This window comes from Phacochoerus africanus, chromosome 7, assembly GCF_016906955.1.
Source record: "Phacochoerus africanus isolate WHEZ1 chromosome 7, ROS_Pafr_v1, whole genome shotgun sequence".
NCBI lineage: Eukaryota > Metazoa > Chordata > Mammalia > Artiodactyla > Suidae > Phacochoerus > Phacochoerus africanus.
The window spans coordinates 73,228,283-74,153,549 of record NC_062550.1 but is presented as its reverse complement, the minus strand read 5'-3'; the positions used below and the strand labels follow the sequence as shown (position 1 = coordinate 74,153,549).

The window sequence follows — 925,267 nt, the reverse complement described above, 5'->3', positions numbered from 1 at the left end:
ACCCCATTCTTTATCTAAGAAACTTTTTGTAACAAATATAGCTTTTTTTTTTCTCTACCTTTCTTCTTTTGTGCCTTCTCAGTCACAGTATTTATGATACAGAGCTGTCATTGTGGAGGTAGCAGCTGCTCTCATCTAAAAAAACATAAGCTTTGAGAGAAAATACCAAGTATTATTTGTCTTTAAGCCCCAGATCCTAGCAGTGTTTGTTCATATTGAGTGTTCAGTAAGTGTTTGTCAAATAAATGAACTAATGAGTAAGGGATATTTGTTGTCCTTGGGTCAGTTAATTGAGCTAATATAGTTTATCAGCCATTTCATGGCATGAAAATCTTGATAGTCCTTCTAAAGTCTTAGAAAATAATTCTAATGGAATTTAGAAATTCCATTAATGACAGTAATTCTAATTTAGAATCCTAATTCTTGAATTCTAAAATTTTAATCCTAAATCTGCATTTTCCATATGCCTTGTAGTCATTCACACTCCAAAAAAAAAAAAAATAGCTCAAATATCCTTCCTCTTACCTCTCCTTCTTTCTTATCAGGTTATAGAAAACTGTCTTAGTTTTAAATCCAACTTTCAAGTTGTAAAATCATTGAGTGAACTAGAATTTGTTCATTAATCATGTGTTAAGCCAATAATTCATTTCATTACTTATTGAAATACTAAGACCAACTGAGCTATTACAAAACATCAGTATCAACAAATTCAAGTCAGTTTTATCTGTTTCAATACTGCTTAATATAAATTTCTTTTAAGAGATCCCCAGAGATATCCAGTTTGAAATATATAGTTCAGTAAGAAACTATTCACAAAAATAATCTCTTCAGGACTTCCCATCATGGCGCAGCAGAAACGAATCCAACTAGGAACCATGATGTTGCAGGTTCAATCTCTGGCCTCACTCAGTGGGTTAAGGATCCAGTGTGGCTGTGAGCTGTGGAGTGGGCCAGCCACTGTAGCTCTGATTTGATCCCTAGCTTAGGAACCTCCATATGCCACAAGTGTGGCCCTAAAAAGAAAAAAAAAAAAAAACTCTCATCAAAATTTGCCCTGTTTTCATTGATTTTTCATTGCCTCAGTCAGCTCTACTTTTTCATACACCTCATACCTCAGGTGTTGAGGTATGTGCAGATTACTTATTTGCCATACTCTGGAATCTGACTACTATCCGTGGCAATGAGGTTTCCATCCCTGGCCTTGGTCAGTGGGCAGGGGATCTAGCATTGCCCTGAGCTGTGGTGTAGGTCCCAGACGTTGCTTGGATCCCGCCTTGCTATGGCTGTGGTGTAGGCCCAAAGCTAGAGCTCCAATTTGACGCCTAGCCGGGGAACTTCCATATGCCACAAATATGGCCCTAAAAAAAGACGAAAAAATATTTTTTAAAGGCTACATTCCAAGGGAGCGGGCTTCTTCCATTCTTCTGGGAACCTATCATCAACAAGAGCCTCTATTAATATTTGGCATCACCCATTTTAAAAACTCTACTTAAATGTTTTTTGCTTGAAATTCAATTTGCTAAGAGATTTTTCATGTATATCACGCAATCTCTGCTTTGGAAGGGTTCCAAACATAATGATCTACCTAAATAATACTCTAGTCTCAGAGGTCAACACTGTATATAGTTCTGGGATGAATTCAGAAGGTCTTGCAACATCTCAATATGAAATTAATTAAAAATAATAAAAATAGAAGTTCCCATCGTGGCTCAGTAGTTAACGAATCCTACTAGGAACCACGAGGTTGTGGGTTCGATCCCTGGCCTTGCTCAGTGGGTTAAGGATCTGGCGTTGCCATGAGCTGTGGTGTAGGTCGCAGACATGGCTCGGATCCCACATTGCTGTGGCTGTGGTCTAGGCCGGTGGCTACAGCTCCGATTAGACCCCTAGCCTAGGAATCTCCATATACTGCAGGAGCAGCCCTAGAAAAAGGCAAAAAGACAAAAAATAAATAAAAATAAATAAAAAGCTAAATTAAATAAAAAGAATGGACATTTTCAACTTAAGGAAAGAAAAGTGATACAACAAATGTGAGTAAAAATTTCCCTTAAAGGGACTGAGAGAAGATATTTTGCAATGTTCATCCCTCTACTACCCAGGGCTCTGTCTCATGCATGGGAGTTATTTAGCAAAGACTTAACTAAACTGAAGGCCCTAATACATTCAAAAATAAATACGTTTTCCCAGGAATCATTGTTATAAAATATTCCTTGATCCTGGTTGTTCTTTAAATGTATTTTTCCCAGAAAATTCTGCTCAAAACTCCTAAAAACATCTTTTAAAAATTTTTTATTTTTACTTTTTTCATTATAGCTGGTTTACAGTGTTCTGTCAATTTTCTATACAGCAAGGTGAGCCAGTTACACATACACGTATACATTCTTTTTTCTCTCATTATCATGCTCCATTACAAGTGACTAGACATGGTTCTCAGTGCTACACAGCAGGATCTCATTGCCAATACATTCTAAAGGCAATGGTCTGCATGGACTTTGCGTGTGGCTCACAGCATAACTACTCAGTGTTGCTCCTAGAAACATATTAATGAAATTTTACTCCTTTAATTTTCCCTGTTTTGGACTGATAATATATTCTGAAAAGAGACATAAATAATCTAATAGATGCAGACAGTTGCCTTTGGAATGGATAAGTTGGCATGTGGAAGTTCCCAGGCCAGGGGTCAAATCTGAGCCACAGCTGCAACCTACCCACAGCTGCGGCAACACCAGATCCTTAACCCACTGTGCCAGGCTAGGGATTGAACCTGCGCCACTGCAGAAACAATGCCAGATCTTTAACCAGCTGCACCACAGTGGAAACTCCTGGATTGTTCTCCTCACTTCTACATATTTTTATCCCAAAGGATGCCATTTATTCACTTAGTAAATATTTAATGAAGATCCACTATTTATATGAAGCTAAAAAGGTAAAAGAGCTTCAGCAATGAACAGGAAAAAAATGAAAGCATTTTTCTCCTGCTCTCATGGAACTTACTTCTTAATGGGAAATTCAGAGAACAATAAGTTCATAAAATGGGCCCCTGGCTTAGTCTATTTCAAAATATCAGTTACACATAGTTCTTATAGTTTGGATAATTAGATTATCAAAAATAAAGGAATAAACTAGATAATTTGGATGGAGGAGGAGATCAAGTTTCAACTAACTTACCCAGACATGTTCTTAACACACATCTTTTATTTGGGAGTTACAGAGTCTTAACATAAAAGAGACTTAAAATTTTTTGGCCATTTTTATAGAATATTATACCTGTAATGGTATTTTTTTAAAAATACTGCATAGTTTATTTTTCCATTAAGTTAATAATATCCATCAACATGTTTATAGCTCACCCATTTTCCTGAGTATGAGAAGATTTATGTACATAAAGAGAAATAGTTCTTTTCAAACAAGTACCAATATCACATAAAATCTGTGATGGAATGCTCTGTGGTAAGACATTTTTTATCCTTCATATAGGCCACTCTCGGTCAGTAAAGCAAGATTTAAGTAATTGATATAAAAGCACTATCTTACTAAGCCTTTTGGTGAATAAAATAGGACACATTTAACTCAGGTGAATGAGAAAAAATTTTAAACTTCTAGATTTTGGTATTTTTATGTGTGGGAGGGATAAACATTGACAGGGAACAAGGAGACTCTCAACAGTATTTTTTGTTGAACAAATGCTATTTTCCTTCATTGTTGCAATAGGATATAATGTCGTTTACTCACAAGAGAAAATTCAACAGCCCCTTAGGTATCCATGTGGATACTTAGAATCACCCTATTCCACATGCTATTAAGTCTATATTATAATGGATTTAGAATTGCACCCTTCTTCTGGGATGTCCATCTGGTAAAATCTCAAAATGTGCAGGTGGTGTATTAGAAGAGATGAGAAGTTTTCCCAACAGAACTCAGTTTTCATAATTCATTTATTCATGCATATATTCATTCAACATGTCTTTCTTGAGTGTTCATGTAAGGAAACAAGTGTTGATATAAGCAAACCTCCTAACTTCCTTAAAATAATCGAAGTCCAGATCTTCCTTAAAGTGAAGGGGTGCTCATGTTTCTCTTTCCTTTGCATATTTCTCCCTAACTCTTCCTGCCATCACCACACTTAGGATGTCTTTACAGCCTGAATGCCAGGCACTGTGAGGGTAGTAGAAAGTACAAAGATAAATAAGGTATGGCCCCTACCCTCAAGGAGCTTATATTCCAGTGGGAGATGGAAAGGAGAGAGCTTATAATTATAGAAAAGTGTGATATGTGTTATAAATGTGTATTCCCAAGATGTTCATAACACACAGGATATCTTTTAATATAAGTGGGTCAGTAGAGATGGAGGGACACTAAGGCTACTTTTAAAAATGTGTAGGAAGAAGTTAAGCAAATGAGAAGGAAGTGAGGATGATGAAAAGGAATAAGGAAAGATTGTGGTCAAGGAAGAAAGTTGGAAAAGTTTTTCAATAATCCGGATGACAGTTTGAATCAGACACTCACAATTGGAAAAGAGGAAAAATTCCAGGAACTGATAATAGTAATAATAGGTGTAAAGATCTTGCAGTTACTGAATATTTTTCACTTGACACTTTTTGAGCCTTTACATATATTATTTTATTTAAGGCTCAGAACCACCCTATGAAATAGGTATTTTATTATTTTTTCCCATCTTATATTTGAGGAAACTGAGGTACCAAGAGACAAAATGACACCAAGTTTATATAGCTAGTAAGTTATGGCACAAAGATTCTCAATAACCCACTGTGATTCTAGAATTCTTGTTCTTGACCCATGCTGCCTAAGAATCCTTGCCAAAAAGAATGGACATACCTGGGTTTTTCTGAAGACATAGGGCTTGGGCAGTTGTTATGAGTCATCACCTGAAAATTAAAATTTCATCTAAACCATTCATTAAGTGCCAGTAAAGACAAAGAAAGAAGAGGCAAAACAGTTATCCCTACATCTTTGAAAATTACTGAATTTCTAATACCGTTGTATTCAGTGTCAATAGCACTTGATTAGGAGTTAGGAAACATATTTCCTTCTGCCCTCACCTATCCAAGTGACCAGGCTATGGCTGAGTCTTTTTGGACTTCTAGTACACAAGACAAAAGGACTGGACTAAATTATTTTCAAGGTCTTTTCCAGGTCTAACATTTTGTAATTCTGAATGTCAGCCAACAGGGTTTTTACAAACAGTTATTGGTTTGGCTAAGGGGACAGCACTCCTTGAATAAGACTATCATCCATCGTCCATGCACAGCCTTGGCAGTGGTAATATGCTTGGCAAATTGCAGCTTGTACTGAGCAGTAGGGGTGAATGCACCTGTTCTTGCCATCAATCAATTGCCTCACTCTCCGGTCGCTCTTGGTCCACTGGATTAGTTAGCCTGGGCTGCAACTACTACTAAAGAAATGAAATTGGGGGAGTTCCCGTCGTGGCGCAGTGGTTAACGAATCCGACTAGGAACCATGAGGTTGCGGGTTCGGTCCCTGCCCTTGCTCAGTGGGTTAACCATCCTGCGTTGCCGTGAGCTGTGGTGTAGGTTGCAGACGCGGCTCGGATCCCGTGTTGCTGTGGCTCTGGCGTAGGCCGGTGGCTACAGCTCCGATTTAACCCCTAGCCTGGGAACCTCCATATGCCACGGGAGCGGCCCAAGAAATAGCAACAACAACAACAAAAAGACAAACAACAAGACAAAAGACAAAAAAAAAAAAAAAAGAAATGAAATTGGAAAATTAGAGTCAGTCTCTACAAAAACATGCTACATTGATGCAACTTACACAAGCAGTTCCAAGGCCAAAAAGAAGGATCAACCAGGGATGAGGATCTAAGTGAAACACCTGGACTGAAGCAATGAGCAACAGCAGGACTCAGAATGTTCTTTGAATACAATTCTATCTTTGGAATTTTTCAATTCCAGTTTTTTTTTTTAAATTTGCATAAAATAGTCCAAATAGGTTTAAAGTGAACATCTCTGCCTCCTATTACCAATTCCTCAAGTGTCGCTCCTCAGGGATGACCACTATTTGCAGTTTATTTCATATAAGATCATAAAATCTTTTGCTCTACAAGAATCTTGGATGTTTGTTCCCTTTATAGGCAGTCATTCAATTATATTACACTTATTTTTTTCTGAAACTTGCCTTCATTAATGAATATATTGGACATCTTACCTACACATAGAGATAAAATTTTAGTTATTACTTATTTATTTATCTATATCTATATCTATTTATGGTTCCTGGTGAACCATAACGTATTTGCCTGTACCATATTTTCTTGGCTGTGTGTCTATACCATAGTATAATAAATAATCTCCAATTGATCAACATTTAGATTTATTTCAGATTTTTATTACTACAGAGGATGCTTCAGTGAAGTTAATTTGTACTTCCATGTTTGCCTATCTAGGATAAATTCCTGGATGTGAAATTGTGGAGATACTCTTAATTTGAAGAGTATTCAAATTAAGATATTCTTAATTTGAATTTTTCTCCACATGGAGAAAAATTTTGCTTTGTCTACATATACTGCAGATAATTTTTCTAGATTCAAAATATTTTCTTTATGGTATTTGGCTATTTATTTTCATTAAAAATTGTCATTCCTTTACTTTACAGGTGAAGTTTTTTTCTTTCACATGGAAGGGATTTTATCCATTCAAAGATTATTGCCTTTTGCTACACTTTATTTAACATTGATGTATTTGATTCATGTAAAATTTATTTTGATATTATAGATGACAGCCAGGTTTATTTACTAGCAGGCTATTTGTCCCAACATTTCTTGAACACTGCATCTTTTCCTATTGATGTTTAAAAGTGTTTTAATCTAATCTCTCTGTTTTCTTTACATCAGTATCAATCTTTATTAATTGAAGTGGCATTTTAATATGCTCAAATATCTTATAGGATTACACTCTCCCCTTATTCCGTTTTCTCTTTCTCTTTTTAAAATTCCACTTCTTCCCACCAAAAAAATTAGGTTAAAGATTGTAGAGTTTGATAATATCTCTTATGAAAGACAAATTATATTTTTAAAGTTTAAGACTCCTAAATGGCAGGTTGGATCTACAAACAAATTTTTAAAAATTGTGTTTATATTTGCCTGATTTGCGAACTGAGAGCTTAGGTCAGAGCTTCTGTCTCCTACCTTTTTGAATGATCTCTGCCAGTAGAATACAGAAAGAGTCATATCTTCTTTGGCCAGACCGCTTGCTGATGCAAGCCTCAGGTCATGTAATGTCAACACATATCTGTATGTGGAATCTGCTTTCAAGGGCATAGCATGTGTAAAAGTTCAAATTACTCAAAGCAAATCTATGAACTTTATAATTCCTAGTATTCAGCATTATTACTTTGATTAATTAGCAAGAGCTTTGTTATTTAAATTATGTGACGTATTTACTATATCTAGTAGAAGTTTTGCATTTGAAATGTGATGTTCTTGTGTTTGGTAGGTCCTACAAGAGTTCTATTTTCTGTTTGCTTTAATAACCTGGATCTCCGGAAGCAAGTGAGGGGGAAGCAGCAAATCTGAGCATCTTAATCTTTTTTAAAAATGCCATCAAAAATTCTCTTTTGATGATTAATGTAGCTGTCAGTGATAGGAGTTTTCCTTATGTTACAAATTTTTGGCATGTATGCAAAGAGAGCTACTAAGTTGCCAATACCAAAGAGTTAAACCATTTCCTCACACGGTAAATGAATCTGAACCTAACATAAACTCTGCTCTCCCTCTACAATGGGACAGTGTACTTTGAACTAAAAATGTAATCAACATAATTATATGGAGGAGTGATTTCAGAGTTGATGTGGAGAATATTGGGAAAGAATAAATATTAACCTGAATCTACAAAAAAGTAATTTTGAGAGCATGTTACTTGAAATAAGTACTTAACTAAATTTGAAATATTTCTGGAAAATGGCAGGTGTTGTCATAGCATCATTTTGAGCTTAAACCAGAGACAATCTAATAAAAGAAATACTTCTGATTGATAACCAGGGAACTAGAAGGCTGTATTTATAATGCTGCTCTACCAACATTGGCATTCTCCCAATCAGCTCTATATGCAAAGGAATACTTAATTGAGAAACAGAATTTGGAGCTGATCATTGAAAAACTATGGTGATTGGTAGTCCAGATAAAAGTGAAAATATGTCTAAAGGATAACAGGTACCATAAACTTGAAGTAATAAAGAATTTTTAAAAATCTATACGTGAAGCGAATTAGATGAAAAGAGTTGGAATGACTCATGTTGATTCATGGAACTTTACATATTGGATGATTTCTGTTTTTCTTAAAGCTTATTGGGGAGGCATTCTATTTCCTAGATGCATGGGAATAGTGAGTGGCAGTTGTAGTTTCATAGTAGGTTGGTACAGAGGTTTATAATATTTTGCTGAGGTTGACTACATATACATATGTATGTATATAGGAAAATATGAGGAATTGAGGCAGATTCCAGGAAAAGTCAAGTAGAAGTCCATGCAAAGGCTCTAAAAAGAGGGAGAATATGTATATCAATTATCAGAGTAAAGCAAGAAATCTCAATGAGATCAAAGATGAAAGTGGAGTATTGGTGACAGAATAGGCATAATATCCTGTAATTTCCCATGACCAACATGGCTTCTTATTTTTGACATGGTTTTTTATAAGGAGATATTAAAGACCCAGACACCTTCTTGGTGCTAATCTGAAATACCTAATTTCTGCTTTGCCATTCTGCTATCTGCCATCCCAAACTCTATGCATTGTTTATGGGTTGGGCTAAGTTATACTTCCTCTGTAGTGACAAAAGTCAGAGATTTTCAGTGATGGCTGCACAGTAGAATCTAAGATGAGTTTTTTGATGTTTGTTTCATTTTTCATTCCAAAGTCCATACATGATCCAAACAAATTATATCAGACTCTCAGGAGATGGGTTTTTGGGTTTTTATAATACTGTATTACGTACCTACAGCCAATTAATCTATGACAAAGGAGGCAAGAATATACAATGGAGAAGGCACAGCTTGTTCAAGAAGCGGTGCTGGGAAAACTGGACAGCAACATGGAAAAGAATGAAATTAGAACACTCCCTAACACCACACACAAAAAGAAACTCCAAATGGATTAAAGACCTAGATAGAAGACCAGACACTATCAAACTCCTAGAGGAAAACATAGGCCAAACACTCTCTGACATAAACCACAGCAACATCTTCTCAGATCCACCTATCAGAGTATTAAAAACAAAAATAAACAAATGGGACCTAATCAAACTTCAAAGTTTCTGCACAGCAATGGAAACTCTAAACAACACAAAAAGACGACCCACAGAATGGGAGAAAATCTTTGCAAGTGAATCAACTGACAAGGGATTCATCTCCAAAATTTATAAACAACTTTTGCAGCTCCATACCAAAAAAACAAACAACCCCATCAAAAAATGGGCAGAAGATCTAAACAGACAGTTCTCCAAAGGAGACATACAGATGGCCAAGAAACACATGAAAAGATGTTCAACATCACTTATTATTAGAGAAATGCAAATCAAAACCACTCTGAGGTACCACCTTACACCAGCCAGAATGGCCATCATCAAAAAGTCTACGAACAATAAGTGCTGGAGAGGGTGTGGTGAAAAAGGAACCCTAGTACACTGTTGGTGGGATTATAAATTGGTGCAACCACTGTGGAAAGCAGCATGGAGATTCCTCAGAAAACTAAACATAGAACTACCACTTGATCCAGCAATCCCACTCCTGGGCATCTACCCAGAGAAAACCAGGACTCGCAAAGACACATGTACTCCAGTGTTCATTGCAGCACTATTTTCAATAGCCAAAACATGGAAACAACCTAAATGTCCATCGACAGAGGAGTGGATCCAGAAGATGTGGTACATATACACAATGGAATATTACTCAGCCATTAAAAAGAAACGAAATACCAGCATTCTTAGCAACATGGATGGACCTAGAAATTATCATGCTAAGTGAAGTCAGCCATACAATGAGACACCAATATCCAATGCTTTCACTGACATGCAGAATCTGAAAAAAGGACAGACAGAACTTCTTTGCAGAACAGATGCTGACTCACAGACATTGAAAAACTTATGGTCTCCAGAGGAGACAATTTGGGGGGTGGGAGATGTGTTTGGGCTATGGGATGGAAATCCTGTGAAATCAGATTGTTATGATCATTATACAACCACAGATTTGATAAATTCATTTGAGTAATAAAAAAATTAAAATACTGTATTATACTATATACTAGAATACCAGAATAAGGGTATTTTTAGAATTTTACTAAGTGCAGCCACAGGTAAAATTAGACATCTCTGATCTCATATAACTTCTTCAGATTCCTACCACTAAGAATATATACTATAGAATCTGATCTTAAAATACAGTTTTAAAAGTATCCTTTAATAATTATGTAGCTCTATTATACTGTTTACCATATTGTAAGTTCATTTGTTCTGAGTCAGTGTTTGTTTTTATTTTCTTTTAAATATTATAATAAGTTTGAGTGTGATGAATAAATACTAATTAATTGGCTGAGGGAGTGAAGGCCAAGTAAGAAACAACTATTAACATATGTTTGAAGATCTTAATAGAGCAATCTTTTCAAAAGAAAAATACAGTGTATTTTAAAATCATATATCCTTAAACTTTAAGTGGTCTTAGAATGTGGTAGAGAAAGGTGGCTAATTGAATCCTAATATTTATTTTCTCTCTTTGCTAGGATAGTAAAATCCCTGATGTTTAGCTGAAAAGATGGCTTCCCCTTACTGCTAAAAATTACATTTTCTGGAGTTCCCTTCGTGGCTCAGTGGTTAACGAATCCGACTAGGAACCATGAGGTTGCGGGTTCAATCCCTGGCCTCGCTCAGGGGGTTAGGAATCCGGCATTGCCGTGAGCTGTGGTGTAGGTCGCAGACTTGGCTCAGGTCCCACGTTGCTGTGGCTCTGGCATAGGCCAGCAGCTACAGCTCCAGTTCGACCCCTAGCCTGGGACCTCCATATGCCGCAGGTGCAGCCCTAGAAAATTTTTTAAAAATTACATTTTCCAGGGAGTTCTTATTGTGGTTCAGCAGTTTAAGAACCAGACTAATATATGCAAGGATGCTGGTCCCTGGCCTTACTTAGTGGCTTAAGAATCTGGTATTGCTGTGAGCTGTGGCATAGGTCACAAGCATGGTTCAGATCCTATGTTGCTGAGGCTGTGGTATAGGCTGGCAGCTGCAGCTCCAATTCAACCCCTAGCCTGGGAACTTCCATATGCTGCAGGCACAGCCCTAAAAAGAAAAAAGAAAAAAAATTTCCAGCATTCCTTGATCATGCAATCAAGATCTGGCAAAACCTATGAGGGCAGAAATGTCTTGAGTTGTGTCCTTAAAGAACTGTAGCATGTCCTCTTTGCCTCTTCTTTTTGGAATCATCCTATATTTTGATGCCTGGAATATAGATACATGAGAATAAAGCTATGCATGTCAAGTGCAACTTGGTAGTAAGATGTCCATGACATCTAGGAGCCATACTAGCTGTAATCACCTTCTAGATATTTTATGTAGGAGAGAAAGACTCCTTTCTTATTTTAATTCCATGTTATTTTGGTTTTTATTTGTCACAGATAGTCTTAATTCTAAATAGAATAATTCTTTACATTTATTTTTATTGAGGTAACATTAGTTTATAACTCTAGATTCATGTGCACAACATTATATTTCTAATTCTGCATTCCACAGTGTGCTCACCAACAAAAGTTTACTTCCGTGTTGATACAACTGATCCCCTTCACCCATTTTGCCTTATTGGCCATAGTTATTAGCAAATATTTTCTCTCATCCAGCAGGTTGTCTTTTCATTTTGTTAATGGTTTCTATTGTTATGCAAAAGCTTCTAAGTTTAATTAAATCCCACAGCCTTCTGTCTCTCCCAAAAGTAGGCCCTCTAACCTTCAAAGCAGAATGTCCTGGCTGCTTGTTTTTCTGGTGCAAGAGCCCTTGTCTGGGAGCCCTACACAGAGCTCAGACCCATTACTTCTTATAGGGAACATCTACAATTTTAATTATCCTCCCATCTGTGGGTCACTAACTTGGGGTTATGGGTGTTGATTATACACCCCACCCTCTCCTACCTGTCTCTTTGATGTTTCTTCTTTATATATTTAGCTGTAGAAGATTATTTCTGCTAGATTTCTGTCTTTCTCATCAATAGTTGCTTAGTAAATTGTAATTTGGCATAGCTTTGGGAGAAGGTGAGTTCAACATCTTCCTATTCCATCATCTTGGCCAAGCTCCTATCCTAAATAGAACAAATTTTGGAGTTCTTCTGTGGTGCAGACATTAAAGATCTGGTGTTGTCATTGCAGCTGCTCAGGTCCCTGCTGTGGAGCAAGTTCGATCCCTAGCCTGAGAACTTCAGCATGCCACAGGTGCAGCCAAAAAAAAAGAAAAAAAATTTTTTTGAAATACAAGGTGGGACAATGCACACAAAAGAACCTAAAATGTTTGGCATTGATTTTTGTCAGATAATAAGTAGGAAAATACAGACTTTACAGCAGACTGTAATGGTAGCGACACTTATTATGCCATGGCAAAAAAAAAAAAAATACTTAAACTGTTGTCATTAATGTTTTGAAAGGCAGTCCTCATATACACTAAGAGATAATAGGAAAATTCAATATATTATCTAGGTTGAATGCTTCTTTCTGTTTTCAACAAAGCAGTTATGGAAGAAAATAAAACTCTGTTAAAATAGGGACTTTCTACCTATAACCTGAATTTAAGTTGATAAAGAGTCTGTAATTTGGGTCTTTGTTATGATTAAAAAAGCCAACTACCTTGTACTCCAAGTTGAAAAAGTTCTAAATGATGGCTGAAAATGCCTCATAGATGATAAAGACTAAAGTGGCTTTTTAAAGTAGCTTCCTTTAAGGATTCTTTGCCAAAAATGAAGAAAGAAAAAAAGCAGGGTAAAGATTTTTCTGTCCTCTTCAAGTCTATGGTTTTAGATAGCCTCAAGATATGCCCAATTCAAATAAGAAAGAAGGGAATGTGAGGGTCTAAGAGATTAACAAATAGGAGACAGAGTTTCCAAGCTAAAAAAAAATGATGTCCAATGAGATCCTTGGATTTGGTTACTCACCCATGGGACTAACCAGAAGCAAAGAGACTAGTTCCTTTATTACATCTTTGAGGGAACTGGTTTTGCTTAATGTTGGGGAGGTGGCTCAGATCGTCAGTGTCGGAAAATGAGACACATGAACACTGGAGGGTCTCGACAAGGCTCTTTACTTCTGCAGAGGGGCATGGGTACTCAAAAAGCACGCATGAAGAGAAAAGACCCTCCCTATTTCTCCCTAACACAGGTGGTGTACCTGTCCCCTTCCCATTGGTCAGGTCAGGGGGCACATGCTTCCTGGTTGGCTAATTTGAAACAAATTGTTACTAGGAGAAGAGGGAAGGGAGTGGGTTGCAGGAAGGTGTTTCAGTGGAGACTAGAGCAAAATGGAGTAACCAAGATTTCCTTTGGTAGAAAAGACATGTTACTTTCCACATTAAGAAACCCACTTTGGCCTGAAATAGCCTGTTTAATTCCTTAAACACTCTCTTTATCTTCAATCATTAATATCACTGGGTTTCAAAAGTGTACAATTCCCAAGAAATATATCCATAGTATGAACTGGAGTTTGGCACTTACCATCTGCCTCCACATGGATTAAGTCATGCACCACCGCAGCTGCCAACCCTCAAAACCCCCTGAAAGGAGCTCAGGGTGGAGATCAAGAGTGAAGCACTCTGTGCTCTGGGGAAACTGGCAGAACAGGTCTTCAGATAGTTAGATATTTTTAGAAGATTTTATGAGCCCAATTCTTGCATCTCCTCATATCTAGAAAAGCACTAGATATGGTGCTTCTGCTCCTCGTGACTAGTAGCAGCCTTCACAAGACTTCTGTAAAATCTGTGCATGCCTGCTGTTGAGGCCCAAGGGAACTCAGTAAGGATGCAAAGAGTACCTGGCAGCTAGCAGCCATTAGACTGCAGCCACTCCTAACAGCAAGCCGAGAGGAAATTTAGGCTGTGAAAACACAAAATACTGGCTCCAGCTAGCTGAGGTGCATATCAAAAGAATGATTTCCTTAAACCCAGACCTTTGCTTCTTCCTACAGAAAAGTGCTAAATTCCTTAAGATAACTGGTTTTCCGTTATTAGCAGTAATCCTTTGTTCCTACTACCTGCCCTTTGTTGCAAAACTCCTATACATCCTAACTCCGCCCTCACATCTTCAGAGCAGTTTTCTCAGGGTTACTTGAGATGCTGCCTCCTGGCCCTAAGTCCTCACTTTGCCCCAAATAAAACATTACTCTCAACTTTTAGGTTGCGCTTTTTTTTTTTTTTTTTTTGGTCTTTTTAGGGCCAAACCCATGGCATGTGGAGGTTCCCAGGCTAGGAGTCTAATCAGAACTGTTTTGCCGGCCTACGCCAGGGCCACAGAAATGCCAGATCCGAGCCGCATCTGCAACCTACACCACAGCTCACAGCAACGTCAGATCCCCAACCCACTGAGCAAGGCCAGGGATCAAACCTGAAACTTCATGGTTCCTAGTTGGATTCATTTCCACTGCACCATGACAGGAACTCCAGGTCTTGCATTTTTTTTTTTTAAGTTGACAGTAGAAACTTCTAGGGTGAGATCCAGGGACTATGGAGGTGAAAAGAAAAGGAATTTCATCCCAGAGCATTTTCCAGAAGCTACAAGATAGGCTCTCCAAAGAAATTATTTGTCACAGAAGGATATCTTTGTGATGCCTGCCCATAGAAATTTGACAATGTTAATTCAGGGTCAGTGACTGCATGCTTTTCCCATTCTCTGTTTTTTTTTACATGCAAAGTTTATTGCCCTTTTTGTTGTTTTGACTCTGCCATATTACGTTAAATAAAATGAGGGAAAAGGCTGCCTTTTAATTTATGGAATAGATCAGGAAGCAATACTATTGAATTAAATGGAGCAGAACATGCTTTACCCCTAAATTCTGTGTTTGAGGCTGCTGCGTGAAGATGGGACATCAGAAAGTCATACTTGACAAAGGGGTTATTTTGTTACATAAGGAGGAGTGGGAGTTCCCATAAGGGCACAGTGGAAATGAATCCAACTAGGAACCATGAGGTTGAGGGTTCAATCCCTGGCCTCGATCAGTGGGTTGGGGATCCAGTGTTGTCGTGAGCTGTGGTGAAGGCTGCAGACATGGCTCAGATCTGGCATTGCTGTGGCCCTGGCGGAGGCCGGCAAAACAGTTCTGATTAGACTCCTAGCCTGGGAACCTCCATATGCCACTGGTGCGGCCCTAAAAGGACAAAAGACAAAATAAAAAAATAAAAATTTATTTCTTCCTGATTCAGTCCTGGGAGAGTGTACATTTCTAGGTATTTGTCAATTTCTTCTGGATTGTTCATGTTAGCAGTGTATAATTATTTGCAGTAATTTCTTATGATCCTGTGTATTTCCATGGTGTGTATTGTAACATCTTTTTCCTTTCCGATTTTCTTTATTTCTCTCTTTTTTGATGGGTCTGTATCAGTTTTGTTTATATTTTCAAAAAAGGAGCTGAGTTTCAAGGATCTTTTCCATTGTCTTTCTAGTTCTTATTTTTTTGTTTATTTCTGATCTAATCTTTGTTATTTATTTCTACTAACTTTAGGTTTTGTTTGTTCATTATTTAATTCCTTTAGGTGTAAAGTTAGGTTGTTTATTTGAATTTTTCTTGTTTCCTGAAGCAGGCTTGTACTGCTACAAACTCCCTTCTTAGAACTACTTTTGCTCCATCTCTTAGATTTTGGATCATTGTATTTTTGTTTTCACAAATGAATCTCTTGTAGGGAGCATACAGATGGGTCTTGTTTTTATATCCTTTCACCTACTCTATGTCATTTTGTTTTGTTTTTTGTTTTGTTTTGTTTTAGGGCTATACCCACAGCATATGGAAGTTCCCAGGCTAGGGGTCTGATCAGAGCTGCAGCTGTTAGCCTACACCACAGCCACCCACAACAATGGTGGACCCAAGCCACACCTGTGACATACACCACAGCTTGCAGCAATGCTGGATCCTTAACCTACTTACTGAAGCCAGGGATCGAACCGGCATCCTTATGGATATTAGATTTGTTTCTGCTGCACCACAATGGGAACTCCCTCTGTATCTTTTGATTGAAATATTTAGTTCATTTAACATTTAAAGTAATTATTGATTGTCTGTTATTGCCATTTTGTTAATTGTTTGGGGGTTGTTTTGTAATTCTTTTTTTCTTTCTTTCGTTAGCTTCCATTGTGATCTGATGACTATATTTAGTATAATTTTTGATTCCTTTCACATTTGTGTGTGTGAGTCTATTATAGATTTTTAGTTTGTGGTTACCATGAGGTTATATCTCACAATCTATGTATATGTGATTATTTTCAGTTGCTGATCATTTAAGTTTCAGTTCATTTTAATAACGCTACCTTTTTACGCAACTGAACCATGATCATTATTTTTGGCATCATGTTATATTTTTGGTTTTCTGTTTCCTGTAACTACTGATTGTGGATATAATTTTATTATCTTTGTCTTATAACCTTCCTACTAGCTTTATAAGTGGCCCATCTACCATTCTTATTTTTTGACCTAGAGAAGTATTTTTAAAATTTCTTGTAAATCTAGTTTGGTGGTACAGAACACTTTTAGTTTCTGCCTGTCTATAAGATTTTGACTTGCACTTCAACTCTGAATGATAACCTTGCAGGGTGGAGTGCTTTTGGTTGTAGATTTTTCTGTTTTATCACTTTAAATATGTCATGCCAACTTGTTCAGGCTTCCAGTTTCTGCTGAAATGTTGGCTGATAGCTTTATGGGAGTTAACTTGTATGAATCTTGCTGCTTTTCCCTTGCTGCTTTTAATATTCTGTCTTTAATTTTTGCCATTTTAATTGCAATATGTCTTGACGTGGTCCTCTTTGAGTTGATTCTCTTTGGGATTCTGTGCTTCCTGGGCCTGGATGTCTGTTTCTTCTTCAAGTTTAGGAAAACAGTCAACTATTGTGCTTTCTCTGTCCCTTTCACTCTCTCTTCTCTTTTGGGGACTCCTATAATGCAAAAGGTAATATCCTTGATGTTGTCTCCAAGGTCTCTTAAAATGTTGTCAATTTTTAAGTTCTTTTTTTTCTTTCTTCCTTTTTTTCCCGTTCAACTTAAGTGACTTACACTACTCTCTCTTCCAGTTTGCTGATCTATTTATCCATATCATCTAATATACTGTTGATTCCCTGTAGTGTATTTTTCTCCACTTACTATATTTTTCAGCTGTTTGTTACTTCTTTACATTTTCTAATTCTTTGTTAAAATTCTCACTGTGTTCATCCATTCTTCTGAATTCTTTGAGCATCTTTATGATCAGTACTTTGAAGACTTTCTTGAGAAGACTGCTTATCTTCACTGCACTTTTTTGGGGTATATCTTGTTCCATTATTTGAAACATATTCTTGTCTTGCCTCATTTTGCTTATCTCACTGTTTTTGTTTCTAAATATTTCGTAGGTTGATTATGTTTCCTGGTCTTAGAGAATTGGCCATATGTAGAAAACATCTTATGGGGTCCAGTAGCACACTTTCTTCTGGCCACCAGAACTATATGTTCTAGGGTTGCTCTCTCTATGGCTTTCATGAGTCCTTCTGTTATGGCAGCCTGACTTCAGTTGTCTCCTTGTCCTGTTGTTGCCAGGGCCTGCCTTGTGTGGATGCTGCCAGCCACTGGTTTTGGGGTAGATCCCAACATAGCTGGCTGCATGGCCTAGGGTGTGGTGTCTTGGTGCCAGTCTGCTGATGGGAAGAGCTGGGTCACTATGTGGCTATGGAGACTTGGAGTATCTTGAGGCTAGTGCTGTCGCATTGGTGCTTTGGAGTTGGGTTCCTGGGTAGCTGGCTGTAGACAAGGGCATCCCAAAGCTAGTGTCATCCCAAAGCTAGTTCCTCAGTCTTGCTGTAGGGCCCTAGGGTTCTGAGGCTAATGTTGGCCCACTGTTGCTTGGGGCTGGGTCCTGAGCCCTCTGGTGGGTAGGACTGGGTTCAGAGGCAGTTGAGGACTCAGGAGGCAGGGACCCAGGCCTGCTCATGGATAGGTCTGTATCTCCACCCAGAGAGCTGTTTGGTTTTGGACATCCCAGGACTGATGCCAACTAGCTGGTAGGCAAGGCTGAGTAATGGCACTAAAAATCTTGAGGGAGAATTCCAAAATGGTGCTTGCCAGCACTAGTGTCCTCACAGTAGGACAAGCACCCCAAAGTGGCTGCTGCAAAGGTCTGTCTACAGGTTGAGTCCAAATTGCTTCTTGCCTATCCAGGAGGCTCTCCAAGATGAACAAGCGGACTTGACCTAGGCTCCTTACAAATGACTGCTTCTATCCTGGGTCATGAAGCATGTGAGGTTTTTGTATGTGTCTTTTAAGAGATTGTCTCTATTTCCCACAGGCCACTGTATCTCCCTAAAGTAAGCCCCTCTGGCCTATAAAATCCAAAGTTCTGGGAGCTTGTCTTTGTGGTGCAAGACCCTTGGGCTGGGGGTCCTGATATTGGTCCTAGACTCCTAACTCCTTGAGAAACTTTGCAAGTATAATTATCTTCCCATTCGTGGGTGACAATACAATAGTATGGGGCTTTACTATGTTGTATCCCCACTCCTGCTCATCTCATTGTATTTCCTTATTAATTAATTAATTTTTTTACAACCATACCTGCGGCATATGAAAATTCCTGGGCCAGGGGTTGAATTGGAGCTGCAGCTGAAAACTACACCACAGCCACAGCAACATGGGATCTGAGCCACATCTGCAACCTACATCCAGATTGTGGCAATGCTGGATCCTTAACTCACTGAGTGAGACCAGGAATTGAACCCACATACTCACAGAGACAATGTGAGGGCCTTAACCTGCTGAGCCACAGTGGAAATTCCTGTGTTTCTTTCTTTATGTCTTTAGTTGTAGAAGATCTTTTCTGCTTGTCTTCAGGTCATTCTCATTAATAGTTGCTCTATAGTAGTTGTTAATTTGATGTGTTCATGGGGAGAAGTGAGCTCAGAGTCTTTCTACTCTTCCATGTTGGCCACTTATCCATGATAGTGTATCCTTGAAAGCAAACATAGTTGTTAATTTTATATGTGAAATTGTGATAAAGTCTTTAGTTAAGGAAGTACCATAAAATGGAGCCATAGATTTTAATATATATTTATTCTTGACATTTATTCCATCTAATTGCTTCATTCCAAGGTCAGAAATATTTTGAAATGTACGTGTAAATGGATGATCTATGAAAATCTCATAGAATAAAATTCTTAACCTTAAGCTTCTGATACATAAGTTGTCTTTATAGGTGGTATATGTATACAAATGTAATAAATATGCCCACAGGTATATTTTGCTAGTGGAAAGCTTGCTTGACTCTCATCAGCTTCTCAAAGTGATCTGTTATGCAGACAGATGTATGAATAAGAAAGAAATCTAAATAATGTAGACTCTATGTGCTGTCATTGGTCAATGCATTTTTATGAGAGTAGTGATGGAAAGATGCATTTAAATTACTCTTGGTCCCCAAAATTGCTGCAATGATAAGATGTTATCAGCTTTCTCATTTCTTGTTATTCACAATGTAGATGGCAATTTAAGTAGTTAATGATAAACCTTAAAAGTTTAACATAATACTCTTATCTTCTGTGATAAAGGAAAAAATGACTATCCAATGATATCCATGTTCTCACACTATAACCTATGAATATGTTATTAAATTGGGAATAGGACTTTACATACATGATTAATTTAAGAATCTTGAGATGGGAATATTATTCTGGATTTAATAAGTGGTCTCAATATAATCACAGTATTTATGAGGTTGGGAATTTGGAGTTTGAGAGAGAGAAGGAGATGTGACAGTAGAATCAGAGGTCAGAGAGAAAGGTGGCCTTTAAGATGTTATGTCACTGCTTTTAAAGATTGAAGAAGGGAATAAAAATCAAAGACTGTGAATAGAATTGAGAAGTTGAGAAGAAAATGGATTATCCTCTAGAACTTCCAAAAAGAACGCAGAACTGACACTGTAATTTTAATCCTGTAAGACTCACTTCTGATTTGTGTCTTCCAGAACTGTAACATAATAAATTTAGACTGCTTTAAATTACTACATTGGTTGTAATTTACCACAGTGTCAACAGGAAACACAGTTCCAGTAATACTTAAAACATTTTACCACACTTTCCCCAAATATCTAATTGATTGGTTCTATATAGTACCCAAGGTATTATTATGAATAAATGATGCTACTGCATTTGAATTTTTGTTAGATTCTAAAATAAGTTATTCAATGATAAGGATTTCAGGGACCCTCTATGCCATATTTTGTAACAATTGGGGTGAGTGAAGTCATATCAACAGATCATATCAAACGTACCCTACCAGGTCTCATCAGCAATGTGTTTCAACCAAAGAGCTGAACCCCCGATTTTTACTGATCCTTCAAAAAGTTAGAATTGTTAGTTTAAATATGTTTTTAAGAATTTAAGAATTAGTAGTTTTCAGGGGGAGCAAGAATAGAGGAAGAAAATACACTGAAATGAGGATTCTCAACATATTTACAAGTAAATTCTTCTTCTTTTTTTTTTTTTTTGGTTTTTTAAAGACCGCAGCAGAAGCATATGGAGGTTCCCAGGCTAGGGTCTAATAGGAGCTACAGCTGCTAGCCACAGCAACGCGGGATCCGAGCCACATCTGCGAACTATACCACAGCTCATGCTGGATCCTTAACCCATTGAGTGAGGCCAGGGATCAAACCTGCAACCTCATGGTTCCTAGTTGGATTCGTTTCTGCTGTGCCACGATGGGAGCTCCAAAAGTAAATTCTTGAAATCCGTAGTGGTTTATTTATCAAGATGACATCAATTAGTAAACAAAGCAAGATCTAGACCTAGTCAGTTTGGAGTTCCCATCATCGCTCAGTGGTTAACCAATCTGACTAGCGTCCATGAGGATGCAGGTTCAATCCCTGGCCTTGCTCAGTGGGTTAAGGATCTGGTGTTACCATGAGCTGCGGTTTAGGTCGAAGATACAGCTCTGATACTGCTTTGCTGTGGCTGTAGTGCAGGCCAGCAATTACTACAGCTCAGATTTGACCCCTAGCCTGGGAATCTCCATATGCCTCAGGTGTAGCTCTAAAAAACAAAAAAAAAAAAAAAAAAAAGAAAGAAAGAAAGAAAGAAAGAAAGAAAAAAGAGCTAGTCACTGTTCACCTCACCTCAAACATTCCTCTGCTCTTTAGTTCTGTCTTGTTGGGATATCCCCAAAATAGACTACTCAGAGCCAGAGTAAGCACAATAAAAAGTCAAACATTTTTTATTTTAAGCCTGAGGCATTTATTTTTAGTAATTATTTCCACCTGGCAACACACAAACCTCTGTGAAAGGAATAAAGCCTGCTGCTGCTGCCACCAGTTAGCTATGACACTTGCCAAAGGTCACAGCAGCATGCAGAGAGATTTCTTTATTTCTTACTTAATAACAGTGAAATGTGAATCTCAAAGTCCTCAAAAGACATTATTTTAAAGATTAAGAAACTTCATTTTTCAGGAGTTCCCGTCGTGGTGCAGTGGTTAACGAATCCGACTAGGAACCATGAGATTGCGGGTTCAATCTCTGGCCTTGCTCAGTGGGTTAACGATCCGGCGTTGCCGTGAGCTGTGGTGTAGGTCGCAGACGCGGCTCAGATCCTGCGTTGCTGTGCCTCTGGCGTAGGCTGGCAGCTGCAGCTCCAATTCAACCCCTACCCTGGGAACCTCCATATGCTGCGAGAGCGGCCCAAGAAATGGCAGAAAGACAAAAAAAAAAAAAAGAAAAGTTGTTAAAAAAAAAGAAAAGAAACTTCATTTTTCAACTTCAGATTTTAATATAGTACAGGAGAATATATTTAGAAACTTTGCTTGTGGATCTAACACACACACACACACATACACAAAGCATATATTCAATGACATTTACCTCTAATGTGACAAATCTCTGTTGTATAAATTACCAGAGGGAAAGTTTCCAGATCTATGAATAGCATAATAGCCTTTCGACTCCCTTTTCTCTCAAAAAGAACCTTCTTGTGAGCAAAGGAGAGGTGAATGGTAATCCTTGTGAAAATAAGAAACCCTATAATGTCTTCAACCTGATTTACAATTGGAAGGATTGCATGATAGGTAGGGAGACAAGAAATCATTACAAAAACCCAAAAGAAAACATCTTAATATATCCCAGAGAACCACAGAGCTGTCTAATTATAATTTGTGGCAATGAGTATAATACAAAAAACATAGTCATCCATAGTATTATTCTGTATCTAAGAAGGTAAAAGAGCAATTATAAAGTGTGCATGCCCTTTATATTCAAACAAAAATGCATTATTAATGAGTGTTAGGGAAAATCCAATTATTTGTTGAGTACTAATTGACCTCAGCACTTTGTACACACTCTCCGTAATCCTCACAGACCTTTGCAATGTATCATAATTAGCATTTTATAGTGAGGAAATTGAGGTTTCCTCAAAGTCATATAGCTAATGTCACGGTGTATCAAGCAATGTTATAGGCAGGAAATAGAAGTGTTAGGCATTTCAAGAAATGGATTCAGTAGAAAGAATAAATGTGCTTACAGAACATTGGAGGGGGCAAAACCGCACAGCTGTTTGGTGCGACGACCTCATTTTGCCGGGTCACTCGTGGGGTAATTTGCTCTAGGGAACTAGCACCATGGCAGCCAGATGCAAGATTGGTTCGTCCATCCTCAACAGCAATGTGACCAATTTAGGGGCTGAGTGCCTCCAGATGCTGGACTCTGGGGCTGATTATCTGCACCTGGATATAATAGATGGGCGTTTTGTTCCCAGCAGCACCTTTGGTCACCCCATAGTAGAAAGCCTCCAAAAGCAGCTAAGCCAGGACTCCTACTTTGCACGCTGTGGTGTTCAGGCGGGAACAGTGGGTAAAGCCAATGGCTGTGGTGGGAACCAATCAATATACATTTCATCTTAAAGCTACTGAGAACCCTGGGAGCTTTGATTAAAGACACTCAGGAGAATGATGAAGGCTGGCCTTGCTATCAAACTAGGAACTATAGTTGAATATTTGGCACCATGGACTAATCAGATAGATATGGTCTTGGTTCTGACAGTGGAACATGGGTTTGGAGGGCAGAAATTCATGGAAGATATGATGCCAAAGATTCAGTGGTTGAGGACCCAGTTCCCTTCTTTGGACATAGAGGTTGATGGTGGAGTAGGTCCTGACAAAATCCATAAATGTGCAGAGGCAGGAGCTAACATGATTGTGGCTGGCAGTGCCATTGTGAGTAATGAGATTCCAGATCTGTGATCAACCTGTTAAGAAATGTTTGCTCAGAAGCTGCTCAGAAACATTCTCTTGATCAATGAAACCTTAAGGAGTCCAGTGTCTGCTCATGAGATCTCCTTTTTCCTGGAAAACAAGAATATTGACAACCAAATCATACCACAATGGAGGCATTACTGCTTTTCTGAGCAATTATTCATTCAAGTGGATGAAATCCATTATGCAGAATGTTCAAAGAGGTTAGAAGTTGGTGTGTATAACTACATTTTTAGTGATGGAATTTAAAGATTAGTGTGGTAAAATACCATTTTAACTGTGAGACTCAATTTTTATAAAGAACAAAAGTATGGCTGTATTAAGGAAAGTTATCAACAGAAATGTGAATTAATGCCTAAGGAAGAGTTCCCATCGTGGCTCAGTGGTTAACGAATCTGACTAGGAACCATGAGGTTGCGGGTTTGATCCCTGCCCTTGCTCAGTGGGTCGGGGATCCAGTGTTGCCGTGAGCTGTGGTGTAGGTCGAAGACACGGCTCAGATCCTGTGTTGTTGTGGCTGTGGCGTAGGCCAGTGACTCTGGCTCCAATCCGACCACTAGCCTGGGAACCTCCATATGCCACGGGAGCAGCCCAAGAAATGGCAAAAAGGCCAAAAAAAAAAAAAAAAAGCCTAAGGAAGTCATATTAATTACTACGAAAAAAAATGTTTTTCCTGAATTTCTAAAAAGAATTTTCTGTTGTTTCTTGGCTGTTTTCAAAACAAAACAAACAAGAACATTGGAGGATAGGAGAGATGCAAAACTGGGAGATTCCAAGGACAATTGGTTTCTAGGACACACCACTGTGGTAATCTAGAAGGGATCTATGATTGGTGCTTCTACCACTACAGGTGACATCATAACTCCCCCATATTTTATCACATATTTATCACTGTCAGAACATTATTGTTAACTGGCACAGCCATGATAAGATGGTTTTTCCTTTCCAAGCCTTATGTGAGTATGTTTCATGCATGAAACCAAAGCACATTCAGAATTCTATCTGTAAGGGAAAAATAGTTTATCCTATTCATCCATGTAACACAGAAGAGAACATATAAAATTGAAATAGGGAGTTACCATTGTGGCACAGTGGTTTACGAATCTGACTAGGAACCATGAGGTTGCAGGTTTGATCCCTGGACTTGCTCAGTGGGTTAAGGATCCGGCATTGCCATGAGCTGTGGTGTAGGTCGCAGATGTGGCTTGGATCCTGCATTGCTGTGGCTCTGGTGTAGGCTGGTGGCTACAGCTCCGATTAGACCCGTAGGCTGGGAACCTCCATATGCCACGGGAGTGGCCCTAGAAAAGGCAAAAAGACCGAAAAAAAAAAAAGAAGTGAAATGGATGCTCTTCTGATTTCTGATACAGTCAACCTCCTTGTCTGCTCAACATTCATACATATGCTTCTATGAATGAAGTTCTTAATATGAAAAAAATCACAAAAATAAAAATAACTGAAACTTCTCATCAACATAATACAACTCTCCATGCAACTTACACTACTCCCAATAGGAAGAGAAAAATTCTGTCTATAACAGTGTTTTTCATAGAGTGATGTTTATTTTTATTCTATTACCATTATACCTTGATATTTTATTCTCTTATGATTATATAAAAAATTTTTACCATTACTGGCTTGTATTAGAGGCCAATAGCTTTGATGAATATAGATGCAAAAATCTCAACAAAATATTGGAAAACTGAATCCAACAATACATAAAAGGGATTATACACCATGATAAACTTGGATTTATTCTAATGTCATCAAGGATGGTTCAACAATTACAGATCAATAAATGTAATAAACCACATTAATAAAAGGAAAGACAAAAACCACATGACTATCTCAACAATCATGGAAAACGCATTTGACAAAATTCAACATCTAGTCATGATAAAAACTCTCATGAAAGTGGGTACAGAGGAAACATATCTCAACATAATAATAACCATTTACATCAGAAAACCCTCATAGCCAGTGTAATACCCAATGGTGAAAAGCCAAAAGATTTCCCAATAAATTCAGGAATAAGACAGGTATGCCAATTGTTACCACTTCTATTTAACATAGTATTGGAAGTCCAAGCCACAGCAATTAGACAAGAAAAAGAAATAAGAGATAGCAACATTGGAAGGGAAGAGGTAAGACTCTATTTGCAGATGACATGATACTCTATAAAGAGAACCCTAAAGTCTCCACCCCCAAAAAATTAGAACTAATAAACAAATTCAGCAAATTAGCAGGATACAAGATTAATGTACAGAAATCAGTTTGTGTTTTTATACACTAATAATGAAATATCAGAGAAAATTAAAAAAAGCCCTTTTTAAAATTTTGTAGAAAAAAACTCATCAAGGAATAAATGTAACCAAGGAAGGGAGATAACTATATGCTAAGAACTATAAAACACTGATAAAGGAAACTGAGTTGATTCAAAAATCTCATGCTCTTGGATTGGAAGAATAAATGTTACTGAAATGGCCATACCACCCAAAGTAATTCACAGATGTAATGCAAATCTCTATCAAAATACCCAGGACATTTTTCATAGAAATAGAACATATAACCTTAAAATTTATGTGAAAACTTCAAAAGATCCTGACTTGCCAAAGCAATCCTGAAGGTGGGGGGTGGGGCTGGAAGTGTAAACTTTCTAGAATTCAGACTATACTACAAAGCTACAGTAATCAAAACAGTGGGGTAATATCATAATAATAGACACATAGATCTATGGAACAGAATAAAGAGCCCATAAATAAACCCCATACACCTTTGGTTACTTAATCTATGACAAAGGATGCAAGAATACACAATTGAGAAAAACAGCCTCTTCAACAATTGGTGCTAGGAAAGCTTGTCAGCTACAGTAAAACAATGAAATTTCCTCATAAACAAATCCCTTACAAAAATAACCAAAAAGTGTTTTAAAGACTTAAGACATGCCATCATCAGACTCCTAGAAGACAATATAAGAGAAACACTCTTTGAAATATATCATAGCAATATTTCTTAGATTAGTCTCCCAAGGCAAAAGATATAAAAGCAAAAATAAATAAATAAAATGGTACCAAATAAAATTAAGAGCATTTGCACAGCAAATGAAATCATCAACAAAGTGAAAATACAACCTATGAAATGGTAGAAAATATTTGCTAATGATGTAACTGACAAGGGGTTAATATTCAAAATATGCAAACAGCTCATACAATCCAATATCGAAAAAGAAAATGCGGAGTTCCCATCGTGGCACAGTGGTTAACGAATCCGACTAGGAACCATGAGGTTGCGGGTTCGATCCCTGCCCTTGATCAGTGGGTTAACGATCCGGCGTTGCTGTGAGCTGTAGTGTAGGTTGCAGACTCGGCTCGGATCCTGCGTTGCTGTGGCTCTGGTGTAGGCCGGTGGCTACAGCTCCGATTCGACCCCTGGCCTGGGAACATCCATATGCCTCGGGAGCGGCCCAAGAAATAGCAACAACAACAACAACAACAACAACAAAGACAAAAAAAAAAAAAGAAAAAGAAAATGCAATCAAAAATTGAAAGACTTGAATAGATTTTTTTTCAAAGAATACATACAGATGACTATCAGGCACAAAAAACAGTGGTATTAGAAATGCAAATCAAAATCACAATAAGGTAGCACCTTACACCTATCAGAATGACTATCATCAAAGTGTCATTAAATAAATGTTGAAAATGATGAGGAGATAGGGAAACCTAATACACTGTTGGTGGGAATATAAATTGGTGCTGTCAGTATGGAAAATTATATGGAGGTTCCTTTAAAAAACAAAAATAGAATTACCATATGATCCAAATTCTACTCCTAGTTACATATCTGGATAAAAAAACAAGACAAACAAAAAAAAAATCTAATACAGTGGAATATTATTCAGCCATAAAAAAGAATGAAGTATTGCCATTTGCAGCACCTTGGACAGACCTAGAAAATATTATGTTTAGTGAAATAAGTCAGACAGAAATAGAAAAATACTATATGATATTACATATAGGAAATCTAAAAAAAAATTCAAATGAATATATGTACAAAACAGAAATAGACTCATGACATAAAAAACTTAAGGTTACCAAAAAGGGAGATGGAGGTAGGGAAGGACAGATTTGGGATATGGTATTAACAGATACAAACTACTATACACAAAATAGATAAGCAACAAGGATTTACTGTAAAGCACAGGGAATTATGCCCATTACCTTATAACAACCTATAATGGGATATAATCTACAAAACACTGAATCACCATGTTGTACATCTGAAACCAGCACAATATTGTAAATAAACTATACTTCAGTAAAAGAAAACCACCTAATTTTAAAAAGTCAAAAAAATTTTCACCATTACTGCCTTGCTTCTATATAAATTAATGAGGAAAAATGAGTGAGAGGAAATAGGTTTATGATTATATACATAAAATAAATAAATAATGTGTAGCTCTTATAATTCTTGATTTTGCAACTGAGCACTAAACGATATCAAACTACAAAAAATAGTACCTAATCTGAAGATATGGAGTCACATCAGGTTTATTAGCAATGGCAATTCTATACCTTGAGGACACTATGAGTAGATGTCTTATACCCATGTAGACCAGACAGTAGGGAGAGAAGGAAAATAGATTCCACAAGATCTATTTCCAAAAGATATTCCTGGATCTTAATCTCAATGTACTTACATGTAGCATCAGAAATCGAGTCAGGAGTTCCCGTTGTGGCGCAGTGGTTAATGAATCCAACTAGGAACCATGAGGTTGCGGGTTCGATCCCTGCTCTTGCTCAGTGGGTTAAGGATCCGGCGTTGCCGTGAGCTGTGGTGTAGGTTGCAGACTCGGCTCGGATTCCGAGTTGCTGTGGCTCTGGCGTAGGCCGGCGGCTACAGCTCCGATTCAACCCCTAGCCTGGGAACCTCCATATGCCGCAGGAGCGGCCCAAGAAATGGCAAAAAAAAAAAAAAAGAAAGAAAGAAATCGAGTCAAACAGGGAGTTCCTGTTGTAGCACAGCAGAAATGAATCTGACTAGTATCCATGAGGATGTGGGTTCAATCCCTGGCCTCGCTCAGTGGGTCGGGCATCTGGTGTTGCTGTGAGCTGTGGTGTAGGTCACAGACATGGCTTGGATCCAGCATTGCTGTTGCTGTGGCATAGGCTGGCAGCTACAGCTCCAGTCTGACCCCTAGCCTGGGAACTTCCATACACCATAGGCGCGGCCTTAAGAAGCAAGCAAGCAAGGAAGGAAAGAAAGAAAAAGAAAGAAATTGAATCAAACATATCTTCTATGCATGCCGGCAGGAGAAAAAGAATAATGGGCAGAATTCTGTATGTTCAGTTCTTCTCTCTTCTTTTAGGGAGGAGTGAATTGAAGGATGGTAGATACTCTTTCCATTTAGTTCAAAATGTGGAGGTTCCTACTTTAGGATAAAAAATGAGGAATTAGACCACATGAGGAGAAAACAATTCTTACACATCAACTAGAAAAGCAACATTTCACATGCAAATTTTCAAGGCAGATTATCTGGTATTTTCAGTAGTGTCATTAATAATTAATTGATGGGGAGTTCCTATTGTGGCTCAGTGGGTTGTGAACCTGACTAGTATCCATAAGGATGTGGGTTCGATCCCTGGCCTCGCTCAGTGGATTAAGGATCTGGTGTTGCTGTGAGTGTGGTGAGGGTTGGCAGCTTCCCCTGGGAACTTCCATAAGCAGTGGGGGCAGCCCTAAAAAAGCAAAAAAAAAAAAAAATCAGATGATAAGAGATAATGGAGACTCTATGAATTGATAACTCTCCTGTACAATAAAGGAGATGCACGTAGTTACTTAGTTGATGCTAACACCTCAGAATGAATGTTGTATTGTTAATTAATTATAAAAGCAAGATTGGTAATTGTATTCCATAGGAAATAATATTAAAGTTTTAGAATCTAGATTTCTATAAGATTATTTTTCTAATAACATTTGCAAAATATTTTATGGTTATTTGAAAAGTGATAGAAATAGTTTTCCTTTTCTTAATATTTCTTTGGGGTTTAGATTCTTTGTATCTCTGTACTAATGTTTTAAAACTCATTCTCAGTTCATAAAATGTCTTCTATTTATCATAACTATTTCTAAACAAATATACTAGTTGAAATCCTGTCTTTGGCAACACCTGGGTAAATAGACCCTTATCTTGAAAAAGCTTTTCTCCCACCCCCTTCCTCATGAGTGTAGACTGGAACACTCTTATTACTTTCCAATCTGTCTTCATTATCCTTGACATATATTCAAGGAACCATTGCAACTTCTTGCCATAAGCTTTAGTACCTTTAACACTTATATTGATAATATCTGTCACACCAATACCTCGGAATAAGATTAGTCATTTTCATTCTTTAGCACTCAAAGAGATGCTTTAATATCTGGTATTATGGCATCTGGGTATTATAGGGTACTTATTATTTATTTTAAATGAACTAGATATAAGTAGAAGAGTGATGGAGAAAAGGCTTTCAGATCTTGCTTGCTAATTTCAAGAAAAACAGTCATACTCTGAAACCATGATCTCTACCTCCAATTATTCACATTTTTTTGAAATAAAAAGATTTGAAATTTACAGATAATAATAGGGATCGATCTTTTTTTTTTAACAGCTCAAAATAGAACATATTTAAAATTTACGCCTCTCATCAAGGAAGTGTTCTGTTACTGATGAGATATTCTGTATTTCCCCATCAGATTCACATGCATTACTTTGGCTTTATAAAAAGCATTTATCCAACTAGTACCATGCACACTGTGCAGCAAAAGAGAGACTATGGCTGTCACTGCACAATTTCAAAGCTTTGTTGATTGGTCCCATGTGTCAAGCACCTATAATATCCCTCATACAATTTCAGTGTTTCTACTGAAAAGTGTTTCAGTGTTTCCCTTCATTCTGAGCAACACTCCTAGTTGTTGACAACAACAACAAAAACAAATCTTAGCAGTAAAATGTCCAGAGAAAAGCAGGAAGCAGTGGTGTAGTTTTTAAAGAAATAGATAGTTGGCGAACTTGATAACTAAATAGATGTATAGGTAAGTACATAAATTTGGTAGATAAATAGACATTTATGATAGGTAGTAGGTAGATAGGTAGATAGATGTAGAATAGACATACAGACATACACAGTTTAGATATACTGGAGAAAATTTCATTCGCCAACATACAGTGGAAAAATACCATGAAATTTTGTCTTTAAGGAAAAATTTAATAAACTACATTGGGTAGATAGTGGCCTAGAGAGTGAAATAATTTTCCTCACATATTCATTTTCCTTTCCTTTTTAATTATAGAACCTTCCGATTTTAATTGGACTCATTGTTGCCCCAAATAATTTTCCACATTTCCTGGAAACTACTGTGTGACCAGATGAGAAACTACTGCAAATAAAATGAAGCAGAAGTGCTATGTTCAGTTTCTTGGAAAGATTCTTAGAGAGATGGGAGAGGTCATTCATTTTCCGTTGTGCTGATCTGGATATTTGGAGATGTTTGGAGTTTGAGCAGCCATCTTGGAATGTAGAATGGAAGTCACGTGCTGAGGATGGCAATAAGGTTTGGAAAATTTAGTTACTGACACCATGGCATACCATACCATCATGGGACTAAAATAAGACATTTCTCTCGTGGGAGAAGGAAATAAACTTGGAACTTGTTTAAGATCTTACTGTTTTGGGTTCTGTGTTACAGGAAGCATAATGAAAGCCTAATATGATGAGTTACTAAAAACATTCAAATAGCAATGTGTAATTAGTAAAGTATCTTCTAGGAGTAAGGATGCTAATACTTGGAATATCCTTTTCAAAAGTGCACAGTGATGGGTATGGGCAGGTAAGCTTTGAATTTTCCCCGAGGCTTCTGCCCCCAGTGTCCTTGCCCTCACAGTGAGCCACAGCTGACCCCTGCCTCCCCAGGAGATCCTACAAGACCCACAGGTGGGTCCAACCTGGGCTTCTTTGCGGTCACTGATTTTCCCAGGGTTTCAGTGTACATGAAATCATGTGTGTGCCCTCCAATACTGGAGTCTCTGTTTCCCTCTGTCCTGTGTATCTAATGCACACAAGCCCCACTGGCCTTCAAAGACAAATGCTGTGGTGAACCCTCTTCCCAATGCCAGATGTTCAGGCTGGGGACCCTGCCATGGGGCTCAGAACTCTGACTTCTGAGGGAGAACCTCTGTGATATAATTTATCCAGTTTGTGGCTTGCTTCCCTAGTGGGTATGGATTGATTATATCACATAAGCACCGCCTCCTACCATCTTGTTGTGTCTTTGTCTTTTTACATAGAATATCTTTTTGGGGCAGGTTCCATTCTTTCTTGTCAGTGGTTGTTCAGTAGCTAGTTGTGATTTTGGTGTTTTCATGAGAGGACATGAGCTCAAGTTTTACTCAGCCATCTTTTCTCCTCCACTAGATATTGTTCCAGGTGTTGGGGAATTAACAGAAGAGACCAGGATATGCAGGCCTTTGAGGGAAGACTTTCAACATGGTTTACATTTCAGCCTCAATATTTATGAATAGAATGAAATTCAGAGAAAAGGAACCCAAGAAAATAAGCCTCTATTTTGTAAAGATTTTTAAAAACTAAGATGGTGTTCTCCAAGAAGAACAGAACTCACAGGGGTTTTAAAAATCTGCAGAGGGAGTTCCGTTGTGACTGTGGTAACAAACCTGACTAGTATCCATGAGGACGCAGGTTTGATCCCTGTCCTCATTCAGTGCGTTAAGAATCTGGCATGAGCTGCAGTGTAGTTTGCAGATGTGGCTCGGATCTGGCATTGCTGTGGCTGTGGCGTAGGCTGTTGGCGCCAATTAAACCCCTAGCCTGGGAACTTCCATATGCCATGAGTGTGGCCCTAAAAAAAAAAAAAAAAGAAAGACAGAAAGAAAATTCACAGATTAAAATTTAAGTTGACATTCAAGCTTTTTGAGTAATTTACCACTGCTTGTTAATCTTGTAGTAGGTACTATACAATGTTTTGTGGTTTTCCATATAGTATATCATTTAAACCTCACTGTAACTGAATCAACTTATTTTTTGTCCAATTTTAGATTAATACACCCACACAAGATAAATATTTTCTTATAAGACTTGAACTCATGCTTTTGTGTGATTTCAAATCCTTTGTGTCTTATTTTGTTTAGTTTTATAAATATTATCTTTACTAACATATATTAATGTGAAAAGTAAATATTACTGTCATCAAGGTTAAAAGTAATAAGAACTCTCTTATAGTTAGTCAGAAATTATTGGTTCACAACTTCAGGAGGTTCCCTGGTGAAATCTGAAACTGGACCCCATAGAGAGAAGGCAACAAGAGACTGGCTAAAGAGGCAAACACTCCAGATTGCTAGGTAGCAAGTTTAATAAGCAAGGGAACTTACATACCAGACTTGTCTTGGGTGGCTGCAGGATGAGGAGATCTCTACACTCACATATCAGGATAAGAAAAGTTTATATAGAGGTCTTGATTGGGTTCAATAACATATACCATTCAAATGGCCTGAAAATCACATAACCTTTTTTTTTTTTTTATAATTTTTTTATTTTCCCACTGTACAGCAGGGGGGTCAGGTTATCCTTACATGTATACATTACAATTACATTTTTCCCCCAGCCTTTCTTCTGTTGCAACATGAGTATCTAGACAAAGTTCTCAATGCTATTCAGCAGGATCTCCTTGTAAATCTATTCTAAGTTGTGTCTGATAAGCCCAAGCTCCCGATCCCTCCCACTCCCTCCCCCACCCCCTCCCATCAGGCAGCCACAAGTCTCTTCTCCAAGTCCATGATTTTCTTTTCTGAGGAGATGTTCATTTGTGCTGGATATTAGATTCCAGTTATGAGTGATATCATATGGTATTTGTCTTTGTCTTTCTGGCTCATTTCACTCAGTATGAGATTCTCTAGCTCCATCCATGTTGCTGCAAATGGCATTATGTCATTCTTTTTTATGGCTGAGTAGTATTCCATTGTGTATATATACCACCTCTTCCGAATCCAATCCTCTGTCGATGGACATTTGGGTTGTTTCCATGTTCTGGCTATGGTGAATAGTGCTGCAATGAACATGAGGGTGCATGTGTCTCTCTTAAGTAGAGTTTTGTCTGGATAGATGCCCAAGAGTGGGACTGCGGGGTCATATGGAAGTTCTATGTATAGATTTCTAAGGTATCTCCAAACGGTTCTCCGTAGTGGCTGTACCAGTTGACATTCCCACCAGCAGTGCAGGAGGGTTCCCTTTTCTCCACAGCCCCTCCAGCACTTGTTATTTGTGGATTTATTAATGATGGCCATTCTGACTGGTGTGAGGTGGTATCTCATGGTAGTTTTGATTTGCACTTCTCTTATAACCAGCGATGTTGAGCATTTTTTCATGTGTTTGCTGGCCATCTGTATATCTTCTTTGGAGAAATGTCTATTCAGGTCTTTTGCCCATTTTTCCATTGAATGATTGTTTTTTTTGCTGTTGGGTTGTATAAGTTGTTTATATATTCTAGAGATGAAGCCCTTGTCGGTTGCATCATTGGAAACTATTTTCTCCCATTCTGTAAGTTGTCTTTTTGTTTTCTTTTGGGTTTCCTTTGCTGTGCAAAAGCTTTTCAGTTTGATGAGGTCCCATGGGTTTATTTTTGCTCTAATTTCTATTGCTTTGGGAGACTGACCTGAGAAAACATTCATGATGTTGATGTCAGAGAGTGTTTTGCCTATGTTTTCTTCTAGGAGTTCGATGGTGTCCTGTCATATATTTAAGTCTTTCAGCCATTTGGAGTTTATTTTTGTGCATGGTGTGAGGGTGTGTTCTAGTTTCATTGCTTTGCATGCAGCTGTCCAGGTTTCCCAGCAATGCTTGCCGAATAGACTTTCTTTTTCCCATTTTATGTTCTTGCCTCCCTTGTCAAAGATTAATTGACCATAGGTGTCAGGGTTTATTTCCAGATTCTCTATTCTGTTCCATTGGTCTGTCTGTCTGTTTTGATACCAGTACCACACTGTTTTGATGACTGTGGCTTTGTAGTATTTCTTGAAGTCTGGGAGAGTTATGCCTCCTGCTTGGTTTTTGTTTCTCAGGATTGCTTTGGCGATTCTGGGTCTTTTGTGGTTCCATATAAATGTTTGGATTGTTTGTTCTAGTTATGTGAAAATCACATAACCTTTTAAGGCTTGTCCTTGAGGCAGCTTCTACTGTAGGAAGGCAAGTGGAATGCACAGTCCAAGGACAGTGGAGGGGATGTAAAGCCTCCAATTGCCCAGGTCCAGCTGTGGGTCAACAGGCACTAGTGTCCTCTCGATGACATCATCCAGCAGGCAGAAGAATGGGCCACTTGAGAAAAGCAACATTATTGTTACAATGATGACCAAGTGCTTGCATTGCATACAAATTTGGGACAATATACTTTCCATCATTTTGTAGCATTATTTCTACATGACTTTCTCTAAATTTGGAATCTAGGTTTTTTAAAGATATTGATGAACAAATTGTTAATGACTTCTTTAGAGGGTGACGCAAATGACTCTGAGAAAGCAGACACTGTCATACTCGCTGAGCCATCAAGTGCTAATGAGGAGCCTACCATATGTTCAGAACTATTTGCCTCATGTAGTAAATATTAACATTAAAATATGAATATTCCACAGCTAATGGAGTAGAAATTATTATGATTTGATTTGGGGGTAGAATAAAATTTATGCTAAGAAGAGAGGATATATGATGAAAATAAAGAGATGTGAAGCTGAAGGGACCGAGATTAGATTATGGAGCATTTTAAAAACCATAAATTATTGATCAAGGCAAATGACAGAATGATTCTGTTAGAAGCATTTAGGATAATCTGTAGCAAAGAAAGACTTGAATCAAAAACTACAGCCAGGAGACTCTTATAATCTCTAAATCTTAATCCTCTCTGCTCTGGACAATCCCAATACACATAAAGTTCTAAATCTTTCATCTTAGAAATTCCTATTATTTACTTATTTGTCATTCTTAAAATATGGATTAAAATACCCAATTTAATCCCTTTAAAAAAATAAGCTGACCTGTGTATTTTCCCTACATCTGGGGAAATTATAAAACTCACATAAATTTACCTTTTAAATAGTAATTTGGCAGTTTACAATGTATTTCACATCCGTTTTCTAGCTTGAGGTAGACAGAGAGGTGGACCTCTTGCCTACGTTAAACCTAAGGTAATTCAGATTCCAGGATGTTAAGGGGTGAATTCAGGGTAAGTAGCCAGTATTCTGTTTTTCATCACCTAGTAGTATCTTCATGAAAACAATACTTTACAAGCAAAAATAAATCAGTCACACCTCCTCTTGGCTGTAACAGGAGCTCTCCACTTTCTATAAACTATCTGGCATTGTACTTGAAATCTAAAATGCATTTTTATCAAGGTTAATGATGAATTTTGGTTGATACTAAAAAGTCTCCTTGCCCTTGTGCTATTTGCATTGCGGCATTGGTGGGGTTTCTAATTTTTTTTTTTTTTTTAATTAGAGTTTGGAGTTCCTGTCGTGGTACAATAGAAAGGAATCCAACTAGGAACCATGAGGTTACAGGTTCTATCCCTGGCCTCACTCAGTGGGTTAAGGATCCGGCGTTGCCGTGATCTGTGGCGTAGGTCGCAGTCTTGGCTTGGATCCCGCATTGCTGTGGCTATGGTGTAGGCTGACAGCTGCAGCTCCGATTAGACCCCTAGCCTGGGAACCTCCATATGCTGAGGCGCAGCCCTAAAAAGCTCCCCACCCTCCCAAAATTAGTTTATCTGTTGTTCACAAGGCATCCTAAGGAAATCTGAGTTTCTGCTATTTTCCTCATATGAATTGAAGACACAAAACAAAAACCAGCCTGTCTGTGAACTAACACATAGGAGGTTTCCTTGGTAACACATAAGTGAAAGATGGGAAAAATCTTCCTAGTCTCCATTCCTCCTTTCAAACCACTGTTCATACTCTCAATGTAGGTGTGCCTGTGGGGCAGCAAGCCATTTTGTGTGAGAGTAAGTGCTTGTAAGAGATAGAGTGAGAATGAAGCAAAACAATGTTTAACTGAAAGCAAGTATACAAGAGAAATCAACTCTCACTATTGAGTATGAAGGGGGAAAATATGAAGCCAAGGGATCCAATTTGATTTCTATCATAATGAAACTACAATAAATTCAATGACTATCAATAAAATTAAGTGACTATTAATACAATTCTTAATTAAATTTTTTAATTAAAATTAAATACATTAAATGACTATGATAATACATAAAATTATGTTGTTTTTAAAAAGATCACAACTTGGAGTTCCTGTCGTGGCGCAGTGGTTAACGAATCCGACTAGGAACGATGAGATTGCGGGTTCGATCCCTGGCCTCACTCAGTGGGTTAAGGATCTGGCGTTGCTGTGGCTGTGGTGTAGGCCGGTGGCTACAGCTCCAATTGGACCCCTAGCCTGGGAACCTCCATATGCCATGGGTACGGCCCTAGAAATGGCAAAAAGACAAAAAAAAAAAAAGAAGAAGAAGATCACAACTCAAACCTGTGTATTAATGCTCTACTCTTTGTCACATTAAAAAGGGACTGTGTTCTGGGGCTTACCCAGGAGTGACATTACTCTTCAGAAGTTCATGAAAATTTATCCACCAACCATGCATTCCAAAGCTCATACAATGCCGATTGTAGTTAATTTTTCTGCATCCTCAGTATGTCAAGTATTGCACAGGATTTTATTATATTACTTAATATCAGAGTAGATAACGCAGTAATCTCAAAAGGGTGATGACCCATTTTTCAGACAGAACAACTGAGGTTTAGAGAGGGTAAGAAATTAGTCCACAATTACCCAGCCAGGATATGGTGGGGCCAGAACTTTTACCCAGGTGTCTGACTCCACAGCCACACTCTTAATCAGGAGGTAACATTACTGTCCCTAAGCTGTGACTATGGTGATACCAACCAAAGAGCAATATGGTGTCTTTGAGGTCTGTCTGTAAGAACTTTATCAGGTTCATTTCTTTCCTGACTGTTCTCTAAGATCCTACTAAATATTTGAACAAATAAAACAAAACTCATTTTGTTATTATGGTGGAGTCATAGTACCATAAGAAAGCCTGCTCTGCATAAGCTAGAGAAGGTGGCAGAACGAACATAATTTATCAGGATGAGAATGAAGTAAATTATTGAGACATGTGAAAGGACCAAAGGACAAGATAGAATAGAATTCACATTATTTATAACAAAAGATTCAGAGTCAGTTGGAACACAAGCTGGAATGACTCGAGGTATCAGTAAGAGAGATGCTACTTTGTTTTGATTTTGAGGACAGGAGTAGAGATGGCCACCAGCTTAATTAGTTCCCCTTCTCTAATTGCATATATAGGAATTTTCCAAATAACCTAATATGTTTCTTTAAAAAGTTAGCACACACATAGTCTAGAAAATCAAATATTAAAAATAACAGAACTAGGAGTTCCCGTTGTGGAGCAGTGGTTAACGAATCCGACTAGGAACCATGAGGTTGCGGGTTTGGTCCCTGCCCTTGCTCAGTGGGTTAATGATCCGGCGTTGCCGTGAGCTGTGGTGTAGGTTGCAGACGCGGCTCAGATCCCGTGTTGCTGTGGCTCTGGCGTAGGCTGGTGGCTACAGCTCCGATTCAACCCCTAGCCTGGGAACCTCCATATGCCGCGGGAGTGGCCCAAGAAATAGCAACAACAACAACAACAACAACAACAAAAGACAAAAAGACAAAAAAATAAAAAAATAAAAAAATAACAGAACTAGGGAAAAAATAAGATTGGGTTAGACCACTGAAAACTTATGCAGTTGTAACCAGTGAGCCAACCAAAACAACTCTCAATGAAAATACTAGAAGTTAAAAAGACACATTAATGAGGACACTTTCAAATTCCTTGTACATGCAAAAATACTAAGTAAATAAATATAACACTTCACTTGAAAAGTAAAATAAGTGAAAAATTAAGCTAGCTTGCTTGATGAAAGGTTGTATAAGACATAGGATTGTTGAGTTGTATAAATACACTATATATATATATATATATATAATTTGCCTCATGATCACTGAGGACTACCTTTTACAGCACTTTCCTCCCAGAATCCTACACCTAAATCTAGGAGAAAGCACCCTGTCTTGGGCATCTCCCTGACATATTGAACATGCCTCCACCTCTCCAAATCTAAATTTTCAGAGACAGTCTAATCCAGGTTTCCCTGTCTTTCATCTCTCTTTCCTATCATGGCATCACAAATCACTTGGCCAGAAGTATTGGGCTTTTTCTCTTTCTTCTTCTTTGGTCAGTATTTCTCTCTACACTATCACCTTGAGGTGGTAGCCATCCTCTCTCCCTTTTCTTAAACTATGATGGAATAGCGGATCAAAGCCAGCTCACAGATGAGAAAAATATTATTTGAAATATATACATGCATGTGTGTATACATGCACATATATGTGTGTATGTATTATATATATATATAATATATACACACACATAGCTGTTTATACACAGATAGATATATATATATAGCTGTTTCACATTTTTCTTCCATCTAAACCTCTGTTTTAAGAAAAAGTTGGGTTTGTAGTTTAAAAATTTGATATAGAGAAAAGTAAATAGAATTAAGGAGTTTTGAGGAAGAGTGAATGATTAGAGAACTGAAAGGATGATTTTTAGCAACATAAATTAAGCAGCATAGGCTTATAAAGATAAAAAAATGAATGATTCAGTAGAGTACTAGAGTAGTCTGAAGCTACCATTTAGATTGTAGAGAGAAATACAAGAGCGGTTAATACTGAAGCAGAAGGTAGATGGATCCCAGGCTATAATCTGTTTCCTGTGCACAGTTAACTTCAAGATGAAGGTTATAGCAGGAGCAAGGAGGAGCTGCATCCTGCTTGGATACAAGATAACAACCACCTATTTCTCATTCTTGAGGTCGAGATCTCCTGAACTACACGCTCACAGAAATGTTCTGCAGGGATCAGAGAAGGCACCAGACCATAGTACATCCTGTCAACTTCCCAGAAACCCTAGCAGCAGACTCTATCCTGGCTAAAAGATGTGCATACCAAATGTGGGCTCAGGGCCAGATGAGACAAGATAATTGGCCAGAGGAAGCCCAGAAGGACTGCCCCCATGCAAGTGATTTAAACCACCTCCAAAACACACATAGCTCTCTTCCTCTCTTGCTCTTTCTTTCTGTTTCTGTCTCTGTCTCTCTCTGTCTCCCCCATCCCTCCCCCCTACTTCTACCCACCCCAAGCCTGCTTGTGCTTTGTCCTCACCTGTCTTCTCTCTCTTCTCTCTTCATCAACACTTAACTTGCCTCACTACTCTCAGTCTCTTTGCTGAACTTTTTCTCCAAAAGGATAAGTACTGGTGACCTATAGCAAGTGGTTAGGCTTCTGCATTCTTACCCCACAGCCACCTGAGAACATTTTTGGTACCAAAAACTGGGAATTCAAGGTAAACCATGGGCCTCATCCAGCTGCTACCTGAGGCCCCTGACTTTCACTCTTCTCTCTCTCTCTCTAGCTCTCTGCTTCACATTCTTTTCAAGACCTGCAGGGCATAATCTCAATTTGCCCATTGTGTTACAGTTTCCAAGGAAGGCTGTGGTAACCCCCTAGCCATGCAGATTCAAGTAATTCTTGGGTGACAGCTGACACTGTCCTTTGGGACCTGGTGGAAACTGACTGTGAGGGAGTCCAAGGAGTCTCTTTCCCATCTATCATTCTCACTGTCCCATTTGTAACCTTCTATGATTTTCTTTTCCACCTTATTTACAGCAAGGTCCCTTTTCACTTTATATTTCTTTGGCCTTTCAAGAAAGAATTTTCTAGATTTCATTCCCAAATTGCCCTCCCTCCACTGCCAAACTCACTGTTGCCTGTAGTCGTCAGACATTTCTCAGTTTGATCTTAGCCCCTGTGAACTGAAGTTTAGCACTTGCCATCAGCCTCCACATGGAGTAAAACATGAGCCATTGGGGCTCCAACCCACAGCACCCCCTAAGCAAAGCTCAGGGTGGAGACCAGGAGTGAGGTACTCTGTGCTCTGGGAAAACTGAGAACAGGTCTTCAGATAGATATTTTTTAGGAGAAGATCTTAAGAGCCCAATTCTTCCATCTCCTCATATCTAGAAAAACACTAAAATCCTTCAATGATGACTGATGTTTGTGACTAGTAGCAACCTTCACGAGACCAGCAGCAAACTTCTGTAAAATGCATGCACGGCTGCATGCACCTCCCCCTTTGAGGCAGAATAATAACTCAGGTAGTCAGCGTAGGAGCTTGGGCTTCAATGCATTCTTTGATATGGCTATTGGTTAACATTTGTGGCTTAAGGGCTCCAGGGAGTAACATTCCCATGGGCCTTGTTTACTATAGGGAGTGTACCTACACCCAGATAGACATTAATCTCTAACCCCCTGTGACTCAGTCTATGAAAAGAGAAGGGAAAAAAACCATGAGGATTACAGGACATTTCCACCCCTAAGAGCCCTATTGGACAAGGATGGATATAAGTAACTGGGCAAGGCCAATGAGAGAAAACCAACGTTCCTGGACCCCATGTTGGTAATCCCCATCTTTAAGGAAAAGAACCCCTATAGGACAATGGGGGGTGGGGACTCTTCTTCCCCCTCCCAGCTGTCCTGAGAGCTATTTGCTTTCCTGTGATAAAGACTTTGCTTGCTTGCTGCCTGTGTGTTTGTGAAGTTCATTCTTCAGCTCTGTGAATAAGAATCCAGATTCCAGTAATATCTTTTCAGCATCACCTTCACCTTTATGACTTTTTTGTGTGTGTGTGTGCTTTTTAGGGCCACACCCATGGCATATGGAGGTTCCCGGGCTAGGGGTCAAATCAGGGCTACAGCTGCCAGCCTATAATGCAGCCACAGGAATGCTGGATCCAAGCAGTGTCTGTGACCTACACCACAGCTCAGTGCATCACCGGATCCTTAACCCATTGAGCAAGGCCATGGATGGAACCCATATCCTCATGGATAATAGTCAGATTCATTTCCACTGAGCCATGAAGGGAACTCCAAACTATTGTGTGAACCGATCCCATTTACTTAGTTTATAAGAACTATATTGTGTAGTATTGTTAAGTATTATATTGTGGGTGTTTTTTTTTTTTTTTTCTTTTTTTAGGGCTGCACCTGTGGCACATGGAGGTTCATAGGCTAGGGGTGGAATCAGAGCCACAGCTGTTGTTTACGCCACAGCCACAGCAATGTGGGATCCGAGCTGCATCTGCAACCCACACCACAGCTCAGGGTAATGCTGGATCCCTGACCCACTGAGTGAGGCCCAGGATCGAAGCTGTGTCCTCATGGACACCAGTCAGATCCATTACCTCTGAGCCACCAGGGGAACTCCTATTATATTGTGTTTTAAAAGCATATTTTCTGAAATAACTTTTAAAAATCATTCAGTTCATTGTATAGATGAGAAAAGAGGCTTTCACTTGATCACAATCACGTATCAATTTGAAGACGGAGCTCTGGCCATATGCTGACAAAATGTTTCAAATATATGTGAATGTGTTCCCACAACACTGTGCTATTACTTTCATCTTTCTAAAGGTCAAAGGTCAAAATTCTTATTTGCAAGAACTATAATGGAGTCAAAATAATAAATAATTCATTCAAAAGTGATGAATAATTAATCTCCTATTAATTCAAATTAATTCAATATATATTAGGTCAGCACCAATTTTGTGACCTAAATATTACTCTCAGCACTATGGGGAATACATGGTGTTATTTTTCTTCCCCCTTTGACTTTAGATTTCTTGACATTTCTAGTTAGAGAGATGGAATTTACATACAAGTAAATTTTATAACACTTGTTAAAGAAATCAATCTTAATTACTGTAAAAGATTTTAAAAATTATTTTCTTGTGCAGAAAACATACATGTAGAGGGCCTTTATTTTTGTTGGGTTTTTTTTTTTTTTCAGTCCAAACATTATTTTTCTGAGAACTTCCTTCTCCTTGCTCATCTGTGCTGCATCTACATAGCTTCATAGGGCAGCTATCTTTAAAAGTGGTGTTTTCTCTGGCAAAATTGACTCATCTAGCAATTTCCATCTATTCATGCTCACCAACCAGATTTTTTTTCCTGGAAATGTTGATATTAGCAATACAAGGGTTGAATTAGGCCCATCTCCCTCATGTTGGATGAAGCTGGAATTTGGAAACCCAGAGCTGAGTCAGGCTGTATTTTTCACAATGTAGAAGGAACAAAAAAGAGAAAAATGAAAAATAAACACAGAGAGAAGCAAAGACAACAGATGGAGAAAAGCCCTGAGAGCTCAGGTCCCAGGTTCCAATTGTTCTAGAGGTTGCATTGCTATAAGTTCCTCCCGACTCCACCCCTCAGTTTGGTTGTTCAGTCAGTCCTTGGATTCTGTTGTCCTCTCTCCCATATTCTGCTAATAAATTCTCATTATTGCTGAAACTAATTCAAATGGGATTTCTGAAATTCACAACAGGATAAGTTCTAACTAATATAAAATATGTATGAAAATGCAAAGCTCATCCAATATACATCATGTCATATATACAAATAGAAAATTTCTATTGTAATGAAAAGATTGCTGACTGGAAGTGAATGGTCTGCCTTGCGGCCCCAGCTCTGCACTGCCTAGGTAAGCCTTGAGCCATCATAAGCCTCCTCCAGTTGTCTTATCTATAAAGTGAGGGGACTGGGTGAACTTTTTAAAATTTTAGTGGAAAGTTCTTTTTAACTGAAATCATAAGGATGAACCAATATATTAAACAGACGGAATAGAGGGGAATGAGGTGAGGGTAGGGGGTTCCCCTCCATTGCTCCAAAGAGCCCCGTGGGCAATTAAAACAAAGTTCTAGACAATGTCTAAATCTTAATTCATCTGTAATATTCTATAATTTGAAGAATAAAGCATATAAAGAAGTTTCAGTTAGAAAAATTAAAAACTATTTGTTAAATTCAAAGTAGGAAAAGCAGGAGAAAAATTCTAGGGTTTAACTAGTAGCTAATTATACTCAAATGCAGCTTTTGAGAAGTGAGAGCTCCCAGGCAGATTCTCATGAAACTTCCACAGGGGAGTGATTCCCATTTATGGCCTTGTAGTCTTCCCTTTACAGATCAGCTAAAGAATATTGCCATCCAGTCTTGGTGAAGAAAAAATTTCTGACAATATAACATGGGATCATCTCCTTGAAAACCAAATGATTTTTTTAATGTCCATTCTTAGATCAAAACTGATAAGGAATTCTGAGGATGAAAAGCAGTTAAAGGGATAAAGAATACAATCAAATCTGAAAATCAACCTTTGGGTTACAAAAGAAAGACCAATAGATATTCTCCTGCTGATATTTGCTAATTGAATTTTTCTGACGATAAGTGTACATTGATTTTCTCTCACTGATACGTAGATAACCATATGCGTTATTTTGAAAATTTTATGCTGAAGAATGGTTTTACTTCTCAGTTTGTAAAAGCAAACATCCTTCAGAGTAAATAGGTCTACAGGGCACCCCATCCTCTTGTATTAATTTCCCTACATGAGAGATGCTGTATCTAGTATTATTCTGTGTGAAAGCTAATCTAATCCTTACATTTCGGTCAATTCTCCAAATGCCTGAAAACATTTGTTTCTATTCAGGTAGCCTGGAAACTTCAATTGAATAGTCTCTTTCATGAATTTTCAAGTCATTTGTATCTTGTTGAGTGGAATAGTAATACCTTGTGTTTTCTATTTTTCCAACATCTTTTTCAACTAATATGACCAGTTCGTAGGCTTCTTTCAGATGCCCTGGAGGTAGGGGAAAGTTTTAATGACATTTTCTAGGCAATACCTTTAAGGGCATCAGCAGTTCTTTCATAGCCTAGGGAAAAAACTGCTGTAAAAGAAGATTAGATACAATGCCTAAGATTAAACAGCAAAATCTGGGCGGGGTTTATGTTTTTAATTTTTGCTTTTAAATTTCCACCTGGTCATATATTTGCATTTCAGTTAATTTTAAGAAAAATGAAACTCTGTTAGAATTTTGATGCTCAAGACCTACTTTTTTTTCATATTCTATGTACTGACTGATGTGGTAAGAGTCTTATCAGTTAAGTCACTAAGTCCATTAACGTTTATGATACTGTTGAGAATCTCTGAGCTTGTTGCTCAGAAACATAAAAATGAACTTAATAGCATGTAAATGTAATGCCCTCATATCACTTGTATGTAATATAAGTAATTGTATTTCTTTGATTCTAAGATATACGATATTTTTAGGTTTTAAGCATTTCCAAAATTTGGATACATGGCAGGCTGATGATGTCAAAAAGTTGCTGTTAGCCAGACAGTATTTATGTTGGATCAGTGATTTGAATTTATCTGTAGTTTCCATTTTTTTCATAATAAATGCTTTAGGAAAATCTAATTATTAAATGTAATTAAATAAATCTTTTTAATTAAAATATTTTTAGTACATAGAACAATGTTTTAAAAAACATGGACATCAATAGCTTTCAGTCTAAAAGTGTTTCATAAAACCTGGAAAATGTACAGATTGTTATTTTATTTTATTTTATTTTTGTCTTTTTTTAAGGCCACACCCATGGCATATGGAAGTTCCTAGGCTAGGGGTTGAATTGGAGCTATAGCCACTGGCCTACACCACAGCCACAGTGCAGCCCAGGTCCAAGCCACTTCTGCAAACTACACCACAGCTCACAGCAATGCTGGATCCTTAACCCACTGAGTGAGGCCAAGGATTGTACCTACATCTTCATGAATATATAGCAAAAGCTACAAGCTAAAAACTAACAATTTTATAGACAGAAAAATCATTGTGTTGTTTTAGATATGACACAAATAGCATCATCTACAGAAAAAAACTGATAAATGAAACTTCATTAAAAGTTTTTTTTCTGTTGGAGGATACTGCTTAAAAAATTTTAAAAAGCACGCACTAAAATAAAATATTTGTAAATGATATATCTGATAAAGATTTTGTATCCAAAATGCAAAAGGAACTCTTAAAAATTCAATAATAAGAAAACAAATATAATAAAAATGAACAAAATATTTGAACAGATATCAAAGAAGACATACAAATGATAAGCACATTAAAAGATTAGTCTTTAGGGAAATATAAATTAATCATAAGATATCCTTATATTAGAATGTCTAAAATTCATGGCAACAACCTAAATGTCCATCAACAGATTAATGGATTAAGTTATGGTACATATGTACAATGGAATATATATACTGAAATATACTCAGCCATAAAAAAGGACAAAATAATGCCATTGTAGCAACATGGATGGAACTAGAGATTCTCATACTAGGTGAAGTAAGTCAGAAAGAGAAAGACATATACCACATGATATAACCTATGTGTGGAATCTAAAATATGGCATAGGGTGTTCCCATCATGGCTTAGTGGTAATGAACCAGACTAGTATCCATGAGGATGTGGGTTCAATCCCTGGCTTCACTCAGTGGGTAAGGATCTGGCATTGCCACATTCCTGTGGTTGTGGTGTTGGCTGGCAGCTGCAGCTTTGATTCCACCCCTAACCTGCGAACTTCCATATGCAGTGGGTGCAGCCCTGAAAGCGAAATGAAAGGAAATGAAATAAAATAATAAAGTAAATAAAATAAAATACGGCACAGATGATCCTTTCTACAAAACAGAAGCAGATCACGGACATAGAGAGCAGACTTGTGGTTGCCAGGGGGAGGTGGGAAGGAATGGAATGGACAGGGAATTTGGAGTTGATGGAAGCAAACTATAACATTTGGAATAGATGGGCAATGAGGTCCTATTGTACAGCACAGGGAACTGTGTGTGATTGGGTCACTTTGCTGTACAACAGACATTGAAGAAACATTGTTAATAAACTAGACTTAAATAATAATTTTAAAAAAAAACACTAGTCATCACAGAAATGCAAATCAAAACTTTACACCCAGTAAAACGGTGATCATCAAAAAGAAAGATAATGTTGGTGAAGCTGTGAAGAAATTGGAATTCTCATATATGGCTGATAGGAATGTAAACTAGTGCAACCACTTTGTAAAATAATCTGGTGGTCCCTCAAAAGGTTAAACAAAGATTCCATATGACCCAGAAATTCCACTCCTAAGTATATACCCAAGAGAGATGAAAACACATGTCCACACACAAGGGATTTTGCATGACTGGTCAGAGCAGCATTGTTCCTAACAACCAAAAAGTGGAAACAACCCAAATGTCCATTAGCTAATGAAGGGGTAAACACAGTAGGATATACCTATACAATGGTATATTATCCAGCAATATAGAAAGAAAGGAAGTCCTGATACTGGCTACAACATGGATGAACCTTGGAAACATCAGGCTAAGGGAAAAATGCAGACACAAAAAGACCACCTATTACATGATTCCATTGAGGTGAAATGTATACAACAGAATACTCAATGGAGGCAGAAAATAGATTAGAGATTGCCTAGGGCTAGATAGACTGGGGAGTGACAGTTAAACGGTTATGGAAATGTCCCAAAATTGGTTGTGCTAATGATAAAACAACTCTGTAAATATACTAAATCCACTGAATTGGATGCTTTAATAAGTATATTGTACACTGTATCAATTATATCACAATAAAGCCATTACCAAAAAAAAAAAGTCTAAAATGGAAGGGACTGGTCATGATAAGTTTTGGCAAGAATGTAAAGTTGCTGGGACCCTCAAACATTTCTGGTGCTAATGTAAAGGATACAGTCACTTTGGAAAACAGTTTGCCAGTTCGTTAAAATTAAACATAGACCTACCATGTGATCATTCCACTCCTACATATTTACACAAAATATATGAAAGCATATAACCATAAAAAGACTTGTACATTAATGATTATAGCAGCTTTACTTGAATAGCGCCAAACTATAAACAACCCAAACGTCCATTGACAAGTGAGTATATAAATAATCGTGCTTGTAAAATGGAATAGAATGTATTCAGTATATACAATGGAATGCTATTTTCCAATAAAAATGATTACCCTATTTTTACGGGCAAATACATGGGTAGATTTCAAAGTTATTACGTGAAATGAAAAAGGCAGACCAAAGGAGAAAATATTATGTGTCTCTATACAAAATTCTAGCGAATGCAAATTGATATACAGTGGTAGAAAGAAGTTCATAGTTTGCCTAGAAGATAGGTGGGAAAAATAGGAAAAGGCATGAGGATAAGAAGCTATAACCACTGAAAGTCCAAATTGAAAGCCAACAGAGACCTCTGTGTAACAGCCTTATTGAAATCTAATTTTACTCCACCCAAAAAAAGCCAAAACAGAAGTTTTTTTTTTAAATAAATAAATCAAAAATAACTAGAGAACGGGAAAAGAGGAGGCAGCATAAAAAAATTGGAAGGTGGAAAACAGATGGGCAAATGGTAATTGACTAGCACATCTGAAAAGTCTGACTCCTTAATAGGAAATACTAAATCCAAACTTCAACCTGGTTTATGCTAAGAATCACCTAAAGACTGAAAAAAATCCAGTTCTAGTGAAAGAGGATATAATTGGAGGGGTTAAATAAAGTGTGTTAGTTAAAATTTTAAGAAAGAGTTGAAAGGTCTTATCTATTTTCTATCCCCACTCTCCCCCACACCCACTCCCCACACAACCAGGAGATTTCCCACAAACCAGAACACTGAACAGTTTCTTTCTGTTGAGGGTAAGCGTTTTTTTACTTTTTTTTTTTTTTTTTGGTCACACCAAGCACAACTGAGGTCTTATTCTGAAACTATAAATTGAAGGATTAGGAGAAAGTGCAGACTAGATTCTGACATCTGCCAGAAAAATGGTAGCCACTCTTTCACCTGCCATACAGAACATTGGAAAAGTCATTTTTTGGGAATAAGACCATTCCTTTTAAAAAGACTGACATCTGGAGTTCCCGTCGTGGAGCAGTGGTTAACGAATCCGACTAGGAACCATGAGGTTACGGGTTCGATCCCTGCCCTTGCTCAGTGGGTTAACGATCTGGCATTGCCATGAGCTGTGGTGTAGGTCGCAGACGCGGCTTGGATCCTGCATTGCTGTGGCTTTGGCGTAGGCCAGCAGCTACAGCTCCAATTCGACCCCTAGCCTGGGAACCTCTATATGCTGCAGGAGCGGCCCAAGAAATGGCAAAAAGACAAAAAAATAAAATAAAATAAAATAAAAATAAAAAAATAAAAAAGACTGACATCTAAATTTCATAAACAGGCCAGTCTAATCTTCCCATAATGAAACATATAGTTGGTAAGCTCAATTATGTATTACTCAGAGCACTCAAAGAGTTTCTCGGTCCCACATTCTTGAATATGGAATTTTGTTGACCAGGGATTGAATCCTAGGCACAGCTGTGACCTACCCTGAAGCTGTGGCAACACTGGATCCTTTAACCCACATCACTGGGCTGGGTATGGAACCCAAGTCGCTGCACTTAACCCATGTGTCACAATAGGAACTCTTTGGAACTCTTAATAGTAATAGTGGAACCTAATAGAAAAATGAATCATTGCTTTCAGCATTTAAAAAAAAACAAACAAACATGAAGTTTATATCCAGAAGTGAAATCTAGACAAATCACCCATTGAGTGCAATTGTAGAAAAAAAAAAGCTATTTTCATACATACAATATTAAAAAAAAATTACTTCTCAAACTTTTTTTAGGAAGCACTATCAATGTGTTCCTATACTATGAAGGAATAAACTAAGAAGGAAAAAAATATGGCAAACAAGAGATCCATCACAAAAAATGTGGTGAAAATGTATAATCAAGAAAATGGTGAAATCCAAGGTTCAAAACTATACATCAGACTCAAAGAACAACCAAAATTAATCAATCGAGATTATAGCAACACTGTAGTAGTATTCAAGAGAAATGTTCCCAAGGAAAAGTAAAACTAAGTTTACTTCAAATCTTCTATTTTAATGTTATGAGTTGGGAGCTGAAGATTCCTAGACATTTGAGAAAAGCACAGAACTATAAACATGAAAAATAAAAAAGGGAGTTCCCGTCGTGGCGCAGTGGTTAACGAATCCGACTAGGAACCATGAGGTTTCGGGTTCGGTCCCTACCCTTGCTCAGTGGGTTAATGATCCGGCGTTGCCGTGAGCTGTGGTGTAGGTTGCAGACGCGGCTCGGATCCCGCGTTGCTGTGGCTCTGGCGTAGGTCAGTGGCTACAGCTCCGATTCAACCCCTAGCCTGGGAACCTCCATATGCCGCGGGAGCGGCCCAAGAAATAGCAACAACAACAACAACAACAACAACAAAGACAAAAAAAAAAAAAGAAAGAAAAAAGAAAATAAAATATATGAGAGTGCGTTCATGAAAACAGCCACAATTGTACTAGAAAAATAGTTAAGAGGAAAGACAAGGGTAAAGACAAAGTTCTTAGAAATTAAATAATGTACATTATAAGTATAGTTAACACTATCATATGGTGTATCTAAAAGTTAGAGTACATCCCAGAGTTCTTAAATAAAGCAAAAATTCTTTATTAATTTATTTTTGTATCTATATGAGATGATGGATGTTAACTAAATTATGGTGGTAATCGTTTCATAAACCAAGTAATCATGCTGTACACCTTAAACTTATAGAGTTCCGTATGTCAATTATACCTCAAAAATACTGGGAGGAAAATAAAGACAGGAAAGAAAGTAATTAAAAAGAGGGGGAGGCTTAAATCTTTTAAAAAACCAAAAGAAACATTTGATAAAACTTCTGAAGCGTTTTCATATACAATAGACCCCAAAGACCAAGATATTTATATAGGATACATAATATCTATGTACATACAATATTGTTTTAAGTTGCTGGTCTCTTAATTGCAAATGCATCTCCAGTATCATGCAGTTGTACCCACCTTTTCTCACGATTGCTGCTTTTGATATCATATTTGTGTGTGAGTGATTCCTACCTTTACCATGCGTTTGCCTTTACTGGTGAGCCTTCTCATTTGTAATTTTCTTGCTTCTGGTTGTGGCCTTTTTTTCTATCTAGAGAAGTTCCCTTAATATTTGCTGTAAATTGGTTTAACGGTGCTGAATTCTCCTAGCTTTTGCTTCTCTGTAATGCTTTTGATTTCTCCCTCAAATCTGAATGAAAGCCTCATTGGGAGAGTATTTTTGGTTGGAGGTATTTTCCTTTTATCACTTTAAATATATTGTGCCACTCCCTTCTGGCCTGCAGTGTTTCTGCTGAAAAATCAGCTGACAAATTTATTTGGGTTCCTTTGCATGTTATTTGTTGCTTTTGCCTAGATGCTTTTGATATTTTCTCTTTGTCTTTAATTTTAGTCAGTTTGATTAATATGTGTCTTGGGGTGTCCCTCATGGTGTGGTATTCTTTGTGCTTCCTGGATTTGAGTGAGTGATTCCCTCCCCATGTTAGGGAAGTTTTGGGTTATTATCCCTCCAAATATTTTCTCTGGCCCTTTCCCTCTATCTTCTCCTTCTGGCATCCCTCTGATGAGAATTTTGGTACATTTAATACTGTCTCAGAGTTCTCTTAGATTCTCCTCATTTCTTTTCATTCTTTTTCTTTATTCTTTCCTGCATCAGTGATTTCCACCAATCTGTCTTCCACTTCACTTATTTGCTCTTCTCCCTCCTGTAACCTGTTATTTTTTTCCTTAAAATAATTTTTTATTTTTGGTTATTGAATTTTGGATCTCTGCTTTTTTAATCTTTAAATCTTCAATTTCTTCATTCAAAATTTCTTCTAATTTGTCAATCTTTGCCTCTAGTTTTTTTCCAAAATCTTGGATCATCTTTACTATCATTATTCTGAAGTCTTTTTCATGGAGGCCGATAATCTCCTTTTCATTTACATGTTTGGGGGGGTGGGGAGGGTTGTCCAGTTCCCTCATCTGGTTTATATTCCTCTGCCTTTTCATTTTGTATAGCTTTTCTTCTGGTCTCCTTTTTGCAGGTTAGAGAGTTTGTAGCCTTTTTTGCTTCTGGTGTCTGCCCCCTTGTGGGGGAAGTTGATACAGGGGCTTGTTATAGGCTTCCTGGTGGTAGGGACTGGTTCCTGCCCACTGGTAGGTGGAGCTGAGTCTTGTCCCTCTGGTGGATGGGGGCTTTGTCTCTGGGTGTGATTAGATTCAGCTGTGTGCCTAGGAGGATTTTAAGTTATTCGCTGATGGGTGGGGCCAGGTTTTTCCAAAGTGGCAACCTCCAGGGGAGTGCACACTGATGAATATTTCCAGGACCTCTGCCTCCAATGTCCTGCCCCCACGATGAGCCACAGCTCTGCTTTCCCTGGATGCTCTCCAAGACCTGCAGGTAGGTCTAACCCAGACTCTTATGGAGTCCTTGATTTAGCCTGGGGCCCAGTGCACATGGAATCTGTGTGTACCCTCCAGGAGTCTCTGTTTCTCCCAGTCCTGTGGAGCTCTTGCATACTTGCCCCGCTAGCCAACACCCAACGCTCTGGGGCTCCTCCTTCAATTGCCAGACCCCTGGGCTGGGGAACCTGACGTGGGGTTCAGAACTCTCACTCCTGTGGGGGAGCCTCTGTGATATAGTTATTTTCAAGTCTTCAGGTCCCTACTCAGTGCGTCTGGGATTGCTTATATCTCAAAAGTGTACCTCCTACAATTTTGATGTGGCTGCTTTTTTGTATTTCGGTGTAGGATATCTTTTTTGGCAGTTATCCATCTATTTTTATGATAATTTATTACCATAAATTTTATTGTTATTTTGGAGTTTTTGAGAGAGGGTGAGCTTAAGTCTTTCTACTCTGCCATCTTGTCCCAATCTCCAAGACCAAGATATTTATTATTTAAAAAAAAATTGTTAGGGAGTAATTCCAAGTAATCCAAAATATGAATCAAAAAGGTAAGAAAAGTTATCAAAGAATAATATAAGAAAAAATTATGTAACTAAAGGACATGAGTTTCTATATCATAGAGTAGGCAACATAATAAATAAAATATGCATATACACTTTTTTACTCTGAATTCTGGTGGGTAGAGAGAAGTTCCTGAAAAGGTTCCAGAGAGAATAACAAAACAAAATGACTAGAAATAAATAAAAGTATATTTAACAGGAATTGGAATGACCTGACTTTTCAATAGAGAGTATTGCAAACCAACTTGGTCAACTGTGATAATACAAATACACACACACACACACACACACATACACTCATATACATTAATATATAATAGTTAACTATATTAGAGATAAGTATTATATGGTCATATACCATATGGTTGGTCATAATGTGCCAACCATTTGGATCATCCATTTAAATTATTCACATGACATAGTGATTTGTACAACGGTTACTGAAATAATTAAAAGCTGTAAAATAACATTTGGAAGATGGTGAAAGGAAAGAAAGAATGGATAGGATGGAACAGTGCTGAATTCTTCTCTTAAGACTGTCTTAGATTATGTCTAAAAAAAAATTTTTTTTTAAAGGAATGGTTTATTTTGGATAGCAAATGAAACTATCAGGAGCAAAAACTAAGAGTTAAAAATGGTTTCCTCTGGAGTTCCCATTGTGGCACAACAGAAATGAATCCAATTAGTATCCATGAGGATGAGAGTTCAATCCTTGGCCTCACTCGGTGGGCTGGAGATCCAGTGTTGCCATCAGCTGTCATGTAGGTTGCAGACACAGCTCAGATCCCGAGTTGCTGTGGCTGTGGTGTAAGCCGGCAGCTGTATCTCTGATTTGACCCCTAGCCTGGGAACTTCCATATGACATTTGTGTGGCCCTTAAAAAAGAAAAGTTTTCTTCTGAAGAGTGAGACTCAAAAAGAGTAAAATAGAAGCTTCATAGTAATAGTAATAAAACAAATTAAATTTATTTGAAAAGAAGTATAATAAACATTATTCATAATAACCCAAAAGTGTACACAACACTTCTGTGCATTGACTGATGAATAACAAAACGTGATATATCCATGGATATCATTAATGGGCATTATTCAGTCAGAACCTTGAAAATATTATGCTAAATGAAAGAATCTAGACACAAAAGGCCATACATTGTATGATTTCATGTATATGAAATGTTTACAGTAGGAAAATTCATAGAGCTGGAAATAGATTAGTGGTTGCCAGGAGTTGAGTGGAGGGGAAAATGGAGAGTGACTGCTAATGGATATGGAGTTTCTTTTCAGAAAGTTAAAAATGTTCTTGAATGAAATAGTGGTGATGGTTGCACAAGCTAATGAATATACCCTAGTGTCGCTGAAGTGTACATACTAAAATGGTGTATTTTATGGTATATGAATTATATCTCAAAAAAAGAAGTGAGATACAAAAAGAAGAGATAAAGAGCAATGACAGCCCAAGTTAAGAAAATGAATAGTGTGTCAGGAAAGTAAAAGGAAAGTTTCGTAGGACATTGGAAGGAAGAAGAGCATTGCATATAGAAATAACATGTACAAAGGCATGGAATCATGGAAAAATATGAATTTCAGGACTAGTGAGAAGTGCAACAAGTGCTGTTTGGTATTTATAGATAACGGAAAGAAAAGGTGAGCAGATGAAGTTAGAGTTTCAGACTAAAGATCTGAAAAATATTTAGGATTTGATTGAGAAATCGTTTGGAGTTTAATTTGTCAAAAAGCACAATAGGAAGTACAGGATGATGAGACTGGCTCAGGGCAGGAAGATGGGATGGAACCACTTTAAAAGTTCAATAATGAAATAACTGATGACTGTGGAGGGAAAAGCATGACAGAGGACATGGTAAAGAGAAGTATGCGCCTATTATAGTCTATTCATGAAGTAGAAGTAGTATAGTTGAACTTGGAAAGTGAAGAGATAGAAATAAAAGATTACTGAGGTTTCTAACATAGAACATTGGAAAAACATTTAAGAAATTATAGTAGGAAGAAAACCTTAAACAGGCATGCAAATAAGTTTGTTCTATAGGATGTTAATTTTGAGGTGCTGTAGATTTTCCAGTGATTGCTTTCTCATATATTCAGTATATTTTTATTAACGTTTCAGCTAAAATGAAGGAGGCTTTGGAGTTCACATCGTGGCTCAGTGGCTAATGAACCTGACTAGTATCCACGAGGATGTGGGTTCGATCCCTGATCTCGCTCAGTGGGTTGGGGAGCCAGTGTTGTTGTGACCTGTGGTGTAGGCTGGCAGCTACAGCTCCAATTCAGCTCCTAGCCTAGGAACCTCCATATGCTGCTGGTGCAGCCCTAAAAGAACAAAAGATAATAAATAAATAAAATAAAGGAGGCTTTTATTCAGCATAAGAACGGGAGTAGAGAAATTGATTTTCATTCCTGCAGAGTCTCAAGCACTTTATCACTTAAGGTAGAATTCTCTACATCTGTATTATAGTGATGCACTGAGGATTACAAGATGTCACCTTGCAGTTTTGAAAATGTGAAGTTTCATTTAAAATTAAATCACCACTTTAAAATGATCTTATATCTCATCCAGTACTTTGTCACTGTAGGCATTACCTGTGCAAAGAAGCTAAGGTCCTGAAAATTCAAAAAGACTTTCTCAAGGTTTTCCATTTACTCAGGGAGAGACCATGCCTTGGTACAAGGGTAGGTGTGTGTGGGTGTGTTAATCTCCTAGACAAGATTTTTAAAAATCTTCTATACTATTGATTTTTCTACTCTACTACTCTTCCTCCCTCAAATGCAAAATAAAGAGCCATGTATGAGATGATATAAAAAGTGCACTAATGACCAGCTCTGGTCATGTATGGCTATTTGCCTCAAACACTCTGAGCATCAGCTTTCTTCAAATGAGATGAGAATGTTTACTCTATCAATGTTGACTAAGAGTTTCCATGGCAGTACAGTGGAAACAAATCCACTAGTATCCATGAGGATGTGGGTTCCATCCCTGGCCTCACTCAGTGGGTCAGGGATCCTGCATTGCTGTGGCTGTGGCGTAGGCCAACAGCTGCAGCTCCAGTTTGACCCCTAGCCTGAGAACTTCCATATGCCATGGGTATGGCCCTAAAATACAAAATATATCTATGTATATTGACTAGAACTTTGAGATTCTTCCTAATAAGATTCCTGATTAGAGATCCCTCTTTTTTCCTAATGGATGACTAGCAAAGCAATAGCAAAAAAAAAAAAAAAAGAAAAGAAAAAAAAAGTAATTATCAACTCACATCAAACACATTTGCCAGGTTTTTTTTTTTCTGACAGATGACAATTTTTATACAAAAGTATGTAAGTATGTATATGTTAAAAACAGTCAAATCTCATCCATCCCTCTACTTTTCCACCATCTTTATTATTTGAATCCCTTTTTTTCCATTTATCATAAAGATTTTCATCATGCTGATATGCTTTTCTTTAAGACAAATTTCTATAAGCAAGAATTGGAGCATTTGAGCATATTTCTCACTTTTATTGGTCCATATTAAAATTCTTCTAAATATTGAAGGCCTTTTATATTTAAAAATACTTTCATATGCCTTGTTAAATAGTCAAGAAGATATTCTGAAGTCATATAATGGATCCGTTTGTCTACTGTGGAATGATATCTAAGCACTTTGGTGCTTTCTTTAAAAGCAATATTAATAGTACCTGGAAGGTGGATCCTCTTCTTCAATAATTATAACACTATGACAACGCACGAAGCAGAACTATATTACGGCATCATATTTCTCAGTTATAAGATTTAGTATTTTCTTAGAGCACAAGGAAAGTAAAACATGAAATGAAAGGAGAACTACATGCAGGTTGAAATGGGGAAATTGCCTCAAACCAAAGCAGAAGCAGATGGGAAGGCCCCAGAGGAGGTTTATCCTAAAGGAAAAGGTACAACCTGCCATTTCCACTTAGTATTGAAAAATTGAACACTAATTAAGATAGGTTTTTTTTTTTTTTTTGCAAAAGCTTTGAAACAAAATTACCTGTTTTTTGAAATTATGTCTTTTGGGAATATTTTATTTTTAAAATATTACTAAATTCTGGAATTCCCGGCCTGGCGCAGTGGTTAACGAATCCGACTAGGAACCATGAGGTTGCGGGTTCAATCCCTGACCTCGCTCAGTGGGTTAAGGATCCGGCGTTGCCGTGAGCTGTGGTGTAGGTCGCAGACACGGCTCGGATCCTGCGTTGCTGTGGCTCTGGCATAGGCTGGCAGCTACAGCTCCGATTCGACCCCTAGCCTGGGAACCTCCATATGCCACGGGAGCGGCCCAAGAAATGGCAAAAAGACAAAAAAAAAAAAAATTACTAAATTCACTTGTGATCAAGTAAAAGCATTCAGTGCCTCCACTTATGTGGAAAAAGAACATTGATTCACCATCTTTGACATCTCTTGGGGTCAAGACTTCATAATTTATCTGCTATAGCTTCTGATCTGGTGTCCTTATCATGTTTACACCCTCCTCCTCCCAAATATCTTTCCTTTTCACTAGAGCGATCTTTTAAAAACAAAAACCTTGTCACAGGCTTTTTCATGTCTTACTATTACAAATCACTAAAAATCATTCAATCAACTAGTATTCACAAAATGTGTCCAACCATTAGATTCAGCTAGATAATGTAGAAGATACAAAGATTAGTAGAATACAGTATTTTCTTTCAAAAGATAAAATCCAGTAATGAAGCTAAAACAATTACCAATGTCAACATAAACTTTTACATTGTGTAGTACTTCACATTAATAATGTCTCCTTTATATAATTAAATTTGATTGTTATAATCTCTGCAGTATTCAGGGCAAAGAGATGCGTTCATTCACTTATTTCCTCCATTGAGCTTTCAGTGTGCCAGGAACATTGTACGTTCTTGGATAGAAAAAACATAGCATCTGCATTCTGGAGTAGTTCAGAGATCAGCTGAGAGAAAGAAAAGGAAAGAGATAATAATGGTGCACAGTGACAAGGGCTCCATGTGGTGTGTAACAACTTGCACAAACATGGAGATGAGGAGTTCCCTTCGTGGCGCAGTGGTTAACGAGTCTGACTAGGAACCATGAGGTTTCAGGTTCGATCCCTGGCCTTGCTCAGTGGGTTAAGGATCCGGCGTTGCCGTGAGCTGTGGTGTAGGTCACAGATGTGGCTCGGATCCCATGTGGCTGTAGTTCGGGCATAGGCCAGTGGCTACAGCTCTGATTAGACCCCTGGCCTGGGAACCTCCATATGCCACAGGAGTGGCTCAAGAAAAGGCAAAAAAAAAACAAAAAAAACATGGAGATGAACAACTATTCCAGGATCACTTGGGATTGAACCCAGGCTCTAATCCCCAGGAATTGTGCGAATTTGACCAGGATATTTAACTTCCTCAAGCCCCAGTGCCTCATCTGTAAAAAAAAAAAAAAAAAAAAAAAAAAAAAAAAACCTGTTTCATATAGTTACTATGAGGACTAAATGATGCATGAATCAGTAGCTAGATCATCACATCTCCAGGAATACGCCAATCTACTTGAATTATTTCTCTTGCCCTAGTTCCATCTCTCTTTAAGTGTTTTGTCTCAGCTCTCAAAATGTCAGACATTTTGCAAGATGAACAGCTGTATGAAATGGGCTGGAGAAAGAGAAAAAGCAGAAAACGGAGTCGAAAGAGCCTTGGGAACCATCCATCACAAAGCCATCCTGCCTAAAAGTGAAAAGTGCAAGCCTGTAAGATTCTGGCAACTCCCATGACTGAACATCCTGCTAATCTTAGCAAAGCAATAACGTGAATAAGCTTTGTTTATTCAACTGACTAGGGGCCGATTGAGAAGGAACAGAGAAGAAATAAAAACCAGGAGCACTTCCCTTTCATTTGAAACCATTATTAATAAACATTTATGAAGTCCCATTTGCTCTCAAAAGATCAGAACTGGTATGATTCAGAGTTGGCAGCTTGCTCAATAAATTCTTCTTTAAGCTTGCAAAACCAGCAATCACTGAAAGCAAGAGAGCTGAAGGAGGCAGAGATGATGAGTGAAAGGATTTGTTCAGGTTGGTAGGGGGTAAAAACCTGATGCTGCTAGAATTCCAAATGAAATAAAAATTGCCACCATGGAAGAATAAAATAATATTAAAGCAAAGCAGTATTTTAGATTTTACTGCCTTCTCAGCTTCTTAGAGAAAAAAAAATTGATTTTAAAAAATTAGAAATGAGTAGTAGAGAAAGGAAAAAAGGTCTTTTTTTCTTTTGTTTTTTTTTCTTTTTTTTTTTAAGGGCCACACCCGTGACATGTGGAAATTCCCAGGGTAGACTGCAGCTGCCAGCCACAGCCACAGTCACAGCAATGAGGGATCCAAGCCATGTCTATGACCTACACCTCAGCTCACGGCAACGCCAGATCTTTAACCCACTGAGCAGAGCTAGGGATTGAACCCACATCCTTATCGATACTAGTTGGGTTAGTTACCACTGAGCTATGACAGGAACTCCCAATTTTTTTATTTAAAAAAATTTTTTTCTGTCTTTTAAGGCCACACTGGTTGCCTATGAAAGTTCCCAGGCTAGGGGTTAAATCGGAGCTGCAGCTGCCAGCCTATGCCACAGTCACACAGCAACACCGGATCTGAGCTGCATCTGCAAACTACACCACATGTCACAGAAATGCTGGATCCCTAACCCACTGATCATGGGGAGGGATTGAACTCACATCCGTAGGGATACTAGTCAGGTTTGTAACCACTGAGCCACAAAGGGAACTCCAAAGATCTCTTTTTAAAATGATTATATCTTGTTTTTTTTCCAACTGAGTTATAAATTTCTGGAGGAGAGTGATCACAAATTTCCTTCTCTTGTCTTCAGCTGGTCCAGTATTAGGCCTGACAGAGTAGGGGTTCAACAATAAATTTTTCTTGGCTGATAGCCATGAATAGAAGATAAGCAAATCCCAGGACACCGAATAGTATTCTAATGTGAATTTACATTGACATTTCTTTTTCCATAGAAAAGGAATAAGGACGAGAAGCAGAATAGGAGCCATCTTGTTCCTGCATTTCACTTAGTCCAGAGATTGGCCCCCAGTGAATGTTTAACAGATGTTTGCTGAGAGAGTTAAAAAGAAAACAACAGCACAGAAGCAATTGGACAATCGACAGGGCATTTTTGTTGTCTTGATAAAAAGAAACGTTCTCCTCTCAATTCATCAGGTGTCCTGGCAGCTGCAGTAGCAGAAGAGGTACATGTAGCTGTGTTTTCTTAAAATAGGTCCATGGATCTACAGGTTACAAACTGACTTCCTGAAGGATATGAGTCACCTGTTCTATCTCAGTGGCTAGCACCCAGCTAGGCCCATGACAATACCCGCGGAGTTGATTGGGTCATTCATTGTGATTTTCCTTTTCTTGTCTCTTTCTTTCTTTTTTTCCTTTTTCTTTTTTTTTTTTTTTGTCTTTTTGCCTTTTCTGGTGCCGTGTCCCATGGCATATGAAGGGTCCCAGACTAGGGGTCTAATCTGAGCTATAGCCACCGGCCTACGCCAGAGCCACAGCAACGCAGGGTCTGAGCCGTGTCTGTGACCTACACCACAACTCACAGCAACACCGGATCCTTAACCCACTGAGTGAGGCCAGGGATCAAACCCACAACCTCATGGTCCCTAGTTGGGTTTGTTAACCACTGCGCCACGACAGGAACTCCCTGCGTCTTTCTTATTTTTCTAGGTTTTCCATGTTTGCCTGAAAGCTTTTCCATTTATCCCATTGAAAGCAATCAAACAAAAATTCCTACTTTATTTGAGATTATGTCTTTGTAGTTTTTGCCTGCCTCTCCTGGGTTTAACATGGTCTTTTGGAAAGGAAGTCCCCTGTGAAAATATGGAACCTGGATCTACCATCTACCATAAAAACGCACTTAGCAAAGGTTTTGAATTTATTGTGTATTGACCCTGAATTTCAGGAAGGTCTGGGACAATAAAGAGGATTGATGGAGAAATGTTACAAGCAAGGATCTACAGGAGGAAGCAAGTCTTTCTGGTCATAGAGTTCAATCATGTGACAAATATTTATTGACTACTAACTGTGTGGGAATATGCCAAGATCGTGTTAGGCACAGAGAGACATAGTACCTGTCTCCAGAGAAGAAAGACAATGAGCAAGTGAAGTAAGCATTTCAAAGATTTCCAGAATACTGTGGAAGCATTGCAGAGTGACCAACTTAGTTTAGAGAGGTAGGTCAGAGAACACGTCTCTAGGGACATTTTATTTATGCTGAAACCTGAAGTGTGAGTTGAATTGCATCAGTATGAATCAAAAAAAGAATAATAGGCTATAATTAAGAGTGGTTGGGGAGTTCCCATCGTGGCTCAGCCAGAAACGAATCTGACTAGCATCCATGAAGATGCAGGTTCAATCCCTGGCCTCCCTTGGTGGGTTAAGGATCCAGTATGGCCATGAGCTGTGGTATGGGTCGTAGATGTGGCTCAGATCCTATGTTGCTGTGGCATAGGACAGCAGCTACCACTCCAATTCGACCCCCACCTGGGAATCTTCATATGCCACGAGTGTGGCCCTAAAAAGACAAAAAGACAAAAAAAATAAAAATAAAAGTTTTTTAAAATAAAAATTAAAAAATTAAAAGACAAAAAAAAGAGTGGATAGGGGTGGTTGTAAGAACAACATGATGTCTGTCACATGGGTCATCTCCTGAATTAGTTTGATTGACATCTGAGACTTAAAGTGCAGTGTCATTAAAAAGAGGGGATAGGGATCTGAGAGCTGCAGCTAAAATCTAGAAAATCTAGAGCCTCCAGAAAAGCCGATGTTTATGGCTTTGATGTTGAAAAGAAATCACTGCAGTGGCTTTTGTAGTTTAGGAACACAGTGCTGTTTCTTTAGTAGCCATTGACTCTACATAGTTAATAGTGGACAGAAGAGCTCATCTTTGGTAAGCAGATTCAGGTATATAATTACCACACCCATGAGTCAAACAAGTACAGGCAAGCAGACAGAAAGGTACTGTGATGACCACAAGTGGAATGTCCATGGGAACATCCAGAAAAAGCTGGGAGAAATTTGAGATGATCTAAAACTCCTATGTGGAAGATAGCAGCACGTGGTATAGGCAAAATCATGATTCTTTTTTTTTGTCTTTGCACCCGCGGCGTATGGAAGTTCCCAGGCTAGAGGTCAAATCAGAGCTGTAGCTCCTGGCCTACACCACAGCCACAGCGACACAGGATCTGAGCCACGTCTGCCACCTACACCACAGCTCGCAGCAATGCCGGATCCTTAACCCACTGAGTGAGGCCAGGGATCGAACCCTCATGACTACTAATTGGATTCGTTACCACTGAGCTAAGGTGGGAACTCCTTTTATGATTCTTATAGTAACTTTGTGGGCATAACATAGGAATATGTTTCCCTTATTACCTTGGACTTTAGGTTTCAGTTTGTCTTCGTGTTCTCACTTAAAACTCCCCTCCTGGAACTTGTACATGGGCTAAATAAACTCACAGAGAATTATTCTCTACTTGCTAGTGTGTGGTTCTATTTTTTAGAATATTTAGTCCATAAACATTGGGGAGTAATGCTTTTCTACTTCTCTCCTTACTACACCCCAGTCTGTGGCTGGCTCTTTGCTATACCTTGTGGGTTTTGCTATCCTCACGAATGTGGCCCTGTGTGATAAGCAAAACAACTTCAACAAGACTCCTAGCTGCTTCAGATGTTTTAGTAAGTAGAGAGTGTCCATGAAACAATGCATTAAGTCTGTTATGCTCTGTTTGGGCTCTTATTATTTCAGACATTATCATAAGTAGCATACTAATGAATATTTCAGACTTGGAAAGCCATAGAGAAAAAGGGATTTAGGAGAAAAATAACAGTCATTGGGACAAGCAGATTGCTTATCCAAGCACTGTGGGCCTCGCCTGAAATTTTTTATTAGCCCTGCCACATAAAATAGGCTAGACCTCAGTTTATAGAGAAGACCTAGACTGCAGGTGAAAATTCCATTTTAATGAATACAATGAACAGCTCTATTTGTCTAGATAATTATATTTTTCTGGCAGCCTATAATAAATATGTCTAATTGATGTGGACTCAATGGCCACTTTTGAAGTGAAAATTTTCTTTAACACAGGTACTCACATTCTGAATATTTTTAAATCTTCTCTAACAATATAATATTTGTATTTTACAGCTGTATCAGAATACTTACACTATGTTAAATGTTCTTGCTGAACATGGCAATTTTTTAAGGTCACTTTTGTCTTTCAGGCATGGTAATGAGAAAGGGTAAATTTTTTTTTAATTATATTTTCTTTCTTCATAAAGAGGCTTTTGGTATTCTCTCTGGTGGAATTTATTAAATCAGAAAGCTCCAGATTTGGACCCAGACCATGAAGTGACTGATCTGGGTGAAGCAATCACCTAGAAATTGCTTCCTCTTCAATGGTGAATTTCTTGCACCTAGCACAGAAAAGTGGTTAATGTTAACCAAATGATTTAAACAAAAATATGTAAGTCCATATCCTCTTTTTTTCTTTTTCTCTTTTTTAAAATTAAAGTATAATTGATATACAATGTTGTGCCCATTTCTGCTATACAGAAAATTGACCCACTCTCACACACACACACATATACACACACACACACATATTATTTTTCTCATATTCCATCATGTTATTTCCCAAGAGATTGAACATAGTTCCCTGCACTGTACAGTAGAACCTCATTGCTTATCCATTCTTTTTATTATTATTATTATTATTATTATTGCTTTTTTAGGACCACACCCACAGCATATGGAAATTCCCAGGCTAGAGGTCAAATCAGAGCTACAGCTGCCAGCCTACACCACAGCCACGGCAACACTGGATCTGAGCTGTGTCTGCATCATCTGCAACCTACACCACAGCTCATGGCAATGCCAGATCCTGAGTGGAGCCAGGGATTGAACCCGCATCCTCATGGATGCTAGTCGGGCTAATTACCAGTGAGCCACAACGGAAATTTCCATTATCCATTCTAAATATAGTAGTTTTCATCTACTAACCCCAAACTCCCAGTCCATCCCACTCCCTCCATATCTTCTTGTGAATAGTAAATTTTTTGACAGCAGAAACTTGAAAATAATCGTTCACTTTCTGAACTACTATGTTGCAAGCTTGGCTTAGTTTAGACATGGACTTAATAAAACAATTCTATTTTGTCTTCACACAAAAATGATGGTTACTACCCATTGTAGTTCCCATTGTGGCTCAGTGGTAATGAACCTGACTGGTATCCTTAAAGACAGGGTTCGATCCCTGGTCCCACTCAGTTGGGGAGCATCTGACATAGTCATGAGCTGTGGTGTAGACTGCAGACACATTTCAGATCCTCCATGGCTGTGGCTGTGGTATAGGGCAGCAGCTGCAGCTCCAGTACAGCCCCTAGCCTGGGAACCTCCATATGCCATGGCTGCAGCCCTTAAAAAAAAAAAAAAAAAAAAAAAAAAAAAAAAAGATGGTAGCTTGTTGTATTATTTATTTAATCAATAAAAGAGCAGATATTCTTTGCCAATATGAATCAAATGATATATGAATTCCTGGAATACCACCAGCACATTTGGAAGTAGATATTATTAACACCAGGGCTGGATAACCCCTTGCATAAGAAACCACTACTACTGTTTGAAAATGAACTGCACACCTAATTCTTGCAATTACTTTCTTTTATAAACTACAGATATAGACACATTTTTATCAATGAATATAACTGTAACAACTTTTAAATTTCCTTTCAAATAATCTAAAATTTTGGTTAAATTTATTATTTCCTAAATAACTGTTTCATGCAACCATTATTTCCACCTGGATTACCAGAACTCTTGACTTCAAAATGACCCTTCTTATATATATGCTCCATATTGTAGCCACTGACTTTTACTTATTTATTTATTTATTTATTTATTTATTTATGTCTTTTTAGCAACACACCCGCAGCATATGGAGGTTCCCAGGCTAGGGGTCTAACCGGAGCTACAGCTGTTGGCCTACACCACAGCCACAGCAACACAGGATCTGAGCTGCATCTGCAACCTACACCACAGCTCACAGCAACACCGGATCCTTAACCCACTGAGTGAGGCCAGGGATCGAACCAGCAACCTCATGGTTCCTAGTCAGATTCATTTCCACTGTGCCATGACAGGAACTCCTAGCCACTGAATTTTTAAAAGCACAGGTTTGATAATGCTGTGATCTACCTGCTTAACACATCTTATTAACCCACCTTTCCTTTTGCTCACCTTTCCACCAACACATACCACACACTTACATATACCCCATACTCCATTCATCCCACATCTTCTTGATCCATTCATCTGTGGATGGACATTTAGGTTGCTTCCCTGTCTTGGCTATTGTGAATAGTGCTGCAGTGAACCCACATATCTTTTCAAATTATTGTTTTGTCAAGATATATGCCCAGGAGTGGGATTGCAAGATCATGGTAGTTCTATATTTAGTTTTCTGAAGACCCTCCATACTGTTTTCCATAGTTGAGCCAATTGACATTCCTACCAACAGTATAAGAGGGTTCCATTTTCTCCACACCTTCTCCAGCATTTGTTATTAATGATGGCTATTCTGACTGGTGTGAGATGTTACCTCGCTGTGGTTTTGATTTGCATTTCTGTGATGTTGAGCATCTTTTCATGTGCCTATTGGCTATCCATATATATTCTTTGGAGAAATGTCTATTTAGGTTTTCTGCCGATTTTTCAACTGGGTTTTGTTGTTGTTGTTGTTGAGTTGTTTGTATATTTTGAAGATTAGGCCCTTGTCAGTTGCATCATTTGCAAAGATTTTCTCCAATTCTGTGGGTTCTCTTTTTTTTTTTTATGGTTTCCTTTGCTGTGCAAAAGCTTTTAAGTTTAATTAGATCCCATTGGTTTATTTTTATTTTTGTCATTTTTCCTCCACAACCCAACTTTAGATTTAATATGATGGAACATAATGGAGGATAATGTGAGAAAAAGAATGTATATATATGTGTGACTGGGTCACTTTGCTGAACAGTAGAAAATTAACAGAACACTGTGAACCAACTACAATGGAAAAAATAAAAATCAGAAAGGTTTCCTTCCTCTTTGCAGACATTTTAAGATCAAAGAGATCTTGCTTAGCTATAGCCTGGAACACATTCTTTTCCCATAGAACATTATTCCAAAAATGGGTTATTAAAAACATTATATTTGATATTTTTCATTTTCATGGGATCTGTGTTCTTCTCTTTGAAGTTTTATAAAAATGCAATATACATTACAGCCTAATAATGCAACATATATCTTCATATTAATAAGTCAAAGTATATTCTCTTTTCCTTCTTAATATTAAGAATTCATATATGGAATATTAACACAGTCCTAATAATTTTTAATTTGTTACATTTTAGATATTTCTTTAAACTAATTTAGATAGTTTTACAATGGAGTTGGAAATAATTAATGCACTATTGGACATAATATACTATATAATTAAACTTTAAACAATATAATTAAACTATAAATAGGCTATGATATAATTCCTAATCTAGTTTTTTCTTGAATATTAGAGAGATTATATGATATTGAAAATCAATATAGCTACTCTTACATGAATCTGAAAAAGAAAAATTATAAAAAAACACTTTTGTTTATATAGTTCTGTAAATTTTGGTTATGATTTCTCTGTCCTACTTAATTTCACCTACTTTTTCCTTCCAATATTTTCTTCTCCTTCTTCCTCTGGGAGGATTTTTGGCAGTTCAATTGCTAACTCTTCCCCTAACCAATTTGCCTATTTTATTTCTCACTCCTACATGGGTTTGATAGGTGCCAGCCATCTCTTTCTAATATGAAATTAATGTTCCTTAATGTGTTTCACCTCAAAGGGATATTTGCATTTTAATGAAAAAATCCTAGAGATGGTATGTCAATTTAAAATAGCTCATCCTATTTGGTTGTGATGGTTGTTGTACACCTATAAATGTAATAAAATACATTGAGTAATTAAAAAAACACAAAAGAACAAAAAATAAATTAATTAAATAAAATAGCTCATCCTATAAAAGAGGTCTCAGGTTCTATGGTAAATCAGCTGGAATATTATTCAGTAGACATCTTTTCTCAGCACTCCTCAATCTAACAGGTCACTTGTACTCAGTCTTTAAAGATATTTGCTGTTTCTTTTCTCAGCTAAGTATGGATATAAATGTCAAACATGTTTTGATTAGAATACAATCTAAGCCATATTAGCATGATCAAGTACTTGCTATGTGTAAGGCATATTGCTAAGTGTGGTTTACTCACGACTAATAGATGGCAGACCCAAGATTTGGACCTAGAAAGCCTATTTATGAAATTTCTGCCTATAATGCTTCTCAACATGGAAAAATGCTATAGCTAGTTTCTTTCCATTTATACTTTAAAAATACTTGTGCAGATATTTTTCTACCAAAAGCTTTCTAATCGACTCTCAAGGAGTCAATATTCAGTCTATTCCTAGTCAACAATTCAAACTGGTAATTTGAAAAGTTATAAATAAATAAAATTTCTGAAAATGCACGTGTATGTCTACCTATCAGCAATTATTTCATTTACTACATTTTTCACAATACACCTTTTAGAACATATTTATTTTAATTTGTGATGTTCTTATAGATTTAAGAAACTGAAACCAAAGAGTTTTTTGAGTGTGGGGGTGAGGAGGTTTCTTTCTATTTACATTATAGGAGTACAGAGTGTTTCTATTCTGATTTTTTTTTCTTTCTTTTTTTTTTTTTTTGCCATGCCTGCAACATGCAGAAGTTCTGGGCCCAGGGATCAAACCTGTGCCACAGCAGCAACCCAAGCCACAGCAGTGACAGGGTCAAATCTTTAACTTGCTGAACCACCAGGGAACTTCCCTATACTGATTACTTTTAAAGAATGGAATGCACCATTTTCCAAGGCTTTGATAGGTTATAAGCCCTTATAATTTTGAGCAAGTCAAGGAATAAATCAATATTGTATAAATGGCATAGTTGAAGCCATTGTGCATGGTACCAGGAAACTAAGGGAACAAAGAACACAATTTGGGACAGTGATGATTTTAAAGGACACACCAACCCCGGAGCATTTCACAACAGTGAATTCTACCTAACAGAGTGAGTACTCTGCTGCAAGAAGTACAAGTGAAATTATTCCTTCGTTCATTCATAATTTAAAAAGACTACTAATGATGTGTTTGTTCAAATTGATTGAACTCAATATAGCTAAGATATTTTTAAGCTTTAGAACTAGGTTCATTCTAAAAATTTCTATGCAAGTAATTTTTTTCTATTTCCTTAATGAGTAAGAGCAAGGGAGATTAGACTGGAGATATTTAGAAAAACAAGTTGATATCAAACAGAGAGACACCACTTCCTTTTCAGCACTTAGACTACAAGTTTCTGGGAAATTAACTACAGTAATTTATGGAGGCCATAAGCACAGTAGGATTTTTCACAAAAGCAACCATAAACAGGTACCTTAAGGAAGAATAGAGTTAATAGGGCAGACTATTGAACACCTAAATTTGTGCTAAAGATTTCCCTTTCTCAATAAAAATGTGTCGATTAACTAACTGTCGGTATTGGTCAAGAAGGTATTAGAACTGAATGAGAAAAAAAAAAAAGAACTGAATGAGAGAATCAAGCATGGAGATAATAGCTCAGAACAAATTCATCAAAAAGTCACCCAAAGCATATAAATTGATAGTCCCACATACCAAGCACATGAGTTCAAATTGATATTATTTTCATATTTATTAACATCACTAATTCAACAGTTTAAAATATATTTTAAACTGTATTTCAACAGTTTAAAATACATTTTAAATCAACAGTTGCTAATATCTGCAGTTACCTGAAATAAGGGTTTTTTTTTTTCATTTGAAAGGGAAATGTTTAATATAAAAGTGAGTAAAACATATGAAATATAAAATAAAAATTACAGGAGTTCCTATTGTGGCTCAGTGAGTGGTAATGAACCCAACTAGTATCCATGAGGGCGCAGGTTTGATCCCTGGCCTCTCTCAGTGGGTTAAGGATCTAGCATTGCCATGAACTGTGGACGTTGCAGACGCTGCTTGGATCCCTCGTTGCCATGGCATAGGCCGGTGGCTGCAGCTCTGTTGACTCCTAGCCCAGGAGCTTCCATATGCCGCAAGTGTGGCCCTAAAAAGACCAAATAAATAAATAAATAAATAATAAAAATTACAGCTCACTATTTAGTAAATATCATAGAAATGCATTATTGGAAGTTGTTACCATTACTGTGGTGTACACTTGTTGAATACAGATATAAACTATTTGAAAGAAATGAAGATGTAAGAAATTGAAACAAAAAGAAGGTAGAAAATAGATCCTTGAATTGAGTATTTGCAGATTGCTAAAGTCTTGGGTTTATTCCAGCTGCTCAAATATGTATATCACCTAAATATTTTGCTGCAAAGATAGAAGACTTTGTGCACTCTAAAGACTCTTGCTTATAGAAATGCATATAACAAAACAAAGCTGGAAATCAAATTGTGATATTAATAATAATTGTAGATACTAATGTTTATAACTATTATAAACATTATATGCTTATAGAAATGCATATAACAAAACAAAGCTGGAAATAAAATTATAATATTAATAATTGTAGATACTAATGTTTATAACTATTATAAACATTAGTATCTAAAATATTAATTAATGGATTGACAAACACAGATATAGATTTTGGCTCGTTGTTAATTTCAGGCTTTATAGTTGTAAATCTCATCACAGCCAATATTTTGAATAAATAAATTTTATTCTGAAAAGAGAATTACTTTTTCAGTTTAGCAATAAGGGGACAAAGGAAGTTATATGTTCTATCCTTTCTTACTCAACAATTAATAGCCCACTACTAATCCAGAGAAAAATTTTCTCAGCTCCCCACTACTAAGCTAAAAGTTTAGGTATAATCAAAGACGGTCATGTTTTAAAATGTTTCCCAGCTTTTAGTCATTTGAGTTTGACTAACTGTTCCCACTCTTAACATCCCTGCAGTAACCAGTTCCCCAATATTTGCCCCTGACATTATTAAGACAAATGGAGAAAGTTAGAATGGGACACAGAGGCAACTGCTCTGCCAAGTCCACAGTACATAAAAGATTGGGATTACAGAATGAGAATATAGAGTCAAAAAGAGTTCCCACTGGAGTTCCTGTCATGGCTCAGCTGTTAACCAATCTGACTAGCTTCCATGAGGGTGCACGTTCCATCCCTGACCTTGCTCAGTGGGTTAAGGATCCTGCATTGCTGTGGCTGTGGCTGTGGCCAGCAGCTACAGCTCTGACTCGACCCCTAGCCTGGAACCTCCATATGCCCTGGGTGCGGCCCTAAAAAAGCAAAAAGAAAGGTTTACACCAGTAACATTTTGAGTATATAGCCAGAGGGCTTTGTAGCATGTAGATGAGCTTTCAAAGCCAAGGTATTAAGTTTTTATGCACTATCAACCCTTGAAATCTGCATCTCTCATTTTAGATAATTTTTATAATTCAAAAGAAACTAAAGCTGATCTTTAACTTAGAATATTTTAAACCTGTCCTTTAATTGTCTGACTCAAAAAAAAATCTGTATGTATTGTATTATTTTGGCACACTCATATTGTTGATTTCTAATACATACGAGAGTATAAAAGGGATTTTTAAGTTCCATTATCTGGGCCTGGATTTGTCAACATCTCCACATGATCAGACAAATTATCACATAAACAGGTTGTTGGGTTTTGTCAAAATAAAGTGGGAAGCTAGTTCTAGAGATAAAAATCTTCCTTGGGGAAATACTAGCCCTCTGACGGTATAGTGCGGAATCCAGATTTGGATGTGATAGCAGAGCGTTTGGCTGGCTTCAATTTGTAAGGTGCTGTTATTGAGGCATCAATGTGATTTAACCAGTTAACTAGTCCTGACCACAAGTACATGGAGAACTTAATGATGAAATTATGTATCTTATAATACATTAAAATTAAAGGAATTTCAAAATGAGAAAAAATCATCTTTGATGTAAATGCTCTCATGGCTAGGGTAAGAAAATGATATGCAATCATGCTTTTCTGTAGCTTAGAAGTCAAGAGTGACTCCAAGCCTTTAGTCACACTATGACATTCACCTTGGCAACACAAGCTTTCTCGTCTTCCTTTCATGCTGTGAAATTATTTACTTTTGTTACACAGCTCCAACTTATTGTCAAATAGCAGAATAAAACATGTCATTTCCCAAAAGCTTCTGGACAGAAAACTGGAGCTCAAGTAAGCAAAGAAAACTACAAACTATCCTTAGTTTTCAGTTCCAAACAGAAGTTCCGTTGTTGACTTAAATTTAAAAAGACACACCCTAAAGAACACAATGGCATTAAAACTAAATGTTAGCATTAGGTTATAGGATGACTAAGAGTTAGTATCAGAGAGTTGAAAATCAAATGTAATTTAATCTTACAAAATATTATCAAGGTAGAAAATGAAATCACTCTTATTTTAAAAGTCATGATGGGAATAGACACTTATTACAAGTCATAAAAGACTGAAATATCTAATTCCAATTTTGACAGTAAGATCCATTTAGATACAGCACTTCTTAATAGTCTCATCAGTTAAATATGAAGAATTACTGCTTACTCTGTACCTCAAGCAATGTTAGATTCAAACAAGCATGGTGGTTTGATAATGGCAAGATATATTACAAGAATAAGTCATTCTCCAGTCACCACTGTGGCTGGTGACTCTGAAGAAACAGTTTGGGATTTTTTGGGGGTGGGGGGATGCAAAAGTTCCTGGGCGAAGGATCAAACCTGTGCCATGGGAGTTCCCACTGTGGCTCAGTGGGTTGGGAACCCAACTGGTCTCCATGAGGACATGGGTTCAATCCCTGGCCTTGCTCAGTGGGTTGAAGATCTGGCATTGCCACAAGTTACTGCATAGATCACAGATGCAGCTCAGATCTTGCATTGCTGTGGCTGTGGCTGTGGTTTAGGCCAGCAGCTGCAGCTACAGCTCCAATTTGACCCTTAGCCTGGGAATTTCCATGTACCACAGGTGTCGCCCTACCAAAAAAAAAAAAAAAGCCAAGGAAAAAACCCACCAAAAAAGCCCAAAAACCTGTGTCATGACAGTGACAGCTCCCAATCCTTATCTGGTAGGCCACCAGGGAATTCCTGAAGAACCAGTTTTTAATAAATTATAAGAGAAGAGAGGGCGTTCCCATCGTGGCTCAGTTGTTCAGTTGTTAACAAATCTGACTAGGAACCATGAGGTTGTGGGTTCCATCCCTGGCCTTGCTCAGTGGGTTAAGGATCCGGTGTTGCCATGAGCTGTGGTGTAGGTCGCAGACATGGCTCGGGTCCCATGTTGCTGTGGCTCTGGCATAGTCTGGGCCATTACAGCTCCGATTCGACCCCTAGCCTGGGAACCTCCATATGCTGCGGGAGCGGCCCAAGAAATGGCAAAAAAAGACCAAAAAAAAAAAAGAGAGAGAGAGAAGAGAAAGTTGAAAACTTTCCTATTGGTCATCATTGGTCATTGGGGTTTCCTGGCTTCTTATTCTTAAAATATTATCAACATTGATTCACTTCCAATTTCTGAACAAATAGTTCTGTTTGGGCTATTTATTAACCTTGTGTTCTCCTGCACAGCCAAAGGGTACAGAAAACAGGTGATGTATACAGTTTTTAAATGGAGAAAGTACATGTGGAAAGTAGGAGATTGCTCTTAGAAGAAGAAAAAAGTTTGCTTTTCACCTAAAATTCACCTAATATTTTATTTTCTCCCAAACACATAGGTTTATCCAAAATTATAATGATATTCATTTATGTATTATCTTTTCTGCTCACTTGAATATTTGATCTTTGAATTCTGTGGACTTTTAATTTTTTCATTATTTTTTCTTCAGTCAATAATACCCAGAGTAGAATTTCAAAAATGTATTAAATAAATAAATAAATAATAATATTTATTTAATGTTTAGGTCACAACTACAGCTTAGATTTCATCCCTGGCCTGGGAATTCCATATGCTACAGGGGAGCCAAAAAAGAAAAAAAAATTATAAATAAGCATTATTGCAAAAATAAATTAAAATAAATATTTAATGTTTTCAAGAGAAAAATTATTTCATAAATGAGGCCAATTATAAATTATCCCAGTACCAAATTTTAAAAAAATGACATTTTAAGAACCTGGCTTCCAAAGTTTTCCTTTAAACTCATACACTGGCTTATGACTTCGTGACCAACTGGAAACCAAATTTCCATTCAAATATAGTTAACTAGATTTTTCAATATCATCTGAGTAAATGTTATGATATTTTTGCAACATTAAGACAAAGATTTGGCTAAATGAAAGTATGTACATGCTATATTGTCAAATAAATTAACCATAGTGAAAAATTTTTGCTTATCCTATAAAATTATAAGAATAGAAAGGAAGATTAGATTTAAATGGCTATCTTTGCTAAGATGATAGTGCCCAGAACAGCTTTCTGCTTTTATCTTTTAATTTATTTTTGCAATAATGCTTATTTATAATTTTTTTTTTCTTTTTTGGCTGCCCTGTAGCATATGGAGTTCCCAGGCCAGGGATGAAATCTAAGCTGTAGTTGTGACCTAAACTGCAACTGCAGCAACACTGGATCCCTAATCCATAGCACTGGGCCAGGGATCAAACCTGAGTCTCAGTGCTCCCTAGACACCCCTAATCCCATTGCACCACAGTGGGAACTCCTATTTATAAAAATTTTTTTAAAATACATAGCATGTATGCATATATGTATCCACTTTCTCAAGCTGATTTAGCATTGAATTTACTTGGGATTCTCTGAAATTGACTATTTTCTTTTGTATTTCTCAAAGCAAGATATCTGTTGCCTTCCATTTTTGGTTGACCAACAACAGATGTTTATTTGCTGCTCTCAATTTGTTTACCACACAGTGATTAATTCTATCTCTACCTCTTTCTACTAATATTCCCTCCCCACTCTCTTTCTCTGTCTTTTTTTTCTTCCCCCCTCTTTTTTAAGGCTGACCTTCAGCTATGGAAGTTCCCAGGCTAGGGGTGGAATTGGAGCTTCAGCTATCAGTCATACCACAGCCACAGCAATGCCAGATCCAAGCCCCATCTGTGACCTATGCCACAGCTGTGGCAACGCTGGATCCTTAACCCACTGAGTGAGGCCAGGGATGGAACCCGCATCCTCATGGATACTAATCAGGTCCTTAATCCACAGAGCCACAATGGGAACTCCCCTCCCCATTCTTTCTTGTATTTATTCCAAGAGCAGCTATTGTGCATGCTTCTTAGAACTAGCATGGCAATTATGTGTGAGTTTGTGTATGAATATTGAACAAGGGAAAATGTGAAGATATACCTGCTCACAGAAATAGAGCAACCCATATCATTCTTTCTCCAAGAGCTGTGATCAATTTCAAAAAATACTGTTCTTTTGAAAATCAAAAATTTAAAAAAAGATGAGATTTTTCTAGTAATAATAAAAGTATACATACTGTACATTTGGCACTATCTTATTGAAAACAGATATTTTTCACACATTATCTTCTTTCACACAATAGCACCAGGAGAGAAGTAAACAAGTATTAATTAGGTTTAAAAAATGATTTTACTGGAGTTCCTGTTGTGACTCAGTGGTTAACGAACCCAACTAGTATCTATGAGGGCATGGGTTTGATCCCTGGCCTTGTTGAAGGGTTAAGGATCTGGTGTGGCTGTGAGCTGTGGTATAGGTCGCAGAGGCAGCTCAGATCCCGTGATGTTGTGGCTGTGGCATAGGCCGGCGACTTCAGCTCCAATTTGACCCCTAGCCTGGGAACCTCCATATGCTGCGGGTGAAGCCTTAAAAAAAAAAAAAAGTGATTTTACTAAATATATTCACAGGTTCTATAATGTTTCTGTTTCCTCTATCCTTTACCACAGAGCATTTTCCTTGTAGATATTGTACAAATGTATTCCTCTACTACTGATGTCTTATTTGATCTTTAAAAGATCAATTAAAGCATGCTGCATTTCCATGCAATTTTGCATGGAACAGTCTTTGAAATAAGTGAACCTGAATGATTTTATGCAGCATTAGATTTGCATTCTCTAGAAAGCTTACTAGAATTATTATCACTATGGATAATTTATCTTCAGAATGGTTTGGTTGAAATATTAAAGTTGCTGGCTGAAAAATCAAAGATTAATGGTTTAAATCAGTTATTTATGTGAGATGACTGAGAGAACTCTTCAACCTTTGGTGTATTTCTGTGAAAGAAACCTTGAAATCATGATGAGATGAGTTTGAGCTCACAGGGCTCCCCACTAGTTTAAATAATGTTTATTGTTTCCTGGAGGTAAATAGTTGATATTCATAATTGTCAAAAGAAAAACTGAAGCACGAAAGAATAAGCTTTAAGAGAAGGTTTCTGGATTCTGAGATTCTGTCCTTTAGACCGTCAACTTCCTAAAGGCAATAACTGTGCTGACCTACTAAATTTAGAGCACCTAAATGTAGGGCTATGCATATCCTACATTCCCATTGACTTCCACTCATGGGCAGGGTTTTACTTTCTTCATTGAATTATGCTGGCTGATTAGTTCTGTCATGTTGTCCTTGAATTTCCTCAGCCCCTTTCCTTTCCTCTACACTTCTGGCAAGTAGCATTAAATATCCTCAGTCTTTGTACCATGTAGTAGGTTGAATGATGGCCCTTCAAAAAACATGTCCACATCCTAATACCCAGACGATGTGACTGTTACTTTATTTGAAAAAAGATCATTGCAGATGTAAGTTAACAATCTTCAGAAGACACAATTCTGGATTACTTGGTTTGGCTCTAATCCTATGGCAAATGTTAAAAGAGATGGAAGAGGAAAAGTCGCAGATATAGAGAAGGCTATGTGAAGACGGAGGTAGATATCTGTTATGCAGTCATAAATGTAGGAATGTCTGGAGTCAACAGAAAGTAGAAGCAACAGGGAAGGACATTTCTCTAGAGCCTCTGGAGGGAGCATGACTCTACTGACACATTGGTTTCAGGCTTCTGACTCCAGAACTGTGAGAGAATAAACTTCCTGCCCTTGTAAACCACCCAGTTTGTGGTAAACTGCTGCAACAGCCCTAGGAAACTAATCAAGCCACAATGACAAGTGGTGCATAAAAGACTGAGTAGCTACAAATGAAATATTCTAAGCTATGTGAATTTAATTTAAGAAATATTCCAAGAACAAGTGAGCATATGAAACAATGCGGAGAGACCTTCATTTTTATAAATCTATCTGTAAACAGGAGTAAATGTTCAGACCACTTATTCAATTGTTTAGTTTGTCTCTTCAACAGCTACTAAAATATTAAAAGTATACTTAGTATATTCAAATAATGTTTTCTCCTTCCTCACATTTCTCTGATTCTCTGTGTACAAGGGAGAGAGATGACCATGGGAAACAGAAGTTCACTTTTTGAACTGTAGGGAATTCTGCGTTCTGTGGCTGGTCTAAGAATTAAATTGACATAAGAGAGATTAGGAGGAGGAAAAAAATTCATTAGGTACATATGCATGGGAGCCCCACAAAGATATGAGACTCAAAGGCAGCCACAAAATTTAGACTTATATGCCATCCGGAGGTAAGGAAAGGAAAAGGACAGGAGTTTGGGGCTTCTGGGGGCAGGGAGGAGGAGGCAGAGGGGAGAGACAATTCATGGGAAGATGAAAAGAGGAAATGGCGTTAAACAAAGGTTGTCCTGCCGTGCAAGTAAGGCTGTCAGTTGGAAAAGTTATCTCTGGTACAGACTTCCTTTCTAATGTAATGCCCTTGATAAATGTAGATTTCCCCCACAAATGGGGAAATTTATATTCCTTTTAGGCAGTAAAGAGCTTTTCCTTAGTCAGCTGGGTCTTGCTGGCCATCTAATCAAAGCGATATTCATGCCAAAGTGGCAGAATTGGGGGTGGCATGTTCTGAACCATTTCACTATTAAAGAAATAAACATATTCAAATTTGCTTTGCCATAAGAAGTTTTAGGATTAGTCTTGGGTAGAAAAGTTGGAGGCCAAGGAGTAGATTCTTTACCATATAAATCGTGTATACTCTAAGGTTGTCATCATTTGATGTTATGTCTAAAAGAAGGCACATAGATATCTATATATTTTGTAATATAAAACAAAAAATAATATTTCTGAAAATAAAGTGATTTATCATTATAGGAGCCTTTCTTGTCTATAGGAAGTATTTTTTTCTTTTTACTCTGATGATGATCTTTTGTCACAAAATATTAAACCTTTAACTAGTCACTCTAATGGAGGGTATTAGTATAGAGACAATTTCTTTTTTTTTTCCTTTCAATTAAATGAGAATTTTTTTAATGATTTTTATTTTTTCCATCATAGCTGGTTTACGGTGTTCTGTCAATTTTCTAATGTACAGCAAGGTGAGCCAGTCACACATACATATATACATTATTTTTCTCACATTATCAGGCTCCATCATAAGTGACTAGATATAGTTCCCAGTGCTATATAGCAGGATCTATTGCTTATCCATTCCACAGGCAATAGTGTACATCTATGAACCCCAGACTCCCAGTCCATCCCACTCCTCCTCCTCCCCCTTGGCAACCACAAATCTGTTCTCCAAGTCCATGATTTTCTTTTCTGCAGAAAGATTCATTTGTGCCATATTTTAGATTCCAGATATGTGATACCATATGGTATTTGTCTTTCTCTTTGACTTACTTCACTTAGTATGAGAGTCTCTAGTTCCATCCATGTTGCTGCAAATGTCATTCTTTTCTTTTTTATGGCTGAGTAGTATTCCATTGTGTACATATACCATATCTTCTTAATCCAATCATCTGTCAATGGACATTTAGGTTGTTTCCATGTCTTGGCTATTGTGAATAGTGCTGCGATGAACAGACAGGTCCATGTGTCTTCTTCAAGGAAAGTTTTGTCCGGATATATGCCCAAGAGAGGGATTGCTGGGTCATATGGTAGTTCTATGCATAGTTTTCTTTTTTTTGTTTAAATTACTCAATGAATTTATTACAGTTATAGTTGTACAATGATCATCACAGTCCAATTTTATAGGATTTCCATCCCACACCCCCAGCACATGCCCCCACCCTACCCCCAAACTGTCTCCTTTGGAAACTGTAAGTTTTTCAAAGTCTGTGAGTCAGCATCTGTTCTGCAAAGAAGTTCAGTCTGTCCTTTTTTCAGATTCCACATATCAGTGAAAGCATTTGATGCTGGTGTCTCATTGTATGACTGACTTCACTTAGCATGGTAATTTCTAGGTCCATCCATGTTGCTAAAAATACCAGTATTTCCTTCCTTTTAATGGCTGAGTAGTATTCCATTGTGTATGGGTACCACATCTTCTGGATCTACTCCTCTGTCGATGGACATTTAGGTTGTTTCCATGTCTTGGCTATTGAAAATAGTGCTGCTATGAACATTGGAGTACATGTGTCTTTTCAAGTCATGGTTTTCTCTGGGTAGATGCCCAGGAGTGGGATTGCTGGATCAAGTGGTAGTTCTATGTTTTGTTTTCTGAGGAATCTCCATACTGCTTTCCACAGTGGTTGCACCAATTTACAATCCCAGCAACAGTGTATTAGGGTTCCTTTTTCTCCACACCCTCTCCAGCACTTATTGTTTTTAGACTTTTTATGCATAGTTTTCTAAGGTGCCTCCATACTGTTTTCCATAGTGGTTGTACCAATTTACATTCCCACCAATAGTGTGGAAGACTTCCCTTTTCTCCACACCCTCTCCTGCATTTTTATTTGAGGACTTATTAATGATGGCCATTCTGACTGATATGAGGTGGTACCTCATAGTAGTTTTGATTTGCATTTCTCTAATAATCAATGATATTGAGCATTTTTTCTTGTGCTTGTTGGCCAACTGTATATCTTCTTTGGAGAAATGTCTATTCAGGTCTCTTGCCAATTTTTCCATTGGGTTGTAGGCTTTTTTGCTGTTGAGTTGTATAAATTGCTTGTATATTTTAGAGATTAAGCCCTTGACAGTTGCATCATTTGAAACTATTTTCTCCCATTCTAAAGTTGTCTTTTTGGTTTTTTTGTTTTTTTTGTTTTGTTTTGTTTGTTTTTACGGTTTCCTTTGCTGTGCAAAAGCTTGTTAGATTGATTAGGTCCCATTGGTTTATTTTTGCTTTTATTTCTGTTGCCTTGGGAGACTGACCTGAGAAAATATTTGTAATGTTGATGTCAGAGAATGTTTTGCCTATGTTCTCTTCCAGAAGTTTGATGGCTTCTTGTCTTACATTTAAGTCTTTAAGCCATTTTGAGTTTATTTTTGTGCATGGTGTGAGGGTGTGTTCCAGTTTCACTGGTTTGTATGCAGCTGTCCAGTTTTCCTAGCACTACTTGCTGAAAAGACTGTCCTTTTCCCGTTTTCTATTCTTGCCTCCTTTGCTGAAGATTAATTGGCTGAAGATTAATTGACCATAGGTGTCTGGGTGTATTTCTGGGTTCTCTATTCTGTTGCATGGGTCTGTATGTCTATTTTGGTACCAGTACCACACTGTCTTGATGACTGTGGCTTTGTAATATTGCCTGAAGTCTGGGAGAGTTATGCCTCCTGCTTGGTTTTTGTTCCTCAGAATTGTTTGGCAATTTTGGGTGTTTTGTTGTTCCATATAAATTTTTGGATTGTTTGTTCCAGTTCTGTGAAAAATGTCATGGGTAATTTGATAGGGATTGCACTGAATCTGTAGATTACTTTGGGTAGTATGGCCATTCTTAAGATATTAATTTTTCTAACCTAGGAGCGTGAATATCTTTCCATTTCTTTACATCTTCTTTAATTTCCTTGATTAATATTTTATAGTTCTCAGCATATGTCCTTTACCTCCTTGTTCAGATGTATTCCCAGGTATTTGATTTTTTTGGGGTGCAATTTTAAAAGTATTTTATTTCTGTATTCCTTTTCTAATATTTCATTGTTAGTAAACAGAAATGTGACTGATTTCTGAATATTAATCTTATCTCCTGCTACTTTGCTGAATTTGTTGATCATTTCAAGTAGTTTTTGGTTTGAGTCCTTAGGGTTTTCTATATATAGTATCATGTCATCTGCATACAGTGACAGTTTTACCTCTTCTCTTCCTATTTGGATGCCTTTTATTTCCTTTGTTTGTCTGACTGCTGTGGCTAGGACTTCCAATACTGTGTTGAATAACAGTGGTGTTATATCCTTGTCTTGTTCCAGATTTTAGTGGGAAGGCTTTCAGCTTTTCTCCATTGAGTATTATATTTGTTGTGGGTTTGTCATAAATGGCTTTGAATATGTTAAGGAATGTTCCCTCTATACCCACTTCAGTAAGAGTTTTTATCATGAAGGGATGTTGGGCTTTGTCAAATGCTTTTTCTGCATCTATTGAGATGATCATGTGGTTTTTGAATTTTCTTTTCTTAATGTGGTGTATGACGTTGATTGATTTGCCTATGTTGAAGCATCCTTGTGAACCTGGGATGAATCCCACTTGGTCATGGTATATGATCTTTTTTATATGTTGGTGGATTCAGTTGGCTAAAATTTTGTTGAGAATTTTTGCACCTATATTCATCAAAGATATTGGCCTATAATTTTCTTTTTTGGTAGTATCTTTGTCTGATGGGTGATGGTGGCATCATAGAATATCTTTGGGAGTGTTCCTTCTTCTTCAAACTTTTGGAAAAGTTTAAGGAGGATGGGTGTAAGTTCCTCTTTGTATGTTTGGTGGAATTTGCCTGTGAAGCCATCTGGTCCTGGACTTTTAATTTTAGAGAGTTTTTTAATTACATATTCAATTTCATTTCTAGTGATTGGTCTGTTCAGTTGATCTATTTCTTCTTGGTTCAGTTTTGGCAGGCTATAAGTCTCTAGAAAGTTGTCCATTTCTTCTAGGTTGTCAAATTTGTTGGCATATAAATATTCATAGTATTGTCTTACAGTTTTTTGTATTTCTGCAGTATCCATTGTGATTTCTCCTCATTTCTTATTTTGTTTATTTGAGTTTTTTCTCTCCTCTTCTTGCTGAGTCTAGCCAAAGGTTCATCAATTTTGTTTACCTTTTCAAAGAAGCAGCTCTTTGTTTTATTGATTTTTTTCTACTGTTTTTTGAATCTCTGTTTTATTGATTTCCTCTCTGATCTTTATAATTTCCATCCTCCTGCTGACTTTAGGGTTTTTTTATTCTTCTTTTTCTAATTCATCTAGGTGGCGAGTTAAGTCATTGATTTGAGATTTTTCTTCTTTTTTGAGGAAGGCCTGTATTGCTATGAATTTCCCTCTGAGCACTGCTTTTGCAGCATCCCATAGATTTTGAATGGTTGTGTCTTATTTGTCTCAAGGTATTTTTTAATTTCCCTCTTGATTTACTCATTGACCCCTTGGTTTTTTTAGTAGCATGTTGTTTACTCTCCATGTAGTCAGTTTTTCATCATTTTTCCTGTAGTTGATTTCTAGTTTCATGCCATTGTGGTCAGAGAAGATACTTGAAATAATTTCTATACTCTTAAATTTGTTGAGGTTCGTTTGTTTTTGTTTTTGTTTTTTGTTTGTTTGTTTGTTTGTTTTTGCTATTTCTTTGGGCCACTTTACTGTTCACAGGATATTTATTTATTTTGTCTTTTTGCCATTTCTTTGGGCCGCTTCCACGGCATACGGAGATTCCCAGGCTAGGGGTCTAATCGGAGCTGTAGCCACTGGCCTACGCCAGAGCCACAGCATCGCGGGATCCGAGGCACGTCTGCAACCTACACCACAGCTCACGGCAATGCCGGACCGTTAACCCACTGAGCAAGGGCAGGGACCGAACCCGCAACCTCATGGTTCCTAGTCGGATTCGTTAACAACTGCGCCACGACGGGAACTCCTGTTGAGGTTAGTTTTGTGCCCCAAAATGTGGTCGATCCCTGAGAATGTTCCATGTGCACTTGAAAAGAATATATATTCCTGTTTTTTTGGATGTAAAGTCCTGAAAATGTCAATTAATTCTAACTTTTCTATTGTGTCATTTAGGAACTCTGTTGCCTTATTGATTTTCTGTCTAGAGGAGCTGTCCATTGATGTGAGTGGGGTATTAAAGTCTCCTACTATTATTGTATTCCCATCATTTTCTCCTTTTATGTCTGTTAGTATATGTTATATGTATCTGGGTGCTCCCATATTAGGGGCATATATATTGATGATTATGATATCCTCTTCTTGTATGGCTCCTTTTGCAATTAAATAGTCTCCTTCTTTGTCTTTCTTTATGGCCTTAAAGTCTATTTTGTCTGATATGAGTATTGCAACTCCTGCTTTCCTGTCTTGTCCATTGGCATGAAATATCTTTTCCCATCCCCTCACTTTCAATCTATATGTGTCCTTTGCCCTAAGGTAAGTCTCTTGTAGACAGCAGATTATAGGTTTTTGCTTTTTTATCCAATCTGTCACTCTGTGTCTTTTTATTGGAGCATTCACGCCATTGACATTTAAGGTAATTACTGATAAATATGTATTTATTGCCATTTTAGATCTTGTTTTTCAGCTAATTCTATGTTTCTCTTTTGTTCCTTTCTTTTTTTGTTTGGATAATTTCCACTTATTTCATGCTTGTGTACTTTTCTTTTAGGTTTTTGTGAATGTAATGTTTGGTTTTGATTTGTGGTTGCCCTGTTTTTTAGTATGTTAACCCCCTCCTATATCTGCTTGCTTTAGTGTGATAGTCATACAGACTCAAACACATTATTTTTTTTTTAAAAAAAGAGTCTAATGTGTACTCCAGTGTTCATTGCAGCACTATCTTCAATAGCCAAGACATGGAAACAACCTAAATGTCCATCAACAGAGGAGTGGATAAAGATGTGGTACATATACACAATGGAATATTACTTAGCCATTAAAAAGAAACAACAGCATTTGCAGCAACATGATGGACCTAGAAATTATGCTAAGTTAAGTCAGTCAGATGATGAGACACCAACATCAAATGCTATCACTTACATGTGGAATCTAAAAAAAGGACACAGTGAGCCTCTTTGCAGAACAGATACTGACTCACAGGCTTTGAAAAACTTACGGTTTCCAAATGAGACAGGTTTGGGGGTGGGTGGATGAAAATGCTATAAAATTTGGTTGTGATGCCCATTGTACAACTATAAATGTAATAAAATTCATTGAGTAATTAAAAATAAAATTTTAAAATAGTCTAGATTTTCTTACTTTCCTTCCCCATATTATATGATTTTGAAGTCCTTTTTTAACATCTCATGTTTGTCCTTTTGCTGTTCTTTGGGTTTATTATCACTTTTACAGTAATCCCCCCCCCCCAGCCTTTTGTTCTCTATGCTGGCTTATTTAAGTGTTTGCTTTACAGTTGTGATTTCCTCCATCCTATTTCTTCTTACTTCTGTTTTTATTTAGAGAAGCCCTTTCAGTATTTCTTTTAGAATGGGTTTAGTATTGCTGTACTCTTTTACTTTTGTTTGTTAGAGAAATTTTTTATTTCCCCTTTTATTTTAAATGATATTCTTGCTGAGTAGAGTATTCTAGGCTGCAAATTTTTTCCTTTTAGAACTTTTAATATATCTTGCCACTCTCTTCTGGCCTGTAATGTTTCTTTAGAGAAATCAGTTGATAGCCTTATGGAGATTTCCTTATAATTAATGCTTTGTTTTTCTCTTGCTGCCTTTAGAATCCTCTCTTTAAACTTTTGCCATTTTTATTATAATATGTCTGGGTGGGGGGCTATTTGGGTTCAACTGAGCCTCGTCGGTGACTTACACCACAGCTCATGACAACACCAGATCCTTAACCCACTGAGCAAGGCCAAGGATTGAACCTACATCCTCATGGATGCTAGTCAGGTTCATTAACTGCTGAGCCATGACAGTAACTCCAGTTTTCTAATTATTATATGTTCCTCTTTATATTTCCTAGTTCCTTTCTAAAGTAATCTGCATTACTGTTTATATCTGCTCTTAATTCCTCAATATTCAGTCTTAATTCCTTCAGTATTTTCACTGCCTCCCTTTTGAACTCAGTGTTTATCAGGCTGCAGAGGTCTATTTCATTGTTTGCTGCTTCAGGTGAATTCTCCTGTTCTTTTACCTGGGAATTGTTCCCGAGCTGCTTCATTTTGCTTATGTTTGTCTTTTTCTGTGAGTTTAGGGAAGCCAAACTGTAGTTTTGGAGGGCTACTTCTATGTAAGAGCACCCCTTTATATTTTGTGGGGGGGTTACTATTTATTTTTGGTGTGGGATTTTGGATTTTTGATGTCTCTTTCTTCAGTGTGAGCAGGCTATTATCCCCAGGGTGCTGAGTATGTATCTAGGGAAAAGGAGGAAATGGGTAGGGTTAGTAGTCAGTGCCTGGTTGCTGGCTCTTAATGGCAGCAAGGACCTACAGGAAGGTGGTGCAGGCTACTCCTAGTTACAGGGCACTGGGAAGTGATAACAAGCCTTAGGTAGATTTACAAGGTGCCCAGGGCATTTGGAAGTGGCAGCAGCAGGGTGTTTGAGTTCCCAGGGGAATGAGAGCAGTGTCCTCCTCTTGGTGACTTATGAAGTGATTGGGGCCGCAGGTAGTACCTATTTATGGACCCCTAGTGGTAGCAGGCCACACCCACCTCTGGAGTCAGTGATAACTGCGGTGGTTTCCCCCACCACCACTGGTAGACCATGCAAGAAGCACCCTATCCAAGAGTTCCAGTCCTGGCTCAGCGGAAATGATTCTGACTGGCATCTGTGAGGATGCAGGTTTGCTCCCCGGCCTTGTTTAGTGGGTTAAGGATCCGGTGTTGCCATGAGCTGTGGTGTAGGTCACAGATGCAGCTCAGATCCTGCATTGCTGTGGCTGTGGTTTAGGCCAGCGGCTACAGCTCCAATTCGACTCCTGGCCTGGGAACCTCCATGTGCCTTTGGTGTGGCCCTGAAAAGACAAAAAAAAAAAAAAAAGAAGAAGAAGAAGCACCCCATCCAGCTTAGCCTACATAGGAGGGCTGCCATGTTGTTCCTAGTTGCAGGGTCTTGGGAAGGGACAGTAGTCAAGCATGTGGGCACTGCCCAGAGCATTTGGCAGTGGCAGCATCAGGGCAGGTATGTGCCTAGGAATGTGAGAGCAACAACAGGTGGTATTCACTCACAATGCCCTGCTCTGTGGTGCCCTTTGAGGTGATTGGGGCTGCAAGTGGTGCCTGTTCACTGACCCCTAGTGGTGGCGGGTCACACCCACCTCTGGGGTCAGAGATAACCGCAGTAGTTTGCCGGCCACCTGTAGACCACGTGAGAAGCACCCCATCCTGCTTAGCCCCAACAGAAGGTGCTGCAAAGCCTGCTCCTAGTTGTAGGGTCCTGGGAAGGGACAGTGATCAAGCATCTGGGCACTGCCCGGAGCGTTTGGCAGTGATAGCAGCAGACCAAGTGTGTTCTCAGGGGAGTGAGAGCAACAATAGATGGTGTTCAGTCACAGTGCCCTCCTGTGTGTTGGCCTCTGAGGTGACTGGAGCCACAACTAGTGCCTGTTCAGGGACCCCTAATGGCAGTGGGCCATGCCCACTTCTGGAGTCAGAGATAACTGGCAGTGATTTGCCCCCACCACCTGTAGACCATGCAAGAAGCACCCCTTGCTTAGTCCGCATCAGAGGTGCTGCACAAGCTACTCTTAGTTGCAGGGTCCTGGGAAATGACAGTGATCAAGCGAGTGGGCACTGCCCAGAGTGTTTGGCAGTGGCAATAGCGGAGCAGGTTTGTTCCCAGGGGTGTGAGAGCAAAAACAGGTGGTGTTCAGTTGCAATGCTCTCCTCCGTGGGGGCCTCTGAGGTTGTTGGGGCCACTCGTGGTACCTGTTTACTGCCCCCTAGTGGTGGCGGGTCATGCCCACCTCTGGAGTCAGTGCTAATTGCAGTGGTTTGCCTCAGCCACCTGTAGACCATGCAAGAAGCACCCAGCCCAATTAGCCCACATCAGAGGTGCTGCACCAGCTGCTCCTAGTTGCAGGGTCCTGGGAAATGACAGTGATTAAGCGTCTGGGCTCTGCCTGGAGCGTTTGGCAGTGGTAGCCAAAGGGTATGTTCCCAGGGGAGTGAGAGCAATGACGGCTGGCACTCAGTTGCAGTGCCCTCTTTTTTGCTAAACTCGGAGGTGACTGGGTTGGCAGGTGAAGCTTGTTCACAGACCCCTCCTGATGGCAGGCCACACCTCCCCCCAGTTTCTGAGATGACTGCTTTGGTTTGTCCCTGCTGCCTATGGATCACGCAAGAAGCACCACATTGCACTTAGCCTCCTGATGCCCTTAGCCCACACTAGAAGTGCCCAGCCACCCTTAGCCCGCACAAGGAGCGTCTGGTCTCAGGTAGCCCAGACAAAAGCCTTGTAGACCCCAGAGACTGTGCCAGAAGCGCCCCGCCCCATGAGAGCCTGCGCATGCGCTGGGAGGTTCCTATGGTGCCCAACCCCTCCTCCTCTCGCCCTTCCCAATAATAGCGCCTTCCTTCTCCTCTGGGCCCTGACCTCTTCCTGGGTTCCCTGCCTGTGGCACTCCACTCCTGAGCCCCTCAGGCTGTCTCCACACAGCCAACCCTAGTCCTCTCCCGGGAACTGACCTAACTGACCTCCGGAGTCTGAGCCTCAGAGCCCGGAGCCCACCCTCCGCCGGGGCGTCTCACTCTGTGGCGGGTCTGGGGCGGTGCTGCAGATGATCTGCGTGGCTCTCACTCTACTTTGCCCTCCTCAGTCCAGCTGCTGCGCTTTTCTCAGGGACTTTGAGGTCCCTCCATCTCGGCTGATCTCCCGGTAGGTTAGGTGGCTTCCCAGGGTGTGGGTTCCTTTTCTCTTTTTCACAGCTCCCTCTCAGGAATGCTATCCTGTCCTGATTCCTTTTTTCTCTCTTTTTTTTCTTTTGTTTTATCCAGTTATGTTGAAAGTTTCTTGCCCTTTTTGGATGTTTAAGTTCTTCTGCCAGGGTTCTATAGATGTTCCGTGCGAATCGTTTTACATGTTGATGTGTTTGTGGGAGAGGATGAGCAATGTCTTACTCCTTCACTATCTTGATCCTTCTCCCAGACCATTTCTTTTGGTAAGAATAATTGGCCTAAATGGTTGTATTGCAGAGACAGGAGAGACCAGCTGCATCTGTTTAAGCTTGATTAAAATCTCTCGGCCACACATTAACTGTTCAAGTGGAGTCCAGAGGCATTTCCCCAAAGGGTTCTTTGGCTATGTTTTTCTTGCTCTGGTCATTTGATCATGAAACACAGTTTACAATATTTGGGGTCTCCCCTGCTGCAAACCCCAGTGCTGAGAGTACAGCTGCAGAGGACACCTACCGGTCATTTGTTGTTTATCTGCTGCTCACCAATTACCTCCATGTCACGGGGTACTTTGCCATTGGACTTTGAGTTTATTTTTGCTTCTTATTTTACTGGGTTTTCGTAGCTTGCTTTTGAAAATAATTAAGATACGGTCTCTTTTTCTCTTCACTTTAAAATGGCAAAGAATAAACTAACAAAGATGTATGCCAAGACAGCCTATTCCTTAAGCCCTGGAGGTTGCATACATTTTTCCCTAAACTGGACTGGCCTTCCCAGGACCCTATGTTAAAGTTCCTTATTCTATTCCTAGGGAAGCCCTTACTACATAAACCAGCCCTTAAGAAAAAGCTGACATTACTTTAAAAAAGCAAATGAACTAGATAATGCAGAAGAGCCAGAGGCCAATTTTCCCCTCAGGATAACACGTTCTGCTGCAGAAAGAGTCCACCTGAACTACTGGAAGTTTGTTACTTCCTTATGGCTCAAATGATTTTATGTCTTAAAAAGGAAATGAGTACTTTCAAATTTACACAATTTTTCAGACCCTACCAGTACCATAGAGATTCCTCAGTGACTAACGTATAACCTAATTATAAATGTTTCAATACCTTCAGTGTCTCCAAGGTGGAAATTCTGCTTGGACTGCACTCATGGTCTTTCCACAAAGAATCAGAAGGCTTACCTTGAGGTCTAGGTTGTCTTAATGTTTTTTCTTAAAAGAGCAAAAGGGAAGATTGTGGGAGTGGGATTTATAGGTTTTATAGGTTTTAAAGAAAATAAGCAGAAGTAATCCTGTATTGATTATTTAATTCAACAAAGAAGAACCACATTAGCCAACCAAGACTTGATTAAATCTCTGTACCTTTCCAATAAGAGAGTAACTTCCTCTTTTTCTGATAATAAACCGGTCTTCCAAAAAGAAATAATCTGATCACATAAATACAATCTTAGGAAGAGTTTTTACCTACATTTTCTCATCTCAAAGGTAATTAGAAGACGTCTATGAACAAGCTGAGTACTTGTCAAGTGTACTAAGCCAACCGAAAGAATTTGGCTACTATTGGGTTGTGCCATATAAAATTACCTTATTTGGGTCAAAAAATAGTAAAATATTTGCAATTTCACATGGTTATTTATTATTAAAATAAATACATTCCTCCTTCTTTAATGTGAGGACCTAAAATAGTGCGTTCTCTGCTCATTTATGAATTCTGGATAGGTCACAATTCTTTTAATGGTTATGCTTCAAATCTCTCCTCTATAAAGAACCATCAGTTTCACAGCTTCCAACCACAATATATAGCAAAGCTCCAAACTTATATGCTACATATAATCTGATAGCTATGTAGTTGACTAAGTCCCAGCACAGCTGACCAGGTGGTCTTCATGGTCCTGGCACTTGTCCCTGTGCAGCTGGCTGTGTGACTCAGGGTGCCTCAGGATTAATGCTAGTCCACAGCTAGGTGGGTAAACCTCTAGCATTAATCGGCTAAAGAAAGGACTCTAAAATTGTGCTTGCCAGAGCCACTGTCCTTGTACTAGGACAAGATCCAAGAAATGACTACCTCCAATGTAATATCCCCAGGGGTAGTCCCAGTTGCCTCCTGCTCTTCTGGCAGACTCTCCAGGCTCAGCCAGTGGGTATAATTAGGACTTGTTTTAAATTATTGTCTCTTACATGGGACCTGGAGTATGTGAGATTTTGTGGGTGCCCTTTAAGAGCAGAGACTCTGTTTGGTACAGCCATTCGGCTCTCCCATTTGCAAATCCCACTCCTTTAAAGACCAGAGTTCCTGGATCTTGTCTTCTTGGTGTATCCCCTCTAGTCCAGAGAGTATAATGTTGGACTCAGATGATTCATTCTTTGGGAATAACCTCTGTAATATTGATTATTTTACCATTTGTGTGTCACCAACCCAACAGTGTGGGTCTTGACTATGCTGTGTCTTCACCCCTTTGCCCATCACACTCTAGTTCCTTCTTTATATCTTCAGTTGAGGAAACTATTTTTTGTTAGCCTTTAAGTTATTTTCATAAATTATTGCTGTTTAAATAGTTAAAATTCTGTTGTGTTTGAACAGATGTGCTCAGGGTCTTCCTAATTCATCATCCTGGCCCTTTGTCCATTTTCATGACTGTCCCCCAAGACTGATTTCTAACACACAAGGCTTTTGTTTTTCTTTCTTTCCTTTTTTTTGCCTATTTCTGAACTTATACAAATGTAATCCTACAATATTGTGTAGTCCTACTTTTGTGTTTGTCTTATCTCAACTGTTTGTAAGATTCATACATGCTATGGAAGTGTAATTCATTTGTTGTGATCACCGTACATAATATTCCCTATTTTCCATTCTACCAATGGACTATTGAGTCTTTTCTAGTTTGGGGCTCATATAACAATAATGCTGTTGATACTTTTGTACATATCTTTTGGTGCACCTATGCAGGCGTGAAATTACTAATTCCCAAAGTATGCATGTTCAGCTTTAATAAACGATAGTCTTCCAAAGTATTTATGCCAATTTACATTCTCATGAATAAAGTATGTTCTTATTGCTTCTCATCTTCATTAACATTAGGTGTTTTCTATATTTTTCATTTTAGCCTTTCTAGTTTAATTTTTACACCTTTGATGACTAATAATGAGCATTTTTCCATATTTTTCTGTCTACTTGGCTATCATTTTTTATAAAGTTCAGGTATTTGGTCCATTTTTCTATAATTTATTTGCCTTTTTCAGATTGATTTGTAAGAGTTAATTTTCCTCTGGATAGGAACCCTTTGTCAAGTATTGCAAGCAAATATCTCCACTGTGTCTTTTTGCTATCTTAACTTTTTTTGGATGAGCAAAAATTCTTAAATTAACTACAGCATAATCTTTTTGTTTTTGGTTATTGTTATTCTCTAATTTACAAAGTATTTTGCCTCTAATGCCATGAAATTGAGATTTTTTTATTAATTGAAACATTTACTGAGGAAATGATAGATTTATATGCAAGTGATGTCTTGTACATTTTTCTTATTTCTTCCCTAATAGTAACAAATTGTATATATCAAAAAATAATATGATGTTACCTTGTTGTGCAGTGGGTTAAGGCTCTGGTGTTGCCAAAGCTGCGGCACAGGTTACACTTGAGGTATGGGTTCAGTTCCTGGCCTGGGAAGTTCCACAGGCTGAAGGTGTAGCCTATGGAGAGAGAGATAGAGAGATAGAGAGAGAGATAGATAGATATATAGATAGAGAGAGAGAGAGAGAGAGAGATAGAAATAGATATAGATAGATTTAGATATAGATATAAATAGATACCTCTTGATAGATGATAGATATCACAAGTAGTATTCACTGTTTTTGTTCATATGTCCCCAGTTTTATTTGTACTCATTGGTGTGTGCATATGGGTTTGTTTAAAATTGTATACAATTTTAGCACCTGAATAGGTTCATGTATTCACCACCAAAGTCAAGGTACTGAATAATCCCATAACCATAAAAATCTCTTGTGTTGCATTATAATCATGCTTATCTACCTCTTATTCCTTCCACTATAAGATTAATTATAGTTACTTCACATGAGTGAGTCTGCATCTATTGTTTGTTTTACTTTGGGGATTGACCATGTTATGTTACCTGTTCTTGTGTCTTTGTTATGTACCAGCCATTGTATTTAAAACAAGTGTAGAGGCTTCAAGTGATATTTTCCATCTGAGAGGGTGCCTCCTTTCTTTGTTAGGCAGAAATGGCTGATCACATTATTCCAATCAAGGGTTGAAGCTGAGTTGAAACTTTGGTAAGACTGCCAAAATTACCCCTTTTCCTAGGTCATGAAATTCAGAAGTTTATTTAGGAGTCTAGCAGATATCCAGCTCTGTTTTTCAGATATTTTCAGCTTAGCTCTGTAGTTTCATTCCCCAAGCAGCTTCAATATTTGGCAAATGTATTGGGAGAAATAATAGCCATGCTTTTGAGATCCCATGAGTTTCCAATATAAATAACCAAATCTTTTCTGATTTTTATGTTCCATATCAAACACCTTCTGCTATGTACTAAGCCTGGATTTTTAGCCTCCAGCAGTGCTGATAATTGCTAAGCACCACAGGTGAATTATGGTTGTTTATCTAGCATCAGTTCATCATTCCTTTTAGGTCAGTGGTTCTCAAAGTATGATTCCCATGCCAGCAGCAGCATCACCTGGGAACTTGCTATTAATGCAAATTCTCAGGCCACATATCATATTTACCAAGTCAGAAAATCTGGGCTTGGAAGTCAGTAACTTGTTTTCTAAAAAATCTCCAGGTGACACTTGTATAGAGTTTCTCAAAATTTCTGATTCAGTAAGTCTGGGTGGGGGGGCACCAAAATTCAAATATCTAGCAAGTAATGAGATGATATTGATACTGTTGGCTTATTACCACATTTTGAGAATCATTGCCATAGGGTTTCATAGATTGTCTGATTTATTTTCCAGCTCCCTCACCAAATTGGTCTTTGTTAGTTAAGTCGCATGAGTTTTTATTCTGTCTTTTAGATTTTGGTCTAGTTATTTATGCTTTTGTATTGTATGCATCTGAATTCAGCAGTATTATTGGAGAGGACTCAGCATGTTTTGAAACTCTTATTTTCCAACTTTCTCATTTCTGTTAAGTCCAATTGTTAAAAGTTTTGTTTTTTTCTCTTTTCCTCAAAAGATTCCTTTTCAGGGTCACATCTAAGCCCATTACCATAATTAGCAAAAAAAAAAAAATATAGTAGAAGTCCTCAGAGAATAAAAGAGCTGCTCTGAGTCTTCAGCTTAAAGTTCCCTTCAGGGTTTTGATCTATTGTCTTTCTTCCTGCCACAGTTCTCTGGTACTTTTAACAAATGTGATTTTTATAACATACTCCATTTTTCAAACTGTTTTCATCAGGAGTATTGATCTGTGATGACATGCTATCCAGACAAAGAAGTCACTTGTTTACATGTCAAACTTAGTAGAATAAAGTGTTAAATACACATGATATATATTTTTTAAATTATATAAGGCTATACATTGGCAATGAAATCATTCAAAACCCATAAGCCAGTTCTTTTTCCATGAAACAAATCTGCTATTGATTTCTTATTGCAGTCTTCTAGAGATACCTTAATGATATACAGCATGCATGCATGCACACATGTATATGCATGTGTGCGTACTCTTTTTTTCCTGTATCTTTCATAGCATATTCAGTATTTTGCTTTCTTTATTGAACAACATATCTTGCAGAATTTTCCATTCTGATGTCTTGGTCTCTAGTATTAGAATTCTTTTTTTAATCACCTCCAAAATTCCTTTGAGCCCATGTGGAGTCTATTTCCACTCCTATTGCCATAGCCTTAGGCAACTTCTGATCTGCTTTAGCTCTCTAGCCCTTTCTGGGTATTTTACATAAATAGTATTATATACTATTGAAGTATAAAATAAGTACAAAAAGTCTGAACTCTTTCACTTAGCAAACTGTTTTGAGGTTCATCCATGTTGCAGCAGGTATCAGTTATTTGATACTTTTTTATAATGATTTTTATTTTTTCCATTATAGCTGGTTTACAGCATTCTGTCAATTTTCTACTGTACAGCATGGTGACCCAATTATACATACATGTATACATTATTTTTTCTCACATTATCAGGCTCCATCACAAGTAACTACATATAGTTCCCAGTGCTATACAGCAGGATCTCATTGTTTATCCATTCCAAAGGCAATAGTTTGCATCTGTTAACCCCAAGTTCCCATTCCATTCCTCCTCCTCCCCCTTGGCAACTACAAGTCTGTTCTCCATATCCATGATTTTCTTTTCTGCAGAAAGATTCATTTGTGCCGTATTTTAAATTCCAGGTATGTGATACCATGTGGTATTTGTCTTTCTCTTTCTGACTTACTTCAATCAGTTTGAGAGTCTCTAGTTCCATCCATGTTGCTGCAGATGACAGTATTGTGTTCTTTTTTATGGCTGAATAGTATTCCATTGTGTATATATACACCACATCTTCTTAATCCATTCATCTGTTGATGGGCATTTAGGTTGTTTCCATGTCTTGGCTATTGTGAATAGTGCTGCAGTGAACATACAGGTGTATTCGTCTTTTTCAAGGAAAATTTTGTCCGGATATATGCCCAAGAGTGGGATTCCTGAGTCATATGGTAGTTCTATATTTAGTTTTCTAAAGTGCCTCCATGCTGTTTTCCATAGTGGTTGTACCAATTTACATTCCCACCAATAGTGTAGAAGACTTCCCTTTTCTCCACACCCTCCCCAACATTTTATTTGTTGGCCAACTTATCAATGTTGGACATTCTGACTGGTATGAGGTGGTACGTCATAGTTTTGATTTGCATTTCTCTAATAATCAGTGATATTGAGCATTTTTTCATATGCTTGTTGGCCATCTGTATATCTTTGGAGAAATTCCTATTCAGGTCTTTTGCCGATTTTTCCTTTGGGTTGTTGGATCTTTGCTGTTGAGTTGTACAAGGTGTTTGTATATTTTAGAGATTAAGCCCTTGACAGTTGCATCATTTGAAACTATTTTCTCCCATTCTAAAGTTGTCTTTTTGGGGGGTTTTTTTGTTTGTTTGTTTGTTTATGGTTTCCTTTGCTGTGCAAAAGCTTGTTAGATTGATTAGGTCCCATTGGTTTATTTTTGCTTTTATTTCTGTTGCCTTGGGAGACTGACCTGAGAAAACATTTGTAAGGCTGATGTCAGAGAATGTTTTGCCTATGTTCTCTTCCAGGAGTTTGATAGTGTCTTGTCTTACATTTAAGTCTTTAAGCCATTTTGAGTTTATTTTTGTGCATGGTGTGAGGGTGTGTTCCAGTTTCACTGATTTACATGCAGCTGTCCAGTTTTGATACTTTTTAATTTCTAAATCATACTCCAGTTTATGGTTATATTACATTTTGTTTGTTTCCTAATTGGTGGGTGTTCGGGTTGTTATTATGAATATTATCATACAAGTCTCTGTGTGGGCATAAGTTTTCCTTTCTTAGGTGATCTGTCTTCTGTTTTTGAAGTTGCTTTCACCAAGCTCTCTCTCAAGGACTGTTATAATTTTGGTTCAGATTTACTGCCCATGAGGACTAGATAGATCCACGACCTTGAAATGGGCAGTTTGCATGGACTCAGGATTATCATGAAGATTAAATTGAATATCTATCAGTATGGTAAACTCAAGTTTTTATAGATGTTGTCAAAGAAGAATTTTTATGTGAGGAATAAGAAAGGATTGGCGGTGGCAATTATTCTTACTGTTTACACTTTAGTATAAGATTTTACAGCAAGCTCATGATAATGGTTAATTACCACTTTTGAAAACTGTAAAACTGGAGTTCCTGTCGTGGCTCAGTGGTTAATGAATCCAACTAAAAACCATGAGGTTGTGGGTTCAATCCCAGGTCTTGCTCAGTGGGTTAAGGATCTGGCGTTGCCATGAGCTGTGGTGTAGGTCGAAGACGTGGCTTGGATCCTTCGTTGCTGTGACTCTGGCGTAGGCCAGCGGCTACAGCTCCGATTCAACCCCTAGCCTGGGAACCTCCATATGCTGCGGGAGCAGCCCTAGACAAGGCAAAAAGACCAAAAAAAAAAAAAAAAAACTGTAAAACTATGGATCTTAGTTACTAATAATTTTCTAAAGATCCCAGAGCTAATACATGAGAAAGTCAGGATCTAATGCTGGTTCTGTAACATGCCAAATTTCCCAAGTCTTTTTAAGATTTTAATTCATTTATGAAAGTATCAGATTTATAAATTACAGTATACCTTTAGTTGTAAAATCTCTGGTGTTCAAATTTTAATTGTTATTTTTGTGAGTGGCTAACTTTTTGTGCCATCGTTCAGGTAATTAGGACCCTAAGTCAAAATTACCACACAGAATTTGCATTATGTGATGTATTAACTTAAGTATTATACATTAATAACTACAGAATTTTAGAGGGCTGTGATTCTCTCACTTTATAAATGAGAAAACAGGCTTCCTTGAATGATAAGATTGAGTACAGGATTATATATAACCTATAGCTGAGCTGATATTAGAACCTAGAGTTCTAGAAACCCAGTCAAGTTTTCTGCAATCTCCTGACTCAAATGACAAATTCTTTTTTATGAGTATCTTCATGGGCTCCAATCATATTTGAAAGATAAATTGGGGCGTTCCCGTCGTGGCGCAGTGGTTAACGAATCCGACTAGGAACCATGAGGTTGCGGGTTCGGTCCCTGCCCTTGCTCAGTGGGTTAACGATCCGGCGTTGCCATGAGCTGTGGTGTAGGTCGCAGACGCGGCTCGGATCCCGCGTTGCTGTGGGTCTGGCGTAGGCCGGTGGCTACGGCTCCGATTGGACCCCTAGCCTGGGAACCTCCATATGCCGCAGGAGCGGCCCAAAGAAATAGCAACAAGAACAACAACAACAAAAAATCTTCTCCCTACCACTATAAAAAAGGAAGAAAAAAATGAAAAAAAAAAAGAAAGATAAATTGACATAAGAAAATTCTAGTTTAACAAAATCTTGTAGATGTTTTAGTATTTAACATATTTCCCCAGAAATCCTATATATTTTATATGCTTTACTTCTTAATTTTTTTATAAATCAAATCAAACTATTTCCTTTAAATTAGAGTGAACAAGTTATGCTTTAACAAAAGCTATTACACAAAATTACCTTGGCCTTATTAAGAAAATCCTGTGTGTATATGTTTAACTGAATCCCTTTGTTGTACAGCATAAATTATTATGACACTAAATCAACTATACTTCAATAAAACTAAAAAATGAAGAAAAAAAAGTTCTTGAAAGAGTTAAGAAAAGCCTCAGATGTATGCTGAGTACATAATGCAGAGCATTAAGTTATCTCATTACAGTGTTTGAACCACTCAGAAAGGTGAGTCTTCAGTAGTCCTTAAGCACTGATCATGTCTTGTTTTGTTTTATAGTAACCAGGAGTGTCAATAGATTCATTTGTGAAAGCCCTGAAACTAATCTGAAACTGAAAACATTCCTTTTTTTTTTTTTTTTTTTGCTTTTGCTTTTTAGGGCCACAACCGCAGCATATGGAAGCTCCCGGGCTAGGGGTTGAATAGAAGCTTCATATGACGGCTTTTGCTACAGCCACAGCAATGGCAGATCCAAGTCACATTGCAACCTACACCACAGCTCATGGCAATGCTGGATTCTCAACCCACTGAGCAAGGCGGGGGATCAAATCCACATCCTCATGGATACTAGTCAAATTTTTAACCTGCTGCACCCCAATAGGAACTCCTAACATACTCTTATACTGGATTTTGATAATCAAAATATTATTCCTTATGGATAACACAGTTTTCCTTCAAGAGATTTAATTTTGTTACTTTTTGTTAAAATGAAGACTTTTTGTAAGAAACAGTATTTATTTCTCTAATTAGGACTAAACTATTTTTTAGTTAGTCTTAAAGTTCAACTTCAAGCACTAGAAACTTAACTCTGACTTAAACAATGAGGAAATTCATTATTCACAAAAAAGGCCATAAAAATGAAGACAGACTTCAAGTTTGTTGATTCAGCGGGTAAATATTCCATCAAAGATTCAAGTTTGGTTTTTTTTTTTAGGAGGCTATTTTTTGTTAATCATTTGGAGTTTTTGTTGTGTTTTATTTACTTTGCTCTCTCTGTTGCTAGCCACAGCCCAGAATTAATCCTATATCAAGACCTCCTGGTAATCAAAATTAAAGCCACAAACTACAGTGGATACAGTGCCTTTATGATGCTCAACCACATCTTTGCTTCCCTGACCTCATTTTGCTCTATCCTCCTCCCCCACTCTCTGTTCCCCATACACAGATCTTTATGCCATGTCTTTGCCTTGGGGCTTTAGCAGTTTCTTCTGCCTGGAATACTTTCTTCACACCACTCATCCACTTGGCTAATTCCATCATATCCTTAAAGTCTTTGCACAGATCTCAAAGGATCTTCTGATACCTTTATTTAACTAGGCAACCTACCCCTGGTCACACTCAATCCTTGCTCTTTTTAAATTGTATATGGTATGCATCACCCTCTAACTTCTTTTATAGTTTACCTATTTATTATGTCACCTGATTATTGTCTGTCTCCTTTGAGAGAATATAAATTCCACAAGGGCAAGAGTGTTGGGTTTATTTATTAGTACATCGCAAGCAACTAAAACAGTCCTTAGGAAATAACAGGTACTCAAGTATTAGTTGAAATTTTTTTTTTTTTAATCACTGCACTGACAGCATATGGACGTTGCTGGGCTAGTGATTGAATCTGAATAGCAGCTGCATTCTGAAACACAGCCACAGCAACACCAGATACTTTAACCCACTGTGCCAGGCCAGGGGTTGAACCCACACCTCCACAGTGAACCGAGCCACTGTGCCTGGATTCTTAACCCACTGCACCATCGGGGAACTCCATAAATATTGAATATTGTTGAATGAATGTTTATAAAATGGCTGCCTGTGGTAATGAGACCCATAAGCATATTTATTTATTTACAGGAGGAATTGACAAGATAATCTGGCTTTTCTTGTTCTGAAGAGAACAAGGAAGTTTTTAGAACAAAGTTCATTAGAACAAGAAAACTTCTATCTCAGAAAGGGCAAACAAGACTGCTAAATCTCATTAGTTAAAAATAAGTTTATGTGCCCTTTCCTGAATCATTCCCAGGATTGATGAAAATAAGGTCAGAGATTTACTTAAATTAACCAGAAACTACTTCTCCAGTTTGGAGGGTGGATTGAACTCTTCTGGACTAAGTCACATGGGCTTTAGAGGAAGAGACAAATAACTGTACAAAATCAAAAGTTTCTAGGAAGAAGAAGAAAATTGATATTAGTGAGGTAGCCAACTGAGCCCATGATTTGGTTGCTTAATAGTTCTTCCTTCCGTTTCTTATTTCTATTATAGTCTCTCATACAATAAACCTCAGAATTATTTGTTGTTCCAGTGCTTCTCAACCTTAGCTACATGTTACAATTATCTACAGAATTTTCAAAACTCCCAGTGCGCACACTGAACCTCAAATCAATTAAATATCTGGAGTAGTGACACCTGGATGGCAGACATTTTTAAAGCTCTTTGGATGACTCTGTAAAAGAAAAAATGAGCGGGGCTAATTAAACAGACAAGGATTCAAGACTTTTGAATGAAGGGAGAGAGCCTAAACTCAACTCTGCTAAAGCAAAAAGCTGGAGTTTCTGACTACTAGAGTGAACTAATAGAAAACTACTGAAGGACTATTGGCACAGCAACTGGTCAGTTAGATTAGGTCATTTCTGTTTGGTGAATGTTACCTATTGAAATTAGGTTGCTACTCCCTAACAGAACCTGAGAAGTAGGGGTGCTATCTTTCTAGACGGTGATATTTCAAAGGGATGGATCCCAGGTCCTTGAAAAAGATATTTATAGATTGTAAAAGATTTACATCTCAAAAAGACAAAGAATTTACAAGTTTTCTAAAGTAAATACTCTAATAATAAGTGGTCAGGGCCCTGTCTTCAGGAAGAAAACCGTCTAAAGCTTAGTCAAGCAGAGGGGACAATTAAGGTCATCTTGTCAATTCCAATGTGCAGCTATTTGAGAAGCACAGCTCTATTTCTTTCTCTTCCTCAATAACTACATGCATTCAGATGTTCTATCCTCTATACTTTATAGCAAGAGATCCTGCAAGAGATTTGAAACTAAACTTCTAGCTTGGTTATTTTCCATCTTCAGTAAAACTACAACTTACTGCAAGAATTATTTTACTAAAATACAAATCTCTCTATATAGTTTTCCTAGTTAAAATTTTTCAATCCTCCCCATTATCCTAAGGATATATCAGAACCTCCCAACATAGTTTCTGGGAACTTATGAATCAAACTATGCCATCCATTTTATGTTCCTTTCCAAATTATTGAAGAGTCAATATTCCCTTTAGGTTTAAATCCACTTCCAGCTTCTTCAGGAAGTCTGTCTAGCTCCTTTCCAGATTCCCATAACATGTGTTGTTATAACAATCATAATAATCCCGTAACAATCATCATTATCTGTTTTGTATTTGTTTTCTGTTATTGTTTAACTTTTGTCTAGATTGATATTTTTCTACCCACCCATTTTTTCCCCTTAATCTCCACAATTCCTTGTTTGCTAAAAATGAATAAAAGGTAATTTTAATATTATACTATATCCCATACAAGTTATGCATACTAGTAAGTGATGTGAACCCAAGAAGACTGCCTTCATAAAATGTATTTGTAACCAAAATCTGTATAGTTCAGGAGTAAAGAAACATAGCAAAAATCTCCGATTAACATATGTGATTGAGTAATCAATCTTTGGTGTTGGGTCTACTTGTTTACTGAAGCAAAACTTAGCTTAAACTCATTGATAGAATTTCCTTTAATTTTTAGTTTTTATTTTTTTTTTAAGTTTCAAGGAGCTTTTGGCTTTTGAATAAGTAAATTCTTAGTGCACTGTTAACTTACAATTTAATTTCATTAATGTATTTATTTCATAAAGAATAAATAGGATGATTTTATAGATAAATTTTTAATTTCTTTATTTAGAATTAAAAGTAAAAGGAAGCAGGAGTTACCATAGTGGTTCAGTGGGTTAGGAAACCAACTAGTATCCATGAGGGTGCAGGTTCAGCCTCTGGCCTTACTCAGTGGGTTGAGGATCTGGTGTTGCTGAAAGCTGCAGTGTAGGTTGCAGACGCAGCTCAGATCTGGTGTTGCTATGGCTGTGGCATAGTCCCGCAGCTGTGGCTCTGGTTCAACCCCTAGCCTATACTGTAGGTATGGCCCTAAACAGCCAAAAAAAAAAGTTAAAAAAAGAGCAAATTATGGTATAGTTCTGACAATCTTTGTTTGGTTAAAAGGGTATTTTCACTCAAAATTTTTCCAGGGCCTCCTGCTTAACAAGTGTCAGATTCCAGTACTTTATAACCAGACACTGGACTTAAAACTATAAATGGTTCACTGGAGGAAAAGCAGTATTATGTAAGTAAGTGTTTTAAAGTTATGCCAGAAAAGGTTACATCTTTACTCTTGGACTGGCATTGAACTTGAAATTTTGCCTTCTCCAAACTCAAAGTCTGACCTGAGTCACAAGGGTAATTGCCACAGAATGTGCTAAAAGAGAATAGCCTCTTCAGCTTCACTAATGTTCTATTCTGCTACTTGTTTTCAAGAAGAAATCCCCATATTCTTCTGCCAACCCAGGCAAAACTGATACATTTCTTCACTCAGACTCACAATAGCCTTTGTAAATAAAAAAATGTATTGCTCTCTCTTTGAAATGAATCTGAAATAGAAATACATGGTTTTTATTTAGATGCTTTATAATTCTATAGAAGAAACAGTTTCAAGTAACTGCACTGTAGCTAGTCTGTAGCAAAAGTCCTTTTAGCATCTGTGGAATATAAGAGTGCCTGTGGGTTGTGTTGACTTTGTTGACTTTGTTCTCTCCATTTGACAATGAACATTTACTTGGCTTAATTATCCCTTTTGTGAAAGGCTGGTACTCTCTACTTCTTTCTAAATGCTCGTTATTTCTAACAGACAGGTGCTTTGAACTCAAAATCTTTAATCAGTGACATGCTCCAGAAAAGTTTTTGAAAGACTATTTTGCTATGTTTTAACCTATGTTGACTATCTCTGCTCTGCTCCAATTCAGCAGATAGGAGGGTAAAATATTAGTTGAGTGCTCAATTCTCGTAAAAGTTTTCACTGTGACATTTTACTCTTTGACTTTTTTGGACTTAAAATTATATATTCTTATTCAAGATTAAAAACATATGAAGTAAGATAAAAATTAATACTTGGAGTGGCCATCATGTGTTAACCATATGTCAGCTCCCCTATTTGTACAAGTAATCAAGAAGTGATTACGGAGTCCCCATTGTGGGTCAGCGGTAACAAACCTAATCCATGAGGATGCGGGTTTGATCCCTGGCCCTGCTCAGTGGGTTAAAGATACAGCATTGCTGTGAGCAGTGGTGGAGGTCACAGATGTGGCTTAGATCACAGTGTGGAGGTCACAGATGTGGCTCAGATCACAGTGTGGAGGTCACAGATGTGGCTGTGTCTGTGGCGGAGGCCGGCAGCACAGCTCCACTTTGACCCCTAGCTTGGGAACTTCCATTTACTGCAGGGGCAGTCCTAAAAGCAAAAATAATAATAATAATAATAGTAAGTGACTATATGAAATATTTCCCCCAAAATTCCAAATATCAGTTAATAAATAGGAAGTTGTGGAAAATAGCTGCTCTATAAGGATTAGCATAGATATAAGGGGATTGGCCACAATTTTGTAGCTAAAAATAAGATGTTGCCATAGAAAATCTTCTGTGCAGGGGATGTTTGCTTTTTGTTGTTGTTGTTGTCACAAAGAATACTTGGATTATTGAACAGATCTTTAAAAGTTACAGAATCAGGTCAAGTTCTCCACTACCCAGCCCAGTTATTTAATCTCAGGATACAAATCTTGCAAACATTATGTCAAAGCCCTGCCTAAAACTCCCAGACCATGTTAGAAGCACTTTTCCTATGCTTCCATACCCCCTTTTGCTTAGAACTTTATTAATCATATCTTAATTGTCTACTCATCAGGCTCCCTTAAATTCCATGCTCCTTCAGGGACTTACCTTGTAAACTCTTTTTATGCCCAATACATTGCTTAGTAGCTAGGGTCGACAAACATGTATGAATCAGTTTAATAGAAAAATAATTTTAGCTAGAGCCTTGGAACTGCTTGAAAACCTCATTCTCAGTCATTCCCCTCATCAATTATATCATATTATTCTACATCCTATTATATCTTATTATATTACATTATAGTAATATAATTGTTACCTTTTCTATTGCCTTAATTCCTTGATCCTTCTCATTTTCAGATTATTTTCCCTTTAATTTTGTTTTCCCTTCTCATTCTATATATTTTCTCAAAATTTCTCTTTGCTTTCTATTTCCTCATAATTACCTGGTCTTATTTTCTAAAACTACTTCTCCCTTAGAATTCTTTTTTTTCTTTTGTCTTTTTTTTTTTTTTTTTTTGTCTTTTTGCCATTTCTTGGGCTGCTCCAGCAGCATATGGAGGTTCCCAGGCCAGGGGTCGAATTGGAGTCATAGCCGCCGGCCTACACCATAGCCACAGCAACACGGGATCTGAGCTGCATCTGCGACCTACACCATAGCTCACGGCAATGCCGGATCCCCAACCCACTGAGCAAGGCCAGGGATTGAACCCGCAACCTCATGGTTCCTACTCGGATTCGTTAACCACTGCGCCACGACGGGAACTCCCTCCCTTAAAATTCTTGATCCATGCCCATTTATAATTTATGTGATCAAACTTCATCAGTTGTCCTTACTTTTTCTCCCATTCCCATTTATTCTCCATGACTTAATTTGCCTTCTGTGAATACAATGAGACTGTTCTTTTAAAAATCATCTGCAACCTCACAATTACCAGTGCAGCAGCTGCTGTTCAGCATTCTTCATATTCAAACTCTCAGTAACATTCCATGTATGGTCTCTTTCCCCTTCTGAAGGAGTATTTTCATGTGATCAGTTACTGAATTCTGGCTTCTTGTAAAGTCGTTGTATTCTATTTTAAATTCACCTTGTTTCTTTCGCCAGCTTCTGGAGTCATAGCTCCACTCCACCCTGCCAATAAGAATTAATTAGCCTGATCATTCCTCGTGTTAGTGAGAAATAGGTTCAGATATTCTGTTTCAAATACTATATCCTCATGTATACACTATACTGAGACTAGATCCCAAGTCATGAAAAATATTGCTCCATAATATTTTTGCCTATGATGTGACTGATAAGAAACATGATGATAATCTGATTCTTGTCTATTATGTCCCCCAGCCCACAACTTTGTTATCTTTATATATTTTCTTTTACCACTGAGATTTTGAAGTACTACAATGTATCTAAATTGAGATTTGTTTTTATGTTGTTTTTGGTTGTTGGCTTGCTTTTAATTTATGCCTTTAACACGCAATAAATCCTTTGAATCTAAGTATTCTTGTCTTCCTCACTGTATGGAAATTCTTTGCCATCTTCTTGAAATTCCCTTTTACTGTCTCTATTTTCTCCATCATGTACATCTACTAAATGAACTCTATAATTTCTATATCTGTTCTCCATGTACCTTATCATTTTTACATATTTCTTTTATTTCAGCTCAATAATATGCTATTTAGCTATGTCGATTTTGCTATTCAACTGTGAAAATTTATAGGTTTATGTCCCAATCTCTAATGAGTTTGTGTGTAAAAGCCTTTATGTCATGAATGGCATAGTCTTCCTGTTTGTTCTAAAAATTATACTGGGTATAAATCCTCTACTTATTATTTAATTAATTCTCTACCCTCAGGTATAAGTTCTTATTTCAATTAAGTTTGAAGTCCTTTTATTCATTCATAGTAAAACATACTATATGAGGACTACATTACTCATCATGTAGTTGGTGACATGTTTGCTATTTGTATAATTTTAGTTGGTATCATGTGTTAAGTTTTCTATTGCTATGTTTATGCAGCTTGCTTTTTTTTTTTTTTTTTTTTTTTAAGGGCCGCACCCAGGGCATATGGAAGTTCCTAGGCTCAGGGTCTAATTGGAGCTGTAGCCACTGGCCTACACCACAGCTCAGGGCAATGCCGGATCCTTAACCCACTGAGTGAGACCAGGGATTGAATCGGCATCCTCATGAATGCTAATCAGATTTGTTTCTGCTGAGCCACTACAGGAACTCCTATGCAGCTTGCTTTGTAAAGAGGCAGGAGCACCAGCCTGGTTTATACGCTATACTATCTCAAGTGTAGTGACTAACTGACGTGAAATGCTGCTCGTGGTTTAACTTCAAGGATTCATATTTTGATTTTTGGTTCCTCATATTCTTCCCAGGCATTATCAACACTGGATTCCCTGCCCTGTCATTCATTCCTAGACTTCCACATTTACTACTCATGTGTATAGACAGCTAACCCTACTTGGAGTTGGGGGTGGAGACATGTCAAAGAGAAATGCACAGGAGTTCCTGTGGCTCAGTGGGTTAATGATCCAGCATTGTCACAGCTGTGGTATAGGTCACAGCTGCGTCTCAGATTCCCTGTACCAGGAATTTCCATATGCTGGTGTGTGGCTGAAAAAGAGAGAGAGAGAGATGCATTTAAAAGCCTTGTGTATTTTCATGGCAGTATACCAGTAAACCAGCTCTGATTTCCCCATGGCGTTCTCTTATACCTTGCACCCACCACTTCTGTGGCCATATATTTTTTTTCCTGTGCATTCTGGCTTTTTTTTTTTAATCTAATAATGTGTGCTTTCAGTATTTAAGGAACTCTTCTGGTTCAAGTTCTAACAAATCCCCCTCTCTCTTATTTTTGAGCTGCTTTTACCCTTTACGTAGAAAGGGGGAGATTACATCATGTGTTCATTTTGCCATCCTATTTATTTTCAGATAAACACCAAATCAAAAAAAAAAAAAAAAGAATTCTCATATACAACTTTCTGAGGGAAAGTCCTCAGATCTACATTTTTTTAAATACTGCCTTTCACCATGTGTTTATTTTGGTACTGCTTTGACAGATATCTCAAAGCAACCTAGAAAATACTCTTCTTGCTCTGGAGAAATTGTCCTTGACTGCATATACACTCTTGAATCAAAGAAGGTGTGAAAATCATGAATCAGGCCAATTTACACAGGTGGTATGGAGGTCAAGGGAAAAAAAATACTACATTCCCTCAAGTTGACAGTAGTAGGCAGTGTAAAACATCAGTTATAATACCTTCTAATAACCAGTTCTGTATCATTTAGTGTATTCAATAGCTCTCCTGCAATATTGTCTTTTAGAAATCTAGTAACTAGAAATGATGCATTACACAATACTGGGATTTCTTGGAGGTTTTTTTTTTTTTTTTGATTTTGTTTTGTTTTGTCTTTCTGTCTTTTTAGGGCCACACCAACAGCATATGGAGCTTCCCAGGCTAGGGGTCGAATCGGAGCTGTAGCCGCCAGCCTATGCCAGAGCCACAGCAACATGGGATCCGAGCCGAGTCTGAGACCTACACCACAAGCTCACAGCAACGCCATTTCCCTAACCCACTGAATAAGGCCAGGGATCAAACCCGCATCTTCACAAATGCCAGTCAGGTTCATTAACCACTGAGCCATGAAAGGAACTCCAATATGGGATTTCTTATACGGTCACATGAAACACCACCTAAGGATAGTTGTCTAAAGAGACTATTAAGAAGGGTCAAAATAATAGACCTAGTTCAGTGAGTTCTCTGAAGGCATGTGGTACATTTTTTCATTACCGAACATCACTGGATTAATTATTAAGCTGAGATTCATTAGGCAGCTGACAAATTGATATATTGATATGTTGCCAATACAAAAATGGTACACTCATGATTAATTGTCCCTACAGAAATCCCTTTAAAAATCAACAGATGTCCTTAGATTTATATAAAGCCTATCAATATTTTCAATTGATAATAAGCTACAAGAACTGGGCAAAACACATTTTGCTAGAAACATATCTCAAAAATTACATAGTGCAAAAATTACTACAATTTTAAAAAATTAATACTCCTTTTAGAAATTCCATCAGATGGGAGTTCCTGTTGTGGCTCAGTGGGTTACAAACTTGACTAGTATCCATGAGGATGCAGGTTTGATCCCTGGCCCTTCTCAGTGAGTTAAGGATCTGGCATTGCTGTGAGCCATGGTGTAGGTCACAGATGTGGCTCAGATCTGGCATTGCTGTGGCTGTGGCGTAGGCTGGCAGTTGAAGCTCTGATTTGAACCCTAGCCTGGGAACTTGCATATGCCACAGGTTTGGCCCTAAAAAGCAAGGAAGAAAGGCAGGAAGGAAAGAAGACAGACAGAAAGAAAGAGAAAGAAATAAATTCCATCAGATCTTCCTGGAATCTTCCACAATTTCTTACTTATATTAGCTCTTCCTATTTTGTTTTATGCACTTTTGGTTCACATGCTCTGAGTAGTACTAATGTTGAGTTCAGGCTCAACTATACATGGATGCAATGAAGCATCACAAAATTTCTCCAGTTTCAGAGACATGTTATGCTCTAAAACCCACTTTTGGAAACCATCTATGTGTATTCTTATTAGAATAAGCATTTATACTTCATAAATTATTCATCATGGGAGACAGAGGGAAATATATGTCATCAAATCTAAGTGGAACACAATCCCACCCTTGGGCACATATCCGGACAAAACTTTCCTTGGAAAAGATGCATACACCCATATGTTCATTGCAGCACTATTCACAATAACCAAGACATGGAAGCAACCTAAATGTCCATCGACAGATGAATGGATTAAGAAGATGTGGTATATATGCACAATGGAATACTACTCAGCCATAAAAAGGAACAAAATAATGCCATTTGAAGCAACATGGATAGAACTAGAGACTCTCATACTAAGTGAAGTAAGTTCCTCCTTGGATTTATTTTGTATGGTATTCATTGTGCTTTCTGGATTTGAATGAGTGATTTCTTTTCCATGTTAGTGAAGTTTTTGGCTATCACCTCTTCATATATTTTCTCTGGCCCTTTCTCTCTCTCTTTCCCTTCTACCACCCCTATTATATGGATGTTGGTGTGTTTAAAGTTGTCCCAAAATTCTCTTAGACTGTCTTCATTTCTTTTCAGTCTTTTTTCTATTTTCTATTCCGTGTAAATGATTTCCACCTTGCTTATTCATTCTTGTGCCTCCTGTATTCTGCTATTGGTTCCTTCTAGTGAATTTTTTTTGAGTTATTTCATTTTGCATCTCTGCCTGCTTAATCTTTAAATCTTGTATTTCTTTGCTCAGTATTTCTTGCAATTTATCAGTCTTTGCCTCCAGTTTATTTCCAAGATCTTGAATCATCTTTACTATCATCAGTCTTTTTCATGGAGGTTGGTAATCTCCAGATCATGTAGCTGTTTTTCTGGTGGGTTTTTTTTTTCCTCTTGTTTGTTTATCTGAATCATAATTCCCTGCCCTTTTCATTTTGTATCAATTTTTGGTGTGGTCTCTCTTTTTTTTTTTTTTTTTTTTTTTGCTTTTTAGGGCTACAAGTGCAGCATATGGAGGTTCCCAGGCTAGAGGTTGCATCAGAGCTGCATCTGCCAGCCACAGCAGTGCAGGATCTGAGCTGTATCTACAGCCTACACTGCATCTCACCATATCCTTAACCCACTGAGCAAGGCTGGGGATTGAACCCACATCCTCATTGATACTAGTCAGGTTCATTACCACTGAGCCAAAGTGGGAACTCCTCACTTTTAGTTTTTAATTGCCGCATCTGTTTCCCCCCCCCCCATTTGGTCATGGCATTAACACACTAGGACATGATTTAGTGACCAGCAAACAATATGAATTATTTTCAGCTCAAAAAAATGTTGCAAAAGGACTCTAATACATGGAGTAAACATTCATAGAGCTTTTAGACCATAACCGAAGCTTGTTCATCCATATTACTGTTAACAGTAAATTACTTGACATGTCTCTAATTGAAACTACCATGGCAGGGTTTCTAATCAGAAGCAACTGCACTGTCATCAGTGTGAACACACTTTTGCCAAATTTCTGATTATTATATGGCAATATAAGTCCAGCTGATGTAGAGTCCTTTACATCTGATCCTCTGATACTGAAAATGCCACACATTTCCTTTGAAATCAAAATGTGCCTGACTAGCTATCCATTACAGGAATGTATGCAATTCTCTGACACTTTTTAGATTGCATATCTTGAATGACCTACTAAAAATTATTTCTTCTAAGCTAGACAATTCCTTTTTTTTTTTTTTTTGCCTTTTTAGCTATTTCTTGGGCCGCTCCCACAGCATATGGAGGTTCCCAGGCTAGGGGTGGAATCGGAGCTGTAGCCACAGGCCTACGCCAGAGCCACAGCAACGCGGGATCTGAGCCGCATCTGCGACCTACACCACAGCTCACGGCAACGCCGGATCGTTAACCCACTGAGCAAGGGCAGGGACCGAACCCGCAACCTCATGGTTCCTAGTCAGATTCGTTAACCACTGCGCCATGATGGGAACTCCGACAACTCCTTTTGATAATGAATGATTGCATACTTTCTAAAGTCCATTTATCCACAAATCTCATTCTGTTGTGTATGTCTCCTGCTGTTTGCTAGTAAAATATTATTTTTAATTGAATAGATAATCCCATTAATGTGGTTAAATATGCCAACAATTTAACACAAATTGCAACCAATATACAATAAATTATTCATTGCACATTTCTTGACTTCTTGGTGGAGAAGGACATTATTTCTTTATGGTGTTCACCATTTATGGCCATTCATTAGGCATAATCTAAACTCCTCCCTAATTATATCAATGTCCTCCTCAGCAAGCCCTTGTTTTGTGAGTATTCTCCACTTCTCTTTCTCTTCAGATATTTCTCCATTTTCCATCAGCCATATTAGGCTATTTCATCCATAAATTTACTTACATGATGTTTTAGTACACATGTGCAATTAAAACCCAGTAATACGGTGATTCAGTTTAACTCCTCCTAAGTGCTTGTGAGGACTTAGACAGATAGGAATCTCACTGAGCATTCATTCTCTCTTCATGAAATTTGGATTTAATGTTAACTTACTTCACGAGGTTTTGAGATTTAAATGAAATTAATTACATACATTTTGTATGTGCAATTGATATTTCTTTTCTTTATCAACTATATTTCTCAGATTATGCTTGAAAATCATCTATTAATCACTACCCAGAATCTCATCATATTTTAAGTTCAAATGTATAGATGTTTGAGTCACAGCAATGCCAGTTTTGGCTCACTGACTGTCCTTAAGAAGTATTACAAAATTGTACTATATTTGCAAAAATCATACCAGGCCAGGGTCTGATCTACGTACTTCCAACCTCAAAATTTGGTCTTGTGTGCCTTATAGACAAGATCAAAATTGGGGATGTTTGTTCACTATAAAGAAAAAGATTACAGTGGATTAATGGATATTACTAAAGTGCTGATTTCATTTACAATGAGAAAAATGATTGCCAAGGGGAATAGATACTCATTTTACCGTCATATTCTTTCTCCATAGGAAACTGCATGGGAAGTCAAATTATAATCAGAAGATTTCTCAGTGATCAGAGCAGAGGTTGCTTGTGCTGATTGCAGTGCTTAAGGGACTTCAGTTTTGATAGGTGGATGTTCTCATTTCTACAAATGTACCTGACTCCGAAACAGGACAAGTCTGTTCTTGTATCAAACAGTGACAGAGCTTCCATGCAGCACAATTTTAGTAAGTGCTAGTCATATTACAGTCTATGTAAATGATGCCTCCTGGAGTTTTTCAAGAGTGGTCATGATAAACTCTTTTTCCTGAGGTATTTTGATTTATAATGTCAATATCTTTTTCCTTGACACTTTTTTAATGCTTCCACTGATGGTCAACTTTTAATGATAGGCCCTTCATTTTTCAGGTTTTGCATTGTATTTCCTTTGTTTATTTATTCATTCAATTTATCATGTTGCTGTCAGAAAAGTAAACTTCTAAAGTGCTTTAAAATTATTTTTACAGCAGCACATTTTATTTAATATATTTGATATTTTAAAAGTTTGATAAGATTGAATGGGGCCTCCAAAAGAAACAATGCCAAGTCTACAAAAGTCTTAAAACAGCCATGCACTCCAGGATCTAAACCTTACTTAGTCAAATCCACTTAAACTGCTTGCCAAGAAAAGGCCAGAAAATGCTGTTTGTTATAAGGGGAGTGGAAGGCTAGTTGCTAGGTACTACTCTATATATTTTCACTTATTGTGCTACTGATTCTGTAGTTAACTAAAAATGAACAGCCTGTATTCTCTTCCCTGACACTTTATAGACTGGTGATAAATGTTAATAGCTTTCAAAAATAACCTGGAGTAAATAAACCTGCTTGGTTTTGTTCACTATAGAGTTTCCCAAACTTTTATAAATATGCTTTTTTATAAAATCTATTAATATCCTTTATCACAGACTTGAAAACTGGACTAATTTTCCACTCTTCTTTACAATGTAATTGACATCAAGGAAGATAAATTAATTGTTCTGAGAGATTAATAATTTTATCTGTTGTTAACATATATTATAATGTCTTTAGAAGAGAAGGAGACCCCATCCTACCCCAGACTTTGTGCTGCACTTGACCCTTACAGTTCCATAGGCTCTGCTTAATCTCAGCTGAAATGAGTATACTATGAAGCCACTGACAGAGCTGCAGATACTGGATGCTTAATGCTTAAGTTTTAATCTCATCATTTGAAATGAAAAATCAATCCAGTGGAAATTAACTTTGCCTGATTGTGGGCTTTTATTGTAGAACTCCTGGAGTTCCCATTGTGGCTTAGTGGAAACAAATCGGATCAGTACCCATGAGGACACAGGTTTGATCCCTGGCCTCACTCAGTGGTTTAAGGATTTGGCGTTGCTGCGAGATGTGGGATAAGTTGCTGATGCAGCTCAGATCCCCCATTGCTGTGGCTGTGGTGTAGGCTGGCAGCTACAGCTCCAATTTGACCCTTAGCCTGGGAACTTCCATATGCCACAGGTACAGCTCTAAAAAGACAAATAGATATATATGGAACTCCTGTGGCTGGCACTCAAAAACTAAGAACTGATCAATTTATTCTCTTCCAGGTGCACCCTCTCCACTAACACATACACACACACACACATATATACAAATACACAAATGAAAAGGTCAGGTTTTTAAATTTTGAATTGAGAATTATAATTACAAGAAAATTTTAGAATATTCTTGTTATATAAGTTCACAAATTTTTCTGTTATTGACGTGTCATCACCTTAACAATTTTATATGACTTTAAATAAAAATATCCCCAGAATATTTTGATAGGGTTTAAAAAAAATCTTATTGGAGTATAGTTGACTTAAAATATTGTGTTAGTTTCAGATGTACAGCAAAGTGAATCAGTTGTACATATACATAATTCATTTTCAGATTCTTTTCACATGTAGGTTATTACAGAATATTGAGTATATTTCCCTGTGCTATGCAGTAGGCCCTTTTTAGTTATGTATTTTATATATAGTAGTGTGTATATGTTAATCTTAAAATCCCAATTTATCCCTCTCCCTCACATTTCCCCTTTGGTAACCATAAATTTGATTCCAAAATCTGAGTCTCTTTCTGTATTATAGATAAGTTCTTTTGTATCATTTTTATTATATTCCATATGTAAGTGATATGATATTTGTCTTTGTCTTCACTTAGTATGATAATCTTTAGGTCCATCCATGTTGTTATAAATGGCATTATTTCATTCTTTTTATGGCTAATATTCCATTGTTTGCATGTATCACATCTTTATCCACTCCTCTGTTGATGGACATTTAGATTGCTTCACATCTTGGCTACTATAAATAGTGCTGCAGTTAACATTGGGGTGCAGGTACCTTTTCAAATTATGGTTTTCTCTGGATATATGCCCAGGAGTAGAATTGCTGGATCATATGGTAATTCTATTTTTAGTTGTTTTTTTTTTTTAGGGAATTGGAATTAGAGTATTCTTGGTTATAGGTTTTTTTCCTTTCATCACTTTAAGTGTGTCATGCCACTCCCTTCTGGCCTGCAGTTTCTGCTGAAGAATCAGCTGATAACCTTATCGGCATTTCCCTGTATGTCATTTGTTGCTTTTCCCTAGCTGCTGTCAGTATTTTCTCTTTGTCTTTAATTTTGGTCAGTTTGGTTAATATGTATCTCACAATATTCCTCCTTGGGTTTATTCTGTATGGTACTCATGCTTCCTGGACTTGAGTGAGTGATTCCTTTCCCATGTTAAAGAAGTTTTCAGCTATTATTTCTTCAAATATTTTCTCCAGCTTTCTCTCTCTTCTTCTTCTGGTACCCCCATAATGTGAATGTTGGTGTGTTTAATGTTGTCCCAGAGTTCTCTTACATTATCCTCATTTCTTTTCCTTCATTTTTCCTTATTCTATTCTGCATCAGTGGTATCTACTAGTCTGTCTTCCATCTTACTTATTCGTTTTTCTGCCTCCTGTATTCTGATATTGATTCCTTCTAGTGTATTATTCATTTAAGGTATTCTATTTTTCATATCTCTTTGTTCTTTAGATCTTCTATTTCTTAAATGTTTCTTATAAGTCTCAAACTTTATCTCCAGTATTTTTCTGACATCTTGGATCATCCTTACTATTATTACTTTAAGGCCTTTTGTCATGTAAATTGTCTGTCTCCACTTTACTTAGTTGTTCTGGGGGTTTGTCTTGTTCCTTCATCTGGAGGATATATCCATTGTTGAATTTTGTCTAGTTTTCCGTGTTTGTGGTCTCCTTTCCATAGGCTGTTGTGTTATATCCTCTCTTGCTTCTGGTGTCTGCCCATGGTGGATGAAGTTGATACAGGGGCTTTGGCAGTCTGCCTGATGGGAGGGACTGGTACCTGCCCACTGGTGAGTGGAGCTGAGTCTTGTCTCTGGTAGGTGGGGCCATGTTGCTGGATGTGACTAGAGGTGGCTGTGTGCCTGGGAGGACTTTAAGTAAATTGTCTGCTGGTGGATGGGGCTGTGTGTTTCCTCCCAGTTTGTTGTTTGGCCTGAGGCTTCTCAGCACTAGTATAGCATACTGTTGAGTGGAGCCAAATTTTTCCAAAATGGTAGCCCCTAGGGAAGGATGAATATTCTCTGGGACCTCCACCTCCAGTCCTGCCCCACAGTGAGACACAGCTGACATCTGCCTCCCCAGAAGACCCTCCAAGACCCACAGGTAAGGCTGACCCAGATTTTTATGGAGTTCCTGCTTTACCCTGGGACCCAGTGCACATAAGACTTTGTGTGCATCCTGCAAGGTCTCTCTTTCCCTGCGTCCTGTGGAACTCCTGCTCTCAAGCCCCACTGGCCTTCAACACCAAATGCTCTGGGGCTCCTCTTCCCAATGCACCAAATCACTGATTCGATTTCAGTACTGGTAAGTGGTCCGTTTATATTTTCTATTTCTTCCTGGTTCAGTCTTGAGAGATTGTACCTTTCTAAGAATTGTCCATTTTCTTAAAGGTTTTCATTTTGTTAGTATATAGTTGTGGAGTATTCTCTTGTGATCTATTTATTTCTGTTGGTTGTAACTTCTCTTTAATTTTTGATTGTATTGATTTGGGCCCTTTCTCTTTTTTGCCTAGAGAAGTTCCTTTAAGATTTGTTGTAAAGGTGGTTTGGTCGAATTCTTTAGCTTTAGCTGGTCTTTCAATCTTTTCATTTCAGCTTTGAGCCTCACTGGGTAGAGTATTCTTGGTTGTAGCTTTGAGCCTTCAGCTTTGAGCCTCACTGGGTAGAGTATTCTTGGTTGTAGACTTTTCCCTTTCACCATTTAAAACATACCAGGTCACTCTTTTTGGCCTGAGGAATTTCTGCTGAAAAATCAGCTGATAGCCTTATGGAGTTCCCTTACATGTTATTGTTGCTTTTCTCTTGCTACTTTTAGTATTCTCTCTATATCCTAATTTTTGTCATTGTGATTACAACTGTCTTATTATTCTTCTTTGAGTTAATCCTGCATGCGACTCTGTACTTCATGTACTTGAACCAATGTTTCCTTTCCAAGTTAATGAAGTTTTCAGCTATTATCTCTTCCAGTACCTTCTCAGGCACTTTTTTTCTCTCTTCTCCTTCTGGGACTCCTATAAATCCAATGTTGGTGTGTTTGACATTGTCCCAGATGTCTCCTAAACTCATTTTTTTTCATTCTTTTTTCTGTTCAGTGACAGTGATTTCCACCACTCTGTCTTCCAGCTCACTGATCCATTCTTCTGTAACGTTAAGTTTATCATTGGCACCCTCTAGTGTATTTTTTCATATTACTTATTGTATTCTTCATCTTTGGCTATTCTTTATATTTTCCTCCTTTAAAAAACCTTTAACTTCTGTGTATCCATTCTCTTTCCAACATATTTGATCATCTTTATAATCATTATTCTGAACTCTTACCTTGGGTAGATCGCCTATCTCCTTTTCACTTATTTCTTCTCCTGGGGTTTTATCTTGTTCCTTTGTCTGAAACATATATCTCTGCTACCTCATTTTGTCTTTGTTGCTCTTTGTATTTTTGTGTACGTGGTAGGTTAGTTATGTTACTTCTCTTTAGAGAGAGAAGTGGCTCTCTTTAGGAGACGTATTAGACATCTCAGCAATGCACTCAATTTCTTCTCACCCAAGCTATATTCTTTAGACCTTCACCCTATGATGGTTGTGAGAGTCCTTGTGTTGTGGCAGGCTGACTATGTGAGTGATCTCATAGGCTTGTTTGGCCCCTAGTTTGATTGGTTGCCAGAACCTGCCTCGTGTGGATGGTATTGGCTGCTATTGATCATGAGGTGGCTGGTTATGCAACCCTAGGGGGCCTAGAACAAGTTCTGGCTCACTGGTAGGTGGAGTCAAGGTGCCAAACACTTTGGGACTGTTGCCCACTCATTGGCAGGTGAAGCTAAGTCCTAGGGTTAGTTCTGGACTACTGGCAGGCAATGCTGGTTCCTGGAGTCTGCCTTCAGGGCCCATGGATCACAGAGCTTGTTTTATATTGTTGTTGGGGGTGGGGGACCATTCCTAATATAGTTGGACATGGTATTCTGAAGGTTGCATTGACCTGCTAGTGGGTAGGGCCAGGGCCCAGCTGGTCCCAGGGCAAGTTTTGGCCTGCATTGGCTGACTTGTTCCATAGGCTTCAGGATTATAGTTTTTTGGTTATCATGTCTGCCCACCTGGTAGTTGAGGCTAGTCTAGAGGCTTCTGCAGGCTTCCTGTTGGGAGGTGCTTGTGCCTGCTCACTGGAGCTGGATGGAGCTTGGTCTTAGCCCTCTAGGGGGTGTCTAAGAGGGTACTGTGGGTTCTTTATTCTTTAGGCCTCACGTCTGCTGATGAGTGAGGTTGTGTTTCTGCCCAGTTGTTTGGCCTAAGGCATTCTAGCATTGGCATCTAAAGGCTACTAGATGGAGTCAGGTCTTGGTGCTGATGAGCCAAGATGGCAACCACTAGGAGTGTTCATTCGGTTGAATGTTCCCAAATATGTCTGCCACAAGTATCTATGTCCTGAGGACGAGCTGCAGCCACCCCCAGCCTCCCCAGGAGACTCCATAAAACCAGGAGATAGGCCAGGCCCAGGTTCCTGTCAAATTACCATTTTTTGCTTTGGTCCTGATATGCATGAGATTTTGTGTACACCATTTAAGAGTGAAGTCTCTATTTCCCCCAGTCTTGATGGCCTCCTGAAATTAAGCCCTGTTTGCCTTCAAAACCAACTTCTTTGGCAGTTTGCCTTCCCAGGTTTAGACCTCCAGACTGGGGGCTCAGAGCTCTCACTTTTTCGGGAGAACCTCTGGAATATTCTCCAGTTTATGAATATGAGGATATATGAGATTTGATTACATTGTGAGTCTGCCCCTCCCTCCTGTATTGTCATATTTATTTCTTTCATTGCAGAAGATTCTTTTTTGGTAGATTCTGGTTTTTTTCATTAATAGTTGTGATTTTGGGGTGCTCTGGAGAGGAGATGAGATCAGATTCCTTTTCTACCATCTTGGCCACTCTCCTTTTTACCTTACTTTTTGGTATGTTTAGAAAGTTGGGATATTTTCACTGATTTGTAGAAAACTGTATTTTATAAGGCTATGATTTACATATATATGATTTATAAGACATTGAATCATTTCATTACAGTGACTCTGAGAAATTCCAAAGATAAGACTCAAACATCAATTCAATTCAGTCTAAATTTACTACTTCCTATTAATTTTTTCTTCCACAGTTTCTGGCTTACTCTTTTATTAGCTAATGTCTAGATAGGACAATGAATGTTATAGAAAAAATAATGGAAGTATGTGTTCCTACCCATTTTCCTTAAATATTTGAATGATCTTGTGAAAGGAAATCTATGGTTATTTCTGTGGTTAAGTCAAAGCCTGTACTTAGTGTTTAATCATAATTCTTATACTTGGAGTTTAAGAAGGAGCAGCAATAATCTGTACACACTACATTGTTAATATTTCTCAGTGGAAATAGAAATGGTGCCACATACAACTCTAATTTTTTGTAGTCCTTGCTCTTTAAGATTATATTTTATTTTTATGTGGTTTCACTAACAAGTAAAGGAGCTACATCATGTAGGCCTTGCAGTTTTGTAAGGACTTTGGCTTTTACTCAAAAGGGATTAGGAAGTATTAGAGGGTTTTGAGCATGAGTTCCTGATCCAAGAAGTCTGGCTACTGTTTTAAATATAAGCTGAAGGGTAGATGAAGCAAGGAGATGAGACAGTAGGCATAGCAATCTTCATGAGTGATAATTGGGAGATAAAATATGCCAAAGACTAAAATGTAGACATTGAGCTGGCATAATCTTGGTTTTTGCATATCTCTAGGACCTGGAATCATTTCTTGAACATAGCAGGAACTCAATAATTCTTGTAGAATAAATGGATAGGTGGATAGATAGAAAAACATTCATTTTATAGCTTCTATGTTTTTCCCCAACTTCTTACTACTTAATACTAAAACCTATTTTCCATTGTCTCTCATTTAAAAAAAAAATGAGAAACAAAACAAAGTAGTCATTTCTTATTAAAATTTAATTCAACAAGTTTTTAAAGTACTTTTAAAGTACTTTTAGTTGTAACTCCTTTGGAATATTAAGGATATCAAATGCCAACAATGTTCCAAGACATTCTGAGACATCTGAGATGTCTGAGATGTCTCATATCATTCTCAGATGAGATTATTGCTTAGGGTTAGGGCTGTGCCAAAGCACTAGAATTTACTTTAAAATTAAAATTGCTACATAGGATTTAGTTTCCTCTTCAGAAGGGAAATAACCATTATTGAATCAGACTTGGCTTTTTCTGCTTACTATAAATAAGACAATGTGACTGTAATATTACAAAGTGCCTGAGTGGCAGACCATATTAGAAGTGTTTGGGGATAAGTGTCACAGAATGTATTGTGTATTTAGTATGCAACTTTTTGTATAAGAAAGCCAAGAAATAAAGATGCACATGTTCATAGGTTTGGATATATATATAAAGAAATACTGAATAGATACAGAAGTAACAAATGCCTGGTTGTCTATAGGGGGCAGAAGATACACTGGATAAACAGAACGAACTATTTAATATATTTTTTTTGTCATTTTTATAATTGACATGTGGATTATTCCCTATTTTCATAAGTAATTTAATGAAAATAAGTAAATAAAAAGCATATTTTTAAAAGATGTTGAGAAGAAAAAAAGCTTAGGGAAACTTAAAGTCCCTTTCCCAGCCTTCATACTGCATTTGAGCTCAGAATTCAAAGATGATAAAAGTGTATGAAAACATTAGAAATTATAACTGATGTTATGCTCAACTTTTTTCCCTAAATAATGCAAAAGTGCTAGTCTATAAGTCTGCTTATTCTTAATAAGACCAGAAAGCCCAGTTGAAAGCCAACCTATGAGAAGACTGAGTTCTTTTGTCCTTTCAGAGGCTGAGAAAAGTAAAATGCTACAGTGGAAACTTTCTGCTCTCAAGAAAGGGTTGTAGAGGGTTTGCACCATCTCTGTCCTTGCCCTGTGTGCACTGCTGAATATGCTCCTAGGCCTTCAAGTCATAGCTAGTTCAGTTCTTTGCAGTGGTTGAGTGTGAAGTTCTTCAAATCCACAGGGCTCAGCCTGAAGCAGTGTGTATACATGCTACAGCTGCATAAAGACTCTCCGAATTTGTCAGTAACAGCTGTGAAAACTGCCCCCGATCTCCTTTTTAGATAAGAAATTTCATCAAAATAACTCCTGGTCTTTGCTTAGGCTTATTATTTCCAAATGTGCCCACCAGTGTTATTTCATCTTATGGATTCATAGAAGCCAAAAGGTAGAAGAGATCACAGATGCTATGATTCCCATGTAACACACACACACACACACACACACACACACACATAAAATGAATCCAAAAGAAGTGACCGCTTTGCCTAAGATCAAATGGCTATTTAGCAGCAAAGCTGAAGTGAACATGAAGTGATTACAGTGACTGTCTCTTAAATGGCAACCTCAGTTTTTTTCCCTCTCTTCTGTCTTACTGTTCTTATTTTATTCTTCCTGATCCATCTACTTTTATTGTATTTTCTTTTATGCATTAAAAGTTACCTGCTTATATCAAATTTTAATAATTTCAGAGCTCCCATTGTGGCTCAGTGGAAACAAATCTGACTAGTGTCCATGAGAACGCATGTTCCATCCCTGGCCTCACTCAGTGGGTTAAGGATCCGTGTTGCCCTGAGCTATGGTATGCGTTGCAGATGCAGCCCAGATCTGGCGTGGCTGTGGCTCTGGCATAGACCAACGGCTACAGCTTCAATTTGACCCCTAGCCTGAGAACCTCCATATGCTGTGAGTGTGGCCCTAAAAAGGCCAAAAAAGAAAATTTTAAAGTCAGCTAATGCCAAACTCTACATCAGGTTTTCTATTCCCTGGTGGGGGAAAAAAAAAAAAGTATTTGTCTAAATTCAACTTTAGTAATAGGGAAAGAATTATATCCAGGTCAAGTTCCAGTCTGCAGAGGTTTGAATCAATTGAGATATTTATTCTTCAGAATTTAGTCTTGGCGTGCTTAACACTTAGATACATGCTAAGTAGTTAAAAGAGTTGGAATGATAATCACTTTGCAAAAAGATTCACTGTCTCGAAGAATATTGATTCGATTCTGATTGATCTCCTCATTTACCTTTGTATGCTTCACAGTTACTGTAACTGAGCAGGGCCCTGTGGGGCTCCTGGGCACAAAAGCCTTTCTGTGTCCCCCATTTCTTGTTTTTGGCAAATGGGCTTCATTCAGCCTCCATAGCCTTTCCTGGTTCCTAGGGACAGGTTCAGACAGTTGCTGATCAAGGAAGGGAGGGGATGCAAAGACCAGGGAGGAACAGACAGGTAACAATAGCCCAGCCTTGAGGCAGGATCCTGGTTCCCTCTCAAGGGATACACCTAAGAGAAAAGTAGTATTCCTTATGGTTCTTTTAGAAATGAATACTTTAACACTGAACGGCTTAGAGTCCTTCCTTGTCCTTCTCCCTGGCTTAATTGCACCCTAAACACAATCACCCATAAGCTAAAGATTAGGCACGCTCAGCACAATTGCCTGTGGGTTAAAGATTAGCACATGATATTTTTTAGGAACTTTCCCAGTTTGTTCTGATCTCTGATCAGTATGCCTTTACACAAGTAACTGTTATTTTCCTTTCTATAAAGATTTTAATTTTTTCCATTATAGCTGATTTACAGCGTTCTGTCAATTTTCTGCTGCATAGCAAGGTGACCCAGTCACACATATATGTGTACATTCTTTTTTCTCACATTATCATGCAGTGTCGGTAACTGTTATTCTAGGCAATAACCCAGAAGACCACCATCATGATCATGTCAAAATCTTCTGACTCTTCAATGATTGAGATCCCCTCAAAGAAAGAAGAATTCATGTTTGTTCCAATCCTGACTCCTATCTGAAAACCTCTTTTTCTCCTTTTTACTATAAATCCCCTCACAATTCATTCCAATGGGGGGCACACTCTTTAGGGCTTTAGCCTACTGTGACCCTCCTTTGCCTGGCAAAGCAATAAAGCTGTTTTTCTCCTTCACCCAAAACTCTGTCTCCACCTTTCTATTCGGCACCAGCAGACAGAGACCAAGTTGTGGCAACATTACCAAAAACCAGCTTTGATACTACAGCACCAAAATGCATATGCTCTGGTTACTGAAAGGAAATTGCTGAAAAGTATTATTTGAGAACCTTCAGAGACATCTTTGATTGATAGTCACACTATTTTCTTCCCTTGCCCATAATCCTACTCCATTTTGCCAATATTATGGTAATTTCCAGCATGATTTCTTATTTGAAAATGCTATTTGGGAGTTAGAAATCTGACATTTTTTCTCTTTCACCCATCAGTGTACCCCCAATACCTCTCTTTTTCCTAAAATGGCAGAAAAAAAATCACTGCTCCAACCACCAATTATTTATTCAGTGAAACATTTTTCTAATTAAAAATTTATGTAAGTTAACTGACATGGGAAATGCTTTAAAAAAATAATAAAATCCTAAGTAAATCTAAAAACATCTAATTTGGAGTTCCCATCATGGCACAGCGGAAATGAATCCGACTAGGAACCATGAGGTTGAGGGTTCGACCCCTGGCCTGACTCAGTGGGTTAAGGCTCCAGCGTTGCCATGAGCTGTGGTGTAGGTCACAGACTCAGCTCAGATTCTGCATTGCTGTGACTGTGGTGTAGGCCGGCAGCTATAGTTTCTGATTCGACCCCTAGCCTGGGAACCTCCGTATGCTGTGGCTGAGGCCCTTAAAAAAAAAAAATAAGTAAATTAAAAAGATCTAACTTACCATTAACAATACTGATTGTAAAATAATTATGATCAATAAATTCTTTTATTACAGTTTAATTAATTATGCTGGCCATAATTATGTTACTTGGTTCAAGGAAATAGTCTTCCAAATAAGATCTGACAATACCAACTACTGACAACACAAACTCTCATTCATTACTGACACGAATACAAAACAGTAGAGCCACTTTCTTTTTTTTTTTTTTTTTTCAGGGCCACCCCTACTACGGAAGTTCCCTGGATAGGGGTCATATCAGAGCTACAGCTGCAGGCATATACCAAAGCAACACCAGATTGAGCCACATCTGTGACCCTACACTGCAGCTTATGGCAATGCCAGATCCTTAACCCACTGAGCAAAAGCTCAGAGATAATGTTGGGTCCTAATGAGCCACAACTGGAATTCTGAGCCACTTTATTACGGAGCTAAATATAATTTTGCCATACAATTTAGCAGTTGTACTTTTGGATATTTTTTAAATTTATATCCATACAAAAACCTGCACATGAATGTTTGTAGCAGCTTTATTCATAACTGCCCCAGACTGGAAATAACCAAGATGCCCTTCCATAGGTAAATAGAAAAACAAACTTAAATACGTCTACATAATGTAATACTATTTGGCAATTAAAATAGAAATGATCAAATCATAAAAAGACATTAATGCATCGTAAGGCTTATTAGCAAATCAAAAAAGCCAGCCTGAAAAGGCTATATGCAATATGATTCCAATTAGATGACACTCTGGAAAAGACAAAATTATAGACATGGAAAAAAATTAGTGGTTTTCAGGGGTTCAGAAGAAGGAAGAAGCTTGAATAGATGAAGCACAGAAGATATTTTAGAGTGAGAAAACTATTGCATCTGATGTTGTAATGGTAGACACATGACGCTATATATTTGTCAAGATCCCTAGAAGTGTACAGAGCAAAGTGAGAATTTATGCAAATTTTAATAGGTCATTTAAGAGAACAGGGAATCTCAAGATGGGATGCACAATGCGACAAAAGAATCTAACTGTATTAGAAATGTATAAAACAACCTCACAGAAGGAAGTGAGGGGAATGATTCTGAATTTGGAAAAGAGTAATGTTTGTTAAGATTCAAGGCAAAATATTAGCATTATATTCAAGTTGAATAAAATCATTTCCTATAGGATTACAGGGTAAAATTCTGAGAACACTAAGCATGTACACTGGAAAAATTAAGTTAATAGATGGTGGATGGTTGGAGCACAGTTTTTATGGGAGGGTACAAAAAGGATGGAGGCTAGAATGGTCCATGTCATAATGACTTAGAGTTAGAGGTACCATGTTGGAGATAACTATAAATTCATGTTTAATTTAATATAAATACAGATGGCTACATATAAAATGTAACCTGTATACACACATATATTTCCTTGCTCTGTCAGCTAAGAAAGCCTAAAGCAATGAGACTCCAGTAGCAATAAGCAGGCCTAGTGCACGGATACTGGTTTCTAATACCATTTGCCAATAAAAAGAACCAAGACTCCTTAGAGAAATGGATGATCTTAGGACTGGAATAAGAAATAGTCAAGATGTCCCTAGAACATCTTGCAGAATCTGCAAGTTAAAATGTTAAAGGGGAGAAAAGCTTATAATGACGGACATTGACTCTCTCTGTCAAAGGGTTATAGGAACCAACTAAAAGAGTTCCCAACATCTAAGTTAGAATAATTCAGGCAACAAAAAAGTAAGATTATAACCAAAATGTAAAGTAAATGTCCATGAGTCTGTGCTGATAGAAGTGACTGAAAAAATATAAATGGAGGCAAACAGATAAATCTCCTGTGCAGAGGAATTCCAAATAATGTAGATACTCCACCCTCAAGAAAGTGAACCATAATTCCCCAGTCCTTAAGTGTGGGTTGACAATAGTGGATCCCTTTGGAAGATTACAGTGCAGAAAGGAAAAGAGTGAATTTACAGTAGAGAAACCTGACAAACACTAGCTCAGCCGAGTAATCAAGTGATCAACAGTCATCAGTCATGTTGATGGTATGTACTCTTAATAAGCTATAGAGAAAATGACACTTTACCTCTTCACATTTCCTTCCAAATATCTATAGCCCTAATCTAATTATGGGGAAAATATCAGACACATCCAAATTGAGGGGCGTTTTACAAGATATCTGACCAGCACTCCTCAAAATTAACAAGGTCGTTGTTAGGTATTCTTGGTTCTAGTTTCCTCCCTTTCATCACCTTAAATATATCTTGCAACTCCCTTATGGCTTGTAGAGTTTCAGTTGAAAAAATCAGCTGATATCCTTATGGGGGTTCCCTTGCATTTTATTTGTTGCTTCTCTCACGGCTTTTAGTTTTTTTCAATGTATTTTTTTGTCTGTTTGATTACTATGTGTCTTGGTGTGTTCCTTCTTGAATATATCCTGTATGGGATTCTCTGTGCTTCCTCAACTTGACTGAGGGTTTGCTTTTCCATACTGGGGAAGTTTGGGGCTACAATCTCTTCAAATATTTTTTCTGGAACTTTCTATCTCTCTTCCCCTTCTGGAACCCCTATCATAGAAAATGTTGCTGTATTTAATGCTATCCCTGAGGTCTCTTAGATTATCCTCAGTTTTTTTTTTTTCCTGCCTTTTTTTGCCATTTCTTGGGCCACTCCTGTGGAATATGGAGGTTCCCAGGCTAGGGGTCGAATCGGAGCTGTGGCCAGAGCCACAGCAACGCAGGATCCGAGCCACGTCTGCGACCTGCACTACAGCTCATGGCAACGCCAGATCCCTAACCCACTGAGCAAGGCCAGGGATCGAACCCACAACCTCATGGTTCCTAGTCGGATTCGTTAACCACTGAGCCACAATAGGAACTCCTGTCCTCAGTTCTTTTCATTCGTTTTTTCTTTATTCTTTTCTGTGGCAGTGATTTCTACCACTCTGTCTTACACCTTACTTATTTTCCTGCCTCAAATATCCTGCTCTTGATTCCATCTTGCATATTTTTCATTTCAGATAATGAGACAAAAACACTTATTCATAAAACAGAAACAAACTCACAGATCTCAAAATCAATCTTATGGTTACCATAGATAAAATCATTGGGAGAAGGGAAGAATCAGGAGGCTGGGGATAACATATATACACTACTATATAAAATAAATAACTAATGAGAACATATTGCATAGCACAGAAAAAATATACTCAACAGTTTGTAATAACATATGGGGAAATGGACCTATTTACACGTAAGTCTGATTCACTCTGCTGTACACCTGAAACCAATACAACAGTATAAGTCAACTACACTCCAATAAAATTAAATTTTTTAAAAAATGATCAAAGTCATCAAAAACAGTATCTGCCAAGCTGTCACAGACAAGAAGAGTCTAAGAAGACATGAAAACTACATGTAATATAGTATCTTATTTGGGATACTGGAAAAGAAGAAACATTAAAAATGAGGAAATGTGGAAGTTCCCATCATCAGCAAGTTAAGAATCTAACTAGTATCCATGAGGATACAAGTTCAATCCCTGGCTTGGCTCAGTGGGTTAAGGATCTGGCATTGCTGTGAGCTGTGGTGTACATCACAGATGTGTTTTGGATCTGGCGTTGCTGTGGCTATGGTGTAAGCTGACAGCTGCAGGTCCAATTCAACCCCTAGCCAAGGAACTTTCATATGCCTCAGGCTTGGCCCTAAAAAAAAAAAAAAACAAGGAAAAGTGAATAAAGTATGGAATTTACATAATAATAATAATTGTATTAATATTGGTTCATTAATTGTTACAAATGTTCTATACCAATGCATAAAAAAGGGGGAGATGAAAAGAATCAGAATTCTTTACACTATTTTCACAATTTTTCAATAAATCTAAAACTTTTTAAATAAAATTTTATGTAAAAATTATGTTATGAATTTGTCAGATTAATACAATAAGAGGAATACTGGATGATGAGCTGTGATTCAACAACTGACCACAAAAGGAATTGAAATAGAGAAGTTTATTTTTTATAGATCCTGGAATAAGTACCTGGCACACTTCAAGGGGGCCAAAGCATTTGATGGAAACTCTATGGGTATCTGTTGAGAGCTTAGCTAAACCACTTCATAATATCACTTTCTCAGCATCCATTTTGTGTGGCCCAAAGGCCCGCAAGAGCCTTGAGCTAACACTAGACTCTCCCTGGAGCAAATGCTCTAGCTAACAGAATGCAAGGTCACAAGTGAACGTAAATTTCTGAAATGACTCCTTCAACAATCCTTGTGATAAGCATTCTCCTCCATCCCCCAGACCGTTCCCTTGTATACACCGTAGGTAAAACTCCCATGAGTCTTACGAAACCCCTCTCTGTTTGGTTTGACAAATGTGCCCTTTTCTTGAGAACCTTAAAGTACTTCACCCACAGATCCTACTAAATGCAGATGGCTCAGGTCCTGCCTCTTATCTGCATCCTGCCTTAACCGTTCTGTGTGGCCCCTCAAGGTGTTCCAGATACTTTTTTCAAGGACCTGTAAGTAATAAACATCAGTATTTCTGACGTCTGTGGTTGATCTACCGTCCAACATATGTGGCACTCTAACAAATGTTAATTTAACAAAGTCACAACATCTGCTATCTAAGATACATGCTTGCATGAAGAGGCTAAGTATCAGTTTAAGTCATTTCAAGTCACTTTGCCAACTGAAAGGGATGCCAAGGCAGAAATACAATGGAGTAGCTTAGCTAAATTCTCAAAATATGTACCCCCAACACACCAAATGGGCATTAATGACAATGCAGCTATGTTTGTCTATCAAAAGTATTTTAGGGGAGGAATAAAAGATATGTACACTAAACTAACAAATTTTAAAGGCAATTATAAATTCCAGCTCTGAAAAAATAGTCATTATATATAAAGAGGAAACATCGATATTAACAAAATTCATGACATAAAAATATTGAAAGGGGCTCCAGGAATTTGGCCTGAAAGGCTGCGTGCATGGCTTCTCCACAGGGTTGCCCATGAGCCAGTGAAATTAGACTCAGCACAGAGGACAAAAAAAAAGGAGAGGAAGAACAATTTATTGGTCAATAATTCAGAACAAGCACAGAGTATGGCAAAAGACCATTCCAACTTGATAATGCATGGACAGAACCACTAGGGAACATGGAAAACTGAACATAATTAACAGAGACAAGATTGTGTGGAGTAGAGGGACTCAAGATCACCTCCTTTGATGAAAACACCAAAATTACAACTAACCTGTTGAACAGCCTCAACAAAATAGATTGGAAGCCACCCAAAAAGATATTCCAACACCCAAAGACAAAGAAGTCACATTAATAGTAGGAGGGGTATTTTCATGATATAAGCAATCCCAAACCCACCAGGTGGGCAACCTACAGACTGGCAAGTATATTGCAGAGGCATTCCCACAGGAGAGTTTGGGTCCCCATGTCAGGTTTCCACACCTGGGGGATCTGGAATTGAGAAGGGGAGCCCCTGGGGCATTTGGTATTGAAGGCCATTAAGGTTTGAGCACAGGAACTCCATAGGACTGGAGGAAACAGAGATTCTACTCTTGGAGAGTGCACAGGGTTTCATGTGCACTGGATCCCAGGGCAAAGCAGGAACTCCGTAAGAATCTGGATTAGGCCCACCAGCAGATCTTGGAGAGTTTCCTGGGAGAGCAGGAGTGGCTGTGGCTTGCTGTGAGGGCAAGACACTGGAGGCAGAGGTCCTCAGGATAATCATCGGTGTGATCTCCCCTGGAGGCTGCTGTGGTGCCATTTGGGAAAAGTCTGGCCCCATCCATTAGGACTGAGGAGCTCCAGGCCAAACAACAAACAGGGTGGGAATACAGATCCACTCATCAGAAAACAGACTGCCTACAGCCCTCCTAGGCACATAGCTGCCTCTCATCACACCCAGAGACAAAGCCCCATAAACCAGAGGGACAAGACTCAGCTCCGCCTACCAGGGGCAGGCAGCAATTCCTCCCATCAGGAAGTCAGCACAAGCCCCTGTATCAAATTCCCCCAAGGGGGCAGACACCAGAAGCAAGAGAGGCTACAACCCTCTAGCCTGCAAAAAGGACACCACACAAAAAGCTATACAAAATGATAAGTCAGAGAAACATGAGCCAGATGGAGGAACAAGAAAAAAACCCCAGAATAACAGCTAAGTGAAGTGGATATAAGCAACCTATCTGAAAAAGACTTTAGAGTAATGCTAGTAAAGATGACTCAAGATCTCGGGGGGTGGGGGGGAAACTAGAGGCAAAGATGGATAAATTAGAAGAAATGTTGAACAAAGGAATAGAAGATTTAAAGATTCAACAAGCAGAGATGATCAACACAATAACCAAAACAGAAAATTCACTAAAAGGAACCATTAGCATAATACAACTGGCAGAACAAAAAAGAGAGGTGGGAGACAGACTGGTGGAAATCACTGACTTGGAACAGAATAAAGAAAAAAGAATGAAAAGAATTGAGAATAGTCTAAGAGAACTCTGGGACAACTTTAAACACACCAACATTCATTTTATAGGGGTGCCAGAAGGAGAAGAGAAAAAGGGCTGGAGAAAATATTTGAAGAGGTAATAGCCAAAAACTTGCCTAACATGGGAAAGGAATCACTCACTCAAATCCAAGAAGCACAACAAATACCATATAGAATATAACCCAAGGAGGAACACCCTGAGACACATATTACTCAAACTGACCAACATTAAAGACAAAGAGAAAATATTGAAAACAGCTAGGGAAAAGCTACAAACATACAAGGGAACTCTAATAAAATTATCAGCTGATGTTTCAGTGAAACCCTGCAGGCCAGAAGGGAGTGGCACATTATACATATATTTAAAGTGATGGTACTATATATAAAGTAGCACTATTTGTATTTAAATATATATACATTTGTATTTTCATATTTATTATATGAAATATATTTAAAGTGGCAAAAGGGAAAAAACCTCCAACCAAAAATACTCTACCAAGAAAGGCTTTCATTCAGATTTGATGTGGAAATCAAAATTTTATAAATGAGCAAAAGCTGAGAGAATTCAGCACCACCAAATCAGCTTTACAACAAATACTAACAGAATTTCTCTAAGCAGAAAATAAAAGGCCACAACTAGAAACATACTAAGTGAAGTTAGACAATGAAAAACAAATGTCACATGATATCACTTATATGTGGAATCTTAAAACAAAAGATACAAATGAACTTATCACAGAATGGAAACAGACTCACAGATTTTGTGAACAAATTTATGGTTACCAAAGGAGACAGGTGCAGGGGATGAAATGGGGATTTTGGAGTGGCATATGCACACTGTAGTATGTAGAACAACTGGCCAATGGGGACCTGCAGTATACCACAGGGAACTCTACCCAGTATTCTGTGGTAATCTATATAGGAATCTGAAAAAGTATGAATGTGTGTATATGTATAACTGAATCACTTTGTTGTACAGCAGAAATTATCACAACTTGTAAGTCAACTATATTTCAATAAAAAAATTTTTTAATGGAAAAAATATTGAAAGAATAGAAGCTTAAGGAAAGTGTGTATGGTGTAGAGGAAAATTCTATAAACAATGTATCTGAATTGAAAAATCAAGAAAAGCATTAAGGAGTTCCCATTGTGGCTCAGCTGGTTAAGAACCCAACATAATGTCCATGAGGATGTGTGTTCTATCCCTGGCCTTGATCAGTGGGTTAAAGATCTGGCAGTGCAGCAAGCTGTGGCATAGGTCACAGATGCAGCTCAGATCTGGTGTTACTATGGCTGTGGCACAAGCAGGCAGCTGCAGCTCTGATTCAACCCCAAGCCCAGGAACGTCCATATGCTGCAGGTGTGGCCATAAAAAGAAAAAAAGAGAGAGAAGGGAAGGAGGGAGGAAAGAAAGTGGTACATTTATATAGAGCTAGAGATAGAGACAGCAGAAGAACTTAAAAGTACATACTTCAGAATATCAAGGCTCAGCACTCAGGCAGCTCTCAACTGTAAGAAGACTAAGGCTTGGAAGAATTTTTTGAAATTTTTAACTATATATTTCTGGAAAAGATATTAAATAATAATATAAAACATCAATAATGTTTTTTAATGAAAGAAGCTTTACAATGAAATTTAGGAACCCCAAGTTCTGACACTAACAAACTGTACAACTTGAAGCATAGCACTATTCTAGGTATTGATATTTTCATTTATGAATCGAGATACTAGACGAGATGATCTCTAAAAAATCTTTTACTCTAAGATTCCAAGGCAGTAGAAAAATATTTGAAAGGTATAATGTCACGTTTTAAAGATTAGTTTAAAATTTTAGTAGGTACTAGAATGCTTGAAGATTAAATGGAAAGGGAAAATAAAGTAATAAAAGGAATTTGTAAGGAATAATGTCACGTTTTAAAGATTAGTTTAAAATTTTAGTAGGTGCTAGAATGCTTGAAGATTAAATGGAAAGGGAAAATGAAGTAATAAAAAGTAGCTTTCAAATACTGTGCGTCCAAATTTGCAATGTAATTCAAATGAAGGAATAATTATTAGGAGACCAGACCCACAAACATTTAAGTTATTATAATCATAAACATTGTGGCTTTACCAAGAAAAAGTACTGCCAAGTACATTCTGACAAATTTCATCAATTAGAAAGTTAACAACTAAAGTAAATATTTCAAAATATTCTTTAAAAACTTAGAATTGAAGTTATCTTGTGATATATTTACCACTAAATAGAATGAAGTCAGTTGGGAAAATTTTCTATACAAAAAGTGTTGAATGTATTCAACTTAGAAAGGTAGTTAGGCTGGTACAAGGCCTTCATAATCTTCATTAATGTTTAAAAAAAAAAAAAAAAGTTCCTATTGTGGCTCGGTGATTAACAAAACCGACTAGGAACCATGAGGTTGCAGGTTCGATCCCTGGCCTCAGTGGGTTAAGGATCCAGCATTGCCGTGAGCTGTGGTGTAGATCACAGAGGTGACTCAGATCCTCCGTTGCTGTGGCTCTGGTGTAGGCTGGCAGCTACAACTCCAATTGGACCCCCTGCTTGGGAACCGCCATATGCCGTGGGTGCAGCCCTAGAAAAGACAAAAAGACCAAAAAAAAAAAAAGTGAAGATTATACCACTGGATAGTTGCATGTATTTACAATTATCACTACAGAATAAACATTTATGGAAGGGACTTAGAATTTATACTTTTGCAGGTGGGGGAAAAAAGGAATTGCCCATGAAACAAATACTTATTCTCTAGGAAAAATATGATTTGATCAAGGCCACACAGTTTATAAGGGTGAAAAAGATGTGATTCAACTAAGCAAAATTTAAGAAAGGAACAGGTTCCTTTCAGAAGAGTAGTGGGCAATTGAACATAGCCAATAAGAATAACCTTTCTAGGACTATAGTTGGTTAGTGCTTATACCCCACTGAGTCCTCTATCAAATTTAAAAGTTTAAAAAGAAAGAGAAAAAGGAAAAGAACAGAAATTAAAAAAAAGTTTTTTAAAGAATCCTCTGCATTTCTATTTGCACAAGAATTACAGAGCCTATCGTCCATTAAAGAACTCTGAAATAGGAAATGGACACATGATTTTAAATTTCACTCCACCAGTTTCTACCTGCATATTTTCATGAACTTGAAGAATGTATTTTGCCTTTTTATGTTTTCTAATTTGTAAAATGAAGATGATATCTATCCTAAATATTTTACTGATTTTTTTTTTTTTTTGGTCTTTTTAGGGCTGTAGGTTTGGCATATGGAAGTTCCCAGGCTAGGGATCAAATCAGAGCTGCACCTGCTAGCCTACACCACAGCAACGAGGGATTTGAGCCGCATCTGTGACCTATACCACAGCTCATGACAACACCAGATCTTCTAACCCACTGAGCGAGGCCAGGGATAGAACCCATATCCTCATGAATACTAGTCGGGTTCATTACCCACTGAGCCATAATGGGAACTCCCCTGAATTATTTTTAAAATGTTATGACATTATGAATGCACACTGTTGTTGTAACCTAGAAGAATCAATTCATGTATACATTATTATAATTATATATTTTAAGACTGTTTAAGAAGGTATTTTTAGGTCATGAAACTTAAAATGGAATGCATTTAAATTTCATAAATTAGCAAAAAGGCTAGGAATTGTGCTTCTGAATGTTAACAATTGCTACACTAATCAAGCAACTGCTTTAGAACATGATCATCACTGTGAAACTCAAAATGATGCCAGACCCATTTGATACCCAAGTTTGTCCTGGTGTCACATTCAAAGAAATATCAATTCAGTATTTAAAAACTAATTGAAAGCAATATCATATTTGTATAGCTTTCTCTTAAATTATACCACACAACTAAACTTGATTTTCTCTCTCTCACCACCCCTTTTATTTTCTATTTCCAGTATCTCATAGGCATTTCATCAAAAGATAAAAATTCTTTCCTTTTCTACTTCAAGTTACCGAAAATTGTCTCTATCTCAGTCCACACATGTTTTTTATCTTCAGCAACCTATCCGAGGTTTCCTTTCGCCATATCAGTTTTTCTTTCATTGGTGAGTAGTTGTGGACCTCTTGCTAGATGAATGCAAAGAGCCTCTATAGGCTCGTCACTTCTCTCTCTTTTGATGTACATAATTAAAACTTAATAGCCAACACAAGATCCTTCTTATTTAATGTGGAGTAGGAAAAGGCTATGGATACTAATAGATTAATATCTTTCTCCTCAATGCAACTACTAAGACAAAAGCACTGCCTAGATGTTGTGGGAGATTTAATGACAACTAAAGACAACAACAATCAGTTGTAAGACTTGGCCACATTCTTAAGGAATACTTCCTAAGCCAGCTATAAAACCACTCTGGAGATATTGCCCATTAGAGCAGCTCATGGCAGAATGTGGTTCTGCTCTGTATTTCTCATTATTTATGTATGCTTTCTATTATAATTTCATTTCACCAAAAGATTTAGAGGATAAAAAAATGCTATATATAATTGTTGCACAATATTGACATGAAAAATCAGGACAGAAAGAGATTAGATATGTATTGCATTTACCACGAATAAGACGTACAGTAGGGTGACTATGGTCAGAATGAGAAGGACGACAATAACAGGGGAGAAGTTATAAGTAAATATAAATGTGTGAAACTATTTGATAATTGGATGTCATGGACAACTTGGGAAGAAAGAATCAAAAACTGATTCTAGGAGGCATCACTGAAAAAATAAAGTTGTGGGAGGACAAATCTTGGAGGCAAAAATGATGATAGGTTTGTTGTTAGACAAAATGCATCTCCATTGTCGTGTATAGGAGTTCTGGAAAGGCAGGAAGACCAGCAAGGAATATTTGGAAGACACTCACTTAGCAATGACAGCAGAAAGAGAAGAAATTTTTCTAAAAAAATGAAGTTATGGGAATTTCCTATAGATCTTTTTAGATTGAGATTATGAAATGCTTTCACAGTGAAGTTCTTTTTATAAACATTCATTGGAACTAAAATTAGAGTCTTCATTTCTTTAAAACCTTAACTCTTCATACAATATATATTTTGCCTTGAATTATTTTAGTCAATACTGAAATATTTCAAATAAGCTTTTTAAGTTTTTTTTAAAATGTGTTGCTTTTGCTGTTTTGTTTAGATCTTTTAAAATAATTTAACTTCCCCTGAGCTGATGGAACCCTAACCATAGCAGGTGATATGATTTGATATTGATGCTAAAAATATCCTTTAGATATTATGTGGAGAATAAATAAGAATGGCTATAAGATGATGGACTAGAAATGTATTGCAGTAACACGAGTGAGAGATGATGGTACTTTAATCTGAGATGACATCAGTGGAGATGGAGTGAAATGAAGATGTTATGGGCTAAATTGTGTCCAGTTAAAATTCATTTTGTTGAAATCCTGCCCTCCAATACTTCAGAATGTATCTATATTTGGAAGAAGGACCTTTAAAAGAGGTAATTAAGTTAAAATGAGGCAATATGGGTAGGCCCTAATTCAATTTGATTTGATGTTCTTATACGAAGAAATCAAGATACAGAGCATGGAAGAAAGATCATGTGAAGATACAGCGAGAAGTTATCCATCTGCAAGCCAAGGAGAGAGACCTCAGAATAAAACAAATCCTGCTGACACCTTAATCTGAGAGTTCCGGGCTCCAGAACTATGAGAAAATAAACATCTCTTGTTTAAGTCACCCAGTCTGTGATACTTGGTTATGGCAGATCTAGCAAATTAATGCAGGATAAATTCAAGATGCATTTTGAATATAGAATTGCTAGGGCTGGGGTGTATTGTATGTTGAAGAGGCTGCATTTGAGAGAGAGATGTTGTTTCCTACTTTGAGCAGTTGCTTAAATGGTATTACAATTATTATACCTCTAAACTGAGGTATAACTTGTCCAATTCCCTCAGCTAGGAATCAGTGGAACTGAATCTGATTCCAAAGCTACAATCTTAACTTCTATGTTGCTATATTCCTCACATTTAAAAAATACTATATTTAGTGCTGTAAAAATTTTAAAGCAAAAGTGAGCCACGGGCATCATTTAACTTCTCTTCATTCTATAGCTGGAAAACTGAGACTAGAGAGAAGTGATATACTTTTTCATTTTAAAAGAATAATTTGTTAATCTATGTATGATAAGAGGAACTGCAATAAGCATACTACATACTATCTATAAGAACAGAACATACTGGCCCAAAAGCAGAAATATAGATCAGTGGAACAGTTTAAAAAGTCCAGAATTAAACACAGGCACCTACAATCAACTAATCTAGGACAGAGGAGGCAAAAATATACAATGGAGAAAAGACAGTCCCTTCAATAAGTGGTTCTGGGAAACCTGGACAGCTACATGCAAAATAATGAAATTGGAACACTCCTTAACATCATTCACAAAAAATAAACTAAAAATGGACTAAAGACCTAAATATAAGACCGAATACTCTAAAACCCTTAGAGGAAAACATAGGCTGAACAGTCTGCAACATAAACCACAACAATGCTTCTCGGATACACCGCCTAGAGTAATGACAATAAAAACAAAGTTTAAAAATGGGACCTAATTAAACTTAAAAGGTTTTGCACCACAAAGGGAACCCTAAACAAAATGAAAACAACCCACAGAATGGGAGAAAATATTTGGAAATAAATCAACTGACAAGGGATTAATCTCCAAAATATAAAAACACCTCCTGCAGCTCAATACCAAAAAAGCAAACAACACCATCAAAAAAATGGACAGGAATTCCTGTCGTGGCACAGTGGAAATGAATCTGACCAGGAACCATGAGGTTGCAGGTTCAATCCCTGGCCTTGCTCAGTGGGTTAAGGATCCAGCATTGCCATGAGCTGTGGTGTAGGTTGCTGATGTGGCTTGGTTATGGCGTTGCTATGGCCACGGTGTAGGCCAGCAGCTGCAGCTCCAATTTGACCCCTAGCCTGGGAACTTCTATATGCCATGAGTGTGGCCCCAAAAAGCCAAAAAAAAAAAAATGGACAGAAGATCTAAACGGACAGTTCTCCAAAGAAGACATACAGGTGGACAAAAAACACATGAAAAGATGTTCATCACTAATTATTCGAGAAATGTAAATCAGAACTACTATGAGGGACCAACTTACACCAGCCAGAATGGCCATCAACAAGAAGTCTACAATCAATAAATGCTGGAGAGGGTGTGGAGAAAAGGGAACTCTCTTACACTGTTGGTGGGAATATAAATTGGTGCAACAAATATGGAAAATATGGAGATTCCTCAAAAAACTAAAAACAGAATCACCATTCGAACCAGCAATCACATTCCTGAACATCTATCCAGAGAAAACCATGACTCAAAAAGATACATGTACCCCAATGTTCATTGCAGCACTATATGCAATAGCAACCTAAGACACGGAAGCAACCTAAATATCCACTGACAGAGGAGTGGATAAAGAAGATGTGGTACATATGTGCAATGGAATATTAGCCATAAAAAGGAATGAATTAATGGCATTTGCAGCAACGTGGATGGACCTAGAAATTATCACACTAAGTGAAGTTAAGATAGTGAGACACAAACATCATATGCTATCATTTATATGTGGAATTTAAAAAAAAAAAAGATACAAATGAATTTATTTACGAAACAGAAACTGACTCACAGACTTTGAAAAACTTATGGTTACCAAAGGAGACAGTTTGAGGGGGGAGGAATAAACTGGGGGTTTGGGATGGAAATGTTGTAAAATTAGGTTGTGATGATAGTTGTACAACTATCAATGTAATAAAACTCATTGAGTTTAAAAATACAAATGAGGAGTTCCCGTCGTGGCGCAGTGGTTAACGAATCTGACTCGGAACCATGAGGTTGCGGGTTCGGTCCCTGCCCTTGCTCAGTGGGTTAACGATCCGGCGTTGCCGTGAGCTGTGGTGTAGGTTGCAGATGTGGCTCGGATCCCGCGTTGCCGTGGCTCTGGTGTAGGCCGGCGGCTACAGCTCCGATTCGACCCCTAGCCTGGGAACCTCCATGTGCCGCAGGAGCGGCCCAAGAAATAGCAAAAAGACCCAGAAAAAAAAAAATGACAAAAATATATATATAAGAACAGAATCAATTTTCTCTGATTAAGGTTGCTCTTTTGAATAGTGAAAATCAAATAGCATTTCAAATAATATATTTAACTAAACTTCTCTTCATCTGATTTCTTTTAGTGAAACACTAGCTTCATTGCATAAAACTATACATGATTGGTGTTAATTTTAAACCTTGACTTATTTCACTGTAGAATACCGTAACTTAGAAGAGTCAATAAATTCTCATGCTTTTTTCTCCCTTATATAATCTTGCTCCCTTTCCAACTTCTAATGGCCATAAAAGGAGGTACTGACAGTAATACAATAACAGTTTAGTATTGACACCCCAGTAACATAAACAGATAATACAGAGAAAAAAACAATAAACGAACTTAAATGACACCCTAGATAGACTTAACTGATATTTATAGAATATTCCATTCCAAAGCAGCAGAATATACATTCTCCTCAAGTGCACATGTAACATTCTCCAAGATAGATAACATCTTGGGCCACAGATCAAGTCTTGGTAAATTTGTAGAAATTGAAAAATATACCAAGCATTTTCTCCAACCACACTGCTATGAGACAAGAAATTGACTATAAGAAAAAAAAATAGCAAAAAACAAAAATCCCTGGAAGCTAAACAATATGCTACTACACAACCAATGGATTACTGAAGAAATCAGAGAGGAAACCAAAGATACTAAGAGACAAACAAAAATGAAGATAAAACAATCCAAAACCTATGAGACACAGCAAAAGCAATTCTGAGAGGGAAGTTTAGCAAATACAATCTTATCTCAGGAAACAAACAAAAAATCTCAAAACAAAAACAACCTAACCTTATACATAAAGAAACTAGAGAAGGAAGAACAAGAAAAACCCAAAGTTAGAAAAATTATACATATTAGAGCAGAAGTAAATAAAAACAATAGAGATCAGTGAAACCAAAATTGGTTCTTTTGAAATGATCAATAAAATTGATAAATTCTTAGCCAGACTCATCAAGAAAAAAGGGATAAGGCTTGAATCAATATCAGAAATGGTTCAGAAGTTACAACTGACACCACAGAAATACAAAGGATTGTAAGAGACTACAAAAGCAACTATATTCCAATAGAATTAAAAACCTAGAAGAAATGGACAGATTCTTACAAAAGTATAACCTTCTAAGACTGAACCAAGAAGAATTAGAAAATAGGAACAGACCAATCACAAGTACTGAAATTGAAAATGTGATTTTAAAACTCCTAAAAGGAGTTCCCATCATGGCTCAGCAGTAATGAACCCAACTAGTATCCATGAGTACATAGGTTCAATCCATGGCCCTGCTCGGTGGGTTAAGGATCAGGTGTTGCCATGAGCTGTGATGTAGATCACAGACATGGCTCAGATCCCACATTGTTGTGGCTGTGGTGTAGGCCAGGAGCTGCAGCTCCAATTTGACCCCTAGCCTAGGAACTTCCATATGCCACCATAAAAAGCAAAAAAAAACAAAAACAAAAAACTGAAGTCCAGGGCCTGACGGCTTTACAAGAAAATTCTATCGAACATTCAGAGAAGAGTTAACACCTATTCTTCTGAAAGTCTTCCAAAAATTGCAGAGGAAGAAACATCCCTAAGCTCATCCTAAGGCCACCATCACCCCGATACCAAAACCAAAGATACAACAAAAAGAAATGGCAGACCAATATCACTGATGAACATAAATGCAAAAGTCCTCAACAAAACATTAGCAAACCAATCCAACTATATGTTAAAAGGATAATAATACACCATGATCAACTGGGATTTATTGCAGGGATACAAGGATTCCTCAACATCTGCAAATAAATCAGTCTGATACACCACATCAACCAACAGAAAAATAAAAACCATATGATCCTCTCAATAGTGGCAGAAAAAGCTATTGACAAAATTCAAACACCCATTTCTGATAAAAACTCTCCAGAAAGTGGGCATAGAGGGAACCAACTTCGACATAAAGCCATACGTGACAAACCCACAGCTAACTTCATTCTCATCAGTGAAAAAGCTGAAAGCTTTCCTGCTAACAGGAACAGGACAAAGATGTCCAATTTCATCACTGTTATTCAACACATTTTGGAAGTCATGGCCTTGGGAATCAGAGAAGAAAAGGAAATGAAAGAAATCCAAATTAGAGAAGAAGAATTAAAATAATCACTATTTACAAATGGCATGATACTATAACTAGAAAATCCTAAAGATGCTACCAAAAAAAATTGTTAGAGCTTATCAATGAATTTGGTAAAATTGCAAAATACAAATATTAAATACACAGAAATTGGTTGCAGTTCCATATACTAAAAATGAAAGATCAGAAAGAGAAATTAGGAAAACAATCCCTAATAAAAATAAATACCTGGAGATAAACCTACTTACAGGGACAAAAGAGCTATACCCTGAAAACTATAAGATGCTGATGAAAGAAATCAAAGATGATGCAGATGGAAAGATATACCATGCTCTCGGATTGAAATAATAAATATTGTCAAAATGACTATACTACCCAAGACAATCTACAGATTTAGCACAATCCCTATCAAATTACCAATGACATTTTTTCACAGAACTAGAACAAAATATTTTAAAATTAGTATGGAAACACAAAAGACCCCAAATACAGCAATCCAGAGAAAGAAAAATTGAGCTGGAGGAATCAGGCTCCCTGACTTCAGACTATACTCCAAAGCTATAGTCATCAAAACAATATGGCACTGGAACAAAAACAGACATACAGATCAATGGAAAAGGATAGAAAACCCAGAAATAAACACAAGCACCTATGGTCAACTAATCTATGACAAAGGAGCCAAGAATGCACAATGGAGAAACGACGGTCTCTTTAGTAATTAGTGCTGATAAAACTGGAAAGCTACATGTTAAAAAAAAATCATATTAGACATTCTTTAACACTACACACAAACGCAAAATGTTTTAAAGACCTAAATATACAGCCGGATACTATAAAACTCTAAAGAGGAAATCATGGGCAAAACACTCTCTGACATAAACCACAGTAATCTTTTCAAATATACCTCCAAGAGTAATGAAAATGAAAACAAATACAAACAAGTGTGACCTAATTAAACTTCAAAGCTTTTGCACAGCAAAGGAAACCATACACAAATTGAAAAGAAAATCTACAGAATGGGAGAAAATTTTTGCAAATGAAAAAAAAATAACAAGGGATTAATCTCCAAAATATAAAAATACCACATACAGCTATCAAAAAAAAACCCACCCAATCAAAAAAGGGGCATAAGATTGAAATATACGATACTCAAAATAAGACACCTGCTGGGCTCGGCCAGTGCTCTGGCGCCCTCTGGTGGCCATTCTAATACCAACTCAAAGCCCTCCCACCTGCCTCCTGACTAAACCCATGGATGGACTGCACTGGCTGTGTGCACCTAACAGTGGTGTCCAACCATACTATCACTTGAAGAACCACCATGTCCCTCCTTAGAGAGGGTGGTATTTCTCTCTCAAAGTCTCCCAGGGCACTCCCTCCTCCCTCTCCAACACCACTACTCTATATTCATTAGCCAATCCACTTCAAGTCAGGTTACCAGCTTGAAATTCATTTGCCCACCTTAATACACATGACCTCTTTTTAGTTAATGGTCTTTCCATGGGGAGTGGAGGGGGGCACAGACAGGAAGACCTGGCTCAGGTAGAAAAAAAATAAAAAGGAACCCTGGTGGGAAATATCAGAGATAAATCCTAGTAATGAACATATCCTGGAATGCAGAGTCAGAGGCGACCTGGAACCTACCCCTCCTCATGGGACACCCCCTGAGGGATCTACCACCCCCATCTGGAAAACCATCCCTGAGGTTGGAAGTGACAAACTAAGGCATCCTATGCTTGGCCTGCACGTTGGCGCCCTCTGGTGGCCATTGCCTCTAATAACAACTCAGAGCCCTTCCTTGGGCCTCCTGAACAAACCCAGGGACTGACTGCACTAGGCTTTTTCACCCCGTAGCTGATTTAATTCCACCTCTCCCCCTAAAAACAACCGAGCGCCTTCTGGGGTGAGTGGGAGGGGGTCATTTCTCTCATAAAGTCAGCAATGGCACTCACTCCTCCCCATCCTTCACTACTCCTCTTAGTCAATGAGCCAAACCTATTCCAAATCCCTAACTGGGTTTAAATTAATCAGCCCCTCTCTTAATTAATGTGTGACTTAGCTTGAAGTAGGATGCTCACCCTCAGGGGTGAATGAAAGGAAGGAGAGGTTCAGATGAAAGAAAAAGGAATTTTTCAGGGAACCCTCAAGAGGAAAGTCTCCAGGATGCACACCTGCCCTCCAAGGTACCCCTGCTTTGACACTCTCCATTCAGGATCACCTGCCCAGCTTGCCAGGGGCCAAAGAGCATGCAAGCCTGATCCTGGAACACTGCATGCCCAATATTCATCCCATCTACTTCGGGGTTCCAATTTCTGCCTCTGCAGACTCCAAAGGCAGTCAGAACTCTGAAAGCCTGTCCAAGTGTTTGGACTGTGGGCTACTCGAGCCTGTCTGAAAGTGACCCACAGTTGTGAAGACAGGACAATGTCCTTTCCAAAAGGTGAGGTCACTCATATTGTTGAGTCAGAGGCGACCTGGAGCCTACCTCTCCTCACCAGGCATGTCCTGGGGCATCTGCCACCCCCATCTCTGAGCTGGGATATGCCAATACCAAGCAGCTGCTCGGTTCTTGTGGTGCTCTGGCGCCCTCTGGTGGCCATTCTCTCTAATACCAACTCAGAGCCCTTCCACCTGCCTCCTGACCAAACCCATGGATGGATTGCACTGGCATTTGACAATGGTCTCCAACCATACTATCGCTCCAAGAACCACCATGTCCCTCCTTAGAGAGGGTGGTATTTATCCCAGGGCACTCCCCTTCTCCCTCTCCAGCACACTCTATATCCATCGGCCGATCCCACTTCAAGTCAAGTTACCAGCTTGAAATTCATTTGCCTGCCTTAATCCACATAACCTCACTTTAGCTAATGGTCTTTCCTCGGGGTGAGGGGGGAAAGACAGGAAGCACTTGCTCAGGTGGAAAAAATAAAAAGGAATCCTGGCTGGAAATGAGAGAGTAAGTTACAAATTTGGCAAAAATTGCTTTCCTGGAAAATCCAGCACTAAACCTGGTATGCTTTCAATGACAGGCATATATATTGAAAGTATCAGAGTTCCCATTGTGGCTCAGCAGAAATGAATCTGACTAGCATCCATGAGGATGCAAGTTCAATCCCTGGCCTTGCTCAGTGGGTTAAGGATCTGGTGTTGCAGTGAGCCATGGTGTAGGTTGCAGACTCTGCCTCAGATCCCGCCTTGCTGTGGCCAAGGCATAGGCTGGCAGTTACAGCTCCAATTCAACCCCTAGCCTGGGAATTTCCATATGCTGCAGGTGTGGCCTTAAAAAGAAAAAGAAAAAAAAAGGGAAAAAAAGTGGTGACTTGAGAGGAGAGGCCTTGGCTATGCCCTGGGTTTCTACCGCAGTGAATGGATCTACTGTTTCATACCAAATCAGACTTTTCTTACATGGTAAACAAGGTTGAACTTTCCTTCAAACCACTTGAGACCACTGCCTGAACGTAGCACATAGCATTTGGCAGTTTAAGACAGTCAGAAACCACAATTAGACATAAGAGGGCAAATCAGAAACATAACAAGCTTTGCTTTCCATGGGAAACCAGTACTAAGCCTGGGGTTCTCTCAGTCACCAGCGTATACATTGAAAGTAGGAAGAAAGAAGGCTCTTGGAGTTCCCGTTGTGGCGCAATGGTTAACGAATCCGACTAGGAACCATGAGGTTGCGGGTTCGATCCCTGCCCTTGCTCAGTGGGTTAACGATCCGGCATTGCCGTGAGCTGTGGTGTAGGTTGCAGACGCGGCTCGGATCCCGCGTTGCTGTGGCTCTGGCGTAGGCCGGTGGCTACAGCTCCAATTCGACCCCTGGCCTGGGAACCTCCATATGCCTCGGGTGCGGCCCAAGAAATAGCAACAACAACGACAAAAAAAAAAAAAAAAAAGAAGGCTCTTGTTGTGACATTTGTAAAAGGGCTTGCTTGAAAGGAAAGACCTGGGTAGCAACCCTGGGGCCCACTGTTTGAATGTGCATGGTATTTCATACCAGGCTGCCCTCCCAGCCTGTCACCCCTGGAAGCTGGGGCAGTGTCTCCTGTTACCAAGGGGAAGTGGTGGCGGTGGTGAGGGTCTTGGCCAGCCTGCATCCTAGGACAGAGGTTATGGTGCCCACGTGGTCACCCCACCTTCACCTGGAAACAGGGAGGATAAACAAGGTGGACAGAGCCTGGGCCCCAACACCCACCTGCGCTGGACACCCCCACAAAGGGGACAGAGACATCTTAAGCTTCAGCCCATTTGGGGCCAGGGGCACTTTGTCCCAGTAACAAACCTTTTCCCTAAAAGCCAAAGTGCTTTACAAAATCCTCCCCACCTGTACCAGAAAGTAAGTCTTCATCACACTTTTCTCAAACCACAGCCTGTGCTGAGACCACCACTCAGGCAATGGTGCTTCAGGGGAGCCTCTTTAGGAGCTTAGTTAAGCTCCTAATCTCTGCCTTCAGCTTAAAGAAGTTTCCTTGACAACCTTGGCAAACCTGCTTGGTTTCCTTGACAACCAAGCTTCACACTCTCCCAAACTCTTCTCCTTCAAACCTTCCTAGTCTAGTCTTGCTGAGCCTAAAGGGACGGTGCCATCGTGAGGTGCCAGAAAGCAATTCCTCCAAGCCTGTGGTTATGGTTGCCTGATGCTATTGATGACGAACTGCCCAAGGAGCTAGCTTTGCAGGGTAACCACTTCTGGACTTGGTCCCTCTCCGCGGTCAGGATGGAGGGGCTGTTTTCACAGCCCCTGGTGGAAGAGCTCACCTTCTGATGAAGCCAGGCCTTGATCCTTTCCAGGTGCTTTCCATGGCTGATGCCTGTGCCTTTCTATATGGGACCTTGGTCATCTCCTAGAATGAGGCTTATTTTATACACAGAAAACGGGCTGAATGGTGGCTCCAAAAGCTGGGTCCCCCAGAACATGTGAACAGGACTGTACCTGGGAAAGGGCCTTTGCCGATGTAGTTGAGGATCTGGAGACTAGGTCAGGTTATCTGGGTTAGGGTGGCCCTAAATCCAATAACAGAGTCCTGATAAGAGACTAAAGAGGAGACAGCGACACAGAGGAGAAGCCATGTGGAGGTGAGTTAGAGATAAGGAGAGAGGCAACCCTCAGGGCTGGAAAAGGCAGGACGGACCCTCTCCTGAACCCTCTGGAGGAACTTCAGCCCTGAGACACCTTGATCTCAGCTGTCTGGTCTCCAGGACTAGGGGAGGATGGATTCCTGTTGTCTTAAACCACCCAGCTTGTGGTCGTTTGTTAGAGAAGCCACAGAACCGCCTCACAGACCCTGCTCTGCAGGATCCCGGGAGTGTGGGACTCACTAAAGGCAGAGAGAGGCTGGATTATGAAGCGCCCAGAGTCAGCCCTGGGCCCCCAGAAAACCCAAAGCAGTGGCTGCATACCAGGATGCGGAGGAGTCAAGGCTGAAGCCCAACCCCACGGGTGCCGGCTGCACGCCGCCCCCAGGTTCTGACACCTGTACACGCAGGGTAAGTATCAACCCTGATTGAGGACCCTGAATGTTACCTTTCACACGGCTAACCAGGAACCCGCCAGTTACACAGATGGAAACCCGGGGAGGACACTCTACACTGATGAGCAATTCTGAAGTTGGTCAGAGGTAGGGCATTTTCTCCCGTGCAGCCAGCAGCCCCCACAAGGAGTGTCCTCAGTGGGAAGCCGACGGACCGCGTGGAGGGCGCTCTGAGTAAATGTTAGCAGAGCCCCAGGCCGGCTGCTCCTGGACCTTATCCGCTCTTCCCAGGTAAACCACCTCCATATGTGCAAAGGCTTTAAAGGCTGGAGGAGAGGACTTGGAGCCACGCCAGTGACAGTGCAATCGCCAAGTTGGTCTGCAGGCCATGCAGGATAGTCCTGGCCTGGACGCGCCTACCTGAGGGGTACTCCTCTCCTGGCCCCCACAGCCTTTTTTCTTGCTTCCTCACCTCTGCCCAGAGAGAGCTTCCAAGGGAAAATATGGGGGACACGTCTTCCTTCTTAGCAGGTCGTGACCTGGCAAATGTCCAGCAGAGACTCACTCAGACCTGGCCATCTACAAGGCCGCAGCCGCTCACGCCCTCCAACAAGTCCCATGGCTACTAACGAGGCAGGAAGTGTAGCATCAGGTACAGCTGCTGGGGCTCTTGCTACCCGGAGGGGCTATTTATACAGCCCTCAACCCGGCACACCTGGGAAGGGCTGGCCTCCTGGGTCAAGCTGCCCAGGTCAGGCAGTCCTCACCCATCTTGGGCTCATGGTTGCACAGGCTAGTTCCAGGGAACAGGTGTCGTGTCCTAAGGGTCAGGATAGACATGGGACTGCAGCTTTTCCTTGTTTTCTAATTATTTAGCTGGCCCACAAATGAGAGACAATTTCAAGACCCCCTCTTCATGTCAGGATCCAGGAGTCCGGGAGAGGAGGGAAGGTGGGTGCAGACAGGGACTGGGTCCCCTGGATACAGTGGAAGACCCAGTGGAGGGAGGCTGCACGGAGTGAAGCCCAGGGGCACAGACCTGTTCAGGAGCTGCTCTTTGTTAGTTCAGATCCTGCTCGGAGGTGCTCAGGGACAGCTCTGACCCACAGATGGGCTGTGGGTGGTCTTCAGCCAAGGCTCTGTGCATGGTTCCTATGTGCCGAGCCCTGTCCAGGTACCTGCCCAGATGGATCCCCCTGCCTGGGAAGGGGCTGCCCACATGAGCCCCAGGGGCTGCTGGGTGATTGCCCAGCTGAGCTCCATATCCTGGGAAGGGTCTGCCCACATGAGCCCCAGGGGCTGCTGGGTGATTGCCCAGCTGAGCTCCATATCCTGGGAGGGGCCTGCCCACATGAGCCCCAGGGGCTGCTGGGTGATTGCCCAGCTGAGCTCCATATCCTGGGAGGGGCCTGCCCACCTGAGCTCAGTGCCATGGGAGGGGCATGTGAACAAGCTTCCTCTCTCTACAGCCAGCACAGAGATGCTTAACTTGAATCCCCATGGGCAGCACTGGGATGAGATGAGAACGAGGATATGCTGCAGGTCCTTGAATCCCCACCCAGGCTCATCCAAAGTGACAAGGTCAGTAGGTGGGTGCTGGCAGCTATGCTGCATGAGTACCTCTTGCTTCTTCTTCCTGACTCCATGGAGGCTTCCCCAGGACAGAGCAAACAGCCTGCCCCAAGCTGGTGGGAGCTCCTGGTGACCCTGCAGGGGTCATGGGAGGGAGAGACCAGAGTGGAGAGAGTGGGCGACCAGGCAGAACCATGAGGGCAGGGACCAAGGAGGCCCTTCTGGGTCTCTGCTGGGAATGGATGAGCAGATGGTGAGTTTGACCCAGGAAAACTGCCCTGGTGACCTGAGGCTGAACCCACTTTGGGGTGGGGGAAACCTCCCAGTGACGGCAAAACAGGATTGTAAGACAAATCCCATCAAAGGAAGGTGTTGTAACAGGAGCCCTACTGAAGGGAAGGTTTGCAAATTGAATCTTCCTAAGAGGAGGCTCTGTGAGCCAGTCCCCTCAGAAAGGGACGTGGAACCTGCCGGGAGTGGGCAGTCCAGCCTGGGTGGGGCGCGGGTATAGACCCCACTCTGTGGCCCCACACCTGTGCTTCTGGCTGGGTTGCATGGATTGACTAGAAATTCGCTTATAGGGTAGAAAGTGTTCTTGTGGGAATCTCGCAGAACGCCGCCCTTAGGGGAATCACAGGTCCTGTTTCCGGCAGAATTTACTTTGGGGTCAGGAGAGCTCATCTGAGCAGATTCACAGCAGAGCCCGGGGATGGGCTCATTCTGGGGGTCATCCTGTTTCTTTGGAGAGGGAGGCTCCAGTGGGCAGGGCAGGTTCATCCCACACCTGGAAGCATCCAGACCTCAAGACCCCGCAGCCCCCAAGCCCTGTGTCGGGGCCCCCAGGAGACAGGTGGGACAGACCCCCTTCCTGCCTTGAACATGAGAAGTCCAGGCCATTGTCAGGGAGAAGCAGGGATGGGGGCATCCTGTGTGGGAAGAGGCCGCCCGGCAGCCTGTGTATGCAGATGTCCACATCTGAGTGTGGGTCAGTGGGACGTGGACACGGGGTGGTGCAGACTGTGGGCCTGAGTCAGCAGGACTGGCGGGGGGTCGGGGTTCGGGGGGTGAGGGGAGTCGAGCTTTGCCTGCACCAGGCTTCATACTCCCCTGGCCTTCCATCTCCTGGTCACTGGGGAGGAGGAGATGAGCAGCAGGGGTGGAGTGACCGCTTCTCATCCCCAGGCTCTGGGTCGGGGAAACCGTAGAGTGTGGGTCCAGCCATGCCCACCAGGGAGGCCTGGAGGGGTCGGGCAGGGAGCATGAGCATGGTCAGCTGCTGGACAGAAGTTTCCGAGCCAGTGTCCAGTGGGAGCTCTGGTCCTGCACGTGGGTTTCAAGTCCACTGCTAATGCCAGCAGCCAGTGTCATCGCGACATGACTGCCAGGCAGTGTGGGGCTTAGGAGGAGGGACGAGAGCACACGGTGCAGTCCCCCGAGGGCTGTGCAATCCACGGAGCTGGTGCTGGGGCTCTAAGTGCTCCGTCCACTCACCCCACGGGCAGAGACCACCGTCTCCTTACAGACGGCTACCGAATTCAGTCGTATGGACCCTGCTCCACCGCAGCCTGGCTGAAGCTCTCTGCCTTGGAGGGAAGGTTTCCTTTTCCCATTCGGGACCCCTGCTCCGGCCACGGACACCCCCATCCCATTAGCCCCCAGGAGGCCTGATGGGAGGGGGAGGAACTGGACTGTGAAGAAGATGGGGCAGCCCCTAACTGCAGCAGGTGCAGGCAGGTACTGGGGTGCTCAGGTATTGGTCCCCCAAAGGCCCAGGATGTGGGTGTCAGAGCACTGACTTGAGGGGTCTGCCTCCACCTGGGCTCCCCTGGGGGCGCTGCAGGGAGGGTGTGTCCTTGGGTTACTTTCCAATTCTCCCCACCCTCAGCCCTACCCAGTCACCCACTTGCCCTCTTAATAGGATTTATTTGGTGTTTCTCACCAACAAGCCTGCCCTGGGAAAGGGTTTTAATGTTGGGTTGGGGGGAGTCCAATGACCAGCGCCCCTTGTGTCCTGTGTATCTTGGGAGGGGAAGGAGCCTGGCTCCCATGTTCCTGCCCCAGCACACGGGGCTAAGGCAGACCCAGGCTTTGTTCTGGCAGAAGCTCCCTTTCTGTGAACAAGCCTTCCCCCACTACCCTCCCTGGAGGCTCAGGCGGCCACAGCCTCAGGGCACCTCCAGCACCAGATCCCATCCTAGGCAATTTCATACAAGCCAGGGACCAGGCCTGGGGGCTGAGGCGGGGAGGGAGCCAGCTTCACTGTGATCCAGGAGAGCTAGGATGCCCCCCACCCAGGAGGGCCCTGGACTCAGCTTAACTACTACTGGGGTCTCCCACACCTCCCCTGGTAGAGGGGCCCTTCAGATTTCAGGGCTCCGAGATCCCCCACCTCTGAACCTCCAGCAGAGTCAGGGGCCCAAAGATACCACACACACACACCCCGTCCTCGCCTTGCTGCTTTTTCTTTGGAAGCTCCCAGGACTCCCAGCTGTTATACTCAGGGTTTGCAATGGTGAAGGATGCAAATTAAAATCAGTTGAGGACAGAGATGGGGAGCAGGGGGCCTTCAGCTGTGGGCACCCAGGGAAGCCCACCTGACTCCTGATGGAACAATTTTTATATATCTGTTGGGTTTGGGGCTCCATTTAGTAGGCACTTCTTGTTCCCTCCATTCTCCAGCACCGCACCTACTGCTGTGGGTTCAACAGTGTCCATCTGGACCCCAGTATGAGGCCTTATTTTGGAAATAGGGTCTTTGCAAATGGGATTAAGAGGAGGTCATGCTGGATTAGGGTGATTCCTGAGTGACAGTGTAGGGGCTGTGGGGTATAAGCGAGGACATGAAAAACCCCACACCGGGATGGTCCAGAGGCAGACCCAGGGCTCAGCTGGCATGTAGATGTATCCCCAACAGTGCAGGACAGAATCCGCTGTGAGGGTTGGCCAGCGTTATCATTGCACTGTGAACAGCCCCAGGCAATGGCTGGCTCACCGCAGCCCTGTGTACTGAGAGCTGTGGCTCTGTTCCTTTCACCCCGAGGCTGGGACCTGTCAGGTGATACAGAGGCGCTGCAGTCTGTCCACTGCAACTGCTGGACTGGAGCACCTCCAGCTACTTGAAAACCCACATGGTAGAAATATGATTTTCGCGTAACGTACAAGAGCCCTGAGAGGTTGTTTTTGTTTGACTGTGGCTGCAGCATATGGAAATTCCCAGGCCAGGGATCAAACTCATGCCACAGCAGTGACAAGGCCAGATCCTTAACCCGCTGCATCACAGAACTCCTGGAAGGTTGTTTTTAAAAAAATAACATAGTATACCCCACCTCCTAACCCCCAAGGAGATGGGGCCTTGAGGTGATGAGGTCATGAGGGTGGAGCCCCCATGAATGGACTTGGGGTCCTTATTAAGGAGACCCCAGAGAGCTCTGTGGCCCCTTCCTGCTTGTGAAGACACCCTCTGTAACCAAGACGTCACCAGGACCTGACCATCCTGACCCTGCGATCTCAGACGTCTGGCCTCCCGAACGGTAGGAAACATGTGTCATTCGTTTGCGCCCCCAGCCTGGGGTTTGGTCTTGGCAGCTCAGGCAGACAAAGACAGTGTCCTCCTGGGTCTGGCCTCCCGTGAAGCATCGTGTTGTCACGGTTCATCCACATTGTAGCAGGTGTCAGAGCTTCATTCCTTCTCGAGGCTGAGGAATGTTCTATTGTGTGGATGGACCACAGTATGTGTAGCTGTTCTGTGTTCACCTGTTGATGGTCATTCGGGGGGTTTCCACCTTTTGGCCATCGTGAATCTTGCTACTTGTACAAGCGTTTGTGTGGGCATGTGTTTTCTCGGGTCTATACATGGGAGGGGGATTGCTGGGTCACATGGTGACTCCATGTGTGACATTTTGAGAAACTGCCAGACTGTTTTCCAGAACAGCAATACCATTTCACATTCCCACCAGCCCTGTTTGAAGGTTCCAATCTCTCCCTTTGTTATTGTCTGTCTTTTTGATTCTAGCACCTTCGTAGGAATGAAGTGCTGTGTCATGGGGGTTCTGTCAGCCCATCAGGCCCTCACCCCTTTCACATCAAGTATTTTGTAACACTCTCCTCACTTTCTGAAATCAGATGCAGAGATAACATAATTTCTCTACAGATATAATGAAGGTATAATTATGTGGAGTTCCCACTGTGGTGCAGAGGTTTAATGACCCAACTTGTCCCCGTGGCATTGCCAGTTCAATCCCCAGCCCTGCAGAGAGGGTTAAGGATCTGGAGCCACAGTGACTCAGATTTGATCCCTGGCCTGGGAAATTCCAGATGCTGTGGTTGCAGCCAAAAAAAAAAGGGTGGGGGGATAGTGTGTGTTATTTATGCAGTTACAGTTATAATAGGAGAATTAAAGGTAATACATTCTAATGAAATAATATATAATTTAAAAGGTGAATGCTTGGCTTCAACTACACAAAATAATCCAATATTTGCTTAAATTTGTCTTCAATTTAGATTTAAGAAAAGACAGGAGTTCCTGTCGTGGCTTAGCAGAAATGAATCTGACTAGCAACCATGAGGACTCAGGTTCAATCCCTGGCCTCACTCAGTGGGTTAAGGATCCTGCTGTCGCAGACGTGGCTTGGATCCCGAGTTGCTGGGGCTGTGGCGTAGGCCAGTCGCTACAGCTGCAATTCAACCCCTAGCCTGGGAACCTCCAAATGCTGTTGGGTGCGGCCCTAAAAAGACCAAAAAAAAAAATTTAAGACAGATAACATTCAATTTGATTGAGCATTTATGTTTCCTCTTTTTAAATGAGGACAAAGAGGCATCTCCGTATATAATTTGTAATTTCTCTTCCTTGTGGTAACAGAAATCCTGGTGCATTTACTCATAATGCAGAAGCTCTTAAGCCAGGAGATTCAGCTTTTCAAAATGTCAGAGAATTCTTGGTAAAGTTGTGAAAAACTATGAGAACAAGCTTTCCTGGAATCACAGTTATTATATACCTACAATTATATACCTACAAAATTTAGCATACCTTAAAGACAGAGAAATAACTTGTGCGTGAAGTAGGAGAGTCAGATTCTCAGCTCAGAAAATCATGGGCAGGTTCTTCCCAGGTGGACGAGCAGGCACAGAGCAGCGCTTCCTGTGGGGGCCTGGGATCCTAAGAACCCCAGGCTTTGTGTCAACCACAAATGTATGTTTCTGTGTGTGTGTTCCGTCTATGTAACCACTGAGCTTGCTCATGTTATCTTTTATGTTTACCTCAATATGACCAGAGTTCTTGACACGCACGTGGCAGGTTTTATTAATAACGGCACAGACTCCCCCTTGCTCAGCCAGGAGATAGTCAGTGGCCAGCCTACTGTCAAGAACAATATTTTCCCCTGAGTCCAGGGAAGTATGGGGTTCTTCTACAGCTTCCCTCATGTTCTTAGACAAGCACTCAAGGACCCATGTGAGATTTTGTACAGTGATTTCATGCAGAACCTGCCCAGGGAGCTGCCAGTCCCAGAGCAATCCCTACTCCTGCCAGAATGAATCTTTTTTTCAATTTCTTTTAATTAATCAATGAATTTTATTACATTTATAGTGTACAACAATCATCACAACCAAATTTTATAGCATTTCCATCTCAAACCCTCAGTGTATCCTCCCACCCCCCAACCTGTCTCATTTGGAAACCGTAGGTTTTTCAAAGTCTGTGAGTCAGTACAGAATGGGTCTTATTCCCTTTTTATCTCAGGGCTGGTGATGTTATGAATGATTATACCTAGGTTCCTAGAACTCAGCCAGCCTAGCATGCATTGCACACAAATTGGGCATCATCTAAGCAAGGGTAGGCTAGACCCCATCCCAGGGAAGAAGAGCTGGGGTTGTTCCGATGGGGCAGTCGCTGCTCTTCCCCTCGAGGGTGGGGTGCATAAGACCCCACCCTGGAGCCTGACTGGTCACATGCCCAGCCCTGAGCCAATCACAGTGGCCAGGGATGATGGAACATGATGATCAGCCAGGTTGAGGTCATGTGACCATCCCCACAAACCTTGCAAGCTGTTGACCCTGTTTCCCCCGTGGGAGACTGTGATGCTGAGGGACCAGCCTCTGCGCCCTCTATGCTCAACTTCTGGGATGTGCCTGCTCACATCCTCTTCCTGCCCCCTGCCATCCTCTGTTTACAAAAGAATTCATGACACACCTCTTCCCTTCCCAAGCCCCTTTCCACCCACCCACACCAAAAAGGAGCAAGACCTCCTATTGAGGACACAATGGGAGATTCACTTCCAGCCTCAAGACTTGCTTTTTGTGTCCCTTACAATCATTTATTCAGTCAACAAACATCCACTGAGCATCTACTCTGTGCTGCCCTGGGTTTCTGTTGGTTGTTCCAAGCATTACCCAGGAGGCTCCCCATGGGAACAAGTTTTGTCTGAGGAAGCAGCTGGAGGGGACCTTCCAGTCCCACTCTGCCAACTGTGTGGCCCTGAGAAGTTCCTCCTCCTCTCTGGGCTTCTGCTTTCTCATCTGCAAAATGAGGCACTGGGGAAAAGAAGGTCCTGGAGCACTTTCAAGTCGGACACTTATTCTGAAAATTGTTGCTCTTGACGCTATTATCATCATGCTAGTTATGAGATGGGCTCGAGGGAGTCCCTGAACGGGAGGGCGGACACCTACAGAAACGGGACCCCAACTCAGCACACAAGTTCTCCAGGAGAAAGCCGACCTCTGTGTCCTGGACATCAAGAGGAGGGAAGTGAACTCCTGCGGGGGAGGAAAGAGCTGGGGCAGCACAAGCCAGGAGCATCTTGTGAGCTGTGGCCACGCAGGGAGGGCCACGGGGGCTCCAGGCAGGGGAAGTAGGTCAACAAAAGCCCAGGGCATGAGGAGGCAAAGGTGGTGAAAGAAATCCAGTCCTTCTGTCTGGTGAGGCTGGACAAGATGCAACGGGACCCCTTCCTGCAGTGGACTAGAGGGTGATGATGAGCCAGCCCCCTGAGCTTGCTGGAGCTGTTTTCAAGTCCAGCAAAGATCTCTGCCCAATTCTTTCAAGTCATCCCATAACAGTAGCAATTTCACTTTCCTCTGAATTCCTGTAGCACAAATCCTCAGTATTGTATTTTAATTCCCATTAAACTGAAAACTCCTTTTGAGAGAAAGAATTTTATTCCTCATTGTGGCCGGCACACTATCTCCTGGAGAGTCGGTGACCAATACATATGTGTCAAATAAATGAATAACAATTACAAAGCACTTGAGTTTTATGTAATTGATACAGCTTCTAAAAATTTTTCAATAAAAATTTTTCAAATTACAAACAGAAGTGAAATACAGCCAGGACATACCAGTACAGTCACATGGGCTTGGCCCCTGCCACCCAACCAGCTCCCCCTACCACTGCGGGCTTGGCCTCTCCTCCCCTGGGAGCACCTGGATGCTACAATCTCCTAACCAAAAGTCCACTGCCTTGACAGCAGAAGGGCTCAGGACCTGCTAACCATGCAGCCAGGGTCCACTGGTGGAAGTATCCATTCTGGCTGATCCAGACCTGCACAAGGTCACTGTTAAATAGTCTTATAATCACCACTGATTATAAATAAAGTTTAATCAAACAACCTGAAAATGGTGACTCTCTTCACCACAGAATCGAAGAGTCTGCAGACCCAGGAGGAGAAAAGGAAAATGATACTCCGTAAGTCTCTGAAGGTGTAGATGCATCAGTCAGGACTCAGCCATCATGTAAACCAGAAGATATGCAGTTTCCCGCCTAGAAAGAAGAAAAATAAAACAGCATCACAGCCATGAAATATTCACAGTTAATGAATACATTATTGATTCATGATAGGACACCCATCATAAAACTTTCTAGGTTATGGGATCAAGTCTCCATCACCCCCTCCGGGACAAACCTGATGACCTGGGAAAATAACTACCATTAAGCTCTCAGTTACTATTTCAATTAGGGGTTGACAAACGATGAGCCCACAGACCAAATCCAATCCCCCCTTTGCAAATGAATGGATCATCTGTGGCTGCTTGGGCTGCAAAGGCAGAGCGGAGGAGCTGTGACAGAGGCTGGGTGTCCCAGAGACTGAAATATTCACTCTCTGGCCTTCACCCTGATCTAAATAATGGGGGGGGGGGTGTCTCTGACAACCGTGTGACAAAGGGTGGCCATGGAGGGAGAGGCTTAGAAGAAAGGAAGATGAAGAGTTCAAGGCAGAGGGAGGGTATCAAGCCAATTCCCAATTCATTTGTTTCCAAGTGAGGGCCTATTTCTGCAGCGGAGGTCACCCCCCATCATGCTAGGCGTACCATGTCCCCCCAACCCAGAAGCTCAGGTGGAGAAACTTACAAAGTCTCTAACTTCACCCAGCTTCTCCTCTCCAGCTCCCCTTCTGCAGGTTCGGATTTTTAACAGCATATGTATTGTTATTTAGCACATGCAAAATTTAGCACATGTACCAATGAAGCAAAGAATGATCCTTGCCTCCAAAAAGTTCATGGTTAATGTGAAAGGGCTGAAAGGGCGCCATGTAAGCAAACAATCAGAAAGCAGTGTGACCCTTGCTGCAAAGGAGATTTGCACCACAGGCAGGGAAAGCATCCGAGAAGCATCTACAAACCTGCCTGGATGGCTCAGGAAAGAGTTTACAGAGCAGGCAGGCATGAGCAGAAGTACTGAAGCAGGAGTGAGAGTCGGCCTTGGTGAGGAACAGGCAGGAACAGCACATTCAAAGCCACAGATACTTCAGCACTGCTGGCCTCTAAACTGTGCGGAAAAGCAGTGTGTGGGGGGTGGGCACTGAGAGATGAGGCTGAGCAGATACCAGTGGCTGCTGAGTCTGTATGGGTTTCACAGACCAACAGGCACCCCATGTGAGCGCTCGCTGGGACCCCACCACCCCAGCACTTCTCTCACCAGCGGAAGCTGTGATTTCCATAAGTACACTGGATGTCTTCCCAGGACACCTGGAAGGACACAGACAAGGTCAAGTGGCCAAAGAGTAACGGCGCTACAAGCTGCCTTCCCCCACTGGTCCAGACAAGCCACTCCCGTACCGCCCACGACCCAGATCATCCAGTCAGCGGCGCCACGGGTCTCTCGTACCTTGTCCCTCTGCTGAAACATGGATACGCCTTGCCTGGAGGTCTCACTTATTTCTAACTCACCTTGCTTTCCATAAGTTTCCCCCAGAGCACACGGCTGCAGGGCACTGAGCCTAGAACCCCAACAACCTAGATACTGAGCTTCATGGAGGGTGGCAGGGCTGCAAACCAGATGGGGACTCCAGGCGGAAAAGGGCCTCCAAACCCACAGCAGCCCCTCTCCCCCCAGAGAACAGACCACAGTGCGTCTTGGCCTAGATGGCCCCTCTAGTCCCAGGCTCAAAGCTTGTAAGAGATGGCGAATCCAGGGCAAGAGGCAATTCTGGATGATGTTTCTCACCCAACAGACATTGGAGTCATTGAAGCAGAACCATTTTCCATCCGCAGCGCTCCGGACGTAGGCGCAGTAGTGACCGAAGTCGGCCAGCCCCATGTGGGCGATCACAGCGAAGAGCTCATACCGTCCCCCAGGCTGAAGCACACAAGGCACAAAGGGACCCCCGTCATCCCTCCTCTTCTGACCGGCGTCGAGAGGAAAGAAGCATTATTTCATCGAGTGTTTGCTTATTCGGTGCCTTGCTCTGCCAGACACCTGCGCCTCCCGGGCCCTAGGAAATCGTCTTTGACCTCAAGACTCACAGCTAGTTATGCCACAGATGGGATGCCATGGTTTTTACCAGATGTCTTCACAGGTACATTTGGGAAGAATGAGTTTTTGCCCCCAAAAGGAAAAGGAACAACCAGCTGAGGAAATGCTGAGGAGCTCACAAAACCTCCCCGGAGAAGACAAGTCTGAACTGATCCTGCAGGTAAAACGAGACTGGTGGACACGTGATGGGGTTTGGACCCAGGAACTGTGCAGGCACACAGTAGGCACACCCGGGACAGGGAGTTGGGAGCGGGGGAGTTCCTGCTGTGGCGCAGCAGAAACGAATCTGACTAGGAACCATGAGGTTTCAGGTTCGATCCCTGGCCTCGCTCTATGAGTTAAGGATCCAGTGTTGCCATGAGCTGTGGTGTAGGTCGCAGACATGGCTCGGATCTGCCGTTGCTGTGGCTGTGGTGTAGGTTGGCAACTATAGCTCCAATTAGACCCCTAGTCTGGGAACCTCCATATGCCATGGGTGCAGCCCTAAAAGAACAACAACAACAAAAATTTCCCAATTACTTTTTAGCTCAGGACAACTGAATCCAAATTTACTTTGAATAAATTTGGCTTGATAGATTGGCTACTTTCTTATTATCTTCCAGGTAAGCATAATTTGCTTGTTGCTTGTTTGTTTGTTTTGGCTGTAGCACGTGGAAGTTCCTGGGCCAGGGATCAAGCCCGCACCATAGCTGTAACAGAGCCACAGCAGTGACAATGCCAGGTCCTTAACCTACTGAGGCACCAGGGAACTCCAGAACAAGCTGTTTTAAGAAGTATTAGTTTAGTGCTATATTTTGGACCCCGGATGTGTGTGTGGAGGCATTACATACTTTACTGAGAAGGAAGATTCTGGTGTATGGGTTCCGCCTCTCAGTGCCGTGAGGTGTACAAGAACAAATCCAATCACTAGATAGAAAGTTTTCTGAATCTCGGAAGAAAAGAAATGCAACTGCCAACAGCAAACATTGGGGGGGTGGTGTCAGGCTCACAGGCCCATGGTTCGTTCGTTCAAGGAGGCTTGGGTTTCCACCACTAAAACCCTTGTTTGAAAAATAAATGTTTCTCAAATGTGTGACTATGTTACTAGGAATCACGTCAAGCCACTGGTGAGTTTTCCTCCCTCTGTGTCCCACGCTCGGCCACACACATCCCCGCTTGGATGTGACGTCCAAGAGGAGAGAAGGACGCCCAGAAGTCGCCTCTGGTGAGTGGGACGGTGGGCAGCTCAGGGGAGGGGGCAACTCGAAGGTTGTGCCGTCCCGTGGGGTGGGGTGGGGAGGGAAGCGAGGCGCTCACCTGCCCCTCAGCAGTACAGGGCTCTTCCTCCGTCTCAAGGAGCGGGTTCAGATCCAAGCTCTGGGGGAAATACAGTGAGTGGCAGACTTTTTCTGTCCGCAGATTTTTGATGGAGAACCGCATGAGGTGCAGGGTCAAGGTCTGGGGCAGGCGGCTCAGCTTCAGGACCTGGAAAAGCAAGATCACAGGGGTGGTGAAGTCTCAAGGCACTGATTCCGAAAGACACCGAGGCCGATGGTATGTTCTTCCCAGAGAGAAGGGAGCGGAATGGAACCGCACAGAGTTAAGAGTCCCCCTGGTGACACTGGGTCTCCCACAGAAGGCGCCAGCAGCTGAGTCCAGCCCTGAGGAGAAAACTGCCTCCCCCTCCGTGATGAACCAGGTCTGAGGAGGGCTCCTCAGCTCTGGACGCCAGAGGCCGCAGGATCTCAGATACCAGCCAGATGGGAGTCCCTCCCTCAGCCTCCGACAGCAACCCCCCCCCCCCCACCCGACAGTCCAGGGAAGCATCTGGTTTCAGGGAGCAAGTACCTGCTTCCAACAGGTCTTCCTGCCACAGTTCTCACAGAAGCACTTGTCTCTGCCGGACAACTCCCTGGGCTGGAAGAAGCAGTGCAGGGCATCCTCCTGTCCCAGGACACAGGGAAGGCAGGGTTATTTGCATCTCGTGTGCAAGCCCTCACCCTGCAGATGGGCACGTAGGCCTTCCTTCCAGTCTTCTGCACGTCCCTTTAACACCCGGTCCCAGCATGGTGCGTGTGCCAGGATCTCAAGAAATACCCGCTTCCTGCGGGAACAACACGGGGCCCTTGCAAAGTGAGCAATGTGAGGATAAGGGCCAGTAGGAAGAGCAACTTTTTTTCCTGGAAAATCAAAGAACTTAGCCAGAGCCACGCAAAGGAAATGGACATGGTTTTTTTTCTAACAGCCAAGACTGGATTTTAGAAGCAGGGTCCCTGGCAACACTGGGTTGCGTGGGGACAGCAAACCCCCCAGGGGACCCCTCACCAGCGTTTTCAGGGGCTTTGAGTCCATGTCAAACAGCGAAAGGGGGAGGGTCAGCATGCTGCTGTTCCTGACATGCTCCGTGGTACATTCAAGGCAGACAAAGGACTCCTTCACGCGGATGGTATAGAGGGCCTGCAGCCTCGCCACCTGCAAGGGGGAGGGCGAGGGGTGAGCAGGCCCGTTTGCAGCCGCCGGAGCCACCACGCGCAGCTCCAGAAACAGCAGCGGCGCGGCTCTGCTGCCCAAGGCCCGAGTGACCACGGCAACCAGGCGAAGGCGCCGGGATGAGCCCGCCAGGCGCCCTGCCCCCTCACCCCTCCGTGCAGGCCAGGGGACAGGAGCGCCGGCAGGGGCGCGCTGCTGTCCTAGGACTTACCAAGTCCACATCCGTGATCTGGTCCTTGATCAGGTTCCAGATGGTGAGGTAGAGCTGGGCAGCATCGTGCTGGACAAACACTGGCCAAAGAGAAAAACAGCCCCAGGGTGAGGTCCGGGGACACTTCTCACACCCTCCTGCCCCAGCCACCCAGACCCACGACGGCCCTTGTCACACTGTCTCCCCCACTTCCAGCGGCTTCCCCTGCGTGTTAGGTGAGAAAATGAAAAATGAGCCTGGTACTGATTTTGAGAGCTCCTCTTAAAATATGAAGTCCAGTCCCACCGCATCACTCACAATTTCCATCCTCTGAATTGCCACCCACCCCTGCCGGCCTCCCCTGGGGACCCCAGCTAGACAAAACCAATGGTCAGTGGTGGATGCTCTCCCACCCTTGCCAAGTCTCCAACTGGACTCCTATAGCCACTCATTTTCCTATGCCTCTATTTTCTTTACTCACTCCCCTAAAAACTGCCATACTAACATCTAACCCAGGTCCTTCCCAAAGGCAGTCAGGAGAACAAGAAGGGAAAGGACTTTCTCAGTGTGAGAAGGTGCTGGCTGAGAGGAGGCAGGAACTAACCCTTGAATTCTGCACACATGATGTCCATAAATGTAAGGCTAAAATCCACGTTACCAAGATGCAAAGACATTGCAAGAAAAGGTTACTAAAAATGTACTATATATTCATCTCTGCTCTCTCAACACCATTTCCTTCATGATACTTACCACAATTTGTATTTAATGTTTGGGGGTTTTATTTTGTTTCAGCCTGTCTCTCCTCTAAACTGTCAACTCCATAGAGGAAAAGACGCTGTCAGTCGAATTCCCTTACCAGCTCAATAACTGCTACATAATAGGTGAACATTACATTATTAGTTGAATGGTTAATTAATCCAAATTCCAAGATAATAATCCCAAAACTTAGATAAACAGGCTAGGAGCAGGCTGAACTGATGCTGTCTCCTGGGAGTTACCTTCAGAAGGCTGCCTGCCACAGAGCCAACAAAGGACTTAAAGGAAGTCGAGTCACCTTGTCACACAGAGACATCTTGCCTCACCTGACCGTCCCAGAACTAGGAGTCCCAGTTCATCTAAGAAATACAGGGATATTTGCTTAACCCATAATTTCCTTCACACCTGCTACCAGAGAAAGTTCCCATCCCCAAGAAACCTATATTCTAGTGGAAGGCAAGTACCCATATAATCACAGTTCAAAGGAGAATAAGAAAAATTCCCCACTATGGAAAGCCAAAAAAAAGGTAAGGTACGACTGGAACAGTAGAATGAGGATCTCTGTAAACTCACTCCTCCATAAAATGCTTGCAAGACAATGTCAAAATCAGGGTTTTTTTTAACACTTTGCAAATTAGCCAAGAGTTTACAAAAATCTAAGGACTGTTTACTCAGGAAAAACAGCAAAGCCTGTGAAAGGAGCAGATTTTGAGGCTTTTTCAATTTGATCCACTTCCCTCTTCACTGCTCTGCAGTAGCCTTGAAAACCGGAAGCCTTGCAACCACCAGAGGGGAGAGGCTGGGGGGGACCGGAGCACCTGGGAAAGCCCCATCCCAAGAGCAGTTTCATTATGAGACCTATCTTAAAGCTCCATGGAAAAGCCTCCACTTAAGGAGGTTGTCATTATTTGACCTGACTCAGAGTTCAAGGCCCAATTCCCAGGGCATTTGTGGAAAACAACCAGTGACAATAAATACCACAGTTACCTAAGGCAGCAGTGCCAGGAGAGGCAAAAAGAGCCAGACCAAAAACTTTACAGAAAGACCTGGGGAGTGAGATGCTCACTGGGCACTTTTAAAAGCTCTGACACATTCCTGGTGATCCAGAGAGTCATTTTCATACCCAGGTAAGACCTGAAAGGACCCCAGTCTCTTACATCTGGCTGATCCGGAGGCCCTGCACAAGCATGAAATGAAGGCCCAAAGTGTCATAAACTGCCTGAACTTTGAAGGTGCACCCCAATCAACACACAGGGGCCTCAGCAAAGACTGGAAGATTTGTTGGTGCACAGCATTTAAAGAAACCTCTGACCAGTCATTAGCTGACACTAAGCCAACCACACAAAAACCTCCGTAGCCACACACAACAGGGAATAGAAACTTTACAGAATCAGTCTGGAAGAATCACTAAATGAACAGCAACAACTAACCCCACTGTGGGGGTCTTCTGATTTTCAATGCAGTCACATTACATTACCTATGATGTTGAGTTTAGGAGTTCTCTTGTGGCACAGTGGGTCAATGATCCAGCATTGCGACTGCTGTGATGCAGGTTTGATCTCTGGCCCAGAAACTTCCATATGCTGTGGGCATGGCCAAGCACATAAATAAAAGGTTCAGTTTATAACAAAAAAATTACACGACATACAATGAAACAGAAAAATACAGCACATACACAAGGAAAAAAGCAATCAGTAGAAACTCACTGAGATGCCCTAGATGTTATCCTTACTAGACAAAGACTTTAGACTAGTAATTATAATATGTTCAAAGAACTAAAGAAAACTGAAAACCACGTCAAAATAACGTAAGTATGAAAACAATGTCTCACCAAATAAAGGATATCAGTAACAAGAAAAAGTTATCTTAAAGGACCAAAAATTTCTTGAGTTAAAGAATACTAGGACTTATATGTATATATATACATATCATGTATGTATGAATGACTGGGTCACTTTGCTGTACAGCAGAAATTGACATAATAAATCAACTATAACAGAAAAAATTAAAATCTTATGAAAAAATAAAATGGAAAAAAGTCTCTTGAGCAAGTGGTGCTGGGAAAACTGGAAAAAAAAATACTAGGACAAAACTGGAGAGTTCACTTGCTAGCAGATATGAGCTGGCAAAAAAAATCATCAAACTTGAAAGTATGTCAAGTGAGGTTATACAGTCTGGGGAATGAAAGGAAAAATGAATTAGGAAAAATGAACAGAGCATCCAGTGGGTTCACTGATGAAGTCCACCAAGCATTTACAAAAGAAATTCTTCCAATTTCCAAAATTCTCTTCATAAGACAGAAGCAGAGGGAATGCTTCCTAATTCATTCTATGAGGCCACCATCACTCTAACACCCAAACCAAAGACATTATAAGAAAGCTATAGATCAAGGTCTCTCATGAACATAGATGCAAAATCCACAAGAAAATATTAGCAAGTAGAATCCAACAAAATGAAACAAGAATTATACACTAAAACCAACTTATCCCAGGCATGCAAGACTAGTTCAACATTTGGAAATCAATTAATGTAATCCATCACAGCAACAAGCTAAACAGAAAATTCACATGAATATATTAACAGATGCAGAAAAATTATTTGACAAACCTATTTATAATAAAAACTCTTAGCCAACCAGGAACTGAGAGGACCTTCCTAAGTTTGATAAGGAACATCTTCAAAAAAATCTACAGACTCAATATTATTAAGATATCAGTTCTTCCCAGCTTGATCTACAGACTCAAGGCAATTTCAATCAAGATTCCAGCAAGTGGGAAAGTGATTCTAAAGTTTAACCTGCAGAGGCAAAAGATCTAGAATAAATAACACATTATATGGAGAAAAAAAAAGTCAGAGGACTAATATAAAGCCTCATTAATCAAGACAATGTGGTATTGCAAAAGAATTTTTAAAAAATCAATGAAATAGAATAGAGAACCTAGAAATGCACTGAAAAAAATAATGTCAACTGCTTTTTGACATGGAAACAAGATAGTGTTTTTACCAATTGGTGCTGAAATACCTGAACATCCACATGCCAAAAAAAAAAAAAAAAAACTCATCTAGATACGTTTTAAGATTAGGTATTAATTACATCCTAAAAAAATAATAATTCAAAATGGGTAAAAGACCTAAATGTAAGATGCAAAACTGTAAGACTTCTAAAGATAATATAAGATAAAATCTAGATAACCTTGAGTTTGGTGATTACTTTTTAAAAATAATACCAAGGTGTAATCAATAAAAGAATTAATAAGCTGAACTTCATTAAAATTTAAAATTTCTGCCTTGTCAAGAGCATGAAAAAAAAAGCAACAAACTGAGAGAAAATATTTACAAAAGATATATCTTATAAAGGACAATTATCCAAAATTTACAAAAAAAAAAAAAAACCTTCTTCAAACTCAACAATGAGGAAACAAACAATCTAAAAAATGGGTAAGAAACCTGAGCAGTAGGCCAATATAGCCTAAGTACTAAAAGAAAAATGTCACCCAAGAATCCTATACCCAGCAAAACTATCCTTCAAAAGTAAGTGAGGGAGTTCCCGTCATGGCGCAGTGGTTAACGAATCTGACAAGGAACCATGAGGTTGCGGGTTCGGTCCCTGCCCTTGCTCAGTGGGTTAAGGATCCGGCGTTGCCGTGAGCTGTGGTGTAGGTTGCAGACTCGGCTCGGATCCCGCGTTGCTGTAGCTCTGGCGAAGGCCGGTGGCTACAGCTCTGATTCGACCCCTAGCCTGGGAACCTCCATATGCCGTGGGAGCGGCCCAAAGAAATAGCAAAAAGACAAAAATAAATAAATAAATAAATAAATAAAAACCTTTAAAAAAAAAAGTAAGTGAGAAAGTTAAACATTTTCAGATAAACAAATGCTGAGGGAACTCATGACCACTAGACCTGCCTATAAGAAATGCTCAAAAGAAATGCTGGAAAGTGAAATAAAATGACACTTGACAATACCTAAAGCTGTATGGAGAAATAAAGATCTCAATATTAGTAAATACATGAGCAATTATAAAAAGTGTATTATTATAACAATGGTTTGTAACTATACTTTGTTTTCTATATGATTTGAGATACTTACAGAAAAAAAAAGAATTTTTAGTGTAAAAGCTAGTATCACTATAACTCTAGTGCATAACTCCAAATCTTATATTCTACATAAATCAGGAGCCCAATGTATTTAAAAAAATGTATTAATTACTTTATGTTTAATTAGTTTATGTTTGGAGCACACATGTGTAAAGATGTAATTCTGTGACAGCAATACCAAAAGGGATAAGAACAAAGCTGTAAAGGACAAGAGTTCTTTTATCTTTTTCTTTTTTTTAAAGCCATACCTGTGTCATATGGAAATTCTTGGGCTAGGACTGAATCAGAGATGAAGCTGCAATCCTCTGCCATAGTCACAGCAACACTGGATCCAAGCTGCATCTGTGACCCACACCACAGCTTATGGCAACACCAGATCCTTAACCCACTGAGAGGGACCAGGGATCAAACATGCATCATCAGTATACTAGGTTGGGTTCTTAACCAGCTGAGCCAAAACAGGAACTCTGAGAAGAGCTTTTATACGTTATTGAAATTAAACTGGTATAAATTAGAGTGTTAAAACATAAGAATAGTAAATGTGGAGTTCCCATCATGGCTCAGTGGAAACAATCTGACTAGTATCCATGAGGGCACAGGTTTGATCCCCAACCTTGCTCAGTGGGTTAAGGATCTATTGCCGTGAGCTGTGGTATAGGTCGCAGACACGCTCGGATCCCGTGTTGCTGTGGTTGTGGTGTAGGCCGGTGGCTACAGCTCCAATTAGACCCCTAGCCTGGGAACCTCCACGTGCCGTGGGTGCAGCCCTTAAAAGGCAAAAAGACAAAAAATAAAATAAAAAGAAAAGAACTATGGCATATACACAAGAGGAAATGTTTAAATTCATTTCACTACAAAAAAACCAAACACAAAAGAAGACAGGAATGTAGGAAACGAGACAAAAAAGATATAGAGCATATAAAAAACAAACAGGATATGACAAAATAGGTCCCTCTTAATCAGTAATTACTTTAAATGTAAATGGATTAGATACTCGTATCAAAAGACAGAGATTGGCAGAATGAATAAAATTAGATGACTCTAGGAGTTCCCATCATGGCTCAGTGGTTAACAAAACCAACTAGAAACCATCAGGTTGTGGGTTCGATCCCTGGCCTTGCTCAGAGGGTTAAGGATCCAGTGTTGCCGTGAGCTGTGGTGTAGGTTGCAGATGCGGCTTGGATCCCGAGTTGCTGTGGCTGTGGTGTAGGCCCTCGGTTACAGCTCCAATTAGACCCCCTAGCCCGAACCCCCATGTGCCACGGGTGCAGCCCTAAAAAAAAAAAAAAAAAAAAAAAAAGATGATTGTCTCATGCTATCGGCAAAAGACTAACTTGAGATCCAACAACGAAAACAAGTTGAAAGTGAAAGGATGAAAAGAGATATTCAAAACAATTAGTAAACAAAAGAAAGGAGGAATGATTACATCAGACAAAATAGTCTTTAAATCATAAAAGGCTATAAGAGAAAAAAGACAATATAAATTTAAAAGTTTTGATACAACAAAAAGATATAAAAATTATAAACTTTTCCATACTTAATGATATGCCATCAAAATACATGTAGCAAAAACTGACATAACTGAAGGGAAAAAAAGACATTTCTACGGTAAAAACTGAACACTTCAAAACCCCTCTCACAGTAATGGACAGAACAACCAGACAGAAAATAAGTGAAAAAATAGAGGACTTAAACAACACAATAAACCAACCAGATATAATAGACATATATAGAACACTGCACCCGACAACAGCATACATATTCTTCTCAAGTGCATGTGGGACACCAGGATACACCATACTTTAGGCCACACAGTAAATCTCAATAGATCTTAAAAATTATCACACAAATACATACAAATAATCTTCTCTGACCAAAACAGAATGAAGTTAAATATCAATAACAAAAGCACAACTGAAAAATCACAAATTTGTAGAAATTAAACAATACACTTAACAACCAGTAAATCAAAGCAGAAATCACAAGGTTAATTAGAAAATATTTAGGAAGGGGGAGTTCCCATTGTGGCTCAGTGGTTAACCAATCTGACTAGGAACCATGAGGTTGCCAGGTTCGATCCCTGGCCTTGCTCAGTGGGTTAAAGATCCGGCGTTGCAGTGAGCTATGGTGTAGTTTGCAGCAGCAGCTCAGATTTGGCATTGCTGTGGCTGTGGCATAGGCCAGCAGCTGCAGCTCTGATTAGACCCCTAGCCTGGGAACCTCCATATGCCGCAGGAGCGGCCCTAGAAATGGCAAAAAGACAAAAAATATATATATATATATATATACATATATATATACACACACATATATATATACACACATATATATACACACACATATATATATACACATATATATATACACACACATATATATATACACATATATATATATATACACATATATATATATATATATTTAGGAGGTAAGGAGAGGAGAGAAATAGGTGAGGAAGATTAAGAGGTACAACCTTCCAGTTGCAAAATAAATGTCAGAGTTATGAAATATGTGGGGAGTAGATTCAATAATTATGTAGTATCTTTGTATGGTAAGCAATGGTAATTAGACTTATGGTTATCATTTTGAAATGTATAGAAATATCAAGTCACTCATGTATAACAGGAAAAAAAGAAAATACTTTAGAGGTCAATAAAAATAAAAACACAACACACCAAAATTTATGAGATGCAGTGAAAGCAAAGCCGAGGGGAAATTTTATACTATAAATGCTTACATTGAAAAATAAGAAATATCGCAAATCAACTTACAACTCAAGGAAATTAAAAAAAAGAAGAAAGAAATAACTAGCCGAAAGCTAGCAGTAAAAATAATAATAAAAATATTAGAGCAGAGATAAACTAAATAGAGACTAGAAAAACAATAGAGAAAAATCAATGAAACTAAAACTGGTTCTTTGAGAAGATCAACAAAATTGACAAATCTTTAGCTAGATGGACTAAGAAAAAAAGAAAAGAAGTCTCAAAATTACTAAATAAGACATGTAAGTGAAGACATGGCTATCCATTTTACAGAAAGAAAAAGGATTATGAAATTTCTATGAACAGTTGTATGCCAAAAATAGGATAACCTAGATGAAATGGACAAATTCTTAGAAAAACAAAACCTACCAAGACTAAACCATGAAGAAATAGAAAATGTTATAGACCTACAGCTAGTAAGAAACTGAAACAGTAATCCAAAATATCCCAACAAAGAAAAGTCAGAGTGCTAACAACGGTTTCACTGGTCAATTCTACCAAACATTTACAAGAGCCAATATCAATCCTGTTCAAACTCTTCCCAAAAATTCAAGAGGGAAGAACTTCCTAACTCATTTTTTTTTTCTTTTTAGGGCCATACCTGAAGCATATGGAAATTCCCAGGCTAGGGGTCAAATCAGAGCTGCAGCTGCCAGCCTACAGTGCAGCCACAGCAATGCCAGATGCAAGCCGCATCTGTGACCTATGCCACAGCTCGTGGCAACGCAGGATCTTTAGGCCACCGAGGAAGGCCAGAGATCAAGCCCTCATCCTCATAAATACTATTCAGGTTCTTAACCTGCTGAGCCACAAGAGGAAATCCCCTGACTCATTTAATAAGGCTAGCATAACCCTGATACCAAAGCTAATGACACTACAAGAAAAGATAACTACAGACAAATATCCCTTATGAACATTTACTTTTAAAAAACCATCATCCAAATATTAGGAAACAGAATTCAGCAGCATATTAAAATGATTATGCACCACCATAACCAAATGTGATACAAGGACAGGTCAACATATGAAAGTCAATCGATGGTAATATACCACATCAACAAAATAAAGGAGAAAAAACACTTGGTTGTCTCAATTGATGCAAAAAAAGGCATCTGATAAAATTTAACACACATTCGTGATTAAAAAAAAACACCAAACACAGGAGTTCCCGTTGTGGCTCAGCGGTAATGAACCAATTAGGATCCAGGAAGACACAGGTTCTATCCCCGGCCCAGATCAGTGGGTTAAACAAAGGATCCAGTGCTACCATGGGCTGCTGCGTAGGTTGCAGACGAGGCTCAAATCCTGAATTGCTATTGCTGTGGCTGTGCTATGGCTGTGGCCGGTCGCTGCAGCTCCAGTTCGACCCTTAGCCTGGGAACATTCATATGACATGGGTGCAGCCCTAAAAAATTTAAAAAAAAGAAAAAAAAAATCCAACAGAAAGAATAGAAAGAAACTGTGACAACAAAGAAAAGCTACATAGGAGTTCCCGTCGTGGCGCAGTGGTTAACGAATCCGACTAGGAACCATGAGGTTGCGGGTTTGGTCCCTGCCCTTGCTCAGTGGGTTAACGATCTGGCGTTGCCGTGAGCTGTGGTGTAGGTTGCAGACGCGGCTCGGATCCCGCGTTGCTGTGGCTCTGGCGTAGGCCGGTGGCTACAGCTCCGATTTGACCCCTAGCCCAGGAACCTCCATATGCCACGGGTGCGGCCCAAGAAATAGCAACAACAACAACAAAAAAGACAAAAGACAAAAAAAAAAGAAAAGCTACATACAACAAACCCACAATCAATATCACACTGAATTGTGAAAAACAGTTTTTTCTCTAAGATCAGGAATAAGGCAGAATGCCCACTCTCATCACTTCTATTCAACACACTACTGGAAGTTCTAGCCAGAGCAATTAGATAAGAAAGGAAATAAAAGGCATCCAAATTGGAAAGGAAGAAGTAAAATTATCTGTTTCCAGATGATATGATCTCTTTGTTTAAAAAAAAAACAAAAACACACAACCCTAAAGACTCCACAAAAAAAGCTTTTACATCAAATAAATGAAATTTAAAATGGGATACAAACTCAACATACAAAAATCAATTGTATTTCTATATATACATGAACAATAAACAAACTGAAAAGGAAGTCACACAAACAAATCCACTTATAATGGCTTCAAAAACAATACTTAGGAATTAACTTAACCAATGTGGTGAAAGACTTGTATTATGAAAACTACAAAGCACTGCGAAAAGATATTTAAAAAGTCAGTACTTCCCAAAGCCATCTACACATTCAATGCAATGCCTAATAAAATCCCAATAAGATTTTTGCTAAATTCTAAAACTCATATGGAATCTCAAGGAACTCCAAACTGCCAAAACAATTCTAAAAAAGAACAACAAACTGGAGGACTCACACCTCCTCATTCCAAAACCACTGTTTCGGTTACTGCAAAGCTATAGTAACCAAAACAGTGTAATACTGGCAAAAGAACAGACATATAGATTGATGGAATAGAGAGCCCAGAAATAAACTTCCTCATACATGATCAGAGAGTCTTTGACAAGGGAACCAAGAATACTCAATGGTGAAAGGATAGTCTCTTCAACAAATGATGCTATGAAAACTGGATATCCACATGCAAAGGAATGAATTTGGACCCTATAACTCCATATATAAAAATTAACTCAAAATGGATCAAGAACCTAAATGTAAGACCTAAACAATAAAATGCTTAAAAAATCATAGGACAAAAGCACATGATGGTGGATTTGGCAATGACTCCTTGATTATGACACCAAAAGTACATGTAACAAAAGAAAATATAGAAAAATTAGACTTCATGAACATTTTTAAATGTTATGCATCAAAAGACACTATCCACAGAGTAAAAAGGCATCCCACAGAATAAGAGAATATATTTGCAAATCATATATCCTAATAGGCAAAGAAGGGAGTTCCCACTGTGGCTCAGTGGTAAAGAACCTGACTAACATCCATGAGGACACAGGTTCAATGCCTGGCCTCACTCAGTGGGTTACAGATCCAGTATTTCCATGAGCTCTGGCATAAGTTGCAGACTCAGTTCAGATCACACATTGCTGTGGCTGTGGTGCAGGCCGGCAGTTACAGCTCTAATTCAACCTCTAGCCTGGGAACTTCCATAAGCTGTGTGTGCAGCCCTAAAAAGAGAAAAAAAAAATAAGCAAAGAACTAGAATAGATATTTTTCCAGAAATGGCAAATAGGCACATGAAAAGATGCTCATCATCACTAATCATCAGGAAATGCAAATCAAAACTACAATGATATACTACTTCACAGCCCTTGCAGCTACTTCAGACACCCAGAGCTCTAAGAATCATACAGTTACCAAGGTGTGAGCAGCCTGAGCCAATGAGATATTATACCCCCGAGACCCAGAGCCACCACAAGCCCCCATACTTGGTGCCCCACAACACTAGATCTGGATCACAGCACGGTCCAGCTGCAGATGAAGATCCTTCCTTAGAAAAGTCAGTGCACAAAGTCTGGAAGAAGTGACTGCTTCTGGGAGTTCCCGTCGTGGCGCAGTGGTTAACGAATCCGACTAGGAACCATGAGGTTGCGGGTTCGGTCCCTGCCCTTGCTCAGTGGGTTGACGATCCGGCGTTGCCGTGGGCTGTGGTGTAGGTTGCAGACGTGGCTCGGATCCCGCGTTGCTGTGGCTCTGGCGTAGGCCTGTGGCTACAGCTCCGATTCGACCCCTAGCCTGGGAACCTCCATATGCCGCGGGAGCTGCCCAAGAAATAGCAAAAAGACAAAAAAAAAAAAAAAAGAAGTGACTGCTTCTTCAAATGTGCAGACACCCACACAAGTCCACAGGGATCATAAACAATCAGGGGAATGTGATACCATCAAAGGAAAACAGTAAACTTACAGTAACTGATCCCAAAGAAATGGAGACACACAAACTGCCTGGAAAAATCATTCTAATTAATTGTTCTAAAGATTCACCAGAGAACACAGCTTAATATTTAAATAAATCAGGAAAGCAATACAAGAAAAAAACAGGAGTTCCCATCGTGGCACAGTGGTTAATGAACCCAACTAGGAACAATGAAGTTGCAGGTTCGATCCCTGCCCTTGCTCAGTGGGTTAACGATCTGGCGTTGCCGTAAGCTGTGGTGTAGGTTGCAGACGTGGCTCGGATCCCACGTTGCTGTGGCTCTGGCGTAGGCTGGTGGCTACAGCTCCGATTAGACCCCTAGCCTGGGAACCTCCACATGCCGCAAGAGCGGCCCAAGAAAATGGCAAAAAGACAAACAAACAAACAAACAAACAAAAAACAGGAGTTCAACAAAGAGATAGAAAACATAAAAAGGAATCAACCAGTAATTTTGGAGATAAAGGATACTGAATGGAAGAATTCAACAGAGCTTCAAGAGCAGACTGGACCAAGCTGAAGAAGGGATCAGTGAACCAAAAGGTAGATAATTTAAAATTATCCAGTCAGAGGGGAAAAAAAAGACTAAAGAAAGTCTATGGAACACCATTAAAAGAAACAATCTATACATTAATGGAATCCCAGAAGAAGAGAGGGAAAAAGGGGAAGAAAACTTATTTCAAGAAATAGGGCTGGGACTTCCTAAATGTTGGGAGAGATTGAGACATCAAAGTTCATGAAGCTGATAGCTTCCCCAAACATATTCCATTCAATATTCCAAGACACTGTCAAAAATCAAAAACAAAGAGAGATCTTAAACATGGTAAGAGAAAGGATGCTCATCACCCATAAGAACCCCCACGAGGCTATTACAGGCCCTGAGAAAGTGGGATGATATTCAAAGTGATGAAAGAAAACATGCTGATAAAGAAAACTTCATCTGCCAATGTTGACCTTCGGAAATGAAGGAGAGACAGAGGCCTTCCCAGACAAAGAAACACCGAGAGAGTTCACTAGACCTGCCTTGCCAAGGTGGCTGAGAGGAGTTTGTTGAGCTGAAACGAAAGGATGCTAATTGTAATAAGGAAAGAGACTGAGTTGGTAATTTTAAAACTTCCCACAGAGAAAAGCCCACATCCTGATGGCATAATTCTTGATAAAGTCCATCTTTGAAAAAAAAAAATGTTGATGTCACACTTATTATTTATGAAACACTCTCTTCTTTAAGATCAGGAACAAAACAAAGATGTTCGTTCCTTCAACTGAACATCATACTGGAGGTTCTCAGCAGGGCAATGAGATGAGAAGAAAAGGCACCCACAGTGGAAAGGAAGTAAAACTACCTCTACTGCAAACGACGTGAGCTTGTATACAGAAAGTCCTAATGAAGCTACTAAAGAAACTATTAAGACTAGTTAATTAGTTCTGGAAGGCTACAGATAGAAGATCAACATATAAAAACTAAGTGTATGTTATACATTAGTAGTGAATGATCCAAAAACAAAGTGAAGAATTCCATTTACAATAGCAACAAAAAATACTTTGGAATAAATTTAGCAAAAGGACAAGACTTGTACACTGAAACTACAAATCATTTTAGAAAGAAATTTAAAAAGACCCCAATAAATTAAAAGGCATTCCATATTTACAGTTCTGAAGACTTATCACTGTAATGATAGCAGGACTCCCCAAATTAATCTACAGATTCAACGCAATCTCTATCAAATTCCCAGCTGGCTTTTTGGCAGAAATTGGTAAGGTGATCCTAAATTTGTATGGAAATGCAAGGGACCCTAAACAGCCAAATCAATACAGACATTGCAGGTTCAGTTCCAGACCACCACAACAAAGCAAATATTGTTTGAATCACAGGAATTTTTCAATTTCCTAGTGTATATAAAGGTTATGTTTACACTATACACTATGAAGTATATATACTTAGTCTATTAAGTGTGCAATAGCAATATGTCTAAAAAAATGTACATACCTTAATTTTTAAAGACTTTATCACTAAAATTCTAACCATTATCTGATAACAGAGAATTTGTTTAGATATTTCAATTTTAGAAATTGAAAGGATGCCATAAACCTTCAATTTCTAAAAACACAACATCTGTGAAGTGCAGTAAAATGAAACACATAAATAAGGCCTGCCTGTGTGGAAAAAGAACAAAACTGGGAGTTCCCGTTGTGGCGCAGTGGTTAACAAATCCGACTAGGAACCATGAGGTTGCGGGTTCGGTCCCTGCCCTTGCTCAGTGGGTTAACGATCTGGTGTTGCCGTGAGCTGTGGTGTAGGTTGCAGACACGGCTTGGATCCTGTGTTGTTGTGGCTCTGGCATAGGCCGGCAGCTACAGCTCCAATTAGACCCCTAGCCTGGGAACCTCCATATGCCGCAGGAGCGGCCCAAGAAATAGCAAAAAGACAAAAAAAAAAAAAAGAAAAAAGAAAAAGAACAAAACTGTAGGATTCACACTTTCCACTACCAAGGCTTACGGCAAAGCTACAGTAATGAAGACAGTGTAGTATTGGTAAGGAATACACTTAAAGATCAGTGAAATAGAATCAGAATCCAGAAAAAGACACCTACTTTTATGGTCAATTGATTTTCAACAAGAGTACCAAAACAATTTCATGGGAAAGAACAATATTTTCGACAAATGTAACAACTGGATGCCCATGTGCAAAAGAACGAAGTTGGACCCCTATCTCACACCATTCACAGAAGTTAACTCTAAATGAAACAAGGATGGAAATGTAAGAGCTGAAAGTATAAAACCTAGAAGGGAGTTCTTGCTGTGTTGCAGTGAGTTAGGAATCTGACTGAAGCAGCTCAGGTTGCTGGGGGGGCGAGGGTTTGACCCCCGCCCCCGGGGAACTTCATCTGCGGTGGGTGCAGCCATTAAATTTAAAAAACAAACAAACAAAAACTAGAAGAAAACAAAGGAGGATGGTGAGCGACTGCTAACAATGAGGACGGGGTTTCTTTGGTGGGGTGATGAAAATGTGCTAAAACTAGATTGTGATGATTGCACAGTTCTGTGGATAGACCAAAAGCCTCTGAATTCTACATGTTTAAATGATGTGATTTTATAGTAAGTGACCTGAATCTCATTAAAGGTTTTGTTTTTTTTTTTTTAACTAACCTATTTAAGATTTCTTTTGTGGAACAAAAAAGAGTCTTTACCTGCAGCTGAATCAGCTTTGAGGAGAATCTTAGGCTTACTTATTCTACCGAGAGACAAAAAGAGAGTGAGCACCAAAGTAACATGGGCATAAATAATACTAACGCCGCCCTTGAAAGATGGGGGTTCTTTAAGATGTTTGAGATCCACACATATGCCTCTGGTACAAGGGTTTCCCTCCTGTTGGCTCACTACCTTCAGTCTCCCTCCTCTCCTTCCCTCCCTCCCCTTTAGAGCTCCCGGCTGGGAGTTGGAACATACTGTAACATACACACTGCCTTACATGGTATATTGTACTTCTGGAGACAGTAGGCAAGTTCCATGGGTTGCACCGCCTTCTGCCGGCTGTCCTGCATCTTCTCCAGCAGCAAGAGCAGCTGGAAGGGGACATTTCTCCTCTGCTCCTCAGCTCCCCTTGGTACTGTCATCCTGCCAAGTGAGAACAGGCATGAACCTCCCTGTCCCCAGGGTTCTCGATGCCAGGTGCACACCAGAATCCCTTGGGAGAACCTGCAAAGTTCTCCCTGCCCAGGCCACTCTGCAGACTAACTAAATCAGTATTTCTGGGGGTGGGGCCCAGTTATCAGAATTTATACATTTACAAGCATACTGACAAGGTTGAGAACAATGTGTTCACAAATCAGCTACAGAGATTAGCGGGCCTCACCCCGTCCCCACCCCTCCCGACAGTCACACCCAAACAAAGGTCCTGTGTCCACAGCCAGATGGCCAACCCGAAGCGCTCCAAAGGGAAAAGGCAAATACTGATCTAGGTTCCTTCCTGGGATCTGGGACAACAGAAAGAATATCAGTGTGTCTTGCAATGATTTGTTTAATTACGGGCCTCTCTCAACTGCCCATGCCCACGGAAGGGAAAACGGAGAAAGCTCAGGGCAGAAAGGAATGCATGATGAGGTTTATACACGTGAATATATACCCATGGCTGGTGCCTGGGCTCCCAAGGACATTTGCCAGTCAGCCCTGGCTGAGCCTCATCGTCCTCAGCAGAGCCTGTTGAGAAGAAAGGTTCTCATGATATGTGTAGAGTGTGTGTGTGTGCGTGCTTGTGTGTGTGTGTGTGCACATGCATGCGCATGTGCATGCACAAGTGTGTTTTGTTTGAGAAAACTCAACAGACTCAGACCTGTCCATTGATTTGGCGATGGTCTTGTCCCAACTTCCTCTAAACCAAATCAGTGGCTGTTAATCTGGCTACATTTTGGTATCGCCTGGAGAGTCTTGAAAAGTATCAATGCTTGGGCCCTGCCCCCGCCACACACCCACCTAGCCCCCAGCCAAAACCAAGGACCTGGGGGTGGGGTCAGCGGTTATGTTTTTTAAAAACTTCTGAGGTGATTATAATACACAGTCCGGATTGTGCAAAACAAGATCTTTTCTCTGGCATCTTTTGAAAGAAGACGTTGAAAAGTCCAAACCACTGTGAATAACTGAATAACGAAAATGTAAAATAATTACCCACATTCATCTGCCTGAACATAGTCTTACCTCTTCAGTATCTTGGTTAATCCCACATTCATAATCAGCACCTGAATCAGGGAGTTAAGGCAGCAGGTCTGTCCAATGTTGTGCAAACCGACCGGGCCTACAAGGAGCAGAGGGAAGGTACTAAGGGTGAGACCTACCAAGGAACTCAACAAACACCAAACGTTTTTCTAGAACCTTCTAAGGACGTGAAAGCCTATAAAGTACTCCCAGGGGCACAAAGAATTCCCTAAGGAGCTTGCAAACAAATTGGAAAGGGGAGATAAATGTGAGCCTCTGCAAAGTGAAACAGCACAAGGTTTAACAGTCCATGAGGAAAAGAGCCGTCACAAGGTTGTCAAGCAGTAACACAAGCGACTGTAAGAGCGAAGGAAAAGAAAGAGGTGTGACAGGAAGCACATCTGGGAGATGAGAAGCCCTGCACACCTGCCCATTCAAGCTGCCCCCACAGAGCTGAGTCAGAATGAATATCCATGGGTCACAGCCAATAGTAACTTCTCAGGCCGTCTATTCTGGCCTCCAGGAAAGGCTGCTGCCCAGGCTCTACCCTGTGGCTGGAGGAAGTCACCAGAAAGCTCTGGGGGTGATCCAGCCTCTAAACTCACCCTCAGAGGCTGGAAGCCATAAGGAACTTTGGAGGACACGAGAAAACCAAAAGGAAGCATTTCTCTGACCCACTACCTACCAGCCTCCCTTCCCACCCAACCCTGGGCTCAGCAGACCCCACTAGGTGAGTAATTTCAGAGGGAGGATGGCCCACTGATCTCACAATTCCTGGGGAAATGGCTCTGGGGCCTGAGATAGAGTGATAAGCACGCTCAGGTCCAGGGCCAGAGGAACCACAGGTTTCCACACCCCAGTCAGCTGGGCACCTTGCCACTAGACACACCAGCATCCAGGCCAGGGGTGCCAAGGGCCACCACATGCCCAGCACTGGCTTAAAGCAGTTTCCTCAATCTTCTTCCCACAACCCCATGTGCCCCCATTTCACAGATGCAGACATGGAGGCACAAGAGGTCAGGAATCATCAACCACAAAGCTCTGTTTCAGGGCACAGCGAACCAGCAAGGTGTTTCTACGTGGTCAAAAGAGAAGCCCGGGGGTCTCAACACTGCTGGCAGCCAGGGTGGGGTCTGGGCGCTCTCTCCCTCTTCACAGTGCGGCTCCTTTCCTTCTTCTCAACAGGTTCTGCCAGGAAATGCCAAGACAGCCAAGACAGACTGGCAAATGTCCTCGAGACCCCAGGCACCATACCCATTAGTGATCACGCCAAGGTCCTCAGGACGCCAGCTGCCAATGTCTTCAGGGCCACACAACCTGCCTTCCAGGAAGAGCTCTCATGGACCAACCTCGGCAGGACCTCTGTGAACACACAGGCAGGAGGTGAACACCTGGGATGCAGAAGCAAGTCATGTGATCAGTTCTGATTCCCCAGAGCCGATTCTGGGGGGAGATGTCTGGGGAGGCTGGCCCCCCAAGCTCTAAGGCTAGAAACAACTCGCGAGACACTGTCCCCTTTGTCCTCATCAGGATGCATGGCCACAGCCTCCCCCCTGGGTTCTCTATCCTCACAAATGGCTTGATGTTCATCGAGGGATCCAGACTGACGCCTAGACCTCCCTGCTCCTCATGCCGAGGCCCAAACCATCATCTCTGGGGGCTGTCACTCCACTGCCTGAAGGCTGCTCATGCACCCTCCTTGCTGTAAACACGCTTGACCCAAGGAAGCCTGTCCTGGCTCCTGGGGTGGCCCAGGGTGCTATCTACTTCCCCACCCATTGTGCACAGGGCTATGCAGAAAGCCAGTTCATTCTGCTCTAGTGCAAGGAACGGCTATGTCTCTACCTATAGCAGATGGTGCTGAGCACGCAGGCTCCAGCAGGACAGACACTCCTCCCCAGGCTAACAGGTGGTGGTGGCTGACAGTCCCAGCTGAGTTCCCCCTCCAGGAATTCACCCCCATGAAGAAAGCTGGCCCCGTCCCTATCCAGAGTCTGGACAGTGAGGGGGTGTAAAGGCCTTACCACCCACCAGGAGGTGCAACAGCTCTAAGGGTCACCAGGCCCTGAAATTCCCTTAAGACCAGCTGAGGCCTCTGTCACAAAGCTGGGCAGTTCAAGCCCTACCTCTGCTCACCTTGCTGTGCTCCCCGCCCCAGGGTGTGGTTCCCAAGGGTGTTCCCAGCAAACCTTCCCCGTGTGTCTCTCGGCAGGGCTACACCAACATCAGAGGAGCAAGTCAAAGGCAGGCCCTTGAGTCGACCGAGTTTTCTCAAATAAAACATACACACAGTATGTGTGCGCACACACACATGCTGAGAAACGCTGAGGCTCAGCCAGGGCTGACCGGCCAACGTCCTTGGGAGCCCAGCACCAGCCATGGGTATATATTCATGTGTATAAACCTCATCACGCATTCCTTTCTGCCCTGAGCTTTCTCCGTTTTCCCTTCCGTGGGCACGGGCAGTTGAGAGAGGCCTGTAATTAAATATTCCACAACATTTTGTTGTTACAGCAGGCATCTAAATAAAAAATTAAAGCGCACAGAATGACCTGGGAAAATTCCTCTTATAAAGTGAAATGGAAAAAGCAGTCTATCAACCATTTCGCCATGATGCCTGGTACAGCAACAAAACATTGTAAAACCTACAGTGAGCATTCTTCCCACCTATTTGATTCTTCCTCAGGCAAACCAAAGGTCATGGACACAACAACCCAGCTGTAAATGAGATCATGTCACCCACCACCCAGATTCCCTGTCCTCTACTTCCTCCTGACAACACAGACTTGAGCCCCCTGGCAAACGTCCTTGGGAGCCCAGATCTTAAATCCTCCCCAGGTCTGTGCTGGGATCTCAGGATGCTCTGGTGTTTCAGAACAAGGTCACAACCATTATATCCTGTCCCTACCTGCCCCAGAGTGGCCCCTAGGTGTCTTCAGGGCACTGCCAGACACAGCAGTCCACACACGAAGGTGCCTCCCTATCTCCAAGAGAGGCCTGATGTGAAGAGGGTCCATGGCCAGTCCTCCCACTGCCTCGCGTCTTTGATGTCACCGAGCTCTTCAGCTGAAAGGGCTTCAGCTTTGCTGGCGGCCATCTCTCCCCAGGCTCGGTCCTGCCCCAAGGTCTAAGCTGGAGAGCATAACCCATACTCTGTCTGCAATTATTCCCCTGTCTCCTTGCAAATAAATCTGTAGCCTTGCTTTTTTTTTTTTTTTTTTTTTTGGTCCATTTTTAGGGCCGCACACATGATATATGAAGTTCCCAGGCTAGGGACTGAATCAGAGCTGCAGCTGCAGATCTACACCATAGCCACAGCAACACTGGATCCTTAACCCACTGAGTGAGGCCAGGGATCGAACCCACAACCTCATGGATACTAGTCGGGTTCGTTACCTCTGAGCCACGACAGAAACTGCTAAATCTGTGGCCTTCAGACTTATCTGACCATCAGACACAACCAGACACTAAATCAGTATTTAGGAGAGATTCTTAGAGATGTAATCTCAAGGTCATAGTGTACAAAATGTAAGGTTCTTTCTTTCTTTTTTTTTTGTTTTTTTTTTCTAGGGCCACACCTGTGGCACATGGAGGTTCCCAGGCTACGCCAGAGCCACATAAACACGGGATCCGAGCCACGTCTGCAACCTACACCACAGCTCATGCCAACGCCAGATCCTTAACCCACTGAGCAAAGCCAGGGATCAAACCCACAACCTCATGGTTCCTAGTCGGATTCATTTCTGTTGCACCATGACAGGAACTCCAGGTTCTTTTTTTTTTTTAAGACACAGTACAAATAGCTTTTATTTTTATTGATTGGTTGATTGATTGGTTTTTGCTTTTTAGGGCTGCACCCATGGCACATGGATGTTCCTAGGCTAGGGTGTGGAAGCAGAGCTACAGGTGTCAGCTGGCAACGCCAGATCCACAGCCCACTAGTCAGACTCATTTCCGCTGCAACACAACCAGAACTCCAGTGCTCTTTTTTTCAGTGACATCACTGAATCCTTAACTCACTGAACCACAAGGGAACTCCTTAAGGTTCTTAATATATGGAGCTAAGTGCCTTGCACCTGTTTGTACTCCAGCCAGTGGCTGAGAGGCTGTCAAGACATGGTGGTCAAGCGAAGTAACCTAAGTTCACTGATGTACACAAGGGCAGGTTTTGTGGAAAAAGTGAGTCTGGATTTGATTCTCTTAAAGAGGAAAGGGCATGGTTTACAATAAGAGGCATCTTGTAAATCAACTATGCTTTAATAAAAAATAAATTAAAATCCACCCCCCCAAAAAAAAGAAAAATGAATACATACACACACACACTAAGAAAAAAAAAAAAAAAAACAAGGGGTATCTTGAGGCAAGGCAGGTGATGTGCAAGAAAGCCCAGTGGTGTGGGAAGAGGATGTGGAGAGGAGTATGCAAAAGATCATGAGCGGATCTGCAAAGGTAAATACAAGTCAGGACTGAATAAAATGTAGAAGCTCCAGAATTTTAATTTTTATAAAACGCTAAGTGGTCACTAGTAGTCAGGGAAGTGCAAATCTTGACTGTAACGAAATACCACTTTACACCACTCAACTAGCAACAGTTAAGAATCCCGACTGAAGCAAGTGTTGGATAAATAAGATCGTTTATATATTACCAGGGAAGGGTGTAAAAGGGAACAATCACTTGGGAAAACAACTGGCATCATCGTGTAAAGTTAAGCATTCACTTAACTTCCACCCAAACATTCAACAGAGAAACTCTTACATGTGTCCTTGGAGACATATACAAGAATGCTCACAGCAGCCTGTCTGTAAGGCAAAAACATGGGAACAATCCAGGGGCTAGACCCAAATGTCAAAAGAATATGTGCGTAAATGGTAACAAATTTGCACAATGAAATCAGACTCCTCCCTTGCACTGAGTGAACATGTCACAACAGGGTGAATCTTAGAAACACACGGTTGAGTCAAAAGGCAAGTCTTTTCATATTTCTTTTTGTAGATTCAAACTCAAGGAAAATGAGACAGTAGGATGTTTAGGCATCAGTGTGTATGTGCGTGATAGAGCCTTTTAAATGGATAACGAAGATCAAAAAGACCAGGGAGTCAGTCACCTCTGATGGGGAGGCAGAGGGATAAGACAAGTAGGGCGTATGTAACTGCCAGGAATGTTCTAGTCTGGGTGGAAGGGGTCCATAAGTGTTTATTATGAGTTAATTAATTAATTGGAACTTGGAGTCAAGGCTGGTGGTGCAAGGCAGACAGACTCGGATGTGGGCATGAAGGAATCATTCTGTCTGCAAAGAGCACATGCTCTGCTCAGCAGGGAAGGCAGAGCTAACGCCACTGCTGACAAATCTGAATTACAAATCACTTCAGGGATTTTCCCCAAGAACTCTCAGTTTTAACTGACCGGAATAGCAGTCCTTAACCTTAGGTTAAGAAGTCCTTAAACTTAACTTCAGGTGAGAAAAGCAGAAGCCAAACCAAGCATGGGTGGGATGGCACTGCCCCCTAGCCGGACACATGAGGAATGTCCAGGTGACGAAAGCTGAGGACAGACTGCCAAGCTGAGAACCAAGTAAGGAGATGCAAGCACACATTAAACAGCGGATGATTAAAGGCAGAATGCAGAGCCCCTGAATCACATGGAGAGATCAGTCATTCCCATCCGCGGCCAGAGCACTTAATGAAAGTGACACTATAACCAATCCATTCTAAACATTGTGAGAAGCTTAGACTTTTCAGATGAAGTAGGAAAGTCCCAAAGTGTGGCTTCAAAATTATTACTTAGCTAAGATGTGGTCCTTGGTCCCAGCCTTTGAAAGGCCAAACAGCCAAATGCCCGCCTCAGTGCCCCTACTGGTGCCCCTGCACTGGTGCATGATCAAGTGGTCACTATGGTTACCAACCCATGTAACCAGTGTAACAAAAAGGGGGGTAAGATACACGCACCCCGATGTTCACAGCAGCACTATCACAACAGCCAAGACATGGAAGCAACCTAAATGTCCTTCGGCAGAAGAATTCATAAAGATGTGGGACATATATACAATGGACTGTTAACCATAAAAAAAGAAGGAAATAATGCCATTTGCAGCAACATGGATGGACCCAGAGATTATTATACAAGTCAAAGAATAAGACAAACATCAAATGATATCACTTACATGTGGAATCTAATAAAAAGTGATACAAAGGAATTCATTCACAAAATAGAAACTACCCCACAGATTTTAAAATCAAACTTATGTTGGGAGTTCCTGCTGTGGTACAGCAAGTTAAGAATCCAGTGTTAGCTCTACAGTGGCACAGGTTCTATCCCTAGCCCGGCACAGTGGGTTAAGGATCCGCTTAGATTCCTGGCCTGGGAACTTGTAAATGCCACAGGTGCAGCCAAGACAAAACAAAACAAAACAAACTCATGGTTACCACAGGGGAAAACACGGTGTGGAAGGATGAATTGGGAGGAAGGGAATAACATATAAACACTACTGTATGGAATAGATAATTAACAAGAACCTACTGTATAGCACAGGGAAATTTACTCAATAGTTTGTGATGACCTGCATGGGAAAAAATAATGGAGGAGTTCCCGTCGTGGCGCAGTGGTTGATGAATCTGACTAGGAACCATGAGGTTGCGGGTTCGGTCCCTGCCCTTGCTTAGTGGGTTAACGATCCAGCGTTGCCGTGAGCTGTGGTGTAGGTTTTAGACGCAGCTTGGATCCTGCGTTGTTGTGGCTCTGGCGTAGGCCGGTGGCCACAGCTCCGATTCGACCCCTAGCCTGGGAACCTCCATATGCCACGGAGCGGCCCAAGAAATAGCAAAAAGACAAAAAAAAAAAAAAAAAAGAAAGAAAAAGAAAAAATAATGGATATACATATATATATACCCACACACATAACTGATTCACTTTGGTGTATACCTAAAACTAATACAACACTGTAAGTCAACTATACTCCAATTATTTAAAAACAATTTTAAAAAGAAAGAAATATACATTGGGTGAAATAACAAATAGATTTCAGATTTCAAGAACAAAAACAAAAACACAAAAAGGGAGATCTCTTGGATTAACTATTAATATCTGAACATCCAGAGTTCCTATTGTGGCTCAGTGGTAAGAAACCTAACTAGTATCCATAAGGATGCGGGTTCAACCCCTGGCTCCACTCAGTGGGTTAAGGATCTGGCGCCGCCATGAGCTGTGGTGTAGGTCACAGATATAGCTTGGTTCCTGTGTTGCCATGGCGTAGGCAGGCAGCTGCAGCTCTGAGTCAACCCCCAACCTGGGAACTTCCATATGTCACGGGTGTGGCCCTAAAAAGTAAAAAAAAAAAAAAATCTGAATATCCATTTGCAAATGTTCTACACAACTTAGGGTAGAAAATTTCATATGCTTTATATGTTGAGATATAAAAGCATAATTTTCACTGCAAAAGAAAGATGCTACAACAACAAATAGTTTGGGCCATAATTTTATGCATAAAATTATTATTTTAAAATCTTAAGGAAGTTCCCGTCGTGGCACAGCGGAAACGAATGCAACTAGAAACCATGAGGTTTCAGGTTCAATCCCTGGCCTTGCTCAGTGGGTTAAGAATCCAGCATTGCCGTGAGCTGTAGTGCAGTTCGAAGACACGGCTCGGATCTGGCATTGCTGTGGCTGTGGTGTAGGCTGGCAGCAACAGCTCTGATTAGATCCCTAGCCTGGGAGCCTCCACATACCACAGGTGCAGCCCTAAAAAGACAAAAGCCAAAAATAAATAAATAAATAAAATCTTTAAAAAATTGAAAATTAATACACATAGTAAAGAGAGAATAAGTTTGCCAAACAGTTTATAGAGAATATTTTATCTTTTTTGACTTACAACTTTTTTAAATTTTAAAAGTAATTTAGAATAACAAAGTTAAGACTGTATCAGTTCTATGCTTTGCAAAACTGTCTGGTTTGCCAGCCTTCTCATAATATTAAACAAAATAATCTTTAAGAATTGTATTTAAATATTAATTATTTAATCACAACTAAGCCGTGAGTCTTTCAGGAAAAAACCCTATTTGCAAATTCTTTACATCCTGTGAAAATGAATTAAAACCAGAATGTCAACTTTGCCACTTATCATGAGAAGGAGAAAGTCCAAATATATCCACAAAAAATTGTTAATAAATCATTACCAATACAGGTGTAATAAAGAATATTAAAAAATTGGAAAGGGGGTTCCCGTCATGGCTCAGCAGAACCTAGTATCCATGAGGATGTGGGTTCGATCCCAGGCTTTGCTCAGTGGGTTAAGGATCCGGCATTGCCCTGAGCTGTGGTGTAGGTCACAGATGTGGCTCAGATCCCAAGTTGCTGTGGCTGTGAGGTAGGCCAGCAGCTACAGCTCCAATTCAACCCCTATCCTAGGAACTTCCATATGGTGCGGGTGCAGCCCTAAAAAGCAAAAAAAAAAAAAAAAAAAAAAAAAAACCTGAAAAAAACAAAGCACCCAAAAAAGACGAAGGCTATGAATGGTTTAGGAATCAAAGACATAGCCAGGGCTGGCTTGGTGAGTGCACAACCTGTGTCGCTGCACAGATCTGCACTCGAAAGAGCAGGCTTGGTTTAATGCTCTCTTGATGCAGTCTGGAAATTCTTCACAATTGTTTAACAAGGAGCCCCTTGTTTTTACTTTACTAGGTGACCCACAAATTACATAGCCTGTCTTGCATACCGTGCTTTGTGCATATCCTTCAGTATGTGCGCAGGAGGTAATTACAGCACAGAGAATATAACAGAAATCCTGATCAAAGGAGAAGACGGGGACAGGTTCATCATCCTTCATCAGCAGCTGTGGAATAGTTTTAGCACATACTCACGTGAAATGTTCAACTAAGGAACAGCAGACACCATGTGCTTAAAAGACTACTCAAAGAGTAATGACCACAACAAAAAAGCCCTACTGCTGTAGTGTGCAAAACTTAGCACCTGTGGTTTGTATACTGGATACTACCGAAGACACAACCAAACTAAAAGTCTTCTTGAGAATCCAAATATTGCTCATGTGATACCTGCTGTAAATCCTCCTGTTCTTCAGTCCCAGTGAAGTGCCGAAATTGGTATGCATTTAAGCAAAGGTATGAGGCAGATGGCTTCAACTGTAACCAAATATTGCCCTTTAGCGTACTGCCAAAAGGTGTCATCATGCAGGCAGATGCTGTCATGGCTATAAAAACACAAGCTTGTGTAAAAGCTCTTATGAATGCATAGTAATTTTCAGTGTGTTTTCTCAATGAATTACCCTAAGGAGGGTTGGGTCCTCGATTTCTTTCTTTGGCTTTGTTAAAATATGGGAAACCACGAGTCTAATATCTCATTACTAGAAAGGCAGGTCTCTGGACTAGCAGCATCAGCATCACCGGGAAGTTTGGTTAAAGGGCAGAAATGGAATCTTCATCTTGACAAGACTCCTAGGTAACCTACAGGCACATTAAGGTTGAGAAGCTGTTCTAAACAAGTACTAACTAAGGGCTGACCACTGGCATATATGTTTCACTGCAGAGCAAGTACCGTCAGGTCACTTCACCAAAATCATTTTCAGCTGTTTCAGTTTTCCTAAAAGCGCAGTTTCCTGACTGCTTTATTTCCACTTAAGGAGTGGCCAGTGAAGACCTCATGGGGTTTCTTGTGCAGATATGGAAGAGAAAGATCTTTCAGTCCAGGTCCACGGTAGCCGCCAGCTTTTCATCTACACACTGCCACTGGAGTGGCACGGCTATAGGCAGCTTGAATGCCAACTTGGAAACAGGTACCACAACCTTAAAAATGACCCCAGTGGATAGCTGTCATTTCTGCCCGCCTGGTGTCCCAGCTTTTGGTAGCAGACTTATCTGCTCCAAAACTATCTCCACTTTCAGATTCTGAGGATTGGGTGGAGCCCACACCCACTGTCTGGCTCAAAGGATGACTGTATGACCCAGGCCTGCCCACACAGTGCCCTCGGTGGCTGTTTTAGCAATGGTCATATGACCCACTCAGGGTTGACTGTAATCACCCTCTAGACTTCTTTGGCCTAAAGAAGACAGGCCAGCCAAGAAAACACAGCAGACAAGGAAAAGAGCCAATGGTAGGAAAGAGAGCCAAGAGATGGAGAGAGAGACAGAATCCCAAGGCCACCAGCTGAAGCCTCAGATCCAACCACGCCTTAAGCTGCCTGCCATCAAACCTCCACTCAGAGTCACCTCTGCTACCTGTACTGTTTTTGGTGGGGTTTTTTTTGTTTTGTTTTGTTTGGCTGCACCCATGGCATGTGGAAGTCCTAGGGCCAGGGATCAAACCCACACTACAGCTGAGACCTGAGCCACAGCAGTGACAGTGCCAGAACCTGAACCCACTGTGCCACCAAGGGAACTCCCCCTCTGTTTTTAAAATTAGCTTGAAATGGGTTCCTGTCACTTGTAGCTGAAAGACTACTGAGTAACCACGATTCTACTCTGGGACTCTTATCATCAGGAAACAGAGACACATACAAAGATCTGTATAAAAGTCTGTTAATCAGAATTCATTTCTATAGCCTACTTTATGAGTTTACAAATACAGTAAAATATTGATAAGAAAAATCACAAGTAGGAGAGTATGATGAAATCATTCCATTAACATTTTGGCCATTCCTTTAGAGATTTTTTTTTTTATTCTTCTTAATTAAAACAAGATGACTTTTCAAAGGTGGATTTTTGTTGTTGTCAATTGCCAAAAAATAAAAATATCCTTTCAAATCCAAGATCTGCAGCACCATTTATAATGGCAAAAAAAAGGAAATATAACAATAAGAATTAAGTAAATTATGGCTCACTCATAAAATGGAATACTATGGTGACATTAAAATCATTTTACACTGTTTAATAAAGATGGGAAATGACTGAATAAAAAAATTTTCACTGAATAAAAAAACTACAAAGAAGTCATACGAGATGAATATAATTTTATAAAACATAACTACATACACACACAGAAAAAAGACTGGGAGCAAACATACCAAAAATGTCATTAATGGGTAATGCTAATTGTTGGGATTACAAAATTACATTTGTCTTTTTCTGAATTATTTCTCTTAATTTCCAAGTTCCCCATAACTAATTAATATTTAATTTTAAATAGCCAATAATTCACTCAAGGCTTAGATTTAATATATTTTAAGGGAGGCTTTGTTGGCAATAGTGTTCCTATTCCAAAATCCAAAATATTAATGAATTAGGGATGATAAGTCTTAGAATTTTTTTTTCTCAAATCTTTTATAAAATGTAAAGGAAGGAAAATATCTTATATTGGGAAATATAAGTTGCATGTATTAATAAATTCATTAATTAATAATGAATATGTGGCATATATTAATAAATTCTTTAAATGATTCCATAATCTTTTTTTAGTAAATATTTATTTTCAGTAGTCATAAAGAGGTGTTCCTGGAGTTCCTGTCATGGCTCAGTGGTTAACAAACCCCACTAGTATCCATGAGGACTCAGGTTCGATCCCTGGCCTTGCTCAGTGGGTTAAGTATCCTGCATTGCCATGAGCTGTGGTGTAGGTAGCAGATGCAGCTTGGATCCCACGTTGCTGTGGCTCTGGTGTAGGCCAGCAGCTACAGTTTCAAAGCGACTCATAGCCTGGGAACCTCCATATGCTGCAGGTGTGGCCCTAAAAAGACAAAAAAAAAAAGAGTTGTTCCTCTTAAGAGGCTCAGTCTAGGAGAGGTAAGCTGAAAGAGAAATGATGGCAGTTGACAATTCCATGAGCAAAAAAATAGGACTACTGAGACCACATGGAGGGATAGCTAGTGAAACAGAGTAGAAAGGGCCCCACCCGTGTTTTCTAGAGAAAGTGTTCTGCATTCTGCCACAACCTGGAAAATATGATGGTAAAACTCGGTGGAGGTTTCATTTGGGCAGCTGGGAGGAAAAGGCAACAGAAAAAAGCTGCAAAACCTTCAGAGCAGATCACAAAGGAGAAACAGGTAAGTGGAGCCAAAAAGGAAGGAAAGTGAAACTTAGAGAGAGATCTGAGAAGGATGAGGAAAGGCAGAGAGCTAAGCAGGTGGTGACCAAGAAAAGAGAACGGATATACCCCAAGGAAATGCAATTGTCAGACTCAACTGGTGACTCACAAATGGGCTCCAACACAGGATTCCTAGGGCAGTGAACTATTCTGTCTGATACTACAGTGGTGGATACATGTTACTATACAATTGTCAACTCTCAGGGAATGCACAAAAGAGTGACAGAACATAAAGTGAAGACTTTGGATGATAATGATATTGGTTCATCAACTGCAACAAACTGTAACTGCTGAGAGTGAAGGAGGCTGTGGGGCAGGGGAAGGGGGATACAGGAACTCTTTGTACTCAATTTTGCTGTGAACCCAAAATTGCTCGGAAAAATAAAGTCTACCATTTTTGTTTTTTTAATTATTAGTTCCAAAGAACTAAACTAACTTAGCTCCCACCCTGCCCCAAAATTTTACCCTTAAAGTAAGTGGGAAATGTGACTGATAGAAAACAGCTGGCTTAGACCTGCCATAATCAAGGCCACAGAAACACCGGGGCCTTGGAAGAAACAGCTCAAAATATGATGCAGGAAACCTGGGCTGGCCCCAATCTCCCACTGGGCTCTTTCCTCACCACTAAATGCTCTGCAAGGAAAACTCACTCTGTGCTTAAAGACCCCAAGAGGAACAAAGTTAACTCCCCTGGAATGTGATACAAGCCTCAGTCTTCCAAACCCAACCCACCAAGACAACAATAGATTCAGACCTCATTCTTCATGTCGCATGTCTCCTGGGTAATGGCAGTGTGCTGGGCACACAGACTATTCCACACCAGTTGAAACCCAAAGAAGAGGGGATCTCGAGCTATTCTTTCCAGAAGAAAGAGTACACTTGTAAGACATTAGAGCCGACCTTCTCCCAGGCTGTGTCCATGTCCAACTTTTTCCCCTTTGCAAGCCCATCATTGTGTAACAGCGCCCAAACTGTGCAACACATTTTTAAAAGTGAAAAAACAAACAAAAAACCTTTTTTTCGGTTCTTTGATAGTGACCCAAAAATCAAGATGGAGTTTTACCCCTGCTAGTCTACGAGCCATCTGGTTCCCAGACCACCTGGTTCCCAGACCACCTAGGCATTGAACCTTCTGCCTCTCTCTCACAATGTAACACCAAAAAGAAATGTTTTAAATATTTGCCCAGGAGTTCCTGTCGTGGCGCAGTGGTTAACGAATCCGACTAGGAACCATGAGGTTGCAGGTTCAGTCCCTGGCCTTGCTCAGTGGGTTAAGGAACCGGCATTGGCATGAGCTGTGGTGTAGGTTGCAGACGCGGCTCGGATCCCACATTGCTGTGGCTCTGGTGTAGGCCGGTGGCTGCAGCTCTGATTCGACCCCTAGCCTGGGAACCTCCATATGCTGTGGGAGCGGCCCAAGAAATAGCAAAAAGACAAAAAAAATTTGCCCAAAACAATTTTAAAGTTTAACTACGTCAACACTGTCAAGTATGACGTTAAAGGCTCTGCTTTAGTCTTCAAAACACTTGGAACCCAGATTTTCAGGGGTCATAGAATGGAGTTTTAGGGAGTTCCCATCGTGGCTCAGTGGTTAACGAACCCGACTAGGAATCATGAGGATGAAGGTTCGATCCCTGGCCTCACTCAGTGGGTTAAGGATCTGGCGTTGCCGTGAGCTGTGGTTGTAGGTCACAGAGGTGGCTCAGATCCCGAGTGGCTGTGGCTGTGGCTGTGGCTGTGGCTGTGGTGTAGACCGGCAGCTACAGCTCCTATTGAACCCCTAGCCTGGGAACCTCCATATGCCGCGGGTACAGAAAAGCCAAAAAAAAAAAAAAAAGGAATGGAGTTTTAGGTTTAAAGGACTAAATTTAGCTTTCTTCCAGGAAAAATAAGGGGAGGTGGTAGGAAGGGGATTAAGCCTAAAGTACTCTGACTTCCACGATTTAACAAAATCTTTTCAAATTTCTCAATTTGTATGCCCACCAATCCAGCCATTCCACTTCTAAGAATTTTCCACAAATACACTTGTATATCAACACAATTGTGACTATAAATGATATTCACTGTTGCATCATCCATACCAGTAAACACTGGAAAAAACCTAAATGTCCATGAATTGTTTAAATGATGTGGTTCTCACATCATGTGCCAATTTTTTAAAATGACGTTGACATATCTATGTATCTATATACCTTGTGAGAAGTGGTTGTCACATCATGTCTATTTTTTTAAATGACGTTGACATACTAAACATCTTGAAAATATCACGGTATTTTATGGCCATCTACCGTTAGGTGGAGAAAAATGCAAATTACAAAATGATTTTAAAAACTTATGCCTATGAAAATTTCTGGTAAGGTACATACAAAAACGACACTGAGTTGGCGATTAAAAGAAACTTTTTTCTACCTCACATATTTGCATTTTTTGGATTTTTTCCTTAAAAAAGCTTCCAACACGTTTGCAACTTCTTTTTAAATTAAAAGCAACGTCGTGCAAAACGCCCAAATAAATACATCAGCATAGGAAAAATTCACTGATCCAATATAGGCATGTAATGAATACAGACCATTATTAAAATCTGCAGAGCCCAAACAAATTGCTTAATTAATTATCCAGGTGGCATCTGAGCAGAGCTCCGTTCTATCTTCCCTGGAAAGAAAACTTCCAAAATTAGCACCAAACTTGCCTCAAGCGCTTCAAAGCCTTAGACCGGGGCTGCTAAGGTGGGTTCGGGGGAAACTTAGCAACCGCGGTGTTGGGTTCTCAAAGCGGTGGCGGCGCAGGCGAAGCGCGCGCAGCGGGAGGGGAGCGCGGAATGCGGAGCCGCTTCTAAACCCAAGTCTCTGTCCCCGCGCCTGTGTCCCCACCTCGACCCAGCGCCTCTGTCCTCACCTCGGCCCCCACGCCTATTCTCCTGCGCGCCGTATGCCTCCGTCCTCGCCTTGGTCCCCGCGCCTCTTGCCCGGCCCGCAGAGCGCCTCGCGCCAGCACCGCTGCCCCCGCCTACGCCCCGCTTCTGTCCCCGCCTACGCCCCGCCTCTGTCCCCGCCCCTGCCCCGCCTCGCCCTCCCCTACCGCCCAGCTTTCGTTTCCCGCCAAACCGAAAGCGAAACTCAGCGGAGGAGGCGCAGCAGGTGCTTCGATTCCCGCCCTAAGCGCGCGGAGCCCGTGCGGCCGCTGCCGGTTTCGCTTTTAAACGCGTGCGCTGCTTCCAGCACTAGCAGTTTGCTGGCGGTCCCTAGAATACGCGCTGCTTTTGACATTTTAAGATCCCCGTAGATATTAGGAGGCGCCTTACAACTGGTGTTTTGTATTACACGTGGCAGCATTTTTGTTTGTTTTTTTGACTCTGTAGTATTTCTTTAATTGGGTGTCAAAATCTATGGCTTGTAGATTCGATGACGTAAGGCCCATGGGTACATATCCGTTATCCTATCGTTCTGCTCGGACGGGAGGACTCGCGCGTGAAGCAGTACAGATGGGGAAAAGAAAGTGAAGTAGCTCTTCCTGGTTAGAACAACATACACTGGATTCCTGATATAGGCCTGGCTCGCTACTAAGCTCTAAACCTAATTCAATCTATATGACAGCCCTTGACATAGGCTTTATTTTTATCTCACTTATATTACATTTCAAAGAGGTTAAGTGACCTGGAAGTGTTGGAGCCAGGATTCCAGAGGAGTGGTTTTTGTTTTTGTTTTGTCTTTTGTCTTTTTGCCTTTTCTAGAGCCGCTCCTGCGGCATATGGAGGTTCCCAGACTAGGGGTCCAATTGGAGCTGCAGCCGCCAGCCTACACCAGAGCCACAGCAACGCGGGATCCGAGCCTTGTCTGCGACCTACACTACAGCTCACGGCAATGTGGGATCCTTAACCCACTGAGCAAGGCCAGGGATCCAACCCGCAACCTCATGGTTCCTAGTCGGATTGGTTAACCACTGAGCCACGACGGAAACTTCCTCCAGAGGAGTCTTAATCTTTGATCTGAACTCCCACTGCCACCAGTGTGACTTTAATTTCACCCCTTCAAGCAGATCGTGAAACTAGGGGCTCACCAGGTGGGGGTGTAGATAAGGTTAAAGGACAGATGGACACTTGCACGCATGAAAAGCTCGTTACCTCTTTAGAATGCACTTGACACGTGTAGCCTCATGTGGGAGGGGCGTCTCATATATGTAGACCCATGCGGGTGGGGGCAGAAAGTTCCCTGCTGAACAGTGGTAGAATTATAGGGGAACAGAATGGAATTGCCTCAAGTGCTCAGCCTTTTGGAAAGCCATTGGCTGGCCACATGTGAGGGTGAAAGGCTCCAAGCAACCCCAAAGCTGCCAGGGCCTCTCTGAGGCTGCAGTGGGTCTGCAATGAGGTGGTCTGTTCACCCTGGCCTGGCGTGAAGATACATGCGTCATAACACGAATGGGTGTGTGTTAGGGACGTGAACACAAACACGAGTATCCGTGCGGCATATACCCGTCAGTGTTCAGGAAGGTTGATATTTACTCTTCACGCAAGCTAAGTCTTCCCTTCCCTTCTTTCCTGCATAGAAAGCAAGAGAGTGCACTGCCCACACTTCCTCTCTGGCCTGGGCTTGAGTGTATGGAACACAGTGCTTTCTCAGATACACAGTGGAGAGCAGAGCAATCGGTATAACCGACATCACAGGTCGGTAAACAGAACCTCCGCCCCTGGTGAGGGCGTGAGGAGAGGGTGTTGTAAATTCAGTATAATTTGCTAAACACTTCAAGTCAGTAGAATTCCAGGAAACAGCTGTATTTGCCTTCAGTGATTCTTAACCGATGCTACTTGTAGTCAATTAGTTCATTCTATTTGAACCTTGGTAAGGCAGTTGAGCAAAGGAATTGGCATTGCTGCCCAGGGTAGACTGGACCAGGGTCAGGCTGGAGGCTGGGCTACATAATTCAAGGATCCGTAAAAATTGTTATGAGGCCTGGGCAAGAGCGTTTGCCCTTTAGTAGGGGCACCCTGTGGCATATGGAGCTACCAGCCCAGGGATCAGATCTGAACCATAATTGCGACCTACCCCTCCACAGCTGCTGCAACACCAGATCCTTAACCCACTGTGCCATGTGGGGATCAAAACTGTGTCCTGGCACTCCAGAGACACTACTGATCCCATTGTGCCAACCTAAGAACTCCTCAAAATTTTTTAATGTAAAAAAATTATATGGGTGAGTAGTTTTCTTCTGAAGACCATCAACAAGAGTGTGCTCTTGGAAAGCATTGGCTGAAAGAGTTCTCAAAACCATGCAAGAGAAAGTTTAAATTGAAACTACATAATACCTGTCTCAAAACAGTTTGGGCCCTGAGAAGCATTTTCTGAAACTTGCACAGTATTCCTGCCTATTTGGGATATTTTTAGTTTAGTTTCACTGAAACCCTCATCAACTGGATTTCTTTCTCTTTTTCCTTTTTTTTTTAATTTAATTGCAAGAAGCCATACCTAACCTCCTCACTTGAAAATGCCCGGAGTTGCTGTCATGGTTCAGCAGAAATGAATCTGACTAGTATCCATGAGGATGTAGGTTCAATCGCTGGCCCCACTCAGTGGGTTAAGGATCTGGCATTGCCGTGAGCTGTGGTGTAGGTCGCAGACGTGGCTCGGATCCCACGTTGCTGTGGCTCTGGCGTAGGCCGGTGGCTACAGCTCCAATTAGACCCCTGGCCTGGGAACCTCCATATGCCACGGGAGCGGCCCTAGAAAAGGCAAAAAGACAAAAAAAAAATTTAAATATATATGTTAGCAAAGAATTCTACACCTTGACCAAGTAAGATTTTATTCCAAGAACACAAACCTGGTTCAATATTCAAAAATCAATAAAATCCACCATATTAGAAGTTAAAGAGGAAAATCATGTGATCATATCAACTAATGGAGAAGCATTTCACACAACCCAGCTCCTACTCATGATTTAAAACTCTTGGGAAACTAGGAGCAGAGGGGAACCTACACACTATATGAGTCTATTTACGTTATACTTTCAAAGTGACAAAATTATAGAGATGAACAAGAGATTAGTGGTTGCCAGTGGTTAAGGGTGCTTAGGAGAGGAGGAGAGGGATATTTTCCATGATGAAACAGTTTCTTGTCTTGATTAGTGTGTGATTACACAAATCTGCACATTATGAAATGGCATGGAGATACACACACATGGTGCCAACATCATGTTCCTGGTTGTGATGGTACATAAACTGCTGTCAGTAGAGGAAACTGGGTTAGGGGTACACTCAGTCTCTCCGAACTAATTTTGCAACTCCTTAGAAGCTATAATGATTTCACAATAAAGGATTTGGTTTTAATGCGCATTTTTATTGGGTTGCCTTACATTTAGCAGTTAGGGAGAGTGAGACGTCCGTTTTGTTGAGAAATATGACCCAATACTAAGGAATGAGTTTGCCTTTTCTCAAGTCTGCTTTTGCGTCTTTGAGTTTTACGTTTTTCTCAGAAAACCTTCTAAATATTGTTTGTTGTCATTTCTAAGAATTTCTCTTTTTGTTGCTATTGTAAATAGAGGTTTCCTCCTCCACTCTATCCTAACTGGCTATTGCATTAGTAAAATGCAAGCTGTTAATTCTTGGATGTTAACTTGATGTCCCCCTCCCTTACTGATACCTTGAGTTAGTCTCCTTGCATAGGATTTTCCAAGTGTATCACTAAGTTATCTATAGAGACAGTTTTACGTCTTCACTTCCAACTATTCTAATTATTTCCCCTGATCTAATTCCACTAGCGAACACTTTTATTACATTTTTTGTTTGTTTGTTTTTGTCTTTTGTCTTTTTAGGGCCGAACCCACGGCATATGGAGGTTACCAGGCCAGGGGTCTAATTGGAGCTGTAGCCACCAGCCTACGCCAGAGCCAAAGCAACGCGGGATCCGAGCCTTGTCTGCGACCTACACTACAGCTCACGGCAATGCCAAATCCTTAACCCACTGAGCGAGGCCAGCGATTGAACCTACATCCTCATGGATACTAGTCAGATTCGTTTCCGCTGCACCACATTGGGAACTCCCACTTTCATTACAATTTAAATAGCCATGGAGATACTGAGCCTTCTTCACCAGTGCCTGATCTTAGTGGAATGCCCCTGGTATTTCCCCACTAGGATGCTGGCTTTAAGACTGATGGATTTCCTTATCAATTCAACCATGCAATTTACTATTTATTTATATATTCATTTTCTTTATAATATAGTAGTTAATTCACCAGAGGTAGAATTAAAGTTTCTGCTGGGTGGAAATTACATATGTTCTTATACATTTTTATATTATAATGCAGCAAAAACTGCTGCCTAAAATCAGGACTTTAAATCAGACCCACATATCTGAACAGAGGTGTTGGTCTGAAAAAAAAATAGGAACACACTGTCTAATTAAAACCTACAGTACCAGGTTTTCTGGGAGCAATCCTATATTATTCTATACTTTATATTTTCTTCCATTTATCACAGGGATTGAAAACTTTTTCAGAGTCTCTTGCTAGAAGGATTTCAAGATACACCATTCTAATGACAGGCTTTCACTCAAGATTCATCAGCACTTATTAAAGAGAGACAAAAACCACATCATTGGATTACTGGATAACACCAATGGGATAATATATGGCTTTTGGAATACATGAAGTTACATGAAATACCAGCTACCATCCTGAGGGCCATCTATGGTTTCTGTACTTTCTTTTTTTCTCATTTTGTTTGTTTGTTTGTTTGTCTTTTCTAGGGCCGCACCTGTGGCATATGGAGGTTCCCAGGCTAGGGGTCTAATCGGAGCTGTAGCCACTGGCCTCGCCAGAGCCACAGCAACGTGAGATCCAAGCCGAATCGGTGACCTATACCACAGCTCATGGCAACACTGGATCCTTAACCCACTGAGAAAGGCCAGGGATCGAACCCACAACCTCATGGTTCCTAGTCCGGTTCGTTAAACACAGCCACGACAGGAACTCCTGGTTTCTGTACTTTCTTGACTCATTGAATCACAGCAGTAAGTCTGAGCAGTAGGGGAGGCATTTCTTGATCTTTTTTCTCCAGTAGTTGAGGAAGCTACTGTTTCTTTCAAATGCATTTTTTTCTTGCCTTAAATACCCAGAATGCTTTTTGTTTTGATTTCAAAATATTGGTTGATACACTTAGCAATGTCTTGACATGCACACAGTATTATTAAGATGTAATATATAAAATTATATATACATTGATGCCTACATTTCTATCGTGCTACACTATAAATTTCCTTAATTTTTTATATATTTAATTCTTTTCTTTTTGTGGCCACACCTGCAGCGTCTGGAAATTCCTGAGCCAAGGGGTAAACTGGAGCTGCAGCTAGCTGCATGCCTATGCCACAGCCACGGCAACACCAGATCCAAGCTGTGTCTGTAACCTACACCACAGCTCACAGCAACACCAGATCCTTTAACCCGCTGCTCAAGGCCGGGGATCAAACCCTCATCCTCACAGAAACAACACTGGGTCCTTAACTTGCTGAGCCACAATAGGAACTCCTCCTTAATTTTTAAAAAAGGGAGAAGAGGAGTTCCCGTCATGGCGCAGTGGTTAAAGAATCCGACTAAGAACCATGAGGTTGCAGGTTCGGTCCCCGCCCTTGCTCAGTGGGTTAAGGATCCCGCATTGCCATGAGCTGTGGTGTAGGTTACAGATGCGGCTCGGATCCCGAGTTGCTGTGGCCCTGGTGTAGGCCGGTGGCTACAGCTCCGATTTCAACCCCTAGCCTGGGAACCTCCATATGCCGCGGGAGCAGCCCAAGAAATAGCAAAAAGACAAAAAAAAAAAAAGGGGGGGGGGAGACAAAGTTCTTATTATTGAACCACAGTTGAATTCCTGAAATAAATCCCTCTTGGTTGCGCTATATTTTTTTAGTGTGATATGGACTCTGTTTGCTGATATTTTACTAATGATTTTTGCATTGGCATTTATATGGAAGATGGTTTCATGTGTTTTTATTTTCCCCCACTGCTTGGAGAGACAATGTCCTGTCTCATTAATCGTGCGCCAAACATGTAACAGCCTTACGTGTTAGACTTTTGTGTCTAGGCCCCAAATACAGCATGTAGAAGAGAGTCACCCAGGGAGCTCCATTCTGCCTATTCATGAAAAAATGTGGAAAAGTGCGGATTGGGGGATTCTGTGCACACAAGAAGGAATGATGAAATAAACTACAAAGTGTAACTAGTGCCCGCATTGATGTTTTCTTCCCCTTTTGCCCAACTCTTCTCACCTTCATCCCTAAAACAGGTCACATCATAAATTTGTCATAAGAACTAAAAACAGAAAGCTAATTACTGCACTGATTGTTTAATGTAGACAGCTTGGATGCAGAACTAAAAAGGAAAGTTTTTGATCCCTTTAGTGGGTTTGCATTGTAAGAAAGGCAATTCCATGGGGTGACCCAGTGGCTCTTAAAAACTCAGAACAGTGAGGTTAGTGGCAAGTTTGTGTTAGGGAAAAGATAACTGCCAATCAAACTGCTGATAGAATGAGCAGCTTGGAGACAATAAACATCTATCTTCTTCCTCGGTAGGTTCCTTTTGGAACTGAAGCTGATTGGTGTCAAAGCCTGGAAGACTGTCCCTCTTGTTGAGAAGGACCTGGACTGCAAACACTGGGGTAAGGAGCACACGTGAACGTCCTTGTGGATTTCACTAGAGATTACATTTACTATGGACTCCCCTAATTGCTTGGGTAAAAGAGTAAAACATAAAATGACTTTTATCAGTAGGAATTACTTGGGAGTCCTTCAGAACTGGCCTTAGAATTCAAGCAACTGGATAATCCAGGCTAAAGCCAGGGGAGCTTAAGCAGCCCACCACAGGCTGATACCCAATTCTGGCATCTGCCAAACTTACTTTACAGTCTTAAGACAGCTCTAGCCAATCCTGTGCTGGAGAAAGAATTGTGAAGCTGCCTTTTTCTTAGGGGACAGCAGAGAACCATCCACTTTCCCATTCACCCTCTTTCTAGGGACGAGTTTCTAAAATCCAGTGCTGCTGCTTCGTGAAGAGCCATAAAAGCCTGCGGAGGAGCCCAACCTTACGATTGGACAGGGACCCCAAACGAGGAAAAATGGAAGAGGAGAAACTGAGGAGAAATACACCGAAGGCCCTAGTAGATCATCCCTCAAACTCTTAAAAATGCAGAACAGTGAGGTTAGTGGCAAGCCCCCTGCAGCCCCGGCCCCTTACCCATGCCTCTCAGAGGCCACATCTGTGACTCTGCCATTCATGTTGATTTTAACCTAATTCACATCAATCTAGAGGGAAGAAAGACACCATAGGTGATTTACCCTAAATCTGGCCTTGTTGGAGTCTATTACTCTCTTCCTAATCAGGTCAGAGTCACACACTCAGGAAGTTCTTGGAGGCTTATCCAAAATCTATGGGTAGGCAATGAGATCCTGCTGTGTAGCACTGGGAACTCTGTCTAGTCACTTATGATGGAGCATGATAACATGAGAAAACAGAATGTGTACATGTATGTGTAGCTGGGTCACCATGCTGTACAGTAGAAAAAAAAAGTTGGAGAAATAACAATTTAAAAAAATAACACAAATTAAAAAAAAAAAAAAGAATAAACTGGGGTGAAAAAAAAAATCCATGGGTAGGTGTCTCCCTTCTGTCAGAGGTAACACGCCCCTTCCTGAGATGGACCACAGCTCCTAACCTGAATTTTCCACACAGCTGAGTCCGTCCCTGCAGCCCCTGTGAGGGCTGCGACCTCAGGGCAGTCACGTGGACACCAGGCCTGGACGCCTTGGCACTGTCTGAGCCACATCTGTGACCTACACCACAGCTCACAGCAACACCAGATCCTTAACCCACTGAGCAAGGGCAGGGATCAAACCCACAACCTCATGGTTCCTGATCAGTTTTGTTTCCGCTGCACCACAACGGTAACTCCAGGAAAGTCCACTTTTGACAAGCTGCATCTTTAATGCATGGGGACCTAATATGGGTCCAAGCATCTGTATCTTATCAGTTTAATCAGAGCAACCTTTTTGATTTTTCCCAAAATTCTGCTGGAGCTGCCAACTTTAGGGAAGAGATGCATTTATTCCTCCTCTCCTTCATAATAAGTAGTCTTTCTCTCTCCCCATCCGTTATTTTATGAGGGAGCAGTTGGAACCAGTCACAAATACCAAGGGGCAGCCATGAGAACAGATGGTGGTCCCCGTTCTCAGAGCTCCATCTCTTGCATCTGCAACCCATAAACTCCCTAAACCTCTATTTCTTCCTCTGTAAAATGAGAATATCCATTTGGAGATTGTTGAGGAGGTTAGAGATAAGGTATGTATGTATATAAAGCATAGTAGATATTCTGCTTAAAACCTTCCGAATTCCAGGAAGTTCCCATTGTGGCGCAGCAGACACAAATCCTTCTAGTATCCATGAGGATGCAGGTTCTATCCCTGGCCTCGATCAGTGGGTTAAGGATCTGTCGTTGCCATGAGCTGTGGTGTAGGTCACAGATGCAGTTCAGATCTTGAGTTGCTATGGCTATGGCATAGGCTGGCAGCTGTAACTCTGTAGCCTGGGAACGGGATTCCATATGCTACAGGTGTGGCCCGAAAAGGCTTAAAAAAAAACCTTCCAAATTCCAAGCAGAAAGACTTGTTTCACTTAGGAAAAAACCTAAATCCTCGCCATGCTCTTTGAGATTAGCCTAAATGTGCCTGGACTCCGCTTGGCTCTTGGCCTCACCCCACCCTCCACCCTCCAGATACACAGGCCCCCCTCCTGCTCTTCACACGCTCAAGCTGGTTCCACACCTGCCCCGGGGTCCTCTGACTCCAGAACTTCACGGGGCGGTGCCAAGCTGCACCCAGGTCTCCGTGAGGCTTTTTCTGACTCTCCCGATCACTTCTCTCATAGCCGCTTTCTCACATCACAGCGCTGATCACTCCGGAGTGATCTCATTTGTTTATCTGTGTCTTTACAAGGGCAGGCCCTGGCCCTTGCTTCTAACTCTGGCTCTCCATACAGCGCCACTCCCTTCCCAGAATCTTCCCAACGCCCAGATTTCTCCCTTCTGTTCCCCAGCCCACAGGCTATGCTTGGTGTGGGCCCAGCCTCGGCTAGAATTTTCGGTCCCATTTAGGCCTTCTCCTTCTCACAGATGTGACAGCTGTACCCAAACCCAGAGACTATGACCCTCATTTCCCTTGGTGACATAGAACCGCCCTCACCCACAGGAAGTCCAGTTGGAGCTCAGCATCCAGTTCAACCCCATCAGCCCGGGCCCTGGTGTCAGGACCCAGGCTGGGTGGGGAGTGTGGCCTGTTGTCCTGTGGACAGTAAAGTGTGCTGGGAGGGGCCACAGGAAGAAAGAGACACAGGCACGAGGAACATCTGTATTTAAAATTCCTCCCCTTCGTTTTCTTCCTCAAATGAATCAGTCCCCACTTCCTCATAATCCTTCTCCAGGGCAGCCAGGTCCTCCCTGGCCTCGGAAAATTCTCCTTCTTCCATCCCCTCGCCGACATACCAGTGCACGAAGGCACGCTTGGCGTACATCAGGTCGAACTTGTGGTCCAGGCGGGCCCAGGCCTCCGCGATGGCCGTGGTGTTGCTCAGCATGCACACGGCCCGCTGCACCTTGGCCAGGTCTCCCCCTGGCACCACCGTCGGGGGCTGGTAGTTGATGCCCACCTGCGGGACAGAGGAAGAGGATGTGGCACCATCAGTGGGCAGCTCCAGACAGGGCGCCTTGGGGACGTGTGGGTGTGGGGAGGGACAGCAGGACCAGAGAGGGGCTCAGGAGGTGAGGAAGCAGGCAAGCAGAGGGGAGTGTGTGGAAGAGAGGGTAAAAGAAATGGGTTGGGCTGGGACATTTAGAGCTGGTGTAAATGCTAGTGGGAGACCAGAGCAGGCAAATTAGGGGAGTGAGCAAGGGCTCAAAGCAGGGGAAATGTGCAGTGCACGGCAGATGGAAGTTACTGCATTTTTTAAAATTTTAAAGATTTTTTGCTGTCCTTTTAGGGCCGCACCCACAGCATATGGAGGTTCCCAGGCTCGGGGTCTAATCGGAGCTATAGCCGCGGGCCTACATCACAGCCTCAGCAATGCGGGACCCAAGCTGCATCTTTGACCTACACCACAGCTCATGGCAACACCAGATCCTTAACCCACTGAGCGAAGCCAGGAATTGAACCCACAACCTCATGGTTCCTAGTCAGATTCGTCGCCGCTGCACCACAATGGGAACTCCCCAGGAAGTCACTTTAAAGTTCACTCCTTCCAACAGTATCTCAAGTTCCTCTCAGTATACTGTCCATAAATGTAGGGCAGTTTCTCTGCCAATCGTGAAGGCTATTTAAAAAATCACAGAGGAGTTCCTGTTGTGGTTCCGGGGGGTTAGGATCTCGTGGTGTCACTGCTGTGGCTCGGGTTCAATCCCTGGCCCTGGAACTTCCACATGCCATGGGCATGGCTAGAAAAAAAAAAAGCACAGAGATATTCTCAAGCAATAAATTAAAAGATGCAAAAGATTCTGTAGATGGTGTTTGTGTTTTCCAGGCCCTCTATCTCTGGGGAGTGGGGCTTCCTGGAAGAAAAGCTTCATTTCCAATAAAAGAAAGTCAGTTAAAACTCTTGCTGGACAAGTCAACTCCCCAAGTTCCAGGAGCAGGTAGGGTTTTTCCAAGCTAATCTAGCCCAATGTGACAGTGGGGCTACTATCCTGGAAAATTCCCTTCTCCTCACATGCATGCCAAACCAGGGCCAGTCCCAAGAACTGGAGGGACCTGGAAGAGACCTAAGGTGACAACTGTGATAATACTCACTGAGAACTATGGAGCTGGCCCCAAAATGCCGCTCCTGCCCAGGCCACCAGGATTTTTTTTTTTTTTTTTTTTTTTGCTAGCAGAAGTTGTGGGGCCAGGGATCGAACCCATGGCACAGCTGTAACCAGAACCACAGCAGTGACAATGATGGATCCTTAACCCATTGTGCCACCTGGGAACTCCCAGGCCACCAGGTCTTAACTGCCAGTCTCTTAAATTCATAGCTTTAAAATTCATGTCCTCTTGAGAGATGGCGGTGGGAGTGGCAGCAGCCTATACAGCCAAGGTGGTAACTCACTAATGACTTCACAGGGCTCTAGCATTCCTCTGAGACGGAAGTGGCATCTTGGTGGCAGTGGTGGTAACAGGGGCAAAGAACCAAAATCAGAAGGGGGAAGGCAAGACCTCATCACGTAGTTTATGAAATCAGCCAGCTCTGCTCTTTTGAACAGTAGCAGCCCTTGACCCGTGTCAAGTGGGGGTGAATACCCAGGGGAGGATACTAGCGGGTGAAGTTCAACAACACTTACCCCCATCACATACACTTTTCTGAGAAGCAGCTAAAAGTTCTAGCTCTGCCTTATCTTTCTGGTCACAATCCCAGAGCTGCAGCTTAAAATAAAGGGGCAAGAATACAGGGACATCTCCTTTTTTTCATTTCTCTCCACCCTCACATCTCATTCTTTCTATTTTTCTCCTATTCATTTTCCTACCAGCTTGTTTTGGTTGTTTGTTTCCATTTGAAGAAGAAAAAAAAAATGGGGGGGAAGACCTTGACTATTTTTCCAAGAGTGACCAGAACTGCCACGTCAAAACAGGCCCAGTCTAGGGGAAGGGCTCTGTCTGCGGCTGGAAGCAGAGTGGTGGCGAGATCTCACCCCCTCTCAGCAGCTCAGCAGCCAAGCGGCCAGCTCGCTTGTTTCTGTGCCCTGTTTCTGTAGGTCCCACAGGGAAAACTGAGACATACTCATCTCTGAGTCTCCAGCAACTGGCACAACCACCTCTGGGGTTCGGGAAACCTCTGAATTATTAAAGGCCCACCTGGGGCACTAATTAATGTGAGTGGTGGCAGCTGCTCTGGGGGTGGACTCTGATGAGGGGCCGTGGGGACACAGGACAAAGCGGTCAAGCAGACACATGTGCAGATGCCCAGCCAGGCCGACTTGGAGAGGTGACTTCCAACACTCAACACCACTGGGCCTGGGGGCCGGGGTCCCCCCTGGCTATTCTATGCCCCTGCTGACCCCAGAGTCTGGCCTTTCCCAGACTGCAGATGCTGACCTATAGCAGGCTTCCCTGCTGAGCCCTGGACAGTGGACATGGCAGGGTTTCATAATGTAAGTGAACCACCAGCATATAATAGCTGTAAAGTTTCTTGTTTTGATTTTGTTTTTTCCATAAAGTTTCTTATCCTTACTCTAAGTTGATTAAAATTACAAGGTGAACATTTAGTTTTTCAAAAAATAAATGGAGAAGAACACATATTTCATCAGAGGAGGCCATTCAAATACCCTGGTTAACTCCATTCTCAGGTCTGCTTCACACTACAGCTACCTCCACCCTCTCACCCTGTTCACCCTCTGGTCCAGGTTCTTTCTCACCTAGTTAACACCTCCCTATAAGGAAAATTCTTTTTCTTTGAGATGCTCGATGATCTTAGGGTAAGAGGGTGGGGCCCTTCTCCCTACTGCAACAGTGCCCGCAGTTCCAACAACAACCCTCCCAAGTAAAGTCTCTCCTTACCTAAAATAAGTGAATGAATGAACGAAGGAATAAAATCCATGTTACATTTGGCTTAAGCCCCTCCTCCCACATCACCCTCTAAGGCCTGACGCTCCCAGGAAATGTGCTTCCACCCAGGACCCAGCGTTTCCACCTCTTTCCCCCCATCCTTGGTCTCTCCCTCTGGATCTATGGTCGTGTTTCCTCCAAGCCACCAGCCCTTACCTTGAAGCCTGTGGGACACCAGTCTACAAACTGGATGGTCCTCTTGGTCTTGATGGCGGCAATGGCGACGTTGACATCCTTGGGCACCACGTCCCCCCGGTAGAGCATGCAGCAGGCCATGTACTTGCCATGACGGGGATCACACTTCACCATCTGGCTGTTGGGCTCAAAGCAGGAGCTGGTGATCTCAGCCACAGAGAGCTGCTCGTGGTAGGCCTTCTCAGCAGAGATGATGGGCGCGTAGGTGACCAGGGGGAAGTGGATGCGGGGGTAGGGCACCAGGTTGGTCTGGAACTCGGTCAGGTCCACGTTGAGGGCCCCATCAAAGCGCAGGGAGGCGGTGATGGAGGACACGATCTGGCTGATGAGGCGGTTGAGGTTGGTGTAGGTGGGGCGCTCGATGTCCAGGTTCCTGCGGCAGATGTCGTAGATGGCCTCGTTGTCCACCATGAAGGCACAGTCTGAATGTTCCAGGGTGGTGTGGGTGGTCAGGATGGAGTTGTAGGGTTCCACCACGGCCGTGGAGACCTGGGGTGCCGGGTAGATGGCAAACTCTAGCTTGGACTTCTTGCCATAATCCAGGGAGAGGCGTTCCATCAGCAGAGAAGTGAAGCCAGAGCCGGTGCCCCCCCCAAAACTGTGGAAGATCAGGAAGCCCTGCAGGCCAGAGCAGGCATCTGTCTGGGAGAGGAGGACATGAGACAAGGAGGACACAGTGAGGACACACTTGTGTGGTTAATGGCAGGCAACCCTCCTGTTGGCCCCACTCCACCCTCAACATTTTCGAATGGGTGAAATCAAAACAGCCTGGAAGGAGGAAGGACACACAAAGGAGTTGCAGCGATCTTCCAGGAACAGCTGAAACACATCGGGGCAAACATGCACACACCGCCAGGACCATGAAGCTTCCAGCCCCCAAGTCTGGGTGGACCAGGAATAAGGTTCCAGAACCACGGTGGTTAACGACTTGGCCCTGTGAGGGCCCCACCTCCTTGGGAACCGCAGATCTACACATGCCAGCCCACCTTGGAAGGTGGCACAGGGTACCAATTTCAGAAGGATAAATGGAGTCAGAGAACCTGAGATTTAACATCAACTTTGCCATTTCCCAGTTGTAAAAATTCAAGCAAGGTATCAAACTCTCCAGACGGGTACTTCTTCTTGGTTAAAGTGAGGATAGTAAAAGATATTCATCTCACAATGTTACCGTGATCCTGAATGAGATGCCCTCGTGTGCCGAGAAGGGCCTGACAGTGAGCACTCGGTGCCAGCTCTCACCAGCTCTACGGGAAAACGGGAGTCACAGAACTTTCCCCTTGGCTGTGATCTGTGACTGTGCCACCCAGTGGTTCTGAGCTTTGGCTTCGAGACTGACGACCGCTACAAGCCCTCCTCTCACCAGAAAAGACAAACACACACAAAAATTCAGCGTCCTTCCCTCCCAAATAAAGAATCTCTGATTAGCCCAACCCTTTTGTTGTACAGATAAGGACATGGGGCTCCAGTAGACCAGTAGCCCACCCTATAACTCGGAGCTTTCCAGCCAGACCTACCTGGTTCATTCAAATCCTGACTTAGCCACTTTCCAGCTAAGGGACCCAGGCAAGTTATGGAGTCGCCTTGGCCCTCAATTTCCTCGTGTGCAAAGTACAGGGACGAGACCTCCTATATATCATTACTAAGGGGATTAGATGAAGGAACGTATTTGGCATTTGTAATTTGTAATGTTAAATGCTGGAATGGATCAGCAATCTTACGGGCTAGGAGTTCCCGTCATAGCTCAGCGGTTAACGAACCAACTAGCATCCATGAGGACACGGGTTCGATTGCTGGCCTTGCTCAGTGGGTTAATGATCTGGCGTTGCCGTGAGCTGTGGTGTAGGTCACAGATGTGGCTTGGATCCTGTGTTGCTGCGGCTATGGCATAGGCTGGTGGCAACAGCTCCAATTCAACCCCTAGCCTGGGAACCTCCACGTGCTGTGAGTGTGCCCCTAAAAAGACAATTTAAAACAAACAAACAAACCTCTTACAAGTTAAATGCTTTGTTAACTTGTGCTTCCAAAAAACAAAGAGCTTCACCTTCCTCACACCTGGAACTTCCTAAGGCACCCCCACAGAACATCAGTCACTGGGAAGGTGGCATCAGCCTTGGTGGGCAGCCCACAATGAAGGCAGAGGAAGGGCCCAACCTCTTCCAGGAGAAAAGCACAAGTGCCCAAATCCTAGGAGTCTCTCCTGGGGTGTGGGCCGGCCTGTTCAGAGAGGTGAGTCCACATGGGTCCCCTGCCCTTGTAAACACATACCAGCTTGCGAATGCGGTCCAGCACCAAGTCGATGCTCTCCTTGCCCACTGTGTAGTGGCCCCGGGCATAGTTGTTGGCTGCATCCTCTTTTCCTGTGATCAGCTGCTCTGGATGGAAGAGCTGGCGGTAGGTTCCAGCCCGAACCTCATCTACGAAGATGGGGAACCATAAGATCTTACCTCCTGGTTCCCAGAGGAGATGCTGCCCTCCCCACTAGAACACACATGACACCCCTACCTACTAAATTCTATCAGGTGAAGTCAGACAACCCTGTAATACATCTGCAGGAGGCGAAGAATTCCGGAGTAACACAGACACGAACCGAGCCAGAAGCCCATGACTCAAGCAGCAATGAGAAGCTAGCTGTTCTGCTGGCTGGAGCTTAAAAAGCCTTGGGTTTACAAAGCTGGTCAAACACCATAACTGCCTCTTCCTCCTTGAGCCTCAAGGCTTCCCTCTTGTTTTCTGTTCATGCTACAAAATTTACCCCAGAATTTAACCCAATTTTACTTGCATCAAAGTGTTCCAAGGACTCAGAGAAGATTTGGAATGATCTGCTTGGCTCCTGGCTCCTCCAGGAATTGCCCCACCCGTAACCTCCAACCTTGAGGTGGCAACAATATATGTCAGGCATTAGATCTTAGAACAACTTGGAAGCAAAGCAATGTTCCAGGTTCCAGAAGAGCCAGAGCCCAAGAAGGGCTGTTGGGTGGGGGTTGGGAGGGTCTGCCCACCTTTGAGGTCCGCGCAAAGTGGACACAGAGCAGACCAAGATGCCTCAGGCCCCAACTACATTCCCTTTCCTCTACAGGGTCCCTCTGCTCCCCCATGGAAATCACCCATCTGTGCAGTGGCCTGGTCATCAGCACTTTCTATATTTATAAAAAGTATCCAGGGGGTGGGGAGTCTGGGGTCAATGGCCCCTAGAAACACTGTTCGGGCACCACCAGCAGAGCCCAGGCATCTCTGTGGAACTTGTCCACACTTGCTGGTGAGCAAGCTTTGAAGCTGAGGAAATACTGATGAAGAGTGGGAACTGACCCAGGGGGTGTAGGGGGCAGGGGCAGGGAGAGCAAGACCCCGGCCCAGCACAAGTCAGATTCCCTGCCCCCTAAGATCCAGACAAAGTTCATTCTAAACCACAGCAGCCTCTGGCTAGAAGAGAAAGTGCCATCCCGTGTGCGAGATGCTACCAGGTTACACCAGGGCCCCCGGACAGGCTGAGACTATTACAGAGTCAAAATGTGTACTTTGGGAAACTGACTATTGGGGGCTTATTATAATTTCTGAAATTATTTGTGGTTTTGAGCCTTAGTATTTAGTGAACCATCTTGGCAATTTTGGTCTGTCTCAGCAGCTTCTGGCAGAGTATTTTGGGGGAGCAGAGATCTCTGAGCCCTACTTGAGCCTCCTCCTTCCCAACCTCGAGACTGTGGCGAACTCCAGGAGTCATGTGTGGGGGCCTCTGGTTGAGCACTCCCTTCCACTTGGAGATCAGCTTCCTCAGTCACCAGGGGCCAGGCTGAGGCAGCCTGGTGCCGTTTCTGGGCGAGGACCTTGGCCCACACTCACCCACCACGGTGGGCTCCAGATCAACCATGACGGCCCGAGGCACATGCTTCCCATTGCCGGTCTCACTGAAGAAGGTGGTGAAGGAGTCATCGTCGTGGAGCTTGCTGGCCTGGGCGCCAAAGGTACCGTCAGCCTGGATGCCGTGCTCCAGGCAGAAGAGCTCCCAGCAGGCATTTCCGATCTGAACCCCGGCTTGGCCCACATGGACGGATATGCATTCCCGCTGCAGAAACAGAGCACCGAGTCAGAGCCCAGCCCGGCCGTGCCTCTGCCCAGGCCCCCAAGCCCCCAGGTTCCCAGGTCCCCAGGTCCCCAGCTCTGAGGACCTGCCCCTCCCTGGGGCATTCATCAGATGGGGTGTGGGCACCCTTGGCATCTGAATCAAGACTGAATCAAGACTCAGTTCCAAAGAAGCAGCACAGCTTTGTGGTTTGCTCGAAAGGTAGCTTTCCTGGGTTCATCCTTTGTATCAAGAAAAGGAAAAGAGGGAGTTTCTGTCATGGCTCAGTGGAAATGAATCTGACTAGCATCCGTGAAGACAGTTTCAATCCCTGACCTTGCTCAGTAGGTTAGGGATCCAGCATTGCTGTGAGCTGTGGTGTAGGCCAGTGGCTGCAGCTCCAATTCCACCCCTAGCCTGGGAACCTCCATATGCCTCAGGTGCAGCCCTTTATTAAAAAAAAAAAAAAAAAAAAAAAAAAGACAAAAAAAGAAAGAAAGGAAAAGAGGGCAGCTGCACAGATATAAGGGGACCAATTCTAAACTGTGAGACTCCAGCACCAAGGAAGCAGGTCAAGGAAGAACCAGAGAGAACAGCAGAAACCACCCCCAAATCCACAGCCCTACCCCATGCATGCTCACATTCCAGCCTTGGCCTGACTCTCCTGGATGCCACCACACACACACACACACACACACACACACACACACACACACACTCCACACCACAGGGCAGAGAGGCTCATGGGAGGAATATACTCTGGAGTCTGAACCATGGGATCTTAGTGCTCCAGTTCCAAATGCAGGAATAAGAAAGGATCAGTACATCAGCAAGGGCGGGCTCAGGGTAGAGTAGGCACTTCCTGAACCCTAAGCAACTGGAAAATTCCTTGGTAGCCACCATAACCCGCTCCCTTGCCTACGTCAGGCCAAGTGCTAAATAAAGTTGACCTTTCGAATGTCCTTATCTCCATGTTACTCTGGTATGAAGCCACAATTACCTGCTTGGTCCTGGTACAAACAGTTTAGGGTAGGGAGGTGTGTGTGTGTGTGTGAGAGAGAGAGAGAGAGAAAGAGATGACACATGCATGGCTGTGTGTGTGTAAGAGTGTGAGTGAGTATGTGGAAGAGAGTCAGTGTGTGTATGTATGGATGTGAGTGTGTGAATGGGAGTGTGCTATGCTTTTGCTGGGACAGTGGACTCGCCACCGTCCATGCCCCATGGGGGAAGTGGTGGCCCCTCATGGGGCTCTGTGCCCGGGGCAGAGCCCAGCAAGGAAGCACGTGTCTCGTGCGTGGGTTTCTATTCTTATCGTGACCGAACCTGGCATTTTCCAGCTCAGGGAACCCCAGCCAGGAGCAGAGCCTCCAGAGACCAGGGCTGGCCGTGGGGTAAGGGGCTCCTGGGATGATGGAGACTCAGTGTGGGCACAGGCAACTGCCCTGAACAGCCCCTCAAAGGGTCAGAGGCATCAGGGGCCAGTGCCCCAACTCAGCTGCACACACCTATCTCTGCCTGGCCTCCAGGTGTCACAGCAGCCTGGCCAGAAATATAACTGCCTGTGTTTCCATGAGCCTGGTGGCCAGAAAAGGGCTTCTCACAAAGGGGCCCACACCCCAGGGTTCCAATCTTGCCTCTCAAGGTACTGGCTATGCTGCGTGACCTGGGCTGAGTTACACAGCCTCCCTTCATCTGAACATAACAAATTGTATCCATCACTTTGGCTGTGGTCACCCCTACTCCTAATGTTATCATCATGCATTTTCATTACTGTAGCTTTATTCTCCCCTGGAAGAGGCACATGCGGAAAGGTAAAGACCACAGGCTGCCATTCAGCCAACAATGAAAGGACTTCATCTTAGGACTCAGTTCAGACCTAAGAGAGTAGGGTCTTTCTCCCAGGAACCACCACATAACCAGCTGTTACCAACCAGACCACATGCTCACGTGTGCTACGGCTTCCCCGGGGTTGGGGGTGAGCCGAAGGGACACTGGAGAAGCCTGAAAGGAGCTGGTCTGTGTATTGTCCTGTGGCCCTGACCCTTAGCCTCACCCCCCAGCCCCTCAACCATCCTCCAGGCAGTCCCCCCCACCCTACCCCTGTAACAAGCGGGGCCTTGCTGTGAAGATACAGGGATATTTTCAGAAGATCGAAGGTCACAGGAGGAAGAGTGAAGGACTTTGGAGACCTGAAAACCACAAGTATGGTGATACTGAGGTTTTCACACCCCTTTAACCTCAAGCTAGTCAATATAACAGCCTCCACACAAAATCAGCCACTCTCTCTCTCACACACACACACACCCCTTAGGAGGAGCTGTTTTCCCTATTAAACTAATTCACAAGAGTGGCTGGAGGGATCAGATAGACTCAGAAATAACTGACAGGTGCACAGATGCCTCCAGAAGTGGCCTCTCCATCATTGTCCACCAACAGGAACCAGGGCTCCCCAGAGATTTCTAGGTCTGGGGCAAGGAATGCACAAGATGACCCAGACCTTGTGTGGGGCCTGAGAGCACAGACACGAACACAGGTGATGCCGGGGGACCGCAGAAATCAACAAGAAGAGGCTCCCTTAGCCAAAGGTGAAAACGGAGCATCAAAAAGAGGAACAATGGTACTTGATTGCAAGAGGGTGAACATAAAAATCCACAGGTCCTTAGCATTATTAAGAAAGAAAACTCCCAGGAAAGAAACCCATCTGTCCCCATCCAAACAGCCCCGTTGATGAGAGAAGGCTCTTTTTTTTTTTTTAACAGAAGGCTGTCAGTTTGTCAATGCAGAAGAGCAATATACTAGGGAATATTGCACATTATAGTTTCTAATTACATAATTGATTTGGACAAGGAGTGATGGGGAACTGGATATCATCACGGCTGCTGAAGAATGGCTCCTTACAGGTCACAGGGGGAAGGTCCTGCAATGGTCATCAGCCTCTAACTGGGACTGTTGGTAACCCCACGACAATAAGCAAACCTGATGTGATGCAGTATGACACACACCACCCCCATGAAGGATTCTTGTCAAAAATGCTCAGTGGTCATGTACTAGGCCCTTTGTATGCAGCTCCCACTTAATGGAAAACACAGGGGTCTGAGTGATAAGGAACATTGCAAGAAAACAATGACGTGAATCCAGAAGGTGGGATGTTCAACCCACCAATCGACCAATTTTTTTTTTTTTTTTTTTTGGTCACCCCTGAAGCATATGGAAACTCCTGGGCCAGAGATCAAATCCCAGCCACAGCTGAGTCCGACGCCACAGCTGCAACAATGCTGGACCCTTAACTTACTGCACCAAGCTGGGAATCGAACCAGTGCCTCCACAGAGACCATGCCAGATCATCAAACCACTGCGCCACAGGGGGAATTCCTGACCCAATCCTTTTAATTCATGAAAAATAAAGGTGAGAGAGGGACTGACCCATATCAAAAGGAACTTAAGAAACATGATATCCACTGAATGCTGGCTTGAACAAATCAAAATATTTGGGGGACATATAGAGAAATTGATTAACTTTAAGCATGATATAAAAGCATAGTTAAGGATCAAAATGTCATTTTTTTCGTGTCAGTTCTACAGTATTGAGAGTAAAATGTCATGATATCTGTATTTTAAAATAATTCAACAAACACGGCCGGTAAAATATGGCAGAAGAATAGTAATTATTAGATCTAGATGCTAGACATATGGGTGGCAATATGCTGCCATACTTTTCTGAAAGTTGAAGACTTTCATACTAAAAAGACCAAAGTTAAAGAAAGAGAATAGAGTCAGAGCCAGGTAAGGGCTCCTCTCGCCGTAATGTCCCATCTGAAGGGTTCTCCTGCCCCTTATCACTTAGCCACTGATTCAACTAACCATCACCAAGAGCCCAGTTTGTCACAGCAAATAAGAATTTTAAACTTACACAAAAAAGTCACAGGTGAAGCGACAGCCAGGCGAGCCCCCTAAGTGCTAAGATCTGTGCTCTGTTTGCATCTGCTCCTGTGGGGAGAGAGGCCTTGGGCTCCTCCAGCCACTCTGCCTCATCACCATGCCACCTTACTGCCTGAGCATCCAACAGAAGATCACAGGGCACAGCCAGTGCTGATGGCCTGGGGGCCCCCACGCCCAAGAAAGGCACCCCTCTGCTGTAACCAGGGACATTGTGTGAGCGCAGAACTTCAAGAGACTGGAGCAGGGCTGGCCTCAGAGACCATGAAATACGATTTCCACAGGTGAAAAAGCTGAGGCTCAGAGAAGTAAAGGGACAAATCTGAAAACTCAATGCTCTGTAGGGAAAGAGCCTGGACCAAAAACCAGGTTTTCTGACCTCGGCCTGAGTCCTCTTCTCCACCCACCCAAGCCCCCACCTCTCTGGCACTCTGAACCCCAGGCCTGGGGCAGAAGGGGGCAGGGTGGACATCCACCTTGGTGCCAGTCTGCTAGTGCAGAGCAAGGCAAGCTTGGATGGCAAAACTCCAAACCGAGAAGGCTCCATTGCAGAGAGAAACAGAACAGCTTACAGTGGGAGCCACCCTCCCTGCAAGAAGCAGGTCTCCAATTCCTGGAGCTGGTAGGTGCTGAGGGGGCAGGGTGAGCTGACCAACAGAGAGTATGGATGTCATGTGTTTGCTCCAAACTCGGATTTCAGAGTCCCTCTCTTGCCGGGAAAAGCTCGTGCTTTCCATTCCTCTCTTAGTTCTATTTTGAATCTGGGCTCAGACCAGCTTTCTGTCCCTGGGACCCTATGAGGTGAGGGGGGCCCTCATGTGTTTCTGGAGCCTCCCAGCCCAGCAACCCAGTGAAACAGGAGATGGAGAGACTTTTTTCTTTTTTCTTTTTAGGGCCACACCCTCGGTATGTGGAAGTTCCCAGGCTAGGGGTCGAATCCGAGCTGCAGCTGCCAGCCTATGCCACAGCCACAGCAACTTGATTGATACCACAGCTACAGCAACCCCAGATCTGAGCCACATCTGCAACCTACACTGCAGTTCATGGCAGTGCTGGATCCTTAACCCACTGAGGGGGGCCAGGGATCAAACCTGCATCCTCAAGGATACAAGTCAAGTTTGCTACTGCTAAGCCACAACAGGAACTCCTGGATAGAGTTAATACAGGAGTCCCCTCCTCAAGAAAACTGCAACACCCCCTATGCAGACCCAGGGCTGAGTAACTACAAAGTGACCTACTCCTCATTCCTACAACATATATTTGTTGTTACCACATGCAAAAAGACATTGAGAGGCGCTGGGCCAACCTCTACTCACCCTTCAGGTCTCCCATCACGTGTCCCCTCCTGCAGAAAATCTGGAAACCCACACTCTTGCACAGGGCCCTACAGGGGCTTCCAGTCCCACCTCCCCATCGCTGATCTATCTCACATGTCCTTTTCTGACTTTCCAGGTGGATAGAGTGAGTTCTAGGAGGGCAAGGAGCCCATGCTTTCTCGCCGGATCCCCAGTGTCCAGTACGGGGCTTGAATGCAGCAGGTGTTCAACAAATGCAGGAGTGACAGGAATGAGAACACTGCCAGGGGCTTACAGTCTATCTAACCACACAGGGAATGGCCAGGGCCTGAGAGGCAGTGGGAGCTCAAAGGAGAATAAACAACCTCTGGCTTGGTTTCCTGGAGGAGGAATATTTGCAGACCTGGAGACGTCAGGCCAACAGGATCCAGGGACACTTTAGCTGGATTTGGGAGCAGTGTGAACAAGAGGCAGGAAACTTTAGGGCAGGTTCCACAAACTGCTCAGTTTGTCTGAAGCGTAGGCTCATGAGGGCACCTGTGCTGCCCCCAACCATCCTCCAAGGGGAGGGGCCCGTGTTGGGCAGAACAGCAGGCAAAAGACACTACAGAACTGGACAGTCTTTCCATGACTCCACTGCAAGAAGCCTTGCCTTAAGTAAACCTTATATTATTTCTATCTTAATTTTTATTAAAATAGAGTTGATTTAAAATGTTGTGCCAATTTCTGCTGTACAGCAAAGTGGCCCAGTCATACACACACACACACACACACACACACACACACACACACACACACGCACGCACGCACGCATGCACCCACGCACACACACACACACATTCCCTTTCTTTCTTTTTTTTTTTTTTTAATTGTCTTTTTTTGCCATTTCTAGGGCCGCTGCCATGGCACATGGAGGTTCCCAGGCTAGGGGTCCAATCGGAGCTGTAGCCACCGGCCTACACCACAGCCACAGCAATGCAGGATCCGAGCTGCGTCTGCAACCTACACCACAGCTCACGGCAATGCCAGATCCTTAACCCACTGAGCAAGGGCAGGGATCGAACCCGCAACCTCATCGTTCCTAGTCGGATTCGTTAACCACTGAGCAACGACGGGAACTCCACATTGCCTTTCTTACATTATCTTCCATCATGGTCTGTCCCAAGAGACCGGATATAGCTGCCTGTGCTATAAAGCAGGACCTCATTGTTTATCTATTTCTATTTTAATATTAATCGTTTCCTTCCATTTGTTCTCAGAGGACTCAGATCTGCCATCCAAGGCAGAAGGAAGTTTTATAGTTTTAAAAATAGTTTTGAAGTATCACAAAACAGTAAAACTGGCATATTATCTAGGAAGGGAACTGACACAGGCCAGCAGTGTAGGCCAGTGAAAACCTGAGACCAGGCCACATACCTCGACCACCTGTGTGTCAAATGCCACTCAGCTGCTTTCAGGAAGCATATTTTTATACTAAATTACCTCTGGTTTTCAGGCTAGGATAACAAATCAGATACACTTTGGGATCTAGGTCAGAGACAACAGGTAAAAAGGAGAGCCAGTGTTCCAGAGGGATTGTTAAAGTCGGAACAATGTGATTCACAAAAGATTGCACTAGCTCTGCTCAAAATCCTTCAATTAGAGCATATTTGGATTCACTCAGAGAAGAGAGAGCAAGCCAGAAACAGCAGGAACAGAGGTGACCTAAATTAATATCAGGCAAGGGCTTGGACTGCAGGCACCACAGTTAGGGCAGCAACAGGGCGACAGGAATGGCAGGCACTGGCCGCAGACCCCCAGCATCAGAGACCTTCGAGGTCAAAAGGTCCTGAGTTTCTCTGACGCTGGGGTCAAGTGCAGGAGATAGAGAGGGACACGCACAGTGCCACGTTTCCCGATTGCTTCCTCAGCTCATTATCTGGGAGAAATTCTAACAGGAAGACATCGACAGTACTGCCAGTCCCTTGGTGGCCAGAGGGAAAGGAGCAGTGGGTCCACTCCGCGCCCCCAAGAATGTCATATCCTCCCACCCACTCCTGTCACTAGCCCTGTACTCACCAGCTCTTTCCTCCTTAAAAATTATTTTACCTTCTCATCTTCCACTCAAGGTCATTGAGGAGCCCCTCAGCAAGGACACAGTGAGAGAATTAACGTCTGCTACTGACTGGAGCCTGGGGGTGGGGGCTCCTCCGGGGAGATGAGAAGGGGGGTCAGGCAGTGCCCTGCATCCCCTCTGAGGGGCTCTGAGTCAGGCTGTAAGCCATGCCCGCCTCCTCAGGGCAGCCTGCAGCTCCGCTCGCCCCCAGGGCACTCTCCCCACTTCCACAGGAACATAGGCTCTTTGTTGCCTTCTGATGCCAATTCCCATCTGAGCTCCAGCTGCACCCCCCACCCAGAGGGGTGCAGGGAGGGAGGCTGTGCAGCAGAGGCATTCGCCTCCCCCTGAGCCCCAGACACTTCTTCTGAGGCCCAGAATCACTGACCTGAGCTTGGCTTGGGGCAGCTCGTACCTAAAAAGGTGACACAGTCTCGGTCCCCAGGAGAACAGCTTACCAGAGAGACCCAGTTCCAGGATGAGTTCTAAAAGCCTCCACCAGAACTTACAGAAATGCTAGTTCCCATCCTCCTCAATGGGGCAGCCTCACCAGCCCTCAGGAGGGAAGTCCAGCCTGCTGGGGGAAAGAAAGTCCTTGACGCAATGATGGGACTCTTTGGGCCAGGTGTGCACATGTGTCATTCTAACTTTTCAGGGACAAATCAAGAGTTTTTTGGGTTTTTGGGGGGGGTTGTTTGTTTGTTTTTGGCCATGCCAGAGACATGCGAGAGTTCCTGGGCCAGGGATTGAACCATCACCACAGCAGTGACAACTCCAGGTCCTTAACCCGCTGAGCCACAGGGAACTCTGCACGTCAGAGGTTTTTAAAAAGAGGTTCTGTGAGTGTGAAATGATCAATAAAAATGTTTTCCCATCAGGAAGAGCACCTATGTACATAAATGTTCCAAATAGAATCTGTGTTTCAAAATAAAGTTATCCTCTTTTCAAAATAGTCATAGCTTTCAAATAAAGTTATCCTCTTTTCAAAATAGTCATAGCTTTTCAGTTAAACATCCAAAGCCTTTAGCTCATTTAAAGTTAAGATTTTACTGGAGTTTCCATTGTGGTACAGTGGAAACGAATCCGACTAGTATCCATGAGGATGCGGGTTTGATCCCTGGCTTGGCTCAGTGGGTTAAGGATCCAGCGTTGCCATGAGCTGTGGTGTGGGTCGCAGCCAAGGCTTGGACCCCACGTTGCTGTGGCTGTGGCGTGGGCCAGCAGCTCCAGCTCCAATTTGACCCCCAGCGTGGGAACCTCCATATGCCCCACCTGCGGCCTTAAAAAGCAAAAAAATAAAATAAAGTAAGGTTTTACTTTACTTTACTTTTTTTTTTTTGGTCTTTTTGCCTTTTCTAGGGCTGCTGTGCCACAAAGAGAACTCCTACTTTACTTTTTAATTTACTAGGTATTTTCAGAAACCTGCCTATTGAATGTACATCGAAGTTTGCTGAGAGGGTTAATTACATCTTAGGCTACCCTCTGAGAGTCACTGTGGCTCTCAGGTCAGAATTAAAACATTCAAGAGATAACACTTCGAAAATTACAAAGCACTAACTGTGTACTAGATATTATAATTTTTTTTTTCTTTTTAGCACTGCGCCTGCAGCATATGGAAGGTCGCAGGCTGGGGTTCAAATCAGAGCTGCATGGCAACACCAGATCCAAGACGCATCTGTTACCTACGCCCATAGCAGTGCAGGATCCTTAACCCACTGAGCCAGGCCAGGGATCAAACCCGCATCCTCACAGAGACAATGCTGGGTCCTTAGCCAGCTGAGCCACAACAGGAATTCCCAATTCTATAAATATTAAATATCATATCTTGAGTATGCTGCTTGGGATTTGCTTCAAAATAACAGGCAGAGAGGGAAAGGGGAGTAAATTAACAAGACTCATCATAAGTAAATAATTGTTGAAACTGGATGAGGCATACTCAAAGGTTCATTATAACACTTTCCCTTCTTTTGTATATGTTTGAAATTCTCTGTCATAAAAAGGCTAAAATAGGAGTTCCCGTTGTGGCTCAGTGGCTTAAGAACCTGACACGTATCCATGAGGATGCTGGTTCAATCCCTGGCCTCGCTCAGTGGGTTAAAGATCAGGCATTGCTGCAAGCTGCGGTGTAGGTGGCAGATTTGTCTTGGATCTGGCATTGCTGTGGCGTAGGTGTAGGTGGGCAGCTGCAGCTCCAACTTGACCCCTGGCCTGAACTTCCATATGCTGCAGGTGCACCCTGAAAAAAAAGAGAAGAAAAAAGAAAAGTAAAAAGGCTAAAATAATAAAGCTAGATAGACCTTGGAAATTAGAAGTACAAGCCCTCTCAATTTGGTAGGGAAAAAAACCACTCCAGAGAGGTTAAGTGACTTTCTTGAAGGCACACTTCAGAGCCAGGAGCCAAAATTCTGAACTCCCAATTCTGGGCTCCTTCTAAGGCAGGAATGGGTTTCTCTGGCCACTACCCCCAGTACCCCCAGGAGCCTGCTCTGGGGAGGGAAGGTGTGGGACAGACCTGGAGCTGGAATCAGCAGAGCTGGGGCCAGAGCCAGGGGCCCTGGGCACTTTCCAGAATGAGCAGAGGCACAGGGAAGGGAGGTTCTCGTTTGCCCTGCTGGTCACTGACACTGGAGCAGGAGAGCCCAGAGAGCCTGACCTTGGCCTGTGAGACAAGCTCACTCCACTCCCTTCCCCCACCCAACCTTTCCAACCCTCTCTCTGCTTCCCAGACACCAGGACTCTGGAGCGGGAGATTTCTGGGTTTCCAGGCTTTCCGGGAAATGGTTTGGAGGCAAATTTTACCCACCTGGGACACAGGGGGTGAAGGAAGGGCTTCCAGAGGGTGAAACTTTAGAGTGGGGAGTGGTTGCCTCCAGCAGTAAGATCCGTGTTGGCCAAGGGGATGGGGGAGGAGTTTCTAGGCCAGGGTAGGAAACAAAACAAGAGGTCTGAAGCCCCCTGGCCTCCAGGAGGGAGGCTTGTGTGTGCCAGAGCCGGTGGAAAAACCAGGGCGTTGGAGCTGGGAAGCTGAGCGGGCTCGAGCCCTAAGTGCCCCAAACTCGAGCCAGATGAACCGGGAAGGGAAAGGAGAACGCGTCCCCTGGGCCTGCGGGGGGGGCTATGACGCCCTAAGTCCCCTGACTCATTCGGGTCTCCATCACGGTTGGTTGGGTTTGGGGACCTGACTGCGCCCGCTCCCCCAGCCACCCGGCCCAGCCCACCCGTTGGGAATCCCTGGACCAACCCCTTTCTTCCCAACTCGGGTCCCTCAGAACCTCACCTCTTCTGCGCGGTGGCCACCATGTCCCCCTTCCCCTCACTTGCGTGCGCAAATCTCCCTTGGATCCCTTTGAGGGGCGACTCGCCCCAGGCTCTACTTTCACTCTATGATAAAGGGCATTGGCACCGGGTGTCCTCCGCCCCCTCGACCCTGAACTAATCCCCCCTCCCCCCGAGACTCCGAGTTCCGCAGATCGAAGGCGATGGCTTTCAGCTCCCACGTAGACGCAGCTCTGGGCTGGGCACCACGCACCCCAACCCCGCGCCCGAGTTCCCGGCTCCGCGCCCCAGCCCCCGGCTCCGCGCCCCGGCCCGGGTAAGGCTCACCATCGCGGCCGCTCTCCTAACCCGCTCGCTCCCGGCTGGGCCTGCGCACCCCAACTGCTCCAGATACAGCCGCCTCCGCTGTTGTGACACCGGGCGGGAGGGGGGCCCGGGACAGACATGCTGGGCCAGCAGCTGCCCTGCAGCATCACAGTGCCCGCGGAGGGAGGGACCCAGCAGGTCACAATTGCTCCTCCCCGCCCACTCTCGGCTCGGGTTGTGCTGGGCGCCGCCGCACGTGGAAACTGCGCTGTTGGGCTCCTGGTTCCTACACTACACTCTGTAGGAGTAACCTTTGGAATCCCAGCTGCTTAGGAAAGAAATGTCACAATGCTGTTAGAATAAATGTTCTCCGCTTCCCAAACTTTTACCCTCTTCCTGCTGCCAAACACGCGGGGGAAGGACTGGCCCAGGCAGAAAAGGCACCTGGTTGGGGTTCGGTTTGCTGCAGTCACCCCCAGCCCAGGAGAGTGCAGCGCCAGGCTCCCGGTGGGAAGAATGGGCCCCAGGCTGGCTCTGCTGATGAGCCTGTGCTTGGGGAATCTGCTGCTCTGAGGCCTGTTCCTCCTCCATCAAGGCCGCCTGGCTGCTGGGGAATTAAATGAGATAACGAACGTCCTCTGTTCCTATTTCTACTTTCCTGTCCGTGTTCGTCACCCCTCCCCCACTGTTTCCAACTCTCTTTCATCTTTATCATCACTCCCTCTCCTGCTTTTAAGCCCAGGATGTGCAGAATGATCGTCAGGGTTCCCACTGCTTCTTTGCTCAGTAATAGGACCTCCTCCTGTGGCCACAAGTGATGTTGAAGGACCAGGAGTTTGCCCTCCTCGCTGGAGCCATGGGGACAATGGGCCTGGCACTGGTAAGGGGCCCTCTCCACACTTCAGATTTTGGCCACATTATTAAACTTCCCTCTACTTTCCCCTCCCCTCCCCAGGTTAAGGGTGAGCAGGGCCATATTGTTCCTTGGTCTCACTGCAAACTTCCCCGCCAGAGGCAAGGCCATGCTGTCTTGCCTTCCACTCTCTTCAGGCCCCAACCACCAAGCCCCATGTCACTCCAGGCAAATCCATGGCTTCTCCGCAAGGGACTACCACTCAGAGACGCTCTGGCCAAGCGTGGTGACTCTCCACGTATCAAAACACAAACAGCAGATTCACCTTCCTTCCCATTCCTGACAGGGGCCACCCCTGGCCAGTAGATGAGAACAATTTTTCTTTATTTTATTATGTAACAGTTTGTTCTGCTGAGTACTCCTTCGTATATTTTCATACCTATACTATGAGTTTCTAGAGGATGGGACATACATCTTATCATCTTTGCATTAGAGTCCCAAACAATGCTTTGCCCATGGATATATACAGTCCTTAGTAAATTACAAGTTGAATTTTGTCTGTCTTATGATGTAAGATAGTAAAAACTGAGAATTGTGATTAAGCTAACTTCCATCACATGGTAAATGCTCAATAAAGAATGATGACTGGAGTTCCCACTGTGGTGCAGTGGGTTAAGAATCCGACTGCAGCAGCTCAGGTCACTGTGGAGGTGCAGGTTCAAGCTCCAGCCTGGCACAGTGGGTTAAAGGATCTGGTGTTACCACAGCTGCAGCATAGGATTCAATCCCTGGCTGGGATTTCCATATGCCACAGGAGTGGCCATTAAAAAAAAAAAAAAAAAAAAGGATGACTATTATTAACTATATATTTCTCTTCCGAACTCCTCAAGCATATTCTATTACTTCTTCCATTACATATATCACTTTCCACTTTGGATTCTTGGTAAATGTAAGTGGGCATGTGTTTAAATATACCTACGAAACTAGATCACCTTGCAGGCAGAGGTTATTATTCATCTTATTCACCTCTCCCTCAAAAATAGCTAGTCAAGTGCATCAATGATGCTCAATAAACATTGCCAAGTTGGAGTTCCCTGGTGGTTCAGCAGGTTAAGGATCCAGCATTGTCACTGCTGTGGCAAGGGTTCCATCCCCGGCCCTAGAATTTCACATGCCTTGGGCCCAGCCAAAAGAAAAAACTTTGCTGAGTAAATTGATTTTTTGAGGTCTGTGAACCACCAGATATGTTATGAACAGGTTCTTCATGTCTTGGGATAAAAATGATAATGACAACTCTGGTGATTATGATGGCATTCGGCAGATTCATTATATTCCTTGAACCTCATTATCTTTCCTCTTTTTGGGTTTTAGGGCTTGAGGGAGCTATGACTACACCATAAAGGCTGAATATGGCATCTTTTGGTTCCAGTGAGATAAAAAGAAGGGTAGCTGGCATAGGCTGAATTATGCTCCTCACCCCCAAATTTAGACGTTGAAGCTTTAATGCTCAGTGCGACTGTATTTGGAGATGGAGCCTCAAGGAAGATAATTAAGGTTAAATTAGGTCATACGAGTGGGGACCTAATCCAACAGGACTGGTGTCCTTAAAGAAAAGGAAAAGACACCAGGAGTGTGTGCACAGAGGGAGGCCACTGTGAGAGAGTGGCTGTCTGCAAGCCAGGATGAAAGGCCTCACCGGAAACTGACCCTGCTGGACCTTGAATGGGACTTCCAGCCTCCAGAACTTTAAGGTGTAAGTTTCTGTTGTTTAGGCCACTTGGTGTGTGTTATTTTCTTATGGCAGTCAAAGCAGACTAAGACAGTAGCCTGTGAGTCTTTACAGTAAAGAACATCTACTTCTTTTTGATTTTTAAGGTCTCTGTCTTACAATTATTTGATCTGTGGCATCCTAGATTGAACCTCCATCCTACACCTTTATCCCTGAATCGATATTAGAAGGAAAGGACATGTGTTTTTAGTTCCTATGATGGTTAATCTTATGTGTCAACTCGACTGGGCCACAGGACTCCCAGACATTTGGTCAAACATTGTCCTGAGTGTGTCTGTGAAGGTGTTTCTGAATGAGATGAACATCTGAATCAGGAGGCTGAGGAAAGCAGACTGTTCACCCCAAGGTGGGTGGGCCACATCCAATCAGGTGAAGACACTGGTCTTCTCCTGCCCTTTACTGGAACTCACAACAGCAGCTGTCCTGAGTCCAGCTTGCAGACTGCAGACCTTGGGACTTATCAGCCTCCATAATCATATGAGCCAATGTTTTATTCTCCACCCGCCCCCTCCATGTATGTGTGTCTGTGTCTGTGTGCGTATATATCTCTGTATCTCCTGTTGGTTCTGTTTCTCTAGAGAGCCCTAACACTGAAGTCAAATCTAGGCTATTCACAGGGAAGAGCAGCACTGCTCTGACAGCCTTGAAGTTCCCTGCTCCCTGTAGAGATTTTTATAAATCAGCCTCAAAAATAGGTGATTTGGACCCAGCTGGGATCCAGAGTTTGTCTGGTTCCTATAAAAAGAGTGAAATAAATTAGCTTTTGCAATGATTTTTTTAAAATCCAACCTATTGATGATTGATGTAGGCCTACTAAAGAGACCACGCCACACCCACCACACTCCAGTTACCATGTGTGAGTCAGTTCTTCTTGCGTGGATTTTGTGCTGTGGGGTCATATTCTCAAATACAATAATTATAGTGATGTCCAAAGAGTTGAGGCCCACCCATCTGAGTAGGAGGTAAGATCATTTCTATCACCCCGACCCCCAGAAGTCAGTCTTCATGATGTGTAAGTGTGCGCCAAATGATGTTCTTAGTGCTTATCTATTTTATTCCTCACAAGAGGCCTCTGAAATTAACCTTTTTATTATCCCCATTGTATAGATGAAGAACCTGAAACTTAGAATTGTAAGAGATAGAGCTGCACTCAGGAAGTCAGGCTCCAGAGGCTGAGCTCAATGTTTAACCATCACCTACAAATGGAACCTCAGGTAGGGGCCTGTCCTGGAGCTCTCAGCTAGACTCTGAGACAGACATCCAGCTGCTCAAGGGACAAGTGTGAAGATGGAGTTTACCTTGCAGAGGGAGCCTGGAGCCCAGAGGAGAAAGACCTGTTACTTCCCTGGCACTCACACTGCTGGGGGGGAGCCTGGAATTCCAGGAGGAAACTACATTTCATAATCTGATGATCTAGATTTACATACTTGCCATATGTATTTAACTCTGGTGATCTCCTGCCTTAAGACCACTCGTATGTGAACACACACACACACACACACACACACACGTGTCTCAGACGCCACAGGGAAAAGGGCATCTATGGTCAGACTCACAGATGAAGTGGTTTCCCTCTGAGGGCTGCACAGTTCCGGCAGCCGTAATCAAGACCGCCAAAAAAAGGTGAATCTCGGATAAATGTGGAGCCCCACCACCCAGCTGGCCCTTTTCCCAGGTGAGTCCCCTTCCAAAACCAACTGAGGAGGGTCTGCGTGGCCTTGTTATAAGTTGAGGATGGAAGCATTTTCCTAATGGCTCTGATTCTTCCCCTGTTCCCCTCCTACCAACAGACTGATGTCAGAAGCAGAAGCTTTCAGAGCATCATCTCCATGGCCCTGCCTTTGATCCCTGCTAAGTTCACTTCCCCTAGGGGAAGCCCTTTAGGTCACCACCCTTTAGGCCAAGAGAACTCAGCAGAAAAACCAGACATTGAGGGTGGGAGGCAGTGGGCACTCAGGACTGGGGTCAGGGACAGGCCAGCAAAGTGCAGAGAACACTGAGCTTGGAGAACTAAGAAAAACTCATCTCCTTCAGGAGCTGGCGCCAACTGAGCAGAGGCCAGCCCTCACCCTCACTCAAGGCTCTATTACCAATCAGGTGACCACTTTCTTCAGATGCCAGCCCCTTAAAAAGCACCAAATGTGGGAGTTCCCATCATGGCTCAGTGGTAACAAACCCAACCAGTATCCATAAGGACTTGGTTTGATCCCTGGCCTCACACAGTGTTGACATAAGCTGTGGTTTAGGTCACTGATGCGGATTGGATCCCACATTGCTGTGGCTGTGGCCAGCAGGTGCAGCCCTAAAAAGACCAAAAAAAAAAAAAAAAAGCTCCAAATGAGCTACATGGGACAAAGAGGCACCAAGGAAAGATAAGGTAGTCAAGTCACATCTTCTCTGAGGCCTTGGGGTTCTGTACACAGCTGATTCTTTGCTTGTTGGATGTCTGCATCCTGTCGGTCACTGAAGCATTGCTGGATTCTGTTTTCCAAATATTTCACATAACGCTGTGGGTATCAGTGATCCAGTCTTTCTGGCCCATACCCTGGCAGTATGTTAAAAGAGCTGGAAAATCACTCTCATCATTGTCATAAATCCACTTTAGAAAAATAACCCGTGAGGAAAATAACAGTGCTGTTTCATGGCCTTTACACATGCAGTCTGTTGAGAGTTATTGTTCATATTAGCAAAAAGCTGGAAAGAACTGAAACAGCCAACATATCAATAGGAAGGAGTATCATGTGGCTGCTAAAATGGAGAACTGAGGCCCCAAAGATTGGTCCCTTGGAACCTCAACCATCACCTCGTTTGGAATAAAGGTCTTTGCAGATGTAATTAAGATCTCAAGATAACATCATCCTGGATTAGGCTGTGTATTAAAATCAGTGACATTGTAAGAGACAGAAAAAAAGACAAACATAGAAGGCAGCCAAATGAAGATGGAGGCAGAGGCTGGAGTGATGTGGCCACAAGCCGAGGTCACCTGGAGCCCCCAGATGCTGGAAGACGCAAGGAAGGATTCTTCCAGAGCCTCTGGAGGGAGACGCCTTGACTCTGGACTTCCAGCCTCCAGAGATGTGAGAAAGCTTCTGCTTTTTGAAGCTCCCCAGTTTGTGGCAACTTGTTTCAGCAACCCCAGCAAACAAATACATAGTAAAAAAGTAGTAATGTTGAAACTGAATAGAAGAAGAATGCAAAACTGAAAGTACTAGATATAGGAGTTCCCGTTGTGGCTCAGCAGATTAAGAACCTGACATAGCGTCTATGAGGATGTGGATTCAATCCCTGGCCTCGCTCATTGGGTTAAGGACCCATAGGATAGAGCATTGCTACAAGCTGTGTTATAGGTCACAGCTGCAGTTCCAATTCGACCCCTAGCCTGGGAACTTCCAAATGCCACAGGTGCGGCCCTAAAAAAAAAAAATTTTTTTAAGTACCAGATACATTTTTATAACAGATATGCATATATATCGAAAACAAGATGACATGCTGTTGTTTTTATGGTATTTTAGTAAGGCTTGTTTGAATGAACACATTTCATGTCTTACAAATATAATGAGTAAAGTGGCCTGTTCCCAAACTTGAAAATAAAGTCTAGTCATCTCATGCAGCAGCAGAGCCAGGCTAGGGCCCCAGCTATTTTTCACTCTGATCAATTTGATGGAGTTTTGTCCCCAGTAGTACTGCCTCACAGATCCATTTTTAAAAATCATGCACCCACCTGCACCTCTTCTCTGTCGTGATATCTCCTGTCTTTCAGACAGAATCACCTTCCCAAGTCACAACCCCAGCCTCTGTTTGTTTTTTTTTTTTTCTTTTCCTTTTTACAGACACATCTGCGGCATCTGGAAGTTCCTGGACTAGGGGTTGAATGAGCCACAATTCAGGCCTACACCACAGCCACAGCAACACCAGATCCGAGCCACATCTGCAACCTATGCCACAGCTTATGGCAACACGGATCCTTAACCCACTGAGTGAGGCCAGGGATGGAACCTGCAACCTCACAGAGACAATGTGAGGTCCTTAACCCACTGAGCCACAATGGGAACTCCCCCTAGCCTCTGTCTTTACCAAACCAAATGTTATCTCCTAAACCCCACCACCTCCCCACTTACCAGCCCCACCTCCCTCTTCTCACAAGCCTTAAGCAAAAGGTAAGGCAAAGAGCGTGTCAGTTCTTGGCCTAGTCCTGCTTATTTTACATGGCCTAGAGAAAGTGTTAATTTGCAGTTGCCTCTGTAACTATACACAGATCATTGTGGACTATTAATTTTACTTAATCCAACTAAATGTGCCTATATGGAAAGTCAATGTCTAACTAACCTTTCTATTTCATGCATCTGTTTCAAATATTTTACGTCTATTTTATGAAAAAGACTTAACCATCCTATTTTATAATAGTAAATATTTTGTAGTATTCTGTGTATATGTATCACTTAAACTTTTCAAAGTTTTTTTTTTTTTGATGGGCAAGAAATAGATTTATTAGGATAGGAAGATTGTGAGAGACGTAAGCGGGCAGGCATGGAAGCTCTGCCTCAATTTTTTTTTAGTCAACTTTTGCTCATGTGACAAAAAAGTATTATAAAGAAAATAAGGCAGAAATTTTTATCCCCATTTCTGAGGTAAGGAAATTGAGACCTAAAGATTAAGTGATTTTTGCAAAGATAAAACAATTTAGCAGCAGAGCTGGAACACAAATCAGCCTAGTTCTATTTCCAAAAGTCCACATTATAATAACTTATTTCTCTTTATAGACCTCAAAATCATGCCACTTCTTGGAAAAATAAAAAATGAATAAAACAGTTTACATTACATAGATTTTTTTTAAAAAAGGAGAAAGTGGTATCTATATTCAAACTTTTTAAAATTCATATACAAAGAAACTCTAGAAGGAGAAATAAAGACAAGCAGCAGAGGCTGCCTCTGGAGGAGGAACTTGCTGGCTGGAGGACAGGAATGGGACTGGGCAGGTTGGCCTGCATGTTCTTCCTGAAGGTACTACACATTCAGAAAATTCAATATGATCTTCAGTGAACACATGAAGTAAATACAATAATCCTCACATTATAGATAAAGAAACTAAAGCACAGGGAAGATAATTTGTCCAAAGTCAAAGTAGGACTCAGCCATTGTGGCCCCAGCGTCCCTTCTCACTCATATAGCAAAATCACTCCATTGAGTTTAGACCTTGTTTCTCAAAAAAAGCCTTGTAAAACTTCATGCAGCTCTGAGGGTGAGAGACTGCTGGTCACCGTCTAGGGACTATACACGTTCCTTTTCTGCCTAAGGAATCTCTCCTCATAATGTTGATGCTATTTAAAGTGACCTTTATCTATGCTGACATACTTCTGCAAAAATCCTTTTGGTTTTCAACCAAGTCTTCGAATATTATCTTATGCCTATCAGTCACCTCGGATGGTACAAAGAGTGACAAAGAGATACGGAAAGTTTCAAAGAGTTGCTTGCAAAGAACAGCTGGGAAACAGTGTTAAAGATGAGCTTGGGTCAGTATTGAAATCAGAAAATGGGTCATAAAAGCCCACCTATCTGGGTGACTTGCCAGTGACAGTGGGTTCTGGTGGCCCCACTGCTCGTATACCTCAGCCTTCCTTCCGCCTGCAGCCCTGCCAGTCAGTTCTTCTCCTACACAGACCTGTTTGCAAACAGCCACTTTTTCAAAGGTTCTCAAAGCACTGGGGCTACCAAGAGGGTTGGATGTTTGAAAAACAGAACTGAAAGAAAACCAACATTACAATGGTTCTCTCGAATCAATGGTATCACAAGTCCCACATTTACTTTTACACAATCTTAAAATTTTTCTAAAATATATATGCATTGCTTTAAGACAAGAAAAACATCTGTTGTTTTATCAAGAGGCCTAGAGGCTGGCAAAAAATACCCAGATCCTGCTTCATCCCTGGAGGAACGGCACAGAGAGGGGTTTCACAGGCTGATAAAGGCACTGTGCCCACTGCTTTTAATTCGGCTCCTCACTGGTCCAAAAACTAAGGCTTCCAGAGAGAGAAACCATTTTGCATGTCAATACTCCCTGTATTAAGTTCAAAAGAGCAGCTCTAGCAGGTTGTGAGGGAAGCCTCAGGAAGCTTGCCTAAACCAGAGTAAAATGAGAGAATTAAAACAGGCCCCCACGGGTGCAGAGGCAGCGGTCCACAGGCCCAGGGGAGGGAGCAGAGGCAGTGGACAGGCACCAGTTCACAGTTCGTGCCAGGCCTCTCTGCCATTTCCTCCAGCCCATTTAGCAGACGGCCAGAAGCACTGCCATTCCAGATTTAGAAGTAGAATGTCTGGAGTGTGAAAGGCCATCTTTGAGTTTCCCAGTGTCTATGGCAGCTACCAAGCAGGCTGGACAGACCACTGTTTGCTAGGAAGTAACAGTAGAGGCATGACCACCACCTGTTAATTTTAAACTAGGGCTAAGGAGGGGGTGGAGAGGTTTCACTGCATTAAAAGGGGAAAGGGGTTAGACGGATAAAAAATGAGGTCCTACCATACAGCACAGAGAACTATATCCAATCTCTTGGGATAGACCATGATGAAAGATAATATGAGGCCATGAGGGAAGATAATATGGAATATATATATGTATGACTGGGTCACTTTGCTATACAGTAGAAATTGTCACAACACTGTAAATCAACTACACGTTAATTAAAAATGTTTTTTAAAAAAAGGGGAAAGAGGGAGTTCCTGTTGTGGCTCAGTGGTTAATGAACCCAACTAGTATCCATGAGAACATGGTTCAATCCCTGGCCTCACTCAGTGGGTTAAGGATCCAGCGTTGCCATGAGCTGTGGTGTAGGTCGCAGATGCAGCTCTGATCTGGCATTGCTATAGCTGTGGCATAGGCTGGCAGCTGCAGCTCCAATTCAATCCCTCGCCTGGGAACCTCCATATGCCAAGGGTGCAGCCCTAAATGACAAAAAAAGGCAGAGAGGACACTCATGTGTGGTGCAATGGGTTAAGGATCTGGTGTTGCCACAACTGCAGCACAAGTTTGATCGCTGGCCTGGGAACTTTCACATGCCACAGGTGCGGCTAAAAAAAGAAGAAAAAAAAAAAACCAAAAATTAAAGTAAAATAAAATAAATAAAAAGGGAAAGGATTTATACTGTGACACTATCACGCAACGGAATACAGAGCAGCCGGTAGGAACGAGACAGCGCTACATGACCTGATGTGGAACAAACATCCAAGAGAAGTTTACGAAAGAGTGTGGTATGTGTGTGTAGTTTGCCATCATCTGTATAGAGGAAGACAAGCTTAACATCAGAGACTAGCCCTGGGAGGGTACAGATGACAACGGTGGTGGCTCAGGGTAGGAGGCTGGGAGAGGTGGAGGGGAAGGAAGGACATTTTTTCACCAACACCCTTTTGTGACTTCTGAATTGTGTACTATACAAGTAAAACTCAAATAGTTTTTAAAGTCTACACACTCATGCAAACACGCACACAGTGTCACCCGCACAAAGCCATGAAACACACCCTCAGCCCTCAGATGCCCCTTCTAGAAGCAGCACCCTGCATCCTTCTCTCTGTTGCCCTCCCACTCCCACCCAGGACCACCCACTGCAGCCCAGTTCCCTCCTCACCTCACCCCACCTGCCCAGCCTCCCCTGCACCCACAGAACCCAGCAGAACCAACCTCACAGGTCTACGTGCACTGACAGTGAGCTTCAGGCAGTGACTGATTTTAGGGCATGTGAAGTGCAGCCTGAGGAAGGCCGGGGAGGTCAGGAGACCCTGTCCTCACGCAGGCTGCCCCTGGGACCTGTCTTCGCCCCTGGGGTCTCTATCGCCTTAACTCACAAAGGGGCTATAATAGGTGGTCTTTCCAGATCTTGCATCTGGAAACCCCATCACACAGGCAGCATCTCTGGACTGGTTGTGTGCTGGGTGCTGAACAGCACTGGGACACAGAAACATAACGCAAGCCCCGCCCCATGTAAGTTCAAACATTTTGGAAGCTCAATAAAAAGTAAAAGAAACAGGTGAAATTAATTTTAGTAACAGATTTTATTTAGCCCAATATATCCAAAATAGTGTCATTTCAACATGCAATCAATATAAAAATTACCAAGTTTCCACTCTGGAGTTCCACGTGTTTGACACCAGTGTGTATTTAACATTTACGGAACATCGTGATTTGGACCAGCCACACTCCAAGGGTTCAAAGGCCGTGTGGTGGTGACCTCACTGGACAGCACAGGTACTAGTGTGACAAGGCGCCCTCCCTGCACTTGCGAGCTCGTGCATCCCAGAGCTGAGGACTAACCAGCACAGCAGCCTGCATCCTCAGAAAAGGCTGAGTCACCCGAGCAGGGGGTCCGAGTTCCTTGTCACATTAGGACAGTGGGGGCTGGATGCCAGACAACACTGGAGAGCTCAAGACAAACAGGAAGCAGACCCTCGAGGCCTAGGACAGGGTCACACGGGGGCTTTGGGGAAGAAGCTTCCACAACACAAAACCCACACATGGCCTCTTGTCATGTCAGTTCCAGCTGCTCAGTCTGAGTGCCCTCTAATCTCTAGCACTGGGCTGGGCACTCGAGACACAGCCACCCCTCCCGGGAGCTCTTCCCCAGGCAAGACACAGGCTAAGCATTTCACAAGAGGTGCTACTCACTCACCCAAAAGCCCCTGTGAGAGAACTGACTGACAGATGAGGTCAAATCTCTTTCCAACAATCACACCCCCCAGCTTCGAAGAGCTGTTACTAGAGGTCACGGAATTCCACCACCACTGAAGGACTGTGAACCAGGGGCCTGGAGAGGGGACAGCAGGAAAGGACTCCCTTGAGTAAGTCTGGAAGGTTAAGGGGCTACCAGGCAAAAAGAGAGCTGGGCCTCCAGAGGGGTCAGCGGCTGTAAAGGGCACAGAGGTGTGAGAAAACCATGACTGTGGGTGACTGGATCAGAGGCCCACATGAAAGTGGGGGTGTCAGCCAAAACCAGTGCCTGAGGGCCTTAAACTCAAGAACCTGCGTTTCATCCTTGGGCCAGGGGAAGCCATTATAGAGTTTTTTCCCTTGGTTATGAACACAACGGGATTTTAAAAATCTTTCTAAGTGCAGGGTAGGCAGAGCTTCTTGGAAGATCAGAAGGAATCAGCCTTGTGACAAAGAAGGGCAAGTCTGCTGGCCAGAGGGAACGCAATACAAAAAAGATAAGAACACATTTGGTATGTCTGGAATAAAGTATTAAACTTGAAAAAAATAAAAATTAAAAAATTAAAATTAAAATCTTTCTAAAGGAGAGATCTCAAAACCTAATTCCTCCCTTCCTCTCCACGGGGTCTTAACTCTTAGCTTAGCTTCCAGGGCCACACCCCAGGACCTAACTTTCCCAGGGCCTGAAGTTTACTCCCTCCATGCATTTTATGACAGAGAAGCTGCCCCCTGCAGCCCTCCTGTCTTCAGGGCCAGCTGGAATCCTTCCACCAGGAGTGTTCTACGCGTGCTTGCACAGAAACAGATAGGATTCTTGTGGCCAGTGACAGAAAATGCTGAAACACTTCAGCCAGGGCCCCAATGCCTCCTTCGCTGACAAGGAGTAAAACTCCTCCCAGTCTTCAGAGCCAACCCCCTCCACATCCTTCCAGCTCATCCGATTACCCTGTTCCATTTTCAGCCCATCAGCCTTTGGGCTGGCCTACTTTTCCAGGCCGCAGGAGCAAAAATACTTGTGCGCTACACAGACAACAGAATATAACTAGAATAACAGAGCATAGAAAGGGGGGAACCAGCAGCGGCCACGTGTACCAAGGAGGCAAGGATGCAAGTAAAACCTGACAAAACAGCCATGGGGAAAGTGTAAACTCCCGCAGGGCAGGGGGAGGGGTTGGCAGAGAGAGGGGGCCACTGACAACCCGAAATTCTGAGCTGAAGCCCAGGAGGCACCAGGCCAAGTCCCCTTACCCAGCAAGAAGAGCCCATCACATACCACAGGGAGCTGTAGTGATAAACCAGACCAGACTGTGGCAAGCAAAAGGCCAAGGCCCCTCCACCAGGACCTTGTTCTGAACTTGCAGCTTCAAGAACATCCTGACATGAAAAAATCACCCCCTGCCTCTGCAGGGAGATGGCATGTTTCAAGGACGAAACACTCGCCCTTCCCAAACCCTCTTGTGTGAGGGGCCTCTGCACGGTTGTGCTCTCTGGCCCCAGTTTCCACACCACCTACCAAGCCAGCCATATTGGGGTACAAAGAGGAAGGCACTCAGGCAGCAAGACACAGTGCACTGGCCGGACCCTCCCCTTCTCTAACTAGGCTGGTCGCACTGGCAGGGCCCATCCAGCAGCAGAGACAGGCTGCTGTGGGAAGAGGCTCTGTTTGTCCAGCTGCCTTGGGGAGCCAGGGGTTGAGGCGAGTGGAGGACCACTCAGTCGTGGATGGGAAGCTGGCAGAGAGAAGACACGGCCTCACGGATCCGATGGAAGATCTGAGCCAGCTTGTAGAGGAAGGGCAGGGAGTGAGGAGAAGCTGCAGGGAGAGCAGTCAGTGGTCAGTGCACCGCCCTGCATCCCCCACTCTCCCCCAGGGGGAGAGACCGTGTTGGTGCTCCTCCTCCCTCCCAACAGCAAAGAATTTCCTCTCCTCCAGGACATGGTCTCTGGGATGTATTCACTTTTTGGATTATAGCAACCTTAGGTTTGCTGAGAAAAAGATCCACATGTACTACACTTCGATCCAACTTTTTGATATACAAAAAAACCAGGGAGATGAATATGGGAAGAGAATTTCACTCCATTTCTTTTTGTACCTATTAAATTTGGGGCCAGGCAACAGTATTACCTATTTTTATCATGTTAGGTTGAAAATAAAAGTAAAACTCATCTTTTATGAATGAGAGCTGAGCTTGTTGGTTTGTCTTGAATTCTGATTTTTTAATGGATTTTTTTCTTCCTTAAAAAGAAAGATGTTATTTTCAAGAAAGCCACTAGTCTAACCTGTTAATACCTCTCTACCAAGTTCTAGCTGCAGACCAGCCAAGGGCTCTCTTCTCCTGCAGCACCACCTCTGCATGGGACCAAGCTGCCCTGAGAGGCAGCCTGTGGCCAGGGCACCCTGGCTGAAGACACTCCAAAGGCCTCTTGCCATCCCCACTCAGGAGACCGGTGTTTATGAGACTGAAGAACTGGGACGAACCACAAAAAAATTTCTAAATTTTTACCAAGTCTCTGGAACAAAGTAAAAGGCCAGAGTGTGGACAGGAATGAACGTGAACTCTCCTTGCCTTTCCTGAGGGCCAACTAGTGACTCCTAAAGCAAATAAAGCTGTTCAGAGGGAACTGCTGCTCTGCCTTCAGCCAAGAGGTCAAAGGGACAATCTGGACTATGCAAAACAGCTCCCAGCCAGAAAAAGGGAAGTGGGGGACACGGGGAAGATCTAAGACTAAATCAAGAGCAGCAGACCCTGGACCAGTTACATTTCTCTATGGTTCTTAGGTTTCTCAACCAAAAACGAAAGGAAAAGAAAACGAAGGGACTAGAATTAGGATTTCCAGTTTTGGAAGTTATACAATTCTATATACTACATTTAAATTCACAAGTAGAGATTAGATCATAACTCACATAGAGTAACTCAAAAAAAGTCTACCAGTGAGCTCCTAACCTCTGGCCCAGGGCTTACAGGTCTGATGAATAAACCCTCAGGAAACAGTGCAGCAGGAAAGAGAGTAAGAAATAACCAGAATGCCCAACAATAGGGTTGGAAAATCAACTACGGAAGTTTCTGTAAAGTGGATTATTATTTAGCCATTTAAAGCTTTAAAGTTGGGTTTTGAAGAATACGTATGGGGGGAGGGGAGAATTGGAAGAAGTCCGTCAAAAGGTAAATTTTAAGTTATAAAATAAATGAGCATTGGGGATATAATGTACAACATGATAAGTATAATTAATGCGACTGTATGTTATACACAAGGAAATTTTTTTTCCTGTTTCTAAAATACTGCATCTTTACCCATAAAGAGACTGGAAGCATAACCATTACAGTAGCAGACTTATGGGTGACTTACGTTTTCTCCTTTATACTTTTCTCTATTCTCCATATTCTCTAAAATGTGTATGTAATTCTACAATATAATGTTTTAAATTAGCATTACTTTTTACACGTTATGATGAAGTTTTCCTTTTTAATTCTGAGGCTCTACTCAGAGTCCACCCTGGATGTTCAGGGTCAACAGGGCAGAGTGGACCTTCTCCAAGACTGGTCTCTCCTTCTAGGGGGGCCGGGCTGACTCCTGCTCAGACCCACCAACTCCTTCTTGCACAAGAGACCAGTGAGAACCTCCACCCCAGGAGGGCCCCTCAGTTCCAGCTCCTTCCCACCCTGGAGGGTGCGAAGGGGAGCGGGCGTCTTCACTTACCCGGATCAAACCTCACGACCAAGAGGCAGAGCAGCAAGGCAGCCAGGAAGCTTCTTCTGAAGGGCAGAGAAAAGAAGTGGCTCACTGCAGAGTCCCACAGCTGGCGGAGCAACGTCAGTAGTGACAGGAACTTGTGGGTGGAGGGGCCTGGCCAGGGAGACAGAGCATAATTTCAGGATAAGAACCAGCTTCCCTACTCTGACCTTTGGGCTTGATGAGAGTCGAGCAAAGGGTAACAAGACTGGTTTTCTCAGCCAGTTCATAAAGTGGCTCCGGGTTTGGAAATCCCAAAAGATGTCTTAAAGACAGACTACATAACTAGAAGATCATCGTCTTAGGAGAGGACTTTGACAGAAACGTCTCCTCAGCTGGGGATATCAGGCACATCTCATTACTTTACAGCAATCTTTCTATTTTGGCCTAAGACATAGGCACAGAGTAATACAGAGCAATAGTTCCTGATGATGGGTTAATGCAGAAAATACAGGGCACCTAACAGGTACAGTGAGGAATTTCAGAGCCCTGGACTATGAGTACAAACATGAAACGCCCTCCCAGCCCTGACAGAGCACCTCGTCCCCAGGCAGTGGACAGGCAGAGGTTTGGGGAACCACACAGTTGTCCCTGAAGCCAACAACCTGTTTGCAAAGAAATGATCCTAACTTAGCAGGTCCACGTTTTTTTTGTTTGTTTGTTTGTTTTTTTGTTGTTGTTTTTTTTAGGGCCACGCTCGCGGCATATGGAGATTCTGAGGCTAGGGGTTGAGTCAGAGCTATAGCTGCCAGCCTATGCCACAGCAGCAACACCAGATCCAAGCCAGTCTACACCACAGCTCACGACAATATCAGATCCTTAACCCACTGAACGAGGCCAGGGATCGAACCCGCAACCTCATGGTTCCTAGTCAGATTTGTTTCCACTGTGCCACGACGGGAACTCCAGCAGGTCCATGTTCTTAAGGACACAAAAACACTTTGGACACAGGATCACAGTCTCCTAATGGCTGAAAGCCTTTCATGCAAAAGGGATTAGGCCTATTCTACATGTTACCAGCAGAAAAAACAAGGATCAGTACATAAAAACTGCAGGAGAGAAACTAACTCAGCATCAGGAAGAACTTCCCTACAGAACAGCCCACGGGTAGAACGAACTGCTTCAGGAGACACTGAGTTTTCTGTCCTTGGAAGTGCACACACATAGACAGATGATCACTCAAGGAAAATGAGATGAAAAGGATTCAGGGGAAGGGTCTGGAATAGAGGACCTTGGAAGTCCCTTTGTAACAAAACAACCCCACCGCACCGTTGCCCTGTAGGTGCCAGCTGGGTGCATGGTGTTGGGTCTTTATTTATTTACTTTTGTTTGTTTGTTTTTATGGCCACAACTGCTGCATATAGAAGTTAGTTCCTGGGTTAGGGGTCGAATCAGAGCTGCAGGTGCCAGGCTATGCCACAACCAGGGCAACAGTGGATCCAAGCCACATCTGTGACCCACACCGCAGCTTGCAGCAATGCTGAATCCTTAATGCACTGAGGGAGGCCAGGGATAGAACCTGTATCCTCACAGAGACAACGTTGGGTTCTTAACGCTCTGAATCACAACAGGAACTCCTACAGTGTTGAGTCTTTGGGTGGTTTCCATCATTTGTAAAACTGCATCCTAATGGGCAGAGGTGGGCTGGCCCTGAATGAGGGCAGAGATCAATGATGGAAGAAGACACTGAGAGATCTGGTGAGTGAAGGCAGACAGGAAGCTGGGTGGGGGCCCAAACTGAATCTCCTAAGTCGAGTTAGCAAGTTACCACACTGTCAGCTGTTTATTTTCCTGTAGCCACCCCAACCATACCTCATCAGTGTCTCTATTTGGGCCCCCTTTTATTTATTTATTTGTTTTTTTAGGGCCTGCACTGGCAGCATATGGAGGTTCCTAGACTAGGTGTCCGATCAGGGCTACAGCTTTGGCCTATACTACAGCTATAGCAACACTGGATCCTTAACCCGCTAAGTGAGGCCAGGGATCAAACCAAGTCCTCACGGATGCTAGTCAGGTTTGTTAACTGCTAAGCCATAACGGGAATTCCTGGGCCCCCTTTTAAAGGAGTAACATCCTACCCAGGCCACCTACCTTGGTGGTGGCAAAAGATCTAACGATAGGACCTCAAGCAGAAGGTGACTTTCAGGAGACAAAAGTCAAGGATCTGAGACCTGTACCACCTACCTTCCCTGCCAACTTCAGAAGGTCTGGGCTGGGCTTTCTAAACAACTTAACAGGCTTCTCATTCTGTGATCTCATACAAAGTTACTCATACAAAGAATTGCGCCCAAGGTCCAAGAGAAAGCCCACAATTCAGAAGCCACAGAAGGATAACATCCTACCTTCCTGGTTAAACTTCTGGGCCTCCTCTGAGCCAGAGTGTCTGTGTTTCTGCTGTTGCCTTGCCACACTAATGGCCTGAAGTGCTTCCAGCCGCTGCTCCTCACTGAAGGCTGCAGAACCCACCACTAGCTCTTCAGCCTCCGACAAGCAGCCCAAAGGAAACAGCACCCGCTGCAGGTGAAGTTCTGCTAAGGTTCTGTACTCCGGAAGGCCCTGATTGTCGGGGTCTCGGAGCCAAGCGCTGACTGCATCCAGCATGGCTTCAGGCTCTTGCATTTTGCTGTATAAAAGAACACTGCAGCCCCATGTAACCCAAGCCCCCAAAAAGAGGAGTCAGTGCTTCGCAGTTTAATTTCTCATAACCACCACACTCCTCCCACCCAGCCCCTCCCTGTGGGATGGTGACATGGCAAGAATCAGGAGCTCTTACTTAGGAGCTTGCTATCTTAGGGGTAGCAAGAAACACTCTCAGCTCTGACACCCCGACTCCTGTCGTCCCATTTCATGTATTCTATTCTTTACTTTCCCCCTCCCCCACTCCTAAATTCCTCCGTCCTCATCATTTATTGTTAGGGTTTCAAGTCTAGGGGTAAGAAAACAAACATGAAAAGAATTAGATTTGGAGGGAAATAGTAGGGAAGGGGGGAAAAGGAGCTATCAGGACTGATTTGGGAAAGGACAGGAAAACCCTCTTGCTCCTGCTCTGACCCAGTGGGTAAGCGGTAAGGACCTAAGGACCTACCACAACTCCAGGACTTTGGGGGGCAGCTTCTCAGGAATCTGGTAATACTGAAGAACCCAAGACAGGACTTCCTGCCACCGATCCATCTCTGCCAGGGCCTGGATTCCCACAACACAGAGAGAGCATTTCACCTCCAAGGAGCTGTCAGGGAAAAGCCAATTCAAGTTTAGAAGCGGTTTCCCTGCATTGCCATTGCCACCTCCACCTTGGGACTCTTCTTCACCAGCTCCCAAATTCAGCAGCCGTCACCTCTACCCTCCCACCGGTGTTCTAGCGGACTTCAGAATTACAAGTGGTCTTCTGCCCCCAAACAAGAGAAAACTGCCCTTTTCCCAGGAGCTAAAAGTTTCTGTAAACCTAGAAGCAAATCAGTGGCTGCCCAACACACAGCTCTATATGCAGGTGAAATCTGGATTAATGAGCAGGAGGGTTCATTTACTTCTGAGGTGAAGAGGACAAGAAACAGCATAGATATTTGGGTGGGAAGAGAGGTGGAGCTAAGAATTTGAAAGGTTATAGCCTCAGTACAGGCACAGGAACTCCACTACTGGCCTCCTAGCAACACCTACAGAGGCACCTCCAAGCACCCAAATCAAAGCCTTCAGCATTTATTCACCAACCCCCGGAACACACAGCCAGGGCTCCCCAATTCATTACTCCCTGGGGTCAGCTTTGACTACTCTACCCACCCCCTCCCTAGTGTGGCCTAAGCCAACCTTACAATCCACAGAGAAATTATGCCTTCAACTACCAGAGAGGACGGCAGCATTAGAAAAAGCAGCGCAAGACCAAGGTTTCTAATTCTTTGATCCGACCCTTCAACAGGACTGGAACACTACTCCTGCCCTGAACCCCATCCCCACTCATCAGCCAAAGTGAGAAGGGGACAACTCAGTGGAGGGTATACCTACGACAAGCCTCCCACCACCTGCTTACTGGAGCAACTGAACAATACAATCCTGTCTTCCGTCCCTTCATGTCATTCTGCCCTGGAACAGGGAGAAAGAATTGGCTGTGGGTTCCCACTAAGCCCTGTGACACGACTCGACTGCTTCCTCCTCAACGGGCAGTGCCTCCTCAGAAAATGGGCACAAGGTCAGGCACCCCTGAGGAAAGCAAGGAGTAAGACTTCCGCCAACAATCGGAGGGCAAGAGTCCTGGGGACTGGTGCCCCTCCCACCGTCACCCGAAGGGAGCCGAGCCCAGCACGTACGCGCCCGCGGGCTCCTCTGCCAGGCCCTGCCACGCGCGTTCGCAGGTGCGGAGCGCCGCGGGGAAGTCCAGGTGCACCACCAGCAAGTCGGCCGCCTCCTCCAGCAGAAGTGCTGCTGCCGATGGGGCCGGGGAGGAGCGCACCGGCTCGCTGCTCCGCAGGGGGCCCCCAAGCCCCCTCAGGGGGGCTGCAGAGGTCGCGGGGTCACTCCTCATAGGCGGGCGCCGGGCGACCGCCCTCTGGGGGCTGCAGGGTGTCCGGTGCGGCCTGGGGAGAAGGGAGGGTCCTCACAGCCTGGCCCACGAACCGCCCGAGGCCGCAGCCCGTAAAGGAAAGATTGGCGCGGCTGGGCTTGTCTGCGGCTCCAGCGCGGGACAGTCTGGCACCCTCGGATATGCAGAGCACTGCGTCCCTGGACACGCAGCCTCACGACAAGGACTGGAACCCCCGAGCCTGGGTAGGAGTCGGCCCCGACCCTCTCCAGGGTCTGAGCCGCCGCCAGCGGCGCGGGAACGTGGGCGCCGACAGCTTCGCTGCGCGCGCAGAGCGGCGCCCGGCGGCGCGGGACACTCTGGGAGTTGTAGTCTTGCTCCTGGAGCGGCCCCGCTCTGGGGCGCAGATGGGGGGCTTCGGACTACAAGCCCCGGCATGCGGCGCCCCAGAAGCCGTCACAGTCGGAGGAAGCCAGCCGACCCAAGCCGCGGGCTGTGGGAGGTGAGGTGGGTACTTGTTGCGGGCCGAGGCTCTGGCCTCCGGCTTCTCTAGCCCCTGGATTCTATAGGGACACGGCTCCGGCGGCGAGCAGGAGAGGGCGTCTGTGAACCGCCTCCTCCCGGGCCCCGCCCAGCACCCGTCAGTCCTTCCTTCTTTTGTTTTGCTGCCCGTCCCACAACTGGCAGGTGGCAAAAACACAGCCAGCCAAGGGCAGGAGCTTGGCCACCGCGCTCTGCCGGATAGGCTGTGTCCGCTTGTGTCCAGGGATCCACACTGAGCCTCCGTGTCTCATGACAGATAGATATTCCGTGAAAAAGCCGTACAGTGTGTAATGCAGTTTACAGTAAAGGACTGAGTCAGAGTAAGTATTCAATACGTCCTGGCTGTAATAGTAATTATTAAGTAATTTTACACAGATACGGAAGTTACATTTATTATTATATTCTGTGCTTCACTCAGGCTTTGCAGAGCCTCCTAGGTTGGCGCTAAGCCCTGAGCTTCAGTTCCTCCCAGTTCCCTACCATTTGCACTCTCTCCAAAACGTTGCCCCTTGTGATTAAATCGGACAGGCCAGGCACCTGCCTGCCTCAGCATCCCCTTCCCTGGTCACCAGCCAGGGCCTTCCACCCTCTGCAAAAAGTCCTCCTGGAAAGCTGAGGCAGAAGCACAAAATCCATCAGACTTTGGGGATGAGAAGTGTGGACCCCATAATGGCATAAGGTGATAAAGCCAGGACTTCACTTTTTCCGTGGATATTTAACACCTACTAAGTGCCAGCCTTGTTCTAAACACTGAGGATCCCACATGAACGGAGACAAAAATGTCCTCCTTTGTGGAGCTTCCATCATAGTGAAAGAGGGGAGCAAAATTAAAAATAAATACAGTGGTATGTCAGATGGTGATAAATGCTTAAAGAGAACTTGGATGTGACAACAGTGACTACGTTTAACTTTGTTTTCTAGCAGTAAATCCAGGGTTGAAGTAGAGCAGAGAGAAAATGTGCTCTTCATGCTCAGAACTAGCCTCCATTGGTAGAATCACTGCCCTTGGGACCAACACATACTTGATGTCCACCCTAAGTCCCCCTTTCTCTCCAGGCAATATTCTTCCCACAGAGCAAACTCCACTCTGGGAAGTGAATTAGTTCAAGGCTGAATTTATCAAAATGTTTTATCTGTTCTGCCTCAGATTTGACAGCCAATAATGAAGATCATTAGTAATAGCATAATTACTGGACTGTAAACAAACAAAAAACTGTTTCTCAGAATTGGCTTATAAGTCTCCCCTGAAAAATCAGAAAAGCAGTAGTAGCGTCAGAATACACACCTGACCAGGCCTGGGCCAGTTGAGACTGGCAGGACCAGGCCTCTGCCTCCAGGAGCACCACTTCCAAGCTTTTGCTGCCAGAAAAAGGCCCCTTCCTTAATCCTAGAGAAGGTTCTTGCTCTGCCCAGGATTTTCCAGGAGATGGCAGCACAGCCTTAAAAGAAGCAAGCCTGCCAGTACGTGCAGTGCTGTGGTCCCTAGAATGAGGTCAAGGTATTTAAAGTGAGAGTTTGCAAAAAAAAAAAAAAAAAAAGTATGAAAATAGGATTTTTCTATTTCTGTGTTTCGCCCAATCTCTGACTACCTGGGCCTACACAGTGGTCTCTCTGTCACCACTACCCCTTAGCACTCTTATGCGCACCAGCTGATTCCCGAGTAACAGTGCTGACATAATGGAGCCAGACCATCTAATGAAGCCAGACCATCTCAAGCTAAGACACAGCAGTCCTAATTTATTCCACCTGAGGGACAGTGACCAAGTGTCTTAATGTCTCAGGGCTCATGACTCAAGCTATGAAACTGCCTTCCCTCCCTCTGGTATAAAATAAGTGGTGGTGGAGTTCCTGCTGCAGAGATTGGGGTTCCATCCCCAGCCCCAGGGCCGTGGGTTAAGGATCTGGCATTGCTGCAGCTATGGTGCAGGTCAAATTCGATCCTTGGCTTGGGAACTTTCATGTGCCTCTGGTGCAGCCACAAAAAAAAAAAAAAAAAAAAAAGAGAGAGAGAGGTGGGAACAAGGCAGTTCTTTCCAATCTGAAAGGCCTGACCCGTGTCAAGATTTGTATTGTTGGAATCCTTTCATTTTGGGAAAATTAGTGGAGTAAATGAGACACGAAACCCACGCAATAGCCATTCCCCAGCCCAAGCTGTGGGACTTGCTGTTCCTTCTGTTTGCCAGGTACAGTGTGTCTTGCCTGAGCAGGGTCCTGAGGTTGTGGATTTGCTCACCTACTTTGAACATGTGGTAAGTTGGTGTTTCTGTAGCAGAAGGAGCTCTGGAATGGGAAATAGGCTATGCCGCTTGGAATCTTAGGGACCTCTGGAAGGTCGGCTTAGTCCTCTGAGTCTGTTTTCTCATCTGAAGACATGAATACCAACACCTGCCACATGGGGTGTTGTGAGGCTCAAAAGAGGTCATGTGACAGCCACTAGAGTGCTTTATATCACTGCAATAGTTCAGAGTAATGAGGGTGATGATATGCTGGGGTGAGTAAGGAGAGGAAAGTCTAATTCCACCTCGAAGTTCTGTACTCTTCCTCTTTGACCCAGAGTCTTGACTCTTGACTCTTCCTTGCAAAGGTCAGACGCCCACTTGTAGAGTCAGCCCAGCCTGTCTGCCCTTTCCAAGCTGGCTCTACATTTCACTTTGACAGACAACATCCAGAGCTGCCCCTCTCGACACGTCTCATCCAGCCAGAGCCCTGTGGTACAGGGAATCAGTGGTCAAGCTCTGGGTACAGTAGGATCATGCCTGGTGGGGAACTTTGGCCAGAAGCAAGCCAAAGAGATAAGTATTGGCAGGGTGGAGATGATGTTTTCCCATGACGGTCAAGGGGTGTGCCTTCCTCACTCCAGGCCTGTGTCAGTTAGATGGCATTTTTATGGCTCTTTTTTAAATCCTGAACTTGGAGTTCAGGGCAGAACTCAATGCTTTCTGTTTCCTCCTCTCCATATAGACACAGCAGGACTCTTACTTTGCTTCTGTGTCTCAGAAGTAACCATCATCAAAATCATAGTTGTCCTCTGTCACTTTATAGTAACGATGGCGCAATCTGTGTGGTCCTGAATTTACCGTGCCCCACGTGCTATTCCAAGTGCCTTACATCGAACTCATCTTAATCACCAACAGCCCTGGGACTGGAGTCCTGCTGTCACCCCATGTTGTAGATGAAGACGCTGGACAGCAGGGCGGTCACACAGGCAGGCAGAGCGAGGCTGGGACCTCAGTGAGGCAGTTTGGCTGGAGTCTTTCTTAGTGGGTCATTCTGGCTGTACACAGGCTCTCACGTACCCTTGGGTGCTTGACGGCCAACCTGTGAGCAAGGCAGCAGAGGTGTATTATTTTTACTCCTCTTGCCAGATGGGAAACTAAAGTTCAGAAGCCATCTGAGCTCCAAACTCATGGTTTCAGCAGTAAAGCTGGAATAGTTACTGGAGATTTGTCACCAGGGCCCACGCCAGGGGCATTCTTCAAGGATGGGTGGAAGCCCCATGCAGACCTGCCATCCAATTTCCGCATATTCTCACCCACCCCAGGAGTCAGGGTTCACCTGAGCAGATCTTCATGCTGCCGTGACATGAAGCAAGTAACAGAAGCTCGCTGCAGACCAGCCAGTCCTGCCCTGTCGTAGAAGGTGGAAAGAGGCTGGTCCCAGCCAGGTCCTTCCTGGCTGCATCCAAATAAAGCTCATTACTCCTCCCTTCAAACTCGCTACTGTGTTTTGCCCTTTATGCCTCTCTTGTGCGTCCTTCACAATAGCTATTTGTTCTATTCCCTACTCAGCAGTGCCCTTCCTGGGGACTGGGAACAGAGCCCCCCATCTTGGGACACCTGTGAGTCTAGCTGGTGCAGAGCAGTAGGCATACAATGCCCTAAGGGACCCCAGCTCCCCAGAGCTGTTCTGGACCATTATCCTGACCTTCAGCTTCCCTTGCTGTGTGAGAGGTTGGAACCCAGGAGATACAGGCCCTAAGGCAGCCCCCAATTGGCAGAGACACAGAGGTGTTTGCAGATGTGATAGCCCAGCCTGCCTTCTTGCCTGTGAATAATTTGCAAGGTTCCCTCTAATGCTGTCTTTCTTGTCTCCTAGGAAATAATCGGATACACTCAGTCCCTCTGAGTGCTAGGATTTTGGAGTGGGAAGGAGCCTCTACTACAGTCAAAGAAACTGAGGCCAGGGAGGGAAAGTGATATCACTCAGCTGGAGGACGCTGCACCCCCTGCCCGCCCAGTGCCACCCCAGAGAGGACCTCACCTTGGCTTCAGATGTTTCATCAGCAGCCCAGACATCCCACCATTCGTCACGCTTTGGGGTAAGTCACAGCATCTGAGATTACTGTTTGTGCACAGATCCTGGCTGGAAAGAGCACTGGCCTTGCTCCCTCGAGAGCAGCTCTGGTTCCCAAAACCTGTGGTTTTCCCTCACAGGCCCTTGGGGGAAAACTGATGGAGGGACTCTCAACACAGGTTCAGTAACTCAGGAAGTTGTATATTTACCTGGGAAAATGCCACGATTGTTATTGATTAATGATTTTATTTACTAGAGAAACATCACAAAGCAGGATTGAGGGAGGGGAAATTAAAAGTGGACATTTATATTTAAAAGGCCGGAAACCACTGACAATCTTTATGTCCCAAGTTATTTACTGAAATGGAATTTTGGGTCAGTAAGCCCAGATCAAGGTATTTGGGTAGTGGGAGGGAAGGAGAAATGTAGGGAAGATTTTCGGAAATCTTCACTTCACATCCCAGGTGAGAGTGGTGGAAAGGAGAGGGATGGTAAGGACTTCAAAGAAGTGGAAGGGTGGCTGTCAGCCCTACCAGTCCTGGCAGCCTCAGTCAGTCCTAAAATTGGATTTCTTACTCAGCTGACTGTAGTAAGTAAAACAAACATTTGCCCAGCACTGTCCCATGGATCCAGGGCCTAAAAGAAATAAAGTCATAACTATAAAGTAAACCAGAGTAATTGCAGTTCACCTTTGCATTTGTTTTAATTATTTTTCTCAGACTGTGACCTCAAGTGCACCTTGTATCCCCGCCTTGAGCCCAGTACCAATCTCCATAGATAACCTGACCCCACCCAGCACCTGCTTCTGGACCAGAGTAAGAATGACACCAGACAGACCACTAAAAAGCTGGTCAAGTGAAGAAAGCAGGTGTCTGAGCCTGTATTTCAACCCATGACAATTCAATTCATTGCGAAACTTGTTAAGGACTGCTTGTCCCAGATCCAATCTGCTGTTTTTGTAAAGGCTTCTTTCCCTGCAGATCATTCTGCACAGGAAGGATTACAAAGCTCCCGGAGCCACGTTCTGGGCTGTGTTGTGTTGTGAGGTTCCATCACCTACAGGGCCCGGCGTGCCAGCCCTCTTTCTGGCTCGTGTTATCGTGGGCATGAAGTCTTCCTGGGGACAGTGTAGGTGTCTGTGGCCACAGGAGAGAGCCTGCCCCCCACCCCCGGTCCCAGTCTCCTGTCCTCACTGGGGACAGGCTGCCTGGGAGCTGGTGCAGACCCTCCTGCAGGCATTCTCTGGGAGAAAGGGATGGAGGAAGGTGAGGTCTGCCATCATCACCCTCCTATTCTGCATCCCACTGGGAAGCGAGTTTGTTCTTTTTTTTTTTTTTTTTTTTTTTAGGGCTGCACCCAAGGCATATGGAAGGTCCAAGGCTAGGAGTCAAAGTGGAGCTGTAGATACTGGCCTGTGTCACAGCCGCAGCGACATGAGATCCGAGCTGCATTTGAGACCTACACCACAGCTCACGGCAATGCCGGATCCTTAACCCACTGAGTGAGGCCAGGGATCAAACCTGCAACCTCATGGATACTCGTCAGGTTCTTAATCCACTGAGCCACAATGGGAACTCCAAAAGTTTGTTCTTTGTGCATCTGGTCCAGAACTGTAGTGGGACAGTGGGAGGAGATGACAGGTAAGCACACCACACCCTTCCCTGAAGCCCTCATGGCAAAAGGCAGTGACCTGGGGAGCAGAAATGAGGGGTAAGTCCACGTTCCCCTCTCTGACAGCCCGTCCGAGGGACCCAAGAGAGCAGAGGTGGAAACGTAGGAACCATGTGTCACCACAGCAAACCTGGAACCTCAGTGCACCCTGGCGATGGTGGAAGCCACCATTGCAGTCACAGCCCAGTGGGGAAATAGATGAAAGCGTCGCTTCTTCTCTCTCTAGGGTTGTCTCGGAGGACTCCATTCCCCTCTGACTTCCCTGCACAGGCCTCTGTCATTATGATTTTCCATTTTCCGTGCCTCCAAAAACGTTCTCCTGGTGTTTAACAAAACCTGATCTGATTGTTTAGTGTCTGCTCCTGTTTTAGTTACAATGATTCATACCCAGAGTAAAAATAATCCAAACAAGACCAAAAAGTACAAGAGAGTAAGAATCACCTGAGGTCCCACCATCTGTAAATGACACTCTGCCCTCTCGAGCACTGCCCTCCCTCAGAAACCAGCATGCGCGGGTAGTGAGGCATGTTTGCGTGGCCTGTGACCCAAGTACGGTGTGTCACATCTACAACACAGTACTAAGTCATCCTGCTCTTACTACTGACAACCTGCATGTTTCTAGTTCTTTGCAGTAAAAAGCAGTTGACCTCCTTGATCCCACATAACCTGAGTCCTGGAGGAGACCTCGGGGGCGGGGGCGGGGGCGGGGGGGGGGTGGCAGGGTGTGCAGTTCTCTTCTCTCTGTGCTCAGTTCTAATCACCCCTCATAGTTAAGGTACAAACTGTCGTACTTTACAGCCTAGAAAGCGCCTTTACGGCATTGTAGTTGTCACAGAGCGAAATGATGAAAAGTGAGACAAGCAGTCACAGTGTGATGCTAGCGCACTGAGAGTCGCCATGGCACATACAAAGGCCCTAACAGCCACGTTTACTGAGAAGCAGCAGCGCCAGGACCGCTGCCTGCTCTCGTAGCCTCACCTTCCCCACCCTAGAGAGAATATACCTGCAGTTCAGAGAAGCCAAGTAGACTTAATCACACGTCCACTGCGAACCCTGGAGGGATTCTGGTCTAGAAGTGCCTGACCTCACAGCCCCTGGTGAGGCACCTGACAATACTCTGACCATTTTGTCATCTCCACTTCAGAGATGAGGAGACCAAGGTCAGAGGGTGAGTGATTTGCCCGAAGATCTAGAGCCAGGATTCTAACCATTTGATTCTAAGCCGCTGCTCCTGCCACCGGGCACCTGCCCCTTTCCTCTGACAGAACTCTTCTCTCTGAAGAAGAGGGTTCTTACTAAGATCTTTCAAAACTCTTTCCTGCTGTTCTGAAACCCTATCCCTTCTTCAAAGGGAGCAAAGGTCTGCCTCTTGGACAGAGAGTGAGCTCGTGGCCACACCAGGCGCAAGTCGTGGAGCTCAAAGCAGACCCAAATATCCCTTCTTGTAACTTTCTTATACTTTGGGGACAGGGCAGAATTGGTCTGTCTCATCCATTCCTTTCAGAGAGGAGGGAGAGAGCACCTTTATTCTTGGGGGTATGAAACTAGAGATGATGAAACAAAATGGAATGAGATGCAGCGGAACCACTTAAATGCAGGGTGGGTGAAAGGCACATACCAGGAATTAAACGCAGCATCTTTTCCGGCGTGTAGGCAAAGGGTTGGTTTGTGAAGGCAATTAGGTGATCAAAATTAATATTTTCCTCTTTAAAGATAACAATTTTTATTTATAAAGCACTCCTTGCTGGAACGAGCTCAAAGCATTTACTGAGTGCTGGCTAATTACCCCACCCAGTAAACAATCTAGCAGGTAGGAAAAGAGAGATAATGCTCCCCATTTACAGGTGGGTGCTACTGTGCTCAGAGCCAGCCCCCAGAGACTCAAAAATAGAAGGCGCGCCTCCCACCCACTGCTTCCACACGTCCTCCTGAGAAAGGACAGCCCCCTTGCTGGCCACCGCTCAGAAACTACAGCTCCCAGCAGACACTGGGAGGGGACGGCTGTGCTCCCCGTGCACAGTCCAGATTCCCAAATATGGAGAAGGACTGGGCTTGGGGAGAGGAACCCAGCGTTCACCCTGCAGAGAGGGAGGGAGGATGAGGTAAGTTTGAAACATTTAACTCTGTCACCTAAACGTCTGCCTGGGCTTTGAAATACAGCAGCCACAGTCATGGTCTCTAATAAATCTTTCTGGAAGCTCTCACCCTGAAATCAAGCATGTAGCTCAGCAGAGCCCTGTTCTCACCCTGAGGTTGGATGTGTGCTGATGGGGGCTGCAGCCCTAGGCGGTCACACACCCTCTCTGAGTCCGACCAGTTCAGAAAGTGATGTTGGCAGCAGTGGGAAAGGAATCTGAGTGGAAAACAGCTCTTTAGCCATGGGAGCAGCACTCCAGGGGCAGGGCTGGCGGCCAGGCAGAAGGAGAGCCAGAAGGACAAGGGTTACCCTTTCTGCCACAGAGGCTGCTGAGCCCACCTGGCAGGAAAGGCATGAGAGGTCTCTCTCCTGTTCTATCTTCACTCTGTCAACAAACATTGATGAAAGCACCTCTGCTGGAACATGTGGGCTGGACACTGGGGAGGAGATACATCGCTGGGACCAGATCTCTGTCCTCAGGACACTTATGACAAGGTGGGGGAGGGGCAGGCACATAAGCAGTGTGTTATTAATGCTTTCCATCAAGCGCTGTCACCCGGCTGCCGCCATGTGCCAGGCACTTGGACTCTGATGGGGAGGAAGCTCCTTCTTGGGTAGATTGACATTCTGGTCGCCCTGGGTATCTGGGGTCGTGTCCTCCAAGCAGAGGGAACAGCAGGTGCAGGGCTGGAAGGTGGACGTGAAAGTAGTGAGTTGAGCACAGGCGGGGGGCCAAAGGGGCCAGAGGAGGGCAGGAGAGGAGGAAGCTAGTCACAGAACCAGGCCCGGAGGGTTCACACAGAGCCGGCTAAGGATGAGAAGCCAGCATTTCATTCCAGTCCCAACCAAAGCACTGTTGTTGGGCGGTGGTTTGAATGCCATGTGCTGTAAAGTGCTGGACGAGGGCAACAGACTCTAAAGGAATTTGGGAAGGAGAGGAGCGATGTCCCTGAGCTGGCTGCACAGGGGAGGCTCCCCAGCAGAATGGGAGGCTGAGCATCCGTCATCGAACAGGAGCAAGGACGACACCTGGCATGCCCAGATCATTAACCTGCCGCAGGTGCGGTCCCATGGGGGCAGCGGGTGGGAGGCTGAAGCAGGGAAGGTCCTGGAGCTCAGTAATGGGGATGCTGTTCACAGGCTCCAGTGTCCAGTCAAGAACCTAGTCTTCTCCAGGGGCCAACATTTTCCTCTTAAAAGACTTGCTACTCTGAAGGCTTTGAGTCCCATGTTGAAATCCGGGTGACTCCCAAGGGCCCCCTTTACATCGTGTCATATGTGAAAGGCGCACAGGTAAAGGGTGCCCTCAGGATGCCCACAACGAGGTTCTGGCCCGAGTTCTGGAGGACAGAGCACCAGCTTGCTATCAGGGGGCATGGAGTGCTTAGCGCCTCCTTCACTGGGAAGACCGAAGCCTCTGGAGCTGGCAGCAGAGGAGAAAGGGTTGAGGAGAGTCGTGGGGTGGAAGGGAGAGTGGAAATGAGAGGGGCTGAAAGAGGAGGCTGTGAAAGAAGCACTGAATCTGGGTCCTCCTGGTGGCTAGTGGAAGGGAGGAGTACGAGATCAGGAGGAGGAGCCCCAAGGGGCTGGGATCCCTCTCCGCGGGTGCCTGTCATGGTGCTGTGGTCTGCGGGCCTCGAGACAGCAGCTAGCAGCCCAATCAAGCCATGCTCTGGGGTATCATGAAGACCCTGCCCCTGAGACAGACAGTCAGCCTGATGACCAGTTACTGGACAGCAGGATAAGCTGTTGTCTGCACTCAGTACTTCCCCAGGGGCTTCATCCTGACCGTTCCTTTTCCACCTGGATTCAGGGGAACTGTGGTGCTGTCCCAACAGGTCAAAGCAGACTAAACTCAAAAGCAAACAACATTTCCAGCCATGCCCTCCTCTCCCCCAATCCCCAGTAGACAAAGAGAGCTCGCCTGAGTGGGGACAGCAGGATGTCGTGCACGCAGTGCAGTTCCCCGGGTGTTTGGGAGTGGGGTGTCATTTTAAAATCTTGGTAATAGGAAGCAGCAGTAAGTCAGCCCCTGGGCTGTCATACCGAGGTGCCACAGCCCCTCGGACGTGGGAGTCTCCTGCCAAGATTCTGCAGTGTTACCTCCCCGCCCCTCACTGTCCTCCAGGCCCACATGGTAGCCCCTTACTTCCTGCACCAAATGCAGCTGGCATCCCCCTGCAGACACAGCAGTGTGCCCTGCCCCGCCCACAGACGCCCACTGCTAAGAACCAGGGAGAACTTTGCGATTTTACTGTAGTGGTCTCAGGTATGTGGAAGTGGGCCATCCACACCAAAAAGCTCTGGCCTCCTGAGTGCAAGCTCTGAGGTGGGTGCAGCTTTGACAGAGCCATGGCCCCTGGGGCTCATCTCCTCTGCAGGAAGTGGCCCATACCACCTTGGGGGGGTGTGCCTCTGTTTACCTCCCCAGCCTAGTTCTCACACCCACGGCTCCACACCTCTTCCTCACCCACTCTGCTTTCTCCAAGCCTGGGCCTTTCGGCAGATGGTTCCCTCCTCTCCGGGACCCTTTCCCAATTCCTGGGTAGGCTAACCCCTCGACTGAGCTCCACTATCCCCTCTTCTGGGGAGATTTTCCTGAATCCCTTTCTGCCTCTCAGGTAGGGGAAGTGCCTCCCTCTCTGTGTTCCTTCAGTACCTACCTGCGTTCAGTGAATCCCCACCGAACAATTAACTCCTTCAGGGTAGAGAGCTGGGTATTTGTCCTGTATTTCCAACTCTGAACCCAGTGAGGTGGTCGGGAATATTTGTTGAGTGGATGAATGGCCTAGTGAGTACCCAGGTCTCCACCAGTGAGGTAAAATAAAGAAGTAAGGGAGTTCCTGTTGTGGCTCAGTGGGTTAAGAAGCCAACTAGTATCCATGAGGATGCAGGTTGGATCCCTGGCCTCACTCAGTGGGTTAAAGATCCGGTGTTGCCTTGAGCTGTGGTGTAGGTCACAGACACAGCTCAGATCTGGCATTGCTGTGGCTGTGGTGTAAGCTGGCAGTTGCAGCTCCGATTCAACCCTGAGTCTGGGAACTTCCATTTGCCTCAGGTGTGGCCCTAAAAAGAAAAAAAGAAAAAAAAAAAGAAGTAAGGCTGTGATCCCTGTCTCATTAACTCACACACACCTCCTGGGAAATTGACTTAACCCACACCCTCAGGGCTCCCTCTGCCTTCCCACCCCACCCAGTCATCACCCCCACACCTTGCCACCCTCCACTCTGAGGCTCCCCTTCAGGACTTCTTTGGCTGAGAAAATACTAGTGTCTTTGGAGGGCCAGAAGAGGAGCGCATGTGTCCAGGGATGTCAGCCTCCCCCTCCCAGATTAGGAGTGTTGGCTGCCAGAACCACCACCCCCCAGACTGTCAATGGGCCCCTGCCCCGACCACCCCAGCTCCCTACCGAACCAAGGAGGGACTGCACAACCTCAGAGAGGGTCAAGAGGAAGGAAGTGATTCCAGTTTGAAACATAAGATTTGTGCAAGCAAAGCACAAAGGTTGAGATTCTTAGCATTTAGCAGGGAAGCTTGGGAGGCTCTGCGGTGGGTCACGTCCTGGAAGGCTCCTTCAGGCAGGCTGGGGAACTGGAAGTTCCCTCAGCAAGAGCCTCCTTGATGTGCTCAAGTTTTTGATAGATTTCCACCATGGGGGGCACTGAGGGGTCAGGGTTGGGGTGAGCACAAGTCCCGGGAGGCCCTTTCTGCCCTGGAATTCCATGCCCAGGGCTGGCTGTGGACTTCCTGGGACCCAAGTTCCATTCATGGGAGCTGTTTTTGGTTTGCAAAAGTTAGGGAGTCCGGGGAATGGGAAAGTGCCCCAGCTAAAGGAGGTGATTCACTGGAGCAGGATGCCCTGAAGCAAGGCTGTGAGGCCCTGGGACCCCAGAACAAGGGTCTCCAGTGTTCAGGATGCCCTGAGTTCAGGGGGTAATCTCTGCAGGGCCTTCAGCAGTGAGGGGCCAGGGCAGGACCCTCAGATGAAACTGCAGAGGCTTTTGAACTCCCTGGTAATAACTTCTCCTATTTCCAGTGTCAGTCCATGAGCCAGGCTTAGTTGTATCAACAATCCTTATTAGGACCCCATTTGGTGGAGGCCCAGAAAGCTTAAGAAATTTTCCTGAGGTTACCTGGTAGCAGTGCCAGAGCCAAAATTCTAACCCATAAATGTGACACTAGACCACACCACTCCATCTCTGAGGGCCCCTCCCAGAGGGACAGATTCACTGAGTCCCAGGGAGGGGGCTGTGGATGGAGGAGGACTCAGCTGGCATGTGTGGCACTCAGCTGCCTCCTAGGACTGTCATGTGAAGCCCAGGTGTCTTTTCCTGCAACCCCGAAGGTCATCCCAGCAGGGCCGGCAGGAGGAGAGACCAGGCTGAAGAGGTGTCCTGGAGTGGTGGACAGAACCCTAGGCTAGTCTGAATGTCCAGCTTCCTTTTCTGGGTAATGCAGGACAAGTTACTCACCCTCTGATCCTCAGTTCCTTTGTCAAGGGAAGGGGGTGGGGTGGGACAGAGGAATTAGGATAAATAAATGCCCACTGAACTGACCTCACCAAGTTATAAAACAGAATCTTTGATGTAATAGAACCTTGAATAAATAAGGCACCATATATAGTCATGTTGTTAAAACCGTAAGTTCTTATCTAGTTGACTCTCCGGCTCAAAATATTTTCTAGATATTTTTTGGTGCTTAAATGGCTCAGCCCAAGTACTGAGGCGTCCTAGGGCTCTCTGTGCATCTCACTGGCCAAATCACCCGAGATCATCAAACACTTGACCCATTCGGCCCCCGCCCAGCTGTCCACTTCTCACATGAACAGCCTCAATTCCACTTTCCGAAAAGCAAAGGGCCAGCTCTTTCTCGTCGCCGGACCTTTGCAGGTGCCATGTTCTTAAAGTCCTTGGTCTTGTCCTCCCCTGTCCTCATCTCAGGCACACATTCTGGAGAGACTGTGTGTTATTTACATCACATCTTCACAGTTAACACAGCAGGGGGCACACAGTGGGCGCTCAGCGAACGTTTGACAAATATGTGAATTTCCTTCTGGTTTCTCTCCCATCCCCACTGCTGTTTTCATTGCTGTCGAGATGGTGATCCTTCTGACCTCACCCTTTGGGAAACCACAGAGATTGGCTAATGAATAAGGTGGGAGGGGTGAAGCTCTCCGACACTTGTGTTTATAGCAGAAATGACTGGGAGTGTAGTGGCTTCCCCAGACTGTCACATTGTCCAGTTGCTCCAGCCCTTCTCCCACTGTGGACACCCAGGAGGAGGCCTGACCCTTAATTCATTGCTCTGGGAGCCTACTCTCTTCCCTTGGCAGGCCCACCCCCAGCGCCCAGCATCTCCCCGACACTGCCTCTCTCACAGTGGAATCTTCCTGCAGCTGTGCAGCAGCTGGAGCGTTTGGAAGCACTGCAGGGCCCAAGGGCCACTGCCACCTGCTGCCGAAGCTCCACTTCCCAGATCAGATGGGGAGATGGGTCCAAAGGTAGAAGAAAGGCAGTTCACTTGGTTTCTCCCTGTGATAGAAAAATGGAGTGGGGTGGTCACTGGCAGCGAATAAACCAGAGCAAAAGACCCATGCCAGCTGGCGACCATTGGAAAAAAGCAGCAAATTCATGAATTACCCTATTTACACCAGAAATAAATGGGTAGTTTGGACTTTTACTTAATAGATTGTGCTGGAATTATAGGCCATTCATGAAGACACGTACGTGAAGCTGGTTTCAGCTCCTCCTGACTCATTGACAGCTTTGGCACTGAACTCCCAGTGTTCCTTCCTTTCCACGTCAGCCTTGCCATCATCCTGGGTGACTTCAGTGTCCAACAGACTATTTAAAAACTGGGGATCACAACCCATTCATGTGTCAGGAAATTGAGAGGATTGTAATCAGACTTTTTTAAGAAACAGAATAGAAATAAAATATCAGAGTACATCACATGTAGGAAGAGTAGTTTGGGGGTAAAACATTTATTCGTTCCTGTCATGGCTCAATGGTTAACCAACCTGACTAGTACCCATGAGGACGTGGGTTCGATCCCTGGACTTGATCAGTGAGTTAAGGTTCCAGCATTACCTTGAGCTGCGGTGTAGGCAGCAGATGCTGCTCAGATCCTGAGTTAGTGTGGCTGTGGTGTAGGTCAGCAGCTACAGCTCTGATTTGATGCCTAGCCTGGGAGCCTTTATATGCTGTGGGTGCAACCCTAAAAAGACAAAAGACAAAAAAAAAAAAAAAAAACGCAACTTTTACTTCATTAATGCATGTATTGTTGTGTGATAATATATATGAAAGGTGTAATGTTTTGATAACATCACGCATACATATGTACTAAGTTATGACATAACATACACTTTTTATTGTGGACCATAATCAAAAGTTTAAAGGGATAAGAATACATACAACAGAAGACTATTCCGTCTTAAAAGGAAAGTCTGACACCTGCTATGACATGGATGAACTGCGAGGACATTGTGAGCCATGAAACGATCCCATCACAAAAGGACAGATGCTGTCACTCCACTTAGATGAGGAGTTCACGTTCATGGAGACAGAATGCAGAGGGGTGGTTGCCAGGAGTTGGGGGGTGGGCAGAGAACAGGGAGTTGGTGCTTAGCTTCAGTTTTGCAAGATGAAGAGTTCCGTGGACGGCACACACCAATGCACACTCACCACATTAGGCACACATTGGATGATTGGGGGAAAGATTTTCTGTTTTGTGTATTTCACCACGGTTGTTTAAAAGCAAGAGGCGAGACCTTCCAGCTCCTTGCCATCACTGTGTCAGTGACTGTCACCTCCACTCACTTCCAGCTCCTTCTCAAGGCAACACCCAGTCCTGGCCACCTCTAGGAATGGTTTATTTCCCACCCTCTGACCTCAGCTCCTATCTTCCCTGCTTCCTCCTCCTATTATTTCCACTGTGCTCACACCTCTACCTCCGTGTGTCACCTGAGCTCCTGGTCACCTGAGCTCTTCCCAATGGGGCCACCTGAATTCCTTCCTGAACATAAATTGCACTAGGAATGATGGGTTTCGATCTGACCTTCACGCCCCCTACCTGAAACCCCCCAGTGGCTCTGAGATGGAGCCCTGAGTGGGGCGGACAAGCTTGCTGTGACGCAGCTCCTGGCCAAACCTGTACTTGCAGCTCCCCAAATTCACCCAGCTCGGCGTGGGTCTTCCCCACCTCACTTGTTCTTCATGAGCCTGACTCCTATTACTCAAAACTGGGCTGGCACTCACTTCCTCTAAGAAGTTTCCCTCACTCTCATAAGGCTAGATTCGGGGTCCTGTAGTGGGGTCCTGAGTGCCTTTACCCTGATGAAATCAGAGCATTGTTATCGCCTGTTTACTTCCCTGTCTTCCCGCTCTCATCTGCCTTCCTCACTGCATCCCTGTGCCTCCCGGCACTCTGACTACCACACAGCAGACACCCTGAGCACACAGGAGGGTAGGCACACAGGCATGTGGGCACGCAAGAGGGTGTTCAAATGGATGGGTTTCACAGGTTTTGAAATTCAAATCTGGGAATCAGTTTCAGTCCACTCTTCCAGTAGGAAATACCTTTGATCAAGGCCTTAAGAGTGACTTATCCAAATTAATAGCAGCTACTATATTTGTGTAGCATCCTAGAGAACATCCTAGAGAACACTGTCATTTTTTTTTCTTTTTCTTTTTCTTTTTTTTTTTTTTGTCTTTTTGCTATTTCTTGGGCTGCTCCTGCGGCATATGGAGGTTCCCAGGCTAGGGGTCCAATCGGAGCTGTAGCCACCGGCCTACGCCAGAGCCACAGCAACGCGGGATCCGAGCCGCGTCTGCAACCTACACCCCAGCTCACGGCAACGCCGGATCCTTCACCCACTGAGCAAGGGCAGGGACCGAACCCGCAACCTCATGGTTCCTAGTCGGATTCGTTAACCACTGCGCCACAACGGGAACTCCTCATTTTTTTTTCTTATCTGACACACTTAATAGCCTATGAAGTGAGAAGGAAGGCCACTGTCATTACCGCACGGCAAGTGAGGAAGCTGTGGATTGTCCAAGGTCAGCAGGTTAGTAAGTGGCCAAGGCAGGCCAGGGCTCATGTCCTCCCTCTGCTCACCTCACATGACGCCTTTAACCTTCAGGAATAATAAGAGAGTAATTAACCTAAAAAAATTAAAATCAGGACCTTTCAGAAAACAGGGAGTGTATGTTTTCTGGTTTCTACAGGGCCCTACTGAGGCCCCTGTCCATAGGAACTTAGTAAATATTAACTAGCTAGCTCCACTGCCAAAACCATCCCTGCTGAACCTTACTTTTTCTACATTTTCCAGAAAAAGAAACAAAACAAAACACTCTTAGGACCAATGTCTAACAGAGTCCTGGGATTTTTTCCTTGTGTTCACTCTACATCTCTGTGTTGCAAAATCAAGCCCAGTTTCTTTCATTTGATTCTCAGCCAAGAGAAATAAATCAAACACAAGTGTTATTTATACCCCATCTGCATCCAAAAAGGTGGAAAAAGAAAAGAGTTATCACCAGTCCCCATTTAAATAACCTCTTCCTCTGTCCTTTCTAGTCCAAGTTAAACAGTTCTAACTGCATTTTGCATGGGATCTAGTTTCCAAACATTCAGGCACTTTCTTTGTTCTTACACAGACCCCATCCAACTATTTCCAGTCTCTTTTTTGCTTTTGTTTTTCTTCTTTTTTTGTGTGCGGGAGGTGGGGGAGACGCATGCCCATGGCATGTGGAAGTTCCTAGGCCAGGGATTAAACCTGTACCACGGCAGTGACAGCACTGGATCCTTAACTGCCAGGCCACCACTGGCACTTTTTTACTTCTCTTTTTTACTTTTAAAGCCAAAACTGGACATGGGTCACTAGTAAGATTCTAGTTAAAACCAAGAATAGTGGGAGGATGACTTTGTAGACATTGGGCCATTTTATAGCATCTCAGACACCCAAAACCAGCTGGCGTGTGCCCAGGGCAAGTACAGGGAGATCATCGAGGCTGCAAAAGTGCTGCCTCTTCCCACACATGCCCCAGCCACTTTCCCCTCCTCTAGATCAGTTAAATACTGATAACCGTCTTTTGCAAATTAAAACTGACCAAAGCCTGAAGTTCTGACTTTGGGGACACCAAGGAGACCTCTGTCTGTATAATCACAAGTCTTAGAGTTGTCAAAAATTTATTATCCTGGGAGTTCCCGTCGTGGCGCAGTGGTTAACGAATCCGACTAGGAACCATGAGGTTGCGGGTTCGGTCCCTGCCCTTGCTCAGTGGGTGAAGGACCCGGCGTTGCCGTGAGCTGGGGTGTAGGTTGCAGACGCGGCTCGGATCCCACGTTGCTGTGGCTCTGGCATAGGCCGGTGGCTACAGCTCCGATTGGACCCCTAGCCTGGGAACCTCCATATGCCGCGGGAGCGGCCCAAGAAATAGCAACAACAACAACAACAAAAAATAAAAATAAATTAAAAAAAAATTATTATCCTGATTTGAAAAAGTTCCACAGCTAGAGCTTCATTCCTTTTCATCTTTAAGGTATTGTCAAGACTGTTGGTGAACAAATATCCCCACGAGAGATAGCATTTTAAACTTTTATCAGACATTTATAATTTTTTAAAATTATAGTTGATTTACAATATTGTGCCAATTTCTGCTGTACAGCAGAGTGACTCAGTTATACATCCCTTTTATGTTATTTTCCATCGTGGTCTATCCCAGGCGATTGGATATACTTCCCTATTCTGTACAGCAGGACCTTATTATTTACCCATTCTAAATGTAATAGTTTACTAGCCCCAAACTCCCCGTCTATCCCGCTCCCTTCCTCTCCACACACCCACCTTGACAACCACAACTCTGTTCTCCTTGTCCGTGAATCTGTTTCATAGGTATGTTCATTTGTGTCATATTTTAGACTCCATGTATAAGTGATACCATATGGTATTTGTCTTTCTGATTAGTTCACTTAGTGTGATAATCTCTAGTTGCATCCATGTTGCTGTGAATGGCATTATTTTATTCTTTTTTATTGCCTGCCAGTATTCCATTGTATATATGTACCGCATCTTTTTTTTTTAATGATTCTTACTTTTTCCATTATAGTTGGTTTACAGTGGTCTGTCAATTTTCTAATGTACAGCAAAATGACCCAGTCACACACACACACACACACACACATTCTTTTTCTCACATTATCCTCCATCATGTTCCATCACAAGTGACTAGATATAATTCCCTGTGCTATATAGCAGGATCTCATTGCTTATCCACTCCAAATGCAATAGTTTGCATCTGTTAACCCCAGACTCCCAGTCCATCCCACTCCTCCCCCCCGACCCCCCCACCCCCGGCAACCACACATCTGTTCTCCAAGTCCATGAGTTTCTTTTCTGTGGGAAGGTTCATTTGTGTCATATATTAGATTCCAGATATAAGTGATATCACATGGTATTTGTCTTTCTCTTTCTGACTTACTTCGGTATGAGAATTTCTAGTTCCATCCATGTTGCTGCAAATGGCATTATTTTGTTGTTTTTTATGGCTGAGTAGTATTACATTGTGTATGTATACCACATCTTCTTAATCCATTCATCTGTCGATGGACATTTAGGTTGTTTCCATGTCTCGGCTATTGTGAATAGTGCTGCAGTGAACATACGGGTGCATGTAGCTTTTCAATGTATGCCCAAGAGTGGAATTGCTGGGTCATACAATAGTTTTATATTTAATTTTCTGAGGGACCTCCATACTGTTTTCCCTAGTGGATGTACCAATTTACATTCCCACCAAGTTAAGAAGGTACCCTTTTCTGCACACCCTCTTCAGCATTTGTTATTTGTTTACTTGTTAATGATGGCCATTCTGACAGGTGTGAGGTTGTACCTCATAGTAGTTTCAATTTGCATTTCTCTAATAATTAGAGATGTTGAGAATTTTTTCATGTGCCTGTTGGCCATCTGTATATCTTCTTTGGAGAAATGTCTATTCAGGCCTTTTGCCCATTTTTCAATTGGGTTGTTAGTTTTTTTTGCTGTTGAATTGTATAAGTTGTTTATGTATCTTAGAAATTAAGCCCTGTCAGTTGCTTTATTTGAAACTGTTTTCTCCCATTCTGTAAGTTGTCGTTTTTGTTTTTGTTTTTGTTTTTGTTTTTATGGTTTCCTTTGCTGTGCAAAAGCTCGCCAGTTTAATTAGGTCCCATTGGTTTATTTTTACTTTTGTTTCTGTTGCTTTGGGAGACTGACCTAAGAAAACATTTGTACAGTTGGTGTCAGAGAATGTTTTGCCTATGTTCTCTTCTAGGGGTTTGATGGTGTCTTGTCTTGCATTTAAGTCTTTTTTTTTTGCTATTTCTTGGGCCGCTCCCACAGCATATGGACGTTCCCAGGCTAGGGGTTGAATCGGAGCTGTAGCTGCCAGCCTACACCAGAGCCACAGCAACGCGGGATCCGAGCCAAGTCTGCAACCTACACCACAGCTCACGGCAACGCCGGATCGTTAACCCACTGAGCAAGGGCAGGGATCGAACCCGCAACCTCATGGTTCCTAGTCGGATCCGTTAACCACTGCGCCACGACGGGAACTCTGCATTTAAGTCTTTAAGCCATTTTGAGTTTATTTTTGTGCATAGTGTGAGGGTATATTCCAGTTTCATTGATTTACATGTGGCTGTCCAGTTTTCCCAGCACCACTTGCTGAAAAGACTGTCTTTTTCCCATTTTATATTCTTGTCTCCTTTGTCAAAAATTTATTGACTATAGATGTCTGGGTTTATTTCTGTATTTTCTGTTCTGTTCCATTGGTCTGTATGTCTGTTTTGTGTACTGCATCAATGGACGTTTACATTGTTTCCATTTCTTGGCCTTTGTGAATATTGCTTCTATGGACATAGGGGTGCATGTATCTTTTTGAATCATACATATATATATATATATATCCATATTTATATATATATGATATATAAGTATGGAGATATATATATATGATATATATCCAGGAGTAGGATTGCTGGGTCATATGGTAGTTCTGTCTTTACTTTTCCATAGTGGCTACATGAATTTACATTCCCACCAACAGTGTAGGAGGGTTCCCTTTTCTCCACACCCTCTCCAGCATTTATTGTTTGTAGACCTTTTGATGATGGCCATTCTGACAGGTGTGATATCTCATGGTGGTTTTGATTTGCATTTAGTTAGTGGACAAATATCCCCATGAGACAGACATTACAAAGATGTAATGTCTAAGACTAGGGTGATGTTTCTCAACATTTTCTTTATCGTCACTCCTTAAAGAGTGTTTTGGTTTTTTTTTCTTTTTTTGGCCGCACCTACAGCATAGGGAAGTTCCCAGGCTAGGGGTTGAATCAGAGCTGCAGCTGAGGCCTATGCCACAGCCACACCAATGCCAGATCCGAGCCACATCTGCAACCTATGCTGCAGCTTGTGGCAACACTGGATCATTAACTCACTGAGTGAGGCCAGGGATCAAACCTGCATCTTCATGGAGACTATGTCGGTTCTTCTTCCTTTTTTTTTTTTTTTTTTGTCTTTTTAGGGCCATACCCGTGGCATAGGGAGATTCCCAGGGTAGGGTCAAATCGGGGCTGTAGCTGCAGACCTACACCACAGCCACAGCAACACAGGATCCGAGCCACATCTCGACCTACACCACAGCTCTTGGCAATGCTGGATCCTTAATCCACTGAATGAGGCCAGGGATTGAACCTGCATCCTCATGAATACTAGTCAGATTGGTTTCCACTGACCACAACAGGAACTCCCTATGTCAGGTTCTTAACCCCCTGAGCTACAATGGGAACTCCTTGATGTTTTTTAAACATCCTTTTCCTTATCATCACTCCCCCAAGAAATTTTAATACCATAGATACACTGTATATCTGTGTGTGTTTTATGTAAATATCAGTGCTTTATTCATAGAAGTAGTATGGTGTTTTTCAGGAGTTCCCGTCGTGGGGCAGTGGTTAACGAATCCGACTAGGAACCATGAGGTTGCGGGTTCGATCCCTGCCCTTGCTCAGTGGGTTAATGATCCAGCATTGCTGTGAGTTGTGGTATAGGTTGCAGACATGGCTCGGATCCCGAGTTGCTGTGTCTCCGGCATAAGCCGGTGGCTACAGCTCCGATTGGACCCCTAGCCTGGGAACCTCCGTATGCCGTGGGAGCGGCCCAAAGACATAGCAAAAAGACAAAAATAAATAAATAAATAAATAAATAAATAAATAAATAAATAAATAAAATAAAGTCTCTTCTCTTAACCCTGAAAATGTACAAGTCACCAATTCAGATCATCAGGAAAAAAAAAAAAAAGTAGTATGGTGTTTTTCAGACCCCTAAGAACCAGTCCCCTGTTTTGGGGCAACATTGCCCTTGAGAGCTCTCAGTGGAAAAGCGAGGAAACACACATGTAGCTGAGATGTTGCAGCACCAGGAGTTCCCATCGTGGCGTAGTGGTTAACAAGTCTGACTAGGAACCATGAGGTCGAGGGTTCGATCCCTGGCCTTGCTCAGTGGGTTAAGGATCTGGTGTTGCTGTGAGCTGTGGTGTAGGTCGCAGACATGGTTCGGATCCTGTGTTGCTGTGATTCTGGCATAGGCCGGCGGCTACGGCTCCGATTAGACCCCTAGCCTGGGAACCTCCATGTGCCACAGGAGTGGCCCTAGAAAAGGCAAAAAGACAAATAAATAAATAAATAAAATAAAAGATGTTGCAGCACCAGGGGCAGCTCCTTGGGCAGAGTTGCTTTGCCTGGTCCAACCTCGACCCCACTACCCCTCGGCATCCCAGGCAGGGGCAGGGTTTAGCCTGTGAAGGCTTCCGCACCTTACAGGGTCCCATCCTCCCGGTCCTGACAGCGCCCAGGTTAAGAGACGCCTGGGCAGGAAAGGATGTGGCTGGCACAGACCTTCTCTAGTGACATTGTGGGTCACTATGGGACGTGGCCTCCAGTGCCCCAGAGGGTATTCATCCACAGGGCTTCAGGGAGTGTTCGTATTCAGGGTGCACTTTCCACCCTGTGGCAGGTGAAGGGAGGGCCTGGAGTCAGGAAATATGTGACTGGCAGAAAGGGGAGAGGAGCACCAATTCCCCCCTTCCCAGAGGCACAGAGACATGGCCAAGAAAAACCATTGCCTAGCATTCATCCAGAGCCAACAGTGTCTTTTATTATTATTTTTAATTCTAGTTACTGCCTTGGTAACTGGAGATTACAAACTACTGGATTTTAAGAGCACCCCACAGATGAAAACTAAGAGAATAAAAGCAAGAACTAAGAGTTCCTGTTGTGGCTCAGGGAACCCAGCTAATATCCATGAGGATGAGGCATTGATCCCTGGCCTCGCTCAGTGGGTTAAGGATTCAGCATTGCTGTGAACTGTGATGTAGCTCAGATCCCATATTGCTGTGGCTATCTCGTAGGCCGGCAGCTGCAGCTCTGATTTGACCCCTAGCCTGGAACTTTCGTATGGCTGCAGGTGTGGCCATAAAAGAAAAAAAAAAAGAATTCAAAATCCAAGGCAGCAAAGAGCAACAGATAAAAAGCTGCTCCCCCACTGATGCAGATCCAGACGGAGAGAAAGTAAACAAGATAATGCCAGCTATGGTTGTCTAAAGAAACAAGAAAGGGTTCTATAAATACAACCAGAAAAAAATATTTGTCTTAGCTGATGAGATCACTACACATGGCTCATGATAGGGATCTTTTGTTGCTCCCTTAATTGAAGCTTGGAGGAGAACAAAAATGAGGCAGAAACCATGTTACTGGCCCACAGTGTCTGGGTTCCAATGAGCCACCCACTTTTAATTAAATGCAGCTGGAGTCATTAATATGGGGTGCCATTGCTCTGGACTGTGGCCTATGTTTTCACTAACATGTTGGTCCCCACCCCTTGCACCCGCCCCACCCCCAGCTTATCCACACCCAGCAAATGGAGTCAAGAGCAGGAAGAGGCAGGTGGCCATGTGTCTGCTGCAGGGGAGAGAAAGGCTTCCCAGTCACCCTCCCTCTCCGAAGGATGGCTCTGTGGGGCAGGAGCAGGAGGGGGCTGGGATCCTCCCCGAGGTCCATCCCTGCTGGGTCCAGTCCAGGCAGGGCTGTGGCAGAGAACGGGACAAGTCCTGCCTCAGGGCACTTCCATTTGGAGCAAGGTGGGTGACTCTGGGCAGCCAGAAGCAGACAACATAGTGAGCATCCCAGGTAATTTCCCATGCTGACAAGTGCTCTGAGACAGAGACCGAGGGGCTTTCAACTCAGGAGGTAGGTGAGGAGGCCAGTGTAACTGGGACAGTGTTCCCATGGAGTCAGGACAGCACCTGGCATGTTGAGAGTATATAAGGAAGGCCAGTAAGACCATGCCCCATGGACCAGAGGAGAAGGGGGAGCCTGCAGGTGCCAGACATGCGGAGCCTGGCAGAACGTGGACGGGGATTTGGAATCTGGAGAATTTCTATGGGGGAAAAATCTACTCAGGCTGCCATAGAGGATGGACCAAGAATGGAGACAGGTAGATGGGTGGCAGTGGTGGTCCGAGAAGAGAGAGGTAGTGGTCCAGACCTGGGGGCGGCAGTGCAAGAGTTAGCCGTCAGCCATCCTCAAGTGCATTTTGAAGGTGAAGTGAAGAGAAACAGTCATGGTGAAATGTGAGAGAAAGCACCATTAAGGACGGCTCCTAGGCTGTGTCCTGAGCAGCAAGGTAAATAGTTGTTTCAGTCTGTAAGATGGAGAAGATGAGGAAATCAGTGGGTTTGATCGGGAAGCCATCAGTGCATGTTAGGTCTGGGATTCCTGCTCTGTATTCCCTCTTGGACACTGAGAGAGAGCTTGTTGAGACTCATGCCTCAGTGTCCTCATCCTGAAAATACAGTAGCACTAACTCTAGGGTGATGAGCTAGCAGGTATAAGCAGTTAGAAGAGTTCTGGCACAGAGGCAGCAGCAAGATAGATGTATTTGGTGTTAATGTTGAGGCAATTTTTGACCTCAAAAAAAAGCAAAAAAAATTTTTTTGTTTTGTTTGTTTGTTCGGTTTCAGTTTTTAGGGCCACACTTGAGGCGTATGGAGGTTCCCAGGCTAAGGGTTGAATCGGAGCTACAGCTGCTAGCCTACACCACAGCCACAGCACCCCAGATCCAAGCCGAGTCTGTGACCTACACCACAGCTCACTGCAACGCTGGATCCTTAACCCTCTGAATGAGGCCAGGGATCGAACCAGCAACCTCATGGTTCCTAGTCAGATTCATTTCTGCTGCACCACAACGGGAACTCTCAGTTTTTATTTTATTTTATTTTATTTATTTTTGGTCTTTTTGTTGTTGTTGTTGTTATTGTTGCTATTTCTTGGGCCGATCCCGCAGCATATGGAGGTTCCCAGGCTAGTGGTTGAATCGGAGCTGTAGCCACCGGCCTACGCCAAAGCCACAGCAACGCAGGATCCGAGCCGCGTCTGCAACCTACACCACAGCTCACGGCAACGCCGGATCGTTAACCCACTGAGCAAGGGCAGGGACCGAACCCGCAACCTCATGGTTCCTAGTCGGATTCGTTAACCACTGCGCCACGACGGGAACTCCCCTATTTTTGATTGCAAATAATGTATGGAGGGGGAAGGGGGGAAATGGAAAATTTGTGAGAGAAAGGGAAAAAGGAGGGTGAAGACCTTTGGGGAACAAGAGGTGGTCCCCAGAGTCAGGTAGAAGGTTGACCTCAGAACAGGGGCACCTGAGCTACTGAAACCAGAACCCCTGCTGTGGGCTCAGATGCGAGCACAGAGGTGGGGCCAACGTGCTCCTTTGCGCACACCATGTTCTCTGTGAGGTGTGGAGCGTGTCACCTGGTGGAAGGCAGGGAAGGGGCCCTGGAGGGTCACAGTGAGAGTCAGTAGGATGAGTCGGTCTCAAAGGGAAGGATGGGCTGTAGGAAGGCAGAGTCTGGCATCCCAAAAGCCTCACAGTAGAAGGCTGCTGGGCAGTTCATTCCAGGTGTTTATTCTCAGTTGAGCAGATGTCTGGTAGTAGCTGCTATGTGTCTGGCACTGGGCTGCCTGCTTGGAGAGTAAAGAGGGGACAACAGGAACTCCCAAGGAATATAGTCTACATGAAGAGAACCGTTTGAGAGTAAATGAAGTAATTGAGAGACAGATATAATTCAGTTGGAGCCAAAAGACCAAACCATAGAAAAACATGCTGCCAGCTCCTGAGGAAATGGAGTTTGTTGTGTGCTGGACCTGTAAATACAGAAGGGCCTCCCAGCAGAAGTGGGGTCTGAGCTCTGGTGCGCTCAGTCATCCCCCGACCAGAGGCCTCTGCCACCTGTCATCTCTGGAACTTCGAATCCATCTCTGTCATGAGTATTGCCTCAAGACTGCTTTCATAAGGAAGAGCTGACTCACCTGCCTTGTCTAATGAGAACCCAGCCAGCCTCATCAGTAGAAACAATAACAGAAGCCTTCAGCAGACTTCTGGGGTTTTGTTAGTTTTTGAGGGCAGGGTGGGGGGTGGAACACTGTCTTCTGAAACAGGAGGTTTCTTTCCATCTTAAAGGCTTTCCTCTTCTTAATACCATCATGTGCAGTGCATACAGGGGGGAGCAAGTTGGGAAAGATTCTGAGGTCATGCTGAAATGCAGCCACATCTTTCTCCCCTGGCAGTGGGGCCCACATTCTTCCTGTTCTTGCACAATGGCACAGTCTGTTCTGTTATCAATAACTATCAGCCTTGTCCAACTCTGAGGCCAGACTTCCTCTGAGGCCCCTGGGACCCTCCCCAGCAAAAGGGTCCCTCCAGCCTCTACTGCCTTCCATTGCAGCAGGCCAAGGCGGGACTGGGGAGACTCAAGGCTGGACCCCAGAGACATGTTCTTCACCGTGTTCAGGGCAGAAGGAGCCAAGACTTGATTTGTGCTGGCAAAGTTATTTTTTAAACTGGAATTGCTGGTAAAGCTGCTTCCCTAAAAGGCAACTCAGATCCTGTCTTCTACTCGCCCTTTCCTGGAGCTATGGCTCTCTGCCATCACGTCTCTGCTGACACGTCTCCAGACTCTCCAGGGAATAGGGTTCTTCTGGTCCATTCTCCCCATCTCAGTCCCCTGACTCCCCACTCAACCACCGCAGCCCATCCAGGGGAAAACCACATGTTTGGGGAGTTTTTCCAATAATGCTCTATAGGGTAAAATACCTCTGGGTAGACACGGTGCAGCCCACTGCCCACACCTCTAGACTCTGGGATGGTACAGGGTCTCCTAAAAGGCTTGAGCCCAGTCCAGACCCCTTCAGAACCTGCACCGGCGTGGTCCGACCTTATCTCGGGATGTCACCAGACTGTCAGATCTCCTGGAAGTCAGGTGATTTGGTGAACTTCCCTGTGCCTTCCCAGTGGTTGGGACCCACTCAATGAGGAGTTGTCACAGCCTACAAGAAAGATCAGTTTACAGAAGACATGGATCTCATTTGCCCTGATTTATAAACTGGAAGGAGAGGGGCCCCTGAGGTTTCCGAGGGACTGCACTTGGGGCACAAGGACTGTGGCCTCACCTGTGAAAGCCACACCTCGCCACCTTCTTTGCCTCTCTGCCTGCGCCCTCGAGGGGACATCCTGGGCCGACAGGTGGTATCAAGAAACAAGAATAGCTTTAAAAACCATAAAAATGAAGTGATAAAGCCCCTGGAAGATTCGGGAGATCAGGAAGGGGATCCCTAAAGGTGATGTGCCAAGACAGGCAAAGTTGGAGGATTGAGAAGGGAGGCGAGTGGAAGGAGGCAGGGTGGGATGAGAGGGTGCAGGCAGCCTGACCAAGGACATGTGGTGGCCCCTGAGCTGGTAAATGGAGAAGGGCAGAAAGGCCTTCTGTTTGATTTTGGACAAAAGGAACTAATCCTCTTGAAAAAGGAATGGGTTCTGAGAGAGTCAAGAAGATGGCTCCAGGCCATGATTCCAAAGAAGTAAGGGGATGTAAACCCGCTGTGAGAGGGGAGCTCCCCGCGCATCTGCTGGATGTGCTTCTGCCCCTCTGGGTGGTGCTGGATGTGTCACCTGCTCCCTGGATTCTTAAATGCCGCAACCCAAAGTGGAGACGTGAGAGCTGTGCTTATCAGATCTTCTCAGGTCCTAGAGAAAGGGATTCTTGTTCATTTTTCTTGTTGGCATATGTACATATTCCCAACACCTATGCCTTGTCCTTGAAGAAATGAACATAGACACGATTCTATATAGAGCAGTACCAAGGATGGGGTTATGATTTCAGGAGAATTTAAGACATCGTGTATGTGCTGTCAGTAGCATTTTTAAATCAGCATTCTTTGTTAGAAAGTATTGTAAGGGTTAATAAAGATGTCATCAGGGGGAAAAGATATTACTGGGGAGACCTAGGGTTTCCTGAGCATAGTTGTCTGTGAGAGGATTGGTGGAATGACTCATCTTCTGAAGAAAGGTCTTTATGTTAAGTCCATCACTCAGCTCTTCAAATTGATGTCTGTAACTTTCTTCTTCTGCAAATGATTATCTGTTTGTGACCTGCTTGGAAGCCCTCCTAAATGCTACCTCAGTTTCTGCTTGTGAAGGCAAGTTACCATCTTGAAGCAAAATGGCAGCCAGCAGGGTTTTCAATGGCTTGATTCTTTATTCCTCCTGGGAAAGACTTACAAATCATTAAGTAGATAATTCGTAGACGTGGAGAGCTACAAGAGCCTTGAGTATCCTGTGACAGCAAGGTGCAAGGCGAGATGGAAATCTGTTTCCACTCAGCCCCATGGCATCTCAGGTTTATTTGTAGATTCCCTGATAACATTGAAGAGTGGAGTGACTGTGACCGGTGTGACAGAAAAGCACAAAAACAAATTTGATGTTGGTTCCACTTATCATCTAGAAAGAAAATGACAGCCAAAAAATTGTCAATAAAAGCCTGATATTTTTTCCTGGTTGTCAGTGCTATTTGACATGTAGTAGAGGCTAAAAAATGGATGTCTTAGAAGAAGGCAAAAGCTCAATTTTCCATCTTAAAAGTAACCCATTTAATACTACCAGTATCTTTAATGGTTAACAACTGTCCTTTCCACACACACCAGTAGGATGTGTGACATCTGTCCCTTTATTTACATAGTGATATCTCTATAGTGCTTTTTTGGGGGGTATTTTTTATTAGTCACTTTTTTAACCCCATTTTATCCTTAAGAGAAACAGTAGGTGGAAGTGAGTATTTTAAAGAATCAAGGAGTTCCTGCTGTGGCATAGTGAGTTAAGGATCCATCATTGTCTCTGCAGTGGCATAGGTTCTATCCCTGACCCAGTACAGTGGATTAAGGATCCAGCATTGCCGCAGCTGCAGCGTGGGTCACAGCCGTGGCTTGGATTGGATCCCTGGCCTAGGAATTTCCATATGCCTCGGGTGCGGCTGAAAAAGAAAAAAAATCAAGCCCCAGGGAAGTAAAAAATGTCTGGTTTAAGACTATGTAGGCTGTGTGTAGTGGGTCTAACCAGAGGTTAGGTATAGGGCCAGCGGCAGAAGTAAGACTTCAGAAGGGATGGAGGGACAGAGGGAATGAGTCTGGAGAAGAAAGAGAGAGAAGAAGATAACTAGGGGGAAGAGGTGGGTTCTGCTTTCTCCCGAAGGTCTCCAGGCAGAATCCATGGGTCAGGGCAGGAGAAGCACTGCCCAGAGGAGCCAGAGCAAGACTGGGCAGAGGCAGCTGGGACTTGCGCGTCCCGAGGCGGAGTTGTGCTGAGCTGCCCTGGTGTTCACAACACCAGACCTTCCTGAGTTCTCAGCCTCCCACACTGAGCTCCCCAGGAATCCCACCCTCACTCCCCAGGGACAGAGGAAGAAGGTCTTGTTTCCTGGGCCCTGGTGCTTCAGCCCCAGGAGTGTAGGCGGGGTGGAAGGGGGTGCTCAGCGGGAGCGGTCCTAGAGGAGAATGACATGAACGGGGTCCCAACTATTTCTCTGTGTCGCCGTGGGGATGGGGGCTCCTGGCAGCTGGCTGTAGCCGTGGCTGTGGCCTTTGTTTCCCTCCCCTTTCTTGGCGCAGTCAGAGGCTGCAGTGTTATGCTTTCAGGGTCACGTGTTAAATCTTTGCACAGCTGCTGGGGAAGAGAGAGCGAGTGAGAGGCTGAGACAGAGAGAGGCCGTTCTATTCTTGCCGTGCGTGCACTGAACAATCACTTCTGGATGACCCAGAGCCATCACATCATTCTCTCCCTGCCCCTTTCCCCTGTCACATGACAGACCACCCCTCACTCCACTCCAGGACTGGTCACACCCAAACCAGTTTCTGTCCTCAACTCACGTGCTTCCACTTCCATCCCCATCCACCCTCCCCAAACGCAAGCACACAACTTGAGGATGTGTGTATATACGATCACACCTCCTGAAAGAAAAATCAACATTCTCACCAGCCCAAATAACTTGCTCACTTGATGTTGGATAAGTAGTTTAATTTTTTTTTTTTTTTCGGAAAATGTCAGTGTCTCTGGCGGTTTTCACACGCACACACTTGGCTCTTTTCTGTACTACTGTAAAGCTTATGTCCTTAACCCCCTCTTCAGTGTCAACTCATGAGGTCCAGTCTTCCTGTTGTCCACTAACACTGCACTTTCCCATCTGAAAAGTCAACAGCTCAGGGCAACATCGGATCCTTAACTGACTGAGCAAGGTCAGGGATCGAACCTGCGTCCTCATGGACACTATGTTGGATTCTTTACCCGATGAGCCACAACTGGAACTCCCAACAACCACTGTTTTTAAAAACTAACCCTCAGAGTTCTCTGGTAGCCTAGCAGTTAAAGGCTTGACATTGTCACTGCTGTGGCTTGAGTTCAATCCCTGACTTAAGAATTTCCACATGCCCCAAGCATGGCCAAATAAAAAATTAAATTAAATTAAATTACATAAATAAGTAAATAAAACAAAAACCAACCCATGTCTCTCCAGCCTCCCATAGTTTCCCCCCTCAGCCTTTCCCACAAAAACCTGACTACTGCTCTATTGTTTCTTCAAGTTTATTCCACTAATGACCTTTATCAGTGAATGCAGGCAGCAATAGCTAAGTGACCAAGGGCCCCTGCCAAGCCCCTTGCTGTCCAGGCTACCTCAAATTGGTCTATATTAGCTCAGCTCCTGAGTGACCAATAGGAAATGTGGTCTTACAAAGTATAGTTATGAAGTAAGATGGTTGATTTTTTTTTTAATGGCCACACTTGCAGCTTATGGAAGTTCCCAGACCAGAGATTAAACCTTAGCCTCTGCAATGACCCAGGCTGCTGCAGTCAGATTTTTAACCTACTGTGCCACAGTGGGAATTCCAGATGGTTGATTTTTTTTCAAATAAACAGACCAACATTAAAATATTCAGATAAAGTTTCACTTAATTTTGTGACCAGTGTCACTAGGATTGGTCTCTTACTTCCCAAGGTCATCACTGGGAAGGAGGCATTCATCTAGTCTTACAATTTTTTTTTTAAATTTCTTTTTAGGGCCACACCCGAGGCATATGGAAGTTCCCAGGCCAGGGGTTGAATCAGAGTTACAGCTGCCAGCCTACACCACAGCCACAGCAATGTCAGATCTGAGCCACGTCTGCAACCTGCACTGCAGCTCACTGCAACACTGGATCCTTAACCCACTGAGAGAGGCCATGGTTCAAACCCACATCCTCATGGATATTAGTCAGATTCTTAACCCACTGAGCCACAATGGGAAATCCCTAGATGTATAATTTTTGATATCTTTTTTTTTTTTGTCTTTTTGCTATTTCTTGGGCTGCTCCCGCGGCATATGGAGGTTCCCAGGCTAGGAGTCTAATTGGAGCTGTAGCCACTAGCCAGAGCCACAGCAACGCAGGATCCGAGCCACGTCTGCGACCTACACCACAGCTCACAGCAATGCCAGATCCTTAACCCACTGAGCAAGGGCAGGGATCGAACCTGCAACCTCATGGTTCCTAGTAGGATTCCTTAACCACTGCGCCACGACGGGAACTCCAATTTTTGATATCTTGTTGAAAAACTAATCTCATTATATTATAGGTCTGATTTTGCTACACCCAAGAAGGTTTCAAAACATAGAGAAACTTAAAGATAACTAACAGATACATAATAAAGACTTCTGATGCTTATTCCTTGGTTTAGCTGGAATTTTATGCTGTACAGCAGGAATGACAAACTGTAGCCTAGGGATCAAATCCTGTTTTTGTGCAATCTTTGAGCTGAGGATGGTTTTTATATATTTTTAATTTTAATTTTATATTATTATTATTATTATTATTTGTCTTTTGTCTTTTTAGGGCCACACATACCGCATATGGAGGTTCCCAGGCTAGGCATCCAATCGGAGCTGTAGCTGCTGGCCTACGCCACAGCCACAGCAACGCCAGATCTGAACCACATCTATGACCTATACCACAGCTCATGGCAATGCCAGATCCTTAACCTGCTGAGCGAGGCCAGGGATCAAACCCACAACCTCATGGTTCCTAATTGGATTCATTTCTGCTGTGCTACGACGGGAACTCCTTATGTATTTTTTAGATGGTTGGAAAAAAAAAAGCAGAATATTTCATGACACATGAAGTTATGTGAAATTCAATTTCACTGTCCATAAATAAGGTTTAATTAGAACACATCCATTCTTTTTTTTTAATTACTCAAATGAATTTGTCACATCTGTAGTTGTATAATGATCATAACAATCTGATTTCCATCCCACAGCCCAAGCACATCCCCCCACCCCCCAAACTGTCTCCTTTGGAAACCATAAGTTTTTCAGTGTCTGTGCGTCAGCATCTAGAACACAGCCATTCTTATTTATTCCCATATTCTCTGTGGAAGTCTTCCTGCTGCAACCACTGAGTCCAGTATTGTGACGGAGACCACATCTCACAAAGCCTAAAGCATTTACTATCTGAGCATGGTAATGTGAGAAAAAAGAATGTACACATGTATGTGTAACTGGGTCACCATGCTGTACAGTAGAAAAAAAATAACGTATTGGGGAAATAAAAAACCAAAACAACAAAATACAGTATCTGCAAATGGCAATAAAATGCAATAAAATGAGAACAAAAATTTTTTAAAGAAAACATTTACTATCTGGCTTTTTATCAGAAGATTTGCTGACTCCTGCTCTAGAGTATTGCTTTTTGATCCATTAGATGGCTTTGGAAAAATATCTGTATCATTTAGGAATAAGTTTAGTTTACTAGAAACAAGCCTCTAGTAACAGTGGCTTAAACAAGGGAGGAATTCGTTTTTCTCTCATGTGAAAGAAAGTTGGAGATAGTCAGGCTGGGCTGATATAGTGTCCCTGTGGTCATGAGAAACTGAGGCCTCTTCTGTCTTTTTGCTCTGCCATCATCTTACTACATGGCTTCCATCTTCAAGATTGCCAAATGGTCACATAATGGTTTCTGGAACCCCAGTTATCACATCGTGTTCCCAGGAGTAGGAAATAGAAGGAGGATCAGGACAAAAGACCAGCCCTCCTCTGTACAACTGTATAAGTGTTGATTTGATACACTTATACATTGCAAAAATGATTACCATTATAGCATCAGCTAACACCTCTATCCTGTCGCATAATTGCCCTTCCTTTTTTGTGGTGAGGACATTTAAGATCTACTCTCAATAACTTTCAAGTATATGATACAATTTATTAACTGTAATCACTATGCTGTACACTAGATCCACAGAATTTATCTTACAATTGGAAGTTTGTACTCTTTGACCAACATCTCCCATTTCCACCCCCCAGCCCCTGGTAACCACCATTCAAGTCTTTGTTTCTATGAGTTCAGCTTATTTAGGTTCCACATGTAAGTGATATCATGCAGTATTTGTCTTTCTCTGTCTGACTTATTTTACACAGGATAATGCCTTCAAGGTCCATCCATATTGTTGCAAATGGCAGGATTTCTTTGTTTTTATGGCTAAATAATTTTTCAGTATATATAATTTATATTAAATATAAATATATATGTTTACAACTTCCTTGTCCATTCCATTCATCCACTGACAGACACTTAAGTTGTTCCCATGTCTTAGCTATTGTGAATAATGCTGCACTGAACCCGGGAGTATATCTCTTTAAGCTCCTGTTTCCATTTCCTTTGATTTTTTACCCAGAATTACAGTTCCTGGATCATATGGTAGTTTTCCTTTTTTTTTTGGTCTTTTTGTCTTTTCTAGAGTCATACCCACGGCATATGGAGGCTCCCAGGCTAGGGGTCTAATTGGAGCTGTAGCTGCCAGCCTGCGCCAGAGCTACAGCAATGCAGGATCCCAGCCATGTCTTCAACCTATACCACAGCTCATAGCAATGCAGGATCCTTAACCCACTGAGCAAGGCCAGGGATGGAACCCACAACCTCATGGTTCCTAGTCAGATTCATTTCCGCTGCACCACGACATGAACTCCCCTCTGCCCATTTTTAAATCAAATTGCTTTTGTTTATTTGTTTTGTCATTGAGTTGTATGAGTTCTTTATGAATTTTGGATGTTAACCCATTGTCAGATATATTATTCGCAGATATTTTCTCCCATTCATTAGGTTAATCTTTTCATTTTGCTGATGGTTTCCTTTGCTGTGCAAATATTTTTAATTCAATATAGTCCTACTTGTTTGTTTTTGCTTTTGTTATCTTATTTTGTTATCTTATTTTCCAAAATATCATTACCAAGATCAATGTTAAGGATTTATACCATACGTTTTCTTATAGGAGTTTTACAATTTCAGGTCTTATATTCAAGTGTTCAATCCATATTTAGTTGATTTTTGTGTATGATATAGTGGTTCAGTTTTATTATTTTGCACATGGATATCCAATTTTCCCAATACTATATCTTGCAGAGACTGTGCTTTCTCAGATCCTTTGTCATGAACTAATTGACCATATATGTGTGGGTCTGTTTCTGGGCTCTCTATTCTGTTCCATTTATCTATGTGTCTGGGTTTTTTTTGCCAATACTATACTGGTTTGATTACAGTAGCTTTGCAACATAGTTTGAAGTCAGGAAGTGTGATGCCTCAAGCTTTATTCTTTTCTCAAGATGGCTTTAGATATGCAGGGTCTTTGTGATTCAGTACAAATTTTAGGACTGTTTTTACTGTTTCTGTGACAAATGTCATTGGAATTTTGATAGAGATTTCTTTGAATCTGTAGATCATCTTGAGTAGTATGGATGTTTTAACAATATTAATTCTTCCAATTTCAGTGGAATATCTTTTTCTATCCCTTAGCTTTAGTCTGTGTATGTTGTTCCATCTGAAATGAGTCTTGTAGGCAACAAAGAATTGGTCTTGTTTTTTCAGTCCATTCATCCAATGTCTTTTGATAATTTAATCCATTTACATTTAAGGTAATTATTGATAGACATGAACTTACTTTTGATTTTTTTTTTTGTCTTTTTGCCATTTCTTGGGCCGCTCGCCTGGCATGTGGAGGTTCCCAGGCTAGGGGTCCAATCGGAGCTGTAGCAGCCGGCCTACGCCAGAGCCACAGCAACATGGGATCCAAGCCGCGTCTGCAACCTACACCACAGCTCACGGCAACGCCGGATCGTTAACCCACTGAGCAAGGGTAGGGATCGAACCCACAACCTCATGGTTCCTAGTCGGATTCTTTAACCACTGCACCACGACGGGAACTCCACTTTTGATATTTTGATAATTGATTTCTGAGTTTTTTGTAATTTGTTCTTTCTTGCTCTCTTGCTCTCTTCCTTTGTGATTTGATGATTTTCTTTAGTGGTATGGTTTGATTCCTCTCTCTCTCTTTTGGCCCACCCATGGCATGCAGAACTTCCCAGGTCAGGGATTGAACTTGCATCACAGCAGTGACCCAAGCCACAGCAGTGACAATGCCAGATCCTCAACCCACTGTGCCACCAGGGAAGTCCATGATTCCTTTCTCTTTATCTCTCTATCTACTATAGGTTTTTGCTTTGTGGTTACTATGAAGCTTATATAAGACATTTTCCATATTTGATTTTTAATTGGTATATAATTGATTTATAATATTGTGTGCAGCAGAGTTACTCAGGTTTTTTTGTTTTGAAAATTATGTTCCATTATACTTTATTACAAGATATTGTGTACAATTCCCTGTGCTGTACAGTAAATCCTTGTTGCTCATCTATTTTATGTGTAGTACTTTGTATCTGTTAATCCTATACTCCTGATTTGCCCCCTTTTCCCCTTCGGTAACCATAAGTTTGTTTTCTGTCTCTGAATCTGTTTCTGTTTTGTATACAGATGCATTTGTATTATTTTTTAGATTCCATATATGTGGTATTATGTAGTATTTGTCTTTGACTTACTTCACTTAGTATAATAAACTCTAGATCTATCCATGTTGCTGCAAATGGCAACATTTCATTGTTTTTTATGGCTGAGCAGTATTCTATTGTATATATGTACCACATCTTCTTAAGCTGATTGTCTGTTGATGGGCACTTAGATTGCTTCCATGTCTTAACTATTATAAGCAATGGTTCTATGAACATTGGGGTGTGTGTATCTTTTTAAATTAGAGTTTTTCCAGATATATACCCAGGAGTGGAATTGCTGAACCAAATGGTACTTCTGTTTTAATTTCTTTTTAATTTTCTGAGAAAACTCCATACTGTTGGCTGCACCAATTTACATACCCACCAACTGTAGGAGGGTTCCCTTTTCTCTACACCTTCTCTGGAACATTTTCTATTTGTAAGAGTTTATTTTAAGCTCGTAATAACAACTTTAATTGCATGCAAAAGCTCTACATTTTTATACCCTCCTCAACATTTTATGGTTTTGATATCACAGTTTATTTCTTTGTCACATTGTTTATCCCTTAACAGACTATTGTAGTTGTAGTTATTTTTAATATTTGTGTCCTTCAACTTTCATACTACAGATATAAATGATTTCTCTACCACCATTACATTAGAATATTCTGAATTTATCTATATATTTACTTTAACCCATCAGTTTTATACTTTCATATGTCTTCCTGGTACTAATGGGCATCCTTTCCTTTCAGCTTGAACAGCTCCCTTTAGCATTTCTTGTAAGTCCAGTCTAGTGATCAACTCCTTCAGCTATTGCATGTCTAGAAAACTGTCTGTCCTTCAATTCTGAAGGACAACCTCACCAGGTAACATACTCCTGGTTGACAGGTTTTCTCTTCAGTACTCTGATTATATCATTCTATTCACTTCTGGCCTACAATGTTTCTGCTGAAAATTTTGCTGATAATCTTATGGGGGTTCCCTTGTATCTAATAAGTTGTTTTTTTCTTAATGCTTTTAAAATTCTCTTTTTCTTTAACTTTTGACAATTTAATTATACAGGCATTCCTCATTTTATTATGCTTCACTTTATTGCACTTCATAGACACTATATTTTTTACAGATTGAAGGTTTGTGGCAACCCTGCTTTGAGCAAGTACGTTTATTGGCACTGTTTTTCCAGCAGCATTTGCTCGTTGTGGGTCTGTCACATTTTGGTGCTTCTCACAACATTTCAAACTTTTTCATTATTATTAAATTTGTTATAGAGATCTTTGATTTTTTTTTTGTCTTTTGTCCTTTTAGGGCTACACCTGTGGCATATGGAGGTTCTCAGGCTAATGGTCCAATTGGAGCTGTAGCTGCTGGCCTACACCACACACAGCAATGCCAGATCCAAGCCGCGTCTGTGACCTACACCACAGCTCATGGCAATGCTGGATCCTTAACCCACTGAGCGAGGCCAGGGATGGAACCCAAAACCTCATGGTTCCTAGTTGGATTCGTTTCCACTGCACCACGATGGGAAATCTGAGATCTTTGATTTTTTATGCCAGTATGTAATTGTTTGGGGGTACCATGAACCACACGCATGTAAGACTATGGACTTAATCAATAAATGTGTATGTTCTGACGGCTCCACTGACTGGCCTCCTCCTATCTCTCTCCCTCATCTTAGGTCTCCCTATTCTCTGGAACACAATATTGAAATTAGGCCAATTAGGGAGTTCCCTGGTGGCCTAGCAGTTAAGGACTTGGTTCTGTCATTGCTGTGACTTGGGTTACTGCAGCAGCTTAGGTTTGATCCCTGGACTGGGAACATCTGCAGCCTATAGGCGTGGCCAAAAAAAAAAAAGGAGAAAGAAGGATTTGGGCCAATTAATAACCCTACAGTGAATTCAGAGTGTTCAAGAAAAGAGAGGGCCACACATCACTACTCACTTAAAATTAAAAGCTAGGAGTTCCCGTTGTGGCTCGGTGGTTAACGAGGCCGACTAGGAACCATGAGGTTGTGGGTTTGATCCCTGGCCTTGCTCAGTGGGTTAAGGATCCAGCATGGCCGTGAGCTGTGGTGTAGGTTGCAGATGTGGCTCGGATTCCACGTTGCTGTGGCTGTGGCGTAGGCTGGCAGCTACAGCTCCGATTAGACCCCTAGCCTGGGAACCTCCATGTGCTGCAGGAGCGGCCCTAGGAAAGACAAAAAGACTAAATAAATTAATTAATTAAATTAAAAGCTAAAAGTGATTAAGCTTAGTGAGGAAGGCATGTCAAAAGTTGAGGCAGGAGTTCCCGTCGTGGCGCAATGGTTAACGAATCCGACTAGGAACCATGAGGTTGTGGGTTTGATCCCTGGCCTTGCTCAGTGGGTTAGGGATCCGGTGTTGCCGTGAGCTGTGGTGTAGGCTGCAGATGCGGCTCGGGTCCCCACATTGCTGTGGCTCTGGTGTAGGCCAGTGGCTACAGCTCTGATTGGACCCCTAGCCTGGGAACCTCCATATGCCACAGGAGCGGTCCAAGAAATGGAAAAAAGACCAAAAAAAAAGTTGAGGCAGGCTGTAAGCTGGGCCTCTAGTGCCAAACATTTAGCCAAGTTATGAACGTAAAGGAAAAGTTCTTGAAAGAAATTAAAAGTGCTACTCCAATGAAGACAATAAGAAAGTGAAACACCTGATGTGATATCTGCTGATATGGAGAAAGTCTTAGTGGTCTGGATCAAAGAGCAAACCAGCCACAACATTCCCCTAAACAAAGCCTAATCCAGAGCGAACCAGCCGCAACATTCCCCTAAGCAGACCCTAACTCCCTTTATTTCTAGGAAGGCTGAGACAGGTGAGGAAGCTGCAGAGGACAATTTGAAGCTAGCAGAGGTTGATTCATAAGATTTAAGGGAAGAAGTCATCTCCATTACATAAAAATACAAAGTGAAGGAGTTCCCCCTGTGGTGCAATGGGTTAAGGGCATTGCTGTGGCATAGGCTGCATCACAGCTCCAGCTCAGATTTAACCCCTAGCCTGGGAACTTACATATGACTCATATGTGGCTGAAAATGAAAAAAAAAAAAAAAAAGGGCAAGGTGAAGCAGCATGTGCTGACTTAGAAGGTGCAGCAAGTTATCCAGAAGTTTCAGATAAGATGAAGGAAGCTGGTAGCATTAAACAACACATATTCAATATAGACATCAAGACTTACACTGGAAGAAGATTCCAACTAAGACTTTCATAACTAGAGAGGAGAAGTCAATGCCTGGCTTCAGATCTTCAAAGGATAGCATCACTTACATGTAGCATCTAAAACATGGCACAAACGAACCTATCTACAGAACAGAAACAGACTCACAGACACAGAAAACAGACTGTGGTGCCCAAGGGGGAGGGAGGGGAAGTGGGATGGACTGGGAGTTTGGGGGTAGTAGATGCAAACTACTGCCTTTAGAATGCATAAGCAATGATGTCCTGCTGTATAACATAGAGAACTGTCCAGTCTCTTGGGATAGAACATGGTGGGGGATGATATGAGAAAAAGAATGCGTGTATGTGTATATATATGTGTGTGTGTGTGTGAATGGGTCACTTTGCTGTACTGCAGAAACTGGCACATTTTAAATCAACTATACTTTAATAAAAAAATAAAAATAAATCTTCAAAGGACAGGCTGACTCTTGTTAGGGGCTAATGCACCTGATGACTTGAAGCTGAAGCCAGTGTTCATATACTGTTCTGAGTATCTTAGGGCCCTTAAGAATTACGCTAAATTGATTCTGCCTATGCTGTACAAATGGAATGACTAAGCCTGGATGGCCTTTCTTCTGTTTACACTAAGGTTTACTGAAATTTTTTTTTTTTTTTTGTCTTTTGTCTTTTGAGGGCCATACCTGCAGCATATGGAGGTTCCCAGGCTAGGGGTTTAATCGGAGCTACAGCTGCCAGCCTACACAACAGGCACAGCAATGCCAGATCTGAGCCACATCTGCAACCTACTCCATAGCTCACGGCAATGCTGGATCCTTAACCCACTGAGCGAGGCCAGGGATCGAACCCACAACCTCATGGTTCCTAGTTAGATTCCTTTCCACTGCACCACAACGGGAACTCCTACTGAATATTTTAAACCTCTGTTGGAGTTCCCATTGTGGCGCAGTGGAAAGGAATCTGACTAGGAACCATGAGGGTGCAGGTTCGATCCCTGGCCTTGCTCAGTGGGTTAAGGATCCAGCGTTGCCGTGAGCTGTGGTGTAGATTGCAGATGAGGCTCGGATCCTGCGTTGCTGTGGCTCTGGTGTAGGCTGATGGCTACAGCTACGATTGGACCCTTAGCCTGGGAACCTCCATATGCCGCGGGAGTGGCCCTAGAAAAGGCAAAAAGACAAAAAATAAATAAATAAAAATAAATAAATAAACCTCTGTTGAGACCTACTACTCAGAGGGAGTGATTCCTTTCAAAACATTTCTGCTCACTGACTGTGTGTCTGGTAACCTAAGAACTCTGATGTAGTTGTTCAAGAAGATTAACGTTATTTTCATGCCTGCTAATCCAGCATTTGTTCTGCAGTCCATGGACCAAGGTGTAAATTTGACTTTCAAGTCTTACTAAGAAACACATTTTGTAGGTCTGAAGCTGCCATAGACAGCAATTCCTCTGGTGGATCTGGGCAAAGTCAATTGAAAACCTTTGAATAAGCTTTTTGTCCCTTTCTCTCTCTCTTCTCCTTTGGGGACCTCTGTAATGTGTGTTTTGGTCCATTTTATGGTGTCCCATAAGTCCCTTAAGCCATCTTCACAGTTGTTCATTCTTTTTTTCTTTTTCTCCTCTGATTGAATGAATTCCACTGCCTTGTCTTCTAGTTCGCTGATCCTCTTTTCTGATTGATCTAGCCTCTTATTGTATTCTTCAGCTCTGTGACTTGTTTGGTATTTTAAAAATATTTTCAGAATTCCCTGGCGGCTCAGGGGATTAAGGATCTTGTATGGTTACTGCTGGTTACTGCAAATTCAACCCCAGGCCTAAAACTTCTGTATGCTGCCAGTGCAGCCAGATAAATATATATATATATTTATATATATATATATATATATATTTATATATATTTATATATATATATATATATATATATCCTATCTCTTTATTGAAAATTCTCATTTTGTTTGTTCATGGCTCTGACCTCAGTGAGCATTTTTATGACGGTTATTTTTAACGATCGGGTAATCTCTGTTTCATTAAGATCTGTTGCTACAGTTTTATCGTGTTCTTTTGTTTGGAACATATTCCCCTGTTTCATCCTTTTCCTTGATTTTCTGTGTTGGTTTCAGTGTATTAAATAGAACACTTCTCCCAGTTTTGAAAGAGTGTGGGGTTTTTTTTGTTTGTTTTTTTGTTTTTTTGTTTTGGGGAGAGGAACCTTGGTGATCAGCCTGGGTTCCTGCTTGTCTCTCAAGCCTTTGTGATTGTTCAATCTGCCTTCTCTGTTCTTAGCATTTCTCATTGACCGGTGGGCCAGGGGGTGGGGGAGAGCACAACCTAAAAGCTTAGAATTATGTTTTCTTTTGTGGCCTTTCTGAGGACTTCAAGCCTGGGAGGCAGCCCCTCAGAGTAGCTCTGACGGACTGCATTGAAGAGATAAGGGAGGAGCCGGGATATTATAGAGGTTTTTGCAACAAAGACCAGGTAGTCAAAACAGTAAAGGATTACTATTAAATAAGAAAACCAGACATCTCAAGTTAATAAATTTAGCACTTTTCTGTGTATGGGAAAATGCAAGGGCCTGGGCTCACTAAAATCACTCCCTGTATGTACACCTTGGCTGTCTAGCGCCATTATGCTATATTCTTCCCCATCCTGAGGCCTCTTTAGGTGCGCCTGTGGGGTGGCTGAGGCCTTGATGGCGGGCATCCTGTTTCTATCCTAAGTTCCTCCAGGGCAGCTGTAGTGGCTTGAGGCTGCACCATTCTTTGTTTGCTAATATGGCAGGAAGGGTTTTCATTCCCCTTCCCAAGGAAATGTGCCAAGACCCTTCAGAGTCCCAAAGGGGATGATCACAGCCAGCATCCAGGTGCAGGTTGGCTGGAAGCCAGACTGTCAGGTAGCAGCTGGGAAAGTATGTAGTTCGAACATTCCAGGGAGGAACTGGGAATGGGCGTTTTACCAGCTGCCTCTGGCTGAGCCCTGAAGTGGGAGCCTATTGATAAATGCTTCTTTGTTTGCTGTAGTCTGCTGCATCCCGTGGATACAAACTGGGTGTCTCAGGGGCCCATCCCTCAGGTGGAAGTCTTAAAAGTTGGAGTGCTAGATATGGCGTCCAAACTCTGCCCCTCTCAAGGAGAGACTGGGAGCTGGGTACCCTGCTCTGGGGGTGGGATTGATGGTGAAAGTGTCTCCACCTTTCCTGCCCCACATTGATGTGGATATTGTTCGCTCGCAGTGTAAGAGTCAACAGCTGGTTCTTCCTGACTGTCAGAGGGAATTGCTACATGTGTAGCTGAGGGGAATTCAGGAGCCTCCTCTGTCACCATCTTTAAAGACCACTCCCAAGCAAGCCTAATTTCATTCTCTCTCTCTCTCTTTTTTTTCCCTGAAAAGGCTTTATTATGCCAGGGGCAGGGGCTCAGTCCTTGGCTGCCAGGACGCTGCTCAGCTCCTCTCTTTTCCTCTTGGTTTGGCACACCCACCAGGGACTGAACCCAAGCTATGGCAGTGACGACGCTGAATTCTTAACTGCTAGGCCACCAGGAAAGACCCCTACCCTTTTCTTGATGAACTTGAGGGCCAGCTTGTCCTTGGAGATCTTGAGCAGCTCCATGGCCCACCACATACCTGGACCACGTCCTGCATGAACTTGGTGTGCTGGGTGAGGGCCTGCAGCAGTGGCTTACTCACCTCATGGTCACCTCATGGCCATCCCCTCACAGCCATGGGGAAGTGCGGGGCCAGGCCTGCTGCTCTTCCATGGCTGTCATGGCAGGAGGCCTCAATTCATTCTCAGTAACTATTAAAAAGTACAAAAAGGGAGTTCCTGTCGTGGCACAGTGGTTAACAAATCGGACCGGGAACCATGGGGTTGCGGGTTCGATCCCTGCCCTTGCTCAGTGGGTTGACGATCCGCCGTTGCCGTGAGATGTGGTGTAGGTCGCAGATGCGGCTCAGATCCTGCGTTGCTGTGGCTCTGGTGTAGGCCGGTGGCTGCAGCTCTGATTGGACCCCTAGCCTGGGAACCTCCATATGCCGCGGGAGCGGCCCAAGAAATGGCAAAAAAAAAAAAAAAAAGTACAAAAGTGTATGTATCCAGCGAAAAACAAGTCTCCTTTTCATCTCTGTCTCCGGCCACCCAGCTCTCCTACCCGAGACAACTGCTTCTTGAATATTCTCACAGAGGTAGTCCATGTGTTTTCAAATGCACATACACTTATACACGCCTATGTATGTCTGGATAATGGTTTTTTTTTTTTTTGTCTTTTTAGGGCTGCACTGCAGTGTATGGAAATTCCCAGGCTAGGGGTCGAATCGGAGCTGCAATTGCTGGCCTACACCACAGCCACAGCCACAGCAACACAAGATTCAAGATGCATCTGCAACCTACATCACAGTTCATGGCAATGCCAGATCCTTAACCCACTGAGTGAGGCCAGGGATCAAACCCGAATCCTCATGGACGCTATGTCAGTTTCTTAACCCGCTGAGCCACAAAGGGAACTCCTGGACAATGTTTTATTAGCACAAACGGTTGTATATTATATACACTGTTGTGCATCTCACTTTTCTCACTTAACAGTATAAGTTCATTCCAGATCTGTCTAAAACTCAAATCTGATCACATGATGGAGCTGCTTAAAATTCTTTGGTGGCTCCTCAGTTCTCCCACAAGATGAAGTTTATGCTCCTTAGCTTGGCCTCAAGGTCCTCTCCAGCCAAGCTCCCCTGGCTCTTTGGGTTTCCTTTCTGCTGTTGGCTGACTGTGGGTGTTCTAGCAGTCACACCCTGCAGCCAGCACGCATGCTCACTGCACTTCTATAACTCAGAACCTCTGGAATGCCCTTCCTAGCTTTCTTCACCTTGATTACATTCAGCCTTCAAGGTGGCTCAGGTGTTTCTCACCCAGGAGGTGCTCCTTGATTCCCAGCCTGGACCTAGAGCATTGCCTTAATCATGTTAGATTGAAAGTATCTGAGTATGGGTACATTTCCTCCACTCAACTGCCTCAAAGAAAAGACTACCATTTGGCGTTTATTTTTGTGTCCCCGGAGCCCAGCACCACGTCTAGCATATAGTAGAGGCTAAATAAGTGTTTCCTGACAAGGCCTGATTGGAACCATCACACTTACTCTGAGCTAAAGTCACAGCTGTTATTTTAAGGCTGAGAGAAGAGTGAGACAGTGCCCATTTCTAGAAATAGTGGCTCACAGCTTGGGATGAGGCTATAAAGACACTTTCTTAAAAAGTTAGCTCAGATGTAATGAAGTTGAGAGCCAAATCCTGCACTGGAAGTGGCTAAGGGGCAGGAAACGAAAAACCCCAAGAAGCAGGGCTGAAAGGAGAACATGAGCGACAGGTGCAGCAGGAGAAAGTGTTGGCCCCTGAACTGGACCAGCTGTGGACGAGACAGCAGGCTGTCCAGCGGCGTATTGTGGTGCTGAGGCTTCATTCCCAGACAGGCAGCCCAGTATACACTGCAATCGCCATAGTTCCAAAGTGCTTTCTTTGCTCCACCCTTTACTCCCTGAGGAAGGAGCAATAGCTCTTTCAATGGTATGGAGGAAGAAAGACGAATTCTCATAATACGAGCAAAGAAGACACTGAGCTAATTGAGTACCACTATGGCCAGTGCTCCTGCCATGCAGGTACCACAAGGTAATCTTCTCAGCAAGGTCAGGGAAGGCGCCCCCAGGGGTGCTCAGCTGAGATCTGAGGGCTGAGTAGGAGATGGCCAGGCAAAGGGTGGAGCGAGTGGAGGGGATGGCATCTGTTCCTGCAGAGGGAAAACAACATGTGTGGGACTCTGCAGCAGGAAGAAGCCAGGCTTATTGGAGGAATTTAGTGAAAGCTGTTGTGGGGAGAAGGGCAGAGATGAGACTGCTGGAGCCAGCAGAGGTCCCATCAGGCAGGGCCAGAGGATCCCATACTTTACCCGAGAACAGCAGGAGGCACTTGAAGGTATAGAGGAATGATGATTTGTGTATACAAAAATTATGCTTGTCCATCAGCAGATAAATGGATAAATAAGATGTGGTTTAATTATAGAGTGGACTAATATTCAGCCTTAAAAAGGGAGGAATTCTGACCCATGCTGCACTGAGTGAACCATGAAAACACAATGCTGAGTAAAATAGGCTGACACAGAATGTATGATTCCACTTAGATGAGGTTCCTAGAACAGGCAAATTCAGAGGCAGAGAATAGATGAGTGGCTTCCAGGGGCTGGGGTGAGGAGGAGGGACAGGGAATTTGGAGTTATTATTTAATGGGTACAGAGTTTCATTTTGAAATGATGAAAAAATTCTGAAAATGCATAGTGATGTTGGTTCCACAACATGGTGAATGTACTTAATACCACTGAATTGTACACTTAAAAATAGTTTAGGAGTTCCTGTCGTGGCTCAGTGGTTAACGAATCTGACTAGGAACCATGAGGTTGCGGGTTCAATCCCTGCCCTTGCTCATTGGGTTAACGATCTGGCGTTGCTGTGAGCTGTGGAGTGCGTCGCAGACATGGCTCAGATCCTGCGTTGCTGTGGCTCTGGCATAGGCTGGCAGCTGCAGCTCTGATTAGACCCCTAGCCTGGGAACCTCCATATGCCATGGGAAGCGGCCCTAGAAAAGGCAAAAAGACAAATAAATAAATAAAATTATCTTTAAAAAAATAGTTTAAATGATCTCAAAGGACTCTGAAAAGCCAAACCAATCTTGAGAAAGGAGAATAAAACTGGAGGGAATCTTTTACTTCCTGATTTCAAACTGTATTACAAAGCTAAAATAATCAAAACAGTATGTTACTGGCATAAAAACAGACATAGACCAATGGAACAGAATAGAGTCCAAAATCTACCTGTGCATGTGTAGTCAAGGACATCCACAAGGACATCAAGATGACACAATAGGGAAAGGACAGTTTTTTCCACAAATGTGTTGGAAAAACCAAATATCACATGCAGAAGAATGAAATTGGACCCATACCTTGCACAATATCCAAAAATTAACTCAAAATAGATTTTTTAAATCTAACCATAAGACCAGAAACTTTAAAATTCATAGAGGAAAACATAATGGAAAATCACAACATTGATTTCTTGGATATGACACCAAAAGCACAGACAGCAAAAGAAAAAATAGACAAATGGGACTGTAACAAACTTAAAAAGTTGGTACAGCAAAAGAAACAATCAACAGAATGAAAGGCAGCCTAAGGAGTAGGAGAAAATATTTGCAAACCACATGTCTGATAAGGGGCTAATATTCAGCATGTATAAAGAAGTACAACTCAGGAGTTCCCATTGTGGCTCAGTGATTAACAAATCCTTCTAGGAACCATGAGATTGCAGGTTTGATCCCTGGCCTCGATCAGTGGGTTAAGGATCTGGCGTTGCTGTGAGCTATGGTGTAGGTCGTAGATGCGGATCGGATCCCTCATTGCTGTGGCTCTGGTGTGGGCCGGCAGCTACAGCTCCTATTCGACCCCTAGCCCGGGAACCTCCATATGCCGTGGGAGTGGCCCAAGAAATAGCAAAAAGACAAAAAGACAAAAAAAAAAAAAAAGAAACAGGACTTGGTTATTGACTTGATGGAGTTGTTAGAGACAGATGTCAAGATGCCACCTGAAGTCTGTGGCTTTCACAGCTAGACGAGTGGTGGGGTAAAGCTGGGTTCCTGTCACTTGGGACTTAGGACACTTGGATTTTAGTTCCCAGGTCTCTGACTCTGATTCTGGGAAGTCAGGTGAATCACTTCCCTTTTGCAAGTTTTAGTTTCCTCATCCGTAAGACAGAAGTTGAACTAAAGGATTTCTGAAGTCCACTCCAATAAATGGTTCTACAACAAACTACTAGATGGTTACATCTCAGTGTAATTCGTTTCTCTTTTTTGGCTGTACCTGTGGCACATGGAATGCCTGGTGCTGGAATCAGGTGAGGACTGAAGAGCAAGGGGGAGCAAGAGGGGGAAGTAGTATCCTGGGGCCCCAGGCCCACTGGCAAAGAACCCTGAAGGTTTCTGCTGGACCAGATGAAATACTGGGGGCACCATAGACTTGTTAATGTCTGCACCTTCCTTACGTGACACCAAACTTCTGATTTCAAGCATCCTGAACGAAAATCTAAATATATATATGCCTTTTTGAATACACACACACACACATACTTCTGTTATATAACTGCTCATGTATATGATAGGATGGGTGAACTCGCAGGGGGGACCATGCACCCACAGGGCACAGGGGTGCGTGTGTGAGAGAGAGGGAGAGGGAGAGAGAGAGAGGCACGGAGGTGGAGCAGAGGGATGGCTTTAGCTGGGCTTTGTGATCTGGGGCAGGAAGAGGGTGAGCACGGTGACCAAGCTCTTGCCTGGGGCCCCCACCTGCCTCCTCAACCTTCCTCACAGCCCTGCCCCTGCCATGAGGTAATCCCTCAGCCATGGTGTCATTAATAGGCTGAGAAGGAGGGAGCAGTGGGGAGCCTACAGATGGCCCAGGGGACACAGGCAGCCCATGCTTCTGGCCACCAGGCACCTCTCTCACCCCAAAATCCTTCTTTCAATCAGAAAACTTTTGATCCAGTAGGTTTGGGGCTCAGCCATAGGATTCCTGCTCCTCTTCATTCACAAACTCCCATTTTGCTCCAACTCAAGCTCCCTGCCCCAGCCTGCTTGTCGCTTCCTGAGCACACCTGGCGATTTCCAGCCTCTGAGCCTTTGCCAGCTCGCCCTGCCCGGGAACAACCCGCCTCCACCACCTCCCATTCCCGGGTATGTGTCGGTCCCGCCCCAGGAAGCAAGCTCTCCTTTGGCCAGCTCTCCTGGTCCTGTCCCCGTCACTCGACCCCATCAGCCATCTGCTGCTCACAGTTCAGTGAGTTCTCTCCATGTGCATGCATCTCACCTCCTGGAACCAGATTATAGAGCCAGCTTTCTCACCAGACACCTGGTGTGCCCCATGGGGACCCCACTCCCACTGTCTGTCAGCCCTGGGAAGTATCCACAGAGTGCTTTCAATCAGGTCGCCTCGAGTTCACTACAACACTGCACCGTTGACCAACATGGCTGTGGCCAGTTGTAACCCGTGACTTAAGCCAAAAAATTATCAATTCAAAGTTTACTTTACTTATTTTGGATCCTCGGGAAGACCGGAGTCTTGTTTCTTGGGTTCTTTAGTCACAGCACTAAGCCTTCTGTATCATCCTCTCTGGAAAATCGTTGACAGGGTTCCATTTTGGTTTGGGGTTTGGGTTTGTTTTGTTGTGTGTGTGTGTGCTGTTGTTTGTTTGTTTGTTTTACCACACCTGAGGTAAGAAGTTCCCTGGCCAGGGATCAGACTCGTGTCACAACAACAACCCAAGCCAAACCACTGCAGTGACAATGCCAGATCCTTAACCTGCTGTGTTGTAAGGGAACTGTTTGTGTTTTCTTAGTCCTCAAAATCACCACTAGTCACAGATCAATATTAATTTGGGACCTAAGACCCTGGGTTCTGCTCTTAGTTACCCATTATGTTTAGCTCTCTGAGGACTGATAGGCCAGTTTGGGGATGATTTGAACCCTCCACACTGTTCTCCTTGGAGCTGCCTGACTTTTCTTCCTTTAAGCATCTTTTTTAGAAGTTGGCATTGTCAGCAACAGCATCCTTACTGCTGGAACTCTTGTCCCAGACACAGAAGCAGCTAGGATTCATGGAACAAAGTTTCTGGTACCAAAATGTAGGCTTCCTTTCAGTGAGCCACTGTTGCCTGAGCAGAAACCCTGGGGGCTATTGACCCGTGAACAGATTCTGAGTCTGCAGGGGACGTGCTTTCAAGATCCTTGCAGTCAAGGTCCAGAGTAGAGGTGATGGGATTTTCTGAGCAGCCCAGAATAGGAAGCCCACTGCCTGGGGAGACTTTTCAGTGGGCAACACCCTCTGAGCATCACGCCGCCTGATGGTCAGCTCTGCCAAGGACTGCCCTAATGCTGTGACCTGGCTGGCCTCCTCCAGCTGACCCTGAGTGCTCTCAGGATCTGGTCCCTTAGTGTGATACATGCAAAAGTACGTGCTTCTTCCGCACCTTGTACGCTCCCTGAAGTTCTGCACCTCAGCTCCGGATCCCAGCCCCCAAGGCCTGCCTGACTGCCTGCCTGGAGCAGACCGTGGACTAAAAAGCGAGAGAAATCAGAGCTCTCATTTTATTGTTTATGCAATTCTGGTCAAAAATTGAGTAGAGGAACCAACTGTTGAAATGATTATTATTAACTTCCATAAGGAGCACTTTATTATAATAACCCTTTACAGTTTCATAGCATGTTATGGTTTAGAGTGTTTTCGTATTATACTTATTTGACCCTCACACGCTCTTATGTGAGGGAAACTGATGTTTCTGTCCACATTTGACAGATAAGGAAATTTGTGCTTTAAAGAGACGCACTGATTCTGCTTGACATCATGCAATTAGTAGATGGTACAGCAGAAACTCAGATCTAGATCTTCTTATTTCAGGTCTAAAGACTTTCTTGAAGTTTCCTTGGTGCCCATTTGTCCTTGCATTTCCTGCCAACCTGGAACAGGGCAGATCAGGAATGAAAGATCCAGATGCTCTCTCTGTGACCCCTTAAGTCTGGCCTCCATCTGGTCTTGGTTTCAGCAGACTTGACTAAGTCCACAGAGGAGCACTGGCTCTTCCCAGCATGTAGGTGCATTGTGTCCAGGTAGAGAAGGGTATTGACTTGTTAATTTATTGCTTCAAGCCTAGGAGCCTCTCCCCACCCCAGCCTCCTATGCTAGAGAACATTCTTGGGTGTGGGGATTCATACAACTTCAGACTGTGTATGGTGCCAGTGACCGGCTGTTTAGAGCAGAGGAGAAGGGCCGACTCGGGCTGTGTGGGAAGCCCTAAAGGAGGGTGAGGTTCCCAGGGCCACACCCTCTGTTTTCTCCTACCCTTGGGCTTAGCTGAGTCTGACAGGAACAGAAGCAGGAGATGCCCGGCACAGACCACCCCAGGACTGGACCTGGTCCTGTCTCCACCAGACCTGAGATGTCAGCATCAGACAGTTCCTACTAAGAGTCTGCCTGCAGGTTGTAGGCAAGAGTGATTTCTACAACACCTGCCCTGGAGCAGCGACCCAGGCCTCTAAGTTCTGCAGTACCTGCCAAGGGGTAGCTCTAATTAGCCTCAGGGCAGAGAGGGGAGATGGAGGTGAAGGAACAGGGGAATTGTTGATAAGCTCCCAGAGCTGAGTATATTAAAATTCCCCTTGACTTTATTTCATTATTGTTATTTTTTGGCCACAGCATATGTAAGTCCCCCAGGCCAGAGATCAAACTTTTGCCAGAGTACTGACAACGCTGGATTCTTAACCACTAGGCCAACAGGGAACTACACCACTTTATTTTATTTATTTTTATTTTTTGCCTTTTTTTTTTTTTTTTTAGGGCCTCACCAGTGGCATATGGAGGTTCCTAGGCTAGGGTGTAATTGGAGCTACAGCTGCTGGCCTATGCCACAGCCACGCCAGATCCAAGCTGCGTCTGCGAACTACACCACAGTTCATGGCAACGCCGGATCGTTAACCCACTGATCAAGGCCAGGGATCGAACCCGCAACCTCATGGTTCCCAGTTGGATTCATTTCCACCATGCCACAATGGGAGCTCCCTCCCCCACTGATTTTTAAATAAAACATATAGACCATCTGGCACTTTTAGGAAAATGGTGAGGAGCTGAGTTGGGGGAGAGAGAATTGCTGAATAACCCCTCCAAGCAGATGTGAGTTACTCCTAGGAGCCCAGTCTTAATGTCTTTTATTCCAAAGCGTTGAGCTAAGCAGAGCTGGAGAGCAGCCCTCCCAGGAAGCCAGGGAAGGAAGTATGGGCTGTCTCTGAGCTGGTCTCCAGAGAACAGAGAAGCATGGAAGGAAGAGAGACAGAGGAAACCCCTTACTACCTGATGTCTTTTCAGCAACAAGCACTCACTTTGAACCTTGGTCCCTCGGTGACTTGGTTAAGTACTCAGACCTGCTGGGGAGCTGGTGGTGAGGAGCACAAAACCTGGAACCTTGAGCGAGTCATTATTAACCTGTCTGCCTCCATTTCTTCATCTGAAAATTAGAAATGAGTAGTAACTAGTTAAAGAGCAGTTGGCCAGATGGACCTAGATCAGTGCTTGTGTTCCAAGCAAGTGAATGCAAATGTTGGTGATTGTGATGACTGGGTACCTCGGAGAGCTCCAGAGGAACGAAAGCTGATGTCCTCCAGCAGCTGTAGTCTACACTACAAATGCACTAAAGACAGGGATCTGTTCTGAAAATATGAGGACGTACCAGTGACTGCAACCAGAGCAGCCTGGGGCTTGCCATTGGCTGTACAGGCTTCTTCACAGGAGAAATGTAATATGGTTTCATAGCCGAGCATGATAGACCCCCCCGCCAGGGGAAGAAGCATCCTATTCCATCTTTTAAGAAAGTCAAATCGGCGTTCCTGTCGTGGTGCATTGGAAACAAATCCCACCGGGAACCATGAGGTTGTGAGTTCAATCCCTCGCCTCACCCAGTGGGTTGGGGATCCGGCGTTGCCATGAGCTGTGGCGTAGGTCGCAGACGAGGCTAGGATCTGGCGTTGCTGTGGCTGTGGCATAGGCCGGCAGCAACAGCTCCGATTCGACCCCTAGCCTGGGAACCTCCATATGCCATGGGGTGCAGCCCTAAAAAGACAAAAGGAAAAAAAAAAGTAGTCAAATCATTCAGAGTGAAATTGGAGTACAAGAAAAACGAGCCATGAAGACTAACAGAATCTTTGCATTAAAAGGCAATTAGAAGTCAGAGAGTCAACTTTCCCCCCCAAAGTAGATATCCTCCTCCAAGACCTCTGATGCATGGACCCAGCATTTCCCTGAGCTCACTTCCAGATCATCCTGTCATGAGTCACTAATGTTGGAAAATTTTCCCATTGACCTTCATCCCTAACAGTCCTACAACTGCCCTGTGAGTGACACAGAACCACATATTCATGAAGGGACTTGAGCAGAGGAGAATTCAACGCAGAATTAGGGCAAAAGTTAGAGTTCCTACTGTGGAGCAGTGGGATAAGTATCCACTGTTGCCCCAGCTGTGGTATAGGTCAAAGCTGCACCTCAGATTCTGTCCCTGGCCTGGGAACTTCCAAAAGCTTCAGATGTGGCCAGGGTGGTGGTGATGGTGGTGGTGGGGAATTAGAGCAAAGGTTGATGGATTCCAAGCTTTAGTTGATTGAAGTCAGGAAACCATCCACCTGGATGGGGTTCTTCCTGCAGAACTCAAAGCTCTATTATTAAGTATATCCCTTGAGGAGGAACAAGGACTCTGCTGTCTCACTGCACTATTATTTGACTGCCTTTTCTCTGCTCCTGCATTCCTTTGTTCCCTTAAGATCATTAATTACTGAGACCTGTTTAAGGGCAAATATTTCGCCCAGGCTTAGATCACAAAACGGCTTAGGCCAAAAATGGGTTCTGGTATGTCAAGAAATCCATGCCTTGTTCGCTTTCTCAGGGGACCCAGCCCCCAATTTATCTGCTTACAAAATCAGTGCTAAATACTGTTTTTATATTCAGATGTTCACTCTAATATGGCCCAGTAAGAGAATTTGTGAAAGATGCATTACCACGTTGTGTTCATTCCTAACGATTTTGCAACAGCCTTTAGCCGTTTATTCAGGAGCAAAAACCTTTTGGCCTGATCTGGATTTACAAGGCACATTTTAAAATACTCAAAAGGAACTGGAGTTCCCGTGGTGGCACGGTGGAAACGAATCCAACTAGGAACTATTAGGTTGCAGGTTTGATCCCTGGCCTCGCTCAGTGGGTTAAGGATACGGCGTTGCTGTGAGCTGTGGTGTAGGTTGAAGACGCGGCTTGGACCTGGCTTTGCTGTGGCCAGCGGCTACAGCTCTGATTAGACCCCTAGCCTGGGAACCTCCATATGCCATGGGTGCGGCCCTAAAAAAAAAGGACAAAAGACAAAAAAAAAAAAAAACTCAAAAGGAATAGATTCCCTTTTCACTGTGCCACTTCTTTAGTGGGGATAACAGATGCTTAAAGGGCTTGATGCTGTCCCAGCGTTGGTGTAGTGCCCACCTCCACCGTTTCCTGTGTGTCCTCCCTCTTTTGCCTTCTTCTCCCAAGGAAGAAGGGAGCCAGAAAGCACTGGCTTTCCTTGCATTTCACCTGGCCAGTCCTCAATGACTTCAAGCAGCCCTATCTCTCACCTGTTGAAATGTGTATTACTCTAGTTGCTTCTCCTTAGAAGTCCCCCTCATCCAAGCCCAGCCCTCTCTGACCACTGTTTTAAATTTACCTAATCAACTGGTTGGTGCCTAATGCTGAAATAAAATGCAAGTGTAAGCAGACAGGTCAGGGGGTCCCCAGAGAAAGAACCAGGCATGGCTTTCTTGACATAAGAGAACCTATTTTGGCCTAAGCCATTTTGTGATCCAAGCCTGGCTACAGTCTTCTGAGACTTGGTATGAATAACTCAAGAGCCACCTGTACCAACAAGCAAGGCCACTTTTCAAAAGATGAACTCACTGTGTGCACCTATTTTCACCTGTGGCCCAAGCAATATAATTCCTTCATCCTTCAGATGCTAGAGTCGTTAAAAATCTCAATGTCCATCCTACTGTATAGGGAACTATATATGATCTCCTGGGATAGATCATGATGGAAAATAATGTCTAAAAAATGTATATGTATGTATGACTGAGTCACTTTGCTATGTAGCAGAAGTTGGCACAACACTGTAAATCAACTGTATTTTTATTTTAAAAAAAGTCTCAGTGCCCAAAAAGGAACTAACAAAACTAAATTAATAAGAAGAGGAGTTTCTGTCATGGCTCAGCAGTTAAGGAACCTGACTAGTATCCATGAGGATGCAGGTTCAACCCCTGGCCTCCCTCAGTGGATTAAGAATCCAGTGTTGCCCTGAGCAGTGGTGCAGGTCTGGATGATGAAGCTCAGATCCTGTGTTGATGTGGGTGTGCTGTAGGCTGGCAGCTACAGCTCCAATTTGACCCTAGCCTGGGAACCTCCATATGCCGCAGCCGTGGCCCTCAAAGGACAAAAAGTAATTAATTAATTAATTAAGAAGAAGAATCATGAGTTGCTGAAGTGTATATGTATAGCAGTGTGTTTGGGTATGTATATACATACCTATACTAAAGCTCAGTCTAATACCAATACCAAATTCCAGAAACTAGGGAGGAGCAGTCAAGAAACAATAGTGCAGCCTTGGGGCAGGGTCCTGGCTCCTCAGGGATATACATAACAATAGAGCTTTGAGTTCTCTAGGAACTAAGGCCCCCACCCAGGGGGAAGATGGAACAATGATGTAGAGGCTCTTGACTTCAATCAACTAAAACTTGGACTCCAGCGACCTTTGCCCCAATTCTATGCTAATTCTCCTCTGCTCAAGCCCCTTATGAATATGCATGTACCCTTTGCTTAAAAATTCCCCAGTTTTGCTGTTGGAAGAGCGAGTGTTTTAGGAAAGTTCCCCATTCTGATTTGCTGCAAGTAATAAATCATTCCTTCTGCTTTTTGCCTTAGTTGTGTCTATAGGCTCGACACCTACAAAGAGGCAAACCCAGTTTTCGGGTGACACAAGAATCGGAAGGGGAGTTCCCGTCGTAGCACAGTGGTTAACGAATCCGACTAGGAACCATGAGAATGCGGGTTCGATCCCTGGCCTCACCCAGTGGGTTAAGGATCCAGCACTGCAGTGAGCTGTGGTGTAGGTTGCGGACATGGCTCAGATTTGGCATTGCTGTGGCTGTGGCATAGGCCAGCAGCTGCAGCTCTCATTTGACCCCAGCCTGGGAACTTCCATATGCTGCAGGTGTGACCCTGAAAAAGCAAAAATATAAAAAATAAAAATAAATAAATTTAAAAAAAAGATTTATTGAGAGAGGTAGAATGTAGGCCATTTCAGAACGTGAAAGGCCCCAAAATGGGGTGGGGGGGTGAGTTTTTATGGGCTGGGTAATTTCATAGGCTAATAAGTTGGAGGATTATTCCAACTTTTTGGGGAGAATAGTAAGGGATATCCAGGAATTGGGCTAATATCCACTTTTTGCCACTTTTTGGTTGGCTTTGGAACTGTCCTGGCACCTGTGGGATTGTCATTTAGCTAATGTACTACAATGAGCATACAGTGAGGTTCAAGATCCACTGGAAGTTGAATCTTCCACCATTAGTTGGTTCTAACCAGTTTTTGTCATATCCTCAAGGGCTATGTCATTCTTTTAAAAGGTGTGTCCTGCCCCCTTTCCTTTTGTTCATAGTGAGTCAGAAAGTCTAGAGTCTTTAAAGTGCTCATACTTTATATAAGCACTCCCTCAAAATTAATTACTTAGGCATAAATCTAACAAAATAAGTATAAGACACATGGGGAAAACTGCAAAACTCTTATGAATGAAATCAAAGAACTAAAAAAAGTGGAGAGAGAATGTTCATGGACAAGAAAACTCAACATTGCCAAGATGGCAGTTCTTCCCAACTTGATCTGTAGACTCAAAATCCCAGCAAGTAATTTTGTGAATATCAACACACTGATTCTAAAGTGTATTTGGAAAGGCAAAAGACCCAGAATAGCCAACATGATATTGAAAGAGAACAAAGTCAGAGGGCTGACACTACCCCATTTCAAGACTCACTGTAAAGCTACAGTGATTCTGATGGTCTGATATTGGTGAAAGAATAGACAAATAGATCAGTGGAACAGAATAGAGCCCCAAAATAGACCCACATAAATATAGTCAATTAGTCTTCAACAGAGGAGCAAAAATAATACAATGGAGCAAAGATAATCCTTTCTACAAATGGTGCTGGAGCAGCTGGACATCCACAAGAAAAGAAAAGTGAACCTAGACACAGATCTTACACTTTCAGAAAAACTAAGTCAAAACAGGAGTTCCCTAGTAGCTCAGTGGGTTAAGGATCTGGTTTTGTCTCTGCTGTGGCTCAGGTCACTGCTGTGGCCAGGGTTCCATCCCTGGTCAGGGAACTTCCACATGCTGAAGGTGATGCCAGAATAATAAACAAACAGACATACATACATTGGAAACAAAATCAGTAAATAGATGGGAGAAATTGTTAGTGATTCTGGACATCCTAGGAAGTTTTCCCTAATATTCATTTGGGCCAACCCCAGATGGCCTTGTGCCTTCAGCTATTGTTTGGGAATTCCAGCTTTAGCATTTATCTAAAGGTAAGTAACTTATTTGTGTTTCTATGTTCTTAATTTATAAATCAGTGATGTAAAATCTCCCAGGTTGACGTGAGGATTAAATGAAATAACCCATGAACAGCCTATGCACAGTCAGAGCTCCTTTAGAATGTTTCCTTCCCTTATTTTGGAACTGGAACAAAACACGGCAGATTTAGGTAGAACACATGGATGCAGAGTGGTGGGATGAAGGAGGGATTCCGAATGACAAGCACTGACCACCTCTGAGCCACAACCTGATCCTCCTTGCCTTGATGGCTTCAGAAAGGAGCAGAGAGTGAGTGGAGGAGCTGGAGGACCGCCAGGTTAAGGAGCAAGCAGAAGCTTGGTCCCTCAGGTCGGCCCCTTGGGAAAGTAGTGGTCCGCTCTTGATCACAGTACTTGATGGATGTGGTACTGATGCCAATGATCCTTGAAGACGAAATCATCTTAGGCTTCTCTCGGCTCTGATTATAATAAGCAAATGCTGATAGAAATTTATTCCGATCTACCCGGTCTTCCGTCTGACTTCCTCAGGGCTTGGCAGATTGCTTTCCAGTCCAGGGCTTGTGGGGAGTGGGAGGGAAGGGTCCCGGCTCCAGCTGAGGTGCAGGCGGTCTGGCAGCTCACCGCCCGGAGTCTCCGAGTGGAAGGGGCCGAGGGAGGGCCGGCATTTCCACCTTGAAGTGCGGGCGAGGTGGGACTGGGGAGGAAGGAAGAGAACTGGAGGAGGGGGAGGGGAAGGAGGGAGAGGGAAGAAGAGCTGGGTTCGGGTTTGGTTGAGGCTGGAGAGGACATTCTGACAGTGCCGCCCTGGAAAGCCCACAACCCAGACCTCACTCAGCCCCTCAGACGCGGAGAGGGCTTGGGGCGCGTCGCTGTGCCACCTTTGGGGCTCTGCCTGGTTTCCATAGCGACCGCGGAGCCGAGCTCAGAGGCGGCTGCGGTGGTACCCGGCCTCCTCCTGCCGCGGGACGTTCGCCTACGGCGGGGCAAGCCCAACGCGGGGAAGGGGCCTCGGGGGCGGCGGGGCGGCGCTCTGCACAGGAGCGGTCGGAGCACCGGCACCTGCACCTGCCCGTGAGCCGAGGACCGCCGCCTAGGAGAGCCCGCCCGTGAGTACCACCTCGGGGAGCAGATCCCCTAAGGGCAAGGTCATGCGTGTGTCTGGGTTGATGCCTTTAAAAGTCACACCTTTGAGTCGCTGTGACTGGAAAGGCTTTTCCTTTTTGACAAATTTGGGTTCGTGGAATTATCTCGTCTCTCTTTAAACGCGCCGCGCCTCTAACCAGCGCAGCTACACCCGTCTCGGTGACTCCATTACCGACAACGCCCCACCGCGGGGGTCCCTGCATCATAAACACACCCTAAACCTATCTGAGAAGCTCCTGGGCTCAGATTCCAGCAGCTTCCATCCAATTTGCTTTATGTTCCCATCCCGCAATCAGAGAAATAACGTCCCCAGGCAAACAGCGGCTGCCAGGTACCCTGGGGAGCCGCGTCCTTGCTGGCGAGCCCAAGGAAACGCATCCATCAGCTCCGCAGCGAGGCGATGGTTCCCTCGGGGGAGTCTCTTTTCCTCCAGCAGGAGGCTGCGCGCTCAGCCCAGAGCCCAAAGATGGACGGGAGCTCGTGAAACAGCACCCGAGGCCCGGCTGCCCGCAGCACAGGTGCTTGTCTGGGAGAGCTGTGACAAAGAGTGGTGAGGTTCAGGCCTTCTTGAAGCAAGGCAAAGGCCGAAGAAATGCCTTCTAGGGGACCGACCTTGTTTAGAACCGAATGATGACGATCCCGTGGTAAAATACTGTGTATAAAGACCTCTCCTTGTTTGCCCATCCCTCCCCATCTTCCTACCCCTCCCCCCAAAAGGCTTTCTTATTTGTTGCTGTAACCAACTATTTAGAGGTTTCACTGTTACAATGTTTCCTTTCAATTAAAGGGTAACATCTCGTTAAAGGAAAGGTAAACAGGGAGTTACCAGTTGAGGTTCTGCAGTAAGGAACCCCACTACTTTCCACGAGGATGTGGTTCAATCCCTGGCCTCGCTGAGTGGGTTGAGGATCCAGAGTTGCCGTGAGCGCTGGTGTAGGTAGCCTGGCTGTGGTGTAGGCACGTGCAGCCCTAAAAAGCAAAAATAAAATAACCAGAAGGCTGAACCACTGCACCCCTGCAGTAGGATTTAGTATCTCTCAACCCTGCCTGCATATTAGAATGCCAGAGGAACTTTAAAAAATACTAATACCTGGGTGTGATCATTTTGTAATATATAGAAGTATCAAATCACCGTGTGGCGCACAAGGAGCAAACATAGTGTTGTAGGTCAATTATACTTAAAAATAAAATAAAGTAAAATACTGATGCCTGGGCCCCCATCTCCAGAGATTATGGCTTAATTGGCCTGGGGTACAGCCTAAACACTGGGGTTTTTAAGCTCCTAGGTGATTCTAATGAGCTAAGTTTGCAATCTTACCATTCCAATCAATCAGGAAGATATTTTCCCAGGTGAACTTGGGACTAATTTCTTCTCTCAAATGGGTGGCTGCTGTAGGACAGGGTGTAAAACTGTCTGAATGTCGAGAAGCTACAGGGATCCAGCCACTCAAAGAGGCTCAGGGTGAGGGAGGGAGCATCTCTCTCAGAAAAGATCCTCTCATTAAATGAATTGCTTTGATTTATATTCCAGGGAAAGGGGGTGGGGAGGCACATGCTTTTGCAAGTCTGTAGGGTGAAAGCTGTGGCTTTCTGGAGATGACGGACTTCATGTCAGTAGTAACCAGAGTCTCATGCAAGTCTCCCACCCCCTGTGAGGAGAGTGGACACTTGAAAAGAGGTCAGGAATGCAGGGGGCACCCTGAAGAAGGGAGCAGCAACAGTAAGAATATCTGAGAAAGCGAAATGTTATGCTTCTCAGGCCTGAAAGCCGCTAGCATGTCTTGAATCCTAAGTTTGAAGGATTTCCCTGAAGATCCAAGGACCAGGTCCGCCCCTCTCTGCAGGTACTATTGCTGGCAGGAGGGTGCATCTCTTGGGAGAGATTCTTCCAAAACTTGCATTCCAAGGTCACCTCATGAATATTCATAAGCACTGTGAAGCAGACAGGAGGCAAAAACTACATAACGAGTTCAAGTTTGCAGTGCCTGATGTGCTCGAAGAAATAGATAAGGCCATGAAATTCTGGGCATGAGAAGTTAGAAAATTATTTATTTATTTTGGTCTATTTGGGTCTGCACCTGCAGCATATGGAGATCCCCAGGCTAGAGGTTGAATCAGAGCTGTAGCCACTGGCCTACACCACAGCCACAGCAACACCAGATCCAAGTTGAGTCTGCATCCTACTCTGAAGCTCACAGCAATGCCAGATCCTTAACTCACTGAGCAAGGCCAGGGATCGAACCTACATGGCCATGGATATTAGTCAGATTTGTTTCTCTTGAGCCATGACTGGAACTCAGAGAAGTTAGAAATTTATTTATTTATTTATTTTTGTCTTTTTGCCATTTCTTGGGCTGCTCCTGCGGCATATGGAGGTTCCCGGGCTAGGGGTGGAATCGGAGCTGTAGCTGCCAGCCTACGCCAGAGCCACAGCAACGCAGGATCCGAACCGCATCTGCGACCTACACCACAGCTCACGGCAACGCTGGAACCTTGACCCACTGAGCAAGGGCAAGGATCGAACCCGCAACCTCATGGTTCCTAGTCGGATTCGTTAACCACTGCGCCACGACGGGAACTCTTTTTTTTTTTTAGAAGTTAGAAATTTAAACACACTAGAAAGTGTGATTACCAACCTGGGGCCAGAACTTCACCAGTCACAGCTTCCTAAGGTAAAGTAATTAAATGTAACTAAATTTAATGAAATTAGAAGCAGTAGACAGATGTTGGTGCATTACAAATATTGTGATGCATTTATATTAATAAAATACTAAACATCTGGAGTTCCTGTCATGGCTCAGTGGTTAACAAATCTGACTAGGAACCATTTACCCTTGCCCGCCGCGACATGTGGAAGTTCCCGGGGCCAGGAATTAAACCAGAGACACAGCAGTACCCTGAGTCACAGCAGTGAAAATACTGGATCCTTAACTGCTAGGCCACCAGGGATCTCCATGGCCAACATTTAAAAATAAATAACAGAGGATCTGGCAATGCCATGAGCTGTGATGTAGGTCCCAGATGCGGCTCAGATCTGGCATTGCTGTGGCTGTGGTGTAGGCAGGCAGCTGTAGCTCCAATTTGATCCCTAGCCTGGGAACCTCCATATGCTGCAGGTGCGGCCCTAAAAGGACAAAAGGCAAAAATAAATAAAATATAAATAAATAACATAGGAGTTCCCTGGTGGCTCAGTGGGTTAAGGATCAGACATTGTCACTTCCGTGGCAGTGATTCAGTCCCTGGGCCGGGAACTACTGTCACTGCAGGCATGGCCAAAAACAAACAAAAAGCCAGAAAGAATTTACTCAGATGAGGAAATGAATAAGTAAAAAATACGTAGATAACATTCATCACTGACAGTAACCAAAAGCACAGATCATAGCAACACTGTGACACTCTTTTAATGAGATTATCAATTAAAAAATAATACCTAATGTTATTGAGGGTGTAGTAAAATTGAACTTTTTATTATGGATTGTGGGTTTGTTTTTTTTTTTTCTTTTTCTTTTTAGGGCCTCATCTGCAGCATATGGAAGTTCCCAGGCTGGGAGTTGAATTGGAGCTACAGCTGCCAGCCTATGCCACAGCCACAGCAATGCCAGATCTGAGCCACATCTGCAACCTATGCCACAGCTTGCAGTAACGCCAGATCCTTTACCCACTGAGCAAGGCCAGGGATTGAACCTGCAGCCTCATGGATACTAGCTGGGTTCTTAACTCACTGAGCCACAACAGGAACTCCTAGATTGTGTTTTAAATTGGTAAAATGTGGGGGGAACACAACATAATAATGGGAAAAGCCATAAAAGTATATACCCAGGAATTTTTCGCAATGAAGTTATTTAACAAAGATTTTTAAAATTCCAAATTTAGGGAGTTCTCTTGTGACACACAGCAGGTTAAGGATCCATTGTTGTCACTGCAGTGGTTGGTACTGTGGCATGGGTACAATCCCTGGCCTGGGAACTTCTACATGACAAAAAATAAAATGGAATTCCAAATGCATGAAAGATATTCTCTAGTGTGTTATAATAGAAAAAGAATAGAAACAGCTGAAATGTCCATTAGAGGAACAGTTTAAAAATACATGGTACATCAATACAAGGGAATATTTTGAACTTATAACAAAAGCCTACATCCAGAGAAGGGGAGGAAACAAGGAAAGATTTATGATAAAATGAACAATAGGATACAAAATAGTAAGCACACCATGTTTACAACTTTAAACAATCTGTGTATCTGTGGAAGACAAACACACATGTGCAAATTGCTAATGTGATGGACTGTGGAGGATTTTCAAGGTTTAAAAATTCATTTGCTGTTGTATATAAAACTCTTGGGAGTGGAAGAAATGAATGTGCAGGAGAAGAAAAGAAATCCCAGAAATGATCATATTACAATGTAGAATGTTTTTTTGTAGAAGCCAGAAAAGTCAAAATTATGTCCAATAACTTCAGGCCATGTCGACTTTTTCTGTTGGAAGCTGACGTCAACTTTGGTAGACTCCTTGCTTGTGGCAGGCAGTTTGTGAATATCTGTTGACTGACTGATGTTTAGACTATACTATTCACAGTCTCAATCCTAGGAAAACTTGAATTTATCTTTGAAGAAGCATCAGAAATCCTTCTGGAAATAACACTTTCTCTTTAACTGTATATTGTAAGGGGGACTTTAATTTTTCCTGCAGAGGGAGCACATCTGTGGGAATTTTTCCTCCATTCAGAGAATTACAAGAATATTTTAAGTAGGTCACAGCTCTGAAGGGAAAGTTAAGGTGTGTAATCAACAGAGGTCTGGGGAAAGTTTGTTAGAAATTTGCCTAATGTGGGGTTTAAATGATGGAGCTGTTTTGTTGAATTGGAAAAGAGTAGGGAAGCGGGGGAAGGGAGGCAGGTTCAAAACCAGCAACTTGGAAAACCTGTTCTCTTTCCTCCAGGCTCTGGAATTTTCAGACCAACTAGCCTAATGTATAACTCCTGAGTTCCTCTTACCTTTTGGTTTGCTGTGTAACCTCAAGGTTAACATTTAGTGTCTCATCCTCAAGAGGAATGAAAAATCTTGCTCTCTTCCTTCTCCAGAGGCATGTTCAGTGGAAGGTTTAGATTTTATGCATACTTATGTGCCACTTACACTCTTTCCGTGAGGGTGCCTGCATTTTCTGATAGGCCTTCAGCAGATGGACACCAGGGCACAGGAAACTCCCACACACAGAACTTTCTATGTGCGTGCGTGCGTGTGTGTGTGTGTGTGTGCATGCGCATGTGTGCGTGCAAGAGAGAGGGCAAGGGAGAAGGAGAAAGCTGTACTTGGGTCAACTCAGAAGCCCAATATCAACCCTCAGTATCTGTGGAGTGAGTGTTCTTTTTTCCATTTTTCTGACTGGGGGAGGGTTTCTGTAATTCAGAGACACTAACGTGATCAGGGTTTTTCTCCAGAAAGCAGGGAAGTGGGGATTTGGGCTCCTTTCAGCCTGAGGACAAAACCCATGCTTTTGTCATGCCTCCGTGTCAAATGACTCAGGGTAACATTCTGACTGTGGCACTCATTAACTGTGCGTCCTTAGGCAAGTTTTTTAATTTCTCTGAAGCTCAATTGCTATATATGTGTGTGTATATATATTTATATATATTTCTTTTTAGGGCTGCACCCACAATATATGGAAGTTCCCAGGCTAGGGGTCGAATCTAAGTCACCCGTGCTGCAGCTCACAGCAATGTCAGATCCTTAACCCACTGAACGAGGCCAGGGATCGAACCCACACCCTCATGGACACTAGTTGGATTCCTAACCCACTGAGCCACAACAGGAACTCCCTCAATTACCTTATATTAAAATAGGAATAATAATGACACAAAATGAAGTTATTAAGAGGGAGGAATTCCCGTTGTGGCTCAGTGGAAACAAATCTGACAGGTACCCATGAGGACGCAGGTTCGATCCCTGGCCTCACTCAGTGGGTTAAGGATCCGGCGTTATGGTGAGCTGTGGTATAGGTCACAGATGTGGCTTGGATCCTTGGATCTCACATAGCTGTGGCTGTGTGTAGGCTGGCGGCTATAGCTCCAATTCGACCCCTAGCCTGGGAACCTCCATAGGCCGCGGGTACAGCCCTAAAAAAAAGAGAGAGAGAAAAGAAAAGAAAAATGTTATTGAGAGAATTAGAACTTAAACCTTTTTTTTTTTTTTTTGGTTGTGAACAATGGAAGTAGACTCTAGGGTAACTTTGGGGAAGGGTCAAGGAAATTTATTGGAAGAATATGAATTTGCTAATACAATGGAATGCAAAGTAAACACAGGTGTTGGGAAGGCTGAGAACCAGGGCAGCTGAGAGGATAGAGAGAGCAGACAACAGTTTCCTTCTTTAGGGTGTTCACGCCTGGGTGAATCAGCTCCGGTTATTTTCAGTTCCTGCATCTCTCTGCTCAACACTCAAATTCCAGGGAGAGAAGTCAGCTTGGTCCTGGCTGCTTCCAGAGCAGGGTGCCCCACTGACCTGCCCACCAGGGCTGCAGGGGTGGTGGAAAGACAGGTCCCACAAAAGATGCAGGGACTAGTACCCAGTGAGAGGGCCTGCTTGCCAGGCTGGCAAAAGCCACAGATGTCCAGCCTGGCACTTATGCACCAGGTGCCCCAGCCCAGGACCTGGCGTGAGGAGCAGCCGGGGTCCAGCAAATTGCCATGCCTTAGCTCTCTCAGGGGTTGGGCTGTGAGCTTGGAGCAGGTGGTGGTGCCCCTGTAGGAGGAGGCCCTGAGAGCCCAAGGGAGGCTCTGCTGGCTCACTGTCTCCTGTCCCTACTCCCTCCTGTCCCCACTCCTTCCATAGGATGCTCATGGTCAACAATTCAAGATCATAAGGAAATAAAGCCACTTCTCTGCTAGACAGAATTGGGACATCTGGCCCTGCAGCTAAGACTACTGTAGGATTCTGTCTTCAAGATTTTGCTGGGACCCCATGGTTCCTAGTCGGATTCGTTAACCATTGCGCCACATGCTACTGTGTCTAGGCTGGGTTTCCAAGAGAGTGAGCTTTGGCTAAAGCACTGTGGTTGTGGGGATGCCAGGACCCAAATGCCATAAATCTAGAGGAGACACAGTTGTTCCTCTCATTCCCTTTTCCTTTTTGGGGGTGGGGTGGGGAGAGCTATAGTGTTAAAATTGTACAATTTTTTAATTACAGAAGTATGTTCTATAGTCCATTCTTCCCCCAAATGAAAGAGCATAAAAACCAAAAAAAAAAAAAAAGGACAATCTCAAACCCCACCCATTCCTCTCCTCACTGAGAGATTAACATGTTAGTATTTCTTTTTTTTTTTTTTGTCTTTTTGCCATTTCTTGGGCCGCTCCCGCGGCATATGGAGGTTCCCAGGCTAGGGGTCGAATTGGAGCTGTAGCCACCGGCCTATACCATAGCCACAGCAACGCGGGATCCGAACCGCATCTGCGACCTACACCACAGCTCACGGCAATGCTGCATCGTTAACCCCCTGAGCAAGGGCAGGGATCGAACCCGCAACCCCATGGTTCCTAGTCGGATTCGTTAACCACTGCGCCACGATGGGAACACCTAGTATTTCTCCTTTCAAATTTCCTTTCTTTCCCTCCAACCTTCCCCCCTTGTAGGGCAGTGAGATGGTCCTGAAAAACTCTGTTTGTCTGCATGTGGAGATCAGGACAAGTTAAAGAGGTTCAACTCTTTTTAAAATTTTTATTTATTTATTTGGCCACACCTGTGGCATATGGAAGTTTCTGGGCCAGGGATTGACTCCAAGCCACAGTTGTGACCTATGCCACAGCTGCAGCAACACCAGATCCTTAACCCACTGCACTACAGCAGGAACTGCCAAGAAGTTCATGGAACACCTTTTTCTCTCTCTTTTCTGAGGGACCATCAAATGGCCCTTCTGTCTTCACTTTCCTGACCTCTTGGATGCAGCCTTCTCAGTCTCACTAGCGAGCACTTTCCACTCGGCAAAGATACTTTTCTATCCAGGTCTCACTCTCCCTGCCCTGTTGTCAGCTCCTTGACCTTGGGATGCTCTGTGTCCCGACAGCTGCCTTGTCTGTCACAAACACCTGTGATGATTGAGTGAGAAGGAATCAGAGGTTAAAATCAAATAGAAGTTGAGTGATCTCAAATGGAGGATTTGGGGTCCTGTGTGTGCCCTTAAAGGTACCAGGCAAAGGAAGATTTGACATTTTTTCCTTTCCCATAAAAGACTGATTCAGTTGGATGTGTTTTCCTCTTAAACCAAAAATGCTGATTTGTGTGCCAGTGGTTTCAAGTTTGTCAGCTCCACTCCAAGGCTTTTTTTCAGAGCATCTTCTGTCATTATCCAACTTCCTGAACATGCTATATCACGTGTTTTCTCCTTGCTCCACTCCTTTTTTATTCTTTTTCACAACTGAAAACAGCTCTGGGGTTCCTGTCACAGCACAGCGGAAACGAATCCAACTAGGAATCATGAGGTTGCAGGTTTGATCCCTGGCCTCGCTCAGTGGGTTAAGGGTCCAGCGTTGCCGTGAGCTGTGGTGTAGGCCGCAGATGCAGCTCAGATCTGGCGTTGCTGTGAATGTGGTGTAGGTCAGCAGCTGTAGCTCAATCAAGATGGGTCTATGGAAAATACCTTTAGTCACCAAAGTCAATGCAAAATAAAATCTAGAACCACTACATTGCATTACTACATCTAGACCCCTAGCCTGGGAACCTCCTTTTTAGGTGTAGCCCTAAAAAGACGGGGACAAAAAAAAAAGAGTCCTGCAGAAGAGAAAAAATATATATATATTTTTCTGTGCACATTACACCTATACATGAATGTGTTTGTTTGTATATTTATTTTGGCAAACTTTGTTGGTTTTGTTGTTTTATTTTTGTTTTCATTTTGGCTGTGCCCACAGCCTGTGAAAGTTCTGAGACCAGGGATCCAACCCATTCCACAGCAGCAACCCAAGCTGAGGCAGGGACAACGCTGGATCCTTAATCCTCTGTGCCATAAGAGAACTCCTACTGGGCAGGTTTTTATAAGTTGTGAATGTACATGAAAATATATGTCCAGAAAATCCTGTTGACAAAATTTTTTGTGTTTCCTAGAGACTTTCAAACACTTGGTCTGGCTTGGCAAAGGGTCTTCTTGCAAGTTACATCAGGACTCTAGGAAACTCTATTTTGATGATGATTGCAATGTAGTGGTTCTAGATTTTATTTTGCATTGACTTTGGTGACTAAAGATATTTTCCATAGACCCATCTTGATTTTGCTTGCTTGTGCTCATACAGAGTTTCTGGCTACTACAGAATGTATGTACCAATGGGTTAGAGGGGACACCTCTCAAATTCTTGTCATTGTGCTATGAAAAATTGATGTGGAAGTAGATTTGCAATTTTGCCAAGTTGCATTTAAATTTCCTTTTTCCTGCAAGGGTGAAACTTGCAAACCAATCAGGATTTAATTAGTTAAAATAGTTCTAAAATTTTTTTTACATTTTTAAAATTGTGGTTCATTTACATTGTTGTGCCAATTTTTGCTGAACAGCCAAGTGACCCAGTCATGCGTATATACTTTCTCTTTCTCATATTATCTTCCATCATGTTCTATTGCAAAAGATTGGATATAGTTCCCTATGCTATAGAGTAGGACCTCATTGGTTATGCATTATAAATGTAATAAGAGGTCTAAATTTTTACCTTGTTATGAGACATTAGCCTAGAGATAAACCCTAGAACCCAGGGTGTCTTCCAGCTCTGGGACATGCCAATCCATGATCCTCTTAGCTTTTCTCTGGAAGACTGGGGTGGTTTAAAATCAGTCTTCATTGTAGAAGAGCAGCAGGGACCGCAAGCTTTTTAGATCCTTTTGTCTACAGTAGGTCTAGGTGATGGTGATTATAGCCCAGGAATCAAATTGTACCACCCCATCCTGTTCCTCCCTCTTGTCTCTTTCATCCTATAGATGGAAAGGGCTTCTGAGCTTTGTCCAGGGAATCCTGACCTTTAGGCTCCACTTAGCTTGGTTTTTTCCTGTAGGTACATTGGAGCTGAACACCCCTGCGGCAATGATGAACTGAATTAGTGGCAGTAATGGGTGTGATGTTTGAAATGCTTGGATTGAATGGACTGATGGATTCCTATTGGACTATAGAATCCATCCACAGGCTGTGTTTCAATCAGCAGTATTTGCTTGTGACAGAAAGCTGACTAAAACTGATTTAAGTTAAAAAAAAAAAAAAGGAATATGTTGTTTCATGTAACTGGCTTCCCATGAGGCTGGATTCAGGGCTCACAGATTTGACCAAACCCAGCTCCTCTCTGTTTCTCAATTCCACTCCTTCTGGTGCAGGCTCTATCTCACGGCCCAAGATGGCTGCCAGCAGCTAACAGAGCTACCTGCATCGCACGTTAAGTCCAGAGAGGGGTTATGATCAATCCTGACCAAACCCCACTGGAAATGGAGGGAGGAGGGGTAAATTCTTCAATGGAAAATTAGGCTACTGATGACTGGAGGGGAGGATATCCTGTGGAGGCAACCACAAAACAAAAACAAAGCCAAGGATGGAGAAAGCTAGGAGTGGAGAGTAATGTTGGGTGGATTAGCCACTCAGTATGAAGATGGACACCTTGGACTTGTCCCTGTCACAGAATTGGGTATTTTGAAGAAATGCAAATGATTTTTAATATTAGCCAGTGCTAAATATAGCTCAGAGGACTGAGCTCCTTTTATAGCTAAAAAAGTCTCTGAGTAAGGTTTTGTCACCCATTTCAAAGTTGTAATTTATGGATTATGTGCTGCTTTGAGCCATCTGTCCACTACCTTCTTTACTGGTTCAGGTGAGACACTGAGTTTGTCTGTCAATAATTTGAGCAGACTCTACTCTGATTTTTACATAATTTCTCAGGGATTTTGGAGAAGAGTGGTTAAGTGGTGGACAAGGGGAAACTTACTTTGCTATAAAATTCCAGGGGACTTTGAAGGAAAGATACATATTTATCACTTGGGTGGATACAAATACACTGTGATAATTGAAGCAACAAGATAATGTTTTTCATCTGTCACATAGCAGGGATTACAAAATAAATGTCCAGGATTGGTGAGGGTTCAGAGAAATAGATCATACATTGCTGGTGGCAATCTAATAGGTGTAAATTTCCTGAAAGAGCATTTGGCAAAATATGTGAGACATTTTAAAAAATGCAAATGTTTTGACCAAGCATTTCTATTTCTAGAGATAATTAGGAAATAATCATAAAATATGTAAATATTTACATATATGGATAATCCTTGAAGTTACATATAATAATGAAAAATTGGAAATAATCTTTTTTTTTTTTTTGTCTTTTTAGGGCCAAATTTTCAGCATATGGTGGTTCCTAGGCTAGGAATCAGAGCTTTAGCCACTAGCCTACACCATAGCCACAGATCTGAGCCATGTCTTTGACCTACACCACAGCTCACAGTGACGCTGGATCCTTAACCCACTGAGTGAGGCCAAAGATCGAACCTGTGTCCTTGTGGATACTAGTCAGATTCGTTTCTGCTGAGCCACCACCGGAACTCGGGAAATAATCTTAATGAGGAAAAATGATCTTGGCTAAATAAGGTAGAATCATATGATGCAGCCATTTAAAATAACGGTTGGTTTTTTTTTTTTTGTCTTTTGTCTTTTTAGGGCCACACCTGTGGCATATGGAGGTTCCCAGGCTAGGGGTCTAATCAGAGCTACAGCTAGCCCGCCTACACCACAGCCACAGCAATGCCAGATTCGAGCCACGTCTGCGACCTGCACCACAGCTCACCGCAATGCTGGATCCTTAACTGGCTGATCGAGGCCAGGGATTGAACCTGCAACCTCATGGTTCCTAGTTGGATTCATTTCCACTGCACCATGCAAGGAACTCCCTACAATAATGTTTTAATCAACTATAATAAAATTTTTTAAATAAAATTATGTTTTAGAATAATCTATAGTGGCATATGAAAATTCCTAGTATTTTAATCAATTTTTTTAAAGAAAGGATACATACGAAAAAGAATATACATACTATGTACCCACAAAAAAGTATAGGAAGTAACACAACAAAATTGTAACAGTGCTATGCTGGTAAGATAATGGCTAAATTTTATTTTATTTATTTACTTCTGTACTTTATTAAAAAATTTAAAATAATGAACATGTATTGCTTTGGAAATCAGAAAGTTTTTCTGGAGTTCACATTGTGGCTTAGCAAGTTAAGAACTCAACATAGTGTCCATGACGATGTGGGTTCTATCCCTGTTCTTGCTTAGAGGGGCTCAGTTGGTTAAGGAGCTGGTGTTGCCCCAGGCTGCAGTGTAGGTCACAGATGTGGCTCAGATCCAGCATTGCTGTGGCTGTAGGCTGGCAGCTGCAGCTCTCAGAGAACTTCTAAATGCCGCAGGTGTGGCCGTGAAAAGACAATTAAAAAAAAAAAAGTTTTTTTCTTAAAGACCACACCGCAGTTCTTCCAACAGCCAAATCAAAGATTGACGTTATCCTCCCTACTGTTTGGTTATGTCCAGTTATTTCTGGGTATCTTCCTTCTCTTCCCCAATGCTGCCCTCTCCCAGAACTCAGTGCCCTTGTAGGGTTAGCTGGGGATGGAATATCATCATTCACCTCTGAGGAGCTGATCTGATCCACCCCTCACCAAGGGGGTTTGATGGTTTTCACCCTCCTCCAGTCAGTACATACAGGCTTCACGTGGGATGCATCAGGATAACCTCTCACAACCTGACAGTCCTTTGCTCATAGCAGATGCCCAATAAATGCCTGAACACATAAGTTAAGTACCAGAGAAGCAGAGACGGTTCAGAGCTCTCTGGGGATGAGCTAGGGGAGTGAAAACTAACTGAATGGACTAGGGCTGGCTCAGGCAAAGAGCGTCTTAGAAGTATTGCTTCAGAATGATGTGCCATATTAAATGTTTAGTGGCTCCCACACCATTTTGCTAGTGTACCCATCCTTGTGAGGATCTCAGCAGTTTAAAAAGAATGAAATCAGGGCGCTCCCGTCTTGACTCAGCAGAAACAAATCTGACTAACATCCATGAGGATGCAGGTTCGATCCCTGGCCTCGCTCAGTGGGTTAAGGATACAGCGTCACTGTGAGCTGTGGTGTAGGTGGCAGACATGGCTCGGATCTGGCATTGCTGTGGCTGTAGGGTAGGCCAGCAGCTTGCAGCTCCAATTCGACCACTAGCCTGGGAACCTAAATATGCTGTGGGTGCAGCCCTAAAAAGACAAAAAAAAAAAAAAAAGAAAGAATAAAAAAGAAAAGAAAAAAGAAATCAGGAGTTCCTAGTCAGGTTCCAATAATGAACCTGACTAGTATCCATGAGGACGTGGGTTCAATCCCTGGCCCCACTCAGTAGGTTAATGATCTGGTGTTGCCGTGGTGTAGGTCACAGAAGCGGCTTGGATCCTACGTTGCTGTGCCTGCGGCCTAGGCTGGCAGCTGTAGCTCCAGTTCGACCTCTAGCCTGAGAACTTCCATATGCTGCAGATGTGGCCCTAAAAAAACACACAAAAAACAAATCAAATCCTTAGCCCAGCTTATTTTTTCGAGGCTCTGTCACAACTGTCAGTGGAGCAGATATTTCACTAAATGGCAAATCAGAAATTTCCCTGAATCTGCACGCAGCAACCCTATAAGAAGTCCCTCCCTCAGGCTTCCTCACTGGTGGGGCTGATTCTCCAGGCACAGCAGGCAGTGGGGGCAGTTTTCGCTGCTCTTTGCTATTGAATCTGCCAGATGTGTCAAGGACATAATCTCTTGATGAAATATAAACAATAGACCAGTAAAGTGAAAATACATGGTGCCTCTCAGTTGTTTTCAGACTTCTCCATTGACTGGTTTTGCTCACTGTGAACACCTGCTGTACCAGGCTCCTCCAGTCCATAGTATGGGCTTTGCTATTTTGTATTTGTTCCCTGTTGCTTATAATGGTTCTCTACTTGTTACATATAAAAAGGCTGTGTTCACCCAGGGTGCAGGGCTGCAAGAGAATCCACAACTTGTAAAACTAGACTCCTTATTCACCAGCTTTATTACAGCAGCCAAATGCATCAGCCTATCTGAGCTCGGATTGTAACAGACTGCTCCTAACCCTCCTGACGTGATTGTTTCCAGGCTGAAATTAAAAGGATAGAGAGCAATATAAAACATAATGTAGGTGTATCCCATTTTCTTTGTTTGGAATGCAGTTGGTTCCTAGGAAAGAGGAGAGGGCTTTGTGTTGTGGGGCTGTGAAACGAGGCACTAGAGTTAGATCTGCCCTGTGTGCGTGCACTTGGGCAAGTCAGCTTCTCTGATAGTACTTCATGGAGTTGATCTGAGGGCAAGTTGAAACCATACATGCAGAGCACTTCCAGACAGTATGTAGCACATGGTAAGGGTTGAATAAATGTAAGCGGTAGCTGCTGCTGCTGTTGCTACTGCTGTAAATGAAGGAGAGAAGTAAATATGTTAATAAAAATTGCACAGTGGGGCAGAAAATCAGGGCTTGGGAGAACAAAGTAGAAGTGGGAATTCTATTAAGCTAGCCGCTTTTGTTCACCAGTTTGGGAAGGCTTCATGGAGGAACTGGACTTTCTAGAACTCTTTGCATAATAGTCAAGATGAATTGTCTGGCTGGGGTGTGGAGTTATTAGAAAGGGTACCTCAGGAGTTCATGCTATGGCACAGTGGGTTAAGAATCTGACTGCACAACTGAGGCATGTAAGTTAGAGGTACCAGAGCTGGGGTGATAATTGGGAACATGTGCTTATTTCAACAAAGAACTGGAGAGAAAAATGGTTTGATCTGTTGCTTCCTATTTCTCCCAGAAAATGGGACTTCAGAAGGAAAAAGTAAGGAGATATCTTGGCCCACATGGAAATGATAAAGCCCTGATTATGAGGTAGGATAGTAATGACTATCTTAATAGATATCATTGATTTAGAACTTTCTGTTCCTAAGTTTCATTCCCTTTTAAAATCCTCATTTGTGTTCATCAGAAATAGACTCAGTATTTAGGGGTTAAATACTATAGCTTCCCATTTACTTCCTATATAGGTGAATTTAAACTACATAGCTCTTGGATAAAGATGTTAAGAGATGGAATAAAGTAGATAAATTTGAAATACATTGGTAGGATCAAAGGGGTTATTTTACTTGTTCCCTGTTGAATGAATATCCTACAAGTCGTTATAGGATAAAACACTTGTCATCCATGAAACACTTATATCACTTATATTTTAGTGACTTTACAAATAGATGTTGTCCTATTATACTTGTTTAAAGTTCATATAAATTCCTTCCGTGTGTGTCATCATTATTAGACAAATTACTGAGACCATCATTAATGCCAAGTTATTATGGTATAAGGAAAAATTTAAAAACACCTTAAAAAAAAAAAAAAGAATCCAACTACAGCAGTTTGCCTTAGCTGTGGCTTGGATTCAATCCCTGACCTGGGAACTTCCATATGTCATAGGTGCAGCCAGAAAGAAAAAGAAACAAAGAAAGAAAAAAAAAGAAAGAAAGGGAAAAAAGAAAGGGTACCTCAAACACCTTATACAGTTTGGAAAAGGGTTGAATGGGTGTAGGGTGAGCATATGACGGGAGGTTGAAAAGTTCTGAAAAAAGAAGTGGAGTTGGCCTGAAGCTTTGTACTAAAATGTAGACCTGCTGCCTGCTCTAGAACAGAGCAGATGGGACCCTTACAAGATGTTTCAAAGTCCTGAATTTGACAGGCCGTGAGACTGAGAGCCTAATTGGCCTTGCAGGGTTGAAGCGCTGCTGCAGATTTGAGATAGTGACTTTGACAACTCTGATGAGGCCTGAGCAGCAAGACTTGTTGCTGAAGGCAGGGATTCTGGACAATTCAACAGGCGAATGAATTATTAATTGAAGCTTTGTGTGATTATGTGGAGGATGAGAAAGGAACAGGAGATGGATGACTCTTGGAAGAGTAGAAATTGTTGGCGAGGGTGTGGATCTCCACATATAAGAAAGCTCTGCTTTAAGAGGGGGAGGGACCTAGAAAAATACTGATTTTTTCCTGACAAAAGGTGGTGTTGATACTGTTTGTATTTCCGTTGAAAGAAAGCCTGCCCATTTCAACCCAAGTTCTTTAGGATGCCCCAAACTGAAAAACATATGTAAATACTGCTAATCCCACACAAAGGATCATAGGCTCGCAAAATATGAGAAGGACCATGAGAGATCAATACTAGTACAATATCCTCTTGGATTAGGTTGAGGTAAGGGAGGCTGAGACGGAGTAACCTACTCGGGCACACACAGATATCTGGTTCAATTCTCTCTACATTTTCTTTTAGATCGCCAAACCAAAAACTTGAGGATCCCCTCATTTCTTTGTTCCCTCTTTGGATAGGATCAGAAAGAAAATTCTAGTGTTGTGTGGCAGCTCCTGGGAGCAACGAATACGTGCCCTTTAATCGCATTCTCTCTCCTCCCCATCTGGCTGGCTTTGATGTGCCCACCGTGCTTTTTCATTGGCCATTTCGCAAGGCTCCGCGCCCCCTTGCAAGATTTCCAGCCAATCAGCTACTCCTTACCCCCTCGGGGCGGGCTTTGAGGAATGTACCAATGGGCCTGCAGGGGGGTAGAGAGGAGGAAGGGCGTGGTAGCGGCCCCTTTCTCTACCTTCGGCATAGAAACATGAGCTTCTGGGCAAAGGCGGAGCCTGCGGGTAGCGACGGCGTCCCCGAGGACAGGAGGCAGAGTGGGTTCCGGAGGCTCACAGAGGTTCGCGCCCCGAGGCCGGTCCCTGTGGTCGCGCCCCGGGGGCCGCAGCCCCGCCCTCCCATGTGCCCGCCCCGCCCGGCGGCCGCGCCGCAGCCTCAGCCGCCGCCGCGGTGCTGCCCGCGCGGGACGCAGAGCACTGAGGCGCGGACCCCGGGCTGAGGTACCAGCCGGAGTGGGGTCGCCGCGGGTTGGGGCGCCGGACGCCGCGCCCGAAGGGCCGAGGCGTGGGACTGCGTGCTGCGGCCGGGACGCCGGCGCACCGCGGCATGAGGCGGAGGTGAGAAGTGCTCCGAACCCGGCTGGGACCCGCGCGGCCGGGCGCCTCCCTCTGGCCGCCGCAGCTCCTGAGCGGACTGCTGGCCCGGGTCCGGGTCCAGGTCCAGGGCGGCGGGCGGGAGGCTGGGCGCGCTTGCCGGGGGCGCCGTCCGAGGCCGGGCACGAGGGGACCCCGCCGGCTGCCAGCGTGTCGGCGAGTGGAAGCGCCGCCGATGAGCCGCGCTGGGGAGGGCGGGTGCCGTGGAGCTTGACCCCCCCCCCCCCCGCCGTGATCGTCCAGTCCGTTTTGTCCCTCCGTGTCCCTGTGTGCCCTTGTCCCCTCTTCTCGTTCTCCGTGTCCACCATCTCCCCGCCTCCCCCATGTCCCCCATCCCTTCGTCTCCCCGTCCCTCTACGCCCCCGCGCACGGACTACCCTTGTCTCCCAACTTCCCTCCAGACTCGGTTCAGGGAAAGCCTCTTATAATACAAACTGGATCTTGAGGTTTAAGGGGGCTGTTTAACGCAAGCATCAGTTACGGTAAACATAAGCGTTTCGGGCCGAGAAATGGAGGCGAATTGCGAGCAGTGTTTTCTTCAAGGTTTCCCACCTTCTCTTTTTCTGGAATGTGGCTGGAGAGATGGCGTTTAAACTTTTAAGTCCTATCTGACAGCTTGTAAGGGTCGTTTGTAAAGGTCGTTTGGATTGTACCCCTGGGGTGAGGGTGAGTTGGGTTTTTGAGTGAGCTGGATGTTGCCCTTCAATTACTGAGCAAGCAGGAAGGCCTCTGCCCCCTCATTACCTGGCCACACAGGTGCCAGTCCTTTGTGGTGATGGTTCTTCAGAGGAAATTATAAATTTAGCATTTGATTGTCTGACGGACTAGGTCAGAAATTTGGCTCAGGTTGTTGCAGTCCTACAATGAATTCTTCTTGAGCTCCAGGTTGTAGGAAAATTTTAATTTTTTTGATAATATATTAAATGTCATGAATTAATTCCAAAATTATAGGAAAAATATAGTTTAGGTGTTTTTCTTGCAAAGAATCTTTAGAAACTTGGATCTGGTTCCTAGCAAGCCTCCTTTTTGTGTTCATAGCACTAGCTTTAGAAATATCTAGAACTCTTGACTCTGCTGGATTGTGAGGGTCCCCCCACCCCCACCCCACAGTGCCTCCATGTTTCAAGTGATGGCTGTTTCATGGTGTTTCTAGGTGTGGGAGAGAAAATGGGCTTCAAAGTAAGGAATATAAAGTACTTAATGCCTGGCACATAGTAGATGTTTAACAAATATAAGTAATTTTTCTTTCCTGTTTGGAAGACCTGTGGGTGATGAAATTGGATGTGGTTTTGTTTGCATGCTCCCTTCTTAAGTTAGGAAGACCAGATCCACCATCCCCCCACTCCTCTTCCCATTCCAACCTCTAGGTCTCAACTCAAAAAAAATTTTTTTTATTACTCAAATGAATTTATCACATCTGTAGTTGTATAATGATCATAACAATCTGATTTCACAGGATTTCCATCCCACAGCCCAAGCACATCCCCCCACCCCCCAAACTGTCTCCTCCGGAGACCATAAGTTTTTCAATGTCTGAGTCAGCATCTGTTCTGCAAAGAAGTTCCGTCTGTCCTTTTTTCAGATTCCACATGTCAGTGAAAGCATTTGATGTTGGTGTCTCATTGTATGGCTGACTTCACTTAGCATAATTTCTAGATCCATCCATGTTGCAAAAAATGCTGGTATTTCGTTCTTTTTAATGGCTGAGTAATACTCCATTGTGTGTATGAAACACATCTTCTTGATCCACTCCTCTGTCGATGGACATTTAGGTTGTTTCCATGTTTTGGCTATTGTAAATAGTGCTGCAAATGAACATTGGAGTACATGTGTCTTTGCGAGTCATGGTTTTCTCTGGGTAGATGCCCAGGAGTGGGATCGCTGGATCAAGTGGTAGTTCTATGTTTAGTTTTCTGAGGAAACTCCATACTGTTTTCCACAGTGGTTGCACCAATTTACAATCCCACCAACAGTGTACTAGTGTTCCTTTTTCTCCACAACCTCTCCGGCACTTATTGTGTGTAGACTTTTTTGATGATGGCCATTCTGGCTGGTGTAAGGTGGTACCTCCGAGTGGTTTTGATTTGCATCTCTCTCTAATAATGAGTGATGTTGAACATCTTTTCATGTGTTTCTCGGCCATCTGTATGTCTTCTTTGGAGAAGCATCTGTTTAGATCTTCTGCCCATCTTTTGATGGGGTTGTTTGTTTTTTTGGTATGGAGCTGCAGAAGTTGTTTATAAATTTTGGAGATGAATCCCTTGTCAGTTGATTCACTTGCAAAGATGTTCTCCCATTCTGTGGGTCGTCTTTTTGTGTTGTTTAGGGTTTCCTTTGCCGTGCAGAAACTTTGAAGTTTGATTAGGTCCCATTTGTTTATTTTTGTTTTTGTTGTCAATACTCTGAGAGGTGGATCTGTCACCTCAAAATTTTTATGGTAAGTTAAAAATGAAATTCAAACCTCTGGGCGTAGAAGTAAAACTCAAACAAGGAAAAATTCAGTTGGTCCTTCTGGCTCGTGTCTTGCATTTTTTTCAGAAGAATAATGTGCACCGTGGAAGAGGTCTTGCGCTATCCTGCACAGGAGAATAAATGGCCAGAATCGACCCTTTCTTGGGTCTGTTGAACAGTCCTATGGGTAAGGATTTTGGTTGTTGTTGGCTTAATGTGTCCAAGTAGAACCATAAACCTTTCCTAATTTCTTCTGGCATTGGCATTTAAGAAATAGCCCTTTGGAGTTTCTGTGGTGGTGCATCAGAAATGAACCATGAGGTTGCTGGTTTGTTCCCTGGCCTAGCTCAGTGGGTTAAGGATCAGTGAGCTGTGGTGTAGATCGAAGATGCGGCTCAGATTCTGCGTTGCTGTGGCATAGGCCTGCTGTTGTAGCTCCGATTTGACCCCTAGCCTGGGAGCCTTCATGTGCCTTGGGTGCGGCCCTAAAAAGTAAATATATAAATAAAAATAAAAAAGGTTACAATTCTCATTTAAAATTAAAAAAATGAAATAAAAAAGAAACAGCCCTGGGTGGGTGAGGCTTGACCAGCATGCAAAGCATAGTTTTAGATTTGATGGGCTCTGCCTCCGAACTGGGCTTTGCAGGGAGCAGCCATGAACCTCCTCCTGCTGGTAGCGGGCTCCGTGTGAGCAGATTACAGGGCTATCAAACCTAATGTTCCTGAAAGAGTAAGAAACGCCACTGGTTTATTTATGTCCTGTAATAATTGGGTGTGATATTTTAACAATAATTGTGTTCTGGAATTACTTACTGCTTTTTCTTTGAAGAAGTGAAAGCTTTTTAATTGCCTATTATCTCATTGATTCTTACTTGTCTCTGAGGTCATCCAAGTTTAGTGCCGTACGCTTTTCCCACTTTATGGATGAAGAAATGGGGGTGATGTGATTTGTTCTAAGTTGGGACATGGTGCCTGAGTTGAAACTTCAATTGAGTTTTCTTTCTCATGAATTTCACTAATAGGGGAAGAAGTCCTCTTTTTTGGAATCTGAAAGACTTAAAGATACTAGACTATTTACTTTTTAACTTGTTTTGTTTTGGCCACGCCTGAGGCATATGGAAGTTCCCCGGCCACGGATTGAACTGTGCCACAGCAGCAACCCCAGCTGCTGCAGTGACAATGCAGGATCCTTAACCTGCTGTGCCCCAAGAGAACTCCCTGTTGTGCTTTTTGAGATGACTAGACAGCTAAGGCTAGCTAACATTTATTGGTGCCTATGTGTGGGGACCTGAGCCAGGCGCCTCATGTGCATCTCCTCCTTTATTTCCCACGACAGTGTACAAGGTAGGACTTAGAATTTTCCCTGATTTTACAAATGACGAACTAGGGTTTGGTGAGACCCAGGCCAAGACAGTGACAGACAGCTGGGCTGGCTCTGAAGTGTGTGCTCCTAACCTCCATGCTTTAGTGGAGATAGGGGAGCAGATGTCAAAGTCCTAATACCTGTTGCTAATGCCTCCCTGGGTCTCATGGGCTGTGGTTGTACAGGGGCTTTATTTTTCATTGAAGTAGATTAGTAGGAATTCTGGACTTTAACTGGGCCAGAAGCATTCTTTAGCCAGGTTATTACTTTAGTGGGAAAAATAGAGCTGAAAAAATAACTATATTTGGAGAGTGTGAAGTATGTAATGAGACCAGATGGGGAGAATAGGGACAGAACCCAAACGGTCATGGACAGACGGAATTTGTGATATTCTAATTCAGGGGACCCCTTTAGTACCTAGGCTTTTTTTTTTTTTTTGGACCCCAAGCTTTTTAACTTAAGCTGCAGGTTGAAATTGTAAACCTGGAGGCATGGCACTTGTGCTGAAATCTGTGCAGTAAATAAGGCTCTCAGGTTCTACTTTAGATAGCACAGTTGAAAATCTGACTCCTTTTTGGTCTTTAGCTTCCACAAATAATGTGGTACATTGTGCGAGTGGTGGGGACATTGTTTGGAAATTTACCTAAACTCTCTGTGGACTTCCCCTTCCCTTCAGCCTCGCATTCTGTCATCTTTGATTCTACTTTTCGGAATGCATCCCTGTCCCATGGGGCTTAGCCACGTGTGGCTCGCTGTTTCCTTGGCATGGGCTTCAGCTGTCTTCAGGTGTAAAGGCTTAGAGTCATCATTTTCAAGAAACTGGAGGGGGAGGACAGGGAAACTATCCTTTAAACCCTGCAGTTCACCAACTTTTTGTTCAGTGACAGGGTTTCACAGAGGAGAGAAAATTGCCGCAACTTAAGAGAAGAAAGTGGTGATAATCAGATTAGAGAAGGGAAAAGGAGGATTGTTTGTACCTTGGTGAGAGGTGGAAGAGGAAGGGCAGGGGCTTCTGCTGAGGGGTCAGTTCCTCGGCAGGAACAGCTTCTTCACCCTGCATCCCTCTGCAGTGCCTCCTCTGTGGGTGTCTGTCACAGAGGAGGAAAGAGCAAGCTAGAGTAGGTGTGTGTGTGAACGAACCTCATTAGATGCAGAGCTCTATTTAATCGTGTATCTCGTGAAGGATACGGTCTGGCTAACTCTGGAGGGAGAGGAACAGTGCTTGGGCAAGTGGTTAACTGGTAGCTTTTATTGATTTTTCTTTACTGTCATATGAAAGGCAAGGTGAAACTTTGGTGGGTCCCAGCTTTGTCCTGTCTCCTGCCCTGCCTCTTTTCTGTTGTTGATGTAAGCAAAGTATGAGGGAGGGTTGAGTCCTTTTGTCAGTATTGGAACTTGGGAAGAGAGGAGGGTCAGCCCAGAGGGAAGACTGAGAAGGATGGGCTGTGCTTACACTCCTAGTCCCTGTCAACCCCCGCTGCATTGTGACAACAAACCTTCAACTCCGGCTGCCTGGCTGCTGACAAAGTAACAAAGCCGACTTATCCAGGTCCCAATACTCCATCCTGTCTGCTCCTTCCTTCACCCACCTCCACCACCAAGCTGCCTTGTGATTGAGAATCCGTGGATTTGTGTGTAGAAGAGGAGAAGAAGCGGGGAGAGTAGTATGGTAATGATGTCAGCAGTAAGGTGTAGTTGGTGGTGCTCCCGGCCCTGTTCCTAGTTGACCACATGCCTGAAGGCAGGAGGCCATCACAGCAGCCTGAGGGGTAGGTGCTGTGATGGTCCCTGTTTGCTGCGCAAGGAAGCTGAGGCACCCAGAGCTTGGTGACTCCTCCATTAGAAACTATGGAGTCAGGCTTCAGACTCAGGCATTTGGTTCTGGAGTTGTGCTCTCACAGACCAGTCAAGGACAGCTGACTTGGGTGGATTTGCCCCTATCAAGGTTATCCTTGAGGGTCAGCCCTTCTCTTCCACCCTTCGGTCCACGGTTTCACATTGTTTCTCCCTTCACTTTTGAGTTATCTTTTTGAACAGCTGCAGGAGAGATGCATTTAGTTAACTTGTGTATTCTTATAAAACTAGGACAGAGTCAGAGGAAATATTTTGGAGTTTTCAGAGGCGGACTTCCCAGAAGGGACACTCAGGACAGAGTAAGAGTCTTTGGGGGCCTAGGGGCTGGACCACGTGATCTGGAAAGGTTTGCTTCATGAAAAGCTGAGGAAGCTCTTCTCCTTTCCTCCTCTACTTTTTTGCCTGGCATGAGCCTCTAATCCCCCCAACCCAGAACTCATGCAAATCCTATCATTGCCCTAGCTCAACTACTTTATGGATGATTTTTATTAAAAAAAAAATTTTTTTTTTTGACTAGGCCCACGGCATGTGGAAGTTCCCAGGCTAGGGACTGTACCCGAACCATGGCAGCAACCTGAGCCACTGCAGTGACAAGGCCGGATACTTAACCCACTGCACCACAAGAGAACTCCTGGATGCTTTTTATTTTATTCTTTTGGTTTTTCTTAAAGATGAACTAGTGTGTGATCCTAACCACTGTTTGGAACAGAACCTTTTACCCAGTTTGGTCATGACTGGTTAGAGTCATTTTTTTCCCTGTGGAAAAGGAAAGGGAAGTATTTTAACTAGTGACATGGACATGTTTCAGTTTGTTTCCAAAGTAGACGGGCTTTTCTTAAAACCAGACTTTCAGAGTTAGGAAAAAAATCAACCTTCTGCCTTTGGGATTTTCAGCACCTTTAGGCAAGTGGGTACTGTGGGCGCTTAGGTAGGAATGGCTGTCACTTACTGAGCGTTGCTGTGAGCCAGATACAATGCCAAGTGCTTTTTGTGCACTAGTTTCCTGCTTCATACCAGGGAGGATCGTTCCAGAGAGGTTAAGGTCCTTGACCTTAAATAAGTTTCAGAGGCTGGATGACTCCAAATCCTGTGCGTTTAATCACCTCGCTGTAAGCTGACATGTTGAGGGAGCAAAAAGAAGAGGAAGCAAGGAAGAAAAGACAGTATGGGGTAGGGGAGAGAAATTCGTGAAATGGCAGCATGCTTGGGCCCTCAGGACTCCCTGGGACGAGAGACTCCTGGTCTTCAACCACCCTCAGAGGGCCAGGGGCAGAGGGGCCAGAAACGGAAAGCTTTGGCTTCATATTAGGGCTTTCTCTCAGCACACGTTTATTGAGTAACTTAAGTGTCAGACAATAAGGTGAGGTCTGCCTGCAAGGTGGAGGGTGAGGGCAACACAGATGCAGAAAACCGTAGTGTGTTGTGATTAGTGACTGAACTGGGCAGGGAGCCCCAACATGGAATGGTAAGGAAATTTATACCAATGAGCAAATTATTTTTTTCTCCATTCAGTCTTATTAATTTTGTACATAAGACTGAGAATTTCTAGAATTTACCCCCATGCTATTGTTTCAGGAATGTTTGTATATTTCCAAACAGGATCTCTTTGCCGCTACTCTAGAGGACCAGCCTAGCACCTCCGTGGCAGGAAAGGCTGGGACCACCTCCCCTTCCTGCAGGCTGCCCTCAGGCCCAGCAGCATTGCCGACCTGTGGCTTGTGCTGCTTGCCTTGGATGTACCAGTACTCCATGCTACCAGGGTACCATTTCCCAGGTGCTCTAAGAGAGATGGAGCAGTTCTGGGCATGAAGGCCTTAACTGATGCTTTGGGAATTACATCAGACCATGTTACCTTTAAAGCTCCTTTCTAACTTTAGGACCCAGAGGCTGTGCCTATAGGGACCTCAGAATCGGTGGTAGCCTTGTAGTGGTGCCTGCCAGCCCTCCTACTCCTCTTCCTTAAGTATCTCTTTGTCATGTGCTGTATTTGGAAGCTGATATATTGTGGAAAAGGCCTAATGGGACTTCTTGCTGGATATGCTCAGTGAGATAGAGTTTTTGTGGGTTTTTTTTTTTTTTTTTTTTGCTATACCTGTGGCATATGGACGTTCCCAGGCGAGGGAATGAATTGGAGCTACAGCTGTGGGCCTACACCACAGCTCACAGCAAAGCTGGATCCTTAACCTACTGAGTGAGGCCAGGGATCGAACCTTCATCCTCGTGGATACTAGTTGGGTTCATTACTGCTGAGCCACATTGGGAATTCTTTGTGTGTTTTATTTATTTTTATTTTTTTAAACTGGCATATGAAAGTTGCTGGACCAGGGATTGAATCCGAGCTGCAGCTGCGATCTGTGCTGCAGCAATGCTGGATCCTTTAACCCACTGTGCTGGCTGGGGATTGAACCTGCTTCTCTGCAGGGACACAGGCTGCTGCAGTCACATTCTTAACACTGTGCCACAGTGGGAACTTCTTGCTTTTGTTTTAATGTTTTATAAGACGCTTGGATTGCTATGATCAAGTCCATTCAAGTAGAAATTACTTATGTCTCCTGGAAATGATTAAGCATCTTCTCCTCTGCTCCCTGCTATTTTAATTGGGTTGACTCAGTTTGGTGATAACATTTAGGACCCTTTCACATGTTGCTAATGAAGCGTTCTCTCTGTCCATCACCGGTGACCTCAGAGAAGCATTCATCAGCTTAAAGATATCCTTGCTTTAAGCAAAGTTGATGTGAGAAAATGTGGATTGACCTCCTAAATAAAGTTGTGTGTATCTGTATGTCTTGGCTTTAAATTTAATTCTTTACAGTAAAGGAGTTTGGCAACAGAATTTCTTCCTGAGGAATTGGGAATTTTTCTTTTCTATATGCAGCTTTCTCAGGTGGTCTGATCTTCTACCCGTGGTGAAGTGGCTGCCTGTCACTTTTACCTCCTTGAGCTCTCCATGCCCCACATAGGCGAAGCCTCATAGCTGCAGATGACACTGGGCTCTGCCTTTATAGGCTTCCAGGCCTGTAACCCAGGCTTGTTGGTGCAGCAGAAAGAGCCAGATGCTGTCCTGGCTGTGGGTCAGGGTGCGTCCTGGCAGCACCAGGCTGGCCAGCCTCTGCTCATGAAGTATTTGCTTGTACACCAGGCATCTGGACCAGATATCTCCACCTGTGCTGCTTTACTCAGCTCAGCATACAAGTGCTTTCCTCTCATGCTTTTCCCTGGCTGCTTCTGCAGGCTTTTATGAGGCCCAGATGCTTGGGCATAGGCAACAGGCAGGAAAATCCAGGGTGGAATATAGGTTGTTCCCTGGTAGGAAAGGAAAGGAGGTCAAGGGATTTGGCTAAAAACTTTATATTAAGGTATGAGGAGGTGGGCGGAAACTGATTTATCAGGAGCATGCTTTATCAGTGGGCTTTATGACATGTTCTTCTTTAATCTTTACAATAACCTTACGAAGTTACATACATGATCCCCACTTTCCAGGCTGGGAAACATGAGGCTCGTTGAGGTTAGGTGGCTTGCCTGAGATCTCTTAGCTCTTGGAAGGTGGCGCCAAAATGTGCGAGCAGTCTCTGGTTTTGTGGTTTGTACCCAGGCCTCATGATCCTCATGCCCTGCTTCTCCACTCCCCAGTTTGGGGGTTCCCCAAATAATCTTACCTGAGAAAGAAGTCCAGAGGAAGAGGAAAGAGAGAAGGAATGTACTTTCTGGGACTCTGTGTCACTGTAAAGAAAAAAATGCTGCTTGCCGTTCCAGCTCTACAAAGACCAGGACATTAGCCACTGCAGTTGCCCGTGGACGGTGCAGCCTGAGAGGAATTCAGGATGGAGAAAAACAAGATTCTGTGCTTTGAATATACCGGCCCCTGGATAGTTAAGATGTATATCTCAGGAAGAATTTCAGTGACCCCAGCTTCTCGTACCTTCCTGTACATAGGAAAACACTGAAGTGGTTAACTTGAGATGTCTGTTCTTGGTGATTAGCAGTAATCTTTTTATGCTTGACTACATGTTTTTCCCAGCAAAGGAGTTCATTTATATCCTGGCTCCTCCCTTACCTCTTTGGAGCAGTTCCTCAGAGCTACCCGAGAGGCTGTCTCCTGGGCTATAGTCCTCAGTAAGGTCCCCAGGTGAAACCTAACTCTCTCTGTGTCCACCCCCCCGTGAAACTTAACTCTCACTCTCACATACACACTACAGCATGAGTAGTGATTAGGGTTGTGAACTCTGGAACTAGGTTCTGCACCGTTTACTAGGGTGTGTGACCTTGAGTGTGTTATTTAACCTCCCTGGGCCCTCAGTTTCTTCATCTGTGCAGTGGCATGGCAGTCTTATTTACTTTGTGTGGCTGCAAGCATTTAGAGTTCTGCTGGTACTTGGTAAGCAGCAGTGAACACCCTGAACGTTACGGAATACTGTTATGACCAAAGGGACAGTTTCGGGGAGCATGTGTGGGTCCATGCTTACCAGATGAATGCTCCCTCAAACACCCCCCTCATCTGCTGATCTCTGCCTCATCCCTGGCTCGGTGTTGTTTTCCTTATTAGCAACGCTTTAGAATTCCAGGAATAATTTTTTCATTAATTTATCTTTTGTTGGCCCCTTCTTTGCATGTTGCCCTGTACTGGGTATCAGGGCGGGGTGGGGGTTCCCAGAAGTATTTGACCTTGCCCCAGCTTCAGAAGATACAGAATGGTTGGATAAAGGAAGATGAAAAGCAGTGAAATGCCAAATGGCACAGGCAGGTGACTCCATTGTTTGGGGAGAACAAGGGCAGTAACCTTTCGAAGACTTATTATATGCACATTGCTGGTTTAGGTGACATGCATTGTCAGCCCTGCAACCTGGGTGCTACTCTATCACTCCTGCTTAGATGAGGACAGAGATGCAAAGGTCTTGTTCAAAGGCACATGAGTAAGAGGAACCTGGGGTTTGGACTGTAGTGTGCTGACTCTCATGGGCTTGTGTAGGCTGTGTCCCAGGTCATTAATGGGGTTGTCTAGGTGAGGTGAAGAGGGTGCTGTTGTGAGCAAAACTTAGAGCAAGAGTGAGCATGGTGCATCGGCTCCGTGAATGAGGAGGCCAGCCTGGCTGGTTGGAGTTGAGCTCAGTGTTTATGGGCTGCTGAGCCACATTTAGTCTGGGTGCTGGGAGATGAGTAAGATGTGTTCCTTGCCCTCTGGAATCTTACTGTATCTGGGGAGACAGACATACAAATAGATGATTTTGGTGTAGTGCGGTAGGAGCTTTGATGAGAGTAAGTATAGGGTGCTGTGGAAGCAGAGGGGAGGAAACCAGGAAATGTTCCCAGAATCATGAAAGGCAAGTTAGTGGTGAGGTTAGCAGTTGACGGCAAGAAAGTTTTTCTGAAAGGTAGAGCATAGCATGAACAAAGCCGTGGCCGTGTGGGCTTTTGCTAAAAGCATGGTTGTTTACCTGGTCTGATGGATGCCAGGATACAGTGTGAAGTTTATGAGTAACAGTGAGTTCATCAGAGATGTTTGAACACAGAGCAACAGTGTGGAAGTAGTATTTTAATCTGGTGGGGTGAGGCGACAAGACCAACTATGGGAGGAGTTCGCAAACTTCTCTGTAAAGTGCCAGAAAGTAAATATTTTAGATTCATTGGACCATATGGTCTCTGATGCAACCACTTGACTGCTCTTGTAGGAAAGCTAATTATTGGTAAATGAATAGTCGTGGCTCGTGCCAATAAAGCTTTTATTTATGACCCCTTCCAAATTTACTTCATCCAGTTCTTGAATGTCACGAAGTAGTCTTCTATTTTTGCCTCCAAAAACTAAAACATATAAAAACCCTTCTTCATTTTCAGGTTGGATTTGGCTCACAGGTCATGGTAATAATTCAGGTGTTAATGACGAGAAACTAGAATAGGATGTTGTTGCTGGAGATAGAAAGGCAGGGACTTGATGCCAGAGACATTTTGAAAAGAAGATACTGACTAGATAGAGGAGATAAGAGAGGGAAGAGACCCAGATAATATTGAAGTCCAGGCTTGGTCCCTTCCCAACCTCCTCTTGGTAAAACTGGCCTTTCCTTTCCTTTTCTTTTTTTGGCCGTGCCGGCAACATGCAGAAGTTCCTGGGCCAGGGATTAGACCTTCGCACAGCAGTGACTTGAGCCGCAGCAGTGACAATGCTGGATCCTTAACTGCTAGGCCACCAGCGCACTCCTGGCTTTATTTTCCTTGTGCTGAGGATATGTCTTATTTCTAGAGAAAACCCTAGAGATAGCTGATGCTCTCAGACCATCCCCTCTGTGCGTTGTTCTGATTGTCTCCCAACGAGTGTCACTGTGCCAGACGCCATTGCTGCCTTGGCCTCCAGGTGCTTTAGGCAGGAGGGGGCTCCTGCTGTAGCTGGGTCAGCATGCCCACCTCTTTGTTGGGCCCCAGGAAATGTTTATTTTTTGGATAATTTTTGATATAATTTCATATTTATACAGAGAAGTTTTAAGAGCAGTACTGGAACTCCCTTGTACCTGTTCCCTAAATTTGTTAATTGGATTTTAGTAATTACGTTTTGCCCCATTCTCCCCCTGCCAACTCAGGCTCCCATTCCAGCTCTGCCTTTAGTGCTGTGGAATCCTGGACCAGTGACTTCATCTCTCCAGGCTGTCAGCTCCCTCGTAGAGTCCTCAGCAGAATTTAATGAAATAATGCACAATAAATGCCGAGCATGATATCAACCTAGCTGGTAGCAGATGGTCAGTAAATATTAATTCTTTTCCTTCCTCAGCATCCCTGGAAGAAGTGAGTCAGTGACGGAAGTGGGTTGGCAGGGAGGGGCAGGGAAATCCTGAGTCTAGGTGTAGAGAGGGACAAAAACAAGATGTTAGAAATGTGACCGTGAAGGAGCTGTTTGTTATCAAACTGTGACTCTGAGATGGAGAGTTAGGGGGTTTTTGCAACTTTATTTTGATGTAATTTCAGAAAAGGCAAGAATAATACAAGGAGCTCTTGTTCCAAAGGCACTCATTTTCATTTTGCCCCATTTGCTTTTTCAGATTTCTCTGTCTCTCTGTATGAACGAAGACCTTGACCCCTAAATATGTCAGTGTTTATCTCCTAGGAGTATTCCCTTAGATTTTGTCTTAACTAGGGAAGTACCATGGTTTGAAAGTATTTGGAGAAGATGGGCTGAAGGTCAGGCGTCCCATGGGCAGGCAGTTTGGAATATCATCCACTGGAGGGTAATGAGGACAAACTGTGACCAGAACTGGGAGGGGTTCAGACCCAGGAGACATGTGGTGGGGTCTTGGGGTGAGGTGAGGTCTAGGATGAAGCAGAGGGCGTGCCCTTCCTTGTATGTAACTGCATCGCTTTCTGGGGAGGAGGGCAGCATGCATACCTGAACAGGCAGCTGCAGCTTTAAGGGAAAATGAAGCATCAGTCCCCTTTTATTTAGATTACAGTCTTTAGAAGATAAAAGCCCCCAAAGCCTGGCTGGTGTATAGCATCTATCTCCTGCATTCTTTTTTTTTTTTTTTGTCTTTTTGCCTTTTCTGGGGCCGCTCCCGTGGCATATGGAGGTTCCCAGGCTCGGGGTCTAATCGGAACTGTTGCCGCTGGCCTACACCAGAGCCACAGCAACTCGGGATCCAAGCCGCATCTGTAAGCTACACCACACCTCACGGCAATGCTGGATTCCTAACCCACTGAGCAAGGCCAGGGACCAAACCCACAACCTCATGGTTCCTAGTCAGATTCATTAACCACTGAACCACAATGGGAACTCCTGTCTCCTGCATTCTTAGAGGAATAGCCCTTACAGGCTTGTATTGTCACAGTGTGACCTGAAGGACACTGCAGCTGCTGATATGGGGAAGCACTTCAGGCTTTGTCTTGTGCCGCAGGCGTAGCAGTCACTAGTGACAGTGTCAGATGGGACTGAGTGGGAGGGTGGTGGGAAGCCAAGAACCAAAACCACCCTTGGGAAGGGAACCAAGGAGGGGTATGCAGACCAGAGACAGAATCAGAGGGAACCAAGGAGGGGTATGCAGACCAGAGACAGAATCAGAGGGAAAGAGAGCACCCATATTGAGCTTAAGGAGCTCCGGCGCTGTGTGTGAGCTCCCACTCTTACCCTCTGGGGCCCGGAGCTGTTTGTTGGGCTCTGTTTTTTTCCAGTGTAAGAGCCAGAAATTTAGGAGAGCTTTAAGGAACGCTCTGTGAATAATGCCACCCAAGGTGCTAAACCAAGCCAGACAGTTGAAGGACTGAAAATTAACTTTTCCAGTGCCTGAGTGTTTTGTGTTTTGCGGAGGAAATACCCCAGGGAGAATATATCAAAGAAGGTGTTTTACATTTGAGCTTATAGTAAGTATTGAAAGTCTCACCCCTGTTCTTTGTAGAGGTAATGAACTATAGGAAGACTGCTTAGCTCTCTGGCCTTCAAAACCCCCAGGTCTAGGAAAGTCTTGGTTCCCTCTGGGGCCTCAGGGATGAAGTAACTACAGGGTTATACTTTGTCTCCACAAACACGGGTGAGCACTTTTGGGTACTAAACACTGGGAGTGTAAGAGATCCATGGCCTGCCAGAGCCTGCTCATACCTTGTAGCTAAATTTTCAGGAATCTTGCAAGTTGGTTGTTAAATATAGCCATCATCGAAAATTAATTCTGGAAATGTGTAGTTAAATAAATTGTATTGAAAACAAGGATAATAAATACTCAAAATTCATTATTTCTTCATTTTGGCATTAACAACACTCTTAGGTCTCTTAGGCCCCCATTTGGAGGAAATACTGTATAATAATGAACGACACTGCAGCACTATTCACAGTAGCCAAGACATGGAAACAACCTAAATTGTCCGTCTACAGATGATTGGATTAGGAAGATGTGTTATATATACACAATGGAATACTACTCAGCCATAAAAAAGAACGGCACAAAACCATTTATAGCAACATGGGTGAAACTAGAGACTCTCATACTGAGTGAAATAAGTCAGAAAGAGAAAGACAAATGCCATATGATTTCTCTTGTAACTGGAATCTAATATACAGCACAAATGAACATTTCCGCAGAAAAGAAAATCATGGACCTGGAGAATAGACTTGTGCCTGCCCAGGGGGAGAGGGAGGGAGTGGGAGGGATCGGGAGCTTGGGGTTATCAGATACAACTTGGAATGGATTTACAGTGAGATCCTACTGAGTAGCATTGAGAACTATGTCTAGATACTTATATTGCAACAGAATGAAGGGTGGGGAAAAAGAATGTATACATGTAAGTGTATCTTGGCCCCCATGCTGTACAGTGGAAAAATAAATTAATTTTAAAAAAATGACAGTGCATCTCCTCCTAACACTATGTGGAGATGTCAAGTCTGTACCTTGAACTTGGCCATAATAGAAGTATTTATACCTTGGAAAGCAACAAGTACTACACATCGGGGCTTGATTTGTTGTTTTGTTCATTGTCTAAGAAAGTGATGGAAAAATGTTAACATTTGCAGTTTAAACTTGCTGTAGGTGTGTAAATGTGGGTCTGCATTTGGCCAACTAGATGTGATTTCAGAAAAGAGGTGTTAAGGTTTTTTGTGAAGTAAATACTTAAATTTAACAAATACAGATAACCCACTTCCTGTGTGCAGGACTTTGTGCTAATTTTTCAAGGAGACATAAATTGTTAACATTGTCCTTGTCCACTAGGAATGTATTTCATGGTAGGGGAGCCAGATACATGTACAGTGAACTGTAACAAGGTGGCTATGAACAAAATGCGGTGCCAAAAGCAGTTCGTTTTGATTGCATGGTGGGGAAGGCCATGTAGACAAGGCAGGATAATAGATTGCAATAATTGGCTGGGGGACCCCAGAAGAGTATTCCAGTTTTGATCAAAAAACCCTTTCTGTCTTTATTTCCTGATATATCCCTATCATCTAGTGGGATAAATGCCTGGAATTCTCTGATCATTTCAGAAATGCCAATTCTGCCTCTATAACCAGATGGCTGGAGAGGGCCCACATCCCATACTTCTCTCCTGTTCCTCACAGCCCCTGGCCAGGAGCTCATATTATGTGTTTTCAAAGATATTTGTTGTTTTTTTTATGTGCACCAGCAAAGCATCATAGAATTCAGGTTTAGAAGAGACTTTAGACAGTGTCCGCCTAATGTTTAGGGTGGAAGAAGGGCTCAAGAGGATCCCCACCTACTCCAGGCTGGAACCGCTCACAAAGTCCCTGAGTGCCGTGGGAGTTCCTCTAATGATGTCTCTGGTGAAAAGACATTTCTCTATTTTATTAACATTTATTGAATACCTACTATGTGCCAGTTCCTGTGCTGCTTACGAGAATACAGTGACGCTAAAGACATGATCACTGCTCTAAAAAGTTTTACTACATAATTCACATATATACAGTTCACTCATTTAAAGTGTACAATTCACTGGTTTATCCATAAGAGTTGTGCGACTATCACAATTAATTTTAGAACATTTTTCTTATCTCCCAAAGGAACTCAGTACCCATAGGAGTCACTCTGCACTTCTCTCCAGTCCCTCTCTCCCCAGTGACAGGCAACCACCAGTCTACTTTCAGTCTCTAAAGATGTGTTATTCTGGACATTTCGTATAAATGGACTCCTGTAATCTGTGGTTTTCAGTGACTGGATTTCTTCACTCAGTATAGTGATGCAAAGTTCATCCATGCTGTAGCCTATATCAGAACTTCATTCCTTTTGATGGCCAAATAATACTCCATTTTATGGATATACTATAGTGTCTTTATCTGTTCAAGTTGATAGACATTGGCTTTTGGCTATTTTGAATAATGTCGCCATGAATGTTCACATAACAAGTTTCTGGTGTGGACACGTGTTTTCGCTTCTCCTGTATGTATATGCATACCTAGAAGTGGAGTTGCTGGGTCATATGATGACTTTAACATTTTGAGTAACTGCAAAGCTGTTTTCCAAAGTGGCTGCACTGTTTAAATTCCCACCAGTACTGCATGAGGGTTTCCACCTCTCCACAACCCTTTCTACCACTTGCTGTTATCTTTTTTGGGGGGTATTTTGAGGGCTGTACCCAAGGCAGACAGAAGTTCCCAGACTAGGGGTCAAATGGAGCTGCAGCTTTCTGGCCTACTTTGCAACCACAGCAAAGCTGGATCTAAGTCTCCACTGCAACCTACACCACAGCTCCAGGCAGTGCCAGATCCTTAACTCACAGGGATTGAACCCACATACTCATGGATACTAGTCAGGTTTGTTACTGCTGAGCCACGATGGGAACTCTGCTATTCATTTGGAGTCTAGCCATCCCAGTGGCTGTGAAGTAGCGTCTCGTGGTTTTGCAATGGTTAACGACGAGAAGCCTCTTGTGTTGTTATGACCATTTGTAAATCTTTGGAGAAATATCTACTAAATCCTTTGCTCCAATATTCTCTGATATCAACTGTACAAATATTTTCTTAGGTCAATCTCCCAAAGTAATAGAAATAAAAACAAAAATAAACCAGTGGGACCTAATCAAACTTCTGCACAGCAAAGGAAACCATTAAAAACAAAAAACAAAAAACCTGAAAAGACAACCTACAGAATGGGAGAAAATAGTTGCAAATGATGCAATCGACAGGGGCTTAATCTCTAAAATATACAAACAACAACCAAAAAACCAAACAACCCAATCAAAAAATGGGCAGCAGACCTAAATAAACATTTCTCCAAAGAAGATACACAGATGGCCAACAGGCATGTGAAAAAATGCCTAACATCACTAATTATCAGAGAAATGCAAATCAAAACTACAGTGAGGTACCACCTCACACCAGTCAGAATGGCCATCGTTAATAAGTGTACAGATAGCAAACACTGAAGAGGGGTGGAGAAAAGGAACCTTCCTACACTGTTGGTGGGAATGTAAATTGGTACAATCATTATGGAAAACAGTATGGAGGTTCCTCAGAAAACTAAATATAGAATTACCATATGACCCAGCAATCCCACTCCTGGACATATATCCAGACAAAACTTTCATTCAAAAAGATAGATGTTCTCCTTATGTTTATTGAAGCACTGTTCACAAGACATGGAAACAACCTAAATGTCCATCAACAGATGAATGGATTAAGAAGATGTGGTGCAGGAGTTTGCATTGGGGCTCAGTGGGTTAAGAACCTGACATAGTGTCTGTGAGGTTGTGGATTCAGTTCTTGGTGTTGCTCAAGGATCTGGCATTGCTGCAAGCTGCAGCTTAGGTCACAGATGTGGCATGGGTCTGGTGTTGCTGTGGTTGTGGTGTAGGCTGGAAGCTGTAGCTCTGATTTGACTCCTAGTCCAGGAACGTCCATATGCCACAGGTGTTGCTGTAAAAAGAAGAAATAGAGAAGATATGGTACGTATACACAATGGAATATTACTTGGCCATAAAAAACAAAATAATACCATTTGCAGCAACATGGATGCAATTAAAAATTCTCTTACTAAGTGAAGTAAGTCAGAAAGAGAAAGGCAAACACCATGTGATATCACATGTGGGAACTAAAATATGGCACAGATGAACCTATCAATAGAATAGAAACAGACTCAAGATATGGAGAACAGATTTGTGGTGGCCAAGGTGGAGGGAAGGAAAGTGGGAGGGACTGGGAGTTTGGGGTTAGTAGATGCAAACTATTATATTTAAAATGGATAAACAGTGACGTCCTGCTGTATAGCATAGGAAACTATATCCAATCATTTGTGATAGAACATCATAGAAGGTAATATGAGAAAAAGAATGTAAATATATAAATATGTATATATATATGTATATATATATATATATATACACATATATATATGTAACTGGGTTACTTTACCGTATAGCAGAAATTGATAGAACATTGTAAATCAACTAATAAAAAATTTCAAAAAATCCTTTGCTCATTTAAAAATTTGGGTTACTTTTTTCTTATCAAGTTGTGAGTTCTTTATATATTATGGAAATGAGTTCCTTATCAGATATATGATTTGCAAATGTTTTATCCCACTCTGTGGGTTATCCTTTCACTTTTTTTTTTGGCTGTGCCTGGGCCAGGGATCAAACCCAAGCCACAGCTGTAACTAGAGTCACAGTAGTGACAAAGCTGGATCCTTAACCCACTGAGCCACCAAAGAACTTCTCCTTTCACTTTTTTCCCCCCTCCATTTTTGGCTGCCCTGTGGAATGTGGAGTTCCTGGGCCACAACCGCAGTTGTAAGCTAAGCTACAGCTGAGCCAAGGCCAGATCCTTACCCCACTGTGCTAGGTCAGGGATCAAATCCGAGTTCCAACTCTCCCAAGACACCACCAATCTCATTTTGCCATGGTGGGATCTCCTTCCTTTCACTTTCTTAACAGTGTTCTTAATTTTGACAAGTCATATTTGCCCTCAGTTCTTTACTCGTACACCTAGATTTACATGACAAATTTCTATGCTTTCAGGTGTTTGTTATTTTTGATGAGTCTCTGCAAGTTGAATAGTCTATAACCAGTCTCATAACCTTTAATTCTCAGACCTTCTTATGTTGGTGACTTTGTTTTAGCTTTTAGAAATTTATTTTTTTTATTAAAAAAAATTTTTTTTGTCTTTTTGCCATTTCTTGGGCCACTCCTGCGGCATATGGAGGTTCCCAGGCTAGGGGTCAAATCAGAGCTGTAGCCGCTGGCCTACACCAGAGCCACAGCAATGGGGCATCTGAGCCGCATTTGCAACCTACACCACAGCTCACAGCAACACCAGATCCTTAACCCACTGAGCAAGGGCAAGGATCGAACCTGCAACCTCATGGTTTCTAGTTGGATTCGTTAACTACTGAGCCACTATGGAAACTCCAGCTTTTAGAAATTTAAGATCCTGTGAAAGTGGAGACTAAGGCATGTATCCTTTTTATAGCATTTTAGTCACCATGTCACTGGTAAAAAAACAACCATAAGCTGATGACTGATTGGGGCCAGGCTTCTGGGAATAAGTTGGAGGTGGGACACAAGTATACTGAAGTGATGTTTAAGCACAAGCCAGGAAAATGGAGCCATGTCATTTCCCATTGTGATCTTAACTCTCTTGTCTCATCTAGTGAGATTTTGGCTCTATTTACTATAAGGCATGGAATTTAATAACTGGAAGTATATCTGGGGTATTTGGAGAAGTTACCGCAATGAAAAACAGAAACTGTCTCCTACCCTGATCCTATTCCCTGATCCCCTGAAATATCCCTACAGGGTATTTCAGTAGTCACCCTCCTCCCTATGTGTTCAAACAAGACTAAAAAAAAGTAAGACTTCTTACTTACATAATAGTGTTCTGTCAGCTGTCTCATTTGCTTCTACCACCTGTATAGGAGTAAGTATTATGTCCCCCGCTGAGGAAGCCTGCTTAGGAGGTGGGCTTTCTCATCCAAGACCATATCCTAACGAGTAGGTGGGGAGGCTGGGGCCTCTTTGGAGGGATATACTTGGGATTATTGGCAAGTATGCCTTATTTGTGCCTTATTTGTTCTGTATCCTTTTTAGCTCTATTGGGTATTTCCATTTCTAGGTTAGGTGAATGAATGTGTTGATTTCTTTGCCTGTAATCTGAGCAAGTGGATATGAACCATGTAGCTGAGGCCTGGAGGGTGCATGGAGCATAGGAACAGATGTGTGAGGGAGAGGAGACCTGGGTAAGGACAGTGGAGAAGGTAAGTCCTATCTGTCCAAATGCAGGAACGTTGTGAGGTTTATGAAATAGGGCAAGAGTCAAGTAGAGTATAAGACAGTTTGAAAGTTCCCAAGCTTGTACATGTAACTCATGAAGCATCTAAGCATGAAGCATCTAAGATGGCTTTTTTGGCACGTGTACTTGTGAAACGAAGCCTACTTCTGCATTCCCACCTTGAACAGAGCTACCTGTTATAAGTGGGTGACAGTGGCATCTTGGATTGCTTCTGGCCTTTCTCTTTTGCAGAACTCAGAACCTTCCACATAGCTTTGTGATCAGAGCTGAACTGAGACTAGCGGTTCTTTTACAGAAGTCAGTCTTGGAATGCTTGAGAAATTTCTGTCTGCCTTGTTCTTGATGGACAGAGACTTTGAGGACGGTTGTGATGTGATTATGTGGGGGGGGGCCTCTGGACTCAGATTGCCTAGGTTTAGCTCCATCTTCTACCACTTGGAACTACGTGACCTTGAGTATGTTACTGTTCCATTTCTTCACCCAAAAATGTAGATAATATCTGTATCATAGGGTTTTGTGAGGATTAAATGCAGTCTTGTGTGTAGTTCATCACATCGTAAGCACGTATTAAATATTAGCTACAATGATTACCGATGCTGTTGTTGCTATGAAACAACCAAAACATTAATTTGGTCCCAGCCTTTATAGTGAAGTGGGTCATCGGGTTGGGTAGCAGGATTTTTAGTGAGATGTGGAGTGTGAGAAGAAATAACAATCTGGAGTTCCTCTCGTGGCGCAGTGGTTAACGAATCCGACTAGGAACCATGAGGTTGCGGGTTCGGTCCCTGCCCTTGCTCAGTGGGTTAACGATCCAGCATTGCCGTGAGCTGTGGTGTAGGTCGCAGACTCGGCTTGGATCCCGTGTTGCTCTGGCTCTGGCATAGGCTGGTGGCTATGGCTCCGATTCGACCCCTAGCCTGGGAACCTCCATATGCCACGGGAGCGGCCCAAGAAATAGCAAAAAGACAAAAAAAAAAAGAAATAACAATCTAATGACTCCCACTTGCTGGTGCCTCCTGTGTTGGGCCCTGCAGTGTGGCCCTTATGTGTATAAAGTCTGTTTACTTCTCTTGACATCATGCAGGGCAGTTTTATCACATCACAGAGGGCCGTGCTCAGGGCAGACAGCTGGATCGGGACCTCCTCTTGCTACTTCATTGCTTTCCTTGTCTGTGGTTGCCTTGGCAGCCAAAGTAGCAAGGAATGTCATCCTTTGCCCAGAGCCTGTGATTTCAGCTACTCACATAAGCCATTGCCTGAAGGGATGTAGGATTTCCAGGACATATATCTTTTTGGGGGAGTGAGTCTTTTCTTTTGTGGTGATTGAACAGTGAAGAGGAGAACCTCGGGGCCTTGACTTTGAAAAAGCTTCATGGGAGTTTCCACTGTGGCTCAGCGGGTTAAGAATCTGACTAGTATCCATGAGGATGTGGGTTTGATCTCTGGCCTCACTCAGTGGGTTAAGGATCTGGCGTTTGCTGTGAGCTGTGATGTGGGTTGCTGATGTGGCTCCCATCTTTCGTTGCTGTGGATGTGTTGCAGGCCGCCAGCTGCAGCTCCGATTCAACCCCCAGCTTGGAACTTTCATATGCCACAGGTGCGGCTCTAAAAAGACCAAAAAAAAAAAAAAAAGTTCATGACCACCTATTGGTCTTCCTTCCACCCATGGCAGATACCTGCAGCCTTGACTGCAACTCCAGGCTGAGGGATGAGGCTGGAAGGGGGTCTTAGGGCCCATCCTCTACTCTCCTGATGCAGTGATATAGATAGGTGCCTCAGGATGGGTACAGGGCCTCGGTGACCCCTCCTGTGTCCTAGCTGCTCTTGGATACATATTCTTTAGAGGCCAGTCCCTTATCAGGTGTATAATGTGTATAAATCTATTCCCATCCTGTGGGTTATGTTGTCACTTTTTTGATGGTGTCCTTTGTAGCTCAACATTCCCTTGCCACCCCTGCCAAGTTTCCCACACGGTGAGCCTTTGTGTGGGATGCCACAGATGAAAGAGAAGAGGAGGGTAGTGACCCCTTTCCTGTGCGTGTTCTTCCCTTCATCCTCTCAAGGTAACTAACCTGGAGAAGAGTTCAGATTCAAGACTCATGCACTGGCGGCGTGTGGTCTGCGAGTGCAAGCATGGGGCGGCCTGTGGGTCTGACAGTGCCAAAGATGACATACTGGTGGGTCAGGTTACAGTTGCTGTGGGAACTGTGACCTTTGAGTTTCCTGGCTTATGCATGGAATTTCAGTTGCATAATTCTACAACTTGAATTTTTTTCCTCTGCTCACCCTCCCTCTTGGCATTTAATTTTTTATCTGAGTGAATGAGATCTGAGCTCTGTGCCTCTCCGTCTCCTCCTGGGCAGTCTCTCACTCACATTCCTTTCCCGGCTGCTCTCCCAGACTGTGCCAGGTAGGAGACCAGCCCCAGGCCCTGGCCTGTGGGGATCTTCCTCTCATCTCCGGCAAGGCCCTGAGGTTGGGCAGGCTGGCCTGGAGAGACTCCTCCGATGGATTGCTGTGTGTCCAGGGTAAGCCCAGCTGTCCCCATGTGCCTGTTTCTCCCAAATGGGCCTTGCTCATTTCCACTTGTCCATTTGTATTTACCTGGTCCTGTGTGCCCGGAGTGTCCCCCCAGCTGGCTTAGCTACTTCTACCCAGACTTTACTTTCCAATGGGAGTCCCACCTTCTCTGGGAAACTGTTGTCACTACCGTAGCCTAAAATTATCCCACTTCCAGTAAATAACATTTGACCTAAACATTTCGTTCGGAATTTAATTAGATACTGTATCAGGGTATTTTTCTTGTCTCAAGAATATTTGTCATTCGAGGTAGAGGGGTAGTCTTTTTTTTTTTTTTTTCATATAACATTCTTGAGGGTCATGATTTTAAGTCATCATTTTGCTTGGGTTTTGTGTTCATTTTTGTTTTTGTTTTTTGCTTTTTAGGGCCATATCTGTGGTGTATGGAAGTTCCCAGGCTAGGGATCGAAACAGAGCTACAGCATCCAGCCTACACCACAGCCACAGCAACATCAGATCCGAGCTGCGTCTGCGACCTACATACGCCACAGCTTATGGCAACACTGGATCCTTAACCTACTAAGAGAGGCCAGGGAGTGAACTCTCATCCTCATGGATACTAGTTGGATTTGTTTTCCGTTGAGCCATGACACGAACTCCTCATTGTTTTCCTTGTTAAATGGTCACTGGCTTATATTTGAGTTAATAAGCATGTGCTCTTTTTTTCCCCCTTTTTGGCCGCCCTTCGACATACGGCGCTCCCAGGCCAGGGATCAGATCCGAGCTGCAGTCTCAACTTAAGCCTCAGCTGTGGCAATGCCGGATCCTTTAACCTGCTGTGCCGGACTGGGGATCTAACCTACATCCCAGTGTTCCCAAAATGTCACCGATCCTCTTGCACAACAGCAGAAATTCTAAGCATATATTCTCTTAGTGTCTGTCATGAGGAAGGCATTGGGCCAAGAGTTGTGAGGGACACAGGAAGAAACAAAACCCTTAAATTCCTACCTTGAGGTGGTGAGCCTGGCTCTCCATGCCTTCTGTCTTGCCCTGTGTCCTCTTCTTTCTCTCCCAGTGGACTCTAAACCCAGAGTTCCTGGAAGGCCATCGATTCTCCCCACAGCCTGTGCGTGTGTATGTCCTCTGGCCCTGAGAAAGCTCCCACCTTCACAGCTCATCCTCCGAGGAGGACAGCACTTCACCACTCAGCCCTTCCTGACCACCCGGGAGCGGAGGTTCCTTTCTGCTATTTCCTCTTACCTTCTGCTGTCCTCTCCCCCACAGCATGCAAATATAAACTTGTTTGCATATTGGCTTTTTTATCCTGATGGTTATGCCCACCTCTGGGGCGTGCCAGACATTTGTTCACTTCTGTGCTCAGGCCCAACATGATGCCTGGTACTTGGGGGACTCACAGTAAATGCTAAATGACTCGGTAGTCTTAGAGAGACGGAGGTGTAGAATGTATCGTATGTAGAAATATAAAGTGACTAGTAATTTATCCACAGATTATATTGCTCCAGTTGGCTTGCAGTAGCCAGGCCTTATGGATCCATGTGATGCCCCTCTCTTGACATAAAAATGGAAACTGCTTTGATTGAGGCAAAATGCTCGAGCTTTCCTTTCCTCCTTCCTCCCATGTCCTTCCCTCCTTTTTTCTTGTTATGGCTCATCTTAGGAATGATTTAAGGCAACTTGGACTCTTGTTCTGTGTTATGGGTGAGGCAGGACTATTATTTTCTTCTGTGTAACCCTGGACACTTATTTGGGGGCCTTTGGGATACTCAGTTTTTCCTAAACTTTCAATCATTTTGGAGAAGTAGCCTGTGCTACTGACCAGAACAGGGAGGAGAAGGTGGGCTTTGAGCCTCTGCTCTCTACTGAGTCCCATGAGCAAATTGGTGTGGGTATGTGTGCTTTCCCTACTCTTTTAAAGTGGGCTGGAGACTGTGACTTGCTGTGAAAATGTTTAAATAAAGATCCTGAAGGACCTGGTGAAGTAATGTCTCCAAAACACCTCGAGCTCATCAGGAAAGAAAGAGGTGCTGTGTAAACTCGTATAATTATTAATCAGACTTTCCTTTGGTCCTCTTCTCTGCACTGGGTCTGCCTTCCACTGCTGCTTGGCAGCCAGGAGGCTGCGTAGGAGAGTCTTGGGGCCTTTGGTGTCCCTGCCCCACCTCCAGCCTTGGGCATCTCTGGCTGCCTTCCAGGAGAAGGGGTCAGGTTCTCCTGCTTCTTGTTGGATAGAGTTGGGCCAAGTTCTTTGTCCTCAAGGAGCAGTTAACCGGCAGAGCCCACCCTGAGCGTCTCCATTCTCCACCCCAGGCCACACTGGTCCAAGCTCCCTTTGAGAGACAGATAAAGAAGCCTTTGCCATCAGAACTGTGACCATTCATTACAGTGGCATGTTGTCTTATTTTTTAAATTTTTATTTATTTATTTTTTGGGGGCTGCACTTGCAGCATATGGAAGTTTCCAGGCTAGGAGTCAAGTCAGGGCTGCAACTGAGGCCTGTATCACAGCCATGGCAGTGCCAGATCTGAGCTGCATCTGTGACCTATGCTTCAGCTTGTGGCAACACCAGATCCTTAACCTACTGAGCGAGTCCAGGGATTGAACCCCCATCCTCAGGGACACCATGTCAGGTTTTTAACCCACCGAGCCACAATGGGAACTCCACCTTACTTGTTTTTAAGCTTTAGTTTTCATTTCTGAAAAAGCTTCTAATTTCTACACTAAAATACATACTTTTGTTAAGAATCCAAATTTTAAAAAAAGTTCAAAGGCAGAAGCATAATTTGATAATTTTCCACCACTGCCTTCTCCTATGTCCCTTCCTCTCTCCCAAGGAGTCTTATTGCCTGATACCTGTAATATTCCTGACACATATAGTTGTTTTCATAGTCCTTAAATTGGACATGGTGGGAAGAGGTACCAAGTCCAACTGTCCAAGCCATATAATTTGTCAGGATTCACAAAAATGTAGAATAAATGTTTTTAGTGATTATATCTTCCTTGTTCCTATTTATCTTGTCCTCTTTTTCAGCATCCACCCCACCTTGAGGCAGTGCTTCCTAAACTGTGTTCCATGGACTGTTTTTGTGTGTGTGTGTCTTTTAGGGCTACACTCGCAGCCCTAAAAAAAACAGAGAGAGAACTGCCCATTGGCCAGTCTTGCGAGTGCGTTAAGTAGATTCATAAAACATCATAGCTTGAATTAACAACATCTTGAATATATATGTTCTACTTTTTTTTTTGGTCTTTTTTTCTAGTGCCGCACATGGAGGCTCCCAGGCTAGGGGTCTAATCAGAGCTGTAGCTGCCAGCCTACGTCAGAGCCGCAGCAACTCGGGACCCGAGCCACGTCTGCAACCTACACCACAGCTCATAGCAACGCTGGATCCTCAACCCACTGAGCGAGCCAGGGATCGAACCGCAACCTCATGGTTCCTAGTCAGATTCATTAACCACTGAGCCACAATGGGAACTCCCTGTTCTACTTTTTTTGTAGGGCATGTAGATGCTGTCATGATGAACAAAATACAAATTCCCTGGAAAATGTTGAATTCATTGTAGTTTTTTTTTTTATTGTTACGTATTTTTTGTAATAGAGTGTACGGAATACCTTATATTACATCATGATTAAGAAAGTAGTTGATGGTGAAAAGGAGACATCACTCTGAAAAAAACTAGGAACCCTTGGCCATACCATTCACTTGGCAGTTATGTACCTTTTGGTATTTTTAGTTATTTTATGTGTTTTCTTAACTGCTCACCTAGATTGTAAGCCCCATGAACGTGATCTTTATGCCCCTTGAAGGGCTTATACATAGTTAGTGCCTAGGAAGTATTTACAGATTTGATTTAGTCCTTAGATCCTATTTTCCCTGTTCCACTGTCTTATTTTACTTTCTTGAGCTTCCTCTTGCTTTTCTTCTTTTGTGTCGTTTTAACACACAACCTCCAGTGATTTTCCATCATTAAGTTGGAGCTACTTGTGCTCTAGTTGCACATTCAGCAAACATTGGGTCAGATATATTCTCTTTGAATTAATTATTTATTGAGCATTTTTGGTAGGGGTTGTGGAAAACACTTTAGAAATGGGTTCTCTCATTCACTTCTTAGAAATACCCTGTAAAGTAGGTACTGTTGTCACCTCCATTTTACAGGCACACTAACTAGAAACTGGACAGTTGGGTATGTGGCCATCAAGATCCAACCTCAGCCTGACTTCCAAGCCTGTGCTCAGAAGCCTTCTGCATCTGTGCCTCCTGAGGATCTGGCAGGGTTCTTCCCCTAAGGAATTTTCCGTTGGGGAAGCAGAAACAATGGCACACAGTACTGCTTGGCTGTGAATAAGAAGTTGTTTGGAGCTGCAGAGGAGTTCGGAGGCAGAGGGACATAGGCAGGACCAGAGGAGAGGGGCTTTGTGAAGGTGACAGTCTTCCGCTAGGGTCTGAAATAAGGCTAGGAGAAGAGGAAGAGCAGGTTCAGGTGCTGGGAGGTGGCGTGACCCATGGTCCAAGTGAGAAGGATGTGTGCTGTGGGGTTGGGGTCAGGATGGCCAAAGTGGAGGGCTGGGTTTCTTGGGGAAGGGGAGATGAGACTGGGTAACTCAAGTCAGAGAGACGTGAAATCACACAGGAGATGGGACAGGGAATAATAAACACCTCTGTAGATTTTTGAACAGGGTAGGACTGGATACATTTCTCTTTGAGAGCCATGACGTGGGCAGCAGATGACAGACTCCTCATGCCATCATGGTTTTTCCTTCTTCCCTCCCTGTGTACCCTTGGGACCTAGTGTCAACTCTTTTGGTCCTGGGAACAGCCATCTGTGTAGAGGTCCTGTGTTGGTTGATCAAACCACCCAGGGGTGTGGAGAGGTGAAGAGTGCAGAACTTGGATCTGACCCCTGGACCTGTAGTTCACTAGCTATACAAATTATCTGACCTTTCTTCATTCCTTTTTTCCCCTTGTCTGTAATTTGCAGATAATAGTAATGACTCATAGGGTTTTTAAGGATTAAGATGCTAGCAGATTTAAGTACAAAGGCTTTTTAAGTCTAGTGGTTCCAGACTTCCTGGGATTAAGTGCCAGCTGTATCACTTACTCTGTGACTTGGGGTAAGTTATTTAACCTCTCTGTGTCTCCTTTTTCTTATTTATAAAATCAGCCTGATGATTGTACCTACCTCACAAGGAGAATTAAATGAGGATAGATAGATAGGTAGCTGGCTCTTAAACATGCATGGCATGTGATAATGTGGTTAATAAATTATATCTGCTATTATTAGCAGTCTCATTATCACCATCATTGCAGTGCTTGGTTTAGAGTAGGTACTTTATTTGATGTAGGAGACCAAAGAATAAAATCTCCCAAGTATATGGGTAAGAAATTCCATCTGATCACTGTGAAAATGATGTGACTTCAAAGCTTCTCTTTTTTTTTGTGGGGCAGGGGGGAAGGTGAGCCACTGCAGCATGTGGAAGTTCTTGGGCCGGGAATCAGACCTGTGCCACAGCAGTGACAATGCCGGATCCAATGTGCCACGCCACCAGGGAACTCTGAGACTTTCTCTTAAGCACTGGAGTTATAAACATCTTGTGCCAATTTCAGGATCTTTTGGAGATCCCAGGATTACTGAAATCCTTAAAAAAGTCCGTCATTGGGAGTTCCTGTTGTGGCTCAGTGGTAACAAACCCGCCTAGTATCCATGAGGACAAAGATTCAATCCCTGACCCCACTCAGTGGGTTAAGGATCTGGCATTGATGTGACCTGTGGTGTAGGTTGCAAACGCAGCTCAGATCCGGAGTAGCTGCGGCTGTGGTGTAGGCCAACCTCTATCCTGGGAACCTCCATATGCTGCAGGTGCAGCCCTAAAAAGAAAATTAAATTAAATTTTAAAAACATCATTTAGGAGTTCCCTTTGTGGTGCAGCAGAAATGAATCTGACTAGTATCCATGAGGATGCAGGTCTGATCCCTGGCCTTGCTCACTGGGTTAAGAGATCCAGTGTTGCTGTGAGCTGTGGTGTAGGTCGCAGAGGAGGCTTGGATCTGAGCTTTGCAGTGGCTGCAGCGTAGGCTGGAGGCTGTAGCTCCGATGAGACCCCTAGCCTGGGAACCTCCATATGCTGTAGGTGCAGCCCTAAAAAAGCAAAAAAAAAAAAAAAAAGGCAGTCATTGTTTTCCAATATTGAACTCTTGCAATCTCTTAGGCAAAGAAATAGTCCCCTGCTTTTTTAAATAGGGGGAGGGAAGGAAAGGAGAGGGAGAACGCCTGGACTTCCTCTGGCCACACAGTTTCCTCTCTGTCAGAGGACTTCCTATTGCAGGGCAGGAGACACCTGCGTGCACGGGCCAAGGTCAGCAGCTCTGCTGGATTTGCCCTGCGACTGGGTGGTGCTGTGAGCTCTGCGTCTGCTTTGTGTCCCTGCAACTGAGGCATTTCTGTTTAGGAATGTTTCCCTTCCCCTCAACTTAGACCAAGGCTAGCCTTGCTTGGCTTTAGCAGGTAGATATATTCAGCAGCCTTCGGGCTGATTTGAAAAGCCCCCAAGCCCTGTTCTTGAACCAGCAGTTGTGTCTGAGTCTTGAATTTATCTGAGAGGAGCATTCTTCTCCCCCACCTTTTTTTTTTTTTTTTAAACAAAACTCAAATTGTTGGACCTTGTCCTTTGTAGATGAAGTGAGAGTTGCTTTCTGAGGACTGGTTCATACCAGAAACCAGCTGCTTTTAAGTTGCTCTGGATTGTTAAGGGATAGTTTATTTGTGGATCAAATTCCTTGCCCACAGAACCTGGTTGTCTGTAGGGTTCTGGGGTGGGCTCTGACAGTGTTGAGGACAGGCTGGCAGAGCCATGTGAGTTTGGTTTTAAGACTTTAATCTCAGGTAGGGTCAAAGTCTTGTGGTGCTAATCCCTTAGACCCCCTCACACCCTATCAAGGTTGGTAATAAGTATGGATGTTTGTGCAAAGATGGCAAACAAAACCACATGATCAAACAAGACTCATTTGGGGGCAGAGACATCTTATGTGGAGCCGCATCCTTGGTGAGCAGTTAATCTTGTGAATCGCCAAAAGACTAGGCTTGTGCATATTTGGCCTCCACTGTCCGAGATGAAAGTGCCCCCAGAAGGACATGACGAGAGGACAGCCTGTCAGAGGGAGGCCTGGGTGCTGAAGAGCAGAGTGGCAGAGTGATAGTAACAAACTGGCCTTCCTCCAGCCCCACCCTCCTTGGATCTTGTGCTGGAGGGAGGAGGAGAGGCTGGTATGGGGGTACAACTGGCTCCTTCGTTCTCATTGGGACACAGAATGCTGCCACCTCCTCAGGCTCTGGCAGAGGGGAGGTGCTGCCTGGCTGGGGCAGAGTAAAAAATGGGGGTGAAGGCGCATTGCCTGTTAACAGCTGTCTTGCTGTACTGCTTAGGAGATAGGAATTTTGAGGTCTTTCATCCACATTTATGTAAGACATAGGCGAGCCAAGTAATTCTCTGAAGGAATAAAGATGGCTGTCATTTCATCTCATGCATGTGTGTCACTGATAGTCTTCCTTTAAACATTCTTTGAAGTTGTAGATGAGTTAAGCCATCGAAAGGGTATAAAGGATTTGTTAGCCTTCCTGCCCTTGAAGAGGATGTAGGTAATTAATAAATAAAGTCAGCATTTGGTTTGTATACTCTGTACAGCTAATCTGCTTTGTTATTTCTTTCTTCACAGTGTCTTTGGAAATTGCTTATCTCCAGCATCTAAAACTACAAATGTCATAGTTGGCGCTCAGTACTGTTAAAGGACTTTCCCTTTTTAAATTCTGGTTCCTATTGTCATCTGCTATAATCTGTTCCCCTTCATTTCATGTCCATGTGCTTGCCCAGGCCTCCTGGATGTCGCCTGGCTGCAGCTCCATCCTCCTGGATACTGCCTGCCTGGCTGTGGTGGGGCGTCAGTCGGCTCTTCTTCCTGGTTTAGAAAGCCCACAGGGCCGTCGTCACCCTCCTCCCAGGGCCCTGGGTGTACAGTGCTGAGCCCTGCCTCTAGCCTGGCCTGTGCCTCCTCCACACCTGAAGGGCCCTCTCTGCTCACCCAGATCCTAACCATCCTTACTGCCATAGTCTGGGTGTGCAGTATAGGAAGTATTTGCTATCCTGCCTATTAGTTTTTTCCTTAATTGAATTGTAAGCTTCTTGAAGGTAGATTGCGGTGTTTTCTGCAGCCTCTTCCAGTGGTCATCGTATGTTGGCCACTTTGTGAGTGGTCAGCAAACACTTTTTGATATACTTGCCACAGTCTTACAGTCATTGGCCTAGTAAATAATCGGTAAGAAGCACTCTCCTACCTTTGCCCCATATTGTTATTTATTTATTTTTTTGGCTATGGCATGTGGAAGTTCCCGGGCCCGGGATCGAACCTGCGCCATAGCAGTGACCCAAGCCACTGCAGTGATGTTGCTGGATCCTTAACCCATTGTGCCACAAGAACACTTCTATTTTGAATTCCTTTTTCTGTAGTTCTTACTGTCTGTCTCAGGCTGTGTTCAGAACATAGGCTGTGTGGATTTGACTAGGAAAAGAAACCCCAAACAGCCTGTTTTTAAAGATGACTCTCATAGAAATGCCAGGTACCCTTTTACCCTTTGAAAGGTGCGGTGGAAGAGAGGAGTAGGTCTGGTTGGTGATGTGGTGGCAGGGTGGCAGCGGCAGGTGTGTTGTGGGGATGGGAGGCCTTCCCTTGAACAGATGTTCTTGGATGGCTGAGGGCAGGCACAGCCTGAGGTGCAGACCCTCCAGCCTCTCTTGTTTTTCTTATCTCCTATTTTCCCACCTCTGCTCCTGAGTCTAAGCCTCCTCCTGCCATGTTAGCACTCTGCCTCAAGTGGCACAGAGTGTAGAGAATGTGCTCAGAATGTGGACTTTCTTTATCAGGGGATCTGGTGAGCTGTTCTGGACCAGTTCACTGTTGATAAGGGAGGAGATTCTGTGGGTGTGAGACCATGTGCCCATCCACTTAGCGAAGGGCCGTGGCGCCCAGAGTGTAGCAGGCAAAGTGGGGGTGGGGTGAGAGGCTGGATCTGGAGTTTGGAAGAGGACTTCTGCCAGGGGACCCTCTTCTGCAGGGGCGGCACTCTTGTACAGTGAGAATGGCCAAGAGGAACCAGCAGGAAGGAGGTTTATGTGTTTGTTCTTTTGTTAGTTTGTCCTTCATTTATCTTTTTAGCTCCTTAGGCAAAAATTCTTTGGATTAACCTCTTATTCTCATACCTCATATTTTATCCATTAGCAAATTCTGCCAACTCCACTTTTGTATTTTGACCCAGAATTTGACCACAACCTTTGGTGATATTTTTTTAGTAAAGCCACAGTCATTTGTCCCTTGGATTTTTGCAGTTACCTCCAAACTGGTTTCCCTACTTCCACCTTTGTTCCCCTAGATGTATTGTCAGCAGCCCAGAGTGGTCCTTAGAGTGGCCTGCGATGTCCTGCACAGGCAGTCTGCTGTGTCCACCCCACCCACCCAGCAGCACCACCCCATCACCAGTCCTGGGTGCTGTTCCCTTGCAGGTAGCCCCAGATCATTCTGGGTGACCTCATCGTTACCCTCCCACCTCCATAGCATGCATCTCCCTCTAATATGTGGGGCTTTGCTTGCAGGCTGTCTCTGTCCCCCACTAGAGTGAAAGCTCCTTGAGGACATGAATGTTTTGTTCACTCTTCTGTCCCCAGTGCCAAGCACATGGGGAGTAAACAGTACCTCCTAGTAACATTATGTACTAGGGACCAAGCTGAGGGACCCACAGTGTGCATACATGCACACGTGTATGTGTGTGTGTGTGTGTGTGTGCGCACGCGTGCGCACTCATGGAGGAAGACATGAATTGCTGCCCCTCCAGTGGACTCACTGCCTAGTGAGGAATAAAAATGAAGAAACCATTTGGTATGGTGTGGGGGGAACGTGGGAAAGAAGAGGTAGGTGATAAGCCTCTGTGGGAGTGAGGATGGAACTAACTGCACTGTGAGAAGGGGCGGGGGGGCGGGGGGGGGGGGGAGAAAGGGAGGGGAAGGCCAGGGAGCTTGCCCAGACCTTCTTTACCCTGAACTTGAGGACCACTTACCTAAAGCTGGTCTGCTGTTCTTTGCACACATTTTCTCTTCATCTTTCCCATGAGGCTTGAAGAGAATTATCAGCTGCCTTTTGCTAATCAGTCAGTCAACAGATAGTAAATGCTTTTTTGCATATGAAGTACCCTCTAGGCACTGGAATACTAGTGAATCTTGAAGGCAAAGAAGTTGTCATGAATTTTTTCATCCTCATGTCACATGTGTCCTTTCCTTATAAGGTCTGTCTTCCATTAGGTTAATTTGTTTTTTTTTCTGTACTCTTTCCATTTTTTTCCTCCTCCTAAAAAGGGATTATCTTTTTTTCTCTGTCCTAAAAGAATTCCATCCCTACTGGGCGGGGGCGGGGAGCCAGGCGGATCTATTTCCTTAACCTACCTAATAACTTTACTAGCAAAAATCACTCTGCCCTGTTCTTCCTTCTCCAGACTGTAGGCAGTTGTAAATCACTCCTGGTATAAAATGGAACCCAGGGCAGGGCCATCACCACCTAAGCCACACCTCTGGTGGTCTGTCCTGGCCCTGCTGGCTACTGTGTGGTGGTATGGTCCACTCCACTGATGGACAGTTAAACTTGACCTTGGCTTTGGGGCAGAGAAGTGCATCTGCTCCAAATTTTTTTTTTTTCCCCACCCATGGCATTTGAAAGTTCTGGGCCTGGGATTGAACCTGTACCATAGCAGTGACTCAAGCCACTACAATGACAGTGCTGGTCCTTAACCCACTGTGCCACAAGAGAACTCCTTGCTCCAGCTCTAATAGAAGAGGATGAGGTTGGGCCAGCAGGGGAGACACCTTTGGAAGGAGGACACTTTCCTATCCGTCTTCCATAACTGCCCCCAGCCAATTGTTGTCTCTGACCGTTTGGCATTTGCATCTTGAAAAACATAGCACCACGTGGACTGAGCACCTAACCCTAGTGAGGGTGGATGTTAGTTGGTGAGTCAGTGGACTGAAGGTTTAGAGATTTGTTGAGCTTTGCGTTGGCAGGGCTTTTCTGCAGGAGGTGGTAGTAGAAGGTAAGCTGGCCTAAAAGTGTTAGGATTTGATGGTTAATGGGGTTTGCATCATTTTAATCAGTGAGAAAAATCTATATGTTTATATTATCCAGAGTTCACTTAAGAAAACAAATTGTGCCACCTCACTGGATCAGTTTATCTGGAGAGTTCAGTTATGGGTAATGTGGAATATTTAGTTTCTTTGGGGTGAACCTTCCTTCCTCTTAACTCCCTGAGAAAAGCTCTGCTCTTTAGTAGCAGCAGGCCTTATCACCTAAGAAACTCCAGCACAACTGTTATGTGTAAGCAGGCACTGGTTGGTAAGCTGCCCTCATGGAGTCTGTCCTATGTCTGTGCGAGACTGTGCACCATTCTATCTCCTTCAGAGCCTCCCTTAGTAAATAAAGGATTAGTTTCAGCTGGAAATTGCAAAAATATGGCTTAAACATGAAAGAAGATTTTCTCCTTTATGTAAAGAAGCCTTGAGGTGAGATGGGAAGCCCAGCTAGTGTGCCAGTTCCATGGTCATCAGACTTTGGTTTCTTCTGTCTGAAAAGGTAGAAGTTCTGGCCGTGTTAGCTGCAGCATGTGATCCACTCTGTGGATTGACAGGTGAGAGTTTGATGGACCCGACTCCACCACCTCTCACATGAGTTCCATCCTTTAGGTTATCAGGGGTCAGATGTGGCTGCTGGAGTTCCAGCTATCATATTTCTGTTTCCAAGAACACAAAAGGGAGGAAGTGGAGAGAGAGACAAAAAATTGCTCTCCCACGTGAGACAACTTCTTTAAAGGAGTCTTTCTGGAATGCTCACACACTTCTGCTTATGTTTCATTAGCTGGCATTAGGAAACATGGTCACAGCTGCTTTAAGGAAGGCTAGGAAATGATGGTTTTGTAACATTGCTGGCCCTAATAAAACTGGAGTTGTATTGCTAAAAAAGAAGGCTTTGCTGAGCTCTTTGCTGTACCTGGTGTGTTTTTCATAAGTGCTTCCTGCTTTATGTGAAGCTACTCCTTCCTGCCTATCTCCCACAGACATCCAGGAGGCCTGAGCTTACACGTAGTGTGATCCTTTCTCCAGATACTGACTGGCTGTCCTTGCAGTGCTCCTTCCAGCTGAATAATAATCTAGTTGCAGGGGTCTTTTGGCAGCCAGTGGGTGAGAGGGACATGCATTTCTGTAGGTGAGTCAGGAGCAGTGGCTTTGTGGGCCTGGGCACACCTGGGAGGTTGCTGTTCTCACATCTTAGGACCCTCCCATCTCCTCCCCTCCCTGAACCCCTTTTCCAAGTTGTGATCTTGATCTGTGACCCCTCTTGGCTTCACTCACCATTCCAGGACCTCAGTAGAATGAGAAGCTGGCGTGTGTCCCTCTCTGGCTACATCTCCTAGGAGGTCGTGAGTTTACAGAGGACACACTCAGGAGGCTGTCTTCCTGCTTATTTTCTCCCCCTTTGCACATACACATTCACAAATAGCACTTAAGGGTCCAAAATTTTGGCTTATGATTAAAAATCTGAAATTCCTAAATACTTTGGACCTAAGTCCTTAGGAAACCTGGATCCTATCTTCAGCTCTTTGACTTAGAGACTCTCAGATCTTTTTCATTTTAAATCCTCAGCAACTGGAGTTCCCATCGTGGCGCAGTGGTTAACGAATCCGACTAGGAACCATGAGGTTGCGGGTTCGGTCCCTGCCCTTGCTCAGTGGGTTAACTATCCGGCATTGCCGTGAGCTGTGGTGTAGGTCGCAGACGCGGCTCGGATCCTGCGTTGCTGTGGCTCTGGCGTAGGCTGGCGGCCACAGCTCCGATTCGACCCCTAGCCTGGGAACCTCCATATGCCACAGGAGCGGCCCAAAGAAATAGCAAAAAGACAAAAAAAAAAAAAAATCCTCAGCAACTCAGTGATGTCACTTTGGGGCTTTTCAGGCAAAGAGATGTATTTCTACTTCCCACCCCTGGCTGAAGTTGTCCAGGAAATTGTCCCTCACACATTGATGCATAGCAACAGATTTGCACTGAACTGTCAAAAGAAATGTTGCTCTCAGCAGTGGCTTGAGAAAATCAGGTTGGCGTTTGAGTATGCCAGTATTATTATGGGATGGTGGTAGGTGTGAATAAATGTGTGAGTGAGTGCAGGAGGCTGTCTTGGCTCTTAGATTTTAGTCTGTTTTCAGCTGGGAGCCTTTTAGGTGTCATTCACTTCCCCTGATGCACACAGCTGATTCCAGTGCTAGTCTGCCTGCCAATCCCTGCCTGTACTGATGTTCACATCCTTCTCTGAACAGGACACAAGGAAGGCTCCCTGTGGAGAGGGCCTGAGTGGGGCTGGGGCAGAGACACCGTGGGTTAGGATGGTCACTCCCAGTCCAGTGCTTTGATTCTCTGCCTCTTTTTTCCTCCCTCAAACCAGGGGGACTTTGGGAATGGGACAGGAGGGAAGAGATGATTTTAGCTAATAGCCACCATTTACTGAGACCTTACCATGCACTAGGCATTCAAAGTGGCTAAATGGGAGTTCCCATCGTGGCGCAGTGGTTAACGAATCCGATTAGGAACCATGAGGTTCTGGGTTCGGTCCCTGCCCTTGCTCAGTGGGTTAACGATCCGGTGTTGCCGTGAGCTGTGGTGTAGGTTACAGACGCGGCTCGGATCCTGCGTTGCTGTGGCTCTGGCGTAGGCTGGCGGCCACAGCTCCGATTAGATCCCTAGTCTGGGAACCTCCATATGCCGCAGGAGCGGCCCAAGAAATAGCAAAAAGACAAAAACAAAAACAAAAAAACAAAGTGGCTAAATGCATTGTCATTTAATCCTTAACAAGAATGCTATGATGTGGTTCTTTTTCTTTTTCTTTTTTTTTTTGGCTATGTCTGTGGCATACAAAAATTCCTGGGCCAGGGATCTAACCTGTGCCATGGCAGGGATGCCAGCCACAGCGCTGGGTCCTCAAACTGCTGAGCCACCAGGGAACTCCAACCTGGGTTTTGAATTTCAGAGAGGTTGAGACTTGATTAAGTAGCAGAACCAGGATTTGAATCCAGTTCTATTTGACTCACAGTTTGTGCCCTTAACCATATCACATATCTGCTGCTTCCTCTTTGTTTCACTCATTCAGCAAGTGTCTGAGTGCCTCATTGTTACAGGTGCAGTTTTAGGTGCTGGAGATAATTGCAGTGAGCCAAACAGGTAAAAATCCTTTCCCTTGTAGCGCTTATGTTATAGCAAGGATGCATTCCACCACCTTTCACAGTCAGTTTCCTAACACCATATTTTGTATAAATACCACACTTCTTCCCTGGAGTAGTCCTTGAATGACTCTTCTTTTTCCTCAAACACTAGAGCTAGGGGTTCTTGTTTGTTGGATATTTGAATATTGATCCCTATTGCTCCCCGTTCCCAACATTGTAGCTGTTGATCGAGACAGAGAAGATAAAGCACCCTGTGGGGAGCCTGGGGCCTCAGGAGATCACCTGTACCTGAGAACTGGCCTTGCCTGTCATATCCCCTTTTTCCCAAGGACAGGTATTCATGGCTTATGTGGAGTTGCTTTGAGTCCCCCCATCCCCAGTTGTTTTTGAGGGTTTGTTTCATAGAAGTTCTTTTGTTCAGCTTATTTTAGCTGGTCAGTTTCTTCTTTTTTTCCACTGGAGTCTGGTCCCGGCCTTATGGATATAAGAGAAGGTTAGCCAAGTGTTTTTTTTCTGCCTTCAGATGAGGTTCAGGTCCTGGAGATAGATGACTTCCTTTTGATTCATAGGAAAGAGGAAGCAAGATGTCAGAAGACTGCTTTCCACTAAGAACAGCACATTTATGGGGCTCAGCGTGAGTATGGTCACCTTGTGTTCGTGAGATCTCTTGAATGAAGGTTATCAAATTAGATGTTGCTGTCAGTTTTCTGACATGAGGCTGGAAAACAGAGTCCCCCCCCCCCATCTTTATTGAGTATTTTCTGTGTGTCTGGCACTGCGAGGCATTTCACATACATTCCATCCTCTCTGAGGCCAGAGAAGGAAGCTCTCCAGAGTCACGTGGATGGAGAAGGGACAAGCTGGAGTTGAACTGAGGTAGGTTTCCTCCTTCTCACCAGGCACCCTGTGGGGAGTGAATTCCTCAGCCCTCATAAGAGGCTCTTCTCCCCTCTCCCCTTTCCCCCGCCCCCCTTTCCTTGTTAGCAAAGCATAAAGCTCAGATTTTTGCAGCCTGTGATTGATTAGTTGTTGAGCCTTTTCCTTATGTTTGATTTTCTCCTCTTTCTATTTCCACACCTCCCTCCTTTCCCCCCAAATGTACCCAAGTTGGCTTCGTTCTGCCTCAGATCTTGAATTGTGGCAGACTTTAAAAGGCTGGGAGAGTGGAATGTGGTGGGAGATTTGAGGAGGCTGCCTTTGCATGTCCAGAGGTTTCAGGTCTGGACGCTGGGACTTCCTTGGTGGAAATAAAAACACACAATTAAGGAAGTAAAAACACATGGTTGTCTGAAGGGTCTGGAGAGAGGTGAATGGGGTGCTGGGAGTGCTGGGGCCCTTAACTGTTTCAGAGCAGGTTTTATCTCTTCTGGGTATTGCGGCCTGGCTGCCTACAGGAGGTCCCATCACTTAGCCTGTCCAAGCCTGTCCTTTTACAGAAAAGGAATCTGGGAGTTCCCGTTGTGGCTCAGTGGAAACTAATCTGACTGGTATCCATTGAGGATGCAGGTTCGATCCCTGGCCTCACTCAGTGGGTTAAGGATCCGGTATCACTATGAGCCGGGGTATAGGCCAGCAGTAACAGCTCTGATTTGACCCATAGCCTGGGAACATCCATATGCCATGGGTGTGACCCTAAAAAAACAAAATGAAAGAAAGGAAGGAAGAAAGGGAAAGGAAAGAAAGAAAAGGAATCTGCATGCAAGGTGGTGTGGTCCGAGGAGCTGTCGGATCAGTGCTATAGTACTGTCTGCCTTCCCATCAGCTCCACCTTGTTCTGATGATTTGACTCCAGGGCACCTTTAGGAGGTGTTAACATCGAAACTCTGGAGGCAAAGGAAGAGACTGTGCTCTTATTTTCCCATGACAAAAATGTTTGACTTCATGGCATCCTTGAATCATGGCTTTCACTCCTCCAAAGTGTGTATTTGGTATTTGACCTTGAACAAGTGCTGGTTACTTCTTTGTGCTCTTGAGTTTTTCCTTTTATGAAAGAGATAATAAACACCAGATATAGACGGCAGAGTACTGACATGAAAGGAAGTGTCCTAAAGGGCCTCTCTATTCCTCACACCCATCAAGGACTTGTTTTTATAGTACTTTACAGCTTATGAAGTGTTTCACATGCGTTGCTGAATTTGATTCCCAGTAGTGAGGTAGGTAGAGCTCAGATTGTAATTTCCATTTTGTAACTAAAAATGGCTTGTGTGGCTTGTGAAACAAGCCTGATTCAGATCTGAGTTCCTAACTGTGAGCACAGCACCCCTGCCTCGACCCCTGCCTCTCCACTGATTGTGCACGCTGTGGGGTCATCAGGGGACCTCTCCTTGGGCATTCATTTCTGTTTGCTGAGGAGCTTGCTAGGCATGGCAAGAGCCACTTGGTCTGAGACAGCGGAGGAAATGACCCAGCCGGGAAGTTGGGCCACGTCACCAGATGGCACAGTTGGAGACCACTATTTTGGCCCTTCTCCTGGGAGACCCATGTTAGGAGGCCAACATAGGGTGGGGCTGACAGTGGGATTTCCTTTCCTGTTCATTATGGGATGGCAAGTATTTAAAAATGTCTCACAAACATTCTTTGGCTAGTGGCTGGGTGTGTGCCCAAGTTCATGGCCTTAAACCTTGTAGAGCTGCAGTTATTCCCTACCTCAAACTTTTTCTCAGCCACTCAGGGCTCTTCAAGAGAATATGTCTCATAATTCCTGGCAACTAAGTGGTGGTACAGTTTTGGGATATTTTTATCTTTTTTTTTACAGATAGCTGCCCCCTGAATGACCTGTATGTTCATGTTTCTCCTTTGCCGGAGGTTTTTTTTTGCTCCATCTAAAGTACTATTTTCTCTCTTCCCAGCACTTTACCCCAAACTTCTAGAATTCTGCTCAGACCTCTAAATCTAAAGGCTGTTTTTGACTATACCTTTTCCCGAGCTTTCCTAGGTAGGCCTTTGAAATCCTTTAGCTCCTTGCTGATCAGGAGCTTGTTAGTAGTGCAGCATCTCGGGCCCCTCCCAGACCTGCAGCATCTGAGTCTGCATCCAAACAGGGCTCCCAGGTGACCTGTGTGCACAGGGAGCAGCACGTGCTTGCAGGTCTCATGTTGTGTTTGTTTATCGCCCTGTGTTAGTAGTTAACTGCTTCATTATTTTTTTCCTCCCTTGTACAGATTTACCTTCTTTTTCCTTTTTGAAGGTTTTGTTTTTTTGTTTTTGTTTTTTTTTGCTTTTTAGGGCCTCACCTTCCCAGGCTAGGGATCAAATCGGAGCTACAGCTGTGCTGGCCTACACCACAGCAACACAGCATCCAAGCTGCATCTGTGACCTACACCACAGCTCACAGCAACGCTGGATCCCCGACCACTGAGCAAGGCCGGGGTTTGAACCCACATCCTCACAGATACTAGTCAATTCCTTTCTACTATGCCATGACAGGAACTCCTCTTTTTGATTTCTTGGCAATACCTAACGTAACTTTGGTACAGAGCAGACCCTAATCCATATCTGTGGGTTGACTGGCAGTCTCCATTTCTTTAAAAAATTTGTCAGCGTGTAGGGGATTGTATTTGAGATATGACATGCATGCTCATAAAAACTTACTGCTAAAAGAGCAAGAGAATTAAGAGGGGACACAGTAGGTTTGAATCCATCAACTGAGGCAGTGTTCGGCAGGGGAGGGAGCGGGGTGGGTGTGTAGGCATTGGAACCTGGCGGCTCTCAAGTGGCAAGTTCTCCCAGCTCCCTCACTGCTGTGCGTGGGTGGCCTTGATTATCCTTTCTAACCTTAACTTGATGGTCTGATCTCTAAAATGGGGGTGACCTCATACTTACAGTGTTGTTCTAAAGATGCCAAAGTGAGATAATGTAGATGAAGCATGTGCCAATGTTTGGCACATAAATGCTCATAAGTGGGAGATGGTACAAAATGGATGCATTCATGGGCTCCACTATAGCTAGAACTTTTGACATTACTTTGGTTGGATTCTTACTCATCTTTGAGACATCCACTGTTTGAGGAAAGCGATGAAATAGAGATAGCTTTCTAAGGGTCATGTGCATCTGCCCCCCTTGTTGTCTCGTGATCTCTAGGATGTGCCCTAGGCTCTGGGGGACAAGTCCCTATCTTCTGTATTCAGTGTCTCCAAGAACACCAGTCTCAGGGAGGTGCCTGGTGTCAAATGCTGCTTGGCTGATGTGGGAGGACGTGGGAGGAGCTGGGCAGAGCGAGACGCTGCCTTGGATCATTGTGCCCCCATCTCCTGTTCCATTCTAGGGTTTAAGCTGCTGCAACCAAGTGCACCGAACTGCTGAAAGGTAGAATCTGAACTAGGGAGCTGTGCTGGGAGCTCTCAGAAATGCAGGCAGAGAGTTGCTAGATCGTGGCACCACAGTGGGTGTGTCCTCCCCATCCTCTGGTACTTCCTCTGGGCAGAGAGGGGGAGTAGGGACTTGCCACAGTGCAGAGGGATTTCTTCTTCAGCGGCAGGCAGTGGTCAGGGAGGTGGATGGTGCAGGCATCTGGGGGGTTGTCCTCAGGGCCTGCTAAGATACTGTGTGTGTACTTCGCTGGAGCAGAGGCTTAGGAACCAGGGATGCTCTGGCAAGTCATGTTCCACTTTCTGCTGGGGAGCCCATGGTGTCTGGCGCCAGGCAGGGTGGATTCACAAGTGCATTTCAAGCTCTGTGAAAATGGAAATCATTATGTTTATCAGCTGAACTATCATTTCCTTTACTCTCAATTTAAAATAGAGGGTTAAGGGAGTTCTTGTTGTGGCTCAGCGGCTAACGAATCCGATTAAGAACCATGAGGTTGCGGTTTCGATCCCTGGCCTTGTTCAGTGGGTTAAGGATCCGGCGTTTGCCTTGAGCTGTGGTGTAGATCAAAGACGCGACTTCGGATCCCTCATTGCTGTGGCTATGGTGTAGGCCGGTGGCTACAGCTCCGATTAGACCCCTAGCCTGGGAACCTCCATATGCTGCGGGAGCGACCCTAGAAAAGACAAAATAAATAAATAAATAAAATAAAATAGAGGGTTAACCTTGCTTTTATGCATTGGATCTGTTTCACCTGCCGTGTTTGAACCTTGTCATAAATCATTTTAAAAACTGGTTAACTCTTAAGACCTCTTCCTATATTTATAATTTTACAACAACAAGTTAGTGGAAAACCGGAATTAGTGGAATTCACTTTTCAGGTTGGTGAGTCCATAATAGCTGCATGTATAGAATATTTTGAGGTCTAGTGAAAGGAGGGCATATCTTGGAATTCAGAGGGAACGGGTATCTGGGTGTTTGCCTCTCTGCTCTGGATCTCTGCTCTGTGAAGGGAGGGAGAAGGCTGGCTGGCTCACTGGAGTTGTGGTCATGCTGGTGAGCAGCCTTGGTCTCTGTGAGTTGAGTGGATCTCTTGGCTGGTTCAGCCCTGTGAGACGCCTGTGCCCGACAGGACAAAGAGGTCAGGTGCCCAGACCAGCCATGCGTCACGGAGCTGTGCTCGCATCCTGGGTGGATGACAACTTCTGTACAGAGTTTCTCTTCCCAAGTCACACTCCTACTTCCTTTGTGATTTAAAAAATGTCTTCCCTCCCACTTCGCCTCCACGCTCCCCCAACCACCCTTCTGAAGAATGAAGTGTCTGTTCAGCCGCACCTTCCTGCTGGGTGTGAGGATCCTGTGCTCCAGCAGAGCTCTTTGCGGGCGCGGGCGGAGGGGCATTCCCTTGGGAAGAGGCAGGAAGGACCAGAGACTAAAAATAGGCAGCTTCTGAGAACCAGCTTACTGCTCCCTCTGGTCAGATGTGGTCCTCCTGTGATAACTGGCCTCCAAGTAGAGTGTTGTTTCTGGAATAAAGAAGAGAAAGCAAATCAACCCTTGTTGAAAGGAAGAGAATAAACATTACCACAAAATGGAGGCTTTTACTATACGTTCCAGATAAGAGGAATTCTCCCAAATTGCTGGGTGGCTTTAGAGTAATTCCAGGGATGTGTGTGTTTGTGAATGTATGTGTTCATGTGTCCATATGTGTGGTGTGTCAGGTGCTGAGACATTCTGGGACCATGGGTAGGTTTTGTCACAGAGGCTCTTCCTGAGAGATCTCTGACACATGAAGAAGGATGTGTCCCGTTTACAAGTTAGCTCTCCTGACACTTGAGTGAAAGCAGCTCCCCTGGGTCATGTTTGTACAGTACACACACAGCCTGGACCATTGTTTCACACAGAGGCATACCAGCTGCAGAGCCGAGGCCGAAAAAGCCAGCTGTGCCAGCTCTACTAAGATGACAGGCAAGCTGCCTCATTCTCCCTTTTTCCTGTTCTTTATAAAAGTAGGGGTTCCTGGAGATCCCGTTGTGGCACAGTGGAAACAAATCTGACTAGGAACCATGAGGTTGCGGGTTTGATCCCTGGCCTTGCTCAGGGGATTAAGAGTCCAGCGTTGCCATTTGCTGTGGTGTAGGTCACAGACACGGCTCAAATCCTGCATTGCTGTGGCTGTGGCATAGGCCGGCAGCTACAGCTCCGATTTCACCCCTAGCCTGGGAATCTCTATATGCTGCGGGTGCAACCCTAAAAAGCAAAAAAAAAAAAAAAAAAAAAAAAAAGTAGGGGTTCCCCCATCAAGCCACGGAACATGAAGTCTTCCCTGGCCTTCCAGACTGTAAAGCGGTTGTAAAAGGAGCTGTAGTGAGAGAGCCCGTGAAAGTCCTGACTGCACTCCCACGTGGCCAGAGGTGCCTCCAAGTAAGGCAGGGTACTGAGGGTACTGAGGTGCCACCTGCCGTGGGTCCGTCTTCCTCTTCCTGCTTAGTACCTTGTTTTTACCAGGGAGGATTTTCTGTCCTGATTTTCAGACCAGATTTTGAACAACTAAATAAGATTATTACTTGTGTATCCCACTGGATTTGTTTCTGCCTTTTCCTGTGACCTGGGAAAGTAGCTGTGCTCTTTCAAAAACTGCCCCAGCCCTGATGCTGCCCTGATGTGGCTCATGGCTGGACCATCCACTGTCCCGAGCGTATGTGTTTGGCCTTTATGACTCAGTTCATCCCTTTATCTTGGTCTGCCAGCTAAGGGTAGCCTCTTCTTTCTCTCTCTCCATCTTCCTCCAATCTGGGCAGCAGGTGTAGTGGGCTGGGCCAGGAAGGTTTTCTTGGTTGAGTGGGGAGCACATAGTGGAAGGGGGGCATGTTGCTACTGTTGGCAGGCTTTTGTGGGGAGGGGCCTGCTGTTCTCAGAGCCCTTTTTTCCCCATGACATCTGAATCTCAAGGAGTAGCTTCTCTGGTGGAAGGAAGCAGCTTGCCATGCTAATCTTACTGTTGTTTTATTTGGGGCACTGTGGAGGCTCTTTTTCCTGTTAACAAGTGACTGTCTTGCTCAGGGGCTCACAGCAGATGTTGGCACTGCTTGCTGTGGGCGCACCTCTGGGTGTTTTCATGTCTATCCATGGGTGAGAGAAGGGGAACATGGACGCCTGGAGGTTCTTGGACTTAGGCTGTCTGCTGGAGTCTGCCCACTGCGCCCCTGTGGCCCAGCTGAGACAGGCAAGAAGTATGGAGACCTGTCCCAGAGCAGCTGCTCCTGGGAGAGGATGGCAATGGCAGAGGGGGTATGGTCCAGCTTCGTCTGGCCTGATGTGGACATCAGAGCATACATTGATCAGCTCACTTTTAATTTTACAGCTAGCCATATTGTTAAAAAAAAAAAAAAGAAAAGAAATCCCATTGCTTGTGAGATGCTTGTATTTAATGGCCACCAATAGTTTACTTATCATTTATAGTAACTTCTGAGAGCAGGAACAGGAGGGACACTGCCAGAAGTGGCTGCACAGATTTCTCAGGAACTGCTCCCCATCCATCTTGGCTGCCCGGCCTCACATAGCTGTTGGAGGACCCAGTAGCCTCTGCTTCTTAAGTGAATTTGCAAGTGTCTCCTGCATGCATCCTCATGCAGCTGTTTGTGAATGCGTGGTGCCCACTCTAAAACCCTGTCACTTCAGCCGTTGGCCCGAGCTGAGTGCTTGTCCTCCTTGCTGCCTGGCAATGCCCAGCAGTCTCGGTTGGAGAGTTCCCAGGAGAGCTGGCACAAACCATTGCCGAGTGAACTTTGCAGGGAATGTTGTCCTCGTGCCATTCGCAAAGCAGAGGCTGGGTTGGCCCTGCTCTCCCTGCCTCGACTTGATTGTTGGGGACTTAATGTCATAATTTGCTTGAACAGGCAGAGAGGCCACATTAGCTGGGCTCTGTGGTTGTAAACAGTATTTGCTCTGTGAGTTTCCTTCTTCAGCCCCCACTCTCTCCGAGCCCTATGCCCTCTGCCACCCCCTCTCTCCTTGCATGTTCTAACCTTGGCTAAACAGCTTCATTCATAAGATGGCCAATGTTTTCAGGGATGAAAATGGATTGAAAATAACAAAGTCCCAAGAAAACTGTGGTGCACCAGTAAAAACTGTTTAGTTTCTGGGTAGAGATTTTAACTAATGTCTAGATAACCAAAGTATTTTCGTTTTATTCCACACGTCCTTCACTACTTTGAAACCCTGTCTGAAAACACATACACTCTCTCTCTCCCTCTCCCTCTCTTTCTTTCTCTCTCAGGTTAAAAAACAAAGCAAAACAAAAAACCTTTCCTAAAACGCTGGTGATTTCCTTGGCAGGGATCCTGGGAAGGTTCCACTCAATGCCTCACAGTCTTAACACAGGTATAGAATCCTAGGATGGTCTGTTGCTAACACCTGGGGAATTTGGGGGGTTCTTTATTTTTTCCATAGAAAGGTTTTTTCCCCCGGCTTCTCACTTTCTTCTATAGTTTAACACAAACAGGGTAAAAGAAAACCCTACTTTACACCTGCACTGCCTTTTGCAATGACAATTGCAGTGGTTGATTCCATAGACAAAACCTGCCCCACCTTCTCTGCACTGATTGGTGGCTGATGATGTCATGGCCTGAAGCTGGAACTGATTGTTTTTTTTTTCTGTGGGATGGGCCCCAAAAGCGGAGAACAGAGCTCTTGCTCTTTTGTCGCCTCCAGTTCATGCTCTCAGAGGGGACAGAGAAAGGTGGGAGCAGAGCCATGGCTGCCGAGAGCTGGGATTTGTTCATAAAGCTCGGTCACAGGTGCCTGGAGCAGGAAGGAGTCTCATGCGTGGAAAGAGCCTTTGCTTCTCATCAGAGCACGTAGGACTTTTTGCACTAAAGGGATTTTGTTCTTTCTGCCCTAATCTTTTCTGTTAAGAGAAGGAGAGAGGTATTTCCAAAGAAACTATATTCCAGTAGCCCAGGAAAGGGTGGGAAGAGGAGTTAATTTCAGGAAAATAAATAATTATTGGACATTTTTCATTTGGTTCCTGACAGGGCTTGGGAACGCTTGCTGTCAGCATGCTTTCATCATAGAGGTACACTTTAGCTCTAGAATGACAACTCAAATATGTGAGTTAAGGGAATGGTACAGCCTCAGAGTTTTGCCCCTGATCTAAAATACCCAGGGAGCGGAAGTTCCTTGTGAGTTTGCTCTTGGGGTTTGCTTTCCCCCTTGGACCTTCCTGGGCCTGCTGTGGTGCAGACAGAGCAGCTGGGCCACTGGGCTTCCCATGGAGCAGGCCTGGCCCATCAGACTTGAGCCCTTTAGCCTGCCTTGTTGACACTGTGGGCTGGGTTCACCTTGTGCTGCCCTGGAAAACCATTGGAACTGTTGGACACTTGTCATATCCAGCTGCTCAGACGATCTGGGGGCCTGATGACCTGGGGCCAGGCTCCAGCAGGGCTTTTTGCAGCACAGAGCACCAGTGAATGCAGCCCGAAAGTGAAGCTCTCCTTTTCCCCAGAGGTCCATTGCTGACAGTCTCTGAGTATCTGAAAGCCTCTCAGAGTTTGATATGATCATGGCCAAAAGACACAGAGTTACCTCCAGACACGTTTTCCCAACCCACCTTTCCTTCTTCAGACTCATGGTCATACATGAATTAACATGGACCTTAATGACCATTTCCCAGAAGCTTGACCAGAAAGAGCACACCGCCCTGATAAGTGGAGGAGGTCAGCTCTGTCTGACCGGAGGCATCGCTGGTGGGACAGAGGACTGGACAGGCGTCCCTGCCAACCCCCAGAGCTGTCCTCGGTGGGGCCAGCCTATATTTACCCTCTTCAAGGCTCCCAGGACTGTGAGTTGTCGGGTGAACAGGAAGTCCAGTGGCCTCGCAGCCACGTCACTCGTGTGCGGTCTGCCTTCACCCACTTGGACTGTGCTTATTAATTTTGTGCCTCCCGGCAAACATACAATCACCGGGCTATCTTTAGACATGCTGCGGTGTGACTTCCCCCAGGAGAGACAGCATCACAGCTGGTTTACATTTTCTAAATGAAGTGCACACACTCGGAGATTAGACACATCATTTCCCTCAGCTCACGGAGAGCGACTCAGCTGTTTTATGGGGCAGTTATTTGCCTTTTGTTGTTATTTTCAGATTGGGGATCGATTTGCCGAACAGGTGGCGACCTGTATGTGGGGGGAAGGCCTGCCTGAAGGTGGGTCACCTCTGATTCCTCAGCCACATGTGTGCTGCATTCTCAGGTTTGCCACCTTCCCTTCTTCTCCACCTTGGGAGCATGTGAGGGTTTTGGGGACCCCACACCAGAGGTTCTGAGGTAGGCCTGAACGTTGGTGTATTCTTTAAGTTCCTTGATGAGTCTCATGAACAAAAGGCTCATGTCAGAGTATAATAGCATGTGATATCTTTTCCCTTTTCTCCCTCTCTGAGGTCATACACCCCAAAGTGGCACATATGAGGCACAGGATGCCTCATGGAAGTTTCTGCTCCCTACGCTGAGAATTGTCTGCATTTTAGGAGTGACGGCTGTTGCTCTGGCATGCCATTCGAAGCTCAGCTGGTCTCTGCTTTCCCATGTTGACTTCCATCTTTACAGGTAGCCCTTGACTGCTGGGAACAGCCCAATTATAGGGTCTGCTGGGGGCCCTCAGGATTTGTTGGGCCTCTCCAAGACCCAGGCACTTTGCTCCAGAAAGATGGTGGGTGGGGATGTGCTTGGAGTGCTCAAGGCCTTGGACTGCTGCTGTACCTCCCACCCGTGCCGATCCCTGATTTTCCACTTGATGACAGCAGCGTTTGTGTTCTCGCCCACATCTCTAAGGGTAGAATCTCTGAGTCTCTTTGGGCAGCAGCAGGCCAGAGGAGAAGCACATGGAACAGCTCTGAGCCTCCTTTCCCACAGTCACTGGTCTCAGAGGACAGGAGTTGTGCATGCACTGCATTCTAAGCCAGCTCCTCCATGTCTCCACCTGGTGCATTTGTCCTGTGGCCTCTTTGCACAGCTGGGGGTTTCGGGCATTTTCCGTGGGCAGGTGAGGGAGGAGTAGATTGAGCATCCTTCTGCCACGGTCTGACATCATGAGAGTTTGCATGGCTTTGACTCATTTGGTGTAATTCACCCTGATTAGGTAGCTGACTGTGAAATGAATGTTTGACACAGGCCTGTAGGAGGTATAGTTTACAGCTTTTCCTTTGAGAAATTAGTTCATAGATCTAGAAGATGTTCTTCAACTGCCTGAGTATCCTCTGCCTAATTTCTCCCCCCTCCTCAGCCTACTTTCCTTTTCTTATCCCTGCTGAGGCAGCCATTGCCTTTGTGTTTACACAGCTTTGGGTTTATGCTTCCTTCCCTCCTCCCTTGTGATTTTTTTTTTCATTTCTTTTTCTCTAAAGAATATTGTATTCTTTAGTATATTCTACTACTGGACTTAAATATTTTATGGGACTAGCCTTCTCTGTTCTCTCTGATCTTTGAGTCTGGCTTTTCTGAAGTTGTATGGATTTAATGGGCTTCATCAGGATCAGTTCTCTTCTTTATAGACTGACTCAGAAATACTTCTTAACTATGAGAAGTCTTGTTTCTGAAGTTGGGTTCAACTGGCCCAGAAAGGATATTAATTTGGCAGCTGATTGATACCTTGAAAAAAAATCAGACCCTGGTCCTCAGAAGTGCTGATATCGTATGAGATGGCAGAGTGGCAATGTCTGAAGAGACGGTGGGGGTCCGTGGACACCAAGCACATCAGCTCCTAATACAAAGTCCTTGCTTGGGATCATCAGAGAGGCTGTGCCTTAGGGAAGAGTTAACTGAAGCAAGGAGGGAAGCTCTGGAAATGAGGCTAAGTGTGTCAGGGAGCTGGCCGATTTAAGGCTTGAAAGGAAAGAGAAGGAACAAGGCAGTTCAGAGCATTATGGAAATGAAAGTGTGGTGTCATAAGAAGCTCAGGGACTTACACATTTGGTGTTGACTCTTGCAAATGGCAGTAAGGGGTTCAGTGAGTTTGGGGTCAGTTCTCTTTGAGATGATGGGGCACTGGTCCTAGTGGTATTTTGATCACTTATTATTCAATGCAGTTGCTGAATCTTTTTCACTTTTATTCAGACCCAGCCATAGCAAGCCGAGTGATCTGAAATATTAATAATCCCTGAGTTCCTGTCCTGGCTCTGTGGAAACGAATCTGACTAGCATCCATGAGGATGCAGGTTTGATCCCTGGCCTTGCTCAGTGGGTTAAGGACCCAGAGTTGCCTTGAGCTGTGGTGTAGGTCGCAGACGTGGCTGGGATCCTGAGTTGCTGTGGCTCTGGCCTAGGCTGGCAGCTGTAGCTCTCATTTGACCACTAGCCTAGGAAGCTCCATATGCCATGGGTGTGGCCCTAAAAATATATATAAATATATATATTTATATAAATAATCCCTTAATGCTTAATTGCCAGTGGGATTTGAGGGTTTTTTTTTTGATATTACAAAAAATAAGTAATTTTAGTTATCTTTCATTAATCATTAATTTTATTCTTCTTAAATTGTGCAGATCAACTTAACTAGAACAAGTTTATTGACATAGTCCCAACATTATTGTTTGTATATTTTTTACAACTTGTGATGAATTTAATATGACTCATTTCCTTTGACTTGAAAATATAGCATGTTTATATACCTTATTTAAAAGATAAAAGTGAATCTATAAAGGATTTAGCAAATAGGTTATTCACAATTTGATTATTTCATTTTGCTAACAAGGGAAAAAGAGTTGCTCTGTGTTTGGGGGGAAAAAACCAAACCCTGACCGTGGTGCTTTCTTGACCAGGTTCTTTGTAGCCTCAAAGTTGTGAAGTCCAGGGACTTTCCTCAATGATCTGAAGGCAAGTTCAGGAGTACGGGACTCTGGTTGTGATGATGTGACTTGTAGGGCTCTGGAGGAGTATCACCCCTCAGTAAATGCAGCACATACTCTGTCTGCTCAAGGGGCTCCGATCTTTAGTATGTGCAGTGGGGTCTGCGGCTCCAGGTGTCTCTTGAGTGGGTGTCTGTTTCCATGTTGCCTTGAGTAAGGTACCTGCCTCTGGCCGTAGGCAGGCAGTGGTGGATGAGACTGTTTGCTTTAGAGGAGGGCAGTTGCTCTAATTTGATATAAATATGGGATTCTAGCTTCCTGAGTCACTCTTGAGTGAGGAAAGGCCTTTCATTTCTAAGTGTGGAAAGAAGTATTTGTCTGACTTCTTTGGAAATGATGGTCTGATGCCACCTTTCAGAATTGCAGAGATACTCAGCTGGGTTTGTTCTTTAGTCTTACTGGTTCTTGACAAGGTACGCAGAGCTGGGTCAGAGTCCTTCTCCTGGCCGAGTTCACTGTCCATGTCCAGGCTGGCTCACATGGGCCTCACCAGCAGGAATACAGGGCCATCACTCTCCTGCAGCACCTTTGTGTGCACTCCTTCTGTGTGGATGCTGCTGCTCAACAGGTGTGTGGTTTGCTGAGTGGGGTTGTAGGCCAGATTTCAGCCTCTGTTCCCCTCCCCTGAACCAGGAACTGGTGCATGGTATACATTCAGGGTCATGGGCTCCAGTGCCTATACAGATATGTCTTTATCCTGCCTTACTTGTTATCCAGCTGGTTTTTGCTACAAGTGCTGAATGTCCTTGAGATTGTCCTCCAGAGCACTGGTGGGGGGAATAGTACACTTAACCCACAAATGAAAAGTGGCCTTACCCTCTGTCCAGCTTCCATTTAGTCCTCTTAGACTTTCAGACTCTGGTTAGCAAAGCATCATCTTAGACCAAGGAACTCAAACCTTTTGATACCCAAATCTTTTTGTCTGAAATTATCTTTGGCACCATAGTACAGCATGGTTATCCACCAAATTTAATGTTCGTAAGGATTGTATTGTAAGAAACCCCACTCTACCCCACGCTGCTGCCTCCCATCCCAAGTCTTTTCCTCAGAAGTGTGTGGAGCTGCTCAGTTCACAGCTGAGCCCTGCTGATCTCGGTGGAATGATAAGTCAAGGAATTATTCATCTAAGGCTGAGTGCTGTGTATTCTGGAGGAGTGAGTTTGTATTCTATCTTTTTTTTGTCTTTTAGGGCTGTACCCTCAGCATATGGAGTTTCCCAGGCTAGGGGTCGAATCAGAACTGTAGCCACCGGCCTACGCCACAGCCGCACAGGATCCGAGCCACATCTGCAACCTACACAACAGCTCACAACAACGCTGGATCCTTAACCCACTGAGTGAGGCCAGGGATTGAACCCACATCCTCATGGATGCTAGTTGGGTTCGTTACTACTGAGCCACGACTGGAACTCCTTGTCTGCTATCTCTGACACATTAAAATTCTTTAGGAGGAGGTGGTCTTTAGAGTTCAGCTCTATTGGGTTTCATCATTTTCAGTTTATGAGCCAGGCAAGTTAATTACACTCTGATGCTCAGTGAGAAGCATGAGTTCTTTATCAGGTTGTTGTGAAAGGTTCTCTGAAGTGCCAGCACAGTGCTTGTCACATGGAAAATTAGTCAATGGAAATAGTTATTATAATAGTCAGTGAGAGATGACCAAAAACCCTCTTAAACCGTCTCCTTCCAAAGCAGGGAGTAATTGTAAAGTCTTTCATTTAGCCTGAAATCTGATTGCTATTACTGCTTACAAGAGGAAGAAGAGAATAGTGGTTTTTGGTGGTTTCTTTGGCTGCACTTGCAGCATACAAAAGTTTCTGGGCCAAGGACTGAACCTGCACTACAGCAGCAGCAATGCTGGGTCTTTAACCCACTGAGTCACCACAGAACTCAGAGAATAGTGGTGTTTTAAAAGTGGTTTGTTTGGTTCATTCATTTCTTGACTGTTTCAATGCTGGAAACGAGTGTGGTATGGAATTCACAGGTCTGGAGACAGTCGTAGAAACTGGTTACTGAGGGTAATTAAACCTTATGGGCACCAGGATAGGTGTTGCTGTGGGACATGCTACAGTAAGCAGTCTGCCTTTGACAGCAATCATCCTTTTTTATTTTTCCTACTTTGGACTGTACTTGTCTTTTTACAATAAGTATGGGACAGATGTGAGAAAGCTAGACTTTGGCATTATCCAACAGTAGAAGATTTGGGGGTATTTCTCTGACTTCCTTAAAAGTCATGCTGAAGGGAAGCAAAGGGCAGTGATGGAGAGAATTCAGCCATTAGCCATGGTGCCATTGGCAGCTTGCTGTGTGACTGAGGACAGGTGGTGATGTTAGCATCTGCCTTTCACACTCGGACTTGTGTGAGACATGGGAAGTGCCTGCACAGTGGTGGGGAGAGTAGTGGATGGACGTCACCCACTGTTTTTGTGAGGAAGCATGGGAGGGACCTCAGGAGGGCCCAGATGAGCACGTGCTGCTCCCTCTTGTCCTTCAGACTCTGCTACAAGTTACGTGCTCAGAAAAGCTTCCATGACCAGCTTATCTTCCGTCCCCTCCTATTAGTCGAAGTCCCTGTAGCCTGTGCATTTTCTTCCTGGCACTCATATTTTGTAATTACAGTTGACCCTTGAACAACACATATAGTTTATAGTTATCCCTCCTCTGATCTGTGGTTCTTTGGTATCTGTGGATTCGACTGACCACAGGACGTGTAGCACTGTAGTATTTACTATTCAAAAACGTTGCGTGTGAGTGGACCCACACAGTCCAGACCTGCGTTGCTCAAAGGTCAGCTGTGTATGCTTGTTTGCTCATTTGTTTATTGTCTATATCCTCCACCAGACAAGGGCAGTTACTGTGTTTTTATTTGCCAGCGTAAATTCAGCGCTAAGTGCAGGGCCTGACATATACCACACGTTCAGTAAATGATTTGCTGAATGGAGTAAAAAGGTAGCAAGACACGGTGGTCTTCTGGAAGACCGCTGCTTTGGGGATGCCCATATATGCACTGACTGTTGGGGAGGTACCTGGGTGCGGAGGAGTGTCTGTACCTGAGACCGCTGCAGCACCACCAGAGTGCAGGTTCTCCATCTACAGGCTGCACCTGTGACTCATCTCTGCTCTCCCCCCAGGTCCCTTTCTGCCCATTTGAGACTCTAAACTCACCTGCATTCAAGTACACTGACTATGGTGAGCCTGACCCTTCAGGAGCTCTGGACTATGGAACAGCTTGCCAGGCAGGGAGCACATGTCCTGTTCGTTGTCCATAAACCCACTCCCTGGGCCCAGGCACTGGGCTCCCAGGTGTCTGCCAGGCTTTAGCCAAGTGGTACTGTGTCTGGTTCTTCCTTGGTGTGAGGGGCATAGCATAGGCTCCATTGGTGTGTGCTGCTAGGTGCCCCTCACATTACTGTTCTCTTAAAACCTGGAAGAGATGCCATTTTTTGTTTTTTTTTTGTTTTTTTTTTTTTTGCTTTCTTTTTAAAAAAAATTATGGTATTATTTATGTTTTTAAAGTGCACAGATTTTAAGTATACAACTCATGTATACATGTAAACATCTCTATATATCCAACAGAGTTTGGCTGGGGGATAAGGGATTTATTACAGAAATTAGACCTTTCCCAATTGTGGGAACAGCTGGAGCAGCGAAGGTCCAGATCAGGGGTTGGATGTCAAGGAGGAGTCACGCAGCAGTCTGCCTGAAGCATCAGTGTGGATGGACAGGTCAGAGCTCTTGGAGAGCTGCTTCTAGTCAGGTCCATCAAGGGTCTGATGGTGGGTCTGGGCTGTTGAGGGTCAGCAGGGTTGGCAGTGGGGAGGGAGAGCAGGGTGGGGCATAGGGAAGAGCAGGGACAAGCTTGACTCCACTGACGTCGCTCTCTGTCCATCACAGCTAACTGCTGAGACCTTTGAAGTGGAGTGGCCACTGCTTCAAGCCCACCTTCCACACCTCACTTGAGTTGTTTTTAGCCAGTTGTAACTCAGCACTCAGAGGACCTGGGAAACACAATTCCCAGCTTGGCTAAGCTGATGTAGCACTGTCTAGCACAGCGTGTGACACCATCCAGATCAAGACCCCAAAGGCTCCCTCTTGCCCCTTCCCACACAGTAACACTTCCACCACACCCCCAGCCGTCATTCTCCACACTGCAGATTTGAATTGTGTTTGTGCTTGACCTTTATGTAAGTGGAGCCAGGCAGTGTGCTCTCTTTTGTGTCACTATGCCTTCTGCTTCAACATTGATCTGTGCATTTCATCCATGTTGCTGCAAGCTGCAGTAGCTTCTTTTTTTTTTTTTTTTTTTTTTTTTTTTACTGCTGCATAGTATTCCATTACTGTATCTTATTTTTCATTATGCTATTTTTGGTTACTTGGGTTGTTTACATCTTGGAGTATTATGAACTATAATGCTGTGTGTGTGTGTGTGTGTGTGTGTAAAATGCTATAAACATTCTCGTACTTGTCTTTTGGCCAGCATTGACATTCATTTCTTTTGGATATATTCCCCAAGAGTAGAATTTCTGAGTTTTTTGGTAGATGTATATTCATCTTCAAGAGCTACTACTTAATAGTTTTCCAAAGTGGTTGTACAGTTTACACTCTAACAGTGTCTGGCTATTAGTCATTGTGATGGGTGTGCAGTAGTTTCTCACTGTGGTTCAGATTGACATTTTGTTGACAAGTAATGATATTGGGCACCTGTTTGGATGCTTTTTGGCAGTTTGAATGTCTTCTTTTGTAAAATACCTAGTCAGATATTTTGCTCGTTTTTCATTGGGTGTCTGTTTCTCATTGGTTTGTATAAATCCTTTGCCTATTCTTTGTATAAATCTTATGCTTTTCTTGGTTACAAGTAGCCCTTTGGCTTTAAGGAGGTGTATTCCTTCAGAAGTGTAACAGATGAGGGCTTAGGCATGTTTGAAGCGAGAAACTTTGGGGGGGAAATGTGGTTATTTATTGCTCCTTTCTTGGGGAATTAATATGTTGTAAGATTGGAAGTTAGCAACACAACTTATATGTGGTTTTAAAAATAAAATATTGAACTCACAAGTATTTCTACTGCTTTTTAAAAATACAGCTTATCTTGAGCACTCGAAGTATATACTCATAAATCAAAAATTCATTCCATAGAGGAGTTCCCACTGTGGTGTAGTGGGTTAAGAATCTGACGGCAGCGGCTCAGGTCGAGTGAGATCCTCAGCCTGCACAGTGGGTTAAAGAATTCAGCATTGCTGCAGCCGTGGTGTAGGTCACAGCTGTGGTTCGAATTCAGTCTCTGGCCCAGAAACTGAATGCCCCAGGTGCAGCCAAAAAAAAAAAAAAAAAAAATTCCATAGATATCTGAATGTCTGTTGTGGGTCTGGCACTCTGCTAAATGTTAGGGATAGAAACCTGATTAAGAGACCCTTGCTCCCTTCCAGGAGCATAGTCTAGTGGGAGGAGCTGGGGAACAGAGGAAAGGTCTGTACCTAGAGAAGAAAGGGCCAGAGTTGTATAGAGAAGGCTCAGAGGAGTTGTGAAACTGAAGTCCCACTAGGTGGGTGAATCGGTTCATAGCTGCTGTTCACTTTACTTCAGAGAAGACCAGGGGGACTCACGGTGTTCATGGTGGGGGGGGGAAGCATGTTGTAGGTAGTAAAGTAAGATGTGGCGAACTGTGGAGGGTTTGTCGGCAGGCAGACAGTGAGGAGGACGGAGGCAAAGCAGGTACTGCCAGCAGCCGAAGAATTTAGTCTGTCAGTGAAATGGTGTCTTTCAGAATGTGTAAACGGCGGTGGGGGGGAATAGTGATTGATTTGTTTAGAAAGCTCACTTTGGAAGAAATGCAGTATATGAATTAGAGTTTCAAACCTGAGACAGGGTCTACAAACTCAAACACCCATGTTCATGGCAGCATTATTGACAGTAACCAAAAGGTTGACACAACCCAGGTATCTACTGAGGAACATATACATGCAGTGGAATATTATTCAGTCATGAAAAGAAATGACATTCTGGTACACGTTACGATGTCAGTAAACTTTGAAAACATGATGCTAAGTGAGAGGCCAGACACAAAAGGGCAAATATTATGTGATTCCACTTTTATAAGTTACCTAGCATAGGCAAATTCATAGACACAGAAAGTAGAATAGAAATTAGCAAGGGAGACAGGTAAGGGGGACTTGGGATGTTATTATTTAACAAGAACAGAGTTTATATTGGGGAAAAGTTTTGGAGATGGATAGTGGTGATTGTTATACAGCATTGTGAATGTACTTAATGCCACTGAATTACCACTCACATAAAAATGACGTTTGTTTTCTTTCTTTCTTTCTATCTGTCTATCTAGTTTTTTGTTTTTGTTTTTACCAGAAAAAATAAAAAACACCACCTTTGAGGCAGCATCTCCATTGAAGAGATCTAGGTAGAGTCCAGTAGAGATAATGAAGTTCAGGGCAGTGAGGTTGGAAAGGAGGGGCTGTATGGAGAGAGATTTTGGGTGAACAGGTGGTAGCATATCTGTACTGTTCTGTGTTCCCTGCAGCTCTGCACAGTGTAGTCCCTACCTCCCATTTTGGGGGCAATGAGAAGAAAGTGGGAAATAGGGCAGATGTGGAGGCCAACCCCTGGGACTCTGGCTTGAGTGGGTAGCAGTTTTACTTGGGTTGCGATTCAGGACAAGGAACAAGTTTGGGAGAGCATGTGAAGAGCTCATTTCTTTTCTTTCTTTCTTTCTTTCTTTTTTTTTTTTTGTCTTTTTGACATTTCTAGGGCCGCTCCTGCGGCATATGGAGGTTCCCAGGCTAGGGGTCCAATCGGAGCTGTAGCTGCCAGCCTACACCCACAGCCACAGCCACGCGGGATCCGAGCTGCGTCTGCAACCTACGCCACAGCTCACGGCAACGCCGTATCCTTAACCCACTGAGTGAGGCCAGAGATCGAACCCGCAACCTCATGGTTCCTAGTCAGATTCGTTAACCACTGCGCCACAGCGGGAATGCCTGGAGAGCTCATTTCTGATTAACCTGACTTGCAGGTGCCCCGACATACTCTGATGGAGATGCCTGGGCAGCGTTAGAAAGAAGATGGAGAATGAAACAGAAGGAGGGCCAAGGACAGACATGCCATCAGGGTGGCAGAAGCCAGAGGACCATCTGGAAGAAACCAGGAGAGGAGAGTCCAATGTCTAGTCCTTTGTCCTTTGTCAGAGTGGCTTTAGGTTGCTATTAGTCATATTGCTCCCTCTCCAAGCCAGGCTGTCCATAGGAGGACATGGACATCCTAGAGCCCTGAAGGTGAGGGCCACAGAACGGACTCAGGGCAGGGGGCACACTTCTAGGCAGTCAGTCATGTATGTGGGGATGCTATAGACCTTCAGTCCACTACCCTTTTCTGATTTTCTGACACCACTGACCCTTTATTGCTGCTTTTGCTCACATCTACATAGGGAGAAAAATTGACAACTGTTGGCTAACATCAATCTCAAAATGTTACAGGATGTAAAACCCTATAATCCCATGGGTAACATGGCTTTAAGATGCCTATGCATTTATGTTTTAGAGTCCAGAGCATCTTTTCCCATAAATTTCATTTCTTTTGTTTGAGCAGTGATTTGGAAAATTATTAGATTTGAGATTCATGATCTGGTTCTTTACACCGACATAGCATAACAGCTGTCAGGACAAAGGGACAATGCATGTTTCAAGATTTAACTGGAGTGTTTTTGAGTCCTCAGCTCCAGTACTCCAAATCCGCCACTGGGAGCAGAGAGTTGTGCACCAGCGCTGCTGAGAGGTTGTGGGCAGGTGCCAGGAAATGTAAACAGGGTAATGGATTCTTCCTTTTAGTATGGAAAGCACTGTTCTTAGCATTAGTTACTTTTTAAGAAAATAGTATGAGTTTCCAGGTCTCACAGGTGAAGCCCAGCTTTTCATGTGGAGGAAGATGGCCGTGGCTTCCTTTCCATGGCTGCTCCAAGTGCCAGTCATGCTGCTGCGTTGGCTGAAGCACGGCCTTCTGTTCATCAGCCTGGTAACCCTGACTAAAACTGTCACACTCAGATCTGGAAGTTATTAAAAACCTCCCCTTAGATTAGAGGAACTCTTCCAAAACTGTGCTGTGGCCATGGTCGCGTAGCTTGGTAAATTTACTAAAAATCACTGAATTGTGCACTTAAAAACAGATGACTCTCAGAGTATGTAAGCTGTTCGGAAAGACACTTCCTCCAGCCCTAAGCATGGCTCCATTTGTCCATTTCTCCTGCCCTGGTGCTGCTCTTCCTGCTCCAGTTCTTATGGTTCTTGGCCAAATCCTCCAGGTCTTGATGTCAGGAATTTGGCACATGGGAGCTTGTGGCTCTCACTTCGCTCCTCTGCACTCGCTCTGCCCAGGGTGTCCAGCCCCTGGCCTGGTTGAAATATCTACAAGGAATAATCCTCCCTTGAGGCTAGGTTACCCAGTTTTGTTGTTTATTTGAATCCCATGACTCTTTCCCCTTAGCTGTTTGGCCATTTTATTATCTCCCTCCCTTTTTCCTTTTTTGCCGCACCTGAGACATGCGGAAGTTCCCAGGCCAGCGATCAAACCCCAGCCACAGCAGTGACAATGCCAAATCCTTTAGCCACTAGGCCATCAGGGAACTCCCATTTCACTGCTCTTTTAACACCCAGAATACAAGGTGAGCGGGAATTTTGGTGAAATTAAACTCTTGCAGTATGTCTATTTGTAAACAGCTTGAGGGTTCAGTGGGAGAGGAGCTTAAGTAATGATTACGTTGTCTGTAGATTTTCTGCTTTCTTCTCAAAACTATCTAGATGACTGAAAAATGAGGTAAACAGATTTTCCTGCCTTCACCCACCCCAAATGCTACTCTATCCAGTTGGGTTGCAGTAAAAAGGATACAAGTTTTGTTCACTGTCTGATTTTTGATAGCTTCCTCTTCTGGAGCCACACTCTTCATGATGGCAAAGATCTGATCCACTTTCACTGTTGTACGTCAGTGCTTGTCACTAGCTGTTACAGGGATTGAGCATTAATATGAGCGAGTGGTTAAATTGCCCATAGGAGGAAGGCAGTCAGGTTGCCCTCCTGATGTCATCCCAGCATGATATTTATTGAATTCCTGTGATCTGAGGTGCTCTGGAGCTTCTGGTTAGATGTTTTCGTGAAACATGTGGTGCTTAGTTAAGGACCTTTAACAACATCTTTATGTCTGATGTCCAGAATCTAGATTAAACAAGTATTCAAATTGAACAAAATACATTCCTTTTTCCCTGTGCCAGAGTGAATGATATTTCTGAAGGTGATATTCTCAGTCTGTACCCCAAAGGGGGAGCCAAAGAGTGTGAGATGCACGTAGAGCACTTGGTCATACATGGCACTGAGTGGTCCTGAGTGGTGGCTGCAGGCACAGAGGTCCCCAAGTTCACGAGAGGGTGGGGGGCATTCCTCATGAAGGTGGCTTCCCTGGAGTTAGACCTGCCTAAGCCATAGTGGACAGGAGGGCCAGGCAGTGAGTAGCACCCAAAAGTATCCCCTAGGGAGCCCTTGGGTTCTCTCAGATGTTAGATTTCAGGATGTGGAGCAAACCAAAGCATTTGCCTCTGTGCACTATGCACCAGAGCCAGCAGGTCAAGTAGCAGTAGACCTACGCCTGTAAGAACTTGGGCAATAGTTTTAGAAAACCCACTGGTGGGCAAGGAACAATGTGTAACCTGAAGCAGAGAAGGATGACAAAGGCAGCCCTGCACCTCTTCGCCATCGGTGTTGGCATTTTAGGACATGGGTGTATGTGGAACGAAGCCTTTTGGGACCTTACTGCCTAATCTCATTGGTGCTGAATTGAGTAAAGATTAATAAGTCTTCTGTAGAAAAACTTTAGTAGTTGCTGGCTTTGAGGCCATAGTAGTTGGAATTTTGGAGCCCAAAGGTCTCATGGCTGTTGTTTTTGGCAGTTGGTCTTTGGGAGAAAAGAAACTCCAGTTTTGGCTATTTTTCAGCACCCTCTGGGTGGGTAGGGGGTCATTCCCAGGGCAGGGCTGGTGTAGGGAGGGAGAAGTTGTGGGCTGTACCCTTTCAGGAACCTGCCAGAGTATGTAGCTTGGGGAATTTGCAGTATTCCTTATGTGTAAGAAAAAACTTGTTATTCCCTTTCTTTGAGTGTTTTTTTTTTCCTTCTTCCTCCCTTCCTTCTATACTTTCTCTTTTTCTCTTTCTCCCTCCCCTCCCCCCTCCTTCTTCCCTCTCTGTGGCAAACAGAAATCCCCTGGCCAGGGATCAAACCCACACCACAGCAGTAACAACACAGGATCCTTAACTGCTAGCTAGACCACCAGGAAACTCCCAAATGTTTTATTTCTAACCAGATTGACACTCTAACGTGAAGGAGTTGGGGCTGTAGCTGAGAGGGAGAGTCCCTTGATAGTGTCAGAGCTCAACCAGAATCAGCAGAGTGAGAGGACTGGCCTCCAAGGCTGTTTGATCATTAAGCCTCAGTGTCATATCCTCTTAACTAATTTAGAAGGGAAGGTATACTCTATAGAGCTGATTTAATGTTCACCACCTCGGTTTTATTTCTGCTTTGAAAGAATAGCTGAGGTTTTCTCCATGAAAAATAGTTGAAAAAAAAAAAATCATGATCTTGGAGCCAGCTAGCCCCACTCTCTTCTGTGGCCTGGAGCCAAGACAGATCTGGTCCATTTGCTTGGTATATGGGGTGGGGGTGGGGGTCATCCGTCTTGTTGGAGAGTTAAGATCTTTTTCGTTTTGTTAGCTGCCTCCCTCCTGAAACCACTGTGTCTTACCCCACTCCTGTTTTACAGCCGGTCTTCTCAGAAGCATCCCTGAACTTGCTTTCTCTCCTCTTTCCTTCCCTATTTCCATCTCCAAGAATGCTGTAGGCATCTGGTCAGTCTTTTCCTTTTGACTGTCTGACCCTTGGAAGTTTTGACATCACAATACCAGTGACTTAGAGATCCTCTGCACCTGAAAAAGGTAAATACCGTTCTGGAATGTGAATTGAAAACAGAAATCAGGGCTGTCCAGAGATGCCTTAGGGAACTCAGCTTTGGCCACTTCTTTGTCCTTCTCTCACCCCCTAAATCAGTAACAAGTTAATAACAAGCATTCATCACACATACTTTTTCTCCTTTCTATACTTCTGTGACAGTGCATGTTGTGGCCCATGTGAGCCTCTCGTTTATCTTTCTCCTCCTTTCCACCATCACAAGTACAGGAATGAATGCTTCTTCCTGCTCACTAGCACCACACGTGCTCAAGGGTAGGCAGTCTTTGACATCATTCCAGAACAAGTGGCAAGTATTGAAAGAGAGAAGGGATGTGTGCAGGTGAGAAGAACAAGGGGCTGGGTGGGGCTCCCTCTGGCACATCTGGAGTGGTAGGTGAGGGGCAGTGAGACTGCATCTGAAGCCTGTGAGCATAGGCGCATCCCAGAGACTGCGAGCATGACTGAGGAAAGTGGTTTGTGTAGGGATGTGTGGAAGCGGGCTGCTGCTAGACCTTGCTGAGGCTTTGGATTATTTCCTAAAACAGTGGAGGGCTGTAGCAGATCATATATCCTCTTTATTTTTTTTTAATTTTATTTATTTATTTATTTATTTACATTTCCTCTTTAAAAAGATCACTCTGGCACTTGTGGAGGATGGGTTGGAGTGGGTCTAAGTTTAAGACGCTGCTGTAATGGTCCAAGCTAGAAATCACGGTGCTCCCACCAAGATAACGGTAGGGAGGTGGACTTGATAAAGTAGAGATCCCAGACAGTTGATCTTCAGGCAGCCTTGTCAAAAGCTGCTGGGCTGTGTGGCTCCCCTTTGTCGTCAGCCTTGAGTGAGGAAGCACTGCCTTTGCAGACACCCTGGCTGATGACAGTGGTGTGAGTTTCTGGTACAGATTTTAAACACACACACACACACACACACACACACACACACACAACTTGGCTTTAGAAAGGTTATGGGCCCTTCACTTATCTTTCCAGGGAGATGGGCTGGGGGCTGCCACATAGCATTTCATGACACTGATACCGCTTTTCTCTGAAACCAGATTCTTTTCGTAGGGGGCGGTTACTCTGAAACTATTTGGCTCTGAAAACAAAGCTGCCTCCAGGTCTTGGCTCCTTCCTCCCCCCTCTCTCCCGGCTGGCAGGAATAGGCCCTAGTTCTGGTAGAGGGGCCTGCTGGGCAGGGCCTGTGCAGGGAGGGTCCAGAGCAGGTGTGGCCAAGGCAAAGGCATCCAGGTTCCATTGTAGGATTCTTGGATTTTGTGTGTTTCTGCTGCCAACTTTGTGGTGCTCAGTCCATTTTCATTTGATATGGCTTTAGTCTCACATTCCAACAGAATTTTGCCTGAACCCCTGACATCACCTATGCATTCACTTATTCAAGAGGTCGTTATTGTGCACCTGCTCTGAATCAGGAACTGTTCTGGGTTCAGTGATAACAGCAGTGAGCAAAATCGCAAAAATGCTCTCCCTCACAGAGTTCATATTCTAGAAAAGAAGACAAACAGTAAATAGCATTTATGGCACATCGAATTGTGGTAAGTGCTTTGGTGGGGAAACAGAGGGTAAGCAGGGTGGGGAGTCAGTCAGCTTTAAGTGATACAGTCAGGGAAGGCCACACTGATGAGGTGACACTTGAACAAACAGCCAAGGGTGGTGAGAGCATGTCATACACCTATCAGCTCCATCAGAGGGCTGGCACCCTTGGAGGAAGAGGTTTTCCGTCCGATTGCTGGATTATTTCTAGAGCCTGGTGAAGTGCCTGGCACATAATAGATGCTCAGTGATAGTTTTGAATGTGTGAATGGGTCTGAGGAGAGTTGTTTGGGGCAGAGGTGTGCATGTGTATGGGGCAGCACAGAGCCCAGAGTGGCTGGGGACTGAGCAGGGATAGCAGTAAAAGGAGAGAGAGGTTGAGGGTATGGGTGCAGGTCTCAGAGTCCCCTGAGACCTTTCCTGGTGATACTGAGGTGAAGATGACTGTCTTCCCACTCTTGTGTGCTATCCAGTGAGGCCACATGATGTGTGCATTGCAGTAGATGGGGTGCAGGAAGCAGATATGAGAATCTAGCTGCCTTAAGCCAGACTTTGAGATTTGCAACAGTGTAAAACATTTCACTCTAACCACTCAGTGTTTGTTTTGAAAAGTATTTTATGAAAAGAAATGTTATGTTACTATATGATGGATTGTTGTTTTAAAGTGAATTAATAGGAGTTTCCGTTGTGGCACAGCGGGTTGAGTATCTGGCTTGTCTCTAGGCAGCGCAGGTTTGATTTCCCCGTCCCCTGTGCGATGGGTTAAGGATCTGGCTTTGCCACAGCTGTGACTTGCATTTAACCCCTGGCTCAGGAATATGCTGTGGATACTGCCAAAAAAAAAAAAAAAGAATTAACAAATATGGAAATTTTCTCAGTTTTAGCTTCAGATACAATAAATGTTGATAGCTCTTTTGGTCCTCCATATTTTTAAGAGTATAAAGGAATTCTAAAACCAAAATTTTGTGAAATACCGTTACAGAGCATTGTAGGCCATTGTAAGAATATTTGCTTTTATGCTAAGATGGGAGCTTCAGCCATGGCTCTGGCTGAATCAAAGAAGATGAGATTTAGTAAAGATAGTTAAAAGGTCTCAATGGGTCTTGAAAATAAACCACATAAATACCCAGAGGGAGGACATTTTGGACTCAGCACATCAGTGATGACGACTTTGGAGCTGTTCTGTACAGTGGTGTCAGTAGCTAGGAGCATGGTCTTGTCAAACTTTCTTCTTTTCATTTGGGGCTTATATTTACTGGACAAGATAGACAGTAAACAAAGAATTATATATATGGAGTCAGGCAGTAACAAGTTGCCTGAGGAAAAATTGAAGTGAGGGGGATACAGAGGAAAAGAAGGTGGGTACTTTTTCATGGGGGTGGGCTCTTTTCAAGGATTCTCTGGTAAGGTGGCGTTTGAGCAGAGACCTGAAGAAAGTGAGGAAGAAGCTGTGTGGCCATCTGGTGGAACACCTAGGCAGAGACCCCGGGTGGCCAAGGCTGAGGGTACTTGGTGGACAGGAAGGAGGCCAGTCTGGCTAGAGCCTAAGAAGTGTGGGGGATGGGAGTGGGGCCCGTCACCCTGGGCCTTTTGGCCATAGTGAGGACTTTGGATTCTGAGATGGGAAGCTGTGGGGGCGATTTGACTCACATCAAGTGAATGCCTAGGCTGCTATTGAAAAATATTCGGGAGGAGGTGGAGTTTGGATGATGGAAGCAGGGAGAGGCTTTGCGGTAATCCAAGTGAGAGATGATCATGGCTTTGATAATAAGGGCAGTGGAGGATGAGATGGTGAAGAATGGTTAAATTTGAGCTATATTTTAACAAAAGCTACTGAAGAGTTGACAATGGGGTATGACAGAAATTATGATAATTCTGAGAGTTTTAAGTTGAGCAGCTGGGTGGATGATTGTGGTACAATTTGGTAAAATGAAGCAGGCTCGGAGGAATGGGAGTCAAGGTTGTATGCACATTAAGTTTGAGATGGTTGTCCAACATCCAAGTAGAAATGTCAAGTGAGCAATTGGTTATACAAGAGCAGAAGAGAGAAAATAAGTATTTGTGCATCAACTATCTTTACCATAAAATGATGCTTAAATCCATAGGACTGGAGGAGATCAGGGCAGAGTTTTTCAAAGTGGGTTGTGTCTCATTAATGGGTCATGAAATCAATACATTGGGGACCAGCCATTTACAAAAATGAGATAGAATAGAAAACATCAGAATATTTCAGGGGTAAAGATCAATTTTGTATTGTGACAGTTTTTAAAAATTGCATTTGTGTAAACATAAAACTGTGTGTACTATTTAAAAAGTTCGAAAGCCACTAATGTTTATGGAGTGAATGTAGATTGAGAAGAGACCCAAAGACTAAGGGATGCCATGGCCATTTCAATGTATAGAAATTGAGGGACCAGCAGAGGACACAAGAGAGTGGCTGGAGGGGCAAGAGAAGAACCGAGAGGGTGTGCCCTGGAGCAAGAAGAGGCGGTGGCTGTGACCCCTGCTTTAGGTTGGCGGGGTTGGGGGGGACTGGGATGGGACATTAGGCATGTGTTTGACAGTGTGTGATGAGATATGTCCATGAGTGGTGGGGATGAAGCCTGCTTGTTGTAGGTTCTAGATAGTGGGTCAGCAGGGGACAGAACCGTGACCACAAGCATAGACAGTTCTTTTGGGGAGTGGGGTAAACCCGTCAGAGAGGACGGGGACAGGGCAGGGTTTTTAAAGATGAAAAAGTTTATGTTGATGGAATAGTTCAGTTTGGGGAGGAGGACTGATGCAGGAGACAGTGTGTCGTGGAGTAAGGAGGGGGATAGGATCGCACAGGTGCAGGCTTCCTTAGGTAGGTGTGTGTGGACAGCTGTCTATCCATCGTCACAGGAGCAAAGGCAGATGAGATGGGTATTGGCGTTAATGGTAGGAGCTCTTGGAAGAATGCCAAGAAGGTGATGAAGCTGAAAACCACATCAGAAGAGAAGTGGTTGGAGGAACTGAGGAGATAGCAAATATTTGGATGGCTGGCCTGTAAAAGAGGAACTGTTCTGGATGCCTCCAACAATTAAGACTCTGGGCAGAATGATTGTGTCTTCCACCTAGAAATTGCATCCTTGGGAAGTTAACGTTTCAAGCTGCTCAGAGATTGTGGAGACTGTGTCACAAGGTAGAAGGTGCCTGTCATTGGAGCTGTTGAGGGCGGTACATAGAAGAGGCAGGTGTGGAATGACTGGTCAGACTAAAGGGATCCCTCAGATCCCACCAGCCTTGGCTGACATGGATTTTGTGATTCCTGGCAGTTGGCAGACCAAACAACCAGGAAACCCCAGACTCGCTGCCACAGTCTGTTGCCAGTGGTTTGTGTGTTTGGGCAACATTCCAGCTTTCCAGGCAGATTCTGCCCCTGGGAGCTGAGGTATTTGAGGTGCCGCCCCACAGTTCTGCAGCTGTCTTATGGGGGTATTTGTACCCCTTTGGGCTGCCGCAGCTTTGCTGATCTCTGGGCACCTGTCCAGCAGTGGCTCTTGGTTATTAGGTGCCGCTGCCAGGCAGGCCACTTCCTGAGTCTACACACATGCAGGTGGCTGGGTAGCTCTTTCATCAGCAAAACCTCTTTGAGCACCTACTATGCCTGGAATGGGATCATAGTGCTGAGCAAAGTAGATTGGAGCCGCCCTTGTGGAGTAGTATTTGACTGTGCTTTCCCACAGCCTCATGGAGCCTTTCTCCCTAGCCAGAGGCCCTCACCCGGATGACCTGGATCATAACAACGCTCTCTGACGCGTAGGCGGGAAGGCCTTGGTCCTTTGGTCTCTGCAACTCTGTACTCTTGGTGGTGGGCAGCTGGGGTTTGCCTCCTGCCCTGCCCCGAGTCCCTGCAGTGAGTGGAGGAACATGGGGTGATTCAGCAGTGCTTCATAGTTGCCTCCTGAGGGGTGTCTTGTAGCTGGGAGTGCTCAGCCTTTCATGGCCACTTGCAGAATTACTGTGATACCAGACACCCACTTACCTCCACTCATGAGAGGAGCCGACACAGTGATAGGTGTGAGAAGAAGAATCTTGTACTGCATGTCCTTACTAAATTCACTCAGGCTCTTTTCCTGATGGATGTGCTCTTATTTCTGAAGTTTTATTCTCAAGATGGTTCTTCCTTCATAATGGCTCAGGCCTTGGGTTCTGGATACACGACATGTGCTGCTTTCCTGCTGTGTGACTTTTAAAAAACTTCTTTAAGCGGAGATTTCCTGTCTGCAGTTGCAGGTAACAGATTGTGGTGAGGTTTGAGGTAAAGTATGGATCTGACCTCCAGTAACTGTTTAGAAAACACCTTTCTTGTTGTAACATCAATGTCTGGCAGCAACTTGCTGACACAGGTCTTATTCCTTTAGCCCCTCCTGCCCGAAGCTGTCACCACACCTTCTAGGAGAGACGGAATAGAGAGAGTGGAACAAAGGAAGTTTCACCATCTTTCTTTCTTTCAAAAGACAAATCTATCTGAGTTTTCTCATTCTCTTCTACAAGTAGCCACTTATTTAGCTGACGGTAACCTTTGTTGATGGGATTATAAACTAGTAGATAATAATACTGCTACTGCCCTTTACTGGGTCTTGTAATGTTCTCAGTGTTCACTGCTGAACATTTTGCATTCATTACCTCAGTTCCTGCAGAACCTGTGATTTGTTGGGCATTACCTTCATTTTGCAGATAAGGATACTTCCTGAGACACAGGGGCTTGGCAATGTTCTTTTCAACTCCTTGTTTTTCCAGGTTATTTGGGGCAGGCATTGGCATTTGCATTGGTGTTAGCCATTGTGTTTTCTGGTGTTTGGTTCTGACTTGAACTTTTTTGTGTTTATTTGGGGTGATAGTCACAAGGCAGAGGTCAATTCATTTCTGACTCATTTCACTTGTCAATTGTGTCGGTGTTTTTCCTGAACAAATAGGTACTAGCAAAGAAAGCAAAATAAAATGTTTTGAGAAGCTGCAACATAAGGGGTTCGTGTCTTTCAGAATTGGAGACTTGAGGAGTTCCCTGATGGCCTAATGGTTAAGAACTCAGCATTGTCACTGCTGTGGTGTAGGTTTTATCCCTGGCCCCAGAGCTTCTGCTTACTCTGAGTATGGCCAAAAAAGAAAGAAAGTAATTGGAGACTTGAAAGCAAACCCAAAGGTCATGCTCCAAACTCTTCTCAGATCCTCTAGAGGGGGCTGCTCCATAGCCAGGAATAAGGCATTGTGAGAATTAGTAACAAAAACGCTACATTCTTGCTAGTTGCTCTACTTGAAATAGCTCTCTGGATGGAAGTCTTTGATAGCCCTTTTTGGTAGCACCTTGCAACTCTCCTCTATCACATCCATCCAGGACTTTCCATGTAGCTGCTTCTACATCCATCCACTTCTCCTCTACTTCCCCAGCAACATAGGCCATGGCTGATGCCCTGCTCGGAACCCCCAGAAGACCCCACAGGGGCTCTTCCCCCTCTTCAGCTCTGCAGAGACTAGAGTGCTTCCACCGCAGGTCATGCTGTCACTGCAGAGAGCTGGTCCCTGTCCCAGGAGACTCTGAGGTGGGAGAGGAACTGGTCCACTGGGTGGGGAGGAACCCAGGGTGGGGGGCAGGGGAGTGTGCTGGCTTCCTGTTGCTCAGTAGGATTGAAAGTCAGAGGAAAGCTGAGGATGGGACAAAGGCAGATGCAAGGACCTCAGGAAGAACTGCCAGGGCCCCAGGGAAGCTTACCTCAGCGCCGGAGCTCGGCAGCTATTAGCAGCAACAAGGCCTTTCATTCCCAGACGGTCTGACTCAGGGTCCCCATCCACAGATGATGGTGGCCTGAGCGGCCCTTTTGCAGAAAGACTGGTCAAGAACTCAAGACAGTTGGCCGCTTTGGTTCTTATTTCTGCAAAACACAAAGGAATCTCTGTAATCTGAAGTGCATTCGTCATCCAGGTTTCCTCCCGAAGACATTCTAAAACGTGCCCTCCCATATGCCTCACTTGTAAGGTCTGTTTAGACAAGTCGCGCGCGTCTCTGACTGAGGGGGTAGGGAAAGAACACTTCATGGATTCCTTCCTGAGTCAGATTGGTGCGCCTGCTGGTGTATTAGTGGTCCATGGCTAAGGAAAAAATTAACCAAACCTAGCTCTGATTTCTTACTCTTGAAGTGTAATTCTTGTTTTGATTCTCTTTTTAAAGCTAAATCTCCCCCACCCACAAATAATCATTCATTTATTCTAAGAGTTAGAGATTGAGCGTTCTCAAACCAGCCGTGAGTCAGTGACAATTTTACTCTTATAAATAGAAACATAAACTCTGTTCCCGCATGTACTTCATAGGCTGTCTCTCCAGCACTTTCCTCTACAGCCAAGGAATGTGCTTCTGAGTCAGCAGTCAGCTGCCGGGGGACGGAACACACAGGCCCTCATCAGTGGCAGAAACTGCGCCAAAGCCCAGGACCTGGCCTCACCTCTCCCTCATCCCTCCTCGGGCTCCTCTCCCCTGTGTGTCCTTCTACACCTTGGCTTTTCAGTCCCCAGGATTTCTGGCACCTTCCATCCAGGTTTCCTAGTCTGTCAGTTCCTGTGACTATGAATGTTGATTTTCCCAGGCTACTGGGATGTACAGCACGCAGGGCGGTCCAGGAGAGGTTTGACTTTCAGGGATGAGGGCGTGAGGCCATAGCAGGAATGGCCCTTCCGCAGTCTCCCCAGCTGTTCTGGGTGTGCACCTGGAGGCCGGGTCATCCCCTGGCAACGTGAGGCCAGCCAGCAGGGTTGTAGGACAGACACCCCAGCACTTTCCTGCTGCAGCCGCCTGGCTGGCAAGGGAGGAAAGCTGAGGAAGCCCCAGGGAGTTGATCTCGTGTCATCTTACCTTGGGTGCCTGCCGCCTTGTTCCAGAACTGACTTACCTCCACTTATCTGTCATCATTAGTGACCCGCAGGTCCGAACCCTTAGGTTGTCACTGGGCATTTGCTTGCTGCTTACAAGCGGGTACTGTGCACTGTGCAGCTGTTGGGAGTGGCTGGAACCTGTTAATTTGAAAGTGTTTTTCAACCACAGACAGATTGGGGGCCAGTTAAAGGTGTTTGTCTGGAAACACCTTTTGGAAATGCTCAGCTTTTTGGAAGCAAATGTTAATTTCAGCCAGGGTGGGCTAGAGCCAGGGGAGTGTTAGCCTGAACTCAGAATTCTTTGAAAATGAATGCGAGGCGCTCTTAGGGGCAAGTGAGCACTCGTGTGTGACCGGGGAGGGGCTTTTAGAAATGATGTTGCAGGGGTATTGTGTTGGTGTCAGCTAGGACATGTGGTACATAGTGCTCCCAGTCCTGACACTCAGTCATCTTCTTTCTTCTTCTTCTTCTTTTTTTTTTGGCCTTTTGTCTTTTCAGGGCCACACCCGCGGCATATGGAGGTTCCCAGGCTAGGGGTCTAATTGGAGCTGTAGCCACCAGCCTACACCACAGCCACAGTGACGCGGGATCCCAGCCGCGTCTGCAACCTACCTACACCACAGCTCACAGCAACGCCGCATCCTTAACCCAATGAGTGAAGCCAGGGATCAAACCCGCCACCTCATGGTTCCTAGTCGGATTTGTTTCCACTGTGCCGCATCGGGAACTCCCAGTCATCTTCTTTGTTGATAAGAGGCGGAGCGTTTGGAGCAGGGATATTCAGAGCTTTCCAATCAGTGTGACTCTGGTGGAGTTAGTCAGCTGTGTTAGGTATGCAGGGTCAGGATCATGAACGCTGTCTGCTTGCCAAAAGGGCAAAGCAAAGGAAGCTGCAGAAGCCCCCCGCAAAGGAGGCAGGAGGCAAAGAGGGCCCAGTGGAGCAGGCACCCTGGGACCTTTGTTTCTGGTCGTTGGTTGTTACCCTTTCTTCTGCTTTCAGCTAAACACATCTGTTTTTTTTCTGTTGATTACAAGCCATCTTTTGACTCTCCCGTTTTAAGATAAGCATTGACTTGTAAGAAAATGAATGGGCTCTTTTTAGAAACCTTAAAATATTTTGCTTACTGCTACAGAGAATAAGCTTTTTAGGAGAAATTGAAGATTGGTTCCAGTTAATTCCATTTCTCACTGGACTCTTGGCCACATGGATATTGGGACATGCTGGGTTTTTAGCAATGTGTGTAGGGGGTTGTTGAGTTAGTGGGATATTTGAGATGAGAGGCCACATCAGTGTGTTTCAGCTAAAGATTTACCATGTTCAGCTTGGACCTCTACACACAATCCATGAAGAATGTCATGTCTGCTAACATAGAAAACAAAAGGGGGAAATGGCAGTTCCTTGTATTTAGGTATTACCTTCGCTCATGAAACAAAACTTATCTCCAATTGGTTTAGTTTAAGCTTATAATGCACAGTGAGGTGTGGGGAGAAGCAGAATCTTATTTCTGTGTCACAAGGGGGATTCTCACCCTCTGTAGGAGCTTCAGGACAGAACCTGGTCTCTTCCATGGCAGTTCTTTTGGAATTGGGAAGACAGGCAGATGCATCAGCAGATAGGTTGGTGGCTCCCTTTGCCCTGGGGTTGGTTCACTAACTAGTAGGTTGCTTTTACTCCTTTCTGAGCCCTGTGGACCCGCAACTCCCTTCGTCTGTCTCTTGCCGTCTCCATGAGTGGATCCTCTTTAAAGCAGACTCCATGTGGCCCTGTTTGTCACCTGACGGGAAGTTGGTAAAGCGCCCAGGAGGGACCGTTCTGACTGGAGCACCAGGAGCGGGTACCATGACTGCTGTCAGGGTTTTCTCACATTGAACTAATCGGAAGAGGTTTTGTGACTGTCTACTCTGACTCCGTTGTCTTACTGGAGGGAGAATGAGGCCTAGTGAGGCATTTGGGGGTTGTGCAGCCAGGGTCTGGCTGAGTGGACCCAGAGCCACAGTAGGTGCCCTGGCCTGCTTCTCCCCTCTTCCTGTTTTGGCCTTTGGCCCTTTGCCTCCCACCTCCTAGCAATAACTCTAAGGAGTGATGATAAATACATGTGGTACGGAAATGATGAAATGGACCCAAGGGAGGGAGTGGGTCAAGGAGCACATGCTCCCTCTTGAAGCTTCTTCCAGCACAGGTAGGCTGGTAGGTTGGATGTTTTTGATAGGTGGGAGGTGTAGACAGCATTGTTATTGCTGTCAGATTTCTTCTTGGGCAAAATGGGATGGCTGTCAAAGCCTCCCACCTGCCACGTGCCATCCGCCTGACAGGACTCAGTGCCTTAGTCCTGACCTTGGCCCTCTCAGACCTCTCCCCACTGAGCCTCATGTTTTTTCTGAGAGCTCTTCTTTGGCTGCCAGCACCTTCCCATGACTCTTAACTGGCCTTTATAGGTCAGCTGCCACCTGCATGCTGTGCCCCCGAGCTTCAGACTCACCCGATCACCTCGTGAGCACCTTCACTAAAGCAGCTCAAACGCAACAGGGTCAGGGAGGAGCTTGCACCCCACCCTGACAAACACCGCTTCTGTCTGTAATCTGCTGGCTGGGGTCACCACATCCTCAGTGGGAGTCATTCTTGACTCTGCTTGGTAAAAATCCCCGCAAGCCTTCCTGTTCTACTTCCTTTCCCATGTCCTACACTTCTTCCCTGCCCAGCTGACATGTATTCATCTCGAGGGACTCGGCTGTCATCCCTCAGAGGTCCACCTTCCATGACTTAGGTGCTCTTCCTGTGTCCCCAAATCCCTGGGCCTCTCTCTCTGACACTTAGCAGAGCACCTCTGAGTCGGTTCAGGAGTCTGTAAGAGCCTCGAGAGCAGCCACGGTCCTCCTCTCTACCCCCAGTGTCTCAGGCGGCGCCTGGAGTGTAGAAGGCATACTGAGTATTACATTTGTTTAATGAATGGCCGTAACACTTAGGAACTCTACTCTGAAAAACAGTTGTATCTCCTAGGAAATGTAGGTGCAGACTTGGGTTTGCTAACCGTTGCTTTTTCTTTCTTTATTAGATTAACGTGACCGTGCCAGGTGGATCAGCAGCCCTCCCGGTGCCCTGCTTGTTGGGGGTGCCGAGAGCGGGGAGACATGGAGGAGAGTAAGAATGAGGCAACAAACCGTGCTCATGTCCTCTTTGACCGGTTTGTGCAGGCCACCACCTGTAAGGGGACCCTCAAGGCCTTCCAGGAGCTCTGTGACCACCTGGAGCTGAAGCCTAAGGACCACCGCTCCTTCTACCACAAGCTCAAGTCCAAACTTAACTATTGGAGAGCCAAGGCCCTCTGGGCAAAGCTGGACAAGCGGGGCAGCCACAAAGACTACAAGAAGGGGAAAGCGTGCACCAACACCAAGGTGGGGTTGGCCGCCCAGGCCTGGTCACTGACCTAAGGATCTTACTGGACAAGGAAAGACTGGAGTGGGTGGAAGTGGCCTGGGGAAAGGGAAGCAGAGTCACTGCATTGAAACTCTGTGGCTTTGTTACCTGTGTTCATTTGACCATTCCGTGTGCCCTCGTCCTGTTCCACAGATTCACAAAGGAGCATTCAGGGTTCTAGCAACTGAAGGAAAACCCTGAAACCAAATGGTATAGGGACTGTTTAATTTTGCTGAAGCTCTGTTTTGAGTCTCACACTGTTAGGAGGGTGCAGGTCACTGAGCAAAGCAGTAGCCGGGCCCTGTCAGCCTCCTCTCTGACCATGGCTGCCTGGCTTGGCATACCCTTTACAAAGTCACGAGTCCAGACTCGATGTCTGGAAGGTGCAGAGAGTGTTTATGAGCTTGGGGATTTTCCACAGTCCAAACCTCTTCATCCATATTCAAAGCAAGGGCTTTGTTTCTTTACAATCTAGAGAAATAGAGTTTCCATGAAACAGGTAGGCCTGGGCAAAGACTCCAGATGTCTAGTCACCTGTGCGGAGGGAGGTATGAGGAATCGGAGGAGGAATAATACGCTTCCTGCTTTCCTCCTCGTGTGAGAGCTCTTTCTATGAGAAGTTTGGAAAAGCTAGCAGGGGCATGGAGTGGCAGACAACCTCATGTGCATGACTGTGTTGTTAATGTCCTTTCATGAGCCTTAATTTGTCCAGTGTGGGTGCCTGGAGACCTCCCTGCCTCCCACATGGCTTTGCACTTGAGTAGATACTCATCCATAAAATGCAAGTAATTCAAAGACATGACTTTAATGAGTGAGTTCTGGAGTTTTCTTAGGAATAAAAGGAATTCTGGAGTTCCCATTGTAGTCCAGGGGATTAAGAATCTGACTAGTATCCATGAGGATGTGGTTTTGATCCCTGGCCTCTCTCAGTGGGTTAAGGATCCAGCATTGCCGTGAGCTGTAACGGACGTCACAGACGTAGCTCAGACCTGACATTGCTGTCACTGTGAAAAAAAAAAAAGAAAGAAAGAAAGAATAAAAGGAATTCAAAGCCAAAAACAGTGCATGTCTTTCTTCTGAACATGCATATAAACTAGTTAAGTGTGCAGTGTCACCCTGAGTACTTCTCTAGAATATGGATCTTTAAGATCATTTCCCTGGATTTTCAGTCGAAAGATAGTGAATTTAGGACTCTTTTTAGCACATAAAACTTTGGTTCATGAAAATTACCTCCCTGGAATCTTTCAAGTGGTAGGTCTAGTCCAGAACTCTAAGATTGCTTGGCTGTGTATTTAATAATCTGTGTCTCCTTGGACAGAAGTCTGCTTGGCTTAGAAACCTTGTAAAAGGTTTTCTCCTGTTGATGAGCATTGCCTTGAGCTGCAGTATAGGTTGCAGACGTGGCTTGGATCCCACGTTGTTGTAGCTGTTGCATAGGCTGGTGGCTATAGCTCCAATTTGACCCCTAGCCTGGGAACTTCCAAATGATGCAGGTGTGGCCCTAAAAAGGGGGGGGTAAAAAGATGAGATGTCATTTTCACATAGGTTGTTGCAGTAATGCCCCATTTAAATTTGCTGCAGATCTGCAAGGTGATGGTCTCTGAGTTTATGTCCAGCACTAACAATTACGTCTTCTCCATCCAGAGCACCCACCGGTTTTCCTCGTAAGCCTTTTGCAGGTGTTCTACTGTGGCCTGACATGGGCTAGAAAGTTTCTTGGTAATGGGGAGAATAGCCCTATTTGGAGGGCTTTAGGGAAAGATGGTTACGCACTCAAGAGATGTTGCCTTTGCCCTGAAAGCAGCTGTGTTTTTCAGTGTCTCATCATTGGAGCTGGCCCCTGTGGTCTCCGCACAGCCATCGATTTATCTTTACTGGGAGCTAAGGTGGTTGTTATTGAGAAACGAGATGCCTTCTCGCGCAACAATGTCTTGCATCTCTGGCCATTCACCATACACGATCTACGAGGTTTGGGTGCCAAGAAGTTCTATGGCAAGTTCTGTGCTGGAGCCATTGACCACATCAGTAAGTAAAACTAGTTCTCCTATAGGATCCTACCTCTACCCCGTACCCACATTTCAGGAGAAAGAGACAGGCAGATTAACTGAGGAATTCCTACTCAAAAGCCCAGTGTGTTCTGATATTATTAATATCTATTGTATAGAAAACACACCCTGCTTGGAGTCAGAACACCTACACTGCAATGGTTCTTTAACCTACGATTCTTAACTACCAGTGTGTCTCCTACACAATGAGTTTAGCTTAAGGAATTCTGACTTAACGTCTTAAGCTAAATCTTACTGAACATTTGCAGTGGGTGGAGAGGCATTGGGGCCAGGCTAGGAAGCAGACCCCCAGTATGGGCTTTGATCCTCTGCTGGTTCTCAGCCCAGTGGGAGAAGCACAAGGTGTAGTGGCTCTCTGTAATATGCAAGCAATGCTCCAGGGACAGTCCTGGGGAACCCACAGATCCAAAAGAAGCAGGGCCCTGGTCTGGTTGTGAATGGCAAGTGGATAATAGGATTCTTCTGGTTAGGGGGTTCTCTTGAGGTCTGCAGCCAGATGGCTCTTGCTGTATTCCTTCCCCTCCAAGCTCAGTGTGGGCCTGTGCCTGAGGAGATGGAAGTTGATACAGACAGTGCTTTTGTTCTCCTGTCCATTAAGTGGCCAGTCTGAAAAATGGTTCAGTATAGACCATGTCTACTTTATGAAGTTAAAGTCTTGTTTATTGGAATCGTTAATGATCATTAGTGATTCCAGGGAAGGCTTATCAAGAAACTTTTGTTCTGAGCTCCTCCAGATGTGTCCTGTAAATATATTCAACTACTGAACCTTTTGCCCTTAGAAGCAGTTGTGCCAGTTTATCAAACACTGGCCAACAGACACCACATTCCACTAGTAGAGGAAGCACGCTATCCATCCATTGCGCTGTAATGTATAAAGCATCATAGTACTCAGTTGTCTGCAAGTATAAAATGTGTGCTAGCAGAGGGTTAATGAGTCTTTGGGACTTGGGATTGTGACTCAGAGGGTGGTAGGTAGGGGAGATAATAGAAGAGGATTAGCAGGTATTCTAGCAGATGAGTCACAGACTGCAGGTAAATTGGTATTAAGAGAGGACCAAGGGTTTTAAAATAGAAAACTCGGAGTTCCCACCATGGGGCATTGGGTTAAGAATCTGACTGCAATGGCTTAGGTAGCTGAGGAAGTACGAGTTCGGTTCCTGGCCCAGCACTGTGGGTTAAAGGATCCCTTGTTGCCACAGCTGTGGTGTAGGTTGCAGCTGCAGCTCAGATTCAATCCCTGGCCTGGGAACTTCCATATGCTGCAGTTGCAACCATATATTAAAAAAAGAAAAAGAAAACTACCAAGGACCTACTGTATAGTACAGTGAGGTCTACTCAGTGTTCTGTAGAATCCTCTATGGGGAGAAAAGGATGGGTATATGTATATGTATAACTGATTCATTTTGCTGTATACCTTAAATTAATACAAAGTTGTAAACCAACTATACTCCAATAAAATTTATAATAATAATAGTAATAAAAGAGAGGCCCAAGAGTCATTAATTCAGTGAAGCTGTTTGCCTTTTGTGTGCCAGAGTTTGTCTTGGAGCTGAGAAGGTCCCACATCAGGGACCAGACTCTGATCTCAGTTTTCCTGGGGCTGCTACCATGTCTGGCACCTGGAAGCTACTCATTGGACATTGAACAAGTAAATCAGTCTCACTATGATAAAGAGCAAGATTTTCAATCATTTTGAGCTGTAATTTCTGCCACTGTAGACCAGGGGTGGGAGGGGTTGGGAAGACATTAAGGCTGGACTCAGGCTCCCCCCTCAGCATGTAAAAATGCGTGAGCTCAGTGAGGTAGTAGATGAGAGAGGTGCCTTGGAGATTCAGGCAGCAGTGTGGCCAGAGTCAGGGGGGCATCTTCTGCATCCCGGGGTAAATACCATGTCCTGCAAGGATTATAGATTCTGCTAGGTCACTGTGCTGAGTCAGGGAAGATGGGAAGGAGCCTCCTGGGGCCATAGTCTGCTGTCTCGAGCTTTTGTCTGTTTCAAACACCTAACCCAAGACGGGGGGCATGGCACTGCATGTCTCCCTAGAACATTGCTTATGTGGAATTGTATTTGCCCTTGGAAAAGGAAGACACCGTGGAGTATGGCTTGGAGAAGCCTCCTGCTGTAGGCAGCTTTGAGCATCTGGATAAACTGCTCGGTGGACAGGCGGGAGGGAACCCAAGCAGTGGTGCTGACAGGTCCTCTCTCCAGGGAGCCCTCACTCGTGTGACCTTGTTCACCCAGGTATCCGTCAGCTTCAACTGATACTGTTGAAAGTAGCCTTGATCCTAGGCATTGAAATCCATGTCAACGTGGAATTCCAAGGACTTGTGCAGCCTCCTGAGGACCAAGAAAATGAACGTGAGTTAACAAATGAGGGAGGGACAAAAGGACCTTGACAGCTGAAAAAAGATCAAGGGAGAAGGGCTTAGGGGTCTCCAGGTGGTTTTCAGAGCTGGTTAAAGGGGCTTCTCCGTTTGTAGTGGAACTTTAGACTTGATGGGAGGCCTCTGCCACAGTAGTAGAAGTTAGAGGATTTGTTACTGGATTTGTCACAAGAAGTTGCATGGTGGGACATGTTCTTTTGTGAGCCTTCTTCAAGGCTTCTTTCTTTGGTTTGTACTCCGTGTTCTTACACCTGGTGTGGTTTTGGCTTGGAGTTTTGTGTGGGCTATGCACTGGGGTATTGAGAGATGTCTAAGATAAATGAATTTGATCTCAGTGATGACCTTCACTTTGACTTTGGTCCACAGGGATAGGTTGGCGGGCACTGGTGCACCCCAAAACCCACCCTGTATCAGAATATGAATTTGAGGTGATCATTGGAGGAGACGGCCGCAGGAACACCTTGGAAGGTATCGGGCAGTGCTCCTTTCTCCTTTGCCCAGCTCACAGCAGGGGGAGGGTCACCCTCTCCCAGCCCTGGGCGAGAGCTTGTGTCTTTAGAATCCACACTCAGAATCCTTTTCTCCACTGCTTGTTCTGGTTGAATGGCAGGCCTGGCCTTGCCCTGCCAGCTCCAGGTCACCAGGAGACCAGCTACTCATGAGTGGCTGGCTCTGCAGGGTTAAGCCTAAGTTATTAAAGTAGTGGCATTCCTGTTCATTCAACAGAACCGCTAGTCCTGAGTACCATTCTGGTCTGTCAGATTTCTAGGCTACTGTGGGCAACTTTGATGTCTTTCCTGGATTCTTACATTCTTTGGGAGGTAAACACCTTGTTTTCGGATAGAGGAGAGCGGCCCTAAAGTTTTCCCATTGGTTCCCATCCCCCACATGCCCTGCTCTGTTCACCAGCACCCCTCCTGTTTGACATGATCTTCCTTCTCTAGCCAGCACTTTCCACCTCTGAAAGTATCTTTCTTCCCCTTCAGGATTTCGTCGGAAAGAGTTTCGGGGCAAGCTGGCCATTGCCATTACAGCAAATTTTATTAACCGAAATACAACTGCAGAAGCCAAAGTGGAAGAGATCAGTGGTGTGGCTTTTATATTCAACCAAAAATTTTTCCAGGAACTGAGGGAGGCCACAGGTTGGGCTCTTTCTCCTGGCGGTTTGGTAGGGTGGGTGGTGGATGATGCTACTGCCGTGTTGTTTACCCTTCAGCTCTTTTTTCACTCCGTTCTTTGTTCTGAGCATAATGCTTCCAGATCTCTGTTCCCTGCTCTGGTGTCCTAAGTCCTCGTCACAGAGCCTGGCTGTTCCCGCCTCCACCAACTCTCCTCCAACCGTGCCCCAGGCATGGCTCTGCCTGGTGGTGCATGACAGTACGCTGTTGGCTGGGAGCTCAGGCTTATTAAGAACCTGACTTTAGGTGTTGAGTGTGTTGTCTTTTTCCTGAGTTTGTTTGGTTTTGAAAGAAAGCACATGCTAGAAAGAAATGACATTCTTTTTTTTTTTGCTTTTTAGGACCACAGCCAAAGCATATGGAAGTTCCCAGTCTAGGGGTTTAATTGGAGCTACAGCTTTTGGCCTACACTACAGCTCACAGCAATGCCAGATCCCTAACCCACTGAGCGAGGCCAGGGGTCGAACCCGCATCCTCATGGATACTACTAGTCAGATTTGTTTCCACTGTGCCGCAATGGGAACTCTCAGAAATGAGATTCTTGTAGGATGGCTTGTGAATGTAGACATTTTGGTGCAACCAAATGTGTGGCAAATTCTAGTTATCTGTTTTCTAGAATGTGATTTCTTCCTCCTGCATCTATTTTTTAGATTAGTTGAATTAAAAAGCCAGTAATACACTCTCTACTTTCAGACGTCCAGTTGTTGGTCCTGCTCTTGAGAGTCTAGGAGGTTGATTTCCCTGTTGCCTTGATGACTATCAAAGAGGCTTAACCTGAGAACTGACTCAGACCCTCATACTAGAGGTTTATTTGTTTATTCATTTATTTATTTAATGTTAAAATCGATTTACAAAAAAAAAAAATCGATTTACTTATTTATTTTGTCTTTTCTAGGGCCACACCAGCAGCATGTGGAGGTTCCCAGGCTAGGGGTCTAATCAGAGCTATAGCCACCAGCCTCTGCCAGAGCCACAGCAATGTGGGATCCAAGCCACACCTGCGACCTACACCACAGCTCACGGCAATGCTGGATCCTTAACCCACTGAGCGAGGCCAGGAATCAAACCCACAGCCTCATGGTTCCTAGTCGGATTTGTTAACCACTGAGCCACAACGGGAACCTCCCAGACATCTTTTTTATTTTCCCTCTCCCTGCCTGGAGTTCCTTAACCCAGGTCTCTGTGAGCGATGCAGTCTTTCTGGCTTCCCACCCCTACCTTCATCTCAGCAAACCCGTATGTGCATGTTTGTTTTCTGCTGCAGGGATTGATTTGGAGAACATTGTCTACTACAAAGATGATACTCACTATTTTGTTATGACAGCCAAGAAGCAGAGTTTACTGGACAAAGGGGTGATACTGCATGTGAGTGGTAGATTTCTCTTTAACCACTTTTTCTGTTGTACTGGGTCATGTGATTACCAACAGAAATAATTTTATTGTCTGATAAGTTTATCCTGCCTGAGAATGAAAAGGAGTGCCTAACTTATCTCCTGAGACCATGCATTTTGCACTTCTCTGATGTTTTTTAGATTAATTTTTTAAAATCTTTTCTTTTTTTTTTTTGGCTTTTTGGCTTTTTGTTGTTGTTGTTGTTGTTGTTGCTATTTCTTGGGCCACTCCCGCGGCATATGGAGGTTCCCAGGCTAGGGGTTGAATCGGAGCTGTAGCCACTGGCCTATGCCAGAGCCACAGCAACGCGGGATCTGAGCCGCGTCTGCAACCTACACCACAGCTCACGGCAACGCCGGATCGTTAACCCACTGAGCAAGGGCAGGGACCAAACCCGAAACCTCATGGTTCCTAGTCGGATTCGTTAACCACTGCGCCACGACGGGAACTCCAATTTTTAAAAATCTTTTATTGTGGAAATTTTCAAGTGTGAACAAAAGTGGAGAGACTTGTGTAATGAACCTCCATGTGCCTGTTATCCAGATTTAACTGTCCTCAGCACGTGGCCAGCACTGTCTCAGCAGTGCCCCAGCCTACTCCCTACTCCCGCCATTGGGTTTTCCCAAGCAAATCTCAGATAGCATTTCATGCAGAAATATTCAGTTTAATTGTAGGTGATTTGGTTTGTGGTTATGGTGAATTCTCTGTGTGACTGATTATTAGTTGGTTAATAGGCCATCTTTTGGGGTGGGTGATAAGAGGAAAGGGAGTTTGACCAAGAAGCAATAATGGTGTTTATGGGCGCCTGAGAACAGTTCTGGTTTTACTACAGATATGGTTACAGAGGTCCCTGGAATGCCGCCTGCATCAGGCTATATTTTTAGACCTCTTCATGGCCTAGCAATGAAGGCTCTTGTTCACCCTTAATCAGGTCCAGGAAGGCCTTTTTTCTAGATGAGTAATTGTATGACATTCCCTGAGATGATGTTCTGAATGTGGAATTAGAGAACCACAGGCAGAAGAGAATTTCTTTGGTCTTACTTGGTCTTGGTCTGGATATAAGAATGACTATCCCTGTGATCTGTGAATAGAAGAGGCACCAGATATGCTGATTCCGGCCTGTGCTGTTCCCAGCACAGACTCACAGCTGAATTTCAGGGTGTCCTTTGTCTTTGCAGGGTGATGATGAGTCAGGTCACTTTGTCTGGGTTACACTGCTGCCTTGTCTGCAGGCAAGGAGCTGGGAGACTGGGGAGCTTTGCCCGTAGCCAGTCTCCTTACTCCTGGACCTCATGTCTATTTCTCAGCCCTGTGGTCCTTCATGCGTATAAGGAGAACAGGGCAAAGCAGCATGTATGGCCCATTCTGCCCACAGCACAAGCAAGATATATTTGGTTGGATGCTTTGTCGGTAAGAAATAGCCAGTGAACCTGTCGGTATGTCTTGGGACTAAGCTAAGACTTAAATCCACCATCTTAGAACCAGTTGGCATCATGTAGGAACAATCTAGAGTGCCAAATTACTGATTTACTTTTCCTTTTTGTTTCTTAAGTGGGCAGGTGTCATGCCTTCTGTGTGTGCCACTAAATCCTAAACCCATGGTGGCCACCTCCTCAGTGTTGAACAGCAGTTTGCAGGACCAACTTGAGTATTTGTATTTGGCTTTTACATCTTGCAGTGACAGCTGAAAGTGCTGGCAGGGACACTTGGAAAGCTTAGGTCCCACTCGAGGAAAAGGACTTGGCTCAGTGTGCCGGGAACCTCCAAAACGGAAAAGGAATTTTCTCGGTCCTTTCTGTGGAAAGCACTTTTGCTCTCGTCATTGCTTTTCTTTGTTGGTGGGTTACTCTGGAGCCTCAGAATCTTCTGTGTTATTTGGAGAACCTCTGTTCCATTTTCAGTGTATTTCTTCCCAGCCCCTGGACCCTATTGCCCCACCCCCCACACCTCCTTGGCACTGAGACCTTCAGCGCCTCCCTTTGGGTTTGATGAGTTACCAAGGACACGTGGGTCTAGTTGCTGCTCAGAAGATGGTGGTTGCTGGTAGCAACACTGTGAAATACTTTTCAGTTTACAAAACTCCATCATGTAAACCATTTTATTTGGTATTCAGGACGACTCCGTGGGGTGGATTGGACTGGATTGAAGGAGTGATTTGTTCCAAGTAAATAGAAAAGCTGGGACCCTTTCTCTAGGCAAAAACCTGTGTTCCTTTAGAAATAGCCTCACCCCTTTTAATTTGCACAGAAGACCTTTGGAGTATGAAGTAGCTTTAGGGGAAGGGGAGGCTTGTGGGGCTAGGTCACATCTGACATGTGCACTGTGGCCATGGCTGGTAGGTTCCTCCATCCCTGCCTCGGCTTTTTTTATCGAGCCTCTTCTCTCTCTGGAGACAGGACTATGCTGACACGGAGCTCCTGCTATCCCGGGAGAATGTGGACCAAGAGGCGCTGCTCAACTACGCCAGGGAGGCGGCGGACTTCTCCACCCAGCAGCAGCTGCCATCCCTGGACTTTGCCATCAACCACTATGGGCAGCCTGACGTGGCCATGTTCGACTTCACGTGCATGTACGCCTCGGAGAACGCCGCTCTGGTGCGGGAGCACAACGGACACCAGCTCTTAGTGGCTCTGGTTGGGGATAGCCTCCTGGAGGTGAGTGTGGAGAATTAAGGACAACATGGTTTATTTTAGAGGCAGCGGTGATAATTAGGAACAAACCTAGGATTCTGGGCTGTGGAGTGAGCAACTGCAATCCTAGTGTAGTGTCAGGTCCCCAGGAAGCTGAGGAGGATTCCAGGCCACAGTTAATCCAGATTCTTTAAGTGTGGTGGGAGTTCCGCAGGTTTTGTGACTTGCCAGTTTGTGAAGGAGAGAATGTGAACAGCTGCCAAAATCTACTCCCAATAGCAAACTCTTTCTTTTATCTTCTCTTTTTTTTTTTTATCTTTTGAGGGCCGCACCTGCAGCATATGGAAGTTCCCAGGCTAGGGGTCAAATTGGAGCCGCAGCTGCAGGAACTCAGGATCCAAGCTGCATCTGCAACCTATGTCATAGCTCATGGCAGTGCTGGATTCCCCGACCTACTAAGTTAGGCCAGGAATCAGACCCACATCCTCATGGATACTAGTCAGAATCATTTCTGCTGAGCCTTGATGGGAACTCCCAGCAAAGTTTTTCTTTGCACCTTAGTTTGGTTTCCCTCTTTTCAAAGGTAATTCATGTTAATTGTTTTTATCTGTCTCCTTCAAAGCCTTTTTGGCCAATGGGAACAGGAATAGCCCGGGGCTTTCTAGCTGCTATGGACTCAGCCTGGATGGTGCGGAGTTGGTCTCTGGGAACGAGCCCCTTGGAGGTCCTGGCAGAAAGGTAACAGGGGTGGGGTGGGGGAGTGTCTCTCCAGGATGGAAGGAGAGTGGGAGTGGTTTGCTCTTCAGCAGAATTCAGGTTTTTCCTTTTTGGTCTCTTCCTTTCTTAATTAAAGATGTTTTCAGGAGTTCCCGTCGTGGCGCAGTGGTTAACGAATCCGACTAGGAACCATGAGGTTACGGGTTCGATCCCTGCCCTTGCTCAGTGGGTTAAGGAGCTATGGTGTAGGTTGCAGACGCGGCTCGGATCCCACGTTGGCTGTGGCTGTGGTGTAGGCTGGCGGCTACAGCTCCGATTAGACCCCTAGCCCGGGAACCTCCATATGCTACGGGAGCAGCCCAAGAAATGGCAAAACGACTAAATAAATAAATTAATTAAAAAAAAAAGATGTTTTCATATTTAAGAGAGGAAGGCAAGATAGTTATTCATGAAATCATAGAAACTTAAAGGTGATTTCATCTAAGTGATGTTATCTTATCCTTTTCCAAATCAAATTTGTTATTGATGAATGGTTTCTAAATCTCTGTATAACATTGAAGGATGCCAGCCGATTCCTTTGTGACAGTTACATGAACATATACATAAAAAATAGTGTGTTAAATCCTCCTGTCCTTAGAGTAGAAAGACTTATACTAATGAAATCAGTGTGGTGACAAAAGATGTACTAACATTAAAGAAATTAAAAGTGACTTTGAGGGAGTTCCCTGGTGGTGCCACAGGTTAAGGATTTGGCATTGTCACTGATGTGGTTCAGGTTCAGTCCCTGGCCTGGAAACTTCTGCAAGCTGTGGGAGTGGGCCTAAAAAAAAAAAGTGCCTTTGAGATGCTCCACATCATTAATTAGTAGAGAAATGTAAATCAAAACTACAGTAGGCACCACCTCAAACCAGTCAGAATGGCCTTCTTAAACAAGTCTACAAATAACAAACACTGGAGAGGGTGTGAAGAAAAGGGAATCCTCCTACACTGTTGGTGGGAATGTAAATTGGTACAACCACTATGGAAAACAGTATGGAGGTCCCTCACTTAACTAAATATAGAACTACTGTATGATCCAACGGTCCTACTCCTGGACGAAACTCATCCAAAAAGATACATGCACCCCTGTGTTCATAGCAGCACTACTTACAATAGCCAAGACAGGGAAACAAATGTCTATCAAAAGATGAATGGGCTAAGAATATGTGCTATCTGTATACAGTGAAATACTACTCAGTCATAAAAAAGAACAAAGTAATGTCATTTGCAGCAACATGGATGCAACTAGAAATTCTTATACTAAAGGAATTAAGTCAGAAATAGACAAATGCTATATGATATCACATATATGAAATCTAAAATATGGCATATATGAACATACCTATGAAACAGATTCACGGACAAGAAAAACAGACTTATGGTTGACAAGAGTGGGCGTGTGGGGAAGGATAGAGAGGGAGGTTGGGGTTAGCAGGTCAGGTGCAAACTGTTTAGAGTGGATACACAGCAAGGTCCTGCTGTATAGCACAGGGAACTATATTCAATATCCTGTGATACACCAAAATGGGAGAGACTGTTTTTTTAAAAGAATGTTAACTTTGAATTCAAAAGAAAACACCAAACTGCTCTTAAATTTATTTCGGAACCTCCCAAATGTCAGATATTTTGAAGTAGATGAGGTAAGACCTAGGATTTGCTTGCTGATAAAGAACAAATGCCTGGGGAGTTCCCATCGTGGCTCAGTGGTTAACGAATCCGACTAGGAACCATGAGGTTGAGGGTTCGATCCCTGGCCTTGCTCAGTGGGTTGAGGATCCGGCATTGCTGTGAGCTGTGGTGTAGGTTGCAGATGCGGCTCGGATCCCACATTACTGTGGCTCTGGCATAGGCTGGCGGCTACAGCTCCGATTGGACCCCTAGCCCGGGAACCTCCGTATGCTGCAGAAGCGGCCCTAGAAATGTCAAAAAGACCAAAAAAAAAAAAAAAAAAGGAGAACAAATGCCTTAACCAAAACTAGAGAATAAGGATTTGCTGGATGAAATTAGTAGTTGATATCATTTTGAGTCTGTTACCTAAGGTACCCTTGAATAGCTTTGGTGGCAAGTTCTGTTTTTATCAGCGATTTTCTTAAAAATCAAATATTGGCATAATTGAAAAACAAAACAAAATAGTAAATTACTGTCAGGCTTTGATCCCTGCCCATGGCAGTGTGCATGCCCTTCTCATTGGCCCTTAACAGTCTAGTGCCTGTGGAATCATTGAGGTGATGGGAATGTAAAGCCAGGGCTGAGGTAGGATTGGGAGAAACTGGTCCAGGAGAAGGACTGGTCTTACCCTGCAGATAATTTGGGAGGCTATCAAAAAGTAGAGATATCATTAGAGGACAGGGAGGTGTTTCTGGTGCCCTCACTGCTCTGAGCGTGGTGATGTGCTGTTGCAGGGAAAGCATCTATAGGTTGCTGCCTCAGACCACCCCGGAGAATGTGAGCAAGAACTTTAGCCAGTACAGCATAGACCCTGTCACAAGATACCCCAACGTCAACGTCAACTTCCTCCGGCCAAGCCAGGTAAGAGTCTTGTGGTCAGTCTTGTACGCCCAGGTCCATCGTCAGGACTGAGCAGACCCTGACATGCGGCCAGTGTCTCTACCGCAAGCGCACACAGCACTCCTTCATCATCCGAATCACTGTCTTCCTGAGTTGGCTGAGCAGCCGGGGCAGAGGGTGGTCTAGTTGCCAGAAAGCCAGAGGGGGGAGTTCCCGTCGTGGCGCAGTGGTTAACAAATCTGACTAGGAACCATGAGGTTGTGGGTTCGATCCCTGCCCTTGCTCAGTGGGTTAACGATCCGGCGTTGCCGTGAGCTCTGGTGTAGGTTGCAGATGCAGCTCGGATCCTGCGTTGATGTGGCTCTGGCATAGGCTGGCAGCTACAGCTCCGATTAGACCCCTAGCCTGGGAACCTCCATATGCCGTGAGAGCAGCACAAGAAGTGGCAAAAAGACAAAAAAAAAAAAAAAGAAAGCCAGGTGGTACAGACTCCGTCCTAGTCTCCTGATTGCTGTTGCCCTCGGAGGGGAGCAACCCTTGTTGACCAGTCAAGATGTGCCAGTCCTTTACTTGCGCTGAACTCGAGTTTCTTCATCTGTCAAAGGGAGCGAGTCATCCCTACTGCCCACTGGGCCACTGTGAGGACAAACCAGACTGTTCACTTGAAAGGACTTTGAACAATAAGACCCTCTCTGCAAGTAAAAGATACTGGTTTCTGTTACCACTGAGTTGTTTCTCAGATTGCGGAAAGCCTTATTACTGCATTGAGAGTAACATTACTAGGCCCCAAGAGCCCAAAAAGTTTTAGAAAGCAGCCCATTCAACATATTTGCGTGTGTTCTGGTGTAATTTTTTATTTACTTTCCCCCCAAATTTACATTTCGTTCTCTGTGTTAGTGGGCAGTCAGTTCACAAGGTATCTGTGAAACCTTTTACTGGGCAGCAGTAATGGCCCAACAGAGACTGGGTGAGGCCCCAGGACTGCATGTCTGACCCCGAGCACAGGTTCTTGTAGTTCAAATGCCTTTGCACGCAGCCCTCTGGTGCCCCAGGAAGGAGTTAAGGTTGGCATTCTAACTTGAACTACACTGTGCCCAACCTGCCAGCCCAGCCTTTCATCTCATTCTGCTCTTAAATAGGAATTTGTTACTTGGTGTTTGATTTCTCCTCTTTATGACTTGTACACTTTCTGCCAGGTACGCCATTTGTATGATACTGGAGAATCAAAAGATATTCATCTGGAGATGGAGAACCTGGTGAATTCCCGGACAACTCCGAAGCTAGCTCGCAATGGTGAGTCCTGGTGATGGCCTTTCAGCTGTTGAGAGCATTCTCTGTGATTCATTGAGCTGCCAGGGTGCCCAGTCCTGGGTCAGGCAGTGGTTCTCAACCACAGGTGATTTTGCCCCCAGGAGACATTTCAGTAGAGTCTGGAGACACTTTTATTGTCAGGCTGGAGGAGGTGCTATGTTGTACAGGTCGGTCCCACAATGAAGGATTACGTGCCAGAACTTTTAGTAGTGTTGAGGGCGGGAAACCCGGTTTGAGGTGTCAGGAGAAGTAAAGGTTCCTTGAGGTGGGGTGGGGTGGGCAGTGCTTGCAAGGAAGGCTTCATGGAAGAAGTAGTGGCGCTTCAACTGAGCACCAGGATGTTGCCGGACACAGTGATAGAGGAGAGGCGTGCTGTGCTTTGTGTGCAGTGAAGGGCCCCTGAAGAGTTCTCTCAAAGGAGAGTGACCCGGTCAGCTTGTCACTTGGGACAGAGGAAGGCACTTGGGAGGCAGGGAGACTCATTAGAAAATAGTCACAGTGGTCAAGCTAACCAGTTTGGTGTTGATGTTGGGATGAGAGGGGAGAGGGAGTGGCCAGCATCAGCTTTGCTGGCTGTGATGCATTTGGCTTAACAGGACACTTAGCATCTCTGAACTTGGTTCCTCTATCTGTGAAACAGGGTAACCGTGCCCACCTCACTTGGTGGCACACTGAGTGTTTATTTCAGAACGGGCACCAGTGGAGAGCCAGAATTGGCAGCCGAGGGTCTGTATCTAGGAGCCAGGGTTAGCAGGCATTGGCAGAGTCTGAACAAGGAAGAAGTGGTAAGAAATTTGAGTTCCGTTGTGGTCATTTTGAACTTGACCTACTAATGGGATATCAAGACGAGTGTGGACACCAGCAGGCAGCTGGAAACATTTTCTTCTTCCTCCCCTGGAGTGTCATTTCCTTGAAAGCAGAGTGTATCTTTGTTCACTGTTAATTCTAGAGCCTGGAATATTGAAGTTACTCAATACATGTTGGATCAATGGATACAGACTTGGAAAACATCTGAATGAAGTTAATTTCTGAAGCCGGGAGATTTACAATGGTGACACCAGCAGTGGTTCTCTGTGTTGTTGTAGAATGCATTTTCCCTAAGAGATGAAAATGAAATGTGTTTTTATGAAATGCAGTTTTTAACTTATGTTCACAAATTTACTGAATGACTTAATACAAGGTTAAAGACTTTTAGCTATCTAAGGTAAGGAACAGGCTTTCTTGGACACAAATTGGAGTTCACAGATTCATTTTAATGCCCCATATCAGAGCTCTTCTGACGAAATTAAGAAAAATGGATTTTGGAGTTCCCATTGTGGCTCAGCAGTTACAAACCTGACGTATCCATGAGGATGTGGATTTGATCCCTGGCCTTGTTTAGTGGGTTAAGGCATTAGCATAGGCTGTGGTGTAGGTTGAAGACATGGCTTGTATCTGATGTTGCTGTGGCTATGATGTAGGCTGGCAGCTGTAGCTCTAACTTGACCCCTAGCCTGGGAACGTTCACATGCTGCAAGTTGGAACCTAAAAAGCAAAAAAAAAGAAAAAAGAAAAACAGATATTTATAAAGGCTTTTTATGTTCTAGAAGACACATCAGTGCCTGAAAGACATCTAAGTGTATGTGTTCATATATGTTGAGTTTTTTGAGTTGTGCTCTTTTGTCATACTAAGTGCCAAGCCAGGCCTAGGGGATTGTTCTGGTCTGGGGTTCTTGCCTTGCCTGTATGATCCTGCATAGTTTTCTCACTTAGAAAATTGCTCAGAACTTTGGAAAGCATAAGGGCAGGTGTATCAGGTGCTGTAGGTAGCATAGAACCTTTCTCTGCTGATCCTCCCAATGATACTTTGAAGGGAAGTTGTTCTTCTGTCAGCTGCCAAGCAGCTCTCCATGGGGTAACCGCCTGAGGGTGGCAGCTCAGCAGGTGGTGCCCTTCTGCCCAAGTCAGTGTGCAGCTTCCACATGAGCAGGCCCAGATACCAGTTGTCATTCTTCATTCTTTTGGGGGCAGGACATTGACCTCAGAGTCCGGATAAAGTGGTAGTTTCTTCTCTCCCTATAATCTCACCACCAAGATACCAGTTAAATGGCTTCTTACTTTTGAAAACCAGTGACGACTGTTTTGTCCCTGCCTTCAGTGATTTTTCAGTCTGGTCATGTGTACAACCGAGTGGAGTTTGTATCAAAGCCACCAGGTGACCATACTTCCAATAATAACACTGTTGTTGTTTTAGAGTCTGTGGCTCGTTCAAGCAAACTGCTGGGTTGGTGCCAAAGGCAGACAGATGGCTATGCCGGGGTGAACGTGACAGACCTCACCATGTCCTGGAAAAGCGGCCTGGCCCTGTGTGCGATTATCCACAGATACCGCCCTGATCTGATGTGAGTCCAGACTTTGTGCTTCCCCTGTGTTTTCTAAAGACCTCTGAGTACCCTACCAATTCTCTACCTTTTTCTGGAACAAGATACATAGTAAGATGCTTTCTCTAGAACTCAGTGACTAATTTTAATTTAATTATATTTAAAGCTGTGTCTTTCAGGCATGATGTAACTCAACCCACGAATGATTAGTTGAGATTTTTACAGCGTTCTGAAGGTCAAAAACTGGTTATAACACCCATCTGAGTCTGTTAATGTCCCACAAAGGAAAACTGTTCATCGGCCCCAGGCTGAGCACTGCGTCCAGCCTGCTTTGTCCAGAGCTGCTGCTCATTCAAAAAGCCCGGCTGGAGCACATGCTGAAGGAAGTGGGTCAGGTCGCGCTGCAAGCAAAGCCTTCCTCCATCCACTTCCAAGGGGGTTGTTGGCACTGGCTCTTTGTTAGGACTGCACTCTTTGTGGGCAGCTCTGTTAAGCCCACAACTTAGGCTGCCCTACCCTTGTGTCCAGTAACTTGTCCTCTTTGGGCTGTTCTGTACTCACCTCAGTGCAGACGTGTGCAGGACAACCCAGGTCAACTTGGTGACCAGTGCACCCAGATTTCCCCCTGAGGTGTTCATTTCCATGGAAGCCAAACAAGAAGATTCAGAAACAAAAGCAGGGCATGTGGAATTATTTTGGCCGCCTGTCCTTTGATTATTACATTCACTTATGGGCTCGATTTTTGCATTTGTATTATTGTAATGATCACTTAAGGAATCCTAGAAGATTCCTGTTTATATTAGGTTAGAAGTTAATGAGGCAAGAGTGAGTAAAAACAGTCTTGCCTGGTGTTGAGGAACGGGGATTTCTGATTTACTTGGATAAGGGTAAGTCCCTTAGCTCATGCAGAGATTGGTAAAAAGTAAGTGGAAGTTGGGCGTGTTTGCCCCCTGCAAGAGGGTGAAGGGGGCGGAGTTTGAGACAGACTGTGGTAAATGGCACAGAAGTGCTTAGAAGAAGGCCCAGGTGAGTCAGTCCTGTTCCAGAGGGAGGGCGGACAAAGAGGGTGGAGGGAGCTAGCGGGTGAGGTGAGGCACAGTCCTGTCCGAAAGACCTAAGGCAGCCTGAGGGCCCGGGGATTTCCTCATTACAGCGCACAAAGCTACAAGTAGCTATTTTGGCCCCATTTAGGCTGCAATAACTTCATTCAGGATGAGGCCTCCATAGTTTAATAGGCTTAATATACAGAGTAAAGGCATTTCTAAAATGAAAAACTGTTACAGAATCATTAGGTTAACACAAAATAAGACCCATCCGGTTAATCTGAAACCGCCTAAAGAAGAATGCTACTGGTCTTTACTTGATTAACTAGCAAGAAGCCTGAAACCCAGAGGGGAATGTTTGTTAATCTGCATACTTGGGAGAATTTAGGAAATTTAGCAATGGAAAAATCTTTTGAGGAAGATTTTGGAATTTCCCTCTGAGCAGAACGCTGAGTCAGGTTCACCAGAGCTGACTTAGTACTTCAACAGCTTGTCAGCCCCAGAAGACACAGGCAGTGATCATTCCAGGACTTTAGGAGCAGTCTGATCCAAATAGGACTTTGTCATAATTGAACATGAGTTTAATACATGCAGATTACACACAGGGTGCAAGAGAGAATACCTGACAAAAACAGCCTCTGTTCTTAGCTTACATTTTAGTAAGAAATTTGTTATTGGAAAAATGAGGGTAATTTTTCAACTTTTCCCTTCTTTCATGGGTAGATCTTTAATCTTTTCTTCTCCTCGAGGGTGATTTGCATTTCTTTAGTTAAAAGAAGGAGAATAAGAAGTGAGAGAGGTTTGCTCTCAGATTTCACGAGGCCCTGCACCCTGAATTTTATCTGAAAGACTCAGAAATGAGGCTGACTCCTTGATACGGTGTTTTCTGATCTGGGGACAAGCAGCCCATCTTGATATGTTTTCCTCATGCTGTTTCTCAGAGATTTTGATTCTTTGGATGAGCAAAATGTGGAGAAGAATAACCAGCTGGCCTTTGATATTGCTGAGAAGGAACTGGGCATTTCTCCCATCATGACAGGCAAAGAGATGGCCTCGGTGGGGGAGCCGGACAAGCTGTCCATGGTGATGTACCTGACCCAGTTCTACGAGATGTTCAGGGACTCGCTCCCCTCCCGAGGTAAGACTGTGGGCCGTCCTCCCCACCGCCCCCCTGCCTCTCCTGCCCCCCACCACTCCCTGGCATCTGCGCTGTCCTCGGCTCCTGCCTCTGACCCAGGTCTTGCTAACCAGACCTGTAGATGTGGAGGCAACAAGCCCCTGTCCCCGCCTCCACCCTCACAGCCCTTCTCAGAACCAGCCTTTGGAAAAGGTGCTTAAACTGTGGCCTGACCTCCTCACTGCCCAACCTTGGGAACCCTTTGCAGCCCAGCCTCTATTTTCCTGCTCTGCCAACGCTGCTCTCCATGGTTGTGAAGAATCACCAAATGCACATCCTTCCCTCCATTCTTACCTCTCAGACACTTGGCTGTTCTGCATCATTCAGCACTTGAAACGCCCTTTCTCTTAGAATTCTCTCTTCTTGGCCTCTGTGATCCTGGACTACCCTCATTCTCTTTTTCCTATAACTGTTCCTTCTCTGGCTCCTCTTTCTTCTCCTGCCTTTTACTCTTTCCAGAAATCTTTCCTTGGGCCTCAGTCTGTCAGGAAACAGACTGAGGAAGTAGCATGATACTTGAGTGTTGACCATGGTACCCAACCTGGATTTACACCTCATCACTCCACCTGTTTGACCTGAGGCATGTCACTCAGTTTCCCTGTGCCTCAGTTTCCCCACCTGTAGAATGAAGATAATGTGTATATGATGAGACTGCGACATGCTAAGAAGAATGTTTGACAAGTGGAAGCACGTGAATTAATGCTAGCAATGTGTTATTACTTCCCATGTGATTTAAAATTTCTGTTGTTGGTAGTAAAACCCTAGAACCCAGAGTTTAGCTACTGTTCTCCAGTGTTTTCTAGCCCATGTCCTTTTAGACATCCATGGCTTTTTCTTAAGACAGAAATCCACAGCACTAACATCATTCTGCCCGTTCCAGGTGAGCCCCCTTTGTGTGCACCTCAGCCCAGTGCTTGCACACCCCAATCCTAGTGCCCCAGAGCTCCACCTCCTCCCCCACTTCCCTCCCCTTCTCTCTCTGCTGTAACTTTTCTTTCAAAGTGTGGCTTCAGCTCTTCTGTAATTAACACATACACAGGCAGATGTCAACTTTTTTTTTTTTTTGGTCTATTTGGGGCTGCACCCTCGGCATATGGAGGTTTCCAGGCTAGGGGTTGAATCGGAGCTACAGCTGCCAGCCTACACCACAGCCACAGCAACACGGGATCCAAGCCATGTCTGCAACCTACACCGCAGCTCACAGCAACACCAGATCCTTAGCCCACTGAGTGAGGCCAGGAATCGAACCTGCATCTCATGAATACTAGTTGGGTTTGTTACCACTAAGCTGTGACAGGAACGCCCAGATTTCAGCTTTGAGAAAGCAAAAGTCCAGGCTTTTGTGACTGAGATGGGTTGAAAAGAGTTGGTTTTTGTTTGTGTGAAGAAGAGAAGGCCTAGCATCGGGACCTCCATGTGCATTTCCTCCATGGGATCCCTACTGGGTCCAGAGCCCACAGGCCCTGAGGGTTCCCCGAGGTTCTGTGAGCCTCCTGCGAGGCGGCACCCTCAGGGCTGTCCTTTCTCCACAGACGCCTTGGAGCTGAATGCTGAGGAGAGAGCCATCCTGATTGCCAGCACTAAATCCCCCATCTCCTTCCTGAGCAAGCTTGGCCAAACCATTTCTAGGAAGCGTTCTCCCAAGGTGAGAGGAAGGGTTTTTCTCCAGCTGGAAAACAAATGGCAAGGAGTCGTGACTAGAGTAATGTGGTTTCCCTTGCTCTTGGTATAGGACAAAAAGGAAAAGGACTTGGATGGTGCCGGGAAGAGGAGAAAGACCAGCCAGTCAGAAGAGGTGAGGAATATCTTGGATTTGCCAGAATGATTGAATGATTTGCCAGATCGAATTGCCCTTCTTGCCTTAAACCCTTAATTTCTAAATTGGTATTGCTAGATCTTTTGAATTCTTCCTTTGTGAAAATTTTTGTGCACAGATGCTTTCTGTGGCCTCTTGCCTTTGTTTAATTTCTTGGAGCACATCCGGGGACACACCCGCATGTGCTGGACCTTCCTGTCTCTTTGGCATCACACATGTGGCAAAGGGCAGTGGCTCCCTTGAGATGGGACCGCACCAGCCAAAGCCTCAGTCTTTCTTGAGATTCGAACCTTAAAAGAGAGCCGCTAAGCTCCACCTAAAGCAAAGACCAGCCACTGTGCCAGGCTCTGACCTCCTGCCTGGGGGTGGGGGAGGGGAGAGGGCGCTTCTAACACGGGCGGCTCTCGGGGCCCCACATTCATGTACAGGAGGACGCGCCCCGGGGCTACCGAGGAGGAAGGCCCACACTGGTGAGCACGCTGACCGACCGGAGGATGGACGTGGCCCTTGGCAACCAGAACAAAGTGAAGTACATGGCAACCCAGCTGCTGGCCAAGTTTGAGGAGAACGCGCCCCCACAGTCCACGGGCGTGAGGAGACAGGTAAACCCAGCTCACACCTGAACTGGCCACAGAAGAAGAAAGTGAGAAAGGGAACGTCCCAGACCCGAGGGCTCCGAGCTGGAGACTGGTGTCTGCATGTGGCAGGGAGGACAGTTCCTCTCAGGGCTTCTGTGTGACAGAAGCCCATCAGGGTCCTTAAACATGGTGTCTGAATCTCTACACACAGTACATGCAGACATACACGCACACATAAGTAACAAAAGAAGTATTTGCTTATGGAGGAGAATGTGAGAAGTCTATAAAGGTAATGGAGCCACCTTTAATTCTGTTAAGATTTTGCCATGTTTATTTCTGGGTTTTTTTGTTTTGTTTTTAGTGCATTCTTGTTTCCATAGTTGAGGCCATTCTTAACATACTTTTCAGTTCTGCTTTCTTCGTGTAACTTTGAGCATATTTCCATGTTCCAAAGCCTCTTCCCAAGTGTGTGTGCCATGCTTTTTGTAACTCTTCCTCTGGTGCTGGGTGTTTAGTTGTTTCTCATCTTTCATGATAAGCACAGAGGGAAACATTCTTGTCGTAAAGCTTCTTGTGTGTGTTACAGATGATTTTCTTAGACTGTCCTTGAGTGCTTTAAAAATTCTCCGTGCATTCCAGCGAGTCCTGTGGAGAGGGGTGGGCTGTCATGTCTCTTTGGTCTTGTCTCTCCACTTGCTCGTTTAAAAGTCACTGGGACAACTGACAAGAGGAGGTGCTGGCGGTTTGAGAAGCATACTGGGTTCCTTACAGACCTGGAGCTGAGAGTGCATCTGGAGGAGAGGGAGCCGGCTCTCTTCCACACACACATCAGCCCTTGTCCCTGTGGAGCAGGGGCCAGGCCACTGTCACCACCTTCTCACAGCTGCTCCTTGGGGAGGTCTTGAGGTGGCAGAGTTTGCCGAGGTTCACAGAGAACATGCAAGCCTTGTAAACACTGCGCTGCCCGGCGGCTCTGGCCGGCCAGGCTCTGTCCCACCTCCAGAAGGCTGGAATGCTCTCCTCGTTCTGAGTGGAAAGATTCATTTTCCAAACCAGAGTTAGCAGTTTAGGCTCAGAGCATTGACCTAGGGAGAAAGAATTACAGCTTCTGTTTTCCTTTTCTTTTGCATTTGGTTTTTCCCAGGGCAGGGGGTACTATTTTGTCTTCTTTCTAAGTAACTTTCTAAAAACGAATTCTGTATGCTCCCCCTTCACTTCATGGATGTATGACTGTCCTCTGTGGGAACCACGTTTGTGTCTGCTACCTTAATTTTTTTTTTTTTTTGTCTCTATGTCCTGTCCCTGACCCAAACTTGGCCTATGTGTCACAGCCTACACAAGAGCGTGGGCTCAGCCAGTCGTCCTGCTGTCTACCTGAGCAGGGTCGCCCTGCTCCCACCCCCCGGTGGAAACAGGTAAAGGATGGGGGCCTGCACTGTTGAACCCTGGCTCACGGGGTAGGCATCTCTTTGCTCACTGGTGTAGCGACTCTGGGGAAAAGTTTAACAGACAGAACTGATAGTTTTGCATGAGGTTTAATTCCTTGGGATTTGGGAAACGAGTTAAAAGGATGGGCTGCTAATTTAGTGTTGAAACTCATTGAAGCTCTGTGGTAGTTGTTCAGTCCTTAGCCTTTGGGGTGGTTTTGCTGTTAGAATTTTTGTCCCTAGTTGGCTTCTGACTGACACGTGTCCTCTTGACGAATCCCAAATTCCTGGAGCCTGAGGCTCGGGGCAGTGGGCCTTTCGTGTTAAATAGGAAAATCTCATCCAAGACACAGTCAAACTGTGGTTTTTTATTTGTTTCAAACCCTGGACAAAGATGATTATGGGCATTTTCTTGCTGTTTTCTCTACATTTAAAATACTCTTTTTTGGAAATTTTTACTAACATTTTTGTAGGATCTCCTGGAACATTGCTTCTCCTCCAGCACAGGGAGTAGAGCAGAGGGGAAGCGGGGGGCCCTGGTGGGTAGGAGGAAGCTGGTCAGAGGGATGGGAGGCCTGCCCTGCTCCTCCCACATCACTGCCTCACAGCGCGGCCTGGCTCTGCCGCCTCGGGGTTCAGAGTCACTGAGCACCAGGCTCTGGGTGGTCAGATGGGCTCCTGTGATTCCCTCTTGTGCTGTGGGGTGATGGCTACTGCTGGAATTGCTGGGGAGTGGCCAGTTAGATTTGTTTGAATGATATTTAGGGCAGAATGTTGCTTTGTAACCTTGCTTTTAATAAAATGCCACATTAAGGGCAGGGCCCCTGAGGCTGAGATGGAAGCTTGGGAGCAACGTTCAAGTTCACCTCGAAGCCAGTCGCCTCTTTCCTGTGCCTGCATGGGGTGGAAGTGGGGGGTGTCTTCTGAGAAAAATCACATTGGAAATTCACTTCTATTTGATTTACTTACTTTTCACCTAGGGTAGACCTTCGAAGTCTAAGTAGAAGGTATGATTTAAAAGTTGGTCTTTAATTGAGGATCTGCTGGCGGGAAAGATAAAAGTTGTACTCTGTTCCCCAGCTCTAGGTTCCTGTACTATATTCATGGAGGTGACCTGGGGCCAGGAGCAGAGTCAGGTGAATAGATGGCTTTGAGTGGCACATCCTGGGGCAGCTCTGGGTGGGCCTCTTAGGAAGCCTAGGCTCGGGGACCCCAGGGGCTAGCTCAGCCACCACCTCTGTCCCAGAGCACAGGCTCAGCTCACTGCTGGGTGCTGGGCTGCAGGGGTATCTGGTGCGTGTGCTTCTCCTGCTAATGCAGCAGCTAGGAGCCTCCCAGGCTGACAGGTGCACTATCCCATGATTCACTTGTTTCCCCAGAAGTGGCTCAGATTGAGGTGGGCAGGCGTGGAGGGCGCAGCAGCAATGGCAGAGTTGGTCGTGGTGTACAAATGAGTGATACCTCTGCCCAGCGATCAGACAGCTCTTCCCTCCCCACCCTGTCCCCTACTGATCTCCAGAATGGGTCCTGCAGCCAAAGTCTGCAGTCAGGCAGCCTTGGCTTGGCAGTAGATGATCAGTGGGGTTTACTGTTTGCCGCCCCACACTGTGGTTCTAGGTGTGAGGAAACTGAGGTTTCTGCTGACCCAAGAATCCGGTTGTTTCTTAACTACTAAAGTTCTTTCATTCAGAGACAGATTCACAGGAAGGGGATGGCATGGAGAGGGGCAAGTGGCGAAGTGATCCACGGACGTTGTGGGGTGTTAGTGAAAGATGTTTAATTTTCATATCCTGTTTCATGTTCTTTCCTGTATTTCTGGGAAGTCTCCCGGAATCTTGCAGTGTGAGTGAGGGGGCTGATTCTCCCAGAATCAGAGGCAGGTGGCTGCAGGACGAGGTTGGGGGTGGGTCCAGGAGGGGTGCCCGGCATGGGGAGGCAGCTGCCACATTCCCCTCATAATGGTCTGTGTGCCCTTCTCTCTAATTGTAGCAAAGCCTATTTCTTCCCCCCTCAACTTTCCTGATAAAACCAATAAAGAGGAACATGACCTTGGCCCCTGGCATTTAGAAAGGGCCACACTGAAGATCCTGACACCACCACCACCACCCCCACTCCCCCGCCACTGCAGAGATGACTCTGTAATCTGCAGACAGGGCCTGGCCACTGGCTCCCTGAATACACTCTTCTGTGGGGAGGGTGGCGGGGTGGGGAGGGGCCTGGGGGATGCTTTTGGCAAGCGCCTTTGGTCCCTCCAGAACCAGCCTCAACGTGGTCACTGTTTCACCAGTATTCTCTCTGTTTGTGTCTGTTGGTGTAAAAGCGACAGGAAAAGGAACGTTCTCGGACCTGCCCCAAAAAAGTGATCACACTCTCTCCTCCCCCTGTTCCACCTCCCTGTCCGGCACATGGCGGCCAGCAGGTGACCCCCTCTGCATGCTCCATTGTCTTGTCTGCCTGCCTGTGTGGGTGGCTAGGGTAGAGACTACATCAGGATCCCCTCACTGCAGTGAAAACTGGTAAAAAAAACAGACCCTTTGTATCCGAGGCAATCTTTATTGTTACAGACAAGTGATTCCTGTGCAGCCTCGGGATAGCCCAATGTACATTCACACCTTGGGAGTCTGCGCCACAGGACTACGGCTGTGTGGTCACAGACTAAAGTTTAAACTACATTTGACAAAGATACAAGGTCCAGAGGCCCAGGAGAACCAACACATTTTTATACAACGCCATTAAAATCAGCTGTTTTTGCTTTGCTACCCAGGGAAATACAGTTAAGATGAACTTCTGGAAGCTTTTTGTGGGGCTTCACTCTGTGCATTTGGTTCCTTTAGATTTTGAGAGCTTAGCCTCTTACTTATCCACTTTCTGCCAACAAACTCCTGCCCTTTCTGTCCACCCTACTCTCTCCAGGCAGATCATTGGAGAGCTTCTTTATGGCGAGTTAACTGTGGATGTGTAGATGTGGCCAGCACACTCACATGGAGTGCTTTTATAGAACGGCTTTTTTGACCTTTGTCTTCTGTCCCTACAGAACAAAACACTGATTTTAAAGGCAGAATCTATGAAAAGACATTTTCTCAGCTAGGGTAGCCTCCTTGGAAGGTGGCCCTGTAATATGTCTGGTGTTTAAGGGCCCAGCCTCTGTCCCTGGGTCTGGCGCCTGAGCCCTTGTAGCTTAGTGACCACCCTGTGTCCTGTCTCTCATGAGAACTAACATAGGGGCATTTACTGTGACTCGGCAGTAGTCTCAGTTCTTTTCCTGTGTTAGCCCAGTCACTTCTCACGGTAACCCTGCACGGCAGGCCCTGTTACCACTGCCCTTTTACAGAGACGGGCACGGAAGCCAAGTGGTTTGTACAAGGTCACACAGTAAGCTGTGGGGCCAGGGACTGAACCTGAGCAGTGTGACCCAGGAGCCCAAGCTCACAAGAGCACGGGTTCATGAGACCACAGGCTCATGGGCCCTGGACAGGAGTAACCAGCTTTTCCTACCTGGGCAGGGCCGTGGGTGACTCCTCGATTATCTAGAGCATGACCCCGGGGGATCGCTGGTCAGTGCCTTCCTCAGGGCAGTGGGGGCAGCCTTGGGCCAGTCTCTGGCCATCACACGCTCTGTATCCACCTCGCACTTTAGTAAACTGTGCTCTGGTCCCATATTCCTGTTCAGGGACCACCTCCCACCCTGGAGTTTCCTCTGATCATTGCGATGTCATTTATTCTAGCCAGTTTCCACTCCCACGTTTCCTTTCTAATGCCTCGTTGTGGAACACTGCACTCTTCTAACCGGCCTCTCCTTTTACACCTCCTCATGAATGCCTCTGATCGTGCACCACTGTGTGAAAGAAACACGTTTGTTCCACCTTGGTGCTAACCAGAGTTCTTTATTTACCTACATAGCTGACCTCATTGGAGGCCAGGTGGGCAGAACAGCTGTGCAAAAAGTTGTCCTTGGTCACGGGATTTGATATAGGTGGGATTGTGGTTACTTGGGAGGGCATCAGTAGAGGGCAGGGGATATGTGTTCATATGCACTCTAAATTTCTGGTACTGTCACTTAGTAGGTCCAGGTAGAGCATTTTGAATGCAGCTTAAGTCTCTACTTTGTTGCCAACAGACGTGCAGGGATCTTGATGCTGACAGCCGTGGCAAGCAGAGTCCCCACCACGAGAGGGTAAAGCATGACTGTGGCATGGGGTGCTGGCAGCCACACAGGTGGGGCACGCTGTGGTGGGGGCAGAGGGAAGGTGGGCGTGGCCCCGCTCCTCTTGCTTTTTGCGCAATCTTACCATCCAGCCAAGAGCTAACAATGATGACCCATGAAAATAGCATTCTCTGTAGACCATTCATCCCTTCAGCGTTCAGACCAGATGCAAATCCTTAGAGTTTTGTGCTTCTGTAAGTGGCCTCTTCCCCATCCAGTCCACCTTTCCCATTCCCAAGTATTTGCCAGGGGCAGGGATATGACTGTTGGGGAAGAGTCTGGATCAGTTAGCAGGTGGCATTTGCTCCAGGATCTTGAGGTAGATAGAAATGCCGAGAAAGCCAAAGTGCTTACAAGGGGAGTGAAGGGAGTGACCAGATGGGGCCATAATGAAAAGCTTTAGCTTATCTTTTCTGAAAAGTTTACACCTGGCCATCACATAATCTGATGAATAGCAGGGATGCCCAGAGAAGCCTGCTCATCATTTTCTGAAACTTTTCTGGTTGTTATCGTTACCCTTAAATTGATCCCTGAGCGGGTATAGCTCTGCAACTAAAGTTAACTTCATGTGGGTCTTTTCCTCTTATTTTTGCCTCCCCTTCTGCCATTGCTCTCTACAAAATGCAGTTGTGGCTGAGTGCTAAACCTGGTTCTTTCCTGGGCCCATCAGGAACAGGGTTGCAGCGCCGTCTTCCTACCGAATCACCAAGTGGGAGGCAGGTGTCCGGAGAGGAGACAGCTGAGGTGGGGCATCTTCTGCCCTTACCTGAGGCTTCCTGCTGCTGCCTCCAGGAGCACTGCTGATGCTCAGCCTCCTCCTTCCTTTTCCCTAGATGGTTCCTCTCAAAAAGAAAACCAGGCATTTTCACCAGTCAGGGTGAAGTTCTCATTGTGGCTCAGCAGGTTAAGAACCTTTCTTAGTCTGCATGAAGATGTGGGTTGGATTCCTGGCCTCACTCAGTGGGTTAAGGATCCAGCATTGCCATGAGCTGCAGTGTAGGTCACAGATGCAGCTTGGACCCTGTGTTGGCTGTGGCTGTGTCGTAGGCCGGCGGCTCCAGCTCCAATTCGACCCTTAGCCTGGGAACTTCCATGTGCCGCAGGCGTGGCCATAAAAAGAAAAAGAAAAAAGTTCACCAAGCAGGGCAAGGCCCTGCATGTAAGGAAAAGGCACATTTAATGAGGTCCTGATGGTTTTGCATGAAACAGTGCCTCCTTGGAGGAGAAGGGAGGGAAGTGTTTTGAATGAAAGGAGAGATGGGAGGGAGAAGCTGTCAGAAGTTCGGACTTCAGGGAAGGTGGGACTTTGTGCTCTGGAAGCAGTAAGGTTTGCAGGAGTTTTCATTCCTTTTCCCAGTGGCCTGGTTTTCAGATTCTTTCTGCAGGATTCCCTTCCAGAAACTCTTAGGGATCACCGTTTATGTTCATTCCAGGACTCTCCACCACTCTCCATAATCCAGCCTGTGCAGTCACCTGCTCTCTGCCTCATGGCTCTGCCATCTGGGGAGCTCCGGTCCTTTCTAGTTTTCCACTGAGCCTGCCCTGAGCCTCTGGAGCAGAAGCTGGTGTGAGCTTAAGTAGGGACAGGATGGATCTGATGGGAACTGAGGGACAGAGGGTTCCCAGGACCATGGCTGACCCTAATCCCTGCAGCCTCTTACCCTGCACCTGGAGGAAACTAAGCAGTCGTTACTTGCCAGAGCTCTTGACCACCTCCTTACTCTGGGAACCAGAGCATTCCCGGCTGCATGGCCCACTTCTGCTCCATGCAGACCCCATGCTGTCCTCATGGGGCTGGGGGCTGGCTCTTGGCAGTTTCCTTGAGCCCCAGAGGGAGGAGGAGAAGCTGCACTCCGGGTTTTTAGGTGGAAGGAGCTTTGTTCCATGCCTACCCTCTCCAGTGCCCTCTCTGTGCGATGCCAGCAGAGTCAGGAGGGGACAGAACATCTTGCCCAAGAGAAATCCCAGCTCAGGCCAGCAAGGGGCTCGACAGGATTACCACCTCCTGGCCGGCAGCGCTATGCACCTGGGGTGGGTGGTGTGGGAGCACTGGGCTTCTCGGGGCTTGTGGCCTGGGGCCCTGTTTCCATGTGAGCAAGTGTGGCTGTGAGCATGAGGTGAAGTGAGCTAGAGGCATGGGGGGGTGGTTAGAGGGGGTGCCTGGAATGAACCATTGGTGCTTTTGGAACCAAGAGTGTTTCTTTACTGCATTTGTTATTAGATAAACGGTCTGAAACTGCCCAGTTCCTTATGTTCAGGTCATTGTGCAGCTTTAATTTTACATTCCCTTTGATTTTTTTCTCCATCTTGTATTTTATAGCCAGAGCCTGAGCCTTCTCGTCGATTTTTTGTCGACCAGTGGGAGCTTTCTCTAAGCCTCCGCTCCTCCGGCCGCCCCGCCTCTCCCTCCTCTGACTCCCTCCGACAGGTAGCATGGCCTGGGCCTTGGCCAAGCTGCTTCCTCTTCAGCCTCCACTCTCTTCACCCACACAGATGTCAGCCTGTTTCCTGCAGGAATTCAGTTGTGTGTGTGTGTCTGTCATGCATGTGAGGTCGGTAGGCATCCACCTGAGTTAAGGAGGCTGCTAGCTTTCACTGCAGCAAATTCTCTCCAAGGAAAACCACTTTCATTATATTCCAACTGTATCAAATTATGATAAAAACATCTTTCAGCCATTAGCTTTTAAAGCTCCAAGTGTCTTCCTGTTAATGTGTTATGAAACATGAACCATGGTTGAAGTAAATCTCTTAATGGAGTGGTGACTGTGCAGTATTCTGGGTGCCTCTTGCATTGCAGTCGTTGAAAGAGTGAACTCCGCTGTTTCCTGCACTGGAGCTGACCCTCTGTGGAGTAGTTCACAGAGGTTTGAAGGTCCTTTTGCTCTTTTGCTTGGTTTCCTATTCTTGAGCTGGTAGCAGATGATGTATGGAAGCTCATGTGTGGGTGGCGGCCGCAGTGCAAGACCAGAGACCACTGCATTTTGACTGTTTGTTCAGAGAGGGTAGAGGGAAGCCATCTGCTTTTCATGCCAGAAACAAATAGAACTCGAGTCTCCACATCTCTTGGGGGCTTGTCAATATTATCACGTCACTAAGAACTGAGTGTGACAAATGCCTTTGCACGTGCTTGCTGAGAGTGCTGGTTTCTGGTGGGAGAGAAGGGCTCTGGCTGGGCAGGTCCATGCTCTCACTCACCTGCTCTCCAAGGAAGTAAGTGCCATTTTCTGTTCCCCCTTGTCTGCCTAGCTCTGCCTGTTGTCTCTCTGTTCCCAGCTTAAGCCTCTGTAATGTTTCTAATCTAAAGACAGTTTAGGTCTAAGAGCCACTTTTTTTTTTTTAAACTTCTAATGGGAGTTAATGAGCAAAGGGTACTGTTCTTTGTATATCTCCATATTTTAAATTGAAAAATGTCATTGACTCCTCAGTTCCAGCCGAACCTTAGAGAGCTCTTTGCTCATTTGGGCCTCTGTGGTTCTCATAGTTAGGCAGGGTTCCTTCCCCCTGGAGCGTTTCTCTGGCGTGTCCCTTCCCAGCCCAGGATGTGATTCTCTGCCCAGCCCAGGACTGCTCAGACAGTGATTCTCTTAGACATCGTCTCATGTGCTCCAGCCACTTCCTCAGGGGTTGTTGGCACCCAGCACAGCTGCTCCTGGCATTTCTGGCTTGGAATAAGACACAGTTAGTGTCTGGGCCATCTCCACAGGGGGCGTGTGACCTGGAAGCAGTCTCTAAAGGGCCATTGGTAAGGCTTTGGCCTCATTTCCTAGGGGCCGGGCTCAAAATGGGCTCCAGCAGGAAGGCTTGCAATTGAAATTTATTTTCTCCTATGGTTACTTCCTCAGCATTGCTAGAAAGAGGGTTGAGGTGGTTGGATTTTTTTCTTTTATCTTTTTTCAACCTATGCAGAAATAATTCCTCCTGGACTAGAAATACATTCCGACATCCATAGCAGCATGTCTGCTGGGCCCAAGCCAGCGCAGAAGGCTTTGGCTCAGGGCACACATGCTCACGCACATTCTGGAGAAAAGGGGATGGACAAGGAAGGGTTCTTTCTGATAAAGCACACACACAGGCTGTGAGCCAAGTACTCAGAATGAGGAGACAGACAGAGTTGGCCTTTCTTTTTGCATGAGGAAATACCTTCCCAAGCCTCTCCCAGGCCCTGGATCATGCCCTCAGTCTGGGCACCCACTGTGTGGAGGGAGGTGTCCTGTCCGCTTGAGTTCTTTGTATGTAATTTGAGTCACTGGGTTGTAGGCCCTTCCTCTTATTTCTGTTTGCATCCATCCTGTCCTCCTGCTTCCCCATTCCCTGCACTGTCCAGTCCAGAAAGACATGAAACACTAAATTGTCCTCCCTGAATTTAGTTGTAGCTGCAGCCATTACTCCTGCCTACACTGAGCCCAGTGTGTGACCCTGACACCTAGTTTCTCTGCTTGTGGGCACTGTGTTGGCATGGTTTGCTGCTGCACCTTATATTCATTTTATACCTTTCAAAGTTTTTTTTCCTGTCTTCTTAATTTATTTATTTTTTCCTTCTCATTTTCCTTCTTTCTGGTTGTTTTATAATCTCCATCCGATAGAAGTATATAAAGATGTACACGGGCGGAGTGAGCTCATTGGCTGAGCAGATAGCCAATCAGCTTCAAAGGAAAGAACAGCCTAAAACCCTTCTAGACAAGAAGGAACTGGTAAGAGATACACTTAAGGGCACTGTCTGTCTAGATAAAACAGCTCTGGTAAACAAACCTGCTTTGTTCTAGGTAGTTTCATGACAGATATAACCACTGTGTGCCATGTGGTAATTTTTTTTTGAGGTTGTCTGAATTTTGTAACAGATTTCTAGGACTGAAACCGTGGCTTAGAGTGTTGTGGGAAAAGCATATTTCCTGTCTTTCTAAAGTGCTCTGGACTGGAGTCCAGGGGCCTGTGTCCATGGAAACCATAGGAACACCTTCAAATCAGAATCTGCCAAGATAATTTGGTTTGATTGTTATGAAATTGTGTAAAATGGACTCAGGTTTCCTCCTGGCTATGGGTTAGTGTCAGTGCCCAGTGCTTTGTGGGCATCTGGGGCGGCAGCACTGCGTTGTGCGAGGCTCCTGTCTCTACACAGCATTGCTCAGTGGGGCCTCGCACCCCTGGGTGGCGGGCCTGGCAGGCATTGCCCTGATGTGCTCCTCCCCAACCTCCACCCCAGGGCTCAATAAAGAAGGAGTTCCCACAGAACTTGGGAGGCAGCGACACGTGCTATTTTTGTCAGAAGCGAGTCTATGTGATGGAGCGGCTGAGCGCCGAGGGCAAGTTCTTCCATCGGAGCTGCTTCAAGTGCGAGTACTGTGCCACCACCCTGCGCCTGTCCGCCTACGCCTACGACCTTGAGGATGGTGAGTCTGTTTGCACCGGAGAAACTGGGCTCAGGCACCTTTTTCCACTTGAGCTGATCTCAGGCCCCTCACTACATTTTACATGTACTTTTCTTTCTGCCCCCTCAAGCCCTCCCATCCAACCATCTATGCTTTTTCTTTCTTTTGGCTGCACCTGCAGTATATGGAAGTCCCCAGCCAAAGATCAAACCCATGCCACAGCTATAACCCAGAGCCACAATAGTGACAATGCTGGATCCTTAACCCACTGAACCATGGAGAAACGCCAGCCCCTTATTCTTTATGTTTCTCTAAAACAGTTTCTTGTAAACGTATCTGCAGAGTCAGCAGGCTGCATCATAGATGACTCAGTAGTGATGGTGATGAGGACATGCATTTGCCTAAATTGTTTCACTGGCTTTCCAGATACCTGTTGTCCTACCTTATGGTGGGATCTTAAAAGGGATCCAGAGTTTCTGTCATGGCTCAGTGGTAATGAACCCCACTGGTATCCACGAGGACGCAGGTTCAATCCCTGACCTCGCTCAGTGGGTTAAGGATCCAGTGTTACCATGAGCTGTGGTGTAGGTCGCAGATGAAGCTTGAATCCTGTGTGGCCATGGCTGTGGTGTAGGCCAGCAGCTATAGCTCCACTTCGACCCCTAGCCTGGGACTTCCATGTGCCTTGGGTGTGGCCCTAAAAAGACAAAAATAAAAAATAAAAGAGATCCAGTAAGTCTTTTTTGTCTTTATTTTAGAGAAAAAGAATCACAGGCTTATAGCAGCCACATTTCTTGACAAAGGTCAGTGATGGCAAATGGAAACTGTATCCCCTGCCCCTGTTCTTGGACCTTGGCTCCCTGAAGGTGCTGCATTACACCAGGGGTTACCTGCTCTCTAGCATCGGTGTCTCTTGTCTGCACAGGGCCTCGGTCTGTTTTACTGTGCTTTTCAAGCCCTGGCCTTTTGTGATGTTTGTTGGTTTTATAGTGAAATGACCTCAATAAGGCAGAAGGTGGAGAATAGTGCAAACAGGTGACAGAGCCTGATGGAGAAGCAGCTAGAGGCATGGCGGCCATCTGAAGACCCTTTGAGGTTAATTGAAGAAGGTCACCAAAGACATTGATGATTCCTGTACCCATTCCTACAGGCAGCTGAAGGAAATTCATGAGAGATTGTCTTAATTTGACTCAACAGTAATGAAAGGACCTAGATTAATAGGAGAGGAAAGTAAATCCTCATAGGGTAGCATTAAGTCCATAACATTGATAGGCACCTTCTTTTTTTTCTTTTTTGCCATGCCCACGGCTTGTGAAAGTTCCAGGGCCAGGAATCGAACCTGCGCCACAGCAGCAACTCAAGGCGCTGCAGTGACAAGGATGATCTTTAACCCACTTGTCACAAGGGAACTCCGATAGACAGCTTCTTGACTGAGGAGACTGTAAGTTGATGTCACACAGGAGAAGGACCCTGAGATTAGGAAATGGTCATGTCAGTGATCCAGGCTCTTTGAATAGTGAATAAAACAGGCAGCTCTGTCAGGAAGGAGAGCAGTGGTGACCTCTTACCATTGTGGCACCTGGTCCTCTTGTTACATGAGAAGCACCACCCGGTGAGGGAAGGTATCTGTGGTTAGTGTCACTCTTGCCCCACACCTGGGCTTTGGGTAATGCCTTTGATCTCCAAGGATGAGGTTGGCGGATGGCAGCTCCGTCTTTCAACAGTTCTTTGTGCTTGGGCTGTTGGACTCAGCCTTTCACTGTGAGGTCTGCCTGGGGAGGTCCCTCAGGGTCCAGCCTATTGACCCACAAGTATTTTCGCCCATAGATTGTGCACCACATCTTTGCCACGTTGTCTTGAGGATGCAGATGGAGTGTGAGAGGAGCTTGTGTTCTGTGTGGAATGACTCGGCAGCAGGCTGTGTAGGACTAAGGGCGGTGGCACCTAGTGCAGATAGATGGTAGTGATATAACCGTCAAAGGAGAGGGAGTCCTGGGAGCTCAGGGCCATGGGGAGAAACCTGCTGTCCTAGCTGGGTGGTGGATCGAGGTGGAGAGGCCCCGCAGAGCGGGAACCAGCGTGCATGTGGCCTGAGTACCAGGTTCCGGACTCAGGTTCCTGAGTTTCAGCCCAGGTGAATTTTACATCAGCTCAGCTCCTCCTCGTGAGAGGTGAACTAGGGAAAAAGAGGGGGTCTTAGGAGTCCTGGAGTTTTAGCCTGTTCTTCACAACCAGCTTGCTGTGTGATTCGGACGGAAGTCTAACTGAAGAGCCTCAGGTAGGAGAAGAAGCCAGGAAACTTGTGGCTCAGGAGGTCAGGGTGAACCAGGCATCATGCTGGGCCCTTAGCTCGCTCCTGTCCTTTCATCTTCATGACCACCACAAGGCAGCTGGTTTTATGATTGTAATCTTGTCCATCAGGAAACCAGAGAAGTTGTAACGTGCTCATCCAGGTTTACACAACAAATAAGAGCTGGTTTGCACTCAGTGAGCCCTCAGACCCCCAGGTCAGACATGCTGGGCCCACAGAAGCTCTAGACTGGAAAGTGGGGAGTCACATTTGAGAGACAGACCCAGGTTTTTACCCTTGTTCCTCAGTCTCTTTATTTATTTTATTTTATATTTTATTTTATTTTATTTTTTATTTACTTTATTTATTTTTTTATTTTTTTTATTTTTATTTTATGGCTGCCCCCACAGCATGTGGAAATTCTGGGCCAGGGATTGAATTCAAGCTGCAGCTGGGACCTATACCACAGTTGAGGCAACACCACATCCTTTAACTCACTGAGCTGGGCCAGGGATGTAACCCACACCTCTGCAGCAACCCAAGCCACCGTAGTCGGGGTCTTAACTCACCGCACTATGGCGGGAACTCCCCTTCATCCCTTTTAAAAGATGCCGTCTGTCCTAGCAATTCCCTGGTGGCACAGTGGGTTAAAGATCCAGCATTGTCACTGCTCCGGCACAGGTTCAATCCCTGGCCTAGGAGCTTTCTCATGCTGCAGGCACAGGTAGAAATAAATAAATAAATAAATAAATGCCATCTGTCCTAAAACTTAGCTACTCTTTCTTGCCAGATACTAGCTTATTTTGACTGCTGCCAGTTCTTTTTCTTTAATTTTGCTTTTTAGGGACGCACCTACAGTGTCTGGAGTTTGCCAGGCTAGGGGTCGAATTGGAGCTACAGCTGCTGGCCTACACCACAGCTCATGTCAACACTGGATCCTTATCCCCTTGAGCGAGGCCAGGGATCAAACCCACTTCCTCATGGATACTAATCAGGCTCATTTCTGCTGAGCCACAATGGGAACTCCTTTTGGGTTTTTTTTGTTTGTTTTTGTTTTTTTTAATAACTAGTGATGTTGAGCATCTTTTTTTTTTTTTTTGGTCTTTTTGCTATTTCTTTGGGCCGCTCCTGCGGCATATGGAGGGTCCCAGGCTAGGGGTCGAATCAGAGCCATAGCCGCCAGCCTACACCAGAGCCACAGCAACGCGGGATCCGAGCCGCGTCTGCAACCTACACCACAGCTCACGGCAATGCCGGATCGTTAACCCACTGAGCAAGGGCAGGGACCGAACCCACAACTCCATGGTTCCTAGTCGGGTTCGTTAACCACTGTGCCACGATGGGAACTCCTGATGTTGAGCATCTTTTAATGTGCTTTGTGTGTGTGTCTTTTTGCCTTTTCTAGGGCCACTCCCACGGCATATGGAGGTTCCCAGGCTAGGGGCCCAATCAGAGCTGTAGCCGCCGGCCTACGCCAGAGCCACAGCAACACAGGAGCCGCGTCTGCAGCCTACACCACAGCTCATGGCAATGCCGGATCCTTAACCCACTGAGCAAGTCCAGGGATCGAACCTGCAACATCATGGTTCCTAGTCGGATTCGTTAACCACTGCACCACGACGGAAACTCCTCATTTTTTAATTTTAAAAAAAATTTTATTTACTTATTTTGCTTTTTAGGGCTGCATCCATGGCATATGGAAGTTCCCAGGCTAGAGGTGGAATCGGAGCTATAGCTGCCAGCCTATGCCATAGCCACAGCAACATGGTGTAGGGTATAGATCCGAGCTGCATCTACAGCCTATACCACAGCTCATGGCAATGCCGATCCCCAACCCTGACTGCTGACAGTTCTTAAGGCAAGGACTCTAAATCAGTCAGTGAGTCAAGTCTTCCTCTGTTATCTCTAGGGGAGAAGACACAGAGCTTCTGCTGAGGTGGCCTGTGAAGGGCAGCCTTCGGTAGTGACCAGCCCCTGCCCTCCACCATCACCCCTGCAGTTTGCTCCCACAGGGCAGCCCAAGGGCTTAAAAAGAAAGCAGATCTTCCCAGACCACCATCTCCACCTGTCCTCCTGGCCTGGCCTTCAGCCTCTCCACTGCCAGCTGTCCCCTGCACCCTGGTCCCTTTTCTGTTCTACTAACACACTTAGGACATCGTGCTCGCTGTTCCCTCTGCCAGAACACATGCCCACAGTCTTCATGGGGTCGGCCTCCTGTCGCTAACCAGCTCCCTTCCCAGAGAGACTTGGGGCCTCCCGCTCCACTGGGCAGGGACTCCTCAGCCTCCTGACCAGAGTGTCCCAGTGTTGTTGGGTGAAGGAATCCACAGCCTCTTGACTTCTGGCTTGCCCTTTAGCCATCTCTTTTCTCAGTTCACGTTGCTTAATTTATTGAGAACATCTCAAATCAGTGACTTGACCAAATCAACCATAATTTGTACTTAGTTTGTGACATTCGCACAGCTGTATTTGCTGGTTGAGATGAGCATCATCCGTAGAGCTGGCCAGCCAGGGTTCCAGTCCTGCCTGAGACTCCCTGAGTGTGGGACTAGGGCCAGTGGGAGAGTGCCCATCTCACTGGGGTTTGAGGATTAAGTGAGGTGATAGCTGTAAAGCACTTACAGTGTCTGGCACATGGTAAATGTTAGATAAAAATTGCTCTTTTTGTTGCTAATATAAGAAACAGAAAGAGGAGTTCTCATCGTGGCACAACAGAAACAAACCTGACTAGTACCCACAAGGATGTAGGTTCGCTCTCTGGCCTCGCCCAGTGGGTTAAGGATCCAGCATTGCCGTGAGCTGTGGTGTAGGTTGCAGATGCGGCTCGGATCCCACGTTGCTGTGGCTATGGTTGTAGACCGGCAGCTGTAGCTCCAATTCAACCCTAGCCTGGGAACCTCCATTTGCTGCGGGTGTGGCCCTAAAAAGACCAAAAAGAAAAAGTAGAAAGTATCACCAGTTGGGTTTGGGAAAAGGTTTGAGGCTGTAGTAATTGAGCACCTACAACACAGGGCATGTGATAACATCTTGTTGATTGATCTTGGCCCACAAAATGAGTGGGCTCTTCACACTCCACATGGAGGACATGTTCCAGGAGGCTGAGGTTCAGGGGTAGCTTTGATAGTGTCTGCACTGAGGCCTGGCTTCAGCTCCCAGGCTCCCTCCCTCAGATTGTGCTGCTTCCCAAAGAAAACAAGGTTTGGGGGGAGTTCCTGTCATGGCTCAGTGGTTAACAGACCCAGCTAGTATCCTTGAGGATTCGGGTTCCATCCCTGGCCTCGCTCAGTGAGTTAAGGATCCGATGTTTCCATGAGCTGTGGTGTAGGTCATAGATGCAGCTTGGATCTGGCGTTGCTGTGGCTGTGGCGTAGGCTGGCAGCAACAGCTCTGATTCGACCCCTTAGCCTTGGAACTTCCATGTGCCATGGATGCAGCACCAAAAAGCAAAATAATTAAACAAATAAATAAGCTGTGGAGGTTTTCTTAAATTGCCTTTTGCTTAGGCTTGTGGGACTTGTTTTTGAAACCAAAATCTCTTTTCTTTATTAAGGATGCCATAGCAGAATTCAGTGAGGGTTCCCTGGTACGTCAGCCTGTTGATTTGTATTTTTATTTATTTTGTTTGTTTGGTGTTTATTTTTTCTTCTTTCTATATAATGATTTTTATTTTTTTCCATTATAGCTGGTTTACAGTGTTCTGTCAATTTTCTACTATACAGCATGGTGACCCAGTGATGCATACATGTATACATTCTTTTTTCTCCCATTATCAGGCTCCATCATAAGTGATGAGACATAGTTCCCAGTGCTACACAGCAGGATCTCATTGCTAATCCATTCCAAATGCAATAGTGTGCACCTGTTAACCCCAAACACCTGACCCATCCCACTCCCTCCCCCTTGGCAACCACAAGTCTATTCTCCAAGTCCATGATTTTCTTTTCTGTAGAAAGGTTCATTTGTGCCATATGTTAGATTCCAGATATAAGTGATATCACGAGTTGTATTTTTTAAATCTAGGATTCTTGGGAGTTCCCGTCATGGCTCAGTGGTTAACGAATCCGACTAGGAACCATGAGGCTGTGGGTTTGATTCCTGGCCTCGCTCAGTGGGTTAATGATCCGGCGTTGCCGTGAGCTGTGGTGTAGGTTGCAGATGTGGCTTGGATCCCACATTGCTGTGGCTCTGGCGTAGGCCGGTGGCTACAGCTCCAATTTGACCCCTAGCCTGGGAACCTCCATATGCCGCGGGAGCGGCCCAAGAAATAGCAAAAAGACAAAAAATAAATAAATAAATAAATCTAGGATTCTACTTTTACTACAAAAAAAGCAAATTAACGTAGAAGAAACTGAAGAAAAGAATGAAACTAACTGTAAGTGATTATAGTTTTCTGATGCTGTAATAAATAAGACTCTTGGTTATGAGTAATGGAAACCCAAATCATGAAGTTTCCACATTTTGGCTGACATCTTCCTTCCAGATAGCAGTCTCAAGAAGGCCTGCTCCTTTTCTCTCCCATCATAAGAATCCCCATCAGTGGCTCTGGTCAGCCTGATGTAGCCCCTTGCCAGTTCCTAGAGTACCACATCTGCAGGTGGGCTGGCAGAAAGGGGATTGACGACTCTTTGTGTGTATCCACTTCTGTGGTGGTAATGTCAGGACACCTGGTTGGCAGCCCCATCAGTCATGTGGAGGAGGGAGAAGCATTTCTTAAAGAATGAGACACAGGAGTTCCCTAGGGGGTTAAGGATCCAGTATTGTCACTGCTATGGCTAGGGTTCAGTCCTTGGCCCAGGAACTTTTGAATGTGATGGGCATGCCCCCACGCCCCCCCAAACTAATAATGAGATACAATCAGACAAGAAGTAGTGTGTGGTCCAAGCTCCAATACATTTTGTCTTGTTGTAATTACTTTTTACCTTGGCCCAAACTAGAAAAAGTAAAATACTTGACTGCGTATCGTGAAGGAGATTGTGTCCAAGCTGCAGAAACAGCCCACGATTCAACCCCTCATGGGAAAGTAGGCAGCGGAGTTGATGGCCCTTAGCTTTCAGGTGCTACAGACAGTAGACATAGTTCCCCAAGCTCTGGTTGAGTGCCAGTATCTAGTGTGAAACTCTTTTTCAGAAAACATATGTGTATGGGAATAGTATTTGAAATTATGAAAGTTTGCAAACTATATTTTCTAAAAGACTTATTCAGTGTTGGGAGGGGGTGAAGTGCCAGTAAAAGGAAAGTGGAAGTCATTTACTTTGAAGAGAAAAAAGAGAGATGTAACCATATCAGAAGGAGGCCGGAGGAAGAATATCATCTCATTTATTTCCCTGACTTTTAGGCCCTCTTTTTCTTTCTTTCTTTTCTTTTCTTTTTTTTTTTTTAAGGGCCACACCTGTGGCATGTGGAGCTTCCCAGACTTGGGGTCGAATTGGAGCTGTAGCTGCCGGTCTGCACCACAGCCTCAGCAACCCGGATCATAAACCCGCTGAGTGAGGCCAAGGATCGAACCTGCGTCCTCATGGATGCTAGTCAGATTCTTTTCCACTGAGCCATGACGGGACCTCTTCCTTTTATTTTTGGCTCCCCACCCCACCCCCCAATGTCGAGCTTTACTGAGATGTAATTGACACATTGGCTTGTGTGTACTTTGTGTAGATTTGCTATGTTCAGCTAAGACATTACATAGTATTAACTGCCTCTCTATCTCATCCCATAGTTACTAAACTTTTGTGGTAAGAACATTTAAGACCCGTTTTTTCAGCAATATTCAAGTGTGCAATGTGGTATTATTAGCTGTAAACTTGTTAATCTTTTTTGTTTTTGTTTTTGTCTTTTCGGGGCCTCAACCCCCAGGCATATGGAAGTTCCTAGGCTATGGGTCAAATCAGAGCTGCAGCTGCTGGCCTACAACACAGCCACAGCAACACTGGATCTGAACTGCATCTGCAATCTATGCCACAGCTCACAGCAACACTGGATCTGAACTGCATCTGCAATCTATGCCACAGCTCACAGCAACACCAGATCCTTAACCCAACAAGCGAGGCCAGGGATCAAACCTGAGTCCTCATGGATACTCTTTGGGTTCATTACCACTGAGCCAGGATGGGAACACTGAGAATTTTATTGTTTTTGATGCTATTGTAAAAGGAGTTTTTTTTTTTCTTCATTTCTTTCTTTGGTGTTTGGTTGTTAGTATATAGGAACTCAGGGAGTCTTTAGAATTTTCTATATATAGGATCATATCATCTGTGAACAAAAACAGTTTCATTTCTTCCTTACCTATTCGGCAGCCTTTTATTTCTTTTTCTTGCTTGATTACTATGGCTAAGATTTCCAGTACAGTGTTGAAAAGAAATAGTGAGAGTGGGTATCCATGTCTTATTCCTGATCTTAGAGGTAAAACACTTTAAACCTTTCACTGTTGACTATGTTATTATCTGTGAGCTTATCATATGTGGCCTTTATTTTGTTGAAGTATGATCCTTTTCTACGAAGTTTGTTGAGCTTTTTTTCTTGAGATGATGTTTTACTTTGTCAAATGCTTTTTCTGCATCTGTTTAGATGATCTTATGATTTCTATCTCATTCTATTAATGTAGTGAATCATATTTATTGACTTACGGATGTTGAACCATCCATGCATTCCTGAAGTAAATCCCACTTGATCATGGTGTAAGATCCTTTTAATGTGCTGTTGAATTTGGTTTGCTAATATTTTGTTGAAATTTTTTACACCTATATTAATTAGTGGTATTGGTCTGTGATTTTTCTTGTAGTATCCTTATCTAGCTTTGGTATCAGGGTAATGGCAGTGTTATAAAATGAGTTTGGGAGTGTTCCCTCCTGTTCAGTTTTTTGGAAGCATTTGAGAAGGATTGCTATTAATTCTTTAAATGTTTGGTAGAATTCCTCAGTGAAACCATCTGGTGCTGGGCTTTTCTGTTTTTTTGAGGGTTTTGATTACTAATTCAATCTCCTTACTCTACATTGGTCTGTTCAAATTTTCTATTTCTTTTTGACTCAGACTTGATAGGTTGTATGTTTCTAGGAATTTATCCATTTCCCCTAGGTTATCCAGCTTTTGGCATTTAATTGTTAATAGTTGTTTCTTGTGATCCTTTGTATTTCTGTGGTATCAGTTGTAATGTCTTTCATTTCTGATTTTGAGTCCTTTGTCTTGTTTTTCTGAATTAGTCTAATAAAGGTTTGTCAATTTTGTTTATCTTCAAAAAAATCTATTAGTTTCTTTTACCTTTTCTATTGTGTTTCTGGGTAGGTCGTCTTACTTTAACTTTAAGAACAAGAAAGTTCATTTGTCAAAGGAGCCACTCTCTCCAGATGAGAAAAATGAGTGGGAATACTCCTGTTTCAACAATTTCTATAATAAGGTCTGTCTTTTCATTTTTCAAAAGCTTTGACTGTAAGTGGGAGTAAAGAAAGAGTAGAGAAAAAAAAAATGACCCTTCTGACTGAATCCCACTAGGAGTAATCTTGAGAAAAGCCAAGGTTGGTGTTTTTCACTTTTGATCTCACCCACGGTGGAACATACATGTTACAACTAGGACCCAGAACACCTTGGTGGGCACAGTGGAGAGAAATAAAACCTAATCCTAACCATGCCATGATGCATGTTGATGCTTTTTATTCGACTTTATTCCGTTTTGTTCTAGTCACATTGTAGGACTCTTTGGTTTTGTTTGTATTGTTTTTAATGCTGATGCTGACCCACTAAGGGTCAAAGCTGCAGTTTGACCAGTGCTGGCTTGAGGGTGGTTGCAGAAGGGGGAGCAGGGCCACCCCACCCCCAGCAGCCTTCATGCCTCTTCTGCTTGGTTTCCCCAGAAATGCTCCTCTGGCCTTTCATGTGACCACATCTTTGTTCTGTTCACACTGCCACTTTGTTTGCTGGCCCTGCCATGCAGGCTTCAGTCTTTGCTCTGCCCTGATTGGGTGACAGCTGTGTGACCTCTACACATCCGGGCACAGGGAAGAGGAGGGCCTGGCCTCCCTGGACAAGAACGCTGGGCCTGGGCCTGGGCCAGGCTTGGGCAGTGAGGACAAGGTTCACAATTTCAGAGACTTGCTCATTCCCTCTTCCCCGCCTCTTGCTGCCTGCAGGTAAATTCTACTGCAAACCACACTACTGTTACCGGCTGTCTGGCTCCGCACAGAGGAAGAGACCAGCAGTGGCTCCTTTGTCTGGAAAGGTAACGGTGATCGTCTGCATGGGGCAGGGGGCGACAGGTCAGGGTATGGCCATCACCCTGAATGGCCCCTGAATTGCCTTTCCTGTGAGTGGAAGGGCCTGAGAGATGGTAAAGATGCAGTTTGGGGAAGGGGAGCGACTTTTCAAGTCTAATCTAATGTTGGGTTTCACTGTGGTAATGTTCCATCTGCCAACTCCGTTGGATCTGGAAGACCATGTCAGATGCTCCCTTCAGCTCACTCTGTAAAAGAAGCCATCTGCCTTTGTAAAGAGAGCCTTTCTAAGAGTAGGGCGCTGGAAAAGGACATGGCTAGAGATAAATGCTCTATGACCAGTTCCTTTAACTTTCTTTATTCCGGGAATTACTTATCTAAACCTTCTCCTTTTTGTGTGTGTGAATGTAATCAGCTCCCTCACTGGGAGCTGGGAATTCTCTCCACTGTACAGTGTCACCGTGTGGGCAGGCCAGCTGATGCCTCCTTGAGGGCCCGTGCTGGCCTGCAGAGGTGTGGGGACGGGATCCTAGGACTCCTGCCACCTTCTGTGCAAAGTGTGTCCTGGCGCGGTCTGGGCTGCCTGGTGAGAGCAGCAGACCAGCAGGCAGGTCTGCTTTGCCTGCTGAGATGTGGGGCTTCACAGAGTCACAATTCCTCTTCTTACGGACTTTCCTAGGAGACCAGGGGACTTCTGCAGGATGGCCCCACCGCAGACACCAACGGACGGTCCAGCTCCAGTGCCAGCCCTGCCGAGAGAACTCCAGGTAGCCTCACTTCCTTGTTTGGCTGGGTGGTGCGTCACTCTCTCGGCCTCTGTGACAAGGCCAAGGGGATGAGCCAGCACCTCCAAAGCAACATTTCTTCGATTGGGCATCAGGTGGCCCAGAACCCTCTGGACTCCTTTTTCATGTGCCAGCTGCTTGCATTCGGAGTCCCCTTTCTCTATGGCCTGTCGGAGGTGCTGGTGCAGATCAGAGGGGAGTTTCACTGGCCAACCGTGAGCCAGTAGGGATGCCTTCTGGTAAGCAGCATCCCCCAAGCATCGGTACCGTCTATTCAGAGTTTCACAGTTTCATTGCTGGAGCCCAGGGTTCTGCCCACATCCATCAGACACCTTGGACAGGGTTTGGCCTAGGCATATCTAGGAAACAGTTCAGAACCTACTGCTTTTAGCACTGACCCAATTGAGGCCCAGGGTAGCAGGGCCTTCCTATAGGCCCTTGTTGTGGGCTCCTTGGACAGAGCATGGAATTGTGAGAAGGCTCAGGTCTGAATGTGTCTCCCTGAACTGGATATCCTCCGTGCTCGTCCCTGCTCAGGTGCCTGGGTGAGCTGGCACTGCACTCCCATCTCACCTGTAAGCACTGAAGGCCATGCCTATCCTTGTCATTTCGGGACATTTGAACTTCTGATGAATTTGTCCCACTTTCACTAACCTGTATCAGGAGGTGAGTGCCACCACCCCTACCTCTAAAAATACATTTATCCTGGTTTTGGAGGGTCAGAGAAAGAAGGGCTCATGGGCACCAGGCTTGTTGTAAAATATTGTGGTCTTTTTCTGTTAAAATTGCCTCTTTCTACTTCCTGCCAAACCAGCCTGTGAGGTGTGTGCACAGTCCACAGCCTCTGGGTGGTCCTGACGCCCTGCACAGCCCCAGACTGGCCTAGGGCCGCTATGGCCAATGGGAGAGACCGTCATCTGGGCCATGTTTCCACTTGTCACAAGTTTCCTCCCATTCAGAGCAAATAGATTTCAAGCAGCCATTTACAAACTCATGGAAATCACCATAAGGAAACCAAAGGTTATCAGCTAAGGCCAGAAACTATGAGGAGGGAGTTGGTAGTGGAATTTCCAAAATGGGAAAAGAGAGGTGTTGTTCACACAGCCTTCCAATGGGAGGTTCGCAGAGTTACTGCCTTCTCTGGGTTTCAGAGCTAGTGCAGGGCTCATGGTGCTGTTCTGGGGCAGAAGGATGTGCCCAGAGGCAGGGGTGGGGTCCCCAGTGCAGTGATGGGAAGATAGGTAAACACAGCTTCTCCTGCTACATGTGCCCTGATATGATCTGATATGATCAGTTTTTTAAGTGTCCTGCAGGTTAGACCAACGTTTCATAACCACCTTCAAGCCATGAATGACTTGGTGAACCCCTTTAGAACCTGTCTTTCTCAAGAAGTGCTGACAGCCCTCACAGTGGGGGAGCTGGCAGTGAAATAACCAGCGGGGCTACACAGAGGCGTTGGCTCACGCCTTGAGCAGCACCCCCTGGGTACTTGGCAAACAACTGGACACCCTCTTTCTTTGTGAATGTCAGGTGCTGCCGAGTCCTGAGGAGATGGAGCTGGTGCAGTTGTCCCCCTGGTCAGGCTCAGTTTGCTATCTTGGTGTCTGCATTGAGAGCAGAGTGGGTGTTGGCCTTCAGGACTTGAGGATTGAGGGCTCCATAGAGAAGGGCTTTCCTTGAAGCAGATAGAGGAGAGGAGAGCTGGGATGTGGTGACGCAATCATTACCAAGGCAGCACTAAAGTCCTCAGGGCCGTCCTGATCCTGAAGGTGACGCCCCATCATAGCATGAAGGGTTCTAGATGTGATCCCCAGTTAGAGGTGCCCTGTGGGCAGTGGAGGCTGGAGCCTAGGACCTCTGGGTACAGTTAGTGCCTGCCCCTGGAGACCTCAGCTTTTGGAAACCACAGCCTGTATGTAGATATGCCCCCAGCACCGGCACTTTCCCTCCATAGAAAAGGAGCAGGCCATGGGTGTTTCATAGTTGGCATGAAATCAATTTCTGGTTTGCCTTTAAATCCCAAACAAAAGCTTTGGTTGTTTAGCTGGAACTTCTTGTGGAGAGCTTTCCAAAGAACTCAGGTATCTGAGGGCTCCAGGATGGGTGTGGTGCTAGCAGTGGCTGCACACGTCCCCTCAGCATCTGCACGTGCAAGTGTGCGGGCCACCCCAGGAGCTGGGGCTGGAGGACCATGGCTGTGGTTGGCGCTGCATGCTGCATGCCTTTTGCTCTGTGCCTCACCACCCCCCTTTATTTTGTGGCATTTCCTCCTTCTCTCTTATGTCCTTTTTTTCTCTTATCAAAATTACTGCTGTTGCCAAAAACCAAACACAGCCCACAAGTTAGAAGCACCTAGTCCAGCATCATCTGTCTCTGGAAGCCCAGTCTGCAGCTGCTGCCTGGTGTCTGTGTTTGTCATGTGCTTTTAATATGGAAACCCCCTTTCCTGTTCTCAGAGTCGGTACATGCTTTGTTTCCAAGCTGCTTGCAGATCAGTGGACCTGTCACAGATTTCTTACCGTGGCCTCATAGTACCTGCCCTGAGTTTAGGAAACATTTGGACAATAACAGACTGAGAAAGAAAACCCCCAAATGGGATATTTTCCCCTTGAGTATAAGACCCTCCATTGCAGGTATTTAGATCCTCTTTTCATCTGGAGGAATACCCTTCACAGCTCAGGAGGTGGATAACCAGAGATGGAGTGTACAGGCCTGGGGTTTCATAGGGAACGGGCGAGCTTTTCTTCCAGTTCAAGTGACAGAGATGGGATGGGAGAAACGTAGTCTGTCAACTTAGGGAAAGATGATCTTAACTTAAAAGCCTGCCTAGCTGTGGCAGGTACCTGCCCCCTGTCCCAGACACCCTTTCATGATCACCCTTGGGTTCCCAAGTTTGAGTGCTGAATGAGCCATTAGGAAATGTAAGCATTTCCCACACCAGCTGGGATAGCCTCACAGAACAAGGAATTCCTTCCGATCCTGGGCTCCTGTCGTCCAGAGGAAGTTAGGAGGTCTTCCCACTGCTTCCCAAGCCCTCTTCCCTTACAGGCATTTCTGGAAAACGTGTTAGTAAAACAAAGAGAATTCTGAATCCATCTTACCTCTTCGATCCTCCTCCAAGAGTCCCAGTAGCTGGTGATATGTGTGTACACATACGTATTTGTACAGGTTTAGCATCAAATATACATATTCATGTATTGTGCCCTAAGTAATAATACTAGTGAAGCTTTTTCTAAAGCTTCTTGTTCTTGGTTCTGGGCTCCAAAAGAGCGTTTACACTGGGGAACTGTGCCACTGACCTGGCTTAGTGTTCTGTGGGCTTTGGAGGCAGCAGAGCAGCCAGGCACCTTGGTGGAGGTGGAGACTTCGGGGTTGAGGGTCTCAGAAAATGAGCAGGGCACACCCCCAACCCCAGAAAGGTGACTTAGACAGGCAGGGAACCAGGGCTCTTGGTCATGGATCCCAGAAAACCACTTCACTTTGAGGTCTGTGTGTGGCTTTCCCAGGGTCCGTTACTGCAGCTTCCTGCTGTCTCTGGGTGTTCAGTGTGTCTGTAGGACAGTGGGACACTTATTCTCTCCTGAGAGGGGCTTCAGGCAGGCCTGAGCAGTGAATTAAGGGGTTCTGCACCCCTCTTTTCCTGGGCTGTTGAGCTGAGGGTGGAGGCGGGGGGCAGGCAGCCAGCAGGTCCCTGGCAGTAGTTACAGAGAGGCCAGCATTGTGCCAGGAACGCCTCGCCTGTCCACCTCTGGCTTTCCTTCCATAAAACCTCATGTTTGCCCTTGTTTTTAACTTCTGCTGTTGTGAGTTATGGTGTGTTTCTTTGTGAGTTGTTTTTTATTTAATTGTGTAACTGTTTTTCCGTTACTGTGAAACTAAGGTGTTGTGCTTTTAATTTTTTTTTTTTTAAACAAGTGTTACCATTCTTATTTAAGAGAATAAATTCCAAACAATCTTCAGGTTTCTGAGTATTTCTTTTCTTCCCCCTTTTCCTGATTGGAGGGTGGGAAGGGGTTGCTCAGGCAGGTCTTGGGAGTGGGCTTGAAACCAGTGTGCTTCAGGACTGTATCACTCCTGGCCTGGGGTCAAAAGAATATAGGTGTATTAAAATGGGGAAACGGGGTGTTTATAGCTAAAATACAGGTTCCCATTAATGGAGGGGCCCCTGTTTGGGGTGGCATGATGGAAGACATTGTGCTGTGTAAGCAGCTGTAGGTAGACAAGAGTGAGGAAGAGGCCGTGCTTGTCCTTCCATGCCATCAGGCCGTCTGAAGGCCTGGGGACTAGAGCAGGTGGAGGGACAGAAGGAGCACCCTGAGCCCGGGTCTGCCTGGGGCCTGGGAACAGTGAGGTGCTTCTCTTCTGCCTTGAGGCCATTGCCTGGGGTGCAGTGACCTGTCCTTCCAGCTCCGTCTCTTTCTGTGACCTGGACACAGAGCCAGGGTACCCAGTTCTGCTTGGCTGCTCAGGCCTGGAGGGCTGAGCCTACCACTTTCCATAACATGCTGTGACCTTGGCCACAGGGCCTCTGGTGCCAATCCACATGCCGACCACAGAGGCACAGGCCAGCCTTGGTGCTACATTGGGCCCCAAAAAGGCACTCAGTCTGTGTCCGCTGTACTGGAGAGGATCATCTCCACCCCCCACCCCCCAAAGCAGCCCCTGGGTCCCTGTGTGGCTTCCAGCTCTGCTGAGATGCTATCACTGCTTCCTTCAGAGTCAGGGTATTGGGGTGCAATAGAGGGATTTATAACAATGCTGGTGTTTATAACAGCATTCTGAAGCAGCCAACTGGAGGGTGACACTCATTGAGAGACCCTAGAGAATTCCCTTTGCAATTCAGTTTCTTTCTGAAACTTCTTTATGCCCAGTCTCTTTTTTTCCTCAAGTCTCTAGCTATTTGCCTGTTACAATCTCCTCAAGGATCCTGGGGAGCAGCTGGGGAAGGAAAGCAGTGGGATAGCTGCCCTCCATTTCAGACTGACAGGGACAGGGTCCCCTGAGGTACAAAAGGAAGAGAAGTAGTGCCTGGGCCTTTCTCACGTGTGACAGCCAGGCAGAGGGGTTCAGGAAGCCTCTTGGAGGCTCCAGAGCCGGCCTCACCTTGCACGTTAGGCCAGCCAACCAGCGGACAGGTGCCAGCATGCAGATCAGCTGCAAGGGCCTGTAGGGAGGGCAGGCTGTGTCAGCCATGTGTGCCAGGGTGGCGCTCTCCTCCCCAGCTGCCCTGTCCCCCCTCCCCAACTTTGCAGGCTGCCTCCGTACTTCCAGGTTCACCAGCCACACTTCCGTGTGGCTTTGCAGAAGTTACGAATGTTTTCTGAATGTCCCTGAGGCATTTTAATGGGCCTCTGGGAAGGACAGTGGGTGAGCCGTTGAGTCACCGCCCATGCCTAAACCCTAACTCAAGCCAAGCAAATCCAACCTTGCCCTTGAAAGTGTCCACCACTCAGGTTGGCATCAAGGGCAGGTGCCTTTCAGCAGAAAGGGGTCCAGGGCCCCAGCTCTGCCAACTTAGAACAGGCTCCTGGGGCCACGCTGGTGATTACTGGAAAAATCCTTACAGTTGGGTCAGAGCTTGTGTTGCCTCTTCTGTGTTCTTTACCTCTGTCTCTGTACTTACCCGCTCACTGTGGTTATATATTAATCGCATGAAATTGTCCCTAATATGTGTATTAAGTGATCGAGTTCCTCTTCTGTACCTCTGTAAAATACCAATACTATTCCCACTGTATCACTGCTGTTACATAATGTCCTTGCCTGCGATTATAGGTCTTTGGTAGTCACTTTATATTAAGGAGCCCTGGTTACCAGAAGGGCTTAAGGCCCTACACTCAGACCACAGCATCTCTGAGGTTCCAAAGCTGCCTTCCCTGTACCTTGGGTCCCAGCCAGCTCCCTGCGAAAGGCCGGTCCCTGGAGCACCAGAAGGATGTGGGCCCCAAATAGACAAGATGCCTGAATACATATGTTTGCTTTCTGTTCTGTTCTTTCAAGGTGATAAAGCCGGGCAGGCGTGAAAATGGGTTCCAGAGAGGGTGATCCTCCTGGCCTTGGCAGCTACTCAGAGGTCAACCCTAGAGAGTGCGATTAGGTGGCCTCATGCTGGACCTGGGGAAGAGAGTCTATAAGACACTCAGCCTGGTGCTGAAGGAGAAGAGCTGGTGCTGATTGCAGTGCAGTTGAAACAGCCTGTTTATTCTTATTTCCATTTTCTAGAACTGAGTCAGGATCTAGAAAGACCAGGTTTCCCTCCCACCGCCTCACCAGCCACAGACTTTTCTGGTTAGAAGGGTCTTCCTTTGAAAGTAAACATTCTCGGAGTTCCCGTCATGGCACAGCGGAAATGAATCCAACTAGGAACCATGAGGTTGCAGGTTTGATCCCTGGCCTCGCTCAGTAGGTTAAGGAGCCAGCGTTGCCATGAGCTGTCATGTAGATCGCAGACGTGGCTCGGATCTGGCATTGCTGTGGCTGTGGCATAGGCCAGCGACTACAGCTGTGATTCAGCACCTAGCCTGGGAATCTCCATGTGTCGTGGGTGTGGCCCTAGAAAAAAGACAAAAAAGAAAGTAAACATTCTCCCTGAGTTCAGCCTGATGTGAGTTACTCCAAGCCAGCAACCTCCCTGCCTTGAGTGTGCCCACCTTTCTTAGGGGGTCAGCGTCGCTGGAGGCCCAGTGACACTGGGACTGGGGTGCAGGGAAGCAGGCGACCCTGGGCCCTGGGGTGACGAGGATGGACTGGCCGCAGGCAAGAAGGGCCCGAGCCTTGCTGCCTTCGCTGTGGCTGCTGACAGCTGATGGCTGTGCTCCCTTCGGCTGCAGACACCACGCCAGGGCCCTGTGCTTGCTGAAGTCTCCCTCAGATACAAAAGGGGAGCAAACCTCAAAGTGAGCTCCTTCTGTCATTCCCCCCAAGTAATTATATCAGTTAATTTGCCATCGTAGCTATGGTTACACTGACTCATAGAGAACAGATTGGGAAGACCTATGATGATACAGCCAACACAGAGCACTTATCCCAAGCACTGCCCAGATGCCTTGGGTGTGGACATTGCTTGTCCATTCCTCACCCTGGGCGGTGGGGAAGGTATTTTGCGGATGAGGACCTCAGGGGGGCTGAGTCAAGGGCATGTAACTCACCATGGTGGTGCCAGGTAGAGTCTGTATGTGAGCCCTGGGGCGTCGTGCCCTCCATGTCCCTCCTCTGTTCTCTGGCCTCAGCTCATCCACACTGGGGCAGGGGGAAGAGTGCCGTGTCAGCTCCACAAATGATGACTTTTTAAAAATGCGCACATGGGAGTTCCCGTCGTGGCGCAGTGGTTAACGAATCCGACTAGGAACCATGAGGTTGCGGGTTTGGTCCCTGCCCTTGCTCAGTGGGTTGACGATCCGGCGTTGCCGTGAGCTGTGGTGTAGGTTGCAGACGCGGCTCAGATCCCGCGTTGCTGTGGCTCTGGTATAGGCCGGTGGCTACAGCTGTGATTCAACCCCTAGCCTGGGAACCTCCATATGCCGCGGGAGCGGCCCAAGAAATAGCAACAACAACAACAACAACAACAAAAATGCGCACAAATGTCCTGTGTAATCAGTGAGCAAGGGTTTGATTATTCCCAGGAAATACATGTCCCCAGTTTTCTAGTAGTGACCTTTGCAAAGGGGGTAGATTCAAGAGCAAAGGGTTTCATCCCCGGTAAGTCAAGGGGAAAATTGGAAGAAACCAAAGGAGAGAATAATGACATTGAATTGACTGTGGATACTGTGAACTGGACCCTTTTTCATTTCCCTCATATCAACTCTCTTTGCTTTTTAGGGCCACATACGCAGCATATGGAGGTTCCCAGGCTAGGGGTCGAATCAGAGCTGCAGCTGCCGGTCTACGCCACAACCACAGCAACGCAGGGTCTGAGCCATATCTGTGACCTACACCACAGCTCATGGCAACACCAGATCCCCAACCCACTGAGAGAGGCCAGGGATTAAACCCACGTCCTCATGGATCCTGGTCGGGTTCATCATAGGTGAGCCACAATGGGAACCCCTCCAGTCTCTTTTTGATTCAATTCATATGAAATCAAGCCTAAAGTTGTCTTAAGAAAAAGCCTAGGAGTTCCCTGGTGGCTCAGCAGTGTGGGGATCTGGCATTGTCACTGCAATAGCTTGGGTCATTGCTGTGGCCCGAGTTCAGTCCTTTGCCCGGGAGCTTCCACATGCCACAAGCACAGCCCCTCACCCCCAAAAGAATAAGCCTAGAATGGCCCTTTCCTGTGTGTCTCCCCGCCCATGTGGCACCTGCCTGCCAGAGCTGAGGGCATGGGGTTGTGTTCAGGGGTGTCTTCGGTGTTGTTCTCTGGGCCTCAGTGTAGCTACTTCTGACTTCGTAAATCTTCCTCTACACTCTCGTTTTACTGTATTTCTTTCAAAGGCACCCGTGACGGTTGAGCTGACGTTTCATTCTCTTACTGCTTTTATAGCTGCCATTCAGTCCTGAAGTAGCTGCCTGTCCAGCTGAGGTGGGGCTGGTTTGAGGAGAGGAGCAGACAAAGGTCTGCCCCTTCTTGTCTTGACAGTTTGAGCAGAATCACCTGAGACAGAGACATGGAAACTCTCACTTGTCCATGTTTGGGCCACTTTGGGCTCCACTCATGTAGAATGACACTTAAGTCTGTCACTGCGATGAGCAGTTTTGGTTTTACCCTGATTGGCACAGAAACGCACAGGCGGTCTGGGCATGTGTACACACAGCCCTGGGAAGGCGTGTCACAACGGGCCCTGCACCCTCATAGAAAGGATGTTTTTGGGAAATGGAGAAAGGAGATTTGGGGACACAGAGAAAGAGATCGTGTTTTCCCACATGGTGTATTCAAGTCTGGTTTTCTCCTTGAATTTGGTGAGCGTGTGCCTGTCGGTTCAGCACCCGGTTTCTGGAGTCCCCGTGCCAGCCTGGAGTCAGACTGACACCCAGTGGCGGGGAACAAGCAGAGTCTTCCTGAGGGCAGCTGTCCCAGAGGACGGGGAAGGGCCGAGACTGGCACGTGCACCTAAGGCATGTCGCCCCGTCTGCGGGCTCTGTCCTGGGCTTCCCTTTTGCACCAGCTGGGAGCCGCTTGCTTGGCGTGGTCGTCCTGGTGGTCCCTGCGCCTGCACCCACATACCTCCCTCTGGCGGCAGAGATGTAGACTGCTGCTCTGTCGTGCCAGCCTTGTCTGTCAGACAGCAGTCCGGGGTCTGTTGGCTTGGCTGGCCTGCTCAGTGAGAGGTGGTGCAGGGCTCCTGGGCTCACCACTGTTGGTGTTCTGGCGGATGAATCTTCCTGTGCGTTGTCAGCTGTTTGCAGTGTCCCTGCCCCTCCCTGTCCAACATCAGTACACCCCCTTCTCTGAGCGTGACAGCTGAAAATGTCTCCTGACACTGCCTGAGGGGGAAAAAAAATCACATGATTGACAGCCACCAGTCTAGACTAAAGTCAGGAAAAGAGAGGACATGGCCTCAATGTTATTGTTCCCCTAGGAGCCCAGGAAAGAGTGCATGAGAAAAACGGAAGTGGTGGGGTCCACTGAACAGCAGTGGGCTCAGTCTGCTACCCCTGTTAACATGGGCACATGCTCCCCAGCGTGCAATGCTTGTTTACATGTAGGCACCTGCACTAATGTTGTGTGTGCTTTTGGGTGCTTTTAGGACATGAGAACAGGATTTAGGGGTATTTTTCCTGCACCACAGTGAACTACCCTCACCCCACAAAGCTTATCCTTCTGTGTTGACCACAGCCTCAGAAAACAGAGCTGGGTCTAAATGGAGCAAGTGTAGACCCTGAGAGAGAAGATGCCAATTTGAGTTCTCGTTCTGCACCTGTTATCCTTGGCTGTTTTCCATCATGAATCTTTCTGAGCCTCAGTTCCCCATCTAATAAAATTATAAAATGGGGGGGAAATGCTCCCCGCTCCTCTCTACTTCATAAGGTTGCTACAAAGAGCAGATAAACTAAGATGCGTAGCTTTATTGCAGAAATATAAACTATGGTCATCATTGGTGGAGATGGCATAGAATGCTGGAATAATCAGAATGAGCGTAGGTTAGGGTTATTCTGCTAACTGGGTGGTGACCTCCCCGCCGGCCTGTGCATCCTGTGTGGTTAGGACAGGACATCCCACTGGGATGTGTTCCCAGCGGCAGAGATTTGGGAAACAGACAGAACAGTAAGAAGGGCTTGCTGCGTCTGGTCCCGAGACAGTGGCCCCGGGGAGTTGGCCCAGACAGCATGTTGAATCTCTGTAGGGTTTGGCTAAATTTGGCCTTGCTTTTCCCTCAGCCTGCGTGGATAGGCTGTGAGGTCATCTCCTAGCTCCAAGACACCCCGGGGGCTCTTCACCATAGTAATGAAAGAAATACAATCATTTGTTAACATTAAGCTGAATTTCAACACCTAAGTTAAGAGTCAGAGGACTGAGCAGGATGATAGCTAGTCTTAAGCAGAGCTAGGGTTACAACCCATGGTCCTGAGGACGTTCAGTTTGACCCACACCGTTGTCTCCCAGGGGCTTCCGTGCCCCCTCACATCTGGTTTTCTCTTTGGGAGTCAGTGCCAGGACAGGTGCTTTATGGGTGACCAGGGAGCTGGGGGACCCAGCTAAGTCACCAGAAAGGGCTCTGCACTCTTCCTTTGTCACCCTGGCACTAAACTTCTTTTCCACGAAGGTCTCAGGGACCAGGTAACAGATGCAAGTTCAGTGTTACCGGGACAAACGTACGTTGCAGGTGGTAGCTGGGGCATTGCTGGAGGTGAACTTAGCGCCTTTCTAAAGATACATCTTCGGCTAGCTAAGGGAATGCTACGCGTGAGATTTTGTATCTTTAACAGGAGCCCATTACCGAGAGCCTTTCTTTGGGAGGTGGGTTTGTGCCTTTTGATAGTCTGATTATGGGCAGAGCCCCAAGATGTCAGAAATCACTTTCCATGGCACAGAAACCAAGCCTGTGCTGGTGCGGTGCAGCTGGCCTGTGAGAACCCTTCACAGCCAGCTTGGCGCACTGGACTGAAGTGCCACCAGGCAGGAGGGGGTGGCCTTTCAACCCGGCATCTAGCGGGAGACCTTCTGTCTTACAGCACCTGGCGAGTGGAGCATGGGCCCTCTCTGCCCTTCTCCCTCCCCTCCACTCTCTCACGCTGGGCCTTGTCTTCCAGCAAGGAAGCTGCTCCCTGGAGCTCAGCTGCTCTCCACTGTGAAGTCCTTCTTTTAGGACATCAGGTCATTTGAGGTGGTCTCTTTTCAGAGAGGAGGCTTCTAAGACATGGGTATTTTCACAGGAATTTCTCTTAGGGAAATTCCTAAGGGGACAGCTACTGTCCTCACAGAGGTGGCATTCCGCCTGTTCTGGGGGCCAGGAACAGCATGGCACTCTTGGAGAGACACAGCTGCTTTCATTGTTCTGTGTCACAGGGAGGAAACTGAGACCACATTGTTGACTGAAAACTATGCACAACCTAAAAGTTGAGAGTTGTGTGTTATTTGGTGGACAGAACTGAGGACATAAGCCCCAGAGGCAGTACCTCAGATGACCCTGAGAAAACTGCTCTGAAGAAGCGAGTGGGAGCTAGAATATGTAGGAGTTTCGCAACAAAGGGCAGGTAGTAGGAACAAAAGATTCCTGGGGGTTTTTTGTTTTGGTTTTTTTTTTTTTTTTTGGTCTTTTTTAGGGCCACACCTATGGCACATGGAAGTTCCCAGGATAGGGATTGAATCAGAGCTGCAGCTGCCGGCCATAGCCACAGCCACAGCAACACAGAATCTGAGCCTTGTCTGCAACCTACAGCACAGCTCATGACAATGCCAGATCCCCAATCCACTGAGCGAGGCCAGGGATCAAACCCGCATCCTCATGGATACTAGTTGGATTCATTTCCACTGAGCCACAATGGGAATTCCCCACTCAAAACTTTATTGAACACCTACTCTAATACCAGACAGGCACCAAGCACAGATGACTGGGTGACCCCTCCCAGTGGAGCCTCTGGTTTGGGGTTGTTCAGGGGAGAGATGGTGTGATAAGAAGGCACTCAAGCCCTTGGGACGAGTGGAGGGGCGCCCTCTGGGGTGGGCCTGGCTTACTGTTCCGCCACCCTTCTCTTCATCTGCATCTTAACATTTCAGAGATTAGCCTCATGAGTGGGTTGGTTGACAGATCACTTACATTTAACTAATTGAACCTCCTGGTCTGTGAGTCGCACCTGTGGGCCATGGTGGAGCACTGAGCTCCAGCCCTGTGCAACATGCCCCTTCTGAGACTTCATATCAGCTGCGTGGAGGTGGGCAGCCAGATAGGGAGAGACAGAATTTTAGCTAGAACTCAGCTCTTAAAGAATTCAGGAGAAGAACAGCCAAACCCCAGTGCTTGTATAAGCCCCCAACTTCCACACACCGAAGAGTGGCTTTTCTGTAGGGTGACCCAGGGTGGAGTCGAATATCTGAGAGATACTGCAACACGTGAAAAATACATTATCAAGAGAGCTACGCAGTGGCCTGGTAAGATTTTTTTAATGGATAGATGGTAATATGCCTTCAAGAAACCTCTCTGCCTTGGCCAGATAGAGTGCTGTGTGCTGGGATGTCCATCTGCCAGAAAAGCATCAATAATAATAGCAGAAACAATTTAATGTTAGGAAGCTAACTTAGAAGCCAAGGTTCCCTGGGATCCTGCAGATGGGGGAGCCCCTCGGCCTTCCTGAGACGGCTCCCCGGGCTGCATGATGTCCCTCCCACCTGGGTGGGTTCCTAGTACAGTTGTGCTTTGTCCCCGCTGGTTCACCCCTCATTGGTCTCTCTGTTGTTTCCCAGCTCTCGGTAATTCAGTATCGCCCCCTTGAGTCCAAGTGACTACTGTTCTCTGTGCCTACATGAAAATGCTTTTGCCCCACAGGAAGAGTAAATAGTTGGTAGCTATGGGGCAGTTAACCGTCCCGCCCCACGTGGTTGAGAGGAAGGAGCACTGGCCACAGAGTAACACTGCCTGGGTGTAGGGTAACACTGTCCACATACAGAGTGACATGGCGCAGGTGTAGAGCAACACAGCCCTGCTGCTGTTTTGGAGCTGCTCCTTGGAGGCTTTGGACCTCCAAAGCCTCCCTGATCATGGGAACAGGAGTGCCTGCGGTGGCTGGCACATGCAGCAGGTCGTCATGGCGCCCCATGAAGGTTCATTCCTTCATCATCCACCTCACAAGCCAAGAAGTATCGGACACTGTGAGTCTGCTGGAGGGTCGATGCGCAGGGCAGGGGCGCAGGGCAGGGGTCCCCTTGCCATTGCAAGGCATGGAAATATCTTCCTGTGGCCCCTTTTCATACTGAGCTGCAGCACTTGCAGAGCATGCTGCCCCTCTTAGAATGAGAAGGCTCCAGGACAGGCATAAGAATGTGAACCAAGGGGCTCGGGGTGGGGCAGTGGGGGTGGGGGGCGCCCAGGTTGGTGGTCCCAGGCGACTTCTGATAAGCAAAGAAAGGCCTTTGCGAAACTGATTTATAAGCTGCAGGGCCTTTTAACAGCCCCAGGAAACCTGTCCTCCCTAGACTGGGTTTCTCCTCCTGCCACAGACACCACATCCCACTGCCCAGCTTGACTGGAGCAGTGATGAAGTCCCCAGACAGAGAGTGTCCCTTGCACTGTTGCAGAAATAGAGGCCACGGTGGCACTCGTGCATGGCATGTGGCCCACCCGCTTCTCAGGCCACTAAGCAAGTCATGGGGTGATGAGCTCGACGTGAGGTGGGGAAGTGAGCTGGTCCCCAGGCCGAATCTTACTGGGGTACAACAGCCCAGCTCATGTCACAGGGCCCAGCTGCAGTGGGTACGTCCCATGGGCTATGCCCCAGGGAGAAAACCATCTGGGCTGGACGACGATTCTGCTCTCGAGTGGCCACCACGGCCCCAGGTTTCCTCTGTGTCCCCAGTGGGTGAGGAGGCACAGGAGGGTGGAGCAGCTCTGTGGTTCCTGCAGCACAGAGCCCCTTAGACCCCTGAGAGGACTGAGTACCGTGGAGGGCACCCTCTCCCCAGTGTGATTCTGTTGCTGTTTCCCAGGGCAGTGAAGGGCAGCATGAGTCTCTGGCGGTCTGGTGAGTCTCATTATGGGTCTGGTGAGTCTTTCTCCTGGAGTTTTCATCTTTTTTAACTCTTTCCTGTAACCTTGTCACTCAGATCTTGTCCATGGCTTGGTGCTTTCTTTAATGGGCAGGCATGTGAGGAGGGCATCTGAACCGACCCTGATCTCCCACAGCAAAAATCCTTGGCATGCAGATGTTCCCGGGCCTGGGGTCGAACCTGCACCACAGCAGTGACAATGCTGAGTCCTTAACCACTAGGCCACCAGGGAACTCATCTGTAGCTTTCGATAAGAGAGAAAACCTTTCCTCCTCCCGGGGTACCAGTCATTTCGAATTGCAGGGCCCTTTCTTGTTGGGGCACAGCCACTGTTGACACCTGACCCACGGGGCTCTCCTGACAGGTGAGTGACACCTGGAGTCTTCGAATGCAAGGACTTTGCCTGCTTTATCCACTGTACCTGAGCACCTAGGACAGAGCCAGGCTGCAGGTAGGACGTCGGAAGACCATGTCTATGTATAGACCCAGTGTCTGTCCTGCAAGGAGATACGGGAAATAGGATAAAACGGTTTCAATTTGCTGCCTTAACTGAGTCCTTCAGACCTTCAAGTTTCCCTCAGGCTTCCCGCCGTAAAGGAGGAAAGGGAGACGGCGTGGGAGACAGGCCCTGGGGTCCCGTCTCTCAGGTAACCCCTTCACAGTCACCCCAAGTCCTAAGTTGTCTTCAGCTGCTGTATCCACCTGGTCTTGGGGCTTTGTCACCACTGCTTGGGGACAACAGCCCTCATACCCCACCAGGAGTCAGACAGACACAAATAAAGGCTTTAGTACATCAGCTGAGAACAGGTTGTCCTATTAGGAAAATATGTCTTTCAGGGTGATGTACAGAGCTCGTGCAGGCAGTGACTGTTCCAAAACAGAACCCTGAGGTCAGGCCCAGAGCCTTTTTCCTATTTAGGATGTGACCCAGATCCTGGGAGCTGGAATTGGCCTCCAGCGACCTGAGATCCGCCTGCCCAGACTTAGCAAAGAGTCAGCCTGGAAGTTATTCCAAATCTTTGCCCCACTTTTAGCTGGAAAGTCCCTGAATGTTGCTGCCCCAAAAGCACGTGAGGTGGAGAGGCTGAGGGTCTTTGCCAGCTGGCTGACCCCACTGGTTTACTCTGATTTTCCAAATGGCATCTTTCGTCATGTGTACATCTGCCCTCTTGCTCTCCTGGGCTCCTCCATAGATGACGAAACAGTAAGGGCCTGGGGGAGGGTGGTCCTGTGTTTGTCACGGCGTTATAGCCACTGCTGAGGCCATTGCCTCTATTACTTTCTCCAGCATCCTAGTGTGTCATCACCATCTGCTTAATCTATACAAGTGGCTCTTTGCTCAGGACAGAGTATCAAGATTGCTGCTTTTGTTGATTTCTTTAGTATCTCATGGCATTTTGAGGTTGTGGCCTAGAAACGTTGGGCATATCCTGGCAGTTGTGAGTTTGGGTACCACTTGGTGCCATCTTCCCTTTGGGGACCTAGAGCTGAGGGAACAACTTCCTGCTCTCCCTGGTCGCTGAGGGTGGCAGGAGCCAAGGGGCCTGGGGTCCTGACCAGTGAGTGACCCTACTCTTCCCATTGTTTACAAAGTCCAATTATCATGGCCCATGGCCCAATCCCCTTTCTGTGGGGATTGATGCGTGAATGGCCTGAGCATTCCTGGCTTCTTTCTTGTTGGTTGTGGCCAACAAGACGTCCCCCCACCTCCACCAAAGTCCTAGACTCTGGGCTTGGGGCTGGGTGACCCATCGTTCCTCGGAGCCTGTGGAAACTCCAGAGAAGTGACCCTAGGAGGAGGACAGGAATGTCATTCCAGATGCCAGGTGCTCTGCCCTGTGAAGCTCTGGGTCCTTCATCTTGAGAACTGGGGGAGGAGATTGTGCAAAGACCCTGCAGGGGAGCACGATGCTGGGACAGCCCACCAGTGCTCTTAGCTGACGCTGTCCTCCTGGAATTCAGATCACTCACAGGTGACCTTGGGCAGCTTACTTACTGTCTCTGAACTTCAGTTACCCCATTTTCAAGCTGTCACCTGCCTTAGAGCTGGTGAGGCTTCTCTTGGGACCCCCCGAGTGGGCTCTGTGCCCCTTACACGACTCCTGTGGTCCCACATGCGTGTGTGAGTCCTGACACTTGTGCGTCACCCGGAGCATTTCCCATGCGGACCGGACCGTCTCTCCAGACCCGCCTGCGGCTCTCCGAGCAGAGAGCGTTTCACCTGTGCGGTTCCTGGCACGCAGCACTCTCGCCTGTGAGTGTATTTGTTCTCTACCTTGAAGTTGCTTGGTCAGCTGGTAACGGGAGTTATTTTCCCTTAAGTGACAGTTCTTACTCTGTTTATTCTTCCCTCTGAGAGGAATCCTGGCTCTTATTCCACATGTACAGAATCCCCCAAACTTTGTGCCTCCCATTTAGTTCCCTTTCCATTTAAGAGCACTTGTCAAAAATGGGACGGGAGGACAGGACCCAGTGGTGTTAGAATTGAGACCCGAAATTCACTCCTTCCTCCTAATAACCCAGGGTCATGGGGATTGTCCCTGTTGCAGGTCAGGAAAGAAGCTCTCAAGGTTGAATAACATTCCTAAGATCCCTCAGCGGGTCACTGGTGGAGGCTCTTGTCTGAGCTGGTCTCTCTGACTCTTCACCCACATGCAATGTCCTGTGACCAGTGGGCCTCTGTTGCCTGAATGTGGGGTCACAAGGTGCATTGGCAAGAGCAGTGATGGCGATGGGGGAGCTGGAGGGACATGGTGTTAAGAAGACGTCTGAGCCCTTCTGAGTCCTGGCTGGACTCCGAGGGTACAGTCGTGGGGCCCAGCATTGCCTGCCATGTTCCAGTGGACAAACAGCGTTTCCCACAAATCTAAGCACGATTCAATAAACCACGATGTGAGCAGCTCTGCAGAAGAGCTCGCCCAACCCCCTCAGGGGACCAGCCAGAGGCAGTGCTTGAGCCATGCCTGGCTCCTGGACTGTGGGGCAAGGGCAGCCGGGAGACACCTGGCCCCATACCCCACCTCTGCCCACCACTCCTTGGCTGTCACTTCCTATAGGGCAGACATTTGGTCTCTGGTCTCCTCCCCTCATACCAGCATCCTCGGGACTCCACCAGACCCCAGCCTGTTGACTGCTGCCCATGTCTGGCTCCCTGGCGTCGAGGGGCCGCTCTCTCCTTCCAGGGAGAAAGCCCTTCCATCAGTGCTTCCTCTAGCGTCTGCATCCCTGGTCCTAGAACTCTGCCTCTTGCTTGTCTTGCAGGTTCCGGTGTGAATGGCCTAGAGGAGCCCAGCATCGCCAAGCGGCTACGGGGCACCCCAGAAAGGATTGAACTGGAGAACTACCGTCTGTCGGTGAGGCAGGCTGAGGGGCTGGAGGAGGTGCCCGAGGAGACACAGGCTGAGCACAACCTGAGCAGCGTGCTGGACACAGGAACAGAGGAGGACGCGGCCAGCAGGTCAGCCAGCGGGGACGTGGAGCCTGCAGGGGAACCTGGCTGCTGAGCCAGATCGTCTAGGTTTGAGTCTTGGCTGTGACGCTGAGCAGGCTGCCACTTCGCTGTCAGTGAGATGGGGCAGCACCAGTGCCTTCCCCAGAGTCGGGTGCGGATCCTGGGGGTAGAAAGTGCTTAGAACAGAAGGTGACATGTGTGAGTGCTTGTCGGTGGCAGCTGTCAGTGCTTGGTGGTGGCAGACCTCTGCACAGACTGTTTCCAGAGGACTCTGCATCCATCACACTCATTCCTCCTCCAGGACCCTGTAAGTACTTAGGAATGTGCATCTTGTCACCTGATAGGCAAAGACACTGATGGTGACCAAGTCTAGAATCGAGGACTGACTGAGATTCAGAGTCAGTTTTTCTGGACCAAGTCTAGGGCCCTTCCTGTGTCCTCTGCTGCTGGGCACTCCCCGTCCCCATCTTGATAGTCAGATTTAGTACTTACTGAGCATCGACTGAGGCCTTACCACTGCTCTTCACTGAAAAGGAACAGAAAAACTCTGCCCTCAGGTGTGTTAGGGGGAGAGGGCTTCCAGTGGGGGCAACAGTGTCCCTGGGGGCGGTTCCCTGGAAGCAGCACTAGGGCTGGAACCAGGAACCAGGGGCTCTGTGACAACTCAACCCCAGGGTGCTGTGCAGTCTCAGGGAAGCTGCTCCACCTCCCTGGGCTTTTTTCTTTCTCCCACGTGTAGAAAGGAGCAGAAACCCACATCCCAGGGCCATGCACAGGGCACAGTGGGTGTAGGCCTGGCCAGTGCCGGTGTTTAGTTCACGCTGAGCCATGGAATGCATGCTCCACACACTCCCGCCTCTGTCCCACAGGCCTGGCTGGGTCAGTGCATGAGGTCACTGCTCCACAAGAGACCCCACAGGGCCAGAAGAGCACGAGACAAGCAGATGGAACAGATTCAGGCAGGCCAGACCCCACAGGCCCAGGGTGGGGCGCCTGCCGGGCTGACTGACAGCACCAGACCCTGGGTACCTCTAGAGCTATGAGAGAGAGAGAGAGAGAGAGAGAGAGAGAGAGAGAGAGAGAGAGAGAGAGAGAGAGAGAGAGAGAGAGACACTGTGTGTGTGTGTGTGTGTGTCTTTTTTTGCAGGGAGGCAGTGGGGTCGAATTGGAGCTATAGATGCCTACACCACAGCCACAGCAATGCAGGATCTGAGCCATGTCTGTGACCTACACCATAGCTCATGCAACACCAGATCCTTAACCCACTGAACGGGGCCGGGGAGCAAACCTGCGTCCTCGTGGATACCAGTCGGGTTCGTTAACCACTGAGCCACAGAAACACCAGAGCAGTTTTTTTAAGTTCCCAGGATGTTCTTGGAGGGTATTTGCTGGCAGAGCCACCTCTGGAGCCGCCACTGGCCTGGCTTCCCCACAGAGCCTCCCTCACAGGCCCATGCTCCTGCACCAGCCCCTCGAGGACACAGTGTGCCAGGCTCGGATGAGGGCAAGCTCTCCTGAGGTGGGGGTGGAGGGCCGGCCTCGGGTGATTCAGTCAGACCTCTGTTCTGCATCAGTAGCGTTGCCTGCATTGTGATCTATAAACCGGAAGATTATGGGGCAAAAGTTAAGGTCACAGAGCCAGGCTTTGCAGGGAGGCTGAGTCTTGGCCTTCCTGGCAGGCACAGTAGAAGTACATGAAGGCAGTCAACACCAAATGGTGCAATAAGTGCTCCTCTTAAATTCACATTATAAACGAGCACTAACTTAAGCTGATATGTGAAGTAAAAATGGTCTCATAAGAGTGAAGCATCCAGAGTTGGCCTGTTTTCCCAGGGAAACCGTAAGATGCCACCCTGAGCAATGAGGGCATTTTTCAGCCCTCTGCCCTTCCTTGGTGAAACCATAGACCTGAAGGTGAGAATCAACAGTTTTAAGGAACTGACCAGTCCCACCACAGACTCACTCTGACCCTTACCTTGGGCATCTGCAGTGGGGGCAGCAGAGCAATGTCCGGGACTTGACGTCCAGCTCTGCCCCCTGCTAGTTGTGGCAAGTTTCTTAACTCCTCTTGCCAGCTTTTCCTCCTCTGCAGAGGACACTATACCTCCCAGGTTTGCTTAGAGGATGAAGTCAAATCAAGCAGTGGGCACTGTGCTGGTGCCCACGGGCAGTTCTGTAATCTCTGTCTTACCTCTAGCTCTGAGTGCAACTCAGGTGCCCCCACATGGAGGGCCAGGCCAGGCTTTCAGAGCAGGCGGGTGCTCAGCACCAGGCAGGGCGTCTGGTCGCCCCTTGGCGCAGGAGGCTTGTACGTCTTGGCAGCACCTCCTGGCCCAGAGTGCTGCACACCTGGGCCCTGCTTGTCAGGAGCGATGCCTGGGGCTCCTTTCCCCAAGAGCGGCCCCCTCCTTCCCACCCAAGCTCCTCTGCCTGAAAGGGGGTTCTCTCCACTGGGTCCCCAGGGTCGTGAGCTTCTATCATGTGACCCTGAGGCCCTGAGCCCTCGCCGTGCCTCCACTGTCCACTCCAACTGTCCCTCAGGTGCTGGCTTGTCACGGCCCCCATCTGTCACACACTCACTTTGGCCCTGTGCTCGTTCCTGCAGCAGCTCTGAGTCCGAGATGGAGGAGGAGGAGGAAGAGGAGGAGCCCCCACTGCCCGCCTCGGACCTGGGCGGCGTTCCCTGGAAGGAGGCTGTGAGGATCCATGCTCTTCTGAAAGGAAAGAGCGAAGAGGAGCTGGAGGCCTCTGGGAGCTTTGAGCCTGGGGACGAGGACGATGAGGACGAGGAGGATGAGGAGGAGGAAGAGGAGGAGGACGAGTCCAGTGAAGGTCAGAGAAAAGTCTCTCCTCCTAACCCTGAGGCCCTGCCGAGTGTGGAGGTTTCTGTGGCCAGAGTCACTCACCACGCCCCCCATGTGGGGGACCCGTGACAGCCCATCTGAGAGAGCTGGAGGCAGAGGCGGCCAAGGGCCCCTCAGTTCAGGTCATTCCCCTCCTCTCCTGTTCCAGCTGAAGGAACTCGGGGAGCACTGCTTTCTAGGGATTCCCTGGCCCCACGTCCTGGTGTCGGAGACTACAGGTGTTGAGCATGAGAGCCAGGAGCCCACGGGTGGGGCCGGGTTGGCCGTGTGCCTGTGCCCTGTCCAGACTTGTGTCCTGTTAAGTCGGTTGGGCTGGCTCAGAGACACCCACTTGTCTCCCACCCAAGATGTTGTCCTCTCCAGCTGTGTGACCCTGAGTGGTACGGCTTCCTCCTCTGGCCTTGGGGACAGGGTCATTCTCCCCAGAGTGCTGCACTCTGCCCCCAAGAGCAGGTCCCATGTGATGGGGGGCCTGGCCGGGCCCCTCTGTGTCCCTTGGTGCTTTGCTTCAAGCCCCTAGTCCAGTTAGGGCTTCCCGCACGTCGTGGCTCTCAGACATGGTGGAGGGCAGAGCACTGTCCCTGTGCTTCTTTACATTTCTCTGAGGAGGCAAGAGGGTCCCCAAGACTGTGTATAGGCGCAGGACACAGGCGCGCCCCAGAAGGCGCACTCTTCCTTGGTTGCTTGGGGAATGGAGAGAGGACCTGCATCTCCTCCTGACTTAGCTTCTTGGTCTGAAGACGTTCAGGCTCCCTGGTGCCATGACAGCCCCGTCCAGCACCGTCCCAGCCCCTCGACCTTGGGGAAAGTCCTTAGAGACCAGCAGCTCCTTCTAGAGCACCCACGGGGCTGCAATCCCATCCACAGTGGGTGACCACATCACCTTTCCTATTGTCAATCTCATGAAGAAGCCAAAGCCAGGGTGTCCAGTTAGACTGACTCAAGCAGGCTGCTCAGGAGCCCAAGTCCTTCCAGTCAGGTAGCACCTGCTCTTGCTGCTGAAAAGCCATCCTCCCTTCCACAGCACCTCCTCCCCTGAGTTGCTGGCTGTCCTCCCTTGTTTTGACCCAGCTGCCTGGCATGGTCCAAACCCTGGTGACAGTGAGCCTGCAGGCAGGGCAGTGTGCAGATTCCTCAGGCTTCCACAGCAGCAGTCTGGGGGTCACTGGGGAGTTCTTGTCAGCTAAACCAGGTTGTGTGTACAGAAGGTGTCCCCAGGGCACCTGTGCAGTTTTAAGACAAAGGGCTTTGGGAGTTACTGTCGTGCTACAGGGGTTAACAAATCCGACTAGGAACCATGAGGTTGCGGGTTCGGTCCCTGCCCTTGCTCAGTGGGTTAATGATCCAGCATCGCCATGAGCTGTGGTGTAGGTCGCAGACGTGGCTCGGATCCCGCGTTGCTGTGGCTCTGGCGTAGGCCGGTGGCTACAGCTCCGATCTGACCCCTAGCCTGGGAACCTCCATATGCCGCGGGAGCAGCCCAAGAAATAGCAAAAAGACACACACAAAAAAAAAAAAGACAAAGGGCTATGACCTCAGAAAAGGCAAAGTGGGGCTGGCTCATTCTCCTGTGAGCTCGCAGAGCTTTGGGGACCTACGGGACTTCCGCAACTTCCTACAGCCGTTGCCTCTCGACTCCATCCTCCCCCCAAGCCGTGCCCCTGCCTTGGGCGGGCCTGCTGCCTGAGGCCTGTTACACGAAGAGGTTTTTTTTCTCTAGCTACAGAAGATAAAAACTAAAGTACCAGCAGAGTGACATTCTACCTTGTGTGTGTGGCTGGCTCAGAGCAGTTGACACTGCCCTACCCACCTCCGTGTCTGCGGGCCTGTGCTGTGTGGCGAACAGTTACATGCTGGTATCCTGGAAGGGTGGCCCTGCAGGGGCCCATTAACCTGCCTTTTCTCCTTACTGGGCCTTTGGGTCCTTCGGGTGCAGCTAAGGTGAAAGAGCTTCAGAAAGGGAAGTACTTTCCACATCCGGCTGGGAATGTCAGCTTCTCTTCATTGGGATCGACAGTTACATGAAGCTTGAAATGACTGAACCAAGTTGACCAGGAAGTCGGGTGCACATGTATGCGTGCGTACGTGTGTGTGTGTGTGTGTGTGTACACGTGTACGCGTGTGTTTACTCTCAGTTTTTGCCTGTGTCTGCTTCAAACTGATCCTGGCAAACGTGGTAACGTTTCCTTCTGTGTCCTCTCCTGTGGTCTTTGACCCCCTCCTTCCCTGACTGTCCGTTTTCTCCCTCCCCACTCCCCACCATCTCCCCACGCCCCCACCTGGCACACTAGCCGGGAACCAGAGGCTACTGCAGAGCATAGGTGCAGCTGATCCTTTGGAGATCCAGGCTGACGTGCACTGGACGCATATTCGTGAGAACAAGCAGGAGCGAGCTGCCCCGGCCTCTGAGTCCTCTCCTTCCAGAGGTAACTGCCTGGGGTCCAGGGCCCCCGCTGCAGCCCCTCCTGCCCCCCCCTCCCCAGCTGCCCAGGACTCTGCTGTCGGCAGAGCGAGCAGGCTGGGCGGAGTTAAGAGGTGCAGGGTGTGCCAGGGCCTCCTTGGGGTACGTGAAGTGCTCTCTGGGTTAGGAGGCTGGGGGCTCTCTTCCACTGATTCAGAACAGCAAAGTGAACTTGACCTCAGGAAAACCAAGCCTTTGCTCCCACCACCACTACTGCCATGTCACCTGGCAGCCTTCCTCTTCTCTGCTCAGTGAAGCGTACTGTGTATGAGTGTGTCTGGGTGTGAGTGTGCACTGACAGAGTGGGGTCGCGGGACCATATTTTAGACTGAAATGAAATTTGAAGAAATTCATATCAGGGAGACCTCTGAGGTAGCATACTTTCCAGCTCTAGATTGTAGGGGAGATGATCCGTATTCCACAGGAGGATGAAGAGAAACCTTGTTCTGTCTCTAGGAAACTGTTGGGAGTGTGGCAGCTTCCCCTGGCCATGGCGTGCCCACTGTGGTGTCTCTTGCTTACTCATTTCCATGTGGTATACACCCTGCAGCAGCTCAGTGCACAGGCGGGTGGCCCCTGCCTTCGTGAAACCCAGCCACCTTTGTCTCAGGCGAGACCAACCTCTGTTGACCACTTTTGCAGCAACATAAACACCCAGCAGTTCTGCAGGAGCTGAGAGGGGCCCTGCTGATCAGGGCCATTGGCCTGACCTGGAGGTGGGGGCAGCTCTAGAGCCTCAAGCCAAGGTTGACCCTCCCGTGCTCTCTGTCCCTTCCCTGTCCTGACGCCCAGTGCACACGGACACAATGGGACAGCTGCCCCTGTCTGGTGCTGGATGGGCCTCGGGCATAAGGTCACCTGTCTCTTCCACTCTGGCCCTCAGGAGGCCCTCCCCTCTCCTCACTGGGAGCGGGGAGTGCTTACTCCTGTGTAACTTCGTACTTATCATCTGTTTTAAATTCAGTGCCCGACCTTCCCTCTGTTCGCCGTGCAGCAGTGCAGGCCTGGCTGGAGTCGGTCTCCGGAGGTAGTCTGGTGATGTTTGTTCTCTGCCCACTCACCATAACCACTCTCTTGGCAGCTCCGCTGGTACCTTAACATTAGAACTCTGGTCCTGCTGCTAGTGCATGCGGGGGAGGGGGGGGTCACATGCATGCCTCACTCAGGCCACCTGCCCTTGCATGGACCAGACGCACGCCCACTCCCTGCTGGGGAGGTCAGAGGAGAGTGTACCAAAGGCAGGACAGGGACAGCCCTGTTAGTAGAGACCAAAGCTAAAGGACCCTGTGTGGTGCTGAGATTAAGTATGCAAGGAGTTTCATGGTGGCTCAGTGGGTTAAGGATCCAGTGTTGTCATTGCAACAGCTAGGGTTGCTGCTGTGGCACGGGTTCGATCCCTGGCCCCAGAACTTCCACATGTTGTGGGCGTGGCCAAAAAACTGAAGATATTGAGTTGGGAATAAAGTCGAGAAACAAACCCACCAACATTATCAGAGAAGGAGACAGTCCTGGGGGCCATAGAAAAACAGCAGTGAGGAGGTGAGAGCTGAGGGTTGGTGGGTGTGGCTCAGTGGGGACCAGGTGGCAGACAGACCTCAGTGCAGGGGTCTCTGTAAGCACTCATGCCAAGATCTTGGTTGCCGCAGTTAGCTTTTCCAGGGTTTGCTTCTCAGCAAGGGTCTGCTGGCCTGTGGGCAGGACATGTAACACCCTTGGCCTCTACTCCTGATTGTCACAACCCCCATGTGAAATGCCCTGTACAGTATCAAACACCACTTGCTGGAGGGCCAGGGTGCCCTGGTTGGGAACCGCTGCCTTAGCGCTTCCTTCTGGGGTGGGCAGGACAGGAGCTCCGTCCAGGCACACGTGTCAGGAGGTGCCTTCACACAGATCCGTAGGTAGGGAGAGCCAGCCCAGGACCTTGAGCCCCGTGAATGGAAACTGCCGGTCACTCTCTCCTAGTTAGTTTGTGTCCCCAGGATGGCCGGATGAGGCTGAGGTGTCAGGATGACCCAGCTGGCAGCTGAGTGGACCGGGTGTGTCCGCAACTCCTGGCTCCCACAGCACGTGGCTGCTTCTAGCACCTGTGCTCCACTTAACCTGCATTTAACCCCCCAGTTCCATCCCTCCAGCTGTTTCTTCCTTCAGCGTTGCTGTTGCTACATTGGTACTTCTCACAGTTTTTTGATGTATGTGACAATCGTTCCTTTCAAGGTACCACCCAGGACAGTAGCTTCTTAACGCCCCTGAGAAACAGCAGGCATTTCTCTTCGTAGGAGAACTACTGGGGATTGCAGGGCAGGACTGGATCAGAGGCCCGGGTCTCGCTGGCTTCCCTGCACTTGCCAACAGAAGTGTGGTGTTACCAGCTCGCTGCCCAACCACCCACACACATGTGGGCTGAGCACGCGCCCTCTGCAGGGTGGACCAGGTTCTGTTCCCATGTGATCCTCGGGCTGGGAGGCCTTTGCCTGCCTTCTCAGACACGGTGCCGTGCAGCTGTGAGCTTGCTGTGCATCAGAGAGCTCAGGGAGGAGAGGCACCGAGGGGTCCATGCCTCAGAAGTCTTATTCCCTGGAGCTTGCTGATCTGACTTCCTCGACTGACCAACAGCCCTGTTATCACACAAAGATCTTAACCTGTGGAAACAATTGAGTCGTTCCCCTAGGATTCTTCCCAGAGAGTGCCATCATATAGGAGGGTGTCTTGGCATTGCCAGCTCTGCAGACCATGCCGGTGTCTCAGAAGGAGCAACATGGCAGGAAATGTATGGGTCTCAGCACTGTCAAAGGCTCTAGATGTCAGTTCCTGTTAGTGAGCCGAGTGTGCCAAAGGGGTAGTGAGGAGAAGTAACAGCTTAAGGAATATTTAAAAACACCAAAACTCACCTAACAGTCCCCTGGGTCAAGAAATACATCCCCAGCATCTCGAAACATCCGTCGCGGCCCTGGATTTCTTGTGCTCTGACCCCGTGAATGCAGCTTCGAGAGGCTGGGCTGCTGACTGTAGGGGTCTGGTGGTCCTGGCCTGGCCTCCCATTTCAGTGGGCTCCTCTGCTGCCCAGCTGCTGGGCTTGACCCTCAGACCCTCCAGAAGTGAGAACCTGCTAGGACCCCTAGGACAGCAGGCAGATGGAGCTGCTGGTCTCAGCAGCGCTGGTACTTAGGCTCCCCCGAAGCTGCTCGCTGCTTCCTGAGCGCTTCTCACTCTGAGCTGTAGTCACTCCTGCGTGTGTGTGTGTGTGTGTGTGTGTGTGTGTGTGTGTGCGCGCACGTGCGCGCACATGCGAGTATGAGCGTGGGGCTGCTTCCAACTCAAGACGAAGGAAGCAGGTTAGTGCTTTGCCTCATTTTGCAGCACCAAAGGGCCCCGGAAAGTGAACTTTACACCTCCCCTCACCCCTCTCCCTTACGCTTAAGAATTCCATTCTAAATTCTCACAAGCAAAGCCGCAGCGCTGCCGTCAACAAAGAAGCTGCTGTCGGCCACTCCCCTGCACGTGGCACTGATGCCAAGCTGAGCAGTGGGGCCACAAACAAACCACCCCAACTCCCTGGGCCTCAGGCTTCTCTCTGAAGAACAGGGTTAGAATGCCCCCCCCACCCCCCGTCTGTTCCTGTGCAGGTTAGGTGACCTGTGTGCGTGAAGCCATCAGTACAGGTCTGCTTGCTGTGTTTGCACCTGGTGCCTGGACCTAGAAGGAGCATTTTCCCCCTCAGTGCTTCTCAAACTGAGGCTCTTCCAGCAGCTGCTGGAAGAAAGAGAGCTGGCCAGGCCTCTCCCACCCCACTCGGCCCTGCAGTTCAGGAGGGCCTCACCCTGCCCTCCCCACTCCTGGGCTTCAGTGACAGCCCTGGGAAAACCACTGCCACTTCCCCTGCAGAGGCATCCATCCCTCTGTGTCCTCTTCCTCCCTTTCACCGTTTCTGCCTTGCAGTCCCGTTTGATGAGGAAGACCTGGAGGACGACGAGGACTCAGAGCCAGCAGAGATAGAAGGGGAGGCAGCAGAGAATGGGGACACAGGGGACACTGGTGCAGAGCTGGAGGATGGTACGTGGACCTCAGAGCCTCCCATCCCCACCGTGGTGCCCACCCTCCTCCCCTACCCAGGGATGGGGCCACAGTGGTCTGCACTCAGGGGAAATGAAACAGTGTGCATTTAAGCCAAAGCAAGCCACTTGGAGCAGGCAGCCTGGTTCCTTCCTTGTTCTGCCACCTGCCGTGTGGACATGGGCTGCGCTTAAGTCATGGGGAGAAGTTGAGCAGATTCAAAGTTTCGTACAGGGCCTTTAATCCAGCAGCTGCCCTCTGAAAGCTGGTACAAGGAGACAGAGTTGTGGGGAGAGGGGCAGGGACCGGGCTGGAGGGCTGAGAACCACCTGGCAGGGCTGTGAGGAGCCTGGCTCTGGCAGTGCGGGGCAGGGCCGGGAAGTACTAAAGGCAGAGACCCCGAAGAAGGCCTGCCCGCCATGGGCACACCCACTGGTCCTTCCCGTGGGGCTGTCATGTCTTGTCTCACTGCAGAGTTGAGACGGGCCCCTCGAAAGAAGGGGGCACCACGGCTGTCCTGGGGCCTCCATGTTGCCGAGGATGCTGTGCTGTTGTCTGAGGCTCAGCAGGGCATCAGTGGGCAGGGCCAGGCAGAACCTCTCACTGCATTTGATGACCTGGTGGGCTGTTCTCTGGGAGGCGGGAGCCTGGGAAAGAGCAGGCCTGCACTGCTTCCCTTCCAGATCAGCACTGGTCTGACGATGCCCCATCAGAGGCTGACACGGTGCGGCAACAGGCTGTGACGGGAGCTGGGCTGGAGCTGAGGGTGTCAGAAGGCAAGGAGGAGCCGCCGCCAACCCCGGCAAGGCACCAAGGGAGAGGTCCGTGTGTTGTGCCGAGGGGGCCCTCCCCTCCCTGCACGGGGGGCCCTGCTGGCCCAGAGCCCCTTCCCTGAGTTGTCCATACAGCTCATACCTGCAGACCAGGTCATACATAGCAGAGGGAGAGGGCGGGGCTTCTGGGACTGACCCACTGCAGGGCTGCTGGACTGGAGCCCTTAGCGGGAGAGGGTTTCCTCTCACAAACCATGTCTCTTTTTTCAGGTCCCTCCCAAGTCTCCAGCCCCACCCGGTCCCCTGAGAAGCAAGTGGTCCTCTCTTCCCCAGCCCACAGTCCTGAGGCACAGGTAAGGGTGTCAGGCTCACTTTGCAGGCTGTGCCTGTGGGGCTGTTGTAGCCGTGGGGCGCCACCTCAGCCTGGGCAGCATCTCCCTGACCGTGTGCACAGGCCCACAGCTGGGCCACCCACCTGTTCTCCACTGTGTGTTGGTACATCACACTGTTTTTAAAAATGTGTACTTTTAAGTTAAAACAATAGTGACAGTAACACCCGTCCTGAATTAGGATGTTTTAGGAGGCTCCGCTTGGAAGATGAGTAGGGGTGGGGGCAGGACCTGGTCTTTGAGATCCTCAGACACAAGGCGCTTTTTGGGTGATCTCGTCTGTGAGGGGAGACAGCTCAGGCAGGGAACACAGCCTGTGACAGACTAGCTGATGCTGTTTTTCATCTCACTTGCCGGAGACATCACGGCTCTTGGGGCTGGTTTATTAGCAGCCTTTGGCCAGAGAACACAGGGTGTGTTTGGGACAAACCGACCTGAAAGCTGAATGTGTGCACTGGGTGAGGAGTTCCAAAGCTGACAACAGGGCAGAAGGAGGGGGGTGGTCCTCCTGGCCCCCTAACCATGGACGCAAGGTTGGAGAGATGTCTCAGCAAGCTCAGGCCTTGGGGAAGAAGGTGCCCTGCCTTCTAAGCAGTTCCTGTCACCTTGCTTTCTCACAGGGCGCCAGAGCCCCTCTCCCCTCTGCTGCCACCACTCTGGGGTCACCCACAGAGAGCTCTGTGCCAGAGCCCCCACCCCCCCATGGGGAGCCCACCACAGGCCCTCCCGTCCGATCGCAGCCGGAAGCCAGGACACCGCCCTCACCCACCAGCCCGCCGCACCGGACCCCACTGGTCCCCCTCCCCATCTGCTCCCAACCTCAGCCGTCCTCAGAGGCCACTGTGCCATCTCCCACCATGTCCCCCATCCGCTTCCAGCCCACACCAGCCAGGACATCTACTCCCCTGGCACCCCTCCCCACAAAGAACCAAGGGGATGCCAAGGACACCCTGGGCAGCCCCCTCGCTGTGGACGAGGCCCTGAAACGCAGCGACCTGGTGGCAGAGTTCTGGATGAAGAGTGCCGAGATCCGCCGCAGCCTGGGGCTCAAACCCGTGCATCGGAGCCCAGGGCCCGAGCCTGGCTTCCAGCCCACGTCCCTGAAGGCCTATCCAGCTGAGAGGTCCCCTCAGGGTGAAGGGCTCAGGCTCCTAAAGCCTCCCCCTATCCCCAAGAGGCTGGGCCTGCCCATTGCAGAGGGGGCTCAGCCCTCCCTGCCCACCCCAGGGTCCCCGCCAGACAGGGAGCTGAAGAGCCCCCGCGAGGAGCACAGAGACCTGTCCAGCAGCTCGGGGCTGGGCCTGCAGGCCAGCTCCTCCCGCACCAGGACGCCTGGCAGTCAGAGCTTCAACACCTCAGACTCCACCATGCTCACGCCCCCCTCCAGCCCGCCGCCCCCACCCCCCGACGAGGAGCCCGCCACCCTCCCCAGGGAGCCCACGGCCCCTGCACCAGCACCCCCGCCCCCACCGCCGCCGGCCGCCTGCACTCGGTCTCCCCGGGAGGAGGCTCGGAAGTCGTTTGTGGAGAGTGTGGACGAGATCCCCTTCGCCGACGACGTGGAGGACACATATGACGACCGCACGGAGGACTCGAGCCTGCAGGAGCCGTTCTTCACGCCCCCCTCCCACTGGTCCCGCCTCGAGCAGCCCTCCCGGCCGCCCATGGCCCAGGAGAATGGGAGGGGGCCGGTGGCAGAGAGTGGGGTCCAGCCACAGAAGCGGGGGCTGCCACTGGTCTCCGCAGAAGCCAAGGAGCTGGCCACGGAGCGCATGCGGGCCCGGGAGAAGTCAGTGAGGAGCCAGGCGCTGAGGGACGCCATGGCCCGGCAGCTGAGCCGGATGAAGGAGCTGGACACAGCGGCCCCGACCCCCAGGACCCCAGCACCCCGCAGAGCCGCCGCCACGGCGCCCAAGGGCAGGGGACCCGGGCCCCAGGGCTCCGAGGAACCCACCCTCAGGCACGAGGCCACCAGTGAGGAGGTCCTGTCCCCTCCCTCAGACTCAGGGGGCCCAGATGGCTCCGTCACCTCATCCGAGGGCTCTAGCGGGAAGAGCAAGAAGAGATCGTCCCTCTTCTCCCCCCGAAGAAACAAGAAGGAGAAGAAGCCCAAGGGTGAGGGCCGACCCCCAGAGAGGCCCGGCCCCCTGGAGGGGACAGCTGCCAAGCCCCGGTCCCTGTGGAAGTCCGTCTTCTCTGGGTACAGGAGGGACAGGAGGAAGAAGGGGGACGGCACGTCCTGTCCCAGCACCCCATCCAGTGGAGGCACCATAGACACCAGCAAGCCCGGGGCATCTGCTGTTGTGAGAGCAGGTACAGGGACGCTGGGAAGTGCACACTTCTGAGGAGGCCTGGGGCCAGCCACCGGGTGGGGGCACCATCTAGGCTACGTGGGCACTTCCTGTCCTAGATACACAGCAGCATCTATGCTCATGGCTCCAGGTGTGGGGACAGAGTCACCAGGAGAACCAAACCTGCCTGTCCCTGGGCTGCCCGCGGGGTGGGAATGGGGCGAGGGCCCGGTGCGGCCGCCAGGTCACTGTCCCTGCTTTGCCTCTGCCCTCAGAGCTGCGGCCCCGGCGCCAGCTGAGCTGCTCAGAAGACTCAGACCTCTCCAGCGACGACGTCCTCGAGCGGGCCTCACAGAAGTCCAGGAGAGAGGTGCGTTGGCCACAGCCACGTGTCGTGCCCTGTTCAGTGCCCCCAGCTGACAGGCAGCTGAGCCCGGCCCTGTCCAGGCCAGGGTACGGAGGGAGCTTACCTCTGCCCTTACTCAGGGAGTGGCTTCCAAGGCAAGAGTCTGTGCTCCTCTCGACTGTGTGTCTTTAGGAAGCAGCTGACATAATCCACTCGTTCCTTTGTCCTGGGAAGTCGCAGGGTGACAGGAAAAGGGGCCATGGAGGCTGGGCTGGGTGGCGGGGCTTGGGTGGTAGATGGGGTCAGGTCACTGTCATCCTGCATCCGTCTGTGGGTTTGATTTTACTCTTGAGAAACTGGTCCAGGAGACTGGCCTGGCTCCTGGGCTGAGTAGGACATCGTGGGTCTGTCTGAGCCCTCTCGAGGCCCGGGCTTAGGGATCGGCGTGGCCACTCAGTGTAGGGTGCCCGGTTACTGTAATAGCCTCTATGGTATTTGTTATGTTGTTGAATTTTCAGGGCTCCTGTAGCTTCTACCAGGTATGGTGAGTCTGGGGCGGGGGTGTCAAAGGACTGCCTCAAGGCACCTTTGTCTCAGATAGGTGGGGGTGATAGAGTGGGAGCTGCAGTCCAGGAATGTGGGCAGCACACAGGGGTGGTTCATCTGCATCAGTCAGACGCATCTGTCTGTGCTGCTCTTGTGGTCCAGGTTCTGTTAATTAGGAAAACATCCTACAAAATGCAGAGTGGTGGGCAGCCTGAGCAGGTCTGGGAACACTTCTCATAAGCATAGCCTCCCTGGGGCCCAAGGCTGAGGCACCCTTCCCCGTCCACACCCACAGTGAGTCTCAGGCCTCAACCCTAGGATTTCACGTGTGCCCCACAGAAGCAGAGCCCTTTGCTAGAGGCCTCTAGGGAATTCTAAATGCAGGGCCTCGGGGTTCCCATCATGGCTCAGTGGTTAACAAACCTGAATAGAATCCATGAGAATGCAGGTTCAGTCCCTGGCCTCTCTCAGTGGGTTAAGGATCCGGCATAGCCATGAGCTGTGGTGTAGGTCACAGAGGCAACTCGGATCCCACGTTGCTGTGGCTGTGGTGTGGGCCAGTGGCTACAGCTCCAATTAGACCCCTAGCTTGGGAACTCCCATATGCCATGGGTGCAGCCCTAAAAAGACAAAAAAAAAAAAAAAAGATGGATAGACAGACAAATACAGGGCCTCAACCAGGACATGCTGACCTGGCCCCACTGTGGTGTGGCTTCAGGCTGGTGAGGGCAGGGCACTAGAGCAGGAGAACATTGCAAAACAGAAACAGCCATAATTCAGATCTGATCTCAAGACACAGCATGCATGGGTACCTGACATTGTCATCCCATAAGCTTTGATGCTTACCTTGTCCTGAAGATGCATGTGCTGCCAAGTGACTCCGGAGAGGAGGTTATGGTTTAGAAGGCAGAGTCCTGTGCAGGTGGAGGTAGGTGAAGGTGTCATCTTCCTCTCTCTAGTCTCCTGGGTCTGAGCCTTATTGAGAGTAAGAAGTGAGGGGAGTGGCTCAGGAGAAAGGGACCCCCCCCCCCCCAGCCAGAGCCTCGGGGCCACTCATTTGGGGGAATGGTTCCTCATGCCTCACAAACCCATCCAAGTTTTGTTGCATTTTAAAAGAAAACAAAAAACTTTTTTTTTGTCAGATTATGACATATGGAAGTTTCCGGGCCAAGGATCGAACACACCACTGCTGTAATCAGAGCCACAGCAGTGACAATACCAGATCCTTAACACACTGAGCCATCAGGAAATTCCAAAAACGACTTATTTTTATTTATAATGTTTATGTAGGAGTTCCTTTTGTAGCTGAGCAGTAAGGAACCTAACTAGTATACATGAGGATGCAGGTTTAATCCCTGGCCTTGCTCCAGGTGTTAAGGATCCTGTGTTGCTGTGGCTGTGGTATAGGCTGACAACTACAGCCCTGATTCGACCCCTGGGAACTTCTATATGCCACAGGTGCAGACCTAAAAAATAATAATGAAATATTTATATAGAAAAATTAATGCAGATTTTTTCAAGTCACCCGTAGTTCTGTCAGCAATAGATAGCTCACATTTCCCTCCTATCCTCAGTCTGACTTTAAATACACTGAAACCGCAAGGCCTGGTAAGTTCATGTGCACTGGCCCTGGGGCTGGCGGCCCCATTCCCAGAGCTCGACCCCCACAGGTCAGTGACTCACTGGAGCCTTTTATTTTATTAACTGGAGTATAGTTGATTTGCAGTGTTGTTAGTTTCAGGTGTACAGCAAAGTGATTCAGTTAAACGTGTGTTTGTGTGTGTGTATGTGTGTATGCTTTTTTAGATTCTTTTCCATTATAAGTTATTATAGGATATTGAATAGAGTTCCCTGTGCTATACATAGGTCCTTGTTGCTTATCTGTTTCATTTATAGTACTGTGTATCTGTTAATCCCAAACTCCTAATTTATCATTCCCACCTTTCCTTTTGGTAACCTTAAATTTGCTTTCTGTGTCTGAGTCTATTTTTGTTTGGTAAAAAGTTCATTTGTATCAGTTGTTTTTAGATTCCACATGTAAAGTGATATTATATGATGTTTGTCCTCCTGTGACTGACTTCACTCAGTATGGTAATCTCTAGGTCCATCCATGTTGCTGAAAATGGTGTTATTTCATTCTTTTTATGACTGGGTAATATTCCATTATATATATATGTACCACATTTTGATCTATTCATCTGTTAATAGGCTCTTGGGTTGCATCATGTCTTGGCGATTATAAATATTGCTGCTATGAACATTAGGGTGGGTGTGTGTATCTTCTCAAATCATGGCTTTCTACAGATAGATGCCCAGGTGCGGGATTGCTGGATCATATGGTAGTTCTACATTTAGGTTTTGTTTGGTTGGTTGGTTGTTTATTTTTGCTTTTTAGGGCGATACCTGCAGCATGCGCAAGTTCCCAGGCTAGAGATCTAATTGGAGCTGCAGCTGCCAGTTTACACCACAGAAAGGCAGGATCTGAGATACATCTGTGACCTACACAGAGCTCATGGCAATGCCACATCCTTAACCCTATGAACGAGGCCAGGGATTAAACCTGCAGCCGCATGGATCCTAGTCTGTCTCATAACCTGCTGAGCCACAACAGGAACTCCTATATTTAGTTTTTTAAGGAACCTCCATACTGTTTTCCATAGTGGTTGCACCAGCTTACATTTCTACCAATAGTGTAGGAGCCTTCTCTTTTCCCTATACACTCTCCAGCATTTATTATTTGTAGATTTTTTTTTTTATGATGGCCATTTTTTTTTTTTTGGCTGCACTCACAGCATGTGGAAATTCCCAGGGCAGGGATCGAACCCGTGCCGCAGCAGCCACTGCAGTGATGATTGGCATTCTGACCATTATGCCATTGTGGGTTTGATTTGCATTTCTCTAATAAACTGTGATATTGAGCATCTTTTCATGTTCCTGTTAGCATCTGTTTTCTTTTCCTTTTTTTTTTTTGCTATTTCTTGGGCCGCTCCCGAAGCATATGGAGGTTCCCAGGCTAGGGGTCCAATCGGAGCTGTAGCCACCGGCCTACACCAGAGCCACAGCAACGCGGGATCCGAGCCGCGTCTGCAACCTACACCACAGCTCATGGCAACGCCAGATCCTTAACCCACTGAGCAAGGACAGGGACCGAACCCGCAACCTCATGGTTCCTAGTCGGATTCGTTAACCACTGCGCCATGATGGGAACTCCTCTGTTTTCTTTGCAGAAATATCTGTTTAGATCTTCGGCCCATTTTTTGATTGGGGTTTGTTTTTTTGTTTTTTGCTTTTTTGTTTGTTTTGTTTTTTGCTTTTTAGGGCCATACCAGAGGCATATGGAGGTTCTCAGGCTAGGAGTCTAATTGTAATTGGAGCTACAGCTGCCAGCCACAGACACAGCCACAGCCAGATCCAAGCCTCGTCTGTGACCTACACCACAGCTCATGGCAACACCAGATCCTTAACCCACTGAGCAAGGCCAGGGATCAAACCTGCAACCTCATGGTTCCTAGTCAGATTCATTTCTGCCATGCCACGACAGGAACTCCAAGGGGTTTTTGGTTTTGTTTTTATTTTTAATATAAAGCTGTATAAGCTGTTTGTGTAACTTGTCAGTTTCATCATTTACAAATATTTTCTCACATTCCGTAGGTTGTCCTTTCATTTTGTTTATTATCTCTTTTGCTATGCAAAAGCTTTTCACTTTAATTAGGCCCCACTTGGTTTTTTGCTGTTGTTGCTGTTTGGTTTTGGTTGTAGGGCTGCACCTGCAGTATATGGAAGTTCCCAGGCTAGGAGTCGAATTGGTGCTACAGCTACTATCCTATGCCACAGCCACATGGGGTTCTGGTCGCATCTGCGACCTACACCACAGCTCATGGCAACACCGGATATCCTTAACCCACTGAGCAAGGCCAGGGATCGAACCCCTATCCTCATGGATGCTAGTTAGATTCATTTCTGCTGAGCCACAATGGGAATTCCTCCCCCCCACCATTACTCTAGGAGAAAATATGGCTGCTATTTATGTCAAAGAATGTTCTGCCTGTTTTCCTCTATGCATTTTATAGAATCCAGTCTTAACATTTAGGTCTTTAATCCATTTTGAGTTTTTATGTATGGTGTTAGAGAATGTTCTAATTTCATTCTTTTACATGTAGCTCTCCAGTTTCCCAGCACCCATTATTGAAGACTGTCTTTTCTCCATTCTGTATTCTTGCCTTCTTGGTCATAGATTAGTTGACCTAGGTGTGTAGTTTTATTTCTGGGCTTTCTGTCTTGTTCCATTGATCTGTGTGTGTGTTCCTGTGCCAGTACTATAATTTTTTTTTTCATTTTTTAAAGTTTTGTTGAAGTATAGTTGATTTACAGTTCTGTGAAGTACCATACTATTTTGATGACTATAGCTCTGTAGTATTGTCTGAGGTCAGGGAATCTGACTCCTCCAGCTCTGTTCTTTCTCAGGATTGCTTTGGCTATTAGGTGGCCCCCTTTAATTTGAGAGTTAAGTGCTGGTCCTCAGGTTGTAGTTATCAGTTCCTGTGGAGTTTTTCATGTGTCACCTGGAGAAATTGTCTGAACTCCCTTTAAACTGCCTTGTTCTGATAATGAAAACCTTCCTCACTCTGGCTTGAAGCAGGTTTGTACCCATGGTGGCCCCAGGACCCGCTGACCTGGGAAAAGCCTCCCCTCACACCCTTACTGCTTTTTAACTATTTAATGGGGCTGCCAAGCAGCTCTGCTCACGGCTTAGTTTGCACTGTTCTTAGATGTCGGTCGTTCGTGCCTTGCAGGTCCCATTCTCTGTGTATAATCAGGAAGGTGCCCATCCAAGAGCTGCTGGGGGCCCAGTTCAGGGAGAGAGGTGCTAGGGTGACATGCAGTTCACTCTGTGTCTTCTACCTGTCACCCCACAACATTCTGCCAGAGGGAGGGGTCTGAACCTGCAGGAGGTGACAGGCTGCTGAAGGGTTAATGTGCTGTGACCGCATAGCATGTTTACCAGGAGGCTGAGGAGGAGCACAGGACATCTGGGCAAGTGAGGGAGGAGCTATACTGGCAGGAAGGTGACCCCAGGCAGTTCAGCAAGTTCACTGAGGTGCCACTGCTGGGACCTCACACCCAGCCCATGCTCCGCCATCCTGGGTGACATGTGGAAAGTATTTATGTGTTTCAGTCTTGCGTGTTTGTTTTAAATTTCTAGCTGATTTTGCTCCATTTCTGTGTTCCGCTTTTAATTTTTAATTTTTATTATTGCCATCCTGTCTTGCTCTCCATCTTGTCCCCTTAAAAGTCAGTTTATGTCCCACTTGCCTTGGCTTTTGGGTAACATCGTGCATGAAAGGTGGTGCACCTCCCTGCCCCACGCTCCTGCCGCACCCTCCCAACCCATGTCCGTCCCTGCAGCCAAGGAGGAGGAGATGCCCTGCCCTTCACAGGCTGGAGGGCATGCCATGATTCCGCTCCAGGCGTTGGTGTGGGACAGGGCTGCCCCTTTGGGCCTGGGCACCACAGGAATGGGGAGTTTATGAGCCTTCAGCTGTGTAAGCCACAGGCTAGATGCTTAGGGCTATGGAGCCTGGTGACATCCTTACGTGGTGGCCCTGCACTGGCACTTGAACTCTTAGAGTAAAGAGTATCAGGTTAGGAGTTCCTGTCGTGGCGCAGTGGTTAATGAATCCGACTAGGAACCATGAGGTTGCGGGTTCGGTCCCTGCCCTTGCTCAGTGGGTTAAGGATCCGGCGTTGCCGTGAGCTGTGGTGTAGGTTGCAGACACGGCTCGGATCCCACGTTGCTGTGGCTCTGGCATAGGCCGGCAGCTACAACTCCGATTGGACCCCTAGCCTGGGAACCTCCATATGCCACACGGGAGTGGCCCTAGAAATAGCAAAAAGACAAAAAAAAAAAAAAAGAGTATCAGGTTAAACTCATGAGTTGAACTTGAAAGTCTCCAAAAAGTCTATAAAGGCCCTTTACATTTTCTTGGAGGCAGTAAAGGTGTCTAGTGGTTGCCCCCATTCACCCTCTCTCACCCCTGCTGGTGCCTGCGGTGCCACATTTGCAGGTGCAGTTGCACTGCATGTGGCAAGTGCCTCCTCTGTTCTTGATGGCCCCAGAGTCTATGCAGGTTCACCTCCATCCTTCTTCAGACCACTGTAGCTAGTTTGGGTTCATTCAGACTTAAAATAGAAACATCCCTGGTCACTTCAGATGTGACTTATGCAAAGAACCTTATGATTAGTGCTCATCTCAGAAAGTGGCTTTTGCTAGCAAAGAAAAAAAAACTAAGGCGTTCCTGTCGTGGCGCAGCAGAAATCCGACTAGGAACTATGAGGTTGTGGCTTCGATCCCTGCCCTCACTCAGTGGGTTAAAGATCTGGTGTTGCCGTGAGCTGTGGTGTAGGTCGCAGACGTGGCTCGGATCTGGCATGGCTGTGGCTGTGGCTATAGCCTAGGCCAATAGCTGCAGCTCCGATTCAACCCTTAGCCTGGGAACCTCCATATGCTGTGGGTGTGGTCCTAAAAGGACAAAAGACAAAAAAAATTAAAAATAAAAGGATCCTGGTTTTTCTTTTTCCTTTCCCTGTATGCCTGCTGCAAGCTGGAGCCTTGGGGAAACATTTGACCTACATGTTTACCTCCACAGTCTTAAAAAGAGCAGACATCCTCACCTGGGAAACAGGTGATCTCAACAGTAAAGGGCCCCTGGCCTTGTTCTAATGCCCAACTGTCGGAGGCCCTCAGCTTCCTGCCCCTACTACACCTGGGAAAGGGTCTCCCAGCCGGTCTCCTGTGGCATGTGGCCTCCTGAAGAGATGAGAGCCTGGAATTCTGCCCCACCTCACCCCGTCTGCCCTGTGGCCTCGGACAGTGCTCTCCATGCCCCTGCCAGGCAGCCTGCAAACCCATCTCAGGCCTGCGTGCACCTGCCTGAGGAAATCCTTCTCTCCCCCTCCAGCCGAGAACTTACACAGAGGAGGAGCTAAACGCCAAGCTGACCCGGCGTGTGCAGAAGGCAGCTCGGAGGCAGGCCAAGCAGGAGGAGCTCAAGCGGCTGCACCGGGCCCAGGTAATCCGCAGCCAGGCACAGGCACACATTGCCTTGGCTGAGCGTCTTTGGGGTGAGTTTTTGGTGGAAAGGGAGGAGCCAAACTTCACGTTTCCTAAATCCATAGCTCTGGAATAATTGCCGTAATGCCTACTAGGGCATCTGTAAGAACTGTTATCAGAAGATGGCTGAGAGAGTTCCCTTCGTGGCTCAGTGGAAACAAACCTGACTAGAATCCATGAGGACACAGGTTCCATCTCTGGCCCCTCTCAGTGGGTTAAGGATCCAGTGTTGCCGTGAGCTGTGGTGTAGGTCAAAGACGTGGCTGGGATCCTACTTTGCTGTGGCTGTGGTGTAGGCCAGTGGCTACAGCTTGGATTCGACCCCTAACCTGGGAACCTCTATATGTGGCAGGTGCAGCCCTAAAAAGACCAAAAAAAAAAAAAAAAATGCAGCTGGGACCAGCCGACCTTTTGTGCACCTAAGAGTTAGAAATCAGAGTTGTCCTCATGGTTCCTGGGTCTTTCAGACATTTTTAAACAGGGAATAATTTCTTTTTTTCTCTGTATTCTTTTTTGGCTATACTCAGGGCCTGTGGAAGTTCTTGGACCAGGGATCAAACCCATGCCATAGCAGTGACCTAAGCTGCTAGTGACAACACCTGATCCTTAACCCACTGAGCCACCACCACCAGGGAACTCCAGAAAACAATTTCTTTTTTGTTTGTGTTTTAGGGCCATACCTGCAGCATATGGAACTTCTCAGGCTAGGGGTCCAATTGGAGCTATAGCTGCCGGCCTACACCACAGCTGCAGCAACACCAGATCCAAGCCATGTCTGTAACCTACACCTCAGCTCACTGCAATGCTGGATCCTTAACCCACTGAGCAAGGCCAGGAAGCAAACCTGCATCCTTATGGATACTTGTTGGGTTCTTAAACTGCTGAGCCACAACTGAAACTCCAATTTCTTAATGCAACATATTAAAAGTCACTGAAGTATGATGTATTTTTTAAATAAAATTATATGTGTATAGTTGTGTTCATAAAGATTAGTACAGTTTTTAAAACTCTACAACAAGAAACATTAACCACAAATCCAATCCCAACAAAAATATTCCTCCCGCATGATGGGACCCCTGGACTTTATTTCCTTGTCTGTGTGAAAATGTGCCCTCAGCTGTTTCTTCAGGATGGAACATCCTCCTGGCGGTGTCGCTTGTCCTCAGAAGCCTCCCTTAGTTTGTCCCTCGCCCACCTTCTCTGTCCTGTTGGCCCACAGATCATCCAGCGGCAGCTGGAGCAGGTGGAGGAGAAGCAGCGGCAGCTGGAGGAGAGAGGGGTCGCGGTGGAGAAGGCGCTGCGAGGGGAAGCAGGTACCATCCGGGCTCCTAGTGAAGAGGTTATTCTCAAGGAAGGTCCCCCCGACCCCGCAGGAGGCTAATGTCCCGTCACCGTGTCTAGAAGGCAGCAGAGGAGTCTCTGGTGTCCTCATCACTGAGGTCTGGGGCTTCCTGTTAAACAGAGGAGGAGACAGACACGTGTGTCTGGGGTGGCCCGAGCCCGGCCCCTTCCCCTGCTCTGTCTCAGAGCTGGCCCTGCCCTCCGTCCCCATTATCTGCTGGTGACACCCTGGGCCTCCTCCCTTCCCCCCCATCATCTTCCCGAGAAGACAGTGACTAGGAACGAGGGGCTGTGCACAAGGAACCATCACAGAACTGCACATGTGGGGCCCCCTCGCCCTCCTGGGCCCTCTCGTGGTGTGGTCACTTGGGGCAGAGCTTGTGCAGAGTAGACCCTGGGAAACGGCTGAGAAGGCTGTATGCTGGTTACTTCCTGGGGCAGAGCCACAGCGGGGAGGACGGTCATCTCACTGTCCCCAGATCCTGTGGATGGCCCCTGCACACTTGGGCTCAGAGGAAGCAAGGAGGGGCGGAGGACCAGGAAGCCCTCTTGGTTCAGGACCCTGAAAGCATGGGGCCGGCCCAGCTATAGTCATAACCCAGGTACAGAGCAGCTCTTCTCGACCTCGTCCAGGGTCCCCGAATCTGGACCATCCAACCTTTGTAGAGAGCACAGCCTCTGAGTCCCAAGGGTCTTGGGGTCAGCATGAAAACAGGCAGCGATGCGGTCTGCACAGCCCCTCGCTGCCACCCCATTCCCCTGCGGCAGAGGGTGGGGTCTCCGCACGAGCCGTCTGGGTAAGCTGCAGAAAGACCAGGAAGTTGCAGCCCATTGCGGCCTCCGATCTTGCTGGAGGACTGACTGATGGCTGACCTGGTGTGAGCACTGCTGTCACTCTGCGTCCGTGGGGTTCTGTGGGACTGCCGCTCCCGTGGGGTAGGGGCAAGCACAGAAGTAGGTCTCCTTCCACGCCCCTCCAGGCCACACAACGTAGCTTCACAGTCGACTCAGGGATGACCTTCATGTGAAAAGACAGATGAGACAGAGATGAGGCTGCGGCGTCTTGGTTTGTGCCTTTTCTGATGCTGGGCCTACTGCGTGAGCCCCAGGCCACCCAATGACATGTGGAAGCCACCCAGTGGGATGCGCCAGCCCCTGTGCCCAGGAGCAGAGATTCCAGCTCACCTGGCAGGGTCCCCACCTTTGTTCTACTCCCTGTCCTGCGTGCTCTGACCTGGCCTCCTTGGTTAAGCCTGGCCACCTGGAGGAGTCACCAGAACCCACCAGAGATGCCCTGCCCCCAGCTACAAGGGGACCCCGCCCTCACGGAAGATGCCAGTTGGGGCCTGGGCTCAGCATCATTCCTTCTCACCTTCCCCTCCAATTACCTCCACCAAGGTGGAAGTGGAGGTGGATCCCCCCCACGCATGGTCACACTCAGCCTGAGTCCTCAAGGAATAATGCTCTGAGGGCCATGTTGTGTAAAGCTCTCACACACCTGCTGACTGCTGGTCCACGATGACCCCCAGCGTCTCCATGACAGGCCACGTTGCTCAGGCTGCTGACTACCAAGGGCTCAGAGGAAATGGACCACTAGATACTGGTGTAGGATTTTGCCAAAATTTCCTGTTCTAATTTTTTCATAAACATACACAACCAGAATTTCATCCAAGTCAGTGGTTTTCAAACTTTTATCAGAAGCAGAACCATTTTTTACAAGCCAAATTATAAGTTCATGTTTAAAGTACAAAGCAGTTTACTCTGAAATGTGAATAAACACAAATCTGAGAATGTGGGTTATGCTGGAGAGCTGCAGTGTTATGGACACCCTGACACACAGAGGTGATGGCTGTAGGTGGGGCAGGTCATTCACAGCCCCTGGGGTCTCAGGACCTGTGCAGGGTGAGTGACTTGAATGCTTGAAGCTTCAAGTGGAGCCGTGGGAGTTGTTTTCGCAGCAGTTCAGACCCCTTGTGAACCTGGATCTCAAGTGACGCTCCCGGATGCACAGTGAACACAGGACCAGCTATGAGGTGTGTCATGTTACCTGGGGAACCACGCTGGTCCCCAAACAAAACTCTGCTTACAGACCAGTATATAAGTTGATGGATGAACCATCCTCTTCCTACTCATCACAGGCCGGGCAGATGCTCACGTGCAGAGGGCAGGACCCTCTGGTCCTGGGGGCCTCATGAAAACAAGTTCACCTCGCAGCACAGATTGACATGTTGATGGGCTTCAGTGGGTTACACATTGGCAGAGCAAAGATTTGAATGTGGTGTATGCTATTTAAATTCTCGGTGAGTTAGAAGTATTTGTGAATCGGTATTTGGGAGACCTTTGGACCACCTCTTGAAGAACCTGAGGATTCCAGGGAGCAGATTGAAAATCGCTGTTCTAGTCCAGAGTCTGCTAAGCAAGGCTTCCCAGCACCTCTGTCCAGATATGCATCTTCTCTTCCAAATCTCCATCGGGAGATTCCCACTCTGCACTTGGGAAACGCTCAGGATGGGGTATCTCGACCAAAGGCACACCTTACTTCGCTTTTCTTATTTTAAGCTCATCACTTCCCAGACCCCCTTTTGTCAGAAGTCCCCATGGCTCTGTTCTCATTGGGGGAGATCTTTGAGGCTACACTGCACACGTGGCCTATGCCCTTTTCTGGGCCCCGCATCCCTTCCTCCCATCTGTCCAGCTCAGCCCTGAGAAGGCCATCTCAGCTGAGTGTGGGAGGCTATAGTCTTCCCATAGTCCGGTCAGCTGCTTCCCTGAACTGGCCATTCAGCCTCAGCCTGTGGGCACTCTCAGTGGCCAAGCTGCCTCCAGAGAACACCTCTGGTGTGGACCTGACAGCCTGTTGACTTCAGTTTGTCTGGGGCTCGAGTTTATCCAGACAGCATTGTTGGGTCCAGAAGCTTGGGTACGGCGGAGACACACGAGGCTTCTGGTCGGGAGCACCTGGGATGCGCTCTGTTTCTGGAGCCTTGACTCAAAGTCAAAGTCAGCCCCCAGGTCAGCCTCACTCTGCTTTCTGGTGGTGTGTCCTTGGAGGGGAAGCCCTCTTGTGGAACCAAAGGCTGCCAGGACCAGATTGGGAAATTTGGAGGAAAGGGTAGCAAACTGCAGTTGCCTCTGCTCTGAGGTTATTCATGATCCTGCAAGGACACCCTCAAAGCACCCTGTCAGGTCCCAGGCATATGACAAACATGAGTGCTAGCTGGGCAACTGCGGAGCTACAGGCTGGCTGCCCGTGTCACCCCCACTCATTTCCTGCTCTGAGAGAGGCTGGTGACCCTGGGAGCCTTGAGCACAGGAGAAACAGGGTCTCCTTCTGCTCCCTCTGTGGTCCATGTGGACGGGGTGAGCTGATGGCTGGTGTCCTGGCCCAGCTGTTTTAGTGCGTTCACCTCTCACTGTCAGCCCCTACACCTGGAGCTTCTAATATTCAGAAACTAAGGAAGTAAGTAGCCCTTGATCTGCCCTTGAATTCTTTAAATCTCTGTTAGATGAGGTTGAGTCTAACAGGACTCGCAACAAAGCCAAGGCCTCTGTCCTAACTGGTCGGAGGGAGGAGGGATAAACCCGTGGTTTCTGTGCCAGCCCCTCGCCCCAGGGAGTCTTTGTGGGCCTGAGGAGGTGTGTGCTTTCTGGCTGTTGTCCTTTGCCCTCTTGCTGCATCTCTGGGTGTCTTTCATGCTTTACGCTGTTGATTGCTTAGGGTTTGGGGGACAGGAGGGTCATCTGATCCAGTAACTCTCTTCACCAATTCCTTGTAGACTATTGGGGAGAGTCTTATTACAGTGACCTCATCGACTTGCACCTGGGTGGTATGTATGCAGCACCTGTTGCCGACACTAACCCTGCTGACGCCCCCACCCACCCTCCCACCTGCTCCCAACAGCAGCAGGTTGGCCCCATAACCAGACGGCAAAAGCACAGGCCCTTTTCCAGCTCAAAGGGAGCTGCACGCCCGTCGTCCTGTTCCTGTGTGCCCCCGGACATCTATTGCTGCTCAGAATTATTTTAATTTTTCTGGTAACAGTTTCCCTACCCCAGCCCATCAACCTCAAATCTGCATCCTGGTTCCTCTCATGTTGTTTGGTTGTTTGGCAATAGAAATGTACTCACATGGCCTCATACACACGGATGCACACATGTGCACACACTCCAGCACAGCCTCCCTGAGTCTTATCCCTCGGGATTTGTGGGGTCCTGTCCACCAGGAAGCTCACCATCCACCACACTCAGAGCCCATCATGTGGAGAGCTCGGCCTCCATGTTTTCATCTGGATGTACTCGTGCCTCCCTTCAAAATTCCCAAAGCGCCCAAAGGGTGTCGCTTGTGGTGTCTGCCCAGATCCATCAGACTTGAGGCTGTGGTGACAAGTGCTCCTGTCCCCTCGCTCTGGCCTGGGGCCTGCTCTGCAGCTCTTTCCAGCAAAGATGGGAGTCTGAGGCAGTGGTTCTCCAGGTGTGGTCCCTGATCCACTGCAGCAGCATTACCTGGAGCTCTGGGAAATGCATAGTCTCAGGACCTGCCCCAAAATTTTTGCATCAGAAACTGGAGGTGAGGCCTGGTTACCTGAGTTAACAAACCTTCCAGGCAATTCTCATGCCTTCTAAAGTAGGAGAACCACCATCTCAAAGGAATTCAGTATGTTTGGTTCTTGCTGCACAAAGCTCACCAACTGCTTGTGTTAGGTCAGAGCAACAAGCCCATGCCTGAGCCTCACCTCTAGACTTTGGCCAGATTTCCTGCTGGAAGGCTGCCCACACCGGGAGCCCACCCAGGGACTGCTCCTGAGGCTCCCAGGGCTGGGCCGGGCTATCTGACCTCTTTATCTCCCTGCAGGCTCTTTACCTGGAAGTGGCCTTAAAAATGGAAGAGCTGGCCAAGCCCGTCCTCTCTCACTTTTTCATAATCTCATCCTTTTGAGAGAGTCACTTTAGTTAAAAAACAGAGCCTAATTCTGGGATTCCAATTCAAAACAGCCCTGTTCTTAGCAAGGCACCTCCAGTCAGGAGGCTCTTCTGGCCTCTGCTCTGCTCTCTGACCTGAGTCCACAGGCTCTGCCCTCTGCACAACCCTCCAGGGCCCCAGAGCCTGTGGCGTCCAGGGGCTGCCACCTAGTGGTCACTGATGCTGTAAAAGGGCTGGTGCTTACACCCCAACTAACATAACCCCCCACCCTGACTAACATTCTGGGCTCCCTTCTCGCCCCTCCCGACACCCCTGGGCAACGTTCACATCAATTCCAAACAGATCTCAGTATACGAAAAAGATTTTCTGTTTACTTCAATGTCTCCCAGGAAAAACTGTCAAAACCTATTTCTTGAAAATCCTGTTCCCCCTTCTCCTCCTAGCTTAAATGCTGTTGCCACACTGAGTGCCTCAAACTTGAGTGGTGAGAGGTTGGCTATTTCCATGTCTGTGCCCCTGGACTCCAGCCACTAACCTTCCGGGTGTAGAATTCCAGCAGATGCCAGGGGAAGTGGAGTAAATGGAATGAGGAAGTGTCTCTGGATTGTCAAGGCCTGTGTCAAACAGCTACAGCCCCCGCCGCCTCTGTCAGCTCCTGATTCAGAGCAGTCTGAATTTCTGTGGGTTCCACTCACGGCGTGGAGGTCACTGGCCACAGGCGCAGAGCACGATCTTCAGTCCTCCCCGCATAGGCTCTGGGAGGAGAACGCAGGTGCCAGAAGCAGCACCCTTTCCAGTTCTGCTGCTGTTTCCTTCCTGGAGCACTTGGTAATAGTATTCATTATTTGGAGAGAATTTGCCTTTCTGAAATTTGGAGCCTGAAATGTAGAACTGAATGCTTCTTGACTGTTAGGTCCCGGAAGGGCCCAGGGAAACAGCACAGCTTTCCTTCTTTTGTGCGTAAGAGGAAGCACCCAGCGGCTGCCGAGGGGCCAGGCTCTAGACCCCTGCCCCCACCTCCTCCCACCTCCCTCCTCTCTTGCTTCTGTGGGGTGTTATAACAGCTCTCAGCTAACTTGTAAAGGCTCCAGACCTGTTGAAAGCCTCATTTTGAGCCACAGAGTGTGACGGTTCCTTTTCACAAAGCTGAACCTTGTGATTTGAAGGAAGCCACTAAAGTACAGAAGCAGGGTCCTGCCCACCCAGCCACCAACCTCATTGCACTGGACCAGGTAGATGGAAAGCTTAATAGCCACCTCTTTCTGATGACCTTTCCATTAAAAATACACCTGATTTCTAGTGTTCAAATCCCTTACCTCTTGGTTTGTGTGCCTCAAGGGGAAAATGAAAGCACATGAGTGATTCAGAAACGTAGCATAAAGCATGGGAAAGGGGTTTCACTGTTGCTGTGGGATGAAGTGTGAGGGCAGGGGGCGCCTGCCTGCCACTCCCTCCCAAGCCTTCCTGTCTGTTTGCCTCCCTTGGTTGGATGCTGGTGGATTAGGTTTGAGCATTAGTCTCACTCTGGTTTTGCTGTAGCTTTAAGTCCTTGAGGTTCCCCAGCTCAGCGTGCGTGTGTGCGTGTGTGCGTGTGTGTGTGTGTTTAGACTGGGCATTAGCCTCACTCTGGGGTGTGTGTGTATTTAGACTGGGCCTGCTGGGCCAGAGCCTTCCTCCTGGCACAACATGTCCCGTTCCCCTGCCGCCCGCCGTCCAGCCATAGGATCGCAGCCATCCTGATGTTATCGTCAGTCAGGTGACAGCTTGGGAGGAAGAATGTGGTGTTTCGGACACAGCCTCTGTGAGGAAGCAGGAGGGAGATGGAGATTCAGAAAGAACAGGTGTTTGGGGAGCCGGAAGACAGGACAGCCCACTGGTCCTAGACCACAAGGGGCAGAGCAGTCGTGTGGAGAGCACCCAACTCAGAGACAAGACCTGGCTCCAGGCCACTTCACCATGTCCCCAGGAGGCCACTTGCCCTGGTGGCCCTTCCAGGTCTGGCACCTGAGTGGCTCTCCATGTGAACCCCTCCCCCAAGCTACGTCCCTTTGTTGGCTTTGCCTGGAGCCTCTGTTGGTCCTTTGGGAAGGGCCCCCTGTGTTCAGAAGGAGAGAGGGAGGTTGGGTTCTGGTTGGGCTGTGCCACCATTGACCCCCTGAGCCTCAGGCTCCTTGTTTAGGTATGCCGATGCCTGTCCAGGCAGCCACCCAGGGCCAGTGCAAGGGCCAGGGTTTTGGACTGTGGTGCACTAGCACCCAAAATATCATGGGACATGGCTTGCTGTGCGTGCCTTGCTGCAGCTTTTCAAAATTCAGTGGCACGTGTCAGCTGCCCCAATCTTGGGAAGGATGGGTCGCGTTGGGCAGGGCAGCCCAGGGCGATCAAGCTGGCTGCTGGACAAATGCTTCCAGCCACACCAGTTGCAGAAAACTTCTGTTTGCCCTAAGTGTGACAGTGTCTTTGCCCTTACAGCCATGAACCAAATCTGTGTCTCTCGCATCTCCAGAAACGCCAAGAGGCTGACTCAAAATCAGTGCCTCACTCTCCCTTGCACACTTGTTTCAGGGTCAGGTCTGGGGTGGAACTCCGCTTGTCTGACTGGTTTTTCCCCTTTCAAGTTCTCCTTTTAAAACAATACTTATTGGATGTCTTTTTCTGATCATAAAGTATGTGCTGTAGAAATCCTGGAGCACGTGGGGAGGCTGAGCGGGGAGGCCCAGCCCCGCCTGCTCGGCTCCCAGTCTTGGGCCCTTTCATGTCTGCTTAGCCTGTTGTGCGAGGTTGCCCCTTCCCTCACCTCTGTCCCCAGTCCTACCCTGTCACCTTGCGCCGTCCTCTGTGCTAGAAGGTTCTATGCACATGGTCCACACGAGGGGCTGGAGACTATTTTGTGTGTCCTGCAGGCACACACTGCCTTGTTCTGGATGCCAACAGCTATATGTCATGTCCCCGTCCCTTGCTAATGAGCACGGACGCCATTCCTCTCACACAGCCTGCTTGCATGTAAGCAGCACAGGTGCTGACCCTATAGCTTGTTGGTTTATTGGGGAGTGTGAGTGCGAGCTTTGAAGCAGAGAAAGTGGAAGTAGACGAGCTAAGGTGTTTGTTAAGTAAGGGGCCTGATCATCTTCCCCAGCGTACAGGCAGTCATGGCCACGGCCGTCCAGCAACTGGACATGGTCACTGCACACACACCACATGCATGCACACACACACAGCCTCTGCACACGCACCACACACACAGCCTCTGCACACGCACCACACACACACTCACACGGCCTCTGCACACACAGCACACATACCACTGCACAGTCATCAAACACAGCCTCTTCCATACACCAAACACACACACACACACACACACACACACACACACACACACAACCTCTGGCCTTCATTCCAAAGTCTCACCCCATAGCAGATTCACTGTGCAGTGCAAAGCCCCGTGGAGCATGAGAGAAGGGCTTAAATGAAAGAGAAAACATGACACTTGAACTTACCCTATTGCACAATAAAGGGCCTCAACCCACAGCCTGTCTGCCTGGCCCTTCTGTTCATCTGTTCACCTGAGCAGCGTTATTTCTCATGGTCAAGTCCCTGCTCACCGCCATGTGGGTCTGTGGTTCTGTGATGGTCCCTTGCTGAGCAGCTCCCCTTCCTTGAAAGCACCTAGGCCCCTGAGTCTAGCTGTGTCCTCTGCACGCTCTCTGCTCTCAGTTGCCCTGTCCACAACTTGCCAGCTTTGTTTCTGTGAGTTTTCGGCATGTCCTGTCGTGCAGTCCATGGTGTGACAGTGTCCCCAGCTGTGGTGTGGACCGTCTGGAGAGATGGAAGGGGCAGAAGAGGGGCGGTCGGCTCCCCTGGCTTCAGATGGGTGGGGCCCCCTTTGTGAGCATGCGTTTCCCCAGGGGGCCCTGGCTCAGAATTGAGACATCGTGGTTGTCGGCCGTGGAGGCCCACCAACAATTGGGTGCTGCCTCTGTGACCGGAAGCTTCTCTGTGGGCACAGGGACCTGGGGTCACAGGCACCACCCCCCACCCCCTGCCAGCCCTTAGACTTACCACATGGATGGTGACGTCTGAGAACCTCTCACTCAGGCCTGGCCACTGACCTGCAGACCTGGAGACAGTGGCTACTCCACAGCAGTGTTTGGGTGTTTTTGATGGGGGAACCCCAAATCCAGAGGACCCCACGTAGTAATTCCCAGGTGTCCCCACGCCTCCCCCTGACAGGCAAGGACCAGAGGAGCAGGGAGTAGCCAGCCTGCTGTGGGCCAGAGGCTGCTCCTGTTCAGTTTCTGTGCTGAAAAAAAAACTGAATTCATTTGTAGACTGTGTTTCCCTTGCTTCTGCTTCTCCATTTCTTGTATTTTTTTCTTTTCCTCCTGTTGTTCCTTTCTCACTTTTTATGCTTTTTGTCCTCTGCGTGTCTCCACTTCACCTTCTCCCTGTCTGTCTCCACCCCACACCCCCTTCTCTCTGGCCGTCTTCTCTTCCTCCTTGTTTGGCCCTTTTTGAAGTTGAGCCCAGTGGCGGGACTCCACGGCGTAGACCTCTCTCCTTCTGCCCTTGCTGTGTCCAGGAAGGTAACGTAACCCCTCACCCTCCTCCCCACTGCCTCCAGGGGCGTAGCAACACAAGAACGACAGGGACCTGAGGCCCAGCTCTTTCTCTTTCTTCCTCTGACTCTTGGTAGCCCTGTTACAAAATCCCATGAGTATGTGGCAGTTCCTTACGAGGTACAGTATCCCTTTGACTGTCTCAGGAGGATGGGGGATGGGGTGAAGCCAGGGAGCAGATCCCGCTTTAGGGGCCGCTGGGCTGCAGGCGTCCCACTGTACCAGGCCACTGCTCGTGGTCAGGCTTTCAGCCTCAAATGCAGCAGATAGAGGGGCCGGGACATGGGGGAGGAGCCCCCTCCCGTGTGGCAGCAACTTGCATGAGTGGAGTCGAGGAATACTGACCTCCCCAAGACTGGTCTACACAGATGCCCCAGTTCTTTCCAAAGCACACTCCACTGCCCTGTGTCTTGCTGAGTGTGTGTGTTTTCAGTTTGTCTGGTTTGCAGTCTGTTGTGGTGATGAGACTGTTGTTGACAAGGCATGTGGGCGGGGATGGCGAGTGTGGCCACTGCTAACCCGCTAACCTTCCTCTGCTCTCCATGGCGCTCACCTGACTGTCGCCATCTGCCTTCCTCTCAGCCGTCCCTCCGGAGGCATCCTTGCGCTGGGGCAGCAAGAAGGAGGGGACTGCCCAGGGGACCCTGCCCTGCCAACCTGGAGAGCTTGCATGCCCGGGCTCCATCCCATGCCACACAGGCACACTGTGCAGAGATGCTCAGGAAGGAATGGGGAGGTGGTCAGGGTTGGGGGGGAGCCCCAGGCCCTGGCCACTCAGCACTCACTCAGCAGCAGGCTGGACCGGCCAGGGCTCAGGGACAGCTCAGTGCAGACACAGCCCTGCTCATCTCAGCATGGTGCCCTCCCACCTCTCTGGAGTATGGCCACGGGTGCCAGGCACACGGCACCCAGAAAGTCGGTGGGAGGTCAGGGACCCTGAGGGTCAATCCCTGTGTCTCTGGGTTGGGTTTTACTGGGAGAGAACTTCTTACCAGTGACCCGTAGCACAGAGGCCTTGGAGGGACCTCCCTAGCCCAGCCTCTTAGCCCAGCCGTGGGTGAACTTCAAGAGCCCTTCGTACAGTTTTTGGATGTATTCATGTGCGTTTTCTTAGGAAGAGAGTCCCCAGCTTTCCTCAGATTGTCAAGTGGCTCATCTGAAAATAGTGAAGAGCCACCAGCAGTTTGGCTTCTGCATTTAGGCAGGACCCCACTATGGCTTCCTTGTGTTCCCTCTGAGGGTGTGTTCCCTCTAGGGGTGTGGCTCCTTGGAGACCTTCCCTCCTCTCACTGCAGCTGAGCCCAGCAGGGTCAGGCTACTCCAGGTGGAGACCCAGGTGTCAGCCGAATAGGGTGTGGGCAGCACTGGCCCCAGAAGGTGCTGCCGATCTTAATCAGAGCAGGGAGGCTGTGGTCCCCCTGCCATTGTGAGAGTCCTGAAGGCACGCAGGGATGGACCACGTCTGCCGGGTAGGGGTCGCTAGGAGCATCCGTCAGGAAGCCTGTTGGGCAAGTTAGAGAGGGACTTCCCTGGTGAGGATGTGAGGAAGGAGGCCTCGGGGCAGTGGCCCAGCAAAGAGCTGGCTAGTGAGAGCCCCGGAGAAGGAAGGCCCTGGCGCTTTAGTCTCCCATATCCCTCTTCATTAGACTCGTCTCCTCAAAGCAGGCCTCATAACTAGCACATACCAAATACACACCAAAGGAATGAAAAAGCAGAGAAGGGCAGAGCCCCAAAAACACCCCACAAGAAAGCGGTTGAGCAGGGGAGGCCCAAGTGAGCCACCACCAGTCGCTGAGGGGCGAGGGCCAGCCTGAGGGACAGAGGAAGGCTGGGCTTGTGGTCGCTGGGGGTGTGGTACCCTCATGGCCAGAGGCCATCAGCCTGGCCTGAGGTGTCAGGCAGCATCCTGCTGGGCTCTGCACACTTGCCCCAGTGTGGTGGTTCCTGGGCCGGGAGATGCAGGCACTGCCCACCCCAACATTCTCTCTCTCGGCAGGCATGGGCAAGCAGGATGACCCCAAGCTGATGCAGGAGTGGTTCAAGCTGGTGCAGGAGAAGAATGCCATGGTGCGCTATGAGTCAGAGCTGATGATCTTGTGAGTGGCCCTGGGCTGAGGACACTGGGGGACGTGGGCCCAGAACCTGTCACAGTAGGGGCTTGGAGACCTCGGGCCAGGAACACTGGGGGATGTGTGCTCGGAGCCTGTCACAGTAGACCTGAGCTCCCTCCCTATTGAGGGGCTAAGGAGGTGTGTGGCCCCCAGTCACTTGTGTGTTTTCCCCCCAAACCCCCGGGTCCCCAGCGCCCGGGAGCTGGAGCTAGAGGACCGCCAGAGCCGGCTGCAGCAGGAGCTCCGAGAGCGGATGGCTGTGGAAGGTAGGAGGGTCTGGAGGCGGGTGTGGCCGCTGCCTCCTCCCCTGCTGGGGCCTCACTGTTGGGTTCTACCCAGATCACCTGAAGACAGAGGAGGAGCTGTCGGAGGAGAAGCAGATCCTGAACGAGATGCTGGAGGTGGTAGAGCAGAGGGACGCCCTGGTGGCCCTGCTGGAGGAGCAGCGGCTGCGGGAGAAGGAGGAGGACCGGGACCTGGAGGCCGCCATGCTGTCCAAGGGCTTCAGCCTGAACTGGTCCTGAGTACCCACCAACCACCTGGACCCAGACTTGGGCAGCCTGATGCCCCTGGGGCTCGGATGTCCACGAGTCTGGGCAGCTCAGCCTCCTCAGAGGTCCTGACCTCCCGCTCTAGAGAGAGGAGGGCGGAGTAGGGTAGGGTGTGGGACGGAGGCCTGCCCACAGAGGACAAGGAGGAGGCTGCTCCCTGCTCCCCAAGCACCCCGGGCGGTGAGTCTGGGCTGGAAGTTCCTCCTGCTGGGGTTGGGGGGGCCACACCCCAGGCCTTTCCCTGCTGTGGCCTGGGGCCTGAACCTGCTGCATTTTGCTTTCAATTCACAACACTGGAAAAACCCTGACTTTGGGGGACAGCTGAGGCCCTGCATCCGGCCCCGCTGATGGGCCAGCGTCATCATAGGCCGTCCCTTTGGGCAGGAGGCCCCCATTCTCTGCTTTGTTCCTGTGTTTGCGCCAAACGCAGCTGACAGCCTGGCGAGACGTGAGGCCACTTTGGACCCTCTTTGTCAATTAACTTATTTTTTTAATACTTGAAAAGAAGCTACTTCATTTTTGTATCTTTACCAGAGACACTGATGGCCTGGCACCTGGGGTAGCGGTTGTGGAGGTGTGGCCCAATGGACCACATTTATCGCCCTATTTATTACCCTCCTTCGGGCCAGCCGAGACCCTTCTGTGGGTCCCCACTCAGAAGACCCCTGTCCACCTGGCACCAGACGTCCGTTTCTGTGCCATTTGCTTGTCGAGGATACATTTCAGCGCTGCTGGAAGCCAAGCCACAAGGCACAGGTGCCTGCCACCCACGCTGTTGGAATCCTGGCGCTTCAGAGCCCATCTTATCCTCAGTTTTGGTGCCAAGGTCTCACGTCCCACAACACTTAGAAAGTTTTAGGTGGGCTACACCAGCACGTGGGGCCTGCAGCTGGAGGCACTGTGACAGGACAGGGTGGCTGCAGTCTTGGTCACACTCACACAACAGCCCTGCACCCCCCCCACATACCCCCCAGAGTGAGGCATGGGGTGAGAAGCACAGTGAAGCCAGCTCTAGCCATGGTTCCACCACAGGCCTCCGTGTGCAGTTCACAGAGCTGTTGTTGCCAAGCTCGCCCCCCAGCGTGAGCGTACAGTTGGCCCCAGGGGTCCAGTCCTGAGGCCCTTGAGCCAGCTCCTGGTGGAGCCAGGGCAGCGTGGAAGGACGAGAGGCCTCCGCACCAACCTGGGACTGTCCTTGGGGAACCGCATCGTGCCTCAACCAGAACACAGTCATTCTTACTGCAGAGGAGCGAAGAACTGGCTCCCTCGCTGTGTACCAGAGCTGCCATCTCTTGTGGAATCCAGGGACGCACTGCTTCACCCATGGCGCCTCTGACCATCACCTCCTGCTTTCTAATGAGGCAGAGCCTCTATTTTTATTCTCGTTTCTTAAAAGGGGGAGCAGAGGGTGTTCTAGATTCCAGCTTTAAACCCCAGCCATCCAGTAAAACTGGGCTTGGGTTAGGATTCATCGCCTGTGTGGCCTTTGCCTAATCTCACCCACCACCCGCAGGCCCTGTGACTTCCAGGCCTGCCTCTGGAGCCCCTGCCACCCGGGACGAGGACAAGTTTACAGTGGCCAGAAGGGACGTGGCCATATGATAGGCTTGCGTGGCCCGATGTAGCAGGAGCGCCTGGACACCTGCCACTCCAGAAGTGCACTGTGCCTACAGGTGTGAGGATGGCCGGAAGGCTCCCAAGAAGCCCAGAAATGCTCCCCAGCTCCTCCAGCAGGGCTTCTACTTCAGGTTCTAAGAGAGCACTTTTTCCTCAAGGTCCCATTTTATAACCACTAGTTTGCAGGTTGTCTTAGCGCCCTGCTGATGGGCTACACGCAGTGTTTCCCAGCTCTGGACTTGCACGCAGCTCCAGTCAAGTCCCCTTGAAGGCAGGGCAGCAGGAAATCTTTCTGAAATGCCAGAGTGTGAGTCAGCCCGAGCCCAGACAGGGGCGACCAGAGTCCGCCTCGGCAGAGGGAAGGCAGCAGGGCCCCTGGCCTGAGTCCAAGGTCACCAGCGGGTCCAGCCCTGCTCAGACGGCGTCTCCTGGCCTTTGCCCCCAGGAGCCACCTTCCAGCTGCTCTTGACCAGCAATGACAGACTATCTTTTCAAAAGAGCAGAATTTTTCAGGAGGGCAGAAAATGGAGAGAGTTTAAAGAAAAAATGTAAAGATGGTAACAACTGACCTACAAAGGGGAATGGGCCATTTTATGCGCAATAAAAGTTTTTACAAGAAGAAGGGTGTGTTTCTTAAGTCATGCCGTTGGTTGGCAGTGCACCAGGACACCCCGTTTCGTGACATCTACCAATGTGGCAGGGTGGCGGGGGGCAGTTTGAAGAATGCAGTCTTTGTGCTTTTTCAGCCAACTTAATTTTTGTCCATCTTATCCTGGCCATCCACTAACATTCCCTTGAGAACGAGTATGGACCAATCTGGGAATAAGAAGCTGCTTTTGGAAGCAACTCAGGGACCCTCCTGCAGAGACGTGTTCTGTGAAGTAGAGTCCTACTCTGGGATGACCTTGTCGCCCTGGCAGCTGGTGCTGTGGGCTCTGCAGCCTCTGGGCCTAAGTCGCCACCCTCCCCAAGAACATTCAGAGCACAGGGCCGTGGAACCAGCTGATGTTCTGGCTCCCTTTGCCCCCTTGGGTGTGCTGTCAGGAGTGTGGCCACCTCCTGGTTACCCTGGGAGCTCATCCCAAAAGCACAGGGCTTCCCTCTGGAGCATCGGGAAGAGGGCGGATGGTGGGCTCAGTGCTGAGCAGGCTAGTTCCCAGAGCCTCCCTCACCATGTGGGCATTGGGTAGGAAAAAATAGATGCAGCTGAGCCCTAGGTTCCTCGAAGGCTGGGTCCAGGCCTGGGCCTCTGGGGGGAGTGGGGCTTGTGTCCCTGTGCTGACCCCCCCACCACCTTGTGTCTCAAAAAGGCTTCCTTTGATTAGAGCTGGAAACAGGCAGGGTTTGGCTGCAGTTCACAGCCACCCAGGTGGCAGGAAGTGACATGGCCTTAGACAGACAACCAGAGGGAAGGTCGGCCTGCAGCTGCCACCATTCCATCCAGGAAACCACTATGCCCATGGTTCCGAAATCCCCCCAACCCTGATCCTCATGGGGACCAGGGTGGAAAATGGGAAGGGCAGAATGGGACTTTTTTTTTTGTCTTTTTGCCTTTTCTTGAGCCACTCCTGCGGCATATGGAGGTTCCCAGGCTAGGGTTCTAATCGGAGCTGTAGCCGCTGGCCTACACCAGAGCCACAGCAACGCGGGATCCGAGCTGCGTCTGCAACCTACACCACAGCTCACAGCAACACTGGATCGTTAACCCACTGAGCAAGGTCAGGGACCGAACCCGCAACCTCATGGTTCCTAGTTGGATTCGTTAACCACTGCGCCACGAAGGGAACTCCCAGAATGAGCCATTTTATTTCACTTTATTGTGCGGAAGACTATGCCCAGAGATGCTCCATGAGGGAGGAAACCATCCTCAGGTGGGCCAGGCGCTGGGCACGGAGGCCTCTGCAGGTAGACTTTGTGGCTGCCCCCTCCCCATGCACCCACCCCCAGGTGGTCTTGCAGCCACGGCCGGCACAGGGCAGTGGAGGCTCAGCTTCTGTTTCTAGGACAGATGCGGAGGGAGCCCGAGTCCCGGGATGCACGCGCACCCACAGCCCACGCCCAGCCTGGCCTTTCAGAACCAGAGGGTACATCGAGTCTGAAGTAGGTTAGAGTCCAGCCTCTGGACCTGAGTGGGAAGTGGGCCAGGCAGGATCCAAGGCAAAGGGAAATCTTCCTGCAACAGTAAACAGCCTGGAGCTTGGAAGATCCAAACTGGGCAGATGGAGTACCCACTAGGCCCAGGGAGCTTTCCCTGCCGCTTCCCAGGAGGGCGGACTCTGAGAGCTGAGAGCCCCGACCCAGCACAGACGACCCAGCTCAGACGTCCTTCCTGACCTGATGGATTCTCCTTGGAGAAGGTCAGAGACCCAGGAGGACAGAGGGGCTGGCTTCCTTCTACCCAAAACCGTCTCAGGTGCGTCTGGTGAGCCCACAGGGGTGCAGTTTATTTCTAATTTTAATGTTGGACCAAATCCTCTGTTTCCTCCCAGGAACTTAACTGAATAGGTACCGGCCATGTTCCCAGGACATTCAGAAGGGCCGCTGTCAGGCGAGTGCGATGCTATATGATGCTGGGCCTTCTGGGAACACTCAACCCAGGGCACCCCCCCCCCAAAGGCCTTGGTCCCCATTCCTAGAAGGTGCAGAGAGCACCTAGGCCTGCCAGGTCCTCCTGGGAAGCTAGAGAAAGACAGGTTTCCTGACACTGCCTTGGGAGGGGGTGCAGAGGGGAGCCCTTCAAGCAACCTTGCTGCAGCTCATGGATGTGACCTGGTCGTGACTTTGCTGTGTCTGCCCCCTTTCCCTGTTTTGGTTGGAGGGGTGCCCCTGGCCAGAGCAAATGCCCCCCCACCCCTACTCCTTCCATTGAGGTTGCTGCAGACTTTACCCCAAGCTCTTTCCCCGGGCATCTCTGCTGCTGGGGAAGCCAGGTAGGAGGGTGTGAACAGTGAAAAGACATCTGGACAGAACCTAGCGATGCGGTCAGGGGTGGGCAATAGGGTTGTGAGCAGGGGGAGGACATTGGGGCAGACCTGGGATGTGGCCTCAACCGGCAGAAGCACCTGGGTGGTCCTGTCTGGGGTGCAGCCCATAGAGCCCACAGAGCTCTGAGCGGCTGGAGGCAGGTGATACACCTGGTGCTCAAAGCAAGTGGAAGCAACAGACAATGTCCCCAGGCCTCCCCACCCTTTCCTCCCTCCTGAACCTGGGGAAGGGCTGAGAGGCACAGTCACTCATGGGACAGGCCTTGACTGAGCAGGAAGCCCTGCCTGGTGGCTGAGGTGGGGACTGAGCCCTGGACCACGGGGCTAGGTCTTCAGGTGCCTAAGAGAAGAGCGGTGAGTTCAGCCAGGAGGAGGGCCAGTCGCCACCCTCTTATCAAGCAGTCCCGTGGGTGTGCTTGCTCCCCAGGGCATGCGGGAGCACAGTTTAAGACATTTCCTGCCTTCCCCCAAGCCACTAGGGTGACCTCCCTGCCCCCTGTTTTCCCTTATGCTCCGCTAAAAATGACACCCAGAGCCCTGTCCCCTCCCCACCGCTCCCCCAGGAGAAAATTACTGGAGGCCACTTCATGAAATGAGCACTGGACTAGTAATCTCATCTGGCCTCTGGCCACTTCCTGGCTAGTCGATCTTGCCTGTGGCTTTCCACACCTGTTTTTCTTACCTTGAAATGGGAAAATACCTCACTCTCTACCCATAAAGTGGTTGTGAGGCTGGAAGGGGGCTCAGGGATGCTATGTGCCTGTCCCTCTGTGGCCGCCGAGCCCCAGGGCTCTTCCCCTAGAGGGTGAGCCTGGGCCCTGCCCACAGCCGGGGTGCCCCGGAGGCCATGGAGCTGCTTCCACCCCAGTGCCCAGGACAGGACCTGCAGCAGCTGCTAAAACCCAGGTCCCAGAAAATTAGAACCTGGGCTCTAGGCAGTAGGGGAGCAAGGATGCCGCTGAGTGGAAGGGATGTGGGGAAACGGATATGTCCGTGACTGTCCATGAGGCGAGGCCTTCATGATTCCAACCCAGCCATCTGCTCCTCCCTGCCAGGGTCCAACAAGAGTCCCTGACCCCTCAAGGACAGCTCAGGGTCCTACTGGTGCTGTCCTTGCTGAGCAGGATTCTGGACACTGCTTGGCCCTCATTCTCAGCTTCCCTCCCCCAACAAGCCCCAGATGGTCCGGGTCTGCTCTTCTCCTGGAGTCCCGTCTGACCAGAGCCAGACTCCAGGCCGGGAGGCCCTTTTCCACAGTTACCTCGGGAGCTCTGGTTCCGGGATGAGTGCCTCCCGGCTAAGATTGTTGACCACAGAGAAAGGTCGGGGGGCGGGGGGTGGTGGTGGGGGGACCTGCTTGAGGCAACATCAGACGTTCCAGGCGAGCCAAGCCCCCAGGGCCTCGCCTGCCCTCCCAGATCGCTCCCCTGGAGAAGGACTCAGCTTTGCCCCCACCCTGGATCCAGCCCTCCCCCTCTTGTCCTGCTGGATTTGCTCTCTTGAACCCTCTGGACTCTCCTGCCTCTGTCTTGGTGGGAAAGCACCTTCGAGGTGAGATTGTCCCCCACCCCACACCCCAGGCCCGGGAGGCTTGGGGCCAAGGTGCCCCCTGCATGTCAGCACACTCCCTGCTCCCTCCCTCCACCCCACTGTGTTCCCACGGTCAAGGCGGGGAGCACGGAGCGCCCATGGGGCTCTGAGAATCCTCAGGGGCTGGAAGGGCTCTCCTGGCCTCTGCGGATATAGGTTCCTGCGCGCAGAGCGCACCAACCCTCACAACACCCCCGCCCCCGGAGCCAGTGAGAGCGAGTGAGCGCCAGCCAGCAGGAGCGAGCTGACGGTCCCCATCCCCGACTACGTGGGACTGGGGGCCGGGATGGAGGCCTTGACCTCACAAGTTAGAAGTCAGCCGGGTGTAGGAGGTAGGGGGTGGCATCTGTGGGCTTGTGAAAACGTTGAGAGGAGTCTGGGGTTGGGGCATAGGGAAGTGAGGCATGAGCCTGGCCGCGGCCCAGAGCCCCCACCCCAGAAGAACCTGTCTCGGGAAATCAGAGACCTCACTTACCCGGTTTGAGGGAACAGATGCCCACAGAAGCCCTAGCAACCATCCAGCTCAGGACAGGCCCAGTGGCTGAGGCAGCTCAGCAGGAAGGTGGGGCACAGGGGGTCCCCTCCTCTCCTTCCTCCTCTTCCTAACCCCTTTAGAGCCTGGGCTCCCCCAGAGTGGACCCCCTTGGACTTCTCGACCTCTGACTCCCAGCCACACACATAATGATCAATATTTGTACAACACTGTAAAATGACCACCAGTGGGTCTGGTTAACATCCACAACCTCACTCACACAGTTGAATTTTTTTCTTGTGATGAAAACTTTTAAGACCTGCTCTCTTGGCAACTTTCCAGTATAGGGTAGAGTGAACTGCGTTCACCATGCCAACATCACAGCCCCAGGACTTACTGATTTTATAACTTTTGACCTCCTTCAACTGTTTCACCCACCAACCACCACTGCCTCAGGGAATCACCAGTCTGTTCTTTGTATCTCAGGCTTTTTTATATTCCATACATAAGTGAGATCATGCAGTATTTGTCTTTGATTTACTTCACTAACCATAATGCACTCAAGGTCCATCCATAAAGGATGTTGCAAAGGGCAGGAACTCCTTTTTATGGCTGAACAGAATTCCATTAATATAAATATTAATATATATAATATGTATATCTTATTTTCTTTATTCATCAGCCAGTGGACTGTAGGTTGTTTCCATGTCTATTGTGAATAGTGCTGCTCTGAATATAAGGTACAGATAGCTCTTCAAGATAGCAATTTCATTTTTAATTAATTAATTTATTTATTTTGCTTTTTAGGGCTGTTCTTGTGGCATATGGAAATTCCCAGGCTAGGGGTCAAATCGGATCTACAGCTGCCAGCCTACACCACAGCCACAGGAGCTCCCGTCGTGGCTTAGTGGTTAACGAATCCGACTTGTAACCATGAGGTTGTGGGTTTGATCCCTGGCCTTGCTCAGTGGGTTAAGGATCCGGCGTTGCCATGAGCTGTGTTGTAAGTCAGAGACACGGCTCGGATCCCACGTTGCTCTGGCTGTGGCGTAGGCCGGCGGCTATAGTTCTGATTCAACCCCTAGCCTGGGAACCACCATATGCCAAGGGTGCGGCCCTAGAAAAGACAATGCCAGGTCCTTAATCCACTGAGCAAGGCCAGGGATCGAACCCAAAACCTCATGGTTCCTAGTCAGATTCATTTCTGCTGAGCCACGATGGGAACTCCATTAGCTGATTTTTTTGTATGGGGTAAGACAGGGGTCCAGTTTCATTCCTTTACATGTCTCAATTTCTCAGTTTGCATGTCCAGTTTCTCAGCAACATTTATTGAAAAGACTGTCCTCTCCCCACCTGTACATACCTGGCTCCTTCATCGTAAATTAACTGACCATACACATATGGGTTTATTTCTGGGATCTCTAATCTGTTCCACTGATCTCTGTGTCTGTTTTTATGCCAATAACATACTCCTGATGTCTGTAGTTTTGTAATATAGATTAAAATCAGGAAGCATGGGAGTTCCCGTCGTGGCGCAGTGGTTAACGAATCCGACTAGGAACCATGAGGTTGCGGGTTCGGTCCCTGCCCTTGCTCAGTGGGTTAACGATCCGGCGTTGCCGTGAGCTGTGGTGTAGGTTGCAGATGCGGCATGGATCCCGAGTTGCTGTGGCTCTGGCGTAGGCCGGTGGCTACGGCTCCGATTGGACCCCTAGCCTGGGAACCTCCATGTGCCGCGGGAGCGGCCCAAGAAATAGCAACAACAACAAAAGACAAAAGACAAAAAAAAAAAAAATCAGGAAGCATGATGCCTCCAGCTTTGTTCTTTCTCAAGGTGGCTTTGGCTATTCAGAAACATTTTGGGGAGTTCCTGTCATGGCTCAGTGGTTAACGAATCTGACTAGGAACATGAGGTTTCGGGTTTGATCCCTGGCCTTGCTCAGCAGGTTAAGGATCCAGCGTTGCCGTGAGCTGTGGTGTAGGTTGAAGACGCAGCTCAGATCCTGTGTTGCTGTGGCTATGGCATAGGCCAGCAGCTACAGCTCTGATTAGACCGATAACCTGGGAACCTCCATGTGCCATGGGTGCGGCCCTAAAAAGACAAAAGAAAAAAAAAAGGAAAGAAACATTTTGGTTCCACACAAATTTTAGGATTTTTCTTTCCATTTCTGTGAAAAATTGCATTGGAATTTTGATAGAGGTTGCATTGAATTTGTAGATTCCTTCTGGTAATGTGGACATTTTAACAATATCATTTTTTCTTTTTTTGCTTTTTGGAGGGCTGCACCTGTGTCATATGGAGGTTCCCAGGCTAGGAGTCCAGTTGAAGCTGTAGCTGCCAGCCTACATCACAGCCACAGCAACTCGGGATCCAAGACTCGTCTGTGACCGACACCACAGCTCACAGCAATGCCAGATCCTACTAAACCCAGTGAGTGAGGCCTGGGCTTGAACCTGAAACCTCATGGTTCCCAGTCAGATTTGTTTTACTTTTTTCTTAGGGCAGCATCTGCAGCATAAGGAAGTTCCCAGGCTAGGGGTTGAATCAGAGCTATAGCTGCCGGCCTACACCATAGCAACACCATCTGAGCCAAGTCTGCAACCTGCACCATAGCTCACCACAACACTGGATCCTTAACCCACTGAGCGAGGCCAGGGATTGAACCCGTATCCTCATGGATACTAGTCGGATTCGTTACTGCTGAGCCACAATGGGAACTCCCTTGTTCCAGATTTTAGAGGGAAGGCTTTTAGTGTTTCTCTATTAGCATTATATTGGCTATGGGTTTGTCATAAATGGCTTTTATTTTATTTATTTATTTTTTGTCTTTTGTTGTTGTTGTTGTTGTTGCTATTTCTTGGGCCGCTCCCGCGGCACATGGAGGTTCCCAGGCTAGGGGTCCAATCGGAGCCGTAGCCACCGGCCTACGCCAGAGCCACAGCAACTCGGGATCCATGCCGCATCTGCAACCTACACCACAGCTCACGGCAACGCCGGATCGTTAACCCACTGAGCAAGGGCAGGGACCGAACCCGCAACCTCATGGTTCCTAGTCGGATTCGTTAACCACTGCGCCACGACGGGAACTCCATAAATGGCTTTTATGATGTTGACCTATGTTCCCTTTATACCACTTTGGTAAGGTTTTATCATGAATGAATGTTGAATTTTGTCAAATACTTTTTCTATTGAGATAATCATATGGTTTACGACTTTTGATTTCTTTTTCATTTTTTTAAGATTTTTATTTTTTCCATTATAGTTGATTTACAATGTTCTGTCAATTTCTGCTGTACAGCGAAGTAACCCAGCAAAGTATATATCCTCCATCATGTTCAATCACAAGTGAGTAGATATAGTTCCCTGTGCTATACAGTAGGATCTCATTGCATATCTATTCCAAATGCAATAGTCTGCATCTACCAACCCCCAACTCCCAGGCCATCCCACTCCCTCCCCTTCCCCCTTGGCAACCACAAATCTGTTCTCCAAGTCCGTGAGCTTATTTCTTTTCTGTAGATAAGTTCATTTGTGCTATATATTAGATTCCAGGTATAAGTGATATCATATGGTATTTGTCTTTCTCTTTCTGACTTACTTCACTTAGTATAAGAGTCTCTATTTGATCTATGTTGCTGCAAATGGCATCATTGTTCTTTTTATGGCTGAGTAGTATCCCATTGTGTATATATACCACTTCTTCTTAATCCATGCATCTGTCAATGGACATTTAGGTTGTTTCTACGTCTTGGCTATTGTGAATAGTGTGGCAATGAAAATATGGGTGCGTGTGTCTTTTTCAAGGAAAGTCTTATCTGGATATACACCCAGGAATGGGATTGCTGGGTCACATGGTAGTTCTATATTTAGTTTTCTAAGGTGCCTCCATTCTGTTTTCCATAGTGGTTGTACCAATTTACATTCCCACCAACAGTGAAGGAAGGTAACTTTTTCTCCACACCCTCTCCAGCATTTATTATTTGTGGAATTATTAATGAAGGCCATTCTGACAGGTGTGAGGTGGTACCTCATAATAGTTTTGATTTGCATTTCTCTAACAATTAGTGATGCTGAGCATTTTTTCATGTGCCAGATGGCCATCTGTATATCTTCTTTGGAGAAATGTCTATTCAGGTCTTCTGCCTATTTTTTGATTGGGTTGTTGGGTTTTTTGCTGTTGAGTGGTATAGTTGTTTGTATATTTTAGAGATTAAGCCCTTATCAGTTGCATTGTTTAAAACTATTTCCCCCTATTCCATAGGTTATCTTTTTGTGGTTTTTTTACAGTTTCCTTTTCTGTACAAAATCTTGTCAGTTTGATTAGGTTTCACTGGTTTATTTTTGTTTTTATTTTTGTTCCCTTGGGATTTACTTTTCTTTTGTTAATGACATTGAGTGATTTGGGTATATTGAACCATACTTGTGAACTTGGAATGAATCCCACTTGGTTGTGGTATACGACCATTTTATGTGTTGTTGAATTAGATGGCTAAAATTTTGTTGAGAATTTTTGCCTGAATGTTCATCAAAGATATTGGCCTATCCCCCTTTTTTCTTTCTTTATTTTTCTTTTCTTTTCTTTTTTTTTTTTTTTTTTTTTTTTTTGCTTTTTAGGACTGCATATGCAGCATATGGGAGTTCCCAGGCTAGGGGTCGAAGCTGGAGCTGGAGCTGTGGGCCTACACCACAGCCACAACAACACCAGATTTGAGCCGTATCTTCGACCTACACTGCAGCTCATGGTTGGATCTTTAACCCACTGAGCAAGGCCAGGGATGGAACCCACATACTCATGGATCCTAGTCAGGATCGTTAACTGCTGAGCCACAAAGGGAACTCCCAAACAACTTCTGAAACAAGCTTGCCCAGTCAGTAGATCCTTGGGTATAGATCTTCTCTTTAGCCCTGAAGTTCAGGTTGGATTGGGAAAGAGGTGTCTATAGGACCTTCCCACATCCCTATGATGTGCCATGTTGAGGGTGGGCTGTCTCCTTCTCTGATTCCACATGAGATGGAGCAGGTGTTATCTGGCATCTTGATGTCAGATGTTCAGTAACCTCAATTCTCCAAACTCAGCCTTGAACTTGAACAAGTATAAACACTTAGAGCCATCACCAAGCCCTTGCTGTGCCCCATGGGGGTCCCTCTGGCCACATAGAGGGTTGCACAGGAGTCTAGGGCTGAAGTCCAGGCCTGGGACAGGTTTTCCTGTGAGCCTGGGTCTGAGCATGAGTGTGACCTGGAACCAGAGCCTGGAAAGGCCAGGTCATAACAGGAGTTCAGGAAGTCCCAGCACTGCTCCTTAAAGTCAGCTGTCACATGCGTCCATCAGAAACAGCCTGAGAGGAGGGTTTAAGAGACCCAGGTCTGAGAAGGAGGGGATGGTTTGGATTTTGCTAAAAAAGCATAAGCTTTACCCTTGACTTGGGTGACTGGGTATGTTACCTCCCAAGACCAGGAGAGGAAGGTCACTGGTAAGGGACATGGGGAGTGAAAGGAAAACAAACCAGCCCCTGGCCTGTGCGCAGGTTACTTGGAGCTCGAAGTGAGTGTGGGCATCTACACAGCAGGCACAGCTGACTTAGTGGCTTAAACAACAGGAGTTTATCCCCTCTTGGTCCTAGAGGCTGGAAGTCTGAAGTCAGGTGTCGCAGGGCTGACGTGAGGCCTCTGCTAGAAACTTCTCCGTGCCCAGGACCCACCTCGTAGCTCATTAACCTTACTCACCTCTTCAAAGGCCCTGTCTCTGTCTCCAGGTGCACCCTATCCTGAGGGGCTTGGGGTCAGAGCTTCAGCCTGTGAATTCTGGGGACACAATCTATTCCCTAACAATGAGATTTAGAAATAATCCTTTAGAAACGGGCTCCTCAAAGATATTTTTGAAAATGACAGCCTCTTTTTGCTTCATTGAAGAGAACTTAGGAAGGGGTTGGGGTCACTGGAAGAGCAGCTGGCAGCCGGAAGTAGCAGTGAGAAACCTCAGGGAAAAATAAAAAAAGATTCTGACTCTGCTCAGCACCTACAGCTCTCAGCCAAAACCTCACGGGGTTTTGTGTTGTGTTTCCATTGCAGACACAACCATTCGGTTTATTTTTTCTATGTGTTTATTGTCTCATTTTTAAATTAAGTTATAATTTTTCACACAGTAAAATTTACCCTTCAGTGTCATGTTCTGTGACTTTTGACCAAAGCTAAAAGCTACAGCTGGGGAAATTCCCGTCGTGGCGCAGTTGTTAATGAATCCGACTAGGAAACATGAGGTTGCAGGTTCAATCCCTGGCCTTGCTCAGTGGGTTAAGGATCCAGTGTTGCCATGAGCTGTGGTGTAGGTCGCAGACAAGTCTCGGATCCCATGTTGCTGTGGCTGTGGTGTAGGCCGGTGGCTACAGCTCCGATTGGACTCCTATCCTGGGAACCTCCATATGCCGCGGGAGTGGCCCCAGGAAAGGCAAAAAGACAAAAAAAAAAAAAAAAAAAAGCTGCATCTGGAGTTCCCGTCGTGGCGCAGTGGTTAACAAATCCGACTAGGAACCATGAGGTTGTGGGTTCGATCCCTGGCCTTGCTCAGTGGGTTAAGGATCCGGTGTTGCCATGAGCTGTGGTGTAGGTTGCAGACGTGGCTCGGATCTCGCATTGCTATGGCTCTGGCGTAGGCTAGTGGCTATGGCTCCGATTCGACCCCTAGCCTGGGAACCTCCATATGCCATACGAGCAGCCCTAGAAATGTCAAAAAAGACAAAACAGGAGTTCCCGTCGTGGCGCAGTGGTTAACGAATCCGACTAGGAACCATGAGGTTGCGGGTTCGGTCCCTGCCCTTGCTCAGTGGGTTAACGATCTGGCGTTGCCGTGAGCTGTGGTGTAGGTTGCAGACACAGCTCGGATCCCGCGTTGCTGGGGCTCTGGCGTAGGCCGATGGCTACAGCTCCGATTCAACCCCTAGCCTGGGAACCTCCTTATGCCGCAGGAGCGGCCCAAGAAATAGCAACAACAACAAAAAAAAAGACAAAAGACAAAAAAAAGGACAAAACAGAACAAAACAAAACAAAAAAAACAACTACGGTCACCATGGTCCAGATGTAGAGGAACCACCCTGCCAGGACTCCCTGGGTGCTTCCCACTGTCTTGCCTTTGCCAGAAGCATCCTTCTCTCTTAATTTACACGGAATGTGGACAGACTTTAAAGCCCAGAGAGTAACAGAAGCTGCAAATTAGAACTGAGGGCTAGAGTAGGGAGAAGGGACCCTGCCAGCAAGAGGCTTGCAGAAAGCTGGGCGACACCCACACAGAGGCCAGGGCCCATTAGTGTGTGTCTGCCGGTAATGGGCAGTGGTGACCATCATGTGCCATCATGTATGGGGTGAGGTTCCCCTGTTCCCCTGGCTCCCTCGTGTGGAAAGTAACATAATGTCTTTTCTATCAAAGGAAATCTTGGTGACTCCATTTTGCTTTGGTTTCAGCCGAAATGCCTCTGCAACCCCCTTCCTCACCTCTTTTCCTAGCAACAATTTGTTTCAATTCGCCAACTGGGAAGAATGTGCGCCCTGACCTGACCGGTGGGAAGGGGACATGTCCATCAGCTGCATTAGGGAGAAACAGGGAGGGTCTTTTCTTGTTTGCGGCGCTTTTTGAGCACCCGCGCCCTTCTGCAGAACAGCCTTGTCGAGATTTCTCCTTGTCCAGGTGTCTCACTTTCCGACACTGGAGACCCAAGCCAGAGTTAATTTCCAATACTCGTCACCCACCCCACAGTGTCGCGGAACTTGGGACACTGTAGCAGATATCCCCTGTGTGCAGAACGCTCTTCCCTCTCCTTACGTCTGGTCCTTCTCTGACTTTTCAGCTACCAATCCAGCTGGCATCTCCTTAGAGGACCACGTCCCGCCTCCGCCTCCCCCTCACAGCACCCTGCCTTGCCTTCTGCCCAGGGCAACCCCCCTACACACTCTCATTTCACACTGAGCCCTCGTGGGCACTAGGCGCTATTCTAGGCACCAAGGCGAGAGCATGACTGGAATCTTAGTCCTCCTCACAGATGACCTTCCAGGGAGAGAGACCAGCACACACAGTTCCATCAGATTGCAGGTTGTGTTGTGTGCTGTGCAGAAGCTGGGCCCAGGCAAAGTGCAGAGGCCACTGGGCTGAAGCAGAATAACAAGGGACAGCGGTGAGATTTGAGCTTAGAGAGGGTGTGGGACATGCAGGACTTTGGAGACTATTGAAAAGACCATGGGAAACCAGACAGAATGGTCAGGGGTGGTGTGACACCATCTGAACTTTTATGAAAGGTGAAGGACTATAGGGCGTGAAAGTGGGGGTTGGGGGGGTGACCGGTAGGTGGGCTGGGGCATTGGTGGGAGGAAGGGTGTTGTAGCCATGAGGTAGGATGGGGTAGGATGGGGCAGCTGGGACTCTGAGACCGCTGCTGGGAGTGCAGAGTGGTTCAGCCACTTAGCAAACCTGGCAGCTTCTGATACAACTAAACATTCCCCAACTCCATCAGCTCCACTCTGAGGCATTAGACTGCAGAGAAGTGTCCACAAAAAGGTCTGCATAACACTGTTCACAGCAGTACTACTGTGACTGCCATGCTTAGGGCCCCATGGACCCGTGGGCAGACATGCACTGTGGCACTGGGGAACGTGTAGTGCTGCCAGAGCCACAGCAGCCCGTCACAGCCCAGGAGCCTGCGGCATGGAAAGTGAAATTATGATTAGAGGCCTGTTTTAGAAGGCGGAGAGGCATGTCATCTGTCACCCAAGTTTAGTAGTTAGAAATGGTTAGGGTAAGAGGAGCTGAGGTTGAAAGGATTACTGGTTACATGCACTGGTTAGAAGCTAAACTCCTGGTAAGACTTCAGTGAGAGCCCAGGAGCAGCTTTGAGGGAGCATGGTTTGAACTGGCTGGTCCATATATGGCACTAGCAAGGCATTTGTTGTTCTAGAGATGAACTTTGGGCTCTAGAATGTGGGTGCGGTGGGGGCAGAGGCTGAAGACTCAGCTGTCAAGTTCCCAGCAGCCTTCATGGCCACAAGGGGAGTGAGTGCTGAGCTGGGATTCTGATGGGTGGCTTGTCTTGTGATCTCAGACATCCTAAGAATGTTTCCCTTCACACCAGTCACATCTTCATTGGAATGAGCCTACTCTTGATAAAAATTTCTAGATTGTCTCCTTCACTTCCTTCAGAGCCAACTTAAGCTGCACATAAAAACCAGAAATTTCATTTAAAGTTGAGTGAGATAGTTCCTCTTGTGGTTCAGTGGTAACAAACCCGACTAGTATCCATAAAGACTTGGGTTCAATCCTTGACCTCGCTCAGTGGGTTAAGGATCTGGCGTTGCTGTGGGCTGTAATGTAGGCCAGAAAAAAAAAAAAAAAAAAAAAGACAAATCCAGTGAGGTAAACTGGATTCTCTTCAAGTGGAAATTGGCCCACAGAGTCCTTTCTTTGTAGAGTTGTGAAATTGATCCCTCTCTCTTCCTCTTTTGTTTTGGCTGCCAGGAACCCCACTCAAAAGAGCTGGCATTGCTGTGGCTGTGGCTTAGGCCGGCAGCTGTAGCTTTCATTAGACCCCTAGCCTGGGAACTTCTATATGCTGCAGGTGCGGCCCTAAAAACCAAAAAAATAAATAAATAAATAAAAGTTACTTGCTTTTTATGCTTTAATCACTTGGATATGCAACTCTGAAAGAAATGAAGTTGCAACACATAACACTGCGTAGATTTAAAAACTGTTGCATTATGTGATCTTTTTTACACAGTTGTTAGTCGTTGTAAAATTGGCACCACAGTCAAGAAAAGTCGAAAAGTACAAAAAAGCAGAAAATCCTGTGATTTTGATTTTACTGTAACTATAGGACGACTTCTGGTTTACTTCCTTCCGGTCTTTTTCTTTTTTAAAAAATTCAGTTTCTATTCCTGAGTTCGCGTGTAGGGACCGCCCTGGATTCTCGAGGCCTCACCCTCCCAGGCCCCAGGCCTCTACTGCTTCTCCACTCAGCCTGTGGGCACCTGGCAAGGGGCCTGACCCCACCACCGGGGAGAGGCGGGGCCTGGTGGGCGTGGCCGGCGGGGCGGGGTTGGGCCCTGGCGGGAACTAAAGGAAGTGGGCTCGCGGCGCCTGCGCACTCCACTCCACGGACGTCGGTTTTTTCTGCCCGGTGCCCGCGCCCTTCGCTGCGCGACCCGCGTTCCGCGTGCCGCATCTCACGCTGCTGTCCCTCCTGCTCGCACCTCGTTGGGAGGTGAGTACCGCCTCGCGCCCCCAGTTCCCGGGACCCCCGCTCCTCCCCGCCGCTTCCTCCGCGTGAGGTAGCTGCCAGTCCGGCGCCCTGGCACCTCTCCAGTGACACGCTGCCGGCGGCGAAAGTGGGTTGTGAGTGACTTAGTGACCGGAGACCCTGGGAGGCCTTCAGTCACCAGTGGGGGCACGGTTCTTTTATCCACCGAATGGGGCGTGCTGCGCTGTCGGGGTCGGATGGTCCTCACAGGGAGGGGAGGGGGGAAGGGTCCTTAACCGAGGCGGGCCTCATCCTCGACCCCCTTTCGGGCGACTACCCCCAGGCCATACTTTTTCGGCGGGTCTGTCTGCTGCGCAGGCCTCCCTAGACGGCGTCCGCGGGGGCACGTGGTTCTCAGTTCCATCCCACTCATCCGGGCGCAGGCGGGTTGGGGTGGGGGCCTTTCCTGGGCCTGGGTCCCTGCCATCTCCGGGCACACCCTGAGCTAGGGCCCCAGAGTCCACTGGGAGCCTCGCCTGACTGTCCCTGGAAGAGGGCCTGTGCTGGAGCTGGGCGGAGGGTGGGAGGGAAGTCCTCTGGCTTTAGACGTGTGAGGTGACTCCAGGAAGGCACTGCTGGGAAGAAGGGGCAGCCAAGGGTGCCTTCTGCTGTCCTGCCCGAAGCGAAGAGCGGCGGGTTCAAGGACGATTCTCTGGGCTGGGCGGGCAGCTGTGCGGTGAGGATGTGACTGAGATGCAGGCATGCGGCTTTGGTGCAGAGAGCTGCGGGAACACTGGCTGGTTCCTGGTATTCTCTCTGAGGTGGGCTCTGAAGGATGACTAGGAGTTTGCCAGCTGTGCAGGGAACTGGGGGACGGGCCTGCTCCTTGTGGGGCGGTGGGGGGTGGGGAGTTCGGAGTTCACAACCTTTGCGGACTGCGCCTGGACCCCTCACTGCAAGTGAGAATGGGCCCCTTGGGGATCCCCTGCACCGAGAAGGAAGGATCAGGGGCTTCCCCGCAGCAGGCCTGGCTGGCAGGGCAGAGGCAGTGAATGGTTCTCTTTCTGCCTCCTGCAAGGAGAGGAAGGGGCCTGTGTCCTGAGGATGGACCATGTGTCTTGCTGGGGTGCCCAGGACACTGCCTCTGGACTGAGCCCTCAGGAGACATGCTCTAGAGGGTGGCACTGAAAGTGCTTCTGTGGCTGCACCTTTGCTGGCCATTTGTCAAGCCAGGGCTGTGGAGGGCAGTGCAGGCCACCTTCCAACCCCCTGGGATCAGACAGCAGCACCTGACTGCCCCCCTGGAGGTCACACATGTGCCTGTTCAGAGCCACCAGGTCTGCAAAAGTTAGTTGAGCACAACCAGCCATGACACACAGAGGGCTCTGTGCTAGATCCACAGCTCGAGAGTTTGTGTTTGGGCAAACGCTGGTGGGGATGAGGAATCGGAGGCCAAGCTTGGAGCAGCTTGCCCAGGGTCACAGCCCTCACGGGCCTCCACCCTGTCCCTGCATGCACACCCATTAGACCTGCCTGAGAGCAGAGGGAGGACCCTGGCCCCTCAGCAGACTCTCCTTCTTGCAGGGCAGTGCCGTAGACCCTCTTGGGGCATCCCCCCCCAGTCCCTTTCCCTGCTTCCTGCCTGTGTGGGCCTAAATGGGGAAGTTTCCAGTGAATGGAATGGCATGAATGGCAGGCTCTGGTGAACCACAGAGCAACCACTTTTGGAGGTTCTGCTGCAAATGGAGTTCTTGGTTGGCTTTTGTGTATTTGTGTGCGGGTCCCAGAAGCCACCAGCCTAGACAATGAGGAAGGAAGTGGCTTGTTTTCAGTTACCCTTTCCCCCCAGTAATCCTGCCAGCTTGGCGGTGGAGGAGGTGGTTTTAAAGGAAATAAGTGCCCTCTGAGTCACAGGCAAGGTGTAAGAGGGGAATGGCTACCTCAGGCACACACGTGCTGTGGGGCCTGGGGACCTTCTGCCCTAGTGGGAGTGGTGGCCAGGAGTGGGGCTGCCACTGTGTGGGGAGTGGCCCCTTCTGGGTCCAGGGCTCAGGATCTCCAGAAGAGCTTTGGTGGCTCTAAGGGAGGATGGTTGTGGACTGTTCAGACCAAGACTGGCCTTGGTGCTCTGGGGTTGCCTGGGGCTCCTGCCTCTGCCCCATGTGCATATGCACATCTTTCAAGCCCCTGCCCTGGGCAGGTAGGGGCAGCAGGACACCAAGCTCTTAGCACCAGCAGGGTGTCCTTCCCAGGAGGTGGGGTGGGGGGGTGGGGGGGCTGAGGATGGCTTTTCTCTTTATTCCAGCCTTCCTCTAGCTGCAGTTTTTTAAAAAAACACTTTGAGATATTTCACATACCATAAAATTTACCCATTTAAAGTGGATTCCAGTATATTTGCAGAGTGGAGCAGTGGTCACCACATTCTATTTAGAGCCCTCAAAACCCTGAAAAGAAACTCCACATCAATCACTCCCAGTACTGTTATCCCCACAGCCATAGGCAACCCTAATCTACCTTTTTCTCTGTGGGTTTGCCTGTTCTGGGAAGTTCATATAAATGGAATCATACAGTCTGATTTTCTGTGACTAGATTTCTTCGTTCAGTGTAATGATTCAAAGTTTATCCATGCTGTAGCCTGTATCAAAACTTCACTCCCCCCCAAAAAAACAAAACAAAACAAACAAACAAACAAAAACTCCTTTGATGGCCAAATAACATTCCATTTTATGGATATACTACAGTTTCTTTATCTGTTCAACAGTTCATAGATGTTTGGCTTTTGGCTATTTTGAATAATTGTCACTATGAACATTCATGTACAAGTTTCTGTGTGGACATATGTTTTCATTTCTCCTCTATGCAGACACACCTAGGAGTGGCGTTGCTGGGTCATATGATGACTCTATTTAACAGTTTGAGGAACTGCAAAGCTGTTTTCCATAGTGGCTGCACTGTTTAAATTCCCACCCGCACTGCCTGAGGGTTTCCACCTCTCCACACCATTTCTACTACTTGCTATTATCTTTTTGAGTCTAGCCATCCCAGTGCCTGTGAACCAGTGTCTCATTGTGGTTATTCTTATTATTTGTCTTTTGTCTTTTTAGGGCCGCACCCACGGCATATGGAGGTTCCCAGGCTAGAGGTCTAATCGAAGCTACAGCTGCCAGCCTACGCCAGAGCTACAGCAACACCAGATCCGAGCCGCATCTGGAACCTGCACCACAGCTCACAGCAATGCTGGATCCTTAATCCCCTGAGCGAGGCCAGGGATTGAACCTGCAATCTCATGGTTCCTAGTTGGATTTGTTAACCACTGAGCCATGATAGAACTCCTCATTGTGGTTTTGTAATGGTTAATGACAAGGAGCATCTTGTTGTGTGTTTATCATCCTATTAAAATCTTTTACCCATGGAGTTCCCTGGGGGCCTAGTGGTTAAGGATACAGCATTGTCACTGCTATGGTGATGGTTCGGTCCCTGGCCCAAGAATTTCTTGCCGAGGGCATGGCCAAAAAAAATCTTTTGCGCAATTTTTAATGGGGTTGTCATTTTATTGTTGTTACAAGCATTTTTTATGTATTGTGGATATAAATCCTTTGATAAATGATGCATTTTTTCCCCCTTTCTGTGGGTTGTCTTTTCATGGATTATGTCATTTGGAGCACAAAGATTTTTAATTTTCACGAAGTCCAGTTAATTTTTCTCTTGTATATGGCTTATTCTTTTTTTTTTTGCTTTTGCTTTTTAGAGCTGCACTTGCAGCATATGGAGGTTCCCAGGCTAAGGGTCAAATCAGAGCTACAGCTGCCAGCCTACACCACAGCAACAGCAACTCAGGATCCAAGCCGGGTCTGGGACCTGCACTACAGCTCATGGTAATGCCATATCCTTAACCCACTGAGTAAGGACAGGGATTGAACTTGCAACCTCATAATTCCTAGTCAGATTTGTTTCTGCTGCACCATGATGGGAACTCCTATGTCTTATTTATTTATTTTTTTTGTCATTTCTTGGGCCGCTCCCGTGGCATATGGAGGTTCCCAGGCTAGGGGGTCAAATCAGAGCTGTAGCTGCTGGCCTACGCCAGAGCCACAGCAACGCAGGATCCAAGCCGTGTCTGCAACCTACACCACAGCTCATGGCAACGCCAGAGCCTTAACCCACTGAGCAAGGCAAGGGATCGAACCCACAACCTCATGGTTCCTAGTCGGATTCGTTAACCACTGAGCCACAACGGGAACTCCTGTCTTAATCTTTTAAGATTGCATCTAAGGTCAGACTCCCAAGGCAACAGAAATAAAAGCAAAAATAAACCAATGGGACCTAATCAAACTGACAAGCTTTTGCATAGCAAAGGAAACTGTAAAAAAAACCCCAAAAATACACCCTGCGGAATGGGAGAAAATAGTTTCAAACAATGCAACTGACAAGGGCTTAATCTCTGAAATACACAAACAACTTGTACATCTCAACAGCAAAAAAAAAAAGAACCACCCAATTGAAAAATGGGCAAAAGACCTCAATAGACATTTCTCCAAAGAAGATATACAGATGGCCATCTGGCACATGAAAAAATGCTCAGCATCACTAATTGTTAGAGAAATGCAAATCAAAACTACTGTGAGGTACCACCTCACACTTGTCAGAATAGCCATCTTTAACAAGTCAACAAATAAATGCTGGAGAGGGTGTGGAGAAAGGGGTACCTTCCTTCATTGTTGGTGAGAATGTATATTGGTACAACCATTGGAAAACAGTATGGAGGTACCCTGGACAAAACTTTCCTTGAAAAAGACACATGCACCCATATGTTCACAATAGCCAAGACATAGAAACAAACTAAATGTCCATTGACAGATGAATGGATTAAGAAGATGTGGTATATATACAAAATAGAATACTGCTCAGCCATAAACAAGAACAAAAATAATGGCATTTGCAGCAACATGGATGGAACTAGAGACTCTCATACTGAGAGAGTCAGAAAGAAAAAGACAGGGAGTTCCCGTCGTGGCGCAGTGGTTAACCAATCCGACTGGGAACCATGAGGTTGCGGATTCGGTCCCTGCCCTTGCTCAGTGGGTTAACGATCTGGCGTTGCCGTGAGCTGTGGTGTAGGTTGCAGACACGGCTCAGATCCCACGTTGCTGTGGCTCTGGCGTAGGCCAGCAGCTACAGCTCCGATTCAACCCCTAGCCTGGGAACCTCCATATGCCTCGGGAGCGGCCCAAGAAATAGCAACAACAACAAAAAGACAAAAAAAAAAGGAAAGAAAAAGACAAATACCATATGATATCACTTATATCTGGAATCTAATATATGGCACAAATGAACCTTTCCACAGAAGAAAAACTTATGGACTTGGAGAACAGATTTGTGGTTGCCAAGAGGGAAGGGGAGGGAGTGGGATGGACTGGACTGGAAGTCTGGGGTTAGTAGATGCAAACTATTGCACTTGGAGTGGATGAGCAGTGAGATCCTGGGAGTTCCCTTCATGGCTCAACAGTTAATGAACCCAACTAGGATCCATGAGGATGTGGGTTCGATCCCTGGCCTCGCTCAGTGGATTAGGGATCCAGTGTTGCCATGAGCTGTGGTGTAGGTCGAAGACAGCTCAGATTCCAAGTTGCTGTGGCTGTGGTGTAGGCCAGCAGCTGTAACTCCGATTTGACCCCTAGCCTGGGAACTTCCATATGCTGGGGGTGCTGCCCTAAAAAGCAAAAAAAAAAAAAAAAAAAGAAAAAAAGGTAAGCAATGAGATCTTGCTCTATAGCACAGGGAACTATATCTAGTCACTTATGATGGAACATGATGGAGGATAATGTGAGAAAAAGAATGTATGTATATTTGTGACTGGGTCACTTTGCTGTACAGTAGAAACTGACAGAACACTAAACCAACCATAATGGAAAAAAATAATTTAAAAAAAAGATTGCATCTAAGAAATCACCTCCTTACCCAAGACCGTAAAGTTTTATTCCTTCATTCTCTTCTAAGAGTTTTTTTAATAGTTGTAGCTTTTACATTTAGGTCTGTGATCTATTTTGAGTTAATTTTTATGCAGGGGCCCAAATTCATGCTTTTTAATTTTCTTAGAGTATAATTGATTTATAGTGTTGTATTAGTTTCAGGAGTACAGCAAAGTGAATCAGTCATTCATATAAATATATCCATTCTTATTTCTCATATAGGTTATTACAAACTATTGAGTAGATTTTCCTGTGCTATACAGTAGGGTCTTGTTTAATTATTTTATACAGTGGTAAGTATGTGTTATTCCCACCCTCCAAATTCTTTCCTCTCCCCAAAAGTTTAACTTGTGGTAACCAGAAGATTGGTTTTGAAATCTGTGAGTTTGTTTCTGTTTTATAAATGAGTTCTTTTGTATCATTTTTATTGGATTCCACATATTGGTGATCTCATGATAGTTGTCTTTGCGTGACTTCACTCAGTATGCTAATCTTAGGTCCATCCATGTTGCTGCAAATGGCATGATTTCATTCATTTTTATGACTGAGTAATATATATGAGTTGTCTATATGTACCCCATCCTCTTAATCCATTCATCTGTCCATAGACACTTAGGTTGTTTCCATGTCTTGGCTATCATGAATAGTGCTGCAGTGAAAATAGGGGTACATGTATCTTTTGGAATTATAGTTTTCTCTGGATATATGCCAAAAGGCTTTTTTTTTTTTTTTGTCTTTTGTCTTTTGTCTTTTTAGGGCCGCACCCATGGCATATGGAGGTTCCCAGGCTAGGAGTCTAGTCAGACCTGTAGCTGCCAGCCTATACCACAGCCATAGCAATGCCAGATGCAAGCCGTGTCTGCGGCCTACACCACAGCTCAGGGCAACGCCAGATCCTTAACCCACTGAGCGAGGCCAGGGATTGAACCCACAACCTCATGGTTCCTAGTCAGATTCATTTCCGCTTCGTCATGACGGGAACTCCCAAAAGGCTATTCTTTACCCTGGTCTTGGCCCCTTTGTTAGAGATTGATCAAGCATAATATTAGGGTTTATTTATGGACTTTCATTCTGGTCCATTGATCTATATGTTTATCCTTTGCCAGGACCACATTGTCTCTGTCACTGTAGCTCAGTAATAAGCTTTGAATTCCAGAATTTTATTTTTCTTGATGCCATTATATTTCTCAGTTTCATGTTTGGGTTGCTTATTGCCAGGCATTATAGAAATACAGCAGCGGAGTTCCCGTTGTGGCACAGCGGAAAGGAATCTGACTAGGAACCATGAGGTTGTTCGATCCCTGGCCTCACTCAGTGGGTTAAGTATCAGGCGTTGCCGTGAGTTGTGGTGTAGGTAGGAGTCTCTGGCGTTGCTGTGGCTGTGGTGTAGGCTGGCAGCTGTAGCTCTGATTCGACCCCTAGCCTGGGAACCTCCATATGCTGCAGGTGTGGCCCTAAAAAGACCAAAAAAAAAAGAATTACAAAAGACCTTGCAAGATTGTGTCCTGCAGCCTTGGTGCACTCATCTATCACAGCCAGGGTGTTTTAGTGGATTCCTTGGACTTTTCCATGTGCAAGATCACGTCAAACATGTATTAAAGCCTCAGTTGATTCCAGGTTCCCAGGCCTTTGAGATGAAGGGGAGGGAAGAGAGTGGTTTCTGGGGAATTTCCCAGGTGTCTGTGGGGAGGATAGAGGGTTGGGGAGCTCAAAGGAGGCGGAGGAACCAGCCTCCCAGCTTCAGCTTCCTTCTCTCCTGACAGTCCTGGTGGGCAGAAGCGAGGCCACAGTGTGTTGTGGGTGAGCTACAGCTCCCACCCACCTTGAATGGTCAGAAGGAGTCAGTGGATATGGGCCTGGGCCTCCCTGTGGCTCCGCCTTGACCCTGTCCACTCACTGCAGGGGAAGGACTGTCTCCTTACAGCTCCAGCCGTGATCTCCATGTTATCTAGAAACTGGTTGTATTATCTTGCAGGTTCCTTCATTAATGAATGAGCTAAGTAAAGTCTTCGATGTGTTCATTTTATTGTTGTGTATTTGTCCAAAAGTCATGGTTTCACCTTTTTTCTATAGTTGGCAGTTTCAGAACTATCCCCGGAAATGTGCTCAGGGGTCCATGAGTCTTTGCTCACATCCCAGAGGTGGCTTCTCAGGGCCATGTAATGGCTCTCTGTGTCTTGTGTTTTGGCTCTGCTTCTGGTTTGCACCTGTGGACCAGCCACACTGTGGTGGCCTTGCTGACTGCGGGGTCCTGGGGTCCTTGTGGGCAAATGGCAGGGGTCTGTTCTCTCGAGCAGGAGAGGACAGAGAATCTGAATGGTCGGACTTTGGTTTGTGTCCTTAGTCTCTTTTGAGTTCAGTTTAGGATTTTGTGCACACCGCAAAGAGCACCTTGAGTTGAAGTTGTAGGACCATTGTCCTGTGCTGTGTGTCTGTGATTCACAACAGCCTCTGCCTCCAGCTGTGTACATTTTCATCATCAGGCAGTTAGGTTGTGAAGTGTCTTAAGTTGGAGGAACTCGAGTGTGAACCACTGTGGTGTGGTAAGTTAATGATACAGCTTATCTCTTTGGAGGCACTGATTTGTCCTCAGCCCAGTGCAGTGGGTTGAGGATCTGGTGTTGCTGCAGCTGTGCCGTAGGTCACAGCTCCGGCTCTGATTTAATCTCTGATCTGGGAATTTCCATATGCTGCAGGGGTGGCTGAAAAAGAAAAAGAAGTTGGAGACACTCTGTTCTGATTGGCTGCGGACCTAAATAAATTCTTATCTAAGATGCATATTTCTAAAATTTCCAGGAAATCACATTTGTAATAATTGAAATGCATTAGTTTTTTTTTTGGTCTTTTTGCCTTTTCTAGGGCCGCTTCCCTGGTATATGGAGATTCCCAGGCTAGGGGTCTGATCGGAGCCATAGCCACCAGCCTACACCAGAGCCACAGCAACGCGGGATCCGAGCCGTGTCTGCAACCTGCACCACAGCTCACGGCAACGCCGGATCCTTAACCCACTGAGCAAGGCCAGGGATCGAACCCGCAACCTCATGTTTCCTAGTCAGATTCGTTAACCACTGCACCACGATGGGAACTCCTACGATTTTAAATGATATAAAATTCACAGAAACAAACTGAGAAATGTTTTAGGAATACAGGTCAACAAGCCGACTTAGAGATATACAGAATCAACTATAGTGGTCACCAGTGGGGAGGGGGGAGGAGCAAGACAGGGGTGAGGGCTTAGGAGGTTAGATGGGTATGTATAAAATAAATAAGCTACAAGGATCTATAGCCAATATTTTAAAATAACTATAAATGGGAGTTCCCTTGGTGGCGCAGTGGTTAACGAATCTGACTAGGAACTATGAGGTTGCAGGTTCAATCAATGGCCTCGCTCAGTGGGTTAAGGATCTGGCGTTGCCGTGAGCTGTGGTGTAGGTTGTAGACACGGTTCTGATCCCGTGTTGCTGTGGCTGTGGCGTAGGCCAGCGGCTACAGCTCCGATTAGACCCCTAGCCTGGGAACCTCCATATGCCATGGGTGCAGCCCTAGAAAAGACCAAAATAAGTGAATAAATAAATAAAATAACTATAAATGCAGTATAACTTTAAAAATTGTGCATTACTATGTTGTACATCTGTAACATAATATTGTACATCAACTATACTTCAGTTTAAAAAAAAGAATACATAATTCACATAAACCTTTGGTAAATGAGAATAAATTAGTAATTGTGTGTTTAAAAAAAAGCTATGTCTCTGGAGTTCCCCTTGTGGCTCAGCAGGTTAAGAACCTGACATAGTGTGTGTGAGGATGCGAGTTCTATCCCTGGCCTTAAGGGTCTGGCATTGCCGTGAGCAGTAGTGTAGGTGCACATGTAGCTCGGATCCTGTGTTGCCTGCCATGAGCTATGTTGTAAGCTGGCAGCTGCAGCTCCAATTTGACTCCTAGCCTGGGAACTTCCATATGCTGCAGGTGCGGCCCTAAAAAGGAAATAAAAAATTTAAAAAAAAGCTGTCTTTTCTCTGGTTTATCAATATTATACCTAACATTAATTATAAATAATCAGTATTCAGTATGTCAATATAGTACATTTTATTGTACTTGCCCCCCCCCGACTCATACAGGTTTACTTATCAAATCATTAATATTATTCTTACCATAATGTGTAAAGTCATGACAAATGTAAATCTGTTTTCAACTCAATTTAATTGATTTCTGATAGTGTTTGCTTTAACAGTATTCCTGGGCACAGCGTGTTGGGTTTATGGGCAGGCAGTTTATAACAGAACAGGACACTGAAACACATTACACCGTTCCAGGTGTTGACTTCAGGTGTTCTCATGTGCTCAGGCTCTATCTTTGGCTGGTTTACGAATGTGCCTCCCCTGGGGAAGCAGAGCACATGTGGTGTGGGAAGCGCTGGACTCTGAACTGCTTTGACAGCTCTCGGTGCCTGGTTCCCTGAAAAAGTCAGTCACTTTGAATAAGTATCATAATTAAAATGGATGGCAGAGAAAAACTCTTGTGTATTATGCTTTTATTTTCAAGGAAAAGGGGTAGCTTTTTGTGTTGTTTTTTTTTTTCTCCTCAAAGCAGCATTTCTCAAACTTTTTGGTCTCTTAAATAAAAATTACTGAGGACCCTAAAAAGCTTTTGGTTAAGTGGGTTTTATCTATTTTCTGTGTTAGATATTAAAACTGGAGAAAAAGTTTAGATATTGTTAATGTGTTTGAAAATGTCAATGTCCATTGCTTGTTGAAATCATTTTTTGAAACTGTATTTTACAAAACTTTTTTTTTTTTTTTTTTCTTTAAGGGACCACACCCACGGCATATGGAAGTTCCCAGGCTTGGGGTGGCATCGAACCTACAGCTGCCAGCCTACACAACAGCCGCAGTAACTCGGGATCCAAGCTGCATCTGCAACCTGTATCACACCTCTCGGCAATGCCTGATCCTTAACCCAGTGAGTGAGGCCAGGGATCATACCTGAATCCTCATGGATACTAGTAGCACTCGTTTCCGCTGAGCCACAATGGGAACGCCTTACAAAACATTTTAATGACAACAATATTGTTTCATAGTTTTGCAGATCTTTTTTTTTTTTTTTTTTTGGCCTGTGCCCATGGCATGTGAAAGTTTGGGGGCCAGGGATTGAACCCTCATTACAGCTCCAACCCTCACCACAGCGGTGACAATTCCGGATCCTTAACCCACTGTGCTACCACCCTAAAAGAATAATTTTTTATTCTTTATGTTTTAAGGGGAAAAGCAGTCCCACAAAGAACAAAGATTAATCACTTATGAGGAGTTAAGGTTTTTTTAGTTTCGTTAATTGATAACCAGATCCTGTTTCTCATGCATCCCAGTTCCTGTCTTAAATGCCCAAGTGGACTCTGACTGCACTTCCAAATATCGGACCCTAAATTTAGGGGGAAAAATTTTCACGATATCTTTTACTGAAACTGGCATTGAGATTTCCCAGGTTCACCGTATAAAAAGAGACATGATGAAGTTCATTAGATTTGTTTGAGCTGTTACTATGGAAGAGCTTCCTGGGAAGTGTAGTTGTCAGCAGAGGCTCAGCCTTCCCTTGGTTATGGTTACAGATAAAATGGTATTCATGTTTGCAAGCTCCCATTGTAGCTCAGCAGTAGCAAGCCAAACTAGTATCCACGAGGATGTGGGTTCGATCCCTGGCCTCACTCAGTGGGTTAAGGATCCGGTGTAGGCTCTCGCTGTGGTGTAGGCCAGCAGCTGCAGTTCCAGTTTGACCCCTAGCCTGGGAACTTCCATATGCCCCGGGTGCAGCCCTAAAATGGAAAAAAAAAGAAGAGAGATTTGTATAAATATTTCATATGAAAGCTGTGTGCTCTCTGGGAGCGTCTTTGCTCTGTATAGTCTGCTTTAATTCTCAGGGGAAACACTGATGGAATTTGTGTGTTCTTTTCCCCTAAAGAGAACTCCATTCTGATATTATCTGTTAGAGAAATGCCCTCTGCAGATGATTGGGGGGGTTGTATGTATCCTTTACCAAGGACAGAATCAGAGCCTTGTAGAAAAGGATTATACCAGGCTTTTTTTTTTTTTCTTTCTTTTTACAGCTGCTTCTGTGGCATATGGAAGTTTCTGGGCTGGGATTGAATCACAGATGCAACTGCTGGCCACAGCCATAGGCACACCAGGTCTGAGCTGTATCTGTGACCTATGCCACAGCTCATGGCAACACCAGATCCTTAACCCATTGAGTGAGGCCAAGATTTGAACCTGCATCCTCACAGACACTATGTCAGGTTCTTAACCTGCTGAGCCACAGGAGGAACTCCAGTGTACCAGGCACTTTAAACTAGTAATGTTTCTGGGATTCTTGTGGCACAGCAAGTATCAAGTTGATACTGCACCTGTGGTTTAGGCTGTTGTGGCTCTGATTCCATCTCTGGCCCAGGAACTTCCACATGCCATAGGCACAGCCAAAAAAATGAAATAAAATAAAAACTAATGATGTTTCAAAAGCAGTCTTTTGTGCTGTCCTGGCTTCAACAACTCAGAACTTCACCCAGAGTATGAGTCGGGGTTTCCTGGCTCTTGTGGACGCAGACTGCCCTGTGGCCGCAGCCCCACACGCTGCAGAGCGTGATTTACTCAGGACCCACAGGCCAGTGCGGGAAACTGGTGGTTTGCTTGGAAAACTGTTGGCTTTTAAATTTCTGTTTTCTAGATACACATGAGGAAATTTTCTCTTCCTTAAACTGTAGCCCATAAAACTTGGTCAGAACATCTAGTTCTGACTGACAGAATTCTTTTGCATAGGCTCAAAAAGAAGAACCTGTTGGGGAGGGGTGTCAGACTTTCTGTATTGTGGTATTTGTGTGTGTGTGTGCGATAAAAATAATTTATTTTATTTATCTTTTTATTACTCAATGAATTTAGCATATTTATAGTTGTATAGTGGTCATCACAATCCAGTTTTACAGTATTTCCATCTCTCTTGGAAAGATGTCTCTTTTAGAAACCATAAGTTTTTCAAAGCCTGTGAGTCAGTATCTGTTCTGCAAAGAAGTTCATTGTGTCCTTTTTTTGGATTCCACATGTAAGTGACAGCATTTGATGTTGGTTATCTCATTGTCAGACTGACTTCGATTAGCATGATAACTTCTAGGTCCATCCATGTTGTTCCATGTTGTTAAAAATGCCATTATTGGAGTTCCCCTCGTGGCACAGCGGAAACGAATCTGGCTAGGAACCCTGGGGTTGCGGGTTCAATCCCTGGCCTCACTCTGGCGTTGCTGTGAGCTGTGGTGTAGGTCACAGGCATGGCTCAGATCCTGTGTTGCTGAGGCTATGGCGAGGACTGGCAGCTGTAGCTCTGATTAGACCCCTGGCCTGGGAACCTCCATGTGCCGTGCGAGTGGCCCTAAAAGGCAAAAAAAAAAGGTAATAATAATAAAATAAAATAGGGAGTTCCTGTTGTGGCTCTGTGGTTAACAAATCAGACTAGGAACCGTAAGGTTGTGGATTTGATCCCTGGCCTTGCTCAGCTGGTTAAGGATCCAGTGTTGCCATGAGCTGTGGTGTAGGTCGAGGATGTGGCTCAGATCCTGTGTCGCTGTAGCTGTGGTGTGGGCCAGCGGCTACAGCTCTGATTAGACCCCTAGCCTGGGAGCCTCCATATGCCGAGGGTGCAGCCCTAGAAAAGACAGAAAGACCAAATAAATAAATAAATTAAATAAAATAAAACCACCTCAGCAAGAGAGTCAAGGGACTTTAAAAAATAAAAAAATTTAAAAAAAATTAAAAATACTGTTACTTCGTTCCTTTTAATGGCTGGGTAGTATTCCATTGTGTACATGTACCACATCTTCTTGATCTACTCCTCTGTCACTGGGCATTTAGGCGGTTTCCATGTCTTGGCTCTTGCAAATAGTGCTGCATTGAATATTGGAGTACATGTGTCTTTGCGAGTCATGGTTTTCTCTGGATAGATGCCCAAGACTGGGATTGCTGGATCAAATGGTAATTCTACTTTTAGTTTTCTGAGGAATCTCCATACAGTTTTCCACAGTGGTTGCACCAGTTTACAATCCCACCAACAGTGTAACAGGGTTCCTTTTTCTCTACACCCTCTCCAGCAGTTATTGTTTGTAGACTTTTTGATGATGGCTATTCCGGCCAGTGTGAGGTGGTACCTCATAGTGGTTTTGATTTGCATTTCTCTAATAATGAGTGATGTTGAACCTCTTTTCATGTGTTTTTTTGGCTGTTTGTCTTCTTTGGAGAATCGTCTGTTTAGATCTTCTGCCCATTTTTCGATGGAGTGGTTTATTTTTTTTGGTATTGAGTGGTGGGAGATGTTTATAAATTTTGGAGACGAATCCCTTGTCAGTCGATTCACTTGCAAAGATGTTCTCCCATTCTGTGGGTTGTCTTTTCGTTTTGTTTAGGGTTTCCTTTGCTGTGCAGAAACTTTTAAGTTTAATTAAGTCGTCCCATTTGTTTATTTTTGTTTTTACCGTCATTACTCCAAGAGGTGGATCTGAGAAGATGTTGCTGTCGTTTATGTCAGAGAGTGTTTGGCCTGTGTTTTCCTCTAAGAGTTTGATAGTATCTGGTCTTATATCTAGGTCTTTAATCCATTTTGAGTTTATTTTTGTGTATGGTGTCAGGGAGTGTTGTAATTTCATTCTTTCACATGTGGCTGTCCAGTTTTCCCAGCACCACTTATTGAACAAGTTGTCCTTTCTCCATTGTATATCATTGCCTCCTTGGTCATAGATTAGTTGGTTGCAGGTGTGTGGGTTTAATTCTGGGCTTTCTATCCTGTTCCACTGACCTATATTTCTGTCTTTGTGCCAGTATCATATGGTTTTGATGACTGTTACTTTGTAGTATTGTCTGAAGTCAGGGATCCTGATTCCTCCAGCTCCATTTTTCTTTTTCAGGATGTCTTTGGCTATTCTGGGTCTTTTGTGCTCCCAAACAACTTTAAAATATTTTGTTCGAGTTCTGTGAAAAATGTCCTTGGTAATCGTATTGTGGTATTTTAATCATTTTAAGTGTACAGCTCTGTGGCATTAACAAGGACTTGATTCTCCAAAAAGCAGGCATAATTTTTCATGTGTGTGGACTGACACAATATTTACTGTGGCAGCTGCCTTGTTGGTTTGGTGTCTTGGCCTGGGGTGCCTCCATGTTGCCACAGGTGCCAGGATACCCATCTTTTTGAGGCTGAATGACACTCATTGTGTGGATGGACATGTTTTGTTTGTTTCCACCTTGTAGCTGTGGTGAGTGATGTGGTCAGGAAGTCCCTGCTGTCACTTCTTTTGTGCACATGCCCAGAAGCAGTAGTTATAGTGCATATGGTAATTGTGTCATTTTCTTTTTTTTTGAGAAACTGCCGTACTATCCTTTGTTCTTTTTACCAGGATATAATAAATTGGACAAATTGAGAGCCTTCTTGAGAAAGTCATATTTCTGAATGATGCTCTTATGATCAGCCATGACAAGCCACTTGTCACAGAACTAAGTTACCTTGTAGGGAGCAAAGGCTCAAGGACTCCCCCCCCCCCCCTCCACCACCACTGAAAACCGTTCTGGCCCTGAGGACCTGCCCTTTCTGGTAGGAGGTTACTTCCTGTGATCTGGGGACCTGAGGCAGGAACTGAATATTCAGGTGGCCAGTGGCCGGACTGTAAAACAGTGACCTGCTAGCCGTCACCCCTAGCAACCAGCCCAGCAAGCTGAAAATAACTTCAGGACTGGATCAATAACCAAGAGTTTTCCTAATTTCTGTCCCTGCCTCCAACTTGGGGCCATAGGGTGAAGGCTGTCCCACGGGAGCTGTTGCCAGGGGGCAGCCCCCACAGGAGTGTCCCTACCCTCCGCCATGTGCCATATCTGAGTTAGTCGCCCTTGTTCCCAGTGCCTGGGCTCCCCCCCAACCCTAGAGGAATTTGCACACATTGAAGGGAGCTGTGGGTGAAGCCTGTGGAATTGCTTAGGCCTGACTTCCACCCTCAGGATAGCAGAGTCCAATCTGAGATATGGAAATTTCCAGATGGAAGGTGGTTTTGTGACCTCAGTAGTTGTTTAATAGCAGGGATCTAGGGAGTTCCCATTGTGGCTCAGTGGTAATGAACCTGACTAGTATCCATGAGGAGGTGGGTTTGATCCCTGGCCTCCCTCAGTGAGTTAAGGATCCAGCGTTGCCATGAGCTGTGGTGTAGGTCGCATGGCTTGGCTCTGGAATTGCTGTGGCTGTGGCGTAGGCTGGCAGCTGCAGTTCTGATTCAGCCCCATGCCTGGGAACTTCTATATGCCATAGGTGCGGCCCTGAAAAGAAAAAAAAAAGCAGGGATCTAAACTTGCAAGAGAAACCCTAGGTGGCCTGGCTGGTTAATGAGCATTCTTGCTGCACAAATGTGACAGGCCTCTCTAATGAGACCCTCCCGCCGTTTTGTGTTAGTCTTTGAGATCATGTCATAGGCTGGAGACCAATGGGGGAACCATGAAAGATCTTGAAATGGCTCAAAACCCAGGATATTTTGGCCAGCTCTCCCTTTCTGGATGTCTTGTCTTTGAGCTATTTTATGCCTTTGTAAGTTGCAAAAAACTGATGCTGAAGGAAATGATTTGTCAGTAGAAATTCATGTGCCCTGCCTGTGAATGTGGATCTTGGGTTCCTTTGAGTATTTTTATCATCATCTTATTGTTTCCCCGTTAAATAAGGAGTTACATAGAAAATCCTTAATAAATGTTCATTTCAGAAGGAGTAAGAGGAAATTCACCTTCTCCAAACCAAGGCCCAGCAGTGAGCTCCCCTGCTCCGTTCCTCTGGGTCCTGGTCTGGGTCAGCACGTGCTCTCCTCTGACTCCGCATTTTTATGGAGAGAGCTGTGAACACGTGAAGGCACAACATGGTTTGGGCAGCACGGGTCCACTTCTGCACATGTTTCTCATTAGTTAACTACCCCACGGCCTGTGGTTGGTTGAGTCTGAGAATGCAGGTACGACAAAACTACGAGGACTAACCTCCCAGGGGCGGCTTGGGGTACAGGGCCACTGAAGCTGGGTGAGCACCCCCCACCCACCCTTGGCACCACCCTGGCCTTGCCGCCTGCCCTCAGTGGGAACCTTACCCTTTCCCCGGAGATGAGCTGGTTGTTTTTACCTCTTGTGTGTTTAGGAACCATATGGAATTGCCATGTTTGGCTGTTTTTGCCCTACAAAGTGACTGATTCACTTGCCTTAGCCTGTGGGAACACACGGATGCAGGTGTATGATTATTCTGGTGAGACTGCTCTGCAGAAACTTGTCTAGTCTGTCTGGACATCTCTCCCAATGCAAACAGAGCTCTCATTCTTTTCTCTGTTCTTTTTTTTTAGGGCTGCACCCACAGCTTATGGAAGTTCCCAAGCTAGGGGTCAAATCAAAACTGCAGCTGCCGTCCTATACCACAGCTACAACAACGTGGGATCTGAGTTGTGTCTGTGACCTACACCACTGCTTGCGTCAACACTGGATCCTTAACCTGAGCGAGACCAGGGATCATACCCGCATCCTCATGGATACCAGTCAGATTCGTTTCTTTCTTCTCTGTTCCTTTTTAAACTTAGATTCCACTGGGTCTGCTCAGTTGTTTGGGTTATTTAATGTGGAATTATGTGCCACATGGGAGCTGTAATCATTGTGTAGTTATCAAATCCACATTCTTTTTCTTTATGCACATCTGACTGGAGCTCTATGAGAAGATTGATCTTCTCTGCCCTTGAAGCCCATGGCCTGGGAGCTGGCCTGCCTGGCTGCGTCTAGTCCCGTCCACGGACACTGCCTGGCCCTCAGTAGCTGTGAGGCTGAGTCACAGGTCCCTGCTCTGGGGCTGTAGCTGAAGGGACAGTGTACTTGTCGAGGGGAGGGTGGTATGGGGCCATGGAAAGAACAGCAGATCCCTTGACAGTGTCTAGGCGTTAACCACGGGGGAAACCCAGTGCTGTTAAGTACTTATGGAGAAAGAGCCCATAAGCCCAACTGCCCCCCGGGCCTGAAGAGTGAGCTCGAGGTGGGAGCCTTGGCCCCTGACGCTGGGGCGTCTCCGTCTCAGTAAAGAGGAGTGCATGCTATTGGGATGAGCAGCAGAGCCCGGGCCCAGATGGCTCCCTGTTTCCTGGGGGATCCTGGGGCTGTCCCTGCAGGGCCAGCACCATCCTGTGTGTTCTCTTCCAGGCTGCTGACTTGGACCCCTGTGAGCCGGAGCATGTGGGCCATGGATTCTAAGGTCAGACGGTGCGGTTATCCTGGAAGAAGGCTTTGGGGACACAGGGGTGGCTGAGGCCTTGCAGAAGGAGCCTCACATCCATAGGGCAGGTGGGGGGGGATGACGATGACAAGCTTGTGGCATCTCCCCACCTCCTCCTGCACCTATACCTGGCCACCCCCTGGATAGGCCAGGAGACTTTCCTAAGTTTGGTGCCTGCTCTGTGAGTCCTGAGCAGCAAGCAGCCCCGTACCTGCAAGGGCCTCAGTCTGGACTTTACCAGCGTCCTTCTCAGGAGGTGGGGACCCTGGTGGCCAAGGGTCTCAGATGTCATGAGCTCTAGAGAAACATCCGGTCTTGAACAGAAGCGATTTCAGGAGCTGCCCTAGTGGGAACAGGCCAGTCCTCAGGGCTGAAATGCCATTTGGTGCCCCTGCCCCTGTGCCCTCCTGGCGGGACCCCTGCTGCCTTCCCTGGTCCTGTTTCCTGATGACTTGTCAGTGAGGAAGGAGAACAGGATTGCTCCCAGGGCTTCTCTTTTCCTTTCTTTTCCTTCAAGCTGAGAAACCCGAGACAGGAGTGTCCATAGTTGTAGTTGCTGGTGAGACATCCACTTCCTCTTCCCCTCCCTGCAACAGAATTGTCATCCTGCTATCAATTTTTCTGGCTTTGAAATTTTTTTCCAGTTTTTAAAAATTAGTAAAAATATACATTGGCACGACATTTACTGTTTTAGCCTGTTTTAAGTGTTCAGCTTAGTGGCATTCAGCACTGTACCCCTGGCCCCATCACTCCACTTTCTTTCTCTGGGAATTCGACACTTCAGGGACCACACAGGTGCTAGGGCTTGTGTAGTGTGTGTCCTCTTATGTCTGGCATATTTCACTGAGCATAATGTCTCAGGTTTGGGTTTATTACTGTTGTTTGGCACTAATTTCACAGGCTTTGAGCACTAAGATTCTTATCACAAAGCTTTCCACTGTTTTCTCTGCACTGGGACTGATTTATAGCACAAGTTATTTTCCCTCCTATAGATCAGCTCTGTAATATGTCCAGCAAGATTCCCTAAGGCTTTTTTTTTTTTTTTTTTTTTCTCGTCTTTTGAGGGCCGCATCCATGGCATGTGTAAGTTCTCAGACTAGGGGTTGAATCAGCTGTAGCCCCCGGCCTACCCCACAGCCACAGCAACATCAGATCTGAGCTGCATCTGTGACTACAGCATAGCTCATAGCAACGCAGGATCCTTAACTCACTGAGCAAGGCCAGGAATCAACCTGCATCCTCATGGATGCTAGCCAGATTCATTTCTGCTGAGCCATGACAGGAACTCCACAACTGCCAAAGTCTTGATCCTTTCTCTTTACATAAATTTTTTGCTTGTGCCCACGCTATATGGAAGTTCCCAGGTCAGGGATTGAATCCAAGCTGCAGCTGCAGCATAGGCACTGCTGGATCCTTTAACCTACTGCACCAGGCTGAGGATCCAACCTGTGCCTCTGCAGTGACCCGAGCTGCTGCAGTTGGAGTCTTACCCCACTGCACCACAGTGGGAACTCCAGTTCTACAGTTTTTAAGCTGCCCCTGCCACCTGGCCTCACTGTAAAGATTTAATGCAATTGAGCTTTTGCATACATTCCCCTCTTTTTAAATAGTAATTCTGGAGAAGTAAAGGCCAATAGCAATACATAAGCACCTTGTTTTACACATTTTAATTAAGACAATTTGTCCTCTAAAAATGGTCCTCTAAAAGTTTTCTGGTGAAAAATGTTAAGGACTAGGAAGACAGAACTGAAGGTACCTGTGCCTTGTTTTCTTCCTTCCAGCCAGGGTGGGTACTACATGTGCTGAGCTGGCAGACCTCGCACCCTGGCCTCCAGGATGGCCCCCTCCTGTCCAGGGTCTTGGGGTGTCTCAGTGCACATGGGCTGCCACGTGCAGCCCCCACAATGCCGCTTGGGAGGCAGGAGCTATTCTCTGGGTTGAGGGGCTTGCCCACCTGAGGCCAGCTGGGCCTACCCAGAGCAGGTGTTGTCAGTGGACACTACTGCCCTATACGTGTTAAAAATCTGCTGTCTGCACAACACCTTCCTGTGCCCACAGGGAGATTAAGGAAGAGGAAGGGCTCAGTGATGGTGAAGGAGGCTCAGGTTGGTAAAAGGTATGTGGGACCTGTCAAAAGTGCATGGGAGCAAGGATGGCAGCTTCTGCCAGGGGAAGCACCCGGCCAGAGGTCAGGATGAAGGCAAACGGCAGGTGAGAGGCTTCCCTAGGACCAGAGCTTTCTCTCTGGCATCTATGGTGGCCTCGCCTAAAGCAGGCCCTGCAGACCCAGTCTCTGCCCACTGAGAGGGTGTTCGGGCCCCTGGGCCAGGCGGCTGTCCTACCCGGCTGCCTGGGCCCAGGTTCTTACAGGCCCTTTTTCCTCAGGTCAGCAACGGTTCCAGCCTCCAGGACGAGCGCATCACAAACCTGCTGGTGTTTGGCTTCCTCCAAAGCTGCCCCCATGCCACTTTCCACAAGGAGCTGGAGGTGCTGGGCCACGAGCTGCCTGTGCACACTTCGGGCAGTGACGAGCTGCAGACAGACGGCAATCGGTGCAGCTACTTCATGGAGGACGCGGCGGAGACAGGTAGGCCCAGGCGTGTGTCCAGTGGGGTGGGCCTGGCAGAGTCCGACAGCTGAGGCTTCCTGGGGCATCTGTGGCCCCCACACTTATGCTGTGTCGTGTCGAGCACAGTGGGGTCTGCACCATCCCGGGGGCCACTGCAGTGTCTGGCTTGTTTCCAGATGGGGACCTGGGCTCATCCTGGCTGGCTGTCCTCCCTGCAATGCTACGTCAGTTTCCAGGCACGCGTCCCGCCCTCCCAGCCTCAGTTTTTGCTGCCTGCACCGGCGATGGAGGCCAGTGTGGGCTGCTGGGCAGACGACTGGGGGCCCCTCCTGGGTGTGGGCCGGGAACCCCGAGGAACTTTTCCAGGGTCCTCACCAGCTGGTCCAGGGAGTGAGGCTGCCGGCTCTTCCTGAAGCTTCTGTTAGAATTGTGCCCTGGAGTTCCCGTCATGGCACAGTGGTTAACGAATCCGACTAGGAACCATGAGGTTGCGGGTTTGATCCCTGGCCTTGCTCAGTGGGTTAAGGATCCAGCGTTGCCGTGAGCTGTGCTGTAGGTCTCAGACACGGGCTCAGATCCTGAGTTGCTGTGGCTCTGGCGTAGGCCGGTGGCTACAGCTCCGATTAGACCCCTAGCCTGGGAACCTCCATATGCCGCGGGAGCGGCCCAAGAAATGGCAAAAAGACAAAAAAAAAAAAAAAGAATTGTGCCCTGGAGGCCTGCGTGGTCCATCCAGCCCCTGGGCCTCCAGCTGTTCTCCTGGGCTGGACAGGGATGTGGCTGGAGGCCCCTCAGGGAAGATTTGGGAAGGCGTAGGGGCAAGAAAGGCTTTCCCGTCAGAAGCTGCTGTCCCTGGGCCTCCCTTTGACTGCAGGTGATCATGGGGCTGTGCACATGCCCTCGACTCTGGTAGGAAACTGACTTGTAGATCAGAAACCTGGTGGGATTTGGAAGCAAAAGGCAGCATGTGGAGGCTCTGGTGCCACTTGTCAGTGAATTCGTTTGCTCAGCTGGACGTGGTTCCACTTGTCCCCCAAGGCTGTTGGAAGGAGGTGGGAGAGCCATGGAGAAGGTGGGCGCCTTGACCACAGGGTTCAGGAAAAGCACGGTTACAGTGCCGTCGGGGAAGGAGGTGGTTGGAAGAGGGGCTGCTGACAGCAGGCAAAACCTGAAGAAGGGAGACCAGGGCTGTGAGGGGCCTGGGGTAGCTGGACCTGGCTGGAATCCCTGATGGGCCTGTCAGGCAGGAAGGTTTGAGGAGAGAAGGGGAGTCTCGGGCTGCTCGCATCACGGTTGAGATGGCAGGTTTAAAGAGGCTCGCTCCTGGGGCTGTGCGGTGCAGACAGGCCTGTGCCTGAGGGTGGCTGTGCCCACAGATTTTGCCAACTGCAGGTTGAAAATACTTGAGAAAAAATTTCAGAAAGTTCCCCAAAGCATGACTTAAACTTGCTGACATGTTAGGTGTTATGAGTAATCCAGAGATGATCTAAAATATACACCACTTTATAAGGAGACTTGAGCCCCCGGGGGGGTCCTGGAACCATTGCCTCACAGACCCCAAGGGACACAGTACACCCAGCTCAGAGGGGTTGTGGGTCAAAGGTGAGGTGCATGGGCTTCTTGGTTTCATAGAAGTTAGACTCACGGCGGTGGTCTGTTATGTATACCATAGTGCCATTTTCACATTGGTGCCTTAGTTAAAAATACTTTTTTTTGAGTTCCCATTGTGGCTCAGGTGGTTAATGAACACAACTAGTATCCATGAAGATGCGAGTTCAATCCCTGGCCACACTCAGTGGGTTAGGGATCTGGTGTTGCCGTGAGCTGTGGTGTGGGTCACAGACATGGCTCAGATCTTTGTCTTTTTAGGGCTGTACCCGTGGCATATGGAGGTCCCCAGGCTGGGGGTCAAACTGGAGCTGCAGCTGCCAGCCTACACCACAGCCACGGCAGTGCCAGTTCGGAGCCTTGTCTGCAATCTACATCACAGCTCACAGCAACGCTGGATCCCCAACACACTGAGAGGGGCCTGGGATCGAACCTGAGTCCTTGTGGACCCTAGTTGGGTTCGTTTCTGCTGAGTCACAAAGGGAACTCCTAATGTTGGCACTTCTTAAACTGGGCCGACAGTATTGAATCCTTTTCATGGGCAGGTCTGAGTCTCTGGGGGAGGCTGGCCTCTCCAGCCAAGCTCTTTCCCCTGCATGACCGGTCCTGTCCTCATTCTGCCTCACTGGGCTGTGGACACAGGAGCTGGCTTGACCCCGACGCAGAACCCACCCTTTTTGCGGGAGGGGGGTTTCTGAGGGGGCATCATCTCAGTCACTTTTTCTGAACGTTTAGATTCTGAGAGCCAGGAGGCAGTCATCCAGGACATTGCCAGGCAGCTCGCCCAAATAGGGGACAGGATGGAGTATGGCATCCGCCCAGGGCTGGTGGATAGCCTAGCCGCGCAGTTCAGGAACCAGAGCCTGTCGGAGGAGGTGAGTGAAAACCTACGTGCCCTTTTGGGGCAGTGAGGGCGGGGCTGTCCGGGGGCCCGTCCAGTGAGGTGGCTCAGATCATGACTGTCCAGTAGACTCAGCCTGGTGAGTCGTCTCAGAACTAAGTCACTTGACATCTGAAAACCTGCGCCCTATGTCAGACTCAAGCATTTGGGGACAGAACCCCCGAGGATTAACGGGATGGCTGTTCTTTCCTGGTTGAGGGAGTTGATCAAGTCACTCACCACGGTGCCACCACAGCCATCCATGGTTGGTCCCCAGGCCCCAGAGACACACTTGTGCAGGACTCACTCAGGGAGCCTCCCTGCCAAGCTTCGCCAGCCCCAGACACTGGCCATTGGTGACGTGTTGGCACATAGAAGGTCCTTTCAGGTCTAGTGGGGACGCTCCACCCTACCCACCACCCAGCCCTGGGGGGTGACCAGTCGTGATCTTGGGTGCCCTGAGCAGGGGGTGAGGACTCGGCTGCCCTTGGCTTCGCCCTCAGACTGGAGCTGCTCCTCACACCCTCTGGCCTTAGCTGTGACACACATCCCTCTGCAGAGATGGCTTCTCCATTGCTAACTCTGGGCACAGGTTTTCCTGCAGCAGGAAGCACACTGGTAACCAGCTTTCTCCACCCGTGCAGGACAGACGGCAGGGCCTGGCTGCTGTGCTGCAGCAGCTCGTGCACTCCTACCCTGCAGACATGGGCCAGGAGAAGACCCTGCTTGTGCTGACTATGCTCCTGGCCAGAAAGGTGGCTGAACACTCGCCGGCCTTGCTCCGGGATGTCTTTCACACAACGGTGAACTTCATCAACCAGAACCTCCTCGCCTACTTGCGCAACTTAGTCCAAAGTGTAAGAGCCAGTGTAGCAGCTCCTCACGTTTCACTGTTCCCCTCCCACTAGAGGTCTGGGACTCTCTGCCGTGGGGCTGCCTGCCGGGGACTAGACGCCAGGGTCCCTCCCTTCCTGCTCAGGGAAAAAGGCTGGGTTCTGCTCCCACCCTTGCAGAGAGAGTGGGGTGTGAATGCCTGTTGTGCCCTTGAGCTTCATCAGCTGTTTCTGTTTCTCTGCTGCTGTCTCAGGGTGGTGAAGGCAGACTTCATGCTCTTTGTGGGACCCTGGGAGTGGGGGAAGGGGTGAGGTAGTGAAAGTGGCAGGAGGGACCCAAGCTGAGCTGCTTCAGTCTGCTTTCAACTTCACCTTGTCACAAAAATAGGTATCATTGAAATTAAGACATGCTTACCAGAGAGCGAGTGGTCCATCGGGGAAAAACTGCACACTTCTGTCCCCCAGTCCTTGGAAAGTCTGTTGCTTCAGTTTCAAAGACCACCTTGAATTGGATGTATCTTAATCTGTAAATTTGAAGATAGGAGTGAGTGTTCGGATTTTTTTATGTCAGAAGCATTGCGCAGGCATCTCACCCTCTTACTATGTGCTGAGGACCCTCAGAGGCACCATGTGGTGTCACTGTTACAGCAGTTTGAAGACAGAGACTGAGTGTAAATCCCAAATTGGGGTGTAACTGCTCAGCTGTCGAAAGGAGCTAAGCCTGGTTGTCTGCTAACAGCTTCCAAACCCTGTGGGGCTGAAGCAAGACCCTGGCTCAGCCCTCGGACCCACCAAGAGACCTCTCGGCACCGTAACAGAGTCAGTGAAATCTGTGTTTGCAAAACCCCAGCTCCACTTCTACTGCCTGGGGCGCTAGAGGCCCTGAGTAGTGGGTCTGGTCGGTGAGGGAGACTGGCTAATCCTGCCTGCTTCCCTTTCTTGCTCCAGGAGATGGACTGAATGGACAACTCAGCAAAAGCACGACTGGTTCAAACTTGAGATTCTGACCTGTAGCCGACTCCTTGGAGATGGAGCCACAGCAGCTCAGAGGCAACGGGCATGAGCTGATGGCTAGTTAAGGACCACTCAGGAATCTGCATTAACGGATGTGAATGGAAACATTCCCCTGCACATATGTGAAGATCTCCACCATCTCCTCAGTCCTTCCACACACCGTGCCTTTATCTAGTGTCAGCTGGAAAGGTCTCCGCCTGAAAATCAGATCTGAAAGCAGATTGTAGGAGTTCCTGCTGTACCACAGCAGGGTAAGGATCCAGTGGCACCAGTTTGATACCTGGCCTGGTGCAGTGGGTTAAAGGATCCAGCATTGCTGCAGCTGTAGTGTAGGTTGCAGCAGCGGCTCAGATTGGATCCCTGGCCCAGGAACGTCCCAAAAAATAAATAATAATAAAATATTGTAGGTAAAAGAAATAACACACTTGATGCCTTTTTTTTTTTTTTGCTTTAAAAAAAAAAAAAAAACTACTTTATTTTTTATGCAAGTGCAGCCTTGCAGGTGGGTCTTCTAGCAGGTGGTGCTGTGTCTGAGTAGAACCAGGGACTGGGGTGGGGTGTGCACATATCCCTTACAAGTGAAAAAATCTCCCTTGAAATAGGGACACTCCCACACTAGGAAGTGTAGTCTTCCTGTTTAAAAACCAAACAGCAGGCGTTCCTGTCGTGGCGCAGTGGTTAACGAATCCGACTAGGAACCATGAGGTTGCGGGTTTGATCCCTGGCCTTGCTCAGTGGGTTAAGGATCCGGCGTTACCGTGAACTGTGGTGTAGGTCTCAGACGCGGCTCAGATCCTGAGTTGCTGTGGCTCTGGCGTAGGCCGGTGGCTATGGCTCCAATTAGACCCCTAGCCTGGGAACCTCCATATGCTGCGAGAGCAGCCCAAGAAATGGCAAAAAGACAACAACAACAAAAAAACACAAACAGCAGAAGAGGTTCTGGACTCAAACAATGTGAAAATCAGGCCTCAAAACATGTTTGACTTTTTCACCTTGGTTACCTTTTATTTGCGTCAGGAACCACAAGCAGGGAGCATTCCTGTTGTCACTCAGCAGGTGGAGGATCCAACATTGTCCCTGAGGATGCTGATTCGATCGCTGGCCTTCCTCAGTGGGTTAAGGATTGGGTATCGCATGGCTATGGCATGGGTTGCAGATGCAGCTCAGATCCAATGTGTTTGCGGCTAAGGCACAGGCCTCAGCTGTAGCTCCGATTCAACTCCTGGCCCAGGAACTTTCATGTGCCACTGGTGAGGCACTAAAGACAAAACCAAAATCGAAAGAACCACAGGCAGAGGTGATTTCAAGGCCCATGTCAGTTTCTAAAAGCATATAACGAAGTACATCATAGTTCTGTTTTCACAAAGTCAAGTCAAGGTTTTGATAAAAAAAAACAGGCACTAGAGAAGCTACTGCATATGTCCCGTGGTGATTGTCTGCTAATAATCTTACACTTTCATCTTCCAGCCATGCCCTCCGCTCATCTAAGAAGCTGCTCTTGGAGAGGACAGGTTTCTAGGTACAACCGAACAATTAGACTTAAAAAAATTTACGGTTTAGGGCGGTTCCCTTTTCTCAGGACAAAGTCAGGAGAAAAGTAACAAGCAAGTCCCTTAGCACCAAAGGAAATAAGGGAGCACTTACTTTAGAAACAGCTCAGCCTAGTCTGTTCCCAGCAATGAGCAAATAGGGTTATGTTCAAAGTGATAGATGCAGGTCTGTCACGTTACCAGTAACAGAAACACTTGGTCCTGTGAACATGTTGCTCTGGGGAAGCATATGAACAAGGAATATTGAAGTACTAATAAATAGTTCTTGTTACCAAAAATACTTCTCTGCTCCCTGAGAGTTTACATTTATAAGAAAAAGGACTCTATACCGTGCACAGCATTAAACATGCAACCCTCCCAGGGCTGTGCTTCAGCCTGACCTCTGTAGTGTGCAGCAAATCCTAAAAACAGGTGTTGCTGTGCTTCTGGAAACAAAGTCCTCAAGATTGAAAGGGTTCATATCACAGTGGAAACAAGGTGAATCACACATGAACGTATACTCACACAGATCAATACCCATCAATCCCTACAGTCTCAGAAGGGAGAAACCTTCCAGAAGCAGCAGTTTTAACACAAGCAGTCAGCAGTTCCTGTCGTGGCTCAGTCAGTTAACTCAGTGGTTAACGAATCCAACTAGGGACCATGAGGTGGTGGGTTTGTTCCCTGGCCTCGTTCAGTGGGTTAAGGGTCTGGCGTTGCCGTGAGCTGTGGTGTAGGTCGCAGACATGGCTTGGATCCCATGTTGCTGTGGCTGTGGCGCAGGCCGGCGGCTACAGCTCTGATTAGACATATAGCCTGGGAACCTCTATATGCTATGGGTATAGCCCTAGAAAAGACCAAAACAACAACAAACCCACAAGTAGTCAGCCCACAGTTTATACACATTTTGGTGTAGATTTGTCCAGACCAAGCCCAATACACTTTCTTGGTCACAAAGCAAGACTATCAGCTCTTCTCCCCAAGTCAGTGATATCAGGAGATTCTGATCAGGGCACATCCCAGAGGCTGGTGCAGTTTACGTAATGTCATCATTGTGAACAGAACTGAGGGGTGTTTAGTTAAGAGACAGTTTCAAAATGCCTTCCTGACCCTCCTCAGGGCTGCCTTCCACCCCCCTCCCCCCAGAGCCGCTCAAGTTCATGCACCGTGCGGACTGGGCCTCTGGATGTGCTGGTGGTGTCTTCAAACCACAAGACTGATTATCTGGGAGGACTTGGGGTTGCTATCACATGAACAGAAAGATGAGTCCACCAGTGTCTTCCAAGTCTCATTTTATTACCCCCTCCAACGTGTTCTCCCCAACACACTGCATCTCACAAAGCACAAGTCACAGATCGGAGTTTTGTTGCTTTCCCCATGAGTACACTGCCCAAAGGACAGATGCCAGGGGAAGAGGAGCCAGAATGACCCAAAGATCAGCTGTGCAGGGAGAGCAGGGAAATCTCATACAGAAAAGGGGGATGGACACAGGCTGAGTAAGTCACCATGACCACCTTAGCCCCAGGACCTATGAGGGGATAGAACACGTGAACCAGGATAAAGAACGCATCAAGGAATGAGAGGCACTTTCAATCTGAAGGAAAAAAAGTAATGAACTGTAACAGTGGGAAAACCCAAACTCTGTCTTCTCCTTTGGTGTTGGCCAAGGACCCATCCACCTAGAACTGTTCTCTTGGGACAACCAAGCTGGTCCAGAATTAAGGGGGAAGATGGAACTTGAACTTCCTGTTACTCCTGGGGAAGGAGGCAACAAATCAGTTGCCTGAAAACAGCAACACTTGTTCTAAACAGCATATTAACTAACCAACTTCTGGTGCACAAAGCCCTCACTGGAGGGAGCAGTGTCACCAGGAGAGGGGATAGTGGACTTCTCGGCCTCACAGATGCCCTGAGAACAGCCCCTGATCTACAGTGGGTCCCTGCAGTGTGAACACAAGCTGATTTTAATTCAGGGTGTGTGAAAGTAGGTCAAGTGGAACAGTCTTGTGCAAAGAAGAGGATACTTCAGTGACTGACAGGCTCCCTCTCCCTGGAGCCTAAGGAGAAAGTAACAGGAACAGTGACAGACTATCCAGAAGCTGGCGCCCTGGCCAAGGCCGTGAAAAAGCACAGGGCCTGTTGCACTGGGATGTCACCCAGCGCCAGCCTCCGGGCAAGATGTGCCTGTGCCCATTCCTTCCACAACCCCTGGCTCTGTTCCACTCATCTGAGGAAGCCAAGGCAACATTTCTGTAACCACCAGGCACTGCCATCAGTGTTTAGAGAGGACATCTGGTACAACTAGCACTTGAGATGGCACCTGACAAAACCTTTGTACCCCTTCCCACCTCCCTTTCTGCAGAGCTGTTTCTACAGTGACCAGAAAGCCCACAGTCCCTCTTGAAAAAACGATCACCACCTCAAATTCTCTATAAACTTGTGCAGATATAAGGAAAATTAAGGGAATGGAGTTCTCTTGTGGCACGGCAGGTTAAAGGTCTGACATTGTCACTGCTGTGGCTCAGGTTCAATCCCTGGCCTGGAAACTTCCGTATGCTGTGGGTGCAGCCAAATTAAGGGGAAAAAAATCTTACATACAATGCCTTTCATTTCTATAAAACATTTCTTAAAATAATCTACAAATTCTACAGGGTACATTTGTCCCTATGTCAAGCCTTCAGGGAAAAGGCAAGGAGCAGGCATGGCTTTTATATTAGAGGGAATTAGCAAAAGGCTGAGCAAAACAATTCCCACAGGAAATGAATGGCATCTGTGGTTCAAAACCACGTCGCCAGTCCCTGTCGATCCCGCCCCCACCAGGACACACCCAGGCGGTGGCTGCAGGTAATCTGAGACACACAGGTGCAAGGAGGGCTCAGCCCTTGGGAACCAGATGGCCAGCAGATACCTTTTCGTCCAAGAAGCTTTCTTGAGGCAGTGGTGTTGAGAGTGCCAGTAAGGCAGGCTAAGTATTGACTGGTTTCTGTGACCCCAAGTGGTTACCCCCTTTACTACACAGATAATAAACTAGGCTTTTTTTTTTTTTAGTTTATGGCCACACCCATGGCGCATGGAAGTTATAGGGGCCAGGGATTAAATCCAAGCCACAGCTGCAGTAATGCCACCCTCTGAACTGGGCTAGGGATCAAACCTGCACCTCTGCAGTGACCCAAGCTGCTCGCTGTGTCGAATTTTTGTTGTTGTTGTGTCTTCTTAGGGCTGCACCCACAACACAGGGGAGTTCCTAGGCTAGGAGTCAAATCAGAGCTATAGCTGCCAGCCTACACAACCATGGCAATGTGGGGCTCCAAGCCACATCTGTGACCTACACTGAAGCTCACGACAACACTGTATCCTTAACCCACAGAGCGAGGCCAGGGATCGAACCCGCATCCTCATGGATGTTAGTCAGGTTCGTTACCGCTGAGGCATGACAGGAACCCTTGCAGTCAGATTCTTAAACCATTGTGCCACAGCAGGAACTCCTAGCATCCTTTAATTCTGATATTTTTTTCAAGAAACCTTCAATGACTTTTACTGAGTGCTCAGAAATCATTACATTCAAGAGCAGTTAAGAGTTCTAGGGACTTGGTAACAGGTACTTCCTCAACAGCTCAGAGAGGATGGTAAGCAGTGCCATGTCTCTGCACCCTCAACTCTCAGGTCAGATTCAGGTGCTCCACACCACATGGAGAAGGAAGCCTCCTGCCACCAGCCCCACTGGAGATGGGTGGGGTAGCTGGGAAGCAAATGTCAATGTAGCAGCAAAAGGGCGGGGGCCACTGCAGAACCAGCTTTTACTAGGGTGCCTGTCCCTGTTCTCGGCTATTTCTCAGGACCCAACAAGGATTCGGTGCAGAGAAAGCCACTGCCCAGGGATGACAGATGGGAAAGTAAAGCAGCACAGAGCACGTCTTACTCTTTCCTCCTGGAGAAAACAGAGGCGAGCCTCCAAAACACAGACCTTCTCATGGCCGCTGGTGTCCATTTGTGCTTAAGTGTCCAGCCAATGGATTTGAGGATCCAGAGTTTAAAAGTGTGAACACTGGAAGGAAAATATTTCATTATAAAAGGGGCAAGGATCAAGATGCCTCACTCCGGCTCTTACGCGTGCAAACACCAGTGCAGCGGTCAACACTGGGTAACCCAGCTCGACCATCAGAGCCCAGGGAGGAAAGTCTGCCACATGAAACCCACACTTCGAGCTCTGTTAACCAAGGTGCACCAAGACCCTCGAAAACACCCCTCTCTAACGGGACACCAGAGCTCAGACATGAAGAGACATACACACCTCAGACCTCTCTGACCAACCTTTTTAAAGCTGTATTGCTTTAGGGAAAAGATTTAATTAAAAAAATATTTTTCTTAAATTAAAAAAGAACATTTAAAACATCAAGTGTTGGTGATCAGGATAGGTAAAGTAATTTTATTACAAATTTCAGGATCTAAAAAGTAATTTGTTACATTTACTATTAGATAAATCTGAGATGACCTGTCGCAAGCACACTGCCCCTCAGACATGGGGACACAGCCCTGGCAAGGATGCGGCCAGCCAGAAGGCCACGGTGACCCTCCCTGGCACATACTGACTGCGGTCATTATGCCTGTCACTCTGGCATTCAGACTGTGAGTTCAGTAAAGGCCCCCATTCTTGAACTCTGAAAGCCAAACTAGAATCTCAAAGGCAAATTCTCTTTCCCTGCTTTTCTTCAGTGATATTTAGGAGACCTTGCGTATTTAAATTGAGTTATGATTCCACTGGCCTATAAGCCCAGTGATGGAAATCCCTAGCACATGGCAAGAGACTGCAGAGGAGCTGCTGGACCAGTATGGACACTGAGGCCAGATTCTGGGAAGACATACCAGTCAGGTTATAGCGACAACCCAGCAACAGAGACAGGGCCACTGGGCAAGTCACTGTCAGCTCAAGGGTGGCTACAGATAAAAGGGCCAGAAGAAACCTCAATAGGTCAGCTAAGCCATCCTCCAGCTTCTGAGCGAGACAAACTTGCCCCAAAGTCATGGGCAAGGGCCTGGGTCTCTTTCACCTTATTTTTTAAAAGATGACTAAAGGCAGCATCGTTACAAGGGGAGCTGCGGGGAGCATCGAGGACCTGACGTTCGGGCAAGTCCCTCTGTGGGGTCTCAGAAGGCCCCCAGGGGCAAGGAGGGCAAGGGCAGTACCTGAGAGGCAGCTGAGGGTACCTCGAGCTGCGGGACCAAGGGAGGGAGAACAGAGGAGCCGAGGAGGAACAGCCACAGCCGTGAAGCACAGCGCTTGTTAGCAGAGAGGAAACTCCAAGGGCAGGAAGAGGTCAGCAGCCGAGGAGCCTGCAGCCAAGCCCTCTTGCCTGGACTTCTCCCCTGATCCTCTTGCATCAACCCTCTCCCTCTAAGGCTGTGGCTCTTGATGGGAGCGACATCACCCCAGGGGACATTTGGCAATGTCAGGAGACACTTTTGGTTGTCACAATGGGGGCAGGGGTGTGTGTGTGCTACTGGAGTTTGGTTGGTGGAGGCCAGGATGCAACCTACAATGCACAGGGACCCCCACCACAAGGAACCAACGAGGGTCGGAGGCGAGGTCGAGGGAGCACATTACAGAGGACCCTGAATCTAGCAGGAGCCTAGGCCCAGGGAACTTGCAATCAGACCAGCAAGCACCCTCTGCCTTGAACCCTAACATGTGGGTCAACCTACTGCCCTGCTGACTGAAGTCCCCAGTTATCCCAGAGTGTCCAAAATGTCCAACCAGTTGCTAGCAGTTCAAATTCGGTCAACACAACTAAAACCTGACCCCATTTAGTCATCTTTCTCTGAAAAATCTATTTCCTTCTCAGAGCCAGTGCCACCCCAACTGCCACTGCCAGGATGGCAACAGCGGCTGCCCCTCCAAAGAGCAGGATGGACTTGCCCTCATACGGCAGGCCAGCCTTCTGGTCGCTGGCCACATGGGGCCCAGCCCTGAGCCCCCGCCCCCTGCCATCCACCCCTTCTTGGCTCGTCAGGGGTGCTGGGGGCTCCAGTACAGGGCCCCCCACCTGCTCCAGGTCAGCAGGTTCAGCTTCTGCCTCTTCTTCACCAAGTTCCACAAACAGAGACGTCGTGGGGCTGACTCTCTCAATAGCTGTCACCTCTACGTCAGGTCCCATGGCCTCCGTCAAGGAAGGGGCAGTAATGCGTGGAAGCGAGGGCTCTCCGGCTCCGGGGGCCACCTCTGGCAGCTCCCCAGCTGGCAGGGCCCTGGCCGCCATGGCCGCCTCTTCCACGCCCTCAGGTATCTCCTCCTTCTCCACGTGTACGATGTCAGAGTTTGAGGAGTTGTTCTCACTCTTCTCTCCGGCCCCGTTGCTGTCCAAGCTTTTCACTTCTTCAGGGTCCACCGTGACCTGCTGCCAAGACTCAGGACCCAGGGACACCGGCATGCTCTCTGTGTGCCAGCTCTGGCTGGCCGACAGCGAGACGGGTAAGCTCTCTGCCTGCCAGGAAGCGGCCGCTGTTGGCGATTCTGGGGGACTGACGTGTGCAGAGCTGTCGCTGGGCAGGATGTAGATGTCGTTGCTGTCCTCCGCGGTGCCCGCAGGGCACTCCTCATCCTCCAACTCCAGGTTAAAGACAGTGCCCTAGACGGGAGGGCGACAGTCAGTACAAACAGCAGAGACATCTGAAGTTAATGTAAATCTCGAAAAAGCCTCTTTCCTAAACAAATACACTGTCTAAACCCACAGTTTACAGAAGAAGAATTTTAACAAGACAACCCTCTGACCAGTTTCCTTGAAGCTAAAATCAGAAAGTTAATTTATTTTCAACATCTGTATCTCCAACGCAACAATTACTGCCAAGAGCAGAGCAAACAAACGCGAGCAGCCTGCTCTCCAGGAGTCGCTCATAGGCAGGGGTGGTACTGTCTGGTGTCCAGACACAGAGCTCCTTTCGGGGGCAGCTGGAGAGGCAGGGAGTGGTGGCAGCTTCCCCGGGTACACCCTGAGAGCCGCAGAGGCGGCGGCATCAGCCAAAGCACAGCAAACCTGACCAGGGGACCAGGAGGGACACAGGGCCCCGGAGGAGTGGGGAGACAGAGCTCAGCAGGAAGGTCAGTCACTTGACAAGCCCAATCCCCGCAAAGAGGCCGCTCTATGGCAGAGGCTCAGTGGGGCCCGGCAATGGGCTGCCCTGGCTCTCTCTTCAGCCGGAGTCCACCAGAGCAACACAGCTGAGGATCTCGTTTCAGAGGGACAGCAGAGCATGCACAGGGGACCCAGAGGTTAAGGCGGGAGCAGCAGGGCAGGCAGAGAACCATGGCTGTCATGTCAGGGATGACAGACGACACTCACAAGTGCTACGGAGAGTCTGAAGAACCTATGCAAAGCCAAGTACTTGCTATTTTGTGACCATGGCTGCCGTTTACATCAAGTAGAATAATTTTATTCTTCAATCAAGACCAGAAACTTTCTGGTCACTCAGGTTCCAATATAAATCAATAGTCTCTCCATCAGTATACTAGCTGCACCAGAAGTACAACTAAACAAACCACTGCTCCTAAGGTCGACCTTCTAACTGCCCCACACGGCACCCTGTCCTTGCCTCAGCCTCCTTCAGAAGAGGTGCTGGTATGAAACAGACAATTCAGTAACTACAAATAAAGTATTCAGTGGTAAAAAACAAAACAAAACTGGTCTGAATCCCAGCTCTACTAAGTACTAGCTGTGTGAATTTGAACGGCCCGCTTGGCCTTTGAAAATTTCAATTTCAAAGTTCCTGCTGTGGCTCAGCAGATTAAGAACAGGACTAAGTATCCAGAAGGAACTGGCTTTGATCTCTGGCCTCACTCAACAGGTTAAGGACCCAGCATTGCACTGCCGCAAGCTGCAGCAGGGGTCACAGACACAGTTCAGATCTGGTGTTGCTGTGGGGCAGGCAACCCCTAGTCTGGGAACTTCCATATGCCGCAGGTACAGCCGTAAAAAGCTAAAAAAAACCCCTACATAAATAAAAAGAAAATGATTTGGTAAGACTGTCATACAAACTTAGATACAGTTTTTCTAAGTGCTTAACATAATCCCTTGTACGTAGTAAGCCATCTATAAATTATGTTTTTTCACTATTGTTCTTGTTGCTCTGGTTGTTTTTGGTGAGAGCCTCTCAAATACCATCCAGGAGTTCCTGCTGTGGAGCAACATGATTTGTGGGGTCTCTATGACACCAGGACTCAGGGTCGATCCCAGGCACACTGGGTTAAAGGATCCAGTGTTACTGCAACAGTGGCATGGGTCACAACTGTGGCTTGGATCTGATCCCTGGCCTGGGAACAGCTCAGGGCAGCCAAAAAACAAAAACCTATCCAGACAGGAAAGTGTACAAACTAAATGCAATTTCAAATGATACGCTTCCTTGTATAGAGAAAGTTAATTCAACTTCTCCCTCTGCCCTCACCTCTTCCAAAGAGAGATATCACAAAACTGCAAAGGAGAAACTCTCATTAGAATTTATAGCACTAGGAGTTTCTGTCGTGGCTCAGCGGAGATGCATTTGACTAGTATCCATGAGGACACAGGTTCCATCCCTGGCCTTGCTCAGTGGGTTAAGGATTCCATGCTGCCATGAGCTACAGTGTAGGTCACAGACATGGCTCAGACCTGGTGTTGCTGTGGCTGTGGTGTAGGCCAGCAGCTGCAGCACTAATTCGACCCCTGGCCTGGGAACTTCCATATGCCACGGATGTGGCCCTAAAAAGACAAAAAGAAAAAAAAAAAGAAATTACAGCACTATATGCATCAAACCAACATAAGGATTATCTCCATGGGGTGGGATTACAAGAAAAGTGTGTCTTATATAAATTTTTTACAATGATAATGACAGTTAGAAGAGCTGTGGTGTAGGCTGCAGATGCAGCTTGGATCCCAAATTGCTGTAGGCCAGCAGCTACAGCTCTGATTCCGACTCCTAGCCTGGAACTTCCATATGCCTCAGAAGCGGCCCTAAAAGTACAAAAACACCCCACTTACCAACTTATTACAAGTAAAACTTCAGTAGTTAAATGTTATGACTAGCCTTGCCATTGATCACCATCCAATCACAGTATTAAACAATATTGAGTAACATTAATGTTACTTAACCTATGCTGTTCAAAACAAATATGAAGGGCTTAATTTTTTTTAAAGATATTAAAAAATACTTGAAAGCTCATACCCAGCCACCTTGTTGAATGATGTACTCGGCGGCGTGGTCCTCCAGGTATGTCACACCAAACTGCAGCAAAGCACCCAAAGGTTCTTGACCACGTCTTGTTAACTCCAAGAGCATTTGTCGTAGCAAAATCAGAGGCACCAAAATCTTCAATGCAAAGATGAGTGAAAAAAAAAACAAACAATATTCTTATAGTTCATTTTATATGTTCAACACTGGTGCATCATTATAGAATTACATTTTTACCATAATAAAGAAATAAAAGTGACCTCTACTAGAATTTTTGAGAATAATGCATGTATCTTTTATACCACAAGGTGGTAGAAATAATATTATATGAAAACAATTGAGCTCCTCTGTGTGTGTGTGTGAGACAATATGTATATAGGAAATTCAAAACTGGAAATGACCCAACAGGGACTGTTAAACAAACTTTGGTCATCCAGTAAAATATCATACAGTTAGATTGTTCACTAGTTAAATGCCAAGATTTATTTTCAGTGAAAAAGGCAAGATAGGAATTCCCATCATGGTGCAATGGGTTAAAAATCTGACTGCAGCAGCTCAGGTCACTGCCAAGGTGCAGGTTTGATCCCTAGCCCCTGGGTTAAAGGATCCAGTGTTCAGATTCAATCCCTGGCCTGGGAACTTTCATATGCCATGGGTACAGCCACAAAATTTAAGAAAAAAAGAAAAAGATAAAGGCGAGTGTGCCTAATAATGATACCATTTGTGTGAACAACAACAACAAAAATCTACACACACATAATGTTTGTATAATCCTATAGTATCTTTGGAAAATACCTAAGAAACTGGTGTTAGTGTTAGCCTAAGAAGAAAAAGACTAGGTAAGTGGTGATAAGGTATTTTCCAATGTATGTTTTTCTATACTTTGTGCTTTTTTTTTTTCTTTTTTTGTCTTTTTGCCTTTTGTAGAGCCGCTCCCTCGGCATACGGAGGTTCCCAGGCTAGGGGTCTAATTGGAGCTGTAGCCACCGGCCTACGCCAGAGCCACAGCAACGTGGGATCCGAGCCGTGTCTGTGACCTACACCACAGCTCATGGCAATGCTGGATCCTTAACCCACCGAGCAAGGCCAGGGATCGAACCCACAATCTCATGGTTCCTAGTCAGATTCGTTAACCACCGAGCCACGACGGGAACTCTACCATGTGCTTTTATTATCTATTTGAAAAGAACTTTTCATTAAAACGAAGTGAAAAAAAGAAAAAAAATGAACCTAAAAAGAACTTTCAAAATTATGTGCTATCTTATACAAGTCATCAAAAACCAAAGGAGGTATTATTGTAATAAACTAATAACCTCAATATTTTATTATTTATTTATATTATTTATTTACTTTGCTTTTTTAGGCCCATGGCATATGGAGGTTCCCAGGCTAGGGGTCAAATCAGAGCTATAGCTGCCGGCCTACGCCACAGCCACAGCAATGCAGGATCGGAGCCACGTCTATGACTTACACCACAGCTCATGGCAACACCAGATCCTTAACCCACTGAGTGAGGCCAGGGATCAAACCTGAAATCTCATGGTTCCTAGTCGGATTCGTTTCCACTGCACCACAGCAGGAACTCCATAACCTCAATATTATAAACATCAAAATTTATGACAAAGACTAACCAGAGTCCCATTCCTTCCAAAAGCCCCTGCATATTGCAAAGACCTAAGTACTTTCAGTTAACCATCTGCATGCAATTTCTTTTGTCTAAAACATTGAAGTCTCCATAGGACTGCAAAATGAATGCAAAAGGAAATGAAAGCAATTCCAGTTCCTGGTCAATGACCTGCCAAAGTAATAACTTAGGGATTACAACAGATTTCTGCAAAAGGGGACAAAACAGAAAAGACAATGAGTTTATATCCTAATATTATTTTTTAAGTAAAAGCAGCCCTGAGGGAATCTACATCAAAGTCTGAAAGAAAAATTCAACAAACACTTATGTTCACTTTTACATCCTAAAATAAGTCCAGCCCAGAATATAGTAGAAACCCCTTCTCTGCACTATAGAAGGATATAAAGAGGACTATGTTAAGCTTCTTCCACAATCAGAAAGCTGTATCATCACCGCAAATGCAAATATGGGTGTTCATCCAGCCCTGTATTCTGTCTTAGCAAGAGCAGCGTGGGAGGTTGTGCGTCAGCCATGCAGACTTGCACCACATCAATTCCAAAGGCCTGGGACATTCCACACCTCAGGACATTCTCGTTTCCCATACTAATCTACTAACATGCAATGTTTTAAAGTTATTTGTATTTAAGCTCTATCACCTCTTAGAAAAAATGAGTAGCAAATATGTCATACTTGCTAGATAAAATTAATACTTCCATTTGTTCCAAATTTACCTCTTTCATGTATCAAATGCAGTTGCCCTAGTTTTACTATATAATAATCTAGGGATAAATCTATAATCCTCTTTACTACTATACTGTCTTAACTTTAGTCCTTAATCACATTCCCTCTCAGTCACTATACTTTTTACTCTGAAATCTACTAATCTTTTAGTTTGTTCTTCATACACTAATTCCTCCGTTGCTTTTTTCATTTAAGTTATCCTTTCCTAGATCTTCTCCATCACATCTTTTTTTTTTTTTTTTTAAAGTTTAGAAAGCTGGAGAAACTGTATTTACAAATATCAACTGATCAGAAGAATGAAGGTTTTACAAGGTAAATTGTAGGAACAAATACATCTTTTTTGAAATGCATTGAGTACAGAAAGTTCCTTTTACAAGACTAATGGCTGGTAATACTCTTGGTTGTGCATGTCCAGTCTGTTTCACGTATCTGACATACTGTGGTCAGGGACCCACCACAGTTTATAATTTCCACTATCTTGGACTAAAAAGCAACCCTTACACTTTAAATTCCTTTCTGTTAAGTCATTCCCTTATTGGATAATAGTGATCTCACAACACGCGGAAGTTATTTTTTTCTTCAGTAACTTCTGCAGTGGAAAGCTAAGGCACTTTGACCATCAGAAAACATTCTACTTGGTTGTCTCATATGTACCATAAAGTGCCTTCCTCCAATAGAGTATACTTAGCTAACAAAATTATCCTTTTTTTTTATTGAAGTATAGTTGATTTACAGTGTTGTTAGTTTCAGGTATACAGCAAAGTGCTTCAGTTATAACTTTTCATATTCTTTAACCTAAAGAATGTGAGATGACATCCCATTGTAATGTTGATGTGCATTTCCCTAATGATTAGTGTGGTTTAGCAACTTTTCATGTGCTTATTGGCCCATTTGTATACCTTCTTTGGAGAAGTATCTGTTCAAGTCTTTTGCCCCCCCCCCTTTAGGTACATCCTATATCTTTTTTGTTTCTATTCCTCCATTACTGCTTTATTTGTATTATTACTATTTTATTGAAGTATAGTTGATAAACAATATTGTCTTAGCTTCAGGTGTACAGGAAAGTGAATCAGATATAAATATATATCTCCATTCTTTTTCATATTTTTTCCCATACAGGTCATCCCAGAATATTGAGTAGAGTTCCCTGTGCTATTATATACAGTAGGCCCCTGTTGTTGTTTTATATATAGTAGTGTGTGTATGTTAATCCCAAACTCCCAATTTATCTGCCAAGCCCCAACCCCTGGGGTGTTCAGGGGTCAGCTGTGTAGATACAGAGGAACATGTTACCTGGCAAAACAGTGATGCAGTCAATAAGATCCAGAAGGTAGAAAATGTTATAGAACAAATAATTTTAAGTAATTAGAGGAAAAAGAGCGAGTAAGTCTACATAGCAGAGACTTGGGTCATATGTTATATGGTCCCATTTCCGTGAAATGTCCAGAAGAGGCAAATTCATAGAGACAGAGTCAGGCTATATGGCCAGGAGCTGGGAGGAGCAGAAGTAGGGAGTGACTATACTACAAGACATGAAATTTCTTTTGAGGAAGATGAATATGTTCTGGAAGCAGACAGTGGGGATACCTGCATAACTCTGTGAATGTACCAAAAAAACACTGAACTGTGTACTTTAGAAGGGTAAATTTTTATGGTATATGGAGTTATATTAATTTTTTTGAAGACTTAAGAGACATATCAATGAAATACAATCCATGAGCCCTATTTGGATCTCTATTCAAATTACTGTTAATACCTGAGGTGTAATGATAACACCGTCAGTTAAAAAAAGGGATACAGTATCCTTGGAAAGACATACTAATGTATTTACCAATAAAATGACATGATGTCCAGGGTCTGCTGTAAAGTTATCTGGGGGGGAATTCCCATTGTGGCTCAGCGGAAACACATCTGACTAGTATCCTCCATGAGGATGCAAGTTTGATCCCTGGCCTCTTTCAGTGGGTCAAGGATCCAGTGCTGCCGTGAGCTGTGGTTTAGATTGCAGACCTGGCTTGGATCTGGCATTGCTGTGGTTGTGGTGTAGGCTGGCAGCTACAGCTCTGATTCGACCCCTAGCCTGGGAATCTTCATATGCCATGGGTGCAGCCCTAAAAAGACAAAAAAAAATTAAAAAATAAAGTTATCTAGAGAGAGAGTGGTAAGTGTGCAGGAACCAGCCACACATGGATATCTGCTGAAGCTGAGTGATGGATATGGGAGGTCTGTTACACTACTCATTCCAGTTTGGGTACACCTGACATCTAAATAATAAAAAATTTTAAAACACTAGTGATTTAATATGCCACTAAAAATTAACCAAGGCAAATAATTCATTTATCTCTGCTATTATTTTTCTAAAATCTACTTATTACAGTATGAACCCCACACATTAACTATAGCTGGTTCTTTCTCTTTGATGGTCATTTTCTTTTTCTGTAAGCAGATAAATTCACAGGACAAAATCAATATCCATAAGGGAAAAAAAAGAGAATAACCTACAATTCTCAGTTAACTACTACGGATTATTTAATGTGTTGGCACGTGTTCCAATTATCTTCCTCAGAATATATAAACTATACAGTCTACTTTATACATGTGCTTTAAAAAAAAAAGATTATAGGAGTTCCCGTCGTAGCGCAGTGGTTAACGAATCCGACTAGGAACCATGAGGTTGCGGGTTCGGTCCCTGCCCTTGCTCAGTGGGTTAAGGATCCAGTGTTACCACAAGCTATGGCATAGGTCGCAGATGCAGCTTGGATCTGATGTTGCTGTGGCTGTGGCACAGGCTGGCAGCGGCAGCTCTGATTTGATCCCTAGCCTGGGAACTCCCATATGCTGCAGGAGCAGCCCTAAAAAGACAAAAAAATAAAGTAAAATTATACTAAATTAAATCAAAAGTATAAAATGAAATAAAATCCCTATAGAGATGAACTGACATTCAGTTTGGGGATATGGCATGCTTTGTCGACATTTTTCTCTTTTTTTTTTGTCTTTTTGTCTTTTTGCTATTTCTTGGGCCGCTCCCGCGGCATATGGAGGTTCCCAGGCTAGGGGTCGAATCGGAGCTGTAGCCACCGGCCTACACCAGAGCCACAGCAACTCGGGATCCAAGCCACGTCTGCAACCTACACCACAGCTCACGGCAATGCCGGATCCTTAACCCGCTGAGCAAGGCCAGGGACCGAACCCGCAACCTCATGGTTCCTAGTCGGATTCGTTAACCACTGCGCCACGACGGGAACTCCCATTTTTCTCATTTGAGTCTCATTTACATGCCAAACAGCCATATTCATACAATAAGGTTACATCAGAATTTCACAAACATTTATGCAAAATATGACCTAATTGCTTAATTTAGCCAATTTAACTTTGATTGGGGGGGCATTTCAGTTGCCTATCATAATACAAGAGGCTCTTTTCAGCCCTAAAGGACTTGGAAGAGTGATACTGGCTTCAACAGAGCAAGTAATATTCCGACTGACATGTCTCATTCACATGAGGTCTCCAAGCCATAGCCCTGAAGGCCAAGAGCGGGACATGGGTCCAGATGAGAGGCTAAAATGAAGCAGGGAATGGGGTAAAAAAGTACAGGGGACGAGAGACAGTGAAGACTGGGGTTTACTTCAATTTTTCAGGATAACCATAGGATTGGGGAGTATGTACATGCATATAATAGTTGATTCTAACAGTCACTAAATAAGAGTGACAGGAGAAAACATAAAATAGGGTAAGATGAGTTGTGGCTCAGTGGAAACGAACCCAACTAGTATCCATGAGGATGCGGATTTGACCCCTAGCCTGGGAACTTCCACATGCCACAGGTGCGGCCATAAAAAGGAAAAAAAAAGTATGTATATAAAATTTTAAAAAATAAAATGAAATAGGGGAAGAAAGCTAGTAATATTAGGTACCTAAATATTTGCTGCTTGATATACTAAGAAATTACCATAACCTAGCTCATTTATAAAATCTATTTCCAATGTCCATATAAGAGGTTTGTTTTATTCCAAGATAGCCAAATAAAACAGGTATTTTAACAAATTTTTTACAGCTAAGTAATATAATAAAACTCATATTTGGGAACAAAGTCCCATGTGTTAAATCTAACAAAATAGCCTCTGTTTACAGAGAGCTTACTATGGTGCCAGACAATGAATTAAAATAAGCACTGAACATACATTATGTCATTTAGTGCTAATAAAACTTCCAAGGTTAGTAGTATCATCTCCATTTCGAATATGTGAAAATTAAGATGTAGAGTCTTAATTAACCTGTTCAAAGACATGCATCTAGTTCGTGGCAAAGCTGATATTGAAACAAGTCCGATTAGAGTCCTATGATGCTAATTATTATGCTATAATGCCTCCAAAGCCTGTATTAAGGTGAGTAAAAATAATATACATCAATTAGGGACATAAGGTCACAGAGTCTGGCTCACGGTAGTAACAATTCTGAGCAGAAACGGCTATTTATAAAAATAATTGTGCTGCACTTTATCCCTAGCACTCCATCACTGAGGGCCAGACTTCCTTCTCCACAAGCTAAGCCACTCATAGTGCACCTAAGACGACTCTGCCTTGTCAAGGTGGTAAGTGGATAATACAGCCTGAAACCACAGATAAGTAGCATGTACAGTGGAAAGCATGAAGCCGGAATCAGAAAATCTCAGCTCCTGTGCTGGTTCCAATATTTACCAGTTAGGTGGTCTTAAACAAGTACTTTTAAAATTTTTTTAAATTTTTATTTATTTATTTATTTAATTTTTTGTCTTTTTGCCTTTTCTAGGGCTGCACCCGCAGCATATGGAGGTTTTCAGGCTAGGGGTCCAATCAGGAGCTGTAGCCGCCGGCCACAGCCACAGCCACGCAGGATCCGAGCTGTGTCTGCGACCTACACCACAGCTCACAGCAACGCCGGATCCTTAACCCGCTGAGTAAGGCCAGGGATCGAACCCGCAACCTCATGGTTCCTAGTCGGATTCGTTAACCACTGCGCCACAACAGGAACTCCTCAAGTACTTTTTTTTAAAGGACTGCCTGTGCGGCATTATGGGAGTTGCCTGGCTAGGGGTCAAATTGGAGCTATAGCTGCCAGCCTACACAACACCAGACCCGAGCTGCATCCACTAACTATACCACAGCTTGTGGCAATGCCTAATCCTTAATGCACTGAGCGAGGCCAGTAATCGAACCTGCATCCTCATGGATACTAGACAGGTTTGTAAACTACTACGCCACAAAGGGAACTCCCTTAAGCAAGTATTTTTCACTTTTTTTTTTTTAACTGACTATTCACCTGACCTAAGTAAATAACAAAACAAAAGCTAATAAAACCCATTCTGCAAAGGATGGTTGTAAGGATCAGATGAGGTGTGATCTAAGGTACTCTGTAAACGATACGCACAAACAGGGTTACTCATGTAAGAACCACAAGCAGCTGTCTCCGAGGTGAAGCCTATGCTTTCCCCTCCAAGACACACTCACCTGTTAACAAATAACCATCTGGAGAGAAATGTCCTACCTAAGGCAGAGAATAAAGGGAAACCCAGGGCAGGTGGGAAGGAGGTTGGCACATTACAAACATGCAGACCTGGGCCAACCACAACCTTGCAGCATTAATCAAAAACCCACTTTATTCAAAAACACCCACTTACTCGTTGGATTTATGCATTAAATGACGAGCTCTAACAGTTTTCTCCTAGGTAATGCCAACAATCCCTCCTGTACTTTATTATTAACACAGTAAAATTTTGTAAGAGAAAAGATAACTTGGCTTATACCTTATTCCAGCCGCTCGCATGAACTGTGGTCTCCAGTGTACATTCCCGGTATGCCTGATATGTCACTGGCCTGTAGAAATTTTTTTTAAAAGTCCGTGTCATAAAGAAGGAAAAGTCTCAATTTCCAGATGAATAAATATACAATCACTACTCTGCTGCTGAACTTTCTGCTGAACTTTACCTTACATATTGTTTTATATGAGATAGAGCTTTTAACATTTGGTATGCATTTTTCTTCAATCATTCTCTATAAGCTGAGATTTATGCCATCAGCTCAGGAAAGCAATTTACAACATAAGAGGAAAAAAATAAGTAACAACAAATTTTTTATAACTGCTTGAAATTTATATAACAAAATTTCTTTATTGCAGATAAAACACTTGGGTTATTAATATGAACAAAGTAATAACAAACAACAAAAATTACCTCAATAAAATTAAAAGAACAATTTAAACTTTTTAAAGCCAAAAAACATAAACCATTTTAAAATTAAAGAAACATGTCATTTCAAATAGGGGATATAAGGAGTTGGAATAAGCAAGGTCAATAAATGAGCTCGACTTTTAACCTGGCATTTTGTGATGCCCAGACCAGGGGTGAGGCTCCCCTGCTTACTCCTGCCACCCAGATACTTGCTTTCTGAGGGGACCTGAGTACTCTGTTCTAAGCCTGGGCTTCTGTGCAAATTAACAGCAACAAAAATACATGATACCCAGTCACACATGAAGTCACCAAGAGCTTGGATAACAGACTTAATAAAAATTTACCTCCTCCCCCATTTTTGTGGGCAATGAATACACATATATGTAAAAAAGGAGAGGAGTCTTGATTTTAAAGTACTTTAAAATCCATTCCAAAGGCATTTTATGCTCTGACTACTCTGATCTGCCATCTCTTCAGCCTATGATATTTTAGATTGATGAGAGGTATACGTATTAGAGGCCTGCTGTTATATTTTATATTTTTTATACTTTTATATTTCATATTCTATTATACACTTAGGAAATTAAAGCTCAGAAAAGCCAAGAGACTATTCCAAATCCACAGAGCTGGCAAGCAGTGACGTAAATTAGCTCTGGCTCCAAAGGCCCCACACCTCCAATTCTGAGCCTGGATTTTGACACACGTATTAATGCCCCATGTTGCCAAAGGGCACCTGGTCCTCATTGATGAGGTACACACCAGACTGCAGAGACTTGGTAAGAGAAAAGAACCTAACAACAGCTCACCGAATCCTTTTTACAATGACAATATAGTAAAACTATTTTTTAATATGTATTAAATAAAATACATTTAAATTTTATTATTTAGGAGGTCCCGTTGTGGCTCAGCAGTTAATGAACCCGACTGGTATCCATGAGGATGCGGGTTCGGTCCCTGGCCTTGCTCAGTGAGTTAAGCGTTGCCTCAAGCTGTGGTGTAGGTCACAGATGTGGCTCAGATCCTGAGTTGCTGTGGCTGTGGTGTAAGCCAGCAGTTACAGCTCCGATTAGACCCCTAGCCTGGGAACCTCCATATGCCGCAGGTGTGTCCATAAAAAGACAAAAATAAATAAATACAAAAAATTAACATTGATCATGTAATCTTTTTAATGCATCTGCTAGAAAATTTTAAATTACATACATGTGACTTGGCATTTTACCTATTGGAGAGTGTGCTCGTCGGGATGTTTCAGAAAATGGCTCTGATGACACAGATATTGTTCCCTTATGAAAGTCAATAAAACATCAGTACTACAGTGAAGCTCAAAAGAAAAGACAGGGGGCATGACCTACTTAGTAAGATGCTATGTACTACCTTCTTGACATCCTAGTCCCATTAAAGCAAGCACAGAATTGTTTCGAAGACCTAGGCTAAATACTAGGTAGCTGTAAAACTGGAACTTGTGCAGACACTGTACAATCTACCTACCTATATTCTCCCTGAAGCTCTACTTGCGTGTCTCAGTCCCTTCACTTCCTTTCCTGAACTGTCTGCTGCTCTTGTGGGTCACAGGAGTCCTTATGGGTAGTTTGTCTATCAGGCTAAAGTAGGTTAGCATCCTTCAGAATGAAACATGATTTGAAACATTATACGTACACACATATATGCACATAAAAGATGCAGATTAAAACATTCAAAGGAAATATTATACATGGAAAAATAAGCAGTTGAAAAAAATCAGCCCTATCTAATGCACTATGTGAACACAGCCAAGAAGATAAAGCAAGGTAAAACCTTCTCAAACTGCTGGTGCTTGGCTATACGAAGAGCTCAGGATTAATTTACCACTTTAACAAAACTATTTGGAAGAATAAGTGGTATTTTCCACCTTAAAAGATACAGCCATCAACCTGCATAGCCCTCTCAGTTCCTCATCAGTTATTTTCAAGGTATCAGTAACAGAACTTGGGGAAAACAAAAAAAATATTCACTCAAGACTATATTTTTGAAAGTATAATTTACTTTGCAGTGAAAATGTATCAATTTTTCCTGTAGATAATGAAAAGGACTCTAAAAACATATATAATACTATTTTTTGCTTACACTGCACATGTATAAACTACAATATTGTTCTAAAGTTAAGATTAACAGCCAACCTAAGATACAGAGAGAAAGATCTGAAACAAATACTTTGTATCAAATGTAGAAACAATTTGCCTTATGCTTCTCAGTGATTTTACCTCTAGCCCCAACTCCTTTTACAAGTTTTTTGTTTTGGCCAAATAGCAGGTTTCTTCAAATCCAACATGAAACATCAATATATAAACTATATGAAAGTATGGCTGTTCTACCTTAAGAGTAAAGAGGGCCTAACCACCCCCTCGACGCCCCACAATTGAAAGCCACTGCTGTATACCCAAATTTCCTGTTTAAGTTTTAATTCTCCACACCCAGAATCTTCTCTCCATACTTATTATTAAACTTTCTTTGTATAAAGAAAATCCAAATGATTTTCATTTCACTGTTTCTTATGTACAGCTTGTCTTTTTACATTTGCTAATGTCACTACAACATGCAGAAACAATTGAACTCAAACTGATTTCCACTAACAAATGTTAATGAATAAACTCTGCCTATGTGCAAGTAAGGAATTACTTTACTACAACAATAATTTGGCATCTGAATGTTGGCCCTATTAGTGAAGGAACAGTCTTTGCCTTACTTTAGATAACTTAATCTCCATTAAAAGATACATTTTTTTTTTTCTAATTCATACCAATTCCTTAACAACTCTCAACAAAAAATTAAGGGAAATGAAGTTTTACAATCTACAAAAAATGACTTGGTTCTATTTTAATATACTTTGACGGTGAGTGTCTTGCCTTCAGCTTTAACAGTCATAACAACAGCCAGGAGAAAAATTTCCACCATAAGAATGTGGCAGTAGTTCCATGGGTAGACATATAACCCAAAAGTTTAGCAACATCTATATACCTAAAATACAGATGCTGTTCTCACATTATAATCCATAAAACCCTAACCATTTTAGTTATGTTGGCCAAGAGACAGTGGTAGTAAACAGTGATGGGGACAAGTGAAACGCTTGTATTCACAACCCAGGGAAAGCATTTGTTGAAACCTAGATGCTCAACAAGTAAATACAAATAACTAAATTCATGCTAGAAAAGTTAAATCACTGCTCAAAATGCAAACAGAAGATTTGGGAAAGCAAAAAAATAAAAAGCGAAGGGAGTTCCCATTGTGGCCCAGGGGAAACAAATCCGACTAGTATCCATGAGCACTCAGATTCAACCCCTGGCCTCTCACAGTGGGTCGGGGATCCAGCATTGCCATGAGCTGTGGTGCAGGTCAAGATGTGGCTCAGATCTCAATTTGTTGTGGCTGTTGTGTAGCCTGGCAGCTGTAGCTCTGACTTGACCTGGGAACTTCCATATACCACAGGTGTGGCCGTAAAAAGCAAAAAAAAAGAAAAAGTAAATAAAGACAGTGACACTGTTCACCTAAAACAAAGCCCTAGCTGTGGAGAAGCCCAGAAAGAAGTGCATCCATGTGGGGACAGGCCCCAGTGAGGACTCACCGGCTGAGGAGCATCTGCAAGGCTCCGAGCAGAGGCACTTTCAGTTCCTGTGATGCTTTCTCCCCAAGATGAGCCAAGCAGTCTTCTACGGAGCTTTCAGGGTTGGCAGGGCTGAACACAGGAGAAGTGTGGCGGTCGAAGCCTGTGCTGGTGAAGGCTAAAGACGGCAAAAGGAAAGCAGTTAACAAGCAACGTCAAACGTGCTATAAAAGGGGGTTAAGATGACTACAACTGGGAACTAGCTGATAGTTATAATCCACTTTAAAAGGTCACACAACCGTTATGGGATATTCATCTTTCCTAGAGCACAAAACTTGAAAGGTCCTAAATTTAGAGATTTTCTTTTTAAGGAAAGATGTTTATGAAAAGAAAAAAATCTTAGTTTTAAGAAAGGAAAAGGAGTTCTCTTATGGCTCAGTGGGTTAAGGATCTGGTGCTGTCACTGCAGTGGCTCAGATCACTGCTGTGGCACAGATATGATCCCTGGCTGGGAAACTTCAGCATGGTTCGTGTGCAGCCAAAAAAGAAAAAAAAAGAGAAGAAAAAGGCTAAACACATATGTTAAAATACACAAACCAATTTAGTATATTACTGCAGACCAATTTAGTCTCAGAATGCCAAAAAGAGGCAACTCCTGGCTCTATCATCCCTCTTTTAAGATTTTTGTTTTTACCTAACGTGGCACTTCTCTTTTTTTTTTTTTTTGGTCTTTTTAGCGCCACACCTGCAGCATACGAAAGTTCCCAGGTTAGGGGTCGAATCAGAGATGTAGCCGCTGGCCTACACCACAGCCACAGCAACTTGGGATCCGGGCCACATCTGTGACCTACACCGAAGCTCATGGCAATGCTGGATCATTAACTCACTAATCAAGGCCAGGGATTGAACCTGAGCTACAACCGGAGCTCTTAATGTGGCACTTCTTAAACCAGATTCTAATCAGTCATTCCACATTAGAGGATGTCATTACTCTCATTTCCTTTTTTTTTTCCTTTTTGTCTTTTTGCCTTTTGGCTGCACCTGCGGCATATGGAGCTTCCCAGGTTAGGGGTCTAATCAGAGCTGTAGCCGCTGGCCTACGCCAGAGACAAAGCAACGCAGGATCCTAGCCGCACCTTTGACCTACATCACAGCTCACAGCGACACTGGATCCCTAACCCACTGAGCAAGGCCAGGGATTGAACCCGAAACCTCATGGTTCCTAGTTGGATTCATTAACCACTGGGCCATAACGGAAACTCCTCTCATTTCCTTTTTAGAATGAACTTTCAAACTCACATTCATGCACATGGCAGTCACAGCTGAGCTCTCCTCACTCATAGCCAGCCTCTCCCCTGCCTCCTCACTCCTGTTACACAGGTGAAGCCCTGCTCTAACTGCAATAAGAAAGAGGTTGAATCACTGCTGGTCCACAATATAGAGAAGATGCAGGGCACAGACTCAGGAAAGCAAGCACTTGCACCCACTCCCAAAGGTTATCAGTAAATTCCACAAAGCATTTATTCTTTTAAAATTTAGTCCTAAAGGCTGCAAATTTCACTATAGTTAACTATGTATTTCTTAAAGAATGATAGCTACAAAGTTCAAAAATGCCATGTTGTCTGACCAGGCCTGACAATACTCCCTTTGATGATCAGTCTTGGGGAATACAGAAATTTTGATGAGGAAGCACAGGTGAACCTTCAATGTTTTTTCTTTTCTGCCTTTTGGCCATTTTGTTATGTAGTACTGTTATGAGAAATGGACCAAGGGGAGGTCCCAACTGGTTAATGATCCAGCCTGTCTCTGTGGTGTCCAGTTTGATCCCAGGCCTGGTGCACTGTGTTAAGGATCCAGCACTGCCACAGCTGTGGCAAAGGCTGCATATGTGGCTCAGATTTGATCCCTGGCCTGGGGAAGTTTCATATGCTGCAGGGGCAGGAGGGACCGAAAGAGGGGGGGAGAAATGGACCAATGATTGAAACAGAATTATAACATTAATCAGTTAAAAACATCAGTAAAGTAAAATTAAAAAATACTAACATTAGGTTTATGGATTTCTGTAAACTTCACTCATTTTTTTTTCTTTTCTTTTTTGGCTGTGCCCACAGCATATGGAAGTTCCTAGGCCAGAAATCAAACCCATACCACAGCAGTGACAACACTGAATCCTTAACCACTAGGCTACCAGGGGACTCTGTCAATTTCAATTTACATATTTTTTTTTTAGTAACAGAGAACTGATTTCCAAATATGATTCCTATTTTTTCTAGTTAAAAATTACTGGGTAAGGGAGTTCCCACTGGGGCTCAGCAGTGATTGGATCCATGAGGACTCAAGTTTGATCCCTGGCCTTGCTCAGGCACTGCCATGAGCTGCAGTATAGGTCACAGACTTGGCTCAGATCCCGTGTTGCTGCGGCTGGGGTGTAGGCTGGTGGCTACGGCTCCAATTTGACCCCTAGCCTGGGAACGTCCATATGCTGCAGGTATAGCCCTAAAAAAAATTTATTGGGCAATACACATCTATACAAAAACTTGTTCATGAATAGCCATAGATAGCATCATTATACATAAAAGCCAAAAAGTGGAAGCAACTTAAATATCCATCAATTGATGAATGGATAAACAAAATGTGTTCTAACTACACAATGGAATGTTATTCCACATAAAATGGAATGAAGTACTGCTATCTGCTACCACATGGATGACCACCGAAAATACTAAGAAGCCAGGGAGTTCCTGTCGTGGCGCAGTGGTTAACAAAGCCAACTAGGAACCATGAGGTTGCGGGTTCGATCCCTGGCCTCAACTCAGTGGGTTAAGGATCCAGCGTTGCTGTGAGCTGCATAGGTCGCAGACACGGCTTGGATCCTGCGTTGTTGTGGCTCTGGCGTAGGCCGGCGGCTACAGCTTCGATGAGACCCCTAGCCTGGGAACCTCCATATACCCTGGGAGTGGCCCTAAAAAGGGGAAAAAGACAAAAAAAAAAAAAAAAAAAGGAAGCCAGTCACAAAACACTACATAATGTATGACTCCATTTACACATATACCTCTAATAGGCAAATGTGTGGAGAGAGAAAGCAGACTAATGATTGCCATGATCGGAGATGGGGACAGGGGGCTGGGGGAATAAAAACAGGAAGTTACTGTGAATGTATAGGTTGTTTCTTCTGGGGTATTAAAAATGTTCTAAATTTATACTGTAATAACAGTTGTACAATTCTGCAAATATACTAAAACCCACTGAATTTATGTATTAAATAAGTTTTATGGTATGTGAAATATATCTCAATAAAGCTGTAAAAAAAAAATTACCTATGGAAGGCAAAACAAGAAGTAAACCAAGGAGTTCCCGTCATGGTTTAGTGGAAACAAATATGACTAGCATCCATGAGGATGCAGGTTCAATCCCTGGCCTCGCTTGGTGGGTTAAAGATCCCGTGTTGTGGAGTTCCCGACGTGGCACAGTGGTTAACGAATCCGATTAGGAACCATAAGGTTGCGGTTCGGTCCCTGCCCTTGCTCAGTGGGTTAACGATCCGGCGTTGCCGTGAGCTGTGGTGTAGGTCGCAGACGTGGCTCGGATCCCGTGTTTCTGTGGCTCTTTTGTAGGCCGGTGGCTACAGCTCCAATTAGACCCCTAGCCTGGGAATCTCCACATGCCGCAGGAGTGGCCCAAGAAATAGCAAAAAGACAAAAAAAAAAAAAAAAGATCCCGGGTTGCTGTGAGCTGGGGAGTAGGTCACAGATGCAGCTTGGATCTGGCCTTGCTGTGGCTGTGGTGAAGGCCAGCGGCTAACAGCTTCAATTCGAACCCTAGCCTGGGAACTCTCACATGCCATGGGCACGGCCCTAAAAAGACAAAAAATAAAATATTAATTAAAAAAAGAAACCAAATGTTCCCCTCAATAGTAAGGGAATGGCTGAGTAAATATTCATTCAATACATGGAATTTTTAAAGTATATAATTTAATGTTAAGAACAAAGTACATGACTATAAAAATCACATGTACATTACTGCGACCATTGTCTATTGTATATACGCATAGAAAATGAAAGTAGATCACTTAATCTCTTCAATGTTGTTATTAACATAAAGATATCAAATCACAATGAAGAGGGAGTTCCCGTGGTAACTCATCCCAAACAAACATGACTAGTATCCATGAGAATGCCAGTCTGATCCTAGCCTGGTTCAGTGAATTAAACAATCCGGTGTTGCCATGAGCTGTGGTGTAGGTTGCAGATGAGGCTTGGATCTGGCTTTATTGTGGCTGTGGTGTAGGTGGCAGCTGCAGTTCCAATTCGACCCCTAGCCTGGGAACTTCCATATGCCCAGGGTGTGGCCCTAAAGAGACCAAAAAAACCCCACATTGAACAGAAAGTACCTTGACATGATTGTTTAGTCCATGATTTAACATCAGAGAAGGCTACATCTAATCTGCTGTGTATAGTTTGGAAACTTATAAAAAGATTCCCTAGGAAAGAAAAAGGATACCTTCTAGTTTCACCCTTATAATACTATACCCATGGAGGTGTAATGCTGTGAACACTCAACTATTAAAAAAAAAAAAAAAATTAAACCACACCAGAAAGAATCCACTACTTAACTAGGAAAATAGGAATAAAGAGACCTTCGGAAATTTCTTTGTCCAGGGATTTTAGCTCTTCTTCAATTTCAGTTTTAACTTTTAATAAAACTTCTGGATCCAGAGGTTGTGAGGCTATATCTTGCTGAACCCCTGAAACCAACAAGAAAGGTTACTATTGAAAGAGAAAGAAAGAAAACATTAGAATATGAATAGGATTCTAAGCATGGAGTCAGAAAATATAAAATCAAAACTCAAATCATGTGTAGGGGGCTGGGGATATCAGCTGAGGGTTAGGTAAGTTGTACAACTATGGAGGAGCTGTGATTGAAACTCAAAACCACTAATCCAGGCTGCATTCTCCTCATCTTCTGGTTGGGCCGCTATGAAGGAAATATCTCCGAAACACATTTTTGGCATGATAGAGAAGGAAAATCTGCATCACTGATAATGTCTCCTGGTAGTGACATTCACAATCTTACCTTCATATCTTCATGCAAACTGCAGCGCAAGAGAAGGCCTATTATCATCAAAAGATTTATATCCTCCAACTTAGGAAAACTATGACTGTATCAAAAGTATGGGGCACAAGCTACTCTCACGCAGTAAAAGGAAAAGGAAGGTTGTGGTTTGTAGCACAAAATGGAGAACAGAGAGGAGGGGTCTAAAGGAGAAAAACTGACCAGATACTTAACAATTTACTGATTTCTCCTGCCTCAGATATTTGGAGCAGAGTGTTACCACTTTAGCTACAGCAATGAATCCAACTATGGCAGTGCACCTTTCCCATTCAGAAGATACTTACAGACACATTTCCAGTATAGGTGTATCACAAGTTTTATAAAGGGAAGATTTAGCCATTTATATGTTTACATCATGTGCAAATAAAAAATTCTGAATTCAAAGACAAACATTATCGTAGGTCAAGCAACTTATTATGGCATCTATGGGTCTTAGAAGAACATTTGAAAAATAAAAGAATAAACATTTTTAAATCTCACAGATTTCCTGACTAGACTTCAACTTTTTTTTGTCTTTTGTCTTTTTAGGGCTGCATTCACAGCATATGGTGGTTCCCAGGCTAGGGGGTTGAATCGGAGCTACAGCTGCTGACCTACGTCACAGTCACAGCAACACGGGATCCCAGCTGTGTCTGTGACCTACACCACAGCTCATGGCAATGCCATATCCTTAACCCACTGAGTGAGGCCAGGGAATGAACCCATGTCCTTATGGATACAAGTCTGGTTTGTGCTACTGCTGAGCCATGACGGGGACTCCAACTTGAACTTTTAAAGTTGACAAAATAATGTTCCTTTGAAGTTCCTGTTGTAGCTCAGCAGGTTACAAACTTGACTTGTATTCATGAGGATGCCAGTTCAATCCCTGGCCTCTCTCAGTGGATTATGCATCTGGCGTTGATGTGAGCTGTGGCATAAGTCGCAGATGTGGCTTGGATCTGGCATTGCAGTGGCTGTGGTGTGGGCCAGGAGCTGCAGCTCCAATTTGACCCCTAGCCTGGGAAGTTCCATAGGCCGCAAGCACAGGCCTTAAAAATACAATATATATATGTATATATATCTCCACTTTCCTTCTGATCTGAGATGAACCAAAATAAAACTCACACCCTTAAAAGATTTTTCTATTGAAAATACAAAATTCCTTTAGTATTTCTAGTTGAAGTGCACAGAAACTATCCCCTCAATGCCATGTTTAATATATATTTTGTTTAGTGGTTTCACTTAACATTTCTCCTACGTAAGTTATCTTAGTTGAAACTACATACATAAAAACTTTATTACCTAAAATATCCTACTAAGCAACCAAGAGACCACTGAAGAAATTAAAAACAGAAATCCAAAAATGCCTGAAGACCAATAAAAATAGAAACACAAAGATCCCAAGTCTATGGGATGAAGCAAAAGCAGTTCTAAGAGGGAAGTTTATAATAATACAAGTCTGGAGTTCCCGTCATGGTGCAGCAGAAATGAATCGGACTAGGAACCATGAGGTTGCAGGTTCGATCCCTGGCCTTGCTCAGTGAAGTTAAAGATCTGGCATTGCCATGAGCTGTGGTGTAGGTTGCAGATGCGGCTCAGATCTGGTGTGGCTGTGGCATAGGTGGGCAGCTATAGCTCCGATTAGACCCCTAGCCTGGGAACCTCCATATGCCTCAGGTGTGGCCCTAAAAAGCAAAAAAAAAAAAAAAAAAAAAAACCCAAAACCCCGAAAAAAAACCCCAAAACAATACAAGCCTGCCTCAGGAAACAAGAAAAATCACAAATAAACAACATAACCTTATACCAAAGGAACTAAGAAAAAAACAAGCTCAAAGTTAGTGGAAGGAAAAAAGTCATAAAGATCAGAGAAAAAATAAATGAAACAGATATGGCTGATTTACAGGTACTGAACTGTCCCTGCATCCCTGGAATAAATCCCACTTTATCATGTGCATATTAAAAGGATCACACGTCATGATAAAATGGGATTTATTCCAAGGATGCAAGGATAGTTCAATACCTGTAAATCAATCAATGTGATATACCACATCAACAAATTAAAGAATAAAAATCACACAAACATTTCAATAGGTACAGAAGAGACTTCTGACAAAATTCAACATCCATTTATAATAAAAACTCTCAACAAAGTGGGTATAGAGAGAACATACCTCAACATAATAAAGGCCATATATAGCAAGCCCACAGCTAAGAAAAAAGATCCCAAATAGCCAAAACAATATTGAAAAAGAACCACAAAACTGGAGGAATCACACTTGTGACTGCAAACTATACTATAAAGTCGCAGGATCAAGACAGTATGGTACCAGCACAAAAACAGACACACTGATCGATGGAACAAACGAGAGCCTGGAAATAAGCCCACGCTTATATGGACAATTAATACAGAACAAAGAAGGCAATGGCAAAAAGAAAGCCTCTTCAATGAACGCTGGAATTGGAGTTCCCATTGCAGCGCAGCAGAAACAAATCCGACTAGTATCCGTAAGGATGCAGGTTCAAACCCTGGCCTCGCTCAGTGGGTTAAGGATCTGGCATTGCCATGAGCTGTGGTGTAGCCCGCAGATGCAGCTAGGATCCTGCACTGCTATGGTGGTGGCATAGGCTGACAACTGTAGCTCTGATTCAACCCCTAACCTAACTTCCATATGCTTCAAGTGCAGCCCTAAAAAGCAAAAAAAAAAACCAAAAAACCCAAAAAAGGACAGAGTGGAGCTCCCATTGCAGCTGAGCAGTAACAAACCCAACTAGTATCTATGAGGACTCGGGTTTGATCCATGGCCTCACTCAGAGGATTAGGGATCCAGTGTTGCCATGAGCTGTTGTGTAGGTAAAAGACTCAGCTTGGATCTTGTGTTGTTATGCCTACAGTGCAGGCTGGCAGCTGTAACTCTGATTCAACCCCTAGCCTAGGAAGTTCCATATGCCGCAGGTGCGGCCCTAAAAAGCAAAAAATTATTTTAATTAAAAAAATTTTTTTAAATGGGGGAGTTCCAGCCATGGCTCAGTGGAAACAAATCTGACTAGCACCCATGAGGGTGAAGGTTCAATCCCTAGCCTTACTTAGTCGGTTAAGGATCCGGTGTTGCCATGAGCTGTGGTGTAGGTCTCAGATGCAGCTCAGATCTGGTATTGCTGTGGCTGTGTTGTAGGCCAGCAGCTACAGCTCTGATTTGACCCCTAGCTGGGAATCCCCACATGCTGCATGTGCGGCCCAAAGAGACAAAAGAGGGGGGGGGGGGCTATAGAGCAGTATGTTAATGATCCGGCTTGTCACTGCTGAGGCAACAGTTTGATCCCCAGGGCAGCAGAGGTTGCAGCTCCAACTAGGATTTAATACCTGACCTGGAAACTTCCTTATGCCAAGGGGGCAGCCAGGGAAAAAAAAAAAAAAGGCAGAAGATCTCTATAGACATTTCCAAAGGAGACATACAGAAAGCCAACAGGCACCTGAGAAGATGAAGCACAACATGACTAATCATCAGGGAAATGCAAATCAAAACCACAAAGAGATTATCACCTCATTCCTGTCAGAACGGCTATTATTGGGAGTTCTCATTGTGGCTCATTGGGTTATGAATCCAACCAGTATCCATGAGGATGTGGGTTCAATCCCTGGCCTTGAACTGTGGTGTAGGTCATAGATGAGGATCAGATCCTGTGTTGCTGTGGCTGTGGCGTAGACCAGCAGCTGCAGCTCCGATGCAACTCCTAGCCTGGGAACTTTCATGTGCCTTACATACAGCCCTAAATAGCAAAAAATTAAAAAAAAAAAAAAAAAAGGCTATTATCAAAAAGACAGTAAATGACAAATGTTGGAGTTCCCATTGTAGCTCAGCAGATTAAGAACACAACATAGTTTCTATGAGGATGCAGGTTCAATCCCTGGCCTCATTCAGTGTGTTAATGATTCGGCATTGCCGCAAGCTACAGCATAGGTCTGCAACTGCATCTCCAATTGCACCCCTAGCCTGGGAACTTCCATATGCCACAAGTGTGGCTGTAAAATGAAAAAAGAAAAAAACAAACAAATGTTGAGGAGATCCTGCACTGTTGGTGAGAATGCAAATGATATAGACAATATGGAAAACAATATGGAGGTTCCTCAAAAAATTAAAAGTAGAACTACCATACAATCCAGCAATTCCACTTCTTGGTATTATTCTGAAAAAAACAGTTTGAAAAGATAGATACACACACACACACCCATGTTCATTACAGCATTATTTACAATAGCCCAAATGTGGAAACAACCTAAGTGTCCATTAACAGACAAATGGATAAAGAAGAAAGTGGTATATATGCACAATGGAGTACTACTGAGCCACAGAAAAAGAATGAAATCTTGACATCTGTGACAACATGGATGGACCTAGAGGGTATTACACTAAGAGAAATTAGATAGAGACAAATACCATATGCTGTAATTCATATGTGGAATCTAGAAAACAAAAAAATGAACAAACATAACAAAACAGAAACAGACTCACAGATGCAGAGAGCACGCGTGGTTGCTAGAGGGGAGAGGGTTGGGGGATTAAAAAAAAAAAAAAAATCACTGAAGTTCCCTTGTGGCACGATGGATTAAGGATCCAGCGTTTCCCCAGCTGTGGTATAGGCTGCTGTGGCACGGATTTGATCCCTGTCCCAGGAAATTCTTCCTTGTGGTGATCATTTCACAATATATATTTAAAAAACCATTACAGGAGTTCCTGTAGTGGCTCAGTGGTTAATGAACCCAACTAATAACCATGAGGTTGCAGGTTTGATCCCTGGCCTAGCTCAGTGGGTTAAGGATCTGGTGCTATTGTGAGCCATGGTGTAGGTTACAGATTTGGCTTGGACCTGGCGTTGCTGTGGCATAGGCCGGCGGCTACAGCTCCAAGTTGACCCCAAGCCTAGGAAACTCCATATGCCGTTGGTGCAGCCCTAAAAAGCAAAATAAATAAATTAATAATAATAAATAATAAAAAAAATTAAAAACCATTACATTGTCTACCTTAAATATATGTAATTTTTAAAAATTATAACCTAATAAAGCTAGTATATATATACTTTTTTTTTCGGTCTTCTTTTTTTTCAGGGCTGCACCTGTGGCATGTGGAAGTTCCCAGGCTAGGGGCTGAATCACAGCTGCAGCTGCTGGCCTATGCCACAGCCATAGCAACACTGGATCTGAGCCTCATCTTCAACCTACACCACAGCTCATGGTGAGGCCGGGGACTGAAAACTGAATCCTCATGGATACTAGTAAGATTCATTTCCACTGGGCCACAACAGAACTCCTGATGTGTTTTTAAATTACGTAAAACAGACACAATGTTATGCAAAATTTAATGACAACGCATCCTATGAAAAAGGTAATCTTTATAAGTTCTCATAAAACATAAAAGTCTTCTACACACAGACTTCGTTTTTCAAATTTTTCTTACTGTAGCGAAAAACAGCTAATATAAAATTGCCTATCTTTTTTCTTTTTTTTCTTTTTGGCCATGCCCAAAGCAAGTGGAAGTTCCAGACCAAGGATCGAACCCTTAGTAGTATTAAATACACTCATAATGTTGTGCCACCATCACCACCATTGTCTCCAGGACCCCCCCTTTTTTGGTCTTTTTAGGGCCACACCCACGGCATATGGAGGTTCTCTGGCTAGGGGTCAAATCAGAGCTGCAGCCACTGGCCTATGCCACAGCAACGCCAGATCCAAGCCACGACTGCGACCTACACCACAGCTCACCATAACACTGGATCCTTAACCCAATGAGTGAGTCCAGGGATCGAAACTGAGTCCTCATGGATACTAGTCAGATTCCTTTTGGCTGAGCCACGACTGGAACTCCCAGAACTCTTTTCATCTTGTAAAACTGAAACTCCAAACCCGTTAAACACCAGCTCTCCCTTACTCCCTTATCTTTAGCCTTTTTGGCAACCACTACTCCCTGTCTCTGTAATTCTGACCACTCAAAGTATTTTGTATAAGTGGGATCATACAGCATTTGTCTTTCAGGGATTGGCTTACCTGACTCCCAGGCAGACTTGAAATAAATTCCCAGTAAAGCTTATTAATTCTAAGAGGCTTTTCCTTTAAAAGTAATTTGTAGTTTCAGACTACTCCACAACAGCTCTGATGAATATTAATTTAATATTAATAATTTATAAAAATTAATTAACACTAGGTAAAGTGACTTCCAGAATACATGAAGCATTATTAAAACAAGACAAACAGACTGGGAAATGATTCTGAGTTGACCTATTTCTTTCAATGAAATTATTTCTCTCCTTTCCTGTTTCCTGAAGGAAGCATCTCAGTCAAACGAAAGGTAAGCTCTGGAGGCAAGCATTCCAGCTCAGTACTTCGTACACGAGACCCTGGGCCAGGAAAATAACCTTCTTAAACTTCTCCAAGGTAATGATTTAAGTAAGTTCCACCATATCAAAAGTGCTTAAGAGACAGTGGCTCCTACTCACTAATGCTTTTGATTCTATTTTAAAAATGTTGTTACCACTGCACACTGACCTTCGCCCAAACTTTGTCTCGATGACAGAACAGCTCATCACAGATTTCCCTTCAATGATACTTATACAGAATTGGTTTCAGCACTTTAAGAGTTTGGATCAGCAGGGACAACCTTCTGACCATTTTAGATAATGCCAAGTGATATAAAGTAGGGCTGTTAGAACACCAACTAAGAGAAATCCTTTTTTTTGGCTCAGCACATGGCATGTGGAAGTTTCGAGGCCAGGAATCAAACCTGCCCCACAGCAGCTAAATGAGCTGCTGCAGTAACAGCACTGGATCTTCAACCTGCTGTGCCACGAGGGAAATCCACAGGAGAAATCTTGATAGACAGATACTCTTGTTCTTCAACTGCTGCAAGAGAACGGCTTAATAACAATTGCTCTAAAACCAAAATTTACTTTCTCCTGAACACATGTCCAAAAGAGTTTAACTAATTTATATTTAAAAATACAGAAAGAAACAAATAACAAATGCTGGAGGATTTCCCATCGTGGCACAGGGGAAAGGAATCTGACTAGGAACCATGAAGTTGTGGGTTCGATCCCTGGCCTAGCTCAGGGGATCGAGAATCTGGCGTCGTCAGGACCTGCGGTGTAGGTCACAGAACTGCCTGGATCCTCTGTTGCTGTGACTGTGGTGTAGGCTGGCAGCTGTAGCTCCGATTTGACCCCTAGCCTGGGAAAAGCAAACAAAACAAAACAAAACAAAACACTGGAGAGGGTGTGGAGGAAAGGGAACCCTCCTATACTGTTGGTGGGAAGGTAAACTGGTACAACTACTACGGAAAGCAGTATGGAGGTACTTCAGAAAACTAAATATAGAACTAACATATGGGAAACCGAAGGTTGAGCCACCACCCCTGCAACCGACATCCCTTGCTGAGTACTCCAAAGCACCCCCAGACGCCTTGGTCCAGCTTGTTGGTTTCCATGGAGAAACTCATTTGGGACTTTGATGGAAACTGCACTGAGGATCTGAAGGAAGATGGCAGAATAGAAGGACTGGAGCTCAACTTCTCTCCTAAAAACAACAAAATTCACAACTAAAGACTCTTCACCAGTCCATTTGGGTGAGCACTCTTCACCCAAATGGACCGGAAACCTTAAAGAAAGATACCCTACTCCAGAAGAAAAAGAGGAGGCTACATCAAGACGTAGGAGGGGCGATTTTGCAGTATAAACAACCCCATACCTCCTGGGTGGGAAGCTCCACAGCCTGGAAACTAACTGGTTCACAGAGACTCACCTACAGGAGTGAGAGTTCTGAGCCACACATCAAACTCTCAGGTGTGGGGATATGGCAAGGGGAGAAAGAGCCCCAGAGCATTTGGCATTGAAGGCCAGTGGGACTTGTGCACACGAGCTGTACGGGACTGGGGGAAACAGAGACCCCATTCTTAAAAGGCGCACACAGGCTTTCACGTGCACTGAGTCACAGGGCAAAGCAAAGTCTCCAACCAAGGGAATCTGGGTCAAACCTGACCGCAGTTCTTGGAGGACATCCTGGGAAAACAGGGGTGAACGTGGCTTGTTGTGAGGGAAGGACATTGAAAGCAAAGCTCTCGGGAATATTCAGCAGCAGTGCCTTTCTCTGGAGGTGGCCATTCTGGGAAAATCTGGCCCCACCAGTCAGCTGCTGAGAAGCCCCATACCAAACAACTCAGGTGGGATCACAGCCCCGCCCCTCAGTAAACAGGCTACCTAAAGACCCCTCAGGCACACAGCTGCCTCTAATCCCATCCAGAGACTAAGCCCCACCCACCAGAGGGATTAGAATCAGCTCCACCTACCAGGGGGCAGGCATCAGTCCCTCCCAATAGGAAGCCTACAGCAAGCCCCCATACTGACTTCAGCCACAGGGGGGCAGACATCAGAAGTAAGAGAGGCTACAACTCTATTATCTGTAAGAAGGTAACCACACCAAAAACCTATACAAATGAAAAGACAGAGGACTATTAACTCAGATGAGGGAGAAAGGAAAAACCCCAGAAAAACAGCTAAGTGAGGAGGAGATTCCTAGTCTCCAGGAAAAAGATTTTAGACTGTTGATGCTGGAAATAAACTGGAGGCAAAGATGGATAACTTACAGGAAACAATGACCAAAAAGATACAAGATATAAAACTTAAGAAGAGATGCAAAATACAATAACTGAAATAAAAAATTCACTAGAAGGAGCTAACAGCAGAATACAGGAGGCAGAAGAACGAATAAGCGAGGTGGAGGACAGATTAGTGGAAATTACGGAGTATGCAGAACAGAAAAGAGAAAAAAGATTGAAAACAAATGAAGAGAGTCTCAGAGAACTCTGGGACAATGTGAAACGCACCAACATCTCAATTATAGGGGTGCCAGAAGGAGAAGAGAGAGGAGGCAGAAAAAATATTCCGAGAGATAATAGCTGAAAACTTCCCTAACATGGGGAAGGAATCACTCAGTCAAATCCAGGAAGCACAACGAGTACCATATAAAATAAACCCAAGGAGGAACATCCTGAGACACATACTAATCAAACTGACCAAAATGAAAGACAAAGAGAAAATCTTGAAAGCAGCTAGGGAAAAGAAACAAATAACATACAATGGAACCCCGATAAGGCTATCTGCAGATTTTTCAACAGAAACTCTGCAGGCCAGAAGGGAGTGGCAAGATATACTCATGATGAAAGGAAAAAACCTCCAACCAAGATTACTCTACCCAGCAAGGCTCTCGTTCAGATTTGAAGGAGAAATCAAAACCTTCACAGATAAGCAAAAGCTGAGAGAATTCAGCAACACTAAACCAGCCTTACAACAAATACTAAAGGAACTTCTCTAGGCAGAAAAGAACAAGAGAAGAAGGAAAGAAAAAAGGCGGCAAAAACAAATCCAAAGTAACTAATAAAATGGCAATAAGAACATACATATCAATAATTACCTTAAATGTTAATGGACTAAATGCCCCAACCAAAAGACACAGACTTGCTGAATGGATACAAAAACAAGACCCATATAGATGCTGTCTTCAAGAGACCCACTTCACTTCTAGGGACACATACAAATTGAAAGTGAGAGGATGGAAGCAAATATTCCATGCAAATGGGGATCAAAAGAAAGCTGGAGTAGCAATACTCATATCAGACAAAATAGACTTTAAAATGAAGAATATTTTAAGGGACAAAGAAGGACATTCATAATGACCAAAGGATCAATCCAAGAAGATGATATAACAATTTTAAATATCTATGCACCCAACACAGGTTCACCACAATATATAAGGCAACTGCTAACAACCTTAAAAAGAGAAATCGATAATAACACAATCATAGTGGGGGACTTTAACATGCCACTTACAGCAATAGACAGATCAACCAGACAGAAAATCAGTAAGGAAACACAGGCCCTGAATGAAGCATTAAACCAGATGGATTTAATAGATATTTATAGGACATTTCATCCAAAAGCAATAGAATACACATTCTTCTCGAGTGCACATGGAACATTCTCGAAGATTGATCATATGCTGGGCTACAAATCCAACCTCAGTAACTTTAAGAAAATTGAAATCATATCAAGCATCTTTTCCAACCACAACACTATATGACTGGAAATCAACAACAAGAAAAAAACTTCAAAAAACACAAACATGTGGAGACTAAACAACATGCTACTAAACAACCAGTGGATCACTTAAGAAATCAAAGAGGAAATTCAAAAATACCTGGCAGCAAATGACAACAAAGATACGACACTCCAAAACCTATGGGATGCAGCAAAAGCCGTTCTAAGAGGAAAGTTTATAGCAATACAAGCCCACCTCAGGAAACAAGAAAAAGCTCAAATAAACAAGCTAACTTTACATCTAATGCAGCTCAAGAGAGAAGGACAAGACCTAAAGTTAGTAGAAGGAAAGAAATCATAAAGATCAGAGCAGAAATCAATGAAATAGAAACAAAGAAAACCATAGAAAAGATCAATGAAACAAAAAGCTGGTTCTTTGAAAAGATCAACAAAATTGATAACCCCCTAGCCAGACTTACCAAGAAAAAAAGAGAGAGGACTCAAATCAATAAAATTAGACAAAAGACAATAAATAAATAAATAAATAAATAAAATTAGAAATGAAAAAGGAGAAGTAACAACAGACATCAGAGAAATACAAAGGATCATAAGAGACTACTACACGCAACTACAGGACAATAAAATGGAAAACCTAGAAGAAATGAACAAATTCTTATAAAAGTACAATCTTCCTAGACTAAACCAAGATGAAATAGAAAAGATGAATGGACCCATCACAAGAACTGAAATTGAAACTGTGATTAAAATACTTCCAACAAACAAAAGTCCAGGACCAGATGGCTTCACAGGCGAACTCTGTCAAACATTTAGAGAAGAGCTAACACTGCTCCTTCTGAAACTATTTCAAAAAATTGCAGAGGAAGGGATCCTCCCAAATTCATTCTATGAGGCCACCATCACCCTGGGACCAAAACCAGACAATGATTCCACAAAAAAAGAAAACTACAGGCTAATTTCACTGAAGAACATCAAAGCAAAAATCCTCAACAAAATACTAGCAAACCAAATCCAACAATACATTAAAAGGATTGTACATCATGGTCAAGTGGGATTTATCCCAGGGATGCAAGGGTTCTTCAATATCCGCAAATCCATCAGTGTGATACACCATATTAACAAACGGAAAAATAAAAACCATATGATCCTCTCAATAGACGAGGAAAAAGCCTTTGACAAAATCCAACACCCATTTCTGATAAAAACCCTTCAGGAAGTGGGCATAGAGGGAACCTACCTCAACATGATAAAGGCCGTATACGACAAACCCAGAGCTAACATCATTCTCAATGGTGAAAAGCTGAAAGAATTCCCGGTGAGAACAGGAACAAGACAAGGATGTGCACTCTCGCCACTACTCTTCAACATAGTTCTGGAAGTTCTAGCCACGGCAATCAGAGAAGTAAAAGAAATAAAAGGAATCCAAATTGGAAAGGAAGAAGTAAAACTATCCCTATTTGCAAATGACATGATACTATACCTAGAGAATCCTAAAGACCCCACCAGAAAACTGTTAGAGCTCATCAATGAATTTGGCAAAGTCGCAGGATACAAAATCAATACACAGAAATCAACTGCATTTCTATATACTAACAATGAAAGAGCAGAAAAAGAAATTACGGAAGCAATCCCATTTACCATAGCATCCAAAAGAATAAAATACCTAGGAGTAAATCTACTTAAAGAAACAAAAGACCTGTACTCTGAAAACTCTAAGACATGGGTGAAAGAAATCAAAGATGACACAAATAGATGGAAAGATATACCATGTGCTTGGACTGGAAGAATAAATATTATCAAAATGACTATACTACCTAAGGCAATCTACAGATTCAATGCAATCCCTATCAAATTACCAAGGACATTTTTCACAGAACTCAAACAAAATATTTTAAAGTTTGTTTGGAAGCACAAAAGACCCAGAGTAGCCAAAGACATCCTGAAAAAGAAAAATGGAGCTGGAGGAATCAGGATCCCTGACTTCAGACTGTACCACAAAGCAACAGTCATCAAAACCTCATGGTACTGACACAAAGACAGAAATATAGGTCAGTGGAACAGGATAGAAAGCCCAGAATTAAACCCACACACCTGCAACCAACTAATCTATGACCAAGGAGGCAATGATATACAATGGAGAAAGGACAACTTGTTCAATAAGTGGTGCTGGGAAAACTGGACAGCCACATGTGAAAGAATGAAATTACAACACTCCCTGACACCATACACAAAAATAAACTCAAAATGGATTAAAGACCTAGATGTAAGACCAGATACTATCAAACTCTTAGAGGAAAACACAGGCCAAACACTCTCTGACATAAACGACAGCAACATCTTCTCAGATCCACCTCTTGGAGTAATGACGGTAAAAACAAAAATAAACAAATGGAACCTAATTAACTTAAAAGTTTCTGCACAGCAAAGGAAACCCTAAACAAAACGAAAAGACAACCCACAGAATGGGAGAACATCTTTGCAAGTGAATCGACTGACAAGGGATTCATCTCCAAAATTTATAAACATCTCCTACCACTCAATACCAAAAAAAAAAACCACCCCATCGAAAAATGGGCAGAAGATCTAAACAGACATTTCTCCAAAGAAGACATACGGATAGCCAAAAAAACACATGAAAAGATGTTCAACATCACTATTAGAGAAATGCAAATCAAAACCACTATGAGGTACCACCTTACACTGGCCGGAATGGCCATCATCAAAAAGTCTACAAACAATAACTGCTGAAGAGGGTGTAGAGAAAAAGGAACCCTGTTACACTGTTGGTAGGATTGTAAATTGGTGCAACCACTGTGGAAAGCAGTATGGAGACTCCTCAGAAAACTAAATATAGAACTACCATTTGATCCAGCAATCCCAGTCTTGGGCATCTATCCAGAGAAAACCATGACTCGCAAAGACACATGTACTCCGATGTTCGTTGCAGCACTATTTACAATAGCCAAAACATGGAAACAACCTAAATGTCCATCGACAGACGAGTGGATCAAGAAGATGTGGTACATATACACAATGGAATATTACTCAGCCATTAAAAAGAACGAAATACCAGCATTTTTCGCAACATGGGTGGACCTAGAAACTATCATGCTAAGTGAAGTCAGCTGTATAATGAGACACCAACATCCAATGCTTTCACTGACATGTGGAATCTGAAAAAAGGACAGACTGAACTTCTTTGCAGAACAGATGCTGACTCACAGACATTGAAAAACTTATGGTCTCCGGAGGAGACAGTTTGGGGGGTGGGGGGATATGCCTGGGCTGTGGGATGGAAACCCTGTGAAATCAGATTGTTATGATCATTATACAACTACAGATGTGATAAATTCATTTGAGAATAAAAAATTAAAAAAAAAAAAAAAAAAAAACCTAACATATGACCCGGCAATCCCTCTTGGGTATATATCCAGACAAAATGTTCCTTGAAAAAGACACATGCACCCAACATGTTTATTGCAGCAATATTCACAATAGCCAAGACATGGAATGTCCATCAACAGGTGAATGGATTAAGTAGTAGTAGTATACATACCCAATGGAATACTACTCAGCCATAAAAGAAGAAAATAATGCCATTTGCAGCAACATGGATGCAACTAGAGACTCTCATACTAAGTCTGTCAGAAAGAGAAAGACAAATACCATATGATATCACTTGTCTCTGGACTCTAATATATGGCACAAATGAACCTTTCCACAGAAAAGAAACTCATGGACTTGGAGAACAGACTTGTGGTTGCCATGGGGGAAGGGGAGGGAGTGGGATGGACTGGGAATCTGGGGTTAATAGATGCAAACTTTGGAATGGATAAGCAATGAGATCCTGCTGTACAGCACTGGGAACTATATTTAGTCACTGTGATGGAGCAGATGGAGGATAAGGTAAGACAAAGAATGTATATTTGAGAGATGGAATTAAGATGGTGGAATAGAAGGACTCAAGTTCACCTTCTCTCACAAAAACAACAGAATTAGAGAGTTCCTGTCATAGCTCAGCGGTTAGCAAACCTCACTAGCATCCATGAGGATGCGCATTCAATCCCTTGCTTCGCTCAGTGGGTTAAGGATTTGGTGTTGCCATGAGCTGTGGTGTAAGTCGTAGGTGAGGCTCAGATCCAGCATTGCTGTGGCTGTGGTGTAGGCCAGGGGCTACAGCTCCAATTGGACCCCCAGCCTGTGAACCTCCATATGCTGTGGGTGTGGCCCTAAAAGACAAAAAGACCAAAAAACCCCCCAAAAAAACAAGAACAAAATTATAACCAAATGCTGAACAACCTTCAACCAAATGGACTGGAAACTTTCAAAAAGATACCCTACTCCAGAAGCCAAAGAGGAGGCCACATCAAGAAGATAGGAGGTGTGATTACACGATATAAGCAACCCCATACCCGCTGGGTGGGCAGCCCACAGACTGGAAAGTAACTGTATCACAAAGACTCACCTACAGGAGTGAGAGTTCTGAGCCCAACGTCAGATCCCATGCCTGGGGATTTGGCATTGAAAGAAAGAGCCCCCAGAGTATCTGGCATTGAAGGCCAGAGGGGCTTGTGCACAGGAGCTCCACAGGACTGGGAGAAATGGAGATCCCATTCTTGAAAGGTGCACACAGGCTTTCATGTGTACTGGGTCCCAGGGCAAAGCAGAGGCTCCCTAGGAATCTGGGTCGGACCTGACTGTAGTTCTTGGAGCATCCCTGTGAAAACAGGCAGTGACTGTGGCTTGTTGTGGGGGAAGGATATTGGAGGCAACAGTCTCAGGGATATTCATCAGCATGTGCTCCTCTAGAGATGGCCATTCTGGGAAAATCTGGCCCCACCCATCAACTCTGAGAAGCCCCAGGCCAACAATAATCCAGGTGGGATCACAGCCCCACCCCTCAGTAAACAGGCTCCCTAAAGACCCTCCAGGAACAAAGCTGCCTCTAATCTCACCCAGAGACAAAGCCCCACCCAACAGAGGGATAAGAATAAGCTCCACCTACCAGTGGACAGGCATCAGTCCCTCCCAATAGGAAGTCTACAGCAAGCCCCCATACCAACCTCAGCCACAAGGGGAGTAGACATCAGAAGTAGGAGAGGCTACAACTCTTACTTTCTGCAAAAAGGAGACCACACCAAAAACCTATAAACATGAAAAAGCAGAGAACTGTAACTCAGATAAAGGAGCAAGAAAAAATCCCAAAAAACAGCTAAATGATCAAGAGATTAGCATCCTCCAGGAAAAAGATTCTAGACTGATGATGCTGAAAATAATGCAAGACACTGGAAATAAACTGAAGGCAAAGATGGATAATTTACAGCAGACACTGAGCAAAGAAATACAAGATTTAAAGCTTAAGCAAGCAGAGATGCAAAATACAGTAACTGGAATAAAAAATTAATTAGAAGCAACCAACAGCAGAATACAGGAGGCAGAAAAACGAGTGAGATGGGGGACTGATTAGTGCAAATCAAAAAGCACAACAAAAGAGAAAAAAAGACTGAAAAGAAATGAAGACAGTCTCCACTGTAATCCAGTTATAATGGAAAAAAATAAAAATTAAAAAAAGAGATCAAAATGTTAGAAGAAAAAAAAGAAATAAAGACAGTCTCAGAGAACTCTGGGACAATGTTAAACACACCGACATCCATATTACAGGGGTGAAAGAAGGAAAAGAGAGAAAGGGACAGAAAAATTATTCGAAGAGTTAATAGCCAAAAGTTTCCCTAACATAGGAAAGTAACCACTCACTCAAATCCAGGAAACACACAGTACTATATAGAATGAACCCAAGGAGGAACACCCTGAGACACATACTAATCAAACTGACCAAAATTAAAGACAAAAAGAAAATACTGAAAACAGCTAGGGAAAAGAAACAAATAATATACAAGAGAACCCCAATAAGGTTATCAACAGATATTTCAACAGAAACTCTGCAGGCCAGAAGGGAGTGGCAAGATATACTTAATGTGATGAAATGAAAAAAGCTCCAACCAAGATTACTTTACCCAGCAAGGCTCTCAGAGTTGAAGATCAAAAGCTTTACAGATAAGCAAAAGTTAAGAGAATTCAGCAACACTAAACCAGCTTTACAACAAATACTAAAGGACCTTCTCTATACAGAAAAGATAACGCCACAACTACAAACAAAAATACCACAAACGATAAGGCTCACCAGCAAAGGCATACATACAGTAAAGGTAGGAAATCATCCACACACAAATATGTTACCAAAATCAGAAACTGTGAAGAGGACACTGGAGATGCACTTGCAATTAAGAGACCAACAGCTAAAAACAACCTTGTGTATATATACAGACACCTATATCAAAACTTCAGGGTAACTGCAAACCAAAAATCTACAACTGATATACATACAAATAAGAAAAATAAGTCAAATACAACACTCAAGATAGTCATCAAACCACAAGAGGAGAGAACAAAAGAAGAGAAGAAAAAAGAGCAACAAAAACAAATCCAAAACAGTTAATAAAATGGCAATAAGAACATATATATCAATAATTACCTGAAATGTAAATGGACTAAATGCCCCAATCAAAAGACACAGACTGGCTGAATGCACACAAAAACAAGATCCATATATACGCTGTCTTCAAGAAAGCAACCTTACTTCTAGGGAAACATAAGAATTTTAAGTGAGAGGATGGAACACTGTAAACCAGCTATAATGGAAAAAATAAAAATCATTATAAAAAAAAAAGTGAGAGGATGGAAGAAAATACTCCATGCAAATGGGAATCGAGAGAAAGCTGGAGTAAAAATACTCCTATCAGACAAAGTACACCTTAAAGAATATTATAAGAGACAAAGAAGGACATTACATAATGATCAAAGGATCAATCCAAGAAGAAGCTATAACAATTGTAAATACATATGCACCCAACACAGGATCACCTCAATATATAAGGCAACTGCCAAAAACCTTCAAAAGAGAAACTGACAATAACACAATAACAGTGGGGGATTTTAACACCCCACTTAGAGCAATGGACAGATCATCCAGACAGAAAATCAACAAGGAAACACAGGCCCTAAATGAAGCATCAGACCAGATGCACTTAATGGATATTTATAGGACATTCCATCCAAAAACAGCAGAATACACATTCTTTTCAAGTGCACACAGTACATTCTCTAGGATTGATCACATTCTGGGCTACAAATCAAGATACGGTAACTAAGAAAACTGAAATCATATCAAGCATCTTTTCCGATCACAACGCTATACAACTGGAAATCAACAAGAAGGAAAAAACTGCAAAAAACTCAAACACATGGAGACTAAACATCATACTACTAAACAACCAATGGATCACTGAAGAAATCAAAGAGGAAATTTAAAAATACCTAGAAGCAGGGAGTTCCTGTCATGGCTCAGTGGTTACCAAATCCAACTAGGAACCATGAGGTTGCAGGTTCAATTTCTGGCCTTGCTCAGTGGGTTGGGAATCCGGCGTTGCCATGAGTTGTGGTGTAAGTGGCAGACATGGCTTGGATCCGGCGTTGCTGTGCCTCTGGCGTAGGCTGGCAGCTATAGCTTTGATTAGACCCCTAGCCTGGGAACCTCCATATGCCATGGGTGCAGCCCCAGAAAAGACAAAAATAAAAATAATAAAAATACCTAGAAGCAAATGACAACAAAGATACAATACTCCAAAACCTACAGGATGCAGCAAAAGCTGTTCTAAGAAGGAAGTTTATAGCAATATAAGTCTTCCTCAGGAAACAAGAACAAGCTTAAATAAACAAGCTAACTTTACATCTAATGCAGCTAGAGAACAGATAAGACCTAAAGTTAGCAGAAAGAAATAAATCACAAAGATCAGAGCAGAAATCAATGAAATAGAAACAAAGAAAACCATAGAAAAGATCAATGAAACAAAAAGCTGGTTCTTTGAAAAGATCAACAAAACTGATAAACCCTTAGACAGACTTATCAAGAAAAAAGAGAGAAGACTCAAATCAATAAAATTAGAAATAAAAAGGAGAAGTAACAACAGACATCACAGAAATACAGAGGATCATAGAGACTACTACATGCAACTATATGCCAATAAAATGGACAACCTAGAGGAAACAGACAAATTCTTAGAAAGGTACAATCTTCCAAGACTAAACCAAGATGAATAGAAAACATGAACGGATCAATCACAAGTACTGAAATTGAAACTGTGATTAAAAAACTTCCAACAAACAAAAGTCCAGGACCAGATGGCTTCACAGGCGAATTTAGAGAAGAGCTAAGACCCATCCTTCTGAAACTATTCCAAAAAACTGCAAAGGAAGGAACACTCCCAAACTCATTCTATGAGGCTGCCATCACCCTGATACCAAAACCAAAGATATCACAAAAAAAAGAAGATTTCAGGCCAATTTCACTGATGAACACAGATGCAAAAATCCTCAACAAAATACTAGCAAACCAAATCCAACAATACATCAAAAGGATTGTACATCATGGTCAAGTGGGATTTATCCCAGGGATGCAAGGGTTCTTCAATATCTACAAATAAGTGTGATATGCCAATCAACAAACTGAAGAATAAAAAACAAATGATCCTCTCAATAGACGAGGAAAAAGCCTTTGACAAAATCCAGTATCCATTTCTGATTAAAAGCCCTTCAGAAAGTGGGCATAGAGGGAACCTACCTCAATATAATAAAGGCCGTATACGACAAACCCAGAGCTAACATCATTCTCAATGGTGAAAAAATGTAAAAATTCCCCCTGAGATCAGGAACAAAGCAAGGATGTGCACTCTCGCCACTACTCTTCAACATAGTTCTGGAAGTCCTAACCATGGCAATCAGAGAAGTAAAAGAAATAAAAGGAATCCAAATTGGAAAGGAAGAAGTAAAACTCTATTTGCAGATGACGTGATACTATACCTAGAAAATCATAAAGACACTGCCAGAAAATTTATTAGAGCTCATCAATGAATTTGGCAAAGTCGCAGGATACAAAATCAATACACAGAAATCAACTGCATTTCTATATACTAACAATGAAAGAGCAGAAAAAGAAATTACGGAAGCAATCCCATTTACCATAGCATCCAAAAGAATAAAATACCTAGGAGTAAATCTACTTAAAGAAACAAAAGACCTGTACTCTGAAAACTCTAAGACATGGGTGAAAGAAATCAAAGATGACACAAATAGATGGAAAGATATACCATGTGCTTGGACTGGAAGAATAAATATTATCAAAATGACTATACTACCTAAGGCAATCTACAGATTCAATGCAATCCCTATCAAATTACCAAGGACATTTTTCACAGAACTCAAACAAAATATTTTAAAGTTTGTTTGGAAGCACAAAAGACCCAGAGTAGCCAAAGACATCCTGAAAAAGAAAAATGGAGCTGGAGGAATCAGGATCCCTGACTTCAGACTGTACCACAAAGCAACAGTCATCAAAACCTCATGGTACTGACACAAAGACAGAAATATAGGTCAGTGGAACAGGATAGAAAGCCCAGAATTAAACCCACACACCTGCAACCAACTAATCTATGACCAAGGAGGCAATGATATACAATGGAGAAAGGACAACTTGTTCAATAAGTGGTGCTGGGAAAACTGGACAGCCACATGTGAAAGAATGAAATTACAACACTCCCTGACACCATACACAAAAATAAACTCAAAATGGATTAAAGACCTAGATGTAAGACCAGATACTATCAAACTCTTAGAGGAAAACACAGGCCAAACACTCTCTGACATAAACGACAGCAACATCTTCTCAGATCCACCTCTTGGAGTAATGACGGTAAAAACAAAAATAAACAAATGGGACGACTTAATTAAACTTAAAAGTTTCTGCAAGAGGAGTTCCCGTCGTGGCGCAATGGTTAACGAATCCGACTAGGAACCATGAGGTTGCGGGTTCGATCCCTGCCCTTGCTCAGTGGGTTAACGATCCGGCGTTGCCGTGAGCTGTGGTGTAGGTTGCAGACACGGCTCGGATCCTGCGTTGCTGTGGCTCTGGCGTAGGCCGGTGGCTGCAGCTCCGATTCGACCTCTAGCCTGGGAACCTCCATATGCCGCGGGAGCGGCCCAAGAAATGGCAAAAAGACCAAAAAAAAAAAAAGTTTCTGCACAGCAAAGGAAACCCTAAACAAAACGAAAAGACAACCCACAGAATGGGAGAACATCTTTGCAAGTGAATCGACTGACAAGGGATTCATCTCCAATAAAAAAAAAACCCCCCCTTCGAAAAATGGGCAGACATTTCTCCAAAGAAGACATACGGATAGCCAAAAAAACACATGAAAAGAGGTTCAACATCACTCATTATTAGAGAAATGCAAATCAAAACCACTATGAGGTACCACCTTACACTGGCCGGAATGGCCATCATCAAAAAGTCTACAAACAATAACTGCTGGAGAGGGTGTAGAGAAAAAGGAACCCTGTTACACTGTTGGTGGGATTGTAAATTGGTGCAACCACTGTGGAAAACTGTATGGAGATTCCTCAGAAAACTAAAAGTAGAATTACCATTTGATCCAGCAATCCCAGTCTTGGGCATCTATCCAGAGAAAACCATGACTCGCAAAGACACATGTACTCCGATGTTCGTTGCTGCACTATTTACAATAGCTAAGACATGCAAACAACCTAAATGACCATCAACAGAGGAGTGGATCAAGAAGATGTGGTACATGGGAGTTCCTGTCGTGGCGCAGTGGTTAATGAATCTGACTAGGAACCATGAGGTTGCAGGTTCGATCCCTGGCCTTGCTCAGTGGGTTAAGGATCCGGCATTGCCATGAGCTGTGGTGTTGTAGGTCGCAGATGCGGCGCAAATTCCGCGTTGCTGTGGCTGTGGTGTAGGCCGGTGGCTACAGCTCTGATTTGACCCCAAGCCTGGGAACCTCCATGTGCCGTGGAGCGGCTCAAGAAAAGACCAAAAAAAAAAAAAAAAAGAAGAAGATGTGGTACATATACACAATGGAATACGACCCAGCCATTAAAAGGAACGAAATAATGGCATTTGCAGCAACATGGATGGACCTAGAAATTATCATGCTAGGTGAAGTCAGTCAGACAATGAGACACCAACATCATATGCTATCACTTACATGTGGAATTTTAAAAAAAGGACACAATAAACTTCTCTGCAGAACAGATGCTGACTCACAGACTTTGAAAAACTTACGGTTTCCAAATGAGACAGGTTGGGGGGTGAGGGGATGCACTGGGTGTTTGGGATGGAAATGCTATAAAATAGGGTTGTCAAGATCACTGTACAACTATCAATGTAATAAAATTCATTGAGTAATTTAAAAAATAAAAGTGGCTCTGGCTTAGGCCAGCAGCTCCAATTAGACACCTAGCCTGGGAACCTCCATATGCTGGGGGAGCGGCCCTAGAAAAGACACATAAAAAAAAAGAATGTGTATGTGTATGCGTGACTGGATCACTTTGCTGCACAGTAGAAAACTGACAGAACACTATAAGCCAACTATGACTGAAAAAATAAAAATCATTAAAAAAATACAGAAAGTTAATTTTTTAAATTTAAGGGTACACCTCAGAATAAATTTATGTGGGAAAGTTTAACAAGAAGCTACAATTCTGAACACTAGAAGGTTCTTGGCTTTCTACATTTCCAGATGAGACTTGTCTTCTAACTTTTCCCAGGCTCAAATAATCTCTGTCATGTCCACCAATTTGAGAATTCTGATCAGACACTGCCATAAGCTATGGTGAACACAGTGCTTTAAAGGTAAATCTTCCTTGGAGTTCCCGCTGTGGTGCAGTGGAAACGAATCCAACTAGTAACCATGAGGTTTCGGGTTTGATCCCTGGCCTCACTCAGTGGGTTAAGGATCTGGCATTGCCATGAGCTGTGGTGTAGGTTATAGACATGACTCGGATCCAGAGTTGCTGTGGCTGTGGTGTAGGCTAGCAGCTGCAGCTCTAAATGGACCCCTAGCCTGGGAACCTCTATATGCCACAGGTGCAGCCCCAAAAAGCAAAAAAATATATATAAAAATAGGAGTTCCCGTTGTGGCGCAGTGGTTCACGAATCCGACTAGGAACCATGAGGTTTCGGGTTCGGTCCTTGCCCTTGCTCAGTGGGTTAACGATCCGGCGTTGCCGTGAGCTGTGGTGTAGGTTGCAGACGCGGCTCGGATCCCGCGTTGCTGTGGCTCTGGCGTAGGCCGGTGGCTCCAGCTCCGATTCAACCCCTAGCCTGGGAACCTCCATATGCCGCGGGTGCGGCCCAAGAAATAGCAACAACAACAACAACAAAAAAAAAGACAAAAAAAAAAAAATTAAAAAAATTTAAAAAATAAAGTTCTACAAAAACACCTCAAACTCAACATCTGCTACCTTATTCCTGACTCATCTTTAATCAGAAACAGAGCACCCAAATATTTCAGACTCTTGCCAAAGAATACAATATGCTGGATCTAACTTTTTATGAGGTTTTCTGACATGAGAGGTAGTCCCTCCATTCCTTGCATTCTAGAATTTATCTTCAAGTTGAGCTGGATCATCAGAACAGTACCCAAGTAGTATTAACTATTTGTTTTGACTGAGCTGCATTTTGATGTCATTTCTTTAGTCTTTACTTAGAATTACATGAAAAGACAGTGTTTTGACACAATACTGTTTTTGATATTTACATTTTCTACTGCATTTCTTTGTGGCATATATGATACAGTTGTAACTGAAGAAAAAATTATCTTAATAATATTCCACTTAAAAGAAAATGGTGCAAGTTCCTTTGCAGTGCAGTGGGTTAAGGATATGGTCTTGCCATAGCTGCAGCAGGAGGTTCAATCCCTAGCCAAGCAACTTTCACATGCTGTGCATATAGCCAAACAAACAAAAAACAAAAGTAGAGCTTCTAGTTGTGGGAAAAAAATCCTGGGAATTAAATAGAACAGTCCCCCCCGTCCCTGGTTTAAGTTACTCGCAGTTCCAAAATATTACATAGGCAATTCTAGAAATAAAATTCATAAACTTTACAATGCACACCACTCTGAATAATGTGAAGAAATGTCATGGTCTGCTATTCCACCTGACACCTGAATCATACTGGTATATCCAGACTGTATACGGTACCTGCTTGTTATTCCAGGAAAACACATAAAACATAGAGGATTTGGTACTATACAGCATAATTTCAAGCATCCACTGAGAACTGTGGATTGTATTCCCCATACCTAAGGAGGAAATAGTGTATACCTCCACTTTTTTTTGGCCTTGCCTCAGAACTAAACTCACTGCTCAATGCTAATATTACTATATAGGACCTTACAGACTAAATATTTGTGATCTATTATTCCTACAATGGAAATGTACAGTCTTCCTATTCTCATTTTATTAAAATTCATTCACTTTTTATCCCCACTATATATATGTTTTTGGTCTTTTTGTCTTTTTAGGGCCGCACCCGTGGCATATGGAGGTTCCCAGGCTAGGGGTCCATTCAGAGCCGCCGGCCTACACCACAGCAACGTGGGATGTGAGCCGTGTCTGTGATCTACACCACAGCTCACAGCAACACCAGATCCTTAACCCACTGAATGAGGCCAGGGATCGAACCCGCATTCTCATGGATGCTAGTCAGGTTTGCTATCTGCTAAGCCATGACAGGAATTCCTACCCCCAATTATGTATTAATTATAAGACACATTAAAAAAAATTTCATTTCTGTTCCTAGCTAGTATGGACTTGCTGTCAATTTCTTGACTAAAAAAAAAAGAAATTTTTACCTAGCCTGGACTCCCCTTCCTTTTTCTGATTATTCAATTCTGTCCACACTGCAAGGACCAATTTAAGTCTCTGCTTTTCCACACTATCTTCACTGATTACTTCCATATCATTAATGTTTGAGCATTTATATTATTTAGTCTGTGCCACATAGTTTAACTACTTAAATATACACTGTTTTAGAGTTCCCTAGTGGCCTAGTAGGTTAAGGATCTGGCACTGTCACTACATAGCTTGGGTCTTAAATCATTCAATGATTTTATGTTTTATTATCATTAATCTAACCAGATTACAAACTATTTGAGATAGCCCCCTTGCCCTAGACATGTGTCAAGTAAGGACTAAAACAGTACTCAAATATATGACAGCAATAGCTATCACTTGATGAAGATTCAAAGGATTACAATGTATACACAACAACCCTGCTGGGGAGAGAGAACACCTAAAAAAAGAGGAAATAAGGAGTTCCCATCGTGGGTCAGTGGTTAATGAATCCGACTAGGACCCATGAGGTTGCAGGTTCAATCCCTGGCCTCACTCAGAGGGTGTTGCCATGAGCTGTGGTGTAGGTCGCAGACATGGCTCAGATCTGGCATTACTGAGGCTGTGGCGTAGGCCGGCAGCTATAGCTCTGATTAGACCCCTAGCCTGGGAACCTCCATATGCCACAAGGGAGGTTCTAAAAAGCAAAAAAAACCCAAAAACAAAAACATATGATTACAGGATTTCTCTTGCAACACAGCAGGTCAAAGATCCAGCCTTGTCACTGCAGTGGCTAGGGTCACTGCTATGGTATGGGTTCAGTCTCTGACCTGGGAACTTCCACATGCCACGGGTGCAGCCAAAAAAACCCCCCCTTAAATTTAAAAAATAAAAACATGTAACTTTTGATGTACAATGAAAAATAAGGAACTCATTTTATCTCCCATCTGCCTCTTTTTGGAAAATCTGCATACCTAAAATATACACAGTGACTCCAGTTCCAACGCCACCACCCCGCCACAAAATAAATGACAATAATGTCTTGGTTACCATATGCCTCATCCTGCCTGATTAAAGAAAAGCAGCTGATTAAAGGCCTACCCATTCTCATGAGACTAATGTGATGCTAATTACACACGACAAGTTGTCATACTTGATAATAAGCCATGTGGAAAACCTAAACCAGAAAAAGTCTACTGCTGTCAGGACACAAAAGGCTATTTCTTTAGCTAACCAATGACAGACAGATTCAAAGATTTTCATTTAATCAACCCCCACCCCACCCAGACTTTCAAAAGCATAGAGTTATGCAGGAGCATCAATGCAGCCTAAATCCGGCACTATAAACCAAGAAAAATATTTCGAAGATAAACAGACTTTGGCAGGCTAAATCCACCCATTTCCGTGTCAAACGAAGGGTCAGGCGAGTCAGCAATCATTTTCCAGCCCTGAAATGCACTCAAAGTGAACATCAGATCAATGAGTTTACAACAGTTTTATAGCCTGAACCTTCCGGAGCAAAATACTCTCTAAATCTATGGTTTCCCCAACCCTGAGCACATTAAAATTACAAAGAGAGGGAGTTCCCGTTGTGGCTTAGTGCGTTAAGAACCTGACTAGTATCCATGAAGACGTGGGTTTGATCCCTGGCCATGCTCAGTGGGTAAAGAATCTGGCATTGCTGTGAGCTGTGTGTAAGTCACAGACATGGCTTGGATCCCACACTGCTGTGGCTGTGGTGGAGGCGGGCAGCTGCTGCTCCAATTCAACCCCTAGCCTGGGAATCTCCATATGCCACAAGTTCGGCCCTAAAAAGGGGGGAAAAATTTTTACCAAGAGAATATTAAATAATAATTAAAGGTAAAGATTTCCAGGACCTAGAAGGAAGCATCTGGTTCAGCAGTTCTGGGGTAGGTCTCCATGATCCTTATTTTAGTAAGTATTCAAGTTAGACTCGACAAATACTGCTCTAGACAACCCAAATAATTACAATCATTCTATCTACTGAACAGTACAGACTACATGGTTCAATTATTCATTCAATAACAAAAACTAATACCCCAAATGATACCATACTGGACCAGTAAGTAAGAAACCACACACACACACAAAATTTTTTTTTTCCGGGCCACACCCAAGGCATGGCAGTTCCCAGGATAGGGGTCAAATTAGAGCTATAGCTGCCAGCCTACACCACAGCCACAGCAACTCAGAATCCAAGTCGCATCTTCAACCTACACCACAGTTCATGGCAACACCAGATCCCCAACCCACTGAGCAAGGCCACAGATCGAACTTGCATCCTCATGGATACTAGTCAAGATTAGTTTCCACTGTGCCACAACAGGAACTCTCAGATTTTTAAAAAACAGTCAAATTCCAAAATAATCACAAAGGTAGTTTTCAGGATCTAGTGTTACCACATTCCCCAGTTATTCTGCAGATTAGGGGACAGTTCGAGCAAGGACAGATTTGAAAGAGAAAAATGCAAAGAAAATCCAAAGAAGACCCACTCAAAGTCTGGGTTCATAGTGCTCAGGATCAAACATGTCCTGTTTCTGACAGAAAGAGAAAAAAAAGAAACAGTACACATCCTCAGAAAGAAAGAATTGTGAGCCACAATTTGGGATCGGGTTAGGTCAATCTGTCTTGAAAAGCTGATTTGAGATGATTATACTCCCCAAACTCATCTACAGATTCAATGTAATCCCTATCAGAATTCCAGTTGTGTTTCCAGAAATGGACAAGAAAGCTTAAAATACATACAGAACTGCAAGAGACACAAAAGTCAAAGCAACTTTTAAAAATAATAAGGTTGAGGCACAGGGAGCTATTATCTCACTTGTGATGAAATGTGATGGAGGATAATTTGAAAAAAGAATATACATATATATATATATACATACACATATATATATATATATAAAAAACTGGATCACTTTGCTGTACAGCAGAAATTGACAGAACATCATAAATCAACTATAATAAAAAATAAATAAAAAAAGAATAAGGGGAGTTCGCATCATGGCTCAGCAATAATGAACCCAACCAGAATCCATGAGGATGCAGATTCGATTCCTGGCCTCGCTCAGTGGGTTAAGTATCCGGCATTGCTGTGAGCTATGGTGTAGGTCGCAGACATGGCTCGGTTCTGGCATTGCTGTGGCTGTGGTGTAGGCTGGCAGCTACAGCTCCAATGCAACCCCTAATCTGGGAACTTCCACATGCCACATTTGGGGCCTTAAAATGACAAAAGAAAAAAAAAAAGAGAGAACGGTTGAAGTTTTCGTATTTCACAATTTCAAAATTTATTACAGGAGTTCCTGTTGTGGCTCAGCAGATTATGAACCTGACACAGTCCATGGGATGAAGGTTCCATCCCTGATCTCACTCAGTAGGTCAAGGATCCAGTATTGCCCAAAGCTGTGGTGCAGGTTGCAGATGAGGCTTGCATGTGGCATTGCTGTGGCTGTGGTGAAGGCCTCAGTTGCAGCTCCAATTCAACCCCTAGCCCAGGAACTTCCACATGCCCCAGATGTGGCCAAAAAAACCTCCCAAAAAACACAGAAAACAAGTGTTGATGAGGGTGTATAGAAACTGGAACCCCTGTGCATTGCTCTTAGAAATGTCAAGTGATGCAGCTACTGTGGAACAAAGTATGGCATGTCCTCAAAAAAATTAAACACAGAATGACCCAGCAATTCTACACCTGGGTTTGTGCCCGAAAGAACTGAAAGCAGAAGCTCAAGCAGATTATTTGTACGAATGTTTACAACAGCATTATTCACAACAGCCAAAAGGTAGAAGTAATCCAATGTTCATCAGCAGATGAATAGAAAAACTAAATGTGCCTTACACACACAATGGAGTATGATTCAGCCTTAAAAAGGAATAAAACTCTGAAACATGCTACAGCACGGATGAACCTTAAAGACATTATGCTAAGCAAAATAAACCAGACACAAAAGAACAAATGTTATGATTCCACTCAAATGAGATTCATATAGACAGAAAGTAGAACAGTGTTTGCCTAGGGAGGAAGGCGAGAATGGGAGGTTAGTGTTTTAATGACTGAATGAACAACAAGCCAGCACCACAGTGACATGTATTTAATAGCCACATTACTAATTAATAGACATAAACTTACTCTCCTTCCTAAGCTAAGAAATGTCTTATTATTAAAGCCCTATTAATGACTACAGCAAGGTGCTCTACATTAATATATGCAAAGTTTTTTGTGGGTTTTTTTTTTGGGGGGGGCTACTCCCACAGCACTCAGAAGTTCCTAGGTAATGGATCAAACCTGCACCATAGCAGCCACCCAAGTCACAGCAGTGACAACGCTGAATCTTTAGCCTGCTTGGCCACACAGGAACCCCAATACATGCAAAGGTGAACACCACAAGCTATTATTTGGTATCACATATGCAAGCCAGGAGGACTTCTACAAGTCACAGTATGTAATCTTGAACATATTCAGCACAAACTAACACAGTCTTGGAAGAACTGACAACTTCTGGAATAGTACAGAGTTAACTATTTATGGAAGAGCATGTACCAAGCACATGACTCATTCAGGAAAATATGAAAGACATTTAATATGACAAGAATCTTGAGTCACGAATAGAGTTACCTCCTTTAGCCTCTTCTTCTCACACCTATTGCTTCATGAACTTGAAACCAAACCCTATCCACATTACAGCAATGAATGCTATGGCAGATCCTATTTATAATGCATGGCAAAGAAGTGAATTCTACATCACATTTTCATTTTAGATAGCAAATAGGATAGCAAAGCAACAGACACAGCAATTAGAACCTAATTTTTCCCTCTAAGAAGTTAGCATACATATGTTTGTATTTAAGTATAAATATTCTGTACTTATGCTTAAGAAAACAATATAGGAAGAGTTCCCGTCGTGGCGCAGTGGTTAACGAATCTGACTAGGAACCATGAGGTTGCGGGTTCGGTCCCTGCCCTTGCTCAGTGGGTTAACGATCCGGCGTTGCCGTGAGCTGTGGTGTAGGTTGCAGACACAGCTCGGATCTCGCGTTGCTGTGGCTCTGGCGTAGGCCTGTGGCTACAGTTCCGATTCAACCCTTAGCCTGGGAACCTCCATATGCCGCGGGAGCGGCCCAAGAAATAGCAACAACAACAACAAAAAGACAAAAAAAAAACAATATAAAGAAATTTCAAAAACAAAATGAAATACAAACATCAAAGCAGGTAAACTCCTCAGGTCCTATAACATTCAGATAGGAAAAAATTGACCTATATAGGTTTATGTAATTACTTAAAGGTCCTTACGAATTTAGTAAATCCCAGGAGTTGAAAAAGCTTGGTTTTTGTGGAGCGTAGAGTTTGTTACAGTTAAGACCATAAGTAAATAGCTGGGGGGGAGTTCCCGTTGTGGCACACTGGTTAACAAATCTGACTAGGAACCATGAGGCTGCGGGTTCAGTACCTGGCCTTGCTCAGTGGGTTAAGGATCTGGTGTTGCTGTGAGCTGTGGTGTAGGTTGCAGACGCAGCTCAGATCCTGCGTTGCTGTGGCTCTGGCGTAGGCCAGTGGCTACAGCTCTGATTCAACCCCTAGTCTGGGAACCTCCATATGCTACAGGAGCGGCCTTAGAAAATACAAAAAAAAAAAAGCTGGAATTTAACTTGATGGGAAATTATGCATTTTAGGATGAGCCACTCATCCCATCTTGCCCAGGATTTTCCCAGTTTTACAGAAGCCTCGACAAACTGGACAGCTGGTCACTCTAATATGTATACAGGCGAGATATGTTAATTAGGACAGTCTAGTCTATACTGCAGTAATAAAGCCAGGAATTTCAGCAACTTAATCCAAAAGCCCATCTCTCGCTTGTGTTCCATCTTTGACCTGGGGAACTGGAGGCAAGGAAACCACATCACAGTTTCTTAGCAACCCTGCCTGATGGTGGTCCTTAGGAGCAAATATCTCCCCTTAAATCCACACACACCACTGGAGGATTTAAAGTAGCTCACTTCGTGGTTTTTCATTCATGCAACTAATCCAACATGTAGCCCTAATCATTCACAAAAATCTTTGTTTTTACTCAAATATGTTCAAAATATTTCTCCTCCACTATTAGAGAGAAGCCAAGTGTTATCATAGAAACAGCATGGCAATTCAAACACCTAGAAAACACTCTCTGGCCCTTCCATCTTGCATGGCCCCGGGGCAACTTCCAAACCCTCTCAGGTTCAGTGCCCTCAACTCCCCAACGGCCAAACAGCGTATGAAGGGCGAGTGGCGCATAGGAAGTGCCCAAGAATCCGGTAGCCCACTGCTAATCTTGTCTGGATTTCCATCCAGTGAAAATTTAGAGAGTACTCCGTATTAATCTAGTATTATTTGCAATGTTCACAATTATTTAACTCACAATAACCGAGGGTGGTTGGTCACTATTATTCCTCCATTGTAAAACATATCCACATTGGGAAGATCAAAGTGACTCAAAAGCAGTAGGCTCTCCAGAGTCAAATACTCCAAAACAAATTAGGCTGGCATGTGTCTAAGCAGTACTGGCTTGTTACTGAAAGAGTGTAGATGATCTCTGAAACATTTAATGACACAAAAGTATCAGCTGTCATTAAAAAAAAAAAAAAAAAATCCATACACACACCACAAGGCAAAGGAAAAAGAATGAGGAGAAGGCATACTAGCTCTTAAATGCCACAGGCTTAGAAGTGACACAAATCACATGCACTCACATTTCACTGGCTAGTACCAGTCAAATGGCTCTGCCTAAACACCATTTCCCATAGTCCAGAAAGGAGAGAAGAACAAATGTGGGGAAGGAGCAGGAATCACTGTCACAGGAGTCTACTATTCCAGAGCAACTCAGGCACAGTGGGTTAAGGATCTGGCATTGCCGCAGCTGCAGAGTAGGTAGCAAGAGAACCTTGGATCTGACCTCTGATCCCAGGCCCGGGAACTCCACATGCCACAGGGCAGACAAAAAAAAAAAGTTACAAAATAGTATGTACATAATCTCATTCTTATAAACCATAAATTCAAGTTTATATGTTAACTATAGAAACGTTTGGGGGGGAGTTCCTGTCGTGGCGCAGTGGTTATCGAATCCGGCGTTGCCGTAAGCTGTGGTGTAGATCACAGACGTGGCTTGGATCTGGAGTTGCTGTGGCTATGGTGTAGGCCAGCAGCTCCAATTAGACGCCTAGCCTGGGAACCTCCAAATGCTGCGGGTGTGGCCCTAGAAAAGACAAAAAAAAAAAAAAAAGTTTGGGGGGTGTTCAAACTGTGGCGAAGTGGAAACGAATCCAACTAGTATCCATGAGTATGTAGGTCTTTTTTTTTTTTGTCTTTTTGCTATTTCTTGGGCCACTCCCACGGCACATGGAGGTTCCCAGGCTAGGGGTTGAATCAGAGCTGTAGCCACCAGCCTACACCAGAGCCACAACAACGCGGGATCCGAGCCACGTCTGCAACCTACACCACAGCTCATGGCAACGCTGGATCATTAACTCACTGAGCAAGGCCAGGGATCGAACCCGCAACCTCATGGTTCCTAGTCGGATTTGTTAACCACTGCACCACGATGGGAACTCCAGGATGTAGGTTTGATCTTTGGCCTCTCTCAGTGGGTTGGGGATCTGGCATTGCCATGAGCTGTGGTGTAGGTCACAGGCGAGGCTTAGATCTGGCATTGCTGTGGTGTAGGTCACAGGCAAGGCTTAGATCTGGCATTGCTGTGGTGTAGGCCAGCAGCTACAGCTCCAATTGGACCCCTAGCCTGGGAACTTCCATATGCCTCCGGTACAGCCCTAAAAAGGAAAAAAAAAAAAAAAGTTTGGTTAGTTCCCACTGTGGTGCAAGGGATTGGTGGTGTATTGGGAGCACTAGGACAAACATTCAATTCCCAGCCCAGGAGTTCCTGTCGTGGCGCAGTGGTTAACGAATACGACTAGGAACCATGAGGTTGTGGGTTCCATCCCTGGCCTTGCTCAGAGGGTTAACGATCCGGCGTTGCCGTGAGCTGTGGTGTAGGTTGCAGAGGCCTCTCGGATCTGGCGTTGCTGTGGCTCTGGCGTAGGCCAGCAGCTGCAGCTCCGATTAGACCCCTAGCCTGGGAACCTCCATATGCCAAAGCAGTGGCCCAAGAAATGGCAAAAAGGCAAAAAAAAGAAAAAAAAAATCAATTCCCAGCCCAGCATAGCAGGTTGAGCATCTAGGGCTGCCAGAGCTGTGGCTTAGGTTGAAACTATAGCTTGGACCTGGTCCCTGTCCTGGGAATTCCATATGCCCAGGGGCAGCTAAAAGAAAGTTTGGGAAAATGTTAATTTTTTTTTTTTTTTTTTTGCTTTTTGGAGCTCCACCTACAGCATATGGATGCTCCCAAGTCAGGGACTGAATCAGAGCTATAGCTGCAGGCCTACACCACAGCAATGTGGGATCCAAGCCACCTCTAAGATCTATTCCACAGCTCACAACAATGCCAGATCCTTAACTGTCTGAACAATGCCACGGATCAAACCCACATCCTCATGGATACTAGTTGGGTTTGTAACCCACTGAGCCAAAACGGGAACTCCCTATATTTTTACTTTTCTAAGTACTTCAAATACATGTTACTTACATAATAAAAAAGAAATATTTTAATAAAAATATGATTAAAGAATGAAAATAACAGGAAATAGATTTGGGCTTAATATAAAAAAATAACAGCACTTACTTTTGTGTATAAATGGACTAAACTCCTTAATAATATTGAGAAAAATAATGTTCCTTTTGCACTGTTATCAGATGTTTGCAAACTAGGGACCATCAGCCAAATCTGCCCCGTGTATATTTTTATATGGCCCACGAGCTAAGAATGGGGTTTTTTTTGTCTTTTTTTTTTTTTGCTATTTCTTGGGCCGCTCCTGTGGCATATGGAGGTTCCCAGGCTAGGGGTCTAATCGGAGCTGTAGCCACCGGCCTATGCCAGAGCCACAGCAACGCCGGATCCGAGCCGCGTCTGCAACCTACACCGCAGCCCACGGCAAGGGCAGATCGTTAACCCACTGAGCAAGGGCAGGGACCGAACCCGCAACCTCATGATTCCTAATCAGATTCGTTAACCACTGCGCCATGATGGGAACTCCAAGAATGTTTTTTAATTTTTACATTTTTAAATGGATGGAAAAAAAAATCATGACTAAGGAGTTCCCACTGTGGCACACTGGGTTAAGAATCCAACTGCAGCAGCTCAGGTCGATGTAGAGGTGCAGGCTTGATACCTAACCTGGGAACTTCCACACATCACAGCAGCAGCCGGAAAAAAAAAAAAGGGAAAAAAAAGATTACTATTTTGTGATATACGAAAATTACTGTATCTCAGTAAGTCAGAAAGAGACAGATAAATATTATATAATATCACTTACATGTGGAATATAAAAGACACAAAAGATTTATTTACAAAACAGAAATAGACTCACAAACACAGAAAACAAACTTATGGTTACCAAAGGGAAAGGGGGAAAGGAATAGATTGGGAATTTGGGATTAACAGATACATACTATATATAAAATAGGTAAACAAGGACCTACTGGAAAAAAAAAAAAAAAGGACCTACTGTATAGAACAGGGAACTATACTCAATAGCTTGGTTTTTTTGGTTTTTGCTTATTGGTTTGTTTACTTTTTTCTTTATATGGCTATAGCAGTGGCATATGGGTGTTCCTGTGCCAGGGGTCGAATTGGAGGCGTAGCAAGGGCTTACACCACAGGCATGGCAATTCCAGATCCGAGTCACATCCGTGACCTACACAGCAGCTTACAGCAAAGCCAGAGCCTTAACCCATTGAATCAGGCCAGGGATTGATCCCATATCCTCAAAGAGACAAAGTCAGGTCTTTAACCTGCAGAGCCACAATGGAAACCCCTACTCAGTATCTTGTAATAACCTATAATGGAAAAGAATCTGAAAAAGAATATGTATGCATACATATATGTATACACACACACATATACATATATGTACTGTGTGTGTATATATATATATAGTTATGCATATATATAATTGAATCACTTTGCTGTATACCTGAAACATTGTAAATCAACTGTATTTCAATAAAAAAAAATTTTAAGGGCACTCCCGTTATGGCTCAGGGGATTAAGAATCTGACTAGTATGCATGAGGATGCAGGTTTGAGCCCTGCCTCGCTCAGTGGGTTAAGGATCTGGCATTGCTGTGGCTGTGGTGTAGGCTGGCAGCTGCAGCTCCAATTTGATCCCTAGCCTGGGAACTCCCATATGCCACAAGTGAAGTCATAAAAAGAAAGAAAAAATTTTTTTAGTTTAAAAACAAACAAAAAACCAAAATAAAATGAACCCCTGGCCTGGGAACCTCCATATGCTACAGGTGTGCCTCTAAAAAAAAAAAAAAAAGAAAATAAGCTTTCTCTGCAGACTTGAAGATTTTTCTTTTTTTCCCCCCTTTTTTCTTTGGCCATGCCTGTGGCATATGGAAGCTTGTGGGCCAGAGACTGAACTTAAGCCATAGCAGTGACCACACTGGATTCTTAACCACTAGGCCCCCAAGGAACTCCTTGAAGATGTCTCTTAATGAACTAAAGCTTTAAAATCAGGAGACCTGCTGTTTGCCAACCCTGCCCTGGAAAATGTTCCTAAGAGTCAGTGATAACTCCCTTGGACTGCAGTCCCCTTGTTGGGTCCCCAAGTAAAGAAAGCCATCCTACCCGGGGACACACTGCCTCCTGGGTCCACACAGCAGAGTGAGTACTGTTCCCTAGTGTTGGAGTTCATGCCGCACAGATAATCATCAGGAACCTATCCTTATTTTTAGCCACCACAGTCAGTGAGATGGCAGCCCTAGAAGATCAGTCTCAATGCCCTTCCATGGAGTACAAGAAACTGGTCTTGGACTACAGCCTATATGAGCAGTGAGGAGTACAAGTGGCTGCCAACACCTCCTGCTGAGCTGGATTATTACTACGGGGTAGGTGGAACAATCCACACCTGCTAAAGAAAAAGGAAAAAAAGTAAGCAATTATGTGAAAAAAAAGACCTACTAGTCCCTCTGGGACTTACTCACTTGGCTGAATGGGGGTCCTGACGTGGATGGCTGAGACCAACCCTGCACAACTATGATCCCCATTATGCTAACTCAGGTTCTATTGATAACATCCTTAATCAGGAGTTAATGAAACACAAATGGATTTCACTGTATGTCATCTTGAGGGGTGGACTGCTGGGAGTGGCACCCTATAATGAACCCCAAGCATCCCATACGTCCTTGCTGAGTGTGACAAACTGAAGGCCTAATTGTCCTCTGAGCCATCTTTACAGCTAGCAGTGAAGACAACCAGGTAGGTCCAATAGCTGAATGACTGCTCACTCCCGGGGAAAGGGGACTTGACTTGATTAGTCTTTGCTGCAGAAGGTGCTAAGCCCTCAGTACCAAGTTCTCAGCTGCAGCACAACCCCAACATAAAACACCAAGCCGACTAATCGCATTACTCTATGATACTTGAGGACTGGGGAACCGAGTCCACCATGGTAATACTCCCACTGTTCACTGGGCTAGAGTAATAAACTATCTTGAGACATGATGTCAGCGTTGGGTACCTGTGGAATTAGGAAGATAAAGTATAAAAACCACATGTGGGTGTTTATGGCTCAGCAGGTTAAGGATCTAGTGTTGTCACTGCAGTGGCTCTGGTCACTGCTGTACCGAGGGTTCACTGCTACACCAGAGGCAGAGCAAAAAACAAAAACCCAAAATAATACCATGTGTGTTTCATAATATTAATTTCCAGAATCTTCCCCCAAACAGAAATACTTAAGATATAATTCCTGCCTCAGGTGAACTAACCACCACACTATCAACACAACCACTCAATTAGATTTCCAGCAATTCTTATTATGGTAGATGCTCACTGAGTCTTAGAACAGAATCCAGCATTTTCAGAAATTATAACTAGTTAAGATAATGTAAAAAACTTAAAATGATACACTACATGGTAAGACAACCAATAGAACACATATATATTTTAAATGGCAAGCTCCTCACAAGAATATTATTACTCTCTAATTCAACAGTTTGACTCTAGGAGTTCCCGTCATGGCCCAGTGGTTAACGAATCCGACTAGGAACCATGAGGTTGCGGGTTCGATCCCTGCCCTTGCTCAGTGGGTCAAGGATCCCGCGTTGCCTTGAGCTGTGGTGTAGGTCACAGATGCAGCCTGGATCCTGCGTTGCTGTGGCTCTGGTGTAGGCTGGCAGCTACAGCTCTGATTAGACCCCCAGCCTGGGAACCTCCAAGTGCCACGGGAGCGGCCCAAGAAATGGCAAAAAGACAAAAAAAAAAAAAAGTTTGACTGTAAATAATTTAGAAAGTAAATAACTGGAAAAGAAAAAAAGCAATATACAGAAGCATTTTTAACTAACCTTCACTCAAGTGATCTGTTGAGTTCTAAGACCCACTACGCTCTCCCTGTAACACACACTGTCCACTCACAGCCAGCTGAGCACATGGAACAGGCAGATGCTTTCTGGCATACCTGTATAGCGTATTCCCTATCAAGGATGTTATTCTTCTCCCAGCCTGTTTATGAAAGTTATACTGGTCACTGAAATTGTGTATGTAAGATCACAAATAGCATTGAAATATGACATACAAAGAGGCTTGCTATTTCTATGAAAGCTAAATTAAATGTTTTCAGAAGTTTCTTTAAAAATATCACATCATGTAGGTCGCAGACACGGCTTGGATCCTGCATTGCTGTGGCTATGGTGTAGGCCGGCAGCTATAGCTCTGATTTGACCCCAGCCCTGGAATTTCCATATGCTGCAGGTACGGCTCTTAACAAAAAAAAAAAAAAATCACACATCAAATTGACTCTGAGAGAAACAACTGTAAAAAACTGTAAAAGACTGGGGCTGGAGTTCCCGTCGTGGCGCAGTGGTTAACGAATCCGACTAGGAACCATGAGGTTGCGGGTTCGGTCCCTGCCCTTGCTCAGTGGGTTAACGATCCGGCGTTGCCGTGAGTTGTGGTGTAGGTTGCAGACGCGGCTTGGATCCCGCGTTGCTGTGGCTCTGGCGTAGGCCAGTGGCTACAGCTCCGATTGGACCCCTAGCCTGGGAATCTCCATATGCCGCGGAAGCGGCCCAAAGAAATAGCAAAAAGACAAAATAAATAAATATCCTGTGAACAGTAAAAGCGGCCCAAAGAAATAGCAAAAAGACAAAATAAATAAATATCCTGTGAACAGTAAAAGTGGCCCAAAGAAATAGCAAAAAGACAAAATAAATAAATATCCTGTGAACAGTAAAAGCGGCCCAAAGAAATAGCAAAAAAAAAAAAAAAAAAAAAAAAGACTGGGGCTGAGGAATTGCCAAAGCAATCGTGAGGAACAAAAATCAAGCAGGAGGCATGACTCTCCCAGACCTCAGGCAATATTACAGAGCCACAGTAATCAAGACAGTGTAGTACTGGTACTAAAACAGACATACAGACCAATGGAACAGAACAGAGAACCCAGGAATAAACCCAGACACCTACAGTCAATTAACAAAGGAGGCAAGAATATAAAATGGGGAAAAGACAGTCTTTTCAGCAAGTGGTGCTGGGAAAACTGGATGGATGCATGTAAATCAATGACATTGGAACATACACCCTCACACCATGCACAAAAATAAACTCAAAATACCTGAAAGACTTAAAACACCATCAAACTCCTAGAAGAGAACATAGGCAAAACATTCTCTGACATCAACCTTACAAAAATTTTCTCAGGTCAGTCTTCCAAGGCAACAAATAAAAGCAAAAATGAACCAATGGGACCTAATCAAACTGACAAGCTTTTGCACAGCAAAGGAAACCATTAAAAAAAAAAAAAAAGACAACTTACACAGAATGGGAGAAAATAGTTTCAAACAATGCAACCGACAAGGGTTTAATCTCTAAAATACACAAACAACTTATACAACTCAACAGCAAAAAAGCCAACAACCCAATTGAAAAATAGGCAAAAGACCTCAGTAGACATTTCTCTAAAGATAATACACAGATGACCAACAAGCATATGAAAAAATGCTCAACATCACTGATTATTAGAGAACTGCAAATCAAAACTACAATGAGGTACCACCTCACACCAGTCAGAATGGCCTTCATTAATTAGTCCACAAATAAATTCTGGAGAGGGTGTGGAGAAAAGGGAACCCTCCTGCTCTGCTGGTGGGAATGTAAACTGGTGCAACCACTGTGGAAAACAGTATGGAGGTACCCTAGAAAACCATATATAGAACTACCATACGACCCAGCAATCCCACTCTTGGGCATATATCCATACAAAACTTTGCTTGAAAAAGACACACACACCCATATGTTCACTATTCACAATAGCTAAGACATGGAAACAACCTAGATGTCCATCGACAGATGAATGGATTAAGAACATGTCGTATATATACACACTGGAATACTACTCAGCCATAGAAAACACAAAATAATGCCATTTGCAGCAACATGGATAGAACTAGAAATTCTCATAACTAAGTGAAGTATGTCAGAAAGAGAAAGGCAAATACCATGTGATACCACTTATATGTGGAATGTAATATACGGCACAAATGAAGCTTTCCACAGAAAGAAATTCATGTACATGGAGAAGAGACTTGTGGTTGCCAGGGGGAGGGAGTGGGATGGACTGGGAGTTTGGGGTTAATAGATGCAAACTATTGCCTTTGGAATGGATAAGCAATGAGATCCTGCTGTACAGCACTGGGAACTGTATCTAGTCACTTACGATGGGGCATAATGTGAGAAAAAAGAATGTAAATATGTATGTATGACTGGGTCACCTTGCTGTGCAGTGGAAAATTGACAGAACACTGTAAAGCAGCTAAAATGGAAAAAAAAAAAATCATTAATCAAAAAAAAAAAAAAAAAGACGGGGGAAGGAACTTGGGGGAAGGAGTTCCCTTGTGGCACAGTGAGTTAAGGATCCAGCACTGCCACTGCAATGGCTCTGGTCACTACTGTGGTGCAGGTTTGATCTCTGGGCCAGGAACTTCCACAAGCCTTAGGCACAGATTAAAACAAGAAATGAAAAAAAAAAGGAGTTCCCATTGTGGCCCAGTAGGTTAAGAACCTGACTAGTATCTGTGAGGATGCAGGGGTGATCCCCGGCCAGCTTAGTGGGTTAAGGATCCAGTGTTGCCACAAGCTGTGGCAGAGGCCAGCAGCTGCTGCTCTGATTTGACCCCTAGCCTGGGAACTTCCATGTGCCACAGGTAAGGCTCTAAAAAGAAAAAAAAAAAAAAATTTGGTGGTGGAGGGAGAACTTTCAGGGCCAGCTATCTGTCCTGCACCACAGCAGCAGCCTGAGGCACTGTGTGGTGACAATGCTGGATCCTTAACCTGCTGCGCCACCAGGGAATTCCAACATCATCTTAAATATTCTTATCCATCTTAAATTTTATTTTCTTTTTCGGTCACACCCAAGGTATACAAAAGTTCCCGGGCCAGGGATCAAATCTGGGCGACAGCTACATCCTATGCCTCATCTACAGCAACGCTAGACCCTTAACCCACTGTGCCAGGCTGGGGATCAAGCCCATGCTATCCCAGAGACAAAACCAGATCCTTAACCTACTGCACCACAGCAGGAACTCCTCATACATCTTAAATATTCTTAACCATCTTATTAGTATTATTTGATCTTATAACCAAATTTAAATTACTTAGAAACATATATTTTGCACATGAAGTAATTATTACCACTGAAATACAACCATCACAAGCCGCAGATAATACCTTGGGGTAGGGAAAGATGTTCCTGCAGCTTCTCCTGAGAGAGGAGTCCCAAGTAGCTGAGAACGACATACTTTGTTTCATAGTGAAATCCTAGAGGCACAGTAGTAGAGGACGCCATGGGGTTGGCTGGCAGAGCTCCACAAAGGTCTACTTACAGATGTGCAAAACCTAAAAATATAAAAGTATTTTTTCAGTTTAAAGTTTATTATATTTTTCCACTGACTCCAATTATTCAACTAAGTACCAAAATAAGTATTTCTGAGACTTTTCTTCTCAGTAATCTTTGAAAAATATAACTTTAATTTACCTACAAATAGGAATTTGTTTATTCAGATTTCAGATCAAAAGCAAATTTCCCTCTCCCTACCTACTCTATTTTCACCTCTGTGGTGAAAATACGAGCTACGCCCCCCCTTCCCCCACAACCACTATATGTTCTCTCATTTCTTTCACCAATAAAGCCTCCTACATTTCAGCTAGTCCATGTCTACACAGCTACAGACTACATCTCCTCATTTCATTTGCAGCTTCAGGTGCTACTCAATTAGTCTGAGCCCTTGTTGAAGAGATTCAGAATTATGTGACTTGGGAGTTCCCGTTGTGGCTCAGTGGTTAACGAATCTGACTAGGAACCATGAGGTTGTGGGTTCGATCCCTGGCCTTGCTCAGTGGGTTAATGATCTGGCGTTGCTGCGGTATAGGTTGCAGATGCAGCTTGGATCCTGCATTGCTGTGGTTGTGGCATAGGCTGGCAGCTACAGCTCCTATTAGACCCCTAGCCTGGGAACCTCCACAAGTCGCAGGATCGGCCCTAGGAAAGGCAAAAAAAAAAAAAAAAAATTACGTGGCTTGAATAACAGTCCAGAGGCAAGTGGTCAAGGCTCAAGTCACTGCTCTGTTGTGGGATCAATCCCTGGCCTGGGAACTTCCACATGTCATGGGTGAGATCCCCACCAAAAAAAAAAAAGATATAAATGAACTTATTTATCACAAAACAAAAATACTCAGATAAAACAAACAAACTTATGGTTACCAAAGGGAAGATGGGGGATAAACTGGGAAGCTGGGATTAAAAGACTCAGTACTGGAGGAGTTCCCGTCGTGACGCAGTGGTTCACGAATCCGACTAGAAACCATGAGGTTGCGGGTTCGGTCCCTGCCCTTGCTCAGTGGGTTAACGATCCGGCGTTGCCGTGAGCTGTGGTGTAGGTTGCAGACGCGGCTCAGATCCTGCGTTGCTGTAGCTCTGGTGTAGGCCGGTGGCTACAGCTCCGATTCAACCCCTAGCCTGGGAACCTCTATGTGCCGCAGGAGCGGCCCAAGAAGTAGCAAAAAGACAAAAAAAAAAAAAAAGACTCAATACTACTATAGGAGTGCTCATCGTGGCTCAGCAGAAAAGAATCCGACTAGGAACCATGAAGTTGGAGGTTCCATCCCTTGCCTCGCTCACTGGGTTAAGGATTGGGCGTTACCATGAGCTGTGGTATAAGTTGAAGGCTTGGCTCAGATCTGGCATTGCTGTGGCTGTGGGGTAGGCTGGCTTGTGTAGCTCTACTTAGACCCCTAGCCTGGGAACCTCAATATGCTGTGGGTACAGCCCTAAGAAAGCAACACACACACACACAAAAGACTCACACAACTATATATTAAACAGATAAACAACAAGGACCTACTGTAGAGTACAGGGAACTATGTTCAATTATCTTGTGGTAAGCTATAATGGAAAAGAATCTGAAAAAGAATACATACATATATATAAAATGTATAACTGAATCATTTTGTTGTACACCCGAAACACTATAAATCAACTATACTTCAAAAAAACAACAAAAAACTCCTCAAACGCAGATAATCCATGCAGAAGGTGGGGTATGAGTTCAGCAGAGGCAGTGGTGGTGATGTGGCAGCAGTGCACTATCCTATTCCTGTGGCCTGACTGACTGAGTTTGCAGCAGAGTCTAATTCTGCAGCCTTCCCACCCATTCTGTAAGTTCCTTTTCTGCTTAAGATAGAACCACTTTGTGTTGTTTCCAGCCAAGACTTAACTGGAACTTAAACTCCTTTTTTTTTTTTTTTTCTTTTCTAGGGCATATGGAGGTTCCCAGGCTAGGGGTCCAATCGGAGCTGTAGCCACTGACCTACACCACAGCCACAGCAATGCCAGATCTGAGCCGCGTCTGCGACCTACACCACAGCTCATGGCAACGCCAGACCCTTTTACCCACTGAGCAAAGCCAGGATTGAACCTGCAACCTCATGGTTCCTAGTCAGAGTCATTAACCACTGAGCCATGACGGGAACTCAGTAGACTTCTTTAATTTCTAAGGCAGGTCTCCAACAATTATAACCCACTTCATGATGATTACTAGACTAAATCTATAGTTTAGAAAGTCTTCTAATTCTACAAAGTCCACATACAGACCTAGTAATTACATCTACTGAAATAAAGACAATGCCTTCTGATATTTCTTGTGTTCAATACACACTCAAGATACACAGTACTCTACAGGCCTTAGGCGCAAAGACTTAAGATAAATCACCTGCCTTCAGCAGTTTTCAACCAAGTCTATAAACAAGAGAGAACAATAAAGAATGGGAGGTATCCATGAGAGGGAAGGGGAAACCCAAAACAGGGTACAGGCAAGTCTCTCTGAAAGAAAAAAGTAAATCAGGGAGTTCCCATTGCAGTTCAGTTAACAAACCCAACTAGTATCCATGAGGATGTGGGTTCAATCCCTGGCCCCATTCAATGGGTTAAGAATCCGGCATTGCTGGGAGCTGCAGTATAGGTCATAGACGTGGCTTGGATCCCGCATTGCTATGGCTGTGGCATAAGCCAGCAGCTGCAGCTCCAATTCTACCCCTAGCCTGGGAACTTCCATATGGCACAGGCCTGGTCCTAAAAAAATAAAAATTAAAAAATAAGGAGTTCCCCCTGTGGCTCAGTGGAAATGAATCCAACTAGTATCCATGAGGACACAGGTTCGATCCCTGGCCTTGCTCAGTGAGTTAAGGAACTGGTGTTGCTGTGAGCTGTGGAGTAGGTCGCAGACACGTCTCGATATGTCTGTGGCTGTGCATAGGCAGGCAGCTGCAGCTCAGATTTGACTCCTAGCCTGGGAACCTCCATATGCTGCAGGTTTGGCACTAAAAAGCAAAAATAAATAAATTTTTTAAATGTGGCACAAATGAACTTATCTACAAAACAGAAACAGACTCACAGACATAGATAGCAGACTTGCGGTTGCCAAGGGGAAGGGAGTTGGGTGGATGGGAGTTTGGGGTTACTAGATACAAACTATTACATTTAACAGATAAGCAATGAGATCCTGCTGTATAGCACAGGGAAGTATATCCAGTCTCTTGGGACAGACCATGATGGAAGATAAGGGACAGTGTGTATATATTAATTTATGAATGGGTCACTTTGCTGTACAGCAGAAATTGGCACACTGTAAATCAACTATACTTTAATAAAAAAAAGGGAGAAATTCAAGAAGGAAATTAGAGACAATGTCCCTAGAGCCCATGGACCCTGTTTGTCTTATTCACTGTATTCTCCATACATACATATACAGTATGTGAAACATAAATATTCATTGGCTAGCAAAAAAAAAAGTGACTGAGTTTCTAAATTGGATTTTTTTTTTTCTTTTTAGGGTCGCACCCATGGCACATGGAGGTTCCCAGGCCACAGGTCAAACTGGAGCTGTAGCTGCTGGCCTACCCCACAGCCACAGCAATGAGGATATGAGCCCCTTTTGCGACCTACACCACAGCTTGCGACAACGCCAGATCCCTAAACCACTGAGCAGGGCCAGGGATCAAACCTGTGTCCTCACGGATGCCAGTCAGATTCATTTCCACTGAGCCACGACAGGAACTCCTAAATTGGATCTTTAACCTAGTATTCTTCATATTTTCTTACAAATCCAACTGCTTAAGTGCAATCTTAATTTTGGATTTCATAATTCTCCGTATTTCTACTCAGTATCTTATTCACAATAAAGTCCTCAGCTATAGTACACTTGTTAGTATCCATAAGTCCATATACTTGGTGAATGATTCTTTTTTTTGACCACGCCCAAGGCACATGGAAATTCCTGGGCAAGGGATCGAACTCATACCACAGCAGTAAGCAGAGCCATAGCAGTGACATCACACCCTTAGCCTGCTGAGCCACCAGGGAACTCCATTTGATTTGTTTTGTGATGAATGATTCTTTTTTTTTTTTGTCTTTTTGCCTTTTCTAGAGCTGCTCCCCCAGCATATGGAGGTTCCCAGGCTAGGGGTCGAATCGGAGCTGTAGCTGCCAGCCTACACCACAGCAATACAGGATCCGAGCCAAGTCTGCACCTACACCACAGCTCACAGCAATGCCAGATCCCCAACCCACTGGGTGAGGCCAGGGATCGAACCTGGAACCTCATGGTTCCTAGTCGAATTTGTTAAGCACTGCACCTCGATGGGAACTCCAATACTCAATCATTTTTTAATGAGTCACACACTTCAACCATTTTAGCATACAGTCTTTAGGCTTTTAATGTGTCTCCGACATTCCAGTCATAAACATAACAGACCCACAGGATAAAATATCCATCCAACTCTTCTAACTTTGCTTGAGCTTCCAGCTGTAAATTTTGTTCAGGCCTATGTGTAGGTGATGGGCAGGTAGACCTCAGAACTACTACTTCATGTCTGCCACACAGGGAATATAGTTGATATTTTACAACTTCAAATGAAATATAACTTCTAAAAACTGTGAATCACTATATTGTCTACCTGTAACATATACTGTACATCAACTATACTGTGAATATAAATAAGTAAAAAGAAATTCTGGAGTTCCCGTCATGGCGCAGTGGTTAACGAATCCGACCGGGAACCATGAGGTTGTGGGTTTGATCCCTGGCCTTGCTCAGTGGGTTAAGGATCCCGCGTTGCCGTGAGCTGCGGTGTAGGTCACAGACGCAGCTCAGATCCCACGTTGCTGTGGCCGTGGTGTAGGCCGGCGGCTACAGCTCCGATTAGACCCCTAGCCTGGGAACCTCCATATGCCGCAGGAGCGGCCCAAGAAATGGCAAAAAAAAAAAAGACAAAAAACAAACAAACAAACAAAAAAAGAAATTCTATTATAAGTCTAGTGTATTTGTATTAAATTACAATTTCTCAAAGGCACTGAGAACATGCCAAATGTAAACTCCACAGCACTACTACAGGGTATTCTGGGAAAAAAGGACATCCATTTCCTCTGCCACATTCTGGAGTGACTAATCAGCATATAGCACAACAGGTTCTTGCACTTCTAAACAATGTCATAAATAAAATACACCTGCAGGAGACCTCTACTTATTCTTTTCCTTTTTTGCCAGGCAAAAAAAAAAAAAGGCAAAGGAAATAAAGGAAGTTCCCAGGCCAGGGATCAAACCTGAGTCACAGCAGTGACATGCTGGATCCTTAACTGATAGGACAGCAGGGAAGCACTTTTCCACTTATTATCACAATATCCTCCATATCAGAAGGAAAAGGAAACAGTCTCAACTTTATTGATGGAGAAAAAGCAAGAATTGTTTTGCCCCAAATCATACAGCTAGTTAACTGTGCAGCCACTTGGCTGAGTATATCCTCTTTCACTTCAAACTCTTAGCCCTTAACTACATTCATTCAACGCAAAATTACTGCAAGCCAGGCAACATGCTGGGTGAGAAGAATGCAGAGATGAAAACACAACACTAATAATAACAGGAAGAGGGAGTTCCCTTGGGTACAACTGATTAAGGATCTGGTGTTGTCACTGTAGCAGCTCTAGGCCCAGGAACTTCCACAAGCCTCGGGTGCAGGAAAACAAAAAAAAAGTGTGCAAGAAAGAAAAATAAAAAAATAAAATGATGAGAAGGACATAGTTATTTTTACTCTTTGAATTTTATCTAGAACTCTTCAAAATTCAAATTAGGTATAAGCATTCTTGGCATCAAGAAGTGATTAAACACAAGAATGTTCTTAGATATAAAAACTCCTGTTTTTTGCATAGTTCTACTAATATACTGAACATAGTTGTGTTACCCCACTGTTTCTTTCTCTGCCTTACACCTTCAGTTTGTTCTCCTCAAGTTACAGGAAGTGTCAGCCAGATAGACAGCCTGAGGAAGCTGAGGGTAACTTAATCCTGTGTTTATACATTTGGTGGCATCTCCAAAACACCCATGATCCTTCAATAACAAATGTAATATTCACAATCTTACGATAAGTGGTTTGCTTTTTTTGGCAGCCAAAAAAAGCAAAAAAGCAAAAAACAAACAAAAAAACAAAGCCAGCAACTTCTAGTACCTACCTCAGAAATACTTAAGACTATCATATCTATATTGTATTCCTTAACCCCATAGAACCATAACAGGAACACATTATAATTTAACATGTTATAATTCAATTATTCCAGGAAGCTTTGTTTTTTGACCACTTTCTTCCACTAGCATTGTAATGAAATAAGATTGTTAAATACTCTAGTAATACGGGATCTGAGCAGATTAATAATTGTAGCTTGGAGTTCCTGTCGTGGCGCAGTGGTTCACGAATCCGACTAGGAACCATGAGGTTGTGGGTTCGGTCCCTGCCCTTGCTCAGTGGGTTAACGATCCGGCGTTGCCGTGAGCTGTGGTGTAGGTTGCAGACGCGGCTCGGATCCCGCGTTGCTGTGGCTCTGGTGTAGGCTGGTGGCTACAGCTCCGATTGGACCCCTAGCCTGGGAATCTCCATATGCCGTGGGAGCGGCCCAAGAAATAGCAAAAAGACCAAAAAAATAATAATAATAATAATTGTAGCTTACAAAGAGAAAAGTGAAAATCCATAGATAATTTGGTCACAAATGAGAACTCTAGAGTTTTAGACATTAACAAAGTCCCCAGATTCTCATATTCTGGTCTCCAGACTCATTGGTGGTTTGAGGAAAAAAAAAATTTTTTTAAAGTTCCACAATTTTGGAGCTCCCCTTATGGTGCAACAAAAACCAATCCGACTAGGAACCATGAGGTCCCTGGCCTTGCTCAGTGGGATCCAGCGTTGCCCTGAGCTGTGGTGTAGGTCGCAGACATGGCTCAGATATGGTGTGGCTATGGTATAGGCCAGCAGCTGCAGCTCAGATTCGACCCCTAGCCCGGGAACCTCCATATGCCGCTGGTGCGGCCCTAAAAAAGCAAAAAATAAAAATAAAAAAAAATAAAGTTCCACAATTTAACGGTAAGTCCAATAACTTTATTTTTTCAATCTATACCTTATTAGTTTTTACATAATTCTAGGACTTTCTCTGAAAATTACATAATCCTACTAAAAATTGTGAAACTGCATAAAGTTCACCCAGTCTACCTGAGAAATACCACTGAACAAGGCTGTCATTTTAAAACTCAGCAGAGAAATAAAATGAAAAAAATAAAAATTAAAAAAATTAAAAATAAAACTTGGCAGAGGAGTTCCCATCATGGCTCAGTGGTTAACAAATCCGACTAGGAACCATGAGGTTTCGGGTTCGATACCTGGCCTTGGTCAGTGGGTTAAGGATCCAGTATTGCCCTGAGCTGTGGTGTGGGTCATAAATGCAGCTTGGATCCCATGCAGCTGTGGCGTAGGCCAGCAGCTAGCTGCAGCTCCAATTCTACCCCTAGCCTGGGAACTTCCATATACCTTGGGTGTGGCCCTTAAAAAAAAAAAAAAAAAAAAAGCTGTTCAAAAACGTTTCTACTTAGCAGTTGGCACCGCAAGATAACGTACTTACAGAACATCTCACTCTCATTCTCCTCAAAAACACATACTCTGACTTTCACAATAAGCCAATTAAGCTTCCCATATATGTGTAGAAAGCTTGTACAAAAGGGAGACATATGTCATTTACTCCACTCCACTCCTAAGTATATGCAACAGAGAAATGAAAACACAATGTCTTCACAAAAAATGTGCTATAACACAAATGGTCAAAGCAGCATTACATACAACCAAAGAGTGGAAATAACTGCCCATCAAATGAAGAATTTTAAAAAAAATGTAGTCTACTTACACTATGCAATATGACATGGCCATAAAAAGGAATGAAATGTCAATACCTACTACAACAAGGAAGTAAAAGAAGGCAGTCACAAAAGACCACATAGTGTATACTTCTGTTTACATGAAATATCCAGAATTGGCAGATCTGTAGAGACACAAAGTGTGGATGCCTGGGCGGGGCAGCGTGGGAATAAAAATGCTGGAGATCCCCCTGTGACTCAATGGGATAAGAATTGCAGCAGCTGAGGTCACTGTGGAGAAGCAGATTTGATTCCCAGCCCAGTGCAGTGAGTTAAAAGGATCCAGCATTGCTGCAGCTGAGGGGGTATGCCACAGCTGTGGCTCAGAGTCAATCCCAGACCTAGGAACTTCATATGCCAGGGTCCAGCCATAAAAATAAAATTAAAAAGAACGACTAGTAAATGTGGCTACCAGGTTTCTTTGAATGATGATGAACATTGCTGTGATAGTTGCACTCCCTGTGACTACATATGTGGATGTGTGCAAGACTGTCTCTCAGTAAAGCTGTTAAAAAAAAAAAAATCAGCTACTCTGAAAACAGCCCCCTCTCTTCAACTCTGTATGTATAAACTCTAAATATTAAGAACTCTTGGAAGTTACCCTCTGGTGCAGTGGGTTAAGGATCCTGCTTTGCTGCAGCTGTAGTGTAGATCTCAACTGCCTGGAAGGTTCATTCCCTGACCTGGAAAGCCCTAACGAGGGAACTTCTGAATGCCTCAGGTGCAGCCAAACAAAATAAAAATCATGTTGAAAAAAAAATGATGATAAGCAAGACGGCAGTCAAAACTTTTGTACGTCTAAGATATTTTACAAGAGAAACATTCTTAACTATTACCATTGCAAATCACTTGTTCTAAAACCTTAAGAGTATTAAGACATGTGGTAAACATCAATTGACATGTGCTAATGAGCACCTCTTCTCTACAAAACTAATTGGACTGAATTTTAAGCGTCCTTCAATTGAATTCAACTACTGGAGTACAGTCCTTCATAAGAAATTTAATCATATGGGAAAAAAAAAATACTGAGAATAGTACCTGACCAAACAGAGTAGAAGGATTTTCAAAGTCCCTAACGACCTATCATTAAACAAAGAATATTTCATAAAAGTTTAAATATTTTCAATATGCGGTGTATAATTATTTATCCAATGGAATATATCTAGTATAAACAGTTCACTACCTACACAAATATTTTAATTTTCTGGGAAATTAAGAAAAGAAGGTACTAGAAGGGTGTGGCAACTCATCCAAGGTCACACAACAAGTCAGGGCAGAGATCAACATTCTGGTTTTGACCAACCCTCCCAGCGAAATGGCACTGACTGCTTCCAGAAAGACTTGTTTTGCTCCACACCACAGAGAAAAAGAAGGGGGAGACTGTTCCTTTAGTTTAAAACTTGTACATAGAAAAAGGGAGCTGGCTCTCAGTAAACGCGCACTCGTGCAGGGAGGGCCGGAGCACCGCGGGCCAGAAGCCCCATCTCCCGCCGGGTTAAAGCCGCCGCTCAGAAAAGTCCGGGAGTTTTCCTTCACAGGCGGGCACAAAGGAAAGAAACGTGGGGTCTCCTTCGGATGTGGGGAGAAAAACCAACAGAAGAAACGACCTAGTGTGACCCGTTCCGCCTCCAAGAGTGGGGGGAAAGAAACAAACGAAATAATAAAAATAACAGAGACAGTGGCATTGGATCCGCCAGGAGGGGAACTGGGAACATGGAGAAGCAACTGCCTGGCCAGCTAGCGGGGAGCCAGGCCGCGAACCCTGTGCACGCACCCTCCCGCCCGAGGCCCACCCCAACCGGTGCCGAGCCTAGAAAAGTCTGCTGGGCAGCGGGTCAGCGAGACCGAGCCACCACCTCGGACGGCCTCGCACCTCAGCCCCCCACGCTCACCCTCACCCGCGACAGCCTCGGGACGCCCCGGACGGAGCTGGAAGAGGGCCGGACTCGGCTTGCCCACAATCCCCACTCCCTCACCTGGCCCAGGCCCCTGCCCCAGAAAAGGTGAAAGACGCGACGGCGGCAGCGGCTGCTCGCGACAGAAACCCTCGGCGGTGGTGGAGGCGGCGGCTCCGACCCACAGCCCTAATCTACCGCCGCCGCCATGTTGGCGGGTGACGTCACCCAGCGTGCTTCCGTCACCGCTAGCGTCAGGGCGGGGCGCTGGGCGCGCCGCAAGGGGGCGGATCCGCACTCCAGAAAGGAAGTACTGACCACTGAGAGTTGGAGGTTTCTTTGCGCAAACGGAAGAGCCACTCTCTCCTGACCTGACCACCGCTCTGTGGTTCCGGACGCTAGCCGGCTGTCGACAGCTGGGAAAAAGGTTGACTCTGGCGGCGGCGTGGGTAGTTGCGGCGCTGGGGAAGCTGGGCCTTGAGGGTGGGGCAACAGGGCACCGCGGAGAAGGAGCGTCTCTGCACTGATCTTTGGGTTTCTCCCTATCCCTCACTGCCCTGCACTCGCCACACCATTCTCCACCACCTCCTCCCCGCCCCCGCAGCCAAATGAGGGCCAGTACGGTGTCTCAGCTGTGTTCTTGGGGAGCCACGGGGTCGTGCGCACGTGACACTACCTGGGAGGAGGAGCTGAAAGGCTAAAACCCTGATGAGAAGTGAATGCTAGCGGGGTCCAGGGTTTCTTTTTGGGGCAATGAAGATGTTTTCAAGGAGCTCCCCTCGTGGCTCAGAGGTTAACGAATCCGACTAGGAACCATGATGTTGCGGGTTCGATCCCTGGCCTCGCTCAGTATGTTAAGGATCTGGCGTTGCAGCTACAGCTGCTATTCGACCTCTAGCCTGGAGGTTTCCACATGCCGCAGAAGCGGCCCTAGAAAAGGCAAAAAGACAAAAAATAAAAAGAATAAACCAGGATTGCGTTTGGTTTTTACATTTTTTAACAGTGTCATAGGCTTAAATTTAAAAACTTAAGGGAGTTCCCATTGCAGTGCAACAGAAACAAATCCCAGTAGTAACCATGAGGTTGTGGTTTTAATCCCTGGCGTAGCTCAGTGAGTTAAAGATCTGGCGTTGCCATGAGCTGTGGTGTAAGTTGCAGACGTGGGTCTGATCCTGCGTTGCTGTGGCTGTGGTGTATGCCAGCAGCTGTAGTGCTGATTCGACTCCTAGCCTGGGAATTCGTATGCCGCAGGTTCGGACTTAAAAAAAAAAAGCAATAAAAACATTTGGAGTTCCTTTATGGAGCAGCAGAAACAAATCTGACTAGGAACCGTGAGGCTGCAGGTTCGATCCCTGGCTTCATGCATAGGGTTAAGGATCCGGCATTGCTGTGAGCTGTGCTATAGGTCGCAGACGCAGCTCAGATCTGGCATTGCTGTAACTCCGATTTGACCCCTAGCTTGGAAACCTTCATAGGCCGAGGGTGCGGTCCTAAAATACAAAAAAAAAAAAAGTTGACTTTGGAGTTCCCAGATGGCTTAGGGAGTTGGGGATCTAGTGTTGTTGCTGCTGTGGCATGGGTTTGATCCCTGGCCCCAGAACTTACACATGGTATGGACACAACCCCCCCCCCCCAAAATCTACTTTCTAAAAAAAAAAAAAAAAATTTATATACAATGGAAATTTCTCAGCAATAAAACCAAAATGAACCACTGATAAATGTGACAATATGGATTAATCTCAAGAGAATTGTGTTGAGTGAAAGAAGCGAAACACAAAAATGGACATCTGTGTGATTCAATCTATGTGAATTTCAGGAACAGGCAAATTTAATAACAAATAATGGTTATAGGCGTTCTTGTTGTGGCTCAGGGGAAACGAACCCGACTATTATCCATGAAGATATGGCTTCCAACTCTGGTGCTGTTCAGCAGGTTGAGGATGCAGTGTTGCAGAGAGCTCTGGTGTAGGTTGTAGACATGGTTCCCATCCTGTATTGCTGTGGCTGTGATGTGGGCCGGCAGCTGTAGCTCTGATTCAGTCCCTAGGCTGGGAACTTCCATATGCCACACCTGTAGCCCTAAAAAGAAAAAAAAAAAGTTTATAGAAGTCAGCACTGTTAATTGAGAGTATGGGATCAATTAGAAAAGAACTTACTTTCTAGATTGAGGATATAGTGTGCTAGTTACACAGGTATCAGAAGTCATCTAATTGTAGGTCTATGCAGTTAATTGTATGCAAATTTCAAAAGCCACAGTAAATAATTCTGTGTAGTTAGGTTACCAATTTGCTACGTTAGGTAAATTTCTTTCATATTGCTTTCTGTTTTAAGGTTTGCTTTGTTCCCCCTTTTTTTCATTTTTTTAATGTGTACCAAAGCGACAGCATATAGACCAGTGGAATAGAATACAAAGTCCAGAATGGTCAACTGAGTGAGTTCCCGTTGCTCAGTGGTAACGAACCCAACTAGTATCAATGAGGACAAGGGTTCAATCACTGGCCTCAGGGGGTTAAGGATCCGGTGTTGCCATTATCATGAGCTTCGGTGTAGATCATAGATGTGGCTTGGATCTGGCGTGGCTGTGGTGTGGGCTGGCAGCTGTAGCTGCAGTTCGACCCCTAGCTTGGGAACTTACACATGCTGCAATTGTGGCCCTAAAAAAATAAAAACAAAAAACCAAACAGAATGGTCAATTGATTCCTTTTTCTTTTTCTTTAAAATTTATTTTTAGGAATTCCCCTCGTGGTGCAGTGGTTAATGAATCAGACTAGGAACCATGAGGTTGCGGGTTCGGTCCCTGCCCTTGCTCAGTGGGTTAACGATCTGGTGTTGCCGTGAGCTGTGGTGTAGGTTGCAGACGAGGCTCGGATCCCGAGTTGCTGTGGCTCTGGCGTAGGCCGGTGGCTACAGCTCCGATTCAACCCCTAGCCTGGAACCTCCATATGCCACGGGAGCGGCCCAAGAAATAGCAACAACAGTAACAACAAAAAAAGACAACAAAAAAAAAGATTTAAAATTTATTTTTATTTCTTTATTGTTATTTCCCTAATAACAATTTTTTTCCCTACTGTACAGCAAGGTGACCCAGTTACACATACATGTACACATTCTACTTTCTCACATTAACATGCTCCATTATAAGTGACTAGACATAGTTCCCAGCACTACACAGCAGGATCTCATCGCTAATCTCAATTGATTTCTGACAGAGACAATTCAATGGAGAAAGGGATAGTCTTTTCACCAAATAGTGTAAAATAACATAGTTCTTTTACAGAAATTATTTGACTTTAATCACAAGGAGTTCACTTCTTTCTACTGGTGCGTGTGTTTTCCAACAGATCTTGAGAGTGACACAGTCCTAGACTGCAGCCTGATGGTATAAGATCTGAACTCTAGATTCCACTTGTTTTATTCATTGTCATTCATCAGTTACTTATTGGACGCCTACTGTGTATGTGCCCAGCACCATGCTGGATGCCAGCAAAAACCATGACATGACACCTGTACTCTACAAAAACATAAAAATGAAAAAACCAAAATAGTTTAAAATTGTGGCATGTCCTGAAGTAAACAAATAAGGAACAGGAGTAGAGAATTAAGGTGAAAGGGTGTTGATGGAAAGCTCTCTCCATGGAGGGGATATTTGAAGTTGAGACCTAAAGAATGAAAAACAAACCAAGGAACAAGGGCAAGAAAAGATCTGCTCAGGCAAAAAGCTTGAAAAGATACCAGTAAAGGAATTCCCGTGGTGGCGCAGTGGTTGACGCTAAGAACCACGAGGTTGCGGGTTTGATCCCTGGCCTCGCTCAGTGGGTTAAGGATCTGGCGTTGCCATGAGCTGTGGTGTAGGTCGCAGAGGAGGCTTGGATCCCACGTTGCTGTGGCTCTGGTGTAGGCCGGTGGCTACAGCTCTGATTCAACCCCTAGCCTGAGAACCTCCATATGCCACGGGAGCGGCCCTAGAAAAGACAAAAAAAAAAAAAGAAAAGCTTTGAGCTGGTGAGAGAGGGAAAAGAAATGATGGGGTCAGACAGGTAGGCAGGGCCAGGTCAGCACACTAGAGCCACTGGAGGTTATAAATTAGGGAGTGACAAGAGGCCATTGAGGTTTGAAATCATTCTCTGAGGTGTGGAAAATTGGCTGAAAGGGGTAAAAAATGCAAGTACCTAAGGTAGACTTTCACTACTTTCTGCTACCTTTCATTTTTTTCTTTCTAAAATTAATTCCTCAACATTCAAAGACATGATTTCCATCCTCCTCCGGTTTCTCTCCCTGTGTGCACTCTGCAACAAACAAACTGAAGCGTCGGCGTATCTACTCTGCTGACTCAACCTGATAAACCACAGACTGAGGCCTTGGCTTGGGAGCAGGTAAGAGGAGAGGCACACAAACCATTTCGTGAGACGGGAATTTAGGCCTGCAGCTGGATGAAGCCGTAAGTATCTGGCTTATCTGGGAGTTGGGTTTTTGAAATTTATCTGAAAAGCTGTTTCAGTAAAAGACCTAAGCTAGTATAGAAAGAAATTGGATTTTGAAAACTACCAACTAGTTAATCTTTGCACATACTCATAATAGCTTTTTCATTCCTACACTTCACTCGGTGAAACTTACCACATTCTTATCAGACAGCACCTAGCCTGTTCCTCAGTGAATCAGCAAAATCCTATAGAAACTAGGTGTGAGAGCATTTACACACAGGGGAGAGGAAAGTTGCACAAAAGGGGATAGTATCTATATCTGTAACACTATTTTAAAAAGCAAGTCTTGGCGTTCCTATCATGGCTCAGGGGTTAACAAATCCAACTGGGAACCATGAGGTTGTGGATTCGATCCCTGGCCTTGCTCAGTGGGTTAAGGATCCGGAGTTGCTGTGAGCTGTGCTGTAGGTCGAAGATGCGGCTCACATCTGGCATCGCTGTGGCTGTGTCCGATTAGACTCCTAGCCTGGGAACCTCCATGTGTCGAAGGATCGGCCCTAAAAAAATAATAATAATAAAAAAAATAAAGTCTTAAGGCAAGTGTGACAAATGTTAATTGTCACTTCTGGGTGGTGGTACATGATACATGGACATTTGAATTTTTTTGTACTTTTATTTTTTTTTAATGTCTGAAAGTAATAATAAATTATAAAATTCAGCACCTGTTTTCCAAAAACCAAAAGCACAGTGATCTGTGTAGTGCTACGTCTGATCCAGTCACTGAGTTAATAAATGCTTACGCATGTGTTAGATGGCCACTATCACCTCCCTGGCCCGTTATTTGCAGAACATTGTAAAAATAAATGGGAGGGGAAGTTGTAATAGAAATTAGTGGAGTTCCAGTTGTGGTTCAGCAAGTTAAGAACCTGACTGATATCCATGAATATGCAGGTTTGATCCCTGGCCTCCCTCAGTGGATTAAAGATCTGGTGTTGCCATGAGCTGTATTGTAGGTCACAGATACAGCTTGGATCTGGTGTGGCTGTGGTTGTGGCATAGGCCAGCACTGCAGCTCTGATTTGACCCTTAGCTTGAGACCTTCCATGTGCTGCAGGTGAGGCCCTGACATAGGATGCCAGAGGCGGCACAGGTTCCTGCCTTCTGAGATGGTGCAAAAACTAACTAGATGAGAGAAAGAAGCCTAGCTCAGGCTTGGATTTCATGCCTGGCTTAGGAAATTCCATATACTGAGGGGCCAGCCTAAAAGAAAAAAAAGGAGCCTTAAAGATGTGTGTGCCATTCCCATTAAAAGGACAAACTGGCATGTATTTTCTGATTCAAAGTACTGAGGACACACTATCACACATGTAGTTCTCCTTCCGTAAACATAACCTGAGTGTAATTATTAGGAAACCATCAGAGAAAGCCAAATTGAGGGACCTTCTATAACAATTCAGATGTCTAGTGCTCTCCAGTAATGTCACTATCAGGAAGGACAGTCTGAGGAAATATTCCATGTTAAAGAAGACTAAAAAGACAAGGTTATTAATAGAATAGGTGACTTGGATTGAGTCCTGAATCAAAAAAAAAAAAAATTGCTACAAGGAACATCAGTGGAAGATACAGCCAAATTGGAACATGGGCTTGTTAAATTTCCTGAATTTTGATCAATGTACAATCTTAGCCTTAGGAAACACACCCTGAACTATTTAGAATCATGACTTACATATAGTTCCACATATGAAGTGATAAAGATAACAAAATACTAACAACTGGTGAATCTAAGAGAGGGGAGTTCATTGAACTATTCTTAAACATTTTAAATTTCATAAAAATAAAATCTAGTAATAAAAATGTGTGTGCCCTTTGGCCCATAATTCTATTACAAGAATCTATTCTAAAAATATGTTTTCATTGTTCTCTGGCTTTGGAGTTCCTGTCGTGGCTCAATGGTGACGAACCCAAATAGCGTCCATGAAGATGTGGGTTTGATCCCTGGTCTTGCTCAGTGGGTTAAGGATCCTGGGTTGCTTTGAGCTGTGGTGTAGGCCAGCATTTGCTGCTCTGATTCAACCCCTAGCCTGGGAATGCCAGGGGGTACTACCCTAAAAAAGAAAAAAAAAAAAAAAAGGTTTCTGGCTTTGTAAAACGGGGGCTTAGCAAGTAACTCTGGGAGAATTTCTGCCCTAATTTTCTTTCTCTTTTTTGGTTGCTGTGCCACATATGGAGTTCCAGGGCCAGGGATCAGATCTGAGCTATAGTTGTGACCTAAGCCACAGCTACAGCAATGCTGGATCCTTAACCCACTGTGCCAGGCCAGGAATCAAACCTGCGTCCCTGCACTCCAGAGACCCCCGCCAACCCCGTTGCACCACAGCAGGAACTCATGCCCTAATTTTCTGAATAATTTCTTCTAAATGGATCCTGGGATGATGTTGAAGGACGCACAAGATCATTAGGAAGAATTCCAAATAAATTAAGGAGGTAGTCCACCCTAGAGAGGGTGGAGCTAAAGCATGGGTTGCACATAATTTGTCTTTCCAAAAGGTATGGAAAGCGCAACAATAGTAACTTTACTATTGCAAACTTTTAGAGAAACCACTCTGGCTGATCACTGCTTCAAGGACACTGATCAAGGACAACCAACAGTCAAAAATCACCTTGACAGAATGAGCCCTTGATGTGATGAAAACAGCATTTTTCCTCTGTGCTCTTCCTCCCCCAAACCCACAATCACTGATGAATCATGAGAAAATCCCTAAAGAGGTGCAGCTATTATATACCTAACAGTATCCCTCAAAATGTCAAGATGATAAAAAAGGAAGGACTGGTAGACTTCACCCTCAAGAAGAAACTTAGGAGACAGGACAACTAAATGAAAGGCACGTTCAGGGACTGGATCCTGGAACAGAGAAAGGACATCCGGGGAAAACGAAAGAAATCGATTGAACTGTGGGCTTCAGTCATTGCATCAGCGTCCATTAATGAAATGTAACAAACCTGCCCCAGAAAGGCAGGAGGCTAGTAACGAGACTCTGAGCTCAAGTTTTCGGTAAATCTGAAACTGCTCTAAAAAAACACCTGTTAGTAAAATATTGCCGCATTTGCTTCCATGAGGGCCAGGAAAGTGAAATAAGTTTTGGTGGGCATAAATAAAAACAAGAGCTATAAATGCTCAGGAAACCTTAGGCACTGGGCGGCCGACCTACCCCTGGCCAAAAGAAAAGGCAGCTATAGGTCACGGAAAGTCACGAGCAAGCAACAGCCTGGGACGTGAGGGGAGTGGGGAGGGCGGGGCGGGACTTCCGGACCCCTCTTTCCCTACTGGCTGGGCCGTGCGTCCTGGCCGGCGGAAACCGGAAGTCATTCTCACAAAACAGAGAGGCCGGAAGCTGCGCCGGCTTTTCTCTCGTCTTCGCGAGAGGTTCTCATCATTATTGAGCTCCGGCCCGTATCCCGTCGCCTCACGTCCCTTGCGCTATGGCTCTCAGCGATGCCGACGTGCAGAAGCAGGTAAGCATTGTACTGGGCCCCGGGAGGCAGGCCGGCTCCGCCCTGGGCCTGGAGGAGCCCCGCGGCGGCGGCCTTGTGGGTTAGGCTTTCCAGTATTCGGGAGCCCCACCTCAGTTGCCAGGCCCTCGGCGGTGACCGCATCGCGAGCCTGTGCGAGTCAGGGCCGTGCGTTGTGCTTGAGGCAGTGCGGCCGGCCCTGGGGTCGCGGCGCTCCTGTGCGCCGTCGAGTTCGCGGGCGCGGGCGTTGACCGGTCTAGGCCGGCCTTGGGTGAAGGGCACTCAAAGCAGCAGTTTGGAGAACTAGAGTGATTCTGTAGTTCTGGGAAAACTGACTAACGCTCACTCATTGCCTTGTGAATTTTAGGTGAGCAGTGCGGTGATTTTTCCTTGAATGTTTCCATTTCCTTCAAAACGACTTGCGTTTTATGCGTAACTTAATATGCCCTAAGAAGGGTGGAGTTTCTTTCTTTCGATGGTTCTTAGGCTAGGCACAAAGGATTACAAAAGTAGCTTCTGTAGGGAAATTTAGAGGATGTTACCCGGTGCATACAGAACCGGGGGGTTGAGGGGGAAGGGTTTGAACCTTAGTGGTTCCTGCATCTGAGTTTTACTGTAGGAGAAACGATGCAGTACACTCCACGTAGTCACTAGAATCTAGTACCAATTCTCTTCCTCTGTTGCTTCGTCTTCTCTCTGTTAAGATATACTGAAAAGTAAGGCTTCCCCCAGGAAAGATACTTTATAAAGGTAAAGCAGTGAATCTAGATCAAAATCATTTTTTCTTTTTGTAAAAAGAATGTAGAGCTCTGTCTATATGTGTTCCTCTTCACGCTGCATATAGGGCCCCATCAGGGCAGTGCCTATGTTCCCTGTATTTTCAGCAGTGACTAGGCCACTTACCACACACACAGTGGGTGCTTATAAATGGTGAATTTCCTGATTTCTTCCCGGCGGTATTATAGTATTTGTATATGTTGCTTTTTTGTCTGGGGAGTAAGGTCATATATTTCATCAAAGTTTCAAAGGAATCCGACTCCAAAAAATATAAAACTCAGTAGCTTTGGCAAGAAGAAAAAAAGTAATTTTCAAAAGCATATTTTTCTGCTTTCGGTGTGGAGTTAAGTATCCTGAAGAGGGTGACTTTCTCTTGTTGGAACTCCTAAAGGCAGAATGTGTTTATGTTGACTGTAAATGGGCTTCTCTGACCTGGTTAAAATTAGTGTGTTTTGCTCTAGGCTGTGTTGATCTAGTCAAATCTGGTCGCAGAGAGCCCAGCACCAGTGATAAAGGCAGATAATGCAAGTTTGAATCAGAGTTCACCTCCGGAGGCCAGCATTTATAAGCACCTGTGTTGATTACTGGTTTTAAACTACTTTTAAAATTCCAAACTGAGTACACTGTCAATTTGAACTGAACTTGTGGACATACCACAGACACATACATGCACAAATCTGGGGGGTTTGATCCTCTTAGCAAGTCCAGTGGTTTCTCTATACAATGTAGCTGTGGATTACATATCCCAATTTTTAAAGGCTTGAGGTTTTTTAGGTATTGTATTAACTGTAAAATAGGCTCTGATTGTCATAATTATTTTGGTTCCTCAAGGGTAGGGTAGCTCCTGGGAGTTCCTGTTATGGTGCAATGGAAACGAATCAGACTAGTATCCATGAGGATGCGGGTTCGATCCCTGGCCTTGCCCAGTGGATTGGGGGTTGGGTGTTGTCCTGAGCTGTGGTGTAGTTTGCTGATGTGGCTTGGATCCCGAGTTGCTGTGGCTGTGGCATAGGCTGGCAGCTATAGCTTTTTAGGGCCTCACCTGTTCCCAGGCTAGTGGTCAAATCACAGCTGTAACTGCTAGCCTATACCACAGCCACAGCAGCTTGGGATCTGAGCCACATTTTCAATCTATTTCACAGCTCATAGCAATGCCAGATCCCCGACCCACCAAGCAAGGCCAGGGCTTGAACCCGCATCCTCATGGATACTAGTCAGATTCGTTTACAGTGCACCACAGTCGGAAGTCACTGAAACAAGTCTTTTTTTTTTTTTTTTTTTTTTTGGCTGGGTTCAAACCTGCGGCCTGGTGCTGCAGGTATGCTGCTGATCCCATTGCGCCATAGTGGAGATTCCACATCCTTGTGAAACAAATCCTAATTCACTTTTTTGTTGTTGTTGTCTTTTTGCCATTTCTTGGGCCGCTCCTGTGGCATATAGAGGTTCCCAGGCTAGGGGTTGAATCGGAGCTGTAGCCACCGGCCTACGCCAGAGCCACAGCAACTCGGGATCCGAGCCGCATCTGCAACCTACACCACAGCTCACGGCAACGCCGGATCGTTAACCCACTGAGCAAGGGCAGGGACCGAACCCGCAACCTCATGGTTCCTAGTCGGATTCGTTAACCACTGCGCCACGATGGGAACTCCTATTTTTTTGTCTTTTTATGGCCGCACCTGTGGCATATGGAGGTTCCCAGGCTAGGAGTTGAATTGGAGCTGTAGCCGCTGGCCTACATCACAGTCACAACCAGATCCTAGCTGCCTCTGCAACCTACACCATAGTTTATGGCAAAACCAGAGGCCAGGGATCGAACCTGCATCCTCATGGATGCCAATCAGATTTGTTTCTGCTGAGCCATGACGGGTACTCCTTGTTCTGCTCTTTTTTTTTTTTTTTTTGGTCTTTTTGCCTTTTCTAGGGCTGCTCCCACGGCATATGGAGGTTCCCAGGCTAGGGGTCTAATTAGAGCTGTAGCCGCTGGCCTCCACCACAGCCGCAGCAATGCCAGATCCAAGCCGTGTCTGCAGCCTACACCACAGCTCACAGTAACGCTGGATCCTTAACCCACTGAGCAAGGCCAGGGATGGAACCCACAACCTCGTGGTTCCTAGTCGGATTTGTTAACCACTGAGCCACAACGGGAGCTCCCTTAATCTGCTCTTAAGAAAAGCAAATTGGTGTTCCCGTTGTGGCAGAGTGGAAGCAAATCCGACTAGGAACCATGAGATTGCAGATTCGATCCCTGTCCTTGATTAGTGGGTTAAGGATCTGGCGTTGCCATGAGCTGTGGTGTAGGTCGCAGACATGGCTTGGACTCTGGCATTGCTGTGGCTGTGGCGTATGCCAGCAGCAACAGCTTCGATTACACCCCTAGCCTGGGAATCTCCCTATGCCTCAGGTGCGGCCCTAAAAGGACAAAAGACCAAAAAAAAAAAAAAATTATTCCTTAGTGAAACCACCAGTGAGTTTGATTATGATTATCAGTGTTGCTTGTGTATTCATTTGGGTATATTTTACACCTGCCATTGGAGACACTATTCCATTTTTGAGTAGTAATTGGATCAGTCACCCAAGCCCCATTCAGAAGACTTTGGGGGACTTTATTCTTCATTTGTTAGCAGAGATCTAAAACCCTTTAACAAATTCCTAGCCTTGCAGTTTAGTTAAGGAGAGGGACAAGTAAGCAGGCGATTAGGATTGTGTTTAGGCAAAGAAGTGTGGTGTCTTAGGTGCAGATAGGTGAGAGGTTCAGGAAGGATTTTCCAGTGGAGGTGACAGTTAAGCATTCTGACTGGCATAAGACAGAGCTGGAAGAAAACATAGAAACTCTTGCAGAAGGCAGAGGAAGAAGAGGATGGCCACAAAGGAGATGAGGAAGATAGGGAGGGAAGTATGGGAGCAAAGGGAAGAGAGTGTTCAGGAAAGGGGTGAGGGTGGTCAGCATATCAGGAGACACCAAAGGGTCAGGAGATGGTTGCCACGTTATGGAGAGTGATTTCAGTGGAATGGAGTGGGTGGAAGTCAGACTCAAGTGTGTGGAGAAGAGGAGGTAAGAAAGTTGAAAGATGGCTCTTTGGCATATTTTATTAGAGATGGAGAAGGGAAAGGGGCTGGTTGAGGAGGCCAGAAGTAGAGGATGGTGTATAGTCAATCCTTCCTCCACGGAGGAGGAACTCACAAATTCTTTGAGAGTAGATTAATGTCTTGTTTACCTGTGTTACTACGTATTGCACCTGGTCCATTTGCTAGAGTAAATTCCAGAATGTAAGTTACCGGAGAACAGAAATTAATCTCATTTACCCTTGTACACAGTGCCTGGCATGTAAAATGTGTTCAATAAATGATAGTTGAATGAATCAGAAAAGATAGATATATTTTCCCATTATACTCAAAAATAAAATAACCTTTTTCTTTTCCTTATAGATTAAGCACATGATGGCTTTTATTGAACAAGAAGCCAATGAGAAAGCAGAAGAAATAGATGCGAAGGTGAGATTCCATTTTCTAGGTTTGAGAAGTTATCAGAGGTGTCTTGTGACTCATTGGGTTAGGGAATCTGGCTTTGTCACTGCAGCAGCTCAGGTTGCTGCTGTGGCATGGGTTCCATCTCTGGCCTGGAAACTTCCACATGCCATGGGTGTGGCCAGAAAAGAAAAAGGAAAAAAAAGTTATCGAATGTTCATATTGTTTTGCTTTGGAGTTCCCTTCATGGCTCATCGGTTAACAAACCCGACTAGGATCCATGAGGATGCAGGTTTGATCCCGGGCCTCGCTCAGTGGGTTAAGGATCTAGTGTTGCCATGAACTCGTGTATGTTGCAGACATGGCTTAGGTCTGGCGTGGCTGTGGCTGTGGCCATGGCTGGCAGCTGTAGCTCCAATTAGATCCCTAGCCTGGGAACCTCCATATGCCACAGTGCAGCCCTAAAAAGACAAAAAAAAGGCATATTGTTTTGCTTTGCTAATTAGTAATTAGTAAAATTGTTTAACAGTGCTTTAAATAGGACTAATAATATTTAAATATGATGTTAAAAATAAATGTTCCATGGAGTTCCCGTCGTGGCGCAGTGGTTAACGAATCCGACTAGGAACCATGAGGTTGCGGGTTCGGTCCCTGCCCTTGCTCAGTGGGTTAACGATCCGGCGTTGCCGTGAGCTGTGGTGTAGGTTGCAGATGCGGCTCGGATCCCGCGTTGCTGTGGCTCTGGCGTAGGCCGGTGGCTACAGCTCCGATTCAACCCCTAGCCTGGGAACCTCCATATGCCACGGGAGTGGCCCAAGAAATAGCAACAACAACAACAACAACAAAAATGTTCCTTTCTAAACATTCTAATTGTCAATAGATGTCCTAAAATTTTATGTTAGGGAGTAGGAAAGTAAGGGGTGGGTTAATTTTTTCATGGAATCCAAATTCAGATGTTGAGCATCTGTGGCTAATTATGACTGTTGATTAGGTGAGGAGGTAGTTTTTTTTTTTCTTTCTTTTTTCCTTTCTTTTAGGGCTGCCCCTGTGGTATATGGAGGTTCACAGGCTAGGGGTCAAATTGGAGCTATAGCTGTTGGCCTACACAACAGTGACAGCAACGCAGGATCCATGCCACGTCTGAGACCTACACCACAGCTCATGGCAACGCTGGATCCTGATAAGGTGTTGTTTTAGATATAGTTGTTGTTATAGATATAGTTTTAGATATACTATAAACTAATACTGGTTTATAGTATTAGTTTCAGGTGTACAACATAGTTATTCAGTATTTTTACAGACTGATTAATGTTATTATAAAACAATGGCCATATTTCCCTGTGCTGTACACTATGTTTTTGTTCGTTGTTTTTGTTGTTTTGGCTGTGCCTGCAGCATGTGGAGGTTCCCATACCATGGACTGAACCTGCACCACGGCAGTGATGCGAGCCGCTTTAGTGACAACAGCAGATCCTTGACTAACTGTACCAGGAGGGAATTACCCCTTACTGCTTGTTTAATACTGTTTTGGTGGTCATGGAAGCACTGCAGTTTGTTGTATACCTGGTTTCCTTTTTTTTTTCTGGGACAAGTATAAATTTCTGTTTCAGCTAGTAAGTGCATTTCCATTTAAAGTAGTCTTAACTCGGAGTTCTCGTCGTGGCTCAGTGGTTAATGAATCTGACTAGGAACTTCCATTTGCCACAGGCGCGGCCCTAGAAAGGACAATAAATAAATAAAATGAAGTAGTCTTAACTCAAATGATACCATCAACTGTACTTATTTCCTGTGATAGATATAGAAATAAACTGTTAGGCATTTTAGGATATGAAAGCTCCAGTACCTTTGTGAAGCATTAAGCATCTGAAGCAGCAACTTTAGGGAGTTCCCATTGTGGCACCATAGAAATGAATTCCATATGCTGCGGGTGCAACCCTAAAAAGCAAAAAAAAAAAAAAAAAAAGGCAACTTTAGTTAGCTTCCAAAGTCTTAATTTCTTATTTCCTGAAAATCATCGATAGCTCATAAGTAAGATAGCCTTTTTTTTTTTGTCTTTTTGCCTTTTCTAGGGCCGCTCCTGCGGCATATGGAGCTTCCCAGGCTAGGGGTCGAATCGGAGCAGTAGCCACCGGCCTACAGCAGAGCCACAGCAGCGCAGGATCTGAGCCGTGTCTGTAACCTACACCACAGCTCACGGCAATGCCAGATCCTCAACCCGCTGAGCAAGGCCAAGGATTGAACTTGCAACCTCATGGTTCCTAGTTGGATTCGTTAACCACTGAGCCACGACGGGAACTCCAAAGATAGCCTTTTTTAAGATGATTTTTCAGGGAGTTCCTATTGTAGTGCAGTGGAAACAAATCCGACTAATATCCAAGAGGATGTGGGTCTGAGCCCCTGGCTTTGCTTAGTGGATTGGGGATCTGGTGTTGCCATGAGCTATTGTGTAGGTTGCACATGTGACTTTGATCCTGTATAGCTGTGGCTGTGGTGTATATATCGGCAGCTGTAGTTCTGATTCGACCCCTGGCCTCAGAACTTCCATATGCTGCAGGTGCAGCCCTAAAAAGAACCCCAACAAGAAAAAAAACCCACTAATAAAACTAGTAACTTCAATTTATTTATTTATTTATTTTTTCTTTTTAGGGCCGCACCTGCACCATACGGAGGTTCTCAGGCTAGGGGTTGAGTCAGAGCTGTAGCTGCTGGCATATGCCACAGCCATAGCACCTTGGGATCCACGCTTTGTCTTCAACCTACACCATAGCTCATGGCAATGCAGGATCCTTAACCCCCTGAGTGAGACCAGGGATCAAACCCTTGAGTCTCAGGGATACTAGTCGGGTTCAATAACTGCTGAATCACAATGGGAACTCCTGATGTATGTAATTTATGTTAAAAGGACTATTAGGTTTTGACCTACAAGGAAAGAATACTATTTTTGTTTTTATTATTTTATAAGGGAGGACGCTAAGATTATTAGACCACATTTTTTAGAGTAACACAGATCTTTTAACAAATTTTGTGTCATTTTCATTTTTCTTTTCTTTTCTTTTTTTGGGAGGGGTTTGATGGCAGCATATGGAGTTCCCAGGCCAGGGATCAGATCTGAGCCATTAGTTGCAACCTACGCCACAGCTGCAGCAGTGCAGGATCCTTAACCTAGTGCACTGGGGTGGGGATTGAACCTGCCTCCCAGGCTCCAGAGATTCTGCCAATCCCATTGCACCACAACAGGAATTCCTCTGGACCTTCCTTAGCTGTCTATTAAATAAATGGATCGAATTTAAAAAACATTTTTTTCAAATACAGAATCTTTGGGTTATATTTTTTGTAACTTTGTTGCTGGGTACTATTATCTTTTTTTTTTTCCTTTGGCCACACCTGTGGCTTGTGTAAGTTTCCAGGCCAGAGATTAAACCTATGCCACATCTGTAATCAGAGCCACAGCAGTGTGACAACACTGGGTCTTTAACCCGATGAGACTCGAGGGAATCCCAACTATTATCCTTGATTAAAGTTTCAGTCTTCTGGTTCATCATTTATGGTGAAGAATCACTGGTCTTTCCTTTTGAATAAATTAGAAGTAATCTTTGAAGATGAGCCAGGACACATTTCCTGCTTTAGATATAGAGTAAGGTGAATATAAGTACCCTGGTTACCAGCTGCAGAAAATAAAACTGTTTGTCAAAGTCTGCATAATGAATTAAGAATAATTAGTTCTTTTGTAGGCAGAAGAGGAGTTCAACATTGAGAAAGGTCGTCTTGTGCAAACCCAAAGACTGAAGATTATGGAATATTACGAGAAGAAGGAAAAGCAGATTGAACAGCAGAAGAAAATGTGAGCTTTGGAAATCACTGGGATGAGAGGGCAAAGCAGACGCTTTCAAGTCAGGCAGATAAGGGTTCTGGTCCTAACTGGTCCATCCCCTTACCTGTCCTTGGTCAGGTTTCTTTTTTCCCCTCATTTATGAAAATGGAGGCCTCACAGGATTGTTGAAAGATAAAATCAGAATAACCAATAGGAATGTGCTTGCCACTTGGCTTATCATTGGAAATAATTGGGTAGAAACCACTTAGTATATATCAGGAGGTTTTCTTTGGGGTCTGTACCAAGAGAGGCATTTGCATGTGTGTAGGAGGCTATACCTTTTCTTCTCTGTGGTGGATTTTGAGCTGTGCTGATGCCACTTTTCCATACCTTTTGCAGTCAGATGTCTAATTTGATGAATCAAGCGAGGCTCAAAGTCCTCAGAGCCAGAGATGACCTCATCACAGTGAGTAACTAACCCATTTAGTTACAGAATTATAAAATGTTTATTCATTGGCCTACTGTAGCAAATTTGCAAGTTAACATTAGATTAAGGAGTTGAGAGATGATTTTTAGTAGAGAGGAAACATTTTATCAGAAAATCATTATATTAGGTATTGTAATAAATGCAGAAATGAATAAGGTATGTGCCTTGTCTTCGAAGACCCACTGATCTAAAAGCATATAGACCTGGGTCATTCTGTACATGATGGGTGGCAATGCAGTGTCAGGGTGATGGGGACTAATAAAGCTGGAAAAGTAAGATGGGGTTAATTAGCGGCCATGAGTGCAAGTGAAGTGCTTTGTTTGCTTTTAGTAGGAAGCTGTTGAAGTTTTCATTTTGTTTTATGAGGAATATCATAAATAGGGTTCCTGGTGTGAGTGTGTAGACTAAATTTAACAGGGAAGAGATTACACACAAAACTGGAAAGTATTGTCTTCCAGAGAAGAGAGCAGAAACCTATACAAACTTACAACTTAGGTGACAAAGCCTAAAGGTATTTGAGCTAACTCAGAAACCAAGCAGGGATGCCTCTCTTTCCACTCTTTCATTGTTACTGTGGAGACCCTAGAATCCTTGTAAAATGGAGAAATAACTTATGCAGATATTGAGAAGGAAAAAGCTTTTTTGGTGGGGGGCATACCTGTGGAATGCAGAGGTTCCCAGGCCAGGGATCACACCTCTGCCACAGCAGTGACAACACCAGGTTCCTAACCCATTTTGCCACCAGGGAACACCAGAAACAAAAAAAAAAATTTTTTTTAATTTGTTTTTTTGGCCTCGCCTCTATGTGAAAGTTCCTGGGCCAGGGATTGAATCTCCGCCACAGCAGCAACGTGAGCCACTGCAGTGACAATGCTGAATCTTTCACTGGCTGAGCTACAAGAGAACTCTGACACTTAATATTATTATTGTTACTGTTATATTGACATTTGAACAGGTTTTTTTTTTTTTAAATTATCCTTTAGGGCCACACCTGTGCCACATGGAGGTTCCCATGCTAGGGGTCGAATCGGAGCTGCAGCTGCTGGCGTACCCCACAACCACAGCAACACTGGATCTGAGCTTTGTCTGCAACCAACACCATTGCTGGCGTCAGTGGCAGGTCCTTAGCTCACAGAGCGAGGCCAGGGATTGAACCCAAGTCCTCATGGATACTAGTTGGGTTCGTTAACCTGCCGAACCATGACAGGAGCTCCTTATTATTGTTTTTAAGATTTGAATGTATGCAAAAAAAAAAAAAATAGAACATCTGTTAAAAAATAAGAACTAGTAGTTTGGAATTCCCTAGTGACGCAGTGGGTCATGGACCTGGTGTTGTCACTGCTATGGCACAGATTTGATCCTTGGCCCAGGAACCTCAGCATGCCTTTGGGGTGTGGCCAAAAAGAAAAAAATAAACAAATTTGTTTAGAAAATAAATAAATAGGAATTCCCATTGTGACTCAGTGGTAACAAACGTCTTAGTATCCAGTAGGATGTGGGTTCAGTCCCTGGCCTTGCCCAGTGGGTTAAGCATCTGACATTTGCCATAAGCTGTGGTGTAGGTCACAGATGTAGCTTGGATCCTGTGTGGCTGTGGCTGTGGTGTTGACTGGCAGCTGCAGCTCCAATTTGACACCTAGCCTGGGAGCTTCACATGACGTGGATGCAGCCCTAAAAAAATAATAAAAACAAAGTACTGAGCATTTATATAAAATTAAAGACCTAGTAATTAGCTCAAAAAGGTGATGGCTGCAAAGAGAATATACAGAAATTGATAGTTCAGTATGCTAACAGTAACCAACTAGGAATAAATATTGGTGAATAGGACCTGTGTGGAAGAGCTGTAAAGCTGAAAATACAGAACTTGACGAAGTACAAGACATCAGCTTTATGGATGACAAAGGAAACACTAGCATTGTAGATGTTTGTTCTTATTAGATAATCGGGATGGTGGCAGTGAGAACTGAATGAGGTGACACACTTTATAGGAAGATGCTCTGGGCATTGGCACTCAATGACTCCTCTTCTGATGCTGATGTTAAGCACTGAGTTTCAGGCCTGGCTGTCTAGAAGAATGGGGGCTCCATTAATGAAATAGCAAGTCAGGAGGACAGGGTTTTTGTTTTTGTTTTCTTTTCCCCCTTTTTTGGTTGCTCTGGCATGTGGAGTTCCTGGGCCTGGGATTAGATACAATATTCAGTTGTGACCATAACAGGGGTCCCTAACCCACTGTGCTGGGCTGGGGATCAAACTCGTGTCCCAGCGCTCCAGAGACCCTGCGATACCCTTGTGCCACAGTGGGAACTCCAAGGACAGGCTCTCCTAAGAGGAAGGACCAGATCACTGTGGACATACTTTGAGGGGGCTGAGAAACCTCCCACGGTGTCGAGCTGAGGATAGAACCTTCGTCCTAATGCTCAGTGACGCCATCAATCCTGTTGCAGGAAGTCCAGTAGTTTGCTTTTTAAATCTATCATGTAGCCTTTCTGTGTTTGTTACATAGATTTCTGAATTGATTGATAATCTGAGCTTCTTGGCTCAAGTGGGGACTCCCTGAGAGCTGTGATAGTACTTCTTGCTTCATTTTATCAGTGTCCTTAGCATAGCATCTGTCTCATCATACATCTCAGAGAATGTGTTGATTGAAAACACAGCCAGAAAGTGAGAAGTGATTGGGCATGAGCTAGGAACAGCCTTAGGTCGATTCTGAGCTGACTACTAAAGTGTGTGGATAACTTTATTTCCCATTTGTTGTAGGACCTGCTAAATGAAGCGAAACAGAGACTAGGCAAAGTGGTAAAAGATACAACCAGGTACCAAGTGCTGTTGGATGGACTGGTCCTCCAGGTAACTCTTGTAGGTCAGATCCACCACTGATAGCCACAGTTCCTGTAAAATTGTGTTAGGAGCCAGCTTTTTGTCCCGTGTTCTCATTGTAACCCTTTTTTTGCTTGTCTAGTAGGAAGAGGCATGGGTGGATGGTAGTGTCTGCCTGGTTGAATGATACTCTCTGATGTCTTACTGGTCTTTTATAACCTTCAGCTGTGAACTTTTCTGATTTGATTTAACCACTAAAATACTTGCTTTAGAGAGTAGGGTTCAGATCACAGGCTGTACAGATTTTAATTGCTGGCTGCTCAGCTCACAAATATAGTATTTTTTTCCTCAACCTAGTTGATGTGAGGTTAGATTCTCTCCCATCTGTATTTATGCCCACCACCAGAGCACCTGGTGTATTTTTTTTGTGATACCAAGATCTTTCCATGTTCTCCTACCATGTATGCTGTGTACAAGGGACTTTTTTCCCAAACTAGATAAAAGGATTAAAAAGACATTTTATTTGCTGTTGCTTTATAGTTTGCATTTTTTTGCTAATTGCATTTGATCGTGCTGTAATAGGGTTTGTACCAGTTGTTGGAGCCCCGAATGATCGTTCGTTGCAGGAAACAAGATTTCCCTCTGGTAAAGGTAAGAGCTTAAAGAAATCCTTTTTCTTCTTTTTTTTCCTTTTTCTGCCTTCCCTGAGGCATATGGAAGTTCCCGGGCAAGGGCTTGAATCTGAGCTGCAGCTGCAGCAATGCTGGATCCTTTAACCCACTGCACTGGGCTGGATATTGAACCTACATTCTCACAGACAGTATCAGGTCCTTTGCCTGCTGAACTATAATGGGAACTCCTTATTTATTTTTAATTTTTTGGCTTTTTAGGGCCACACCCATGGCATATGGAAGTTCCCAGGCTAGGGGTCCAATTAGAGCTGCAGCTGCCGGCCTATGCCACAGGCACAGCAATGCCAGATTGGAGCCATGTCTTTGACCTGCCCCACAGCTCATGGCAACACCAGATCCTTAACCCACTGAGTGAGGCCAGAGATCGAATCCTCATCCTCATGGGATACTAGTTGGATTTGTTACTGCTGAGCCACAACAGGAGCTCCTTTTTTACTTATTATTTTTTTTGTTTTTTTTACGGCCGCACCCGAGGCATGTGGAAGTTCCCAGGCTAGGGATTGAATTGGAGCCGTAGCTCTTGGCCTTTGCCATAGCCACAGCAACACAGGATCCCAGCTGCTTCTGCAACCTACACCACAGCGACCTAACATGGCAACGCTGGATCCCTGACCCACTGATCAAGGCCAGGTATCAAACCTGCATCCTCATGGATGCTAGTCAGATTTGTTTCCACTAGTCCATAATGGGAACTCCCCTAAATTCTTTTTTAAAAGGCACATAAAAAATTTCCCATTGTAAACACCTCCCCCCACCCCCGCTTGTAACCCTTTTTACATGCACAGTCCTGTGGCTTCAAGTCCTTTCAGTGTCATGCAGCTGTTTGCACCATCCACCTCCAGAACATGTTCATCTTCCCAGACTGACAGCCTGCCCCCATAAACACCACCTCTGCTCTCCCTCGATCCACTTCCTAGCAAAATCCCTCTTTTCTGTCCTTTATGATTTTGGCTATACTGGGTGTCTCCTATAAGAGGCTTATTGCACTTGGCATAATGTCTTCAAGGTTCGTGCTTGTTGTAGCATGTCAGAATTTCCTCTTTAAAGTCTGGATTTTATGTATAGACTACATTTTGTTTATCCATTCACTTAATAGACAATTTGTTTCTGCCTTTTGACTATGATGAGTAATGCTGCTGTGAACATGGTTGTACACATATCTGTTTCCATCTCTGCTTTTATTTTTGGTCCTTTTTCTGTTTGTGTATGATCTCTTCAGGGCTGCACCCGAGGCATATGGATATTCTTAGGGTAGGGGTCCAAACTGGAGCAGCAGCTGCCATCCTACACCACAGCAATGCCAGAGCTGAGCTGCCTCTGTGACCTACACCACAGCTCATGGTAACATTGGAATCCTTAACTTGCATCTTCGTGGATATCTTCATGGATAGTTGGGTTCATTACCACTACCCATGATGGGACCTCCTGAATCAGCCTCTTTCAAACCAGCAAAATATGCCTCTGCTTACAATGGAACATAAAAAGAATTTTTCTCCTTTAAGGAAATTAATACTCATGGATGGGTCAAATGCCTTTTTTTGTTGTTGTTGCTATTGCTATTTCTTGGGCCGCTCCCGAGGCATATGGAGGTTCCCAGGCTAGGGGTTGAATCGGAGCTGTAGCCACCGGCCTACGCCAGAGCCACAGCAACGTGGGATCCGAGCCGCGTCTGCAACCTACACCACAGCTCACGGCAACACCGGATCGTTAACCCACTGAGCAAGGGCAGGGACCGAACCCGCAACCTCATGGTTCCTAGTCGGATTCGTTAACCACTGTGCCACGACGGGAACTCCTCAAATGCCTTTTAATGTTTAGGTCTAAGAAGCTATTATTGAGTTGGACAGAAACCCATTTAAGGATACTGGGGAGTATGTATACAGTAATTCTTTAATTGGGATAGTAGACACTTCTAACCAAAATTATTTATGTATGTATATATTTATTTTTGCTCTTTAGGGCTGCACGTGCAGCATATGGAAGTTCCCAGGCTAGGGGTCGAATTGGGGCTGTGGCTTAGGCCAACAGCTACAGCTCCAATTCGACCCCTAGCCTGGGAACCTCCATATGCTGTAGGTGTGGCCATAAGAAGACAAAAATAAATAAGTAAATAAATAAATAATTAGATCACTGGATATGGTTGTATAGCACCTGAAAGTCTTCGACAGCATCATACTTCGAGGTCACCCAAAGGTTTGCTTGCCACATTATGCATTTATCTTTTTTCCTTTTTTTTGTCTATTGTCTTTTTAGGGCCACACCCACGGCATGTGGAAGTTCCCAAGCCGGAGGTCAAATCGGCATTGTAGCTGCTGGCCTACACCACAGCCACAGCAACAAGGGATCTGAGTTGCGTCTGCGACTGACACCACAGCTCACAGCAATGCCAGATCCTTAACTCACTGAGCAAGGCCAGGGATTGAACCTGCGTCCTAATGGATGCCAGTCAGATTCGTTTCCACCGAGCCATGCCGGGAACTCCTGCATTTATAATTTTTAAAAACTTTTCTGTAAAGGGTGTGTAGTATAGTGTTCTGGGTTGGCCACCTCCTGATTAGACTATTTTCTGACAGCGGCTTCTGGTTCCATAGTTGCCATCTTAGATCCATCTGATCACGCATAGTTTTTGTCATAACCTCATTGTTTTTTTATTGTTTTCCCAGGCTGCCGTGCAGAAAGCAATCCCTGTTTACAAAATCGCCACCAAAAGAGATGTTGATGTCCAGATTGATCAGGAGGCCTACCTGCCTGAGGAAATGTAAGTATTTCTCTGTAAGGCTTCTCTGGCTGTGAGCATTGCCCTTCTACTGGCCCCTTCCTCCTTTTTTTTTTTTTTTGCTTTTTAGGGCTGCACTTGCAGCGTATAGAATTCCCCAGACTAGGGGTCAATTCAGAGCTGTAGCTGCTGGCCTACACCATAGCCACAGCAAGGCCAGATCCGTAACCCCCTGAGCGAGGCCAGGGATCGAATGAGAATCCTCACGGATAGTCTGGCTCATAACCTGCTGAGTCACAAAGGGAACTTCCTGAACTGCCTTCCTATTTTTCCCCCAAGGCACTCTTCGCACAGGATGGGGGTGTGGCTGAGTCCTCTTGTATAGCTTGCTGCTTTCTCTGTCAGCGCCTTGTTGGTCTCACACTCTAAAAACCCAGCTTCTGGAGTTCCCGTTGTGGTGCAGTGGTTAACGAATCCGACTAGGAACCATGAGGTTGCGGGTTCGGTCCCTGCCCTTGCTCAGTGGGTTAACGATCCGGCGTTGCCGTGAGCTGTGGTGTAGGTTGTAGACACGGCTCAGATCCCGCATTGCTATGGCTCTGGCGTAGGCCGGTGGCTACAGCTCCGATTGGACCCCTAGCCTGGGAACCTCCATGTGCCTCGGGAGCGGCCCAAAGAAATAGCAAAAAGACAAAAAAAAAAAAAAACCAACAAAAAAAAAACCACACCCAGCTTCTTTTGGTAACTCAGTTCATTCTGCAGAGAAGCAGCATGAAATTTGTACCCAGTACCCAAAGCTGGGTCCACATCTATTAGATGCTCAGAATGATGATTGCTGCCACTCAGTAGCTATCAGAAATAAGAAGAGCAGTCATATACGACTGCTAGATTCCCGAGACATAGAATGTGGGTACCAGTGGTGTTTCTGCCACCTGTGAGATGACAGCTTTTCCTTGGCATCCCTAGTAAACTTGGTGTGGTTAGGATGGGTGGTAGGAAACCCTGGCAAGGATAGGGCCATGAGCATTTTCTCCCTTGGGCCTACCTATCTGGCACTGCCTATGTACAGCCTTGGCCAGCATTGTGGGAGGCCTTGAGCTTCGTTGAAAGTGCACCAGCCTTAGGACTCTGAGACCGAGTTCTGAGTTCTGATGTGGCCTTTTGCTCACCGTGGGACCTGGAGCCTGGATTCCATTATCTGTAAAATGAAATGGCTCTTTTCTGTTTTATGAAGTGAGGAAGAGGGATGAGGTAGTGTATGTGAAAATGCTTTGTAAACTTAAGAAGTTGTAGAAGCTGATTTAGGTCTGATGGTCCATACTGCAAGGTATGAGTGAGGTAATGTCATTTTTCCAGTAAATTGGTCCTTTAGTCTTGCCTCTGAAGCCTGTGTCCTGGTTTGTAAAACAGTGAGGACATGAAGACTCCCCAGGTCTTTGAGGGGCAGAATTCCTGAAGGCCCTGGGGTTTGCCCTCAGGGGCACCTTGCACATAACAGAGCCTCCCTCCCACTACTGCCTGCATGGGGTTAAGATTTCAGCCACAGACCAAGTCCTTGTGGGCACATAGCCTGTTTAGAGAAACAGAGAGGAATGGGGAGAGGGGGAGGGAATAAGAGAAGAATATTCACGTCATAGTGCATTAAAATTTTCTAGAGAAGGAGTTCCCATTATGGCTCAGTGGTTAATGAATTTGACTAGCAACCATGAGGACACAGGTTCAATCCCTGGCCTCACTCTGGGTTAAGGACCCAGTGTGCCATGAGCTGTGGTGTAGGTCAAAGACAGTGCTCGGATCTGGTGTTGCTGTGGCATAGGCTAGTGGCTGCAGCTCTGATTTAACCCCTAGCCTAGGAACTTCCATATGTCACAGGTGTGGCCCTAAAAAGACCAAAAAAAAGAAAAAAAAAATCTTTTTTTTTTCCAAAGAAAATCTTAACAAAAGTTTTCCCAGCCTTTGTCTCATAGTCTGCTTAGATCAAGAAAAAAAATTTGTAGGCATTCCTGTTGTGGCTCAGTGGTTAACAGACCCAGCTAGTATCCATGAGGATGCAGGTTCGAACCCTGGCCTCGCTTGGTGGATTAAGGATCCGGTGTTGCAGTGAGCTGTAGTGTAGGCCAGCAGTTGTAGCTGTGATTTGACCCATAGCCTGGGAACCTCCATATGCCACTGATGTAGCCCTAAAAAACAAACTTGAGGGTTTTTTTGGCCTTTTTAGGGTTGCATAAGTGTCATATGGAAGTTCCCAGGCCAGGGGTCAAATCAGAGGTGCAACTGCTGGCCTACACCACAGCCATAGCACCGCCAGATCCTTAATCCAGTGAGGGAGGCCAGGGATCAAACCCAAATCCTCATGGATACTAGTCAGGTTCCTTTCCACTGTGCCACAGTGGGAACTCCCAAAATAAAATTCTCATATAGCAAAATAATTTCATTTCTGGAAGGTTCCTTGTAATAGGATGTGACTTATTTGCCTTCTGCCTGTTAATGCTAGAAGCTTTGAGGAAGGGAGTGAGGTCTGGCTGGAGGCAGGGCTGGGCTTTGCCTGGCTGGGAGAGTACTTTTTTTGGTTTGGTTTTGTTTGCTTTTTAGGCCTCCACAAAGCATGGCATATGGATTTCCCAGGCCAGGGATCGGATCCCAGCCAGAGTTGTGACCTGTTGTGGCAACACAGGATCCATTAACCCACTGTGCCAGGCTGAAGATTGAACCTGAGTCTTGGCACTACAATACCTTTTATCTGATGCACTTAGCAGTGCTCTCTGGTGATTGCAGGTTTGGGCTTTTAAGAAGCATTCAGACGCTGGCTCTTTTACATACTGATTTGCAAACTGGGAGGAAGTCCTCCCCCTTTTAGTTGCAGAAGGCTGGTTGTTAGAATAGCATAAAATCAAATTGGCATATAGTCACTCGGTAAATGACAGTTACTATCAATATCCATACCTTAAAGCTCCAGAAACTTTTTAAACTTATGTTTATTGGTCCCTAATGTTGTTTAGACTAGACCAAGACAGCTTTTCTCTAAGGGAATAAGGTAATTGTATCATGCGTGTCTGTTTTCCTCAAATTGATAAACACTGTTATTTCCTATGTTGTATGCAGAGCTGGTGGGGTTGAGATCTATAACGGGGATCGCAAAATCAAGGTCTCCAATACCTTAGAGAGCCGGCTGGACCTCATAGCTCAACAGGTGAGTGTGGGGACATTTCTCACTTGTCCCTGGGTTCACTGTGGCTCTTGGGTGGTGTGGAGAACTTGGTAGTTGAGAACGGTTCTCTTCACCTTTTTTTTGACATTTTCTTAAACGGAGTGGGGATTGAGGTGTCATTTGTTGAGGTGATACCATTTATATGAAGGTGGATTTGGGGTCAGAACAAGGGGTTTGTCTAAGGTTTCTTTTTCCCCCTCACCCGCAGCATAAGGAAGTTCCTGGGCCAGGGATCTAGCCCACACCACAGCAGCGACCTGAGCCATTGCACTGACAATGCTGGGTCCTTGGCACACTGCACCACACAACTCCCTGTCTAGAGTTTTTTGTTACTGTTTGTTTTTTTGCATTTTAGGGCCTGTGGAGGTTCCCAGGTCAGCGGTCAAATCGGAGCTGCAGCTGCTGACCTACACCACAGCCACACCAGATCCTTAACGCACTGAGCAAGGGTAGGGATAGAACCTGCTTCCTCATGGATGCTAGTCAGGTTTGTTAACCGCTGAGCCACGATGGGAACTCCCCGTCTAGGGTTTTGACCTATTTTGCTACAAGTAGAGATGCTGACCAAAGACCTCAGAATCCCCCAGACCCCAGCAAGAATGATGGGAGCTAAAGTCACTGCTCGTTAAGGTGATGATTACCTTAGGGCGCCAGGCTTTTCCGATATTTCTAGGTTTAGTGGAAACAAGTCAGGGAACATCATTTGTCGTGGGCCTCTTCCTGTGAAGTGCCCTGCTGTCCTGACCTTGAGCGTCATCTCTTTAAACCTCAGAGCTCTTGTTACCCACTAGCCACCTGTGGGTAAATTACTTAAAACTAAGTAGAAGGAGAAGTTTCTTTCCTTGTCGCCCTGACCACTTGCTGAATTGGACAGCACAGCCTCAGTTAAGCCCTGAGGCTTTTCCCTCCCTTAGCACAGACTCGCTTAGAACAGAGCAGACCTGCTGCCTCACTTTGTTACTGTTCAAAGAAAGAACCTAGGTGATCAAGAATGTCATGGTGAGGGTTTAGCTCATCAATCACCTCTTCTTCCCAACATCACCATGCGGCTTTAGTTTTTCTTCTTCTTTGTCCCCTTTAAGCAGTTGGCCTCAAGCCCATGTTTGCAATTATGGAGTTTCCTGCCTAGCTTTGTTGCAATGCTTGGCTCTGTGGCTTCTCAGTCCCTCAGGGGTCGCCACCTGCACCTCAGGTGAGGTTTCCAGGCCTCCTGTGGACATGCTGACTTATGAAAGGACTCTCTTCACAGATGATGCCAGAGGTGCGGGGAGCCTTGTTTGGTGCAAATGCCAACAGGAAGTTTTTGGACTAAGCCTGGGAGGTGGCGTTCATCCCCTGCTCTCCTCCTGGGACGTGACGTTCTGACATTTGAAGACACCCGCGTAGCCTCCTCTTCACTGTTTGTATCCTGTGTTGATCAGTGGGTACCCTTTTGTAGCTGACACCCCTGGCTGATGGTAAATGATGGCAGAGAGATTTATTTAACATGATAGGAAACCTTTTTCTAGCTTATCTGAAAGTAACCCAGCTTCCAGCTGGTTCCGAAGCATGAAGGTCCCCAAGTCTTCTGCCCTTCTCTGGCACAGTGTCCAGCCAAGAGGTCTGGTCTCTGCTCTTTGGGCTTCAAGTGCATGTGGAGCCACATTCCTTCTAGCAGTAGCAGCTTAACTGTTAACTATTTGGGCCTAGATGAGTATACTTTATTTATTAAAACAGTATGTGTACGCGGATGCTGTTGTGATTTATAGGCAAAGCATTGCCAATAGTGGTTTGAGAGGGTGAGTTACCACTGAGGGATCTGGAAAAGCAGCAGTTCCTTCCCAGTCCTGTCTGTCTGTAATCCTGTCTGGTATGTAATTTACCTGTTGCGTCCATATCCTGTCATTGACTTGTTTTTGAGTGTTACGGGAATACTAGGACGACTAATACTTGTCCTCCAGGCTAGAGAGCAACGTGTGCAGACCACAGCACGGTGGGGGGTGGGGTGGGGGCAGGGGCCTTTCAGCCTCTGATCCAGCCTGTAAACCTGGCTGAACTCCAGCTCCACATGGGTGCTCAGCAGGTCTGAAGGGAGAAGCCTTCTGGGTCCCCTGCCCAGTTGGCCTTCCAGGGCCAGCCAACCCTGTCCTACCTAGACAGATGCTTTGCTACCTGACCCACATTTAGGAAGCGCCCAAAGTTCTCTTCCAGAGTAAAATATCCCAGGACTGTTGTGGTCCTCTTCCTTCCAGTGCCTTCCCACCATAGGCCCGGAAGGCCAACTGCTGTAGCAAAATATAACTGCTGTTGACTGAGCTGTTCCTGAGCCCCTTCTTAAAGTCTGGGAGTCAGGCCTGTCAAGGCAGCACCACGGAGGAAATGGGGATGTTCTCTATCCCCCTGAATCGAGATGCTCACTCCTGCTCTTTGTTCTAGAGCTGGAGATGTTGGAATCTAGAATGGTAACCATAAAGGCTTCTACTGACCTGGAAAGCTGACTGGACCACAGTCTAGCAAATGAGTCCGAACGTAGAGGAACTCTGTTCTGATGACAGCCCTTTACTGAGCCATGTGAAGATGGGAGAGGCCTCACCCAGGCGCCCGGCATCCTGTGGCTGGATCTTGAGCATTTCCATGGGACAGGTGACTACCACCTGGCATAACCCAGTGCCACATCTGGCCAGCACCTCCATCTTCAGATCCTACTGAGGCATCTTCAGTAGCTCTTGGGTGCCAGAGTTGGGCTCCTTCAGTCCAACTGAAGAGCCCTGTGGCCCTCCCTGGCCACTCACCCTCCCTTGGTGTTTAACCTTGGCTGCTTCTCACCTGGCTGGGTAAATAGTCACCTGGCCCTCAGGCTTGGTCTCCTTAAAGACAGGAAACTAAGTTTATTTTTATTTTTTATTTCCCCAATACAATCATTTCTGCTGTACAGCATGGTGATCCAGTTACACATACATGTACACATTCTATTTTCTCCCATTATCAGGCTCCATCCTAAGTGACCAGACAGTTCCCTGTGCTACACAGCAGGATCTCATTGCTAATCCATTCCAAAGGCAATAGTCTGCATCTATTAACCCCAAGCTCCCAATCCACCTCACTCCCTCCCCCTTGGCAACCACAAGTCTATTTTCTAAGTCCATGATTTTCTTTTCTGTGGAAAGATTCATTTGTGCCATGTATTAGATTCCACACATAAGTGATATCATACGGTACTTGTCTTTTTTTTTCTGATGGACTTCACTCAGTAGGAGTCTCTAGTTCCATGTTGCTGCAAATGGCATTGTTTCATTCTTTATGGCTGAGTAGTATTCCATTGTGTACATATACCATGTCTTCTTAATCCAGTCATCTGTCGATGGACATTTGGGTTGTTTCCATGTCTTGGCTATTGTGAATCGTGCGGCAGTGACACATGCGGGTGCGTGTGTCTTTTTTAAGGAAAGTTTTGTCTAGATATATGCCCAAGAGTGAGAATGCTGGGTAGTTCTATGTATAGATTTCTAAGGTGCCTCCACTGTTCTCCATAGTGGTTGTACCAGCTTATATTCCCACCAACAGTGCAGGAGGGTTCCCTTTAGGAGACAAAGTTTAAAACAGACTTCTAGGGAGGCTGAGACCAGGACAATGAAAACACCCCACTGTTGGATTCCATCCTTCCTGATGCCCTAAGAACTGTCACCAAGGCAACAGGAAGCACAGAGAGCCGGTGCCTGTCATTGATTTGTTTAAATTCATGAACGTGAAAACGGATCAACACAAGAGAATCCAGAGCCCAGAAATAAACCCCTGCATTTACAGTCGACTCATGTTTGACAAGGCAGCCAGGAATAGTCAGTGGAGGAATGACAACCTCAGCCATAAATGGTGCTGGGGAAACTGGATATTCACAACAAAATCAGGAGTTCCTGTTGTGGCTCAGCAGGCCAAGAACCAGACGTTGTCTCTGTGAGGTCATGGGTTCGATCCTTGGCCTCGCTCAGTGGGTTAAGGATCCTACATTGCTGATAGCTGCGGTGAATGTTGCAGATGTGGCTTGGATCAGGCATTGCTGTGCCTGTGGCAGAGGGCTCAGTTGTAGCTCCTTTTCCACCCCTATCCTGATAACTTGCATATGCTGCACGTGCAGCCGTAAAAAGAAAGAGATCCTAACCCCCCCCCCCCCCATCTTATAAGGCCTGTAATCATTCAACTCCTAGAAGAAAAGGGGGGAAAGTTCCTTAACATTGGTCACCTAAAGCACAAACAACAGAAGCAACAATAAGCAAGTGGGACAGCATTCAAATGAAAAGCTTCGAGCTTCTGCTCCAGAACAGAAATTGTCAAGATGAAAAGGCAACTGGAGTTCTGTCGCACAGCGGGTTAAGGATCAGGTGCTGTTGCTGCCATGGTGCAGGTTCCATACCTGGCCTGCAAACTCATACGCCACAAGTGTGGCCAAAAAGAAAAAGCAACCTACTGAATGGGAATAATTGCCAACATATATCTGTAAAGGGACTAATATCCAAAATATACAAGGAATTCATACAACTCCTGATTTAAAAGTGGGGAAAGGACCTGAGTAGACATTTTCTCAAGATAATGCAAATCAAACCACAATGATGGAGTTCCCTGTGATGTACCAGTTAAAGATCTGGCATTGTTACTCCAGTGGCCTGGGTTTGATCTCTGGCCTGGGAACTTCCACATGCTGCATACACAGCCAAGAACAAACATACACAACACAATGAGCTATCACCCGAAACCTGTCCGAATGCCTATAATCAAAAAGACAACAAATAATTCCCATTGTGGCTCAGTGGAAAAGAATCTGGTATTCATGAGGATACAGGTTCAATTCCTGGCCTCGCTTAGTGGGTTAAGGATCCAGCCTCGCTGTGGTGTAGGTCACAGATGTGGCTCAGATTCCTGCCATTGCTGTGGTTGTAGTGTAGCCCGGCAGCTGCAGCTCTGATTCAACCCCTAGCCTGGGGAACAACATATGCTGCGGGTTCAGCCCTAAAAAGACAAACGAGTGTCAGTATGTGGAGAAAGGGGGACCCTTGTGTGCTGTTGGTGGGAGAGCAAAGTGGGTATTTTCCCAAGAAAAGTCATTCCAGATTTATATGCTGACCTGTACCCCCATTCACAGCAGCATTATTCACGACAGCTAAGACACGGAAGCGACCTAGTGTCCATGGGTGGATGAATAGATAAGGAAGGTGGGGTGTATGTATGTTTATTATAGACAGTAGAATAGGACTCGGCCACAGAAAGAAATCCTGTCATCTGTTAACAACTTGGCTATACCTCAAGGGCATTATACTCATAGAGACAAACACTGTATGATCTTGCTCATTTGCAGGATCCAAGAAAACCCAAACTCAGAGAAAGAGATGGGATTTGTGGTTACCAGAGGCAGGAGGTGGGGAGTGAGTGAACTGGATGAAGGTACAAAGTTCCAGTTGTAAGATAACCAAGTTCTTGGAATGTAAAGCATAGCTTGGTGACCGAAATTAACATCACTAAGTTGTTTACGGGAAAGTTGCTAAGGGAGTAGATCCTGAAACTTCTTATCAGAAGGAAGAAATTTGTAACCCTACGTGACATGGTCCACCTTAACCTTAGACATCGCTAATGTCAGAGCCACCTTGCTACACCGGGTTGGTGACTGGGTGTGTGTTCTCTGTGGCCTGCCTACCTGGCTAGGACGTCCAAACACAGATCTCCTTGCACCTCTAGAGCACCCCGTGCCCCCAGGCCCCCCACCCGAGCTCCCTGTACAAAAGGTCCATGCCCACCTCTGTCCTCACCAGGTCCTAAGAGCCTGCCCCAGTGTGTGCCCAGGAAAAGAAAGAGGTGAGCAGTTCAGCAAGTAAACTGAACATTTTAAACGTTGGCAAACAAAATCACAAAACAGCAGGACACAATTTGAAAGGGCGTGAGCATATGAGGATCAAAGGTGAACAGTCTGCTACAGAGCAACTGGCATCACAAGCAAAAGTCATGCATCTGGAGGGAGGAGGCATCCAGAGGAGAGAAAGGGAGGGAACGGGGCTGGGAGAGGCCTGGCTGAGTCCAGTTCTGGGAAGAGCTGAGGTTGCTATGGGTCTTCCACAGGCTGCAGGTGCAGCCAAAAAAAATTTTCATTTTTATAACAAAAGGGGGCATCTGAAGGAGAGGGGTGTGGCCAGGAGTAGAGGCCATGGTGGCTTTGCTTTGGGGAGGGGACATTACTGGCAGAAAAGAAAAAATATAAGAGGGTTTTGTGGCTCAGCAGGTTAAGGATCCAACGTTGTCACTGCTGCACCTCGGGTTGCTGCTGTGGTGAGGGTTCAGTCCCTGGCCTGGGAACTTACGCATGTTATGGGTGCTACCAAAAAAAAAAAGAAAAAGTGAAAATTTGGAAAAGCACACGGAAGTCAGAGGACGTTCGAGGAGCAGGTGGGGAGGAGGGGACGGGTCACAGCCAGCACTCGCTCAACATGGGCCTCAACACCACCCACCTGGGGAGGTCTCCTCTAAACAAGATCCCCTGATGATTCGTGTGCAACAGAAGCTGCGAGTTTGGAGTGTGGCCTGCGGTGCTGATTGTACAGCTGTTAACAGCAAAGCTCTGAAAGATCCCAGCACCCAGGCATCTGATTTCTTTTAAGTTTAGGTTTTCAGACCTCTGATGAGCAGCCAAGATCGGCAACCGCAGCTGTGGTTGTGGCACAGAGGCGGGTGTCAGGAGGCCAGGGCAGATAGGCAGTGAGGGAGCTCCTCAATTCTGCGCCGTCCACGGCCCCTGTCTCTCCACGAGCCTTAGGAAAGGTGCATGTGGCCTTAGTCCACGCCAACAACAGAGTGGGGTGATGAGCAGAACCTGTGACCAGCTCAAGTCAGTGTACCTCGGGGCTGGTGCCCCCAAACTTCCTGCATCAGGAAACCCCCGAGAGCTGCCTCACTTTGACCCAGGGAGCCTGGGCCGGGAGCCAGCATCTGCACTAACAAGTCCCCAGGAGAGGCTGCTGTCCAGAGGCACGCGGGAACACCGCACTGGGGTACCTCCCCCAAGGCCCGGGGCACCCTGGGCTCTCTGCTTGGAGTGGTGTCTGCCTTCTGTCAGCATCGCTTTAGTTCAGCCTAGTGAGGGCAGCTGGGGTGAGGGGGAGAGGAACTCAAGACCGAACAACGGCTCAAAGAAAACCAGCCTTGAAACGAGGTCCCTGCCCTTGGGCCACAGGGCCGCCCCAGGGAGGGTACACTCCTTCCCCCATCAGGTCAACCTGCACTTGGCTTCTGCATAGCTTTTCTGCACTGTTTCTCTCCTTGTGGACTATTTTTCCTTCCACCCTGTTACTAACAATGTGAACACCAGGCACCTAGAAGGCATTTAATAAACACTTACCCAGACCTCGATATGAGTCCGTTCGTTTTCGTCTCAGTTCCTGGGGCTGGGACGCGTCCTCACCTCCCACTGCCAATTCAATTCCTTCCTAAAGCATAAGCCTTGCATACAACCCAAGGGACCAATTCCAGGGCTTTAAAACATAACATCCAGAAGTTCCCCCTGTGGCACAGTGGGTTAGGATCTGGCATTGCCACAAGTCGCAGCTGTGGCTTGAATTCAATCCCTAGCCCAACAACTTCTATATGCCTCTTATATGGCCATAAAATTAAAACCAAAAAAATACCATAACATATCCAGCCTTAATTGGCTAGAGCAGCCACTCCGTCTTGTCATTTGTTGTCCGGAATGGGGATCAGACCTAAGCTTCCAGAAGCCAGATGACTTCTCGGGATGCAAAGGGGTGGGGTACCCAGCATGCAACAGCCAAATCCAGGGCTTTTCCAGCTGCCTTCTTGGCCAAGTATTTCCCATCTTGCACTGATTATTTTTGCTAAAATTGCCTAAGGAAGCTCCTAGAGAAGTGAGCCTTGGTGTAGCAGAAAGGGGACTTAAAAACTCAAAGGAAAAACCATGCTATGCGTTTATAACATTAATTAAGACACCTTTCCTCCCAATGACAGGGATAGCTTTAGGGACAAAAAGACATTACTGTTTAACAGGAGAAGATCTTTGGATGTTTCCAAATGTCAAAATGGGAAATTTCACCAGGAGTTCCCTTGTGGCACAGTGGGTTAAGGATCCCGCGTTGTCAGTGCAGCAGCTCGGGTCATTGCTGTGGCTAGGGTTTGATCCCTGGCCCGGGAAAGAAGAAAAGAAAGTCTCATTAGAATTCTGAGACTGAGGTGCACTGGTAAGTCAAAGCTGGTTTCTGTCCCTTGACCTTCCCAATTTCTCTTCACGCTGCAGTCTGAGGCAAGCAGCTCACAGGAGGATACCGCTGGTGTCATGCATGGTGCTTGGGGCTTAACAAGTGCAAATGCCAAATGGTAACATTGCTAGATTTAACACCACCCTCCATGCTGGGTTTGGAAACAGAGTTGACCAGTGGAAGACACTGTTTTGATCTCAAGGAAGTAAATCTGGGCAACACTCTAAAGGGTACTCAGCTAAGAGCCAAGTTCCTCCTAAAATAATTCAATCACTGGCTAAAACTGTCACAATGTTCTGGCCTTTGTGTGGGAATTCTGTCACAGTAGGAGGCGTTCCAGTTGGGAATCAAGGTTAGAAATCAAAGTCTACATTTATTCAGGATGTGATGCTGGTTTGCTCAGGTCCAGCGACATGTCATGACTGCACAGGGTGCCAGGCTAGGGCCCGACCACGTGTCCCTCTAGGGCAAAAGGGACAAGAGGACTAAATGAGACATGATGTCAAATTCTAGACTAACAGCTTTCAGTTTAAATTTCATTTTTTTGTTTCAAGAAACATGGAAATCCAAATAAACAAAATGTGATTGATGTTTTATGGGAAAAAATGCTTTTTATGGGGAATTGATTGCACTGTGAACAGTTTTCAAACAGTAACGACTGGTCACAAACATGTTAGCTGATACAGCAATAATATATCAATGGTGACAATCTGACAATTGGAAGTCACGATGGTGGTAAACCTAGGGGAGAGCACACTTGGAGACTGGGACTATTTGTGGTAGGATTTCCGAGAAAAGTTACTTCTAAGAACAGTTATTTTGGATAAGATAGGGCAGGAATTTTGGTGTCTTAGGATGTAGCTAAGTGATAACAAGGTGGCAACTTTCTCTCCATTCTCCTCTTCTCAAGCACTGAGCAAGGAGGCAAGTACTACTCAGACCTGCAGCCCCTACTTCTGGCTGCTGCAACTCACAGGGCTCCAGGCTGGTGCTGTCCCAGCTGCACACTTGACCTGCAGCCCCAATCTGGGTTTGGGGAGATCAAAACCCATGTGTAACACATATGTCTGGGACGGTGTATGTACCAAGGCCTGGGGAGGGGAGGAGGGCTCTGGGCTGGACACAGAAGATGGGTGTGGACAGGCCCGGCTAAGGAGAGGATTTGATCCTATACTGCCTGAACCCACCAGCCAGCCAGGATGTCTACAGAGCCTGCCCCACAGTCCCATCAGTACCCTGCCTGGCCCCCAGGAACCAAGGGGGCTGAGATGGGACTGCCGTTTCAGGAGAGGGCATTGGGTCCTAATTCATACATTTGTTCTGATGGGAGATGGCCCCATGATAGGATAAAAGTGACACAGGACACACACAACTCACACTTATCAGAGCCTTGCTATTTTAAGAATGTACTTTATACAAAATAACCAGTTCATATGGAAATAAATCTACAGACCTCCAAGGATCAAAAAGCTTTTTAAAAAGTTCTTTAAAAAAATTATCCAACACACGGTATGCAACTAACTACTGAGGTAAGCGTGGCTCTCAGTGAGACAGGGACTCAGCAGACCAGACAAAATATACACGATATAAAAATAAATAGCATCCCCTCTCCAGGACTGGCCAGGACAGTTCACAGACTTCTGCAGCAGGACGACTGGGCACAACCCCCATCCGGGGAGGGGTGCAGCATCCAGTAACTCACTCCTGAACCCACCCGCCCTTTCCAGAAACAGGACAATCAGCTGATTTGAGGCATTCTGATGACATCCCTGGGGTCTGGGCAAGATGGGGGAAACCAGTGCTCAGCCAAGGTCTGTGAGGCACAGTGGGGACAGGCTCATGCCGGCCTCACAGGGGACGGACAAAGAGCAGGGAAGGCCCAGCATCCCAGGGACGGAGTGCAACCCTTCAAGCAGGAGGCAGGTCTCAGCCGGGGGACTCGGCCCTGACTTACATGGGAGCCTGGATGGGGCGCCGAGCCAGGCGCACTTGGACACGGACGGCCCCTGCCTTGGAGCTGCGGGGTGGGGGCTTCCTGTGAGATTTTAAACCAGGACTGGAGAGCAGGGCAGCTATAGACTGGAACTTACATCAAAAAGAAAAGTTAAGAGGTGATGCTCGGGTGTCCTGGATGCACACAGCCCGCTCCTGGACCCATAGGAACTAAGTGATGATGACACAGCAGATGAAGCCGAGGAACAGAGACCCAAATGCTCAGCCCCAAGGACGTGTCCAAGGTCTGTGGGCCGGCAAGCTAAGGTCTTAAGGTTTTCAAACATGAGACAGTTGAGACAGTTGCCTGGGGCTCTGAGAAATGACACCCTGACTCTGGGTGCAAGTGTCTCCCATGAGGTGAGCCAGACAAATCGGCTTTGATGTCACTTGCCTTCAAAAGGGGGTATGGAAGAAAAGTTTATGAATAGTGACCTGCATATTTTGTCCTAGTTTTTCCTCAACAATAGTGAACAATATGTTCAACAATAGCAAATTTTATTCAACAGCTACTTTTTAAATGAAAAGAATGTGAGGGGAAAAACAAACTCAGACCAGAGACCTTCCAAAGAGGCTCTACTTCTGTCTCTGGGTCTGGGGGAAAGTTGCTAATGTAATCAGGTGAGCCTTGGACTTGTCTGTCCTCCTGGGCACCTGACAGGTGGCAGGGGTCCCAAGAAGGCCCCTCACAGACCCCCTCACACCTGGCTGCCTTGTGCATTTGCACCTGCAGAGGCCCTGCTTGGGGACAGTGGGGACATACCTGCCCAGGGCTGGGACCCTGCAGGACTTAACTCTGTGCTTCACTCGGTGACTTTGCCCTGCAGGTGTGGGGTGGGGGCTGGGGGGGGAGCCAAGGCTGGACCTCGCTCCCTCCCCCAGCCCCCTAGCTCAAAGGCTGACCCAGACTGCCTAGAGCCCTTTCCTGGTCTCTGAACTAGGCTTGCAGGAGAACACCACCCCCAAACTCATTCACTTCAAAGCACACCAAATTTCAAGTTGAAGAGAAAAATTTGTGTTTCTGTGTTCCTAGCCCTCAACCCTGCATAGCCATTTGCGCCCAGGGGGCAGCATCCTCCAGTTTAGAGCTGGAGCCCATGTGTATTCCAGCTCCACCAAGGATGTGGGAACTGGAGGGGAAGGTTCTCTTGGCTCCTCACACAGCTGAATTTAGAGGAAACAAGCACAGGTCCACCACTGTTTTACGGAAGCTTTTCTACTATCCTAAGAGCAGGCTTAAAAATATGCCATTAAAAAAAAAACAACCCTTTAATTTCAGGGCATCTTCCTTAATTGTTTCTCTCTTTTTTCCTTTGTGGGACATTCAAAAGTTTAAAACATAAGAGCCCTAAGGTTGGTGGCACCTCAGCTAAAATCAGAGTGCTGAATGGGGATCCACTGTAGTTCTCTTCTAAACTGTAACAAAGTGATTTAATACTGTAAAACTGTTTCCTATCACAGACAAGTGATTTCCAAGAACTTGTTCCTGATAGCTACTTTAAATCACCATGACATATTTGTACTATGATTCACATAAAATGAATAAAACTATATATACTGAAATATTCCTAAATTCAAGCTCAAAATCTATTAGAATACATTTTTCCTATTCAAAACTGTGCAGTTTCTTTATTGATACTAAACATATACAAACCTGAGTAGTCATGTCCACAAACTGATTGGTGCCAGGAAGCTGTGTGTGATGGGGACCCGGCCCCTGACCTTCTCATGGGACCCCAGCTCCTGATCTTGGTGTACAACTACCTGGTACGGCAGCTGGCCCAGCAGGAAGAGCAATGCGGTCCCGGACAGGGCAAGAGGTGCTGCAGCTGCCCCTCCCCCTCCCCCACAGCTGGAGGGGAGGAGCCTGCCCTCACATCCAGCCCCCCCCCCCCCCCCCCCCCCCCCCCCCCCCGCCCGAGGGTGAGCGGGACAGGGCTGTCAACAGCGGAGGGTTGCGCAGGGCTGTGTGCCCGCAGGCCAGACTCCACCCCCACCTGCCCCTGTATGTACAATACATTCACCACCAAAAAGCGAAATCTTAAAAGGCAACAGGAAAAACTCTGTAAACTGGACCCAGCTCCAAACACATCAAGACAATGAGTAGTCCCTTCCCCAACGTATACCTGAGCATAGCTGCCCGTGACAGCTCACCAGCACCCCCCCAAGTTCAGGACGATCTCCCCTGAGCAAGAGTCTCGGGGTCTGGAAAAGCCAGAGTCCAGCCCCTCTGCTCTCCACTCTCGCCCAGGACCTGGCGAGCGGCGCCTCAGGGAGGAGGGGCATCCAGACTCCGGCCGCGAGGCGGTGCCGGTGCCGGTGACGGGGAGGCAGGCGGGGTGGTACCCTAGTTCTCCACGATCATCTTGTACAGCTTTCGGTTTCCTTGGGGTTGTTTCCTCCATGGACTAGCTCTGAGAGAAGCAAAATTAAAACAAAATTAACACATGGTAATTGTTAAAAACCATCAAGCAGAAGCACTGCACACGTGCTCCTCCATCTGGGAATATGGCCTGATCTGCTTCCTCAACTAGTCCTGGGGGCGGGGGAACCAACTGCAGCCCAGCTGCCAGCAGTGACGGGGGTGCCCATCAAGTTGCGGAGGGGTGAGAGGAGTGCTCTCTGCTCAGTGTCCCACAAGGAAGCAGTACCAGTGTTAAAACCTGACGCTGGACCAGCACCTTGTGGGAAGTTGCTGAGGAGGGTCACACCGACAAGAGATGACATCCAAAGCAATGTGGACAGCTAGTTTGGGAAAAGGGGGCTTGGAAGATCCCTGAACAGCCAGTACCAAGACAACAGGAAAGAAGGACCCGCCTTGTGGAGACAGAAGGGAAACCACCTCTGAGGCCTGCATCCTTGCTGCCTGGTCATCTGGCCTCCAGAGAAAGGTCCTGCATCAGCAGCCGTGAACTCACGAGCTCACTTCCTGCCCCTGGAAGCACAAGCAAAGCTCTGATTTCTGAAAAGTCCGACCTGATCAAGAGGAAGCGTTGGGGGCTTCTGCGGTGGCAGCTCCTCCTGCATTGTCGCGGCTGCTGGTGTCTTTGGGAACGAGGGCTGGGGCTGGACCGGGTGCGTCTGCACTCTAGAGCCAGAAGGAACGAGTGGTTAGCAATCAGTAGAAGACACGTTCACCACAAAGAAAAACACTTAATGGTGAAAACTACACGCAGTTACTGCCTTAACTACCCAGATGTGCGATGGACAAGTTGTGCCTCACACCACCTGCTCGGTGTTCCTGACCCTTAACATTCGGGAGCAATGAGAGTCCAGAGTAGGCGGCACTCTTTGGAGTGAACTGGCCTTGAGTCTTGAAAAAACAGAGAAAGTAAAACCAAGCTTGTAAATCAAGAGACTAGACAGACACAGGCACCAAAAGTCCGTGAACCTTGAATGGACCCTAGGTGGGGAAAACCCAAAATAAAACCAAAAACCTCTGCCATCAGGGCACTCAAGGAAAAAGCGGAGAAATCAAACCGAGCTGCACCGCTGCCTCCTCAGGAGACAAACACCGACTGCAGCTTACTTCCCAGTGACTTAGAATCAAGGGCAAAAACGCATCCACAAAACAGCCAAGCACCAACTGGAGGAGAGGGCCCTGAGCAAAGGCCTTCTGAGGCTGGCACTGGGGATGGCGCTTGGGTTCTCATGTTGGATGGTACTGGTTTTAAGAGTAGAATTCTGTAACTTTGATTTGAAAACTTCCTGGATCACATATCACTGGGTGTCAAAATATGACTATTAGAATGCTGGTGGGGACAGCAGCAGACATTTTCTAATTCTGGAGCGTTTTTTGTTCAATATTAGGCCAAGGAGCAGGCCTGGGAGCCCAGCTGTGATCATTCACCCCTGGGTCTGCTGAGACCACTTCACTCTGCTGGGAGCATCTGCCCGAGTTCCATCGAAGTGCCCAAAATCTAACCAGTCACTTAGATGCCATTTCCCATTCGTGAGGGCAAATGCCAGACACAACTGGATGCCAGAGCTCGTGTGTTCCCAGTGTCCCCAGCACCAACGAGCGCGCACCTTCCTGAGCCCGCACTGCCGCCTGCCTCTACCCCCAGGCCATTCCTCACCGGAGCACCGACATGAGAGGAGGGCGCTCTGCCGCAGCCTTACCCTGCTGGTCTGTACGCCTCCTGGAAAGGCGCCCTCGATCCACTCCCAGTGCCCACGTGTTCCATCATCACAGCCTGAAAGTGGCCCAGGCCTTCTTCCGGGCAGCGGTAGAGGGGGCACTCTGGGGACAGGCCGTTGGGCTGGGCCACCCCTGGGCGGAGCGGTGGGGGAGCCGCCGCGGGGGAGGAGAAGGCCCTGGGCTGGAAGTGACTGGCCGGCCGCTGAGGTGGGTAAGCCGGCCCGGGCGGCAGCACAACGCCGTGCGGGGGGAAGGCAGCTGGACCGAAGCCCATCCCTGAGCTCAGGGGAGCCGGGGGCGTCCTGTACAGGTACTCGGCTGACAAGGAGCTCTGCCGCTTGGTAGCCGCGGTGTGGTTGTCCAGGTCTAGGAACTCTTTGGGACTCTCCGGCCTCTCGGCAGACTCGTCCTGCTTCTCCTCTGTGCCGGGGTTCTGGCCGTCCGCGCTCTTGGCCGCCACGGTGTCCGCCCGCGTCGGGGAGGTCAGTGCGGCGCCCAGGGCCTCGCAGCCGCGCAGCCCGGCCACGGCGCTCTTGTCGAAGAGGGGCCTGGCGGGGGCAGGCTGGGCTGGCGGGGGCCCGCCCGGGCTTCCCGGCGGGGGGACGTGTCTCGGCCAGTCCGAGAAGCCTTGCGGACACGGGTAATAGGGAGTCCGCTGATAGTGGGGGTAGGACGGCTGCGGGGGGTGCTGGTAGGGATACCGCATGCCCTGGGGGGGGCGGTATCGGGGGAAGACTCCAGAATGAGGGTCGGGAGCCTGGAACGCCCGTGGGGGGAAAGGCTGAGGGTGCGGGGCCGGGGGCTTGCCGCCCATCACGGGGCCCACTGCTGGCAGGCCTGGGCCCAGGTGGTACCGTGCAGTCGAGCTGGGGTACTCCAGGCCGGGCACATACAGGGGGGTGCAGGCAGGCTCCGTGGGCAGCACAGCCTCCTGCAGCGCTCGGCTCTGGCCGTCAGCTTCCACCCTCACTCCATTTTCAGACAGCACCCCCCGGTCTGCCAGGGTGCATCCCTGGGCGACTGGGCTGGCGAAGCTGCCCCCTGAGGGCCAGGCGGTTCTGCCCACACTGGCTTTACAGCCGTCTCCAGGTTCTGAGGGCTCACTCCTGTGCTCTGGGGCCTCCAGGTCCCGGCCCTGCGGTGAGCTCCGCCTGGCACAGTCAGTCTGCAGGGTGGGTGTGGGGTGAGGTAGCTGCTTGAGGAACATCCCCTCTGAAGCACCAACGCCTGCTGCTTTCTCCTCGAGCCCGGGCACGGGATCTGCTGCAAGAGAGACGGGGAGAAAAGCACAACTCAGGAGCGGAAATGGTGGCACACAACAGATGGTCTAATGATGTGGTTATGGGACCATGGTATTGACACCCTGTCCCAGACCAAGTGTGAGGTCTATGCAGAGCTGGACGAGCAAGGGTGTGACCCACACTCCAGACTTCAGGAGGTGCCTATGACACAGGGTGGGAGGGCATGGCTGCAAGCTGGCTTGAGAAGCGCTGGCCTGACTCAGTGAGCAGGACCAGGGCACAAGGAAACTGGGAAGGCCGGTCCCTGACCTCTGCCGACAGGACACCCGCCCAAGGGAGTGGGGACTTGGTTCTGTTCGCTACCACATGCTCAGTACTTGCACAACATGGGGCTCAGTCAGTATCTGCTAAATGAGAGGAAACATTCATCTTCTGTGTCTTCAGTATGTTAACCTGGAACTTTTTTACCTCACTGTTGTGTTTACCCATAAACATGGTCTCATCGTTCTGTTCTCTCAGGTGGTACAGAGTTGTTGCTTGGGTGTGGTCAAAATGTGACTATGGTCAGTCAATGTAAGGACAAGATGAGGAATTCCTAAGGACTCTAAAGTTCTCAGGCTACTGGCTGGTTTTCAAAATCAAAAGTACAAGCTACACAATGAAAATGAAAAGATGCACTTTTCATTATTCAATCAACATAAAACATGGCAACTACCAGGCAGACTACTGGAGGCTCTATCCCAGGTTCTTCCTCTAAAGCGCTGAGTTTCAGACACACCTGAAATCATTGGAAAATTCACTAGGGCTGGTGTTCATAGATGGGAACTTTTCCTCAAAAGAAATACTAAGAGGCCCACCATAAACTTTATGCGGAATCATCATCGTATCATGCTAGGTCCGCGTGCATGCGCCTCCCCCAACTCCCTGCCCCATGCAACACAGGCCAAAACGTCTGACCCAGAAACAAGCGCTAACCACAAAGGAGCTGTAGCGCATCTGTCCTGTGGTTTTAGGTTTACTCTCCTGGCTGGCCCTTTAAGACATTCTTGCGAGATTTGCCAGATCTCACTACCCTTCTTTCTCAGTAGACTGGACGTGCACCGGACAGAAGAACTGGGCCCTAAGTGAAACACTGAAAATGCATTTCACATTGGATGCTGACAAGATACGACTAGGTGTGGCTGGATGGTGAGGGCTGAGGACCCAGAGGATGGATCTAGTATGTCTGGTTCAAACCTCAGCCCCCACTTCAGAGCCAGATGAAGGCAAATAACCTGCCATTTTTGTGCCTTGCGTTTTCCTCTGTATAAATGAGGACAGTAGTAACTGCTCCTGCAAAAGCTTGTTCTGAGAATGAAATGAGTTAGTGTGACGACGTCTCAAAGAGCACCTGGCGCATTCAGCACTACACCCGTGCAGCCATGATCACCACAGAGGTCCTCCCGGACCACGATGGGCTCAACCGCGAGAAATGCAAGAAAAAGTGGCTGGAGGCCGGTCTACATTTTGATAGTGGCTGTAAAAAGACGACTGATGAATTAATAGCTCAGAGCTAAGGGGCCAAATGAAAGTGATGGCGGGAAGCCTCTTGGCCATTCTCAGGCTCTGGAGTTTCATAGCCGTCTTGCATTCTCCTGGGGCTCCCCAGGGGAGCTACCTGTGGGAAACGGCCTGGCAGGTGGGGGACGGGGCGGGCTTGCTGGGGGATAGGGCGCACCTGGTGGGCCCACGCGGGAGGAGAGCTGCTGCATGGCGATCATCTCCGGGCTGTCCATCATGGAGTCTCCACTCGGCACCCCCCGCAGGGCCTGGGCCGGCGCTCCGAACAGAGACCCTGCCGCTGGGCCTGGAGGTGGCTGTAATCGATGTCCACCAGATTTACAGGGTGGTCGCATGTATCCGGGAGAAGGAACTCCGTGAGGTAGAAAGCCTGATTGTTCAGTCCATGGGTGTGGGGGGAGGGGTGGCCTCAGCACCCGGGAATCCATCACGGGACCCAACGTGCGAGGCTGGTGTGAGGGTCCTGGCCCCATGGGGGTCTTCTCGTCTGGCCCCAAGGGTCCTGAGTTGGCAGCACCGTGGTTCCCATTCCAGACCGCAGGGTGTACTCGGTTCAGGTACTTGTAGGGCCGGTACACATGGCTGGGAGAGATTTCTGAGCTCTCAGGAAAGTCTGGAGGTCGGGCCGGAGCCCCACTGAGCCTGGGAGGAATAAACGCTGGCTGGAAGTGGGTAGGGGGGAACACGTGTCCATCCGGACTGGGGCTGCTCATCTGCCCGAGCTGCAAGGATCCAGGACATGAACCCACATCAGCAAGGTGAGCCAGGCCCCCGCCCACTGGCTCCTCAGCAGGGGCGCCTCGGCCGGGCCCGTGGTGGTGGTTCATTCCAGCTGGAGGCTGGTGATGGAAGAAGAGAAGATGTGGGAATGAGGAATTCAATTCACCTGGCAGACTGCTTCTGAAGCTGACGTCTCTCACCTGCACTCTGAGCAGAGTACTCACCTGCATTGCTAAAGGCCGCTGCTGTCCAGGTCCTCCGGGGCGCGGCTCAGGGGGTCCAGCATGGAGATGCACAGCCGCAGGATCTGACCCTCGGGGGGGACAGAACGGTCCCTGCACCGAGGGCCTCTAGAGGGTGTTGGGAAAAGGCAAAGAGTTTGAGAAAGCACACCCTTCACATCCTGAAGATGAACGAACTGCTGAAACAGCATCCACAGCAGGACCCAGAGCAGGTGCTTCTCAGGTGACAAGGCTGCACTTGTGTTTCCCGTCATTGCCTCCACAGAGCTTTAACCACCAGTTTTTTCCCCAACTGCACCCACTGGGAAATGTTAATCTATGTGCTATAGGTACGTCTGTGCCCTTTACTTAAAAAGAACTGTCTCTTTTTTTCTATTTTGGCTGCCCTGAGGCATATTGAGTTCCCAGGTCAGGGATTGGACTCGAGCTGCAGATGCAACCTGTGCCACAGCCGCAGCAACGCCAGATCCTTCACCCACTGTGCTGGGGATCAAACCTGCATCCCAATGCTGCTGATCTCACTGCACCACAGCTTAAACTCCAGGAGTGAGTTTTTTAATTCAAATTTTTGCCCACATCGAGAATGTATGCTTCAAATAATTAAGAAAAAAGGGAATTTAAAATTAAGAATAAAGAAAGAACAGATGGGGGAGATAAAAGCATCCACATACAGAAAAGCTACTCTGGAAAAAGAGCCAACTGAGAAGGATTCTCGACAAACCCCGCCCCCATCGCCAATCCTGAGAAACACGAACAAGCTGCTTCTCACCATCTGGTTTGAAAGGGGCGTCTGGCTAGGCGCGCCACTGTAACGCAGGGCTCCCGGCAAGCCACGGCCATTGGAGGTACCCGCCTCACGAGGGGGCTGCGAGGGGCCACCACCTCGACCATCCCCAGAGGAGGAAGCTCGGCGCCCAGGTGGCAGTGACTTCCCTCCGTTCTCTGCGGGCTGCTGTCTCCGGCTGGGCCCCTCAGTGTCCCTGGAGCGTGTGCACACGTGGCTCCCGCCTCCACGTGCTGCCCGACTGCGCCTCTTCTCCCGCTTCTCGTCCTCTCTGACCCAGAACTCTTCGTCTGTGTCCCCATCTTCACCAGGAAAATGCTTGAGCATGGCCCGGTGGAAGCACCTCTCCAGGTTCTCGGACATCTTGGTGTATTCTGCAGGAGAAAGAGCTCGCCAGACCCCGCAGCCTCTTCCTGGGCACACGGCGGGCAGGCGGGCAGGGCAGCCTCAGTGCTTCCCTCGGGACCAAGATGAGGACGTGACTTCTGTCCTGAGAGACTCCAGGAGCCAGAGTCAAACTTTAATTCTTTAAGGCTAAACTGTGGAAGTAGATTAAGTACCACTGTTCAATTTTTCTAATGAAACACAAGGTCATTTTGAATCAATGCTTAAGTGCCTCCACATTTGCACACCTGGAGCCACACGAGCTTCGATTCTGGGTGACTCACAAGGCAGGGGCACAGGACAACCAGACCTGAGCTGGTTGAGGGGGACAAGAAGTGGGGCTAGCTGGCCACACCCTCTGGTCAGGTGGAACAGGGCAGGCGACAAAACCTAAAGCTTTCACAGACACTTTCCTTGTGGTCCTAAAGAAAGGTGTGACCCACCAAAAGGGGCATTTCTCAAAGAAACGGCAATTTTATTCTCGGTCCTAACGCGACCAGCAAGTATAGATTTAGAGCAGACCCCCCGCCACTCACCACTGCTTTCCCCGTTGTATTTGCGACAATTCCTGAACATGGTCTTCATGTCACTGACAAACTCCTCCTTGGTGCAGTATAAACCTCCGTTCAGTTTCTTTTCCATGCTTGAAATGTCCATGGGGACCTAAAATCGGACACTTTTTTTTTTTTTTGCTTTTTAGAGCTGCACTTGCAGCATATGGAGCTTCCCAGGCAAGGGGTCTAATTGGAGCTGTTGCCGCCAGCCTACGCCACAGCCACAGCAACATCAGATCCAGGCTGCGTCTGCGACCTACACCACAGCTCACGGCAACGCTGGATCCTTAACCCACTGAGCGAGGCCAGGGATCAAACCCACAACCTCATGGTTCCTAGTCGGATTCGTTGCCACTGCACCATGACAGGAACTCCTAAAATCGGACACATTTAATGAGAACATGCCAGAGACGGCAGCGTCTTCAAGTTTCCATGTGGGGCAGACAGTCATGCTGCTAAGAGTTACTCAAAAGCTCGGTGTGTATCCAGCAGCCCCCTCCCTTGAAGGAGTTACAAGGACAGTAACACAGCAAATCACCAATAACGCACTCACCTTAATAATCTGGTAATAGTTAGGGGCATACGATTCATCCACAGGTTCCAAAAAGGGCCAGGAATCCTTGTGAGCCTTAACCACATCCAGAACTGAGGGCCAAAAAGGAGACAGTCAACCCTCATGTGGCAACATGCTCAGCAGAGCACGGGGGGTGAGCAAGGACTGACCTTTGTACATGGCAGTGAAGTCGTCGTCCAGCTCAAAGCTGTAAATCAGAAAAGAAGGGAATCAATAGCAACCAAGACCCCCTTCTCTACTCAGGTCTCTGATGCAACGGACACCAAGATTTGCAACAGTCCCAATCAATCTCTTTTTAAGGTTGAGTCTATTAACACTGAAAACACTAGAAAAATAACTGTGAAGAGAAGGGCTAGTATACTTTAGTAAAAGAGGGAAAATCATTTTTCTTATCTATAAAGTTAATGGTTCTATAATTTTATTTAATAGGACATTCTTTCCCGTATTTTATCTTACCCTAATGAGTACTTCTGTGATGTAAAGAGTAACCACCCAGGAGTTCCCACTGTGGCACAGCAGAACTGAATCTGACTAGTATCCATGAGGATGTGGGTTCTATCCCTGGCCTCACTCAGTGGGTTGGGGATCTGGTGTTGCCATGAGCCGAGTAGGCTGAAGACCTGGCTCGGATCCCACATTGCTGTGGCTGTGGTGTAGGCTGGCAGCTGCAACTCCAATTCAACCCCTAGCCTGGGAACCTCCAAATGCTTTGCATGCAGCCCTAAAAAAAAAAAAAAAAAAAGGAACTATCATCCAGAGGAGCAGACAGGAGAGTAAGAAGCTCAAAGACACTGGGCACTGCCCCCGGCCCAGGGCTGTTCTAAGGATGCAAGTGAAAGGCTCGCAGGGGCTCAGCACTCACGGGTCCTTGGTCCTCTTCTCTTCCCGAAGCGGCGACGGAGGGTCCAGGTGGGAGAGCTCAGGCGGCAGTGTCTTCCCCTGAGCCAGCAGCCAGGCCCGCTCTTCCCGGAGTTTCCTCCTCTTGGCTCGATCTACATGAACATAGAGCACAGGTCATGCTTTAAGGACTCTAGACACTCAGGTATTTGCTCATAATTTTGAGAGAAAGAAGAAACAGATCACTAACTAGCAGGATGTTTGCTTCTTTTGCCATGCACTATTAGGGTGATTCCATGGATGCAATGATAAATTTATAGACCCATTTCCTATTAATCACATGGAGTTCAAGTTCTCCTACCAGCAGCAAGAGGTGTGCTGGGAGCCTGGGAGAGCAGCCGGAGGGAGAGAGGGTGTGTTCTGGCTCCCAACCACAGCCACAAGAAACATACTTGACGTTCCACTGCTGTCAGCAGGCAAGACACAGGTGGAACGAGAAACCAGAGAAGGTCCACAGAGGGAGCATAACACAGCCCTGCAGACAGTGGGCCTGTCAAGCTTCCGCTGACTTAGGGACTCTGCTCCACATTATTTATTTATAAACCTGTACATTTAAGAGTAATCTATCTCTGCTTTAATTTATCAGAGACACTCTGCTATCAACCACTTCTGAAATTGTTTTTTTTAAGAACTAGAATAATTTCAAGTTATTAATTTAAAGAAGAGTAAAAGTAAATGAATATCCATGTAACAGATTTTATCATGGCCTCATTAACATATTATTAATTATTTCAAACTTAATAACCCATTTTTCTGGTTGACTGCAATTCTTTGTGTCCTGGGAACAGTGCTGTCACAACAGTTCTCTCAACACACCTTCTTGGACACAGGTGCAAGCACAGGGGTACAAGCAGTGGACTCACCAGATGAGGGCAGATATACCTTTTTTTCCCCCTTTGCCTCTCAGCATGGCTAAGTTCCTGGGCCAGGGATTGAACCTGCACCACAGCAGTGACCTGAGCCACAGCAGTAATAACACAGAAACCCTGACCCACTGAGCCACATGAAAACTCCAAGAGCAGATATACCTTGACTTGATCACGCTTTCAATGCCATTAAAGATTTTACAGCTACCCCTTCAAAAGTGATCTAAATACTGTACACTGACTTCAAAGGTAAAATTTTTTTAAATTTTTGCATTTTTTCCCCAAACTGCTATATGTGATGTTTTTGTCTGCATTTTCCTGATGGGAGTGACACTGAACATGTTTTCACGCTGACTCTCCACCTCTGTGAATACCCTGCCTATCCTTTTTTTCCTATGGGTCGTTGGATTTCTATCTGACTGGGAGAATTGCTTCTGTCTTGACATTTTACTTCATTTAATTTTTTTTTTTTTAAACAACTTTTTAGAGCCACACTCGTGGCATATGGAGGTTCCCAGGCTAGGGGTCAAATCAGAGCTAAAGCTGCCGGCCTACACCACAGCCATAGCAAAGCCAGATCCAAGCTGCATTTATGACTTACACAGCTCACAGCAACGCCAGATCCTTAACCCACTGAGCAAGGCCAGGGATTGAACCCACAACCTCATGGTTCCTACTTGGATTCGTTTCCAATGCGCCACAATGGTAACTCCTGTCTTGACATTTTAATCACCTACGTTTTCTTCAAAAGATCCTGGCCTTCAGTTGGTGAGGAGGCAGTGGTGCTGGTGGCATGTTTCTGAGAAACCAGGTCTATTTCTGGCCAGTCACTGAACTGGTCACATTGCTCAACTCCTGTATTCATGGGTGCTTTTATTTTCTTATCTGATAAAGTTACTTAATTTTAATTGAAGTACAGTTGCTTTTACAATGTTGTATTAGTTTTAGGTGTAAAGTGATTCAGTTTTACATATATGTATACATGTATTTTTTTTTTCAAATTCTTTTCCCTCATAGGTTTATTACAAGATACTGAATATAGTTCCCCATGCTCTAGAGGAATTAGGGCTGTATATATGCTAATCCCAAACTCCTAATTTATCCCACTTCACAATTTCCCCTTTGTGTTGACTGTTTTCTGTGAGTGTATCTGTTCACTAAAAAAGTTTGTTGGTATCATATTTCTTTAGATTCCATATATAAGTGATATGATATTTGCCTTTCTCCTTTTTTTTCCTTTAGTGCCAAGCCTTTGGTATATGAAGTTCCCTGATCAGGGTCGAATTAGAACTGCAGCCGCCAGCCTACGCCACAGCCACAGCAATGGGGGATCTGAGCTGCTCCTGCGACCTACACCACAGCTCACAGCAACGCCAGACCCTTAACCCACTGAGCAAGGCCAGGGATTGAACCCACATCCTCATGGATACCAGTCGGGTTCTTAACCTGCTGCGTTACAACAGGAACTCCATCTTTCTGATTTACCTCACTTAGTATGATAAACTCTAGGTCTATCCCATGTTTTGCAAATTATATTACTTCTCTTTATGGCGGAATAATATTTCCTTGTGTGTGTATACATTCTCATCTTCTAAGTTCAACATTTTTACTCGCCACTCCCAAGTTTTATATTTTTGATGTCATGCTTTATATTTTATCTTGCGTATGCCCCCCTTAATTGTTGTAATCACAGTTGCTGTTGCTGTTACTACTTTTGTCTATTAACCATACTGGCTTCATAAGAAATTTAATCTACTACCTTTATTATATACTTACATTTCCAGTGAGATTCAGCCTTTCATATGAGTTACTAAAAGCCTTTCTTTTTTTTATAGCTGCAACCACAGTATATGGAAGTTCCAGGCCAGAAACTGAATCTGAGCCACAGAAGCGCAATACCGTATCCTTTAACCCCCTCCACTGGGCTGGGGATCTAACCTGTGCTTCCTAAGCAAGCTGAACTGCTGCAGTCAGGTTCTTAATCCTGACCCTAGGGCAGGAACCCCTAGAGTCCTTTCTTTATAGCTTAACAAAATTCCTTTAATCTACTACAAGTGGTGCTTTTGCTTATCTGGAAGCTCATCGTATCTCCAATCCGAATGACCTTACAGCATACAAATTCTTGGTTACAAGTTTTTTCTTGCAGCACTTTGACTACATTCTGTCCTGAAAGTTTTTTTAATGATGTTTATTTTTTCCATTATGGTTATATTTTTTCCAAACTGGCCTGAAGTTTTGCTAAAAAAATCCACTCATTGGGAATTCCCATTAAGGCTCAGTGATAATGAACCCTACGAGTATCCATGAGGATACAGGTTCAATCCCTGACCTCACTCAGTGGATTAAAGGATCTGGCACTGCTGTCAGCTGTGATGTAGGTCATAGATGCGGCTTGGATCTGGCATTGCTGTGGCAATAGTGTGAGCTGGCATGTACAGCTCCAATCTGACCCCTAGCCTGGGAACTTTCGTATGCTGCAGGTGCGGCCCTAAGACACAAATAAAATAAAATAAAAAATCTGCTCATAGTCTTATTGAGGGGTAGGCAGGGACTCATGGCTTTCTCTTATATGCAACAAATTGTTTTCTCTTGCTGCTTTTTTCCCTTTTTTCTTTTTAGGGGTGCACCTGCAGCATATGGAAGTTCCCAGGCTAGGGGCTGAATTGGAGCTGTAGCTGCCAGCCTATGCCACAGCCATAGCAATGCTCAGATCCGAGCTACGTCTGCCATCTACACCACAGCTCATGCCATTGCCAGATCCTTAACCCACTGAACGAGGCCAGAAATCAAACCCATGTCCTTATGGATACTACTCGGGTTCATTACTGCTGAGCCACAAGGGGAACTTCCCTTGCAGTTAATATTCTGTCCTTGTCTTGAACTTTTTTTTTTTTTGTCTTTTTGCTGTTTCTTTGGGCCGCTCCCACGGCATATGGAGGTTCCCAGGCTAGGGGTTGAATCGGAGCTGTAGCCACAGGCCTACGCCAGAGCCACAGCAATGCAGGATCCGAGCCACGTCTGCTACCTACACCACAGCTCAGGGCAACGCCGGATCGTTAACCCACTGAGCAAGGGCAGGGACCGAACCCGCAACCTCGTGGTTCCTAGTCGGATTCGTTAACCACTGTGCCACGACAGGAACTCCTTGAACTTTTGACAATAAGTCTTAGCGTGGGTCTCTCTGGGTTCCTGATCTGTATGTCCATTTTGCCCCCACAAGGTGAGGAAGGTTTGAACCTCCCGAAGCAAAGTTCAGTTATCATATTCTTCAGCTCTGAAAAATGTATTTGGCACTTTTTAACATTTTCCTTCTCTCTGTGGAAGTTCTCACTGTGCTCATCCATGCTCCACCCCACCCCAGGTCAGCTCTTATGCCTCATTAAGGTTTTTTTCTGAGGTTTTAATCTCTTCTTTCACGTTGCTGGACTGTGTTAGTTTCTATGCATGGCCTGGAAGGAGTGTCCTTGTGTGGGAGCTGACCTCTCAAATCTCTGAGCTGTCCACACAGCCCAGATCTACTTTAGTAAAGCCTGGAAGTGGAGGGTGTGCTGACACCTGTCAGTGGCCCACAGGGGAGATGGCAGCTTGAAGGTTCAGGATGACTGAAGGCTTTCCTTTAAAGTTTGCAAAATAAATGGTGAGGGACTATGAGCCTGAGCCCCGCTGGCCACTAGAGCCAGGGACCTGCAGTGCCCCCTGAGGGCAGCCCCAAAGGCCTAACCTAAGGCTGCCGGCTGCCCTCAGGCTGAAGTTCCAGAACAAGCGAAGGCCTCCTCTGCAAGATGGCAGGGACTGTCTCTGCCTGCCCACAACCATCTCTCCAGTCACCCGGTCTCTCTCTCTGATCACCAGAGCCAGGTGATCAAGGGGTGACCCCTGGGTGTCAGACACAAAAATCTGGGCACCAAATACTTCTAAGAGCTCCCTCCCTGGAGGTACCAGTGCCCTGGACAGAGCAACAGAGAGAAGAGACAGTGCCTGTCAGTCCCGGTTCCCAAGAACATTCCCTATAGGGCGAAGGTGCACCACACGCAGGTGGCCCTGCCCCTCCCCAGGCCAGGCTCCTCCTGTGTACTCACTGGTACTACTGGAGTCAGCCTTGGCTCCTCTCAATGTTGGCAATTCTCACTGCTATGGGGACATGCTTCCTTTTGAAAGATAACTCACACTGATATCTATAATGATGATAAACCCAGCTACCTGCCTTAATTACTCTTAGTTACAATGACTTCTTGGGGTGTCAGATGCATTCCCTAAATTGAGTGAGTATATTACTTTCCAATGTAGAGCGGAATCCCTATAAAACAATATAATAAAGAATAGAAACAATGACAGAGGATCTCTGATTTCTTCCTGACTTTAAAAGGAAACCCTTTTAGTGTTCCCCCATTAAGGAGAGTGTTTGCTTAGATTTTTAAAAATATACACTGGCTAGGGACTTCCCTCATGGCTCAGCGGTTAACGAACCCAACTAGGATCCATGAGGATGTGGGTTTGATCCCTGGCCTTGTTCAGTGGGGTGAGGATCCAGCATTGCTGTGATCTGTGGTGTAGGCAAGCGGCTACAATTCACCCTGTAGCCTGAGAACCTCCATATGCTGTGGATGCAGCCCTAAAATGCAAAAAGAAAAAAAAAAGTTGCTCTCAACAGAAGAAAAAAATTAACTTACAGTGGTGATCAATTTGCTAGGTATATAGATGTAGAATCATGCTATACTTAAAGTAAGGGGAAAGTGTATGCCAATTATACTTAAACTCAAATAACAGCCAAATAAAAATTCCATTGAAAATTGCACAATCCTATTGAAAATAAATAAATAAATAAATAAAACCCAATGTAAGTCCGCTGGTGGTGTAGTGGTCAGGACTCAGCACATTCACTGCTACAGCTCAGGTTCAATCCCTGGTCTCGGAACTGAGATCCCACAGCAAGCTGCTACTCACATGGCCAAAAACAACAACAAAAAGCTAGTTACCATCTTGGGGAATTAAAATCTAGTACTGGAAATATATTATGCAAAATTCCAAAGCAGAATATACTACAAAATGCAGCATTGACTAAATTAGATCAAACACACTACGGGTTTTAGAATGAAGAAATGATGAAGGCGGGAATGGAGGGACTCCCTTGAGAATCAAGAGGCAATACCTATGAATGGGAGGGGGAAAAACACATCTGCTCAGAACCCTTTAAAGTTTCCTGCCAAAGTTTATTTAAAATTTGTATGGAAATACTACATTAAAAAGCAAAATCCACAGTCTCTTCAGCAAGTGGTGCTGGAAAAACTGGACAGCTGCATGTAAATCAATGAAACTAGAACCAACAAGACCTAATCAAAGTGACAAGCTTTTTGCACAGCAAAGGAAGCCATAAAAAAAACAAAAAGACAACCTATGAAATGGGAGAAAATAGTTGTAAATGATGCAACCGACAAGGACTTAATCTCCAAAATTCCCAAACAACTCATACAACTCAACAGCAAACTAAACAAAACAAAAAAACAAAACTACCCAATTGAAAAATGGGCAGGAGACCTAAACATTTCTTTTACGAAGACATACAGATGGTCAAGAGGCACATGAAAAAATGCTCAACATCATTAATTATTAATGTAAATTGGTACAATCACTATGGAAAACAATATGGAGGTACCTCAGAAAACTAAATATAGAACTACCATACGATCCAGCAATCCCACTCCTGGGCATGTATCTGGACAAGACTTTCTTTCAAAAAGATACATGCACCCCCATGCTCACTGGGACACTATTCACAATAGCCAAGACATGGAAACAACCTCAATGTCCACCAACAGATGAATGGATTAAGATGTGGGACATGTTCATGATACCACTCAGCTATAAATAACAAAATAGGAGTTCCCGTCGTGGCTCAGTGGTTAATGAATCTGACTAGGAACCATGAGGTTGTAGGTTCAATACCTGCCCTTGCTCAGGGGTTAAGGATCTGGCGTTGCTGTGAGTTGTGGTGTAGGCCGTAGACACGGCTCAGATCCTGCGTTGCTGTGGCTCTGGTGTAGGCCGGTGGCTACAGCTCCGATTCGACCCCTAGCCTGGGAATCCCCATATACCGCGGAAGCAGCCCTAGAAAAGGCAGAAAGACAAAAAAAAAAAAAAGGAATGTATGTGTAATTGGGTCACTTTGCTATACAGCAGAAATTGAGAGAACATCATAAATCAACCACGAAAAAAAAAAAAAGACAAATCCAAGTTAGGATATTTTATTTGAACTTTTAATAAGTTCAATAAATTTACTTAACAAAGAACACTGGTCCATGTTCAATGAAGCCAAAAGGTCTGTTACCTGTAATCCATCAGGTTCGGTTTATAAATACCCCTGGCACCTGGAGGCTTTAACGACAAATGGAAGAAAATCCTGAATCTCTGAAGCCTGGAGCAAGCAGAACCTGAGGCAATGCTGCCGGTGCACATGGGGCAAATCCAAGGCTTTTCTTTTCCACTTTTAAAAATTAAAACATAATTGATTTACAATGTTGTGTTCAAGCTTTTGTGAATGACTGCAAATGCTTCATATAAATCATGTTTTGGGCATACATGCAAGCAGCGGAAGTTCCAGGGATCGCATCTGAGCTGCAGCTACAACAACGCCCAATCCTTAATCTGCTACACCACAAGGCAACTTTCTCCAAGGCTTTTATAAAGCATATCTACCCCATAGGTAAGATCATTTCTGTGAAGTTAGCTTTTTTTCTATTCGGCCCAGGGAACAGAGTGAAGCCAAGAGTGAGAAGGAACCCAGAACGACAGTCCCTGCCCCCCGAGGCACGTGCCCTGGGCAGAGGCCCCTACCTTCCACTGCCTTGACCCTCTCTGCCAGCTCCCGCTTCCGCTCCTCCTTCAGCAACTGCTCCTGCTCCTTCTTCTGCACAGCCAGCAGGATCTGCCGTTCTTCCTCCTCCTCCCTGCGCTTCTGCTTCTCCATCTTGTTGAGCACAGGAGTCTCCTGCAAGGAGCCAAGAAGCATAGTCATCACACAGCAACATCAAACATCAGGTCTTTGCTCTGAGTAAGACTCCACTTTTTTTCCCTTTTTTCTTTTTTTTTTTTTTTAGGGCTGCACTTGCAGCATATGGAAATTCCCAGGCCAGAGGCTGAATCAGAGCTGTAGCTGCCAGCTTACACCACAGCCACAGCAACACCGGATCCTTAACCCACTTAGCGAGGCCAGGGATCGAACCCATATCTTCAGGGATACTAGTCGGATTTGTTACTGCTGAGCCACAACAGGGACTCCTTTTCTTTTTTTTTGGACTTTTTAAGTGGCTGGCCTACACCACAACTCACAGCAATACTGGATAAACCCTTAACCCACTGACTGAGGCCAGGGATTGAACCTGCATCCTCATGGATTCTGGTTGGGTTCATTACCACTGAGCCACAACAGGAACTCCCTTTTTTTTTTCTTTTTTTTCTTTTTTGGATGCATCAGCAACTGGCAGAATTTCTCAGGAGTTCTCACATCAGTGATAAAACCAAGTCCTTAACTGCCAGGCCACAAGGGAACTCCCAAGATCCACTTTTCTATCAAACAGCTTGATGCCTCACATCCGAACCACAAGCTCACCTTCTCTTCTGTGAAATCAATGGGGATTAGAACAGGGAAAAGGTCTGGGGCCCAACGATTTACATAATTTGTGGTCCCTGGGGGGTAATCTGAAGAAAAGGCTGGAGTAGAGACGAGACCCCACGATTAGAATTAACCTTTGATAAAAGTATGTCAAACAGCACTCTCATCTGAGTAACAAGGAAAAGAATGAGATATCAAGGACTCACAATATCAATAATGTGCACAATTCTGAAACTAGTAACTTTTTTTTTTTTCCTTGGTCTTTTTAGAGCTGCACCTGTGGGATATGGAAGTGCCCAGGACATAGGTCAATCTATACCTTCAGCTACTGGCCTACACCTCAGCCACAGCAACATGGGATCCAAGCCACATCTGTGACCTACACCACAGCTCACGGGAACGCCAGATCCTTAACCCACTGAGCAAGGCCAGGGATTGAACTCACAACCTCATGGTTCCTAGTTGGATTCGTTTCTGCTGTGCCACAAAGGGAACTCCTTAATAGAAAATTTTATACCTGCATGTTGTTGTTTTCATAGCATTTAACTGTTTAAGTTCAGTAACCAGCACAATGGCACAAACAGGCCTGTGCAAACACCAGCCGAGATGCTACTGAGCTAGGAGTGCTGCCAGGTGCCCTACAGCTAAAGAGCCAGGACCACTCATCACAGTGTGGAAAGCGTTCCATTAGGCTGGGATCTGGCTAAGATTACAATAAATCTCCATTTATCTTTGGACATACTGACATCTAAACTTACTCTTTACTTCAACAGGGACATCTTAACTTATTTCCTTGAGATTTTAAAACATGTATCTAATAAAAGCTAACAGATTTTATAATCAGACTTCTATAACTCCAGGCAAAACATTCTAAAATTCTGCCCCTTACGCTTTTTTGTTACATTACACTTGCACAAGACTTTCAAAACAATATTCCTCTATCATAGACTTCAGCATAACTTTAATGGATTATGAGTTGTCACTCTTTTGGTGAAGAAATGACCTTTACTTGAAGAGTGTATTTATCTTTTTGGCATTTCTTGGGCCGCTCCCGTGGCATATGGAGGTTCCCAGGCTAGGGGTCGAATCGGAGCTGGAGCCACTGGCCTACGTCAGAGCCACAGCAACGCGGGATCCGAGCCTCGTCTGCAACCTACACCGCAGCTCACGGCAACGCCGGATCCTTAACCCACTGAGCAAGGCCAGGGACCGAACCCGCAACCTCATGGTTCCTAGTCAGATTCATTAACCACTGCGCCATGACGGGAACTCCTGAAGAGTGTATTTAAACTCACCAAAAATACGGCTCTAAGATATCTTTTTTTTTTTAGTGCTGCACCCATGGCATGTGGAAATTCCCAGGCTAGGGGTCAAATCAGAGCTGTAGCCACTGGCCTACGCCAACAGCCACTTGTGATCTCAGCCATGTCTGCAACCTACAACACAGCTCACAGGATCCTTAAGCCAGTGAGCAGGGCCAAAGGTTGAACCTGAGTCCTCATGGATACTAGTCAGGTTCATTACCACTTGCTGAGCCATGATGGGAACTCTTAAGATATCTTTTTATTTTGCCTTTTAGGGCCACACCCAAGGCATATGGAGGTTCCTAGGCTGGGTGTTGAATTGGACCTGCAGCTGCAGGCCTACACCACAGCCACGGCAACGTGGGTTCCGAGCCACGTCTGCCACCTACACCATAGCTCATGGCAACACCAGATCCTTAATCCACTGAGCGAGACCAGGGATCTGAATCCTCATGGATCCTAGTCAGGTTTGTTAACTGCTAAGCCACAAAGGGAATGCCAAGATATCTTTATCTTAATGGACACAGAAGCCAATTCACTTCTTCTGTGTGTGTGTGTGTGTGTGTGTGTGTGTGTGTGTGTGTCTTCCTGCCTTTTCTAGGGCTGCTCTTGCCACATATGGAGGTCCCCAGGCTAGGGGTCTAATTGCAGCTGTAGCCACTGGCCTACACCAGACCAACAGCAACTCGGGATCCAAGCCAAGTCTGCAATCTATACCACAACTCACAGCAATGCTGGATCCTTAATCCACTGAGCAAGGCCAGGGATCTAACCCACAACCTCATCGTTCCTAGCCGGATTCGTTAACCACTGAGCCACGACGGGAACTCCTTTTCTTTGTTTGGTTGGTTGGTTTTGTTTGTTCTTTATCTTTCCTCATTTTTGAAATGTTTGGAAATTATTTTTTATTGAAGGCTTAGAAAACAAAACTTGTGAATAAAACCAAACAATTCTGGAGCACCTGACAGGATCCTTTCGTGAAAAGTCTTTTCTCTTAATTACTGGTCTGCTAAGGTTCTGTCGCATTACTGATTTCCTTGCTTTTCAGGGCTGCACCCAAGGCATATGGAGTTCCCAGGGCTGCAGCTGCAGGCCTATGCCACAGCCACAGAAACCTGGGATCCGAGCCAGGTCTGTGACCTACACCACAGTTCATGGCAACACTGGATCCCTGACCCACTGAGTGAGGCCAGGGATTGAACCTGCAACCTCATGGATACTAGCTGAATTGTTTCTGCTGAGCCAAAATGGGAGCTTCCCGTTGCATAATTTAGATTCTGGATTTTTTGGGGAATCAACCCATTTCACTGAGTTTTGCAATTTTACAGTACTCTACAGCTGTCACAATATCAAATCTATTATTTCTTTTTTTTGCTTTGTTTTGTTCCTCCTTTCATGGTTCTTGAAAATTATATTAAAGGTTTATCTTAATTTTTTTCTTCTCTTGCAAAGAATAAATTCTTTTGAAATTTTTTGTATCAAAACCATCAGCTTTGGAGTTCCCGACGTGGCTTAGTGGTTAACGAATCTGACTAGGAACCATAAGGTGGCAAGTTTGATCCCCGGCCTCGCTCAGTGGGTTAAGGATCTGGCGTAGCCATGAGCTGTGGTGTTCAGACATGGCTTGGATCTCAGGTTGCTGTGGCTGTGACATAGGCTGGCAGCCGTAGCTCTGATTAGACCCATAGCCTGGGAAATACCACCGGTGAGGCCCTGAAAATAAAAGAAAAAAAAGTCATAGGTTGAATATCATAGGTAACAAGGAAGAAATCATAAAAGGTTTAAGTAGATTAGGAACACGGCTCACAGATGATTTCAGGTTCATTAATCACATCAACAAATCATATACAAGGTTCTGTAAAGGTACAAAACCACCTTTATTTAATAATTATTTTAAGAAAAGTAGATCATATATTCATGTCCTAGAAAAATGGTCACAGTGGGTTGTGGTTCACAAAAGCCAAGTGCAAGTACAGTAAATGGAATTAAGTATATTGATGGGGAAATGCAGGGTTTTTTTTTTTTCCTCATCCAAGAAATTGTCCTTCTTGAAGTACTGCTGTTGGAAAATGGCAACTTTCTAGAATTCACCCCAAAGCACCAACCTGCTGAATGGTTAGAATTATTACTGAATTCATGACACATCAAGTAACCTCCCTGGAGGTGCTGCACCAAGAACTAAAAACATTTTCTCCTCAGATGTCATGGGCAGTGCTCACATTTACCTGCCTTCTATCAACAATATGAAGTGTCAGATTTACTGAAATGAAGTAAGGAGACTGAATGATTACTGAGTATCAACCAGGGAAAAGGCATTACGTTAGGTCACCCATGGGGTCAAAATGAGTTAAGATGCACAGTCCCTGATCCGGAGGGGTGGGGGGCACACAGACCAGCTCTCTTCAGAGGCGAGGGTCATCGTCGACTGACCAGAGGATGAGTTTTTAAAAAGGAAAAAAGCACCATCTTTTTCGGGGGAGCTATGCTGAGACATGCCTGGCGTGCAGGGGGTGCTTCCCGAGGAGCATCATGAGAAAGGGAGGTTGGTCCCAGGCAGTGGGCAGCCACTGTGAGGCCTGGGGAAGGGCACTGATGGCCCACAGTGAAGGGCGGGAGTGCACACCAGATGAGACCAGATAGGGGACTGCAGCACTGGCAGGGGGCAGCAGAATGTGTTCTAATAAATGATGAGACCCTTCAACCCTGCAGCCTCTTGCCAGCTCAGAGAGGCACGCCTAGCAGAGAAGCCCGTTCACGCACCTTCTGGGCGATCATGTTGCAGATCTCGGGCAGGAAGTCCTCGCTGAGGAGCTTGTACAGCTGCCGCTCCCGCATTGAGGTCCTCTCCCGAAAGCTCTCGGTGACCTGCCTCCACTCTTGCTCTGTCTGGCACAGAAGCCACCATGAGCCTTGGCCTGGCCCCTGTGACCCTAAGAAGGAAAGAGATGGGCTCATTCAAAAGACTCCACTCGGACCCTTTCCCTTTCTATCGTTAGTTACATTTGCATCCCGGGTAATGACAAAAATCAGAAAAGGGAGAGACGTGGAGTTCCTGTTGTGGCTCGGCAGAATCAAAGCTGACTAGCATCCATGAGGATGCAGGTTCGATCCCTGGCCTTGCTCAGTGGGTTAAGGATCCGGTGTTGCCATGAGCTGTGGTCTAGGTCGCAGACTTGGCTTGGATCCTGCGTTGCTGTGGCTGTGGTGTAGGCTGGCAGCTGCAGTTCCAATTCGACCCCTAAACCTGGGAACCTCCATATGCCACAGGCGTGGCTCTCAAAAAAAACAAGAAACAAGAAAAAAAAAAACGGAGAGATGCATTACATTTTACGTTTGATAATGTTACTCTGATTTTCCTGTTACTATCAGTGTTTACAATTAAGAGAGAAGAATGCCTGAAGGCGATATCGCACAGCTCTTGGGATCTTCCTAAGACAGAAGCTCTTGGTGAGTTCCCGCTGTGGTGCAGTGGGTTAAGAATCCGACCGTAGCAGCTCGGGTTATTGTAATGGCACGGGTTTGATCCCTGACGTGGATAACTTTCATATGCAGTGGGTGCAGCCATAAAAGGGAGGGAAGGAGAGAAGGAGGGAGTAAAGCAGGAAGGAGGGAAGGCCGCTAACTATCTAGTTCTTGGGGAAGCTGCCTGATCAACTGTAGGGTGAATGTCTGTTTTGCTAGGCCTTAGGGACGAGCATTGGTGACAAGGCCCAAATGAAAAGACGTGGTCCTGATCTCAGGTTATCTGTCAGTAAGAGGTGGGCACAGGGTGTGAAGGGCCGGGAAGTCACAAGGCTGCTGGAAGAGTCCTAACGATCTGTGTGTCTGGAAAATGACGCAAGTCAATCACGTTCATGCAGCCTCCAGCAAAGACGGTTACCATTTCTTGTCTGTGGCTCCGATGCCAAGTAGTTTTCTTCCTGCTTTTCACTGCAACACAGAAAAACGAGGCACCAAATAAAGACATGTCCAACCTATTCTGTGCTCCCTTAAGGAAGACACCTGGAGAGTGTGCCCAAGAGCAAGGCCAGGAGGAAGGCTGGCTATAGCAGGCGCATCCACGGGGTGTGGGTGCTGGTGCAGAGGGCAAGGCCACACGGCACCCAGAGCACCCTGCACAGGGGGTCCTGGTCAGCAGTGAGATGCCAAGAAAGACAACCGTCAGGACTCCGGTGCCTCCTTCCCTGACTGAGGGCTGCCCTGAATGCCAGGAGTTCTAATCATCCCCCCCAGGAGGCAGAGCTGAGACACGCAACTAAAGTCAGGCCACCCTGCCCAAGGCTTGCCACTAACCATGGAAATTAGGAAAGTCAACTGACTTCCCTGTGAAACGGAACCGATAATAACACCCACTTCATGGGATGTTGGGCTCATTGGTACAACAATCTTAAAAATCTCTGAGTCAAGAGACGTTCCCTGGATTTTCTGGTTTGTTATCAACTACTTAAACCAGTACCGCCCCACACATCCTGAGGGAATGAGTATGTCCTGTACTGCTGCATCCAATGTGACAGCCACAACAGGGGGGCCTACTGAATTAAAATGTAATTTGTGTCATGGGGGGCAGAACTTCAAATTTTATTTGATGTATTCTTTAAAAATTTTTTTTTTTTTCTCTTTTTAGGGCCGCACCCACAGCATATGGAGGGTCTCAGGGTATGGGTTGAATCGGAGTTGTAGTTGCTGGCCTATACCACAGACACAGCAACGTGAGATCTGAGGCACATCTGCAACCTACACCACAGCTCATGGCAATGCCTGATCCTTAACCCAATGAGTGAGGCCAGGGATTGAACCTGCACCCTCATGGATGCTATTCAGATTCGTTTCCACTGAGCCACAACAGGAACTATTATTTTATTTTTTTATTTTTTAGTCTTTTTGCCTTTTCTAGGGCCATATGAAGGTTCCCAGGCTAGGGGTCTAATTGGAGCTGTAGCCGCCAGCCTACACCAGAGCCACAGCAATGCCAGATCCGAGCCATGTGTGACCTACACCACAGCTCATGGTAACACTGGATCCTTAACCCACTGAGGGAGGCCAGGGATTGAACCCGCAACCTCATGGTTCCTAGTCTGATTCAACTGAGCCATGACAGGAACTCCAGAACTATTATTTTAAAATTGTTTAAAAAATAATTTATTTTAGGGGCTGACTTTCTCCTTTTTTTTGCCCCTTCCGCATATCTTATTATTTTTTTCTCTTTGGGCCACATATGGAAATTCTCAGGCCAGGGATGGAATTCCAGTTGCGGCTACAACCTACACCATAGCTGTGGCAATACTGGATCCATAATCCACTGCACCACAGTGGGAAATACTAAACTAGCATCAATATCTTACTATTTTTGGTTTTCATCATTCTGTTTTTTTTTTTGTCTTTTTGCCATTTCTTTCTTTTTTTTCTTTTTTTTTTTTTGTCTTTTTGCTATTTCTTGGGCCGCTCACGCGGCATATGGAGGTTCCCAGGCTAGGGGTCCAATCAGAGCTGTAGCCACTGGCCTACGTTAGAGCCACAGCAACGCAGGATCCGAGCCGCATCTGCAACCTACACCACAGCTCACGGCAACACCAGATCCTTAACCCACTGAACAAGGCCAAGGATCAAACCCACCACCTCATGGTTCCTAGTCAGATTCGTTAACCACTGCGCCACGACGGGAACTCCGGTTTTCACCATTATTTAACAAAAAATTTTCTGAACTGAGGTACAGTTACAGGTGTACAACACAGTGAGTCACAATTTTTAAAGGGAATTTTCCACTGACTGGTACTGTGAATACTGGCATACCCCGTGTGCAGTACAATACATCCCTGTAGCTTGTTGATTTTATACATACCAGTCTCTTAACTCCCTACTCACGTCTCACCCCTCCCACCTTCCCTCTTGCTACCGGTGACCACTAGATTGTTCTCTTCATCTGTGAGTCTGCATCTCTTTTGTTATATTCACTAGTTTTGGTTTTAGATTCCATAAAATTGTATTGAAGTTATAAACGCTTAAACACTGTATTGGCTACAGAGCTCTGAAGAATAAAATCACCAGTAGAGGGTGGCACAAATGCAGGAATGCTTGTTAAAAGGATTCTCTGGCCATCCCATTCAGGAAATCCATTTTTTTCTTTTGGCTAAAACTTTGGCATGTGGACCTTTCTCACAAATGATGGTAGGAGGAAAGCTACAATCTGTAACCAAATTTCTGTAAGGCAGCTATCTATGCCTTTTACCTTTTTTAAGGGCCACACCTGCAGCATAATGATCGGATCAGAGCTGCAGCTGCTGACCTACACCACAGCCACAGCAACACTGGGCCAGGGATAGAATCCGCATCCTGCCAGATACTATGCCACTTCTCAACCCACAGAGCCACAATGGGAACTCCTATAGACAAATTTCTGGAAGGTTAAGTTGAATGCTGATCCTTAAGTGTTTAAAAAAAAAATCAAATTCTGACTGATTTATTCATAATCTGATTCTTAGTGCTATTTTTTTGGTGTCTAGCAAGCAACACACTGAGCTCCAGCCCACTTCAGGCATTTAGGTTATTTAGTATTTCTACAACATAGAGGGAAGAAGCAATTTGTCCTGTGTTATCAGAATTTTTAAGACTATGACCTGACTTCCATAAGTGACTAATGAAAGGTCTGATCCAGAGTAAAAGGCAGAAGTACAGTAACAATGTACAGGTCACATTTTATACTGAGAGAGCCACATGGTGAGAATTCCAAAAGACAAGGATATATTAAATAAAATTTCCCAAATGTAACAATTTTTTTATTTGCTAAAATAAAATGCAAAAAAACACAATAAAGATGTTTAACATCTTACCTTTTCTTCATCGTAGGAAACTGTATTATAAACAAAATAAAGCATGTTTACTAGCAGCGTGGTAACTCCTAAGCTCATGAATGACTGCTGCCGCGCTCTCCCTGTACCACACCGTTGTCCTGTCCAGGCAGCGCTTGCCCATCAGAGTCCCCGCCATTAAACCAGAGGGCGCACAGGAGCTGGGTCCCCAAGCCCTGGGCAGGTCTCCACAGTCCAAGCCCTACACCCTGGGGCACAGGAAGCGAGGACAGGGGTGGATGCCTCCAGCACGGGGCCCGTGACCATCACAGACTAAAGATTTCCTCACCTCACTATCATTTCCTCCTGCAGTTTTTTCCGTTTTGGGGGTCTTCCTCTTCTTTTTCCTGTTTTCCCAGGAACACCTGACACATTTTTTTGTCCTTCGCTTTCCCTAAGAAATAGTACATTAAATAGAATGTTATAGTACCTTAAGTGGAATGTTCTGTTATAGGATTGATATATTAAAAATGATTTATAAACTAGTAATTTGATTTTTGGCCCTGAGGTTACCAAATTGGATGAGATCCAACAGCCACAAGGGAAGAGCAGGGTGACCCCAACACGGAACGGACAACTCACAGCATTAGCATCTGGAGGAGAGGGCGGTGGGAGGAGGCCCCTATTTGGGAGGCATCACCTGTACTGATGGGCAGACCATCCGCTCTCCAGAACCAAATCGGACTGGGCAGGTGCCTGGGGAGTGCTGTGCTGCCCCTGAGAAGGGGCTGCCACAAGGTCTGCAGAGTAGGGAGTGTGGGGAGCTGAGCTATAGAGGAAACCTTTTTACTTTAGTAGGAAATATTTCTTGCCATCTTTTGTAGGGATGCTGCTACAGCTAATTCTTTCATAAGAGAAAAAAAATTTGTGCTGCAGAATTCACTGTTTATGGTTTTGGCGGTCCCTACAGCATGCAAAAGTTCACAGGCCAGGGATCAAACCTGCATCATAGCAGCCACCCAAACCACTGCGGTAACGACGGATCCTTAAACTACTGCACCACCAGGGAACTCCTGTGCTGCAGAAATCTGATGTATTTAATTTTAGTGATTTCAGGTACAGTGGCTTAGCTATGGCAGCCCTGACCTTGAAGAAGGTACCTGCTCAAAGAGAGCTCGCCATTGGATTTTCCTTGCACCGGGTCCTCCTTGTACATTCGTGTTCCATAGAAATACCAGTAGAGGGCCCCAGAATTGTCCTCGCCCAGTGGTTCCACACGGAGACTGTCTGCATCCAGACCCTAAGTAGAACCGGGAAAAAAGGTTTGGGGAAACAGAGAACAAAGCTAAGCAGAAGAAAACTGAAGATTTTACATTTATCCTTAGATATAGCTCATATTTAAAATACCCAAACATCTTATATAATTTTCAATCAGGGCACACAAAACACAGAAGGGGAAGAAGGTGCCTTTCTTAAGAACAGGATATGGATGTATTTCAAATGCTCCCTATGCCCATTATTGCCCCATTTCACCAAAAAAACAGATGAACCAAAAGGATTTCTGATGAATGTATGACTTATTTGGTCTGGACAGGTATCCCAGGTGTGTGCCCCCAGAGGAATGAACTCCAACAGAGCAGCACCTGAGGTTGTGGCAGCTTCACCCGCCATCGCTAGGTCTGAGGTGGCTAGACTGGCCACCCCCTCACCCCTCAACCCAAGCCCTGAGACCTCAGCAGAGAGGGCCCTGAGCTGCATGTAGTCCTTCCACCAAGCCTTCAAGCAGAGAGAACCAAGACACCACAAATCTGGACTGACTCCTGGTGGGTGAAAAGCAAAGGCCCGTACCCTCCTCCCGAGACAAGATAAGGGGTCCACACCCCTTGCCCAGTGCACTTCTGTAAAGGGTGTGCATGTGTGCGGGGTGTGTGTGTGGGGGGTAGGTCAAAGTCCTTGGGAATTCTTATAAATATTTCATTTTTGCCAAGTCACATTTCAGACCTCAGGAGTTCCCGCTGTGGTGCACTGGGATCGGTGGCATCTTGGGAGTGCTGGGACACAGGTTCAATCCCCAACCCGGCACAGTGGGTTAAGGATTCAGCAATGTCTCAGCTACCATTTAGGGGGAAACTGTGGCTCAGATCTGATCCCTGGCCTGGGAACTCCATATGCCATGGAGCAGCAAAAAAAAAAAAAAAAAAAAAAAATTAAAGCTCAGGACATAAAACCAGTGACTAATGTGACTGCATTTTGGCTGGTGACAAAGAAAACAGGAGCCTATGGTCAGTCCTGTATCAGCGGGGAATCAGTACACAGAAAGGCAGACAAACCAAAAGCGAGATGAAGCTACAACAGAATAAGATACTGTCACGAGCGCACGGCATGGATTCCCACAGTGACAGTGGTCATGACTATATATACACTGTTATGATCAACAGGAGTCCCCAAACCAGCCACTATCCAAACACTGGCTTCTCCTAATTTTTGCTCAAAAGAGAGGGCCGCCTGACAGCTACACACCTTGAGAAGATCGAAGACATCGTCAGCATCCAACCGGTAATCACAGAGGCGGTGAAGGATCTCCACGCGGGTGCGCAGAGGCAGGTCTTGGAAACGGGCTTCTCTCAGCGGGTTGGGCTTCCCTTCCTCCAGCTCCCAGCGGTAGTTGATGATGTCCTCCAGGTAGCTGTGGAATGTCTGAGGCCTATCCCAGGCCCCAAGCACAGAGATGCATGAATACAAAACAGAGAGGGGCAAATGCTATGCATCTTCCACAGCAGCAGAACTCAAAGCCACCTCCTTGCACCTGAAACCATCAAGCCCCAACACCACCTATATGTAAGAAGATTTCTCAAAGAACAGGTTGCTTTACATTAAACCACAGACTGCACACTCTAGTGAAATAGCAGAAAGTCACAGTCATCAGAGACCGAAACTGAGGCCACACCTTAGCTCCTCTCATACAACTGAAGATCCTACAGACCCTGGGGGGACACCCAGGCAATGAAAAGAATCCCATGTCTGTCTGGCTCAGTCCTTTTCTATTTCAGGTTAGGATGCACAGGTGGAGGAGTTCCTGACATGGTGCAATGGGTTAAGGATCTGGCATCATCTCTGCAGCGGCTGCTGAGGTGTGGGTTCGGTCCCGGCCTGGGGACTTCCACATGCCATGGGTGAGCCAAAAAAACCAAAAAACCAAAAAACCCACACCATGGTGGAAGAACCTGCTGCAGAATGTAAGCGGCTACTCTATTGTGCACAACTATGCTTTCGTGGGCTATTACACAGTACCAAACACCGTACCCTAAAGCTGAGGTAATTTTTCTATAGAAAACATTTAGGACAGGCTTACGACTTAAATTTCTATTTGTACCTAAATATGCCTTGTACATAGTATAATAAAGTGCTATTTAATTGAGAGATAGTTATTCTATATCTAATCCATGACAGAATCTGCATATAATTTCATCTGTTTGATTTAAAAATATTTTTCTCAGAGCTCCCGTCGTGGTGCAGTGGTTAACGAATCTGACTAGGAACCATGAGGTTGAGGGTTCGATCCCTGGCACCGCTCAGTGGGTTAAGGATCTGGTGTTGCCGTGAGCTGTGATACAGGTCGGAGACGCGGCTCAGATCCCACGTTGCTGTGGCTGTGGTGTAGGCCGGCGGCTACAGCTCCGTTCAGACCCCTAGCCTGGGAAGCTCCACATGCTGCAGATGTGGCCCTAGAAAAGGCAAAAAAAAAAAATTCCCACGATTTTTCTTTTTTTTTTTGCTTTTTTAGGGCTGTACCTACAGCATATGGAGGCTCCCAGGCTAGAAATCTAATCATAATAGCTGCAGCTGTCGGCCTACAACACAGCCACAGCAACGCCAGATCCGAGCCGCGTCTGTGACCTACACCACAGCTCACGGCAACGCCAGATCCTTAACCCACTGAGCAGTGCCAGGGCGAACCCGCAACCTCATGATTCCTAGTCAGATTCATTTCTGCTGCGCCGCAACAGGAACTCCTCATTATATCATTATATGTGGAACCTAAAACATGGCACAAATGAAACTGTCTACAAAACAGAAACAGACTCACAGACATAGAGAACACACTTGTTGCCAAGGGGGAGGGGAAGGACTGGGAGTTTGGGGTTAGTAGATGCAAATTATTGCATTTAGAATGGAATATTCTAAATGAGGTCCCACGTATAACAAAGAGAACTTGAAATAAAACAGGGTGCTTTTCCATACAGGAGTATGAAGATGACATGCAGCTTCTAGAACATCTCGTGCACACCAAGTACCCTAAGAGACAGGCGTGTTCTTCCTGCAGTAAAGTGAAATGTGGTCACTTCTAGGATAGCAGGAGGCGATGAAGCACAAGCATCCAGCCCTGTGAACAATGTCTCAGAGCTGCACGCCCAACCTTCCCTCCCCCATGTCCTATTATCTACTCAGTTCTGATGACATCACTTTTGCTAAAACAGAAATTCCATATGTCCTCTAAACACCACTCCCCCAACAGATGCTAAAGGACTTAACGATTCAAGCACTTGTTTCCCACGTAATGAAGATAACCCCCCTACAAATCTTTCTTTTAAAGGTCAGAAATTTGGAGTTCCCGTCATGCCGCAGCAGAAACAAATCCAACTAGGAACCATGAGGTTGCAGGTTCAATCCCTGGCTTCAGTGGGTTAAGGATCCAGTGTTGCCGTGAGCTGTGGTGTAGGTTGCAGACTCAGCTTGGATCCCATATTGCTGTGGCTCTGGTGTAGGCTGGAGGCTACAGCTCCGATTAGACCCCTAGCCTGGCAACCTCCCATGCCGCCAGTGCAGCCCTAAAAAGGCAAAAGACAAAAGAGGAAAAAATAAAAAATAAAAAAAATAAAAAAAAATTTTTGAGGGCAAAGTGGCCAAGGTTATTTGAGACAAAAGGGCTCAGCAGGCCAAAAAACTGGGCAAATACTTTCTACTTACTAGCTCTTAATCTTCTGTAGGAAGCAAAACTCATTTGGAATCTGATAAACTCAACTCTCCCCCTCAGAAAAGTGAATACACACAATTCTGTGAGCTGCTCAGATGAGTAAGGGCCAGGACCAGGGCTGGGACTAGAGCTGGACAGAGCTGCTAAACCTGATGCAACCTTTCAAATTTCCCAGACTAGACTGCTTGGAACATTCACTGACTTAGTCATACACTCAGCTCCAAGCAATTCTCTTAATGACTCAACACCTCTCCCCTTTCTGAAGTTACTCGAGTTAAGTCATCCTTTCAGTAGAACATGGGAACAAAAAGATGAAATGAACTTGAGGCTCTGAATAACGTGACCAGGTCGGAGAGAGGGAACACCATCTTTCCACATTCCCAGAGTTGGCATTTCTTAGAAACTCAGCAGAGAATTTCTTGGTTTGCTTCAGACAGAACAAGCTTGACTGTGAGACCCAGGGTTTCCAGGGGTCAGTATACCTCTCGTGGAGCAGGCCTACGGGAACTCGCTGGAGCTGGCAGAACTCTCGATTACGCAGGGAAGCAGACTTAAAGATCACAAGTAGAAAGAAGGCTCCTGCATGAGTTCAGAGACATGAAAGAGTCCCTGGTGTCCATGTGCAGGGAGCACCACAGGCGCCACAGTGGAGACTAAATTACATTCTCCCATGTGATACAGCTACTTGTGGAGCAGATGAAATACACATGTGCAGTGAGGCCCCATTTAACAGGAGTAGTGGACTGAGATAAAGAGTGAATCAACAGGTAAAAGGCTCTGAGAACATCTTATAAGACATTACTGCTAAACATCATGAAAAGACTAAGACCAAAATGATTAAAGACTATCTCCTCTGTAAGACTATACAGTAGTGGCTGCCATGCCCAACATATTCTGAAATCAACCTGATAGCCAGGATAAGTAAAAAAATCATGACAATTTCAAATAAAAAAAATATGACTAAGATATATAAAAATATATCTTTTGGGAGTTCCTGCTGTGGTGCAGAGGAAACAAATTCGACTAGTACCCAAGGGTGCGAATTCCATGCCTGGCCTTGCTCAAGGTCAGGGATCTGGCACTGCCATGCTCTGTGGTATAGGTTGAAGATGCAGCTTGGATCCCGTGTTGCTATGGCTGTGGCGTAGGCTGGCAGCTGCAGCTCCGATTCGACCCCTAGCCTGGGAACTTCCACATGCTGCAGGTGTGGTCCTAAAAAGCAAAAAACAAAACAAACAAAAAAAACCTTTTAGCAGGGAAATATCTATATAACACAGATTTTACTTCTGTACATGAGTGTTTATGTTGGGTAACAAAGAAGAGTATTATTAGTCATCTGGAAATAAACATATAATAATCTTTAAAAAGATAAAGAACTTTTTTAATGGAAGACAAATGGGACCATAAATACTATTTGTAAGAACTGAAGAGTCTGGAGTGTCAGGGGTTTTTTTTGTTTGTTTGTTTGCTTTTTAGGGCTGTTCTTGCTGCATATGGAGGTTCCTAGGCTAGGGGTCTAATAGAAGCTACAGGTGCCAGCCTATACCAGAGCCACAGCAATGCCAAATCTGAGCTGCATCTGCAACCTACACCACAGCTCACAGCAATGCCGGATCCTTAACCCACTGAGCGAGGCCAGGGATCCATCCTACAACCTCATGGTTCCTAGTCAGATTTGTTTCTGCTGCACCATGATGCAGTTTCCGGTTTAAGGTACAATAAGAATCCTGAAGACCTCCTGATAATATAAGGATGCATATTGCTGGTCCTAGAATCATGCATGCACACACGCACACACACACCCCAAATAAGCCTATAGAAGAAATACACCAGCTCGGATCTGTGCTGCTTGACACAGGCCAGCAGCTGCAGCACTAAATCAACCCCTAGCCTGGGAACTTCCATAGGCTGCAGGTGTGGTCGTAAAAAAAAAAAAAGAATCAAGGAGGACAAAGATCTCAAAACTACTACCAACCTGACCTGACATTTGCAGAATACTATGCATAAAAACCAGAGAATATATAGCCTTTCTAAGAGCATATGAACTGTTCACCAATGTAAACCATATGCTGGGATATAAGTCTCAATAAGCTTCAGCAGACTGAAGTTTCATAAAACACTTATCTGAACATATGGAATTAAATTGAAAATTACTAAGATAACCAGAAATTAAGTTAATACACTTTTAAAAATGTCTAGTTTGCATACTTTGAAAAACATTTTTGGGGGGACCATATTTGGCTGCCCTGCAGCATATGGAGATTCCAGGCCAACGATCAGATTTGAGCCAGTTTCTGGCCTATACCACAGCTGCAGCCACACTGAATCCTTTAACCCACTGTGCTGGGCTGGCAATCAAACCTGTGTCCTAGTGCTTCTCCCACTTCGCCACAGAGGGAACTCCTGTATACTTTTTTAAGAAGATTTTTTCATCGCCAGGCTTAGAATTATTAGGGTTTTGTTTGTTTTATTTTGGGGGAGGAGGTGGGGGTAAACTCATGGCATGTAGAATTTTCTGGGCTAAGAACTGAACCTGCGCCACAGCAGCAACCCAAGCCACAGCAGTGACAACACCAGATCATTAACAAGCTGTGCCCAGGGGAACTCATTAATAACACTTTTAATAACCCATGGATCATAAAAAGAAGTGACAATATAAATTAGAACATGTTTTGAAAGATAATGAAACCACAGTACATCAAAAGTTGTGGGATACAGGAATGCCTGATGTGGTACAGTGGGTTACAAATCCAACTGCAGCGGCTCTGGTCACTAGAGAAGTAGGTTTGATCCCTGGCCTCACTCAGTGGGTTAAGGGTCCGGCACTGCCATGAGCTGTGATATAGGTCACAGACCCTCTTGGATCCTACCCTGCTATGGCTGTGGTGTAGGCTAGCAGCTACAGCTCCAATTTGACCCCTAACTTGGGAACTTCCATATGCCATGAGTGTGGCCCTAAAGAAAAAAAGAAAGAAAGAAAAAAGAGCAGCCTAAAGCCAAAGTAAATAGAAGCAAGTTACAGTGAAGACAAGAAATAAAACAAAATTAAAAAAGAAAACAGTCAAAAAGTTAAGGTTAAAAAGTTGGATCCTGGAGTTCCCGTCGTGGCGCAGTGGTTAACAAATCCGACTAGGAACTATGAGGTTGCAGACTCTATCCCTGGCCTTGCTCAGTGGGTTAACGATCCAGTGTTGCCGTGAGCTGTGGTGTAGGTTGCAGACGCGGCTCGGATCCCTCTGCGGTGGCTACAGGTCCGATTCGATTCCTAGCCTGGGAACCTCCATATGCCACAGGAGCGGCCCTAGAAAAGGCAAAAAGACAAAAAAAAAAAAGGTTGGATCCTCAGTAAATATTTGAAAAGGTGATAAGGAAAGAAAGAGAATACATTACAACATCAATGAGATAAATGAAGAATGAAAATAGAGAAACCACGGTAGATCCCACAGATATTAAAGAGATGACAGTTTTATGAACAGCACTACGGAAATGATTTAAAACTTAAATAAAATGGACAAGTTCATTGAAAAATGTCAAAATGACTTATGAAAGGGGACACACAGGAGTTCCTGTTGTGGCTCAGTGGGTTAAGAACCCAACTGATATTCATGAGGATGTGGATTCCATTCCTGGCCTTAATCAGCTGGATAAAAATCCGGTGTGACGAAAGCTGGTATGTAGACTGAAGATGGGGCTTGGATCCTGCGTTGCTGTGGCTGTGGTGCAGGCTGGTAGCTGCAGGTCTGATTTGACCCCTTTCCTGGGAACCTCCATCAAAAACTTGCATAAAGAAAACTGCAAACCCAAAGGTTTTCCAGTGGTGAACTGTTTGAAAGAAATCATACATACTCTTTCAGAAACCAGGAGGCAACAGTTCTCAACTCTTGGGCCAAAACTGACAAAGATTTACAAGAAAATAAAATTAAAAGACCAGTATTTTTCATGAACATACAAGGAGAAATCCTCAACAAAATATCAGTAGTTGAATTCGTCAACACACAAAAGGAACAAGGCTCTATTATACTTCATGGTGAAAACTGTGACTTTCCCCCAAGATCAGGAGCAACATGTCAGGTGTCTCTGCAGCACTGTAGGATGAGAGAAGGAAACTCCTGGGACACAGAATGGAAAGGAGCAGCAGAACTATTTTTATTGCAGATGAAAAGAAAATCCTCAGTTATTTACAAGACCAATAAACTACAAAGTGAACTCAGGAAGACTACAGTAACATGGTCAATTAAAAAAAAAAAAATCAATTGTATTTTACATATACCAGCGACAAATAGCTGGGAAATACACAGTGCTTAGGAACAAATGGGAAGATGTCCGATATGTTTACACTGAAACTATAAGATATTGTGGAAGTTAAAGAAGATAAACAAATGGAGAGAGAGCTATTATGGTCAAGGACTCGAAAATTCAATGTTGATCAAAACGTCCGTTTCTCTAGCAGGCTATTTAAGGTGAGAGTGGACTGACAAGCTGATGTTCTAATCTGTGTATAAAGAACCTAGAGTAGGAGTTTCCACTGTGGCTCATCAGTAACGAACTGCTGTCCATGAGGACACAGGTTCGGTCCCTGGCCTCGCTCAGTGGACTAAAGAATCAGGCATTCCGGAGTTCCCGTCGTGGCGCAGTGGTTAAGGAATCCGACTAGGAACCATGAGGTTGCGGGTTCGGTGCCTGCTCTTGCTCAGTGGGTTAACGATCCGGCGTTGCCGTGAGCTGTGGTGTAGGTTGCAGACGCGGCTCGGATCCCGCGTTGCTGTGGCTCTGGCGTAGGCCGGTGGCTACAGCTCCGATTCAACCCCTAGCCTGGGAACCTCCATATGCCGAGGGAGCGGCCCAAGAAATAGCAACAACAACAACAACAACAACAAAATAGACAAAAAAAAAAAAAAAAGAATCAGGCATTGCCATGAGCTGTGGTGTAGGCAGACACAGCTCAGACCCCAAACTGCTGTGGCTGTGGCGTTGGCCAGTAGCTGCAGCTCTGACATGACCCCTAGCCTAGGAACTTTCACCTAAAAAAAAAAAAAGACAAAGAACCTAGAATGGTCAAAACATTTAAAAAACTAAACTAAAAAAAGTGAAGATCTCCAATTTCAAGAGAGTCTAGTACTAGTATAAAGGTAAGAGTAGTTTCCTGGTGGCCTAGTGGTTAAAGCGTTGGTGTTGTCACTGCAGCAGTGGCTCGGGTCGCTGCCATAGCTTGGGTTCAATCCCTGGCCCGGGAACTTCCACATGCTGCAGCCAAAATAATAATAAAAAAAATAAACTTAAAAATAAACAGGAGTTCCCATTGTGGCTCAATGGGTTAAGAACCTGACATAGTGTCTGGGACTCACTCAATACTGCAAGCTGCAGCATAGGTCACAGATGCAGCTCACATTCAACCCCTAGCCGGGGAACTTCCATGTGCCTCAGGTGTGCCCCTAAAAAGAAAACAAACAGGTAAATAAATAAATGATGTATATACATCAAAGGAATAAGGCAGAGGCCAGAAACAGACTGAACATACATGAAATTACTAAGAAAAAAAAATGGACATCAACCTTCTACTTCATACTAACTCAAAGTACATCATAATGCCAACTGCAAAAAGCTAAAACTATAAAACTAAGAGAAAACCTCAGAGAAAATCTTCTTGACGCTGAAATATGTCTTACTATCTTAGACAATAAAAAGCATGAAACATACTAGAATAAACTGACAAACTAGACTTCAACGAAACTAAAACTGCCATTCTTTTTTTGTTGTTGTTGTTGGCTGCACCAAAGGCATATGGAATTTCCAGGCCAAGGATCAGATCTGAGCCACAGCTACAACCTATTCTGCAGATGCAGCAATGCCAGATCCTTTACTTAACCCACTGTGCCGTGCTGGGGATGGAACTAGCATCTTGGTGCTGCAGAGGTGCTGCAGATCTGTTGAGCCACAGCAGAAACTCCAAATTTGCTATTCTTTAAAATACACTGTCAAACAAATAGAAAGGCAAGCTGCACATCAAGAGAAAATATTCAGGGCCATTATATATCTAGTCATCAGAGAAATGCAAGTTAAAACTACAATGAGGAGTTCCCGTCGTGGCACAGTGGTTAACGAATCCAACTAGAAACCATGAGGTTGCGGGTTCGGTCCCTACCCTTGCTCAGTGGGTTGACGATCCGGCGTTGCCGTGAGCTGTGGTGTAGGTTGCAGACGCGGCTCGGATCCTGCGTTGCTATGGCTCTGGCGTAGGCCAGTGGCTACAGCTCCGATTCGACCCCTAGCCTGGGAACCTCCATATGCCGAGAGAGCGGCCCAAAGAAATAACAAAAAGACAAAAAAAAAACTACAGTGAGTTACTACATTACACACAATTGAATCAGTAAAATTAAGAATTGGGTAAACTTACAAACAACAAATGCACAAATGCTGGCAAAACTATGGAGCAACCAGACTGTCATATGTTGCTGCTATGAGGATAAAGGTTGCAATTGCTTAGAAAACAAGTTTGGCAGTTCTTAACATTAAACACACTCTCACCATATGACCCAGCAATTCCCAAGAGAAACGGAAAAGACCTACACAAAAACATTTGTGCAAACGTTCACAGCTGTCTTACTCCTAATAGCCCCAAACTGGAGCCAACATTCAAGCCCACCAATTAGTGGACAGATCAACTGTGATATGTTTTTACTCTGGAATACAATTTAGCTCCCCTCTCCTCACAAAGGAACAAACCACTAGATACAAAGAGCTGTGTTGGTGAGTACCGCAGACGCTGTATTCCTCAAAGGAGCTGGGTACCCAGAGCACCCACACAGAATTCCAGGATGAGGCAAAACAATACACCTGGATAAAAATCACATCAGTGCTTGCACGGGATGCCGTGTTTCTTTTGGTGGGGGTGGGGGTGGGGTGTGTAGAGTTACTGCAAAGGACACTTTCAGGGGAGATGGAATTGTAATATCTTGAAAAGGATAGTAACTGAGTTCATGGATTTAAAAATAGTAACCTAGTTAATGACAGAAAAGCAGGAGCAGGCAAATTATGGCTGAGGGGCCAAATCCAGCCTGAACGTCCAGCTTTAGCCTATAAGCTAAAAATGTAAAAATCATTCTTTTGTAAAGGTTGGAGGAAAAAAAGAACTCAAAACAGGAATACTATTTATTTCATGACACATGAAAATGACTTAAAACTCAAATTCCAGTGTCGACACCTTTCTAATAAAACATAGTCATGACCAGCCCTTAAGCATTGCTCTGGCCACTTTTTTTTCCTTCTTCTTCTTTTTAGGGCCGGACCTGAGGCATATGCAAGTTCCCAGGCTAGGGGTCCAATCGGAGCTACAGCTACCAGCCTACGCCAGCCATAGCAACGTGGGATCCAAGCAGCATCTAGGACCCATGTGGCAGTTCACAGCAATGCCAGATCCTTAATCCACTGAGCTGGGCCAGGGATCGAACCAGCACCCTAATGGATACTAGTTGGATTCATTACTGCTGAGCCACAATGAATGGGAACTCCCGCTCTAGCCACTTTTGAACAGTGATGGCAGAGTGGGGCAGCTGCAGATCATGTGGCCCACAGAATCTGGCCCTTCAGAGAAGTCTGCTGACCCCAGTCTGCAACATGCAAACCACAGAATCTAAATCACAGGAAGTAGCCTGGGTAGATGTCTACCTTCCACTCCGCATGCACACGTGCTTCTATATACACTGATAGAACAATCTGATGTCTACTGAAAGCCCAAGATTGTTCTAAGGCTTTCATAAGTTATTTCATTTAATCCTACAATAACGTTAGTGGTGGGAATGGCTGACATTCCCATTTTACAGATGAGGCAAGTACTGCAAAAAGAGATTAAGTAACTTTCTTAGCCTCACACAATAGGCAAGTCTTAGAACTAGGAAAGGCAAGCACTCACTGGTCCAAGATTAAAGTGGGATGAAAATAAAACTTCAGAGAATATGGAGTACCCTATCACTCTAAGTGCATGTGGATACCACTGGGAGGACAAAATAATTATCACTGTGGGCTATTCCCTTCAATGGAAAGAGTAAAATTCATTGCGATGTTTTCCTGTTTCACTGTACAGGTGTATTCAGTTTGTACAAACTCAATGAGCTGTACAACTAAGGAAGGACAAGTTTTCAGAAGACCGAAACCTGAGCCTTGCTCCACACCTATTAGTTTAACTTGGGTCCAGCAGTTCCCAAGCTTACTTGACTCATCAGAAATATTTCTATTGCACGTGTACTTCCTTTTTTTTACACAAATAAAAGTCACAGATGTGTTGTGTTTTTTTGTTTTCTGTTGTGGCCGAATCCATGGCAATGTGGAAGTTCACAGGCCAGGGATCAAACTTGAGCCACATGGTGACAATGCCGGATCCTTAACCTGCTGCACCATTAGAGAACTCCTACTGCCACCAGGGAACTCCAAAAATTACAGGTGTTTTCCGCAATGCTGACACCTCACAGGTATGACCTTAAAAATACCGGAGCCAGCCACTGCCTCCAAGGCCCAGCACAGAACAGGAAGACCTACGCAGCCCCCTCCACACAAGGGGTGAGCTCTGAGGGCACCAGGACCCCCCCCACAAGCGGGAAGATCCCTGATCCTTCCGCTTCTGTCCATCACAGATTAACAGTTCCTTCAACAGCAGAGAAGTCGCAGAAGCAGCTGCTGGTTTAAAAAAAAAAAAAGACTGGGTGGGGGCTCCCCTTTCTTTCTGGTTACAACAAGCAAGTGTCTGAAATTTTATGATGTTTGACTAGGATCGTTTTTTCTCATTTCTAAAAAGAAATTAACTTCTCATTTCAAAAGCAATGGCTTAGGAATAACCCACACAGTGGTGTAACAGGAGGAAGCAGTGAGACTGCAGCCAGTCCCCGGAGAGCAATGGCAACTTTTTGTGTCCACAGCAGCAGAGGTGTGTAGGGGACACAGATGCAGACAGGATGACATGTGGCATCTGTGTGTGGCTGACAAGCAGCATCACACTTGTCTTTGATGAGACACACATTGTGAAATCCATCAATGCTATTTTCACCCTGAGGCTGGCTACACAGCCATTCCACACTGCATCCTCAGGAGATGGGGGTTTCTGCCTACACTACACTAGGTGATGCCTTCAAACTTTAGGTTTCATACTGCCCAGATCATTGATTTTTATGGAAGGGCAAGAAAATGGCAGGGGTTGGAGCTAGAGTCTTGGACATGCGAATCTTGAGTGATAGAGATCTGGGCCACTGTTCTCAGTTCTCTGTGGGGTCTGCTCAGCTTCTGACCCCACACATTCTGGGTTTGTCCTTCCTGGTTAACCTCTAGGGGGACCTCTCAGCACCTCTTCTCCACAGCCTCACAACGAGACTGAAAAAAAGAATGTACTAAAGCAAAAAGAAAAGATGAGTGATGGGAAAGTCTGCATCTAAGCTAAAAACATTCTGTAGAACATCTAGCATTTTCGAATTGCTTTTACAGGGAATGTTCTCAATGTAGGTATATTCATAGTGGAGGCTAACGAGAAATATGGGAGAAATAGTTAAACTAGGAGCAAGATGGTTATAGCCATATACCCAAACAAAAAGCAAAACCTTTTGTTGAGAATTTTTATTTATAAATAACCACATGTGATTATCTAAAAATCAAACGGTTATTGTTCAAAAGTCTATCAAAACAGAGAATATTGTTAATAGCTAATAACAAAATGGGATTAGCTGCTAGCGCACACCTTCCCAACACCCTCAGCCCTGTTCTGGAAGATGTGGGGAGTGCGACAGGGACCTGCTAGAACTCATGCCTTGTTTCCTGAGTGAGTGAGGCACGCCCATGGCTTGCTTCTGGTCAACAGAATAGGGTACAGTGACGTCACTGCCATGATTATGAAAGACCACGCAAGGCTATCTGGGTTCACAGGACACAGCCTGGCAGGCTAAGCGAGGCCAGGGGCACAGAACTGAGGAGATGCAGGGGAGTAGATGGCAGTAGATGTTTCTCCTGGACAACAGCCAGAAGAAACAAAGGTCTCACCTGCAGGATGACCCTACCCTGACCTGAAGGAAGCTGTGCTCCCTGCCAGCTAGGCCCCCAGGCACCCTATGACCAAGAGCAGGGGCCCCAGACAAGTCACGCATAACCACAAAACTGGGGATGACAAGTGTGATTCTAAACCACTCAGTCTGTGAACCATGCGGAGCAGGAAGCCACAGAAAGAAGCACAGGGGTCCTCCTGCGGGCAGGCTACAGGGTGACCGCAGACCCCGTGAGTGCAGTCTGGCAGAGCCTGGGCCCAGATGCCTGGCCCACAGAAAACTGGGACTTAAGGCACTGCTGATGTTTAAAGTTGCCAGGTTTCAGAGTGATTTGCTACACAGCAGTAGATAAGGAAAACAGCATGAAACAGGAAGGAGTACAGACACTGAAACAAGTGGGATGATAACCCTAGAACATCAAGACAATCAACTTACCATACTATACACTTGGAAGTACTTGTGTGTGTGGGGGGGGGGGTTAAACTCTCCTCTTGGCGGCATTTTACAAATTAAAATAGTCTAGGAATGGATCTGAACAAAGCTACAACTTTTTGCTGACCAATATAAAGGACATTAAACAAAATAATGAGTTTTCTTGTAAAATATGACAAGATTATATCATTTTCTAGAAGAATATACAAGTAGCATTAATTAAGACCAATGGTATCAGAATCCAAACAGACCAACAGGTACATCAGGAACAAGCAAGCATTTCAGCGTATTAAATAAGATGGCAGATCAAACAGATCCCATGTACCAACAGAGAAGGGAAGATTTATTCCATAAATAGAATGAGATGAGATCTACTTAAACTAAGTATCTTCAATAGCAGCCTGGTTCCTCCATCCCTATGGTCACAAAGAAAATGGAACCCCAAAAGGCACAGGAAACATCATGTCCCCAGCACAGACACATGATGGGCAGTGCCAAGCAAGTGGGAAACATAACACCCTGTGAGAAGGGAGCCAACAAAGTTTAAGAGGGCATTTCCTGTGCGGGATCTTCAACCAACATCAATGGAAGAAATGACCTAAGTATGTAACAGGAAGTTCAAGTACACAAAAGTTGTCAATGTGCCCAACAAACACAGAAAGCCTGTTGGGCTGGAGATGCCAGGCTGTCACCCTCATCTTCCTGACAGGTCTTGGTGTGCAAGGATCTCTCCCCTCTAGCCTGGTCCAGGCACTGGCTCCTTCCTGGTGCCCCGCCTGCCCCGGATGCTTAATCAAAACCACAAATGTCACCACTCCACTGCCTCCTGTACCAGCCCCATGCCTGAAACCTGCCTACCAGCCTGCTGGGTTCCCACTCCCACTATGCTGTCACCTCTGGGTTCCCTGAACTGACGGGGATGTAGGGGCCATGTTAACACCCCCGATTCCCGACAGAGAGTGCTGGCTGGCCTTTGCGTAGAGAGCAACCAACCAGGCAGGCTGGACCAGTGGGATGGAGCACACAGGGCTTTTCCCTCCTGCTGATGGGCATCTTAAATGCTTTCCAAAGCTAGGAACTGGGAGTTTTAAATGTGAAATCGCATTTTAGATGTTGCCAATGATTGATCAACACTCAGGGGCTAAGACTCTGTAGCTTAAACAAATTATGTTTCTGAACCATGGGGGACCTTCTGCTCTGCAACCTCCAGGCTCTGGTGCAGGGTATCAAGCTTGAGATCATCACCTTTCCCATGGGTGGGAGGCTCCTGGGCGCTCCATCCTTCCTTTGCTCACTCACTCCAGGGCTTCATGACACACCAGCCTCAGGAAGCTCCCATGTGGGGGCTCAAGTTCACGTGTCCCCTTCTCACACAGGTGGTGTGCGCTGTGGACTTGAGTTCACTCCCATGGAAACTGCCAGCAGGAAATGCAATGCTGTAACTGATGTGGGCCGGGACCCAGGGCCCTCACAGCCTTGACCTACAGCGCCCGCCAGCTAGAGCCTTAGGCCTCCATGGGCCACAGGTAAAATGCAGCGACCCCCCTGGCATAAGCAGCCTGAAATGTATACAGGTTTTTAATCCTAAATGGGCATTTCTTTCTTTTTCTTTCTTTCTTTTTTTTTTTGGTCACCCAGCAGCATATAGAGTTCCTGGGAGAGGAAACAGATATAAGCTGCAGCTGCAACCTATGCCACAGTGCCTATACCAGATCCTTAACCCACCGTGCCAGGCTGGGGATTGAACCTGAGTCCCAGAGCTCCAGAGATGCCACTGATCCTGTTGTGCCACAGCAGGAACTCCTTAAATGGGCATTTCTCTCTCTTTTTTTGCCTTTTTAGGGCCAAAACTGAGGCATACAGAAGTTCCCAGGCCAGGGGTTGGACTAGAGCTCCAGCTGCCAGCCTACACCACAGCCACAGCAACTCAGAACCTGAGCCACATCTGCAACCTACGTCACAGCTAACAGCAATGCTGGATCCTTAACCCATTGAGCAAGGCCAGGGATCAAACCGGAAACCTCATGGTTCCTAGTCGGATTCGTTAACCACTGAGCCACAACGGGAACTTCTCTACTTGCAGAAATTTAAATGAAGGAATGTCTTGGCCAATAACAGCTCTGGTCTGTTCCAGGAGCCACCAGACATCACCTTGACTGCTCCAAGAGCCGCTCTGCAGGGAGGGGTAAGATCAGGTTACTCACGTAATGTCTCTTCGCTGATAGCAGCCCTGAAGCAGGCAGGCGATCAGGTCACTGATAAACTCCACATCATCTCTGTGAAGAGCTGCTTCTAACTCCTGAGAAGGAGAATGGAGAGAATTGAGATTCTTCAAACCTGCAGCTCCTACTGTTTCTGCACTGCCTGTGGGTTTGGTACAGCTTCCTGGTTCCCCGGGTTTACCCCCATGGCTCCTTGCCAGGCTCCTCTCTTTGTGTAAATCTGAGCTAGCACAGTCACAGAAGAGCTTAACTTACATAAATATGCCGTTCTGCCTTCTATTTTAATGGCAAGAGGAGGAAAGGTGCGATTAACTAGACAGTTTTAACAGGCAAACCACCTGCGGCAGCTCTGAAGAGTGGCCTGAAAACAGGGTGCATGCACCACACGGGGACGGAGGGGCCGGTGCCATGGCCACCAGGGAAGAGGGGAGGCCTCTCTGCCGCTCTTGGCTTGAGGGAGAGAACACCAAAGGCTGAGCTTGTCTTTGCACTGTGAGTGAACAAAGGTTCACTGAGAAGCTCCAGGGTCACGAAGCGACAACAGGGAATTTTAGGAGACTATTTCTCTTTTCAACCTCCCATCATGAACCAGTGCTTCCTGAGATCATGGAACCTGTCCTGGACCCACTGCTGTGAGCCATTCCCAAGTGTCCACCAGGTTCGAGGTGTGACCAGCTCAGAACCAAAAATTTGAGTCTTGTGAGTGGTTCTGAAAGCATGAGATGTACCGAAGATGCAGTTTCTGACCCTAACACCAAGTGCAGGGCAGTATACACCAAAGAGGGTATCTGCTCCCACCACCACAAAAGTGAAGTTCTTCTGTAAGCTATTTTAATTGCTCCATCTATTATTTTATTGTTTAAAGTTGCTAAGTTCATAAACATACACTCACGTGACAAAAAACTGCTAAGCAGACAAAGTGACAGAAGCAAAACACCAAGACCCTGAGGATGGCACCTATATAGTGCCTGGCAGCCCAGGTGAGTGGACTCCAGATTCAAAGATAAGACCCAGCCGGAAACAGTCTGCTTGCCCCGAGTACAAACTTTGTCACAGTTATTTAGCACCTCCATCACAGTGGTTCTTATTCTTCCATTAGCTTATTAAATCTTTGGGGCAGAGCTCTTTTCTGCATTCTACCCACCAAAGATAACGAGGATTTGAGCTACATTTAGTCAGAATTCATTCATTCAACAAACACTTTCTGGGCACCCAGCCCATGCGAAACAATACAGTACTTCCTAAGCCCTGTGGAGCTGGGCTCAGTTAGGAGAGGAAGACAGGACAGACAGGCAAACACCAGCATGTAAGAGAAGGTGCTGAGGGACTAAGAGACCTGCTCCTGGCTGTGGGAAGCTGGTACCTAGGATAGAAACTGCAACACTGGGGAAAGAGCAGGGCAGCGTCACTGTCCTGCCCAAGGGAGCTGAGCAGAGCCACAGGGAGGCTGATTCGGCTGCTGTGGACAAGAGAGGAATCTTGGTGGATGGAAACATGACATAACGACTCTGAATTAAATCCTTACATTGTAACCTCAAACATACCCAAATGACAATCTCAAGAACAGCCAAAGCCCCTCATTTATCTAAAACCACTAGCACTAGGTATGACGATATTAAAATCATGCACATGAGATGTGGTTATCAACAAATGTGGAATTTACATCCCTGTCTCTAGCTCTGAAACCTGCTGAAATGTATGGAAGAACTAAATGCACTCCAGATAAGCAGGTAAACCACTAAATAATCTACTCCACACACAAGACTGGCTGTCACTGTGGGAAGAGTGGGCCACTTAACTCCTTACAGAGAATGTTATTTCCAGCAATAAATATAATTAGAAACCACTAAGAATGTGGAATTTCATGACATTTCTGGTTAAAGTGTTCTCCAAAAAATATCAACTGTCATTACTTTTTTATTACTGTTCCCAACCAGTTGACAAGCAGAATTACAGACGGAGTGAAGTAAGGCCTTCAAAGACGAAATAAAAACAAAGACTACTAGTAGGTTCAGAGTGACATGGGGCAGAACACAAAACACCCTTAAACTACATTTACATGTAAATTATGAATTTAAGTTTGAAATTACTAACTCTTTGTTAACCTGTGGCAGTTGGCAGAACTATGTATAGTCTTTCAAAGTGTAAGAAATGTTCATCTTAAAATTCATGCCCAAGGGAGTTCCCATCGTGGCGCAGCGGAAACGAATCCAACTAAGAACCCTGAGGAGGGTTCGATCCCTGACCTTGCTCAGTGGGTTAATGATCTGGCATTGCTGTGAGCTGTGGTCTAAGTCACAGATGCGGCTCGGATCTGGCGTTGCTGTGACTCTGGCGTAGGCCAGCACCTGTAACTTCAATTAGACCCCTAGTCTGGAAGCCTCCATATGCAGCAGGTGGGGCCCTAAAAAGACAAAAAAGGTAAAATAAACAAAATTCATGCCAGATAGTTTACTGATTACTTGTATAGCAAATCTGTAGTATCTTCAATAAATCTACAGTAACGTTGAACTCTATCCGGATTTCTAAAATATTCCCATGGGAGCTAGGAGGCAGAAGATTAGATGTGAGAGAAGCACTGGTCTGCTACTGTTCTCATTTTGTTTGGAGGCTATTTTTACAGATGATGATATTACTTATCAACCAATGAATAAAGCAAAACAGTCACAAACCAGAGATGAAAATGTTTCAGAAACCAAGAGTTATGATGAACAAAATATGTGAATCTGAATTTTAAAAGGGGAAAGAAAAGTCTTAAACCAACTACAATGGAGAAAATAAAAATCATTTTTAAAAAAGTCTTGCACAGTATTTTCTGCTGGCCTCAGAGCCCAGGCTTCATTGGAGATTCAACCATCGTTTTCTTAACATTAAGAAACTGAAGCAGAAACTGAAGGCGAACACCCTTATCTGAATTTGAAAAAACCTGAACTGATTGTGTTCTATCCAAGGGACTGGTAAAAAAGGACTGGTAAAAGGGGCTGGTAAAAACTTCTCCCAGTGAACACAGGTTTGCTTTTTTGGCACAACCATGATCTAGTGACCGGGGAAGGTGGTTGCAGACAAGACCAGGGACACCGGGTCAACTCTTCCAAAGGAGAGATGGGTAGGCTGGCACGTCTCCCAAATGGTCCAAGTACTGAGAGGAATCTGTGTCATTCCTGAACATGACCCATCCCTGCCTGCCATTTCACCCACGGAACACAGGAACTCAGTGAGAAGAGAGGTCTCAAAATATAAAACTGCTTTTCACATGTATTTCTGCAATATTATGCTTCATAAATCAGAAGCAAGCCCGGGGGGACTGGGGCTCAGGAGGGGCGGAGTGGGAAGGCGGAGCAGTGCCTGCAGGCCCAGGGCTCAGAGGCGGGGGCAGGATTCGGACTGACTGCTACAGAGACAGCAGGGAAGCAGGAGAGCAAGGTTAATCCCACTGACAAAAGGACCTGCTTCTCAGTTAACATTTTTTCACTTTAATGGGTGCCGAGTTTCAGATTCGCAGCTGCTTCCCAACAACCTGAACATAGTTGACACTGCCCAATCGTGCACCTGAAATGGTTACAATGGTAAATTTTATGTTATGTGTCATTTACCACAATTTAGAAAACAAAAGTTTGTCACAAACTATCTGAAGCTCTTTTGTGGCACAGTGGGTTAAGGATCTAGCACTGTCACTGCTGTGGCACCAGTTTGATCCCTATCCCAGGAACTTCCACATGTCACAGGCGCGGCCAAAAAAAAGCCCCCCAAAAACAAAAAAAACCCAAACAAAACAAAACATTAAAAGTATCCCTATGTGGGGGCTGTTGTGATGATTAAATGAGGCAATGCTTATAAAAGCCAGACCAGCCTGGCACACAACAAATGCTCTGTAACATGTGAATACTATAATTATCTCATCCTCCTTAAGTGATAGTGTGTAGGAAAAAAGCAGACTGAAGAGATAAAAAGTGGTCTTTGCAAAATTCAGGTTTCTGAACAAGAGAAATTCAAATTCTTTTAATAAGGTACGTAGCCTACTGTGTGCATGAGCCAATAAACCTAACTCCAAACCCAGGTTATTCAAAAGTTTTACCACTTACTTATGCCTTCAACCCAGAGCTTAAGGCTTATCTAGGCTAAAGCAACAAGGAACAAATATCCTTCATAGCCCACCCCCACCTCTTCTCCCCGACTCTCCTCCCCATTGCACTTCCTTTCACTGAGGGCACTGAGCTGTGAGCACAGAACTCTGAACTTTGCCAAGATGCTGGGGGGTGGGGTGGGGTGGGGGCAAATCAGAAGGCACACCGGCCCTACCACTCCCCACTCCTCAGAGGAGCTGGAGGGAAAGTAGGATCCGCGTTCCTTGCAGCTGGCGTCACACCTCATTAGGGACAAGTCTGTTCCAGATCGTCACACGTCCCTGGCCACTGGGAACCAGCAGCGGCTGCTGGGTAAAGAAGCCCGGAGCAAAGAGGGGAGAGAGAGAGGGCCCTTAGTCTAAGTCGTGGAAACTCTCCACTAAAAACAGGGAGCTTCTAGAAGAGACAGGCAACAGGTGCGGCACGGAGAACACCACTTACTCCTTCCACGCATGGCTGCTACTTAGCACCTTCCCTAAAACATCACAGCAGGGACTTTCAGTATTTGATTCACTCCTGAAACCTGCACAAGACTTCTTTCATCTTTGCTAAAGAAAGCGGTAGAGAGAGAACAACTTTCTTTTCTTCAACTTCCAAGGGAGGATCAAGACCGCAGATGTGCAGGCACGATGATCCCTTGGAGCTCAGCTAAGAAGGAAAAAGGGCCTAAGGAAACAGTCAACAACGTGGGTTTGGTTTTGCAAGTTCGCAAATCTTTCTCATCTTCACATGGGCCAAGTGCAATGTGTAGGGGTAGCGGTGGAAGATGGAGCTTCTGTGTGGGCAGAAGTGCACTCACACCGAGGAGGTGCAAAGCAGGCCCTCCCGAAGGGCATTCTTAGCTGCTCTCCAGGAGATGCCTAGACAGTGGGCTCAGCCCTCCAGAAAGCACCTCTGACTTTGCAGCTGATGCTTTCTAATTGGTGGGAATTAATTTAATCCCAAACGCTGCCCATGCCAATTCAACCCTTCAAGTATAAGTCAGTTGGTGTGGGGGTAAGGGTGAGCACCCTGAAACTACTCTTCCAATACTCCTGGGGTCCTGGAGTCAGCAGTTCACCCCAGAAGCCCCCAAGCCAGCAGGTCTGTACTGTGACTTTGCTAGAGATCCACGTCACTAGCCAGCCACAATGCCGGGGAATAACAGAAAAGAAACCAAACAGCTCCCCTTGAATATGACAGTACCCTAGAATGTTGGGTAAACTAGAAAATGCTCACCATACCAGTAAATATGCATATCTAGAAGAATATGATTTTCTTAAAACGTATAAACCACCAAAACTGGATCCAGAAATTTAAAAAGGCTCAGAAGTTTCAAAGCTCTTCCCCCATAGGAAAATGCCCATGATCCATAAACTATCCTGAGCACTGAAGCTGGTTGGAAGTTTCTCCAGGTCCAGAGGTTTGTGCTGGGCCAGCAGGGTCCTGCGCCTCCAAGAAGCTTGGGGTCCAGACCTCGGGCTATTGACTCCTTGGACTGCGGAACCACGACCAAACATGGGAAGCCAGTGGAATGGCGTGGCTTCTTAGGGGAGCCAGTTTTACTTGATTTTTTTGCTTTTGTTGTTGCTTGCTGTTGTTTGCAAAGGTTTTTTATTTTTGTTTTTTTTAGGGCCTCACCCAAGGCAATCCATGGAAAGTCCCAGGCTAGGGGTCAATCAGAGCTGCAGATGCCGGTCTACACCACAGCCACAGCAGTGTGGGATCCAAGCCTCATCTTCAACCTACACCCCAAGTTCATGGCAACGCTAGATGGCTGACCCACTGAGCAAGGCCAGGGATTGAACCTGCATCCTCATGGATACTCATCAGATTTGTTTCCACTGTGCCAGAATGGGAACTCCCTGAAAAGATATTCTTAACTTAAAACATTTGCACAAATTTTAAAAATTAAACATGAAGTTTCATGAGAATTCATCTGGAAGCTACTTCATATTGTAGCTCTAGACACCTAAAGTCATGCAATGCCCTCCCCTGCTCACCACCGGACTGGGTGGGAACTGCTTTAGGTTGAGTCACTGAACACAGGAGAGAAGAATGGCCACAGCTGGTGTGGGTACAGGACACATGTGGGAGAGACCAGGGTGACAAGCTCCAAGGAGACAATGGCGAAAGGAAAGGATGGGGTGAAGGGGAGTTTGAGAAGCAGAATCAATAAGACTTTGCAACCAACTATATATGGAGAGGAAGGACAGGAAATTTTAGGTAACAGGCTTTATACCCTGCACCACCCCCACCCCCACAACAAAAGATCACGGAATCTTTAATAAACAAAAAGGCTGAATGGAAGCCAGTGGGTGGCAGGGGCAGGGGGACGAAGACAGACAACAATGTATAAAACCTTGAGAAATAACCTTGCACTGTCCTAAGTCTTGTGTCTATCTGTGATTGCACCTAACTGAACACCTAACCTCAGGAGGGGTCCTTCTGACTGAAGGTGTGGTCACGAGATGGTGGGGCATGCAGGAAAGGCACCCCAGCATCTGAGGACATGAAGGCAGGCTGTCTAGCGCTGGGGGGCAAACAAGCCATAAGAACTACACTTTCGGGAGCACCGCGGTGGGCGGGGGCACGCAGGCAAAAGGAGCAGCGATCCCCATTTCTGGTCACCTCAAAGGAGAGACATGTAGGGAAAACCTGTGCCAAAGGCCCAACTGCCAGGTGCCTCCACAGAGGAAGCGCCAGACATGCAGAGAGAGAACCAAAGACTGGGAACAACTGGCAGCCACAGGGAACCAGTCTAAAGGATGAACGTGTAATTTTTCAGAAATGCCTGCAATCAAATCTTGAGAGGAAATCTGGGAAGGCAGGGAAAACCAGGATGTGATTATAACAGAGAAAACAGTACTGAATTCTCACTGGGGAAAAGAAAAAGAATCTTCTAACCAAGCCACATGCCATCTAAAGAAGACCTCACGTAAGGAATTGGTGGTGTTTACCCAGTCCCTCCCTGACCTGGGGCAAGAAATTTCATCAGACCAAGAGAAATTACCCATGTCTGATTCTCAGCTCCCTGCTAAGAGGGCTAGGTGTTAGGAAGGTCTAGTGTGTTGAATGGTAGGTTCCAATCCAAATGAGATTTGGGGCCACGGATGCTGTCAGGTTTCTGACTCTACAGAGCTGAGGACCAGGGCTGGTCAGCTGAACGCATTCCCAGCACAGCAAGATGCAGATCCAGCAGCGCCTTCAGAGAGGGAACACCTGCGCAGCACACCTGGCAAACAACAGGCATGATTTGGCTGGGCTGAGGCAAAGATTTTTCAGCAAAATTCTCTCACAAAACAGAGTGTTAACAGCGACCAAATTTATTCTATTACAAGACATTTAACTTTAAAATTTTTTTCTTTTAATTTTTGGATAAGAAATCAAGGAAGAGACAATAGCTTGAGACAACCTCAGTCAATGCCAGTGTTGGATGGCTACAAAGGTCATTTGATTGCCTCCATTTTACAAGGAGGCAAAAAACACTTGACAATGATTCCTTAATTCCTCTACCTGTGGGATAACAATTACTAGTATCCATGAGGACGAGGGTTGATAAGTAGGTTAAGGATCAGCGTTGCTGCGAGCAGTGGTGTAAGCTGCAGTGGTGTAAGCTGTAGGTCAAAGACAAAGCTCAGATCTGGTGTTGCTGAGGCTGTGGTGTAGGCCAGCAGCTGCAGCTCTGATTCAACCCCTAGCCTGGGAGCTCCCATACGCTGTAGGTATGGCCCTAAAAAAACAAAAGAAACATGTAACTGCTTATGTTGCAATGACCATGAATTTACACCCATGGAGCAACTGGGAAGCCAAACTATCTTACTATTAAATGACCAGGGATTGGGAAAATTTTTTTTTTCTTTTTTTTTCTTTTTTTGTCTTTTTGCTATTTCTTTGGGCCGCTCCCGCGGCATATGGAGGTTCCCAGGCTAGGGGTCCATTCGGAGCTGTAGCCACCAGCTTACGCCAGAGCCACAGCAACGCGGGATCCGAGCCGCGTCTGCAACCTACACCACAGCTCACGGCAACGCCGGATCTTTAACCCACTGAGCAAGGGCAGGGACCGAACCCGCAACCTCATGGTTCTTAGTTGGATTCGTTAACCACTGCGCCACGACGGGAACTCCGGGAAAAATATTTTCAGAAAAAAGCATGAAAAGCAGATGCAAAGAGATATAAGTGGCTAATATAGTTCAGAAAACTGTATGGACATCTTCAAAAGTGGTTCTAGTGATGATGAAGAAATTATTTCCAGAAATAAGGATGGATGGAAGGTGGGAAGTAATTACTTCTAAATTTAAAAATTCAAATATTTATTATAAAACCCCTAAAGTAAAATTTCCAAACAGAAATGTGACTGTTTATCCGTCATTAAAAGTTTAAATATATTAGAATAAATCAATATTCCCCAAAAGTTTTACTGAATCATCCCATTGGGAAAATGGGGTATTGCCTAAATTTAAGCATATATCACAAATTATGCATTAACACTACTTTAAAAAGGAACCAAGTCAGAATTCATAACTCAGGCTCTTTCCACTTTACCAAAAATGAAGAGACCACTGAAGTCTGAAAAAGGAAAGGTATGGAGAACAGTATTTGACCATGACCCTATCCATTTCTTCTAAAATGTGGCCTAATGGGGTTCATTTATCCCTCATTCAACTTTCAAGCAGTTCAGGGTCACTATTCCCCAGCCCCCACCCACAGTTCACCTGGCCTTCCCTCCAGGGTCTCTCCTCTTTGCTTCCCCCCCATCATCTTCCACATAAAACTGGACTATTTTTGGTCAAGTTTATTAGTATCACAGATAAGCCAATATTTTCCAATCAGTTTTTACCTACATTTATAGTGAGAAATGTAAACTTCACAGCAGGAAAAAGTTAAAATGTTTAACAAGAAAAAAACTAGTGAGGTCCTTAATAACAAGGCAGGAGGCTTTGGGCTTGATGACAGGTTTTGACTCAAACAACTTGTAGGGAGGAGGAGTAACACAGGTAGAAGCTAAAAGAAGATAGGCCAATATTGGCTTTGCAAACAAATACGAAACCAAGTCAAATCTAATGCTCCCTCTGCCCTCATTCTGCTGGGCTGCAAGAAGCATTTAAATCACTATTTCCTCTGTCCTTCTCTAGGCTTCAATCCCTTCCTTGCCCATGGTGTTCCTTCTCCATCTTCCTCCTTGGCTTCCCTCTGCCTCCTCCAATGCTCGTGATGGAGGGCCCTTCACCCCCACCCCATTTATACGCCATACCTTTCCTCGAAATCCCCAAATCGGCCTGGGACTTGGGGGCCTCACCACGGAATATCCAGTAGGCAGAACAAAGCCAGCTTCAGGAACCTGAACCTCTGGTCTGCTTCCACTCTGGCAGCCCATTCATCTTCACTCCTAACCCAGTCACCAATCCTGCTGACTCTCCCCTTCAAGATGGGTCCAGAAACTACCCTCTCCCCTACTGCCTTTTCCTCCAGCTACCTTCTCAGCATCAACTCTCCCAGGTGTCATGGATGAAGGGGTCTCCCAGATATGACATCAGAGGAGGAAGAGGGTGGGTTCTATAATGAACAACCACGGACCTAAGTAACTTTGGAAATGAGTGGAACCTGCGAGATTACAAGGCAAAAACAGTCCCTGTCCAGAGGCACTTTCCCGAGGGGATATGGCTTAAGAGCCCAAGACAATTGGACATGGCCCTGAGCTGGACAGTCACCTGGGTAATGAGGGCATAGCAGCTGCAGGGGGTTTACGGATATGCAAGGGAGCAGGCTGAAACAGACCATGGAACAAGCGAATGGCCAGGAGACCTCAGGACAAGCTCACAATTAGTCCTAGCACCCAACTCTCAGTGTTTAATATCATTCTTCAATAAAAGGAATCAGATGGGGCAGGAAACGGAGTATCTTTTAGTGTTGGAAAACAAGAAAGCACTCAAAAAACCGAAACCAAGCCACCCCATAGTCAACTGAAAGAGTTCCAAATGGCAAAGCTGGAACAACCTGAATAACAAAATCAACTACTGGATTATAAAAGCATAAAACTAAGTGAAATATATAAAAGAGTAAAACAGGACTTTCCTGTGGCACAGCAGGTTTAGGATCTGACGTCACTGTAGTGGCTTTGGCTTGGGTCACTGCTGTGGTGCAAGTTTGATCCCTGACCCAGGAACTTTCACATGTAGCAGGCTCAGGCAATACACATATAAATACATAAATAAAAATAAAAGAAAACATGAGAAACTCCTCAGTGACACAGCAGATTAAGGATCCAGCACAAGTTTGTATGCTGCAGGCATGGCCAAAAAAAAAAAAAAAAATTCACAATAAATACTTAGGATCCATACTGATGAAACTTCAAAAGAATAAGTGAGTCCAATAAAAAACTGTATTGCTAAGGCATAACTTGTGGTTTACTGGGGTAGAGCAGTCTGATTTAGAACAGAAAGCAGCAGAGCGGAGAGGTGGGGACAAAGCTTACAGAGGAGCATCTAAGGGGCAGCCTGGCAGGGCATAAGATGGGCTCCACAGACACCACCCCACAGGCAGGCCACTGTGCGGAGAGGAGACCCCTGACATGCCTGGCGCTACATGGAGACCATAAAGGGGTCCTAGTGGTGGAGGCCTTTTTGCCTGGGAGAAATTTGTTTTCCGTTTCACTTATTTGTGCCTGAGAAACATCTGCCCAGCATATACTAGCTGCCACTCAAGGGCCCCTTCACACAGACAACTTACAAAAGCACACTCTGCTCTAGGAGCTGCAAGGCTAAGATGCTTCTGGAGAATCTTGTACCATTTGACACATGACCTGAGGGACCAAGGACCAGACCATACTGTCCTAGCCTCAGAGGGTATACACTGTCCCTTCAACTGGGTTCCACAGGCCACCTGGGTCAGCCTGATTCAGAGCAGGAAGAGACTAAGACACTGGGACATTCAGGAGGCTGGCTATTTCACACTAAGTTGAAGTTATTAAAATCCACTAAGTTTGACTCTCAAATACAGGAGGAATATCAAAATGTTTGTCTCTCTGGTCAGGTAACGGGTAAGCTCTACTCAGACGGCCTCTCTGGGGAAAAAAAAATAAGGCCAATCTTTACAGGTTGCTTATAAATTAAGGATTTCAATACTCCACTTGCAGTAATTGATAGAAATAGCCTCCTCCTAACAAATACACTAAAAGAACTACATGGTCAGCATTCTTACTCCTCAAGCTAAAATAGAAGCTAAGGATATCACTGAAATTCTAACCTACCTAAATAAATAGTAAGAACAGGGAGTTCCTATCACGGCACAGCAGAAAACGAATCCGACTAGGAACCATGAAGTTGTGGGTTCGATCCCTGGCCTTGCTCAGTGGATCTGAGCTGTGGTACAGGTTGCAGACACAACTCAGATCTGGCACTGCTGTGGCTGGATACAGGCTGGAAGCTGTAGCTCTGACTGGACCCCTAGCCTGGGAACTTCTATATGCCACAGGTGTGGCCCTAAAAAACAACAACAAAGGATCAAGAAGATGTGGTACATATACACAATGGAATATTACTCAGCCATTAAAATGAATGAAACACCAACATTTTTAGCAACATGGATGGACCTAGAAATTATCATGCTGAGTGAAGTCAGCCATACAATGAGACACCAACATCAAATGCTTTCACTGACATGTGGAATCTGAAAAAAGGACAGACTGAACTTCTTTGCAGAACAGATGTTGACTCACAGACTTTGAAAAACTTAAGGTCTCCGGAGGAGAGAATTTGGGGGGTGGGGGGATGTGCTTGGGTTGTGGGATGGAAATGCTGTGAAATTGGATTGTTATGATCATTATACAACTACAGATGTGATAAATTCATTTGAGTAATAAAAAAACAAAACAAAAAGACAATGTTGATAAATATAGCATTGGCTAAATTTTAAGGACTCATAAATGGTACAAACTCTCTTAAAAATAAGTTGGTAACAGAGTTCCCGTCGTGGCGCAGTGGTTAACAAATCTGACTAGTAACCATGAGATTGCGGGTTTGATCCCTGGCCTTGCTCAGTGGGTTAACGATCTGGCATTGCTGTGAGCTGTGGTGTAGGTCGCAGATGCGGCTCGGATCCCACGTTGCTGTGGCTCTGGTGTAGGCTGACAACTACAACTCCGATTCGACCCCTAGCCTGGGAACCTCCATATGCCCCAAGAGCGGCCCAAGAAATAGCAAAAAGACCAAAAAAAAAAAAAAAGATAAATTGGTAACATTTATTAAATTTTCAAATGTACATAGTGCTTCTCTAAATATGCTCCCGAGTGGTTTTTATGGCTGGCATGAAAAGATGCATCAATAGGGGAAAATCAAGGCGTTCCCGGTGTGGCTCAGTGGTTAACAAATCCGACTAGGAACCATGAGGTTGCAGGTTTGATCCCTGGCCTTATTCAATGGGTTAAGGATCTGGCGTGGCCGTGAGCTGTGGTGTAGGTCGCAGACGTGGCTCGGATCCCAAGCTGCTGTGGCTCTGGTGTAGGCTGATGGCTAGAGCTCCGATTAGACCCCTGGCCTGGGAACCTCCATATGCCGCAGGAGCAGCCCTAGAAAAGGCAAAAAAAACAAAAAATAAATAAAATAAAATAAATTTTAAAAAATAGGGGCAAAAATCAAGGCACAAGCCTACAATGAACTTCAAAGCACGGTACCGAGGAGGACGGAAGATGTCTGTTTATTCATTCAGTGGACACCTGTGTATCTACACTAGTTCATACTCAGGGACTGATATGGTATGTGGAAAGACTCCCCTGCTTTAATAACACTTACTGCTGGTGGGGAACACAGATCATTACAATTACATTTTTAAAAATTTACAAGACATGATGAATGATCTCTTCCCTTCTATCTCACCCTCCACCCCACCCCCCAGTGATCCCATCCCTTTCTCATGGCTTTGAGAACTCCCTATATACAGGAGAGAGTGATCAAGTCTCAAGCTTAATGTGTCTGGGATCTGAATACAGACAGCACTGCCCCGCAAGCGTTCCTCCCCATCTTAGGAAAGGGTACTTTACCTCCATTCTTTCAGATGCTCAGGACAAAAGCTTTAATCTCAAGCTCAACTCCTCTCTCCCAACCCCACATCCAATCCAACAGCAGAACAGATCAAACCCCTAAGCAATGCTCACTGCCTGACCTCATCACTCAGTCTTCCTCATCCTCACTCTCTTAGGCCTGAGATCTTGAGGATCCGTTTAGAAGACTGCCATCACAGTCGGTACTGTCACTGCAGTGGCTTGGGTTCAACCCCTGCCACTATCCCTCCACCCCCCTGGGCTCACTGCTAATTGCCTACACACCAGAGCTGAACTTGGCCTCCTCAGTCCAAAGCCCTCCGTCCTTTCCAGGCATTCGTACCATCTCTCCTTCTTGAACCACTCAAAACACAGGCCCGGAATGCCCTGCTATTACATACGGGAAGGAAGGCACTCTACTCACTGCTACATTGCCAGGAGTTTAGTGGAAATAATCTGGGGAACATGAGGATAACTGGAACAGGAAATATGGCCAAGATGACATTTAATCTGAGACCTAAAGGATGCGAAGCAGCCAGATATACAGAACATATTAGAGAGCTTTCCAGGTAAATGAAACCACCGTGGAAAAGCTCTGGAACTAAGGGGGTCCTGCAAGGCAGGCTGGTTGAGGAAACCCGGTTAAGCACAGTATGGGATGGAGTGGGCCCTATAAACTGAGACAAGGACTGATCTTCTCTAACAGTGCAGGAAAGCTTTTAGGCAGGAAAACAACAGGGTCTGAATATGTTTACTACTCTAGCTGCTGGTGGTACAGGGATTAGAGGAGATCGACAATAGAAGGGAACAGCAATAATCCAGATAGGGATGATGGTAGCTGGACTAGAGCAGCAGCAGGGCAAAGGACAAACAGAAGTGGAGAGAGTCTGGACATGTGCTAACAGTAAAACTGAGAGAACTGCTGCTGGGTGGGAAGGTGTAGAAGGCAAAGGAGGAGGAGGCAGCCAAGAAGACTCTTAGGCTTTTGCATGGGCAAAATTTTGATGAAAAATTATAGCATTTTTTAAAGTATATAAAACTGGATTAGAGGCTGGGAAAATCAAACAGAATAAAGTACTAGGAAGAGGGAAATGTATGCACATAGGATAGTGAGATATGCACAAAGTATTCTGAGAAAGACACCTATGAGGAGATCTTTGCATTGCACAGGCTTTTACGCTGTTTCAGTGCTAAGAAAGTTAAGGCTAATGTATCATTTTTTCCTATTTAAGCTAATTTTTTTCCAGCTTTAGAGGTATATACATAATTGACAAAAATGTAAGATATTTAAAGTGTACAAAAAAATAAAGTGTACTATGTGATAGTTTGACAAACATGTTCACCCTGAAAGGATTCCGGCCATTAACTCAATAAACCTCTCTCTCAACCCATATTAAGTCATCCCCTCTAGCAAATCTCAACTATACAACAATGTTATCAACTCTAGTTACCATCCTCAGGTCTTATTCATCTTCTAACTGAAAGTTTACCCTTTTACAAATCTCTCCCCATTTCCCCCACTCTTCAGCAACCACTTTCTACTACTCTCCACTTCTAAGAGTTAGAATTCTTTTTTTTTTTTTTTTTTTAAAGATTCCCCATTTAGGAGTTACCATTGCAGCTCAGTGGGTTAAGAACCCAATGTAGTCTCCATGACGATGAGGGCTCGATCCCTGGCGTTGCTCAGTGGGTCAAGGATCCAGTATTGCTGCAAATTGCAGCATAGGCCAGCAGGTGCAGCTCCAATTTGACCCCTGGCCCAGGAACTTCCAAATGCTGCATGTGTGGCCCTAAAATGGAGGAAAAAAAAAATATTAAAGATTCCACTTTTAAGTGAAATCATAGCATTTGTCCTATTATGTCTGGCTAATCTCATCAAGCTAATGCCCTCCAGCTTCAACCACGTTGCTGCAAATGGCAGGATTTCCATCTTTCTCAAAGCTGAGTAATAGTCAATTGAATGTATACCCACACCACATCTTTATCCATCCATCCAACGACACTCAGTGGAACTGCAGGATTGTATGGCAGTTCTAGTTTTAGTTTCTTGAGGAACCTCCACACTTTTCTACACAGTATAGCAGTTTACATTCCTACCACCAGTGCACACAGGTTCTCTAATCTTCACATCTTCACCAACACTTGTAATCAACTGTCTTTTTGGTAAGCATCATTCTGACATGTGTGAGACGACACCTAATTGTATTTTGATTTGCATTGCCCTGATGACTACTGATGCTGAGAACCTTTTCATGTACCATGAAAATGATCATTTGTATGTCTTCAGAAAAATACCTATTCAGATCCTTTGCCTGTTTTTTCAATTGAGTATCTGGGGTTTTGCTATTGAGTTGTATGAGTTCCTTACATATCTTGGCTATCAACCGCTTGGTGGACAGGTGGTTTGCAGATACTTTCTCCCATTCCATAGGTTGCCTTTTCAGTCTCTTGATGGGTTTCCTTTGCTGAACAGAGGATTTTTAGTTTGATGTGGTCCCACTTACTTTTGCTTTTGTTGTATCTGCTCTTGGTGTCAAATCCAAAAATTATTTGTAGAGTTCTCTTGTGGTGCAGCAGGTTAAGGATCCAGTGTGGTTGCTGCTGTGGCTCAGGTTCCACCCCTAGCCCAGGAACTTGCCACACCACCCAGCAATGAAAAATGAAACAAAACAGCATTTGCATGACTGATGTCAAAAAGCATATCCCTTGTTTTCTTCCGGGAATTTCAAGTCTACAGTCAAGTCTTCAATTTCCTCCTTTTTTCCCCCCTTGGTCTTTTTAGGGCCACACCAGTGCTATATGCAAAGTTCCCAGGCTAGGGGTCAAATCAGAGCTGTATCTGCTGGCTCACACCACAGCCACAGCAGCTTGGGATCTGAGTCACGTCTGCGACCTATACCTTAGCTCATGGCAACACCAGATCCTTAACCCACTGGGCAAGGCTTAAGGATCAAACTCTAGTCCTCATGGATACTAGTCGGGTATGTTACTGCTGAACCACAATGGGAACGTCCTCCAATCCATTTCAACTTGATTTCTGTGTATGCTGTAAGATGGTTCCATTATGTGGCTGTCCCGGTATGCCAACACCATTTACTGAAACGACTGTGCTTTACCATTACCATTGTATTTTCTTGGCTCCCTTGTCATAAATTAAGTGACCATATATGTGACTTTATTTCTGGGCTCTCTATTCTGCTCCATTGTTCTGTGTGTCAGTTTTTATGTCTATAATAACACACTGTTTTGATTATTGTAGCTTTGTAGGATAGTCTGAAGTCAGTGTGACGCCTCTAGTTTTTCTTCTTTCTCAAGACTGCTTTGGCAATTTCTGTAGGTCTTTTGTGATTCCATGCAAATTTTAGAATTGTTTCTAAATTTAGAATTGTTTAAAATTTAGAAACAATTTAGAATTGCTGTAGGTCTTTTGTGGTTCCATGTACAATTTTAAATTGATTTTTTTTCTGTGAAAAATACCATTGGAATTCTGACAGGGATTGCACTGAACCTATATATTGCTTTGGGTAGTATAAACATTTTACAAATATTTATTCTTCCAATTCATGAGCAGGTAGTATTTTTTCATTTACTTTTCTTCTTCAATTTCTTTCATCAATGTCTTAGTAGTTTTCAGTGTATACATCTTTCACTTTCTTGGTTATATTTATTCCTATGCATTGTCTTCTTTTTGATGCTGTACAAATGAAACTTTTAACTTCTCTAATTAGTTCACTGTTAGTATACAGAAATACAACTGACTTTTGTATACTGATTTTGTATCTTGAAATTTTACTGAATTTGTTCATTAGTTCCAACAGTCTTTTGGTAGTCTTCAGGGTTTACTACATATAATATCACATCATCTGCATGCAGAGATAATTTTACTTATTTTCCAACTTGGATGCCTTTATTTCTTTCCTTTTTCTTTTTTGGTCTTCTAGGGCCAAACCTAGGGCGTATAGAAGTTCCCAGGCTAGGACAGGGGTCGAACAGGAGCTGTAGCCACCAGCCCATACCACAGAGACATCATTGCAGGATCTGAGCTGTGCTTGCGACCTACACCACAGCTCAAGGCAATCAATGCCAGATCCTTTAACCCACTGAACAAGGCCAAGGATCAAACCCTCATCTTCATGGCTACTATCTGGGTTCATTGTTGCTGAGCCACAATGGGAACTCCAGACACCTTTATTTCTTTTTTTCTTGTCTAATTGCTATGGCTAGGACTTTCAGTATTACATTGAATAATACTTAGTTTAAAATTAATTTTTAGGAGTTCCTGTCGTGGCGCAGTGGTTAACGAATCCAACTAGGAACCATGAGGTTGCGGGTTCGGTCCCTGCCCTTGCTCAGTGGGTTAAGGATCTGGTGTTGCTGTGAGCTGTGGTGTAGGTTGCAGATGCGGCTCGGATCCCGCACTGCTGTGGCTCTGGCGTAGGCTGGCGGCTACAGCTCCGATTCGACCCCTAGCCTGGGAACCTCAATATGCCGTGGGAGCGGCCCAAGAAATAGCAAAAAAATAAAAAAAATAAAATAAAAATAAATTGATTTTTAAATAAAAATTTCACACCATTCTTTTCCTACAAAGAATCTAAACTACAGAGTTGTCTTGTGGCACAGCAGGTTAAGGATCCATCATTGTCACTGCAGTGGCTTGGGTCACTATTGATCATGTTCAGCCTGCCATGTCTGTGGAACAGGAGGTGAACATATCAGTAAGGAGCGTAGAACACAGGAGATGGAAGTTATACTGAGGCCATGGCCTTCTGCTACTGTTTTGAGCAGAAAAGAGGATGAATGTTAACATTTAAATGGTGGGTGAAAGAAGAGAAACCTGAAAAGGAGGGCTGATGGTGGTATCAGGAGCAGGGCATCTTGGAAGCCAGGACAGAGGAAGGAAGTGCTCAAAATGAACGGCAAAAAACTGAGTCTTAGGAGTCAACAGCCCTAGAGAAGAAAAGCTGCCTCCTGCTGGAGAGAGGAAGACAGCAATGGACGGAGGCAGAACATCAAGAGTAGATCGAAGGATAAACAGTGTTAACAATGGGAGCTCTCTCTCACTGAAAACCTATGTACAAGCTAATACTCTGTCATCTAACCCTCAGCAATACTAGGAGATGGGTAATCTTAAGTAACCACATTTGACCGATGCGAAAAATGGAAATTCATCAGGGAAAACCAAAGGTCATACAGCTAGTAAAGGGAGAGCTGACTACCTTATGACAACAAAAGTTACCTTACCTTATACTACTTCCTCCAATGCACAATAAATCATACTAAATACACTTACAAAAACCTGACTTAATAACGTTAAGAATTACAACCAAGTTGGATATTACATGGACTTGTTATATAACTAATTTAACTTGATTTCTCATACTAGCACACCTAAGTGTTTAATCACAGCCATCTGGAGCTCCCATTGTGGCTCAGTGGAAATGAATCTGACTGGCATCCATGAGGACGTAGGTTCAATCCCTGGCCTTGCTCAGTGGGTTAAGGATCTGGCATTGCCCTGAGCTGTGCTATAGGTAGCAGACCAGACTCAGATCTGGTGTTGCTGTGGCTAGCAGCTACAGCCCAAATTCTACCCCTAGCCTGGGAACCTCCATATGCCACGGGTGCAGCCCTAAGAAGGCAAAAACAAAGTAAAACAAAACAAAACATAGTTAGTCGTCTGCCCTCATCTGCAGTTCTTCCATCATCAAAGGCCTGAAAACATTAAATGAAAAATTACAGAAATGAACAACTCACAAGTTTTAAACTCTGCCCCATTCTGAGTAGTGATAAAATCTCATGCCGCCCTGCTCAGGACATGAATCATCTCTTTGTCCAATGAGTCCCCAACCATTAGCCACTCAGTAGCCTTGGTTATCAGATCAACTGTGGTTATCACAGTCCTTATGTTTAAATGACCCTTATTTTACTTAATACTGTCCCCAACATACAAAAGGAGTGAGCTGGCAAATCAGATTTGCTAAGGAGAAGCCACAGTGGTCCTTTTAATTGAAAAAGTGAAAGTCTTTACTGAGAGAAAAAAAATCGTATGCTGAGTTTGCTTACCATGCTAATTGTATGGTAAGAACAAATCTTCAATCAATGAAACTGGGATGCAGGAAACAAATTCATGCTGCTTTTCCTATCCCACTTCACACTGCAACTGCAAAGGCAACTAACTACTGATTTAAGATGGAAAGGGCACTAAAGTTGTACAATAAGATACTCTGAGGAAGACGGACCCACTCACTTAGCTTTTATTACAGTATACTGTGATAATTGTTCTGTTTTATTATTGTTGTTGTTAATCTCCTACTTTCAATTTTATTTAAACTTTATCACAGGTAGGTATGCCAAGGAAAAAAACAGTGTGTACAGGGTTCGGAACCATGTGCGATTTCAGGCACCCACCAGGGGGTCTTGGAAGATATACCCCCACCCCTCTAGATAAGCGGGGGGGATAACTGTATTTGCCATAAGAAGTCAAGTCTAACAAGCTTTTTAGAGTCAGACATATAACTACATTTCTCACTTTCTTTGACCTGATAATACAAATGCATGAGTGATTATGGTTGATTTGATGTTAAAAGCAAGTTTCAACCAAAACATAGATGTTTTGCATATCAGATTCATCTCCTAGCTTTGAATGCCTATTTGCATTTTCCCCAGGAAATAATTTGAGTATAAATCCATTCCCCAAAATTAAAACCCTAAAAATTTCAAATTGTCCAGACAGTTCTCAAAAATAAAATTTTCTCTAATGATGGCTCTGTATTTGTTCTTTATTTGCACTGTCTTATACAGCAGCCACTATTTAACACTTGAAACGTGGTTACTGGAGTTACCACTGTGGCAGAATGGGATTGGTGGCATCTCTATAGCACCAGGACAGAGGTGCAATCTCTAGCCTGGCACAGTGGGTTACAGCATCTGGTGTTGCTGCAGCTGTTGTGTAGGTCGCAACTGTGGCTCAGAACTTATCCCTGGTCCAGGATCGTCACATGCTACAGGGTGCCCAAAAATGGGGGAAAAGAAGAAGAAGGAAAAAAGAAATATGGCTATGTGACTGGAACCAATTTAAAATGTTCATACATGACATTCAATATATAACTTAATATTAGGTTTAAGAATAATCTAACAAACCCAAATTAATATATAGAATTCAAAAGCATTTAAGAACATTAAAGTAGCAAGAGAAAAAGAAAATTTGACCTATTTGAGAAATTAAAAATCAACTCACTTTTTCAACAAGAAATCATGACATGTTCTTAAGTAAAGATACTTTGTGGGTTTCTGTTGAATATTCTTTTTAAGGAGCTACTGATTATGGTCTGCAGCATCTTCCTCGGCAAGTAATGCTTCTGTCTGACATGATTAATACAGTAAATTCAAATGCCCTCTTACTGGAAGTTTTTAACCAACCCTTTGATTTTACGTAAAAGGAAAACATCTCTTTCTAGATAAACTCTTTCAGTTCTAGGCAGGCTTAAAGACACTTTCTCATTTTACATAACTTCTCCTATGGAGATCTTATGATGACGACACAACAGTGGTAGCTATTTTTAGGTACTTCTTACCAGCCTGACACCCTGAGTAGCTTTTTTGCAGCTCATCTGGAGCCTCAGATTCTGGCTGAGGATGCACCACTGTATAACCAGCAACAACCTGTCTGTGAGCAAACATGGAACCTGACTCCATATTAGATCTTTTACTTTCACCTTTGTTTTCTATTGCTTTTGCTTTCTGCTACAAGTTAATCACTAAAAGAATGATGCCTATAGCCTGAAACATACAGCAGAGCCATTGTCAAGGTTCTGACCTTGATGGTTTAACATTTTTCATTCATATAGAGATAAAAAGCTGCAGAACAGAGAATAACATTTGTTTTGTTAGAGGTTTCCACGAACATCCAGTGGCCTGACCTCCAAGGACAGGTGCAAGAACAAAGTATTCTTATACCAAGAAGTTTGCCAACAACCAACCACATCCCTCCCTCACCTGGCTTTGGGGGACAAATGCCACCTATCTCCTTTAATGACCCTGCAACACACCTTTCTCTGCTCCAAATTCTGATGTTTCAGTACTGTCTGGCCCTCGCTATGCATGAGGGAACACAAACTTGTAAAAAGTAGTTCCATTTTGCCTATTAAAGTGGCAAGACAGCAGGCTTCTATTATTGATAGTTCATTCCACATTTCTGAAATAGGAAAATGTTACTTTTATGAAAACAAAAATTATTAAATGATATAGGTATTTCATAACCAAAAAGAAGTGTTACTGAGAAAGTTGGGTTTTAGCACAAGAACTGCAGTGATTAACAAGTTCTGTGACTTTATCAAGACACCTTTGTCTCTCTAAAAATCTGGGTTATAGACTAAGACCATCATAAAACTCATCATTCTTCTTAGAATGCTCATAAGAACACAAAGACATTAATTTAAGCAATGTTCTAAGAGAAATATATCTGAATTTGTCATCTATGGACCTGAATCATCTCACATGAGGTGTTTATAAAAAATGCAAAACGACAAGTCTCCTACTGGATCAAAGTATCTCAGGGAGGACAAGGGATCCACACTGAACAGACTCCCCTCATCAAGGTTCACATGAACATCAAAGTTAAACCGTGACCGGGAGAGACCAAACTCTTACATTTTACACGGAATTCTTCCAAGAAAAGTATATTCTGTTTTGGAGTCCTTTTTTTTTTTTTTTCTAACACCCACACCTGCAGCATAAGGAGGTTCCCAGGCTAGGGATCAAATTAGAGCTGCAGCTTCGGGTCTACACCACAGCTTGCAGCAACACCAGATCCTTAACCCACTCAGCAAGGCCAGAGACTGAATCCACATCCTCACAGAGATTGCGTCAGGTTCTTAACCCACTGCACCACAACAGGAACTTCTCTCTTTTTTTTTTTTTTAAATAGCTATACCCTTGGTACATGGAAATTCCTGGGTCATGGACTGGATCCAAGCTGCAGCTATGACTCATGCATTGCAGCTGCAGCAACTCCAGAGCCTTTAACTTACTGTACCAGGCAGGGGATCAAACCCATGCTTCTGCAGCAACCCAAGCCTCTGCAGTCAGATCCTCAACCCACGGGTGCCACAGCAGGAAATCCTGGAGTTCTTTTTTGAATTGCCCTTCTCTCTTTTCATCTTTTCTTGGATTCAATTAGCTTCCTGAATTTTGTATAGTTTTAAAGAGATAACAGTTTGATTCTATGTAAATATTTACTCAAAAATCAGGTTAATAAGCCTGCCATCAGCTCTCCACAGAGAAATAGGTTTAGACATAAACTTTCTTTTCCTTTTATACTTGAATATATTCTATAAAATTCTTACCACAAGGTGACATATATAAATATCAATCACATCACTGTAACATTTTCTTTCATAAAGCTCTTTAACCAAACAATTATTTATCATCATCCTAATCTTGTTTCCACGTAAAATTCTTTTTTTTTTTTTTGCTTTTTATGGCCACACCAGTGGCATATGGAAGTCCCCAGAGTAGGGATCGAATCACAGCTACAGCTGCTGGCCTACACCACAGCAACTCAGGATCCAAGCCAAGTCTGTGACCTACACCACAGCTCACGGCAACACTGGATCCTTAACCCACTGATGGAGGCCAGGGGTGGAACCCGCGTCCTCATGGATCCTAGTGGGATTTGTTAACCACTGAGCCACGAAGGGAACTCCCCAAGTAAAATTCTTCAACCTAGAAACAAGTATCTCTTGGAGTTCCCATTGTGGCTTGCTCAGTGGGTTAAGGATCCGGCGTTGCCGTGAGCTGTGGTGTAGGGTCGCAGACAAGGCTGGGATCCCGCGTTGTTGTGGTTCTGGCGTAGGCCGGTGGCTACAACTCTGATTCGACCCCTAGCCTGGGAATCTGTATATGCCGCAGAAGTGGCCCTAGAAATGGCAAAACGACAGAAAATAAAAAAAATTTTTAAATAAATAAAATGAAATAAAAAACCAGACCGCAATACGAATGTCACTGAATAAATCAGAGTAAAACTAATTTCATATTGTCATTCAAGTATGACATCATACCTGTGCCTTCTACCATATTCCTCATTTTCCTACCAGCAAGAAAGGTCTAACTCATCCAACAACACCCAGTACTTTCCACCTCAACACAGACCATTTCCCTGTATTGGCAAGACCAGACAACCCTCTGAGTAACTACAGAATGAGAAACACAGTCATCCACAGAGTTGTAAGGTCCTGATGTCCTGGACAGTAGTTTACTAAACAAATGTGCCAGACAACATATCCAATGACTGCACACAGCTTATCCATGATACAAACAAGCATATGATGGCCAAGGAAGACTGGAAGTGCATAAAAACCTACCTGGCTACTTCTAGCCCTGGAAAATAATGCTCAAGGGATAACAGAAGCTACAGCCGGCTTGGCTTCTCAGTCCCAGATTTGGGGTGGGGGTAGAAGATTTCTGATTCCTAATACATCTGTTGAGAAACAACTGAAATAAACTTTTCTCTTCCAAATCTTTGCTATATACCATTCCCTTCCATTTCTCCCCAAGGCAGCCCACCTTTCAGATCAAAATCAGACCACGTGGGGTACAGTGGCAAGTGCAGGATGGACAGGACTCAATTCACACATTGGTTCCACCAGTACTAGATGTGTGACCTAGAGAGTCATCATTTCTCTGAGGCACTTTCGGGTCTTTTCCTTAAAGTTTTTTTTTTTTTTTTTTGTCTTTTTGCTATTTATTGGGCCGCTCCCGCGGCATATGGAAGTTCCCAGGCTAGGGGTCCAATCGGAGCTGTAGCCACCGGCCTACGCCAGAGCCACAGCAACGCGGGATCCGAGCCGCGTCTGCGACCTACACCACAGCTCATGGCAACGCCGGATTGTTAACCCACTGAGCAAGGGCAGGGAACGAACCCGCAACCTCATGGTTCCTAGTCGGATTCATTAACCACTGCGCCACGACGGGAACTCCTCCTTAAAGTTTTTGTGTCATAAAAACAGAGAGAAAAAGCGTTCGATTTTTCAGTCAACAGGGCAAATAGGACAAGTAAGCAGATATACATAAAGGCAAGCGTCTCTGATGACATCAAGCTTGGGTGCTACAAAGCCCTTGACAGATCCCTAGAGTTTCAAGGCCCAAGTGACAGAGGTTTTTTTTCCTCTTTAAAAAACGCCATATACAAGGAGTTCCTCTTGTGGCACATTGGAAATGAACCCAACTAGTAACTACGAGGTTGAGGGTTAGAATTCTGGCCTCACTCAGTGGGTCAAGGATCCCGTGTTGCCACACTCTGTGGTGTAGGTCGCAGACACAGCTCGGATCCCATGTTGCTATGGCTGTGGCATGGGCCAGCTGCCGTAGTTCCGATTCAACTCCTAGCCTGAGAACTTCCAAAGGCCAAAAAGGAAAGGAAAAAAAAAAAAAGCCACAAATGACTATATACGAATATACATACACAAACACACAGTTTATATAAATCTGAAAAGCAATCATTCTATTCATTCTGGGTTTCTGGGGTTTTTTTTTTTTGGTCTTTTGTCTTTTTAGGGCCGCTCCCGCAGTATATGGAGGTTCCCAGGCTAGGGGTCTAATCAGAGCTGTCGCCGCTGGTCTACACCAGAACCACAGCAACACCAGATCCAAGCCGCATCTGCAACCTACACCACAGGTCACAGCAACACCGGATCCTTAACCCACTTAGCAAGGCCAGGGGTCGAATCCGCAACCTCATAGTTCCTAGTCGGATTCATTAACCACTGAGCCACGATGGGAACTCCATTCTGGGGGTTTTACATATGTAGTCTTTTTTTTTTTTTTTGTCTTTTGTTGTTGTTGTTGTTGTTGTTGCTATTTCTTGGGCCGCTCCCGCGGCATATGGAGGTTCCCAGGCTAGGGGTTGAATCGGAGCTGTAGCCACCGGCCTACGCCAGAGCCACAGCAACGTGGGATCCGAGCCGCGTCTGCAACCTACACCACAGCTCACGGCAACGCCGGATCGTCAACCCACTGAGCGAGGGCAGGGACCGAACCCGCAACCTCATGGTTCCTAGTCGGATTCGTTAACCACTGCGCCACGACGGGAACTCCCTACATATGTAGTCTTTTTCCCTCCTTTCCTTATGCTCTACATCAATAACACTTCATGTTAATAATCAAATATATATACTTTCTTGATTTTCTCCAGCACATAAAATTAAATACATGATTCATACAAATATGAACAGATGTACACAAAAACACATGAAGGCAGGCTTTTTCCTAATTGATTAATATTACCCATATGTCTCTGTACACTGCTTTTCTCACTATTTTGTGCAAATCCCTCCAAGACCAGCTCCAATTCATTCTTTCGGATGAATTGTGGGCCAGTGGCTAAGGAATCCAACTAGCATCCATGAAGATGCAGGTTCAATCCCTGGCCTTGCTCAGCAGGTTAAGGATCTGGTGCTGCCATGAGCTGTGGTGTAGGTCGCAGATGCAGCTCGGATCCTGCATTGCTGTGGCTGTGGCCGGCAGCTGTAGCTCTGTAGTTCTGATTTGACCCCCCGCCTGGGAACCTACATATGCCGTGGGTGCAGCCCTAAAAAGACAAGAGACCCAAAAAAATCCAAAAAAACAATTCATTCTTTTAAACACTACCTAATATTCCATGATACGCGTAAATATATTCTATTCATCCACTTTGCTATTGGTCAACTTTCATTTTGTTTTCCATTCTTTTGCTATTTAGAACCATGTCACAATGAACTTCCTCGCTCATATGCCCTTGTTGTTTTGCATTAGGGGCTAAAATCCCACCAGTGCTAAAAGACAGAAAGTGTTTCCTCTAAGATCAGGAAAAAGGCACTGATGCTCACTTTAGTTATTTCTATTCAACACAGCACTGGAAGTTCTAAGCAGAGCAATTAGACAAGAAAAGGAAACAAACGGCATCCAAATTGGAAAGAAGCTTAACTATTTCTGTTCCCATGTCATATGTAGAAAATCCTAAAGATTCCATAAAAAACAGTTAGAACAAATGAATTCAGAAAAGTAACATGATACAAAGTCAACAGGCAGAACACAGCTGCATCTCTATATACAATGAACAATTATTTTTAAATTACAAAAATAATTCCATTTACATGACCAACAGAAAAGAACAAAATACGCAGGGGTTAACTTTAACCAAGGAGGTGATATATTTGTATAATAAAATCAACAAAACATTGTGAAAGAAATTAAAGACGAACATAAATAAATGGAAACACATCCCATGTTCACTGATTAAAAGGCTAACTATAACTCAGACACCTATGGTCAATTAAACTTTGACAAAGGAGGCAAGAATATAAAATGGGAAAAAGACAGTCTCCTCAACAAGTGGTGCTGGGAAAACTGAACAGCTGCATGTAAATCAATGAAAGTAGAACACACCCTCACATCATGCACAAAAATAAACTCAAAATGGCTTAAAGACTTAAACATAAGACAAGGTACCATAAAACTCCTAGAAGAGAACACAGGCAAAACATTACTTGACATCAACCATACAAGTGTTTTCTTAGGTCAGTCTCCCAAAGCAATAGAAATAAAAACAAAGATAAACCAATGGGACCTAATCAAACTGACAAGCTTTTGCACAGCTAAGGAAACCACAAAAAAAAAAAAAAAAAAAAGACAACCTAACGGTGCAAACAATGCAACCAACAAGGGCTTAATCTCCAAAATATACAAACAACTCATACAACTCAACAGCAAACAAACAATCAAAAAATCCAATTGAAAAATGGGCAGAAGACCTAAACAAACATTTCTCCAAGAAGACATACGGATGGCCAATAGGCACATGAAAAAATGCTCAACATCACTGATTATTAGAGAAATGCAAATCAAAATTACTATGAGGTACCACCTCACACCAGTCAGAATGGCCATCATTTGTAACAAATGCTGCAGAGGGTGTGGAGAAAAGGGAACCCTCCTACACTGTTGGTGGGAATGTAAACTGGTACAACCACTACGGAAAACAGTAAGGAGGTACCACAGAAAATTAAATGTAAAATTACCATATGACCCAGCAATCCCACTTCTGGGCACATATCCAGACAAAACTTTCACTGAAGATACACGCACCCCTATGTTCATTACAGCACTATTCACAAGAGCTGAGATACGGAAACAACCTAAATGTCCATCAACAGATGAAAGGATTAAGAAGACGTGGTATATATGCACAATGGAATACTACTCAGCCATAAAAAAGAATAAAATAATGCCATTTGTAGCAACATGGATGCAACTAGAGATTCTCATACTAAGTGTCAGAAGGAGAAGGACAAATACCACATGATAGCACTTATACCTGGAATCTAATATGCAATACAAACGAACCCTACAGAAAAAAACAAATTCACAGACATGGAGAACAGACTTTTGGTTGCAGGCGGGGGGGGGGGGGGGGGGGGGGGGACCTAGGAGTTTCAGGTTAGTAGATGCAACTATTGCATTTGGAATGGATAAGCAATGAGATTCTGCTGTATAGCCCAGGGAACTACATCTGATCACTTGTGATGGAACATGATGGAGAATAATGTGAAAAAAAAAGAATGTGTATGTATATATACATGTTTGACTGGGTCACTTTGCTGTACAGCAAAATTTGCAGAACACTGTAAATCAACTATAATTAAAAAAAGGCTTAATACTGTTAAAATGTGAATAGTACTAGATTCAATGTAATCCCTATCAAAACCCCAAAGATATTTTCGGTAGAAATAGAAAAATCCATCATAAGTGTTCCCATTGCGGCTCAGAGGGTTAAGAATATGACTAGCATCCATTAGGATGTGGGTTCAATCCCTGGCCTCGCTCAGTGGGTTGAAGGATCTGATGTTGCTGTGCGCTGCAGCATAGGTTGTGGACATGGCTTGGATCCTGTGTTGCTGTGGCGTAGGATGGCAGCTGCAGCTCCAATTCGACCCCTAGCCTGGGACCTTCCATATGCTGTGGGTGTGGCCCTAAAAAGAAAAAAGAAAACAAAGTTTTAAAAACCTAAATGCAAGACCTAAAACTATAAAACTCCTAGAAGGAAAGATAAGGCAAAATCTTCATGACATTGGAAATTGGTGATTTCTTGGATATGACATCAAAGCCACAGGCAGCAAAAGAAAAAGCTGGACCTTACGAAAATTTTAAAACTTTGAACATCAAAAGACATCAACAGAGCAAAAAAGCAACTCACCAAGTGGGAGAAAATATTTGTAAATCATATATCCAGTAAAGGATTAATATCCAGAATATACTGAAATTTTCTAAAATTCAACAACAAAAAAACCCTAACAAAGCTATTAAAAGATGGGCAAATGAAGGGATTAATCTCCAAAACATACACACAGCTCACGCAGCTCAATTAAAAAAAAAAAAAATCAGTCAAAAAAAGGGCAGAAAATCTAAATACACATTTCTTCAAAGAAGACAGACAGGAGTTCCCGTCGTGGCGCAGTGGTTAACGAATCCGACTAGGAACCATGAGGTTGCGGGTTCGGTCCCTGCCCTCGCTCAGTGGGTTAACGATCCGGCGTTGCCGTGAGCTGTGGTGTAGGTTGCAGACGCGGCTCGGATCCCACGTTGCTGTGGCTCTGGCGTAGGCCGGTGGCTACAGCTCCGATTCAACCCCTAGCCTGGGAACCTCCATATGCCGCGGGAGCGGCACAAGAAATAGCAACAACAACAACAACAACAAAAGACAAAAAAAAAAGCAGACAGACAGATGGCCAAAAAGCACATGAAAAGATGCTCAACATCACTAATTATGAGAGAACGGCAAGTCAAAACTAAAATGAGGTATTATCTCACATGGGTCAGAATGGCCATCATCAAAAGTCTACTAACAATAAATGCTGGAGAGGGTGTGGAGATAAGGGATCCTTCCTTCCTGCATTGTTAGTGGGAATGTAAACTGGTGAAGGAGATCCCGTTGTGGCTCAGCAGGTTAGGGACACGACGTTGTCTCTGAGAGGATGCAGATTCAATCCCTGGCCTCACAGAGTGTGTTAAGGATCCCTCCCGCAAGCTGCGGCTTGGATCTGGTGTTCTGAGGCTGTGGTATAGGCAACAGCTGGAGCTTGATTCAACCCCTTGGCCCAGGAATGTCCACATGAAGGAGGTGTGGCTGTTTAAAAAAAAAAACAAACAAACAAACTGATGAAGCCACTATGGAAAAATTAATGGAGGTTCCTCAAAAAACTAAAAATAGAACTACCATATATTCCAGCAATCCCACTCCTGGGCATAGGTCTGGAGAAAAACCCTCATTTGAAAAAAATACAATGCACCACAATGTTCACAGCAGCACTATTCACAATAGCCAAGACATGGAAACAACCTAAATGTCCACTGACAGAGGAAGGGATAATGAAGATGTGGTACATATACGCACTGGGATGCTACTCAGTCATAAAAAATAACAAAACAATGCCATTTGCAGCAACATGGATGGATGTAGAGATCTATCATACTGGGTGAAGTCAGAGAGAAAAAGGAAAATATCCTATATTATCACTTACACGCTAAATCTGATTTTAAAAAAGGAGGGGGAAGTGGAGGGAAGGGATAAATTAGGTGTACTTCCACTTCTGGGTCTATACTCCAAAGAATTAAAAGCAGGATCTCAAGGAGAGATTTGTACACTGTTAACAGCAGCACTGTTCACAGTAATTAAAAGGTGGAAGCAAATCAAGTGTCCATCAAAAGATGGACTGATAAGCACAATGTGGTCTATACATACAGTAGAAAATTATTCAGGAGTTCCCTTCGTGGCTCAGTGGTTAACGAATCTGACTAGGAACCATGAGGTTGTGGGTTCGATCCCTGGCCTTGCCCAGTGGGTTGGGGATCTGGTGTTGCCCTGAGCTGTGGTGTAGGTCGCAGATGGGGCTCAGATCCCTCGCTGCTGTGGCTGTGGTGTAGGCCAGCGGCTACAGCTCCGATTAGACCCCTAGGCTAGGAACCTCCATGTGCCATGGGAGCGGCCCTAGAAAAGGCAAAAAGGCCAAAAAAAAAAAAAAAAGGAAGGAAAGAAAGAAAATTATTCAGTCTTGGGGGGGTGGGGATTGTGGCACAGTCTACTTGTGGCACAGTCTACGACATGAGGAACCTTGAGGACATTATGCTAAGTGGCATAAACCAGTCACAAAAAGGTTCCATTTACGTTAGGCACCTGGAGAAGTCAAAATCTGAGAGGGAAAGTAGAATGGTGGCTGCCAAGGGCTAGAGGAAGGGGGTGTGAGGAGTTACCAGGTACAGAGTTTCGATTTTACAATATAGAGTTCTAGAGATGGATGTTGGTGGTGACTGCACAATACCATGAATGGATTTCATATCAATGAACTGTAAACTTAAAAGGACATAAAGTTAGGACGTAAATTATTTATGTGTATTTTACCACAATTTTAAAAATTGGAAAAAATAAAATAAAACCACAATGGATTATCACTACCTCCCCCTACAGTCCCAAATCAAAGGCGTAACATTTCTGAGACAAAGAGTGTGGGTGTGTGGTCTTAATTTTTAAGACATCAAAAAGACAGCATGCAATCCCATTAACAGTGTTTAAGAGTAGCCTTTTCTAATAAAAGATATTGCTTTCCTTGTAAATTTTGCCAGTCAGAAGGGCATCTTTTCAGATATTTGATGGCCACTTAAATCTGTTCTTCTGTGACTTACTTCTTCATATTCTTTGCCCACTGTTCAAGTGGGATATTAACTCTTCGTCATCTGTTCTGCCAATACTTTGTCCTTAAATTTCTTGTTTATCCATTGACTTAATTGTATCTTTTGTTAAAGAACTGTTTAAAAAATCTTTTTTTGTCTGATGTTTGTCTTTTTACAACTTAGAACAGGGGTTAGCAAACTATGGTCTGCCATTTGTTAATATAAAGTTTTACTGAAACACAGCCTTGCAGTGTTTTTACATAACAAGGTTCAGTAATTGCAACAGACACTGTCTGGTCCTTTACAGAAAAGTCACCAGCCCTTGCCATGGAATGTCAAGAAAATGGAGTGCCTGATATGTCACCTCCCCTCCAGAAGAATTTAAGCTCCAAGAGGACCTCTGTACGTTTTATTCATTGATATACCGCATAATACAGTATCTGGCAAATGGTAACACTCAATTTTCAGAATTAATGCAAAGTTCCCTTGCTTTCATATTCTTAATGGGAAATGTACCCAACTATTAGTGATATTCAAACAGTATTGTTATAAAAGAAAAACCCTTTCTATTTTAGCAATGTACAATTTTATTAAATTTTATTGTGGAAAAAAATCAATGAGAATCAATGCACTACAATTTTATAGCTGAAAAGTATCCCAATAATAAGGACACACCAAATGGGAAAACATTTGGGGCTCATTTTGATGCTAAAATCAATAAATTGTTTTAGAGACTCTATATAATAGGCACCAAATCACAGCACTCAAGACAATTTACTGCTTATAAATTATTTTTCAGTTGACAAGTCTAATCAAGGTGTTTAAGCATTTTCAACCTAAAGGATCTGTGAAGAGAGGGAACATTCTACCCACTAAACTTAATGCTCAGCAATATATACAACATCTACAGTAAATCCAAGACAGCAAGCTCATTTCTGCTCATTTTAGAATTCAAACCGTTTGTGACACCATGTCATCTGGAGCACTTTTTTCTCCCCTTGTTATTTTGTTTCCAAGCGTAATTTTACAATGTATTGTAGGACTACTATGTGTTTTATTCAACTTGATAAAGAAAAACACCCAAATATATGTACAATCCTTTCAACTTTTGCGTTCTTCTGAAAGTTTTCTTAGTAAAACATTGGGGGGATATATTCCAGGATGAAAGAAAAAAATTCTTTCGTAACCCTTTTAACATTACAGTCCAATTTTTCCTACCCCCACAAAATAAACGTTGTCCTTTTAAACTATTAAACGACAGTACGCAGCATCTATCTTCCAAATTCAAGGTCAATGAAGATAGGTTAATATTCACATATATCCTTGAGTCTAAGACAGTTTTCCCTATTTTTTCTAGACTCTTTGGAAAACTTGCATAACACCCAGTAACATGTAATGATACTCTCCTTGCACTCCAAAGTTTGACAAACTTTAAAATCTTTTTCAAATCCCTGTATTATTTAGGTATTTTTGCTGACAGTGAACAGCCTGACAACATGAAAAAGGACACCATGATAACTTAAAACCAAACTAAAAAAGACTATGTCTGGTAAAAGCAGGAACCCTCTCTTACTAAATCTTATCCATAGTAATCTATCACTCAGAAAAAGGTGAGATTGGAAAGAAGGAAGAACAGAAAACTGACGAGGAATAACAAAGGGAAAGAAAGAATAAAAATCTATTTCTTCAGTCTCAATGACTGGAATGGGGAAAGAAAAGTAGTGAAAGAAACCTCTCATGATTACATAGGTGTCCAGAAAGTGTGCACATACAGGGTGACTGCAGCTCCAATAAGCTGGAATTTAAAATAAAAGACTGAAGCAGCCGCTTGTAGATGAAAGGCGGCCCCTTAACATTTGCTCCCGGAGTCCAGCAACTCTCAGCAGTTGGCTGGAGACTAAGCTGGGCGATCCTGCGGCGCTCCAACAAAGGGACGAAACAAACTCGAGTCCCCAGGGCCCCCTCCCGACAACGCGTGAAACAACTTGATAAATGATTGCTCTGTCAGGGGACAGAGATGGAGTCTGGGAGCAGAGGGGATGTATCTAATTTAGATGGCCAAGGGGGAAGCAGAGACGAAAGGGAAGCAGAGCAGCAGAGGAGGAGACTGTCTCACGGCACAATCTAGCAGAAAACCTAAAAAGCAAACACTCAGACCCCACTGGCATCTCCAGGAACAGAAGTCCTCAGAGCACAGCAAGAGACTGTCTGAATCACGAGGACTCTGGGGGCAAAGTTTTCACCTTCTGTAACCCATTTTCCAGCCTCAAGGCCAAGCTTAAAAAAGCAGGGCTCTCAGGTTACTTCATTCATTTGGGGACAACCTGAAATATAAACTCCCCCCACCCCCAGCCTGTGCCTAAAGGATGCCAACTGGGAACCAGAACACAGAGCCCAAGGTTCCTTTCAATTCAAGGAGCACTGGTTACCCTAAGAGGGGGTTTCACATCTGAAGCCCCTCTGGAGTGTATGCACAGCTACTAAGACAACCTCCTCCTGACGGAGGGTTGACATCCGTCCCACAGGACTTCCGTGTTTGGGGAAAACTCAGTGGTGACAAATGTAGTCAACACTGAGAAGAAGGCATACAAGGCATCTCCAGTTGAGAAAAGAGCTGTGAGAATTAGCAGTGGTATAAATACAGGTATTTCAAAATCAGTTACCCAAAGGGTAATTCATTATTCAAAAGGGATAGAGCCTAAGCATCTGATAAAAGACCACCAAACAAGTTCACTAAAATACAACTCAAAAGTGGGAACAAACAGGCTGCATGTAAAGAATTCTTAATTGACTCAAGTCTTTTTCAAGCCACTCAAATTTTTTGTAATGAACTAGAAACAGGCTATGTTAAATACTGTACATTGTACTACTGTAGATAAAGTTTATCTACTTCAGCTTTGACTATAACTAAACACAATTAAAAGTAACAGTAAATTGTATTCCAAGAAAGTGAAGTGAGGGGATCTGTCTTTGCTTATGCCCAGTATCCTTGGAGGATTGCTGATAATTCATATTCGATGGCCCCAGATCTAATTTATTGCCATGGATTTCAGAACATCTGACATACTAATTAACCATCAGAGAGGCACTGTATAATCGAAAGGGACAGGGTACCATGAAAAAAAAAAAAAAAAAAACATTTAAGTAGGTTAAGTTGGAGGGCCCTTCCCCTAATAGTTTCATTTTTCTTGGGGTTTTGTAAAAGGCAATCCAAAGAGTCTATTCTAAGCTAAACGAATCTATGGCCCAACCAGAATTTTCACTGGATTAGACAAAAATGTGTGTTCTGTGACCAATCTCACTTGCTAATTCCCCATAATTCCCTTTTTAGGCTACATATAGCTCAAAAGGGGTCCTAGGCTTCTAAATTTAGAGATGAGAGAAGAGACAGTGCATCTTGACTCTCACTTTGAGACAAATTCTAGCCAACAATTCACCAGTACAACCCCGTCTCAAAGGCTGGCCAGCTTTACAATCTCACTGCCAAGGTCTGGGTCTCATAAACAAGTGAGTTAGTTCCTTCTTGTAAGCTGTCCACCTGTATCACATAATTAGAATAGGTTTACGGGTTAACTATTCAGAGTTTTATCTAATACATGAGATTACAAGCTGGTAGCATGCAGAAATACACATTCTGATCTATAGTTTTGTTTTTACTGTTTTTAATTGGTTGTATTACTTTAAAAAAATTCTGGGAGAGTTTACGTAAAAATCTGGCTCTCTCACTTCTCTAGAAAAACCAGACCTGCTTCATGACATCAGCCACAACTATTGGGTGGGGTGGCCCCCTTCATTAAGAAGGGACACTCACCCTCCAGCTCAGCAACTGCATCTCAGCCCCCTCACTCCATCACCTGCTTGGCTCTGTAGGATCTGAGTTTTGACATCCAGCTTTACAACTTTCATGAGTGGTGACCTAACCTGTATGTGGACTGTGACCAAGGGACAGTGCCCAGTATGTGTTCCTTTCCAAGGTAAATAGCCACAGCCCTTTCACATCAGTCCTAGATAATGCTAGTCTCTCCTCCTCAGGTCAACTCACACCCAAAAGAACCAATGTGCATCCCCCTAGGGAAAATACCACCTGCTTTAGAATGCATTCAATAGTGTTTGCATATGAACAATAACAAGGAAATGATGGAGAGAACAGTCAGTCCAATGCTTAACACTTAAGTTTAACTTCTTTGACCAAATCAAGTCAAGACTTGAGTTGATATATGTTATTGGCAGGGTTTTAAATACTCAGTTCCCCACATAAACTTTCCCCAAACTGGGTATTATTATACCAACAACATTCCTATAAAATCTATCAGCTGCTATCAAAACAAATGGCATTTAAAAGTGTTTCTGGGAGTTCCCATTGTGGCACAGCAGAAACGAATCCGACTGGGAACCATGAAGTTGCAGGTTCCATCCCTGGCCTTGCTCAGTGAGTTAAGGATCCAGTGTTGCAGTGAGCTGTGGTATAGGTTGCAGACGCAGCTCAGATCTGGCATTGCTGTGGCTGTGGTGGAGGCCGGCAGCTGTAGCTCTAGCCTGGGAATCTCCATATGCGTGGATTCGGCCCTAAAAAGACAAAAATAAATAAATAAATAAATAAATAAATAAATAAATAAATAAATAAATAAAGGTGTTTCTGAGACTTTTTAGTTATATCAATACTAGGCCTTCACGTAAATAAGTGACATTGCTCTTATCAGCTCAAAGAACTAACCCTTCTGTTGGCCAATGATACAGAAGCTTCCCACCCCAAAGTCAGAGCAGCACTCTGGCCATCAGCAGTACCAGGAAACAGAACACGCGCCACATTTACAGACATCACTAAAGCATGTGATGGTTATCCAGCCCAATGTGGAAAATTCTATGAAAGCTATAATAGAAAAGACAGATAAAAGCCCGTGTTGATAAGGATATGGAGAGAATGGGACCCTTATTATATATTGCGGGTCGGAATGTAAAATGGTGCAGCCATTCTGGAAAAGTGACTGGCTTCTTTAACTTAGCATAATGTCCTTAAGGTTTATCCATGTTGTACAGGTATTAGTACTTTGTTCCTTCATTGCCAACAAACATTCTCTTTTATGGATATACCATATTTTGAAGGAACGAAGTACTAATACCTGTACAACATGGATAAACCTTAAAGACATTATGCTAAGTAAGAGAAGCCAGTCACAAAAGGCTGTATTTTATATTATTTCATTTATCAGAAATTTCCAGAACCAGAAAATTCAGAGTCGGAAGGCAGTGGTTTCCAGACGACAAGAGTGGGAGGGAAGAGTACAAGGTGACTGACAAAAGGTCTGAGTTTCTTTAAGGGGTGATGAAAAATGTTCTACAAGTGACTGTGGTGATGTTGCACAGCTCTGTGAAGGCGCTAAAACCACTCAATAGCATACTTTTAAATGGGTGAATTATGTGGTTTGTGAATATCTCAATGAAGTGTTACCGGAAAGGAAAAAAAACTTTGAAAAAATGCCAGGAAATGTAGTCTGGGCTTTTTGGTTGTGGTTGTGGTTGTTTTTCATTTTTTTTTCTTTTGTCTTTTTGCTATTTCTTTGGGCCACTCCCGCGGCATATGGAGGTTCCCAGGCTAGGGGTCGAATCGGAGCTGTAGCCACCGGCCTACGCCAGAGCCACAGCAACGCGGGATCCAAGCCGCGTCTGCAACCTACACCACAGCTCACGGCAACGCCGGATTGTTAACCCACTGAGCAAGGGCAGGGACCAAACCCGAAACCTCGTGGTTCCTAGTCGGATTCGTTAACCACTGCGCCACGATGGGAACTCCTGTTTTTCATTTTTAAGTGATGCTCCAATGATACCAGTCAAGACGGAAATAGAGATTTTTTTTCCTCTTTAATAAAGTTAGTGAATTCAGGTTGAAGAGTAGTGTATAAGCAGAGTACTGGTGGTAGTCATTCAAAGTCTACACATAAGCCATTTTATGCAGTGGCTCAGGACAGAATTGATGACCTTGGAGATGAGCAAATTTGAGCAAAGGCCGGGGGTCTAAGAAGATATCCTAATTCCCTGAGAATAGGAAACACGCCTGTACAATAACCTCAGCATCAGACACCGTGCTTGACACTTTACGTATACATAGCTGTAATCCTTCCAACAACCTTGCAAGGTAGGTCACAGCGTCTTCATCTGAACTAGCCCAAACCAAAGGTCCTCAAGACCAGAAGAGAGAAAGTTCAACTCAGAAATCAAAGCTTCAGCTCCTGATCTGTGAAAGCAGCAGCAATGCTCCTTACACCAGAGTAGTTGTAAAAACTCTATGAAATAAGGTCTATTAAGAGCCTGGCATGGGGGTGATGGGGTGGGCTGGGGCTTTGGGATGGAAATACTATAAAACTGGATTATGATGATCACTGTACAACTATAAATGTAATAAAATTCATTGTTTTTTTTTAAAAAAAGAGCCTGGCATTAGGACTTCCTGTCATGGCTCAGTGGTAACTCCTGAGCCAGAACAGTATCCATGAGGATCTGAGCTCAATCCCTGGGTTAAGGATCCAGCATTATCATGAGCTGTGGTGCAGGTCACAGACATGGCTTGGATCTGGCGTTGCTGTGGCTGTGCATAGGCCAGCAGCTGCAACTCTAATTTGACCCCTAGCCTGGGAACTTCTACATGCCCAGGTGCAGCCTTAAAACACACACACAAAAAAAGAAGAGCCTGGCATTAACAGTCACTCATGTTTCTGTTGCTTTTACCCTAGCTTCAACAAAAACAGATGTATCTTTAAAATGTGTATAAATGATCAGGGTTATGATCAATACTCTCCAAGAAACAAAACAGGAAACACAGCACTCACAGAGGTTACCGTATTGGTCAAGCAAACTAACATTTAATCTGGCATATATTTAACAACGTGAGTTACCATAATTATGTAAACAATAATTAAATGTAAACAGTGTCAGTGATTGTCTATAAACTATTACAAAGGCCGAATAACTGTTTGCAGGGTCATCTTTTGAAAACCAGCAGAGACAATGCAGCCACAACCCACAAGAACAAGAAAGCTTGCTCTCGTCCTCCTTGCTGTGTGTTGAAAAAACAAGTCTGGCTGCACAAAGTGTGACTCAGCTTAGGGTGGAACACCTTTCCCCAGTGTTAAAATCTGCTGGGATGGCCTAGCCTAGAGAAAGACGGCCGGAGAGGAAAGGAAATCAATCACAGCCTGAGAGACAGGAGCATGGGGTATATGCTAGAGACCAGGCAGGGACAGGGCTAGAGATATTGGACGTGATAAACTGATAGAGGATAAATGGGCTGACAGAACATCTTTGAGAATTACAGCCAAAACGGGAGTGACAGATGGAATGGTGGCCAAAGGACAGGTGGGGAGAGGTCACAGATAGGGTGCAGAAAGGTAGGACCTTCAGCATCCATGTTCAGAGATCCATGTTCATGTTCAATATTTTGCTAAACAAATGTCAGCACACGTTATCTGCATTTATCATACAGCAACCTACTGGAAAGTTTGACCAGTTCAATAAGACTGACTTATGAAAGACATAATGCAGATAAAATGGGGAGAAGCTACCAGTATCCCAGTAGTTGGCTGTCTGACATGAAGTGAAGAGCTAGCACAAGAGCCCCTCTCACCCCCAAACCTAAGTGTGGAACTTCTAAAGTTGGGGCAGGGGCATCCATTGCCAAGGGATGAAATGAACACCGTGCTGCAGTGCAGGACGCACAATTACCAGGACAAGGTAAAAGCCCGTCTCGGGCACTGTTAGGCTGGGAACGATATAGAAGGATACAGGTTGTATGAGTCCATCTACTTTCTAAGAGAGTGACAGGATGCAGCCCAGTGACTGCAGGGCCTGGTGCATGTGTGTCCCACAAGGTGCAGGGATGACTTGAAGTTTCATGAGGAATTTCCTAGGGGAATGAGATGATCTGTATTTTGTTTGGGGTGGTGGTTACAGGGGTGTATATGGTTTCTGAAAGTCAACTGTATACTTAAGTTGATTTAAAAAAAAAAAAAAGACTGGGAAGTTAAATACATTTTATCAAGATTTCTCAAAATGAGGAAATTAAAAGTTTAGGCCACAAATTGGCAAACAGTGGTAAACTCTGCAATATATAGAAATCTTGAAAAACAAAACAAAACAAAAAACAAAGGAGTTCCCTTTGTGGCATAGTGGAAATGAATCCAACTATGAACCATGAGGTTGTGGGTTAGATCCCTGGCCTCACTCAGTGGGTTAAGGATCGGGCGTTGCCATGAGCTGTGCTGTAGGTCGCAGATATGGCTTGGATCTGGCATTGCTGTGGCTCTGGCATAGGCCAGCAGCTCAGCTCTGATTAGACCCCTAGCCTGGGAACCTCCATACACTGCAGGTGCAGCCCTAAAAGGACAAAAGACAAAAGACAAAAAATAAAATAAAAAAATAATAAACTTTAACCTTATGTAAAAATATTAACAACAGGCAATGTGTAGCTAACCTACACTGAAATTCTGAATGCAAACATTTCTGTTTCTACCTCATTCAAGTCACATTATTGGTGCTATTTTCTGGGGGTATCGCTAAGGTTGCCCCATCCCCCTACTAGTACATCTCTGCTTCTGGCTTGAGGCCACCATATATTATATACGAAATAAAACGTTAAAAAAAGACTTGGAGACAACCACAACTGAATATGTTATCTGACTTCCAAACTGCCATTACATAGACAGAATGGCAAAAATATCAGGAACGGTAAAATATACTCTCCCATTCAGCTGATATGTACCGCAATTTGTTAATATCACAAGCAAGCCCAATAGGTCTAATAAATGCTACCTACCTATTCACAACAAAATATATTACAATAAGAATCTGTTTGCCTAGTGGTTAGCATATAGATGCTACAGCATCAAGATTCTCTTTAATACAAAATGCTGGATTTTCAGGTTTTTACTACACTTTAGGATATATTTTAGTACAGGTCACATTCTTTCCAAGAGTTCAGATGCATTTGACCACTCAATTATCTCAAATGCAGCCCCAAACATTTCACACATGATACTAAAAGATAATACCATGGCACACTAGCACATTTGGGAGAGAAGATGCGGTGGGTGATCTGACTCTTATTATAAGGTACAAACTTTTCACTTCCCCTTTCCTCTAGTACACAGCAAAAGGAGTGACTTTAGATACTGTACGGTGCTTTAGTTTTAGACCTTATCTCCTTTTGCATGGAATTAGTTCTACAGGTGAATTAAATTTTATCTCGAGTGCCTTAAGTTTCCCAAGGACATGAAATAACTGGAGAAACCTAGGGGTTTAGTGAAACTGGGCACTATAAAATACTACTCTGGAATCATGCAGAAAATGTTGTTTATCTATGGGTATTTCTCTAGAGGAACAACATAAAATATGAAGGAAACTACAGGCCATGTCATACTGCCTGTGCTCTAATGATTTATATCTAAAATGCCAGTCACACCCCGTTTACATCTGAATTACTCTATTAAGTGACAGAATTCTAAGGTCCTGCAATAGAGCTGGTCCTATGACAGCAAACCCTCCACTTTCTGCTGCTCAGACCCGCAGATATGAAGTCGGTGCTGAATGAGTAAGCAAGCAAGGGTCTGTGAGTCTGATCACATGGGGCAATCACAGCCAAGTCAGACCATACCTTAAGGGTGTGCTTCGGGGGAGTTCCCTGGTGGTCTAGCGGTTAGGACTCAGCACTTTCACCACTGCAGCCAGGGTTTAATCCCTAGCCTAGGAACTGAGATCCTGCATCAAGCTGCTGCATGCCATAGTGAAAAAAAGCATACACCGAGGGGCTTAGGAACAATCAAAAAGTATAAACAAAAATAGATACTATGGTCTCCAAGAGTAACTCGAGATATTGAAGGGTAAGTGCCTGCAAAACAGAAACCTTTCAAGTCATACCCTTTGCTGTCATGAGCACACAACTCAGCCCTATTCTGCACACTCCAAGGTCAGAATTAGAAATGTGCTCTGTTTTCCCCACAGAATAATTTTCTTTTTTTTGTCTTTTTGCTATTTCTTGGGCCGCTCCCGCAGCATATGGAGGTTCCCAGGCTAGGGGTCCATTCGGAGCTGTAGCCACCGGCCTACGCCAGAGCCACAGCAACACGAGATCCGAGCTGCGTCTGCAACCTACACCACAGCTCACGGCAACGCTGGATTGTTAACCCACTGAGCAAGGGCAGGGACCGAACCCGCAACCTCATGGTTCCTAGTTGGATTCGTTAACCACTGCGCCAGGACGGGAACTCCCAATAATTTTCGATTTTGACCCCATTATAGGAGGTGCACAATCATCACCGATATCCCTCCTCATCCAAAACCAGCCTCACCACTAACTGAAGACTCTCTTTTGGTGTCTTTCCAACAAGGCCCAAGAAAAGTCAGTGCCCCAAGGGAGGCAGTGGGGCTGAGGCAAGGCTCCCCACCTCAGAGCAGTTTTAAACAGGGTGTCAGGCATTTCCAGAGAAAACTGTACCAATGGTTAATGGGAAGAGTGCAGCCTATCAGCAACAAGAGAACACCCTCCTCAAGGGACAGTGCGTACATGCACAAATGCACAGACTGCTGCACCCACGAGGCTGGGGGAAAGCAGGCCTCGAGGGACAGCTTTCACCAAGGAAACCTCCACCTGCGTGCGCACAGACAACGCCCAACTCAAGTCACGTGTAAAACTCTCAAATTACTTCCAAGAGCTTTGAGGGACTTCCAGACATAATCTCCCCCACCCTGAGAAGTCCTCGTTTGCCTTTAGCAGAGCCTCCAGCTGACCCCACTGCAGTTATCTTCCACCAGATACCTCTGCTGGAAGGTGAAAGGGGTTAGATACAGTCCTCATTTCCTTCCTCTAACCTGAAAATTACCAAATGCTACAGAATTCTGTACTGAGAGCCAAAGGCTTCTTCAGCCCTAAGGATGGGAGCTAAGCCAAAACCAAGGCATGCTTTAGGGGCATGTGTGTGCACATGCACATGTGCGTGTTGGCGCACACACACACCCTCACACACACACACAAGGAGCGACAGGGTATGGGGATAGGGCAGGGAATTAAAATGGAAAGAAAAACCAGTAACAGGAAATGAAGTGTAGTGATGAGAAAATAACATAACGACTTTATTAACCGGACTTAACCACATTATTAGGATTCAATGGCGATAATTCCTATTGCCTTATTTTAGGGAATCAGACCAAATAAACAGAAATTCCCCCCCAATCTTGCTAGCTACAATAAATAAGAACACCAGAACTGCATCATTTATGTGACATGCAGAAAAAATAAGACAAGTTATTAGAATATCAGCCATGACAATCAAAAATATCACTTTAAAAAGGGGGTACATCAACTTGAACACAGAAAGTCTACTGTAAACTTTGTCCTAAGAGTCCTATGCATATATATACAAAGATGCCATGTTAGCACTGTCAGTTATGTAAGAAAACCTAGACATCCAACCACAGGGGAAGTGGTTAAATAAATGATGGCATGGCCACATTTGATTATAACAACAGTACATACAGATCTACAAAATAACATTAAAATGTTCCTATTTTTGACTTTGTTCATCATGTATATTATAATGACACAACACATACACACTTTTTTTTTTTTTTTTTTTGCTTTTCAGGCCGCACCTGCGGCATATGGAGGTTCCCAGGCTGGGGTCAATCGGAGCTACTACTTCCAGCCTACACCACAGCCATAGCAACACAGGATCTGAGCCACATCTGCGACCTACACCACAGCGCACAGCAATGCCAGATCTTTAACCCACTGAGCAAAAGAGGCCAGGGATTGAACACGCAACCTCATGGTTCCTAGTCAGATTTGTTTCCACTGTGCCACGACAGCAACTCTGGCCACCACACATTTTTAAAGTTGTCTGCATATACATAAATAGACCTACCCAGGCTCAAAATAACTAATGATAATCATTTCATTTTCTTTTTTCAATTTTCTTTTTGCCTTTTCTAGGGCCGCATCTGCGACATGTGGAGGTTCCCAGGCTAGGGGTCTAATCAGAGCTGCAGCCACCAGCCTACGCCACAGCCACAGCAACATGGGATCCGAGCCGCGTCTGCTACCTACACCACAGCTCACGGCAATGCCAGATCCTTAACCCACTGAGCAAGGGCAGGGACCAAACCCGCAACCTCATGGTTCCTAGTCAGATTCGTTAACCACTGCGCCATGCCAGAATGGAAACTCCTTATTTCAATGTTCTAAAGTTTTTACACTCAACTTTTTTGTGTGTGAGGAAAGGTACTGTTTTTTTAAATTTTGACATTTACTTAAGTTTTCTTTTTGAGAAAAAAAATAAAATTGGAACCAGAGTACCAATGTCCTGGATTTTACTAGATAAGTGGAAAAGAACCACCCAGTCCAAGTCTTCAATTCTGTGTATCCTGTCTCTACACTGAACAATCTATCTAGTGTGACAATTACTTTCAGCAAAACCCAGCTTTTACATCCCATGTCCATTACATCACATTCTTGTACTCAGGGGAGGCCCAGATGGTCTTTCACACTGGATCAGACAGCAGGAACTGATGGACTCGCTCCAAAGTGCTGAGCCACCATCTGCAGCCTTCTGTTAATCCTCCCTGTCTCATCTGTCCCATCCCCAGTCCTTTTTATATACCCATTGCACAAGTGAACAAGATGTGCCCTCCAGGTGTCTCTTTCCATAAGGCAGGTAGAACTATAATATTAATTCTCAAAGCAATGCCTTCACATTATTCTATTAGTCCAAAAACATTACCATGCTTTGTGTTAAAAGCTACGGAAGGTACCGAAAGAGTACAATACATGGTCCCTGATTATGAAGAACTGAAGAGTCCAAATAACAAAACAGAACCCATGAACACAAAACAATGAGGAAATGATTCAGTATTTCTGCTAGGCTTGGCTCTCGTTTCCAATCCCAATCGTGCCAACTGCCTTACTGTCTGATCTTGGGACCTACTTTTAAGTCCTCATCTGTATAGCTAAACCTAGATTATCCTAACATCCTTTCCAGCTCTTCCACAGTTCTAGAAACAACCAACCAGGAAAAGGAAAGATAAATGTGGGCTTCTAGAATGTGTTACAAATTTCCTATGAGAAGACAACTGAGATCAAAAACCAAGTCAATCTGGCAAGGGAAACAATGTCCCATCTTATTACACAAGCAGAGGGATCTGAAAGCAAATGAAAGAAAACGTATTTTCCTCCATTAAAGAAACCCTGCAAGAGGCTTATTATGGAAACAAATCTGTTGTCAGTAAAGGAGAGTGGTGACAGAAAAATAAAAATGTTTGAAGGAACATTTACTGAGTGTCTACCCATTCTGTGTGAAGTAGCTCTTTATTAGGCACAATTAAGAATACAAACACAAATTAAACACAGTCCCTGGTTTGAGAAGTTTATTTCATTCCTTCATTCAACAAGTATTTACTGAACATCTACTATATACACAGATATAGGACATATTCCAGGTACTAAGGGTTCAAGAATAAATAGGATAGACAGGAAACTCGCAGTCTTAAGGAGTAAAGAGACAGTAAAGTAAAATATAAAAATGTAACTGCAGCAAAAGAAAACTGAAAAGAGTAGTATGACAGTGACAGGAAAAGAGGCAGGGCTACTCTAAACTGGGTGACCATGAACAGCAGAATGTGTAATGGTGAATCACTGTACTCCTCTCTCTACAATATTCGCTTTAAATTTCTAGAACAAGCCACAGATTAGATAGGATGATCAGCGAAGGTTTCATGAAGTGACATCTGAGCTGAGATTTGAAAACCAGTAACAAGGTATGTTGCCCTATGCCTTTCAGATAGAGAGAACAGCTGGTGCAAAGGCCTTGAGGAGCTTGGGAGTCTTTATGAGAAAAAGAAAAAAAAAAAAAAAAAGGCGAGAGTCTGGGAGAGAATGGTATAGGCCAGGCTATGAAAGCAGAAAAGATTCTGTGGGGATCCTACTACACAATGGTAAGGAATTCAGGACTTATTCTAAATGCAAGCAGCAGCCTTTGGAGGGTTTGAAGCAGGCCTAAGAATATAAGAATATACTTGCACTTGGTTTGGGATTTTTCTTTTAATTACAAAGTAATAGAAGTTAGGTGCTAAATTAGGTAATCCCAAATACATTTATGTTTAGTAGCGGGATGAATTTACCTCCTTAATTACTTTTTTGGCGGGTCTTTTTAGAGCTGCACCTGCAGCATTTGGAAGTACCCAGGCTAGGGGTCCAATCGGAGCTGTAGCTGCCAGCCTATGCCACAGTCACAGCTAGTCACGGGCTTAGGTCAGATAAATGATTTGCCCCAATCACTGACAGTAGAAAAGAACAGGGGACCCAGGTGCCACATCTGCTCTCCTGACTTCTGTCCAGTCTTATTTTCCAAAGCACCACAAAAGAGCCAACATAAAAACAACGTGGAATCCACAGAGGCAGAAGCAGACAAGCTGCCAGAGCTGGGGCAGGGGTGGAGAGTGCTGTCAGAAGGGTTAGGAAAACGTCTTGGAACAACAGAGACGGCGGTTGCGCAACGTGCTGAATTTACTGAATGACCTGTAGTGGACACTTTAAAATGATGAATGGTTAACTTTGTGTTATGTGAATTTTACCTTGATTTTTTAAAAATGAAGTTGAAAAGAATGAGAAATAACAGTTGATGATGAAATAAAGCTGCGTTTTGGAGATTCCTGTTCTAATCAAAACTCAAGATAAAATGAATGCAGACCAGGGTTTCTGAAGCCCAGCAGTACTGACATTTTGAGCTAGAGGACTGCTTTGTTCTGGGGATTGAAGGATATCTAGCCTCTACCCACTGGATACTAGGAGCCCCACTCCCAAGTTGTGGCAACCAAAAATGTCTCCAGACACTGCTGAAGACCTCTAGGGGCGTGCCAGGCCTGCTGAGAACAGCAAGCACCGACTTTTCTGCATCCTCATTTCCTCAGCCACCAGATACTCGTCATCTTATCCAAGGTCCCTTTCAATCCTGAAATTCAAGTCCACAGTTTATTCACCGCCTGTGATTTATAATCCAATGCAGCCTTCTCTTTCATCACCCTTACTCTGTGTCTCACAAGGTTGTTGCATGGATATGACAAAATAACCAAGGAATTGCTTGTACAGGGAAATCTCCTCAAAGACAGAAAAATGGCCATCCAAAAGAAGTGTTGGTACAGAAGCTTTTCCATTAAGACTTAAAAAAAAAAAAAAAAACGGTTAATGGAAGAATATTCAAGTTTTCAGAGGACTATAGTTTCAAAACTGGTATTATTTTTTGGCGTTTTTGCTTTTTTTGGCCATGCTTGTAGCCTGTAGGGGCTCCTGAGCCAGGGACTGAACCTGTACCACAAGCTGTAACCAGAACCACAACAGTGACAATGCCAGATCCTTAACCCAATTAGCCACCGGAGAACTATTTTTTGTTTTATTTGTATTTAATAAGCTTCTTGAATAAGGTTCTCCTCTTGAAAGTGACTGAAACATCTTTATCAGAGTTTTCAAAAGATTTTAGGCTCCTTTATTTTCATTCAAGATTATTCCAGGCATACTGGGCAATAAAGGGTTAAAGTAATTAGTTCTATGTGTCCTCTAAGACTTACAAGCAACTTCACTTAATGACTAAGTAGCCAATCAGGTAATCCCTGGCTGGTTAGTGTGCTAATGAAATGAGGTCTTTCAGTTGAGAGCTGTCATCCCAATCCGAAGATTGCTCCTCAGCTAGAAAAGATGGCGGGACTTCCAAGGACCCACACTATGAATCTGGGGAAAGAGAAATGGATCCACTTCATATTTCACCCTTTTGTACTCAAAGATACAAAAGTTCCTGAATTGACATTTATAGAACACTCCAGCCAACAAAAGCTGAACACACATTCTTTTCATGTACACATGGAACAGTTAGCTCAGAAAGACTACCTGTGGTCCACAAAACAAGTTTCAATAAATTTTAAAGGGTGCAAGCCATATAAAGCATCCGGTCTACAGGAGAAATTGACAGAACACTGTAAATCAACTATAATTAAAAAAAAAAATTTTTTTTGTCTTTTTTTTTTTGCTATTTCTTGAGCCGCTCCCGTGGCATATGGAGGTTCCCAGGCTAGGGGTTGAATCGGAGCTGTAGCCACCGGCCTACGCCAGAGCCACAGCAACGTGGGATCCGAGCCGCGTCTGCAACCTACACCACAGCTCACGGCAACGCAGGATCGTTAACCCACTGAGCAAGGGCAGGGACCGAACCCGCAACCTCATGGTTCCTAGTCGGATTCGTTAACCACTGCGCCACGACGGGAACTCCAAAAAAAAAAAATTTTTTTTAAATAATAAAAAAAAAACTGTAGGATTCAAAATGGGAGGGGAAAGAAAAAAAAGTATCTTGGAGTTCCTGCCATGGCTCAGCAGTAACAAATCTGACTAGTATCCATGAAGACGTGGGTTCAATCCCTGGCCTTGCTCAGTGTGTTAAGGATTTGGCGTTGCCACGAGCTGTGGTGTAGGTCGCAGATGGGGCTCAGATCCCACGACATTGCTGTGGCTATGGTGTAGGCCAGCAGTTGCAGCTTGGATTGGATCCCTATCCTAGGAACCTCCATATGCTGCACGTGCAGTCCTAAAAAGAAAAAAAAAAAAAAAAAAGGTATCCTGTCTGACTTTAAGTTAGAAATAACACAAAGCTTTCTGAAAAATTTCCAAGTATCCGAAACTAAACTAACAGACTCCTAAATAACACATAGGTTCAGGAAGAACTCAAAAGGAAAAGGGTGAAAGCCTGAACACTTTTCCCTCACATGAAGAACAAGACAGCTTCTATTTGATGTTTGATGGGAAGTTTTTTGGGGTTTTTTTTGGTTTTTTTTTTTGTTGTTGTTGTTGTTATTATTGTTGCTGCTATTTCTTGGGCCGCTCCCGCAGCATATGGAAGTTCCCAGGCTAGGGGTCCATTCGGAGCTGTAGCCACCGGCCTACGCCAGAGCCACAGCAACACGGGATCCGAGCCGCGTCTGCAACCTACACCACAGCTCACGGCAACGCAGGATCGTTAACCCACTGAGCAAGGGCAGGGACCGAACCCGCAACCTCATGGTTCCTAGTCGGATTCGTTAACCACTGCGCCATGACGGGAACTCCCTGATGGGAAGTTCTAGACAGAACAGTAAGGCTACAAACAAAACTGTCTTATTTGCACATTACATCATCTATATTGAAAATCTAATGAAATCTACAAAAAAGATGCTAAAAGAAGTGAGTTTAGGAAAGTTATAGTGTATAAGATCAATATACAAAACTAAGTGGCACTTCTGTAAACTAGCAGAGAACAACTGGAATTTTTTTTTTAATACAATAGCATTCTTAAAAAAAGTATAAAATGCTTTAGGATAAATCTTAACAAAAGGTAGGACCTAAACTGAAAAATTTTTTAAATTCCCTGTGAAAAATTAAAGAAAATCTAAATAGAGAGATAAGACTAAATACGTAGAAATAATGGCATTTGCAGCAACATGGATGGACCTAGAAATTATCATGCCAAATGATGTCAGTCAGACAGTGAGACACCAACATCAAATGCTATCACTTACATGTGGAATCTGAAAAAAGGACACAATGAACTTCTTTGCAGAACAGATAATGACTCACAGACTTTGAAAAACTTATGGTTTCCAAATGAGACAGGTTGGGGAGGTTGGGGGTGCGCTGGGGGTTTGAGATGGAAATGCTACGAAATTGGATTGTGATGATCACTGTACAACTATAAATGTAATAAAATTCACTGAGTAATTTTTAAAAAGACACATTTTGAAAAAAAGAAAAAGGAGTTCCCGTCGTGGTGCAGTGGTTAACGAATCCGACTAGGAACCATGAGGTTGCGGGTTCGGTCCCTGCCCTTGCTCAGTGGGTTAACGATCCTGCGTTGCCGTGAGCTGTGGTGTAGGTTGCAGACGCGGCTCGGATCCCACGTTGCTGTGGCTCTGGCGTAGGCTGGTGGCTACAGTTCCGATTCAACCCCTAGCCTGGGAACCTCCATATGCCGAGGGAGCGGCCCAAGAAACAGCAAAAAGACAAAAAAGAAAAAAAGACTAAATACTTAAAAGGTCAATTTTCCAGAAAATGATCTATATATTCAACACAATCCCAATCAAAATTCTCAGCATAATTCCAGAATAAATAATCTAGAAATGAGCCCACACATATTCAGGCAAGTGATTGTTGACAAAAGGTCAAAGGCAATTCAGTGAATAAAGGATAGCCTTTTCAACAGTGCTCAAACATGTGCAAAACAATAACAAATTTGACAACATAAGGAAAAACCAACTCAAAATGGATCATAGACCTGAACATAAGATTTAAAACTTCTAAAAGAAAACGTAAAAGAAAACCTCTGTGACCCTGGGCAAGGAAAAAAATCTTAGATATGATAATAAAACACAACCATAAAAGAGTAAGTTGATAAATTAAAGTTCATCAAAATTTTAAACTTCTCAAAAGACAACACCCAGATGAGAAAAAATATATGTAAAATAGTTTTATTTTGGTTTTTTTTGCCATTTCTTGGGCCGCTCCCGTGGCATATGGAGGGTCCAAGGCTAGGGGTCTAATAGGAACTGTAGCCACTGGCCTACGCCAGAGCCACAGCAACGCATGATCTGAGCCCCATGTCTGCAACCTACACCACAGCTCACGGCAACGCCGGATCGTTAACCTGCTGAGCAAGGGCAGGGACCGAACCCGCAACCTCATGGTTCCTAGTCGGATTCGTTAACCACTGTGCCATGTTGTTTTTTTAGGGCTGCACCCGCAGCATATGGAGGTTCCCAGGCTGGGGGTAGAATCGGATCTGTAGCTGCCAGACTACACCAGAGCCACAGCAACACTGGATCCAAGCCGAGTTTGTGACCTACACCACATCGCACAGCAATGCCAGATCCTTAACCCACTGAGCAAGGCCAGGGTTCGAACCCCCAACCTTATGGTTCCTAGTTGGATTCATTTCCGCTGTGCCACGATGGGAACTCCTGTAAAATGGTATTTCTGATGAAAGACTTGTACTCAGAATGTATAAATTAAACAAAGTACTTCTTCAAATGAACAAAAGATCTTTACAGAAATTTTATCAAAGATAAGTGAATCACGGAGTTCCCGTCGTGGCGCAGTGGGTTACCGAATCTGACTAGGAACCATGAGGTTGCTGGTTCGGTCCCTGGCCTTGCTCAGTGGGTTAACGATCCGGCGTTGCCGTGAGCTGTGGTATAGGTTGCAGACGCGGCTCGGATCCCGCGTTGCTGTGGCTCTGGCGTAGGCCGGTGGCTACAGCTCCGATTGGACCCCTAGCCTGGGAATCTCCATATGCCTCGGGAGCAGCCCAAGAAATAGCAAAAAGACCAAGAAAAAAAAAAGTAAATTTTGGAGTTCCCGTCGTGGCGCAGTGGTTAACGAATCCGACTAGGAACCATGAGGTTGCGGGTTCGGTCCCTGCCCTTGCTCAGCAGGTTAACGAACCGGTGTTGCCGTGAGCTATGGTGTAGGTTGCAGACACGGCTCGGATCCCTTGTTGCTGTGGCTCTGGCGTAGGCCGGTGGCTACAGCTCTGATTAGACCCCTAGCCTGGGAACCTCCATATGCCACAGGAGTGGCCCAAAGAAATAGCAAAAATACAAAAAAAAAAAAAAAGATAAGTAAATCACTAACATATGCATGGAAAAGTACATCATTAGCATTAGGGAGATACAAATCAAAATCACAAAGAGGTACCACTTTACAGTAATGAATACTAATGCTGATAAGGAGAAACGAACTGGTGCCAGCCACTTTGGTAAGTAAGTATAATGGTTTACTGAAAAGTTAAATACAACTCTACCCAAGAGAAAAGAAAATACATGTCCACACCAACACCCATGAGCAAATACACAAAGCTATCATTCCTAAGAGCCAGACAATGGAAACAATCCAAATGTCCACGATATATCATGAGAGGATAAAGAAAACGAAGAGCATAACCATAAAATGGCATACTATTCAGTCAAAAAGTACTCAAAAAAGAAAAAAATGAGGACATGTCTAAAAGACACAAGCTAAGCTGAAAAAATTCCCAAAGGCCAAATAGTTTAGAATCATTTAAAATAATTTGAACAACAAAACAGACAGTATTAGATAAACTCAAAGAATGAGTATCCATGAGTCCCCTTGATGACAGTAACAGACTGAACAGACATGACAACAATGGTAACGTGGTATGCAGGGTTGAAACCTGAAATGAAGACGGACATGGGGACAAATCGTAACAGCCGAATAAAGTCTGAATTAACAGTGTTCTACCAAAGTTAACATCTTCGTTTTGACAAGCATACACTGGTTGTATAAGATGAAACCTTAGGGAAGCCAGGTAAAGGGTATTCACCAGGGTCAGGAAAATACTCCCATGGGCCACATCCAACCTGCACCTGCTTTTGTACAATTTTACTGGGACACAGCCACGCCCATTCACTGACTCACAGTCTATAGCTGCTGTTGCCTTACACTGAACTTTCTAGCAGTTCCTAGAAAGTCCACCTGTCTATCTGGCCCTTTACAGGAAAAGCTGACCCCTAATACACATGAACTCTCTGTACTGTCACTATAACTTTTCTGTAAATCTAAAATTATATTTTAAAATGAAAAGTTTTTTCCCCCTAGGGCTGCACCTAAGGCATATGGAAATTCCCAGGCTAAGGGTTGAATCAGAGCTGCAGCTGCCAGCCTACACTACAGCAAGGCCAGATCTGAGCTCCATCTGTGACTTATACCACAGCTCGTGGCAACACTGGATCCTTCCTTAATCCACTGATCAAGGCCAGGGATTTGAACCCACATTCTCATGGATACTAATTGGGTTTTTAACCCACTGAACCACAAGAGGGAACTTGGAAAAGTTTTTTAAGTTAAATGTTCACTTACCATATTATCTAGCCATTCTACTTCTAGGTATTCAGTCAAGAGAAATAACACAATGAAAGCTTATGTCCAAAGAATGGTACACGCATGTTCATCAATAGATGAACTAGATAAACAAATCACAGTATACTCATAAAGGGGAAGAGTCTTCAGCAATGAAAAGACATGAACTGAGTTCCCATTGTGGCACAATGGGATCGGCAGCACTCCCTGGAGCACTGGGATGCAGGTTCTATTCCCCTACCCCTACCCCTGGCACAGTGGGTTAAGGATCTGGTGTTGCCACAGCTGCAGCACAGGTTGCAAATGCAGCTCAGGTCTGTTCCCTGGCCCAGGAACTCCATATGCTGAGGGGTGGCCAAAAAAAAAAAAAAGCTAAGAACTTCTCACACACACCATAGTGTGGATGAACTGCAAACCAGTTATGCTGAGTGGACAAAGTACAGCCCCCCACCTCGACCCACAAGAGTCCATACTGTGCAATTCCATTGCTATCAAATTCTGGTAAATGCAAACTAAGGTACAGTGACAGAAACGGATCTGGTGCTACCTGGGAAAGGAGGATGGGAGGGAAAGGAAGTCAGGATGACAAGGAAACCCTTGGGAGTCAGGGATGCATTCACTACTTTGATGTAGTGATGATATATAAGTGTACATGCGTCAAAATTTATCCAACTGTACACATACACAGTTTATTGTCTCAATTGTACCTTGATAGAGCTGTTTTTAAAAATTAAATTGACAATATATACTTCTCCTCTTCCAGTATTAAGCAGTGGTATGGAGAAACCAATATCCACCAACAAAACCTCTTCAGTTGCCAGTTTCTGCCACCTACCCCTCTTCCCCAGAATATTTTTTCTTTGGGGGAGAGGAGGGTTCTAAATCATAGCCACATTTGTTCTCTAAACCTAAAGACAATCTTGCAAGGATGAGGCTCTCCTGGGGTCCTGCCAATAAATTCCACAAAGGCAGATGAGGTTACAATTACCCAGATGAGCAGCTAGTTACATAGAAAGCAAGGCTCCGGTGTCACCATCCCCCTTCCCAACAACTGCTCTCCTACCTCTTCCTTCCCTGGCTCGCTGTCTTTCCTCATGCTCCTAAACCTGGGAGAAAAGTAGATGGCAGCCAGAACCAGAGTCAGAATTCAGCCCTGTTTTAAAAACAAGAATTTCAAAATGAAGTGACCTCCAAGAAACTTCCATATGCTGCAAGTGTGGCCCTAAAAAGCAAAAAAAAAAAAAAAAAGCAAGCACATGTAAAATACTTTCAACTCTGACACATTAACTTGAGAATTATAATAAGCCTAATAATGAAAAAATAAATTACCATATGAGCATGCCATATCAGCATGCCAGTATTAAATCTGAAGACATGCTCAAAGAATTATCTCTTGAATCTTAAGATTTCTGGACAACATCCAGAAAGGATGAAATTTTACTAAAATATATTTACATTAGTAAAATCCACCATTTTCCATTCATGGTAATGCTCATCCCTAAGTGTACTTAAGCTGACCCTCCTGCTCAAATCACAACTTACTTCCGACACCATCCAAACCATCCTTTGCAAAAGCATCTTCCAGGTAGAAGACCTGGGACTCAGAACCATGAAATGTTAGAGTTGAAAGAAAACTTGCCTCACCCAAAGATGAGAAAACTGAGGTCCAGAAAATGGCCGAGACCTGCCAGGGTCCCAGAGTAAAATGTAGAGGGGGCCAGGACCTGACCTGGTGGTTCGTCTCCTGAGCCCACCGCTGCACCACTTACTGAGGCCTGTCCCTGCTGAACCCAAACAGCTCACATCCCTGAGCCAAGTGCTTCTCATGCTTTCCTGTGCACAGGAGCACCTGGAAACTTCATTCAAATTCAGAGTCTGCTACAGTAAACCTAGGATGAAGCCTGAGATTCTGCACTTCTAACAAGCTCCCAGGTGATGCTGAAGCTGCTGGTCTGAGGATCACAAACAGAAGAGAAAGGCCTGAAAGCACCGAGTTCAATCCTACCCAATTCAGGCTTATTGCTTATTGTACAATTTATAACTCTCAAATCTACATTAAATCTCCCTAAGTCTCAGTCCTCTCATAAAAGTACTGTCGTCATGGAGTTCCCGTCGTGGCCTAGCGGTTAGCGAACCCGACTAGCATCCATAAGGACTCAGGTTCCATCCCTGGCCTTGCTCAGTGGGTTAAGGATTCGGTGTTGCCGTGAGCTGTGGTGTAGGTCACAGGTGCGGCTTGGATCCCGAGTTGCTGTGGCCGTGGCTGTGGCCTGCGGCTACAGCTCCGATTTGACCCCTAGCCTGGGAACCACCATATGCCTTGGGTGCGGCCCTAAAAAGATAAAAACACCAAAAAAAAAAAAAAAAAGTACTGTTGTCAGGACCAAATGATGTAATTCACATATTAATACTTAATTCTTGGTACTTAATGTTTGGTGATTAATAATAGCTAATTTGAAAGCAATTTTTAGGTATTTTTATATCTGAGGGCATTGGATTATCACAGTAATTCAATGGGTAGGTACTACTGCTTGTGTGATGTCACACAGGTACTTAGCCTGACAACAGGAAACAATATGCATTCTTTTTTTTTCTTTTTGCTTTTTAGGGCCACACCCACGGCATATGGAGGTTCCCAGACTAGGGGTCAAATAGGAGCTGTAGCAAATGGCCTATACCACAGCCACACAGGATCCAAGCCACATCTGCGACCTACACCACAGCTCACAGCAACACCAGGTGCTTAACCCAATTAGCAAGGCCAGGGATGGAACCTGCTACCTCATGGATCCTGGTTGGATTCATTTCCACTGCGCCATGACGGGAACTCCAACAATGTACATTCTTAAGTACATCACTGTCCTCCTGATTCCAAATCCCCGTAGACAATTTCTTTTTTTCTTTTTGCTTTTCAGGGCCGCACCCATGGCATATGGAAGTTCCCAGGCTAGAGACTGAAATGGAGCTACAGCTGCCAGCCTTGCCACAGCCACAGCAACTTAGGATCTGAACCACATCTGCAACCTACACTACAGCTCATGGCAACGCGGGAAACCCAATCCACAACCTCATGGCTACTAGTTGGATTTGTTTCTGCTGCACCACAACAGGAACTCCCCTGTGGACAATTTCTATTGCACATCTCCTCTTGAAGGTTGCAAATTAAGCCCAAGCTCACCATGCCCCACACTTACACTTCACCACAGACCCAATCCTCAACTCAGTGAAGACCCTGCCGACACCTGGCAGCCCCTAGGCTGAACCACAGGACTCATGGTAGTAGGTGAGTCTCCACAGTCAGACCAGCACTCCCTTCTTCATGACACAGGGTTTTAACACCCCCTCTGCTACCCTGATGTAAAAAACTCATAGATAATAAAGCCTTCCTACATCCACAAATATAGACATATTAATCTTACTGTACTCAAAAAGAGACATAAAATGTAAAAAGATATATTTCAAAATGTAAATGCTTAAGCATGGAGGCACTGGAAGAACAGCTGTCAGTCACTTGTTAAAAGGGCACCTAAGAGTGCAGACAAGAGAGCAGCAGTGCAAGCAATCCCACTATGACCAGAGATGAGCAAGATCTGATACAGAAAGTTCCAGAGTGCTGAAGAACTCTTAGGGATGTTCCAAACAAAACAGTAAACCTCTCAACTCACAGAATTCCTAAAAATTTTAGTGTATGTTAAAACACTGCATAAAATATCTTGTGTTTACACATAAAAGGCAAGTTTGGACTTAGACTCAAATAAAAATGTCTTCCTTCACCTGAACAAGAGATCTTAGGCTGGGGGTGTTCTTCACTGAGGGGATGTCCTGAGCCCTCTGTGACACCCAGCATGCCCATCCCCATCCACTAACCGCCAGTACTGCCATCAGATCTCTGGGATGAAAAACACTGCCACAAATTCCCAGAATACTCCCTGGTGATGACAAGGCCACTGAGGCTACTGCCACAGCCTGGTAATTTGTCTTTCTGGTTCCTATCTGCTTATTCTATCTTAAGAGTGAATCGAAATGAACATTCTACTCTGCAAAGATTATTTATTCAATAAACAAGTGTTTATTGCACACAGATTATATACCAGGCCTTTTCTTTTTCTTTTCTTTTTTTTTTTTTCCGTCTTTTTGCCATTTCTTGGGCTGCTCCCTCGGCATATGGAGGTTCCCAAGCTAGGGGTCCAATTGGAGCTGTAGCCACCGGCCTACGCCAGAGCCACGGCAACGCGGGATCCGAGCTGCATCTGTGACCTACACCACAGCTCACAGCAATGCCGGATCCTTAACCCACTGAGCGAGCAAGGGCAGGGACCGAACCCGCAACCTCATGGTTCCTAGTCGGCTTCGTTAATCACTGTGCCAAGACGGGAACTCCTATGCCAGGCCTTTTCTAAACACTGAATCACATCATTCTTATCTGCTCAAACTATAATAACTCATCACCTACGATTTCCTTTCTTTTTCTTTTTTTTTTTTTTTTGTCTTTTTAGGGCTGTACCCGTGGCATATGGAAATTCCCAGGCTAGGGGTCGAGTCAGCATTGCAGCTGCCAGCCTATGCCACAGCAGTGTGGGCTTTGAGCCATATCTGCAACCTACACCACAGCTCACAGCAATGCCAGATCCTTAACCCACTGAGCGAGGCCAGGGAGTCAAACCCTCGTCCTCATGGATGCTAGTTGGGTTTGTTACCACTGAGCCATGATGGAACTCCCACCTAAGGCAATTTTCAAACAGTGCTCCACTTTTTTTTCTGTTTTACATACTGAATTTCGACAAAAAATTTCCTTTTATCCAAGTGATTCACATCTTTAAAAGTTTAAAAATCACAACCTTCAGGATGAAACCTGAACCAAATAGTCTTCCTACCCAACCACACCCTTGCTAGGACCTCACCTCCTCTCCTGCCACCCCACCTGCCTTGCAAAGATGGTCCTACAATACCCAACACTCCTTCCCTCAGTCACATGGTCTCTTGTTCATGCTTCTAACCGGCTATCATGCTTCCCCCCTGCCCCAAGTGACCCTCTACCTATCCATCTGCTGATTCCGTGCCCAGCCTTCCAGGCTCTTGGGGAAGCTGTGAAACCTTCCCAAGTCCTCTAAACAGGCTCAGCTATTAGCTGTTAGCTTCTGCTATATCTTGCACAGTTCCTTTCTAACAAACATCTTACTGTACTATTTAGACATCTTTCTCTATAATATTTCCCTCTATCTCTTAAATTTTAATGGGTAATGTCTATGTCTTTTGCCTCAATTTCTGGCACCTATCAGTGTGCAGAGACACCCTTGTATTCTCTCAAAGATAACTTGATTGAGTGATATAACAGTTTCTCTTCTTCTGAATCAAAAAGGTAAATTTCCTTAACCAAGAGCTGGAAAAAAAGTATCACTAACAGTAAACAACATGAAATTGTGGAGCTTCTGATGAGACACAGTAAGTATGCAACAACATGTATGAAGCAGTCTTACCAAAAATATTTCACTTTAATCTTGCATTACCAGCCTGGAAAATCCAAAACACAAATTATTTTATAAGACAACTGGCCCAGACTCTTCAAAGAGTTATAAAAAGCAAACAGTCAAGGGGACTACTCTAGATAAAGATAAATAATATTCAGGTACAAAGCATGCAACCTTAATCACATCCTTGACCAAAGCCAAACCAACAATGATGTAAGACACTTCTGTGATGAGGGCGGGAGCAGGCTCTGAATATTTAGATAATATTATGAAATATTATTGAGTAATAATATGGAACTTCTTAATTTGCCATAGTATTACTAGTATTGTGGTTATGTAGGAGAATGTTATTTTTATACTGTCCTTATGCAAAGTATGCTAAAGTATTTAAGAGTGAAATGTCACAATGTATGCATGATGAAAGTTAGTATTTACATTTACATAAGCGTGTATACACATATGCACACACACATATATCCAGAGAGTATGTGGGTGTCGGTTGTACCATTCTTTCAGAGTTTATAACGGATTTATTAGTTTCTTTTCTCCACCGAACAGATTTTTGATATAATTCAGGAACATTCTCATCTAAACAGCTTCAGATGAAGAGTTTAATCCATACACTGAAAAGCACCACAGCCACACAATGACGCGCAGGCGAGGCGCCACAAGGCCAGGAAACCTCCTGCTATTCTCTGCACCTCCAGCTCTCCAAGGTGCAAGGTCTCTGCTTCTTACCATCTGCTGGTTTCAAGTTCTGCTTCTCCTTCGTGTCCTGGTTATGTGTAACTGTGGCTGCAAGAAGGCAGCGCATAAACCACCTCGATAGTTCTAAGAACTAGTCCTTTCATTCAAGCTTAGTCTACACATTTTCAGGTCTGTGTCACTCAGCTGAGGGAATACCACCAAAGTACCTTCTAGCTCTGAAACCTTGAACCCAGTCTTACTTTAACTGAATCACTTTTTCTCTTTTTCTTTTTGGCCGCAACCATGACAGTGGAAGTTCCCAGGTCTTTAATCTGCATGTCACAAGCGTCAAAGAGAACGCCCATCCTGAATCACTTTTTTTTTTTTCTTTTTTAGAGCCAAACATGTGGCCTATATAAGTTCCCAGGCTAGAGGTCGTCGAATCAGCCATGGCAATGTGGGATCCCAGCCGAATCTGCGACCTACACCGAATCTGTGACCTACACCGCAGCTCAGAGCAACACTGGATTTTCCAGTTTTACTTGTACCAATTTGCATATGACTGTGCTGTCACAATTTTTTACCTCATTCATCTTGAGTAAGCCATTAAGTACTTGAGGAATTGAATGTTAGAAAGAAAGAAAGAAAGAAGGAAAGAAAAACCTGATGGTTTTTGCTTTTTAAATTACCTCATACCAGAGTTCCCTTGTGGCACAGCAGGTTAAGGATCAGATGTTGTCACTGCAGCAGCCTGGGTGGCTGCTATTCCTGGCCTGGAAACTTTCACATTCTGCAGGTGCAGCCACACACACACACACACACACACACACACAAATTATCTTGTACCAACTATTCCAATAATCTGCTCTTAAATCCCATCATCCAGAGAAAATGGATGCAACACTAACACACTTAACACTGATGGTTCTGTGGAGCCACTGCAGCAAACTTTGAGGAAAACTCCCTTTCATCTACCTAAATGGAAGACTTGTCTTTTCCAACACAGAATGATTCTCTATGCTCCAGAATTAAGCTGGAAAAAGACATGAGAACTCTGCTTCCATAGGTTAGCCCACAAATTGTCTCAGACAAAACAGTTCCATGCAAAGAGAAAAATACCACTTACTTCTTACAGATTAAATAAAGAGCAATAAAAATACTTCCCATGTTCTATTATGAAACATCTAAAAAGCAAATATAAAACCTCTAGAAGAAAACATAGAAGAAATACTTAGTGATCTCAGGTCAGGCTATAGTTTCTTAAAATGATGGTAGAAGCATGATCCGAAGAAGAAAAAGAGAATAAACTGCACTTCTCAAATATAAAATGTCCTGCCATCCCAAAAAAACACCGTTAAGGAAATGAAAAGATAAGCCCTAGAATTGGAGAAAATATTTTTCAAGTATACATCTGACAAAGAAAAACTGGATTGTCTTCTTAATGTTGAGTTTTGAGAGTTCCTCATGTATTTGCACCACCAGGGAACTCCAAACAACTCAATTTTTTAAATGGACAAAAGATTTTAAAAAGATATTTCTCCAGGAGGTTCCTGGTGCTGCAGCAGGTTGTCCCAGTGTTGTCACTGCTTGGTTTGGGTCTCTGCTGTGGTATGGATTCAATCCCTGCCCCAAAACTTCCTCACTTGCCATGAATGAGCACCCCCCCCCCCCCAAATCGACAAACCCAACCACAAAAGATACTTCTCCATAGTATAGGGATAGCAAATAAGCATATGAAAAATTACTCAGTACAATCAGCCATGAGGTAAATGTAAATTCCTAACACAACGATAGCAGTTCTCCCTCTGGTGGTGTAGCAAGATGGGATCCAGCACTGTCACTGCAGCAGCTTGGGTCACTGCTGAGGCAGGGGTTCAACCTCTGGCCCAAGAACTTCTGCATGCCAAGGGGGCAGCAAAAAAACAACAACCAACTACAATAAAAAACAAAAACAAAAAACCCACAATTAGGTTGCAGTACACACCTATTAGGATAGTGTTAAAAACAACAACACTGGAGTTCCCATTATGGCTCAGCAGATTATGACCCTGAAGCAGATTCAGGTTTAATCCCTGGCCTCACTCTGCTCTGGCATAGGCCACAGAGGTGGCTCGGATCTAGTGTTACTATGGCTGTGGCATGCCTCAGCTGGAGGGCCTCAGCTGCAGGTCTGATTCGAGCCCTAGGCCTGGGAACTCCAGGTTAGGTGAAAAAATAACACTGATAGTAACAAGCACTGGATGCAGAGGAGGTGTGGCTCACACACCGCCGGTGGCAATTCCAGAAACTACAAAACTGTTCTCCAAAGGCAAACGCACTTTTACCATGACTCAAAAATCTTACTCCTAGGTACTCACCCTAACACCTGTATGTGAACACTTAAGCAACTTCATGATCGCCCAAACTAGAAACAGCTCAAACTTTCTTCCACTGGTGGATGGAAAAATAAACTGATTTGTCTCAACAAAGGATTATTATTTGCCAATAAAGACACCAGACTCAAAGGGCTACATACTGTACAATTCCATTTATACAAACTGCCCAGACTAGAAGAAGTGGTTAAGAAGTGGCACGAGGAGAATTTTGGGGGGAATGAAGCTCTTCTATACCTCAATTGCAGTAGTGGTTATACAACTATAAAAAGTCATAGAAATATATAAAGATGTGGGAGTGTTGGAGTTCCCATCATGGCTCTGTGATCAACGAATCCAACTAGGAACCATGAGGTTGCGGGTTCGATCCCTGACCTCGCTCAGTGGGTTAAGGATCTGGCGTTGCCGTGAGCTGTGGTGTAGGTTGCAGACGCAGCGCGGATCCCACGTTGCTGTGGCTGTGGCGTAGGCCAGTGGCTACAGCTCCGATTCAACCCTTAGCCTGGGAACCTCCATATGCCGAGGGAGCAGCCCGAGAAATGGCAAAAAAAGACAAAAAAAAGAAAAAGATGTGGGAGTGTTAATATATATAAATTATACATCAACTAAAATAATTAAAAAAGCAATTTGGAAAACAATTTGGCAGTTTATTATAAAGTTTAATATGCACTTAATATGACCCAGCAATTCCACTGCTAGGTATGTGCTCAAGAGAATTGAGAACATACGTCCACGTGAAGATTTGTGTGTGAATGTACTTAGCACTTATATCCACAATTGCCAACCTGGAAACAACCCAATGTCCATCAAAAAGAGAACAAGAAAATGGATAAACTGCAGTACAGCCATACAATGGAATACCACTTAGCAATTTAAAAAATTAACTGGAGTTCCCTTGAGGCACAGCAGGTTAAAGATCCAGTGTTGTCAAAGCAGAGACTTGGGTCACTGCTATGGCACAGGTTCAATCCCTAGCCTGGGAACTTTCACATGCCAAGAGTGCAGCCTAAAATAATAATAATAATAATAATAAGCACTGAGATACACAATATGGATGCATCTTAAAATCATGCTGCATGAAAGAAGCCAGATACAAAAGAGCACAGGCTGTGAGACCATGTGTGTTAAATTCTAGAAATGGCAAATAAATCTATAGAGACAGAAAGCAGATCAGTGACTGTCTGAGACCAGAGTGGGAGTCAACTGCTAAGGGACCCAAGGAATATCTGCCAATGACAAAAAACCGCTCTGTATCTTTTTTTTTTTTTTTGCCAATAAGCAAATGAAAAGATGCTCAACATCCTTAATCATCAGGGAAATGCACATCAAGACCACAATGAGATACTACTTCACACTAACCAGATGGCTAAACTCAGAGTCAGATAACAGGACTTGGCAAGAATGTGGAGAAACTGGAACCCTCGTATACTGCTGGTAGGAATTGAAAATGGTACAGCCTCTTTGGTAAACAGGCAGTTTCTCAAATAATCAAACACAGTTACCATATGACCCAGCAACTCCACTCCTGGTTATATATCCAAGAGAATTAAAAACATGTGTCCACACAAAAAACTGTACACCAATGTTCATGGCAGCATTGTTCATAAAGCCAAAGGTGGGAACAACCTAGATGTCCATCAACAGGTAAATATAGTACATCCACACAATGGGATGTTATTATTCAGTTAGAAAAAAGGAATGAAGTGGAGTTCCCATCGTGGCGCAGTGGTTACCAAATCCGACTAGGAACCATGAGGTTGCAGGTTCGATCCCTGGCTTTGCTCAGTGGGTTAAGGATCCGGCGTTACCGGGAGCTGTGGTATACGTTGCAGAATCGGCTCGGATCCTGTGTTGCTGTGGCTCTGGCATAGGCCAGTAGCTACAGCTCCGATTAGACCCCTAGCCTGGGTATCTCCATGTGCCGCGGGAGCAGCCCTAGAAAAGGCAAAAAAAAAAAAAGAAAGAAAGAAAGAAAAAGGAATGAGGTACTGATCTATGACAATGATAAGCCTTGAGAAAATGATGCTGAATGAAAAAGGCCAGTCACAGTAGACCATATACTGTATGAGCCCATGCATTAAAACAACAGAAAAGAGGTATCAGAAAAGACAACAGGAGTTCCCGTCGTGGCGCAGTGGTTAACAAATCCGACTAGGAACCATGAGGTTTCGGGTTCGGTCCCTGCCCTTGCTCAGCAGGTTAACGAACCGGTGTTGCCGTGAGCTGTGGTGTAGGTTGCAGACACGGCTCGGATCCCGTGTTGCTGTGGCTCTGGCGTAGGCCGGTGGCTACAGCTCCGATTCGACCCCTAGCCTGGGAACTTCCATATGCTGTAGGAGCGGCCCAAAGAAATAGCAAAAAAAGACAAAAAAAAGAAAGAAAGAAAGAAAGAAAAGACAACAGAAGACAACAGAAAAGGGGTAACAAAGTAGATTAGTGGTTGTTCACAGATGGAAAGGGGATGAGAGGTGGAGGTAATGAAAATGTCCTAAAATTGACTGTGGTGAAGTCTGTACCTAACTGTAGACATACTAAAACCCACAAATTATACCCTTTAAGTGAGTGAATTGTATGGTATGTGAATTATACCTCAATAAAGTCATTAAAAAATTGTACTTGGCAATCACTTTAACCCACATAAGCATGAGACTGATTTTCTTTTTACAATTACTGCTTTATACTTCAAAGTAAATAGGAGATCACACAAACATATCTTTATTATTTAATCCTGTCTTCCAAATGATTCTCAGTTAAAACATTACCATAGTTCGAAATCTAAAATGAGAAAAAAAATGTTAACAATAATTACCAGTTGTTGAAAACTGTGTGTGCCAGGCCCTCCTATGCCTCAGCTCATTTCAATCTCAGCAGAACCCTATGGAATGGGCAAGAAGCTTACCAACAAAGGTGAGGCTCAGACAGGTCAAGTAGCTATCCACACCTTCAGTATAGCCTGGACTGGAGCCAGTATTTTTTTTTTTTTTTGGTCTTTTGTCTTTTTAGGGCAGCACTCAGGGCACATGGAGGTTCCCAGGCTAGGGGTTGAATTGCAGCTGTAGCCACCGGCCTACACCACAGCCACAGCAACGTGCGAACCGAGCCATGTCTGCGACCTACACCACAACTCACAGCAGCGCCAGATCCTTAGCCCACCGAGCAAGGCCAGGGATCGAACCCGCAACCTCATGATTCCTAGTTGGATTCGTTTCTGCTGTGCCACGACGGGAACTCCCTGGAGCCAGTATTATTCCAATGAACTTTTTCCCATTATTATTTCACCGGATATACTTGCAGCTTCCAATTTAAATAATTTTACTGATTTTTCCCTATTACTTGGATAACTAGGTTAGCTTCAACCTGCTTAAAAACTATCCCAACAACCAAACAAACGTGCAATGCAGGATAGAAACGAGACAACATTTATGAAAGTTATTATGGGGACAAGTGAGGGTGTTGTTATAGAATTGTTAATTTTCATAAATGTGAACATGCTGGTGTGAGCATGTGGGAGAGGGTCCCTATTCCTATGAAGCACATGCCAAAAGTATTTTGGGGGAAAAGAATCATCACATTGCCAACTTACTCTTCTGATGGTTCAACAAAAAAGAAAACATAAAGCTTATGTGGTAAAATGTTAACAACTGGTTAATATAAAGTCATGCAGGGTTCACCTATAATTGTCTTTGTACTTCACTGTAGATTTGAAGTTTTTTTTTAAAGTATAAAGAAAAAATAAGATCTGAAGCTTTTATTTTTTTTTTTTAAATTTTGGCCACCCTGCAGCACATGGAGGTCCTGGGCTGGGAATCGGATCTGAGCTGCAGTTGCAACAATGGATCAGCCACTGTGACAGGCTGGGAATTGAACCTGCATCCTGGTACTGCAGAGATCCCATTGTGTCACAGTGGGAACTCCCAAGATCTGAAGCTTTTTTTTTTTTTTGCTTTTTAGGGTCAAATTTGTGACATATGGAGGTTCCCAGGCTAGGGGTCAAATAGAAGCTACAGCTGCTGGCCTACACCACAGCCACAGCAACACTAAATCTGAGCCGCATCTTCAACCTACACCACAGCTCACAGCAATGCCAGAATCCCCAACCCACTGAGCAGGGCCAGGGATTGAACCAGCATCCTCATGGATACTAGTCAGATTTGTTTCCGCTGCACCACAATGGGAACTCCCAAGAATGCCCATGTTTTTAAAGCATAGAAACACTGTAATGTTGGAGTTCCTACTGTGACACAGTGAGTTAAAGAAACTTGCATTGCTGCAGCTGTGGTGTAGCAGGTTCTGGGTAGCAGCTGCAGCTGGTATTCCCTCCCTGGCCTGGGAACTTGCATATGTCAAGGGTGTAGCCGTTAAAAAACAAACAAAAGGGAGTTCCTACTGTGGCTCTTCGGAAAGGAATCTGGCTGGTATTCATGAGGACGCAGGTTTGATCCCTGGCCTCACTCAGGGGGTTAAGGATCTGGCATTGCCATGAGCTGTGGTGTAGCTCACAGACGTGACTCGGATCTGGCGGTGCTGTGGCTGTGGTGTGGGCTGGCGACTACAGCTCTGATTTGGCCCCTAGCCTGGGAACCTCCATATGGCAGGTACAGCCCTAAAAAAAAGACAAAAACAAAAAGACAAATACAAAAAAACAAAAAAAAACCCCACTGAAATGTTTAGGAGTTAATGGGTATCAAGTCTGCAACTTACTCTCAGGGAACAGACTGGTGGTTCCCAGAAGCAGGGATTGGTGAGATGGGTGAGGGGGGTCAACAGGTACAAACTTCCAGTTATAAAACAGTTAAGTCCTGGGATGTGACATACAGCACGGTAACGATAGTTAATACTGTCTTATCTATGTGAAAGCTGCTAAGAGAGTAGATCTTAAAAAGTTCTCATCACAAGAAAAAAATTTGAAGAGTTAACAGTGGGTTAAGTATCTGGTGGTGTTACTGCAGCAGCTCGGGTAGCTCTGCAGCATGGGTTTGATCCCTTGCAGACTTCCACATGCCACAGGTGCAGCCAAAAAAGAAGAAACAAAGAAAAGAAAATTGTAACTACACGTGGTGTTGACTGTTTAATACATAAAAACATGGAATTCGACTCGTGGTGGTGATCGTTTAATACATTCAACTTGAGGTGACTGTTTAATATATAAAAACATGGAATTATGTTGTTCACCTGAAACTAATAATATTCTATGTCAATTATATATATATATATATATTTTTTTTTTTGTCTTTTTCACATTTCTTGGGCCGCTTCCCACAGCACCTGGAGGTTCCCAGGCTAGGGGTCCAATCGGAGCTGTAGCTGCCAGCCTACACCACAGCCACAGCAACTCGGGATCCGAGCCGTGTCTGCGACCTACACCACAGATCACGGCAACGTCGGATCCTTAACCCACTGAGCAAGGCCAGGGATCGAACCCGAAACCTCATGGTTCCTAGTTGGATTCGTTAATCACTGAGCCACGACGGGAACGCCTATCTCAATTTTTAAAAAGGATAAGTTGACAAATGAGAAACATCAAGAAGTGCCTGGAACACCCACAGTGAACACTAAATTCAAGTTAGCTTTTGTCATGAAATTTAAGATAAAAGTTGTGAAGAAAATTCAAAACCCAAGACCTCAAATGTAGAAGGTATTAAGAAAAGCCTAATGGACAAAAACACCAATCCTATCCTGGGAGGGGTGGGGAATCTTTCTGTTCATAGCTGTTATGATAGTAAACAACTAAAAATAACCTTAATGCTCCACTGAGGATTGGTTAAATAAATCAGCATGAATACTCCACAGCTATTAAAGTCGGAACGTGTACAGTGAAAGGGCATTCTATCATGTAATATTGTTAACTGAATAAAACAGGATTCAGAAGAGTATGCGAAGTACAAGCCTACACTGATATAATATTTAATACACACACAAAGAAGAAAGGGAGAAAGTGTCAGGCTCTTTGAGGGGCAAAGAGTGCAGACCCTCAGATGCTTGTGGGTTCCCACAGGATGGCTACCAACAGGCTGGTGCTGGAGCCCACCTGTTAATTCCCTTAATGGGAGGTCTTTCTTGCTCCCTCATATGGCAAGGTTTTGATTTGCATTGTGGCTTCTCATTGTGACCTTTCAACTTCTTTTCCACAATAATTCGATAACCCTAGTATTTCCTAGGTTACAATCCCAAAAATGGGAATTTGACTATCCTAGTTCATCTCTTCTTGCAAGATGTGTGAGATCACTAGCAAGGGTATAGTTACTTCATGGGGTGGGGGGTAAAAGGCATAACAGCCAGATAACCTCCAAAAATACTGTAGAGGCAACGGAGAGGTAAGACAAAAGAACTACGCCTTTCCCTTGAGCTGTCACTTCCCAAGCGTGGGTAACTGATTAGAAGAAACACCACATTAATAACTATCTTATTGGTACATAAACTCCCATTACAGAAGCATTAGAGTTCCACTTAAGATCATGAAATACTTTTAACAGGGAGAGACTAAAAACTGAGGTATTCCAAACAATCAATAGATAAGCAAGAGTAAATCTAAAATTCTAATGAGGAGTCCCTCATTAGAATGTGACTAGAAGAGTTCCCACTGTGGCGCAGCAGAGATGAATCCAACTAGGAACCATGAGGTTGAGGGTTTGATCCCTGGCCTAGCTCAGTGGGTTAAAGATCTGGTGTTGCCATGAGCTGGGTTGTAGGCCCCAGATGAGGCTTAGATCTGGTGTGGCTGTGGTACAGGCCAGCGGCTACAGCTCCAATTTGACCCCTAGCCTGGGAAACTCCATATGCTGAGGAGTTTTTTTTTTTTTTAAAAAAGAAAGACAAATAAATAAATAAAATTCTAATGAAAGGAGTTCCCTGATGGTCTAGTGATTAAGGATTTGGTGGTGTCACTGCTCTGGTGGGGGTCTGATCCCTGACCTGGGAACTAATATAAACTGCAGGCATAGCCAAAAAAAATTTCTAATATTAAAAAGAGTATATTTCTGGAGTTTCAGTTGTGGCTCAGGGATTAAAAAACCCAATTACTATCTGTGAGGAAGCAGGTTCAATCCCTGGCCTTGCTCAGTGGGTTAAGGATCCATGCTGCTGCAAGGTGTGGTACAGACCAAAGATGTGGCTCGGATCTGGCACTGCTGTAGCTGTGGCATAGGCTAGCACCTGCAGCTCAGGTTCGACCCCTAGCCTGGGAACTTTTGTATGCTACAGGTACGGCCCTAAAAAGACCAAAAAAAAAAAAAAAAAGAAAAGAAATAAAGAAGTACATTTCTATGCCCAGATTTTCATTTTCCTAAACAGGAAGCTAAAACAGGGAGCAAGGGACAATACCAGGGGTTGGTTCACTATCACCCTTCTCCCAACAATCAGAAAAGGAAATCAGAGTGAAGAGGACAGAAGGTATAAAAAACAGCGTAGAATACAGAAACAGGCTGACTTTTCTTTTTTTGGCCTTACCTGCAGCAAGTGGAAGTTCCCAGGCCAGAGAATAAAGTGCCATAGCAGCAGCCCGAGCCACTGAAGTGACAACACCAGATCCTTAACCTGCAGTGCCACCATGGAACTAACTCTGACTCTCCTTTTAAAAGCAGGTGGGTTGTTCTACAATTGACCTCTTCAGTACAGTGTTAACCATCTAGGAATTTTTCTTTTTATATCAGTTATACTAGTCATGAAAAAAAGCTTTTTAAAACGTTCATTCTTGCCCACCATTCTCTTAGGCCTCCTAAAGAGCTCTCTTCCCCTCTCATTCCAGAATGTAGTTTTAGCCTCTCTTCTTTCACACAAGCCTCTGAAGTCATCTTAGGCCTCTTCAAGTCACCAACTCAAAGGTTGTTTTCTTTCCTTTTTTCTCTTTCTATCTCTCCCCCTCCCCCACCCCTTTGCTTTTTAGGCCACAAAAAAGCAAAGAGGTTCCCAGGCTAGGGGTCAATCGGAGCCACAGCTGCCAGCCTATGCCACAGTCACAGCAATGCTGGAGCCGAGCCGCTTCTGCAACCTACACAGCACCCCACAGCAATGCCAGATCACTAACCCACTGAGTGAGGCCAGGGATCGAACCCACGTCCTCAAGGATACAGCTGGGTTCGTAAACTGCTGAGCCACGAACAGAACTCCTCAATGATTGTTTTCACTTGTAACTTTTCCTATACTTCTTGGCATCACTCAGCAATGCAGACCTTAGAGCTGCTGGACTAGACCTGGAACCTCGCAAGGCCACTGCCTGAGAACATGGTCAGTGAGCAGCCATACCTGCCAGGATCCTCCAGAGGACACGTTACAGAACAGTCCAGTGTGCTATTTTGGTTTTGTTTTTAAAACTTAAACTATCTTTTATTTACTTATTTATTTGGCCATACCTGTGGCATGTAGAAGTCCCTGGGCCAGGGATGGATCCCACACCACTGTGGCAACAATACCAGATCCTTAACCCACTAAGCCACCAGGGAACTCCAGTCCAGTGTTTTTTAAGTTGCTTGTTAGCACCACATTCCATTACTTGCAGCCAGAAACATTCTTACCCCACATCACCTTCCTTACCCACCCAACATGGTTGGCCACCTGGTACCACTCTTCCTTAATGCCAGTGAACAGTGTCCTGTCCCATCACTACCAACTCCAGCATTTTTCACCCACCCACTCCAAGAGTTAAGCCCAACTACCAATACCAGACAGTCTAACACATGTAGAATACAGGATAGACATTCTTGTCTAAAACTTCCATGCCTGAATAAAAAAGATCAAAACTACCGAGCCTAGCATTCCCATCCAGGCTTGCTGCAACATACCTGAAGCTTATGTTTCACTAGTTCCCCAGAGAAGAGAACTCTGATCTGGCTGCATTGACTTCCTCACTGTGACCCCTACCCACCCCGCCTTCTCCAGGAAGCACTTCACCTAAGACACCACAGCGATTCCCTCCACAGCTACGCTAACTCCGCAGGGCAGCAGAGAACAGCAACCACACCCCACACCTCTGTAATGATTCTGGGGCGGTTAATATTAATAATGATGACAATAACGGACAGAAAGGATGGTAACTAGGACTTTAGAGTCTCCTTTTTCTTTTATTCCACCACTAAAGAGCCGCATATTGCATAAATCCAAATACAATTATTGATAATAAATAGGGGCTCCACCAAGAGTGATGAAAATCTTGTGTTAGTGAGGATACAGGTATCCTCAACAATTGTTTTGTTTTGTTTTTTGGCCACACTCACAACATATGGAACTGCCCAGGCCAGAGACTGAACCAGCACCACTACAGAGACGATGCCACTGGATCCTTAACCTGCTGCGCTACAGCAGGAACTGTTCAACATTGTTAGAATACTCTCCCAATTCCCAACATCCAATAAGAAAGGCTGGATGCCTACTTTAACAACACAATGGAAAATGGCGGGGTGGGATGGAGGAGCTCCCCGCTGGGGCGCAGCAGAAATGAATCCAACTAGGAACCATGAGGTTGCGGGTTCGATCCCTGGCCTCGCTCAGTGGGTAATGGATCTGTGTTGCCATGAGCCGTGGGGTAGGTCTCAGATGCAGCTCGGATCTGGCGTTGCTGTGGCCGTGGCGTAGGCTGGCAGCTGTAGCTCTGATTAGACCCCTAGCCTGGAAACCTCCATATGCTGCCAATGCGGCCCTAAGAAGAAAAAAAAAAAAAAAAAGACTAAAGAAACAAAGTGTGGGATGCTAACCCAAAGCAATGCCAGTCAAAGACTGAAAGAAATAAATCCCCTAATTTCGGCACAGGTGAAATGCCATTAAATCACCTTTCCCCCATACAGCCATGTCTCCTCAACAAAGAGTACCAGGATACCAACTATAAACATTGTCTCCCACAACTAAAAACTCTGCAAACACAATCTTTCAGGGAAACAGAAGAGACACGAAGGGAATGGGGGTGAGAAAAGTTTTGCTAAAGTAGACCTGTTAATTTAACACATTTTCAGCCAAGGAAATCAACTATCCTCAGGGAGGGGTGTTTATTAAAAGCAGCTGGTCAGGAGAGAACACGCCCCACCAGAGCATTCTCAGTTTTAAGAACTTACTCCATTCTCAAGAATTATTAATTGGAAGTGATTTGAAGGCTCGACATTAAAAACATCAAGTGTTTAGAGTAATTGTGACCCTATCGCTGTCCTTACTTTCACTTATTTGGGGTGGGGGTTATGGGCGGGGCACAGGAGGCACAGTGGGCCATACCATCACTCACATCATTCAATCCAGACACCAAGTGCCAAGTCAGGCAGTCATTGTGGCCAAGCCCCCAGAAAAAGCCCTGGAACCCAGGCTAGGTAGGGTGAAAGCTGAGGTGACTGTGACATCGCTGGGCCAGCAAAAGGCCCATCTTCAAGGGCACAGGAGGTCAGGGGATTAAACATCAACGTTTTAAATGTACATTCCTATATATACCACATTACGTTTTCAACGCATGTGTGAATAACAGAGAATCACCAAGCCGCTACCCGCCGAAGACACCCACCTACGCACCCAGAAACTCCAGGGTTTCCGGGGCCACCACGACACGAGCCTCCCATTCCCAAAGGAGCCTGGTGAACGCACCAAACATGCTGCCTGCTGCACAGGAAACTCGCCATAGAGGGGAAGCCACTCAGGGAAACCAGCAAGCACTGGGATCCGAGTAACAACACACTTATCACTTGAGGGGTACAGTCCTGGCACATGGGGGCACGCTAACCCCATCACCTTGGGCCTGAGGGGGGCCCCCTTCCCCCACTGGCAGTGCTGTGGTTCCTGCTTCACAGCCCCCCCAAATGCTCTTCTTCACTTAACGACTCCAAGCAAAGAATTAACAAGGCATCTGTTTCCCAAGTTTCTGAAGTGCAGCTGCTGATGACGCTCACATCTGAGCCCAATTCTAACTCCCCTCAACCCTACACACAAAAACATTCAGACAAGGGATCCATCTGCATCCCTGGGGAAGCCCTCACTCACCTCTGGGCTGGGGCCTGCCCTGGGCCTGAGTTCTTCGCGCAAGGATGGAGGATTAGTTCACACACGGGGCCCCACACGGCCCCAATGTCAGAGTGCCAAGCTAGAACCCTGAACTCCGCACCATCCAACAAACTCCCAGCTCGATCTAAGAACGATAATCTCAAATCTCATCATCTCAAAATACAATATCTTAGTTTAAGGACCAGAGACAGTGAAAACATCAAATAAGCTACTTTCAAAGTAATGTATTTGCAGACAAGATTTCCACAGAAAGACAAATTTATATAATCCACAAACACATCAAGTATGGATTTGCAGACTTCATTTGGTACAAAATTAATTTGTAAGACATGGACTCCAATGTGGCTGGTAATCTTGGTCCTAAACAGTGAGGTGGGTTATTTTCCAGATCAGTTACCTGTGCTGAGGAACACCCTAAGGGAACTGTAGCACTGTGAACACAGGAAAACCCTAGGAATCCCCTAGTCCACAATTCCCTCTTTAAAGATGGGGCATCTGAAACCAAGCCACCTGCCTAAAACCACAGCTAGAGTTAATGACAGAAGCGGGCTCAGAGTCCAGGTTTCTGGCTCTCCCAGCTTGATCCCTTTTTAAAGTACGTTTGAGCCCATCAACTAGATCTTAAACCATCTAGTTAGGAGTTCCCACGGTGGCGCAACAGAAACGAATCTGACTAGGAACCATGAGGTTTCGGATTCAATCCCTGGTCTCACTCAGTGGGTTAAGGATCTGGAGTTGCTGTGGCTGTGGTGTAGGCCAGGAGCAACAGCTTCGATTAGACCCCCGAGCCTGGGAACCTCCATATGCTGCGGGCGTGGCCCTCAAAAAGACAAAAGACAAAAAAAGTTAACAATAATAATAATAAAATAAAACCATCTAGTTGGAAGCTGTGCCTTCTGGAGTTCCCTCCCGTCCTGGCTCAGAGGGAACTAATCTGACTAGCATTCATGAGGATGCAGGTTTGATCTCTGGCCTAGTTCAGTGGGTTAAGGATCAGGCGTTGCTGTGAGCTGTGGTGTAGGTCGCAGACATGGCTTGGTTCTGGCATTGCTGTGGCTGTGGTGTAGGCTGAGGGCTACAGTTCTGATTCCACCCCTAGCCGGGGAACCTCCACGTGCTGCAGGTGCAGCCCTAAAAAGACACACACACACACAAAAGAAGCTGTGCCTTCTGTTCCTCTGGGCTCTGTCCACACCCACTTTTTTTTTTTGTCTTTTTGTTGTTGTTGTTGCTATTTCCTGGGCCGCTCCCGCGGCATATGGAGGTTCCCAGGCTAGGGGTTGAGTCGGAGCTGTAGCCACCGGCCTACGCCAGAGCCACAGCAACGCAGGATCCGAGCCGCGTCTGCAACCTACACCACAGCTCATGGCAACGCCGGATCCTTAACCCACTGAGCAAGGGCAGGGACCGAACCCGAAACCTCATGGTTCCTAGTCGGATTCGTTAACCACTGCGCCACGACGGGAACTCCCACACCCACTTTTTACCTAAACCACCTTATGCACTGGTGGTTTTCCAGCACTCTACCTGCGCTCCTCATTCTCACTTGAAACCCAACAAAACCATAAGGATCCGGCATGCCCCCCTCAAAAGGAATCCAGCACTTGGCCTCTCCTCCTGATCAAAGGGCAGACAGTCGGTTGCCAAGTCATATTTTAGGCATCCTCACCATGTTCCAAAAATTAAGCAACACCAAATTGAACTTCCGTGGTAAAGCAAGCCAGGTGCTAACATGGGCTGTCCTTCAGAATTGAGAGGTTATTGCTCTTTCTACGACTAGAGACACTTCCAACTACTTCTTTGAAGCTTCACTGCAGGCAAATGAAGATGAAGACAATGACTTCTCTTTCAAGACACTGATAGAAGTAAAAAAGGATCCAGGAGTTCCCGTCGTGGCGCAGTGGTTAACGAATCCGACTAGGAACCATGAGGTTGCGGGTTCGATCCCTGCCCTTGCTCAGTGGGTTAACGATCCGGCGTTGCCCTGAGCTATGGTGTAGGTTGCAGACGAGGCTCGGATCCTGCGTTGCTGTGGCTCTGGCGTAGGCTAGTGGCTACAGCTCCAATTCGACCCCTAGCCTGGGAACCTCCATATGCAGCGGGAGCGGCCCAAGAAAAGGCAAAAAGACAAAAAAAAAAAAAAAGAAGCCAATGTTCACTTTGGAGGAGTTACACTCTGACAGAGCAGTCCCCCTTTTAGGGTTTCAAACTGCATCAAGATCGCCCCTCTGAAATTCACATCCTGTTCTAGAGCATTCCTTCTCAGAGAAGGAGCAGACCCTGAATCTTCAGAAGACATCTATCAACCTGGTATTTTGATTACTGTGACAAACTACTATTTTTTATTTCATTTTAAACCCCCATCTCTTTCATTCCTGCTCAAATATGCTGCCATCTCAATGAGGTCACACCTAATCACCCTATTTTAAATTGCAACAACACACTCCCTCAACATGCCAATTTGTTTACTGTCTCCTTCCACTAAAAGGAAGTGTTGATATTTTTGTGCTATGTTCACATCTGTACCTCCAGCACCTAACACGCTGCCACTGCAACTAGCACACGGTAGATGCTCAATAAATACCTGCTGAAAGAAACAAAATCATTAACTTGTTGTCCCTTTGTATTCAGAAGTTTCTCAGTAGAAGCTTGCTGTGGGATCTTCTGTACTCCATTTTTTTTTTTTTTAGGGCCACACCTGCAGCATTGGAAGTTCCCAGGCTACAGGATGGAATCAGAGCTGCAGCTGCCAGCCTAAACCACAGCAACTCTGGATATGAGCCACATCTGCGGCTTCCACTACAGCTTGTGGTAACCTGGATGGATCCTTAACCCACTGAGCAAGGCCAGGTATTGCACTCGCATCCTCACGGTTACTAGTCGGATTCTTAACCCCCTGAACCACAATGGGAACTCCCACCCCACATTATTAAGGACCAAAGAACTGAAGTTCTCTTGTGGCTCAGTGGGTTAAGGATCTGGCATTGTCAATGCAGTGGCTTGGGTCCCTGCTTGTGGCATAATTTCAATCCCTAGCCCAGGAACTTCTGCATGCCACAGGTACAGCCAAAAAAAAAAAAAAAGAACTAAAGAACTCCACATATGCACTATGATCTTGGCCATTACCTCTAGGTCTAGCCCTTCATTTCACAGATAAGGAAATCTAAAGTAGAAGCAGTGTGATGTAGCAGCAACAGCACAGAATCTGGTATCAGAGGTCCAGGTGAGAGTCTGTGTAAACAACTTAGCCTCTCCAAACTTTCAATCTCCTCATCTGCAAAATTAGAGTAACTCCTACCTCCTGGTAATGACTACATATAGAATGAGGCAACATTTGGAAAATGAATAGAGTGCTATACAAGTGTCTTTTATCATTAGGCTATTTGACCTGCTCAGGGCAACAGGGCTAGTTAGTGGCAACACTAGCAAAAGAATTCAAGTTTCCCCTCCTGGTCAGTGCTTCTTGTGTCATGAAACTAGCCTCCTGGTTCCCCTATTCAAGGCCAACTTAATCTTTAATCTAGTTCAAATGCTCTTAGCCTTTGTATGGTTGGTACCTCTTTCAAAATCTGATGATCGTGGGAGCAAAGTACACTAATGTACACCAACACAAAATCTCCTAGAGCCCATCCTTAGACCCCAGGCTCTGAGACCACTTATAAGACTGATAAATTACTCTAATTTTTATCACTCATTTTCATATTTAATAATTCATGTCCAGAGCTCTTAAGAGGCAGGATCCGAGGCAAAGGAAACAGCAACAAGAATCTGAATTAAAAATCCAGCCTCAAATCATCATATAACGACAACCAGGAAGGCAATGGACTCCGTACTCAAAGTAGGAAACTCTACTCGAAGTAGGAAACTCTACTCAAAGCAGGAAACTCAGGGGGAAAGGAGACAGGACAATCAGATTGTTTTCAATCACAGTGCTACCTTACAAACCAGATCATTCTATACAACCACATTCAAATAACCATCTGGAGACCCCATAGTTTCTTCTCTAGAAGAAATATGCCCCAAATGTTTCTGATGGGATTTATGACTGAAATCCCACACCCTTCATGATTAACTCCAGACCAGATTACTGAAAATGATTCTATCCTCCCTTACCTTACTTTGGGCAAGTGAGACAATCTATTCACTGCAAAGAGCACTTGGCTAGGGGAAAAAAAAAATCAGACTAAATCTTTGGGGAGATCAGTTCGCCATTCTTCATTCTCAAATCAGGGCAAACCTTAACCAGCCTAACCCACTAGCATGTTAAACAATCACAGAACACTTGATATAAATGAAGTGGTTCCAAATTTGATAATCTTCTGAGGCAAAAGGGGGCACACCAGGAAGTTCTTTGGTAAACCATCTGGTTTGATGTTGAGCACCTGGTTATAGGTGTTTCATAATACCAACTACCGAATTCAGTGTCATTAACCTACTGTTGTCCAGCAACACCTCTACCTCCTCATCTGAAAAGTTTAAACACCACTTAATGTAGGGAGCATATTTGGGAATTTCTAAATATATCAACAGCTAACAGCTTTTGTCCTGTGTGGTGGGATAAAATGTTAACAGTTAACAGCTGACATCTCTAAGCATGGGATTATGGGTGATTTAATTCTCTTAACTATATTTTGCTAAAATTCACAAGTTTCATATCATGACTACGTATTGTTTTTAAAACCAGAAATTGTGAACAACTTAATACATTACCTACATATTTGCAGATTTCTGGTTTGATGATTATAGAATCTGTATTTGGGGGGCAGCAACATACAAATTAGACATACCTTAAAAAACAAGAATCAGGTATATTGACTCTTCTAAAGAAATCCTGTATGTTCAAGGTTGACTAACAGAGTAAAAAGGTGTTCTTGCAAAAGTAAAAATATCTATGCTTTGGGGGCCAATTCTCTAAGTGTGAGGTCTTGACCTCTTGCAGAACTACGGCATGAATCCTTCTAGCCCTTCAGCTATCTAAGAGATTGCCTTGCTTTAGATAAATAGAAGCCAAGTCCTTGAAGATTCTGCTTCCTAAATTCTCTATAAATCCATGGGTTCAGCTTGATGGTCAAGGGTAAGAGGAGCTCTTTCCCACAGCTGAAAACTGGTTTCCTAAAAAAGATGATATCCAACTTCTACCACTTGGTATTATTCTCGTTTCTATCTTTTAAAATTGCAGTAAATTAAGAATGTAGGGCCTTTCCAGCTGTCCCAATAGACACATCTCAATATTGGTATCATTTGCTGTTTTGAAGAAAGCCCTTCCAGTGCATCATAAACTCTAACCAAGGGACTGTTTCTCAAAATGTCAAGACAATAAACTATTACTTTAAAAAAATCACCTAAGCAAAAAAATACAAATTTATTTGTACTTAAAGAATCAAAACTGATAATGTTCTCAGTGAGTTCTGCACCACTGAGTCAAATTTGCTAGAAGCCTAAAAATTACTCCAAAATTTTAATTTTCTGATTATTACTGAAGACTTTAAGTTAAAATTTGCATTCCTCAAATTCATCAAAACACACCTCTATGTGAAAAGGATTATACAAGAACTGCAATTGTGAAAGTCACTATCAGTTACCCATCTACTGAACATCTCCAAATATAAACAGATATGGATAATTATCAAAACATGTATACGCTAGATTCCAAATACTAATTCGTGTTGTATATACTTCAAATAGTACACACTTTTAACAACCAAAAACGTGTCAATTCCAAGAAATGCTGAGATCAAAAGAGAGAATAGTCATCTCAAGTGGCCCTGATTATTCACCTGCAACAACGATTTCTCATTTCAGTTATACGTACAAATTGGACCTCTCAGATCAGATTACATTTCCGTTAGGAATTAAAGCAGCTAATACTTAAAACCACAAGTTTATCTCTTAGAACATAAGAAGTGATTTATAGATTAGATTTCTGTACAACTTAGAGCGAAATTAGTTACCTCTATTTTTCCATCAACAAAATCCGAATACACGGATTTGGAAAGACGAAGTTTTTCCACAGGATTTTCAGACGGGTCCTTAAACTCTAAACCTGGGATTCAGCAGCACCTCAGTTTTACTACATCCCAGAGAGAAAATGGGGTAGGGGCAAGTTTAGCAGCACCACGACGGCATTGTCACCAGCAACACCTCCCACCGCAGCCACCATTTTGAGCAGCAGAATTAAAGTGCCGAGTGCTTTTACCAACTAAAAGAAACAGGATTTTCGGAAGAGTTGTGAATCAAGTCTTGACTTTCAACACTCCCAAATCTCTCATTTCTGCGCCCGTTTCTCTGAGCCGCCGCGGACCGTCGCCCCGCCAGCTCCTTTAGTCGAAGCCGTGCTCGTCCGAGTGGCGTCCCAACTTTGAGAACAAGCGTGCGGCCGGTACCCACACCCGCACCGGGCCGCAGCATTGTGGCCGCCGGCGCGCCCGCTCCCCGCCCGCCGCGCCTCCCCGGCCGCCTGACCCACGCGCTCCGCCCGGCCGGCCGCGCCGGGCCCCGCACCTTTGTCCGCAGCCGCGGGCACCGGCCGGCCGCGCGCTGGGCCCAGGCGGCCGGGGGAGGGGTCGCGGCGCCGGCCGGGGGCGCCCGCCCGCCCGGCCCCACAAAGCCCGCCGCCCGCTCCCCGGCCGCCGACTCCGCACAGGGCTCGCGGGGACGCCCGGGACTAACGGCCCAACTTTCCCCGTCGCCCGATCCCCTCAGCCCGGCCCCGGCCCCGCCCGCGCACCTCGATCTCGAAGTCCGGCAGGCGGAACGCCGTGCGGAAGAGCGAGCAGAAGTGAGCGATGGCCGGCACTTCCCACCACGAGCGCAGCTCGCCCAGCGCCGCCGCGCCGCCCTCTTCGGGGCGCATCTCCGGCCGCGCCGCCGCCTCCGCGCCCGCCGCCCGCCTGCTCCCGGCGCCGCTCCGGCCGAGCTACCGCGGCGGCTGCCCCGGGCCCATCGCGCCGCGGCCCGGCCGCCCAGCCCGCACAATGTCGCCGCGGCCCGCGGGGAACAGATGGGCCGGGGGCGGGCGGGGGCGGGGCCTCGGCACAACAACAACCCCGCCCCCGCCCCCGCCCGCGGGCCGCGCGGGGCGGGGGAGGGGCGCCCGAGGGCCGGGGGGAGGGGCCGCGGGGCGAACACCGCCCCGCCCCCGCCGGGCCCCGCCCCCACGTGGCGGGTGGTCGCGCCCCGAGAGGCGGGCGGCGCCTCGAGGGGCTGAGCGCACGTGGGGCTGCGGGCGTGGGGTGGGCCCGCGCCCCCGCCGAATGGGGGCCACCTGCCCCTCTCGGGTGGGCTACAACCCAGTCTCTCGGGCGCTGGTCCGGCCGGCCTGGGGGGCTGCTGGGCGCCCGCGCTCCCCTCTCCGGCGCGGCCGTCACCGGGACCAGCCCGGGACGCTTAGCCGGGATGTTTTGGAGCGCTCCTCTGGGTCATTCTCTTCCTCACTTTATTCTCGTATTTCTAGTAACCTGTTCTGTTTTTATAAGACAGCACTTATTAAAAACCCGGATTCTTAAAATGTATATTTACGTGTATCTTTCATGCGTCAGACTATTTCATCCATCCAACACAGGCTCACACCGCCTTCCCCCAGCCGTCCTGGCACGGAAACAGCACAAAACTTGGGCAGTTCTGCTCTTTTATTACCTGGAACCATTGAACGATTTAAAATTCATCCTTAAATTCTACCGTGTGTTCTGATCATTGACAAAAATGAGCACATATCTAAATACCCCCAAAACAGCAGAGGCTGCATTTTTGTGTTGATAAGGGCCAGCTCTCCTGTAGATGCCCTGTTGGTGGAAGACATGTGCGCACTGTGGAATTAATCACATGCCCTGAATTCGCCGTTTTCGTCCCCGACTCTCTTCCTTTGCCCACAGATCAGACTGACTTTGCATGCTTTTCCCTCTCTTTTGTGCAAGGGTTCCTGCTTCACTTCACATTTGTTTCTAATCCATGACATCCTGCCTCTGCTTTCCCCACCTTTTCCTGGTTCTCCTCTGTCTCCTCATTCTGCCCTTTATCCTTTACTGCTGATTAACCTTCTTATCTGCCTCCCAGGGGTCAGGACTGCCAGGCTGGAAGTAACAGCTCCTAGAATGTCACATACTAGGACCAGATTTGGTTACCCTGGCATGCTTGCATGAAGGCTGCCCTCCCCACACCATTGCCCAGTCCTGGACACCAGCCAAGCTGTCCTAGAGCTGGGGATCCTCAGTGGTGGGGAGGCTGGCTGCCTCCTGCCCCTTCCTCAGCATTCTTTCCTCCTGCCACCTTATGAGGGTCACCTGTCAGTGTCCACGTGGACGGCACACAGCTCTATACATGTTTCTCTCCTCTAACTCTGGTCCCCTGTGCTCTTGACTGGCCCGTTCTCACACCAGCCAGAACCAGTCCTGCCCCTCCAGACATGTTTTGTGTCTTCTGGGGCTAAAGGTGTGGTCTCTGGGTTCCCTGCCTTTGGGCTCCAGGTAAAGCCTGGCATCTGCACCCACCCTGCCTCTGCTGGAATTGATACCCTGAATCTGAACATTTGTCCCACCTTCCCCCCAAGACTTAACTGCCTCAAATCTGTTTTCTGGACTGACTTTGGCCTAACCTGGATCACTGCCCCCTGTGCCTCCGTGTTGGACACTGGCCTCTTCTCCCTACTTACTGCCTTTCCATCCTGGCCCATTCCTCATCCACTAAACACCAGCTGTGGGTATCGTGTTCCCAGCACATGCACAGCTCGTATTTTCTTTCCCTTTCTCTCTCTTGCCTCTTTTCTGTTTGTGAGCCAGTGCTGTTGATCTCAGATGACCTTGCAATGCCCAGAGTAATTCTCTTCCAGATTTGCCACAACCTTCAGTTCTATGTCATTTTCTAATGAAATGTTTTCCATTAAACACACACACACACACACACACACACACACACACACACACACACACACACACACACACACAAAACCTAGCCTGGGAACTTCCATATGCTGCAGATTCAGCCCTAAAATCCCCAAACACACGCAATAATTAGTTTAAATCTGTTTTGCTTATTAATGAACATGGCAAAAATTACTTATATTTCTCTTCACAAAATATGCAGTAATTTCAGCTATTATGGAATTTTAATAGGTTCCTGGAGGATAATCTGGGAAACTAACCAACATTTTATACCACTGTTTCTTTGAGAAATACATGGCAAATTCTAAATGATCAGTTCAAAGCAGTTATTTGAATCTTGAAAGGGGTGTGACGAAAGTATGGCTTCTTCTATAACCCCTGGTGACCAGGACTAGAATTCAGATCATCTCACCATTCGTGCAGTTTTCTCTCTGTTGGATTATGCTGCTTCTCTCCTCTACTCAAGCTGCCCTTTCTATCCCTTGCCTGGCCACCCTGACTACTCCTCCTTGCCTCAGTCCAGGAAGCCAGCTGGAGCTGGAGTAATGTGGGACCACTACTCTCTCACTTCAGTTGTCTGTGTGCAACTGAGATCCAGGCATCTCACAAATTCTTGGTACCCCTCACACATACCCTCCTTTCTCAGTAGAGGGCTGCATTCCCACGGAGGGCTGTAAGCCAGGCTAATTTTAAAAATTTTAGAGGTTGTGGAAAGTGAATATATTAGGAAATTTGGTTCTCTCTTAGAAAAGGCTTAACCTCTCTGTATTTCATCTGTGAGGAAAGGCTTGAACTAATGGTCCCTGAGCCAGATGTCTTTCACCTTTAAAATAGAGCCAGATTGATGGTCTAAAATTCAAATCAATCATGTCACGCACCTGCCCCAATTTCTATGACTCTCCCTTAAGCATGAAAGTCCCTTCAAGTCTTAGCTCAAGCCAGGCTGTCCCAGCCTCACCTGGGATCCCCACCCCCACCTGGCCCAGCCAGCGATTCCTTCCCTCTTGCCAAACTGGTTCGCTCACCAGCCGCCCTGGGATCTTCCCGCTCCTCCCTTCTGATCACGCTTTTTCAATTGCCTGCAAAGACAACTCAGCCTCTCAGATCATGACCCACTAGGAACTCACCTCCTTCCTAAAGCTTCCCTGAAACACCCTAGCTTGGGGGTATCTCTCCAGGTACTCTTGCTCAAGAAATTGCAGTTTGTATGATTCACTTATCAACCACTTCCTTGGGTCATCTTTCTATTATTTATTTTGAAGTGCTACCTAAATCTTTTACTGTAATTGGGGTTGTGTTTTCTTCTCAACCAGATTAGCCTGGGGAGAGAGGGGGATCCTCCCTAATAGAAATAAAATGATGGATTTGGTTATATAGCGATGATGTAAATAATAGCATAAAAACATAAATTCAGAACTCTTTTAAATGCTTACCTTCCTTCCTTCCTCTGCCTTTCAGCTTTCTCCTTCCTGGAACTCATTCAGCAATCTGAAAGTTTATGCCTTTCTCAATACAGTCCTGTCCTCCCTCAGGGGATTGGCTCCAAGACCCCCTCGGAAACAAAAGTCACCAAAGTCCCTTTTGTAAAATGGTGTAGGTAGGAGTTCCCCGTACTGGCTCAGTGGAAATGAACCCAGCTAGTATCCACGAGGATGTAGGTTCAATCCCTGGCCTTGCTCGGTGGGTTGGGGATCCAGCGTTGCTGTGAGCTGCGGTGTAGGTCTCTGACGAGGCTCGGATCTGGCATTGCTGTGGCTGTGGTGTATGTAGGCCAGCAGCTATAGTTCTGATTCAACCCCTAGCCTGGGAACTTCAGTATGCCATGGGTGTGGCCCTAAAAAGACAAAAGAAAAAAAAAATTGGCATATGTAGTGGGATCAGCCCAGTATTCACAGTTCCACATTCAAGGGTTCTTCCAAGCTCAGATGGATCCATCTTCAGCTTAGCTTTTCTCCTGAACTCCAGGATCATTTCCTCAAATTCCTTATTGGATGCGTCTCATCAGCTTAAAGTAAACGTGTTAAAAAGAGGGGAAAACTAACTCAGGATTTTTTTCTGCAAACCACAGACCCTGACCAACTTCACGTTGCCTTCGATGAAAGAGCTGTATTCCCAGTCTTCCGGGTTCACCTGTGCCTCTCTCCTCTGCTCTCCTGGCTAGGAACACAGTCCTATGGGCCCTGCCTACTTGGGTTCCCCCCTTCTTTTTGACACCCCCAGTCTGCACCTCAACCCAGGTCCTCTCATCATGCTATTTGAGATGCTTCCTAACTGGGTCTGTTTCCTCTGGTTTCTCCCCCACCTACTTATCTCACCAGCATCACCAGATCTATCTTCTTAGAACTGTGCATCAGTTCTAACTAAGGTGAATTTAATGGTAATGTTTTCTTAAACCCAGTATATCCACAATATTATAATTTCAACATGTGTTGTCAGTATTAAAAGATCAATGAGATATTCTATATTCATTGTTTTCATACCAGGCCTTTGGAATCTGGTGTGTATTTTACAGTTAAACGCAATCTGCATTAGGATCAGCTGAGTCTCAGTGCTTGGTGGGGCACTTGTGGCTGGTGGCTGCTGTGGTAGGCACTAAGCCCAAAGTTACTCACGTGCCCAGAACTCACCCTGAGTACTAGGAAGCTCTGAATCACTAGTATCAGCCTATCCACACCCTGCCTCTGAAGGGGACCTCCAGCCTGGCCTCCTTGCCGCTGGGCCTATCGCAGCATCTCCCAGCCTACCTCTTTCGTGGATGTTGGATTTCATGGAGAAAGTCCCAGCCCTTCCATAAGAAACAGCCCAGGGACTGTTTGCAAATAACTGAGCAATCTACAAATAATCAGTTATAAATCAGTGTTTGTGAAATAAATGCATTTGTGCTTTAGCAACATGTTCACAGTTAACCTGTATGGGAATGGACATGTGTACATGTATGACTGAATCACTCTGATGCGAGATATAGTTGATGCACAGTATTATATGTTACAGGTGTACAACATAGGGGTTGACAATTTTTAAAGGTTATATTCCATTTATAGTTATTATAAAATATTGGCATATTCCTGTATTGTACCCTGTGTTGTGTCCTTTTGGCTTATTTATAACATTTTTTGGGGGGGCTGTGCCCAGGGCATGCAGAAGTTCCCGGGCCAGGGATTGAACCTGTGCCACAGTAGTGGCAACCCTGGATCCATCAGGGAACTCCAGTTTTTTTAACCATAAAGGTTAGTGGTAAAAGATTATAATTTTTTTTTTTTTTGGTCTTCTTAGGGCCACAGGTGTTCCCAAGCTAAGGGTCAAATTGGAGCTGCAGCTGCTGGCCCATACCACAGCCACAGCAATGCAGGATGTGAGCCACGTCTGCAACCTACATCAAAGCTCACGGCAACAACAGATCCTTAACCCATTGAGCAAGGCCGGGGATCGAACACCGTCCACATGGATACTAGTCGGATTCGTTACCACTGAGCCATAACAGGAACTCCCAAGATTACAATTTTTATTTTATTTATTAAATTTTTTGTCTTTCTTTTTTTTGCCTTTTCTAGGGCCACACCCGTGGCATATGGAGGTTCCCAGGCTAGGGGTCTAATCGGAGCCGTAGCAACCGGCCTAAACCACAGCCACAGCAACGCAGGATTTGAGCCGGCTCTGCGACCTACACCACAGCTCACGGCAACGCTGGATCCTTAACCCACTGAGCGAGGTCAGGGATAGAACCCGAAACCTCGTGGTCCCTAGTCAGTTTCATTAAACACTGAGCCATGATGGGAACTCCTATAATTTTTATTTTTTTTAATTATATTTATTTATTATTTGCTTTTTAGGGCTGAACCCAGGCATACAGAGTTTCCCAAGCTAGGGGTCAAATCAGAACTACAGCTGCCAGCCTACACCACAGCCACAGCAACGCAGGATCTGAGCCACGTCTGCGACCTACTCCACAGCTCAAGGCAACGCCAGCTCCCCAACCTACTAAGCGAGGCCAAGGATGGAACCCGAATCCTCATAGATACTAGTCAGATTTGTTTCCACTGCACCACAACGGGGAACTCCAAGATTATAATTTTTAAAGTGTCCACATGGTTGCTATTACTATGTAATCTAGTTAACCACCTAATTTTATGATTACTTTCAAGCCTTTCCTATGAACTTGACTTTCTACTTCCATTTCATTTCTCTACTTAATAGTGATTCTTGTATTATTTTTGAGACTGTTTCCCCCAGTCCTGATGTTTCCCTTTCATTATGTTGGCTTTTGGTTTCTGGCAATTTCACATTATCAAGTTCATTTCACATGACACCAAGCTAAGTACAAATGAAATCACACAGGTAAGTCTTCATCATTTTCAGTTTAAGGCTAGTAACATTGCCCAGGGATTGAGGGCAGGTGGGGAGTAGATGAATAAAAGGTGAGTTACAAAGAAATTAGATATGATTTCCCCTTCTCTGTCACTGGTGTTTATCGTGGACCTCCTCCCTCTCTCAACAGCTTTTCAGCTCTGCCCCGGAGTCTTTTGGCTCTGCAGTTCCCACATGCTATTCCCTTCACCTTCCATGGGAAGCTTGTGGGTTTTGACTGTTCTGCAAGCAGGTTTCAGAAGTGATGCCTGGAAGATCTAAAAGGAGGGGCAAGCCACTGGTTGGGGAAGAAGGTGCCAGAGGTAACAGGAGATGGCTGATTGAGAAAGGACATGGCAGAAAGATTAAATTTTAAAAAAAGTGTGTTGGGATACGAAGCACGAGACACTATAAGGATTGACGGTGAGCAGAGAACTCAGAAATTCTTTGGCTCAGCATGTTGTGCTCTGTGTAAACGTCCCTCATTTCCAGAGTCTCCTCCAGTTCATTACGCTTCCTAAAACCCAGACTGAAGTGGAAATGTGCTCACAGCAGCATGGGTCCCCTTTCTACCTGGGCACACCCTTCCCAGGCTCTGTGGTGAGGGCCCCATTGCCGGGACTGTGGTGCCTTCGCCACAGTGGCTAGGCTGCCTGAGACCAGGGCCCTGTGAGCAGCTCTTTATTTGTGACCTTAAGCTGGTTATTTGTTATTGCCATGAAGCCCCAGCGTCTGGCTTGCGGCCCTCGCGGCCCAGCCCTGAGGAGCCGGCAGCTCTCTGGGGGGCGGATGCTGTCTGCTCAGGCTCAAACCAGCTTGGACCAGAGCTGGAGGCTGCATCCTCGCAGATGCCGTTTTCAACACCACATGAGGCTGTTAGGGAGATTATTGGGATGTTAGCTAACCTGGTCCTGGACTGACCAGGGAGGCTAAGAGGGGGCAGGGGAGTCCTTTCTACCAGGGGCCCCCCTCTTTGATTTAGGACTCAGAGCCTCCCGGATTTTATTGTCTGCTGAAACTCTTGTTCAGTTCTCTTGTAGAAACTCTTATCGAAGAATCGACTCATGTCGCCTCTGGGTCACTCCGTCCATGTTTATGCTGTCCTGGTCCGGAATTCCTTTCCGAATTCCTGGCATGTCCATCGCCGGCCTATCTTATTGTGGCATCTTCCCTTGTTCTTGACACCAGGTCAAATAGCTTTGTAGCATCTCAATTCTCCAAGCCATTCAGAAGCTGGTGAATCTTAATGAGTTCTTCCCTTAATCTCTTTTCAAAGGGATGACAATCCTTAATTTCTTTAACTTTCCTTTTTAATTATTTTAGCTCCTTGTGTCACTCCTTTGGCTTCAAACCTTCCCTACTCAGTCTAAAGGTCACATTATTTTGGTTGACAAAGTGCCCAGGATTGTGTACATCCGGCCTCACACTCTTTCGCTGGGCTGGAGTCGTTGCTCCCATTTGATCCATTCGACAGAGTTTTTAGGTAGAAAACTCAGCCGCTGGCCTCGTGGAGCTTCTGATGCCGCTGATGACATTGTCTGTGTCCTATGCAATGTAAGGATAGTGAAGTTCTAAAGGGTGTAAGAAGTCTTCTAATCCAGGCTCCTTTAGAGAAGAGTTCGGGGTGGAATAGATTTGGTATGAGCTGCAGAGTCTGGGGAGGCCGCATGAGGAAGCTGGGTCTTGAATTGGTGAGAAACACAACTGGCCAAACAAAATTCTGTTGATTTTAAAACCATTAAGTTGGAACTGTTTTTTTTGTTTTTTTGTTTTTTTGTCTTTTTGTCTTTTTGCTATTTCTTTGGGCCGCTCCCGAGGCATATGGAGGTTCCCAGGCTAGGGGTCGAATCAGAGCTGTAGCCCCCGGCCTATGCCAGAGCCACAGCAACGCAGGATCTGAGCCGTGTCTGCGACCTACACCACAGCTCATGGCAACGCCGGATCGTTAACTCACTGAGCAAGGGCAGGGACCGAATCCGCAACCTCATGGTTCCTAGTCGGATTCTCTAACCACTGCGCCACAACGGGAACTCCTGGAACTGTTTTTTAACTTAAAGTAATATTTAGTAGAGACAGCAGTATAGCCCAAGAAATAGCAAAAAAAAAAAAAAAAGACCAAATAAATAAATAAATAAATAGGAGTTCCCATCGTGGCTCAGCATTAGGGTGTGGCCCTGTAAAAAGACCAATAAAATAAATAAATAAAATTTTTTTAAAAAGAAGAAAATGGGGAGTTCCTGTCTTGGCACAGTGGAAGTGGATCCGACTAGGAACCAGGAGGTTTCGTGTTCAATCCCTGGCCTCGCGCAGTGGGTTAAGGATCCGGCGCTGCTGTGAGCTGTGGTGTAGGTCGCAGATGTAGCTCAGATTTGGTATTGCTGTGGCTGTGGTGTACGCCGGCAGCTGTAGCTCCCTCCGATTAGACCCCTAGCTTGGGAATTTTCATATGCCATGGGTGCGGCCCTACAAAGCAAAAAAAAAAGAAAAAGAAAATGGGAAGTGAAATGGTGAAGAGTGTATTAGCTGCCACTGTTATAAAAATCATTTATTGGTGTGCCCCAGATTTCTTGATCTCAGTGTATTTTTTTTTTTGTCTTTTTGCTATTTCTTGGGCCGCTCCCGTGGCATATGGAGGTTTCCAGGCTAGGGGTCGAATCAGAGCTGTGGCCGCCAGCCTACGCCAGAGCCACAGCAACTCGGGATCTGAGCCGCATCTGCAACATACACCACAGCTCATGGCAACGCCAGATCGTTAACCCACTGAGCAAGGCCAGGGACCGAACCCGCATACTCATGGTTCCTAGTCGGATTTGTTAACCACTGCGCCACGACGGGAACTCCAGTGTATTTTTTTTAACAGTTTGTTGTTTGTGTGTTTGATTGTTTCAGTTGTGCCCACGACATGTGACAATTCCCAGGCCAGGGACTGAACCTGTGCCATAGCAGTGACCTGAGCCACTGCAGTGACAATGCCAGATCCTTAACTCATTGTGCCACAGGGGAATTCTGATCTGAGTGTATTTTTTATTTTTTATTATTTTTATTAATGGCCATACCTATAGCAGATGGAGTTCCTCGTTGCTGTGGCTCTGGCGTAGGCCAGGGGCTACAGCTCAGATTCAACCACTAGCCTGGGAACCTCCATATGCTGCCGGAGCGGCCCTAGAAAAGGCAAAAAGACAAAAAATATTAATAAAAATAAAATAATGAAATTAATAAGCTACAACTATTAAAAAAAACTCTTAGGAGTTCCCGTCGTGGCGCAGTGGATCAGATCTGAGCCACAGTTGTGATCTTGACCACAGTTGCAGCAACGGCAATACCGGGATTCTTTAACCCACCACGCTGGGCCAAGGATCGAACCTGTATACACAGTAACCTGTATATAGTCTAAAGTAACCATCAACAGTTATGGCAAACTCTATTCATTTTATTACAATACAAGGTCAGACTATTAGCTTATTTAAGCTAACCTCATTCTTTGCCAAAAAACAACAACAAAAAATCAAAACTCAGACTCATATTTCCTACTTTTCTTGAATAAAACTGTGAGATTAACATGGTTTTCTAATTTGACTGCTCCAGACGCTTAATTCACTAAATGTTTATTAAGCGGCTATCAAGTTCTAAGCACTGTTCTAAGAGCTGAGGACCTAGAAATGCCTGGAGCTTCAAATCTGTTATGTTTATGGTTTCTTTCTTTCTTTCTCCCTTCCTTTCTTTCTCCCTTTCTTTCTTTCTTTCTTTCTTTCTTTCTTTCTTTCTTTCTTCCTTCCTTCCTTCCTTCCTTCCTTCCTTCCTTTCTTACTTCCTCCCTTCCTTCCTTCCTTCCTCCTTTCCTTCCTCCCTTCCTTCCTCCTTTCCTTCCTCCCTTCCTTCCTCCCTTCCTTCCTCCCTTCCTCCCTTCCTTCCTCCCTTCCATCTTTTTAGGGCCACACTCACAGCACATGGAGGTTCCCAGGCTAGGGGTCTGATCGGAGCTACAGTTGCCAGCCTACACCACAGCCACAGCAACAAAGGATCCGAGCCGAGTCTGCGACCTACACCACAGCTCAGAGAAACCCCGGATCCTTACCCACTGAGTGAGGCCAGAGATCAAATCTGCGACCTCATGGGTGCTAGTCAGATTCTTTTCCTCGGGGCCACAACAGGAACTCTGGTTTCATTATTTTTTAAAGTAACCAAGCCTCCCCCATCACCTCCTGCCTCACCTGGCAACCACTAAGCAGGGCCTGTGGAGTTTTCTTTCACCTTTCTGCAGATGAAAACCTAGAGGGAGAGGGACTTGAGGGGAAAGAGACCTTTTTGTGAATGAAGGACAGTTGGAAGTGTCCTGACGTTACTGCAGTTATTATTGTTTGGACTGGAGTTGATTATGCTGCTAGGTTTAGTCATGCCAGAGATGGGGACATTCCTGGCACAACCTTGGTGGTGCAGAAAGTGGCTTTAGTTCTACCCTACACCAGAAACTCTAGTCAATAGGATGGCCTCAAAAAACATTCTTTTTTTTTTTTTTGTCTTTTTGCTATTTCTTTGGGCCACTCCTGTGGCATATGGAGGTTCTCAGGCTAGGAGTCAAATCGGAGCTGTAGCTGCCAGCCTACGCCAGAGCCATAGCAACTCGGGACCCGAGCCGCGTCTGCAACCTACATCACAACTCACAGCAACGCTGGATCCTTAACCCACTGAGCAAGGGCAGGGACCAAACCTGCAACCTCATGGTTCCTAGTCGGATTCGTTAACCACTGCGCCACGGTGGGAACTCCTCAAAAAACATTCTAATCTAAGGGCCCGTAACTGCTAGACTGAAGGACGGGAATTAGCAAGCTTCCCAATGAACAGAGAACAGACTTCCTGGCACAATTCTTACAACTAAGGCTAGAAACTCTTAAAATCCCTGTCGCCATCTGGGTTCCAAACAAGGCTCCGGGCCTTTAGAGCACATGCTACTGCCCATTGGAAACCCACTTCCAACTAAGCTTTCTAGCTGAAGGTGGGGTGCTGGACGTGTGAAGGATGAATTGACAGTCCATTTGCAGGGGACAACTGTCTGTCTGTGCCTCAGAACCCAGAATGAGTGGACAAAGCAGCATTTCTTTTTTTTTTTTTTGTCTTTTGTCTTGTTGTTGTTGTTGTTGCTATTTCTTGGGCCGCTCCCGCGGCATATGGAGGTTCCCAGGCTAGGGGTTGAATCAGAGCTGTAGCCACCGGCCTACGCCAGAGCCACAGCAACGCGGGATCCAAGCCTCGTCTGCAACCTACACCACAGCTCACAGCAATGCCGGATCATTAACCCACTGAGCAAGGGCAGGGACCGAACCCGCAACCTCATGGTTCCTAGTCGGATTCGTTAACCACTGCGCCACGACGGGAACTCCAAAATTTACTTTTTTTTTTTCTTGGTCTTTTTGCTATTTCTTGGGCTGCTCCCGAGGCATATGGAGATTCCCAGGCTAGGGGTCCAATCGGAGCTGTAGCCACCGGCCTACACCAGAGCCACAGCAACGCGGGATCCGAGCCGCGTCTGCAACCTACACCACAGCTCACGGCAACGCCGGATCTTTAACCCACTGAGCAAGGGCAGGGACAGAACCCGCAACCTCATGGTTCCTAGTCGGATTCGTGAACCACTGCGCCACGACGGGAACTCCAAAGCAGCATTTCTTGTTGACAGTACTGATTGTGGCCAAGATGGAGGCGAGAGGCCATTGGATGTGGGTGGGGCCTTGGGGTGGGGGGCTCTCCGTGTGTACAAGTTGGGGTGGTTCCTGGGCAGGGGGTGCTCAGGATGGGGCTGTGGTCTTGCCCTTCCTCCTTCTTCTCAGGATAGGACTTATGATTTCAAGTCCTGTCACAGCTCTTAGCCGAGGTTCTCCTTGGGATTGTACATAAAAAAAAAAAAGAAAACAGAGGTGGCTTCAGCAGCTCACAGAACAGTGGTGATACTTCCCTTGATCTGATAAGTGTGTTTATGTTGTGACAGCCAAGACAGTATTCACTTTGGGGCAGCTCATCACACCAGTGGTTCATGTCCAGCAAATGGACAACTGAAACCTCCAAATTTTTTAAATAAACTATTAGGCCAAGGGCTCCTCCAACTATTTTTCTATAATTGATTTTTGGTACCTGATTCTCTCATCTCACATTTACCTACTAGAAAATGACCTGCATTACACAGCCCTCTGCTGATGGTAGAGAAAGATGCTGCACGTTATCTGCAACACAGCTCAGAGGATGTTTCAGAAAGACATTTTAAAATAGAATGCAGAGGAGGCTAATGAGATTATGTTGCATCCTTGTTGCTGGACAAAAAGTCATGATAGATGTGCTAATTGGCTCCACCAAAAACAGTTCTAGTTTTTCAGTCTCAATCGCTTGGAACCCTTTCCTACTCCTCCTGTGGCTGGTCCACCTGCTCCTACTCACCTCCAGGCCATAGTCTGGCCCCTTCCCCTTCTCTCCATCAGCCAAACACTCATCTACTGCTGAGAGCACAGAGGCCCCAGCCTTCATCTCCCTGACTGCTCTTGACCTTGACTTTGGTTCACATCTTCTCTATTCCTCCGGCCCACCCCCTGCCCTGCCCTGCAGGCCCCCCACCTGCTTCGGAGTCCATCCTTCTCACCATCTTCAGGTTTGGGATCTGATCCTGTCTTTATCAGAGGATAACATCACAGAAGGAGGGAAGTATGTGGTAATGTTATCAGCGATTTTTTTTTTTTCTGGAAACATTGGTGTGTTCTGTGATTTTTAAATAGACAAATATAGAGAGTTCCAGTTGTGCCTCAGTGGGTTAAGAACCCAACTAGTATCCATGAAGATGGGGGTTCAATTCCTAGCCCCACTCAGTGGGTTAAGGATCCAGCATTGCCATGAGCTGTGGTGTAGGTTGCAGATATGGCTTGGATCTGGCCTTGCTGTGGCTGTGGTGTAGGCTGGCAGCAGCAGCTCTGTTTTGACCTCTAGCCTGGCAACTTCCATTGCCCCCCCCAAAAAAGCAAAAAATTTTTAAAAATTTAAAAATTTATAAAAATAAATAGACAAATATAAAGTTTTCCCATTTTAGAGTTCCCATTGTGGCTCAGCAGAAGTGAATCTGACTAGAATCCATAAGGTCAAAGGTTCAATCCCTGGCCTTGCTCAGTGGGTTAAGGATCCAGCATTGCCATGAGCTATAGTGTAAGTCACAGATGTGTGGTGTAGGTTGAGATGCGGCTTGGGTCTGATGTTGCTGTGGCTGTGGCATAGGCTGGCAGCTACAGTTCCAATTCAACTCCTAGCCTTGGAACATCCATATGCTGCAGGGGCAGCCCTAAAAAGCAAAAAAAAAAGTTTTCCTCTTTTAAAAAGTTGGAGTTCCCTTGTGGCTCAGTGGTTAAGGATCCGGTATTGTCACTGCAGTGGCTCGGGTTGATGCTGTGGCACATCCCACATGCCTCCGGCTCACCCCCCCAAAAAAGTAATATATAACATCAAGTTATAAAGCTGCTTTGTACAAGAGTAACACGGGGTCCTAGCCCTACTAATCACAATCTTCCTCCTCTTGGACTAATTTTTTAGTGTCTCCACACCTCAAGTTTTATGGTGAGGATTCAGTGAGTGAAGAATTCCTGATACACAGTAAAAAAAAATAAAAATAAAAAAAATTAAGTAGCTCTAATTATTAAGGAAATATAAGTTGGATTGTAAACAACTGAAACCTCCCAGCCTCTCTATTTTTATGCATTTACCACATGTTCTATTATGATTACGTTACCTTTATAAGGAAAAAGACAATAAGATTAAATTTTTTTTGTTTTGCTTTTTAGGACCAAACTCTGTCTTATGGAAATTCCCAGGCTAGGGCTCAAATTGGAGCTACAGCTGTGGGTTTATGCCATAGCTGTAGCAATGCCATATCAAAGCCACTTCTTCAAACTACACCACAAGTCATGGCAACTCCAAATCCTTAACCCACAGGTGGAGGCCAGGGATCCAACCCGCATCCCCCTGGATACTAGTTGGGCTCCTTACCGCTGAGCCACAATGGAACTCCCAGCATTTGTACTTTGCATTTTATTTTTAATTTTTTTTTTTGTCTTTTTGCTATTTCTTTGGGCCGCTCCCGTGGCATATGGAGGTTCCCAGGCTAGGGGTCCAATCGGAGCTGTAGCCACCAGCCTACACCAGAGCCACAGCAACGCGGGATCCGAGCCGCGTCTGCAACCTACACCACAGCTCACGGCAATGCCGGATCGTTAACCCACTGAGCAAGGGCAGGGACCGAACCCGCAACCTCATGGTTCCTAGTCGGATTCGTTAACCACTGCTCCTATTTTTAATTTTTATTTTTTGGTTCTGCCTGTGACACGTGGAAGTTCTGGGGCCAGGGATCAAACTCGCACCACAGCAGTGACCCACGCCGCTGCTATGACAACACCAGATCCTTAACCCACTGTACCACAAGGAAACTCCTTGAGTCTTATACACTGAGCACATGTTATTTTCATTTTTATTTTTTATTTATATGTATTTTTTATTTACTTATTTGTTATTTTTTTATTTTTTTCTTATATGTATACTTATTTTCTCCTTTTTCAGCTGAGCAGTTATTTTTAAAGTAGTATTTACTTTTTCTAGTAATGGCAATATGTACAATATAATGACTAACAATATAATAATATGTAATATGTACTCAATGTGTAAAACGTAAGAAACACAGGGAGGTCCCTGGTGGTCACGTGGTTAGGATTCAGTGCTTTTACCTCTGCATCTCTGGTTCAATGCCTGGTCTGGGGACTGAAATCCCACATCAAGCTGCTGCATGCCACAGCCAAAAAAAACGGGAAAACTGTCTGTGATACTGTTCACATTTTTGTACTTGTCTTGTTAGGCTTGTGGCTCATGTATAACTTTTCTAATTGGGAGGAAAAAGATCTCTTTCCACTACTCTGCCTCTTCTCTGTCCTACTCCTGATTCTCACCTCTCCTCCACCAGGAATTGCATCCCCACTGCTTTCCTTCACCACCACCCACTCCAGTCTGCAAAATAAATTCCAGACTCCTTAGTGCTGCTCACAAGCTTCCTACCAACTGATGGCAACCTACATGTCTAGCAGACACAGTCCTGCTGCCCTCCCGGGAACAGTGCACAGCTGCCTGCTGCCCTGCACCAAAGAATTCCTCTTCTGCGTCTACCCTGAAAGAAACTGTAGCCCTCCTTCAAGTCCCATCTTTAAAGTAACATCTCTGGAGTTTCTGTCATGGTGCAGCAGAAACGAACCCAACTAGTATCCATGAGAATACGGAGTTGATCCCTGGCCCTGGCTTAGTGTGTTAAGGATCTGGCGTTGCCATGAACTGTGGTGTGGGTCACAGATATGGCTCGGATCTGGCATTGCTGTGGCTATGGTGTAGGCTGGCAGCTGTAGCTCTGATTTGACCCTAGCCTGGGAACTTCCATACGCCATGGGTGCAGCCGTAAAAAACAAAAATAATAATAATAATTGAAATAAATTGCTGTCCTCCCGGTACTCACCTTGCTGTGTCTTCTCTGTTAGGGCTTTGTTTGATTGCACGTAATGCCCTGTGCATATTCACCACGCATGAAACTTGTTGTAATCTGAGTACCTCCAGCGCTTAGATGGTGCCTGATGAGTGATAGCATTTCAGATGAATGAACAAAGGGATGCCTGCATGCTTGTTTGTCTTTCACTCAGCTAATCAATCAGCTAGTGTTTCTGAAGCATCTTCTAATGTGCTCATCATGTGCAAGGCACTATGGAGTTGTCAGAAGACTTGAAATGTTTTTGTTTAATGCAACAAAAATTTTTTGGAGTACCATTATTTGCTGTAAGCATACCAAAAAAATGGGAGCTCCTTTTGTGGCTCACTGGGTTAAGAACCTGACTGGTATCCATGAGGATGTGGGTTTCTTCCCTAGCCTTGCTCAGTGGGTTAAGGATCTGGCATTGCCATGGACTGCAGTGTAGTTCGCAGACGCGGCTCAGATCTGGCATTGATGTGGCTGTGGCATAGGCCAGAGGCTACAGCTCCAACTCAACCCCTAGCCTGGGAACCTCCATGTGCCTCTGGTGTGGCCCTGAAAAGACAAAAAAAAAAAAAAAGGAAATAGCCCAGAATAATAGCTGGGGGCTGTCTCTGGGAGTTCCCATTCTGCTGCAGCGGAAACAAATCCAACTAGGAACTATGACAGATGCAGCTCAGATCTGATATTGCTGTGGCTCTGGTATAGGCCAACAGCTACAGCTCCAATTTGACCCCCAGCTTGGGAACCTCCATATGCTGTAGGTGTGGCCCTAAAAAGCAAAAAAAAAAAAAAAAAAAAATCTGGGAGTCTCTGTTGTTCTTCTTGCCCTACTGTTTAAGATCTGTGTGACCTTGGGCAGGTCACATCATTATCTCCCAGAATCTGTTTCCTCCTTTGGTGAAATGAATGCATTGCTTGCTTTGATCACCAAGGTTCCTTCCAGCTCTTTTATTCTATATCTAAGTGCTGTAGGATGCCTGGAAAGGGAGTGGTTTCTGTAGTTTAAGTTTGTTGGAGCAGAGCTGGTGAAGGTGAACCTGAGCCGAACTTGAACTGTGGGTGAGAGGTGGATCGCCAGAGGAAAGGCAGAAGGCACTTCAGACCTGGAGAGCAAGATAAATGGCAAGACAGGCAGGAGCAGGCTGGGCGGGTGTGCTTATGAGGTGGTGGGGCTGGGCCACCCCTGTGCAGTGTGTGTAGGGGACTGGGAAGCCTCCAGGGGAGGCTGCCTCGGGCCAGGAAAGACTTAAGGGAAGCATGGGAGTCAGTGAGGCTATTTTAGGATACTTGCGAAAGGCAGGACAGAGGTGATAGGGTCCAAGATTAGCCTTGCATCAGCGGGAAGGCAGAGCAACGGTCAAAGAGGAGTTTCAAAGATAGAACCAGGAAGCCGGCTTGGCTCTCCAGGCTGAGGGAAAGGGATGAGTCAAAGGCACCTTTAAATTTAAACCAGAGGGAATGAACCGGCCTCTGACGGGATGCCCTGGAAATCCGTGGAGATTGGGGCTCTCCTACATGCAAGACTCCTGACGACTTTTGTAAGAACAATTTACACTTTTTCCTTTTTTCTTTCTTTTTTTCTTTTTGCTTTTTAGGGCTGCACCCAAGGCATATGGAGGTTCCCAGGATAGGGGTTGAATTGGGGCTGCAGCTGCTGACCTATACCACAGCCACAGCAATGCCAGATCTGAGCCGCGTCTGCGAACTACACTGCAGCCCATGGCAATGTCAGATCCTTAACCCACTGAGTGAGGCCAGGGATTGAACCCATAACCTCATGGTTCCTAGTTGGATTCGTTTCTGCTGTGCCATGATGGGAACTCCTCAAGTTTTTTCTTAATCCAGAAACTCATACATTTTCCTTCCATCTCCTGAGAAATTACAAAGCATATTCAATCAATGGTGGCCAAATTTAAAGATCTGGAGGAATACGAACACTGGTTTTTATATCGAGAGACTGTATTAACATGCCATTCCGAACACTGTGTCCCTAAGGAAGGGGATCTGGGTGGTTCACAGATAGAGGTAAAAGGAAGACATGTGATTTATTCGAAATAAAATATATAAAACAAAAAAGTCTAAACTATTAGAGCACACTGAAGGGAGATTTTTTGGTGTTTTCTTATATTTATTAATCAGCATGTATTCATTCTTCAACTAAAACCTGTACTCGTGTTAAAAATCATATGAGGGAGTTCCCGTCGTGGCGCAGTGGTTAACGAATCCGACTAGGAACCATGAGGTTGCGGGTTCGGTCCCTGCCCTTGCTCAGTGGGTTAACGATCCGGCGTTGCCGTGAGCTGTGGTGTAGGTTGCAGACGCGGCTCGGATCCCGCGTTGCTGTGGCTCTGGTGTAGGCTGGTGGCTACAGCTCCGATTAGAACCCTAGCCTGGGAACCTCCATATGCCGCGGGAGCGGCCCAAGAAATAGCAAAAAGACCAAAAAAAAAAAACAAAATCATATGAGGAGTTCTGGTTATGGCTCAGTGGTTTAAAGACCCAACATAGTGTCCATAAGCATATGGGTTCAATCCCTGGCCCCACTCAGAAGGTTAAGGATCTGGCATTGCCGTGAGCTGTAGTGTAGGTCGCAGAGTTGGCTCGATCCTGTGTCGCTGTGGCTGTGGCTGGGCTAGTGTCGGAGAATAAACAGCTCAGCTGTGTCTGGTTCTCTTACCAAGGGACCAAGGGCTGGGAGTCAGGAGAGGTAGGCTCAGAGCCCCAGGAGAGAGATGGGGCAGCCAAGACCTAGAACAGGGCACAGCCAGACACAGACACTTGGGAGCAGAGTCTGCACAACCCAGTGTCTGTCTGTTTTCAGAGGGAAGGACAAAGCACTGATCACCCTCAGATCCCACGCTTCTGGTCACTCCCAGTTAGCCATCAGAAACCCAGGGTGCTGGAGGCTTTTTGCTGAGATTTGGGAAGAGCTTTGCTAATTTGGTTTGAATGGTATTTATCTTACATATACTTTGTGTGTTAATATTTTTGTATCTCAGTGATGATGAAACAGTGAAATAAGTAATCAAAATGGAACAACGGGGAAATTCTGTGGCGCATTGGGTTAAGGATCCAACATTGTCACAGTGGTGGCTCAGGTCTCTGCTGTGGCTCAGGTTCCACCCTGGCCTGGGAATTTCTACTTGCTGTGGGTGTGGCTGGAAAAAAATTTTAAAAAAAGGAACAACAGGCCAAAAGGGTCAGTCTTTCCTGAAGGAGCATGCAAAATGATGTGGTTTTAGACCATTTTAAAAATAAACTGCTTGGGAGTTCCCGTCGTGGCGCAGTGGTTAACGAATCCAACTAGGAACCATGAGGTTGCGGGTTCGGTCCCTGCCCTCGCTCAGTGGGTTGACGGTCCGGCATTGCCGTGAGCTGTGGTGTAGGCTGCAGACGCGGCTCGGATCCCACGTTGCTGTGGCTCTGGCGTAGGCCGGCGGCTACAGCTCCAATTCAACCCCTAGCCTGGGAACCTCCATATGCCGCGGGAGCGGCCCAAGAAATAGCAACAACAACAACAACAACAACAACAACAAAAATAAAAAATAAAAATAAACTGTTTGGAGTTCCTGCTGTGGCTCAGTGACTAGTTTCTCTGAGGATGCAGGTTTGATCCCTGACTTTGGTCAGTGGGTTAAGGATTCGGCATTGCTGCAGGCTGCTGCATAGGTCACAGATGTAGCTTGGAACTGGCATTGCTGTGGCTGTGTTATAGGCCTGTAGCTGCAGCTCCAATTTGACCTCTAGCCTGGGAACTTCCATATGCCCTGGGTACAGCCTTAAAAAGCAAAAAAAAAAAAAAAAAAAAGAAAGAAAGGAAGAAAGAAAGAATAGATTGCTTTAGGAGTTCCCGTCGTGGCGCAGCGGTTAACGAATCCGACTAGGAACCATGAGGTTGGGGGTTCGGTCCCTGCCCTCGCTCAGTGGGTTAACGATCCGGCGTTGCCGTGAGCTGTGGCGTAGGTTGCAGACATGGCTCGGATCCCGAGTTGCTGTGGCTCTGGCATAGGCCGGGGGCTACAGCTCTGATTCAACCCCTAGCCTGGGAACCTCCATATGCCGAGAGAGCGGCCCAAGAAATAGCAAAAACAACAACAAAAAAGACAAAAGACAAAAAAAAAAAAGAATAGATTGCTTTATACCGGTACATTTTTTTTTTGCCTTTTTGCTATTTCTTGCGCCGCTCCCGCGGCATATGGAGGTTCCCAGGCTAGGGGTCCAATCGGAGCTGCAGCCACCAGCCTACGCCAGAGCCACAGCAACGTGGGATCCGAGCCGCGTCTGCAACCTACACCACAGCTCACAGCAATGCCGGATCATTAACCCACTGAGCAAGGGCAGGGACCGAACCCGCAACCTCATGGTTCCTAGTCGGATTCGTTAACCACTGTGCCACGACGGGAACTCCTATACCGGTACATTTCTGATACGGAAAGAATGCACACATACCCACACACATGGTATTCACAGAGAGGAATCTGTGCATCAGAGAAGTTGGGCCTGGCTTGATGTTCGTGTAATAGAAAAGTACTTTGACAGGGCTTCCCTGACTATTGCATTGCATAAAATAGATTTGGAAGCTGCCAGAAACTCAAGGAGAGTGTTGGGGCCCAGGACAAGCAGAGCTCATGTCCGTGGCTCTGGGAGCCCACACAGGGAGAAAGGGAGCCCCCGCCTCTGCTCAGAATTTGCAGGAGGCACCCCCTGTTTCCTCCTGCCTGACCTCTTATCTCTTACACAAGCCAGAACCAAAAGGGAAAGGATGGAGTTTCAGTTCAACTGATTTTCTGTTCCTGTGGGACCCAGAACCTCAGGCTGAAGCCCGGCCTTCTGGTCCCCAGGGAACAACCATGGTAGGATTTAAGAACTGGGCTGAAATTACTGTGAAGAATTGGGGATCTCCTTCCGTGAATGCTCAGCTGGGACTGTCAAGTCAGACCAGGAGCTATTTGGTTCAGCTCAGTGAATTCATCTTGTTTCTCCTCAAAAAACATGTAAGCACCTACTACATGCTAGAAAGGGCATTAATTCTGAAGGATACGGAAGTGTATCAGACATGGGCACTGTCCTGCGACAGCCTGGAAAATTGGGAGAAGACAAGTATGAAATTCAAATCAACTGTGAAGGGAAGGGGGTCTCAGTACCAACGCAGGTACAAAAAGGGTCTCAAGAAATGGGTCTAAGGAGTTCCCGTTGTGGTGCAGCAGAAATGAATCTGACTAGGAACTGTGAGGATTCAGGTTTGATTCCTGGTCTCGTTCAGTGGGTCGGCAATCCAGCGTTGTCATGAGCTGTGGTGTAGGTTACAGAATCGGCTTGGATCCCCCATTGCTGTGGCTGTGGCGTAGGCCAACGGCTACAGCTCCAATTCAACCCCTAGCCTGGGAACCTCCATATGCCTCGGGTATAGCCCTGAAAAAAAGGAAAAAGAAAAAAGAAATGAGTCTAGTGAGTAATAAAGTGGATTCCTGCCACCAGCTTATCACAGCCACATGCTGTTTGGAAACAGGATCTTTCCATCCTGGAGTGGTCTTGTGGTTAGGAATACAGATACCTTGCTGCCTTCTTGATCCGAACTCAGAGCTGTGCCTGTGTCCCTTGCAGCCTGACACTCCTGCACCGCAGCCTCCAGAGGCAAGGGTTTCCAGGGGATCTACACTCTGAGCTGAAGAATAGAAGCACTTTATTGAGGCATAGCTCAGATACAGACACAACCTGAGCTGCAGCTGCGCTCAGCCTGGCTAGTGCCTCTGGTGGCTGATGACCAGTACCTGGTATGGGTGATGTGTGCTGGAGAGGCCAGGGTCCCAGTCCAGCATTCGGGCTCTAGCTCCACCACTCCCCTACTTGCTATGTAATCAGGGCAAGTCATTTAACCTCTGTGTGTTTCCAGCTCTGCAACTGTTGATGTGGGTAGCAGGTAGCACCTACCTATCTCATAGGATTTTGTGCGGATGATGTGGTCACCACGTGTTCATTCCTGGAACAAGGCATGAACTTTCAATAAATGGTAGTTACTGTTATTATGACTGGTACACATGGTGGTGGGAGGCGGGTTCATACCCTGGGCCAAGACAACCTCTCAGTGACTTTAACCCTATTTTTACCAAATTATAGAGTGATAACAGACTATGCTTCAGCATAGGTGTCATCAAAACAAAAAACACAAAACCAAAGCAGACAAAAAGACTTCAAGATCTGAAAGCCCCAATTAGAAGAGAAGGAAATAACTGATTTTTTTTTTTTTTTTTAGGGCTTGCACCCGAGGCATGTGGAAATTCCCAGGCTAGGGGTCCAGTCAGAGCTGTAGCTGCTGGACTACACCACAGCAACTCTGGATCAGAGCCGCTTCTGCAACCTACACCACAGCTCACAGCGGTGTTGGATCCTTAACCCACTGAATAAGGCCAGGGATCAAACCTGAGTCTTCATGGATACTAGTCAGATTCATTTCTGATGAGCCATGACAAGAACTCCCAAAATAAATGATTTTGTTTGTTTGCTTTTTGGGGGGTTGGGCAGCCCCTGTGGCATGAAGAAGTTTCCAGGCCAGAGATTAAACATGCACCACAGCAGTGACAACGCTGGATCCTTAACCTACTGAGCCACCAGGGAACTCCGGAAATAACTGACATTATTTTTTAATTTTTTTCTTTTTTCTTTTTTTATTACTCAAATGAATTTATCACATCTGTAGTTGTATAATGATCATAACGAAAATAACTGGGTTTTTTTTTGTCTTTTGTTGTTGTTGTTGTTGTTGTTGTTGCTATTTCTTGGGCTGCTCCCGCGGCATATGGAGGTTCCCAGGCTAGGGGTTGAATCGGAGCTGTAGCCACCAGCCTACGCCCGAGCCACAGCAACGCAGCAACGCGGGATCCGAGCCGCGTCTGCAACCTACACCACAGCTCACGGCAACGCCGGATCGTTAACCCACTGAGCGAGGGCAGGGACCGAACCCGCAACCTCATGGTTCCTAGTCGGATTCGTTAACCACTGCACCACGACGGGAACTCCAAGAACTGATTTTTTAATGCCTCTTGTGTGCTGCTTATGTGGTTGGTGTTGTTAATTCCATTTTACATAAAAAGAAATTGAGGATGAAAGAGCTAAAGTTATTTTCATTCTTTCTTTTTTTCTTTTTTTGTCAAACTGCAACATATGTAAGTTCCTGGGTCAGGGATTGAACCCACACCACAGCAACAACCTGAGGCACTGCAGTGGGCAATGGTCATGGATACTTAATCTGCTGAGCCACAAGCGAACTCCCCTAAGTAATTTTTTTTCAGGAGCACAGCCAGCAGAGGAGACAGGAAGGCAAGTGTTTGCCTGGGGTGGGGACGGCAGGTTGGGGTTTCAGGGAAAAGGGAGTGACTGCTGATGGGTGTGGAATTTCTCTTAAGGGTGGTGAAAATGTCCCTAAATCAATTACGGTGGTGGTTACACAACCCTGTGAATATTATAAAAACTACTATGTGGGAGTTCCCATTGTGGCACAGCGGGATAGAAACCTGACTAGTATCCACGGGTTCAATCCTTGGCCTGGCTCAGTGGGTTAAGGATCCGGCATTGCCGTGAGCTGTGGTGTACGTTGCAGATGTGGCTTGGATCCCATGTTGCTGTGGCTGTGGTATAGGCCAGCAGCTGTAGCTCTGATTTGACCCCCAGCCTCGGGATCAAGGCCCGGGGGTATAGCCCTAAAAAGCAAAAAAAAACAAAAACAAAAACAAAAAATCACTATGTACACTTTACATAAGTGAATTATATGTTATATACATTATATCTCAATAAAAGTGGTTTTTTGTTTTTTTGTTTTTAAAGAGTGCACAGCCAGGAAGCGCTGAAGCTAATTCAAACTCTACACTTTACATAAGTGAATTATATGTTATATACATTATATCTCAATAAAAGTGGTTTTTTTTTTAAATTATTTATTATTATTTTTTTCCCACTGTACAGCAAGGGGGTCAGGTTATCCTTACATGTATACATTACAATTACATTTTTCCCCCAGCCTTTCTTCTGTTGAAACATGAGTTGTTTTTTTGTTTTTAAAGAGTGCACAGCCAGGAAGCACTAAAGCTAATTCAAACTCTGCCCCGGTGGTGACTTCCTGGTAGCTCTGTCCCTTAAGTCACACAGATGTTCTCTGCACAAAAGTTCCTTAACTCTGGAGACCGAGGTGGGGGAGGCATGAGCCCTCAGCCCTGAGGCTGGTCTGGGTTGTCTTAGAAACACCCAGGAGGTGGCCCCCTCCCCCCAGTGGCCCTCCCTCCATGGGGGTCTGTCCAGCAGGTGTGATGGCTAGCCAGACCCCAGGGACCCTGACGACATGGGAAGTGGCTCATGAGGGAGTTAGCTGTCTGCAGAGGGCCTTAGGTCCCCGTTTCCCTTGTTGGTTTTCCGGTTGGCTCCCCTCAACTTTAGGAAAGCTTTTGGGAAATTCCCATTGGTCCCCGGCTGCAGTAGGAGGGGAAGGAGGAGGGTTGGCAGTTCTCCACACCCGGGCCAGGGGGAGATAAGGGGAGGCCCTTGCCCAGAAGGAGCAAACAGGCTCAGCACCCGGAACCCACCCCCCGGGGGCACCAACCAAGTGTGGGACTAGAGACAGCCACTCTGTGACCCTGACTACCACGGTGGCCGCCGAGGATGGGATGGGGACCCCATGCTGCTTCCCCTCCCTCAGTGAAGGACAAGGAGGCCCAGTCCAGTGTCACTCAGTTTCTTTGATTAAGGTGGTGGAACTTGGAAGGTTGTGTTCTGCAGAAACCAGAGCCAACAATACTGCTACTTTATCTTTTTTTTTTTTCTCCTTTTCTAGGGCCGCTTCCCGTGGCAGATGTAAGTTCCCAGGCTAAGGGTCTAATCATCTAATAGGAGTTGTAGACCCTGGCCTACGCCACAGCCACAGCAACGCGGGATCCAAGCTGTGTCTGCGACCTACACCACAGCTCACAGCAACGCTGGATCCTTAACCCAGTGAGCAAGGCCAAGGATCCAACCCACAACCTCATGGCTCCTAGTCGGATTTATTAACCACTGCGCCACGACAGCAACTCCACAATACTGCTACTTTAAATGCTATTTAGTCAGTAATCGATTTCATTTATTTCCTTGCTTCTCTAAAAAAATAGGGCTTCGATGGACTTGTTCTCAAAAGAGTTGTGTAAGAGTCATGCTCAACATCACTGATCATTAGAGAAATGCAAATCAAAACTACAATGAGATATCACCTCACAGCAGTCAGAATGGCCATCATTAATAAGTCCACAAATAACAAATGCTGGAAGGGGTGTGGAGAAAAGGGAACCCTCCTGCACTGTTGGTGGGAATGTAAATTGGTGCAACCACTGTAGGAAACAGTATGGTGGTACCTTAGAAAACTATATATAGAACTACCGTATGACTCAGCAATCCCACTCGGGCATATATCTGGACAAAACTTTCCTTGAAAAAGACACACACACCCATATGTTCATTGCAGCACTATTCACAATAGCCAAGACATGGAAACAACCTAAATAACATAAATGGTCATCAACAGATGATTGGATTAAGAAGATGTGGTGTATATACACATTGGAATACTACTCAGCCATAAAAAAGAACAAAATAATGTCATTTGCAGCAACATGGGTGGAAATAAAGACTCTCATACTAAGTGAGGTAAGTCAGAAAAAGACAAGTACCAGATGATATCACTTACATCAATACAGCACAAATGAATCTTTCCGCAGGAAAGAAAATCATGGACATGGAGAACAGACTTGTGGTTACCAAAGGGGAGAGGAAGGGAGTGGGATGGATGGGGAATTTGGGGTTAATAGATGCAAACTATTGTCTTTGGAATGGATTAACAATGAGATCCTGCTGTATAGCACTGGGAACTCTGTCTAGTCACTTATGATGGAGCATGGTAATGTGAGAAAAAAGAATGTATACATGTATGTGTGACTGGGTCACCTTGCTGTACAGTAGAAAATTGACAGAACACTGTAAATCAGCTGTAATGGAAAAAATAAAAATCATTATAAAAAAAGAGTTGTGTAAGAGTCAATTGTATTTTAAACAATTGATAAAAGGATATTCTTAAAATGTACTGAAATGCTGAAATTATTTTTTGCATGAGGATAATCACCACTTAAAACTTTTCCCTTTACACTTTCCTATCTTCCAAATTATTTGCAGTAATCATAAATGAATTAAAAAAAAAAAAACCAAAAAACTAAAAAGGAGTTCCCGTCGTGGCGCAGTGGTTAACGAATCCGACTAGAAACCATGAGGTTGCGGGTTCGGTCCCTGCCCTTGCTCAGTGGATTAAGGATCCGGCGTTGCCGTGAGCTGTGGTGTAGGTTGCAGATGCGGCTCGGATCCCGCGTTGCTGTGGCTCTGGCGTAGGCCGGTGGCTACAGCTCCGATTCAACCCCTAGCCTGGGAACCTCCATATGCCGTAGGAGCGGCCCAAAGAAATAGCAAAAAGAGAAAAACAAAACAAAAAAACCCAAAAAAAAAACCATAAATGAATTTTACATTAGGAAAATATTTGCAAACTCAAACAATTAAAAGAATAGCTCTCTTAATTTTTTTCCAGTGTTCTACTTTTCTAATTTTTGTTTTAGAGTGCTTTTTTTTTTTTTTTTTTGGTCTATCCCCACAGCATGTGATGGTTCCTGGGCCAGGGATCAAACCTGTGCCACAGCAGCAACCAGAGCCACATCAGTGACAACGCCATATCATTAACCTGGTGGACTACAAGAGAACTCCTTACTTTTCAAAAACCTTTTTTTTTTCTTTTTTGGCTCCCCTGTGGCATATGGAGTTCTGCAGCCAGGGCTGCAGTTACGACCTAAGCCACAGCTGCAGAAGCATAGAATCCTTAAAACACTGTGCCCGGTTGGGGATCAAACTTGCACCCCAGTGCTCCCAAGATGCTGCGGATCCTGATGTGCCACAGCGAGAACTCCACTTTTCAATTCTTTAAAATTTAACTGTTTATTATTTTTATAATAAAATATTAAAAAATCACCCTGAACTCTTATAAATTTGAATTTGTAAAGATGAACACAAGGTTAAACATGTATCAGATGTCCTGCATATTACCTGCTTCTGTCTATATCTGTAATATTCAAAGTTGACGCCGTCAGTAGGTACAATCCAGGTGTGTGAGTGGGTCCAGGGAAGCCTGACCATCGTTTTGAGGCCAGGAACCTGTCCAGCCTGAATCCATAGGGAAAGCCATGTGCAGCTGGCCTGTCCCCCTGTGCTGCCTGAAGATGCCATCTTGCATCTGGTGTACCTGCCGCCCCATGGATGCTCCCTCCCCCGCTGTGGGTTTGCCACCCGGGGCAGAGCGTGTGTCCCCTTAGTCATCCTCCCCAGCTTGCTCAGCTGTGGATTGCACAACCTCTTGCTCCCGTGCAGGCAAGGCAAGTGTGTTCTTGCACCTCTCTTGTTGGTTCGTTAAGTCTGACTTGTGAAGGAAGTGGGTGAAGCTGCTGAGGAAATTTGAGGTAAGGTCCAGGGAAGGAGAGTCAGACAGACATGGAACCCGAGAGAACTTCTCCGAGCACCGCAGGTCTTTAACAGGTTTTGAAGATACACTTTAGCCAGTGCTCTGAGGGCTGCACCTGCCAGTTCCCCAGAGGCAGTGTGGTCCTTCCTCTGGGTGGTCTCTGCTTACTGGACCTTGATTAAGTTGGAGACTGTTTTTCAGATCTGAGTTGCTTACTAGTGTCCTTGGCTCTGTGGAGTATTTTCCTGGCATATCTTGTCATGTCTCCTTCATATTTTATTTTTGGTTTAGCCTGATTTTTTTTTAATTTTTTTTTATTTTTTGCTTTTTAGGGCTGAACTCACATCATATGGAGGTTCCCAGGCCAGGGGTCAAATTGGAGCAACAGCTGCCAGCCTACACCATAGCCACAGCCATGCTGAATCCGAGCCGCATCTGCAACCTATACCACAGCTCACGGCAATGCCAGATCCTTAACCCTCTGAGTGAAGCCAGGGATCGAACCTGAAACCTCATGGTTCCTAGCTGGATTCCTTTCCGCTGTGCCATAATGGGAACTCCTGGCCTGACTTTTCACCATGGACCAGTGTCTAATGATTAGGCTCCGAAAGCTTGGCAAGGAGGTGGCTGGAACCAAGAGGCAGTGTGGTTTACGGAAAGAATAACAAAATGGGAAACTGGAGGCTGGGACTTTTGGCCCAATTTTTCCCCAGTATTACTATGAAAAATTTCGAACACACAGCAAAGTCGAAGGCACTGTGCAGTGAACATGTCTATATGTGCCATCTGTATACATATTCTACAATTAACATTTGTTCTGTTTGCTTCATCACTTAACCTACCCATCCATTCATCCACCTAAACATATAGTGCTTGGTCTTATTTTCTGATACATTTCAGTCCTGCAGACATTAGTACATCTCACCTCTAAACTCTTCAGCACACCTGCTGACAATTTGAGTTCAGTAGTGTACAGTTCTCAGAGTTCCAGTTGTGGCTGCAGTTCCAATTTGACCCCCTAGTCCTGGAACTTCCATATGCCGCACTGGTGGCCCTAAAAAGAAAAGACAAGTAGGGCACAGTTCTTTATATTTAGGTAAAATTGACATGGTGAAACAAATTTACATATAATATTCTACCCAATGAGCTTTGACAGAGGCTTACACCTCCATAACCCAAATTTCTATCAAGATACTAGAGGTGACTTTCATCCCAGAAAGTTCCCTCATAGCCTTCCAGTCCATCTGAACCCCCACCCTCCCATAAGCAACTGCGATTCCGAGTTTTTCACCTTGAATGAGTTTCACCTGCTGGAGAACCTCATCTAAATGGAATCAGATTATATGCTTTTTTTTTTTTTTTTTTCGGTCTTTTTGCCATTTCTTGGGCCGCTTCCCGCAGCATATGGAGGTTCCCAGGCTAGGGGTCCAATCGGAGCTGTAGCCACCGGCCTAACTCCAGAGCCACAGCAACGTGGGATCCGAGCCGCGTCTGCAACCTACACCACAGCTCACGGCAACGCCGGATCGTTAACCCACTGAGCAAGGCCAGGGATCGAACCCACAACCTCATGGTTCCTAGTCAGATTCGTTAACCACTGAGCCACAACGGGAACTCCTATGTGCATTTTTTGGTGGAAGGCGTCTTTCATTTGGCGAGTGTTTCTGAGATTCATCTATATCTTTGGTCTTTTTCATTATGACCTTTTCATTATTCAGTCAGTGATTGAATGGATCACAGTGTGTATGTACGTACGTTCTCCTGCTGATGGAGATTCAGGTTGTCCTCAGTTTGGGGTCATCATGTATAAAACTGCCCTGAGTATTGTGGCACAAGATTCTGGGGACATGTGCTTTGATTTCTCTTGGGATTGCAGAAGAGGCGTATAATTAGTTTTATAAGAAACCGTTAAATCTTTTCCCCATGTAATAGTACTACTTAACTCTCCCACTAACAAATTTGTAAGTTCCAGTTGCTCCATATCCTTGCCAAGGGCTAGTGCTGTCAGTTTGTTAACCTGATGGGTGTACAGTGGTATCGCATTACAGTTTTAATGTGCGTTTCTCTAATGATACATGATTTTGACCATCATTTCTGGTGTTTATCTTTTATATATCTTTATCTGTGAATTATCCTTTCAAACATCCTGTCCAGTTTCAATGATTTTTAAAGTTATTTTTTAATCTTTTTAAATTTTATTTCATTTTTTGGCTGCACCTGTGGCATGCACAAGTTTCTGGGCCAGACGTGGAACCTGCACCATAGCAGTGAAAATACTGGATCCTTAACCCGCTGAGCCATGAGGGAAACTTGGGTTTTTTATTTTTTATTGTTATAGGCATTCGATCTATTTTCTGAATACAAATCCTTTGTCATACATACGTATAATATAAAAATATATACATGTATGTATTTATTATATTTTAAAATATTTTATTTTGAAATAATTTCAGATTGCCAAAATATTGCACCAATGGCACTGAGAATTCAGTCACCTTCACACATTGTCCTCACGTGTTCCAAGTTTACCCTACTTGCTTGTCAGTTATCCTCCATCTACATACATACATGTGCATATTTATCTATAAAGGATCCAGCAGTCACTGCAGCAGCTTGGGTCGCTGCTATGGCGTGGGTTCGATTCCTGGCCTGGGAACTTCCACATGCCACGAATGCAGCCAAAAAAGAAAAAGAAAAGAAAGGAATATACTTTCCTAATTGGTTCTTTTTGGTACCTTTTTTGAAAGTTGCATGACTGGATAAAGGTAACTCTGCTTTTGAGTTCTAGATATTCTTTCATTGATCTACGAGGTTATTCCTGTGTCTAGGACCAGCTTTTTCGGGGGGCCACGCCCACAGCATGAGGAAGTTCGGGGGGCCAGGAATCAGACACGTGTCATAACAGCGACCTGAGCCATTGCAGTGACAACACCAGATGCTTAACCCACTAAGCACCAGGAAACTTCCTGAAAGAAGGCTTATTTATTTGAGGATCTGCCAGAATTCCCTCTCTTTCCAAAACTCTGGAGTCTTATTTCTGTCTCTGCATTTCAGAAGAGTAGGTCCCATTATTTAATTTTTTTGAATTTTTTTTTTGTCTTTTGTCCTTTTAGGGCCGCACCCATGACATATGGAGGTTCCCAGGCTAGGGGTCTAATCGGAGCTGTAGCTGCTGGCCTATGCCAGAGCCATAGCAACGCCGGATCTGAGCCCCATCTGTGACCTACACTACTGCTCATGGCAACGATGGATCCTTAACCCACTGAGCAAGGCCAGGGATCGAACTCGCAACCTCATGGTTCCTAGTCAAATTTGTTTCTGCTGTGCCATGATGGGAACTCCCCATTATTTAATTTTGACCCGAACTAGTAATAGGCCCTATTGGTTTCTCTGGTAGGAATGTCTTATAAACAGAGACACCTGACATAGGACCAGCCATGACAACAGGGGATCCTGTAAATAGAGTAGCCATGTACTTTATCTTCCAAACCAGGGCACTTTTGAGATTGAAGGGAAACCAGGACTGCCCTGGGACACATGATAGCCCAGTCAGTTCTCTTTTTATAACTCAGCCGAACCCACTCCTTCACTGGCCATTGTTCAAAGGGCTATGTGCCAAGCTCTGCATTAGACTAAGAAATTCTAAGACAGGAGTTCCCGTCATGGCGCAGTGGTTAATGAATCTGACTAGGAACCATGAGGTTGCGGGTTCGGTCCCTGCCCTTGCTCAGTGGGTTAACGATCCGGCGTTGCCGTGAGCTGTGGTGTAGGTTGCAGACGCGGCTCGGATCCCGTGTTGCTGTGGCTCTGGCGTAGGCCGGTGGCTACAGCTCCGATTCAACCCCTAGCCTGGGAACCTCCATATGCCGCGGGAGCGGCCCAAGAAATAGCAACAACAACAACAACAACAACAAAAAAGACAAAAGACAAAAAAAAAAAGAAATTCTAAGACAAATAAATCATGATTCCTGCCCTAAGGAACTTTCAGTGTAGCTGGAGCAGCAGATTACAAAAGACTACCGCATGGCAGGGGCCTTCACAGGGCTCCTTGTGAGGCAGGCAGGAAACCAAGGATTCTTGAGCCCAGTTTTTAAGGCACACGGTATTCCCTGAGGGTTGGGGGTGGTGGAGGGTATGTTGCAGAAAGCTTGCAGATGCCACATGAGCAACTGGGACAGTGAACACAACAGCATTAATAACAAGCTGAAATTGCACAGCCGTTTACAGAGTTGTCAAAAATTGGGACACTTGCATGGAAAGAACCAAAGCAGCAGTGTCACTGTGGTCAGAAGAAGCGAGAGCAGTTCATGGAAGGTTTCCTGGGAGGCCAGTCAGCAGCTGCTCCCGGGAGCCCGGTTCTCCACCCACTTCTCCATCTGCGGCCCCCCAATGACCTCATCCTGTGCTGCGCTGGTGCCTCTGGACTGGGAATTCCAGCCCTGGGCTCTGCTGCAGACTCACAGGCTCATTAACTCTCTCCTCCCCCAGACCTGCTCTCCTCCCTTTCTGCTGAACAGAGTGCTCTCTGTTGCTTACAACCAGAGACTTAGGAAGGTCCTTCTGACTCCAGCCTCCTTTGTGTCTTGGGAACCCACCTCCTCCATTCCCACCTGGGTGGCGGCCCTTGTCACTTTCAACCTGGACGACTGCCTCCATCCCTTTGGACCTCCTCCTACAGCCAGTGCCAGCTTCTAAAATGCAATCCAAGCCCTTCACTCCCCTGCCGACTGTGCTAAAGGTCACATTCCTTAGCTAAGGAACCAAGGCCCCTGGGCGTCCAATCGACGATCCACAGCAGTTTCCCTGGCCTGGCTCCTCGGGTGTCATCCACACAGCCTCATCCCTGGCCAGCGAGACTGCCCACCTTCCTCGAGGGCCCGGGCCTGGCTGTCCCCCTACACCCATCCTCCTTGACCCACTGGAAGCCAGCTCCTCCCCACTTCAGAAGCCGCTGCTCTGGGTCCCCAGAACACAAGTGTCCATAGCACCTGTGAGTGTCTGTCTCTCCCACGAGACACAGGCATTTCTTCACTGTGTCTCCAGACGTTGCCAGCAGTCCCCTAGGAAGTGAAATCACCCCCCAGTTGAGAACCACTGCCCCCGGGGTCAGCATCTTTTGTGCAGAAGCCTCATCTTACTTGATTTACATACCTCATGCTTCCCTTGGTACCTAAGAGGCAGGAGATGGTCAATAAATACTTACGCAGTGAATGAAAGAAAGGAACCAATGTTCTTATCGATTTGCTGGCAGGACAGTCAAATGGTACAACCTCTGGGGAAGACAATTTAGGAATATCTATAAAAATGAGAAAATCATACTCCTCTCATCTAGTTGTTTTTCTTGTAAGAATTTCTTCTATAGCTACACTCATACATGTGTAAAATGATCAACATTCCAGATTATTTATTGACACTTTGTATTAATAACAAAAGACAGGACATCCCATTGTCTATCTGCGGGTGCTTTAAATAAATCATGGCTTTTCATGCCATTGAATTAGAGGAAACTATAAATAGAACATATCCTGGTGTGGAAAGACCTCCAAGGCACATTATGACTTTTTTTTGGTGGGGGGCTACGCCTGCATCATACGGAGGTTCCCAGGTTTGGGGTAGAATTGGAGCTGCAGCTGCCGGTCACAACCACAGCCACAGCAATGCCAGATGCCAGCCAGGTCTGCCACCCACACAGCAGCTTGCAGCAACCCTGGATCCTTAACCTACTGAATGAGACCAGGTATTGAACCTGCATCCTCATGGATACTAGTTGGGTTCATTACTGCTGAGCCACAATGGGAACTCCTGCATTATGAGATGTTAAACAGCAAAGTGCAGGGTGGACTATTTGTACTTAATTGTATATGTGTAAAGAAATTCTGTGGATTTCCCGTCATGGCACAACAGGTTAAGAACCTGACGTGGTGGGAGGAAGATTTTTCACTGCATTTATACTTTCTGATTTTTAATTCTTCTTCTTTTTCTACTTCTTCTTTTTCTTCTTTTTTTTTTTTTGTCTTTTTTAGGGTCACACCCACGGCATATGGAGGTTCCCAGGCTAGGGGTTGAATCGGAGCTGCAGCCGCTGGCCTATGCCACGGCCGCAGCAACGCGGGATCCAAGCCACATCTGCTCACAGCAATGCTGGATCCTTAACCCACTGAGGGAGGCCAGGGATCAAACCTGCGTCCTCATGGGTGCTAGTCAGGTTCATTAACCACTGAGCCACAACAGGAGCTCCCTGATTTTAAGTTCTTATAAATGTATTGCTTACTTGAATGATAATTTTTACAAGGCAGAAAATTATAATGGAATTTACATGTAATAAAAGGTGCACAATTCTAACCAATTCTAATAATTGGTTAATGCGATAATTTTTTTTTTTTGGAGTTCCCCATGGGTGTGACCCTAAAAAGACAAAAAAATTAATAATACATTTTTTTTTGGCTGAGCCCTCAGCATGTGGAAATTCCTGGCCAGGGATCAAACCCACACCACAGTGGCAACCAGAGCTCCGGCAGTGACAACGCTGGGCCCTTAACCTGCTGAGCAACTTTTTTTAAATAAAATTCTATCAAGGAGTTCCCTTGTGGTACCATGGGCTAAGGATCAGGCATTGACACTGCAGCATCTTGGGTTGCTGCTGTGGCTTGGATTTAATCCGTGACCTGGGAACTTCCACAAGCCATGGGCACAGCCAAAAAAAATTTGTAATAATACTTATTGCTGCAAAGAAGAGTTCTGTATTTGAATATAATAATAAACCCTTTTTCAAATTAGTGCCCAAATTTGTGTCCCATATGACAATACTGGGTATTTCTAGTTTTAATAAAATACCTTCTGGGAGTTCCCTGGTGGCCTAGCAGTTAAGGATTTGGCATGGTCACTTCTGTGGCATGGTTTCTATCCTTAGTCAGGAAACTTCCACATGCTATGGGCAAGGCCAAAAATAAAGTGCCCTCTAAAGAAAAGTGCTATGCAGCAAATGTTTTCTCTAGTCCAGTGTAATGGTGAGCAGTTTATTCCCCTACTTCACCTTCAAGTAGCCACTGCCCTGGTGTTTCCTGAGAGGCCACCTGGTGCAGGTCACAGCAGTAGATGCTCCGAGGGGCTGAGATGAGCAGGACTTGCCCATACGCGTCTGGTGTGGACCTCTCACTTTGTCAGAGCCTTTGCTCCAATGTCCCTTTTACTCTGATCCTCTTTCTAAAGTAGCTCCTCCACCTCCTCCCTCTCCAGCCCCCCGAATTTTCCTCCTTCTGATCCTAACCAGCTGACAAATCACTCATTCCTTTGATCATTTTCTTCTCCAGCTAGGACAGTGTCTCCATAAGTATCTGTTGAATGAATAAATAAGTGAATTGAGAAAGGAGTGGCTGAGCCGTCCATAGAAGACAGTGTAGTCAGTACACATGACCAGATAGGATCGAGAGGAACCAGGGCTCTCACCCATGAGTGAGAGGCGGGCAAGGCTGAGGGTCGTCATGAAGACAGGCAGATCAGAGTCTCCTGCGTGCCTGGCATCCTCAGAAATAAACCCCCAGCAGCGGAGGCCCCACAAGCTGGAGGCAGACTGCGTTCTGCACAAAAGTCATCAAGGAGAATCAAAAACCCAAGGCAGAGCTCAGTGGTCCTCACCAGTCCTCTAGGATAGGTTCTGTGATCCTTGAAATGGGACACAGGACTCCCTGTGCCACTTAAACCCTGTGTAACATCCCTTTCCCAACCTTTCTGGCCTCAGCTAACGAGGCGAGCTGACCTGTCATCAGCTCATGCTGACCTCCCGTTAAAGGTCTATCTGCAGACAGTCGGGGTTTGATGTGTGCTCTTTTCCAGGCACCTGAACGGAGGGGTGAGTGGGCTTAATGGATGCGCGGTGATGACAGAAAGCATTTAGCATCTTGTTTTCGGAACTGTCATTGGAGTGCAAGCCTCTTGTCCTGCTGGATCAGACTTGGTAGAGAGGTGGGCAGGTGCAGCGGGCGGCACGGAGCCATGAGCCTCGCTCTGGGTATCCTTTCCTGGTAAGGAGTCTTGGCCCCAGGATGCAGCATCAGTGCATCCTTCCTCCTTCCTCCGGGATCCCAGTGACCCGCCTCTGTCTTGTACTCGGGAGCCTCCTGTCCATTCTATAAACTCTAAATTCATAATGGCAGAGTTACCTTCATGGATCAGCGGTTAACGAACCCAACTAGGATCCCCAAGGATGCGGGTTCGATCCCCGGCCTCCCTCATTGGGTTAAGGATCTGGCATTGCCGAGAGCTGTGGCATAGGTCGCAGACTCGGCTTAGATCCCGAGCTGCTGTGGCTGCGGCATAGACCAGTGGCTGTGGCTCCGATTGAACCCCTAGCCTGGGAACCTCCATATGCTACAGGGGCAGCCCTAAAATAAATAAATAAATAAATAAATAAATTGATGATGGTGTGTGAGGCTTTCCAGCTCAAGCTCCCAGCATCAACCTCATGTCCCCTCTTCCTCTGCCTTCTGCCTCTGACTTCTTCAAGCTCACATCACTCAGCTCCAGGGGCTCTACAATGCCAGCTGTTGAAATCCTAAATTCCACTTACCTGACAAAGCCCAATGCATGTGACACTTCTTCCAGGAGAACTTTTCTGATGTATTGGTCCTCTTGCACTCTTTAAACTTTCTACCATTTTTACTCTGCTTATCACATAGTGCTTCCTCATTATAAGTCTTTATTTCCACACCTTGGCCCTCCTGACAGGTCGCATGCAGACTCTTTGGCAGGGACCCATGTCTGTGTACCAGCCGTTCTTCGGTTCAATACTCCTCATATAGCGGACTCTTAGTAAACGTGAATGGATAAGTAAAATCATAGCATTTTGAGCCCAGTTCAGTGTTATCTGTGTGTCATTTTTCCGAAAGATTTGGTGGCAGCAATGGCTGCCACCCAGTCGTAATCTAAACCAGAAAGTACTTTAGAGAATAATTTAATTTCCTTGGCTCATTAAATCTCATAATTTGGGAAGTGGCTTCAGTGATGTGGTCATTTTCCTGCTTGGCCCCAAATCCAGACCATCAGTTCATGATGCTCAACATGTGGAAATGTTTATCAGGCTCTAAATGCCGGCCCCGAGTGGTCCTGCTGCTGCCAGCAACCCATCAGTCAGAGGATGGAATTCTTCACACACCAGGCCCAGGAGCTCCAATAGGGAATATGAGAAATCCAATATCTGTTTAAGATGTCTTCACTGCACAGAGGCTTTTGAGGGTCCAGGAGTGGAGGATGCCCTCCTGCATGGAGAGACTGGGGCCTGGGAAGAGCCTGGGAAAGAGGTTGCAGGGACACTAGGCTTCATGCAACGTGAGGCAGAGGAAACAGAGGGAAGCAGAACTGAAGATTCTCGGGGTGGCACACAGGCAAAGCTGCAGGAAGAGGAGAAAGCAGTGCCCAAGGACCATCGGGAAGGCTGTGGGCAGGTAAGGACAGTCTGGAGTCCCGATGAAGGAACAGGAAGGAGTGGCAGGCCTTCATAACCACAGCTGCTGCTGCAGATCATGCTTGTGAGTGGTAACGGCACACCCCTATTTGTAAGGAGGTCACACAACTGGTAAGCCGTGGATCCTGGGGTCGCATGGTTTGACTGCAGGGAAAGAAGCCAGGGAAATATCCTCCTGGAATCAGGGTGGGCTTGTTCACCTGTAAACAAAAGGGCTCCTTACTTTTCTGAGGCTTTGCAGGCTAAGGCAATGCTTTCAGAATCAGTTTCTGGAGCTCTGCATAAAAAGCCTCAGAAAGCAACAGATTTATTCTCCAGCCAGGTTTTCTGATGTATTTTCCAGATCAACGAAAAGAAACAGTTTATCTCAAACCTGCTTCCTGTACTGGGCGAGTTGGATGCTTCCTTTGCTGCCCAGGGTAACTCTTAAAAGAGAGTGACCGGCCTGTCACCTAGGAATTGCCCTTTGATTAAAAATAAAGCAACTTAAAATACAAAGTACCCCCTTGATCAGATACTTCTCTTTCCTTTTATTTATTTTCTCTTGTTCTTATACATTAGCACGTTCGAAAACTGCCAGTGACGACTAACCCCTTCTCAGTACACGAATATCTCTGTCTTTTCTAATTAAAACTTAGAGCTTCCTCGTTACAGGCCCCATAGATTAAAGTACCCAAAACTATTAATCCGAGGCAGAGGCCAGTAAATTATTAAATGTCATTATGTTTCCCTTCCAGACATGTGGCCTTTGAAAATGATACCAGACTGTTATCTGAACAAGCAAAAAAAAAAAAAAAAAAGCAATTAACCTGGTTTCAAAGAAATGATCAAATACCAGGATCGGGCAGGAGATCAGCCTGACAGGGGGAGGGGGAGGAGTGAAGAGAAGCTTCCCCTCTCCCTTATGGTCGCTTCTGTTCTCTGGAGGTGGCAAACAGGCACCTGCACGGCAGTTTGGGGAGAGCCCGTGAGCCATGACCTTGAACGCTGGGATCTGAGTCAGGCATTGGCAAGGACTCTGAGACACCAAGATGTGCTATTGGCTCAGTAAGAGCTTTCACATGAATTGAACTTAACCTAAAAATAATTTAGTCATAACCATATTAATCTCAGTTTCAATAAACTTAGAGTTTTACGTGAGGCTGTCACACGCAGCATAGTGACCCTGGTTAATAACATGCCATGCGCATTTGCGCTTTGCTCCGAGTAGAACCAGGGCGTCCCCACCACACACATGGCATAAAGGTGAGCTGGCAGATAGATTCCACTTGCACCTCGATCATCATGTCGTATTCCTTCAGTGCATATAAATTTTCTTTGTCAATTATGCCTCAGGAGGGGTGAGGAAAAAAGAGTTTGGTAGACTTGATTGATTATAGAATCAGAAGATTTTTAGATCTGAAACTGATCTGGACGGCATCCTTAAGCCCTTGTGCCTGGCCAGGGATCAAACCCGTACCACCACAGAAACGCCAGATCCTTAATCCTGCTGTACCACAGCGGAAACGCCAGAGCTTTTTTGACTTTGCAGTATTTTGGAGTTCTAGTTGGCTTATTTTCTCCCAAAGAGGAGAGGGTCAATTTCATGGTAGTAACAGCCACTGCTGACTTTCTCAAGGTGACTCAAATGAGCTACCGGAAGAGTTGAGGAGAGCAGAGGTCCTCCTGGCCGGCACAGTGGGTTAAGGATCCATCCTTTCCACAGCCCTCAGATTCCATCCCTGACCCAAGAACTTCCCTGTGCCACAGGCATGGCAAAAAAAAAAAAAAAAAAAAGAGAGAGAGAGAGAGAGAGAGAGAGAGAGATGGTGTTACCTTCTTGCACTAGGGCCGCCTCTTCACCTCTGTTGTTTTGTGCCGGCCACACCCCATGGGTCTGTCCACATCTCCGTATTGGTATTAATTGCAGAGACATAGTTGTTTATGGATTTTCTGCCTCTGTCAATTCTCTATTTCTAGCTGTCCCCATTCCTCAATTCTGCTGCAGAAAAGCCAAAGAATTCTCCAGGGCAAATGTGTTTAGGGAGAAGCTGTAAAATACAGGGTTTCTAGAGGCCGTGCAGCTTTGGGGAAATTGGTCTCCCATCATCCTACAGTCCCTCTAGTTGCAGCAGCCAGGGCCCAAACGCCCTCCTTTTGCAACAAAATGGCTGTGCCCTTTAACCCTTTGGGTGCCTCCTGAGTGCTGGAGCCTGGTCACCTGGGTGATAAACTCCCTCCCTGCAGCTGTGCTGTGGGGGCAAGGGCCCTAAGTGCCTGCCTCTCCCTGATCTTGCCTTCCACTTTCACTTATCTTTCATATATTTTTTAAACATACTTTTTGGAGTTTTCATTGTGGCTCAAGGGTAACAAATACTACTAGCATCCATGAGGATTCGGTTTGATTCCTGGCCTTGCTCAGTGTGTTAAGGATCCAGCATTGCCATGAGCTGTGGTGTAGGTCAGATTTGGCTCTGATTCCGAGTTGCTGTGGCTGTGTTGTACACCAGTAGCTGCAGCTCCGATTCGACCCCTAGCCCAGGAAATTCCATGTGCCACAAGTATGGCCCTGAAAAGCTAAAAAAAAAAAAAAAAAAATTCAATTGGGTTGGATAAAGTCAAATAGGTGCATTTCAAGTTCTAACCAAAAAAATTAAAAGGAAAAGGAAGTAGCATTTGTTAAGTGTACACACTGTGCTAAGTGCCTTAATTACACTGCTTTGTTTTAATAATCCCAACAGCGCTAGGAGACATTGCCTCCCCATCTGGTGGTCGAAGACCCAGGCCCAGGAAGGTGAGAAGCGAGTGGGGCCTGGAGCCAGAATGCAGGCAGACCTCCTGCCCACCGGCCCACATGCTTCTCCGCTTCTCCTGTGACAGGCACCCCACCCCAAGTCCATGCTTTGCTCCTGTTTTCTAATTGGATATAAAGAGTTTCAGTCCTATTACCAAGGTCGCACAGCTGGTAAGGGGCAGCATGTGAACTGGGAAAAAAACAAAAACAAAAAAACAGGCCTTCTGACCCCCAATTTGCCATTAAATTTTTTTTTTTTAAATCTTTTTCTAGAGCTGCACCTGCAGCATATGGAGGTTCCCAGGCTAGGGGTTAATCAGAGCTCTAGCCGCCGGCCTACGCCACAGCCGCAGCCACAGCCACAGCCACAGCAACTCGGGATCCGAGCCGCATCTGCAACCTACACCAGAGGTCCCGGCAACGCTGGATCCTTAACCCACTGAGCGAGGCCTAGTCAGATGGTTCCTAGTCGGATTCATCAACCACTGAGCCACGACGGGAACTCCCCTGCCCATCAAATTTTAAGACTCAGCTGATCTTCCTTATGAGGAACATTAGCTTCTGGTTTTCTGTGTGAAGGTTAATTGCATCTTCCCCATCAGCAGCAGCTGCGATGGCACGTATTTCCACACTTCAGAAGAGTTGCAGTCCCAGAGTTCCCACTGTGGCTCAGCGGGTTAAGAACCCGCCACAGTTTCTGAGAGGATGTGGGTTAGATCCCTGGCCTCCCTCAGTGGGTTAAGGATCTGGTGTTGCCTTGAGCTGCAGTGTAGGTCGCAGGTGGGGCTCAGATCCCACACTGCTGTGGCTGTGGTATAGGTAGCAGCTGTAGCTCCGATTCAACCACTAGCCTGGGAACCTCCATATGCTGGGGGTGTGGCCATAAAAATAAAAAAAATTTTAAAAGATAAATTAAAAAAAGTAGAATTGCAGTCCCTCTTTTTTGTTGTGTTTTATGTCATTGACCAAAATATCAAGACCAGCATTTGCACGGACCGCACTTCTGCAGAGTAAAGTTCAGGGTCTGATTGTTGATGGAACATTCCCCATTTTCCTCCACTCTCTGCACGTATCTTGTGTATATATGGGGGAGTGTTGTAAATGATCAGACTTTTAATTTTTCTAATCCTTCATACTCTCAATTAAATATAGCACTGAAGATATTTACCTCTTCCCAGCTGAGGAAATGCATTGACGCCAAACAAGTCCATAATTTCCCAGTGATCACATCACACAGTAGTTTGAAGCACAAAGAATTTTCATTATAGTGCCTTTATGCTAAGAGTGTGTTCTTCGGGAGTTCCCATTGTGGCTCATCGGAAACGAATCTGACTAGCATCCATGAGGACGCAGGTTCGATCCCTGGCCTCGCTCAGTGGGTTAAGGGTCTGGCGTTGTCAGTGCTGTGGGCATGGAATGGATCTGTGGCCTGGGAACTCTCACGCACTGCAGGCAAGGTGGAAAAAAAAAATTCAGTCCCTCAACGGGAGGGAGAGAGCTGACACTGACACCAGACTGCCTTGCAGCCTCTTCCACTGGGGCTGAGAGCAGAGGCGGCCACTTCATTCCAGGACCCCACTGGCCACTTGGCCACTAAGCCCGGAAGTGGCAGGTGGTGTGATCCACCAGGCACATACTGAGTCCGGAGTGCGCTGAGACACAGGGAACTCCCAGTGATCCCCGTTTCAAAAAAGATACCAAACAAACCTAGCTGCTAATCCTAAAAACCTACAGGATCGTAGTTTAAAAATGGAAAATTACATACATATACATGCATGCATACATATGACAGAAGCCAAATATTTATATTATGCGTATTCTTAGTCTTTACTTTTTCCTTTTTGGCAAAGTTGAAGTTTTTTGTACCAGGATGCTTTGTCTATAAGCAAGGGAGGTGGATCCTAACTGGAGGGGGGGAGGGGGAGGGGGCATTAGGAGAAGCTCTCGAAGAACCAAGGAAAGGATCCAGCCACCCAGCTTTGAAAGGAGTCCTGGCATTTAGGCAGCTCTGGGGCACTGGTTCCAACTGGGCTTCATACCCTCTTTTTCTGCTCGCCATTTATTTATTTATTTATTTTGCCTTTTCTAGGGCTGCTCCTCTGGCATATGGAGGTTCCCAGGCTAGGGTGTAATCGGAGCTGTAGCCACCGGCCTACACCAGAGCCACAGCAATGCCGGATCTGAGCCTCGTCTTCAACCTACACCACAGCTCACAGCAAGGCTGGATCCTTAACCCACTGAGCAAGGCCAGGGATTGAACCCTCAACCTCATGGTTCCAAGTCGGATTTGTTAACCACTGAGCCACGACGGGAACGCCTTCTGCTCAGCATTTAAATTTCAAGGAGTTCTCTTGTGGTGCAGCAGGTTAAGGACTGGGCATGGTCACTTCAGAGGTTCGGGTCACTGCTGTGACGGGGGTTTGGTCCCTGTCCTGGGAATTTCCACATGCTGAGAAAGTGTGGCCAAAAGAAAACAAAGAAATCAAGGAGGGAGCAACTGATGGGTTTGGGAGGGTCAAGTGCCCTGAGATGAACTGGGGGAAGTGGGGCGGGGCAGTTACCCCAAAGAAAGGATGATGTGTGAATAAAGGGAAATCCCAGGAGTTCCCATTGTTTCTCAGTGGTAATGAACCTGACTAGCATCCATCAGGACATGCCCCACTCAGCAGGTCAAGGATCCAACTTTGCCATAAACTGTGGTGTATGTCAAAGATGCAGCTCAGACCATGCCTTGCTGTGGCTGCGGCCGGCATCTGTAGCTCTAATTCGACCCCTAGACTGAGGACTTCTATGTGCCATGGGTGTGGCCCTATAGAGACAAAAGAAAAAAGAAAAAAAAATCCAACTGCAGCAGCTCGGGTCACTGCAGAGGTGTGGGTTCGGTCCCCGGCCTGGCACAGTGGGTTAAATGATCTAGTGTTGTTGCAGCTGCCGTGTAGGTCGTGGCTACAGCTCAGGTTTAATCCCTAGCCTGGGAACTTCCATTTGCCAAGGGTGTGGCCATAAAATTAAAAAAAAAAAAAAGGGTTACAGTGAATCATGCTGGGCCTATAGGACATGGCTTCTTATCCATCCTTCTAGTAGGCGAGCTTTGCCTCCCGGCCCTGGAGCAGGTGCCTGGGCCTCTCTTGGATTTCCTGATGTAAACTTGAACCGTAGGAGAAACCCTCCCATGAGTCTGCATCACCCCAACCACTGTCTGCTTTCAGCGCTTGGAACACCCAGGGCGCTGGGTGATCAGTAAGGAATTGATCAGTCTGTTTCCCTCGAGACCCCTGTGACATCCCACAGTTGTTTCCTTCCACTGGGAAGCTCTGACATTTCCAATACTGGTTCACTTGTCCACAGATACAGTCTTGCTTAGTGCCTGTTTCTGCCCCTTTTTAATTTGCATATCTGGGTTCATTCAAAAATGCAAATCTGACCACCAACCCCCCTTACTTACAATCTGGCACGACCACCTACCTCCCAAGAGGTAAACCTATGCCCCTATGAGCCACAGTCTTGAAAGCAGGTTCCCTGCAACCTTCTGGCCTCATCACCAAGCTTCATCTGCCCCCAAAGCTTCCCCATCAATTATCCAAGTTGCACCCTCTCCTTTGTGAAGACTCACCTGTTAGACACAGGATTCCATGCTGTCATTGCTTATTTTCTTTTCTCCATCAAGTAGTCAGAATTTTGAGGGCAGCATCTGTGCCTTTGAGGCTCCAGGACTTGGAGTCGGCTTGCAAGCCAATAACTCAGGTACGTCTGGGAGGAAACCCCTGTTTGCCCCTTAGATGTCAGAGATGTACATTTCCGACTATGATTCCTGGCTTGGTAGCTGGTCATGGGAGCTGCTAAGTGGGTTTCAACCAGCACTTTTATGTTTTTTGTTTGTTTGTTTTTCTGTTTTCTTTTTTGGCCATCCCATGGCATACGGAAGTTCCTCAGGCCAAAGATTATATATACTGCAGCTGCAGCGATGCCGGATCCTTAGCCCACTGAACGAGGCCAGGGATCCAACCTGCATCCTCAGGGGCAACGTCATGTCCTCAACTCGATGAGACACAACAAAAACTCCGGTAAAATGTATTCCTTACTGTGCGTTGAGATTAAAAGTACCTGAACACCTGGATGTGAAGAAAGGAAGCTGTCCTCGCAGGGGCGGGCAGGTGTCTGGGTCACCTGCTCAAGGGAGGGCGTTTCAGAGAAGAGCCAGGAGTGAGGCCCGTCCCAGGAATTGGTAAGCACTGTTCTCCTTCTCAGGACTGCCTGGCAGGATGCTGCTCAGCCCACATCCTCATGATCCTAGTTGGGTTTGTTACTGATGAGCCACAGTGGGAATTCCTTTTTTTTTTTTTTTTTTTGCTTTTTAGGGCCACACCCCCAGCATATGGAGGTTCCCAGGCTAGGGGTTGAATCGGAGCTACAGCTGCAGACCTATGCCACAGCAACAACCAAGCCAGCCACATCCGTGACCTACACCACAGCTCATGGCAACACCAGATCCTTAACCCACTGAGGGAGGCCAGGGATCGAACCAGTATCCTCATGGACACTAGTCAGATTCATTTCCGCTTCACCACAACAGGAACTACAACTACAAAGTGATTCAGTTATTCATACGTGTATATTCTTTTTCCAGATTATTTTCCTTATGGATTATTACAGGCTATTGTATTTCCCTTTGTGATTTATAGGGTTCTTGACCAGGTCTGACTGGACATGCAGCTTGACTGTCACGCCTCATCCTGTCTCATTGGTTGTGTTTGCATGTTTGTAGTGATGGCCCTTCGGCTCACTGGCCCCTTGTCCCTGCTGAGCACCCACCACCACCACCCAGCGTGGTCCCCCTCACACTTCTGCACTCAGAACCAGTGCCTCCCTCCCTGAAAATGAGGTTACTTTCCCGAGAGACTGCAGAGGGAAACCGGGTGCTCACCCACCATGTAACCTGCAGGGTAAAGGAGCCTTTACTTTCTTGCCTATTTATGTGAGCCCCAGTCCACTGATATCTCTTCTTTTTTCTTTTTTTGGCTGTGCACAGGGCATGTGGAAGTTCCCGGGCCAGAGATCGAACCTGCACCACAGCAGTGAAAATGCCAGATCCTTAACCCACTATGCCACCGGGGGAGTCCTTCACCTCTTCTTCACACGGGATTGTAGCCCTGCAAAGGCTGGACCCACAGCCACACGACGTCCTGTGCAATAAATCCAATTTGGATTATTAATAACATGTATTGCCCGTTTTGTAAAGTGACGACCACAGTTGCCTACCAAGCTGTTTCAGATCATCAGGGGGAAGGGACTCAAGTAAAAGTAAATTATTCACTTATGAAAAAGTTCTCTTAAAAAAAAAAGCCTGTAAATACTTTCCTTTTATGGTTTTCTGTATTGTGTGTGTCTCATATTTGCATGCTGTTTCATGCCATGTCCACACGGTAGATTTCTTTTTCTCTCTGGCATCCATTTCTCAGCACGGTTTCACCCATTTCTTGAGCACAAGCTGCACGCTGCACAGGTCAAGTTCTAGGCTCACCAATCCCTCTCAATAACCCGGGGCGGGGGGTGAGGGGGGGTGTCTCCATAGGTCGCGTGTGCCCATGCAAATTCTTGTCAAAGGGGCCCTCATCACCCAGGCTTGCACATGAGGCTCAGGGGCAGAAGGTCCTGGTGCAGGAGTGACGATCACAATGGGCCCAACACCAGCTGTCCGCCAGGGCTCCTTCCCTGCAGGCTGGCCAGCTGCCGAGACAACCTCACCTCATCGGGCCCCTTCCATCACAGAGAGAGTGCCCCTCTGCGTCCTCCTCAAGACCGACCCTCACCTGGATTTGTGTCTGCTTTCCGGGTCCTACTCCTGTAAAAGTCATGGAGAGGACACGCCGCCCACCTGCCCAGGGATCCCCCAGGCCCAGTTTTAGAGCGCCAGGTTCCAGCAGTCTTACAGAGCAGTGGCAGGGCACGGCCCAGAGACATGGTGCCTTTGGGGGTTGCCAGATCTGGGGCCCTGAACCCATGACCAGCACCCGCCCGTGTGTGAGCACTCTGCGTCCTTGGAGCCAGGACCAGGGCACATGGAGCTCGTCCTGACCCCGGAGACAGGAAATGGGCGGGGGGGGGGGGGGCTGGTTCTGAAAGCCTGGTGGTTTGATTTAGGAGGCCACAGAGGAGGCCATTAGGGAGCATGTTAGAGAGGCAAGGGCATCCACTTCAGAAAATCTTCAGAAAGGAGATGTGACCAGTCAGTCAGAAGCCTGGGACCCCAGACAGGCTCCCAGGCTTCCGAGCGGGCCTTTAGTCTCGAGACCCAAACAGCACACCCAGGGTTCCAGAGGAAGGGAGTACCCCTGGGATGGCCTGAGTAGGGTGAGACAGGGCGCCAGCCGGGGTGTGACACCAGGTCAGACCGATACTACGCTTATCTGTGATAGCGACCATCCCCGGCAGTGTGGTCTGCCAGGTGTGTTCAGCTACATCTTCTAAGTAATCTTCACACATGTCCTGCAAGATTGGCATTCTTGGGAGTTCCCGTCCTGGCTCATAGGTAACAAACCCGATTAGGATCCATGAGTACATGAGGGCAATCCCTGGCCTCGCTCAGTGGGTTAAGGATCCTGCATTCCCGTGAGCTGTGGTGTAGGTCGCAGACGTGGCCCCGTTGATGTGACTGTGGCTGGTATAGGCCAGCAGCTACAGCTCTGATTCGACCCCACCCTGGGCACTTCCATATGCCGAGGGTGCGACCCTAAAAAGACCAAAGAGAAAAAAAAAAGAAGAAGAAGAAAGGATGAAGATTGGCATTCTTACCTCATTCTGTGATTCTGGAAGTCGAGGCTCTGAGACGTGTCTAAATTCACGGGCATCTGTGTTCTGCCCACATGCACTTGTCGCTGCAGCTCTGTGTCCTGTGCCTGGAGATTTCCCGCCTTAGGGTAAAAGAGCCACAGAGGAGGGACTTGGGAGCACATGGAGGGCAAGGCTTCAGAGGAAGTGAGTGCCCCTCTGGGTGGGAGTCTTGGAGGCCTTTCTGCGGGATGTGCCTGCCTGGGCTCCAACTGGGTTTCCACACTGGTCCTGAAGCTCAGCCACACCAGGCAAAGCCCACACCTTGTCTTTACGAGGAGAAATATGAAGAAGGCATTTTGAAAGTTCTCTGAAATCTTTTTTGTTTTGTTTTGCTTTGATTTTAGGGCTGCGCCCACGGCATATGGAAGTTCCCACACTAGGGACTAAATCGGAGATACAGCTGCCAGCCTACACCACAGCCACAGCAACTTGGCCATGTTCTGCGACCTACACCACAGCTCATGGCAACACTGGATCCTGGACCCACTGAGCAAGGCCATGGACCAAACCCTCATCTTCATGGATACTAGTCAGATTCGTTTCTGCTGCACCACAATAGGAACTCCCACCAAAATCTTTAACATGAGAAATTTCTTGTTTTTGCGATGGTTTTCTCAAAGGCTTTCGTAAGTCACGTGGGCTTAAATCTGTATTTTTTTAATATATTTTATTTTTTTATTACTCAAATGAATTTATCACATCCGTAGTTGTTCAATGATCATCACAGTCCAATTTCACAGGATTTCCATCCCACAACCCAAGCACATCCCCCCACCCCCCAAACTCTCTCCTCTGGAGACCTTAAGTTTTTCAGAGTCTTTGAGTCAGCATCTGTTCTGCAACGAAGTTCAGTCTGTCCTTTTTTCAAATTCCACATGTCAGTGAAAGCATTTGATGTTGGTGTCTCATCTCATTGTATGGCTGACTTCACTCAGCATGATAATTTCTAGGTCCATCCATGTTGCTAAAAATGCTGGTGTTTCATTCATTTTAATGGCTGAGTAATATTCCATTGTATATATGTACCACATCTTCTTGATCCACTCCTCTGTCGATGGACATTTAGGTTGTTTCCATGTCTTGGATATCGAAAATTGTGCTGCAATGAACATGTGTCTTTTCGAGTCATGGTTTTCTCTGGATAGATGCCCAGGAGTGGGATTGCTGGATCAAGTGGTAGTTCTATCTTTAGTTTTCTGAGGAATCTCCATACTGTTTTCCTACCCTCTCTGGGCCTCAGTTTACTCCTCCATATCTGAGCCTCAACAGATAATTGAAGGGTTATGTGAAAAAAAGGTTAATACGAGACCCCCATGGAGAGTGGGTGCTCATTAACATTTGTCTCTCTTCCTCAAGCTCCCCTCAAAGAAAAGCGGGGGTGTGGGAGGGCAGTGACTCAGACCTCCTCCCTGGCTCCATGGCAAAGCCCCCAGCCACTGTCAGAGGTCAGACGCCAGCTGCAGCCTCCTGAGCTTTGGCCTGCTTCTGCCACGGGGGGCCTCCCAGAAGTCTGGTTACTGTCTCTGTGGAAACCGAGGCCCAGAAAATGGAACAGCTTACCCAAGATCACAGAAGGAATCAATAAATCTGTGCTCTTAGCCCCTGGACAGTGCACCCCCTGGACGTGCACCCCCTGGACAGCGCACACTCTGGAGCGTGCAGCCCCTGGACAGTCCACTCCTTGGAAGGCACCCCCTGGATAGTGTACCCCGGGACAGTGCAGCCTCTGGAATGCACCCTCTGGACAGTACAGCCCCTGGACAGTGTGCCCCCTGGACAATGCACTCCCTGGACATGCACCTCCTGGACATGCACCCCCTGAACAGGGCAGCCCTTAGACAGTGCACTCCCCTGCACATCCGCCCACCTGCACATATGCCCTGGCCATAGCAGAGGCACATGCAACTTCAGAGCAGGCCAGGTGCCTGTGCTCAGACACAGAGGCATCTTGTGCCATCTTGCTGGGGTGGCCTCGCCTGCCCCACGTGGGTGGAACACAGCGGCTCAGGGCCAAGGTTGGGGCCGGCTGGGAATGGAAGGTATTCTCGGGCTGTGTCTTTGGCTGTGATTCTGTCAGGGACGGGACCCCATAGGTGGTTCCAGAGGTGCCCAGCTCTTGCCGAGGGGCATGTGGGGTCAGGTGGGGGTAGGCAAGCAGGCATTTCAAGCTCTCAGATCCAGTTCTGTTCCGGAAACCAGAGCAGCCCCAGCTACCAAGAGCCTGGGAGCAAATGTAGACCGGGGACTCAGCCCCCGCTTGAGCCTCAGGAAGTGGAGCTGCTGGAATCTCTCCTCCAGCCTGGCCTCCTGCCGAGAGTGTCCTTTGCAAGAGCCTTCCCTGGCCTAATTAAGCAGGGTAATGAGTAGCTAAGAGGGAGTGGGGAAAGCCCTCGGCTTAGAGCTGGGATGGTTTATGACAGGGTGTCTGCAGCTGGTGACATTCTGGGAAGTCATTTCTCTGAACCCTGGGAGGTTGCCTGCTGCTCCCACAGCAGAGCTGCTCCCAAGGTGAGCACAGGGGGCCTGGCGGGGTTCCCAGGGGCCTGGTCTGAGCCCAGCTTAGGCCCTGGCTTCATGCAGGCTGGGGCATTCCTGGTGACATGTGTGACCCTGTTTCCTTTGATGCTAGGACTGAGCGTGGGACACTTAGGAGCCCGCGGCCTGCCGTGTCCATGGGTGGTGGGAGGGGCTTCCTTCACAGGAAGCCTGCTGTGCCTCTGTCCAGCTGCCCAGGGCAGAGCTGTGTGCACTAGGACTCCCGCAGCCCAAGTGCATATTTGGATCTTTTTGGAGTTCCCATTGTGGCTCAGCCAGTTAAGAACCCGACATAGTTAAGAATACGACGTTGCTGTGAGCTGTGGTGTAGGTCAAAGATACGGCTCAGATCCCACATTGCTGTGGTTCTGGCATAGGCTAGTAGCTGTAGCTCTGATTAGACCCGTAGCCTGGGAACTTCCATATGCCCTGGGTGCGGCCCCCAAAAGACAAAAAAGACAAAAATAAATAAATAAATAAATAAATAAATAAAAAGACAAAAAAATAAAATGAAATAAAGAGCCCAACATATTGTCTGTGAGGATGCAGGTTCCATCCCTGGCTTCACTCAGTGGGTTAAGGATCCGGCGTTACAGTGAGCTGTGGTGTAGATCACAGGCGTGTCTTGCATCCCACATTGCTGTGGTTGTGGTATAGGCTGGCGGCTGCAGCTCCGACTCAACCCCTAACCTGGGAACCTCCATATGCCACACCTGCGGCCCTGAAAAGAAAATTAAATTTAAAAAATTTTAAAAAATATTTTGATCTTTTCTAATTCCCTAAGTACGTCCTGTTTGCGGCCAAGTGTATCTGACAGGGGAGGGCACGCCTGAGCTGCCCCCACCTCTCCAAGGCCATCGGGCCCTCAGAGTCCTGAGGGAGGATCCCTGGCACTCAGAATAGAGAGGGCCTGGACGCTTCTGCCTCCCTGGAGCAGCAGCCTGGATGGCCCTGAGCAGTGATCCCGAGCAGAGGAGAAGCCAAGGATCCAGGGAGACTTTTCTGGGAGGCAGGGGTGGGAGAGGGAGGGGGAGACCCGCACCCCCATCCCCCGCCCGCCCTCAAGAGCCCGCTTCCCTGCCTGGGTGGGCGCTGCTGCTCCCACCTCAGAGGAGAAGGGGCAAACAACACGTTGAGAAACCGCGAGCAAAGGCCATGTCGGCTGAGGAGCGGTCCTTTCCTTCTCACTCAGTGAATGTTCCCTACAGACGCCGGAGGACGGAGGCGCATAAGGCCCCGTCAGCCTTGTCCAGCGGAATCTCAGCCTCTGGGCCAAAGCCCAGATGTCGGGGAGGCTGCTTCTGGGGCCACAGAGCCCTGCCAGGGAGGAGGTGCTGGGAGCAGCTGACAGTCAAGACGGGGGTCCACGGGGTCCTGGGGCCTCGTGGAGGAGCTCCCCTCACGTCCCTCAGGGTCTCAGCCGCTGATCCAGCTCTAGATTCACTGCCCAACAGGGTCTGCCTTCTCTTGTATTTACAGTTCATTTATTTTCTATTTTCCTGTCACCAGAGTTCAAAAGGGATTCAAGGCCATTTACAGGTGGTGATGGGGCACCAGGAAACCAGAGCCAGCTCAGTGGTTCAGGTCCAGGCTGTCAGGGGAGCCCGGGAGGAGGGCATGATGGCAACAGGAAATGCTGTGACATCTGAGCCGCCTGGTGGTTGGTCAAAAAGGGAACAGGGTGTCTGATGGAAAGTGTTCCCTTCCTACTGCAGCTACTGCTCTGAGCTGCCCACGGGCCCTGCTTCCAGATTCAGCATGGACACCCCCGTCCACTGACCCTTGTCCTGGGCCAGGGCCAGATGCCCCTCCCCCTTTGTTTCACACCCATCCCCCAAGGCCCTGTGACCCCTAACCTCACCTCCACCTGTAAGGGTTTACTGCCATCAAGTTTTTTTTGCACTTAATTATGTGCCAAGCACCTTGCTAACTCCTACCTGTAAACTTCTGTAACTCTGACAGTTACCTGTGACCTGAGAGCTATTATTGTGCCCATTTTACAGATGAAGAAACTGACAAGAGTCTTGCCCCAGGGCTCCTAGAGGTGAGCCAGCCTCCTAACTCAGGCCCTGGGAGAGTGTGAGGCCTTTGGGACTGTCTTTCTGTGAAGCCCTGGAAGGAATGGGAAAAGCTTCCTCCAGTGTCCTGTCGGGGATTCTGAGATAACTTTTGTGGGGATAGTGGACCTTCACGATGCCTATCAGCAGTTGGTTTGGACACACTGGCAGTGTCCGCAGTAGGACCCACAGCCACAAGGACAAGGGGGCTCCTCTCAGACAAAGGGAACAGCGCTAACTCCTGCTACTCGAGGTGTCTTCCCCTTTATTAAGAAAGCTCACCTTAGTTCTGCTAAGGTGAGACACAGGTCCAGAAGTGGGGGGTCCCTCAAGGGCAGGTGGAGGTCCAGCTGTGGGAAGCAGGTCTGCTGCTTCCTCTCACCAGGGTCTGAGTTGTCTGAGACGCTCTCACTGAAGGGAGGTTTGGGGACCATCCTGCTGACCTTGCTGACTCCCTCCTGTGACTCGTGGTTCAAACTCCCCACCCCCCACCGCCAGTGGTCCTGTGGACACCAGACTAGCTCTGGAGACATTTTTTTTGTCTTTTTGGGGCCACACCCATGGCATATGGAGGTTCCCAGGCTAGGAGTCGAATTGGAGCTGTAGCTACCAGCCTACACCACAGCAATACCAGATCCAAGCCATGTCTGCTACCTACACCACAACTCACAGCAACGCTGGATCCTGAACCCACTGAGTGAGGCCAGGGATCGAACCTGCCTCCTCATGATTACTAGTCAGATTCATTTCCACTGAGCCATGAAAGGAATTCCAGGGGACATTTTGATTGTTGTAACTGGGAGCCCATAACAAGGAATTGCTTGGCCCCGAATGTCAGTCATGCTGGCTGAGGACCCTGCCCCCCCGGCCCCCCTGACACAAGGAGTGACGACCCTTCCCCCACCAACACTTCGGCCTACATGGACCTCAAGGGCACCAGGTTTGGCACCCATAATTCCTCCACTGCCACTGTCCACTTTCTATATGGTACTTCCATCTTGCCTCCCCAAAAATACAAAAAAGGAAACAATTTTATTGAGCACAAGGTGAGGGCCCAGCAGAATGCTTGGCATTTTACACACATATATTACCTTAATTTGGCCTCTTCACTTAGTCTCACCTGGAAAATAAAATCTGTAACGTAGACAGTATTTCCACTCTACCAGTAGGAGCACTGAGGCTCAGAGAGGTTGTGTAACATGTCCAAGGTCACACAGCCATCCATCACGTTTCAAGCCCCTCCAAGCCACGCAGTCCAGCACTCCCGCTTCTTCCTGCAGAGCGGTGTTGGGCTGTGCAGACAAATCTGAGCAGTTGGCAAGGGGAAGGCAGCTTGTTTTCCTGAAGCAAGTCCACTCCCTGCCTTGTGAGCAGAACAGCAGACAGAGCTCCGAGCAGAAGGGGACCCTGAAAGTGAAGACGAGCTGGTGCGTCTTTCTAGCTACCATGTGTTCAGCTTCTCAGAACGCAGGTAAGCCAGGAGTAACCCAAAGCGAAACTCTGGTTTGCAGAGGAAACCCCTGGGGGGCTCCCCACCACCAGCACAGGCCTCCCCCAGGTCTCTTAGGATGAGGCCTTCAGTGGTGCCTGCCATGGGCGCTGGGGACTTGTTAAACAGACCAACCCAGAGTCTGTCATGACAACCTTTATTTTGTTAATGAGTGTGTGTGTGTGTGTGTGTGTGTGTGTGTGTGCGTGTGTGTGTGTGTGTGTGCGTGTGCGCGCGCGCGCACGCACACACGCGCGCACGCGCGCACACATGCTACCAGCTACCAGAACAGTGGCCTTTCTTCAGGGTTTAAGCCGGGCCTTGGCCTCCTGGCCTCCCTCCATCCCAGGGCTCCCTCCCCTGCTGTCTGGATGGGGGGCCCTCTTGGCCTCTGCTCAGATTAACTCCTTCCTTGCAGCTTCCCTGAGCTTGGCAGAGGGGCCCGGCCAAGCGGCCAGACCCCATTGTCTCCAGGGCTGCTGCGGTGCCATAAACCTTTTCCTCGGGGACCCCAGGGCTCCAAGATTACTTTCAGGAGCACAACTGTTTTGTTTGAAATGGCTGAAGAGCGGGGGGAGCCAGGGCTCCTCCATGTGCTCCTCCCTCCCCGTCAGGTCCTGGAGGGGGAACAGGATGGGGTTGTGTCAGGAGGGGCTGTTCAGCTGCAGCTGCTTCTGCGGGAAGTTTGGCTTCTGGGAGGAATGGAGGCAAGAAGGGGTGGGACTTGGGGACCAACCGTGGTGTCGTGGGGGAGGGAGCAGCTGGTGACTTGTTTATCTGCTCAGCTGTTTTGTGTCCAGGGGCCTAAGAGAGAGACAGAAGCAGCTGGGAGCAGAAAAAGAAACACAGCCAGGGCCCTGTGGTCCTTCTGCCTCAGCCACAGGTTCTGAAACCAAGCAAAACCACCAGAGAGTGATTCTTAGGGGGCAGCCCTCCCCACTCTCAGGGGGTTTCTGTTGGGCCCATATGCCAGTTTCTGCTGTGCAAACACCACCCTCCCCAGTGCAGTGTTGTGGGGACCTGCCCGGCCCCGAGGTTAACACTGGCACAAACACACACCAGTGTGTTCCTGGGCCTCAGTCGGCTGTGTCCCCTGTGAGCTGGCACAGGCCTTGGGGCCAAATCAGCCATCTCCTGGGCTTGGCATCAGCCGGACCAAACCCATGACAATTGCCCGCGGGCAGCCTCACTCCCTCACCGGCTCCTTCTCCTGGCTGGGTCTCACTTGCTAGATTGTTTGGAGGCCAGGGTGGGCGGCAGCCTCGTTCCCTCTGTCGTCTTTTGACCAAATGAACGCAGCAGAGTCTGCAAAGCAGCTAGGCTGCGATCTCAGTGCAATTTCCAGACTTTGCTAGTTTTTTTCCCCTGGGATCTTTCTCCTTTCTTTTCTTGTTTGTTTATTTAAAGAAGAACATTTAAAGGCAGGACCTCTCTGCCCTGATTCCCTTTCCCTCCTCCTGGGGGTGAGTCTGACACCAGAGGACAGCTTCTGCCTCCCTTTGGCGCACAAAGTCAGGGCCGCTCTGTGGGCAGAGGGTCTGCTTCTCAGGCACTGGGCCTGGCAGGGGCAGTGTGAGCGTCGCAGGGGCCTTTTGCAGTAGCCCCGATGCAGTCTGTGACCACTGGCACCTGAAAGCTGCCAAAACAGCTCTGGACGCCCGCAAGTCCCAGTTTGGCCGCTCTGGGTCTTTGCGGTGCGCGTGCGGAACGGACAGAAAAGGCTGAGAGGTCTGTCTGTCTGCAGGTTGAAGGCAGAAGGACCACCTGGGGAGAGGCTGCGGGAGCGGGAGAGCTGGGAATGTGGATCAGGACTCACTTCCCAATCGTGTTTGCTTCACTGCTGACAGTTAGCGGGTGGGGCCCACACTTCCCCTCTCTGGGCACTCAGTGTAAAAGGCAGGACTGGGGCTCTGGTCTCTGGGTCCTTTTCTGCTTTACAGATTTTCTCCTTTTAGGATGCTAATTTCTTCGTCTATAGCCCATTTCCTTCTCCACAGACCAGGTAGCCCAATAAAATCACCACTTAATGGTGCTGGCAGCAGAGCCAGCTGTTTTCCTGGACCCGGGTCCTCAGGCTGAAGCCTAGTGAAAGCTTTCCTCGTGAAGGAGCTTGGAAAGCTTCCGGAAGTGCCAGCGCACCACCTGTTTGAGCATTTCTGCCAGTGTCTCTGGGCCAAAGCCCTCCCACCAGACCCTCACACTGAGTTCTGTGAGCGCCACTTCCCAGGAGTGAGGCCAGGGCTCTTGGGCCTCCGATGATGTTCCATTCAATTCACCAAGTGTGTTTTGAGCACTTACTCTGGACCCAGAGGAATGCAGGAGACATCACAACCTCGACCTTGTCCCAGTGAGCTGTGGGTGAGCTGAAAGCCGCAGGGGGACAGCTCTGTCCTATCTCCCCGCTCTCCCTTCAACATGGCCAAGGGTAGAGCCCTCGACTCTGCAGTGACCCTAGCCACTGCAGGGACAACGTCGGATCCTTAATCTGCTGCGCCACACTGGGAACTCCTCAGATTTTTTATTAAATTGAGTACCTATTGCGTGCAGTGACGGGGGGTTGCTGGGGAGGCAGACAATATTGTTGGAATATCTCCAAACATGCTCTTTAAGTCTTTTTTTTTCTTCCATTTTTGGCCATCCTGTAGCATATGGAGTTCCCAGGCCAGGGATCAGTTGAGCCCTGCAGCAATGCCGGATCCTTTAACCCACTGTGCTGGGCTGGGTATTGAACCCGTGTCCCTGCACTGCAGAGACGCCACAGATCCCATTGGACCACAGTGGGTACTTCTAAGTGTATATAGGTACGTGTATATATATATATATTTATTTTTATTTATTTATTTGCACGTCCACACCTGCAGCATATGGACATTCCTAGGAGTTGAATCAGCTGCAGCTGCTGGCCTTCACCACAGCCAGATCTGAGCCACATCTGCAACCTATGCCACAGCCATAGCCATGGCAATTCCAGATTCTTTTTTTTTTTTTTTTTTTTGTTGTTGTTGTTGTTGCTATTTCTTGGGCCGCACCCGCGGCATATGGAGGTTCCCAGGCCAGGGGTCGAATCGGAGCTGTAGCCGCCGGCCTACGCCAGAGCCACAGCAATGCGGGATCCGAGCCGCGTCTGCAACCTACACCACAGCTCACAGCAACGCCGGATTGTTAACCCACTGAGCAAGGGCAGGGACCGAACCCGCAACCTCATGGTTCCTAGTCGGATTTGTTAACCACTGCGCCACAACGGGAACTCCCCAATTCCAGATTCTTAACCCACTCATGGAGGCCAGGAATCAAACCCACATCCTCATGGATACTAGTTGGGTTCTTAACCCTCTGAGACACCAACACGAACTCCCCTAAGTCTCTCTTTTTTTTTTTTTTTCTCTTTTCTAGGGCCGCTCCCGCGGCATATGGAGGTTCCCAGGCTAGGGGTTGAATCAGAGCTGTAGCCGCCAGCCTTCGCCAGAGCCACAGCAACTTGGGATCCGAGCCACGTCTGCGACCTACACCACAGCTCACGGCAATGCCAGATCCTTAACCCACTGAGCAAGGTCAGGGATCGAACCCGCAACCTCATGGTTCCTAGTCGGATTCGTTAACCACTAAGCCACAATGGGAACTCCTAAGTCTCTATTTTTGAAGCACTTTTTTTCCATATAATTTATGCGATGATTTTGCCAAGTTCCATAAAGTTGTTACTGGTGTTTACAGAAATTGTGCTAAATCTATTCATCAGCCTGATGAAAGCCAACCTCATTTTTGATCTTTCTAGCCAGGAAAGACTTTCTTCTCTGGTAAATTGATCTCACTTGGGCCCAGCCTTGCCAAGGGTGCTTACATTAAAAAAAAATTAATATTCATATTTTGAATTTGTTTAATTATGAGCCTGCTGTGCTAACTTGTTCCTTTATCTATCTGTATATCTCTAAACCGAAACGTAGACCTAAAAGGCCTGATGAGATTCCGATTAAAGCTTCTTGATGGAGAACATCCCAGGTGTTGCCTCTGGTTCTATTACTATGGAGGGTCAGGCAAGAAGGAGGCACACGTGTGCTGGGAGGATGTGGCTTTCCCTGGGCAGGTTCCTATGGCAAATCCCAGGCATCATGCCATGACAGGAGGGTCTTCCTTTCCAGCTGGGACCTAAGAGCTAGGGCCTAGGACTCTGGTCCTTGCCCTGGATCTGCAGGCAGTAGTGCAGCACAATGTAAGGAAGAGGGCCGACTTGGAGAAGGCGCATCGCTGCAGGTTTCAGCTCTTGTTCTTGAGCAAGTCATTTGAACCCCTTGAACCTTGGATTCCCTGTTTGTGAAATGGACACTGTAATTATCCTACTTAGCAGAGGACGTTTAGGGATTAGCACCAACAGACAAGAGATACTTGGCATGTCAGGGGCTCCACAAACAGAATCTTTTGGTAGTGAATGGAGCCAGGGGCCCAGTGATGGGCCAGGCCCTTAGCACCCAGTACTGGGAGACTGAATACATTCCCCCGGGTGTCCAGTGAGGTGAGGTTTAGAGCAGCTGGAGCCTTGATCTGCAGAATTTCAAATAATTCTCTACTTGAAAGAAGCCATTGGGTGGAGGCTGGCAGCAAACAGAGCCTCTTCACTGTCTTTGAGCCAAGAAAACTCCTGCCTGCTTGCTCCTGATGGAAGGACATCTGCTCTGGCAGGTTCTGTGAACTTTGCTGTTTGATTCCTTGGTTAAACCTTCAGCCCTTTGTAATCTGGTTTTTAGTATCACTTAGATGTAAACTCCAGAATTAGGGTTAAGGCATTGTCACTACTGTGATATTGGTTCATTCCCTACTGTATCATGGGTTTGATCCCTGTCCTGGGAATTTCCGCATGCCATGGGCCTGGCCAAAGAAGAAGAAAATCAATCGCTCCTATATGTGTAGGTCTATTTTGGAGGTCCTTGATGGCCTAGAATTTAAGGATCCAGTGTTGTCACTGCTGCAGTATGAGTTCGATCCCTGGCCCTGGAACTTCTGCGTGCCACAGGCACAGACAAGAAAATAATAATAAAATAAAAACGCATAAGCATTCAAACATAAAACGATTGATGTAGTTTTACACATGAGAAACACACCCCAAAACATGGGTAAGGAATCGAGCAAACGGTGGAAACTAGGAGGCTTCCTGGTGCTGGCCCCATGACTTATGGTTAGCATGTTAAACTCCAGCGAGTGTGATTTTGGTTTCAAATAACAGAATGTTGTAATTAGAAGTGGCCTAAACCATGGGGCATCTAATCTCATTTCAGGAAGTCCAGAAGTTGTTGATCAGGCAGCTCAACAACCCCAGTGCTCTGTCCCAGCTTCCCTGTGGTGCTCCTGGTTCTGCCCTCATGAGCCCAAGATGGCTGCCATAGCGCCGTTTCACATACTTTAGTGATGATAAGCAAGAGGGCAAAGGGGGGGAGGACGATCTGCTCCAAAAGCCCCAGCCAAAGTCAGTGTCCCCTGGCAACTCAGACCAGAGCAGGTCACATGCCTGCTCCAAGCCAATCGCTGTCCACAAAGCTGGCCCAGAGTGGCTCTGACCAATCACGTTTCAGTCCTGGGGGGTGGGCCCACCTCCCCTGAAAGTTTTCTACTTTGAACAAAACAATGAGGAGCCAAGCTGGTGACCAAGGAAAGTCACTCTGATCAACAGTCAAGAGCTCCCTGGGGGGAGAAGCAAGATGAGAGAAGGTGCCCCGTGTGTGTAGACCCTGAGCCACAAACTGAGCAAGAGACAGGGCAAACCCACGGCAAAGACAAACCCTGATTGTGAAGCCGCTTTGCTTTCAGGGAAGGCTGCCCAAGTGAAAAGATCCTCTCCTTTTTGGTGAAAACTCTGCCATCTGCCAGAAGCCTGGGGCCAGGTGTCAGGCTGCAGTTTGGGGGCCTCTTGGGCCCCTCACTGATTTCACAAGGAAGTGGAGCACACATCTGTCTCAAAGGGGCAGCTAGAGCTTTTGCCTTGTATGAAGGAGGGTCCAATTTTGCCAAATCTTCTGATCTTTCAAGAGTAGATAAATTTAAAATTTTACGTTGAAATCATTTCATTTAAAAAAGCTAGCTGGGGAGTTCCCATGGTGGTGCAGCAGAAATGACTCCGACTAGGAACCATGAGGTTGAGGGTTCAATCCCTGGCCTCATTCAGTGGATTAAGCATCCGGCATTGCCATGAGCTGTGGTATAGGTTGCAGACTCGACTTGGATCTAGTGTTGCTGTGGCTGTGGCGTAGGCCAGCAGCTGTAGCTCCGATTGGACCCCTAGCCTGGGAACCTCCATATGCCATGGGTGTGGCCCTAAAAAGAAAAAAATTAAAATAAAAATGAAAAGTTAGCTAGCAAATTGGTAGTTCCCTGGTGTTTCAGTGGGTTAAGGATCTGGCATTGTGACAGAAGTGGCTCAGGTTGCAGCTGTGGCACAGGTTCAGTCCCTGGCTCTAGAACTTCTGCGTGCCGAGGGAGTAACCAAAAAAAAAAAAATGTATATTTAAAATATGGGGGACCAAATATGGATCAGATTGGACTTGCAGGTAACCAGGCTTGAAAAATATTCCTGAGGCAGTGAAGATGTTCTGAAGTGTCTTTATGTCAATGGTCGCACAACTTGACTTTGTAAGATTACTAACATTTATTGAATTGTACACTTGAAATGAACAAAGTGGGTGTCAGTATGCCTCAGTAAAGTATGAAAACAGGAGTTCCCCTTGTGGCTTAGCAGGTTAAGAACTTGTCTTAGGAGTTCCCATTGTGGTGCAGTGGTTAACGAATCCGACTAAGAACCATGAGGTCCCTGCCCTTGCTCAGTGGGTTAAGGATCCGGCGTTGCTGTGAGCTGTGGTGTAGGTCGCAGATGCGGCTTGGATCCCGCGTGGCTGTGGCTCTGGTGTAGGCTGGTGGCTACGGCTCCAATTTGACCCCTAGCCTGGGAATTTCCATATGTCGTGGGAGCGGCCCAAGAAATAGCAAAAAAGACAAAAAAGACAAAAAAAAAAGAGCTTGTCTTAACTATGACTAAAGAACCTGCACACTAGAAATGCAGGTTCGATCCCTGGCGTTGCTCAGTGGGTTAAGGATCTGGCATTGCTGTGGATGTGGTGTAGGCCTGCAGCTGTCACTCTAATTCCACTCCTAGTTTGGGAACTTCCTTATACAGCAGGTGCGGCCCTCAAAAGAAAAATAAATAAAGTATGAAAAGAATTGGCCCGCAGGCGGTAGGTCTGCTGTCCTGGACAGAAATATTCTTCCCAAGGCCTCTCCAGTTCTGGCTCTGCCCGGGGGTCAGGAGGACTTGCCCTGGTTGCTGAGGTCAGTTTTGACACCGGGCTACAGGTGTTGGGGACATGGCTCGGATCGTTGGTGTCGGAAAATGAGACACATGAACAGGGGGAGATCTCAACAAGGCTCTTTACTTCTGCAGAAGGGCGCAGGTGCTCAAAAAGCGCCGCAAACCAGAAAAGACCCTCCCTATTTCTCCCTAACGCAGCTGATGGACCTGTCCCCTTCCCACGGGTCAGGTCAGGGCGCACATTCTTCCCGGTTGGCGAATTGAAACAAATTGTTACTGGGAAAAGAGGGAAAGAGGAGGGGCGGTTGCCCGAAAGTGTTTCAGCCGAAACTAGAGCAAAATGGAGTCACCAAGATTTCCTTTGACAGAAAAGACATTATGTTACTTTCCACCCAGGGCAGGCCGTGTGGCCTGGAGGTGACCAAGAGCCACAGGTCCCCGGGGTTGCCCCCCTTCCTGGTAACCAGCCCTGTGACCCTAGGCATGTTCACTCTAGGCCACTGTCCACCTTGTCTCATCTCTACGATGGGAATGACTGTGTGAGCTCTGGAGGATTCGATCGAAGATGTGTGCAACACACCCACACAACGACGTTCTCAGGGGGTCATGGAGTTCAGGCTGGGCCATCTGGCCACACAGGCACCAGGCTGTGGGTGCCCCCTACCTTTGCCCGCCCTTGGGTGAGGAACAAGCGGCACATCGCTAAGGCTCGATGAGCCTGAGGCCAGGCCCCCACCCCCCAGAGGCCCTCAGGTCCCCGACATTTTCAGCTCACGTTTCGGCACTAAGAGGTTGAGACGAGGGGCTTTGCAGGGGTGCTGGGTGCGCGGTCAGGGCTAAGGGGAGCGCCAACTTCAGAAGCTGAGATTTAGGCCTTCCTCTGAGGACGCTGAGGAGGGTTGATTAACATCCTGTGTGCCTGTGAAAGCCACATCCCTGCTTCTGTCAAGTCACAGTCAGCGGCACAGGGGGAGCCCGATGGTCAGCACTAGGCCTTTTCCAGCATGGGCAGGGCCTAGGCGCCCCAGGTTCTGGGAGGCCTGTACTCACAATCTCCACTGTCCCATCTCCGCTTCCCCACCCCCTGCAGATTTTGCTCCTGAAAGGGCCAGGGGGCCCTCACCTACTTTCTCAGTGAAAGCAAATTCTGGTTTACTTGATTCAGGCAGGTCTTAAAAGTCTCCCCCACCTATTGGCTCAAATGAAGGCACTTTGGCCACCTGCCCTGGACTCCTGTGCTGGAGAGGGAGATCCCACCAGAGGGGCCCATGGTTTCCCCAGCTGCTCCTGGAGTGTGACAGGTGCCAACAGGGCCTTTCAGAAGACATGTGTGGAGCCCGTGGGGTGGAGGGCTGCTTGTGCTCCCAGACCAGGCCAGACCCTGGCCCTGAAAAGGCGGGGCACAGGGAACCGTGTGTCAGACCATCAGTCGGGTCCTCCGTTCCCTGTATTCTCTACCTCCAGCTTCTTTGGCTCTGATTCCGTTAGTTAGTCTTGCCCTAATTCTATAGCTTCCCCACCCACCCTACCCCCTGCTGAGCCCAGTGTTGCTAGAAGTATCTCCCCTCCCCCCCGGCCCCCCACCAAAGGCCCATCAGCAGGGCTCCCAGGGGAAGGGGCTGGGCGGGCGGTGGGGTGGGCAAGTAGAGTGAGCTCAGGGCTGCCTGCAGAGCAGGTGGGGTGGGAGTCCCTTTTCTCACCCCTTACAGTGAGAAGTCTCACCTTCCCCTGAGGGCGGGAAGTCTCAGTTCCCCCCTGGTGTTGAGGGCGGAGGGGGGCTATGGTGGGTGGAGCAAGACACACAGTTGTCTGGAGATGTTAGAACCTTGAAGTGAGACTGAAGCTGTCCCTATGGCTGAGGCTTTCTGACTGGCTTTTACTGTTTGCAACAGTGGCTCAGACACCGCCCCCCATCTTTCAGAATTCCAGCAGCTAGTGAAGTCTAACCGCCAGGAGAGCCCTGTTGCTTCACAGGAGTTTGTCAAGCCCCCCAGTGAGAATTACCAGCTCCCTCAGGACTGAGGTCCATGGGTCTGCCTTGCAGGGGACCCTGCCTTTGCCCTTGTGATGCTGTTTCCACGTGAGGGAGGAATCCTGTTGACAGAGAGCAAGACACACCTCCTGAAAGTCTTAGTGGTGGTGCTTGGCTCTAAACTCGGTCTGCTGGAGTTCCTGCACTGGCACAACAGGATCAGCAGCATCTCTGGAGCCCTGGGATACAGGTTCGATCCCCAGCCTGTCACGTGGTTTAAGGATCCAGAGTTGCCGCAGCTGCAGTGTGGGTCACAACTACACCTTGGATCTGATCCCTGGCCCGGCAACTCCATATGCTGCGGGGCAGCCAAAAATAAAACAGTCTGCTGACTCTGATATGTCTCTGCCTTCTGAAAAGGTTGAGATTAGAATTCCAGAGTGTTATCGGTGGAATCCTGTCCCCAAATGTGTATGTTGAAGCGCTAACCCCCAGGACCTCAGGATGGGCTGGACTCGGAGACCCAGCCTTTAAGAGGTGACTAAGGTAAAATGTGGCAGTCAGGGTGGGTCCTGATGCAATCTGACTGGTGTCCTTAAAAGAGGGAATGTGGACACAGTTTTAGACCCAGGGGCACACAGAGAAGGACCACGTCAGGACCAAATACGGGGCAGCATCTCCAAGCCAAGGAAGAAACTGCTGACACTGAAATCTTGGACCTTCAGCCTCTGGGACTGGGAGAGAGTAATTGCTATTGTTGAGCCTGTCTGTGGAGTTCCCTTCCTGCAGCGCCAGCTGACTCATACGGAGAGAGAAGTTGAGACTCTGGAAGGGAAGTGTGTGCTCAAGCTTCGAGAAATCCGCCGGTTGCTGGAGTTGCCCAAGGGCACAGTCTTGGACTTTTGCCTTCTGATGCTCCCTGCGGACAAAAAAGGGGCATGGGTCTCCATCAGGAACCACCCCCTCCCGGCTTCATCCACCCCGCCCACTCTCTCAAGCTCTGCCCCCCACATCACTCCTTAGTGACACCGAGGGTCACCACATGCCCACGTGCGTTGTGAGGAAAGGCAAGGCTCACGCTGCACTGGGCTGAGGTGGCTCCTGGGAACATCTTCCCAAGGCCCAGGCCTCTGCATAGGTGGGCGGCACCAGGGTGGGGGGTCCTGGGGTGGGCCTGGGGCTGTGGGTCTGCAGAGTTCCTGGAAAGACGGGGGTGGGAGTGGGGGTGGGGGAATGACACTAAGGGCAGAGACCAAAAGGCAGCTGAGGAGGGAGCTGGTCAGGCCATTGGGACAACGCCCATTTGTTAGGAGACCCCACAGAGGCCTGGGTCGGGGGCTGTGGGCAGGAAGACTCCCTCCACTTAACCCTGGCGCTCTCTCCAGAGCATCTGTGGGACTCAGACAGGAACCTGGGAAGGCTGTTTTCTCACCTGATTCCCTGTCCCCAAGGTCTGGCACAGCCACAAATGAACTGAGCACACGAGCTCCTTTCAGGTTGTAAAAACATTTCTGCAGGAGTTACCATTGTGCGTGGCTCAGTGCTTAACCAATCCGACTAGGAACATGAGGTCGTGGGCTAAGGATCCAGCGTTGCTGTGAGCTGTGGTGTAGGTTGCAGACGAGGCTCGGATCTGGCGTTGCTGTGGCTGTGGCATAGGCCAGCAGCTGTAGCTCCGATTTGACCCCTAGCCTGGGAACCTCCATATGCCGCGAGTGCGGCCCTAAAAAGACCAAAAAAATAAAAAGTTTCTGCAGTTAGTAATCGCAGTCATTCTCAGTTCTCTAGATGGCCTTGTTTGCAACCTTGGAACAGTGTTTTCTACGTAGACCTCAAAGTGCAGAATAGTGCTTCTGAGGACAGTGCGGCCTGCCCTGACCGTAATGACATCTGCGGTCTGCTTTGCTGTAGGACACAGCATAGTCACAGGTCCAAAGATAGGACACAGACACCTATAGGGGGCAGTTTGCCCCCCACAAAGAATTAATGTGGTTGGAAAGAGAGTAACATAAAAACATTTACAGAACAAAGCCCCCCCTTACCGACCCTGACCCCTTGGCATCCGCTAGCTAGCCTGGGCCCGTCCCTCCTGCGTTCCCGGGGCTGCTGGGTAGAAACACCAGGAGTGTGTATGATTCTCTCTTCTTCTTTTCTTATATGGAGGGGGCATAATACACACTGCTGCACCTGCTCTTTTTTTCCTAACTTAAATGAAGTTTGCGTAGAGAAGGAAGTTCTTGTCCCGACAAAGCACAGCCCCCCTAAATGGGCCGTTCATTCCCCAAGCTGGTCTCTGGTCTCTATTGACGGACTGCTGGCCTTTCCAAGATTTGGCCGAGTAATCAATTTGGCTCATGATTACCGAGCTCCAGGTGGCATCCTTTCTTGCCTGTGGTCACTGATTTCTTTTTAGTTCTGACATCCTTAAGGCTAGTGACAAGCTGGCTCGGTGACAGTCTCTTCCTGGGACTTGCTCACCTACCAGCAGGGCAGCAGCCCAGGAAATGGACACACACTCAGGTGGGGGTGATGTCACCTGGGTCGTGAGGCCCAGAGGGCATGTGAGCTGCTGCCCTGTCCCCAAATGCCCATCCCCCCACCAGATATTCTTCCTGGAAGGAAATCCATCCCAGGCCTCAGGACTCTCTCCCTTGCTGAGCCACTGGCTCACCTCCTTGCACCGCTTCCTGCCAGTCCCGCCTCCTCCCTCTCCTTTCCCTTGAGTTGTCTTCTATCGTCTGGAGAAGGTTCACACTGATCGATCCTTCTTCACATAAAATGATGAACTCAGCCCCAGCAGGGTGCACTCATCAGCCCACCCCTGCCCTTCCTCTCCTGTCTGCAGAGGCCTCAACTTTCAGCTCCATCGGCCAGGACAGAAATGACCCACGTCTCCTGAGCCCCAGGGCCACAGCCCCCACAACCCTAAGGTTACCACTCAGGCCTGGGGGTGGGGCACACAGCACCTCAAGAAAGATAGTGGGGGGTGGAGGGGCCAAGGCTGCTCCCTAAGCGGGTGCAGGGCTGGGACAGCAGACCAGGGTCAGCGACAGGGGCTGGTGCCCGGCAGGCAACCACTCCGGGCTGCATGGCCTCAGTTCCTGCCGCCCCAGCACCAGGTGGCTTCCTGGTCCGTTCCAGTCCCCTCAGTGTCAGGCCAGGCGCTGGCCTTGCTTGCCTCCTCACCCCATCCTTCTCTGCCTCCTACCCTTCCCGCCCAGGACCTCACTCGGTTCCGCCCAGGCTTCTCCTCCCTCAGGCCCACCCTACGCCTCTCAAATCTCACTGAAAATGTCCTTTCCTGTGGACGCCGTTCTGCACCCCCGCTCTGTGCTGGGTCTCCCTCCCACACTGTTCCTACCCCTACTCGTCGACATCCTCGATGCAGTCTTGTCGTGTGACAGCCCAGGATCAGGTGGGCACACTGCAGCCTTCCCTGGGCAGGACCCCGCCGCTCCTGGCTGGTCTCAGGGCCCATTTGGTGAAGGCACAAAGGAGATGGAAAGCAGAGACCCAGACCCCCTCACTCCTCTCCAGGTAGGTCCCACAGGGAGCCCCTGCGGCCAGGAGACCCCCGGAGCCTCTCAGGATGTTTGGGGAGTTGGGACCTGGGAGCCGGAGGCGCTGCAGGAAATGCTGTGGCGGCCTGGTGTCATTTCCATCTCTGTCCCAGTGGAACCCTGGTTTTCTGCTGGAACCAGTGCCCTGGTCACCCTGAGTTACTGATCCTCCGCCCACGGCCACGCTCCTTCTTGGAGCTTCTTATCAACTCTCCTGGGCTCGTGCGTCCCCTTTTGGTCTTTTTCTTTTCTGCCCTCATTTTTTTTTTTTTTTTGTGAAGTGTTGGCCCACCCAGTTGGTCCCTTCCCTCCAGCCTCAGTCAGCTCATCACCCTGACAATAACTGCACTTAAAGATTCATTATTGTTATTTGCATTTAAAAGGTAATCCTCCTGGCCCCAGGGCAATCTGTTTCTTGTATTATAACTTTCAAAAAATATTTAAGGCCCCTGCATTTGCATTTTAACACAGACCCCACCAGGTTCCATGCTTTGGGGGGGGTGGATCACCCCAAATCTCTCCATTTGCGCTGGGGGGAAAAGAAATGCTGCCTAGGAGGTAGGTCTGGCATACCTATAGAACAATTCCAGATGCAAATAGAGGTTCTGGGCCAGTTGGGGGTGGCTGGGGGCAGTGCGCACAGGTCCCACATCCCCCACATCCCCCACGCCCTATCTTTTTTTTTCTTTTTTTGCTGCCCCAAGGCATATGGAGTTCCCAGGCCATGGGCAACCCACGCCACAACTGTGGCAATGCCATATCCTTTAACCCACTGCACCAGGCCAGGGATCAAACCCACATCCTGGTGAGTCAGCAATGCCACCAATCCCATTGCACCGCCATGGGAACATCCCCCCACACCCCATCTTGAACCCACCTCGTCCCTGGGCTAACTGAGAGGCTGTGGTTTTTGGTAGGTCTTGGGAAGTAGGGCACAATGATGGATTTATTCTAAGCCCTGTCTGGTTTCTGTTTTGAAGCAGAAACAGCCCCGTTCCCCATCTCCGCCCTCCTCCACTTGAACTGGCCATGATCCACATGCCACTTTTCACAGATAGTTTTCCTCCTGCAGAACTCAGTTTCTCTTTTTGAAACTTTGGAGCAATAGACAGCGTGGGTCAGCCAGGGACTGGCTGGTGCCCCGTTTGAGGGGAAGCTGCAGCCCGTGGAGGCAGCCCTTCCATGTGGGGCCCTCAAGCGAGCTCCTGGGACTGGTGGTGAAAGCACAGGGTCTAGAAGTTGGGGCAGGATTCTGTCTGGGGGGAGGGGGAGGGAGTGATGGGGGCAGAGGAGAGGGGGCCCTCCTGCCCTCTCCCCACTTCTCTCTCTTTCTACTTCAACATCTTTGAAATGTGGTCTGAAATGAACATTAAAGGTTGGGACAGCATAGCTGGCCTCTGCTTACCTCCAGCCTGAGGACCATTGCGGGGAGCGGAGGTGTGAGCACGGGCACCTCGCCTGACATCCAAATCTCACCTCTCTGGGAGGCAGCCAGCAGCTTCCCAGCTTCCTGCCTCAACTCCCCAAGAATTTGTGTATCTGTGGGGAGATCTCCTGTGGGACAGTGGGTTAAGGAGTGGGCAGTGTCACTGCACTGGCCAAGTTCGATCCCTGGCCAAGGAAGTTTTTTGTCCCATGGGTGCAGCCATTAAAAAAGAGAGAGGAGTTCCCATCGTGGCACAGTGGTTAACGAATCCGACTAGGAACCATGAGGTTGTGGGTTCGGTCCCTGCCCTTGCTCAGTGGATTAACGATCCGGCGTTGCCGTGAGTTGCGAGTTGCGGTGTAGGTTGCAAATGCGGCTCGGATCCCGAGTTGCTGTGGCTCTGGCGTAGGCCAGCGGCTACAGCTCCGATTTGACCCCTAGCCTGGGAACCTCCATATGCCGCGGGAGCGGCCCAAGAAATAGCAAAAAGACAAAAAAAAAAAAAAGAGAGGGAGAGAAGGGAGATGAGAGCAGCCTGGGAAGCTCTTAGATAGATAGATAGATAGATAGATAGATAAATGGGACCTAATCAAACTGACAAGCTTTTGCACAGCAAAAGAAAGTGTGTATATATATATACACACACACACACACACACACACATATATAAAAGAAAAGACCGAATGGGAGAAAATATTTACAAACAATGTAACCATGCAACAGGCAAGGGCTTAATCTTGTCAAGGGCTTAATCTACAATATATACAAACAAGTCCTACAAACCAACAACAACAAAACAAATAACACAATCAAAAAATCGGCAGAAAACCTAAATACTCATTTCTTCAAGGAAGACAGACAGGAGTTCCCATCCTGGCTCAGCAGTTAATGAATCCAACTAGTATCCATGAGGATGAGGGTTCAATCCCTGGCCTCGCTCAATGGGTTAAGGATCCAGTGTTGCCATGAGCTATGTTGTAGGTGGCAGATGCAGCTTGGATCCCACCTTGCTGTGGCTGTGGCGTAGGCCGGCAGCAGTAGTTCCAATTGGACCCCTAGCCTGGGAACCTCCATATGCTGCAGGTGCGGCCCTAAAAAGTCAAAAAAAAAAAAATTAATCTTGGACTTTTGAGGGAGTTCCTATTTCTGTACATTTTCATTTTTGAATTCTTGCCTAGTAAGTGATGACCTTTCTACTTTTTTGGGTGATGGCAAGGGGCCCAGAGGTTTCAGCAATGAGGGGCTGTGAAGTGGCTTTGTGGGTGATTTGGGGCAGAAGGCACTGGAGGGGGCGGGGCTGGGCTGGGAGGGGTGCCGGGCAGGCATGTGGGTTGATTGTGACACAGAGGTCGCTATACGGTCTCCTGCGGTGTCTTCTGTGTTGGCTTGGGGATGTGGCAGAGTGGTTACTTCCAACAGCAGTAATGCTGGCATCTCTGGAACTTGCTACATGCACCGGGCACTTTGCAGGACTTCCTCATTGAGCCCATGGCACCCTGCGCAGCCCTGCTCTACCATCTCCACTCCGGCCCAGGAAACGAAGTCTGGAGAGTGTAGATGATATTGCTAGGCCTGACCGCAGCCTCTAGTCACATGCTGTGTCCCCTCCCCACCCCCCTGGAGTGGTTTCCCTGCCCACCTTCCTGCCCTTGTTCTCCCCACAGCCCCTAGGCTTCCCCACCCTCCACCACCCTCCCCCCACACCCCTGATTCCCCTTAAAGCACCTACTTTTTATTGTATCTACTTTTTTTCTTTTTGGCCACACCCGCCCAGCAGCAAGCAGAAGGTCCTGAACCAGGAATCAAACCCACACCATAACAATGACAACACTGGGTCCTTAACACGCTGTGCCACCAGGGAACTCCTGCATCAACTTTTTTACCTTCTATCCAGTGGGTTGGCCCACAATTCACCTCCAGTTTTGAGGAGGGAGGCCTTGCCCAAAGTTCTCGAGCAGGGGAAGTTCCCATCATGGTTCAGTGGTTAATGAACCAGACTATCATCCATAAGGATGCAGGTTGGATCCCTGGCCTCAGTGGGTTAAGGATCTGGCGTTGCTGTGAGCTGTGGTGTAGGTTGAAGACTCGGCTCAGATCCCAAGTCGCTGTGGCTCTGGTGTAGGCCGGTGGCTACCACTGTGATTCAATCCCTTGCCTGGGAACCTTTATATGCCACGGATGCAGCATATAGGACACCTAAAGGACAAAAAGACAAAACAAAAACAAACGAACAAAAAAACAAAGTTCCCGAGCAGGTTCTAGAGTGCCTCCTGGCGCTTCGTGTGGTGTGGAACTGGTCCTGGATCCACTGTGACAGCCACGGCACCTGCCAGTTAAGCATGACCTACACGCACATGGAGGCACACACTGTGTCTAACCCGCCAAGCACCCCAGGTACAGCTCCAGGAAGAGGCTCTCACATGCATAAACACACATGCACTGGGACCCCCCCACCCCCCACCCCACTCCCGCCCTCCTGGGCCCTGGGCGGAGACCGGGCTGGGGCAGTAGGGAAGTGAAACCACCCCGGGGAAGTGAACCGAGCCTGAGCCTCAATTTCTGAAGTGGCCACAGTCTCTCGGGCTCTGGAGCTGCTCCGAGGTAACTGGGGGTCCCCTGGGTGGGGGATGGGGCCTGAATGGGTGGCTGGGGGTGCTGGTTGCTCACCTGGGGGCTTCCAGGGGTGCCAGGAGCAGGGCTGCTCAATGCACTACTGGCTATGGCCCAGGGCGGGGACCCAGGCTTGTGGACATGCAAGTTCCTCTCTTCCTTGTCTGAAAACAAAATATTTCATAGAGTGTTTTTTAAATTTGATTGGCTGTGTCTGCGGTGTGTGGAAATTCCCAGGCTAGGGATCAAACCCGCACCACAACAGTGACAATGCCGGGTTCTTAACCCACTGAGCCACCAGGGAATTTTGTAGCGTTTTAATGCTCTCCCTTTCTTTCTTTTTCTCTTTCTCCCTTTCTCTCTTTCTTTCTCTCTTTCTTTCTTTCTTTCTTTTTCTTTCTTTCTTTCTTTCTTTCTTTCTTTCTTTCTTTCTTTCTTTCTTTCTTTCTTCTTTCTTTCTTTCCTTCTCTTTCTTTCTTTTTCTTCCTTCCTTCTTTCTTTCTCTCTCTCCTTCCTTCCTTCCTTCCCTTCCTCCCTCCCTCCCTCCCTCCCTCCTTTCTCTCTCTCTCTTTCTTTCTTTCTTTCTTTCTTGTTTTTTAGGACCACACCCATGGCATACAGTATTTCCCAGCCTAGGGGTCTAATGCGACTGAAGTTCCCAGCCTACACCACAGCTACAGCAACACCAGATCTGAGGCGCATCTGCAACCTACACCTAAGCTTGTAGATCCCTAACCCACTGAGTGAGGCCAGAGATTAAACCTGCATCTTCCTGGCTACTAGAGTCGGGTTTATTACTGCTGAGCTGCAATGGGAACGCCTAATTTTTTTTTTATTATAGTTAATTTACAATATTGTATCACTTTCTGCTGTACAGCAAAGTGACCCAGTTGTACATATATTAGAACTGGACCTTCCTTTAAAAGCAAAAGAGTGGGACCATGGAGAGAGAGAAGTGAGCACAGCTGGAGTGGGGACAGGGAGTTCTTTCCTGGGAGGGAGGACATTTCTGTCTGAGAGGCTACCAGGAGGCCCAGTGTGCTGGCCACACGGAAGCTCTGGGATCCTTGGAGAGGACAGAGTGGGAGGTTTGGGGGCTGGTGGCCCTGCTATTTGTCACTGGGGAGAGGGGAAGAGCGGGGCCCTTGGTGGAGGATGTGGTGGGGGGTGGCTCAGGAGTGGGGACATCACTGTCCTTCCCTCCTGGAGACAAACACTCACCCAAGGACAGATTCCAGGACCTGATGAAGGTGCAGGGACTGCCAAGGCCAGCTCTGGGATTCGGTGCACAGCTCTGCCAGCTCTCCTCCTAGCCAGCAGTCACCTGGTCTTCTGGCTCCCTCTTGAAATTCCCCCTTGGGAGTTTCCATGGTGGTGCAATGGAAACGAATCCGACTAGTAACCAAGAGGTTGCTGGTTTGATCCCTGGCCTCGCTCAGCGGGTTAAGGATCCAGCGATGCCGTGAGCTGTGGTATAGGTCACAGACTCAGCTCTGATCCTGCGTTGCTGTTGTGGCTGTGGCCTAGCCTGACAGCTGTAGCTCCAATTCTACCCCTAGCCTGGGAACTTCCATATGCCTCGGGTGCGCCCCTCCCCCCAAAAAAATTTCCCCGTGGAGTATCTGCTGTAACTGCATAAACATACTGAATCATTGAAAGCTACCCCTGGAAAGAATCCTGGATGTAACATGTCCCAGTGATGATCAGACTTGCCATTTCTTTCTTTCTTTCCCTTTTTTTTTTTTTGTCTTTTTAGGGCCACACCCACGGCACGTTGAGGTTCCCAGGCTATGGGCTGAATCAAAGCTATAGCTGCTGGCCTATACCAGAGCCATGGCAACTCAGGATCCAAGCCACATCTGAGACCTATACCACAGTTTACGGCAATGCCAGATCCTTTAATCCACTGAGCAAGGCCAGGGATGGAAGCTGCATCCTCAAGGATGCTAATCAGATGCATTTCCCCTGAACCACGATGGGACTCCTTTTTTTATTTTTATTTTTTGATAGGCAAGAAATAGATCTGTTAAGATAGGACGCTTGTGAGAGATACAAGCGGGCAGGCAACGAGGCTCTGCCCAGACTTGCCATTTCTGTTATAACCTGCACCTCTCTTTACTTAATATGTTTCTTCACATTAACTTGCTTTAAGGGGTGTGTGTGTGTGTGTGTGTGTGTGTGTGTGTGTGTGTGTGTGTAGGGCCACTCCCGTGGCATATGGACGGTCCCAGGCTAGGGGTTGAATCAGAGCTGTAGCCACTGGCCTACACCACAGCCACAGCAATGCCAGATCCAACCTGTATCTGCGATCAACACCACAGCTCACGGCAAAGTTGGATCCTTAACCCACTGAGCAAGGTCAGGGATCGAACCTGCATCCTCATGGATACCAGTCAGATTTGTTTCTGCTGAGCCACGATGGGAACTCCTGCTTTAAGTTTTTTTATTCCATCTGAATCTTGAGGACACATAGATCAAGAACCACTGTTAAGTCCAATTTACCCTTGTTGCAGGTGAGGGAACAGACCCGTAGGCCTAAAATCTCAAAGAGAAGTGGTGATTTGGGGCTATGCCTGGATGCCTGGAGTCTCGATGATTTCAGTGGAAAGTCTCCTACTCTCAACTGTGCAGAAACTTTGCCCAAGTGTGACTCACATGGTCCCCGGTGGGGCTGCACACAGACCCAGCCAGGGCAAGTCCTTCCTCCTCCTCTCAGATCCCTGCCCACGGGCTAGCTGGGCAGGCTGCTCTCCCTAAGCTTCTGGAATCTTACTGCTAAAGCTCTGAAATATCAAGAACATGGTGTTTGAATGACTGACTGTGCTGGGTACTCAGCAAGTCTGAATAAAGGAGGGCAGCTCTTCTGTTCTGGGACAATTTATTGTACTATTTAGTTCCTTTTTTTTTTTTCCTCCCACCTATTTTTTTTTTCTTTTTCCTTCTGAAATGTGCGTTATTTGGGTGCTGGATTTCCTGAACCAATCATTACCTCATTTCCTTCTCTCCTATTTTGTACTACTTTTGAAAAGCTTCTCTTCCATTCCATCTTTTAATATTGCTACTAAATGATTAAAATTTCACGAGTTTCCCTTGTGGCTCAATGGGTTAAGAACCTGACTAGTATCCATGAGGATGTGAGTTCAATCCCTGGCCTCGCTCAGTAGGTTAAGGATCTGGCATTGCCATGAGCTATGGTGTAGGTGGCAGATAGGACTCAGGTCCCACGTTGCTGTGGCTGTGGTGTAGGTCGGTATCTGTAGCTCTGAGTCGACCCCTAGCCTGAGAACTTCCATCTGCTGCAGGGGCAGCCCTAAAAAGAAAAAAACAAAATAAAACAAAATACAATTTTAGCATTCATAATTTTAATTTCTAAAAACTCTTCCTTGTTCCATTTTTTTTTTTTTACACTGCCCTGTTTCTGTCTTATGGACACCTATCTTTTCTTATTTCTGTAAGGATATTAATTGTGGTTCTTCTGAACTCTCTTTCATTTCCCCTGCTAGTTCCTTCTCGGTGTTAATTTTTAGTTTCTTTGTCATACTGGAGGCTTTCTTCACAAGACTCTTGATCCTCTTCTCTCTGGTTATATTTAAAATTGAAACACTAAAAATCTTCCTCTTGGTGAGAGCAGGTTTGCGGAGGGCAAGCTCCCGTCTGCGAGGCCTCAAGGGGAAAACCCTCCTTGTCTGCACCCAGCGGTCTCTTCTCTGGGGTCTCAGGGAAGTGTGGTTCCAATGCTATCTCCTGATGGAGTTCCCTGTGGCCTAGGGATTAAGGATTCAGTGTGGTCGCTGCTGTGACTCAGGTTCAATCCCTGGCCCGGGAACCTCCACATGCCTCGGATATACCCCAAAACCCCACAAACATGGTGTTTCTTGGTAACCTGAGAACAGGGTGGGAGAAGGAAGTCCAAGTTCAATAGTTAGGTATGCAGGTTTTGACACACACACACACACACACACACACACACACACACACACACCTGACTGGGTCTCCATCACAGCAATTTCCTCCTGCAGGATCCCGATGTCGGGGTGGCCAGTGCTGCCTGCCCTGCTGCTGGCCGTGGCCATGTCCTCTTTCCACTCGGTCACGTCCAGAGATGAGGAGCGAAACCGGCTGTTAATGAGAGAGAAGATGATGCAGGTGGGGGGGCAGCTGGTGCTGCAGGAAGAGGAGGAACGGGCCAACGGGAGGCTCCGGGCCCTCAAAGAGGCTGAGATGCAGGAGGCCAAGAGGACTGGCATCTTCCCACCCAGCCTGCACTTCTTCCAGGCCAAGGGCCTCATGGAGAAAAGCACCGTGTTTAATATCCTGAAGAAGATGCCAAAAGGTAGGAGTCTGGGGATGCTTTGGGGGTCCTGGGATGTAGGAGGAACTAGACTGGAGCTGGTGGTTCCTGACTCCCCCAGTGCTCTGCGCCTTCGTCCTGCCAGTGGACAAGGCAGCGGCTCTAGGTGGCTGCTGTTGACCCTGGAAACCAAAGCCCAGACTCCGAGGGGCAAAGCCTCAGACATATGGGCAGGGCGTGGGCCTAGGTGTCCCCAGGTGTCCCCGAAAGGACCACATCCTGGGCCACCTTTTTTTCTTTTTTTAAAAATTTTTAATCCTGTATCTACAGCACATGGAAGTCCCAGGGCAGGGATTGGATCCAAGCCCCAGCTGCAGCAGTGCTGGATCATTTATCCTACTGGGCCAGGCTGGGGATTGAACCCACACCTCCACAGGAACATAAATCTGCAGTCAGATTTTTAACCCACTTCATTACAGTGGGAACTTCCTTTTCCCTCCCTTCATGTGCTCTTCTAGTCCTTTCCAGGGGCCAAGTTACCAAATAGGATACATCTTGGATGGACACATTTCTAGTCATTTCCTGCTGCAGCATAAATGATCACTGTGAATAGTAAAATAATTACTATCCTGCACACGGAAATAGTAGTTTGCAGCTCACAAGAACTTTTCTATAGTTTCTCCTTTTTTTTGCTTTATAGGGCCATACCCGCGGCATATGGAAGTTCCTAGGCTAGGGGTTGAAGCAGAGCTACAGCTGCCAGCCTATACCACAGAGCTCACAGCAACATCAGATCCGAGCCGCATCTGCGATCTACACCACAGCTCATGGCAACACACCAGATCCTTAACCCACTAAGGTGGGCCAGGGATCGAACCTGCGTCCTCATGGATACTAGTTGGATTTGTTTCCATTGAGCCACGACGGGAACTCCCATATACTTCTTCTTTAGTATTATAGAGGTCAAAAAATATAAAAATGTGAGGTTAGTGGGTAGCCTCCCAGCTGTTTGTTTCCGGGAGGTGGACATGTAAGGTCACATGGCAGTTTCAGGGAGATGGATGTATGTAAGGTCACATGGTAGGACACCTTCCCAGGGGCCAGCGTTAAGGCAGGGGCAGCAGGAAAGGTGGACACTGGGCCGAGTCGGTCTGAGGTCTGCAGGAGGCCAGAGGCTGCACAGACCCTGGTGGGAAGCAGGGGGCAGGAAGCAGTGATGTGAAGATGGGGTAGGACGGGGACCCCAGGACCACATGCAAACCGACTAGTGAGGGCTGAGGTGGGGGTGGAAGCTCCTCTATCCCACCCTCACCCAGCACTGGCCTCCAGGACACTGTGGGGGTTAAGCTCTGGACAGAGAGCTGGAAGCCCAAGATCCTTGATCTTCCAATTCTAAGCCTTCCTTGTGCTGCTTCTAGGAGATCACCGGGGCTGGTGAGGGAGGGAGTCATGGAGCCAGAAGGCAGTGGCCACCCTGGGGCCGTGCAAGCAGCCTGGCAGGCTCCGGCGGCAGAGGAACAGGAACCTGGGGGGTTCTAAAGGAACCTGGCCGGAAAGACCCCCTGTGGGCCCCCATGGTCCAAATCTGCTGTCCTCTCGGCCGTCCCCTCACTTGCCTGCCCTCCTCTTCCCTCTAGGTGCCGCCTTACATGTCCACGACTTTGGCATGGTGAGCATGGACTGGTTGGTGAAAAATGCCACCTACAGGCCCTACTGCTATTTCTGCCTCACCCCAAAGGGGGCCACCCGGTTCAAGTTCGCTCACCCGCCTCCCCCCACCCCGAAGCAAGCAGAATGCTCCGAATGGGTTTTGCTGGAGAAGTTCCGCAAGGGGCTGCCCAATGTCACCGAGTTCGACAACAGGTAGGTGGTGGTTCAGAAAGAACTCTGCCATCTGCACAGGTGGGGTGCAAGCGAGTGAATGGCCGGAGAAGTCAGGAGCCTTTTTCTCTCAACTCTGGGGTCTTTGCCTCGCCAGGGCACTCAGCACCTCTCCCTTCCACATCGGTTCCTGGTACGTTTAAGCCTGAATCGACCAGCGACACTGCTATTGCATCACGTGGCACTGGTCTGTCCATTGGTGTAGACCTTCAGTAGGACCAGAGAGAAGGTTCCCAGCTCCTGGAGCTGAGAGGGTCCGGGGTGGATAAAAAGCTTCTTAACAGACTGGTGCAGTAACATTGTAAGTAATAACTAGTCTAACGGTAGAACTGCCTGCAGAGTGCTTTCAAGAGGTACCTCCCTTATGAATAAGAAAATGCAAGGAGTTCTCATCGTGGCTCAGCAGAAACGAATCAGACTAGCATCCATGAGCACGCAGGTTCTATGCCTGGCCTTGCTCCGTGGGTTAAGGATCCAGTGTTTCCCTGAGCTGTGGTGTAGATCGCAGGCGCAGCTCAGATCCTGTGTTGCTTTGGCTGTGGTATAGGTTGGCAGCTACGGTTTCAATTCAACTCCTAGCCTGGGAACATCCCTGTGCCGCAGGTTCGGTCCTAAAAGCCAAAAAAAAAAAAAAAGAAAAGAAAAGAAAAGAGAATGCAGCTCAGCCTGGTTAAGGAGCTTGCCTAAGGCCACACAGCCAGGAAATGGCTCATGAGGGTTGTAAACCAGAACCTTAAAGCCAAGACCAGAGTCATTTTCATCAGGCCCTTGGATGAGTTTGTGGGGCCCTCATAGTGGAATACCACAGACAGGGTGCCTTAAGCGATAGAAAGGTATTTTCTCACAGTCCTGGAAGCTGGAAGTCCAAGATCAAGGCGGGCAGGTTTCTCCGAGGCCTCGCCCCTTGGCTTGTGGACAGGGCTGTGCATGCACTCCTGGGGTTTCGGTCCTGTTTGGGGTCCAACTTTACAACCCCATTTCACCTTAATGATCTCCTTAAAGGCCTCATCTCCAAACATGGTCACATTGGGAATTAAGGTCTCCACATGGGAATTTTGGGGGCAGGAATCAGTGCACAGCAGCCTCCAAGGAGGGCTTAGTCTGGGAGGTCAGTTCAGGGGGGTCTGCTTGGCTCAGAGGCCAGGGGACCAGGACCGCCTGGCTGGTGGACATGTCTGGCCGAGCCATCTCCAGGGAACACACGGGGTCCCAGGGCGGGGCCTCCAGCAGAGACTCCAGGACCCTTCCCTTAGGCCTCTCCTCACCTCTGGCTGAGGGGGTGCTGGTACTCTGGGCAGGAGAAGACTGGAGGCGAAGGCTTGCAGCACCCCTCTCCCCTGTGTCCTGACAGTCTGCTGAGAACTTTCACTCTGATGACCGAGAACCCCCAGGAAACTTATGCAAACCAAGACATGGTTTGGAAAAAGTTCAAAACCATCTTCTTTGCGATCTCGGGCCTGGTGAACTACGCCCCGGTGTTCAGAGACTTCATCTTCCTGGGCCTGGAGGAGTTCTACCAGGACCAGGTGCTCTACCTGGAGCTGAGAGCGATGCTCTACCCGGTGAGGCCACCTCTCCCCACCCCCAGACCTCCCCACCCCCACCCCCAACTCTGGCTGGACCCTTGGCTCTCATCCTGTAGGTCCCAAAGTCTTCCGGCCCTAGGGCCACACAGGACTGGAGCTGGCTTCCCCGCTAAGGGGCCACAGGCCTTTCCAGGGGCCACACGAGCAAGTAGCCCAGGGATGGGCTGAGCTGGCCTGCAGAATGGTGCAAAGCACCTCCATTCTCTCCTGAGCCCCTGGTCCCACCTCCCAGGTCCTATCTCCCCTGCTGTGGTCAGGGCACCTTCCCTGGCCTACACTCTGGGCAGTGCCTCATGTCAGGACCATCCTTGAGCCATCTCTGTTCATATCAGCTTGTGGGTGCCCTGAGTCCCGCGGGACGGTGCCCTTGGCGCAGGGACAGCTGAGCCTTCGGTAAGCAGGTCTAGTTGCATGGAGCGTGGGGGCTGGTAAGTTCCTGCAGGGCTCTCTGTGAAGCAGGGGGTCTTCTATGGGCAATAGAGACATTTGATTTGATTTTGAGGAAGGAATGTCATAGAGAAAGAACTGGAAAAGATTAGCAAGAGTCCAGAAATATCCAGATGTGTCAAAATATTAAAAAGCCACTGACTCGGAACCTACATTTTGGCCAAAAACCAGGGGTGACTGGGTCTCGGGTACCTGACACAGTTGACCTTGGCTTTGTGGACCTGAGCTGCCAAGGCTCCAGGTTGGGGTGGGAGGTCCCTTGAGGACCCCGGGTAGGTCAAGTGCTACTGAGGGAGGGGCCTTGGTGGGCCTGCAAAGAGGATTCTCCTGAGGATTTTTGGGGGAGGTGGGGACTGGGGTATTGAGGGAGTGGCCCAGGTATCTTTGGGGGCTCACAGAGTGTGACAGGTTAAGAGTTTTAAGGGGCCTCCACCTCTGCATATCATGTTAGGGAAGTATGCTTGCCCCCCAACATGCCTCCTTGGCATGCAGATCATTTTGAGCTGAAACAGTCAAGGAAGAGCCTCAGACCGCCCCCACCTCCCCCAGTGCCTAAAAGAATTTAGATAAAGGGCCTGTTCCCAGATAGATCTGAGACAGGAGGAGGTACCTGCCAAGAACTTCAGGTCGGGTGGGGTGGGGGAGTCAGCCCGGCCTGGGGACCAGTCCTCTCTGTCCCTGGTCTCTGCTGGCCCAGCAAACATTTGTTTACCAAACATTTGCTTTTTATCTCCATGCGAATTGCCCTCCTCCTCTTTGAAGTCCCAGGCCTCTGCCCCCAACATCTTCTTTGGTCTTTAGCTGGAGATGCTTGGCTAAAGTGAGGGCCTCAGCCATTTGGGTGAGTGACTCGGTCCTCCTGGGGGGCTGGCCCACGTGCAGGTGTTATGAAACGCTGCTTTATTTTCTCCTGTTCATCTGTCTCGTGTCAGCTTCATTCTTAGCCTGGCCAGAAGCCCCTAGAAGGGCAGAGGAAATATCCTCTTCCTGGGCCCTTGGCCAGTAGGCGTAGGTGGCTGGATGCCCCGGCTCTCAGGCTGCTGCAGCCGGATATCCTGCGAGGCTAAGGCTGATCAAAGCGCCAAAGGTGAGACTCTTTAGCTGTCAGTCCGTCCCCTGGATCTCTGCCTGCAGGGCCTGTGGGAAACGGGAGGGTAAGAGAACTTTTTCTCTTTTCTAAAATTAGTTTAGCAGGAGAAAATATTTGTGGAGCAGTTCCTCAGCCTTAGGGCCTCTCGGTGAGTTTGGCAGAGCTCCTGGCCTGTTAATCCTTTTCGTCCAGGAGACAGTCACTGGTGTCCTTTTAAGTCTCCGTCTATTGTGTTATAAGGAGGAAAACTATTGGTCTGGTTGGTTTTCCTTCTTTCTGGTTCTGTGTCTTGAGAGCGTGGCTTTATGACCAGGGAGGGACCTGGCTCTGGTCTCATAGGCACCAGGGCACTGGGCATCCAGTTGAGTAGACTGGGATTCCTGGCTGTGGCTGGCTGGGCAGAGGCACTGGTAACAGCTGGGCTTGCAGCTGGCATCTTTGGTCAAGCTGGCTCTCAGGGGGAGTCGTCACAAGGGGTTCCCATCCACAAGGGTCCCCCTGTCATCGCAACCTTCAGGGCTGCCTGTGCAACAATCGCCATTCTTTTCTCAGAGTGTCCTTTTTTCTCCTGCTTTTTAGGGCCCCACTGGCAGCATATGGAGATTCCCAGGCTAGGGGTCCAATCAGGGCTGTAGCCACTGGCCTACACCACAGCCACAACAATGCAGGACCCGAGCCACATCTGTGACCTACACCACAGCTCACGGCAATGCCAGATCCTTAACCCACTGAACGAGGCCAGGGATCGAACCTGCAACCTCATGGTTCCTAGTTGGATTCATTTCTGCTGTGCCACGACAGGAACTCGTCTCAGAGTGGCCTTGAGAGCAAACTTTCCGGATCTTGTGAGGCTGCTTCCTCTGCAGGCTCTTGGGGCAGCTTCCACAGTTATAGCACGAAAAAGCCTTACTGCTATGAATCAATATTACGTTCCTACTGGCAGTGGCCTAGGAACTAGCTCCTTGGAACTAGAAAAACTTCTAAATTGGTACATGTTTTAGAGGCCTCTCATTGTAAACACCTGTTTTATTTGTACCAGTGTTAAGACCAAATTAAAAAGGTGGATACAAAGAAATGTAATGTTCATGTGAACAAAGCGGCTTGGAAAGACTTATGAAGTGTCTGGGCTTCCCTCATGGGTCTTACAGCTGCTAATAAAAATATTCACTTAATTAACAAAGGAGTGGGAAGAAGAGTAAGAAACTCTTCCCAAAAAAGATGGAATCTTAAGATTTTGAGGAGTTCCTGTTGTGGTGCAGTAGTTAACAAATCCTACTAGGATTGATCCCCGGCCTTGCTCAGTGGGTTAAGGATCTGGCGTTGCAGTGAGCTGTGGTATAGGTCGCAGACGCAGCTTGGATCTGGCGTTGCTGTGGCTGTGGTGTAGGCTGGTAGCTGCAGCTCCTATTAGACCCCTAGCCTGGGAACCTCCATATGCCCCGGGTGCGGCCCTAGAAAAGACAAAAAGACAAAAAAATAAAAATAAATAAAAAGATTTTTAAAGGGTTATTAAGGGCAGAGTCACAGGACTTGTCCCAGCAAAGGCAGAAATGTTCAGATGGCTATTAGGAAATGGGATGAATAAAATGGACATTCATGGGATTAAAACAAAGGATTTGGGGAGTTCCCATTGTGGCTCAGTGGTAACGAACCTGACTAGCAACCATGAGGACACAGGTTTGACCCCTGGCCTTGCTCAATGGATTAAGGATCTGGCATTGCCTAGAGCTGTTGTGTAGGTCACAGACACAGCTAGGGTCTGGTGTTGCTGTGGCTGTGGTGTAGGCTGTCAGCTGCAGGTCTGATTCCAGTCCTAGCCTGGAAACATCCATATGCAGTGGATTTGGCTCTAAAAAGAAAAAAAAATAATAAGTTTTTGATCTAGCATTACCTAAGGTAGGGTGGGCCCAAGGGACCAACCCCCCAACATCAAAGGGCCACTGTTACCAAAATTTGGCTTCTGTCCACTGGTGCCAAATAGAAACTGAGTTTTTGGTGAAGGAGAAAAAAGTTTAATGCTTTGTCAGGCAAAGGAGGCCACAGCAGGCTCATGCCTAAAAGACTGCCCTCCCTTGGAGAAGAACTGCAGGGAGCTTTATAGTCTAAAAGGAGAAAAACAGGGATTCAGATAAGAATCAGGATCAGGGCAGACATGAATTCTTCTTTCTCTGGAGGAATCTTAGTCATGGAAGGTGGTGTCAGGAGTTCTTGGCGTGAGCTTGGTGGTTGTCTTCTGGGTTATGGCATCTTGACTTTTCCTAGAACAGCAATATTTGCAAAAGGGGCATATTGATCAGAGATTAGAACAAACTAGGAAAGTTCCTGAAAAACATCATGTGCCTCATTATCTTTGACCCACAGGCAATTGTGCTCAGGGTGCCTAATCTTTAGCTCATGGGTGATTGTGTTTAGGGTGCAATTCTTTGAGGGAGAAGGACAAGGAAGGGCTCCAAGCTGTTCAGTTTTAAAGTATTCATTTCTGGAGTTCCCGTTGTGGCGCAGTGGAAATGAATCCGACTAGGAACCATGAGGTTGTGGGTTTGATCCCCGGCCTCACTCAGTGGGTTAAGGATCCAGTGTTGCTGTGAGCTGTGGTCTAGGTCGCAGACACAGCTTGGATCCTACATTGCTGTGGCATAGGCTGGTGGCTACAGCTCCGATTGGACCCCTAGCCTGGGAACCTCCACATGCCATGGGCATGGCCCTAAAAAGAAAAAAAAAAAAAAACCAAAAAACCAAAAACAACATATTCATTTCTAAAAGAAGCATGAGGAATATCTTTTCTCTTAGGTGTATAAGATACCCACATCATTATGTGTGTCCCTTGAGGAGGAACCAGGGCACTGTCCCAAGACTGCTTTATTCTTTCTTGACTCTTCCTCCCTTGTCTCTGCATCCCCTTCCTTCCCTGATCAGCAACTGTCTGAACCTGCCCCTCGGAACTCAGGGAAGGCCATGGAGACTGAATGAGGCCCATTTCCTAAAAACAAGAAATGGGGGGAGTTCCCAGTGTGGCACAGTGGGTTAAGGAACCAGTGTTGCCACAGTTGTGGCCCAGATTTGATCCCTGATGGAACTTCCACATGCTGCCAATGCAGCAAAAAAAAAAAAAAAAAGAAAGAAAGAAAGAAAGAAAAGGAGTTCCCATTGTGGCTCAGTAGTAATGAACCCAACTAGTAACCATGAGGATTCGGGTTCGATCCCTGGCCTCACTCAGTGGGTTAAGGATCCGACATTGCTGTGAGCTGTGGTGTAGGTCACAGATGCAGCTCAGATCCTTTGTTGCTGTGACTGTGGTGTAGGCTGGGAGCTCCAGCTCCGATTCAACTCCTAGTCTGGGAACTTCCAAATGCCAGGTATGCAGCCCTAAAAAGCCAAAAAAAAAAAAAAGGGGGGGGGGGACAGAAAGGCTTTTGTGCCAAGAGCCCCACAGGGCCCAGCTTGGTTTCACCCCAAACAAGTCCTCTCTACTGACCCCAGTTTGGAGAAAGGTAAAGGCCAGAAGGTAGCGATTACACAGCAACTGACCAGCAATCGCTCGAGGCAACAGTCAGGCTGATTAATCAAGTTAAAGATTGATAGAAGGCCTGGGTCCCCTGGCTGGACCCCTCACTGGGGACCAGGGCCTTTTACAAAGTCTGGGGTGGAGAGAAGTTCCCGGACTCCTTGATGCGAGAACCCCACAGTTGTGGCACCAAAGCCATCAGGACAGCAGACTTGGGCTCCAGACCGAGGAAACATTGCAGTGTGAGGGTTGATTGGTCCGTGTTTTATGGGGATGGACATTAAGCCTGCCTAGGAGCCCTCCCCCTACAGTAGCCACAGTGGTCCGCCTACCCATTTATTCAAATTATTGAGTGATCCAAGGCCTTGGTGACTGACTACAAGGGAGGCAGAATTTTTGTTTTGTTATGATCTTCCATAGTCTTTATAGGCTCAGAAGTTTTACTGTTTGTACATCGAGAAAGAATAGGGCACCAGAGGGCTGACACATGTTGACCAAATTCATAAGAGACAGATGTATATACAAGAAAGTCAGAATGCAGTTTTCAGAGAAAATCATCTCAGACCAGACATTTATGCTTCCTGATCAGTAAATTCTCTCTTGAAGGCAAATCTTAACTTCTCCTGAAGCCAAATTATAGCTGGAAAGGTGTTGATGAACCAGAGACCTGGTCAGCTGAGCCGAGATTCTAAGGGTGTCCTTAACCCTTGGGATATCTAAAGAAAGCTATTACCCTTTCCCCCCGGGGAAGGAGTGCCAGAATAAATTGACTGCTAAAGATTATACATCTGCAAACAATACCATGCACAGCCAAGAACTCATGCTGAATAGACAAAGAGACAGAGTTTTGGATGAAGGAGAAAAAAAATAGCTTTTTTGCTTTGCCAGGCAAAGGAGGCCACAGCAGGCTAATGCCTACAAGTCTGTGCCCTCCTTTGGAGAGAACAGGAGGTGGTCTTATGGTTTTGGAGTGGAAAATAGGGCCACAGATAAGGATCAGGGTAGATGCAAGCTTGCATTCTTCTTCACAGCAGGCATTCAGTGGTCCTGGACTGGTTCTGGTGGTCCTCCTTTCTGGAAACGAAGAATGCTTCATCACATCTTACCTTTGTTGGGGGTTTTAGTTCTGCAGAAAAGCTCAGAGATCTGTGTACCTCTTGGGGAGGACCCAGGACCCTGCTCCCAGGCTGCACTGCTTTTCTTTTCTTTTTTTTTCTTTTTTTGCTTTTTAGGGCCACACCCGCAGCATATGGAGGTTCCCAGGCTAGGGGTTGAATTGGAGCTGTTGCCGCCGGCCTACGCCAGAGTCACAGCAACACCAGATCTGAGACATGTCCACAACCTACACCACAGCTCACGGCAACGCCAGATCCTTAACCCACTGAGTGGGGCCAGGGATTGAACCCGCCCATCATGGTTCCTAGTTGGATTTGTTTCTGCTGTGCCATGATGGGAACTCATGGGCTGCTTTCTTGACTGCTCCTTCCTGGTTTCTGCATCCCCTCATTCTCATGATTAGAAGTGGTTTAAATCTGCTCTTTGGAATTCAGGGAAGGTCACAGAGGCTGAATGAAGCCTATTTCCTAAAAAGAAGTGGGGACACAGAAAGGCTTTTGTACCCAGGAGCCCACAGGGCCCTGCTCAGTTTCAGGATGACTCTGGTCTTTTTGCATTCAGTTTCTGAAGCATGGTTGGGATCCCTAAAATGACTCTACTGCCCTCCTTTGACTAGAAGTGTTGGAGGCCCTCCTGCCCATCTGGGGTCAGGACAGCTCCGCCCGCCCCCAGAGTTTCCCAGCTCTCCTTTTATCTCTGAGTCCTGGACTGACGAACCTGCTTTTCCTTGGATATGCGAGCCCCTCCCAGAGGGCGGCCCAGGTCAGGGTGCACCTGTCCTCTAGGATCTGCTGTTTGGCGGCTTTAAAGCTGAGCACAGACTTGCATCCTTATTTCTGACTCAGGGAGTGGAAGTGGGCCTGACCTTGCCCCCAGGAGAGACTTCGCTGGCTCAGTGAGCACAAACCTTCTTTTAAAAGATCCACCTCGGGTTAGGAGAGGAATTTGGGAAAGAACTGGGCTCCCCCTGGGCCATGCTGCCTGGAGTAGGAGGGTATCGCCCACGTTCTGGGCTTGGCGGAATCCCTCGGAACCCCCAGCCCAGGCTCCGCCCTTCTAGGCCCACCCTCCTCTGGTCCGCCTCAAGCCCCCTACTCCCTTCCTGGGACTGGGGACCTCCCCTGAATCCGGTTATCCCAGCAGCTTTGTCACTGCGGTCCTCACCAAGCATCCCTGGGTTCCCAGCTCCAGGGTGAACCTCACGCCTGGAGACGCTGGGTGTACACGTGACAAATTTGGAGGTGCTGTTTGGGCCGAGCTCCCAGGAGTCCAAGTCTGCGGTCTAGGGTTGGGCCAGGAGCCGCCACGTTAATTACTCCCCCCCCCCACCCCCGCGCATCGGTTCTGCTGAAGATGGTCTGACCGCCCCACTTGGAGAAAGATCTTCTCAAAGCACTTTATCTGCACCTTGTCATTTGAGCCTCACAACCTGCATTTTACAGGTGTGGAAACTGAAGCTCGGAAAAGTTAAGGAGCCTGACCGAGGCCAAGAGGGCAGTAAGTGGGATGTGGGGGGAGTGACCTGAGCGTTGGGCTCTGGGCCGTAAAGAACCACTCGCATCTCAAAAGGAGCTCCCCGAGGGGCTTCCGGCCTGGGGAGGCGCTTCCTGTTGGCACATCCTGGCTTCCTCTCAGAGTGGGCAGGGGGAGGCAGGCCTCCACCCTGGGGGGTGGGGGAGGGAGAAGGAGGGAGATGCTGCGAGGGTTTGAGCCCCTGGCGATGGCACCTGGGGGAGTGGCTGCGGGGTCGGAAGGAGGGAGGAGAAAGGCTGGATCCGGGCTTCCTCACCCCTCCCCCTCTCGCCACGCCCCTTGGGGGACTCTCCGGGCAGGGGTCTAGCCTGGGGACCGGCCCCCCGCTCGCCCCTCTCCCCACCCCTTCCGGCACCCAGCCAGCCTTCCTCGAGGGTGGAGGCTGAGGGGGATGGGCCGGGCGGCTGGTCCTGGTCTGACCCTGGAACAAAGGGCTCTCTCCGTGGTGTCTTTGCCTAACGCCCCCTTAGCCAGAGTAGGGGAGCCATCAACACATTAACAACTAAAAACGCCCCCTGGAATTCTTTTCTGAGCCCTCTGCCTCCCCCTCCTCGCCTGGGGGGCTTACTCCGGGCCTGGGATGATGTTGATGGACTATCCTGGCCGCCCAGCCTCCTATTATGCCGCTAATGCTCCATCACAAAGGCCACTCGCCCCTGGCGACAGTTGCTAGGCGGGTCTTATCTCCTGGGCCCCATCCCCTCCCCCACGGCCGGAATCTGAGGCTCAGACTGGGTCGGGCCAGCCTTCCGGGCGGAGCTCCCAGGGGATTAGCCCCAGGGGCTGCCCAGCTGGCACTTAGGCGAGGGCGGTCTTGGGGGGGTGGGGCACGTAGGACGAAGGGAGCCCAGGATGGTGGTTCCCAGACGTTTTCTTGGATGCTGTCACTTGGGTAACCAGCAGTGGGGGTGCTGCCCCAGGGTTTTCCCTGGATTCTTAGCAGAATCGTCTTTAGAAACTCCACCTGCTTTCTGCTGTGGTGACCCGTGTTTCTTGTCCTTAATGTGGCTCTGCTGACTCCTGACAGCAGCACTTACTAGGCAGGACCGTGACTGTGCTGTTGACAAGTCTGTGAAATCAACAAAAACAAAGTCTTCAGCTTAGAGGACCATTATACATGCGAATCACCTGGGGAGTTAAATAAAGCCAGGTTCAGAGTTCCCCGCGTGGCTCAGCAGTAAGGGGGATCCCAATTAGTATTTATGAGGATGCCAGTTCAATCCCCGCCCCCGCTCAGCGGGTCAGGGATCCGGTGTTGCCTTAAGCTTCTGTGTAGGTCACATTCGTGGCTCGGATCCCGCATTGCTGTGGCTGTGGTATAGGCCAGCAGATGCAGCTCCAATTTGACCCCTAGTCTGGGAACTTCCATATGCCATGAGTGTGGCCCTAAAGAGCAAAAGCAAAAATGAAAACAAAAAAACAAACAAAAGAAACAGGTTCAACTGCAGAGAATCTGATTTAATTAATCCAGAGTGATGGAGTTCCCGTCGTGGCTCAGTGGTTAGCGAATCCGACCAGGAACCATGAGGTTGCAGGTTCGATCCCTGGCCTTTCTCAGTGGGTTAAAAGATCCGGCGTTGCAGTGAGCTATGGTGTAGGTTGCAGACGTGGCTCAGATACCACGTTGCTGTGGCTGTGGCGTAGGCCAGTGGCTACAGCTCTGATTCGACCCCTAGCCTGGGAACCTCCATATGCCGAGGGAGGGGCCCAAGAAATGGCAAAAAAAAGACAAAAAAAAATCCAGAGTGGGACCCAGGCATTTTCTCTTCCCTGGGTGATTGGAGACTTTCAGACACAGCACCTCACCCCACACCCCTGGCCCAGGGACCTCCGCCCCCACCCAAACCAGGGAGCAGGTCAAGGTTTCTACCTTTTTTTTTTTTGTCTTTTTGCCATTTCTTGGGCCACTCCCAAGCCATATGGAGGTTCCCAGGCTAGGGTTTGAGCTGTAGCCTCCGGCCTACACCAGAGCCACAGCAACACGGGATCCGAGCCGCGTCTGCAACCTACACCACAGCTCACAGCAACGCTGGATCCTTAACCCACTGAGCAAGGCCAGGGATCGAACCCGCCACCTCATGGTTCCTAGTCGGATGCATTAACCTTTGAGCCACGATGGGAACTCCGGTTTCTACCCTTTTTAAGCCTCAAAATCCTCACATGTAAAATGAGACCTAGGAGTTCCCTGATGGCTCAGCAAGTTAAAGATCCAGTGTTGTCACTGCTGTGGCTCGGCTTGCTACTGTTGCACAGATTCCATCCATGGCTTGGGAAATTCCATATGCCATGGTTGTGGTCAAATAAATTTTAAAAATCAGACCTACCTAATAGTGCCGTTTCGAGGATTAAATGAGATTGAGAGAAGGCTCTTTTTTGGCTTGTGCCTGGCACATAGTAGGAGCTTTGTTAATGCTGGTGAAGTGAATGAGGCTCCAAGAGTGAGGGAGTTGGTTGCATTGGGAGTTAGAGCTAGTCCTAGTTTCTGGTCTGATTGTGTGACCTTGAGCAACTCTGCCCTGCAATTTCCTTTCTGTTTCCTTCAGCTTCAGTGTTCCCTAATTCCACGATATCATGGACAACAGAAATGTGTAATCTTATGTTGGTTTATGAAAGCAGTGCGTAGTTTGATTCACTTCTCCACAAATGTATAGTTCCTCAATTAAACTGCAGCTAAGAATTGAGATGATCTAAACTGAGTGTAGTGGGTTTTTCCTAAAGAGGGCCTGTTACGGGGACAGAGCTGCTTTCCTACCACTGATTCTTAGATGAGGGACACACCCCACTTGTACTTACAGGTTGTTGAATTCTTAGTGCTCATCTTCCTGGGGAGCCTGCAGATTTGATAGCTCAGTAATAACAATGTCACTATTATAGTTATCATTTCCAAGTGCTGTACATATATTAACTCATTGCAGCAACCCTACAAGGAGTGATGGATTGGGAATAAATTACATCTCCCTAGAGCCTGAGCCCAAAAGCCTGACCAGAACCCCAGACCAGCCTAGAACTTTCCTCTGAGGCCAAGGCCAGGCTGTGAGGCTGCTAGGGCTGCTCATATGATTTTAGCAAATGGGGATAAATTGTGAAGAAGCAACAAAGCAAAAGAAAGGGAGTCTGGGCTTCCGGGAGCAGTAAATTGTAAGGGAAATGAATAGAAGATAAAGATTATTTTCGTAAGGTTTGTCCATTCAGACCTGTCCTGGGGTCCAAGTTCTGTCTCCAGTGATAAGGGCGGTTCTGAGATGGGAGAGGAAAGGCAGACACCTTCACAAACAGAAATATATGTCCTGCTTTTAACCAGACAGGAGGGCTTACAGCTCTGTTTGTGCTTTTTTCCCCCCTTTTTTTGTCATTGGTCACACCTGCAGCATATTGAAGTTCCCAGGCCAGGGGTCAAATCAGAGCTGTGGCTCAGCCACAGCCATGCTGGATCCTTAACCCACTGAGTGAGGCCAGGGATCAAACCCTCATCCTTGGAGTTCCTGTCGTAGTGCATCGGAAACGAATCCGACTAGGAATCATGAGGTTGCGGGTTCGATCCCTGGCCTCGCTCAGAGGGTCAAGGATCTCAAGTTGCTGTGAGCTGTGGCATAGGCTGGCAGCTACAGCTCTGATTAGATCCCTAGCCTGGGAACCTCCATATGCTGCGGGTGTGGCCCTGAAAAGACAGAAAAAAAAAAAAACCCTCATCCTCAGGGACACTCTGTTGGGTTCCTCACCCACTGAGCCACAAGGGGAACTCCCCATGTTCGTGCTTCTTAATTGCCTTCAGCTCAAAATAATCCTATGCAAAAAGTGGCATAATTGGGGGGTAGCACGTTCTGAGTCCCTTCAGGACCCCTGGAGCTGGACAAGCAAAAAGGCTGCTCTTCTTTTCCTCCTTTGTTTCACCTACTGTCCATCCCTGGCTCTTCCCACTCTGCCCCTTGGTGTCCCTGGTGGAGGTCCCCTGATGGAACCATGAAGGGAGTCCTCCACTGCTCTTTCTGGTTTGAGTCCTGTCCTCAGCCGACCTGCTCCTCATTCCTTGTACAAAGCCTTACTGAGCACTGACGTGTGCCAGGCATTGTTCTGGGTGCGAGGACCCAGCCTCAAATAAGAGCTAGACATCCCTCCTTGTGGCACCGAAGAGCATTGTCCCAGGAAGAGCTGGGCTTCTGGTCAACCTCAGAGGCCAGCAGAGGCACTGAACAGAAAAATTGCCATGCAATTTTGAAGATTATTGGTGGTTGGGAATGAAGTTCTGCTCTGCTCACCCCCGGTCGGGACCATGCTTCCCTCCCAGGTGTATGAACTGAATGGGATGGTCCATAGCCGCGAGTGGTCAGTGCGGACCTATGAAGAAGTGGCTCGAATGTTTGCAAAGACGCATCCTGGGTTTATTGGAATCAAGCTCATTTATTCGGATCACAGGTAGGATTGGGCACAGCTGAGGCTGCAGGGGCTGGACGGGGTTGCAGGCAGAGCCACTAGGCTGGGAGTGGACAGAGGAGGAGCTGAGGGGCTGGGGCCAGAGACCCCTAGATGCCCAAGTGCCGGGAGCTCGTGTGTGTACTGAGTGCAGAATGTCTGCTGAAATCATAAGGAGGCTGCAACAGGGAAGAACTGTGGCAATTTTCTAGGTAATTCCAAACTGTGACCCCACACTGACCTGGCTGATCAGTAATGGGCTTAGTGTTTTTGCTTGAATGTTTGGAGAGTTTGTTTTAATCCACGGCTGGTCTGTCTCATGGCGTCTGTGGCGTCTGTGGCATCTGTGCGGAGTCCCAAGGCGCTGTGAAGACAGATCCACTCTTGCCCCGAGCTAGTGCAGAAAGCCTACAGCTGAATTCTCCTGATTTACCAAGGAAGAGTCTTTCTTTTGTGAAGGAGCAGCCAAGGAGCTGACTGGACAGCGGAGAGTCTGTGCTGAGTTCCGCTGGAGGCCAGGGCAGCACCTGGATGGGGTCAGGCTGGTCAGGCTTGGGGAGGGGTGGCCCCACTTGCTCAGCCCCCATGGGGGGTGAGGGCAGTCAGACCTCCCCAAGAGCCCCCTCCTGTCTAGTGACAGTGGGGCGGGGGGAGGCCCTGGTGGCACAGGATCTGGCCGCCAGGACGGAGCTTGCAGGACGGGCCCCTGGTTCTGCCTGAGGCTCCCTGGGAGCCAGTGGCAGGAGGCTGGAGGGCAGAGCTGCACTGACAACTGCTTCCAGTGCATGGGGGATGGGCAGAGCCGAGGACGGGGACAGGTGGCCAGCGGCCCGCCAGTGCCTTTTCTTTGGGTGTTTCCCTTGCGATGTTCTTGCCTTGCCCCCGACCCGGGCTGGAGGGAAAGGCATGCGGGGGTGGGGGTGGGGCGGTGGATGAGACAGCTTGCTTGTGGGGTTTCTGGAGAGCCTGGGCCTTGCTGATTGAATCAGAGAAAGGAGACATGCAGCGGCCAGGTCCAGCTGCCCTGGCAGGGCCTCGGTGGCCTGTGGCATTTCACAGGTGTCAAGGGATCAGAGGGCTGGCCACTTCCAGGACCCACCCTCTCAGGGATGCTAGGCAAGTTCCGTCAAGACACTTTGTTTTATCCAAACACAGACCAACAAAACTTGCCCTGTGGGTCCCCTACCCACTGGCTCTCCAGAGACCAGGGGTCCCTCTGGGGCCAGCCAGAGTCCTCGGCAGGCATGGGCTTGGGCAGACACCTCTTTGGTGTAGTGCTTTCAGGGAACGCATTAGCCTGGGTGGGGTGGGGTCATGGGGAAGTGATAGCTGGGTGTCCTGGACAAGACCAGCCCAGCTGCCAGGGGCAGACATGCCATTGGCCCCGAAATGCTGACTCCTGGCCTTTTCCTCTACTCTCCCGCAGATCCAAAGACATGTCCCTCATCAAGGAATCCGTCCAAACAGCCATGGAACTTCGAGCCAAGTTCCCCCAGATGGTGGCTGGGTTTGACCTGGTAATGGACCCTGCTCTGCTCTGGCCACACTGCCCACCACATCTGGCTCCCCCAACCACAGCCCAGTAGGGTGGGGGGTGGGGGTCGCGTCTGGAAGCAGAGATGGGGCTGAGCCTGGGCAGAGCATCCAGGACTCAGAAGCAGCCCCTTCCCTCCCCCCCATTTGCCCCCAGCTATTTCTGAAGCTGCATCGTGGGATCCCCTCCCCTCCCCCCACCAAATAACAGCCAGGCCACACTTCCCAGGTGACAGCTTGATCTTATTAAGAAGCTAAGGAGTTCCCATTGTGGCTCAGCAGTAACAAACCTGACTGACTAGCATCCATGAGGACATGGGTTCAATCCCTGGCCTTGCTCCGTGGGTTAAGGATCCAGTGTTTCTGTGAACTGTGGTGTAGGTTGCAGATGCCACTCAGCTCTGGCTGTGGTGTAGGCCAGCAGCTGCAGCTCCAATTCAACCCCTAGCCTGGGAACTTACATATGCCGCGGGTGTGGCCCTAAAAGGCACTCCCGACCCTGCTTCCAGAGAGTCTGCACATCTCACCTGAGACAGTGCTCCAGCTCTCGATCTTAGCCCCACCAGTCCCCCGCTCCCCCGGGAGAGGATCTCAAGGAATTGTTCTCTTTGGACCAAGGTACCAAGATGTCCTCCTGGGGTCCTGGGGGGTTGATCGGAGGATCCAGCCTCCCCCCCTCCCCCCAGAAATGGGATGGGGGTGGGAGTCCCCCCATCGCCTTTTCCCTCTGTGTATGGAACTGACAGCAGGTCCTGGAGGACAGCGTCCAGCGGGGCTTATGGGCTGGTCCCTGCGGGGACTGGGTGCATGGTCCCTGCGGGGACTGGGTGCACAGTCCCTGCTAGAGTTGTTCAGAGGGTCCACAGTGAGCCCCATGTATCCTTCGGGCCTGCACTCCGTCCTACTGCCCTGATTACCCAGGCTTGTTTTCCTGTGAAAGCGTCATCGCCCCACACTCCAGCCCTCGCAGGTTGAAGCTTTCTGTCCCAAAGCTCCCTCACTCCGGCACCCAGCTGCCCAGCCCAGGGCTGTGGCTCCCCTTGAAAAACATGACTTTGGTGTGGTCGCTCTTCATGTTACTCTGGCTGAGGGACTCTTCTGGGAGCTGCTGTCTGTGACCTCCAGGCCAGAGTCGTCCTGACCTTGGTCCAGGGCTTCAACTCTCTCACCCTCTCTGTCTCTCGCCATCTCTCTGTCTCTTTCTAGCTCTGTCTCTATTTCTCTGTCTCTAGCCATCTCTCTCCCATCTAAGGAGCTCAGGCTGGAGCACGGGGCCCTGGAAGGCAGGCGGGGGGATGGGGAGGAAGCTCGGAAGGGCTCGGAGGATTCAGGTACAGCCTCTGAGTAAGGGGGGTGGGCTCGTAATTTCAGGGCCACAGTGCTCTCGCTCTCTTTTCTTTCCCAGCCCTGCCACTAGTCTTTCTTTTTTTTTTTTAATTTTTTAAATGAGTTTTATTTTTTCCATTATAGTTGGTTTACAGTGTTCTGTCAACTTTCTACTGTACAACAAAGTGACCCAGTCATATATCTATATATATATACACACATTCTTTTTCTCACATTATCCTCCATCATGTTCCATCACAAGTGACTAGATATAGTTCCCTGTGCCACTAGTCTTTCTTGAAAGACTGTGTGACTGAGGCCTCAGTGGTGGTGGGCAGGGCTGCAGGGCACACCAGCAAGGGGAGGCAGGGGCTGGGCAGGTGCCCCACGTCCCCTCTGTCCTACAGGTGGGGCGTGAGGACACAGGCCACTCCTTGTATGACTACAGAGAGGCCTTGATGATTCCAGCCTCACGTGGTGTGAAACTGCCTTACTTCTTCCACGCCGGGGAGACAGGTGAGCCTGTGACATCATCAGGGACAGGGGTGATGGACAGGAGCCCTCCCAGGGCATGAGGGGCACTGGGCAGTGTGGTGGCAGCCTGCCGTCATCTCACAGCGCTTGCCCACTTCATGCACATATCAGGTCTGTGTGACAGCCACACCCCGGAGAAGGTGTGCTGGGGATGGTGACAGCATCAGTGGGTAACACACATTATTCATGGTTCTTACCTGGTCCTACCAGGAAGGCACTTGAGCCCCATTTTACAGGTGAAGAGCCCAAGGCTCCAACCAAACAGGGCAACTGGTCCAAGGTAAGTCACTGGAGATCAGGGGTCTCACTTCAACCCCTTCCCTGAGACCCCCCTTTTATAACGGGCGAATTGTGCCCTCACCGGCAAAGTCACACACTAGGTAGGGGGGCTCAGCAGGCCTGCTCTGCCTCTGGAAGGCACTGTCCACAGCCACCAGCTCCTCCAGGCCCACCCCACCAGCTCACTGGTCATTTCTCTCACCTCCAGAGAGAACACACTTCAAGTGTGTAAACAGCTAAAATGCTGTCATGGCTGCGATGTCAGATCCCAAGGAAGATGGGGGGGGGGGGCTTAGACCTGCTGCATTTCCCCACCCCCAGGGTACCTAAGAGGGGAGCTGGTGGGGAGCCTGCACTTTACAGCCAGGCTTAAACCTTGGTTTATCATGCAGCCTCTCAGGGGAAGGGCTCCTGTGCATTAATCTCTTTTTCCTGACATTTCAAGTCAATTTAGATCTAATTTAGATCAAAGCTGTCCTAGGAGGTTGAAAGAATTATTTGTGGAGGATGGGGAAGGGGGAGGGGTGTTAGCCTTGAAGGCTGTGGTCCAGTTGGCAAGATCACACCCACCTCCATGAAATCATCTCAATTCCAAATCACACTGTCCCAGGAGGGGATTTTTGCCAGGAAGTGGGTATTTAATACCCCGGTTGTTTTTTGTTGTTGTTGTTTTTTTTTAATAAAAGAGAAATTTGAAAACAAAGTATTAGGGAACTAGTGAAAATCCACCTGACACATATGCCCTCACTACCAATGGAAACTCTTGGATTTTCATATTTTACCTGTGGATCAGTTAGGATGCTTTTGGCAGCCAGGAGTGAGGTCCGCACATCCTGTAAGTCTTATAATCAGCTCATCTGTGATCTCGCCTGACCAGCAACCCCTGCTGTCCTTCCGAGTCTGGGATTTCACCTCCCTTGGTCAGCAGACAGTGATGTCACATCCAGGTGTGACCTCGTCCCTGTACTGGAAAGGAAGCCACAGGAGCTCCTGTCGGAGCCCCCCAGGCTGGCTCTGATCAGGACTATCCGAGCTGCAGGGGAGGACTGGGGAGTCAGACCCCAACATTCTCACTTCCCATGAGGCCCTACTGCCAGGAGGGTGCAGTGAAGGTGCAGCGGGTGGCTGGTTTGGGCTGGCCATTGTCCTCTTGCCATTGGTCGTCCCAAGAGTTCTGTTAAAGATATGACGTGAGTATGTACTAATAGCTCTAGTGACAGAGACACTGCTGTAAAGATGCTACACATAAAATTCCCTGAAAACAGCTCTGGAAACAAATATAAAATGGAAAGAATTGTGGGTCAGACAGACCAAGGTTTATAGCCCAGCTTGCTGCTTCCCAGGGGAGACAGTCCTTCCATTACAGAGTCTGTTTTTTGTTTTATCTTTATGCCTTTTCTAGGAGGTTCCCAGGCTAGGGATCTAATCGGAGCTGTAGCCACCAGCCTATGCCAGAGCCACAGCAACACAGGATCTGAGCTGCGTCTGAGACCCACACTACAGCTCGCAGCAATGCCGGATCCTTAACCCACTGAGCAAGGTCAGGGATTGAACCCGTAACCTCATGGTTCCTAGTCGGATTCGTTAACCACTGAGCCATGACAGGGACTCCTACAGAGTCTGTTTAGGGCCCACTTCCTCACCTGTTACCGGCAGGCAGGCCAGCCACGCCTCTCTTGAGCGTCGTTATAAGGAAAAGTGTCTCTTTGTCTCAGTGTTCATTTCTCTTCCTTTTCCTTCCCGGGGGAGTGTGGGGTGTTCATCTGCCCATGGTCTGAGTCAGAACCATCCATCCCACTTAAGCCCACCCCTTGTTCGCAGACTGGCAGGGCACTTCCGCAGACAGAAACCTTCTGGATGCCCTAATACTGAACTCCACCAGGATCGGGCATGGATTTGCTTTGAGCAAACACCCAGCCGTGTGGGCTGATGCCTGGAGGAAGGACATCCCCTTAGAAGTCTGTCCCATCTCCAACCAGGTATGCAAGGTCCATGGGCTGTGCTCTTCGATCTTCAGCCACTGCCCCTGTATCACCTGTCCTTAACACCCGTGCTTTCAGTATCCTTCTCTCTCACTGCCAGTCCTGTACTGAGGAATGGCCTTTGCCTAAACAAGTCACCGTACTGGCGGTGGAACTGTGGGTGATGCTGCAGACAAAGCTAAAGGGACACTGGGGGGGGGGGCACAAGGTGGGGGGGTCCCACTACCAGCACAGCTGCTTGGGGCCCTCTGTGCCACTGCCTGTCCTGCAAGGCTCAGGACAGCTGATCTGAGTTGATGTCCTTGGAGAAAGTGAGGACTGGCTCTCCCCGAGTCAGGACTTTGCCCAGAAGTCGTCCCATTGCAGGGACTGGTGACAGGGATGAGAAAATCCCCAAATCTCCTGCCAGCTCTTCATGATCCCCATTTGTCTCTCTCCTTGGCCTCCAACTGGGCAGGTGCTGAAGCTGGTGTCGGACCTGAGAAACCACCCCGCAGCCGTTCTGATGGCCACCGGGTACCCCATGGTTATCAGCTCAGATGACCCTGCTGCCTTTGGGGCCAAAGGCCTGTCCTACGATTTCTATGAGGCCTTCATGGGTCTCGGGGGGCTGACGGCTGACCTGAGGACACTCAAGCAACTGGCCATGAACTCCATCAGGCGAGTGTCCCTTGTGCTCCTCTTCCACCCCATGGCTTATGTTGACCTCTCAGAGGTTTGGGGCAGAACCTGGAAGGTTCTGTGGATTTCTCCGCATCATTTCTTAATTGCTCCTGCTCTTGGGCTGGGAACAGATGAGCCCTCCAGCACCTGAGATCCCCTCCTGCCCCCTCCCCAAAGCTGACCCAGGCACCCTCCCCCTGCAGGTACAGTGCTCTGTCAGAGACTGAGAAGAAGGTTGCCATGGAAACCTGGGAGGAGCGATGGCATAGGTTTGTAGCGGAGCTGGCCAGGGGCCCAAAGTGAGCAGAACAGCAGCCCTGCCTCTGCCTCCCACCAGGCCGGCCTCACCTTCTCTCAGCTGTCCTGGAGTCCAGTCCAGTCGCCTCCGTTTCTTCATCAGAACCGGCCTGTGGGGTCACCCCATGGCCTCCCTGTTGCCCGACCTTGGGAACACTCCATCAGTGGACACACACAAACCCTTCTCTCGGCCTCAGTGCAAGGGCCCTTGGGACTCCTGCCCTGGCTCCGGTCCGCTCCCAGAGACTCTTCTCTGCCTGCCCTCAGCTCAGCCCTGCACTTCCTGCCTTCTTGCCTCCTCTCCTGGGGTGTCTTATCCACTCCTTCACTTTTATTTTATTTTATCTTATTTTTTTAGGGCCACACCCACAGCATATGGAAGTTCCCAGGCTAGTGGTCAAATTGGAGCTGCAGCTGTCAGCCTACACCACAGCTACAGCAACAGTGGATCCTTAACCCATTGAGCAAGGCCAGGGATCAAACCCACGTCCTCATGGCTATTAGTCAGGTTCTTAACCCCCTGAACCACAATGGGAACGCCCATTCATTCCCTTTTAAAACCGTGTATTTCTGCAGGTATGGCCCTGAAAAACCAAATAAATAAATAAGACTATGTATTTGTCCAGGTCTCCCAAACTTTGCACTGACTCGGGTGGCTCACGGGAACCTCAGAGCTTCTCCTGGGCTTTTCCTGGCTGGGTAAATGGCAGCTCTGCACAGAGGCTCAGCGTGGAGGTTGTCCGTGGAATTCCTGCTGCTGTCCTGGCTCCGTCTGCCCTCTACTCCCCCACTGCTGGCTGAGTCCCAACCGCTGTCCCTCTGGCCTGAGTTAGGACAGTGCCTAATCGATGGCTTCCTTCTCTTCGCCCTCTCTAGCTCATTCTTCCCAGAGCAATGACTGTTCCGAATCAGTTTGAACCAGGGCGCTCCATTATTACAGCTCAGCACCTAAAAAAACCTGCATGTCTCCACAGGGCACATGACATCCCCTTTAACTTGGTCCCTCCCTGGGCGCCCCTAGTCACCATGCCCCGGGCTCTAGTGCCCAAGCTCTGCCCCGCCTCTCACTCTCTCTGCCTAGAATGTTCTCCTCCCACTTCTGTCTGATGCCCGCCATCACCCTCAACCTCAGGCTTCCTTTCCTGCCCTTGTCTCGGGTTTCTCCCTGGGGAAACTGGCTCCTTGCTGTCCTGACCCCAGAACCACCTGGCATTACACACCTGTTTCTGTGGCAAGCTCCCAGAGGACGGAGGCACTCAGAACCCCAGACCCAGTCAGTCCCAACACACAGGCATCGAACGAAGAACGCACCCTGTCCGTGCTGTGTTGGAGCGAGTGGGGTCCCCAGGTCTGTCCTGGCCTGGTCTTTGGGAGAAGGTGGCGAGGGGCAGCCCCAGCCTCCTGTGACCACAGGGTGTGGAGAAGAACCAAGGCGTAGCCTCAGGTGGACTCAGGTGCCCCTCAGGCAGCTCTGGCCCCTGGGGGAACCAGGTGACCCTGAAGAGCCTTTGGCTCGTGGCCTTAACCAACCCCAGCAGGGGGCAGTCCCCACACAGCTGACTTCCGCTCAGGAAGTGGTGAAAAGTGTAACACGTGGCCAGGTCCACAGGGGTCTCTCGAGAGGGATACGGACTCTGATTGGGCAAAAGCAACCAACTGTGCTGCCTTTGTGCTGGGTCAATGGGCCCAGCCCAAGCAGAGAACCAGACACACCGGCAGAACCAGACCCCCACGTGCAGGGAGGGAACAGCTGTGGGTCCCCGGGCCTGAGTGACGTTTCTGCCGGGCAGAGCAGGTAGAACCAGCTTCACTCGTCCATCCTGTGACTTCCCAGAGGGTGTCCTGATATAGTGTCTTTTGGGAAAACTTGTGTGTTAGTTGAGGTTTTATGATTTGAACTCCTGGAGTCCATATCATTGATGTCTTAGACTGAGGTCAAATCCTCTGTCCTTCTCTGTCAGGTGAATGGTCTGGGCTGGAAAACCCCATCCTGTCCCCACCATCTGGCCCTGGAAGGGTGTCTTGGCTTGGCATCCTGGTCCTAGTTGGCTCCAGGGGAGGGCGGGGGCTCCTGGAAGTTCACAAGGAGGGAATCTTGCAGGAGATGCAAATCAGCCTTGTTCCCAACAATTTAGAAGTTGGATTCCAACCTCAGGGAAAAGCATGGAACATTTACTCTTCTTATCTTTTTTCTTTTAGGGCCACACCTGCAGGCCTAAAGTTGGAAGTTCCCAGGCTCGTGGTTGAATCAGAGTTGCAGCTGCTGGCCTACACCACAGCCACAGCAATGCCAGATCCCAGCAGCATCTGTGACCTACACCACAGCTCATGGCAATGCCAGATCCTTAACCCGCTGAGTGAGGCCTGTACCTCTTAGAAAGGCAGCTCCACTCTCCTAGTAACCAGGGCACCACCATCCAGAGCAGGAAATCAACTCAGATGAGATACCACCTTCTGGCCCTGGCCCTTCCAAGCGTTTTCCTCCTCTGGCCTCAACCCAATGCAGAGTCCCATGTCACAGTTCAGGGTGGGACAGTTCCTCCGTCTTGGCTTTTGTGACCTCACCGTCTCTGAACAACACAGTTATCTTGGAGACTGTCCCTCATTTGGGGTTTGTGATTCCAGCGATGCGTGTCTGAGAGGCATGCCTCACGTGGCACTGTGTCCCTCACCTGGCGCTGGGTCCCTCATGTGGCGCTAGGTCTCTCTCTGCATTGCAGGGGGCAATCCTTCAGAGGCCTCACCTGCAACAGCAAATCGTGAACACTTAGCCTGGGATTAAACCAGTGGTAGTCTGAAATTGCTCATCGGGGGAGTTTTCACACCACAGAGATCAGCAAATGTTACAAACCAGTGCCTGGCACCCCTGTGCATTGGCTGTCAGCTTGTCTGTTACGAGGAAGTCAACTTTATCACTTTGTAAGGTGACGCATGCCAGGATGTGCCATTGTAAAGTTTTCCCCTCTGTTGTAATGAATATTTAGAGGGGAAACATTTTAACTCAGTGGAAAAATTTTATTCCTCATCACACCACCCTTACCCCTTATTTGGCATTCAGCAAGGATTATTGTCTGAATTGACTGTTACTGCCGCAGTTGCTCTTCTATCGCTGTATATTAAATTATCCTGAAACTTAGTGGCTTAAAAAAACAATAAGATGGGAATTCCCATTGTGGCTCAGTGGGTTAGGAACCCGACTAGTATCCATGAGGGCGTGGGTTCGAACCCTGGCCCCGCTCAGTGGGTTAAGGATCCGGTGTTGCTGTGAGCTGCAGTGTAGGTCATGGATGTGGCTCAGATTTGGTGTTGCTATGGCTGTGGTATAGACTGGCAACTACAGTTCCAATTTGACTCCTAGCCTGGGAACTTCCATAGTGCCACAGGTATGGCCCTAAAAAGACCAAAAAAACCCACCCGATAAAATATATTCTCTTTCACATGGTTTCTGTGGGTTGGGATTTAGGAAGGGCCTAGCCAGAGAGGTCCGGTTTGGGGTCTCTCTGAGGTTGTGGTCAAAGTGGAGGAGGAGGACTTCCCTGGTGGCCCAGCGGGTTAAGGATCTGTGTTGTCACTGCTGTGGCTCAGGTTGCTGCTGTGATGCAGGTTCAATCCCTGGCCCGGGGACTTCCGTATGCCACACTTGCAGAAAAAAAAAAAAAAGTGGAATTCCCTAGTGACCTAGTGGTTAAGGATCTAATGTTGTCACTGCTATGGCTCTGGTTTGATCCCTGGTCCAGGAACTTCTGCAATGGACTTGGCGGAAAAAAACAGTTGTGGCAGAGCAGGAGGAGCTGAGGGCTGGCCAGACACCTCCTTGTTCCCGAGCGTGGGCCTCTGCTGGCCTCAGCCAGGAGTCTCTGCATGGTCCAGGGGGACTTCCTCAAACCACGGTGGCCAAAGGCTCCAAGAGTAAGAGTTCAGAGAACAAAGCACAAGTTCTGGTGCCTTTTCTTTTCTTCTTCTTCTTCTTCTTTTTTTTTTTTTTTGTCTTTTTGTCTTTTTAGGGCCGCTCCAAGACATATGGAGGGTCCCAGGCTAGGGGTCCAATCAGATCTGTAGCCCCTGGCCTACGCCACAGCCACAGCAATGTGGGATCTGAGCCGCGCCTTCGACCTACACCACAGCTCACAGCAATGCTGGATCCTTAACCCAACTGAGCGAGGCCAGGGATCGAACCTGAGACCTCATGAATGCTAGTCTGGTTCATTAACCACTAAGCCATGATGGAAACTCCTCTGGTGCCTTTTCTGATAACCTTGTAAGTCCCAAGGTGTCACATCTGCTACACTGGGGGGTGGAAATCACACTTCTCCAGGCTAAACCCTCCCAGTTTCAAGAGGAGAGGGTAGAGACCCCACTTGTTGATGGAGGACTGTCAAAGTCACGTCGTAAAAAGGACAAATAAGAGATGCTGCTAGAAAATATCTGGAAAATAGAATCGCCACTTCTTTCTTTTTTTCTTTTTTTGCTTTTTAGGGCTGCACCTGCGGCACATGAAGGTTCCCAGGCTAGGGGTCAAATCGGAGCTACAGCCACACCAACATAGGATCCGAGCCTTGTCTGTGACCTGCACCACAGCCCACGGCAACGCTGGATCCTTAACCCACTGAGCAAGGCCAGGGATGGAACCCACAACCTCATGGTTCCTAGTTGGATTCGTTTCCGCCTCGCCATAACAGGAACTCCTTCTGTTTTTTTGCTTTTTTTTTGTCTTTTGATTTTTTGTCTTTTTGCCAGATCCTTAACGCACTGAGCAAGGCCAGGGATCGAATCTGAGTCCTCATGGATACTAGTCCAGTTCGTTACTGCTGAGTCACAGCAGGAACTCCTCCTTCTGTATTTATTAGCTGTCATTCTGCTATGAGGAAGAACTTTCTCTGATCTATCGATTGACTGATTATCAGTATGGATTCTGACTCTATTCAATGGCCTATCACCTGTTACTGTCACTCTTTATTCTGATGCTCTCACTGTTGCAGACTTGGCCATGGGAGCCCCATTAAACTGGCTCCTGAGACTCGGGTAAATTTCTATAATTTTTTTTTCTTCTTGCTGCGTACACAGCATGCAGAAATTCCTGAGCCAGGGATCAAAACCATGCCACAGTGGTGACCCTGAACCGCAGCAGTGACAACGCTGGATCCTTGACTGCTAGGCTGCCAGGAACTCCAGACACCTATAATTTTTTGAGCACTTATTTACTTTCTGACACAACAAAATGTTCCAGGTTCATTTTGTACTTTCCCCATCTGTTGCTGGAGGACAAGAGCCCTGGTTCTTCTTTGTAGAGAATAATATTTAGAAGCCCTGATCTGGGCATTAGATGTGCCCATTGTTACTGGTATGTGTGTAGACACACACATAAATAGAATTTATATACATTTGTGCACAAACATTTTTCTCTTTCCGAATGTATCTATGTATAACAAAAAGCCATGAGTCTGCACCCATCCCTCCAATTCCATTAAAGATCTAAGGGGTGATTCCAGCCTCCATCCCCCCACACACCTAGAACTGCTGTTCCCCAACAGTGAGAACCGAGCAACCAGCACCTCCAAGGCATTTTCACCTTGCTGATGCCCCTGGATGAGGTCTATCTGGGGCCCCCCTGCTGCCTCTTTAGCTGCCCTTCCACTGGTCCCAGATGCCTCAAGGGAACAAGGGGAAGAGAAAAAGGTTTGGAAGAAGAGAAACCCACGGTCCTTTTAGAGCTTGGAGTGACTTCTAGATGGGAACAGACTACTGGTGCTACTGAAGCTCTCTTTCAGGGGTTTGCGTGAGTGGACCCCTTGCAAGACAAAGTGTATCTTAGCGATTTTAGAGTCTTTAAGAGGGCCCTGCAAATATGTGGAGGCCTCAGGGGCCCTGCTCTGGGTCAGCTTTCCCCTGGAATGAAGAAGACGAGGAGTGTGTGTGGCTGCAACCGGCTGGAAGGAGGCAAGCACTGGAAACTCTCCTGCCTTCTAGAGGAGCAGCTGCCCGGAACCACCTCGGGAAGATGCCTGTTTAATTGTTAAAGCTCCAGAAAGGATTCTGTAACCTGCCTCAGCCACCCAGTCTGGGGTCCCCAGGTCTCTTTCCCCAGGTCAGGAGCTGGAAAGAACAGATGTGATCCAGACCTCTCTCAAGAACTGACCCTTGAGGTCTGGCTACAGGTAGCTGCAGCTTTAGCCCGAGATTAAGTCAGCACACTGGATTATAAATATTATTTTTAAACACACAATATATGTTACTTTAAATAGCAGTCATCCTAAAAACATCATAAACTTCGTCATCTTTTTTCCTGTGTCCTGAAGGGTGTACATAAAAGATGTGGGGCAGAGTTCCTGTTGCAGCTCAGCAGTAGTGAACCCAACTAGTATCCGTGAGGACGTGGGTTCAATCCCTGGCCTTGCTCAGTGTGTTGGGGATCTGGCGTTGCCATGAGCGGTGGTGCAGGTCGCAGATGCGCCTCGGTTCTGGCGTTGCTTTGTTGTGGCTGTGGTGTAGGCCAGCAGCTGCAGCTCTGATTCAACCCCTAGCCTGGCAACTTCCATATGCCATGGTGCAAGCCTAAAAAGCTCAAAAAAAAAAAAAAAAAAAAAAGATGTGGGGCAGGGAGCACTTTTGGATGGGATTTGCCCCGAGAAACATCCATGGCCCCCAATTCTCACCCACAATGCTGTGGCCCGGGCAGGGAGGCTGGGTCCATCGCATCCAGGCTTTTTAGTCAAGAGCCTCTTCCTCCTCCTTCTTCAGGGTGGACAGGATCCAGCCTTCCAATGGGCCATTCCCTGAGGACGGTCCTCCCTGGTCCAGCCAGACTTCCCTGAGGCTCGGCCCCCTCTGAGGGGAGGGTAGGAGGACTGGAAGTTTTAGATTCACAAAATATCAAAGCTGGGAGAGGCCCAAAGATGATTTTCTCTAACCTCTCTGGGTAACAAAGGACTAAACTGAGGCTCAGAGGGGATCAGTATCCTCTTGGCAGGTGACAGTAGGCTCAGTGTCCACCTCCCGGCCCAGGGCTGCCTTCTCTCCTAACTGGTCCTCATCAGCCCCTGGGGGGCCTGGGTCCATTCTCTGGCCCTGATGGTGCAGTTTGCACAACTCCGACGGTAACCCACCCACCGCAGCTGCTCAATTCCTGTCCTAGCCTGATGAGGCCAGGATGCATAAGGCCTCTGGGGACAGGCTGACCTCTCCTGTGACCCCTCCTCGACCCCTTCTGTGACCCCTGGCTCTCCTGTGCCTGTCTCCCAGCCCCGGAAACGGCCTCAGCTTCCTGTAGCCCCGGAAGAACAGGTTCTTACCTAGAGTCTTTGTCCAGAGGCCCCTCCGCCCAGCTCCCCTGAGCCACCCTTTGGAGGGAAGTGGCCCGAGGAAGAAGCACGCGATGCTGGTGGCTGCTGCCGCACCTGCGGCTCCTTCGGCGGGCGGCACGCTGCTGACCCCTGGTGGCCTCCCTCGGTAGCGCAGGTGCCGCCGCTGGCTCCCACTGCCCTTTTAGGCTTAGACCCTCTTACGGCGTGGGTGTGCTCCCTTCGAAAGGAGAAATGAAAACCCATGGGCCAGAATTCCACTTCTGTTAATAATTTGCTCTGCTTCTTTCCCACAGTAAACAGATCTGGGGTCTCAGCCCTGGTTTCGGCCTGATCACTAGCCTCCCCTGCTTGTTTCTGCTGCCCCTTCCCCTCACAGAGAGAAAGGTCCTTCTGACTTGGGTCCTGCACTGTCATCCTAGCCTAGGAGGGGAGTGCCATCACAATGTTGAAATTCTGTTACATTTCAAATAAAAAGTTTCGGAGTTCCCATCGTGGCTCAGTGGTTAACAAACCTGACTAGTATCCATGAGGACAGGGGTTCGATCCCTGGCCTCCATCAGTGGGTTAAGGACCCTGCACTGCAGTGAGCTGTGGTGTAGGTCACAGACACCACTCGGATCCCATGTTTCTGTGGCTTGTGGCATAGGTGGACAGCTGTAGCTCTGATTAGACCCCTAGCCTGGGACCCTCCATGTGCCGCGGGTGGAGCCCTAAAAAGACAAAAGACCAAAGATCAATAAATAAATGAATAAAATAGGAGTTCCCATCGTGGCTCAGTGGTTAACGAATCCGACTAGGAACCATGAGGTTGCCGGTTTGATCCCTGGCCTTGCTCAGTGTGTTAAGGATCCGGCGTTGCCGTGAGCTGTGGTGTAGGTCACAGACACAGCTTGGATCCTGAGTTGCTGTGGCTCTGGTGTAGGCCGGCGTCTACAGCTGATTCGACCCCTAGCCTGGAAACCTCCATATGTCAAGCATGTGGCCCTAGAAAAGGCAAAAAGACCAAAGAAAAAAAATATATATATATAAATAAAATAAAATAAAATGTTTTGGGAGTTCCCATCATGGCGTAGCGGAAATGAGTCCGACTAGGAACCATGAGGTTGTGGGTTCGATCCCTGGCCTTGCTCGGTGGGTTAAGGATCTGCCATTGCCAGGAGCTGTGGTGTAGGTTGCAGATGTAGCTCAGATCCTACATTGCTATGGCTATGGTGTAGGCCAGCAGCTGTGGCTCCAATTTGACCCCTAGCCTGGGAACCTTCATATGCCACGGGGGCGTCCCTAAAAATAAAAAATAATAAAATAAAATTAAAAATTTTGAAGTTCCCAGTGTGGCTCAGTGGTAATGAACCTGGCCAGCATCTATGAGGATGCAGGTTCAATCCCTGGCCTCGCTCGGTGGGTTAAGGATCCAGCATTGCCTTGAGCTGTGGTATGGGTCACAGACACAGCTCAGATCCCATGTCACTGTGGCTGTGGTGTAGGCCAGTGGCTGTAGCTCAGATTCCACCCCTAGCCTATGGCTTCCATATGCCGCAGGTGCAGCCTTAAAAAGACACATGCACAAAAGTTTTGGAGATCCATAGTGGTCTAGCAGTTAAGGATCGGCCTTGCCATTGCTGTGAAGCAAGTTTAATCCCTGGACTGGGAACTTCCGCAGGCTGTGGGTGCGGCCAAGAAAAAAGTAAAAAAAAAAAAAATTAAAAGTTTGAGCAGATTTCAAAAATCAAAAAAAGGAGTTCCCGTTGTGGCTCAGCGGCTTGTGAACCTGACTAGCATCCCTGAGGACTCAGGTTCGATCTCTGGCCTCACTCAGTGGATTAAGGATCCAGCACTGCTGTGAGCTGTGGTGTAGGTCACAGACGTGGCTCGGATCTTACGTGGCTTTGGCTGTGGTGTAGACTGGCAGTTACAGCTCTGATTGGACCCCTAGCCTGGGAACTTCCATGTGCTTTGGGTGTGGCGCTAAAAAGACAAAAATACAAAAAAAAAGGAGAAAGAAAAAAATCAAAAAAATATGAGAAGGAATACATTGAAATGTTTATGCCTACTTCTACTTCCTCAGCTTCTTCCCCACGCCACCCACTTTTTCCCAGTGTTTATTCGTTTCTGGCGTTTATGCAAAGTAAACAAATGCACATGTAAAGTCAGTTCTGTTTCCTCTTTCTGTTATGAAAGGCACCTGTCACCCGTCTGAACTCTGCTTGTTTTTGGTGGTCTTCCCCTGCCCTCTGTCTCACTCGGTGTCTCTGTGGGAACACACCAGAGTTTAATTAACAAGGCCCGGCTAGCTGGCACTTGGATTGTTGAAATCTCTGTTATTTAAGCTCTGTTGCAACAGAATAGTTGCCTAATTTATGCAGTAAAGGGCCAGGTGACAGAAGCCCTGTGGGCACTTCCTTGGGTTGACTGACACCCCCTTTCTCCGGACCCACTCAGGGGAGGCCTAGAGGGCCTGCGTATAGTCCTCTGTGCAGCATGAGGGGAAGCAGGGTCTTTTTTTTTTTTTTTTTTTTCTCCTTTTTAGGGCCACAACCGAGGCACATGGAGGTTCTTAGGCTAGGGGTCTAATCGGAGCTGCAGCCACCGGCCTACACCACAGCCACAGCAACGCCAGATCCAAGCTGCATCTGCAACCTACACCACAGCTCTCCGCAATGCCAGATCCTCAACCCGCTGAGCGAGGCCAGGGATGGAACCCACAACCTCATGATTCCTAGTCAGATTCGCTTTCACTGCACCACAACAGGAACTCCTTGCTTTTTTTTTTTTTCCCCTCTTTTTGGTTGCTCCCGTGGCATGTGGAAGTTCCCAGGCCAGGGAATCAAACCCACTCCCTGAGCTACTGCAGTGATCCTTAACCTGTTGCATCACAAGAGAACGCCAAGGGTCTTGCTTTAGAAGTCAAAGGCCTGGTCCAGACAGGGTAGAGATAGAAATGGAAAAAATATATGTAAATATTTTGATGAAAAAAATAAGGATCCAGAAAATTTTCTGTAGACAAGAGCTTCCTGCAACACTGTCTGCTCAGAAAGGGGTTGGAAGGTGAGGGGTTAGTGCGTCTGTCAGCCTGTGAGCTCCAGGTATGGCCTCTGCCTACCCCCTTGGTCCTCTGCGCCCCAACCCTCTCCTTACGCTGGAAGCTGTATCTGGGATCACAGCCTCTTCCAGAAAAGCCTGCCTTTCTTCACCCGGAATAACGCACCCCAGGCCAACTGCGGCACAGCCGCCTAGAGCGAAGGAGAATGAGGCCAGAGCCCTCGGAAGAAGGCAGCAGGGCTGTGAGCTCCCATTCCAGAAGATTCTGCCCAGCAGACTGGGAGACCCTGGGAGATGAGGGATTGGGTGGGGTTGCATTTGGGGAGGTCAATGTGGGAAAGGGAACAGTGCTGGTCCCAGAAGACTGAGCGCCAGCCTGGGGCTCCTGCCACCTTGACTGGTGCTCTGACCCTTATCCAGTGGCTCACATGGCCTCTGGGCCTAATTTTATCACTGTGGGTGCTGGGTTGGGTGTTTTCTTAGTGGCTTTTTCTGAGAGTCCTGTTCTTTTCTGCTCTTAGGAAGGTTTACCCGGCGGTGAGAATCTGTGGTCCGGGAAGGCAACAGGAAGGTGGCTGGAGGGGAAGGTGTCATCCTCTGAGTTAAAACCAATTTGAGTTCATCTCATCAGGAAAGCCATGGTGGGCGAGGACTCGACGGAAGGCCTGTCCTGGTGGAGAGCAGGTGTCACTGAGTCCAGCACCTCTGCAGGCTCCATCACTGCTTTTTTTTTTTAACGTCTCCTTTGTTTTCTTCTGTTTCTTCAAATTTATTTGGTGAGGGAACAAGTCATCTGTCCTGCAGGGCCCTCCCGGTCTGGAAGTGACTGCCTCCCACGGAATTCCTTACCGCCTCCTTGGCCCTCATAGCCTGTAAAGAGGTGGTTGGACCTCGAGTCTTTTGCAGGACTGTTTCTGAGTCCCGCCAGCACACTCCCATACCGGTGCAGGGTGGCTGCGCTCAGCTGTGCCCTCCAGAGCTGGAGACGCAGGGCAGCTGCCAGGTCCCATGGTTACGGCCTGGGAGGGGCAACTCCTTGTGGGAGGACAGTCAGACTTCCCAGGAACCTCCCCTCCTGCCTGGCCCCCCTTACCGTCCCCTCCTTGTGAGGCTGGGGAGCTGCAGGAGCTGGCTGGCCAAGGCTGAGCTGACATGTCGGGCCCCTGGTTCTGCTCAGAGGCTCCCTGGGGGCCAGTGGCAGGAGGCTGGAAGGTAGAGCTGCAGTGACAACTGCTCCCTGTTCCTTGGGGGCTCTGCAGGGGAGGGGTGGGCAAGGATCCATGCTGGGGGGATCCTGGCACTGCCTAGACCTGGACGTGCAGTGTGGCCTGGGGACCTGCCCCAGGGAGCCTTGAAGTGCTCAGAAGGGCTGGGAGCAGAGGTCAAGGAAGGGCCACCAGGCTTTGAAAAGGGACAGGTGGATTCCTTAAGCACCCAGCCCAGGGACTCACTTGGACACCACCTGCTTCCAAAATGCTTAGAACCGCCCTCTTCCACTGTCTCCTTCCTCCTCCTTTTTTTTCACTCCTCTCCCTGCTGGGGTTTGAAAGATTTCTTGATCAATCCTGCCTCTTCCTTTTCTCTCCTCTCCCCCAGTCCTGCCTTCTTCTCTCCCATCACTCCCTCCCTGACTTTTATGGTTCTTTCCCCTCAGAGATCACACTGGACAGATGGACAGCGCAGGCAGAGGGGATGGGGTGGTTTGCCAGGCTGCGCTGTTCCCACTTCCCAAGTCTCCAGGCCTGGAGAAGACAGCTCGGCCCTCAGGACGGCCAAGCCTCCCATGCCCGGGCCACCTGCCTCTCTCGGCTGGCGTCCTGGTGCGGGTGGTGAGGATGGACACAGGAAGGGACAGGAGGACATGGCAACGACAAGACACACTGGCGGTCAGGGGAGCTGGGAGCATCTGAGCAGGAACAGGGCTGTGACGGGGACTCGTCAGTGTGACCAGGCGGCTCCCTGAGTTCATCTACTTACGGAAGGAAATTTGTGGAACTCATAGACCGGCCCGGGGGGCAGCAATCACCCTTCCACCCTCTCCCACTGGACCCCCACTGCTGCATGGGGCCCAGGGAAGCAAGACCATCCAGGAATCGAACTACCCTCAGCACAGGATTAACACGGCCCCGTCCTCTGCCTGACTTTTCCAAGCAGGGGAGACAGGTGGGCCTGGGAACACAGAGGAGAGCACTGACCTTGTGCTGGGAGCTCTGGTAGGAACTAAGTTCTGAGCCCTCAGCGCCACCCCCCAATCAGGCCTTTGCTCTGCTCATGCCTTAGTCTGCTAGTGCCTCCAACTCTCCTTTTTTTTTTTTTTGTCTTTTCTAGGGCTGCACCCACAGCATATGGAGGTTCCCAGGTTAGGGGTCGAACCTGAGCTGTAGCTGCCGGCCTACACCAGAGCCACAGCAACGCGGGATCCAAGCCGACCCACTGATCGAGGCCAGGGATCAAACCTGCAACCTCATGGTTCCTAGTCGGATTCGTTAACCACTGTGCCATGATGGGAACTCCCAACTCTCCCTCTTTAATAACACTCTCCCTAGCTGTTACAAAAAGAGTAGCAAGTGTTGGTAGGGAACAGAGAACTTTTGTGTGCTGTTGGTGGGAATGTAAACTGGTACAGCCGCTGTGAAAAAAAGTATGGAGATTCCTCAGAAAAATTTAAAATAGAACTAATGTACAATTCAGTAATCCCACTTCTGGATATTTGTCCAAAGAAAGTGAAAACATTAACTTAAAAAGATACATGCAGCCCAATGTTCATAGCAGCACTATTTACAAGAGCCAGGATGTGGGAGCAAACTAAGCATCCATCAGTAGATAAATGGGCTCTTGGCCTTCTGAGAAACCTCTGTGCCATGACAGCAAAGTGCAGGAAGAAGCGAATGCGAGGCTGAAGCACAAAAGAACAAAGAGGAGGCAGAGGTCCGAGTAAACTTGTACATCTGCAGAAGCCGCAGGAGCAGAAACAAGGAAAGCCCAGAGGCTAGGGACGCTGGTACAATTTGTTGGACTGCATGCCTTCCGTCTAGAACTTGTCTCAGTGGATCCAGAACAACTTTTCACCATTCTGAGCCCCTCGGCCACTTTGAGACCCACCTTGCTCACAGCAAAATGGTCCCTTTTGGTATTTTGTCCTGGACCTGTGAAATTCTGGACTAGTTCTGTTCCCAGTTGTGGCTGAACGTAACACATTACAATAAATTACCTCCTCTCTTACCAAGAAAAAAAAAAGATAAATGGACGAAGAGATATACACATACACACACACACACACACGCACACACACACACGCACATATATATATACACGTTATATATGTATGTATACATATACATACATATAATGGAATATTATTCAGCCACAAAAAAGAAGGAAATGCTGCATTTTGCATCAACGTGGATGGATGGCCCTTTAGGGTATTATGTTTAATGAAGTAAGTCAGAGAAAACAAATACTGTATGAGGTCACTTATATGCGGACTCTAAGAAACAAAATAACCAAGCTCATAGATCCAGAAAACAGGAGAAAGAATGGTGGCTGCCAGAGATGAGGGTAAGGAGTTGGTGAAGAGTGAGAAAGTCAAAGGGTATAAACTTCCAGTTATACGACCACGCCCACACGCGTAAGGCAGAGACCGAAGAGGGACTACAGCTCCCGAGATGCCCTGCGAGCACCCCCGCCCCCTTCCCGCCCCCAATACTGGGCGGGACTACAGCTCCCAGGTGCCCCAGGCGCCATTGGCCGATGATTGGCCGCGCGGCGGGCCGGGCGTGCGCGGTGCGCGCAAGTGGCGGCCCATGGCTGCGCTCGGCGAGGTGGTGGCGCGGCGGGCGCCCGGGCTGTGGTGGCGGGCGGCACGCGGGGCGGCGCGCGGGGCCGAGGGGCTCGGGGGCCGCCATTTGGCGAGCGGCGGCGCGCAGGTGAGGGCGGCGGGCGGGCAGGGCAGGAGGCCCTGTGGCCTCGTGGACAGTGCTCTGATGTCCGGCCTCCAGGACATCACTCCCACCGTCCCCGCAGTGTCCGCGTGTAGTGACGTCACGTCCTTTGGTCCCCGCCGCGTAGCCGCCGCTCGGGGCACCGCGTGACTCTGTCACTCGCGGGGGCTGGACCCGGGCGCGCGGGCCTCGGTGACCCGCCAGTCGGAACGTGCAGAAGACTGCGGCCCCGGGTTTTCACAGTTCCCGACTCTCCAAGGGTGAGATTGGGAGGGTGAAAGAAGGGGACGCGCACCTGCCCGGCGGTTTACTACCTGTGTGACTTAAGGCCGATTTCCGCCCTCCCTCGCTGTCCGTGGGGGACTCCTAGTCCTGAAGGTGCTGGCGTCCCACAGACGCCCGGCATCCGCGGATCCCCCATCCACCAACAGCCATGGCTTGTGAAGTTTACGATCAGCAGTTGGTTGGGTCCACGTGTGAGGAGCCCACAGCTGTGGGGGCCGAATGTATATTTGTTGAAAAAAATCCCCCCTATAAGTGGATCCGCCCAGTTCAAACGTGGTCAAGGGTCGAGGGTACGGCCCCCAGGGGACTCCCCAAATTAATCTTAAAATCATGCTTTTTATTTAATCTATTTTATTTTATTTTTTTTAGGGCTGCACAAGTGGCATATGGAGGTTCCCAGGCCAGAGGTCGAATCAGCTACAGCCGCTGGCCTACACCACAGCCATAGCTATGGAGGAGCTGAGCTGCGTCTGTGACCTACACCACAGCTCAGGCAAGGAGGGATCCTTCACCCACTGAGGGAGGCCAGGGATTGAACCTGTTCGTTTCTTTTGCACCACAAAGGGATCTCCCCTCTGCCATGCTTTTTAAAAGTATAGTTTATTTACAGTGTTGTGTTGCTTTCTGGTGTACAGCAAAGTGATTCAGTTATACATACATTATATATATAAAATATATGTATGCTATTTAAGAATATTTTCCTTTATAGGTTATTACAAAATATTGAACATAGTTCCCTGTGCCATACAGTAGGACCTTGTTTATCTAATTTATATGTAGTAGAAAACCACACATTTTATCACTACCACAAATATGGACTTTTTTTCCCCTTTGTCTTTTTAGGTCCGAACCTGAGACATATGGAAGTTCCTAGACTAGGAGTGGAATTGGAGCTGCTGCCAATGCCACAGCCACAGCAACACAAGATCTGAGCTGGGTCTTCCACCTACACCACAGCTTACAGCAACGCCAGATCCCCAACCCACTTAGCGGGGCCAGGGATTGAACTTGAGGCCTCATGGACACTAGTCAGTTTTGTTACCACTGAGCCATAACAGAAACTCCACAAATATGGACTTAACTCAGAGCTGGCTTAATACCCAGGACAAGTTACAAATAACTTGAAGTGATAAAGAAGAAAAGTGAGAATATAGATGCAGAAAAAAATAAAATGAAAAATGAAAAAGAGAATGAAAATTCTTATTTCCTTTTCTCTAGGTAACTTCACTTAAACAAAAATTAATAGACTTTTTTTAGACCAGTTTTAAGTTTTCAGAAAGCCGAGCAGCAAGTGTAGAGAAGTCACACCTGTACATCCCTCCCTGCGTCTCTTCTGTGAAGCATCTCATGGAGTGTGGAGTCGCTGCATCCGATGCGCCTTTGCTTCCCAGGTCCTGGGTGCCTGGTTCTCTGTGTGCTCACCTGAGGGCCACAGGTGGTCATCCCGCACTACACAGTGATAGATGAGGGAGTGTCACAGATATTGCTCAACTGTCCTGAAACTTTCTTGTTCTAAGTGGCAGGATCTTCGGGTCTTTCTAAGCAAATCTTATGGCTGTTTACGACATGGCCCCTAAGACCAGTAAAACTGTATAGTTTAATTTTGCAGCCATCAGCACAAATGAACTGTTTGGTTTGTTAACTATGTGAGTTTTCAAAAACCCAAAAGCACAACAGCGTTATGAACCCCATAGACCCATGTTCCAGATTCAGCTGTTACTAACACTTTGCTGCACTTGATTTGCTTATCTGCCCTCTTTTCTTGTGGCTCTAAGATGTTAAAGGGAATCCATTTTCTTGTCATTTCAACCTTAAATTCTTCTGTATGTACGTCTAAGAAAATAAGGACATTTTGAACCACAGCGCATTTGTGGTGAAAGTGGCTTGACGTAGCTGGTACCAACAAAAAGGAAAATGGCAAACAGATTAGCTTGGGTTTTTCTGACAGTTGAAAAACACCTTGCATGTATGTTAGTTCACAACATAAATGGGGTGATTTTTTTAAAGGAGTACAGTGTTCAGCTTTGTAAATCCAAGAAATGGCAGTTCCCATTGTGGTTCAGCGGTAATGAATCCAACTAGTATCCATGAGGACGTGGGTTTGATCCCTGGCCTTGCTCAGTGGGTTACGGATCTAGTGTTGCCACGAGCTGTGGTGTAGGTCGCAGACGTGGCTTGGATCCTGAGTTGCTGTGGCTGTGGCATAGACTGGCAGCTACAGCTCAGATTCGAACACCAGTCTGGGAACTCCCATGTGCCGCAGTTGTGGCCCTAACCCCCCCCCCCAAAAAAAGATAAAAATCCAAGAAATGCAGATTGAGATGAGATACCTTTTTTTTTTTTAAATTGTGATATTAACAGGATGTTTGATACTTAACAAACTCTTTGATACCAGTGAAAACCATCCTGGGCAAGGGGGCCAGGTTGCACGTGGGTTGATAGGTGTTTTGGAAAATGGGCCAATAGGTGTTCCATCACTAAAATGTTTGTACTCTTTTGACTTATAACTCTTGCTTTTAAGAATCTATCTTGCAGTTCTGTGGTAGTGCAGTGGGTTAAGGATGTGGTATTGTCATTACTGTGGTGCAGGTTCAATCCCTGGCACTGGAATTTCCACATGCTGTGGGCACAGCCAAAAAAAAAAAAAAAAACAACTAAAAGAAAAATCCATCATATGGAAAAACTAGTAAACATGAATAGGTTCTTTATAGTATAATTCGGAGAGGCAAAATTGTGGAAAAACCTAAATATATGAATAGGGGAAACCTAATGGAGTATACACTCAAAATATGTAGCAGAGGCGATGTGGAGGAGGTGGGGCTGTGGTACAGAAAGAAAACCAAGAGATACCAATGAAAAACGGAAGATGGAAAAGAAAGCATGACACAGGGCCATTTCTGTGTTAGCTCCAAGATAAGAAATTAGTACCACCCATAAAACAGGGAGTAGTAGCACTGGGCAGCAGCAAGAAACAAGAATTTTCTATACTGTCTGTAGCAATTGAGTGTTTTTTTAGAACTCTGTGTGTCGATATTGGTAAAACAATTTTAAAAGATGGTTATGAAGGCTGTTGTAGCAGATAAAATTGCTTCAGGTCAAACAAAAAAAAGCCAAGATGCAAAATTATACATATAAAGTGCCGTTGTAGGTGTGCGACAAATGTAAGAATAGAAAAAGAGATGAAATACTATCGATTGTGTTCCAGTGTTGGGATTCTTTGCGAATTTCTCTGTTTTCCAATGTAAAAATTTCTTTAATATTGGAGTTCCCATAGTGGCTCAGTGGTTAACGTATCCGACTAGGAACCCTGAAGTTGCAGGTTCGATCCCTGGCCTCACTCAGTGGGTTAAGGATCCGGCATTGCAGTGAGCTGTGGTGTAGGTCACAGATGCGGCTCGGATCCCACGTTGCTGTGGCTGTGGTATAGGCCAGCAGCTGTAGCTGGGAACCTCTGTATGCCTAGGGTACAGCCCTAAAAAGACAAAAAGACCAAAAAAAAAAAAAAAAACTTTATATTATGAAAAAATAATTTCAACAAAATACTTATATGCTTGAAAATACCTGAAAAGGCCTAATTCTTTGTTGCAGATGGATTTGTCCTGTAGGCAACCCCGTGTCCTCACCTTGACCAAAGCCTTGCTGGCCCAGGGTCAGGGATGAGGTACTTTCCATGCCTCGACTCAGGGGCCCTTCTTGTCTCCCCTCCGTGCAGAGGCCGCCCACCTTCGGGTTCCTGTTGGACATCGACGGGGTGCTGGTGCGGGGCCACAGGATCATCCCAGCTGCACAGGAGGCCTTCCATAAGCTGCTGAACCCCCAAGGGCAGCTGCGGGTGCCTGTGGTGTTTGTCACAAATGCGGGGAACATCTTACAGCATGGCAAGGCCCAGGAGCTGTCCGCCCTACTGGGCTTCCAGGTAAGGAGGCAGTGGGAGACACTGGAGCCCAGGACCTGGTTCCCACGGAGCACCCCCTCCAGCACTGACTGCGTCTCCTGCCCTGGTGTGGGAGGGGGACAGTAGGGATCAGCCCTAGGGCATGGTTATCAGGGTAAATCTTCTAGTCCTGTTGGAAAAAAAGCTTGGAGTTCAAGGCCAACCTCCAGAGTCGGCCTCATGGGCAGGGCAGCGCCGTCTTTTATGTAAACATATGTGTGGAGCCCTGAAGTCCCACCCATGCACTTGGCAGTGTCCCCAACTGTCTGTATCCATTTCTTTTCTCCTGGGCCTTAGGGTCCCATGTTCCTGAATCCCCATGTGCCAGGTGGAACTCTGGAGTGACAGCTGCGTTTCTCATGAGAGGACAGCTCAGGGAGTGCTACCCCTGCCACCCACCTACAGCTCCACTGCGTCCCGGCATCCACACGTCTTTGTCAGCAGAGGATTTCATTCTTGGAAAGTGTCCTTTGGAACCAGTGCTGACTGACTGGGCGATGCTGCTTGGGATGCAGAGTAAAGGGACAGGACTGGTTCCTCCCTTGGTGTCTGGAGAGTGGGGCTGTGGTTGGAAAGGCTTTCGTAGAACTGAAAACAACAGATCTGAGCTCATGTACTAGCCCTGTGGTTCCCAAGTGGGGCTGAAAAGTGGGGGTGTTGGGAACTGAGTTTATCCCTCAATACCTATCAGCTCTGCCTCCTCCTGGGCAGGTAGGCCCTACTCCAGTTATTGCCCTCACCTGCCCTCTCTATCTCTTGGCAGGTGGAGCCTGACCAGGTGATTCTGTCCCACAGCCCTATGCGGCTCTTCTCGCAGCATCACGAGAGGCGGATGCTGGTGTCTGGGCAGGGGCCCCTGGTGGAAAATGCCCGAGCGTATCCTTGAGCTGCTTCCTGCTCTGCTGTCCTCACCTGGCAGAGGGGACTGGAGCTAGGTGTGCCAGGCTCTTGCGGGAGGGCGGGTGGCTCCCCAGGGGAGGGGGGTACCCCTGACACCTGGGGGTTTCTGAAAGCCAGCCCAGTGCCTCAGAACCTGCCAAATAGCTTACAGAGTGCACTCACGGCTATTCCCTGGAGAGTCTTGACTCACTGGATCTGAGAACTAGGCAGTTCTGTGGCTAGTTTGGGAACCACTTGCTCCCAGTGCATTTGCAGTGGGCTTACCCTGTGGATGTGTGCTCAGGAAGTGGGAATAGTCCCTGCTCCAAGGTAGCTCACCCACGCGCTGCCTCCGCAAACCTGAGCCGAGCGTTTCCTGTGATCGAGGTGCGCTCTGGGGCCAGAGAAGCTCATGGGTCCTGGTTAATCAGGGCTGGTACTTCAGGCGGCTGAAGTCACACTCAGGGACGGTAGAGGAACATTTAAGACAGCATGTGGTCAGAGACAGCAAAGGGCAGAAAGGGTCTGAGTGTCCCTGGTGCTTGGCGGGAGGCCAGTCCTGGAGCAGGACTCACTTGTGGCTTCGTGGTGGGGGGTTGCTGGGCCCCAGGAGGGGTTTACATTTTTCAGCAGAGACGTAGCTGAGGAGGCTGGAAGGAGGGGGTGAGAGGGTGCCTGGAGCAGGAGACCAGAATGGGACCATGTGGGGAGGAGGGGAGGAGAATGGCACCAGAGCATAAGTGGGTGAGCTTACTTGTGAGGCAGTGTGGTCTGTGTGGGCTTGAGGCCGATGGGAGCATCTTTCTGGGGAGTGGAGGACGGGAGCACAGCAGCAGGTGCTGGAGGTCCAGTGGGCGTGCCCTCCACAGCCTCCCGTTCTGGCTGAATCTGGTCCAGCCGTCCAGAGTTAGCTCCGGCCTGGCTTCTCTAGACCCCATTCAGCCTCCTCATCCTCCGGGGAGTCTCCTGAGCTGTCCCCAGAACACGGGTTCTCACGGTTCTGGGCCTCTTGTGTGCCTTTGCGCCCAGTGGTGCCCAGCATAGGACAGGCCCCGGGAGCGGCCCCCACCACCCGCATCCTCAGGATCCATGCTGGTCTCGCTGGGTCCTGTCTGGGGTTGGGGGTGCTGATTTGATTGGGGCTGGGTTGGTGTCCCTCAGAACTGTCTGGCTTTGCTTCCTGACCTCACTCTAGACTGGGCTTCAAGAGCCTGGTCACAGTGGACGAGCTGCGGGCAGCCTTCCCTGTGCTCGACATGGTGGATCTCCAGCGGCGGCCGAAGACCACGGTAATCTGGGCCTCCTCTTGCTGACTTTTGGCCCCTCCCACACAGAGCTGCTTCCTTGGAGGGCACGTCTGGCCCAGGCACCGGGTAGGGGAGGCACAGCTCCCAGGGCTTGCCTTTCTGTGTGGTTGGCCGTTGGCTGAGGACCCCTGCAGAGCCCTGGTGTCTCCTCCAGGTGGTAGTTCTGTGCTTTCCCAGAGTCACTTGGGAGGATCACTAATGTTTATGAAATGAATCCCTGCTCTGCTTAACCTGAAGCTTGCTACAGAGACCTGATCCGGTGGGAAACAGCTTTTTTTCATTTTTCTTTTTTTGTCTTTTTAGGGCCACACTTGCAGCATATGGAAAGTCCCAGGCTAGGGGTTGAATCAGAGCTATAGCTGCCAGCCTACACCACAGCCACAGCAATGTGGGAATGAGCTGCGTCTGTGACCTACACCACAGCTCAGGGCAACGCTGGATCCTTAACCCACTGAGCAAGGCCAGGGATTGAACCCATATCCTCATGGATACTAGTCAGATTCGTTACTGCTGAGCCACAGCGGGAACTCTGGAAATAGCTTCTTGAGAGAGGAACTGTCCATTCTGAGTATCTGTCCAGTTTCCTTGGGGGTTTGGCTCACATTTGAACCTCATCTCTCTGACCAGTGGTTGCAGGGCCTCTCATTGACTCTCTAGGGTGACTGCCCATCTCCCGATGGCCTCTCGCCTTCTTCCTCCTCCTGTGAACTCTCTGTGGATCACACTGCCTGTTTTAAGTCAGCGCTGTTAACATGTGATGAAGCGCAGTTAGAACAGAGGCGTGTGCTTCCGTTTATTTGTGTGGTTTTACCCTTCTTTCTGAGCTTTCCAGTTGAGCAGAGCCTTTGTGCTATGTACCTGGTGTGCAGAACCAGATATCACCTGAAGCAGGTCTCAGAGAAGCTCAGAGACAGTCCGCCACAGGGACGTGGCTCAGGGCAGGTCTCAGAGCTGGTTAGTGGCAGAGCCAAGACCATTGGAGCCGTTCCTGGAAGGAACAGACCCCAAGAGGATGGTTCAGTGAAGGCCCTGCCTCCTGAGTGACATCAGCCTCCTGTCCCTCCATGAGCTTGCCTGGTCCTTGGCCACCTGATTCCAGGCTACCCAGCTGTCCCCTGGCTGCCCTTCACCCATGGTGACCCCCAGCCTGGGCTAGACCAAGGGGTCTTCCATCTGTCAGGAATGCATCTCCCTCCACCCCCTGGAGACCGGGCGTGGGAGGTGACCGAGGCGCTGACGGGCTGTTCTTTGTCTCTCGCAGCCCCTTCCAAGGAACGACTTCCCTGCCATCGAAGGTAATGAGGTCCTTGTGGTGTGGGCGGGCTCTCCCCACGGCTGGTACTGCTGGGCTCTGGTCTCGGATCTGCCACTCACGACCTCTGAGATATCTAACTGCTAATCTTTCCTTCCCCGTGTCACTCACCTCGTTATTCCAGAAAAACCATGACCTAAAGGACCTAGTCCAGTGTTTCTCAGCTGTTAAACCCAGTTCTCCCCTGTGTTAGAAAAGTATTGTTACTTTACCACCCTGAAGTGAGTTCTTAGATAGTACCCAAATATTAAAAATTAGTTTACTAAATTAGGCCCTAATTGTTATAGGCAGAAGTAAAATAATTTTTTTACTAAGATAATCAGTATTTCAATATGTAATAATTACCCAAGAAGACATAATTAGCAAAATGATTATACCAAAAATAGAATCCCCATGAATGTTACAGCGACAGAAGCAGGCTCATGTATGTTTACGGGTGTGATGTGGGTGTGTTTCATCGGTGACTCAGAAATTAGGGGCAGTATTGTCACTGGTGGCATGGTTTTCCAAAGTGGGGAATAAGTCCTGGTAAAGTTTAGCAGAAGTAAAGTACAGTCTTCTCTTGACCAACACAATAGTTTTGTTTTTGGAAAAATCAGTGTTTATGAAAACTTCACTAAGAAATACTGTGTTTACGTGTAGAATGGAATTAGGGTTTAGGTTCAGTTAACTATAAGCAGATTGTTCACCTGCCTGAGTGTCAGCTGTTTATAGACACAGGGATAGTTTTGATCGTGCAGGACTGTCCTGAGCCATTTGGGTCCCCGGGCCCTGATGGTCTTGCCACTGAGTCTGTCAGTCACTGTGACAGAACCCATGTGCCAGTTTCCAGTACATCGCCCAGGCAGGGGTGGTGCTGCCTCCCTCCCCCCGGGGCCACGGCCTGGCCCAGTTCTCTGCTCTTGAGGCAGACCTTGGTAGTGGTGTTGGCTTGAGTGCTGCGTGTCCAGCAGGGATTCTGTGTTTTGTCCTATCTCATTTGTATCCTCACAGTGCTAGGTATGTGTCCTTGTCATCATGTAGTTGAAGGGCTGAGGCTGAGCGACAGTGAGAACTGGCCCACAGTCATGAGGGATGTGGACAGAATCAGGTTGGGAGCTCAGCCTGTGACGTGTGTCCAAGCTGGGTGGCCCCTGGGGTTGGGGGACGTGGCTGAGGAGGGTAAGAACCTGCAGGGCGAGGCAGTGGGCAGAGCATTGGTCAGCATGGGCTGCCACTCCTCTGCTCCTCATCCTCGGGACTTTGCCCGCTGCCCGGGGATCTGTGCACTTGCCAGGCCAGTGCACCAAGGGAAGTGTGTGTGGCTGGGGCACTGAGGGCCCCCGGAGGCCTTCCTGCACCCGCACAACCTGGGCCCTCCCTCACTTGTGCTCTGCAGGGGTGCTCCTCCTTGGGGAGCCAGTGCGTTGGGAGACCAGCCTGCAGCTGATCATGGACGTCCTCCTGAGTGACGGGAACCCTGGCACGGGTCTGGCAACGGCCCCCTACCCCCACCTCCCTGTCCTGGCCAGCAACACGGACCTCCTCTGGATGGCCGAGGCCAAGATGCCTAGGTGAGGACACAGGGTCCCTGGCCTTGGCCCTGGGGGCCACCTCCAGCTGCCACCGGGGCAGTTCTGCTGACGGCTCCTCACGCCATCCTGGTGCCCTGGAGTTGCCATGGTAACTTGCCCCCGGGAGGGGTCTCCAGGGTCACTTCGCACACTGATTAATAAACGAAAAGTGTGGGTTGCTGAACACAGAAGACTCACAGAGATGGTCTTTATTAAACCCCGGCCTTTCCCTCTGGAGTCCTGACCGATGTGTTCTTTTTGGCTAATGGCACCCAAGGGACGGTCAGTTCTGTCATGACCTGCCCTTCCCTCCCTGCTCCCTGCCTGCACCCTGTGGCACTGGTTCTTTCACTTCTTGTTTCCTTCTGCCCTGAGACGTGGGGGAGGGCAAAGCAGGAATGATTCTGAGGCCCCTGAACCAGTCACTTCCTCAAAAGGCCTGGAGCATTGAGCTGGTCCCCACCTCATCCCATCCTCCCCAGGGCTGAGCACAGCCCAGGCCCTGTTTTGCTGGCCAGTGGGTTGCTTTCCTGGAAGGGCAGCTGCTGGTGCTGTTTGGCTGCTTTTGTCTGCAAGGCAAAGTCTGGAGTTTTCTGCTCCTGCCCTGCCTCCCAGTGGGCTGTGCGATGAGTCGGCTGCCAGGGTGCCAGGGCCCAATACTGCCTTGGGTCACATGGCTCAGCAGCCTGGGGGGCAGGCACCACCGAGCTCTCTCTCCTGACTTGACTTTTTTTTTTTGTCTTTTTAGGGCTGCATCGACAGCATATGGAAGTTATATAACCCCAGGCTAGGAGTTGAATCAGAGCTGCAGCTGCCAGCCTATGCCACAGCCACAGAAATGCCAGATCCAAGCCATGTCTGCGACCTACACCACAGCTCACGGCCATGCGAGATTCTTAACCCACTGAGCAAGGCCAGGGATCGAACCCGCAGCCTCATGGTTCCTAGTTGGATTCGTTAACCACTGCGCCACGACGGGAACTCCTCTTCTGACTTTTGAAGTGCATTTCTGCAGCTTGAGGTCAGGTGTTTCCTAGAATATTCTTCCTAGAGTTCAGGTTTGCTGACATTAGGTGAAGGGGGTTTGATTTGTAGGCTGTGGACTGAATAGCAAGAGGAAAATTACCATTTATAAACCACATTTGAGATTAATTTTTTATTCAGTAATTAAAAAATTGAAAATAGAATTCAGTATATAAATAAGTGACATTGGAATATAACCTCAAGATACTGAACAGTATCAGTTAGGATTTGGTTTAGCAGCAAGGGATGAAAACCCAAAACAAGAGTCTTGACTGAGATGGCAGTCTCTTTCTCAAGTAAAAAAGTCCACCTGTCAGGCATCTCAGCCCTTCACTACCTAATCCACAAGGGCTGCCTGAACTCCAGCCTTCATATCAGCATTCCAGGCAGCAGGAGGGAGTAAGGGAGGATGGATAAGATAAGATATCCCCAGTGTGGAGGATATTTCCTAGGAGCTTAGCCTAGCACTTGGATTTCATAGCTTAGCTGCTGTGGGGCTGCTTTCTTATACCCAGTGGGTTGGCAATAGGCTCAGTGAAGATTGACACCAAGGCAGGAGGGGATGTCACCAGTAGTCTGCCTGGATCCAAGGCAGAATTTGAGCTTAGGTCTCTAGGGTCTGGCTGCCCAGGTGGTCATCCTAGCTTCACGCCTTGGGCAGGTCACTCAGCCTCACCCGTAAAGTGGAGATGATGAGAGCTCCCATAGCGTTTTCTTTTCTTTTCTTTTTCTGCATTTCAGGCCCACACCCGCAGCATATGGAGGTTCCCAGGCTAGGGGTCGAATCAGAGCTACGGCTGCCAGCCTACGCCACAGCCACAGCAATGCAGGATCCAGGCCGCATCTGCGACCTACACCACAGCTCATGGCAACACTGGATCCTTAACCCACTGATCGAGGCCAGGGATCAAACCTACAACCTCATAGTTCCTAGTTGGATTCATTTTCGCTGCTCTAGGACAGGGAAATCCTCCCATAGGGTTTTCTAAAGATTAAACATGACCTGCCATCTCCAGGGCTGGGACAGTGCTCGATAGACGTTATCAGGTAGTTGCAGGTCATAGATGCAGCTAATAAATGTACTTCTTACCAGAACTAAGTCACGTTGCTCTGTCACTGCCAGACCCCCAGTGAAAGACACTGTCAGAGCAGGCGGGGCCTGGGGAGGGGACCAAGTGGCTGGCTGTTTCTCTGGCAGGTTTGGCCATGGCACCTTTCTGCTGTGCCTAGAGGCCATCTACCGGAAGTTGACTGGCAATGAGCTGCGATATGAAGGGCTGATGGGCAAACCCAGCCTCCTCACCTACCAGTACGCGGAGGGCTTGCTCCGGCGGCAGGCGGAGCGGCGGGGCTGGGCAGCCCCCATCCGGAATCTCTACGCAGTGGGGTAAGCCCTGCGCCCCCTAACCCCCCACAACGTGCCCTCCCTCCTCCCTGCATCTCTGCCCCTCTGCCCGCCTGGTCCCCTGCACTGAACCGGGTTTTCTCTTCCTCAGTGACAACCCCATGTCTGACATCTACGGGGCCAACCTGTTCCACCAGTACCTGCAGACGGCGAGGTGGGAGGGGGCGGAGGAGGGGGCCGGGAGCCCCTGGAAACAGCAGCCCTCAACTGCTCGGAGCTGCACCTCCATCCTGGTGTGCACGGGGGTGTACAGCCCCAAGGCTCCGGAGTCCCCAGGGCCTGCCCCGGGTGGGGGGGCGCCTCCCTTCCACGGGCACCGGGACTTTGGCTTCAGCCCCGGCCTCCTGGAGGCAGCCCATGTGGTGAGCGACGTGCACGAGGCTGTGCAGCTAGTCCTCCGTAAGGAGGGCTGGGCTCTGTAGGGCGGCCCTGGGGGTGGGGGCCACTGGCTGCTGCCTCCCAGAGCTCCTGCTGTCCCCAGGGGTGTTGACACTGCGGCTTGCAGGGACACGCTGGCTCTCTTGCTCAGTGGGGGCCACAGGCTTGTACCCTGGGTAGCCCTTTGGGTGGAAGCATCAGATTTTCTGGGCCCATTCCTGTCTACCTGTCCTGGCAGCCTGACCCCAGGTTTGTCATCATCCCTCAAGTGGTAACTTCTGCAGAAGGAGTGGCGGTATGGCCTCTGCCCGGTGCCAGCATGGAGTGTAACTAACACCCCAACACTACTTTGTTTGGTATTTTATCTTGTCGCCCAGATATTTCAGACTTATTTTTTTAAGATAATCATAATAAATATTCGTTTTGCTGTCTCTTACGAAGCTCTGTCTGGAATATACTGGAACGTCTGATGGGGGAAGGATTGTGAGTGAGGGGTGTGGGTGACCTGGAGGTGAAGGGATTGTGGGCATTTCACTCCTGTAAGCCACTGACCCCTGCTCACCTGACTGAGCGGTGAGGCCGCATCTGTGTAAAAAGGAGTTTAGTTCAGGCGTTACCATCGACTCATCAGCTCCCCTGCTGTAGAGAGAAAGTGAGAACTTTTCCTGCCTTGACTCTAGAAAGTACAAGCTTTCATATTCCTCTCTCTAGCAGTCACCCCATGCCACGCTTCCACAGCCTGTCCCCGTGACCCTGGCATGTGCCATGTCTCCATCTCACTCCAGCTGACACAAGCTGGTTACTCCCTCACTTATTTATTTATTTACTTTTTACTATTTGTTTATTTATTTTTATTTTGGTCTTTTTGCTATTTCTTTGGGCCGCTTCCGCGACATACGGAGGTTCCCAGGCTAGGGGTCTAATCGGAGCTGTAGCTGCCAGCCTACGCCAGAGCCACAGCAACGCGGGATCCAAGCCGCGTCTGCGACCTAAGGATCACAGCAACGCCGGATCGTTAATCCACTGAGCAAGGGCAGGGACCGAACCTGCAACCTCATGGTTCCTAGTTGGATTCATTAACCACTGCGCCACGACGGGAACTCCCTATTTATTTATTTTTACTCCCTCCCTTATTATTATTTTTTTGGCTGTGCCTCTGGCATGTGGAAGTTCCTGGATCAGGAATGGAATCTGTGCTATGGGAGTGACAATGCCAGATCCTTAACCCGTTGTGCCACCAGGGAGCTCCCCCTTCTTAAAATACTTCTTCCTGGGCTGCACCTGACCGCTTGTGGGTACCTCTGTCTGGACTGGGGAGGAGGCGGAAAGGAGGTGAAGCGTGCTCACTCCCTGGGCACCAGAGCGTGACCACGTCCACACCGGATGCAGCAGGCCCTGCACCCCAGCACCCCCCTCCAGACAACAGCCACTCCCCTCCAGGTCCAGCCCAGCCTTCCCTGCAGAGCAACCCAGGACAGGACCCTTCTGGCCTGTGACACCCCCGCTGCCTCCCCGCTGGTCTCCGCTACAGGCAAGAGGCAGGTCGTAGGTTTGACCTGCTCTCTCATGGAGCCCCATGATTCTCCCTGAAACATAGGGCCCCCCCATCTCCTCCACCGTCTCACACCGGCCTCACCTCGGTCCCCCCGACCTGCCTCCGGGCCTCTGTGTGTGTGGTTCCCTTACCTCTGTCTGCTTGGCTCTGGGGATGTCACCTCAACCTCCTAGAAATAGCTCTTCATCTGCCTCTCCTGTGGAGTTGTGCCCATGGCCCTCCTCTCCCCATGACCTTATTCCACGTCTTATACTGAAATTCAAGCTCCGTGGACTGTCCACATCGGCTCCCTTGGGGGTCCTGGCACTTGGCAGGAGGTGGGTCCTGGAGGTTCTCCCACAGGGCCCCACAGGCAAACGTGGCTTCTCCTTTCTGTCACTTGGGGGAGGGTGGGCTGGGCCCCAGCTCCTTCCTCACTCAGCTACGTTCCCCCCCCCCCCCGCCATTTTCTTGTCTGTGGACTAGTGTTGGCAATGAGGATGTCACGAAGGAGATATTTTAGGTAAGGCTTTGTGTCACTTAGGATTTTGTTCCACGGCTTGCTGCAGACGCCTGATGCAGTGTCTTGAATGCTTTCTAAGCATTGGGACATTTGGGGCAGGCTTCTGGGGCATCCCAAGGCCTGCTTGCCCACCGTCCCAGGGTGCGGGCCTGTCCACTGCAGCTTGGCCCCTGTATCTCCTCCACGTTCCGTGGAGAGGGGAGGAGGGGCGAAGACTCCCTTTAAAGAAGGCCCTTCCAGTCCACCTGGCTGGGCACTTCAGTCCAGCTGACCGAAGCTGGGTCACAGCGGGGAGGGGGCAAAAAACCTGAGCCTGTTCATGAGGAAGGAGAGCAGGACGTGGTCAGGCAACAGTGCCCTCGGCTGGTTCTCTGCCCAAGTGATCTGAGGGCCTGGGTGAAACCAGGCCTGGAGCACCGAGTCTGAGGGGCCGCTGAGCTACTGTGTTTCCAGAAGACTAACACAGAAAGTGTTGGCTCATGCTTCATCAGAGCCTCTCAGAGCCCTTTGCTAGAGACACGCTTCTCATCCCATTTCATAAATGAGGGCATTTCATTCTTTCAGAAACCCTGACCGAAGACCTGCTAGGTGCCAATCCCAGTGCTGGATGCCCTAGCAGGACCAGCCACGGGCAACCACACCTGCCCTTGTGGAGCAGTGACCACACGGCCGAGGTCAGTTAGGGACTGGAGGGGCCAGGCTCCCCATTCAACTGTGCTTTCCCAGAATGGGCACCAGGGACCTGTCTGCGTTCAGCCAGCCCACTGCCCTGCTGCAGGCAGGCTTCACATCCTGGAGCAGCTGTGTTGTGGGGGCAGCCTAGCAAGCTCTCCGTGGGCCCAGGAGCCTGACAGAAGTGATGGGACACTGCAGGATGGGTCAGGGGACCAGCCGGATGTGGCTGCCGATGGAGGAGTCTTGCCAGAGCCTCCAGTTGAAGGGCCTGTGCGACATGTGACAACTCTGCCCCTTGGCTGCCAGTCACTCTCTCTGTGGCCCTTTCTCTTCCAGTCTTACTGGTAGCAGGAGCCCTTCAGATGGGGTGCAGGAGAGCAGGTGGTCGAAGTATCACTCATGCTGTTGCAGGTCCCCTGGGGCTTTGGACTCTGGAATCAAAACCCAAAACCAGCTGCTTCATTGCTCAGCCCTGGCGGAATGTTTTGAGGGAGCCAAGTGAATAAAAGACTGTGAGTCAGCTTGAATAGGAAGTGAGCCCATGTTCATAAAAAGTGGCCTGGAGCAGAATGGCACCCTAAGGTACCCATCTGGGTCTCAGTTCTGACCTTGGTGGCTGAATGCAGGGTACCACCTTGGTGTCCCTGTGGTGGCAGCAGCTTCTGGTCTCCTGAGGACACCTCTGGGCTGGGGAGATGGGGAGCAGGCGGGTAGTCAGGACACCCAGCAGGGCTAGGGTTGCTATAGCAACTGGATGCTGCCTTGAGGGCGGATTTTTAAAATTATCTCGGCTAGGATAGTTTTTTTCCCCCAATCTCTGTCACCTCCCCCGTGCTGCGGGGCCAGGCCATGTGGGGACGCCTGCCTGTTCCTGCCTGGTGCTCCTGGCAGCTTCCTCGGGGGCTGGAGGTGGGAGGCTGTCTCAGGGTGTGAACTGCTGTGAAGCTGTCAGGGCTTTTGCTTCTAGCCTCCTCCAGCTCTTGGTTCCAAAAGCCTTCTGTCATTTTCTCTTTTTCGGGAGGCAGAGAGAGGGGTCTGGCTTGAAACTCCCCTCCCGCCCCCGCTCTGCCCACGCCCCTTCCAGAACAGCCTTAGCATCCGGACTGCTCTTTGGAGCAGGGAGGAGTGTCCTCTCTTGTCTGCTTTTTCCTTTGGTCTTTCTAACTTCTTCATTTGGCTCCATTTATTCACTGAGCAGATGCCTGTAGAGCACTTACAAAGCCCGGGAATATGAAATGAAAACTGCTTTGTCTTGGAGGAGTTCATCCTTGTTTTGACCCTGGACTTGGTCCTATCAGATGTCAAACATTTTTATGAAATTGTAGTAATTAAGACAGCGTTCTTGGAGTTCCTGTCATGGTGCAGCGGAAAAGAATCTGACTAGGAACCATGAGATTGCAGGTTTGATCCCTGGCCTCGCTCAGTGGGTTAAGGATCTGGCGTTGCTCTGGCCAGCAGCTGTAGCTCCGATTAGACCCCTAGGCTGGGAACCTCCATATGTCATGAGTGCATCCCAAAAAAGCAAAAAAAAAAAAAAAAAAAAAAAGAAGAAGAAGACAGCGTTCTTTTGGTAGAGGGAGGGTTACAAACCAATGGGACAAAACAGAACTCAGAAACACATGAAATATATGAAAATATTCATTTCATAGTCTGATGTGGGCTAAGTGCTATTGGCCCTCCCCTCCAGGTGGTGTCACAGGCATCCAGGCACCTTCTTGTGATGTTGTCTTCAGAGAGGGAGGATGGGGCTTGGGTGTTACCTGGTCTTTGTGTACAGCACTTCTGTCCATGTCTACTGGCCAGGCACATGGTTCCCGCGCCACTCCCAAGAGGACAGGGAATGTGGTCTTCCTCTGTCCCTGGGAAAAGGAAATGGGATCAGTCAGCATCTGGCCTGTCTTCATTGCCATATTACTATTTACTAGGATAAAGAAGAAATCCAATTTGCTTAGTTTTGTTTAAATTCATGAATAAATGGTGAAACATTTCTGTATATTTATTGAGTTGATCATACAAATTTTTCTTCTTTAATCTGTTCATTTGGTAAATGACATATATATATATATAGATATATATATACACTTTTTTTTGGGGGGGGCCACACTCCTGGCATGTGAAAGTTCCTGGGCTGGGGACCAAGCCCACGCCACAACTGTAATCTGAGTTACAGCAGTGACAATACTGAATCCTTAACCTGCTGTGACACAAGGGAACATGAACCTAAATTTAAGACTATAAATTTTCCTCTAAATTTTTCTTTGGCTGTATCACATTCATTTTTGTCAAGAAGTATTTTCATGATCATTTAATTCTAAATATTTTCTAATTTTTGTGTGAGTTATTTGGAAATATGTTTTAAAATATCCAAATGTTTGGAGAGTGGTTGTTGTGTTCTAATTTAATTCCTCTGAGTTCAAGGCATATGGTCTGTACATGCTCAGGTTTCATATTTGTAAACTCCGTGTGGCATCTAATTTTTTAGGTGCAGAGCTGTACATTCTGCCATTAGATCAAGCTTGCTAATAATGCGTTTAAACTTCTATATGTACTTACCAATGTTTTATCTGTTCAATCTGTCAACTACCAAGAGATGTTTACATTCCTCACTATAATTAGGTATTTGCCAATTTCTCATTATAATATTATCCATTTTGCATTATATAAATTTTAAGGTATATTATTGTGTACACTCAAATTCAGAATTATGATGTCTTTCTGGAACTTGATTATTTTATAACAGCAAATACTTATACAGTACAATGTGCCAGCATTTTCTAAATGCTGTCAATGTATTAATTTACTTATCCTCATAACAACTCTATGAAGTAGGTGCTATTACTGTCTCCATTTTGGAGATGAGAAAATTGAGGACAGAGAGGTTAAATAACTTGACTGAGGTCACCCAACTTCTGAGTGGGGGAGTCAGGATTTGAACCTAGGTAATCCATCTCTAGTGTGTGTGCCCTTAACTACAGTTCTATATACCGTTTCTTTATCATTATATGGTGAAATTCTTTATTTCTAATAATTTTATTGGGTATAAAGTTTTTTTCTAATGTTAATATAGCCCCCCCAATATAGCCGTGCCAGCTTTTCCAAAAGAAATTTTTTTTTGGCTGTGTTCACAATATATGGAAATTATTGTAATTACTGACATTTTATCTTTATTTTTTACCACCCATTGCATTCTGTCTTCTATTATTTCTGATGAGAAGCCTGCTGTCAGTTGAACTGTTGTTCTTTGTTTTACTGTCTGGCTTCACGTCCAAGCCCTAGGAGCATGTTTATTTTCCTTCATCCTGTTTAGAGTTTATTGTGATTCAGGGATTGAATCTGAGCCACAACTGCTGCAATGCCAGATCCTTTAACCCACTGCACAGGGCTGAGGATCAAACCTGTGCTTCCAAAGTGACCCGAGCCACTGCAGCTGGATTCTTTTTTTTTTTTTTTTTTACAGCCGCACCTGCAGCATATGGAAGTTCCCCAGTTAGCATTCGAATTGGAGCTGCAGCTGCAGGCGTATGCCACCACCATAGCAGCACCAGATCCTGGCCACATCTGTGACCTACGCTGCAGCTTCCAGCAACTCTGGATCCTTAATCCACTGAGCAAGGCCAGGATCAAACCTGTATCCTCATGGATACTAGTCAGGTTCTTAACCTGCTGAGCCACAACGGGAACCTCTTTGGGGTCTAATATTATCTGTTTCATCTGCTGGTTTTCATTCATGATGAGTTATTTCCATGTGTGTTTTGTAATTTGGGATCGTGAACCACTTTTACTGGTGCTTTATCTGTGGGGATCCTTTAAGGTCTGATTCCTGGTGTGTCCCCGCAGAACTTTTGTATTTGCTTTTGCTGGGCATCCATGGTTACTGCCAGCTTTCCAGTAATATTTTTGTTCCTTTCTTAGGTTGAGATTGTTCAAACCTTAAATCTACATGTGGTATAGGCCAGTGGCTGTGAATTCCCAGGAGAGATTTTTATTCCACTTCAGGCCTAAGCCAGCTCTTCCCCATTTGCATGTGTCTCCTGGTTTGGTGGAGATCTGTTTTTCTGTCCACCCTTTCGCTGAGTCCTGGTCTTATGCAGGAAGTTCAGCTCCATCTTCTTGGCTCACTGGGGTTGGATCCCAGGTCTCTTCTCTGTGTTTGGCTATTAAATCCGCACCCACATCAGTGCTGCGCAGCAGAGCTTGCCATGGATGGCATTGCTCTATATCTCTGTTCCAAGCGGGAACCACCAGTCACGTGGGGCTCCTGAGCACTTGAAATGTGGCGAGTACATCTGAGGAACTGAATTTAAAGTTTGAACTTATTTCAACTGATACCAATTTCAATACAGTTAGATTTAGGGAGCTGCCTGTGGCTGGCTCCCACTATACTGGGCAGCATTCCTGCTACACAGGAACGGACCACACATCTGAAGGCACCTGCTCTGTCACTCACTCCCCCCGCCATGCTGGCCCTAGTGCCCTCTTCCTGAATGGGGAAGCCTTCTCTCACTCTCTTTTTTTTTTTTTTAATTTTATTTTCCCACTGTACAGCAAGGGGGTCAGGTTATCCTTACATGTATACATTACAATTACATTCCCCCCCCCTTTTTTTTTAAATTTTTCTCTCACTCTCTTAACTGCATTTTAAAGGATGAGTTTTACCTGGCGTTCTGCTAAGCTGGGAGGTTTTCTACATTTCGTTCACAGTACTGTCAGAATGGAACAGTCTCTGCTTCCGTTTTCTCTCCCCTCCAGCCCCTCAGCTCTGCTGCAAAGAAAGTTTTCTCCGATGCAAATCTGTTCATGTTACATTTTTGTTTGCGAGAGGTCCCTGTTCCCTCAGAATGCAGCCCAAGTTCAGCCTGGCCCAAGGGGTCCTCTGTGACCTGACCCTGCCCGAGAGCTCATCTACGGTCTTCCCCTGGTAACACATACTCAAGCAGAACCCTGCCATCTCAGGGCAGGGGGCCACTGTCCATCCTGCTCCTTCTCCCTGGGACGCCCTGCAGTCCTGAGCCTGCCTCCCAGCTGCTAAGGAGCATCTACTCCTGTCCCTGCTCCTCCAGACCCCGTCCAGCACTTGGTCATGACCTTCACAATGCTTGCCTGTGCTTCTTGTGCATGCCTCTGTCTCCTGCCCACCCCGGACTGCTAGGAAAGGACTTGCCTTTTTGGTCTCTGGGGCGTGGCAGCCAGGCCAGGGCTGAGTGACCCATGGAGGCACTGATGCTGGGACTGTCCTTTGCTCCCCAGGGTGCAGTGCATCTTTGTGGGCCACTCCTGGCCCCGGGCACCAGAGGCACCCTGAATCGGGGACGCAGAGGGCTCCCTCTAGAGTTCTCAAAGGGGTTCTGAGGCTTCTGGTCCTAATAAGAGTCATCCTGCACCAGCCACAGCTCCCTGCCCCACTCCCTTTCCTTTTCTGGGAGTTGGCCTTTTCTGAAGTTCCAAGAACAAGAGGCCCCTAGAGTCTTTCCACGGGAGCCCCTGAGAGGCTTCACATGCCTCCGACAGCTCCCTTTGGACCCGCTCTTTATTCTTGATGTTAAGTGGAGAGGGCGGCAATGACAACAGACAGCAGGTTGGTGTGGAACAGGTCTTGGTTTAGTGCTGGCGATGCTGGCCCTGCCCACTGAGCTTTCCTGCTTCTGAGCTGACAAGGGACGTCTCTCCTCCCTCCCAGCCCGCCTGCTGCTGCTACCCAGGACAGTGGTGAGCATTGGCCTTTCTGCTCCGGGAAGACAAGGGTAGCAGGTCTCCAACGGGCCTTACCCTGTCCTCCCCTCCATTTACCAGGTGTCTAGGGAAAGAATTTTGGTTTGGTTTGGTTTGGTCTTTTTAGGGCCACACCCACAGCATATGGAAGTTCCAAGGCTAGGGGTCGAATTGGAGCTGTAGCTGCTGGCCACAGCCACGGCCACAGCCGCAGCAATGCCAGATCCGAGCCACATCTGCGCTCTACACCTCTGCTGATGGCAACACTGGATCCTTAATGCACTGAGCAAGACCAGGGATCGAAGCCACATCCTCATGGATACTAGTTGGATTCGTTATCGCTGAGCCACAACAGGAACTCCAGGGAAAGGATTTTTGGATTGAAAGTTGCTTAGTTTTTTGGATGGAAAGCTCCCAGGGCGCCACCCTAGGCTGGTCAGAACACTGGGCCGGGAGGTGGTCTGGCTCTAACCCCAATTCTGCCCTTGACTGGCTGCGTGGCCGAGAGCAAGCTGTTTCTGCCTCTGTGTCCGGGTATCGTATATAAGGTGTGAGCACAGATCCTGTGTCTTCCCTTTTACAGATCCCTGTGGTATGTTTCTACTCACTTTATAAATGAGAAATTCTTTTCAACTTACTTCTTTTCATCCCAGTCACATCTTTGTCGAGCCCTTTCCAGGCTGAAGTGAAGGCTCTGTGTGGTGCCTGTGTGCATTTGTGTGTGTGTGTGTGCGCGCACGCACGCGCGCGCATGTGTTCGTGCGTGCACACAGAAGATCAGACATAACCCAGTGCAAAGTGTAGTTCCCTCTGACACTCGGACCACCTGTGTACTCTGCCATGTGCCTTGACCGCTCATCCTTATGATCTGTGGTCTTTTTTTTTGGCCATGCCCATGGCATGTGGAAGTTCCCGGCCAGGGATGGAACCTGAGCCACAGCAGTGACAACACTGGATTCTTAACCTGCTGAGCCATCAGGGAACTCCTCTGTGGTCTTTTTATTCAGGGCCTCAGACTTGAAAGAAATTGGGTTAAAGAATCTCACACAGGAGTTCCCTTCATGGCTCAGCGGTTAACGAATCCAACTAGGATCCATGAGGATGTGGGTTCGATCCCCGGCTTCACTCAGTGGGTTAAGGTTCTGGCATTGCAGTGAACTGTGATGTAGGTCACAGACATGGTTGGATCCCGCGTTGCTGTGGCTGTGGTGTAGGCTGGCAGCTACAGCTCCAATTCGACCCCTAGCCTGGGAACCTCCATATGCTGCGAGTGCAACTAAAAAGGAAAAAGCAAAAAAAAAAAAAAATCTCATACAGAAGCTACTCTGAGCCAGTGAAGTCCATTTCCTAGAGAGGCACGGATTAAGTCAAAGGGCTATTAGCACCCAAGTTACCAGGGAGGAGACCTGTCCTCCGAAGGCAGCTGTGGGTGAGACCTGGCCTGCGGGGTGAGAGGAGGGAGCTGGGAGTGGCAGGGCAGCAGCCTGGCTGGGGGAGGGTGGGAGGGTCAGGGGCAGAGTTGTCACTGTTCCCTCAGAAGCCCCGTTCTTTGCCTTCTTCAGCTGCTTCCTGAGCTGGAGGTTAGCTGCTGGCTGGTGTTTTCCTGGGGGAGATGGGGGAGCCTGGCTGTAATCACCCCTGTGAGCACCTGGCAGCTCCTCAATCTGAGTCGTAACCAGGAGCTGCTTTGCGCTGACACCTGCCCTGATGTGATGCTCACACAGGACAGGCTGCTGGTGCTCTTTACTGCCCACCTTGCCAGTGTGGGTGGGTCTTGGCACCAGCTGGCAGGGCTGAATCTCTCATACTGTGAAGCCTGTGACCAGTAACGAGAGCTGCTCTGCTCCCTGGCACCTACTGAAGTGCAAAGCCGTCAGGGAGCGGAGCTCGGAATGTGGCCTCAGGAAGGGATTCAGCCCAGAAAACAGTCATTGGTGGCCTGTGCTGTGAGTAATGTTCCTGGGAGGTGGAGACAGATGCTGAATGGAATTGTGATGATAACAGCAGCCACCTGTAACATGCTCTGCACCAGGCACTGGGCCAACCCTCCAAACTTGCAGCCTCCCTCTCTCTTTTTGCGACAACCTCTCTAATACAACAGCCTGGGAATGTAGACATTGGTCCCTTTGTACAGCTGGATAATCCGAGGCTCAGAGAAGTGAAATAGCTGGTCCAAGGTCACACAGGTCAAGTGGTGGAGCTGAGACCACAGCCCCAGAGCCCAGCTCTCCCGCCACACCTGCTCTGCCTGTGTGACCACTGGACACAGAGCTTGTGTGTGCCAGGGGTAGGCTGTGAGTGCTAAACCCCACATCTACTGAGGACTAACTGTACAGACCTCCAAGAGACTGGAGAAAGCCGTGCAGCTCAAACTGACCCTGTTCGAGAAGCAGATTTAGGGGCAAGGCCTGGCAACCAGCCTCCATTGTCCCCCTGAGTCCCGTCCCTCCCTGTGAGGTGTTATGTGGAAAGGGGGTGAAATGAAGGCAGGCGAGAGGCAGCCTCAAGTATGTGGAGGACCAAGAAGGGGCAGGAGAGCTTCCTGCCTTGCTTTGATGGGCTGGAGTGTTAGTGTTACACAGGCACCCCACCTGCTCCCTAAACCCCTACAGGCACAACTCCACCTGCTACCTTCCTGAGCTGCTCCCCTGTTCCAGCCCCAACATGGACTAAGTTCAGAGGGTGAGGCAGGATGGGCCCTGAGCTTGTAGATGCAGAGATGCTGTGTTTCCACCCACCGCGGGGCCACAGCCTTCCCTGCCACTGCCTTGGGGCCTTGTTCTATCAGGGCGCCGTTCCTCTAGGTGTCCCTTTATTTTCCTCTGCTAGCTACATGTTCCTGTTGTTGCCACTCCAGCTTTAAGAACTTCAGAGAATACTGAAGCCCACTTGGCAGGGGCAACTTGTACCATCCTTTTACTGCTCCTTACTTCCAAGAGCATTTACATTCAGAGAGCTGCTCCATTCGCTGGAAACTGGTACCTCACCCAGGGTGGCCCCGGAATGGAGCTGCATGTTTGGGGCACTTGTTCTTTGTCCTTGTAATCAGTATCGCCTGATTCTTCCCTTGGTTTTTAAGAGCCTTGGAGAGAGGCCGGATTGGCCCAGGGGTGCCTGCAGAGGTTCCCGCCTGGTCCTCCGGAGGCACGGTCTATACAGAGACTACAGAGACCAAGGCCATCCGGTCCCCTAACGCCCCAGGGGTTCAGCGAGTGGGACCTCGCCGACCACCTCCCATTCCGCCCCGCCCGGCGTCCCTCCTGGTTCTGCCCGCTGAGTCCTCCTTCCTGCCCCAACTCCTCGCCTCGGCACCCGCTCCCCTTCTTCCCGCGACCCGGTGGCCAGGCTTTCCCCCTCCCAGCCCTGAATCCAATCCTCGTTTCCCCGCCCCGCCCCCAGCTCTGGCGGGGCCGCCTCACGCGCCGTCACCGCCACCGTCACCGCGCGTCGGCGGCAGCCCGCGCGCACCCGGCCACGGAGCTCTGCTCGCGGCGCGCGGCTCCGGCCGGGGAGGCGGGAGGGAGCCGAGGACAATGCGCCCCGCGCTCGGCGCCCCCCGCGCGGCCCCGCCCCCCGCCCGGCTGCAGCCCCCGTTTCTTCGAGGCCGGAGCGGCTCGGGCAGCAGCAGCAGCAGCACCAGCAGCGGCACTGGCGGCGGCTCCGGCAGCAGCGCGGGCGCCGAGCGGGAGGACGACGACGAGAGCGCCAGCATCAGCAGGCCACTGGTGCCCGCCGGGACCCCGGGGACCCCCGCCGCCTCCGCCGCTTCCACGCCCACCTCCCCGTGCAGCATGACCGCCGCCGACCTGGGCGCGGGGGTGGTGGCCGGGGCCGTCGGGGGCGCGGGCGGTCCCGGCCCCGGCCCCTCCTGTCGTTCGTGCTGTGGCTGCTGCGGCCGCCCGTCCCGGCAGGGCCGCGGGGGCGGGAACCGCGGCTGCACCCTTGGCCCGGGCTGCCGCTGGGGCTACCAGGCTCTGTCCGTGGCGCTGCTTCTGGCGCAGGGCGGCCTGCTGGACGTGTACCTCATCGCCGTCACCGACCTGTACTGGTGCTCCTGGGTCGCTACCGATCTGGTGGTGGCGGCGGGCTGGGCCATTTTCTTCGCCAAGAACAGCCGGGGCCGTCGGGGCAGCCCACACGCCCACCACCCGCACCACCCGCACGTCGCGCCCCTGCACCTGCCCGCCGCCCCTGCTGCTGCTGCCGCTGCTGGGGCTGCGGGCGCCAAGGTGCGCGGCGGCCGCGGGGGCGCTGGCGGCCCGGGGCCCGCGGGGACGGCGGGGGCGGCCGGCGAGTTCGCCTTCGCCTACCTGGCCTGGCTCATCTACTCCATCGCCTTCACGCCCAAGGTGGTGCTCATCCTGGGCACGTCCATCCTGGACCTCATCGAGCTGCGAGCGCCCTTCGGCACCACGGGCTTTCGCCTCACCATGGCTCTGTCGGCGCCGCTACTCTACAGCCTGGTGCGGGCCATCGGCGAGGCGGGCGCCGCCCCTGGCTCCGCGGGTCCTCTGCTCCTGCAGCCCCAGCAGCACCGCGCCGCCGGCTGCTTTCTGGGCACGTGCCTGGACCTGCTGGACAGCTTCGCCCTGGTGGAGCTGATGCTGGACGGTCGTGCGCCGCTGCCCGCGCACCTGCGCTATCTGCTCATCGCCGTCTACTTCCTCGCGCTCGCCTCGCCGGTGCTCTGGCTCTACGAGCTCCACGCCGCAGCGGCCGCCTCGCCTCGGGGCCGGGCCTCGCGGCCCGGCAGCTGCAGCCGCCTGCTGCGCCTGCTGGGCGGCTGCCTGGTGGACGTGCCCTTGCTGGCGCTGCGCTGCCTGCTGGCCGTGAGCTACCAGCAGCCGCTCTCCGTCTTCATGCTCAAGAACCTCTTCTTCCTGGGCTGCCGCGGCCTGGAAGCCTTGGAGGGCTGTTGGGACCGGGGGACCCCAGCGTCCCTAAATCGGGCCCGGGCGGGCTATGGTGCTCCACCCTCTGCCCCTACCGCGACCGGAGGCCCCCAGCTGGCCCACTGCATCTCAGAGGATGAGGGGGGCGCCCACGGCTATGTCAACACCCTGGCTGTGGCATCCCAGAATTGAGGGGTCTGGGAGGCTTGCTTTGGGGTTGGGAGACCCCGCTGCAGGTCCTCTGACCTTCTGTCACCCAGACTGGATCAGTCTCTGGGAGAGGTGACTGCTAATAGGGCTAAGGGCCAGGGCGCCCTTCAGAACCCCTCTGGTCAAGACTACTTGGAGCGGACAGCTGCTAAGGAGATGGAGAGCGGTCCGTGGACTCTCTTCTTCCTCTTCTGCCCTTCCTTCCCTAATCTTTGCCTCCAAGGGGCTGGTGCCTCTGCTTCTGGCTTTCCCCACCTCACCCTAGTTCCTCTCCTTTGTGGGGGAGAATAGAGGGAAAGGGGTGCCCAGGCAGGGGGTGCTGGGCCCTGGGCCACCCTGTTGCTTGGATATGCCAGCTTCTTTTAGGCTGTGGTTAGTAGTCATTGCCCCATGCCTTGAAATTGACCCAGAATCCACCCCCGCCATGTGTCGGTTGCATTTCTTCCAGATGGTGGATGCAAAGTCTGCGTGTGTGTGTGTATTTGCGTGTGCTATTTCCTTGTGTCTACCCCATGCCCCTCACAATCAGTAGGAGCTCTGGGGAGTCCCTGCCCTCCCCACCACACACTCCTCATTCCTACCTGAATCTGGCCATGATCTCCCAAACAGAGCTGGGCTCCTAGGGCTGCCCGGCTGCCCTCTCTGAGGGGGAAGCTCACTGGGACCTTCCTCACTCCCACTCCTCTCCCTCAGCCAGGGGAGCGGAGGTCCATACTCCAAGGACCAAACCTCACCCTTTCTGGGGTGAGTGCGTGTTTCTACCTCTGTGCTTTCCACTTCCGCTGCATCACACGCTGATGCTGCTTTTGCAAAAATAAAGACAAATACTCAGATGTTGCATTCCCCGTGGCCACCAGATCCAGTTGAGGTTTGGTGCCAGTGTCATTACAGGGTCTGTGGAGGGTCAGCCATCGGCTGCCCTCCCTCTTTCCCTCCCTCTGCACCCACAGCTCCTGTCCTTCCTGAAGTTTGTTGCCAGCTGGTCAGATCTGGGCTCAAAAGAACAGCTTTGGTGGGGTTCCTGGATAGATGTGAGGGGGGGTTCCCATGGGCCCCAGGGAGCAGGCAATACCGCTTCCCACCTAGGAATGTCTACTTCTGCCCTCTAGGAAGCCTGGTGTTACCTGAAAAGGTGGTGGTGACCTGGTGCTCTGCTCTGGTCACAAGTGTCTAGGGAATAGACGCCTGCATAGAGTGGGCAGGCAAGCCATATCCCGCCCAGCCTCTTTCCCTGGTGTTTCTTACATTGAGGTTAATGACAGGCGGCATCCAGGGATTATTCTTGATGTAGGGCCTCTCTTGGCATCTTTGTAGCAGGGGTGGTGAGAGTGCAGGAGGGGCCTGGGAGCTAGGCCAGGGGCACTCGCTCTCCTCTACAGAGGAAGGATGGGGTAGGGGCAGGTTGGAAGAACCCGTGTTTCTCCCCCTCCTTGTGCCTGAGGCACTTTGCATGGGTGCAGAGCCCCGGACAAAGGGCCCGGAGTCATAGATTGTAGTGTTGACTCTGTCACCCACCAGCTTTGAGGGACACATCGCTTTAGCTTTCTGGGCCTGGGGCCCCTCTCTCTTGCCCAGCTTCCTGGGGGCTTGTCCACAGCAGGCAGACACAGAGCGGCTGGTGGCCTGTGACTCCTGCTCTGGTGTGCGGAGCGGGGAGGAGAGTGCGTGTGCTCCCAGCCCCACCTGCCAGGCCCCGCAAAAGCGGGTTGGATTTTGCAACTAACTGTGTTTTGCTGCCTTCTCTCCCTCCCCCAGGACGCCTCTTCTTTCTCTTTGAAGTCCATGGGGTCAAAGTTCTGGGGCCCAGACCCTGGGGCCCCCCGAGAGCTGAATCCTCTTTCCAGCTTTGCTATTTCTCTGCTACCTAACCTCAGTGACTGAGCAGGACTGTGTCTGAGCCATGGCCGGCCCGGCTGGCCCCTGCCCCACCCCCTTTCTCCAACTGTTTGAATGGTGGTCTCCCTGCTGAGTGACCGGCTGTGACATCTCGAGGCTGGTGGGTGTCCTGCTGGGAGGCTGTGATGGCTTCCAGGGAGATGCCATTTCCCAGGTATGTTGAGAGGCTGGTGGCACCGGCTGACTCTGGCAGAGGCCCTTTCAGGCCCGGCTGCCGGACCCACTCTCCCTGGACAGATGTCCCCTTTCCGACACTTGGTGCCAGCACTTGTGCTCAGGGGGTCAGCCCCTTCCTTCTGGTGTGTTTTTCTTGAGTCCTTTTTCTTACTTTCCTTGTCCTGTTCACAACAAGAAATGCCTCGAAAGGTCCCTTTTCCTTGTTTTCTAGGGGCATCTGTAGCGTGGGGTCAAACTGGAGGTGCTGCCTGTAGGTCTAGCAGACAGGAGGCATGCCATTCGCCCAGGCCCGTGACCACAGCCCCGGGCACAGAGTCGAAGCTGGGGTCGGATCCCAGGCTGCCTGCCGTGGTGCGTCCTCCCCGGGGTCTCTCACTCCTTCCAGGACGGGGCTTGGACTGGACCCTCTCTGAGGATGGTTACAGTCGGACCTGCCCTCGCTCCCGGTCCCTGTGATTTTGTGGAAGACAGCAAGTTGGCAGTCGGAGCCTCAAGAATGGAAGTGGCACCTCGCTAGCATTTATCACTTTTTTTTTTTTTAAATCCCCGTCTCTTTTTAAAAATAAAACCAGCTTCTGTTCTGAAAATAAAAAACTTGAGACTTGTGACAAGCTTCCTGTATGGTTTAAGATCTTTCCTGTCCTAGTTTCCTTACTAAACTCTTAAATGTCACTGTGACCTTTGTTGTCATTTTGTGGGTTTGTGTCAACGTTGTGGGCACACCTTGGCGACTTCCTTCTGGGCGGTCCAGGCTCTCAAGGAAGCAGGTTGGCCTTGACATGAGGCCCAACCGGTCTTCCCCTGGCAGAGCCAACACCCCTGGGCTCAGCTCTCTTTCCTTTTCTTTCTGAGAATAACTTGCCAAAGGGGGAAAGGCTGGGAAACACTTTTTAAACACTCTGCCCCCTTCTCCCAGCTGGGAGCACGAATTCTGGTCAGGAAGGTGAAGAGGCCATGCTAGTTTTTTCTTGGCCACCTCCACGGCATGTGGAAGTTCCCCAGGGCCAGGGATCAAGCCTGCACCACAGCAGTGACCCCCAAGCCACAGCAGGGACAACGCCTGATCCTTAACCAATTGAGCCCCAGGGAAATCCATGCGTGTTTGTATTTAACACAGGAGTGACTCGGGGGTCCGAGAGAACATTGAGTCTGCACAAAAATAAAACTACAGCTGTTTCTTCCCATTGGCACTGAGAGCCTGTGCGAGTCAAACCCTCTGCTGGGGCTGCTGGTGATCCAGGGAGGCCAAGGCAGAGGCGGAGGGCCGGTCTGGGCTGGCCTTGCCCCTGCTTGCTATGTGCTGGCCTCCTAGACCTGCCCTCACTTGCCACACAGGAGCAATGTCACCTCCCTCAGGGGCTGCAGTAAGAGTTAAATGTAAATGGGGTGACAGGTGCGAAAATGGTCCTCTTCTTCAAGACGTTTATAGTGGCACTGGGGACAGAACTTTAGGTGTGCAATTGTCACGGGACAGCAAAGACCACAGCTTCATGTCTCCCTAAATCCAGATGGACAGTGGGATGCCGATCTGACTAAGTGTGTTATGAATGTTACGTTTCTCAGGGCTGAGCTGCCGCTCACCCACTCAGTGAAGGGGAGGGGGTCCTGGGGGGGTCCTGGTCCTGCAGCCAGCCCAGTGTGGGGAGGGGGCGCGGAGCTCAGGGGCCCTGTGCTCGGCAGGCCCTGCCCCTGATGCACAGGAAATCATCCTCCCAGCCCCTCTGGGCAGCTTCACCTCCCTTCCCCTGAGCCCAGAAGGATGGAGTGGTTTGCTGGAGGCCACGCTACGGTCAGGAGGGGAGTCCAGGTCTGGACCACGTCTGTCAGCCCCAGGCAGCCTTCGGACTTGGCGTGCCCTTCCTTGTCTGGTTCTGGCTAACGAGCAAGGGCTGGACTCAGATCCTGGGAGCCCCGTGGAGAGATGCTGGGCAGGCAGAAGCCAGCCAGCTGTGCCCCCTCTCCTCTCGGGCCACTGAAAGGGAGGGGCCAGGACACCCACCCCCATGAAGGTGTGAGGAGCCAGGGTGAGGGGCCTGGATGGCATCCTTCCACCGTCCTCTGGCAGGCAAGGCTGCCTTCACCTGCCTAAGTGGACAGAAAAGAGTGTGGACCCGGTGCCAGGAGAGGCCAAGAAAAAGGAGACAGATCTACAGGCCATGGAGGGGTGACGAGGGAGGCTGTGAGCGGGACGCAGAGAGCAGTCCAGGTCCCCCCTGGCAGAAAGCAACGGGCACCCCAGCTTCACAGCCCAGATCTGTGGGCTGGGCGAGGTTGCTTCCATTTTCCCAGGACAAGCACATGCACTCATACAATACATTAATGGAGCTCCTACTGTATGCATTGCTTTATCATCTGCAAAGCAAGCACTGGAGGAGGAAGAACATGCCACAAGAAGAGCAGCTGGATCAAGAGGCCCGGGTCCAGCTCTAACCCAGGATCGGCAGCTCACTGAGAGGCAGAGACCATAGAAGCATCAGGGCGGGGGTGGCAGGAGTGGCCAGTGTGTCCTGGGGATGGATCCTGCTCACGCCCTGTGACTGTGCGTTCTGCCAGTGTCAGAGGCAGCAGCCTGACCTAAGGAAGGTGACTCAGTTTGAGTCACCACCAGGCAGGCAGTGGAGCTGGGCCTCAGCCAGGGTCCATGTGAGCCCAGGCAGCTGCCTGTGGGGGTCCATGTGGTCCCAGGCAGCTGCACCTGCTGGCGGGTGAGGGGGCCGGGGGGCATCCACCTCCTTGAGCCCCTCCTGTTCAGTCTATTCAGGAGAGGGCCCCAGAGGCAGGGGTACTAGCTTGGAGGACACCTGCTCTGGGGGCCCTGCTGGGTGAGTTAGGATTTTATTAGCCACGGTTCAGAACAACATGAAGAGAGGCCTGGACCTATTCATACATGATGCTCGTGGTGTTTGGCTGATGACACCACACTTAGGCTGACGGGATCGCCAGCACTCAGTCCAGCTAAGACCAGTGTTTGTCTGGGGGCTCTGGGGAAGGGGGAGGGGACATGAGTGGGACATTAAATAAGGGTCGAGCACGTGGGAACTTCACGACTCCTCTTACACTCGTGTCCACAGGCAAAGCCACTGATGCAATGCATTAGTGCTTGTCGAGGGGCGGGGAGGTTGGGGCTGATGAGGAGGGTGCCGGGTGTCTTTAGGGGGTAAGAACAGTGTTCCCAAACCGGTTGCTGATGGTTGCTGGATTCTGAACTGAACAGGGCCCATTGTGAGCTGTATGGGATGTGGCTGAATCTCAGTAAAGCTTTTGGGGGTAAAAGCAGCAGCCCTGGTGATAAAGGAACACAGTGGACAATGCCAGTTGGGGACACCTGGCGTCAAAGGCCAGCAAAGCAAGAGGTTTTCCAGGAATGCAATCCAAACGGAGAGTGTAATTCTGGGACCAGGACCACAAGGGCTGGGCCATTCTGCTACCAGGCTTGAGACCCGCCTCCAGCAAGGTACGAGTCCCCCGTGGAAGCCACACTCTGGACGTTTAGTATGTGCTCACTGGAAGCTGAGGGAACATCTCTGAAAGCCGGTAGGCGTTTGGACCCAGTGATACCTGATTTCCCACCACACTTCAGAATCCTCTCCTGCTCTCAGGGGTACAGGCAGAGAACCCTCAGTCCAGGGCAGACCCCTGCGTGGACAGGGCTGGGGGCTCAGTGCTCCCTCAACTGGGGTCCGGCCAGCAGCCCTGGAAGGACCCTTTGCTGTAGCGCCAATGACCAAGGCCACATGTGGGCTAGGACATGAGTGTCCCTCCTCTGCTAATGCCATCAGGGGTCATGACACTCACCTCTCTCTCCTGTCTCCAAAAACAACCTGGGGAGCTCCCCTCATGGCTCAGCAGTAATGAACCCGACTAGGATCCATGAGGCCTCAGTTCGATCCCCGGCCTTGCTCAGTGGGTTAAGGTTCCAGCCTTACTGTGAGCTGTGGTGTAGGCCAGCAACTGCAGCTCTGATTTGACCCCTAGTCTGGGAACTTCCATATGTTGCAGGTGTGGCCCTAAAAAGAAAGAGAAAGAAAAATAAAATGACCTGGGTATGTCTGGCCCTCAGCCTCCTGCAGACAACAGCTCATCCTGCTAAAGGAGCCCGCAAGGCCTCCCCAGGCTGGGCCCACTGCCTAGCCTTCTGCTGCCAGCCCAGCCGCCGGGGACCTCCCCCTCCAACCCCAGGCCCCCAAGCCACAGCCCCGGGAAACTGGCTTCTCCTGCCGTTCTGAGGTCTCCTCCTCCAGGAGCTTCTCCCCAGGCAGGCGCCCCTTTTGGGCACCTGGCAGCCCTGGGCAGGCCTCTGTCCAGCCTCTGCATCTTTCGCCCCATCCTATTTGCTACTCTGCTAGGTGGGCAGCATCCTCGAGGCCAGGGTCGTGCCAGGCACAGAACAGGCTGAGTGAATGAATGACAGACATGCTGCTTTTAGCTCCTGGGAAGGGGCTGTGGGTTCTTGTGGGGACGGAAGATGCCCAGAGGTCAGAGGTGGAAAAGTTCAGGGGATGGAATCAAGATCTATATTTTAAAGGTACACATCTCACACACAACATGTACATATCCACACGAGCACACATGTGCACACGTTATGTGTGCTCACCTCCTTGGGTCTGGGAGGTCCCTACCAGGTGGCCTCCCTCGGCCCCAGGCCAGGTGGTGGAGTCCTAGGCACGCAGAAGTCCCAGGCCAGGGACTGCACCTGAGCCACGGCAGTGACACCCCGGACCCTCAGTCCGCTAGGTCCTCAGGGAGCCCCAGGCCAGGGTTCTTGAGAAGCTCCTGGAAGAAGAGCTGTAGCTGGAGGCTCCGTAGGCTCTCCAGGCCCTCAGGGGCCAGCGGCTGCTCCTCCTCCCCCTCCGCCTCCCCTAGTGGGTCAGGCAGCTGTGGGGATGCCCTGGAGATGTAGCCCTGGTCAGACTGCACAGACTGCCGCTGCTTCTCCCCATGTGGTGTGAGCAGGTCCTGGGCCCTGCAGCTTGTGCTCTGCTGGAGGAGTGGGAGCAATGAGCCATCAAGCTGCCCTCTCGACCACTCCGGCGGCCGGGTGGGTGATGATGTGGGGGTGCTGTGGGCAGGCGGGTCCTCGGGGTGCACGGGCAGGAAGAGGACACTGTTCCGCCAGGGGCCATGGCCCGCCAGCAGCGGGCAGGCCTCACCTGCCCCAACCAGGGCCAGCCGGCCGGGGCCGCTCCCCACAGCGCGAGGGATGGGCTCCACCGTCTGCGTGGGAGGGACCGTCTCCATGGGGACCACTGAGGTCTGGAGTGTCTGGGCTGCCAGCAGCTGTCCCCAGGGCTGAGACTGGGGCTCCAGCTTCCATGGGCCCCCTCCTTCCTCCGAGAGAAGCAGCTCTACCATCAAAGGGTCCTCAGAGGCGGGTTCCCGCACCAGGGGCTCCTGTCGGATGATCCCCCCTCCCAGAGGTGGCAGCGGCTCCTCGAACGCCTCCTCGTCCAGGGACCAGAGGTCCCGGTCCTCTGCCGACCGGAGGTTCTCGAGCTCGAACCAGTCGGGGCGCCGGGCCTGCCAGCGGCGGAAGCGCTGCACGGCCTCGCAGAGCTGCCGGCCGCTGGGGCTCTGCAGGTAGTTCTCGGCCGTGAGCGCCCCGACGCGGTGCATGCGGCCCGGCCCGAACATCTCCAGGTCCTGAATGCGGAAGTAAACCTCCTCGAACTTGTCCATGAGCGCGTATCGGGAGGTGATGTTGAAGAGGTCGGGGACATCGCCCTCGCTGCTGATGTCGCTGAAGTAGCAGACGATGTAGGTGCCAAAGCAGGCTGGCCTCTTGAAGTCCGGCAGGATCATGTTCATGGCCGCCGTGAACAGGTCCCCTGCGGGCTTCCCGCGGTCACAGCGCAGCTGGACGGCGGCGTCCTCCCAGCCGAGGATGGCCTGCCACTTGGCCCGGGTGCCCCTCGAGCACAGGACGATGATCTTGGAGTCGCTGGCCACCATCTCCTGCTTCTGGCGGCCCACCCAGGTCATGACCCCCACCTCCGAGATGACCTGTTCCTCCAGCAGGTCGAGGGCCACTTCAGTGCCGCAGACGGTGAGCAGGAACTGGGCGAACTTCAGCACCACGTCCACGTAGAGGGGGTGGTCTGCCGAGTAGACGATCCAGACCTTCTTGGGCTTCAGGGGTGGGGGGCTCGGGCTGGTGGCGGGCAGGACATCTGGGGGCAATGAGGGAAGCAGGGCGTGGCTCGGACGTGTCCGTGCTGGCGCACACCCCGCCGGCCAAGGGCAGCCCCCGCCGGCGGCCACGGAGGGCCTGCACCGGCAGAGCTTGGCTCCTGAGGCCTGGAACCAGCCTGCGCCCTCAGGGAAAGAATCCCTCCCTTTTTTACCTGGCCTTTAGCTATATGTTAAATAAAATTCCTTTTTTTCTGAAAAGACACAAAGGCCTCCTGCCTACGGAATGGAAGTCAGTGCTCAAGGGAGCACCTCTCCTCACTAAATGTGGTGCCTTTCGGAGTTCCCGTCATGGCGCAGTGGTTAACAAATCTGACTAGGAACCATGAGGTTGCGGGTTCGATCCCTGGCCTTGCTCAGTGGCCAGGAGGTTGCAGGTTCGATCCCTGGCCTTGCCGTGAGCGGTGGTGTAGGCCGCAGATGCGGCTTGAGTCCCGCGTTGCTGTGGCTCTGGTGTAGGCCGGTGGCTCCAGCTCTGATTCAACCCCTAGCCTGGGAACTTCCATATGCTGTGGGAGCAGCCCTAGAAAAGGCAAAAAGACAAAAAGACAAAAAAAAAAGTGTGGTGCCTTTCCCTCCTCTCACTGATTAACAACTGAGGCCAGCGTGGCTGTCTAAGGTCTGCTCTGTTCGGGGCTAGAGGGGGGGATACCCTGCAGGCGACATCTCGCCAAGGACAGGAGCCCGTCTCACAGTCCCCCTTCAGGACTCACCCCAAACCCAGGCCGCCCAAACCGGGAGGTACCCACCTGTGCATTTGGTGCCATTTTCATATTTTTTGCAATGGGACCCTGAAAGGAAACGAAATATCAGAAAAAATACTCTACAAGTGTCCTTGCAGGAGGCACAAATCTTATAAGATGTCTCAGAACAACTCCTTTGGAAGAGAAATAGGGACCAGCTCACTGAGCATCTGTTGGGAGCACTGCTTCCTCCTGACAGAGGGGCTGAGGCAGCGCTTCTCAGGGGCTCTGGGCCTCTACCCAAGTGGGCCGTGTCTCCCACCACTGCCGGGTGACCTGGGGAGGTGACCGCGGCGATGAACATGGGCATGTATTAGGTGACGGGCTCCATGCGAAGGGTTCACGTAATCCTCACAATTGCTTAATGATGTGGGTGGCATTGTAATTTCCACCTTACAAAACTGGAGCCTGTGGCTGGGGAATGAAGCCATCTGCCCAGGCAGCAGGTGGTGGGGCTCGGGGCTGGGCCCAGGCCAGCCTGCGCACAGCCTCTGAGCTGCTGAAGCTGAGCTGAGGGGTGGCCCACATGAGGCTGAAGGGCTGGCATGGGGGGCGCTCTGAGCACAGCCTCAGAGCGGGAGTGGGGGAAAGGGGGTATGGGAAGGAGGGGCGGGGGGAGCCCCAGGTCCGCCCGCAGCCTCCGCCCTTACCGGGTAGGTGCCGGGTCATGCAGACGATCAGCAGGATGACGGAACCCACCAGCAGGACGGCGAGGCCTGTGATGAACCCGTACACCCAAAGGGGCATGAGGTCTGTGGCGGGGAGAACTGGATGAGTGATGTGGCCAGGAGGCCAGTGACCCCGGCCCTGGGGTCCCACCCACGGCCCAGCCCCTCTTTGGCACCAGGACAGGTGATGATCCCACCAGCCTGGCTGCCTCTTGGTCTGGCTGCCTCTTGTCTGCCTGGCTCCACACCAGGCCAGGCGGGGCCTCCCTATGACCCTGAGGGACGTGCCCCGGGGGCTCCGGCTGCACAGCCTGGGAAGGAGTCGGCTCACCTTCAACAGCGTCTGCAATGAGAACCAAGCGGAATAGACCCGGTTATCAGCAGGGATCACAACACCCACCACTGATGGGCACGGGGCCTGCTGAGGACCCTGGCCCGACCCCCTGCCCTTGGCAGGGGTTAAACCTCGCGAGCCTATCTGCAGGGAACTCCTGAGCTGGTGGTCTACAGAGAGGTACCCGCCTCCCACCGGAGGCCAGCGCGAGGCCTGCTGCTTCTGATGGGCATTTGGCTGTGGCCACATGCAGGCTGCAAGCGCTTCTTGATGAGACGTTGGCTGCAGCACAGGGGCTCTGCCACTTCCTCGGTATGTGAGCTTGGACGAGGTACCTGATATTCCTCTGCCTCAGTGTCCTCACCTATGAACTGGGGGAGGAGTCTCCACTTCATGGTACGTGTTACACAGTACCCAGTGCATAGTGCACAGTACCCAGTATATAGCACACAGTACTCAAGACTTAGTACTCAGTATACACAGAACCCAGTACACTGTACCCAGTATATAGCATACAGTACTTGGTACACAGGACATATTCTTGGGACTACAACACACAGTACCTATTCTATAGTACTTAGTACTTAATACACAGTACATACTGTCCAGTACCTAGTACACAGTACCTAGCACACAGCACTTAGCAGATAGTACTATGACTCACAGTCTGTAGAATTAAAATGGACATGTTAAAGCACTTTGCTCAATATATTGGCCTTAACTATAACAATAAGAATCCCCGTTTTTCTAGGCACAGAAGTTGAGTATCAGAAGGGTTAGGTGCTTCGCCCAAGGCTGCATAGCTAATGAAAGGCAGTAGGAATTAAGATGGGAGTCTCTCCAAGGCCCCAAACTGCAGGCTTAAACTCTGCCCCCACCCCCAATCCCAGGACCGGGTCAGGGTTCATCTCAGGCTGTTGACGTTCACCCTCTCACCCCCGGAGGTGCCCCTGGCAGCCGCATGTCCCACCTGGGGTGTGTGGGACCTTTGGGCAGGGCACGGCCACGGAGTGTCTGAGGCAGTCGTTGAGGCAGCTGCTGAAGAAGGGCTGGATCTGGGAGGGCAGAGCAAGGGGAGGAGAGGGCTGGGGGCGCGGGCCCCCCATGGACGCTGCCGCCCCCCCAGGGTCTGCTGGGCAGGTGGCCTGTCATGGGAGGGGGCAGGGAATCGGGAGCCCACAGCCACCCCTGCACTCGTGCCCCACACCCTACCTGCACATGGTGGCGGCAGCACCAGCTGGAGGGCAACAGGGGGATTGTGATGTTGCAGCACCGCTGGGATGCTTCCTGTGCCGCCTGCAGAGGAGGGGATGAGGGGACAGTGAGGCCTGGCAGGTCCCGCCCCAGGAGGAGCCCACCTCCTGGGCCCTGGGTGTGTTAGCTCAGGACCAGATCCAGCGCCCAGTGTCCCTCTTTGCTGTGGCCGCCGGGACTGTGGAGACTGATGCGGGTGTCCTGCCCCAGCCCCACTCCAGCTTCATCTTATTTCCTCACCGTCCTCTCTGTCCTCATTTCCACCCCTTAAAGTCTTCCAACCCTCTTTGCAATAGTGCAATTAATAGAGCCAAACAAAAGAGAGCTGGGGGAGTGTGGTGGGGGCAGGGCTGGGGTCCGTCAGGGCAGCTGCAGGAGCAATTATGCAGCAGTGTGGGCCTGCGGCCCAGGTCCAAGCACTGAGGCCTCAAGGCTTAGGGAGGTGGCTCTGGGCCAAGAGGAGGGTTAGGAAAGAGCCGGAGAAAAGTGGTTACCGCGGGCAGATCCAGGATGTACTGGAAGCAGCTCTGGTTCTCCGTGTGTGGAAAACTGCTCAGCAGGATCTGGTAGTTGGTAGACTCGTTCCACGGGGTGAAGCTCAGCTGCAGCTGGTGGGCCTCCAGGGTCTCCACGGTGATGTCGGGGTCCCACAGGCTGCCTGTCCAGGCACGGGGCACAGGGGTGCAGGCATGAGGGGAGGGCGCGTGTGGCGCGTGCATGCACAGGCGTATGTGTGCCCATGTGCACCCCAGCAAAGCCCCCACAGGGCCGCCAGCCGCGGTTACCTGAGCTCACACATGGCGTGGTGGTCTTCATCCTGGGGTCATCACAGTCTGTCGACAGGACAGAAGGAAACCATTACGCCCCTGCCTTGAAGGTTCCCTGACATTGGGGCTAACAGTCTTCTGCCTTCTGGGGAGCCTGATCAAAGCTGGCCCTTTAAAGAAGCCACTGGGCTCGACGCTGCCCTGGCTGACTCAGCCCTCCCCTCTCTCTGGGGAGCTTCCAGATCCAGGTATAAGCCCCTGGACTTGCTTTGGGACTGAGCTATCCTGGTCCACTCCAGCTCCACCCAAGCTCACCCCCACCCCCGCCACGGGACTCCCTCCAGAGCTGCCTCTGCCCTTCAAAGGGATGGGCTTGGTCCCCCAGGGCAGCGTTTCTGCAACTCTCCTGTGTCATCAGTCGTGTGGGGTTGAGCCCATCTAGGGCGGAGCTGGGAAGCTGCATTTCTAAGAAGTTCCCAGGCATTCCATGGTGCTGCTGGCCCGCGGACCCTGTGGGGACCACCTCGCCAGAGATGTCTCCTCCACCTGCCCAGTTCCTTGACTGCAGTGCTTTTACTTTGGTTTAAGAAGACATGTGACAGGTGTGAATTGCCACGAAGTGACAGGGGCTGAGTCAGTCTACTTTAGGGACAGAGGGGGTGGGGGGGGGGGTCCCGCATCAGACAATACTTATTGGGCCCCCAGTAGGTGCCAGGCCCTGGAGATACAGTGATGAATGAGACAAAGTCCTGCCCTCCCAAGAACACATTCCAGCAGGAGACCATGAAAACAAACAGCATAATGTCACGTCACAAACGTATCAAGACACGTACTGTCAGGGGTGGCGAAGGATGCGAAGGGAAGCAAAGCCGTGTGAGGAGCCGGCACACGCACGGAGCGGGTGTGCATGTCCATGTGTGCACATCTGTTTGTACTTGTGTGTGTGTGTCTGTGAGTGTACCTGTGTGCAGGTGTGTGCGTGTGTGTTTTGGGGACAAAGAAAGCCATCACTGGGCTGAGTAGGCATTTCCCGATCACCTCCTACGTGCAGGGCAATCCGTGAGGGGTAGGGGTGCAGGGCAGGTGCAAGGCTCAGACCCAGCCCTCAGGGGGCTGGGCTTCCAGGTGAGGCTGGCTCTGAACAGTAAGGATGTAGGTTGTGGCAGAGATTCTGGGGAGAAGCAGACGGTGCATAGACATCATAGGACATTTTGGAAGATGATCCTGGCAGGCCTCACTGGCGGGAGGAATTAGCGGGGAAGGAGGATGGTGCTGGATGAGGCGGGTGGGAGGCGGTGAACCGGAGGGGGTCCCAGCTCTCCCAAGACACACTTTCTGGGCAGGAAGCTGGAGGGAGGGACTCCGGCTCCCACAAAACCCCTGAGGTCTTGGGCCCCCAGGGTCCCCACTGTGTGCGGCAGAGAAAGGCTCCAGGGAGGCTGATGTACGCCCCCCCCCCGCCGGCTTCCTCTGCAGGTGGGGGTGCAGGAGTGGCTGGGGCGGGGGGTGCTCCTACCAGGCACCAGGAAGTTTCTGGACTGGTGGTTCGGGTCTCCGTCGGGGATGGGCTTAGGCAGGTGGTGGACGGTCACCTCATACTCCTGGTCAGGCTCCACCACAAAGTGGCTGAAGGCAAAACGCCACTAGGGGGAGGAAGGAGAGGGTCAAACAGGTCACGGCTCTCACCCCTCTGAGCCCCAAAACCACCCCACTCGCCCCCCAAAGATCGGTCAAAGTCAGGAGAAAACAACCACAACCGCCATATCCCACATCGGAGGGATCTGCTTCTGTCCTTTGCTTCCTCTGGTCTCTCCTGCCTATTTTAAAACACTCAGACTGGCCTCATCAGAGACAGCAGGGCCCAAGGCTGCGGGGTCAGAAGAGCACCCCCCCCCGGACACCCTACAGCCCTCTTCAACTCCAGAGGCAGGGAGTGGAGCCCAAGGGGCAGCCCAAAGCTGCTCACTGTGAGTCTGCCTCCTTAAAGGGGAAAGCCAGGGGTCTCTGGAGAATGTTCTGGAGCATGAAGTGGGGGGGAGGGCTGTGAGGTTCCTACCCACCTGGGCCTGAAGGCACCTCTGTGGTTCAGATTTTCTGGATGGTGCGGATAACACATACTGACTCCAACTCGTGACCCTGATGGAAGGGGTGGGGGGTCCCTGGTCCTCACCAGCCTCCAGGCAGTTGTCTGGGGATCCCAACTAAACACGGGACAGGGGATCTGTCTTTGCTGCTTGTGTCTGTTGGACTCTGCAAATTGCCACTTTGCAGGTGTAAACCAGTAGTGTTCAGATAGCCTGCATCAAGATTGCCTGGATGGCTTTGTTCACACCACCTGCCGGTTAAACACCGCCAGCCTCTGATTCAGGAGGTCTGGATGGGGCCCTGGAGCCTGCATTTCTAATACATTCCTGCTGCTGGTCCTGGGACCACACTCTGAGAACCAGTGCTTTAACCAAACTAAGCAAGAATCCACTTCTGCTTCGAGCAGCAAAAGGAGCAGGGATTGCAGCAGAAAGCACTGCAGCTCGGTCTGGCAGAGCCCCCCACCCCCATCCAGCTCTTTTATGACACAGGAAGGAAGGGCAGAGGGCCACGCTCTGTTCCCCACTGTCACCACTGCCTACTAGGCTAGGGTCTTACCCGCTTGTGATGATGCTTCAGTTTGGACAGAAACTCAAACTTGACGCACAGACGCTCGTTAGTGCTCAGCTGCAGGACAGACAGCTCGGCACCCTCCAGGTAGAGGATGCTGGCTGGAGGTGGGTGGGGAGAGGAGACAAACACCACCGATCAGTGATGACTGATCACTGGGGGTCACTTTCCTGTTTGCCCCCAACCCTCCACTTCCTGCTCCTTCCAACTCCCCTGTTGGGCTGGATTAGCCACAGCCCTGAAGTCACCTCAGCTGGGCAGAGGTAACCATCGATACTTTATTTTTTTTAATTTTTTTTTTTTTGCTTTTTAGGGCTGCACCCGCAGCATAGGGAGGTTCCCAGGCTAGGGATCAAATCAGAGCTGTAGCCACTGGACTACACCACAGCTCACGGTAATGCTGGATCCTTAACCCACTGAGCAAGGCTAGGGATTGAACCTGCGTCCTCATGGATGCCAGTCAGATTTGTTAACTGCTGAGCCATGACGGGCCCTCCCAACCATTGATACTTTACACTGGGCTATAAGCGGAAGCTTTGCAAATTTGTGGCCAGGTTGCTGGTGACACCACATGGGTGTCAGATAGATGTCCCGTCCTTGAAGAGGCTGAAGCAGTTGTAGAGTCTCAGACTCAGAAAGAGAGCTCCCTCAGGCCCGTCCACAGATCTGGGCTGCACTTGTGAATCATTCTTCCCTGTTCCGTGCACAGCTCTACCCTGGAGAGGTCCAGGGGTATTGCTTTCAGAACTGCCAGCCCTGCAGTCAGAGGATTCACCAACTGACTTCTTTTTTACAGGGTGATAAAGAATGGCTGCAGAAGGGACTTTCTTTTTTTTCCTGGCTGTCCCCACAACATGTGGAAATTCCCGGGCCAGGGATCGAATCCATGCCATAGCTGCAGCAATGCTGGATCCTAAACCCACGGAGCCACAAGGGAACTCCTAGGAAAGGACTCTCCTGAAGGATCGTGGGATGAGAAGATATCACCATGGTTTCACATCTGAAACACTGAAAAAGGATTCACCGCGTGAAGAGATGGGTCCTTTCTCTCAAGTGCCCCCCACCCCCTGTATGAGCACAGGGCTGGGGGCTAAGTTCTGAGTTTGGTGGGAGGGCTGGGTGGTCTAGTCTGTGGATTCTCAGGAACGAAACACCGACTCACCATCTGTCTGCAGTGCCCACTCGATGTGAACCACAGGCAGCAGGTGTCCACGTGGCGTTTGGGCAAAACGCAGCTGGGTCTGCAGGTCTTTGGGGGCTGAGGGGGTCAGGTTCCGAGGGTGGATCCAGCTATCATCCAGGCAGGTACCTGGGGGATAGAGATCAGAGACTTGCGGGCTCTGCAAGGAACCAGAGGGGATGCAGCCCAAAGCAAGACACTTCTAGGGGTCCAGTATTCTGGATCAGGCTGAGACCCCAGGACCACAGCTGGGCTCCCAGCCTCCCTACCCTGCCCGCTTTTCCTGCATCTGTTTGGGGTCACGGGGAAGCCCTAACGTCTAAAGGGCGGTTTAGGAGAGGTGAGAAAGCACACCCTTGGCTTGGAGAAGGGGCACTGATTGGAAGTGGGGCAGGAGGCGGGGGGCAGCCACAGCATCGCTGTTTTACCTGCCAGGTCCCTAATCAGCAAAGAACTTGAACTATGCCCCTTCTCCTTGACTCAAAGCACAAAGCGAAATCCCCACCATGGAGTCTCCCACTTCACAGTGACAGCTTTGGCAAAGAGTTGTATTATAAATGCCCCAGGGCAGTATCCAGAGAGTTTTTCAAAAGCCCGAATTACGGTCCTGTGCCTCCTGTCCTGACTGCCGCCTCTGAGTCTCAGGGGTCTGCCTGCTGCAGGCTGGGACCTTTGTCCCCAACTGCAGGCCCAGCAGATGCTGTCAGCTCAGCACGGGGTCAACACTTCATCAACCGGGCAACACGAGAAGAAAAACAGAGGACTTACTGTTCTTGACCGTGCAGTTTAGCCCCTGCAGAAAAAAGAAGTAGGTAATTACAGCAGAGAAAAGAACTTTAATTCACAGGCCAGGCTGTGGTCTGCCGGGCTCATTCTCAGGAAGGAAACGCACGGGCCCTCCCTCTCTTCTGGGACCACTCTCGGGGGACACTTTCCTCAACCTGCCGACCGAGAAATTGTGAGATGTGGACGTAGCACATGGCAAAATGGAACTGGCTTTTTCTGAGTAGCTGTTGGGAGCTTCCCACCTCAAAACCGGGGATTCTTCTGGGCTCGTCAGAAGGTCCCTACATCTCTGGCTTCCGATCTCTGGTCTCAGCAACAAGGCACAAGATCCGCAGTCGCGGTTACAGGATCAGTGGCGTAAGGTCCACTGAGCGCTTACAAATCCCAGTGGGAAGGGCAGGCGGAATAAAAAGTTCCATAGAAAGATTAGCCTATGAAGTCCAAAAGTAGAACAAATATGAACAGAAGTAGGAGAGGAGTTCTCTTGTGGCTCAGTGGGTTAAGAATCTGGCATTGTCCCTGCAGCAGCTTGGGTCATCGTGGTACAGATTCAATCCCTAGCCCAGGAACTTCCACATCCTGCAGGTGCGGCCAAAGAAAGAAAGAAAGAAAGAAAGAAATATGAAAAACAGTTTATAAATATTTAGAGAATCAATTCAGGAAATCTAAGTCATGATTAACTGCATTTCCAGAAAAAGATTACACAGAAAACAGAGGGAAGACATTAAAAAGAAATTCTAGAACTGATTATTTTAGAATTGAAAAGATCCACTCAGGAGTTCCCTCTGTGGCACAGGTGGGTTAAGAAACCTATTTCTGTGGCTTGTGTTGCTGTGGAGATGCCACTTTGACCCCTGGCTTAGTGCAGCAGGTTAAGGATCCGGCAATGATGCAACGGTGGTGTAGGTTGCAGCTGTGGCTTGAATTCAGTCCCTGGCCCAGCAACTTCCATATGCCTCGGAAAGGCTCTTAAAAAAAAAAAAAAATCCACTCAATGGCCTGCACAACAGATGAAAATAAGACCTAGACCAAGACCTAACATCACAAAATTTCTAGAATACCAGGCTTGAAAAGAAGATCCTAAAAGTTTCCAGAGGAACAAAATAGGCACCACACAAAGAGAGAGGAATCAGAATGGTCCTGGCTTTCTTAGCATCTGTGCTGTTGGCTAGAAGGCAGCAGAATAATGACTTCAAAATTCTGAGGGAAAAGTATCTTGTACCTAAAACTTTTATACTCAGCCAAACTATCACAAGTGTGTAAAGGTAGGATCAAGACATTTTCAGACATGTAAAGACTTAAAAAACAAAAACCAAAACCTCTCTCTCTCTGTGTATATACCCCTTATACCCTAGTACTTTCTCTTAAGAAGCTGCAGAAGGATGTGCTCCAGCTAAACGAGGGAGTTAACCTCTGAGAAGGAAGACACGGGAACCATGAACATGGTAGGTATCTCGGATGCCAGTGGGACCACAGGCCTGGGGAGTCATCAGTCCAGGCAGGGGCTGGAGAGTACAGAATGGAATTGATGGACTCTCAGATAGTCAAGGGAAAAACATGAAAAATCAGATAGAAAAAAAACCCCTAAACTATGGAAACACATGGAAAGTTATGGAAGTGAAGAATTAAATCAAGTATCATCTATAGGAGGAGAAAGAAATTATACCAGAAAAGCAATATAACCTAAGTACACATACTTGCCTAGGTAGTGAAGATTACTACTTGTTATAATAAAAACACTGACCATTGAGCAAACTAAAATTGTGATAGGACCACAGTGGGAAGCAGTAGGAGTAGGTAATATAGGACATTTAAATTTTCTTCTATTGTTAGCCAGTAGGTAAGATCTAAAATTTACAAATTAAGAATAACAAAATAGGAGCTCCTATTGCAGCTCAGCGGTTAAGGCATCTGACTAGCATCCATGAGGACGCAGATTCGATCCCTGGCCTTGCTCAGTGGGTGAAGGATCCAGCGTTGCTGTGAGCTGTGGTGTAAGTCACAGATGTGGCTTGGATCCTGTGATGCTGTGGCTGTGGTGGAGGCCGGCAGCTACAGCTCCACTTCAACCCCTAGCCTGGGAACCTCCATATGCTGCGGGTATGGCCCTAAAAAAGCAACAAGACAAAACAAACCCCCCCAAAAAAACAAAGAATAGCAAAATCAGTATGTTTAGAAGTATGGAGACAAATGCCAGAAGAAACACTAGAAGATGTACAAGTGACATCTTTTTTGGACAACAGTTTTGGGGGTGGCGAGAGTTGGGGCAGCGATCTGCTGAGTCTTGTTTTAAATATCTTTGCGCCATTTTCTTTTTTTTTCTTTTTCTTTTTACAGCTGCACCTGCGGCACATGGAAGTTCCTAGGCTAGGGACTGAATCAGAGCTGCAGCTCCTGGCCTATGCCACAGCCACAGCAATGCCAGATCTGAGCCACACCTGTGACCAACACCACAGCTTGTGGCAATGCCAGATCCTTAACCTGCTGAGTGAGGCCAGGGATTGAACCCAAGTCCCCACAGACACCATGTAGGGATCTTAACCCTCTAAGCCACAACTGGGAACTCCTGTACTATTTTAAAAGGATCATCACAGGAGTTCCAGCTGTGGTGCAGTGGGTTAAGAATCCGACTGCATCAATCCCTGGCCCGGCACAGTGGGTTAAAGGGTCCAGCACTGCCGCAGCTGTGGCGTAGGTCCCACCTGCAGCTTGGATTCGATCCCTGGCCTGGGAACTTGTGAGTGCGGCAAAAAAAAGTCATCATTATTACCTTGATAATAATTAATTAAAAGATACAATTTCATCTATGATGTTACTCTAAAGGAAAAGATTAAAAAGCGAGATAGACAAATGAAAATATTAATTTGTTTAGGGGAAGGAATAGCAGATTTTTCCCTTGTATTTAATTTCTAGATGAGATTTACATTAATGTAAGGGTTTTTTTTGTTTTTTGTCTTTTTTGCCATTTCTTGGGCCGCTCCCGCACCATGTGGAGGTTCCCAGGCTAGGGGTCTAATCAGAGCTGTAGCTGCCAGCCTACACCAGAGCCACAGCAATGCAGGATCTGCGACCTACCCCACGTCTGCGACCTACCCCACAGCTCACGGCAACGCCGGATCGTTAACCCACTGAGCAAGGGCAGGGACCGAACCTGCAACCTCATGGTTCCTAGTCGGATTTGTTAACCACTGTGCCACGACGGGAACTCCTTTTTTTTTTTTTGGCTGCACCTGTGGCATGCAGAAGTTCCTGGGCCAGGGATCGAACCCTCGGCATAGCAGTGACAACTCTGGATCCTTAACCAGCTGAGTCACCAGGGAACTGCAGATGTAAAGTTTTTAAGAACGTAAAAAAGGCATTCAGGGTCTTTTTTGGATTCTAGAATAGATCTTGTTTTATTCTTGCCCACAAATCACCTGTGATTTCCTGACTTCAAATGCCCACTTCAAAAGTAGTAGGATCAGAATATTATTTATGAGCTTGAGAAGAGCTCTATGTCAGCTCTCCTGAAGAAATCCATGGGGACACGTGGTGATGACAATGACAAGGGTGAGGGGGCGCCACAGTCCCCATGCACAGTGATGAGGAGTGAAAGGAGGGCTCAAAGACTGACTTCCACTCCCTGCATTTCCCAGACATCACCAAGCGCCTGGTAAAGAGAAGGGGGCTGGGAAGTCCCACACATAGCCCTGCTTTGAACCACTTCGGCCAGTCACCTAACGTCTCCAAGACAGGGTAATGGTGCCAGCCTGGCAGCTTGCCAAGAGCTCTGGATGCCATGGCACAGAGGCTGGCGCAAAGCCTGGCATGCCCAGCCCCACAAGCCCCTGGCACATCCAGCGTGTTATGTGGTCTCCCTGTAACCTGGTGAAGACAGGGTGGAGGGGAGACTCAGAGTCCCCTGGGTTTTGAGGTGCTGAATCCAAGCAGCCAGGGTGGTGGTCTCTGCCGATCACTGATCTTCGGGCAGACCTGCCATGCTTCACCACTCATCCTCTCCTCCTTCCTTCCACTCCACAGATATCTGTCAGTGCCCACGGCCTGTGCCTGCAGCACTGGGCTGTAGGTAGTGAAATCAGGATGCAAACCCAAGTCCTCTGAGGTCCAGTGCGTGGCTTTCCCTCCGCCACTATGTGGTGTTGCATCCACAGAAACACCAGCAGGAGAGACATCTGGAGGGCAAAGCCTATCTCTTTTCCAAGACACTAGTCACTGAACAGGGGGCCCATGGCCCTGGAGTGTCTGTGCTCCAGGTGTACGGGAAGCAGGTGGGAGGAAGGGACAGCCAGGGAGGTACAGACAAATCTGGCCAAGTATTCTTCTCTAGTGCCCCCCGCCGCCACCCCCCCCTCCCCAGTCAGGCTGAACCTCTGCTCCACTGAGCAGCTGAGTTCACACCCTTTCAGTCCAGCTCAGTGGAGCCCTGCCCTCCATTTCCAGCTGCATCTCTCTCTCACTTTCCTGCCACAAACACCCTCCGCTTCTCATCCTGACCCCCTCTGAGGCCTTGGCTCAGCTCTTTCCATGTCATGGAGAGCTCCAGACCTCTGCCTTGAAGCCTCCACCATCCCTCAGGGCTGCGCAAATATCCTCTCTGCCACAAAGACCACTCGGCTGGAAGCAGAGTCTCTTTCCCGGACGGAACGTTGCACTCCCACTGGCTGTACAAAGAGCACTGGCCACAGGCTGGCTGGCGCTGCAGTTGCCTACTGCTGGGTGATTCACTGCCCTGGTCATCAGGGTTCAGGGAGTGTGTCTTTGCCATTTCAGTCCCTTGTATTTTGCAGACACCTGGCAAATGGTCATCAAAACCTGAACCTGGATCCTGGACAGGAGATACTTCTACACCCACCCCCGGGGAAGGACCTGCTGAGCGTGTGTCCCTGCTCTGCCCAGGAATGGGAATCATGAGGAAATTTCCCAACATCTTCCACGTTAAGAAAAGTTTCTGCTAAATGGTCACTGGCCCTCCACCCCACCCTCCTGTGGTAAATCCTCCACAAAATTAGATGAGAAATACAGCTTTAGTGTTTCACATCCTGTGACTCAGAAACAGCGTTATTTCTTAGGGTCAGTGGAAGGGGAGGGGGCAGGCAAAGCAAGACGAGCCGGGGGAGAGGACAGCATGGCCGGGAGAGGCTGTGTGCCCGGCACGGGGGTTCTTTTCTCTGAAGGGCCGCCTCCACCCCAAGGCCACTACCGGCGGTGGGTGTGTCGATTCCTGTGGGCACAGCAGGGCAACTGCCTGGTGGATTTAGACCCGCAGGACCCCAGACCCAGGTGGTGGAGGCTGGAGGGGCGGCATCCTACCTCCCCCCAGGGCTCGGCCAAAGGGGTCAGCAAGTTGCCCGGACAACTTTTCCCGGAGGGTGCCCCCCGCAGCGCCGGGGCCGGAGCGTCGGGGCTGCGAACACGGGATCCCTAGGGGCGCGGGTTCCAGTGGAGGAGGGCTCGACGACCCCGGCCGGAAGCCGGTCCAGTCCCGCCTTGCCCTCCGCAGGCCCCTCCCCACCCTCTTCTAACCAGCCCGCCTCGTCTCCGGCCGGCCGCGCCTCCTAGTCCTTCCCCAAAGTGTGGGGCCCAGCGGAGGTGCCACCCCTCCCGCCGGGACGCCGGCTCATGTTGTGCAACCCGCGCTGCGCGATCTTTCCCCGAAAACCCCGTCTCCCCCGGGTCCACACCGCAACTCCCGCCGCTCTTGGGAACCCTCCCCAGGCCGGCCCGCTGTTGTGCCCAAGCCTCGGACCCTGGAGACCCCGAGCAGACTTCCTGCCCACTCGGCGGCCCCGCGCCCTCGGCCCTCAGCCCTGGGCCGACCCCTTCCCACCTGGCAGCATCCTCGGCCCCCGCGCTCGGGTAACGCGCCGAGTCTCACCTGCTGGGAGCACACGGGTGCCGGGTGGTCCAAGAGCCTCGGGGCGGCGCGACCCAGGCCCAGCGCGCGCAGGAACAGGAAGAGGAGCAGGAGAAGCGGCCCCAGAGGAGACCCCGGGGACAGGCGCTGTCCGTGTCGCAGAGGCCGCATGGCCCCGGCCCTTCGCGGAGGGCTGCCGCCCGAGCTGGGGGCGCAGCGAGGGCGTGCCCCGGGCTTCCCCTCGGCCGAGTCCCAAGTCGCCTGCTTCCGGCTTCCAGCCCTGCCCCCGGCGGGCGGCGCGGAGAGGAAGGCTCGGGCCGGGACAGTCCTTCCACGGGTTCCTCCCAGACTAGCGTCCCAGGTGCGCGCTCCTCCCCGGCTCCTGCTCGCTCCCCTCCCCGCACTCCTCTGGCTCCTCCCCAGCTCCTCTCCGGCTCCTCCCCGACACCCCCAGGCCCCTCCCCGTGCTCCTCCTGCCCCGCCTGCGCTGCGAACCCCAGGCCAGCGTCTTCTGCACTCCAGCTCAGCCTGCTCGCGTATTCCACCCCCGCTCTTGCCGTCAGCCTGTAAAACTCTAACCCCTTCCCCTTGAGTTTTCTTTTCCGTCAAAGGAAGTCCTTTCCCGCAGTCCCTGTCTCTCTCTATCCTGGCTCTCTTCCCCCGATTTTGCTCGGCTTCGCTGGCTTTGCCGCCTCCTGAGGCAGGGACAGCTCTGCGCTCCGACGCTGGATCCGAGCGAGGGTTGGTGCGCTAGCCCTCAAGCAGCTGCGCGGGCTCTGGGCCTCATCTGCTCTCGGCCTTCTGTGCCCCCAGCCGAGCCGGCGTGTTCGCCAGAGACACGCTCTACGTCTGCTGAGGGTCCGCCTGGCTGCTCACCTCTACTTAGTCTCCCTTCCTGAGGAGCCTGGCTTTGGAGCGTGCGCACTGAGTCCGCTCCTTCCCGGTCCTGCAAGACCCCCAGTCCCCCGGGCGGCCTCCTTCCAGCCTCGGACCCTGCCATTTCATCCTACACGCTGACAATTTTGCCTCCGGAAAAGTGCGCTTTTCACCCTTTTTCTTTCTTCATCCTAAGCCCACCGTCGGCTGCATTTCCTTCCCTGTGAACTCTGACCGCCGCTGCTGGCCTCCGATGCCCGCTCTTAGCTTTCTGCTATGTGGACAGACCGACCTGCGACCGACCTAAGCTTCTGTGATACTTGACCCCAAATATTTCAGCAAGCATCTCCTAAGAGGAAGGACAGTTTGCTACCTGAACATAACACCTTATTACACCTAAGAATTTAACAGTAACTACCTAAGTTCAGCTCATATTCAGATTTCCCCAAATGTCCCAATGTGTGGAGTTTTTTTTTTTTGTTTGTTTGTTTGTTTTTGGCTGCCCCTCAGCATGTGGAGTTCCCAGGCCAGAGATCAGATCCGAGCCACAGTAGTGACCTAAGCCGCAGCTGCAGTTGCATGAAATCCTTAACCCACCGTCCCAGGCCAGGAATGGAACTTGCATCTTGTGCTCCCAAGATGCTGCTGATCCCGTTGTGCCACAGCGGGAACTCCTGACCCAACTATTTTTATAGTTGCTTTTCATAAACCAGGGTTCACTTAAGTTTTACATACTGCGGAGGTTATGTTAGGTCTCTTTAAATATAGGACATTTCCCTCACCATTTTTGTTTTTTGAAGGGACATTGAATACTTCACATTTTCTGTTTGTCTGGCGGTTTCCTCCTGATGTCTCTTTGTGTGATTTTTTTCCTATTTCCTGTACTTCCTATAGGATGGAAATGAGGTTGAATGGCTGGATTTGATTCAGGTTAAACAGTTTGGCAAGAGTCTGTCTATTTTGTGTGACATCACATCAGGAGGCCATGAGGTCAGGTTGTTTATTATTTGTTCATTTTGGGCAGCTTTGTTGAGAGAGAGTCACATACCATATGATCAAAGTGTACAGGCTGTGTTGAGAGTCACAGGTGTGTAACCACCCCCATGGTCTGTCTCACTATAATCCACCCTGAGTCCAAACACTTGGTTGCCGTGGTGACCAGCAAAGTGACGTAATTGCTTGAACTTTTGTTGGATTCTTTAGCCAACCCCAGCCTGAGGCCCCACACTCAGAAAGACCCTGGTTGGAGAGCTTGAGTGCGTCCACGAGATCTATGACAGGTTCCAGCGGGGTGGGGAGGGCGACAGAAGTCAGATCCCAAGGAGGCTGTTGGGAAGTGGGGGTCCCACAGCCAGACTTGATTATGATGCTGGGGTGATGGCTGGAAGCGGGCAGTGACCAGAGGTCAAAGCCGTTTCCTGCTCCCAGCCCCTGTATTTTGGGCTCTCTGCCCGACGTGTTCCTCTCCTAGGCCCTCGGACCTCAGTTCTGGTTTGCATAGCGCAGCTTTACCAGTGAGCTCAGGAAACCTGCGGCCGGGGTGAGTGGGGGCGGGAGGAAACCATATTTGCTGAGTGCAGCCCTGACACCCGGCCCTGGCAGGGCTCCACCCGGTTATCTTGTTCAGGCCTCACAACCTCCTGTGAGGTGGGGATTTTATGGACTCTTTTATAGACTCTGAGGAGATTAGATAATTTACCCAAGGCCGCAGAGAGCTGCAGTTTTGTGTGCATGAGAATTAAGTATAAATAATCAGCTTTTTCCCCCTAATGATTTAGTTGATTTACGCTATTATATTAGTTGCAGGTGTACAACATAGTGATTCAATATTTTAATAGATTGTACTCCATTTGAAGTTATTACAACATAAAGGCTCCACCCCCTTGCGGTACGTATATCCTTGTAGCTTATCTGTTTTATGCACAGTAAGTCGGTGCCTCTTAACCCCCCACCCCTCCTGCCCCTCCCTTTCTTCTCCCCGGCGGTGACCACTGGCTTGTATGTCTGTGAGGCTGGTTCTGTTGCGACTGGACCAAACTTGGGTCTACTTTATTGTCCACAATAAACCAATCTACTGACACCGGATTGTGGGGAAGGAAAGTACGGTGTTTATTGCAAGGCGCCCAGTGTGGGGCTGAGGTAAAGTTTATATTTTCAGGCAGGACAAGCAAAGTTAAACACAAAATCCTCTCTCTGCGTGTGTTTGGGCCCCCTCCCTTCCTGATGGGTGGCGTGTGCGTCTGCATCACACATTAACCAGAGCCCCTCAAAAGTGGGGGCCTACTTAGCCATAAAGATCTTGTTTTTTTCTTTCTCTGATGATGACGCTAGCAGTGTAATGTCTTAAAAGAATAGCGTCCTTTCCCAGCTCTGTAGGGGGTCATGGTGACTTGCTTGTCACTTTGTGTGTGCTTCCCTGGACTCGGTATCCTTGGTGACCTTTATGTAAAATATCAGCTTGTCATTTTGATGTATGATCCTTTTGTCTCAAAAACGTATATGACTCCTAACAGGCGGAACAGCTCTCATAGCTTTCAGAGAATCTGCTTTCCAGGTTATAATCCTCAGTTTGGCTCAAGTAAATTTCCCTCTTTTCTTCTTCTTCCTTTTTTGTCTTTTTGTCTTTTCTAGGGCTGCACCTGCAGCATGTGGGAGGTTCCCAGGCTAGGGGTCCACTGGGAGCTGTGGCCGCCAGTCAAACACCACAGCCACAGCAATGCGGGATCCGAGCTGCGTCTACAACCTACACACAGCTCACAGCAATGCCAGATCCTTAACCCACTGAGCGAGCCCAGGGATTGAACCCGAAACCTCATGGTTCCTAGTTGGATTCGTTAACCACCGAGCCACGACGGGAACTCCCATAGGCTGGTAGCTGTAGCTACAGTTCATCCCCTAGCCTGGGAACTTCCATATGCCGCATGTGCGGCCCTAAAAAGCAATAAATAAGTAAATAAATAAATAAATAAAACATAGAACTACCATATGATCCAGCAATTCTACTTCTGGGTCTGTACTAGTAAGAAGTGTCTTCAGGCGCCCAAACATATTTGTACACCCATGTTCCGGGCAGTGTTAGTCACAAGACCCAAAAGTGGAAATAAGCTAAGTGTCCGTGGATGAATGACTAGATAAACACGAAGTGGTCTGTACATACCCTGGAATATTAGCCTTAAAAAAGAAGGAAATAATGACATAGGCTATGACATAGATGAATTTTGAGGACATTATGCTAAGTGACAAACCATACACAAAAGGACAAATACTACTCTTTTCTTCCTTTCCCCTTTTTTTCCTTCATCCCTTTCTTTCTCTCTATCTCTCCCTTTCTTTTCTTTCTTTCCTTCTTCTTTTCTTTCTTTCTCACCCACAGCATGCAGAGGTTCCCGACCAGAGCCATAGGAGTGACAACACCAGATCCTTAACCCGTTGAGTCAACAGGGACTCCTATGTTTCTTCTTAGAGGAGTCAAATTCCTAGGGCCGGGAAGAAGGATGGTTGCTAGGAGCTGGGGCAGGGAGACGGGGAGTTAGTGTTTAATGGGGACAGAGCTTTGATCTTGGAAAACAATAAAGTGCTGGAGATGGATGGTGGTGATGGTTATACAACAATGAGAATGTACTTAATACCATTTAAGAATAGTCAATGGGGAGTTCCCGTTGTGGCTCAGTGGTTAACAAACCTAACTAATATCCATGAGGATGCAGGTTCAATTCCTGGCCTTGCTCAGTGGGTTAGGGATCCGGCGTTGCTGTGAGCTGTGGTGTAGGGTCCCAGACGCAGCTCGGATCCCGCATAGCTGTGGCTCTGGTGTAGGCTGGCGGCTATAGCTCCAATTCAACCTCTAACCTGGGAATCGCCATATGCCACAGGTGCAGCCCTAAAAAGACAAAAGACCAAAAAAAAAAAAAAAGAGAGAGAGAGAGAACAGTCAAATGGGAGTTCCTGCTGTGGCATGGCGGGTTAAGAATCTGACTGCAGTGGCTTGGGTTTCTGCAGGGGCGCGGGTTTGATCCCCAGTCCAGTGCAGTGGGTTAAAGGATCCAGCTGCAGCATAGGTCACAGCTGCAGCGGGGATTCAATCCCTGGCCTATGGGAATTTCCATGTGCTGAGAGCGCAAGGGTGTGGACATTTAAGAAAAAAAAAGAACAGTCAAATAGTAACTTTTTTTCTTTTTTGGTCCATAGGTGGCCAGTGCTTTTGTTATTATTACAGATAAAGTCTAGTGATAGGTATCCTGGGAAGGTTGGGAAAGGAGCAGAGAAAAGAGAATGCGACCCACTCAAGCCCAGGGCACCTTCTCACCTCTCACCTCACCCTACCCCTGGAGTGGCTCGCTGAAAACTCGGGTGCGGTGCCAGCAGCCTGGAAAGCCAGTCCGTCTTCAGGCTGCGTTACATGGCTCTCTCCCACGTGGCCTGGACACATGTGTCTGGGAGTCAAACGGTGGAAGGGACTGATCGGACTGCACCCTGGTCCCCCGCAGGCTGCTCCCTCCCGTGCAGCCACACCATCCTCCCATCCACGCTCCCTCCACCCCAGAGGGAGAGCTGTCCTCCGATAGGAAACCTCCGGACACCTAGAGTCCTCCTCTGACCACTGTAAGCAGTTAACCAGCCTTCGTGTTAACCTCTCCGTGTTTAGATTGCTGATGTGGGTTCTGTCCCGTCTTCAACCTGACCAGCAACCCCCACACGGACCCCCATGCTCATCTCTCTGCCTGGACGGGTCTTCCCCTGGACACACAGCTGATGGCTCCTGCATCCAAACACCTCTGGGGGAGGGGTGGTTGGGGAGGCACCCTGGGCTTGATCCTGTCACCTCCTTTGCTGTGGAGTTCGTTCTTTGATCTGACACAGTTCTGTGAGGTGTGTGGTCAATTACAAACCTGGGGGCTTTCTAGTGTTGGCTGATAACTGCATGGCGGAGCTCTGGGGACGCTGGGCTGCCCAGCGCTCTGGCTCATGGGCACCTGAGGATTTTTTTCCCCTTTCTTTCTTTCTTTATTTTTTTTTTTTTGTGTGTGTCTTTTCTAGGGCTGCATCCGCAACATATGGAGGTTCGTAGGCTAGGGGTCTAATCATAGCTACAGCTGCTGGCCTACACCACAGCCACAGCAACACGAGATCCTTAACCTACTGAGCGAGGCCAGGGATCGAACCCACAACCTCATGGTTGCTAGTCAGATTCGTTAACCAGTGAGCCACGATGGGAACTCCACCTGAGGATTTTCTAGCCTGACCTGCTGGGCTGATGTGATCAGATAGGCCTATGGGAGTAGGAGATGGAGGGTTCGTGGGGCCCACCTACCCCGCAGGCCATATGGAAACAGGGAGAGAGCCACATGGAGCTACACGGAAAGAAGGCTTAGTTCTGCTTGGGACTGGAGGCAGGAAAAATAAAGCACAGGACAGAGTGTCCTGGGCGTCCACTGACTTTCCACCGTGAGTAACTGACCCAGTTAATATCTAATTCTCCAACCAGTTGAAAAAATATCCACATGCCCCTTGTGGGGAGAAGGGGAGAAGTGGGCAGAAGCTCACCTGAGGGGGGAGGGCATGAAGGCCAGGCCGACAGGAGAGCAAAGCAGCAGGGAGGTTGTCTGCATTCCAAACGCAGGCAGAGCAAACTCACTATGGTCAGTCAAGTCTCTGATCTGCTCCAGCTGGTTCAGAGCCGCGTTTGCAAACTTTGGGACTTTGATCATTGCTGGTCCTGGGGGTCCTGGGGGTGCAGCCCGGGTTCTAGAGCTCAGGATCTGGCTGGGGCACAGGGTTGGGGCAGAGGGGCTCTGCAGAGGAGGAGGGTGGGGGCAATGACTGGAAACAGACTTCATCGTCCAAGGAGGGGACGTCATAGCTGTATCCAGCTAAGACACATTCTTTCCAGGACAAGTTATGTTACACAGGGACTTATTCTGGAAAGTTTGTCTCAGTTTAATAGCCCCCCAAAGAACCTTGCATGTTTGTAGTCTTCGAAGTGCCTTAATATGCACCATTTACTTCCCCTCCCCCTCCTTTCCCTCCTACACTGAAAACCAGTTTCATGCCTTTCCTGATACTGGATTTGGTGGCCAGGCAGCTCTTGTGTTTGGTGGACTACCCACTGAAGGCTTCCTATTCTGTCCTGTCAACCTTTGGCCATTTTTCTGTCCCCTTTCCACTGGCAGGAAGGCGTGGCGATGAGGCTAATTGCTGAAATGGGATTGGAGACAAGCCCTGGGCTCAGATCTCCCATGTGTGTCTGCCTTCCTCCCACCGGGAGGCAGAGCCCGGCATCTGGGGGCTGAGTGGGCCCGGGAGACGGCTAGGAAATGGGCTGAGACGGCAGAGGGAAGACTCTTGAACCAAAGTAGCCATTGTTAAGAAATTTATTTGCAATTCTTGTTTTTTGGGTTTTTTTGTTTGTTTTTTAAATAACATCATTCCGTAGATAAAAATGCAATCTTACAGGAATATACATAGCGTCTCACACAGAGATGGCCCTGAAGCTCTTCTCGTTCCCTGGCCTTTCTCCAGGTGAGAAGGGACGCAGGCGAGGCCGATGACACGGGTTATTTGATGATTACAAACTGTACAACCGTATTTACAACATGAGGCTGTGAAGCCAGGGGGCCCGAGGGAGGTGTGGGGTGTTGCGGGGTGGGGCGGGCAGCGACCGTCTCTGAGAACAAGCGTTGATTCAGCGGGTTGGGGATGAAGGTGGGCTGACTGGGACCAAAGGCGAGGAGGGGCGAGGGGCTGGGTCTGGCCTCTGGCTCGGAGGTCGTCCGCTTGTTGCTTGGGGGTGTCCAAATAAAGAGGAAAAGTCTGCGTGTAACAGACACTCCGGGGCTTCACCCTCCGGGGCCCTGCCACCCAGATTCCTGGTGGACGGGTGTGTTTCCCGTCACTGCCTTGTCCAAACCTGCTCATACCTTGGACAGCACCCCCTCTGGAGCCGGACCCTCTTCCCACGAGGCTTTGGGGCAGCAGTGGGGGCAGGGGAGGACATGCGCCTTTGGGTGGGGGTCCCGGCGACTGGAGCGCAAGTGGAATGTGCCGACTCAGGGCGGAGGGTGCGGGCAGCGAGGGGTCATGGCATTTGGGAGCCCCCCTTGCTTACAAACCGTCGGGTGTCAAGCTCTTTTTTCCCCTCTTAAGCCTGGGGGTGGCTTCTCCACGTTGGAAATCTTGGGAGGCGGGGGCACCAGTGACGCCTCGCCTCCCGGCTCCTGCCTGGTGCCACCTTTTTCCTCACCTCCCTTACAAACCCCTGGGATGCTGAGGACGGTGGGACACAGGCCCTCCAGGCCTCACGGTGACCAGGAACCACTGTGCCCACCTGTATCTCCTCCACAGGCACGACCCTCCCCTGGCCCACAGCGGCTCTGTGGTCACCTTGGTGAGACGCGTTCTCACCCACGAGTCATCTCAGGTAGCAAATTGGTCACAAACGCCTGATTCGTGTGGATTAAGCATCACACTACCTTCCTAGGGGCCGTATCCATACCAAGACTACTTAAATTCTGAAAGCTGTGGTGCCCGGACACCCCAAGAAGTGGAGGCGCCTGTGGCCAGGCCAGCGCCTGATCTGAATGTGACAGCCAAGGTCGTCCTATGATCTGGTCTTCCCTCATCTAGTGGAGAAAGGGGGTTTTCACGGTCAATCTCACCTCTGACTCTGCTCTCAGCTTCAACTCATTTGCCCATCATAAGGATACATGGGCTGCAGATGCCCACAGGCGGCTTTTCTAAGACACCAGGGAGCCTTCGGGGTTTTACCACCTGTCTGTGTGGACCAAAGCTCCTTAAGTCACGGGGGCGGGGGGAACACTCTTGATTGGCAGGGTGGTGGAATTTTCTCAGTGAAGAGAAATGATAGTTAGTTCACAGTAATAACAGGTCCCCACGGCTCGCATCCACCCAGGGGAGTGCCCCTGGTTCCCTGTCTGGTCAGCGCCCGGCCAGCGCCCGGCCATCTAAGACAAGGACAAAGCTGTGAGTCTCCGCTCAGTCCCGAGCTCCAGCACCTGCCCCCTAAGGGTGTGTGCGTGCCTGTGTGAGTGTGCATGTGGGTCAGAGTGTGTGAGTGAGTGTGTGTGTGTGTGCTGCTCAGGTGTCCCAACGGCATGGAAATCTGTTGGCTTGCTATCTGGCCCCACAGAGCAGTATTTCATGGCTTTGAAACAAAAATAAATAAATAAATAAATAAAAAGATAAAGTTAAAACCAGAGACGGCTTCATGAAGAAACTCTGTCAGAATCTGCACTCACTGACCTGGGGGAGGAGGGAAAAGAGCAGGGGAGGGGAGGCCCCACCCCAACTCAGATGCGGCCGTGGGAAACCCGGCCAAGCTCAGGGCCTCCCCTCTGCCTTCCATCCTGCTGGAACCCACTCTGGATGGCAGGCTGGCTAGCATGCTGAGGGATGGGGGATGTGGTGGCAGATACCCCATGCTCCCAGAGAGGAGGGGGGTTGGCTGGAAACAAGGCCAGAGCCCAGTTTTATTTTTCTCTTCTTCCAAAGTGGATGCTTGAGGGCTCAGCCTGTCCACTGTCCTGGGCACAGCGGGTACAGGACACTTTCTTCCATAAGATGAGACCAGACATAGGGGGGGGCAAGCCCTTTTGGCCCCCACTTCCCTGCAGGTCCTGTGCTGGCACCTTTCCCAGACCAGAGCCAGGTACGTAAAAAGCGGAACCAGCCTGGATGCTGTCAGCAGGTGTTTGACTAACTTGGGGGCTGAGAGGGTTGAAACCAGGCCCCTTTCCTTGACCTCTTTGCTGACCACTTCTGACTCTCAGACAGTCATGTGCCAGTTCTTCAGGTATCTCTCGAGGGTGGCCAGG

At 46.3% G+C, this 925,267-nt stretch overlaps 12 protein-coding genes, 1 long non-coding RNA gene and 1 pseudogene across 42 annotated transcripts; 7 read left to right on the top strand and 7 right to left on the bottom strand.

Annotated features, from left to right (window-relative positions):
• Positions 1–22,806: 22,806 nt before the first annotated feature.
• LOC125131821 (ribulose-phosphate 3-epimerase-like) lies at positions 22,807–23,506 on the top strand (annotated as a pseudogene).
• Positions 23,507–151,039: 127,533 nt separating this feature from the next.
• On the bottom strand, positions 151,040–187,564 carry USP18 (ubiquitin specific peptidase 18). Of its 4 annotated transcripts, XM_047787959.1 has the most exons (11): positions 187,458–187,564; positions 173,793–173,900; positions 172,542–172,638; positions 171,319–171,464; positions 156,335–156,414; positions 155,959–156,105; positions 155,482–155,577; positions 154,951–155,118; positions 153,346–153,477; positions 152,818–152,867; positions 151,040–151,662 (listed from the first exon to the last, which is right to left on the bottom strand). In XM_047787959.1, exons 2-11 carry the CDS (start codon positions 173,794–173,796, stop codon positions 151,617–151,619), a joined length of 966 nt encoding a protein of 321 aa, XP_047643915.1. In that variant the 5' UTR covers positions 173,797–173,900; positions 187,458–187,564; the 3' UTR covers positions 151,040–151,616. The 4 variants fall into 4 exon arrangements, 2 of the variants coding, with proteins under 2 accessions (XP_047643915.1, XP_047643914.1); XR_007135911.1 differs by having other exon boundaries at positions 152,251–153,477; positions 173,793–173,929; XR_007135910.1 differs by having other exon boundaries at positions 152,251–153,477.
• Positions 187,565–196,931: 9,367 nt separating this feature from the next.
• On the bottom strand, positions 196,932–215,499 carry TUBA8 (tubulin alpha 8). Of its 2 annotated transcripts, none has more exons than XM_047787954.1 (5): positions 215,349–215,499; positions 204,200–204,422; positions 202,628–202,776; positions 200,324–201,004; positions 196,932–197,243 (listed from the first exon to the last, which is right to left on the bottom strand). In XM_047787954.1, the coding sequence occupies exons 1-5, from the start codon at positions 215,349–215,351 to the stop codon at positions 196,950–196,952; spliced, it is 1,350 nt and encodes a 449-aa protein (XP_047643910.1). In that variant the 5' UTR covers positions 215,352–215,499; the 3' UTR covers positions 196,932–196,949. The 2 variants fall into 2 exon arrangements, with proteins under 2 accessions (XP_047643910.1, XP_047643909.1); XM_047787953.1 differs by lacking the exon at positions 215,349–215,499 and adding an exon at positions 212,255–212,276.
• A 10,520-nt stretch (positions 215,500–226,019) lies between these two features.
• Positions 226,020–235,460, bottom strand: PEX26 (peroxisomal biogenesis factor 26). Its single transcript, XM_047787955.1, has 5 exons — positions 234,692–235,460; positions 233,479–233,619; positions 232,736–233,031; positions 230,361–230,507; positions 226,020–228,474 (listed from the first exon to the last, which is right to left on the bottom strand). The coding sequence occupies exons 1-5, from the start codon at positions 234,904–234,906 to the stop codon at positions 228,374–228,376; spliced, it is 900 nt and encodes a 299-aa protein (XP_047643911.1). The 5' UTR covers positions 234,907–235,460; the 3' UTR covers positions 226,020–228,373.
• On the top strand, positions 235,341–480,347 carry MICAL3 (microtubule associated monooxygenase, calponin and LIM domain containing 3). Of its 13 annotated transcripts, none has more exons than XM_047787942.1 (40): positions 239,544–239,764; positions 382,321–382,660; positions 384,500–384,707; positions 386,991–387,107; positions 387,500–387,601; positions 388,120–388,275; positions 389,576–389,676; positions 392,100–392,357; positions 392,956–393,071; positions 395,492–395,618; positions 396,794–396,890; positions 399,142–399,289; positions 401,253–401,449; positions 403,021–403,133; positions 403,221–403,283; positions 403,733–403,906; positions 405,214–405,297; positions 407,630–407,728; positions 409,427–409,483; positions 411,834–411,941; positions 414,097–414,204; positions 414,714–414,900; positions 425,287–425,375; positions 426,047–426,134; positions 443,548–443,743; positions 446,343–446,569; positions 448,893–449,027; positions 450,027–450,089; positions 452,999–453,112; positions 453,796–453,933; positions 454,156–454,238; positions 454,895–456,587; positions 456,841–456,935; positions 464,417–464,527; positions 465,788–465,881; positions 469,686–469,736; positions 475,351–475,416; positions 477,446–477,545; positions 477,753–477,826; positions 477,900–480,347. In XM_047787942.1, exons 2-40 carry the CDS (start codon positions 382,397–382,399, stop codon positions 478,082–478,084), a joined length of 6,486 nt encoding a protein of 2,161 aa, XP_047643898.1. In that variant the 5' UTR covers positions 239,544–239,764; positions 382,321–382,396; the 3' UTR covers positions 478,085–480,347. The 13 variants fall into 13 exon arrangements, 12 of the variants coding, with proteins under 12 accessions (XP_047643908.1, XP_047643898.1, XP_047643907.1 ...); XM_047787941.1 differs by lacking the exon at positions 239,544–239,764 and adding an exon at positions 309,237–309,407; XM_047787944.1 differs by lacking the exons at positions 239,544–239,764; positions 450,027–450,089 and adding an exon at positions 309,237–309,407.
• Positions 465,632–471,808, bottom strand: LOC125131398 (uncharacterized). The gene is made up of 3 exons (XR_007135909.1): positions 471,366–471,808; positions 466,783–466,927; positions 465,632–466,019 (listed from the first exon to the last, which is right to left on the bottom strand). It is a non-coding gene; the product is annotated as an uncharacterized LOC125131398 (long non-coding RNA).
• A 14,353-nt stretch (positions 480,348–494,700) lies between the features above and the next one.
• On the top strand, positions 494,701–520,573 carry BID (BH3 interacting domain death agonist). Of its 4 annotated transcripts, XM_047787940.1 has the most exons (6): positions 494,701–495,016; positions 513,180–513,231; positions 515,638–515,839; positions 518,165–518,304; positions 518,954–519,166; positions 520,091–520,573. In XM_047787940.1, the coding sequence occupies exons 2-6, from the start codon at positions 513,211–513,213 to the stop codon at positions 520,100–520,102; spliced, it is 588 nt and encodes a 195-aa protein (XP_047643896.1). In that variant the 5' UTR covers positions 494,701–495,016; positions 513,180–513,210; the 3' UTR covers positions 520,103–520,573. The 4 variants fall into 4 exon arrangements, with proteins under 4 accessions (XP_047643896.1, XP_047643892.1, XP_047643894.1 ...); XM_047787936.1 differs by lacking the exon at positions 520,091–520,573 and having other exon boundaries at positions 518,954–519,568; XM_047787938.1 differs by lacking the exons at positions 494,701–495,016; positions 520,091–520,573 and adding an exon at positions 512,505–512,530 and having other exon boundaries at positions 518,954–519,568.
• A 5,509-nt stretch (positions 520,574–526,082) lies between these two features.
• Positions 526,083–598,318, bottom strand: BCL2L13 (BCL2 like 13). 7 transcript variants are annotated; one of them, XM_047787930.1, is made up of 7 exons: positions 598,050–598,318; positions 587,783–587,950; positions 547,664–547,771; positions 543,049–543,205; positions 539,028–539,097; positions 530,875–531,018; positions 526,083–528,308 (listed from the first exon to the last, which is right to left on the bottom strand). In XM_047787930.1, exons 2-7 carry the CDS (start codon positions 587,898–587,900, stop codon positions 527,511–527,513), a joined length of 1,395 nt encoding a protein of 464 aa, XP_047643886.1. In that variant the 5' UTR covers positions 587,901–587,950; positions 598,050–598,318; the 3' UTR covers positions 526,083–527,510. The 7 variants fall into 7 exon arrangements, with proteins under 7 accessions (XP_047643886.1, XP_047643884.1, XP_047643887.1 ...); XM_047787928.1 differs by lacking the exon at positions 598,050–598,318 and adding an exon at positions 597,813–597,975; XM_047787931.1 differs by lacking the exons at positions 547,664–547,771; positions 598,050–598,318 and adding an exon at positions 597,813–597,975.
• Positions 598,319–605,507: 7,189 nt separating this feature from the next.
• Positions 605,508–625,365, top strand: ATP6V1E1 (ATPase H+ transporting V1 subunit E1). Its single transcript, XM_047787927.1, has 9 exons — positions 605,508–605,665; positions 609,866–609,931; positions 613,636–613,745; positions 614,115–614,181; positions 616,960–617,049; positions 617,602–617,670; positions 620,375–620,469; positions 623,530–623,617; positions 624,885–625,365. The coding sequence occupies exons 1-9, from the start codon at positions 605,633–605,635 to the stop codon at positions 624,945–624,947; spliced, it is 681 nt and encodes a 226-aa protein (XP_047643883.1). The 5' UTR covers positions 605,508–605,632; the 3' UTR covers positions 624,948–625,365.
• A 10,409-nt stretch (positions 625,366–635,774) lies between these two features.
• Positions 635,775–757,317, bottom strand: LOC125131390 (cat eye syndrome critical region protein 2). 4 transcript variants are annotated; one of them, XM_047787923.1, is made up of 18 exons: positions 757,153–757,317; positions 679,144–679,238; positions 664,034–664,217; positions 662,674–662,813; positions 661,863–661,967; positions 658,609–658,658; positions 657,489–657,658; positions 652,647–652,800; positions 644,915–645,044; positions 644,202–644,239; positions 644,032–644,123; positions 643,461–643,587; positions 642,526–642,953; positions 641,739–641,864; positions 640,952–641,633; positions 637,975–639,256; positions 636,829–636,940; positions 635,775–636,266 (listed from the first exon to the last, which is right to left on the bottom strand). In XM_047787923.1, exons 1-18 carry the CDS (start codon positions 757,276–757,278, stop codon positions 636,261–636,263), a joined length of 4,047 nt encoding a protein of 1,348 aa, XP_047643879.1. In that variant the 5' UTR covers positions 757,279–757,317; the 3' UTR covers positions 635,775–636,260. The 4 variants fall into 4 exon arrangements, with proteins under 4 accessions (XP_047643879.1, XP_047643880.1, XP_047643881.1 ...); XM_047787924.1 differs by having other exon boundaries at positions 637,975–639,253; XM_047787925.1 differs by having other exon boundaries at positions 642,526–642,914; positions 757,153–757,316.
• Positions 757,318–826,609: 69,292 nt separating this feature from the next.
• ADA2 (adenosine deaminase 2) lies at positions 826,610–853,773 on the top strand. 2 transcript variants are annotated; one of them, XM_047787921.1, is made up of 10 exons: positions 826,610–826,678; positions 830,707–831,020; positions 832,616–832,841; positions 834,211–834,421; positions 846,422–846,549; positions 847,973–848,063; positions 849,813–849,921; positions 852,040–852,197; positions 852,658–852,860; positions 853,067–853,773. In XM_047787921.1, the coding sequence occupies exons 2-10, from the start codon at positions 830,714–830,716 to the stop codon at positions 853,164–853,166; spliced, it is 1,533 nt and encodes a 510-aa protein (XP_047643877.1). In that variant the 5' UTR covers positions 826,610–826,678; positions 830,707–830,713; the 3' UTR covers positions 853,167–853,773. The 2 variants fall into 2 exon arrangements, with proteins under 2 accessions (XP_047643877.1, XP_047643878.1); XM_047787922.1 differs by lacking the exons at positions 826,610–826,678; positions 830,707–831,020; positions 834,211–834,421 and having other exon boundaries at positions 832,624–832,841; positions 853,067–853,535.
• Positions 853,774–867,303: 13,530 nt separating this feature from the next.
• Positions 867,304–879,953, top strand: HDHD5 (haloacid dehalogenase like hydrolase domain containing 5). Its single transcript, XM_047787919.1, has 8 exons — positions 867,304–867,426; positions 871,439–871,642; positions 872,424–872,536; positions 873,735–873,828; positions 875,108–875,141; positions 876,537–876,711; positions 878,933–879,121; positions 879,231–879,953. Exons 1-8 carry the CDS (start codon positions 867,304–867,306, stop codon positions 879,559–879,561), a joined length of 1,263 nt encoding a protein of 420 aa, XP_047643875.1. The 3' UTR covers positions 879,562–879,953.
• Positions 879,954–891,383: 11,430 nt separating this feature from the next.
• TMEM121B (transmembrane protein 121B) lies at positions 891,384–895,676 on the top strand. The gene has a single exon (XM_047787918.1). It carries the CDS (start codon positions 891,492–891,494, stop codon positions 893,040–893,042), a length of 1,551 nt encoding a protein of 516 aa, XP_047643874.1. The 5' UTR covers positions 891,384–891,491; the 3' UTR covers positions 893,043–895,676.
• A 3,957-nt stretch (positions 895,677–899,633) lies between these two features.
• IL17RA (interleukin 17 receptor A) lies at positions 899,634–915,965 on the bottom strand. The gene is made up of 13 exons (XM_047787917.1): positions 915,582–915,965; positions 909,689–909,713; positions 908,903–909,049; positions 907,729–907,841; positions 906,602–906,728; positions 905,104–905,151; positions 904,813–904,976; positions 904,277–904,360; positions 904,035–904,119; positions 903,062–903,073; positions 902,713–902,814; positions 902,069–902,110; positions 899,634–901,300 (listed from the first exon to the last, which is right to left on the bottom strand). The coding sequence occupies exons 1-13, from the start codon at positions 915,729–915,731 to the stop codon at positions 899,856–899,858; spliced, it is 2,544 nt and encodes an 847-aa protein (XP_047643873.1). The 5' UTR covers positions 915,732–915,965; the 3' UTR covers positions 899,634–899,855.
• Positions 915,966–925,267: the final 9,302 nt, after the last annotated feature.

What these genes read in the sequence shown, in the direction of transcription:
- BCL2L13 (XM_047787930.1), bottom strand. Translation starts at nt 587,900, where the DNA reads ATGGCGTCCTCTACTACTGTGCCTCTAGGATTTCACTATGAAACAAAG. An exon ending in ACATCTTTCCCTACCCCAAG is followed by an intron (nt 547,772 to 587,782) that starts GTATTATCTGCG and finishes TGTTGGTTTCAG; the next exon opens with GGGTTCAGCAAGATATAGCC. An exon ending in TCATTCAACAAGGTGGCTGG is followed by an intron (nt 528,309 to 530,874) that starts GTATGAGCTTTC and finishes CCTCCCGTCTAG; the next exon opens with GGCACTGTCTTTAACCTGGA.
- IL17RA (XM_047787917.1), bottom strand. Translation starts at nt 915,731, where the DNA reads ATGCGGCCTCTGCGACACGGACAGCGCCTGTCCCCGGGGTCTCCTCTG. An exon ending in GTGGGCACTGCAGACAGATG is followed by an intron (nt 907,842 to 908,902) that starts GTGAGTCGGTGT and finishes ACCCACCTCCAG; the next exon opens with CCAGCATCCTCTACCTGGAG. An exon ending in AAATGGCACCAAATGCACAG is followed by an intron (nt 901,301 to 902,068) that starts GTGGGTACCTCC and finishes CATTGCCCCCAG; the next exon opens with ATGTCCTGCCCGCCACCAGC.
- PEX26 (XM_047787955.1), bottom strand. Translation starts at nt 234,906, where the DNA reads ATGAGGAGTGACCCCGCGACCTCTGCAGCCCCCCTGAGGGGGCTTGGG. An exon ending in CCCAAAGTCCTGGAGTTGTG is followed by an intron (nt 233,032 to 233,478) that starts GTAGGTCCTTAG and finishes ATGGGGCTGCAG; the next exon opens with TGTTCTTTTATACAGCAAAA. An exon ending in CCAGAAGTTTAACCAGGAAG is followed by an intron (nt 230,508 to 232,735) that starts GTAGGATGTTAT and finishes CTCCCTGGCCAG; the next exon opens with GCCCCTCCACCCACAAGTTC.
- BID (XM_047787936.1), top strand. Translation starts at nt 513,211, where the DNA reads ATGTGGGCCATGGATTCTAAG. An exon ending in TGTGGGCCATGGATTCTAAG is followed by an intron (nt 513,232 to 515,637) that starts GTCAGACGGTGC and finishes CTTTTTCCTCAG; the next exon opens with GTCAGCAACGGTTCCAGCCT. An exon ending in GGAGGACGCGGCGGAGACAG is followed by an intron (nt 515,840 to 518,164) that starts GTAGGCCCAGGC and finishes CTGAACGTTTAG; the next exon opens with ATTCTGAGAGCCAGGAGGCA.
- TMEM121B (XM_047787918.1), top strand. Translation starts at nt 891,492, where the DNA reads ATGCGCCCCGCGCTCGGCGCCCCCCGCGCGGCCCCGCCCCCCGCCCGG.
- ATP6V1E1 (XM_047787927.1), top strand. Translation starts at nt 605,633, where the DNA reads ATGGCTCTCAGCGATGCCGACGTGCAGAAGCAG. An exon ending in CCAGAGATGACCTCATCACA is followed by an intron (nt 614,182 to 616,959) that starts GTGAGTAACTAA and finishes CATTTGTTGTAG; the next exon opens with GACCTGCTAAATGAAGCGAA. An exon ending in GCCTACCTGCCTGAGGAAAT is followed by an intron (nt 620,470 to 623,529) that starts GTAAGTATTTCT and finishes TGTTGTATGCAG; the next exon opens with AGCTGGTGGGGTTGAGATCT.
- MICAL3 (XM_047787942.1), top strand. Translation starts at nt 382,397, where the DNA reads ATGGAGGAGAGTAAGAATGAGGCAACAAACCGTGCTCATGTCCTCTTT. An exon ending in TTGGGGATAGCCTCCTGGAG is followed by an intron (nt 392,358 to 392,955) that starts GTGAGTGTGGAG and finishes TCTCCTTCAAAG; the next exon opens with CCTTTTTGGCCAATGGGAAC. An exon ending in CCCTGCCGAGAGAACTCCAG is followed by an intron (nt 426,135 to 443,547) that starts GTAGCCTCACTT and finishes CTTGTCTTGCAG; the next exon opens with GTTCCGGTGTGAATGGCCTA.
- ADA2 (XM_047787921.1), top strand. Translation starts at nt 830,714, where the DNA reads ATGTCGGGGTGGCCAGTGCTGCCTGCCCTGCTGCTGGCCGTGGCCATG. An exon ending in CTTCCACGCCGGGGAGACAG is followed by an intron (nt 849,922 to 852,039) that starts GTGAGCCTGTGA and finishes CCTTGTTCGCAG; the next exon opens with ACTGGCAGGGCACTTCCGCA. An exon ending in TCTGTCCCATCTCCAACCAG is followed by an intron (nt 852,198 to 852,657) that starts GTATGCAAGGTC and finishes CCAACTGGGCAG; the next exon opens with GTGCTGAAGCTGGTGTCGGA.
- HDHD5 (XM_047787919.1), top strand. Translation starts at nt 867,304, where the DNA reads ATGGCTGCGCTCGGCGAGGTGGTGGCGCGGCGGGCGCCCGGGCTGTGG. An exon ending in TGGCGAGCGGCGGCGCGCAG is followed by an intron (nt 867,427 to 871,438) that starts GTGAGGGCGGCG and finishes CCCTCCGTGCAG; the next exon opens with AGGCCGCCCACCTTCGGGTT. An exon ending in CTGGTGGAAAATGCCCGAGC is followed by an intron (nt 872,537 to 873,734) that starts GTATCCTTGAGC and finishes ACCTCACTCTAG; the next exon opens with ACTGGGCTTCAAGAGCCTGG.
- USP18 (XM_047787958.1), bottom strand. An exon ending in AGATCACGGATGTGGACTTG is followed by an intron (nt 156,106 to 156,334) that starts GTAAGTCCTAGG and finishes TCCCCCTTGCAG; the next exon opens with GTGGCGAGGCTGCAGGCCCT. An exon ending in CCTGTACTGCTGAGGGGCAG is followed by an intron (nt 153,478 to 154,950) that starts GTGAGCGCCTCG and finishes TGTGTGCTTCAG; the next exon opens with CCTGGGGGACGGTATGAGCT.
- LOC125131390 (XM_047787923.1), bottom strand. Translation starts at nt 757,278, where the DNA reads ATGCGCCCCGAAGAGGGCGGCGCGGCGGCGCTGGGCGAGCTGCGCTCG. An exon ending in GGCGAGCTCTCTTTGAGCAG is followed by an intron (nt 661,968 to 662,673) that starts GTACCTTCTTCA and finishes ACTATTTCTTAG; the next exon opens with GGAAAGCGAAGGACAAAAAA. An exon ending in GAGGCGTACAGACCAGCAGG is followed by an intron (nt 636,941 to 637,974) that starts GTAAGGCTGCGG and finishes TTCTGGCTCTAG; the next exon opens with AGTGCAGACGCACCCGGTCC.
- TUBA8 (XM_047787953.1), bottom strand. An exon ending in TCTGGAGCCCACCGTGGTGG is followed by an intron (nt 202,777 to 204,199) that starts GTGAGTGTGGGC and finishes CCATCTTCGTAG; the next exon opens with ATGAGGTTCGGGCTGGAACC. An exon ending in GGTGTCCCACAGGCTTCAAG is followed by an intron (nt 197,244 to 200,323) that starts GTAAGGGCTGGT and finishes TCTGTCCCGCAG; the next exon opens with GTGGGCATCAACTACCAGCC.